The sequence below is a fragment of the Tamandua tetradactyla genome, chromosome 4 (assembly GCF_023851605.1).
Source record: "Tamandua tetradactyla isolate mTamTet1 chromosome 4, mTamTet1.pri, whole genome shotgun sequence".
NCBI classification, from domain to species: Eukaryota; Metazoa; Chordata; class Mammalia; order Pilosa; family Myrmecophagidae; genus Tamandua; species Tamandua tetradactyla.
In genome coordinates, this window is record NC_135330.1 from 170,798,922 (window position 1) to 171,810,501 (window position 1,011,580).

Below are 1,011,580 nucleotides of genomic sequence, written 5' to 3' on the forward strand. Positions count from 1 at the left end.
TTTTTGGAGATCCTTTTCTGCATTGGCACTGGAATTACAGCAAAGAACAAACAAGAAAACATCTCTTCTCTCACGGAACTTAAATTTAAATGTGGAGTGGTAGATTAGGCATACATAAGTGCTAAATGGAAAAAAAAGTAATGTGAGATCCTGACTAGTGATACTAAGAAAAAAAAAAGATGATGGGATAAAGAGTATTTGGGGGTGGAAAGTGGCTTTTTACTACCTGGTCAAGGAAAGCTTCCCTGAGGAAGGGGCACATTCCAGGAGAATCCAATCAGGCCATGGTCTGAGAGAAGAATAATCCTGGCAAAGGGAGAACAGCTGCACAAACCCTGAGCTGAGAGCAAACTAGAAGCAGAAAGAAGAGCAACGGTTAGAGTGTAGTTAGTGAGGGGAAGGGTGCTGTGAGATGAGGTTAGAGGGGCAGATGGAATCCTGATCATGCTGAGCTTTGCATCACTTGGGATGTAAGTAATCAACAGGGATGTGTGGGGAAAAGGGATAGTAGGAAGAAAGATGGGTGAGAAGGAGGGAGGCAGGGAGGTAGGAAAACCTGCAAAGATACAGCTTTTAATTTTGCAGAGAAACTGCAAGGCAATAACTACCACTGAATTGCCTTTTCTAGGGATAGTCATAGCCGGAATATAGTATGTCTAGGCTGGAGGAGAGGTTGGCACTATCATAGGTGAGGGGGTGGTTGGAAAACAGAAACGATATCACAAATGATTTTGTTTTGAAATGGCTAAAACCAAGAGTATATTGTATTTGTGGTGATTTCTTTTGAGTTGCTTTAGTATGTACAGTGTATTGTGTGAATCCATTAATCCTTAACGGTGTCACAATTTAGAGGTGCTTTCTTTGCAGAATGAATGATAGAAGTTGTTCTTAATTGGTAGAATTTGTGGTGTTTATGATAAATGATTGGCTGGCAGTGATTCTCTTGCATGAATGCAGTGTAAAAACCAGCCAGCACAGCAGGTAAGCCAGCACTGAGTCTTCTGAGGCCTCAAATTTACAGGTCATGGTTCTCATCATGTGGACCTGAACCTGAACAGATTTGATAATCTTTTGGGTGGTAAGATGTCTCTTAATATGCTTCAGAGAATTCATAGGGAAGCTTATATGCCAAGCACAGTTTTGTGTCCCTTAAGGCAGAGAGAGAGAGAAAAAACTTTTCCAAATAGACATTGCATGGCCATTCTTGTGTGTTTGCTGATGAATGCCTATGCTTTTGGCTATCTGAGGTTCAAGGCTTGCTTTAATTGTGACAAAGCACTTGACAGTGGGTTTGCACAATAGGGACTCACAGTCTTTCCTTAGCTTTTGTTTGAAACCATCAGATGCTGCTGCTATCACCAAAGCATCCTTGTGAATGACTAAGTTTGTTTGGGGTGCTCAACTAAACCAGTGTTAAAAAACAAAGAGAAGGATCGTGTATGATTATTTAAGGTCTTCTTAGTGGCCTGGGGAAATCTTTATCCACACTCACTTTTGGGTGAACAAGGAGAACTGCTGTCATTTTTGTTGACGTTTGTCTTCCTATGACCTGAGACTAGTTCTTGGAGAAGTCCAGGAAGAGGTCACATGCCATATTCTCCTAGAGAATTAGATTAGATGAATTAACATAATAAATCTCAATATATGGCCATGACAGCACTAGAACACAATTGAACATATCTTTAAAGCTTGGCACCATGCTATAAGGTAAAAGAAAGGGGAGATTAAGCCCAAATAAGTCATCATTAGAGAAAGAATTTAGCCTAAAATTTTCATCTATAATGATGAATAGAAGCTCATAACTGCAGAAGGAAAGAAACAGAAGAGATTTCAAAATCTAGATTTCTAATGACTGCCTACTCAAATTTTGGAGAAATTTACCTCCTTCTGCACAAATGCCAGTCCCTATAAAATGGAAGCATGCAGAGGGCCCATTAACACACTGATGCCAGACTGTTAGGTGTGGAAAGAAGATTCAACCCAGAGCAGAGGCGGGGATGCAGCTCTGCCCTCATGCAAGCTGACATGAGTGAATTGAAGCTACTGGACCTAAGAAGTGGTTCATCACATGTGGCCTTGGGGCATGTGTTATTCATTGTTCTGTAAATGTTCTTAATGAATATGATTTTTGAAAATAGTTTTAAAAGCTAAATGGTGTATGACATACGCCAAATGGTGCTTCTGTTGAATCCCCTATCTTTTACCACCACACCCCCAGTGTGGCCACCCTGAGGCAAGGGCTTTCAATTCTTTAAGCTATTTTTCTCTAGCACTTACTTTTGTGTTTCTAAATAAGTATTTCTACTGCTTGCAGTCAGTTTATGGCAGGGAGGATATAGCTCTCTTACATTACCAACCCACTTCCCCTATTCCCCAGATTCCCAATTCATTTATAATGCAAATCGTAGCTAAATCATATTAAGAATATATAGTTATGATGGCAATGTAAATATTATTAACTATTGGCCCAAGATGTATGCTATGATCATATTTCTTCAATCTTTTGTGTTTCTAGATTTTTTTTTCCCACTTGCTTGGTTTTCTATTTACATGTGACTAAGTTTCTCAATTATCCCAATGCTTCTACTAGGTCAAATCTGTTTGGTTCATTTTTAATTCAAGACCTGACTTCTGAACCCTCCTTCTCCTACAACAAACAGGACTGGTTGTTCTGCAAAACAGCTCTTACCTTTGGCTTCCCTCTTATCTTTTTCCTTTGGACATATTTTTACCTCTCTCCTTAGTTATATCCTGTGTCCTGGATCCAATATTGTCTTTTTCTTGGTAAAAGAAACCACATCTTTTATCAGCTTCCCAAGAAAGGGGACCTGTGATGGCTTTTTCTTTTGCATGGGCAGGCACCGGAAATTGAGCCTGGGTCTCTGGCATGGCAGGCAAGAACTTTGCCACTGAGGCACCATCGCACCACTCTGGATTTTTTTTTGAAAAGCAATATATCTGAAATCATTTAATTCACATATAAGTTGGAAACAGAATTCTGGGTTGAAAATCATTATCATTCATCATTTTTGAAAAATGCTTCCAATGTTGCTGCTAAAACATCTAATACCATTCCTATTTTTGATTAACGTATGTGACCATTTCCCCCTCTTTCTGGAAGTTTTTAAGAATTTTTCTATCCTATTTTTCGGAAATTTAACCGTATTATGCCCTGGCTTCTATCATTTTTATTCAGTTTCCTTGGCATTAGGTGGTACTTTCCAATATGGTACCTCATGTCCTTTAGTTCTGGAAGTTTTTCTTGAAAATATTTTTTAATAACTTTCCCTCCTTCATTTGTTTCCTTCTTATATCCTTTCCATAACTCCTATTAATCAGATGTTTGATCTTGTAGATTACCATCTAATTTCTTGTCTTTATTCATCTCTATGTTTTCAACCTTAATTCTAATTTTTAGGAGACTTCCCCTCAATTTTAATTTTCTATCTTCTGCTTATTTTTTTCCAGTGATCATATATTTAATTTTTAAGGGAAATTTATATCTTTTTGCTTTTGCTGTTCTTATAGCATCATCTTTTTGCAGGTTGAGATCTTCTTAGAACTCTGGCAAGAGGGATTATAATTTTTTTCAGTATCTCTCTTTATTGTCTTCATTGTCTTTACTTTCAGTTTCCTTTATTTGTGTATTTGTTCATTTAACTGCCTGTTTTTCTGGTTTCTGCCATACATTCTGGATGGTTTCTTCAAAGGTCTGATGTCTGTCCATTGACCCTTAGTCGTCTTTAGGGGAGCTAGGTGCTAAAAATCTGGGTGTGAGTTCAGAACGTATTAGCAGGACCATGTGTGTGTGTGGACTTTAATATAGCTGCTGTTTTCTTTATGGGGCCTACAAATATCCACATCTATTGGTTGTTTTTCTGTATACGCTCAGTTTTCTAAAATACTAAAAATTTTATTACTAGCCTGAAGGGAATAAAACTGGACAGGCCAGGTAGAGGTGATGCATAATTGTCATTGTTTCAAAGGTCTGTTTCACTTCATCCCTGTTTTCTTCCATGATGGCCTAGTACTGTGTCCAGAGTCTAATTACTTTACCCAGTGGGGCTTGGAGAGAGATGGTTCCTAACTGAGTGAGGTAAAGGCAGAGACTTAATGGTCAAATCGCTCTTGAACAATTTCTAAGCAATCTTCTTGTTTACCCTAGACCCCACCCATCTTCTTATTGCTTTCAGTTTTTCAGTCTTTCCTGTGATGGTGACGTGAAGCACAGTGATGGCACTGTCCAGTTCCAAATGTACATACAGGAGGGGCTGAAGGATGTCAATACTGTTGGAAGTAGGGATTAGGGGACTATCTTGAATCTGAGTGATTAGCTTTAGGGGAGGCTGATCCCCAATGCATTGGTCAATTTCCAATGGGAAGTGCAGCTGTGAGGCATCAGCAGCCAATAATCCCATCTGCTAGGGGCTGTGTGCATGAGCCCTGAAGAGTGGACAACAGTGACTACTATGGAGACAGTCAGAGTCCAAAGATAAAACACCTTGTAGGAAAAAAAAATAGTTGAGCTTTATGCAATAAGCAATGATGTGCTGTTAAGCAAGGATTGGACAGGATTAAATTTGTATGTTAGGAGTATCTCTAGGAAACAAGGTAAAGGTAGATATACATGGATGAGCCTGGATGCAATGAGGCTGGTTGGGAGGCTCCTGCCATAATGTAATAGGTGGAAGATGTAGTTCTGAAGTGAATAAGTTGTTGTGAGAGGCTAAACTACTAAAAGATGGAATCAACAAGATTCAAGGAGATGAAGGATAATCCAGGTGAGTTATAGAGAGGAATCAAAGAGAATTCTTAGATTATTGCTATAGGATTTAGGTATAACTAATGTAATTAATAAAAAATTGGAACTATAAGGGAAGGACTTGGATTCCTGTTGAATTCTCCTGTCAGGAGGATACTAAATCACTCAAATATCATCTGAAAAATGCCCCAGAATCTACTATATGACCTGTTTCAATGAACAGATACATTATTATTCACGTGCACAATTTTAAATTAATTTATTAATGCCAAAATATGTATGGGTCTATAATAAAGACTGGGCACTGTTTCAGGTGCTGGCATGAAAGGTATGAAACCCCAAATTTTACCTGATAAGCTGATTAGTAGGGCAACTGATGGAATCTTTCATAATATTGTTGTGAACAAATGAAGAAGTAGGCTGATTCTGAAAAACTCAGTATACTCGTGTGCTAGTTTGAAGCTGTTACATACCCCAGAAAAGCCATGTTCTTTTAATCCTAATCCAATCTTGTGGGGGCAGACACATTGTGGGTGGAACCTTTTGATTAGATTGTTTCCATGGAGATGTGACCCACCTAATTGTGGGTGGGACCTTTTGATTAAATGGATATGTGACCTTGCCCATTCAGGGTAGATCTTAATCAGTTTACTGGAGCCAACACAGAGAATAGACACAGATAACTGGACATGCTTGGAGATGGGCAGAAGCTCAGAGAGGAGGCTACTGGAGCCAGGAGTTGAAAACAAACCCTCTGCACATACCTAGCAGACATCTCCATAAGCCTTCCCATGTGACAGAGAAGCCCCTGACAGCATCAGCCTTTCTTGAGAGACATGTCCTCTTGTTGATGCCTTAATTTGGATGTTTTAGTGTCTTTAGAACCGTAAACTTATAACTTAATAAATCACCTTTGTAAAAGTCAATCTATTTCTGGTATGTTGTATTCTGGCAACTTGAGCAATCCAAAACAACTGGTAAGTGGTTTCATTACCTCTTCAATATGTATTGATTAAATATCTGCTACCATCTTGAAGAAAGGTCTCATCTAAGCTTGGTCCTCAGCTAAATTTTGTCTGAATTATCAGTTGGTTGGATAAAGATGCAGAAGGTATGCTCACTGTTTTATTTGTGGAAGCTGGAAAGATCTGAGAAAAAAAAATTAGAGAACACGATCCATAATGATTTTAATTATTTGGATAAAAATACTGAGCCTAGATAAAATTCAATAAAAATAAATATCAAGTCTTGTGTTTGAGGTAAAAATACAACTGTAGAAGCACACAATTGGTAGTGACAGTCAAAAAAGCTAATGTGACCTTTGGTTTTATTAGCAGAAACACAGTATATAAAACAAGGATGATAAAAGTATTGATTTGTTCTACACGTTAGACCACACCTACTTTAATGGTCTCATCTGTATATGTCACACTTTCCAGAATGCCTCCAGCTCAGACAAAGCAAAAATATTGAGGAAATCAGGGTTGGTCTTGAAGGCTTGAAGTTATAATAGAAGAGAGAGAAGTGGAAGAAATGATTATGTTTATCTTGAAGAAGTGTAGAATCATTGGGGAGGTGGTATGTGGGCAGGTAATGGGACTAGGGAATACACATATTGTATTTTCAAATATTTGAAGCAAGGCTAGTTGTAGGAATATAATTTTACATGATCCAATGGAGTAGACTTAGAATCAAGGAGTGAAAAATTCAGAACAGCTCTCAGAAAGGAGGATTTGAAATTAGAGCCAGGCGTCTGTGGCCACGGCACTAGACCCTGTGCTTCGAAGCCTATGGTAGGTTGAATTATGTACCTCCTCAAAGCACATGCTCTTAGTCTTAGTCTATTTTCCTGTGGGTGTGAGCCCATTGTAAATGGGATCTCTTGAAGATGCTGTTTTAGTGAATAGAGGGGGCCTTAATTTGAGTGCTGCTTTTATAAGCAGAAGAAATTCAGATATAGTGGAAGAAAGTCATGGGGAAGAGTTAGAAGCTGGAAGTCAATGGAAACTGGAAGAGAAAGAAGAGGTATTGTCATATGATGGGAAAGCCAAAGAACATAAGGATTGCTGTCCAGCCAGCTTGCTACCAACACTGGGGGGAAGCAAACCTTCGAGACTCTGAAACCACGAGCCAAAATTCCTGTTTTTTAAGCAAAACCAGTTTATGATATGTGATCAACAAGCTGGCAGAACTAAGGGCTTCTTACCCTTTGTGTACCAATAGATCACCTGGGATGTTGTTAAACTGCACATTCTGGTTTGGTAGGTCTGGGATTGGGGTCTGAGAACTAGCATTCCAAGCACCATACTTTGAGAACCCATGGTTTAGTGACACATTTTCTGGACTTCCTCCAACCCTACCCCTTTCCACAGGATGAAAGGTTCATGAGATCCAGAGGAAATGAGTTCCAGAGCCTTTGCCCTTTCTTCTAAACCATGCTTTGGGTACACAAGATCCCAGAATTCCCTGCCTAAGCATCCTGAAATACCTCTGCCAGGCCTGGGCACACCTCTCCCCAGTCTGTCCTTTCTATGACCATTTGGACCCAAGGGTTGACAAAGGATCAGCTTATCTATGTGGGGTGGGATGGCCATGCAGATGTGCCCCATATAAAGCCCTTCTGTGCTGGTTTGAAAGTGTTGTATACCCCAGGAAAACCACATCCTTTAATCCTGTTTCGGTATCGTAAGGTGAAAATCCTTTTGGTTAGACTATCTTCATGGAGATGTGGCATGCACAATTGTGGGTGTTATCTTTTGAGTAGATGGAGATTTGCCTCTGCCCATTCAGGGTCGGTCTTGATTAGTTTATTAGAGTACTTTAAAAGGGGAAATTTGGGAGAAACCTCAGGAACAGATGCTTGGAGAACATTTGCTTCAGAGCTGACAGAGAGATGGATATTTGGAGGGGCTTGAAGTGCTGATAGAGAGAGCAGATGCAGAGACATTGGCAGAGCCCAGCAGAAGTTTTCATGTGCCTTCCCATGAGATGATAAGCAAGCCAGAACCCAGAGTTGTGTCCTTAGAGGAGCTAAGTGAAGGCCCACAGATACTGAGAGAGGAAACCATTGGCATGAGAAGGTGGAAGCTGCAGAATGGAGAGCAAGGACCAGTAAATGCCAGCCATGTGGCTTCCCAGATCAGCTTTCCTTGAGCCAATGTATCTTTCTCTGGATGCCTTTGTTAAGACATATTTCTGGTCTTAGAATTGTAAACTTGCAACTTATTCTTTGTCAAATGTATCTGGGGCCTATACCTGAAGAAATAAATGAAATTCATCTTTTAAAAGCCACTCCATTTCTGGTATATTGCAGCTTTAGCAAATGAAAACACCCTGGTACAGATGGCAACTAGGGTAGAAAGTGAAAAGGGTTAGAATATGTTCAGCAGACCTTCATTTGCCCTATTGCCCAGCAGGCAAATGGCTGGAGCAGTCTTCTCTTGCATATGTTCATATACATGGTGGGGAAAATTCCATCCTGTTAGAGTTCATCCCCGACTTTAAGGACATAGACGCTCTCAAGACTACACACACCCTGATCAGAGTTTGGATGCTGTGTATCATGAGAAACGGATGCATTTAATGTGCTCTTCCTAGGGCAGAGGGACAATGTTTTGTCCCCTTCCATAAATCCTCTACACACTTGTTCCAGATGAACACACAATGTGGTTGTGGTCTTTGGAATTGCATGAATTTAAGCTGAAATACCACTTTGGCCTCCATATGAATTTGAGCAAGTCAATTGCCCTCTCTAACCCTAGCTTCTTTATCTGTAAAATGGGAGTAAGATTGGCTCCTCCCACTCTTCCACCTCAGCCCATTTCAACCTCATTCACTTCTATTTCATCTTTCAGCTTTTAGCTCAAATGCCATGTCTCTATCTGATCTGGAAGTCATTGCACTCCCGTTTCATTGTTTTTATAACAATTTGCCCTTTAAATTTGTGTATGTATCTTGAATAATGTCTTCTTAGCCAACTGGACTCTGAGAGGGCAGGGACCATATCTCCTCAGCTCCCTATTTGTCCCCTTTCTCTGGCACAGAGTCTGGCACCTGGCAGATGCTCAAGCACATTTGTTCAATTAACAAATGTGTGGTTATTGTTACTATTAGAGACAAAATATACCAAGTGACTGGCACGTACTTGATGCTTAATTAATGACACTATTTTTCAGTGCAATTTATTTACTGTAAATAGGCATTTTATTTTGATATAAAATCGTACCGCTTTTTTCATATTTGATATGTGGGAGAGAGTAGCTGAATTTGGGACAGCTACAATTTAAATGGTCCCAGTCAAGAAAACTGTGGTTTGATAGGCTACTTTGATATGTGGTATGATAAACTACTGGCCCAGACAACTAGAAGCTTGACACACATTTTAAAGATTTAAGGAAGGAAAGCCCCACAGTTTAAAACAAAGTATAAAATGTACAAGAAAAGTTGTATTTTCCAGTTTTACCTGCCCTCCGCAACTCATATCCCACATGGTGCATCTTCTTAAAAAGCACGAGGTGAAAGCAATTCCTTAACTAGTGCCCACTCTGATACGTGACGGCCAGCCCTCTTCACTTTTACATTTCAGGGATTATTTAATGGTCTCTTTAACATTAGCCAGCCCAAATATTCTCTTGTCAAGTATATCTGGGGCCTATACTTGAAGAAAGAAACAACTTTCTCAAATCTGTGAGCAGGACACTTTTTTTTTTTAATGTCAAAATAAACCATCTGCTTGTACAACTGTTTCTAATTACTTCTCTGCCTAGACGCTCCACTTGAGGGGTTTGGCACCAGCACCCCGCCCAGAGCGGTGCCGCTGCCCAAATCCTCGCAGGCAGCTCTTCAAAGTATTTGCAGCTCCTAGGAGATCTCGGGACCTGCAGGCCTGGGCGTCGGTCCGTCTGTCTGCCGGGCCATCTGCTGGTGCACGCCTCCTCCCGCAGCCTCCCCCAGCCAGCCCCACCTTGCAGAAGCGCAGCTCGTCCTTCACAGCCCGAGAGCTCAGCATGCGTCCCCCAGGCTTCAGGAACTTCTTGCTGCTGGCGTCCTCCCTTCTTTTCGCTGGGCTGTCAGCCGTTCCTCAAAGCTTCTCGCCATCTCTGAGGTGAGCCGGGTTGTTATTCTTTAAGATAGACCTACCCGACAGTTGGTTGCTTTGCGTGGCAGGGCTCAAGCTTGCAGGATGGCTGCTGTAAGCCAAAAGCAGTTAAGAAGTTGGACGCAGGATAAAGTGTTTTCAACCTGTTCTTATCCCTTTCTCTGTACCCTCACTGGGGGTTGCTTAACCTGTGTCCTTTTACTTTTTTGTTTTTTCAGATAAATATAATCAGTGAATAGAATATTTAATTCCTTCTCATGCAAATACTTATGAGGAGTAATTTCTGCCAGAAGTTATAGGTAGTCCTAACATATACCTGTGGGCTTATAGCCTGTAAGACAGTATTACTTCTGTTTTTCAATAGCACCAACACAGGGTCCATATTAGGTTTTGAAAGAGACTTTGAGGTGCATTGCAATAAATAAAGTTTTTAAAACTCTGATTTGGAAGGAATTATTCATGCATGTTTTTAAAAATTATATGCTCTATGCTACTATAAAGTGTATAGATATTTTTATGTATTCATCTTTCTCTCTCTTTTTTTTCATAATATCCCCCCGCCATCAAGTAATAATGGGACACTTTTTAAGGGAACTGAAAAGAGAAATCAGCCAAGTGTCATACTTTGAATTAAGTTATTTATCTAAATGCACATATAAGATTCAGTGAAAAGCCGCCAAGGGGTTAGGTTGGATCACCTCTGCCCACCTAGGAGATGGTCGTATTTGCTGGTGGGCAGGTTACTGCTTAGATATTTTGGATCATGGTCATTTTGATGGTCAGGGGGACAGCTGCTGAGTGGTACCTGTTTGCCCGGGAAAATGCACTCCTTTCTGGCGCAGATGTGAGCCCCAGAGAAATGTGGGACCTCAGGCTTTCCTTTCGGGGGGATGTAAATCTCCAGTTGGAGTGGGCTTTAGGAGGAGAGGTGGGTTTCGGGTAGAGGTGTTTGGGCCTTGAGCAAGTCCTGAGTGGTTTGTCACCCCATGCAGGAGCTGGTCGGGCGCCGCCTGCAGGCTGTCCCGGGCTGAGTCCGAGCGCCGGTGCCGGGCACCTGGGCAGCCCCCGGGGAGCGCTTTGTGTCATGGCCGGGGCCGATGTGACTGTGGAGTCTGCATCTGCCATGTGACCGAGCCAGGCATGTTCTTCGGGCCCCTGTGTGAGTGCCACGAGTGGGTGTGCGAGGCCTATGACGGGAAGACCTGTGCAGGTAAGGGGGAGCAATCCCCGTTCTTATTCCTCAGGCTGGCAGGGATAAAGGAGCACCTATGGGAATGAGGCACACAGTCAGTTGCCAGGATTCCTGCCATTTCACGTGGGAGTGGAGGGGCTGCAGGGACGGACCTCTTTGCAAATAGCTATCAACTAAGTTACTGCAACCGGTGGAAGGGCTTACTTTCCCTGGTCAGTCCTGGACTCATTTATTATAATACTTTTCTTCCTCCCAGGGACCAAACATAAGAGGATACTATTTGTAGTATTATTCACTTAATTATAAATCTCTCTTGTCTCTTCTTAAGTTCCTTTTCACAGTCAGAATTTCCCAACTTCCTCACAAATGGCATTCCTTTGCTGGGTTCTCCCACATGGATCAAGAATGTTAATCATAATATTTGCAAATCATAAGTCTGTGTTTTATTTCTGCTTAGAAAACACGTGGTATATTATTTTCCTCAATTGCGGGGTGGCCAGTTATGTCTTTGAATTCTAATTTGTCCGCTCATACTTCGGACACAGTTGACAAATAGGAGTGCATATCAAAAAAATGTGACAGTGACAAAATAAACAGGCATATATTTACTGAGAAAGGAATTGCTTTTGTATTGTTGTAGCGGCTTGCATGTTTTGAGCTGCAGTGAAATTTGGTATTTTGTTAGCAGTTGGGGTGGAGTGAAAATAAATGTATTTCCCTTGCACATTTTTAAGGAGTAATTTGGGCTCTGATATTGGAAAGGGTCGCACTATTTCTTGCTAGGAAACACCCCTGACCACTCTACAAATTTCACGTAAACATGTCATTTACTTAAGGCCACGGAGCTTAACTGTGAACCACACCGGAACTCTCTTAGTACACGAATAACACAAATGCATTCCAAGCAAGGTTTGGCAAATTCGAAGGAAAAAAAAATAGCAACTTATTTTGACCACAATGTAGCTAGAATAAGACATCCAAAACTAACACAAAAGAGATCAAGAATGAGTTGTTAGCAAAAAGAATAAATGTTATTTCTTTGGCATCTGGGGCCCAGGAGTGCACAATGATAGTACCCAAGATGCAGGCTGTTCAGCAGTGGAAAAAATAGTCAGATAAGTAATTTGAAGGGACACAGGTGCACCTACGTGGTTTGTTTACCCCGTGAAGGCTGCAGCTCAACCCTTTAAAAATACCGAGTGCCACGATCTATTATTTTAACTTAGTTCCAGAAACTGCAGTATTTACCAAGTAGTCCTTTGGAATGAAAGCTGTGTAGGGTATTTCTTTCCAAATCCAACTGTTATCTGGCTTCTCAGGCTTTTATCACCTCTGACAAGGCCTCCTTGCTTTCAGGAGGCCTTTTCAGGCCTTTTTGTATTGTATTATTTCAATTCAAAGTAAGAGCTGAGAAGCAGTCATCAACCTGTGAAACTAGTTGTCGGTGCCATCAGATAAATTTCCCTTATTGCTAAACATTAGCTGGTTCCTTTCTCTAAAGCTATTCTCAGACAACAATCCCATGGCATATGGTGATTTTTTTTTTCTCCCATCTAGAGGGATTTGTTGTTTGCTTATGACATCCTTGTCACTGCATTCTTTCCTCCCTGATACACAATGCACAACTTACTCTGTCATGGTTTTTTCTTATGTGCGCGTTTCTTGAGAACATGAAACGTTACTCTCTAACTAAAGACTGGATGAAATAATTATGCTCATTTTGGGGCCTGTTTTATGGGGCCTTGTATAGAAAACTATCCTGTGTATGCCCTGACCGTCTCATTAGCCATGCCAGTGGGGAGATCCATCATACGCAGCCCTGAATTGCCCACTTGTCTGCTCAGTCTCTGCTTCAAGTTTGGCTTCTCAGTTCCAGTTTCCTGAAACTGTTCCAATTTCATAGCAACTAAGATGTGAACATAACAGGCTGTCTTATTTTTGTGTGCATGAATGAAAATACCTGCATCTTCTCCTATATGGTAAGCCCCTGTAGGTCTTTTACCAGAGAGAAACTTCCACAGACAGTCCCTACCTCTGTAAAGAAAACAACATCATGCTGTGCTAGAGTGGGTAAGAGTATGGGCTCTACTGAAAAGTTTCTGGGGTTCGAATTCCTGCCCTACCACTTAATAGCTGCGAGAAATTGGTTCATTATTTAAACAGTCTGGGCCTTGACTTCTTCATCTGTAAAATGGCAATAAAACATAACCTACCTAGTATGGTGTTATATGTACCATGTTATTATTATTATATGTGGATGGATAAATAGATAGCCTGACTTTTTATTTGTTGGGCAAAACTAAACTAAAGCAGTTCAGTTTTCTTAATGTAATTTGGGCTTGTTATTGATTCAGGGCCCAAAAGGTCAAACAAGGATAGCTATTTTGGTCCAGCCTTAGAGCAGCTGTATTAGACACACTATGCCTTTGTAAAATCCATTGGGATTCTTACCCTGTGAATCATAAGAAACATACTTATTTGAAGTAATTGAAAGTGAATACGTCCACACTATCAAGTGCTCTAAATTCTTACAATGTCTGTTTGGTTATAGCACATGAATCTTCGTCAGACTTGTATAGCATAAAGGTCTGGCCCGTGATTGTTCCTAAGGGTATGATGTTCTAATAAGGAGTAAACAAAATTTTTAAACATTTTATTTTGAAATACTTTTAAACTTACAAAATAGTTACAAAACTAGTACAAATCCCATACAGACAACTCCAACATAACACTATCCGCAGATTTCAGGTCTACCAGTTTTATAATTTTGCTGTATTTACTATATCACCCTATCGATCTACTATTCATTTATCAATCCATCTTCTGAATACTTGTGTGTAGGTTGAATGCATTATACTCATTGAACATGTAATGCCATGTATGTCTCCTAAAAACAAGGATATTCATTTATGCATCTTTTTTTTTTTTTTTTTTTTTTAGAGAGAGGGAGGAAGGGAAGGAAAGACAGAGAAGGAAGGAAGGATGGAAGGAAGGAAGAAAGGGAAACATCTTTAAACATTTTCTTGTTTTTTATTACATTTTGTTTGTTTGCTTGCCCTTTCTACATGGGCCGGGGCCGGGAATCGAACCGGGGCCCCCCGGCACGGCAGGCAAGCACTCCCGCCCGCTGAGCCACCGCGGCCCGCCCTATGCATCTTTTTTTATACTCTCATTTCTTTCTTTTAAACTTTTAAATTGTAGAATATAATATATATATATATATATATGTATACACAAAGAGAAGAAAGAAAAAAGCAATAATTTTCAAAGCATATTTCAACAAGTAGATACAGAACAGATCCTAGAGTTTGTCATTGGCTGCCATTCCACCAGCTCAGATTTTTCCATCTAGGTGCTTCAAAACATTGGAGACTAGAAGGAGTATAAGGGCAGTTATCTAAGTTCAAGAAACTTAACATGGATAATAAAGCTTAAAGTCTATATTACAGTTTTTCATGTGTCCCAATAATGTCCCTCTGAGCCTTTTCTCATCCCTTGCTGTTTCTCATTTGAGACCATGTATTGCATTTAATTGTCATTGTCTCTTTGGTTGCTCTTCTTCATACATTTTGAGTACATATAAACAACCTAATTTTTCCCATATCAATCACTCACAAGTTAACATTTAGTGGAATTAAACCCTTTTTAACATCTCTTATAGGGTTGACTCTAGTGGTGACAAATTCCTTCAGCTTTTGTTTATCCAGGAATGTCTTAATCTCTCCCTCATTTTTGAAACAGTTTTGATGGATATAGAATTCTTTTTATTTTTTTGGATGCTGTATGGCAGGGTCACATTTCATTATTTTTCCGTGTGAGTATCCCATTATTGCAGTACTATTTTTTGTTGAGTTTGTTTTTTGGGAAGTGCATGGACCAGAAATCGAACCTGGTTCTCCCACATGGTAGGCGACAGTTTTACCACTGAACTACCTTGCACTCCTCAGATATAGAATTCTTGGCTGGCATTTTGTTGCATTCAGCACTTTAAATATATCATCCCACTGCCTTCTTTCTTGCCTCCATGATTTCTGAGAAAATCAGAGAAATCAGCACTTAATCTTATTCAGGCTCCCTTATATAAGACACTGCTTCTCTCTTCTGGCTTTCAGAATTCTCTCTTTGTCTTTGGCATTTGACAGTTTGATTATAAAATGCCATGGTATGGGTTTATTTGGGTTTATTCGGGTTTATTCTCTTTGGAATTCATTGAGTAGCTTCATGTCTTTCATTAAATTTGGGGAGCTTTCTGCCATTATTTCTTTGAATATCCTCTTTACCCTTTTCTCCTCCTGTTGGGTTCCCCAAAGTATAAATATTGGTATGCTTGATGGTGTCCCACAGGTTCCACAGTTTCTGTCCACATTTTTTCATTTTATCATCCTTCTCTGTTCCTCAGACTGAAGTGCCTAGCTTACTGGTGTGAAGTACTCAACAAATGGTAGTGCTTATTTTGTCATTTGCTGTACTTTAAGAACTTCATTTTTAAATGCATTCTATTTCATTGTATGGATACCCCAGGCTTTATTTAACCATTCTTATATTGTTGGATGTTTAGGTGGCTTTCAGTTCTTTACTTGATTTCTATTGTTTTTTCTTTGTTGACCCTCTAGGGAATTTTTTTTTTTCCTTTTTTTTTCTGCATGGGCAGGTTCCAGGAATCTAATCCAAGTCTCTGGCATGGCAGGCGAGAATTCTGCCTGCTGAGCACCCTCTAGGGAATTTTTAATATCTATTACTGTGGTCTTCAGCTCTGCTTGGCTTCTTTTTATAATTTCCATCTCTCTATTGGTATTCTCTTTATGGTCATCTATTGTCCTGATTTCCTTTATGTCACTGTCCATGCTTTCCTTTAACTGTTTAGGCATATTTAGGACCATTTAAAAAATCTTTTTCTGTATGTCCCAGGTCTGGTTCTCGTTGTTCATAGTTTCTAATGCTTTAATTTTCTCTTTGCCTGGACTATTACTTCCTGTTTCTTTGTGTGTTTTGTAATCTTTTGTTGAAACCTTGACATTTTGATATTTTAATGTGCCATCGATGGAATTTAAACTCTGAAGCATATGTTCTTTAAGCTTGTATCCAGCTGGTACTACGATGGAGATTTCCTTAATTGTCAGGATTTAACAAAAAAATAAAAGAAAATACACTTCCAATTGTATTTTCCAAGTGCAATTGCTCTCCTTCAAGGCTTATCCATACTGTTAAAAACAAAGTGTAGGTGCTTCCCTGATCCTTCCTGCTTATATCTTGGACATGTGCTTTTGGCCCTAGGAATTCCCACATTTACATGATTCTGAATGTCCCCTCTTCCCTAGGAAGCAGTTTCTTCTGAGTCCCAGACATGGTACTATACATCCTACAGAGAGCAGTACCTTGCCCCGGGCAGCACAATTTGACTCCTCTCTCATAGAGTCCTATAGAGAGTTCTGCAAGCCCCCTTCTATAATCTGGACAAGTTTTGGGATGGTGAGTCCCTCAGACCACCACCAGACAGATTGGGCCAGACATACATGCTCCCAATATATGCATGAGGCTTATTCTCTTCCTCTGGACTGGAACTAGGGATCCCCTCTGAGAGCATAAGCCAGCTCCCTGCCAAGGCAGTGTGGGGTAGGGAAGGAGCCAGCCAGGGCTCCAGGAGATCCTACTCTGTTTAAGTAGCATTTGTCTAGTGTGGGCACTTACCCTGTTACTGCAGTCTATGACTTTTCTGGAACTTTGAGAAAGATGCTTCTGCCAGTTCTTGGTGGTTGTTCAAAGCTTCTGTGAGGGCACAGAGCCCTGAAACATATCACTCTATCATCTTAAATGGGGCAGGAGTAAACCAATTTTTGAGAACAGCAAAATATTAGGCTACATGGAAAGAAATGTTCAGTTGATATTTTTAAGGCATCCTGGTTAACCTCTTAAACAGCTATGATTGCACTAAGTAAAACATTGATTTCTTAACATTTTTTTCTTATCATGTTTTAAATATGTCACTCAAAACAGAATCTGTTTTAGTAATTGGGAAGAGTGAATTTAATTCAAGAGTTAATTGACTTTAGCAAGCACTTGTAAAGTATGATTTATTTGGTAGGCTCTCTGTTTGCTGTTGAGGATGATATAAAGATGAAGAAAATATGGCAGTTCACAAATTGAGTAGGGAGATTAAGAGAAGCAACAGAATATAATTTCCACAAGTTCCCACCAATTTCTACAGGGGTTCTATTGGGGCAAGTTTTAAATATTGTGACTAAAAGTTATAGAGAAAGAGGTAGCATTTGATGTAAGTTTTTATGGATAGGGTTTTTTTTTTTTTTAATCCAAAAGTGTACTATCGGAATTCTGCAGTGAAGAAAAATTCAAGCAAATATTTAGAAGCAGACAAGCATGTGGGTATGTTTTGAGAACAATGACGTATACAGGAGTTGGCTTGGCTGAACTTTAGGCCTGGGAGAAAATAGAAAATATGCTGAGATTGCAGTTGGACATGCTGTGGAATCTGAATGGAGACTTGTACTCAGTTACACAGTGTGTAGGAGCCATGAAGCGTTTTGAGCATAAGATTGATGGTTATTGCTCTGATTCATGAAAAGTAACACATTGTGAGTTGGAGTAGTGAGACTTGATGGGGGAGGAAACTCAGTTTAGAGAGTAGAGTTAATAAGGACAGAATTATGTTGGATATTAAAAATAAAATTATGAAGATTTTCAATGTCAAATCACTGTGATTTGGTACCAAAGCATGAGTATGATGATGAATTGAAATTGATGCTGAGTTTATAGGTCTGAATAACTGGAAGCAAGACAAAATTGCTGAAGGAATAAGAAAGTTGGGGAAAAAACAGATAATTCCTAATAAATGATGTAAAGTCTTTATTAAATTAAAATAATTATTTTTATCCAGAATTGCTGTAAAATGAAGAATTGCTTGAAGAATGAAAGTCTGGACTTTATTGGAAGACAGGTCTGGGACTGGGTGGGTATCTCATGGGGGTGAGACCTTGAGCCAGTCATTTGCTGTCTCTGAAACTTAGTGTGTTTTCCTGGAACATACTTGTATTGGTTTGCTAAAGCTGCTGGAATGCAATATACCAGAAATGGCTTGGATTTTATAAAGGGAATTTATTAAGTCACAAGTGTACAGATCTAAGGTCATAAAAATGTCCAAACTAAAGCATTCAGTGAAAGATACCTTGATTCAAGAAAGGGCCAATGACATTCAGGGTTCCTCTGTCAGATGGGAAGACACATGGTGATGTGGGCTAGCTTTCTCTCCCAGCTTCATGTTTCAAATTGCTTCCCTGGGGGCATTTTCTCTCTGCATCTCCAAAGTTCTCTTGTCTGTGTCAGCTCTCAGGCTTTTTTTCAAAATGGTTCCCTCTTAAAGGACTCCAGTAAGCAACCTCTCCTTGAATGGGTGGACACACATCTCCATGGAAACCACCTAATCAAAAGATCCCACTCACGACTGGGTAGACCACATCTCCACAGAAACAGTTTAATCAAAAGGTTCCCACCCAACAATATTGAATTAGAAATAAATAGCATGCTTTTCCTGGGGTACAAAAGTTTCAAACCAGCACAATAGTTGTGAATGTAAAGAGCCTGGCATAGAGACTGGGATTATTTTGTATGGTTCATAGAAAAAATATATGTATATATTTTGCATGGGTAGGCACTGGGAATCAAACCCGGGTCTATGGCATGGCAGGCAAGAACTCTGCCACTGAGCCACCGTGGGCTGCCCCATAGAAAATATTTTTAATGCTCACAAAATTTATATTTTTAATATTTTATAATTTATATATTTATTCAGAATATGTAATACTTATAAAGATTTGAATATATATATAAACACAAACAATACAAAAGAATTAAAATACATTAAAACATCCCTAATATATAAATTTTGGTAATTATTTTCTTGGAGGCATTTCTGATTTTTACACTACGTTGAATGTATGGCCATTAAATAAAATTTTTTATGAGAACTTGACTTTCTGGCTCTCTGTACTGTGTCTTAGGGCTGCTTGCTCTGATTTTTCTCCACCTTTGCATTTTTCTCAGTTGAATAATTTCCTTCCAAGCATATTTTGTGGAATTACTGTTTATTTTTCCCTTCCTTAGTCATTTTCGAATTTCCTCGTCCTTTCCTCTCCTAAAACCTTATCCTATCTTATTTCCCCACTCATTTACCTCCATCTAGCCTTCTCTTATTTACTATCTTTTTTATTTTTCAACATTCTCTTTGTGTCCTTGAATCAGGGGCACCAAACACATAAGAACATTGTCTATTCTTTAATCCGTTTCTCCAGTAAACTAATGTGTCAGATAGGCAGATTCTTGTTTCCACATTGCTTCATTGAAACATTTGCTGCTGTTTTGGAGATCTCAACTGCAAGCTTACCCACTTGACATAAGTCTCTTTTTTGAGCTCTAATGTTCTATGCTCTCTTAAATTCATCCACTTTGAGTAGATGCATCTTACCCCAAGTTATACATAAAGGTTAAATGATTTTCATCCTCCAAAATGAATGTCAGACCCAGGCATCATTTTCCCTCAAATTTACTGCTTCATTCTGACACAGCACTGCAGCTCTTCCATAGAGACTGAAATACCTTGGCCTCGGGCCATGTCATCTCAGCACCTTGATAAGCCAGAAGAGCATATTTATAACATTATGGTAGATAGATCAAATATTCTGAGTGTGACAAGTTCAGTAGCTATATTTTGAGTAAAATTTCCCCAGAAAAAGAAGGGAACATATGGGAACAAATTTTTGTGTCCCAAGTTTTAAATTTGTAAATCATAAACCTCCTCCACTGGATTCTGAAAACACAATATACATTGAGGCATGATGCTAAAATAATGTATCATGTCTCTTGATATCAGAATCATCAAAGAAGCTGTTGCACTTTCTAGGCCTCAGACATAGATGGTTACATTTGACCTTGTGATTCACTGTTCTCAGAGACTTGAGGTGGGTGAGCAGATTCTCCAATATGACCCTTCAACTGAGGAGTCCCTGTCTGAAAAGTTATGAAGTAAGGCAAAGCATTTATATTAGTCAGGGTTCTCTAAAGAAATAGAACAAACAGGAGATATCTGTAAATATGAGATTCATAAAAGTGTCTCATATAACAGTAGGGATGCAAGAATCCAAAATCCATAGGGCAGGCAGTGAGGCTGACAACTCTGATGAAGCATCTCAATGAATTCCACAGGAGAGGTTGGCTGGCTGAAGAAAAAGTGAAAATTCCCACTTCTCCCTTATAAGTCTTCAACTGATTGAATTAAATCCAGCTGACTGGATTCTTTAGTTGTTCAATTGATCACACAGATGCAATCAACTGACTGATAATTTAATAAATCAGCCTTTTGGTTTATTAACCAGCTATGAAATATCCTTGCAGTAATGGCTAGGCCAATGCTTGCCTAAATGGACAATAGGGCACCATCACGTGGTCAAGTTCACATCTGAACCTAACCATCATAGTCCACCCTTTGTCAACTTGGCAGCTATACACATCACCCTAAATCATACTTAATCTGTAAATAGAATAGAATAACAGACATATGTTTTGCCTAACAATACCTAACTGCCCTGCATACAACTGGAAACTCACTAAATCTCTCCAGAATAGGGTACAAGTACCTAGGTAGCTTTCACTCTTAAACTTGATATCCTTTAACTCACATACTATAACACAAAACAGTACAATTTATGCCATATAAGAAGAAAACAAGAAATTTGCTTATGTACAAGTACAAACATACTCCAGGTTAGTGTGATGCCCCAATAAATCCCAGAGTGGTTTGAACAGTGAATAAAGAAGTATTTGCAAATTCCCCTTGGGGGAATGGGGAGAAAGGGAGAAATATTCAGCTTCCCCATTTGGAGAATTCCTGGTATTTTTGCAAGCAGTGGGGACAACCAAGTCAATAGGCTGAGACCTCAATCTTGGGGTTTGCCCCTATGAAACTTATCCCTGCAAAATATAGGCTGAGCCTACTAAAAATTAGTCCTAGGAGTCACTCCTAGAGAACCTTTTTGTTGCTCAAATGTGGTCTCTCTCTCTCTCTCTCTAAGCTGACACGGCATGTGAACTCACTGCCTTCCTCCTCTTGTGGGACATGACTCCCAGGGATGTAAACCTCCCTGGCAACATGGGACAGAAATCTTGGGATGAGCTGGGACTTAGCATCAAGGGGTTGAGTAAACCTTCTCAACCAGAAGGGGGAAGAGAGAAATGAGACAAAATGAAGTTTCAGTGACTGAGAGATTTCAAATAGAGTCGAGAGGTTATCCTGGAAATTATTTTTGCACATTAAATAGATATCTCCTTTTTAGTTTATGGTGTATTGGAGTGGCTAGAGGGAAGTACTTGAAACCATAGAGCTGTGTTCCAGCAGCCATATTTCTTGAAAATTGTATAATGATATAGCTTTTACATAGTGACTGTGTGATTGTGAAAACCTTGTGTCAGATCTCCTTTTATCTAGAGTATAGGCAGATGAGTAAAAAATATGGATTAAAAGCTAAATTTAAAAATTTTTAATTTTATTTATTTGAAATACTAGTGGTCAATGAAAGGGAGGAGTAAGGTGTATGGTATGCATGAGTTTTTTCTTTTTTCTTTTTATGTCTTTTGCTGGAGAGATGTAAATGTTCAAAAAATTATCATGGTGATGGACACACAACTTTGTGATGATATTATGAACCCTTGATTGTACACCATGTATGGAATGTTTTATGTCAAGAATGTTAACATACATTGTATGTTTGTTAAGGTTTACTTTAAAAATATTTAAAAATATATATCCTCATAACAGAACCAGGAGGAAATATTCATACCATCACAGTCCTCATTTCTGTAACTGATCAAGTGGTTGTTCATATTTATCACTAGCTTCTTTGACTACTCATTCCATGTTCCCTTTAGCCTCAGCAAGCACTTCAACTGGCTGTGGTTCTTTGCCTGTTGGGGTGACCCAAACCTTTATTCCTGAAGTTTTTTAGCCTCTGGTAGTCCTTCCTCGATTGGGTTATTATAGTTTTCCATTGATTTTAATCCGAGGACATGGTACTACTAAGAGATACCCTAGGGGAGCTCCTAAATTCCAGGCAAACTCTTCTTTACCTCCATTGTGTAGCTGCAGTCCTATTTCCCCCTTGATAATAAGGATCAATCATCCCAGCCATGACAGTAATCCTCTTCCTTGCCTGTTGATTTAGAGGCTGTGAGAAGCCCAAAGTTGCCAGGTGGCAGTCTTAACTTCCAGTTCAGTGGAATCATTGTTGTGTCTCTTGTAGGAGCACTCCTCCTCTTGCAACTAAGACCTGTAGACGTTCAGAGTTTATGGTTGCAGGGACAGGAGACAAAAATCTTTCTAGTGGATCACTAGGGGTGATAGTGAGTAGTGTCATTCCCATTTAGGTCCCTCGAATCCTGGATCCATGAACCCTGGCTATGGGAAAAACAGCACCATAGAGTGGACACTGATTAGGGCATCTCCTGGAGAGCACTGTCCCAGTCCTGCAAGGAACCTAGTTAGCATTGTAATTGATAGTTCCAAAGGTCATTCCACTGTTCTATCAACCCAGCTGCCTCTGGATGATGGGGAACATGTTAAGACCAGAGAATTCCTTGAGCATGTGCCCATTCCTGCACTTCATTTGCTGTGAAGTGGGTTCCTTGATCAGAAGCAATGCTGTGTGTAATACCATGATGCTGGATAAGGCATTCTATAAGTCCACAGATGATAGTTTTGGCAGAGCATTGCTTGCAGGGAAGGCAAACCCATATCCAGAGTAGGGGTATATTCCAGTTAGAATAAATCTCTGCCTCTTCCATGATGGTAGTAGTCCAATGGAACCAACCTTCCACCAGGTAGCAACCCGATCACTTTGGGGAATGGTGCCACATTGGGGACTGGGTATGGGTCTCTGCTGCTCACAGATTGGGCACTCAGCAGATGCTGTTGCCAGGTTGGCCTTGGTGAGTGAAGTCCATGTTTCTGAGTCAATATATAACATCTATTCCTACCACCATGCCCACTTTATTCATGAGTCCAGTGACAGAGGTGGCTGGGGAAAGAGGATGAATTGTATAAACAGAATGGGTCATCTTATCCACTTGATTATTAAAACCTTCCTCAGCTGAAGTCACCCTCTGGTGAGCATTCACATGGGACACAAATATATATTCATGTTTTTTGCCCACTCAGAAAAGTCTAACCACATACCTCTTCCCTGGATTTCTTTGTTGCCAATTTTCCAAGCATGTTCCTTCCATGTCCCAGACCATCCAGTCAAACTTAGTAACAACCCATCAGTCAGCACACAAATGTGGATCTGGCCAATTCTGAGCCACAAATGAACTGTACTGAGCTCCTTTTCTCTGTCCCTTCTGATCTCTTCTTTTAAACCTCTTTCATTGTGGAGGGCACTCCAGATAACAGATGTAATCAGCCATAGATGTATTTCATATGCTGATGATTTAAGTCCAGAGCAACAGAACAGCTGGGCACCATCATCTGGCCAACTTGACACCTGAACATAAATATCATATGTCCACTCCTTGTCTCCTAGGCAACTATACACATCACCTTAAACTGCACTTAATCTCTAAATAGAAAAGAATTACAGACATTTTTTTCTTAACAATGCTCATCTGCCCTGCATACAATGCACTGAATGTTTCCATATACAAAATACATTAATTCAGCACAATATTATGAAAGCCTTAAATTAGTTCAGTAGCAATACAAATGCAATACCAACTCAAAAATAGTACCCAAGGTCATCATACCCAAGTTCATCAAAGTCAGTTCCAGGCATGGTCTGTCCCAAAGCAAATTCTCCTCTGGCTGTGGAACGGTGAATTTAGAACAAGTTATCTACTTCCAATATACAAAGAAAGAACAGTCATAGGATAAATGATCCCATTGTCATAGTGAGAAATTGGAAGGAAAACAGGGATCACCAGACCTAAACAATTCTGAAAATCTGTGGTGCAAATTCCATTAGATTTCAAAGTCTGAGAGTCATTCATCCTTAGGGTTTTAGAAAGTGGCAGTCCCACCCTTTCCATGGGCCTATGCAGTGGCTCTGCTCTCTCTGAACACTGGGATGAAGGTTGCAACATTGGGGAACATTGGAGCAACCACCTTTCTCTCTGCCACAGTCTCCTCAAGCATCTGGGTGACACCTGTATTCTTTGCCATATCCAGGGCACGTGCTCAACTCCTTCAGAAAAATGGGGTGGCAGCCAGGCTCCCACAAATCCCTAGGGATGTGCTCCATCCTCTCTGGGGTCTGGGCACCATAATCTTCGTGGACATTGAGACAGAGGCTACCCTCTGCCTGTGGGGCAAACTTATCCCTGCCACATGCGCAGGTGGATCTGCCCTCATGGCCTGAGGTTTCTTAGCTTCAGATTTTAGCTTCTATGGTTCTGTTTCTGAGGCCATTCTTCCTTCAGTCTGTTGCTTTTCTATCCATTTTAGTCCAGACTTTCAGTGGTTCTGTTTATACCTGTTTCACAAAATAATTTGCTGATTTGGCATGCAGCATCCAGGGACTGAAGATATCAGACAACAGGGTCTACCACAAATCTTTTCTTGATAACACAATCTCCAATCCTCACTTGTCTTGTAATGACCAACTGATTCCATGTTTGTTTAAATCCTCATGTGGGGCACTATCCTCTGGGGCCTCACTTTCTGGAAGCCCCAAATTTTCCAGACCATCAATTTCTGGCTTCTTTGCACCCAAAAGTTCAGTCCCCAGCCTTTCCCTTTCTTGTTGCATTTTACTATATGCTGCAAGGAGAAACCAGGCTGCATCCTCCACATTTAGCTTGGAAATTTCTTGAGACAATATCCCAGATTATCACATTTACATTCTCCTTTTCATTTAGCACCAGTACTCAGTTCAGCCACTTCAAAACAAGGGTCACCCTCCCTCCATTCTGCAATGATACAGTCTTCATTTATGCCCAAGGCCTCAACGGAACTATCTTTAGAGTCCATAGTTCTACCAACAGTCTCTTCAAAGCAAGCTAGGCATTCTTTATCAAGCTCCTCACAATTCTTCCAGAATCCTCCCCTTACACTTTTAAAAAGCCATTCTAACATGTTTGGTATTTGCAAATGCCTCTGCACCCCACTTCTCTGGTACTAAAATCTGTTTTAGTTTGCTAAGGCTGACAGAATACAATACATCTGAGACAGATTGACTTTTATAAAGGAGATTTATTTAGTTATAAATTTACTAATTTGAGAAGGCACATGATGATGTTGGCTGGGCTTCTTTTGAGGCTTCTGGTTCAAATGGCTTTCCCTTGGGTGGTTTCTTTCTTAATCTCCAAATATCTGGTCTGAGCTGGCTCTGAGCTCTGAGCTGCATTGTGCTGGGCTGTGCTGAGTTCCTTTTTTCTCTCCTGACCTCTCTTTCTAAACCCCACTCATTGCAGAAAGCACTCCCCAACTGCAGATGTAATTATCCGTAGATGAATTTCACGTGCTGATGATTTAAGTCAACAGCAATAGAACAATTGGGTACCATCACCTGGCCAAGCTGACACCTGACCCTAACTATCACTCCATGGAAGATAACATGTTTACTAGTTCTTGGGAATAGGGACATTTTAGGGGGTCATTATTCTGGCCAACTTGACACCTTCTTATAAAGTGCCAGAAGAATGCCATGTTGTGTGAATGGGGAAGGAGTGAAGTTCCAACTCCATCAATACATACCTATTTTAAGGCTCCACCCAAGATGCAGGGGCTGATTCCTCTCCTTCTTTTTCAGAGGTTATCTACATTATTTAATTCCTCTCAGCCCAGTATTTTTCACCTCGTTACTGATAAGGAGCATCAGGTTTCTGGTCCAGATCATGGAATAGAGAGATTTACAGCCCATCAGTTTAAACACCTGGGTCCAACTCCTGACATTACTACTTGACAACTGTGAAGCTATGGGCAGGTTACTCAAACACTTGTAATGTCTCTTTCTTTATCTGAAAAGTGGGGACAATAATGGTATCAAATGGGGATAAAAATAAGGTCAAACACAGATGCATGTCTAATAAATCATTATAATTATAATGAGTACTTAGGCCACAGATCCCTCTTCTAGCCTAGCTTAATACTTGGTCTGAGATGTTTACTCCTAAAAGAGAAATTTTCCTTCCAAGTTATATTTTCTTCTGACTCCAGATCCCAGGTCTCACATTTTCTCCTTTGATGTTCAGAGTGTCTTTTGAATTACCCTCCTCAGATGAGATGCCTGCTGTATAGTGTCAGGGCTGGTTGAGTTTTCATTCCTGGCCAACTTGAGGAAGAGACTGAGTGACCATACTTCAACTCACTGGACACCTAAGTTTCTGGAGCTGGGTTCATCTTTATCACAGAACCCTGACTTTTGTGTTCCTGTCCCTGCAATCTTCACCCTGATTTACACCATAATAATTAATTGGATGGATGGTTCCAGGGCTCTTTCCTCAATAATGTGTGATTAGTCTTTTAATCTGGAATTTTAGTTGTTTTTCCCACTGGAAATTCCAAGATTTCTGTGAATTCCCATGTACTTACCTCCACTGAGATACCTGCATTTGTTTTTGTTTTTTTTGGCTAGGGCAGGCACCGGGAATCAAACCCAGGTCTCTGGCATGGCAGGTGAGAACTCTGCCACTGCGCCACTGTGGCCCACCTGAGATGCCTGTATTTTGAAGTTGTTCCTTTTCCTCCTCCAATGCACTAATCTCAATGTGGAGCTTAATCCACTTTCTCAATTTACAAAAGTTCAAAAAGTAGCACAATACAAAAACAAGAGCTGAATACTTTTTACAGTGTTTTAAAGTATGGAGTAAATTTTACTGCTTGTTGTGGAGACATGGGGATGAGGATGTTTAATCACAAGAATGCAAACAATTTAAGATTGAATAGCAGCCATTCTTGCTCTTAAAACTTGCAGCTTCTCTGCAATGTGCTTCCTCTTCTCCTCTATTTTCTTTGAGTCATTTTTTGTCACTATCCTCTATTTCATTCTGTTCAGTTTTTATCAGAGATGTTTAGTTATCATTTCTGTCTTCTTGTCTCTTGCTAATCCATGGTCTCTGAAATATTGGCTTCTGCTCCAAGTGCTGACTTCATCAAGCTATTAAGGATATATATATATATATATATATATATATACACACACACACACACATACACTTCGATGTCCAATTTCATAATTATATGCACATATAATACATAACAAGAGTTGAAGAGATTCTCTGTATACATATATATTCTTATTGTCTATACAAGCACATAATATGTATGTCTACACACACACATATATACCCATATTTGTATATCCATATACACATATGAATACGTTTCCTGCCTTAATTTTTTACATGCATAACAAATATATAAATGATATATCCAGAGACACACATAATCAAACTTTTCTAGTATCAACTAGTATCTACTATCTGCAGAAGTAAGTCCAGCCTACTTTTAAATCTTTATAATAATCTTGATTTTAAAAGCTACATTGGGATTTAATATGTGTGCCAACCCACTACAAATCAGTATCTCACTGTGTTACTCTTCTATGACTGTTTCTTTATTAAATACCTCAAGACAGTGAAACATTATTCAGCTGACTCCTAATTTCTTTCTCTTAATCATTGTTCAGTCAATAATGCAGTTATTTGACTGCAAAAGTTATATTTGAATCATGGTTGAAATTTTGTGAAGATTTATTTTCTTACTGTAAAGATAAAATTCTTCAAAGATTGAAAAGAACAGCTTATTTTCTGATTCTTTATGAATAATAGTGCTTTCATCACTAAAATATTTTTATGCTACATGCATTTTGTGGAGACTTTGTGAACTCCTGAAAACCAGTGCTGCATACTAAATCCTTGAGTCTAGAGCTGGAGGCAAAAATCACTGAGTTTTCCTATGGCAAGTCTCTGGAGATATGCTCTTACAAATACAGAACTTTTGATGAATTGTCTATATCTTCAAGGCTATAATCTCTTCTTGTATTGTTTTGCATCTGGCAATAAATTCTACTGAACTTTTATTCTTTGCTAAGCTTCTCTGAATCTTCTCATCACAACTCAGCAGGCAGAAAAAAAGAAGCTGAATAAAATATTGAGGTAAATCAGCTTTAGATTTGTCTAGATTTAAGATATTCTAATTTAAGAAACAATTTGCTTTAATGAAAAGATCACTGGATTAGGAGACGAAGAAATGGGTCCTATTATAGACTTTTCCGCTTACCTATTATGTGACTTTGGCAAATAGCAGAATATCCATCTAATCCATCATTTACCCAGTTTAATTTTGCATAATTATTACTCTTGACTTTTTAAAGGGATAACTATGAATTTGTGAACTTCGAAGAATAACTGGCAAATTTAGGGACTCAAATATTTGTTGAGTGGATTAATAAGATTCACCTTACCTAAATTACTATTATTTTGCCAGCACCGTGCCTATGGCCTAAACGCTTATGTGAAAAAATCTGTTCAAATTAGTATTTAAGGATGGTGGTGACATTATAGCGGGCAGGGAATGAAGACCATCATATCTGTAAGAGCAGAAATAGTGACACTGTTGGCAAGCAGCTGACAAACTGAGAAGATGAAGACATGGTCAAAAAAGTCTAATGCTGTTTGGAGGAGTTAGCATTCTTCTTGTATTCTAGTGATATGTCCTTTTCATCCAGTCTCATATCCTGCCAATATTTTCATTTAGTTCTCTGTTAAATCCAATTATATTGCCACTGCCCTAAGCCAGCCTTCACTTCCCCTTACTTGAACAATAGTTTCACTCATCACTCTTCAGGTCTCAGGCTGTCTCCCCTTCAATGCATCCTTTATATTACCTCTTGGTAAACCCTACATAAATGACATTTTGTCAAGGATCAAAGTTTTTACGGATCCCTTCAAAGATTATTTTATGCCTAACATATATTGAGGGTATAAATTATGGTTATTGAATCTAAACTTTGGCCTAAAATCAAGGTTTGTTAGACCCTTTAGAATTTAGATCTTTAAAACCCTGCCTTTCCTGGCAGGGCCCACCTGATTTCCCACTTCTTGCCCCATATGCTCCCCTCTGGTCTAACCTTAATCTCAGGGTCATTTAATATAGTCTGTGCCACATAAGTTATCACTCTGTGTCATATGTCTCTTGGTTCACAATAACTTGAACCTTCTTTGAATGCTGGCACTATATCATGTATTTCACTGGACATTTTGGAAGTATTTAGCACAAGGCTGAGAAAATAGTAGAAAATAAGTTTATTGATGGATTGAATTTCTATGTGAAATCTATAGGTGGTTAATTTCTCTGGTATCTTCAAGATTTACCTGATTTGGGGTTCTACTCAGAGCTCAGAAGAAGGTTGCACATAGGAGCTATTAAATAAATGTTTGCTGAATGGATGGATATAATCATTGAATCTGATTTTTCTTATCTTTTCAGCTATACATCTATGACATAGAGTATAGCTGCTCTGGTTATGGCACCTGGGAAATTTTATAACAGAAGTTGGGATTAAGTTTGCTAAAAGGCAGTTGAAGCACAACAATAGCTTATTCATTTTATATACCATATGTTACTTTATATATCCATAGAAATATAAGTTGAAAATGGTTAAACTCCATAAAATAACTTTATATGAAAATATGAATATGTTTTTAGCAAAGATTGCTAGTTGCCTCCAAATATTCTTTCTTATTTCATTTTTAAGGGAAACCTGACTATATTTTAATTGAAATGTACTTCACATATCATAAAAACTCCCATTTTAAAGTGTGCAGTTACTGGTTTTTAGTATATTCACAGTCATTTAACCACATCACTATCTAATTCCAGAACATTTTTGTATAGCAAAAACAAATCCATTAGTAGACATTTCCCATCCCACTGTTCCTCTAGTCACTGGATGCAACTAATTTACTTTCTTGATTTGTGTATTCTGGACATTTCATGAAAATTGAATCATATAAGTTGTGGGGTTTTTTTGGTATCTTGCTTTTTTTTCACTAATATTTCATAATATTTCCAAGCTTATCCTTGTAGCATGTATCAGTACTTCATTCCTTTTATTGGTCAAATAATATTCTATTAAATTGATGTACCATATTTTGTTAAACATTCATCAGTTGATGAGAATTTGGGTTTTCACTTTTTGTTCTTTATGAATGATGCTGCTGTGAACATTCATGTACAAATAAATTTTGGTGCAGATATGTGTTTTCATATCTCTTGGGTATACACCAAGGAATTGAATTTCTGAGTTTTATGGTAAATCTTATCTTACTTTTTGAGGAAATGATGAAATGGTTTTCAAAGCAGCTGTCTTAGTTTACATTTCTACCAGCAATATATGAGGGTTGCAATTTCTCTACATCCTAATCAACATTAGTTATTGTTTGTCTTTTTGATTATATTTTTCCTAATGGATGTATAGTGGTACCTCTTTGTGGCTTTGATTTATATTTACCTGATAATTAATGATGTTCAATATATTTTCATGTACTTATTGGCCATTTGCATATCCTCTTTATAGTAATATCTGTTCAAATCCTTTGTTCATTTTTATCCATGAATTGTAAGAACTTGTTATATATTCTGAATACTAGTCCTTTTTCAGATATATGATTTGCAAATATTTTCTCCCATTTGGTGGCTCTTTCATTTTATTGATAATGTCCTTTAACGGTAATATTCCTTTGCATTTTTACGAACTCCAATTTATCTATATTTTATTTTGTTCCTTGTGGATTACCAATCATTTCTAAGAAACCATTGTTTAAAGAAGATTTACAATTATAATTTCTTCAAAGCAGCTTAAAGTTTCAGATATTACATTTAGGTCTTAGATTTTGAGCTATTTTTTTTGTATATGCTATGCGTACGATCCAACTTCATCCTTTTGTATGTGGCTATTCAGTTTTCTCTGAATTTGAATTTCTCTGAAAATGCTCAAATTAAGGCATCAACAAGAGAACACCATCACTCAAAAAAGGCTGATTGCATCTGGCATTTCTCTATCACATGGGAATGCAAATTTTGACGACATCTGCTGACCTTTCTCTCCGGACTTCTGGTTTCACAGGGCTCTCAACTTCTGCTGTCTCCTGTTGCATTTTCCTTTTGCATTTCCAAATGTCTGTGTGTGAGCTTTCTCTAAAATGCTTCCCTCTTAAAGGACTCCAGTAAGCAAATTAAGACCCACCTTGAATGGGTGGGGCCACATGTCCATGGAAACAACCTAATCAAGAGGGCCTACCCACAATTTGGTGGGTCACATTTCCATGGAAACAACCTAATCAAAAGGTCCCAACCAACAGTAGGTCTGCCCCCGCAAGATTGGGTTAAAAGAACATGGCTTTTCTGGGGTACATAACAGTTTCAAATCAGCCCAGCACCCTTGTCAAAGATCAATTGATTACAGATGAATAGGTTTATTTCTGGACTCTCAGTTCTGATCCATTAGTTTATATTTCTATCCTTGTGCCGGCACCATTACTGACTTTGTTACTCTGGCTTTGGGGTAAATTTTAAATTGGGAAGAATGAGCCCATCAGTTTGTTCTTTTTAAAGATTGTTTCGGCTATACTGGGTCCCTTATGTTTCCATATGAATTTTTAAATCAGCTTTTCCAAAGGGGATATTTTTTTAGGATTGTTTTGAATCTGTGGATCAACTTGTGGAACATTATGATCTTAACAGTATCAAGTCATCCAGTTTTTGAACATGAAGTATCTTCCATTTATTAAGAGTTTTTAAAATTTCTTTCAACAAAGTTTTAAACTTTTCAGGGGACTTGCCCACTGAAAAAGTCTTGTACTTTATTCCTAAGTGTTTGAAGATGTTGCAGATGGTATTTTCTCTTAACTTCATTTTCAGAATCTTCATTGCTTCCTGTAGAAATGTAACCATTTTTTAAATATTTATCTAGTATCCTACAACCTTGCTGAACTCATTTATTAGCTCTTTGTGTGTGCATATTCCTTAGGCTTTTCTACATACAAGATCATGTCATCTTCAAATAGGTATAATTTTATTTGTTCCTTTCCCGTTTTGGATGCTTTCTATCTCCTTTTATTTTTTGGCTTATTGCCTACAGTATACATATACCTACAGTATAATTTTGGATAATGGCCTTAGAGAAATCATCCTTGTCTTGTTCCTCATTATAGGGAGGTAGCTTTGAAACTCACCATTATGCTTGATGCTGGATGTGGGTTTTTATTAGGCTCTTTTTTCAGATGGAAGAAATTCTTTCTATTCCAACTTTGTTGAGTATTTTTTATCATGAAAAGGTGTTAGAATTTTCCAAATCCTTTTTCCATGTTTATTGAGATGACCATCTTGTTATTATCCTTTATTCTATCGATATGGTTTTACATTTATTGATTTTCATATGCTGAATCACCCTTGTCTCCCTGGGATAAATCCTACTTGGTCATGATATATAATTCTTTTATATGCTATTAGATTCAGTTTACAGAATTTTATTGAAGAATTTTATATAAATATATTCATAAGAAATATTGGTTGGTAGTTTTTTGTTTGTTTCTTGTGATGTCTTTGTCTTATTTTGACATCAGAATAATACTGGCATCATAGAATGAGTTAAGATGTGTTTCCTCCTTTTCTAGTTTTTGGAACCATTTTTTGAGGGGGATTGACATTCATTTTTCTTTAAACAGTTGATAGAAATCCCCAGTGAATATCCTGAGTTGTTATAGATCTCTTCCTATTTCTGTTTCTTCTTGAGACAGTTTGGTAGTTTGTATCTCTATTGTCATTTCTCTATTTCATCTAGGTTATCTAGTTTGTTGGCATGCAGTTGTCATAGTATTCCTTTATATTTCTTATTTCTTTAAAGTTGGCCATAAGATCCCTCTTATTGCTGATGTTGGTAGTTTGTGTCTTCTTGCTGAGTCTCACTAAAATTTTTTTTCTTTTAATTAGTTGGTCTTTAAAAATAACCAACTTTTGGCTTCATTGACTTTCTCTGTTGTTTAGCTGTTCTTTATTTCATTTATTTCTGCTCTAATCTTTATCAATTCTTTCATTCTGCTTGCTTTAGGTTTAATTCATTGTTTATTTTTCTAACTTCTTATGGTGAAAGATTAGGTTATTAATTTGTGCTCTTGACTAGGCTATTGATTTGTGAACTTCTTTTATATATAGACATTTACAGTTTTGCATCTTCACTGAGCAATGCTTTTTCTGAATCCCATAAGCTTTGATATGCTATATTATCAGTTTTCTTCACCTAAAAGTATTTTATAATTTCCATTTTGATTTCTTCTCTGATCCATTCATTATTTGAGTGTGCTGTATAATAGCCCATATTGGTGAATTCCCCAAATTTCTATTTGTTAATGATTTCTAATTTGGTTTCTTTGCTGTCAAAGAACACACTTTGTACTTCAATCCTTTTAAGTTTATTGAGACCTGTTTTATGGCCAAATATATGGTCTTTCCTAAGAAATGTTCTATGTGCACTCAAGAAGAATGTGTATCCTGCCACTGTTGGTTGGAGTGTTCTCTATTATGTCTAGTTGGTTTATAGTGTTGTTTATGTCTTCTGTTTTCTTATTGGTCTTCTGCCTAGTTTTTCTATCCATTATTAAAAGTGGATTGTTGAAATATCCAATTATTATTGTTGAATTATCTATTTTTCCCTTCAATTCTGCCAGTATTTTCTCCAAGTATTTTTAAACCATGTTGTTAGATTTATATATGTTTATAATTGTTATATATTCTTGATAGGCTAACAATTTTATCATTACAATATGTCTTTCTTTCTATTTAGTGACACTTTATGCCTTAAAATCTATTTTGGTTGCTATTATTATAGCCATTCCAGACCTTTTATGGTTACTGTTTGTAGGCTATGTCTTTTTTTCTATACTTAACTTCCAACTTATTTGTGTCTTTAAAACTAAATTTAGTCCCTTATAGAAAGCATATTTGGATTGTGCTTTTATTTCCACTTTGCCAATTTCTGCCTTTCAAGTTTAATCCATTTACTGATAAAGTAGGATGCATGCCTGCCATTTTGCTACTTATTTGCTGTATGTCTTATGTCTTTTGTGTTCCTCATTTTTTTCACTATTGTCTTCTGTAGTATTAAATAGATATTATTTATGTACCATTTTAATTCCTTTATTGTTTCCTTTACTATATATTTTTGAGTTATTTTATAGTAGTGGCTTTGGGTAGGTCAAGTAACAGCTTAACTTATTGCCATCTAATTTGAATTAATAACAACTTAATTTCAGTAGTATACAAAAAGTTTACTCTTAAATACCTTTATCCTTCTTGTGCTATTATTTTCATACAAATTACATCTTTATACAGTGCATCAATTAACTCAGATTTGTAACTATTCTCTTATGAAATTGTATTTTAAATCTCATAAGAGAAAAAAATTACAAATATACATTTATACTGTCCTTTATATTTATCTATTTAGTTACCTCTACTGGGGCTTTTTTTTTAATTCATGTGAACTTGAGTTACTCTCTAGTGTCATTTTATGTCACCTGAAGAATTCTTTTCAGTATTCATTGTAGGAAAGGTCTATGAGTGATGAGTTCTTTTAGATATGTTTATTTGGAATGTCTCAATTTCTACTTCCTTTTTGATAATAGTTTTGCTGGATATAGAATTCTTGTGGCCAGTGCAACCACCCCCTCACTCCAGCACTTTGAACATATTATCCCATCACCTTCTGGCCTCCATGACTCACATTAGAAATTAGCTGTTAATCTTATTGAATGTGATGATCTCTCTTGCTACTTTCCTGATTTTTTCTTTGTCTTTCAATAGTTTGATTATGATGTGTCTAATTATGGTTCCCTTTGCCTTTTTCCTGCTTGGCATTCATTGAACTTCTTGGATGTATAGATTAATGGTTTTTTTTTTCTTTCATCCAGTTTGGGGTGGTTATGGCCATCATTTCTTTGAATATTCTTTTTGCCCCTTTCTGTTTCTCCTTTCCTTCCGGGACTCATGTTGCACAGATGTTGATACATGTGATACAGATTTAGATCTGTTCCACAGATCTCACATGCTCTGTTCATTTTTCTTCATCCTTTTATAATTTATGTTCCTTACACTAGTTAATCTCAAAGGACCTATATATTCTGAGTCTCTCTTCTGCTTGCTCAAACCTGCGGTTTTGCTTCTATAATGGATTTTTCATTCTAGTTACTATACTTTTCAACTGCAGACTTCTATTTGGTTTTGTTTTTCTAAAAATAATTTCTAAATCTTTATTGATACTTTGTAAGACTGTTCCTATACTTTCTTTTTGTCCTTTAGGCATGGTTTCTTTTAGTCCTTTGAACATAGTTTAAATAGCTGATTAAATCTTAGTCTAATTAGTTCAACATCTGAGCTTCCTTAGTGAAAGTTTCTTTCATTGCTCTTTCTGTGATGTAGTGGCCATACTTTCTAGTTTCTTTACATGTCACCTTTTTTTTTTTGATAATGTATATTAATTCTGGAAATCAGATTCTGTCCCCTCCCCAGTGTTTGCTGTTGTAACTACTTTTTGTAGTTATCGTTGTTTGTTTATTTAGTGACTTTTCTGAACTAATTCTGTAAAGTCTGTATTCTTTCTCATATGTGGCTACTGAAATCTTTGATTGTTTACTTTGGTAAATTAGTTAACTTAGTAAGTTAGTAACTTAGCTAATGATTGGAAAGAGATTTCCTTAAATACCTGGAACCAATAAATCTCCCAACTTTTGCGTAGGGGTTCTCTGTGAATGTTAAGGCATGCCTTTAGCATTCAGCCAGGATGTTTCAAATCTGGTGTAAGCTTGGATAACAGCTCAATGTGAGGCAGAGAGAAGAGCTTAGGACTTCTCAGTTTGTTTTTTTTTCCTGAGTATTCACAGTACTCTAGGGCATATGCAGTCAGGAACCTCAGTTCACCGAGGTAACATCACTTTCACACCTCTAATTCACATCTATGTAGAAATAGCAAAATTTCTGTACTATTTAAATTATTTCTCTGTTCTTTTCTGCAAAACATGTGCCTTGTGCATAAACATAGAAAATTGAATTAAAATAAGTTAAATGTATGTGTACTGTGACTTCCCTATATTTTGTTGTTCATCAAAGCCTCGAGTAAGTCAATATTAAATTAAGGTTGTATGATTTCATATATTCCCATGCTTATATAAATTTAAGCATTATTTATATAAGTGGGTTAAGAACCAGGTACACACACACACACACACACACACACACACACACACATATACACATATATACATAGGTCTCTTTCTCTCTTTCTATTACTTTCTCTTTTTCCTTAAGAATATCTCAACGACTCTCATACTAGTTTAATAATGTATGGGAATAATTAGAATGTTGAATAATATGGATATATTAGTTTATTAAATTATTTGTCTATTAGCAAACATTCTGGTTGTTTCCAGATTTGTTATTGTGTGTTTTGTTTTCTGAATATAAAAGAACTTTGAAAAGTTTTTCCAAACTCATTTTAAAAATTTACATACACATATGCACACATTTTTACATGAACTCTTTAGGTTCATACATGAACCTTTAGCATACCAGCAAGGTGTATGTAGAAATTTCCAAGTGAATTAAGTTCCAAAGGGCAGGTGAGGGAATCATTAGCCCCACAGAGGTATTAATAATAGTATCTTTATACACTACTGATGTTGGCAAAGGGAAATGTCAAACCAGCTGGGACTGGGAACTCTGAAGCATTTGTCCTTTTGGAAATTGCTATTCCAAGCCTGGTCTGGGATTCAAGGAGAAGAATCTTGTGTGAGAAGGTGGACAAGTACATTACTACTGGGCCTGAGAGTACCAAGGGGATTTACCAGAACTGTTAGAATTGTTAGGCCCCTGTATGGGTAAATCCTCAGGCTATTTTCCATTAACTCTAAAATTGGTAAAGCTAGAGTGCTGAAAGAAGGTTGCAAATCTCATTTTCTTTGTTTCAAGAATCACATTTCCTGGCAAATAGGAAACTATATTTTGTAATAGAACTCATTCTTCTGTCTACTCTAAATCATCTTACTTAAGCCTGGGTAGAAGAATGATGGCTTTATAAAGAGAAAGGAAAAATAAGACTTTTCCAAGAGTGCTGACTGGCTTGACCTTGTATCACCCCAATTCTAGGTTATGCAGTGTAACAAGTTCCTATGCCAACAATCCTATCATCATGGTTTCTTTGTACATAGTCACTAGTTCAAATACCAAATTATTCCAAGTGAAATTTCCTACCCTAGTTTCATGTTCTATTATTTTATCTGAATATTTCCTTTAGGAAGGGCAGGTTAATTTTTTTGTACTTAATGAGGTCAGTGTATTTTTTTGTATTGCCTAGAAACTTCTCTTAGGGAAAGGCATTTATGTAAATTTGTGATTTAGTTAATGGAAGGAGAGTAAGGAGCCAAAATCAGAAAATCAAAACATGGTAAATGTATTTCCTAATTGATCATTACTGCTCTTTCCAAGATATCATTTTCTGCTGTGCAAAATAGTTGGAGAAAACTTGTTATTTTCCTAAACAAAATGTCTTGGCCATTTAAACCTTTTCCTCTCCAAAATACAAAAGATAAATTACAGACTGTTTTTTCCCCTTTCTTGGTCAACACCATAAGTTATGCAAGATCCAAAAACATTTTTGAAATGAAAATAACTCACTTGTTTTAAGAAAGAAAATATTTGATTTGTTAGCTATGTGCTGGAAAGACTTCTCTCAATTGCCTGTTTGGATAGATTTGAACCTTAAAGTTAATGCTGCATTAGTAATACAAAAGAATGATGGAAAAATTATGCTACTTACATGTGAGTGTGCTTTGCTGAAAAACATTTGTATAAGTATGAATTCATTGGATTCTCATAGCAATTTCAAGAGGTAGGCAAAATTATATTCTCCAACTATCATATTAAGTACCTGTAAAATATCTGCCCCCAAATCAATAGGAGCATAATACTTAAGTTGTCCTCCACTACATATTTAGAGAAAATATTTTCATGAATTTGAAGTGATAAAATGAGAATGTAATTTTGAGGTCCTCATTTTTGCATTTTAATATAGGATATCTGTTGATTTTATCTAGAGAATTGAGCTTTTGATTCTAATTTCTGTATTCTTTCGGAGTTAGTGCACATTAAAGCCCAAATACTGGGTAAAATAACTCCTTACTGATTTGTTGTCAAAAGAAGTCCAGTTAACAGCAATCACTGGGGCAAAATTACTTGTTTTACGAAGAAACAGTAGTCGCTCAACTCTAACTGATGTTCTTTGAGCATTTGCAATATTACCATCAATAGCTCTCTAAATAAGAAGAGTCATCCTGTATCATAGAAAATCTTCGATTTTCCTTATCTATAAAAGTGAAAAGAAAGGTGGGTAGGAGAGTTGAATTTACAATTGTTATTTTCATTCACATTAATAATGTTATTGTGTTTTATATATTTTGCCTATGTGAATAAGTCACATTAGAAGTTCTTTTCTTGCTGTTTTAATAAATCAAAGTATTTGTATGATGAAATCCAGAAATTCAAATATATGTAATATTAAAATACATGTCTAGCTGCTTTGAAATCAAAGCAATGAGAGCTTATAGAAACACAGTGAAGAAAGAGATGCTTATAGAAAATTGAACAATGTTTGATTGGAATATCACAAAGGTTTACTTTATGCCTTGGAAATGCATGTGTCAACTTCTGGATTATGATGTGAAGGTTTCCGAGGATATCCTATACATATCACTTATCAGCTTGCCAAGGATGTCTGAAATTCTATTCCATCTATATTTCAAATGTCCCTGCTGAGTACCAGATGTAAAGTTTTAAGATCAGTGAGATGGAATACATTGACTTGATGCTAAAATAGTGTTTAATGAATTTAGTAATCTTTTCTTAGGAAAACTAAGTGAGCAGGTTTGGGAAAGAGAGAAATGTAGGGCATACTTCTCTGGAAAGTGCTTGGGAATTAGAATTAAAAAAATCAAACAATTTGTTCTTTCCCCACTATTTTCACTTACTCCATGGCCTTGGCCAAATTGCTTAACTTCTTTCAGCCTCAATTGCATAAATTCACAAATATTTATTGGACATTTCCAGAAGGATGCATAGAAAAGGATAGGGTCTTGTGACTGAGTCTGGGCTTGATAGCTGGGAAACATGAGTCAACAGAAAGCAACAGGACCCAAATCCAATGACTACAGGGTTAAGAACTGGGTAGAAAGATCTTGCTTTTCCATAGGAGACCACTAAAGGAAAAGTTCTGTTACTTTCAGGTTACTCTGAAAGTTTACTTTCCTGGAACATTTTAAGAATTATTATTAATTGAGTGTCCAATGTTTGTATGGTATTATAATATGGGCATTAATATTCTAAAATAGACTTGCCAATTGTCCTTAATTTCCAAATTATCTGTATGATAGCCTATTAAAGTCTAATAAAATATTTGCGTGCATCTCAAAATCATCACGAGAGCATAGTTAACAAAAAATATAATAGTCTCTGCTGCCCTCTATATGGAAGAATCACCTAGTTGACCTAGCAAGAGAACCATGAGTTTAAAGAATAACTGATGAATGATATGAGCAGGGGTATTTGGGGGAGAATAGCAATGGTCTAGGAAACAAATTCCTTTCCTACAAAGTGCTCTAGATCTTCTAGGAATATAGTAGGTACTCAATAGCAGCTACTGATTTACATTATCAATATTTTTATTATTATGAGGCCATTCACATATCACTTCAATTATATTTCTCACAAACAGGAATGATACATTCTTTTGTCTATAAATGTCTATTAGGGCATTTTTGCTATTGTTGTAAGAATGCTGCATCACACACCATCCCCAAACTCAGTGACTTAAGACAAACAATATTTATTTGTTACTCATGGGTGTGTAGTTCAGCTACAACTCAGCTCTGCAAAACTGTATTTCACATTATCCTTATGCCAGTAGCTACCTAGGGTTTGCTTTTGTCATGGCATATCACAGGAGAGCAAGAGGACGAGAAGAAACACTAGATGGCTCTTAATACCTTGACTCTGAACAGCAACCTGTACTTTCATATCATTGGCCAAAGGAGTCACATGACCAAACCTCTTATCAGTGCTGTGGGAAAATACTCTCTCCTCTCCTGTATCCTATAAGGCACATCGCAGGAGTGAGTGAAGAGCTGATAATGATATTCCATCTAACACAGGATTTCAAATAGATATTTGAATATTATGGATCATCAGTGAAATCAGTTGACTGATGTTACTGTAAATATCTAAGTGATATTTAAGTATAATCTGGAAGTAAATATAATTCATTTTTGTTTTGTTTAATGCATTATATTAACTGTATAATAAAGATATTGGAATCGTCAGAGTTTTTAATGGAGGGTCAAAGAAGAGCTTTGCTTTTATATCCTTAAAAAATAAAACAAGAATATGTCCAGAAGCTATTATACAATGAGTGCATTCATATCAATTGCATAAAATATATCTCCAAAATATAGAATTATGTCCTATAAGTCAAAAAGGAAGTGCACCTTTCCACAACACTTAACATCTACCAAATGCATCATTTTATGGTACCTTCAGTTGATCTTAGCACAAATATGTGCTACAAGTCCCATAAAACATGGTAGTTAAATTCAAATAAAACTACAGATATATGTCATGAGATAGGTTCAGTAGTTATCCATGTCCTTGTACGTAGTCAGTAAGCCACTTATCTTTCTGCTAAATTTCTCTTTTTAGTGTTCATACTTTTCCTACCTTAAAAGAAATATTTTATGTAGTATGATGTTTTAGTTTCTTGAATAAGCTATTTTTTTGGAATTTCTTTTACCTTTTGAGAACTTCACAACTTCTGGGAATCAGTCAACAAATACAGTATTATTCAGATTTTTTTTCAGGTTTTTTGACAGTAGAATTAAATTTGCTTAAGAAGAAAGGAAAATACAAATAGTTTAAAATTGCATTAGCTGTCAGCAAAACACTGGTTGGCCAGTCAACCATTGTAAATTAATTGATAACACTGTTCTGCTTTTCATTAATTTAATGCAGAATATGGTTTTCTGCCTTTAATTAGGAACTGCAGGTCTTTTAGGAACTAGTTTTTCTGTACAGTTTGACTGAGTTTGAAATTCAAAACACTTTCAGTTTCATCAGAAGTGCACATGAGTATAAATATCGTTGGCAAAAAATAGGTTTGTAATTATTAGGATTATTAGAAAAGTCATCCTTATAAAAGTCATTGCATTAAGAGTTCAAATTCTAAACATGGGATGCTTCTTCATATACAAACAGCCAAGGTTTTACATGTAGGTATAAAGAAAGTATTATACCTAAAGATGGTGCATGTATATAATTATTCTGTTGTTCAGTTAATAGCTATTTATTAAGCATACTGTGGATGAGACCCTGTGTTGGTAGCTTTAGGAGCAATAAAGATTAAGATATGATGCTTGCCCTTGAGAAATGCAGTGATAGAGGGGTATAAAGTGACTTATAAATGAGGAGTTTGAACTCTGTTTTGAAGACGGGTATGATATTAACCAGTGAGTTTGGGAGGAATGGCATTCCAGCAAGAGGAAAAAAGTGAGCCGAGTTCCAAGGTAGAACAGCTTAGATATCCCCCTTATTTATTTATGTCAGTGTGGTTATCAGAGAGAAACTTGCAGAAATAAGTGGAAACAGCCCATAGGGAGACTTTTAATGCCAAATTAAAGACTGTGGACTTGCTTCCGGCCAACCAGGATGGCAGTTTAAGATGCTTCAGGGTGCCGATCTCCAACAGAATCTCTGAATGACTTCCAAAAGGTGAAAGAGCAATTTTCTTCGGAAATCTAGGAAACAGGAAAAGGGTCACAGTAACTGCAAAAGTGTCAAGTCAAGAAAGTGTAGCTTTAAAAATTAGCAAGGGTAGTTCAGTGGTAGAATTGTCACCTGCCATGCAGGAGACCTGGTATCAATTCCTGGCCCACTGCCCCCCCCCAAAAAAAAAATCAACAAATGGTTGTCATGTGGAAGAAGAATGAAATGTGTCCCCCACCATATAACATAGAAAACAAAAATCAGTAGAACTTCATGGTTCACTTGCTGGCCCCTACCTCAGACCCACAACAGTGCAGTGTGGAGACAGCCTGTGCTATCACTGTATGTCCCTGGCCCCATTGTGGAGGGTGCAGAGTAAACCCCATTTGCATACAGTGGTGCCTGTATATTGATATCAATATATCCAGTGGTGGCCTGATAACCTGAACAAGAAAACTCCTCTCTGGCCACCATTCCAGAATGTGCCCTGCTGATAGAGGCATCTTGCAGTGTAAGAAACAATAAGTCAAATAGTCTGGGGCAAATAATTACAGGTTTTAAGTCATATAGTAGAGCCACTAGAAGAGATAGAAAATCTATTTTATAGGGGACAGAGCCCTATAAATGGAGAAATTCCTAAGGCCATTATCAAGCACGAGTCTAAGACGAGACTTGGGCTCAGAAAATTTAGGCATGAGCCTGCATTTTACTTTTGTCTCCATTCGACTTTTTTGATAAGAGGGCTAAACTCTGAAGTACATCACTAGTCAACTCAGAGCCAATTTACAAAAGACAGTGAAAAGTGTATTTATTTTTCTGTACTATTATGTTTGTCTTGTTACCTCCAGGCACTCAGGGTTATCTTTACATATCACCAACTGGATACAAATTTAAGAAATAGTCAGCTCAGACACTAAATCTAAGAGTTAGCACTTTCAAATATTAAAATGTACAGTGTGTGGCAGAAGATTAAAAGACAAAGAAACAGGAAATGATGTCCCATCCAAACGAACAAGATAATCTAGAAACCATCAGCAAAGAAGACCAGACCTTGGACATGCCAGGCAAAGACTTATAAAAATGATTTTTAATATGCTTAAGGATATTAAAATGGTGAATGAAACTATATGGGAATCTCAATAAAGAGATAGAAATTTTGAAAGGAGCTAAACAGAAGTATTCGAATTTAAGACAATAACTGAAATTAAAAATTCCCTAGAGGATTCCAACAGTAGTTTGGATCTGGCAGAAGAAGGAATCAGTGAACTTGAAGACAAGACAATTGACATGATTCAGGCTATGAAGCAAAAAAGAAAAATGAATGAAAAAAAATGTGAACAGGGACTCGTGGGATATAATCAAGTACATTATGGGAGTCCCAGAAGAAGAGAGAAAGGGGCAGAAAGATTATTCAAAGATGTATGGCAACAAACTTCCCGAATTTAAAAAAGACGTGGATATAAACTGGCAAGAATCCCAGTGAATTCCAAACAGGATAAATTCAAAGAGAAGCATGCCCACGCTCATAGTAGTCACACTGTCCAGTGTCGGGGACAAGGACAGAGTTCTGAAAGCTACAAGAGAAAAGCAATGTGCTGTGTGTAAGGGAGGCGCGATAAGATTAAGTGTTGATTTCTCATCAGAATCCTTGGAGTCAGTATGACACTGGGACAAATTATTTAAGGTACTAAAAGAAAATGCTTTTCGACCAGGAATGTTATGTCTTGAAGTGCTGTCTTTCACAACTGAAGGTGAGAGTAAGACATTCCCAGGTAAACGAAAGCTGAGGAAATGAGTCTCCACTACACCTGCCCACAGGCATGGATAAAGGGAGTTTTTCAACTGAAAGGAAATGCAACAGAGTGGATCTAAGCAGCGTAAATAATGAGAGACCTGTGTTAAAAGTAACCAGATGGGTACTTAAAAATATCAGTACTATTTTATTAGTTTTTGTAATGTAACTGTACTTTTTAGTTCTTACAGGTTTTAAGATGCAAATACATAAAAAATAATTTTGAAAGTTTCTGACTATAATGTATAAAGATATAATTTGAAACAAGTACAACAAAAAGAGGAATGGAGAGGTATAAACCCCATGTTAACCATAAAGAAAAAATATGAAAAACATATACAGAAAGAAATGAGATAGGATTCAAAATAATACTCTATAAATAAAAAAAATAGGAAGGAAAGTAGGCATTAATGAAGGAATTGAGGGACAAAAATGGCTTAAGACTTACATAGTTACAATAATAAAATGGCAGAATAATATCTTGCATTTCAGTAGTTACTTTAAATGTAAAAAGACAGATATTGGCAGAATGGATAAAAAAGCATGGCCCACATATTACTTATTTAGAAAGGCTTACCTTAAATTTAAAGACATGAGTAGGCTGGATGTGAAAATATGAAAAAATACATACCATGAAAATAGTAACATAGAGCTGAGGTAACTATACTTACGTCAGATAAAATAGATTTTAAGTAAAAAACTGTTATAAGGGGACAGAGAAAGGCACTATATACTGATGGTAGGGACAATTTAAAAAGAAGGCAAAACAGTTATAAATATATATGCATCTAATGGCAGAACCCAAAAATATATGCAGCAAATATTGACAGATTTGTAGGGAGAAATAGATGGTTCCACATTAGTAGTAGGAAACTTCAATATACCATTTTCATTAGTGTTTAAAACATCTAGATAAAGATCCATAAAGAAATGGAAGATTGCCTGATACCAAAACCAACTAGACATAATGGACATGTATAGAACTCTTCATCCACGACAGCAGAATACACATTTTTCTCTAGGGCATGTTTATTATTCCTGATGTTAGGCCATATATGAGGTCATGAAACACATCTCAGTACATTAAAAAATATTGAAATCATACAATGTAATTTATCTGAACACAATGGATTGAAGCTACAAAAAAATAACAGAAGGAGAACTTGAAAATTCACAGATATTTGGAAATTAAACAATGCACTTTTAAACAACCAATGGATCAAAGAAGAAATCACAGGGAAACTAGGAAATAAGTTGAGGTGAATTAAAATGAAAATACAACCTACCAAACATTATGAGATGAAACAAAGGCAGTGCTGAGTGGAAAATTTATAGCTCTAAATAGTTATATTAAAAAAGAAGAAAAAAAGATCTCAAATCAGAGATCTGACCTTACAACTGGAAGATCTAGAAAAAGAAAAGTAACTAAAGCCAAAACAAGCAGATGAAAGGAAATCACAAAGATCAGAAAGGAGATAATTGAAATACAGAGAAAAAAAAAAACAATAGACTCAATGAAACCAAAAATTGGTTATTGAGAAAGTTCAATAAAGTCAACAAACTTTTAGCAGGACTGACAAAGAAAAAAAGAAAGAGGACACAACTGAAATCAGAAATGGAAGATGAGGACCTTACTATCAACCCCACAGAAATAAAAAGGATTATAAGAGGATACCATGAATAACTTCATGCTAACAAATTAGATAACCTAGAATAAATGGACAAATCCTAGAAACACACATTCTACCTACACTGACTAAGAAAATAGTTATCATCAGAACAAAAACAACAGAAGATTGAATGAGTAATCAAAAGTTTCCAAAAATGAAAATTCCAGGACCACATGGTTTCTGGTGAATTTTACCAAACATTCCAAGAACAATTAATACTAATCCTGTAGAAACTTCCAAAAAAAAAAAAAAATCACCCTAATACTAAAGTCAGATAACGATTCCACAAGCCAAGAAAATTAAGATCCATTTTCCTCATGAACATAGTACAAACATCCTCAACCAAACACTGGAAAGCAAATCCAACCACACCTTAAAAGAATTATGCACCATGGTCACGTGAGATTTATCTCAGGTATGCAAGAGTGGTTCAACGTAAGAAAATCAATTAATAGTATATCACATTAATAGAACAAAGGAAGAGAAACTGCACGATAATCTCAACCAATACAGAAAAGTCATTTGACATAATCCACCACCACTTATTCACAAAAACACTTAGGAATCTAGGAATAGAAGGAAACTTTCTCAATATGATAAAAGTCATACATGATAACCTACAGCTATTATCATAAAAAATGGCAAAACACTGAAAGCATTCCCTCAAGAACAGGAGAAGGTTGTCCAGATTACTGCCATTCTTTAACCTTGTACTGTAAGTTTGAGCGAGAAAAATTTGCGTAAATAAGCGATAAATAAATAAATGGCATCTAACTTGGAAAGAAGTACAACTTCCCCTATTTTCAGAAGACATGTTCCTATTTATGGAAAATCCTGAGAAATCCACAACAAAGCAACCAAAGCTAATAAACCTAGCAAAGTGCTAGGTACAAGATCAACATGAAAAAATCAGCAGTGTTTTTATACACTAGTAATGAACAGTCTGAAGAGGAAATTTTGAAATACAAAATATTTCAAAAAGAAATTAAAGAAGATCTAAATAAATGGCCAGATATTCCATGTTCATGTTGGAAGACTAAATATTAAGATATTAGTTCTATAACCCAAAGTGACTTATAGGTGCAATGCAATCACAATCAAAATTCCAGTCACCTTTGTAGAAATAGAGAAACGAACCATGGAATTTATATGGAAATATAAATTATATTTATAAGAGGCCCCATAAAACAGAACCATCTTGAAAAAGAATGAAGTTGGAGAGCACCTGCTTCCCAATTTTCAAACTTATTATGAAGCTGCAGTAATCAAAACAGCATGATACTGGCAAAAGGGCAGATAGTATCAACCAATAAAATTGAACCGAGAGTTCAGAAATAAATCTTCATATTAATGGCCAATTGATTTTGAGAGGTTGCCAGTTCCACTCATTGTGGAAAAGAAGTCTCTTCAATAAGTGATGCAGGAAAAACTGTATACATATGCAAAAGAATGAAGGAGGATCCCTATTTTACATCATATATAAAAAAAAGAAACTAAAAATGTATCAAAGACTCTAAATATAAAAACCAGAATTCTAAAACTCGTAATAGAAAGCACAGGGAAGCATCTTCAAGACCTTGTGGTAGGCTATGATTTCTTAGACTTTACACCAAAATCATATGTAGAAAAAAAAGAAAACATAGATAAATAGGACTTCATCAAAATAGAAATCTTTTGTGCATCAAAGGACTTCCTCATGAAAGTAAAAAGCAACCTAGATAATGGGAGAAAATATTTGGAAACCTTAGATAAGAGTTCATGTCCGGAAACTATAAAAAACTTCTATAAATCTTGAACAAAAAGACATACAACCCCATCCAAAAATGGGCAAAGTACTTGAATAGACATTCTCCAAAGAAAATATACAAATGTACAAAATACCCATGAAAAGACGGAAAATGCAAATCAAAACCACAATAAAATACCACTTTACACTGACCAAATGGCTACTACTTAAAAACGAGTAAAAGTAAGTGCTGAAAGGAGTTGGAGAAACAGGAAAAGTCATTCATTGTTGGTGGAAATGTATAACAGTGCAGTCACAGAGGAAAACACTTTGGCAGTTCCTCAGAAAATCAAATATGACCTGCAATACCATTTCTAGTTGTATACCCCAAATAATTGAAAGCAGAGACTTGAACAGATATTTGTGTGCTGATGTTAATAACAGCATTATTCACAGTAGCTAAAAGATGGAAGCAACCCATGTGTCCATCAGTCAATGGTTAGATAACCAACACGTGATAAATACACCCAAAGAAAGGGTATTCAGCAATGAATATGAATGAAAGAAGTCCTGATGCATGTGGTAACAATGAACCCTGAAGAGATCATGTTGACTGAAATAAGCTGGGCATAAAGGGAGAAATGTATAATCTCACTACTATAAAATAATTAGAACAAGCAAATTCATTGAGTCAGAAACTAGAATGCAGCTTAACAGGAACTGGGGGAAGTTAGGAAATGGGGAGTTAATGCTTAATTGGTTCAGAATTTCTGTTCGGGATAGTAGAACATTTTTATAATGGTGGTAATGATGTTAGCTCAACACTGTGGATTTTATTAACACCAGTGAATTATATACGTGAATGTGGTTAAATGGGGAAATTTTAGATTTTGTATATATTACTAGAATAAAAATTAAAAAACAAACATAGGATCATACAACACAAATAGGGAACCCTAATGTATACTGTGGACTGAGGTTAATAGTGCAATTATAATAATATTTTTTCATCAGCTGTAACAAAGGTGACACTAATGTGGTCTTAAGAATGAAGGGGGATAGAAGGGAACTCTGTATATTCTGCATGATTTTTCTAGCAACCTACAACTTCTCTAATTAAAAATAATGGTAAAAAGAAAAATCTAAGCCCTTCCAGCTTTAAAACTCCATGATGCTTTTTAAATGTCATATTTAGTTTTGTGGAATAATGCTAATTTTAATCATTAATGCTAATTGTCATTGTCAATGGCTATATTACTATTCATTTATTCACTCAGTGAATATGTGTTTAGCACCATAAGGGACATAAGCACACATCCAATATTCCACATTGTCTCTGGAAATTTGTATACCCCCAGAGTGACTATCCTGTAGATTTCAAATGTCACCTTTTTAAAAAATGTTTTCTAAATTGCATCAGCCAAGTGGGGGAAGAAATATAAGAATATGTAAAGAACTACCTAATAAGTTCTTAAGGTCACTTGTTTATAATAATGTTCTTTATAACATTTCTATATAAACCTTGACATTGTTTTATTACTTCTACACACTCAAAGTGATATTGATAACCTATCTTGTTTATTCTTACTAAATCTGTATTAGGTAAAAATGCCCAGGTTTAGCATATCGCCCAAGCATATTAAATTTCACATGAGAATTGTGTAATCATAGCTTGCAGGCAGGTGTTGTAATCCTCTCAAATTGCTCAAGCTAATTTTAAGCCATGTCGGGTCAGTTGCTGGGAGACATTTGAGGAGCACAGGAAATTATATGGAGCTGTTGATAACATCTTGTCCTTGTACTATGACCTAAAAATATTGTACCTTCTCCAAATATGCTACATTATCAGCCCTTTTGTTAAAATATAAGACCTATGCTGGAAATTTGTAGCAAAATCCATAAAGAAAATGACAATGATTTAAAAATACGGTTGTAATTGTTGAAAGGCTAGTAGTGAACATTTAGATAAAATTGGCAATTGCAATCATGCTTGAAAGAATATTTCTTTCACAATAAATAGATTTGATGATTCTATCAAGGATCATTTTATCACAGAATTATCATCGGATGATTGAAAGCAGTGTTTTCCAAGCTTGAGTGATGATAAAGAATTACCTGTGGAGTTTTTTTTGGGAAAACTGTTTTCTTAGGCCCTTCTCTGGTGAAGTTTATTCCATAGAGGTATATATTTAACAAGTATCCCAGATGGTTTTTATGCTTAGTTATATTGCTAAAGCACCACCATCAACCAAGTAAATCATGTTTCTTTTTCAGGGAACTGAATGTGGGACACTTATAGGAATATATCTCATCTCTGCTTATGTTTTTTGTTTGTTTGTTTCTTTTCCCCTTATAGTTCATTAAGGTCCGAAGGAAGGGTTAACCTTTGCAACTTAAATGGTACCTAAGGAAGCAGATAAAGGGTTAACTTGACTTATGCTCAGTGTGAAGATGGCCAAGAAAAAGTGGCTGCAAAAAGCTTGAGGTTGAGGGGTTGGAGATAATAAAAACCTGTGGTGAGAGGAGCCTTGGTTGTGGTGGGAGAGGGGATGCAGGAGATGAAATTGATTGGTATCTGCAAAAAAGAATTCTACTTGCATTTCCCTAAGTATACTTGAATTTTGAGTTGTATATCAAATCAAGGAGGCAGCTTTAGCATTTGCATTTGGGGGAATCCAAATGAGGTTGGAGTCAAATGATATATATGTACGGTATTAGGAAGCATGAACTTTTCAGAGCAATCTGCTCATTCTTTATTGTCATTTTAAAGGGAGTATGTTTTTTTGCTTGACCTAAACATTCCACTAACTCTATAACCTGGTATAAAATAGTAGATGGCATTTCAGAGTTCGTTTCTTTACTTTACTTTTAAGTAGGTTTTAAGTAGAATGCCTTAAGGAATTGACTGGAGGAGTATTGGGGTCACAGGCTTTGTAACCAGGCCCACCTAAGCTGAGTTTTAACTCTATCTTGGGTGGGCTGTGTCAAGTGTAAAATGTATCAAACCTGCCTAAGCCTCAGCCTACTTGTCTGTAATCTGAAGAATGGGACATGTAAATAGGAACTGCTATTTACTGAGCATGTACTGCGTGTCCAGACATGGTGCTAGTACCAGGATACGTTATTCATGGCATCTGCACTACAACCTTTGGAGAGGAAGATTCCTATGTTCTCACAACAGCAATAACAAGGCATCTTCCTTCCAGGAATTTTATGAGCAACCCTGAGATTAAAGACATTGAGCCATGCTAATATTAGGTTCTTAGGCCTCAAAGAAAATGATTTACCTTCTTTTCCTCTCACTTGTGAGTTTCTTTTACATCTTTTGGTGTGTTTTAAGGAAGTCATTTTGCCATAACCTCATTGAGGTGGCCCCGCTGCTAATGGATGTTTTCCAGAAGGAGGTAGTATGTAGTGCACTAAAGGAACTAGGCTTGTGGTTTAGTCTTCCCTGAGATACATCCCCCAGGACTAGCATCTCAAAATGAGGAATGTCAATTTGTCACCTCTGAACTATGCTTTTGAGTACAGAACCCATAATGGGAGTCTATATTGCTATTCCCATTTTAAAATGTCTTATGAGAGAATGTTTGTCATGCCAAATGAAAGATCTCACAATTGAAAGAAAGGTTGTAAAATTGTGGACAGGGGAAACCTTACTTCATACAGCCCTGATAATATGAAAATCTAGATTTACAGAACACATCAACTGAGAATAGGAGTGATGAGTGCTTTACCAAAACCAAGAAACAAAATAGAACAAAAATGATGTACACATCTCCTGTAATGTCTTTATAGATACTCTCATTTAAACACTAACAACAAAAACTGGTGTATATTTCCCAGAAGGCTTGGGTTAGAGTTGTGGCTCTTCTTTTTATTAGCTTGGAGACTTTGAGCAAATATGTAACCCTGTCTACCTTGTAGGGTTATTATTAACATTCAATTATTTAGTATTTATTATGTTTTGCATACTAGATGATATATAAATATTATTGAATAAATGTAGGTTTACAGGGGCACAGAATACATTTTAACTGTAGGTTTATATTTACTATTAGTATTTGTAGCTATTAGTAATAACGTAGTACCTTGATTTTCTATCACTTATTATTTTGAGTATTTGGAAGACACACAGATAAAATATACTCAAGAATGTTAGTCTGCTTTTGAAGTCCCTGCTGCTTCCTGTTCTCTTTACTTTTACTTGGATAATACAAGCTTTCAAATCTTTGGATTATGAAGAGTTACGACCTCACCTTCTTGTCCAAATACAAAATTCAACATAGTATGCTTTTCAAAGTCTCTATTTAGTCTTAAATAATAACGTTGGTAGGCAATTGTGGCCCAATCCAGGTGGAGGTTTCATGATCTTAGTTTCATTTCATTTTATAATAGGTGTTGCTCAAGTGTATACTGAAGATCTTGTTCTTCATTTCAATGTTTTCAGAAGTCCATGTTTTCAGTTAATGCTCAAATGTGTTGAAAAGCAATAGTTTACAGCCTAATTCCATAAAAAGAAAAAAAACATTTTTCTGGTAAAATCTACCAATGAACCAAACATTACATACCAGCTTGTATTTAATTGTGATCTAGCAAAGAGAATACTTACCTTCTATTATATTTATTTTATTTATAAATGAATAAAATAAAGGTTATAGAGATGGATGAACACAGAGATAGATGAAGAGATGGCTGAAATGTGGCTGATACAGGTGTTTTTGTTTCTTTTTTTCCAAAAATATAGTGTGTTTCAAAGCAGTGAACAAATTCTATTTCTTTTGAGATGTAAATTGTTTCTAGCTTTGAAATAACAGCTTCCCTCCCCCCGCGCCCAGCTCCTACTGAATAAATTTATGTAACACCCTCATCTATTGACACATTGCATATAGAAGGTGCTCAATATATTTTAGTTCCCCTTCAATGCCTTGGCATGGGATTTGGAAAGACCAGATGGTATAGTTGAATATATATGGGCTTCAAGTATAGACATATATTGGATAGATAGAATTCTGTCTGCTTGGGATTGTGTAATATTGAACAAATTATTTATCCTATTCTCTTTGGAAAAATGGGTATGATCTCATTATCCTTATAAAGAGTAAGTGAGATAAGGTAAAGCAACCTATTGCATGGAATGACAAAAATTGGATATTTTAAATGAAATATTATTTGAATGATAATGTGCAGAAAGATTATTTTGTAAATGCAAGCCTACATCATAGTATCTATAGCCAAAAAGTCAATTTTCTGAAAAGTATGAATGCAAATGATATTAGAGCATCATGTTTTTGGGTAACATTTCATCAGACACATTCTGAAAGAAGCAAGTCAGTAAACTTTTGTTTTATTTGTTTTCACACTAGAGGCAAAACTCTAAATGTCCTACTAGTTATGAGGTCACTGATATGAAAGGACACTGAGGTACTGATGCAAAGTGAAAAAAATGACAGTTTGTCTGACTCATTGTAGAAAAAATAGAAAGCATTGAGAGGTGGACTAAAGGTCCTTGTGCATGGATTACTAACTTTTAGAAGAAGTGGAAAACAAAATGTTTTTACTTTAGACCTATTGCAAGAGCTTGCATGCAGTGATGGGAGCATTCAATATGGATAAACAGTGTTTTTCATCCAATTAAGTTAACACTTAGTGAACAGCTGCCTTGTACAGAGTCCTCTTAAGCAATAAGGCACAGTCTAACCTTGAGGCAATGAAGACAAAACTGGTTAAAATAATGCTAAACAGAGGTGTGAGCCATGAGCTGTGCACGCACAGAGAGTAGCCATTCATTTTGCCTGGGATTAGCATGGGGTAAGTGCGTTATGAGCTGGGTCTTGAGGCATGAGAGGATTTTATAGCTTCAAAGCAGGAAGAAACTGGAAACAGATACTGAGAAGAGGCTAAACGATAAATAAATAGATGTATTAACAAAATGTTCCAAGCCTAAAACATATATGCCAAGCCAAATGCAATAGCTCTGGCCTGGTTTATCTCCTTGCTTCAGATTTTAGTCTAACAGATTTGCAAAAAGAGAGAGAAAGAGAGAGAGAGAGAGGAGAGTTTCTTGGTTATTAGAGAAAGCATCATTACATAACAGGTTTTTCTGTTGATGAGCTTGGAATCCCCTAGTGTTCCCAGTATCAGTGCTGGCCAAAAGCCAAAGACATTTATTGACATTTACTAAGGAATATCTAAAATTACGCCTTCAAAGTTGCTCCATTGTTAATAAGTGGCATGCTAGCCTATTGCGTGTATACGATATTTCTAAATTTCTGGCAGATAACTTGGTTTGAAAAGTCTATAAGAATGATTCATTTAAAAATTCTAATGACTTTTCTGCTATATCATTTGTAGGTGCTTACACATATCTGTGATAATTTGAATGATGAACCCCAACAAACACATGTTCTTAATCTTAATCTATATCCCTGTGGTTGTGAATTGTAAGTAGGACCTCTTGAAGATGTTATTTTCAAAGTGTGGTCCAGCTGAAGGAGGGTGGGACTTAATCCAGATTGCTAGAGTATTAATAAAGAGAAAGTGGTAGGAAGGAGCATGAAGCTGGAAGCCAGAAGGAACCTGGAAGAGAAAGGAGAGAGAACATTGCCATTTGACGGGAAAGCAAAAGAACCCAGAGGATTTAACAGGCAGCCAGAACCTTAACAGTGCATTCTTCGGGAAGCAAGCCAGCTATGGCCCATATCTGGATATTAGACTTCTAGCCTGAAAACCATCAGCCGATGTATTCTCATCATTTAAGCAAACTAATTGCAGGGTATTTGTGATAGCAGCTCTGGTAAACTAAGACAATCTCCAATTTATAACTGTAAAATTACTATCACTTAAACGTGGTTGGTCATTAATGAAGCTGACTGGTTCTCTGTTTCTGAGTAAAGATTATGAATAAAATGCTTTGGCCTCCTTTGCAGTCTCATTTTCTTGTTTCAGGTCATCAGGTGGTAGAGTTCATCAGGGTCAAGTGCTAACATCTACTTCAGGCTCTTGTCTTTAGACATCTCACCAATGTATTGCAGCAACCTATCTCATAAACCTTCTGAATTTACCCACATTTTTTGCTTTCTAAAATGAGAAAGTTTATGTAGTGGAAATAAGCAATGAGTTTTTACCGTTGAAGGTATCTTAATATTAGGCAAATTGGGGTAGCAATTTTGTATCTCAGTAGTAATTCTAACAACTTTTCCTCCATTTTCTTATATTGCACATTCCTTTGATAACTCAAAATATTTTATTTTGTTTTAAAGTGATTTATAAGATGTCAAATCTGAGTCACCTGAATGAGTATTGTTTTTGTATAGAAGAATCTGGAACATATACAACTCCTTCCTTTTGAAATTCAAAAACTTCAAATATATGGCTGTATTTATGTCCATGCCTCAGTAGTTATTCATTTAGGAGGCAATTTGGCTATTTTTGAAAAAAAGGAAAGTGAAATATATGGGGTTGATTTTAGAGCCCAGAAATCCATTTGGTTCAATGGAACTGACATTCTTTATTGCAGTTTTTAAGGGTCTCTTTGTAATTTCCAGTGGGTACTAATTTATTGCTCAGTTTTCCTCTGGCAGCTTCCACTGAATCACGATGGAGGCTGGACTGGGCAGTATCACGTGTTACAAAGCCTGGAGGGGTGATGAGGATTCACTTTCTTTAGCAAATCTTTTGCCTCTGCCTCTCCATCTCTATTTCTCCCATTCCTTTATACTTCTTTTCCCAGGATTCTTCAGAACTTGACACAATGATATTTTAATTTACTTCTCCATCCTGTCTTCCTGGGAATTCCATTATGTAAAACACTATGATTTACTTCGCCAGTCTTACCTGTTGATATGTTAAATGGTATCCACCAAAAGAATATATGTGATAGAGTCTGACATCAAGTACTTTGTCTTGCAGTACAATCCTCTTTGGGATCTCAGAAGCTGAATTATAACTCTCTTAGCATTGCTTCTTTAATAATCCTGAAGTTCCTTCCTTCCTCTCACCCTTCACACTCTAAGGGAGAAGCCTCTGGCTGCCTAAGGTTAAAGAAGAAGATAATGCAGGCATTTTCTATTTATGCAGGCATTTTCTATTAGTAAATCAGAAAGCTGCCCTTTGCTAAACAAATAGAGATAGTTTATAAAGTTTATTGCGTGAACAAATAAATGAATAAATGGGTGAAGGTGGTAATTGCATTTGTGAAGAGCGTATTTCAAATCATCCTTAGAATTTCAAAATTTTACTAGTCGTTGTTGACATTTAGAGCTAAGAAATCATGTTGTAGCTCATAAGGATCAGTTGAAGTCTGGCAACCCCTCTGAGTAGAAAGGAAGCTCTTGTCTTTTTGTCTTTTATCCTTTGCCTCAAAGATTTTTTTGAAGGATGGTGAACCTAAAGAAGGAGAGGGCATCTTTGAGAAGTTACCTACAGATTCACTTACTTTTTGGGACAAAAGAGCTATTTCCCATGAAATAAGTTTAATAGTTTAATATCCTTCATGTTATGTACCCTTGATTATGAGTCTAATATTGCAGTAAATTTCTGTTTTGAGATTCTTTGACTAAAACTTACTTTTTACAATCACTTACATGGTCTGGGGTGATTCTGATCTGTGGGTGGGAAAATAACATTGGCATCAAGATCCGCGTTGTCTAGGAAAGGTTTCCAACCTCATTACAGTTCTCCTCCCATGTCATATGTGACTTCATCTTCAATCACCTGTTCATCTTGCCAATGTATTTTCTACATCTCTCCTCCCATTCGCCTGAAGATTTATTCTATTGCCCGATGGCAAAATGTCCTTGCCCTGGGGGACTAAATTCCAAAGAACATCGATCTCATTTTCTTTCGCTTGACATAAGTCCATTAGCCTCATCTGTCTTGAGGACAATCCCAGCTAAGAACTTATCTGATTTGTCTTCTTTGGGGACCTTTCAGAAATCCAAGGTTATAGAAAAATTGGCTTTGTGAAAAGTACATTGCCATCTGTTGCTAGTTTTTTTTTTTTTCCAGATCTATTTAAGGGATTTACCAGGTTAGATTTATATACAAGTTTTAACAATTTTATTTCTTTATACTTAACCCAAGAGCACATATTTAGATTTGCCTCTTCAGTATCGATTAACTAAAATACATTTACCTAAATATCTGCAATCATTTGGGAGAGACTCATTATTTACTTGTCATCTATAGTAAAAAGACAATAGTCATCTATTTTGGTAGTCTTAAAATAATAATACATACTCATAGTTAGCCTTAGAGCAAAAAAGCAGGGGATTTAGAGATTTACTGTTTGTTTTACTGAGAAAACTGAAACCCAGAAAGGTAATGTGGCTTCCTCAGTGTCTCAAAATTAGTTCATATTTCAGATGAAATTTTACTGCAAGTTCTATATCAACTATAATACTGAAGTTCTAGTGACCATATATTTATTGTTCAGATTTTATAATTCCATGGTTTAGTAAATTATTCCTTTAAAAATTTATGAAAATCATTTTCTAGTAGAGATTCCAAAGCAGCTAAATATGTGAAAACACTCCTGTCAGAATGTATACAACACTGTCTTTCTCTTTATATATCAATCTATAGATAAATAGGTACACATATACATATACACATGTACCAACATACAGATAAATATATCACATGTTATATATTATGCTATGTTTTATATTAATATATTACATATGTTTCATATTCACTTTCCCATAAAGTTCTAACCTTAGTGCCAATAAAATCTCTTTTAGAAAATTGTCCTTAGGAAATAATCCTGAAGAAGGAAAACATAATATGCATGAAGATGTTGCCTATTATATAAGAGTTGTAGGCAAATGTTATCCAATAGTATAAAATAAATTATGTCACATTAACTCAGTGTGATAACTTAGTCATTAAACTCATCAGAATGAAGATTAGTGAATGGAAATATGATATAAAAATCAAATTTAAAGAACCCCAAACACTATTGTATGTCAGCTTTATTATCAACCACGGAGAAAGTATGTATGCTTATAGACAAAATTAAAAATTAAAAATGCTCTAAATTACTAATAGTATTAGGATGTTGAGATTATAAATGCTCTTTATACTTCTAAAACTTTCTGTAATTTACTTTTGTTTCCAGAATACAACGTAGGAATAGTATTCTGCAGAATATCAGAAAATAGGAATATACATTAGTGAAAAGGGGATGACATTTCCTTCTTTCAAGTGTTACAATTCTCCTCTTTCAGCCATGACTGTTATTCCTCACCTATCAGGGAGGGGTTTTGAATTCTTCCCAACAGGGCCTTCGAGACCAGAAATGGACCAGTGACAGCACTGAAGGTGCCACCTATTTTCGGTTCCTGTGATAAAGCTAATTGTATATTCTAAATGAACAATTTTTTAAAGGATGTCTTTCTGTTTTAAAGGGGCTCTGCAATGTATAAACAGCAGAAATGGTGAAACTGGGCCAAAATAAGAATCTAGTATCTACTACTTTGAAGTGGTGAAAGGGTTAGGAACTACTTAGCCTTGGCATATGTATTAGGGAGGGTTCTCTAGAGAAACAGAATCAACAGGGAACATTCGCAAATATAAAATTTATAAAAGTGTCTCACGTAACCGTGGGAACGCAGAGTCTAAAATCCTCAGGGCAGGCTGTGAAGCCGACAACTCTGATGGAGGGTCTGGATGAACTCTACAGGAGAGGCTCGCCGGCCAAAACAGGAATAGAACCTGTCTCTTCTGAATCCTCCTTAAAAGGCTTCCCATGATTAGACTGAGCATCACTCATTGCAGAAAACACTCCCCTTTGGCTGGTTACAAATGGAGTCAGCTGTGCACGCAGCTGACATGCTCATGATTTAATTCTATGAATTGTCCTCATTGCAGGACAGACAGGCCAGCCCTTGCCCAACCAGACAAACAGGTACCACCACTGGGAGAAGCTGACACATGAACCTGACCATGACAACATAATAGTGAAATAGCCCACATTTCGAACCCCCACATAAATAATACTCTGTCTCTATCCCAAGAAACAACAAATTGTTACCTCTTCCCCAGGCACAATTTTCTGTTCCTGTCCTATCTTCTTTATTCCTGTCATTTAAACATCCCTGACTTGGTCCCATCCCTTTAAGATTCCACTTTTTACCTCCCTAATGCACACTCAGGATGTAGTCCATGGAAGGGCTGATGTCCCTGAACAAATGTACTCCTCTTTGTGCAGGACAGCTCTGGGTCGATGCTTTTCTTGACCAAAGTGGTAACTAGCAAAGGGAAGATTTTTCAAGTAAATGGTTTTCTACATTTCTCAAGCCATATTATATAAAGGGCCTACCCCATGGAAGGATAGGGCTGGGAGGGGAAGGATTGCAAAGAGCTCTTCGCTTGGGGTTGCAGAGCAGCGGAGGAGATTACACAGTGCCTGCCTCGGACATGGTTAGGAATAAATCTTACTATTTGGATAGGTAAGTTTATACAGTTAAGGTAACTGGCATTGTTTTCCTTTACCTCAAGACTGGAAAATGGATGTTTCTATGAAAAAGGCAATCCATTGATAGTTTTAAAAAGATAAAAATTAGTGTCTTATAACTTCTATTGCTTTTTCAGACATCTGCAAAAGCTTTGTCTCCTGTCGACTTTCTTAATACTCTTTAAAAATCTCCTACCAGCTCCCAGATCTCTATTTTTTCACTGTGTATGACTTCAGAGTTATTATTTCTCATGGAACGTTTCCCTTTGAATGATTTGTTAATACAGTATCTAAATATTAGCATATTTAAAGCAGAGTTCACAACCCATTTCTGTGCAAAACAGCAGATAGTTCTCAGTATAGAATTTTACACTCCATCAAATCCAGTTTTCCACAAAGGTGGGTGAGCTCCCAGGCAGACGAGGGGCCAGCAGGGACTGAGCCCTGGCTGGGAATCCCAAGACCTGGACTGTGGTTCACTCCCCACAGCACAGCTCTGCAATACAGGAAAACATTTAACTTCTCGTGTTTCAAATTCTCTGTCTGTAGTGGCTTCAACTAGGTGATCCTTAAAGCCTCTTCAAGCTTGAATGTTCTGATTCCATGATTTTAATATTTAACAATGCACATAATTGTGCTTGCGCTACAGGATAATTAGACATGTGTGGTAAGTGGCTCACAATAAATAGCTGTAATTAGTTGCCCTCCTACAGAGAACAAATCTATTTTTAAGTTTTTCCACTTCTTTTATGGGTTTTTCAATATTGATAATTTCTTGAAACCTTACATCTTTTGATCATTCCCATCCTCAACTGTCTTCTCTACAAAATTCTCATATCGTGATACTTGTCATAATCAGAAGTAGACATATCTGTTAAAGACTATTTTGTTAAATATTAATTCCTGCACAACTGAATTCTACACTCTTCTGACTCCAGGGTGGAGTGCCGTTCTCCCATACGCTCCACTGTATTCAATGAAGATACTTGATCAGCAGTTTCCCACCCTATCCTAATCAAGAATGTTCTTAAAAACCCACAAGTAGGGGCAGTGCAACGGTGGCTCAGTGCCAGAGTTCTCGCCTGCCATGCCAGAGACCCAGGTTCGATTCCTGGTGCCTGCTCATGCAAAGAAAAAAAACCCACCACAGGTGGGCATGGAGGAGTTGAGGAAGTGGGATCAATGAAACAGGAAGCTTCGGATACCCCAGGGTTTTGAGTGTAAGCATCTGGTTAACTCTGGGGCAGTGAAGGTGTAGGGAGAGGCAGAACTCCTGACCTCATGGCAGAGTGGGGAGTACACAGGGAGCCAAACTCCCCACTGGAAGAGCTCCCCTTCCCAACTGGAAGTTCTGATGCTGCAGAGTAAGAAGAGGGAGGTGAGACCCTAAGGGATCGGAGGCATGAGAGTGGAGGCCCTCTACAGTAGACTTCTGGCTTTATAAATTTCCCCGCCAAACTAAGCAACAATATTCATTACCAAGGCATTGATCTCTGAAAGTTCTACATAATTAAAAGAAAAACTTTGATTCAGCATGCTGTATTTAAATTTAAACTATATCTTAATTAAACCTATACGAGTCCTGAGCCAGGATGCTGCTTCTCCTGCTAACCTGGTATTTGTCCTCCTGAGCTGGGAACACATGGTGCTCGTATTTGCCATGCCACCCTGCAACATTCCTTCAGGGCTGTCCCTCTGGATTGTGTCTGAGTGGTCTCTCGAAGAGATTACCTTGAAATTCAGGCCGATACACTGGAGCCTTTGATTGCAATAGAATTCATCTCTTTTTTTCTAAGTGATTCAGCGGAGATATTTTTTTCTTTCAAGCAGGAACAATGATTCCCTATTGTAGGGTTCAAAGATGTATGTTCCTTATGTGGTATTTAATACTTCCACTGTTTCAGTAGAGATGGGGGATTTTAATGCCAACTTGTGTTTGGAATGTTTTCCTAATAGCAACGACTGCTTCTATGGTAGGATTTCAGTCAGTAAAGTTTTCCATTCAGTGGTGTTCCTGGTATTCATGTCCTAATTTAATATATTTGACCCTTCACTTAAAAAATTTGTAGGAATATTTTTCTTTTAATTGGGTACAGAATAATAAGTTCTCTACCTGATGCCTTGCATGGTTTACATTGAGATCTAGCTCTACTTTTAACTTACATTTCCTGTGAAATTCCCTGACTTGCCTTTAGTTTCCACATGAGCTGAAAAGCCTTTTGCATAAAATGCCCTGGTCATTGTATTACCTTTGCAGATGTGAACAGGCTTTTTATTTATTAACTCCTCAAATATGATGCATATCTAAGACTGTTTAAACAATCTGTAATGGTATGCCTTAGGGTGGAAATTCCTGACTTTTTAAAATAGAGAGATGCATAATACAATTATTCTTTTGCATATTATTTAATACCTGTGAGTTATGTTTATAAATGGTATAGATTGTCCAGGACATTTCACAAGGCTGCTATCTGCCTAGAGACCCACAGCAAAGGATTCAGTGGAATTCATTTAGGATTCAAGCAATATGGGTTCATCAAGACCATTTATTAGGATTTTATGAACATCAAAGGATTAGTTAAGAAGAGGTGTAACATCATTCAGTTTAAAAAAATATATATGCAAGAGACCTAAATAATGTATTTAATTGTGTACATGTAATCCTGAGTATAATATATGAGTCAGTTTATTAAACCACCAATGCCGACTTTGTGAGCCTAGTAGTAGGAATGACTGTGGCTGCAGGTTTTAGCCTGGTCCTGACTGTCCTCTACAAACACAGTCTGGCTTTGCCTTGTCCATGTCTCTAACCTCATGCTATTCATTCTCTACCTGCAAAAGGAACTTGAGGCTACTCCTGCATAAGGCTGCTTTGGTTCCTACTTTTCTTTGAACTCTGTCAATCCCTACCTCATGTCTTTGCATTTGAAAATATTCAGATGTGTTTTTGATGCAAAAGTTATTGTATCGACTCCATAGATCACTGCAATGGTGATTGCTTTACAGAGGAAGGTACTAGAGATTTTGTTTTTCATCTCTTTTTTTGAAGGAGAAAGAAAGAAGTCATCTTGCTAGCACTCAAATATTGGCTTTTTTTTTTTTTTGTATTCATTTCCCTTCTGAATCCCACTGTAAAATGCTCCAACTGAATTTTGGAACTAGATCAATGACAATAAGAGGAGTAATCTAGAGTTGCCATTTGTGGCTTGGACAATACATTTCTCATGTTCTTCCTCACCCCTTAATATGGATCATATGTAATGAATAGAATTTGACAATGTCTAATTATAATCAGGTACTCCCTTGGTGATCATCAGCAGATGACCCTGACTTTAAAAAAGAAAAGGACTTATGGATGTTTGGAAATTCTTCATAACAATTAGGTTGAGGAAAGGAAAAAAATAAATGGGAGGTGACTCAGGGCTTAGATATCTGTGTCTTCTAGTTTGCTCCTCAGATGGAAACGGGTATCTGAAATGTAGTCCATCCTTCTTTTGTTCCAGCTTTTCTCTATTGACTCTTAAGCCTCCTTTCCCTCAGTTTAGTTTTCTTGGTATGGCTACTGGCTGACCTGAGCATCTCTGTCACGTCCCCCTTCTTCAGATGCCATCTTCTACTGTCTCTATATATAATTGGTTTATCCCAGGTCTTAAAAGGTAAATCCCAGGTTTATGTCCAGGTTGGTCAGCAGCACCAGAACTGCTTAACAAAAGCGGCCCTCAAGGCCCTTGTGTTCTTTGTGATCTCTCAGGATATAGCATAAGAATAAAGACAGTAAATTCAAAATAGTTTATTTGATTCATCAGGGTAATTTTTGAACATTTCCTGCAAGCTTCAGCTAACTAGTATAAAGTCTGATAAAATGTATTATATGGTATCACTTTATACATTGTTTTCTTAAATAGATATAAACAGAGTCCACTAGATTCCTATTTATAACAATAAGTGTAGTGTAGTGTAATTTCTGCTGACCAATATTGGAAATGAAAGTTTCAATAACAAGGATCAAATTAAAGCATCGCCAAGCTGAAAATGTCATGTTGCTCTTTGTCAGTGAATTTCATTATGCATTATTATATTTGTATGACTCCTTTCTTCTAAGGAGCTTAATGTTCTTTCTGAATGTGAACCAACTGCCACAACAATCTTTATGAGATCATTATGCCTACAAATTACATAGAATAGAAAAATCATTTATTAATGAATCCTCCTGAGGCTCTGGAATAATGTAGAACTTGAACGTCATCCATTGGAAAAGGAACCTCCCTTTTCCCAATGTTGGATTAGTTAGTAACCACCAATTGTGAGTCCCCCCACACTTACCTTTTATATAAATTAGTGGAAAGATGTAGGAGAGCATCTTGGTACGGGATAACATTTTGTAGCCTTATAAAACAGATCACTTTCCTATGAGGCTAAACTCCAATGTAAGGGAATAAATAGAAGTGAAGGTGGTTCTCTAGTGGGTCTATAAGTAATATTACCATGTTGAAGATGAACAAGATTGAAAGGGGTTGTATAAACCTATGTGTAAAAAACAAAACCAAACAAAGCAAGCAGGTTCACTTTCCTAAAAAATAATAAAAATTACTTTTGACATTTTGACCCAAGAGTATGTCTGCTCTGAACCGTGTGTCCATCAAAGGATCAGAATCCTCTATAATACCCAGTCTGGCAGTGCTCTGGACTTTTCCAGGACAGAAAAAAAATAAATCTTGGAATCCTAACCCAACTTCCTTACCCAGTTAAAGTCTCTCACAATTTATCTAATCTAATTACTGTATTGCCTTCCTCTCGACGGTAAATAAAATAATAATGAAAAGGTGTTGTAAATAGTCAAGTGACATGGATCTTAGTGGTTACTATTATGATCATTGCCAACGGGGTCCTGCTCTGTCTTGTGGGGTCAGGGTCACAAAGTGTAGTTTGGCCTGTGCTCCCCTCTTGCTGCCCGCTGCCTGGCTGGCTGTCTTAACCCATGCTGGCCCTCCAGTCTGGAGAAGGGATTGCCAGTTGCTCAGCTTGGTCAGCTGCTTTAATTTCCTAGAGATCCATAACAAGTTACACAAACTTGGTGGTTTAAGGCCACAGAAATTTATTCTCTCCTAATTCTGGACACTAGAAGTTCAAAATCTGAGCTGTTGGCAAGCCCATGTTTCCTCTGAATCCTGTTTCAGCAAGAGTCCTTCCTTGCCACTTCCTTCTGGTGGTTTGTGGACAATTCTTGCCATTCCTTGGCCAACAGCTGCAGCACTTCTGTCCCATGTGGGGACAGAGGCAGAAACTGTCTGTCTCTTCTCATATATCTGTGTCTTTTCCCCTTCTTATAAGGATGCCAGTCATTCTGGATTAAGGATCACTATACTCCAGTATGACTTCATCTTAACTTACCAACTTAACTAATTCCATATGCAACAACTCTATCTCCAAATAAAGTCACATTCTAAGGTACTGGAGGTGGGGGATTAGGATTTCAGCATATCCTTGTGCCCCCACACAATTCAACCCATAACGCCAAAATAACTGGCCATGACCTGTCTGGCCAGTGTTCTGGGTTCTAGAAGCTGTTTTAGGAAGAATTCAAATACCCTAGATCAGATTACTCTTCCGACTTATTCTCCTAGGGTGGTGGTGGGAAGTCCTTCTATAATTCCTAGTCTTTCTGTGTAGCCCAGCTTTCCTGGGGACTGCTAAGTCATACTTCTCTCCTGAACACACACAGTAAGAGTTGACAGTGGTGTGATGACTTGTCAAGCTAGCCTTACCATCTGCTGCTAGTGCTGCAGCCTTGCTTTGCCAGCTTATCCTTTAGTTCTCAGCACCCTGATGGCCTGCGAAACTCTTCTCATGATTCAATTTCTAGGCAGACTTGGGAAGAGCTTTCCTGTTGAGAGTCCAACTGTCTGACACTGGCATCCTCACTTGAAATACATTGATTGCAGTAGACCAAAATGAAATCTTGAGAAAAGAAAATGGCTCTTAGATATTACCTAGCCAGGAAACCAGAGTATTCCAGAAAATCTTAATGCCTCACAATATCCCTTTGAGTCCCTCAACCTTTATGAGTTCTGGTTGAAAGACTTGTGACTGCTGTATGACCTTAGGATCCAGTGGGGTCAATTTCTTCTACAAATTATATTGTAGAATTCATTGCTGTGAGTTGTTTCATGAGTCAAGATTTCATCCAAGGGCTGTCCTGTAGATAAGCTTTTGGACAAGTTATGAGCAAGTGATAGGACACCTGCTGCCTAACCAGCTTCCTGTGGTGACACAGAATCTTGTTTTTGGAAATTCCTTCTCATACAGATGGAGAAGTTGAGGACCATAGAGTTAAATGTAAGCCAGTTACATTCTAGTTACTCCTATGAATCCCTCACCTCAAGCATGTCAGTGATCGGCCACACCTAAAGGCTAATTGGATTTACCTCTAAATGACTTACAAAAGCAAATGGGATATAGACAAAATCAAATGAGAGTATGCACTGTCCCCCAAGGAGACTCTTTGAATTGGATAGATTTTATAGGTATAAATAAATACTTTTGTACGTGTGCTTTTTGACCATTTAAGCTGTTAACATTCTTTTGTTTTTCTCTGTGTGTGTGTATATGTAAATTAGTGTTTTATAATCTAATTAAAAATTTTGGCTCTATGTTGTAAAATAAAACACAGATGAAGAAGCCCATGTAAAGCCCCATATGACAGTTTCAGTTATTTGGTTAAACTCTTCACACCCACCACCGTGAGCCCTGCTGGGGGCATCTCCTGCATCCTGCCCTCGTTTTTGAGCCTTCTCCCCATTAATGGTGGCCGTTTTATTAGAGCCCATTCATTCATTTGACAAGCATTTATGAGGTACCTGGTATATACCAGCTTTTTCTCTTCCATCTGAAACATTTAGATTGGCATCTCGGGCAATCAGGACATAGTCCTAAATAACTTTAACTTTCTTGGCTTACAAACTCATTCTCATAAAAATGCTATTTATATGGCTGTTCCGGTTACATGGGTATAAGCTGGTTCATACATTTACTGTTAAATAAATTTTTACCAGTGACTTTTATATTCATTGCCTTGTATTAGCTGTTATGAGAGACATAAATATGAATAAATCATAGTCTTTATTTCTACAGTGTTTATACTCTTGTATGGGCAGCAGAAATAATGAGGAAATGTTACTAGTGAAATATCACAAGTTCTCTCACCCTTAAATTCTCATATGCCTGGTTAAAGACTAATAATGTTTGAAGTAGAAGAAGAAAAAGACTTGGAATATTTCTTTTCTCCACCAGCCATGCCACTGGAGAGAAAAGAGGATGGGGCAAGGTGAATTAGATCATTCCTCATTCCTTTCCTGTTATGCCTCTCTGTCTACAGACTGTGTCCTCTAACAATTTCCTCTCTCTAATTCCAATGCAGTGCTTCTGGGAATTAATTTTATGTGTGCACAATGAAACAGCATTAATCTAATACTAGTTTGTTCAAACTGGCAGGACATTTGAAACAAGTGGTATTTTCAACCAACAGATGTCATATTTTGTAAAAGAAATTATGGGATAGTTGGATTTAAAATCTCCTGGGTTTACTATATCCTGAAATTCAGGAAGGTAGGAATCAAGACTGAGGCAGAAAGATTCAGAAAACCAACATGAACATAATACATAAAATTTATATTTATTTTTCTAAATATATGAACCCACTCTTTTAAGGACAACTTGTAACCAGGGTTGGGGTTGAGTCTATCAACTCAATGACCATTTCAGACACTCTGGAATACACTAGAGGTTCACCATGTATCTAGTTCCCAGAAGGAACTTCTGGACCTTGTAGAAGAAAGGGTGACAAGAAATTGAGCTGAGAGTCAAGCTTCAGGGAATGGGAAATGCATTTTGGAAATAATGAATGAAAACATACCATGTTCCTACTTTGGGGTCTGGGATCTAAGAAGGGCCTCTGGCTAGGCCAGGAACCCCTTTTCAGCAAGGTCAGTGCAAGGTATTTGTGAGCAGAGAATCTGCCTTTGAAAGTGATACAGATGCATCTCTGAAATGACCTTCAGTATGGCCTCTGGGGAGATGCACCTCTAAGTTCTCAAGAAATATGGGGCCAATAAAAACTGAGAGAACTGATGACTGTTGGGGGCTTAGTTCCTGGTAGAAAAAAATCTCCCTTAACTTCAACAGCTAAAACTAATGGGGAAGTGGTCAATGACTAGGGCAGGTGCAGAAACTGTCGTCTTTTGCTGTTGAAGGTGAAAGAATAGACTAGGCGTAAGAATAACTAATAACTGATCTACGGGGATGGGCGGACACTGGAGAGAGGGAAAATATTCAAGTCTGAGTATCCACAAATGTTCCTGAAATTATTATTCCAGTCCTGGTGGTCATTTTAGGCTAATGTGGCCTGGTAAAGCAAAGTTTATATGACAAAGTCAGATAGTGACCGAAATATTGACCCATTCTCCAATCTGTAAAAGATAAAGGTAATTTTTTAAAAACCGAGTTTAAAGGAGAACATATCTTTGCTAGATGAGTTGGAACAATTATTAAATATATTTTGCTTTATAGCGATATATTACCAGGAGGGCTGTAGAAAGCACTGTGGTTCAGATGATTCATTTTTTAATATAAAAAGATCTATTTTCATTATAAAACTACTCATCCCTTCAATGTTTCCCATGTGCTATTGGAGACAAAAAAAAAAAAGGATAGAAAGGGGTCCTGGACTCTCAGAGTCACATCCAGTAAGAGATTTAAAAATGGCAAGCTCCTAAGATTTATGTATATCGCATTTTGTTTTGAAGATTAAATAAGATAACAATTCATTGCAACATGATACACAAATAAATACCGTTAACTAATAAAGCAAAGATGCTATGTATTCTGTTTTATCAATGTCAAAGTATTCATCAAGACCATCAAAATACTATTATGCTTACTTCATTAATTTTAACAAATAACATTTTCATACTCATTTTATGTATAGATTTAAATCTAAACATATCTTATACATGTATTTTGAATTAGCAAAAAGTATTACTAAAATAAATACTGAAATCAGAAGTGATGCATGAGCATTCTACATTGGCCAGAGCCTTTTGTAGCCATTTTACAGAAAGATAAAGAGGCTGAAATATTCTTGGCAAGTGATAGCTGGCTAGCTGACTCATTGATGTAACTTGCTTTGGTAGCTGCTACCTCTGTCTTGCCAATGTTTAAGAGTAAAATATACCTGACAAATTTCTCTAATGTGCACCGCATTATACTTGGGAAAAAAATGACATCTTCACGTAATGTCAAAGGAAAATGGCATCATACAGCCTTTTTGTGCAAATTAGGGATAATTCTACATAAGTGGAAGAAGGTGAGGGCAAAATAGAATGTTCAGCAAGTCATCTCTCCATGAAGTATTTAATTCTGAGGCACTTTGTGTGTCCATGCTGTGATTTAAGCTGTTACCAACTCTCAAGCTTACCTACATATTTATTATAAACATTTAAAGCTGAGACCTTCACAAAAGGCCAAAATTAACAGGGAGTGCATTCACACAAAGAAAATGTATTTGAATGAGATTTCTCTACTGTTAAATGGATTGTCAATGAAAGTGTCTAAAAGGATATTTGTGCTTCTCTCTAAGTCATTTGGTATTGACAATCAAGAACATGAAGATTTCTGTAGAAGTGTGCACATAAGTGACATTTTTACCAATTTTGTTAACCCTTTTTGAGTGCCTACTAGGTACTAGATGTCTATACTTTGAAACTCTCTGGGTCTAGCATTAGATATAAACAAAAGCAAATAAAGAGTTAGAGTACAGTGTGATAAAATATTTGAAAGAAATAGTTCTATGGGCCCTGGAAACTCTAAATAGATTGTGGCTTAATGTACCTGGAGGATTTAGTGAAGAATTTACACAAAGATGAAAGAATTTGCTATTTTGTTCAATCTTTATCCTTAGTATATATCAGGCACTGTATTTGGTGCTCAGAATACGGTGGTGACAAAACTAGGTATCAAGAACTGCGAAAAGTCTGGGATTTTTATTCACCTTGTAAGCTGACAAATTAGCCTGCCACAGTTTCCTGGGTACTGACATGAGATGTAAGATTCTCAGATCAGAAACAAAGGCCTTTTTCACTCATGCCACAGCAGGCAGCAAAAGTCATGCCATATTAGTTCCTTTTGCTCCCCAAGTCCTTTTGGGGCATAGAACCGAGGGCCCAAATGGATACCATCCACACAAGAACTGAGAAACACTGAGTTGAGGAAACCCCTGAGTTTAGGAACAAGGCTGCTTTTTTTTTTTTTTTTTTTTTTTTTTTTTTTTTTTTTTTTTTGCAGACCTCTTCAACCTTTGTCCTGGAGAGAGATGTTATCTTTATTATCTTGGGCAAGAAATAAATATCCATTTTTATTTTCCAAGGCTACACAAACATTCTTAAAAAGATAGTCCAGAATAAAAACAGACACAGATGTGCAAAATGCCATGGAAAATTATCCCCCAGCAAATAATCATAGTCTCTTCCCTCGTGAAATTTAAAACTCTAATGGGAGACGTAAATAGTAACCTGCACATCATCCTAATAAATACAGAATTGCCATTCGGTTAAATGTTAACAAATGTGTTCCTATGAAACCAGTTGATAGAAAAAATTGAGTTACGGAGGTCAGAGGAAGCTTATTTCCAATAGAGCCAGGGAGATTTGAACTAACAGGTGAAAGGGGAGGAAGAGTGTATGGGTGAATGAATGAGGTAGAGTTAAGCTGGGAATTCAAGGGGAAGAAAAGCAGAGAAAAACAGCCTGTGCAGATCAAAGAGCATGGTGAGTTCCTTAAGAAAGTGGAGCTAGATGAGAAAAAGGAAGTGTAAGTCTAGGAGAGGAGGTGGGAAGACTATGCAGAGCCTTGTAGGCTATTGGAGGCAAATGGGTCTTTAGGACCAAAGCTGCGGGAAGCAGCGTGACAGCATAGCCAGCTTTCGGTTAGAGCCCTCCTTCTTCCTCGGGGGCATGAAATGGAAAAAGGCAGATACAGGGAGACATAGGGATGATTGTGAGATGAGCTGTGGATTGTTGCGATAGTCCAGGTTAGAGATCTGTGGAGTCTGGATTAGGATGGAGCTGGTAGAAGTAGAGAGAAGTAAACATTCTATATGTCAAGAGATACAACTGTTGATGGACTAGATTATAGGATGAGAGAAGGAGGTATCAAGGATGAATTCTGGGTTTTAAAAATGTTGTCTGGAAATATGAGGAGTAGAATAGAGGAAAACAAGGACAGAGGCATGAGACAGACCATGATATAATCCAGAAGTCATAAGGAGTTTGGACAGCTGTGGCATGCTGAGGCTCTGTGGTCAGAAATGCGGTGAGACAGAGCGAGGCCACATTGAAGAAGGCTTTTGTGTACAATGCCAGGGCTTAGTTTATTCAATTCTGTTATATTATTAATCACGTGTTGTTTTGTCTGTCTGCCTTCTAATAATAGATTTCCTGGTTTTCTTTGTTTTGCCTTGGTGACTGTTTGAAGGGAAGAAATCTTGCTTTGCCTGTCTTTTCTTTCTGATTGCCTTTTTCCCTTTAATCATCAAATAATGAGAAAATCACCTCATCAGTTAATTCCTAAAAGAGTATTCTATAGTTGTCGCTTTTACCTTGTCTCCTATTCAGTCTTAATTCTTATGCATATATGTGTGTATGTATGTGATGAATGGATAGTTCTGCACCCTGTTTTTTTACATAATAATTGTGGAGCAAGTTGCTGTATAGAACATTTTGGGAACACAGGCTCAAGCACAGCAGAAACACTGGCAAATGACCACTTTATTACTTACACAGCACAAAGAGTCCAAAAGAGCAGGTTCCCTCCATGAATCTGACCAGACTGCTAAGCCATTAGTGACGGCCCATAAATCTGTAAAGAGGTACATGGTGGTGCTTGGGTCTGAGTGTTCCAGGCCTATGAGGACCACTTGCAGTTCAGCCCACTGGAAACTTTTTCCAGTGCCAGAGGTGGTGTATAGTCTGCTCGAGGCAAGGGAAACAGCGGCTGCTGCCCAATGGACACCAGATGGTTTTAGCTTATCTAATCCATCAGTGATTCAGTGCTGAGCATCTGGTGGGGCATCTTTGAGTTGGGCCCCCAGGATGCCAAGGCAGGGAGGGAAGGACCCTCTTGTGGTGTTGCAACAGAATTGTGGTTGGAGGGGACCTCTGCCACCTGCTTATGCAGGCGTGTCACTCCCTAGGGGTCTGGGTGAATGCAACCTTGAATATACCATTTCCATTTGATACTCTTATGGCTGGACACTGCCTAGGTGAGGGCTCTGATTACCCAGGACCTAGGACACAATGGAGGATTTCTGGCCTCAGGAGGACCTCAGAGCTTTCAGTAATCCTTTCCATTTCCACCAGCGCCCAACAGCACACCAGACTTGCCTCTCGAAGTGGAAGCAGCTTTGGACTGCAGATGGGAACTTCTTGGTCAAAAACCCTGGGGTACATGAATTCCTGTTGCTCCCTTCTTCTTCCAAAGGGGCCGGTTGACATGGGTCCAGGTGGCAGAAACCTGTAGTTTGAATGGAGATCCAGGCATCTCCTTCAGACAGAGCAGGTGAATGGTCTCTTTTACCCCCTGCAGGGCTGGCTACTCCACTATTCCACTGTGCAAAGTATTGTTTTCTGTGTCATCCAACATAGGGGAACAAGGAGGACACCAAATGAGGGATATGCTGATACCAGTATGCAAATAGCACAATGTCTGGGACCCGTGAGTGCCACAGAGGGGCACTAATGCATTGTCTCAATAGTCTGTAGTCAGCCACAGTGCTCCATTCACCTTTTTCACTGACCAAACGGGGCTATCATTGTCAGAGATAGTGGAGTAGAGGCACCTGCAGACAGAAGACCCTTTATGAGCTCAATTATGTCCTTTTCTCCACCAGGGAGGTGGTACTGTTGCTAGACAATGCAGCAAAGGTAGGAGTGCTAGGGGTGCCTTGTCTGTCTCTTGCCCAACCATCATGGCTGGAATCCATTGCGATGCGGGAGCATATACCCACAGTCACTGCTGGGAAGCACATCAGTGTGGGACAGCAATACCTATAATGCATTCATCAGTGAAGAGCACAACCACAGAGGTGGCTAAAGGGATATAGGAGCAACTGACAGGTTAGTGGTAGCCTCCCATCCCCTGAAATCTCCCCGGTCTCAGGACCTGCTGGGTTAACAGGTGTGTACCTTTTGTCTGCGGGGCTGCCTCCTCTGTGGTTCCCCTATTATAGAAGCTATTGCCCCAAGCAGGGAGGGTATGATAAACCTACTCAATCATGTCTTCCAGGGAAGTTCTGGAGTTAGGAGCAGAACCAGCTTGTTATCCCATTCAGGGGCCTCCTTTCTAATAAAATCACCCATGTCCTACCATGAAATGGGAACCTGGTGAGGGCAGACTGTCTCCCCAATTTGCATCTATGTGACCATGGTTTTTTCATCATTACTCCAAGGTTTAGTTGGGATTTAGGAGAGATCACAGGGTGGAATATGCTCATCTGACTCCTAAGGGATCCAGTCAAACAAAGACCATGGCTTCATCCTCCTCCCTTAATTCCAACTAAGAGTTTGTTGATGATGCGGTTGGATGTGAATCAGCCAGGACTCCCCCATCCAGCCTGCTTAATCAGGGTGGTAGTGGTGCCTTCTTTGTAAAGTTGGAACAGCTACAAGAGGAGATCCTCTCCAGGCTTCTGTCCATATCTATCTTTCATATCCTACATCTCCTTCTTGGTAAAAGCTCGTACTTTGGTTTTCACCTCTGGGCCCCCATCTTCAGTGGTAATAGTCTTCTGCATAATGACCAGCCTCATATTAACCTCAAGGTCAGTCTGGGTGGCCTGGGTACAGGTATTCCTGGTTCCAGAATGAGACCAAATGTAAAACGCCATGAGTCAGGGGAGTACTTCTACTCCAGGTGGTAGAAGCTCCAATTCCATTGGTCTAAGTGTTAATCAGGTAACCAGCTCCCAGGAATTCATGGTGGGATTCTTAAAGTCCCATTTATCACTGCCCTTCCCTTAGAAGACAATGAAAGCATGTCCCAGGTCCCCTAGCTGTGGCCAATACCTTTACTCAGGCTGGTGGGTCAGGGTCACCCTTCAGTTTAGCTCATAAAACTATGAATTCTTTGATACACAGGACGCTCCTGTACAAAAGGAATGCAAGAATGATCAAACAAATGGTCAAGTGACTCAGCTGGCTCCAGACTTCCCTGTGCACCCAGCTTGCTGTGCCAAAATCTGTGGAGTGAGTTGTATGGTGCGTTTTGGGAACACAAGCTCAGTTATAAATGAGACACTCAGCAAATGACTGCTTTATGACTTACACAGCACAGGGGTCCAAAAGTGCAGGGAAGAGATCCCATCGTAGCTAGTTCCCTGGAGAGGCCAACAACTTAGGTCAGTGATATTGGATGGGAGCTCCTCACACCCTACTTCATATGCCAGAGAAGAGAACAAATCTGGGCTGCCCAAGGGTGGGGTATTTTTAGGACCCAGGGGGAGGGGACCCTGCCACTGAGATTTCCCGCCCTGATAATTAGCTAGGGCTGCTTGTTTCTGGTTTCTGGGCTTAAGGTATGGTCAGTCCTTTTCATTAGACCTAACATCTCCCCTGGGCTGTGGAATGGAAACATCTGCCCAGAATAAAAAAGGAAGCAGGGGAAGGGAGGGTAGGTGAGCACTGGAAAATGGCTGCCAAGTGTGTATGTGACTTCTACAGCTATAAAACATTGTCTTCGATGTTATAGCTGTACTACAATTTGGGATTTATGCCGTTATCTTTTTTTTTCATTATAAATGACCATATGATGAAAATTTTGCATGCCCTTTTTTTTTTTTTTGGTCTACACTTTTAAAACTTTCTTTATGAAATAGCGGTAGAAGTCTTATTACCTGGGTATATGGTACAATCAATGTTATGACTGTAAATTAGAGGTTTTAAACCTCAACGGAATAGCAATTGGGTGTGATTTAGAGACTGAGAAGCTTAGGCCATGTCCCAGATGAGTTGAATAGGAATCTTTGGGTGTGGATCATAAGGTTTTATATCTTTAAAACATCTTCTAGTGATTCCAGTACGAGGCTGATAACTATTGCTCTAGATACAATATTATCAAATTACCTTCTGGGGGGCTTCCATGCACTTGCCATCACACTTTCAGCAGCATTGTAGTTTGTTTGACTCCTTCTTAATGTACTAAGTGAAGAATGATATCTAATATTTTGCTTTAATTCCAGTTTTTTGCTTAATAGTGAGGTTGAATACTTTCCACATGTTTTTTGATTGCTCGATATTTTTTAGGTTTTCAATTTTATAAATTAAAGTTCATATTTTAAACTTAGCTATAAATTTTTATATAGGTCAAGCCTCTTGGTATTTACCCTTGCTTGGTTTCTAATGTATTGTTTTAAATGCTATGGATGTTTAAATTTCTTTTGTTAGATTTCAAAAGATATATTATTGAATTTATTAATCAATTTTATTAATTTTGTGCAGTTTACTTCTTTTTTATATGTATTTTTTTCTCTGATTGCATAGTTTTGTGCTATTTTTTTCTTGTTCTTTATTGGGTCAAAAGGTATTTATGAAATATCTAGGACACATTGATATACCCAAACAGAGATGCTTCATCCTCTGAGTGATTAAGATGGTATTTCCATCCTTATCTTTGCCCTGATAACTAGAGTTTGGTAATCAGGAAAAGGATATTACTTCTTTGCCCAGTAACAAGATTTTCAGTAAAAGATGATGCAAAAGGATGTAGTGAATTAAAATGCTCTAATGTAAAAATATTTTTTACATTAGTGTAAAAATATTTTATTTTAAATATACAACAAATAGATAATTCTTATAAAATGAAATATAGTAGTGTACAAAGGAAAATATTGCCCCCGTGTCTCTGGATTCACAGTAGTAACCAGTGCTGACAATATTCTTAATTCTGTTACCTTCCATGACAATGTTTGATGTCAACAAATGGTATGATCATGGGGCTTTCTCTCAGCCTGAAGAACCACCGAGAGCTGACTTTACCTTTCTCTTCCTGCTTGTTAACAGTCACAGAAGAAATTTTAACACCGCTTATATCAACAACTGAATAAGTAGACAAGGGCAATTTCTGGTGGCAGCTTTCTGATTCTTCAGAAACTATTAAAATGACAACAGAAAAGAAACCGGAATTGCTGGGACGAGGACTGCAGATTTGAAGGTTGCTTTAGCAGCAGAGCATCAGTGTCTGAATGCCCTTTTCTGCCTGCTTCTCAGTCCCAAGATGACAGTGCAGGAGTGATAAGAGAGAGAGGGATCTATTAGCAAGAGGCACAGCTACCTCTAAAGAGGTAGATTTTCTCACTGCATGAACTTTTTGATGATGGGCCTACTGCAATGTGCTCAACGTGGAACTAACCTGAAGATACTCAAGAATACTTCAGATGTCCTAAAATGTGATAATGTGCTGCTAAGCTAAACAAGACATTCCTGATGTTTTTCATTTTAGTCCTTGGTTTTATTCCAGACAAAATAACCAGGGGGCATATCTCTCCACTTTTATAGGGTCTGTGACATTGAAGTGACAGAAGAAATGTTAAACTTATTTGGCGGTTAAAGACAAAACTAAAATATGTCAATGACCACGCCACCTTTTCTTCATTCTGGGGTAGATTTCTAGTCATTTATTTAAGAATAGCAATGGGGCTTTGATGGCAGGCATTTTTTCCCCCTAGAAACTTTGAAAAACCAAATGCAGCAAGGCATTGAAATATGGGGAAGAGCTGCCACATTCCAGGTGTAGTCGATGGACAAGAGGGCACGTCCAGACAGGCAGTGTTAGGATGTGTCCCTCCTCTACCTCCACACCCTCAGCCATCCTCTGCCTGCAGGCTCCACAAAGCATCTCTAGCTGGAATGGTTCCTGACTTCCCAGGAAACGCAAGAGATCTTAGGACTGGCTTCCAGGTCTTGCTCCCCCTCCTTGCTGCTCTTTCCCCCTTCTCCTTCCCTCCCCTCTTCTCCCCCTCTTTCATCTTATTCTTTCCCCTCCTCCTCCTCTTCTTCTTCCTCTTCTTGCCTATGATTTGTGCTTTATTTCTGCAATTCACATTGCATTATGTGATGTGTAGGATCCTCCTCGTCTCCTGACATCACTCTTGACTCTGAACCGATTGTGATTTTCCAGTATGATAGGCAAAAATGATGTGCTTCTGGTTCCTAAGGATGGTGGATTGTAAAGTATCATTTGTTCAGTGGAGATGATGGGTCTGAAGATGCAGTTGGAAGAGCTAAGCTTTCTTGCATAAGGGAAAGATATATAAAGATGTTGGGAAAGATCTTTGAGAGTGAGGGGACTGCTGGGCTGGGGAGGAGGAAAGGAAGGAAGCCTGCTTACTGGGCTAATGAGGACATTTGAGAAAAGAAGGGAGATTTAAAAGTAGGTGACGCCCCCTTCTTCACCCCTTGACACCCCAGGAATGTCTTTCCACATAATACAAAATGTTAATCCTTTGTTTATAACTTCATGAAATCTTATGAAGATAATTGGTTTCTCATGAAGTCAGAGGTATTTTAGGATATTTGTTTATTTTATGCTTTTTCCACCAAAAGGTTTATCAAGGAAGGAGCATGGCCTGTTTTGTTCTCTGCTTTATCCCCAACACCAAAAACAGAGCTTGGCAAAGTGGACACCCAGAAAATGCTTACTGATAAGTCTTTCCTTACTATATCATCGTAGCTCAGATAATAGCATTTTAATTCTCCAAATAATAACAAAATAGAAATATATTAAAAATACAGAAAAGATGTTAGGCAGAGAAATTACCCACAATTTCATCTACCTTAGGAAACTATTAGTTCTTTTACATATTTCCTTATAGTCTTCTTTGTATAAGATTTTATACAGCTGATATCATACTGTAACAACATTCCTACAGTTTAATCTAGCTAATGTTTTGTATGATTTCAATCTTTTTAAATGTATTGAGACTTGCTTTGTGACCCAGTGTATGGTCTGTTCTTGAGAATGATCCATGAGCACCTCAGAAAAAGGTGTATCCTGCTGTTGTGGGGTGTAATGTTCTATAAATGTCTGTTAAGTCTTGTTCGTTTATGGTATTGTTCATATTCTCTATTTATTTATTGATCCTCTGTCTAGATGGTCTATCCATTGATGACAGCGGGGGATTGAAGTCTCCAACTATTTTGGTAGAGATGTCTATTTCTCCATTCAGTGTTTGCCTCATGTATTTCAGAGCACTCTGGCTTGGTGCATAAATATTTATGATTGTTATGTCTTCTTGTTGAATTGTTCCTTTTATTAATACATGTATATTTCTTTGTCTCTTTTAATTATTTTACATTTGATGTCTAATTTGTCAGATATTAGTATAGCTCTTTTCTGATTGTTGTTTGCTTGAAATATCTTTTCCCAACTTTTCACTTTCAACCTATTTTTGTCCTTAGGGCTAAAATGAATATGCTGAGTGGGCAATGATGGCTCAGTGGCAGAGTTCTCACCTGCCATGCCAGAGACCAGGTTTGGTTCTTGGTGCCTGCCCATGTTAAAAAAAAAAAATGATGTTAGAATGAACCTCCTGTAGACTACATATAGATGGATCTTGCTTTTTAATCCATTCTGCTAGTCTATGTCTTTTGATTGGGGAGTTTAATCCATTAACAATTTTGTGTTATTACTGTAAAGGCAGCACTTTCTTCTAACATTTTGCCTTTTTGATTGTATATGTCATATCTAATTTTTTTCTCTTTTTACCTTTACTGATAGTCTTCATTTCTACACTCTTCTCCATACCTCTCTCTCCTGCCTTTTCCTATCTGACTGTCATGCTCCCTTTAGTATTTCTTGCAGAACTAGTCTCCTGATCACAATTTCACTCAGTGATTGTCTAAAAGTGCTTTAATTTTCCCCTCATTTTTGGAGGACAGTTTTGCTGGATATAGAATTCTTGATCGACAGTTTTCATTTTTAGAATCTTAAATATATCATACCACTGACTTCTCACCTCCATGTTTTCTGCTGAGAAATCCACTAATAGTCTTAATGGGCTTCCCTTGTCTGTGATGGATTGCTTTTCTCTTGCTGCTTTTAAAATTCTCTCTGACATCTGAGTAGTCTGATTAGTAAGTGTCTTGGAGTATGTCTATTTGGATCTATTCTGTTTGGGATATGCTGTACTTCTTGGATCTGTAATTTTATTTTATTTGTAAGAGATGGGAAGTTTTCAGTGATAATTCCCTCCATTAGTCTTTTTCCTTCTATTCCCTTCTCTTCTCCTTCTGGGACACCCACAACACATTTATTCATGTACTTCATGTTGTCATTCAATTCCTTGAGACAACATGAATTTTTCCATTCTTTTCTCTATATTTTCTTTTGTTGGATTTCAGATGTCCAGTCCTCCAGTTCACTAATCCTTTCTTATGCCTCTTGAAATCTAACATTGTGAGTTTCTGTTGTTCTTTTCATCTCTTCTACTGTGCCTTTCATTCCCATAAGTTCTGTGATTTGTTTTTTCAAACTTTCTGTTGCTTCTTTTTGTTCACCCATTGCCTTCTTTATATCCTCCCTCGACTTGTTGATTTGATCTTTGATGAGACTTTCCATGCCTGTTCAAACATCCTGAATTAGTTGTTTTACTCCTGTATCTCATTTGAATTGTTGGTTTGTTCTTTGATAGGGGCATGTCTTTAATTTTCCTAGTATAACTCACTATTTTTTGCTGGTGTCTAGGCATTTGATATCCTTAGTTAGTTTATTCTGGAGATTGTTTTCACTCTTTCATTCTTTTACCTAGGGATTTCTTGCTGGATGGCTTTGTACTCTATCTGTTCTTTGACATTCAGTTCAACTTATTCTAGATCTCTCACAGAGGTTTTGTTTAATGATCAGAATTTTTCAGTTCTTGTTTTTCTGCCTTTTTTTAAAGGAGGGTCTACTCAGATATGATAGACCCCAGCAGATTTTCCCAGACCGGACTGCCTCCTCTCAGGAGGAAAGAATCACCTGCATCAGTTTTCCATGAAGGGGAGACCCAGCAGGTTGACAGACTTTCCTATGAAGCTTCTAGACAGTGTTTTTCCTATACTGCCCAGCATGTGGTGCCTGCGGGTCCCACCAGCATAAACTGATGCAGTACCTTTAACTTCAGCAGCCTCTCCCTGCTTGGGGTGTGGTTAAGACAGAGGTGTGGTTGTAGGTGGGCTTTAATTGTTTCAGTTTTCAAGTCACTGGGGTCTGAATTCCTTGAGAGAGGGATTCTACCTGAGCTGGGCCCCGCCCCCCTCTCCTGGGGAAGGCACAGCATGCAGGGAAGTAACTCCTTTCACCTGACCAGCCACTTTGTTTCTCAGACGATCTTAATTTCACCCTTGCCTGGGGCATTTGGCGCCTGAGAAGCCTTGCAGTTCTATCTAATGAGCTGTTAAGTAGTAGAAACAAAGCAAGAAAAAAAAATCCTCTTCAGAGCAGGACTTGATTCCTCCGTTTTGTTAATCAAGAGCTTAAGTTTCTGTATTGCGTTGTGTATCTCCAGATTCTATGTGCCCCCTTTTTGGGGGGGGGGGGTCCAGTCTTTTTCAAGTATTTTGAGTGGTCTGATCCAAAAAGCCTCTGTTTTTTGTTTCTGATTTTTTTCCCGTTGGCCCTGCCCCTTCATGGCTGGGGCAAAGACTCCTAGTAACTTTGGCTCTTTTTCCAGGTTTATCTGAATAAGAATAAGGCCTATTTTCAGTAGTCAGAATTTGTTAATTAATTCTGCAATTGGAGCTTGACTGAACTAAGCCCCTGCTGCTAGTAAAGTCTTTTTCCTTTCCTGTCGGGGAACCAGGCTGTCATGCCCATGGGGTGGGGCACCGGCCTCCCAGCTTGGGGGTCTTACAGTTCTTTGTTGGGTCACAGCCCGTCCAGCTTGGCCAGACTGGTGTATGCTGTGTGTCTGGTCTCTGATGTGGCCCCAGCAGTTGTTCTGTACTGTTCCTGCCTTTTTGCTCTGAAGTATAAACTAGATTGCCCACCTCACTAAGGTGCCATCTTGCCTCCCTAGCTAATGTTTTAAGAAAAAATGGATCTAGAAAGCTCATAGAAGCATTGGTAGAACTGAGGGAAGAGATTCTGGATGACGCTTTGGAAAGAACGTCACAGTGATTCTATTCTGCCTCATGAAGCAGGTCATCTGTGGAGGTCATATTGGTTGTAAGGAATCTGGGAAATGTAGTTTTAACACCTCAAACTCTTTTCTGGTTATTGGTCTTCATATTTTCATTTTCTGTTGTTTGGGACACTCTTCTGCAGCTCTTCACACAACTTACTATACTTCCAGACTCAGTTAAAAAACTACCTCTGTAGAGAAACTTTGCCTGCTTATTGACTCAAATGTGGCGTCCCTGTGCTATGCTACCCAGCCACCAGTATATTTTCTTTGTAGCACTGTTGACAAGCTCTTAATTATTTATGTAAGTCTCTTTTTTGTCTCCGCCACTAGAATGTAAACTCCATGAAGGTAAGAGCTTTGTTTCATTCATGACTAACTCTGTGCCAGAACTTTACATATTTTGCACATATCTGTTATGTGTAATGCATTAAAAGTTCTACATTTAGTATCACTCCAATTTGTCAGCATATGAACTGCAAAGAGCCCAAAAGTATTTGTCTAAATTTATGTTCATTTCCTTGAGATATATTAATATTAGTAGAAGAGGTTATGAAAATATCTTCCATATTGCTAAACTGCTTTTTTAGAAGAATATTATCACAAATTATTCTCCTGCCAGCAATGTATGAGGGCTTCCATCTTATCACATCATCACTAGAACGGAATATCTTCATGTTTAAATATTTGCTTATCTTTTTCCATTAAGTATAGATGTGTTTTTTTTTTCCTATGAATGATTTGCCAAATTTTAGTCTTAGTATGTTGTGGCTATTCATTCCTGGTCATATATATATGTATATTTTAAATAGTTAAACCATTGCATTCTGTTTTAAATTTTTATAAAGTAAAATCTATTGATTCTTTCCTTTGTGGTGTCTTTTGTTGCCAAAAAAGTTTTTCTCCAGAGATCAAATGAATATTCTATTTTTGATACCCTGATGTTTTCACTATTTAAAGTCTTTGAGATGCAACATTTATCAAATTTATTTTAATAAACTGTGCTTTAAAAGGGTTTTTAAAGAATTTATTCTCTTCTTTCCCAAATTTGAAATTGGGCTATATTAGTAGGTAACAGAAACTGGCTAAGGAAGCAAACATCAATCAGAGGCATAAAAAGAAAGACCATAAACTAAAGCTTTTATACCTTAACTATCTATTCCTTCATGAGCATTATAAGGTCTGAAGATACCATTCAAGTACTGAGCCCTCATTTTAGTTTCATTCATAAACATAAATGCACATTGTATCCACATTCTAAATAGTTTATGATGCCATCAACCTTGGTTTGCCAAATGTAATGCTGTGGTTGTTTCAATATTAATTATTATTGGATGTATTATTATTATTGGATGGTCAGGTTTGTAGCATGGACCTACTTGGAGGTTTGAAGATGAGCACAGTAACTGCTCATTGCCAAGGAAGGGAGAGCGGGATTTGGATTTGGCAGTGCACAAAACCAGTCATCCTCAGCCTGTGATTTTAGAGTGAATGAAAGTGGAACACACTCCGTAATTTTTTTTAAATACTAACCTATCAACTGAAGCCGTTTACGTTAATCTTGTTGAAAACACTCCTCTTCAAATTTGGTGTTATTAACTTCAGGCAAAAATTCAAATCACCAATGTTTTATAACTGTGATTGGTGGTCATAAAAATTAATTACATTAAAGTTAACTATGTGTCTGCCTAGACACAGATTATGTGCCGACCTTGAAAAAATAGAGAATAATAGAAAAATTAAATCAGCCCTATGCTGACTCCATAGTTTTCTTCATTTATTGGCCTTTTATTAGAATTATCATTCTCTTGTCTTTTGTAAAAATGTAAAAAAATTCTTGGAGTATTAAAGATGACACTAATTTTCAGAAACAAAGGGTCCGTCTCTTTAGGCATTACAAATGAGCGCTCCCAAAAGAAAAGTAATTGACTGTAGAGTAGTGTGGAAGGCACACCCTAAGGTAACCCCTCTTTTAGTACCTTCCCTTTGAGTGGAATCTGGGACTTGCCTCTAGCCAGTAAAACAAGGCATTGGTGATGGATGCCACTACAGCAATTATATCAAATTACCTGGAGAAAGTGAAGGGATTTTGAAGATCCAATTTGTCCCTAATCAGCTGTCTTTGAGCTAATAAAAAAGGAGATTATCCTGGGTGGACCTGCCCTCCTCAGAATGAGCCCTTTAAAAGAAGGTCCAGGCCTATTCTGAAGTTATAGACTCAAAATAGCAGACTTCATAGCCTGACCTACAGATCTGGAATCTTCTACTCCCATGGTTGTCCAGCCAGTCTTTCCTGAGTTTGTTGCAGATCTTCTACAGAGTTACCAGCTTGTAGCCTGCCCTACAGATCTTGGATTCTTCATTCCATGGTTATGTGAGACACTTTTATAAATTTCGTATCTGTGGATATCTCCTGCTGATTCTGTTTCTCTACAGAACCCTAGCTAATACAGCTTGGTACTGGAAGTGGTTCTTAAGAAACAGAATCTTGCAAATGTACTAAGAATTGATGATCATGCATCTATGTGATGATGTTAAGAATTACTGATTGCATATGTAGAATGGTATGATTTCTAAATGTTGGGTTAATTTCTTTTTTTCCGTTAATTAAAAAAAAAGAGAGAGAGAGAAGGGGTAATTGGAGCTGAAGGGATACAGACTGTACAACGGGACTGGATATAAAAACTCAGAAATGGACAGCACAATACTACCCAATTGTAATGCAATTATGTTAAAACACTGAATGAAGCTGCATGTGAGGTATAGGGTTTTTTTTTTCTTTCTTTTTTCTCTTTCTATTAATGTTTTAATTCTTATTCTGTTGTCTTTTTATTTCTTTTTCTAAATCGATGCAAATGTACTAAGAAATGATGAATATGCAACTATGTGATGTTAAGAATTACTGATTGTACATGTAGAATGGAATGATTTCTAAATGGTTTGTTAATTCTTTTTTAATTAATAAAAAAACTATAAAAAAAAAAGAAACAGAATCTTAAAAATGGGTTTTTAAGATTGATTTTCTACTCTGACTGGACTCAAAGGCACTAAGGACCCTGTTTCCTGTAATCAGAATGACACTGCCAATCCATGGGGTGAGCTGTCAAAAGATATAGTCAAAATATCACCATTGGATTCTTCTAATGCTTCACTTGTATGGAGCCAGGTTCTTGGGGATAATGTTTTGACACCTTTACAGAGTTTTGTGGAGATAGGAGGTACAGAGATGTTGTTATTAGATATGCTTTATACATTAATGAGGGAAAGAGATGAGCTGAAGACTTCAAATGAGAAGCTTACACATGGTATGACAGATGTAAACATTTCTATGAGTGCCCTGAAGGAAAATTTTGTTTCCTGTAGCCACAGACTTGAAATCTCTGAAAATCAGACTCAGAATCTTATTGTTTACATTACAACATAAATTGAAATCTCAGCCTTGCATGGTGTCTGATGTTAAAGTGAGGGCATTGATTGGAAAGGAGTGGGACCCTGAAAAATGGGATGGCGACATATGGGTTGATAATGATGTCAGTGAAGAGGTTGAAACCCTAGGTCATGCTGAGTCTTTTATAAATAACCCTGTAATAGTCTGCCCTGAGGAGTTGGCCGTCCTACCTCCACCTGAAGGGCTTAGACCTAGAGTGATTAATCATGTTTTACCAGGTGAAACTGCAAATAAATGCCCTGAAGCAAAAAAAAAAATAGCAGACTCTTTCTCTCCTCTGCTGGCTTTGAAGAAGCTGCCATGGATTCCTCAGCCACAAGGAAATGGATTATGCCAACTACCCAAGGGAGCTTGGAAATGGAGGTTTCTCTATCCTAGCACCCAAAAATGCAGCAAGCCATATGCCTGGATGTCAGCCCTGTGGAAACTTGAGCAGAGAAATCAGCTAAAATGTGCCTGCACTTCTGACTTACAGAATCTGAGATAATAAATGAATGCTGTTTTAAGCCTCTAAGTTTGTGGTAACTTGTTATGCCACAATAGAAACCAACACAAATGGTCTCCTTGATGGCAGTAAATAAGGGAAGTGGACTTACTTTTCTTAGGCACACCAAAATGTTCAATTCTCTCAGTTTGAGGATTATTTTTAATGTTGTCATTCTAATATGAAGTTATGTTTATACCACTGGCATGGCACTGCTTGCACTGGTTTGAAGCTATTATGTACCCAGAAAAGCCATGTCCTTTAATCCTCATTCAGTATTGCTGGATGGGATCTTTCTGACTGTTTCCATGGAGATGTGACCCACCCAATTGTGGGTGGTAACCTGTGATTAAACAGGTTCCATGGAGATGTGTCTCTGCCCGTTCAATGTGGGCTTACTTACTGGAGCCCTTTAAGAGGGAACCATTTTGGGAAAAGCTTAGAACCAGCAGAGCCCACACAGCCAGACACCTCTGGAGCAGAAGGAAATTGCCCCCATGAAGCCTTATGAAATGAGGAGAGAAAACAAGCAGTTGTCACCACGTGCCATCCCAGCTGAAGGAGAAACCCTGAACTTCATCGGCCCTTTCTTTGGAAAGGTATCTTTCCCTAGATGCCTTAAGTTGGACATTTTCATGACCTTAGAACTGTAAACTTGCAACTTAATAAATTCCCTTTTTAAGAGCTGTTCTGTTTCTGGTATATTGCATTCTGGCAGTTTACAAACTAAAACACCCCTACTTCTTTCTTTTTGAACTATTTTTATTAAGGGACATTATTAAAAAAAAAAAATGCCAAAGGGACATTTCAGAAACAATACCCTCTTCTGATTAATAGGACTTACTCCTATGAGTTTCTCTGAAATTCCACCACTCTTCTTTATTTTGTCTGTTCCCATTTACGTCCTTTTAATTCCAAGCCAACGTGGATACTCCTCTCACTTGCCATTGCATTTGTTTCTGTGATTTCTTCTTCCACACGTTCTGTGTACCTTGCCTTGCCTGGGGGAATCAGTGCTTCCCTTCTCATCTCTATGTTATGAGGGTTGCTTCTTTCAGTTTGCGTTTCCCTTTCATTTCCATGTTGCCCCTCCATCTCTGTGTTCTCCCCAGTGCCACTCTGCATTCAAGAAATTTCCCTCTCTCCTCTTTTTCCTAGAGATTGACTCCCATTGAAGAATATCCATTTTAGCTGGGACAGTTTCAAATTTAGAAATGTGAAGATTAGTTGTGTTCCTTTTTGAGGTTCATGTTTATTTTCCTTGAGAAAAATTGAAGAAATTGATATGGAACTTTGAGCATTTAGTTTTTCAGTAATCACTGGATACAGATCATATACAAACACTTCCTCTGAGCTCTAGAGGAATATTTGTCTGATCCCTTCTTCCACATATTCTGTGGAAAAATGTGGGAATATTATTCCTAGATCATGGGTTTGCAGGAGACCATTCCCTGTGGATGTACAGTCCTATATTTTGAGAGCCAGAAGCATTGCAGGGGAAGGCAGATATTCTCTGATTAGAGGACCTCTTCTCTGCTCATAGCGCTTCAGCACACATGGTTTCCCATCTCAGATTGCCTTCACTTAAGTTGATTTGCCTGCCAAGGTTCTGCATCTGTGCCTCGTTCTCTGAAGGTAAGATTCAGAATATATTAGAAAGATTGCCTTGGAGTGTCCAGCACCAGGGCAGAGCAGTGGCTTGGTGTCCCGCCTGTTTGTGTGGCAAGAAATAACTTTGTTTTATGGTGATGGATTGGTTTTGTCTGGGATTTCCTTCACCAAAAATCGTGCATTCTTATATTTAACAGGCATTTAGTGAATATTTGTGATACTCCAGGGAACATTCAGAGGGCTGTGTAGGGTATAAAGAAGAGAAAGAGTTGCTTTTCCCTTCCCAAACGTAACTAATGTAAAATATAGTGTGAGGGCAACACTGATTAGTCTGGTGGGTAAATGAGCGTAAGTGGGATAAGATAGGTACATGGCAAGACTTAGTAAATAAAAATTTCTGGGTATAGAGCCTGGGCATCCAACAAGCCTTTCAGGTGATCACTGTGTCCAGTAGAGTTTGAGAACGTTGTTACCTGATGCCAAAATGTCATTGTTCTCACAATTTCTTATTATATTTTAAAGATAATATTGCAATTTTAAAAGATAAATCATATGCTTCTCAAAATTACTCTCATTCATTAGAAGTGGCATTTGGATTATGGTTAGAATTCCTGTGTCTTCATAATCACTCTTGTACTTATAAGTCTAAGGCCTTGAGTGTAGTCATTCATAATTACACTTCAAATTGATGGAGAACCATTGACCCTGTGAAATCAAGTTCTGCAATTGACCTACAAGGAATGAATTCTTAATGAGGATTTATTATTCACATCTGCAGTACTTATTTTGGACCAGTAATATTCTAGATTAAAGTGGTCTGGAAAATATCACACACGTAAGACTTCCTGAACTCAAAGCACAACTTAATAATGAACAGTGCCAAATCACTTTTATTTTTTCTGCAATAATGGAATAAGGGACTGACTTATGCATATATAGATACGCATTCATTTGCCTAATATGGTTTGAATTCAATAATGTGAAATATGATACCCAGAATTATAATACTTTTTGCATTATTAATTACTGCTTTATATTTTAATATTTAAAAATGTATAACATTTTGTGCTTGTACTGTGCTTTCACGCAAGAATATATAAATGAGGACAGTCTAAAACTAGAGGTAGAATAGCCTCTATCTAAATATTCCATCCGATGCATTCCCATCTTCTTGCATTGCATGAGGATGTATATTGATTTACTTTTACAAACAATAATTAGGTATACATTTAAAGCTGGCTTGAAAATAAAGGAAAACCTGCATCTGAAAGTGGTCAAAATGTTGGCTTCTATTAAAGACTTGCTAAGATTCATCATTAAAATTACCATGATTTATAATTCGTCCAATGAATACATGTCTCCCTTGGAAATAACTAATCACTTTCAGAGGTGCATTAAATCTTACAGTCCACCAAGGTATTTTTCAATAATATATTACAGCTATAATTTTTGAATTAGAAATTATTTTTAGGTATTAATTTATTTCTTAAAGGCATCTTTTAGTTTGATATCATTTGTGTCATGAGACATATTAACAAGTTAAATATTTATAAATGATAAAATAATTTAATTATATCTATTAATAATTATGTTTCCTAGTATTATGAAATTTCAATGTTTTTGCTGCACTCTTGTCAAAATCACCCCTATTTTTTAATCTGAATTTCAGTTGCTTTGGAGTGCCTTTTATAGGTAAGTTTAACCTTGAGCCTGAAACTACCACTGAAAATATTTGCTTTAAACGTTGGAAGATGTGTGAGTATGGTATGCACACACCCTCATTTATCTGAATTCCAAGGACTTCAATTTTTTTCCCATCCACCTTTGTTACTGATGCCCCCTAGGCGAGGGGAATTTTGGTTACACTAAAGACGCTATAATGCTGACCACCAGAGGGCTCCCATATTCCTTCCATCTTGGTATAAAAATACCATCTGTAACTACCAAAAAGTTCACCATCAAATAAAAAGTATTGTAGGAATTTATGATACATTACCTATGGGAGAAAAATTTTCCGAGCCCACAGTATTCCCATACAAAATTATTTGAATGAATAAACTAGAGAAATTGAACTCCTGCTTTAAAACACAGCACTAGAAATTGTGGTTGATTTTGTCTTTGCTTCCGAAGGTTATGGTGCAGAGTCATAAAGTTTAAATTTATAAAATGTGGATATCAGTAAAGTTGAATATGCATCCATTATGTATCTATGAATGACATAAAATATAACTGATTCTAGCCATTTTAGTACTGTTTTTTGGTCACAAGCTTGCCATATGGATAATCCTGAACTAAAATCCTGTGTGGTTCTATTAGCCCAGCCTTTGCTATTACACAGACTTTATATAGAACTAGATGGTGGGGTTTCTTTAGGTGATATTGATGGTAAAAAGGATAAGGTCAGAAACTCTGGATATTTCCACTGGTGAGGAATGGAAGAATTATTTCCTTTGTGACTCTTTCCACTGGTGCTCATGGAGTTAAGACAGCTGAAAACCAGTCTTAGGAGTTGAGCAAGACAGAGCCACTCTAAGGGTTTCCAGAAGTGGTAGAGGCATCCACTATTTTCCTCTTTTCTATTATTGATGGTAATCTATCTGGTTTTGACAACCCAGGTACTGTTGTATGGATCCAATCATTTTTCTGTCATTAAATAAAAGGTGGAGTCAGCAGTTAATGGAAATGCTATCATTTAAAATAGAACAAAACTTTGAAATCAAATATCTTTAGGAACCCTTTGCATCCAGACAAAACACTTCAAATGAGTCATTAGTTGATCTTCTCTGGGATTTGCTTTTAAACCACAGTTCATTTGTCATCAGTAACTGAAAATGATATTTAAGCATTCTACCTTTGTTTTTAGAATACATTACTTATTATTTCTGCACTTAAATGTGCATCAAAGAGAATAACAACATGGAGGGACTGATTAACTCAATTATACCACCCACACCTAGAAGCTGTCTTTTTGACTGTAAGATTGAAATATTGTGTTATAGAAGAAAATAAAACAATCTGTTCCCCCTTTTATCCATTATGTTCCTCTGGTCTGAGAATTACTGTGCTTTTACTTCAGAGAAAAGAAGTAAAAATAGAGCGAATTTTGGTGTATCTTGTATTTATTGAAATAGTTTTAAAGCAATATTATGAATTCTGTTTCAATCTGTGTTTTTAAGATGATATTTTTCAGGGGCAATTTCCATCCTTTTGAATTCTATTCTATCCCAACCATTGTGTTCTCCCCATAAAATAATGGTGGTTAACAAAATACTCTAATCCATAGACTTAGAATACCAAAGTGAGAAGTCAATATGAAATTATCAGAGTTTAAAATTTATTTTGCCAGTTCGAGGAATTTTGGATTGGGGACAGAGTTGGGAAGAGATTTGTTTGGGGTTGAATGATCAAACTTAATGCTGATATTGACCAAATAAGATGACTTCAAGTGACCACTATAACTTGTGTGGAAATCTGTTCGGTTTCTAGTACTGGTATTTTTAGCAAATATATATTGGATACCTTCCATGTGCCAGACATGGGATTTCTTTATATTCAGAACCATATAGTAACTAATCTAGTTCAAATATCACCCTTGCTTGATTGGAATTTAGATTTGACAATGTTCATTAGGCATTTGCAGTCCACTTCTGCTCCAGGAAATCCACAGGCATTGCGATAAGTAATTAAATACATTTTAGCATCCTCCCTAAACCTCTAGTTCAAGATATGTGCATGCAAAAGAAAAAAATTAAAAAAAAATTAATAGTAACTCATTATCACTATACCCCATAAGCTAATTGTAATGTTTTATTGTCTCCATGGAAGTTTTTGAATTAAAAATCAAGGAACATTTTCTGGGTTGGATAGATTTCATTTTGGAAAGTCTCTGATAATTGTCTTATTATTTTAAGTTCATATTATTAGGAATAAAATATCTAATTATTTTAATTAATATGTTCAGACAATTAATATTTGGCATCCCAAGATTCCTGAATAATTAATTCAATTCTGAAATTCGGTATTTTTAGATACTTTTCCAGTTATATATATCTGCCATTTAGAAAGAGAGTTTTTTTCCTATCTACTCCGTGGGAAATCAAATCGGCATACAATGAACTTTGGCTCAAAAGCTTTTCCTGACATTTGTTTGTAAGGTTTCTATGGCTGGTATTCTTGAAGCTGAGGTGACATTAAGCCTTGGTCACCAGGGAGAAATGTAGCTTTCTCTTCACTCATTCTGAGTGTGAGTAAAAGGGAACTACTTGAGGATGTACCAACCAGGCTTTGTCTCTTTTTGCCCCTAGACATATGTGATATTTACATTTCAGGTAAAAGATGAAATCTGGATTTCCAGCATACTGAGTCAGTGATCTGAGAGAGCATTTACTCCAGCCAGCTGTTAAAAACTATAGAAATATAAATACTAATTCCTAAAGACACTACTGTTTTCCAGAGAACTTGCTTTTTCAAGTTGTTAATCCATATCAAGTTATTTTTTTATTTTTATTTTTTTTTTCAGGATTTTGGGACCTTTTAGTCATTGACAAAAATAATATATATAAGAACTTTATTTTAGAATACTGATCTCAATCTTGGCTGCATGTTACAATCTCCTAAGAGAAGTGCTTTTAAATTGTTAATGCTCTGACTACATCACAAGTCAGAATTTCCGGGAACCTTGCATTGGTAGGGTTTTTTTTTTTTTTTGCATGGGCAGGCACTGGGAATTGAACCTGGGTCTACAGCATGGCAGGTGAGAACTCTGCCACTGAGCCACTGTCGCATTGCCCACATCAGTAGTTTTTAAGCTCCCCAGGGGACTGTTAACGTGGAGTCAAATTCAAGAACAACTGTCTTGGTAAACAACCTTGCCAAACGAAATAAAAAGCATCCATATCTTCCTAATATATAGTAGATCAAATTCTTAGTCTGCAGATCCAGATATGCAAGAAATACAGGCTCATTTTTTATAGCCTAACTAAATTTGATTATGAATCCCCTACTCCAACTTCCACAGTTTAGCCAGTGTGGTGAAGAGTTCACCTTAGCTAATTCAGGGTTCCTTCTTTCCTTATGATTGCGAGTGCATCCCAACAAGCTTACACAGGACTGAAGTGCTTGGGCGTGAGGCTAGGAGGGAGAATTCTGACCTAGGATGCTACCTGCCTTTGGTAGCCTTTGATGAGATGTACATTAGGGTGTCCATGCCATGGCTGGTCAAGGGTCCACATGGGTCCCCTCCGCCCTCCATCTAGCCTGAAGGGCCCTTTTTCCTACTGCCATGTCACATTTTAGTGTGTATGAAATTCTCAGAGTTTAAAATTTATTTTGGCAGTTCAAGGATTTGGGTTGGGGAGAGGGAAGCATGTGTCTGGTGTGGAGCACCACTCAACATTTTCTCTTCTCTGGTCTTGCCACATTTGGAAAAGTGCCTATAGGTTTCCTATTTCTAAGAGACTTAGTATGATGTGTAGCAAAAAATGTTAAGAAAGAAATTGCTCAAACTGAGGCTTCTGGTCAGCAAAACTAAAGTCTCCCTTTTAAAGACCAAAGCCAGTAAGTTCCCCTTAATAATGAAACAAAGTTATGGGAAAAAAAAGTTCTTTGTGTAAAGAGATAAAATAACCTCTCTTGTCTTGAAGTAACTTTTTGAGGATGAGATCATTTGGGTAAAAATGACCAATTAAAAAGTATATTATTTTTTGGTGCCTCTGAAAAAAATAAAATGAAAAGTGTATTATTCAGAAATGGATAGCACAATACTATCTGATTGTAGCATAATAATGTAAGTACACTGAATGACGCTGAATGTGAGAATGACAGGGGAGGAGGGCTGGGGCCATGTATGAAACAGAAGGAAAGACAGAGGTTAAAGACTGAAGCTGTTTAATTTAGGAATGCCTAGAGTGTACAATGATGATGATTAAATGTACAAATCAAAAAGTGTTTTTGCATGAGGAAGAACAAAGGAATGTCCATATTGCAGGGTGTTGCAAATAGATGGTCATCCGTATTTTAAAACTCCAACTTCTCTATAAGACTAAAAGGAGAAATGCTTATTTAGTGCAAAAGATATATTTTGACTACTGTATTTCCTAATTTAACTTGTATGGTCAGTTTAATTGAACACCATAAGTACATGGAAACTTGAATAGGGCTGAGATTTTGTGGGCTTGTCCAGGTTAGTGTGATGCCCTGATAAATCCAAGAGTGAGTTGAACAGTAAATAAAAGAAGTATTTGAAAAGTTTGCTTGGGGGAATGGGGAAGAAAGGGGAAATATTCAACTCCCCTATTTGGAGAATTCCTGATATTCTCGCAAGCAGTGGGGACAACCAAATCAATAGGCCGAGCCCTCAATCTTGGGGTTCACCCCTATGAAACTTATCCCTGCAAAGAATAAGCTAAGCCTACTTAGAATTAGTCCTACGAGTCACCCCCAGAGAACTTGTTTTTTTGCTCAGATGTGGCCTCTCTCTCTCTAAGCCGACATAGCAAGTGAACTCACTTCTCTCCTCTTCTACTGGGACATTGACTCCCAGGGTTGTAAACCTCTCTGACAACGTGGGACAGAAATCCTGGGATGAGCCGGGACTCAGCATCAAGGGATGGAGAAAACCTCCTTGACCAAAAGGGGGAAGAGAGAAATGAGACAAAATAAAGTATCAGTGGTTGAGAGATTTCAAACAGAGTCAGGAGGTTATCCTGGAGGTTATTCTTACATATTAAATAGATATCCCCTTTTTAGTTTATGGTATATTGGAGTAGCTAGGGGGAAGTGCCTGAAACTGTAGAGCTCTGTTCCTAGACATGTTCCTTGAAGATGAATGTATGATATAGCTTTAACAATGTGACTGTGTGATTTTGAAAACCATGTGTCTGATGCTCCTTTTATCTAGGGTATGGATAGATGAGTAAAAAGTATGCTTAAAAAATAAACAAATAATGGGGGAACAAAGGTTAAAATAAATGGAGTAGATTGAAATACTAGTGGTCAATGAGAGGGAGGGGTAAGGGGTATTTTATGTATCAGTTTTTTCTTTTGCTGAAGAGGTGCAAATGTTCAAAAAAATGATCCTGGTGAGGAATACACAAATATGTGATGATGTGATTGTATACCATGTATGGAATGTTTCTATGTTCCATACATATACCATGTATGGAAACATTTCTATTAAAATGTTTTAATTATAAAAATAATTTTAAAAATTTATTAACAAATATTCAACTCCAAGTTGTTTTGGTGGATAAATCTAATTTGTCTGTCTCCCTCAGGTACTTTTGTCATCTCTCTCAACAGTATGAATCACATTTAAAAATTGGGTCAACTGGTGCCACTGCTAGTTTAACAGGGCAGGCTTTTATCAATTCTATTAATGCTACCTCTCTCGTCATTCAGAACCACCCCTTAATTTATTGATTTGAATTGATTATTTTATTTTAGAGAACACTTGAAGCCAGATCGAGGGAAGAAGAAGAACAGTTTATTGATTAATAACATACTTGAACACACTGGCCAGGGTTTGTCTAACTCATATTTGTCTGGCTCCTGATCTGTGTAAAGTGGGCTTAAAAAATATGAGTCTAATTTACAATGTCAAAGTCAAATAATAACAGTTGTTTCCTATTATAGTATATATTGCTATTATTGGTACTATTAATTATTACATTAGCATTAAAAATAGCTTTACTATTTATAGTGCTATATTGACATTATAACTTATTACTATAGTTATTATAATAGTTGTTACTGTTAGTGCAACAACCAAATTGATTGTGCACTTATTATGTGCCAGGCACTTCATTAGTAGTTCACAAGCATTGTCTTATTAATTCTTTAATCTTGTGGGATACTTACTATTATATCTCCATTTTACAGATAAGAAAAATGCGCAGAAAAATTTACTCAGTTAGTAAGTGGCAGTTAAGACTTACCCCATGCTGCAACCATTACCCTTAGACCTCTAGCTCAAGGGAGGCTTTTATTTTTTATTTTTTTATGGAGAAATATCCATATACATACAGTCCAACCGTATTATACAATCAGTGGCTCATATTATCACATAATTGTGTATTCTTCACCATGATTATTTTTGGAACATTTGCATCACTCCACAAAAAAAAAAGAAGAAAACTCATACATCTCCAGGTCCCTTACCCACCCCCCTCACTGATCCACAGTATAACAATACCCAATTTTTACCCTTTCTCTCCCCCTGTTATTTGTTTATTTTTTACTCATCTGTCTACATCCTGGATAAAAGGCGTATCAGACACAAGGTTTTCACAATCACATGGTCACACTGTAAAATCTATTGAGTTATATAGTCTTCTTTAAGGATCAAGGCTACTGGAATACAGTTCAACAGTTTCAGGTACTTCCCTCTAGCCACTCCAATACACCATAAACTGAAAAAAGGATATCTATATAATGCATAAGGATAACTTCCAGGATACCCTCTCGACTGTTTGAAATCTCTCAGTCACTGAATTTATTTTGTCTCATTTCTCTCTTCCCCCATTTGATCAAGAAGGCTTTCTCATTCCCATGATGCCAGGTCCCAGCTCATCCCAGGAGTCAGGTCCCATGTTTCCAGGGAGATTTACACCCCTGGGAGTCATGTCACATGTAGGGGGCAGGGCAGTGAGAACACCTGCCAAGTTTTCTTAGAGAGAGATGCCACATCTGAGCAAAAAAAGAGGGTCTCCAGGGTTGACTCTGATGCATAATTATCAGTAGGCTTATCTCTTCCTTGCAGTAAGCTTCATAGGGTCAAGTCCCAAGATTGAGGATTCAGCCTACTGAGTTGGTTGCCCCCACTGTTTGTGAGAATATCAGGAATTCCCCAGATGGGGAAGTTGAATATTTCTTCCTTTCTCCCCAGATCCCCAAGGGGACTTTGCCAATACTTTTTAATTCTCTGTCCAAATTACCCTAGGATACATTGGGGCATCACACTAACCTGTACAAATCAACAAGCTCTCATGCCCTATTCAATCAAGATTCCTTGTAATTATGGTGTTCAAGTAAACTGACCATACAAGCTAAATTAGATAATGTGCTACCCGAAGTATAAATTTTGCACCAAATAATCTTTTCCTTTGGTCTTGCACAGAAGGTTAAAGTTTGAAAATATGGGCCATATCATCCTTTACCCTGTATTCTGATTTACCTCAGTCCTCTCCAGATAAGCTCCAGATAATTTGATCATATCTCTAGATCAACTTTTTTTGACAGTTACTGAATGGGGTACTGCAGACTTTGATAACTTCAGTGTTCTCTGAGTCTCAGGTATCATAGAAATATCCAAAGTTTCAGGAAACGACAAGGTTATATATACATAGCTCAGTATCTCAGAATTTAGAAATATCACTTACAACTCCTAAATATATGTGATTGCTGTAAGAGTTTACAATCTAGGAATCTTTACAGTTGGCTGCAGCCTGATAACCCTGCTCTCGACTTCAATACTCTGAGCTTGTATACTATGGTTAATCCATATGAACGAGACATGATAATATTTGTCTTTTTGTTTCTGACATTTCGTTCGACATACTTGAGGTTCATTCACCTAGTTGCATTCCTCACAAATTCACTCCTTCTTTCAGCTGCTCAGTTGTCCGTTGTATATAAGCACCACATTTCTCCTCCCATTCCTCCCATTGCAGCCTTAGGACACCCTCCATCCGTTGCAAATCGGGAACACGGCTGCCATAAACACCAGTGTGCAAATGTCTAGTCACGTTGCTGCTCAGTTCCTCCAGGTATATACCTGGCAACGGGGTTGCAGGATCATATGGCGGCCCCACCCCTAGCCTCCTGTGGAACCACCACACTGCCCTCCAAGGGGCTGCACCTCTCAGCTTCTCTACCGACAGTGGATAGGTACATCTCTCTCCACATTTTCTCTAGCATTCGTTTCTCTCTGTTCATTTTTAAACAATTTTTTTTCACATATCATATAATACAACCTAAGTAAATAGGCATGCCTTCGCCACCATAATCTATATGAAGACATTTCCTTTTCTTCCACATAGAATCCATATCTGTCCCCTATTTACCCTGCTTCTTGACGTTTAGTTTTGGCATACGGCCTTTGTTACATACAGTGAAAGCATATTTCAATGTCATTGTTGACTATAGACCTTAGCTTGCATTGATTGTACCTTTTCCTGTGTACCATCCATTTTTAACCCCTTGCAATATTGACATTCATTTGTTCCTCTTCATTCAGAAGTGTTTTTATATTTATACATTTAATCACCATCATTGTACATTCCTAAATTATGCCATCTCTGTCTTTAGCCTTTATCTTTCCTTCTGGTTTCAAACATGCCCCAGTCCTTCTCCCTCAGACTCACACTCGGCTCCATTCAGTGTACTTATATTGTTGTGCTACCATCAAGTACTATTGTGCTACCCATTTCTGAATTTTTACAATCAGTCCTGTTGTACAATCGGTATTCCTTCAGCACCAGGTGCCCAATTTCGACCCTCTTTTTCTCTCCTGATAACTCAAGGGAGTTCTTGATGATGAAACCAAGTGTTGTAAACATACACACCTACTACATATAAGATATTCCTTTATATTAACAGGTGGTAAAGTTAGAAAACAAAATTAGGGGTATGCACTAAAAATAAATAAGTTCAAGTTCATAATGGAGTATTAAAGGGATCTTGGAAATATTTTGGAAATCAGCCTTTTGAGTTCATTGTGATAGACAGTACCTACGACCCCCAAAACTTCTCCTGATAACTGTGTCCAATACATGTCCGGTACTGTGCTAAGGGAAAGATGGTCTAACCCTGTGCTGCCTAATAAGCCTATATTTGGTGATGGGAATGTTCTTTAACTGTGCTGTCCAATATGGAAGACTATTGATCACTTGAAATAAAGCTGGCGCAAAGCAGGAATGCATTTCAAAATTTTATTTTAGTTTTCTTAATTTAAATTTAAATAAGTACGTCACAGTGGCTTCTGTAACTGATGGTACAGGCTAATCTGTCCTGTGCTGGAGAGGCTAACTCAGAAAAACTAAGTTTTTCTCTCCAAAAGGGAAACTGTGGCTCATAACACTTACTTACATGATTATTTTGAGAATCAATGAGACGACCCAGTAAAGTATTAAACCAATACTTTAATGACAAGGGATTGATAATGATATTGATTTTGATGATGGTGATAATGATAGTAGTTTGTCCATTCAGAAAATAAGATGAAAAAAGTTCTTCCTTTCTATGTCACGGCATCTGATGCATTGTCATGTGTTAATTCATTAATGTTGCAATATTTCTTGTGCTGTTAATTATGCCATGTGTGCATACAGTGGTATATGATGAAGGAACAATTTCTCATGCGTGGGCATGCACATAGGTAAGGGTTGAAATATTAGGGTATATTACTAGTGATAAAGGCAAAACCTAGAGAGAGAAGGGATTTGCTGTAAATCACACAGAATTTCCATTCACACTCATGTCTTCTGTTTCTGTCTATTCTCTCTGCAATATCATATTGCTTTCTAAAAAAATATGAGATGCCCTAGGATTCTATTTAAAATATAAATATTTGTGTAATTTAATTACAACTTTTTTTTTGTTTTTAACATGGGCAAACATCAGGAATCGAACCCGGGTCTCCACCTTGGCAGCAAGAGAACTCTGCCACTAAGCCACCATTGCCTGCCCAATTACAAACTTTTAATACAAAATAAACCAATATATGTATTAGAATCAGTCAGACAGTGGTTTAGTATTACAGATAAAACTTTTCAGTAATGTGCTTTCTTTTTTAAAGGGCCATTGGCAGTACTTTTTAGAGGGCAGCATTTATTTTGCTTGATTTTGTAATTTCAAAAGTTAAACCGAAGTCCCTAAAATGGTTACAGTAGTAGCAAGTGATAGAGGAAATTAAATCTAGTATTCTTAGGGTATAAATATTAAAGAAGTAATCTTTTGGCCAGGAAGTACACCAAAGCATGTGTCAGCTTTCATCTTTCACCATTTCCGTAACGCACTTGAGGAGATGGCATCTTACCATGTTCTTAAAAGATAACATTGTTCTATTCAGAGCTTACTGCTGACTCCATGGGGAATGGTAGCAGGATGTGGGAGATACCAGATGACTTACTGGCTGGAACCAAGGAATTTCACAAAGGGCAGGGAAGGAAAGAAAGTTAAGATGAGAATTCAAGTGATTTGCTGAAGAAGGAAGGAAGGAAGAAGAGTGAAGCTAGAGGTTTGCTGGAAACATAACAATTCATGAGGATAAGGGAAGAAATGTAACATGTTAGAGGTCAAACTATGTTCCCAATCAAACCTATTTGTGGCAAAACCATGAGAAAGAAGTGGTCAACTCCCTTTTTTTTAGACTGACTTTTTTTTTAGATTACTATGGCACAATCCTTTTGTGACTGACTCCTGTCATATCAAAATGCCACTTGAGAGACAGGATTCTTGAAGAAAGAAAATAAAAAGGGTTTTCTAGTGAACGGCTGGTCAAAATTTCCTCCAAGGTACTGGAGTGGAAAAAATATATGGTATGCTTATAAATTTGGGTGGACGCTTAAAAGCAAAACTTTGCTAATGTGGGAGCTGTGTTTGGTAACATGTAGTTTGAAATAATATTGGAAAGATAGCTCTCGTTCTTTCATTCACTCTTTTATTCTATAATTTATTCATTCATCTCCAGGCACTGCCCTGGAAATTGGAGATAAAGCAGTAAATAAATAGATAAATATCTCTGCTGTCACACAGCTTTCATTCTAATATGGGAAATAGACTCTAAGCAAGAAAATAAAAAATAAAGTATGCTAGTTGGTGATAAAAACTACAGAAAAATTAGATGGAGAATAAGTTGAGATGAGTGACAATTTTAAGTAGAGTGGCCAGGAGAGGTACCACTGAGAAAGTAGCATTTGAGTGAAAATATCAAACACATGGTTGATCAGCGGAGGAGCCTTCAAGCATTGGAAACTGCAAAGTGCAAAGAATATTGTCTTTGTGTTGAAGGAACAGATGGAGACCGATGTAGCTGGAATGGAAGGAGTGAGAGGGAGAGTCTTCTAGAAAGAAGTCGCAAGACCCAGAAAAAGGATGCTTGCTCTTCCAACCACAACAGCGTTAAAAAGGCCCTCTTACCCCTTTTCCCCAAGGAACACAGAAAAGCAGATCTGTCACTTTTCTTGACATATTATTCATCCATGATCGTCTTCAGCGAGATCATAACCAAAACATTGTATTGATTACATCAGTCCTTCTAGACTAGTTTCACTTTTCAGGCAGCAAATTACACTAAATAGGGAAAGAAAGAAAAAACTCTGACACTTCTGGTATTCTATCCTAGCCCTGGAGGTTATGGCTTCTGTTCTTTTTCAACACATATCATGAAATTTGAGTCCAACAGTGAGGAACCATTGAAGCCATGTGAGCCAAGATACAGCTTGATCAGACCATGATTTAGGAAAGTGCTCTGTGGAAGGCAGGCAGAGATTAGGAGCAGCGAGAACAGTCAACCAGTTGACAGAGTGCTCAGAGGTAAAGGTGATGAGGGTCTTAAGAGGATCACAGACAAAGATTTATCCAGTCAGCAAATATTGATTGAGGAGCTAAATATTCTAGTATCTACTATGTCCATGGGCACAATTCTAAGGGTTGGAATAAGTCTGGGTTTCTCTTATTCACATTTAATGAAAATAGTGAAAAGCCAGATATGAGTGGCTTTAGGCCTGGACACAGGAAGACATAGTTCAATCTAGGTAGACAAGTGGCAAACAGCAAGAGCAAAGAATAGAAATGGTGTAGACAAAGTCTTAGGGTTAAGAAAATGAAATAAGGTCTTCAGAGGGAAAGAGAATGATTGGTTATCCAGTTACAGTCAAAATAGTGCTATTGTAATCTATCCCTACATACTCCCTTCTCATCCAGAGCTTTCACCTCAGATCATTTTTTTTTCCTTTTGCGTAAACTCAAAATATACACTAAATGGAAATAATGCCACTTTATGAAACTTCACTCTTGTATCCACTTTTTCCAGAACCTATCTGTTCTATGAAACAAAAGTTTTACCCATCCTAGCTCCTTTGTCCTTGAAATAAAGAATTGGACCTGGATCCAAGATTTCTTAGGAAATGGATTTTATTCTGGAAGTGTTTCAGTAATCTGAGAATGACCCTAAACTACCTATTTCTAAGAGGAGAAAACCAGGCTGCATGGCAAACAATGTAGCCTTTCGTTCTCCCCAAGGTTCCTTTCCTTGGCAAACCATCTAGTGCTCTGTGTGAGAGCCCAGCTCTCTGCCTTTTTTGGCCGATGAACTTGGCTTACAAGATGTCTTGGAGTGTGCAGCTTACCACGCACTATATTGGAAGCTGAAAGTGTTTTTGTTAACTGAATGACAGATTAATGAGGTTTTACTGCCCAGATATCATATTTTGACAAAAATACTGTGTACCTTTATAACAGTGAAAACTGCTGTTCATTAAAGCTGATCCAATCCTGCATGTTTTTCATGTTAGAAAGCCATAGACTTGTTATCAATGCAGGCGACATCCAAAACGTCAAAAACTAAATACTTGGCTTATTTACAATTATTCACATTTAGGGCTGTTTACTTGTATTCTCTTGAAAACACTTTGTGCTTCAAATTGATGCACACCAGACAGTTTTTAGAGCCTGTGACTGTAAAAAGAAAAGAATGTGCTCATATGTGCTCCGTCATAGTAATCTTCAGTTCCGTCCCAGAACAAACCAGCGTCCATCACTTCCCAGTGATTCAGGACGAGCTTGTGGGACGGACGGCCACGTCACATTTGCATGAGCAATTGCTGCATGGACCACGGTGAACATTCCCAAAAGATTTACTCATTGCTCCTTGGACCACGTCTGTTGTGGTGGAGGCAAAATGTGATGGCCCAGAGGTTTATGGACTGTGGCCAAATGAATACTCAATCCTGGTCTACTGTGGGTGAGAGAGAGAGAATTAGGGACAGAACAAATTTTACTGCATTTAAATCTGATTAATCTATGCCTTCTTAATGAGACTAAGGGAAAAAACACAACTATTTTCCTTTTTTATTCCAGCTTCTTCTACACTGCAAGATAACATGTTCTGCAGAAGTTTTATAGAAGAGAACAATTGCTCCCTTGGTGGAGATTCTTCTAATTAAAAGCATAGCCTGCCTTCCAAAAACAATTAATTTCTTTGATGATATGCCTAAGATTATCTATAATGAATTAACATTGCACCTATCATGATTTATGTTTGGTTTTATCTTTTTTTTGGCACGGGCAGGCACCAGGAATCGAACCCAGGTCTCCAGCTTGGCAGTCGAGAACTCTGCCTGCTGAGCCACCATGGCCCACCCATGATTTACTTTAACACAAAGAATGCAATTCTTATTTTGGTGAGAGGTAGATTGTGGAACTCAGTGTATTTTCACTCTCCCTTTTTGCAATTGTTCTTGAAAATAAAGAGAGACTTAATCTATGACACCAGAGTTTGGTACCTAGAGTACAGATTGTCTGAAACAATGAATCTGCCTCATATTTGGAAAGAATATTGATGGTCAATTGGCTTATTTATATAACTATCACCACTGATGCAATGTTAAATTTGTGTGATTACATGATTAATGTCTTTCTCTCCTGCCAGAACATAAGGTGTACAAAAGTAGAGATCACAGTGTTTGGGTTCAGCACTCCTTTCATACTACCTGACACAAACCACGGCCTATATTTGAATATTTGTTGAGTTTAAGAATGAATGACGTAATGAACTACCTACAACTAGAGATTTGCCACAATTTATTTTTAAAGTGATAGTTCAATATTTTTGAACACCTTTGACAGCAGAGAAAATATTTCCTCATTGGTGCCCAAGGCATTTCTAACCATTTTTACCGTTAGATAGTTTTTCCTTTCTTTTAGCTGAAATATGTCCATGTATAAACTTTACATTCAAAAATAGGAAATATATTCAAATAGAAGAACACTGTATTGTATAGAGTAAAATGATACTAAAGGACAATCTTCTTTATGTAAATAATGTCCTGATTAATGAATTTTTATTGTTTGGTACTCACTTTTTGTTAAAGCATTGTTTACAAAGATTAATTGGTTATTAATTACAAATGGGTAAAACTCTGTCTCTGTGTGTGCGAGTATATGTATTTCTAATGTGGTAGTTTATTGCTTCATATTGAATATTCTGCTTCACTCTTGTCTTTGAATTGCTCTTCTTCCAACCTCAACAATTTTGTTGGAAACTGGTGACAAGTACTCTGGAGCCAAGGAATTATTTCTGAGGCTCATTTGATTTTGATATCTGGAAAGTCACTATTGGAGTCATATATATTTTTTAATGTTGGAGAGCTTTAATGCCACAGATTAACAAAACTACTTTTGGTCTGTGTGTGTGTGTGTTTTATACTGTGGAGCAGTTTCCTGATGTCATAAGAGGTTTGAAATCTATAACCAGAGGTTAAAGGGCTACAGAAATTGACATATTTGACCAAAAGGGAAGCCAAGAGAAATGTGACATCTTGAACTCAGCCCACACTTAGAGATCACAGGAAAAGATCAAATCAAACACCATGTCAGCAAAGCCAAAATAACTCACAGGCGATACTACCAGTCTTCTTGCTAAAGAGAAACTTCATCTGCCTTAGGAGGGGTCAGGAACCTCCTTCATCATGCCTTCTTTGTTTCTTCTGTTATTCTTGGCTCACACTTTCTCTCCTTGAATATCTTATAAATATTGCTCCACTGTTTTCTGACATTGAATGTTGGTGTTAAGAAATTAAGGTCTCTCCAATTTTCTTTTCATCATAAGCAAGTTGGACTTTTTGTTTGTATTCCTAAAGAATCCTTTGATTACTTTTAATCCAAATGTTTTTTTGGAGATAGACCTTAGTGTTGACCAGTGTGAGTCTGTTTCTCAAATACCTACAGACTGTCCTTTAAAAGTCATAATTCAAATGCTTTCTGAAATTATAGTATTTGTTCCATTCCATTGTTGTGGCTGTCCTTTTTACTATCTCTAAGTGTTCTAGTTTGCTAGCTGCCAAAATGCAAAATATCAGAAACAGAATGACATTTAAAAGGGGGGATTTAATAAATTGCTAGTTTACAGTTCTAAGGCCGAGAAAATGTACCAATAAAACAAGTCTACAGCAATGTCCAATCAAAGGCATCCAGGGAAAGATACCTTGGTTCAAGAAGGCTGATGAAATTCATGGCTTCTCTCGCAAGTGGAACGGCACATGGTAAACATAGAGTTTCTCTCTCATCTGGAAAGGCATATGGTGAACATGGTCAGGGTTCCTCTCTCATCTGGAAGGGCACATGGTGAACACAGCATCATCTGCTAGCTTCTTCTCTTGGCTTCCTGTTTCATGAAGCTCCCCAGGAGGCATTTTCCTTCTTCATCTCCAAAGGTGGCTGGCTCATGGACTCTCCATTTCGTAGTGCTGCAGCATTCCCTGCTCTCTCCGAATCTCTCTCATTCTCCAAAATGCTTCCACTTTTATAGAACTTAAAACTAATCAAGACCCACCCAAATGGGTGGAGACATGTCATCACCTAATCCAGTTTAACAACCACTCTTGACTAACTCACATCATCCAGGGAGATGATCTGATTAGTTTCAAACATACAGTATTGAATAGGGATTATTCTATCTTTATGAAATGGGATTTTGATTAAAACATGACTTTTCTAGGGGGCATACATCCTTTCAAACCAGCATACCAAGTGTCCTTCTAGCATTTCCTTTTTGATTTTTTTCATTTTCTCTTTTGAAAATTTCTATTTTATTTGATTTGATTTTACTTCATTTCTGTTTTCAATGAAACTGCTCCCTGTCATTTTTTCAACATTTGATTAGAAAATTTTAAATATGTACAGAACGTTTTAAAGAAAAGTATAATCAATAGCCATTTATTTAGCACTAAAATTCAACAATTGCCCACATTCTCCTTCATGTGGTTCTGTGTATTTGTCTTTCATCAATCTATATATTTTCTGAATCATCTGAAATTAAGTTGTAGACATTATGCCACTCTATTCCTAAATACATCAGCTATGTCTATTAAAAATAAAAACTATTCCTTTACATAATCAAAATACCATAATCATACCAAAGAAAATAGCAATAATTCCCTAATGTCATTTGCTATGCATTCTAAAGTAAAATTTCTCCATTGACCCTAAAATGTTTTTAAACCTAGTTTCTTTTTAGAGCAAATGCCACTGGTGATAAACACACTACATTGAGTTACATCTCTTTGTTTCTTAAAAATCAGAATTATTGAGATAAAATTTACATTCATTAATTGCACCTACTTAATTTATACACTTCCAAAAACTTTGATAAAGTATGTACCATGAAGCCACAATCACAATTGAGATATAAAACAGTTGCATTATCCCAAAATGTTTTCTCATGTCCCTTTGCCTTTATTAACTCCCTCTACCACTAGTTCACGTGGAACCACAGAGCTACTTTCAGTCACTAAAGATAGTTTGAATTTTCTAGAATTTTTGTTTAAAAAGCCCATATGATTTTCTCTCTATTGTCCATAACTTTGTTTTACTCCATCTGTTTTTGAAATTCATCAAATCCACATAGTATTACATGTTATGGAAACATCATTGCTTCTTATCCATTCAACAATTGAGCTTTGATATATATTCATATACAAGGCTGCATGTGGGAATATGTTTTTATTCATCTTGAATAAATGCCTAGGTGTATGTTTAATTTGATAGGAAATTGCCAGTTTTCCAAAGTGGCTGTAGCATTTTATGTGCCCATCAAATGTATGAAAGTTCCAGTTATTCAATCTTTGTCAACACTTGGTTTGTCATATTTTAAAATTTAGGCACTCTAATGATGTGTAGTGGTATCAACTTTCCCTAATACCTGTATTATTGAGCATTTTTCATGTCCTTTTCAAGGTATTTGTTTCAGGTTATGTATCTTCATTTGGAAAGTGAATGTTTGAATATTTTTCTCATTTTTAATTAGGTTTTTGTCTGTCATATGCTTTTTTAAATTTATTTTTTATTGTGAAAAATAACATATATACCAAAAAAAACAATACATTTCAAAGCACACCATAACAATTATAGAACAGATTTCAGAGTTTGGTATGTGTTATAGAAATCCATAATTTAAATTTTACCTCTGGCTGCTCCATGACACTGGAGACTAAAAGAAGTATCAATATAATGATTCAGGAGTCATACTTATTTGTTAAATCCTATCTTCTCTTTTACAAATCCACCTTCTCCATTGATCTTTTAAAAAAATTATTTTTATTGATATATATTATATATTCATATACCATATAATCATCCAAAGTGTACAATCCGTGGTTCACAATATCATCATATAGCTGTGCATTTATCACTACAATCAACTTTTTTGTGAAAAATTACATGTATACAAAAAAGCAATGAATCAGTTAGGTCGTTGTTTGTATATAGAAACATTACTGATTTTTGCATATTAATTTTATGGCCTGCCACCTTGCTCAATTTGTATATTAGCTCAAGTAACTTTGTTGTAGATTCCTTAGGATTTTCTAAGTAGAGTATCATGTCATCTGCAAAATAATGAAAGTTTTAATTCTTCCTTTCCAATTTGGATACCTTTTATTTCTTTTTACTGCCTGATTGCTCTAGCTAGAACTTCTAGTACAATGTTGAATACTAGTTATGACAGTGGGCATCCTTGTCTCATTTCCAATCTTAGGGGGAAAGCTTTCAGTCTCTCTCCATTGAGTATGATGCTGGCTATGGGTTTGTCATTTCTGCCCTTTATCATAGTAAGGAAGTGACTTTTGATTCCTACCTTTTGAAGTGTTTTTATCAGAAAAGGATGTTGAATTTTGTTGAATGCTTTTTCAGCCTCAATCAAGATGATCATGTGATTTTTCCCTTTCGATTTGTTAATGAGCTATATTATGTAGATGAATTGATTTTCTTATGTGAACCATCCTTGCATTCCTGGTATAAACCCCACTTTGTTGGGATGTATAATTCTTTTATGTGCTGTTGGATTCGATTTGCTAGTATTTTGTTGAGAACTCTTGCATCTATGTTCATTAGAGAGATTGAGTATAGTTTTCCTTTCTTATAGCATCTTTACCTGGTGTTGGTATTAAAGTGATGTTAGCTTCATAAAATGAGTTAGAGTTCCTTTTTCCTCAATTTTTTTGAAAAATTTGAGTGAGATTGGTGTTAGTTCTTTTGGAATGTTTGATAAAATTCCCCTGTGAAGCCATCTGGCCCTGGACTTTTCTTTGTAGAAAGATTTTTGATGACTGATTGAATCTCTTTACTTGTGATTTGCTTGTTGAAATCTTTTATTTCTTCTTGAATCAGTGTACCTTGTTCATGTGTTTTCAGGAATTTGTCCATTTCATCTAAGTTGTCCAGTTTGTTGGTATATAGTTGTTTATAGCATCCTGTTATGATTTGTTTGCCATGACAAACTCTGGGATCTGTCCTATAACCACTTGTTGAAGAGGGTTTTAAAAACTATTCCTTTTTTATTTCTTTGTTTTGTATATATGTTATACTATACAATAAAAAAAGTTAAAAAAAATTCATATGGGTGTCACATTGACAGCACTATACAGGTAACATTAATGCCCTCCAACAAACACATGTTAAATTAGACTGGTCAAGCTAAAATGGAATGGTGGAACCAACCAGAAATTTAGTAGAATTCAGATTGTCTATTAAGACTAGAAACTATACATTAAAATTGTGTGAAAACTAAATACTGGTGGAGCCGTAACAAAATACTAGCAGCAACTGTTAACAGCCCTCATAAAAAGTTAAAAAAAACATCTAGCAAGTAAAGATAATACCATTTTTGAGTGAATATAAAACTTTATATACTTCAGTATAACCCATTTGTTTTAAATCAGGCATTTGTTTTAAGGCTAGGAGTACATTCCAGTTATTGCTTTTAATAAAACTTTTTAAATGAAGAAACTTAATGCTGGAATGCAGAATCCTCCTTGGGTATTGTTCTAGTTTGCTAGCTGCTGGAATGCAACACACCAGAGATGGATTGGCTTTTAATAAAAGGGGATTTATTTAGTTAAAAGTGTATAGTTCTTCAGAGGAAAGGCAGCTAATTTTCAGCTGAGGTTCTTTCTTACACAGGAAGGCACATGGTGATCTCTGCTGGCCTTCTTTCTAGGCCTCTGGGTTCCAACAATTTTCCCAGGGTGATTCCTCTCTGCATTGCCAAAGGCCTGGGCTGAGCTGCGAGTGCTGAGATGAGGTATGCTGAGCTACTTGGGCTGTGCTAAATTGCGCTCTCTTATTTAAGCATCCAGCCAATGAAATCAAACATCATTCATTGCAGCAGGCACGCCTCCTAGCTGACTGCAGATGTAATCAGCAACAGATGAGGCTCACATGCCATTGGCTCATGTCCACAGCAATAGAGCTAGGCGCCTTCACCTGGCCAAGTTGAAACCTGAATCTAACTACCACAGGCATAAACACCCAAAAATGAACTATAAGTATACCTTGTTTCAGAAAGCAAGACATTTGAATCTCTTGAGGTTGGCAGTATTAAGTAAAATATCAGCACCTCATAAGCTAGATTGCTTGAAACACCAAGCAATGAAATGAGGACTGTCTCAATTCAGTGCCCAATGCTGAAAATAATCTATAAGATTCCTAATTGTTACAAGGTGGCTATGGCAAAAGTCAGAAATAATTTCTCTCAAGTTTAAGCATGAATTAAGAAAAAGAAAATGTTATTTAATATCCATATATTTGTGAAACTTCTCATTCTTTGGTGGTTATTGATTTCCAGTTTCATTACATTGCAATCAGAGAAAATGCTTTGAACTACTTAAATGTTTTTAAATTTACAAACAACTGTTTTGTGCCCCAGCATATGATCTAGCCTGGAAAACGTTCTGTAAGCATTAGAGAAGAATGCCTATCCTGGTGTTTGGAGGTGTAACAGCCTATATGTGTCTATTAGGTCTAATTCATTTATCAAATTGTTTAATTTCTCTATTTCCTTATGATCATCTGTCTGATTGTTCTATCTATAGAGGAGAGTGGTATATTGAACTCTCCTACTATTACTGTTGAAACATCTGTCACTTCCTTCAGTTTTGCCAATGTTTGTCTCATGTACTTTGGAGCACCTTAATTGAGAACATAAACATTTATGATTGTTATTTTTTCTTAGTGAATTGTCCTTTTTATTAATATATAGTGTCCTTCTTTGTCAATTATGATGCTTTTGCATTTAAGTCTGTTGTCTGATATTAGTATTGCTACTCCTGCTTTCTTTTGGTTTCAGTTTGTGTGAACATCTTTTTCCATCCTTTCACTTACAATCTATTTGTGTCTAAAATGAGTCTCTTGTATACAGCATATAGCTGGATTCTATTTCTTATTCCATTCTGCCAGTCCGTATCTTTTAATTGGTAAGGTTAGTCTATTAACATTCAAAGTTATTACTGTGAAGGTGTTTCTTAAACCCACCATTTCATCCTTTGGATTTTATTTGTCAATCTATGTATTCTTTTCCCTCTTTTTCTTTTTATCCTTTAAGCTACCCTTACTAGTACTCTTCAATTCTGTACCCTCCTCCTTATCTCCCTTTCCTGTGTGGTGGGGGTTCAAGCAGGGGGGGGATGTGGGCAGGGCCCCGGATACTGATGTACAGGTGCACAAGCTGTGGGCGGGGTGGCATGACTGGATGGGCTGGGGGTGAGTGTGACCCGGGCATGAAGGTGAGCACCCGCGATCCCAATACACAGGCAACCGCCTGCAGGGGACAGAGAGGGGGAGGGTTTGAGGGGGTGGTGGTGGGTGCTCAGGTCTCAGGAAGGGCCGGGTGAGACTGTGCTCTTGCGCGGAAGAGGTGGGGCAGGTGTGCAAGGGGTGGGGGTGTGGGGCTGGATGAGAGCATGTGGGAAAATGCTTGGGAAGGCGGGTCAGTGATGCTTAGCCCAGAGAGGGTGGTGGGTAATGGGCTTCAGGTGTGTAGGGTTTGGGGGCAGTCTGGGTCACAGGGTGGAGGTGGCATGCATGAGGGTAGCGCACTCAAGAAACGGGGCTTTGCTTACTTCCTGTCCCCTTCTCCCATGCTCTCCTGAGGGCTTGGGCTTCCACTTGGAAAGGGGCATGCTAAGCTGTTTGCACTAGCTAGACACTCTCTGGTTCTCTGCATCTCAATTCTTCAATCTTTGTAACCTCCCTATGTGGTTTAGAAGATCCTCCTAGGTCACTTACACTCTGGAATCACAATCCTAGTCACCTTCCTGTCACTGTCTAGCTGTTCCTTGGAGCAGGGCAAACTTGACCTTTCCTATTCCCCCCATCTTCCTGGAACTCATCCTCATTTAGTTATTTCTCCATTTTTCTTTCTTTCTTTCTTTCCTTTTTTTTTTTGTGTGTGTGTGTGTGCATAGTCCAGGAATTGAACTGAGGTCCTGCATGGCAGGTGAGCATTCTACCACTGAAACACCCGTGCACCCCTCCTCATTCAGTTTTAAGAGCTTTTATATGGATCTATAGAAACCTTTTGTCAGATATACATATAAATAATTTCTCCCATTCTGTGGCTTGCCTTTTACTTTTCTTATTGTAAGTTTTGAATATCAAACATTTTTTTATTTTGATGAAATCCAGTTTATCATTTTTTTCTCTAATGATTCATGACTTTCTATCTAAGAAATCTTTGTGTAGTTGAAACGCTTAGTGATTTTCTCCTTTAGTCATTTAGTTTTAGCTTATATATTTAGATTTTTTAATACAACTTAATTTTTGCATATGTTGTAAGGTAAGGGTCAGTGTTCATAATTGTCTTCATATGATTATCTATATGAAAGTGAAACAACTTCACTTTCCCATCAAACTTCTCTGGCACCTTGGTCAAAAAACAATTGGTCATATTTGTTAGGGTGTCTTCAGAATTTTTCTTCATTGATCTACATATTTTTTTTTCTTTTCAGCACTTCCTTTTCCATTAATCTATATTTCCTTCATTTCATACTGTTTGGTAATGTATTTTTATCATAAATACTGAAATTCTGTAATGTCATTTATTCTGGCAAAATTGTGCAGCTTTCAGTATACAGGTATTTAGTATTGTATGATTTTGGATGACTTCATGAATGGAATTTTATTACTGATTTCATTTTCCAATATGATGTTGGTAGTTTGGAAAGCCATTTGATTTTTGGTGCATTGACTATATATCCTACACACTTGCTCAACTTACTCATTAGTTGTACCTTTTTTTTTAAATTGAAGATTTCTTAGGATTTACTACATGTGGCAGTTTGAAACTATTATGTATCTCAGAAATGTCATGTTTTAATCCTGATCTAATCTTGTTAGCCAGACCTATTGTTTAGGATGGGAAACTTAGATTGGATTGTTTCCATTGAGATGGAACACACAGTTGTGGGTGTGACCTTTTGGTTATATTATTTCCATGGAGATGTGACACACCCAGAGGTGGATACAGCCTTTTGATTCAATGAAGATGCGACTCCACACATTCAAGGTTGGTCTTGATTAGTTTACTAGAGTCCTTTAAAAAGGGAAACATTTTGGAGAAACCTCAGGTGCAGACATTGGAGAACAGTTGCTTCAGAGCTGACAGAGACATGGGTATCTGGAGATGCTTGGAATGCCGACAGGTACAGCAGAAGCCTAAACATGGGCAGAGGACAGCAGACATCACCCTGGGCTTTCCCATGAGATGCTAAGCAAGCCAGAACCAAGAGTTGTGTTCCAGAGGAGCTAAGTGAAGACCCAAAGATGCGTAGAGAGGAAATCAGTGGTATCAGAAGCTGGGAGCAATGGAACCAGAAATAAGGATCAGTAGATACCAGCCACTAGCCTCCCCGTGTGACAGACATCAGCCTTTCTTTGGAGTTAAGGTATCTTTCCCTGGATGCCATAGTTTGGACATTTTTGTGGCCTTAGAACTATAAACTTGAAACAATAAATTCCATTTTTAAAAGCTGTTCCATTTATGGTATACTGCATTCTGTCAGCTTTAGTAAACTAAAACATTACATAAACATTCATGTTGTCTCAAAATTTTATTTGTCCTTTTTGCTTTCCCATCTAAATGTTTTTTGATTCTTTTTCATGACTTACTGTACTAGCTAGGACCTAATAGTAAGACAATGAACTGAAGTGGTTCATATTTTCTTAGAAGAAAAATATTCTTCATTTAGCATGATGCATGATGTTACCTACAGGTTTCTGTAGATGCCTTTTATCAGGCTGAGGAAGTTCCTTCTGTTCCCATTTTCTTGATAGTTTCTGTCATGAATACACGTTGAATTTTGCCAAATGATTTTCTGCATATATTGTGTTGATCATATACTTTTTCTTCTATTTTGTTAACATGGAAAATTACCTACTTTTATTTTTTCATATTATATTACATTGCATTCCTTGTATAAACCTCAGTTGGTCTTCATGCATTGTCCTTTTAAAATATTTATTCAATTTGCTAACATTTTCTTGTGCAAGATATTAGTTTATAAGATTTTTTCTTGTAATATTGTTCGTATTGGCATCAGTGTCAATAGCCTTATAAAGGGGGTTGATAAATAGTTCTTCCTCCTTTATAATGTGAAATAGTTTTTGGAGAGTTATTATTTCTTCCATACATCTTTGACAGAATTGACCTCTGACTCCTTGGTGAATTTGGCCCTTCTATGTGAGAAAGTTTTTAATTAAAAATGTAACATCTTAAGCATATGAAAGGTTTATTAAGATTTTTTTAAATTTCTTTTGTCATTTTTTTTGTGGTTTCTGTCTTTCAAAAAACTGTTCACTTCATCTAAGTTTTAAAATTATTGGCGTAGAATCGTTAATAATGTTGCCTTATTGTTATCTTAATCTGTAATGGTGTTTCCTCTAAATTCTGATACTGACAATCTGCCCATTCTCTCTACCTTTCTTTATCAGTGTGCATTGCTGTTTATACATTTCATTGATCTTTCCAAAAGATCAGCTTTGATTTTATTGATGTATCTTTATGATTTGTTTGTTTCTTTTTTGTTTACTTTGGCTCTTGTATTTATTAATGTCTTTGTGTTAGTTTGTGCTCTTCTTTTTCTAGCTTCCTAAAGAAAACTCTTAGAGCATTGATGAAGAAGAAAACAAAGCCAGGGGCATAACACTGACAAAAAACTATAATTCAAAGAACCATTTCTGAAGTAAAATAAAATAAAGATAGATATTTTAAATAACTAGTAAAAGAACATAGCAAGTGTGGTGGATTAAGTGGTTCCTCAAAATATTCATGTCCACATGGAATCTCACAATGTGACCTTATTTTGAAATAGCATGTTTGCCATGTAATTAGGGTTAGGATTGAGATGACATCATTGTAGATTAGGGTGGGCCTACTTCACATGAGTAGAGTCTGAAGACCATATGAAGATAGAGGCAGAGATTGAAGTGATGCCTCTGTGAGCCAGGGAGCACCATAGATTGCTGACAGCCACCGGGAACTAGGAGAGGGGCATGGAACAGGTCCTTTCTCATAGCATCCAGAAGGAACTAATTATCCTGTTGCAACCTTGATTTCAGGTTTCCAACTTCTGACCTGTCAGAGAATCTATTTCTGTTGTTTTAAACTATGAAGTTTGTGGTAATTTGTTATGATAGTCCTTGGAAATTAATACAAAGTACCTGAGAATTTTGACCTCAAATCAACCAACTTTAAGACATGTTTTTGTAAAACTACTGAACTCTCAAGAAGAAAAAACAATCATTTGGGCCCCTAGGAAAAAGAGAAAGCGACATATAAATCAAAGAAAATAAGATTATCATCAGAACTTTTGGCAACATTGTTTTACTACAGAAGAAAATAAAATAACATCATTAAAACAATCAAGGATAGAAAATGTGGGGCAATAATTTTATATCCAATAAAACAGAGTTTTCAATGTAAAAGCAATGATTATCTATGTGCAAGGCTTAGGGAATTCTGTCCTCATGAACACTTCTTGAGGAATCTTGTAAAGAATGAGCCTCAGACAACCAAGGTGACAAGAGATAAATTTATCATCATTGCTAGTGTGAGAATTAAATACAGGATTATTTGTATCAGAAAAATCTTTTTGTAGTACTAAAACTAGTCAAAATAAGGCTTAGCATAGAAATATGACTAAATTGTAATTAAGGTCAGTGGGAAAGAGTATGATATGTAATGACTGTATATTTAGATAACATATATTTAGGGAATCAAATGGCACTTATAATTGTTTTATAGAATACAATATAGTGGTGACTACTAATATCTCTTATTCTTAATAGTAATTGCCAGGAGATTAGTAATTGTCTTCCTGCTTAAGTACTAATCATGATTAAGCTTGATAATCAGTGATCCTTCTTTCTAAGCCACTGTTTCACACATTTGGGTAGGCTTTCCCCTAAGATTGACATTGTCACAATTTCTTCCTTTTTTCTCTGTAAGAAATGCTTCATAGTGTATTGAGCAAAAAGGATCATCAGATCAATTTATTATTTTTAATGCCCCTTCCTTTTTTGTGGAGGACAGATGAAACCAGGATTGGAGGTAAAATTTGTTAATACTTGTGTGTACTCCAGGTATTTTTTATGCAGTAGAAATTAGTATTATTTCAATTCCCATCCCAATTTTTAATTTTGTTTACAATTGTTTGAATATGTTTTATAATTTCCATATATACTCTCAGTTTACAAAAATATTTACAGAGCTGGAATATAGTTTAGCCTTGAAATTTAATTTATATGTTAGCATACAGGATGAATATTCATGGTGATTTGCTTGATTTCACTGAGATTTGGGGGGAATTCTTTGGAAAGTTAAGTGTAGGTCAATGGACTCTACTGATTCACTAGGGTTGTCATTGCTCTGAAACAACATCTTTGGAATTTGCTGTCTCTGAGCAACAAGAGTTCCCTGTTTGATCATTAACTTCAACTTCTTGAAGGGGAAACAACACATTTGCTTGGGGTCATATTGGGCCTGGGATAATGTAAACAATGACTAAGAAAAGGACAGCCACTTACCTGAAAGTGTCTTGGCATTTTTGTTTTCTTCTTAAAAGGAGTTCCAATTCATTTTAGGGAGACACATTTACAGGAAAATTCTGTTGATTTTCAAAAATTTTTGAGGCGTATGATTTAAGCTTTAAGTAATGACAGAGTTCATTAAATTCAGTAGAAATGGTAAAGGATATACTTAGCTTTCATTGCTGATTTTTAAAAATCTTTTACTAGTGGGTTCAAATCACAGGCTATCAATATTGCTTTATATGGTTTTATCTCTTTTCTGAAGAGAAAAATATACAACTACTTACATGGTTTGATTTCAGGACTCTGATATTTCTGCTACTCCACTGCTGGTTGGAAATTCTTTCTTGCACCTTAATGTTTTGGTTTATGCTTTTGGTGATCATTAGTAGTTATTTACTTGTTCAGCTTTTAAATATTTATATAAGTCCTTCTACTTTTTTTGGTTGAGATATTGCCATTTTAAAGCAAGACTCTGTGATGGATTAAAATTATCTATTAACAATACAGTGTGAAGTCAGGAATAGTGAACAGATTTTCTCAGACTCGAAGGTGACATGTGCAGTGAAAAATAGGGACTGATATTGTCCAGAACTTGGCACATTCAGTTGCTTCATAGTTATTGAGAATCTATCCTAACTATTAAGTTGAATATTTATTGGAGATTTTGACTTTTCTGGAACATTTCTTCCATTTAAATTTTCTCTCAAACATTTAAGACAATTAGGGTATATGTTCTAAAATAAGGCATACACCTCTATTTAAATAGCTATTTTTTTCCAAGTTATTCCCAGAAAGTAAGTTGTTTATTTGAAGAGGCACTCATTTTTTTTTGTAATGATTTGGGTACCATTGAGTGCGTCTTTAACAACAACAAAGTAAATAAGTACAACAACTTATTTGCAGTAATTCTCTACTTATCTAAGAAGCTAATTTCTATTTTAAGAACATGTGGAGAGTTAATATTCAGTACATTGTCTGACAAGTGGTGTGTTTGTTTACTGAAAATTAAAAATCATCAAGTTCACGATTATTCTTCTTAATAGATGCATAAATATTTCTTAGCAGATTCTAAATATATGTTAAAGTGTATTTTTAGAATTCAGTATCAGTACGTTTAGATGCTAATTGCATATTAATCTTTCTTTCTCTCTAAGTGCATGCTCTATATAAAAGGTATTTCTATTGCAGAATTTCTGAAAAGTATTTCTCCTAGTAAAGTCCTCTTCATTCACTGGTGCTGAATATATGGAAGGGGAAAGGAAAGCAGTTGAGCAAATGAAATCCTTCTTGAACATGACGTTATAAAGTACAGATGCAAAACAATTTTAAACTATTACTTTGCAAAATGTGTTGTTTGCCATAACACTATTTTAATAAAGTAAAAAGATTGAGTAAAGTAATGAATTTAAATAATAGCATTTTACTCTCATAAAGATGATTATAATTATCTATGGAAGCCTAAAAGCAGAATTCCTAATACTAAGTTCAATTTTCATTGCATGGTTCTTAAAGATATGCAGTTAAGCTGCCCTAGGATTATTTGGAATAGAAAATTAGAAAACAAGATGAGGTTTTTTTTTCAATACTAGGGTGATTCAGCATATAATACAGTTATATATTGTGGGATTTCTTTTAACTTCTGTTAAAAATAAAATTAACTGTACATAAAATTGAGGTATCAGCCAATTACTGGGTGTTCAAAATTCAGCGAGCTGAGGCCAAAACTGAATAGCATCATTCTAGAACAAATTCTTAGGAAACATACCTAAATCTGAAAATTTACTAAAAGTTTAATTACAGTAGCTTTGTCATTAAAAAGTTCAGTACTCAAGTTTCAAAAAGCTTGATGTTGTATGCAGAGACATTATCCCCTCAGAACTGTCACCTGAGTGCCTGTGCAGTGACCTTGCCACACATCTGCCAAGCTAATGTGGCACTGACATCCAGCCCTGCTCAGTGAGAGAAGGCACAGGCCCAGCTCGGCCAGTACGCTCACTGTTAACTGGTACGAGCCATGGCTTTATTCAGCTTTCCTTCCTCTCTCAAAGTGACATTTAGGACACGTAATATCCTTTATCACACTGAGTCCCAAAATAAAGTCTCTGCAGGGTTTGTAGAGGATTCTTTCTGACTGCTTTTAGAAGCAGACATCAGATTGTTGCATGATTTCTTATAGTTTCCATATATGCACTTACTGTTTTACTCGCTTGCTTGAGGAACTGTCCTCAAAGCATGGATTTTTGCCTTTATTTAATGTTAAATGAAGGGAATGTGTTTATTTGGCAACAAAGTGATGGCTGCCAAAGTCAAATTGTAGTCAGGAGCGGAGTGCATGGGACTGCACAAGTGACACAATAGGTGTAGATCAGCTCTTCCAAGAAACTTGTCCAGTGTTTGGAGGCTTGTGAGAGAAGTTCTCACCCAGACGTATGAGACCATCAAGCTGGAAGAATAACAGCAGCCAGCACTTAATGAACAACTACTCCTTACGAGGCATTGATCTAGTCACTGGATGTACCACATAAACAAAATCCCTGACCCTTGGTGAGGGGAGACAGACAAGAAACAAGTAAAAAGATGATCCTAGGTACTAATGTGTTTATAAAGATAAAATAGGAATGATGAGCTGGAAGGTGCTCTGCAGGCCTGCATTAGCTCAGAGGGTCAGAGAGGCCTCCCTGAGGCTGTGGCATGTGGGGCAAGACTCGAATGATAAGAAGGAAATAGACAAGTAAGAATCGTAGATGGAGGAAGAACCAGTGTAAATCCCTGAGGTGGGAATGCTTTCAGCATGTGTGAGGAAGGCTACTGGGGCAGAGCTGCAGCAAGTGCAGGGAGCGAGGTCAGAGAGGAGGGCAGCAGCCACGTCTTGCAGGACCCTGCGGGCTGTGGTTAGGTGTTTAGATATTGCTCTAATTAAAACAGAAAGATGACTGCAGATGCTGGGTAGAGCAGAGATCAAAGGGGCGGGAACGGAGGCAGGGCTGCAAGTGAGGGAGGCTGTAACTTTTCCATACAAGAGAACATGTGGCTTAAGAGATGATGGGACATTCTAAAATTGGAAAAAAAAAATCGATTAGAATTTACAAGTTAATCTCAGGCGGGCCATGGTGGCTCAGCAGGCAGAGTTCTCGCCTGCCATGCTGGAGACCAGGGTTCGATTCCCGATGCCTGCCCACGCCAAAAAAAAAAGTAAATCTCCACAGTAAGTCTCGTTTGTATTGCTGATGTTCTGATGTTCTCAGGCTGATTTGGGCTGATATTAATCTTAAGCATAATAGGATCAATATTCAAGGATGCCATAAATAATATTGCAGCAGACATTTGGATATCCTGAAGCTAAAGTCCAGTAAACGAATTTGGCTAAGCAACTTGGCTAAGGCCTAATGTCAGTATAATCCTAAAATGATTTATAAAACATTCTTTTCAGATAACAAATACGCCATTTCACTTGTACTTTGGACAACTTGAAACCAGAGAAGATTAAAGATTCCATTAATAGCCATAAAATTAATGAGTTAGGAAAAGGTCAATTGTACAAGCATTTCTTTATTTTTAAGTTGAAAATGATAGGTCATGAAAGCAACAAAGAAGAAATAAGCTGTCACAGGAAAGAATTCAGGAGGTCGTAGTGACAGGTGAAACAAAGCGAGCTACTCAAAGAAAAAAAAAATTGGTCAACCAGCATCATTTTTAGGCGAGTCTAATCATAAAAATACAGCCCATTACATTTGTAACTGCAATGAGATGTCATTGAAAACTCTGGAAAGAGAAATTCAATGAAGTAATGAGAGCAAGACTTAGGGTAGGTTGCTAACGCTATAGGCGGGGAGAAAGGAAACAAGCAGAAATCAGCTATTCTTTCAAAAAACTTGGGCTGAAAGGAAAGGGATAAAAAGAGAATCAGGTAAATGAATCTCACGGTTGAAAAAGTAAATTTTTTTGTTTCATTTCTGTTATTACTTTTGTCTTCTATAAGAGGAAATAATTGGTTATATTTTGAAGTTGATAGCAAAACAATTTGGGCAAAAGATTGGGCAGTTTGACAGTATAGGAGAAAGATGGCTCCAAATCCAGGAGGAGACAGAGATGGAATCCAAGAACACACATGCGCCAGTGAACCAGCAGCAGCGGCTGACCCGGCCTTCTGAAAACAGAAAGGCTGTGGGTGAGATCGGGCCAGAGGAAGTTATCACTGCTGTCATAATGAAAAAAATGTTGGTTCTCAGTGGCCTCAATATATTAGCAATCTGGTAGGATTGAATAAGATTAGGTCACAAAGGTGACAAGAAGGTTTTGAAGTTAAAAAAAAATAGGACAATGAAAAGCTTATTAAGCAACAGTGATCACCCAGCAGAATTTGGAAACCATGGTTTTATATCACATCAATATGTACATTTGTGTGATTTTTCCCAACAGCAGTTTTTACTCCAAGTGAAGAGGATATTTTGTGAAATTGGAGTCAGGGCAAAATAAAGTAATCTAAATAATATTTTCTGGAGGAACTATAGCAAGGACAGGCAGAGTACTGGTCAAAGATTATTATCACTGCTACATCCTTATCTTCATCCAATAGCTCTGTTTGTAATATTCCTCTTGTCTGCAGTGGTCTTTTCTCCAGAAGCATCATCTCCTTTTTGCATTTCTAGGATTGATTTTCTGGAACTCATCTTGAATGAGGTTAGACCAACCTTTTCTTTCTCTGGTGTCATTAGGACTTAGCTGTATTGTGACTAGTCTTCTATACAATTGTTTATAGATTATATAACTGTTTTAACTACATTAAAGTTATAGCCTCGCAGGAGATATTTTTATTTTAATAAATATATTTATTAAAATTAGTAAATATATAGTGTAACATAGTAAATGCAAATATTAATGTAAAATAGTAAATGTATTAAAAATTAGTAAATACCCTGATTATGCCTAACTTTTCCTCATGCTGATTCTCTAACTCAGAACTCTAGGAAGCTCTACTGGGGATGTGGGAGTGAATGGTGAACCTCAGTTACTGAATATGATGTTAGTTGCCAGAGACATTTTGGTCAAATTAGCTTAGCTTGGACTCATAATTGAACCCTTGTGAAGTCATTCCATTTAGTGGAATGATTATTAAGAAGGGCCTTGAATTTGGCAATTAAAATGTAATCTTGCAAGGAAAGTATATCTGTAGTTCTTTGGTGCCAAAGTTTTGAGGAATCAATTATTGTCTTCAAAATAGATTAGAAGACATTCTAATGCATTTGTTGCATTTTTACTTCCAGAAGCAAATGCAGAAAACAACATTCATTTTTCTCTACCCTAAATAATCTAGGAAAGATTATTTAACATAGTTTCTAAATGCACTTAATTCTAAAATATGATTAATCATGAAGGCGTGTACTTTCTTGGAAATTAAGTGGGAAAAGTGTACAATTGAGTCATTGTTGAAAGTGAGAAGAATGTTAAAAAGAAAAGATCATGGATATTGGATTTAAATCCGCCTTTATGATTTGAGATGTCAGTTGGTATTTCTTAACCTAAATACTGGTTTTATCATCCACAACTCATGAGGTTATAATAACTATTTCAGTGTGCTGATGAATGTGAAAGACATAGGGTCTGTTATATAATAGGTACTCAATAAAGGTTTGTTTCCACCTTTCTTACCCCCCCCCTTTTCTTTTTTGCCTTACCTGCTGTGTGGGTTTGAAGCTACTACGTACCCCCCAAAAAGCCATGTCCTTTAATCCTCATTCAGTATCGCTGGGTGGAATATTTTTTATTGCTTCCATGGAGCTATGACTCACCCAGTTGTGGGTGGTAACTTTTGATTAGGTGGTTTCCATGGAGATGCAGCTCCACCCATTCAAGGTGGGGTTGTTTACTGGAGCCGTTTTAGAGGGAACAGTTTTGGGAAAAGCTTTAGAGTCACCAACTGACCGAGTCCACACAGCCAGAGACCTTTGGAGCAGAAGGAAAATGCCCCCAGGGAAGCCTTATGAAATGAGGAGAAAAGGCTAGCAGACATCACCAAGTGCCGCCCCAGCTGAGAGAGAAATCCCGAATGTCATCGGCCCTTTCTTTGAAGTTAAGCTATCTTTCCCTCGATGCCTTAACTCGGACATTTTCACAGCCTTAGAACTGTGAACTTGCAATGTAATAAATTCCTTTATTTAAAAGCCATTCCATTTCTGGAATATCACACTCCAGCAGCTTCAGCAAACTAAAACACCTGCCTCAGGAAAACTGAATAAATTGATGCAATCTCTCTATTATTTTCCTATGGTCATCTCACTAGATAAGATAACGTTAAACAAAGAGGATGATTTCTGGTTATTTTAGTTTGCTAAAGCTGCCAGAATGCAATATACCAGAGATGGATCAGATTTTAATACGGGGATTTATTTAGTTAAAAATTTACAGCTCTTCAAAGGAAAGGGCAGCTGGTTTTCACCTGAGTTTCTCTGTCACACGGCGATGTCTGCTGGCCTTTCTCCTGGCTTCTGGGTTCCAACAGCTTTTCCCCCAGGTGATTTCTTTCTGCATCTCCAAATGCCTGGGCTGAGCTGGGAGTGCTGAGATGAGGTATGCTGGGCTGCTTGGGCTGTGCTATGTTGATCTCTCTTCTGACCTGTCTCTTTAAAGTCTCTAGCTAATTAAACGTCACTCATTGTGGAAGGCACTCCCCTTGGCCAACCACAGATGTAATCAGCCAGAGATGAATTTCACGTGCTGCTTAAGTGCACAGCAACAGAACAACGGGACACCATCACCTGGCCAAGCTGATACCTGAACCTAACTTTCACACTGGTCAAATGAACTTCTTATAATCCCATGTGAGTTATTGTTCCCTGAAAAATATCTAGTAAAATGGTATTTGTCCATATTTAAGAAACCAATGGCATTACATTTTTAATACCTGGCCTTTATTTGTTTATCTATCTATTGAGGTGGACATTTTCTTCTATGATAAAAATTATGTACATTTTTAAATATTTTTTTCCTGAACCCAAGGGCTCTCTCCCTGCTTGTGATGACACAGAGTACTCGAATGGTGAGCTTGTATAGGTGACAATGTTATAGTACTATTTTCTGTCATATTCCATTGTCAGTCTCCTGAGACATGTGAAATTCATAATATTCTAACCAAGTTAACATTATCAGCCTTGACACAGAAATCTTTTATCTGCTCTGATTGCCCCAGAGGCCATCTTAATGGTCAGATGCTGGCTCTCAGGGCTTTCCTATCTCTTTATTTATGAACGAAGACTAAGAGCTAAAACAAATTGTGTCCGAGTAACTTAGATCATATTTAAAATAGATTATATATCTCAAGAGACAAAAATAGATCAGATGAAAGTAATTTTATATGCAACTTAATCTTTAGAAAAACATGACATTTCAAAGGAAGCCTTGGAGCTCGGCTGTTAAGATTGATAATACATAGGAATTTGGGGTTGCTGTTGCTTGCAGTGTGCCTTTGGCAAAATCAAGTTGAAATTAAAGTATAAACTGACCATTAGGTGACTCTTTCACTCAAAATACAGTACGATGATAATCTCACTGAATTTCCTAGATTTGAGTTTGATTCAATATCATAATTAAACAAAACTGTTAATTTAAAATGTGTACTTTCCATAAAATTTTCCTTTCCTATCCTAGAAAATTAAAATTGTCATACAGTTCACAAACTATCCAAATGAGTATAATCAACTTGCAGGCATTTTTACCTTCGAATGGACTGTAAATGTAGTCAATATCTTCATTAGAAAAGAAGCCAAGCATTATGTAAAATTGCATGAGGAGCAATTGAGGGTTAGCTATAATTATCTACAGTTAGTTACTTGTTGCTTAATCAAAAAAGAATTATGCAATACTTTTATAAGGGTTTAATAATCCTATGTCAAATGTTGGTTATATACATAGAAACTATATTTTTACCATGCTGTAAAATCTTATATGAATTAAAGCTTATTATTAATGTTTGTGCAAACTGTACACCATAATTTTACCAATATTAGAATGAATCAAGAGTCATTTGTAAGAGCCATTTGGAGGATAATTATAATTTTAAGCATTTAAAAGGGGTCTTTGACCTACAACTGACTCAATTTATAATGGTATAACAGGAGAAAGCTGCAGTGAAAAAAAATAATGATTTGTAGAAAGAAGAACTAGATTTGTATTATACATTTACTACTTCTTAGTGGTGTTTCCATGGACAAGTGATTTTCACTTACATTCCTTTTTAATTTATTTACTAAACATAAAACTTTTGGCAATTACCATGTGCCAAAAAATTGGATAGGAGCCAAGGATATAAAATGAAGATGACACAATCCCAGTCCTAAAGAAGGTAACAGTTTAGTGGGTGAGAGTGTCATATAAAGAGATAATTGTAGATTAGCACAGCAATAGATATGCAGATTGTATAACAGGAGGCTGGGAGAGTTGGGGTTGGGAGCATTTGAAGCAGAGGGGGAAGCATAAAGAAAAGCAAGTCAAGAGCATTCACTGACTTAAAGTGTTGGTGAAAATGAAAATGTGGATAGCTATTTTAAAGAACATTATGGCTATATCTATTAATTTTAGAAATTAATACTAAAATAGCTGCCTGTCCAGGTAAAGTGATACTCACAATGAAGCTCACTGCTCTGGCTCCCTCTCCATATTATCACTTCAAAATCAAGATGCTCCAGGAAACATCCCTCTCATTCAGTGAGGAATAATACTTAAGAAACCTGTATGAGACCTGTGGAAATAATAGAAAACAACCCAGAACATGAACATAAAATCAAAACTGAAGCAAAGAACCCACTGAAAGCTCTTACTATGGAACTGGTAAAAATTATCACAGTTTTTCATGCCATACCATCATGAAGAGAGAATTTTCTATGTATACATACATACAGAATAATGAACATACTCTTCCAGGAAATAGGAGCTCAAAGGAGAGATGCAAGCACTCACAGAAAAATTAGAAGAAAACCGGGAAATTCTTTTCTTTAAAGGATTTAACAATGGTAGGTAGTATTTTGTATGAGGGGTATCATTTTAAGCACTTTACAATTATCATTTGATTTAATCCTCATGGATATCCTAGAATACAAATACTATTATTGTTCCCATTTTACAGATGTCTATTCTGAAATATAAAGAGAGATCAAATAACTTGCTCAAATTCCCACAACAAAGTGGCACAGTGGGGATTTGTTCATGAGCAGTATGGCACCAGCCTGTAACATTAAAATGTACACTGTGTTCCTGTAAAAAGGAGGATGAAGTAACAGTGTTCAGTTGGGAAATGTAAGAGACAAATTTTAAATATCGCAGGAATGAATGTAGAGACCTGAACATTTTATGGAAGATTGATTCTCTAAGCATTTGAGATCCTACTTCTCATTCTCTCTGAAGCAGACAGGGAGGTGTGATGTGTTCCTGCTGCTTTCAGTCATAAGTTGGTTTTGCTTATTTGGAGACTGGCCAATATGAAGGGCTTGAGAAATTACTTGTGTCTCAGCACACAAGTGTGCATTTTTGCTATTTTGAAGTCTTCTTTTGAAGTTCAGAAAGAGGTTCAGGTGTGTTTCAGAGGAGAAAACATTTTTAAAGCCTCAATATTTTAGTTGTAGAGTGAATATAGTTAATGATTCCTTCACTTAAATTAACACTGAGGTACGTTGACCTCCCCTTTACGTGATTTCTATAGGTGCTCTACTTGCTGAGTGAGCTACACCCTGTTTTACTCCTTAAGAAATGAGGTAAGAGTTATCAGAACTGAGTGACAGTATTCCATTCTAAAAAAAAAATACTGTTTGCTCTGTGGCTTTTATTAACAATTTATTTTTTTACTTCTGTCCAGGGATCTAGATTTTTTTATTTTTTAAAGGGGTTTAAAAGCCATCACTTTTAATATATATTTATATATATGTATTTTTCACCTTATTCACGAATTTCTTTTTGAATTTGGGAAATACTTCATTAGTTACTAAAACATGTTTTTAAGTGAACAGTAATGAACTCATAGTCTCTATGCCAACTGATGATTTATGTTTTTTCCATAACTGATTTTTGTATTGTAGAAAAAGTCACGACTTAAAGTCCTTCTACCTGCTTGAAAGAGAATGCTTTCATTTATTCAATCAAGTAAACCAAATTGTCAACAGGTTTTTTTTTTTTATTAAATTGCCCACTTACAGCTTACAGTAGAGGTATCTGCAGGTAGTTAATGAGCTTGTAGAAAACAAGTCATTGCAATTAAAGGATTTACAAAAAGTTAACTCAAAATATAAGTGTTCATTAATTTTTGAACTGAGAAGAAAGAAAATAGATCGTTGCCATCTGGTCATTTTTAGTTGGGTAAGAAGAAAATAACATTTCAAAGAATTATGGATCCTAATATTTGTAGATCATAGGCGAGCAATAGATAATCTTTCATTTAGCCATTGCACAGATGTATTTAAGGGACAATAAGAGAATCTTCTCTGTCTGTAAAAGCCTACTCTTGGCCATACGGCACACAGGAATTTACTAATGCAACAAAATTCACAGTGGAGGCCTGGCATTGTTTTCCTTCAAAAAGAGTGGTCTTGTTTTCTAGAAACAAGGTTCTGGGAACGAACAGATTCTAAGTAGAATGATAGGAAAGATTAAATCACACAGAGTCCTTTGGCCTGTTTCTCTGTGGTTGCCTAAGCAGTATTTCATTATATAGGGGATTTTTATGAGTTACTGTTATTTTTTCCTATTGAATTTAGACACCATAACAAGTAAAAAAAAAATTTGTTCAGAGATTTTTTGCTTCAGTGTGGCCCTGGGTATATCAGGTTCAATATTCAGATTTAATTATTTCTCCCAAAATGCAAATAAACTTCAGCCATCCTTTACGAAATCAACTCCTAAACCTATGGGTAAGATGTATTGGATACATCATTAGTTAGGTGGCTGACGATTACTTTTTCACATCACAAACTCAGAAGTGCAAATTAATATCCCTCAGTACTTCTGTAGTTCCCTTTATACTGTCAACTGCTCGTTGCCTATAAGGGCTTGTTGCTGCCTCTCATGCCTCTGCCTTCTCCAGGCATTGCCTTCTGTACCTGCTGCCGTCTACTATGGTGTCTGTATTTCACGTTTGTACTTCGGTCTACTCATTCTAACCACAAGTCCCAGCCACCTAGTTATTTTTTCTCTCCAAAAGTCCTTGATTATTCCTGTGTGCATTGCTGGTTCTGAGGGACACTTGGTGGACCGTGTCAGGTTGTTGAAGCCTTAACAGTCATTTCTGTTCTATTGAAAGTGTTCCTAGCTGGTCCAGAGAGAGTCTGCAAAGCTTCTCCAGGGCTGTGCAGGTCAATCTCCATGTCTACACTCCACCCTCGTTGGAGTGCGGGAGGAAGCAGGGCCCTTTTGCAGAGACCTACCAAATCCACGGCCCTTCTCTGCACCATTCAGACTGGCTCAGCATATCATCCGAATAATAGTGTCCTCCTCATTCGATTTTATTCTTTAATTATATTCTATCTAGCTCTTTGTTGAACCTCAGGTTGTAAGGATTTATATGATCACATCTCTCCTCAACCCCATGTCTCCCCTGCTCATATTACCCCCTCACATGTGTGCAGTATCATATGAATATGTCAGAATACTTTAGGTTATAAAATCTCCCGAAACTGAAATCCTACAAAGCTTCCTTTATCGTCATTCCTTACACGGACAGTTGTTCCTAACATATTCTTTTTGCTTCATACAGTTTTTGAATTAAATATCATAAAATGTAAAGCATAACAAAAGCTAGATGTTGTATATCTATCACATAGCTTCAGAAATAGACTCTTTCTTGTAACTTTAAAAAGCTACTGCTTAAATCAGTTGCCTCAAAACTCTTGATCACACATCAAAAGTTGAATATGCCATATAAATACAAATCCATTTATAATTTGTATACGTGTGTTTCATATTAATGCACTGTGAATATAAAACATACAAAATAAACTTTTTAAAGATAAAATAAAAATAAGTATAAATAGCAATTGTTTGTTTTCTTCTTTTGTCCCGAATATCTTCTTGGGCGCTCTCTGAAGGATGACTACCACATTTTGAAAACCATCAGTTTATATCAATATCTTTGCTTCAAAGCTGAAAAACTCAGACAACAACTCCTTTGGTACTTTTTGAGTTTTTATTGCTTTTCCGAAGGCAGCAGATGTCACGGTCTAATATGAGGGAATTTTAGAAAACCTAAAAAAAAAAATTATATACACACACATACAGATAGACCCATACATTTATAAGAGTGAGTATGTTGTTTCCATATTGTCATCATTTTAAAATCCTTAAATTGTTATTCAGCCACAATTAATTATTTTATTTGTTCACATCTTTGCTTATTTCTTTTGGGGTACGTGGACCTCTTCCAGGAAAATTTCATATCTCCATAATCCAGATGCAATATTAGCATGATCAGGAATTTTGTGTGTGCTATGAAAAAGAGAGAAAGATGACTCAGGATTTGCACTTCATATCCATTTCTTTTTCATTCTACAAAAGTACCTCCTCTTCACAGGAGTTTAGAATTGTGATTAGCAGGGTCACTGTTAGAGCAACCTGTTCTACAAATTCTTTCAATCTAGATGGCAATAACGAACGTTTATGCTTTACAAGTGTTCTGAGTGCTTTATGGGGACTCATCATTCCACACCCATAACAACCCTTTGAAATAGGCATTGTTACTGTCTGCAGTAAACGGATGGAGAAGTGGAGCTAATGAAAAGGTAAATACAGACACGAAGTTACCCAATTGGCAAGTCACTGAAGCAGGATTGAACCTAGGCAATCTGGAGCCCGCACACCAAAGCTGAGTAACTCCGCCTCACGGAGGAGACAGAGCAGTGCCATGTTGGTCCCCAATCCCTTACTGGTCGTGAGAAATTGGGACATATAGAAACTTCACTGTGTAGATAGTGATTAAAACTGAGATGAAGAAGGTTAACCCTATCAGGTGAATAATATTAATAGTACTTGTCAAATATGCATACACAAAAAGTTCTAAAAGAATTTCAATACTGGGAGGGATGCTAAATACCATTTTGTCATCCAGTGCTATGTTTTAGGTAATCATTATGAAAAACTAGAGTTTAGGGTCTTGCTAATTTTCATATGTGCATATGCTTATATAAAAGAAAGCACATAGGCATTAATAAACAAATACACTTATATACATTTGTACACACATATTTATACACACGCACACACACATTTCTCTTTAGCAAGATTTCTTGCCATGTGTATTTCTGTTATGGAGAGAAGAGGTAGGGGTGAGTGTGAAGCTTCATTTCTTCTTCAGTAAAACTTGGGAAATTTGTCAAGATAGACTCAGACCTTCTATTCTGGTTTCAGTGTTCTAAGATACTTGGATTCCAGTTGGATTTAAGTTCATTTCCACTGACAAAAGAAATATAGTTTGTAGATGCTAGATTTCTACAACTAAATATTAAGTGGTTGCTGTCATTTGGTGCATTAGACCAATAGAACTTTTTAATAAAATTCTACAACAAGACAAAAAGCCGAGAAAGCCATTGAAAGGAAGTGAAGGATCTTTTTAATGCAAAAGAGAACCGAGAGCATCTTATCTAATTCAGCAGTCTTCCCTTTCTTTTTCCTTTCTCAAGATGCCCAAGGGATATGGCCCACAGTGTATTACCATGGAATCTCAGCGAAGGGCTCACTGGCCTTTGGGGGTCATGTGTATGAAACTGGGTGGGGAAAACATTTCTAATAATACTTGCAACCCTTGAGCATTATCCTGCATCTCTTGAGACACCCAAAAAATGTGACCACTTAAGTTAAATGTTTAAAAACCTGCCAATGTTCCTAAAGCTAGCTGAGGCAGAATATGTAATATTACCGATCATTTCTAAATTCCCAAGATAGTATTTTTCTGTATGTGTCACCATGTGGTGTGAAGTCTCAATTGATATTTAAAAAATTAAAATATAACATAAAAATCTTTGAGGTTCAGCAAAAGTAGTACTTAGAAATTTAAAGCATTAAATGTTTATAATATAAAAGAAGAAAGTTTAAAAATCATTAATCTATGCTTCTATTTTAGGAAACTAGGGGTGGAAGGAATAGCTAATTAAACCCAAAGTAAGGAGATGGAAGAAAAAAGATTGGAGCATAAATTAATGAAATTGGAAAGAGAAACACAAGAGAGAAAAATCAATAAAACCAAAAGCCGATTTGAAAATATCAATAAAATTGGTATATCTTCAGCCAGACTGACCAAGAAAACAGGGAAGACAAAAATTGCCAATATTAGTATGAAATAGCATACATAATTGCCAATACTATAGAGTTTAAAAGGCTAGTGATATTATGTTATGAGCAACATGATGCCCTTAAATTCAACAATTTGAATGAAATGGACCGATTTCTTGAAAGACACAAACTACCAAATCACTCAGAAAGAAACAGATAACTTTCTATAAAACTGGAATAGTCCTGTATTAACTTCTTAAAAAGTAAACTCATATTCAAAACCTTCCAACAAAGAAAGTTCCAGCCTCATATGGTCTCACTGGTAAATTCTACCAAATACTTAAAGAAGAAATAATATGGGTTCCAAACAATCTCTACCTGAATTGAAAATGAGGGAACACCTTTCAAATCATTTTATCAAGCCAGTGTTATACAAAAATTAGAGAAAGATATTACAACAAAGAAAAATGCATATCAGTGTCACTAAAGAAGATATGAAAATTCTCAACAAAATATCAGCAAATGGAATTCAGCAACGTCTAAAAAAAAAAAAAGATAATACTTCACAACCAAATGGGGCATATCACAACATACACTGCTGGTACAACATTCAAAAATCAGTCAATGTATTTTACCATATTCTAGACTAAAACTAAAAAAAAAAAAGATAATCTCAAAAGATACAGAAAAAGCTTATGATAAAATTTAACATCTGATAATGAAAAACTCTCAGAGAGAACTTCCTTAACTTGATAACGGGTCCCTACAAAAATCCTACATTTAACATCATACATAATGGTAAAGAACTGAATACCTTTTCTTTCAGAGCAGGAACAAGCAAAGAAGAGTCTCAGGTTTTTACTCATCACTCCTACTCTACTTAGTTCTGGAAGCTCTGGCCAACGCAATAAGACCAAAACAAAACAATAAAACAAAAAACAGATTGAAAGGAAGAAATAAAGCTATTTCCGCAGCTGAATGGCATGATTATCTGCATAGAAAATCCCAAGTGAACTATCAAAATGCTCATGGAATTAGTGAGTTTAGCAAAGTTGTAGAATAAAAGGTCAATATGCAAAGTTCATTTGTATTTTTATATACTGACAATGGAAAAATTGGAATTTAAAATAAGAAAATACCACCTATAATAGTACCAAACAAATAAAATTGTGGGACTTAAATCTAACATAATATGTACAGAGTTTCTGTGTTGTAAACAACATGACCCTGATGAACAAAGTCAAATAAAACATAAAATGAGAGTTAAGCCAAATGCATGGATTGGAAGAGCGAATATTTTTAAGATGGCAATTCTCTCCAATTTTAGCTATAGACTCAATACAATCCCAATCGATTTTTGTAGATGTCAATATGCTGTTTCTAAAATTTATATAGGAAAGCAAAGGAACCACAATAGCAAAGACAACTTTTAAAAATAACAAATTTGGAGGTCTCATGACTTGATTTTCATGCTTATTATACTTTGCAGTATTAAAAGCAGTGTGGTATTCACAAAAAGGGTAACGTTGGAGGTAGGCAAAGTTTTTTTTAGATAAGATACCAGAAGAACCGTCTATGTGATCTGGCAATCCTATTCTTAGGCATTTATTCAAGAGAAATGAAAACAAAAAAAGCTAAACTGAAATGTTTATAGCAGCTTTTTTCATAATTATGAAAAACCTGTGAACAACACACGTGTCCTTCAACTTGTAATGGATAAATAAACTCTACTACATCCACAAGTGGAATACTAATTAACAATAAAAAGAACTAACAATTGATGAACACAACGTGGATGAATCTTACATGCCTTTGTTAATGAAAGAGCCCAGATCCGAAAGGACGTTAGTGGGAAAACTGGTGAAATCTACACAAAGCCTACAGTTTAGTTGACAACATTGAATCCATGTCAATTTTGAAATAATTGTACCGTGTTATATAAGATGTTAACATTAGGGAAAATTGGGTGAAGAAAATATGAGAACTCTGTACTTTTTCTGCAACTTTTCTAGAAGTATAAAATTAACTCAGATTAAACTTTAAAAAAGTATGAAGCACTTGTGTGTATTAGGGCCTGCTATGTAACTGGCAGCTCTTTGAATTAACTCCTATTAAAATATAATGGACTAAACAATAGAGACATTCTCATTTGAAGCTTATTCATACATTATTAAAATTATTAAAATTCTATGATTACTGCAACAATTATTTAGACTTATACCAACAAAGTTTTTTTTTCAATAAAGAGCATTTTTCACTGATATTTAAAATTACTTGTTCATATTGATAATGAAAAGCAGGTACCTTTAGTCAGTTTTATTATTGCTTTAAAACTTTTATGGGCATTGACCCTCCATATTGTCTGCAACCGGTTTGTTCAGGTATCACTTGCCTTGGCCTGCCAAAGAAAGTGTATCTGTAGCTGCTGGGATCATGTGATGGGAGTTGTATCAATCAACAAGATGTCAGTGGAATGCTCTCTCTGTCTCTCCAATTTCAAATCTATATATAGATTGCACCTATATCTATATATCTTTATCTATCTATAATCTATCTACATATATATATATATATATATGAATTACTTTTTACCCTTTTGAGAATTCAGAGAACCTGAAACCAAAGAAATGTAGCTAATATACTAGGCACATTAATTTTGTCATTTTGTTTCTATAAAAAGTATCAATAGATTGGGAGGAGAGGGATAAGAGCTATCTCCCTCATCTTTATTTGTTCTTTTCTGTATTTGGCAGGGAAAGTACGATTCCTTTTTGTTGGTATAGATGAATGGTGAGTGATTTTTGAAAGTTCTTCAGTACTGGAAAAGTCTTTATTTCTATTTGGAAGCAATTTGTTTTAATTTGAAATAAATAAATAAATAAAAGCATTAAATGTTCCTCCATTGCACTAATGCATTTTAATTGAAGCTTATTGCCACTGACTGGGTTAATTAGTATCCAGGTAAGGAAGATTATGAAGTGATGGTAAAGCTGCTATTGTGTTGTTTTGTTTAAGAATCACAAAAACATTTTATTCTGTCTTTTTTGGAGCACCTTTCCATTATCACTGGAGAGCGAGGCATTAGCTCATCTGGGAAACACTGGAGACAGTGATCCCAGCCTCTAAAACCTTACCTAAAAGAAAGAATAAAATACTGGGTTTTACCTTCCACCACGGCTTGTTTACATCCTCCAGTGACTGGCTACGCGAACCCATAAGCCTAGAAGCAGTCAAAATAGCCTTTTACTTTTTCACTCCCATTTCTTTGGCTGGGGAGTTGTTTGTGCTTTCCTTTGATTTTCATTTTGTTTGTTTTTCATTAACTCCTCTGGAACTTATTTGAACGTCAACAGATTTTTTCTCATGCATATTGTACTGCATGTTCCCACTTTATAGTTTTCACAATTGAGTTATCTGGAGGAGAATCACAACATTGGAATGGACTGGACAGCCAGGAATTGGGAATTCAATGCTGATTTAGACTTTGCCATCTCAAGGCTGGGCAACTGGACCTTTGTCTAGGCCTCGTGACATAGTGGCCCTTCTCTGGCTTTCCATTGCCACAGTTGGGAGAACAGGTATCTGAGATGCCAAGGAAACTGCTACCTCTCCATTACTGGATGGAGATGCCTGGGAGACAGGACTTTCCACCCTAAACGCCTCACAGTCACTTCCAGGGCCTGCTGTGCCCTCTGGCCCAGGTGCACACATCTCTAGGCTGGAGTAGAGTCACAGAGCATTATTCTGAAGGAGTCCAGAGTGGATGGAGAGGGAATCACGCAGCTGTGGAAGCAAATGGGAACCTGTGGCTGGCTGGCTGCAAAACTTCTCAAGCCTCTTCCCATGAAGATAGAAGTGAGAAGGACAGGCTTGCCCCCAGCCCTAGCCAGTTTCTTTTAATATCGTTGAGAAAAAAATGCATTCTCCTTTTTAAAAGATTTGAGTTAGGAGAAAGAATTGTCAGATCTCTTATTTGCAATTGACAAATTATTTGGAAAATTGGGATTTTCAAGCTATGCTATTGACAATGCAATAAAGTTCACCCTGTCATGGAAAATAGCAACCTAGTTCCTTGAGGTCTGCCAAATCTCTTAATATTCTGCTGGAAAATATTAAAAGAGGAGTAAAAATAGCCCAAGAACTACTTTCTTTTTTAAAAATAAAAAATATATATTTATCTCCAAATAACACCACATAGGCCATTACTTAATGATTCTTGACAGTCAAAAATACATTTCTGTTTACTTTCTTAGGTAGGGGACAGTGATTCAAGGAAGCCTTTGCTATGCCTAACATTAAAAACAATAAAGAGAGACGAACCTATTCTATGTTGGTTATCACCATCAGCTCCAAACAGATGCTAAAGGAAAACATGAAAACAAATTACCTGAAGTAGGGTCAGTCTAAGTTTATGTCTAGTATGCTAATATATCATGAAGAAAAGGGAACCCCAAGTACAAAACATGTATAAACTTGGTCTAAAGTTAAATAGTTTTTTTCATTGCAGGATATCTGAAGGTCTTTGTTACACTGATATATATTGTAATACACTAAAAGCAGAATATTCTTTCCCTTATTTACCTTAGGACTATTTATGGAGGGAGTTTTATTAAACTGGGAACTCATAGACTCATTTTGGGGAGTAGGTACCTTAGAATATTCCTTCCACTGATGCATCATTGGGTTAGTCTGGGGTGGATGGGGCCCTCTGTGCCTTCTGTACATTTCCCAAGTTTCCCCCCATTTTGATTTTAAAATCTATGGATCTTTGACTCAGAAATGGTTTCTCATCTGTGCTTTATCCAGCATAGGTTAGCGTGTAAATAGTAGTCTTTTATTCTAGATCCAGAAACTTTACTACTCTATTTTTTTACCTTCTAAATAATTTGCACTTCCTTTGCTGCTGATCTGAAACTTTTACCTCAGATTTACCCATAAGAAATAGCTTATAGTCATCTTATAAAAGTGGCAATTTCATGTGGTTCCATCTAATACACTGATGTTAATAAAGAGTCAAGGCAGTTTCCAAGATACTTAATTTATTGAGTGAGGCTTAGTGATTTCAAGAATTTGGCTTAATGCTTTTATAAATAGACTGGATGGTTGACAGGAGAGACCACTTATGCTTGTAAACGATACCAAGTTGGCTGAGGCTGACAATATTGTGTAGGGTCAGACAGGAATGCAAACACGATACAATCAATTTAACAGAGTAATGTGCTCGGAATAAAGTGCATTTCGATTAGGGCGCATGCAACGTTTTGTGTATAAAATAGAACACTCAATTCAATAAATGTAACAGGAGTTACATTTAAAAGAAATGAAGAGTTTTTAAAGTGTCAGCCAGTCACAGCTTCAAGCTTTGCCACATATGCTCTAATGGGCAGCCTCCAAGCCATTCAGTCTGATCGACCATCTGGACCCAGTCATGAGTAATTTGCCATCTTGAATGACTGTTGGCACCAAATCAATGATTCTAATCCATTGTGGTCTATGCATTTCAGGTATTAATACATAGTGTTATTTTTTTTTAATGAATATGAGTTATTATGCTCCCTTCAACCACTTCAAACTCTACTCTACTTTCAAGGCCCCGTTAAAGGTTAAGGCAGTCCAGAAAATGTGCCTTGGTTACTATAATGCTATTGGTCTCTCCCTTCTAATTTATATAGGTTATTAGACTATATTGACCAATTTAGCACACGGTCCAACAAACATTTCTGGGTGAAGGTGAAAATTCCAGCCTCTGCAAATCAGCCTTACTTTGAAGGTTTTATGTTCCCTGGGACAAGGGCCAAGTTCTGTACGTGGTCTATACTTCTGTCAGACTAACATGCAGTCAATACGATTGTCACCAGGCGTCATTAGACAGGGTAGAATAAAATTAATGATCACAAAATTTAAAAAACAAACAAACAGCATTGTCTAAAAGGAAAATGTCAATTGGAGAACATGAAAGAGAAATTTCTGTGGAAGTAAATACATATGGCTGTTATCCTTTTGATTATTGAACCAAATTTTCTCATTAAGAAACAAAACAGAATATTCACTTATTTTTAAATTTAAGATTATTTTAAGATGGTTTTTGAAATATCCATAAAATTTCATTACGTGTTTAGTTCAAATGTCAATGTTTTGTTTACTGGAATGCCATGTAAGATCCATACTCCAAGTTTATGGTTTTACATGATGTGAAATACCATTAAGTAGGTATTTTTCTACTGAACGTTTGTCTCTTAAATGTTGAGGTCTAGGTAGATTTGTGAAAGTGATTGATTAGACTTCTGGTTTGTTATCTATACTGATGTCTCTATAAATTAAATTTTTAGAATGCTATATCAAAAAGTGATTATTGAAATAAGTCTCATACTATATTATACTATACATAATGGGATTATCCCTCAGACACTGTAACATGTAAGAGTTGAGACTTTATTGTAGCTAAGTCTAGAACCGATGTCACCCCTAAGAGTTTTTGTTAAAATGATAGTTTTCTTTGTACAACACGAGTCTAACTGGCTTTTGTTAAATCCTCAGGCCACGGCAAGTGTGACTGTGGCAAGTGTAAATGCGCTGAAGGATGGTCTGGGGAAGCGTGCCAGTACCCAGCCAACTGTGACCTGACCAAGAAGAAAAGTAACCAAATGTGCAAGAATTCGCAAGACATTGTCTGCTCTAACGCAGGTAAGCCTTCTGTCTTTACATGAGAATCATTAAGAAGAATATTCAGATTTTGTTTTTTAATGAAATTTTATAGGCATGGAGAAATGTTGAACATCTGAGTGAGGCTGCTTGTGGATACAGTTGTTAGAAATGAAAATCGGATAAATCAATAGGAAAAAAAAAGTCACGTTGCTGAGAGTGGCAAGTTTAATACTCTCCAGCTGCTCTGCATGCCTCCTTCAAGTAAGATATTCACAGGAAACAACACCCCAGCAATATTTTATGTAACTCGGAAGACATGATTTTTGAATGCAGGATTATATCTTTCAAAAAGGATTTATACAATTGGACTTAATTATTTTCTGTTACAGATCAAGGGTGCTTTCAATTTAAACCTTACCATCAAGCAGAACTAAAGCCTTTTAGTTTGATAGAAGTTTCAAATGCAGTGGATGTAAAACTCACTGAAGAATGTAGTGACAGTAAGATTTTTATTCGACTAAAATATTTTTATATTTCATGGAAGTCATTAAAAATATTTCTTAGAAATACACAGATAAACTTTTTTTTAACAAAATAACATAAAACAAAACAAGTGAGGTTTTTGTTTTAATGATATTTAGCCAGCATTACTACAATAAATCCTTTTTTATTGGGTACATGGAGCCTCAAAATCAGATTTTCTCAATCCCAATTAAACATGAGAATGCCAAGGGGAGATTAATAAAATGTAAATGCTCAAACCCCACGCCAGAGGTTCTGATTCAATTGCTGTAGGGATGTGACCCATAATTTAGTGTGTTTTTAAAGCCCTTTGGGTGATTCTAATGTAATGGCAGGGTTGTGAGCCATCATTCTAAATGCTGAAGGTGAGGATTTGACTACATGAATGAGTATCTCACCCCCTGACTGTTGCATTATTGGTAGGCCGTTCTGCAATCTGAGCTAGGACCTTTCCACAGCGTCTTTGATTGTGATAAATTATTCGGTATAGAGGAAGTCCAGTCGGGTTGTTTTACTAATAGGAATCGGGGCCATTCTCAAAGCCAGGGATGGGTCAGCCAGGAACCAGGACAATTTATCTTAATCAGCAGTCAGGTTACTTCCCATGTTCACTCATATTTTCCTTTTCTCTAGTGCTTTTCTCTCTTTCCTCTCAGTGGGATTTCTCCACCCCTGATTCCTAACACCCACCGCACAAACTCACACACACACACACACACACACACACACACACACACACACACATTGTCTAGTCTATTTCATCTTGAAAATTTCATTCTTTTCACATTTTTTGCAGTAATGACTTAAATTTTATTTCATGTGTTTCTTTGTTTCCTGTTTTGTGGGAATTGATTGATTAGTTTATTTGCAAACCAATCCAGGATTTTTTTTTTAAAGGATGATAAATTATAACAAAAAAGGCTGTCTAGGAATCCTAAATGTTTCAACATTAAAGGATTAAACATGCAATTTGCCACATTAACATACTATATCTAAAAGAGAAATTTTACTAAATTTCTTCAATAGATGATAAAATGTTGATAAAATATAAAACCCATTTCTAAGATATCTATGACTGTAGATTTTTAAAAATATTGATACAATATTTTTATGTAATCTGTCATCCATATTTCACACTTTCTCAATTGACCCAATAATATCTTTTAGAGAATTTTCTTTTCTATCTGTAAAAGATCCAGTCTGGGGCCGGTGCTATGTTTGCTTGTCATGTCTCTTTAGCCTCATTTAATCTGGACCATTTGCATAGACTTTGTCTTTGCAATGTTGACCCTTTGAGAAAATAGTCCCCGACTTTTTTGTTTAATATAATGCTCCTCATTTTGGGTTTGTCTGATGTCTGCTTATGACCAGATTCATGTTATACATTCTTAGTTGAAATACTAGTAGATGATGATGTGATTGTCTCTCATTGGTAAAGTTCATTTTGATCACCTGGTTATTTTTCTCAACACTATAATTACTGATTTTGCTCTTTTAACAAATGAATGGTGTGGGGAGAACTACTTTAAAACCATACATACATCCAGTTCCTCAATCAAAATGCCCTCAGATTTACCATTCATTGATGATTGTCATCACATAGAGTATTTAAAATGATGATTGAAAAGGGATGACTTCCAAACCCCACCATTCCTTCCATGCATACTTATCAGTTGGCCTTCAACATTTTACCAGAAGCAAGAGATCTCTCACATATTCCATTTAAGTGAATTTCATTTGTTTAGAGATTTATTACCAAAATGAAATCACAATTTCAATTTTTATGCCTTATTATTCATTATTGTATTTAATTATTCTGGTGCGCAGATTGTCCTACATTTAGCCTCCATGAAGTTTTTAAGCAGTTCTTTACTTTCAGGCACTGTGAGTTATGCTAGGGTCATATTAATCCAATCCTTTCTCAATTTTAGAATCAGTCATTTCTCCAAAGAGCCCTGGTTCTTCTTATGAAGAATGCTAAAATAAAAATTGTTTTAGAAATGCTTTCTTTCTTACTGGGATGTATTTACTTCTTAGCCCTTTCTGTAAGCAGGCTGGCAAATATATCCATGTATATACATGTGCACATGGATATTCATATACATACATATATACACATACACACATGTATGCTTATATATACACACGATTACACATGCCTATACTTAGAAATCATGAATTCATAGCAATGCATATAATTCTTTTCATGTCCACAGGACTTTTTTCTTGCTCTCCTCATTCTATATTGGTCTGTACCATCTTTCATAGTAAAAACACTGACGTCAACAACACCCACCCATTTATTCATTTGTTTAAGCCTATATTTCATCTGAACTTGCTTATAGAATTTCTCCATACACCAGTTCAGGATTTTTTGATGATTACCCCCTACCTTTCACATCTACCCAAGTCATAACCAAGAGTGGGTATATAGTCAAACGGTATTCATTAATCACTTGGATGTCTTTTGTCCCTCTTTTAGTGTGCTTTAGTTTCCTTGGTTGCTCAAGCAAATACCCTGCAATGGCTGGATTTCAGCAATGGGAATTTGTTAGCTCAGTTTTAAGGCTAGAAAAAAGCCAAAACAAGGCATCATCAAGGCATGGCTTTCTTTCGGAAGAATGGCATGCAGAACTGGCTACTGACAGCCCTTGGTTCTTAGCTCCTCTGTCACTGACATGTACATGGCCATCTCTCCTGGCCTGTCAATTCTCTCCTGGGTTCTGTTGAATTTCAACTTTTTCATTCTCATGGCTTTCTTTCTCTTGGCCTATCTGAATTTCATTTCACTTATAAAGGACTCCAGTAAGAAGATTAAGAGCCATCCTAATTAAGGCGGGCCACATCTTAACTGAAGTAACCTTATCAGAGCGTCCAAGCTACAATGGGTTCACACCCACAGGAATATATTACATTTAAGAACATGTTTTTCTGAAAAGAAAATAGATACATATATCTAATAGATATGTCTATGTTTGTTATTTTTTCATTTTTTCCCTAACAAAAGGAAGCATGCTATATTTGCTCTTTTGCATTCTCCTTTTGCTCCTCAACAGCATCTCCTGGAATTCACCCCATATCGGTCCACAGAAATTTCTTCATTTTTTTTTCAGATTCCCTTACTCAATTGCATGCCTTTAACATAGTTTCCACAGTTTATTCAGACCATTACCTGTGCTTAGACTGCAGACCTTTTCCAATATTTTGAAATTGCAATATGATGGAATGAATGGACTGGTGCACATGTGTTTTCATATTGTTAGAGGTATGTATCTTCAAGGTAAAATTACTACAAATGAGATTGCTGGGACAAAATGGCATTCATATTCACATTCATCTTTTTTTGCCCTTTTACTCTCTCCTCCATAGCTAAACCTTTCAATTTTACTTTGGATAATATATTTCTAACTTGTATTCTTTTAATTTCTACTGCTGCCAGCCTAGGTCAGGACCATTCCCCAACATTACATTAGTCCATGAGTTCTCTCTGCTGCTCTTTCTCCTTCTTGTTACTACATGGCCTGCGGAAACCAGCCTGGAGCAGAAGGGAAGAGAAAGTAAATGGGTTGGGTCATAAGACTGAGCAGCAGGAGGGATGGAGCTGGGGACTAATGGATTCCAGAAGTTAACCCTGCAGGGAACCCAGGAAGGCAATGATGGCACCAGGCAGAGCTGAGTGAGACTCAGTCACCAGCGTGCAGGGGTGTAGGCTGCTGTTCAAGGCAGGGAAATCAGCCTCAAGGAAGACAGCTATGTTAGGCAGTATGAAAGGTCAGAGCTAAAAACATGAGAAGAAAGGGGACCAATCCCAGAATCTGAGTTAACTGGCAACCAAGAAAGAGAAGCAGTCTGACTCAGTACGAACACCACACCGGAGTCTGGCACTTTTGCCTGGGCTTCCATATGCCATAGCTAGGAGGCTCAGTTGTGAATTCTACTTGATGAGTGAAACAGGAAGTCTCCGAGCTGTTGATAAACTTCCCTCATCAGCCAGGAATGGTTCAGATGTGTGGATGGGAATAAGCCTGCCTGCAGGGGATGTTAGTGAGAAGTTGTAGAATTTAGAGACAGAAGCTGTTCCTTCCCATCTTCCTGAAAACAACTAGACATACCCAGCCTTAACCATGTTACGCCCTGCTCCTGGGATTCTAACAGACAGAATCTAAAATCCTTAACCAATATTAGATCTAATATCTATCCTTGAGTCTTTTCTCCTAACTAAAGCCAAACTCCTTCCAGTTCTTCAATGTTTCATTCTTTATCCTTAGCCCGAGCTCTTTCCCTGACACCAAAAGCCTTTTCTCTATCTCTTCTTGCTGGAATCCTACCCATACATCAAGTGCCAACTAAAGAGTTTACTTCTTCACTACATCTTTCTTCTTTCACAGAGCCAGAATGAGATTTCTACTTTCTATATAGCATTTGTCATAAACCTGTTGCAAATGTTTTGTGTAATCTGTTTTTTTACATATATATACATAAGTATATACACACATAAACATATACATACATGTATACGCATAAACATTTATATATTTAAATCATATAAATCTAAATTATCGATATCATAAGTTATCTACCTTCTATCCTTTTTTCCCCTTTCTTCCTGGTTTTTTATTTACTTAGCTTTATTTATCGTATTATCTCCTATAGCATTGAATATTTTGCAACAACCATATACATAATTGGACATGTGGGTAGTTAGAAGGAAGAATAAATAAATGTGAAAATGGAAAAAGATTGATGATTCGAGAAAAAAACAGGATGGGGCAATGTCACAGAAATAGCAGTACATTAAAAAAAACTTTTACAAATTAATGTTTTCAGGATAAAAAGCACAAGATAATGAAGTTTAATAGAAGAAACATTTATGTGAATATTCTCTTGGTAGAAAAATAAATTCAGATTCTAAAAAACAAAATCACCATTTTTTATGAACAGTGAGAGAGAACACCGTATTGCAAATGGCCTAGGTGACAAATTCATGCAGAGAGTGTGAAAACAAGGGCATTGTCAGGATTCGTAAATATAAGGTGAATTTGGGGATAATATTTGGTAATATGAAGGATATATTCAGTATCTGATTAGGAAAAGAAATTTTCTGAAATCCTACAATGTTCTAATGCAGTAATTTTTAGAAAGATAACTGTATAATGTATTTATCACTTGGTCCTCACAGCAGTTCTATGAAGTAGATGTTATTATTTGTTGATAAGGAATCTGAGAATTAGAGATATAAGCAATACGTTCAAAGCCTTATAGCTAGGGAAGATTAAAGCCTGGATTCAATACAAATGTATCTTAGTTCAAAGTCCCTGCTCTCCCCAGCACACTACATACAAAAGTGCCAAGTCAAAGCCTGGTACCATCTTTGGTTCCTTGCCATCCTTACTCCTCATACCTAATTAGCCCTCCAGTGCTATTTTTTTATCTCTTGAAGATATTTCCTAAATATATTTTCCTTTTCCTAAACTGATCGCTATTACACTGGTGCAGACTCTGTATTCATTCCTGCAGATAAATGTAAATAGCTGCTTAACTCATTTCCTCATATGCATGTTTGCCTCATTGCGGTTCATTGTCCATTTGGCAGCCAGAGTAATCCTGTAAAAATGCATGTCTGATCGTGTGATTTTCTTGCTTAAATAATTTCTGTGATTTCTTGTTATTCTTGGGTTTAAGTTGGAAATCTTTAATAAGACCTATAAGGTTTGCATGAACTGCAGCTTTAATTGCCTTATGTAACCTCATTTCATGCCACTTTCCATATCATTTTCTATAATCTAACCCTCCTACATTATTTACTCCATAGCTTTTGCTGTTGCCATCTCGCTTCACCTCACTTCCCCCCCCCCCCCTTTGGCTTTCAATTCTAAGCTGAAAAGTAACTTCCTCAGGGGTTTACTGTTTGACCTCCAAATCTCAGTTAAATCCCCTGCCATATGCTTCTGCAACACATTGCACTTCTCCATTTATTTTATCACCTTGGTTTTTACTGTATAAAAGCTGAGAGCAGGATAAAGGCTTATTTGATCCTCTGTTTGATTTCTAGAGTCTAATGAGTTATTGGACGGGTAGTAAAATTTCAATTAATGCATGTTAATTATTGTGGTAGTTGTTAAAACTTGATGAATAAGTATTAAAGAAGTTCCTCAAGTGGATATTTTACCTTTCAATATTGTTTGGGTCCTATTTTCCTGTCAGTGAAATCACTGTAGGGGGATGTAGCCAAATCCTTGGATTTGGCTGGGTATGTGGCGTGTGGTAGATCAGATGACTCCAGTGCTTCTACAGCATTTCAGGTTACTCTGAGCTTCTGTTGAGGTTCCAGGAATCCATGCCAAAGAAAACCTCCACTCTGGTTCTACTCTTATAAGAGTATGTGTCCCAGGTTAACATTGGACATATGAAATTTGCAGGGAGCATCTAAGTTTTTCATTCATAATTTTGTTAATGAATTAATTCCATATATGTTTATTATATAAATAGTATGCTTAAATATTGTGTAAATCACTGAATAAATTCCTTTCAGGAAGATTAGCAAGATTGTTGCCCTTGCCAAAGCAGAGAATTTTATACTTTAGTTTCCTTCAGACCCAAGTGTTATCAGAAGATATTCATTCATGCATTGGTTGAATAAACATGTACAAAATAGCTCTGCACTTGAGGAGGTCAAATTTATATTCATAAAATTGTGCAATGTAAATAACAATAGCTCTATGCTGTAAAACATAATTATAAGAAACTCAAGGAAGAATGAATTGTTCTCTATCCCATAGATACATATAATTGAAATATTAAATTTATTGATTTCGAATTATCTATGCTCTTGAAAGAGACAGTATAAAATCCATTAATTATAATTTATGTGTATGTAATCAACAATCATTTCCTTGTTTTAATGATTTAGGTACATGTCACTGTGGCAGATGTAAGTGTGACAATTCAGATGGAAATGGACTTATTTATGGTAAATTTTGTGAGTGTGATGACAGAGAATGCATAGATGATGAAACAGAAGAAATATGTGGAGGTATGTATATTAACTCTTCAGGAATTAATAAGACCACCTGGTATCTCACCTGTTTCCTTGTGCTTTTATCTCAATAAAAATTTCTGCACTAGGTTTATTAAGTTAGTCTGAAACTATATTTACTTGAAAAACATACATGAGGAGTATTAGACTAGGGCATTCAGAGGAGATTGGTGCTTTTTAAATGCAAAATCAGATTGTCCCCAGAGGAGACTCAGATAGTCACGGTAATAGAACAACTGCACAGCTCTAATGTGGTCCAAGTGGGACTCCATCTCTCCTGCTCACCTTAGCTGCTGAATTTTGCCTCTATTCTCCTGATCTCTCAATTCCATGTCCTAATCTCATTCTCTTTACATTTCTAAACTATAAATCTTTAGATACTGCCCAGTCTCATGTCCTATTGGGGACATCCAAGGCCAATAGAATTGTTAGCCTAGAATTTAGTTCCACACTTACATAGTATTTTTCATGACCTTTTCTGTATTTGTTTATTCGTTTGTCTGCAGTTGGTTGGGCAGTAGCAAGTAAACACCATTTAGCTCAACCCATATTTCTGTTGTACCACTTATTGCATGCCCATTAATATAATAAGTGCTGCAACAAAAACTTTGCATTCATTATGTTAAAACTCACAATAGCTGTCTAGGGTAAGAATTATTTTTGTCCAGCAGACAGATGTGGAAACTGGGGCTTGGATAAATTAGATAACTCACCTAGGTTCATTCTACCAGTTACAGATGAAGCTAATATTTAGACCTGAGTCTGTCTGACTCCAAGGACTTCTCCTGACCTCCTCACCATTCAGAAGACCATCAACACCCTGTAATTTACAGAAGTTCCCCAAGAATAGTCCCTCTTCACCCCATGATTTCCTTCTTTATGCTTACCTAACTCTGGAAGCCTCCTCCCAGAATTTCGATGAGGAGACTTGATGGGCATGGAAAAAGGAAACTTGAGGGTAACAACAATCACTTGAATTATTTAGGTAAATTCTTCCCCATTACTATTGAACATTTAATGTCACCTTTGTCCTCCTCCCTCCCAAGCAGCAATTGCTTATTTCACTTCTTCTTTGATAGGACATCAGTTCGTGGAATCCTACCCTGTATTAGGATTGATGGTTTCAGAAGAGTATTTTCCCTGGAAAGATTGGGGCCAAAGAGGGTCAGGAGAAACTAGAGGGCTCTAGACAAAGTGTTACTAATATAAGACAAGCTTGTCTCTGTTTACATATTTCTGTAAGTTATCCAGGCCTGTTTTTTACCCCTTTCTCTCTGGTTTACCTGCTACTGCCCAACCCAACTGCAGACAAATAAATAAACAAATACAAAAAATTCCTCTATTCATTTCCAAGCCAGTGACCTAAGCAAGCTGCTGTGCCTGGAGGATTTTCCTAAATGGCTCATTCCAAAATAATTAGAAAAATTAGATAAATCCACATCAAAAATTATGTTTGTCCTCATTATGTTTCACTTGCAGTTATTATATATAAAAAAGAGAGGGGGAGTACTTTAGGGCCAACATACAATCAAAGCAAAGTCTACTTGCATGTGTAAACAGGAAACTTTATTTTGAAAGAACACAACAGGAAATGTTTAACTCTCCACTTTTCCCCTTATTATTTCCATTTGTTAGTGGTTTAGGCAATTTTATGGTGCAAAGTTTCTGATGGAGAATACCAGCATTCCATCCTCTGGGGTGACATTGCCTAGGATTGTAGACCTCTATATGTGTCATTAACATGAAACAAATGTGTTGAGAGAGTACTTTATAGTCCATCAGTGAAGCAATAAAAAAGGAGATTGTCTACTTCTATCCATTTCACAAAGCAAAGAATTGTGTTTACTGTCTGGAACATTTACTGTCCCGCAGCTTATATTTTATCTCTATTATCCAGATATGTTCTGTTAAAATATTTTCATTTGAATTATTTGAATATCTGTTTAATTTTCCATATCTGCCATAAATAGAGCTTTATGTAATTTTTGTTTCCTTATTCACCTCTATCAATGTTTTCTTAGTAAAATGCCTTACTCAATATTGATTATTTTATAAGCATACAAATAATTTGGATGTAAGGAGTGCAAACTTCACGATTATTTGTTAATATAACAATTCTTACATATATAGCACTTTAGGTATAAACTCCCTGAGGTTACAGAGGAAATACATTAAACAGTTTAAGAAATTGACCAAGTCTTCCAAAATCTGTTTTAAAGGAAAAGCTTTTAGTATGTAGTTGCCTTCAACTTTTTTCCATGTAATCCTCGAAGTCCTAAGGCTTGGGATATAACACTGGAATATGGTTTTGCTATATGTGTATGTAGAGCTATTTTTAATTTAATAAATAAGATGTATAGACAATATATTATTATTAATTAATTTGATAACCTTTACACTTGCTCAAGTGTACAAATTAAAATTTCACTTTTGCTGTAGAAATGTTTATTATCTATTAAGTTAAGAGGGATTTTCTGTGGATCTCCTGATTATGGTTCATTTAGAAAGGAAACTTGGCTTCATGTGCCTAGTCCCTCTCTTCTTCTCTATCTCATGTATATCTGCTTGAAGGAAGTCTCATCTGTTGGAGAAGAACAGCATAGGAGACCAGAATATTCTATTTTATTCCCTGCTTTTTGTGACTCTCACAGGCCCTACTAATACTCTTGCCATTGGCTAGAGATGCCATAGTGTTTAAAATGAAACCTAGCCTCACAATCCATTTCCTATGAGTCCTCTGTGAGAGATAGGGAAGAGCAAAAACTTTAGCCATAAACTACTACGAAATACAAAGAATAGGATAAAATAAAAATACAGTGTGATCTTGTCTTTCATTATTATTTTTTAAAATAGGAACATACATTCATGCATGGGGTGGCATAATTCCCAACAAGAAAGGGCAAGAAGAGTAAATTTTGAGGTAAATAGAATTGTTATCGTTGGGGAATTTGTAGAAGGTTTACTAGACATGGATGCAAGGAGCCATGAAATAACAGTTCATCACAAATTGTTTGGACCCAAAGGTGAAAGAATATAGTAATAGATTATACAGAGTTAGGAGCCGAAAAGATGTGGTAGTCTCTGGAGACAAACTGACCAGGACACCCTTGGCAATTAGGATGCAAATTTGATTGAGAAGCTGAGGGTCCCCATGGTGAGAACCAAATATCAACTTGTCTGGAAACGTCTTTTCCACGTGGTGGTGGAACACAACAGCTTGTGAGCACAGTTGAATGAAAACATGAACTATTACTTCTGGTTTCAAAGTTGGTTCAGTTATCAATAAAATTTACATCAAAGTAAATAGACATCATTGTTTTTTCTCAACAGTTGATTTCAAACAAAATGTTTTAATAAGAAATTCAAGGAAGGCCCTTTCAGTGAAAGCCTTGCTTATGTTTGAATTTGATGCACACTTTTTAGACTGCAAAGTAATACACTTTCATGGTCATTCATGTCATTTCCTTTATAACACACTTTTATTTTAATCAATTGTGTGGCTAAAACAAGTTAAAGGACACACTTTTGGCTTGCTTTATTTGTATACTTATGTAGGTATATGGGGGGGACAAATGTTGTGATTGTTTTAAGCAAGGAATGTGGAGAAGTTGTGTTATTTCAAAAGGCACCAATGATCCTAAAGAAGTAGAAAGTTAATTCCGCTTTCAAAAGTTGCTTTTTCTCCTCACTGTATAAAATTCATTTTGGGTAAAGGCCATGGAAAGTGTTACTGTGGAAACTGTTACTGTGAGGCTGGTTGGCATGGAGATAAATGTGAATTCCAGTGCGACATCACCCCCTGGGAAAGCAAGCGAAGATGTACATCTCCAGATGGCAGAATCTGCAGTAACAGAGGTGTGTCACTCATCTTCATTACGATGTAATTGGGAGGAAAACAAAGTTCTTAATTGTTAACACTCCTTTTCTCATTTTCTTTTTTCAGTATTTCCTCTAATGTGGGAGGAAGTCATTTTTAAAAATCATTTGCTTTGATGTAAACCAACATTTACTATACAAACATTAATTTCTGTCTTGTTTTATTGAGTAGAAAACACAAAGATAAGAAAGTTGCTGTAGTTCTTTTAGCTTCACTGAGCAAATAGTTAACAGAGGGACTGTGATTTTTTTGGCGGCCATCCAGAATTTTTACAATGCAGCTAAGAGGCAATTCTTGTAGATACTACTGTTAAATGTATCTTGAGTAGCAGAACCATCTACAGTGTGAGCGTCTAATTACCCAGAACGCATTCATAAAACTCTCTTGTCTTAATTATGGGTAAACTGAAGGTCTAGTTGAAATACAGAATTGATGTAGATTCATTTGACTTCCATATACACTTATAAAAATGTAGTATTGGACACAATAAATATAGAAACTAACTTTGTATAGAATTTTTTTTTTTGCTCACAATGTAAATGGAAACACATAGTCCTATGAAATTAGGAATGATGTCAGAAAGGAGTTTACAAATATATTAATAGTGCTAAAGTATTATTTAAAGCAAGTTAACTAAGTGTGAGCTCAATCCAAACATTTTAAACACATTTTAAAAATCTTGGAAAATACGTGTTTTAAATATCTCCTGCCATTTGTCTGCTATACTAATGATGCAGGGCTTTTCTTTTCCTGCCTGGTGACGTGAGTAAATGGCCATATTTCCTTCTATAAAATTATAAAAATATGTAGAGCTAGAAAATTGATTTTTCATTTCTATAAATGAATGATGTATTTAGTACATACTGTTCATGTGGAGAGCCTTAGCATGCAACCACTTTTATCCTTTTAAAAATTAACATGGAGAAGTAAAATCTGTCATATTTTGGTACATACAGAAAGGAAAGCCAAAGACCTAAAGTAGGAACAAAAATCCTAGGAAAAACAGTCTTCACTTTAATTTACGCAGAGTAGATTTGGCTATATATCAACAATTAACCTTATATTTTCCTTTAATATATAAAGATATGTTTTCTGTTTAAGTCCTTTCTATGCACATGGTCAGTAGTCACCATTATGATGTCAGTGTAGGAAGCGTGAACTGTGTTACTGTGGAAAATTATTCAGATGCTGTTGAAAAGAGAGAGAAGAATGGTTGGGCTGTGATTTAGGGGCAGGCTCTGCCCCAGAGATGAGTGGTTCTGAGAAAAAGATATCCTTGAGAAAACTCACTACTTGCCACCTGTCCACCTTCCTGCCTCCTGCTGCCCCCACCTCCATGCTTTCCCAGTGCCTGGCACTCTCTGAGTTGGAGACTGACCAAGACAGAGCAGGGAAGAGTTTGTCTAAACAAGGCTCCTAGCTAGGAAGATTGAGGCTGCACGAAGGCAGTCCAGGAATGGGCACAAGATGATTCCTTTCTTTCTCTGATGCCAAATTATTTACAGCTGTCATAGGAAGGACAGAGATTCCAGTCCCTGTTCATACCTACTCCAGCTTCCTTTTCTAAGCCCCTTTTCAGAGGCTAAGAAAACACAATTTTAGAAAGAGCTAATCCATAGAATGCACCTTTACTGACCACATACTTTATTCAAAGTTTCACTTTGAATTCAGTTTCACCTATGCCTTAGGAACTACTTTTTCTTAATCAAATCAGGATGACTAGTCACTTCCCTACTTCCCTCTCCTCCTCTATTTGTACTACTATAAAGCAGTGTTTATCCATCTTTTAGAATCCAGATATGAAAGTATAAAGAAGAAAAAAATGGAGGAGCATGACCCCTAATCTTAACCTCCAGATATAAGTCCCTGTTCATTGTGGTGCAGGACCTTTCAGTCTCTCTTTCTTCTGAAATTCATGAGTGCCCCCCTCCCCTGCCCTACTTATATATATATATATATATAAAACTTATTTTTATAAGTTATATATAAATATATCTTTTATATTTTATATTTATATTATATATATTTTATAAGTTATATGTAACTTTATTTTTGAGCAGTTTTCAGTTAACAGAAAATTTGCATAGAGTTCCCATATAAACCCCACTCCTCCCCACTGGCCCTGACACACATACACACACACACACACACTGTTTCCCAAATCATTAACATCTTACATTCAGTGTGCTACATTTCTTACAGTTGCTGAACCAATATTAATACATTTTGTAGTAACTGAAGTCCTTAGTTTACAATAGAGCTCACACTTTGTGTGTAGAGTTCTATGGTTTTCTTTTTTTAACTAGAGAAGTTACAGATGTACAGAAGCATCATTCAGCAAATTCTTAGTTTCCAAATACCTATACACACACACACACACATGCAGTTTTCTCTATTGTTAACACTTTACAGTACTGTGGTAACTTTGTTACAATTGAAGGAACAGCATTATTATAATTATACTATTAACTATAGTCTGTAGTTTATCATTTGCGTTCACTGTTTGTGTGGTATGGTCCTAATTCTTCTGTTTTTTAAAATTTTGAATCTAGTAATATATGCATAACCTAAATGACCTTTTTAAACCACATCCATACATATAATTCATTGCTGTTAGTTGCCTTCACAATGTTATGCTACCATTACACCATCCTTTACCAGAACGTTTGCATCACTCCATACTAATTAAACATTAACTCTTTATTTCCTACCACCACCCCAGCCCCTGTTAACCTATTCTAGTTTCTGCTCCATGAATTTGCTTATTCTAATCTTTATATTGGTGAGATAAAAAATGTTTGTCATTTTGTGTCACTAAACACGATGTCTTCAAGGTTCATGCATTTTGTCGCATGTATCAGAACATTATTTCTTTTTATGGCTAAATAATATTCCTTTGCATGTATATACCATGTTTTGTTTATCCATTCATTGAGTGATGTTCACTTGGGTGGCCTACATCTCTTGGCAATTGTGAATAATGATACTGTAAACATCAACCTGCACATATCTGTTTGAGTCCCTGCTTTCAGCTCTTTGGGGTATATACCTAGTAGTGGGACTGCCAGGTTATGTGGTAGTTCTATACTTAGCTTTCTAAGAAACTGCCACACTATCTTCCACAGCAGCTGCACATTTTTAATTCCCACCAAAAATAAACAAGTGTTCCTATTTTTCCACATGCTCGCCCACACTTATTTTCTGTTTTTTTTTTTAATAGTAGCCATGCTAGAGAACATCAACTGTATCTCATTGTGATTTTGAGATACCCTAAGTAAGCACTAATGATGTTGAGCCTCTTTTCATGTGCTTATGGTCCCTATGAATATTTTCTTTGGAGAAAGTCTATTTAAATATTTTGTCCATTTGTTTGTCATTTTGTTATTGAGTTGTAGTATTTCTTTATATGTTCTGGATCGCAAACCCTTTTTGGGTATGTGGCTTACAAATGTTTCCTCCAAAGTTTTGATTGTCTTTTTAATTTTATGATTAAGTCTTTTGATGTACAAAAGTTTTTAATTTTGAAGTCCCATTTATTGATTTTTTTCTTTTGTTGATTGTGCTTTTGGTGTAAAGTCTAAGAAACCGTTGCCTAACACAAGATCCTGAGGATGCTTCCTTATGTTATCTTCTAAGAGTTTATAATATTGTTTATTTTATTTAATTTGTGATCCATTAGGAGGTAATTTTTTTTTAATGTGGTGTGGGGTAGGAGTCCACCTTTGTTCTTTTGCATATGGGCATCCAGTTTTCTCAGCACCATTTGTTAAAGAGACTGTTCTTTGCTAACTGAGGGGTCTTTGCCCCACATGTCGAAATCAGTTGGCCATAAACGTGAGGTCTGGTTTATGAGCTCTCAATTAAATTCCATTGGTCTACATGTCTGCCCTTGTGCAACTCCATGCTGTTTTGATTACTATAGCTTTACAATAAATTTTAAAATTGGGATGTGTGAGTCTTCTAACTTCGTTCTTCTTTCAAGATGGTTTTGGCTATCCAGAGCCATTTTGCTGAATTCGTTTATTAGCTCTAGTAGTTTTTGTGGATTTTAAAGGATTTTCTATAGGTAAAATTATCATCTGAAAATAGGAAAATGTTGCTTCTTCTTTTGAAGAATAATTGAAATTGAATCTTTCCAATTCATATGCCTTTCATTTCTTTTTCTTAACTAATTGCTCTGCTTAGAACTTCCCATGAATTATTGAATAATTGAGACCACAGTGGTCATCCTTGTCTTTTTCCTTATCATAGAGGGAAGGCTCTCAGTCTTTTACAATCAGGTATAATGTTAGCTGTAGGTTTTTAATATATGCTCTTTATCATGTTGTTGTTAACTTCTATTCCCAGTTTTCTGAAGGTTTTTTATCAAGAAAGAATGCTAGATTTTGTCAACTGCCTTTTTTACATCAATTGAGATGATCATGTGTGGGTTCTTTTTTCCCCTTCAATCTATTAATATGGTATAATATATTAACTTATTTTCTTAGTTGAAATGTTGCATGACTGGGATAAATCTACTTAATTATGGTATATAATTTTTACATTTACAGTTAGATTCTATATACTTGTATTTTGGTGAATATTTTTGCACCTATATTCATAAGCAATATTGGTCAGTAATTTTCTTTTCTTGTGCTTTCTTTATCTGGCTTTGGTATTACAGTGACATTGGCCTCATAGAATGAATTAGGAAGAGTTTCTTCTTGTCCAAATTTTTGGAAGAGTTCACACAGAATTGGTACTAAGTCTTCTTGGATTGTTTGGTAAAATTTACCAGTGAAGCTATGTGGTCCTGAGTTTTCTTTGTTGTGAAGTTTTTGATGGGTGATTTAATCTCTACTTAGTTTTGGTCTGTTGAGATATTTTATTTATTCTTTATGTAGTTTATGTGTTTCTATGAATTTTTCTGTTTCATCTAGATTATCTAATTTGCAGAGAGTTAGTAATAGTATCCTATTAGAGTCCTTTGTATTTCTGTAGGTTGTGTACTTATATCCTCCTTGTATTTCTGATTTTAGTTATTGGCATATTCTCTCGTTTTTTTCTCTATCATTCTAGCTAAAGGTTTGCCAATTTTATTGTTCTCTTCAAGGATCTTTTCAACTTTTGGCTTTGTTTATTCTATTTTTTTCATTCTTTATTTCATTTATGTTATTCTTTCTGTCTCCTTTAGGTTTAGTTTGCTCTTTTTTTTCTAGTTGTGAGGGATCTCTTATTCATATTTCTTTTTTTTCCTAATGTAAACTTTAGACTTAAAAATTTCCCTCTCAGCACTATCTTTCCTGTATCCCATAGGTTTGGGTATGTTTTGTTTTTGCTTGCATTCACCTCAAGATATTTCCTAAATTCCCTTGTGATTTTCTTTGACTCATTCATTGATTAAGGGTGTGTTGTTTAATTTTCACATGTATGAGTTTTCCTGTTCTCCCTCTGATATTAATTTCTAACATCATTCCATTGTACTGGGAGAGGATACAGTATGATTTTAATATTTTTCAATTTATGGAGACTTGCTTTGTGCTCATCTTGGAGAATGAGCCCTGTGCTCTAGAGAAGAGTATGTGTTTTCTTCTACTGTTTAGTGACATGTTCTGCATATCTCTGTTAGTCCTAACTGGTTTATAGTTTAACTCAAGTTTTCTATTTCTTTATTGATCTCATGTTTAGATATTCTATCTGGTATTAGAGGTGGTGTATTGAAGTTTCCTACTATTAAGTTAGATCTGCCTCTTTTTCCCTTCAAATCTGGCAATAGTTGTGTCATATATTTTGGGGTTCTGCCTTTAGGTGCATACATATTTTTCGTTATTGTGTTTTATTGCTGAGTTGGCCCTTTTAAGAGTATATAGTGACCTTCTTAATCCCTCATAATAGCTTTTGACATAACATCTATTTTATCTGAGAGCATAGCTGCACAGCTCTCTTCTGGGTACTATTTGCATGGTATATTTTTCCCATCCTTTCATTCTGTACCTACTTGTGTCATTGAATTTAAGGTAAGCCTCTTATAATAGCATATATTCAGTTCATTCTTCTTATAGCTTCTGCCTCTTTCTGCTCTTTGATTGTAGAATATAATCCATTAAAATTTAAAATAACTACAGATAATGCAGGGTGTTCTGCCTGTTTTATTTGGTATTTTAAACCCTATACTTTTTTTGTTTCTCAGTTCTTCTCTTAATGGCTACTGTTATATTTATTTGTTTGTTTGTAGTGCATTATTTGGAGTCCCTCCTTATTTCTTTCTCTTTCTATATATAAATTTCGTATATTTTCTTTGTGGCTACCACAGGACCTACATTTAATATCCTTCATCTGTACAAATAGTATGTGATTTGATACCAAATTAACTACGATGGCATACTCACACCATTCCTTTAACCTTCCATTCCCAAACTTTTTGCCATTCTTGTTTCAAATTCTATCTTTATACATAAATGTATCAGTACTTTTTAGAACCCGCAAGAAGTAAAAAGTGGAATTACACATCAAAATACAATACACTCATACTAACATTTGTAATTACCCATAGGTTACGTTTACCAGTGGTTTTTATTTCTTCAGGTCACTTTGATCCACTGTCTAGCATCCTTTCGGTCTGAAGACCTTCTTCTTAGCACTGCCTGAGGGGCAAGTCTAGTGGTGAGCACTACCTCAGCTTTTAGTTATCTGGATATGTCTTAATATTTCCCTTACTTTATTTATTTATTTGTATGCTTAATGTCAAGGATCACCTTTCATTCTTTTTCCATGTTATTATTCCCTTATTGCAGCATCATTTGTTATATTTTTGTTTGTCTGTTTGCTTATTTTTAGGGGGAAGTGCATGAGCCTGGAATCGAACCTGGGTCTTCCGCAGGGCAGTTGAGATTTCTCCCACTGAACTACCCTTGCAGCCCCTTTCTCCCTTCCTTTTTTTTTTTTGCATGAGCAGGCACTGGGAATCAAACCCGGGTCTCCAGCATGGCAGGCGAGAGTTCTGCCACTGAACCACCATGGCCCACCCCCCTTCTCCCTTACTTTTGAAAGATGGTCTCACTAGATATAAAATTCTTGCTTGTTTTTTTGTCAGCGCTTTAGGTATTTTGTCCTACTGCCATCTTACCCGCATGGTTTCTGTTGAGAAATCAACATATAATCTTATTGAAATTCTTTTGTACCTAGTACTGCTCTTTTCTTGAAGCTTTCAGAACTCTCTCCTTGCCCTTAGCTTGTGATGATTTGACTACTGTGTATCCTGGCATAGTTTTCTTTGAGTTTATCCCTACAGGGGTTTGTTAGAATTCTTGAATGTGCGTATGCATGCCTTTTATTTAATTTGGGAAATTTTCTATGATTGTTTCCTTGAATATTCCTTACGCCCCTTTCTCTCTTTCTTCTCCTGCTAGGGCTCTCATAATGTGTATAAGGGTAGGCTGGATGGTGTCCCGCAGGTCTCTTAGGCTCTGTTCACTTTCTTCTCACTCTTTTCCCTTTCCATTTCTCAACCTTAATCGTTTGAATTGTCTTGTCTTCAGGTTCACTGATTCTTTCTTTTCCCAGCTCCAATCTGCTTTTGTAACGTTCTGGGGAACTTTGCAATTCAATTATTATGGTCTTCAATGGCAGTGTTTCAGTTTGGCTCCTTTTTATAATTTCTGTGTCTTTATTGAGATTTATTTTTGCCATTCACTGTTTTCCTGATATCCTTTATCTGTGTTTTCCTTTATCTCTCTGAGTATGTCATAGATCATTTTTTAAAAGTCATTGTCCAGTATGTCTAAACTCTGGTCTGCATTGATGGTTTCTGGATTTTTGTCTTGTTCCTGGATGGCCCATCATTTCCTATTTTTTTATGGGTTTTGTAATCCTTTGTTACATAGTGTACATTTTAATTTTAAAGTGTTAACTCTGAGATTTAATCCTGGAGCTGTGTGTTCCCAAAGTGTGTGTCCAGTTAGTGATATGACAGATTTCCTTGAGTACCTGATACCAAAACAAACAAACTCAGAAAACACTTTTCACATTCTTTGCAAATTTGCTCTATTGGCTGGTACTCTTCTTCAGAGTTTATCCCTCCTATCAAGATAAGCCTGAGGTGAATGGGATGTGCAGGGTCCCCTCTGACTGTTCTGAGTCTGTGTTTTGTCCTAGACTTTTGCTTTCTGTGTCCTTAGCAAATCCCCTTACTGGAATTTGAATATCCCCTATACTCTTAGGGAAGTAGACTTCCTCTCTCTCCTTGGTGTTCTATCCTATGACTTAAAGCAGGTAATTCTTTGCCTAAAACTGCTTCAACTTAATTGTTTCTAGCACTGCTTTATCTGTCTGCAATCTGTGTCTTCCTGCAGGGCAACTTCTCAGAGGGGAGCTAGAAAAAGTTTCCTGGTGCAATCTTTCAGACATGCCACCAGATAGACTGGCTCCAGCATACAAGCACATAATGTGCACATAGGGGCTACTCTCTCCCTTGGGAACAAGCTGGTTCCATACCTCCCTGGAGGGGACTTGGCAGGAGGCTTATGTGCACAAGCTTCTCCTACCTTTGTAATGCTTTGTTTTCTTGATTGGACACTTACCCAGTTACTGCAATGCTTTACCTTTCTGGAATTCTGAAGGAGACAGATATGACAGTTTTGTTTGCTCAAATACTTTGTAGTGGTACAGCACCCTGGAGCATCTTATGCCACCATCTTGGTCAACCAGAGCCCCCAAGAATTAATTTTTATTTTTTAATACAAAAACTGATAGAGTAGACATACTAATTTTCAGTTCCTTTTTTAAAAATTTAATGATACACTTTGAGTATCTTTCCATATTTACAAAGTTAAAACTTAAGTATTATTTTTAATGGCTGTTTGATAGTTGATACCATGCATGTATCATTTCTACAGTAATTCCCCATTGATTGATATTTATGTTAGTGTATTGGTTTTTCAATATCATAAATACAACTGCATTTAATATTCTTGAGAATTACCTTAACATATTTTTATTCTCCTTTGGATACAGTTATTGAAGTAGATTGGTATGGCATATAATGCACAGGTAAAAAAAAAAAGTACTTATTGTGAAATTGCTGCCCAGAAAATTGTACCATTTTATACCCCACTTATAGCATGAGAGGGTATCCATTACCTAATACCTTAAATAACACTGGATACTAGCAATCTTTTTCACTTTTGCCACCCTGATAACCAAAATAAGTCTGATTCCATATTGCCTTAAATATCCCACCCCATCCACTGGCAATTGTATTTTAGGTGATGAATATTTGTCACATTTATTTGTCATCATTAGTTCTCTATGGAATATGCTATTGGTGTTCTTTGTTTTTATTTCTTTTCCTTTAGACATATTTGTCCTTTCTCTATGTCAATTTAAAAGAATTCTTTATTTATTGTGAGAGTAACTCTTTTGTCTTTTATATACACATGAATTAGTTGTCCTAGATGTTTTAGTATTTTAATTTTTTCATGTTTTGTTCCCAGAAACTTTTTAGATTTGTATGTGGTTTAATCTATTTCTTTTTTCCTTTTAGTAACTCTTCATTGGGAATTTTGAATAAAAAAGGCATTTTTTTCCATATAATATGGTTTTATTTTATACATGTAAATGTTTAATCTAACTAGAATTTATTTTTATATAGGAGATGCAAAAGGGATATGACTTTATTTTCCTTCCAAACAATGAGTAGGTTGTCCTAAAGACAATTACTGATAGTCAACACAAAGTAAATATGAGTTACAATAGGCGCACTCTAGACTGACAACCAAGATATGACTTTATTTTCCTTCCAAACAATGAGTAGGTTGTCCTAAAGGCAATTACTGATAGTCAACACAAAGTAAATATGAGTTACAATAGGCACACTCTAGACTGACAACCAAGGCTCTATCTCCCAGTCTGATCTCCAAGTTTCTGTGAAACTCAACTGATCTTGCACACTTAGTTCTTGTTCTCCTTAACATATGTCTTCTGCCCCAGTTATATTTTTTCAGGCTTTTCAGAATCTCATGTGCACCCCTGCACCACATTGCCTATCTTTATTTTCTTTACTTTCCTTGAGTGGTTCTACCTCCAGGCTAGACATTTCCCCTCCTCTCTGCATGTACTGCATGTACTGCCTGTTAACTCTTAGTTACTACACCCCAGATTATCTCCCCTTCCCAGAGCTCTCACAGCATTTAATCTCACTACTCACAGTTTTTGTTTGTTTGTTTACTAATTTTTCTTTCATTAACTGTCTTTATGTCAAATAGTTTAGGATACTGTTGAGGGCAAGGATTAGATCACATATTATTGTTTTTTTTTGTATTATCTTTGACAGAAACCAACACAGTGTCACAGCCCACGTTGTCACATAATTACAGACATAGATAATAACTTTGTTTGTTTAGGAATCTGCTTTCAATTTTAGATGTCATTTTCCTTTGCAGAAAGATTTTTATTGGAATATATGTGATTTTCAAATGCGAAGTAACAGAAAAGACAAAGCAGTATTTAAGATGCTTTCTTTCATGATTTTTATTCACGACATCCATATAAAATTCTGTTTTCCCACTTAGGGACTTGTGTGTGTGGTGAATGTTCTTGCCACGATGTCGACCCAACTGGGGACTGGGGAGATATTCATGGGGACACCTGTGAGTGTGACGAAAGGGACTGCAGAGCGGTCTACGACAGATATTCCGACGACTTCTGTTCAGGTCTGTGCTTCCCTAATTCCTACTGTCTAATAAGATAATCTATTCCCTTATGTATAAGATATATTCTTATTCACACAGAAACTAGAAATAACTACATCTGCACTCTAACACATTAAACATTTGCTATTCGACTGGTAAGTTAGCCAACCTTCAGAGAATTCACACATATGGCATAAACTCGATATGAAAGTGTCCTTGCTGTCTAAAATTAGTTGAATTCCTCCCAGGGGAGAGCCTGTAGCTCCAGGTATCTGTTGATCAACTCTGAGAATACAAAACTAGCAGACTTGATCACAGTGGAGCAGGGCAGCTACAGTATGACATTTACATATTAGCAATAGTATAATTCTTCACTCAGGGATATTTTTATGCATTGATTTTGGAATGTAATTTATACTAAAATTATCCTAAAATGTAGTTTAGAATTGAGTACTGATTAGCGGATTAAAAAATTTTATTCCATAAATATTTATGGCTCAGATAACTGGGGACTGGGCTTCATCTGGATACTGGATGCAGCAGTGAAGGAGACAAACACGAGCCATGACTTGGAGCTCACAATTTAAATGCAAAGGGGAAAATACATCCTATCAGAATGTCTAATGATTCAAAGGTGAAAAAATAAGCAGTCAAATTTATGTAAAAAAATTGTTAGGTAGTAAAGATGGAGCAATGGGGTTTCAGTTCCGTTGTATTTGACAGTACAGAAGGTGGAAACATATGTATACACATCTCTTTAAGCTGGACTACTTGACTGATGGGCGTGTGTGGATAGAGAGGAAACTGCGCTGGTCTCCTGAAAGTTTGCTGGCTAAGGGAGATAAAAGAGATGGCTTATTCATGAAATTATGCAGCATCAAAGGCTTCTTTGGCCTGGCACAGGGAAGCCTGCTGCTAAAACTTCACATCGCAGATGGGCTTCCCTCTTCTGGTTTTCCCTTGCACTTGGGAGGATTTTGTAAATATTTGTGAACACTAAGTTTTTGTGGGAATACCCTTTTCAGATTTTTCTATTATTCATTCTGTATCTGAGTGTTCTTCATTATCATCATTATGAGCACAATGATAATGAAATAGCTAACACCTATTTGACGGGTTCTATGTGCCAACACTGTGCTAAACAGTTTCCAGATTGTTGCATTTATTCTTCATAAAAACTATGCTGGAGGGAATAATTTTTTTCAACTTTTTTTCCTTTTTTTGTGAAAAATAACATATATACCAAAAAAACAGTGCGTTTTAAAGCACAGCACAACAATTAGTTGTAGAACAGTTTTGGAGTTTGGTATGGGTTACAATTCTACAATTTTAGGTTTTTACTTTTAGCTGCTCTAAGATACTGGAGACTAAAAGAAATGTCAATTTGATGATTCAGCAATCGTACTCGTTTGTTAAACCCTACTTTCACTGTATAACTGTAGGGAATAAATTTGTTCTTGTTTTTACAGTTGGGAATGCAACAGCTCAGGGAAGCTACATAACTTGCCAAGGTCCCATAGCTAAGAAATAAAATCAAGGTGTTCACAAGGTCTATGAACCTGAAGATATCTAAAGGTTTTTACTTTACTGAATAAACGTCTGTTTAAATGCAATTTAGTTCACCATATATGTATTGAGAGCCAACTATGCCAGAGGTTCTGTGAGATACAAGGCTATAAAAATGTAAAAAAAAAAAAAAAGTATTGGCTTGGCCCTCAAATTTACTGCTTGATAAAGAAAGCTTCTATGTAAATAGAAACTATTAACATAACATAGTAGGGGAGATTTGCATATTCGTGCCCTTGGTTACTCATTTGGGGTCCATAGTCATGAGAACAACAGAGAAAAGATATGGCCACAAGGAGTTTACATCCCAGTGGGGCTAGAGAGACAATTAACCAAATAAATAAATAAAATATATAGTGGGTCAATGCCACATGTTTTTCGTAGACACAGTGCTATGGATTATACTAAGACCGAAAAAGGGATAGAAAATGTCAGGGGATGGGTTTTCTTGCCATTCTAATTGGGGTGATTGGGCATCTCAGAGAGGGGTGATGAATGGCTCATCCATGCCCGGGTTCTATAGGATCACACTGAACATGGGATGCTGCCCTGAGGTGGGGGCGTGCAGGTAAAGAGAGTTGAGAAGGGCTTAGCATGGGGGGAAGGGAGGCCCAGGGTCAGATTGCAATAACCGCCATGCTCAGGTAAGGAAGGGTGTGGAAGACATTAAAGCTAGGGGAGAAAAGTCATATGGCAGACTTTCTACCTTGTTGCAGAACCGGTTTTATTTTAAAGCCAGTGGGGAGCAAGTGACACTTCATAGCACAGGAGTATTATAATCACCAAGTTTCTAGTCAGGTGGTCTGGGTCAATTTTGGTGACACTTACTAAATGGGGAATATAAGAGGAAGTTGTCGAGTTTGTTTTTAGACATATCAAGTATAAAGAAGCAATGGTAAATCCAAGGTAATGTTTTTTCAGCTTGTTGAATGTATAAATCAGAGCTGAATATGAGCATTTAGAGTTACAACATTAAAATATACTGGGTTAAGGGCTTACCATTGAAGAATATCATTTTAAAATTGTATATGAGATAAAATGTGAATTCACGCAACTGTAAAACAAGAAAATAAAGGAGATTATTGGGCTGTGTAATACTATCTTAAGTCTATGACTTTCAGATATGGTACCTTTTTTTCCTTTTGGTTTTTTCTTTTTTAACATAAGATACACTATTCTTTGTTAAACACGTGACCCTGATCCTGGTCCTGATGTTGGAAGGGTTGAGAAATTCAAAATAATGGCATTACTAGTGATAATTTATGTTTGCAAGCTGTGTATCTATTAAGATGAGAGTGGAAAAGCTTATATAACTGGTATGTGTAATTGAGTTAATAATATTGTAACATTATAACTCATAAGCTGATTTATATCTCTCTTTACACACCCACATCCACACACACACACACATGCAAACCCCGCATGGGCTGGTCTGTCATACTGTGAGGGAGTGAGGGCATGGGTAATGTCACTTCAATTCTTTCATAAGCTTATAAATTCCTGTTGCTTGTTATTTAAGCTTAAGGTTATCACTATAGCTTGATCTTGGGCAGATGAAGGTCATTCTGGAGGCTTTCCTGAAATAGGTAATTTTCCACTCCACCTACTCTCCCCCTCCTTCTCTATTCTGTCCTATTTTCCCTCTTCCTCACATTTCCAATTCTTCCCTATCCTACAAGGTTTCAGAGAAACTTAGATGATTAGACAGTTATGGTTGAATGGTTGGTGGGATTTATCAGGGTAGGAGCTTGGGAGAGGATGCTTTATCCTTTTATACGTGCTCTACATGCTCTGTGGTTTTAGACAGGTAGGTGTGGGAAAAAGTGACATGGTGATAGAGTATGGTTTAAGCAGTAAATCACCAGTATAGTAACTGTGATTTCACTATTCATTGGTTGAAATGAATTGACTGTGGCCAGTCCTCCATAGCCTGACTCCGAGCCTTAGAATGGGGAACTTCAGAAAGAAAAATCTCACCTGAATAGTGACCCAATTATGTTAGATCCTTACCAAATTATTTTTCACACTAACCCAGAAAGGGAGGCACTAACATCTACATTTTATTCAAAGAGGAAGCAGATTCAGAGAAACCAACTAACTTGACAAAGTTCACCCTGGTATTACGTGTCATTTAATAATATAAATAAACCCAGTATCATGTAATTTTAATCTCCAAGTAATGCAAATAAAATTCTACAATTTTACTTTATTTGGTAAGGAAGATTTGCCCTTTGAGTATTCAAAATTCTTATAAAATATACTTTTATAAGCTTCCCTGAACATCATGATCTGGGAAAGCCCTCTATTTCTGGATCATTTCTTCATTCTTTCTAAATCTGTAGAATTCTACTATGTTTACTGAAATATTAGTATGAACAATGTTCCTCTATTTTAGTCTGAGTTGCACCATGAGAAGGGTTCCATGTATTTGATTACTGTGTATGTTAATACCTTTGCCTTATGAGACTGAAGTAACCCAACTACATCAATATTCCGAATGACTTGTGCAAGGCTAGAGTATAATAAGGCTCAGATGAAATCCTTTTATATTAGGTCCCATTCTTGCCATGGTTAGAGTTTTTGGGCTTATTTAAATCCAAAGGAAATCTCTGGATGGATTAGTTTCAGTTGGCTCTTTTAATTGACATTCTCACTTTATTTATTTGTTCCACTCCATCAATTTGACCATTTAATACGCATTAAAATGAAAATATTTTATGCCCACTACATTATGGGTATGGGGGATACATGTATTTTAAAACATGATTCCTGCCCCAAAATAAATCAGTTTTAGCTTTTTCTATTCCTCTCTCTTGTTCATCATATATATAGTATGGGTTTTGATAGTGCATGTAGGAAGGGGTGTCTTTGTGTATGGGTGGGTACACCCCTACACAAACATGAGTCATATGCATGCATACAGACACACAAATGTACATGCGCATTGCAAAGGAGATATTATTGAGAAAATCGAGGTGCAGTTAAACTGATCAGGGCTTGAAAAACCATCCAAAGTATATTGACTGTTCTTAGTTTTCTACTTCAGTTCTATCAGCTCAGCCACTGCATTAACTTTTTGATTTTAAAATAACTTCTTTACTCTTGATAACTGCTTACCACTCTGGTCCATTTCCTCAATGGAACTAGAAAACTAGAAAAACATGCTTCAGAATGACCCTAACTTCTTTCCGCTTGTCTTGCCTACAGAAAAAAAAAGATAAAAATATACATTTGGTCTTCATTTAGAGTTGCATTAGTTTGGCAGATTGAATCATTTAACACAACAATATTATGTGGGGTAATTTGTCATTGTGGATTATGAAAGCATCAAGGAATGAAACCAAAGGAAATTATTACATTTCCTCAGCTTGCATTGTCTTGAAAGGAAAATCAACATAGGAATGGATTTATTTTTAAATAAAAGGTACTCGTTAGATCCAATTAATTCCCAAAAGCTCTTCCTATTGAAAAGATTTAATTTGGTCTTTACGTTTGTTCATAAACAGCTACTTATAAACATCCAATTTGGATTCTTAGGCAGTTTTGGTTGTTTTAAAAGGAAGAAATAGACTCTTCAGAGGAAGAGTATCTGTCTGGAATGAATGCAACTATGTTCATCCTGGATTGAGGATATTTCTGGAGTTTAGAAAGCTTAACTCAAAGAGGGCAATGATTAAAACAGAAAATACGTTTTGGTGTTAATAAACCTCGCCTAGTTGGCCTGCGAGCCTTGATGACTCAGCATGTGCTGGGCTGTGGGGCCCCTGGGTGCCTGCTGTTATTGAAAACCTTCCCACCTATTTGGAGCAGGTTGGGCTGCAAGCACATTTACAGGCAGGTAGTTGTTTGAATTGAAAAGTATTGCTCTGCAATTTTTATGGCTGTGATTTTTTTTAATGTATGTTCTTAGTTCTCTTGAGAGCATTTTCCTTATTTGGATTATTCTGATGGCTTATATCAGGGATAAACATTCGTAACAAATCAAAAGCAAGCATTTTCATGTTCTTGATTTTTTTTTGGTGCGCAATCTGGAGTTATGATTATGTTTTGAGTTCTGTCAATTAATCCCTAAGAAACTTTTAAATGGGGCAACACCACTGTCAAAGTATTGTTCTTTGTTTTAGGCCAGACATAAAAAAATGTTTTCTTTACTACTATTACATGTGCTTCTTCTATGAAAATCATTGAAATATTTGATTTGGGAATTTAAACTTTCCCAAAACAATGAAACCTTTAAAAATAACATCCGATATGCCACTATTTTATCATTTAAACTGTATATCCACTGATACGGGAATTTCATTCATTCTGGATAATTCAATTATATTTTAACAACCCTTTTCTTCTCAGCTTGAACTTTTCCCACTGATTTTCACTCTTGATGACATAATACAGAGCTCACTTAAATATAATTTGAGGAGGAGTGGTGGCCGTCCTGTGCTAGACCAAATTCTCCCATTTTGTTACTTTCCTATTTAGGGGCAAAGACTTTCATCTCACAGCTGATCACAGCAATTCCGCTATCACATAAATACATATCAATGTGCGAGCAATTGGCTGCAGATGTTTTATTGAGAGGATGTTTGGATTCATTAATGCAAGGTCCAGGGTACAAGGTTCAGACAGAAAGCCGAGAAATTAGCAATCATCACACACAGGACAAAAGTGAGGACATATTGTTTATGTCCTTCCAAGCTTTGCTTAGTGCCGACAATGTCTGCAGGTCCAGCATGAATCTATGAATAATTTTCGAGAAGGTTTATGATGCCGCATTAAGTGCAGAAAAGAATTGAGCTGTAAGATCTTATCGGCTGTATTTTCCCCTAGTGTTTGTAAAAAGTCAAAGGGATAACAAAACTGCAATAATAATATGATGTTGGAGAAAAGAAGCTTAGAGAATAAAAAACAGAAAATGAAAGGGGGCACAGGGTTAAAAGACCTCCTGAGATTTGTTCTAGTTCTAGTGCATCTGCATGTTTGTCTAAATTTTTTAAGGTCTCCATAATTCCTCTGTCTTTCTTTGATATTTGTTGGATGAGAGTCTAACTCTAAAAGTTGAATCATTTCTGACTGGCTTCATGGATTTGTTTCATTCTACTATGAACCCTTTAAAAATGCCAACATGTGAATAACCCTCATATAAAAGTGATGGCTGGGATTAAACACGTATTCCAGCTACACAACTTGAGGACATTCTCCCCTCAGCCATTAGTCTCTCTCAGTACCTGCCATTGCACCTCTGGCTTCTGTTCCATTCCATGTCCTCAGGCACATGCCACTGCAGGGGAACTCAGGGCGCATAGTCGCAGGTGGAATTCACTTGGATGGTTAGGGATTTCCTAGCATCCTCACCTCCTGAAAGGTTTACTCTATCTTTTATAGTCATTTTAAAATTTCAAGTGTTAATCTTTTCCCCTTTTTCCAACTCATTTTTTCCCCAAATTTTATTGGAAAAAGTGTCAGCCAGCCTGCCACAAGTGACAGTGTGACCTATACTTTGTCCGGTTTCCTCATGACATACCTAGCTGCCCCTGAAAAGAAACCTCTTGTCCCCAAGTATTTGATATCTACTGGTTCCTATAAAACAACAGAATTGACTATACTTTAAAGTTAATGTTTATATTTTAACAACTCATTATTTATATATGCATTTGCAACATAGCTCTATTTGAAAATTTTGCCCTGCATTAGATAAGGGTAGGGAAAAAGAGCAGGAACTTCTTAAGCTGGGAAAATGGCAAAAAAAAGCCACAGAACTTTTTTTCAGATTAATCTCTGAATTGTAATTACCAGTAAATATGAATTTTTTTTTTTTTTTTTGGTGGGCAGGCTCCTATGCCAGTAAGTATGAATTTTTATAATGAAAATTCTGGTATTTGAAAGTATAAATGATTGTATTCACATGTCACACCTATTTATTAAAAAAATCAGTTTTTTTCCCTTTAAAATGATGAGCTCTAAGGTTAATGATGACAGCCTTTCCTGGGTTTGTCCATGTAGAAGGTACTCAATAAACGCTTGCTGAATTAAATGTAATGTTGAATGAGTGATTTGGATAAGATTATCTTGAATATCTCACCCTACTTTGACCTACTATGATTTTATAATTTTCCTCAGTAAAAAAAAATTCAGCATATGTCCATTGTCCAATTTCTTCAAACTCAGAAGATAGACAATCTATCCACAAAATCCTGGGGAGTATTAGGGCTGGTTTTCATTAGGTCAACATCCATTGTGCAAGATCTATGCTAATGTTAGATGCCAAAGAAAAAGTAGTGTGGCTTTCCATCCATTGTTTTTACACTTGATTTGTTTACAAAGTATAGTTCCATCTCCTTTAAAATTCTTTGTGCAATTCTCTAGCATTTGTAGAAATTTAGTTTATTCTGAATCTATAATGATGAGTATCTATCTGGATGTTTAAAGGGAATTAAGAAAATTTCAGTTGAAAGTACCATGCTTTACTTTATATTCCTACTTGGTTAATTTGTAGGGTCAAATGACTAAAAATGACAATAGCTCACATTTATGTAGCATCTTAAAGTATATAGCAATTTCTGATACATACTGATAGATCAAATATTATTGTAATGTTTAAAAATTAGGAAATGATGCAAGTGTTCTGAGAAATGAGCCTGATGATGAATATGCAACTATGTGATGATATTGTGAATTACTGATTATATATGTAGAATGGAAGGATCAGAGGTTAAGAATGTTCGTGTTTGTTTGTTGTCATATTTAAAAAAAAAACTTTAAAAATAGATCAAATAAAAAAATAAAAATTAGGAAACTGAACCTCAAAGAGATTGCCATTTGACCATCCCTATTTTGTAAGCAGCAGAACCAGAATTTCAATCCACTTATTTTTGATGATCTAGGTTTTTCTGTTGTTGCTATACTATATGAGTACTCATCACATTTCTTCCAGGCACTGTGTCCACGTGTAAAGAAATTTAATTTCTTTCATTCATTACCTCTTTTGTAGATACTAAGAGGGTCTTCTATGATTGAGAAATCCACAGACGTTATTCGTTTTAGGCTAAGTGTCTCTAGACTAAGCATGTGATATGTAAATAAAAGCCAAGGTAAACAAAATGTAGAGAACATGAAGACTCAGTTTTCAAAGCATTTTTTTTTTATGGCTTCCTTCTACATGAATTAATCGCCAAATCCATGAAATGTCAATTGCTCCTTTAGGCCCCAGGACGTGAATAAAATACATGCATTAAGATTTTGATAGACTCATGTTCATGACCTGTATCAGTTAGGATTCTCCAAGAGAACCAAATTGTAACCCCCTTAACATTTTATCTTATCTGTATCTGTGCCTTTTTTTATATAGCCTCTCATTATGAGTTGAAATAAAAGTTATTTAAGAACTTGAGAAAAATGTAGACTCTGCCTTGATGTTCCATATTGTGTTACTTAAGATTCTGACTCATTTGTGACATTCACTATTAGAATACAAACTAATTCTGACTTGAATATATTTATATATTATTATTTTTTTTTACCACTCTCCCTGTAAAGGTCATGGACAGTGTAACTGTGGAAGATGTGACTGCAAAGTAGGCTGGCATGGGAAAAAGTGTGAGCACCCACGCTCTTGCCCCCTGTCGGCCGAGGAGAGCATCAAGAAATGTCAAGGAAGCTCTAATCTGCCTTGCTCTGGCAGGGGTAAGTGAAGTCTCACTTCTCCTAGTAATATGCTTCCAATTAATTCATGCACATGTTTTACTGAAAAGATGGCTGAGACCCCTAAAGGAGCGAAGAGCAACCTTTTTAGAAACAATAAATTTAATTTTCATGAGTGAAAGTCAGTGGAGAAAGGCAATCTCTCTCTCAGTCTAACTTTTTGAGGTCTGGTACAATTCACTCACTGGAGGGTTATTTTTTTCCCCCATAAAAAACAGTTTGGATGTTTGTTTAAAGCTTTCTGAATGAGACCGTCAAATTGTTCACTGACATTTCTGGAACCTAATAACATTGTTTTGAGGAGATTGCTGCCATTTGATAGAGCGTTGTATAAACAGGTCGCATGAATATGCGTTTGTTGTTTTAGAAGGCGTGTAGCCTCAGGTGTGTGCTCGGGACGGATTGGTACAAATTGGAGGAGAAAGAAGAATTCATCTAGTGGGAAATGGGTTCAATTCTTTTTGATTTATCAAAGTAAGGAATACAATTTCACCTCTCAGATGAGTATAGCCAAGTTAACGTGAAATACGCTTTCGGTGGAACCAGTGATTTAAGTTATTGCTAAAGAGGACAATTTCAGCTCTCCTCTAGAGAGGAAAAGGAGAAAGACTTCCTTTACCTGAATGTGAGATCAGAAATGTAGCTTGATATTGTAATTTTCCTTTATAACAATTTATTATTTATTCTTTTATTGAAATATGATTTACAAATCTTTATTTTCACCATTTTAAAGCTTACAGTTCAGTGGTTTTCAGAATATTCACAGAATTTTACAACCATCATCACTATCTGATTCTGAAATATTTTCATCATCACAAAATGAAACCCTGTACTCCTAAGCTGTCACTCCCTGGGCTCCCAGTAACCACCAATCTATTTTCTGTCTCTTAATTTGCCTATTCTAGGCATTTCATATAAATGTAATCGTACAATATGTGGTCTTTTTTCCCGGGCTTCTTTCACTTAACATAATGTTTTCAAGGGCTATCCATTTTGTAGTATATATCAGTTCTTCTTTCCTATTTATGGCTGAATATATTCCATTGCATGGATATACCACATTTGTTTATCAATTCTTCAGTTGATGGACTTTATAATTGTACTTTTGGACTATTATGATCAATGCTGCTATGAACATTCATATACAAGCTTTTGTGTGGATGTATGTTCTCATTTCTTATGGGTATTTTCTGACGAGTGAAATTCTTGGGTCATATGGAAACTCTGTGTTTAATGTTTTGAGGAACTGCAAAACTGCTTTTAAAGTGACTGCACTGCTTTACATCCCAACCAGCATTGTATGTGTGAGGATTACAATTTCTACACATCCTTGCTATCATTTGTCATTGCCTGTTTTTTTTTTTTAATTTATTTATTGTTTTCTCTGTGTTTGAAATCTCCAAAAATACTCATATTTTTCTCAGGTAATTCTAAATAGAAGTGGGATATGGGTAAAAAGAATGTTTGATATCTGAAGTTTTTTCTGACTTGTTCCATCTCACCAATAGCCAAACAGAAAACACTGTTCTACTGTATTGAATTAAATATTGCCATGATAGTGATTGAGTAAACCTCACAAGTTGCAAAAACTAGAAGTTAGTACCCTTAAAACTATTGTATATACCCATCCTTAGAATCTGATGCAAAAGATAAATTATTATGTATCTATTTTTTAAATTTACAAGAGGCTTTGTATACTTGTTCCAGCTCTGTGAGGAAAAAAAATGAACATAGGAAAGCTAATTAGTGTCTCTTGAAATTTTTAGAATAGTAATGGTGAAAATTCCATTCTAAATTGAAAACCTCGGAAAGGAAGATAATTACTTTATCTCAAGATAGATTTTTGTTCTTGAGAATCTGTTTCCAGCTATATTTGCGTTAGGAAAGTTTAGGTACAGTGATTTTTGCTATTATCTTAACAAAGTGGTAAAGCAAGGAGAAAAATGATATTAAGGAACTCACACTCTGTAACGTTATTAAAACCTCGGATGGTTATGTCAGCAGTAGAAATAAAAAAGAACAGAAATTGACAGGACTCTTGGTTATTTACTTGATATTTCAAACTGAAAGCATGGAATAAAATTTACACTTCTTTTACAAATGCCTTTATTCTGAGGGGTTAAAAATAGCAAATCATGTAATGGAAAAAATTAGAAAAGTATATAAACTTACATACCAAACATAGAAAACCATTTCAAGCATATACATTTACCAATTATTAACTGTAAATTTTTACATATGTAGAATAAGTACAAGAACATTATTGTGGCCTTTTAGATCAGAGTTAATAAACTCTATCTAGATTTTCTCTTCTTCAAATACATTCTTGAAATGTTTAATAACGTATTTAGCTACTGTTTTTTAAGCAATTTAAGTGTATTTAAAGTTTGCTTTATTAAAAAGATGTCAAATCCATGTAAAGCACTGTGCTATTTTCCATTTTTTTTTGTAACTCTTTAAGCCTCTTGAAATACTTTACAAATAAATAGTAAGCTTTTCTAGTTTCTTGGCAATGCTATGGAGGTATAGAGGAATGAAGTGATTTTCCAAGGAGCCATAAGAAAATATAACAAATGAAGAGAGTGAAAGCCAAGGACTTTTGATGGCCAGTCCAGTCCTTGACCAATAATCAATTACTTTTCAGTCTCATAATGCTACACCTGCAAACTCATTGGCACTGGATGTCTTTGAAGCAAATGGCCAATATGAAAATTTTTAAGGGATTAGTTTTGCAATTTATGAATGAAAACTGCAGCTGTGGTTATGTAAGTGAGGAAAGCAATTATAAGGCCCATCAATTTCCAAGCCTGAGAGCCTCATCAACTCACCAGCTGGAGTAAAGAAACAAAATTTCTCCTGGTAGAATATATGAAGTTACAAAGGGACTAGGCAAAGGCATTTCTTTTTTCTTCAAAAAATTAAATTTTCAATTATTCGTTTCTGCTGATGATGTGTAAGTGTGATCATTATGTCTTGAAGGTAGGTAGGTGTTCTAGTTTGCTAACTGCCAGAATGCAATATACCAGAATTGGAATGGCTTTTAAAAAGAAGGAATTTATTAAGTTGCAAACTTAAAGTTCTAAGGCCATGAAAATATCTAAATTAAAGTGTCTATAAAAATATCCAAATGAAGGTGACCTTCACTCAAGAAAGACTGATGACATTCAGGGTTTCTCTCTCAACTGGAAAGGCACATGGTGAACATGGTGACTTCTACCAGCTTTCTCTTCTTGTTCCATGATGTTCTCCCAGGGGTGTTTTCCATCTTCATCTCCAAAGGTCTCTGGCTGCATGGGATCTCCTGGTTCTCGTGGCTCTAAAAGGGACTCTCTCCTAAATGTTTCCTCTTTTAAAGGATTCCAGTAAATTAATCAAGACCCACCTGGAATGGGTGGAGTCACATCTCCCTCTAATCCAAGGTTAATACCCACAATTGGGTGAGTCATATCTCCGTGGAGATAATCTAATCTAGTTTCCAACATGCAGTGCTGATTAGGGTTTAAAAGTAACGGCTTCATCCAAATTGGTACGTAATTTTTTTCTGCGTTGCATAAATCCTTTCAAACCAGCATGGTAGGGAATAATTTACACAATATTTAAAATTCTCTATTAATCCTTTGATTCCTTGATTTGTATTCCTTATTCCCTAATAATATCTCTCCATTTAACTTCTACATAGCCAATACAGATTCAAAGTTATTCATCCTCATTTCTGCTCCCTGAAAAAAATAATAACTTTCTATTTTCTCATATCAATGTTCTGCTCAAAAATTTATAATGGTTTATTGGCGATCACATAATAGTACAAACTCTTCTTTATAGTAGCAATATACTGAGGTGCCCCTCCTGGACACATGGGACAATTGCATTTATCAAAATTGGGTGTGCCTTTGTTTCTAGCTTTGGCCAATTAAATGTGAGCAAAATGATAAAGGTCATTTTTTTAACAGAAGCATTAAGAGGCAGTGAGAGATTTATCATTCTTCCTTTCCATCTGATATGGAAATTTACAGTGTTTGAGACGGGGGCTGCTCCTTGGGTCTCTGAATAAGGCTGATAGGCAGAAACCTCTGCTGTTCCTTCAAGGGCCTGAAACAAAAGGAAGAGATAAATCTTTGTTGTTTCAAGCAACAGAGATTTTGAGATTGTTTTGCTATTGCAGCAGAATTCCTGATTAATATAATCTCCCATATAGAAAATTTAGGGAACACAAGTATGCCAAAACAAACAAAACCAAATTATCTCTTAAATCCATAGAGACCAACATGTAAACAGTAGGTTATATTTATATGTGGATCTTATCAGAGTCATATCTACAGCAAAATAAATGCATACATTCATAGTTTATGATTGAAGTACTTATGCTAGTTTATCATGTATGAATACTAAATTCAATAGATAAAATGCTAAGAGCATTAATAATTTTCCAATCATACAATGAGGTAGGAAGAGGTGTAATTATTCCCCTTTTACAGAAAAAGAAATTGGAAATGTGATCAGTCTGTCAGCTTACAGGGTCATTAAGTGCCAGAGGGAATACATACTTTTAATAGAGTCCCTCTGACTTCAGAGTGGTCATTTTAGATAATAGACTGTTTCTTTTAACATGTCAATTTGCTGAACAATACATAATGAATATATTTCCTTGGTCTTCTACAAATTATTGAAATGACCTCTTGGTATTCCATTATGTGGTTGTAGTAAAACAATTTACCCAGGCCTCTTTTTTTTAGACGAAAATATTGTGTCTTGTTTTCTTAAAGTTCTAAATGTCATAATTGTTCTTCTTCTAACAGAATTCTTACACAAATCCTTAGTATTAATTTGTGGATTTGGAATGCATGGATCCAAATGTGTATAAAATGTAAATGTAAGTTGCCCAAACAATTTCTCTTTTCTAGAAAAATCATGTCAATGAACCCTCTTACCAGGAGCAGTAGAGAAGATCCATTCACTCACAGTACTGTCAACTGATATAAATTAGTTAGCTCTTCTTGATATTTTTTGTTCTTAGTGTCATAAACTTTTACCATTTCTGAAACTCCTTTTACTGTCTTCTGTAATCATTAAAGCTATGATTTATCTGGAGGCATTATTATGCACAGGTAGGTTTTACAGAATTTGCCTTCTTTAATCATCATCTGCCCTTGAGTCTGTCACCTTTTTGTTTGGTACTGCAAGTCCCCTGTGCTCTTGTTGTCTTCCCTCTGGGCCCCTTGATTCTATTTCATCAGACTTATTTATGTGGTATTGCATATATTTTAGTTCCTTAAACACATATAACCATATATACTCACAGGGGAAGGTGCAAAAAGGAGGGAAAGTGATAAAATTGAGATTTAATATTATAGCTTCTAGAAAACAAAAACCAAGTCCTCATTTTTATCAATTAGTCTGCTTTCATTAATGAACTGAGTAAATTGTTTCAATTCCCTTACCTAGGAGTATACATTGAAAGAATAATAGCATGCCAAATTCCCAACATCTGGAGATTGTTTTCAATATGCCATCATTTATATCTTTCTTTTATAGGAAAACAGATCTTTAAAAAATTTTGATTTATTGATCAGAATATTTTCCCATGATGCATATAATTTTTTACCTGTGTGTTTTTCATTTTATATGACTTGTTTGACAAGTAAATCATTGCTTTTCTTGTTCATATTTATAGAGATGTTATTTATTTGGACTAGAGAGAAAATTTTTTAAATTGGAAAGTCCACCAAATATTTTAAACCAAGCACCACACTACATATTGTGATTTTGATGATATTTTTAAAAATCCTCTGTGGCTTAATTAAATATCATATTTTAAGTTAATTGCAATGGAAAATGCAATGAGTCTTCACCTGGCAAGGGGACCTCAGTGTGTTTTTCCAGTAGTACTTAAAGAAAGCGAGTAAGACTCAGATTTACTCTTTTCTGCTGTGTCCTATATTGATTCACTACATCTCACAGCACTTGGGGGCCCTGGAATAGTCATGCACTAACTCATGACATTTCAAACATGAGTTTTATGGCCCACAACCACAGAGAAAGAAAGTATCATGCAATATCAACTTCTTTACATTTCCTTATCCAGAAAGAATAATTCTGCCTTAAATGATGCACCAAATGGGGAAAATATAGGTGAGTTGGTAAATAATGCTAGATACAAAAGTCTGAATTTTGTCTTACCATAGAGATTAAATGACAAACTCAGCTTGTGAATTCTCATAGAGGTCTTCATGGATCTTTGAATTCATTTTAAATGCACAGTGTTCACTGTTAGCTTTATTCATTATCATGAAGGATAGGAAATAGTAAGATGTCATCTTAGTAAATAAAAGCCCATTTACTATTTACTTTCTTTGTACCCCCCAAAATGATTTGAATGTCTTTATATATACACTTACACACCATAGAAGCCAAAGATATATAAATGTCATATAATTTTACTAAAGATAGTACTGAGACATAGAGTGAGATCTTGTGTCATCAAAGGGGAACGAAATATGATGCTTCCATCATGTCTTCTCTATGTCTTGTTGGTGTGTTTGGACTTGATCTCCATTTTGGGGATGTTTCATTTCATCTCGGAAAGATGAACAGATGTTCTAGGTGCCCAGAACTGATGGCTCTGAGGGCACTGATTAAATCCTGTTTTGTATCTCTCAAGACTTATGATAAAGCCATATTTACTAAACTCAGGCATAATTTGCATACACTGAAGAGAGTTGCTAAAAATAATTGAAAAGAGTCATGTTAAATAGAAGAGATGGTCTCATACAAGGTGATTATTTAGGATCTCCTTCTCTGGGGGGAAATAATCGTATATGCTCCTTATTTCCCCTTCTTTTCTTTGTCTTGCCTTTCTTCTTGCTATTTTTTATATTAACCAGAAGAATAGAGAGGAAAACAGGAATTCAGAAGTAGAATTTGATAATGTCTATCTTTTTAAAATGATGATAGGAAAGAATTCAATGGAAAGAAATAGTCAAGTAATATATATATTTTTAATTACCCGAGGTTTTTCTAATCCATAGTCCAGAAAAGTGTATCACTTCCATGTAAGACAAAGTAAGTATTTTTATGTGTTCTAGTCAATGATCTTGTTAAATATTTTACCTATGGCAATAGAAGACTTTTGTATCAACAATAGGAATCAATCCAAATAAGCACTTTTGATTACGTTTTGCTTAATTTTTATGTGATTAATTGCAAACCAGTGAATTCTTTGGCTAACAAAACTTTCTAGTAAAGGCTGTGACAACTATGTCAAAATCTATTTGTAACAAAAATAGGAATTTGGATGCGAATTCAATCCGAATTTCTTTAAACAAGCTTATAATAAAGTGTGTGACAACTATGACAATTTTGTCATGATAAATTATATATGTGTTTCTATTAAAAGAGTGTATGATTAAGTATGGGTCTCTAACAATTGTTTATTTGATTTTATTCAATATAACAGGCAAATCAAATATTTTTGTGCAAAATAACTTGATCTGGTTATAAGTCACAATAGAATCATACATTCTATTGACTTCCTGTTTTTAATGGAATGTCGGTATGACAGAGTAATGCATTTTTGTCTAGGCTTTGGTGTCATCTTGTTTATAAGAATGCTATGATTCCCCTCTTCTATACACAAGATGTATTATTAAAAACTCTTCAAGGGGGGCAGGACATGGTGGCTCAGCAGGCAGAGTTCCCACCTGACATGCTGGAGACTCGGGTTTAATTCCCGGAGCCCATGCCAAAAAACAAACGAACAAACAAATAATTAAACAAACAAAAAAACAAACCTTGATAGGGTTGGTCATTGTGCTTTATTTACATAATTTATTTAAATTACATTATTTACACATTTACATATGCTCTATTCAATATATGATCCAGTATAGCATGTCATTGACATATGCATTATGTTTTTCATTATGATGTTGTATATCAGATTTAATCAAGCTAATATTTATTGACTACCTTGCTACATATCTCTATACCAGGTTAGAACTCAGGAGCAGGGCCAGCAGATTCGCATTCTTTTTTTGTAAATGAAGTTTTACTGGAACAGCCTTGCTCATTCGTTTGTATATCATCAGTGGCTGGTCTCTCACTGTAATGGCAGAGTTGAGTAGCTGCCACAGAGAAGGTTTTGTCCACAAAGTCTAAAATATTTATTATCTAGCCCTTAGAAAAAAGTTTGCTGATTTCTGTGTTAAGCATTTGTGATATGTGTGGCAAATGTGGCAGTAGAGGAGATTGAGTCTTAAGTGTCGGAGGAGGAGATATTTGCTGTATTTGGGTGCAGAGACGGCATCACAAAATGAGTGAAGCTTGAATTGAGTGTACAGGGATGGGTGGAGGGAACAGCATGGGCAAAACATTGAGTTAAGAAGTTGACTTAACTTCTTAACTCAACTTGCTGGGAAAAGGAAGAAAATTCACTTTTGCTGATGCACAGAGAAGGTGCAAGTGATGGGGACAACTTGAGGGCAAATATTATCTCTTGCCCCTTCACCCATCTAATGTTGTGGTAAATTTGACAGAAGTTTCTTCTTTGCCAAACTCTCTTTCTCATAATTGTCTTCCGAAGTTAATTGTCAGTAAGAAGGACACACATTGTAAATGAGGATGGTAATTGCACTAAAAGGGTAACAGAAGTATGACAGATTAACTCTGCTTAATGCTCACTCCATAGTATAATTGCTAAAATAAAATATAATGTAATTCAAGTTACTAAGATCCAGGATTACAACAGTATTTGATTTGATTTGATTTGAGGAAGAAAGACACATGAAAGGGTACTGGAGTATACATCCTCTTTCCTGTACCTCAAATCATGTTTATTTATCTGCTGACGGGCTATGAGAAAACAAGCACAAATCTAAAACTATTGCTTTATTAAAAAATCATTCATAACTATCCTGGGTATGCATGTCCCTACATATTTTCAAGGACAAAGAGTCAGCTAATGATTTGGAGGTGAGAAGACCCTCCGTTTTTTCAGCCACTAGCTAGGTGTGTAATGTAGCAAGTCATGGGTTAAAAGGACAGGAAAACCTATCTCTGTGACTTTGAATTTAGCCCCCTATGCCTGCTTACCCCATCCCTCACTCCTCCCTGGAATAGGTGAACTTGACCCTGGATTCTCACTTATTTGGATGCTTAGATTTTATATCTGCTCTCATTTCTGACTCATCTTCATTCCAGACCTAATCTGGTGACGCAAAGCCAATGGACAGACTGAGCTGACTTTTCCCCCATGAGAATCATGTGATTAACCCAGCCATCCTTCCAGAATCTATCTACCAATTTTATATTTTGGGTAAGGAGTAATGTATGTTTCAATTATGGCATCCTTTCATTTGGAATATAACTGTTAAGATAGATGAGATTTTGGCCCTCCATAAATATTTATTTCTCATGTGATGCTTTTTATTTGGGCAAAGGAGGAAAAGCAGTATTCTTTGGCTTCTTATTTAAGTTTTTAAATAATTTTGGCCTCTTAGCCGCTCAAATATTCATTCCATGTGGATGCCTGTAAATAATATCAAATGGTTTGGCATTGTACAGTTGTGAGTCATTTCAGCTTTGTATGATTCCAGGAATGAAACAGCAAATATTTTGAGGTCATGTATAAAGTCCTTTACAAGGGCATTAACTCTTTTACAGATTTTTCTCCGAATTTCTTCCTAAGGCCTTGCTTTGTGCAATAGTTAATTGAAGGAGTTTAAGAGGACTGTAAGAAAAATGCAAGCAAATATAGTGTATGGTACACAAAAAGGTCTCTTATGTGATTTCACTTGAATAATTTGCTGTGTAAATATGGGTGTGTTTAATGTTAGTGCTGAAATATATTGGGAATGATGAGACGGATCACAGAACGTGTGCATTTGGGTGCAGTTGATTTTTTGCAATTTTAAAAGATGGGCAGTAGCAAACCCCAAGAGGTGTAAGTCACATTTGACTCTAAAGCAATCTTCTAGAGAAATCTAGCATATTAAAAGATAAATTCAGAAGGATTGCAGCCTTCAGGTAAATGCTTCTTATTGAATATATATTGGATGTGACTGGCGTGCATCTAGTGACTGCACAAGGAAGTGACATTGTCCAACCTTGTTCATAAGCCCCACTCATATCCCTCACTTGTCTTGTTCCTGGAAAAACTATTTACAGGCATCAGCTTCCTGTTTGGTTGGAGAGACTCACACACGCTGGCACTACTGTGCTTCTCTCTCAGCATCTCCAGCCTTATCCAGTCACCCAATTTCCAACTGTGAGGGTATGTGCTTCTGAGGGGCCAGGAATTAAAAATGTGGCCACATGGCCTCGTGACACTCTTATAGGGCAGAGATCAGAATACCTTAGTTCAGATTTTCACACTACTTCTTGTCTGTGTGACCCTGCAAATCTTTTTTTTTAACTTTTTGGATCCTCAGTTTTGTCATCAGAACTGTACCATCACTGTTCTGCTTCCTTTAAAATGTTGTAAGCCTCCATTAAGATAATGCTTATGAAATGGCTTTGTTAACTTTAATGTACTAGATAAGTATAAGGGATTCCAAGGGTTAAGTATAGAAGATGACCTCAAGGACATAGGATTTCGATAGAGAAAGCAAGATCAGGCTCTATTAATTCACTGACCCCATCATCCATTCAACATATATTTATTTAGATTCTTCCGTGTGCCTACAATTCTTTTAGGTGCTGAGGATGGAATAAAAAAAAAAAAAAAAAAAAAAGGCAACCAGTGTTGGAGCTTTCTTAAAGCCTGCATCTGGTGGGGTAGTGGATAGAAAAGTTAAATCACAAAACAAATAATTTCACTTAGTTATAAGTACTATGAGAAGGAAATGAAGGTCATATGATACAGTGCCTTAGTTGGAATTTGGGGACAGCTCCAGAATATAAGGTGGTCAAAGAACCTCTCCGAGGAGGCCATATCTGGTTAGATCTGAATTTTGAAAAGGAGCCAAATGATAACTGAAGAAGGTGGCTGGAGGAAAGAGAGAAATGATTTATACATAATTTCAGATGCAAGAGATGAAAGTTTCTGGGAAAAGATTCAAAGTCAGATGGCCTTTCTCTTTTAAAGAACTCCTAGAGGAGATGATGACTCCTATAGTGTGTTGAAGAAGTATTTTAAAAATACAAATGCCTAGTTCCCATCTGATTTAAATAATCTGTGGTATGGCCTGGGCACTGGGAATTTTAAAAGCTCCTTGGGTGGTTTTCTGTGCAGTTAATTAGGTACTCCTGCTCTGCAGGGTTGTATAATAGGGATAGTCCCACAAGTGAAGGGTGAACAGTTTTAGCTTTTGTCTTACTCCCCAGAGAACAAATAGGGCTATAGGAAGAGCTTGGAACATGGATGTAGGGTCTGTTCATATTGCTTTGTTGAATAAGTAGGAAAGCAGTGAAGCAAGGGGGAAAGAGAGAGGGAAGCAGAAGTTAAAACATCTCAGGCACATTCTAACACTGGCAACAAGCAAGAAGATGATTCTTGGTTCTATATGGAAGACATTTGGACTGAAATAAGTTGCAAAAAGGAGACTGGGAAAGGGGTTGTCTCAGAAATATACTTTGGGTTTTGATGACAGGTAGGCTTTGGATTGAAGAATAATATGTTGGAATGCATTTAGACGTTCCTTTTTTTTTTTGAATAGCCATGATAGTATTTAATAATAAAATACTGTTTGGTTCTGTTACCAAAAAAGCACCAATTAACTATTTTCAGTGTTGTCTTTATTTCTATACACAGTCTTATGTTTCAAAGAGGAGCTTTCCATAAGACAAGTTTTTCTTTGTTAAAAACTAAGATTTTGTGGGTGCCACTCAGTCAACCCAGTTTGAGTGCATGTTCTATCATTTCTCCTTGCTTAATCAGGTAGTTGACCCATTGATTTGACTAGCTCTCTGGGATCTTTTAGCTGGTCAGCCTTTCCATTTGATTGGTTCTTCAGTTAACTTGTCTGGTCAAAACCATGGTTTTTCCTGAGTTTTTGTGGACTCCATAACATGGGAAAATATTTAGATGCATCCCCATGCTCAGGGATCATTTAGTCAGTTTGAAGTTGGCAACAATATAACTGCACATTGTCTAGGAAATATTACAGAGAGAATTATACTTGTCCTCGGATGCCCTCCCAGAAATGCTTTACATGCTTCCATCTCTCTTTAAAGAGCCTCTATCTCCTAAGTGTTCATCCTTCTCTGCTGCAGCTCACTAGACTGCTGGTGATGCACTTGAGGTACCCTCTCCCCCATATTAGTATCCTAGGGTGACCGTAACAAATTACCACTAACTTTGTGCCGAAAAACAGCAGGGATTTATTCCCTCATAGTTCTAGAGGCCACAAATCCTAAATTAGGGTTTGCAGGGCCAAGCTACCTCCAAAGGTGCTAGGGAAGAATGCTCCCTTGCCTCTTTCATTCTAGTGGCTCCTGTGGCTTGTGAAGCATAATTCCAGCCACTGCTTCTATCCTCATATGCCCTTCTTCCCTGTGTTTCTTTGCGTATAAAGCTCCTTTTCCTTTCTCTTATAAAGACAACAGTCGTTGGATGTAGGGCCCACCCTACACCCAGGATGATTTTATTTTGAGATCTTTACAGCAGTGAAGACCCTATTTCCAAATGAGGTGACATAAAATTTGGAGAGACTCTGCTAATCCACTAGACCACTTTAGTGGAAATCCAGCTCATTCCCGCACTGGGTATTCATTCAGAAAATGAGTTTCAGATGTACTGTGTGCTAGATTTTATGCTGAATGAGGGGTACCAAAGATGAATTAGACATAGCATAGAAGGGAAAAGAAAAGAAAAACACATTATAGTAGAACATACCGATCTCCATCCATAGACTCCTGAGCTCTAGGGGTGAGAAGGGAATGACCCCTGCCTGGAGGATTAAGAGTGTGGGAGGAGGAGGTTCTGCAGAATGAGAGGTTCGTTCATTGAAGAAAGGGGAAATAAAATTTCCAAACCAGGAAACTGCATCAGGAGGCCCACAAATAAGAAAGATGTTGTATATTTGGTCAGGTAACTGTTTCATCCCAGTTGATGTATATCTGAGGTGGGAGCTGGGAATCTATAATTTCAAATAGATTCCCATGTGATTATGAAGCATTTAGATAGGAAAGTAAGGATAGCTCTCCTTTAAAAATGTCCTTCCATGGTCCTCGATACCTCGGAAACTGAGACTTGCTTTCACCCTTCATTGCTGATTTTCTGATACTTTGTGATAAATTTCCTTGACAAGAATAATTTGTATTTAATGGGAGGATCTTTGGGATTCTATAGACAAGGATTCTTAACCTGGAATTCATGCAATTCTGGAGGTCCATGGTTAGGTATTAGGACAATGTAAATCTCTTAAAATTGCACAAATATGCTGTGTGTACTACCTCCTTATATTTTTATGAAGAAAGGGTCCATAACTTCTTATATCAGATTCTAAGCAGACTCCATATTAACAAAAGGTAACTGTGATTTAAGAACCACTGAAAAACACTGTTTTATAAATGCCATAGCAGATGTTAAAAAACATATTTTGAGCTAGTTGTTTTTTTTTAAATGCTATGTAGTTTAATAGATCAGTAAATGATCCATATAATAATCAAATATATAAATATCTTTTGATATTTGGTTTTTGTATGGCTTTTGATTCTGCATATATATATAACTTTTGTTCCCAAGATTCAATTTGGAATGAAAAGACTGAACCAAACCCAAAACCGTTTCTATTCTAAGTCAGAGGAATTTGTCACTGAAGTTCTTATTAGGATAATTGGAAACAGAGATGAAAGTTCAAAGCAGGGAGAAAATTCCAGTCCTGTTTTTCTCTCAGAAGAAAATGACCTTTATTTTATAATGCATTAGGTTTTTAGTCTTTCTCTTGAGGAGATTTCTATTCTGATTAATAGATATTGAAGTATTGGATATTCGTAAGTCTCCAACATAGCATTCTAGAATTAAGGGCATATAGAAATAAAAACAGAAGAAATTTAATTTGAGTGCTAATCAAGTTTCATTTGGAATTTTTTTAGGGAGACCTACCACATTATATAAAAATAAAGTCTTTTATTAATGCGTATAGAAATTTAACAAAGAAATGCAATTTTTATTTTTATTTTTTTGCAATTTCTATATTGCTCTACATTAAAATTTAGCCAGTCTATAAACTTACTTCTAGTCAACATTCACGCATTATTATTGTTTTAGTTTTGATTTGTTAATATCCATACAAATGTCAGGAATGTGTTACAGAGCTAATGTATCAAAATTTCAAGCAAAGTGGCAGAGCTCATAGTCTGAGAAAACAGTAGAGTGGTTAAACTAGCAAATCATTAAGCAGCAATCATTTGATTATTGATATATTGAATAATTTAAGGATTTCCTTGTGGGGCATAACTATTTTTCATCATATATTCACTCATCAATTGCACTGCCAATATAAGATTACTAGGAGGATTTCCCCAATATTTACTTATAATGAAATAATTTAAGTAGCTGTTATTTCACTTCTATGCATTTGCTGCTTACAGCTTCTGGTGGAATTCAGAGGCTTTATTTCTATTCTGTAAACTAGGTACACTGAAGGAAATGATATTGAGTGATAATAATTGCTATTATTTGTTTAATGTAGAAAATCGATATTAAAAGACATCTATGTTTGATGCCTACCATAGACCTCAGTAGCAAAAAGTTTTGGCATGACTGCCCCCAAGTCATGCTTTAGGAGGAATCCCATGTTTGGGACATGTAAAGTGCTGCCCTTTTGTTTCTACATCCTGAAGGAACTCCAGTTTTCCTGATTATTTTTTTATTCCTTTGACATTAATTGCAGTGCTAGGCATGTAACAAAAATTATGCAGCGTCTCTTTTAGTTAAGGGTCTTTTGGATGCAAACAGCAGAAAACCAACTCAAACAACCTGAAATAAACATGGTATATATGTGCTCACCTGTCATGGTCAGGTTCATGTGTCAACTTGGCCAAGTGGTGGTACCTGTTTGTCTGGTTGGGCAAGTGCTGGGCTGTCTGTTGCAATGAGGACATTACATAGAATTAAATCATGAGCACGTCGGCTGCATCCACAGCAGATTCCATTTGTAATCAGCCAAGGGGAGTGTCTTCTGCAATAAGTGATGCTTAATCTAATCACTGGAAGCCTTTTAAGGAGGATTCAGAAGAGAGAGGCTCTCTTTCTCTTCCTCCTTTGGCTGTCAAGCCCCTTCCGTGGAGTTCGTCCAGACCTTCAATTGGAATCGTCAGCTTCACAGACTGCACTGCGGATTTTGGACTCTGAGTTCCCATGGTCATGTGAGACACTTGTATAAATTTTATATTTGTGAGTGTTCCCTGTTGATTCTGTTTCTCTAGAGAAGCCTTGGTTAATATATCGCCTAACCAAGAAGAACTGGGGTGAAAAATGACCTTTTGGATGAATGGAAACTGGACTTGGACAATCTCCCATCATTCCTCACTCCTTTCTAGCACACAAACAGATACATACACATACGCACACACGCGAATGTGCACACACACTTAATTGCTCCCAAATATTTCTGCTTCTGTCAGCAAGTGGGTCTTAATCTTGCCTTCTACAGATAGATTTTTCTCCATGAAAAGGAAACAAGGATTTTTACCATCATCTAAGGTTATAGCTTTAGCATAATGATTTCTGACTAAGGAACAAAAGAGTTTCTGTTCCTGGAATGATCACATATATAGATTCCAAGAAAAAACTCTCTTTGGTTTGGCTGGGAAAATGATCAGTTTTGAACTAATCAAGGTGTCCAAGCAGAGGAGCGATGGGTGGGTCAATGCTGGGTGGTGAGTTGAGAGATATTTAGCTTTCTGAGGAACCACCAGTGTGTCTTCCTGAATGGCTGTACAATTATACATTCTCACCAGCAGTGAATAAGTATTCCAATTTTTCCACATCCTCTCCAACATTTGTGGTTTATTGTTTGTTTAGTAACATCCATTCTTACAGGGGTGAAATGAATTCTCATTGTAGTTTTGATTTGCATTTCACTTATAGCTAATGAAGATGGACATCTCTTTATGTATTTTTTAGCCTTTGTATTTGCTTTTCAGAAAAATATCTATTCATATGTTTTGCCTATGTTATAGTGGGGTTGTTTGTTGCTGAGTTGTATGATTTCTTTATATATTTCTTTATATATACTGGATATTAAACCCTTATCCTATAAGTGGTTTTCAAATACTTTCTCCCATTGCATTGGCTGCCAATGTTACCTTTTTGACAAAGTCCTTGGAAGCACAGAGGCATTTGATTATGAGGAGTTCCCAGTTTTTTCTTTTGTAGCTTGTGCTTTGAATGTAAAGTTTTAAGAAGCTATCCCCTATTACTAGGTCTTGAAGATGTTTCCCTATAATCTCTTCTAGTAATTTTGTGGTACTGGTTCTTATATTTAGGTCTTTGATTTCACTTTGAGTTAAGTTTTGTATAGGGCATAAGGTAGGGTCCCTGTTTCATTCTTTTGGCTACTGAAACCCAGTTCTCCAAGGCCCATTTATTAAAAAGACTATACTGTCCCAGTTCAGTAGATTCTCAAAGATCAATTGACCATAGATTTGGTAGTTTACTTCCACACTCTCAATTTAATTTCATTGATCAATATGTCTCTCTTGCTAGTACCATGCTGTTTTGACCACTGTGGCTTTATAATAAATTTTAAAATCAGGAAGTGTTAGTCCTCCCACTTCATTCTTTTTTAGAATATTTTTTGGCTATTTTGAGGTCTCTTTCTTTGCAAGCAAAGAAATTTGATAACTAGCTTTCCCAAGTCTTCAAAGTATGTTGTTGGAACCTTTTTTTTTTTTTTTTTTTCTTTTTTGGTGTATGGTCCGGGAATTGACCCTGGGTCTCCCGCATGAAAGACGAGCATTCTACCACTGAACCACCCGTGCACACAGTTGTTGGAATTTTGATTGGTATTGTGTTGAATCTATAGATCAACTTGGGTAGGATTAACATCTTAATAACATTAATCATTCTTATTTATAAGCATGGCATGTCTTCACACCTATTTACGTCTCCTTTGATCTCTTTTAGAAATGTTTTGTCTAAATGTTCTTTTAGAAGACACTCCCCTTGGCTGATTACAAATGGAATCAGCTGTGGATGCAGCCGACGTGATCATGATTTAATTCTATGTAATGTCCTCATTGCAACAGACAGCCCAGCACTTGCCCAACCAGACAAACAGGTACCCACCACTTGGCCAAGTTGACACATGAACCTGACCATGACAGGTGAGCACATATATACCATGTTTATTTCAGGTTGTTTGAGTTGGTTTTCTGCTGTTTGCATCCAAAAGACCCTTAACTAAAAGAGACGCTGCATAATGTATTGTGTTGAATCTATAGATCAACTTGGGTAGAATTAACATCTTAACAACATTAATCATTCTTATTTATAAGCATGGCATGTCTTTACACCTATTTACGTCTCCTTTGATCTCTTTTAGAAATGTTTTGTAATTTTCAGTGTATAGACCCATTACAACCCTGGTTCTTTTAGTTGTTATTTTCCTTGGAATTTTTTCCTTAATTGTCTCCTCAGTTAGGTCATTACTTGTACATAGGAACATTACTGATTTTTGCACAATATTCTTGTATCCTGCTACTTTGCTGAATTTATTATCTCAGGTAGCTTTGTTGTAGTTTTCTCAGAATATTCCAAGTATAGTATCTTGTCATGTGAAAATAATGAACATTTTACTACTTCCTTTCTGATTTGGATACCTTTTATTTCCTTTTCTTGCCTGATTGCTCTAGCTAGAACTTCTAGCACAATGTTGAATAATAGTTGTGACAGTGGGCATCCTAGTCTCATTCACAACCTTAGGGGAAATGTTTTCAGTCTCTTATTTTAAGTATGATGTTGGGCTGTGGGTTTTTCATATATGCTCTTTATCATATTGAGGAAATTTCCTTAGATTCCTACCTTTTGAAGTGTTTTTTTAATCAGAAAAGGATATTGAATTTTGTTGAATGCTTTTTCAGCATCAGTCGAGATGATCATTGTGATTTTTTCCTTTCAATTTGTGAATGTGTTGTATTACATTGATTGATTTACTTGTGTTGAACCACCCTTGCATGCCTGGTAAAAACTCCCATTTCATCATGGTCTATAATTTTTTTAATTTATCTTTGGATTTGACTTGCAAGTATTTTGTTGAGAATATATGCATTTATGTTCATTGGGGAGATTGGCCTGTAGTTTTCCTTCCTTGTAGCATCTTTGTCTGATTTTGGTATTAGCATAATGCTGACTTTATAAAATGAGTTAGGTAGTGTTTCTTTTCCCTTAATTTTTTTGGAAGAATTTGAGCACAATTGTTCTTTTTGGGATATTTGCTAAAAATTCCCCTGTGAAGCCATCTGGCCTTGGGTGTTTCTTTGTAGAAAGATTTTTGATGAGTGATAAATCTCTTTACTTTGCCGCTGATAGTTTCAGCTGGGCCGCGCGACCGGTACACTGGGTGGGTTTGGGGCGAGCTCGCAGGAATTAACTTGGGTAAGCTGGAGCCGGCGCTTTCCCCAGCCGGCGGTCGCAAGAAGTTGTCACTTAGGCCAGATGCGGGTTTTAAGCTTTTATTGTTACACTCCGGGATGGGCCACCCGGGAACCCGAGGAGTGAGACGTCTGGGGTCTGAAGACCCCGGGGCTCGGACGACCTAGAGCCGGGTAAGCGTGGGGCTTAAGTACTCTCGGGGAGGGGTGGAGTCTTGGGCGCACACATCAGGAAGAGACAGCCAATCACACAAGCCAGGCGGCAGTTGCTAGGCTGAGGGCTTAGGTTAGGTATAGAGGAGTGAAGAGAATAACAGGAAGGCTTGCGGTTTAGTGGTGAGCTACGGAAATGGGTGGTTTACAACAAGAGGGGGAAGGGGGGAACAGAGAGGGGGGTTACAGGTACGGAGGGCAGAGAGTGAATGTAGAGAGGGAGAGAAGGATTAAAAAATTTTAAGCATGGCTAGGCTCCAGTCCCTGAGAAATATGCCACAAGTGATAAATCTCTTTACTTGATTGCTTTGTTGAGATTTTCTGTTACTTTTTGAGTCAGTGTACATTGTTTGTGTGTTTCTGGGAATTTGTCCATTTCATCTAAGTTGTCTGGTTTGTTGGCATATAGTTGTTCACAGCATCCTCTTATGATATTTTTTTATTTCTTCCAGTTCTATGGTAATGACTCCCCTCTCATTTTTTTAAATTTTGTTTATTTACATCCTCTCTCTTCTTCTCTTTGTCAGCCTAGCCAGAGGTCCATTGATTTTATTGATTTTCTTGAAGAACCAACTTCTATTCTCAACGATTCGTTCTATTGTGTTTTGCTCCCAGATTTATTTATTTCTCCTTTAATCTTTGCTATTTCTTCTATTTGCTTTGAGGTTAATTTGCTGTTCTTCTCTAGTTCTTCCAGGTGAGCAGTTAAGTCCTCGATTTTTGTTCTTTCTTCTTTTTTAATATAGGCATTTAGGGCAATAAATTTCCCCCTCAGCACTGCTTTTGCCACCCCCCCTAAATTCTGATATGTTTTTTTCTCATTTTCATTCCTCTCCAGATATTTGTCAGTTTCTCTTGCAACTTATTCTTTGATGCACTGTTTGGTTAAGAGTGTTATTTAATCTCCATATATTTATGAAAGTTCTGGTTCTTTGGTGGTTATTGATTTCTGCGTTCATTCTGTTGTGATTGAATAAAGTGCTTTGCATAATTTTAATCTTGTTAAATTTATTATGACCTGTTTTGTGCCCCAGCATATGCTCTATCCTGGAGAATATTCCATGAGCACTAGAGAAGGCTGCATATCCTGGTCTTTTGGGGTGTAACTCTCCATATATAACTGTTAGGTCTAATTCATTTATCAACTGTTTTAGGTTCTTTGTTTCTTCATTTATCCTCTATCTCATTGTTCAATCTTTAGAGGGGAGTGATGTATTGAAGTCTCGCATTATTATTGTTGAAATGTCTACTGCTCCCATCACTTTTGCCAATGTTTGCCTCAGTACTTTGGAGCTTCTTGATTGGGAGCATAAATATTTATGATTCTTATTTCTTCTTGGTGCATTTTCTCTTTTATTAATATGTAATATCCTTCCTTATCTCTGATGACTCTTTACATTTAAAGTCTATTTTGTCTGATATTAGTATAGCTGCTCCAGCTTTCTTTTGGTTACAGCTTGCATGGAACATCTTTTTGCATCCTTTCACTTTCAGTGTATTTGTATTCTTGAGTCTAATATGAGTCTCTTGCAGGCAGCATATAGATGGATCATATTTTTAAATCCATTCTGCCAATCTGTATCTTTTAATTGGTGAATTTAGTCCATTAACATTCAAAGTGATTACTATAAAGGCAGTTCTTCAACCTACCATATTATCATTTGTTTTTTATTTGTCTGATCTATGTATTCTATTCCCCCTTTCTCTTTTTATCCTTTACATTACTCTTATTGATACACTTCAATTCTGTGCCCTTCTCCAGATCTCACCCTTCTGTCTTTTCTTTTTTCAGCCAACAGAGCCCCCTTTAATATTTCTTGTAGGGCTCATCTCTAATTAACAAATTTTCTCAGCATTTGTTTGATAGTTTTAATCTCTCCCTCACTTTTGAAGGACAGCTTAGCTAGATAAAGAATTCTTAACTGGAAGTCTTTCTCTTTCAGAATCTTATAACACTGTCTTCTTGCCTCCATGGTACCTGTTGACTAGTCTGAACTTAGGCTGATGTGGATTCCCTTAGATGTGATGTTTTTATCTTGCTGTTTTCAGGACTTTCTGCTTCTCTTCATCATTTGGGAGTCTGGTTAGTATGTGTTTTGGAGTGGGTCTATTTGGATTTATTCTATTTGGGCTCCATTGGGCTTCTTTGATTTGCATATGCATGTCTTTTATAAGGGTTGTGAAGTTTACCCACATTATGTCCTCAACTAATCTTCCCAGCCTTTTAGGCTTCTCTTCTTTTTCTGGGACATCAGTGATTCTTATATTTGTGTCCTTCATGTTATCCATCATTTCCCTGAAATCCATTTCCAATTTTCCTACCTTTTTTTTGTTATTTATTCTTTTGTGCATTCAAATTAAATTGTCCTCTCCTCTAATTCACTTGTTCTTTCTTCTGCCTCTTCAATTCTGCTGTTGTGTGTCTCTAGTATATTTTTAATTTGGCCTATGTATCTTTCACAGCTGTGAGATCTGCTATTTTTCTGTGTATCCTTTCAAATTATTTTTTTATGCTCTTCTAGTGTCTTCTTTTTATCCTTTATGTCATTAGCTAACCTATTTAATTTGTTTAGGAGATTTGTATGAATGTCTTTGATTAATTATTCCAAATTCTGTGTCTCCTCTGGTGTTTTAAGTTGGTCATTTGTATGGGCCATATTTTCTTGCATCTTCATGTGCTTTGTGATTTTCTGTTGACTTCATCGCATTTCATTATCTTGATAAGGTTATTTTGAGAGTCAGTTTCCCTTGGTCATCTAGGATTTGCATGTGTTTGGGTTTGAGTTGAAGGTCTCCTTTTGCTCTTGGTTTGTCAGTAATTCCCTGCCTAACCAAGGCCTGGATCATGCAGGAGCTGCAACTCTACTCGAAGATCTGTTGGAGGCTAGGCAGATAGGCATCTTGTCAAACTACTTTCTATGCTTTCCCAACACATGACATTCTTAAGCCTCCTCTCCCCTCAGGCCCACCTCTCTCCAATTATCGCAGCTGGGTGATGAAGATGGAGATACAGTGCAATTCCAGCCAAGATCATTGATCTCAGTGCATGCTGATAGCTGCCAGTCATAGGGCTGGGAAGTGGATTGTGGGCACCTTGGCGAAGAATCCACTTGTGCGCCCAATAGGTCTTTTGGTCACCAGGCTTCCACTTGGGATGACCTTGGACTGTGGGATTGAGTATTTCAACTGCCCCTGCCCTCAGCCAGCCCAGAAAAGCCTGGCAGCATGGCAGAGCTCAGCTCTCTTCCTCAGCTGTGCTTTTCTGCCCATGCACACTTGAGGGCTCCAGGCCTTCACTGAAAGAGGAACAGTAGCAGGACCTAACGAGTCTCTTTCACTGGCCAATTGTCAGATCAGCTTCATTCTACATCTCCCTTCCTCCCAAAAGGAGGGCCCCTGTCTCTGCCAAAGGCCAGATGCCCACTGCAGTCTGTCTCAAGTTGGGGCATGCACTATGTACTGGCCAGAAGTTCTCTGTGCACAGGTACATCAAGTCTGCTGGCTTCTTGGTTCCCCATGGGAGCTCATGGTGGCAGAGCTGAGATGGAAGATCTCCCAAGCTAGCTGCAGAGGCTGCCCTGCTCCTTCAGAACCTGCTCCTTCCGACTCACTGCTGCTTGCACCACATGGAGTCATGACTGAGCACACTCACTCCATTCTCTGTCCCAATTTCTCTGCTTTTTCATCCAAGATCTCCCTATATAGGGTAGAAGTCCCTTTCTGATTGCTTGCATACTGAAACTGCTGTCCTAGTCATTTTTCTGTCCCTTCTCTAATTGTTCCTCAAAGCAGGGTGAAGTCAGCCTATCCTATTCTGCCACCTTCCCAGAAGTCTGTGCCTAGTTTTTTTGTTTTGTTTTGGGGGGATGCATGGTCTGGGAATTGAACCTGAGTTTCCTGCATGTAAGGCAAGCATTCTACCACTGAACTACCCATGCACCTAGTTTTGAAACTCAAATTTATGCCCTACTTTTTTGCACTTATATGAGATCATACAATGTATCCCACATTGTAACCTAATTTTGAGATATTGTTTTAATTTGTCTGAATACCATATTAAACTATTTTGAATAAGCTTAATATATGTACCTTTATCCATCATTCAATCCATTATTTTATTTAAATGGCCTGTGTATACAAGTACAAGATTTTAACATTATGGTCTACATTTTTTCCATTTCTTTGTTGTAATTCCATAGTGTAATTTTGAGGGTACACCTGTCTTAGTTTCCTAGCTCTGCTGCAACAAAGTGCTACAAACTTGGTGGCTTGAAACAATAGTTTCCCAGTTCTGGAGGATAGAAGGTGTCGGCAGTGACTATGCGCCTTCTAAAACTTGAGGGGAGAATGTTTCCTTACTTGTTCCAGCTTTGGTAGATTTCTGGAAACACTTGACATTCCCTGGCCAGTAGCCACAACATTTCAACTTCTTCTATTGTCATTTGGCATTCTTCCCTTGTCTTTCTGTATCCAAATTTCCCTCTTCTTATAAGGACACCAGTCATATTGGATTAGAGTCCACCTTAATCCAGTTTGGCCTCATTTTAATTAATCATACTTTCAAAGACCCTATTTCCAAATGAGATCACATTCACGGAATTGGGGTTAGGACTTAAATATTCCTTTGGGAGGGACGCAATTTAATCTATAGCAACATCATTATCTAGAGTAGATAAGCTTTTGCAGGTCCTAAATTTTGTGAGTCTTTAATAAAATAAATCCAAAATTGCAAGTCCACAATTGATTAAGTAGGTGAATATTTATTTAGGATGAAAAAAGAAATCAACACAAATTGGCTTTATTTAAGTAGGCAAATATCTTAAAATCCTGAATACCTGTCAATTACAATTTTACACATCTGCTGTGAATGACTTTGCATGTTTCAAGCCTTGTTTCTTCTCAACTTCCCAAATATGAGCTGGGCAGTATAGAATACATTCAGTATTACAACTTAATATCTGGTCCTACACTGTCATGACCCGGATTCCTTGAAGCTGTAGCTACACCTGAAAAGTCAGGAAATTTTAACTAAACATGGAAGTGACTGTATCTTACCAATTCTCACAGTGAGTTTTTCCCAATTCAACTTTCCGTTATCTGAATACCCAAAATGCCTGTAGCCATTTCAGTGCCATTTGATTTGAGGAGAAATGTGATGGAGTACAAGACAAGTTGAAATAGTGTTCTTGATCAATTCAGTTAAGAGTTCTTATTTTTGAAAAATTTAAAAAATGTATGTGATTTTCTTCAGCATCCTTCCCAGGATTGTGATTGTGATTCGTTCTCACTAGCTACATGTAAATGTGCCTCTGTCTCTTGACACTGAAGAATCACACTTGGAGCTGTACCCAAAGAAAGCATCAAAAGAAAATAAGCAACCAATAGTGGTCAATAATCCATAATGCAGATTTTTTGAAAGAGAAACTTTTCTAACAGGGAGATCACAAACATAAGTAAGAGTCTCAAATGGTTATTAAGTTACATTGGCAATTAGGGGATTTCTGAAGGTGAAGTTACAGTAATTTACATTTAGGTTCCTTTTTACAAAGCAGGCGATGATGACAGATTGGTTCGTATAACATACTTGTTTATTTTTGATAGGTTATCTCCATTGGACCAAATTCAGCTTATTTCCAATTGTCATTTAAGTTCTAGTTTTCACAAGGTAATTTCTGTTTTTTTCCTCTCTTTGGAAAGGCTACTTTTGTATTCAAGTTTTGGGAAAAGTCCCTGTCACTTCTCAGAAAGGGGGTCTCTCCCAGCACTGCCAAGGCAGGCAGTCTTGCTTTCACTTAACAGAAGACAGCAGTGAGTCTCTACATCCTGATATCTTTAACTTTCTAAGCTTTCCTCTCAAAAAGGAATAATGAGCAAATCATTTACAAAGGTGGAACAATTGCTGTTGGTTCAGATCTTCTTTATATCACTATGACTATGACGTCCTTCTGTGACTGTTTATTTTGCTCCTCCAAAGGGCTGACAATGCTTTTATAGCTTGGCAGCTTGCTATTTCACCATATTAATATGTTAACATTCTTCTGAACTAGTAACAGGGAAGTCTCTGTTTAGATAAGGATGTTGTACACGCTGGTACCTCTAGCCTAGGCATCCTTCCGTTCCCTGAGTGTGTTTGGAATTAGAAATAATAAGCACATTATCAGCTTTCAAATACATATTTTTTCTGGAAGTGTGTAGCCTGGGGTCTTGGAGTTGCCTTCATTTACTTATTTATTTGTTATGTAGAAAGTTACTTTTCACTTGAATCCCTTGCTCTATCAAGCCCGTAGCAAAATGATGACATTAGGCCTTAGTCTAACAGTTCATAAAAAGCTAAACTTTTGGTGATAGAAATTCAGAGACAGTCTGTCTTCTTTTTTTCTTTTCTTACTTAAAAAGGAATAAGGAAGATGATCCATCCCAGATTGATTTTAAGCCTGAAATGAGCTTTGCATACTCATTGAAAAGGGTTCCCACACTCGAGCATCTGTATTCCAACCTTTAAAATGCTCTTGGCTGTTCTTTACAAGGCTTTGGAGACAGGAGATTTTCAGTCTTAATGCCTTGGTATGAAGATAATACACAACGAAAGCTTTTTTTTTTTTGAACTCTCTAAGACTTCTCTCAGAAAAAGGCAGATTTTTATCTTAGTCAAAAGGGAATGAGATTAAGAACGGTGGCAATGACAAATTCAGGCTGGAGGGGATAATTGAAATAAGGAAGTGGAAAGGATTGGTGGATTATCCCCAAGGTCTGAATCAGACAGGGGAATAAACCAGAAACAGCATTGATTTGAGTGAAGATGGGTTCCATCCTGTCCAAGGCCAAGGCTGGTTAGGTCTAGACAAAGAACATAGAGGAGAACAACAACAACAACAACAACAAATGGGAGCCAATATTTTGATACATTTAAGATAATGGTTTATAAATAAATGACGCCTTTGTAGACAGAGGTTTCGTTTTCTATTTCTTTTCTTTCCTTTGCATGTACTGTGCCTAGGATATGCATTACAGGCCTAAACATTGATAGAATTAACCTTTTCCCATGTGCAAAAATTGTTGTGTCCATGAGTGGTGATGCTTTTCTTTGTATTTCTGGACTTTAGAATCTAGTAAGTGCTTGGCACAGACCAGCAAGCCATGGTTTATCATGAAATAAATGACCAAGCAAATGCATGGATGAAGCTAGCACTTCTGCTTTTAGATAAATGATTATTTATAAGTAATGGACTAACTGGTCCTAAGTATGTGTTGCTACAAGGTTAGAGATCATCTTATATATCCACGAGAGGAATATCTTTATTTCAGTTACTACTGAGCCTCCATTGCCATGGGTTTAGTTCTAGTTTCTTAGCAGTGATCTGGAAGGGGAAAAAAAAATTAAATGTGGAAGAGATTGGAATGTGTGTGTGTATGAGTGTGCTTTCCTGTACTGGTGACTTAATTCGAAAGTCAATTAGAACAATATGGGACTTTCCATTATTTATACTTCTTTTATCTAATTGAGAATAGATTGTATTTGCATTCTGAAGGCAGATAAACAAAATATTTAATTCATTAATAATATGCAATTTATACAAATCACTGAATAGTTGTCACCATTATTAAGATGACTTCTATCCTCCATTTAAAATAGTATGTTTTAACCTTTCCTATTAAAAAATAGTTCACCACAGATTTCAAGAAAGCTTTTCAAATGAATGCAAAAATACAATCTGTTGTTTATTAGTTTGGTCCTGTGAGAGAGTGATCTAATTTTGGAAATTTCTGGAGGTTACCTCTTAAGTTATTCTAGAGTAATAACTATCTACTATTTCCTCTAAAAGTCCAGAAAGGTTATGAGATAAAATCAAGTCTCATATTTTCATTGTACTGAAATTATTTTCTTCTTTCTACCCTAACATCTATCCTATAGTTCTCTTTTTCTCTCATTCCACATAGAAAAGTATTGTAGCATTAATTTGGTGCAAAATATATACATAATTACTCCTCCATGTGTGGCTTCTACACAGTGTCCTGAAAATACGATACTGTAGAATTTAAAACCCAGGTCCCGGGCGGGCCGCGGTGGCTCAGCGGGCAAAGTGCTTGCCTGCTATGCCGGAGGACCTCGGTTCGATTCCCGGCCCCAGCCCATGTAACAAAAACGGAGAAACAGAATACAATAAAACAAGAAAATGTTTAAAAATGTTTCCCTTTCTTCCTTCCTTCCTTCCTTCTATCCTTCCTTCCTTCTCTCTGTCTTTCCTTAAAAAAAAAAAAAAAAAAAAAAAAAAAATTAAAACCCAGGTCCCCTGTTGACTTCCATCTGAGGACTGGATTTACCTGTAGTGCATTCCAAAGATATAAAGAAATATCTTGTAATCATACTTAACCTTTACATAGCATGGATTTTAAGAGAGATGCTTGGTTTAAAAAAAGACAGTTAATATATGCTCTTTCTCATTCACATTGGGTGAAATTACAAGAGTAGTCTAGTAAAATATCTGAATACTAAATATTTATTTATTTGCATGGGCAGGCACCGGGAATCGAACCCTGGTCTCCAGCATGGCAGGCGAGAACTCTGGTCTGCTGAGCCACTGTGGCCCACCCTGAATGCTGGATATTTTGAAGGAATAAAGTATTATTTCATTCTATTGGATAAATGCCCCATTGCATAAAACTACTAGTCAAATTTTAAAAAACATTCTCAGACTGGCCTCCTGAAAATATGTAACATACAATCTGATATAGCAATATATGCATTCCCTTGAGTTCTTCAGAATAGTAATGTATACAGTGTAACCCTGAGCCCCTCAGGATTCCTGCAGATAAGCAGAGGTCACTTTGGAGAGGGAGAAGAGAACTGGGTCCATTGCCCACCTCCACCCTTTGCTTCAACCAGGTGAATTTCACTTATGTGTGGTTCTTAACAAGGACCTAGTGATGATTACATTTGGGACACAATGACTCTGTGGGTTTCTTCTTGTGATTGTGGTCCAAATATGAAAATCTTTGCTTCAGAAATAGCAAACACCATTTCTTCCTAAATAACATCTCCCTGCCTGCCATGCTAGTCTAAGTAAACATTTATAGTCTATGCTCCAATAACTACAGTTCTTTTTATTTTCTTTGCACCGAGCGCCCAAGTGTTCAGTTGAAAGCATTTAAAAACAGTCTTTAATTCCAAAAGGAAATTAAGTGTTGGTGGATTGGCTTGGGGTGGGGGCGGGGGAGAGGGCAGAGTTGTACTCAGGATTATATATTTAACCTGCAGTTAGTTCTGCACTGAGAAGAAAAGCAGAGTTAGAATAAAGTAAAAGGGAGGCATATTCATTGAGCATTTGTGCTTTTTCTCCCTGAGACACCACTCTCACCTCTCCGCATTTTATGCCTGTGAAATCAGTGACTGATTGAGAGTCAAGTGGGAGAACCCAACAGCAAGGATTATCTCTCCCTTCAAATTCTGGTTGGAGTCAGCCTCCTCCCAGAAGCCAGCTGTGCTTGTTTGAAAGATGTATGTCCCCTAGAAAAGCCATGTTTTAATCAAAATCCCATTTCATAAAGGCAAAGTAATCCCTATTCAATACTGTATGTAATTAGATCATATCCCTGGAGATGTAACCAAATCAAGAGTGGTTGTTAAGATGAATTAGGTGATGACATGTCTCCACCCATTTGGGTGGGTCTTGATTAGTTTCTGAAGTCTTATAAAAGAGGAAACATTTTGGAGAAAGGGAGATTCAGAGAGAGCAGAGCAGAACAACATGGCCATGAGAAGCAGAGTCCACCAACCAGCGACCTTTAGAGATGAAGAAGGAAAACACCTCCCAGGGAGCTTCATGAAGCAGGAAGCCAGGAGAAGAAGCTAGCAGATGATACCGTGTTTGCCATGTGCCCTTCCAGATGAAAGAAGAACCCTGACCGTGTTCACCATGTACCTTTCCAGCTGAGAGAGAAACTGTGATTGTGTTCGCCATGTGCCTTCTCACTTGAGAGACAGACCCTGAACTTCATCGGCCTTCTTGAACCGAGGTATCTTTCTCTGGATGCCTTTGATGGGACATTTCTATAGACTTGCTTTAATTGGGACATTTTTTCGGCCTTAGAACTGTAAACAACTCTTTAAATTCCCCTTTTAAAAAGCCATTCTGTTTCTGGTATATTGCATTCCAGCTGCTAGCAATCTAGAACACCAACTGAAACCACCCAGATCCCTTTGTGGATGAGTGGTTCAGGAAGGTAAAGGAAAGTCTCCTGGGTCAGCATGCAGCCAACTAACTGAATCACAGTACAGTCTACTCTGTGGCTAATATTTACCATCACTTTTGTAGGGGGTGGAAGAAGGTATTTTTTATACTAATAAAGTGCTGTTTGTGAAACTTGCCATATATCAAATTAAAAGGGCTTCTGCTAGTAAAGCAGTCCATGGTGATAAAGGACAGGTAATTATTCAGAGATAATTCTTCTGGAATAGAATGTTTTCACTACATAATGGTCCCATGCTATGAGAGAAATGCTGAGGCCAAGGCAGTATATTTATTTTTTAAAGCAAGAGACTTTTTCTCTGTGACCAGTTTCATCTGTTGTGATTATTTTTCTGGTTTTACCAAATGAAATGTAGATTTAATCATTGTGCCTAATGGATAGCTGGTGCCACAGGGACAGAAGTTAGCAATTGCCCTACTGTGTACAGACTGACTTAGTAAACAGTCTTGGCACACATTTTAGCCATTGCAAAACTACTTAATTATAAATGGGTAGTTTCTTGATTAGATGCATTTGAAAAATGTTAAATTTGTTACATTCCTTACAGTTAAAAGTGTATGTTTTTACTTTGTCAGTGAAAAAAAAATCAGCTAGCCAATAACATATGGGATGACAGATTTAATGTAATTTCAGGGGATGACATTGCTTCATTTGCAGGTTGAGGGTCACAGATGGTAGCTAGATGGTTCTATAACTGCTCTCTATACTGTAAGAGTTCCTTATGTCCAACTCTGTGTCTATCAAATAGCAGTGTCAGCTAACTCTGAGCACTTAAGATATGTTAGGCATTTTTCTAAGGACTTTACATCAGTATGTTACTACTCCTGTAACCTTTTTAAAAATATGAAGTAGATATTCTTATTTTACCCATGAAGAAATTAGCACTAGGGGAACTGAGTTGTGCAAGATCACATAGCTAAAAAACTATGGGACTTTAACTCAGGTTGGACAGCAAAACCAGTCCTCCTAACCATTACATCTTAGCTATTCAAAGTGTGGTCCTTGATATTGAACAGGGTGGGGAATCTTGTTGGTATGTAAAGGTTAGTGTGATGCCCTGATACATTTCAGAGTAATTTGGGCTGAGAATAAAAAAGTATTTGCAAAGTCCCTTGAGAGAATGGGGAGAAAGAAGGAAATATTCAACTTATCCACCTGGGAAATTCCTGATATTCTCATAAGCAGTGAGACAACAGACTCAAAATGGTGAGCCCTTGATCTTGGGGTTCACCCCTATGATACTTATTCATGCAGAGGAGACACTAAATCTACTTCTAATTATGCCTAAGAATCACTTCCAGAGAATCTCTTTTGTTGCTCAGATGTGGCCTCTCTCACTAAGCCAACTCTGTAGGTGAACTCAATGCCCTCCCTGTACATAACTCTGTGGGGTATAAATCTCCATGGCAACGTGGGACAGGACTCCCAGGGATGAGCTGAGACCAGCATCATGGGATTGAGGAAGCCTTCTTGACCAAAAGGTGGAAGAGGGAAATGAGACAAAAGAAAATTTCAGTGGCTGGGCAATTTCAAATAGAGTCGAGAGGTTATCCTGGAGGTTATTCTTATTGCATTATATATATATATCCCTCTGTAGTTTATGATGTATTGAAGTGGCTGGAGGGAAGTACTTGATACTGTTTGACTGTATTCCAGTAACCTTGATTCTTGAAGATGATTGTGTAACTATATAACTTTTATAAGATGACCTTGTTGTGATTGTGATAACTTTGTTTCTGATGCTACCTTTATCCAGAGTGTGGACAGATGAGCAAAAAAAATAAAAACAAATAAAGTAACAATAGTGGAAGTGATAAGAAGTAAAAAAAAAATTGGGTAGATTGCAGTACTAATGGTCAGTGAGAGGAAAGTGTAAGGGGTATAGGATGTATGAGTTTTTTCTTTTTATTTCACTTTCTGGAGTGATGCAAGTATTCTAAAAATGATCATGGTGGTGAATACAGAACTATGTGATGATATTGTGAGTCACTGTGTACTTTGGATGGACTATATGTGTGTGAAGACATCTGAATAAAAGTATATGTATAAAAAGGTGTGATCCACCTTAAAAAAAAGTGTGCTGATGCTGGACCAGCAGTATTAGAAGCATCCGGGAACACCTTAAAAATGCAGAATCTCAGACCCCACTCCAACCTACTTAATCAAAAACCGCATCCTAACAAAAGTCCCAAGTGATTTGTATTCACTGTAAGTTTTAATAAAAACTGCACTATTCCTTTGCTACCAGTCCGCCAACCTATTTAGCTTCTGTTTATGCGAGTAGGGGTGTTGTGTGCCTGGGTGAGTGAGATGTCTCCTTTCCCAGGTGTGCGAACAATTATAACAGTGCCCAGAGCTTGAGCCTTTCCTCTTAGTATCCTGGGGAACATGTTGCCAGTTTCAGTGACAAGGAGGCGGGGGGGGGGGGGGGGGGGGGGGGGGCATAAGGTGGCCCCAGGAAGTGCCTCTGTGACATCCTAAAAGAAAACAATAAAAATACAGAAAGAAATTTGAGGTATTTGAGATTTTTTTTAAATAAAAATCATTTCTATTCCTGCGTCCATGTGAACAGTTTTAATTCTCTTCATCACTGTACTTCATTTCCTAGCCTTATACTACAGCCCTTTCAGAAACATATTTATAAAATCATAATGAGGGCCCTACATTTAGGTGTGATGAAGCCATATTACTAACTAAAGTGTGTGGCCCGTAAATGGTAACATTTTCATAGGAAATTGAAATCCGTAGCTCACATACATTAATGATGTACTTAACCTTTACAGTTTTGAAATGCTTTCTCAACATGAGAAAAACAAAGCAAGGTTGATTTTTAAGTGTTTGACAAATTAACATTTGAAAAGGAAGTTACTTTTTTTCATCGAAAAGATTGCATTTACATCAGAGAAGGGAAGGAATGCACTTTGAATTTTTTTTGCCATTATTAGATCATATTTCAAGTCAACATTGTGAACCAACTCTTGAAGAAACATGATAAGATGGATTTAAATATTAGAAACTAAAAGCAGTGTGTGCAAATCTTGAAAAATAAGGCAGATATTTTTATCATGTTTCATAATATTACTTTTGTGATTAACAAATATTTGAACACAACTGAAATGAAACTGATTTTTCCGATTCTATGATGTATGCCAACTTTGCTATCACTTCTTAATAAAATAAATTTGAATTGACATGTTCAGCGAAATAACCAAAAAGGAAACTTTGGAAACAGGTAGGAGTGGATTGGCACCAGTTGCTTTTCAGATGACGGATGTCTAGAAAGGGACTGTGGTGTTCGGGAAGAGATGCTGTAGCGTCCCAATAAGCCTGACGACACCGTCCTTCCCAGATTTAATTCATTCAATGGTAAAGCAACTGATAATAGGTAATACTTGATTAAGGAGTAAGATTAGAAAAAGCAATACTATATACAATATCCATGTGAAAAATAAGCAAAAAAATAGAAAATATTTATCCGTTTTTTTAATCAACAAGAAAACAAAAGTTTAGTCTAAACCTTCTACACAGACAATGTCTACAAATGCTCCTGAAATTTGTTTGCTTTATTCAAATATGCATTGCTATGCCTCATAGATTTTTATTGACTTTCTGGTACTCCTTGATCTATTAAGCACTTTGGAAATGACACTCTAATTTCAAGGTACAGGAAAGACAAACAGTTTTGTGGACATTTCAATTTTTAAAAAAAGTGCAATTTTAAGTGAATAACAATTTTTTCCAAGATCAACAACTTACCTTAAAAGTTAGTGACTGATAGGTTTTAACACTTGAGTGGAACTCCTTTTGAAAAAACCATGTGACTTCTCTCTCCTAGCTTTAAAATGCTATTATCTATTCCAGGAAATCGGTATTTTCTGCCACCTGTAATTGCACTACTTTACCTTTTGCATGTACAATAACTTTTGTGTTTCAGTGCTTTGTGAAAATATTTTAAATACAAATGAGGGATTTGAATTTAAACTGAAATCCAACCTCACATATTCTTGTTAAAGGCACTAATTCAATCAAGGCGAAAATCTATTTTGTTAGATTAGATTATCTAATGGATGTTTTCTGTTCATGTCAATTTTCTGTTTTCAGACAAGTAAGGTAAAAAGATCACTTAGAGATTCATCCTAATTTCAAGAACCTCAAAGTTTGAAAAATTAGTTTAGAATCAAGAAATTAGATAATTAAATGCTTTCAGATTATGATTATATATCATGCAACAGAGACAATGGGATGGTTTGAAAATAGCCCTGGATTAGGAAACCAAAGATGTGGATTAAATCCTGTTCCTGCCACTTGCAGACGGTGACTTTGCACAGATTACTTTACTTTTCTGGACCTCATTTATTTAGTCTGCAAATAAAGATAAAACATTTTTAGGATTAAATGAAGATTCAATCATGAAGTGTTCTATTCTGTTTCATTCATCTCTGCCACTTTTATACTTTACTTTCATTGTCACTGCTTCTCGAAGTAAAACTAAACTGTAAATTTTCTCTTTCAATTATTGGTTTGTTATTTTCTAAATTTATGGTACTATGGTCACAGCATATAGCTTGTAGAGACCATGTTTCGGAATGTTTCAGTGCTTTTTTATTACAACTAGTATATAATGTATATAATCAATTTTCATAAATGTTCTATGGATAATTTAACTAAGTGCATAAAGGTAAGGAGCAAAGTTGGCATTTAATGAGTTAGCTCTGTTGATTTTGTTCAGTTCCTGTATGATCTATTTAGATTTAACTTATCAAAGATGGAGAGAAGAGCACTAAATTTTCTCATAACAATGATCAATTTCTTACTTTGTTTCTTATGTTATGTTATGTCATATGTATTGATAGTGCATGCTAAGGACAAAAATTCGTGAATTCACACATTCATTAACATTCACATTACAAAAGAGCAAAATCAAAGTGAACCCTCTTGTTTAGTTTCTGATGTTGAAATCTACTAGGTTTGAAATTTATATTACCATCTGTGTTTTCTATTTGCTTGATAAATCTTTGCCAGTATCTTTATTTTTCTTCATTCCTTTGATTTACATTTGTCTCTTGTGAGCGTCACATACTTGAACTTATGATTTTGTTTCCTTTGTCCCTAATCTGTAAATCTTTTTGTGAAAGGTCAAGGACTAAATTATTTGAGTTTATCATAATTGATACATGTGATTGTTCCAAACTGATAAATATTCCAAATATTGACTATGACAAATTGTTTTATCCTTTCTTCATGCCTGTTTTATTTTCCATGTTTTCTTTCAGTTCCAGTTTGAAATGAATGTGTTCAGTTTAATCTCCAGTGCCTTGCAAATAAATCTATCTGATTTTATTTGCCTTAATGGTTGCCTTATAATATTTTAAAAGCGTCATTATTATTTATTTTTACCATTACATTGCTCTCAAATGAAATGGTATTGTTGGTCCTCCATCTGTTGAAAATGAAAAATTTAGCATCTTTTAATTATTTTTCTCTCAACTCCTACTTCCTGGTAACAATGCAACTATGAATTTTTAGATCTAGACTAATCAAATTATATTACGACTGTTTTATAGTACTTCTGTTTTAAGCATCATTTTAAAATTTTTCATTGAGTTTGTAATCGTTTATAATGATCACTTAGAAATAACAACTTTAGGTAATTATTACTGTGCCACTTCCATTTTCCTCTTCACCCAAACTTTTGAAATCAAATATTACATATTTCTCTGTTTGCATTTTGAAGCAAATTTGTAAGCATTTTATTTGGGCAATTTATTTTTTAAAACCTCAAACTAAGATTATTTTTTCTGTGGCTACCAATTATGAGCACCAATTTATTCTTGGGGATAAACACCTTGAATGAAAATATTTTATCTTTAAAAGTTCCATTTTCTTATGTTTTTTTTTATTGTGATAAATCTGGTTCTTTGTTATTATATAATTTATATTTACATCTTACTTATATGTGTTTGTACATATAAATATACATGTATATTTATAGGTAACATACATACCTATATGCTAGGTGGATCATTTGAATCACTCTTAATTGAACTTTCCATGGAATATGGCAAGATTTTTATTTTCATATCGGGACCTAGTTTTAGATATAAAATACATTCTTTAATGATTGCTTCAATATCAATTTGGTCACTGTTGTGCTTGGTTCTCTAGGGAAAACCATAATGTTAAGATAGGATAGTTATTATTTTTTACATCTATATCATCTTCCAATAATTTCTCCTTTATTCATTTCCTCTATATTATTTCAAATACTGTCATGTTTGTATTGTGACTCACTAATTGGCTCCCCCTTGTTAATTCTGCATTTTACTGTCTTTGAGAATTTAGTTTAAAAAATCTACTTTTAGTTTCTTTCGTGTTCTCCCTTTTTCACCCTGCTTGCTTTTAACCTTATTTGACTCTCTCTACATGGATTTTTTTTTAGAAGGTACATTTTTTTATTGTAGTGAATAACATCTACAAAATCTTTTGGAACTTTTGCTAAAATAGTTTCAGAAGCGTGTTTTTCTCTATTTTGACATGCTGCTTTACTTGTTCTGCATTGCTCTTACCCTTTAACTAAGACTTATGTTGATTACTCTATCTTGCTTTAAACATATGCAATGTCTATCCATTTCTTAAAAGTTCTAATACTTTATTCAGTGAGAAAACCCTGTAACTCTGTCCAACCAGTATCTCTTAAAATTATTTTGATCTCAAAAATTTTTTCACATGAAACACCACAAAGCTAGTGTTTCATCAAACCATTTCTCCATGAATAGGCCAAATATGTAACTTTAAAATCTTTGAGACTACTGTAATTTATCTACTAGCATGCATTTTTTACCCTTTAAGCCCAATTTATGAAGATTTTATATTTAGTTACTGCTTTTTACGAATTAAACGTAATAATGTTGTAGGTTTTTCCAGTGTTTTATCTTGTTAAATAACAGTTATCTGTGGTTGTTATACATGTATCTTATAGTTATTTAAAATAGGACAAAAAAATCATTAAATGAGGTTTTTATAGGCACATTTTCAGATACCCATAAAGATCAACTGCAGAAGAAAAGAATGCAAATACATTTGCCATACATGCCCACTATCACAGAGCAAAGAGTACTAAAAAGTATCTAAGGAAATAGTTAGGACTTGTAATCAAAATTACAAGTGAATAGTGAGGACTTGTAATCAAAATCAATCAAATTTTGCTAACTGAAGACTTCTGTGTGTGTGTATATAGGGGGATCTGAAAAGTGTCAATTACTTATTTTTTGAGTATTGAAAATATTGTACTCCATTATTTACATAAAATATGGACGATGTTTACATAAAAGTAGGTGAGGAAACAAAAGTGAAGGATGCTTCTACAGCTATAGCTAGTCACCAAGACAACCTTTTCAGGAAATGGTGCAGGAATGGTGGATTACATGCATGAAAAAGAATGAATGGAACCCTACCTCACACCATAGAACAAATAAATATAAAAGCTAAAACTACAAAGTTTCTAGAAGAACACAGGGGAAAATACTTTTAAGAACTCGTTAGGCCAAGAAACACATCAATAAAAGAAATACTGGTAAATTGAACTTCATCCACATAAACATTTTTAACATTTGTTATCAAAAGCATATTAAAAAATGAAAGTCACAGATGGAATAAAATATTCTCAGTGCATATATCTTATAATTTGTATCATAGATGTAAAAATGGCCTTTCTTAATCAAGAATAAAATATAACCCATTTAAAAAGGAAAAATACTTGATCAGACTTCACAAAAGAAAACATATGTTTGGCCAATAGTCACTTGGAAAGGTCCTCGTATCATTATCAGGGACAGGTAAATTAAAATCACAATGAGGTATACCTGCACAACTACTGGAATGGCTAAAATTAAAGAGACTGGATACACCATATGTTGGTGAGTATGCAAAGCAACTGGATGGCTCAGACATTGCTGTTGGGAGTATAAAATGGAGCATCTGTTTTGGAAAACATATAATTATTCTAGGGCTTGAAAATGATAGTTATCAACCCAAGAGAAATAAAGACATGTGCCAGCAATAATTACTTATGAATAAGTAAATTCATAAGTGGATTATTATAAGTGGATTATAAAATGAATTATTACTCAACTGTAAAAACAATAGATATGTGCATGGTATTATGATATACAAAATATGGATGAAATTTAAAACTCTATATTGAATAAAAGAAGCCAGTCTCAAAAGAATACATTCTGTATATTCCATCTATATAAAGTTCAAGAGCAGTAAAAATGAATTTCTTGTTTAGAAATGAAAGATTTAGAATCTTTTATTAATTCTAAAGGCAAATTAAATTATTAAAGGTACTTGGGAACATTGGGGTTGCCATTGACTGGAAAAATGCATGAGGTTATTTCCATGATGAGGAAATGTTCTCTACTTTGATTGGTTACAAGGATAAATTTATTAAATATTATTATGCTTAGGATCTGTGTATTTCACTTAATGTAAATTCTATCTCAATAAAAAATAAAGGAGAGGAAAATTATTACTCTTTGAGAACTTTCCATAGGACACTTATTACTTAGTTTACATATATTACATACACTCTGGTCTATACATTATTTTCCAAGGATAGGGTGAGATTTAGAGAAGGTACCTGCCTAGATTAAGGTTATAAATCCTGAGCATCAAAGTAAATGGAATTCAAACTTAGATCTATCGTAATTCTAAAAGAACCTGTTATGATGTTTACTAGTTGCAAGTCTAGGAAATGTACAGTTTTCCTAGAAAATACTATCAAGGTAAGTTAGGACCAATTAATGCACTGAAGAAATATTTCTCCCTTCCGCCATAAGAATGGTATGTTACAGACAGGGATTGCTCCTTTGGCCAGAATGAGAAAACTATGTGGGGAAGAGTTGCAACCAACATGGAATATGTGCACAAAATAAATATTGGTTCTTGTAAATAAGTGAGATTTGGGGATTATTAACACAGGGAAATGTAGAGTGAACTGGTAAACACTCCATACTGCCTACTTGATGCCAGCTACTGTTTTAGGTTTCTTATGTATATAATTTTGTTTTAGTCATCACAATAATCCTGTTAGTCAGATATACTTCCTTAAATTATAGGGGAGAAAATAGGTTTAAAGAGAGTGAGCCGTACTAATTCTGGTAAGAGATTCCTTCCAAATATACCATGATTTGGTAATGCATAAAATGATGAGATGTCAGTAAATGAAAATATGTACAAAAAGACTAACATTTATTTAAAAATATTATTAGTTTTACTCTTTTGATCTAAATATGTCAATCAATGGGCAGAATTAATGCGACTACAGAAACTAACAAAACTTTAACCTCCTACCTCGCCACGTTGCTTTTTTCATTCCAAGTAAGTTAGATATATTTTTAAGAAACCAAAACAAAAATTTAAAGTTAAAAGTGTCTACTCTGTAAAACTGTAGAGAATAGCTTAATTAGATTTTCTGAAGTAAATTTCGATATTTGAATGTGGAAGATGGTAGACTCCAATACGGGACGTGAATGGGGACACAACCTTAGCCTTCCTAAGAAGTGTTTAGTTGAGTAAATGAACATCAGGACTTGATAGATCTTTGGCACAGTGATTATTAGTGGGGCGGTAAAGAAGAAAGTCATAAGAAGAGAGATGATAAAGGCTTTTGCATCCAAGGATTGTGCTTAGCAGGCTTGTGTGAATCAAGTGCTGAAGCTTAGGGATATGCAAATTAAGGAACTTTGTCATTATGATTGAAAAAATTACAATAAAGAAGTCTTATGAGCAGAGATTAGAATCTACTGGACTAATTGCTTGGGACTACCTTTCCCAAATACTTCACTTCTTCATTCATTAATTCATCTATCCATCCATCCATCATTCATTCATTTATTCTTTAAACAAGTATATATAGTGTACCTAGTCTGTGCCAGGCACTATTCTCATGTGGATTGCATGTAATGAACAGGAAATAAACCTATTTTCACAGATCTCTTATGTTACAGTGGAGGAAAAAAACAATAAGCAAAAGGAATAACCTTTGGAAATCAAAAGTGCAATGAATAAAATATTAGGGGACTGAGTGTGACTTTGTGTAGGGGAGTGGTATTTGCAGAGGGGAAAAGGGAAAGACAAGACGAGGTAAGCAGGAAAGGGCCTTTGAGGAATTGGTGTGTGACCCGAGAGCTGAATGAACTAAGGGAGCCAGCTATGGAGAGATTTGGAGGAAGAGTGATCAAGGTACAGTAACAACAAATGAAAATGTTTTGAGGCAGGAACAAGATCATCATGCTCAACACTATCAGTAAGGCCAGTGTTTCCTACAATCAAAAGGAGGTATATAATGTTTTGTTTTCCATTGTTAGGCTCCTTTTAAATAATTAGCTATATAGGAAAGTTTGCTCGATTTCAATTTCTTTTCCTTTCTTCTTTTTCCTTTATGAGCATGACCTACAGTTAGGTCATGCTATTACAGTTAATAGCTATATAAGAACTATGTTAAATTATGTCCTATATAGTCAAAGTAAAATGAGAATGCACAATTAACTGGGATATCATTCACACAAACTTTAAAAAAAATAATTTTGGTTGCTTAAATTATCTGGGCTGCCTTTGAAAATAAAAGTGTCTTAATATTTTGAGGCACAAAATAATCTGTAGAGCAAAAGATTTAGTCACTGGATTATTCCTACTCCCAAAAAATACCAACAAAAGACAATAACACATATTTAGAAGCTGGATAAATAAAACCAAACAAAAAATTCCCAAATAGCATTTATTTCAATAGAATAGATAAGAATATGAGCTCTTGAAATAACCTCCAATTTAGCCATAAACAAATTACTCATGCTAGTCACAACAATGTTATTCCATGCCATATAACTATATGGGGTTAAAAAAAAGTTAGTCTCAAGTCTTATTAAAGGGAATATACTTGTGTTATTTGTTTAAAGGTTTAGAAATATATAAAATGTGGCCCTGTTCCAATTAGTACTGTTATATAAATATATTACTAATGTCCATTTTGGGAGCTAAGGTTGCATCCCTTAATCTGAAAGCACTCAGGTAAACAAAAACAGATGTGCGACTCTGTGTTTTTGAATTAGTATAATAATGAATGTAAATCTAAGTCATATAGAAGGTAGTGATTGTATATGCAAAAAGATGTGCAAAATAAGCCTGTTTAATACTCTAAAGAATCCATGGAGTGAGTTTCTACTTTCATATATAACTGAAGAAAAATGCATTAGGGACAAACTGAAAGGAGAAACACATCTTGAAATTTTAAAAGTTACTGCGTGAAAGTATAAAATGGAGGGAAAATCATAAAAATGCCTTTTATCCATTGAAAAGCTGTTTTCAATCTCATCACTGAATAAACTGTTAATTCTTAGAATTCTTCATGTTCCCTATCTTCTAATAGTTTGTTGGAAAATATGTTAAGACAGAAATAATTAAGACAGGAAAAATGCTTCACAGTTCGTATTAATTCATCTTAGCTTAATTTGGCATAATTCAGTCAGCATCTAAAAGAAGTAGTTTTTACCTAACCACCCACACCAACTAACAAAATTATTTCTATCTTAACATATTTTCCAACAAACTATTAGAAAATATGGAACATGCAGAATTCTAAGAATTAAAAGTTTACTCACTGATGAGATTGAAAACGTTTTTTTCAGTGGATAAAAGATGTCTGTCTCATTTTCCCTCCATTTTATACTTAAATACAGTAATTTTTAAAATTTCAAGATGTTTTTCTTCTTTCAGTTTGTCCCTAATGCTAGCCAAGATTCCCGATGGCAATTCAGAAGAGAGCAATATTTAATTCTAGAATTGTTATTTTGGGCTTCATCAATCTTTTGCAGATACTTCTATTCAAGGAGAAAAGCAACTTTCTAATTAGGCAGTGGCAAGCATCCAGAGACCACCTGCTGTTTAATCCACCAACATTTATCTGTTTTACTGGGAAAGTTACCTTAATGTATTATCACTGAATCTGATAATTCATTTTTGAGCTGAATGAATCAGAAACTTATAAGACATGTTATTTAATCAAGGGCTAGTTAAGAATAACTAGCATATGGTACTCTCAATAAATGTAGATTCTCTGTATTTGATTGGGAGACAAATCGAATATTTAAAAGTGATAGGCTTATATGATTACATATTATTTCAGTGTGTTTATGAATGGAAACCATTTCAAAAATTAACCAGAGTGTTTTAAAATTGACTTGCTTTGGGATACCAAGTTCTAGTCTCAGGTTAACAGAGTATTTTTAAGTTTGTGCTTTGCAGAGGTAGGGAGGAAAAGCTATAGAGGATAATTATTCTTTGCTTTTCATTGTGTAATAAACTTATCACAGGGTTTTTTTTTTTGCATGGGTAGGTACCAGAAATCAAACCCAGGTCTCTGGCATGGCAGGCGAGAACTCTGCCTGCTGAGCCACCGTGGCCCACCCCACAGTGATTTTAATGTGCTCAACATTTTCTAGTCTTAATATTCCTAATCTTGTACTGGGGCTGTCATGTCATGGTATGTGTTTGAATGCCAAAGATTTAGTCTACTGCTTTGATAAATTTTATTCTAGTTCATCACATCCAATATGCTTTATTAAGGAATTTAATTAGATTTAATTTTATAATTGTATAATGAATGAAATAATCACATTCCACTTAGCTATTTAATTAATTTCTCCATCAGACTTAAGATTGAATCTAATAAGGTCTAGATAATTCCACAGATATTATTTAAAGAATTTATTCTTCATAGTCAAGAAAATTTTTATGTATTTATCATCAAAAATAAAATGGAAAGATTCATTCAAAGTTATTTAAATGCATCTACAGATCTACAGATTTGTTAGGGCTCCAACCCCCAACAGCAACTTTTAAAAACCAGCAATGATTGGCAGAAATGTCTTTCTTTAATCTCTAGAAAACAAATAAAGGATTGAATAACAGGGAGAGTGCTGAATCAGGATAAAAGTCAATTAAAAACAACCAGGGCGGGCCATGGTGGCTCAGTGGCAGAGGTCTCGCCTGCCATGCCGGAGACCTGGGTTCAATTCCCGACGCCTGCCCATGCAAAAAAACAAAATGAAAAAACAAACAGGAGGGTTGGGATGGCTTTATAGCTGTTATTTCCCAGGTAGTCTATTCCAAGATGAACAACATCCTTTAAGCTGAGAGGATCAATTGCTTAAATGATTCCATGTCACTGCTGCATTTATAGTTTTACAATAAAATGACATTTAGGGACAAAAAAATAGATGAAAGGCATGTAAAAGTTGTAGGATCTCCTGGTGCCCCAATTGGGTCCTCTCTCAACCCCTCACCAGCTAAGTGAGGAGCAGCTCCATGCCCACAGTGTAGATAGATGTTCCCAGCTCTGGAAGGAGCAGAGTAAGCCTTTTGCACATATTGGGAGTGTGTATGTCTGGCCCAATCTGTCTTGTGGTGGCCTGAGGGACTGAATACCCCCAAACCTGCCCTTCATAGAAAAGGCAGTTTACCAACCTCTCCTACAGAATACTGTGCAGGAGCAATCAAGTGACTTCCTGGAGCACAGGACTGCTGGCTGTAGGACATACAGTGCAATGCCCAGGACCTTGAAAAAACTGTCTCCTAGAAAAAGAAGGAAATATTCTTCATAAATGGATAAATTCCTAGGGTTGTATGCACTGTACCCTAGATAAGAGGCATGTACAGTAAGGATCTGAGAGGCCCCTATGATTTGGCCTGGAGGTATTCTCCAAACTCATTGCATGGATAAGCGCTGAAGGAGAGAGCACTCCCTCGGATCAATCTGCAAAGACTGAGAAAGGTGTTTTCTCTTATCTCCTCCTCCTCCTTCTCCTCCTCCTTTTCCTCTTCCTCTTCCTCCTCCTTCTCCTTCTTCCTCTCTTCTTTTTAATTTCTGACATTCAGAGAAATTGTTGTTGAAAGACTGACTAGAAAAAGGTTTGAAGAACAGGCACTTCAATGTCAGAATTCCAGCAGGCACACACTAAATATCTAAAATGGCCAGGATTCAACAAAATATCACAAAACATACAAAGAAACAGGAAGTGATGGCACAAGCAAAGGAGAATATTAAAGCATTAGAAACCATCAGTGAAGGGGACCAGACTTGGGATATTCAAAAGACAAAGGCTTTTAAAATGTGGTCCTAAATATGCTCAAAGAACTAAAGAAAAACATGGACTAAGAACTAAAGGCAATCAAGAAAATAATAGATTAACACAGGAAGAATATAAATTCAGAGATGGTAATTATGTAAAGGAACCAATGAGACCTGAAGACCACAGTAACAAATATTAAAAATTCCCTAGAAGGATTCAACAGCAAAATGCAGTTGGCAGAAGAATCAGTGAAGCTGAAGATGAGATGATTGAAATCATCTAATCATAAGAGCAGAAAGGAGAGAATGAGCAAAAGTGAACAGAGTTGAGGAAACTGTGGGGCACTACCAAGCATAATGCATATAATGTATGCATTGTGGGAGTCCCAGAAGTAGAAGAAAGAGATAAAGAAGAGAGAATATTCAAAGAAATAATGGTTTAAAACTTCCCAAATTTATTGGAAGACATGAATACACACATCCAAGATGCTTAAGAAACTCCAAACAGGATAAGCACAAATAGACCCATGAAGAACCATGTCATAATCAAACTGTCTAATATCGAAGGTGAGAGAATTCGGAAAGCCACAAGAAAGAAGCAGAGTGTCACATACAAGGGAAGATGGCAAGATGGCAATGGAAAGACATATTTAAAATGCTGAAGTGAAAAAAATTGTCATGCAGGAATTCTATATCTGGGAAAACTGTCTTTCAAAAATGAGGGAGGAATTTAGACATTCCTAGATAAACAAAAGCTGAGAGACTTAGCCATTTCTAAGAACCACCTATAAGAAATGATAGAAGGAATTCTGCAGATTGAAAGGAAAGGACACTAGATAATTGACTGAAGCCATGAAGAAATAAAGATCCCCAGTAAAGATATTAACATGGGTAAATATAAATACCAGCACTAGGTATTTTTGGTTTGTAACGCTTCTCTTTGTTTCTTATATGTTCTAAAAGGGAAATGCATAAAATCGAACAATAAATCAGTGGTTTGGGACTCATGATATATAATTTGTGACAAGAACTACATAAAGGTAGGAGGATGGAGGGGTATAGGAGTATATTTTATGGATTCTATTGACGTTAAATTGACATAAAAGAAAATGAGATTATTATAGATTAAGACTGCTAAATTTAAGCCCCTTTGGTAACCACAAAGAAAATAACAGAAAATATGCAAATTCGTAAAGACAGAAAATAGAGGCAGGTTACCAGGGATGGGGAACAGGGAAATGGAGAGTTATTCCAAATGAGTATAGGTTTCTGTTTGGGGTGAAGGAAAAGCTATAGAAATGGATTATGGTGAGGGTAATGCAAGATTATCGATATTATTAATATCACTAAATGGTATGCTTGGGAGTAGCTAGGATGGGAAAGTTTAGGTTGTATATATATTCCCACAAATTAAAAAAAAAGAAAGTAAAGAGATAATGACAATTAAATGCAATACAGGAAATTGGTTGGTATCTAAGAATGAAGGAGAGAAAGCTCAAAAAGTTATTATTGGAAACATGAGAAAAAATTGGAATATACATTATAAGCCTTATATCAAAGTTAAATTTCTTGAACCTGATTACTGCATTAAGGTAATTACATAAGTGAATATCCTTGTTCACAGGAAATGTACATGGAAGTATTATGTGTTCAAGGAGTATGATTTGGGCAACCTGCCCTCAAATGCTCAGAAGATAGTAGATAGATAGAAAGAGAGAGAGAGAGGTAGATAATAGAATGATGGGTGACAAAATGTTAATGTCACTGAATCTGGGTATCTGGAGGGTGGAGGTACCTTAGAGTTCGTGTTTGTGGTGACTTTGCAGTTGTCCTGTAAGTTTGGAATTCTTTCAAAATAAAAGATTTTTTAAGGTTGTTTAAAGCAGGGCTTGCTAATCTGAATTCACTGTATACGTAGGCATCTTCAGTGACCTAAAGATGATGATATATTCAAAGAAAATAATTCAAAATTCATTTCTAGTCAATGTGTAGTGTATACATACATAAATATGTGTATATACATGTGAATATATATGGCTTTTTGGGTTTTTTTTGGGGTGCAGGGTCTGGGAATTGAACCCAGGTCTCCTGTATGGAAGGCAAGCATTCTACCACGGAACAACCCATGCACCCTTGTATGTTTCTGAGTATGCATTAGCTATGAAATCAAGTCAGTGATGAGTGCTGCAAAGTTAAAATTATTGGAACTGAAGACCAGCAATTACAACAATAGAAGAACTCTCATTTCTGCCTGCCAGATGCCTCTTTATCCTTTTTTACATGGCAATTCCATATCTGGCTATGGAAAAATACATTTTCTAGGCATCAGTAGCATACTTTCCCATGGTTCAATGCTGTTAGCAGTTGAAATCACCTGAGGTGATTTAGCAACTCATGACTGAGTTGAGTTGCTTTTATGCAATAAGACCTATATGGTAACAAAAAAAAACTCAGCTTCCTGGGGGTGAGGGGTAGTTCAGTGATAGAATTCTCGCCTGCCATGCAGGAGACCCAGGTTTGATTCCTGGTCCATGCACTTCCCCCAAAAAACAAAGAAATGAAACAAACAAAAATTCAACAAATGGTGCCACAATAATGGGATACTTATATGGAAAAACAATTAAATGTGACCCTATCATATAGCATACAAAAACAAACAAACAAACAAGCAAAAGCTTCCCTTATTTGCATTGCCTCATTTAATTATTTACTGAAAGAAAATGTTTATAAACTTATAAAAAAATAAAACCCCATTTAAAGGGAATATCCTAGCATACCACAAACTATATTATCAAATCTTAATATAAGGACAGAAGAAAGGAAGGACTTGTAATAAGAAATGTGTCAAATAAGGTGACATGTCATTATATACAATTTCAGGTTGTTTTGAGTGGTTCCTCTGAAAATGTAATGCTAATCCTTTAGAAACTTGGCTCCCCATCTTGAAAGAAAGTCAGTGATATTATTTCATGGGGGATGTGGTGAGAATGGGATGTAATCTAATGCCACGTGAAAGCAAAAGTATCCTATTTGTAAGTGTTAATTTAAAGTATACATTACAAGTCACTGCTGTCACTAAGGGACAGTATGTGAAGTACAAAGGGAAGAAAATACCCCATGACCTCTCAGCCTGATTTGAGGAATAAATGAATCAACATGCTGCTTGGCATATATTAGGCTTTCATTGTTTGTTTATCTTCTTTCTCAAAAAAAAAAAAAGAAAATCAGCCATTGTTTGGAATAATTACTATGAAATACCCAAGTGAGATAGAAATGAATATCTTTCAGCAGTGTGTGTTGGAGTGAAATGTAATTTAATTTTGCCTTTCACTAATAGATGGAGTCATGGTGTTGCATGTGTTACTTAACTGTTTGCATTTATTATTAATTTCTTGAAACATTAATAAAAGACAACTAACAGACTAGGACAAAAGAGAAGGGACCTGAATTCAGTGATATATCCAAATAGATGATCTGGTTTCCCTCATATGTTTTGCTCTCAGAGGTCCCTAGTCATTATCTCTCATCTGAGCACCCACCAGCAGAGCCCACATTTAAATATCAACCCTTCCCGAAGTCACGACTCAAATTAGCTCCTCTAAGACAAAATTTGATTTGTTTTGAGATTCGTGGCATACAATAGCTTGATCATATGATATTTAAAGTTACTGATAGTGTTTCACAAGAAGCATGAATGCGCATATTTTCATTGTCACTGGGAATTAAATGAGCCATCAGGTCAATTATTTAAATTACTGCCCACAGATGTTCCTGAAATGTTTATGCTTTCAAAAATATTTAAGAAAGACTAACATGATAAAACTTTGCTTTAATATTTATCTTAAAACAAGGTACCTTACTCTGTTGATAAAAGGCAATTTGTGATTTCAGTTGTAAAGAAGGGCTTTTCAAGTTTGCCTTTACTTTTCTGTATTTCATGCGTAATCTTGAGGCATTTCTAATTACATCGTTTAATTTTATTCTTTCAGCCATTTACAGTATTTTGTCTTTGAAATATTTTGTGGTTGCCTCCAGTCTAAAGCACACTAATGCAATTTTATTTAAACTTCAGATCATCCAATTATCAGAGCAGCACTGTGTAGACACCACAAGAAGAAATGAGTCATTCACCCATTTCCTGTCTTTTGTTTCCTTTGCTGATTGAAGGGTTCAATAAATTACTATGGCTCATAATGACTGTGAAAGTTAAACACTATTTTTATCCATTCAGCTGGGTTTTAAATGCAGCTTGTGGACCCATCTTTCTGTCATGAGCAGAAGCTCTTGGAATTCTTGACAGCTTATAATCTGTCCTGCTCATATTCTCAAGCGAAAATGACTATACTTACAAGCAGGAACTTTACACACTAATTTTTGAATCAACTTTCAGAAAGACAACAACTCCATGAAAATCAGTGTATTTCATTGTTTTTGAGAAAATGTCTTATTTCAGTAAAAAAAGCATTTGGTTTTTAAGAATTAAATTGATTATTTGCTTGCCATAGTTTAGAGAATGAAATATATGAACTCTAATAGTTTAAGATAGAAGTTTTGATTTCATAATTATATTAATTTTCTCTGATTAAAATTAAATCAAAGCATTAGGGAGTCTTCTAGGTGGAAAATATTATTTTCACTTTAGGAGAACAATGCAAGGTTCTGGATGAATTACTCAATCTAAAGCATGCCTTTCTCTTTTTATCCCTCACTCTATGTTTTTTTTCCACAGGACTTTTCACTACCTAAAATCATATCATGCCATACATTCATTTGCAGACAAATTGTAGACAAATGTCTACATCTGAAAGTCTATTTCACCTGGTAGAATAGAAATCACAGAAAGATACACTTTCCTTTTTATTCTGTGGTCTCAGGGCCTAGAGTAATACGTGGCACATCAAGGATTGTGTTGTCCCAATTCGTGTCTGATGACTGACTGGATAAAGGAAGGAAAAAAATTCACTGTGACTCAGGTTATTTACTATTAGTGTATATTGTACCATCAAAATACTTTTCATTCCTGGGGACTATAACTTAAAGTTTTGAAATCCGTATTGCCAACCCTCACCATGGATCTTTTTGTCAGTCCTTTGTTATCTTCTATCTTCTGTGTATAATCATTCCTCAATTATTTCATATACATGTATTAATCGTTCATTTAGAAGGAGAACACGCTGATGGCAGGAACTTTAAATAGTCCTATTTTTTTTCTATAATGTCTAACATACATTAGAAACTAGGGTATGTAGGTGAGGTGAAGGAATGTCTAATATATGTATCAGTCCATAGTAGGTGTCAAATAATGGTTGTTGAATGAATGCATTAATTTGATATTGACCTGTCAGTTCACTGTGGACCTATTTAACTATTTATCCTCTAATCTTAGAGGATAAATAGTTAAATAGGTTAAAATAGTTAAATAGGATAAAATGTTTTCTAACATTTTTCTGTGGTAGGAAGAGCATAAAAACATCAATCAGGAAACATGGGTCCTGGTGACTTGTCTGCCATAAATTGCTTTCAAAATTTCTAAATTCCGTGCATCACCCTCTTTGTATAATAAAGGTATTAAATTGGTGATTTCTAAAGACCCTCCAGTTTGTCCATTGTCTATTGATGTCATCGTTTTTATTCTCAGTTCCACCACAGAGTTCCTTCGTAGCTTTCTTTTATATGTATTCCTTGGCCATATTATTTAAAATCCAATTCTTTATTTTCTTGCCTATAATTTTTAGTTGCCAGAGAGAAAGAGCTGCTTTCGTTCCCACAAATTCCTGGTGTGCTGTAAAAAGTAGCTATTTGAGAGTTAAATAGATTTACTGCTGGACTTGGGAAAGTCACATAATCTCCTTGTAACTCTTCACCTGAAAAACAGAGACTTTACTATATCTGGTGCCTGGCAGGATGGGATTTGTGGTCCTGTACAGTCATCTACCACACCTCACTCCTAAGAGTAAGGCTTCAAATTCTTAATTTTTGAACAAGGGACCTCACATTTTCATTTTGCACTGAGTCAGGCAAATTATGCAGCCAGTCCATTTGGCAGCATGCTGGAGAGATAATTAAATAATATAACATTAGAAAATACTTAGAACACTGTCTCCTTAATAATAATTTCTTCTACTGCTTCCCATTTTCTTCTTTCCTTCCTCAAATGTATAGATATGGGTAATGTCCAATACTCCAGTGCCTAAGAGTGTGTAAAGTAATAACCATGGGCTTTATATAATACTTTGGTTCAGTGAATTAGATAGTTTTCAAAATGGCATTCTTTTACAGTTCAGTGGGGTTCTTAGAGTTTGCAAAGGACCACTTTTTCTCTATTGTGAAGTTTTAAAAGCCAAAAGGAAGACAATAATCAGCCTTCCTGTCCTAGAATAAGGATGTCTTAACCATTCCCAGTTGAGCATTTCTTTCTATATCTAGGAATAGAGATCAATACATATAATATACATAATTGTATAGCAACGTGTATTATATGTAATATTAAGGACTATATATATATATAATAAATGCATACAAACAGCGTACTAAAAAACAAAAAACCCACTTTGTTTTCTATATTTGTATAACTTCCATATTAAAATGAAATTGAGAGAAATATAATATATATTTATATAACATATAATAGGCATAATATATAATAGGTATTTTGATATAAACAAAATGACAATTCTTAAAAAACACAATCACAAATTAAGTTAAATGATTATAAAACTAATATGACTGGTTAAAGAAATGAAACCTATTTGTAAAAGTCTATACTAGCTCTTTAGTGAAAAAACAGATAGAACAAATAAATATAAAAAGCAGGAATCCAAAATGAGAAGAATGAAATGTTAATAAAATAAACAAGTGTTTTAAACAATATAAAAATCTAGGAGATTTGGAAACTTTAGCTGTGCTGTCAACTTTGGAAAAAGTACTCCAGTTGTACCATGTTAAGCTGGCATTGCATAGAAATTAACAGCCATACTGGTCTAGAAACGTTAAGCTTAATTTTTTTGCATTTGTACAGGGGTGACACACTGTATTAAATATGTAAGGTCTTATCTACATGGGTTTGATTATAGAATAAAGTATTCTCTAAATAAAAAAAAATCTAGGAGATTTTTGCTCTTATGGTACAATGAAGGAAGATGTCAGTAAAGAAAACACGGGTATTCCAAGGCTTAGCACAGTCGTGCAGAGGTGCTCTGGGCTCAGGTGCTCCAGAAGTCTTGTAGGCCCTAGAAGTGCTCTCAGGTCCAAGGAGTCTAGGCAAAACCCCAGAGAGCTGCATTAGCCCCTGTGTGTTGTCCTGCCATCATGTGTTCAGCCATTCATCTGGTTTTGCAGGGAGAAGGGCTGCAACTTCTTGAAAAGTATGTCTCTTTGTCCTCTTTACGGGATGGTAAACTGGTGGTCCTCCAGATTAGATCTCACCATGTTAGCTTCATTTAAAATTAGGATCAATCTCTACATTCCTGGCAGCTCTTCAAAAGCCAGCATTGGTCCAGATCCCTGACTGGCGAAATCACTCAAGGTGAATACTGGCTGCTCCACTGGGAGAATGGGTGCCTTTCCCTTTAACCATAAAACTTATTATCTCTCATACTTAAGGTCAACTTCCAATTGTCTTCGTACTTGTTATAGACAGGGAGAGTATAAAATATTTTATTCTGCACCTTCGCTCAGTTATTTTACAAGTTTGGTCACCATAGATATTTGAGTTTGAACTTTCCCCACTAGCATGTAAAACAATAGGAGCTTCCTGCATAAACCAAAAGAGATTATTTTTAAAGTTCAATTCTATCCCTTTCATTTCATTCAGAAGGAAAATGATATTCAAGGAGAGGACAACAGGAGATTAAAAATTAGAAGCAATATCTAATATCTACTATAGATAATGGTAATAGTAAATGATTTTGATGTCTGGAGACTGATAAAAGAGCAAAGTAGAATATCCTGAGATTTCTAACCACTCTATATCCATAATGAGGCTATAGCAGAAAAATAAAATTCACCAAGTCCACAGTGAAAAAATACATATTTAAACCTTATTCTAGATAAAAAGTCAAATTTCTGTTTTAGGGATTCAGAAAACATTCAGAAATCAGTTATATTTTTAGGCAAATCTGTAATGGTCAGTAAGCAAACCTTATTGTTTATAAAAAGCTCAATGTCTTCTATTTTTTCTGGATATTTTCCCGATTGCAGTGCCAATTTATTGCATAGGATTTTGTCCATTCTTGCTTGCTCATACCTCTGACTTTTTGTTTAATAAAAATCCAGTAACTCCTTTTAGATGAGTAATAAGTATTGACTCATTTATGTAAATAAATAATTGATAAATAAAGGAACAAATTAGATAATTTACAAATATTAGACTGCATACATAAGAAGCATTTCTAATTCACTTGAAGGACTTGGGCACTAGATTTTAGGAGAGAATATTTAGTCAATTGTAAAAGGAAAGTATGTTAAATAGAAGGATAGTATTTGCTTTCGGTTTTGAGCCCATCAGCAACCATGGGAGAAGGGAAATCTGGACCCAGGTACTTGGAGTCATATGGAAAGCCGAGTGGACTATGGCACGGCCACCCCCACATTCATGCCCCTGGACCTTCTCATGAGAAAGACACACACCCTTCCTGACACATGTATAGAGACGTAGAGTTTTTGTAAGTGTGCTTTATAAGTGAATCTTTCACCTCTCATCTTTCATCTGCTGGGAGCGTTTCTTCCATTTTCTGAAAACGAATTGTAGTCTAATATCTAGCTGTTGATATTAGAGCTCTTTGTTTCCCTCCTACTGATCTTTTCTTCTCCCTGGCTCTAGAAACAGTCTCACATTTTGCTGCAGGAGGAATATAATGCTGTCCTCCACCTAATGAAAGCAGTTAATAATGATTAATGCCAATGAGTGTGTGCTCAGAGGGAAGAACAGAACTGCTGGTTATTGTCCTCCACTGTCCACTAGATTGATGTGTTTTCATTGGCTTTTCCCCTGCTCTGCTTCCTATTACCCAAAATACTGTGAGTGTTAAGCACTGTATTGAGAACAATATGGTTTTGCTGTACTGTACCAGTTTCACATATGTCCTACCACTCCGTTAAGTTTCTCTAGGAATGAAGCTGTTATGGTCATTGGTGCTTCCTCTATAGAGCCACCAGACATAATTGATTTCCCTTGCTGTATCCATAGAAAAAAGCATTTTATTCTTAATATGAAAAGGCCTAAAATTATATGAATGAGAATAAATAACACAAAAGAATGTTTAATGAACTAAAATGAATAATTATCTAAAGAAAAAATATTTAGTTAAAAATGCATGTATAAGAATTCCCTTATTTAGGAAATTTAAACCTTTTTTACATATCAAATTGAAAAATGTTTTTGTGATAATCACTTTCAGTAAGGATTCACTATGGACAATAGGCTTTGGTTTAAAATTTTTGTAGAGTACTTTGACAAAGTGAATTAAAGTTCCTTAAAAATCTGTACTCCTCGATCCAATAGTTTTATTTCAAAGGACATACCTAAATAAACAATCAGAAATGAAAAGATTTTTATGCATAAAGATAATCTTTGCAATTTTATTCATAATAGTGGAAAAAAGAAACAATCTACTATCTAACAATGGGACTAAAGATTAAATGCAATAGAATGCTGAGCCACATCAAAAAAAAAAGAGTTTCAAGGGACATGGAAAGTCATGGGAAATGCTCATGATATGGTAAATAAAATAAACAAGATTCAAAATGCATTTCTATGTTTTATAATTTTATATTGTATGTAATCTGTTTCAAAGAAATAATAGAAATAAATAGGACAAAAATGTAAAAGTAATGGACTCTAAGTGGTGGACTTAGGAATCACTTTTTCCCCCAAAAGTTATGCAGTGAATAAATATATTTATTAAAACTGTGACTATATGATCTTGCTTAGGATTATGTTTACTATCTACTGAAGTGTTTGAAGCCTTTTCCAGGACAAGTGATAACAAAACTGCTACATGATCAAGAGGATAGTTCTTGACCTCTATTTACCACAATTAGGGAAATCAATTAAGCTTGAGCAAGTGATTCAGTAGTAATGAAAATAGAGTTACCTAAATTAATTTTTTCCATTTTCAAAATCTTCTTTTCATCTTATGATGAAAACGTAAGATTTGTCCATAATTTCTTTTCAATACAATATAAGATTTACATGGCAAGAATTCACTATAAATACATTTTAAAAATTAATAAGTGGTTCTGTTTCTAGTTATGGTTAGTTTTTATAGCTCAATGCTACTGCCAGAGACAACTAGAAAAGCTAAATAAAACATCTGAAAACAATCTATTTGAAAGCATTAGAATGCTGTTCTGATGCAGTTATGGATTGAGGAGTCAAGATCTCACAGAGAAGAGAACCTACTTCAGATGTGAACCTGATGTTCTGTCTGGTCATTTGCTGATTTTTACCTTGTGTAGGAAAAGATATTGAAGAGACAGTACAAGGCTTGTATGTAAGAAAAGAAGCCATTAAGGCCTTCTGCAATGTAATAGGAATAGAGGTAATATAAAGAAAGTTGAGGTTGCCAAGGATGCCAAATATTTTGCCCAAGTTTTCTCCTCAAGGCATTTGTCAATTCATTAATTGTACAGGATTATAGACTAATAAGACATTAAGAAAGTAGTAATGAGCTGATCAGAACTTCAGGGAGTCTTGTGATGATTGGGAGACAACGAATGAGTTTCAGGATGAGTAAAAATCCCATATTCTCATAGGATCCTGGAGAAGTGTTGGTGAATCAATCATAGAGCAAACTTAGTAAAGACTGTACCTAGCTGGAGTCAGCTCAGTCCCTGATCAGATTGCAGAAATCTATCCCTGTTTTTGATGCCTGTAGAAAATAAGCTAAATTATCTTAAGAGAAACATTATGCCTTACAGAGTTTCTAGAATGTTCTTCACACAATTAAAAAAAAATTCCAGGCCAAAAAAAAAAGGCAATCAGATAATACAGGCAATACAAGTAGAGCCACAGATGATAACAGTATTAGAATTAACAGATATTAATCTATGTTTAAGAAAGAGATGGCAAGATGGAGAACTTTAATAGATATTTAGAATCAATATTAGAATGTAATAACTGGCATTGAGAATTCAAATGGTGTTTAATAGCATCTTCATAACAGAACAAAGGGCTAGCCGAAAACAATGAAAAATATTTTCTAATGAGAGTGGCAGAGAAGACCCTAAAGTAAACATTTTATTTAATAATGAAATAGTTCAAGCCTTTCCACTGAGATTGGATAAATCAAGAATGCTTGTTAACATCATTTATATTCATCAGTGTACTGGCAAACTTACACAGTGCAAAAAAGGCAAGAAAATTACCAAAACACAAAGGGACTGAAGAAGAAAGAAATAAAACTGTCAGTATTCACCCCTGGTATGATTGTATAAAATAAAATAATCCAAAAGGATTACAAACAAAGCATTAAGTTTATTAAACTGAGAAGATTTCTAGAATGCAAGACCAGTTTTTAAAATCAGTTGTTTAATTATATTAGCAACAATGCTAAACAAAAAAGAGTATGAATTTTAAGAAAAGTAAAGCTGATCTACAATAGTAGAAGTCAGATTAGTGGTTACCTTTAAAGGTTGATAAGAAGCAGTACAGGGAAGTTTCTGGGGGTGCTGGTTATGCTATATTTCTTCATTTGGGTGTTACATGGGTCTGTTCACTTTATGTAAATTCAGTCAAATGTACTCATGATTTAATTTTCTTACGTATATTATGAATAAATTACTTTAAATTTATTGCACTACAATGAGACAACAACATAACTTAAAGGTGGAAATGAAGAACCATAATTAAAATTATGACTGACAGTTTTCCTATTAATGCAAAAGAATAATGCATTTGAATCAAGAAATGGATAACTTTAGTTTTAGAATTTCTTTGGCTTTTGAACATCTGCTCACTTTTGTTGTTCACACATTTTAAATTTTTGTTGCAATTCAAATTTGAAAACATCTGTTTCTCTGATTCATTTTTTTTTGTAGTGAACTCTGAAATGAGAAATTGTTGTGAGCTGATAAATCATTCAGAACACAAAGGGGCCGTCACATAATTTATGGGGAGGAAATATACAATAAGGTCTGCAATCAGCAACTTGATTTCGTGGCTTTTGAACAATAGAAATTGTATTAAATATTTACCTACTGCTGTTTTATTTCTGACTTTTTTTCTTTAGATTATAGAATCAACGTAAGTAGGGACCCCAAATAAATTACTGAACAAATTAAGGAATGACTAGATAGTATAGGTTTCTTTTGAATTAGCAGTAGATTTTTAAAAATATTTTAACATAGTAGACCCATGGATGATAACACTTCTTCAATGATTTTATGCTTATTTAGATATTTTTATTTCCAGTCAAATCAGGAGATGTCTGATTCCCTACATACCTCTGCCATAATCTTAACACAGCCCATCACCTCTCACTTCATTCCTCTATGAACCTCTCAACTGGTTTCTCTTTACTCATGTAAGGATTCCGATATTGTATTCCGCAAACTGGCCGCCAAACTAACATTGCATAATTTGAGTTTAATTTCCTCATTCTTCCACTTAATGTTTATCAAGTCTTTCATACCTGTCCGTACTCCTTTCCTTTCCCACACTCACTCAGGTGAGTTTCAGATCTCACTGACAATGTCACCTCTTCCCAGAAAATGTCAGGGCTGGGACCGAGACCTCTCTGTTCCACATTTACGTTTCTCACATTCGTATCATCCTGTGTTGGAAGGTGCGTTCTTATTTGAGTGCTCTGCACAATGAAATGTAAGATATTTGAAGAGAGCACTAGAGCAGGAAGGGGAGCAAGAGAGAGGTCTGTTTTTCTAAAAATGCATTGCTGCATTCGGTTCATGCTGCTGTCAGGTCTCAACGTTTCTCATTGATACCCCATATACTCCAAAGCACTTTGACTAAGGTGACTGTATCTGATACTCCCTTTGTGCCTTTCCATTTTGTCAGATATAGATTAAGAGCAGGAGGAGATGTGTCTTATTTTTTCTCGTTTAAGACACATTAGGCTAGTTTTTTGTTTGTTTGTTTGTTTTTTTAACATGGGCAGGCACCGGGAATCAAACCTGGGTCTCTGGCATGGCAGGTGAGAACTCTGCCACTAAGCTGCAGCTGCACTGCCCTAGGCTAGTTTGTTTTAAAAAAGGACGAATTTGTGTGCAAATGTGCTAGTGAGCAGATGATACGAGGTTTTTTCCTCTACCTGATTGTAGGTACTTGGATGTTTGTACTAGACATTTCCCCAGGAACCTGTCTGCCTTGCATTGAATACAATTTTTATGTCATGATCCTACTTCATTTTGAATGGATAAGAATGAAGTTATGCTATCTGATAATATTAATTATTTATCTCTGACATTTTCCAAAATCAACAAAATATAATCTAGGAATTTAAAGCACATGTTTTTTGAGTAGGCAAGATATTAGATCAAATTTTGGCTGTCATTTGCTTATTATGTGACTTTGAGTAGATTAGTTAAACCCTCTTGTCCCTGCGGTTCATCTGTAAAACAAGGATAAAAAGTGACCCTTCTTCATACGGTCCTGGTGAAGAGGAAATCAGATAATGGAGAGGGTCTTTGGCACAATCCTTAGGAATCAATCAATAAATGAGCACAGTGCCTGGTACATACTGAGTGGTCAGGAAACCACTCATTAGTGAATGAGTTAGCATATGACTGAATGAATTTGTTGAAGAATTATTAGGGCTACTGAATTGTCCCTTAAAAACTTCTCTAAAACATTTTAAAAGCCACATTTTTTTTCAGAAAAAATTTCCCTTCCTTTTATAGGCTTTTATCTATTTGGGAACCTTCAAGCAGAGCCATGTCTGCACATGGAGTGTTATGGCTATAGCTAGCTCTCTTTTATAGAGGATCATAGGAAAGGAAGGTGATAGAGTGGCCACACTTACACAGCTGCTGCAGGGCAGGCTGGCTACCTCGCAGACCAGTGTTAGGTCTCAGTGCATGTCTATTCCCTTACAGGGCTTTATTACAATTATCCAAACATGTCAACTTTTATATGGGGAAAAGTGAAAGAAGCTTCAGGAAATGTTTCCTTGGAAACCCATAACATGCATGAGAAGGAAATGGATATGGCAAAATTGCTGCAATATATTGAACGTAAAAAGTAGGGAAATTGAGTTATTAAACAACTAAAGTCAATACCATGACAGAAAAACCTATTACTATTGTAAAGACTGGAAAGGTTAACCATATGAGAGACCTATGAATTTTTCTAGGTGGATGTCATTGATTTTATAATTTAATTTTTTGGGTAAGGAAGAAGAAAATCAGAACTCAGAAATCAACAAAGGAATTGAAAAATAAATAGAAATAGTAAATGCAGCATCTAAATCCCAAAATCAATTAATGAAAGTCAGTTAGCCAATTCACAGTAAGCACATACTTTGTGCCAGGTGCTGTCTTAGGCAGTGAGGCACACCAGTATTCAACAGAGAATCTTTGACTTTAAGAAGCATACATTTTAATTTGGGGAGGGGAGTGCTTCAAAAACATGTAATATCAAGACAATACATGACATTGGTAACCACTGTTGAAGATGGCATATGAAAAGAAATGATTGTAGATGGTAGAGAAGACCTCTCATTGATATTTGACTTCAAAATTAAATGAGAAGGAAGCAGAGAGCAAAAATCAAGGGGGGAGGCATTAAAAGCAGAATACCAAACACAGACTCTGAGGTTTCGAATTAAGGGACAAAAAAGACCATTGTGGCAAGTCCATAATGCTTGGGGGTGCAGAAGGGAAAGAAATGACCTAAGAGCTTGTTTGGGAAAATGCCATGGAGGATTTTGAAGTCCAAGGAAAGAAGTTTGTATTTTATTCCATGTTAATGAAGGCCACTGGAAGGTTTTAAGAAACGGGAAATGATACAATGTGGGTTTTTGCTTGCTTGTTTGTTTTTTTGCTTTAGAAAGATCACTTTGGCTGTCATAGGATAGATAGGTATTGGAAACTGGAGACAAGGAGTCCATTTAAGAAGCATAACAGTAGTTTGGCTAGAGAATGATTGTGGGTTAGACTAGGGGCAGTGGGAATGGTAGAATTACTGATTGACATTTGGGATCTAATCTACCACAAATTTGAATATGAGATATGAATAAGAGGAATCAAGGATGATTTTGGCTTGAACACTCAGTGTATAGAAATATGTTATTTCCAGAGGAAGGAAGGGAAAGCAGATTAGATGATAGTGTTAGCAAATATAGTTGTCTCTTGGTTGTGTTAAACTTGATCTGCTCATTTGATACTCATGTGGGAAGTTGGATACACACTTCAGGAAGCAAGCAGGGAAAACTGAGTTTGAGTTAGGCATATGGATATGATGGTCTTCAGAATGCAGATGAGATGTGAGCTCCTGGAACTAGATGAGAACACCCAGTGAGGGAGACAATGTACACGACTGAAGGCAGAACTTGGGGCTAAGCAATACTTACAGATCTGGTACGACACTTCACAAAGGAAACCAAGAAGAAATGACCAGAAGAGTCCTTAGGGGAACAGCTGATTTCAATTAGGGCAAGAAGATAAAAGCAGCATTCAGTTGAGAGTTTATTGATATAGATGGACATGCTGATGACAGACGAAGTTCCATAGATGTTATAGCTAAGTGCAGGGGGAGATAGTGACACAGAGGATCAGGAATGGGGCAAAATTGTGATGCATTTTCCTTGAAATGGTATATGATCTGGGAAGTTTGTGTTTCTGATAATGACTGAGCTGAAAGTGATGCAAGGAATGATGAAATTGTTTAAACTGAAATGAGGCTTGTACAGGTGGCGATCTTGGCCAAAAGGAGAAAATAATTAATTGAATCACCCTACCACTGAAATTTCAGGGCACTGCTCTTGAGGCATAGAATAGATGTTTGATTTATCTTATCTCTTTATTTTCTTATGTGGAGGAGTGGACATATGGCAAAAAGCAGTTGCTAGATATCCATATTTAAATGTAGTGAAAAGCAAAGTGGTAGACAAGATAAATTTAGCCAAATTAATGCACTAATAGTTTATCCTCAGAATTGCAAATCCATGTTCTAATTTGTTTGCTATTCCTGCAAATGTAATTTAGAGCACTGATAATGCAGGGAAACCCCTATAAAGGAAATTATTGCAACACAATGTATAAAGAAAGAGGCAATGACATTTTCATTTTACGTTTCACTTCTCCTCTGCTTCTTCATTAATATTTCTGTATCTGTAAACCCAACTTTCAGTTGGCTTTACTATAAAGCATATAGCCAGATATTATCTCTTTTACTTTAATTGCCTTTTAAAGTATCCACTATTAGCTCTAACTGTTTCTCAATCATTAAACCAGATGGATACAACCTCTCACTGAGGTGCCATGTTGAGGTGCACAAGCTGTCTAGTGATGGTGGAAGTTCTTGTTATGGTGGCCATGCCTTTCCCCACCAGATGCCACAAGTGAGAATTGGAAGTTCCCTGAAAATGTGCGAGGAGGCTTAATAGCTAGAGAATATGGTACATTTTTTTAGGGATATGTAAGGGTTGCCAACTTAACATGCTGCCTTTCAAAATCCACTCTTTCTAAATTTTTCTAATAAGTGACAATATTTTCCTTTCTTCTACGGATGACCAATCCTCAGTCTTTGATGAACATTTCTTTGAGAGTGCTTTAGTATCCATACTACAATTCCAAGTGTTCTAGACTTGACATTTTGGAATCTATTTTCATGTCCCCCTTATTTACTTTCCTTTTCTTTTTGTTCATTAAAAGTTATTCAGACTATGTTCCAGCCTTTGTAATAGAAGACCAGTCCAAATATGAAAAGAAAGTGGCTTGGCTTATCATTAAATGCAATAAAGTTAATGTAATGGGCTGTGTGTTTTAATCTTTTTTTTTTTTTTGGCATGGGCAGGCACCGGGAATCAAACCCGGGTCTCCGGATGGCAGATGAGAACTCTGCCTGCTGAGCCACTGTGGCCTGTCCCCTGCAATGTGTTTTAAAAAGTACATATAATTGCTACATGATTTGTTATTTTAAATCAGTGAGCTTTATTATGCTTAGCCCAGTAAGTCTTCAATTTTTAATTCAAGTTGCATGAAATGCCTCATTTTGTTTCTTAATAAAATTATTTATTGTAGATATTTCATTTATCCTCATTATTTTAATCCTTTATTAAATATATTTCCTATTTGCTAGTCTGATGATGTGCTGGTCCCATTTAAATAGGCACCATAGCACATGCACAAATGTTATAATCCCGCCTGCTTCCTCACTGTCCTTCAAACAAAAGTAAAATAAAATAAAATAAAAAGCATTCTAGGTCTTATTCAGCAAATTACTATTGAGCCCTTTCTTTCACTTTGACTTCTTTGTTTTATTGTATATGACTATCCTTACAATTGAACCAAAACAGCCCAAACCATAATGGTGGTCATCTTTCTACTTTGCGAAGTATTTTGAGGTAGGTGTTCTTTCTGTTGAAATTGGGATTCATGTTAGAGAGTAAGTTTCTCTCCCTTGGGGCCATCTGTCTTCATTAGACTCACTGCTTGATTTAAATTTTAGACGTTCCTCCTCTGTACAATACCTAGAATGCTGTCTGCATAGATGAATATTAATGATTGTCCCTACAAATAACAAAGAACAAATGGTTCTCTACTGAATAATCTAGAATTAGAACAATCCTGAATGAAGGGGAACAAAGTAGAGTGTCTCTGATACTTTCAACTCTTCTTATACCTTGGGTAGCACACTGGACAAGGAAACCCTTTTGTGAGAGTTTATGAGCAATTTTTAAAAACTAGGGTTGAAATATGGGGTTGTAGTTGTTGTTAAATTGTCCTATCACTCAAGCTTTTCGGGAAACTTTCCTTCTGTTTCTTGTTTGCTTTGTTTCCTTCTAGGTCAGGTTCTTTAGTTCTTTATTATTTACATATTAAGACATTTTCTTTCTTCTTCCCTTTGTCCTCAAAAAGAAACTTTAGTTGATTCTCTAGGAAGTTTAGTTGATTCTCTAGGAAGTTTAGTTGATTCTCTAGGAAGAACAAAGTGAGGTACTAGAAGTCACCCACCTATTTGAAACCTTCATTTTACATATATGGTTTGCATTGTTTGATGATTTGATAGGGAAACAAGTAAAAGTAACTTATGCAGCATCTGAGTCATTCTTACCAGTACTCAAATCTGAACCAGAATTTATGTCTATCCTAGCTTGAGTTTGTTACACCATCCATCACTACCAAAAGCTAGCTTGGGTAGTGCTGGCCACTCTTAAAAGCAAAACATCTTCACAGATATTCAGGAAGATCTTTGAGGCTCCGGTTGACAGCCTCATGATGAAAAGGTGCATTAATAAGTTATGTGTTAACAATTTAGATGATCATCCAGCAACAAAGCTGTTACAAACACAGCGAAAACTGGGTCACTTTCTACTATTGGTGATATAAATCAGAAACAGTAGAGGGGATTCTACTTCCAGCTATGGTAAAGCAAATTAAAAAAACATCTGTTTGATAGCATCTGAGAACTAGTGAGGCAATGAGGACCTATGGGTTTAAGCTCTGGTGAGACTAGAAGGACAGTAGAGCAAGATGCATGTAGCTAGTCTCCCCTCCTTGGATTATTTGCTAGTGTTTGCTGCAGAATATAAGCAGTGGCTGGAGCTGAGACGTAGAGAAGCAGGAAGAAAGGTCATTTCAAACTGTTGAAGTGATTAAGATTTTATTCAGGCAGGATTAGAGAGACTAAAATCACAGAGAAAAGGAACATATAGAAAAGTGAGCCCAGAGCACGGTGATTTTTCCTACCAGTCATTTTTAATTCGTAAACTACTCAGGGTTGTCGGTGAAGAAATTAAGCATAAAGCTGCTGACAAGGAGAACCAAGTGTTGGGCAGTATTATGGTGCTGAGGTGACAGAAATTAGATTTCAGGATCTACCAGAAGGATTCTCTTGCTGAGAAAGGATCCTTATAACCATTGTAGTCTCTTAGGTGATATGTTTGCAAGGAGGGGTCGATAAGAGATGAGTACAACACAGCCTCAGGTGAGTTAATCATTGGTTGGGGTGAGGTGCTCAGGACTTCTCAGCAGCAGTATTGTTAACATTTTGAGTCAGATAATTTCTTATTGTGGGAGCTGTCCTGTGCATTGTAGGATGTTTAGCAGCAATCCTGGCTTCTACCTACTAGATGCCATAGCACTATCTGTCCACCCACCCCGCCGGATATTGTCCAGTGTTTCCTAGGGGGCAAAATTGCCCCAGATTGAGAACCAGTGCTATCTACTAAAAAGAGGTGAATCATTTCTGGAGATAATAGCACCCAGAAGGTCTATAATCTTTTCTTATACAATGTCTGACATTCAATTAAAGAAATAGAATAAGGAACAGAGTGAAGAAAACAAAAATAAGACCATGGGAACTGATGCATGAAAGACCCAGTTACTGGGTGTGTAGTAAGGAATTTGGCCTTCACCCAAAGAGAGTTCTGGTCTTTGTCTTTATCTCTTGAATATTTCCCAAGTGATTAGAGTGTCTTTCTTATTCATGGTAGACCCCCAGACCACAGCTGATAGTCTAAGTTAGAAAGATGACTCAGGTGAGGCTGGGCCACATGTAGTAATAGGGTGGAGACGGGCTAATACAGAAAGACCAACCATGGGACTAGTGAGTTGGGGCTTTGGGCCACATAATATCAGCCCAACCTTGAGGGACCAGGGAGTGCTAGAGATTGAGTCCATCCAAGTGGGCACTGAAATCATCAATTCTGCCTATTGAATGTAGCCTCAATAAAATTCTGGATACCAAGGCTCAGGTGACTTTCCATGGCTGGCAGTACTCAGTGCATATTGTTACTCACCATGATTGAAAGGAGGTAACACCATCCTTGACTTCACAAGAAGAGGGCTACCAGAAGCCCCACAGTGAATGCCTCCCAGGGTTCACATGAAGTATCTCTTCCTTTGGCTAGTTTTAATTTGTAACCCTTTCCTGTTCTGAATGAAGTCATGAGTATAAAAGGTTTTAGTGAGCTCTGTGAATTATTTTTTTAGTGAATTATCAAACCATAAGGTGGATTAGGGAAGCCCCTGAATATGTAAATGGTATCAGAAATGAGGGTGGTCTTGTGTGGACTTTTCCTTCTAACTTAGTATTTGAACTCTAAGTCCTGGAAGTTGGGCCAGAAGTATTGAGGCAGACAGGACAGTCTCATGATTGTTCCCTTAGCCTCAAATTTAGCTAACTCTGGGTTCTGGGATCATTAACTTTGCACACTAGAATAAATGTAGCAAATGTGTTCAAGAAATAAGATGGCAAGTTAGACAAACAATATCCAATTAGAAGCCCAGAGAACTAAAAGGATGTTGTTTCAATTGACTTTCACTCATGGTAGTTTGTTTATTTGAATTTGTTGGTCTTTGAGTATGAGCTCAGATATGTTTGAACCTAAACTTCGGAAAATCTTGAAGTCTGTATTGAAGACATTTTCCTCAAAATAAAAATTTGCATTAGTTTCTGATAGCATATTACTGATCTAGGACTACATTAATCCTTTTTCCAAGGTCCCTATCTTATTCAAGGAGACTGAAGTTCAATTATTCCAATTTCATTTTTACCCTCATGACAACTTTAATGTGAACTTTTGGCTTACTGCTCTCGTTCTAACTCGTTGTTTCTTTGTTTTACATCTTGGAGGATCCAATTACTTCCTGTAAGCCCAGTAATTGAATGAACAAACAATTAATTTTAGGCAAATATAATTGTTAGGTCGGGGGAACGGGGAAAGGCACTGCAGCTGTAGCTGCAGAGGCTGTGTCACCCTTCCCAACCTGACTTCTGGAACTAATGAACCGCCCCTTCCGGATGTTACCTGACCCCCATCCTTAAAAGCTGCCCGCACTGAAGCCCACGTGTGGACTCACCTCTCTCCATCTTGGATGTGGTGAGCTCTACCCGGGAGTGCAGAAATAAACTCGCTCACTTTAAATTTCCTGGTCTACTTTTCTTCTTTTTCACCCTTTTGCCTCCTAAACCTTTCAATAATATCTGATCTCTAGACTGCTGAATCTGCAGCTCACATACTATATTTTACTATATATGGTGGCTTGGAGCTAAGTACCCCAGAAAAAATGTTCTTAAACTTAATCCATTCTAGTGGCTGTGAACCCTTATATATAGCGCCTTTTGATGAGGTCACGTCAGTTTAGATGTGGCCCAACTGAATCAGGGTAGGTCTTAATCCTCTCACTGAAGGCTTTTAGGGAAGGCCAGAGCAGAGAAAAAAGCTGCAGGGAGCAACCTTAAGCTCCGTCGGTCTACATGTCTTAGTTCCAAAAGGAGAAGTGCTTCCATCAGGAAACTAAAATAGTTTTTGGTATCAGGATTGAGATGCTGCTATTGTAAATACTAAGAAATATGCAAACAGCCTTGGAATTTGGTAATGTGTAGTGGCTGGAAGGGTTGCTTGATGGAAAAAGCCTAGATTACTTTGAATAGACTGTTGGTAGAAATATGGATGCTAAAGGTCATTCCATGATGCCTTAGAAAGAAATGATGAATTCGTATTTTGAAACTTGAGGAAAGGTGCTCCTTGTTTTAAGGTGGCAAAGAACCTGGCAAAATTGAGTTCTCTTATCAGATAGAAGGCGGTATTTGAAAGTGATGAACTGAGGAAATTTCCAAGCTAAGTATGGAAGGTACAGTCTGGTTTTCCCTTGAAGCATATAGCAAAATGTGAGAGGAAAGGGGCAAGCTGAGAAATGAACTCTTAAACACAAAGAAACCAGAAATTGACTGTTTGGAAGAACCTGAGTCTATCCAGATACTATACTCTGAGTTTAGGGCCAGAAGCAGCTCTATCAGGGACCTCCATGTACTTCTGGAAAGCGATTCCCCTGTTGATGAGGTGACTTCAGTTAAGGTGTGGCCCAGCCGAATGGGATAAGTCTTAATCCTCATTACCAGAGGCCTTTATAAGCAGAATGAAATTGAGACAGAGAGAGTGAGTATGCAAGAGGAAAAGCTAGAAGCTGGAAGTCAGCAGGATCTGGTAGAGAAAAGAGAAGCCAGGAGAGGCCACCATGTGGATTGCCACGTGATGGAAAAACCAAGGATCAGAGGTCACTGACAACCAGAACACCAGGCTCCTGGGAGAAAGCGTCTCCCTGTTGATGCTTTGATTTTGGACTTCTCCTAGTCTCAAAACTGTAAACCAATAAATTCCATTGTTTAAGCCAATCCATTGCATGGTATTTGTTTTGGCAACTAGAAAACTAAAACACCAAGATAATAAATCCTTCAAAATGTTCAGTGGTATTTCAAAAAGCCAAAATTACTTAAAATTCCATTGCAAATTACATCTTCCCATCAACCAAACAAGCAAATAAAAACTAAAATTGAAAACTATGGGGAGGATAAATGGGAATCTTAGACTTAGATTAGTAAGAGTTTAGAATGTTTATTAATTCAGCTTCCTATAAAGCAGTTGATATTTTCCAGCAGAAAGAAAAAGGAAAAAATTCTACAAATTGAAATTCTCAGTGGAATTAATGCAATGACTCATTTCATAACAGATCATGGACAGGCCATCCATCCTCTGTAGGCGCAGACAACCAGATGTATTGAAGCCAAAGAGGACTCAAGATAAAAGGAATCATACTTTCTCCAGCACTGGTTTTTGAATGATACAAATCTTATCATTGTTTAAAGTATCTAGTCACTTGGCCTTTTGTTATACTCTTTTACTGCCTTCAATTCATTACCTGAAAAACTTTTTCAGTAGTGATGTTAATTGTTATTGTTTCCACTAATTGACTCCTCTATTTCTTTTAGTAACCATTAAGTGAAAGCAAAAGTCTTTCACTTCAGAGCTGATATGTTAATTTCCTGTTACTGCAAAGAAGACACTGCTTTTTAAACAATGGCATGCATGTTTTTGACAATTAGAATTTCCTTGTGATTTTTAAAATTATCATTCCACATTTACTCCTTTGAACTTATTGAAAATTTCAGTGAGAGAGACACATGGCACAGTCTAACTCATAATAGGAAGGGATCCAAAGTAAGCTTAGGTTCTATTTCAAGCAAATGAGGATGTTTATCCTACATTTCTACAGTAAGGGAGAGGTGAAGATTTGCATGAAGAACTTGCAATTTAAATGCCTTTATTTTTTTGTCATTTTCCCTTGTTTAATATAGAGACAGATAATCACATTTGAGTGCTCTTTCTCTTCCTGTCCCCTTTCATTCTTTCTCCCCTTAATTAGAAGCATAGTTCCCTCTTTTCCTCCATCTCTACCATTATCCCTTCGATGTTGTTATCAAAATAGCATGTTTCTTCTTATTTAATGAAATTCAAGAAATCCACCCTTATTTTCATGGCCATCACTCAGGTTTTCTTCCTCAGCAATGCTTTGGTTATTATTCTTCCTTTTTATTTTCGTATACATTTTTAAACAGGCTTGCAAATTTTCTCAAAATCAAAACTGTTGGAATTTTGATGGAGATGCATTAAATCTAAAAGTGAATGTTGGGCAATTGACACTTTCACAATATTAAGATTCCCAATTGATAAAGCATGATATATCTTTCTTCCTTCTATTTGCATATTCTAATTTCATATTTTATAGTTTTCTATATACAGGTATTGAACATCTTTCATTAGATATATTCTTTACTATTATTGTATGCTTTTTAAAATGATCCTATAAAATACATCATTTTAAAACTTTATGTCTTAAATGCTTTTTGCTGCTATATAAAAATACAATTAAATATTTATATTAACTGCTTATATCCAGCAACCTTTTAAATGTATTTATGAATTTTAATTTTTTAAATGTAGGCTTTTGCAGATTTCTACATCCATAAGCATATTATGTGAATATTGAAATATTCTTTCTTTCTTTACACCTTTCTTTTCTTTGCCTTAAGACATTAGTTAAGATTTTTGTATGATATTGTTTAGAAATGGTCATAGTGGGCATTCTTGTCTTGTTCCCAATCTTGAGAAAAAGACTTCAGTATTTTAACATTAAATTTTATTTTTTATTTTTGGCATGGGCAAGCTCCAGGAATCAAACCCGGGTCTCCAGCACAGCAGGGAAGAATTCTGCCACTTATCCACCAATGCATTGCTCTAAATGTGATTTTTTTGCAGTAGATTTATTTTAGATACCCTTCATCACAATAAGAAAGTTCCCTTTATTTCTTTATTTTTTTGCTCATGAATGAGTTTTGAATATTATCAAATAAATGTCCATCTATTGAAATAGGTATTTTTTATATTAATATGAGGGTTATTGATTGATTTTAAATGTTAATCATACCCTCCATTCCAGGACCAAACCCACTTCAGTATGATCTAATATTATTTTTACATATTGTATAACTTCCTTTCCTGTAATGTACTTGTATGATTTTGGTGACGAGATCATTCTAGCATAATAGAATTTGAATTCTAGATTAACTTTAAATTTTATGTGACTTTATTTTATTTCTGTAGACTTTTTTTGTTTATATTTATCCACAGTTTTACTTTTTGTTTTTCTTCATTGCTTTCTACATTGCTGTGTGTGTGTGTTTTAGATCATTTTCAATCTGTTGGAAGAAACTCTATGCTCTAATATTTCTTTTGGTAAAGTTTTGCAGTATGAAAAATCTCTTGGTTCAAATTGGAAAGATTTTTTTTGTTGTTGTTGTTTTTGTCAGGTATAGAAATCTAATTTTATAGCTTTCATATTTTTTAAGTATATTGCCCCGGCATGATCTGGATTAGAGCATTTGTTTTGAGAATTCACTTGCCAGATGTTGATTTTTTGTGTTTTGCTTTTCTCATTTGAAAGCAATGCTTTTTTTTTTTTTTTTTTTTTTTAACTTTGACTGCTTTTAAGAATTTCTGTTTGTGTTTGGCTTTCAACAATTTGTCTATGATGTATTCCAGGTAGCTTTCTTTTTTTTAATTATCCTTAAGGTACTTAGAACTTCCTGAATCTGTGGCTTGAATTCCTTTGGTTCTATGCAAATGTCCTGTCTCTTTTAATATTGTTTCTGCAAATTCTATATCCTTTCCTTATGGGAACTCAATATATCTATATGAGATGCTATTTTAGGTAAAATGTGTCTTATTTGAACTCTCTTTCTCCTCAATTTCTCTCTTTTGATTTCCCATTATTTTTATTTTCTATGCTTCAGTTTTGATATTTTAAATGATTTGTCTTCTAGTTTACTAATCTTCTCTTTTGCCTAGTCTAATCTACCATTAAAACTGCTTATTGAGCTTCTTTTTTTATCAGTTATTGCATTTTTAAGTTCAGAATTTCCATTTGATTTTTTTATAGCTGTCATTTTGTGTGTGAATTTCTCCATTTAGTAGTTTATTTTCTTAAACCTATTAATCATAGGTATTTTAAAGTCCATGATTGACAATTCCAATTTGTTCACCTACATTATTATTATTTTTTATCTCTTTCTATTGTGTATTTTTTCTCTTATATATTTTTTTGCCATTTTGCCTTGTCTCTTAATATACCTGTTGTTATTTTGATTGAATGTAAACATTGTTATCAACAATTGTAGACCTCCATGGATGTTGTTATCTTCTTTGACCAATATTTCTTTTTCTGGCATATACAATGTGCAAAGTCAGATTACCTGGGTACAAATAGGGATTGGAAATACTTCCAAATTGTGATCCTGGAGTATTTATCAGCACCCTTCTACATGAAGGTCCTTGAATTCCAATTTTTGTCTTTTCAGCAGGAGGAAAATCCAAAAGCTTGGCTTAGTTATTATATTTTATATATCACTTTCTTCTTGACTTCTCAACCTCTTGCCCCAGACAGTTTATGACTTAGAAAATGTCTCAAGAGAATTATTTACAGGGAAGGTAGAATTTACTATGCTATGATTTCTTTGACTCTAGAGTCTCAACTGCCCAAATACTGGTTGCCTTAGGAGCCATTTATTTAATTTTATATATCTGATTTTTGATCATCAAACAATTATTTTTAAGATAGAAGAAAATGTAAATAGGATTTTCATGGGTGTGGTGGAAAAATGTCAGTATTAATTTTTTATTTTGAAAAATAACATTACTCAATGTAGAAACCATAAATTATTTGAAACGTTGTTGACAGGGTTTTTTGGTTTGTTAAATGCTGTTGGAATGCAATATACTATATATAGAACAGCTTTTTAAAAGAAAATTTATTATATTACAAGTTTACAATTCTAAGGCCATAAAAATGACCAAGCTAAGGCATTCAGATAAAGATACTTTGACTCAAGGAAGGCCAATATCTGTCATATGGGAAGGCATGTGGCTGGTGTCTATTGGTCCTTGTCCCCAGTTCTGCTACTTCCAGCTTCTGATGCCAGGTGGTTTCCTCTCTAAACATCTGTGGGCCTTCACTTTGCTTCTCTTGGACACAACTCTAGGTTCTGGCTTTCTTAGCAGCTCATGGGGATGCACAGGGAGACATCTGCTGGGCTCTGCATCACCAAATACCAGTGTCTAGGCATCTGCTCTCTCTGTGGGCACTCCAAGCATCTTTATATACTTGTGTCTCCATTGGCTCTGAATCAACTGTGCCTCCTGAGGCTTCTGCATTTTCAAACATCTGTGTCTGTGTCTACATCCACTCTCTCTGTCAGCACTCCAGACATCTCCAAATGTCTGCATCTCTATAGACTCTGTAGCTTCTGTTCACCAAGCATCTGAGCTTCCTCCAAAATGTTTCCCCTTTTAAAGGACCCCAGTAAACTAATCAAGACCCACCTTGAATGGGCAGTGTCAGATCTTTATCTAACTGGGTGATCACATCTCCTTGGAGACAATCCAATCAAAGTTTCCACCCTAAACAATAGGTCTTTCCCCATAAGGTTGGATTGAGAAAGAAAACATGGCTTTTATTGGGTATGCAAAATTTCAAGCTAGCACACAGGGGGAGAAAAAGAAAATTGAAGTTCATTTTAGAGTGAAACATTTATTAGGTGGGAAAAATAGTATACTAATTCCAAGTGGGTAACAATTCTAAACCTATAATACATGTGGCTCTAATGAAGAAGACTTTAATCTTTAAATTATACATTAATTTTGTTTAATGTTTTAAACACTCTGCCATGAACAAATATCACATTATTAATCAGGAAACCCAAACATGTAATGTAAAAAAAAAAAACAACAACAACAACTAAATTTCTTCTTCAGCTGCTTTTAATGTATAGGATAATAATGTACTCCCAATTTTAAAATTTTGAAATAGAGAGGTTTAGTTGTTTCTCATCTATAAATAATAGATATTATTGATGGTTTGGTTCAAGTGTCAGCTTGACCATTGGTGGTGCCTAGTTGTCTGGTCAAGCAAGCACTGGCCTATCTGTTGCTGTGAGGTTATTTCATAGATTAAACCATCAGCACACTGATTGCATCTATATCATTACACCTGTAGTCAGCTAAGGGGAGTGTCTTCTGCAATGTTTAATCTCATCAGTTGACTGCTTTAAAGGGGAAGTCAGAAGAGAGACTCTCTCTCTATACTTCAGCCAGCCAGTCTCTCTTGGAGAATTCATCGAAGACCTTTATCAGAGTTGCCATCTCCTTACCTGCCTTCCAGAATTTGTACTTATGCATCCCCACACAAAATTGCTTTGTGAGACCCTTTTATAAAATCACATATTTGCAGATATCTCCTATTGGTTCTGTTCCCTGGAGAACACTGATTACTACAATATGGGATTTGTTTTAGATCTTTCTGACTCCAGAGCTCAAATGTTTAATCCTAATGAAAGATGACCTTCTTGCTGTAAATAATTCTCATGATGGGGAACTTGCTCATTAACACACCAGCACATTTTTTCGGACTGATCTGACTGATTGAATTGACTGTTATTTATCACAGTATATTGAACTCCACTTTCCTATAACTGTTCCTTTTAATCCTAATTTTGCTCCTGAGTTGTAAAATGGCAAAGTTGGAGCAAGTTTGAAGTTTACTATGTCGATAAACTTAAGATATATTTCCAAGGCTTTGAATATGTTTGAAATAGTTTTTGTTTGTTTGTTTGTTTTGACGTTATGACTTGAATCATGGATATGATGCTAAAGAATGTTTTATAAAACTAAATGTGTGTTAAGTGTGTGGAAAGGTGGATGCATATTACTGGTAAGACCTCATTTAAAAAAAATAACATCTTGGCTACATAGATAAAGTTACGTTTAGAGTAATATTGATAAATTATAAGTTATTTTTATTTTGAATTACTTTCAAACTTAGACAGCATAGGAATACCACAAAAGGGTGTTTTTTCCTGAAACGATTGAGAATAATACTCACATGATATCTAATGATCACTAAATTCACTTGTGTATATACATATTCATTCTCATACACATATACACTCATATTATGCAATATTATTTTTAATGTCTTGATTTGGGCAAATAAATGTTGGTAGAGTCAGAAACAAAGAATAATTTAAAATGCTAGTGAAAAATAGTGCTTTATCTTGTATTTTCCTTAAATTCTTAAGATTGACCAATTTGTAATACAAACTAGGTTATGCATTTGATTTCATGATTCAATTTGTAAAAGAAATTTTCTAATTATCCCTTATTTTAGAAGGTAGTCCACACTTTTTAAATAAGTTTAATTCACACTCCTGAAATGTGTATTAAAGAAGTGATATAGTATTTGCATTTCTTCGTTTTTCTAATGTGTCAAAAAATCAAGAATTTAAAACTAACTAGGGCTTGATTACACCCTAACCTTTATTTGCATAAATAATTCCAACTCATCTTTAAGAAATAATTTCCATAACATTCTCTTCCATGGGTGACTATCATTTATTGCCAATAACTTTCCTTTGACATTTATCCCATAGAATCATACATAGTAAGTTATGGTTTCTGTGTTTTTATGCACAAAAATGAATCAGTATTGTCAATACCAAGGATAGGCCTTATTTTCATAGTATTTATGTTTACAGAAATGGAAAACCTTGTCTCTGAACAGTCAATGGTCTATAAGCTAGGAAGAAGTAGCTTCTTATTCTAATTAATGTACTCTCAGCGAGTGGTTTTATTGGAATTCTTCTTCCATGAAAGGGCATCTTTGGCTACTTCTCACAGAGGCTTCACATGGACTAGCCACCCACACTCAGAAGCTAAGGAGTGAGAAAGGAGTATGGGCACTTGCTATAGAAGGTAATTAATTGGTAAGAGAAAATTAAAAAGAGCGGTAAAAAGCTAGAGCACATACCCAGATGGCTATTGGTCGCCATGTTATTTTAAAGTTCAGATCTCTCCCAACCCTTGGTCTTAAAGCCATGCCTTCCCAGATTGTTATCCAAACATACTTAAGGATTCTACTGCATAGTTCTTGAGAAAAGACATTGTGTTGAGTTTTATATTTCTCAAAAAGGTTTCATAGTGGGCTACACTGCCTCATTACTTAAGATCTACCTTCCCTATATCAGTCATTCATTATTTAATATTGAACATGTTAGTTAATATCAAAGTTACAATTTTTAAATAAGTGTGAATTACCACCTATTTTGTAGGTAATTTGTTATAAAAAAGTAAAGCTTTTTTGAATAATTTAAGTGTCATTTTAGAGACTATTTTAAAGGTTGAAATAATAAGATAATCTAATTTAGAGGTAAAAATGACATCTTTTATGATGTTTTGTTCTGTGCTTTGTAAAACCTTCAGGGAAGAGTGAGGCCTGGGAAAAGGATAAATATTGTATGATTTCACTGATATGAAATAGAATAATAAACTCATAGAGTTAGAATCTAGAATATAGGCTACCAAGGGCTGGGCTGAGGGTAGAGAATGGAGAGTTAATGCTTAATTTATACAGAATTTCTATTTGGATTGGTCACAATGTTTTGGAAATGGATGGTGGTGATGGTAGCACAAATTTGCATGTGTTATTAACAACACTGAATTATATATGTGAATGCTATTAAAAGGGAAAATTTTAGGTTGTATATATGTTACTAAAATTAAAATTAAAATACAAAACAGAACTGTACAACAGTGAACATTATTATAAACAATGTGCTATATATAGTTAATAGTACAAATACTACAAAAATGTTTTTTCATGAATTGTAACAAATGTACTACACTAGTACAGGTGTCAATAAAAGTGGGGTGTGGTGATTGGAAGTTGAGTGTACCATGTTCTTAAATCCAATCTATTCTTGTCAGTGTAAACCCATTGTAAGAAGTTTTTTGTTGAGGCCACTTCAGTTAAGGTGTAACCCATCTCATTCAGGATGGGAATTAGTTCTATTACTGTAGTCCTTTATAAACAGAATGAATACTGAAAGAGAGAGAGAGAGAAAGAGAGAGAGTTATAGGAACAGGAAATTTAAATCAATGATGCCAGTAAGAGAGGGAGAGAGCAACAGATATCATCATGTGTCCTGTCATGTGACAGAGGAGGCAAGGATTCCCAGCAGCCAGTCTTGAGAAGAAAGCATTGCCTGAGGATGCCTTGATTTGGATATTCTCATGGCCTTAACTTATAAGCTAATAAATTCCCATTGCTTAAAGCCAATCCACTTCATGATATCTGCTTTAAGAAGCCTAGGAATCTAAAAATCTAAGATTTGTTACCAGGAGTGGGGTGTTTCTATTGTAAATACCAAAAAGTGTTCAAATGGCTTTGGAGTTGGGTAATGGGTAGAGGCTGGAAGAATTGTGAGGCACATCATCGAAAATGCCTAGATTTCTTTGATGAGACTGTTGGTAGAAATATGGATGGTAAAGATGAGGTCTAGACATAAATGATGAATGTGTCAATGCAAACTATAAGAGAGTTGATCCTTCAACTTTCCAAGTTTGCAGAGAACTTGGCAAAATTGAGTTCTTATGTTGAATGGAAGACAGAACTTGAGAGCAATGATCTTGGATATTTAGCTGAAAAGAATTCAAAACTAAGGATTGAAATTATAACCTGGTTTCACCTTGAAGCTTTTAGAAAATGTAGAGGAGAAGGATAAGCTGAGAACTGAACTCTTGGGCATAAAGACATCAGATATTGATAGTTTGGAAAATTCTGAGGTTCCAGAAAGTGAGTCCCAGAGAATAGTGCTATATGTGAGGTTTTTATTAACATGGATCCAGTCAGCCATTTCTGTGTAAGTCAGGATTGAAGGTGCATTTATCTAGGAAGAATCTGAAAAGCCCTACTGTTTGATGGTTTGGACCACTGGGTACTTCTTGCAAAACTGACAGGCTTTTTGTGAGATCTATATGAATGGAACCATTGCCTGAGTGGAGTAAAAGGGACAGAAAGGGAACAGATTGAAGAAAAACTAACTTCAAAGGCAGAAACATGGAAACTGAAGTCAGGACTAAAGACATTTTGTCAGGCCATGAGAATGGACCCTAACTTGTGTGTAAAGGGTGAGTCTACTCGGGAGCTTGGAGAGGTCAGGCCTTCCACCTTAATTTTCAGGAGCAGTTCTGCCACCCTAGTCTTTAGAGAGGATGAAGCACATTCCCTGGGGAATGCAGAGAGCCTGGCCACTACCACATTGTTCCAAGAGGGTTGAGCCTATGCCATGGAGATTGTGGAGAGCCTGGCCGTCACCTTGATGTTTGAACTTGGTGGAGCCTTCATCCATTGTTTGAGGAGAGCATGGCCACTGTGGAGCACTTGAAATGGTAGCACCTATGGACTACAGTTAATAGTACAATTATAATATTCTCTCATCAGTTGTAACAAGGCTACCACACTAATGCAGAGTGTTGATAGTAGGGAGTGGAAAATATGAGAACACTATATTTTTCATATTCTTTTCTTTAAATCTAAAACTTTTCTAATTAAAAGATTAAATTACAAAATATGTTTTAAAAGTTTGAGAACTGGCAGCTCCATTTCCCATTTTCACTTTTAGATACCCTGTGGCAGACAACAGAATGGTATAATAGTTAAAACTTGATTTAAGTGTCCAATTTCCCTACTTCATCCAGCACTGATTGCTTTAGTGCTTGTGTACTAAGAAAACACAAACAAAGGATTGACATTTACCCTTATTTTTAAAAGTCATGGACAACTCTTCCTTGGCAGCAATTGATCTGCAATGTCAATGTGGCCTGAATCATAAGAAATTTCACTGCTCATTTTGAGATGGAAAGTGAAAAGCACCTCCTCAATTTCAAATGAAGGAAGATTGGTTTATCCTCATAAAAAATATTTGTACTTAAAAGAAATGGTACAGAATATTATAGTTCTCAAGTGTTTAATTCCTTCTCATAGAAATTTCAAGAGAACTTACGATGCCTTTGGCAGGAGCTTTTTCTAGTGCAATCAGGTTGCTATGGTAAACCTATTATTTTAAGCAAAGGAGGACTATGTTAGTAAAGTGCTAATCTTTTTTCTGTTTTATGTGAGCCTCTAATTACTCTCCAACTATTGAGCATGTACTGCAAGTATTGTAAAAAAGTGAAAGAAAATAAGGTCATAGAAAGTGTGCCTGCTGTTACCATGCTGCAGGTGCATTTGAAAATACAGTGCTCTTCTTAAATAACACCATTCTGGATCAGAAAACACGCCGGTTTATTAGTGAGAGGGAAAAGATGATGGTAGGGATGAAATATTCTGAGAGTAATTGAGCTCTGAGTCACAACATTTGTTCGATCATAAAAATATAATAATAATATCTAATATTTAGTGATTATTTACTAAGTACCAGGCTCTGTACTATGTACTTTATATGCATTATAACATTTGGGCATTAAAATAACCTGATGTTATAGGTATGACTATAATTTCCATAATGCAACCATAATAAATGAAGTTTAATCTACTCTTCCAAGAAATCAAATTTAATCATAGTGTGCCAAGATTATAAGCTAAGTCTATTTGATGTCAGACACTATGCTTTTAGCTGTATCTGTGCCATAAACATTTCTCTTCTTTACCTAGCTGACATTTAAGAAGTACTTTCAGATTCATCCAAGGTCACCACTGCCAGGAACCTTCTCTGACCCTGTAGACTGTATTTGTTATGGTACTCTGTGCGTATTTCTGTCATTGTATTCTTACATGCTCTCTTAAAATTACATTACATACATTTTTAGATTTATTTCCCCCACTAGTAAAAGTTTTGAATGTCTGCTGTGCTTTGTATCTTCAATGTATAGCACAATACTTAACCCAACAAAAATACATTTGTTGAAGGGAAGACTGAGTGAGTGATTAAATTACTATTGACATTCAGTTCAAGACTGACGACCCCACTCAAATCTATTCTTAAGCAGGACACATGAGTCTAGTTTGAAGGAGGTTGCAGTCTAGTGTGAAGGAGGTTATAATCTTTCTCCAACTCAAAAGTGAGCATAAAGGATAAAAATGATTGTTGCTTGTTAGCGTAAGTGTTCTCTTCTCCCTAAGGGAAGACACTCAGGCCAATGAAAACACAACTGTATCCCAAAACAGACTCCTATTCCAAATTCAAGTTCTGTCCTTAAAGCTCTTATGTGTATATGCTAAACTGTTTACACACGGTTATATGACTGTCATAATTTTTAATGCATGAATTCAATAAATGTTATTTCAAAGTATTCTGAGGACCAATAAGTGCAGTTAATTTTGCTGTGTTTGTGAAGATAAAGAAGCATGCAAGTATCAAAGATTTACTGAAATTCACCTTGCACCTTGAAGAATGAGTGAGAATTTACCCAGTAGGCATGTCATAATAGTAACTGAACCAAGTTGTGCACTGAAACAGATTAAAAACGTACTTGGTGTTTTTTTTGGGGGGGTGGTGTAAGGTCAGTGAATCAAACCTGCATCTCCTGCATGGAAGGCAAGCATTCTACCCCTGAACCACCCATGCACCCCAAAAATGTACACTTTTAAAATATGGATTGCAGGAAGAATTTCCTCTTCTTTGTCTATCTGCAATAAATTAATCTTTCCTGATGTAAGGTATATATATATATTTGCCTTTTCATCAGAAACCGTTATATCCTATAAACTACATTAAGGTTCAGTCCATAAAGTTAATTCAGCTACCAGTTGGCTTAATATGTCATCTTAAAAAAATCCAGTAGCTGCATGGCCAGAAAAAATAAGAATTACTAATGGTTAATCATAATTTTATATTTGAAGAAGATAAATTACAATCTTTTGGGAAACAAAATGTTCCTAGGACAGAACATTAACACTTTGCTATCCAAATTTACAGGAGAAATATCAGACAGAAACTGTCCACAATGAAAACAATAAAATGTACATATCTGAACATGTCTTCCAGTATTTAGTTCATCTTTTCCAAAGAAGAACAGAAACGGATAATGTTTGTTAAGGAAATGTACTGTATGCCTGTGCTGCTTTGAAATGATGTATGTACCCTAGAAAAGCCATGTCTTAATCCTAATCCCATTTTGTAAAGGCAGCCATTTCTTCTAATCCCTATTCAGTACTGTATGTTGGAAACTGTAATCAGATCATCTCCTTGGAGATGTGATTTAATCAAGAGTGGTTATTAAGCTAGATTAGGGGTGATATATCTCTACTTCATCAGCATTCTTGAACCAAGGTATCTTTCCCTGGATGCCTTAGATTGGACATTTCTATAGACTTGCTTTAATTGAGACATTTTCTTGGCCTTAGAACTGTAAACTACCAACTTATTAAACTCCTCTTTTCAAAAGCCATTCCATTTCTGGTATATTACATTCTAGCAGCTAGCAAACTAGAACAAAGCCTTAGAATATTGATAAATTCATCACTATTATTAAATATGCATGACCTTAAGCCTGAAAATTGATTCTCTCTTTGTAACAGAATGCCTATACCTCTCAAGTAAAATATGATTGATTAGTTAGTGGTTTCCCGTATCAGTCCATGAAGGACTCTTTTTTATGGGCCATATTGGTCTTAGAGTTGGTCTTTTTTTCCTTCACCACCTTCATTATTAGAAGCGTTTATTCCTGTGGATGGTGAGAAAAGTTATGCACATCAAAAAGCACAGGTGGGGATCCAATAGTACTTCAGTGTTAGAATTCTCGCCTGCCATGCTGCAGACCTGGGTTCGATTCCCAGCCATGCACTTCACAAACAAGCAAGCAAACAAACAAACCAATGAAAAACCAAATAAATAAAAATTCAGCAAATGGTGCTGCAATAAGGAGATACTCACATGGAAAAAGAATGAAATGTGACCCCCGCCATATAGCATACAAAAAAAAAAAAAAAAAAAACCAGAATGCAGAAGGTTCAGAAAATCTGGGTTCTAACACCAGCACTGCTAACATCTTATTAGCTGATCTCAGGCAAATCATTTAGCCTCAGTATGCTTAAGTTTCCTCATTTATTAAATAAATTGAAGGCAGTCATGGATCCTCCTGACATCTGACAAAACTTAATGTGTGTTGACATATTTTTTCCAGAGAGAGCTCTGGGGTGTACCAGTTAGGCTTCTTGATTACAAACAACAGACATCAACTTGATTAACTGGGACAGAAAAGGAATTTATTGGAGGGGTGGGTATGAAGTTCAGAATACAAACTTGGGCAATCCAGCTTATTTAGGAATCCAGGGAAGCAAGGCGCTGCCAAGAACCAGTCCCCGCTTCCACTGCTCCTGCCCACTAGCCACTGTGTGCTGGGCTTCACAGCTTCTGGGCCCTCCCCTCCACGCTGTCATACTTCTGTCCCTGCCGCAGACCCTATGACTTAGCTTTCCACCCTCAAAGATCCAAGTCTTGGCCAAGAGCATTGGGTGTATCCCTATTGTGGCTGCCAGGAAGTGGGAAGAGGGAATATCAGTGTGTGGGTGGGTGGGAGGGGAGATGGACCCCTCGCTCCTGCTGAACTTGGGGCTAACTCCAAGGAGGAAGGCAGTTTTGTTGAAGGGCAGCCATAACATCACCCTCTACTGCCACAGCGTTCACCAGATTCTCAAAGGGACCGTGACCCCAGCAGTTCCACCAAAAGAGACTATGAATCACTGCATTGGATAATCTTTGATTACAGCTCTGAAATGATATGATTCTAAATACTACGTTTGCTTTCTTCCATCGTCTACCAACTCAGAATTTCTTTAACAAGATACAAGTGGAGCAAACGGATGACTAACAACATTGCAGGGTCAGCCCTGAAGCATCTTCTGATCATTTCAGTGGGTTGTGTAATTATGATGGTTGGACTAATGACAGGGAGTAACAGATGTCTCCAAGCACTGTCATCCAGCTGAATTCCTGGCACACTGGTACCAATCCTTCAAGGGAAATTTCTTCATTTTCTCATAGAACCTCCTGATGCTGCATTATGAAAATATTAAGATGCTGAATGACTTCATGGTTAGGTATACAAACTTTGAGGTTGGTGGTCATGCATGTGAATTTTGAACATATCCCTCGCTAGTTGGGTCACCATGGAAAGGTACTTGGCCTCCATAATTCTCAATTTCCTGTTCAATAAAGTGGTAATAATGCTAGCCAGAGCATGTATCTTAGTTTCTCAGAGCTGCCACGATAAATTACCACAAACTGGGTGGTTTAAAACAGCAGAAATTTATTGTCTCGCAGTTCTGGAGGCTAGAAGTCTGAAATTTGTAGGTCATTACCCTTCCTTGCCTCTCCCTAGCTTCTGGTGGTTTGCCAGCAATCCTTGGGCTCCCATCTCTGTCTCAGTTGTCACATGGCATTCTCCCCTGTGTTTCCATCTTCACATGATGTTCTCCTCTCTGTGCTGGTGTCAGATTTTCTCTGCTGGTAAGGACATCAGTTGTATTGGATAAGGATCCACCCTAATCCTATTTGGCCTCATTTTAACTTTAATTCCATCTGAAATGAAGATAGAATGATATATTGCACAGAATTATAGTGTTTGACACATTCAAAAATGTTTACTTTCATACTTTTAAATTTTAAGTCAATAATAATCACCACTTTGACACGTTCCATGTTAAAATGAGTTCTAAGAACATAAAATAGACTCTAAACAATCATCAAAATATATTGCTTGAAATGTTTCAACAAACACTTTCTCTCATGTGACAGAGCCAAAATCAAAATAATAAAAAGACCACATCATGCCACATTATGTAAAAATATATAAAACTGACTGTTCTATTCAGTGGTATCATCAAAATAAGTTGAATATGGAATACCCAGAGAGTCTTCAAAAATGAATGAAACAAAAAACGGAGAGCTACACATATGAATGACTTCTGAGCCAGCAATTGTTACTTGGTCTCTTTACCCACTCACCCCCCACCCCGCATTTGTCCTTGAACTTCAACCTACCTCAGGGAGGTAATAAAAATTATTTGTCCAACTATTATCAAGCACAGACTAGAGCTGGTCTGGAAGGTTTGGGGGTTATTGTATGCTTGTTTTCTTTGAAAGCCTCTTAGATTCTGTGACTGTTATAATGCATGTGCTCTGTCTTTATATTTTTCAGGCAAATGTGAATGTGGCAAATGCACTTGCTACCCGCCGGGAGATGGTAGGGTGTATGGCAAAATGTGCGAATGTGATGATCGCCTCTGTGAAGATCTGGACAGCGTGGTCTGTGGAGGTTGGAACGATTTACACAGCCTCATGCCACTTGCATGCAACTTGCTTCACCTTCCTTTCTTATCCTACTTATCCTCCTTTTTTAATTAGCTGTTACAAGGAACATAAACAAAAAGCAGTGTGCAATTAGACCTAAAAGCAATATACAATTAGGTTCGTAATGACCTTTATTTTCTTGAACTCTTGATTTAGGGGTATGACAAAATACAAAGTGTAGTATTGATAAAAGATGGGTGTGTCTAAACTAAGTATACTATGAAGACAGTGAAAGACTTGGCTGCATCTCAACAGTGTAATGTGATTTTTATTATAATATGCATAAACATTGATGGGAGAAAGTACATACCACCCAAAAACTTGATATAGAGCAGTAAGACTGCACTCTCAAGTTTAACTACAAAATCACCAGGAGATATGCCCTGAGTTTCCATGATGGAAGTTAGGCCCAAGCAAGTGCTTACTGAAAGTCATCAAGTGTCCAAACAAAGGTTGTGGCAGATAAAGGGTAGTCAGCAAAGATAACAGAGAAATGGGATCCCAGGGGTAGAATGTTCTGGCAATGTCTACCTGACCATCTTCCAGGAGAGGATCTTAGTCTTGGGAAGATTTCTTATTGTAGAGATGGATGCAAGCTGATTACAGCTCTTTCCATGTTTACAGTAAAATTGAGGTGAACTGGGCATGAAATCATATTAAAAGTATATAATTAGACCTCTCCAAGAAAATTATGATGATGCAAGTGAGCACTCTTATTGGAAAAATCAAAATGTATGTACTACTTAGAAGGTTGGAGCTCCACCTCTTTCTATCATCTAATATTTAAGTATGTCTATCTATTCTCTCTCTAACAAAATATAACACACTTTCAATTTGACCAAAAACATTTTCTTCTTTCCTTTCTGTGAGCCAGGTTTAAAAACCCTTTTAAATAATTCTTTTGCTTTATTTCATGCAGTCTTCATGACAGCTATCCTAAAAGATTGTTCCTGCACTCCTAATTTTATAATTTTATAAACAGAAAATTGAGTGAGATTTGATGGATTTAAATAATTCATAAAGTGTCCCACCATTAAAAAGTGAAGACCCAGAACTTGTACTCTGACTTTTAGTTCAGAGATCTTTCCCTGTACCACAGTTGTCCCCTGAATGACATCTAAATGTTTTCATGCTGAGTCAATATTATTTTTAGTTTATATCTCCCCTTCACTGGTATTAATTACCTGAAATATCTAAACAGACCATAAGTCTTTTTTTGTTTGTAAAGGACATTACATTTTAACTCACTTAATTCTCACAACAATATATAAAGAAAAGCCTACCTGGCACCTGGAAAGTTCACTAAACATGTCTCTGCTCTTATTATCATCATTTTCTCTCTGACATGAAGTGTTTTCCTCACATGGATTTCCTTGCCCAATTACCTTAGTGTCTTTATTGAAATTGTTGTTAATATATAAACATGGTATATCTATTTATGACCTATTAAGTTGAATGTCCTCTACCTATGAATCTCTCTTTCTTACCAATTTTGGAGAGGAAATCAAAGATGAAACAAAAATCTATATATCTCCCTGTCAGATGTTAACATATATTAACTGGAGAATGACTATTTTACCAAGTAACATTTTTTAGACTAATTGTCAACTCTGCATGTGTAAAGTCTCTATTTTGTACATCTACTCAGAGTTGTCTGTCATAGGGAGGACTGACTTCTGTTTAACTAAACTAGTAAAAGGCCAATGTATAATCCAGAATACCAATTACTTGAATTATAATGAGAAATATAACTGCCCCAGAGATCAGAAGTTTTTGTAGGAAAGCCTTATGAGAAATCAGGTTCTCAGACAGGAGTTTGGAGGCAAGCGATTTATTTGTAAGTTGAAGGAAATACTGATAAAGGAGTATAAAAGTGTGCCAGGAAAAAGAAGGCAGCCAATAAAGATTGTGTTACCAATCCAGTTACTATTATGGTCAACTGGAGCTTTAGCTCACTGGGGAAACTCTGGGAGTCCATGTAAAACACAGCTCTTACATACCTGTCAGCCATTAGTTGAGGCATTAATTCCCCTAAAACATCCATCATGCCTCGCAGAGTAGGCTTCCCTGGCTGGAGGAAACCCTGGGACAGAGAAATCCAGCTGCTGCCAGGGGTAAGTCACCAAAATGGTCAGGATGAAGGGGTGTGTGTAGAGTATAATGACAGCTCCTATGGTGTAGGTGCCAAAGGAACACAGTTCTCACATCAGGAGCTCTGGGTATCTTCTCTGGTTACTGCAGAAGACACACTGATGGGTTCTTGTTTTTCAGATGCTGTCTAGATTTTGCTGACCCTCCAATCCAATCTTTCTTTAGATAAAGAATAACGCGATAGATTAGACAAGATCTTCAGATATGCAAATAACCCTTATCTTAATGATATAACCTTGATCATAAATTAGGTGATCCTCAATCTCAAATTCAGAGGTTGTTTCTTAGGCAGATCTTCTCCACTAATGTGATACCGTAGAACTTCTTCTTGAGAGGATGAAAGTATTTTCAAGTTTGGGGAAAACTGTGTTCTCAAGGAAAAGGATCACCTTGCCAACAGCAGACATATGCAGAGCATCTTTGATTGCTGTAATTGTATTACTTCTCTCAAAGTCTGCTTTTACTTAAAGGTTCACAACCAGCTCTAAGAATCATTTATACATTTAATTTCAGATTGTGTTAAATATTTTATTGGTCAAACAATTGCCAAATGCTTTTCAAGTATATAAAGGAAATAGGTCTTGGAAAAGTTATTTGAGAACATTTTATATTGTTATTCTTAAAATTCACTTTGCTCTTCGAATCCCGGCTTTGGCAGATGTGGGACTAGAATGACACCACAATTTTGAAAGGCTGGCTTATAGAATAGCATTTATTTCACTTACCTTCTCCTGTTGCTCATCAGTCACTTGAGCTAATCAGCCCAGGTAATGGCATTGAGCCTTACGTTTTGGAACAAATTATTCTATGAGGTCCCGAAGAACACATCTTTTCACCTTCCACTGAGTTCTTCCTCTTTTTTTTTTAATTGTTTGTTTGCTTTCCTTGTTACTCATTTCATATGACTGTTCACTTGTGAGAGATAGTCCTATTGTTTGAAGAAGGATAGTTTCAAAAGGAAGAAGTGTCCCCAAACAATGTCCAGGTCATGTTTATCCTAAGTAATATATAACTAGAAAAGTTACCAACAAACACAGATACTATCTTTAAAATTCCTCAATGAGAGGAACACAAGATTATTAAAACATCACTGGAAAATATCACCTGCAGTCTTTAAAGACTCTACTTTATCTTTGCACTTAGCCTCAAACGGTGATTTCATTTTTAAGACCTTTAGTAAAGGTACAGTGATTTTAATTCCTCCATTTTCTGATCAAGGCTTTCATGAAAGGGATTATGTGAACTTGGCTACTATGATCTTGAATTTTTTTTATGTTTCAGCTGTTCTCTGTAAACACGGAAACATTCCACTAACCAGCATGGTTGAAGCTATAGTAATTTTAATTCTAAACTATACAAAATAGTAAGCTACTTAATAAGGAGATAATGTATTTCCATGCCTTTCATAAAAATAAAAATTAAAACTATAATGTAGTATAGTATGGTAAAGTATAGTACAGTAGGTAAGGCCAGAGATGAAAACCAGGTTTTTTTGGTTCTGCTCCTGTTTCTACTACTTATCACCTGTGTGCCCATAAGCTATTTATATAACGTCTACTTTTCATCTATAAAATGATGATAATAACAACTATTTTGTAGTGCTTCTTTGAGATCAAATGAATTAACATATATAAAGTACTTAGGACAGCACATGGCTCATAAGTGCCACACATACATTAAAAATCTTTATCATAATTATGATATACACATATAGAAAGTGACAGACATAACCAGCACAGACAGAACATTCCACTGTAGACTACTACTGAAAATTCTATTGGACATATAACAGAGCACCATATTTGCTTATAATCAATAAATTACTTTATTATAACAGACCAAAATTATTCAGAACTGTGGCTGTCTGCTCTCTAATTTTTGGTAGAAGGGATATTTCTCTTTTCATTTCTTTGCACACAAAACTGTCTCTCTCTTCAGATTTTAATCTGAGCTACCATATCTAAGAGGCCAAAACCATTCATGTCAGAAGTATTTTTAATAACCCTTACTCAGCAGTGTGCCTCCATGGAGAAGGTTTCCATGGATATGTCCAAGCATGGATGAGGAAAGCACTTGCCACTAGGATTTCCTCCAACCATTGTCAAAGTTTGGGTATTTTTCAGTCTATCTAAAACTATTCATGATCATCAAAAATTATTTTTCTCATTAATTAGTATAATTATATGTATATAACATGTTATAATATTCAAATCAGTGAGTATTCATTGCATAAGGCATTCCACTGCCCCCTGAATGCACATGCCTTTAAATACTTTTTTATTTACTTATTAATTTAAAAAAATTAACAAATGAAATAAAATATTAACATATATAATCAGTAATTCACAATCTTTTAAATACTTTTGAACTCTGATGCCATCACCTCTGACTTGTGTGCTTCCATTCCTCTTGGTTTAGGCTTAAACGCATATAAACTTGCTCTATCCCCAACCATTCTGTATAATTCACTCTCCCTGAAGTTACTAATAATTCCTAGCTGCCCAAGTCCTGGGTGATTTCAGTTCTCAGTTACATGACCACATTTTAGTCAAGTTACTCTTCATGCAATCCCCATAAAATTCTCTCCACCCTCGGCCTTGGGCATATCTTTCCATGTGTTTTTTCTCTAACTTCTCTCATAACCATTTCCTTTCTTCTTCTTGCTTATCTCCTAGAGTTTACCAACAAACCTTATTTCCCTGGAAATAGTTTTTGGATGCCTACCTTCAGCTTATCTCAGTCTTTTCCACTTTCATCTTTATGTTAATGTCTCCCAAGATAATACCAAGATAATTTCTTATCTTGGCTTTGGATTCTTCAATTTCTATTTAAATATTTCAAAATGGAAATCCTTTCAATTCTGCATGTTTGAAACTGAAGTCATCAGAATTTTTTCATCAATTCGAACATGATTTTTTGAGCACTTACTATTTGTCAGTACTTGAGATTTGGAGGTGACCAAGACAGGCAGAGCTCATGCTGTCTTGGATCTTAACAGTTAAGATTGAAAGGTAGACACTGATAATGGGATCACAACAGGTGAATGTCAGAAAGGAGAAGCCCTAGCTCAATGGGAACATGTAATGGGGCATTTTAATATAGACAGGTAGCCAAAGAAGGCTTTCCTAAATTTGTGCCTTTTACATTCATACCTGGATAACAACTGTACTAAATACCTAAAATTCATGCTGTGTGCTTTACATGTATTAACTCAATTAAGCATCACAACTACCATATTTGTTAGTAATAGGATGCATAGCATTTAGCCTAGTGAAGTGAGGTGGGGAGTGTAGCACAGAAATTAGTGGGGACAATGTGTGCTGAGGCTTACTGGTGGAAAGGCAGAGTGAGACACATTCAAAAAATAATTTAACAGCCTGTAATTATAATAAGCCTATGTTTCAGGGAGGGGGAGAGAATGAGACATAATGAATGCAGCATGCCCGTTACCCTGTACTAGGTGGACAGTCAATGAACGCCTTGTATATGGAATGAGAAATAAAAGGTTGGTGCAGCCAATGCAATGGCAGGACATCTGTCCTGGGCATGAAACACTATTTACAACGTGATAAGGAAGGAGTCAGAGTCACGCAAATCAGCAGATCTGCACATAGCAAAAAAAATTGCAGATGGTTGTTCAAAGCATTTAGTATCACCATTATACAGCAGTGAGTGGTGAGCTCCTCTTCCTAATATGAGTGTGTGGGACACATGAGCATCATACAATTGCGACTACTAGTTCGATAGTTTTCTTAGTTCATAGCAGATACTGAGCTACAGTTTCTGTGACCTTTCATCTGGAGGGACAGATTGGAACCCTGCGTATCCAAGGGGTGGCCTGAGATCGAAATGAGGTCCCTAAGGTCAGTGTGGTGCCAGCCTGAGAATTTTAACAAGAGACAAGTCAGTGAAATGAAAACATGCAGAAACCTACCTAATCAGCAGTCACATGGTAACTAACAACCAACGGCACTTATCTACCTTCCTAACAATAAAACTAAAGAGGATTAAAACAATTCTGTAAATTGGGATAAATTAACGATTGTAACTGAAGGTGAATGTAGCTAATTACATAATTTTAAGTAACTCAGTTTTGATTACACCAAAATTCCAACTTGCTGATGAGAGTCATGAACATAACTGGAAAAAGAAAAATCAGTATGAAGCAAGACCATTCTTCATTTAATTAACTTATGTGTGACTTATGTCCAATGGTTACAGAGCTTGTTAACAATAAAAAATTTATGTGACCTATATGCTTGAACTTCTTATCAAATAAGTCAGTCCTGAAGGTCTACTCAGTTTAGTGTCATGTGACTTTAAGATTCTATATGGAAAATGTATTTACATTTTGGCCCATGTGTGTTTAGTTGTTTTATCTTCATACAAACTTAATAAGGGGCAAACCCCTTCTACCACATACACACAAGATGAAAACACAAAACTGACTTCTTTTTGCATTTTCTTTTCTTTTATGCTCCTAAAATAGCTGCCCATGAGTTCAATTTAAGAAATAAGAAGATATAATGAAGAGAAATCTCTTAATTACACAATCAGTAACATATCTTCAGGGAGCTTTTTAATTCATAGCTGCTATATATGAGGGAAATCATACAGCCTGAGAGTATAAATTTAGTGACTCTCGGGCACTGCCAGATTTCTAATGATGAGGAAGGTTTCAAATCAATCATTTAGGCTAAGTCTTTTTTACATGGACAAATAGAGGCAGCAATTGTCTTCAAATTACCTTTTAAAGTTACAAGCTTTATTCTTGAGGTCTTAACTATACCAGTTAGGACTGTGTTTGGCTGAGGTAATGGACATTTAAATACCAAATTTGCAGAATGTCATTTTGTTGTTATAGTATGAATTGCCATCATTATCTTAGTTTTCCAGGGCTTCTGTAACAAAGTACCATAGACTAGCTTAAAAATCAGGAATTTATGGTCTCACAGTTTTGAAGGCTAAAAGTCCAAAATCAAAGTATTGGTAGACTGTACTTTCTCTGCAGTCCATAGCATTCTGGGGTGGCTTGCAGGAATCCATAATTCCATCTCTGTTTACTGCCCACCGTCTCTCTGTCTCCTTATACTTTGTACAAATTTCCTCCGCTTAAAAGGATTCCAGTCAAATTTGCCAAATCAGACCCACTCTTAATCAGTTTAAACTTATCTTAACTAATAGGATTTTTGGAGATCGTATTTACAAATGAGTTCACATCCACAGGGCTTAGAGTTGGGACTTGAATGTGTTTTTATGGGGAACATGATTGCACCCATAGCACTCATGCCAATAGAAAATCTCTAGTCATGTCCATCTTTTAGAGAAGACAAGGGGGAAAAGAAAAGGACAAAGGGCAAAGGATACATGCTAGCTGAGACTGTCCCATTTCCTTAAGAAAACAGTAGCTTTCCTGAAAATCCCACCCAGATGACTTTCTTTTACATCTCATTTGTTAGACCTATTTCATATTGGTGCCTCTAGGTCAAAAGGAGTCTGAGAAATCAAACATTTATATAGATGGACATATTATTATATCATATCAAATAAACAGAAAAGAGGGTTTTGTTAATAAATGGGAAGGGGAAAATATAGAGGAGGTTATATGTAATGTGTGGTACAATTAGTATCCATTCATAAGTCAGTTTACTCATTGAGAACCAACACTGATGTGTTTAAAGAAATGTACCTCTGGGTCAGTTAACTTACCGTAAGAGGTCATTTTCCAGAGCAATTTGAGTTGTCTAATAGAGTTTTCTGAGATGACAGGAATGTTCTAGATCTCTGTTGTTCATATAGTAGCTACCAGCCACATGTATCTATTGAGCATGTGAAATGTGGCTAGTGTAACTGAAAAACTGAATTATGCATTTTATTTAATTTTAATAAATTTAAATTCAAATAATCATGCAGCTAGTGACTTCTACATTGACCAGAACGTTCTTGCTAGATATGTTGATGTATTGGAGGAAGGGAAGGCAATAAGAAGAAAATCACTGATTTTCTCTGTGAGAACAGAGGCGAGATGTGGGAACAGAAGGTAAGTATCTGGGAGAGAAAGACTGGCTCATACACCTTGAAAATTACTCCTCCACGTTGTCAAGACTTGAGAAGACAGGTAAAGACAAATTTAGCATCTTTCAGATATTTCATTAGGCTGATTTTCTCTATAGATTCATTCTAGGATTATCTATTGTGCACATTATATAAAGATGAATTATTGCTGCCAATTCTAATGTCAAGCAGAAAAGTGATTTTCATCAAATGGTAAATATAGATGATTCTCCAACAGTTCTGCTATCATTTAGTATTTCACTCTATGGCCTAAGTGATAGCACAATAGGGTTACGCAGACAAGCTGACTAAAACCTCCCTTATTGCTAATGTTGTGTTTTACTCAAATTTTTAGACCCATTACACCCAGTAGATCTCCTTTAGGTAACAATTTATCTGTTTATCTAGCTAAAACTCTGATCCTCAATTTGTTTCTCTCCTTCACATTCCACAACCGACCCAGCAGCAACTCCCATAGGCACTATCTCTAAAATATATTTCTATCCACCTCTCTCCCTCTCTGCTACCACCCTCCCTTACTTCAGGTGACCATCACCTTATGCATGGAATACTGCAATGGCTCTCTCATTTTCCCTGTATTTATTTTCCCCTAACACACTTAGTCCATTCCTATTCAGCTACCAAAGTGAGTTTTCACACTGTAAATTGTCACATTGTTCTCTTGTTTAAATTTCTTGCTATTTTCCATTCCTTTTGGCATAAAATTTACACTGTTTACCAGAAATAGTTTGCTATGTTCTGGTTCCTGAACAGCTCTCCAACTATATGATATCCTACTTCTTCTTTCTCACTCTGTTTCAAACACACTAACTGTGATAGTTTAGAACTATTAGGTGCCCCAGGAAAGCCATTCTTTTTCAATCCTGATCCAATCTGGTGAGGCCAGATCTATTGTTCAGGGTGGAACCTTTGATTAGATTGTTCCCATGGAGATTGACCCTCTCAATTGTGGGTGTGTCCTTTTGATTAGATGGAGATATGACTTTGCTCATTCAAGGTGGGTCTTCATTACTTTACTGGAGTCCTTTAAAAACAGACATTTTGAAAAACACCATTGCTTCAGAACTGACATAGATGCCAGTGTTTGGAAATGCAGAAGCTCCAGGAGATTTCAGGAGCTCAGAGCTGACATAAATGTAGACATATGGAGATGCTTGGAGTGAGAGCAGATGCCTAGACACAGACTTTCGGAGATGCAGATCCCAGCAGACATTGTTATGTGCCTTACCATGAGATGCTAAGCAAGCCAGAATACAGTTTTGCTCTGGAGAAGCCGAGTGAAGGCCCACAGACACTGAGAGTAGAAGCCACTGAAACCAGAAGTTGGAAGCAATGGAAGCAGGAGCAAGGACCAGCAGACACCAGTCATGTGCCTTCCCATGTGACAGACATTGGTCTTTCTTGAGTTAAGTATCTTTTTCTGGATGCTTTAGTTAGGACATTTTTATGGCCTTAGAACTGTAAGCTTGTAACTTAAAACCCCTTTATAAAAGCCATTCCTTTTTTGGTATTTTGCATTCCAGCAGCATTAGCAAACTAAAACAGCACTCCATCTTTATTCTACTTCTTTCTCACCATGCTTCAAACATACTAGCCATCTCTCAGTGCCTGCAGCATGCCAAACTCTTTCCTGTCTCAAGGACTTTCATTAGCTACTCTAGAACTCTGTTCCTGGAGCGTTGGCTATCTTCTCATCCCTTGGAAACCATGGAGGGGCCTTCCATGACTACTTTAAATAACTTTTTAATTCTTCCATGGTCCAAGTGTATTTATTTGCTTGTTGGCATTTCCTCCTTCACTTGATTGTGTCACAAGTGTAGGGTTAATATCTATTTCATTCACTATTAATCCCAAGTTGCAAGCGTAGTGTCTGGCAGATAAAAGGTAAGTAATAAATATTTCTTCAATGGGTGACTAAATTGTTAGAGTTTAGAAAGAACAGACTATTGAAAGTTTAAAAAATTATTATTATAAGTAAAGAGATGTCATATGAACGGCATATCAAAACATTTAAACTTCGGTGCATTTTGGCAAGAGTTTGGGCTACATGCTAATTTCACTTTATGAAAGGATATGATAAATGAGCTAATAAATGAAAAACAATTTCCTCTTTCCTTTCATGTAAGTGTTATATTAAATTACTTTCTATTGAGGAGCCAGATATTCTCAATATTTGTTTTTGTTTCCTTGGCTGTCAAGCAAATACCATGCAATGAGCTGGCTTAAACAATGGGAATTTAATGGCTCATGGTTTGGGGATTAGGAAAATGTCCAAATTAAGGTATCGTGCTTTCTATCCAAAGACTGCGGCATTCTGGGGCTGGCTGCTGGCAATTGTTGGTCGTTAGTTTATCACATGGCAAAGTACATGGTGGTTTCTCCTGGTCTCTCTCTTCTCTTCCAGGTTCTGTTGACATCCAGCTTTTGGCTCTTCTCTCTGTAGCATTTTTCTGTCTGTATTTCATTCTGCTTATAAAGACTCCAGTAATAGGGTTAAGAACCATCCTGATTGAGTGGGCCACACCATAATTTAAGTAACTTTATCTAAATTTCCTGTTTATAGTGGGTTCATGTCCACAGGAACGGATTAACTTTAGGAACCTGTTTTTCTGAGCTAGATACAGCCCCAAGCTACCATAATATAATAAGTCAGAGTCAGAATTCCTTTCTCTTCATGAAGATTACACATGATTCCACAGAATTTTCTTTAATATCAATTATGTCTAATTGATCATAATTATTAGTAACCCAGGATCAGTAAGAAACAAAGATATGAAAAGTCCGAGGCTCAATGCAGCTGGTACTAGAAGTTCTTTCTATTTCTTTCTGATGTTTGTACCCCTGCCTCCAGAAGTAGCTGACTTTTTATTGAACTCCTTAAAGAGATCTTCACTATAAATGAGCTTTCATTTTATTCGAGAAATTCAAGATACAACCCATTTAATAAATTTTCATTGAATAGAAGCTCATAGGCGGCACCAATTCTCTAACTTCACTCTATCTAGAGAATGGAAATACAACAGATCATTCAACACCATCTCCCCATGCTTGGGCAACAATCCATTAACTAGCTGGCCTGTAAATTTATCATGCTTTCATTTTCCCCCTGACTTTACTAATACCATTTTAGGACTCTCATTTGGCATTTGTGAAATAAAATGAGAGGGAATTTTGTTAAAAACTGCCTCAACTTACAACTAGTTTTTTTTTTTACATAAGTACTACCTGTAAGGCAGTGTGCTTAGCATTCTGATTACTACCTTGATGAATTATAAGTGATTCCTATTCTCAAAGAATTCATAGTTAAGTATTGATTACTGTATAATAGGATGGGGAGAACAAAAGTTCTACAGTAGAGATGAAAAATACAGTAGTATAGAAACTCAAAGGAGACAAAGATGAAATCCACTTAGGGATAATAAGACAGACTTCTCATGGGTGTAGTCCTTTTCCTTGAACTTTAAAAATTAAGCAGGATTGGGTGTGTAGAGTAGGTGGAGGTCATTCATTCCTCAGCAAAGGCATGGAGTCAGAAGAGCATGGGAAATATGCAGGGAAAGAGTAAGTCAATTTGATTAGATAAGGAAGTGTGTGACAAGGGGAAGGTGATATCGTAGTTCCTAGGGTTACTGTAGCAAAGTACCACAAATTGGGTGGCTTAAAACATCAGAAATGTACTGTCTCACAGTTCTGAAATCAAAATGTGAGATGGTCCCTGCTCCTTCTGAAGTCTGGAAGAATCTGTTCCATGCATCTCTCCTGGCTTCTGCCAGTGACGATCTTTGGCATTCCTTGAGTTAATCTCTGCCTTTATGTCACGTGGCCATCTTCTCGGTCTCTGTCTATATGTCCCCTCCCCTTCTTATAAGGACACTAGTTGCATGAAATTACATGTCCACCCTACTCCAGCATAGCCTCGTTTGGACTTAGTCAATTCCATCTGTTATGGCTCTGCTTCCGAATAAGTTTACATTCTGAGGTGCTGTGGATTAGAATGTCAATGTATGTTTTTGGGGAGCACAATTAAACCCATAACAGGGGAAGAGAAAATAAGGTTGGAACAGTAGTTTGGGACTCTATTTTTCAGGAACCTAAAAAAGCTAAAATAGGTGAACCCCATCCCATAAGCATTAAGACTAGAGAGCAAGACTATTATGTGAGGAGAGCTGTGCTATAGGAAACTGTGAGCAAGACTGTGGGAGAAGGTTTTCAAAAGTTTAAGATGGCAATAAAGGTGGATGTTATAGAGGTAGCGTCAGTAGAACTTGGCAACTCTTTTCATGAGGGGATTAACAAATTCAAATGTAATTCAAAACATTTTGAACTGATTGTATCATTAAAAGAAATAGATAATACAGAAGAGTTGATTTTAGAAAGAAAATTACGTGTAGTACTAGAAGTATTAATTTAGGATGTTAGTAGGATACAATTTAGTATGTTAGTAGCATACAAAGCATGGAATCACAGGAGGGAAATCTGGGAGAGATTTAGAGACTAGAGATACAGCCTTTGGTCATTTGTGGTTGTCTGGAATCCTGTGTACGAGGAATATTTCAAGAGAGAGATTATAGGGATATATTAAGAGAAAATAATTAAGGATAGACAATTGCGGGTATCTATATTTATTAGCTAAAAAAAAAGTAGAAGAATAGAAAAAGAGACAAAGGAGAAATGTTAAAGAGGTAAGAAGACTCCAGTGTCATGAAAACCAATACAGAAAATGCTTTTGAGAATTTGAGAATATGCATGAATGTCAATGTATAACTTCAAATGCTGCAGTGGCTGAAAGGATGGGAATTAAGAAAAGGCTACTGGATGCTTCAGATCAATACTTACTGTTTGCTTTCCAAAATTAACTATAGAAGCAGGGTGACAGAATGGAAAAAGTGTGGACATTGAAATCAGAGGTGCTAAAGCCAAACTCTAATCCTTTGTGGTTGAATTATGTGATTTTGGGAAAAAATAACTTACTTTCCTTGACTTAAAGGGCTTTAGTGGGATTAAATTTAAAAAATCAGCAACTGGGTAAGAAGGGCATCTCTTGGAAACAGATCTGTTAATACTGCTTTCTCTTGAGTTTACCTCCCCTTTGCTTTTCATTAACTTTCAGATGATTGTGTTTTGTGGAGAACAATTGCCTGTATACATGGTGGTTAAATTAAATTAAATTAATCTACTGAGCACCATAAATGATCATTAAAGAATGGTGTCAATATATGCAGAGAGGTTGACTGGTCTAAATGAAGATTATATGGGCTGCTATGAGAAGTCCCCCACCCCCGCCATGACCATCTTCTTTGGTTTCCTCTAGTATCCCCTAGTGTCTAGACAAATGCTGCTCATAATAGGTATTCAATAATTATTTGCCAAGCAGATAGCTGATTTGGGGTGATCTGGCCATAAGTTTTTGCATATACTAGGAAATGGAATAAAGCGTTGAGTAGAAACAAGAAATTAAAAGAAGTATGATGCAGTGGGATACTAGTGCTAAATGACTCAAAGAACGTATATGCCTGTGTATAATTGTCAAAAACACAATGTTGTATATGTACCAAACAGAAAACAGTTCTCAAATACCAGGAGCCAATGTCCGAAACTAATCTTTATGCTGTTTTTAAGTTCTACACAATAACAATTGAGAGATAATGTTGGTTACATTTGTATCTGTATTTATTAGTGAGTAGAAATTTGTGTAGGTAAGGGAATATACTACTAGATGCCATTGGTTTGGAAGTTAACCTTTTGTTTTTATTAGGAGGCAATAGGAGCACAATCAATAAATGCTGCTAGCAATGGTGATGTGACCACCTTGCAAATTGGTCTGGATGTCATAATACACGTGATGAAGAGTAACACCGAGACTCTGTATTGATAAAAATGCAAATGAGGAAGTATTTTGTTATCCAGAAAGGATGGCATAATTCCATTTAAAATTATTGCATGGTTTCTTTCTCCCTTGAGTATATCTCTTATGCTTGCTTCATTCAAACTTATAAAACTAGAGCTCTGTTTTGAGCTTTGCTTAAAAAATTACATGCCAGACTGACTAGGCATAAAGAGGAAGCATGTTTATTTGATAGGATATAGAATCCTGTTGTGTGTGTGTGGAGAGAGAGTGAGAGAGAAGATATATATATATGTGTGTGTGTGTGTGTATATATACATATATATGCTTAAAACTCTGACTCATCTGTTATTTACCCATTTCCTCCTCTCACACTCAACCCTCTGTGCCTCCTTCCCTTACTCCATTGTTGCTTCACAGGCCACGGCACGTGTTCCTGTGGTCGCTGCATTTGTCAGAAAGGCTGGTTTGGAAAACTCTGCCAGCATCCACGGAAGTGCAACTTGACAGAAGAGCAAAGCAAGAGCTTGTGTGAATCAGCGGATGGGACACTGTGCTCAGGAAAGGGTGAGTATCTCTCCAGGTGCTTGGACTGAATTCCTGTTCTGACACGTGGCTTATGTCACAGCGATAACAACCCTCTTTTCAAGACTACACATTGCATGAACAAAAACCACTATGTCCTCTGTTTGTACTTGACTTGAAGCTTGAAAATTAACCACATGAAGTTTCAGATCAAAGAAAATGAAATAGGTTTCATGAGAAAAGATTCTCAGCCTCTCACTGTGAGCAACACCATTATCGAATGAAATAGATTTCATGTTCGTTTGTTTTTAATTAAAGAAAAGACAGCAAAATATACTGCACACCGAGTTGGCAAAAATCAACTGACCAAACAGGTCAATTGCCGGGTTTACTTATGAGAAATAATACAGCCAAAAACTGCAGAAAAGTGATCATAAGTAATTGAACTGCCAACAGATATGACTTTTGAAACTGTTGAGGCGGGCAGGGTTGGGGGATGTAAGAAAGACATAAGAGGAGACTAATTTCATCATAAAGAAAAAGCCTATGAATTCCAAAATTCTGATGTAATTTTCTTTGATGTAAAGATTTTAATCTTCTTTTGTTCCAAGAAAACATGTATAACCTAATATAAAAAATATTAAAAAAAGACAAGAATTTAAAACAAAAAAGTATACGAAATCATTATAACTACAAATCAATTGAAGAGACCATCCCAACCCAATCAAACATTTACCACAGAAACAGAGTCAAGAAAAATATCAACCCCTCTCAATACCCCTTCCTGCACCCCCCAAAAAAAAAACATAAGGAAGGAGATTTTTGAGTAAGGAATCTTAATAGATGAAATTTTGGACAACTTGATTTTGATGTCTCTAAATTATATTCTTCAAGGGACTTTTAAATTCATGCTATCATAATGCATGTAAGAGGATGCCATGTTCCCCTTTGCTGGTGCCTAGGAAAGTACCAGAAGTGCATGGCAGTCTTGCTAAATCATTGGGAACTGGCCTGCATGAAAGGGGATGTCATGGGGTCTCCCAAATCTCTTCAGTTCTGCAGCCTCCATGCCTCCCTGTAGTCAGATAAATGCGTGCCCCATTTCAGGCAACGCATAGCTTTAGCTGAAGGTACATTTACACTCAACACCTACCCTGGGTCAAGACAAGCATTTAAAGACCTGGTGAAGCAAAAGCGGATCGGATACCCTGAATAGTGTTATCAAGGAAGCCCTCCGTGCCACGCATGAATGAGGCCTGGGAAGCATGGTGTGTCCTGGGTAATGTGCTCCTAAATGTGCCCCCCAGCACCAACACTATCAAATTGAAAGGAGCTTTGTGACGGAACTTCGAAGGTGAAAGGAAATGGATGATGTGGCCACTCTGGTGCAAGGAGGAGGCTTTTCAGTCGCACCAAATGTGCCTATTTCAATAAAAAGTTATGTCCTTGGTTTCCAGGGGTTTTGTGTTTGAGGGTTATGTTTCTAGTGCTTGGGAATGGATGCCATGTCATCCTTTTATGCTATTACACAATCAGCTGGAACTCAAATGAGTTTAAAGCAATCGGTTTGTTCCCCCATTAAATTAAATCTAATTCCAAGCCCCAAACAAATCTTGCATCAATTCTATTCTCAGAGCACCTTAGCTCCTGGAAACACCTGATTTTGATTCAAGCTGTGTTGGCAGAACCCGAAAGGAAGAAGGAGAGGATAGATAGGAGAGACAAAGAGTGTCAGGAATTGGGTGAGAAAAGATTAATGAAGAAAAATAGGAAAGGAGTTGGGATGGAATTAACTTGCCAGGGGAAAGTAGGAAAGAAGAGGGGGGCATGTCAGAGGAAAGTGTGTTGAGTATAAAAATATGAGAATGATTAACTTTTCTGAATTATACGTTTTTTTCCTGAGCATAGATCCAAACACAGAGGTTAAAAGTTTGGATGTTTTTTATTGTTTTTCCATAATGGCATTGTCACTGCAGTAAAGATAAAAACTTTGACAGAAACTTTAATGAATGTGAAAACCCATTCACCTTAAAACATCAGTATATTTGTTAATATTTGATTATTTTAAAAATGAGCCATGTGCTTATGTGTGTTCATTGAGCACACCATCAAACTGCCAAAATAGTCTATAAACTGGTCTTCACTGAGTCGAGTTCAGTTGCCAATACAGGAAAAACACACAAAGCCATGTTCATAGGAATTGTAAATAGCAACATGTCATTCCCTGAACTGAATTTATATAAAAGAGTAATAGTTTCTGTGTCAAGAAATAAAGTCATTACATTCTGATGAGGAAGTTTCATTTTTAGACATCATAAATGTAGAAATGCACACCCCCCCCCCCCAAAAAAAAATAAGTTGACTACATATTGACTCATAACCATTTCCTGGAAATAAAACCAAACCAAACAGAAATTCTCTCTGCGTAATGCCTGTTCAAATAGTTTGCTTTGGGTGGTAGAAATACATCCAGTGATCAAAGAAAGGTTGAAGGCATATTTTTCTTAAAATGTTTGTTTATCCTTCCATGAGCTGAGAGTTTTAGAGTCTTCTACTCGAAAGGGTAGGCAGATGCTGCCTCAAGGCTGCAGTTTTAATGCTGAGGTTGGTGATGGATTTCCATAACGCTGGCAGCAGCTGGCTGCAGAGACTTCCTCTCATTCTATTCTGGAGCTGTCAGCAATGGATTATGGGTGAACAAAGGGACTAGGAGCGAGAACATGGAGTTGTGATCCATTCTAGGCTCAGAGGGCAGCAGGTCTGGCTCAGTGACTCCTGGTTCCCCTGCGGCACCGCCCTCCCCCTCCCCCTGAGAACCACCGGGCTCATGAAATAAAGAATGGTCAACATGGTGGCAGGAAAGAGACATGGTCCAAATTGTTTGACTGGGGGTCACGTGTTTCTTTGACAGATCTCATGGTCTTGTTAGAATTCCCTGTAAATTTTCCTAAACTTTTCAGTGAAAGCCCCTCACCCTGATCATCACAAAGGAAATCTGGAGTTCTTTTTTTTTTTTTTTTCTTTCTCTGATTATGAAACAAGTCTGAGCAGTGGACCTCGAGGGAGCCACGGCACACCACGTAGCAGACAGGACGCGGCTAAGTGCGTCCCGGCAAAACCACACGGCGAAAACATTCACTTCCCTTGAGCTGTGAATAAAACCATCACCTCGGGAGACGATGAAGAAATAGCATTTTATTTCTTTACAAATTTTAGCCAAGACATTAAATCACTCCATAGAAAAATTTAAAACAAGATACATTGTTGTGACTGTCATAACACATGGAGTGGTGGTTAGCACAGTAGAGAAAACTGCCTGCTGGGATGTCAGGTTGCAGCATTTTGCCAGGCTTGATGAAAGAAAAAGAAATTCCAACATTATTCCTAGGGCAACTAACAAAGGCGCCTTGCCCTTAGACTAAAGTTGTTTCGTGAATAACCGGGAGAGATGAGCTGAGTGGCCAGGTCTCCCCTAAGTTTCGCTTGTTTTGCAAAATACATGATAGGATTCATAGGCTTTTTGTTTGATTGTTTGGGAATTATTTGGCTCAAAGAGTACGCAAATCACCTTTCCACCTTGGTCACCTCCACCTAAAATGAGGTAATCACTTCTAATGCTCTTAGAGATGCTGTTGTGTGACAATGGTGATAAACATATGCCATTCAAGTTCTCCTTAAACCCTCACAATGATACTTGCTAGGTCAAACAGCATCCAAATAAGTCCACAGTACACCCCACCACGGCCCTGGAGAAGAGAAAGGGCAAAAGTTGTGCCTTGCAAAACCAGCCTTTGCCCAGGGTTCTCTTCACCTCACCCAATGTGGTTGACCAGCCCCATCCACAGGAACAAAGCAATTCGTTTTTGAAACTGTGTGAAAGCTTTTACTCTGAGAGGTGTTACAGATAGGTGGAAATAAGGAATTGGATTGGAAGGGTAACTGTCATTGTTGCCTGTGTGGCTCTGGGTGATTTCCTTATCCTCTCTGCACTTCCATTTTCTTATCTTTGACGGCAGAAGAATTCCATTCCCCCTTTCTTAAGAAATAAAGATGCTCTGAAGACAGTGAGAAAATGTGGCTGATTCCTCAGAAATGCAAGTTAGTAAAATCACAGAATGGGGCTCTAAACATTATTAAGGGCCCTTACATTGAGAAAAAAAAGTAAAGAATTAGTGGTGCTATGCTTATGGACCTACTGCCATAGAGCTCCTGCCAGCATTGGTGGGTTGCTCCCCAGCCTGGACTGGGTCTCAGAGGTGTGGGTGGGTCCCAGCCCGCCGAGCTGAACCTCTTGGCAGCCAGGTGGTCTATGTATGCTTAAAAGAATCATCTCCCTGAGCTTTTTCCTCTCCCAAGATGGACAGTTTGACCCCAGTCATTGATGACAACAGCCAGGATGCTCTATAAGAAACGTTCTCTAATAAGTCCGATTTCATTGTATTATTATATTCCACGTCATTCCTAATATCACAAGCAATAGAAGAATTCCCTATGAATAAGATGCACTGAACATTTACAAACAGGAAGGAACAATACAGACAGGGAAAATTGCTCACTGAGAAGAGCTAGTGTCTCAATGCACATTGTTTCATTCCAAGTATCTCAGTTCCTAGTAGACTTTTCGAACCGGAATTGACTTATCAAGTGATTCATCAATATATGCCATTTTAATCTTAGCTGAGCTTAACTGTTTTAGGGAAATATCAGTTTTAGGAAAATGGTCTAAAGCTGAGAATTCTGGAAGAAAGGGCAGTGATTAGAACAGTTCCAGGATCAGGATTTAGGTTTAAAGATGAAATCTAAGCTCTGTTCATGAATTGTGATAAAAAAATTTTTTTTAAAAAGAAGATATCCTAGGTATAATTCATAGAAACATGAAATACACTATCACATAAAATAATTTACTTCTGTTGTAGAAATAATTTTTCAGTCAATATACCATTTTAGAAACAATTTAAATCACATTGCTCAAATAATTCTTCTTCCCTCAATACTGGAAATAAAACACTAAGTATGATGTCTTTTAAGGAAAGTTCTTTGATAGTGAAATGCCACAAGTTTTCTTTGTTGGCAGATAAATCTGCCACCATTTGTTAAACAAGCAGTTAAGTGTTGAAATTTGCCATGCCTAGAAATTTGAAGGAACGTCTTTAAAACTAGTATAAATAAACTTGTTAAATAAGGAACTGATATGCCTGGATGAGGCAAACCTTGTAGACTGACTGGGAGAACCAGCTCACTGTGTCTTAAGCAACCATGATACTCTCTGCCACTCATCAGAACTGGAAGTTTTCTAGATTTTGCCCAGGAACATATGCAAATTAGCCCAAACTCTAAGGAAAGCCAAGTGAAATCATGCTGTGGTTAAGAAGGAAAATAAAAATAAATGGAAATAGTTCTCAGGATGTAACTTATTCTCTATGGCTGCTTTCTTATCTTTAGAAATGTGACAAGGAATGGTGGAAGTTTAATTTGTCCATAGGATTCTTGTCCTTAAAAGGTATCTACCAGTTTCCATGATGTGCGATGCCAGGTACTGCTTAAAGCTTGGGACATCTGAACATGACTTGTTTCGTGACATCTCCGATAAGTTTAACTCCCTTTCCTAATCACTTTAAGCACCCAGGTGGTTAATTTATTTTTTAATTACTATGCTTCACAGAGGCACTGATGACTGATTTCAGTCCTCTTCCCCACTCTATTTTTTACTTACCAAGTTTGGAATTTTGTTAATATAGGGAACTATTTTTCCTTCTTCCAGTTCTCTTAGAGAAATTTTTGACTTGAAGATTTAGTGATAATCAGTTTTTAGTAAAAGGAAAGCACGTTTGGAAAGAACAACCAAACCAAGGAAATATAAAGAAAGGAAGTTCTTTGTGTGCATGTGTGTGTGTTCAATTTCAACATATCAGTCTTTCCATTTATCTTTGCTGCTGTGGTAGAAATAACTTTTGTCATGCAGGGATGTTGCCTATTATGTAAGGGATGTTTAATCTGAAAGGGCTTTCTGCTCTCTGAGAGACCATTTAATTCATATATTTGCTTTGCTTTTAAAGATGTCACTAATAAAGTTGGGGAAATGGGCAAATCCATGGGAATGGCAGGTGAAACCCCGAGTCTGATAGAGAATGAGGCATTTTAGGGGCATTGGAGCTATCCATCCTGATGACAGGGAATCCTGAGGATGAAGTCTAATAAGTAAGTACATGACTGATTGTATGTGCATTCTTAGCACTTCAATTAACCACCCAATATGCAGGTATGTGCCTCCTTTAAGAAAATCATAACACCCTGCCCCCAAATTCTAAATACCACAATTTAGTGAGTTATTTTAATTATAAAAAAGCATCCTCATTTAATATAATTTGCTATTAGGTTCTGTTAAATAGCAGACACTTTTAAAACATGATTCAGTTCAGGAAAAATAAAAACATCTATTTTTCAACACCTTTTTGTAAGGCCATCTATAAGAATCTGCCACATTCTGCCCTCATTGACATTTCAACCAGACTAGGCCAAGGAACATTTTCTCGAGGCTAATTGCAACTGTCTAGATCCATAATGAAGCCTTTCCTGGATAACCTTTATGAATTACAGTAAGTAAAGCTCCCCTCTGAGCCACCGGCTATTCAATAAGCTTTTACCTTTGGAAGAGAGGTTATTCGAGGCCTGTTATCAGTGCATAGCCTATTCTAGGATGAAACTTTTAGCTCTGCAATGACTGTGAGTGATTCTTTTTTTGGTGTGATTTCAGGTTCTTGTCACTGTGGGAAGTGCATTTGTTCCACCCAGGAATGGTATATTTCGGGGGAATTCTGTGACTGTGATGACAGAGACTGCGACAAACATGATGGCCTCATTTGTACAGGTGCAGTACTGACCCACCTTGAGCCATTCTATGCCAGTGTGCAATGAAGCTGAACTGCACCTACAACACAATACTCTGGGCTGAAGGACAGGAGAGCTTCCGTGTAATCAAGGGCCCTCTGTCTATACTGTGTAAGGGGAGGTGGACATTTGGAAGAAGAGCTAAAAATTATTCCCAGGCACAGAAGGGTACAAAGGAATGAAGTCACAAAGTAGTTTCTGTCCCCCCGCACCCCCAAACTCATGCCTATGCATCTATAGAGTGTAAAGAGGAAAGAATTCTCTGGACGACAATTTTACTTTGAGCATGGAATATGGAATAGAAAATCTTTAAACAGGACCTAGTGACCAGTAGTTCAGACATTGTTGAGGTGTCGGTTGTTTTCAGGGAATGGTTGTGTGTGTGTATCAGAAGTGGGGGGAATGTTATGAAGAGACTTAGCAGTATAGTAACTACTGGTATCCTAAGTTATTGAATCCTAATAATTAACTCTAAAATATATTTGCCTAAGAAGTTACAGGGAAAATAGAAAAATGTATACTTGTTCCTCTTGGTTTCTAGCTGAAGATAAAGTTGAACATTTGTGTGGGTCATTAAGGTAGATATTCACTTTCTAAACCTCTGTAATATACAATGTCTTTCTTCTAGCTGTTTACTTGAACTGTTTCATATTATGTCAAGCAGCCTTATGTTTTGTAGTATTTATTCATGTCACACATTACTTGCTCTCTATGGGAAAATCAAAATATGACATGGAAGCCCAGCTGGAGCCCTACAGGAAAAGTTACTTATTGATCAATACTTTAGGGATGTTGGTATGAAATAGCAACATTATTTCATTTAATGACATTATTTCTCATAGTTGTTTAATAAAAGGTAAAGATTGCTGCACAATGAAAAAAATCTGTGGACAATGAATGGAATGAATGTTGATTATGAACAGTTATCATTTACAATAATATATATTATTATTTTGAACACAATAATGACTTTCAGGTTTTTTTTTGTTTTTTTTTTTTTTTTGCAGGGAATGGAATATGTAACTGTGGCAACTGTGAATGCTGGGATGGATGGAATGGAAATGCATGTGAAATATGGCTCGGCACAGAATATCCTTAACAATTTCATAGGAGAGGACTGGTGCTAATTTTTTAGGCCATTAGAACACATAAATTCAATGGAAACCATGTATAATCACCACTAGGACAGGTCAAACAGACTAGTGTATGTTTTTCTATGTTTAAATGCCTGAATGAAATCTGGGTACCCATTAGAAATTAGTTAAGCCAACTGTGATATAAATAACACCCTGAAAGAATTTTTCTCCATAATTTGTATCAGTGATTCTCAACTAGGGCAATTTTGCTCACCAGAGGGCATTTGCTAATGTCTTCAGACAATTTTTATTGCCACAACTTGGGGAATGGGGGAAAGGCATGCTACTGGCATTCAGTGGATAGAGGCCGGGACGCTGCTCAACATGCCACAATGCACAGGGCATCCTCATACAACAAAGAAGGATCTGACTCCAAATGACCATAGTGATGAATTTGAGAAGCCCTGAATTACGTGGTTATTAGAATTACCATCCTTACCCAAAACAGAACATAGTGGAGCCTAAGGAAGAGATGTATCCTTACGTAACATCACTGCTCATAATTTTCCTGAATTTCATATATCTCAGACTTTCTATATGGGGGCAATGAAGGCAGACATGGGGTGTGCAATTTAGTGGTGGGGCTGGGGGCTAAGGTGCAGAAGCTAAACCACTGGTGCTTTAGAAAGGAAAAGACTCATTCTTTTTAGCCATTAAAACATTTGTCTAGTTTCACTTTAAGTTCACAAAAGACGACTCTCTTAAGATGAAGAAAGAAATTACAAAAAATGTACAATTTAACATTTTTAATAAATAGTGACATAAGTTGTTCACACCCTGCGTCAATATATATTTACATACTGGATGATTTTAAAAAGCCACAAAAAAAAAGAACTGGATTATTATTCAGGGATATCAGTTTTAGGTTACTAGAACTAAGGGATCCCATTTATAATTTATAATTGGGCAGGGGTCGCATGTGCACAAAACCTGTTGGCCCTTTAGAAAAGTCAATATCTAGTTGGGTATATGATGGACCTGAAATATGCATTCATTTCCCCTAAAGCTTCTTTTTTTTCTGAGAATATTTTTCTTATTGGAAAAGTAGAGTGATGCAAAGATGTGAAGAAGAGATGGTGTGACAAAATGGCACCAATCTTAAAAGCTCACTGAAATGGCTTAAATAGTAATTACAAATATTCACTCAGTGGTAGAAACAAAATGTTTATTTTCTTAATTGTGAATTTTGCTCTGTATGAAATTCACATTTAATTATGAAAATGTACAATAATTGGGACTTCTAATATGTATTTACAGTTAAATCTACTTACATATATTAGTTTAGGCAACTTTTAATTATTTAGAGTTTTAAAAAACCCACTTTTTCTAAATGTGAATTACATTTTGTAAAATCTAGAATAATATAGCAAAATCATTTTCATATTGTTTATGATGAAAACTTTTACTTGGAAATTTTATTTTAGTGTTGTAAATATTCTAGTATCATGGCTTGGACATTATAAACCAAATCATCGAAATAAGGAGAAAAATGCATCCACTGAGTTACTTAAAAATTTAATATTGAAAATTTAAGAAAAACCTTGCTGATCTTAAAGTTTATAGTACTAATAATGTTCTTGTATTTTAACAGATTTATAAAATTGCATCTCTATCCTGAGATTAAGGAGTGCAACCATATTAGCTTTATCTCTATTACTGAGTATTTCAATTGATAAATTGATGCATCATTTTTGTAGAATGAGGGAAGTATAAGTATTCAAGAAATAATATAGATTATATATTTTCTTCTTTTCTATCTAAACATTTTAAACCTCAAAAAAACCTATTAAAATTTTTCAGTAGTAGCAATTATGATGACTTATTTGTGATGCACAAACATTGGAATTCATTACATTGCCAAGTATTCATAAATGACATTCAGGTTTCTTCTTTACAGGACTCAGCTTTTATTAATGATTAAATAGTAAATATTTTAGACTTTGTGGGCCATGTACTCTCTACAGCATATTCTTCTTTGTTCATTTGCTTGCTTATTTACTACTTTTAAAACATTAAAAAAAATAATTCTGAGTGGTCGGTCCATAAAACAACTTGTGGATTGGATTTGGCCCACAGTTCAGCAACAAAGTTTGCTAATCTCTGGCTCACTAGAACTACCCTTAATAATGTCCTAGACCTTTTCACATAACCTCAGGGATATCTTATTTCTCTTATAATTCCCTAATGGTCTTACTCCTTTTCATTAACAACAACAACAACAACAACAAATGCTCCTCTTTTTATTTTTTCATATAAGAAACATTTGAAAGATCAAAATAAGTTTTATGACTAAGCTGAAAGTATATCACAGTCAGCCATATTCGGGGAATAGCTATTGCTACAAATCATAGAACCAAAACTGAATCGTAGCCTAGGCCACATGGTACCTAAGCCCCAATGAAGGCTTTTCTTTTTTTAACAACAGAAATATATTCTTTTCATTCCCTCCTATAACATTTGTGTGTGTGCATATGTATGCATGTGATTTTTGACTCTTAACAATGCAAACATCAATGTGTCTATTAAGAAATGACTTAATTTACACATTAAAATGGGAAAGATAAAATAAACATAGTTACAGATAAAGATATGAATTCTACCCTTCTTAAATGTGATTTTGCACTTTGACTTTTGATCCCATTACTAAGATAGAAACCTTCGGTAAAAAAATAAAATAAAATAATGAAGGGCAAGAACAAACTTATAAGGGATGTTTTTAGGAAGTTACAGTGGGATTATTTCAATTGTAAAGAATGTAACAGCTTTTAAGTGCCATTAGAACTAATCTGCTTGTTTGGCACACCATCATAGAAGAATCCTTCCACAAGAACCTTTGAATAAATGTAACTAAGACCCTAAGGCATAAGAGGAAGATCTTTATATCCCATTGCGTATCTGGCCTCCCAGAGCTCATCTAGATTCCAGCAGCACATTGGAGGGCATCACCTCCAACACCACAAATGCAAACATAGTCTCTGCCAGTAGACATCAGAATTAGAACAAATAATATAGAAGACAAAGGAAAAAAACAAACTAAAATATGACTCAGCTTTTGATTCAACTATCAAAACTTTGGAATCCTACTCAGTATTCAAGAGAGTAAACAGGTCCCGTATGTCACCTGGTAAACTAGGACTTAAATTATGAAACGTCTTTTATTCTAAATACCACCATTTGCCTTCTGGATCTTGACACCTTGCATTTTGGAAAACAATTGAGCATTTAGCTCAATTGCTTTCCCTAGATATAGCCTTATTCTGAAATAAAATTGAAAATCATTCTCAATTATTTTCTTTTTAAATCTGGATGTCTTAGTCTGGCTCTACTTCTTGGGGAGATACCAAGTATTAATGACATTTGTGATATTAGGGAGAAAATTTTAAATGAAGTGGTACATGTCTAACTTAAGGAACAAGAAAGCAAGAAGTTTTCTCATTTTCCATTATCTTTTTTTTTTTTTTTAAGAATACCAAATCTCATATTGTTCATCTAGAATAAAAGACTGTTATACTGCTTTGGGCATTAATTAAGCATGTGACTAAGGTGAGATATAAACTGCTTACTATCCAAGAGGCAAACAACTAGAAGGGGTCATTTGGGCCCATTGTGGATCTCTGTAAGCTATATCCATAGTAAAAGCCAGGACAAGGAAACAACTCGCTATTGCATCTCTAAATTGTCCAGGATTTGAACTGAAATGATACTCAGTTCCCCATTACTCTTTTACATTGGATAGACCATTTGCATTTCTTCTACAATTTTTTCAAATCTAGTTTTAACAAAACCTTCGAAAGCAAACTTACTAAAAAACAAAAATGGTGCCGCTAGGTATATCAGAACAATTAACATTCCAAAGCATTGTTTGAGGGACTGGGGGAAGCAATCAGCTACAAAAGGAATCAGTAGAAATGACCCTTCCACACTAGATATGCATGCAAAAGGAATGGGATATTATAGAGACTTGATACAATTGACATATGTACATGGAGGTACAAAACACATGGTTTGTAAATACAAATGAATTCCATCAGATTTACTATACAGAACATCAATAGTGACAGATTGCACTTAATAACACAAACTTAATTTTTGAGGGAAAACAATGGTTAATCTTATTCCGGAAAAACAGCAAGAGAGGTATCATCAAATAGCTAAAATTTTCTTTGGCATGGAAAAGGGGAAATTGAGTTTACCAACCTATTTGCATGACATTTCTCTATATTCGTGGGTGTTGCAATGCCATTTTGTTACATAAAATTGATTGATGTTTTTAAATATGCCTTCATATAAATATTTTATTCAATATGTTGTATTTGTGGATACAACACATGATATTAAACACAAAAACTGTACAATGCAGACAAACTCTTTGCATATATGCATGTAAATTTAGTAATACATACCAACAGTTCTTGGTACACAGGTTCTACTACATGCAGTTCATCAGTGTTGTCCTCTTCCCATGCAACAAATGAGACCAGACACAAAATAAATGATCTAACTAAGTTATAAAGAACAAGAACCCCCCTGCAATATGTCTACACATATTCAAAGAACGTATTTTGACATCCATTCATAGGGATAAATGCCCTTATAGATGACCTACATCAAAAACAAAACAGAGGTGCACATTTACATAAATCTCAGACACTTACAAAAATAAACTGTAACTTAATTTTAACAAGCAAAACAGACTTGCAAGGGAAAATGAAACCAGCAAAGAGGCTGATTCCTGAAAACAGGTGGGATCGTTTGATAGTGTGTGTCTCTCTTTGTGTGTATGTGTATGTGTATGTGCAGTGTGGTAAGCAGTGTGTATAAGCCCATTTAATTCAAATTTCAAGTAAAATTATCCATAACCGGCCACATATTATGGGAGACATGTCCTCTCTAAATAAGCGGTTAATGAAATTCATCTATGTATTTTGACTTATCCTGCTTAAAACAATAGGTTTTAAAATGGAGTAATAAGAAATCAAGAATTGTCAAAGGAATCATTTTGTGTATTTGTAATTTAGCATCATCAACAATAAAGCTACTCAAACATTGTGCTAACTTTTTATTTATTAAAATGGAATCCAATATGAAAATGAAATAAGCATAAACAGTTAATTATATACTAAATCTTTAATCAGCTAAGCAGGCCAAAATTTGTAAATGCTGGGCAAGGGCTATCATGGAGATTTATGAAAGCAGTGACAAAATAATTTCCTGGTAAATACAGTGCAGGTGGGGAGAAATGACAAATGGGTCATCCCTGTACATGAAAATAATAACAAGAGGCCAGTACATTGATTCCACATAGAGTTTTCCGTAAATGAGATTCAGTTTGGTCTTAATTTACTCTTCTGAGAAGAAAACATTGACTTATTAAGTGTACACAGAACTAACAAATATGTTTCCAAACAGTTTAGTATTAAACATTTTGAAACTCTTTATCTCCAATAATTTTGTATGGTATCTTCATGATGTAATCAACTATTCAGGGTCTTTCTTAGCTGTCTTCACTAAGCTCAAGGTCAGCAGTATTAAATTAAAAAGAAAATTAAGAAAACAGGGTAAAACAAAAGGAAATAAATAGAATGGACCAAATGCCTGATGTTTAAGTATGTTGGTTTGTCTTTAATTTTTTTTTTTTCAATCTAGAACAATTCAACGGACTGTATTCTGAGATCATGGCAAGGCACCGCTAACCCAGCCATTGGGCAACACGGACTCCAAAGGGCTGAGTTAGTGGTATGTACTGGTGAAACAGTACCGGACTCAGCATGCTGAGCTAAAAAATATTTTTTCCTAACATGTCCAGTTTAAAAACTTGTCATTAAACACCAAAAATATTAAAGTCTAATTTATAACTAACGTTTGCATTGCTGCTGCAGAAAAGAACACAACAGCCGCCTTGCCCATGCGCTGCTGAGTATGAGTGGAATGCAGCCAAAAACGGGATGGCATTGAGTTCAGTTCATTAAAAACAGGAAGGAGTAAGTCTGGAATGGATTTAGGTAGCGCAATTCTTGTAGATTGTAATTATTGGTTTTTCTCTCTCTCTCTTTTTATTTTTTTTTTCCCAAATAATGAGGATTAGTTGATGAAAAATGAACCTTAATCAGGCCTACAAGGCCTACAGAGTTCTTTGGACCCACTTTCCCAAAAACCAGTGGGTCTTGCTCGCTGGGCAAGGCAAATGTTACCATTACCAGTAAGCTTGTGATATGTATAAAACACACACACACACACACACACACACACACGAACGAAGAAACTATAGGGGGATGCCAAACACATGTCATAGAGGGCGTCCCATGGATTGTGTTTGACCCATTTCCCACCCCAGCAATGCCAACCTTGGGCACAGTATCTGCTACTGGATAGAGCGTATATGTGTGTTTAATCGCTAGTGTGAGCCAGAGACAACAATATTAATCTTCATAGGTGCGATTTGTAAGATTAGGTTTAGAAGGCTTCCTGATTCCCTGATTGCTCTCCGAACTAAGCCAACTGCAACACTTAAGATTTAGAGGAACACAATCCCTGCAAAAGGTCACAGACAGTGGAGCGAGCAGCCCTGTAAAAATGAGAAAAAGAGAAATCCATAATAGCACAGGTTTACAGCGTCTAACTAGAAATTACTCAATATTGTTTGTGTGCTACAAAATTGAACTTAAACACATGGATTTCGCTGAAACAGGACTCAAAAAGGATTATGGGCAACTGTCAGCAGGCAAGGTATCAAGTGTACTTGTGAAGTATGTCATTCACATGAAGTGTCACAGTCACAGAAAAGATATTAAAAAGGCATTCCATATCTGGTAGGGCATTCCATGGTCTGAGTTTAGCTGGTTGTCCAGGTGTCTTCTTGTGTGGGGGGTGCAACAGGTTGAGATTTATCCACTTGCAACAAGGAAGTTCTGAGACAGCAAAGAGCAAGCATTCGCTTCCTTCCAGCTGCTCCTCAGCCGCAGAAGCAGGAATGTCTGGTCAGGATAAATCACTCAACTGTGCTCAGGACGGAGAAGTCACAACACCTGTGAGGATCTGGCTATGTGGTCTTACTCTTGCTCACTGGTTTGCCTCCATTCATTATTGCAGATGCACTTGTGCTTTTACTTGGGGTCACACCAGGCTTCGGGACCGTTTCTCCAACATCATGCAAAGATGGTTCTCGGTACATGGCAACTAACGACAGAAAAGAAGGTGTGAAGAAAGGAGGAAAAGAACATATTATCTGGTTAGCTTCAAGAATGGCCTACCGGTACACGCACAAACATCCACAGTTTGACCATTTCTGTTTTCTCAGAAATAAAGAAATTCTGTTGAGAGGGAATTTCTGTTTTAAAGCAGTGATTTCAGGCCCACAAACAGGAGGCATTCCCTCCTCCATATTCTCTGATGTGTACACCTGATAGCTTTACAAGGCTGTGCATGGATTTTTGTCTAGGAGAGGTTTAATTGGGAGCTACAGCCTCTCTGTGGGCACATGATATCTAATACACAAACACACACACAAGTTATATAGGAATGACAAGCATTTAGCCTATTTTTCTTTGTGTTGCAATGAAAACTTAGATTTCCCTTCGACTGCACACTAGTATTGACATTTGAACCACAAATTCCAATTAACCTTCTTGAGTCTAGGTATTGACATTATAGATCATTAAATCATTGTTCTCTCAAAAGGTCCAAAGGCAGCATAGTCACGGTAGTACAATGTCAAGGCCATCCAGAGCAGTAACAAAGAACTTGCTTTCCTTAAGCCTGGGCCTTCTGGAGATCACTGTTCAGATTTCCTCTCCCATAGTCATGGAGACAGACCTTTAACCCACTGAAGGCAACTGTGTAGCATTTTATAATTTTTATGCTTCATTTTCTGACAAATCCCTACAAATCTAATAATTGGTGCCATATAAGACAGAAGTACAGAATGGCAAGAGGGGATCCGAGACAGATGTCTCAGTAAGCACTCAGGGATTGTCTGGATTATATCTGGTGGTATAATTACCAACAATAGTTCATGTGGCTTTTTAGAAAACAATTCTAGGAAATCTTAGGAAAGGACATTCAAGAGTGACCAATGCTTGAGGAAAACTAGCTGATTTAAAAAGACATCTGCCATATGAAATGCACATGAATTAGAGCTGCCCAACTTGCTTTTTAGGTTTTTGAAAAATTAAGATATTTGACTAATATCCTTTAAATTTGGTTAGGGTGAGTCATTATAAGCAGTGTCTTTGATCAGAGCAATAGGATTTTACCTTTTGCATCAATGCATCATGATTCATATATTTGGAAGTGAATATGTACAACGTGGCTATATTGAGTGACTTGAAAAGGTAGTTTAAAAGGGAATAATCTACATCTGTGAAAGCTATTCCAATCTCAAAGCTATTCCCATCACTCATTAAATTAGAAGGAACTGACCCTGATTGTCTAGGTTGTTAAGTTGTATAAGAGATATGAATACCCTAGAGCATCAATAATTAATTAAGTAACTAACTTGTTCTAATGTTTCCAATGATATAAATTTACATTATTTGTGGGAAGTGAAAGTTTGAAATTAAATGTCTTCTGCCAAGTATACTAATGTGATCATCTCTGTCATCAGAGTACACCTTAATTGTATTTAGAGTACTTCTGTCTGATATTTATTTGAAAACACAATGAAAAATACTGCTTCTTTCTCCTCATACCCTACACACACACATACACTACAGTTCAACATATAATTGAAATACCAAGTGATATTATTACACCACACCTTTGGACTCTGAAATATATAAAATATATAGAATAACCTGGTCTGCAGGATATACAAAAATTGTTGGTTTCCAAATTTTGCTTCAGTCATGTGATATATGCCATATGAAATGCTAATGGATTAGAGCTGCCCTACTGTCCATATTCAAAATGAAAACAATAAAATGGAAGTGACAAAGCAAATTGGAAAATGAACCAAGATCTTTGTAGAACTGCTATGGATCAAGCTTTCTTTTTTACTTTTCATTTCCATTCAAATATTGGTGAATTGTGATCTCAAAATCTATTTATGAAGCCAAATCATGGATGTGTTATTTAGGAAGAACAAAGAAACCCTCTAATTTCTTCCTACTGTAATTTTCCTTATGTTCTACCATATAATGAGAAATAATCCACTCATATTTCAAACTCAAGCACAATCTGTCCATTCCCACATGAATTGATGGCTAATTGCTTGGATTTAAAGGAATTGATCTAGAGGCAAATTTAATTAACGTGTAAGTCAACATCATTGAAATTATACAGATGGTACTAACCAACAAGTGTGGTTTTTCAGACTAAGAGAAATATCCCCTCATGAATGATTAAGAATTAACTGTCCAAAATTTCAAATTATCTTATACCTATATAGAAGAATATGGATGATAAGATCTAATAAACATTTTGTCTTACTGATGAAGATTTTCTTGCAGGAACAATAAAAGAAAGGAAAATCGAACTGTCTGAGCTAGTTTGGATGAATGTTTATTCAGTCATTGTAGCGCTGACATTGTACATTTGTAGATGAGGTTAAAAAAAGAGTACTGAAATAGAAAACATTTATGAAAACCCCAAAATCAATTTTTTATAGTTTTCAAACAAATGTTACTATGAAACATAAAAGTAAATTACACTTCTTGAAGAACCATCAATGAAAAAGTTTTTTTTCTAATTATAAAAAACTTCTTTAGACCACTCTCCAGTGATCTGATCGAAGTAAATGTAAGAATCCATTGTTTACAAATGAATGCATATAAATTATTTTAGTAAAAACAGGTAGTGTCACTACTGAATATAGCAAACAAATATGCAGGCTGGAAAGGAGATATGTAATGTCAATAAATTCTTTAAAGATCAAGTTATTATTCCTTCATTTCTATAATTCTAATAATTCACAAGTATGTGAATTATTTTCCCCTAGATAACATCAAAATAGGCAAGTACTTTCGATTTCATAGTACTCAGAACTTTTTCTAATATGACTGTCATCATAGATTTGTAATATCACCACAGATTTTGAAAATTTTTAATTAATTACAATTATTTCAGGGCTACAGAGAGTGGGACAGGGACGGTTTTGAGAATAGAAATGTAGTTTTTTTTACTGCATTTTAAAAAAATTAAATATTTTAATATATTTTTGCATTTTAAAAGTTTAATTTTGTCTATTTTAATTTAATTAAAATTTAACTTTGATATATATTTTGGAGACTATGGTGCTATAAAATGTATAGATTTTAAAAGCACCATTAAGTATATACTTATGCAGCTAACACCATTCAAGATAAAGGGCATTTCCAACATTCCCTGATGGTCCCTTTGCACCCATGAAAAAATTATCAGTGTGGAAGACAAAACCCGTGATAAATATAATAATGAAAGTGTGCACTTAACACACTCACCTTCCAATGGCTTGGGTAGAAAATGAGCTGCTGGTTTTGTTTTCTTTACTCTGTTTCCTTTCATAGCTTGCCCTTCCTTATTCAATCCCAAAAACCAGGCTCTACCAGATTCCTGTTGTCTATACAGCATGGATGAGTAGATGACATAATAGTTTTCAAAAACAGATTCTTTAAACTTGCATTCAGGGGTAAAAAGCTCCTGTCAGGAGAAAAGAATGAAAAGAAAGTTAGAGGAAGGAATGGAAACATCTCTGGACTTTCCAGTTTTTGTGACTGTTTTAAATAATCTCAAAAAACGATCCTATTCTCTCTTCACATGTGTGTGTGTGTGTGTGTGTGTGTGTGTGTGTGCTCACACACTCATGTGCACACAAAATAAAGGGTTTGTCATTGATCTTTAAAAGTACTTGCCAAAATATACACACCCCATGATTTCTTTTCACCTGAATAGATTTTATGATTGTAGAAAATAATAGCTTTTCTTTTTCTTGTCAGACAATTACTTGCTATACACATATGGAAAAACACATATGTGTCATACACATATGACTTGTTAGTGGATACAAATTAAAACCTCTGAAGAGCTGAAGTCATGCTGACTGTACTAAGAAATGTGACAATTTTTATGCAGGAACTTTATATATTCTCCCTGAGAGTGTGAATTATCAAATGTAAATTGTAAGACACAATTTTATCTATTTATTTAAATTTTTATAGGTTTATAGGCTTGCAGAAAGATCAGACTTAAAATACAGAGCTATCATATATCCACCCCCATTTTAAACATTTTTTAGTGCAATGGTACTTTAGTTACAATAAATGAGAGAATGTTATACTTGTCCTATTAACTATACTCTGTAGTTTACATTTAAGTTCACTGTTTGTGTTGTACAAGCCTGTAGTTGCTTTTTAATTAATGTTTTATTCTAGTAACATGTATGCCACTTAAAATTTCCCTTTTAACCACATTTAGTGGTGTTGATTACATTCGCAATATTGTGTTACCATCACCCAGTTTATTCAGAATGCCCAATAAACTGGAATTCATTGAGAATTAAATTTTGCAAGGGCCAGTTGTTTTCAACTACACATCTATTGAGATTAAAATAACCCAAAGATAGGCTTAACCACCCTTCCCCTCACATCCCGTCCAAACGACCCACCCCTCACCTTTCACACCAAGAAATCTACTTATATCTTCATTTCATTTAGATGATGCTACTGCAGGCTTGAATTAGCTCTCATGCAAATGAAAATTCTGGCCTTCCACTGTGTTTTATTTTCTCAAATAGCCCCCTATTAGATCACTGACTAATAAAAGATAGCTTTGCTGAGTCAATCTCAAGGTTAAACCTCAGAGGAAAGACTGATAAAATGGTATAGGTTCACAAATTTGTGGTGAAGATAAGGAACCGGTATGCTACCAATCTGATATCTCCAAGGGTCTAATACTACCGGTTGAAACTATACCTTCTAGTACAAACAGATCAGACTTCAGTTGGTCCTTGTGGAACACTGCATACTATGATCCATAACTGAGACTTGGTACCCATACAACTTCCTTTATTCCTTACACACACACACACACCCTTCATTCAAAGTTGCTACAGTCGAATACAGTTTGTTAGATTTCTCTACACATTTCAAGATCTTAATCTGCTCCAAAAATATTGGAGCCCAAAGTAATCTCATCACCTTTAGGAGAACTGATAGGACTAATACAATTTGAGGTTGTTTACTATTTCATTGGTGCCATAGTGATAAACATACTCTGAGTGGGTAAAAGAAAGGCAATGGGTTAGTGTGATTAAGAATACCAGAGAAAAGAGACTGCCTGGGCTCAAGCCCTAGACCCATTCCTTACTAGATGCACAGCATTAGGAAAATTACTTAATTTCTCTGGGTTTCAGTTTCCTCATCTCTAAAATGAGAATAAAGATAACAGAACAATGGGGCAGTTGTGAGGTTTACTGAATTAATGTTTCATGTTTAGAAGAGGACTTGGTGTGTACTAAGCACTCTGTAATTACCTTTAGAAATCCCCATTATTGATGGTGAAAAATATACCATGGGCCAGTTATTTCAATTCTATCGAGGTTCTAATAAACTAAAATTCAGTTAAATGATTTGTCAGTGAGAATGGCTTTATATCAAATATTGGCTAAGCACCAATAAATAAGATTCACTGGAAGAATTCTGTGTGTCAAAAATGATGATGGTACAACGTGATACTGGGTATAGTAGATTTATGCTACTGGGATTATAAATGGAATAAATGGTCTTGTGAAGGTTAAGAGGTAAAAAATGCCACAGACCATAGGACTAGCCTATCACTGAGATCTGGATTTGTCCAGGCTGAAGTGGGGAATGCATGTGGATGGGAAAGTAGGTTGAAGAAACATGATAAAGGGTCTTATGCACCATACTGGGTAAATTGAACTTCTTCTAGGCAAAGGAAGACATATAGAATTCATGAATAACCAAGGGAATAATGATAAGATCTTATTTATATTTTGAAAATACTAATCTGTTGTCAATATAGAAGATGGATTTGAGAAGTAAGACATATTAAAGTATTCAAGCCCTATCTATTGTAAAATGTACTTGAAAATTGTTTATAAAACATATACATGTGCATACTTTAGTAATCAATATTAATATAATAAATAGGAAATCGAGAGCTCAAAAAAGTAAAGGGAGAAAGACAACTAGAATTATGATGAATTCTTAAATGGGATTCTGAACTTCCTGGCAGCCAAGACAAGGAGAGAAAGATTTATGTTATGTAAATGTCATTCAAGAGTGAGTAGTTTTTCTTTTTCTTGGCACTAACTTCTAAAAGGTGTTTCCTTCCAAAAGGGCCTATAAAGCTGACATTGACCAACATAAAATGTTGATAACAGTAGTACAATTAATAGTCATTTTTTTGTGTTTGAGTCCTGCAATATACAACAGGGAGACTGATTGGATTGAAAAGTCATTAGCATCGAGTTGGAACTTGAGATAATTGGAATTGAAGAGCTCCCCAGGGACCATGTATACAGCAGGGGCCATGAACCCAAATGCCTGTAATGACCGCGCAGGCGCAGGAGTGAAGTGGGCTGGTGCAATCACCGCGCACATGAGAATAAATGGCCCTTGAAATTCAGGCTCGGTGTCAGGCAGACAAAATCCTTGGAAACGATGGTAAAATGAGTAGCTGTTTCCCATGTGTTCCTTGTGTGAAAATAAAACCTTATATCTTTGGTAGATGTCTTTTTTCAAAGGAAGTGGGAAATCCAGGTTTCTACATAGAATTTCTTTTTAATGGTAGCAGCTACTTCTTGGTGGTGGTTTTTGTTTTTCAATACCACGTGAGCTAATGCACCAGGATAAGACCTGTCCACTTCCAGTTAGCAATCTCCAAAATAGAGGGGCAAGAGAAGAACTAAAGAATGAATCCCAGGGAATTTCTCAATGTAGCCCTAATCTAACTTGTGGATCTTATATGGTTGATTAATAAAATGATTGTGTTAGTGAAACTCTCTAAAATTGGCAGTGATAATATGAAAATTTTGCACTTATATATAACCCCCCTGAAACTACAAAAATGAAATAGATATAAGGGAATTAATGTGGCTTTTTCTCACCTTGCATGCCTTTTGTATTTAGAACCCCCACTACCACCACCACAAAATCAACAGCAGTTGAGTTCCAGCACAAGCTTAAATATTAATTTGCAACAGAGCAAGCCTAAATCATCATATTTTAAAAAAGAAAAGTTCAACAATTAAACGCAAGGTTTATATCTCCTTTTATGTTATGGTGGTTGTTGAAATGAAAGCACCACCTGTGGTGTAGGTATTCTCTTAACAGTTACAGCATCTTCTTTGTTTAGGAAAATATCCTGATGGGTCATGTGCATGTGCAGAGATAGGTTTCAGGGCTCAACATGAAAGGAGAGGGTGGAGGGAAATGAGAGCCACCCTTGCTCCATTACTTATAACCCATGATTTAGCTCTAAACCCAGCTGATTCAGCAGAATCATAAACCAAGAGCCAGAAGTGACCTTGAGAACCAAACCTGTAACAAACCATGGACAGTGGGCCAGACTGAGTTGCTACTTCTTTTTGTAAATAAGGTTTTATTGGGAAACAGGTTCGTCCATTTGTTGGCACATTACCTATGTCGTCATTCACACTACAAAGGTGGAGGTGTATTGTTGGAGAGAGAGTAAACCCCACAACACATAAAATGCTTACTTTGTGGTCTTTCACCAAAAAAAAGTTTGGTATCCATGACTTAATTTCAATTCTGAGGGCTTTCCAATGTAGTCATTAGGGGAGGGGCTGGTAATCTAATATCAAATTCTTAACGAGCTAGGTGTTCCTAAGCTAACCTTGGATTGTACATATTTTCATGTATGCAGATGTACACAATTTGAATCAGAATTTTAAATTTCATTCCTGGAAAGGCCTTTATATTCTGTTTTGATCCTGTGCTTCTGGTAAGAATACGTGAGCAGTAGCCCAAAAACTCCATGTAGCTGTCATGTCACATTGGAGTTTTCTATCACAAAATGAAAATTATGTTTTGTTAATATCTCGAGTTTGTTTCCCACCACCACCACCATTTCAAGAGGAAAACATACAAAGGAAAATTCCTGACAATTTACAGCATTTTGTAGACTACAAGGCAATTACAAAATATATTAAAGAGAGAATAGAGAAATGATACGTTATACTAGCAAGTAACACATAATAAAACATGATAAATAATAATATTTTATTAACCATTATCTTCCAAAGTTATCAAAAAACTTGGTACCTTACTCCATCAGCCCAATAAGGACTCTGACACTGGATTCAGTGAGAATTATTGCCCCTCAGTTTTAAACTGACAGGAGAAGGAAGTCCATAATTTGAGTATAATAACAAACCGCAAAGTTTTCTTGCAAATAGCAAATGAGACAGTAGTCACAGGAAAGATATTTTGTAAGCTATAAATTGAATTGTAAATGATCTTAATAAAAGCTACAAATTGAGTAGAAAAGTGCAACTCAAGTGTTAATTGTTATAATACAGTTATTTAATTATTCTTAGTAGGTTTTTGCTTAAATAGTCATACATTTACTGGGAATCCTATTATCCACTTAATTTGAATTCTCAATTAGGTTTTTTGTTTTGTTTTTTGCGTGGGCAGCCCAGGAATCGAACCCTGTTTTGGTCAAGGCAGACAAGAATTCTGCCCCTGAGCCACCATTGCATTGGCCCTCAATTAGTTTTTTCTTGCTATTTTCTATCTTTTTGAGATGCAGTCTACTAGATAGTTTATCCTGAGGTTGGAATTTAGCTTTATCTCCTTTATCTTCTACAGTTTTAAAATCGATTTCATCCTTTTATCATACTATTAACTATCCATTTTTTTTAAAAGAAACGCACAGTGTCCTTAAGATTTAACTTATAAAGGAAAGAATATCTAGAACTTTTAGAGACATTTTTCAGCCATGAGGTTTGAAAGAAAAAAAATTATAGTTAACATTCAAAAGCAAGAAATTAAGTTGACTAATGTATTTTATTTATCTGAAATGTTATGTAATCAGGTATTTATAATATTAGGCTGTGGGTAATGTCCATAGGGAGGGAAGAATCTTAGTAAATTGTTTGCGCATATATATATATATATATATATATATATATATATATATATATATGTTGAAGTGACAGCTTTTGATTTGATTATAGGACCAGTGAATTTCTCTATATTCCCATCAACAAAGTGGTCTCTATAAGTACATAGGGACAGGCCTGCTACTTGCGTAGTTTCCAGGGGAATGAAATTGAAAAGGAAAGCATTGATATATGGATACCAAACCAATAAATACATAATTACAATCATTGAGGAAATAGCAAAAGTTGGTAAAATTCATGAAGTCTGCTATCACTGTTTAATAATAAAATAAAAAAATTATTAAATTGAAGAAAATAGAACCAAAATATCTGTATGCCATATCTATAAGTAAGAGTTTTAAGATTATAAATAAAAATATGTCCCAACTGGTTCTGCAATGTTAAATCTGTTTTCTCTAGAACATAGTCATGTGTAAATTCCTAAAATAATAATGCTTGTAACATGAACAGATGGTACCAGTGCTGTAAATATTAGCAAAAAAATCACAGAATAAATACATTTAAGAAAGTATTGATATAACCAAATGTCATCCTCATGTATGTCGGCATTCAACAGTGAATGTTTCTAAATAATAATAATAATATAATTAAGAACTATAGCTAACACTTAAATTACAAGTACCTCTATACCAGGGACTGTTCTGAGCACTTGCATCAATTCATTTAATCCTCACTACAATCCTATGAGGATGGTACCATTATTATCCATTTACAGAAATGAAGAATCTGAGACACAGAAGGGTTAAGTAACTTGTCCAAGTAAGTTTTTTTTTTTTAATCGAGATGGGTATTATTATTTAACAATTTCTACTCATTTATCATATTATTCACTTTAAGGGATTTGCTTTTTTTTAGATAGTGTGCTGAAGTGTGGAAATGGTCCCAATCTTTACCCTCCCATGGATCCGTGTCTTTTAGCATATTATCTGCAGTGTCTTTCTGCTGTGAGCCCAGGAGAAGAATGCAGAGGCCTCAAAAGCACTTGTGCGCTTGGGTTTTCCTTCTCTCTTGTATCTCTTCCATGGCCATGAGAACATGTCTAAGCTAGCCTGCTGAAGCTGGACTATCCCCAAACCTGTGACTAAGTCTAGACTAGAGCTGTAGATTACCTGACCAAGCCCCATTTGACTCACATGACCAGGTAATAAACATTGATTTTTATATCCCACATCAGGTGCTGTGGCTCTTTGTTAAACAGTATCATTAAGGCAATTCATAACTGATACTGAGATTACTAATTCAATGGAACTACTCAACTTTTTCAATTGAAATGCAGAAAATACACACCTCCTGTTGCTGATTATCTATATCTATCTGTCTATCTATCTATCTATCTATCTACCTACCTACCTAACTGACTAACTACCTATCACCTATCTATTTAGAAGGAAACAATATATCTGAAAGATGGTAAGGGATGAAATATACTACCGTACTGGTGTACGGTATGTGTCCAGAGAGGACACATCTCTTAAAGGAAACAAATATATATTTGTAAAGAAAAATGCAAAAAACAAAAACAAAAAAAACCAGACATTCTTAAGGGAGTTGACTTAAAAACAAGAAAAGATATGGGTACTCAAAATGAATCTCTTTTCCCCTTCACCCAACCTGTATACACCTTTTAGTCCCTACCAATCAATGAAAAAAATCACTGAACAAAACAGAAATTGAGTTGGTTTCCATCTGATGTCAACCATTCACCCAGAATGATACAACTCATCGTTCTCATAAATCTCCAAGGAGGGGTTGGAATGGGGCAAGGGTGTCATGGTGGGTGAAGCTGTGACTAAAAATTAAACTTTCAGATCAAACGTGGTCTGTAATTCTGTCACACATCAGCTTCCCAGTGTGTGCACTAATCTAGAACTGATAGTGTTTTACTTGAAGGGAATCAATAAAAGTGCTGGTATGATTTATACATTTTTTTCTCTGTTCCATATGAGTGAATAATATCACCAGATAATAGACACACATAGTGATACAAAAGAATTTGTTTGACAAATACTCAGAGATGGCCTCAAATTATAGGAGATTAGTAAGGGCTCCAATTGAGATGTCAGCATTGCCTCATCCTCCATTTTAAGGATTTTTCAGACTCAGTTAATGATTTATACTTTTGGTAATAATCACATTAAGTGAAATTATATATAATATTTATACATTTTTATAAAATATATATTTTACTGTGACAGTAGCAATGAACATTTGAACAGTTTAGAAATGCAATTATTTAATTAGGAAAAAAAATATGATAAATTATACAGTTTCCATAATAGTACTACCTAAAATATGGTCCCTGGACTGGTGCTTTCCTGTGAGCTATTTTTGGTCTGCAATGAAGCAGGTACAGATATTGAGTGTAAATGTTTATAAACTTTGATAATTAAACAGGGTATTTCTATGTCTGTTGATCCTCAAAATAAAATTTTGTTTCTTTTTTTACATTTTTCTAGTAATTTAATTTTATTATATATTTTAACTATCTCTCTGCAAAAGATTGAAAATTAAAAAAAAATACTTCTTTCACCACAGACTATGAGAAACAACAGTGCTTTATTATACACAAAGTCAGATGTGAATATAAATCCAATTAAAAGATAACTAAGGTGGGAATTAGTAATAATTAACATTTATTTGTTTATCAACATAAACCAGTCAAAACATTAAAAGCCTTACAAACTTTATCTTATTTTAATACATTTAACAGACTATGATGATAAAGTTCAGTATATTGATGAGAGTTTGTGTAGCTAGTAAGTGTCAGAGTAGGTTTTGATTCCAGGCTGTCTAAATTGATGGCTACGATCTAAATTACTAGTTATACCACCCCTCAACCCAATGAGGTTCTAAAAGGAAATCAAAGAAAAAAATGTTAATTAACAGCAAGGACAACTACAAGGGAGAATTAAAATAGTTCCAGGAAGAAAAAATGGCTCCTTTAATTAATGACCCTCAAGAAAAGAGAGAGGGAAAAGACTATTAAATCCATTTGGATATATTATTTAAAAAAGTTATCACACTTAGCTTTTATTTTATTCTTTACCCTTACTTTATTATTTTACCTATCATCTCATGAGCATTGAGTTTGGAATAGGACTTGACCTGGTCTAGTTCTGTTAGGTTTTATATATACCAGAAAAGAAGACAGAAAAAAGGGGAGATATAATTGTTAAATTAAGCATATATGATTAAGGGATCCCAATTTACTTGAGGGAAAAAAAACAACAAAAATTCCTTTCTCTTTGATCACAGAGCTAAAGGTGGGGACAGGGATAAGATGCAACAAAGATATTTTTGCTTAGAACATATGCTGCAGAAAATATTCAGTTCTTGTATATCCAGTAGACAAAGATGTTATCATTTATCATGGTGGTTTGAAGCCGTATGCGCCTCAGAAAAACATGTTCTTAAATTTAACCCTTTCCTGTGGGTGTGACCCCACTGTAGGTAGGAACTTCTGATGAGGTTATGTCAGTTAAGAAGGTGTGGCTCATTCCAAACAAGAAGGGTCTTTTTCCTGGAGTCCTTTATAAGTGGAGGGAGTGAAATTCAGACAAACAAAGAGAAAGCCGCAGGAAACTGAAATTAGTGAAACCGGGAGAGAAAGGAGAGGCCAGGAATGGCCACCACGTGCATTGCCATATGACATGCTAAGGGTGAAGAATTGTCTGCAGCCAACCTCAGAATACCACAGCCTTTAGGGAGAAAAACTTACCATGAGGATGCCTTGATTTGGACTTTGTTTTTGCCTCAAAACTGTAAGGAAATAAATTCCCCTTGTGTAACCTGATCCATTTCATGGTATTTGCTTGATCAGCCTAAAAAACTAAAGCACGTAGAGTAGCAAACATTTTCAAATCATGGCAGTAGAATTTATGTTAGCCAAAACAAGAAAAAAATTGCTGTTCAAAAAATTATTATGTTTACTTTTATAGTTAGGATATGCCAATTCAATACGTAGCCCTATCCTAGCCAAACCTAGTCTGGTTACATTATCTTCCTTTATCAATGATTTCTCACAGCTCCTTGTACTTTGCCATCTTGAGTAACTGAATATAAAGTAACAAATATTTAGCTGTGACTTTTACTCTGTTAGATTCTATAAATGAGCATATGCATATTTCTATCAATCTTTGTCTTCACCATATTTCAATAAAGTCCTACAGGTTTATATACTTCCCTTCCCAGGCCTATTTCTATATGCTTCTACAAGTTTTTTCTACTTTTCTTTCTTTGAACTCCATTTTAAATTAAACCTTTTCAGAAAATTTTTTTTGCATTAAGTGTATGTGTATGGACTTTTCCTTATAAAACATACTCAGCCCAAATTATTTACTTGTAGAAATGAAAACCCAAACCAAATCAAACAAATGGATGCAAAGTACCTAATATCTAACCTTTAAAATATAAGCTTCCTTTGAAAAGTGAAGGAACTATATGTAGTTTCCATAGTACTTCCAGAATGCCCTATTTATCCAATAATAATTTTTTTTGAGCTTCATGATTGTCAATGATTTTTCACATATGTTATTTTGTTTGATTCAACAATGCTGTTATAAATGCTTTAAGAAGACAAACGGCATTATGCCCATATTACAGATGATGGTTTTGAGTTTTAGAGGACACAAATTCTAATAAGAAATGTATTATGATTATTTTTATCTCTATTTATATACTGTTTCACCTACGTCTTATTGATACCTAGTAAATGTTTTAGTTTGTTAATGCTGCTGAAAATGCAATGTACTAGAAATGGGTTGGCTTTTATAAATGGAACTTAAGTTACAAGCTTACAGTTTTAAGCCATAAAAATGTCCAAACTAAGGCACCCAGAAAAAGATATTTTGACTCAAGAAAGGACTGATGATTGGGGATTTCTCTGTCAGCTGGGAAGGCACATGGCCATGTTTGCTAGTTTCCTCTCCTGGCTCCTCATTTCAAATGGCTTTCCCAGGAGCATTTTCTTTCTGGATCTCCCTCTGTCTCTGTCTGTGTCTGCTCTGAAGCTTTTCCCAAAATGTTTCCTCCTTAAAGAACTCCAGTAAGTAGATAAAGACCCACCTTGACTTCATGGAGATACATCTCCATGGAAACTACCTAGTCAACAGGTCTGACCCACAATTGGGTGGGTCACATCTCCATGGAAACAACTTAATAAAAAAGATCCCACCCTACAATATTGAATCAAGATTAAAGAATATAGCTTTTCTGGGGTACACAACAGTTCCAAACTGGCACAGTAAATATTTATTGATAACAACAATGTGGAAAGTATAAGCTAAATGAAAGGGGTTCATTCCCACCCCTATATCCCAGAGTATAAAATAAATCATTTTGTTGGGATAAGAGAGAAGTATGTATCTGGTAAGATTTGCTAACAGTGAGTTGTGGAAGGTGACAGAGGAAGTCTTTGCAATGCTAAAATCCAACCTGAGGATTATTTTCTTCTGATCGTTTCTTTATTATCTAGAAACACATTGTCCATGTTATCCTATATTCTGGCAATAACTTGTTCAATAATTCTAAAGGTTAACATGAAAGGGTAAACACTGAACACTGACAAGAGAGGTTTGGAAAGTAAGAAGAGAGGCAATACCTTCCAGGAAAACAAGAGCAACTGAGGAGAGAAAAATGTCAACTCATTGGCTCAATAATTCTAAGTAGATAAAGCTAACGCTGTTAAAGTTCACTTCCATGCATTTGTCTCTAAATTTACACTGAATTTGTTTAATGTTATATTTTGAAATTTAACAGTCATTAATGAATTATACTTTCCAGATTGTTGGTGGAGAGTGTGACACATGAAATGGAATGAATTATATCCTTTAAAATTAGTTGTGAAAAATCTAATATTAAAAATACTAAATTTTCTGACCTACATATTAGATGCAAACTGGAAATTCTGAATGTTGTGAACAAGTGGAAACAAGTTTCCATTTATTCTATACTTAATGTTGCCATCAGTTCATGCATTAATTTATCCAGTAAATATTTAGTGAGCTCCTAGTATTTGTCAATCACTGTCCTTGATCTGGAGATAAACTAGTGATCAAAAATGTGTATAATCTGGCTTCTCTTGTAATACATAGTCTAATTGGGGAGATGTGTGTTTACACTAATGATCATACCATTACAAAATAAGTTCTCACAAGAAACAGAATGATGTCTATGAAATCAGATAATAAACAGATCGCATCTAGCCTGGCTGGGTGTGGAAAAACTTAAGCCCTGAAGTAAGGTCTGAAACATCAATATAAATTAGCCTAAGAGAAGGGAGAATACTTCTGCAAAGGGTGATGTCATGTACGAAGTCCCTGGCACAGGAGCAGGGACAGGACATTTGAAGAACAAAAAGAAAACAGAGTAGAATACAGAACATAGAGGAAAGAGCGGTAGGAGTTGAGATTTGGGTGTTAGGCATGAGCCAAAAAAGCAGTTGACGTTAAGACTTTTGGCCTTTCTGTAAAAGCACTTGAAAAGATATTAAAAAATTTTAAGTAGGAGCATGTCACCATCAAACATGCACTTGGAAAGACCATTCTGGCCAAAGTGTGAAGAAGGATTAGAAGAAAGCCAGTGGGATAGCAGAATGCTGGTTTGTCTACTGCAGAAGCAGGCAAGAAATAAGTCACTTGGGCAAGGACATCAGCAGTGGAGGTGAAGGGAAAAGGATAATACTGGAGAAATATTTAGGAGGTCATATAGTCAGTAATATGCGAGTGTTTGTGGCAGCTAAGGGAGAAGGAGTGTCAAGCATAATGTGTAGGTTTGTGGCTTGTGAAACTAGATGACATTTGGGATGTGTTCGCTGCAGCCTCTGAAAGGTCAAATATTGCAATTTTTATTCTAGAGCAAAAAAAATAGCTAAAGTGTATAATATAAGCTCAGACTGTGGTTTCTGTCCTTTTTTAGAATATTATTTCAGATACATATAGGGGACTTTTCTCTAATGTCCATGTTTAATTTTTTCCTTAAGTAGTTTTTTTTTTCACTTTCAGATTATGTGTAACACTTTATACATTTTCAGAACAAAGATAAGTTGCAATTGAGGACATATTGTTAGTTGCCAAGAAAATGAGGTTGGAAGAGGAGGAACTGGAATTTGGGGAAAAATATCTTTTAAATTTCTTACAGATTTTTCAGCAAAAAAGTCCTCCTTGATGAAGGAAGGGGTTGCAAGGGCACCACTAAAGCTAAGAGGATGATGACCATTGCAGACTTCTGACTGGGGGCAGAGTAATTTGTAAAAGATCATTCTCAGAAGCTTATTATGGTAGAAAACTATGCTATTCCCAGTCAGTGGGTCAGTTATATATATAACTGGCCAAATGTTGCTGCAGGGAGTAAAATGTATGACTCATTCAGAATTTTATCTCAAAAACATTGTTATTCTTACTGACATAAAGAGCAAAGAGTTAGAAGTAGACTCCATGAGTGTTGTTTCCCTAATAGTTGTTATTTATCAATCACTCATTAATTAATTTCTTTTAAAAATTATATTTATTTTCACCCTATTACACTAAGGAAAAGGCAATCTATCAGTGTAATCCTTCCACCTTTCATTAATCTATAGATTTTGATCCTAGACTTGCTGCATTTATGTTTTCCAGTTGAACTTTCAGAAATGGTTTCATAAATCAGTTTTTCCATTCACTTGGGCAAACCTATTTGTTCTTATAATTATAAAAAGCCATCTGAGAGGTAGACCATTTGAGAAGGAAATTTGAAAATAAATTTTCAATAACTACCACATTTTGTATTGACCAGTAGAATCAAATCGAGAGTGCAGAAATAGACCACCAAATCTATGGTCAACTGATTTTTGACAAGGCCCCTAAATCCAATGAACCAGGACAAAATAGTCATTTCAGTAAATGGGCATGGGAGAATTGGATATCAATAGCCAAAAGAATGCCAAGGACATTTACCTTACACCCTATACAAAAACTAATTCAAAGTGGATCAAACATCTAAATATAAGAGCTAGTACTATAAAGCTCCTAGAAGAAAATGTAGGAAAACATCTGCAATATCTAGTAATAGGAGGTAGCTTCCTAAACTTTATACCCAAAGCTACAAGGAACAACAACAAAAAAAAATTGATAAATGGGAACTCCTCAAAATCAAATGCTTTTGTGCCTCTAAAGGCTTTATCAAAAAGAGGTAGAGGCAGCCAACTCAATGGGAGAAAATATTTGGAAATCACACATCAATCAAAGATTTGTTATCCTGTATATATAAAGAAATCTTGGAACTCAACAACAAAAGAACAAACAATCCATGTATGAAATGGGCTAATGATATGAATAGGCATTTTTCTGAAGAGCAAATACAGATGGCTCAAGAGCACATGAAGAGATGCTCATTTTCATTAGCTATGAGGGAAATGCAGATCAAGACCATAATGAGATACCAACTCACACCTATAAGAATTGCTGCTATTACACAAACAGGAAACTACAAATGCTGAAGAGAATATGGAGAAATTATGACATATGCACTGCTGGTGGGAATGTATAATGGTACAGCTGCTATGGAAGACAGTATGGCGGTTCCTTAGGAAATGAAATATGGAGTTGCCCTATGACCTTGCAATAGCACTATTTGGTATATACCCAGAAGAACTGAAAGCAATGACACAAACAGACACATGCACACCAATGTTCACAGCAGCATTATTAGCAATCACCAAAAGATGGAAACAAATCAAGTGCCCATCAACAGACGAGTGGATTAACAAAATGATATGATGGAATATTATGGAGCAGTAAGACGAAATGACGTCTTGAACTACATGACAAAATGGATGAGACTTGAGGACAGAATGCTGAGTGAAATGAACCAGACAAAAAAGGATAGATATTGTATGACTCCACTTTGATGACCATGGTTAAGGTAAAATCAGAGGTTTATAATACAGAATAAAGGGAACGTAGAGATACGTGGAAGCTAGAGATGGGTGTATGATTAGCTAATGAGGTTGAACTCAAATGTAAGGGAATAGATAGAACTGAAGGTGGTTCTCTAGTGGGTCTATAAGTAATATTGCCATACTGAAGGTGAACATGATTGAAAGGGGTTGTAATGACCCATGTGTTCCATTGCTTAACACTACAAATATAAATAAGTTCTTGCATGAACTACTTCAAAGATTTGATTCTTATCCAAAGATGTATAGGTTTGGGGTATAGGGAAAAACTGCTATTGCATGCTATGGACTATGTTTAACAGGAAAACATCAACACTACCACAGCAACACCAGGGGCAAGTAATGGGGGGATGGACAAGAGTTAAGGGGAGGTTTAGATTTTCTATTTGGTGAGGGTGTATTTATTTGTTATCTTTCTCTTGCAAATAATGAAATTATCTAAAATTGAGAGTGTTGATGGACTGCTGACTTTGGACATTAAATGTGATACCTGATGAATGGAGGGGGCTGAAGGATGCACTGACTTAAAAGTAGATTGGCAAACGATGGTGCATACATGTGATTGAATATTGTGCTGCTACAAAAGGAATGAAGTTTTGAGGCATGCAACATTGTGAATGAACCTGTGGAATATTTGGTGAGACAAAATAAGCCAGGAATGAAAGAGCAATTATTGTATGGTCTCCTTTAGAAAATGCTTATAAGAAAGCAGGGGCCTAGATTGTAAACTCTTATAGGCCTCACATTTAGTCTGGAGTGGTAATTATTGTTTCTGGTTTTTGAAATGCTATTTTATATATGTATAACCTGCTATTTAGAGATAAGAATGAAGCCAATCAGGTTGCCATTAAGGTAATTCACAACATAGGGGTAAGGAAGACACTGTTTATATTTTAGAACCTCATCTACTCTTTGAGATCAAAGGAAGAAAAGTTCATTTTGTCCAGAACCAAAATTTTCTGTAGCACATAATCTAACTCAACCTGTCTGGATGGCTCATTTAAACAATCCAAACACAGGGATCCCAGAATAAGAATGAGGGCTTTTAATCCTGTATAGCTTAATGTAATGCCTGGATACATCCCAGAATATATTAAGCAGATAATCAAAAAGAATTGGCAAAGTTCCTTGAGAGACGGGAGAAAAAAATATGGACCTATTAAATTTTACCACCAGGGAAACCCAATACTGTGTCAAACATTAGGGATACCCAAATCAATAGGCTAAGCCCTTGATCTTGAGGCTTACTCTTGTGAAGCTTATGCATGTAGCAGAGAAGCTTAGCTTACCTATAGGTATGCCTAAGAGTTACTCCTCTGACCTCTTTTATTGCTCAGATGTGGCCTCGCTCTCTTTAAGCCCAACTTTGCAAGTGAAATCATCACTTCCCACTACGTGGGACATGACATTCAGGGGTGAAAATCTCCCTGGTGGCATAGGAGATGACTCCCAGGGATGAGTCTGGCACTGGCACTTTGGGATCAACAATGCCATCCTGACCAAAAGGGGGAAAAGAAGTGTAACTAATAAGGTATCAATGGCTGAGAAGAGTTCAGATACAGGTGGGAGGCTACTCTGAAGGTCACTCTTACACAAGCTTCAGTTAGACATTGCTACCTATCATAACTTGCCAACCCCCAACCAAAACCATTCCAACCAATCTTAAAGAACACCTAGGGCATTATATAAGATTCCATAAAGGTTCCATGTACAAGGGTAACTTTCCAGAAAATTACAACCTCCAGATGGGTCCTTGGATCAGATAAGTCTGGAAACCTAGAGGAGCCAGCCTCTCTAGAACATCAGCTAGTTCCATCTCCCTACTCCATATTATTGATAGCCCCTTCCAACATGAAAAAGTTAGAAGGGGCTTAGTTCCTAAAGAGTGAGAGAAAGATCAAAGGTGAAAGTGGAGTTATACAGAGAAGGTAGAGTTTAACAAATGAGCATGACTGCTGAATGATTATATTGATATTTGTTTTAGTCTCCAGTATCTTAGAGCAGCTAGCAGTAAAAGACTAAAATTGTGTAATTGTAACCCATTACCAAAATCTGAAATCTGTTTTACAACTAATTTTTGCACTGCACTTGGAAATTTATCGCTCTTTTGTATATATGTTATTTTTCACAAAAAAGAAAAAAAAAAACAATTGTGATGATTAAAAAATATATATATTCTTTCTAGCCTCCAATATTCTGAAGTAGCTAGAAGGAAAATCTTGATATGATGGAATGGTAGACCACAACAAACTCTGGGATCTGTCCTGTAACTACTTATTGGAGAATGTTTTGAAAATTATTGTTTTTTTCTTTCTTTGCTTTGTATATATGTTATATTATGCAATTTTATAAAGTTTTTAAAAAATAGGCTAATGAAGAGAATTCATATAATTATAAATGGGAGTGGTAGAGTGAATTCAGATCTATTTATCAATTATGGAAGTTTAAATTATGAACAGTAAGCCTGTTGTTTAAAGGTAAATTTAAGGCATTTCCTTTTGCTCTCCAAGAAGGTGCTACAAATGGAATAGGTAAAAACCATAAAAACATTTTTATTTGTTTTTTTTTTTAATTCATAGTGGATAATGAAGGAAACACCAAATGAGGCTGTATCTCTATTCTTTTGGCAAAGAAGATAACTCTCATTACCCAGTATTTTCTCTTTCCTTCACATTCTCACACTGGAATGCTCAAATGAAAGAAACATGGATATGATACAACAGAGCAACTTTTATATCTGCCTCTATTTTGGAGTTTGGTGTTCTTTTTGTAAGAGAAAAATAAATTTTCAACATAACCAAACTGTGGATATTTTTATCATAAGCTCATTAAAAGGATCTAAACTATTCATACTACTTTCTGAAAACTGAACCATATTTAAATAGGATTTCCAAATCATGTATACATACATATATAATTACATTAAGCCTTTAATTATTTAAATTTAGAGCACTATATTTAAATATAGTATTATCCTAAATAGTGTTTATAAATATGCAGCACATGCTTCAGAAAATTAAAAAGGAAATCAACGTTTATCCTTGCAAAATAAAAGGTGAAGGGCTCTAAGGAAATAAAATATTGCAAAATTGCAAAGATTCTGTGACTGACCACTATTCACAGTTCAGTGGCTACTGAACTGGCTGAGAAGTAGATGATATTTGACAACAATTCATATTTTATTAATGTATTAAAAAGTACTGTAAGAATATAACCTTCTATCATCATTCTTTGATTGGGGGATTTGCATGATTGCAATGTATGTATGTTGAGAGCATTGCACTAGGGCATGCTATAAATCCTTTAAAAATATCCTACAGATGTGATTGCAATGAAGCGTTCACCCAATTCAAGGCTGCTGGGTCACACAACTCCTGGGGGTATAGTCACAATTCCGGACTACCACAGCTTATGTAGCTTCCCTTCCCCCACCCCAACTCCATGCCCCAGCCTCCAGAGATATCTGCTAACCCTACCTGTCTTTTTTTCTTTTTAGTATATATTACTATATGAAATTATCTTATTTATTTATGGTTATATTTGTTATTTTTTTTCCCTTACTAGAATGTTAAGCTTCAGTAGTGTGAGGAACTTTGACAGTTGGCTTCACCAGTGGCCTAGAATAACGTATAGTGTTTGTCAAGTGGATGAATTAATGAAAGTAAGCAATTTTTAAAAAGTGTTCTCTGTGAGTGTATGGCTTTTATTTGAGGAATCCAGTCTTAAATAAACAGTTTTTCAATTGAAGCGTTTCTGAGTATCAGTAATATTCCTTCTCTATACTTTTAATATCTAGAACCAAAAATCACTTCATTCTGGACATTCAGGCTGAAGGTGTGTCATTTTTATTGAGAATTGATATCTTAGATAGCTTATTTCATTGTACCATTAACCTATGCTTCTTTATTTATTCAGTCAAAAAACATTTCCTGAGTGCATATCTTGTGAGAGACACTCTTCTAGTGTTTGGATTCATCAATAATAAAAATAAGCCAGGATCCCTGCCCTCCATGAGCTTATATTCTAGTAGAGAGAAAAGACAAGACTCCATTAATATCAAACGAACATTTGAACACCAATGTGTGCACTGCACTATGACTGGAAGAGTTGACACTTCAAGGAATGCAATGTTCCTGCTCCTGTACTGGCTCAATTTATCTATAGGGGAAATTAATATGCAAAAGTTAAAGAATAAGAAAATACCTAAACAATCACTCATGCCTTCTTTTGCTAATAGTGTGACTTACATAGAAAACCATTCCTATGAAGGCTTCCCTGAGGAAACACTGTTTTAGTGATAGTTTGGAAAGACTTTGAAGAAGGTAGGATTTGGACAGGTCTTGGAATATAAAAGCTTCTGTGGAGAGAAAGCATGGACGTACATTCTGGGCGGGTCCAAGGAAAGAATCTAGTGTGGAGGTAGAACATTGAGGACATGGTTACGGGAACTGTGACTAAAAAATTTTCCTGGCAGAATGTTCACAAAGATTACAAAGGTGAAGGCAAAGGTGGAAAAGCAGGTAGGGCCCAGACTGGTTCTTTGGCAGTGTCCTACGAAGAAAGTGTTATTAACAAAGGGAAGGTCAGGTGGGGATGTGCAGGATCAATGAAGGCAGAAAAGAAAGTCAAGGAACATGGGTGGCATTTGAACGTTATAAAAATAAATGTACTTAAAACAAATGTTAACACTATCACACTGGTCTCCTCTGGGCCCAATTCTCTCAATGAGAATTCAGTATACTGTGTTCAGAATATTAAGCAGGATACACAAATGTGGCTGACATTAATTACTGGAAAATGAATGGATGATTTTTGTGCAGTTTCTTAATTTTACCAGCATAGGCACTAATTCATTACCATTCATTGCAGGAACTGAGCTGTGGTAAGAGGGCTATTGAGCTAAGATGGAAGCTTCTCTGATGATTCACAAAGCAGGTAAAGACCTAAACCTATGTCCCAGATCACCAAGCAACCTACCCCTTTCACCTGCCTAGACAGTCTTTTATTATTAGAAATTACTCAACACTCTCTCTAGTCCAGTGGTACACTCTCCAGAAATATGATAATACCTATGGAATATTTTATATAATTTCAAGATGTTCATATATCCCTAGAGAATCTAATTATGAATCATTTCTTCAGTGACTAAGTAAATAGATGAGACAATAGATATTCACTCTCTCTGCTTCATTTTAGGAAGGGGAAGAAAATTATATAACGTGTCTGGCAGGATTTGTGTGATGATAAGTACAAGGTAGTAGGAGCACAAAAGATATGTTCCAACATTAGAGCAAAAAGTACTACATCAAGTCTGAATGATCATTCAAACTTTAAGCGTACACTCAACTTGCCCAACCTAGAGTATTGTTCTTAAGACATTTACAAGTAAGTACTCTAAAATTACCACAATGCATTTTCTAGTCATATTCTGTTACAGTTTACATATGCAAGTATATTCTTTTCTGAAATCTAGAGATAATTGTATTATAGTTCTGCTAACTAAAAGACCCCCTAGGGTGTAAGTATTTTGTGGCAGGTGGTATGTTGGACATCATCAATGGCACTGAATCCAGCTACTGTTGCTGTGGGTGCTTCAGAAACTCTTACATGTCAGATAATGAACCCAAAATAATAAATAGGCAAGTACCTATATAAGAAAGATACTTGGAAAAAGCCTCGGGTAATGGCAATTCATTGAATGATGGTTATTAATGAGTACGTGATCAATGGAGGGAAAGAATTTCTGCACCAGATCTTTGTGATTCGGTAAACATTTAATGCGTGTCCTTCAAATTCCTGGCTCTGAAATCGGTGACAGGGATTCAAGAATGAAGAAGACATAACACCCTGCCATCAAGGAGTTTATGTTCTACTGGGGAATTTAGACAAGGAGGCAGTAAGAAATGGTTAGGAAAAGTTAGTTTGGTCATCTAAAGAAGTAAAATAGATCTATTTAATTACTTTTTGGCAAATCTCAAATGGCTACTTTCCCCCTTTAATTTCTCAGGGAACAGTCAAAATTGCAGGTAGAGCAGAAAACCTATATATGCCTATACTGTTTCAATATGAGGTATTAACAAATTTTTACATATTTTTTAGGGTTGGGGGACACATTTGACTTTTTGTCTTTGTCCATATGTGTAATGAAAAGTTGTGGTATATAACAAACGCCATCTGTGAGAATCTTTGTTGCTTTCCAAACTGGAGATGGGCCAGTTAGTGTACCTGCTCTAGTTCACCCTGATATTTGAAAATATGGTCCAAGTAAGAGCTTCTTACAGAGCTTTTAAAATGATAAACTGTCATAAAATGATTATTATAGAGATGAATACTAAAGCCTGTGTCTGTGGACAGAGAGCAAACAAAGATATCTCTATACTACCCCTGGTTTGATTACCAACAGCGTGGGAGGTTCAGAAGACCAATAGAGAGCACCTGACTGTACTTAATTAAATGTGTACAGAATGACAAAGATATAGGAAGACTGACAATTTTTTTTAAGATTAAAACAAACAGCAAGGTTTTTTTTTTTAATTGAAAAAATGAGTACACATAAAAACATCATTGAGGAAGGTTAAATATTTTGAGGCTCAGGCAACAATAATCCATCTCTGCATTTCATGCTTTAACTGGAGAGGAAGTCTTTGCAGAAACATAGATTTGAATAATAGGAGTGGCATTTTATATGATACAAAGAGGGGAAGTAATGGGAATAATGACCAGGAATGATGGTGGCGCAGAAGAGGTGGGAGTCACCAGCAGCTGAACTGCCAGGGGGAAATCAGTATCAGGACGTAAGAATTATGGGATAGTCTTGAAATGCGGTCAGTGTCAGAGGTGAGAAGGCTCACGATGTCAAAGGAAGAAAGTGAGAAACTTATCAGGTTTGGACTCTGTAACTGATTTCACCCTAGGCAAGGAGGTGAAGGGAGAGGTTGGCAGTAGGCCTACCATTGTGGAGTAAATTACAGCCTCTCATTTGATCACAGTTGCAGTTAATGAGACAAAGACCATGTTTGTGTTTGACTTTCTTAAAACTTTAATCTCAAAACGTTGATGTCATGCCCGCACCCCATAATGACTCTAACCTGAGCCAGCCATCTTAGGTGAGAGATGGAATGGATATTCTGTGTTCTTCCAGCATGACTAATACACAGGATATTTGAACAGTGAGACTTGAGTACAATGTGTGTCAGCAGTGCCATCATTGTTTAGGTAAGATGAACATATTGAATATGAAACAAATTTTTGCATAGCATATAGAGAATTAAACTTACATGGAACACAGAAGATGTCAACTTTTGTTTTTCTATTCCCAATGTTATGCATTTCATTAGTTTATTTGTCAAATACCTGAGTGTCTACTATGTACAAGTCATACCAGTTGTTAGGGTGTCAAAATAGATACTACAGTCCTTGTCCTCTACAAGTTTCAGTTTCCTTTTAGAGGAAGGGATCAAGCATTACATTAGCAATTACAATCAACTGCCTTACATGCTATGCTGGAGATACAAGAGAGACAATCTAGAGGAGAGAACAGCTGTTTCTGCTTAGGAGAAAAGGAGAAGCTTTTTAGATGTGCTATTATTTGAGTGAGGTCTTGAAGGATGAATAGGAGTTTTCCAGGTGAAGAAGAAAGAGAGTCATTCCATTTGGAAGGAAAAGAACCTCATTCTGGAAGTCATGAGAAGCTCTCTGAGGTTGGAGTCCTTGACAAGTGTGGTGGAAGTTGAGGTCTGTGTGGTCAGCTGTGTGGTCAGCTGTGTGGAATGCAGAAGGTCTTGCTGGCCATTCTGCAGAGTTGTGACTTTCTAATAAGTAAAGATGAGCTCCAGGGATTTGGGGGCAAAAGGATGGCATGATGAGATTTGCATTTTCAAAAATTAACTGACTCAGGATGGAGAAGGATTTAAGCCTGGGGCAGGGATGCTGCAAATTGAAGGCTGATAGGCCCCACATTAATATCTTTCCACAGTAGAAATTCTATTATTCATGACAGAAAATGCATACATTAGTCAAGAATAATATTTAGAAATATCAGTATTGGTGAAGGAAAAATGGAGCTTCTAGATCAGGGATGGGTAAACTACCATTGATAGGCCAAATCTGGCCAGACACTTATTTGTGTAAATAAAGGTTTATTGGACTACAGCTCTACCCATAACTTACATATTGTCCATGCCTGCTTTTAAGCTACAACAGCAGACTTGAGTATTTGCATCTAAGACCAGGCAGCCCACAACCCTAAAATATTTGCCATTTGGTTCTTTGCAAGGAAAGTTTGTTGACCATTGGTCTAGCTTCTTCTTGGAGATATCTGAGTACAGATTTCATCATTTTTGAATGAAGTCAGATTGAATTATGGAAACTTTCTTTGGAAAAAAAAAATCTCCATATGGCTAGGTACCTATGAGAATATCTGAGATTTGGAGATATGATTCTGAAAAGCTTTTACTACTTGATCTACAGAACAGCACAGTATTTATGTTGATTTATTGAAATAATCAAATCATTAAACAGATTAGCATTTATATGTTTTATTTCTGTTTTAATTGTCACTTTTAAAACAGTTTAACTCCTATCAGTGAAACTATAGTAGTACATTTCTATTAAAATCATAAAAAAGTATCAACCATTAAAGAGAAAAAGAGAAAAATGAAGCATTTGTTTTTGTTTAACTAGAAAACAACATTTTCTTAAAAAGACAGATTTATATCACATTTTCCCTTTCAATGGCTGCCTGTAAACTGTTGACAAGAGAAATAAAAATGAAATAGAGTTTTAAATAAATACATTTTAAAAACAGTCAATCCCAATTTGAATCAGCCCCATAACCTATGAAAGGAAGACAATCATTTATATTTATAAAATCCCAAATGAGTGAATGTTATAACTAAGATTACTTGGTGAAGTCAGTTGCTGTATCATTTCAGAGTGCCTTCCACTACAAGAAATGGTTTATCCAAATTACCATGGTTTAAATAATAGAGATTTTATTCCACTCATATAGAAAGTCTCTACAAGTTAATGCTTCTAGCATTAGAGTAGAGCCTCTGATTTCATTAATGACTCATTGAATTTTCTTTATCTTTCCTCTGTGCCATTCTCAGTGTGTTGGTCATTTCCTCTCACAAAATAATTGTAGCTCCTACTGTCACATTTACACAAAATAGCATTCCATGTAAATTGGAAAAGTTCAGGGGCAAAATAAGGCTGTCTCTATGTTTTGAGGGAGGAAAACTTTTCCCAGAAGCATCTCAATAGAAGTTACAATTTATTTTATTGGTCAGAACTATGATCACATACCCACACCTAGACTTTCACTAGCTAAGTGGAATAGGGTAACTATGGTAGAAATAAAACTTGTTTTAAACCACACATTATTAATTTCCTGCATTAAGGCCTTTGGCGCACCCAAATAAAAGTGGGATTCTGTTAGCAAGGATGAAGTAATTATTTTGGGATTGATGTAACATGAATAAGTAAACTATATTTTATCTTTCCATTTAATAATGTAAATATCATGATTGTGATGACATTTAATATAATGATCTCCTTATATCTGACCTGGTTTTAAACATGGAACTTAGTAATGCCACATAATATATATATACCAACATACAGTCTATAATCTGAACTGTGCAAAAAGGGTGCTTTCATTCCAATGTGTTTCTGCCTTCTCATCTAAAAATCTTAAAATATTCTGTTTCTAAATATTGCTTTTATTCTCTAAGATGTGGAGGTTTGCAAATTTTTATTGCTGCTGTTAAAACTTTAATTTAAAAACTTTTGCTTACTGGTATCTTAAAGGATGATAATTCCTAAGAAATTCTGTGCAATATGGCATATTCATGTCTCTTTTTGGTTACAATTCCTAGTTCTACTCACATTAAAAAAAGCACAAACAGAAAGGAATTTTATTTTTAAATTAAAATCAGAACCACCAAGTAATTTTCACAAAGATTATATGAGTAACGTTCATTGTTAGAACTGAAACGTATTTTCACGGTTCAAAGTTATGGCCATGCATTTACTATTTTGGAAATCTCCCCAAATAAGTGGCTCCTGCTAGCATATGTTACATATTACCTCAAGTGTTACATAAATCACTAGATGTTGATGGAGTAGAGCTCATTTAACAATGGAGATACTCATTCACTATATTTTTCAACAAGTTCTGGGTATACAATCTCAACACTTTAATTAATGCATTGGTATTAAATTGATTTTCCTCTTTCTAATATTTATTGGCAGACAATGCCATTGTGTATAATAAAGAGAGGTCATGATGAAAGTAGATGTTACTATACTAAGGGGTTAAAGATCTAGAACAAAAATCAGTAAAGGTCATCCAGATTAGGGTATAACTAAATTTTTCTGTAAAGGGCCAGGCAGTAAATACTTTAGGCTTCAGGGGCCATATGGTCTCTGCTGGAAGGACTCAACTCTGTGGTTGCAGCGCAAAAGCAGCTGTGGGCTATATGCACATGAAGGGTGTGGCTGTATTCCAATAAAACTTTATTTACGGACACTGCATCTTACGCAATTTTCATGTATTAAGAAATATTATTCTTCTTCTGACTTTTTCAACCATTGAAAAATGTAAAAATTATTCTTAGCTCACAGGCTGTACAAAAACAAGAAGTGGGATATAGTTCACCCACCCCTCATCCAGGTATGTCATAACAGGAGAACCTTCCTTTGTCAGTAATTTGGGTTTGGAATATGTGTGGCAGCCCACACATATCTATAATTATCTAATACAGAGGAAATGCTTTCTGACCCCTTTTCATCTCCTCCCACCTCTGGCATTATCTGGAGAGTGTTCAGGAAAAATAAATGTTACCATCATCAGTCTGAGCAAAAACAACCATTAACTATGACCCTATCCCCTCTTTGTAGGTGATGAGTATACATTCCAAAGCCAAATATACAAAATCTGTTAATATTATTTGCTGATATTCTTGTCTACATTTTTTTCCTTAGGAAATCATGACTTGGTTGCAGATTATTAGTCCTACAAAGGAGAATGTTCATCCTGTTTCTGTATACACTTTAGGAAATATAAAAGGCAACTTATGGGAGTAAGTGTAGAGTGTAAATACAGATGCATAAACACTATTTTGCAGCAAAATAAAATAAAGTTAAAATTTAAAAATAGTCTGAAGGGCAAATCTGTGGGTAAATCAAATCTTTGTTACTAAGGACAGGGGTGGAGTAGGGGAACAACCAACAATGACAATGCAGTGGGGTTTCTCCTGCACCATTCAACTTGGACATCACTATTAGTGGACAATACTTTCACTTTCTGCTTTGTTTATGCAGACACATAGCAAGCTAAAATGGCTTCCACTGCACTCATAGAAAAAGCCAAAATCCTTACAGTGGCTTATAGTTTATACACAATCTGATCACCTCACCTTGCCTTTCAGACCTCAGTTCTCCCTACTCTCTTCCAGTCGCGATGACTACAAATACATCAGATGTGGCACACATTAGGGTCTCTGCTCGAGTTGTCCTCTGCCTGGAATGTTCTTCCCCCAGGTATCTGGATGGCTTCTCTGCTGCTATGAATTCATGGCCCCCTAAAGACAAGTTCAAGTTCTAACCTTCATTCAGTGGATGTGAACCCCTTTGCAGAAAGGACCTTTGAAGATATTTACTAGTAGGTAAGGCCATGCAGAATCAGATGGACCTTTATCCAAAATGACTGAAGTCCTGAGAAGTACAGGAAATTTGAAAAGTCAAGAGGAGATGTGAGGAGACAGACAGGAAGAGAGCTGGCCATGGGACAGGGGCAGAGATTTAGTTATAGATTTCTGGCAAGTCACCCCCAGAACATTACAGACTTCCAAGAAAGTGTCTTACTGACACTTTGATCTTGGACTTCTAGCTTCCAAAACTGCGAGATAATAAACTTCTGTTATCTAAGCCAACTAGTCTGTGATATTTGGTTATAGAAGTCCTGGTAAATTAAGATACTCCCTTATTTCCTTCAAGTTTTTTGTATCACATTTCACTTCAAATAGGCCTACCTTGACCACCACTGTTTAATAACATAACCCGCCCCTCTGGTTCCCAACATACACCAAACCCCTTGCTCTGCCCTTCTTGTTCTTACTTCTCTCTTACCAAATATGATTTCATTATTTTTAATAATTTTTGCTTATTTTCCTCTAGAATTAAATCTCCATGATGACTAGGATCTTTGTTTCACTTACTGATACACCCCAAGTTTGCAGAAAAGTGTCTGGCACATAGTAAGAGCTCAATAAACATCCCTCCAGATGCCAGGCAGGTAGTGTGGCAGAGAAACCTATGTTAGGAGAACATAACAAGGTAAGACTGTGGTACCCATATACACCAATATGCCTGCAACAGTCCTGTCTTTTGCCTGTTGCCTTACCTAGATTACTTTTACTCTCAAATATGTCCCAGTTTGAAGACAAATGATCACCCTAGCTTAGAAAAAGATTATGTGCCTCCTATACGAAAGCACCTCAGGATGCTAAGCCCTCCAGCTGGCCAGGAGAGCTAGTTCTAGGTGCCATCATCTGGAGAGTCAGAGTATTAGGGCAGTGCCTAGGGACACAGAGACTATCCACAATTGTGTGCTTCCTCTTACCTCACAACAAAACAGAAATCCCTGCTTCTCCACTGCTCTCCTGATAATTATAATGGGATTCTACCTGGATTGTATCTTTGCTACCTACTCTTTTTTTTAGAGTTGCTAATATTTGTGTTTTTTTATTTTTAATTAATTAATTAATTTTTTAAAATACCCAAAAAACACCGAACGCATTATTTTGATCATTCCATTCTACATTGCTAATGTTTTAAAGCCAAATAATTAGTATACATCTTCATTATAACAATAAAAAGTAAATTTGATTTTTTTTTTTTTTACAAAACCAATCTGCCAAAAAGTAATATACTAGAAATGGAACGGCTTTTAAAAGGGAAATTTAATAAGTTACAAGTTTAAAGTTCTAGCACCAAGAAAATGTCCAAACTAAGGCACCAACAAAAGGTTACCTTCACTCAAGAAAGGCTGATGCCATCTGGAACACCTCTTCAGCTGGGAAGGCTTGTGGCTAGCATCTCTTAGTCCCTTGCTCCCGAGCTCTATTGCTTTCAGTCTCTGTTTTCTGGGGCGGGGGGGGGGGGGGGTCCTCACTTGGAACATCTGTGGACTTTCACTTAGATCCTCTGGGCCACAACTTTGGGTTCTTGCTTGCTTAGCATCTCATGAAGGCACATGGATGTCTGCTGGGCCTGCTTCTCCAAACATCTGGGTGGCTTGTTGGCTCTGTCAGCTCAGAAGCAAATGCTTTCCAAGTATCTGCATCTGTGTTAGCTCTGAGCTTACTCCAAAATATTTCTCTTTTAAAGGATTCTGGAATATTAATCATGACACACCCTGAATGGACAGGGTCCCAACTCCATCTAATCAAAAGGCCACACTGATAATTATCCATGGCACACGGCCATGGAGATAATCTAATCAAAATTTCCATCCTACATTGTTGAAAGTCAGGATTAAAAGGAACAGCTGCCCCCTAAAGATTGGTTCAAGATTAAAACATGGCTTAGCTGGGGTACATAATAGTTTCAAACCAGTACACCTGAGATTTCCATTCTTCAAAAAGGATAAAATGAAAATCCAAAACACTACCAATAATGAGGAGGAGGATGGTAGTTCTTCAACCTAGAGAAAACAAGTAACCAATCTTCCTTACTTAAATATAAATTAGACTAAAAATGCTAAGTGTATAGACTTATCAGGAGAAATGAAAGTTAAGTGAAATCATACCTTCCTGTGTAAGCAGCACACATGGGCAGAAATATATAAGATAGATCACCATTGTTCCAAGAAAAACAGATAGAAATAATTATCTATGCATATACCAACTTACAAAAATGAGTACTATAGAAACATTATTGCTTATAAGATAGAAATGATAAAAATTTCTGAAAACAAATGTGTAAAATCATTTTTGTTTGAACTTGGCTTATAAAGAATTTGAAGACATTTTTGCCATCTTTGGAATATCTAAAGTTATCTACATTTTCCACAAAGATAAACAAGATTAGAATAAAATGAGACTTGACAATGCTTCCCCCACATTACCAACCCACTTGAATCCTTGTGTATTTTCTCCTAGCTTCTTGTACATATACCAATTTTCTCTTATACTTCACATTAAAAAGGAATAGTCAAATGGTGGACTAAAATAAATGAATGAAGCCTTAAACTCGCAAGGAATTCAGGAAAATTGAGATCATTTAATTATTAAGCTGGAGAGAGAATTAGTTTGAATATATGCCTCATTAGTAGCTCTCCATATGCACAGGAACAGTCATATTTCGGCAGCTGATAGACAATGAGGCACATTAGTTACATGATTAGTTTACAACTTGGAGGGAAAGTCTGCCTGGTATCATCAAGTAATTGCATATTCCTCTTCTAACTCTAATTTGCAAAGGAGTTTACTTCCATATCATCCTTGGGCTGGGATAGTTATAAGAATATGTGCTTATATACATAGCCCATACATAGTTTTCAAGGATGTATGTCTTCTACAGTTTTAAACAGGGAGCAGCTTAATTGTGGGAAAAACACCTAATTTTAAAAATAGGAATAAATGCCCTAAGATAAATAATGTATGGAAAAGAGAGAATTGTAAATCTTGTCAAGTAGTTCTTATTAATTCTATATAAAAACCTAATGTAATTGTACATAGGCACTATTCTATTTTCAGGAAACAGTAGGCTTATTTCTTCAGGAAAGAAAGTTTCAATTAATCTGTGATCTGTTTCTTCAAGAATATAATGATGAGAAAATCACCCATCCTTCTAAGAATGACCTACATCCTTCAGAAGGCAATCTCTCCTTTTGAAGTGAGATGCCACTTAAAAACGAATTTATACTAAGTTATGCCACACAAAACTTTTCTTGGGGTTTCAAAATGCATAAATTTCATTAGATAATAATGTCCTTGTTTATAGAAATGGATAAAAAATGAAAACTGTTCCTGAGAGCTCAAGTTTAATTACTGTATTCTTGTTTTGCATAGGATTAACTGATTTTCTTAATGATAGAACAGCTAAACTGTGTTCTAGAAACACCTTTCAAAATAGTGTTAATAGTGTGGCACTACCCTAAGGTAAGCTTTTCTTTTCTGTTAAAAAAATGATCAAAAATCAAATTAGAAAAAGAAATCAAGTCTGTGTGTAAAGCATTTGGAATAGATGAATATTCCTTACATCACTAATGTTGCAAAATGTCAGGTTAATTTTAAATACTACAAAAGGATATTCATTGAGACGGTTTTACAAGTAACATTGAGCTCTGATATCTAATTGAGGATTATAGAAGAATCATCATTATAACAATTACAAATATTTTACTTGTTAAATCTAAACTATGAAAGGGAAATCAAGTCTGTTGCTCAGTGTTAGCTTCACTGGGTTTGATCTAAATAGCTGTCTGATCAGTGTCTCAACATCTTGACTGTGATTCGTGTTCTTCAGTATCTAGAGAATCTGTATGTCTTATTTTTAAATCCCCAAATGGAATTTAACAAAATCCTGGAGCTTTTCTTTTTTTAAAAAAAAAGACAAAGACGGGGTTCTATTTTCTCACATTTTCAGTTTTGCCTTTTTTTTTCTTTTGAACATTTGAGAAGAAACATGAATAATGGTAAAATTCAGACTTGCATTTCTTAATAAGGAATTTTACTCGTCAATGCAAATGTAAATATGTCACAGCTTGTTGCTAAATGCCCCCACCAGACTGCTAGATTATTTAGAAACCGGAAGTTATTCAAGCATCAGTCGCCTTTCAGTTTCTTCCTCCGTTTGAACAAGTAACAACACAGTCTAAACTTGGGCTGGCTGCAGAGGAAGCCTTACTTTATCTGCAACCTGACTTAGATAAAGGTCACCCTCTAGTGGGGTTGTCACGCATTTCAATCTCAGTCCTCACTCTTGGAGAAGAGGTAACACTTACCATTCATTTTAGTAGCAAAAAGATTGATTTTGAAAGCCAAACTCAAATGCAGGTTTTAGGGATTTTTATCCAGATGTTGAAGAGCAGAGGTACAGATTATTATATTTAGTTTCAAGAAACTGCCCACCATGTGGTATTAAGAAATTTAAAGCCCCCTACTAAGCTTATTAATGCCATATTAAAGTCACGGTGAGTAAGATAAAATGTCTTTAAATAACAGGTTTTTGTTTTTTTTTTAAAGATAGACTGGTCCTAGTTTTTAAAATGGGGGAATAAAAAGGAACTGTCATTATGCTTTAGTACCATAATTTTACACCATCTGGGTCCCTCCTATAACATATATATGTAGCTTTAACATGACTGTTTATATTATAGGCAATCTGTAGATTTGCTTGAAATTAGGCAATTACAAAATTAGAGCAGCCACAAAAAGGACATATAAACCCAATGTTATTCTTACTATTTATGGAAAGCTTACTTTGGAATAAGTACTTAAAAATAGCTTATTGTTATAATGACAACAGAAGAATAATAGAAAAGATAACTATGAGGTATAAATTATTATTAATTTTATATTACAGACAAGGAAACTGCATCTTAGCTTCAGCATGTGCCAGAATCACACAGAAAGCTAGTTATAAGTGAAGGTGACGGGACAGATGTGAATTTGCATTTCCAACAAGTTTCCAAATGACGATGATGATGCTTCTCTGGAGACAACACTTAGAAAAGCAAAGCACCAAGTTAGGGTACATATAGGACTTTCACATTAGAAATCTCTTCAATACAGATGTGTTGAGTGCAAAATAAGATATGTCTTGGTTTTCTGTCCTTGCAGAGAATAAAGGCATAGTAACTAAACAATCGCAGGGGCTTTGCCTTTGGTAACCTAAAGCTGACACTTTTCCTCACTTCTGGAGCTAACTTTCTAGTTCTCTACCTGGTTGGCAACAAGTCAGGGGAGTTAGTGAAAAGATGCAACACCCTGGAGAAACACTGATGTTTGATCCTGAGTATAGATCACTGCTTTCAAAATTCAATGTGTAGCTATATCTCAGTCACATGGATTTTGATTCAGCAGGTTTGGCAGGGAGATAAGGTATCTGTTTTAATAAGTGTCCTAGATGATTCTGATGTGGGTGGTATTCCAACTTGGTTTGAGAAACAATACAACTGTTTTTTCTGAGTGCTCCTATCTGGACCCAAATCTTGGTTCACACTGCCTTAGCATGCTCTGTCCAAGTCCTGGGACTACTTTCTTACAATTCAGTGGCATTGATGACATTTACAAGGTTGTGCTACCATCGCCACCCCCATTACCAAAACTTTGTCATCTCCCAAACAGAAATTCTTTACCCTTTAAGCCCCCTCACTCTCCCCTCCCCAAACCCTCACAACCTAGTCCACTTTGTGTCTTTATGAAATTTCTTAATTTAGATTTTCATGTAAGTAGAATAATACCATATTTATATTGCCCTTTTGGGTTCATTTTGAGGTTCATTCAGGTTGTAGCATGTATCAGAACTTCATTCTTTTTTACAGATGAATAATATCCCATTGTATGAATATACCACATTTTATTAATCCACTCATCTATCAATGGACACTGGGATCGTTTCCATGTTTTGGCTGTTGGGAATAATGCCATTATGAACATCAGTGTGCATGCATCTGTTTGAGGCCCTTTGGGGAATATACCTAGGAGTGGAAATGCCAGGTGATATGGTAATTCTATGTTTAACTTTTTGAGGAACTCCTAGACTGAAAAACACACTTTCGGAGGAGAAAGAATCTGAACATAGGCACAAGATGGGACCCACGTCTTCCCTCTTACTTTTCCACAGGCTCAGCAGCTAGGACACAATGTGTGATAAAAGCTGGCCATCAGATGACTTTATTTGGACACAAGGCATATACTTAATGCTAGTGAATGTGTATTAGGAATCTTGAGATGAAGTAGAGATCACAGTAGTGATCCAGAGAGTGGTCTTACTGCTTGGGAGAGGAACCATAATGACATCAGTGGGCAGTAAGTGTTCAGTGGAAATGGTCCCCATGGGGACCTTATGTACCAACTACTCTTGAGGAAAACTATTGGGTAGGCTGGGCTTGTCTTGGTTCCTGTCAAAGTTTGGTCATCCAGCATTAGTATAGATTCTCTGAGTACTCAGTACACTGCCTATAAATTTCTATAATTCTTAATCTGTGATCCACTGGTTGGAGAGACAGGTTCACATCATTCAGTGAATGACTGTCTCACCTATTTCAATTTTAACATAATTCCTTTCTACTGGAGTTACTTTCAGGAATATCATTTAACATTTTGAACCTCAGTTTGCTCAGCTGTAAAATTAAGAGGGAGAACTTGATGCTCTCTAAGTCATATCCCAATCCTCACATTTCTATCTTGTTTACCCTTCTAATAAATGTCCTTTTGTGGGAGCTATTACTGTAAAGGAAAGAGGATCAGATTTATTATCTACCCCTTTCCTGCAGAAGTAGAAATGGAATTTAGATAAATGAGAGGATCAGCATGGAAGTTTCAGAGGCAGCTTCCATCTCTTCTTATAAGCTAAACTTAGTGGCAGATAAATAACCTAATACACTCCTAAGAGGAAAAAGGATTTCCCAACTGACAGGGAAATCTCAAGCCTCTTCATCTAATACAACTCCTGAGCCTACCAAAAATAGGGGAGACTCCAATTGTTCTTTTTGTACAGAATATAGCACTAGCAACTAAAGAGAGTCTACTTTTTAGACAAGATAGGGTACTAAGTGCTCTTCGATGGAACTATTTTTGACAGAAGTAAGCCTGAGTGAAATATGAATCAGTACCTGAGAATGAAAGGCAAAAACTATTATTCCTACCAGATTCTTTGAAACAATTTCTGTTCCTGGAGTATGGTAAATCAAATGTTTCTATTTAAGACTTTATGTTCATTGCTTTTTATCTTGCTTCTATCCTGTATTAAAAAGGCATTCACTTAAGACTTCGAGTTGTTGGTCACTTAACATTTACCCTGTTTTCACCTAATATCGAATGTTGCTTATTTGCACAATAATTTTTGGTCACAAAGAGTGTGACTGGGAGAGTTAAATTAGCAGCAAAAATCAATGAAAAATAAGAGTTAAGTGCACTTTTAAAATGGTTTTCAAATGTTTCAGGTGCTCAAAGCACTGCTCATGCTGTTTGCTTGATCAAAAGCTATCAGTGGCTCCCTACCACTTAAGGTATAAAATTTAACCTTCTTCTGACATGTGATATGCTGAAATTGCCTTAAACAACAATTGCATCCATCCATTTATTCTTTTAAATACTTATTAAGCAGGTAATTTTTGAGCATCTATTGGGTGCAAACTCTTTGGATTATCATTTTCCTTTTATTCCTTCTAACATACCTCACGCTCAACCACAGCCCATGAAACATTCCTATCACCATGCTTCTCTCCACACATGACATGCATCCTCATTCTTTTTATTCTCAATAACTGCAATCCTTCAAGCTTCAGATCAGATGCAACCTACTCCATGAATCCTTCCATGTGTACCAACTGTTATGAATAATTCTCTGGGCTTTCCCAATAAAGGTGCTTACAACTATATTATAATAATATGGGCCATGTTCTGTTTTGTAATCATATTTACTACAACATATGTTTTATCTCTGAATCTGGATTACAAACTCTGGGTTTCCAGAGAGAATATCTAGGTTTAGCACATGTCTGCAAATGTAGCTTGCATAGCGTATTTCCTTACTAGGTGCCTGAGAAAACTATTTCCATTGAGGATGATGCAAAAACTATGTAAACTGTATCCCTATAACCTAATCATATAACTTCTCTATATTTTCTGATTTTTCCATATCTTCAATTGAAATAATAGTGGTAGTGGAATTATAAATACAATTCTTAAAAATTCATTCAAGAAAAGTTATGACTGCTATCCGTGAGAGAGTAATGATAGCATATTACACTCACTGCTGAAAAGAAACACTAAAAATCCTGGTCATGTGAAGTCAAGGCTTTAGTGCTTCAGTTTTATTTCAAAGCAAGCACTTGATTGAAATTTACACCCTCCCTAAAAAGTTCCAGTAAAAGTCAAGACAAGTGACAGCAGCACGTAGAACTATTTTCTTTATATTATGTTTAATTTAATTTAGTATTCTAATAATAATATTCCTAGATTCCATGCTAATATATTATTTGAATGCTTATCTGGTCAAAAATATTTTTTACTATTTTACCAGAGGAACAATTTAAACACACAATCATTGACCTTTGTGGATCTGTGGAAATCAATGATAGCATTGGAAAATTGGAATCGTTCTATATTTCAATATGAGAGAAAATATATGCTTGCGGTTTAATGTATATTCTGAGCAAGAAAACTGAATGGATTACTTAAGGAATAGTTTGTGAGTAAATGATAAAAGATTCAATATTCCTAAAATCTGAAATATGTTTACTAGAAGAAATCATTGTAGGCTCTCATAATTTCTTTTCAGAAGATTACCAGATCATGGATCAGAATCATAAGGTAGATAAAGCATATGAGACATTTGACTAGGGAACCGCAGCACCTAGAAATTAACAATTGCTTGCATGATCTATCTAAATGATAATGAATTTTCACCAACTTGGGAAGGATTTTTGGGAGCTTGCCCTAAATTTGCATGTTTGATCCATTCTCCTTTGATGCTTTTCTTAGTGAGTATTCACACATTTAGTAAATTGAAGATATTATGAAACTAAGAGGAATATCGCATACATTGGTGTCCTGTTTTGAAACCTAACCCCAGAAAAGGCCATGTTCTTTTAATACGCTCTTGTGGCTGCAGACCTGTTGTATGTGGGACATTTTGACTAGGTTGTTTCAATGGGGATGTGACCCTCCCAATTCAAGCTGTGTTTTAATCCTTTCCTGGAGTCCTTTATGAGAGGATAAAAGACAGAAAAGTCAAGAGAGCTAGAGAGAGAGGAATGCCCAGAGAAACAAGCAAGGACCCACAGAAACTAAAAAAGCCAGAACTTGAAACCAATGAAACCCAGAGAGAAGGATCAGCAGACGCTGGCCATGTGCCTTCCCATCAGCATTTTTTCAGAGAAGGTATCATCCTGTTAATGCCTTAATGGGGACATCTTCATGGCTTTAGAACTGCAAATTTGCAAACCAATAAAACCTGATTGTAAAGGCCAACCAGTTTATGGCATATTACAATCCAGCAGCTTTGGCAAATCAAGACAGAATCAAAATTGAAAGAGACTGTAATGTCAGAGAGATAGATTAGATATAATAAAATAATATTCAAAGAGGGTCCAAATCCACCCTTCATAAGTTCCTGATAGGACACAAATGGAACAACATGTCTGAAAAACACTTGGAGATCCTTGGTTGACAATAGGCTCAGTGACACAACAGAGGGACATGACTGCCAATTCAAAATCATACAACCTTAGTTTCTACCTATAACAAGTGCTGTCAGGACAGCACTTTTCTAGGTGCTCACCAGATGACCCACTTGTCAAATAGATCAATAATTGCAATCTTGGCTGATTTGCCTGGCTTGGAAGTCTCAACAATACCTAAAACTATTCCTAACTCATGACATCACAAAGCTATGGCAGAGTTAAATAAGAAGAATGAAACACATATTTGAAAAATGATATTTGGTTTTCTAATGGGCAATTTAATTACATGTATCTTGTCAGGCCTTAGGCATGTGTGAAAAGGAAAAGCACGTTAAATTCTCTACAAAGCAATCTAGTCCACAACTGTAGTGTTGCTTTTGTTTCTTGGTTCCTCACTCTAAGACTATAGATAAAATGGAATTTACATGGGTACAAAACAGGAGAGAATATTCTCACTTCAAATGGTTCCACATAACTTCAACAAAATGTACCAATGAATAAAATATATCATGTATTGAATTTTGGCTTAATACAAAGAATTTTCTGTCAGTCTCAGCTGTCTAAAATAGAGCATGTAATCATGGAAAGTATGAGTTCTTCCTCATTAAAAGCTATCATATTTATGATTGTTATGTGTTCTTGTTGAATTGTCCCTTTAATTAATACATAGTGTCTTTCGTTGTCTCTTTTAATTGTTCTACATTTGAAGTCTAATTTGTCAGATATTGAAATAGCTACCCCTGTTCTTTTCTGGTTGTTATTTGAATGAAATATCTTTTACCAACCTTTCACTTTCAACCTATTTTTGTCCTTGGGTCTAAAGTGAGTCTTCTGTAGACAGCGCATAGATGGGTGATGTTTTTTAATCCATTCTGCCAGTCTATGTCTTTTGACTGGGGAGTTCAATACATTAACATTCAACACTATTACTATAAAGCAGTACTTTCTTCTACTATTTTGTGTTTTGGATTTTATATGTCATATCTAATTCTTTTCTCTTTTTATCTTTACTGATGGTCTTCATTTCTACACTCTTCTCCAGACCTTTCTCTCTCTTGCCTTTTCCTATCTGACTGTAGTGCTCCCTTTAGTATTTCTTGTAGATCCAGTCTCTTCATCACAAATTCTCTCAGTGATTGTCTGAAAATATTTTTTAATCTCCCCCTTGTTTTTTGAAGGATGGTTTTTCTGGGTATATAACTCTTGGTTGGCAGTTTTCTCTTTCAGAACTTAAATATATCATACCACTGCCTTCTCACCTGCATGGTTTTTGCTGAGAAATCCACACATAGTTTTATCTACCTTCTCTTGTTTGAGTGGACTGCTTTTCTCTTGCTGCTTTCAAAATTCTCTCTTTGTCATTGACATTTGAAAAACTTATTAGTAAGTGTCTTGGACTATGTCTTAGGGGTATGCTGAACTTCTTGGATCTTTAATTTTATGTCTTTCGTAAGAGATGGGAAATTTTCAGTGATTATTTCCTTTGTTAGTCTTTCTTCTCCTTTTTCCTTCTCTTCTTCTTTTTGGACACCCACAACATGTATATTCAGGTGCTTAATGTTATCATTCAATTTCCTGAGACCCTGCTCGTATTTTTCCATTATTTTCCTTATATTTTCTTTTATGTGTTGGATTTCAGATGACCAGTCCTCTAGTTCACTAATTCTTTCTTCTACCTCTTCAAATCTATCGTAGGTTTCCTTCTTTTTTGTCTCTTCTTTTGTCCCTTTCATTCCCATAAGTTCTGCAACTTGCTGTTCAAAATTTTAAGCTCTTCCTTATGTTTGCCCAATGTTTTCTTTATATCCTCCTTCAACTCAGTGATTTGATTTTTGGTGAGACTATTTAATGTCATTTTGAACATCCTGAATTAGCTGTTTTATCTCCCTTATCTCATTTACATCAGTGAGATGTTGGTTTGTTCCTTTAACTGGGCCATATCTTTGACTTTCCTAGTATGACACATTATTTTTTGCTGACATCTAGGCATTTGATTTCCTTGATTAGTTATTCTGGAGGTTGTTCTCACTCACTAGATGGCTTTGTTTTCTATTTTTTTTGATATTCAGTTCAATTTATTCTAGACCTCCAGCATAGGTTCTGTTTGATCAGAATTTTTCAATTCTCATTTTTCTGTTTCTTGCCCTGCCTATTTAGAGACTTCTCTCTTTTTTTTTTTTTTCAGGAGGGCCTCTTCAGTTAGATTTTCCTAGATTAAATAGGCCCAGATCTTAGGATGAGAGAATATCCAGCATTATTTTCCCTGAGGGTGAGATCCAGCAAGTTGCCAGACTTTCCTATGAAGCCTTAAGACTCTGTGCTTTTCCTATCAATCTCAGTTTACAGTGCTATCTGCTCACAGTTTCCAACCAGCTTAAAGTCTAAAAGCTATCATGGAAGTGACAAAAAAATACATGTCACTAATGCACAAAAAAAGAGAAATCAGGCATTAGATGGATGGTTGTTTTAGATGATCTTTAGGCTCCCTTCTGATAACTATCTTTTTAATATGGACAGAAGCAAAAATATCCTTATTTTAACAAAAAACAAAATGTTACTCTAATTCTCTTTAGCTTTATATATTATATTTTATTTCAAATGAATTATAATTATCCATCTCTATGGAAACTATTACATAAGCTTGACTTTACTTCAACTGCCAAAAAATAAATCACTAATTTTGCAAATAATTAATGAGGTTCTAGATCATCTAGAGCTCTACCATTTCTCTAATTCCACGTTACACTAGATCTTCCTTACTTAATCCACTCCAGCAATGTTAGCCTCCTGAGTTCAAAGGTCTTCTCGATGTTCTCCCTCCATTCCATGGACTTTTTCACCACAGGACTTTTGCATTTGCTGTTTCCTCTGCCCAGAATAAACTTTTCCTCATATCCATAAGGCTTGCTCTTCTCCCTCACTTTATTCATGTCTGTGTTCTGATATTTCCTTATTTAAGAGAATATCCAGAATTACCCATTATAAAAAAATATATCCCTCTCTTACCCATGACTTCCCTATCTCATTAACATTGCTTTATTCTTCCCTACTTAATAAGCAATGCATTTTATGCACACACACACACACATACACAGACACACACTTGTTTTTTTATTATCTGTCTCCTCCCATTAGATTAAAGATTTCAGAATGTAGTGATTTTGATTTATTCACTGTGGTATCCTCAGCACCTAGAACAGTGCTCAGCATAGAAAGGAACTCAATGAACATTTATTGAATAAATTAACAAATGTCTTCAAAAATTTCAAAGTCAGAATTATTGTTGTGAAAGATAAAAATAGCATTACTTCAATCAAGCCTTCACTCCCCCTAAGAGTTTAGGCCTCAGATAAAATTCTAATACACTAATTTTACTTTATGGACCAAAATATACATTAGGCACACTCCTTCTCCAATTCTATTTATTAATAAAGGTTATAAAGCCAAAGGCCTTAAGATTATGGACATTCATCGTATAAAAACATTAAAATATTACTTTGTGTCTCTGTCTTTAATCTATATTAATATTTACTTTTGATTTAAAGAATACCTTTTCTGACTCATTAAACAAATCACAGAACATGCAAGAGAAAGCACAAACCAATCTCTCTACTCTTTATAAATGTTAAGCATGAGGAAAAGAAAATGATGTAGAGATTTTCCAGTTGGTTGGAAAATTCTTAATTGAAATTCATAATACAATCAAAGTTGTCTTTGGGGCCATTTTAAAGACCTGTGGTGAACTGAGTTATTCACCCCAACAAAAGACTTCTCAATACATATTTCTATGGGTGTGAAAACATTTGTAAATAGGACCACTTGAAGATGTATTATCTGGTAAGGTGTGGACTCACTTGTGCATAGGATCCTTTAAGATCCTATTAAGGTGTGACCCAACTGAAGAAGGGTGAGTCTAAATCCTTATTACTGGAGTCCTGCATTAGCAGAAGAAATTAAGATGCTGTCAGTCAGAGAACGCCATGGGAGAAACCAGATTTCACCAGAAACTGGAAGAGCAACAGAAGGAGAGAGATTGACTTGTGATGGGAAGAAGCATGCAAGCCAAGGAATCCCAAGGAAAGCGGCAATCCAGCTCCAGAATGCTACAAACTTTGGTAAGAAGGCATAACTTTGCCAGCACCTTGATTTTGGACTTCCAGCTTCTGAAACCTTGAGCTAATGAACATTTGTTGTCTAAGCCAATTCACAGTGCTGTATTTCTAACAGTTCTGGCAAAGTCAGACAAGACCCAAGTGACTAATCTCTGTCACTTGTTCTGCCAGAGGAAAGAGCAAATTTGAAATCTACTTGACCATGCTATCCATCTAAAAAGGATTTTTTTTTTTAGTGTTTTGTGTTATGCAGTAAGACAGATTATAGACAACTGCTTAGTTAGGTTTCTTGACCACATTCACAGAAATTAAAACTCCTTATGTTTCCCACTGGCAGATAAGGGGTAGGAATTCTCTGCATGCAACCAGTTCACAATCCAGTGACTTGAACTCACAAGATACACTGAGAGACATTGCCAAACTGTTCAAACTGGAGAGAAACCTGTTAAATTCACTCCTTCTTGATACTGTGATTCCTACTGACTTTATTTTGAACACAAAAGAGCATGTACAGGCTGACATACAGGGAACAATGTTAGGTACTCTAGATTATTATATAGCTAAAAGGCATGAATTAACCTGATAAAGCCACAAATCAAGCAGCAGGGCCATTCTGTTTGATTTCTAAAAACACTCCTAGATTTATCATGTCTAGAACCTAATTTAATGTAACACATAATCTACGTCAATACTTGGATAGTGTGCCAGTTTGTACCCTAGAAAAACCATGTTTTAATCCTAATCCTATTTTGTAATCCCTATTCAGTACTGTATATTTGAAACTGTAATTAGATCATCTCCCTGGAGATGTAACTCAATCAAGAGTGGTTGTTTACTGGATTAGGTGGAGATGTGTCCCCCATTTGGGTGGGTCTTGATAAGTTTACTGGAATCCTATAAAAGAGAATGACAAGAGAGAAAGCCAGAAGATTCAGAGAGAGCAAAGAATGCTGCAGCACCATGAAGCAGAGAGTCCACCAGTCAGCGCTTTGGAGATGAAAAAGGGAAATGCCTCCTGGGGAGCTTCAGGAAACAGGAAACCAGGAGAGAAAGCTAGCAGACTTCGCCATGTGCCCTTCTGGCTGAGAGAGAAATCCTCACCATGTTCACAATGTATCTTCTCACTTGAGAGAGAAACCCTGAACATCTTCGGCCTTCTTGAACCAAGGTATCTTTCCCTGGATGCCTTAGATAGGACATTTCTATAGACTTGTTTTAATTGGGACATTTTTTCAGCCTTAGAACTATAAACTAGCAATTTATTAAATTTCCCTTTTAAAAAGCCATTCCGTTTCTGGTATATTGCATTCTGGCAGCTAACAAACTGGAACAGATTGCTCATTTTAACATCTAAACTCATGGAACCCAGAACAGGAATGAAGCCTTGTAATTTGGTATGGCTTAATGCAATAACCTCATACATCCTAGACTATGGTGGGCTGATAATTAACAAGAATTGGTAGAAAGGTGGTGCATTGGTGGCTCAGTGGCAGAATTCTCTCCTGCCATGCCTGAGACCCAGGTTCAATTCCTGGAGCCCGCCCATGCCCCCAAAATAAATGAATAAATAAAAAACTGATAAAGTCCCTTGTGGGACTGGAGAAAAAAAATTATGGAACTAATAAATTTCCCTATTTAGTAAACCCCTGGTACTCTCTCAAACATTAGGCACTCCCAAGAAAATAGACCAAGCCCTTGGTTTTGAGAATTGCCCATACAAAACTCATTATTGTAATGGAGAAGATAAGACTACTTGTAATTATGCCTACGAGTTGCTTCCAGGAAAGCTTTCTGGCTGCTCAGATGTGGTCTCTCTTTCTCTAAGCACAGCTCTGCAAGGAAATATTACCCCTCCCCACCCCCCACGACATGAGACAGGACACTAGGGGTGACAGTCTCCCTGAAAGTGTGGGCCATGATTCTCAGGGATGAGCCTGGCTCTGGCACTGTGGGATCGACAATGCCTTCCTGACCAAAAGAGAGAAAAGAAATGTAATAAAATAAGCATCAGTGGCTAAGAGAGATCAAATAGAGTAAAGAGGCTATTCTGGAGGCTACACTTACACAAGCTTCAGCTAGATATTGCTAATTTGCCATGGTTTGTCAAACCCCAACCAACATCATTCCTGTTAAACCCAAAGAACATCCAGGGCTCTGAGACTCTACTAAGGTTTCATGCACTAAGTTTATTTTCTTGAAACTTATCACCTTCAGAGAGTCCCTAGGACAAATACGTCTTAAAGCCCAGAGGGGTCAGCCTCTCCAAGAATAGCAACTAACATTCCATCTCCCTGTCCTATGCTATCAATACCCCTTTTCAAGATGAAGAAGTTAGAAAGGGCATACCCCAAACATCTCTACATATTAGCAGTAGGATCAAAGGAGAAGGAAGAGTTGTAACAGAGAAGATAGGATTAAACAGTTGAGTATGACATGACTCACTATATTGATATTTCTTTTGGCCTCTGGTGTTTGGAGCAGCTAGACAGTAAAACCTGAAGTCGTGGAATGATAATCCATACCAAGCTTTCAAATCTATTCTGTAATTATTTGTTAAAATGTACTCTGAAAACATTGCTCCTTTTTAAAAAAAAATTCTAATATTTTTTACTTTTTGAATATATTTCACAGTAAAAAAACATTAAAAAAACATTTTTAAACATGACATGAAAAAGTTTGCAGTATGCCTACTTGAAAATGATTAAGTTACAGAGTAACTTAAATCTCTGCATTAAATCTCTACCAGTCATGCAGTATTTTGAAATAGTATACCGTAAATTCCAAATTGATGATATTTGCCTTGAGCAGGATAAATTTTTCAATGAACTCTTCTAACACTATTGTTGAAAATCCAGCCATTCAGATTGAGTTTGAGATACCAAAAATAAGCTCACTAAATTATTATACCAAAATAGCTTTTGTTATAGGTATTATATTCAAATAAAGCAAGAACATGTAATGTCTTTTTCACTCCATCTGTCTTAAGCTATCTGTTGAAAGACTAACAGGTAATATAACCTTAGGTAATACAGATAAATAAAATCCTAATTCAATTGGCTGTTGTTATCATGAGTGATTATGAACATGAGTGAAGAAATAAAAAATATATAAAAAACTAAAACATCTGGTCCTCAGGCCAGATGTTTTCAATATTTCTCTATCAAACAGATATAATCATAAGGCAGTCAGCATAATTTTAAGTTTAACACCTTTCTTTATACTTCAATATTAAAAACCCTGTTGGGAACCCAAAATGTGCCAGTTTTCGTTGAACAGCATGGTATTAGCAATTGTCACATTTCATTTTCCCAAATATGTATGATGTCAAATCCTACCTTCTGCCTTGTCATATTTTTTCCTTTTGCCCTAAGGAATATTTTCATGCTAGTGAACGAGTCCTATTTTGGCAGGCTGCTGACACAGCCATAGGGAATATCCTTTAGTGCTGTGCCAAGTACACACCCTGGCTCTAGCCTCTAGCCTTCAGCTCCATCAAGAAAAGGTCAGGGGCTACCTTTCAGACCACCAACTGCCAGTTCTCTTTCTCATCACAGGGAAAGTCAAATATAGGATAAAAAAAGCAGTAGTAGGATCCATTTTGGCCTAATGAGTGTGATAAGGTTGTAATGAAGGGGCAGATAGACAGGAATTGGGAGGCCCAGAATAATTTCAATTATAATACATTGTTCTATCTGTGATAAAATAAAAAAAAAACTTCTAAAACTCCCCCAGTCAATAATGGGGGGGTGGCAAAGACCAGCAGTAGGAAAGGAAGAGCCATCTACATCATTGATAAAGACATGATACATATTTGGGAAAATGAAATGTGACAATTGCCAATACCAAGCTGTTCAATGCAAACTGGCACATTTTGGGTTCCCAACAGGGTTTTTAATATTGAAGTATAAAGAAAGGTGTTACATTTAAAATTATTCTAACTGCCCTATGGTTACAAATATTTGCTTAAGTCTGCAGGGAAATTTAATCTCCTCAACCTATTGGACTTGACAATATTTTAAGAATTTTAAAAGGTATAAACTTCAATTATAAGATTTAGACTGGGATGGTGAAAGAGCTTTGAGGGTAAAGACATCAGATTTGAAATTCAGTCCCATATCTATTCCGTACCTGGTTTTAATTGGCGGTAAATTACTTATTCTCCCAAAGCAGTGGCAGTCCAAAGTCTTAGGCATTGCTAAGAGTCTAGCTTTATTGGCCATAGTGTTTTATCACGATGTGGTTTAGAATTGCTGACTCAGGGTAGTAATAAAAAGCAGTGTAAATTTTAGTGATTGTTGCTATTATTTTTTAAATTTCTCTGAAGGCAACACATGCTCTTGATGCCTGAACCAGGGGTTGCTTCTTCTGCAACCTTCCACCCCAACCCTGCTTCAGTTTCGTAATTTGTTTTTGACAATTCTGGTAACCTGCCCCTACTACCTCACAGAATTTTGAAGATCAGCTGTGATAATGGTGAGAAAACATTCTGTAATTGTCAAGCAAATTGCAACAGTTAAGATTTTGATAATCTGAGGTGTGGAGCAGATTGTATATGATACAAAGTTGAAGATCACTGGTAACTTCCTGTTCTAGTTTGCTAGCTGCTGGAATACAACACATCAGAGATGGACTGGCTTTTAATAAAAGGGGATTTATTTTGTTAGTTGTTCAGAGAAAAGGCAACTAACTTTCAACCGAGGTTGTTTCTTAGGTGGGAAGGCAGAGGATGGTCTCTGCTGGCCTTCTCTCTAGGCCTCTGGGTTCCGACAAATTTCCCCGGGGTGATTTCTTTCTGCACCTCCAAAGGCCTGGGCTGAGCTGCGAGGGCTAAGAAGAGGTATGCTGAGCTGCTTGGGCTGTGCTACCTTGAGCTCTCTCATTTAAGCACCAGCCAATTAAATCAAACATCATTCATTGCAGTAGGCACACCTCCTAGCTGATTGCAGATGCAACCAGCAACAGATGAGGTTCACACGCCGTTGGCTCATGTCCACAGCAACAGAACTAGGTACCTTCACCTGGCCAAGTTAACAACTGAATCTAACTACCACACTTCCTAAACCCATTTTTGCTCCTTTTTTGGAATAGTCCCCCAGCCTACCCATTACAGAAAAGGGTGTGTTAATAACAATGGAGCAAGATTGATTAGCTTGAAAACCAGCTTCCTCATTCTTCCTCTCAAAGCAGTTTCTCCACATCAACATTATAAGCATTTTGGAATGGATGGTTCTTTATGGGGGGGAGGGGGCTCCTTTGCATTGAGGGAGTTTAGCAGCATCCCAGGTCTCTACCTACCAGAGGGCAATAGGACATACTCCCCTCTTCAGTTGTGACAACCCAAAGTGTCTCCAGACATTGAGAAATATCCCCTGGGGGACAAAACCACTAGAGTTGAAAAAGACTGCTTTCTATAAATTATGCCATTACTTAGGAACAAGATAGTCAAGAGGTAGAGGTCCTGAAAAAAAAAATCCAGAAATATAACTTCAAAGTATTTATCTCTAAATAATCTCATGCTTACTTGAATTATTTAGGCAAAGAATTCTGAATTTTTAATACTCCTGATACGGAGTTTAACCTGAGTTTGGATGGGAATTATCATCCCATAATAATGCTGAATGATGGTGATATGACTGGTTCCACTTTCTGTCATACACAAAATCTTAACTGTTGCAATTTGCTTGAATATTACAAAATGTTTCCTCCCCATTATCACATTTCATAGATGGTAGCTTCCCTCATCTTGTTTCTCCATGTATCTGTCATAAATTGATAATAGGTGCAAACAGCACAAAAATGGCATTTTGTAAGCCAGTGTTTCTATTTTCTGTTTTGGTTCACATATTCTACAACATCAACATCAGAAGCAGTGAGAAAGGGCTTAGATCAGTGGGATCAACAGTGGAATGCACGAGATCACTATCCTTCCAGCAGGTGCTTCTGGGATCACCTTCCTGTATTTCTTTCTCCTGATTCTATTTTGTTTTTCCTTCATGCTTTATATACCAGTTATTAGAAATTTGAGTTATTGATATGGTTGACCACCAAAAAATTCACACGAAGTAGAAAGAAGTTGGAAATATCCTGTACATGCCAATTAAATGCAGAAATTTAGTTGGCCAAAGCTGTGAGCCCAGGAAACCTTCAAAGGACATGACCCAGCAACTGGAAATGTTGGTCCGTGGGACTAATGCCATAAATTAGTATCATTGTAATGATCAGATGCTTGCTGTCACTCTTAAATGTGCTGGAGAAAATGGATAGTTCCAATTAAGACATCCAGGTAGACTGCACGGCCAGGTGGAAGTGTCAGAATTGGCTTGACTTCACCTCCCCATTCTACTGCTGAAAGAATCTGTACTCATCCAGGGTAGCATTTCACTCTAGAGTCACAAGTTGTGAAACTAAAGATCACATAGGTGGGTAGGCATATAAAACATATCCTCCGGCGCACATACAGAAGCCTTTTATTTCTTGAATAAACCTATGGAGATGATACTTCCAAAAATAATGTGGCTCGATAATTTGAAAAGCAGGCCTCAATAGCCATTGATCCTGATCTACATTTTTATAACTAGACATTGTACTAGCTGGCATGGTATCTTTCATGTGCAAAATATTACATATGGACAAGAAGTGCCAATATTTTTAAATATATATTTTTAAGAGGTCTACCAAACTCAGATATACTGCCTGTTTTCTGGTAGTGTCCTCTAAGGCTGTTCACCTTTGCTTGCTCCTGTGTTCAGCTGAGTGATAAGGCATGCTTCTTTCTATTTCTCTCCACCTTGCTTCCAGTGCTTACTAAGAGCTTGCTCTAAAAGAAACTGCACAAAGTGTTCATACAGACCAAAAAAGATGTTCACCTTGTCCCTTAGGATTTCATAAGCTATGGTTGGAAACAGGTACATTACAGATTATTGCAATATGTCATTATGGACATTGTGACAGAAGGAAGCAAAATATACACTGAAGTTATTTGGAAAGAGTTGTCGGAAGAGTGTTGAACCGTGTCAAAAGTTGCAGAGAGGTTGAATTTACGAGAACAAAGAGGGATTCATTTGATTTTTCTCTCCAATTGTCCTATAGAGAGATATTCCTCAGAAAAAGGAGAATTTCCATGCATAATACATGACAGTCTTTACTTTACTAAGCTGTGAATACAATTTATCGCTCTCTTGGACTTTTGTATATTTATCCTCCCAATTTGTATTGACAGGAGATAAAATAGTAGCTGTCTTCAAATAACCTCAATAATCACAGGTGTCTATTTATCCTCTTGTTCCAAAATTTTTCTGGTTACCTATGTGACGATGAATTAATATATACTATGGTTTGAATTAATATACACTTTATATAAATGAATTATGAATGAATGAATATGCTCTATTTATAAGGGAGCAGCCTGTTCTATTGTATAGAGCCTTGATTTGTCACTCCGTCTGCATCTGAGAATCATTTGGGGATGTATTTTAAATACAGAGGCCATAAATCCAACACCCACACATTCTGATTTAATTGGTCTGGTATGATACGAGGTCATAAGTATTTTTTTAAAGCTCCCCAGGGTTTCAGCCAGGATTGAAAACTACTGACACAGAGCAAAGAGTTATTAGAAGTAGATATGCTGAAGCAAAGAATGTTAAATGACTCCTCAAAGGCATTAAATTGATAATCCAAATAAAATCCAAGAGGTTTGTCTAAATTTGTGTTTAGGTTTCACTAGATGTCTGTTATAAACTCATGCAATTTTTCCCCGATATGATTGCAATAGAAACTGGGGAGAGTAAAAGATGACAGAATACGATCTACATCAGAGATGGCAATATTTCACTGCTTTGAGGTGAGGAATAACTGAGGGTTGGGAAATGGGAGTGGTCCTCCCAGAGTTACAGAAATAAGTAATAAAGGGGGGAGAATTTAAAGACAACAATAAACCATTATCACATGCTACCATGTTGGGTTGAATCTCTCCAGAATAAGCAACTGAATAGATGAAAAAAGTAGTCAATAATGTTAACATGTGTCATCTACCAGAAACAATTCTAACATTTTTTTTCAATTTTAAATATGGATTTGAATTTATTTATCTTTTTATAATAAATGAGGTATTTTTGAAAACAAAGTTGAGAATATATTATTGGAAGCCTGAAATAACCTTTTCATTTTCCTCTCTGATACCCATATTTGTATTTTGTTGTTTATACAATTTAGAGGAAAGCAATTACTAAATTTGGCATTAAAGGAAACTATAATAAATTAACAACTTAAAGATGCTTTGTGTCAAGAAGGAAGTCTCTACACATAAGATAAAATGTTATTTTTACAGCAACAAATCCATAAAAAAAACTGTATCCCAAAAGACTGAGTTAAGCGAAAAGAAAAATGGTGAGTAACCACATAAACTATTAGGAAGGAAATGTTCTTAAAAGTACATTCATATTGTTTGTTACCTGGTGCCTGCCCATGCAAAAAAAAAAAAAAAGGACATTTTTATTGAGGTTTTTATTCATGTGAATCTTTCTATAATCGTGAGAGCATTAATATTTACAAATGGTTTGGATCTGACCAAACTTTTGTTCAAACCATTAGCTGTGGATTAATGTGTGGTTGACACATTCAGGATAAGTGATGTTGATAATTTTCTCTTCTTTGATATATATTTCTATTTTCATCACATCACAATGCACATTGGTAGAACTTAATATAAAAGCACTTGAATATTTTAGCTACAATTTTAAATATTATTCTACATGTGGGGCTGATTAAAACAAAGATTTGGATAATACATAACAAGTTAACTTTTATTTGATGATTAATAAATTAAATATTAGATGTTTTAGAAGAGTTATGCTGAAATACTGGAGTTAGTCCTATTACCTAACCTCAGAGTTGAGATTACTAAAATCTCTAATCAGCCAAAACATATTCCACTAATTATTTTCTTATATGAAGTTTAAACAGAACAAGAAAGAAATTTAAATCACATACTGACAAGTAATTATTCATTTCAATTGCATAGTCTAAAATACCAAAGCAAGAAGCTAAAATAATTAAAATGGCTTACTGTCATGCTTAGATATTTTACCTGATCCCTTAAAAACATCTGTTGATTTGGAGGACATGGATAGAAAATATTGCACTTCTAAAGAGCCCAGCCAATAGTACTCAAAGGTACACGCAGCGCTCCAGGAACATTATTTAGCAAATAATGACACAAAACTATCAAGGGACTTATTAGAGAAATGTACAACAAACAGAAAGAGATAGAAATATCTTCATACTTATCTACATTGAAAGACTCAATTGATAAACTATCAGTTGCTAGAGAAAATATGATTTACACTCAAATCTCTACAGGATAAGCCTCAGTTGGTAATGTATTTCATTAATGGTGCTTTAGCGTTCTATCCCTAAATGCAACAAGGGTTTAAGAAAGCCTTAGCAAATACACTGAGGCTAGACACATAATAAAATGTTAATCTAGCAGGTTGCAAAGCTTTCGTTATTTAAGGTGAGAAGTGTTTGTTTGTTTTTTTCTTGAAGAATTGACAAGAGAAGATTTTTTTCTCATTATGGCTAAGCTAAAAATCAGGTAAAAGCCTTAGTAGGTTATTATCAATGATGTGAACCAATTTTATTAAGTACTGGGTCTACCATGCCATCAAAATGAAAACTTTGAACATGACAGAGAGAGAGAGCGTCAGTGAAATTATATTTACCAGGAATTGTGGAATCCAGACAAATAAATATCTTGGTTTTTAGTGAATTGACGCCATCGTCTTGAATCTTTGTTTGGTCCTCAGTACATAACATTACGATTCTCTGATTCGTAAATTTAGGAAATAGGCTGGCATAACATTTTCAGGTAAAACTTCCAAAAGGTTTTTAAACTGGGGTTTTATGCGCCTCCAGGGGTTCCACATATTTGGTTTGAAATTCTTTGTTGAAAATACATTTTAATAGTTTTTAAAGTAAAAATATACGAAACTTATTAGAGAGTGTCTTATTTCCTAGGGCTGCCATAACAAAGTATGGCAAACTGGGTGGCTTTCGGTTGTAATATAAGAAATCTTTTGTCCCTTCTCTACCTTTCTCCTACTGACTTTCCCTAAATTTCTTCTCCTTATAAGAACACCAGTCACTTTGGATTAGGACCCTTCCAAATCCAGTTTGGCCTCATTTTAGCAAATAATATCTTCAAGCATCCTATTTCCCAATGGGATCCATCCTACTGAGTGGACCAGAGGTTAGGACTCGAACATAATTTGAAGGGACATAATCAACAAAAGGAACCAACTTAAAAAAATAAATTCTCAAATTGTTATTACTTGTACCACCTTGCTTTTGCACATATATTTAAAAACACAATGACGCTTCCCAACAGGTGTTATTTGCTGCCTGCCTTTGACGCATTTCAGTCAAGTACAGTACATTATCCATTCAAATAGAGCAGCTGTTCAAATTCACAGGAAAGAAAAGACATCCACGAATTCAGCTGTGGTACCCATTCTGGTATTGATAAGGAACTGGGAAAATTCCCTAGGCTAGATGCAAACAGTTTGGCTATGGTTATAAGAAGACATCAAAGAACAAAAAACACTGCAAAATGCCAGAAGAATCTTTTAACTGCATAATCTAAAAAGCCAATTCATTTTTTTAAATTAATTAAACATGACAGTTTCATCTAGTTAATATAAAGTCATCTTTGGAGCAATAAAATATTTCCAAAGTTGCTCTGCACAAGCATGTGTTCTGAATAGAACCCACCATTAAACGAGACAATCAGTACAGAACTTTCTATACAGAAGAAATTATGCATCGCATTTGGGGTGGGTGTTTTTTTTTTTTTAATTTTCTCTTCTCTCAGAGGTGGAAAAGCTTGGTTTCTGCAATTCCCATTTTTCCTTAAAAGTGGGTAAAATTTTCTATTAATGAAATTTAAATTTTCTCTAATTGGTATAAGACAAAGACATAGATAAATTGTGGCACATATTACAACCAAAATAGGCCTCACAGAACAGATATATTATATGACTTAATGAAACAAGTTGAAGAAATACTAACCTACAAATTACTCAGATTCAAAGCCAAAATAAATCGTAGCATTGAAGTTAGCAAATTAAAGATTTCCTTTTATTAAGGAAAATTTTGGAAGAAGCCTGTGAGGGGGTACCACTTATAAAATCAAAGGTAATTTTTCTAGATAGAGTAGAAGTTGAAGACCCCAAATTATATACTAGCTCAAAATAACTAGTTGGGCTTAGTTATTTATAACTGGCCTATTGAATGATGGTTTCTAAATATTAGAGCAATGAGGTGGCTTCATGGAGCCATTATCTTCAATGAAGGCCACACTATCATACTTCAGCTGGCCATTTTGTATGTTTTTTGGAGCAGTGTATGCTGATTTACTTTATTCCATAGGTGAACGGTGGAGGTGAGGCCCATCAGTTCATATCAGTGTATGTTCTTCTTTTCCTTCTTATGGCATCCAGAGGAAAAGGACTTTAAAACTCAGTATAGGGTGCATAGGTAGTTAGTTCAGTGGTTAGAATGCCTGCCTTCCATACAGGAGACCCAGGTTCGATTCTCAGACCATGCACCCCCCCCAAAAAAAAATACTCAGCATAACACTTTAAAACATCGAATCATAGAAGCAATAATGCATGGAAATCCCTTAGAAATGTTCTAGCCCAACTCCTTCATTCTACAGATGAATGAGATGAATGTTCTGGGAGAAGACGCTATCTGCCCAAGGAAATCCAATTTATGACTAATACCTAAATGTGTGTTCTTTCTTTTATACCAAATATTTGTGGGCATTTTTCCCAATACTACTGGTGAATACAATTTCACAAAACTTGTGGAAAGAAAGAGCTAATATGTTAGAGATGGTAAAATATGAGTTCAAAGGGATGTTGTCTAGTTGGAATGATGAAACAAAAGCTGGTAAGATAAAATCTGCTAGGAATTAAGGCGAAATTTTTTCTCTGGTAACTGTAGACTTTACCCAACTCTACGGTAAGATGATGGAAAAGGTTTATCTTTAGAAAACGATCTTGCCCAAAAGACCAGCTGTCAAATAACACTTCACTGGGGCCTCATTAACACAAGTAGAGTGTCCGGTTAAGTGAAGGTAATGATCCCAGTAAATTCGGTTTGGGAGCAGAAAGATTGTGCTAAAGTCACAAATCTGGCACAGTTGTGACTAATATCTGTGTATCTTTCTGTAATTTTCTTTATGTATATGTATTCTCCAGTATTCTCTACTAGATTATAAGAGCTAAAAAGGCAAGGGACCATACTTGTTTCATTTTCACTTGTATCTCAGGATTTGTACCATGCTTGGCAGACAGTAGGCACTCAATAAGTACCTTCTGAATAAGATATTAAGGTATATGGTCTATCCTTTCTAAGCCTTGATTTCCACATCTATGAAATGAAGAACCTGCAGTTGTGGCTGCAGATGTAACAAGAAAGTATGTGAAGGTGCTTTGAAAACTCTAAAGTGCTTTAGAAATAAAGAACTTACTTTGATTATTGATAAATGTTACCAATAATGCTTAAAGAAACTCAATCAGTTTAGCCTGGAAAAGCTGAGGTTAGTGGAATATAACAGCTGTTTCCAAATATTTGAAGTATTTTATTAAAAATAGGTTAGACCCACTTTTTTTAGCGGGGGGGGGGGGTGGCGGGGGGGGGGTGCATGGTCCGGGAATCGAACCCAGGTCTCCCGCATGGAAGGTAAGCATTCTACCACTGCATCATATGCACACCCTAGACCCACTTTTGTATATTAGTCCAGAGGGGCCGGCTAAGGGCTAATTGGCCAGGCAAACGTGTTTCAATATAAGTACAATATTGGTAATAATTAGAATATGTTCTATAATCCTCTCTGTATCACTAGAAGTCAGTTGAGACTCCAGGGTTTCAAACTAGAGGGGCTAAAGGGTAGAGCACCCTAGTGGTATAATGGGATAGGGAGCTAAGATAATCTCTTGTAGCTGTTTCCATTGCAAGCTCAATGTTTTACTTAGCTTATATATATAATTAATGTGGCCAAAGAGGGTGAAGCATATTATACTGTTTCTGAAGTCCTGTTTACTCCAACCTATTGTACCCTCCACCCCCAGCTACCCTTTGATACTACCCTTAGTCGGAATGTTTAAACGGAGTTTGAGATGAAGAATACATTTTCCTTCTCAGAAGCAGAGAAACAGTGTAGACAAACTGTATATTGGTTATTTCTACATTTCTAAAAGTAACTAAAATTCCACATAGGAAATAAATATAATTGTGGATTAATACATGAACATTTCACTTTGTATACATAATGCCTGTGCATTTGGATACATTCAAACAAGGCACACACACATATATGATACATTTTATATAGGACAGTTCTCTAATTCACGTATTTTCATTTTTGCACGTGTGTGAACTTGGTTGTCAAGTGCATTAACCTACAGAAAACGCTTTGAGATTTGATGACTCCTGAATCCATTTAGAACCCATCTCTTCTGCTAGAAAATACAGAATGTATGTTTTTAGAAAAACATTTGGCCTGAAGATGACATAAGAGAAAGCTTTTCCCATTTAAATGGCTGCTATTTTTATAAATGGAACCATATCAAAGTCTTCATAAAGAGAAAACACACTCTTGTGAAGAGTTGAGAAATTCTGAGAGGCAAGGGGGGCGGAAGAATCAGAGTTGCCAAGTAGTTTTCACTTACATTTAAGCAACATATTTTAGGAAAGAAAACAGATGCAATTAGAGTTGTTTCCTTGTGCCTGTGTTGATTACTCTAGCAAAGAGTGGAAGTCTTAAGGGAGGATAAGGATACTAGGGGAAAATTGCAATCATGCCCAAAGGATTTCCTGGAAGTCAAAGAGGAATGTTAAATGAAATTGGAAAGGCAAGGAGGCTGTTTTCCCCTTGATGTCAGTATGTGCTCTCATTTGATATTAATAGTTATTGAGCCAAGGGGGAAAATCATCTTTACCCTTTAAAATTATTCATTGCTACCAATTATATACATGAGCTAGAATGCCCTCGCCACATGCACTAGCCTCTCAATTAGAAACAATGTACTTCTAAGAGTAGTTATAAAATAAATTCAAGGCAATATATTTCCAAGTGGAAGGAAAATCCATTAAAGCGTTATACAACTTTCTGAAATTAAAAACCGGCTCAGTCAATAGAGACTACCTCCTGCAGTTCCATTTCCTTATTCACATGACGCATTTAGCAGTTTCATTAATATAGATGAAAATTACACACAGGTATCTAGAAAAGATGTCTTAGGTCTTCTACAACTCCCATTATTATCAGTAGGAATAGCAGACAGCAATTTTCTTTCTGCATTTCTCTCTGAGTGACAAATGGTTAATCAGCCAGAATCTGAAAATATTAAAATTTAGAAATATGCTCTGTAAAAGTTGTTACTACGTGCAATGCCAAAATGAAAATTGCTTGGTGTTATTATGGCCATCTTAACTTGAAACCATAATTATTAGGATGCATTTCTCAAGGACAGTGTACAGGAAACACAGATAACAATCAGGGATTATTTTCTTCTGAAGATTGCCATTCGAAGAGTAGGTTTCCAGTTCTGAGATAATATAATAAATCTCCCCTCCAATTTATACATATCAGTGTCAGATCTCAGTTGACAAAAGGCAGCTTTCAAGCTAACTCCTTCAAAATGTAGAAGGCAACAGTTTCAGATATAATCATTGAAAGCAAAGAAGTAAACCCCAGCCCACTAAACAAAAAAACCAGCACTTACTCAAAAGCACATCCCTGAGTTGAAATCTGATCAGATGCAACATGTTATAAAGCTATGCTTCTGGCTCCGCTCAAAATTCCTATAGTAAAAAAAGCAGCAAAGGGCATACCAATCCTATTATTGAAATATTTGTCATTAGAGGCCAAATAATGAAGGCTACTAAGAAAATCACATGCTACAAGCTCTTCCCCAAACATCTCAATGCCCTGCTCATTGCAAATTTTTATAAGCACTCAGATGGATCTAAAGCCTGCCCAGAGCAAATGTGAGAACGTGCACAGTCCTTCCTCCATGCAGAATGGTGCGGAAGTTAGATAAACTTGGAGAAAAAAGGAGTAGAGAGTAAAAACAAAGTATATATTATTTCATGAGTCATCATATTCCACAATAACCTTAAAGTAAAGCAACATGCTGAACCGATGATACTGCTCAAACACATTCCACAGTTATCTTTATTCCTGAAAGGGAAGTATTTAACAAAGTGTCCACTCCATTCATCTGACACTTAGAACAACCCAGCATTTCAAGCTTTCTTTTCATGATATTTGTCTTGTCTTCTTGTTGCCTGAAACAGCCACAAGGCTTCAAGCCTCCTGGAATGTTACACAGAAACAGAACAAACTAGGCCTGAGGCTCTTAAGTTTTAGGAAGTTGGTTTTTTTGTCTATGGCCATAGGCTCAGCAGAGTAGCCTCCGAAAGTCTGAGCTCCAAACAAAAGGTTAACATTAGTTTTTATAGAAAGGATGACACGTTAAAGAAAAGGTAAATGATTGGCTGGTTTAAGTTGAGAAGGGCGAGAAGCTGGGTTACAGACTCGGATGAGCCGTTAAGGGAGGGTTCCTATCTCAGGAATGTGTCTCATCTTGCTTACTTGCAGTTTCGCCCATTCCTGGAGGCTAGGGTTGGGGATTTTCCACGGGAGGGGGGGGGGGGGGAACAGCCCAACCGGAAGAAGCAGCTGGGGAGATGGGGAGAGGCCTGCCTGCTGCAAAGCCTGCTTCTTACATTCTAACCTAACTTTGGATTTCCTTGTGAGTCACGCCACTCTTTTGTAATCCCTGATATTTCCCTAGAAACCTGCATTGTTTAAAAAAGATTTGTTCTGCTGCTAGAGAATAAAGCATGGATAGTTATTAAGAGTGGTCATTTGTTAAGATGCCAGTCTTTATTAGGCAGTCTTTGTAAAAACATAATTGGTAAAATTCAGAAATTGATGAGACTTAGCATAACCATGTTATACTCCAGGGCTCTCACCAAAGAGCCAGGTTTGACATCTGAATTTAACTGACACTGTTTGCTGCCTTTGAGGCTGCTTTTCCATTGTGTATCTAACTGCAATGAAAATGACTCCCTGAGGGAAGCCTTTGAGATCACAAATGCATAAACATCTGGGATTCAAATCTCTTTCAATTATATTAATTATTTGCTATGTGCAGGAGAAAGGTTTGAATTTAAAATAACATTAATTTAATCTCAAGGTTAGAGAGAGAGATTTCAAACTTCCTCTAAACCAAAAATGCACTTCAAAACCCCAGAGGAGAAAAATCTATATGCATACTGTAATGAAATTGAGATTCAACATGTGCAGGAAAGCATATCCTTGAGCTACTTGGTAAGAGTAGCTGATAAATCAAATGCCTATGATTCTTGTTTAGGTAAATAAGGCAAAGGAGAGCCCAGGCTGCTTAATTATTTACTTAAGAAGTGGTTGTATAATATGGTATTCCACCCAATGGAAACTGTTTGCTTAACTAGCTCTGAAGGACCTAAATTCTGTTGGTCCTTCCTTTGAAATCTCACTCATATTCTGATCTCACGATGCCCATTGTCATCAGTGAAACTAGTCTGTCATTCACCTTCTGTCAATACTATTCGTACCACTGGAATATGATGACACCATTTCCATCATGGTTCTCCCTATGTAAACAGTTCATCTATTAAAACAAACCTAAACTTTCATCAACCAGCCTGACCTCTTAGTGAACATTTTTCCAAACCATCCAGCAGTCAGGCCTGTCTCCTTTCTGAGTTGCACATACAATATACTCATCTGCTCCTGTGTCTTTGCTTTCATCTATGCTATTTTCACTGATTGTAACATTCTTCTCCTCTGCTCCCCATTACCTCATACCCTCAAGGCCCTGTTCAAGTTCTACTCCATTTATGAAGCCTTACTCTTTTGGCCCAAACAAATTTCCCTTTTCTCTAGAAAGTGGTTATGGAATATATGAAGAATATTGAATATGGATGTGTATATCTGGTCCACGTATGAAGGTATGCATATCTACAGATAGATACAGACTGATTTCTTAAAGAAAGTGGCTTCTACTTCTCTTATTTCTTCAAAAATAGCTGAGACCAATTTGTTAATTCCTCTATCCTCATGAAATATGCCCGACTACCATGAGTTATGAATATTCTACATCATTTCTATTGAGATCTTTCAATTAACAGAAATAAAAGACTAAAAAAGTCATTAAGATGCCAAAGAATCATCTTCTCTACTTTACTTTATTTCTAAAGCCTAATATACCTTCATTAGTTACTCAATCCTTCTTAATTTTATGTGGTATTCAAAAATCCTTCAGAAGGGACAGAAATTGCAGGTGGGACCATAAATCAGACAGACAAAGCTCTCATTTGTACATATTAACAATAATACAAGTCCTTTCCCAATTTAGAACTCTAAACATGGTTTATTGCATTCAAAGCATAATAGCAGTGACTTTATCAAAATTGACAACTTTGTGTATCAAAAGACTTTATCATGAAAGTGTAAAGGCAGCCTACAGATAGGAGAAAGTATTTGGAAATCACATATCTGTTATGAGTTTAATATCCACAATGTATAAAGAAATACTACAACTGAACAACAAAACGACAAACAACCCAATTACAAAATAGGTAAAAGACTTGAATAGACATTTCTCCTGAGTATACAAATGGCAAAAAAAAAAAAACATGAAAGATGCTCAACAATATTAGCCATTAGGAAAATGAAATCAAAACCACAATGAGATACCATTCCACCTTCCCTAGAATGGCTACTATATTAAAAAAAAAAAAAAAAGGAAAATAACAAGTGTCAGAGAGGATGTGGAGAAATAGGAAAATTTGTTCATTGTTGGTGGGAATGTAAAATGGTATAGTTGCTGTGAAAACAGTTTGGTGGATCCTCAGAAAGTTATGTATAGAGTCACCATTTGACCCAGTAATACCACTTCTATTTTATCACTTTCACTGGAAAGCTGGAAGCAAGTTGGGTGCCCTTCAGTGGAGGAATAGACAAAGGGAATATGGTGTATGCATACAGTGGAATGACATCCAACCTTGGAAGGGAGTGAAGTTCTGGTATATGCTACAGCATGGATGAACCTCGAGCACATTGTGTTCAGTGAAGTAGACCAGACACAAAAGGACGTATATTGTATGAGCTCACATATATGGAATAATTAGAATGCACCAGTTCTTGGAATCAGAAACTAGAGTACAGTTTACCAAGGGCTGTGGTGGGGGTTGTGAATGGGCCATTAGTGCTTGATTGGTACAGAGTTTCTATTTGAGTGATGGAAAAGTTGTGATAATGGAATCTGGTGACACTAGCATACCATAGTGAATTTAATGAAAAGCATTGAACTGCATATTTGAAAGTGATTAAAATAGGAAATTTAGGTTGTATATATATTACCAGAATAAAAATTAAAACAAAAAAAAATGGAAATGTATGACTACAGTGAACCCTAATGTAAACTATGAATTATAGTTAATAGTATAATTATAACAATGTTTTGATCAATTATAACAATTATAACCACACCAATGCAAAATGTTAATAATAGGGAGAACTGTGCGTAGAGGGAAGGGTGAGATATAGGAACTCTGTACTTTCCATATGATTCTTATGTAAACCTACAAGTGCTCTGATAAAAAAATTAAATCACAATAGCAAATCTAATACTCAAAGTTTTAGAGGGGGTCGCTTCTCTCATTGTTTTAATTAATTGTAGTGACTAATAGAATTTCCAAAGGAATAGTATTTGAGAGAAAAACGTGTCTCAACAATATTTAGATAAAAATGTGTTTAAATTAATTTTAATTCCACTGAAAAATATTTCTGAAGTGTTTCTGATAAATGCAAAAATACTGTGAACATAAAGGGCATATAAATCAATGAATTTGCATGTATCTAATCTGAAGTCTAAATATTGGGAGTTTAACCTGTTGATCAGAATATTTCACTGAAAACACTTCTATCATTAGTATTAGCTTAATATACTCATTTAATGTCCAATGGTAGTTTGGTTTATTTAATGTATGCTAACGGTAATTTGATTAGACTCTTAGATTTACAATAGGAGAAATCAATATTTTCTTTTCTTTCAAATTATGTTGTGGAAGAACCATAAAATAAACTACATAAGCTATGCATTTCTCTAGTAAAATTGTTTTACGCACAAATTAGTATCTTTTTCTTTTGAATAAATCTAGTACCCTGAAAAATCTCCATAATCTGTCATTCTATGGTAAATTATCAAGACTATAGCCTGATGTACCTGAGTTCAGGTCTTGGTCCAGCTACTTATTAACTGAACAGCATTGAGTAATTCACTTACTATCCTTGAGCATCAGTTTTCATATCTGGAAGGATAGGGCAGGAATAGTAAATAACTGCTTAAGGTTAAGGTAGGGTTAAAGTAAAGGATTACTAATAAAGTGTTCCAATACTTTGAATACTAAAAAACTACATGGAATTATAGAGCTGCCTTTGGTTCCATGGTTATCTTCTATCTTTTGGAGGTAGCTGTGGTCCACAGTATTTTGGCAGCCAGAAATATTGCTACCAATTTTGTAGTTTTCCAGCAGACAGTTGTGAAGCACCATATGCTCTAATTTTTTCTAAGAAATCCTTGCAACATTTCTGTTGAATGGATTCATTATATGGATGCCAATCTAAACTTAGAGTCTTAGCTACTTTTGCTTTTAAACATAAAGTCAAAGTCTCTACCACTGACTAGTAATGACCAACGTCTTTGTCAAATTAATTAAACTATATAAAGACATATGGTGGAATGTAGCTTTTGTGTTGTTTTAGTTTCGTGGTTTTTTTTGTTTTGGGTCTCTTTGAAGTAGTGGTGCACTGGAAATTTGTTTTTCCTTAAAACAAACAAAAAAAAAAACCTGAAACTCCCCAAGCTCTTTAAAATCTTGCTTTTTTCTCCTTCAGACCTTGAAATATCTGGAACATTGGGAAAGCTCAGTTCACTTAGAACAGAACAGATGCACAGGATTGATATGCAGATTATGGGTTGGGGGGCGGGAAATGGGAGGCACAGAAAAGCACAAATTGTGGTTCAGCAAGCAGTTCTTCAACTGGATTTAGGCACTTTCACTTTTCTCCAAAGGAGAAAATTTCCAATGGCTTGTTCTAAAATTTCCAACGGCTTCCACCCCCTACAGACAGGAAAAAAAGTCAACTGCTTTACTATAGCTCAGAGAACTTATTAACTCTGCTGACAGTTCTAACCACTGGCAAAACTTACACCAGTCCAGCCACATGACCTGCCTTCTTAGTTCTCCTCACATCTGCCACACTTATTGCCCCCTCAAGGATTTCTCTCACTTGTGCAGGTTTGCTCCCTCCAATCTTCTCACGGCTCTCTTTCCTTCTCATTTCATTTAGGCCTTGTACCCCTTGAGTGTCACATCTAAAATAGAACCACCCGCACACAAATCTTGTCATTTCTTATCCTGCTTTATTTTTTCTTACAGAATGTATTGCCATCTGAAATTACATTATATTCATATTTTCCATTTCCCTGTTTATTTTCTCCTTCTCTCACTAGTCTATAAGCCTCAAGAATTTTAGACATTACTTTTCTTTTCTGCTATAACCTCAGCATCTGTAAAAGTACTTGATCATGATAAACACTCAAAGATTAAATGAATAAGTGTACCCCACTCAAGGGGTACAAGGCCTAAATGAAATGAGAAGGAAAGAAAGCCGTGAGAAGATTGGAGGGAGTGAACAAGTGAATGAACAAGTATTATACATAAATATTGAATTGTAATGTTGCATTTTCTAAGAAGGTAGAGAAGAATAGGTGAATAATATTTACTGACTACACAGAAGGGCTGGAACAGTCCCTTTTCCTGCATCATCATATTTAATTATCATAAAGCATTTTGAATTATGTATAACCCTCAATATATTACTGAGGTCTCAGGTTTTCTAATTTAAAGAACTTACCCAAGGGCAAATACCAGATGATTGCCAGGATTTGAGGACTAGCATTTTAGATTTCAAATGTAATAATTTTGTGTCTGTATGATACAGATGTAAAATAATTTTTAAAGAAGCTTGGTCAGCTAGAGAGACTTTATTAATTCTTAGTTAGTTGATTAATATCACCATAAGTGATTCAAATCTGGGATGGGAAAGAAATAAATGGAAGTTTATATAAACAGATCACCAAACCAGCGGCAAATTAATCAATAAAATCTAAAATTTCTCACTCTTCTCTGACTCTCCTTTCCAACTCCATTGAAATGGGTATGCCTTAAAATCTGGTATGTATTCTATTTGCTATATGGTTTTTTTCTCTGGGTAGCTCATTCTTTTTTGCAGCTTCACAATTGTAATTAAGCATTTTTATGACTGACCTTTCATTTGATGCCAGTTCTCTGTCTCCTAAGGCCTACTGAGCATTCTCGTTTTGGGTTTTTGCCATCATGTCTCCAAGCAAGACAGGTTTTTTTGTTTGTTTTTTTTTTTTTCATTCTCCCAACTGGCTCCTTGCCCTGAATTTTTCTACCAATGGTTTTATGGTAAAGGCACTAAATATTGATTGGTCGGATTTAATTACTTCACCAAAGGATCTGTATGTCCTATTCATTTGTACTAAAATTATATCTATGCCTTGCATTCCTCTCATCTCTACTACTTCCACCGTAAACAGCGGATTTTAAATCCATGTGGATTTACACCTGGATTATTAAATCGTTTTTTAATTGTTTCCTGTCCCTTCATGTTATAAATCATCCTGAACAACACTGCCAAATTAATATTCCTTTAAGTTTTCTCCAAAGGAAAATTTTCAAATTTCAAATCCTGTAGCTTGGAAATTGCCATCTGCAAAGTGGTTTCAATATACCTTTTCACTCAAACTCTTACTAAACTTTAATATCTTCCAGTTCAACAAAGTTTCATAAATGTGTCCTGCTCATTTTTGCTGCCAGGGCTTTTTCCACTCTGCCCATTTTTTTTTTCTTAAGGTAATCTTTTCTTCCCTCAATTTATTTAAATTCAACTCTCATCTTATGCCCCACCTTCCTGAAGCCATTTTTGACTGGGTTGCCACATTGCTCAACTCCATTAATACATCTGTGCTCTGGGAACCACGTTTCTTGTTTACTCTCTGAATCATTCTTTCTTCTTTTAGGCTTTAATCATATGTCTTGTTTAATTGATGTTGTTCTAAAGATTCTTTAAAAATTTCAACACTTGAATTGTACCACATGCTGACATCCCAAACGTAATCTTCGCATTTCCTATTTGTCCATTATTATCTAATCTTTCCCTTCTCCCACTTGTGGTTCTCCTTGACTTCTTTGGATCATCACTTATCCAACATCTGCTGTGTATGAAAAGCAGAGGTGTTCAGTACTGAACAAATCAAACTTGATCTTTGCTTTGGTAGGAAAGAAAGGCATTGTTCACATTATGTACATCAGTATATACAATCTGTGGGACCAAGTGCTGCAAGAAAGGCTCTCTAACAGTGGTCTGTGGGCTTGTGAAATGGTTTGACTGGGCCTTGGCCATCTGCTTCATGTACACCTCTGAGCTTTACTCATACTACTCCCATAAAGAGAGAACATCACACCCCACATCTGCCAAATCACAGCTATCTACCCTCATTGCCACCTGAGTCCTCTTTCTATTTGAGCAGAAGGAGAAGTGCAGCCATTACATATTCTATGTGACAATACACCTCTCCCCATAAAAATATATACATGCAAATGTGTCCATGCATGTGACATTGATATATCTTTAGTTTTTTCTTTCTTCTTCTTCTTCTTTTTTTTTTTTTTTTGCTATCAGCATGCTCCTAATGTTCTAATATCACTACTTTGAGACACCGGCATTCACCATGCTTGGTAACACCAAGCTTGAGGACATAGAGCAATCAACATTTTTGCTCGTTTCATTACCAGAATTGCACAGTGATCTTAAGGACCCTGTGTATACCACCTGGCACACTCCCTGCTTCTATGTCCAGGAGCCTAACTGAAACAACCAGCCACTGGATGTCACTCTTACTCTTCATGAACCAAACAGGACTGGCTACTAATGACCACCATCAGTGTGTCCATCACGGGTCTGACAGGCTGATAGCAAGGCTGAACTCATGGCTCAGACTGTGTGTTTTCCCCATTTTGTAGAATTATAAAAGCACTGGTACTAAGTGAACTTGGTATATGTTAATTACACTGTCATTGTGAATTGTCTATTTCTATCTTTTTACCCATTCATCCAGAAGAACAGGAAGTGGATATAGGCAGAGACTTGTTTTATTTGCAATTATAATTTTTATTGATTTTTTAAATAATTTTTTGATTAACTTTACTGATTTTGTTGTAATTTTACAACAACAGAAAAAATACTTTTCCCAATTTTCTGATTCCGGTTTACTCCAACAATTGCTAATTATTAAACTAAATAGCATTTTTATACACTGCTGGAAGGCTGGTGTTGAGACTTTTATGATACTAAAAAATGTACCAACCCCATGCTGGTTATTATATGTTGTGAAAACACACGGAGGTCAACAATGATGACTCAACTTGCATTGCTATTTGATCCTGTTCCACTTTCCAATATACAATCTGTCTTGTGTCCCCAATTACATCATCTCATGTACTATTCAAAAGGCAGATTCCCAGACTAATTCAGCTCTTTAACCCCCAAATAATGAAACATAAAATAAGTAATGTGGAAAAAGTCCTGGACTACAATTCAGAAAATGTGATATCACCTTTGTTTACTAATTCATGGTGTTTCCTTCAATATATTGTCCAAGAATATAGTGTAAAACAAATTCAATAACACTTTCCATAATTTTCTCATACTTGTATTACAAAGACAAAATCTATATAAATGTACTTTGAAAACCATAAAATACTTTTCAATACATTGTACAGCTTTTATCACCCATTTTTGTGATTACTATTGTAGTACTGAATGGATGACCATTTTTTGCATATCAAGCTAATTAGTTATCCCTTCCATAACTCTCTCCACTTACATTTATTATAGTGTTTATCATATTGTACTTTATTTATTTTTAGTTAATATTTATATTTTTTCCAAATAATCCTTTCCCTATATTATATTTTAATTGTAAGTTAACTCATCTGTCTTTCCACTGCATTTATAAGCTCCCCCCAAAAACAATCGTGTCTTCAGCAGCTCTCTTTCTTCAATGTGCAACCTACATGGTTTTCAGTAGAAACTCACTGTGCATTCCGATTACTGGCTGTATCTCCTAGGAGCACGTCAGCCTGATTTTCATTCTAGGTAGGCAACATCCTCTCCAGACAGCTCCCAGACTCCATCCATTAGCAGTGATTGTTCAGGCACAGTTCCAGTGCTCTTCCATTGTTACCCCACGGTGTATGGATTGTAAATGGACTTAGCATTTGTTTACACCCTATTGATCACCTCTGCCCATTGAGAAGTTTAAATCACATGGTAATGCCTGGCTATTTCCAATTACCTTTTCCCTTTTTTTTTCTAAAATCACCAGGGCAATTCCGCTAGCATGGCTTAGACATGCAAGCACACTGGATGCCTCAGCGATATGGGAACAACCACCCAGTTAAATTGGAGGTTGTTGAAATGCCTGCCTTCTGATTTACACATCTAGGCCACTGCGTCAGATCAGAGCAATTAACTGGTAATTAGGACTCTGAATGGGAAAATTAATTTGGGGGACTGTAATCACCATCTTTCCTCCAGGAAATCTACACATGTACATATGCACCAAGGAAAATTCTGAAATATCTGCTAGTTTAATAAAAAGCAGCAATCTTGAGACTGAATACTCGATTAATTAACTTATGAACCCAAAGCAAGTTGCTATCAGGGAGACCTAATTGATTCTTTGAACGAGACATGGGTATTACATGCCTGCCTTCCTTGCTTACTTTGCATGTGATCACGTTCAAAGTCAAGTACAAAGAGGAGGAGATGTCGACATTTAATTCACTTTTTCAGAGTGCATTTTCCATGTAATTTCTTATTTTTTGTTTGTAGTATTAACCACCTCTCAAGAATTTTGAAAATTTATTCACCTTTTTCTTTCCAGGATGCTTCCTGACTTAAGGGAAATCTTGCTCCTTCATTGCTTTTTATGCCTTTTGTCTATTCATATTCTGACTGCATTTACTCATTATAAGCTCCCCCTTTTCCTCTCACAGAAGATCCCGTGATTTGGTTTGTTTTCTCCTTTTACACACACCTTTCTATTAGGGGTTTACTCACTAACAGTTTTAATCACCATGACTTACAAATAATTGTTTCCAGACTTTCCTAATTCTTTTCCACTGTGGCATATGTAAGCATGTCCTGGAGTTTTTCCATTTTGTTTCAATAGCTAGAATTTAATCTGGAATGACGTGTTCTTCCTTAAGAAATCATTTCTCCCAATTTTTATGTTTCCCATATGTGCTGGTTTAAAAGGATGTATGCCCCCCAGAAAAGTCATGTTTTAATCAAAATCCCATTTCATAAATGTAGTATAATCCCTATTCAATACTCTATGTTTGAAACTGTAATCAGATAATCTCCCTGGATGATGTGATTTAGTCAAGAGTGGTTGCTAAACTGGATTAGGTGATGACATGTCTCCACCCATTTGGGTGGGTCTTGATTGGTTTATTGGAATCCTATAAAAGAGGAAATGTTTTGGAGAATAGGAGATTCAGAGAGAGCAGAGAATGCTGCAGCACCATGAAGCAGACAGTCCACGAGCCAGTAACCTTTAGAGACAAAGAAGGTAAACACCTCCCTGGGAGCTTCATGAAACAGGAAGCCAGGAGAGAAAGCTAGCAGATGATGCCATGTTCGCCATGTGCTTTTCCAGATGAGAGAGAAACTCTGACTGTATTCGCCATGTGCTCTTCCACTTGTGAAAGAAATCGTGAACTTCATTGGCCTCCTTGAACCAAGGTATCTTTACCTGGATGCCTTAGATTGGACATTTCTATAGACTTGTTTTAATTGGGACATTTTCTCAGCCTTAGAACTGTAAACTAGCAACTTATTAAATTCTGCTTTTTAAAAAGCCATCCTGTCTCTGGTATATTGCATTCTGGCAGCTAGCAAACTAGAACACCATCATTTACATTGCTCTTTTGCATCTCCTGGCTTGTATGTTTGGAATTCATTGGGATTTCTTCTTTTCTCCCTTTCACTGTATGCTCACAGGTCACCAAGCACTAAATACTATTTTTTCTAATTTCTAGCCTTATTGGCTTTTCAGAATTTCACACAGCTTCATGCTCCAACTTCTGATCTCTATGTTAGTTTTGTAAGACTTTTACCTTCATTTCCCATCTCAAATCCTGTGACTCATCTAGAAAACCACTTTATTTTCTATCCATCAACTCAGCCTCCCTCTTCCTAAAATCTTTCACAAATTCCTGTGCCAGCATGAAGTCTATTCATACAAGTATTTTAAACTATAATCACTTGAATGCATCAAAAATTAGAATGCCAACTATCATTCACCTAACTTTCATGTGTTTTCTGATTGTATGCTTCCACTAAAATTCAAGGAATCATAAGAACTTAATATCCTATGGAAAACTGGGGCGACCCCCTTCATATTCTTTTGCTTTATTGCAAACAATATACATAGTAAAAGCTCTCTTCTCCATGCTTTTGGCCTTCAAACAGATGTTCACGCCACTCATAGATCAGGACTCTGGCATTTTGCTTTTTGGGCTCCATCTCCATCATCTCCTCAGCTTGTTCCTTTGATTAAAACCTAATTCTAAACTATTTCCCTGTATTTTGTTTTAATTGTCCCCCCAAATCCATTTTTGCAAAGCTTTTTTTTTTAAATAACAAACTCCTTTTACTCTCTGTTTATCAGCCATCTCTCTTTTCTATTTGTCAATCAGGAGTTCCCTCTTTTCTAATTTATATCCAATAGGAGTTATTGCAGCAAGTGTGTAAGAATTAAATTGCTCCTAATTGCTGCAAAGTAAAGTCAATGACATTTGAATACAGAGAAATAGAGCTTGGGTAAATCTATTGGCTTACTGTAAATATCCATATATGCTCCAAAATTAAGTGTAAGTTTATAAAATAAATAGATCACTTAAACATGAATCACCTAAATTCCAAAGTTCATGAGTGAGGTGAAGCAATATAATACATCCATTTGGAGAACCCACTTGAAAAGTAAAGTTCTCTGGCTTTCTAATGACAAGCTGGATGTGTTTATATATTGGCATCAAAAAAATAAATTAACATGGCATTAACTTTTCAGAGGGAATGAGTGCAATTAGTTATGGCACCCAATAAAGGTAACTAAAAACATTACAAAGCTTTATTTTGCTCTGTGATGAAAGAGAAAATAGACTGTAAATCAAAATGCTTACACTAAAAAGAGCTGCAACTGTCACAAAGATTCTTTGTGACATTAAAATACTAAACAATCTTACTAACAGTACAGATTTTTAAGAAGAATTCAGGTAGAATAAGTTAAAAGAAAGAAAAACAGAATTGGTGGGCATAATATAAAGATAAACAATTACAGTGGACTGTAAGCTATTCCCTTATTGTCAGATTAAATCCCTAGAAAGGGATTTAAGAGCCCTGACCCACACCTAGACACCACCATCAGTTTGGATTGCTGAAACAACAGGAGATAAAACAAAGAGGTTTCTGGTACAAAATGACAGCTTTTCCTTTTAGTGTCATTTAGGTTGACAAGTGATGCACAAGATACATGTCACAAACTCATCCTTGCCTATCTTTCAGAGATGGGTCTTGGAAGTTTCCAGCAGAAAATGAAAAATCTGAACAATAGCGTGTTCATCCAATTTCATGAGAAAAGCCAGGATCAAGGTCATTTTGTGCGGGATAAAAATCATAGAAAATATTTATTGATTTATGTTGAATACATACAGCATTGCAAAGGGGCTGTGAAAAAAAAATGCAGTCTTGTTGTTAGCTGTACACTCAACATTACAAAATAAACCTGGCTCACAAACATTTTCTTTGCCCTTATAATATTTTTAAACCAATCGAACCCACATTTAAAAATTTGAACTCATATAAAATTGAGATTTCTAGCTTCTCTTGAAACAACTAAAGATTTAACCACCGAGACCCTATATGCTGATGACACAAAAATCTGTTGGAGCTAAGTAGAAACTGTCTCCTCCTGTTCACGACTGCTTACGCTTCCACACCCAGTCTGCTTAGCTCATTTACCCGCCTAATCTCTGTTGCCATTTGGATTTGAAATCCTTTGGTAAACTATAAATTCAACTGTTTCGTAATTCAGTGCCTTTACAAACTATTATGAAAGTGATCAATTCACTTTATATGGATTAGCTGGACCCTGTGATGTTTGTTGCTCTGTTGACTTTAGGTGATGAGGTTTATGATGACACGCATGGAGGTAGGTAAATACACTCAGGAGAATTGGAATGTCACTAAGATACCTAAGTACCACATCAGCGATTTGTGCAGCTAACCTCTTGGTTATTGGTGTATTCTGCTTCTCAGCAGATTCACAGTGCCATACTTCTGACCCAGTTTCTTCCCTTGCTTCACTTATTTGATTTTTATTTGTATTCTCTCTCTATTTCAGTTTCCTGATAACAGCTACCAAGGTTTTCTGTAAGCATCTGTGCATTCTCTGTCTCTGGTCTTTTTTTTACCACTTCGTGATCTTTCCTTTTTTCCTCTGGTTCTTTATTTTTCCAACAAACACCTGATTAGGTGAGCAGTGGGTACCACTCAATATTGAATTTTCCTATTTGCTAGAGTTCTCTTAATAGGCTGATGGTGAGCACAGAGCGCTACCATTGGCTCCAGTATCAGCTTCTAGGTCCATTCCAAAATAGCTAAAATAAACGCTCATGACGTGTAAAACATGGCAAATCTATGCACAAGGAACTGTCTGCAACCAGTTCCTTGTGGTTTGTCTGGCACCAAATAGCACGTATTTTGAACCAGGGCCTGATATGTGGAAATTGACAGGGTTTCTACATTTTATATGCAGTTCATAGGCTGAAATTTCTTTTCTGCTGCACACATTTGAGCCCCTGAGGCATAGAGTCACCTAGCACCAAAGAACTAAACAAATCTTTGTTATATTCAACTGGATAGTCTATTTTTATTTGAAAGCTACTCTAGTAATTTGGTAAAATTGTTAAGTGGAAAGTTGATTTGTTAGCTTGTACTCAAAGTATATCATTATCAGTGGAACTTTATTGAGGTAGGAGTCTATGGCATTGCTTATAAATCAGATAAATTTTAAAACATTTCATTCTATTAAAGGTTATTTTCTTTATATGGTTCATAGAAGATCAGTTGAAAATTTCCAAGTTGATGTCACTTTTTAGAATTATATTTCTGCCATTGGTTTATTTTCTAATTTCAAAAATATGCTGTATAAATGCAGCAAAAATTTTAATATTACCTATTATAATATGTACATTAATGCTTACATTTAAAATTCCATTACCCAAAACCAAGGTAAAGGGTCAAATAATTTAGGCTTTCAGGGCAGCAAAAACAGAGACAAAGAGGTACATGGACAGCATTGTCTGTGTTCTGGTAAAACTTTACTTACACAAGCAAGGGACAGATCAGATTTAACTGGCAGCCATAGTGTGCCAAACTCTGTCTTATATTTTTATTTGATAGTTTAGCTATAGAAAAAGAGAAAGACTCCTTTTATATAGAAGACATGTATTAAAAAGACACTGTATAAACATCTCTACTGTGTAGCTGTTTCTTTTATTTATTTTAACCAGCAACTTAATCAACCAGAAAATGATAGTGGAAAATACATACCTATGAATTAATGAGGCATACCTCTTTTTGAAAAGTTTGGTTTTTTCACTCCCCTGATTCTAATCATACAAGAGTGGCACCAAAGCAACAGACAGCATAGAAAATAAAAATACAAAAGCAAAATGGGCAAAGCAAAATAAGAATCAAAGACTATAGATGAAAATGCCCTAACAGATAATTACTCAATCATATGATCCAAATAGAAATAATTTCTTAGTATGCAAGCACGAGCACTATTGTGCTGGTTTGAAAGGAAGCATGCCCCCTAAGAAAAGCCATGTTTTAATATAAATCCCATTTCATAAAGGTAGAATAATCTCTATTCAATACTGTATGTTTGAAACTGTGATTGGATCATCTCCCTTGTTGATGTGATTTAGTTAAGAGTGGTTGTTAAACTGGATTAGGGGATGACATGTCTCCACCCATTTGAGTGGGTCTTGATTAGTTTCTGAAGTCCTATAAAAGAGGAGAAGGAGAGATTCAGAGAGAGCAGAGAATGCTGCAGCACCACGAAGCACAGAGTCCACCAGCCAGCGACCTTTGGAGATGAAGAAGGAAAATGCCTCCCAGGGAGCTTCATGAAACCAGAAGTCAGGAGAGAAAACTAGCAGATGACGACATATTCGCCATGTGCCCTTCCAGCCAAGAGAGAAACCCTGACCATGTTCACCATGTGCCTTTCCAGATGAGAGAGAAACCCTGACCTTCATCGGCCTTCTTGAGAACCTTTCCCTGGATGCCTTTGATTAGACATTTCTATAGACTTCTTTTAATTGGGACATTTTCTCAGCCTTAGAACTGTAAAACTAGCAACTCATTAAATTCTCCCTTTTAAAAAGCCATTCCGTCTGGTATATTGCATTCCGGCAGCTAGCAAACTAGAACAACTATATATAAAGTGAATCAGAGAAGAAATTCATGTAATGTGCTGCAATTAATTTGTAAGAATTCAGCATATGATTAAAATGACCCATAAAATTGTTTGTTATATATAGAAATGATTAAATATTATTTTAATAAGCATAGAAATAGTGCTATAATCACAACTTTTATCATAAAATATTGTTGATTTGCAGGAAAAAAATGCCAAACATAATATAAAGTAGATTAGATATAGACAATTAATGTAGCTCAATCAGTTAGGAAGAAAATATTTTATATAGGTCTAAACTATAAAGCAGTAATGTCCAAAAGCAATAAGATTCCTAGAAAATAATTGATAATATCTTCATAAATGCTAAAATATATTGTACTAAAGTTCCAAAGAGTGGTCATATTTTCTTCAATAAATAGCTTATAAAAATGTTTAAGTTATTTGATCTTTTTAAAATATACATTCAAAATAAACTGTGTCAGAAACTATTAGCAAAATTCATTTTGTTCAAACTTACAACCAATTAGCATTTCTTAGATAAAACCTCAGGCATTGCCTTGGATAAAACACTCTGCTGAAGCTTACAAGACCCTTTGCATTCTGCTCCTGTTTCACCTTTCCCTTTGCATCTTGGCACTCACCTCCCATCTGGTCCTGTGTCTATTCTGCACCAGGCTAGCTGGAGAATGCGCTATAAGTCTCACACACACCTGGTTCTTTTGGTTTTTCACCACAGCCACCATTCCCCTCATGCATATCACTTCCAAGCTACTGATCCACCTTCTGCATCCAGTCTGAATGACATCTATTCTGTTAAATTTCCCAAATCCTGCCCTCACTAAGCATCACTGCATACTGTCTCCTCTGTCATGCAGAGATTGGGCCTGGAATCAGAAAAAAACAAATTCACCTCCCAACTCTGCCGCATACCAGCCCTGTGACCCTTGGGTAATAGCTATCCTCACTAAATCTTAATTTTCTTGCCTCTAAAATGAGAATAAGAATTTCCACATCATATTATGAGATAGTCCATGTGACAACACAGTTGCTCATTCTTTGCAGGTAAACCAATCAAATGGAAATAACCAATCAATTTGCCACATGTAATTGTTTACCCCTTGTGAAAGTGCTTGTTGGTGAATAGAATGAAAAATACACAAATGGTCAAATTTCTGGTAAAATCTCTAACAAAATATAAATGGTGGGGGGCAGGGGGGACTCCAAAATCAACTAACAGAACAAATACTTCTTGGTAGTGGATTAATCAAGAGAGAACATCACTTTAGCATGAAGATCAAGCTTTGATTTGAGCCCCGGACTTTTAACGTTGTCTGCTGTTTTGAATCAAATTGTACTTCATTTCTACACTTCAAAAATAATACTGACACAAAAAATGAAGACTATCAACCTTGTGGATAAACTAAGGTGATTGTCATTGATGTGACATCTGTGTGTTCAAGTACAATGATGATTGTTCAAACTCACTAAGAAAAGGGTATCTTAGGAATTAGAAATCTAAAAAAATTTTTTCATTGTCTTAAAGTTGTTTCAAAACAATTTTATTCAAAGACAGAAAACTATTTAAAAAAGGGTAAATTAGGAAAATTAATGACAGATAATAAGTGGAAAGGTCTTTTTTCAATTATGAAATTATCAACTAAAAGTATTTCCTATCCTCAGATAAGCTCTGCTCGGATTGTTTTTCCTTCTATCTCCTATCATTAATTTTGAATAATCATACATTTGTTGCTTTCATTATGTGGTTAAGGAATTCCGCATTGTCATGCAAAAAAAAAACCCAATTGACTTTGAATAGCTATTTTTTCCTACTAAAAGAAAATAAACACATTCCAGTCTCAAAATGCCTTTCATAATTTCCCCTGGAGTAATGACAAAATAAAATGTATTAAGAATATACAGTGGACAATTTAATTCCACACAGGTGTTTTGCTGTTATGTGAAACCAACAACTAATGAAGCCAGAATTAGTTTTTTTAATTAATGATGTGCACTCTAGGAATGCTACGAGAAACTTGCTAGTTTTTATCTCTGACTCTGATCTAAAATATGTCTCACCATGAAATAATTTGGCATTAAAATAATTCAGTTATGATGCTAAATAAACAGCTGACCTTATTAGCAATGTAACTCAAATGACTGCTGTTCAGAAAATAATAGGTGAGAAAAAAACTGTCAGACTTTGAATAGCACCAGTCAATATCTCAGATGCCTAACAGGTCTTTTTCTTTAGTGGTGGGGATGGCCAAGACTGAATAATCTCACAGGCCAATGAACAGTCTGTCTATGAATAGGCTAATACAGTTTTTAAAATGTATGTATCTTGTAAGTTGCCACATTAAATGCTGTGTAAGAGCAAAGATTGTGTTTGTGCAAAGGGAGGAATATTTAAATATGTGCCTATATAAGTAAAATATGGGATTTGGTAGATGTGTGTGTGTGTGTGTGTGTGTGTTAGACTGATGACTTTCCAGGCTGGAGTCAGCAGAGAGAAATTCAGGGGGTCACCAATGACCTTAAGATGACATGTATACAATTTTGAGCTAATTAAAATTGTGGAATATTATTTCTTAAAGTTATTTACAGTATTCTGTTATTGGACAGATGTCTCATTAAGCAGACTATAAATCACTTGGCAGTGAATTGATCTGAGGTAAAGTTTGCCTTGTACCTATATGGCAAACATATGGAAGACTTCTAGTAAATATTCAGTACAATGTTAGTGTACATCACTGGAATACATGCACTCAAATTTCAGTGTTCTTCCAGCTTTTTCTTCTACCCAAGCTGTTGGTGGTGGAATCGAAGAAGGTTTTTTTTGCCCTGTCTGATCTTTCTAATTTCAAATTTATGCTGTTCCCTCCAATATCCCTTTTGTCTTTCAAATGTGAACTTTCATAGCATATATGAGCCCAAAGGATAGAGAAGTCACATCAATGTCTTCGTGTGACATTGATGTGATGTGTCCTAAGCCGTCTTTCTCTCCCTTTCAGACCCAGCTGTTGTTCTCTTGACAAGTCAAGGGGTGCCTGCCAGAGGTGAAGGAAAATGTACTGCTGAGGGATTTGCTACAGCAAAAATTCTCTTTTCATGGTTTGGTGCCCCCCAGCCCCCAAAAGAAGATTTAAAGCCAAGACACATGGCTTTATATCACTTTGAATAATGAACAGTCAACTGTTTCTAGGAAAAATAATAAGTACATAGTGTGTATATGCTATTCTGCAATATTCATTAGTTTTTCTCACTGTTCTGATTTAAGAGTTTTAGTTCTGTCCTTCCTGGTAGACCACTTTCCAGTCTCTTAAGCTAACAGGAAGACTCAAAAAACAAGAATATTCTAGATTGTCATTTTAGATTGTCAATGGTAACTCACGTAACTTGGCAGGGCAATTTGAAAAAGTGCAGTTCATCTTCATCATTATAAGTTTCCACCTCTTCCTACAGAGATTTTGATATAGAGTCATCAGCTTGGTAGTTCACCTCTTACAACCAACCAAAAGACTGAACATCCTGAACCTTCACCATAGTTACTTAATGATGAGTAAGTTAATAATGATAAGCTCCTTGAGGACTGCTAAGCTGTTTTAGAAAATCTAGCATAATATCATGGTGTTCCCTTAAAGGAATTCTAAATTCTTGATGCCTGCAAATAAGTGTCTGAGTGAGGGGCAGATTGACAAGTTGGCTCTCAAAGAACACACACTTAAAAACTACTTCAAATAACTCTTTCTGTGCTATCTTATCTTTGATACAAAAAGGATAATTCTTTCCCTCACATGGCTCCTCACAACACGGTCTGAACAAAACACAAAGTCTGAAGTGAACACAAGGTCTCTGTGTATAAGGAAAATTATTAAGCACCATGTAGAATCATCCAGCAAGGAGAACTCTGTATTCGGAGCCTACAATATAAAACAGTCATTAGGTATCGCATATTTAATATTCACTTAAAACTCACAGGGATCAATATTTTTTTATGTAAATGGTAAGTTAGTAATATTTTAGTCTTTGCAGGACATACAGTCTCTGTCGCAGCTATTCAGCTCTGCTGCCCTAATGCGAGAGCAGTCATTAATGCTAGGGCATCCATAGGTAAACATAAATAAATCAAAGTGGTTGTGTTCCACAAAAACTTAATTTACCATAAGAGGGCAGTCCAGATTTGGCAAGTAGGTCATAGATTGTAGCTTTTGCTATAATATATTTAAAAAACAGAAGGGCTGGTATGATGAGATTTGGATGATTTTGAAGGCTTGTCCTAGCTGACCTGTTTGGGGGAGGAAAGTAGCAATTAGAAGAGGTGAGGACACTTAGGAAGATAGATTAATGACCTATGGACAATAGAAGCCCCAGTAAGAAGAGATGGCATGGTTTGGCAAACCCCAGCCAACATCATGTCTGTTAACCCTAAAGAACACTCAGGGCTCTATCTGAGATCCTACAAAATATCTACATGCACTAAGTTTAGTTTTCAGTAACCTAAAACCTTTAGACGTTTCCTAGGCCAGATAAGTCCTGAAACCCAGACATTCCAGTCTCTCCAAGAACATCAACTAGTTACATCCCCCTACTTCGTATTATCGACACCCCTTTTAAAACTTGAAAAAAGTTAGGATGGGTATGGTCCAAATATCCCTGAAGATTGCGAGAAGGATCAAAGGAGAAGGAGGAGTTATAACATAGAAATTAGAATTTAACAAATGAGTATGAATACTGAATCATTATATATCTTTTTAGTTACCAGTGTCTTGGAGCAACTAGAAGGAAAAGGCTGAAATTGTGGAACAGTAACTCACACCAAACTTTGAAATCTGTTCTATAACTACTTGCGAAAATGTACTTTGAAATTTATTGCTTTTTGTATACATGCTATATTTCACAATAAAAAATGTTAAAAAAAAAAGAGATGGCAACTTTAATAAACTACAGTTGATGATGGAAATGGATAATAGTTGATAGATTTAAGAGCTATTTGGGTAGTAGAAACATAGAACTTAGTAACAGATTGGCTATGTGAGCTGGTAGAGGTGAGGATGGCACCTGGGCTTCTGGCACGAGGAATTGGGCAGACGTTGCTGCATTTATTGAGCCAGGAAACACTGGAGGAAGACCAGGTTTAGGGTGGAAAAACATGAATTCAGTTTTAGACAAATTGCATTTTGGATGCATGTGAGACACTGATGTGGAACTTTTGAGTAGGCAGCTGAATTAATATACAAGTTTGGAGCTCGGAAGGGAGATCTAAGCTAGAAAAATTTAAGAATAGGCACCATTGGCATTTTGTTTGGAATTTCAACCATGGAAGCAAATGAGTAAGATTAGAAAGGGCTTAACACGGAGCCCCAAGGAAGGAAACACAATTTAAGTAGTGGAGGTGCCATTTAAAAAAAAAGAACAACTGTAAAAGAGCAGCCAAAAAGGGGAAGAAACAAACAAAAAAAAGCATGATACCACAGAGGAACAGAGGTGTTAGTGGGAAATGAATGAACTATGTCTACATGCCCATTGCATTTATCAACTTTCAGTCCTTAGGATCTTTAGTGAGAACAGTTTCTTGGGGTTGGGCTGGGTAGGTGAGGAGACAGCAGAAGCCAGATTAAAGTGGGCTGAGCAAAGAAAAGTGACAAAATGAATTAGAGTAAGAAATATCTAAGGCAGTGGTAATTATCAGGGATGAAAATGCATCTTAAAGGCATTTTGAAATTTTGCAGAGGTATAAAGGTTGGTGCTGGCATTTAGGATACAGGAGTCACAGATGTGCACCACTGTGAGTGAGACAGTCTTACATAACAATAAGATATTGTTATGCATTTTGGACAATTTTTCAGAGTCCTACATGACATTATAACCTATTTATAAGTATCTATACTTACATTAAAATCCCATATCACGCACATACAAACAAACATTCAGATGGATGAAAAACAAATTATAATTATCTAGACTTAAATGGAAAATCCATTTCATAGATAGATAGAAAGATACATATAAATAGGTATCATTTTGCAAGGTTTTTAATCTTTAAACTTCCATGTAATTCAAGAAAAGAACATTTTTTATTTTACTCAGAATATTACCAATAGTTTAGCATTTTAGAAAATCACATTTCCGATGGTACTGCCAGAAATAATATTGGAGTACCTACTACGATACACCTTTATCAATCTGCATTTGTGACTGCTGAATCCACAGCAATCCTACCTACGCTTAAAGCACATGACACTACCACACTGTCTTCTTGCACAGATCTTGAGAATTTACATGTTTAAATACATATATTTTAAATTTAAAATGTTCTTTTATATTTTCTTTATAATGTAGTAAATATTGCATAAAGACAATGTTATGACTACAAACAAACTATATTGTCTAAGAATCTTATGTTAGGATTGTAAACAGGCAAGGACAACCCAAATCCAGTTCTAAAAAGGTATTGCTAAACAGGGTATGTTTATTCATTTTTATCAGTGTTTATTATATATGCATATGTGTGATATATGTATATATAATACAAGTACCATATGTGCATATATAAATATATTTGCATTTGAATTAATGTGGGATATATGTATATGAGATATATGCAGCTGTATATTCAGAAAAACTCTTTTGAAAAATATGTCCTGGGCGGTGCAATGGTGGCTCAGCAGGCAGAATTCTTGCTTGTCATGCCAGAGACCTGGGTTCAATTCCTGGAGCCTGCCCATGCCAAAAAAAAAGGACTACTTATCTGAAATGAATCTCAGGGTTCTATCATAGTACAGATCTCCCCAAATTTAGAATATCCAAATTTCAGTTATTCATGGTCAGTACATAGAAATACATAAAATATCCACTTTTTAAAACATAAATCTATCCTTACCTAAGGATAACCCATAGAAGGTTATCCTTATGCAATTGGGAGTAATATTTGGGTACAATTGTGTTTTCAAATAAGTATATAGCTGCAAATATCATGATACTGGTCCTTTGTAATATATTTAATGAAACTCTCAAATGTTCTCATTTAATCCCATGTGTGTATACCTGCACACACATATTAATCTACAAATTATCCTTTTCATTCTCAGTCCAAATATGAAGAAAAATGGATATATCAGGCACTCAAATATTTGACGAATGCAGAAATCAATGACAAACAATATTTTGTGAAAAGGGGACACAGTTTTAAAATAATCTAGCTAGGCAGAATAATTTGGTTAATAAAATATGTTACAAAATTGTACCTTGACATTTTGAAAATGTTATTTACTTTGCATATGACAAAGTATTTAAAAATAAAACTACTCTGGGCCCCTCTTTCTAACAATGATACCATCACTAATGATGCTCTTAGAAGTCTAAAGTGCTCCAACAGTGCTATGCTTGGCTAAAATTAAAAATCAGGATAGAAACAAGGAGACATTCCTGTGGCAAGGTGGAGAAGATGGATGTCGTACTTTTCCATTTCAGTCCACAATCCATGCTGCTGCCAGTTAACATCCTGAAACCCAAAGCTTACACACATTGCTTCAGTTTAAAAATCTCCAAAGGCTTCTCAGTACTCAAAGTATGTGGATTTACCCAATAGGCTTTGGGGAGCAAGGACTACTTATCTAAAATGAATCCCAGGGTTCTATCACAGATCTCCCCAAATTTAGAATATCCAAATTTCAAATCTACTTAGGCTGATTCTTATGCATTCTCTGGAACAAAATGTCATTTAATGTTTTCTATGTGAGCTTCTATCCAACCAAACTCAGAAAGAGAAGAGGCAGAGATTATGAAAGAAAGAGAAAGAATGAATGTTGTTGAAAAAGAAGAAAGGAATGAAAAGAAGAGAATTCTCCATAACCTCAATCTAAATTCACTCCAGACAGCATACCACTTCAGTGAACTAGCCACTAATGTACATAAAATCATATATTCAGGAGTAAAGTTGTATCCACACTTTAAGTTATTTCTTGAGCAAGTCCATAAAGTGATAAGTGTCCCCCAGTTGCTAATCCAACTGAAGCAGAATAATTTTCCATGTTAGTAGAAAGTAGACTTGACCTCATAATATTATGATTTTTTTCTAGAATTGGATGATGACTAGAAATGTTCTCTCTGAAAAGGCAAGCACTAACAAAGCAATACAAGCCACATATTCATTTACTCTCTCCTACTAAGCAGTCTTATTCTTTTGTACTTCAGAATCCTCTTGATCACAGAAATAAGTCTAGATTAGCAAAATAATCATAAGAAGGTAACAATTCAGAAAGTTGGGTTAGTAGCTCTGAATAAAGTTGACCTCAGTCCTGCATTTATATATATTTAGAGGACCACTGCATTATATAAATCCTATTATCAACATCATTCATTTAAATACTTTCATATTGCATTTCGTTGTGTAGTGTTCTGAACTAAAACATAATTTTTCTCTGTTAGTATTTTTTTTTTTTGGCATGGGCAGGCACCAGGAATCAAAACTGGGTCTCCCGCATGGCAGGCTAGAACTCTGCCTGCTGAGCCACCATGGCCTGCCCTCTGTTAGTATTTTATAACTTGGAAAAAATAGAAGAAGAATGCACTCTTGGTAAGCACTCTTAGGCCAGGGGAAATAATTGCTTACTCTAAAATATTGTCAAACAATAAAGATTTACTTTGAAGCATACTCCATCACTTACATGCTAAGGAGTGAATAGAAAGGAAGTGACTGGAATTATAAATTTAAATAGGAGGTGATTGGGAGAGATTGTTACTTGCTGCCAAGTCAGAGAGATACTTCAATTATTTGGGGCTTACAGTCTGTTTATTTATATCTCCTAGCCCTCTGTTGGGTTTTATCTGGTCTAGAAATGGTACTTTTCTGCACAATGATGGTAGAGCCCAGGACTAAGTTGGATGTTGTCATGGTCAGGTTCATGTGTCAACTTGGCCCAGTGGTGGTACCTGTTTGTCTGGTTGGGCAAGTGCTGGCCTGTCTGTTGTGATGAGGACATTTCATAGAATTAAATCATGATCACGTCAGCTGCATCCACAGCTGATTCCATTTGTAATCAGCCAAGGGGAGTGTCTTCTGCAATAAGTGATGCTTAATCTAATCACTGGAAGCCTTTTAAGGAGGATTCAGAAGAGACAGGCTCTCTTCCTGCTTCGGCCGCGAGCCTCTCCTATGGAGTTCGTCCAGACCCACCATCGGAATCATAGGCTTCACAGCCTGCCCTGAGGATTTTGGACTGTGTGTTCCCACGGTTACATGAGACACTTTTATAAATTTTATATTTGTGAGTGTTTCCTGTTGATTCTGTTTCTCTAAAGCACCCTAACTAATACAGATGTGATAAAGCATTCTGAATGGAGAATGTAATGGTTTAAAGGTTAAAGAGCAGTGAATAATAGCTAGTGAGCAAGAAATGAGCTTTATATTGTTATTCTCAACACTGTTTAAGATAGTGCCTTGTACATAGCAGATTCAGTGTAAGTTTATGAACTGACTTCAATACATTAATAAAGACTTCAAAAAATATGCCAAACCCAACTTTTTTCTATTTATAGATCAAATAATTTGCAGTATATTATAATTAATTGACTCACTTATTACTACTAACATAGACCTGTAAGATTAATGAGTATCTTTCCTTCAGTCTTTCTCTACCTTATGTTCCTATAACCTCTGTTGTTCTTTTTTTCTTTCCTCTTTTTCACCTTATTCTCTCTCTGGCTTCTTTCCCTACAACATTTCTTCATTAATTGGCAATCATTTGGAAATGGTATAATATGTTCATCATCTTTAATCTGCACAAAATTTTGTAGTCCTGTGCTTAATTTGAGATTCCTTAATAGATTATTAAAATACTTTCTGCACCCTAAATTCATAAAATGATTAATAGCTTATGCCAAGAAAAGCAGAATGTGTTATTAGTAATTAAAATATGTCTTGGGAAGTATAATTTGACATCACATCGTTTTTAGTAGGGGCATGATTCTATGCTTCTACAATACATAGAACTGGAAAAACATGCTGGGTGGTTAGCTTCCAAATAGACATTGCTTGAACTAACTTATTATTTTAGAATTTTTTCCATGTAGAGATTTTGAGCATATCCTAAGGGAGATGGGTGATGTGTGGGTATGGAATAGAAAAATCTTAAGTTTATACTACTTTTTAATACTTGATGATTAATATAGAGAAAGCATACTCATAAAATGCTACAATTTAGCACAGTATTCATGATTCACAGTTTCTTCTTTTCCTAGCTCATATAAAAACTGTATCTTGGGTCCTTGTGGGCAACGAGTAGACACTCTGCTCATCTTATTCTCTCCCATTCCATCTATTTACCAGAATGGGCAAAAGATAACATTTGCATAAATGCTTTAAAACACCCTAAAGTTCTTGACTTTCAACAAATTAAGAAATAGATCCAGTGCTATTTCATTTGCACGTATATCTTATATTGAAAGTGTGAGAGTGACACCAATTTTTCATGGTTTAGACACATCTTTTCATTTACTTTATATGTTTTTTTTCAATACGGTGAAATGCTGTATGAAGACGAATTAATAAAAGCATATATATTTATGAAAATACTTCATATAGATAAAAAGTACTTCACTTAGATTCCAGGATTTTGTTGTTGTTTCAGAAAATATGTATAAAAATCTTTAACTATAAGACCTTTTACTAATGGCCAGTAACCACTGTGGAAGTTAATAGCCTCATATCGCACCCGTAGATGTCATGTGGCCTGGATGTCACAGGGGCACACTATAAGGAGCTTATACTGAACTCTAAAGGCAGCAAAATTCATGACAGTTAAATGAGGTTTTGTTTTTCTACTTTAATTCAAAAGTATGACAATTATCCTACAAATGAACACAGAAAGCTGTTAGAGTTGAGATGTCCCAAATCATAAGAACTAAACAGATGAAGAGATTGACAGGAAAGCAGTAACAAGCTAAATATTAGCACTCTGGATCTGGGGTAAAACAAGATGCAAATTAAGCCAAAGGATTAAAATATAATAGAGCATGTAAAGCTCACCCAAACAGATTTGTCTACAACTCTCATGTTCTATAGCTCCTGAAGGATGTGTCAATTTTCCCATGGCTAAATGAGTCATGGTGTTGATTGACAGCTGTCTTCTGAGAATTATGAGCCAGCTACCCAAAACAGTTCTGTGGTGCTTCAGAAGACTACTTGTCTGTTCGTGTAGAAAATGATTTAAAAATAGCTTCCTTGGTAGGCAATATAGTGGTTACTTGTTCAGTGGATATTGACTAAATTAATTTGTCTTAGGAAAATGAGTAAATTGGGGACTTTTTTGAAATGTAAGTTGATCCACTTTTGAAGATGTAGTGTCAAAGATTTTTTTTTAAAAGATCTTTTTTTTTTTTTTGTCTTTCAGAACACCTCAAGAATGTCTTAATTAAAGGATTTTGCCAAGCCTTTGGCCAAAGGGGATGAATTGGTAGTTTTGTAGGGCTTTAAAGCAGAATAATTTGTTTTAACTGATCTTCAAGGTCTAACTTTGTGTGGCCAGTCCAATCTGGGCAGCTCAACAACCCCCTTACCATAATGGCTGGGTAAGGTAACCACGTGGTTACTTAGCTCATTTTTCACTAGATTATCTGGAAATGAAAAAGCATCTTCTGCAAGAAAATTCTCATTAGTTAATTCTGGATCCATTGATTACTGTCTATTTTCTTATAAGGAGCTGTAGGGGATTCCTAAAGATTTGTGTTTATGTTGAGTCAAAATTTAGTCCTTGCTCTTGTGTCCCATTTAGTCAGTAAGTACTTCTTAAAGACTATTTCTAGATTCAAGGTTAGTACCCAAATCCTAACCATTATTTCTTGTCAGCCAAGCTTCTGATAACATTGTAACTTATTTGCCTACTTATAGGTTTTTTCATTCAAATCGAGCCTCTATGCTGCATATTCCACATCCTTCTCTATGGAAATAACAATAACTATATTAATATGTCACTGTGAGGATTAAAATTAAATAACATGTAAAACAAATTATAGCATTTCTTAGAATAAAGAAAACAAATATCAATAATAAGTATTATTATCATAATTCCTAATAATGGACCATAATAAACCACAAAATTAAAGTGGTTTTCTAAATTTTATATATATTTTTGTATCTATCAAGCAAATATATATATTATAACAATAATTTACCAGTTAATTATGTATATTCTTTCTCTACATAATTAGAAAGTAGTAATAATTATAATAGTTTACCCTTATATGATACTTGACATGCATCAAAAACTCTTCTAAAATTATATGCATAATAATATATTATATATATGTATAATAATATATTATATATAATGTGTATATACATGCATGTAAGTATATATGTATAATCATTTTTAGTTTGCACAACAACTTTATAAGGTGTTTTAATTACAGCCCATGTTTTATAGATAAAGAGACCCATAAGATCTCTAGTGAATCAGCTTATGAATTGACAGTTTGGATTTGACCCTGAGTTTGACCTCCTAACTATTTTAGATTGGGGGCTTCTTCATCTTTGTATCTGTATGGTATTTACAAATTATATGGCCTCTGATCATAGTGCATAATTGTATAAAAACACAATTTCAAAAGTCCCACTTCATCATCATCTCCCAAATGTATACAGTAACAGTCAGACTAATCTCTAGTGGATAACTTCATAATTCACAATCTCTTCAAAATCACATGCTGTTCTTTGAATTAGTTGAAACATGCTTCCTGGGCAACCCAACACTGACACCCACACTGTCATTCCTGGGCCATCAGGTTTAGAAATTTCCTACTTAGCTAACATCACAGGTCTGAGTATCCTCTCCATAGTGGGTTTTCACATCATCTCAGCCCTCTCTCATCCTGGCTCCTTTCTATAGCTGTTTTACAGTGTAGTGGTGTGAAGCTGTATATACCCCACAAAGAAAATATTCTTAAATTTAATCCATTCCTGTGGGTTGGACCCATTTTAAGTAGGACCTTTTGATGAAGATATTTCAAGTTGTGACCCACCTCATTCTAGATGTGTCTTAAAAGCCAGAAGAGAAAGAAGCTGAATTCAATGAAACCTAGAGGAGAAGGAAGAGACCAGCAGATACACACGTGTACCTTGCCATGTGGCAGAGGAGCTAAGCATCACTGATGGCCAGTCTTTGGAAAGAAAGCATTGCCCTGGTAAGACCTTGATGTGGAAATTTTCCCAGACTCTAACTGTAAGAGAATAAATTTCCTTTGTTTAAGCCAAATCATTTCGTTATTTTCTAGAAGCACCCTAGGAAACTAAAACATATGGCTTTCTCCTCACATTAGAAACTTGCTAGGACATTTCTGATACCACTAACCAATGCTCCAGGGAATTGTTTCTTTAGGCTAGTTCACAATCCATTCCTACAGACAGGAAGGCTTATTTTAGAGTTTCCAAAATATCATGCTCTCAAACATTGTTGACCTTCTGGGGTTTTCAGAGAAACCTGAAATTTTTAATTAAAAAATTAAAAAATTATTTAAGGATGTTTAAATAATTGAGAATTGAAATGTCTTGAAGAGATAAAAATCTCTTCAAATTATTTACCAAATTATAATTAGTCAACTGCTAAATTTTAGATCATGAATACTTTCTAGTCTAGGGGTTCTTAATTTGAGAACCCTGATTCCCAAGCTCTCAGAGAATAAGATTCAAAGGATCTGCAAACTTTAATGGGAAATAAGGCAACTTTATTTTCTTCAGCCTCTTACTAAACTTTCACAATTCCTTTAATTATGAACATAAGCAGCAATCCACAGTGGTATTATTAAGAACTATGATTTTGTTATAAATGGAAATTATAGGTATTTTCATATTGTATTTAGTTGTTGCAAAGATCTCAAGATATGCATGCTTATCACCACTTAGATTTGCAGCTATTAATTACTTAATGTGTGAATTTGAAAAAAAAACATGTTGCATCATTTTTTTCTATTTTGAAAAGGGGAGAGGTCCACGGCAAAAACATTTCTTGTCTACCAAAAAGAGGATTACTGTGACATCTTCACAGTCACACATACAGCTAGCAACAGAACCTCTACTACACCCAGATCTCCTGAATTCCAGTTTGGTGTCCTTTCTACCATGCCATGCCCTATCTCTAAATCATCATTTACAATGCCCTTGGTCTCTGAACCCAAAATATTTCTTTTAACAGGAAAAAAAAAGAATTTCAATTGCCCCCACATAAAGTCTTCCAGAAATAGGTTTATATAAAATTAAATAAAGGTTTTAGGTATTTGGAAACATAATAGAAATGTTTATGTAGGTGAGCAGTAGATAAACTGCTCCTTCAGAACACTCTGTTCTCAGAGACGTTTGTTCCTAAAATAATCTTGATACCAGGCTTTTGCAGAACAAGGCAGCAACAAATATTTTAAGGGACAAACAACCTAATACTGACAAGTGAAAGAATTTATTCCTTAAACATGTTCTTTTTTGTATAATAAGCAGTACCCATGAATGTTTCTACTTAAAATGAAAATCAAGTAGCCCTCAGAGCTCAAGCAAGTGAGGAGATCACTAAGCACTGGCTATAAAGTATGGTCCTCAGAGGGCATTACCTGGGAGCTGGTTAGAAACTCAGAGTCTCAGGCCCTATGATGGTTTGATAATAATGCACCCCCAGAAAAACCATGTTCTTAAATCTAATTCATTCCCATGGGTATAGATCCATTGTAAGTAGGACATTTGATTAAGTTATTTCAGTTAAGGTATGTCCCATCTCATTCAGTTTGGGTCTTAATCCTCTTATTGGTGTCCTTTATAAGAGAATGAAATTCAACAGAGAGATATCCAAAGAAGCAAGAAGCTGAAAACAAGAAAACCCAGAAGAGAAGGGTGAGACCAGCAGATGCCATAATGTGCTTTGTCATGAGACAGAGGAATCCAGGATAGCAGTCAGCCGGTCTTCAGGAAGAAAGCCTTGCCTTGATGATGCCCTGATTGTTCAGTCTTAAATCTGTAAGCTGGTAAGCTAATAAATTTCCATTGTTTAAGCTGTATATACTTTGAGAAGCCTAGAAAAGTAAAACAGAACCCCACCCAGAACTAGTGAATCAGAACCATATTTTAACATGATCCGCAGGTGATAGACGTACATATTAAAGTCTGAGAAACAATGTTCAAAGAACAAACTGAAAAAAAATTAATTAGAAATGTGCAGAAGCATAGTTTTTGTGACTTTTTCTCTGAACATTTTTAATAACTTTTTTAAAGCATAATTTATATACCATAAAATTTACCCTTTTAAGTACACAATTCAGTGAGATTTAGTAAATTTATATAACCATGCAATCATAACCACAATTCAGTTTTGAACACTTCCATCATCCTTAAAGTTCCCTTATACCTCTTTGCTATCAATCTCCACTCCTATCTTGCCCCCTCGGAACTATTAATCTGCTTCCTGCTTGTGTTTTATAGAAATTTTAGTAAATGAAATAGTTAGTCTTTAGTCTTTAGTATCTGATTCTTTCACATAGCATGATGTTTCTGCGGTTCACTTATATGAATTAATTTATTCTTCATTGCTGAGTTACTGTAAGGATATGCCACATTTTGTTTATCCATCTACTAGTTGAAAGACATTTAGGTTGCTTCCAAATCTGTGACTATTATGAATATTATTGCTATGAACATGTGCATATAAAAGTCTTGGTGCCTTGGGGTGGTGCAACAGTGGCTCAGTGGCAGAATTCTTGCCTGCCCTGCCAGAGACCTGGGTTCGATTCCCGGTGCCTGGCCATGTTAAAATAAAAAAGTCATTGTGCCTCCACAATGGTTTTGATAACTCTAATCAGTAATCTGATTCCCAAGTAATCTGCAAGTAAACTAAAATGACAACAGTAAAATACAAATGAACAAATTTACCATCTTCCGGAATTATGTATATATGTGCCAGAGAAGTAGGCATCACTTAATAAAGAAGGAAAGCCCCTATGCTGTCAAGCAGAGAATTGTTGTGTAAGTGTAAAAGGTGGTTAGAGGAAGATTAATTTTGCTACTAGATCTGGTATTGATATTTGGGTTGGTGGAAAGTAGAAAAGAATGGGAGTTAACATTAAGTGGTTGTGTTTATAGGAAATTCCAAAAATTGGGTGTGGTGTAGTGGAAGGTAAGAGACGGGTGGAGTGATTGTATGTCTGGTAAACAAATAACAGATATTTGCAGATAAATGGCAGTAGAGGAAAGTAGAGGCAGTACTCAGAAAGCAGTTAAGATGAAAGGAAGCTTTAGTGAGAGTGCCCAACTTAGGTCTACATAGTAAGCTTGTTGACTGAATAATAGAGGACTCCCATGGAACTAATCACAGGGAACCTCCAACAACTCATCAATGCCCAGCTGAGATTTTTGTTCTCATAGCTGCAGCTACCAGGAATGTGACTCTAGATACTTGAGGCTGTCTTTAAATTTAGCTGTTAAGAAGTACTAGAGGTAAGATAACAGACTGGAGACGCTTTGGCAAAAGTAATATAAATGAAGCACATTTTCCAAGTGAGGTTCATCGCCTGATGATCACTTCCCTTTACCAACTTAAAGGGATGTATTAGCTCACCCACGAAACTAACCAGTCAAAGCTGGAGGAAGAGGATGGCATAGCCATTAAGGCAAAACTTCTCCATGTGGAGTTCTCCTATGCACTGTTCCAAGAAGATACTAGGTGTGAGCTGAGGTTGAAAGATTCCAAGTGCCTGAGTATGCAAAAGTCAGGGATGACACATATAAGAACTAAGAAATGTAAAGAGGGCAGGTGGTAATGAGTTATTAGGGAGAGAGGGGTATGACCTTAGCCACTGACAAGCGCAACTGCTTCTTGATTAACACAGCTGACTCCAAACTCTGATTATTCTAACATTATTGTGAATGCTATATAAAGGCAAGAAATCTACAGAGAGATTTAAATTTAAAAAATTTTATTATGCATTATTTACTTCCTTGACTTTTGGAATTTCTCCCCCTCATCTCCAACACCTAACATGGTAAAAGAGGGATAAAACATTCACCCAAATTGGAAATTATATAATTCATTGAGAATTAATACTAATTTGTTCCCTGAAATGTAATTACTTGGTTCACTATTTTGACCTGTCATTTATAAATACATAAATGTAGATAGATACAGATAGATATAGAACCCTACATCTATACAGATCCGAAAAAAGTATAGTACATAAACAGTATTTAAATTAGCTGGATTAAAAAAAAACAGTTCATCCCAGCATGATTTTTGCATATTTTAATAAAGAAAAATATACTATTTTTGTACTTCATTAACCTTCTTATGCCCTCAGGCATTCTATTGCATGGATGCCTGATTACTATACTCTGCATTAAAACATAGGGAAATCCAACATATTGTTCAAAATATTTACTTTCATCAGATAATAAAAGTGCATATTCACATTCAGGAAGTATATTTTAAAATCACTCTCATTCCTTCCACACAAAGACAATCACTGTAACAATAGGGAGATTTTTCTCTATTGTAATGTGAAACATAATTGTTAGTTGCTAAACTCAACTTCTTTATATCAATTTTGAGAAAATTAACAGATTTTTAAGAACGTTGTAAGGAAATTTTGTTTTCTTTCAAAATAAACATGTTAAAGGCCACATCTCTTTCTTTGAGAGTTCTTACAGAGCATTCTTTTTAGACTATTCTGAGAACTTGAGTGGCTATTTCCAAACAAGTGCAATGACCTAATAATCTCCGGTTATAATGTCTCAGGTTTATGGGGCCTAGTTTTTCCATGAGCATCTGGGATATTGGCAATCTTCAGGCCACACGCACTTCACTTTATAAAAAAGTTTTTCATAAACCTCTTGCCCCCTTTTTATTGTTCTTCCTTTCAATAGTGAAGTTCTTCTTCTAATTCATTAACAGAAGTGACAGAACAGAAAGAAACAAAAAAACCATAAGGCTTAACTATAAAGTCTGCATTAACATGTAAACATCAGTTATTTATTTGGGACCTCTCTTCACATAAAAATACCATATTATTCAGAAGGGTAATGCACAAATGGCCAAACTGGTCTTTCCTTCTGTCCATTATGTTTTCAGGGTCACAATTTCATCATGACCAATGTCGATATGAAAACTAATGTCAATACTGGTTTTGCATTATCTTCTCTGGTGAGAAACTTAAATCCATCTTTTCTTTTTCATCTTAATTCACCTTTCCCCCCTTTTGTTGATAAGAAACTAGGGGAAAAGAAGAGGTTAAAAGAAGTCTCTGAAGTTCTGAGTAAGGATGCAAGCTTTCTATTTCTATAAATTTAATCAGCATCCTAGAAGCCAGCAGAATCTCCCACTGCATGACCATGAGTTAGAGAAAATGAGCAAAATCTGCCCAGCAAAAGTAACTGTATAAGGATTATCTTAAATCTTCAGTTTCAGGGAAGAGTGTCAGCTTTGGTCTTGGTAATCAAAATAACAAAGGAGAGCAAAAATATTAGTTATAATGCACAATTGTATGGAGTTTATATGTTCTAAACAAATTTTAGATCATCTTCATCATCCTTCATTTATTTGCTCATTCATTTGCTCAGTTAAGATGAATTTGTAGAGTGCTTACCATATACTATGAACTGTATGCAAGGCTCTGGAGAAGCCATTTTGACTAAGGCACCAACCAAGACTTTAAGATGCTCTGGTTTTCAGCTCCTAACTAAGGTTCTTGTCTTGATAGAAATTTTTTCTAACACAGGAAACCTCCAAAAGCTCAGTGAAGCTCAATTCCCCTGTTCTAGTTTGCTAGCTGCTGGAATGCAATATACCAGAAACGGAATGGCTTTTAAAAAGGGGAATTTAATGAGTTGCTAGTTTACAGTTCTAAGGCTGAGAAAATGTCCCAATTAAAACAAGTCTAAAGAAATGTCCAATCAAAGGCATCTAGGGAAAGATACCTTGGTTCAAGAAGGCCGATGAAGTTCAGGGTCTCTCTCTCAAGTGAGACGGCACATGGCGAACACAGTCAGGGCTTCTCTCTCGGCTGGAAGGGCACATGGCGAATACGGCATCATCTGCTAGCTTTCTGTCCTGGCTTCCTATTTCGTGAAGCTCCCCGGGAGGCATTTTCCTTCTTCATCTCCAAAGGTTGCTGGCTCGTAGACTCTCTGCATCTCATGGCTTCATTGTTCTGCTCTCTCTGAATCTCTCTGAATCTCTCATTCTCCAAAATGTTTCCTCTTTCATAGGACTTCAGAAACTAATCAAGACCCACTCAAATGGGTGGAGACATGTCATCCCCTAATCCAGTTTAACAACCATTCTTAACTAAATCACATCAACCAGGGAGATGATCTCATTACAGTTTCAGATATACAGTATTGAATAGAGATTATTCTACCTTTATGAAATGGGATTTATATTAAAACATGGCTTTTCTTAGGGGGCACACTTCCTTTCAAACCAGCACATTCCCTAAGAATATTATGTATCAGAAAGTCAGGAGTGAAAGATTAGTTTTTGCATCTTTCATTATTTTCTTAAAACTTCTTTAGGTGGAAATATTCCTGGACCAAACCCAAACTCAGCAGTTCTGATAAAGAAATTACTGCCAACCATACTATACATTTTTTTTCTGTCAGCTTTGGCTCTTCCAAGGACTTGGCTTGGATACCTGCCAAAGCAGGTCCTCCCTCTGCTATACAGGATATTTTAGTAAATACACATGATGCTAGCTTCCTCTAATCCTCAAGCTTGCATAATAATGAAAGGCAATTGAAAAAGAAATACATGTGTCCTACAGTCAAATCAAGTAAGCCTGAAAACCAATGGTGAGTCCCTGCTGCAACCATCACATGAGTATGGAATCCAATTGGTTCCTTTTGAGTATCACAGCTATACTTAGATGTTTGGATGGTTTGGAGGGTGTTATTAAAATGTATCAACTGCAATCCTGGTTGAATTTCTCAATAATTTTTATTTCTAACCTTTCCAAAATGTTTTTGTAAGCTTTCAGAGATTAATACAACAGAATCATTTTGGGAAGAACAAGGGTCTGCTTTACCAAGGGAGACACAGCACAGACCTTTAAAATGAAATGATTCTGCTTTCTTTTCCTAGACTGTCAAAGAAGTACCATGACATGGGTTGGGCTAAACAATGGGGATTTATTAGTTTCCAGTTTTGAGGCTGAGAAAAAGTCCAAAACTTGGCATTCAAGGTGATGCTTTCTCTAGGAAAGACTGTGAGTTTCTGGGGGTGGCTGTGCACAATCCTTGGCTCCTCTGCCATATAGCAAGGTACATGGCAGCATCTCCTGGCTTCTCCCTTCTCTTCCAGGTTCCATGGAATATCAGTTTCCTGGTCCTGGGGCTTTTCCTCTCTCTATTTCAATTTCATGCCATTTATAAAAGGACTCCAGTGATTGCATTGAGACCCAGCCTAATTGAGGCGGACCTCATCAAAGTTCCTGCTTACAATGGGCTCAATGCCACAGAAATGGATTAGATTTAAGAACATTTTTTTCTGGAGTGCATGCAGTGTCACACCATCATGGATACTTACATAACGCTGAGCCTATCTGATTTGGTTTTCGCTAATAGAATTTCCAGTCTGTCTTTTTCCCTCCTTCAGCTCATCTAGGCATTATTCATCTGTTATCCTAGGTCAGAATTGTTTATCCATTTCTTCAACTCCATTTCTGTGACACTTAACCTCCCTACCTCCCCATGTCGCATCCCCACCAGGTTATAATCTGGTGACCCTGAGCATTAAAAAAACTGATAGAATTATTTTTGAGCACTTACAATATGCCAAGTGCTTAGTGCCTATTTTACTTATTTATTCCTCTTTAAGCATGTTGGTTTGAATCTGTTATGTTCCCCAGAAAAGACCATGTTTTTTTAATCCATTCTTGTGGGGCAGATCTATTGTGGGTGGGCTTTTTTGGTGAGGCTACTTTGAGATGTTACCCAGCACATTCATGGCAGTCTTAATCCCCTTACTGGAGTCCTTTATGAGAGGTAAAAAGACTACTGAAACTCAGAAAGCAGAGAAAAGCTAAGAAATGAAATCCAGAGTAAAGCCTCTGGAAGAGGGAGCACCATTGAAACTAACCCAGGAGAGAAGCACCAGCAGACATTGTCTCGTACCTTCTATGTGACAGAGAAACCCCAGATGTCTAGTTTCCACAAAGAAGGTATCCTCTTGTTGATGCCTTAATTTAGACATTTTCATGGTCTTAGAACTGTAAATTTGTAATCTAATAAAGCCCTATTGAAAAAAGCAACCCATTACTGATATATTGCATTCCGAAAACTTTAGAAAATGAAAACATAAGCCTATAAAGTAGGATTATTTTCCTGAATTTAGAAGCGAGGAAACCAAATCTCAAAGAGTTTATGAAACTCACCTAGTTTTACAGAGCTCTTAAAATGAGCTGTTAAATTAACTGGTGTTAAATTGTTTAGAGAAGGACTGTATATATATATATACATACATATATACACACATATATACTATATATATATATAGTAAATAATAAAAAATGAGAAAAGAGAAAAACAACTAAGATCCTTTCCTTTAGAAGTCAGTTACTTTTCTTATGAAAAATCAGATAGAGTGAACTGAAAGACTCAGAAGGAGGCATAGACTAACCCAGAGGTTCATTTTATAATATTCATGCATAGAAGTGGGAAGTCTTACATCTAAATTGGATCTAAGAGGAGAAAAATTTGTGATTTAGTAATGAAATAACTGTTTTTATTTTATTATCTACCTATCAATAAATTAAAAGTAAACATAGGTTGCAAATGACTAGGAAACAACTAATACAGTATAATTTGGTACTTAAAACAAGGAATTGGAATGGACTCTTTTAATAATTGTAACACCAATCACCTGCTTAATTTTATTCCTGGCCCAGAAAAAGAAGATGTCTTCTCTTTTCTAATACAGCCCTCCAATTCCTCCCAAAGCTATCATAACATGAAGTTTAAAAAATTTTTTGAATATCCATAAGAACAACTACAGATCTCATGATGCGAGAGAAAACATGCTTTTATATCTTCTAACTTGGGTCTTTAAATCCTCACTTTCATTCTGATGTTGAAATTCACCTCTGATGTATGTGACTGACAACTGTTCTGGGCATAAGCTGAATAATTAGATGAAAGAATAGTACTTTGAGCCTCAATTTTACACTCATCTTTTCTGTCATCTAAGATCCACAGGCTTTTGGCAAATGAGCTTTACCAAGCTATTTCTTGGCTGACAGTAGGTAAAAAGATTTAAGATGAGAATTAATTACACTGATATAAAGCTACCAGGGGACGTGCCTAGGAGAATTGCTCACTGGCCCCATGGAATATAATATGTTGGAGACAGAGCAGCAATAATATATCAATGAACCCAATGCTCTTGATGTTTGACAAAACACATTAGAGCAATAAATTTGTTGTGTTATGAAATAAGACCATACAAACTGAGAAATAAAACAGCGCTGCTTTTCAGCACATGCATTATTTAAAAGAACAATGTATCTTGATGTATAACCCTGATGGCAAATAGGACAGTCATGTATCATTTCAATATTTTTGCTATTAAAAATGAAGGGAGGGCAGGCACGGTGGCTCAGCAGGCAGACTTGTCGCCTGCCATGCCAGAGACCCAGGTTCAATTCCCATTACCTGACCATGCAGGCAAGAAGGGAATTCCCAAGAAGGGAAAAAGATTTTTTAAATAAGGGAAAATAGTTTAAAACAAAGCAAGCATTGCTTATTAATAAAATTAATATTTTGAAATTGGATGAAAATGATCCTATCCAAGGGGAAGGTTAAGCTTTCACGTTCAGTTTGTGCTTTTGAGTTGAACTAATATAGTGAAGTAATAGATATTATACAAGAAGAAAAATGAAACTTGATAGTCATGCTCTGATTCATATGTGTTGAAACAATCTATAGTGATGCAAAAGGGATTATGAAGAGAGACATTGTAATTATGAAGAGAGACATTGTAAGCGCTTTTCAAGTCATGTTTAACAGACTTTTTTCTGTTCCATTGTGGTGTAACATATCTTTACATGCAGTAAAGTCTCCAAATACTAAATGTATAGGGGCATGATCTGTAGATACATATAGAATATTATCTATCCATTATCTATCTTCTGTCTTTATATCTATCAACCATTCCATCTATCAATAAATACTGAATATTTCTAGTACATCAGTAGACTCATTTTTGCCTCCTTCCAATCAATAATCTTTCCCGAAAGGTACCCAACATTCTGACCTCTATTATCAAATATTTGATTTCACTCTTTTTTAATTTATTATATATCGAATTATTCAGCATGTACTTTTTAGTGTCTATCTTCTTTTGCTCCCAATTATGTCTGTATAATCCTTCCATCATCTTATATGTATCAATAGTCTGTTCAATTTTCCTGCTGTAGTACATTCTATAGTATGAATATATTGCAATTTATTTATCCATCCTATTATTAATGGACTTAAATCACTTATTTGGCACTGCTGAGATCCTATCAGAAATAAAGGCGCGTTCGCTTTGCTCCACATCCTTTCCAACACTGGATGTGGAATGTTCTCTATCCTGAAGAATTTCATACAATGTGCCTTGTAGTATGAGTTTACTGGTGAATAAATCAGTAATTTGTTATTTGTTTAACAAATATTTAACATTCTTTTTTGAAGGACATTTTTGCTTATTATAGAATTCTAGGTTGGATTTTTTTCTGTTAGCACTTTAAAGTTATCTTTCCATTTTCTTCTGGCTTTTGCCATTTCATTGAATCAGCCTAAGTTTATCACGAATCTTTTTTCCTTATTTTTTTTCTGCTTTTGGACTGTCTTTTTGCCTTTGGTTTTAAAACAGTTTGAGTATGATGGGGATTAGGTATGATTTTCCTTATACTTATCCTTCTTAAGGTTACATGAGCTTTTTGTATCAAATTTCTGATATATCGTATTCAGTGTTTACATTAGTTTTAGAAAACTCTCACCCATTATCTCTATAGTTATTATTTCTCCATTAAGTAATTTATCACTCTTGATATTCACTAATTATTTCTGCTTGATTTTTAATTACTATGCCATCTGCCACTACAATAGATGAATACTTTGATATTTAAATCTGAAAGTAATTTTAAGATTTTAACTTAATCTTGAATCTGAAACTTTTACCAAATTGTTACTGTTTCAAGTGTCTCCTTAAAGGTGCTCATGATTCTGTCTCTACTTTTCAATCTTTCGCTACTATCTAGAAAATTAGCATAAGTAGTGTTAACTGCTGCCTTAACTAAATATTATGATATAATCTCCATCACTATTGTTAACGTGCAGGGTAATTGCTCTGACATGTAGTGTGTATCCTGAATTAGATTTTGAGATGTATTTATCAGAATGCATGATTTATCCACCAAACCTAAAGGACAGGTACTTTAAAATACTTTGAAAAGATATGATGCCAGTGTCATGGCTAGTTGTAAGGTGGTCATGCACTTAACTTGGGATAGTGACATTTAAGGAGTGCATTACATTAGAGCTAACTCTAGAGGCTGGTAATGAGATTGAATTTTACATTTTCTACATTAAATATTTAATTCTAAACATAAGGATAATATCACATATATCCCTAAAAGGAAATACAAGGAGTCCTTTAATAATTGGTTCATTGGCATAAGCAATTATGTATAATGTCTTTATCATGTATTTGTAGGAAAATCCCATTTTCCAAGCCATAGTCACCAGTTTGTATATACATACGCATATATATGTAAATTATACCTATCATTTTTAGCTTCCTCAATTACCTTTTGAAAGGAGGTCAAATAGAACGTCTTGTTTTAAAAAATAGAACTGAATTGCCTTTTCTACAATTAAAACATGCAACCATGGGTATTTTCATCTTTCAGACTTTTCCTTACTACTATTATTCTCAATGTTTTCAATAATTTAATGTATTTTTATCACTAAATTATCTCTCTTTCACACAGAACATCTAGTAATAAAGCTTTATGCTAAGGCACATTCTACACAGCTCTACTAAGCAGACGTGATTCATTTGCCGTATCCTGTCGTTAAAGATCTATACTCACTTGAATCAAACCTTGAGCAATCAGATCATGAACAAGTAATTAATTAAATGTTTCCCCTATCTAAATCTCAGGTTTTTATTGGTTAACTAATAGTTAGTTAGGAGAATTCATCAGTTCAAACTTCCCATACTGCTTCTGCATGTCTTTCAAAAATTTTTCATGAAATCGTAATTTGTGGAATAGAAAGGAGACAAAACAACATTATCTTTGTTTTAAATTAAAATCAGTAGGAAATTCCATTTTCATGTATAGTAAAATTTATTAATTGGTAGTTTTAATTCAACTAGTTCACATAATTTGATATCAGAAATATAGGCTTGATAAATAGAATAATTAATACTTTAAAATTATTCTAATTTAGTCTATTTTTTAAATTAACTATGAAATTTTTAGGTAGTAGAGTATCTGCAATTTTTTTGTAACTTCTGTAACACTACCTTAGTGAGAAATTTTTATTTGCCAATTCAAGGTCATTCTCACTGTTGAATTTTTCTGATATGTAGCACTTCAAGTTATTTAGCTTATGAAAAGCCAGTTGTCTGAGCATCCATAGCAATAAATACTATTTAAATGCACTCTATGCATAGAGGTAGCTTAATTTTGTGAACATTTATTAAAACAGTAAATCATAATTGTAATAAAATATTTATATGGCAATTTTAATTCTAAAGAAAACTGAAAGTTTGTAATTAGAGTAAACAAGTCATTACATCTTTGTATTTTTTTCTGTCGATATATAATTAAATAATATATGTGCACTTCTAAACATTAAATGTTCAATTTTTAGATAATGCTGAGATTGCACGTGCCATATTTTTATCAATTGGCTTTGTATAGCACCAGAAAAAGTCCTTCTGTACATTTATAAATGCACATGGCTTGGCATGTGCAAAATTTTTATCAGCAGTAACACAAATGTTAATAAATATTCAATTCTTACTTAGTATAAAGATAGTGAAGTATTATGTCAACTTCCTGTTCCAATAGTTTGGCATTTATAATTAAATCAGAATTTTATTTTAATATTTTTAAATATATCAGATTGTTTTATTTAAAGCCATTTAATACTTGTTTTCTATAAACTTTTATAGAAACAAAAGTGCTTTTGACAACTTTTATCTAAAAAAGCAGTGTCTATTTATAAGATATATATGAAAATATCTATGAAAGCATGAACCGATGACACTCATTACTCAAATTACTTTTGTGCGGATTATTTAAAAAAAAAGTTGGACAATTAACACGTGTATTTTTTTAACCTAGGCTTTTTTAAAACCGAAAATGTCTATGAGTGTAAAACCATTCATGGAAAACATAATTATGGAACATGAAATTAATTCTTACTGCACACTAACTAGGAATAAAACTAAGGCACAAGTTTCACATTAGTTCCATTGATTGAATTATGTCAATGTAGGTCTTTACTACTATAAAATTTTGTCAATAACTTAGAGACATAAATGGAATCATTACAAATTGCATTAGGCAGAATATCTGCAAATTGGTTAATTATGTTTAAGATATTCCATGTAGCACTGTGATGTGCACACTCTAAGAATGCCAAGATGCAGATTTCAGCAAGGTCTGAATTATTACAATATCTCTTTTTTTCTCCCATCTCAAGTATAACTCATTGAAATAAATCATATAAGCATTAAAAATTAAATACACACATATATGCTCTCGATCATATCCATGTCTATTATTCTGAATGTTTTATTAAGGATAACAGCTATGATGCAATGGTTGGCAATTGTTTTAATGCTATAGTGGCCCTACCTTCTACATGTTAATTCATAACCTCACTGTGTCCAAAATTTCACTAGTGGGTTATTGCTTCTACATAACCTATTCAAGCACAACACAGTAAATCGTTTCCATAAGACCGACTTGGAAACTTTGCTCTCTGAAAGTTGGACATGTTCATTGGATCCGGCCTCTAAGTCACTTAAAATGTGTGCACCCATCCTGGTAAGGGTTTCTTTTACCATATGACACTCATTAATTATCTAACAATTCCTGGAGCCGTTTTGATGAATTTAAAAGCAAATCATTTATTGAAGAGACTGTTCTGTCCCAGGTGAGTTGGCTTGACTGCCTTATCAAAGATCAATTGTCCATAGATGAGAGGTTTTACATCTGAACAATCTATTCAATTCCATTGGTCAGTATATCTATCTTTATGCCAGTACCATGCTGTTTTGACAACGGTAGCTTTGTAATATTCCTTAAAGTCAGGTAGTGTGAGACCTCCGACTTCATTTTTCTTTCTCAGGATATTTTTAGCCATTTGGAGAAACCTGCCCTTCCAGATAAATTTGGTTATTGGTTTTTCTATTTCTGAAAAGTAAGTTTTTGGGATTTTAATTGGTATTGCATTGAATCTGTATATCAATGGGGGTAGAATTGATGTCTTAACTATATTTAGTCTTCCAATATATGAACACAGTATGCTCTTCCATTTATTTAGGTCTTCTGTGATTTCTTTTAGCAGTTTCTTATAGTTTTCTTTGTATAGGTCTTTTGTATCCTTAGTTAAATTTATTCCTAAATATTTAATTTTTTTGGTTGCAATTGTAAATGGAATTTTTTTCTTGATTCCCCCTCTGATTGTTCATTACTAGTGTACAGAACTTCTACAGAATTTTTAGTGTTGATCTTGTAACTTACCACTTTGCTGTACTCATTTATTAGCTCTGGTAGTTTTGCTGTGGATTTTTCAGGGTTTTCAACATATAATATCATATCATCTGCAAACAATGGGAGTTTTACTTCTTCCTTTCCAATTTTGATGCCTTGTATTTCTTTTTCTTGTCTAATTGCTCTGGCTAGAAATTTCAACACAATGTTGAATAACAGTGGTGATAGTGGACATTCTTGTCCTATTCCTGATCTTAGTGGGGAAGTTTTCAGTTTTTCCCCATTGATGATGATGTTAGCTGTGATTTTGTCATACATTCCTTTTATCATGTTGAAGAAGTTCCCTTCTATTCCTATCCTTTGAAATGTTTTCAACAAGAAAGGATATTGAATTTTGTCAAATGCCTTTTCTGCATCAATTGAGATGATCATGTGGTTTTCTGCTTTGATTTGTTGATATGGTGTATTACATTAATTAATTTTCTTATGTTGAACAATCCTTGCATACTTGGGATGAATCCTACTTGGTTTGGTGTATAATTCTTTTAATGTGCTGCTGGATTCAATTTGCAAGAATTTGTTGAGGATTTTTGCATCTATATTCATTAAAGACCTTGGTCTATAATTTTCTTTTCTTGTAGTATCTTTGTCTGGCTTTGGTATGAGGGTGATGTTGGCTTCATAGAATGAGTTAGGTAGCCTATCCTCTTCTTCAATTTTTTTTGAAAAGTTTGAGCAGGATTGGTACTAATTATTTCTTGAATATTTGGTAGAAGTGCCTAGAGAACTGGATATCCACTTGCAAAAGAATGAAAGAGGATCCATATCTCACACCCTATACAAAAATTAACTCAAAATGGATGAAAGATCTAAACATTAGATCTAAAACCATAAAACTTTTAGAAGAAAATGTAGGGAAATATCTTATAAATCTTATAATAGGAGGTGATTTCCTAGATCTTACAACCAAAGCATGAGCATTGAAAAAAGAAATAAATAAATGGGACCTCCTCAAAATTAAACACTTTTGTGCATCAAAGAACTTTGTCAAAAAAGTAAAAAGACAACCTACACCATGGGAGACAATATTTGGAAACGATATATCAGATGAAGGTCTAGTATCCAGAATATATAAAGAGATTGTTCAACTAAACAACAGAAAGACAAACAACCCAATTACAAAATGAGCAAAAGACATGAACAGACACTCTCCAAAAGAGGAAATACAAATAGTCAAAAGGCACAGGAAAAGATGCTTAACTTCCCTGGCTATTAGGGAAATGCAAATCAAAACCATGATGAGATATCATCTCACACCCAGCAGAATGGCCATTATCAATAAAACAGAAAACGACAAGTGCTGGAGAGGATGTGGAGAAAGAGGCACGCTTATCCACTGTTGGTGGGAACATAAAATGGTACAACTGCTGTGGAGGGTAGTTTGGCAGTTCCACAGGAAGCTAAGTATAGAATTGTCATCTGATCTGACAATACCATTGCCAGGTATCTTCTCAGAGGACATGAGGGCAAGGACACAAATGGACATTTGCACACCAATGTTTATAGCACCAGTATTTACTTGCTAAGAGATGGAAACAGTCCAAATGCCCATCAAGAGATGAGTGGCTAAACAAGCTGTGGTGTATACATATGACACATAATTATGCAGCTGTAAGACAGAATAAAGTCATGAAATATGTAACAACATGGATGGACCTTGAAGACATTATGATGAGTCAGATTAGCCAGAAACAAAAGGACAAATACTGTATGGTCTCACTGATATAAACTAACATTAGTGCATGAACTTGGAGAATTTCAGCTAAGAACAGAGACCTTCAGGAGATAGAAATAGGGTAGATATTGGGTAATTGGAGCTGAAGGGGTTCAGATTGTGCAACAGGACTGACTGCAAAAATTCAGAAATGGGTACCACAATACTACCTAACTGTAATACAATAATGTTAGTACACTGAATGTAGCTGAATGTGAGAATGATAGAGGGAGGCGGGCTGGGGGCATGAAGGAAATCAGAAGGAAAGATAGATGATAAAGACGGAGATGGTATAATCTAGGAATGCCTAGAGTGTACAATGATAGTACTATGTACAATGACTAAATGTACAAATTAAAAAATGTTTTTGCATGAGGAAGAACGAAGGGATGTCAATATTACAGGGTGTTGAAATAGATGAAAATTCATATTTTAAAACTAACTTATATGTAAGATTAAAGCAAAAAATGTTTATTTGGTACAAAATTTATAATTTGACTAGTGCATTTCCTAATATAACTTATGTGGATGGTTTAATTGAACACAATAAGTACATGAAACTTTGAGTAGGGCATGAGATTTTGTAGGTTTGTCCAGAGTGATGTCCCAATAAATCCCAGAGTGATTTGAACTGTGAATAAAAGCTTTTGTCAAGTCCCCTTGGGGGAATGTGGAGAAAAGGGGAAAATTCACCTTCTCCATGTGAAGAATTCCTGATATGCTCATAAACAGTGGGGACAACCAAAGCAATAGGCTGAACCCTCAATCTTGGGGTTTCTTCATATGAAACTTATCCCAGCAAAGGATAGGCTAGGCCTACTTAAAATTAGGCCTAAGAGTCACCCCCAGACAACCTCTTTTGTTGCACAGATGTGGCCTCTCTCTCTCAGCCAACATGACAAGCAAACTCACTGCCGTCCCCTTCTCTACATGGGACATGACTCCCAGGGGTGTAAACCTCCCTGGCAATGTAGGACAGAAATCCTAGAATGAGCTGGGACTCAGCATTGAGGAAATGAGAAAACCTTTTAGACTGAAAGGTTTTAGACTGAGACAAAATAAGTGTCAATGGCTGAGAGATTTCAAAACAGAGTTGAGAAGTTATCCAGGAGGTTTTTCTTATGCATTATATAGATATCACCTTTTTAGTTAAGGTATATTGGAGAGGCTGGAGGGAAGTGTCTGAAAATGTAGAGCTGTGTTCCAGTAGCCATGTTTCTTGAAGATGATTGTATAATGACACAGCTTTTGCAATGTGACTGTGTGATTGTGAAAACCTTGCGTCTGATGTTCCTTTTATCTACGGTATGGACAGATGAGTAAAACATAAGGATTAAAAATAAATAAATAATAGGGGGAACAAATGTGAAAATAAATTTAGTAGATTGAAATGCTAGTGATCAATGAAAGGGAGTGATAAGGGGTATAGAAAACAATAGGGGAAACAAAGACTAAAACATTAGGCAGATGGAAATACTAGCAGTCAATAAGGGGGAGGGGTAAGAGGTATGGTATGAATTTTTTTTTTTGTTTTTTCTTTTTATTTCTTTTCTGAATTGATGCAAATGTTCCAAGAAATGATCATGGTGATGAATATACAACTATGTGATGATATTGTGAGTTATTGATTATATAACAAGAACGGAATGATCATATGGTAAGAATGTTCATGTTTGCATGTTGTTATGTTTAAAAAAAAAAAGTAAACCAGACACTGTCATTGGCAAGGAGATGAGGGAAAGCATCCTCGTAATAACTGCTTCTGATTTCCCCTGGTAATCAATATTATCATGAAGCTTCCAATTGAGCACTGAAAGGACTTTTCCATCTCGTTAGTATTCAGCACAGTGCGCTGAGCTCCCCACCTCCACAGGCCAACACTGATTTTGAGATTAGCTGCATAATAACTCATGCTACCACTGAATGGATGGGTTTAATCCCTAGATTAATTCAATTCCTTACATGCTCTAATTTTATTCCAATTATGCTTGCTGGGTTGAGATAAAAATAGGTCTGGCTTGAAAAAAGAGAAATTACATTTCAGAGAAATCTCTACTGATTTGCTTTTGTTGCATTTATTTTTCCATATGAGCTCAGGAGGGGAAACCAAAGAGAACTGTCTAGCTCTACCCTATTTCTCTAATTCCTTTGTGGTCTTCTTATTAGAAACTCATTAGCAGTGACACATGAGTAACAGAGGCTCCAATCCACAAACAAAGTCAAGGTCAGGGAAACTCATTTCATTGGTGGTTGTCACCTTTCAGGGTCTGTGAGCGCTGTAGCAGTTACTGAATTTTTCCGAATTCAAAACTCTTGTTATTTATCCCTGGGCTGAGAGATTAGATATAAATGCTTGTGTGCAAATGGCACTGAGGAAAAAAAAATAGAATCAAGAAACAACACTATTTTCATACCAAAGTCTTTACAGAAAGTACAAATAAAGTAAGTTGATGGAATCAGCTAGCTCAAAACCTGTCTGGTTATTATACATCCCTGTTGCAGAAGTACCTTTAAATGCAGATGTCAAGGATCAGGAAGATAGCAACGCTGATTGGACCTGTGTGAAATCACTATGCAATATCATAAGGCGTTATTATGGGGCTCTACTGTGTTTAATTTACAAAGAAATGCCACCCACAATGTGATAGAGAATAGAAATTATGCAATTATAAACAGTAGAATGCTGCAAATAATAGTTTTATTATTGGTTTAAAGGAGTAGTGAATTACGTTTCTCTCGTACCGAGAGTCCATTAGCCAGGCACCATTGTCAGTCACTCTTCATAAGATTGTTTCAGAAGCATTGGGAATAAATAAAAAATATACCTTATTTAAAATCTATTTACAGCATCATACAAGAAGAAATCATGGTCTGCTAGGGAAATAGTAAACACTAGGATTCTGTTGGGTTGGAAGAATTTCAGAAATAACTGCCATGGCTGAATAATCATACTGTTAATGTAAACTACATTTTAGTTTAAACTACATTTTAAACTACACAGTAAACTACATTCTCCAGAGAATGAGATTTTAAAATTCACTAACATTCAGTTAACTTCTAATATGAAGCAAACTTTTAGCCCATTATTCCATTTAATCTTCATAATAAAAATATGAATCTTCATTTTTTACATTTTCTTTAATTGAAGCTCAAATTAGATAAGTAACTTTTCCATGATCTTTCAGCTAATAAGCACTAACCATGTCTAGAGACTTCAAAACTTTTGTCCTTTTTATTGCAGCACAGGATACTGAATGAGAATAGGTTGGTTCCATGGTTCACTCCCAGGAGAGAGACTCCGGCAAACTACTGAATTTTTTTCCACATGAATCCTCCTACCTGCAAAATTGTTGTAATTATGACTGTTTCTGCCTACTGCATGGAGTTGTGGTGTGTGAAATAAAATAATGACTGTAACTGAAACTAAGAAAGTAAAATTTAGCTATAGAGAAGTATGGTATTGTCTTACTTTCTTGGCTGTTAAACCAAATACTACATCATGGGTTGGTTTAAACACTAGGAATTTATTGGCTCATGGTTTGGAGTCTAGGAGAAGTCCAAAATTGAGGCATTAGCAAGGCAAATCTCAGAAGACTGTGCAGTTCTGGAGCTGGCTGCAACATTGGCTTTTCTGTCCATGGCAATGTATTCCACAATAGCATCTTCTATGCCAGGTCCCATTGTTTCCCATCTTCTTCTCCCCTTGGCTTTTTCTTCATGAAGTCTCCAAAATAGGGTTAAGCCCCAACCAACTTCAGTCAGTTGGGCCACACCTTAACTCAAAATAACATTTTCAAAATAACCCATTTACAATGGGTTCACACACACACAAAAGAGGATTAAAATAAGAACATGTTTTTTTTTTTTTTTCTGGGGTACACAATTCAGTCCACCACAAATATCATCATTATAGTTTTCCTCCACAACAGTATCAACATCATCACCTTGGAAAGGCTTGTGTAGATACCTAGGGATGGGAAGGAGGCAGCAGTAGTTATAGAAACTATAATGATGAAGGTAAGATGGGAAAGAGGAGAAGAAATTTTACAGCAGCAGCACCACACAGAGGTACATGGTCCAACATTTGCCAAATACTCTATTGAGTGCATGTCTCTGGTGGTCCAGAATTTTACTGCTGTAGTAAATGGGTCCATAGTGAGACAAGGAGGCCAAAATTGAGAGCATGGATTCAATTCTTCACTGTATACAGGTTGAGAGGCTAATTAACAGAAAGTTAAAAGCATTGTGTCTAGAGTCAGATCACCTGTGTTTGAATTCCTCCTCCATACTTATAGGCTGTTAAACCCTAGGTGAGTCATTTAAACTCCCTGTGACTCAGTTTCCTAATTTGCCTCTACCTTAACAAATTAGGAAACTGAGTCACAGGGAGTTCAAGTAATTTGTTGCTGTTGTAACAAATTATCATAAATTCAGTGGTTTGAAACAATAAGAATGTAGTATCTTATGGTTTTGTATGTTAGACGTCTGAATAAGGGTCTCACTGGCTAAAATCAAGATGCTGGCTGGGCTGAATTACTCTCTGGAGGCTCTGCCTGAGAATTTGTTTCCTTCCCTTTTCTTGCTCCTACAGGCCGTCTGCCTTCTTTAACTTATGGCTCCCTCCATCTTCAAAGCAGGCCGTGGAGGGTCGAATCCTTTTCACATTGCATCACTCTGACCTCCAGTTCTTCCTCCCCCTTCCACTTTTAAGGACCTTGTGCTTACACTGGATCCTACAGATAATCCAGAATAATACCCTTTCTTCAAAGTCCTTAACTTAACCATATCCAAAAGGTTCCTTCTGCCATGTAAAGCAACATATTCACAGGTTCTGGGTTTTATGACCTGGACATCTTGGAGGGATATTCTGCTTATAATACCATCTCATGCGATTTTTTTTTTTGGCATGTGCACGCACCAGAAATAAAAACCCAGGCGAGAATTCTGCCACTGAGCCATTGTCACATATCTCCCATCTCATGTGATTTTATGAGAATTAAATGAGATATTATGTCAGGCACTTAAAACAGTGCTTCCCATATAGTAAGTGCTAGATATGTTAGCTGTTACTGAATTCTCACTAGAGTTATAGGGTATCCATTTGATTGAATCGTCCATGGAATATTTCATGAATATTTCCTGCTTTAGAAAACCCAGAGCGTGTAAAGAGAGGTCCTGGCTTCAGTGTCATGCTGTGTACACACAGGGAGATTCTGTAGGTCAAAGGGCATCTGGAACTCCAAGACACTGAATATTCCTAGAAAACATAAATGCCTTTTGTGTCCCAAGAGTTTTTGGTCTGGGGAATTTATTCATTCATTCATGCATTTAGTCAGCATTTCCATTTTCCCTATGTCTGGCCTCCCACAGAGGAGAGTCTAGGAATCATTAAGTCTAGGAATAAGAAGGTTGAGTTAGTCATAACTGAAGAAATTTTAGAGTCAGTTAGACTTTGTGGAGGAAGAGACAAAATAAGGAGAGAAAATTGTGTACACTTTGGATCAGCTGGCATTTTTTTAACCATAAAAATTGAGGGCACTCAACAACCCAATGGAAGAGAGAAGAAACATTAAGAAAGTCTAGCAGCTGAGACTGAAATCATAGTATTCAACCCCATTTTTTTGTGAACCTTAGAAATGGAACTACTCAGACAGTCCCATGATAATGGCATGATGAAGAGAAAAAGTGCACACTACTTAAATAAAAAGTACTTATTTTTTATAAGAGTCCCTGAGGGAGGGTTTTAAGGGTAGCTTGGTAGGAGTTTATGCCCAAAAAGCACAAGATAATGAAGAAAACATTGAGTTGTTCATAAAAGCGTTTTGGACTCTTCATGTTTGTAAAGGGCCTCCACATGTCGCTGTCCACCTGTAGTAAGATTGTAGGTCTTACCACAAATTCTGGACAATTCTGTGTAAGCAAATGAACCATTATTTTGCCTGTTCTCATTGGCACTACTGCCTGAAAGGAACCATACTCTGGGAAAGGCAGCAGCGAACAGTTCTGGGGCCACAGATCAAGCCTGGGACACAGGATTGAGCTTGTTTTCCTCTTCTTGTCACGGCTGAGTCAAGGCCACTGTGGGTGGTGGGTAAAAGCCTTCCACACGGCACACATACCCTTTTCTTATGTGTTTCCAAACATGACCTTAAAACCTTATTTATTTTTAAAAGTATAAATGTAGCTGCGATTCTAAATTATTTTGGTACAAAAATACTTGTCAGAATTGGATTTCTTTTTCTGTTATAAATGCCTTTGACAAAAGATATTTAGTAACTGTGGTATATACATACGATGGAATATTATGCAGCTTTAAGACAGAATAAAATTATGAAGCATGTAATAACATGGATGGACCTAGAGAACATTATGCTGAGTGAGTCTAGCCAAAAACTAAAAGACAAATACTCTATGGTCCCAATGATGTGAATCGACATTCGAGAATAAACTTGGAATATGTCATTGGTAACAGAGTTCAGCAGGAGTAAGAAACAGGGTAAGATAATGGGTAATTGGAGCTGATGGGATACAGACTGTGCAACAGGACTAGATACAAAAACTCAAAAATGGACAGCACAATAATACCTAATTGTAAAGTAATCATGTTAAAACACTGAATGAAGCTGCATCCGAGCTATAGGTTTTTGTTTTGTTTTGTTTTGTTTTGTTTTGTTCTTACTATTATTACTTTTATTTTTTCTCTATATTAACATTCTATATCTTTTTCTGTTGTGTTGCTAGTTCTTCTAAACCGATGCAAATGTACTAAGAAACGATGATCATGCATCTATGTGATGATGTTAAGAATTACTGATTGCATATGTAGAATGGTACGATTTCTAAATGTTGGGTTAATTTCTTTTTTTCCGTTAATTAATAAAAAAAAAATATCAGGATAGAGAATTTCTCATTTTCCATTTGTGGTATTTTCTAGAAATTCACCAATAAAATAGATTTCATTATTCTCTTTAAAAAAAAAAAAAGATATTTAGTAAGCCCCTTATTTTCTGTGTACTTTTTTTTTAACTTGTGGAGGGAAAAGAAGAAATTTAAGAAATATTTAAGAAAATTTTAAGAAGTATTTAAGACATATTTTCAGTTGCAAGAATTGAATAGTTACTCTGGGTATGAACAGAGACTAGTCAATATTGGAGGAGATAGAGATGAAGAAATAGTATTCTTTTTTTCCAGAAAATTATAGAAATGAAGTTAATCTTTAACTAGAAGACTGGAAGGCAACGTCTTGCAAACTGTACAAGGACATGAAATGCCTACATTTTTAATAGACTATGTAGAAATACTACTTGAGATACACATACCACTGTTTTTACTTATATATCAATATATAAGTATAAAAAATAAATATATAATTGGAGGAAATCATAGACTGCTATATGTTGGTTAGTCTGCACACAGTTTAAACTGTAATTCATCACCACTGGTTTAATTATAATTCAGCACCTTGCCAATTTGCATTAAAATTCAAAGCCTGTTGTGTTTTGTTACTTAATTGTAGACTTAGAGTAACTAAACTTATGTGGCATGCAGAAGTTAGCAAACCTTCTAAGCTGATGAAAGCACTTTGTTATATCCTGACATAAATGCAAGAAAGTTAATAGAATGTTCTACCCAAACAAGACCACAGTCCTAATTCACATATATGTCATTCACAAGAGAATACCACAGCTGCTTGCCTTCTCAAACCAACAATATTATATTTCTCTTGTGAACACACAGTTACCTCCAGGTGAGAGTACGAAACAGGTTGAAATATGTGAAACAGAATAGAACTTTAACTAAAATGCTAAAGTATTCCTAGAAGATTTTGATCTGTGAGTAGCATATCTTTATTTGATATCTCTCTGATTCCACAAAATTCATTCTTTCTATTCACTAATGACATGCTATCATATCATAATGTGGCTCTCTGGGTATTTCCATAAGTGCATCAAAACACTAGAGTATTCTTATAACCCAAACACTTGGTAATGTGTGTAAGTTTAAGATGTGTCCTTTAACCCAAACAAATGAGACATTCCAAATCAGGTAATAAATAAATGCCACATATGGCATATATGTGGTGGTCCAACACTATAGATAAGCACTACCTGGAAGAAAAGATAAGTTTTCACTAATTCACTATTGTTACATTAAATGAAGGTCTAAGATTTTTCTAAACAGCCACTTGTATGTGCTTAGTAGCAGGTAGTATATGTTGTTATTTTCAGCACAAAAATAAGAACAGCGAGCATAATTTGGTATTAAGTAAGATTTCAATGGAAGAGCTGAAAAAAGAACTGAGGGCTTTTAAATCCCCATTCTGAAAAGAATAATCATATGGGATATAATTCTTCCTTTCCATTACAAACAATTCAAGAGAAAAGAGGACTGGAAATATATATTGAGGGTGGTTACCACTCAAAACCTCCCAGATGTCAATGATGATAAGCCATAAGTAAATGAATATTAACAAGAGTTCACGGTTTAACCAGCACAAGTCATATAAATGCAATGTGTTAGGGTTCTAGAGCCAAAAGTTTCTTGCTAATCTCCGTCGAGCCAAAGTATATATGCAGCATTCCTGTAAATAGTACTGATTTTTTATGAGCCACATATAGAATAAATAGGGGATATTTATTGCTTGTCTCCAGAGGGTAAGAAAATTTAATTGTGATGACAGAAGTTTGGAAATGAGAGAAAGAATTTTATAAATATTGACAAAGTAAATGCATTGCAGTTGAAATCATTAACTATTGAATGTATATTCAAGTTCTCTTGTAGCTTCAAAATAAGAAAGCTTCAAATACGTCCTTTCTGTTAACATTTTGGGACTTCCAATAAACTTTTCTGAAGAGAAGCAAGCATTGCTGCTCCCATTCACATACCTAAGTTTTGAGTTTGTAAGTATGTGTGTGTACATGGTTTATTCTCCTCTTTTTTACATACTCTCGGCATTTAAATGAATTACTTTTAAATTAACCCAGACAGCCGATTGAAATAGCAAACTTTGAATCCAAGAGGGTCATAAAACATTGAAAACCCAACATGACTACATAGAAACATATTAAAGTGTTCCAAGCTTAAAAGAGAAAGAATTAAGACACATAGTATGAAAGAAGTAAAAGAAATGTAAAACGTTCTTCCAGCATAAGCCAGCTGCTGTGGTGTTAAACTTTACAATGTCAGCTCAGATTTGCATTTGGCTTGGTATCTCTCCCCTCCCTCCATGCACACGTACAGCTCTCCCTCTGGATTGTAATGGTCATGAGGTCAGGGATGTATATCCAGTTGGGTCACTGCTATATCCTCAGCACTAATAACAGTGTCTGGCACATTGTAGGTGTTCAATAAACATTTGATGAGTTTCTCTATATAAAGACACCAGTTTGAACATGTTAACTGTGCATTTTAATCTTCCAAAATATAATGCAACAAAAGAGGCAAAAACTTAATTTGACTTGTGTAACCTCCTGTTATTAAAAAGTTTGCTTTTTAATTTTTTTTTTTTTTGGTGAACAGCTAACAGAACTGTTTTAAAAACCTATATGCAAATGATGTTGCTCATCCAAGTACTCATTTAGGAAGACAGTGCATTAATTCTCATCACAGCCATTTCTCTTCTCCCCGCTCACCCACTCCATCCCCCTTTCCCCCCTCTTGCTCTTCTTGCTCAGCACAGGCAACCTTAAGGACAGTCAAGCAGAGCTCACACCTGACTGATCTCCTATTTCACACTGTCTCTGTTTACAGGGGGATATACTATTGCATTCTAGGCAAAAAAATTGTTAACTAAAACAGTTTCTCGGTTCCTGCCCCATGCACTTCCCAAACAAGCAAACAAGCAAGCAAACAAACAAAAAACCAAACAAACAAAAATTCAACAAATGGTGCTGCAATAAGGGGATATCACATGGAAAAAGAATGAAATGTGACCCCCGCCATACAGCATACACAGAAGTAAATAAATAAAACATGTTTTTGGAAATTCTGTGTATATGATGGTTGCCCAAATACAGGTTGATCATGATCTTGACCATCTTAATTATCAAGTAAATTAAACATTTCTATGAGAGGGAGACAGGTCGTCTCTATTGTGAAACTATTAAATCAGGTACACAAAATAGATCTGATGTAAAATACTGACAGATTGTATTTATGGAGACTGTATGAACTTGTATGTATTTTATAGAAAATGTTACTTATATTATGAATAAGAACCCATAAAACTCCAACAAACCTTATGTTGTTAGTTCTTCAATTTCTTTATGCTAAAGATAAAACATATGAGCTCTTCTCCTTCATCAATAAAAATGTCACAATGTGTATTGAAAAACATGCAGTAAAAGTCAATATAGACTTTTATGAGTATATTCAAAATGCACCAAAGTAATTAGCAATCTAAGGAATATTCCCCAACTACTGCCAGCTGGGGCCAATAAAATCTTCTAGTTTTCAAACATGCATTGCCCTCACATTTCAGAAAAATCTGCTGTAAAATGTTCAGCTCTATCCTGCCAGTGTTCTTTGTGAAAATCAATAATCTTGCTCTTTCCCATATTTTAAAAGAAAACTACAAGCTTATTTCATCAGTATATGCCTCACAATAAATATGAACAGAAATGCTATATTAAACTACACGCGGCTGAAATTTTCATACTTAATCAACCATCCGTTTTCTATATTATGTGTATTAATAGGAATTGTTTGAGAACAATATGCACTTTCTAAATATTCTAATAAGTTTTCCAATTTTAATATGCAGAAAGATTATCCGATTTTCAGAAAGAGGACAAGAAAAAATATCTCCTTCATGTACCTCTCCTCAAAAAAGAAAAAACAAAACAAAAGAAGATACATGAAATGAAACATACATTTCCTAATGCTGGAACAGGGATCCACACTAAATCATTTTCTTGGTTTCCAAATTTCTACATTTTCCTGAATTGTTTAAGTCATTCTCAACTATAGAATTTATCAAAAGCACATTTTGAGCTTTATGTTTATATTTATGTATAAATTGCTTTGGAAAACACAAATATCTATTTAGACACATATCTAAGTGAAAAATCTCAGATTTTGAAATGAAAATTATTTTCCTAATTTTGAAAGCATACAAATAGCCATATTTGCATAACACTCAGATAAAAGAACCCTTACACATATTATTGCCCTATCCAAAATACAACCCTAAGAGTTAGGTTTTAAAAACCACCATGTCATCTATGAAGAAAGGTCAAAATGCAGACATATAAATCATAGAAAGACAATCCCTACATGCTGACAATTTAGGACATTTCAGCCAACTAGGAAGATCAGATACAAATCAAGACTAGTATAATCAGTGATTTTTAACATTATATCACATAGACTCACTATCCCAAAGCATTATGTTCATTGCATTCTCTAAACTGATTAAAAAATATTCACTGAAATAGATGGTAATTAATATTTAAAAATTTTACCTTATGTCTGAGACTAAAGCAAAAAATGTTTATTCGGTACAAAATTTATATTTTGACTAGTGCATTTCCTAATATAACTTAATGTAGACAGCTTAATTGAACACCATAAGTACATGGAACTTTGAGTAGGATATGAGATTTTGTTGGTTTGTCCAGAATGATGCCCCAATAAATCCCAGAGTGATTTGAACAGTGAATAAAAATGTATTTGCAAAGTCTCCTTTGGGGAATGGTGAGAAAGGGGGAAAGTTCAGCTTTCCCAAGTTGAATACTTGATATTCTCACAAGCAGTGAGGGCAACCAAAGCTATAGGTTGGTTGTCCCCCAATCTTGGGGTTAGTTCATATGAAACTTAACCCCACAAAGGATAGGTCAAGCCTATGTAAAATTAGGCCTAAGAGTCACCCCCAAGAGAACCCCTTTGTTGCTCAGATGTGGCCTCTCTCTCGATAAGCAAACTCACTGCCCTCCCTCTATCTACATGGGACATGACTCCCAGGGGTGTGGCCCTTCCTGGCAATGTGGGACAGAAATCCTGGAATGAGCTGGGACTCAGTATCAAGGGATTTAGAAAACCTTCTTGACCAAAAGGGGGAAGAGTGAAATGAGACAAAATAAAGTGTCAATGGCTGTGAGATTCCAAACAGAGTCGAGAGGTTATCCTGGAGGTTATTCTTACGCATTAAGTAGATATCACCTTGTTATTCAAGATGTAATGTAGAGGCTGAAGGGAACTGCCTGAAAATGTGGAGCTGTGTTCCAGTAGCCACGTTTCTTGAAGATGATTGTATAATGATATAGCTTTCACAATGTGACTGTGTGATTGTGAAAACCTTGTGTCTGATGCTCCTTTTATCTACCTTATCAACAGACAAGTAAAACATGGACTAAAGATGAATAATAGGGGGAACAAATGTTAAAATAAAGTTAGAGTAAAATGCTTGTGATCAGTGAGGGTGAGGGGTGGGGTGTATGGTATGTATGAATTTTTTTCCTGTTTTCTTTTTATTTCCTTTTCTGAATAGATGTGAATGTTCCAAGAAATTATCATGATGATGAATATGCAACTATGTGATGATATTGTGAATTACTGATTATATGTGTATATAGAATGGAATGATCAAAAATTGCGAATGTTTGCGTTTGTTTGGCGGTTTTTTTTGGTATTTAAAAAAGTTTTTAAATTAATAAAAAAAAAATTCACTGAAATTGGAACTTGGAGACCTTGTATGAAAACATTACATGCCACAGAAACTCTTTTGCTTTCAATCCTGGAGAATAAAGGAGATAGGGGACATATGCAAAGCTCTTTTTATTTCCCCAAACTAATCACATATTTGAAGGATCTAAGCCTTTTATTTAACCACATTTCACAGCTGTCTTCTCTTCCAGGATAGTCATCCTGGAGTTAAATTTGGTTTTTATCCTTTGCAGTATGGCAGAACAGAATCACCCATTTTATATTGTATAGCACTCTGGGTTTAGCATAAATCACCTAGTTATTTATACTTCTCCCATTTTATAATTTCCAAACATTAAGTGATAAAATGTAATCATAACATACATTTTCAATACACTTTCCCATAGGCTTTTGTTTTAGGAAGAATATAACTTTTCTAAATCTCGAGTAGCTATTTGGTTGAGATACTTCAAAAGCGTATTTAGACATACCATAGCAAACCTGAATCTATTAGCTAGAATAGAGTTATCATGTGGGAAGTCTGGAAACTTTATTGCAAGTGCCAAAGATAAACATTCTCTTGTCCCTTGACTATGAAAAACTTTTCAGGGTTCTATATAAATGCAGAAAATCTTGTATTTGGTCTGATTCTCTCTAGTATTTAGCTGCACAATGTTAAATCCCTATCATCTCTTTGAAATGTGAGTTCCCAGACAGCAGGGATTTGCCCTATGAGGTATTATCACAGCCCCAGACATCTGCTAGTATCGTGAAAATGTCTTTGGATGACAGCAATAGGGAAACTAGTCAGAAAATCAAAAAGCAATTATTTACCAAGAAAACCCTTATACAATAAGCATATCATATTTTTAAATGTCTGGGCTAAGAAAAATGATTATGGCACTTGTAACTAGCACATGCCTTCATTGGTGAAAGCCATGTTTCTTAAAAACTGAATTTTAGCTGAAATTTAGATATTTGTTTGATTTTTCAATGATCACAACAGCTTTCACAGCCTGAGTTTCCCTACTGGAAACATTCTAATCCTAGATGACAAATATCTAAATTTCAGCTAAAATTCAATTTTTAAGAAACATGGCTTTCACCAGTGAAGGCATGTGCTAGTTACAAGTTCCATAATCATCTTTCTTAGCCCAGACATTTAAAAATATTATATGCTATATTGTATAAGGGTTTTCTTGGTAAATAATTGCCTTTTGATTTTCTGACTATTTTGCTTAATAAATAGTTATGTGCACAGATCTTACAAGGCAGCAAATAACAAGCTCTAATTTGATATGAAAATTGGGCAAGCAATTCCTCCAAATACAACAGCTAGATGGGAAATAATATCCCCCAGTACAGAAAAGAACAGACTTTTTAAAGTATCCATCTATAAAAGTGAATGGTTAACTTGAAAATATCCAGTGGCAGAAAGTAATTATGACTTGGGGGTAATGGTAAACTCATGCCGTGGGGAAACACAGAGAAGACACAGTGATGACATGCTGAGAAATATAGAAAATAAGTCAAGGATAAGAGAGTGAAAGTAGGTGATGATAATAAAGGGTAACTTATGAAAGAATCTGAGACTTAGAAAAAAGTCTGTAAGCAAAGAAATAATAAAAGAGCCTTCAGTGAGGCACAAGTAACGTGTTATAGATGTTTAAAGAAGTGAAAGGGTTTCATGGTGTTGGGATGTGGTGGAGGTGAGGACAAGGAGATGCTTCCTAGGTTAGGTTGGCAGAAAGTTTTGAATTCTCTGGAAGGGAGTCTTGATGATCCGTTGTAAGAGTGAAAGTGGTGGTAGAGGTCAGCATATAATTGTAATACTCTGGGTGGTGAAACTATCTGGTCAAATCACCAACAATCAGGTCGGCTTACAACTATGTGAGTATTTCCAACATTTTCCCACACTCTGCAGCTCACTAGAAATCCTGTGGACAGCAACTTTATCTAAGAGGAGTTGTGCTTAATCTATATGTCAAGTGTACACAATTCATTATTAGTGCTATAGTGATATCTCACTATGGAAGTAAAAGTAGAACAAAAGAGAAAGAAAAATTTACTAAAGGTAAACTATATGCTCCTGCAAGAATGATATTTTTAAAATATATAATCCAAAGCAGTAACTTTTTCTCCTGTGAATTTACCATTTACTCCTTGAATGTATACATTTGCAGAAAGAAGAGCAAGTATATAAGTGGCCTCATAAAAGGTTTATCCAGAAGGAAAATGAAAATGGGTTAAGATATCATTAAATGTTGTATTGCACTACCCCCAACCCCTAATTCAAAATTTGTAGGGATTTGCTCTGAACTAAGTAGATGTCTTTACCCTTATTTTTTCTCCAATACCATTTACAAATTAACCATTACATTCGGCTTAGCAATCTGGATAGCCAAATTTCCCTGATTGTTACAAACAAATTAAAATAGGATGAAAAGAATTATATATTCCTCTACTATGGCAAAATTATAAACATTAAATGGAAAGTATACCAAAACCACTTTCACAGCTAAGTGGTTGAGACCTTTTTCTCATAACACATAGAGATTAGCAACTTATTTACTAGTATTCTCTATGCAATATCAGAAATGTGGTAACTTTTTAATTGATGATCATAAGCCAGAGCCAGAAATATACCAAAATTAAATAAATTATATTTTCAAAATCACTAATATGCTTTAAAAATATGCATTTTTCCCAAGGGAAGTAATGCAATGGCATCTTAAGGATATTCCAAGTTCAAATAAAAGTTTTACACAGTGAAATCATATCCCCTCCTTAAAATCTTAAAAACTATAGATCTAATCTATTTGATTAATTTTCGGGTAAAAAAAAAAACCAACATAAAAGCAACGGCAAGTTCCCCTTGGAATCATGCATAAACTTTTTAGTTTTCTTATACCTTCATTTATACTATATACACATTGACATAAAACTTCAGGATATAAAATGACCACACGAAATTGTTGTTTTATGGGATCTACTTTTTCAGTGGATTCGTCTTAAGGTTATTTTAATGACAGTGAAAGCAATGTGACATAGACAAAAAGATGCAATTACAAGCATAAAATGCAGAAACCCTGCAGTCTACCAATGAAGTAAACTAATTTGGAAACATAAAACATAAACAAAAAAATAAGCAAAAAAAGAATTTGTACAAAAAGGCCCAGGGGTACTTTCTGATTGGTTTGTTGCTTTATTATTTGTAATATTAAATGAGAAAAGTTGTTTTGACTCTCTTTAAAACTCATCAGATTTTATGAAACTTAGAAAAACTTCTAATTTATTCAATAGCATGTCAACATATTAATGGCTACTAAAAATATAATAATTTTTCACCTACAAAAAATGACACATTATTCAGAGTCGAATGCATGCAGTCTACATTGACTGGAACCTTAATTCAATGTCTTTTTAACTCCTTTTACTTGAATGTCTTCCTCTTCCCCATCGGAATTTAATCTAACTGATTTCTTCAGTGAGGCTGGAGCTGAGCTGGGAATGAAAAGAGAGGGCACACAGGACAGTCTCAGGTTTCCCAAAACTAATATTATAAATTAAATTTCTCTATGGCATGAATAACATCTGCATAACAAGACAGAAGGGTGACTTTTCTGAATTTAACAATGTCTTTAACCTTGGTTAAGTCCTCTCCAGTGTGGTCCAGTTCAGTGCAAATTCAATGACTGCAAAAGTATATGGAAAACACTGAGTTTCTTCTGTGGAGAATCAAAACCATCACTGGGAGAGAACTATATAGAAAGACTGAAGAGTTTGGAGATGCAAAAGCTGGCAGGTGGATTGTCCATTCTCCAACTAATTGAGGAAGAGACATGCAGAATAATGAAGACCTGTCTATTCCACTATATCACTTTTTGAGAAATTCCTAAATCTACCTAAACCTCATATTTTTTCATGTCTAAATTGAAGTAGTTGAAACCTTTGAAGTATGATGTCCCTTTCAGTTCTAAAAACTGTTCTACTCAGCTACCTCAGAATGAAATAAAATAACCTTTCTAAACAACAATATTAGAATTTAGATTAGAAATAATGAAAAAGAAGCAATCATAGTGGTTAATAAATTTGCTAAAACTATTCTTGTCTATGAAGATCTTTAAAAACGAATAAGAATTTCATATGCTTGGGATAATTGCTGGCCATCTCTGTTATAAAGGCAAATGAATGTCCATTAAAATCTCCTTAGAAATCTTCTATTCATACTCAAGTTTATTTGTGTTAACTCTGTCTTCCTCTCTAAATTGAATGATGGGATCATTTTAGAAGTTAAAATACAAGCATAAGTCCATCAAGTAGATAGAGTGAGATGCTACTCCACCCCATCAACCCACAACCTCAAGCTTTAAACAATCAGCAAAAATTGGCAGGAACATCTTTCTCAAAGCTCCAGAAAACAGCTAAAGGACTGAAGTAGATGGGTGAGTACTGAATTAATAAAAAGGCAACTAAACACAGCAAGATCTTCTGGTGCCCTGGATGAACCTTCCCTACCCCTTATCAGCTCTGTGTGGAATGGACCCATGTCTCCTAGTGCAGATCCCCAGTCCCAATTCAAGAAGGAACAGTTACCCTCACACCTGTACTGGGAACAAATACATCTGGTGGTAACATGAGGAATTCATGGTCCCTGAACTTGCCATGTGTACAGAAGTGGCTTATTGACTTCTCCTACAGAATGCCCTGGAAAAGGAGTCAAGTCCTGCTGCCTGGAGAAGGACTGGTGGCTGTAGTTCATACACTGCAATGCCCAGGGCCATCGAGAAACTATTTCCTAGGTAAGACGGGACATTCAGAACTGTGTAAATGGGAGAAGACTTACGGCCACAGGCACCTGCTCAAGATAAGATGTATGCACAAAAATAATCAAGGAGGGCCCTGTGAGCTATTCTCCAAATTCATTGTACGTATAAGCCCTGAAAGAGAGCACTTGTACAGGCCAAGCTGCAAAATCTACAGAAAGGCTGTTTTTTCCTTTTTTTCCTTCTTTTTTAGTTCCTGGCAGTCAAGGAAAGTTCTGTCATAACACTAACTGGGTACAAGCCTAAGGAACAGAAGACTCAGAGTTGAAATTCCAGCAATAACATATCATCTAAATATAAAAATATCCAGGTATCAACAAAATATTACAAAACATACAAAGATACAGGAAGTGATAGCCCAGGCAAAGGAGAAAACTAAAGCCCTAGAAACACCAGGCAAAGGCTTGTTTAAAAAGTGGTCCTAAATAAGCTCAAAGAGATAAGGGAAAACACTGATAAAGAACTAAAGGAAATCAGGAAAGTGATAGATGGATACAAAGAGACTATCAAGATAGAGATGGAAATTATGAAAAGGAACCAGAGCTAAAGACCAGAGTAAAAGAAACAAAAAGTTCCCTAGAGAGGTTCACCAGCATATTGAAGATGCCAGAAGAAAGAATCAGAGAACTTGAAAATTGAAATCATCCAATCTGAGGAGAAGGAAAAAAAGAATGAAGAAAAGTGAATGGAGATTTAGGGAGCTATGGGGCACCATTAAAATGTACCAATATATGCATTATGGGTGACCCAGAAAGAGAAGAAAGGAAGAATGGAGCAAGGAGAATATTCAAAGAAATAATGGCTGAAAACTTCTTGAAATTCAGGAATGTAAGTATTCAAGAAACTCAATGAACAACAAACAGGATAAACCCAAATAGAGCCATGCTGCAGCATATTATAATCAAATGGTCAAATGCCAAAGATAAAGATAGAATTCTGAAAGCTGCAAGAGAAGAGCAAAATGTCACATTCAAGGGAGTCTTAATAAGTTTAAGTGCCAACTTTTCATTATAAACATGCAGGCAACAAGGCAGTGGGAAGACAAATTTAAAGTGCTGAAAGCAAAAACAAAAAAAACAAAAAACTGCCAACCAAGAATTCTATATCTGGCAAAACTGTATAGCAAAAATGAGGGAGAGACGAAGACATTTCCAGATAAACAAAAGCTGAGGGGGTTTAGATCACTTGTGGAAGAGATATTAAAGGGAGTTCTTCAGGTTGAAAGAAAAGGAAGATAGAACACAGATCAAAGCCATGTGAAGAAATAAAGATCTCTGGTGAGGATAGCGACAGGGATAAATATAAATGTTTGTACTATTGTAGATTTGATTTGTAACTTCACTTTTTACATCCTACCAGATCTAAAAGGCAAATGCATAAAATGTAATGATAAACCAGTTGTTTGGACTCATAAATAATAAATGTGATTGTTGTTAAGAACTACATAAATGTGGGGGCAGGGGTTGTAAGAACAGTTTGCATATACCTCTGAAGTTAAGTTGGTATCAAAGCAAATGAGATTCTTGCAGGTCAAGGATGTTAAATTTTAGCCCCATGGTAACTTCAGAGAAAATACTGTAGAATATGCAAGCTCATAGAGATAGAAATTAGAGTACAGCTTGCTAATTGGGGGAAAGGGGTAGCAGCTGTAACAGACAGTTAATGCAAAATGGGTATAGGATTTCTGTTTGAGGAGATGGGAAAGGTTTAGTAATGGAAGGTGGTGACGGTCCCTCAACTTAGTGAATGTGATTAATCCTACTGAATGTATGCTTGAGAGTGGTTGTAATGGGAAAATTTATGTTGCATAAATGTTCCCACAATTAAAAATGAGAGAGAGAAACTAAGCAGGCAATGAAAAGTAAAGACAAAACATAATTCTGAACTGGATTTAACACAGGAAGGATAAGGCAGAAAAGGCCATTATTGGCACATATGAAAAAATTGGAATATAGACTGTAAGCTTTATATAAATATTACATTTCTTGAATTTCATAACTGAACTATGATGGATGCATAAGTGAACATCTTCGTTCTTGCAAAGGCATATGGCATTATTAAGTGTCCAAGAAGCACGATGTATAAAACCTACACACAGGTGTTCAGAAAATGGATTGATGAAAATTAAATAGATACAGATAGATAGATTAATGAACAGAGAGATCGACTGATACAGCAAAATGTAGCAGAATGTTAAATTTCATGGATCTTAGTATCTAGAGGAAAAGGGATGGGCTGGAGTTCTCTTGTAACTGTCCTGTAAATTAGAAAGTATTTCAAAATTAAAAGTCTACAATTAAAAATATACATATATATACGCATAACTCACTATCCCTTTTTCTCTGAAAGGATCAGGAATATTGTCAATGATCGGAACAAATGTACTAATTCAATAAATTACTACATTTATAAAACAATACAACTGAATTTACATTTCTTTTTGCTGCTAGCATGGTCATTCATGTGTGTGCTTGTGATTAAGTGTGTCTGTGAAAATAGAACCATGATAATTAGCCAGGTATGTCTGAATTGAGACATGACAGCATAGTTTTGCTGAAAACTAAACATCTTACTTGGTGAAAGAAATAGAAATTGCCTCCATTTCAGAGAACACATCAATTCTTGTCAAAAAATCCTCCAAGTTACAGGAAAATGTGATTGGCTTCACCTTAGAAGAATCTGTTTTAAAGAGTTCTATATAGTAAAAAGCAGAATTCAGTTTGTCTACCACAACCTGAGTAAAACCAGAGAAATTAAATGCCTATTAATAGCATAAAGATATCTTCTAGTTACACATGCATATGCACACAAATGGCATAAGTGAAGGAAAAAGAACAGAGGGGAATAAACCCATAATTAAAAGATTTACCTTGCATTTTATAGAGCAATGGATATAACCAGCAGAAATGTGGTAGAAAAACTGGCCCTGTTTGCTGAAGGAAGAAGGGAATTCTCATCTTTATTAAGAATTCCCAAAAGATTTATGTGGGAAGAAAACTAGTCTAGTGATTTTAAACTTAGCATTTTATTTTAGGAGGCAACATTGAAACAAGTATTTTCATATTTTAAGGAAAATATTTGGGAAATGAAAGATATTTAATACATATTAAATTATATTATACCATTTTATCTTTCCAGTAGCCCTGTGAGTTAGATAGAACTTGCATTTCATCTCTAATGCTACTCAGGAGATTGGGTTTCAGAGAAACATGGAAATTTACAAAATGGGAGAAACAGAGTAAGTAGAATTAGAATGTAACTCCATAGATTCCTACTCTAATTTTGTTGCCACTTTATTTTTATTTAACAACATTTCAACTTCAATAAAAGTGTTATTTAATGATTGTGTGTTGATAAAGGACAAAGAAGGAATCTAAGGAGAGAGCAATTCCAATGGTAGGGGGTGCATTTGTTCAATGAGAATGAGGTTGTGTATTTGTTGTGATGTTTTGTAATTGGAGTATCAGTTTGATGAATCCTGGAATTACAGATAATTTCTCTGGAAGCCTGATACAGAAAAGAGAGCAAGAGAGCACAGCCAGAAAGGCTGGCGGGAGCTGGAACTGTAACCTGGATATGAGGATATAGAAAACTGGACAGTATGGTACATGTGGGAAGAGAGAGAAAATGATGGAAATGAGAGAGCATCAGAGACTTAATGATGGATGTCACCTTCGACACATCTTAAATGAAGAACTCAACACAATTTTATGTATGACTGGGCATAAGAATTCAGAAAGTAGAATAAAAAATGCTGTGGTTTTAAGCTCATGTTAAGGGACATTTAGTGGTACCAATGCCAAGGACAAAAGTGTTGGGATAAGTTAAATTTAAAATGATAGCGAGACATCCAGGCAGCCATGTCCAACAGCATGTTAGGCTGGATAGTGTCCGGAATCCAAATGAGAAGGCAGAATTAGAGGTAAGGTAGGTAATTAACCAGCATAGAGGTGATAAAGTAATCCCTAATAATGGATTAAGTCTCAAAGAAAGAGAGAAAATCAAGAAGAATAAAAGTTAAGGACCAAGGTAGAACATGAAAACAGATGGAAGAACTTAATCCAACTGAGGAATGCCGGGAATCAAGCAGACAAGCCGAATGTTATCATGCTGTGGAAGCAAAGTGAAGAATTTTAAGTAAGGATTCCATCCCTCTGTTTTGCATATGTACTTGATGTGTGAATCACAAATCTCATCTTCCATCATTTAAAAATACAAAACAACCATCCAAATAGCTTCATTTTTTTTCTATCAAAAATAAAAAATTTTCAAACATGTTATTTTATTACTGCTTTTATAGTTGTTGATGGGTTTGATTACAAACTGCATAACTATAAGCCAGTAGTTTCTGCTTTAGGAAGGAAGAACCCAGCTATCAGTGTTCAGTAAAATGTTCTGTACTTCAGTAAAATTATAATTTATGTTCTACGATAAGACCAAATATTTCACTGGGAGCTGGAGCTAGCCTAAGGTCTCTTCTTAAATTGTTGATTATATTTTTAATATTATGTTAATACAGTTAAAACAGGGAGAGAGAAAAAAAGAATTATGAAAATAAATATCCATGAACCATTTTGTCTTTCTGAAAAAAACATATTAAGCTAAAAATATTTTACTAATCAAGTATTTCCTTGTAAATTACCAAAAGAAAAGGAAAGAAAAACCTTAAAATCAAAGTTAGGCCCCAAAGAAATGGAAGATCTAGGTGGTAGCATGTATGTAGTCACTATTTTAGACAAGAAGATAGTGATAGAGATTTTGAGTTTGTCCATTACACACAACTTGAGATGAATTCCTCAGTATAAGCTTATATGATGAATTTTTAAAATATAACTTATTGGATTCTGGCAAGGAAAAATGTCATAAAAGACATTATTGAAATAATTGGTAGAAAGTGATCTGGGAGTATATAGTAGATGATAGTATTGTCTCAATATTAAACTTTCTGAATTTTATCATTGTATTGTGGAGAATGTCCTAAAATCTAAGGGAACAGATGCTGATACATGTAGGGATAAAGAGACAATATTTAAAACTAATTGTTAACTGGTTAAGGAAAATAATTATAGAGAGAGAGGGGAGGAGAGAGGGAGAAGGAGAAAAAGACAGGGGAGCATTTATGAATATGGGAAAACATTAATGGTTGTTGAACTTGGGTAAAGGGTATACAAGTACGCCTTGTACTACTCTCACAATTCCTCTTTATGTTGAACATATCTTTTTTAAAAAAAAGAAATGAGTTTGACATTTAAGTAAAAGGAATTCACACAAAAATGCTGCTGAATGTTAATCTCTTTAGTTTGCACACATCTGAAAAAAGAAATCGATTTTGGTATAGCTGCACAAACTACAATTTATTTAACTTAGGTTTTTCCTTTCTTCTGGTCCTTATTCCCTTCCTCTTTTCCTCTACCCATTTTTCAGTCCCTTTTCTAGGATTTTTCTGAAGTAAGGATTATTAGAATCTAACAGAGGATACTAGCTCTAATTTTTTTTATTCTTGCGTATAGAAAAAAAAATAGTCTCACACTATACTTTTGAAAACTTGCAAGTTTGAGTGTTTTTCATTTGCTCCTGACATATGTTCATTCTTAAGAATGGGCAAAAGCAGCTTTTCTGAGATTAATTTTAAGGGAGGCAAAATCAACATAAGTAAACTGAAGTCCAAATGATTAAAGATAATGTCAAGCTTTTTTTTTTTTTTTTTACAAAGGTAAGCACCGGGAATTAAACCCGGGCCTCTGGCATGGCAGGCGAGAATTCTACCTGCTGAGCCACCATCACACCACCGACGTAGTTTTTGAAAGAGATTTTTCTTTTTTAATTGGGGAAGTTTGTTTTTTTCACACCACATTAATTACCTAGTTATCTCCCATTGCTTTTCAGAAATACATTCAGGGACTTAATAATGAAAATTAATCACATGCTACCTTGCACACATGAGATAGTAGCACAGAGAGTCTGGGGTAAGAACTGATAAAAATGGTGGTCTGACTTCCTTCACCAAGGATATAGAAGATGACAGAATGCTTATGCTTAAATAGGATCCTCATTATCTGTCAGCAAAGTACTTTAGTGCTATCAACACAAAACTTCTCCCTTCTTTGACAGACAAAACATAGCAAGGAAAAGGGATCATAAAATGATGACAAATCCAAATCCAAGAAAAAAATGGATGAAATAGTTACATTGCAGAGGGTAGCTTAGGTGGGTTCTGAACAAAGTATCCTTTTAGGAATGGTATAGAATTCTGTTTTGTGTCTGGGAGGTGATTCTGATTCCTGGAAATATAGTTAAGAGTCCCACGTGTGGTTCCAGCTCTGCCGCTAATTAATTGTATGAACTTGGTGTAATCACGCATCTTCTCTGGGACATGCTATCCTGACTCAAGACAGGAAGATGTGGGATAATGTGACCACCAAAAGCTCTGACAATCTGTGGAAAACTTGAAATTAAAAATGTTAATTAGAATTCTATTAATTTGGTTCCCTAGCAAAGAAGGGAAACAAACCAGTCCTGAGGTGCATGGGTAACGAATTTGGGAGAAGCAGAGAAGGGCCAGGGGAGAAGGAAGGGTCAGTCCTTTATCCAAATGCAATAAGAGCAAAATAAATGTTAATTCACACGGACACCATATTTCAAATGATCAAAATCTGAGATTATGGCTTGAAACATTTTAGCTTGGCTTGAAATGTTAAAAAGCATTCTAATAATTTTTTTCTTCGTAATATTGGACATGAAGCTTTCGAACGAAAAAAAGAGTCTCATCTACTCAGTCATTTTGTTAAACACAGCTCTGCGCCTCTGTTGTGCATGAGGCACTGATTTCATTTGTTAGAGGGTAAGTCACTTGAACTCGAATTTAAGCAGGTTCAATCTGGCCAAAGAATGAAAATTAACTTGAAAACTGTATCAGGACATTAAACGCTGTTTCAAGAGAGGTTAAAGCAGGACAACCGAAAAGTGGAAGAGGTCAATTCAGGCTTCTGTCTGAATAGAGCAGGAGGTGGCATTGTCTTCTCCTCCACCTCCTTCTCTCTCCCTCACCATTAACACTTAATGAGCTCCTGCTATGCATGAGGCATGGTTCTGAACACTTCACATTTTAACCCACATGATATCCGCATCTCTAATATCTTCATTTAAAACAAAAGAAAAGTGAGGCATAGAAAGTGTAAGTATCTTCCCATGGTCACAGGGCTTTCACAACGGTTGCGTGAAGGCTCAAGCAGGTAGCAGGCAATCGGACTGCAGAGCTGGCCCTCAGAAGCATCACACTCTGCCTTCTCTCATGATTCTGCTATGATAGGAAAGACTATCCCAGAGAGGGGAATAGTCAAGGGATGAGAAGCAAAATAAAATAACATTTAAGATGACATTTAAGCTACTGAAGTGTTTTTATTTTACATCACAGGCTAGCTGCTATAAATACCAATACCACTGCAATTATGAAATACCTGTCCCAGAAAAGAGTGAGTAGTCAAAGAAAAGCTGAAGTTAAGAAAATTTGGGTCTATTTATGTTGACCTTATTTATAACACTTTAGTCCTTAGTTAGGGGAGACATGAACACTCCATCCTTTTAATAAGATATTCATATGTACTTTAATCCTAAATTACATATAAACATGACAATGTTTCGTATAGTAGAGTCTTTAGCCATTTTTTTTTTTGGTACTGAGGAATCGCTTTTCTTCTTGAGCCTAATACCACTTTACTTATTTTTGTGTCGAAGGTAAAAAGAGAATTCCCAAATTACTTGCTGACTTGGAGTAAAAATACTTCAGACAGAAGTAAATCAAAAGAGAGTGTCAAATAGTGACACATCATTTGCATAACCAGCAGTCTGCATAGTCAGCATCTATGAGCACGGATTATAGTGCAAGCATTTTATATACGTCATTTCTTTTAACTTTTAGGACAGTTTCATAAAGTGTTTGAAAGGACTGGAAATCAGGACTCACAGAGACCCAGCAGGCCCACTGTCACAGGTGGACCTAGAATCCATGAGGCCAAAACCCTTAGTTCTTTCTACTTTCTGGACCTACCTCTCCTATGCAAAGGAACCGTGGTAATAAATGCCTTTTGCCAACATGGTACGTAAATAGACGCTTTGTTTCATACATAGTGTTCTAGTTTGCTAGCTGCCTGAATGCAGTGTACCAGAAATGGAATGGCTTTTAAAAGCAGGAATTTAATAAGTTGCTAGTTTACAGTTCCAAGGCTGAGAAAATGTCCCAATTACAAGTCTATAAAAATGTCCAATCAAAGGCATCCAGGGAAGGATACCTAGGTTCAAGAAGGTCAATGAAATTCAGGGTTTCACTCTCAAATGAGAAGGCACATGGCGAACACCGTCACAGTTTCCCGCTCATCTAGAGAGGCACATGGTGAACACGGTCAGGGTTCCTCTCTCATCTGGAAGGGCACATGGTGAACATGGCATCATCTGCTAGCTTCTTCTCCCAGCTTCCTGTTTCATGAAGCTCCCCGGGAGGCATTTCCTTCTTCACCTCCAAAGGTCACTGGCTGGTGGACTCTGCTTCTTGTAGCTATGTCGTTCTACTCTGCCATCTCTGAATCTCTCATTCCCCAAAATGTTTCCTCTTTTATAGGACTCCAGTAAACCAATCAAGACCCACCCAAATGGGTAGAGACATGTCATCAGATAATCCAGTTTAACAACCATTCTTGATTAAATCACATCTCCAGGGAGATGATCTGATTACAGCTTCAAACATACAGTATTGAATAAGGATTATTCTACCTTTATGAAATGGGATTTTGATTAAAACATGGCTTTTCTAGGGTATGTACATCCTTTCAAATCAGCACACATAGTAACTTATTATCTTAAATTACAAAGGCTCTTGATTATAGTCACATGAAAGTGATAATTCCATTTAGGTCACGTTTTAAATACAGGTGACTGAAACAAAATCCACACGTGATAAATATCTGTCAAATTCATGACTCTGTCAAGGAAATTAAGGGCTCCTTTAATGGAGTCTGTCATGGTCAGGTTCATGTGTCAACTTGGCCAAATGGTGGTTGGGCAAGTGCTGGCTTGTCTGTTGTGATGAGGACATTTCATAAAATTAAATCATGATCATGTCAGTTGCATCCACAGCTGATTCATTTGTAATGAGTGATGCTTAATCTAATCACTGAAAGCCTTATAAGGAGGATTCCAAATGAGACAGGCTCTTCCTGTTTCGGCTGGTGAGCCTCTCCTGTGGAGTTTGTCCAGACCTTCCATTGGAATCGTTGGCTTCACAGCCTACTCTGCGAATTTTGGACTCTGGGTTCCCATGGTCACATGAGACACTTTTATGAATTTTATATTTGCGAGTGTTCCCTGTTGATTCTGTTTCTCTAGAGAACCCTAACTAATACATCTTGGTACCAGGAAGTGGTTCTTAAGAAACAGAATCTTAAAAATGGGTTTTTATGAATGGTTTTCTACTCTGACTGGACTCGAAGACACTAAGGATGCTGATTCCCATAATTAGTATGATACTCCCAATCCATGGAGTGAGTTGGCAAAAGAGATAGTCAAAATATCACCATTCGATTCTCCTAATGCTTTGCTTGTACGAAGCCAGGCTCTGAGGGATAATGTTTTTGACACCTGTACAGAGTTTTGTAGAAATAAGAGGTATAGAGATGTTGGTTGGTTGTTGTTAGATACAGTGGCTACATTAAGGGGTGAAAGGGATGGGCTTAAGGCTTCAAACGAGAAGCTTAAGTGCTGTCTGAGAGATGTAGACGTTTCTATGAGTATCCTGAAGGAAAATCTTATGTCCTGTAGCTGTAGACTTGAGATCTCTGAACATGAGACCCAGAATCTTATTGTTAGAGTAGCAACTTTACAACGTAAACTGAAATCTCAATCTTGCATGGTGTCTGCCGTTAAAGTGAGGGCACTGATCAGAAAGGAGTGGGACCCTGAAAGATGGGATGGTGACATATGGATTGATAATGATGTTGGGGGTCAGGTTGAAACCCTAGATCATGCTGAGTCTCCTCTAGATAACCCTGTAATAGTTTGCCCTGAGGATATAAATGCCCCACCCTCCAGCCTGCCTTGAGGAGTTGGCCACCCAAGCTCTCCCTAAGGGATTAGCCCTAGAGTGATTAATCCTGTTTCACCAGATGAAACTGCAAACGAAGGCCCTGAAGCAAATGGCTTGGAAGATAGTTCTAATTCTTTTCATGAACCACCCCCACCACCCCTCATTTAAAGTCCCAACAGGCCCCTAAAGGTGAGGTACAAAGTATCATACATGAGGAGGTACGTTATACTCCAAAAGAATAGTGTGAGTTTTCCAATTCATATAGACAGAAAACAGGGGAATATGTGTGGCAATGGATTTTAAGGGTGTGGGATAATGGTGGGAGAAATATATGGCTGGATCAGGCTGAATTTATTGATATGGACGCACTAAGCAGAGATTCTGCATTCACCATTATAGCTCGAGCAGTTAGAAAAGGTATTAACAGTTTGTTTGGATGGTTGGTTGAAATATGGATCAAAAGGTGGCCAACATTACCTGAGGCTGAAATGCCAGAACTGCCCTGGTATAACGTAGATGAGGGGATCCAGAGGCTTAGAGAGATTGGAATGTTAGAGTGGATTTATCATGCAAAGCCTGCTCTTACACCCCAGGAATGTCCGAAGGATGCACCTTTTACCAGAACAGTGAGAAATAAATTTGTGAGACTAGCACCAACATCCCTAAAGAGCTCTGTGGTTGCACTTCTCTGTAGGTCAGATATTACTGTAGGAACTGCTGTCACAGAGCTGGAATCCTTAAACACAATGGGGATGACAGAATCCTGAGTTGGCAGAAGCCAGGTGGCAGTACTTAATCACCAAAGACAGGGTAGATGTGGCTATTATAATAGACAGCAAACTCAAAGCAGACATCAGAATTATATGACATGTAGAGATTTGTGGCATTGGCTAGTAAATCATGGGGTACCTAGAAATAAAATAGAAGGGCAGTCTACTAAATTCTTGTTGGAGCTGTATAAACAAAAGAGTTCTAGGTCAAGTGAACAGAAGTCTAACCTGAATTACAAAAACACAGAGTCACGGCCCCTTAATCAATTTCCAGACTTGAAACAGTTTACAGACCCAGAGCCCCTTGAATGAAGGGGAGGCCAGGTCCCTTTTGGGGAGAACCCTGTTACACTGCCACAAATTTATACCGTTAAACTTCCTCCAAGCCTTCCCCAAGGAGACTGATGGTCTTTAACCAGGGTAACTGTGCATTGGGGAAAAGGAAATGATCAGATATTTCAGGGATTATTAGACACTGGTTCAGAAGTGACATTAATTCCAGGGGACCCAACACGTCACTCTGGTCCACCAGTCAGAGTGGGAGCTTATGGAGGCCAGGTGATCAATGGAGTTTTAGCTCAGGTCTGTCTCACAGTGGGTCCAGTGGGTCCCCAGATCCATTCTGTAGTTATTTCCCCAGTTCCAGATGTATAATTGGTATAGACATACTGAGCAACTGGCAGAATCCCCACATTGGCTCTCTAACTCATGCAGTGAGGGCTATTATGGTAGAAAAGACCAAGTGGAAGCCACTAGAACTGCCCCTACGGAGCAAAACAGTAAATCAGAAGCAATACCAGATTCCTGGAGGGATTGCAGAGATTACTGCCACTCTTAAGGACTTGAAAGATGCAGGTGTGGTGATTCCCACCACATCCCCACTCAACTCTCCTATTTGGCCTGTGCAAAAAACAGATGGGTCTTGGAGGATGACAGTAGATTATCGTAAGCTCGACCAGGTGGTAACTCCAATTGCAGCTGCTGTTCCAGATGTGGTATCATTGCTTGAGCAAATCAATACATCCCCTGGTAACTGGTATGCAGCTATTGATCTGGCAAATGCTTTTTTCTCAATAGCTATTAGTAAGGACCACCAGAAATAGTTTGCTTTCAGCTGGCAAGGTCAGCAATATACTTTTGCTGTCCTACCTCTGGGGTATATCAACTCTCCAGTCCTATGTCATAATTTTGTCTGCAGGGACCTTGATCATTTCTCCCTCCCACGAGACATCACACTGGTCCATTATATTGATGATATCATGTTGATTGGACCTAGTGAGCAAGAAGTAGCAACTACTCTAGATTTACTGGTAAGGCATTTGCGTTTCAAACGATGGGAGATAAATCCAACAAAAATATAGGGTCCTTCCACCACAGTGAAATTTCTAGGTGTCCAGTGGTGTGGGGCATGTTGAGATATCCCTTCTAAGGTGAAGGATAAGTTGCTGCATCTGGCCTCTCCTATGACCAAAAAAGACGCACAATGCCTAGTTGGTCTTTTTGGATTTTGGTGACAACATATTCCTCATTTGGGTGCTACCCAGCCCATCTATCAAGTGACCAGAAAAGCTGCTAAATTTGAGTGGGGACCTGAACAAGAGGAGGCTCTGCGACAGGTCCATCTCTGCCACTTGGGCAGTATGATCCAGCAGATCCAGTGGTGCTGGAAGTGTCAGTGGCAAACAGAGATGTTGTCTGGAGCCTTTAGCAGGCCCCTATAGGAGAATCACAATGCAGACCCTTAGGATTTTGGAGCAAAGCCTTACCATCTGCTGCAGATAACTACTCTCCTTTTGAGAAACAGCTTTTGGCCTGCTACTTGGCCTAGTAGAAACTGAACGCTTAACCATGGGCCACCAAGTTACCATGAGGCCTGAGTTGCTTATCATGAATTGGGTGTTGTCTGACTTACCAAGTCATAAATTGGGCGTGCACAGCAGCCCTCTATTTTAAAATGTAAATGGTATATATGAGATAGGGCCAGAGCAGGTCCTGAAGGCACAAGTAAGTTACATGAAGAAGTGGCACAAATGCCCGTGGTTTCCACTCCTGCCATTACCTTCTCTTTTCCAGACCAAAGCTATGGCCTCTTGGGGAGTTCCTTACAGTGAATTGACTGAGGAAGAGAAAACTCGGGCCTGGTTTACAAATGGTTCAGCACGATATGCAGGTTCCACCCAAAAGTGGACAGCTGCAGCATTACAACCCCTTTCTGGGGTGTCCTTGGAGGACAGTGGTGAGGAGAAATCCTCCCAGTGGGCAGAACTTTGAGCAGTGCACCTGGTTGTTCATTTTGCTTGGAAGGAAAACTGGCCAGAGGTGCATTTGCATACTGATTCATAGGCTGTTGCCAATGGTTTGGCTGGAGGGTCGGGGACTTGGAAAGACCATAATTGGAAAATTGGTGACAAAGAGGTCTGGGGAGGAAGTATGTGGATAGACCTTTCTGAGTGAGCTAAAAACATGAAGATATTTGTGTCTCATGTGAATGCACACCAGAGGGTGACTTCAGCAGAGGAAGATTTTAATAATCAAGTGGATAAGATGATCCATTCTGTGAATACCAGTCAGCTTCTTTCCCCAGCAACTCCTGTCATTGCCCAGTGGGCTCATGAGCAAAGTGGTCGCGGTGGTAGAAATGGAGGTTATGCATGGGCTCAGCAACATGGACTTACACTTACCAAGGCTGACCTGGCTGAGTACCCAATCTGCCAGCAGCAGAGACCCACACTCAGCCCCCAATATGGCACCATTCCCCGAAGTGACCAGCCAGCTACATGGTGGCAGGTTGATTGCATTGGACCACTCCCTTCATGGAAGGGGCAGTGATTTGTTCTAACTGGAATAGATACATACTCTGGATATGGGTTTGCTTTCCCTGCACACAATGCTTCTGCCAAAACTACCATCCATGGGCTTACAGAATGCCTTATCCATCGTCATGGTATTCCACATAGCATTGCTTCTGATCAAGGAACACACTTCATAGCAAATGAAGTGCAGGAATGGGCACATGCTCATGGAATTCTCTGGCCTTGCCATGTTCCCCATCATCCAGAAGCAGCTGGATTGATAGAACGGTAGAATGGCCTTTTGAAAACTCAATTACAGTGCCAACTAGGTGGCAATACCTTGAAAGGCTGGGGTTATGTTCTCCAGGAAGCTGTCTATGCTCTGAATCAGCATCTGCTGTATGGTGCTGTTTCTCCTATAGCCAGGATTCAAGGGTCAAGGAACCAAGGGGTGGAAATGGGAGTGGTACCACTCACTGTTACCCCTAGTGATCCACTAGGAAAATTTTTACTTCCTGTCCCTGCGACCCTTAGCTCTGCTGGTCTACAGGTTTTAGTACCAAAATGGGGAGTGCTTCCTCCAGGAGAAACAACAATGATTCCACTGAACTAGAAGTTAAGACTGCCACCTGGTCACTTTGGGCTACTTATGCCACTGGATCAACAAGCCAAGAAGGGGATTACATTATTGTCTGGGGTAACTGACCCTAACTATCAGGAGGAAGTAGGACTGCAACTACATAATGGAGGTAAAGAAGAGTTTTCCTGGAATATAGGAGTTCCCTTAAGGCGTCTTTTAGTACTACCATGCCCTGTGATTAAAATCAATGGAAAACTGCAAAAAAATCAATCCAGGCAGTACTACCAATGGCTCCGAAACTTCAGGAATAAAGGTTTGGGTCAACCCACCAGGCAAAGAACCACGGCCAGCTGAAGTGCTTGCTGAGGGTAAAGGGACTATGAAATGGGTAGTGGAAGAAGGTAGTAATAAATATGAACTTCGACCATGTGATCAGTTACAGAAACGAGGACTGTAATGCTGTTTTGTTCATGTTATACTATTTAAGTGGTAAGAGATCAAGTTTAAGAATGAATATTCCCCAAGGATTTGCACCCTATTCTGGAGAGATTTAATGTGTTTCCAGTTATATGCAGGACAGTTGAGTATTGTTAGGTGAAAGAAAAAAATGTGTGTTTTATTGTTTTTATTTAGAAACTACATATGGTTTAAGGTGGTATGTATAGTTGACAAGTTGACAAGGGGTGGACTGTCATGGTCAGGTTCATGTGTCAACTTGGCCAAATGGTGGTTGGGCAAGTGCTGGTTTGTCTGTTGCAATGAGGACATTTTTAGAATTAAATCATGATCATGTCAGTTGCATCCACAGCTGATTCCTTTTGTAATCAGCCAAATGGGCGTGTCTTCTGTAATGAGTGATGCTTAATCTAATCACTGAAAGCCTTATAAGGAGGATTCAGAAGAGACAGGCTCTTCCTGTTTCAACTGGTGAGCCTCTCCTGTGGAGTTCGTCCAGACCCTCCATTGGAATCATCGGCTTCACAGTCTACTCTGTGGATTTTGGACTCTGGGTTCCCATGGTCATGTGAGACACTTTTATAAATTTTATATTTGCGAGTGTTCCCTGTTGATTCTGTTTCTCTAGAGAACCCTAACTAATACAGAGTCTTACAGAATTGGGTTGATATATGAAAATGGTATTTCTTTAGGATATTCAGTACTCAGCACGTCTGCATCCTAGTATGCAACTAATGTAATGAAAGGGCTGCTGCCTATATGTATAACCTCCTAAGACTATATAGAGAACAGGCAGCATGGGGCACTGAGATCAAAATGATTTGGGGTGGTGTGTTTACTATGCAGCCTTGGCCCTCTACATTGTTTCTCCTGCTCTTCTCAAGATGATTTTTCTGTCACCTCTAGGTGTATTCTTCTGGTTCCTGGGAAAATAGCTGACTTCTTCACCAGAGAGGGTAATACCTACCTAGAGAAGACACATCAACAGTAGCCTATAACCAAGAAAGATCCTTATCTAGTAAAGGCCTTGATGATAAACCTATCTGATAAATGTAATACATATACATTTTTAATATGACACCCACCACTACATATTTGGAGGAATTAAAAAATTTGAACTGATGTTCAGATATCTATCTTGTGTATTTTGAACTTCCATTAAAAGAAAAGGCATTTGAATTAACTTTATGCAACCTTATCATGTGATCTCAAGTTGGTTAAGTTCTTTGATGGCTCTATTTTGAATTCAGTCTCAAACATCTCTGCACTTGTATAATAATTGCTATTTTCCAATAATAATTTAAATGTCAATTATATATGACATATTCCATCATTTAAACTGTCTACTCTCAATTGCCCTACTAATGAGGTATACATCTAATAAAAACTCCAAAATTTTAGAAATTATTAGTTCTAGCTCTCTTTGCAGATCTTCTACAAATACTCAAATAATGTGGGAACTATTTTGAAAAATTAATGCTTTTGAATACATTCTGTACTGCATTTTAAATTATAAGAAGCATATATATGCACGAATACATAGACACATATATATACAAGCATGTGTACAGAGAACTCATGCATGAATATAAATGTCCTTTCCAGGTATCATAAATTTAGTCTTCTCCAAATTTCTGAATGATCCTAGAGTAGATAAAAGAAAAAGAGGAATAACACCCACTCATCCCTTCCAAACCAGTATTTCATGACGTAATAGCTCTGTGGCAGAAGAAGTGGCAGAGAGCGCACACTGCTCTCGGCGCTGAGCCCACCAGGCTAAGTGTACAGCTGATAAAACTGTGTCTTGTTCTTAATGTGAATACAAGAGGCACGGCAATGTTTGCTGACCTAATGTAATTAATTGCCACCACTCTGGCAGAACATAATTACAATATTAAAGAAAATGTAACTGGATATTTCATCTATTTCTTGAAAAGTATTTCAAATGTCATTGTCATATGTTATCAAGTCATTCAAAATTTCTCAAGGTCATTCAGAAGGCCCAAATTCTTAAATAGTGCTGATATCATGACCAGTTTCTCATTCAGATTTCTAAGCTGGGTATTTCCTTTCCTCTCATCCTACTTGCTTACCTATCAAACCCCCTCTTTCATATGCTTAAGAAATGAATTATATATTGTATCCCTGAGAGTAATTAAAAAATAGCAGGAGTTATGAATTATAGGTCCTGCACAGTATCCCTAAAGACGAATTCTTTTTTCAGAGTAGTTTACAAGTGAGTATTCAGAAAAATGCCTGATAAAGGAAAAATACCTGTACATGCCCTGTATATTGTGTGGGAAGGTTATACCTTATTACCTTATTATTGGAGAATAAATACACACAGAAAACCTACATATTAAAATAATCCTACTTATCCCAGTGGTTACATACCCAGGGATTCTGTATTCACTCCTTCAGTTTATTGCACTAACTTTAACAGACTCACCTTGTTGGGGAATTAAAGGAATTATTCATTAATACATTCAAAATCACTCCAGGGTCCTTGCTTCCCTGCATTTGGAAAACTTTGGCAAGATGTTTCTTTATCTTTAACTTGCTCTTCTTAACGTCATCCTCGTCAAATGTAAAGTCACTTCAAGAAGCCAGCACTGAAATCTGCCACATTTCCCAGAGTCAAAACTATTTTGAAGCACCAAATGCTTCTAGGTAGAACTCTGGCATCAACAGAAAATACAATTAGGTATTGGATGGGATGGTTAGGTCATTTTTGCATTCTACCATTGTATTGATCATCACACATGAATCATTTTAGCTATGTGATGTTTCAGAAGACTCCTGGGCAAGACTGTTGCTAATAAAACAACTGGAATTTTTAACACTTGAATTCAGTGTTGAATGTGCCATACCCGATAGACGTTTTCCCTAAACACTATTAAGAACACAAGGCCTAATAAAATTACTACTCATAATTTTTTAAATAACATGATATTTTGGTCCTGATGGTAAATGGTTTAGCACCTATGAGGAATTTCTAACTGGTGCCCAAGACTGATGACCATCGGGGATGAAATAAATCAAATTATGATTGTCTCTTGGGGCCCAGAGAACCAAAATAGGAACCGAACATCAGGTATATCCTGCACAGTCATGTATTACTGAATTGTTGATTTTGTTTCCTTTTGTTTTGTTTTGTTTTGTTGATGTTGTTGCTCTTGCATGAATGATACATAAAAAATTAATAGGAACTTGCCTGCATTCAAATTTCTATAAGGTTTTATTTGATTTCTTTAGGTAAATACTGGGAACTTTTGCCTGAGGTAATTCTTCTGTCTACTGATTTCAATGCACAAGCCTTCTCTTGAAATATAATTTTAAACACAAATAAAGGCTCAGTGCTATTTCATCTGGGTATGCATTTATCTCTGCTAAGTCTATAAAATAGTATTTCAAATGCCCCAAACTGCAAGAGGAAAATAGCTAAACCATTTATGGTATCTGTAGTACAATTTCTTCTATTTTAATGATATTGTACATTAGATTTTATATCTCTATGAACACTAAGAGGCTACCTTTTACCACTTTCATGATAAAAGTTCTCTACAGGAACTTTCGAAAATTTTAAAAGTTGAATTTTTTGTTTTGGATATTGTTAGAATTACAGAGTTATAATTGCTATTAGAATAAAAACAATTCAGGGGTTAGGGATACTGGTCATCATTAAATGGTAGGTTCTGTTATCTATATTGCAGTATTTACTCATTCCATGTAACAAGACGAAGAATTTTATTTAATAATGATCATTCTTAGTACCAACACAAATTTCCATTTCTTCTATTGATGATATTACTTGATGGTTGCAAGATAAGAACTATTATGTTAAGTGGCAATATTTAAATAATTGATAATGCTGGTAGACGCCACTAATTCTTCCAAAGTTACCTATTCTTTTAACTTTCATTTTGCCATTTAACATAGAAAAAATAATATGAGCCTAAGCTCTGATGATAGCAGAGATGTTTGCAAATGAATTTGCATCTTTCCAATATGATGTTTTTATACGACTTCTTATAAAGTTGTTTCTCATACCGCAATAAATATGCAACTCCCAAGGTAATCTATACTTATGCTTCACTACCTACAAGCAAGGAAAAATATTGATTTCTTCAAAGCTGTTTTACAGTCCGGCCCATAAAACCAATTGTCTTAACCATACAAAGCATTGCTCACTATAGAAATTAATTTGTCACCACAAGGTATGGATATAATGGAAACGATGTTAGAAAGCATCTGTAATTGAAAGGCAGATGAGTCCATTTAGACAAGTTTACTTTAATAGGGAGTCACAAAGGATTAATCCTTCATCATCATGCCCTCAAGAAGAGCATACACAATTTATTATGTAACATCAGGAGAGGCTTCTCTTCTCATTTCAAAAACCAGTGTTCACCATTTGCCAGAGCAAGCTAACCCATTAGGTATTTGCTGTGCCAACTTAGGAGTAAAGCAGAATAACATTTCAAATTTCCCATATTACTGTAAGTTCCGTGAGGCCAGAGCTGTGTCTGCCTTTTTCACTATCATTTTTTTAGGCTCTAGCATGTGCTGGATCAATACTGGTTGGTAGGTAACATTAGAATAGAAATGTGGTTGATACTTTCAGTCGAATAAATGGTCATCATTCTTTCAATAATATTATAAATATAAAAGCAGTGGGAACAGCATAAAGAAGAGGACACACTGAAAATGATCACGGAAAGAACAATTTTGCCTATTGTCAGTACACAATGTATGAAGAACAGCCAATTTGGTTTTTCCATCAATATTTTTGTTCTTTCTCTGGGAACAAAGAAAAATAAATCAGATTTTCATATTCGTTCATGAATTTTTGACAAATTGTTTTTCTGATTAACTCTCAAGTGGCTTTAAGAAATGGGAAGTAAATCAGCGCAACAGCTTAAGGACACTAAGTAATTCATACCCCTGAACTCATGTATCAAAGGGTCCTATGCATTGCAGACCTGTGTGACTCACAGGATTCTCAGGGTGCTTGGCTATAATCCACACACACACACACACACAATTCCAGGCTCAAAAATAGGAAGGAGGGTCATTCTTTAGAAGTAAAATAATCTGAAGGAGAATTCATCAATCTACTTAATTAGACGGCATGTTGCATTTTCAGTCATGAGATCTTCCTCATACACAAACAAATTTTTAAAGAAGCAAATTTCTGCTTCAAATATCAATAGTTATTTATTGTTGCTTTATATTAAAGCTGATTTGTCATTCACTGTGTGGTATATTGGACTTCTTATCATTTACTTAAACTTTGAAAAATGTTTTGTGGGGACAATGAAAATAAAGAGATGGTTGATTCTCAAATTTATTTCATCTGTCATTTTAGGATTCAATCTCTTAGGTAGTCTTTGAAACTTCTTTATATAAAACTCCCTGCACTACCCACCATCTTCCATGCACAATCCATAATTACAGATAAAAAAAAATTGGAAACATTTCAATCAAACTGAAATTTTGCTACTATTCACAGTTTTGTATAAACGTTTTCACCCCTGGAGAAAATCAGGTTAAAATTACAAGCAACACTTACAATCCACTTCTAAAAAAATTTCTTTGAAAGGAAAAAGAAATTTAAAATCAAATTATTTCATGTCATTTTCTGAACATGTAAAATAATAATGCCTTTTCTCTGATTATCTTTATCTCTTGCTTTAAAATGCTCAAGTTTAAGAGGGAGCAACATTTTCTAGAACTTAGGGTTTATTTTGTTGCCCTGTGATTCTCTCTTAAGAGGAAGACAACATTACTTCATTAATGCACATATAGCCATTTTAGAATGTCTTTCAGTGGGAAGGCAAAAAATAAGTTACATGCATTTTAATTAATATGGGGCTACTCAGGGAATAAATTAATGAAATTTGCTGTGGAAATTGACTCTATAATTAATCCAGAACCATCAGTTGAAGACTTCCTACACAGCCATGGCTACTGAGGAATAGTCACAGAATTGAAGGGTCTGAGGAAAGAGAGGAATCTTATATTTCATCCAGTCAAGATGTTCTCCAAATGATTAACTCTTAGCTATTGGACTTTTCATTGTTTGAAAACCAGGAATTTTCATCTGACTTTGAAGCTGCAGCACATATTTCACAGTAGTTGTCAATGGAAGGTATATAATAAAGATTGTTGAAACAATAAATTCATCCATTCGTTAATATACATACCCATACCAAGAACTTGAGTCTTCAGCCTATATTTAATTTATGAATAATTCTATTGAGTAGAAACATGGACACTTTAGTTATCAGACATACGTGCCCAACTTTTGTTAGGTATCTATTATGGTTAGGTACCATAATTTCTATTTCTATTAGTACCAAATTTCTATAGTTAAGAAATTTGTGTAATGATGGGTCTGTATGGGACTATTCCACTCTCTAAGCAGGACAAAGAAGATAAACTCAAAGGTAGGCTCATCTCACATGTGATGCACTCAGCCTGCTCATTACCAACAGAAGAAGAAGGAAGTCTCCTGCATTCCAGAAATGAGACCTCAGTGGGAATGCCCTTCATAGAAGTAAGCAAACTCAAGTCTCAGAGAGTACAAGTGGTTAGAAGAGAAAAAGGGAAAAAATATATATTACGAAATATAGATATATTTATTTTACTAGTATTTTTAAATCTAAAAAGCATTTATTCTAAAACGACCCAGAGTTGTTGACATTGAAAACTTGTTCATATAGAATGCCCTTGATCTGGCCCACGCTCCTCTATAAAGCAGCCACCAGCTTCCCTGCACTGACTGATTCAGGCAAATCACTCCTTGAGTTTTACTTGATGCAGCTTCAGTAAACTACATCTTCTTTTCAGTGTTTAAAATTCGCATTATTAATCGAAACCTAATCCCTTACTTTGTTTCTATTTTCCCTTTTTTCATTTTCTCAAGTCTCAGCAAAATTCTTCCCTATTTTATGTTAGTGATCAAAGGGACTATTTTTTTTATCCTGTTCTTTCTCAGAGTGAGAAGAGCATTCTAGAACTTTTCTCCATGCTCTTCCTCAAAGGCCAATCCATTTGATCAAAGGGAAAGGCAAGATCCACTTTTGCTTCCTTCGTAGGGCTTAAACTGAGCCAAAAATGCATAAATAATAGGAATTATAATAATAAACAATACAAGTTTGCAGTTGCAAAGTCATGCTTTCTGAGAGTCTGACGTAGACTGTGTTTATGACGTGCTCTCCTTTAGTTGCCTGCAGCAGAAATGACTGGAATACATATTCAAATTTTTTATTCATGAAGCTTTTCAGACTGACTAACTTGGAATCGTGAAATCCGTTCGCATAATTTTCTAGAATCCGGATATTTCTAATGCTGTGCGAAAGAAGTCTTATATGCCTTGTGGTTTGTGAACAATTACAAAGGGATTTAAAGGTCTATTATTCCTTCTTCCATATTATTAGCATCATTTATGTAAAGAGGAAGTTCTGAATTTAACTCAGGTAGTCTTCAGTTTCATTACCCAGTATCCAGAACTCCCTCTATAGCCTATTTTATATATACCCAAGGATCAAGGAAAACATGTTACATGTTAGAAAGTTTTCTGAAGAAGTCATGCTATTTAATATAGTTTATGTAGTATTTAAATTCATTTTTACTGACCCATTTCTTTGTCTCTTTGCCTCATGTTCATAAGAAAATGAAAAAAAATCACTATCCATTACAGAACAATTCTTTCTCTATCTGCACACTATTTCTAAAACAGCCCTTAGTTTTGTTTCTTCCAGGATAAATGAGGTCGCACATCCAATAGTCAGTCAGTAGCATTATAATCTGCCTCAATATCTTATGGCAAACTCAGAACGTCCAAAACCAAGTGCGGCAACTTCTTCCCTCCAGCCCCTTCTTCTTCCTGAGTTTCGTCTTCTCAAAGTAAAAGATGTCACATCTTACCTAATGACTGAGCAAAACATCCCAGCGTGAACCATGACTCTGTCACTCCTATGCTCAGAGCCAGGGAATTCTTCCACCTCTTCCTCAGAAAACACTTTCAAATATCTCATATACTTTCCGGTATCTAATTCAGGGGTTTCAAATGCAAAGGTTTCAAAGACCTGAAACAAAGTTATTATTTATAAATAAAAGGACTGCTTGGTACTGTGAATAATTGGAGATGAATGATGCACCTCAAGGCACAACATGCGCACGGATGCACACACACTTGTGAGAGCACACACACACAGACACTGTCTAAACTAACCAAATAATGTTATATAATTTGCAAGCCCTATTTAGTTTGCTTTCCTAATTAATTTAGTTCCTTAGCCTCCTCATCTGGACTATTTCGATGGTTTTTAGGCTGCAACTAGTGTCTTTCCGCTAATTTTCACCGCCACAAGATGCAATCTTTTGGAAGTTAAATGTGATCATGTTGTTTCCTTGCTTAGGGAATAACATTAGCCACATGAGCCATCATTCTGGAATTGGAGGTTAGGGCAAGGAGAAAATAGGTGAACATGACTATGGTGCTGGAGCACACGAAGCATTTTTGGTGGGGTCAGAAATTCTGGAATGGACCTAAAAGAGAGCAAATTTTCTTTTTTCCACTCACTGGTAGAAGGCTGGAGGTGCAGGGCAGGTTTCCAGGTAATGGGGCAGACTGAGAAGAAGGCATGGCTCCTCCTCTGCTCTCCTTGTGGTATGTTTTATTTCCTTCTCTTTGCTGCTTCATTCTCCCATACCTCCTCCTTTCCCTTTCTTTTCTCTATACCGCCTACTTTTCATCTTCCTACTGATTTATTATCTACTCTCCTTTTCATTTCTCTTTCCTTTCTTCCTCGCAGACACTCAGTATCTTTTCCACTCTCTACCTCAATTTCTCCTTCTATGCTCCACCAAATGGCCCTGCAATTTTAATAGCCATAAAGGGCATTTATTTTTCTTTATTACCTGATATTAACCTAAAAACTGAAAAATGAGATCTCAGATTTTCTTTTGTCCAATGCTTACTTAAAATTCCTTATATATAGCTTACCATTTGCATTTGTGTCTCAATTGCTTTTACTTCTGATCAGTGACACTAAATAGAATGTCTGCATTTGTCCTCATCAATTACATTCTAGGCATTGCTGCTCAGTGACCACGGAATTAAACGAATGCTAATGTTGAAATAATTATCAGGAGGAAAATCAGACAAATTAGCACGCTCGCTTCCTTATTACTATAAATGATGTCAACCAAAATACCAAGAGAGGTTAAAAGCCATTTTAACATGGGTGATATATCCAACTGAGTCATAATATGGAAAATTGAATGAGGAAGAGATATTTTTATATATAACAAATAAAACATTAAAATAATGTGTAAATATGGAAACTGTCACTTAATATTTCATAAAAAGAAATAGAAACACCCTGACATGAAATATAACCAGATGAATGAAACTGTATAAATTAGGCACAATTCATAATCCCAATGAAACACACACACGAATGAATAAATATATGTTGCAGATGTATTTTCAAAAGGGATTGGAGGTTATGTGTGTCAAAAAACATGTAGACAGAGTCATGGATTGTTAGAATTCTCAGGGACTTTAATAGCCGTCTCAAATTCAATATACTTTTTAAGAGAATGAAACTGACTCACTCAGAAAGATGAAGAATGGGAGAATTGTCCTTCGTAAAGGTATGTAACAAGATGAACTTGGAATCCTGCTTAGTTAGTTTTGCAGCGAAAGGCTGCTCCCCAAGCTGAGTAGACTTCAAATGAGGAGAACAAAGCTGTGAGATCCAATAACACTATTGCTGGATGGCAGATCCAAGACCCAGCTGCTCTGCTCCCAGCCAGGACTTCATCCACGCTATCATCGCTCTCTTCTCTTTCCTTTCCCTTCCTCCCCCTCTTCCTTTTCTTATGTCAAAAAAAAAAAAAATTCATTTTAACTGTTCATCTCTGACCAAGTGTTCACCGATATTTTCCTTTTGTTCCAATTTTCTCTTCAATGTTCAGAATGTACATTCAAACTCTCAGCTTTCTATGAAGGATTTTCTTAATGTTTCAGAGTTACAAATTGAGGGGAAAATTTGACGATTCCTCTCAGTATTATAAATAGATTTAGTTGGTTAAACTATTTTTATTTTATTTTATTATTATTATTATTATTGGTCTTAACCATCATTTTAACCTCTCTAATCCTATAACAAAAAGCATTTGTTTGCCAGCCTGGTTCTGTGACCTTGAGATCTGTATTTTACCTTCAAGCAACTGGTTTATATCTGACATGAAATCTCTTGAGACGCATCATCAAGTAACGTATTACAACCAAAATGATCACAACAGAAATAACTATTGTCACACTGAAGAAGAGATTCCACAGAGATAAAGAGTCTTCAACATTGGAAGTGTGATTATTTTACATCTCAGTCTAGACACCTTTTTGTGTCCCCATGAGATGAAATTATTTGACATACTGAATATCTTTATTTGGATGGCAAGGGATTATGAGAGTATGTCTTGAAATACAAATGGAGAGATGTGCACTTTGAATCAAATCACTGGAGGAATTTACATTTAAAGGAATTCCTCTTGAATGATCTGATTTTTATATTGCCTACATTCTGAATTTATAGATACTCAATAGTCCCTTATTAGATACCAGATTACACTGGGCAAATTTTAAGCAATATTCTTTAAAGTGATGATAAGCATTAAACAAATTACTCATTTCCAAGAGTTAAATCTTTATTAAGTTTTACATCTCTGTTTAACTGGAGTTTTCTTTAAAAAAAATATTCAACTTAAAAATTTCCTAGTTAACAATTATCACTGGAACTTTTAGAATCTAAAGCTCAAGTACAAAATGTAACAATTTTCAAGAATATTAAACACCTTGTATAAAATATCAAACTTTTTCATGACAAACATAATTTTCTATCAGGTTTTATTTTTTTTTATTCTAAAATCTCCAAAGGAGACATTATGTTTAAACTATACTTCTTAGTACTTGTTCTGAAATTAATTTTATTCCCTAGGCAACAATTTCTTAAAAGTTTTCATCACATCATCATGTGTTTATAATCTCTTGTTAAAATAGGTACCAGGCCATATGATCTGATTTTTATATTGCCTACATTCTGAATTTATAGATAGTCCTGGCACATGGAGCTAGTACAGTGAATGGGTTAAAAATGTAAACTAATGAGTCAGCCCAACTATTCTCAAACCCTACTTTTTCATCTACTAAGTGGTTGATCTTTAGAAGATTCTTAAATTCTCTATACATCATCTCCTCATTTTAATAGTACCTACTTATTGTACTAAAGTTGGTGCAATCAACTTTACTTATTTACTTACTAAAGTTATAAAGTTGATTAAAAGAGTTAATATATGTAAAGTGCTCAGAACACTGCCAGCAGGGTGTATAATATAAATACTAGCTATTATTATTATATAAGTATAAATATTACTATATGTACTATGTTATGCTATAGTAGTATTATAGCGCACTTTCAGTAACTATTTATAGAATAAATAATTGGATGTGGAAAAACATTCTTTGTTCAAAATATATTTGTTCAAAATATATTTGTTCAAAATTCATTATATTGAAACAAACAAAGCACTTAAACTAAGCATATTAATAAAAATAGAGCTTTCGAAATAGCTTTTGAATTTTATCTTCCTAAGTCCCATTCCTGCACTATGGCTGAGGTTATGAAGATGTGGTCTGGGTGGAGGGGATTTCTTAGGTCTGGCACTGGGAAAATAGAATGCCTCTTACAAGACCCTGGAATCAGAGCAAAAAGCCACAGATGAGAAAGAGGTGAAAACCAAGATCTGTAAATCAGAGCAAAAAGCCACAGATGAGAAAGAGGTGAAAACCAAGATCTGTAAATCAGAGAATCAAACAACCAAATGGGAGTCCCAGACACCAGGTTACTGGAGCATCAAAGAATTAGAAAACAATGGGTTAAACGAGCCCAAAACTGGAACTGGAACAAATGCCGTTGCCATCAGCTGGCTTCATGAGATGTGATTTGGGGGGAGAAGTCATATAAAAAGGGAAGGGACTGAACTGGGCAGTTAATGGAATGCACCAAACATAACCAATACTTTTATTTTAGGCTAAAATATATTCTCAAGATGCCTATGGCAGATATTTCATCTAACGATTTTTTAGGACTCTCTCAAAGATTACTTGGGAAAAAAGACAGAAACAAAAAAATAGAACGAATGTCAAATCAATAACATTGATGTATCTGAAATAAGGTATCTATCTCTAGAAAACAATCTTTATCCATGTCGGATTTTTCCTAAAGATATAATAGGGAATTCTAGCTTGATCTTGTTTGCAATATGTTGCATATTCATCTAGTGTAATGCAACAAATATGCATAATGTGGAACCCAGTTCTGGTGCAGGGACACCCTTCAGGGAACTCAGATGACAGTTCAGGAAGAACAGGAGTTGTGCCTTTCAGTTCACGGTGAAGGGAACTCACAGCCAGCATTTCATCTTTCTCTGACAGGATTTCCCATATTTGCTGAAGAAAATATATCACATTTAATGAATCTTTCCATCCAAGGTTTTTATGATAGATATATCAAGACAGGGACAGCTAGAGATACAGATATATAAACAGGTATATACTTGCATATACCTTTTCTGATATGATGTTTAACAAAAGGGTTTTAAGTAATTTGTATGAATATAGCATGTAAAACCAAATAAGAGCATTTTTCTCTAAGGCACCATGAATCTACTCTCAAATTTTGGCCAAAGGAAAGTGGAAAGAAGCATTTTCATATGTCTCCATTGCCTATATAATTATATATTCCCCATTGCAGAAATAATTCTAACTAAATTAAAATGTATGAACACAGCACATGTGAATGCATATTATTTTACATATTTAGTAAATATTCCATAAGAGGCCATAAGGGTGGAAAAGTACTCAGATTCTAATGAACATCAACACAAAACAGAGACCCTTGCTTAGATTTATATGAGATATATATTTCAATTTTTAGAAATAGTCTATGTTTTCAGTAAAATATTTACACAACTTGAATTCTTATTTAAAATATACTGTCCTTTTTCCTTTCCTTTTTTTTTTAAGAATTCACAAAATTCTGTTTTTTCCTTATAAGGTTTTACAAGCAACTCTCTAAGACAAATACATTTCTCAATAGCAATAAAAAAGATTATGCTATTGTCAACTCTTTCAAAATTGCTAAATTTTCCGGAAGCTGAGTCATTTTTTTCAATATGGCAAATGCAAAATTTCAAAAGGCAGTACTATTACTCCACAGCCCGATATACGTATATAACCAAACAATGGTGAATCAATAGCTCCTACAGCATTCTGGTAAAGACCAAATCATAAAGCAAAAATAGTGGAACAGACAGACACAGAACTTTGGTTTTCCTTGCTGCTGCCACTGTGATTCTGCAGACCATGACTAAACAATCGATATCTCTGGCATGTCACTTACTGAAGGGTAGAGGTAACCTTCTCCGTTCATGGCTATATACAAGCCGGTCTTTACTCCCTGGATGGCAACCACACGCAGTCCCACTGGTATGAGGTTGAACAACGCTGCAAAAACAAACATGGTCTGTCACAAATGGGCAGGGTGGAGCGAAACGTTGCCACGACTTGTGCCCCGCGTCTTTCTTTTAAGAAACAACACATTTGTTTCTACCTTCCCGGAAACTCGAACTAAGTCACTTTTATTTCTCTTTATAATTAAGAAGTTTCTATTATCGGTAAAATTAGCATCCCCCCCCACACTCCCTGTGCTTCAATTTATAAATCTTCTTATCAGTCCTGCCTCCAGCATTTTGAAGAATTGTTGGGATAACAAACAGAATCAAGCCTGTAATCAGGATTCTAGTATCACATCACTGACACATTTGGTGCCAAAAGAAATTAACTGTGAAGATTCTCAAAGAACAAACTTTTGAAAGTCCAAGTTGAATGCTTATTCTGGCCTTTCAAACCAAAGGTGTGCTTTATCATCACAATGTCACGCAGGTTGGCAGTTAAAAAGGTAATTCCCAAACTAAATTACTCTTGCAGAATCAGCATGATATGTCAACACAGGGCAGAAAAGGTGTATACCTGCCAATTTGCTGAATTTAGAAAGAACTAATCAAACTGAATGGCATATAGATTTTAAAGAGGCAGTTTTCTTTATTAATATTTCATAAAACTGCAAATGAAAATTAAAATAGAAGGGGGAAAGTGTTTAATTCTACTAACTGAGGATGTAAAAACTCTTCTATGTTCCCATGTTTCATTTATTCCCTTGTCAATAAATTTTAAAACAGTATTTTATATATATTTTTTGCATAGTGCAGAGAGCAATGTTAGATTTTTTAAAAATGTCTTAACACCCTTTTCATGCATTTTCATGCCAGGGTTCATAGGTTGACAGTATATTGTGTCTTCTAATAACATTCTTAGTGAATAAATTTTCAGAAATTTTATTATAGATACATTTTTAAGAGAGCAATTAATTATCTACCATAAGGTAATTTGTTGTCACTCAAGTCCCTCTTGACTCAAGTCTAAATTTAAACACTAAGACCATATCAGAATAAGCATTGAAAGCACTAAAACACTGATGTCAATATAAGTAAAATATTTTAGGTTTAGGCTCTCAACTACATTTCACAAAAGATAAATAAATGCATTGTAAGATGCAGCGATTTTGACTTAAGTCCATGGGTCTATCAATTCATTTATTTACATGAACTTTATACATTTGTTCTACTTAATTTCAGGGATATGGTTTTGTTTTGTTTTGTTTTGTTTCTGAACAGAGTGAAGAATATTCTGTAGTCTATTCCAACAATTACACCTTACTATTCCCAAGATCTCAAGATGTCTGTGCTACACAAATGATGAAAGTAAAATATCAGGCCATTGCAATAGATAATTATCCTTGGGATGGATGTGGCTATTTGGATATGAGCTTCCATTTGATGCAAATTAACATTAGACTGTCTTCAGTAAGATTTGGGGGTCTTGTCTCAGATACACTTGTGGAGGAATAAGGCTTATTTTGCTTATTTCTACTATTTAATAAGGTGGAGGAGGTACTTAGGCTATTAAAACTTTCAGTATTTCTTTTACATGGGAAAAGACCATTTGCATTCTGGTCAGGACACATGAACTGTTTCATCTGCCTTATATTTGAAAGGACAGTCAACATAAGATAATTCCCAGATTTATAGCTAAAGTTTTTTGTTTTGGTGGGGGGGAAACCCAGAATTGTATGCCTTTTCATGCAAGAGTTATTCTCGCCTAACCTATTCTGAACTAGTTATTCTAACCATTATAGATTCCTAGTGGTATTTGTAGGTGCCACATACTTAGGAGCAATCCTAGGAGACATCATGAACTGACTAAAATAATGTGGTATGGAAAATAAAAACATCTAGAAACAGTCTTAAATGACCACACTAATTTCACCAGTATGTGGCAATTTTTCCAGTATTTGGTTGAAATCTGAATTTATACAATAGAAATTATAATTAATTGAATAATTATAGAAAGTGCATCCCTTACAGCAACAGTAATGCGGAAAACCATTGAAAGCTGATCATGATGGTCTGGGGTGAGAATTAAAAATCACAGATAGCCAAACTAACTGGGAAATCATGTATTTTTCACTCTCTCTGTATTTTACAGAATTAGAATGCAATGTCACCAAGCCTAGAGGAGTAAGAACAATGATGATGTCTACGTTTTGGTTTATTCTGTGGAATACTCTAAGTTCTCTATATAGCAATAAACCTCAACTGTAGTTCCATGTTATAACTATCTGTATTCATAAAATAGAGTGGCTAAGTCCAAACCTAGAACAATTAAATTAGAATCTCTTGGGATGGGTTAAGAGCATAGCGATTTTTTTGAAAAGTAATCCTAATAGTCAAGGAAAGAATCACCATCCTACAACCTGTAGGGCAGGGATCACTATAAGTGATTTACAATTTCTACACATTGAATTACTAGGTAAGGAATTCTTAAAATGATAGGTTTTTTTGTGTGTGAATTCTTAACACTGTTTTAGTTATTAGCATGTTGGCAACTGTATAGTCCTACTCTGCTTGCAGAATCTATTAAGTTTGGTAATGGAAAGCACAAAGTTTAATAACACAAAACCTACTCATAGCTTCCCCACAACAAAAAAAGAGGAAGACACTTTCCAACAAGATACCATAGTTCTTGGAACCCTGTAATTTAATAGATAGAATGGATGGTATAGGAATTTTAAAGGAATAAACCTTTAAAAATGAGAGTGCTGATAGGATTAACTGTGTTAGCCACTTCCTTTAAGGAAAAGAATTTTCCAGTGTTTAACATGGCCTGTGATAAACAGTCAAGTTGTCACAGTACCTTCTATAATAGGATCATTTAGCTATTATCAACCATTTTCCTACCAGAGAGTGGGGACTGGACTGGACATTTGTACACTGGTGTGTATGGCAGAAGTGTTTCCAATTTTCAATGGATGGAGATGGCCTGAGGTACAATAACTGAGGGAAAGAAGGGGGAACTGTGGTGGATACATTCAACGGACTACTGGACAGCTGAAAAAAGGAATGAAATTGTGAGGCATGCGACTAGATGAATGTACCTTGAGGACAGTGTGTTGAATTAAAAAAACAAAAAACCAAATATCATCATGCTTCACTCATATGGACTAATTATAATATACAAGCTCAGAGAATTGAAGTCGAGAGCATGAGTTATCATCTTGGGGTCTATTGTAAAGTTTCCTAGATTGTAAGCTTTTATAGTAGTCACATCTATTCCTGAGTTGTAACTTATTTCTAAATTCTGAGATGCTGAGCTATTTGTGTATAACCTGGTCATTCTATGGAAACTTGTTTATTTGTGTGACACCTGAGACTCAGAGTTAGAGCTCTGAGACTATGAAAGTTAGCATAACTCCATACAGCGACTTTTAAAAATGTTGAAAAAGTGGTTAGAATTCAACTAGAGAAATGAACTAAGCTGATCCAAATAGGACTAAGATAAATCAGAAATCAGGGTAAAGGATAATATCGTCTATATTTTAAAACTTCAACTTCTGTGTGAGACCAAAGGTAGATATGCTTATTTGGTGCAAAATTTATATTTTTGGTAGCATAATATTTCATTTAATTTGTATGGTCAGTATATTTGAACACCATTATTGCATGAAATCTTGAATAGGGTATGAGATCTTGTTGGTTTGTAAAGGTTAGTGTGCTGCCCTGATATATCCCAGAGCAATTTGGGCAGAGAATAAAAAAAAGTATTTACAAAATCCCCTTTGGGGACTGGATAGAAAGGAGAAAATATAAATATCACACTAAGCTGTACAAACCAACAAGATCTCACATCCTGCTTCCCAGGTAGGGAATTTCTGATATTCTCATAAGCATTGGGGACAACCAATTTAATAGGCTGAGCCTTCAGTCTTGGAACTCTGCTCTATGAAACTTATCCTTGCGAAGGAGAAGCCAAGCCTACTTTTAATTATGCCTATGAGTCACCCCCAGAGAACTTCTTTTGTTACTCAGATGTGGCCTCTCTCTCTAAGCAACTTTGCAGATGAACTCACTGCCTTCCCCTCTCTCCTACATAGGACATGACTCCCAGGGGTGTAAATTTCCCCAGCAACTTGGGATATGACTCCCGGGGCTGAGCTGGGACCTGGTATCATGGTATTGAGAAAACCTTCTTGACCAAAAAGGGGAGGAGAGAAATGAGACAATATAAAGTTTCCATGGGTGATTTCAGAGTTGAGAGGTTATCCTGGAGGTTATTCTTATGCATTATATAGATATCCATTTTTGGTTTATGAAGTATTGGAGTGGCTAGAGGGAAGTACCTGAAATTGTTGAACTGTATTCCAGTAGCCTTGATTCTTGAGGACAACTGTATAATTATATAGCATTTACAATGTGACAATGTGATTGTGAAAATCTTGTGGTTGATGCTCCCTTTACCCAGGGTATGGAGAGAGGAATAAAAAGAAAAGGAAAAAAAAATAATAATTCAGAAAGAGGCAGAAAACACTGGGGTGATTGCAATACTAATGGTCAGTGAGAGGGAGGAGTAAGGGGTATTTGACGTATGGGTTTCTTTTTCCATTTTGTCTTTTTATTTCTTTTTCTGAAGTGATGTAAATTTTCTAAAACTGATCATGGTGATGACTACACAACTATGTGATGACATTGTGAGCCATCAGTTGCATAATGGTCTGTATGGTGCATGAAGACATCACTATAAAATACTTTTTTAAAAAGCAGCATTTGTACATTAGTTATAATTTATTTCTCTTCTTGAAAACTTTTATCCTAATACGTATGACATATAACCTATAGTCTTGTAAATTCTTCAAAGCATCATAGTTCATACAGTGATCGGAGATACAGAAACTAATTCTCATCTTTTATTCGACTCTAAGAATGAGAGATCATTGAAAGACATCAGAAGTTATAAATCTCTAAAAGACATCAACTACAACTGGAAGACAGAAGAAAAAGAGAACGGCTTTTGTCAAAGAAGAGTTAAGGAGCTAGAGGTAAGAGGGAAAGAAAATGAGGAAGTGTATATGTATTAGTTTGAACCATAAGAAATTGTCATTTTTATAGGTCAGAGATGGTGAAATACTGATAATATTAAAATAAGTAAACAATGTTTGACATATGTCTAGTGAACAAAATGGCTCCTTTTTCCTCCTATGTGCCTGAATTATTTTATTTTTTTCTTTTCCTAAATAAAAGAATGAAGAAAAATAAACCAATGAAGAAACATAATAGGGAGAAGTTTAAAAGTACAAAAGGATATTTAATGATCACAAGGAGAGAAACAAGATTAGAAATCGTAAAGAAGGAAAATGTAGATATACCAAAAAATTAAAAAGAAATGGAAGGAAAAATGAAAATGAAACAACATTCGAAGTCTAAAAAATAAACACAATAGCTAGTAGAATACTGATTTTTTTTTCACATGGCAAACATCAGTGGCAAATGTCTATTTCATAATATTAGCTGTCCTCAGAACCAGTGCTACCGACAATCTCATTACTAGAATTCAAGACAGGAAATGTCTATATATTGACTAAATACATTCAATCCCTCCCTTCTTTTCATGCAATGATGTAATATATCTGAAGAATAAAAAAAAAACTGGATTAAAAGTTTCCTATCTTCTCCTGATCCATTAGTAATATTTCCTGTGATTATATATTTCTAATAAAATCAGATTTTTTCCCACAAATTCTTTCGATAAGCAAAACTATGTTTATTTCAGAATATATTAACGTCAAAAAGAATCAGATGCCAGTGTAAACTGAAAAATGAAAGAAAAACACAAACATTTGAGAGATAACAGAACAAGAATAAAAAGAAAAGTTATATGTAAATAAATATTAAAATGAATACAGACATTTATAGAATGGAAGGTATGTGGCTTTTTTATTTAAAAAAATCATGGACTCAAGTCTACAAAGCTGTTCAACATTTGGAACAATGTATTTAGAGGTACACAACCTTTACACCCTTCCTATAGAATAAAGATGCTATATTTGTAAAAAGCAGAGAATTTGAAAAATTAAATTTCTATTATTTGAAACACCTAATTCTACAGCTCTTGAATTTCCACAAGTATCATATGTACCTCTGGGCCTCAGAAAATAATAATTCAAAGAAGACATGTAATCAATTTTTATCTAAATATACTAGCATTTATGATAATAAGATTAAAAGTAACAATCATCTATTGGATATGGCAGTTGTTTGAAGAAGAGAATATTCATATTTACTAAAACATCTTAAAATCACAGAGTTCTTTTGTGCTTAATTAATAATTTCATTCAAATGACTAAAGTAAAATTGTAAATGGCAGTCTAGTGTGTAACATTTATAAAAATGAACTAATATAATCAAATATTTACAAATATATTTTTACAAGTCATTTAGATAGCACTGTATCTTCTACCGAGTATGTTAACTGATGATCCGGGGTTATCACTTACTAGAATTGGTGCTGTCATCCTTGGTTCCATCGAGAGCTCCATCGGGGTGCATTTGCAAGTAGTAGCCTTGCCTGCAATATAACCTGGTCACTATACCCTTGAGCTGGGGATCTGAAAGGCAAACATAGTTATCATAAGTCTCACAATGTGTCAAAATATAGTTTCTTTATTCTTTTCTCTCTTTTTGAGTAGTAAGAGGGCATCAAACAGAAATAGCATGTTTGATCTTATGTCTCCTTGATTATTCTGTTTCATCAAACATGGTACACTAATCAGAGAAGGTAAAGAAAATGCAAAAACAGGCTATTTTTGAAACTAATATTAAACTATTTAATTAATATTAAACTATTAAAAACTTTTTAGTTTTTCTTTTTTTCCTAATTTGACAAGCAATCCCAAATGTGAAAAGCTTATCTTTTAAAATTTCTACTATTTTATATATTTTCTTGGAAAAAGCTCTGATGTGCAGAATGTCCCTTGGATGCCTAAAGGGTCTACTGAACTTGCATGGAGGCATCTGTACAAAGAAATCTACTACTGAACTCAGGGTGAAGCACAGTAACAACTCTGAGACAATAATCTGGACAAATTGGAAAAATAAAGTAGAGAATCCTATTCAGTCATATAATTTAAAAGGTGAATACAATTACACAATATGGAATTTGAGCCTTTGCCAACAAAATGAAGGGACACCGCAGTGGAAGTCTGTTAGAACAAAATGGGAAATTATATGGTTATATGCTTCTCATTTGATTAACTGGAAAAGATACCATTAATCTATTGTTTCACAAAAAGCTAGTTGGACTTTTGAAAGTAAATATTTGCATGTGGCTTTTCAAAGGCAATCCCTATCACAGGAGTTGATTTTGATGTGGTGCACCATAATCCTTACCATGGAAACAGATATCTCTCCACAATATCAGAATGGGACATGCAAATTTGATCATGCCGTCAGAAAGTAGGGCATTACACAATGATGAAACCTAGCATCTTGTAATTTATAGAAAAAAATGTGGACTTGAAAACAGTAAACACAAAAATACATGTACAAAAAAGTAAAGATGTCCCAAAACAGAATAACTTTAGACCTTTGTTTAGCTCTCAAGAATTTAAAAAGAATGGCAATATGTTTCTATGTACAGCTTATATAACCAATAATTTAAAAAGTGACTTCATTGGATGCAATATGTTTTAGAAAGATGGTATGATGTCAAGAAAAAAAAACTTCTGGAAAATCATGCATGAACATCTCAGCATCACAACATTAATGTACCTAAACCTATTAGAATATATGTTTTTTTCTAAAAAAAAACACACCTAAGTGGTTATTAAGATTGCATCACATATATTCCTTATTCCATAGTATATTACTTTTAAAAGCATATAACTATTAAGTGCAGAATACACTCTCTACAGAGTGTCCACTTAACCACTATACTAAATCGCCTTCGTAAATTGAACTGAACTAAAACATCTTAAAACCTAAAATAAATGCAAAACAACCTGTTCGTTCTAACTGGTGTTTCAAAAATTAACCACAACTGTGTCTAAATCTAAACCCTGCATACACAGGGCTGATTCTATGATATAAAGCAATAGCACAAAGACTACAAAGGATCAGAATTCTTGAATGTATCTTCTAATATGCACCCCACTGTGTCATTGGCTGCATTTCCAGTCAATCTCTACCACAGGAAATCCTTCCTAAAATTGCACATTCAGTTCTGTATGTATAATACTTCCTCTAGTATTATTTTCAGCTTAATTAAATAATTTTTATTTGGCTCACTCCCTCAGCCAGCTCTATCCTGATAACTAGTTATGATGCCGGTATATGTCTGCTAAAATCAACACCACATGTCTTATTTTGTCCATCTAATGAGTTATCCAGTTCGTACAGAAGCTGTTTTCACAATGGTCTTAACTATTTTACGCTTTTCCTATTTTCACTGCCAACAGCAAGTCCAGCCCCTCATTACCCCTTAGGCAGTCTCCTCACTCTCAGTTTTCCTGTTCCAGTGTATCAGATTAAGAACTATATGATGCCATCACTGCCCACTAAATCATATGCACACCCTACTGCAGTAGGCACCCTCCCATCTACTGCTGTATTTTCTTCTGCTGCAACCTCAACACCTGGACTTAGCTTAACCTGGATTGCTGTAGGTTGCTAACAGTTATTCCTAATTCCCTACAGTTATCATTTTCCTTTAACCTTAGCCTGTCTCTAATATGCCCTGTGTAAAGATGCCTCCTTGCACATCTGCCGCACACTCATGCACGTATACACACACTCGAGTTCTTTACATAGTTAACACCTTTTCCATCAATACTTCCTCAGGAACACGGTCCTTAACACCTTGGAAGAGATCATATTCCTCTTTGAACTCTTTTATAGTGGCATTCATCATAAGTTAAATTTACTTTTTAAACACTAAGCTTATTTAATACTGAAACTTTTAAATACACAAAAAATACAGAAAACAATGCAACATACAACCATGTACTCATAAACTAAGACCAAACCAGTGTTCATATTATGCCATATTTTTCTTTATAACTCACGGTTAGAATTTCACACTTATGCGTGGGAATATCTTATTAACACATCTCCTCCAATTCGGATAATAAGCTTCCTGAAGACATTTGAAATATGTGGTAATGCTCATCATTAAATTTTCAGGGTTTAGAAGGGTCTATTGCAATAGGAAACTGGGCAATAATTTTATTTTTTTTAGTGAATACTGACAAGGATGTAGTAAAATACCCAGTAGTTTCCTATATTGCTAATAACACTTAAAATTGCCAAACAATACGAAAACCCAAAATGGCAATAATTGCTTTAGAGCCTAAAAATGTCCTCAACTTGATTAAATAGTTATCATTTCTGGAATTCTTTAAAATTACCCTATGTGATAAAGCTTTGTATAACATGAGTGTATAAGACATGAACATGACTATGTAAAAAATATTAACCCTAGGGAGAAAAAAATAAATGGAAGAGAATATACCAAAATGTTATATATAGCAGTCTTTTGATATTAGTTATTGGAAATTGATTTTCAACATTTTGCTATTTCTAAAATTGTTTATTATTATGGTATGTTAATTTTAGAATGAAAAGTAGATGTTTTGTTAAATCCCCATATTAATTATTTTGATGACGGGTAAGTAAAAATAACATTGCATGCATACATGCAAATAATATCACATATGATATTGCATACTTGCAGATAAAGAACCTAAACACATATTTCCATTGTATTTTACACGTCACTCCAAATTTGCTAGAATTTCATTCATTAGTTTCCTTTTTTACATAGTCATATACTCATAAAACCTTTGCTATGGTCCTTTACTACTTCTCATAAAATCTGCTAACATAAAATATGGCCATTTATTACATAAGGTCACTTTTTCAAATAATTTTAAACATAAAAAAAGAACAAAACACACACACACAGTCTGTTTGAAACTTTTATGTACCCCAGAAAAGCCATGTGTTAATTTTGATCCAATCTTGTGGGGGCAGCTGTTTCTGTTTAATCCTGACTCAATACAGCAGGGTGGAAACCTTTGATTAGGTTATCTCCATGGATATGTGACATACCTGTTCTAGTTTGCTAGCTGCTGGAATGCAATATACCAGAAACGGAATGGTTTTTAAAAAGACGAATTTAATAAGTTGCTAGTTTACAGTTCCAAGGCCGAGAAAATGTCCCAGTTAAAGCAAGTCTACAGAAATGTCCAATCTAAGGCATCCAGGGAAAGATACCTTGGTTCAAGAAGGCTGATGAAGTTCAGGGTTTCTCTCTCAAGTGGAAGGGCACATGGCGAACACAGTCAGAGTTTCTCTCTCATCTGCAAAGGCATGTGGTGAACACATGTGGTGTCATCTACTAGCTTTCTCTCCTGGCTTCCTGTTTCGTGAAGCTCCCCAGGAGGCATTTTCCTTCTTCATCTCCAAAGGGGACTGGCTGGTGGGCTCTGCTTCTCGTGGCTATGTTGTTGTGCTCTGCTGTCTCTGAATCTCCTATTCTCCAAAATGTTTCCTCTTTTATAGGACTCCAGAAACTAATCAAGACCCACCCAAACGGTTGGAGACACATCTCCCCTAATCCAGTTTAACAATCACTCTTGACTGGGAGACATCTCCAGGGAGATGATCTAATTACAGATTCAAACACACAGTATTGAATAAGGATTATTCTGCCTTTATGAAATGGGATTTACATTAAAACATGGCTTTTCTAGGGGACATACATCCTTTCAAACCAGCACAATACCCAGTTGTGGATACGGCTTTTTATTAGCTGCATATGTGACTCCACCCATTCAAAGTGGGTCTTGATTAGTTTACTAAAGTCCTTCAAAACAGGAGACATTTTGGAGAAAACTTGGAATGGAGACACTTGGAGAACAGTTGCTTCTGAGCTGACAGACATGGATGTTTGGAGATGCTTGGAGTACCGTCAGAGAGAGCAGATGCCTAGACATGGGCAGAGCCCAGCAAACATCATCATGTGCCTTCCCATGGAATTCTGTACAAGCCAGCACCCAGAGTGCAGATGAGCTAAGTGAAGGCCCACAAATACTTAGAGAGGGAACCACTGACATCAGAAGCCAGAAGCAATGGAACTGGGAACAAGGACCAGCAGATGCCAGCCTCATACTTTCCCAGATCAGCCTTCCTTGAGGCTGGGTATCTTTCTCTGGATGCCTTAGTTAGGACATATTTACGACCTTAGAACTATAAATTATAACTTATTAAATTTCTTTTTTAAAAGCCATTCCAGTTCTGGTGTATTGCTCTCTGGTAGCATTAGCAAACATATACACACATACAAATGGAAAACCTTTCTTCAAAGGTCAAAAATACAGAACTAAATAATCATAATAAAAAAATCAGTCATTCAACCTATCAAAAACAACTGCATTAGTTACATGTAGCCAGGCCAAGGGACAATTAAGTTTCTAGATGTAGAAACTTAAGGAGGACATGATCCTTCCTTTTCTCACTCTGCAGCAAGTCTCAAATCCAGACTACTGTGTGTGGTACAGCCCATTTACATATATTATTTTATGACACTGCAAGAGAAAAGCCACCATCAAGGGACCAAGAAAATTTCACATGATTTTCAAAATGGACACGATCCAGACTGGACAAGTGCAATAAAAGCAACTGCTTCTAAAGTAAGGATGCCCAAGTTGAAGTGAGGGCCTCTCTTGTAAGGGGGGTACAAGGCAATGCAATGCAATGTGTGAAGACACAATATTAAAACTGTCTGTTATTTGTTATCTCCAAAAATAAGTACTAATTTAAGTTTTCCCCAATATTTACAACACAAATTGAGGTCAGTGTGTACCAGTCAGTCACATGTCCCTTCAGGCCCTGGAAGGACCTACAGAGGACTGGTCACACCTAGAAAAGATGTTTATATTCGGAGGGGTAGGCACAGAGACCTTTGCCCTCACTAATTTGTATCCAACTTGTGCTTTGCAATATGTTTGAAGATGATGTGTTCCTGGTCAAGTAGCTCTAAAAATTACATTCTGTAGTTTAATTAAAGTTAGGATAGTTTAGGATAGCTTGGGTTGAAGGTGACACCAAAAAAGCAAACACAAGCAAATGCCAAAAAAAAATAAAAATAGCAAAGATGATACATTTTCTCCTACATGGACTATGTAGTTAAAAACGCACATACTGACGTGAGTCCAAGCTCATAATTGTAGATAGTGGCACAAATACTCCAGGGTGCCATTAGCCCATAGAGTCTTTGAAAAACTAGTAAAACTGGCAGAGCCATCTCCCTAAAACTCCAGAAAACAGTAGAAGAGTCACAGTAACAGAGCCAGGGTCAAATCAAGGACAAGCAGCTTTAAACAAGGTAGAAGAAGACTGTGGGGCTCTTGCTGGCCCATGCCCCATCCCATGGCATGCACAATGTGTAGCCCTCTTGCATTCTCTTATAGGTCATTGGCCTGGTTCAGAGGGAGCAGAGTAAACCCTTAGCATATAATAAAATCTGGTAAAAGAGATTTTATGTCAAAATCTGTTAAGAGGGTCAAGGAATGTCCATATATACTGATAAAGGACTCAATTCAACAAAAAGATGTACAATTGTCAATATATACCTAAATTTAGGGCCTCCATATATATGAAGGAAACACTCATATATGTGAAGGGAAAAATAGCTGTTTCTATATAAATAGTATATATACTTTAATATACTACTTTCAACAATGGAGAGAACATTTAAACAGAGAATCAAAAAGAAAATATAATATTTAAATGATGCTATCAGCCAACTAGACCTGATAGAGCTATAGAGAACACTTCACCCAACAGAAGCAGAATGCACATTCTTCTCTGGTGCACTTGGATCATATCCCAAAACAGACCATGTATATGAGGTCACAAAACAAATCTCAAAACTCAATTATTGTAATCATACAATATATCTTCTCCAACTGCAATGGAATGGCGCTAGATATCAATAACAGAGGGACAAATGGAAAATTCACAAATGTTTGGAAATTAAACAACACACACCCTTAAGCAATGCTTAGGAAATTAGAAAATATCTTGAGGAAAATGAAAATGAAAACTAAATATACCGAAACTTATGGGATGAAGGGCAAAGGCAGTCCTGAGAGGGAAATTTAGAACTCTACATACTTACATTAAAAAAGAAGGAAGGTCTCAAATTGTAAGGACCTAACCTTACAATTGGTTGATATAGAAAAAGGAGTGTAAATGAAACACAATGTGAACAATGGGAAGGAAGTAACAAAGATCAGAGTGGAGATAAATGAAATAGAGAATAAGAAAACAGTGGAGAGAATCAACAAAATCAAAAGTTGGTTCTCTGAAATGATCAACAAAATCAACAGACCTATACCTGGACTGGCAAAGAAACACAGAGACAGGACACTATAACTAAAATCAGAAATGAATGAGAGGACATTATTACATACCCTACAGAAATAAAAAGAATTATAGGAGTAAACTATGAAATGAACAGCAATAAATTAGATAACCTAAATGAAATGAATAAATTACTAGAAACACCCAAACTGCCCACACTGGCTCAAGAAGAAATAGAAGATCTCTACAGACCAACAGCAAGGAAAGAGAATGAGCCAGTAATAAAAAACCTCCCAACACAGAAAAACCCCAGACAAAAATGGCTTCACAAGTGAATTCTATCAAACATTCCAAGGGATGTCACGATTAAAATTCAAAATTGTTCAGGAAATTATAGCCACTGCAATTAGGCAAGAAAAATAAATAATCAAATTCAGCACAGGGGCAGGACCAACATGCAAAATTTAGCAGTGTTTCCATACACTAGTGATGAACTATCTGAAGAGGATATCAAGAAAAATAATCCATTTACAGTAGCAAGTAAAAGAATCAAAGATATGGGCATGAATTTAACCAGGAATGAAATGTACTTGTATGTAGAAAACTACAATGCATTGCTAAAAGAAGTCAAACAAGACCTAAATAAATAGTAGTACATTTTGTATTCATGGATTGGAAGACTAAATTTTGTTAAGATGTTACTTCTACCCGAAGCAATTTCAGTTTCAATGCAATCCCAGTCATAATTCCAACAGTCTTCTTTGCAGAAATGGAAAAATCAATCATTAAATTTGATGAAAGGTAAAGGGTCTCAAGGCAATAAATATATTGAAAAAGAAGAATGAATTTGGAGGACCAACACTTCCCAATTTTAATACTTACTTCAAAGCTGCCATAATCAAAACATCCCGGTATTGGTATAAGGAGAGACATAGAGATTAATGGAATGAATTTGAAAGTTCAGAAATCACCCTTACTTTCATGACCAACTTATTTTTTAAAAGAGTGCCAGCTCAACCAGGAAGTAATAGTATTTCAACAAATGGTCCTGGGTAAACTGGATATCCATACACAAACAATGAAGTTGGACTCCTAACTCACACCACATATGAAAATTAACTCAAAATGGATTAAACACATACATATAAGAACCCAAGCTATAAAAACTCATAAAAGAAAAATAAGGAAACATCTTCAGGAACTTGTGTTAGGCAATGGTTGCTTAGAATTTACACCAAAAGCATGTGTAAAAAATGAAAAAATAGATAAATGTTACTTTAAAAAAGTTGAATACTTTTGTGCAACTTAGGATTCACCATGAAAGTAAAAAGATAGCCTAAAGAAGGAGAAAATATTTAGAAACCATATATTCAATAAAGGTTTAGTATGTAGAATACACAAAAAATCCTACAACTCAACAAAAAGATAAACAACCCAATTAAAAAATGGGCAAAAGATCTGAATAGACATTTTTCCAAAGAAAAGTTGTTTGACATCATTAATATTATGGAAATGTAAATAAAAACCACAGTGAAGTACCATTTTACAACCACTAGAATAGCCACTACTAAAAAAGTGGAAGATAAGTGCTGGAGAGGATATGGAGAATGAAAATACTTGTTCATTATTGGTTGGAATGTAAAATGGTGCATTTCCATCATGGAAAACAGTTTTGCAGTTCCTCAGAAAATTAAGAACTACCACACGACCCATCAAACCTACTTCTTGGTACATACCCAAAAGAACTGAAATCAGGGTCTTGAACACATATTTTCACACTGATGTTTATAGTGGCATTATTCACAATTGCCAAAAGACAGAAACAGCCCAAGTGTCCACTAACCATTGAATGGATAAACGAAATGAGGCATATACTTATAATGGAATATCATTCAGTCATAAAAAGGAATGAAGTTCTTATATAGGTGACAAATTGAGTGAAATATGACATGCACAAAAGGACAAATATTTTATGATCTCACTGATATGACATAATTAGAATAAGCAAATTCATAAACTAAGGTACTAAATAATAGCTTGCTAGGGGCGAGGATGAGGGTAAGAAATGGGCAGTTGATGCTTTGTTGGTATTAGACTTTGTCTTTGATGAAAAATTTTGGTAATAGATGGTGCTGATGGCAGCATAACATATGAATGAAATTAACACCAATGAATTAGGTATTTGAATGTGGATAAAAAGGGAAATTTTAGATTGTATATATATAGTAATATAATCAAATTTAAAACAAAAAAACATAAGATTGTACAACTCAAACAGTGAGCCCTAATGTAAATCACGGACTATAGTTAAAAATAAAATTATAATAATACGTTTTTCATCAATTGTAACAAAGTGACCACACTAATGCAAAGTGTCAAAATAAAGGGGGTATATAGGAATTATGAATTTTTGGCATGATTTTTGTGTAAACCTACAATTTCTCAGATAAATAAATAACCTGATGAGAAACTATATTATTTGCTCAGCAAATTAGTTACCGATTTTCAAATTTCAATATTTTCTTCATTTCTTAGAGGCCTTTATCCTAAAATATAGAAGTCCTAAAAAGCATGGGAACAAAAGATTTGGAGACATTCCTCTAATGTGTGTCAAATATAGGCCCCACGAGAGCAAGTCCTTTTGTTTTCAACACTGACGCGTCATGATCTCCTGCAATTCAGATCCTAATTAATGATTGAGGAATGAATAAATATCTGGAGTCCTATCCCTTCTCTCTGCTTTGTTTTCTGTTTTGTAAGTACTATGCTGCATATTTTACTAAAAATGTTTTGAGGGCTCTCATTTTATGAAATTCTGTATTAACTATACTGTTTGACATTAAAATAGAAAACAATGAAAGTTAATGTATGTGTATCAAGAGAAAAGGATGTTTCATAATATATTACTCTGAGCACACAGAACTGAAAGAAATGCAAATCAAGCCCACTGCCTTCACGTACATGAGAAAACATACCCAGCATTTTTAATTAAAACAATCACTCTCTCAGAAGTGGGTTCAATTAAAGCAATCACTGTCACAAATTGTTTTCATGCAATATGCAGACTGACAAAAGAGAAATCAGAATAATTCACCAAATGATGTGTATGCTTTTAATCATTTAAATTTAAAAATGTACAATATGATTTAAATATTTTATAGGGAAAATATATTAATGTATATACATCCTGTTTCATATTTTATACACATAAATCTGTGTATAAAAGATTGGTTATCAGTGTAGGTTCTTAAATGTCACTGTTCTATTAGCTATGAAAATTCACAGTTTTTTACATGGTAAAAACAAATTTTGGAATATATATTTCTGTGGGAAAAATGTGACAGATCTAATTAGATTTTGGCACTCCTAGTAGCAGAAAATAGTACTGTGAATAATTTACCCAGCGCTATAAATTATCATAAAATTGAACCATAAAAAATAAACCACACCCAAGAACTCTTCCCAAAAGGTTGAGTAAATAAAAAAGGGTGGATTAGGTGTACTAAGAAGAGTGATAAAATAATGAAATAAAGATGAAATTTTGCTATATCTTTCTGTTTATTCCTTAAGGTGATATTCAATTTCCTCCATGAACTGACCCCATGCTACTTCCAAAGCCCCATCTCTTATGGAACTTTGTTCCAGACATTTCAGCATAGCTGTCCAACCCACTCCCCTGATCAAAGGACAATTATAGCTGTTAAATTTTAACTGCTGTTACCACAACCTAGAATAACATTCTCCATTATTTCTATGTCTGCTGGAATCCTATACCTGTGAGCACTAGGGGTATTGTCCTGAATAAAAAACAGTTGTTGCCCTCAAAAAGCTTACATTCTTTTGAAGAAAGAAAGGCAGAACCTGTAATATGGCTTTATGTTAACTGACCATGTGTTAAGTTAGGGTCTTTCTTCTTTGCAAATACATTAACAATTCTTTGATAATTTGCATCATACATTACTCACAATAGCCTCTTGTTGTGCTTTGTACAGAACAGGTACTTAATATTTATTGAGCTGTAGTCACTTTCTGTTTGTTTTTAAAAGAATCTATGTATACACCTGTTTTAGTTTCTCAGCTATATGGTATGTATGCACACACCATATAATGAGCTGGCTTAGCAATAGGGATTTATTGCTCAGTTTCAAAGACTAGAAAACTTGCTTCCTCCCTTGTGTTGGTATCTTCTGCCTGGCCATCAATATTTGCAGTCCGTTGGCTTTCCTGTCACATGGGAACGCACAAGGAGATGTCATCTCCTTTTCCTTCCACGTTCCTTTGACTTCCTCATTCTGGATGGTCCTCATGGCTTCTCTTTCTGTGACCAAATCTTTTCACTTTTAATACAGCCAGATTGGATTAACTAATAACATCTTCAAAGGTCCTATTTACAAATGAGTTCACATCCAAAAACCTAGGGGTTGGAACTTCAACATGCCTTTTGAGAAGGATACAATTCAATCCCCAACAAAGCCTTAAATAGTTTTCAAGACAAATGCATTGTGCTGTTCCTTATTTAACAGTTAGAAGAGCAGAGCATACTTGAGATAAAGTAAATTGGGATTTTGAAGTGGGAACCACTAATGATTGAAAATCATTATCAAATTCTTCTCAAATGATTTTAGCAAAAAAAATCCCTCTAGATAAAAATATATTAAGAAAATGGCTATAGAAAACCCAACTTCTTGGGGAAAATGCTTGAGGAATTCATTAAAGGGAAAGGAAGAAGTAAGGATTCTATTTAATAATTGACCCTAAGCACCAAGGAATAGCCCTAATAGTGTTATCACTGGAATCCTAGTGTAAGGTTTTGCATATCCAGTGTATTTGAATGTTCAGTTGCTACAAGCTCCAGAAGGAAGTTTGATCCCCTGATCTGGATCAGTGGAAAAGCATACCCTTCTAATACTATTTTCCATACTATGCAAACATAGTAGAGACACTTTAGAGCTCCAATACTTCAACATTATCCAAAATTGAACACTAAAATGGCCAAAATGTTTTATCTATTGTTTCGCTTTACTTATTCATCACCAACAAATATTATAATTGCATAATATAACATTCTGTACTTTATCACATCAATTTATTCCTTCTAAATTGAAAATACAAATATTTAAAATTTAAGTACAAATGCAAACTCTATCATTGTAAAAGACAATGGTATACAAAATTCCTGGGCATGTTTACATAAGAAAAAATTCTAATTTGCCCTTTAGTTAGTGACTAAATTCAGAATCCAAATCAACGCATTATTAGTACAACCAGGGTTAGCTTTTGTGATCATAAACAGTGTTACGGTCCCTAATTTATGAATGACTTAATACATTCCTTGCCATGAGTGCAAGTTTAAAGAAGTGGTTATGTTCTGTCTCAATGTGCTGAGGAGCTACTCTGAGTGGCATCCGCAGTATTTATGGTTTGGAGCTGTGATAGTAGGGTTCTGTTGTCAAATTGGCCAAATGGTCTGCTGAGGCAAGCACTGGCTTGACTCTTGCTGCAAGGATATCCCATGACCCCTGCAACAAGATAATCCAATCATCTGAAGGATTTTAAGGAAGAAGAGAGACTCTTTCACTGCTTTGTCAGCCAGCAAGCCTCTCCTGTGGAGTTCGTCTAGACCCTTCATTGGAGTAGGTAGCTTCACAGCCTGCCCAACAGATTTTGGACTCTTCCATCCCCACGGTTGCATGTGACACCTTTATAAATCTTATATTTACAGATCTCTCCTATTGGTTCTGTTTCTCTAGAGAACCCTAACACAGCTTGGTGCCAGGAGTAGTTCTTGAGAAATAGAATCTTAAAAATGGATTTTTATAATTGGTTTTCTACTCTGACTAGACTCAGAAGCACTGTGACTCTGTTTCCAATAAGCAAGATGGCACTGACAGTCCATGGGGTGAGTTGGCAAAAGAGATACTCAAAATATTACCATTAGATTCTGTTAATTATAAGCTTATATGAAACAAGGCTCTGTGTGAGAATGTTTTTGATACCTTACAGAGTTTTGTGGAATTAAGAGGTATAATGATGTTGGCTGGGTATTGTTTAATACACTAGATACACTGATGATGGAAAGGGATGAGCTGAAGTCTTCAAATTTGTACCTTAAGCACCATGAATAATGTAAAAGTTTCCATGTGTGCCCTGAAAAAAATCTTATTTCCTTTGGTCACAGATTTGAGATCTCTGAAAACAAGGCACAGCGCCTCATTGTGGGAGAAGCAGATATATAACAATAAACTAAAATTTCAGTCTCGCAAGGTATCTGCTGTTAAAATAAGGGTTTTGGTTGGAAAAGAATGGGATCCTGAAATGTGGGAGGTGATATATGGCTTGATAATGATGGCAATGGTGAGGGGAGAAGCGATACCTGGAATCTGCTGAGGCTTTCTAGATAAAGCTGTAATGGACTTCCCTAAGGAAACAGCTTTCTGACCTCCAGCCTGCTTTCAGGAAACAGCTTCCTGGCCTCAAATTTTCCCAGAGGAGTTTGCCATCCAGCCTCCACCTAATAAGATTAACACTTCAGTGGCTACTAACCTGTAACCACCTCCCCTGGGGAAACAGTCCTCACTCCTCTGAAGCTACTAATCGTGTTTCACCAGGTGAAACTGCAACAGGATGCCCTGAGATAATTGGCTTAAAAGACACTTCTATTTCTTTTCATGACCCACCCCCACCACCCGTCTTTCCTTCAATACCTAAAGTCCCAACAAATGCTGAAAGATGAGGTACAAAGTGAGGTATTCTATACTCCAAAAGAACTGCATAAGTTTTCCAATCTATATAAGCAGAAATCAGGGGAATATGTGTGGGAATGAATATTAAGGGTGTGGGATCATGGTGAAAGGACTATAAATTTGGGTCAAGGTGAATTTATTGATATGGGCCTACAAAGCAGAGATTCTGCATTTAATGCTGTAGTTTGAGGGGTTGGAAAGGGTATTATCAATTTGTTTGGATAGTTGGCTGAAACGTGGATCAAAAGGTGGCCAATATTACCTGAGGTAGAAATGTCAGAATTGTCTTGGTACAAGGTAGATAAAGGGATCCAGAGGCATAGAGGATATTGGAATGTTAGAGTGGATTTATCAAGTAAGACCTGCTCACACACCCCAGGAATGACCAAAGGACACTTCTTTCACCAGAACCTTAAGAAATAGATTCATGAGGCTAGCTCCATCATCCCTGAAGAGCTCTGTAGTCACCCTCCTCTGTAGGTCAGATATTACTGTGGGAACTGCTGTCACTAAACACAATGGGGATGATTGGCTCCCAAGTTGGCAGAAGCCATGTGGCAACAGTTAATCACCATAGACAAGGTGGACGTGGTCACCATAAAGGAGAGCAGAATGGTAGCAGTCAAAATAATCAGACTTACAGAGACTTGTGGCTTTGGCTAGTAGATCATGGGGTACCTAGAAGATAGATAGGCGGTCTACTAAATTCTTCCTGAATTTATAAGCAGAAGAATTCTAGGTCTAGAACAGAAGTGTAACTTGAATTATAAAAACAGAGAGTCACAGTCCCTTAATCAATTCCCAGATGTGAGCCTGTTTACAGACCCAGAGCCCCTTGAATGATGGGAGGGATAGGTACCATTGGGGAAGGACCCTCTTACACTAACTGTTAACCATTCTCCCAGCCTCCCCCAAGGAGACGTATGGCCTTTTGCCAGGGTGACTGTGCACTGAAGAAAAGGAAATGATTAGATATTTTGGGCATTATTGGACACTGACTCAGAAGTGACACTAATTCCAGAAAACTCAAATTGTCACTTTGGTCCACCAATCACCTTATGGAGGTCAGGTGACTGATGGAGTTTTAGCTCAGGTCCATCTCACAGTGGGTCCATTGGGTCTCCAGACCCATTCTATGATCATTTTCCCAGTTCCAGAGTGCCTAATTGGAATTGAGATACTTAGCAACTGGCAGAATCCTCACATTGGTTCTCTGACTCATGGAGTAAGGGCTATTATGGTAGAAAAGGCCAAGTGGAAGCCACTAGAACTTTCCCAAGCTAGCAAAATAGTGAATAAGAAGCAATATGGCATTCCTGGAAGACTCAGAGATTAGTGCCACTCTTAAGGACTTGAGGATGCAGGGGTGATGATTTGCACACATCCCCATTCAACTCTATTTGGTCTGTACAGAAAACAGATGGGACTTGGGGGATGACAGTAGATTATTGTAAACTTAAGCAGGCGGTGACTCCAGTTGCAGCTGCTGTTCCAGATGTGGTATCATTGCTTGAGCAATGCATTGCCTGGTACCTGGTATGCAGCTATTGATCTGGCAAATGCTTTTTTCTCAATAGCTGTCAGTAAGGACCACTAGAAACAGTTTGCATTCAGCTGGCAAAGCCAGCAGTATACCTGCACTGTCCTGCCTCAGGGGTATATCAACTCTCCAGCCCTATGTTACAATCTTGTCTGCAGGGACCTTGATCATTTCTTCCTCCCATAAGACATCACACTGGTCCATTATATTGATGATATCATGCTGATTGGACCTAGTGAGCAAGAAGTAGCAACTACTCTAGGCTTAATGGTAAGGCATTTGCATATCAGGGGATGGGAGATAAAATAAATCCAACAAAAATACAGTGGCCTTCCACCTCAGTGAAATTTCTAGGTGTCAAGTGGAGTGGAGCATGTTGAGATAACCCTTCTAGGGTAAATAATAAGCTGTTGAATGTGGCCCCTCCCATGACCAAAAAAAAAAGACACAATGCCTAGTTGGCCTCTTTGGATTTTGAAGACAACATATTCCTTATTTGGGTGTACTAGTTGGCCCATTTAGCAAATGACCAGAAAAGCTGCTAGTTCTTAGGGAGGACCAGAATAAGAGGAGACTCTGTGACATGTCCAGGCTGCTGTGCAAGCTGCTCCGCCACTTGGGCCATATGATCCAGCAGATGCAATAGTGCTTGAAGTGCCAATAGCAAATAGGGATACTGTCTGGAGCCTTTTGCAGGCCCTTAGAATTTTGGAGCAAATCCTTACCATTCACTGTAGATAAATATGTTCCTTTTGATAAAGAGCTTTTAGCCTGCTACTGGGCCTTAGTAGAGACTGAATATTTACCCATGGTTAACCAAGTTAACATGAGACCTGAGTTGCCTATCATAAGCTGGGTGTTGTCTGACCCACCAAACCAAAAAATAGGACATGCACAGCAGTACTCCATCATAAAATGGAAATGTTACATTAGACATAGAGTCCTGAAGGCATGAGTACGTTACATGAGAAAGTGACCCAAGTGCCGATGGCCCTGACTCCTGCCACATTACTTTCTCTTTCCCAGACCAGAGCTATGGCTTTTTGAGGCATTCCTTACAGTCAGTTGACTAAGGATGAGAAAACCTGGACCTGGTTTACAGATGGTTCTGCCCAATATGGAGGAACCACCGAGAGAAGGACAGTTGCAGCACTACAATCCTATTCTGGGATGTCCTTAAAGGACAGTGATGAAGGAAAATCCTCCCAGTGGGGCAGAACTTTGAGCAGTGCACCTGGCTGTTCATTTTGCTTGGAAGGTGAACTGGCCAGAAGTGTGTTGTATACTAACTCATGGGTTGTTGCTAATGGTTTGGCTGGTCAGGGACTTGGAAGGAGCATGAATGGAAAATTGGTGAAAAAGAAGTCTGAGGAAGAGGTATGTAGATAGACCTTTCTGAGTGAGTAAAGAACATGAAGACATTTGTGTCTCATATGAATGTTCACCAAAAGGTGACTTCAGCAGAGGAAGGTTTTAATAATCAAGTAGATAAGATGACCCATCCTGTGGATACAAATCATCCTTATTCGTCAGCCACTCTTGTCATTGCACAGTGGGCTCATGAACAAAGTGGGCATGGTGGTAGGGATGGAGGTTATGCATGGGCTCAGCAACATGGACTTCCACTCACCAAGGGTGACTTGGTTAGGGCCACTACTGAATGCCCAATCTGTCAGCAACAAAGACCAACACTCAGTTCCTGATATGGTACCATTCCCCAAGGTGATCTGCTTGCTACCTGGTGGCAGGCTGATTACATTGGACCACTTCCATCATGGAAGACACAGTGATTTTTTCTAACTGGAATAGACACATACTCCAGATATGGGTTGGCATTCTCCGTATGCAATGATTCCACAAAAACTACCATACATAGACTTATGGAATGTCTTATCCACCATCATGGCATTCCACAAAGCATTGCTTCTGATCAAGGAACCACTTCACACCAAATGAATGTGGGAATGGGCACATACTCATGGAATTCTGTGATCTTACCATGTTCCCCATCATCCAGAGCCACTGGTTTGATACAACAGTGGAATGGCCTTTTGAAGACCCAATTACAGTGCCAACTACGTGGCGATACCTAGCAGGACTGGGCATTGTTCTCCAGGAGGCTGTGTGTGCTCTGAATCAGCATCCAGTCTATGGTGTTGTTTCTCCCATAGCCAGGTCCAGGAGTTAAGAGGTGTAAACTCACTATCACCCCTAGTGATCCACCAGGGAAATTTTTGCTTCCTATCCCTAAAACCTTAAGCTCTGCTGGTCTACACATCTTAGTTCCAAAAAGAGGAGTGCTTCTACCAAGAGACATAACAATAATTCCATTGAACTGGAAGTTAAAATTGACACCTGGCCACTTTGGGCTTCTCATGCAACTGAATCAATAGGCAGGAAAGGGGATTACTGTTCTGCCTGGAGTGATTGATCCTGAATGTCAAGAGGAAATAGGACCACTACTACACAATGGAGGGATAGAAGAATTTTCTTGGAATACAGGAGAACCCTTAGGGTGCTTGTTACTCCTACCATGTCCAGTGATTAAAGTCCATGGAAAACTGCGACAACTCAATCCAGGCAGGACTACCAATGGCCCAGAAACTTCAGAAATGAAGGTCTGGGTCACCCCACCTGGCAAAGAACCATGGCCAGCTGAAGTGCTTGTTGAGGGTAAAGGGAAGCACAGTTACAGAAATGAGGACTACTGTGATTCTATTAATATTTCCTCCCTGTTTTGTTAAGAGTATGTTTGCATTTGTACATAAGCAAATATCTTGTTTTCCTCTTATCATATGACATAAGTTGTACTGTTCATGTCATAGTATTTAAGTTATAGGATATGAAGTTTAAGAGTGATTGTTACCTAAGGACTTGAACCCTATTCTGGAGAGATGTAGTGCATTTCTGGTTGTATGCAAGACAACTGAGTATTGTTAGGCAAAACATATGTCTGTTATTGTGTTCTATTTGGAAATTAAACATGTTTCAAGGTGATGTATATAGCTGCCAAGTTGACAAAGGGTGGTCTGTGATGGTTAGGTTCTGGTGTCAACTTGGCCAAGCGATTATGTCCAGTTGTCTAGTCAGACAAGCACTGACCTGATCATTGCTGCAAGGATAGTTCATGGCTGATTGATAAACCAGAAGGCTGATAGGTTAAATCATGTCAGTTGATTGCACCTGTGGCTGATTATATCTGCAATCAACTAAGGCATGTCTCCTACAATGAGACAATCCAGTCAGGTGACGGCTTTTAAGTAAGAAAATGTTACATAGTTAAATCACAATAAAGTATGATCTTCTTTCAGACATTAGAAATGGGATTCTCTAAATTTAAGGGATCTAAATCTCTCAATTTAAGGAATCTAAAAAACAACTACTATTTGACTCATTCACAGAATTTTCACAGCCAGTCAAAGCTATAGCAAGTCATATTAATTTGTACTTATATTATCTGGAATTGAGGATGACAAAAAGTATCTTCTGTGGAAGAACCAAGGGTATCTGTTGAAATTATTGTTTAATAAAATTCAGCATCAAAAGTCTTTCAGTGAACGTTATACTGTAATCAGTATATATCATATTAATCATAGAAATAAGAATGGCAATTTATTAGCTTTCTTTAAAGAAAGTGCAGCACAGTAAAATGGGAACTTTGCATAAAGAAATCACTTTTAATTTTTTAATACATAAGTGCTTTAGGTCTAGGGTGCGTTTACCTAAATGTATTATGCCAAGAAAATACATAGTACAATAAGTGAATTTAAGAAAGTAATTTCACGTGATAAGGATGGATCAATACATTCCAGAGCTGATGCATATTTGTTTAAGCAAATAGTATTCTGAGCAGGTATAAAACTCATTTTGCCTGTTGATATTCTAGAACTATTCCAGACCTCCACCTAATCAGCAGAGTTGGATATATGAATAGCTGGAAGTGGTACTGAAAAATACTTAAAGGCTGCTTTCACTTCAGGAAGGGGCAGGCATCTGAGGGCTACTCTCTTTTAAGTTTCTCTCCTGAATATCTGTCTTCTAGCTACTTCTAGGAGAAGGAAGAATGGCAGAAAACATTTTCTTTTCCTTTTTTTTTTTTTTACCCAGTTCCATTCCCCCAAAGAACCTCCAAACCTCCAGAACAGTAGGGTAAAGATCAGGGAGGAAAAGATATTCAGGGAATACCTATAAATTAAAAGAAATACTGACACCTTCAGCTAGAGAACAGAAAAATTTGGGGAAGAGATTATGAAAAAGATTTTTTAAAATCCTCCTGAAAATCACTGTGAAAGATCCATGAAGGGCAATATAGAATTCGATATTAAATGAGTTAAGTTGTGAGGAGGTATATGTATATTGCAAAACCAAAGCTTCTTCAGAATTTTCCAGTGAGAAGTAGTGCTCTTCATCATTTTTAGTTTCATTTTTCAGGCTTAAAATGAATGGAAGTTCATAACAATTTCCTCAAAGAGTCCTTAATGGCACATCAATCACTACAATTTTACCATACAACAACAGAAATAGATTATTTCACATTGGAAAATAAAGGCAAGTCTTTTGAAGGAAGAATCCTAACCACCTTCTTTTCAAGTGTATTTTCAAAAGCCAAGACATTTGGGCAGGCATTTATTTAGCATCTACTTCACCCCAATCTCTGTGCTGTGAGTGGGAGAAATTAAAGCCAAAAAGGTTACATCCATTGCTGCCAGCATCAGTAAGCCAACAGCAAGACCTAAAACAACTAAGATCTGCAAATAGAAAACTAATGTCTACACTAATTAATACAATAATAAGAATAATAGCTATCATTTCCTAAGCACATACTCTGGACCAGGAACTTTGAGAGCTTTGTTTATATTGACTCATTTAATCCTCATAGCACCTGTATGAGGTATGTTGTATTATTAATCTTACTTTACAGAGGAAGAACCTGTGTCCCAGAGAGGCTGTGATTTGTGCCAGAGTGGCACAATAAGTAAAATATGCAGTTTTGTTATTGAAGGGCCCCATAGTCTCACCTCAAGACCTGTCCACAAACCACTGAGCCATGCTGTGGGTGATCCTGGTGTGCTCAGACCACACAAGATGCTCAGGGCCTAGGGGGGACTCTGACAGGCTGAGAGAGAGTAAATACGATGGGCCTTGGGAAAACCATATAAGAGAATGTTTAACCTGAAGAAAGTAAAGTCTTTGAGGGGCTTTCATGAAAAAAGAAATGGGAATTATTTAGTTTTGCTTTTGAAGACAGAATCAGGATAACTAAGTAGTAGACAGATATCAAGAATGAACATAAATAGGAGCAGTGATTATTATCTGTTTTGTTCACTGCCTTTCATGCAGTAGGTGCTCAATAATTGCTTAATATATTGTGGTAGATTGAATTATGCACTTCAACATCAACAACAGAAAACATGTTTTAATCTTAATCCATGTTCCTTTGGGTATGAACTCATTTGTAAACAGAAGTCTTTAAAGCTGTATTATCTGTTTTGGTGAGGACTCATTGGTAATCATCTTCTAAGATCCCATTTTTGTGGAACAAAACTGAATTAGTTATTAAGAGAGGAAGTCAGTGGAAACCAGAAGAGCAGACATAAGGACCGAGAGACCATTACATGGTGGGAGGTAGAGATGCAAAGCCAAGTAACCCCAGAGATTGCTACAAGCCAGAAACAGAATGCTCCATACTTTGGGAAGAAAGCATAAGACTTTCCTATACCTTGATTCTAGATCTTTAGCCTCTGAAAGAGCGAGCCAATAGATTCCTGTTGTTTAGCCAACCCACTGTGTCTTAGCAGCCCTGACATACTAAAAACAATATAAATAAATTAGTCATTTAAGGAGGGAGAAATTTGCAACAACCTTAGCTGCCCAATGAAAGAACCAGCTCTCCTATAAGGTAATGAGTGTCATGGCATGAAAGTGTTCATAAAGGGGTTGGATGATTTTCTATTAAGATAATTGGGAAGGTAATTTTTACCTTTTGTATTCTAAATTTAGTCTTACTTCATGTTTGCTTTGAAAAAAAATCACACATCTGCAAATTCAAGACAAATATCATGAGGAAAAGCAGAATTCGAAAAATGTCAAGTGATGCTCCATTATTATACGATAAAGACCAGCTCGGGACCTCCACACAAAGTGAAGTGTAGATACTGCTGTCCTGTTCCTCTTCTTCAGGTTGGATCATGAAGAATTAAGGAGAGAGGAAGAGTGGAAATGGGTGAGGGGGGTGAGGAGGATAAAAGGAACCATTTCTTATGAAGTGATTAAGGGAAAACACATAGACCCTGCTTATTAGAGTAAAGGTTTAACAATGGGAATCTATAGCAGTCAAAAGGTTAGGAAGATTTTGGTAAAGTTGTAAAGCAAACTGTGGGTTGTAGAGTTTAAACAAGCCAGGTATATTTTAAAAGGAGTTAGATCTACTCAAGTCTGGAAGAAAATTTATGTTCGATTATTTATTCACTTGCTTTTTTCCGGGTACTTCAATTACCTTTAAATTTTACTTTATATTTTACAAATATAGTTACACAGTCAAAGTTTGCTAATATAATAAGTAATCTAGCTGTTTGGACATGTTATTTTTTGGGTACAGAGTGGGCAGGAGGAAGAGAAGTGGGGGAGTTGATTCAGAATCAGAGCCTCTTTCTGCTTTCCCTCACCACTTCCAGATGGACATTCAAGTCCTATCTCTTCCTTTCCTTTGCTTAAATTAAGTGAAGTTCTGTGGCTTTGGTGTTAGATCCATACTTTTGGCTTACAAAAAAAGGTAAAAATTACTGGGAAAGGCCATACTCAGTGAATACATTCTGGCACACCCTTTTAGAACAAAATTTAACTTCTTTTTTATCCGTATGTGCTCTTTATCCTCACATCCATGCCCTGCTCGGCTCAGTGAAGGAGTTTGCTCTTTACCTAAAAGACTTTCTGAGCTAGAAATGATCTAGCACAGGCCCTAGAAAAAGATCTCAGTGCTCTGGAGAAGAATCAAAGAAATCAGGAAAGCCTGAAACCGCAAAGAAGGACAAGAGCTGGGAGGTATGTAGTCAGACCTCAGTGAATCTTGTCTCAAATGACAATGAAAGACACTAGAAAAATGAAAATCAAAACTTTAAAATACAATACACTCAGAAATACAACTTCACTGCATGTGCCTTAATATTTATAATACAATCATAATGTATAATTGTATGCGTTTTATATAATAATTATATAGTATAACAAAATTGTGTGGGGACTAGGAATTTTAACTTTTCTTTTTTACCAGTTTTAAAGTCCTAGTTCAGTCCTTTAGCATACATGTATGAAAATAAAAGCTGTTCATTTCATTTGCAATCCATGCAAAAGCTATGTTAAGACCCAAATCTACTAGGAAGTTTAAAGCATGTTCTTTCTTATGGAATTTACAATTTTATGTGGACATCAAGTTGGATTATATAAAAAACATGCCACTAATAATAAGAGACATAAATATTACTGTACATTAGCATCACTGGACAAAGAAGACAGCTATCCATTAGGATGAACAAAAATATATGGTTTGGACATGAACACTAAGAGCAGGCCATTCTAGTTCAGGTTAAAGAAGGCTTCAGAGAGGATGTGGGATTTCAGCTGAGCCTGAGAATATGGTCAGGATGTGGATTATGGAATGAGGTGGAGGCTTTCCAAATAAAGGGAAAGTTCTCAAGGAAGAGAAGTCCAATGCATTTTCTAAAGACCTTTAGACGGAAGGGATAACGGAAGTTAAAGCCGATGACAATCTGCAGGCAGCTCTGGACATGCTTGAAATTCAAGCATTAAACAGTGGGAATTTAGTGTGTTCTGTTTTTTTTTTTCTTTATTAAGAAATTAGCTGACAATATGACATTTTAAAGGACATTATCAACTACAGATACAAGCAAACTCATATTCTTCAAATACAGAATGCTTGGTTAAACAAATTTTTAAATTTTATCCTGAAGAAAAAAATGTACTTGATTGTGATTTCAAACTTCCAAATCCAAATTTTCAAGCCCCTTCTTAGAGAATGTTAGCATCGGGGGTTGGGATACATATATTGTTCTGATTGGGTGCAGTCTAGTTTTGAAAACATTTAATCTATGACATTAAGTGATTTCAAGACCATACCTACTGACATTTCCACGGGATATAAATTTAAATAATATTTTAACCAACTTTACTCTGTTGCTTCACAATTGGAAGATATGTAACAAAATGATTAATAGAAAACCACAAAGCTTTAAATCCTGACCAATTTATTTTTTTGAAATGTGCTTATGAAGTTAATCAAAACAGCATCTCCCTGATCAACTCAAAGACAGATAACTTGAAAAGCCTGCTTCTTTTCAAGATTACCTTCTGATAAACAACAACAATAAAATTTAGGAAAAAAAAAGTTTCTTGAACTTTTTTTGAAGTTATGTTTTCACTAACTTATGTATAGTGGTGTGAAATATAAATTAAGAGATAAAATTTACCAACCATGATTAATGATTTAGAGACCAAACAGGGCTGATTGAAAAGAAAGCTGTGTAGACATAGAGGAGAGTATTCTGAGCTAAAATTCCTGCCTCCCTAGAGAGCTGTTGTTTTCTTCATGTACTAACATGACTGAAGAAATGAATTTGATTTAAATTTTCTCTTTTAACATAAGCATTGTAATCTATTTCCCAGATTTTAAAGTTTAAAGGAATTAAATAATTATTTTTAAGCCTCTAAGTTTTAATCATGTGATGCAGAAATAAATAGAAAGGATACAACCAAATATGTTTATAAAACTAGTCTCGGGGGCAGTGCAACTGTAGCTCAGTAGCAGAATTCTCGCCTGCCGCACTGGAGACCCAGGTTCAATTTCTGGAGCCTGTCCATCCAGCAAATCATCAAACTGATGTTTCATCAAATAAAAAAAAGGAAAAGGAGTTTTACTACATGCTTATCTGACTTCGGGAATTTCAATGGACATTATTTATTTCAGTCTTTAACACAACCTATATAATAGATGAAGAATTCTTGGATCTGAGAACATACATAATTTGCCTATTTTTGCCCAATTAGTGATAAATGAAGTTGACTCTAAATCCTTGATGAACTGAGTCCCAAAGGTGTCTTCCCTTTGTGATGTGCTTTGGTCTACATACACATATCATTGTTGTTGTTGTTTAATAATATCTTTATTCAAACTATTTCCTCTGTTTCTCTACCTCTCCAAGCTTTACCTTCAAAGTACCCCACTTTTTGAAGTCTCCTTATTCTTCCTGTGGGAATTCATTTCTTTGATTTAGGTGATTTACCAAACCAGCTTTGTTGTGTTTTATAGTTGCTTTAATAAATCAAACAACTATATCAAATGTCATTGTTAAAGTTCTAATATAAATCTTGATTTATGAAAAGGCCTGCGAGCAAGGTAAGAAATGCCTACATGCAGATTTCAGGGCCTTCCTTGAGAGGAGATCTGGGAATTCTTATGATGACTCTTTCTGTTCTCACCAGCCCACAGCTGTAGAATACCGACAAATTATATTTGTAAAAGGCATTTCCCGGTTCACCTGAGAAAACAGTCTTCCTCTGAAATGGCCTAATGATGACTGCTCAGGACTCATGAAAATCTTTGCATCTGCTTTGCACTGCAGTGCGCCAGGGAGAGCCATTCATTGACTGCTATTCATCAAAGTCCCTCCTTTAAAAGGTGATCTGCATTTTATATGGTCCTCTCAGAAAGTCAGAACTTTAATAAAATTGGAACTAAATAAAAAGAACTTTCAAATCTCAGAGAGGACAGCATAAAATACATTACAACACCACTATGGGTTGCAACAATACTGTACCCCCAGATAGTGTCCAAGTTGAAACAAGGTGTTTCCCAGTCTGAAAATAGAATTCACACTTTCGGACATTTGTGAAAGCAGACGGTTGTCAAGAGGGGATCTGCAACGGAGGGCTGCCCTGGGGACACCATGCACAGCAACAAATACAAGCCTAGAGGCTCATGTGCTCCTGCCAGCTTTCTGCTCCACATCTGCAGGAACTGCCTTTGACACTTTGGTGTTTGGGGAAGGCAGCAGGGAAAAGGAAAAGAGCAGCTTTTGGAGCAAAGATGGAGTCCATTGCTCCTCTTGTAGGTTCTATGAGTTGGATTAGATGCTTCACCTTTCAGGATCACGTTTCCTCATCAGTAAAAAGACCAGGGGAATAATGTTCTGCCCCCCAAAGTAAGATCAGTAAATATCAGGGATATACTGGCTCCAGAGGATAAGGAAAGGTAAGGTTTTTGCCACCTCTTTTGCCATTAATTTTTACAGCACCTTTCATAGGAATTCAAATTATAATAATCCATCTCCAAATCTTTTGTGAAATTGAACGCATTTATTCTGTGAGGTAGGTATTTTGTCTGGGGAGATACTCCACCCTCTGTTTAGTGCCACTTCAATGAGAGCCCTCCAGGACCACTCTCCCCACTGGCTCCTCACAGTGTTATTTCTCTGAGTGGGAAATAACCCAGGCTCCGAGTGCTTCCCCTCTGAGATGGGGCCCCTTGTCACCCAGAGTTCAGGGAAACATGTCAGAGGTGCCTCCTTCTGAAAAGCACCCCCATGCCTAGAAATAATACCAGATGCATTCTTCTGTCTTTCCTCCTTTCTGTGCATTCACACAGGACGTCCTTCATGCTCTGCTCCTTACCTCCCAGTAGGTAATGACAATGGTGCTTGGAATGACAAGAAAAGCCAGCATTTAATCATTGCTCACTATATGAGTAAAGCATAATACAAAGAACTTTATAGACACAACTTCACACCAGCCTTAGAAACCCATATTAATCCATCATTATTACCTAATTTTATTATTTTAAATGCATATGTATAATTTGAGCCTTAATTGGATAAGGAATTTGACAATGGTCACATAGTAATTAAGCGTTAAATCTGGTTTGACCCCTATTTTCAAGGCTGTGGGATGGAATTGTAAATAGTTACTAAATTTTAATTTAACCCCAAGTCATAGAGGCACAGAAGGATATTCTAATCTATCTTCTGATGGGGGCATATAGGGAATAGAGGAAGAAGATTACGGATGAGTGTTACATTACTTCTAAGTGCAGAGAGTGTGAGTGTGAGTGTGTGTGCGTGTGTGTGTGAAAGAGAGAGAGAGAGAGAAAAAGAGATTGAGACAGACAAAAGTCAGAAAAATTATCCAGTGATTTGTTAGGATTTGCTCACAGAATAATTGATATGTATCAATAGCTCAGAGGCTCAGATTTACGATATATAGAGTTTGCACAGTAGGGAAAAAAAATAATAAGGAAATGGACAAGCTATAGTCAATGTGAGGTTGTAAAAGGAAGTTTCTTTTACATGGTTCTTTTCTCTCTCTTTTTTTAAAGTGTCCTTATACAAACTCTTGATTTTCCCCTAAGAAAAAGTGTGTGTACCCAGTATTACATAAAGCCTTTTGATACAAAGATTTCCACAAAAGCTCTCTTTGAACGTTGTTGAAAAAGTGTTTTAGAGACAGAGGAAAATGGCCTCGCCCTTATTGTTTTCCACTTAGCTACATACATTATTTGGGCATAAGAAAAACCTTAGTAAAAGCTAATGAAGATCAAGACATTCTTAATGTGATCATTCCCTTGACAGCAGAGAGGAAGTTCCAAAACTTTGCAATTATGTGGACCATTGAACTTGTGACGTGCAAGGAATTAAACTTGTTATGACTCATTACCATGACCCCCAAATACCCTAAACCCACTGTCATCTGGCTTAAGGGGAAATGAATTTATAGCGAACAATGAGATACTTTGTCCCTGAATTTGTTCTGAAATCTCCAGGAGCAAAATATAAAGTTAACAGTGGTCTGACTTCAGCACAGTACAGTGAAAAACACTGGGGTTCAACCATTTACTAGCTGTGTGATTTGCAGTAAATCACAGACTCCCTAGTTTCTCTGTAAAATAGACATAAAAATACTTTAGTGAATGTCACAGGATGCCATATGAATCCCCTACATTATTTTAAAGGAGTGAGCAGTCATCAAGAAATAAGGCTGAAAAGGCAGGTAGATTTCCAAATCTTAGGAGTTCTGTTAAATACATTAAACAGTGATTTTTATCCAAAAACTGGTAGGTCATTAAATTAAAGTATGCAAGTGATAAGATCATAGGTGGACGTTTAAAGTATCGCTCTGTTTGCTCTACTGGTGGGAATGATGCATGCAGTTAAAATACTGTTCCGGTGACCAGGCTACAGATGGCCATGCCTTTTTTCTCTGAAGTGGGAGCAGTGACAGTGACAAATACCTAGGTGTTTAGAACCATGTAGGAGGTAGAACTGGTAGGATGGGTTTTAATAGAGGTTTGCTCTTAGCATTGCCTGCCTGCTATGCTTAAAACTGGCCTTTGCCTCTTTTAAATAGCTATTTCCTGTTCATATTGTTCATTCATCACCTACTCTGTCCAGTACTCCCTCTAGCAGGTCTTTCCTGGCTCCTGCACCTACAGCTGCGTGAACTAAGTCTGCATTTTGTTCTCACAATACCTTATGGCAAAGTTCTGCTGTTGCAGTGATTGTGTTGTATTGTGACTACATACCTGTTCATGTGATTACCTTGCTGGGGTTGGCACAATAATGTGCCTCTCCCCCAAGGATGTCCAAGCCCTAATTCCTGAATGAATACCTTGAATATGTTACTTTACATAACAAAAGGAATTTTTCGTACATCATTAAATTAGGGGTCTTTAAATGGGAAGATTATTCTGGATAATTTGGGTGGGTCTAATATACTCAAGAAATCCTAAAAGGCAAGTAAGAGAGAGAGAATTGTCAGATAAAGCTTTGCTGGCTTTGAAGAATGAGGAAAGGGTCATGGTCCAAGGAATGTGGGAGGCTTTCAGAGCTGGAAAAGACAAACAGATTCGCCCCTAGAACCTCCCAAAGAAACACAGCCCTGCCAACACCTTGATTTTAGCCCAATGAGACCCATGTCAGACTTCTCACTTACAGAACTATAAAATAAATTGGTTTTTGTTTTAAGGCACTAAATAGATGGTAACTTGTAACAGCATCAATAGGAAGTGAATACATTTTGCACTAGACTGTTAGCATTTCAAGAATTGGGACTTAATTTCTTTAACTCTCTATCACAAACAAGAGGCAAGCACTCTGAGTTTTTTAAAGTACTTTCACTGAATACAACACCCTCTCCCAACTTTTCCTGTCCTTTTTCTAGCACCTCTCCCTTTGTAGAAATATGGAAAGATATTTAAGAAATGTCAATATAACAGGCTTATTTGCATTTGGAATATCCCTTTGTAGTGTTTAAGATGATTTCACATACCTTAACTCAATTTCCTAACTCCTGTTAAGATCGGATTGTATCTACATTATGATTAAAATAATGTTCAAAATGTATATATATGGGAGAGAATGTGGGAAAATGAAAACATTTGTGTGAGAGTAGTAAAATGTTAAATTTGATCCTATATGACTGTTGTAATGATAGTTTGTATTGCTCACTGGTGCTTCTAATTAAAGAAGCGCCACCTACATAGATCATTGACTTGCAAAATATTAGTGGCAAATAGTATCTCAGGAATTATCTGTGACTCCAACAAACCTCACAGTTTTCAGGGGGAGTAACTGAAACCCATCCTTGTCCAAAGTTGCAGAAAGTAGCATCTGAAACACAAAGCCCTACTTCCACACTGGGCGCCAGCACTAAGTAGACCAAGTTGACTCTTATTTTAATCTATTATCCGTATCATGATGCTCTTCATAACACATTATATTGCTTAATATACATCCTGTTGATAATCCTGCTATTAATCAATTAAAATGGGTACTCAGTTGTGAAATTGTGCTTCTAAAACTATCAATAAGGATTTTGGATATTTAATAAGTTGTTCTTCATTTAAAGATTCAAAGAAAAGGGAAGATGGGAGGAAGATTCTACTCAATTAGTAACAATGGTAGAAATAATTGAGGCTGCCAAATGTATTTACATCTCTTTACTTTTCTACTAGTCACCTTTTAATTTTGCATTTCTAGCACAATTTTTATTTGCATCACTGAGAACCTAGTATGGAAAGAGGAAAAGACATTAACTCTAGGATAACTTGGAACAACAAAGTAAAATATATTATAAAACCTTTCCTATCCATTTAAGGACCACATAAAGAATATTAAATATAGTATATAAATTTATTTCAAACCATTAAATCTGGTTTGAAATTTGGAAAATAAATTATTTCCTTACTCTTCTATAACTCAACTTTTGACACTCAATGTTAGTATCTGTCGCTGAACTTCTCAAATTAAAGCATAAATGTACTTCCTTTTGCTATAATTTTGATGTAGGAATATGCTTCAGAGACCTTCACACACTGTTAATTTCCTAATGACTGCTTGGGGAGGATCATTTTACTTTTTCAAAATTATGTTGTCATTTTTTAAAGAGTTCATTGAATCTTCAACAATTTATAAAGTCTGATAATTTGATTTCCTTTCAAATCAAATGCCACGAGTTCTTTACAAGTATAAAATAAGGTCATCAATTTCACTACATAATTCCATTAGGAAAGGACTTTATGCATTTCTTACCCATGTCCCCCTTTGACTCTTCATGCTCATTCATTCGGTTTGGCACTATAGAAATGCTTTTATTCTTATCCTGTACATAAACATTGCATGTTCTCTCAAGTCAGGCAGAGAATCATCCAAAATTGTGAAACCTTTTTAAAGTTAGATGAAAAATAATTACTCTCATTAGAAGGGGCACTGAGGTACAACACAACTGTCCAAGAGAAGTAACTTAAGCAAATTAAAATCTAGAAGGCAAAAAGTCATCAATTTGTAAAGACTAAAATTTCATACTTTGCATCAGCAGCTAGAAAGGGCAACATGTGGTGTCTGGTGTTCAGAAGACTGAAAATTGGAGGGGGGATTTGAATATATACAAATACAGGGTGCCCAGACTATATTCTGTAGCACCCCGCTCCAGCAATTCTCAGAGAAGTAGAGGAAAGTGGTCATGTTCATTTATGAGTCTCAGAGATGTCGCTTCAAAAAGCACCAGATAAGCAAGAATTTCTTCGGCATATTTCATTCTCATTAATTTCGGAATTTGTATTCTTCTCAATAACATATTTTCATTGTTTGAAAATAGTTTAAATTATTACTAAAATTAAATTTGATACTACAAAAGCCATATATGTTTACCCTATGGGTTCTTATTCCTCCACCACTGCTTTATTCCTCAACGGTATCCATATCCATTCGCAAAGCATGCAGAAAACACTTTTCTCTACTTTTGAGGTGGAACAATAGTGGTCTCTGATCATTTTTCTCTTTTTGTGTCCATGTCACCAAGTCAATCCTCAACTAAACATTTTGCCTATTTTTCAAATCAGTCCCCTATCTGACTGCACCTCTTCCATGAGTACGAAGTTTAAAACTATCCCTAATGCACCTCACACTAAGGCGCATTGCTGTATTGCCTAACATTCAAACTTCCGTTTCTATTTTCACGGTATTCCACATTTCACCTGGCTCATCTAGTATCACTCTCCAGTCATTACACTTTTACTGAACAATGTTTATGGATCTTATTCACAGACTTTTGTTCTAATATTGAGATCTTCTCACAGTCATGATACCATAGTAGAGAAAACCTATGCTAGTTGAGATGCAGCAAAGGTTGCCAAAGAAGATATTAGTGCTTTGACAAAGGGGTATTTCATGGAGAGGAGGTCCATTCTTCCCTGTCACTTTGAGATGCAAAAAGAGAAGAGAAATGAAGTCAGACCCTTTCTTACAGACTGAGAATAAATGTGTTTCACTCTACATGCCTATATGCATGTACACTGGCAGACACGTGTGTATCTGTGTGTTTTTTATTTGAAATGATGCAATGTTCTATCATACAGTACATCAACAAAATGATTATGACTAAGCATGAGAACATAAATAGGGGATTTCACCTGCTGGGGTTTTATCTATATTTTGGTGTTTCTTTATTTATAAAATAATATGATTGAGCTAGATAATTTTAAGCACTCCTAGGCAAGACATCGTAAAGTAGGCTTTAGCACAAATAAAGAAAAAAACCAATAGCCTATTCTTCCTTTCCTCCCAGCTCAGATGTCTGAACTGATTATTATATTAATAGTCTTAGAAATGAGATCAGAAACATGATGTGCTGGGAGATGTGTAGTTATGCATGTGGAAGAGGAGGAGGTCTTTGATCAATATATAAATGGAAAGATTGTGCCCAGGTTCGGAGTTTGCACCCACTCATTATATGTACACCCAGAGTTAGACAATTTATGAAGCTTTCTCACACACATTATCTAATTTTGAGTCTGACTTGTAAGGAGCTAGAACAGATGCAATTATATTCACTTATTTGGCATTGATGCTGAAGATTAGAGCAACTGAGTCACTTATTCAAAAACAAACATTCCTAATCTGACAGACCTCTGAAAGACCAAGGCAGTCCAAGGGATGGCCTAAGCTAACACCAGATCAAGATGGACACAGTTTTCAATTAGGAATGTTCCAATTTTTTGTCAGGACTACTCAGGTCTCTCTAGACTGATTTTGATTAAGAATGAATCTGTTGCCCAGGGTTATAGCAACCTGGAGAATGGGCTCTGTAGTTTCACCTTACTTGTAAACTTTAAAAGCTAAGCCAAAATTAGACCATTATATTGCTCTTTTTTAGGTAAGCCCACTGCTGTTTCACATTGTAGAAGATCATGTGATAATTTACAACTTTGTTGCTGTTAGCAACTGCCAAGGAATGAATTTGGAGAATGAAAAAATAACCTGATTTTTACAATAGAACACAAAAGACTTAAAATAATTCCAGCTGGCAGTATTAGCAATATAATAGCATGACACATATAATATACAAAAGAGGTCTATCTAAAAACAATTATTGATAAAAATATCCATCTTTGCCCCAGATTGTATTAGAAATTAGAATTGAAAATTAAAATTGAGTCACTGGATGATGTTCCAAAAGATCAAACAAAATGAAAAGCTGGCCAAGAATTTTCTTCCAATAAATTCAAATGACTTACAAGAAAATTTAGAGCTGGGAACTTGATTATAACATATACCACAAAATCTCTCTCAATTTTTGTTGATATACTGATTTTATTTTATATCCAGGGAATAGTGACCAAAAATAGGAGACAAACAAACTTCTGAATAGCCAAAAACTAAAGCTAAACAAAATAAACCCAGTTGTTTTGTAAGACATTCACCTTAAAAGAATAAGCATGCAGAAGGGGTACAAGTAAAAATATGAAAAACTAATCAACATGCAAATACTTAAGCAAAGAAAGCTGGTGTACTTATATTAATAGCAAAGAAAGTAAACATCAAAGCAAAAAGCATGAAATTATAACAAAGGTGTTAGTCTATCAAGAAGATATGGTAAAAAATTTTACATTAGCCTATGAAAAATAAAGGCAAAATCAACAGACTAAGAGAGATATAGACAAAAACACAATTATAGTGGGACATTTTTAATACAGCTGCCTCAGTAACTGACAGAACTAGAAACACAAAAACCAGTTTTGTATGAAACAGGAAACTTGAACTACATAATCAACAAATATTATTGTTATTGACATACATAAAATGCTATTCTGGAAAATGAAAAAAATAAACATTTTTTTTCCAACTTACATGACTCATTTCCAAAATTTGTCTAGAATTACACAGAATTTGTTCTCAGATTACAGTGGATTTAATCTAGAAATTTAGGGATTTATTCTTATAAAACGATAACTAGAAAAATTCCTAAGTATCTGAAAATTAAGTCAGTACTTCTAAATAATAATTATATTAAAGAAGAAATCATTATGGAAATTAGGAAATAATTTATTGTGTGAAAATTAGAATGTAACACAGCACAACTCTGCAACTGAGCTGAAGCCATGCTTGTAGGAACTTCACAGCCTCGTACGCATGTTTAAATTTCTTTAAGGCTGAAAATCAACAAGTTCACTATTTGTCCTCTCAAGAAGTTTAAAAAAAAAACAGCAAATTTAATCTACAGAAAACAGAAAAAATAATACATTTAAGAATAGAAATTAATAAATGCAAAAATATGCAGTAGGAAAAATAAATTAAGTAGAAGTCTTTTTAAAAGACTAATAAAATTGGAAACACCCAAACAAAGCAGTTTAAGGAAATAAAAAAGAGAGAAAGTTATCAATATCAGAGAAAAATGGGACACGACTACAGATCCTATGAAGTATCACTAGAGATAACATAAATGAATATTCAAACACAATGTTAAGTTAAAGAAGCCAGGCACAAAAAGTACATACTTAATGATTTCATTTATCTAAAGTTTTGAAATAGGCAAAACTAATACATTGTCTTAGAAGTCAAGAGAGCTTCTGGCTTTAGGGTTTATCGATTAGAAAGGCACAGGAGTGAGGCTTTTGGGGTCTTTGTAGTGTCCTAATCTTGATCCAGGTGGGTTTTACACAAGTGTGTTCACGGAATGAAAATTCACTGAGTTACATATGATTTGTGCACTTTTCAATGTCCATGTTATACATCCATAACATATTTACTTTTAAACTTGAAATAGCATTTTGAATGTAAAAATGGCTCGAAAACTATGAAATAGAACTAGACATCAAACATGTCATCTTCAATACATAGTCAGTTTGTAAATCCTCCGAAATGTTATAGTCTAGGAATTTTTTACATTGTGTGGAAAACATTGAGAGGACTTCCTAATTAACAGAAAACAAATGTCTTTATTTTAAAGAAAGAAAATTTTGGAATTGACAAAATGATAAATCACAACTTTTCCCAAATGTTTGGGAAGAAAGTTTATTCTATTAAATTGTCTCCCAGATTTTATGCAGGTCTTATGAAGCAAGAAAATATGAAGAAATCCTTTCTGAAATAAATAGGGAGGACTTTTCCACAATTAAACGAAAACATGGATAAAAAAGAAAAAGTGGTGAAAGATAAACTAAGGCCATAATTCTTAGCATAGTCCTTCCACTTCCCAAGTGGTGACTTTCAACCCTGATTAAAAAGAATGTTCTTGTAACTAGCCCTTGGCACATTTTTCTTATTCATTATCATAGAAAACTCCAGAAAAGGAGGCCATCATACTATAATGGAGCAGCCTCTGTACTTATATCCAAAAGCCAGGGTTTTAATCCTACTACTACAATACTCACTATATGATCAGAAAAAAATTATTTAACATCAACAAGCATCAGTTTTTTCACATGAAACATAGGGATGATAATGTTTACTTTAGAGGATTTGTGTGATGCTCACAACAGATAAAGGTCAAGTTTGAGGAAGTAAAAAATTGGTTGACATGTATTCTTGGAACTGTAGGAATATCCCAGCTTTATTAGTCTATCAACATCCTTAAATTATTCAAGGCAAGAAATATTTAAAAGAGGATCAGATACATCTAGTAACTCTGCCAGGGAAATCAAACAAGAGTATACAAGGTGCCAACCTCAAGAATTCTGATGGTGGACAGCATTTTCCACATTTCAGAGGTTTCTCTCTCCCTCTTTCTAATATTTTTTTTCCATTCTCCTGTTCTGTTCTATTTTTAGCTTCCTGATGTTAAATATGCCAATTTTAAGGTTTGCTTTATGGTGTCCAGAGGTATATGAATGAAAGGGACTCATACAGTTTTTAAAATTATACCCTTTTGTATTATGCAGTTTCATAATTGCAACTCAAAACACCATATCAGGATATGCAATATACCACACATTGACATTTTTTTCTCATGAAAAAAGGCGATAGCAGCCAGTATTGGCATAGCCACCACTAAACGAGCATGTTTAATCAAACCACTTCTGTATAATGCACTCTTGAAATGGAATCACCTTGGATTCAAATGCTGTAACCACAGAATAACCAACTTCCTGAAGTCATAAAGGAATCCTCTTGCCTTATAATCATTTTCTTCACTAGGAAAATAACTATCTGCTGAGTTTTTTAGTAAAGGGTATTTTTCTTGCTCCAAATCCTGTCATGATTTTTGAGAATCTGAACTTTCAATGACTGACTACTAATCAGAAGCATATTAACCTATCCTTCTTTCAAAAGCGGTACTTTGAACAAAAATCCAATAGCTTTTGTTCTATGTTTGAGTCATTTGACTTACTAACATTGAGGCCCTCACTTATTTAGTGTTTCTCCCTTTCTTCCAAAGGAATCTTGATGTCATTGACAATTCTGATGATCTCACATCCAGTGGTTTTATTTTTTCTAGTCCATCCAATGAAGCTATCTAGATTACTTTTTTTACCAATTTCTGTTTGACATTATTTTATTTTTCTTTCTGGCTCTCTTGAAATGCATTCTAATTGGCATACATGAGTGAACTTAGGAAGATGATGTGCAGGTTTTTTTTGCTTTTTTTTTTACATGGGCAGGCACCGGGAATCCAACCCGGGTCCTCTGGCATGGCAGGCGAGCGTTCTTGCCTGCTGAGCCACTGTGGCCTGCCCTGATGCGCAGTTTTTGAGGAATATATTTAACATTACTTAACAGGACTTGAAACTGCAGATGCAAAATACCCACGAGGCACTCTGCCATTCGTTTCAGTGGCAGGTGGAGGCTATGGTATGAATAAGTGCACCTGTGTAGGTCTGTCTGGGTGAGGTCATTCATTTTAGTTACAATTTTCCCAGGTTTGGCATTGTTTCTATATTTCCTCACTGAAGATTTATTTGCTTCAAATGGGTTTTATCTTGATTACTAGTGTGCTGGTTTAAAACTATCATGTACCTCAGAAAAGTATGTTTTAATCCTGACCCAATCTTGTGGGGGCAGCGTTTCTTTTAACCCTGACTCAGTATCGTAGGGTGGAAACTGTTTCTGATTAGACTATCTCCAAAGAGATATTGCCCGCTAATTGTGGGTGTGACCTTTTGATTAGATGGAGACGTGACTCCACCCATTCAAGGTGGGTCTTGATTCATTTATTTGAGTTCTTTAAAAGGGGATACATGCTGGAGTGCCGACAGAGAGAGCCAAAGCAGATGCTCAGAAAACAAATACTTCAGAGCTAACACGAGACCCAGACATTAGGAGATGCAGGGCCCAGAAGATGTCATCATGCGCTTTCCCATGAGATACTAAACAGGCCAGAACCCAGAGTTATGTCTCAGAGGAGCTAAGTGAAGAGTCACAGATGTAGAGAGGAAACCAGGAACAAGGACCAGCAGATGCAAGCCTTCCAAAATCGACCTTCCTTGAGCCAAGGTATCTTTTCCTGGATGCCTTATATTATATTGATAGCCTTAGAACTGTAAACTTGAAACTTTTTAAACTCCTTTTTTAAAAGCCATTCCATTTCTGGTATATTGCTTTTCGGCACCATTAGCAAACAAATACACCTAGTGTATACGGGGTCGCAAGTATTCAAACTATAAAATGAAAGAAAAAATCCTGTGCAGTGCCAACACCAGGAGAATGTTATGACACTTTTTAGGTAAATCAAGAATTTGGTCTTTGGAAGAACTGAGTTCTTAAATACCAAGAGACATTAAACTGACTTGAAGTAGAAACTTTAGTAGGCATCTTATTTTTTTCCACTTCAATATTCAGATCTATGAATAAAGGAAAATTGCAGATTTTATCTACCCAAAGACGGGATAAGGTAACTAGGACATGAACACACACACACACACACACACACACACACACACACACACACACACACAGATAAGAGCACCATTAACTGCAATTGTTTAAAATCTGGATAACAGATACAGATTGTATTTGTTTGCATTAAAAACTATAAAGGATAGAATAATAATTAACCAACTTTTTCAGGCCATATTTAGTGAGCAGCCAAAGGATGCATGGAGTCTAAATAAATCTGGAAATACCGGGGACAAGGCATTGTGTTCTCAGACACTGAGAACAGACCAACGAGAGGGCAGTTTTATCTGTGGGTGGCTTTTTCATGTAGAATGTAAGCCTGGTGGCAAAGAAACTTAGCTCTGTCTCTCTTTTCTAAGACTGAGCCCACGAGGGATTCTAAACAAGCGAGCAATGAAGAATTTAGAGCTGATAGGTGTCTTCCAAATCGTGTCGTCCAATCTTTACATCGCATAGACATTTCCACGTATTGACAAACTTCGCCTGACTAATTAGTGGCAGAGTGAAGCCCAGAGTCAGGGTCTTGTGTGTCTGAAACCCCACTTCTTCCCATTACCCCAGAGCAGCATGCAGGGCTAGGTGTGTGTTAGAGCGAAGGGATAGCAGTAAATAATAAGGGAAGTGTGTGAAAGAGGAAATGGGGCTGAGATTTTTACCTATTTCTTACATTTCATCTTTAAAGAAAATAACAATTGGCCTACCTTAAAAGACAACAATGGGCATTTTGTGGGAAATTTTTTAAAAAGGAACAGCAGGATGAAACAATTATGAGGACACCTTGGTTAGCATTAAAAAACTGTGATGCTGCAAAATGCTGTTTCCTTTTGAAAAAGTGTAACAGGAAGTTTTAGGTTGTATACATGTTTTTAAAATAACAGTTTAAAAAATATGATTCTACAGCATAAACTGAACAGTGAAACTATGATGATAGTTAATACTACAATAAAAATAAAAATTTTCATCAATTAGAACAAAGGTACCTCACTAGTGCAAGACATTAATAACGGGGGAGTGACGTGTGAGGGAACTGTTTATTTTCTGCTCGATTTTTCTGTAAACCTATAACTTTTCTAAAAAAAATTATATTAACTATTAAAATAGGAATAGATAGGAGTACTCAAACTACCGCACCTAAGGAAATTGTGCTAAAATAATCCTTTGCTACCACTATCATAGGGCAAAAGAAAATCCTACACAGATAAGAAATTCTTACCTTCACACTGAAGTTGTAGTGCAGAAGTTGCCGAAAGTGTTTAATACTGTACTGTGGCTCTCAGTTTCACTTGGCCGTACAAAATTAAACCATCCAAAAAGTGACAATGATAACAGTTATGGGAATGTTTCAGCACCAGGGACATTTCTAATGATAAAATTCGTGTCGGTTCAGCAGCAGTAGCAAGGGAACAGGAAACCTTTTCTCATTAACGTCATAAGTTCCAACCTTCAGCAACTTTTACAACTTTTATAATTTTCCAATAGATAAAGAACATAGGTTGAAAAATAAAACTTATCATAAATGGAAATACTCCAAACCTTACGAAAATTTTTCAAAATTGCCTCATTGGCTTACTCCGAAAGAAAAGAAATTGTTGAAGCAATGTCCCTGGGCTCTTCTATTCTGTACAGTGCATTGACCTAGCGCCCACACCATTACACAGAAATGGAAAAGTGGAGCCAGAGCTGGGACACTACTTTTATGTGAAGTGGAGATTACGTCCGCATTGCCACTGATTGCAGTCACTGCAGCCACTCCCACGCTCTTCTCATATGGAACTAGAAGAATAAATAGAGGCAAACCTTGTGGCTGGCAGTCTTGCTCATCAGCAATGAATCCAGAAAGATGTTGGAATATCATGCTGAAATTTATTATTATTTAGGATCCTATTACTTAGGATTGATCTTTATTCTAAACACGTACAACCTGCATCATTCAGACCTGGGTTCAAACACTACATCTGCCAAGACTGGCATACTTGGAAAGATTACTTCATTTCCCATCATACAAGAAAATGGGAATAATACCATCTACTTTCCTGGAGAACTAAGAGAGATGTGGTATAAAAAGACACTAATCCTAGCAGGTGCAGGAAGCATGTTTGATTACTTGCCTTTAATTCGTCAGGCACAAAGCCAAACTGGTTACTTTCTGCCTTGCAAAAACTTGCCCATTTTCCTCTTCCCTCCATTTGAATCAACCCCACCCCCAGAGAGAAGGGAGTCAGCAGATGCATTAAGATTTCTCTACATCAATTTGGCCTCAGCGTGAAATTCTCCTCATGAAAACAGAAGACATCTCATTCGCTGGAATAAAGATGAGGTAATTATTGAACAATCAAAGCTACAGAAATGATTGAGGAGCTGGTGGCATTTACTTATGCAGAAAGATTTAAAAGGTTAAACAATTGTAACTTGGCCAAATGGTAAGGAGGATACAAAAGCCATGAACAAATATTTGAAGGGCATAAAGGATTCAAGGCTAGGCAGGAGTTATTTACAGAAATTTAAAGAGATAAAATGAAGCATGTGGTAGAATAAAGATACACTAAGCGATGAGATTCTGACATCATTTTCAAAATGGTCAGAATTATTAGATTCTGAAAAAAACACACAAACAATTACCGATTACCCATAGAGCATTCAAGGGTTTCCTGAAAAAAAAACAAAACTATCTTTTGTGGAAGCCACTGAATTCCATGGTTACTTAACACCTGGGGAGACTCTAACAAAAGGAGATAATAGAACTCAATGATCTACTTTTATGAGCCAACTGCCACCATTTCTAAAACCAACCAGAAGTTCTTGGTCACTCTAACAGACTTTTTTTAAAAGCAAAAAAATGCACAAATTTTTTAAAAAGTTACCCTCAGTTTATAACTAGAGCTCATAATTATGTATCTATATATAATAGGTCAATATAGACTATATTAGCATTACTTGAAACTCCAAGACATAAGTAAAAAGAAAATAGATCAGCCAAAAACTTACCACATACAAAAAATAACCAATGTTAAAATGCCCTTACTAGTTTTATGACTAATTCTATCTATATACTGCTTGACTTTGAATTATGTTTGGTATTTGGAAAATTAATCAATTTTTAATTTGTCAATTATTATTGGCTATGTTAGCAACTAAGGAGTTGGAAAACTAATGATTGTTAAACCACAATTCTTTTATTTTAATATAAAGTCAAAAATTAGAAGATTGACACAAACTATTCTCTCAAGTTATTTCATGGAGACAAGTCACTCAGATTCATCACAAATAGATGTGATGAAAAGAATCGTCTTCCCAAGTAAGGATAAGTGAGCATTGCCTTCTAATGGTACCTGAGTCATTGCATTTGGCAGTAACCAAACATGTAACATGATGGCAACAGTTAATTCATTAACACTACCCAGATAGATCGTAACTGTGAAAAGATGATTACTTGAAGAATTTGAGTGGAGGAAATGATACTTAAAAATATTTTGATGCTAACTTTATCCACATTATAGTGAAAAAAAAAAGCAAGTGAGAAATTTATTGTGAAATTTGAGTGCAAAATGATATCCAAGCAGGATAAAAACTGATAATAAATGCTTGAGTTTGACAACTCGCATGTCACTGGTGACTTTGACAAGAACTGGTGGGGACAATAACCTGGTTGGAAAGGGTTTAAGAGAGAATGGGTGGAGAGGAATTGACAATTTCTCTTTCAAGTTTTGTTGTCAAAAGACAATTGGTTCAATAGCTAAAGAGGAATCTATGACCAAGAGTGTGTTCTTTTTATAAGATGGCATATTAAAATGCTGATGAGACTAATGCTGTAGAACGTGGAAACTTTATGATACAGTAGAGAGAAGAGAATTTATTTGATTGCTGTCCCTGAGAAGAGAGATCTATTGCTCAATTTGAGGCGGTCTTAACTTAAGATAGGAGCAACAAGAGTTCATCCACAAGTCCAATAAGAAAAGAGGAGTATGTGTGTAGATCTGCATATAGGCTGGTAAAAGCAAGTGTGAGGTACTTGAAATTTTCTTTCTAGTAATCTAGTTTCTCAGAGGAATAGAAAGTAAGAAAATAGCTGACAGTGGAGATGGGTGAGAAGGTATAAGAGGTGGAAGAGAAAGAAGGTAAGGAATATTATCTAGTTAAGTGGAAATGTATTTTTTTTTAAATGTTTTAAGTGCCCACTTACTTAATGTTATTTATTGACTGAATTTAAAGTAAGACTAGTCCACGGAGCTGTGTGTTTTTCTCCTGCCCAAATCAGTTGCATAGGTGCAGGCACAAAGTAAGTGGTTGGTTTTATTAACCAGTCAATTTTACCACATAAAGTAACAAGAAAGAAAGAGTCAGATAATATAATTCAAAAAAAAATCTCCAAATAACATATAACCAGATTTGTAAAACAGTCCCAGAGTCAAATATTAATCTGTGTGCAATCTCAAAGTGCATAATGCAATTTACAAACAAGTTAGATTTGACTACATTCTGTATCACTTGTATCAGTTTTGAGAAAAATGTCTAAGAACTCATTAGAAACAGCTATGAATCCATGTTTCTGAATTAAAAGCAGCAAATACAACATGTACAGTATCTATATTTCTGTCTGCAATTTTCACGATTAATTTGTGACTCTGTAACCTTGCTGGTTTGCAATAGTATGTCATCTACAATAAGGCCAGAAAAGAAAATAATCAAAAGTATCTTCTTAGAAATATAAAATGTCTAAATATAAAGTCTAGGAAAATTAATGAAAAATTAATGAAGGATTAACATGAAAATTCATTACATACTAATCAAAACACTGCAAATCAATCCTTTTCTGAATTTCAGATCAAAGCTGCAATTTATTAAGGATATAGCACCAACATATGCCACATCCACAAACTGTTGAAAACCAAAGCTACATTTCTATGTCAAAAATGGCTTTGTAAAATATAGTCCTTATTTTTTGTGTTACTTCTTTCAATACCCACAAGTCAGTCTCTACTTCAGAGCATACTTAACATCTGCAATTTTAAAAACTTAATAATACACTAGTACACTCATCTGATCAACAGGTTTGCTGGTTGAGCATCTACTATATATTTTGAAGGGGCATAACATCCATTAATGAAGAGTTTATAATGTCATAAAGAACTGAAAGTATATAGAGTAAGGAGGGAGGATAGTGGATTTCAGGGTTATGGCTGAGTTATGTTTGAATTCTAGCTGCTCCACTTGCTAGGTGTAAACCTTCAAGTAAAACACAAATTCTCTGAGCTTCAGTTTTCTGTGCTGTAAAGGGGATGAACCTAAATAATTGAGGTAAGGAATATAAAATATATGGCAATTGAGAATTATCATTGGTTAAGAGCAGGGAGTCTGGGGAGAGTCTGGGGAGTCTGGATTTTAATTCCAGCTAGCTAGACAATTTTTAAATTTTGTGAATTTGGGCAATTTACTTGGGTTTTATGTGTTTTAGATTTCTCATTTGCAAAATGGTTGGATAATATTAATGTGTCTACCACACAGGGTTGCTGAGAGGATTAAATAGTACCCCGTAGCACAATGGGTAACAGAGAGTGTGTCATGTAGCTCATTGTTAAACACAATGTAGCCACAGCTATGTGATCTCAGTTGTCACCCTATGTCAGTGCTGCATGTGTTTTTCATTCATTCAACAAGTACTTGTTGAGTATTAGATATGTATCAGGCATTTGAGAAACACTGACTCTAAGTGGCTGCCCCAATGATCATACCATATGGATCACTATTAAACCCAGTATCAAAGAAACATAAAACACAGAACAAAACTTAGATTTTACAACAAAATTAAAATAACTGTTTTATTAAAAGAGGAATTTCCCCTGAATGACAAGGTGGCAACTGTCATAAAATGCTTAAAATCAACGTGTTCAGATTCCTACTGCCACTCCCTATTGCTATGCTCTTCTTCTTTGTAAATAGTGGCATGCTCATGTGATGTGAGCTTCTTAAAATGAACTTGGAAATTAAAATGATTATAAATAAAATAGCTAAATCAAAAGTTTTCCAGTGATGCCAACAAAGTAGGGTTGGCTCTGTATTTCAGCACTCCCTTCTAAAACGGTCTTTTACATCTTTGAGTTTAACATTATAGTGGGTTTTTTTTTTTCACTTTTTAGCCCCTGGGTGCTAAAATTACAATACTTATAAAATCACATTAATTTTCTATTATCTAAATGTCATAGTCCTTTTTGGCTAACATTTTTCACCATTTTGGGAGAAATTATATATTATAACTTGAAAGAAACCTAGAATTCTAGAATGAAATGTATACATCAGATTGAAAACTTGTTCAAGGATTGATTGAAAAATATTTCATCTAACTTTCCCTTTGCATTTCTGCCATATTTTAAATTAAACAATACAATTTAGAAGACATCATTTTACTTTGAAGAGAGGGGATATTTCATGTCCAATTTGAAAATAATTATTCTCAAAATAATATTACATATAATGTCATTATTAATTGCATGAAAGAAACTTGGGATTAAATGTAGAAGAACTATAACATTGATTTTATCAATTTGAAATATAAAATGCAATTTATACTTGGTAATGGCAAGTCCAGTTGGGGGAAGTGGGAGAAATATTGTTGACTCTGAAATCTTATATTAGGAGATGTTGAAGGATTTTTTACTAGGCAGTTGACAATGTAGTATTGACTATTTCTCAGGATACTAAAACTCAACTCAATCTATGACTCTATTTCACTCAAAGCAAACCATGTTACTTAACCTTAATCCATCCTATTTAATTTACTGTGCTATTTTGTACTTTGCTTATTGCCTCATTGTGGTGTAACCATTTTCAGGAGTCAATAGCAAATGGAAAAGGTCGAAATCATAACAATTAAGCCACCGAAAAAAATACATAGGCAGACAAGGTATGAATTATGACATAGAAAACAGGATATGAAAAATTAGCTACTTAACATTTGTTCTCAGCTTTCACTCTAATATAAAAAGCAGAAATTATGTACACACACAAAACTGCTTTTCTCTGAGTGAACCATCAGTTATCCTAAGAAAAGAAAATTCACCATCCTTCTTACAAGGTACCATGTAAGGAAAGAATTGTCTACCCTCTCAGAATATAATAATAGTAAAAAACACCACGATTCTCTGTGCTGATGTTTCAGTGCCACTATTATGTAAAAATTTAAAAAGGGGCAGTGCGACGGTGGCTCAGTGGCAAAAGTCTCGCCTACTATGCCGGAAACTCGGATTGTCTTAATAGTTATTAACTCAATATTTCCATAAAATCTCTCACCTAGAAACCGCAACTTACAAAAATATTCCTTGTTAAAAATTAGACATTTCAATTTAGAAACAACATAATTTTTATTTAACCATAATACGGCTAACAAGTATTAAAATTCTCTATCAGAAAGTTAGCAACAGGTATTATCGAAAGATACTTAGGAAACTTCCCAGGGTTATGGCCTTAGAAAACTAAAAATATCAAATTGAAAAAGAAAGTAAGGACAATACTTTTGGGGGAAATGTTTTCTGGTTTTATTTTGATCTAAACAGCCAAAATGTAGTCTTTTTAAATCTTTTTTTTTTTTTTTTTAGGCAGGCACCAGGAAACAAATCCGAGTTTCTGGCATAAGCAGGCGAGAATTCTGCCACTGAGCCACGGTAGATCCGCCCCTTTAAAAATTTTTACATGATAGTGGCACTGAAACATCAGCACAGAGAATCGTGGTGTTTTTTACTATTATTATATTCTGAGAAGGTAGACAATTCTTTCCTTACATGGTACCTTGTAAGAAGGATGGTGAATTTTCTTTTCTTAGGATAACTGATGGTTCACTCAGAGAAAAGCAGTTTTGTGTGTGTACATAATTTCTGCTTTTTATATTAGAGTGAAAGCTGAGAACAAATGTCAAGTAGCTAATTTTTCATATCTTGTTTTCTATTCATCCTGTAATTTATTTTAGGTATTATGTGTTAATAAGAAACCTGCCAAACTGCTGATTAAACATATATGAAACATAATACCATGGCTCCTATGACAAGTAGTCAAAAAAAGTAAAGTTCAAGAAAAAAAATTGCATTAGCCATAACAAAGATTTGAAAGGTTATTACCTTACAAATAATTAATAATATTTTTGGTTTAAAACCCATAATAATAATGTAATACCTTTAGGATCAAGTATTTCTTATACATCATTGCATGTAGTTTCCATTTTTTTTTGTTAAAATTTCAAAAAATAAAACTATCAGCAAACTTTTTCCCTGTGTTGTTCTCTTTCCTTAGCTAAATTAACAGATAGTCTAACTCTTAGTTTTATAAATTATTAAAGCCCTAAAGTGAGGTTGGTTATAGTCTTTAATTCTTATTAGTAACTTGAAATGTGTAATGACCCTCTAATCCTTTTTAAAAGGGATCAGTTAGATGTAAGTATTTATGGAAAATAAAAAGATATAAAAATTTGAGAAGCTCCTTTACTGCTAGAATGATCTAGGTAGCGCATGGTAGTTCAAGGACACGTTTTTATCTTTGGGCCTACTGACCTTCTTTATTCCACTTCAATTCAATGGAAGTGACTGGATTGCCCAAGGCATGGCAAACACTTAATCTAATTTGGAGGGTCTAGACTTTGCTCTTACCTACAACCTGCTTAAAATGTGTAACCACTTAATTATTAGATATAAATAGCATAATGATGTATAAAATCCCACTAGAGGATTACTTAATTCTAAGGAATGAAGGAAGACTTCTCAGAGGATAGCATCTTCTCCAGACTTTAAAAAAGTGAGGATAATTTCAAAAGGTAAAGACAGAAATGGGGAGAGAATTCTGGGCAGAGTGTAAAATGCAAAGACAATTTGAAAGTACGTGGCTAATTTGGAGGAGATGGAATGGTGGCTGATCTATGGAGTGTGGGGTGAGGAAGGATAGAGGAAAATGAAGCTGGGAAAGTGGGATAGAGTCCCACTCCCCCACCATCACAATTAATAGCAATGTTGCACATTTCTGTCCTGCACGATTCAATTGGTATAAATAACATGCTTCTATGGGAAAGGGGACAGGTGAGGGTAAGGGTTATGTTTCCAACTCAAAGTGCATAGGTAAATATTAGTTATACTCTTTACATAAATAAATTACAACTTCAGAGTGTTAAAAAGGAAAAAAAAAACCTTTTTAAAATAAATGTATAAGCACCCTTCTCCAAAACACAAAAAGTAGAACAACTCTTCATTCGGTTTACATATATGTCAAAATGTGTTCTACTTGATGATGTACTTAAAGTTTCCACACCTATTTCACTTCTCCCTGTAGGCTAAGGTTTTAGCCACCTTGGAATCTTTTTTTTTTTTTTTTTTTTCTCTTTGGGGTACGCTGCACTTCTTGGATCCACCTTGGAATCTTTACATACACATCGATTGCTCTTTTCAACTGCTCTTCAAACATCAGCATCTTTCTCAGATGTCAGCCCTCAATTTAAAGATTTCACTGTGGCCCACCTTCACTGCTTGAGGTAATTAGGTTTGTGATGAGGCTCCAAAACAAGCTATTTACTTGCTAGTTCTGGAGAATTTTGTATTTTGCAATCTATTAATACGTTCCTTTACAAACCTCATAGTTTTCTACCCCATGCTTGTTAGCTTCATGATGGAAGGGATTTCATTTGTTCTTTTCACCACTGTACATCTAATACCTAGAATAGGTATTGGCATATTGTAAGAATTCAATAACTATTTTGTCAAAGTAACAGTTTTTAAACATAAGGATATAAAAAACTGTCATACTTAAAACTTAGATTTTTAAATTAACAAATGCAATTGTAAAAATTTACCAAGGGGCACTTACTGTGCAAAATATGAGTATTTTAGGAAAAGTTAAATATGCTTTAAAACATTGCCTAAAAGACTATTTTAATAAGGAAATAATTATAGAAATATATATGTATTATATACCAACATAGTCATAATTCCACATAATTTAATTATGTGCATATAACTTATAAGCTATAAAGTGTTAATATTTGTTTCGCTTAAAATCAGTAATTCTAATAAATTATTTTCTGTTTAATATTTGACAGATATACCTATAGTTTGTTCTCACTAAAGAATATATTTTTGGTATGAAGTATATAAGAAAAGACTTGGATGAAATTTCCTTCTAACCTGTCTTCTCTTCCATTCTCCTACCAAAAAGGTAGTTAAACTAACCTCAATTACATATTTTTTTCTTTCAGAACAGATGGGCATGAGTAGCATTTTGAACTCATGAATGCTAACAGAGCAGTCAGGATCAAAAATGGAGAAACAAGACAATTTGGAGAGCTCAGGTATCTTTCTATATCTGGAGAAAAGTATACACCCAACTTAAAATTCAGAAGTACAAAGCAAACCCCTTTTACCACCCAATGTGACAAATATGACATATTCACTGCCCATACAGATAAAATTATCTACTGGAGATATATTTAAAGTATACACTGAACAAGTTTTAATCATTACTTAAAATAAGGTTATTTCGAAGAGAATATACCCATTAACCTATGCTATATAGTAAATTTGGAGCACTACCTGGTGAAAACTGTTTTCCCAAAAATAACCTGTTTTTTTTTTAGGGAAATAAGATGAGATGCAAACAATTTAAGTCAATTTAAGATTGATCCTGAGAGCCAATAATCTCCAATTTCTAATTGTGTCCTTTTTTTAAATTTTGCTTTAGCTTTAGCTTTTTTTCAAAACAAGTATTAAAACTTAGATTATAATTCTGTTAAGTATGTCCACACACATTCACATATATACACACGTGTGTCATATGCTTCTCTTCCTGTCTTTGAAACAACAGAGCATTTAAAACAAACACAGCTGGGTACCGAGATATAATGTGCTGGGCAAACATATACCCTTATTAACATAAATATATTCTTTGATGTTTCCTGCCAAGCCCACTTGGTTATGAAAAGCAGGCAATCCCCATTTCTAGCACAGAACACCCCACATGCTCCCCAAACAACCACCCTTAGCAACTGGACATTGAGAAAAGCAGAGAGAGAAACAAAAGCTGCTGGGCTCCTTCTGCTGAGGTGTTTTCTTCTCAGACCCTGACATTTTAAAAACAGTGAAAGAAGGTCATGCTGGGCACTAGTTGTTTCTCCAGAAATGCATATAGTAAGGCAACTATTCTAGTCATCTTTATGTAGTAAACGCTTGTTTTGTCTCATTTAACTCGCTGGTCTTTGAATTAAATCTGACACACGTTGGGAATTGATACCTCACCAACCCCCCAATCAAGTAAGTCTTATTCTTCTTTACTCACTGCCCCTTCCCCCTTTCCCATCACAAAATTTGACTGAGGGGCTTCAGAGCTCTCAATGCTGCCAGCTAACCTGCCTTTTGGAAAATCTCATGACATCCTTTTACTCACTTTGGTTTACACTAGCCCACAGTAAGGATTAAGACACCTCGCCAAGGTCTGGGAGCTAAGGAGGTGTCCAGAAGCCCTGGAAAACCAAGTTGGACCAGACAAAGAAATTCCTAACAGCTGGAAACCAGACAGGGCCCAGCGAAGAGGAAGGAAGATCCTCTGCCAGGTTTTAGGGTCAGGAAGCGACCCAGTCTAAAGCTCTCTTCACAGGGAAGCAAGACCTTCAGAGGAACAACATAGGTTCTGGGACTCAGCCCGCGTGAGACTGAGAGAGCAAGAGGCTGGCAGCGAGGAGCCGGCCAACTTGGCAGTTCCTGGAGGGGTTGAGTTTTCAGTGGTTACAGGTTGCCTGAGAGCAGGTCCCAGCTCCCTCAAGAAGGCGCTCAGGGAGCCCCTAAGGGGAGACCTGGAAGGGAAGAGGAGGGTGAAAGGGGGCGAGGAGTGGGGGGAGAAGAAAGGAGGAAGGGAAAGAAGCCCGAAGAGACTCCAAGCGGGAATTTGAGAGACATCCGAGAGCGCACCTCCCAACAGTGATCCCCACAGACCTTGGCGCCGCAACCTGCGCTTCTTGAGGCCGAAGATGCGCACTTTGGAGAAGATATCCACCAGGTTGCCGTTGCAGAGCCCGCGGTTCTTGCTGGGGCTGCTCCGCCTCCTGCTGGCAGACGGCCGGTCCCAGTGCTGCTCCCGCGCCTGCCGCTTCTGGCGGATCAAGCCGCTGGCGATGGCCGCAGCCATGGTGGCCCAGGGCAGGAAGCGGGGACCGAGGGAAGGGGCGGTGGGGGGACCGGAGAAGGAAGGACGCAGACCGCGGCTCTCGAAAGTAGACAGGGGAAAGGCCGGAGGGGTTAAGGAGAGGCGTAGGGCGTTCAGTCCCGACTAGGACCCATGGCCCTCTCGGCGGAGCGCGAAGCCAGGCGCGCAAATGCGCCCCGGGCGCAGCGCTGCGAACCTGGGCAGCCCGAGCTCGTGTCCACCGCGCCGGTCGCTTCAGGGGCCGGGAGTGGGGCGGTCGCTGCCGGCTCCGCCAGTCACCACGCGCCGCCCGAGCCCTCCCGGGGGTGCGCCGCCACCACTCCTGCTGCCTTCTTGCCCTACCCGCCTCCCGGACGAGAAGTAGAGCCCGGAGCCTCCTGCCCGGGGCAGGGGATGAAGAAGAGGTCTCGTCAGTGTCTCTGCGCGTCCGCCGGGCTGTTAGGTGCCCAGCGGCGGGTTGCACTGCCGCGGTTGCCGCCCGCTCTCGGCTCCTGCCAGGGATTGTGAAGTGCTTTGGAGCTCAGCGTCTGGAGAGAGCAGTCTTCTTCCTGGAGATCGCTAATCGAAGTCCTCCATTCCCACCCACTATATACCCCCACCTAGTCCCTCTTCCATGTCTTTCTTCAGAAAAGAAAAAGAAAAAAATGTATGTAATGATTTAAAAATTAAAAAGAAAGCTAAATGGATTGCTGGGGATGAGGATACAAAGATGCTAAGCCAAAGAAGGTGCAATTGAATATCGGTGCGTTTTTTTCTTAGAGGAAACGTGCTGGTTTCGGAGGCTTCGGTGGCTTAGCTTGGGGCTTTGGGATCTTAACGTGGTTCCTGCTCCACAGAAACTCTGGGCTGCGGTTGGCGGGCGAGGCGGTTTCCGCCCTCCAGGCTAATCTCTTCAACCAGAGTCCCCCCACCCTGAGAAAGAGGAGGGGAGGAAGGGAGCCTGGGAGGGAGAAGAGTGTGTCCTGAGGAGGGAGGTGCCTTTACTCCTCACCTAGTCTACCCAAACTTGCTGGACTCTCCCTTCCGGTGCTAGGAAGGATAGGCTTGTCTTTTTGAAACAGTGACATAGAAAAAAGGAGGGAGCGGAGGAAGGAGAGAAGGTGTGACAGGGTGGTATGGAAAGACCCCTTTCTAATTTCTCACTCTAGCAGTTGGAGGAGGAGATGACAGTAGCTGTAGCTGCTGCAAAACAGCTGCTGGATAGTATTTTACACCCAACAGAATATTGAAAAAGTCACCGTAGAAATACTAAACGTGGAGGATCACAGCATTCAGGGAATGTTTGGGCATCCCTGAGTCTGTTTCCCTTGGAGAGAGGCTTTGACAGGGAACAAAACGATAGGAATAGTGTCTGAAATCAACTACAACAGCCACTACCTCCTGACCTTGTCTCGATATTGGTCTGCCTCAGCTGAAAACATGAAGGTCCGAGATGAAGAAAGGGTGTGGAAAGTACCCGAGAAAAGGAGGTTGGGAGAGAAGTACTTCATGCTTGGATGAATACAGAGCTCGTTTCTAGGTTACACCTTGAGTGACAGAACCAAGTGCAGCTCTTGCTTGTACAGCCTTTCTACTTTTCCTACTCTTTTAACACTGTTTTGGCTATCATCACAGGAAGGTAAAGACAAAGAAAGCAAAATCTAGACTTTTGCAACCCAGTGTGAAGGACAGAAGGAAGAAGACATATTTGGTAATCAAAGGATATAAAGGTCACTTCTTCAGCTACTGCTTTAGATCTGCAAAGAGGAGAGGTACACCTACACAGGCAGCTCTGGAGCAGTTCTAAAACAACACAAACTTTTTCTTTGTCACAGGAATAGGCACTTGTAAAGTACTACAAAGACTCACAACCAGGCAAGTGGGAGAAGTGGAACTAAGTGTTGATTACAGGGAGGCTTAGACACTTTCTGCGCTAAAGCATTTATCCACAACCTCTCAATGTAAGCAATTACTACCCTACTGCTAGTTGTTATATTTACTACATATTTACCAAAAAGTCCTCTTTTGGGAAGAGAATTTATTCTGAAGGAGCATGTAGATTTGCGTCCAATGTACACATCATTTATCTTAGGATTACATATATCATTTAATAGTAAATAATGTACCCTGTAAGCTTATTTCCCTTTCCTTGCTATTTAGTCATTTCTTCAAAATACCACAAATATTAGAAGGAATATGCAGATATATTTTCCAAAAAAAATGCACAATCCCTATCTACCCACAATATAGTAAAAGGAAAAGAGGAACAGGTGCATGCTCATTATATTTCAGTGTGTCATCATTTTATTTTATATTTCATATGTCTTTGCTTTTTCATTTTTAGTGAGTGTGTATTTATGCTGTGTTACCATGTCTCTTTAAAAAGAGGAGGCCATCTACAGAGAGATGGATATAACTAATAGGATGGCAACAAAAGCACATCTTATTTTGTTTAAAGCACATCTTATTTTTTTTTAACTCACTGAACTAAATCCTACTGAACATAGAGTTGCTACTTCTGGCTTCCACCATTGAAAACGGCCATTTGAACATTTTAGAAATTCTGGATTGGAATTTCAGAATGATTTTAAAAATCAAAGCAAGTAGATTTACCTGAGGTTTTTATAGTTTTTTCCAAAGAAGCAAAATTTTAAGTGTAGTGATTAAACTTAGTTCCATTCCCTTAACCAAAATAACCTAGTTTTGTTTTTAAAGAGGTTTATTTTTAAGCTTTATATTCCCCAACTACTTAATTTGAAAAGGATGAGATTAAGCTTCTTGTTATTATAGTTGTGTCATTTTCTTTCCAAAGAATTTCTTATACTGAAAATTTTCCTCCATTCCTTGAATAATTAGGGATGTCTGGTTTTGGCTTTTTCATACCCCTTCCTTCATTTTTTTTTTAACAATCTCCAGCTGAGCCATGTTTCAGCACCGCGGACAGAGATCCCGTCCGAGTTCTTAGCTCTTCAAGCCCTAGCAAGTTCCTTTGAACGTGGGGAGCTGGTTATGAGAATCTGGTTACACTCTTCCCTTAAAAGCAGTTTTCCACCTTATTTTTTTGCAAGGTGCAAAGGAAATTAATCCTCACACATTCCCCTGACATTAATAACACACCTGGGGCACAAAGCCTTTCAGCTTTTTGATAAGCGAGAAATACTCTCTGTTTTCCTTTCCTTATGCATTCGAATCCCAGATGCAGCGCCCAGAACAGGAGAAACCGTCAGTCTCAGGCGGTCTATTCAGATTGTGAATTTTAGAAGCCTTTAGCGGTCGTTTCTATTCTACGTGTCTCCCTCTTTTCAGGGAGCATGGGGTGGAGGGCAGCATGGGAATAATTAAGGTCTTTTAGCTTAATCCCTGTGATTTTCCTCTTACCTCTCAAAAATGCTGTTTGGTTGTTTACAGACAGAGCTAAGCGAAAGAAAACTCAAGAGAGCCATCTGCTGTCTTATACTGTGATACAAGCATGTGCAAAGGTAGAGTGAAAATCGGTTCCAAGTGGGAGAACACCAACCCATATGTTGTTAAAACCTGGAAAATAATTTCTCACTCAGAATATTCTCAGAGCTATTAATTTCGTCTTTGAATGCATTCGAATAAATAAAAATGACCTGTGCTGTACAGGCCTATGGATTTTTTTTATTTTAAATTTTTATTCTAGTAACATATATATAATTAAAATTTCCCCTTTTCAACACATTAAAATATAGAATCACTGGTGTTAATTACATTCACAGTGTAGTTAACCATCACCATAACCACCATCTATTACCAAAATCTTCCATCTCCCAAACAGAAATTCTGTACCAATTAAGCATTAACTCCCTTTCCCTGCCCCCAGCCCAGCCCAATAGCCTATATTCTAGGTTCTTAATCTATAAATATGCTTACTAATAATTTAAATTAGTGAGTTCATACAATATTTTAATCTTTGTTGTCTGGTTTATTTCACTCAATATAATGTCTTTCAGGTTCAATCCATGTTATAACATATATCAGAACGTCACTCCTTTTTATGGCTGAAAATATTCCATTTTAAGTATACACTACATTTTGTTTATCATTCATCAGTTGATGGACACCTGGGTTGCTTTCCTCTTTTGGCAATTTAAAATAGTGCCTTGGTATTTTTCTGTTTAATTATGTTTTTTTATCTGTTTAATTCCCTGCTTTCAATTATTTGGGGTATGTACATAGAAGTGGAATTACCAAGTAATATGCACATTCTATACTTAACATTCTGAGGAACTATTTTCCACAGCTTGTACACCATTTTACATCCCTACCAATAATGAACACGTGTTTCTATTTCTCCACATCCGCCCCAATATTTGTAATATTCTATTTTTCAATAGTTGTTATTTTAGCATGTGTGAAATATGTGAGAAATAGTGTCTCGTTTTGGTTTAGATTTGCATTTCACTAATGGCTAATGATGTTAATCATCTTTTCATGTGCTTCTTTTGCCATTTGTGTATCTACTTTTGAGAAATGTCTATTCAAGTATTTTTACCCATTTTAAAATTGCCGTGTTTGCCTTTTTGTTGCTGAGTTGTAGGATATCTTTACTTTTTCTGTGGTTTCTTTATCAGATATATGGTTTCCAAATATTTTCTCCTATTCTGTAGGTTGGCTTTTCACTTTCATGATGAAGTCCTTTGATGCCCAAATGTTTTCAATTTTGAAGAAATCCCATTTATCTATTTGTTGTTTTTTTGCTCATGTTTATGGTGTAAAGTCTAAGAAATCATCGCCTAAACACAAAGCTCTGAAGATGCTTCCCTATGTTTCCTTCTATGAGTCTTATAGTTTTAGATCTTATACTAGGTCTTTGATTCATTTTGAGTTACTTTTCGTGTATGGTGTGAATTAAGGACTCACTGTAATTCTTTCACATAAAAAATCAGTTCCCTGGCACCATTTTTGGAAAATACTTTTCTTTTTTTTCCCCACTGAGGAGAATTAGTGCTCTTTTCAAAACCATTGAGATGAGGGTTTTTTCCTCAGTACTGTATTCTATTCCATTGGTCTATCTGCTTTCTTTGTCTTGATACCATGCTGTTTTTATTAATGTTGCTTTGAAATAAGTTTTAACTTTGGAAAGTGTGAGTCTTCCAATTTTGTTCTCCTTTTTCAAAATGGTTTTGGCTATTTAGGGTGCCTTAAACTTCCATATAAATTTGATGATTTGATTTTCCATTTCTGAAAAAATAAAAAAAAGTCTAATGAAACTTTGTGATTCCATTGAATTTGTAAATCACTTTGGATAGAATTGAGATCATAACAATATTAAGATTTCCAATCCATGAACACAGAATGTCCTTAAATTTCTTTAGGTCATCTTTGAGTTTTTTCAGCCATGTTTTGTTATTTTCCATGTAAATGTTCATTACAGTCTTCATGAAATTTATTCCTAAATATTTCACTCTTTTAGCTATATTGTAAATAAACATTTTTTTCTGATACCCTTTTCAGATTATTCATTACCAGTATATAGAAGCACTACAAATTTATACCTATTGATATGGTACCCTGGCCACTTTGAATTTGTATAGATTTTACAGAATTTTATATTTATATATAAATGCAGTGTATAATATCATATATATATATGTATATAGCAAGTGACAAGTATATATAAATATGTCACTTTCTAACAGGGAAAGTTTTATTTCTTCCTTTCCTATATGGATTCCTCTTATTTCTTTCTCTTGCCTAACTGCAATGGTTATAAGTTCCAGTATAACATTGAATAACAGTAGTTACAGTGGGCATTCTTATATTGTTTTTAGCTTTCAGGCTATTGCCATTGAGTATGATGTTGGCTATGGATTTATCGTATTATCCCTTTATCGTGTTGAAGAAGTTTCTTTACATTCCTAGTTTTCTAAGCGTATTCATGAAGAAGGGGTGCTCAATTTTGTCAAATGCCTTTTTTGGGGTCAATTGAGATGATCATGTGCTTTTTGTTCCTTTGTTCTGTTAATGTGATATATTACATTAATTGATTTTCTTGTGTTAAACTACCTTTGCATTCCTGGGAAAAAATGCCTCTTGATCATGTTGTACAATTCATTTAATTTGCTGTTGAGGATTTTTTGCTTCCATATAAGTAAGACTACTGGTTGGTAATTCTCTTTTCTTATGGTATCTTTATCTGGCTTTGGTATTAGGGTGATGCTAATCTCATAGTATGAGTTAGGAAGTATTTCTTCCTTTTCAATGTTTTGGGTGATTTGAGCAAGATCGATATGAATTCTTCTCGAAATGTTTGGTAAAATTCACTAGTGAAACCATCTGGTTCTGGGTGTTTGTTGTTAGGAGTTTTTTTATTATTATTACTGATTCAGTCTCTTTCCTTGTTGTTGTTCTCTTGAGATTTTCTATTTCTTCTTGAATGATGTAGGTAGTTTGTATTTCTAAGAATTTGTCCATTCATGAAGTTTATCTAATTTCTTTGCATAGAGTTGTTCATAGTATCCTCTGATAATTATTTTCATTTCTGTGCAGTAAGTACAGTCTTCCCTTTCATTGCCAATTTTAATTATTTCTTTTTTTTCTTTGTCTAGATCTAACTAAAGCTTTGTTGATTTTATTGCTCTTTTCAAAGAATCAACCAGTGGTTTTGTTGATTCTATTTTTTTTTTCTCAATTCCATTTATCTCCACTCTAATCTTTGTTACTTCCCACATCTCCTTACCTAGGGTTAATTTTTTCCTACTATTCCTCAATCCTTCTGTTGTGAAGTTATGTCTCTGACTGGAAATCATTCTTCTTTTTTGGCATAAGCATTTAGAGCTATAAATTGCCTTTTCATTACTGTGTTTGCTACATCAAATTAGTTTTAGTATGTTGTATTTTTGTTTTTCTTAAGCTCATGATATCTTTTAATTTACCTCTTTTTTTCTCTTTGAACCCATTGGCTGTTTAAGTGTGTGTTGTTTAATTTCCATATATTTGTGAATTTTCCAGTTCTCTCTCTTATTTTTTTCTAGTTTCATTCCATTGAGGTTGGGGAAGGTACTTTGCATGATTTCAAAATTTTGGAATTTATTGAAAGACAGGTTCACTGGATATAAAATTCCTGGTTGGCAATTGTTGTTTTTTAGCACTTCAAATATTTTCCCCCACTTTCTTGCCTGAATGGTTTTTGATGAGAAATCTGTCCTTAATCTTTTAGGGGTTCTCTTGAAAACATGCTGCTTTCTTCTTAAATCTTTTAGAACTATCTCCTTATTCTTGACATTCAACAAGTTTAAATACTACATGCATGTGTATGACTCTCTTTGAGTATATCCTTTTGGGGGATAATCAGGTTTCTTGTTTGTGCATATTCATTTCTTTCATTAAATTTGGGAAGTTTTCTTTCATTATTTTTTCAATATTCTTTCTGTCTCTTTTGTTCTTTCTTCTCTTTCTGCTTCTCATACAGTGCATTTATTGGTATGCTTGATGGTGTATACTACAGGTCCCTTAGGCTCTGTTCACTTTTTTTCATTCTTTTTTCTTTCTGCAAATCAGCCTGAAACATTTCAGTGGTCTTGCCTATGAATTCACTGATTCCTTCTTCTGCTCTGTAATCTTTTGTTGAAACCCTCTTGAGACTTCTTCATTTCAGTTGTTATGTTCTTCAACTCCAGTATCTCTGTTTAGTTCCTTTTTAAACTTTCTATCTCCTTATTGAGATTCTTATATTGTTCATTCATTGTTTTCCTTATATCTTTGAGCATATTGAGGATCAGTTTTTTAAAGTCATTAGCTTGTCAATGTCTTTTATTCTTTGTTGATAGTTTCTGGATTTTTATCTTGTTCCTTTGGATGGACCATCATTTCTATTTCTTTGTTTGTCTTATAATCTTCTGCTACACACCCTACATTTTAATATTCTAAAGTGTTAGCTCTGTAATTTGGTCTCTGAATTACTTGTTCCTTAGGTTCGTATCTTGCTATTGATATAAAAGAGACTTCCTTGAGTGTGAAGAGCTAACAAAAACAAACAATCCAATCCATAAAACACCTTTCACAATCTTTTCAAATTGCCTCTGCTTGTCTGGTATTCTCCTTTAGAGTTTATCCCTCCTATCATGAAAATCAGCCCAAGGCAAAGGTGAAGTGCAGGTGCTTCTCTGTGTTTTTGGGGGCTTGCATCTTGCCCTAGGTTTGTTCACGGCCTTAGTGAATCTCCTATTTACAGGAATTCAAATTCCACTTCTATTTCCAATGAATTATATTTTCTCCTCTTCCTGGGTGATCAATTATATGACATAAAGCAGGTAATCCTTCAACCCAGGCTACTTTAATTCTTTCTTACAATGCCTTAGCTGGCTGCAAGCTGCTTCTGTCTGCAAAGAAATTTCTAGCAGGGCAAGCCAGGGAAGAGTTATCTGGTTCAGTCTTTCAGCCTGACATCTGATAGGTTGGCATCAACATACAGGCACCCCAGTATGTGCATAGGGCTTATTTTGTTCCCACCATAACATGGCCAGGGATTCACAGTGGGAGTGCAGGATGGCTGTTCAAAGCACCAGGGAGGGGAGGCCAAGAAGCCAGCAAGAGTGCCCTGAGTAGTCCCTATCAGGTTTTTAAAACTGTGTTTTCTTGATTCAGCACTCACTCAGTTACTACAACCCTTTAATTGTCTTCCAGAATTTTGAGAAAGATGCCTCTGCAGTTTTTGATAGTTGTCCAAAATATTCTGTGGGGGAATGGCACCCTGAAGTATCTTATGCTGTCAGCTTGGTCACATTGCAGCACTTACAACTTTTAAAAATTTTATATATTTTCCTTATTTATTCTGGCTTTCTTCCTCTTTGAAAATATAATCCAATATGAGTACAAATTTTGTTTCATATGTTTATTGCCACATTTTCCTTTGCATAAAATAGTGCCAGAGCCAGAGTAAGCTCTAAATAAATATTTGTTTTTTTAATAAAAGAATTGAGAAATTGGATATAGAGACAGACAGATAGATAGTTAATATCAAATGAGTGGAACAGAAAATCTCGCTATGCTCAGCTCAAGCTCATGATGCTTGATCTCTTTATGCACCAATACATTTAAAATTCTCTATTTGGATTACAAACACTCTCACCTCAATAAATAGCATATAGTGAGAACACTTTAGCCTTAGCTTGATGGTTTAAGCTCAACATAACAGAACATGCAATTTGAGTTCTGGATTCCAACAGTGAAATCGTCAGGCTTACTGAAGGATGTGAAACTAATTCCCCTTGAATTGGAGAGGACTATACTACTTATCTTTGTGACACCTTCCACTCCTCACCGTTTTCTAGCTTTCTGGCTGCCAATATAAATTTACAGTTGTCCCTTTTCAAATTTCCTGTATCTACTTCATAGTATATTTGGAAACCAAATAAATCAGCAATTAATTGTTATAATTATCGACAAATATAAATGTAAATGAATTCTGAGAAGAGGTTATACAAACAAGAAACAACCTTATTATTTCAAAGTTGAGAGGTTATTTTGAAGGCTATTCTTACGCATTATATAGATATCCTCTTTTTACTTTAAGGTGTATTAGAATGGCTAGAGGAAAGTGCCTGAAACTGTAAAGCTGTGTTCCAATAGCCATGTTGCTTGTAAATGATTGTATAATGATATAGCTTTTGCAATGTGACTGTGTGATTGTGAAAACCTTGTGTCTGATGCTCTTTTTATCTACTGATGAACAGATGAGTAAAAAAATACATAAATAAAAAATAAATAAATAATAGGGGGAACAAATGTTAAAGTAAATTGAGTAGATTGAAATACTAGGATCAATGAAAGGAAGTGGTAAGGGGTATAAGAAAAAAAAGGGGGGGAACAAAGGTTAAAAAATATTAGGTAGAGGGAAATACTAGTGGTCAATGAGAGGGAGGGGTAAGGGGTATGGTATGTATGAGTTTTTTCTTTTTTCTTTTTATTTCTAATTCTAGGGTGATGCAAATGTTCTAAGAAATGATCATGGTGAAGAAGATACAACTATGTGATGATATTGTGAGCCACTGATTGTATACCAAGTATGGAATGTTCATATGTTAAGAATGTTTGTGTTTATATGTTGTTTTGTCAATAAAAATATTTTTTAAAAAAGAAACAGCCTTACTGATATGGATTTTATTACTAAAGAAGCATTATCCCCTTGCCTTCTGCTTTTTATGATGTTCTTGATCATTTTAGTGCAGAGATTGTTTGAGTTCCATGGTTTTTGCATGATTTATTAAGCTTTTTGCATGATTTTCTAAAAACAGTGCCTAAATTTCTTTTGCATTTTTACTTCAAATAAATAAAATTATCCAAAAAACGTATTCTATAACTTAATGTCTGTGTTAAATGCTACAACTTCTTAGTTTCCACAAAGTAACAATTTGCCTATTTTTCTTTCATTTCTGACAATTTCAACTTTCCCTAATTAATCAGATCTAAGAACCCATTGATTGTGGGATGTACCATTATTTTAGGTACCGCCTGAAACAAAAATTAAACACTGTCTGTTAAACTACGTCATGCCATAGATTATAAGATGCATATCAGCTTCAAAGATGTTTATACATAAAAAATGCATCTCAGTATCAATGGAATATGGCATAATAGCACTATATAAGTCTACATATGGCAGTTATACACTTGCTAAAGTTGTTATACCCATATTTTATTCAGACACCTCACATTCTTTAGGTCAAAAGAAAATTTTAAGTGCTTCAGGGCATCTGTCTTTTAAATGTCTTTGTTTTTTGATTTTGTTGTTGTTTTTAATTTCCTTCTTTCCCTAGTTGCTCTGAACTGAAGAAGTGCACGGGGGTAGAAACAAATAGTACTCAAATAATCCCTTTTCAATATTTGATCATCCCTATATAGTGAGCTACTCATTTTGTTTTGGCCCATGGTTTCCTTTGTAAACCAATCACTTTTGAATGTTTTAAACATTTCCTAAATTAAGGATAAGTCATATGGGGCCAACATTATTTTTTCACAAGTAGATTATTATAAACTAATTTAAGGTGAGCTTGAGTAACATTAAATAGGATATATTGAGGTTTATCCTCTATTGTATCTTGGTTCTACTTGAAAATGTATGAGATACTTCTGGGAATGTAGTCAATAGTGATGTCTCTTTTTGTTTTTTAATCATTTGGAAGAACATCAAAAAGTAATGCTGTTACTATGTAATCGGGACAAATTCTCAACTAGTTAATTAAGAGTGAATGTCTATCCACTCCTTAAAGTTCAAATTCAAAATTACATTTTATTTTCCCTGTGATACTATTAATGACATACTATAAATTCAAAGAATAATATAAATGAAAGTTAAATTACATCAAATTATATTTTAAAGAAGTAAGTGATTACATTAATGTTATGACAGTCTTGTTGATTCATTTCTCTGGATATATTTACTGCTAATATGCTACAGATTTCCATCTATTAAAAAATCTGCAAGGACTATTATTGTGATTTAATATTTTGATTCAATAGAGAAAAAATAGAAACTATTGGTACCAAAATCTTATGAACATTCTTCCCTATAGAAGCAATACCAGATTGATACTAGCAGATGGCTTAGTTTTACAAATCTAGTATATTTTTTAAATCTAGATAATATGTTACAAAAATATCCTCAGTGGCTTCCAGCTTTCTGTGTTAAAATGAACGCAAAATGTACGTAGTTTTCATTTCAGAACTGTGAGCAGTGACTTCTTTCCTTATCTAAATCAGTCAGTGAGAGATTATAATACCATCAAGTGATGATAGATCAGTGGAGTGATTTTTTTGTTTGTTTCTTCGTTTGCATGGGCAGGCATGGGGAATCGAACCCAGGTCTCTGGCATGGCAGGTGAGTATTCTGCCACTGAGTCAACATTGCGCCACCCAGTGGAGTGTTTTTGAAAGACAATAGAATGTCTCTGGAAAAAAATGTATCCCTTAATGCCCCTCCCCAGCCCCCCACAAAAAAGGAGAGAGGACAAAAGTTCATTTATAATCTCAGTACACACTTTGTGTGCACAAATCCTATCAATATTTAACATGATAACCAATGATTACTAAAATAGAAACTTTCATAGGAATTAAATTTCTATATTGAGATTATGTTCTTTGCATTTAGCACAGATGATTTAAATACAAATATAAGTATATTCATCTATACATACATATGCACATATGCACAAACATCTAAGTTCTTGACTCTGAAAGAGGTAATTATGAAGCATCAGTGATTTTTTTGAAGAAAAGTCACTTTCAAACTCTTAATTCAAGACTTTTTATTACTACCTTGAAAAGGTAGGGACTATCTCTCTAAATTCTCTTTTGATAGCCTTCTGGATAATGGTTAAATGGAAATTAGACACAGAGTACTAATTTAAGTCATTATTCTTTCCATATGGACAAACAATATGCCTCTCTCAATCTATAAAGCACTGAAATTATATTTATATAATAGTGTGGGTAGAGTGTTTACATGAACAATCTCAAGAGTGTTTGCATGAACAATCTCATTTAGTGTAGTGTCATGATCTGTGTTAATAGTAGAGGGAATTGAGCACCAGGAATTTTGAATGATCCCTAAGTTTACACTAAAAGAAAGTGGAGGAATCAAGTCTGAAATCCATACTTAGGTCACACCATTTGTCATCCAGCCATCAGCTGTTTGAGATGTAACTATCTTTAGAAACATCAGGTCTAGGCTCCCAATAACTTCATGGGTGGATGTGGGCATATTTGTGACCCCTGGCCCAAAATTTACACCAAAAAAAGGTGGTGTGCAGGTGCATTTTTCAGGCAGCAGTGTTCCTAGTTTTCATCCAATTCTTAAAGAGATCTGTGACCAACCAGACAAGAACCACAGTTGTAGACGGAGCCAAAAAAGGAATAAGAGCACAGCACTCAATACTATGTCTTCTGATTATAAAAGTAATACATGCCTATTGAAAACAAAATGGAATATAAACAAAGGGTAAATAAAAATAATTCATTGTAATTTTTTATAATTCTACCATTACAATTTTTTTTGGTGTATTTTCTCCAATATTTGAAAAACCATTTTATGTGAAAATGTGCTTTCATATTTTGGCACTGTTTAGTTACTAAGATGGTACAACTGAAATAATTTTATGACTTGGAAGTCTATGAAGAACTTTATATTATACACTCGTCCAAAATTTCTCTTTAGTGCTCAGAAATTACTTTCTTCTAAGTCATGCTTTGCCTGGATCCAAACTATGAAACCAATTCTTACTCCAATGTACAAGATTTCAGAAAGTCTGACTAAAACACCAGAAGTCTCAGAGTTCTGGCAAAATTGCTGTTAATTTGCCTCTGATCCTGTAGTCTGCTTCTAAAAGATGCATGCGGAAATATTTCTAAAGTGCAATACACTTATGAAATATTAACTTACTGCCATATTCCTGAGCTTAATCTTTACTTTGTACCTAAATACTTAAAAAACCTACTAGATCCTTAAATTATTCCACTGAACCTTTTTTAGTATGCCACTGTTTTAGATTTCTATTGCTGATGTAATAAATTACTACAAACATAGCACCTAAAAACAAAAGAAAATTATTCTCCTACAATTCTGGAGGTCTGAAGTCCAAAACCAATCTCACTGGGCTTAATTCCAGATGCTGGCTGGGCTGGTTCCTTCTGTAGGCTTTGAGGGAGAATCCATTTCCTTGCCTTTTTCAACTCCTAATTATCACTAGCATTTCTTGGCTCATAGGGCATTCTTCACATCACCCCAACTTTTTGCTTTATCCCCACTACTACTGACTTCTATCCACCTGCTTCCCTCTTAAAAGGATTCCTGTGGTTGCATTTAGGGCCCACCTAGATAATCCAGTATCTTTCCACATCTCAAAATCCTTAACTTATACACATCTGCAAAGTCCTTTATACCATGTAATGTAACATATTCACATTGCAGGGATTTGATGTAGATCTTTTTTAGGGGGGAGGAAGTTGCTTTTATTCAGTCCACCACTCCTTCCAAGTATTTGGCAATTGCCCACCAACCCACACAACCACGGATGGGAGGACTGCACCAGAATGCCAATTTTAGATTAGAGTCCTATTTTCTACCAATATGATTTTTCCCACCAGCTGTTTATTTGATTGAATCTCTACTGCCTGCTCCTGTATATCCCATTGCTTTACTCCCTGCTGATAATGACACCTTATCATTTGCTGAACCTCTCTGATATCACCCGTTTACCTGAATTTCTTATAACTTTAATTATTGAATTACTCAGAAAAAATGTCCAACAATTCTCAGCAATTGTGGAAACTGTACCATTATGTTCCCCTTGTGGCTCATGAGAATGCATTTTCTCAGTCCCCTATAAATCCATAAATAATTTAATTTCTTGAGTTTATAACATGTCTTTCATAAGATTTAGGGCCATGTGACTGAGCTGAATGAAACTAAAGCGAGACTTGTGATGCCCTAGTAGATGAAATTTGAGGCCTAAGGCTATCACCAAATGAAAGAAATAGATTCTGAAAGTCATTTTTTTCCCATTACATTTTCATTTTTATGTGGCTGTAGAGATAGGAAATAATTGTTTCCTTTTAGAAATTTAGACTAACTCCTTGGGTAAGAATTGGCTTTAACTGTCTAGTTTGATACCAACTGTAAATGACAGGTATCATTTAAGTCATGCGTTTTTAAAAGAATCAGAGATTTTTTTTAGTTCAATGTGGGCAGAGAAGGGGGAAAGCTCAGAGGAATGATTTCAGGCAAAACAACATGGAAATTTTTACATAAATAGATTTTAGGGTACCAGGAGAAGCCTGGTTCCTTTCATTTCTCTTTGTCCACTCTTTGCCCTTTTGGCTTTTTTTAGGTTGTCACTCATTTTACCTTCTTCTGTGTCCCTATAGATATTTGATTCTGGCTTCCAGAGCTGAGAATACCCAGAATTGAAAGAATTCTTTGACTATTCCACATCACAGGTTTCTTTATATGTTTATATATAATATCTTTTTTTTTTTTTTTTTTTTATACATGGGCAGGCACCGGGAATCGAACCTGGGTCCTCTGGCATTCCAGGCAAGCGTTCTTGCCTGCTGAGCCACCGTGGCCCACCCTATATATAATATCTTAAAGCATTAAATCATATCAGTAAATGGATCTTTCCCTAATGATGAGGGATAAACTGCCAAAATAGAATTTTTTCCCAAGATAGTGAAGAAGTCAACAGCTCTGCCCATACCCACAGACAGTGTTCACCTCTCCATGGAATGGACTTAGTAACAGTCTTAAGAGATTTATTTCTAACAGGGTAAGTCTCAGATTAATTTATGACAGGGATGTTTTACTGCAAAGGAACAGGAGACAGAAATTTAACATATTTCTATACTAGAAATTTTAGACTTTAGCTCTTGGTGCTACACTATGAGAGTCAGAGCAGATACTCAAATGCAGCCTTCCACTTTTCATACCCAATTTTGCAGAGATAAACTAGGTTTCCTAACATCTAGCCTATTCTCGGTTTTGAATTGAGTTCCCCAAAGATATGTTGAAATCCAAACACCAGTACCTCAGAATGTGACCATATATGAAATAGGGTCATTTTAGATTTCAAGCAACTTAAAATGAGATCATGTAATAGGGTGGCCCAGTACTCCAATATGACTGCTGTGCTTAAAGGAAAAACTCAGACACAGACAGACAAGGGAGAAGTTTCTGTGAAAAGGGAGGCAGAGATCGAAGCCCAAATTTGCTGCCAAACCTCCGAAGCTAAGAAGGGGAAAGAAAGAATTCTCCCATAGAAGTTTTGGACTTCTAATCTTCAGAGTTATGAGGCAATAAATTTCTATTGTTCAAAGCCATTCACTTTGTGGTACTTTGTTATGGTGGCCAAGGCACAGCCCTTTGTCATAGCTTCACTTTTCATGACTGTGACGTGTCCCTTTACTTCTCCTTTGGTGGATTATTCAGTCCACCTCAGCAAATCCAGACCTCCCCAGCTTCCAGTTTCTCAGGTTCTCTGGGTGGGGATCTTCTCTTTGACTGCCAGTCACTCCCAGCATCCCCAGGGCAGCAGGGGCTCTTCCTTCTCACAGCTTCCCATAGTCCCTGGCACATAATAGACAGTCAACAATGTTTGTTGAAGAGAAGAAAGGAAGAGCCTTGAGTGCTGGACTTCTCTTGATCTTTATAATTCTCTACCCAAACGTAAAATGTTCTGGTTCTTGAATCCATTCCCCTCTCTTATTCCATTTAATGCCATAATTTTTCAAAGGACCTAAAAATTAAAGTCTTCTCTAAAAGAAGCTACTGTTACTCTCGAAGGACTCAAAGAACTTTGAGGGGCAGAGGCTTGTGGACGATTTTTAGACCATGAGTTGGGGTGCTCTGTCAACATGGAAGAAAGTGGAGACAGTGCTCCCCAATAGATTTTCTTAACATTTTCTAAAAGAGGAGAAAATGTATAAAAGGAAAAGGTAATGCTACATTCAAACTCACTCCACTGATAATAGGGGAAAAAAAATAAAACCATAGTTTAGTACATATTTATTAACATAATAATCTAGGGCCATTTCATTCCATTTAAATTACTGAAAACTAATAAAATTTGCTAATGTTATAATTAAAACATCTAAAATTGCTTGTGTGTATACATATATACACTATACACATGTAACATGTAATATATATATTCATATCTACATGTATTTATCTGATTTTTGATAATTTCAATAAACAGGGAAAATCACTAATATGTGCACCAAAAATCATAGAAAATATGACTCTAATAATTTGTTGATTTGAACCGAAATCTGAATAATATAATCTTACATTATATTATTCCCTACCTTAAAAAAGTTAGAACAAGAATAATCTTAAAGACAGTCTAATCCAATAACCCAAATTCACTGATAATTACACCCATGTTCAAGGAGATTAACTAATTTCCTAAGGTCACACAGCTGATCAGAAGCAGCTCTAGGCCTGGATTCCACATCTGATGTTGTATGTCAAGATGTTTCCTTTACTCCTCTCTGCTAGTTAGAAGATCTTGGCTATACTGGAGAGAAGTGGCTATTGTACTTTCTGAAGAGCATTTCTCAGTCACCATTGTGATAATTAGGTTCAGGTTTCAACTTGGTCAGTGATGATGCCCCGTTGTTCTGGTGCTGTGGACTTAATCAGCATGTGAAATTCATCTATTGTTGATTACATTTGTGGTCGGCTGAGGGGGATGCCTTCCACAATGAGTGAGGTTTAATTTAATCAGCTGGAGGCTTAAAAGAGAGAGGTCAGAAGAGAGTTCAGCATCTCATCATGCCTCATCTCAGCACTCACAGCTCAGCCCAGACATTTGTAGATGCAGAAAGGAATCACCCAGGAGAAAGCTGTTGGAACTCAAAAGCCAGAAGAGAAAGCCAACAGTCATCGCCATGTGCCTTCCCATGTGAAAGAGAAACTTGGATGAAAACTAGCTGCCTTTCCTTTGAAGAATTATAAATTTGTAACTAAATGAATCTCCTTATTAAAAGCTGATCCATCTCTGCTGTGTTGCATTCTGGCAGCTTTAGCAAACTAAAACCACTGCCATTCTCCCTCTTGTTAGGCATAGCCCATTATTTTTTCTTTGCAGATATAAATGATGTTCTTAAATAACATTATGAGGTATCTATGAATTACTGGGTCTGACATTTGCAAAAGAGACCACCTTGACAAATATATTTTAAAAATATAATTTCACAAAGGAATATACCTTAGATTACTTTCATTCATTCATCCATTCATTGATTCACTCAGTTAATATATGTTTTCTCAGCAATGCTTCTCTGTCACCATGTTTTACCCAGTATTCAGACATCAATCATGTTTCTACCCTCAAACAACTCAGATTGTAATGGGGGAGATGGCTGCATAAGTATGTGTGTGACTAAATGTGTGTAAAACACATGCATAGAACAGTGGAAGGAGGAATCAGATTTATATTGTATGGGTCAGGAGAGGTCTCACAGAAATGTAACTCTTTGAGCCATGATTTAAAAGATGGGAGGTATTCACCAGATAGGTGAGGGGGCCATGCGCTGGGATGCCAGATGAGAAAAAGCCTAAGGATTGACACAGCTTAATGTGTGAAGGTGAGTGGAAGTAGTTCAGTACTCCAAGAGCACCCAATCCATGTTGGGGAAGAATGGGGTGCAAAAAAGCCTCAGCGGGTGGCAAAAGCAGAAACCATATGTCATTCAGAAGAACTTGTACCAGCTTTAGAACCTGCTAAGCAAATAAATATTATAGAATAATTCATGGAAAAATGTTTTTCCATATGTCAGTTTGCAATATGACCTACTTATTTAATTAGATTTTTTCCCCATCATCTTATTATTCTCATGCTGTTCTTCCCCATTTTTTCTATTAATATCATAGATATGATCATTGGAGTTAAAGTATACCCAGGATATGATATATGTGTGTTTGTATATGTGCCATGTGTCATTAAATATATACACACACATAAAAATAAACTGAAGGCAAATATAAATAGTTGTTATCAGTAGGTGGTGGGTTATAGCTATTTATTTTTATTCTTTGCACTTTTTCCCTGGTTTTTCACAATGAGCATGTGTCTGCATTATCATAAAAGATTAACTGTTTCTGACATATGATGACTTAGAAGATGTAGAAGGAGGGAAGTAGCACATAAAGAAGGAGAGAGTCTCTATGCTTAGCTGAGGAGCTAGCTGTGGATACCCATTAGCTGATTAGATTGCTTCTTCCTCCTCATTTTATATAATCCTATGGTGGCATTTAATGTGAGAGTATATTCTATTTACATGGTGTCAGAAACCTTGCATTTATAATTCTTAGGCATCAAAATCTTTCCCTTGCTCTATCTGCTTTCAAGTATTTAAAAGATAATGCTGTTTCAATAAGATCATGCTAAAAAAAAAAAAACAAACATTAAGTCCAGTAACAAAAAAATCATTTTCTTTGAAAAAGGTTGCAATCTTTGAGATAACATATGATACAGCTCTATAGTGGTGAGAGTAATATAATTCATAGGTTGAGAGTATTTACAAGGTCCTGTGTCAGAAAGAGCAAAATTAATTTCCTGCAGGGAGGTGGTGTCCCTCTTTATGGCCATACTTTGGCTCCTAGGTAAACGTAACACACACATGTCCCCATATGCCACTGTTGACAGTGTCATAATAAACAGAAATAAATCTCTGTCACTGGGATACCCAGTTTTCTTTTCAGCTTGAGGGACTCAGGAGTCACTCGCAAATTTTTTTCTAACAACTTTGCTGGGCTAGTGGATATCAACAACTCCATTTCATTTTCTTCACGGAAGTAAATTATTTTACACTGTCACAGTTCTAGCACATTCTGTCTAGATTAACACACACATACACAGAGTTAAACCAATATTGCTTAACCCTCGGGGTCTGTCAAAGAAGATAAAAAACTGCTTCCTTATAAAGTTCCAGAGACGAGCTAGTTAAATTCACATTTACTCTTCTGCTCAGAATCTCAGCAGGAAGGAGCCTTATAAGTCATCTTTTCCTATTTTGATCTAACAACTCTGTAAGAGGTTGTTCGTTTTCCACTCCAACATCTAAAGACTTAGGACTCACTGACTCAAAAGTTACACCTCTTCTTTTTTCAGCTGGCTTGAATTTAAGAATCTCCTTCCTAACATTGGGCCCAAAACCTAATTTCTAAAATGTCCAGTCATGGCTCAGCTTGTTTTGTCCATTAGAAAGCAAAACGTTTTTCCTGCCCCATATGGAATTCCTTTGAATATGTGATTACAATGTGTGTACCTTCTATTTATTTCTGTCTCTCTAATTTCAGAAAATTTAAATGACACTGACCTACCCATGAGCTACCATTGAGTTCATATGAAACCCTATAGGCATTTCTTGTTTGCCTCTAGAATTCACACGAACCCTTTCACTCTTGCCTTCTCTGCTCTTCCTTGTCCTTGGAGTCTTAGGGCTTTATATGCCACCCTCATATTTTCTCAGTTCAATGTTTTAACGTCTATTTTTTATCTGGGCCTTTCGCTGGCAATTTTATTAATTTTCAATTACTTTCCTTGACACCCCTTCAAGACACAGTTTTGATGTTCTGCTTAGGCCAAAGTACTGGGAGACTCAAAATGAGACTGTACTCTTTTTTAATTCTCTTAAAACGTTTGGCCTTATTACTCCACTTATTCTTATTCTCCACATATGACAGATGGGGAGACTTTTTTCAGTACTTTAGGGACCTTGTCTGTTTTATTCACTGCTTTTATAAGATACATCCAGAATGCAATTCATAGAAGCAAGTCAACGAATATTTGTTGAATAACTTTGAAAGTTTTCCTATCTAGGCAAGCTGGGTAGGATACTGATGGCCAGGTTAAAGCCTCATATCACAACCGAATACTGCAGAGACAAATAGAATTCTTCCTTCACGGGAGGTGTTAATTCATCTTGACTTTGATCCATTGCATCCCTCAGTCTCCTTCACATCATTTCCTATCATAAATAAATTGTATGTGTGTGTGTTTTACAAGGATGCCTCAGAGCAGAAAGCAGATTTTAATTTAAAAATTAACATCTTTTGGATTGTGATTGTCCACAGAGCATGAAACTATAAAATCTCATATCTAATAATATTCTCAAGTGATCACTTTTCTAATAACAAAGAAGTAATGGGAAGGTAAACATTTTAAAGTATTTGCTAATATTAGACTTTTAATTTGACTAATCACCAAGGCAAGGAAGAAGACCTTGAGCAAGTCAGTGATCCACAGAGTGGAAACCCTTGGTTAGTAAATAAATGTGGTTATTGGAAAATATAAAAGCAATCTCTAAACTTCAATGGTACACAATAGCAGCTGGTTCTTCAAAGCACAACAAAAGGAAACACCCCAAATATTCATCAATAGGCAGAAGGAAAAATGAACTGTGATATACATTCATACACTAATAGTTTTTGGCAGCAAAGACCAAATCACTGGTAGAAACAATAACAGGAGTGGGCTGGTTTGAAATTGTTATGTGACCCATCCATGAGCCACCGTTGAGTTCATATGAAACCCTATAGGCATTTCTTGTTTGCCAAGTTATTTTAATCCTAATCCAATATTGTGGGGGCAGCCATGTTCTTTTAATCCTGATTCAATATTGTAGGGTAAGAGCTCTTGACTGGGCTGTTTCTATGGAGATGTGACATACCCAGTTGTAGGTATGACCTTTTGATTAGCTGGAGATGTGAACTCACCCATTCAAGGTGGGTCTTAATGACTTTACTGGAGTCCTCCAAAAGGGGAAACATTTTGGAGAAAGTTCAGATGCAGACATTTGATGCTGCTTGGAGAACCAACATAGATACAGTCATTTGAAGATGCAGAGGAAAACATCAGAAGAGCCCACAAGATCTGCAAGAGTCATTTGAAACCAGAAGCTGGAAAGGAGCCCATCAAGCATTGCCTTGTGCCTTCCCATGAGATGCTAAGCAAAGACCCACAGTACTGAAAAGCCAGAACCTGGAGAGAGCCAAAGGAAGATAAGAGAAGAAAAATCCAGAGAAGCTAAGAAAAGACCAGCAGATGCCAGCCAAGTGCCTTCCTCTGTGACAGAGGAAACCCAGATATCATTTGGCCCTTTCTTCAGAATCAAGGTACCCTTCTCTGGATGCCTTAGTTTGGGCACTTTTATGGCCTTAGAACTGTCAACGTTGAACAATAAATCCCCTTATAAAAGCTGCTCATTTCTGGTATATTGCATTCTGGCAGCTTTAGCAAAATAAAACAAGGAGTATACCTCAGAAACATTTGTTGAGCAATGAAAGAAGCCAGACACAAAAGATAAAAAGTAAGATTCCATTAAAATGTGATATCTATAGACATCTAAGGAATATTTGCCTCTGAGGAGGGGAGATTGACTAGAAAAAACAAGAAGGAACTTTCTGGGATGTGGGAGATATTATTTATATTGATCTGGGTAACATTTGCATACATTTGCCAAAATTCATCTGGCTGTAAACCTAAGATTTGTGTGTATTAATTATTTATAAATTATATTTCAATCAAGTACTATTAGAAGAAAACAAATAACAGCTGGAAAGGTATCAGCTCAAATGAATAGTACCCTTGAGCTCAATTACAATAACACAGTGTATAATCTCAGAAAAATAAGTTATTGATGGTCCTGCTGCAGGGCAATGGAGGAGGCAACTCTGAAGACTGGTTGGTGGGCAGTAGAAGGGTCATTTAGTATTTTCAAACATCATGAATAAACTAACATTGATTGAGTTCCCAAGTGCAGGAGCAGATTCTTAACACACATTATTTCATTTAATTCCTGGAACAACGTTATAAAGAGGATACTCTCTTTCCACTCCCCAGATAAGGAAAGTGAGCTTGCTACAGGGTCAGGGAATTTGTAGTCCCCCGAGGCCAGATCAAAGCTACCTTTTAAGGCATCCCAGCTAAACCCATGCAGGTTACAGGCATTTATGTAGCAAAGAAATGTAAATGTCACCATGGGTTTGTTCAGAAGGACAGTCTTTGCAGTGATACACTGAGAAGAGTTGAGTTTTGAGGGATGCACAAGTCCTGGCATTTGCCTAAAGAGCCCCTGAAGGCCATGCCTCAGGCTATGCCCCATTCTCTTCCCCAAGGCTGAAGAGCAGTCACAATAATTTCCAGTCCCCAGTATCACATTTCTAAATGGGAAAGGCAGGCTATTTTAAATAGCAAAATATTGACATTTCTGGAACATTTTAATAGTTTGGGTGGTTCACAAAATAAAATATTTCAATTAGTGTCTAGAATGTATGGCCACCATACCAAATATGCTGTAGAGACACATCCTCATGGAGTTAAGCTGCCCTGATGCCCTCCTGTTATATTATTCCCCTTTGTTCCAGAAGAAACTGACTTATGCTGTTTGTTCTCCACTATCTTCCCAGTACTTAGTACATGCAGTATATTATCAATCATATTTGTTGGAGCAATAAATGGATGATTGAACAAATGAAAGCCTATGTCCAGAACACACGATTCAATCAGTTGCTACAGGGAATTGATTTATCCTACAAAAGAGTGTTCACAAATTTGTTTGTTTTCTACACAGGAAGATTAGTGAGCATATGGGAGCAAAACAGCTCAAAAGGCCAAATAAAAGAGTTGTGGATCAGGGATCCTGAAATGCCAGCAGAATGAAGACAGCATTTTACACAACACTGTATCTCTGGGAAATATACATAAACTCCACTTCTAATTTTCATAAAGCCTTCAAGCCTGCCTCATCCCTGAAATACTTTGAGAAAATTTGAAAACCATTGACACTGTCCATAAAATTCTCTCCTTGCATCTATCTCCAGTATGGATTAAAGGAATTTATTGAAGATCATACATTTCCTGGAAATTTATACAACATTAAGATACAAGCTGATTGTAACCGAATTCACTTTTCTATTAAAAAGAAAACAAAACACTGAAATCTAAAAGCCCAGCTTCTACACCCATGACACTGCTTAGATAAGAGATTTCTGTATACAGACTTTCAGATGAGGTGTCACAGAGACTAGATCCTTAAACTGTTCTGCCAGCAATGCACTGCTGTGTAGACATAAATGGATGTAAGAACAGGCTACTCATAGAGCTTTCATTTGTTACTTCACAGCCTGGTTTGAAATCTAAATCCACTTGTGAATATAAAGCTCTATCCTCTTGCAGACAGAGATCACTTTCAGTCATTTGCTTAATACCCAACAATGAAATTCACTGACATAGAGAGAAGCTCATCATGTGTATTTGCTAGGAATGATTTCTCTTAATCAAACACTGTTAAAATTAATTGTGATGAACATCCAGTGAAGAATACCTTCATAAAATTAATGTTTACAATTATTCCCTCTGCTTTTATTACTTGGGTTGATATTAAATGTAAGCATAGGATGAGCATTTATCTAGTTCCTCATAAAAGTTGTTTTAAAATACCATCATAGGGCGGTGCAATGGTGGCTCAGTAGCAGAATTCTCACCTGCCGTGCCAGAGACCCGGGTTCGGTTCCTGGAGCCTGCACATACCCCCTGACCCCCCTCCCCCAAAAAGTACAATCATAACATGTGTCACTCAAGAAAGTTTGGGTCAAAAAAAAAATTCACTTGTATAAAACTGTTCTTTTTTCTTTTAATCACTTGAAAGTATATAATGCATTATCTTTAATTTTGTTCTGTCAGAATCTCAAAGCTAAATGCATTCTTAAAATGTAATTGACATACTCAGCCTACATTTCTGGTATGTTTCTTTCCTTCGCATCTATATTCCATTTAATCTTCAGTCTGCAAATTAACAAATGTTCCAAACTGTGCCTGTCATAAGCCTTCTCAAATCCTTTTCTGGAATTAATGGGGCATCAATAATAAATAAGGATGATCTTTCTGAGAAAAGGGAATATCTTCACCACAGAGAAGTGGTTCTTTACTGGGGAATAATTTTACTCTTCTGGGGCCATTATTGAAGTCTGGTAACATTTTTAGTTGTCACAACTGGGGGTGAGGCCTATTTCTGACATCCAGTTTCCAACATCCTAAAATGCAGAAGAAAGCCCCAGAACAAAGAATTAACTGGCTGAAAACGTCAATAGTGCCAAGGTAAAGCATCTCCTTGACAGAGCTAGCACGTTTACACCATTATAGTAGTTTGGTAAGGCCATGGTTGGACATTGAATATGTGATGAATGAATAAATCCTGATGTGTTTTAAGTTCTTTATCTCTCTCTAACTTACCATGTTATACTTTCTAGTTTCTAGGGGGAAAAAAAGCATTCAATACCAGTCTGTGCCTTTAGTAGGTGTTCTGGCCTCAGCCTCTTTTTCTCAGAGTATCAGTGGCATGGCTTCTCCAGGCCTCCTGAAATGCCTATAAAGTTATTTGAGTGATGGTTAGAATATGGCTTTGATCTGTACCTAGCTTATTAAGTAATCTTACTCCATCCCCGTCTTTATTTTTGTCCGACATGTTGGGATCACAAGAGTGAAAGCTTATCCTTTCTGTACATTATTCCTGAGTATAAATCCAATTTCTACCTTGAGAAAGGGTAAGTGTACATGTAGGCCAGGAAGGCCCTAGAAAGTTGGCTAATGCAGGACCCCAAAATGTATCACTGGCCATAGTAAATTTGCATCTTGAATAATAAAGCTTTGTAAAAGTCTCCTCAATATGCGTTGGTGAAAATACATTCTCCTTTCTTTTCCCTTGCTCCTGATTCACATGCTGCAAATGCCAATTTGTTTTGTTTGACTGCATTGTCTTTTTGAAATGGTCTCATTATTAAAAGGATTCAATGCATGTGAAACCTAACTGTATTTAATCTTGTTTATAAAAAAAAAAATTTTGGAACTAAAGCACACCAAAAGTATCTGCTGAGTGGAGACAGTGCAAAGAAATGGCATGCTTTGGAAGGAAATGGTATGAATGGAAGGGTGAGAAAGTGAAATAATCATGAGATTAAAGAGAAAAATGAAATTAAGGTGGTGGGGAGAGAGAAATAGGAGTTTGGAGAGAGAGAGATTTTAGCATACAGAACAAGGTAATTCGAAGGATTCTGGGATGGGCTGAAAGATTCCCATGTTTTCTTTCCTCCTTAAATTGGCAAAATGACCTTGGCCAAGTCATTTAACTTCTCAAGATCTGTAAAATAAGGCACTAACACTAAATGATCTTTATTAAAGTTTTGAACATGTATCTTGCTCTGTCTTGGATTTGGCTAGCAAGAAACTCAGAGGTCGGGATGACTCACTAGGCAAGGCTGCAGACATCAATGAAGTGAAGAAGAGTGATTTAAAAGGGTAATTGGGAGGTGTTTTAGTTTGCTAGCTGCCAGCATGCAATATACCAGAAACAGAATGGCTTTTAAAAAGGGGAATTTAATAAATTGCTAGTTCATAGTTTTAAGGCTGAGAAAATGTCCCAATTAGAACAAGTCAATAGAAATGTCCAATCAAAGGTATCCAGGGAAAGATACCTTGGTTCAAGAAGGCCAATAAAATTCAGGGTTTCTCTCTCAAGCGAGAAGGTACATGGTGAATACAGTCACAGTTTCTCTTGGCTGGAAGGGCAGGGAGTCATTTGCTAGCTTTCTCTCCTGGCTTCTTGTTTCATGAAGCTCCCCGGGAGGCATTTTCCTTCTTCATCTTCAAAGGTGACTGGCTCATGGACTCTCTGCTTCATGGTGCTGCAGCATTCTCTGCTCTCTCTGAATCTCCTTCACTCTTCAAATGTTTCCTCTTTTATAGAACTCCAGAAACTTCTCAAGACCCACCCAAATGGGTAGAGACATGTCGTCACCTAATCCAGCTTAACAACCACTCTTGATTAGATCACATCTCCAGGGAGATGATCTGATTACAGTTTCAAACATACAGTATTGAATAGGGATTATATTACCTTTATGAAATGGGATTTTGATTAAAACATGGCTTTTCTAGGGTACATACATCCTTTCCAACCAGCACAGAAGGTTTCACAAACTAGGTCAACCTCTTCCCGCTTCTCTGGAAATATGTAGGAAGGAAGGCAGTGATTAAGGAAAGGGCAAGAGAGGCACAGCCATCAATGGAGTCATAATTCCCTAGGAGAGCTGAGAAAAGCATTCCCTCTGTTCAGCTGCCTTTGCAAGGTGAAATGGAAGACAGTACAGAGAGAATACAGTGGCCTCATTTCTATTCCTCAAACATGCAAAGTTTATGCCTGCCTTGAGGCTTTTGAACAAACTTTTTTTCCCACCTGAAATGCTTGGCATAACCGGCTCTTTCCTAGGATTCAATTTACACTCAAATTCACCTCCTCAGAGAGGCCTTCCATGCCCATCCAGTCTAAGTCTTTAGACTTCATCCTATTTTCCTCCTCTGTTCTTTTCAATGCAGTATCTTTTCCTGTTTTTTATCTTTATCTAATGATTTTTCTCCCTCCATTAGAACATAAGCCTCTTGAGAGCAGGGACCTTGCAGGTTTTATTCACTGCTCTGTTCCCCACAACAAATAAATATTTGTTGAATGAATGAATGCATAAGAAAATTTGAAAACCGAATTTGCATGTGGGAAGACCTGGAAGAGAGAAAATGGGAGAAGAAAGGGGAACAGACAAAGCTGATGAAGAGATAAGACTCCCACTAAGGTGAATGTTTGAGACTTAGCAAGGGGACCAAACTTGGTCATGCGGGTCAAGTGAAGACCTGAGGAGTCTTCATTTGAACTGAAGAAAACTGAACTGAAAGCAGCAAAAAAATGGTGAGATTTATGTTGTCAGTCTACTCTGTCCTGAGGCCGAGGGACCAACAACTCCATGTCTCCAATAATGGGGCACATCAAAAAGCAAGAACAGAGCCCAGATGGGATTACAAAACTTTAATATAATATAATTACCTTCAGTATGTCTTCAAGTCTGATGTATTCTTCCCATCATAGCTGTAACTACCCAATCTCAAAGCTAATTTAACATTGAAATTCCCTACTAGCTACTTATATATCCACAGATTTCAGTTCTTAAAATAAATTGCTGTTTATTTTCAAAAAATAAATCAATTTATGATCATTTCATCCATACATCTTAATTATTTTCCCTATAGCAAAATCATTATAGCTTTTACAAATACAAATGTAAGGAAAAATTTAGAAGCAAGACAAACTGTTCTTAGCTTCAACAAATCTCCTGAGAATTAAAAGTTGCTGGGCCCTCTGCTGCCTGTTTCAGGAATTGAAATTCAGGAAGCCTTTGTCAAGCACAAAGGAATCTTGGAAAAGAAGTCATTTCTAGTTAGGATTTTGTCCAACTTCAATAAACTAAATTCTCAGATTATAAAAATGTGACTCAGTGATTATAAAAATTGAAATATCCTTAAAAATTTTGTATAAAGTATGAAAAAAATCATGTTCCAATAGTCTTTTACTCTTCCTCTTTAAACCTATAATGAATGTACTGAAGAGAATCAACACAGGTAAAGTTTTGATGAATTAATCTTCAAATGATAAAAATATTCAGCTGCAGTCCCTGCAAAATGATTATTGATTTTCGTTATTTGATAACAGGGATGCAAGCTTCTTCGTGTAAAATTGTATTTTCAACTCTCCTAATATATTATATCTCAATTATTTTAAAATGGTAAATGTTATTTTATTGTATTCTTAGATTTATAGGAGTAAATTGACTACTTACAAAGTACTGGTTGATTATTACATTAATATAAAACTAATATTTTTTAATGTCACTGTTATCCTTTGAGGGTATATGCTTTCAAAACCCTTACCTGGAAATGCACCTGTTGAAGGTAAAATATTTTTCTTAACATAGAATAACTGTGGAAAATATGGTGCAATTATCTGATTTGCCAGCAGTGGACACTGTTACTCTAGTTATCACCATAGAGCGGCTAGGAAAAAGCCTGTCTAATATTTCAGAAAATGCCTGCTCTTTTTCCTTAACCACAGCAAGAAGCAGTAACATAGGGGGACTATTCTGAAAAAATAATAAAGTGAATCTTACAAAAAAATTCCATAGCTATCCTTGTTCACCCAAAGATTTTCAAGAAATGAATATTTACATTTAAAATATAATACTCAGTTGATTTTGTTCCTAATTTATGGAAAATATGTATCAGCTGCAGGATGTCCATTTATTGCCATTTTCCAGTGTATCATACAGAGCTATAAGAGGGAATCAATCCTAGGGAATATTGGCAATTGGTTTAAGAAATACACAGAACTGATGTTTGAGTGAACCGGTGCTCAGTCCTGGCTTCCCACAGATCAGCTCTCCAGCCCAGGGAAGATTATCCGTCTTTTCTGGGTTGTGGGCAACTAACTCCTGTCTTGAAAATAAATACCTAAGGAAGAACTCCACATACACCTGCATTTCTGTGACTTTGTCAGGAGAGACTAGTGCTAAAAGCCTTTGCCAGACTTGAATAATCAGGTAAGATGTTATTTGTTTACTCTTCATCTAGAAAACATCCATATTGAACACTAATCTCTCTATAATGAAGCCAGAACCCCAAGTTTCAGTCCTCAGGGCAAGCATAATGTAAAGCAACCTGCAGAGCTCATGAAAAGCAAGCCGTAGATTCAAAATAGAAAGCTTTCTCCCCGCTTCTACTTTGCACAGCGGAAGAGCTCAGCTTGCCATAGCCCGGGTAGGAAAACAGTAGGCATTCACTTTGTGCCAAGTGGGCATTATTATGATTCCCATTTTATAGATGAGAAACGTGAGGTACAGAAAATTAATAACTAGACTATGGATAACAGCTAGTAATTGGAGAATCCAAATCTTCAATCTAGGCAATCTACCTGGAGAGCCTATGCTCTAAATTGCTACGGTTTACTCTTTGGAGTTCCATATCAAAAGAACAATACGTTATATTTTAGACTTCATTACATATGCCTGCTGTCACCTACTAGTCTGAATTGCCTGGAGGTAGAAAATTAGAGCCACGTAGTGGAAAAGTCATGGGTCTAGGCTGAACTGTGGGTGATGCCCCTTCTCCCCCAGCAAAGTCTGGCGACCTTGATTGTCTAACAGGGGTGGAGGTGGGTGGCTACTGCCATCTAGTGTGCACAGGGCAGGGATGCTGCTAAACCACCTGTAATGCACAATGCAGTCCTCCCTCCATAGCAAAGAATTATATGGCCCAGAATGCCAACCGTGCCCAAACAAGCGTAGACTTTGGAGCCAAAGGGGCTTGAGTTCTTAAACTCTCCAAGCCCAGTTTTCTTCATCAGTAAGAAACGGGAATTTCTACCCTATATGGTTTTCCTCAGACTTAAATGAGTTAATACAAAGGACCTCTCACAGTGTCTGGCATATAGCACTTCTAAAAAGATTATTTCTATCCCCTAAGGAAAGTGTGTACTACCTTTTTCCTATCTAGCATGCAAACCCCATGCTCCACAAACTACATGCCTTCCTTTCCAAGCAAACTGCAGTTTTGTTCAGGTATATACACTTAGCTCGGGTAGCTAAGTGCCTTGAAACGGCCCCACCCCTTCATCAGAGGCAAGTCATCATTGAATTGGTCTGAGGTCAATCTAATGCCCCTTGCAAGGGACAGGGTTAGCATCAGGCATGTGAACTAGTCCTGGCCAATAAACTCAGGGGACTTCTAGGAATGGAGACTTCATTTCCAAGAAGGAATCCTAAAAAGAGACAATCTTATTTTTTCTCTGGAAGTTGCTCTCAAACGTATATGGTTCCTGGAACTGCCATAGTTATTTTGCTTCTAGCCTGAGGAGGAAACAAACTCCACAGAGAGCAGAACAGGAACATGAGAAGATTTGAAGGATGGTATTTAAGAACATATTAAACTAACTACAGAGACTGTATACCGCATTCCCATAGGACTTATTGCAATGTTCAACAATAAAATTTCACATTACTTAAACCAGATTGAATGAGGGTTGCTGTTACTTGAAGTAAAAAACAATCAAACAAATAAAAACTTCCAAACTGATACCAGAGGAAACAGGGTTTCTGCCTCTATGCCCCAGTCTACTGATATCACAGCTAAGCTATAAGCTTTAGCCACCTCCTGCAAAATAAATAAATAAATAAATAAATTGCTAACAGTCAGATAAAATAGAGCTGGAGTAGAGCAATAACTAGTTTTAATGTGACAATCAGTTTTATAATCATGAAATTTTTCCATATTTAATTGTCTAAATCCAGGGTAAGCAAGTACGGCCCTTAGGTCAAATCTGGTCTGCCATCTGTTTACATAAATAAAGTTTTATTGGAACAGAGCCATGCCCACTTGTTCAGTGTTGTCTAAGTTGCTCTCACATTACAACAGCAGGGTTGGGAAGCTGTGACAGATATTTACTCTCTGGCCTTTTACACAAAATTTTGCTGACTCTTGGCCTAAATGATATTTGATGAAGCAAGCTTCTTATTGTCCACCTATCTTTTCTACCTCCAATTCATCACAGACAAGAATGAAAGAGTAAGTGTTTTAAAATGCAAATTCTCCTCTATCAATCTGCTTTAAAAACCTCAATGGTTTCCAATCACCTACAAAGATGAAGCCAAAGCTCCTTGGAATACCATCTAGAAACATTTCACAACTCCATCCCTACCCACCTCTCCCCATGTCAGGTCAAGCAACACGAATGGGCCTTTACTCAATCTTAAGGTCACTAATGCTTCAGAAGAAGCGTTTCACGATCTTCAAATGCCATGCTCACCCCAAACTAGTTGTACAGTCAATTTTTACTGAATAAATTAAAGAATTAAGGTACTTTTTACCATCGCACAGCTGCCTCTTAGCTGTAGAGAGGATTTTTGTTTTGTTTTTTGGGAATTGAAATTTTTTTTTAATCTTTGCATTATTTTGGTCTGTGAATGATTGTCTATGACTGCTGAAGATGCCAAATGGAAAAAGTATGAATATGATTAGGAACTGCTGATGGATTTGCTCATCTGAGAGTCTTTCAAGTTCAAAAGACTTAAAATGAATCTTTTATAGGTTGTTGAAATATATATTTTTTATAGTTAATTGACATTTTAATTTGTGTTTTAAAGTTATATGCTGTCGATATAGGTAATTAGCATCACACAGAGTACTTGTTCTATTTTGAATTTCACTCACCGCCTTGAAAAGCAAATTGCTGCACAGTGTTAGAAGTAGGAATTAATAGCCTATAGCATGTTTCCCATGTATTTAATTTTCAACACAATTTAACTTTGGAAAATAAAACATCATTGTATTCGTGAAACAGAGTTCTGATAAAATATATTTTATATATCACATTCAGTAAATCACATGATATCGTTTATGGTTGTTAAAAATACTACTATATTAGCTAGCAAATTAAATTTTACAAACAAATTTCTACACTAAATCTAGTGAAATTATTATATCCAGAGGAAGAATCCTTTAGTGTTCAGAGTTTTTTACCTAATTTAATGCTGACATTCTCTGATAAAGTGACTCTAGAAATAAATTTTCCTTTAAAATGATTTGTCTCTAAAAATAAAAGTAATATGTAAAAGGAAATACTCTGGTAATTTAATATTGGAGTAAAAACCTTTTAAAATGGGACTTCTTCCAGGGATATTCAAGATTATTCATTCAAGTACAACTTTAAATCTTCACTTTCTAAACAATGGAAATATTTGTTGGGAGGCAACAGGTGTCTAAGTAGACCACTTGCATACATTTCTAATACCATTTTCTCTTTAGACAGCTCAGAGTTGCATTCATGAGGTCATTTACATTAGCTGAAACTTAGCAATGATGTATAGTAAAAGTCAAGATAAGCAAAGACATCTGGCCACATCTTTGGAAGTGGCATATTATATAGTACCATTGGAGTTTACTTTTTAAGACTGTTAGCTAATTTATTTAACATCAAAATGAATTTTTTTAAAAGCTCAATTTCAGTGCTAAACATATAGCAGATCAAATGCACATTGTGAATTTTGTTGTTAATTCTGTAGGAACTACTGAGAGAGAAAGAGAGAGGGTAGAACAGATGCTTGATGTAACTTCATGACATTTCTATCGATGAGGCAAACATTGAGACTTTCTTAACCAAGTCAGTTCAGTCATAACAGAAATATTAAAATTAGTTCATTCGCAATAATATTAAATAAATTCCCAGTGCTCACGTCTCACTAAGAATGAAGGAGAGGTATAGTTAGTGGGGTTTTATTTTATTTTTAAAGAAATTTTGGCACAGAATTTTCACATTTGCACAAGTTTTTAAGGCCAATGCAATCATTAAATGTTACTAGATTAAGTCACATATTAATTTTAATTTGTCCTAAAATTTTAAAATGCAAACATGATTTTGCTCCACTTTTGCAATAATATCTTTTGATCTCAGTGTTCTATATGTTATGTCCAATTCTAGTATTGGTCACTTTTGCAGAAACTTGAAGACATATAAAAGAGAGAAGATTGATTTCCATTCTCTTTTCCATTTGTGCATGGGGTGAGGGGTGTAGTTGGAATCATATGATGAATTACAAGACAATGGCATCTATTCTCACCAGTGATTCACTATGTTACATTTAGATTAGTATTTCTTGCCTTGGTTTCTCCTCTCTGAAATGGCATGTGGATACTGCTCGCTGGAAACCTTGATGAAATAATGTGCATATTTAAGAAGACGGAATTTTTGTTGAGAATGAATTCTAGCTATAAACTGATATAATAGACCAACATTTTTCTCATCCAGGAAATTTTCCTAGTAATAATCCAAAACTCTGTACTACTACCAAATGCAATTACTGTCCAGTGAGTCTTCACAGTGCTCCTTCATGATAACAGAGTTCTGCTGACTGCTGGTTGGCAGTATTGTCTATCTACAAAGTTTCTTTACTATTCTACCCAAGTACTGGCACAGCTGCTCATCCTGTGGTCTTCCAGAAACCTAAGGGATTCAGCTAGAAGCTCTTTTAGGCCACCAGGGTACTATTTAGCAAATGAATGCCACTTACAGATACTATTAATTTGGCAAGAGCTGGAAAGTTACCAGAAAAGAAATTCAGTAAAGGCACAATGGAGCTTAGAAATGCATGCAATTTAGTTATTGGACCATGAGAATTCAAAAGAGCTCATGCATTTCCCCAAATGTCTAAATTTTCCCTTAGAAAGATATTAAGTTATCTAAAATGTCTAAAGGAGAGCTAGTAAAAGTTTTTTTAACTGCTTGGTGTAAGAGATATCAAGTTTTCACGGAAAAGCATTCCACCCATTTTTATTACGAAAACCCTGATTTTGTTACCTATGACAATGGGCTCAGCCCCAGGGAGTGAAACATAGTCATGACTATGGCTAGCCCACCTCCCTTTCCTAGAAATTCATTTCCCAGTTTTCTTTACAGATTTGTGTGGCCATGGGACTCAGTTCTTGGCCAAAGAGATACGAAGGGAATTCTGTGAGGTGTGGGGGACGGGGACAGTGGATCAAGGGTGCTAGGGGTGTTTTTCCTTTTCCTCCTTGATAAAATGGCAGTCTGTTTCTGCCCAGCTCTACTTTTCTGAATGGATATTAGTATAAGTAAGTGATGCCTGGAACCTTAGAAGTCATCTTGTGCCAGTGATGGTGGGCAAGAAGAATGGGAAAAGCATGAATTTCTTAGTCAGTAATGAGCCAATTACAGCCAGAACAAACCTGTAATGGCCTCCCTCCAGACGTTCCAAATTTTTCAAATACATCTATTTATGAATGATGTCACTAGTAGTTTAATATTCTATTGCTTACAGATAAATTCACCCTAGATACTTAGTATTAAATATTTAGGTATTTTCTAGGTGGGAAAACTATATAAGGTAGCAAAATTAGCTGCCCTCAAAGCAGCTTAACTCAGGACCCCAAGGGAAAGGAGTGCTGTACTTAATTGTGTTGATTTGTGGCATTTTACTCTTCTCCATTAATCAGCGATGTCCTTAGTGGCAGAAAGAATGCCTCTTGCAATCTTTTAATCTCTTGCCCTTAATATTACATTTATAGTGAATGCCTTGAGAAATGTGCAATTAAAATTTGTGTAACTGTGAACTTAATAATCCCAAACAATTTAGGATCACTGAATCTAGGCTTCCATACTTATCTTTTTATCCAGGCACACCTACAAATTGCCTTTTTTTTTTATCATGCGCAGGTACTGGTAATTGAACCCGTGTCTCTGGCATGGCAGGCGAGAACTCTGCCTGCTGAGCCACTGTGGCCCACTCCAAACTACCTTTTAGTTCAAAAAGAAAATCTAGTTAGGCAATGTCTTTTCTAGCTTTTGAATATCTGATTTAACTTAAAAAACAAAACAAAACATGATCAGTTATTATATTAACCAGGCATAGTTCTTGGGAGAACATATCTATATAGTTAGAAAGAAAATGGTGGGCTAAATAGCCAAACCGAAAATGAGATGGTAATAGGAGAACAGGATTATTTCTGACTGGAATGATCACATACTCTTTAAAGAAGAGCAAAGGGTTGAGCTGCGCTTTGAAGGTTAAGTAGGTTCCAATATATAAAACATATGTGTTGAGTTCAAGTGGGAGTGTAAAACAAGGATTCTAAATTAAGAGAACAGCTAGCAGAAGAGTAGAGATACAGATATGTACATGGATTTTTGAGAAATACCTACTGCAAATAGAGTGTAATACAATATAGAGCTATTTGAGGTTATATCACAGAAGATCTTATAGTTCAAGCTAAGAAAATTTTTCTTCACTGTGGAAACAATGCAATATTGTCTAAGGCTATTGGCAAATAATTATGTTAATCTGTTCTGATGTATGTTTTATAATCTACTTATGCTAGTAAAAGAGGTACTATTAGCAATGTGGGGTGGAAGGCCTTACAGTGTAAGAGGAGAGGTAAAAAGAAAAAGACTAAACAAGTTAGATCAGTGGAAATAAGAAAAGAAAGAGCTTAATTCCATTTTCTCAGTTTTCCCAGTACCCAATTAAAATCTGTAAATTGGATCATTTTGCAAATGATATTAATAAACAAGTCACTATTTTTATGTTTAAATTGATTCTAAGAGCTTGAAAATATTAGAAAACTGGGTAGAAATATTAGCCTTATAAACATATTCCAAGAAGATTAATGTCTCATTTTTTAAAGAGATGTATCTGAATATTTAATTATCTTCTTGTGAATATTCAATCTTGTTAGTTCTCAAGCTAGTTGATTTCAAGGCCTTAGATTTCACCTTTATACAGTTTGACATCCCCCTCAAGTAAGTAGGAATTTAACAAGAATTCTAAATTGTTATTCAACTGATGATTATGTAACCATGTCCTCACAACACAAATTCAGCATTATTGCATCATGTCAAATAATACCTACAAAAGAATCCCAAGAAAAAATAAACGTCACCTAGGTTATTCCTAAACCATTTCAAATGAATGACTAAGAATAAAACTAGAAAATATATCTTGGGAAGTTGTGCAGATAATTCACCTTGCAACCACCCTGTATTTACTAGCCAGTAGAGTTTATTATTTAACAATCTATAAAGTGTCAGCAGCATTCTGTGTTATTTTGCGAACTCAGTCATCATCTCAGATCTCCTTATGCCTTCACCTTCTCTCGTTCACAGATTGAAAACAGTCTCTTTTTTTTTCAGATTCATCTATGAGCAGACAGTTTTATAATCTCCTGAATTTTTTTCTGTTCATCTTTTGATTCATCCCACCCCCTATTTACAGTTGTCAACTCACTCTACTTAGGCCGGATGATCAACCAAGCACCCCTGAGTGCCTCTTTATCAGCAGGAAATCTGGGTGCTGTCCTGGTCCAACAGAGATGAATGAAAATGGCAGCAAAGTGGCAGCCAATTCCTGACATCTGAACTTTAGCTTGGTGATGTCACATTTACTATTGGATGCCCTACTGTCTAAAGCTCCGTTCACTGCTTTAGATGTCAGGAGATATTGCTTGGCCAACTGCTATATTGCTAGATGTTTACCCACCTATGACTAAAAAGCTTAGATCAAGGAATTCTTCACTGTCTGCCTATGTCTCGACCCAAAAAGACTAACAGAATTTGAGTAACTAGAGATTAATCTGGTAATTTCTTGAGTATAAAGTTCTTTTGACTCCAGACTCTGGACTTGTTAGAAGACAGGCTCTCTTCCAACTTCTTGAAAATGTAGGTGAAAGCAAGGCTGAATTAGTTTTGCTGCTCAATTTTCAGTGTCGAGGGCACACCTATTAACTGAATGCTTCTATTCATTGGGAAGGCAGAAGACGTCAGACCCATTCTCTCTACAATATGGAAAAACCTACTAGGCCTGACCTTGAATTGTTCTTCTCAGTAAAATTAATCAGCCTATAAATAGTTATGGAGCACCAACAATGGATAAGGCACTGTGGAGAGGTTGGTGGTAGAAAAATGCTTATGTTACAATTTATGCTTGCAAGAAATTGAAAATGATGAAATGAGATGTATCAATGGTTTTCATACTTCTATTAACTTTGGAAAATTTTCTTCAAATAAAAGGTTATGAGGTAGTCCAATATATTAAACAGAGATAAACAGTTGTGTACCAATGGCCTTTGAGGGGACTCAGTAAAACACATTTTAAAATTCACTGAAAGTATACACAGGTGTGTGTATGTGTGTATACACACATGCATGTGTGTGCATGTGCACAGCCCATAAGACAAGCAGGAGTATTAGAGGTAACCCAACAGTGGTATGAATTAAAATGGCTATGGAAGTTCAAAGGTTGGAGGAAATTTGTATTAGAAATAGCAATTAAGCTTCTTAGCTATGTGGAATTGTGCCTAAGTATAAAAAAAAACACAGGATTCATATCAATTTAGACCTGCAGGAGAGAGCTGTAGGCAGGAAGATTAGAGTCAAATAATTTGGTCTCTATTTGCTAATCACACACACACACAACCACACTCCCCAAGTTATTGTGAAGTAAGGACTGTTTCAAAATAAAATAAGAGAGACATTTTGCTATAGCTTTTACCAAGCATTGGGTTAACGTTTCTCAGTCCCTTCATTTGAACAAACCTGCCTCTTGTTCTTAGATGCTGCTCATAGAAGAATTCTTAGTTTGAGGATGCAGGTAGCTCTAGCAAGCCAGAACTAGCAATTTCAGTGCTTTCTGCACCCTGATCAATATCATTTTAGGTGACTGAAAATTGCAGCAATGCTCCAAAGCTGCTTTCCACATGGAACTCACATTTCAGGCGTATCCTTGAACTAGTAGGCAACTGTCTAGAATCTATTTTGAACTGCAGTTGAATTCAGCTTCTAAAATGCTAATCAAACGTGGCTTCAATTATCTTCACAGTCAGTGGGCTCGTAGCCTTCTTGGTGACTGTCACTGCTTGGTGGCTTTGCTCTCTCAGCCATGGAGAAGCTTGTTCTCGCTGAACTGCAAAGGTATACAGTTCTCAAGGCAGGCAACAAACTTATTAAAACATGAAAATTAGCTTTCAAAGTGATTCATTCTGCTTCATGCCAACGAAATGGGTAAAAGTTATGTAAAATGTGCACGTATTTAAATGTCACATTTCTATGTGCTTATACCATAGATGGTGTTGGGTGTGCATCACACACAGCCTTGTCATTTCAGACTCCTAAGAGGAAGGGAGAGACATAAATGTCTATTACTGAACAGAATCTATGTGAAGAACTCATTTCATACTCATTTCACTTTAGTAAAAGTTACTTTAGTGGTATCTACATTCCTGAAGTGATTGTTACTGAGTCAATACCTTTTGCCAAAAATATAACTAGAAAACACATCTGATTAAGAAACATTTGCATGTTTCTTATGGAAAGGAAATAGAGCAATTTGCCCTCAAAGTTAACTGTTATTCATTCACTGGATCTTTGCACAGAAATAAACCTCAGATTGACATTTAATCCAAGATGCTGCTGCTTCACATCGACCCAGACAAATGGGGCTGAGAAGCAAGTCTCTTGTTTTTGTTTTTGCTTTTGATTTTCATTTTGAGTATGTGGCACACAGGTTCATATAGAATTAGCTTGCCGTTAGTGAACACCTAGAGGGAAATACAAGGAAGAAATTGAGCAGTCTGAAATAATATCGTAACTTCATGATCTGAAACCACTTCATCTCCCCTCTGCAAGAGCTACAACAACCTGGAAAAACAAATCAATTCCACCAGTTTCCCAGACATAAGGGAAATGCTGCATGGGAAATCTCTACCCAAGTAAAGCAAATGTGCTAATGGTTCACAAGTTTACATAGTAAACATTATTGTGTTAATATGAATATTAAACTTTAGTTGTATACACACACACACACACACACACACACGCACACTTTAAGGTATTGCCTGGGATTTATTGGGAGATAGGCAGTTTATTGCTGACTTCCCCATTCACCAACTATATTCTGATGAAGAAATCACCTTAGTGCTGAGTTCAATTTTTTATAAAATACAAATAACAATAAGGCCTAACCTCTATTCCTGCTAGAGTTAGATGAGGTAAAACAGCTTAATGTCTGAGAGCCATTCAAATAGGAAAACACCATATAGAGTAATTATTTTTTGATCCATAAAAGGAGCACAGAGGGTAGTCTTTAAATTCAATGGTCCTTAACACATTTCATATATTACTCAGTTTACCAAAGCAAAATAAACCAAAACTTTTACACCATGCTTCAAGTCTATAAAGAAACATGCTGCAGAAATACTTCCAGAAAAGAAGATGGAATGTTTTTCCTTAGTTCTTGCTCTTTCCCCATTTCTCTCATGGATCTCATTATTTCATCTTCAGGTACAAAATTAAACTCTTGCTATAATGACTCATTTAATTTAAGGGTGAATAATGAGGCTATAGCTAAATGCAATCAATATAATCAAGTTAATCAACATGGTATATAGCAATATAATCAAGAATCTTGCTTATGAATGAATGCATATGTTTTCCAGGCTTTAAAGAAGATAATGAACACCAAAGAGGGTCCAAGGGACCAGTGTTTCCTTTCAGGTACTCAAAATCATATTTAGATATGAGAACTATAATGAAAAAACAAAGATAAACAAAAGAGGAATGGATCAATACACCTTGTACCTATCTTGTCTAGTTTTAAAACTTAGGTCTGTGTTTTAAATGACTTACAAAAGTAAATGAATTTACTAATATCAAGAAAATAGGGATGAGCAGGAAAGAAAGGAAAAAAGAGAGACTATATACATTAAATGAAGGTAGGACCAATGGAAAAATGAAAGAAGAAGAAACTATGTAACTTAGGGGAAATTGAATGAGATCCCACAGAATATGAGTCAACAAACTAAGTGCAAAGAAAGACTGAGACTTGCTATGCAAAATGAAGTTCCCAACAGCAGCAACAGCAGCATCTAGTAACTTATTAGGAAAGCAGAACCTCAGCACTATCTGAGCTACCAAATCAGAATCCACATTTTAACAAAATCTCCAGGTGACTCATATGCATGCAAACATTTGAGAATACTAGACCAGGGCCATCCTTTTTAGCCCTGTTAGGACTTCAAGCTCAGCCTTTCTTTCCATCCCATTCTCTTAGAACCAGATGATCATTCTACATACACAAATTTTATCCATTTGTACAGGCTTACATATTGATTTAAATGCAAGCACATATGAGAGTCCACTACAAAGTAAAACATGGAATATGGTTTGAGGCAACTTCTTAACCTATACCCTTAACCTATACCATGTGTGTTAGTTTGCAAGCTGCTAGAATGTAGTATTCCAGAAATAGAATGGATTTTAAAAAGGAATTTATTAAGTTGCAACTTTACAGTTCTAAGGCCATGGAAATGTACAAATTGAGACACCAACAAGAAGTTACCTTCACTCAAGAAGGGCTGATGCTGTCAAGAGCCCCTTTGTCAGCTGGGAAGGCACCTGGCTGGCATCTGCTGAGGTCTCTGCCTTCTAGACAACTCTCTCAGCTGGGAGGGCACATGGCAACATCTGCTATCTTTTTCTCGTCATTTCATAAGGTTCCCTGGAAACATTTTCCTTCTGCATCTCCAAGGTTCTCTGGTTGTGTGGACTCTGTTGGCTCTCAAATTTTTTCCAAAATGGTTCCCTCTTAAAGGACTCCAGAAAGCAATCCCCCACCTTGAGTGGGGGGAGACATATCTCCGCGGAAACCATCTAATCAAAAGTTACCATCCATAATTGGATGAGTCACATTTCCATGAAAACAATGAAAAAGATCTTACCCAGCAATACTGAATGAGATTTAAAGAACATGGCTTTTCAAGGGTACACAACAGATTCAAACCAGCACACCATGTATGAACATGTGCATTGTGTGATTTGAAACTTTTGTTCTCTCAATCCTAATCTACACTTGTAGGGGCAGACCTATTGTTTGGGTGGGATCTTTTTTCTTAGGTTGTTTCCATGGAGATGAGACCTACCCAATTGTGGGTGGACCTTTTGAATAGGTGGTTTCCATGGAGATGTGTCTCTGCCCATTCAATGCGGGTCTTAATCTGTTTATTGGAGTCCTTTAATAGGGAACCTTTTGGAAAAAGCTTCAGAGCTGACACAGATGTTCGGAGTTGCAAAAAGAAAATGCCCTAGGGAAGCTGTTTGAAATCAGAAGCCAAAGGACCAGCAGATGCCAGCCACATTCCTTCCCAGCTGATAGAGGTGTTCCGGACACTATAGACCTTTCCATAAAAAGTCAAGGTATCTTTTTATAGATGCCTTCATATGGACATTTTTATGGCCTTAAAACTGTAAACTTGCTATAAACCCTCTTTATAAAAGCCAACGCATTTCTGGTATATTGCATTCCGGCAGGATTAGCAAACTAAAACATATGTGTTTCCAAAGGGTCATTTCTTCTCCATCCATCTGACCAGGGCCAAAAAAAAAAAAAAGGACAAAAGACATGGAAATGAGATGCTGAATGAGTAAAAAACTTAAATTAAAATATAATAAAATAACCTGTTAAGATATAAAAACAACTCTCACTTGAAAAGTTACTATATGACAAAAAAAAAAAATCCCTTTATTCTACTCAGCTCTCAGGAAAAGTTGAGTGTACTAGCACTCCCCAAAGCAGGTTCTGCTTCTGTGAGGCTGGCAATCTATAAAATAAGATATTTCTATTGCTTCAGAATTGATTCTCTGAATGAATATAGCTGAGAGAGGTGAATTAAAAAGGACCATGACTGGGAGTTCCTAATGTTGACAGGACATTGGAAGAGATTAAGTGTTTAGGAATGCCAGCTCTGAGCAAAATTGTGAAGTCATATTCCTCACTTTTTTTCTTCTTCCCAGCTCATTTCTGAGTGCAATGCCCTCTCATATCCTGTGGAATGCCAAGAAACCTGTTTCACATTGAGTCTAGTTCAAGCCTCCTTCTTCCCTCTCAAGATTATTGCAACTGGTCTCCCTGCCCCTATTTTCTCTGTACTTCACTTTCTGCTCTGCATGGCACAGTGTAGTTGGAAGAATAAATCTTAGTTCAAAAGTCTTCAGTATCACTTGCTGCCTATAGAATGCTATTGTGAGTCTTGAGAAAGAACAAGAGTGTCGGGGCATTCAGTAACTGGCCTGGAACTCACACCCAGCCCATGGTGTTCTCCTATTAACATGTAAACTACTTCACAGAATCCAATCTCAGACAAAGTTACTTTAACAGCATAATAAAATGAGACAAAACAAAGGAACTTCATAATTTTGCCAAAGTACAGACAAAAACAAGGTCACTGTTCCACCCACCAAAAATAGCAAAAATCCCCTCTCTTGATCAAAATGAGCACGTGCTGCTGCTTTACCAATATTACAGCCTTATCCTCCTTCTGGTCTCTCCTTTCTATAGATCTATCGAGAAACCCAATCATAGACTTGTTTCTACTTTTTTTTTTTTTTTTTTTTAAGACAGAGAGAAGGAAGGAAGGAAGGGAAACATAGACAGATAGAAGGAAGGAAGGATAGAAGGAAGGAAGAAAGGGAAACATCTTTAAACATTTTCTTGTTTTATTGTATTTTGTTTTTCCGTTTTTTGTTACATGGGCTGGGGCCGGGAATCGAACCGAGGTCCTCCGGCATAGCAGGCAAGCACTTTGCCCGCTGAGCCACCGCGGCCCGCCCCTGTTTCTACTTTTAATAGCATTCTATTTAGAGAAAAATCCCCATTCCCTCAGACATTCGCCCAAATCACACAACAAAACTAAATTCTTGTAGTAGGTTCTTTCTAACACCCTCATGCTGAGACCACCCATGATTCTCCATGGTGTGTGCTCTTTTCCTTTGCAACAAGTAATAATTTGTTCAACGACAGGTTTGCCCCAGGTGGTTTTGACTGGAGAGCATTGACAGCCTTTAGTGTAAGATTAAATGCCTTTTCTCACCTGGCTTTATGGTATACTTTTAATCTCACATCCATCCCATTATACTACTTGCTTATTCTTGAACATGTACTATATTTTCACATCTCTGTATGTGCTGAACTGTTATTTCAACTTGGCATTTCCTTCCTCTAACTCCAAACTACTGAAACCTTGTTTACCTGTCAAAGCTCAGGTTAAATTCTACAAGCAAGTTCCTCTGATTCCTTCAGTACAAACCAGTCACTTTCTTCTCAGTGTTTTGTTTAAACTTCTTTTTGACATTTACTCAATTTTACCTTGCACTTTATTTATGGACTTCTTTTCTTTTTCACTAGATTTGGAAGCTCCTTGAACATTCCAATAATTTCACATCCATCTCCTTTTTTGTCAACAACTGACCTTCTCTCTGCTTGGTGTGTAATAACATTTCATTGTCAATCATTTTATTATGCTGTTAAAGTAACTTTGTGTGAAGGACCCATGCTCAAGCCAATCTAGACCATTTGACAATAGTTATATACCGCTATGCCTTGGCATTTGTGATTCCTCTCAGCTGGGAATGTCAATTGCCCATTCTGTTCACCTAGGGAACTTTCCCCATCTTCTCTTCCTTCTTTGTTCAAATTTCAATTTTTCTTAACTGTATTCTCTGGTTCCACCAAGTATCTATTTCCTTGTTTCCCAACCTCTTTAATTCTCCAAATCATCCCTCTGACTCTCACCTCACTAGGTCACTCATCTACTCTTTTCCTTTCCTGTATCTGGCTTTAATGTTCATTTCAATCCTGTAATTGGTCCCTCCTCTGACTGAAACTTCTTTTTTTTTTTAAGATACAGTGAGAATCAAAGACATTCAATCTCTCCATTTTCTTCACCAAAATGCATGATTCCATACCATGGCATTCAAGGACATGCACAATATGGATGTATTTATTTCTCATCACCCTCCTATATGAATAAACTTGTTTATAATCATTTTGGGTTCTGTAGAGTCACCAAATCCATTCTGATTCATAAATAATTACTTTATTATTACCTAACAAAGCTTTAATTAACATCTACCACATTCTATATACTGTATTAGTCACTGAAGATAGAGAAATTTCTAATTATAAGAAACTTGAAATTTTAAACGATTCTATGGTTAGTGCATAAAACCATGGATTTAGTAGTATAAGAGGCCTAAATTAAAATCTTTGCCCTGCCTTTTACCTGCTGTTCTCCTTAGGCAGTAATTATGCCTCTTAAATATCAGTAATACAGGGTGATATTTCTTACGCTGCATTATAGGTGTGAGATCTACCTTAGATAATGGGACAGAATGAGATAATGCCATTAAAGAATTTATAACCATGCCTGGAGCATAATATGAGATATCTACGTCTGTATTCTCTATCTCTAAACTATAACTATAACTCTATCTATATAATTTTCTAGTCCAACCTTCAAATTTGACAAGGAAGTTGAGATTCATTTATGAATATGAGTAGAATATGGTAGAATTCTAAGATAACCCTGAATAACCCCCACCCTTGAATAATCTGCTCCCTGTATGTGTGGGCAGAACCTGTGACTATGATGAGCTATCACTCCCATGACCGTGTTACATTATCTGGCAAAAAAAAAAAAAAAAAAATAGTGTTGTCCTAAGTGGTCATGATCAGATCAAGTGAGCCCTTTATAAGTCAAGAGCTTTCTACAGCTGATCAAAGAAGTGGAAGTCGGAGAAACATGCCCTATCCTGGATGAAAGCAAACATCTATGCTGTGAATTGCCTCTTTGAGTCACATAGAAAGGACCAGAGAGTGGCCTCTAGGAAATGAGGATCTCCCGTGGTAGCAATAAGGAAATGGAAACTTTGGACCTACAACAACAAAGAGCTGCATACTTCCAACAAAACAAATGAAAATGAATACAGGTTTTTTTTCCCCAGAGCCTCCAGATGCAAACTTAATCTAGAAGATACCTTGATATCTACCTTGTGAGATCCTGAGCAGAAACCCCCAGTAGCCATGCAAGACTTTTGGTCTACAGAACAGTGAGATAACAAATAGGCACTGTTTTAAACTACTAAGTTGATGACAATTCATTATATAGCAATAGAAAACTACCACAATAAGTGCACTGCCCCAAACCATAGAGTTATTTAGTTAAAAAAAAAAACACTATATATATGAATTTAAATCTTCTCACTCTTTGTCCCTAGTATGAAATGCCTTTCCATTCCACAGTCCTTGCCTTAGAAACGGTGGTTCCTTCATATCCCTGCTGTCAGCCGATGAGTTATAAAAGTTTATGGTGAGTCCTCCAGTAGTCTAGACCAAACATGTTTCCTGGCTCACCACAGCTGCAGTTGACCACTTTTTTGGCCTACAACAGCTCCTAGCACTTGGTCATACCCATTATGGGAATATCGAAGCAGGTGCCCTGCCTCTTACTCAAGTGTTGGCAACTCCATTCCTGGAGGACAGTATCCCTGGCGCAGATTGGCTATGTGTGCCTGACTGTACCTAGGAGGCTGAGTTTTGCTTGCACATAGATGTTGTGAAATCACCCTTGCTCATAGAGCTCTGAAAGATTCTATGAACTTTTTAAATTGCAAACATTAGACAGTTGGAATGAGGAGGAAAAGAGATGTCTCCCACAATTTTTTGAGTATCTGACTGCTTGACACTAAGCCAGAGTTTATATCAGTTGAATTAATTATTTTATATATATGTAGCTGGTGGAATCCTTCTTAAGAAATAGAGGCAGCATTCTCCATAGCAAGCATGCAGCTGACATTTAGCACCTTGGGATTTTTAAGTACTTGGTAAACAAATCATTCAGGCATTTGCAGTCAGTATGTGAGGCAAGAGTGTTATAAACTCCATTTTTCAGTATAATAGTATAATGTACTGAGGCAAGAATTGGAAACACTTTGTAGGAGAGAAAAATACAAAATAATAAAATGTTGTAATGATAAAAGCTGAAGCTATGTTCAAGTATGCTTTTTTAAGACTTATAAAATGATCTATTTTGTGATGAACAAAGAACCTTGGTACAGAGTTTGCAAAAGTCACTTTTCTTCATCTTACTGAAACATGCCCTACAATTTGAAATGACAATTCTGGACCCATTTTTATTTTAGTAAGATTGGTAGTAATGTCCCACTTTCATTCTGATTTTAGTTATTTGCATTCTCTTCTTTTTTTGTAAGTCTAAGTAAGGTTTGTCAACTTTGTTGATCTTTTCAAAGAACCAAGTTTTGATTTTCTTGATGCTCTCTATGATTTTTCTATGCTCTATTCCATTGATTTCTGCTCTATTCTTTACTATTTCTTTCTTTCTGCTCATTTTTTACTTAGTTTGCTCCTTCTCTAGTTTCTTCAGGTGTGTGGTTGGGTTACTGATTTGAGGTCTTTCTCTTTTTTTTAAGTTCAAGTATTTGTAGCTATAAACTTCCTTCTTTGCACTAACTTTCCTGCATCCCATAAGTTTGGGCAGGATGTGTTTTCATTTTCATTTACCTTAAGGTATATTCTAATTTCCCATGTGATTTCTTCCTTGACCAACTGGTTGTTTAAGAGTATGTTGCTTAATTTCCAAGTATTTGTGAATTTTTTCAGTTCTGCCTCTTATATTGATTTCTAGTATTATTCCATTGTGGATGGAGCAGATACTCTGTATGATTTCAATATTTTGGAATTTATTGAGACTTTCTTGTGACCTAACATATGTTCTATTTTGGAGAATGATCCATATGCACTTGAGAAGAATGTGTAGTCTACTACTCTTGGGTAAAGTGTTCTATATATGTCAGTTAGGTCTAGTTGGTTTATGATATCTTTCAAGTATTTTATTATTTCCTTAGATCTAGTCTTCATATTTTCTATCCATATTGAAATTGATATATTAAAGTCTCCTATTATTAATAAAGAGCCATCTATTTCTTTCTTCAATTCTATCAATGTTTTTATTTGGGGGGTATTCTTGTTGGATTCATATGTTTTTAATTTTTATGTCCTCTTGTTTAATTGACCCTTTTTCGATATATAGTTTCACAGTTTGGCCCTTAAACACTTTTTTTTTAATTTAAAGTCTACTTTATACAATATTAGTATAGTCACACCAACTTTCTTTGGTTACTATTTGCACTGACTACATTTATCATCCTTTAACTTTAAACCAGTTTGTGTCTTTGAATTTAAAGTGATTCTCTCATAAACAGAATATAGTTGGGTCATGCTTTTTAATCCATTCTTACAATCTCTGCCTTTTCATTGGAAAGTTTAATCAATTTACATTTTAAGTAATTATTGATAATGTAGGATTTACTTCTGTAATTTTGCTTTTGGGTTTTTACAGGTCTTATACATTCTCTACCCCTTACTTTCTCCATTACTGTCTAGTTTTGTATTTATTTGATCTTTTGTAGTGAACCATTAATCAGTCCTTCTCATTTCCTTTTGCATTTAAGATATTTTCTTTGAGGTTACAAGCTTAAATTTACATCCTAAATCTGTGACAATCCCATTTTATTTGACATCAACTTAATTTCAATACTGTACACAATCTATGGTCTGATACTCCTCTCCTTCCCTTGGTTTATGTTGTTCCTGTCACAAATAACATCTTTATACATTGTATTCCTACTATAGATTTATTGGATCACATAAGTAAAAAAAAATGGACTTAAAATCCAAAAGTTCAATAGTACTGACATTTGATTTATCTATGCAGTTATCTTTATGTGAGGTCTTTATTTCTTCAAATGGTTTTGAGCTCCTGTATAGTGCCCTTTTGTTTCAACCTGAAGAACTGTCCTTGGCATTTTTTGTAGGGCACATCTAGTGGTGATCAATTTATCAGCTTTTATTTATTTAGGAATGTCTTAATCTTCCCTCATTTTTGAAGTTTGCCAGAAATAGAATTCTCTGTTGACAATTTTCTTCTTTCAGCACTTCAAAAATGTGATTCCACTACATTCTCATCTCCATGGTTTCTGAGGAGAAATTGACAGTTAATCTCATTGAAACACCTTCATACATGATGTGTTGTTTCTCTATTGCTGCTTTCAGGATTCTTTATTTACCTATCACATTTGATAGTTTGATTATAATGTATCTTGGTACAAATATCTTTGAGGTTTGGCTATTTAGAGTTTGTTGAATTTCTTGAATACAATCACACTGTGGGTAAATTTGGGAGGTTTTATAGTCATCATTTCTTCAACTATTCTTTCTGCCTCTTTCTTCCTTTCTTCTCCTTTGTGATTTCCATAATGCATTTATTTGTATGCTTGATGGTGTCCCATTGATTCATAGGGACTGATCATTGGTCTTAATTTTTTTCCTTTCTGTTCCTTAGACTGCATAACTCCAAGTGTCCTACCTTCAAATCACTGATTCTTTCTTCTGCCTGCCCAATCTGCTGTTCAACCCCTCTAAAGAATTTATTATTTTATTTTCAGTTACAGTAGTCTTCAACTTCTATTTGTTTTCTTTTTATAATTTCTATCTATTTAAATTCTCCTTTTGTTCATATGTCATTTTTCTGGTTTCCTTGTGTTCTTTGTCCACATTTTCATTTAGTTCTTTCAGCATTTTTTAAGACCGTTAAAAAAAGTCTTTGTCTAGTATGTCCTATGTCTGATTTTCTTCATTGATGTTTCTGTCACTTTATTTTATTCCTTTCAATGGTTCATATTTTCCTGTTTCTTTTATGCCTTGTGATTTTTTTTTGTTTAAATCTAGACATTTGAATATTTCAATGTGCTAACTCTGAAAATCAGATTCTTTTCCTTCTCCAGGGATAGAATTTTTTATTATTGTTGAAGTCTGTTTATTTTGTGATCTTGTCCAACTATTATGAAAAGACTTTATCACTTGACATAGTAGTTACTGATGTCTTTGTTTCTTACACTTCTATTCAGCTGGTGCTATGACAGGTAATATCTTGAATGCTTAGGGCTAACAACAACAAGAAGCAAACAAATGAACAAACAGAAACAACTTCCTAGTCTTTTCAGATTGGCTCAGAGCTTGTGCTCTCCTCCAGACATAGTCAGCCTTATAGTGGGCCTAAAGAATAGCCTAAGGAAAAAACACAGGGTCTTCACAGGTCTTTTCTGAGTTTGTGTCCTCTCCTGGGTATATGTGTGTGTAGCCTTATCAGTTCTGCTATATAAACATATAGTAGGTGTGCACCAAACTTCCCCCAGGAAGTTTACAGCTTTCCTACAAGTCAAGGTGTTACTGTATGTGTCAACTAGTAACCCTTTGCCCTGAGCAACTGTGGTTTGATGGTTTTCATAAGGTGCTTTAATGTCCTCATCAGCTGCTTTTATGTCCAGATTAAGTTCTGGGGCTAGTAAACCAGAAACAGGTGTCCTGGGTTACCCTTTCCAGTTACCATCTGATGAATGTATATAGCCACATATATGCTCCAATATGTGCATAAGGGTTACTCTGCTCCCTATGAAATTCAGGACCACAGATTCATCCTAGGAATGCATGCTGGTACTGTACCAAGCCAGGTTGGAAGGGGGAAAGGAGCAATAAAGGCACCATAAGGGTTTCCTGTTGTTTTTAAGTTGCCTTTTCCCTTGACTTGGTGCCCACCCAGTTACTGCAAACTTTTAACTCTTCTCCAAAGCTCTGAGAAATTTGTTTCTGCTACTTTCTACTGTTTAATCATTGTTGCTATGGGGGGGGTTCAGAACCTAGGAGTTTCTTACTCTGCCTTCTTGCTGACATAACTCTCAAATGTGCCTTATTTTTAAATCACAAAGTATAAGAAAATTTATCATGAACCATGGTCATCCCTGAATCACAGATCTACCAGGAAAATAAGTGGGAGAAAAAATTAGACATCTGGTTTTACAAAGTCATGTATAGTATTTAAAAATTAGGAAAGAAGTATTAATTTATCCTAATTTATTTAAAATAACTATGAAATTACTATCGCTTCTTCCTCTTTGACAAACTGTTATCTCAAAGATTTGATTTAGAGACTTTTTTACTGTGGTATTTAAAAGTCTTCATGTTTTTGCAAAAATACGTGTCCTTAATACTCATAAATGTATGTTCTCACCACCAGATATAAAATGTGAACATGTTCCTAGTAATGATGTTTAATAGAAATTTGCTAAATAGGACTTTGGTGCATGCATCAGTGAGCCGGATCCTTCAAGTCCATGAAGAACATCCTGCTTTGTGAGGACTTCAATTCTGTCTTGCAGCAGTGCCACCTGTTCTTCAGAACAAAAAATAGAGCGCATCCTCATTATTATGCTCACAGCATACAACTTGAACAAAGAAAGATGATGAAGTAGGCTATAATTCAGAATATCTCTGAGCCCAGAAAAATAGCTGTGAATGTTTCATGTGCTATTGGCCCCCAAAGTACTATAATAATAAAATTAATTACCCTTTAGATGGCATCTTCTCCTCTGTAATTCTCCTTTTCTCTTTGAGCAATTAAAGAGCATTATTCTCCTTTCCGATCTCTCGTTCGTTCATGCTTTTCTTTCTTCTCAACGGCAAGCTTCATAAAAGTGTTTCTTCTTTTTCAACATACAATTAGTTGCATATTTTTCACTGATGTAGAAACTCCCAATAGATACTCTTGTTTCTATTTTTTTAGGATGTTCTCCTTCCAGCTCTCATTCTGGCTTTTGGGGTTATCGTTTTGTTCCAATCCTCCTCATTACCCGGTGAAGTTATTTACAAATCCTCCACATGCCATCACAAGATAATATCATAGTGATCGCCCCAGCACAATACTGCTTGGAGAATTACATAATGGCATTTCTCCTCCATGTTCTTGGTTACTTTATGATGCTATGAACAAATTACTTTTTGTCAAACTTGATCAAAAGGCAAATATGAAAACAAAATTATCCTTCTTAATTTTCAGAAGTGGATTTGACTTTAAAAAATTTAATTATCCAAGAGATCAAGAATTGATAGAATATTCTAAAGCTCTGTTTTTAAGATTTGATCATTAGGCAAATTTAATTTTAATTCAAACAGGTAAGGAGCAGTTTAAATGTAGTTTTCTAGTCCAATGTCAGAATTAGCATGAGCCCTTAAAAAGGAATTTGTGTTCAGTTTTTATAAGTAAAAATGTCAGAGGAAAAAAAAAAAAAGACAACCTAGAGATAAAAAGATGGAGAGGAGGAAATGAGTTTGTTCTAGAGGAAAGAACAATGGTCAAAATTTAGGGCAATCAAATCTAAGGGACTGATTTAGCCCCTACAATGATGTTTAGCAATTTCTCTTCATATTTTGCAGCCCAGTCTTAAAGCTTTTCAATGACACGATTGTCATTCTAAGAAACTGAAAAAAGGTAATAACTTTATATTTTATAAGAAGACAACCAGAATTATACACAGATTACTGTCAGTGGAACCACAACTAAATCTTTCTGTTATTACTATTTAACTTTTTTCTGAGTGATTAAAAATATCCATAAAAAAAATTAAGAGGCAGGAAGGATTATGAGAAAATTGGTTCTTATTTGGCAAGTTGTAGCAGATCAGTATTTACTGGTCAGATAAAAAAAGAGGCTTAAAAGAACATCCAGGAAAATTACTCTAGGAATGTGAGAATCTATTTAGTCAGTTTAAACTCATATCAATAGCTAATTAACTCAGGACTTTGAATAAGAACCCCAAGCATTGATACAATGCTTTAATGCTTAGCTATTTGAATAATAGCACCAAGCTAGCAACATTTTGGTTCTTCTGTAGCAGAACATGTCAGAGTGTAGCCATGGGTCTCTTTATCAGTGTCACATAATGAACCTTAAAATGCAGATGTCTATGGCCAATCCCAGGCCTACTAAATCAAATGGAATAGAGGGTACAGTAGCCTCTTCTACTGAAAATGAATGACTGAGAGTGGGGTACTCTCTATGGAATCAGAATGCCTAAATTAATTTTTAACTTCTCTCAGATAATGCATTTACACATTAAGTTTGAGAAACACTGTTTTACATTTTCCTTGACTGTTTTCATAATGTTTTCCTTCTGACAATGATAAGGTTAAAAGTACTGCACTGAATGTATGCCAATAACAGTTTCTGCAGTTCAGGCAAAGCATTATCAATTCAAGGTCATATAGTGAGAACTTTTAAATTGTGCGGGAGGACCCTTTCAATCCTTCTCATGAATAACTCAAACAAACCTCAAGAAAAACAATGGACACACTAGAAACCATGGGAAAGTTAATCTTCTCTTTAAATGCCATCCTTTCATAGATGCCTCCAAATTAAGGTTGTTTCTTTAAAGACCCATTGAACTTTTTATGCACCTGTGCTTTACCACCTCCATGATACTGAAGTCTTTGGGGACAGGGACCATGTCTCCTTTGAATCCTCCACAAAATCTATCACATATCTTAGACACATTAGGAACTCAATAAATATCTGCTGCCTGATTAGAAGAAAGGGAATCTGATGAATTAATACTCTAAGGATAAAGTGCATTGATCACTTTGAGATACAGTGGTGAAAGGAAATAACATTTTCTATTTCTGAATTTGAAGCTCACCTAAGACGATAATGAAGATGAATCACTGAGTCAAGGTCAAGAGTCATATCGTGAATTTGCAATTTTCTGTCAACACTTTAAGACACTTTTCAAAATGGGTGTCTCCATTGCATTAGCTTAAGACTGATGACTTGGAAAAAAAACTGTAATTGGTTACATTCTATAAAACTCTGGTACTCAAACAAGTGAAAGTACAGCAATATATAGATACATATTGTCACAAAAATGAAGATAAGTTAACATAAATGAGGAAAGGCAAAATTCTGATGTAAAGGCTACAGTTAATTTATTAGAAGTGTCATCATAGACTTGACAAGAAGCCTGAAAATATTTCTTTGAAATTTTGTATTACTAACAAAACAGTCTAATTATTGAGTGTTTAGAATCCTGTTTTCATATAATAGTTTCTAGACACTTTAAAAAAGTATATCAATAGAGAACGTATAAAGGATTTTACGTATAGAGGAATTGAATGTATTCAATTTTCACATTGAATTAAACTCAAAACTGGCATACTTCCACTGATTTTACATACTGGCTTACACTACATTTTATTTGATAGATTTTCTGCCTAGTGTGGAAATACTGTGTCTACTTAGGCAAATAGAAAAAAAAAAGAAATACTTATTCAATAAGGTAATGAACTGTGAAAACTGAGGTGGGGGAGTGTGTTCCCTTGTTCTAGTACCGAAAAAACTCCCACATTCTGGTAAAGAATACCATCAAAGGGTCAAAAACTGAGTGCTCATTATTTTTATTATTCATGAATGTAATAGGTGTTGATTGCTTATGAGTTGGTAGACTCAGATAATTTTTCTTATGGTTTTATGTTGCACACCTCATAGCAATTTTTTAACCTCTCTTGACTGCCTTTTATTCTATTTGAAATGAGTAACATTATAACAGCTTTTTCTAACTAGCTCTTTTGACTATCAAGACTGGGGGCCCCATTTGGTCTCATATTTTGCACACATAGGAACTGAGGTTCATAAAGATTACATATTTGTTAACTCCTACAAAGACAACACATGGAGATCTAGACCTTGAAATCAAATCCTTTATTTCCTATTTGTACTCTGTGTATGATACAAACATTTCTGAAATTCTCTTCTAATTTGCTATATCTAGAGGATTCCTTGAGTGACATTGAAGGGCCTCCACTTAGATATGCAGATCTTGGCATTCTAATGGAGGAAATTGTAAAACACTGATTTTATAGTTTTCTATGTGATATCTCCAGGTAGCTAATGCAGCATCCAGAAATTCTTAACCAGAAATTCTCTAAGCAAAATTAAATTTTAATTCAATTACTTGTTTTTAAAACTACATACCATTTTTAGGCTTGGAGGAGACAGACTTTATCAGGGAGAAGGTCGGGGTGGAGGGGGTGGCATTAATTAAATGCATACTAAATACCTACATATATTATCTCTCCAAGTCCTCAGCACAAAACTCTGAGATATCACCCATTTCACAGATAGGGAAAAAGGGTCCAGAAAAATTATCTAGAAAGCATCAGAGTTGGTATTTGAATCCAAGATGGTCTAACACAAAAGTCATTTTCCGTTATAAAGTGGTCTTCTCTTACGAATTCAGGTCAGTGAAAATACAGTCTGACAATACATAAATTTTTAAATGCCAGTATATATATTCTATAGAGCAGGGCATGTTTCTTACCTCGTATTTTTCATGAAGATATGTACCGAAAATTATAGTTCAACATGGAGGAACACAGTGAGTGAAGCAACAGGGTCTACTTTCTAGCAATGCCATTTTAAGCTTCCAGTAAACTTCTCTAATTAAAAAGACTTGATACAATAACAGATGCTACAAGATTATATGTTTCAAATAAAAGCAAACATACTTTAGATGGTACTGCTTAGAATAGCATGTAGATTTCTTCCAACTTGTCTGACATGTGCTCCCATCTGAATACAGTACTGGCATATAGCAGATACTCAATAAACATTTTTATATATATATGCAATTGCTTGTTGTCTCTGAAAGACCCAGTAAATCAGTATAAGAATTTTCCAAGTAATAGGTTTCTTAATCTAAGACTCTCATGAGGTACTGTGAATATCAGATGCTGCTGCCTGTTTCAAAGCACCAACTGGAACTATCAAAACATATTAACAGGTCTTGTTGGATACTTCATGGGTACTTTTGCCTGTGGATGTAATATGCTGGCATTCAGAACTTAGATTTGGAAGCAATTATATTTTAAAGACTTTTTTTTCTGTGTAAGCCAAACATAAGAATAATTGCATAGGAAGCCCTTTGTTTGAGGAGTTCAGTTGATTGAGAAAGAGCAGATTATATAGAACAAGATAAGCTTTAGTAAAGAAAATGTTGAGTTGGATGACTGAGATTTATTTTGAGAAATATCGGTGCCTTGCTATGTAGTTTGGACAAATAACTCATTAGCACTGTAGTTTCCCTACACGAAAAATGGAAAAACTATCGCTAGCTCACTGAACACATCAGAAAAATATACTTTATTTTTACTTTCTTTATTTCTGTTTTCAAAGTTCTTGAGACAGCATTTAACCAGCTGGTTTGGTACAAAATGTGAACTGAATAATCCACACGCATGTTTAAAAAAAGTTATCCCCTTCCTCCAGAGGTCATAGTCATGGAAACCTACTAGTGCCTTTAAATAAAATATATTCAGCTTTCAAAAGAAATGTTTAATATCATACGCAAAGATACTTTATGAAATAATGCAAGTTGGCTTAGAGGGTTTTTTTTTGGTCACTCTATTTTAATTTTCTTTTTGATCTTGATAAGGAAGTCCCAATTTTTTGTTATTTGTTCAGTTGCTAATTATCATTGTAATTGTTTTTTAAGGTACTCTTTTTTTTGGGGGGCGGGGGGGTGTGTGCATGGTCCGAGAATTGAACCTGGATCTCCTGCATGAAAGGTGAGCATTCCACCCCTGAACCAACAGTGTACCCTTTAGATACTCTTTTGAAGATGTGAATTTTTATTCTTACTTATTAGAATTAAAAAATCTCATTCTGTGTCAATCATTACAATCATTGAATACCATGTTAATTGTCTAATAGAGTATATGTATCTATTCATCTATTTTGATTTGAATAATCTCATATTCAGCCAGTACTATACTAGCCACCCATAATACAGAAATAAACAAGGTAGTCCTTGTCAAGTTCTCAAAGTAGTAGAATAGATGCCATCTGAACTTTACAAGCTCACTCAGGATCATAAGTGGATCCTAATCCTCATGAGAACCCTCAAAGCTAGCTATTATTTTCTCTATTTTGCAGATTAGGATTGTGGTTGTTTGAAGCTGTTGTATACCCCAGAAAAGTTCTTTTAATCCATTCCTGTGGTTGTAGACCTATTATGGGTGGGAATTTTTGATTAGGTTATTTTAACTGAGATGTGACACAACCTATTCAAGGCAGGGGGTGGGGTGTGTCTTAATCCTCTTACTGGAGTCGTTTAGGAGAGGATAAAACACATACAGAAGCTAAGGAATGAAACTAAGAAAAGTTCACAGGAAAAGCCCCCAGAGAAGCTGAGAAAAAGCCACTGAAGCCAGAAATGAGAAGCAGTGAAATGCGGTAGAAAAGGACCAGCAGATATAGCCATGTGCTTTGCTATGTGACAGAGAATCCCAAGCTTGCCAATAGCTGGTCTTCAGGGAAGGTATTGTCCTGTATTGCCTTAATTTGGACATTTTTTTATGTCCTAGGAACTGTAAAATTGTAAGGTAATAAATCCATCTTGTAAAAGTCAACCCATTTCTGGTATATTGCATTCTGGAATTCTGGCAGCTTTAGCAAACCAAAACAAGGACGTTGAAGCTTAGAGAGGTTAAATAACTTGGTTCACAGTAATATCAGTGAATTGGAAGTCCCCAGGACTGATTTTAAAATTTACTATGCAACTATACTGCAATGGAATATAGCAAGCATTTAACTATATTAATATGTTTGTTTTAACGATGGGAGAGTCTCTATAGAAATTGTAATACTGCATAACAATATTCTGAATATCAATTTTCCTAAGACAATGTACCTCATCTATCTGAAGTACAGCTACCACACTGCATCACTTGGGGGGGGGGGGTATCAATCCCATCCTGTTCTATATGGATGATCCCTTTCGGTCACACTCCAGACCCTTCACAGCCACCCATGGTAGCCCTGATGTTAAGACTTCCTGACTAACCTGTCAAAAACCAATCTTATGGGCAGTGAAAATATATAGTGAACAGCAAGTAGTACCAAAAACATGATAAAGCCAAAAAGGTTTAAATATTGTACCCTACAGATTTTCTTGATGATTGAATGAGAGTCTAGGACCATTTGTTGACCAGAAATAAGATATTTCTCACTGATTAGTGATAACTAAATAAGCCAAGCTTCATGAAGTATAAACAGAAACAAAAAAATAGTAACTGTCAAGGAAAAAAGGTAAAAATACAGGATAAATGTGAAAGAAACAAGCCCAAGCTCCAGAGAATGATATTGACACCATCTTACTGCAGTCTCTCCATTTCCAGCCTCATCTCAAGTTACTCTTGTCCACCTTCCTACCCTGCTTTGAGAGGATATGTACACCAGCTGCTTAAGCCACATAGTCTAGCCTGCTTTTTCCAACCATTCATTCTCTCTCAACTCCAAGCCATTGATTGCTAACCCTCTTCTTTCCATCTCACGTGTCTTCTACTCTACCTTTACCTGATGAAATCCACTCGTGCCTCAAACCCCAGTATGGATGTCCTCTCCTCCAACAATGGTTCTCCACTCCTTTCAGTCAGAAATAATTCTTTGTTTTATGTTCTCATTAGACATAAATCCCCCTTATATCACCCTCTAGTTCCTGCCTGGAATATTTAATCACAGCCTGCTTCCACTAATACATGTTTTACCTTTTAAAGGCAGGGGTTTGTCTCAATCATGGTTTTAGCCTCCACTGCTTTGAATTTAGATCACATGCATAGTTGCAATATTACAAATATTTGCATTGGTGGTTTCTTAAATGTCTATCACTTGCCAGGCTTTGCATAAGGCCTTCTCTTCAATGTATAGGCTTTTTATTAGCTTCATTTTACAAATAAAAATGCTAGGCTTTAGAGAGGTAACATTAAAAAACAAAACAAAAAAACTAGTATCAGACCCATAATCCTACCACAAGTCTATATAAAGCTCATGATTGTTCCATTCCTTTATCCAGTTTTTCTGATACAGGGCAATGAAAAAAAACAGAGAAAACAGAAAACTCTTAACATTAACTTGAATATATATATAGGTCAGTGGTTCCTAAAAACCACACATGGGCCACAAGGTCCACCACCTATAGCCTGACTCTGTGGTGAAGCATCCTTAAGCCTCTATTCGAGTCTAGAATGGTGACTAGTATTCAGAATGGGAACTTGGGTTATTATGAAAATGCTGCATTTATCAAATGTGCTTTTTAATGGAAAGCAGAGGATTATGCAATATATCATTGATATTTTTCAGTTCATTCATTTGCTGACATAAGTGTACAGTAGTCAAACACTGAAGCCAATCTGCCAGACCCAAAATAGTAAAATCCAGTAATTCTCAACATTACTCAGTTCACAACACTCTGCTTCAGGCGAAAAGGAATATCTAACAGTAACACTTACTAATTAATGAGATCCCCCAAATTAATAAACATTTTTGTCCTAACAACTTAACAGCCAACTGAAAAAATACTAACACAATAAATTGAAAGAAAAAATAATATTTTATTTCATTCTTAAGTAGCCACAATTCATTACTAATTGGATATATAATATTGGGCAGTACACAACTTCTTAAACCTTGGAATCAGATTGGACACTGCACCACCCTCATTTCTTGTTTCATACAAATTTTTCATAGAACACTTATTTTTTATCACAGCAACTGCCCAAATCCTGGCTGCAAAAATTTGACATCATCAAAAGGAATATACCATGATCTAATGTTGAAGTTTTCAACTACCTTGAGCTAGTAGTCTATGCAGTGTTCAACAAGTGTCATGTACTGCTGCACTTCCTTCAAAATTTAAAAATATCTCATGGTGTTCCTATGGAGTTGCATAATATATGTTGCATCTACTAAATGTGCTTTGCTATGTTATTTTGCATGTTATTTTACATAAACTCTGCACATGTTATTTACATAAACAATTTATAATATTTTCTATTTCAGTTATGATTTATATTAAATGTATTTATTGAAGTATAATTAATACCAAAAATATATAGATCATAACTAAACAGTCTGATGAATTTTCAGAAAGTGAACACAAAGCTCTATAACCAGCACCCAGATCAACACTGCATGATTATCCCTCATACCCATTCCCAGGCACTACTCCTCCCCTAAAAGATAATCACTAGGCTGACTTCTAACACCATCCATGAGAGTTACCTAGTTTTGAATATACAGTACTGTATTAGTTTGCGAAAGCTGCCAGAATGTAATATACCATAAATGGAATAGCTTTTATAAGGGGAATTTATTATATTACAAGTTTACAGTTCTAAGGCCATGAAAATGTCCAATTTAAGGCACCAACAAGAGGTTACCTTCACTCAAGAAAGACTGATGCCATCTGGCATACCTCTATCAGTTGGGAAGGCATGTGGCTGGCATCTGCTGGTCCTTGTTCCTGGTTCCATTGCTTCTAGCTTCTGATGCCAGTGGTTTCCTCTCTAAGTATCTGCAGGCCTTCACCTAGTTCCTCCGGATACAACTCTGGGTTCTGGCTTGCTTAACTTCTCATGGGAAGGCACATGACGATATCTGCTGGGCTCTGCCTGTGTCTTGGCATCTGCTCTCCCTGTCGGCACTCCAAGCATCTCCAAACATTGTGTCTCTGTCAGTTTTGAGGCAACTGCTCTCCAAGCGTCTGCATCTGAGGATTCTCAAAAATATTTCCCTTTTTAAAGGACTCTAGTAAATTAATCAAGACCCACCTTGAATGTGTGGTGTCACATCACCATCTAATCTAAAGGTCACACTCAAAAGTGGGTACGCCACATATTTGTGGAGACAATCTAATCAAATATTCCTCCCTACAATATGGAATCAGGATTAAAAGAAATGGCTGTCCCCACAAGATTGGATCATGATTAAAACATGGCTTTTCTGGGGTACATAATGGTTTCAAACCAACACAAATACTTTTTTGAAACATGGTCAAAATAATTTTTGAATTGCACTACAGTTGTCTCATGATTAACTTTCCCACCTCTTCCTTATTGTGAAGCAGCTATGAGGATTGAAAGATGGATCCCAGACTAGTCTATAAATTCAGGGACGGACTTGTTAGCTCAACCTAAACCAGTCACCCCATGGTAGTCTCCTGACCAGGGTAGGTTAATGACCTAAGATGACCTGATCAGAGAAAAGTCAGGAAATTTTCTTCCTTCCCTCTTTCCCTCCTCCATCTGTTCCTTCCTCCCTCCTTCCTTTATTTTTTGTCTTTCTTTATTACCATTATTTTTTAATATAATGCTCTTCCTGTTTGATCTGAACAAGAAAACACTGACCCTAGGAACTGTGGACAGCAATCTTGCAAATGGAAACAGAGCTAGCTTGGAGACAAAGCTGACATCACAGAGGCAGATTGCAGAAAGGAAAAACGAACAAATTAAAGTATGTCCTCTGGTATCATCTTAGAATTACTTAGTCACATCAGGACTTCAGATTTCTATAACCCAATAAATTATCTCTTTGTATAAGCTAATCTGAGTTTGGTTTTTCTTTTGCTTGCATACTTACCAAATCATAACATCAGCTAAATATCAGCTGATGGGAAAATTCAGTAATGTAAAACAACCCAGTTTCCAATGAGAAATAACTAGAATATAATTTTCCCAAAAAGAAAGAAAATGTTAGAGAATTTAAATTTCCATGTGGGAGCAAAACCAGATTAGCTAGCTTTTGCTATAATAACTTCATTTTACAGGGCTCAATAATTAACCCTGTACTCATATATTCTGCAAAAGCAGGAAGCTTTAAACAAGTTAATATAAATTGGAGTGCCTTTGATGGATTTAAATCACTCTGGTTAGTGCAAACCTCCAGCTGCAATAGACAAATCTCTTTTAGTATAGTTTCATTTTCAAAGAAAAAATCCCTTGCTCCTGGTCTGGCTAATAGAGTTTTCCACTTACCTATAATCTATGTATAATGGGAATATTTGATGTGGCATTTTCTTGACATTTCCATCCTACTATAATCACACTTTTTAATTGTCTGCCTCATCTGCATAGTAAAGCTGTCATCTCATCCTAGTTTCTGATTTTAATCATAATTCCATGAGCTATAAGTCTCACTAAGCCAGAATTCAGAAAACACTGTGATTAAGGACATTTTATCAATGTTTCAAGAGATAAAAGCAACCTATATTTTCTTTTAAAAATGAGGTCATTTCATATGCAGCAAAAATTAAGAGTGGCTTTTAAATTTATGCATTAAATAGGTTTCTAAGCCTTAAAATTGTCTAAATACAAATGTGTTTTGAAATGTGTCTCTTACGTTACTTGGTTGATAATACATCAGAATTCACTAGGCGGTTGTGGAAAAAAATAATAATTCTAGTAAATGCCAGATCTACTTTCAGAGTATCTCTGTTGAAATGAATAATTTACCTCTGTCGGGCCACTAAAGGTGCCGTGGTACTAGAAGCATGACAGTACCTCTAACGGGGGGACATCCTCCCTTCAGAATAATTTATTCTCCTCACTTCTCCAAAGGCCACCTCCCATTATGTATCACACCATACCTGAAACACGGTGACATGGAGAACTTCCTGGTAAAATGGTCAATGGTTAATGAAGTTCTAAAAGGAAGATGTGGAGCAGAGAGGTAAAGGACAGGCCTAATAGAGAAGGGAGCAGTCATGGACACAGTTCCACATGAGGAACCATGTTACTTCAAACCTGGTTTCTTACTCAGGGAATAAACAGAGGGTTTGTACAGCAGGGAGCTTTGGTGTCATAGTTAGAAGCCTGAGCTGGTTCGAATTCACCTGAGACAATTGCTATCTTTATGGCCCTCAAAATATTAGAGTGCATAGAACAATATGAAGTATTATGTATGTGTCTGGTAAAGGAATAAGAAAGCAGAGCTGACATTTGCTCTTTCTGTTCACTACAATTTTACTGTTTAAATACAGAAAGGAAAAAGCCGAGAGGCTGAATTCATTTAGTGGAACAGGTATTTCACTTGCCTTCTCTCACTTAATTTTCTTTAACAAACTTCAAAATAGGTATTATTATCCCCACTTTACAGATGAGAAAACTGAGGAACAGATTTGAAATAACTTTCCCAAGGACATTATAATTTGAATCCAGGTCTCCATTGTTTGAAAACCTGATTATTATTATTATTATTTTACATTGCACAAGCCCTCATATATGGAAGCTGGAGTAGGATGGTGAGAGCTTCAAGTTGAAATAGAAAACATAAACAAAATCAAACAGTAATGAAAAGCACTAGATAAGTTGAAGGCAAAAGAGGATGGTCTCTAACTTACAATCAGTTACTAGACACAATGAAATAATAAGGGCTACAGCTTTTTATGGAACTGATTACCAGTGAAAAGAAGATGACAGAAAGAAAACCAGGCAACAACAACATGGAAATTCACTTTGATGATAATGCACCTTTTTGCTATCAGCAAAGGGTAAAGTGTAACCAAAAAAATGTCTGAAGTGCAGAGACTCCTAGATTTCTATCTGAACACTCAGTCAACATTTAATTGCTGGCTGCAGTGAAAGTGGCTGTCCACCATCAGTAGTTAAGTCAACCAATGCCATTTTAAAGGACTCTTTTCTTCCTAGGAGTGCCAAGACACATGGTGTTATTGCTACTATTTATAAAGAATGAAAGGATTAATTACCTCCAAGTAATGCCAGCTCATTACTTCTGGCAATCTGTAGGGAGAAAAACACCCTGTGATTTTGTAAGCAGATAAATGTGCAATAGAGTCTGATTTAATTAAATAAAATTGCATAAAGAGAAGATAGCTATTTCTAAGAATTTAAGTTACCTAAACAAAAAGTATAGATAGAATAACATCTAGAATAGTAGATTTATTATGATATATATGGATTTAGGCATTAGTTTTATAATATTATTCATCAGAACAAAAGAATGAGAAAATAGCAGAGCTAAGAAACATTAGAAGGTTTTCTCATAGCAGTATTTTTAAAAGACTCTGCATTGGGCGGGCAACGGTGGCTCAGCGGCAGAGTTCTTGCCTGCTGAGCCAGAGCCAGATTTGATTCCTGGAGCCTGCCCATGTCAAAAAAAAAAAAAAGTCTCCGCATTTATGAGAATGTTAAAGTCTATATTGGTAGAAAAATTATAAAATGTAAATTAAAACACCATCATAATTCTGCTGTTTTTCTATTGGAAATGATAGATAAAAGAAGATTTTCTATGTATGGATTTATATGTTATGTGAAAATAACTTCAGGGCTTCAAAAAATAAGCTACTTCCTCAAAATGTCTCTTATGGACTCTAAAACATTTAAATATATATGTTACAACCAATCATGACTTTGTCTATAGAAGATTTCCCACCCCTATCAAGGGCCAATATACCATTGAGGAGAGCCAATCCATTAACAGATAATCCCTAATTTCATATCTAAGTTTCACAGTACAAAGCTGAAGTTAGAAGCAATGGACATAAATGCAAAGATGAATTTGGAACAAAACCATTCAGGATATATGGCTACAAGGAAAATTCTGGTAACACATAGATATTACCCTCGTAACGCAAAAGAAGCAGTGTAAGTATTATAAGTTTAAGAAAAGTCAGAAGATGAAAACTAGAAGAGAGGGAGTTGCCATGATGAAAAAAATAAACTCAAAAATTTATATCAGGTTGGGGATAGGGAACATAAACCATCTATTCTCAAGCTTAGTTCAAATGATAGCTTTCAGGGTTCAGTGAAGACTGGAAAGTTTCTTGAAAAGAAACACACAGTCCTCAAATTCTAGGCCAAACAGGATCTAAATGCAAAGCAGGGGGATAAATTAGCCCAGCATTAGTCCCAGCAGCAAAAAGAAACCTGGTGAAAGGCATTATGCCAAGTCAGCCATCCAACCTAAGTATGAACCGACTTTGAATTCCACAGTCTTAGCTGCTACAATCAATCATTTCTACTTTTGTTTCATTTCTACATTAGTTTCAATGAATCTCAGGGAAGGAATAATATTGGTTAGCCTAGCCTAAATATTACTGAAATACTTAGCGTTGAATGAACCTTTTCTCAAGATATTCATAAAACTTGAAATTGGAAGTGAGTTTAGCAAAATGTATTTTACTCATTTATATTTGAATTACTTTCAGAGCAGAATAGGAACTGCCTTTCTCAGAGTCTCCCATCATGTTGAACAGACTGAAAATCAAGTTCTGATAAAACGAATAAATGAAAAGAGTCTAAAAAATGTGGTTTATCTAATTTTTTAAAGATATTCATGGTAGCAATAGTTGATAAAATGAGGGAAACATTTCCTGGAATACTTATGGAAAAAATATAAAACTGGAAAGCATCATAATGCCAATCTGTAGATTTATTTACAAGGCTTCTTATGAAATCAGTATAAAAGATGGTCATACTTTTGAAGTCTTACTACATATCCGTTACTATTATATTGAGGGATAAATAAGCTAAGAGAGAGGCTAAATAATACATCCAAGTTACCAAGGATAAGTGGAAATCTGGGTTTTGAATTCAGATCTCTCTGGCTCCAAATATAGAGGCCACTGTGACCAAGCAGTGAGCTGAGAACTTTAGGCAGGTGGCCACCTGCCATCAAGCTCTCCTCTTATGTGAAGCCCAGCTGGCAAGATGGTTCCACTGGGGAATGAGACAGTTGGCCACTGGCAGGGCTCAACCTCTAACCACGTCCAAGTTCCTATCTCATTTTTCAAGTAATTTATGTCTGCATAGAAATGGCTTACAGTAGCTCTGGGTTTGGTCTTTTAAAATATTTCCTTGTCCATACTGTCACTGGGGGTTAAAATGTGGGTCCGTTTTTAGGTACACAGAGATAATGTATGCCAACCAATGAGGAAACTAAGGCCAGTAGTTAATCTGGATTTATATTTCTCAAAGATATATACATAAATTGAAAAAATAAATCATGACAACCAAATTGCACTGAAGACGTGTTAATAAAAATTAAAGGAAAGGGCAACAGTGGCACAGTGGCAGAGTTCTCACCTGCCATGCTGGAGACCCAGGTTTGATTTCCAGTGCTTGCCCATGTCAAAAAAAAAAAAAAAAAAAAGAGAGAGAAAGAGAGAAAAAAAACTAAAGGAAAGTGATATCTTTTGAAAAACAGCCTGAGCTGTGAAAATATTACAATCATACCCATGCAGGTAGCATCAGAGACTGGAGAATCTATAGCAAAAAAGCATAACAAATATTCTTAAAATCTAAATTTTTATAAAACACTGTTTGGCTTTGGTTTAAACTCTGTGATTTTAAAGGGATAGGAAAGACAAATACCCAAAACGTGAAAAAACAGTAATGCATCATTAAGCTATTTTGGTAATCATAGGTTTACGAAGAATTGAACATGAATTCAAGGTTTTCAGCACAATAACAACATAATCTTAGAAATTTGCTTTAGAAAACAGTTTTTCTTGTTGCTGTGTAAGCAGACCATCTGGTTACTTTTATCCACCTTCTAAGAGGACTTTAACCCTGAATAGATACTTAAGCTGTAACAGGAGTTTCTGGTCTACTGTTAATTTTCAAATTAGCTGAAACAAATAAATTAGTTGTATTCCCATGTGTGCATGTGATATCCATTTGACAAAAGAAGAGTTTTATATACATATATTTTATTATTTTCAAATAATTGATTATATTGCCATGTTAAATATCTTCCAGAAATAAAAAAAGTCAATGCTTACACATAAAAATAACTCATGGACTATGTATTAAGATGATTGCATTTCTAAAAGCAGAAAAATCCCATTATTTCAGTATCTTACCATGTTTCACTGAAGCATCAGCATTAATCATAGATGACATAGTCTTAATGCATTACTGCTGTCCTTCATGGTATAAGAATATCTACCAGAGAAATAGCTTTTTTTTTTGCTGAAAAAAAATCTGTAGTTCAAATAAAGAAACTCAAAAATGTGTATTTTCCTCTGTATCTCTGGCTTGTTTTGCAGTACCAAATGACATCTGCAAAATGCTATACATAGATTTGTGAACAGTTATTACTATTCAGTTCACAATAAAAATTACTCAAAATATAAGTTGAATAAGCATAGGAAGTTTGATAATGCTTAAATCATAAAATGAAATAAAATGGTATGTCAAGTTCCCATTTTCTCTATAGCTTTGTCACAATAGGTACTCATTAAGCTCTAGAAGTTTCATCATTCCTGTCAAGTCTATGAGGGTTCAGAAAACATCCAATTCATACCCAGGCTTAGGGTTTACATTCATGATTTCTAGTGATTAATTTATTTGCACATTGAAGAAGGATGAAAGAGATAAATACAATTTCAAGATTGTGCCAGTTTGAATCTGTGGTCGATCCCAAAAAAGCCATGTCCTTCATCCTCATTCAGTATTGCTGGGTCAGAATTTTTTGATTATCCATGGAAATGTGTCCCACCCAATTGTGGGTGGTAACTTTTGATTACATGGTTTCCGTAGAGATGTATCTCTATCCATTCAAGGTGGGGTTGCTTACTGGAGCCCTTTAAGAGGACCCATTTTGGAAACAGCTTTAGAGCCATGAGAGCCCACACAGCCAGAGATCTTTGGAGATGAAGAAGGAAAATGCCTCCAGGGGAGCTTCATGAACCAAGAAGCCTAGAGAGAAAGCTAGCAGACTTTGCCATGCACCCTTTCAACTGAGAGAGAAACTCTGAACTTCCTTGGCTTTTCATGAGTGATGGTAACCTCTTGTTGGTGCCTTAATTTGGACATTTTCATAGCCTTGCTTTACTTTGGACATTTTTGTGGCCTTAGAACTATAAACTTGCAACTTAATAAATTCTCCTTTTTAAAGCCACTATGTTTTTGGTATATTGCATTCTGGCAGGTTGCAAGCTAGAACAAAGGTTAATAAATTAATTTGGTCTGTAGAAAGAAAAGTTAAAAGCCAATTTGACCCCTAAGGATTCCTGTTTATTTCTTTTTTTTTAATGTCAAGTTGAGTATTATTTAGGTCTATTGTAAGAGTACTTAGTCACTATTACCTGGGGTAAGTACAATCCTTAGTAGGCATCAGTGATATTGATGGTTTCTAGGTTCCCATTATAATTTCCCCTTTATCATCTGTATTAAGTTTTGCATCTTAAGCTTCCTTTGCTACTTTCTCTTGAAAGAGAAAGATGTTTCTGGTTTCTGTTGGTCCATTCTACTTCTTGGTAAAACCTGCTGAAGACTATGAACTAATAATATCTCAATATCTTTGTCATTTATTGAACTTATCACAATCTGATGCTAGACATGTTGATGTTTTGCCATTAATGTTCTAAATCAACACACACCAAACTGTGCTCCATGGAATGCTAGTGTTTCTTGAGATGTTTATAGATACACAAAAGAAAAATTGTTCTAGGTAAAATAAGAATGGGAAACACTGATTTAAACCAAGTTAAATAGGTCTTGCTGTTATCATTTTTATTACTGGATTTCTAAGAAATTTTAACATGGTGTTTGGAAAATATTTTTATGAAATTGGGCCTAGCTCAGAGTTCATAAGCAAGTGGCATCTTTGAGATAATTTCATAGAACAGCTGTATACCCCTCAGATCTCCACTTGAATGTCTAACAGACATTTCAAAATCATATTCCAAACTAAAATATTTATTTCCCCTCTCCAAAATCTGTCCATGTCTAATATTTCCTTTTATCAATTAAATGCCATTATAACCTTTTCAGTTCCTCAGGCTAAACATTTTGGAGATATCCTTGTCTCTTTCTTCCCCCACACCCCAATCTAATCTATTAGAAAAGTCTGTCAACTAAATTTTTGAAATAAATCTAGAACTTAATCACTTTTCACCACCTCAGTTACAACTGCCCTTGTCCAAACCACCATCCGTTTTGGTTTAAATTATTGCAAAAGTGCCCTAACTATAGTCTCTCATTCTACTCTTGTCCACAATATTCTACTCTCCATACAAGTAAACACAATTCAGATTATGTCACTGTTATCAAAAATCCTCCAATCATTTTCTATCACACTAAGGACAAAAATCTCACTTTTTTACCATGACTACCTCTGTGACCTCCTTTCCTCATCTCCTAAAGTCTACCACTCCCAACTTTGCCCCTGCCACACTGGTCTCCTTGCTCTCCCTGGAACACACAAAATGTGCTCCTCCCACAGGACAGTCTCCCCAGAGCTGTGTCCCTTGCTCTTTTACTTCATTCTCTTTAGGTCTCTATTCATAAACCAAAGTCACCTTATCAGATAGGTTATTCCTGACCACCATGTATTTAAAAATGTCTTTGTCTCATCACTCTCTTTCCCCCTTCCCTCTTTTAATTATTTTGATATGTCTTAGCACATATATTTAAAAATGTTACCTTTTTATTAGTTTATTGTCTTTTTTCCTCTACTAAAATATAAGCACCATGTGAGCAGAATTTCCCCTGCTTTTATATTCATAGTTATCATCAATACCTAGATTTGTGTTTTCTTTGTGTGTGGACATTCAAAAAATATTTGCTGAATTAACCAATGTGAGCACAATATTTAATATATGTAGGAAGATGTTCAGCCTGTTTCATCAGCATCATTTTTAAGGTGTACCATTTTTTGATTAAAGCAATTCATAGACATGACCTGAATCATTGATCAAATGATTATCTATCTCCCTTTAATACAGCGTAAGGTCCAGAGGAGTTGCAATGTATTTTATGGTCTTCATTGATACAATGTCAGTGCCTGAAACTTACTGTGACTCAATTGCTAAACGTTGAGTTAGTGACTGTGATTTATTTGCATTCCCACTCGAGAACCACAAATGAAACATTTATAGAAAACAGTATTTTTTGCATAAAAGCACATAAGTATAATTCTTAGAGACACAAATTTAGATTGAAAATGTAATTAAGATTTGGAAAGGTGAGAAGGATCCTCAGTTATTAGCAAAGATGGGTGAATAAGGGTCTTAGATGGTTGCAGCAGAAATTAGTGTGATCCAATCAGAAGTCAGCCCTGGTATTGATTGCAAAATAATTAAGGGGATGAGCATAATTGGCAGATATGGTGACCATACCCAGGAAGTAGAAGCCAAAGAGCAGGCAAATGAAATAATGGCAAGTCAGTCAAAACAGTCCAGAAAGAAGAGTGAAGGAAAGGTAACTAATTAGTATCTTAATGACACTAAAGGAACTGCTATTTTATGAAAAACTGAACCCAACACAAATGAATCCTTTTTGAACCCAAAAAACAACTTGTACCTGAAGGTGGCAACCCTTGAAATAAACTTCTTTGCTTTTGAAGGAGCAGGATGGGCACTTTGGATCTGACTCCCTGATGGCAGACAAAGCTTGAATCTTCACTGATTACTTGAGAAATGACTGGCTTAAGAAATACCTCTTACTAGTTTTCCTTGATCCTTCAGTCCCTTCACCATTACAGGGATTTAAAAGAATCTTCTGCTCATCATTTTGGTTCAGAAGGACTTTTCCAAAAGAGCTTTGTATGCTTAAGAAAATTAATAGGCTTTAAAATATCAAATAATTTACGGTCTTCTTTATTTGGGATACATTACTTCACAAGTTTCTCTTTATTAAATATATAAAGAGTTCACATTTATAATTTATAATTATTAAAAGTTCCAGTTCATAAATAAAATTGTCAAGTGGATTTTTACGGCTTTCATATTCAATATCTACCTACAGAAAAATTTCCCCATGGTTTTTCTTTTCTTTTCTGGAAGATTATAAGAAATTCTGTTGGTTAAAAAGAAAGGCCATGGACATTTGGTTTCCTACATCATAATATATTTTCTCCTACTTAATAAATACAGTGATAATTTTCTAAATCCATTAGACAGGGATAATTAAATGACTGATGAAATTTAATAGCTACCCTTTAGTAAATAAAGCTTTTATAGGCCAAAAAATGCACATACATTTTTCCATATATATGCAAATATATAATATATAATAAATATGTATATATATAATAAATATATAATTGAGCAAAGCAATTTGGTTCACTTTTCACAGGTATAGTACTATTTTTTAATAAATAAACAGGCAAGCAAGCCATATATAATTTTCCCCATAATTGCATTTATGAGCTTTAACTGCATTTCCTGGTTGGCATGTCCTGCAATAGTTAATTAAATATCTCCCTGCACCTATTGTTTCTCATCCTTTTGAACATGATTCTGAAGTTATTTCACTGAGAAATTCTTTGATAAATTCCTGCCAAGATCTCTCTTATTACTCATCCCAAACTGAAACCAGATTTATTATGAGATTAATAAATAAGCCCCTAAGAAAGCTTTCTCTCACAATTTCTTCCAAATATTTTTTTGTAGACTTGTCATTTGAGAATAAACTTTTCAAAATCATATGAGCTGGCGTGCTCATAAAATGTTATGATTCAAAGCTCAGAACACAAACAAGAAACATCAAATTGAGCCCACATCTACGCCGTTTTCAACAATTGGTGGCCTCGCTCCTCGCAAGTCTGGCGCTCCCTATCCCCACACATGGCAGACACAATTCATCAGTCATAGACCTCTTTTTGCACACAAACCTTCTCACAGAACCAAAGGTAGCCACTACAAATTGATCAGATTGGTTTGCCTTCAAGATGACTTCTATTTGGTATCATTGGATTAAACCTTGATTCAGAGGTTAGTGGCTCCGGCCTATGCACTTAAGAGAAGGCACTCTTTTCCACAATTTTAAATAATTTAGAATGAGTGGGTATCAAAATTCTTTCAGGCGTTTACTCTAGTTTTTGTTCTTCTTAAATGTCCAATCATGTTTATGTCTAATTCTATATTTTACTGCCTTCCTCAAAGTTTCTTGACTCTGATAGGGCTTTAAGGGGTCATTATTCTTGAGAAGTGACACTTCCATGAGACCAAAAGCGTGACTCTCTTTGACACTGCATTAATGTACAGCTCTGGGGCACTTGAAGTGAGCTGCTGAGTATAGGCCTTTGGGGTCCTGACTTAGATAATGTGGTTAGTAGGAGGAGAGAGGGGTGGCATATCATAAGTTAAATGCAAAGAGCATTATAACCAGAGAAAATGGTTAAACTCTCTCCCAGCTTCTTAGGAGCCACATGATCTTAATTATACCATTCTTAAAATCTCAGTCTATCACCTGTAGCATTAGGATAAGAAAAGAGATTTCACAAAGTTTTATGACACACAAGAAGGGTAACTTAAGTAAAAGCAAAAGATCAACTAACACAAGCAGACCTGAATTTAAGGGAAAATAAAGCAATATTATGCATTTGTGTATGGATATAAGGCCCACCCCCTTAGCCCTGCAACTGAAAAACTTTGTTTTGCATCTTTCACAGAAGTTTAATGTCTAGAGATTAGCCACATACCCAATATATTTATTTTTAAATGACTTTATTGAGATATAATTCACATATCCTAAAAGTCACCCATTTAAATAATTGTACAGTTCGATTTTTATGATAGATGAATATGTGATATTGGGGTTACATTTGAATAAGATCTCATTCTAAGAAGATGTATAATTAAATATTTAAAATGCAATTTCATAATGTCTGCCACTTAGTCTCAAATGATTGAGGAAATGTATGTGTGTGTGCATGTCTGTATATTTGTGTATAGAAAAGTCAGATGTGTATTTATGAAGCAAATAGGAGAAAATATCAACAGTTATTGAATCTAGATGGGGATTATATGGTACTTAGCATACTGTTCTTTCAACTTTGGGAAAAATAAATGAACGGATTAATTAACGTCATTATATTCTTCTCATATTTGCTATATTTCTCTTATATTTGTTCCAGAGTAGACTTTGTGGCAAAGATACTAATAAACATACACATTTCAACTTTTAAAATGCACTATAAAGAATATCAAGGCAGAGGACTTATGACAATGAGCTTCATGATTTCTGGCCTTTACGTTTACAAAGAATAAGAACTTCTGTGTGTACTACTGCTACTGATTTTTACTCCAATTTCCAGAAAATGCTGTGATAAATTGATTTTTGCCACAAGAGATTTCCGAATCACCAGCTACAGTTCATTTAAAACTGTAAATTACAATTTGTGCAATTTTCATTTTACTTCCCAAGTAATAAAATATAATTGTGGAATGAGAAGTAATCTAAGGTTTATAGGAACTGCAGGAAATTTTAGTAGTATGTGAATTAAAAATGTGCTAATAAACATGTTTTGCTAAACTTACAATTAGATCTTACGCTGTTTCTTTTTGAAAAACTGAGCCCCTGAGTAATTTCCTGTTATTCTGAAATATGCCTTGCATCCTACTGTACCTTCTTGCTATGATTAAAAGAACAGTTAATGGCATTACCATGAATTGTGTTAGGTAATTAGGCATGGCATATTAATATATGGCTAATCAAAATGCAAGGTCATTATAAACATCTCTTCTACTTTGAATCTTTTTTATTGATGCTTTAGCCACAAGATATAAAGCAATTATAGCAATTTTAATAGAACATCTGCTAGTCAAATCTATCTATTATCAACTGTCATACATAAATGGTCATAAAAATATCTGTAGGACAATAATTATTTAAAATTCATTGAAAGCCTCATTTAACTTTATGTGTTTCCATTACCTTTTGAAAGAAATATATTTGTGCATGCATTTTATGCATGTGTTAATCAACATAAGATGGACATACGAGGAATTTCTCTAAAGAGCATGGTGCTAAACCAAAAGGGATCATGTTTTAAGGGAAAGAAAAAAGTTTTTAGTAGAAATTCAGAACTCTGAATGTACCATGGTTCAGGAAAAGGAAAATAATTGCTTTCCACCTTTAATGAAACAACAGTGTGGCAGTGAATCAAATGTTCTCATTAAGAAAGCTAAGCCTTGTGTGTATTTAAAAATGTTTACCAGGCCAACTTCCAATAGCTTATTAAATTCAATTTAAGATGTCCTTATGTACAAGATATTGTCTCAATGACTAGGGTGATATAAAAATGACTTAAACTGGTTCCTCACTCCAAGCTATTTCACAATCTAATGTGGGATGACAGACAAGACCAATACCTAACTTAATAAAAGGTGAAGTAGTAAATTGAGGCAAAACTAACTTGCCAGGGTAGAACAGAGAACAACTATCTTTGCTAGGAAAGCCAGGGAATCCCGCATGCCGAACTGATGTCTGAGCTAGGCCTTGAAGTATGAAATGGAGTTTGAAAATTGGACTAGAAAGGACAGCTTATTTGGGTTTTGAACTGATATAAATTGTAGACTCCATGGGAAATGAGAGTGAAAACATAGTTTGGGACAGATTGTGGAGGACCTTGATTTGGGGGCTGATTGGATTGAACTTGAATTTACGCCCCTGGAGAGACTTCCTGAGGATGGTTGTGACTAATGCCTGAGTCTTTTAAGTCCAACTCCAGTAGAAAAGCATATGATGAATTAGATAGGACAGAGACTGGAGGCAGGAATATTCCTTAGCAGGTTATTAGAGTAATTCAGGTAAAAGATGACAAGGATAAAAAAAGAGAAGAGGTTATCATGGATACATCTACTAGATAAAACAAAAAAGAAGCTGGGTTCGATGGGAATGGGGGAATAAAGATAAGAAAAGATCAAAGATAATTGATTTCTGGCATGGCTAAAATCTTGACCATGAAATGCAACATACAGAAGAAGCAGCACTAAGGGTAGAAGTTTGTACTTTACGAATTCATGTTGTAGCCACTCCCCAAATCTTGTTTACAAGTTATTAAGGAATCATTCATGAATAAATAAAAGTGGCTTACACACTCCTCAAGCTCCAGGAGCTCTTCTCTTATGGTTCTTTAGCTCTTCTTTTCAAGACTTATGAGTGACAGAAAGGAAGTTGGTTTACAAAATTATTTGTACATGGAACAATTTCTTCAACATATAGAGAGGAAGTAATGCAAACCTACAGAATTCACCAGAATATTAATTATAAAACAAGTATAGTAAGGGTCTTTTCTGATGCCTAGAATATTCCAGCCCCGAGGCATTTACACTTGTGGTTTCTTCTTCCTAGAAACACTGTCAGGTATCTGGCTTGGCTCACCCCCCTCACTTGATCTGAATGCCTTCTGGTCTGAGGAGCTGCTGCAGGCAGCTTCCCCACTCCTGCCTTCTTCCTTCCTTAATAAGCTTCATGGTACTTCGTAGCACAGCTCCCCACTAGTTTTGATACTATATACTATATATTACTCAGCATATATGCATTTAATATTTGCTTTGTCTTCCTCCAGTAGGAAAAAAATGTCCCATAAGGGCAGTGCATTATTCTACACACAGCTGTATTCTCAGCTTCTAGAACAATGACATGTATTTAATAAGTCCTAAATAAAAATTATTGGTTGTTTTTCCTTTTATCCCTCTGAAGGATTTATGAATTTTGTTTAAAGTTGTTATGCACTGATATTCAGAATGTCTTTCTCTGCACCCTCATGCACTGCCAATTTTCATAAATACACTTAGGTTGAAGGTTCCCATCTGTTGTATGTATGTCTATAGTGCTAGTGTAACAGAACGAACTTGGAAGTTTGTCAAATATAGTTTGACTCCCAGCTCCATTGTGTGGATTTGGACCTCTCTGCATGTGGGTTCCCTTAGGGGTAAATGATGGATGATAATACCTAACCCACAGAATTACATGGACTGATGGCCATGTACATCTATAAAGGGCCTACAATACAGTCCATGCCTGTTATGTATTAATTTCTCCTTTTTTTCTCCAAATATTTTCCAAACTGTACATGAGGCAAAAATTTAACATTATTATTTTAAAAGAATCAAACAATTGATTATCTCCAGTAAGCATTTCCACTATGCTTCTAAACCCTCTAGGGAAAGAGAGCAAGGAGTTGTGGTGGGAGAGGTAGATTGAGAAAGAAACTTACAGGAAAACATTTACTATTTCAGTAGTCATATCTTTATTTTGTAATTTGAAAATATATTAAAGGATAATGTGTTTTTTGATCTTCATAAAGGTGTCCTAGGTTTATAATATCATGCGGTTTAAACTGATGAGAGACACTGACAGAAATCAATACATAATTGTCAAATTTCTATATACATTTCATAGAAAATGGAAAACAATCTGGCAATGTGTAGGGAGGGATTTAAGAACCAGGAGAGCCACAGTGTGGTAGGCAGGTCACACACAAGGTCAGCCAATTTAAGCTGTTTCTGCTTTTTATAGTTTGTTTAGTTCATGATCTTCTTAACACACATATTACAAAAAGCTCCAAACAGTTTTTCAAAGCATGGCTCTTTCTGGTAGAAGACTGTCTGCTGAAGATAGGAGTGAGGGGGTGAGGGGGACAGCATGACCCATGGTAAGAATGCATGGGTGCTTTGCAAATGAGACAACAAGCTCTATTTTATTTCCAGAAGCTTTGCTCTAAGTTCCCGATTTCCGGGCCTCTATCAGAATCCCACACCACACAATTACCTCTCTTAATCATTATACTCAGCCACTTAGAAATTTTAAATGCCAGAGCTGAAAATACATGAGAAATATACTCAGTAAAGACCCTAATTTTATAGATGAATAAAAGAGACTTGAAGAACTGAAGTAACTTATCCAAGCTTATATAGATGACAAGTGAAGGAGCAGTCCTTGTCTTCTGACTCCTGGATCTGTTTCCTTGTCTCTCCACCACTTTTGCAACTAAAGGTCAACCTAAACTATGTTTCTCCATAGTCATTCAAATGGCTCCTCAAATTTTGTAAAAGTCACTCTTAAATGGCCTAAACACCCAACAAAAGGGATTTGCTAAATAAATTACATAAAACTATAAAATGTGTTCTCTGTCACGACAGAAATTTATTAATTTACAATAGATTTGAGACTGAGAGAAATGTTCAAATCAAGGCATCATCGAGATGATGATATCTTTCTGAAGGCCAGCTGCTGAAAACCTCAGCTCCCCTGCCACGTGGCAAGGAACGGGGCAGCTGGTTTTCCCCTTCTCTTCAGGTTTCATCAATTTCAGCTTCTTGCTTCCATGCATCTCTCTCTCTCTCTCTCTCAATCCATCTCTCCCTCTCTGTCTCTCTCTCTGCCTTCTGTACCTCTTGGTAATTCATTCTGTTTATAAAGGACTTCAGTAAAAGGATTAAGACCCATCCTGAATGAGGTGGGTCACACCTGAACAGAAGTAGCTCCTCAAAAGCTCCCACTTACACCCACAGGAATGGATTAAATTTAAGAACATGCCTTTCTGGGGGTACATATAGCTTCAAACTGTCAGAGTAGTTTTCTGTGATTTCCAAATGTTCTCCAAAATTATGCATTATTTTTGTAACTCAAAAAGAAAGAATATCCTAGCTCATTTGCAAGTAAATATTTCTGTAAGCAATTTCTCCTTAGTAGTCTGAGCCAGCCTTTTTTGATCCCTTGCTTTGGTCTTGACTTCTTTTCCTCTGACTCAGTTTTTCATCTCTGTTTCTTCCCATAACTGTCCTCAGGGTTTCCAATACAAATGCTCATATTGATCCTATACTTATTCAGAGCACTATGCCTCTGACCTCAGAGAAGCCTATATCTCCATTATGTACTCTTTTAATTTGGCTGTGATAGAACATTCTAATGGCGATGTCCTCCAATTAACTGGCCGTATGAGTGAGAGGCTAGAGATGGAGGTTAGGCCATCTACTTAGAGAAACTATCAAAAGCCAAGAGAGCGGTAATTCTCTGAGGGCTAAGAGATTAGAACAGAAGGCCAAGGCCAGAGTTTGGAGAGAAAGCCAATGTTGGGGGTTGGGATGAAGAAAAGAGTTGGGAAACAGACACCAAGAAAAAGCAGTATCATGGAAACTAAGAAGAACAAGGGTGTATAATGTAGCTTATTTCCATATAGAAGCAAAATCAAAACAATTAAAGAATAAATAGATAAGCATTTAAAAGAACCAATGGCCAAAATATTATTTTGATCATTTAATAACATAGTAGAGGACTCTGGAAAAAGGATACTCTAAAAAAATTTTCCATGCATAGTTTCTTATCATTAGAAATGAGGGAAATCATCCTAAATATGACATCTGGTCTCAGAGGAGAGAGAACATTCCAGGAAAGAAGTTTGTGCACGATGGATGTCTACCAATGAGACCCTAAGACAGAATAATCAGCAATATTTTTCTTGCAGAGACATTTGGAAACCATAGGTTCGATCATGGAGCTTCTATCAGACTAGTTAAATTTTTTATCATTTAGCTGTTGTTTCTTGAATCTTCTGTTTTCTTATCCAAATCATATGAAATGGATTTGTAATGTTATATACTATCAAGAATCTATCCAATATTCCCATAAAGAACCATTATTTTTCATTGAAAAAGTATTTATTATGGTGCCTATTATACATCAAGGACAAAGAAGGGGGGGGGGGGGAATCCTGTCTTCATAGAGCTTACAGTCACCAGCATTTACCAAATACTTTAACATTCGTGCATCCAGAAAGGGTGATGTTATTTCTACATTACACTGCAATAAAGAGGTGCAACTGTGTATAGCAGCAATTGACCCATTCTGCCACCCTAAGTTCTGCCAAGCACCTCTAAGGCCAAAGGGATCAAACCACCTGCTCAACAGTCACCTATTTTATGCATACAGGTTTGTCTCACTCCCTAGCTGGACCAGGGAATACAGGTAAATCAGTAAACTATTACATCAGAGGGAGATAAATCCTAGCTGAGGAACTCACAAGGAATTCAAGTACTACTTCAAAGGGAGGCCTAATTCAGTCTAGGGCAGGTCAGGAAATGATTCCCAAGAAAATGACATTTCCCATAAAAACCATTGAATGAGTTCACCAAGTGAATAAAGAGTAGGGGAAAAGTGCTCCAAGAAAAAAAGAGGAAGCAATAAAACTAACTTTAAGTGATGGAAATAAATTTGGCAGAGCTGTCTGGATATAGATTTTGTATATAATGGTGAGCAGGCAAGTGTAGGAGATGAGCTGACTCAGAAAATCTTGGCCACCATATGTCTATTTCTGTAGAAATACAATGCTAAACTGAGAATGTTCACATTTTGAAAACTATGGGCCATAATGTAAGTTTTCTTATTTACATCAAAGATGTCATAACTAAGTAGCTATTATTTTTGCTGCAAAGAATTGACATTTTTAAAACAATGTGGGTGTGGGAGCAATCTACCCAGAAAAAAACACATGCAATGTTAAGAAATAACTGAAAGAGCAAAGCTTGACTTTCCTTTGCCTGCTTTCTCCTGGTTTCATGAATGGCCTCCTCTACTAGGGCTGATGGTCTTCTTAAATGCTTCTAATATCTCTCTGTAGAGCCAAAGAAGGCATGAAAGTTAAAATGAGACTGAAGCCAGAGATACTGACCATCCAGTTAATAACCGAATGGAGAATGGACTCCCGATTTTCAACCAACAGTTTGCTAATTTTTGTTGGTGTTCCAAATGTCCCCACTGCTCTCTCATTCTTCTCTTTGAAAGTTAACATTATGCTACCCCCACTGACAGAAAGAACTTGTGGCCCTGGGTTTTGCATTGACTAACATTATTCAAGCAAAATAATAAGAATGATAGACAATGTTTTCTTCTCAAGTTGCCTTCAGCAAAGAGAGGAAAAATAAGAGACTTTCTCTTGTATTCAAAAAGGGACCAGGAATTAAAGTAGGTGTTTTATATCAGTTAGTTAAGTTTGGTGAAAATAAAAGGCAAGAGTCATTTCAGAATATTGTGTTTACATGATTCCATACAAGGAATGAAAAATTGTTTTTTTTATCAGACCACACCTAAATGTGTCAGGTTTACCAAAGTGTAGATCTAGAACTTGCATATGTAGATGTTTGACCTCAAATTTCCTTTTGAATTTTCAGCCAAATTATTCCCTGTGGGCAACAAAATAGCATAAACTCCACTGAGATGGCTGCCAGACTTTGGTGATGTTCTCCCTCCATACTAAAAAATCTATTTCTGGTTGTGGCTCCTCTGTGCATTGGCCTATCCCTGATTAAATTCTTGGGTGTTAGTTTATCTCCTTCCTCAGGAACCACCTTGGCTAATTTGCGTTTGGAAAAACAGGAATGTATGAGAGTAGCATCAATTCCTCACTCAAAATAAAAGATTATATTAGGAATTCCAAACAATAGGATGACATTTTGGACACTGGATTTCATCTATTTCTGAGGATTTATTCTAAGGAAATAATCCAATGTTTAATGCAAATTACCTAAGTTTTGCTTTACTGATTTCCATAGAGAGGACCTCTTTTTTTGCTCCTATATCCTTTAGTGATGCTGTTATAAAAATCCATACATGGGTACATAATCAAATGCAAATTAGTCCCAAAAATGTTATTTTGCTCTTAAAATACAACATTCTCTATGCAAATAGTAGCTTTTAAACCTATACAGAGCAGTCTCTCTTCAATGCCAGCATCATACATAAACCTCAATGCAACCTCAGCTCCAAGGTTTTATTGCTTTTCATCTATTTCTTTACACACAGCAGAAACTATTGATCTTTCCAATATGCCCTGTGAGTTTTTTCTGATTGGGTTTTGAAGGGCAGTGCACATGGACATATGCCATATCTAGCTGACTTGGGCAAAAACAATATTTACAAAGATGATCCTTAACTAAAAGTCCCAAAGCCATCTGAAAAAAAGACATTAGGTAATACACCTTTGGATTCTCATCACTAAACAACTCAAAACTCTCCAATGATGTGAATCAATTTTATAAAACTAGCTTATAAAATATATAGATCTAATATGATATATGAAATAATGCCAATCTTTCTTAAAACATTATCCCCATTATAATTTGTAACCAATTTGGAGAAAAGGACCAACTTTTCTCTCTCAAGTATTTCTGATGCAAATTAGGTATAACTGAAGCCATTATAATTACCTAGAAAAGTTACAAGAAAATTTAAAACACAGACAACCATTTCCTGAACTTGCCATCATAATTGGGTATTTATATCATATTTGTAATAAACACGACCACTTTTATTGGTCTATAAAACACAATTGAATTAATGTTACTTTCCAATTTTCTACTTACTACCAATTCATTGAAACCCAAGGTACAAGACAAGTTTCTGAACTATGACATATTTTCTGTCATCAAGAAGTTGAAAGTCTTATTGAGAAAATGTTTAACATGGGTGGGGGAAACTGGACAAGGGGATTATGGGAACTTGTATTATCTTTGTAACTTTTCTGTAACTCTGAAATGATTCTCAAAAAAAACATTTATTAAAAATTGTACTGGGGAAATAAATTATGTTTATTTATTTATTTCATGCAATCGTAAAGAGAGAGGACATAAACAAAGACAATTGTGGAGGACTTATCAAAAGGTGGTTCAATTTAATTGTCAAATATCTAAAGAAGCTCAAACAGGAAAGGAAGTCACAGAATATATTTGGTAAAGTTTTGTCTCAATGTAATATCATCTATTTTCAATCCATCACTTAGTGAAACCCTGAAAACAAAATGGTTTTACAAACAGTGTGAGATATCATAGAAAGCTCATCAAAATTCCTCACCTTTGATAAAATGTGCCTGCTTTTGTTCCGCTCAAACACACACACACACACAAACAAACAACACAAAACTAGCCAAACTGAATTTTGAAATGCATAGAGCTTTTAAAACTCAAAATAAAAAATAGGCAAACAAAAGACTTGGGGAATATAAAAGCGTGAAACAGTTGCAAAAGTCCTTCTGCGTCTGGACAGGTACTAATAGGTCAGCAAGTGGTCAATTTCCTAGAAAACAGGATACGAGACTTACAAAAAGAGTTTCCAACTATAATTTCCAGTGCAGTTACCTTAGAAAGGGCCTTTTGAATTTGCTTTAGAGGAAAGGAAATAAGAACTCTCGCCTTAAATGATGATGTGGTGCTTTACTTCCTCTGAATCACAAGATGGTCTAAACTGGATACAATGTACAGTGATTGTGTTCAAGTAAATCTAAGGCATTAATAAGAAAATGTTTCACTTGGCAGCAAATGTGTCCTACAAGTAAAGAATCATAAGCTGCAGTTATGATACAGAGGTGGGAAACAGGAAAAAAATAACTATGGGCAGACTGTACAATTACAAGCACATTTCTGAACTCAACAGAAGCTGCACATCAAGACTGGGTAAGGTGAGTCCCATCGCTGCTGTCACTATTCAGCATGTAGTGACATTCAGTGACTCTAGGACACCATTTCTTCATCTGCCAAACAGGGTTAATCAAACTCTTCCTATCAATCAAATTGTGCTGCAGTAAAATGTCAATGGATTAATCTCTGTACAGCACACTGTGAAGAGGAAAAGCTGTGAAAATGCAAAGATTTTTATCTAAATAATGGCAGGTGGTTATTGATCTTTCATTCTATATTGATATTTCAAGGACATGATTTTCCTGGTGATGTACTTGAGTTTACATAATAATAAGAATGCTATAATAAGGGTCTACAGTATTTCCAAGACATTTCATCATTCCTTAAAATAACCTGGAGCAGATGAGAAATAAAGAAATCACAGAACTGTGGTATATAAATGACTTGTCTTACAGCCCACTGAGGGTCAAGTTAGAGATGCTACCACTCTAGAGGGCATACAGGAGTCACCCTATCTCACTGCATCAGTATTCTATGTAGAATAATTTGTATAGACATTTTCACAAAAATATGATCAATTTACTAGAAATTTAGAAATCCTCTAATACTAATTTATTAGACAAACCTATTAAAAGTACTTACAGAATATGAAGAGAAAGCCAGATTACCAATTGTTATCTAATTGGTGTGTACTTACTATCTAACTGGTTTGTATGTGTCTGTTGGTGACTCTGGTGCAAATCTATCATTCCTGGGCGCTAGGAAACATGGAACGGTCTTCTGGATGTATCTGTCTTGAAAATGTATTTTTTCATTCTTCGCTGTTCACCATTACTGAACTTTTTATTATTTCCCAAGTGAGAAAAGGCCTCTCCAAGGCACTCTATTGTTATTAAAATCATTTCTCCTGAATGTCCATTTGATGAAAGGCCTCATATTGAATTGTGCTGTTCTGCACTTTCTGTGGCATTTTTGGAAATTTGAATTACATCAGGCTTGCCATTTATTAAACTGTGTGTATTATGGGCCAAGCAGAAGAAAATACTTGACATCTTACACTGGCAAAGAGCAATGACTTTAACATTCAATCATGGAAGTATACCATTGAGTTTAGGTCATATGCCAGGATAATTGACTGTCTTTAAATAAAAAGATGATTGGCACTCTTCTTGGTCCCTTCCATGTGAGGGTGTGATTGCTCTCTTGAACAAAAGAAGTATGAATATTTATGTAAATGTTAATGTCTTCTAGGATCTGAGCAGATGTTCTCTTGAGCTTGTTATGGGAGCTAATCCATTTGATATAAATCAAACCCATTTTTCAGTGGGGAAATTTAAGACCAGTGAAGCTGATATGCAATCTGTCGTGTAGTGAAACGATATTAATGATCTTAAATCCCCAAGACACTGTAAACATGTTGAGCACAGTCAGAATGTAAAAAAAAAATTGAAAATACCACTTTTTGTTACAAGTGATAACCAGACAATCATGTGAGGATACAATATGGACTGGCTTGATGCCTGCTGGAAGGACACTCCCTCAATAGAAATTTTGACTACCAGACCCCTGAGGCCTAAAAACCCAATGCAGACACCACTTCAGTGTGCATCAGGTAGAGACTTATTAAAACGTAGTCACTCTAACTCCTGGCTCCAATGTCCCTGTTATAATGCGAGGATGCTGCCTCTCTCACCACCATACTGCAATCAATATCGATCACTGATTGCTTCGGACTCGACTGACAGTGTGTCCAACCAGCTCCCAAGCTTTCAATTAAGGTACCTGCCTACGTTGTGTCAGCCCCTGGGCTTATGGGCTTCAAAGACTCTGATGACCTCCACCTTTCAATGTGTTGTGTGCCCTTGACCTGGTTATTGCATATTGGTGGTGCTGGCAGGCAAGCAAATTGCACTGAGCATCCAAACTATTGCCATGTTCAGTCTGCTTTCTACTTGTGATACTACTTAGGTCATTTATGACAATTTTATGACAATTACATAACACAATCATTATCCAATTTGATTGTTGGGTGGAAAAATGCTTTATAGAAAGTATTACATGTCCTGTATCTTTATTCTAGGTTCTATTTTACAAATTCCAAGTCTATATTGTATAATTAATGAAGACTGAATATACCCAACCTAATTTACAGAAATCTAATTGAAAATGTAGGCTAATTTGCATATCAGTTTTAGTGTTGAAAATGTAGGCTAATTTGCATATCAGTTTGAGTGTGAGGAAGGAATTACAAAAATGTTTTCTCACTACTACAAAAGCCATATATTCTATTTGAAGGACAAATGGAAAACACAAATAAAATGAGAAAAAAACTACAGTTCCACATATATTCCAATCTTGCTGTATATTATTTAAAACCTTTACCATGTACACATCTGTATATCTATATGTGTGTGTGTAAGATCATACTGGACATTCTATTTTGTAACCCTAATTTTTATTTAATGATTTATCATTAACATCTTTCCATGTAAATAGATTAGATAGATTAGATAAACAGATGGATGGAGGGATAGCAGATGATAGGTAGATAGATAGATACTTAGATAATTAGATAGTTATGACATAATTTTTGTTGGTTGAATAGTATTCCACTCTACAGTAAACTTTTGAATCAATCCTTTATTAGGAACTGGCTATAATTTGTTACTTGAGTTTGTTGCTTATGAATCAGTTGATGATTTCGCCATGTATAGCAATCAAAATTTTTATAGCTATGTTTGTATATTCTTCAAATTATGTTACTAGGATCAGTTTTAGAAATAAAAATTTCAGTCCAAGTATATGCTCTTTTTCATATTTTTATGGATATTTCAAAATTGTCCTTCAAGAAATTACCAATTTAGACATCTACCTCCAGAATATGAGGTTGACAATTTCTGAACCTTCATAATTATTGGTAATTATCTTGAAGAAAAACTAGCTATATTTTGTTTTCACATTTCAATGTATTAATTATCTTAATAAAAGATTCAACTAGTTTATAATAAGGTAAATTATGGCCTGATTGCCATATTCCTGAAGGAAATAATTGGAAGACCTAACCACCCTCTCTCCTCTTTTCCTCTTCTTTCCTTATATACATAGTTTAGTAAAACAGAACTGATTAGTCAAACTGTCCAAAGCCAGATGGTAATGGTACAAAAAACATTGATCCTTTCCAATTCTCTATAGAAACGCAGCCCAGATTGACCATAAAATGTCATAATCCAAAAGTTTTGGATTTTTGAATAGTGAAAATAATACACCTGAACTTCAATGGAGAAAAATGTCAGATCTTTCTAAAACTAAGCAGCAGTATATTAGATTTCAAAAAGAAGATGGTAAGGTTGCTACCTCAGGGCCCTACTTGGCTACTTTCATGCTTTAAATGAACCGCTCTCTTTTTATTCAGTACACGATGAAATAGCATAATTCCTCACTTGATTCAGAAACAGAACATTCTCTCACACTGGATTTATATAACAGGTTTGAAACAGAAAATAAACTTGATGTGAGGCCGTTAAGCCAAACAGTGAAAATGGCTTCAGATGGCACTAGTGAATGAAGGCAAGGACCATTCCTACAAGAAGAAAGAGCCTGGAGGAGAACTTTAGCCTGGTTTGCCCCACACGTGCAGAATACAGAGATGTGCATATTTCCCAGAGATGACACAAATGGGCCTAGTCACCAAGTGTTCTTCCCTGAATATACTACCTGTTCTTAGGTGTAAACGGAAGAAAAGGAAAGTGAGTTTACCTTTTCTAAAGACAGGTTTCACTCATTTATTTACTTACATAATAATCACTTATTAACCACTTATTTTCCAAGTGTTAAACAAGATCTTGTGGAAGTAATCATAGATCAGTAGAAGAAAAATCTAGGTTTTAGAGTCAAGGAGACCCTAGGTCTAAAATCTGTTTCACCACTTACCAGCCGTATAACTCGGTATGTTAACGTCTCTCAATTTCAGTGTTTTCTTCTATAAAGATAATGATAATGTGCTCCTTTTCAGAGATATTGAATTTTAGGTCATGTACCCAACATAGGGTAGGATGATGAAAGGTGGGAAACAATGGACCCACCATTCAGAGACAGCCACCTGCTCAATTTCAAGCATCTGTAGGTAGATATGCTGATAAGAGAATATGGAGAAAATGAGCTTAAGAAACTTGAGATGGGTTTTTTGTTCTCTTACCATGGCATACATAAAGTAGAATATGCTAAATTTAATAAGTGAATATACTTAGATTAGGTTTTCCTATTTTTATAAAAATGCCATTGTTCATTCTAGTGTATTATTTTAGCAATGTACCCTTTCAAGAGAAGCTGAGAGTCTCATCTCCATGGGAACACAATTTAAAAAACTGAAGACATTTACTTTGTCATAACGTACACTGTTTGTGAACCATTTAGGATGGTGTTATTATAAAAATATTTTTATTTGCTTAATTGTTCCTTATAGTTCCTAAAGACAACATGGAGGAAGTTACCATGGTGACAACCCTTGATTCTCTCAATGAACTTACAGTAACATTTCACACAATACATTTAAAAGCCACTTAGGGTGGGCCATGGTGGTTCAGCAGGTAGAGTTCTCACCTGCCATGCCAGAGACCCGGGTTTGATTCCCAATCCATGCAAAAAAAAAAAAAAAAAAAAAACCCACCTACAGTCCACACTCCTTCCCTTTTCTTAAACATTCAATACCCAGGAGAGAGACAAGAGTTAGATGTAAAGGTTTCTAAACTTAACTTTAAATGGCAGCTCAAACAAACATGAGCAGGATACATCAGGAAGCTTTTAGAAAACATTTTGTCATCTAGAGAGTGAAAATCCATGAATAGTATCTCTGGGATGGCCTCAGAATTTCAAAGTCCCTGCATTCTCTGAAGCGATATGACTGGATGCAATCATTTTATAAATACCCATCTCGCAAGGGAAGGTTTTTCTTGCACCTGTGTTAAGTGGAAAACTACTTAATCAAAAGGTGGAGAGATCAAATCATTCATCGTCAGCTGTCACAAGTGGTTTCGTTCTTGAGTGATAATTAATGGTGAAGTATTTCTTCATTCTTGCCACCAAAAATAAATGTTGTTGACTAAGGTTTCTCTAGATTTAGTATGGAAGCAATCCCAGGAATGGGAAGTAAAATTGTCCTGGTACCTTATGTTTCCACCAGGAGAAGCACTTATCACCTTAAGCCTTGACCAGTCATAACCCTTTAGTGCAATTAATTCATGAGTTTATCTTTCCAGTCACTTGGCAATGGCCAGTGGAAGTGGTTAGAAGGCAACAATGGGGTCCGAGGGAGAAGAAAAGAGCAGAAACTCAGGCATACAGTGCCACAAATGTTCCAAGAATTAAAAATTCACTATGATCATGATACCTCTCACTCTTTATGCTTAAATGTGGAAAAACAAATTGGTCTTTGATGCTGGTGTGACAAAAATTGTTACTCTCTGCTAATAATTTACATGTCTTAGCAGCAGTTTTGTTATTTCTGGGCTTTGCGGCTCCTCTCTAGATTATGTCTCTAGGTGGTAGGTTCATGTATACATATTCCTATCAAAGGTAGAATTCTTTGAGATGTAATTTCAGTCATTGGTAGGACAGATAAACATAAAGCAGTTGATAAAAGAAAAACAGGATATGAGATCGGGGGGGTTTATAATCAGATGCTTTTTACAGTGAATATAAAATCGTCTCTATATTAGGTGGGCTCTGAAGAAAGAAAATAAGTTAATAGATTAAAATTAAAGTCATATGGTAACATAATATCTTTGGTTTTCAGAACTCAGCAACATGAGGATGGTAGGAGAAAAGAGGAACAGGCCTCAAGCCGGGGCTCGTGAGGAAAAGCAGAAGTTCATCTCCAGAATCTCCTGTGACCTCGGGGCCCTCACTGGCCCCAGGTGCATGTGCCTCCTCAGGTCACCCGAGCTCCTTACTGAAGCCATCTCTGCCCATTCCAAGGTAATGGTGAACAATCAACTACTGACTTGAAAACTACCAAGGAGCTGAGGTGTTAATGACTGCTAGTGATGTAATGAATCACCCATTCAAGGTATCTTAACATTCCTTCTGGAGAAAGATGACAGATATTAACACTGGGAAAAGAAGTAGGGGGAGAAGGGAAGGAGAAGAGGAGGGAGAAGGAGATGAAAAAAATTAAAAGCATATTAGCCCTCCAAATCTAGAAGTTTCCTACTTAGATATATAAACCTGAAAAAAAAGCTTGGTTAGTCATAAAGAGTATGCATTTCTGAGAAAACCATGGGAACAAAATTCAAAAATACAGAGATTTCAAGAAATACTGCTGATTACATGTATTACAGTTTTTTCAAGGATCATTTTCTTGGAAGGAAACACTCTGAAATGCAATTTGAAGACTGTGTCACAAATTTCGAGATGTTTACCATCTTCTGCTCTCCTGCTGTGGGGCTGTTTGAAATTTTCCACTGAAACATGAATTAAGAAATAATACTAAGTTTTAACTCAGTGAAGACATTTTACAAGGTATTATGGCAATATGCTTAGCTTTGTAAAAAGCCAACCTGACACAGTGATGACAATTTTGAGAATATAGTTAGTTAATCACACCCTGTCCACAAATCTAGCCCACCCAGCTGTTCACCTTGAGTTCTAAGTGAGCTGGAGGTCACCCTGCCCTTCCTGAGAAGAGAACGTCAGTACTTTTTACCTACCAACCACTAGGGTTTATGGATCATTTTCTGCTGCTCTGTCAATCTGAAGAATCTGGTTCTGCTGACCTTCTTTCCAGGTGTGACCACCATACCCCATATGCCCAACTACCTGACTTTCTCTCCCATTAAGACTTCCAGGTTCCTTGGAAGTCTCCATTCCATGGATTCTTTGGTACCAGAGTTGAGTTTGTCTTCCTTGCTCCCTATGACAAAGATACACTCCATTTTTCCCTGAATAAGCCTCCACTGGGACTAATGGAGACGTTGTAAGTAACTTGGAGAAGTTGTAACTCACATAAGTTCACATAACTAGTAAGTCATGGAGTAGGTATGCAAGTTCAGGTCTCTAATATTTACTTTTATAGCATAGCAATTAGGTATTTCTGTAAAAAATTAGATGTCTTAAGCAAGCCTTTATGTAGCAGGTGCTGAATCTTAAGGAATTCCTAGTTAAATTCTTTTTCTTTGTTGTACATGTACTGAAGATATGTACTGCTGTTTGTTTATGTAAGAACTGCATGCTTTAAATACCAAAGGATACATTAACAGAGAAGCAGAAAGGAGAACTGTGGTGTATACATAGGACCGACTATTGTGTTGTCATGAAAAGGAATTAAGTTGAGAGGCATGTAAAAAAGTGAAAGAACCTTGGGGATATTATGTTGTGCAAAATAAGCCAGAAACAGAACAAATATTGTATGATCGCTTTTAGAAAATACTTATAAGAAAATTGAGGCCTAGATTGTAAATTCATATAGCAGTCACATTTAGTATGGAATTGTGTTATTTTTAGATTCTGAGATTCTATACTATACGTGTATAAGCTGATCTGGTTGGAACTAAAGTAAATCAGAACACAGGGCAAAGGAAGATACTGTTTGTATTTTAGAACTTCACCTACTATTTGAGCAAGCGGTAGAGAGTTTATTTTATCCAAGACATAAAATTTTCTATAGCACATAATCTAACTCAACCTGCCTGGATAGCTCATTTAAATAGCCCAAATACATGGAGCCAGAATGGGAACAGGGCTTATAATTTCACATAGCTTGATGTAATACACAGATAGATCCAAGAATATATTGGGCAGATAACAAAAAAGTACTGACAAAGCCCAATGAGGGACTGAAGAAAAAATATGGAGTTATTAATGTTTCCCACAGGGGAAACCCTGGATATTCTTTCAAACATTAGGGACTCCCAAGTCAATAGGCCAAACCCTTGATCTTGAGGCTTGCTCTTAAGAAACTTATTTCTATAGTGGAGAAGTTAAGCCTACCTATAATTATGCCTAAGAGTTACTTCCAGAGTATTTGCTCAGATGTGGTCTCTCTCTTTCTAAGCCCAACTCTAAAAGGAAAATCATCACTCTCCCCCTATGTGGGACATGATATCCAGGCTTGAAAGTCTCCTTTGCAACATGGGACATGGATTCCAGGGATATGCCTGCCCTGGCACTTTGGGATCAACAATGCCATCTGGACCAAAATGGCTAAGAGTTCAGATGGAGTCAGTGACTGTTCTGGAAACTACTCTTATGCAAGCTTCAGCTAGATATTACTAATTGCCACAGTTTGCCAGCCCCCAACTGCACTGCTGTGAAACTATTATGTATCCCATAAGAGTCATGTTCTTTAATCCTCATTCAATATTGTTGAATGAGATCTTTTCATTAAATTGTTTCCATGGAAATCTGATCAGCCCGATTGTGGGTGGGACCTTTGATTAGGATGTGTCCATGGAGATTATTCTCCATCCATTTAAGGTGGGACTGCTTACTGGAGTCCTTTAAGAGGGAACAATTTTGGAAAAATCTTTAGCGCACACAGCCAGAGAGATCTTTGGAAATGCAGAGAGAAAATGTCCCCAGCAAAGCTGCTTGTAGAAGCCAGGAGAGAAAGCTAGCAGATGTTACACATGTGCCTTCCCAGCTGACAGAGGTGTTCCAAATGCCAATGGCCTTTCTGGAATCAAGGTGCCTTTCCCAGATGCCTTAATTTCAACATTTTTATAGCCTTAGAACTGTAAACTTGCACCTTAATAAACTCCCATTTTAAAAGGTGTTCCATTTCTAGTATATTGCATTCTGGAAGCTTTAACAAACTAAAACAGATTTTGGTACTGAGAGTGGGGTTCTGCTGCAATTTTCAAATATCAAACATGTTCAGTTTTTTAAATGGATAAGGAAAAGATTCTGCAATAGCTGTGAGGATCTTGATAGAGAAGGCTTAGAATGTTTTGAAGAGACTATTGGTAGAAATATGGACTCTAAGGATGCTTTTGATAAGGCCATAGACAAAAATGATGCATATGTTATTGTGAACATAGAAGCTGTCAGCCTTTACAGGATAAGCAAGGATTTTAGATGGAATTATCCAGAAAGGATCTGTGGAAAGTCCTACTGTCTGATGGGCATGATCCCAGTATAGTGTACAGAAAACCAACAAAAGTGTTATGGAATCTGTATAAATGGAACTACTTCCAATATGGACTGAAAGGGACAGAGAAGGAACAAATTGAAGGAAAAATAACTTCAAAGGCAGAACCATGGAAGCTAAGGTCTGAAGCCAAGAGACCTCAGGCCAGGAGAGCAAACCATACATGCACTTGGAGAGGAGTCAGTTGCCCTGAAGGCAGAGTGCAAGCCTCCTACTTTTAATGCTCAGGAAGAGTTTTGCTGCCCCAGGCCTTGGAGAGGGTCGAAAACATAAACCAGGGACTGGGGAAAGCCTGGCTGCCACCCCATTATTCTAGAGAAGTTGAGTGTGTGCCCCAGAGATGGCATAGATTCTGGATCCTAGGTGTTGCTTCAGAGCTTGGAGATGATGGAGCCAAGAGAAAGGTGATACCCTCAATGTATCTCAGTGCTGCAATTCTCACCCTAGCACTTGGAGAGAGCAGAGCCACTGTGTAGGCTTTTGGAAAGGGTTGGACTGATGCTTTCTAAAGCCCTGAGGATAAATGACTCTCAGACTTTGAAATCTAATGGAGTTTGCCCTGTAGATTTTTAGAACTGTTTGTGTCTGGTGACCCCTGTGTTCATTCTGATTTCTCCCTATGGAAATGAGAACATTTATCCTATGGCTGTCTCTTCTTTGTATATTGGTACAAGATAACTTACTCTGAGTTTGCACTCCAGAATCAGAGGAGAATCTTGCCTTAGGACAGATCATGCCCATAGATGACTTTGATGAGATTTTGTACTGTTTCTGTATTGTATTTGTATTATTACTGAAATGGTTTAAAGCTTTGTGATGTTGTAATGTAATTATGTAATTTGTATATGGAAAGAACATGTATTTTTCTTGGAGTCCAGAGGGTGGGATGTGCTGGCTTGAAACTGTTGTGTACCCCAGAAAACCCATGTTCATTAATCCTCATTCAATATTGTTGAGTGGAATTGTTTGATTAGGTTATTTCAATGAAGGAATGACCTACCCAATTGTAGGTGGTTTCCATGGAGATTTGTCTTCACCTATTCAAAGTGGGGTTGCTTACTGGATTCCTTTAAGAGGGAATCATTTTGGAAAAAGCTTCAGAGCCTACATAGCCAGGGACCTTTGGAATTGCAGAAAAAAAAGTCTCCAGAGAAGCCGTTTGAAGAAGCCAGGAGTGAAAGTTAGCAGATGTCACCATATAACTTCCCAGATAACAGAGGTGTTCTGAACCCCATCTTCTTTTCTTGAATTGAGATATTTTTAACTGTATGCCTTAATTTGGACATTTTCATAGCTTTAAAACCGTAAACTTGTGCATTAACAAATTTCTCTTTTAAAAGTCATTCCATTTCTGGTATATTGTATTCTGGCAGCTTTAACAAACTAAAAGACCAACCAATATCATTCCTGTTAACCCTACAGAACATGGAGAGCTCTTTCGGAGATTCTACCAAAGTTTCATGACTAAATTTTTCAGAAACCTAAAACCTTCAGATGGTTCCCAGGTCAGTTAAGTCCTGAAACCCAGAGGGGCCAGCTTCTCCAAGAGCATCAACTAGTTCTATCTACCTACCCTATATTGGTGATGCCCCTTTTCAACATGAAAAACTTAGAATGGGCACAGCCCTAATATCCTTAAAGATTGGGAGAAGGGTCAAAGGAAAAGGAGGAGTGATAGCAGAATAGATATGATTAATACATGAATATGACTGCTGAATCATTAGATTCATATTTCTTTTGTCTCCAGCATCTTGGAAAAACCTCAAACTATGGAACTATAACCCATACCAAACTTTGAAATCTGTCCTATAACCACTTATTAAGATGTACTTTGATATTTACTGCTTTTTTGTATAAGTTATATTTCACAATAAAAAACATTTTCAAATAAAGAAACAAATGCCAGTGCTGGAAGAAGCAGAATTGTCCTTCTGGTATGAAAGGATAAGAGGTGGACTTGTAATCTGGCTTTGAAAGGAGGTCACCACTTTCCAGCAGGTGTGAACATTAGGGATGCTTTCAATTGGAGAGAGTTACTTCAGAGGGAAAAAATAATTTTTGTAAAGTACTTACATATAGTAAAACAAATAAAACATAAACAACTGGATCATTTAAAATCATTTAGGGAAATATATATACACTATCTCATTACTTTATGGAAAACTATCATCTGATGATCATGATGATGATGATAAATAGTGAAGCATAATAGTAAAAGTTTCTTGAGAAAAAGGGGGGATCTGGTGGAAATGAGGACAAAATGGTCTTTTTGGAGGGAGGGATATAAGAATGGGAGCAGATATAGCTAAACTTGTAGCCATGGTAGTGGAAAGTTGAGGGTATTTCTTTTTCAATTGTCTCTGGTAAGTAGGAAATAACAGGCAATAGTGGAAAAATCAGGCATTTGAAGAGTGAAAAGCTAAGATGACTAGAGAAATGGGGCAAGATTTGGGATGGTGCTGAGGTACAGTTTAGGTTAGTCATCATGAACTTATATTCTCCCAGTTTTTGTGACTTTCCCTAGCAGCGTCTAGCAACCTTGAATCCAGGAACACTGAAAATGGATAATTGAGTCCTTCCATAGTTAGAATTTTGCCTGATATGTGCAATGAGTTTCAGAGTCAGGTGAGCTTAGGGCATTAGCATAAGGGTCATTGAATTGAAGAATGAGAAGATAATGAGAAAAATGAGGTTTCACTGAACAAGGGTATACATATGAGTTTGAAGAACAGCCCCGTGGGAGAAGATAAACAAGAAAACTTGAGGAAGCATATGTTGGTCAGAGAACAAACAATTTGAATTAGTGATTTTTGCAATGGGTATTCTCTGATGATGACAATAATTAGGGTATGACCATTATACATGTGGTTTTAGTGGAGCAGAGAAGGACACTGAAGATGGGGACTTTAAAGAACTGAAGGCGAAGAGTAGGACGGATTATACATCACTAAAGATGAGGTAGGACAAGAGTAAAGAACAAAATTGAGTGTGGGTGCCAAAGGCTCAGACAACTGAGGAACAGCAAATGGATAGTCTGTAGATCTGAGAACAGTAAGGGAGGACATCCATTCACCTAAATGGCACCATTCCTGAAAGGGCATAAGCTTTTACAAAAGGGTTATGTAATAATGGTCTGGTGGCCATGGGGTCTAAGGTGAACATCATCTCACCTCCTGATCCTGAGGAAATACAGTGGTGAAAGAAGAGCAAGAGAACTGCAGAGGACTCAGCTTGTCTAACCCCCAACATGCTGCTCTTCATTCAACAGTTGCTCTGAGTCACACAGCAAAAATGGCTGATATCCTGGTATAGTTGAAGATAAGGGAAGAACAACAGACAGAAGAGGTGGAAAATCTGCTTGCTCTGGACCAACAGGGAAAACTGTTGATCAATTCAACAAATATTCACTGAGAAATTTCTTTGGCTAATTTCCAGACATGCCAAACTGTTTCCTTCAGTATTTCTTTCCCAGAGTCGAATACACTTATCTGATACTTGAGGCGGCATATTCTCTTTAGCAAGTATCAGGAGATAGACTTCCATCTTTGGTTCTTCTATTGACTGTCAGACCATGCATATGCTGATTTGAAATTGTCATGTACCAGAAAAGCCATGTTCTTTAATCCTTATTCAGTATTGCTGAGTGGGATCTTATTGACTGTTTCCATGGAGATGTGATCCATCCAGTTGTGGTTGGTAATTTCTGATTAGATGGTTTACATGGAGCTGTGTCTCCACCCATTCAAGATGTAGTTGCTTACTGGAGTCCTTTAAGAGGAAGAAGCATCAAAGCCAACAGAGCCCACACACCCAGAGACCTTTGGAGAAGGAGAAGGAAAATGCTCCCAGAGATGCTTTATGAAATGAGGAGAGAAAACTAACAGATGTTGCCATGTGCCTTCCCAGCAAAAGCGGTGTCTAGGAGCCAGAGACCCAGCAGATACCAGCCACATGCCTTCCCAATTGACAGAGTTGCTCCAGATGGTATCAGCCTTTCTTAATTGAAAGTAACCTTTTGTTGGTGCCTTAATTTGGACATTTTCACGGCCTTAGAACTGTAAACTTGCAACTTAATAAATTCCCTTTTTAAAAGCTGTTCCATTTCTGGTGTACTGCTTTCTGGCAGTTTAGCAAACTAAAACAATGAGCAACTACTTAATCTCTGAACCCCAGCTTCCTTACCTGTAAAATGAATGAGACTCAACTGAAAGAACACTAATTACCTTTTCACCTCCAGGACCCATGCCACCATAATCCACTGGGAATCTGGAGGTAAAGCAGCCACATTTGTCCAGCTTCTACTTTAACAACTGCCTTGGCTAAGTCCTCCTCCACTTCTTGGATCTCATCCCACAAAATTCCAGAGTCTTATGGGGTGAGGTCCTCCTCACTCAATGGACTTTGCTAATCAGTGAAATAGACTGCTTTTTATTACTTAGGGAAAACCTTCTATTTTTAAAAGAATATAGTAGAATACCTTTCTCGGCACACTCTAAACAATGATAAACAGGCCTCATACCTTTTTAGTGCTAAAAATCATCTCTTCTTTAAATGAAGGGGAGAGGAAGTGGAGCAAAGAAAGAGTGGTAGATTATTATTTCCTAATAATAAACCTAAAAAAAATTCCATTGAGAGATATATTCTCTTTGAACCATAAGAGCATAAAATTCCAACAAACTGTTAAGATAAGCTAGATTTCACCCTCAAAGAGAGGTTAATGTCAACCTCTTTTTCATTGTTGCTTTTTTCCTCACTCCATCTGTTCAGAGGACCAAATCCTTCTCCAGGATTGGCATGAAGACTCCTGGAGAATTAAAAATTAGTGGAATGAACATCAAAGAAGATAAATTGCTGGATGACAGTTTCAACCAATTTTTTTTTTCTTTTACTCAGTTAAAATCTAAATGAAAGGCAAAAAAGCCTTTCTATTAAAATATTTTAATGGCACAAAAAGCTAAGAATTATAGTATATTACTCAAAAATTATATGATAAGTTCTGTTGTAAATTTAAAAGTGAAAATCTTCGGGTAAAGCCTATCAATTCTGAATTCTATGTAAGTGCTTTACATGCCAGCTTTCACAAGGCACACTCAAAATTAGTGGTTTAATCAAAGCATTTTAAGCAAATTTCTTAATCTATCTTTCTTTCTATCTATCTATCTATCTATCTATCTATCTATCTATCTATCTATCTATCTATATGTATATATGAACAACTATCCTTCATGAAACCCCCTCTAGTCACCCTAGAAACTAGAGAAAAAGTATACGGCAGGATCTCTAACATAAAGTAATTTACAGCCTAATAGAGACATTATACACAAATAGTAAAATATTTTCAAATATACTCCCACATAAAAAAAAAGTAAGTGATTATCATTGTCAGGTTGTGCATAATTGATTTCCAGGTAAAGAAAGCAAGTATTACAGTTTAGAGAAGGGAAAGACATGAAATTGAGAAGGGAAGTGTTTAGAGAAAGATTTTAAATAATTTTACTGATTAACATTTTTAATTTAGTAGCCATTATGTACAAAGAATTTTACATACATTTTCTGTTTTAATTCTAATATCAGTTTGGCAAAACTCATTTAATTATATAAGTAAACTGATTCAGAGCAACTTGTCCAGGTTACCCACCCAGTAAGAGGCAAATTTTTGGACTTACTAAATATAAATTTTAATCCTCCTTCTACTGTGCTGTGCTACCAGCCTAACTGCCACAGATTTTTAATAATGGGAAGGAGTTAGTTGATAAAGGAGGATTAAGATGAAAATTAGACATTTTAGGGGTGTAGGGTTCTTAAACACATTATCTATATAATTATATGACAACTTTATTGAAATTTAATTCACAAACCATAAAATTCATCCTTTTAAAGTGTGTTCACAATGTTGTGCAACAATCACTATTATCCATTTTAATAACAATTCATCATACCCAAAAGAAATCCCACAGCCGTTAGCAGTCATCTCATTCCCCCATTCCCCCTAACAACCACCATCTACTTATTATGTCCTTGAATTTGTCTATTCTAGGCAATTCATATAAATGGAATCAAACTATATATGGCCTTTTTTCTGACTTTTTTCACTTGGCATAATTTCCCTAGCATTTTGTTGAGTGTTTTTGGTTTGTTGGTTTAGATTCATAAGGGCTATTGATGTGTAGATTTCCTTCCTTGTGCTATCTTTGCTTTTGATATCAAGATAATACTAGCTTCATGGCATGAGTTGGGACATGTTCCTTTATCTTCCATTTCCAGAAAGAATCTCAATATATTAAAACGAAAATATCCTTTTTTTTAAATTTGCCATTTATTGGTCCTTTTATTTTTTAGAAAACTATCAAGTTCAGTGTTCAGCATTATTGATTAAATCTGTTTGGTACATAAATCTTGTCCTTAATAAAATTAATCTAATCAAACTAGTAAGGAGTAAGTAATAACTAGAAATAAGACTAGCTAGTTTTCATTCTGTTGTCACAGGGAAGAGCAGTACATTTAAAACTTTGTAATTTATGTGTATGTGTGTGTGTGTTTTTCCTCACTCTGAGTCATTAATTATATAAGAAATAGTTTTCAAGTTCAATTCTGAGCCAGAAAATAAGCTAGGCAACATAACCAGATTTCACTTAGCATTGAACTCAGTGAAAGACATATGCAATAAATGTCCTTCTTCTTTCAGAATGGATGAAGATTAAATCAAGTGCAAAGAAGAGATGCAAACAAATTTCATAAACAAAATAGTAAATTGAAAAGATAATCCTAAGGATAATTTGCATACTTATTTTTTTCCAAAGGGATCTCAACTATTTTGATTCCCTGACATTTTCCCATGCCACACATAAAAAGAGAAATAAAAAAACGGCAACTGAATTTTCCAAATCAGTGAATACTGACAAAGCTATACTACATTTTTAGCACTTATATCCTATGATTATCTGATTAAACAACATTCTTTTTTTGACTTAATATAATTTTACTTGCCAATTATAGCCTTTTAGACAAAAAAGCAATTTGGAAATCGTAGTTTAGATATAGGTGGAATTTAGAAATATGTGTGTGTGTGTGTGTGTGTGTGCACTTGTGTCCCTGTGTGTTTTCATGTTTGACTTGGGCTATTGTTTCATCCCCCTTTAGACTTAGATTTATTTCTTAAAAGGCAGAGTATAAATAACTTTACAGCAACATTTCCCAATGGTGATTTTTATTGTGTCACCAAAGGAAGTGAAAATCTATGAGCACTTTGTCTTTCAATACAGACCCGAATAGAAATAGTTATGTTCTCTGATTATTCATAACTCTTTATATGGCAATTAGTGTGGCCAAATCTGGGTTTTAATTTGGTATCACCTGATCTCAGGAATATCAGAATTCTCTGCTACCTAATTTCTATGGTACAAAATAACTCTTTTGACTGTCACTATTAGGTCATCTCAAAAGAAAGGAGTAAGGAAAGGAAAGTGTGCCTTTCAAAATTCAGCTATGTCAATGCCTTCTCTCTCTCCCTCTTTCCTTTTTTAAGTGTTCATCAAAAGTTTACTATGTAAAAGCAAATGTTCCATGCCTTGAGTAGATACAGAAAATCAGCCATTTCCCTGGCCCTGGAGTCTTCACAGTCCAGTAGCAGATTTATCCTCCCTTTTACAAGCTTCAAATCACAAATATCCTTCTTTCAGAATAAATGAAGATTGAAGAAAAGGAAAGTGTAAATAAATATTTTTCAACTAATGACCCGTTTTACCTATAGCCATTCCTTGACTGTTAATCCTGTTCACAACATCCAGATCTCTTGGGCTTTGTAAGGTTCTGGCCCCATTGGCTCTAGGTTCCTTAATGAAGGAATGTGTCTTTTCTTCCCACAGGGGAAGGAGCACTCAGCTGGAGACCAGGCTTAGCAGAATGCACTCTTTGTGCACACTAGAAATCCATAGCTCATCAGTGCAGAAATTCAAACATGTTTGATTTATATACTAACAATGGTGACATCATTGTCACAGCACACATGGCGACTTCACTGGTTTGGGAAATTATCCAAAAAATCAATTAATAAATGCTCGAAGGCTGAGGGCAGAATAGGACTTTCATGTTGCCTTGTATGCCTATCTTTCTTCAAGGTCAAGTGGCCAGATGTACTTCAAGAATATTTTCTTATGCTAAAAAAAGCTGATTTGGTTAATTCACTGCTATTATGCATAAGATCAGATTTTTTTTTATTTTGTAATGGCATAACTAAAGATGCAAAACTCTCTCCATCTCATCCTCTTTAAATCTGCATATCTACAAATTATTCTTCTTACAGGCTCCCTCTGACCATGTTCAGTGATCCTTTCCTATTTTGTAAAATGGAAAAAATCCATGTTCATTCAAGGTTGGGTCAGGGTCAGTTCATTGCTGAAACATTACAAGCCAGCAGGTAAAGAGCTTGGTTACTATGTGTGTTGTAAAGAGTTCAGGAGGTGGGGAATGGTGATGGTAGAAATGACAGTTTAAAATATTCATTCTGGGTGGGCCACGGTGACTCAGCAGGCAGAGTTCTCGCCTGCCGTGCCAGAGACCTGGGTTCGATTCTGGGTCCCTGCCCATGCAAACAAAAGCAAACAAAAATTCATTCCTCATCTGCTTTTAAGGTCATTATGAATTTCAGGGAATACTCTGTTTTAATATTCATTTTGAAAAATAAAGTGAGTAAGAAGCAACAGAGAAATCAGACAAATTCTACTGATAAATAGTTGTTTGATCAAATTCTACTGATCATGTCTATTTTATCACACACTAGAACTATTGACATGAACAAATTAGTTAAAAATAAATGTATTTAGGAACTGAAACAAGTTAAGCCATAATGATGTCATGTATGCAGACTGACATGAATTGTGTTGTTACAAATAATCTAAAGCTTAAGCTGATTTATACTGGAAGAGTTCTAACATCCATTCTAGCTGTTTCATTCTATGAATTGAAAAATCCTAGCCCAGAGCAGAAATATTTGACTTCGAAATTTCATAAGAGAAAAAATAGGAAATCTTTGAAATAATGCGATTTATAAATCAAAATTATTTTTTTCATCCTCAACTCCTATTATCCCATTTAACTATACAGAGTGTGTAGTTAGATTCAGTTGTCAACTTGGCCAGGTGAGCGTACCTAGTTTTGTTGCTACGGAATGAGCCAATGGTACGTGAACCTCATCTGTTGCTGATTTACATCTGCAGTGGGCTAGGAGGCATGCCTGCTGCAATGAAGGACGTTTGACTTAATTGGCTGGTGCTTAAATGAGACCCCGCAACATAGCACAGCCTAAGCAGCTCGGCATTCCTCATCTCAGCACTCGCAGCTCAGCTCAGGCCTTTGGAGATGCAGAAAGAAATCACCCCGGGGGAAAGCTGTTGGAACACAGGGGCCTGGAGAGAAGGCCAGCAGAGACCATCCTGTGCCCACATAAGAAAGAACCTCAGTGGAAAGTTAGCTGCCTTTGCTCTGAAGAACTAACAAAATAAATCCCCTTTTATTAAAAGCCAATCCATCTCTGGTGTGTTGCATTCAAAAATAGGAAATCTTTGAAATAATGTGATTTATAAACCAAAATTATTTTTTTCATCCTCAACTCCTATTATCCCATTTAACTAAACAGAGCAACAAACAGCCAACATGAAAATAGGATTGATATTTTCTTTAGAAGTCTTGAGAATATGTTTAACAATGATAAGAAAATGCTTTGGATTATTCAGTTCATTAGATAGTATAACATATTGAGCTTTTATTATGTCTTGGAGTCAATGCTAAGTAGTAGAATTCTACGAGGAAAAAAGAGAAATGATTTGTTTATTATCTTCACAAAGCTTAGGATCTTGTGTGGGGTGTAGCTGATAAACAAGGTAACAGATGTATAAATTATGGATTCTCCTTGTTAGGAGGAGAAAGAAGTGCTATGTGTCATATATAAAATTTAATTTTTAGCCTGACTACATAAACTGCATGAGAGATTTTCATTCATACTATCATTATTTCTGTGCCCCCAATTCCAAATAAATACACTCTAATAAAAGGAATATATCTTTATTCATGAATAATTTGTTTTCAGCCAAACTTATTTGAAGCCAAGGAGAAAAAAAAATGCATCTTGACTTTGTAAAGTTTGCTGGATGGTAAAAATTAATGTGCTACTCTAATCAGTTTACTCTAGCTTCCAGAAAGCAATGTTCCAGAGAGGACATGTCATTACATGCCTTCAAAGATGAGGCAAGAAGACCAAGGAGCGGTCAATTTGTATAGATACAGATCTGAACATCATTATTGTAAAATAACTGCCACCAACCAAGCACCAGTGTGCAGTAGAAAGGGCTGCTAAGTGCACAGGGTTGGCAGTTAACTAGTAAAAGTAACCAGGCAATGAGAGAAGATTGAAAGGTTGTATTCAGGAGAAAGAATAACATAAAAATTGTGGTTCCAGCCCAGAAAGGATCCTTAAAATATTCTGATCCTCTTCTTGAACAATAAGAGTACATTTCAATGAGTACTCTGCTATCTTATTTCACTGATATCTCTGGTTGATCCCTATCTTGCCAACATTACTGGTCAGTCTGAGTTCTGGACAGGGACTTGCAGGAAGCATGGAGGAAAAACGACCTTGGTGGAAGTGGAAACAATATTTCCTTCAGCTCTACTTATTTTTCCCCTCCTCATAAAAACCATCTTACCTTTGTTCCCTTAATAATTCAGGCTCCTGAGGTTAGTCTCAACTAAAAATATGGTTTAAGTGAACATTTTGCATAAATTTCATTGAAATCGCATTGTAATCCTGAACTTGCAGGGAAAAATTAAGATCCATGTTACATAGTAATGCACAAGGCATTGCTATCTCTACCTGAAGCATGATTTAAGCTTCAGATATTTGGCCACAGCTTTATAATGGAAGTCAAAATAAAACTGGTTTCCATGCTTCTCCTATAGTTACATAAAAATTACATGTAACAAAAATATCCACGCTTTACACTTTGGACTTACCAAGAGTTTGTGCATTGTCTATTATGTAACCACCCACAAAGAATATATAAACTGGTTTAATTTTTCCCTTCTTCCATATACTCGTTTACATCTTTTGTAACTTGAGGTTTGATTATGAAAAAAATCCAAGCATAGAATGTTTTCTGTAATAAATAAAATGAAATCTAACTATGTTATATCAGAATGAAGTGGATGTGGCTTTCATGTAACTGCACATATCACATCATTTACTCTTCAAAACGAGATAGTTATCCTGTTGGACTTTTGATGATTAAAGAAACTGGAGCTTGGAAATGCTAAATAATTTGCCCACTTCTATATGGCTAGTCCTGGAATTAGAACACAGATCTGAGTAACTATGAAGTCCCAATTCTCTTCACTAGCAGTTCTACCTCTTATTCCCAGTTTAGCAGTGGTTTGGTACATTTTGATATAATTCTGTTATAAATTTAGAAATGCAAACATTTCTCTAGAGATGAAAGACTGCGAGTTTTTATTTTATTTTCTTGAATTGTGCCTAAAATTCTATAAAATGCAATGAAAGTGAACAAAAAGTATACCAGTATTGGCATTGTTCATTTTGGAACTTTGAGTAGCTTTAAGTCCATAATTGGGTCTCAAATGACCTTGATAAATTTATTTTCTAATGCTAAAAAAGTCTGAAGTACCTACAACAAAAATCTGTAACTGAACCTATTCATATGAATATTTAAAAAATCATTTTATGAAGAAATGAAATATTAATTTATAAAGAATAATAATCATGGAGTTTCTATTCATTTACTCATCAAAGTTTTTTAAATGACAACAATGAAATTAACATAGTCTGCTGTACATTTTTAAAATTAAAAATCTGTTAAAATAGTTTCCTGGCAACAGAATCATGAAAATGGGAAAAATAACTTGAATTCATAACATCAGCATAAAGGTGAAAAATTTGTTCCTCTTCTTAGTCTAAGAGAAGATAATGACTGCCTGATTCCAAAATTCCTGCTAGTCCATAGCTCCAATTTCCCTTCACACTAAGTAGCTGGCATGGCATGGACCTTGCCCTCTGGAAGCTTATTTTTATAATGGAATAAAAATTACTCAGTGTTTTTGCTCTTTTGCCCACTAAGTATGATTTCTATTTGACTTTCTTCAGCCACTTCCTTCCCCTACCCTCGAAAGAGGGTCTTTATTTGTCTAACTAGTTTCTGTACTCTCTGTTTGAGAATCAGAAAAAAAAAAAAAGACAAGAGTGACCAAAGGATGAGTGCTGGAAGAATTTTACAGGAGAATAAAAGCAATACAGAAGAAAGGCAAGAGAGCAACCACAGGGTATGAAGGCAGTGGATGGGAGAGTAAACTGATAAGACTTAAGATATTTTAAGGAACTATATATGTAATTCCCCTCATGGCGTTTGTGAGGTCCCAGTATAGATTTTAGGTTTTTTTAAAATATATTTCAGTCTCATGGACTGTGTTCTTTAATGCTCATGCCCCTCTAGGACTGCAGTATGTGGGCCACCAACTTATAAGTCTGCTGGGGAGTCAGGCGTGGGGACAGACATTGCCCTGACACTCTGCTTCCCTCCAGAAACAGCGCAGTCCCCTGGGTGTGCCTCAGCACATCCCCAGCAGAATGGAACCACACTGAGGCAGAGATTCATGAGGAAAAATGCCAGGGGAAGAGCTCCGCAATCCCAAATGTGTCCTACGCTGGTATTCTCACCTATAACCAGCCAAGATTTCATTCCCTCACACTTTTCTTTATGAAATCTACCTGAGGCAGGCCACTGTCTAGCAGTTGATGAGGCCAAATTCGACCATGACTCTCCAGAAGAATAAACCTAATGACAACATTTAAGACCTCACTCAACTCACACAATTTACTTTCTGGAATTTCCTCTTACACTAGAAGTTTGCTTTACAGTAAGAAAATCCTTGCATGCTCTCTTTCTAGACTTTAAAGTTGGAACTTCTTTGCATGAATATATACATGAGCATTCATCATATTTTATGATCATTCTTATTTTTTCATTGCATTTCAACCATATTCTGATTTATAGAATATTTTGAATCATACATGACTGTACCTAATCATGTAAAACCACAAAGTATGCCAAACAGATGCAGGGTTACAAAACAGAAGTTAAATAGTTCTAACATAGAACCACCAGGAAGAAGTGACTGGTTAGTGGGATGCTGGAGGAGAGAAGGTACTGGCTCGACCAAAATCCTAGGAGAAAAAGAGGTGTTATATACTTTAGCAGGACACTCAGTTTACTTGACTTATCCTGACTGATATGCCAGCCAACACACACACAAACACACTTATGTGCACCCACACATGCACACAGGCTTGTGCACACATATACAGTGCCACCATAAAATTCAGAGCAGACTTGAGATGTTTATACATTAGGCTTATCACCTTAGCATTTCTTTCCCTTGATATGTAAAGCCCTTTTCAGGACATGATCTGAGCTACTCAAGTTGAAACACAAGCTCAAGAAAGGTGAGGTGAGCCTGACACCTAGGATGTATTAGGATACAATGTCTCTTCAATAAGAACTCTCAATGGTTCCAAAGCAGACGTGGCAATTTTAAAACATATGCAAAGAAACAGTTGGTTTCAGCAAAACACAGTCATTGAAATAATTTCACAACTGCAATTCAATATACTTGAAACTCACATGTCCTGTCCACTCTGCTCACACCAGGGTAGAGATGTACAGTGTGGGGAGATGGGGACTCCTATTTATTGCACAGTGTCAGCACGCCGTCTGCCTGAAAATTCATTTATAGCAAATTGCTGCATCTCCAGAGAATGAGCCTAGAAATTAAAGCCCATACGTCACAGGAAAGTGCAAGCTTTGTTTTTGCATGATTTCAACAGCTGCGCCTCTCTTCTTTCTGGAATCAATGCACTATTTTATCTAACAGCAGGAAAGGAAAAGATCATGTAATGTGGCATCAAATATAAAAGAAGATAAGGTTGATGTGGAGACTGCACCTCAATTTCCCTAGAGACCATACCCTCCAGGTACCCAGGACTCCAGTGTACAACATAATAAGATGGAGCTGACTCAATCAAGCATGACAAGTCATCACATTACAAGTCAGCTAGAACATCTGATGAAGTTACTGTGTTTTCTGGTTGCTGTGGAGAAGGCTCTTAAGAGTTAGAAGTTAAGCAAAATTTAAGGGATGTCACAAAAAGATGCAGTTTTCAAGATAATGTTCCAACACGATATTTTTTAAATGAAAATTAAAACCAAAATGTCAGTGATAAACACAATATCAAATTTTTAAATAAAAAGTAAATCTTTCTCTGCACTTATACCAGGCAACTCACTTATCTTACCCTGGTCCCAGTCCTGCCCCTCACGGTCTGTTGAGAACATTAAATGACAGATGTGCCAGGAAACACTACAAAGAGAGGACTATTATCATCGAGTTCCTATTAGGTTTCATGTATGGTGCAGGATTCCTTATAAGGAGTATTTCATTTAATCTTTACAATATTTCTAGGTAACGATTATGAGTGTCATTTTAAGATGATGAAATAAAGGTTCTCATAAGCCAAGTCTCAGGGTCAGGAATGAACCTTGGGATGTTTAACTCCAATTCTGGTACTTTAGCCACCCCATCATTCCATCATTCACTAAAGTAAAACTCATACTGAAACTTGTTTGTTATATTCAAAAGATTTAAATAATATACAGAGTCCAACTGGGGTCCTTGGAGGCCTCAGTTGATGATTTAGCATCTGAGTCTCCCACAAAAGAACCCAGTGAGCCAGTATGTGAACCTGTCAGCCGAATCCCTGCTGAAAGTAGGTTCCAAAGATACTCAAGGGTGAGAAACTAGAATCAAGATGGCAGAGTAAGATACTCCAAGGTAGGTTCCCCCACAAAATCTTTGAACTACCAAAAATCCAGGACAACCATCCTCCTCAGAACTCCAGAGAATAAAGTTAAAGGGTTGCAGTAATTTTTGACTGCTGAATCAAGAAAAACCATATTTTAAAATGGCAGAAGAAGCTTGTGGCACCCTTGCTGGCACAATGTAGAGCCAACCTGCACTCCAATTGAGAATCCCTGGCCCTAAAGTGGAGGGATCAGAGGAACCCTTATGCACACGCTGGGGTGCCTAAAATCATTGCCAGTCTATCCAGTGGCAGCCTGAAAGACTGAACCATGAAACTCCCCTCTGGCTCGCCCTCTCAGAAATCGCTGTTCAGGCAGGGGCAGTGTATAGTCAGTTAGAGCATTGTCAAAGGGCCTGGGACAAGAGATTACCTGCTTTAAGGCAAAATTGAGAGCCAGTGAGGGTGGGGCCTATCTCATAGAGAGTGGGGGGAACATTCAGATTCCTATAAATGGGGAGATTCTTAAGGCCCTGAGAAAGCACAAGTCCAGGACATGACCCGGGCTCAGAAAAGGATAAGAGGACTCTGCATTCCACTTTTGTTTTGGACTGATCTTCTTAATAGGACAGCTAAACTCTGACTGAGAGCACAACCCAACATAGATCCAAGCTGCAAACACTGTGAAAGCTGATTTTTGCTTTGGTTTTGTTTTATTTTATTAGCTTCTGACACTCAGAGAACTCTGTCATTTCATTAAGGAACAGACAACCCAGGGACTAAATTCCAGAGTTAACACTTTAATATATTAAGTAAGATGTACAGTGTGGAACAAAAGATAATAAGACAAAGAAATATGAAATGATGGCACATTCAAAGGAACAAGACAAAAATTCAGAAACCATCAAAAAAGATCAGATTTGGACATACTGGACAATGATATTTTAAAAATTTTGACATCTCAAAGAAATAAAGGAAAATATGGAGAAATAAATAAATGATATCAGAAAAATAACTGATGAACAATATGAGAATCTCAATAAAGAGAACAAAATTTTTTTAAAAACTGAAATATTACAGTTGAAGACCACCATAAGAGAAACAAAAATTCCTTAGAGGTTTCAACAACAAACTAGAGTTGACAAAAGAAAGAATAAGTGAACTTAAATATAAGAATCAAAACGATTCAAGCCAAGGAGAAAAAAGAATGACAAAAGTGAACAGAGCCTAAGAGATCTGCGAGACATCCAATATACCAATACATGGATGTTAAGAGACCTAGAAGAGAAGAAAGAAATGAGCAGAAGGAATATTTGAAGAAATGATGTCAGAAATAATGGTTTTAATAAATTTTTATTTAAAAAGATAGTCAATGGTGAAATCTGAGCGAAGCATAGGAAGAGGAGATAGCAAAGGCCATACGGCCACATTTTTGTTGTTGTTGTTAATAGCTTAATTTCTATTTTGCTTCAAAGTGTTTGGATGAGAATTGGTAAAAAGAAAGCCAGGTAGCTCCATCTAAATGTAAGATTCCTAGGAAGGGCCTCACATCCTTGACCGTCTGTCCTAAAACCCTTTCCAGCACACGCCAGCAATTTCAAATCCAGTTCTGTGCCATAGCTGCTCTGCGGCTCTGCCCTGTGCATTGCCAAAGAGGCCCACGTGGTCCCATAGCAGATATGAGTATTGCTGACCAAGAGGTTGCCAATTTTTTTTGGAGGCCACTGCTGCAGGCACAGGGGGTGACCAGTGACATTCAGTAAATCAATCACACAATGGCCCTAAATCTGTGGCCTACATTTTCACATGTATTATATTTCTAACTCTCATTTCTCCCTACTAGAGCTATTCTTAATCTCTTCCTTTAGACTCCCAGAGAAAAAGCTAGATTTTTTGTTATAATGTCAACAGTTTTTAACACTTTATAATTATATAAGCACCTTCACTTCTATATCTTTCTCCCAAGATCAGTTGCATATCAACCATGTTGCAGACTGGTATCCAAATGAATTGAGCTTAGTGATATATTCATGTCCTCAGTGTTTGAGCCGCATGTCTGCTTATCCACTGCATAGCAACTCAACTCATTTAAGTAACTCCATAAAAATTATAAAAATTCCTTCTTTTATATCAAAACATTTAATTCCTCTATTTTATACCTGCAGTGTAAAAAAGGAGAGCAATTGAGCTATGAAGAAAAGACAACAAATATGAGGCAGAAACATCAGTAATAAACTGATTCTTTGTACAGTATAAGAAGAGGTGAGGGGTAAAAGGAAATAAGCCAGAGATAGAGGGACAACTGAGAAACCAAATAAAAAGTTCTAGACTGGGGGTCCATAGCAAGCCATTAACATTTTGTACGAAATGCTGCCAGATCCAAGTTCAGTAAGTAAATACCAATAGGTCTTAGATCAACAGCCACAAGAATTATTCTTGCTTCTTTTATTCCCAAATAGTAATGGAATAGCATTATTCAGTATAACAGTTTGTTTCAGAATATAATATAATTAGTGAGCACAGACATTCCAAGAATCTATAAACTTCTTATACTAGAAATATCTATATAATATGTGACAGATTCACTGAGACCCATCTCATACAAAACTGGATAAATTAATATGAAAGGCATTGGTAAGTGAGCAATTGAGAAAAGTTGTTATATTAGCCATTTTCCTCCTTCCATGATATTTTAAATCCCTGATTATTACCATGCAAACTATAAAGTTATTTTTCATTCATCATGGACAAGTTGCATTCCAAATTTATTGAGTAGGGAATTGGGGTGCTCCCAGACTCAGCAAGCAAATTATTTTTCTCTTAATTAGATTGATTCTTTATTCTATTATTCTTTAGTTTACTATGTTTAGTCTGTGTACTGGTTTACTACCTCTGCTTGAGAAAATGACTAAAATACAGATGGCTAAAGCAAAGACATCAAAGCAATACATTTTAACCCAATGTGAAATTAAACACTTTTAAGATTATATTTCAAACAATTAAGTGAAGTACACATTTATTATATTAGAATTTTATTTAATGCTTGTTTTTCAAAAATGAAGTAATTTTTTTTAAATATTACAATAGTGAAGGTCTGATTTATAGTGTCTAGCTTTGGGTTTGCAAGCCATTTTCCTTTTTAATATATTAAGACATTTTTTCACAGAATTTTCAGATGAATTAATTTTCCTACTCATAATTGCAGCATTAAAATACAAACAAACATGGATAGAATAAACAGAACTAAATCACTGTCCTTAAAGTGTGACCACCAGAGGAGAATCAGTATCACTGAGAATATGTGAGAATGCACAACCTAACATCAGCCCTAATGAATCAGGATTTCTGGGGTGTGAAGCCAAGCAATGTGTTTTCACGAAACTTCTAGGTGCTTCCAATGCTACTCCAATTCGAGAATCACTGATAAGCACTCATATTGGCAAAAACAGAAAAGGCTAGCCCCAAAATATAAATAACTTAGGGAAGAATGCTTCCCTCTTCCATGTCCTTCCAACTGAGTGGCGACCCACTCAGCAGAGCTACTCTCAAAATTAACTAGTTTGCACATATCAAGAAAAGTTCAGTAGTACAGCACAAGTTAGGGGACTCCCACCATAGGTAGAAGGACAGAACCCAAAATAGGTATTTTGCCCAGAAGTATAGTTTTACCAGAACTTTCTGGAGCTCCTGATAAACAGTGCCATATAAAGGGTTATTTGTCCCCATACTACCACTCTACATTTGAAAAATTACACTAAATAAGGAGTTGTTTCAATATACAAAGTCAAGCCTCTCCTTAGCTTTGTATCAGTCAGGGGCTACTGCACCCAAGGCTGAGGCATGTGAATTCAGATCTGGGCTTCTGAGATTTGAGAGGCAAAGGAGGAGGGAAAGTCTAACCCAATTTCATATACCATGTACAAGTCTTTCACTCTTGGCTATTATAAAAAGTTGATTCATACCCTCCTCTAAAAACATACTTTCAACTGTGTAATACTAGGATCTGGCACTGAGAGTTTGGAGCAAGTCATACAGGAAGGAGTGATTGGGACCCACATGAAGAGGGGAGAGAGTTGGGAAATTTGATCAGACTGGAAAAGTGGTCATAGACAGAGAGAATCTAGAAGGAATAATAGGCAAGCTCAAGTCTGGAATATAAATCTAGACTAGAACTCTGTATAAGAGACTGTTAGAAACAATGAAAAGCCCGAGGAGCTCATTGCCTGCTGCTAAGGTTAGAGAAGGAAACAGGGATGGTAGTCTCAGATACTTCCCAGCAATGAGAATATGCCTTATTCTTAATTTAAACTTGAAATCAAGCCAACCCGTATTATATGTCAGTCTTCTCACTAGTCTGTTTGAGGCGCTAGTAGCTTTTTATCTCAGCTTCTAGGAAAAACTTTTCTCTTATGAATACCACTGCTACTGTTTATTAATGCTGCCAGAAACACTGCTAGTTAACAGTTGTTACATATTCCCTATGCCAGGCACTGTGTAAAGTTTACATGGATTACTCCACTTACTTCTCACAGTAGCAACTGGTAACAGGTTATTTCCCATATTTAACAGAGGAAAAAGCTGAGACTAAGATAAATGCACAAGGAGATCACTTAGGGCAGAAAAGTAACAAAGCTGAAACTTGGATAGTCTCTCAGATTTCAAAGTCCATCATCAACCCAAGCATTTCAATATTTTCACACTGTTTTGGTTGATTTTACTAATTGAAAGAAAGTTTTCTGATCCATCATATTTTTCCTGTAGGTATCCTGTTTCAAGACAATCTTCTTTTTCTTTCACAAGGTAGAAAAAAAAATTAAATTGCATCCATGAAGTGGATCTTATCCTGAGAGGAGAAGATATCCACAGTACCTGGAGAAAGAATGAGGTATTTTTCAGATTTACTCCTTTTAATGGCTTCCATTCTCCACAAGATCCAGAGTTCTTTTGCTACATACCACTCTGATACTCATTATACTGCAGCTCAAAAGATTTCCTTGGTCAGCCTCTCCTTCTTGCATGCCTATCATTCCAGGTTTCCAAAGTCAAAGCTAACTACAGGCTTCTCCCAAATATCATCTGTAATGTGTTGCCTGTCTTGTCAAAAATCCTATCTTTCCTTTAAGCCCTTTTTAAATTATTATCCTCTCTGTGATACTCATCTGTGACCCTAAAGATCACTTTTGTTTTTCTTCTTCCATGCATGTTGTTCTCCCTATGCTATTTTATGTTTTACCTTATAATTTCAATGATGGTGTCTTTCTTTCTTACAATTTTGTATTTTGCCACTTGTGAGGCAGCAAATAATCACATTTGTCTTTGTATATCTTACATTTCCTGGTATACAATACTTTTTGCATAGAGAGTGCTTGTTAAATGTTTGACAAATTGGCAGATATGCTGTCAAGACATACAGAAAACTTTGCATTTCCACAATCATAGCTACTTTAGATACAGTAATGGAGAATCACGTCTTTGAGCCCTGATTTCCAAATTCTTAAAGTGAGGAGAACAAAAACTACCCCTTGATGTCACAATAATCACATGAAACATTAGTAAACATCTTAGCAGAAGAGACTGCATATGGCATATATCAAATAAATATTTGTTGGCTTTCAACATGTTAAATTAGTAATTTTTTAAAACTGTTAACATTCTAGTGCTTTGACCAGCTGTCTCAATGAAAATTTGCAACAATCATTTTGGCTATTTTTTCATTTATATCTTCCTTCCAGATGTACCTGGAACAGTCTCATTCCTGGTCTTCTGTGTCTATGTGATTCAGTGGCCTCTCATGCTAATTAACTTATACTGTCCCCATGAAGATCTAAGTCCAGTTGCCACAGTGACTCCTCTCTAGTGTACTGTACCTGACACATTCTGTCACATTGTGGCTTCAGGGCAGAGACAATATTTACCTAGTCACACTACAGCACCCAGTAGAATGAAATTAGAGGACTCTAATCGGTTTAGAAAATCATTGTGACTATGACAGTTATAAATATAAACATAAATATAAATTGATACATATGTGTTGTATTTGTGTTGACACTGGTGATATGATACAGAGAATAAATATTGGTAATGCTCTGAAAAAAAGAGTATACTTTTCTTCCAATGTACATGGTAGTTATGATCCTGAAAAAATCAGCATGTTAAAACCATGCAAAAATTTATTTGTGCTTATATGTAAAACAGATTCAGTTTTTTAAAAAAATATTATCATAACAAGTGTTCACCTACATGAAGTCTTACAGACAATGTGAAAGTCACAGAGAAGGCAGGACAATTAATTCTTCATTGTGCAGAACTCTTCTTCACTTCAAAGAGTATTTAGGATCTTCACCCTCCCTTAAAATACAGTGCTTTCCAGTTTCCTCTGCAAAAGTTCAAATCTCCTAGGGGTTGGTAGGTGTCCCCATAGAGAACCATTGACCTAGCTGGTTCCTTCAGATTCCTGCTGATTTCTTAATCTTTCATCGGCATCCTCAATGAAAGTCTCTATTTTCCTCCCCATTTCTCTTATAGTCCAATTACTTTAGAAACAGAGATTTACACTCTGGTGGGCCAGCCAAGCTTGATTAAGGAATTTATCTTTCTATCGCAAAATTTATGATAGAAAATGAACATACCCAAAGAAGAGAAAGTTTAAAATAATTTGCTTTTAAAAAACAGAATCAATTATCATATGTGATTTCTGGTTTGTACACTACTTAGCACACAGAAAGAGCCCATATATGAATAGAGTATGATGGCATGGCAGTTCACAGCTGCATGAGAGCAAACAAGGACTGCTAATAAAATGTGGTATCACTTACTAAAACAGGAGCTTCCATGCGTGACACTAAACAATGAAATGTGTGCTAATTCATCTTACTATCTAAGAATTAGTGCAATTTACTCATGCCTTTCTTATTTGTTAGTCATTGCAGTCTAGCTCTGAATTTAGAAGGTCAAACTCATTGCTCTCTGTGACCTTGTCTGTTCTTGCATTTATTATTAACTCTAACAGGCATGCTCATGATAAGAACTCTCCCCTCTAGAATCTAAATTCCAAAAGGGCAAGAATTTTTGTCAGTTTTATTCATGATGTATCTCCAGTACCTAGAACAGGGCACGGCATAGAGTAGATGCTCAAAAATAGATATGTTTGGAATTAACTAATGAATACCAAGTCCAATACGTACAAAGTACCTACTGTGTGTCAACACAGAAGACACCCAGGTAGAAAACCCAAACTCATAGCTAACACTCACCCAGGGCAGAGGAACTCATATAATAGGAACGCGAATGCTAACACGTTTGTGTATTGTACTAGAAAAGTCTCAAAAGAAGAGAATTAATGGTTCCTTTGCAACAGGAGAAGCTTCCTAAAGTTTTATTCACTAAAGCAGGGTGTCTCAACTTTAGAATAGAAGCATTTGGGCTGGACAGTTCTTTATTGTGAAGGGCTGTTTTGTACATTATAGACTATTGCCATCCCTGGACTCCATGTACTAGATGCCACTAGCAACATGTAGTTGTGACAACCATAAATGTCTCCAGACATTGCCAAATCTCCCCTCAGAAGAGAGGGGCTGCTCAAGATGTCTCCCTCCCGGTTGAGAACCTCTGGATCAAAGAACACAAGTTTGCCAAACAGAGGAAAGGACAAGGAGAAAACCATGAGCTTCCATATGACAGAGTCTGGATTGTATTTATCTTAGTTCTAACGAATAACTTAGTGCTGACAAGGAAAAGAAATAGTTAAGTGCCTCATATTTTGTTCTTTATAACCTATTAATTCCACTCATATACATGTGGCCCTTACAACAACCTTGCGGGGAAACCAGAGTTCATATTTGCTTCATCCTTTAAAAAAATGAGGATAATGTTCAGATGAGTATAATGACTTCCCCAAGGTCAACCTTGGATTTTCGTGGTCTTTTGTTCCTTTGGAGACTTTCTTTCAATATATGTTGCATTTTGATTCCACTTTAACCACTCAGATAACTTCTTTTCCAACAAGGATCAGGCTAATTAAAGAGCAATTGTTTAATAGCTTTCAGATGCTTTGTTAAACACTAAAGCCACAACTCTGAACAATATGTTTCTTTTTAGAAAGGTAAATATTTCATAGTGTGGTAAAAATGGGGTATTTTTCCCCTAAAGAGATAACACTGTGGAGTGGAGAGGAAGATCTTATCATTCTAAAGCAAGCTTGGGGGAGAAATTAAAAAGAGGAGTGAAGCCTGGCTCATGGAAACCAAGGCTACTCACATGAGGCTAGAGAAGGTCAAGACAAAATAAAAGCAGATATCTGACAAAAAAAGCAACCCAGAGGAGAAATGTGAAACTTGATTAGGAAGTAGGGAATCTGGCTTCCCCTTCCAGCTTTTCCATTGCTTAATTTGTTGATCTTGAGAAAGTCACAAAACCTGGTTGGGCCTCACTTCAGATTATCTCAGACCCTGAGGCCAACTCAATTGACATGGATGTGAAATGTCGGTGCATTCATGACCCCATTTTACCACATTTGCCATTGCTTCTGTACTATTCTTATACAAGCATGGCAAAAAGAAGGGATCTCTGAGATGACATTGTTTGGATGCTCTTAGACTTTGACACAGGGACGTTATGAATGTGATTGCATAGAAGTGACGCTGTGATGGTTCAGTCTAAGGCTGAGTGGGTCCAGCCAGCTGTGCTAATTGATCCTGAAATCTTCATCTGCACAGGGGATGCCTCTAGATCAATTGTGCCTCTCCTACTGAGTCTCACCTGGGGTTAGGATTAGGCTGGCCAGAAGACTGACATCTCCTGTGACTCCACAGGAAGCTGAAATTGAAGGCACTTTCTAATTGGATTCTACTGCTTACACTGATACTATCCTTTTCTTGGCAGACTGTGCCATAATTGCGAATTATCCAAGAAAAGATAATTGCATTTCATTGTTTTTTTCTTTCTTCCAACTATAAACAGAGATTGGAATGATGAAAGCTGATTTTCTTAAATAAATTATCTTAATTCCCTATATTTGTAAGTAAAGAAGTGGTATTAGTGCATGAAAATCTAGGCTACATTTTCATCTTAGATTGGCAATTTTTTTCAGGTCATTCATTGACCCCTTTGAGGAAGCAATAAAAAGCAGACTCCTCTTCCTAAAAAATAAAATGAATATGCACCAAATTTTGCATAACTTTCAGGTAGCACAGGAATACCCTGAAGCCTTGACTTGAAACCAGTTTAAAAGATATTGCCTTAAGGTGACTGTAACAATTATTTCCAAAAACATGAATCTTTAAAGTCATTTCACTGTTGCACAAGTCACTTTTAGGAGTAGAATGTAATCTCAAATCACTCTACCATTCAAGAAAAGCAGGAAAATACATTGCTGTTCCCTTAAAATTTTTCCATATGAAATCCCAAGCACATTATATGAGCAAGTATGTGTAGCTCTTTACCAAATTAATGACAATATTGATGAAATATGCAAATCAAAATATTCGAGAAATGTCACTGATGTACCCTGATCCCCACTGGAGTCTGCAAATAGAGATGGCTTTTTATTGTCATGACTGTACAAAAAGAGAATAGCAGTAGTGATGGAAACATTTGGCTATAACTTCACTGACATTCCATATCCGTATCAGTTAAGCAATCTTCAGTGTATGAAATTAACTGTTGGTTTTTGATATTCAGGTTGGGTAGTTGAAAAGTACAATGGGGGATGAAGTTCCAGGAACGGTCTCAGTTCCAATCATGCACCTGGCTTAGCATACAGATAGACTTGAAAATTCACAACATCAGCTAAACATACATCCTTTAGGAATGATTCAAGGGACGATTGCTGTGCAGATCAAAGAAAGATCTGAAACCACAGACCTAAAAAGAATGCAAAGGGCAATGAAAAGGGAGGATAATGGGGATGTAGGTTACATCATATTATACATGGGAACCCCTTAAAAGGAAGAATGGCAAATTTTATGGTTCTTATAGAAATCATCCTTCATCCCATTCACAATTTAGATGTATGAAACATGCATGACATCTCTTTCTCCATTGCTTCTCACTGTGTGCTTTAAATTGAGCAAATAAATGGTATGATTCAAGCATCTTAATGAGAACCTTTTGCTCCTAAGCCTCTAGGACAGTTTACCAGGAGGCTACTCTCTCATCAAGACAGCCTTTCATGCAGAAGGGTCTAGAGTCTAATCATGTTGGGTATGGTTCAGAAGTGGAGCTGAATGGCTAGGTTCCTCTCAAATTCACCCTCACAAAAGTAATAATTTAGTGATCATGAAGTAATCACAAAGGCTTTTCCCTTCCCACCAAGAATCTCTGTTAAAACCAAGATTTACCATTTTCCTACCCCCCACTCCATAGACAGGAAAAGGTAGATATCTTCTCTCCTTGCACCAATCAGGAGACCCTGGCTGCCCAATTACATAATCCCCAAACTCCTTCCTCCTAATCCTCTCTCAAGTCATTGCCTATGTGGTGATATCTGGAAAGATATTCAGAATAAAATGATTAACATGAAAATAAGACACTTCCATATACTAAGAATACAAGGGGATTGTGTTTAGCTGCACACTAATAAAAAGTAAGATGTATTCATGTTAAAGTTTGTCTCTGATGATGGGAAAAAAAATAATGCATGTTTTCAGGAAAAATCTTTGAGCTCTATTAATATAAAGAACACTAATTTAAAAAGTTTTCTCACAGGTTATTACTACTTTATAGGAACCTGAATTAAATAAAAAGGCCCACAGTAGTTCAGTGGTTAGAATGCCAGCCTTCCATGTGGGAGACCCGGGTTCGATTTCTGGACCATGCACACACACACAAAAAAACCCCACAAAGAGCTAGAGTATGATAATGCAGTAAATAGGAAAAGTGAGCATGGAAAAACAGGTTTAAGTTTGGGGCCTTAGTTTTCAAACTGTATTTGATAATTTAACCAAGTGTTAAGTTGAACAATCATTTTGTTATGTTGTGCCTCCTCAATCGTAACAATTAACAAATTGCATGTGCTGTCTGTGATATCCAATGGGACAAAATATTATGAAAAATTTTATTAAAATTACTTTCTCTCATTTTCAGACAATTGTTGAAAAATACAAGTTGATAGGCGAAAAGTTTTTATTTCTTTTCTACCATTAGCAAGTGAGGATCTTTTTTTTTTTTTGAATGAAAATGCAATGCATGTATTTGCTGGAATTGGAGTATGTCTTTCCCATCAATAAGTTAGCTCAGTGTAAAATTTACTACCTATGCTGGTTTGAAAGGATATATGTTCCCTAGAAAAGCCATGTTTTAATCTAAATCTCATGTCATAAAGGCAGAATAATCCCTATTCAATAGTATCTGTTTGAAACTGTAATCAGATCATCTCGCTGGAGATGTGATTAAATCAAGAGTGGCTGTTAAACTGGATTAGGTGATGACGTGTCTCCACCCATTTGGGTGGGTTTTGATAAGTTTCTGGAGTCCTATAAAAGAGGAAACATTTTGGAGAATGAAAGAGATTCAGAGAGTGCAGAGAATGCTGCAGCACCATGAAGCAGAGAGTCCACAAACCAGCGACCTTTGGAGATGAAGAAGGAAAATGCCTCCCAGGGAGCTTCATGAAACAGGAAGCCAAGAGAAGAAGCTAGCAGATGACACTGTGTTTGTCATGTGCCCTTCCAGATGAGAGAGAAACCCTGACTGTGTTCACCATGTACCTTTCCAGATAAGAGAGAAACTTCAACTGTGTTTGCCACATTCCCTTCCACTTGAGTGAGAAACCCTGAACTTCAATCGGCCTTCTTGAATCAAGATATTTTTCCCTGGATGACTTAGATTGGACATTTCTATAGGTTTGCTTTAACTGGGACATTTCCTCAGCCTTAGAACTGTAAACTAGCAACCTATTAAATTCCCCTTTTTAAAAGCCATTCTGTTTCTGGTATATTGCATTCCAGCAGTGAGCAAACTAGAACACTACCCCACTAATTCAAATCTCTTCATGGCTACCACTGTCATAGAAAAGAAATATTAATTGGACCACCAAGCCATCTTATCATATGGCCCTCTCCAGGAAGTGTTAGGTTAGTGTTACATTTTTAACATAAAACTATTAACAGTATGTTACTTTATAGCAGTTTAAAAGCCAAGCATATGCATTCCTGAATACAAACTAGAGAATTATATTCAGAATGCAAAACTGAATCAAAATCAAAACTCTATCAAAATAAATAAATATTAAATTTACTTTATTTGTTATAGGTTAGCCATAAGGAAATAAGACATATAAATTAGAAATTTTAGAAATGAAATAGAACTAGAGGACATAAAAGTTCATCCACAAAGGTTATTTTTGCTTGAGTAATCATTCATCTCTCTTTCTCACTCCAGTTCTCACTTTCTCTTACTTTCTCCTATCTCATCTTGGCAGTTTCAAACTCTTGGTTTATTTTATAAATAATTCAGATGATAATGCAAACCTGAAAGATTCTTATTGTAGTCATGTCTGATCTTGTGATATATTTAGAGATTCTCATATTTTTTATCAATGGCCCATTCAGGACAGGATAAGGACTGAGATGTTTTAAATATCTTTAACTTTACAAGGATTTTTTTTTTCAACAGTAATTAAGAAAGTTTAAACCCATGCTTTCTTGGCTTCTATTTAGAATAAAAAAGTATATATGTCTATAAGAAAAGAGAAAGGGTCTTTTTCTTTTTGCACATTCAATTAAAATGAGACTTTCTAAAGCCTGGTTTACTATATTGTCTATTAAAAGTAGCAGCAGCTGAGAAACATTTTTTTTCCTTTTAACCCAGGTTTATCCTGAAGACATTAAGAGAGTTTCTAGTCCATAAAATGACTTACTCTAGGCTTATATAATCAGGGTTTTCATTTGTTTGTTTGTACAATACCCTAACACTAGCTGCCTAATTGCTTAACGATGTGGCAAAGTGAGAAAAGCACGGTTCTTACATCATACCCTGGCTCTGCCACTTACAAGCTCTTGTATCTTTTTTTCTTCTGAAAACCAGGGGTAATAATAAATGCCTATACTGCATGGTTGCTGTGATGATCTTAGGGGATGATGTATGTGTGAAAAATGAAGTATCTGAATCATGGTAGATTAATGCATGGTAGCTATAGTTGTTTCATTATAGCTTCTGTCTTAGCATCCTAGGGCTGTTGTAACAAAGTACCACAAACTTGGTGGCTTAAAACAACAGACACAGTACTAGAGGAGAGAAGTCCAGAATCAAGGTGTCATAAGGACCATGCTCTTCTGAAGTCTGTAGAGGAGAATACTTCCTTGTCTTCTAGTGTTTGCCAATAATTCTTGCCATGCCATGGCTTGCAGCACTTCAATCTTTGACTCAGTCACACATAGCATTTCCCCCTGTGTCTGTTTTTCTTCTCCTTTTCTTAAAAAGACAGGAGTCACATTGGATTAGGCACTGACTCTACTCCAATATGAACTTATTTTAATTTAACTAATTCCATCTGCAATGGCCCTGTTCATTAATAAGGCCACATTCCAAGGTACTGGGGTTATGATTTCAACATTTCTTTTTGGGGAGACACAATTCAACCCCAAACAACTTCTATTATGATTTCCCATGAATTATATTCTCAATAACCCTGGGAGATAAATTATAATCTCCATATTAGTGAATATAATCTCCATATTATCCATATTGGTGAACTAATACTCCATATTAGTGAATATAATCTCATATAATCTCCATATCAGCAGCGGAAATTGTAACTACTCATTTTACCTCACTGTGTAATATCTTGCACCAAGTAGGTGTTAGCTGGAGAAAATGATGGTGCTGAAAGGAGACTGGCTCATTTTATTTGACTGACTAAGCTGCTTAGACACTACCACCAGGTGTGACATTGACTGCTGGGAGCCCACAGTAACCAGCACTTAGATCCAAAGCCAGAACCGAGGATATCCACATGCAAGACACATTCACAATGTTAACTGGTCTTTGCTTTAGTGGCTATCTAAGAAAAGCAACTTTTTCCTATTTATTACTCTGGATTCCAACTCTAATTTCTCAGATCTTGTCATGCTCATTATTTAAATCTGAGTAACTTCCTTCCCAGAACAGATGTCTTTCACCTCATAATGGCAGAAAGAAGTTAGATTCAAAGAAAAGGCAAAAAATATTCTACAAAATAAAAAATTAAAACATGTGTCTCTTGAGAAAACAACGTAAACCAACAGTTAAAACCATCCCAGTCAACCACATGAAAGAAAAATGTTAGAAAGGAAATACAATCAAAATAAATATAAGCAAACATTACTCTAGAACATGCCAGAATATTCTTATAGGCCATTTGTAATGTATAATACTTTCATTGTGCAATTCAGTGCCCTTTCCTTTCCCTCTACATTCTTGAGTTTAATGAATAACTAAACATGGTCCTTCACTTAAATGAATCTGAAAACCCAATTTCTTACTGACATTAAAATCGCTGTTCCAGGACCAAATACTCAGTCTAGACAGATTGTCATCGGGCTTCATTGTCACAGCAAAGCCCCTCTTTCTGCTTTGGATGGGTTTAATAATTTTGAGTCTTTTAATAATGTGTTTAGCTCCAAGCAAAAAAGCAATTAGGAGATTCAAACAATTTTTTTTTTTCTAAAAAAGGCCAAATCATCACCAAATACACACTGTTGGCTTCTTTAAGTTGCTTCAGTAACATGCTGCAGAGGCTGATGTTCTGTTTACGTTATAAAGAAGCCATAAAACTGTGTGGAAATACACGCCAAAGTCCAAGGTAGTTTTTCTCCTTTCAAGCCTACACGGCTGATCCAAAGGTGTTAAGAAAATTAATGAGTAATTTCTAGGACTGACTCATTCTTTCTTCTGTGTCAGGAGGCTTAAATCAATAGATGTAATTCAGCCACAAAACGAAATGCTTTCTGCGTCCTATACATCAGACTCCAGGAGTGGGGAGGAAGCTCTCATAAACGAGGAAACAAAACTATACAGATTTGGAACTGTATTTCATGGTCAGCATATCCTTAGTCACCATTGCCAATGACTTTTTTTCTTTTTCTTTTTTACTTTTTTTTTCTTTTTTTTATTTATTGCCACTGATTTTTACAGATCAACTGTAGAAATTGTACCTAAAGTGACATACTATAGATATTCAACAACTGATAAGCATCAAGCTATGTGTACCTATCCTAGGAAATAAGATGACTCTGACTGACCATGGAGATCGGGTAATTTCATCTATTTCTTACCATCAGATCAGGAATTTAAATGATAATAAATTAACTTAATTAGTAAACAATGTGTCATTATGGCGCCTTTTTAAAAATGTGTTGTGCTAAATGCTTCTCTTGCAGTTTAATTTCAAAGTAATTTGAAAATTTTCTCAACAAAACATGGTTCAAATCTTTTATTAATATATACCTGGTTCTCTTAAAAGTGAATGATTACATTAAAATTAACTGTAATTAATAGAAAATGAAGCCACAATTGTGGTTTCTATTATTCTTCATGTTCACAAATCATCCCACAACCCATGAAATTATGTTTTAATAAACCTATCTTTTGATTGGCAATACTTTTGAAGAAATCTAGTATTTTGATTGGTTCCTTTTTCACTTTCTGTTAAGCTATTTGAATGGATGAACTCTAGTGTCTTTCAGGAATCTTAACTTCTATTTGCTTTTGTATACAGGAAAATTAAACAAACAAAAAAAACTTTCAAAATTAATTTGTTTGCAGAAGCTTGCTGTGGGACACAGATAGGATTCAAATGTTCTAGTCACTTGAATTTTTTATCATCTCCAGAACCACCGAGGCCTTCTTTGTTCTGCCTTTGCACTTGCTACTTCCTGTGCCTGAAATGCCGTTGCCTGCCTCAGTGTCTGGCAAAATCCAACTTTTGTCACCCAGTTCAAATGTCATTTACTCTGAAATTTTTATTGATTTCCCCTGGAAGTCCTAATCTCTATGTCTTTTCTGTAGTTTCACAGTACTTTGTTCCTTCTCCAAACAGCAGTACTAGCGTTGCTGTTGTTATAGTCATTATTGTTGTTTAAAAAAAAAAATCATTGAGATTGTATTGGTATTGAGCCCACTCCAATGGCTTTTCATCCCACTTAGAATAAAATCAACATACCTTACTTTGTCCTACTTTCAGCGCCTCCCTTAGAACAAGGCAAATGGCACCTCTGGCCTGGACCCCACACTTCAGCATATCAAAAATAAAACATACTCATGATAAATTTATTAAAGAATACATAGGTGAAAAAAAAGAACACATAGGTGCCTCTGCCACTTGAGATCCAGAGATCTGTGCTGGCATAGCACAACCTGGAGACTACAAACTACAACTCACAGGCCAAAGCCAGCCTGTGCCTATTTTTACAAATAAAGTTTTATTACAGCACAGTCGTGCCCATTTATTTGCACATTGTTTGTGGCTGCTTTTGTGCTACAAAGGCAGAGTTGAGTAATTGCTACAGATCTTATGGTCTGCAAAGTCTAATTTAAATTTTTTTACTATGTGGCTCTTAACAGAAAAAGTGTTCAATATGTGGCACACACTAAATATCTACTCTTGTAACTACCTCCTTTCAGGCTTAGAAAAACACTTCTCCACATTTGTTTTCTTTTGTCCTCAAAAAGAAAAAGCTACTTTTTGTCCAAGTGGCACACAAATTTGTAGGTTGTAGAACTACCAATATTAGAGACTGACACTTTGTTGGAGGCCAGGGAGGATTTAAATGTTTACACATAAGAAAAGACACATTGATTAACTTGTCAAATCCCTCCTATCAGAGGGCATGGATGCAGTAGGTTCTCACATAATGAAATATTATTTCCCCAAAGTGCTAATTGCCCATTTTCTTGCTTCTCTTCATGTTCTTATTCTGGTTTCAGAGGCACTCACAATTTAGCACATCATTAGCAACAGTAGCACCTGGAAGCCCCTTATTTAAAAGACATTCCTCTTCATTTTCTCAGTAACTGAAACTCATTTTTTTTATCAGAAAACAAATCAAAAATTTGTCTACATGTCCATCTTCCTTCTTAGAGGAAAATGAACTGCTTACCTATTCATCAAAAAGTTTTATGTTCACCCAGGAAGTTAACATATATGATTCTCTCCTTAAACAAACAAAAAAAAGGTATTATTTTATTATTTAAAAAGCAGTGCATGGGAGGAGACTTCCAGGAAGATGGTGGAACAAAGACAGGTAGGACTCACTCCTCCACCAAAAGCATCTAGAGAATACTAGTAACTACCCAAAGCAGCAGTTCTGAGGCATAGGAGACCAAGGAAGAACCACTGAGTATATAAGGAAGAGCTGGAGAAACTATGAGAAGTTGTGGTGAGTGGGCTTGACCACCGCACCTGGCACCCTACCTCCACCTTTGAGGATGGCCACTGTGGGATGGCCTTAGTTCTCACCAGCTGGAAAGATGTGGTTCATTCCGGCTCCAATGGAGGGCCAGCAAAGTTAGCCCTCTAGGTTCTGCAGCCTAGGGCATTCCCCCCCACCCCCAATATGGGAATTTGAAAGCTTGGGGCTCTATTATTCCCATAAACTAAGAGACTGTGACAAGAGACCAATCTCCACTGCAGTTCTGTTGTCCATCCCCCACCCCTGAGATCAAGACGTGGTGCAGTCCCTGGCAAACTGTTGGCGGATAAAGCTAGCTCTCTTAGTCCAACAGGACTTTCCACTCAGGAGCTCAGGAGCCAAGCCTATAGCTCCATTGGTTCCACTCATAAGAGACTGTGGAAAGATACTGGTGTGGATGGGGGTGCCTAGCACCCATCCCCCAGCCCAGAGGCCAGCAGATCTAGGCCCTGTCTGGTTCTCATCTGGCCAGGTAGTGGATTGGGAGAGATGGGGACCCTCCCCTGGGGAAAAGCCAGGGATATGGCACAGTCTGTCCCAACTGCTGGCGGAGAGGGTAACCCTCTAGGTCACGCAGCCTTAAACCTTTCCACACAGGAGTCCAGGGGACTCCAACTCCTACTATTTCCACAAACAGAGAAGATGTGGTGAGTGACTGAGCTCCACTGCAGCCCTGGGCACCCATTCTACAACCCCAAGACCGATAGCCCAGAATCTGCCTGGTTCTTGCCCAGCAGGCTGCAGGTCCTCCCCTTAGGAAAACAGGGGCAAGTGGGACAGTCTTGATCCAACTGTTAGCCAGTAAAATGAGACAAAGGGGATATACCACTGTGGTCCTACAGCTCACAGTACCAGGGTCCTTTATTCCCACCTACTATGGAAACAGGGGAGTGAGAGAGATAAAAAAATAACTTATCTTTGAAGGGCTAAGGCGAGTATGTCATTGTAGAGTGACCTGCTGGGAAGGCTGGAAAACTGCAGCCTAAGCAGCTGCTTTCCTGACCGTTTCTCTAGGGCCCTTTTGTTATGGTCTGCACCCCACACCCAGCGTGGGACTGTGGCTTTGGTTTGGCTGTTAAATACTGAGGAACCAAGTGCCAAAGGAAATCTTCAACACAAACCCTTTCAACAGCAAAATCTTAGACAAGAGGGAAACCAACTTTCAGAATAATCTTATCAAGATAATTAGATGCCCAGAAACCAGCAAAAGATTATAAGATACATGAAGAGACAAGAAGATATGGCCAAACCAAATGATCAAATTACAAAGTCCGAGGAAATACAAAATTTGGAACAACTAATCAAAGATGGTCATGCAAATCTCCTAAATAATTTCAACGAGATGGGTAAAGAGATAAAGGTTATTAAAAAGACATAAAGAAGAATTTGAAAGAATACAAAGACAAATAGTAGATCTTATGGAAATGAAAGATACTGTAAATGAAATTAAAAACATATCAGAGACACTCAGCAGAGGATTTGAAGATGCAGAAGAAAGGATCAGTGAACTGGAAGACAGAACAACCAAACTCAAACACCACCCCCAAAAAAACCAAATGGAGAGAAAATGGAAAAATTTCAACTGGTTCTCAAGGAAATGCTTAACATGAATTGCACAAATATATATGATAGGTGTCCTGGTAGGAGTAGAGAAGGGTAAGAGGCTGTGTTAGTTAGATTCTGTTGTCAACTTGGCCAGATGAAGGTACCTAGTTCTGTTGCTGTGGACATGAGCCAATGGTACATGAACCTTATCTATTGGTCATTACATCTGCAATCAGCTAAGAGGCATGCCTGCTGTAATGAATGATGTTTGATTTAGTTGGCTGGCCCTTAAATGAGAGAGCTCAATGTAGCACAGCCCAAGCAGCTCAGCATATCTCATCTCAGCACCTGCAGCTCAGCCCAGGCCTTTGGAGATGCAGAAAGAAATCACCCCGGGGAAAGCTGTTGGAACCCAGAGGCCTGGAGAGAAGGCCAGCAGAGATCACTCTATGCCTTCCCATATAAGAAAGAATCTCGGTTGAAAGTTAGCTGCCTTTCCTCTGAAGAACTAACTAAATAAATCCCCTTTTATTAAAAGCCAATCAGCCTCTGGTGTGTTGCATTCTGGTAGCAAGCAAACTAGAACAAAGGCCAAGAAGAATATTTGAGGACATAATGGTTGAACATTTCCCAACCCTTATAAAAGATATAAATATGCAAATCAAAGAAACCCAAAGTACTCCAAATAGAATAAATCCAAATAGACCCAGTCCAAGGCACATACTAATCAGACTCTCAAATGACTAACAGAAGAAGAGAATGCTAAAAGCTGCAAGAAAAAAGTGATTCATCACATACAAGCGATGCCACATAAGGTTCAGTGCTAACTGACCATTGAAATGCCTACTGATTTTTTAATAAGATACAAAATGGAAAAAGAGAATTAAATTCTATTTTCTACCATATATACTTGATGGGTGTTATTATAAATGTTATTCTCTTTTCAAAATTAAAATGCTTATGTGAAAAACAATCCCCTCCAAACATTAAAATTGTGAAAATCAGTTTCAAATAAACTTTCAGATTCATCATAATCTATTATGCCTGAAAGGACTTCATGTGGAGGAGATGGGAAGATGGGATCTCTAAAAGTTTCCAGCATGGAAATATCCCTTTCTTCAGGGATATATGTCATCTTTGGAAGGATTTACAACGTCTTACTGGTAAATTAAGACAAATCATTGAAGATATGATTAATTGTACTCTGGTCCTAGGAACAGAAGTTAAATGGTGTCTGGTACCCTTTGCTCCTTTGACTCTAATAACTTATTTCAATCCACAGCTATACACGGAATATTCAGTAACAGAGCCTAAAACACCCCTTTCTCCTGCATTTGCTTCTCTACAACTATTAGAATTGATTCCTGAAAGAAAGATAGCATAGCTTATTTTAAAATACATAAAAGAACAATAAATAAAACACACTTGGAATAATATATATATATATATATATACATTTACAAATATGTAAAATAAAGAAGCTACTGCACTTTGAATAGGAATTTGCCAAATCATCAATGACAAATAAGCCATCAAGCATGAATTCTTAAATCGTTACCTACATATCTGAAACGATCCAAGGGCATTCAGATAGTTCTGTTTTCAACATATTAAAAGCTATTTTCATGATGCAAATTTTGAGTAGAGGAATGTAGCTCTTGGCTGTATTTAACTATATCTCTGATGTAACTAGTTAAGGATGTCAGAGAACAGGAATATGTTTAAGCAATAGATTAATAATAACATTTGGTTTAAAATATGCCCTGATTTTAAGCAGGGGGTTATTACTGTATTATGAATCCATACTAATTATCATGGTAGAATGCCCAGAATTTTAAATAGAAGCTAATTCGTTGCAGCAATTTTTATTTTAACAAATTAAATCTTAGTTCTTTATTATTGTATTGTAGAATATGGTTTGAGAACACCTTCAAAAGCTATTGCTTTTTCTGAGATCTAATTTGCAACAGTTTTTTAATTTTCAGCTTGAAACCAACTAGGCACTCAGAAAGAGAAGAACAAGTGAAATTACCTTATAAACAATAGTGTTGTTTTACCAAAGACAGTGACAGTAAAGTAACTTAGAACCACAAGTTTTCAGCGTTAAATGTAATTCACTCTTTTATATTTATGTTTCCAAAGCTTCCATCAAAAAAAGTTTATAGGGTAAAATAAATAGTACAATGCTTATTCCCTCCAATATGCTTCTGAATTTCCAGGTAATATATTCAAACTCTGTTTCCAAAGTTTCAAGAAGCAAATATTCCTTTTCACACAAGTTTCTTTCTTTTTTCTTACTAGTCATAAGTCTGTCTTTTTCTAATTATAGTATAATTATTACTGAATCATATTTATGCTACAATTAAAATCTCTCTTGAATATACAGAATCTCTGTGTCTACCTAGACCAAAGTTTGATCACTTTGTATCCAGACTATTGGGAAACTCCAGGCCTCTCTTCCAACTTCTAGTTCCTTCCTATCCATACTACCACTAGGCTAATGCCATAATCATAAAATATGCTTGCTCAAAAGCTTGGTTCCTTATGGTTTGTCAAAGGTGGGGAGATATCTATTTTCAAAGCTCTCTACAGTCTGACATTAACCTACCATCTCACCTTATCTCCTTACTGCTTCCCAACAAGAGCTCTTGCCTCTGTTGTCCTCCAAGGCATGCTTAGCTCACCTGAGCTCACCTAAGGCTTTTTCTTAGGTCTCCCACAGTGCGTCACACTAAATAAGCAATATGTATTTGAAGTTTTCGATTTATTCCACTCATAGGAGTATCTCAATTTCATGCTGAAGAGGATATCGGATATTGTATAGTTCAACTTTCTCATTTTATAAATATGGGTTATTGAATTGCATGGTAAGGTGATTAATTAACTTATATGTATCTAGATAACAGCAAATCAGAATGAGAATTCTGCTTTCCAGGTGAATTCCTTTTTAAAATTATTTTATGTCATATAAGTAATTTTGAACCATTAGCCATGGTGATGAGTTAGATATAATGAAATGCTCTCATTGCTCAGTGAAAATCTGCTGAGACTGCTCTCTCAGTTCCCAAAACTTATATTTGTGCAATAACATAGGAAATTTTTCTATTTACACTGTAAGATTAATAATTTGACAAGAAAATTGAATTTTTCCTATGAGTTTTTATAGAAAATAAGACAAATATAAGACATCCATGTTAAATACAACATGTTTTAAAACAGAATTTGATTTTTCTCTATGTTAAATAATACAAAGACCTGTTTTCATTTCCTGTCCTCACGAATAATGCCATGAAATCAAAACCACCCATAAATATTAACGCTTGTTGGTCATTGGTTCCCCAAGAAGTACAACCTTGTTGGCCAGAAAAATGTTAAAAAGATCAATGAAAGTTTTTCCAAGTTAATCTGCAGGAAAAGGCACAAGTGCTCAAATAACATACAACTTTAGGATTAAATAAGAGCTTACACCAAACAGCAAAATCAGCCAGCCTCGTTTTTCTCTAAATCATAGGTAAACATAGCAGGAAGAGAAAATGAAATCTAAAGCCAAGAGTTATTTCCTTCCCTTGGAAGCACTGTATGTACACAGTGGGTAGCAAAAAAGCAGCAAAACAAGTAAGAGAAAATCACATCAGGGCTGTAGGGAAGGCTTAAAAATAGTGTCTTTTGGATAAGCCAGGAGAAAACTAACAAAGCAATTTTTCTTTTACACACACAAATGACAGTAACATGTTACAGAGCCATTTGGGGGTCAATGATTTAATATGCCAGCTATCTTCAGGGGATATTCAGCTCTAAATTAATGACATGTTATCTATCTGATATATCACTTGCTTTCTTTTAGCTTTCTACTGTTCCCTCTGTTTACTATTTGTTCCATTTCTCCTTCTTCTTGAAACCTTTTATAATCATCACATCAAGACTCAATAAGAGAGTATAACTTTCTTCCCCAAAACCAATAGTAAACTGAGATTTGTCAACGCTTTCTTGTGCACATTTGTAGGAGCAATTTTTTTCAGATGTGATAGAAAAGTCAATTTGCATTCCCATTAATGCATTGCATTTTCATACATCAATGATACATAACTAGAAACAGATATATTTTGTCACTATTTTCATCTCTCCTTAGAAGATACTACTGCATAATAAGAGTTGAGGCAATAGTTTCTATTTTTCATCATTCAAGATGAAACTATAGAGAGATCTATGCAATAAGGAAATGAGGAAGTCAAACTTTATTTCTGATAAAAATAACAGATGAAAGCCTGTTGTGAATGCTGTGAGAACTGCATTCTCATAAAAACTATCTATTAGAAAACATAATGTGGCAAGAACCAATCCCCACCCCCAAGAAAAGGTAGTTGGAAAATAAATATGTCTTGGGCTCCATGTAAACTATTGTAAAATGTGAGGAAAATGAAAATTCAGAAGCAGAGCTCACTGCTGTGATAGAACCATTTCATAAAGGTACAAGTAAATATGATCTTTGTGATTAAAAAAACAACAGAAAACCATAAAGCAGGATGAGGTGAGGATTAAAAGGCAATATGGTAAGACACAAAGAGATGGGAGAGAGAAGGTAGAATTTCAAGGGCAGAATTGCAATTTGCATTGGAGGCAGCAAAGTGTAGCATTATCTCTTGGGGCAAGATGAGTAACTGGTGTACAAGACAACATTCAACACTTCTTAGAATTTGTAGCAAAAGCTAAATAGATTTGAAAACAATAAAGTAGGAGGGGATAAAAATAAAGGATGAAGAGCAAAATATCACTCGGAATTAAAGTGTCAGTGAGAAATCATCAAGAACAGGAGCAATAATTAAAAGCCTAATGAAATGTGTCCTGACTAAAGAAGTTATTAATATTCAGAGCTCTACAAATTCTAAACAAAATTAATTATACCCCTTCCCTAAAATCCTACTAGCACTTTAAATCAATTAATATAGGACAATGGTATGAAATATGTAGAGATTTGAAGAAAATATTTTTTTCTCACTACATTACACATTGCTTTAATGTGTGAGGGAAACAGAGACATTTTTAGATAAGCAAGGATTTGGACAACATATCACTCATTTACACTTTTTAGAAAAATTACTTGAAACCTCACCTATCAGATAATAGAAAAATAAAAACAAAGAAGTTAAGGAATAAGGAAATAGAAGTTGTAAATTGAGGTCTCAAAATCAAATTTCTTTCTGGAGCAAGACTAGTAATATAAATGTGTAAACTGGTTGATGCAAGGCATGGAAGCTAGTGAGATCTGTGGAAAATGGAAAGTTTATGCCCCACATAAAGGGATTGAAATTTCAAAATGTCCAAAATACCTCTGCTGCCTCCTTCTAGCAAGAGATTCACCATTTTGTGAACTCTGATATGAAAACACACCATGTGTTTTCCCTTCAGTTCACATCTGAGCTCAGGGATTCACTTGGCTTATCAGGTGGGTTTTACAGCACTTTGGGTCCTGCAGTGTTTCCCTGCCTCTCTCTCTTCTTCATCCACTCCTGTTCCAGCATCCTGCATGCATCTCATGCTACATCCTTTGCCATCAGATTCATATGGAACTTTGATGACCATGTTTGATAACATCTTAAAAGCAGTCACAGACTAGGGGCTACAAAGGTAGTTCAGTGGTAGAATTCCCTCTTGCCATGCCTGGAGACCTGGGTTCAATTCTCAGCCCATGCACTCCCCTCCCAAAAAAAATGTTTCAACAAATGGTGCTGCAATAAGGGGATACTCACATGGAAAAAGAATAAAATGTGACCCCCCACAATATAGCATGCAAAAAAGAAGAAGCAGTCACAGATTGTTTTCTATCTAGTACTAGCTAACAATGACTAACATTATACATGATTGGAACATTGCTAAGAAACTTGAATTTATCCAATACATATTTCCCTTCTTTTAAGCTACATAGGGAAATATCATTGTCAATTACATTGCGATACATTTTTATAATATACTTAAGTTCAGTGATTTATTGATTCTTTCAACTTTATATTAATTGAATCATTCACGTATGCTAACTGGAAAAAGCAGCAACTATCAAGTGGAGAAGTGGAAAATATCTCTGATCATGTCATTTGTTTTATCTGAGGCCCAGGATTATCCCTGGATTACCCATGTTTAAAAATCCACATTAACAATTTAAACTGAACTATGGAAAAAAGAAGACCAAGGAAACAAAACAAAGTTTCTTCTTGGCAGAATTCTGAACTATTCTCTGTATTAATATTTTTATATTCATAAATTTTCTGTCTGTGTCATTTTATTACATACAAAGCAAATGAACATTTTTAAGTATTATCCTAAAATTTTGGTAACAAGCATAGATTTTATTATAGTAAGAAATCTTCTTTAAAATAATTTATAATAATTTCTTATGGCAATATAATTAATATAATTTTCCTGATCTGATTATTCAATGTGCAGGCACATTATTTCCATCAGAATATGCTGATTTGACTTAATGCTATAAATGTTTAACCAATCTAAATATCTCAAACCATGATTCGCAGTCAGAGGGGTGAAACACATTTGTTCAAGATTATTTTCTAAAGGGCCACCAATGGAAAAGAAAATTAAGGTTAGACTTTGCCTAAAGACTTTTTAAAAAATAAAATTCTAAATTGTTGAAAAGGTAAATGTTAAAATAAATTAATGTAAGTAAGAAAAGATATTTTAGTAAATTAAGGTGTGACCACGTTGTTTGTTCTACGTGTAAAGAAGAGAAAGAAGCTAAGGCAAATGTCAGTAGATCAAACTACAGGTATGGAAGTTGCTGTCATTGTTAGAAAAGTCTTTTAAAAATCAGTAAGATATATATCACAATAAGAAAACAATCAAAGACATAAATACAAATTCAAATATGTACCAATCAGGAACTCCAATTAAATATCAATATACTGCCATTTTGGGGGGCCTAGAAATTAGGCAAAGAATTTTTTAAACCATAAAACTTAATTTTGGTAAGTATGCAGGGAGATTGATCAGTTTATACTCTTCTGACATATTGTAAATTTCTATTTTTGTGAAAGCAATTTCATATTAAGAGTCTCAGATTTTTTTCTTAATATTTGACTTAGTAAATCCACATCAAGGAACCCATACTAAGAAATAATCTGAACCATGAATATATATTTATTCATATAAGCACAGGGATGCTCATTGCAGTAATATACAAAATTTTAAAGAACTAAAAATCACCTACAATGACAATAATTAAATAAATTTTCGTAGTCCATATGTTAAATTAGTACACAGTCATTAAGTGCTTGTTTTCAAAAATAGCTTAATAAGGGATAAATCCTCATAACAAATTTTAAGGGAATTAAGTAGCATATATATTCTGTTTGCATAGTATGATTTTAATCATGTAGTAAATATAGCAAAATCACCATAATGGTTATCACCGGGTGGCGATTTGCAAGGGGATTTTTTTTCTTATCCATGTTTTGTATACTTCAATATTGTTTGAACACATACATAACTTTCATAATTAAAATCTATCTTTATTTTGTAGGGTAGATCTTTTTGTTCATTCATTTCTTCATTCATTCTCTTCATAAATATTCCCTAAGTATGCTATTGTGGTTAGGACATAAAACTACATTCTGGGTTAAGCAGTTTATTATTCTGTGTTTCTACATTAAATATCTAATAAGCTATTAGTCTTTATTCATGACACAGAGCTATCCCAAATTAAAAAGCAAATTGCACCAGTCTTTTTTTTTTTTCAATTGTAGTATATTCACACAATTAGAACAGCACACTATAATTAGAAGAGAGCAAGTGAGAGGGAGAATGGATCATTAACACATGCAACATGAATGAATATAGCTCTGTGTGTTTTTTAATATTTTTTAAAATATTAAATAAAAGTAAATAAAAGTATTAAATAAAAGTAAATAAAAATATTTACTTCAATCAAAATTATCCTATTGACAGTAAAGCTGACACAATGAAAAAAAGACATTGTTTTTAAGGAGTTAATTTATTTTAAATAATCGGTTGCTGGAACTCTGAATTTAAATGGCTTTGCCCTTTTTAAAATTTGTGCTTGGCTATGGATGATGCTTACTAACAGAACTTCAAGGACTCATAAAAATGACTAAGAAACAACACTTTCAGGAAATTTGGAAATAGATGAATCACACCTTGACAGACTGGCTTTTCATCCCATAAAGTAAACTATCGTAAAACATATGAAATGTTAGAGAGAGATGAGAAAAACTTTGCCAAATGCAAATTTGCCAGGATGAACTCTCAGGAGAAGGCGTAGGAGCCCCTTGGACTGCCCGGGCTGCTCTTGGGTCCAGGTATTTTTGTTTCAGATCAGAATTTACATAGAAAACAGCCACTGGCTAGTCATAAGGGAAGTTGAAGGGTAAACTTTAAGGCCAGAGTGTGAATTTTTTTCACATAAATAATTTCAGATACTTTATAGTTATGTCAATACGGACATATTATAAAGTATAATTCAAAACCTGTGAGTGTTCTTAAGTTTGAATATAAATTTCCAGATACTTTATACTTACGGCAGCCAGCTTAGACTCTCTATCCTATTCCCTGTAAAGGTTTTTCTTTCCCTGTCCTAAGCCACTGAGGAACTTTACAGAGGAAAAATGTGATGTGAGGGAACTAAAACCAACAAACCACATTTACTCCTCCGAATGTCTAGAGGGCCACTCCAGGGCAGCTTCAGAGTGCCAGCAGAGCCCTGCCATATCCACAGGTGCCAAGCCGGCCTTAGGTGACCTTGGACCTGTGTATGTGGAGATTGTGTATGTGTATGTATGTTGCGTTGCTGCCACATAGAGGCATGGCAACAGAGCCTCTGATCACTGTAAATTGAAGACTGTCAAGTCCTCAGATTGGATACATTTCCAGAAAACAAACAACACACCTGTTCCTTGATTCTTAGGCTTTTGGGAGTAAAAAAAAAAAAAGGTCTTTCTGAGGGACATGACTATAACATGCCTAAAATGGTTTTGGGTTTGGGGTATGTCCAATTTCTCAGACATGGTGGCACAAGTTTTTCAATAGTTATATTTTATCTTTTGAGATCAACTTGTGTTATTACACTGTCAGAGAACATACAAGAATGTGACTTGTGTTTCACAATTTACGGAACTGATTTCATTTAATTTTGACAATTCTTTCACATTTCTGACAATTTTAAACTTCCTGCTAGAAGTTCCCTACTAGGAAGTTATAATTAGAGATGGGAGGGAAGGGGGAAGATCAAAGTACTTGTACAACCCTGACCTTGGAGTTGAATGAAAGGAAGCATGAAGCACTGCAGAAGTATATAGAAAGGGCCTGGTAGGGCTTCATCTCTGGGTTCCTCTTGGCTAATCCAAGAGCCTTAGTGCAATCATACTATATGTTATGTGAACTCAAGTAGGGTGGCTGGCCAGATAAATTACAGGATGCCCAGTAAAATTTGAATTTCAGATAAATGATTTTTTATAGGTATGTCCCATATGGCATCCTGTATTTTTATATGATAAATGGGCAACCCTATCACAGTAACATTTCCAAGACTTGAAAAAGGCCTTGATGATGAGAACTGTTGGTACTTAGAGAGCCAAAAACTGAAGGTCAAGTCTTATTTCCACAAAGTACTTTACCAAAGTTTCCCCTTAGATGAAACACTTGGTGTTTCAGGAAGTAAAAGTGGGTAGGGGATCCAAGACTGTTTCAATTCTTTGGTCATCTCTAGCCTCTGCAAAAATATTGAGTGGTCTAGAGGGTGGGCCAAGGAGCAGTCTCTCTGGGCATGATCCTGGTGCTCAGTCACAGCACCAGCCTTTTTATGTAAATCAGCTGTCTTTGCCAGTAGAGTTGAGCCACAACACATTATGGGGAATTGGGACTGTGCTTAAGTCATAGATCTTGACAGGGATGGAAGGATATTGAGAGTGGGGAGAGGGCATATGCTAAAGTCCCTTAGATCTGGAAGTTCAGAAAATGATGTTCAAGTTTTTCTTTAGACAAGTTGGAATATGGGGTCCAATCAGGCCTCAGACCTTCCAGCCCTTGGGAACTGCAGAGTATGGAGCTAAGAGTAATATAATAGAAAGAGTCCTGAATAAAAAGCCATATGATTGCCTGTATTTGTTATTCTCCATCTGTCTGCTTCCCAGCCCTGTCACCATCCATCTCTGCTCTTCTTGTTCTTCCTTATACCAAAATGGGGTGTGCAGAAATACCTACGGGTTGCAGCACTGGGACATCTTTGCTGTCTAACTTCAAGTGGAATTTGGCCAATGGGAACAAATGAAGGAGCTCAGAGTACAATAGGAGGGAGATATGGGGTTTTTCTCCCCTTTCTCCCTCCCTGCCACGGTTTTGGCAGTGGCTGCTTTCCTCTAAGGTTACTGTCTCTACAGTGCAGGCCTGCTCCATAGTTCCAGCTCTGACTAGATTCCGGTAATACCATTTTTCAGGTCCAAAGGGTAGAGGCTTCATTTCTCACTTTTGCTGGTCCCTGGGTGTTTCCATCCCTCACTATGTGCCTTAACAATGCCCACAGCTCTGTAAATAGACTCTCCATTAATTATCTTCAAAATCCCTCCTGAGTTGACTTCTGTTCCCTGCTCAGAGCATGGCTCATACACCATGTTCACTGAAGTACTTATCCAAAGAAGCTGAGGATATTCTGGAATAAAGGAAAGAATCTGGTGAGAGTTGCCTCCAAAGACATGGCAATTATTTGTATCTCTCACCCATCCTCTTTCTGTCTCCACCTCCAGGAGATCCAAGACAAAGTTTTACCAAAGAAGAAAGGAGCATTCTTTATGAGCCCCAGGTCCACACATCTGTTTGGGGTGGGGGGGGAGTCTTCTTTTGTCACCAACACCCTACTTTTCATCTGGGAAACAATATCATCCATTCAACAAGTCCTGAATACCAAATATATGACAGGCATTGTATTAGGCTTTATCAACCATGAACAACGCAGATTTAGTCTTCACCTTTAAGAAACTTATATTCTAGAAGGAACATTAATGAGTAAGCATAGTAAGCATGCAATTATAATACCATGCTATAGTACCATTATAAACAGATTTTACCCCAACTAAGAGTGTTTCAGGGAAGTCTTCTCATAGGAGCCGAGATATAAAATATAAATAGAAGTGATCCAGATGAACAGGGAGCTAAGATTTGGGGCTCAAGAGAAGGACATTACCAGAGAGATAAACACGTGAGAAGGGCCAGGGGTCTGAGAGGATGTGAAACTACCAAAGACTGTTAAAAGATGAGGCAGAAGCCTGCAGCCCCAGGAGCGACTTGTGGTAGATCTAAATGGCATAAGACACTCCAGTGTTCCATCCCCCAACGTTCTTTGAACAAATAGCAAAGATTAAACAAAGAAGAAATAGAAGATCTCAACAGACCAATAAAGAGTAAAGAGATTGAATCAGTTATCAAGAATCTTCCAAGGAAAAAAGACCTGGATCAGATGACTTCATTGGTGAATTTCATCAACATTCCAAGAAGAATTAACAACAACTCTGCTCAAACTCTTACAAAAAATCAAAACAGGGAATACATCCTAATTCATGCTGTGATGCCACTATCAAACATTCTTTGAACAAATAGCTTTATATATATATATATATAATATTTATATAACAAAAGCTTATAGAGACATCTTCCTCAGGATTCTGGAAAACAGCTAAATGGTTGCAGTAACTGTTTGAGAGGCAAGTCAAGAAAACACACTTTTAAAATGACAGGAGAAGCTTGTGGTGCCCTTGCTGGTCCCTCTCCCAACCTTTCCACAGCATGGGGTGCCACCAGCCTGTGCTCTCCTCATTGGTCACTGGCTCTGTTCTAGAGAGAGCACTGTAAACCCTGAGCACATGCTGGAGTGCCTGTATCCCCCTGCCAGTACATGGGGTGGAAGCCTGAAAGACTGATTTAGGACATTCATCTCTGGCTCACCTTCTGAGAATATGTTTTGAAGGCCTAACAGCTTTCTCAGGTCTAAAGTAGTGTCTGAAACAATTAAATGAAAGTGGTGGTGGGGGGGGGGATAGGATTACCAGCTTCAAGAAATACAATTGAACACCAAGAAGAGGGAGGCACATACATTTCATAGGGTATAGAGGAGGCATTAGGATTCCTGTAAGTGTGGGAATTTCTAAGGCTATAAACACAAGTTCAGGATATGATTCAGACTCAGAAAAGACAGAGAGGGCCCCATGTATCTGCCTTAGGCTGATCTTCTTGATAGGAGGACAAAACTCCGAAAAAGAATACCAGACAAGAAAGGGCCAATTCCCAAAGACTGTGAAAGCTATTTTTTTCTCACGTAGTGTTGTTATAAAGACACACATATTAATTGAGAATGTAAATGGTGACGTTTGTAAAAGAAATATCAGTGAGTTTCCAAGTATAAAAATAAGTAATTTTTCAGATTTAGTTTGAATAATTGGAATAACACTAACACAGCACTATTCTTGTTTCAACCAAAATTGCTAAAATAATTATGATTTTTAAATTAATTATAATAATTCAAGCAATCAAGACAAAAAGAGAAACCCAAAATTCCATATCAGGATGTTATTTATTTACCCATTTTGCTATTACCATACAGTGATTACAGTTAAAATTACCACCAACAGACTTATGGTATGATTCTAAAATGGAGCACGTTAAGCCGTAACATTTTCTCAACAGCACTGTAAAGAGGTCAACATACAGATAAACATGAAAAATTATCATAATTGCTATCTTCTCATAGAAGGGGCTTGAAAGGAAAAAAATTAATACACTGTACTTTATTTCACTTAATAACTGAATTCAACAAGTCATCCAATAAACCTATGCCTTAGCATTGTAAAAAACCTGAAGTGTTTTCTTCTCTGGTTAGCTTGTGTTCACTATAGAAGAGAAAGCTGTGATAAGAAACAAAATAGAACTGGCATTGCCAAATGACTAATCCATCTTCCTACAGATTAGTTCTCATTAATTTCAGGAACTAGAGTCACAACCAGAAAATAAACAACAGCAATAAAAATGGATAAATAGCTTTTTGAATGATGGGCTTTGATCCCTGATCAATCTAGTACTGAGAGAGAAGAGTGAAAAAAAGAGAAAAAATTAAAATGGGTTCAGCATTCAACATGAAAATGGATGTGTAAATCCATGCAAAATATCACAAACTCAAATTACTGAGCCATCTCTTGGAATGCACTGTGCTACTCATTTAATAATTTGAATGAGCTGATTTTACAAAATCACTTCACATGGTACCTTTATCCAGTTTTTATAAACGTTCCAAATATGAAACCAAGAAACTTAGGATCATCCTTGATATCTTTCTTCTTCTTGATACCACACTTAAATTTACAACAAATTTTGTCTGCTCTACTTTTAAATATATTAATTATCTGGCCCCTTGTCACTATTCCCTATTACTGTATCTCTGGTCCAAGCATCCATCGTCTCTTATTTGAATTTCTGAAAAGTTTCCTGGACTGATCTCCCTGCTTTTGTATTTGTTGTTTTTCAGTTTAGTCTCAACCTGGCAGTCATTTTTTCAATTTTTTTTTTACTGTGAAATATAATATATACATAAAAAAGCAATAAATTTCAAAGTACATTTTAACAAATAATTATAGAACAGATTTCAAAGTTTGTTATGGGCTATGGTTCCACAATTTCAGGTTTTTCCTTCTAGCTCCTCCAAGGAACTGGAGAGTAAAAAGAAATATCAATATAATGATTCAGTTGTCATATTTAATTGTTAAATCCTAACTTCTCTATTATAACTCCTCCTTCTCTTTTGATCCTTTTCCCAAATTTTAGAGATATTTGGGCTATACCCATACTAACTTTTTCATGTTGAAAAGGAGTGTTGGCAATATGGGATAGCGGATGGAACTGGTTGATATTCTTGGAGAGACTGGCACCTTTGAGTTTCAGGACTTATCTGGCCCAAAAACTGTCTGAAGGTTTTAGGTTTCTGAAAAGTAAACTTAGTGCATGCAACTTTTGTAGGATCTCAGATAGAGCCCTGGGTGTTCTTTAAGGTAAACAGGAAAGATGTTGGTTGGGATTTGGCAAATGATTACAATTAGCAATATCTAGCTGAAATTTGCAGGAGTCCAGCATAGCCTCTTGACTCCGTCTGAATTCTCTTAGCCACTGATACCTTACTTTGTTACATTTCTTTCCCCCGTTTTTGGCAGGAATGCATGCAATTCCACTGCACCTGGGCCAGGCTCATCCCTGGCAGTTATGTCCCATATTGCCAGGGAGACTCATACCCCCAGATGTCATGCCCCATGTTGGGGAAAGGGTAATGATTTTACTTGCAGAGTTGGGCTTAGAGAGAGAGTCCACATCCGAGCAGCAAAAGATGTTCTCTGGAAGTAACTCTTAGGTATAATTATAGGTAGGCTTAGCTTCTCTGCTACAGAAATAAGTTTCATAAGTGCAAGTCTCAAGATCAAGGCCTTGGCCTTTGGAAGCCCTTAGTGTTTGAGAGAGTATCCAGGGTTTCCTAGGAGGGAAAGTGTAATAGCTCCATATTTTTTTCTCCAGTCCCTCAAAGGACTTTAACCCAGCAGTCTTTTAAAAGTTAAGGCAGATTGGGTGGGCCATGGTGGTTCAGCAGTCAGAGTTCTCACCTGCCATGCCAGAGACCCAGGTTCAATTCCCAGTGCCTGCCCATGCCAAAAAAAAAAAAAAAGGTTTAGGCAGATTATGTCATCCATTTGCTCAAAACCATGAAATAGATGAAATAGTTTCCCATTTCACTCAGGGTAAAAGCCAAAATCCTTGCAATAGCCTAAAAGGGCCAATAAAATTAGTCTTCCTCACCTCTCTGAGTTCAACTCCTACTTCTCAATCTCTCTACTTCAGTAACTGACCTCCTTTATCATACAAATCACTTCCCTTTGCTCAGGCTGTTCTCTCAACCTGTAATGCTCTTGCCTTATATCCACAAGGGAAATTCCCTCACAGCTTCCAAATATTTACTCAAATATCTTACCAATGAGACCTACCCTATCTAAAATGACAACATCCACACATATTCCCCAGCTCCTTAACCTGCTCCACTTTTCCTTTGTTCTCATCCTATTTTAATATACTCCATGTTTTTCTTATTTAGTTTGTTTATTCTTTGCCCCACAAAAATATAAGCTCCACATGGTAGGAAGTTTTGGTCTATTTTGGTTCCCTGATGTTTCCCCAGCACTGAGACCTACCTCTCAGTAAATATTTGTTGAAAAAAAATAAATCTATGAGGGAACAGACAATTTTTTTTCATTCTCCCATTTTACTTTCCTACTAACAAATTTTCAGTTCCATTGTCTCCTTTCATTTTTGGATTCAAGGAGAAAACTTTTATAGATTGATAATTACAATGACTTGTGTTGCCACCTGATCATTGCAGGATAGGCATAAAAATGTAACTCATAAATAATGATACTCATAATAGTCAAAGAAAATGGAAAGTTTTTAAAAGAAAACACAAAAAAGAAAGGCAACAGAAAGGGTTTTGAAGACGCAGTCACCAGATATCTTACAATCAAAATCCGCACAGGAAAATTGCATTTTTAAGAAGTACTTCCTTGCCCAGGTGTGAATTCACTCATTAGCATGCTAGATGGATTGCTTTGTTAAGAGAAATCATTGTGATAGTCCTTAATACAGAGTGTTAAGCTATCAGACATGGCTCCCTCAAACTCTTGTTAATGCTGATTTCCATTATCACAGTTTCCAGTCTTTATTCTTTAAATGACAGTTCCCATGGGATTCCAATAGCTATTTTTCTACTATACTTGAAATTATTTACATAGGAAATCCAAAACAAAGCAAAGTTTAAAAAAAGATCATTATTACTTTTCCTTTAGACAATTTGTATCATAAACCTCAACATTCCATTTTATTTAAAATAAAGTTACGTTTCTCTCTTGACACCCCCTCCCCCACACACACACACATCGTGTGTACACACACATGCTGAGGACGAAGCACTGAGCTACTATTTTATCAAGCTCGTGGTCCATACCAGGCACTGTGCTTAATCCAACTTCATTTAATCTGAAAACAATCTCATAATGGAAGTTGCCTTGCCCAGCTGCTAAATACTGGGGAAAAGATTTGATCTAAATTTGGCAATCTGCAATTATATGCTATTTTTCTAAACCACCTTACTTTTACCCCCTTAGAAAAAATAGGGGTAATAAGAGTACATTTTCTGATTAGTAAAATAAGAATTCTGATGGAATAAATGACGATAACTCTAACAAAATTTAGCAATAGAAACTATAGATAATTTCCTAATTTATTATTCAGCACAGTAAAGGAATTTCACTGGTTTCTTTGGCAATTATAATCCTAGAGAATTCACTACTTATTTTTATTGAGGCGATAGGAAATGTTGTCAGTTGGGATGAAAAGCTTATGTACCAAAAGCTTCTTTGATATTTTGAGTTCAGAGTGGCTAAAAGAGGATTTCCTCAGCTGAACCTTAAGTTGGATATAAATTGAAAATCTTGAAAGGAAACTCATTCTATCTCATTTATGGAGGAAAAGCTAAAGACAAGATAAAGCCATTGTTAATTTCCACTCTTGGTACTTTGTATTGGTAGCTATCTTGAAAGTTAGCCTCTGATATTTTTGCAACTCTATTAAAATGTACCCGAAAACAAAAGCAGTTTCGCATGTCTTTACTATCCAAGATTCCTAAAGCGTACAAAAGGACAGGATATCATTTTGAAAACCCTCATTGACATTAATCAACAGTTAGAAGGCCTCTGACTAGTGAGTTGTGGGACAAATCCTGATTAAAAGCTAAAGGCAATGTTTTTTCTTAAGAGAAGTTCCATGAGCCGTAGCTGATCTCAATTTTAAATTCAATTTGCTAGTTAATTTCAACTCAAATACAGATTCCAAATTGAGAGTTACCTTAGACTTTATTTAATCAAATCTCCTCATTTTACTGATGAGAATTACATAACTTTTCAAGAAATATACCAGAACAACACACAGCCACAAAAACAAACTAAACTGATACAAACTAAATGCAAGCCAAGGGGCTTCTGAGCAAACCTGTACCACTATACAAAGACTGTCATTGAAACATTTATCATAGTTCACTCTCTAAGGTTCCAAACATATTTTCTTGCTAATAAATAGAGCAAAATATAACACAATACTAATGGCAAGAAGTTGGATTTTTGTTTGCTTGAATAGCTTGTTTTTGCAATGAAAACTGAATTAAAATATTTTAATAGCCAAATGCTCTGTTGCATTTTATCTCACACAAAATTTTGGTGGTACAGTCCCTGGATTAATAAATTATTGAGATTATAACTCGTTTCCTACTAGTATACACCTCTGTTTAAGGATGATATAAAACATTTTGGATGTAACTGAAGAACATTTTGACCCTTATTTTTAGGGATTTTAAAAGATTCAGGCTTTGAAGATAACATACACTAGGACTACTATATATTACATTAAAAATTGCTTCTTTTCTTTTAATTTCTATTCTGGGCCCAAATAATCTACCCCATTTGGAAGGGGAAAACAATTAATTTTTTTTTGATGTACTATTGAAATTCATCATATATAATTGTAAACATCTTTGGGGATAGAGAGAAACACAAGAAGCTCTGCGTTTTTTCTTTTTTTAAACTTTCAGAGTTATATACGGGGAGAAAAGGCAATTTATATTCAATACGTGGTGAGGAGGAGTAGTTGCTTGGGTATCAACAGCACTCCCCAAAGACTTCCTCTGCTGCCCTTCTCTGTTACCTGGAAGTACCTCTACTAGTCTGACTTCTAGGATTTGAGGCAGAAGAGACCAGTCCTTAGAAGGCAACTGTGTCATTTGGCAAGAGAAGTGCACAGATCTAAAAACAGCCCAGCCATAGTTTAGTTCATCAGATTAGGTACAATGGACGGGATTGGAGTTGGAGAAGTGCATGGGGCCTTTCAGGACATGATGGTCCTAAAGGGGGGAGATCTGAGGAGCTGGAGACAGCATGATGTCCTGAGCAGGTGAAGCGTTGAGAAAGAGAAGGGAAGAACTAATAGTGCAGCTTATCCACTTCCTAGCAATGTGACCTGAGATGTTTCCTCATATCCACCTTGCCTGAAAATAGTAAGAATTAGAGATTATAACTCTTAATACAGGGCCTGGCACAAAGCAAGTAGTAGACCATAATGGTATTACAAGTGGTCATTGCTGCTGTCCCTACTTGGTGCTTTCTCTTTCCAGATTACCAGTCTAGGCATTTTATATAAAATCAACTTGTTTAATACTCACAACAGCCATTTTACAGATGAAAATGTAAATTTTAGTTATAAGTAGAGGAAGTGATAGTCATACAGATGTTTATCCAATTTCAAATCTCATGTTTTTTACTTCTCTATGGCAACAGGCTGCAGAACTAACATATATTGAGCACATATTTTATACTAAGCCCCTTATCTCCATGATCTCATTTAATACTCACACCAAACTTATGAATTTGCAACTTTTTACAGAAGAAGAACTAAGGTACAGAGAGGTTGGCTTACTTGCCCAAAGTCATAGTTTAGTAAATGGGTCACATTTTTTGTTCTTGCTTAGGTCAAATTCTCTACAACTGACACATGGATACTAAAATGTCAATCTGAAGTCAGACAGAGGATTAGTTTCTCCAGATATTTTATAAAATTTTAGAAATGCTGTATGTTAATAGAACCTACTTAAAAAAAAATCCTTCCCAAGTTGGAAAAAGTAATAAAAATGGTAAAATTTGGTAATCAGAGAGAATTATTTATCTCCTATTAATGAAAATGTATATCAAATGTACACAAGTTAGTCTTAAAATGTACAATTGCATAATTATAAACTCAAATGAAAGTACTTACACCCAATGGAGTGTTCTTTTATTTCTCAAGATATTTTATATTGCTTAGATAATAAAAATTTACATATTTTCAAATATTAAAGATACTTGACTGCAATATGTAGTTTTTGAGAAACCAAAGTTGGACCTTAAGATATTTGACATATACAATTGGAAAATAAAATATATATATATATATATATATATACACACACACATTTTAATTGGATAAATATATAGAATTTGACATTCTAAGATCTACATTTAGAAACATATATCCTAATTCAAATTATCGCTTGAAATCTGGAAACTTTATATTAAAGAGACTTGTGTTTATGCCAAAGTGTTATCATTGCAACTATTGTATAAAATGCTTACTTTGGCCAAGTGAGTGAGTGCTTCATGCATTAACTCATTTAATCCTCAATAAATCTATAAAAAACAGGAATAATTTTTAATCCACATTTTCTGGCAGAGGAAATTGAGGCACTATGCTAGAATTTGGAACCAAATAATGCCAAAGATTGTATTTCTCTAAAAGGCTAGTAGTCAAACCCTTTTTGTTTCAGTGCTAACAGTTGAAAATATTTCTGAAATTGATTCCCCTATCTCCATAGACACAAGCATTCAGAATATCATCTCAATGTTGGAGTTAAATGTTCCAGACAGGTAAGGTAAACTAATTATGTACTCAAGTAAAATGGTTTAAATATTTGTGCATACTTATTTGAGTATAGTATAACATTCATTTTTTTGTATTGTATTGCAAGTTGTTTCAATTCTTTGAGGTCAAGGAAAAATTGTGTAGTCACCCAGAAGAGGGCACTGGCAGACATTCAACCCAATATCTGATATTGTGGACTGAAGAAAGCAAAGCTCAAATTGTTAAGTGCATATTTCTCAAGATACCATCTCCTTTCATGTGTGGCAATGTGACTGTAAGAAACATTATACATCTGGATAAAATGATGTTTTGAAAAATGATGCAAATATTTTCAGCAGCTATCTAAGTTTAACAGCCAGCATGAATGTGCCTTTCTAATGAGAAATACTGCACGAGCGTCCCACATTTTATCCCAAGTTTACTTTCAAGGAAGTTTACATTTCGCACTCAGGTACAACATTCTATCAACACAAAATTATGTAAGGTGGCTAAGAACAAAACGTTCATCACAATATCAAGTCTTCAAAAATGATTCTGCTTCATAGAAGCTTAGAGAACATGGAAATCAAAAAAATGGTAGCTTTAATAACTGATTTCCTGAGTGGCTGAGAGAACTGATTTATCAATAATATAATTACTTCAGTTTATTTCCTTGCTGGCTTTGTCTTCTCAGTAGATCTTGCATTTTCTGTATTGTGTAGGTATGAAAGTGCTCTTTTTTGTGTGTCCAAGGTTTACATTTGGAGACTTTGGAAGGAATTGTCATTCTCTGGACCTTGTCTCTTTTCTCTTGTGTAGGAAATTCTATTTCTCATACCTAAAGTTCAAACATCAGGAGACCCTACTGAAAAATTATCTTCAGATGTTGGGTGTTTAACCTTCACTATATACAGCACAGCTTTTGGGAAAAACTAGATGGATAATGTGATCAACTTTTAAATTATCCTCATAACTAACAGTTTTTGTCAATAAGCTCATATATTCAATATATATTTACTAATATGATTCTAATATGTATCATGCATTTATCTTATAGGTTTATTGAATTTTTAATACAATAATCTCTCAATTAATTGCAATTTTTTTTTAACTGGCAATTATTGAGTTTCTTTCCTAGTTATGATAGGAGGCAGTTATAGTAGAAAGGGGTCATAAGTTACAGGAGCAGAGCAGAGCTGGGTTCTCTTGCTTACTAGCTATATAGTCTTTAGCAAATGTCAAGATCTATGCAATCAATTATCACATCTATAAAATGGGGCTAATATTTACTACCTAGAAATTGTTGTGAAACAAATATGTTGTGTTTATAACCCCTAAAAGAGTGCCTAACACTTGAAGAAGCTCAACAATTGGCAATTGCTGTTCTTTGATATAATTTTCATAACAAGCCAAGGTCCTGACTGAAGTGGTCACTTAGAGTTTAAGCACTAATATGCCATACATGGCAGCAGTTGCATATTTCACTTCTCCCATGTGCCTTCATAGTGCTCAGAAGTAGGGGAAAGGAAGTTGGGGAGAACCAAAAAGACCGATTGGTTCATGTTCCCATCAAAAACTGCCTACTTGAAAAGAGATCAATTTATGCCAACTGTGAAATAGGTGTCTTTAATGCATCCAGAATCAAGTAACACATGAGGTCTTTTTTGTACACTCATAACTGAGTCCAGATGGCCATTCTGAATTGGAGAAGAGCCAAAAGCCTAAAGTCTACATGTTTATTACGCCATCCGAACCAAGTCAGTGACTCTTAATACTATCAAATTCAATACCCTCGTTGTATGCAAATCCATTGTAATGTCTCTTGCTATCTTAAAATGCAATTATTTACTACCTATTAACCACAATTTTAAATCATTGTAATATATTAATCATAATAAAAAAGTGAATAATAATAGGAAGCTAATATATATTATGTAGTATGTATTATAATATGTAAATGCTTAGGCACAGCTACTTCACATGCTAGAAGTAAATACAATTATCATACTAGTTATCCTGCAAGGCTCTAACTCAGGATATCAGAGAAGCAACTATCATTTAAAAGAGAAAGGGAAAGAAAGGCAATAATGGTTCAAATTAATAGCATTTATGTTAAACATCAAAGGTTTTATGAATAAGGGGCAGCAAGAGGGCATAAAATTAGGATTAGAGAACTCTAAAAATGTAGGTAGAGTTGGGAGAGAGCACATAAGTGCATACAAATGTATAATATACATGTGTATTTTCATTCTGGAAGTTTATTGGTGCAGACATAGACACATATTTGAACACGAAGTTCACCTATATCTTTACTTCACTGGCATATATAGGCGGTTGTCTTTTTTGTATACCTCTCTAAATTATAAGAGTTAGGATACAATACTTTGTATATCCAGTTTATCAAAGAGGAGTTGTTCAGTTAACATAGAAATAACAATACATTTTAGTAAAAGTCAGTTTAGTAGCTCAGTAAATATCTTTAAAATCAGGATGAGCGACAGTAAGTTACAAAGCAGGGCTACTCAAATAAAAGAAACAAAATTGTGAACACTGACAGGTTAAACTGCTATCCAGAGGATCAGCAGAAATAACTAACAGTAAAGCTCTAACCTCATGAAGACATTAGAATTGTGGATAAGACCTCCTTGAAGACAAGTAATTAAATGTCCTGGTTTGCCAACAACAGTTACCATCTATGCCCATCGTCCTGGTATTTATCAATAGTACCCTATTCATTCTCAAAAAATGGCTTTGATTATGGGCATCTAGCTTGAAAATTTATAAGAATTAAGTTTGATAAAAACAAATAACATTCATTGAAAACTTAACATGAGCCAGGGATTATATTTCCAGATTTCCATACATGATTTTATTTAATCCTTGGAACAGTCAAGTAAGGGAGGTAATATTCACTCCTGCTTTCCATCTGAGAGTTCTGAGAAGTTACAGACTTTCCCAAGGACATGCCAATGTCAGATGCCAGGGGCAGGATTCTTCCAATTCACAGCTAGGTATTGGACTTCAAATGCTACTTAACATGCCTGGACCATTATTCTTTCTGAGTGAAGGGTAGATGCAAAAGATAACTAACCAGAAATTACAAACTTCTTAGGAAGCCAGGAAGAGGGGAGGGAGAAAAACAACAGGTCAAATATAAGCCAGGACCTTGTCTGAATAATGGGAAATAAGAAAAAATTAGAAAAAAATCTAAAAGACATGTTTTAAGTTAGGCTAATTTATGTCTACTGCCAGCACTTGTAATTGCCCATCTGCATATAGTCTACACTCATGTAAACTTATATACTTATAGAAATATAGATTTCGTCTGCCTCAAGCAAATAGCTGGAGAGCATAATTTTTTCACTGACTATGAAGTTTGGTCTTAAGGTCAAAAAGTCGTGTTACTGAAAAGATTTCTCCCCAGGTGGAACTCCCAAATCCTGGGTGATTACAATAAAATGCTGAAGATAAACTTTCATTATTTTGTCATTTGACCGTCAAATCTCTGTATGGGCAGCACTGCTTTTCAAAACACATCCATGCACTGCTTGTTTCAAAATGACTAAGGCTTTCAGGGCAATAATATTCAGGTTCCAAATTTTCCCAAATGTTTAGAGATGGTCATAATTATAAGAACATTGGGTCAGAGACAGTGTGAGAAATCTACTGTCACTTGGAGGGCTCTGTCTAGAATAAATAGCTTCCTAATATGCTTTTATACAAATTTATGGTGAGTTTAATGAATTATTTGTGTCTACTTGATAACAGTACCAAGTTAGATATATATATATATATTATGTTCCCAACCTTTGCTCCCCAAAAGACTTGACTGACACATTGCTGTAATCTTTATGATCCAAGTTATTGAGGAGCCAAAACTTAAACCTACCTGATAGCACAAAAGTAACTTCAGAGCTGAGAGACAAAATGTTAACATTAAAAGCTCCTTTTGGGATTTAAAATGATTGAAAGGGTTTGCCATCTTTCCATTTCCAAGTTACCAACCGTGCTGCCTTCACAGGTGGACTGTTTTTGTAGTCAAGCACATCTGTCAAACAATACTCCAAGGAGTGTTTGAAGCCATTCTGTGTGAACAGAGTAGAAGTGATCAGAGAACAACAGCCACTTGTGTAGAAGCTCACTACTGAAGTCTTTTGGTGTGCTTGGAGTATCCAAACCATGAGGGAAGAGCCCTGTTCCAATTTGTCATGATGAGTTATCAACCAAAAGGAAAATGCAGAGCATGAGCCCAAGCCTGGGAGACCAGCCATTTACTGGAGTGTAGTACAGCTTAAAGTGCAGCCTGAATTGTATCTTTCAAGTCACTTTTTTCCCTCTCCCTCTTCCCGGTAGGAAATGACTCCCCTCTCCAGCATTACCTGTGATCCTGTAATTGAACCTACCCTAATTCCACTCATTTGATGAGACTGCCTTAAAACCTCACTAGTTAGCACCATGAACCACTGTTAGTAATAAGAACTTTTCACTTCCTGCATTGAGTCTCTATGCAGAAAACAAATAGTCACCAATCTTCTTTCCTCTTTTTTTTAACTTTCCATCTCTAGAAAGTCATGTCTTTGGCAATCACACATCAAATAACATGACTGATATATTCAGATGCAATGCCAGATAATCTCTTAAGATTTGTTTCCAACAAATGACTCATTATTTTCTTCAGTGATTTCTGCAGAATTATGTGTGGATTCTTTTCAGCAATTCACATACAAGTTTCATGTTTTTATGCCAAGCTATTATGTGGCAGTTCAGAAAGATGTCACTTTTACAGCAATTAATAATTCACTCTTGCTACATTCTATTGAAATACTTTCACAAATGTGCTTGTGCATGATAATTAGCTTGATTAGATTTAGATAGTGAACCATGAAACAAGCAAGAGTTTGTTCAGAAAGTGGAAGATGTTAAAAAAAATTATTGTTTTTTAGAGGAGGTTAGACACAGAGTATGAGCTAAATTTTGAGGTCTGCATGCTCAGGCTGTGCCCCACCACCACCCCATTGGAGCTGACCTAACAGTGACGAGAAGAAGATACCCTGCTTCCCAGGCTACGTCCACTGGGCCTGAGGCCTAAAAGTATTTTAACAAGGTACAAAGCCTTTTATACCATAATTAAATCTCTAACTATAAATATTACAGGGAGAGGGAACAGATTGATTTGAATGTACATTAAGGTGTACATGACCAATAACTATGTTCCTCAGTCTGGTTGCAGGTGGTGAGAGAACCACAGCATGCAATACTGCATATAAATCAGGTCCAAAGGGAAACTTTTTAGGAAGGGAAAAGGACTGCAAGATTGAGAGGCAAGGCTAATGGTTTGCCAAGGAATAGGGCAATTCTCTTTCTCCACCTATCCTTTCCCAGCTAAGGGTCTTCTCCAATTAATCATACACCACATTTACATAGCCCTAAAAGTCATATATTAGCAGGGAGGATAAGAATGAAGATGGAGGAAAGATGAATGGGCTGGTGAAGAAAAGGACTGATATTTTCTAAGTCAAAATTAGGGGAAAGAGGTCAGAAATAACAGGCTACTTGCAAAACAGTATCTACATGAAAAGAAACTGCGAATTTTTACCATTAACCACGTCTGTTCTCTAAATATCTCTCTATATCCCACTTTCTCAAATCTTTAATACTTGCCTCTTATCCTGCAAATGATTTCTTAGAATAAGATCGCTAATGATAACTAAAAATAAGTATAATTTATTAGGTTCAGTGCCTATTATAGATAAGACATTGTGCTAGGAATTTTATGCAGTTATGTCACTTAACTCTTACAACAATCCTATCAGCCACAAGTTTCCCATTTCGAAAAAAAATAACTTACTTGCAGATGTGCAGTTAGTAAGTGGTGAGTACAGATTTAAACTCAGCTTTCCCTGGCCCCAAAGTCAAAGTCTTTCCCATTTGTTATAAATACTTCACAAAATTTTATCTTATTTGTTAATAATATTTATTATTTTTTCTAAAGTGCTTGTCAAGAAATAAATGCTCAATATTTTATTTGTTAATACAATTACTAATAAATACATATCAATAAAATTATTAATAAAATAAAGATAGTGATGATGATACACGGGTTATTATTTGTAGTAGTGTCCTGGATGTGTGGGATTTGAAATTTAGATATGCCCAGGGCAATACCCCTCCCTAAAAGATTTATTCATGGCTGCTGATCTATATAGGGGTTGAGGAGCCTTCTGAAAAAAGTAAAAGTTTGACTCATATCTTAAATTGAGGCTCAGACATATATAGATATGCTCGATGAATTGAAGTGAACTTGGGAGGAGGTAATAAAAGCTAGGTTTTATTAAACTCCTGAAAAAGAATTTGTCAAAAGGGAAAAGTATGGCATGATGAGCCAGATTCAGCACCAGGGCTTAACAATCAGATTTAGTAGTGAGTCCGGGTAGAGGACAGCAGATGACTTGAACTCCTCATGGCCTAGCTATGCTGGCAGAATATGCATCCCAAAAGTCAAAGAAGGATTATATATGTGAACTTAAAAAGCTGTCTTTCCAAAATCTAGAGATTGGGTCCCAAATAATGCTACTTCAGACCCTCCTTAAAACACAGTAACACAAGGGCAAGCCATTCTTTTCCCAATGTTCAGCAACATTCCTCCAGCAAGGTGAGGAAGGAGACTGACAGTTCTAGGCCAGCAGATTCCTGGTTCATCGTGGTGCTTCTGGAGCATCTGTCCGACATTGTCAAGTGCAGGGACAAACCTTGTAACAGGGATATCGGTGGCTATAGATCAGAACTAAATTTCTGAGCACAAGTAACATGCTCACTTAGGGAATCCCAGAAATACTTTGGTGAGACTCAGCAAGAGAGTGAAAGTCCATAAAAGTAGGTTGGGTATTGGAGCCGAAATGATTTGGCTTCCAATATAGAGTAACCTTATTTTGTACGTGTACTATATGGGAGGCACTAAACTGGATAGTTCACATACATTAGTTTGTTAAATTCTGCAACAATGTCTTAAGGACAGGGTATTATCCACATCTTAAAGATGAGTAACCCAAAGTTTAGAAAAGTAAAGTGACTTTCTCCAAGTCACACAGCTTGGTCTTCCTGTTCACTATGTAACCTTTTCTGTTCCTTCCTCCTAACTCCTTATATCCCTTCTACTTAGCTCTTCATATCCCATCTGCCTAACCCCTGGCCTACTAGCAATAACTTTTATCCAGAAAACAGTTATTGAGAACATGATGAAAAAAATTAGGTGTGTCTCTTATATCCTCACATTTCAGTAAATGCAACTATACTTGGTCTTTAACACTTTTTTAGTCAACAGAGTATGATACAGAGAATTTTCTCTGAATGCAGAGAAACCCAAAGGTAAAGATGAATCATGGACTTACCTGAGAAAAACGATGTAGAGCAAATTTACTATTTAAGTCCAAACATAAGGATTATGGTACAATCAGTTTTAAAAAGGGATAAGGGCAGTGCGATGGTGGCTCAATGGCAGAATTCTCACCTGCCATGCCTGAGACCCGGGTTCAATTCCCAGCACCTGCTTATGAAAAAAAAAAGGAATAGAGCAGGCAAGGCAAGTAACTAAAGTTCTGCCTGTTTAATTTTAAAATATATTTAAGCAAAATGAATTTCCAAAAAGCCTATAAATTTTCAGATGGGTAAGAATGAGGTAACAACATGTACCCTTTAGAAATGGTAATTCAACTTTCTACCAATGCTTCCTTTATGAAAGACTACCTCTAGCAGAAAAAAAAATGGCCAAATATTCACTGTACTGAGCATCCTTCTAGGGAACAAAAGATACTCTACTGAAAATTGATCCAATAAACATGGCATGAATCATTTATTTTCATAAATGGTACCATATATATCAGCTATTTATTAAATGCTCATGGTCAAACCACTTTGTGGGAGCTCTAAACCAATAGTAGCCAGAACAAGTGTAAGAAGCAACAGTGAAAGGTTTTTCCTAACTAAAGCCACAGAGATAGTCAATGGTGCAAGAAATTGGTTCTTTAGCATTCTACATGGTTACTGGTTTGATGCTTGAGAAACTACTTGTGATATTTTAACAAGCAAAGGTGTTAGAAGCCAGAAAAATGGAGGTGCTCTTTGTAGACAACTGTACTGTCAGCCTATTATGGAAAGTGGAAAACTTCAGACTTATTCGTTCTAAGCAGCCAAGTTGGAGAGTGGGAGGCTATTTTCCAGCCCCAATGCCACTTTATCTTCTCATCAAGGAAAACTTTGAGGGGCAGAAGACCACTGATTTGCCAATGATTGATCAGCCTTGGCCTTATGGGGACTTTCCTACCATTTAAATTCAAAATTCAAGACAAGCCAGTGAATTACAGACTGCCATGCAACTCAAACGCTACTACTAATGCTTAATTTGTATACATATCAATGAAGAACTGTCATATGTATTTTTTATATGAAGGGTTATTTTTCAACTCTCTTTATAAGTGAAGCAGGTGTTCTTACCCCATTTCGCAGATGGGGTAACTGATCCTCAGACAGTCTCACAGTAGCTCAGGAGGAACTCATACCTAGGTCTCCTAATAGCCCCAAATCATGGTCTACTACTCTTCTCAGGACACAGTATCCCTGGAATTTCAAACAGGCAAACCCTTCTCCTGGCATTATACTCAGGGACGGGGATATGGGACAGCTCAGACACCTGCAAGACCTCATTCAATAGCCAGGAGAAATGAACTATGAGAAAAGATCTAAATCACAAGGGAATCACTGTGAAATCTGCCTGGAAAAATATTATTTCTTCAAAACTTCCATTTTTAGAGAGATGTTGAGAAGGTCTAACTACTCACCACCCTTAAAATCTGATGAAATTTGTTGAGCAGGAGAAGGAGAGATGATGAGATGACAGGACGAATAAGGAAAGATTCCTGATTAAATGCTCTATAAAGTCACCAAGCAAGATAATGAATACCTATGCTAAATCATGGGCTCATGGCTCAGAAGCTGCTTAAAATATCTCTGCTCTGGAAAAAACTGAAAGTACTAGAGGCAAAGAAACCTCAACTTTCTTTTAGAATAATGCAAATAACCATATAGTTTTAGGTCCCAAGCCCTACAGACCAGTGTGAAAATACCCACTCCAAGATGTACTCTTAAATATTCTATTTTTTTTTTCAGTGAGACCAAGACTCTGGTACTCTGATACTCTGGGAGGTCATTAACAATAAACAAAAGATTTTGTTTATTCTTAGTGTAATTCATGCTCTTTTTTTTCTTTAAGGGTTCAATGAGACTCAGGTTATAGGTAAAAATCTTATTTCTATTCCCTTCCAGACTTAATTTGCTTTGCTAACAAATAATCCATACATTTAGGCATTGCCACTCAAAGTGGTCCTCACTCAGGGCAGCATTAGCATCACCTGGGAACCAGTTAGAAATACAAATTATCGAACCCCACTCAGACAAATTCAATGAGAATCTGTATTTTAACACATTCAGGTGGTTGCTAGGCATATAAAGTTTAAGAAGTACTGTTTTAGAAGTCCTTTATCTGAATAGGCAGAGCTTTACTACTTACCTTTCCTCCTTAGCCCCTTTCTCCCTTTCTCTGCCAATCGGCAATGCAGAAGTCACCCACCATCTTGGAATCAAGGTTTACGAGCACTACAGGTATCCTTCTACATTATCAAAGCCCAGGCTTTGCCATGGTCATCAGCAAGTTAGTGATGGAGCGTGAGGGTCAATCACATTTCTTGAGATCCTTGCTTCAGGGATCTTCCCATTCTGCCACTTTATTTTCAATGTTAGCCATCCCTGTAACATCCTTCCCTTACCATCCCCACTCCCACAGAAATATTATCAAGAAGGGATGACAAAGGCAAAAACTAAACAGCATGTTTATCTTCAGTATCCCCAAGGATTAAGGATCTTTCTGGTGCCATTCCTTCTCCTAAGCTAGTCATCAAGTAGTACCACTATAACTATCATATTCACCACCACCAAGATTGTCCTATGAGCTAAGCTCTGGACTTGTAATGAAGTTTCAAAAACAATTAATGTAGTAGTAACCAACATATGTTAAACATGCATTACTTGTCAGTAATACTCACAGTAAGTGCAGAGAAACAATTCAGAATAATAGTGAATGCTATATTTCCTTTTTTTTTTCTTTTCTTCTTCTTTTTTTAACATGGGCAGGCACCAGGAATCGAACCCGGGTCCTCGTGAATGCTATATTTATTACAATTTACTTTTAAGAAGACTAAAGATAGAGAACTGCAGTAACTTGCCCTAGGTAACACTATAAGTGGCATTGATCCATTTATCCCTAGGTATAAATGAACGATGACTTAAAGGATTCCCTTTTCCCAAGGCTTTTTGCATTTTAGCAACATCAAAACCCTTAAGCAAAAGAGACTGGTGAAATTTCAGCAGCATGAACGTCTTCCTTTTTCCCCTAAAATCACAAGTTCTATGAAAGTGCCCTATCTGCAAACATTCTGGGGGTAATTTAAGGATTAAAGCAAGAATAAAGCATATTTCCAGAATCCAAATGAGGTTAAAGTGAGGATTGTTTTCAAAATACAAGTCGAGGGCATGCAGTAAGATATAACTTATGCAGTGAAATATCAATGTTCTAATGTCAGAGGTCCTATTTGAGTGAGCTATTGCCATGCTGCTTAAATGGAAAGGATGTTTTGTTAAAGAACTTAGTTGGCTCTTTTTTTTAATGTCAGTAAACTAATGATTGTGCCCTGAATGCAGCACATTATGATCTGCTGCTAGAGGTTAGAATTCCACATTTTGATGGAGAAATTGTGTGTGTTTTTTCTTGCAGTAAGGAAGAAAATTTCTGCCAGTATTAAGTAGGTCTAAAGGAATAATTAGGTTCTTCCCCTGATCATTTAGTTGTCCATGAATGACGTCTACTGGAGCCAATTAAATTTTTTTTCATGAAGAATCCTGACCTATTTCATTCCATTTTACACCTCCCAACAACAAAAACAAAAAGCTAGTCTGATCATAAATGTTTATGACTCCCTAATTGCTAAGAATTCTAAGGCATCTTAAGCCATTTTTGCACCACTGATTATCAGTTTCTATAATGGAAACTTTTTCTGCATTATTGGAGAGAGATTTCTAAAAGTATGAAATATTACAATATAGCTAAGTGGGACATGAAGCCTGTTTCTTTTATTTTGTTTTTCCAACAGGGCTTGGCTGACACAATGTTTTTACATTGCATTCAGTGACTCAGAATCAGTAGTTTCTTAAGTGGGAAAAAGTAATGGTAACTTCCTATCATTTTGTTTCAATTTTCAGAGAACTTCAACACTCAAAAATGAGTCAAGTAATCAGAATCTCATGAGATACTGGATTAAACACAGAATTTGTTTCTTTTTAAATGATCCATGCCATCATCTATTAACATTTGTTAGCTGTAACATATATCACCATATATTGCGATCAAACTTTTCCATGTTCTATAAACTTTCTTTGAAGAGAGTGATGGCAGGCATTAGTTATTTGGCCATTGATTACAAAGTCTTTGTCTATAACATTTTACATTCAAACAGATCAACGAATTTTACACTGCATCACAGGGTTACCACTGGGAAGCTGCTCAAACCTTGGTTCAGCCTAAAAAATATTTTTTAGGTTGAGTGAATGACAACAACTTGCATGCACTAAGAATATAGTTGATTTAACAATAAATTGCCACTGAAAAAGCTAAAGATGTACAACTGTATATAAACATTTCTGCTTATGTTTATAAATAATAGTGTCTCATATTTCCAACAGGGCTGGTTTAAAAGAAAATATGCCTATTGCTCTCTTTAAGGTATAGGGTAACTAAATTGTGTCTTTAGTTAATAACATAATAGTTAACATATTCCACTAAAGTAAATGTTAATCAAGAGTGAGAGAGCTGAATCAGTTTGCTCGTACATGTTGTTCTAGTTTGCTAGCTACCGGAATGCAATATACCAGAAACAGAATGATTTTTTAAAAGGGGAATTTAATAAGTTGCTAGTTTACAGTTCTAAGGCTGAGAAAATGTCCCAATTAAAACAAGTCTATAGAAATGTTGAATCTAAGGCATTCAGGGAAAGATACCATGGTTCAAGAAGGCCAAGGAAGCTCAGGGTTTCTCTCTCAAGTGGAAGGGCACGTGGCGAACACAGTCAAAGTTTCTCTCTCATCTGGAAAGGTACATGGTGAACACAATCAGGGTTCCTCTCTCATCTGGAAGGGCACGTGGCAAACATGGTGTCACCTGCTAGCTTTCTCTCGTGGCTTCCTGTTTCACGAAGCTCCCGGAAGGCATTTTCCTTCTTCATCTCCAAAAGCCACTGGCTGGTGGACTCTGCTTCTCATGGCTATGTCATTCTGCTCTATTCTCTCTAAATCGCTTATTCTCCAAAATGTTTCCTTTTTTGTAGGACTTCAGAAACTAATCAGGACCCACCCAAATGGGTGGAGACATGCCTCCAGCTAATCCAGTTTAACAACCACTCTTGATTAAATCACATCTCCAGGGAAATTATCTAATTACAGTTTCAAACATTCAATACCGAATATGGATTAGAAGAAACGGCTGCCTTTATAAAATGGAATTAGGATTAAAACATGGCTTTTCTAGGGCATATATTATTTCAAACCAGCACACCTGCACTGAGGACAATCTGAAGAGCTCATAGCACCATTTTAAGGAATTAATCTCAAGTGTGAACTTCGAGAATGTGAGCAGCACTCACTAAAGTCCTGTTGATTTTCTTCCTTGGTTAGGCTTGAACATCAAGCTTTGAACTTCAGCACGTTTTCCCACATTTGAAGTTCAGCTTGATAAATAATAGTTGTGTTTTACACGAGACACTGTAGGTCCAGCTTTCATGAAAATAGGTCTGAAACAGGAAGGCATAGGACTTTGGCAAACTATCCTAGTTGTTGGCCATTTTGAATTCTAGTTCTAAGCTGCTGTTGACAAGTTGTTGAAGAATTTAAATATGAATGGTACAATAGTTATAGTTCAGGTCAGTACAGATAAAAACACACTGAAGAAGCAGGCTTGAATTCTAAGGAAAGCGCTAGAAACCTGGCAAGTCTCTTTTGGTTGAATTTGCTGAATCGCATCTTCAAAGCTATATGTTTATAATCAGTAAAATTCCATTCAGTTCAACATACATTTTGAATACTGTGGAATATTCATTGATGAGAAGGATGAGAACTCTGAGGAGTTGGAAAAAAGCAGTTTAGCAAATGCTACAGTTAATGAGTGTTTACTATGCCTAGGCACTGTTCCAAGTACTTTCCATGATTTAATGCATAAATAGAAGTGTAGGTAGTGTTGATAACGTGTTTTTATGTAGTTGATGCAGATAAGAGGAGCTGTAATGTCTTAATGGAGAAAGTGGCAATTAGATTTACTTTCTAGTAGGTATGATTAGAAGTCAGAGAAGAAGAAGATGGAATTCCAGGTGGATGGAACTGTATGAGCTGAGGCACATACTCAGTTGAAGTTATAGAACATGTTCAGAAAGCAGAGAGTCAGACAGCTTGAATATATTATAGGCATGCTAGGGAAGAGAGCAAATTTTTGCCTTCCTTAGCACTAAACATAGAACTACCTTGTATAGTTATCGCAGAGATTTAATCTTATTTGAGAATTCAATATTTTGTAATATTCTCAATGACTTTAATGTATTATATGTATATGAATATATTCTTTTGTAACATTTCTTCAGGACATTTATAAATTATTTAGACTAAATAATTATATTAAATTGTATTATATTAAATATGATTCATTAGTCATTAAATATGAACTCATCAAATATGAACTTCATAGTTTGTTTGACACTTTTTATCTTTGAAAATGATCTTCTACTCTAGACTGACTTTGGAATTTATTATTGCATCAATTTTTGAAAAATCAGGACAATTTCTCTTATTTTTATTGGCATTTCATAAGCCCTGTGTTACACATGTAACTCCTTATTTATGAATCCTCCCATGTCCCCCACTAATTTTCCTATTTATTGTAATGGAAGGTGTGGTGAGGCACCCTATTTTAGTTGTCATCTGTCTACCTCTCAGTAATTACCAGAAGACTATGTCTCATACATATTTGTAGTCCTAACATTATAACTAGAAAACACAGAACTATGAAATAGCACATATTGGTCAAAACAAAAGGATTGGACATATCAGCTAAGAGATTTGTGCTAAAAAAGCCAAATCTGAATTCAGATCAGATGTTTCTGAAATATGGTCAGCTTTTGTGTCAATTCTTTGTGAAGACTATTAGACCTTAAAGACAGGCTCTATGCCTTAATCTTTCCTATGGCTAAGTTTATATTTATACACGTATGTATGTATAAATGCAGAGGTGTGTATAGGAGTGTGTATATATGTAGGTTTATGTTTAGGTGTACATGTGTTTAATGTGTCACCCTTTGTTGTATTTGTTGCTGTTTTTAATGGAGTATCCAATGCTCATAGATTTGAAATATTTCCATTTTTCAAGGGATGATTTAATTTTTATTACAGTTTCCCTAATAAAAAAAAATGGAATCAGAGGATTTTAAATGAGCCCCTCGTTGACTTTAAATAATAATTACCTGACTTCCAAAACATGGCACAGTAAGGTATTACAACTTATCAAAGTACTGTTTTACATTTTTTAACTGCTTTTTATGGTTGCAATGTCAAAAAACTTTCAAGATGGCTCATCTTTTGGATTATCAACAGGGAAAAAAGTTAAAGCAAAGGCTTTTTTTTCATGGATAGGCACTGGGAAAGCAAATGCTTTTTAGCTGCGCTTATGGATGTTCATGAATTCCATGAAATAGTATGTATGTATGTACATAGGAACATATGTATGAAGGGTTTGTGTATGTGTACATGCATACATTTTTCTAGAGAGAAGTTGCTAATTTTCATTATAAAATATCAGGGTGCCCCGAATATTAACTACTGGTATAATCTGATATTTTAGACTCACATACAATTACAATTAAAGTTTACTCATAAGGCTTTTTGATCATATTTTAAGCATAAACTTTAAGAAAATTTAATTAAACAGACTTTTAAGAATGCAAAACACTACATTATCATTAATGTAAGAGAAAGATGAATAAATATTTATATTCCAGAATCCATAAAAATTTAACTTAAATTTTTGGTTATTCTGTATTCTGTCATTATAAAGTTAGGGGTTTTTCTTAAATCCATGTACTAAGAAAGGCAAAAGCATCTCCTAATATATTAATTTTTTTAATAGTTCCAAAGGACTCTTGTCGTATAGCACTTAAATATTTATTAAAACTGACATTTGACAGAGTGTTTGTGGTAGAAAACTGTGTGTGTTCACATCAAATTGTGCAGTGTTTGCCATTGGAGGTAGTTGCTCTTCCTCAAAACATTTGTTATAATTAATCTGCTGACAATTACTTCATTGATCTACTTAAAATAAACCCAGCTACTACAAAAACAGTGCATAGTTACATTTATAGCAAAGAACTTATTTGCAGTATCTCCAGGGATTGGCAAATTACAGCCTACAGGTCAAATGAGGCTATAGCCTGTTTTTGTAAAGAAAGTTTTATTGGATCATGACACATCCTTTCTTTACTTGCCATTATGACTGCTTTCATGTAATAACAGCGTTGAGTAGTTACAACAGAAACCACTGTGATCCACAAAGCCAAAAATATTTACTCTGTGATCTTTTGCAGAACAAGTTTATTAGTCTCTGATCTAGATGGTCCTGGACATGCCACTTGAGTCCTTGATTCCTCAGTGTCTGCCATTGCTTCTAGATGTCACTATAATCCTTGGCTTCAAGTTCCCCCCACCCCCTTTCCCTTATATCACAGCCACCACAGTCTTCTACAGAATATTTTTCATGCTTATCATCTTCATCTTCATTTCAGTGCTAGTTCAGATCCTCTTTTCCTCAGGTTTGGATCATTGCAACACCTTCCTTTTGTGGTTTCCTCACTCCCACCTCACTTCTTCCTATATTAAAATAATGATTTACCTTTCCTGAAATATCATCACATACTATTCCTTTTATTATCAACTGACAAATGAAAAAGTTGAGAATCTTCACCCTGGTACAGAAGGCCTTGAACAATCAGAAAATCAGAACTTTGTTTATAGAATCCTCCCACAGAGAGCCCTTTGACCCCGTACCATTTTTCTCCATGTCTTGTCCAAGTCCTGCCTACTCTTACTCTACATTTCTCTTCAACCCTTCCTCTTTCAAGTAAAGTCTTTGTGACCTTCTTATTCTTCAGTAATAACTGTTTCTCCTACATCCCTCAGCTGCTACCATATCCTGCCTTGTCCATGACACTGAACATATACTTCCCTTGGCACATACTAGGTTTGAGGTTCTCATTTTTCCTGTCCATTGAACTTAAGTTCATCAAGGCAGGAACTGTGTCTTATGCCCACTTGATATCAGCACAGCGCCTTTAGCAGAGCTAAGCGTAAAAAAGTACTCTTATTTGTAGTGAAATAGAACAATAATAACAACAATTATTGAATATCTATTATGTATCAGACTATCATTTGTAAAGGATTCCATGATCCCAACAGGAAATACAAAGCAATAAAAATAGCATAAACCTCAGTCCTCCAGGAGCTTATACTCAATCAATGTGAGGCATGAAAATAACAAGTGAAACAAAAATGAAACCAATACAAAGAGACTTATCAATCCCAAAATGCTTAAGGCTTTGTATGTTGAGTAGAAAGAAACAGATTAGAGTGTGATAAATTAGTCAACAAAAAGTTTAGTGGAGGAAGTTAGTTGAATCAGTATTGCTAGCTTTGGAAGAAATGCAGTGAAAGAATATTTTTAGTGGAAAGGAAGAAAAAATAAAATTAATGTCAATATCATGAGGCGGTGTTCCATTGCAAACTTATTAGCCAAGATGTCTTTACCAATATCTCAACTCTACTTATACAAAAACACTTGATATCATGATGTATTAAACTCATAACATTTGTAAACATAGTTTAGACCTAGATGCAATCTTAGGGACGCTTTTATTGTCCTCATTCTTAGGATTATCTATGAGCCCCCGAGTGATATGATTGTTATTGATCATTTTATGTTCCTCTTATAGTACAATAGGGATCCTTTTCAAATAACTCAAAACTCATTCTAAACTTGTCTACTGTGCTCTAAAACACAAATCTATTATTCCTTTGTGTGTTCTAAATCCCTAATGGAGTAAGCGTGGACTATTCATGAGAAAACTCCCACATCATTTCTAACCAGCTAAAGAGTTTTTATTTGATGTTTCAGGCTGAGATTTACAGTATAGAAGAAAGTGTTGGCAAATCCAACACCGTAGAAGTTTTGCTTGATTTCACGTCACCCAGCCACTTCAGGAAATTCCCTATCTTCATTTGTAAAATACTATCATATAACTGGCAATGAGTTTCAAAATCTGATTATAGAACTCTTTGAAAAATCTTTGTTACATATTTGATTATTTTTCGAGTGAAAGTCCTTCCTCTTAGTATTTTTGCTGTCTTATATATTTGTGACTATTACTCACCGAACACTTTACCATGATACCAAATTTTATATCAGAAATCTCTTCTTGCTCTGCACTGAAGTAACTATTTTCCTGACTTGATCTACTGATAGCATTTTTAATTTGTGCTTTCATCTTATGCATGGGTTATCAATTCCTACTTCTCTTCTCCCCAGTTTCATATCAAACAAATAAGTCTTTCATAACTAATATCTTTCTTCCAGATTGTTGTGATAAACTTAACTAAGGTGGAGGTTTGGTTGTTTCAAAAATTTATGCCCAGAAAACATAAAGAATTCCAGGAGTACTTCACCTATATGATTTTTGCTATAAATAGCAACATTTTAAAAATCCCATACATATATGCTAATAATTTCTAAGAAAAAGCTTTTTATATAATTTGTTGGATTTTGACCTCTTACAATATGGTTATACTTTTCAAAACACTGGATGTTACATATTTTCTCTTTGCTTTTGCCAAATTATTGAACATTTTCTATAAATTCTGATATACCCTGAGCATCACTAGCTCAGAAAGAAGGCAGCACATTTTAAGAATTTAATATTTACATTTATGGAAAGTATAATATTCAAATACAATATCAAAGTTTTAGCTTGCATATTATTTTAAGTAGAAAGAACTTGGAATAGTAGGAGTAGTTTGGTCTGTGGAGGTTAAAAAACTGTCATTTTACTAACACTGTATGTTAGTGTTTACTAACACTGCAGTTTCTCTGAACTTTTACATTTTCCTCTCTATTTTGGGATGATAATTCCTACTTTATACCTTACTTTGGGGATTAAATGAGACAATATATGGTTAAGCATATAATCACCATCCATCTTATTCTTACCAGCTTTACATTTATGTACACTGTGTTATGCAAGAACTAAAATTCTCTTTAGAATTATTCCTACATGTTTCAATACTAAATTCAAATTTCCTTTATTCAATTCTCACAGGAATAGTCCTGTAAGCTACTCAATATGTCTAGTTCCACTGCACAAATATAATTCAACACATGGAAACTCAATTTGCAAAAAATAATTAGTAACCATTACCAAGCACTTACTATGTATCAGCTATTTCAGCATTTTTATTTATTATTTCATTTAATTCCCCATAATCCTAAGGTAGGTATTATTATTATATCTCTTTTAGAGAAGCAGAAGCTGAGATACAGAAAGGTTGCTTAAAGTGATCTGACCCAGAGACTAGGTAGAGAGGCCAGGTTTCAAGCCTAGGTTTTAAGACTCATAAGCTTAGGCTGGTAACCGTCATGCTGTGCTACAACAGGTAGAAGTGAAACAGGTGGAACAGCAGTGAGAAGCTGCTAGTCCCCCCTTTCACTCCTACCACTCTACCACCCTTAAGGCTCCCCAACCAGCTCAGTGTTAAAAATCTGGAGACCAGCCTAGAGTCACATCTCATGGATGGAATTCTTACACATCAACCCGAGTTTTGTTTTGATTTCTGTTTCTGAAAAGAAAAAAATAATTATTTGAAGATATGAAAAGTATTTTTACTCTATTTAAAAATCCATGTTTTGGAATAACCATTCATTCATTCATTCACTCAATGTCTGCTGAAATACTACTGAGCTTTAAGCACTTGGAATGAGAAATCAGTTGCTTAGATTATCTAGGAAATGGTATGGCTAAATAGCACTCTTTCTTCACCAAAGCAGGCAAGAGAAAGCTAATCACAAAAGAAAAGGTGGCCATCACCACCCAGGCATGTGGGAAACAGTAAGGGGGTCTGAGGTTGGACCACCTCTATCAACTTAGCCTGGGTGATCAAGGATCAACACCTGTTCTTTGGTAAAGGGGCCTGATTGATTTCAGAATACTGCATTTATCCTTATAGTTACCTGTATAAAAGTATGTAATATTAAAGTTGTGTTGTTCTCTTTATAGAATGTGAGTTCAGTCATTCTCAGCAATTATTTGTCACTGTCATTACAGTCTATGGTTAAAGAATTCCTAAGAATTGTTACATATAAGATCTGGGCAGTTTGGGCCCCTTGTGACTAGTGAAACAAAGATTCAGATGTCCAAATTTGACAAAACGATTAAATAGCACCCCATCAGAATTATTTCATAATCAGGTTAAATTCTTTCTAATTAGGTAATATTTTTGTAAACCATGAAGCACTTGCCAAGAAACTTAGAAAAGTTGTTTGTAATTAAAGTTAAATCTGATGGCTTATAGTATCTTATCTCCTAAATAGTGTTTGTTGTTTATTAAATACAAATTTAATTCATATTCATCTTAATAAATATTTTACTCTTATAAATTGACTAATCCTTATTGTGATTTTAGGGATGGGCATACCTGTGGCAATACCCAGCATTCACTAATTAATGGTTGGCATGCATAAATATACTGCCAGTTTAGTTCCAATCTAGTACCAGTTGCTCTATGGTAATTTATCCCAAGGCCTGATATGGCTGATAATGATGATGATATATCATCGAAGTAGATAAGAGCCAACTTTTCTTCTGGTTAAATATCCAAATTTATTTCTTAATTTCTTCCTCGGCAATAAGATTATCAATTTTTACAGTAAAGGACACGGTATACAATTAATGTGGATCGCATCTCATAGATACGTGGCAATAATGTTTAGCATCTGTTTGCTATTATGGACTATTTATTACCTCCCATATGAAAAGATTCTTAAGTGCAAGGAATTTTGTCTTTAGAATTTTTACGCTTTAAGTTAATTTAGATAAATGGCAAATTATTTTGGCGTAAAAGATATGACTCTCTAAAAACACTTAGACCTCAAAAAGTGGATTCCATTGTTTTCAGCACACATGTTTAGTGTTTATTAACATCTTTAATACCAAAAATTTGCCAAATCATTTTAGTTTAAAACCTATGCAGCACTGTAATAACCCTGCAGGGCAAGTATAGCATATTTCTCACTGACAGATGAGTGATTTGCTCATGACCCTCTGTTTTAAGTCTTCCAAATAAATGTCCAATATTCTGGAGATTGGGGTACAAGGCACTATAAAACATAATTTTTACAATCTTGTAAAAGTACTTTGTAGACCTAAAGGAAAGGCCAGACAATTAGTTACACTCTTTGTTGCCATCTATTTTGATCAGGAGCTACAAAAGTTCATATTTTAATTGGCTTTTGCCTGCTAACTCAATTATCAGGGTGAACAGACTAAAGATAAATGTTGTCATTTACTTATTGCAAGAAATAAGATATGTCTCACGGTTGAATTGAAGTCATCTAAACTGAATTGGCTGGTGTAACAATAGAAAGGATCAGGATCTATTTGAGAGAGGAACAATCTTCCTATTTGACTTAAATATTATATTCACTAGAATCCAAGACCAGAGCTTTTCTTTATTTTTTTCTTTATCTATTATCCTGCCACTGCTCTGTGGTATGTACATATCCCCAAAGTAGAGGACAATGAATGAACCCTGCTGCAGTCCTGGGGAGAGGGGGCACAGCAGAATACAAAACCTTTCCTCAAACCACAAAGATCCCTGGGGATCATTTACTGGCAACTCCAATCATGGACATGTCATTATGCTACATTAATTCTGCCTAAAGTTTTGAATCGTAACACCTGGAGTATTCTTCAAAATATACGCATTCAAGTCCATCCCCAGACCTATTGATCCCGAACCTCCTTGCAGTGTTTTTTAAAACCCAAGGATGATGCTGTGCAACCTATTTGAGAACCATTGATCAAGGGGACACAAGACTAAAAGATGAGTGTCCAGACCTACCACCCACTGCCCCAGGGGGCAAGTATGGAAGATGTTGATGCTTAAGTTTATTAAAATCTGTTTACATGGATGAAAACTCTTTTTGGTCATATCTCCGCAAAGTTCAACAACTAATGAAAGAAATACAATTATGGGGAAAACAGTTACTGCTTATGTTACCACACTCCAAGAAGTTCAAGAATGGGCAGAGAAATCCCCCTGGCAAAGAGGCCACCAAATTATGGTTCACCTAACAGCTTGACCTTTTGCTGAGGGAATAAACTGGTCCAAGTCAAATAAGACCCTGATCCTTCAACCATCGAGGGCCTCAAAAAAAATCACAGTTTTGGACTGAAAATTAAATTGGACTAGAAAGCAAAGAAAATGATAAAAATAATCAAGTCTAAGTATGAAACAAATATCTGGAAGATCGTATCTTTGTTTGGATTTCAACAGAAGTCAACCTTGGGGCAAGGGTTCAAGTGCGAGTAATTTATTTGAGAGATGAAGGAAACAGAACATGTGGCAAAGACAAATGAGAAAGGAAAGGGAAAGCTGCTGATAGAGACTATGCTCTCAAGCTAGCTACCGCTGTGGGTCACCGGAACTTCACTCCTAGGGAAGTTCTGGGAAATGGTGCAAAACAACACTTCTCAAATTCTGCCATGCTTAAGGATCACCTGGAAACCTGATGAAACCTAGATTCCTGGGCCCCTTCCCCAGAAATTCTGATTGATTAGGGCTGAGTTGGGACCTAAGATGCAGATGATGCTGGTCCATGGACCACACTTTGGGTAGCACTGATATAAAGCACATACATGCTCCAGAGTCATCCCACCTAAGGAGTGAGGGAGCTAGGGTATTGGTATACCAAAGAAGACCCTTGGAGTGAATGCTGGTGGTGTCAGTTCCCTGGCACTTAGGGCCTGTGGTATGTAGTGGTCAGTCATCCTTGGGCAAAGAGGTACAGATAGGGGTTCTTGGAAATCAGTCCTTAAGTGATAAAGCTAAAGAGATAGCAAAGAGGTTCTGAGAATGTATGCTGGAGCATGGAAGGAAATGGATAATTTCAGCTAATTAATCTGATTAAAAAACAAAAGTTATGTACTAACATTTTAATTTTTATAAATTGAGCTTCACTCAAACTTATTTCATTCGTTCATTCATGTGCACATTTATTCAGTTACTATTTACAGCACTGGACACAGCAGTAGATCCTACTAGTCTGTGTGTGTAAAAACATTCCATTCTATTACCAGAATGGTGGGCAGGATGGGACTAGCAGTGAAGAATAATATTGGGAAAATTATGGGAGAGAATGCCTGCCTACAAGATGTGTGATTTTAGAAAGCTGCACCTTCCTTTACCTCCATGGGGATGATAGCACAATTACTGAAGTGTGAATGGCACATTGGTTAAAAAGGCTTCCTGTTGGAGGTTGCCCTGGGGAACAGATTTTGTCACAAAAGTGATATTTATGTTGAATCTATAGTGCTCACTTTCTGCCCTACTAGACCCTCTTCCTCTGTCTGTGAACACTGATCGAATTCACACCACTGCAGTCTCTAAATCACACCAGGCTAAGACCTCCACCCAAAGACCTCAGTCCTTCTCCTCATAGGGCCACACTTCACTGTCCTACCACCAAACACAGACTGGGAATCATCTCATTTGTCATCACCTTGGTTACTAAATTCATTTCTGCCCCCTCACCCCCACCACCAGGCAGGTCTTCCCACTTAGTTATTCGTGAGGAACTCATGCTAACAGGGGTTTTGGTCTCTTTCTTAACACAAAGAGCTCTGTAGCTAGGGCGAGCTTTTGCATCAGTTACCCAGGTCCTTCTCGGTTGTTTGGGGCTTAACATCTGTTTTTCTACTTATCTAGTCTGAACTCTTTAGTTTCTAAAATTTTTCTGCTACTGGTGGTTGTCACAGTTTTTACAGGAGCTACTCTGCTTTCCACTGTTGAGTTTTCTATTTCTTGTCTTTTTACCTGGCTTCTACCCTCTACCTGTCCTCATCCTTTCACATCAGGTAGTTCTATTCTAGTTTGCCTCTCTCTTCCTGGCACAACACCATGCTCTGTATAATTATAAGTAACCATAAGGATAATCATAGGGTTCTAAAACCCCTACCTCTAACATACCAATACAAAACAAACAGGCCCTTGCTACCTAAAGAACAGTTGTTGACCCTTGATCACCTTCCATAAAGGTAGTCCAATTTTAGAATCCTCACTGTTTCCTCACATGCCTGGGTTGTGATGGCCAATTTTTCTTTTGTGCTTAGCTTCTTCTTGCCTTCTATGGTGAAGAAGAACTACTATTTAATCCCATTATCTCCAACATAATCTGAGCAACTGCTTTATTTATTCAAAGAGAATAGAACATAGTAGAATTTTGACAGATATTGAATAAATGAATGAATAAATGAATATTTCAAAACATGGATTTTGAAATAGAATAAATGTACTTTGCAAATCTTCAAATATTTCTGAGAAGAAAAAAAATCAAAACAAAACCTGTGGATGATGTGTAAGAATTCAGTAATGAGGTGTGATCCTAGGCTGGACTTCAAACTTTAGCACTGAGCTAGTCAAGCAGCCCCAAACTTTAGCACTGAGTTAGTCAAGCAGCCCCAAAACTGTACAATAAAAGGTGTGAAAGAGGGACTGGCAATTCCTCAATGTTCCCACCAACAATGAATGAGTGTTCCTATTTCTCCATGTCCTTTCCAACTCCTGTTATTTCCCATTTAATAGTAGTCATTCTTTTGGGTATGAAATGGTATCTCATTGTGGTTGTGATTTGCATTTTCCAAATGGCTAAAGATGTTGAGCATCTTTTCATGGGCTTATTAGTTATTTGTAAATCTTCTTTGGAGAAATGTCTATTAAAGTCTTTTGCCAATTTTCAAACTAGATTGCTTGTCTTTGTGTTGATGTGTTGTAGGATTTCTTTATATATATCGGATACTAAACCCTTCTCAGACTTGTGGTTTCCAAATATTTTCTCCCATTCTGTAGGATGTTTTTTTTATCTTCATCATGAAACCCTTGTGTGCACAAGTTTTTGATTTTGGTGATTTCCCACTTATCTATTTTTTCCTTTGTTGCTCATGCTTTTGGTGTAAAGTCTAGAAAATCATTGCCTAACACAAAGTCCTATAGATAATTCTCCATGTTTTCTTCTAGGAGTTTTACAATTTGGGTTCTTATATTTGGGACTTCATGACATTTTTTGAGTTGATTTTTTGTGTATGATAAGGAAAACGGTCCATCTTAATTCTTGACGTTGGCTGTCTAGTTTTTCCAGAAGCATTTTTGAAAGACTATTCCTTTACCTCTGAGTGGATAAGGCATCCTCGTTGAAAATCAGCTGGTCATGGATGTGATGGTTTATTTTTGAACTCTCAGTTAAATTCTGTTGGTTTATATGTCTGTCCTTGGGCCAGTACCATGCTGTTTTTATTGCTGTAGCTTGTTTGTAAAAACAATTTAAAATCGGAAGTGTGATTCTTCCAAATTTGTTCTTTTTCAAGATGGTTTTGGCTATCTGAGGTTCCTTTCCCTTTCATATAAATTTGATGATTGGCTTTTTCATTTCTGCAAGAAAGTCTATTGGAATTTTTATTTGAATTAGATTGATTCTGTAAATCACTTACAATAGAATTGACATCTTAACAATATTTAGTCTTGTAATCCAAGAATACAGAATTTCCTTCATTAATTTAGGTATTTGATTTCTTTCAGGATTCTCTTGTAGTTTTCTAGGCATAAGCTCTTTTTACATCCTTGGTTAAATTTATTCTTTGATCATTGATTCTGTACTTGCTATTGCAATTTGAATTTTTTCTTCATTTTCTGTTCAAATTATTCATAATAGTGTATAGAAACACTATTAGTTTTTGAATTTGTATACTGCTATTTTGCCAAATTTGGTTATTAGCTCCGGTTGCTTTGTTGTGGATTTTTCATGATTTTCTCTATGTAGGATCATGTCTTCTGTCAATAGGGAATGTTTTTCTTCTTCCTTTCTAAATTGGATGCCTTCTATTTCTTTATCTTGCCTAATTGCTTTGGCTAGAACTTCCAGTATAATGTTGAATAACAATAGTGAAAGAGAGCATCCTTGTCTTAGGTGGAAAGCTTTCAGTCTTTCACCATTGAGTTTGATGTTAGCCGTGGGTTTTTCATATATGCCCTTTATCATGTGCAGGAAGTTTCCTTTTATTCCTGGTTTTCTAAGTGTTTTTATCAGTAGGAAGTGCTAAGTCTTATCAAATGCCTGTCTGCTTCAATTGAAATGATCAAGTGATGTTTTCCTTTAGGTTTATAATGTGGTATATTATATTAATTGATCGTCTTATGTTGAATCACCCTTGCATCCCTGGGATGATTCCCACTTGATAATGGGACATAATTCTTTTAATATGCTTTTTGATTTTGGTTTGCTAGGATTTTGTTGAGGATTTTTGCATCTACATTTATAAGGGATATTGACCTGTAAATTTCTATTTTTGTGATATCTTTATCTGGCTTTTGTATCAGAGTGATGCTGACATCATAGAATGAGTTAGGAGGTATCCCCTAATCTTGATTTTTTTGGAAAATTTTGGGCAAGACTGGTGTTAAATCTTTTGGGTATGTTCAGCAAAATTTACCAGTATAGCCATTTAATCCTGGGGCTTTTTTTCTTGGGAAGTTTTTGATTACCACCTCAATCTATTTTACTTTTTATTGGTCTGTGAAGATCTTTTATTTATTCTTGAGTAAATGTGGGTAATTTTTGCATTTCTAGGAATTCATCCATTTCATTTTGGTCATCTAATTTGTGGGTATACAGTTGTTCATAGTAACCTCTTATAATCCTATTTATTTCTATCAGGTTGGTAGTAATATCACCCCTTTCATTTCTTATTTTAGCTATTTCTGTCCTCTCTTTTTCTTGGTCCATCTAGTTAAAAGTTTGCCAATGTTACTGATCTTTTTAGAGAACCAACTTTTGGTTTTGCTGATTATCTCTATTAGTTAATTATTCCCTATTTCATTAATCTCTGTTGTAATCTTTGTTGTTTCTTTCCTCTGCCTACTTTGGGTCTAGTTTTCTCTTCTTTTTTGAGATCCTCCAGTTATAAGGTCATCTCTGATTTGAGATAATTCCTCTTTTTTAATGTAAACATTTAGAGCTGTTCATTTCCTTCACAACATTGAACTTGCTACATCCCATGAATTTTAGTATACATATTTTCATTTTAATTTGCCTTAACATATTTCCTAATTTCCATTTCTTCATTGTAATTTCTTCTTTGACCCTAAGGTTGTTTAAGTGTGTTGTTTAATTTCCACGTGTTTGTGAATTTTCAAGTTTTCCCTCTGGTATCAATTTCTAACTTCATTCCATTATGATCAGAAAAAAATGCATTGCATTCAATATTTTTAATTTTTTTAACAATTTTTTTGTGATCTAATATATGGTCTATCCTAGAGAATGCTCCATGTGCACTAGAGAAGAATGTGTATTCTGCTGGTGGAATATCCTATATAGTCTGTTAGGCCTAGTTGGGTTATAGTATTGTTCAAACCTTCTATTTTCTTATTGATCTTCTGTTTACATCTTCTATTCATTTGTGAGAGCAGTGTATTGAAGTCTGTTACTAATAATGTGGAACAATCTATTTCTCTCTTCAAATACGTCAATATTTGTTTCATGTATTTTAAGGCTCAGCCATTAGGTTTATATATATTCAAAAAATTTACATCTTCTTGTTACATTGATCCCTTTAACAGAATATAATGACCCTCTTTGTCCCTGGTAACAGTTTTTGACATAAAGTTAATTTTATCTGATTTAGTATAGTTAAACCATCTCTCACATGGCTACTATTTATTTGCAGGGTATAAATTTTTCCCCATTACTTCACTTTCAATCTATTTGTGTTATTGAATTTAAAGTGAGACAATAGTTTAAAAAAAGCATATGGTGGGGGACAGCGCAACAGTGACTCAGTGGCAGAATTTCTCACCTGCCATGCCAGAGACCCAGGTTCGATACCTGGAGCCTGCCCATGCCAAACAAAAACAAAAGCATATAGTGGGCTCATCCTTTTTAATCTATACTGCCAATCTCTGACTTTTGACTGGAGAGTTTAATGCACTTACATTGAAAATAACTTCTGATAATACAGGCCTTCCTTTGGCCATGTTGCTTATTTGGCCTTTGTAAGTTTTATCCCTTTTTTTGCCGTTCAATTCTTCTTTGAATGCCTACATTCATATTTATTTGCTTATTTTGTAGAGTATCATTTTTAGTTGATTCTCATTTCTTTTTGTGTGTATTTTAAAATATTTTCTTTGTGGTTATAATGGGCCATGAATTTAACATCCTAAACCTATAACAAACACGTTTGATTTGAGATCAACCTAATTACAAGAGCTTAGACATACACTGTCCCTATACCTCTCCAACCCTCTTTTTGTTGTACTCGTTACAAATTACATGTTTTACACAAGAAATTCAAGATTTATCATTAGTTCTTATGTATTTGAATTACCTTTACTGGAAACATTCTTTCTATATGCTGTTTTGATCCACTGTCTAATGTTCTTTCCTTTAACTCTAAAGAACTTCCTACAGTATTGCTTGTAGGGTAGGTCTGGTGATGATGAACTCCTTCAGTTTAGTTTATCTGAAACTGTTTTAATCTGACCCTCATTTTTTTTTTCACATGGGCAGGCACCAGGAATTGAACTTGGCTCTCCAGCACAGCAGGTGAGAACTCTGCCACTGAGCCATCATTTCTCGCCCTTACCCTCATTTTTGAAGATAGTCAGATATATAATCTTGGCTGGCAAGTCTTTTAAGTAAGTACTTAAAAACTTAGTATTCTGTCCTATGGCCTTCTCACCTCCATGTGAAATCAAGACCTAGTTTCGCATCACATGTACTTTTGATGTGAAAGTACAAACTTTCACATCAAGTTTGTACTTGATGTGAAATCAAGACCTTGATTTCATTGGGAAATCAAGTCCCAATGAGAGTTCCCCCCCCCCCATTGGGACTCTCTTGTACTTAACACATTGCCTTTCAGAACTTTCAGAACTTTCTACTTATCCTTAGCATTTGAGAGTTTGAACATTAGGTGTCTGGGTATGATTCTCTTTGAGTTTATTCTGTTTGGGGCTTGTTGAGCTTCTTGAATGTTTATCTCCATGCTCTTCTTTACATTTAAGAACTCATCTGCCATTATTATTATTTTTTTAATACTCCTTCTGCCCCTTTCTGTTTTTCTTCTTCTTCAGGACTCCCATAATTGGTATGCTTGATGGTGTCCCACAGGTCTCTTAGTTCTGTTCCACTTTTCATTCCTCTTTTACTTTTCTCCTCAGCCTTAATCATTTCAATTGTCTTGTCTCCAAATTCACTGATTCTTTCTTCTGCCAGCTTCAAACTGCTTTTGAAAGTCACTAGGGAATTCTTCATCTATTTTGGTCTTTAACTCCAATATTTCTGTTTGGTTCCTTTAATTTACACTTCTTTACTGAATCTCTTTACTGAGATTCTTATATCGTTCATTTGCTGTTTTCCTGATATCCTTTAGTTCATTATCTATGTTTTCTTTTATCTCCCAGGCACATTGAAGATCATTTATTTAAAGTATTTATTCTATATGTCCACAATCTGGTCTTCTTCACGGATTGTTTCTGAATTATCTTGTTTCTTTAGATGGGTCATCAGTTCTTATTTGTTTGTCTTAAATCTTTTGTTGCACAATGCTCATTATAATATTTTAAAGTGCTAACTCTGGGATTTAGTCCCTGAGCTTTCTATTTCTTCAGTTTGTATGCAGCTAGTGATATGACAGAGATTTCTTTGAGTGCCAAGAACTAACAAAGAGAAAAAAAAAAAAAAGCAAAAAAAATAACACCTTTCACAGTTTGTGCCTTCAACTTTGAAGGCACTCTCCTTCAAAGTTGACCCCTCCTATCAAAAGGTTCAGACTGAGGTGACAGTTAAATACAAGGCCCTCAGGCAGGCCACAGTGGCTCAGCAGGCACAGTTCTTGCCTGCCATGCCAGAGACCCGGGTTTGGTTCCCGGTGCCTGCCCATGCAAAAAATAAATAAAATGCAGGGCCCTCCTTTTTTTCCTTTTTGAGGAAAGACTGGGACTTTTCCTTTGTTTGTACTTGCTCATCGCTTTACGTATTCTCCCATTTATATGAACTTGAATACTTCCTCTACTATCAGAATCTCTCCCCTTCCTGGATGCTCTATTATAAGTCTTAAACAGATAACCCTTTGTCCTAGATCTCTTTGACTTAATTATTTCTTGCACTGCTTTAGCTATCATCAAACAGCTTCTGTTTGAAGAGGAAGTTTTGGAAGTTTGAGCTAGAGACAAATTTCCTGGTTCAGTCCTTCAGGCAGCCACTTGATATTGTGGCACAGACACCTCTGCTCTCTCCAGAACAGGGCCCAGCATTCACAATGGGAGTGCAGGTTAGCTCCACACCCTGAATCCATGTGTCAGAGAGGGGATAAGGGAGGGGCCAACAAGGGTGCCACAAGCTTCACCTAAGGTTTTTAAAAGCTGTATTTCTTGATTTAGCTGTCTCCCAGTTATTGCAACCATTTAACTATTTTCTGGAGTTCTGAGGAAGGAAGTTCTGCCAGTTTCAGTTTTTGCTAGTTGTTCAAAGATTCTGTCAGGGAACAGCAATCTAGAATGTTTTACACTTCCATCTTGATCAACCAGAACAGGAATTAGTACTTAAGAAACTTCCCATAGGATGCTAATGTAGAGTCAGTGCTAAGAATCACTGCTTTCCTCTCTTCGTCCACTCCTCCCTCCTTTGCACAACCTTGCTTGATACTGGCATACTCAAGCCCTATAACATCTCCTCATATCTCCTGATGTCTTGAGTCAAATTTTTAGGCTGATCTCCCAGGGGAGCCACTTCTTTAATTCACAATACTGCAGTTTTTTTGTGTAGCCTAGCAAAATTCCTTCAGCAAGAGAAATGTCAAGAGAGGTGCTGAGGAAAACTGAAGATGCACTCAGGTAGAAAATGCAGGGAAAGATATGGGCTAGAACAAGAAGGTAAAGATTAAACATAACAGTAAACAATTGAATGAAAAAACTTAGGGAAAGCATCAGAGAAACTAGAAAGCGAGTGTAGCATGAGTTTTAAAAGTATGGCTCAGCCAGTCAGGACTGTGGTTTAAGCATGCTAGGATCACATGTAGTTTTAAAAGAGGAAGAAACTACTTTGCTTGAGGGAATCAGAAGCAGGAATCCAGGGGACCAGTGTATAAAGATGGATATACTTGATCCAACACTAGTGGTCCCACTGGAAAAGAAAAAACAATTTTGGAGAAAGCACAGATGTGTGTTCTCAGAAAATATTCTGCTTCATTCACCTCCTACAAAGACTTCTAGAACCCTGGTGAAATGAAGCCTGAAAAAAAAGTTAACAGTCTGGAATCTCTCAGAGATAATATAGTACAACAGGCCTTTTCTGTGGATTATTTGCAATAGGTAAATTAACTTGAAGTTATGGGATATGTATCTCAGCACATACACAAACACTTTCCAAGGTACTCAGAGCATGGACAGTTTAAAGGGATCAGTTTCCAAACCCCTAACAGCCACATGAACTGATCTGCTTGCGACTGCATCTGCCACGGAGGTCTCATGCTCGTTCCCAATATCCTTGCCCACTACCCCCTTCAGAAATGTGCCTCTCCCATACCACGGAGGAAAGCACTCCTCCCACTGATCAAGAATCTTACTACGGTACACTGCCTAGATATGGAAAATCCCCTCAAGGGGGCAATTCAACAATTTGGACAAAATCTTTCATCATTCCCTACCTCATACATCTCAGGAAGAGATGCTCACTTCAAAAATATTTATTTCTTATATTTAAAAATTACCAAAATCCTTGCAAAAAGACTCTATTTTGATTGCTTCATAATAAAAATTGTGATGAGGACTCATTGCAGAAGAAAATGTTAATGCTCAGAAACTTAGCTTCCAAGAAATTTTTAAATTTAATTTACATTTATAATCATAGTTTGTTAGAGAACTATGTGCTACAGACTCTCAACTACCCTTGTAGAGATGTTTGCTTATATTAATCTATACACCCTTGTATTTTTCTCTGAAAATATTCTTACGAGTATAAGTTGAATACATTAAATTCTCCTAAAAGACTTGGAGCATGTCTTTGAATTCAGGGTGGGAATGTAATGAAATATCTTTTGTTCTATGAAGTAATGTGTCAGAAGACAGCTAATGGGGTGTAAATGTCATCAAGCTCCTAATCAAATGTTTGCTTTTCTGACTTAAAGGCACTTAAACATAAAATTTAAGATTTTCATGATAAGTGAAAATACCAGCAGAGCTTGTCTTTTGGGATCTATAAAAACTTCTTTTTGCCAAAGAAAACACATTTTGGCATTAACAAATTATGTTTCAAATGAAATGAAATTAAAGATAAATTGACCAAGACAAAATGAGAAGCCATTAATGACTGATATAACGTAATCACAACAAATCTGCAGGATATATTAGAGCCAAGCATTTTGTTCTCCTGGGATGTTTTCAAATTTAAAAGCAACAGATTAAAAAACGCAAATTATTTTATTCACAAGTTCAGCAAGGCAAAATGCCATCCAATACAGTAAGGAATTCTATTTATTCTGGAACTTTCCAATTTCCCGGGAGTATATTAGGATGCTATTTTTTAGACTCCCATCCACTTGTTAATTGCAAACATTGAGGATTTAATTGTTTCAAGGTTTATTTTAAAACCTTTATATACATGAACACACATAATCTACAAAGAACTCTATGAGGTAAGTTTAATATTTCCTCCATTTTAAAGAGGTGACAGAAGAAAATTAACTTAATTGTTGAGGACCACAAAGATGTCAAGTGTTTAAATTCAGGCTGCCTGGCTGCAGTCTGCTTTCTTACCTAACAAAGGATGCTAAGTCATTTGTAAAATTCACTTTACCAGAACACCTCATTCCCTAAGCAATCAGAACAATTGGGATTTGGCTCTAAGACATAGGCATTTACAAAGATGGATAGATAGACGACAGATTAGATAGAAAAACAGATATAATATAGAAGACAGAAGGTAGCTAGATATAGAAAGGTAAAGATGAAAGAAAGTAAACAAAAGAGAGAGAAGGGAGGGAGGGAGGGAGGGAGGGGAAAAAAAGAGGAAAAGAAGGAAGGAAAGGAAGAAAGAATGACAGAAAGAAAGGCAGAAAAAGCCTGGCAAGAATGAACTAATTAATACCCCCTCTCTATGTGAAGTAGTTTATTGGAATGCATAATAAAATTAAAGCACAGAAAGATTAAAGAACTTGCTGGAGGTCATAAAAATAAGTCTGGGACAGAATTTTCTAGGTCATATGCAGTAGACCATGCCTCTTAGTAGATTGAAAAGAAGCAACATTTTCTTTTAAGTACTTTGCTAAGTAAAATTACAAAGGTGATATAGAGGAAGAATGCAAGGTTAATCAGTAATTGAATTAAAGCAGAAATGGTTTTTTGCTTAAGAATAAGATATTAGAGAGAAGCATTAGGACAATTAATTAAAATGCACATAATGCTACTGTTATAGGAAATTAGCCCAGAAAGGAAAATTAAATAAAAACTGCTTTTTCTTTAGAAATTTAACGTTTAGAATATCAAAAGACAAAAATGAAATGATAATAAATGAATTTTTGAACACCCAAAGTATTGAAGCTTTGCTTAATTTTGCCAATTCAAATATGAAGCTTTCAGAGACCATTCACATGGCCCTGCTATTTTCCCTGTGTCTCCATTTCTCACCTACTTCCATGTTGCTCTACAATGTTAAAGGGGTTTTCTGCATTAGGTACTATCGATACCACAAATGGCTCTAAAAACAAGTGATTTTAGTTAAGTTACATTCCACCACATTTTAAGCTCCTTAAATGCTAGATTCACATTGTACTTATATTTAAAGAACTACTAGAGGACCTGCATATAACAAACATGAAAAAAAGTCATTTATATGAATTTAAATCTTTTGGAATGGAAGGGTTCTGGAACTATAAATGGAAATATTGCCATGCTCAAAGTCATTCAGCACTTCTCCAGGATGCAAACTTCATCAGAGTAGATACAAATATACAGGTGGATAAAAGATGCTCTCCAGCCTATTCTCCAACATTAAGGAGTAGCTGCATGGCAGGGATCAGAAAGAATGAAGATGTGAAAAACATTTGAGGGTTAAAAACAAGAAAGAGAACTTTTCATGTCAGGTAAATTCTGGAGATCAAGGTATGTCCTATAAAGGGAAGGAAAGACAGAAAGTAGTACTAATTAACAATTACTAAAAATTAATTGTAAGTATTAATTTTGAAAGGTATTAACTGGGTTAATTTGAAAGTATTAACTGGGTTATTAAGAGAACATGTAGAATTACTGCAAACTGTGAATTCTGGATCTGGGACAAAAGATGGTATAGGAGAATGTACTTTCTAGAATGGAAAATTAGATGAACTCCCTAAAAGAGCATACTTTTTCACCACAAAGACTGAAATCATTATATACTCAAGAAGAGAGAAATGTTGAGGTGTTGCAATAGTAGGGTGTTATTATAGCAAAAACAAAAGAAAATGGAACTATTCAGCTATTAAATTTGGAAAAATGGCCAATTAAATATTTAATATAACTGAAGCAGTTTAAAATAAAAGGAAAATCATTCTCCTCTTATGTTTTGGAATATTTCAGTATGGAATCAGCCCTAGAGACAATCTGTAGCAGTCATCTGGTCAAGTTCTCTATAGGTAGGACAGTTTTTGCCTCATCTCATCCAAGAGAAAGAGAGCCAATATATTTCTTGCTTTTACCATTGTAAGCTTCCCAACATGTTCCTTGTGTCTCTCTCTCTGCAACCTTCAACTTTCTCTTGAGTCCATTTGTTTTTGTTCCATCTTCTTGTGTTTTTATTTGTTTAGAGCCAAAAAAAAAATTCTTTACATCCATTTTAGGAATAAATGATTATGATAGTAAATAATAATGTCTTCTTTAGTCTCTCTACATTGAAAAATAATAATTTCTTTATTTTTTACTCTTAGAAATATTATTTTATTACTTTAGTATTCAGATCGTGCCTCAGTTTTTCCAGGTTATAGTTGAAGTTGAGTGAACTACAAAGAAATGTGAGTACATAGTAGAATATAATAACTATATATTTATATATGTGTTGCTGCAGTTTTCTGTTTATCTCTCTCTTTTTTTTTTTTGTTATAAGCTGTTGATTACTTCATATTTGGGTAATTTAAGGTCCTTACATAAAATTCTTTGATATGTGCCATTTGGTAAAACTTTCCCTCTACTACATTTCTATTGATAAATTATTTTGCTAAGGTTATCAACCTAGTCCTTTAGTTCATTAGATTCTATTAGATTTTTATTTTTTGCCAATTTGAAAAGGTTTTATTATTTTTCTTATTGTATATGTGTACATGTTATAAAATAAAATATAATTATAATCATAGTAAAAGCAAACAGAGAAAAGCATAAAAATGTCATTCACAAGACCTCACTATTTAGGCATTCATCGTTAATATTCTGCTACACATCATCATTTAGAATTGTAGCACTACTTCTTAAGGAATAATAGACAAACGTGTCACTTACCGATATATGAAAACTTGTCTCTGAATTAATATAGGTAGAAAAAAAAATTTGGTTCATGATACCTGTTGTTTTATGTGTGCACCCAGAAACATTAGGTACTAGCCATTCTTCTGGTTCTGGAAACATGACAAGAGATCGTTGTCCAGGAAGAATGCTGGATGGCAGGACAAGAAAGCCATTTTCTAGTCAGCCTTGTGGCCCATAAAGCAATAAGTACTTGAAAAATTATTTGCTTGCTGTCTTACTTTTTTTTATAGAATGCAATAGATTTGGACTATCTCTTTTTAGAATATATTTTGCATGGTGTATGCACACCATAATATTTCAACAAAATATTTATTGTCTAATTTTTCTTTTAGCAAATGATGATATGGATATGAAAAATTAAATGGATTAATTTAAGTGCTGTATCTCATGAAGAACTATGAAACTATGCAATTTTATAATTCTTCTCAGATCTCTAGACAAAATTGCATGGGAATTTGATTTTTTGCTCCTCACCCAAACCTGCTCTTAATTCCTTGTCTGTGTGGCTAGGACCATCATTCACTCAGTTACCCAAATCAGAGAGGCTTTGACTCTTCCCTCACCCTTTATCCTGATATCCATTACTCATAGCCACTTTTTATTTCCAGATCATATCTACTCTACTTGGTCCCACTGTTTGGGCTCCATGTTTGGGCCACAATCATTTCTCACCCAAGTCTTCACTGCTGCCAGTCTGTCTCATTCCATGCATTCTCCATGAAGTAGCCAGAAATAGTTTTACAATCTGTACCTCTGATCATTTCACTGTGGCTTTAAATCCCTCAGTGGCTTCTCATTTATTTTTCTGTTCCAAGTAAATTTCAAATTTCTTTGCAAAGTACCAAAGGCCCTTTACCATGTGGTCTCCATTCACTTCTCCACCTTTTCTCTTTCCACCCTCTCACCTGAAACCATATGCTACAGCCTTACTGAACAACATGCAGCCCCTGGAATGCACTATACTCTCTGGCTTCCTGGCTTCTGTGCATGCTGTTGCTCCATCTTGAGCACCTTCCCTTTTCTTTCCAGTGTTCCCTCCTTACTCCCCCTGCTTTGTTTTGCTAATTCTATATCACCATCAAGATCTTTATTTAGATATCACTTCCTGTGGAAAGGCTTATGGCCCCCTTGTGTGCTCTTGTGACTTCACTACCCCTCCCTCCTAATACTTAATGATAGTCTCTTCCCTGGGCAGCAGTTCCTTGAGAAAATGGATTGAGATTTGGCTCAACTAGCACAGTGTTGAGCCCATAGTAAGAGTTTATCAAATATTTCTTGAATAAATTAACACATTTCCATCAAATATAACTTTCATTATTAATCACGATCATAATCCCTAATTTATCAAGGAGGTATTTCAGTGGAGTTCAAAAGAGATGGGCTTTGTGTCAAAGACACTTGTGTTTGAATCCCAGATTTTTTGCCACCAAGATGTGTGATCAATGGCTCATTATTCAACCTCTCCAAATCGTATTTCCTGCAAAATTTGGGAAAATAATACCTACACCATAGGGTCATTTGGATAATCAAATGAAATGTTGATGTAAACACTTATATCTTGTCTGGCTTATTGTAGTTCTCTTGTCACTGCTAGCTGACTCATTTATTACTCAATCTAGAGAAATCATAAGAAGGAAAACCAAAGAAACACACCTGTTCTGTATGCAAACTATGTGTTCAATCCCTCCAAATCATGTTTATATATTTGGATGAAATTAAATAACTGCCATAATCTGTTGTTTCTGAGTGGTAGATAATTGTATAGCTTTCTATGGTTGAAGTTTTCAATAATTAAAAAGAAATAATTTTTAAAATCCAAAAACCAGGCTCCAAAATAGGAATTCCAGAGGTATCCCAATTTGCTAAGATGCAAAATGCAAAAGGACATTTGTATTAAACAGTAATAATCCCTGTTTCCCATTGACAAAATTGAAAATAAACCCAGAAACATTAAGAACTTTAAATTATAACATACCATTGAAATCTCTATATTATCGTATTAAATATACTATATGCAGCTTCCACTAATATTTAAATCTTAAAACAGAATAAGTAAACAGCTGGATTAATACCTTTTATATTTGTATCATTTTAAATCAAATATGTGTTGAAAGTCTACTGCATGCTAAATAATATTATAGAAGTAACATTTATGTAATTACTTTTATATATAATTATATTATACATTAAATAATTTCATTTAAATCAAAGGTAAGTGTCTAGGAATATTTACATATCTTAATAAATCATTAATATATTATATTTTAAAGCATATTCACAAACATATTCCAATTTGATATGGATAACAATTTAATAATAATAATTGTGCTGGTTTGAAATGGTTGTGTATTCCATAAAAGCCATGTTTTTTAATTCTGATTTAATATTGTAAGATGGGATCTTTTTTGTTAAGTTGTTTCCTCAGAGATGTGGCCCACCCAGTTGTGGTTGGGACATTTTGATTAGGTGGTTTCCATAAAGATGTGCCTCTGTCCATTCAAGGTAGGTCCTAATCTGCTTACTGGAGTCCTTTAAAAGGGAACCATTTTGGGAAAAGCTTCAGAGCTGACACAGACAGAGATGTTTGGAGATTCAGAAAGAAAACATCTCAGGAAGCTGTTTGAAATCAGAAGCCAAAGGATAAGCAGATGACAGCCATATGCCTTCCATGTGATAGACACCAGCTTCCTTTAGCTAAGGTATCTATTTCTGAATTCCTTAGTTTGGACATTTTTATGGCCTTAGAACTATAAACTTGTAACTTAATAAATTCCCTTTATCAAAGCCAATCCATTTCTGATATATTGAATTTCTGGCAGCATTAGCAAACTAAAACAATAATAGTAGCAATCATAATCATGTCAATAAAAATACCTAACTCTTATTGACCACTTACTATATGCCAAGCTAATGCTAAACAGCATGCATGAAACAACTCATCTAACTTTCTAGACAACTTTACACAGGAGTTACTGTCATTACCTGATTTTACCAATGAGGAAACTAAGGCTAACAAGGATCAAAGAGGTGGTAGAATTGGAATACAAGTGCTTATCTCATGAAATAGCTAAAGAAGATTTAATTGTTATCATTTTATAGGGAAAATCAGAGGCCCAAATTACTAGAATGGCTTGCCCATGGAAATGAAATACATAACCATGGGGTTTATGGTAGAATTTATTGGTAATTTGTTCAATAATTTCCATTGCACCAAGACACCTGCACAACCACTCCTTCAAAGTATATAATATTTATATTTATAGATTCATACTCAAGTGAAAGTCTGCTTGTCTGATAAGGAGAAAGAGAGAAAAATAAAAATGTGAACTAAGATGAATAAAATAATATAAACAACCTATCATTTGTTGAAAAATGTATTTGTGCTATGCATATGCCAAGTGTGTTCCAAACATTATCTTATTTTAACTTCACAACAAATCTATGAACTAAGTACTATTATTATTTCTAATTTCCAATGGGGTGTAAACTAAGTCTCAGGAAAGCCAAATAACTTGCCAAAGGTCACACAGCTACTAAGCTATAAGACAAGGCTTCAATTCCAGTTTTCCCAAATTCAAAGTAAATGATGTTAACTCTTATTCTTAACTTTTGTGAATCAGGAAGAAAAACAGACAATTTATGTCTGAAAGAACCATGAGTAAGAATTTATATTCTTCTCAGAGCTATAAGAAACCATGAATCAGAGAACATAAGTGTTTATGGTTTTGTTTTAAAGAAAAATAAGTTAAGTTCTCAAAGTTCTATTATTTTTATCACAAGTGTCAAATTTATGAAATGTTGGCTGATCCTAGATTCCTCCCAGGAAAGGGGAAATGTAAGATATTTCCATATCCGTGAGCCGTGCCAATGACTACGATGAAGGAGTATCCAGCTTAAAGCAGATAAATGAATGAATGATGTTACAAGATTGTTAGCAGAACTATAAATTTAAGAATAATTAAAATAAATATTTTTCTGCCTTATTATATGGTACAGTTTTCAGCTGAATGTGCATCTAATAGTAAGTGACAGGACAAGCAAGCACAGTCCACCTATGTTTGCTCTTTTGTGCTTATTCCTCACTCCCCATCTCTTAGGAGATGAGGCATGTGTTGTGAACTTCATGGGCCTGAGGCTCTCCTGGAAAGCAGTTGCAGAAACGTACTTGCTGCAGTGGTTAATAGTATGGTCTTTACTCTATACTACCCAATATTAAATCTGAATCCACCACTTTTACTAATTAGGGAACGTTGGGCAAGTTGCTTGATTTTTGTGTGCCTCAGTTTCCTCATCGGTAAAAAGGATGATTATAGGAGCACTTAACTCACAAGGTTAAGAGAATTCCATGAAGGATCACATGTAGAGCCCTTGAACAGTAGCACTTAATAAGAGCTCAGTAGTTATTGGCTAATGGCAATATTATTAGCAGTATTGATGTTAGTGTCAACGCTTGCTATCTGATAGTAACTCTGGCCTCTGTAAGAAGCTGGCCAAAGGAAACATGTGTCACATGAGGGTTGGTAGAGCCCCACAAGTCTTGTAGTGTCACTGCTAACAGAGTTAAGTCTGAGTCTGAACTTCCTATTTGGCTCTGAATCCAGGTTTTATCTAAAGGAATTATGAATTAGTTGTAGTAAAGAAAACTTATTGGGCTATCTAACAATGATGAACAATTCAGCTCACCAAGTGTGAGTCTTGATTTTGGGAAACTCCACTCTCACCATCTCATGAAAACTTTTTAACATCCCAGATTCGTAGCAACCAAGATCTGAGGGAAGCACAGAAAGCTTGACGCTGTTTCTCAGGAATCACTAGTGGAATGTGTAAAAGTGATAGGTGCTCTTTTATAAAGGGAAGCTATTTATGTTGGAAGAGGCTAATGACATTCTCTGGCCAAAGTCAGGTTCTTATAATACAAAATTCTCTTAAAATTTCAAAATTACATACCCTCATTAAGAATGTTGTTCACCCCATCTTGAACTGATTTCTAGGGACAGTGACTGAACTTTGAAGCAGGCAGTTTCATTAATAATTACCATGTGATACAGGTTTACATTGCTGAAAATCACATAGCTGGAAAAGCTCTTAACTGGCATAAATTGTTTCCCTTAACAAAAACTTGGAGAGATTTTTAATACGAGAATTCTATCAGCTTTAGAAGAGTTTTCTGTATCTATTTGACATCAATAAAGAAATGCGATTACATACGTATTTCCATTCCTCAATTTCTTACAACATACACAGGTCAATTTTCCCTTTGGGAAGATGTAAGCACAATGTGTATAATAATGTACTCACACTGCTGAAGAATTAAGGGATAACCTGGTAAACTGAAGTTCCCCTCAAACCCTAGGGTATGTCTTCATTTAGAAGTTATAAGTAGTTTTCTGTCTCCTAAGACTTGTAAGCTTGGGTTTACTTTTGACTGAAAATAACATTACTATAAAGCAGACATTCCTAACCATTATTTGGATTTAAAAATGGCCAACAAAACATACTGTAGTACTGTTAAAAAGGCTTCCAGGTGTTTTGTTGACCTGAATCTATTTTCTTTTGATCAGCTGCATTTATCACTGAAAACATAGCCAGGGAAACATCTGCCATAAAAACCTTTCCATTCTATCTTCCACAATTTTACTAAAATTGTTTGCTGCCATTATTTTCTACTCTCAACACATTTATATTTCGTCAACATTTTCTCACAAGAACAGCACTGTTACATTTTAATGGAAGAGTTATTTAAAAATAATTATTTGTACTATTATGATTCAATTTTTGCATTGCATTTTATCTGAAAAACTAATACAAATAACTCTTTGGGCTCATTATTAAACAAAATTTAGAATAATATGACCAAGCTAGAATGGCTTCTCCTAATTAAACAAATGTGTATATTAAAGGTATATGTAGAAGATTGCTTACACTTTAAGCAAAAAGAGAACCAGACTTTCAAAATCTTTATTAAAGTATACTACTATTTAAGCCACTCCAAATCAGTTCTCTAAATATATATACAGTGTATCCTCTATAGAACATTATATATGGCAAAAGACTTTGAGAGAGAACATATAAGGGTAGAGATATAGAAATGGAAATTGAAAAGGGAGCATTTTCTAAGGAAAGAGAAAAACTGTCACTCTAGCCAACAATCATGAAAATCTAGTTAAAAGAGTTTCAACATTATTTTAACAATTAATTAATAATTAACTGAAAATCATCTTAAATGAGGCAGGATTAATTAGTTAACAATTTCTTTGGGGCTTATTAAAAGTACCTTTTTTATCTTCTGCTTGTCATACAACCAGATGACCATGGACTGGCTTGTTTCTAACTCTGGTTTCTGCATGGCTAAGTATGCTGGCTTGGAGCTATGCACTGCAGGAAAACATGCTCTTAAACTTAATCCATTTCTATGGATATTAATACTTGTATGATGTTACTTCAGTTAAGGTGTGGTCCAATTGAATCAGGATGGATCTTAATCCTATTACTGAAGCCTTACAGAGACAGCCTTAGAGGGAGAGAAAGTCATAGGGAACATTCACCAGCTGGAAGTCAATGGAACCAAGAAGCCAGGAGAGGCTACCATGTGCATTGCCTTGTGACAGCTAAGGATGAAGGATCCCTAGCAGCCAGCCTCATATACTGTAATCTTCTGGGAGAAAGCCTTGATATCTTGATTTTGGACTTCTCCTAGGTTCAAAACCATAAGCCAATAAATTCCGATTCTTTAAGCCAATCCATTGCATGGTATTTGTTTTCGCATCCAGGAAGTTAAAACAGAAAGTTAAGGTCAAGATAGGGAAACAGCCTAATCAGGGTGCACAGGCTGTGAACCATTCACGTATTTCCTTACTATCGATTCTAGGAAAGCTGACACATATTTTCACTTTTGTGGATTTATTTCTGAAAAACGATCTTGAAAACAAACATGTGAAACAGCAAAAAAAAAAAAAAAAAAAAAAAAAGCAATAAGCCAAAAACAAAAACAAACAAAATCATCAGTTTATTTTATCATTTTTCTTTCTCTTCTGAGATGTTAATTATATTAAATCACATATGTTGCCTGTATGTCTTGAATGAGGCACTGGGCTAGACACTGAGTATCAAACACAGAGAAAAAGACAGTCCCTGCCAGCCAAAAGGTTAACATTTGATCATAAAATGCAGGTGCAATGCATTGTAAAGAGGGACACTCCAGGAAAGAGGCTGAATCTAACTAACACATGTCCACCCCTTGTCAACTTGGCAACTTCAAGCATCACCTTACACAGATGTAAAAAATTCTCTTGCTGTGGACCTGTGAATCTCAAAACAAGTCTGGTGCCAATAAGCAAAGGAGGATATTCAAAGGATACAGATTTTCATTTCCATAGGGAGAAATTGGAAGAAACACAGATGTAAAACCTGCAGGGCAAGCGCCATGGGATTTCAAAGTCTGAAAGTCATTCATCCTTCAGCTTTAGAAAGTAGCAGTCCCACCCCTTCCAAGGGCCTATGCAGTGGCCAGCCTCTTTCCAAATCAACCTTGGGGAACATCGAGGAGACCACCTCTGGGCTCCACTCTCTCTAGGCATCAGGGCCACCCCTGGGCTCTCTGCCATTTCTGGGGCACATGCTAAACCCCTCCATATGGTGGTAGACAGGCTCTCCCAGTCCCCCAAGGAGCATGCTACACCTTTTCCAAGGCCTGAGGCTGTACAACTCTTCCACTGCAATGAGAGGGGAGACTCATCCTCACCCTTCAGGGTAAACTCACCCTCTCCACGCATACAGGTGGGTCCACTCTCCTGGCCGTGGTTTCTTGGCTTCAGATCTGAACTTCCATGGTTCTCACTCTGCAAACTCCAATCTCTCCCTTTTGTGTCCTCCTTTGTCAAGATTGGCAGTGGTTCCATTTACACCAACAGTCTCTTCAAGCACTCCAGGACTTCTCCATCATTCTCTTCACGGTTCCTCCAAAATCTTCCCTTTAGCCATCCCAAAAACTGTTCCAACATATCTGGTATTTGCAAACTGCAGCAGCACCCCACTCCTGGTACCAAAATCTGTTCTAGTTTGCTAGCTGCCGAAATGCAACACACCAGAGATGGATTGGCTTTAAATAAAAGGGGATTTATTTTGTTAGTTCTTCAGAGGAAAGGCAGCTAACTTTCCACTGAGGTTCTTTCTTACGTGGAAGGCACAGGATGGTCTCTGCTGGTCTTCTCTCCAGGCCTCTGGGTTCCAACATCTTTCCCCGGGGTGACTTGTTTCTGCATCTCCAAAGGCCTGGGCTGAGCTGCAAGTGCTGAGATGAGGAATGCCGAGCTGCTTAGGCTGTGCTACATTGTGCTCTCTCATTTAAGCACCAGCCAATTAAGTCAAATGTTACTCATTGCTGCAGACACGCCTCCTAGCTGACTGCAGATGTAACTGGCAACATATGAGGTTCACGTATTGTTGGCTTATGTCCACAGCAACAAGACTAGGTATGCTCACCTGGCCAAGTTGACAACTGAATCTAACTAACACAGAGGTTGAGAGAGAGAATGAGTTTTAGACCAGCTCTCAGTTGTTTCAGTCCTGTTGTACAAGCCTTGCTAGTCTTTCCTGCCTTAGGAAAGAACATACATAAGGACTCAAGACTTGACCAGATCTGTGAATTTTCCTGTATGTATTCAAGAGCACAACACAGGCCTGTTGCTTTCCTGTCTACCATCAGATAATAAAAAATAATAGATGGAAAAGGAGTGTCTATGATTGGCATCACCACATAGCCAGACATATATATTCACATGAAAGTCAATAATTACAATAATTATGAACATCATATATTCTTTAGCCTGTGTTATAACTTGTCCTCTGTACCCAACGGAATAAATAATCTTAATCACCTTGGTTAGAAGTTGTGAGAAACTCACAGAGTAACATGGTAAAAAGATTTCCTTTCAATTAACAAACTAGACTAATTAATCATGGCTATTTGGAACAAAATGTTGAAATTCAACAATATCAAAGACTTGAATGTTCATTTATATGAATTGTAATGGGATTTGAAGTGGAGGAACTTGAAATTAAGTAGTTTTGGCTTTTTTTTTTGTTTGTTTTTACAAATTAGCTTAAGTTAATTTTAAAAATTAAATGAAAAAAATCTCTGTTGGTACAAATATTTTCAGGACATATCTAGATCCTTAAACTCAAACCCCTTTCAATGTATTCTTAGAAGAAAACTCCTAGAACTTTCTCCACACATACTAGAAAAACTTGATAACTCCTGTGATGAACAAGGCATTGTCTCTGGTTAAAATCCTTCCTTTCCTCTGACTCAATTAATATCTGGCAACATGTGTACTCATCTATATGTAATGCTGACAATTACCCCATTTGCAGAAAAGCAATTATACTAAAACTTTATCTGAGCTGACATTTAAATTTCATTAAAAAAATCATTTAATTAGTTGGTTTTATCACAAGTTGCATAAAGGGAGTTAAAAACGAGTAAAATACAAGGACTTTGGATGACAGTTCTAAAATTGAGTTTATGAAATAGGAAAATTGCCTATAAACAGGACTTCTTCACCTGTGGGATTTGAAGTCAATCCCAGGAGAATTTTAAATATGAATTTAGCTATAAATATTTCCCCTACTCTATATGTCCAAATGTACTTGATATACAAGCTGTGATCCTTGAAAGGAGTAAAAAGTAAAATACATCACATTATGATGAAATAATAGTTTTTTCTTAATCGCATGCTCCATTCTATGTCATCTTATACCTCGACAATAAAATTTTATTTAGATCTGGATTGTAAATAATGATAGCTGACATTTATCATGTACTTATTAGGCTCATCGTTTGTCTAAGCATTACATGGATTTTAGATCATACAATCCTCATGACAACCCTATGAAATAAGCACTATTATCATCATTATATCAGTTTTATAGATGAGGAAACTGAGGCACAGGAAATTTTTAAAAAGTGACATGTCCAATGTCATACAACATGTGGCAGAACTCAAGGCTTTCAGGAAGTCTCATTATCAGTTTGTGTCCCTATCCACTGCAGTATACAGCCTTCCATATCAACCAAAAACAAAACCCCCAGAAAATAATCAGTTTCAGCACACCCACAACATTGCTTTGAAAAATGGGCTCCCTTATTCAAAAAGCTTTCATTGCATGATAGCAACCAGAATGGTCCTCTTGGAAGAATTAGTTCTAGGATTAACATAGTCATAAAGCAACCCACAGCTTAAATAAATAAATTCTAAGAAAAAAAAGCTGAGATTGTTAAAGTAAGTCCATTGATTGAACAAATGAATAATCCAAAGTATGAGTGGCTAACATTAATATGACCATTTACCATTTCCCATTAGCATAAAAATAAAAAAGTAGAATGCTCACCTCCATGTTTATCTTAACTGGCTCTTATATATTTGGTTTGTTTCAGATAAAAAGAAAGAAAAGATATATCCAAAACCATTTCCTTCTTGTTTCCCACACTTGGCTAATGACCAGCCATGGAGTCTTTATGAAGGCTGCGATAAAATCTCAGACATCAGATTATTTAGTTGAACATCATTTTAAAAATCCGTGACAATGATAAGGAATTTGAAACTAGCCCATTCTGCCCATTAAATTTTAGAAACAGCAATGAGGTCATTTCTAAACTATGCTAAATTTGCATGCTAACATGGGGCATTGCTTCACTGTGCAGTAATACAGCCATACAATCATTCCTTAAGTACCTGCTGTGTATCAGGCATTCTTTCATAGATGTGCACTTCTAATTGTTTTTCCAGTGGTCACAATGGATTAATGCTGAACCAGCTTCATCTCAGACATCTATCTCTCTTAGCAACCAAATCAAGATAATAGGCAAAAGTTAAAAGTCATAATTTATGAACAAGTAGTATTTTCTGTCATTACAAAATCAATTTCAACTTTATCCTCTGAAGCTACACTTTCAGAAAATAAAATTATTTGAGCGAGAAAATCTGGAGCCTAAAGATAGTCTAAGCTCTATATTATTTCATCATGATAAAATAACATTTAACCAAGGTATCTGGTCATATGTTTGACATGTCTTGGGTAAGACTCAACTCCAATAGTCTTTGAACACTGGAGGAGGACTCCCTGGAAAGGAAAGAAATTAAATTTGATGCAACCTTACTTTTTCTGGACTGTTGATGTCTCATATTTGTAGAATGAACATACACGCCAGTGTTTTATTGTCCAGACATAATTAATTGCTCTTCATTTCACTCTCAAAAAGTTTTGGTTTGTTAGATGAATTGCACAGTCATCATACACATGTACCTTTCAAGCCTGATGGGGAAGAAAAGTACTTGACCCAGTTTGATTTCAGTTTGACTGAAGATTTGAGAATTTTCCATGGTGAAAAGTGAATTGTTTCTTGCCATATGCAGGCAAGACTCAAGTGAGAAAGGGAGTCTGATAGATAAAAGCTATGTTATTCCTTCTGTTGTTCCCCTCTTCCCATTATCACCAGACATCCCATAATTTAGCTGTGCTATAGGAATTAAGGAAAAGAGCCTATATGTTTACATGGAAAAAACAGTGACGAGTTGGATCCCTGCCATCCCTGGCCAAGATGGCAATAGCAGGAGTGGTCACAGTGGAGGAGTGTATAGATAGTAAGGAATATGCCATGATATGAAGCATAGTTATTGTGTTACATGGGAATTGTTCATGAATGATAAGTGGCATACACTGATGACTGTAATTGGCATTGTTTTTTGTTTAGCTAAACCACGCTTTAGGTTTTCAAGTCTTACTTTTTAATTGTTCACCTATGATCAAATTTAAACTTATAATATTCCCAAGTACATTGTGCTTTTTAATCATTCATTGTTATACACATTATAAGAAGTTATGGTTCTTATTCCCCAGTATGTGGAATTTCCTTCGAGAGTCTGGCTCTGAGCTCCATCTCTGCAATCCATGCACATCTTCCCTGAGGCCTTTCTTGAAGATAGAGGTAGTTACTGTTGTCAAGAGAACACAGCCCTTGTGATCAAACAGACATGAGCAGAAATCTTGGTTCTTCCACAATGGAGCCTGATAGAATCGGAATGCTCATAACTCATATGAGCCTCAGTTTCCCCATTTCTGAAATGGGATATATTGCCTACATTGTAGCGTTGTTGCAAAGATTAGAGACAAAATATGTAAATACTGAGCAAAATCATTAGCAATGATAAAATTATCATTGTTATTCTAAGAAGTTGTCCCCTGCCATCACCTGATATGTTGTAGGAGCTAGAAACTTAACAAAGCCCAAGGATTCTCTGACCCAGAGCTGACTGCTAGATTATTATAAAGGGGTAAAAACAGAAAGAGATGATTTCAGTTAAGGACTGAGGCACATGGAGAGAAAGAACCCAGAATAGGCTTTTAATTCCCAGAGTCAGAGAACAATAGAGAGAATTAAAAGAGTAGTTACGTGAGGAGACAAGGAAAGACTGGGGAATTTCTCTCCCAGCAAGCTTAATACACCAGGTTCATCCTCAAAGCTCATAAGCCATTGTAACTAATTCAGTCATTCAACCTCTGAGCCTGACAGCTTTTAAAAATTCAAGCCATAAATAAACATGGAATACCTTCCAAGAGTATCTGATACATATAACATTTTAACTTATTGTATTATCTTGTCTTAAACAGCGGAGTGAAAATTTAACATTAATTTTATTATATATAAGTCTTAAAGGAACATTATGCTCATGATGGCAGCTTTAGGTCAGGTTCCCAGCTCTGGTGGAAAACTGTTGACAGTAGTGGAAATATTTGGAGATAGCACAGTTCCTTATTAGCTGTGTGATCTTTGGCAAACTTTCCAACTTTGCTCATTTATAATGGAGATAATAATAGAAAATTGAAAAGTTGTTGCAAAAATTAAAATGCTATAAATGACGGTTTAGTATCTGATACATGGTAGGCAACAAATAATTACTAGTCTTGCTATTTTATCCCTCTGAAATTTATTAAAGGCCTTCTATGTACTAGATACAACATTAGATCTTGGATCATTTCAGAGGCAAAAGAAATGTTTCCACAACCCACTTAGATATTTTTATGTTCTCTTTCACCTACTTTAAAAACTTACTTCAAGTAAGAAAAATTTTATCATGTCATAATTCTAGAGATAAAAAGCTGAAAATACTACACGGACTAAGCAACACTTTTCCATGAATGAATCCCAATGTGATTATAAGTAAGGGTTACCTAGTTTTGGCAAGAAAGAGAAAGAAAGTAGGAAGACCCAAGGTATTTTAGGAAGGAGATGGGATGCTTCTAATTAAGGCAGAAGTAGAAGAAACTGGACTCTATCATACCTCATAATGAACACAAAAATGTGGTCATGGTTTTGTTAGAGGCCTGTCTGCCACTCTGCCTTGAATTTGTCAATGCTCAGACTATAAATTGGGTTATGAGAAAATTAAAAAGAAAACTCACAGCATACCCTGTAGTATTACTGTATTCATTTGGTGAATAGGTGCCAAGCTAAATCTCAAGTTAACCTACCCCCCAAAATAAGAATGTACTGAGTTACAAACTCCAAAGATGGATTAAACACTAAGCACCAGAATGGCAGGGATTCAGGAAGGGTAGACATCTGTATCTTGGAAAAGTCAGAATCAGGGGCGTGAATGCCACTGAGACTTTCCTTCCCATCCTCGTCTAACCATCTTTGACTAAAATCTGGCCATACAGATGGCCATGAACAGTTCCCCAAAATTATATTTTAGGGATTCCTTCACTGGAAATGGATTTATTCTCTTTCTCAATTCTAATTTGAAAAATCCCAAGGGAGGATTTCTAACTGGCCTGGTTTGGATAAGGAGTCCATATCTGGACCAATCAACTGGGGCCATATAAGAAAATAAGTGTTTCGCCTAAAAACAGAGACAGCTCTAAGAGAAAAGAGGATTTGGCACCAATCCCACAGATGTCTAGGAGGAGGCCAAGATCCACCTCAGTTTGGGTGGGATTTTCTATCAGAACCATTTCTTGCTGTGTTAAATGAGACAATTTTCTTTTTTTCACGTGGCTTTTGAAGGAAATCCATAAATGTAAAAATAAGATGAAAGCTTTGAGCAAAATATAAACGTTTTCATAAAGCCCATTCCAAAAAGAGAAAATTCTTTACAGAAAATGTGCTTGCTTATCCTCTTAGAATTAAAGCATTTTGTTTGACAAATGGACTGTTAAAATCATGAGGAGAGATACTTTTGTGACCTAAGAACTTGTTTTAGCCAGATAGGTTTTAGGTTAATTTTTCAATATATCATTTTAATGCATATAGTAAATATATGAAGTTCAAATCACATAATATGGTTTCTTTAAGTATATGCAAAGGTTAGCATTGCTATTCAGTCATTTGGATGCTGAATCATCATGCACAGAAAGCTAAAAATGTCAAAAAAAAAAAAAGGTGTGCTTTCTCAAGCTTGCTGCTTAAATGTATGCATCTGCCACTAGAGGGCACAAACGAGGCTGTTTTCTGGGAAAAGGTTTTGAAATGACAAAATTCCATATTTTGAATGGTGACTGAGTTAAGATATGTAGATACTGCATATTTTCATTAAATCTGAGAAGAAAAATCAAAACATGCTCATATTTAACCACAGGCCATTTTGTTCTGCTTCCTCTCTCAAAAGAGTATGCATGTGTAAGAGGAATAAGAAATATAAATGTTTCATAAGAATTCAGACATAAATAAAAATAATTGAGTTATGCAGTTATCACAGGGTAGACTAGCAAAAAAAAATAATGCTGTAGCAATACGGCATTCTGCCACAACTGGTAAAGGTATTCATTTGTCTAGACCCACACATAGAATCATTCTAAATTCATCAACCCCAGTACAGTTCAAAACCTGATTCTTAATCTTATAAATATCAGGTATCCATTGACTTCCTTCTTAGCAAATGTAGCACCATGGTAAAAATAGGATTATGATCTGGTTGCTGTCTTCACACTAGAATGTGCTTGAGTCATGCTTACAGAATACCTCTATCTTCAACAGCTGTTTTCCTCCTTAAAAAGAAAATAAAATAAAAAACACTTCTCCAGAAAGCAAACACTCTCTAATCTTGTCACCCTGGATGTCTGACAAGTACTAATAACTATGGTTAGGTTTGATGTCTCTTCTGATTTGTTTTCAGAAATTTACAAGGAAGAACGCCTTTCTAGAGCCATTGATTCTACTGGAAATAAAAACAAAACTGAGTGCAAAGTTTGCTGAGGTATCTTTAAGTAGAGAAAGGGTAAGAGAGGTGGACAACATAGTGATTTTAATTTTAGTGTTGAATGTGATAATGTCACAGTAAATTGGATAAAAGTGATGGGTAGGCAATATTTCTGTGCTTTTTACATCTTCATTTTTCCCCTGACGATTTTTCCAATCACTAATTCACAAGTGGCATCAAGAATCTATCAAAATATAGACTACCTTCATTTTATGGACCTTTCTCTAAAACACAAAATTTAAAGGTTATAAGCAAGGACATAGAATTTTATAGAATCATTCAACTTAGACTTTTCCAAGGCTTCATTTAAAAAAATGCATATTCTTTTATTCTGCTCTTTTTTCAGTGCTACATTCCAAAAGCAACAAATCTGATATTTTATGCAAATGTTTTCATTTAATCAACTTCTATTTTTGTCTGCTATAGAGTTTGTCATTCTCCTAATGCCAACTTTAGATTCTATCATGGTACCTCCCCATACCCTTGATAGGTTCACAGGAAGTAGCAATTATAGCACACAAACCCATTTATACCTCCCGGTGACAGACATTCATTTAGCAGTGAGTATCCTTCTTCTGAAACAACCTGTCTTCAAATTTGAGCCTGGGGGCAGAGTTTCCTCTGCCAAAACACTTTGTCCTACAGGACTTCTTTAATATTAATGATTTTCAGAAATAGGGGTGAGGCCACAAACTGCTTCCATGTGGCAAAAGAACTATTATCCTCCCTATACAGCCTTTTTCACTTGTCATCATAGATAGATAGGTAGGTAGATAGGTAGATAGGTAGATAGATAGACAGATAGATAGATAGATAGATAGATAGATAGATAGATAGATAGATAGATAGATAGATAGATAGACAGACAGAGTGATCAATCAATAGATATAAAACATACATACAAGTATATCTTATAAATAGGTTAAATATATATTAGTAAGTTATACCAAGTAGGTTTATAGATAATCTATATCTACCTCTCTATTTCCTTAACATCAACAAAACCTTCAAGAGAAACAGTGAGTGGTATGGTGGTCACTTAAAAACTAATCATGACCACCTCTACCAAGATAAAAAAAACACTTGTTTTTCATTTTTCACATTAATATTAAAAGAAACTGACCTAGTAAATGGAGATCAAAGGGAGTTGATATACCCGGTGGTTCTCGGACTTGAGAATCAGTCTTAAAGAAGTATACTTTAACCCATAGTCCTACTGATTTTATGGGGTTGAACTGATTTCAGAACTATTTTTGAATCCCCAGAGCACTAAATTTAAGAAGTCTAAAAAAAAAAGAAAGAAAAAAAGTTGAAAGCTACTTCTTTTTTTGAAGTGAGATAAAGAGAACTCATGTGGTGATACAGTCTAAGGATACATGAGGTAGGAGAGTTTAGGGTGGCTCTAGGAAAACAAAGAGAGGTAGAATTTAGTGTACAATTTCTCTACCAAATCCCATAACAAGGAGAAGAATGAGACCTGGAGTCTGTGTAGCCAGTAGAGACAGATAACTTACTCTGAGAATGATCAGAGAGGGTTCAGCCAGTAAAGAGCAGCACACTTCCTCCCAGATAATGGAGTATCTGGTTTAAAGGATACTCTGTCGTAGCTTTCTCACATGGAACATCTGAGTTTCTGGATTCCATAAAGATGTCCTAAGATTTTCTAAGATACAGGTGGCAATGTTCGTTATTTAATAGTTTCCTACAATGTGTAAGTGACCCATAATATCATGAGAAATACACTCAAATCTTAAAAGCAAAACATTAGGCATCATGCATTTCATGATTAAGTAACACAACAATATACACTAATCATATGTAACCACCCAGTTTCTGATGGACTGTGTTATGACAATCATTCTTCAAAATTGTCTTTCTTATTATCCACAATTGCTAAAAGATAGAAACAATTGAAGTGTCCATTAATAGATGAGTGGATAAACAAAATGTGGTCCACACATATAATGGAATATTATGCTACACTAAGAAAGAATGAGGTCCTGAAACATGCAACAACATGGATGAACCTTGAGAATATAATGCTGAGTGAAAGAAGCCAGACACAAAAGGGTAGATATTGAATGATTTAACTAATATGAATTATCTAGAAAATATAAAATCAGAGTCTTAAAATGTAGAAAATTAGGGGGCCTAGATAGACAGAAGATAGAGAAGGGGAAGTGTTTATTTATTATGTACAGAATTGGTAATGAGGTCAAACTTAAATGTTTTAGAATGGATGGGGGGTGGTAGTTCGTTATTGGGATTATAAGTAATAGTGCCATATTGTAGGTAAATTTGACTGAAAGGGGTTGTTTAATGTCATGTATGTCACCATTTAATACAACAAATATAAATAAATTCTTGTATGAACTACTACAGATGTGTGAGACTTGTACAAAGAGATAATAATAGAATGGTGTATGGGGGAAATTACCTATTGCATGCTGTTCTAGTTTGCCAGCTGCTGGAATGAAATATACCAGAAATGGAATGGCTTTTTAAAAAGGGGAATTTAATAAGTTACAAGTTTACAGCTCTGAGACCATGAAAATGTCCCAATTAAAGCAAGTCTATAGAAATGTCCAATCTAAGGCATCCAGGAAAATATGCCTTGATTCAAGAAGGCCAATGAAGTTCATTGGGTTTCTCTCTCTTCCCAGAAAGGCACATCGCGAACATGGCGGTGTCTGCTAGCTTCCTCTCCAGGCCTCTTACTTTATGAAGCTCCCCCAAGGGCAGTCTCCTTCATCTCCAAAGGTTGCTGGCTGGTGGACTCTGCTTCATGGTTCTTATTCTGTCATCCTTCTCTGCTCTCTCAGAATCTCCAAAGGTTGCTGGCTAGTGGACTCTGTGGTTCTCTCATGGCTCATGGCTCTGCTGGGTTCTGCTGTGCCTTACTTGTCATTCTCAAAAACAAGCATTCTTTCCAAAAATGGTTCCTCTTTTACAGGATCCCGGTAAACTAATCAAGGCCCACATAGAATGGGTGGAGATACGCCTTCATCTAATCAAGTTTAATACCCACAATTGATTGAGTCACATCTCCACAGACATAGCCTAATCAAGTTTCCAACCTATAGTACTGAATAGGGATTAGAAGAAGCCATTGTTCCCACAAGATTGATTAGGATTAAAACATGGCTTTTCTAGGGTATACAAACTTTCAAACTGGCACACATGCTATGGACTGCATTTAACAATAATACCTTAATATTCTTTCACCAACAGTAACATGTATACCATATCAATACTAGAGGTAAATAATGGGGTGGGGGGAATAAGAGATATGGGGTCTTGGGGGGTTCTTTCTTGAGTGGGTCTAGCTGTTGTTTTTCTCTTTGGAAAGATGAAAATTGTCTAAAATTGGGTGTGATGATCGCACAAATAGATGAGGATATTTTGAGACATTTACTGAATAAAGTCTACAGATTCAAAAAAATTTAATATTTAAAGCAATAATAAACAGAAAGATATAAGTGTCAAAGAAGATGTGCAGCGAGTAATATACCTATTCACTGTTGGTAGAGAAGCAGAACAATACAGCATCCCTGGAAGGCAGTGTAATGGTTCCACTGGAGGCTAAGTAAAGGGTTAACATATGATCCTACAAACCAGTTGCTAGGTAGCAACTCAGAAGAACTGAAAGCAGGGACATGAATAGACATTTGCATACTGGTTTTTATGTTGGCATTATTCATAATTGCCAGTAGATGGAGGGGGCACAGGGTACATTTACTGATGAGAGGAAGGATGAACGGTAGTATATACATACAATGGAATATTGTGCAGCTGCAGAAAGGAATGACGTTATGAGGCACGCAACAAGGTCAAAGAACTTGAGGACAATATGTTGAGCAAAACAAGCCAGAAACAAAATGACAAATATTTTATGGCTTCACTAATATAAACTAACCACTATGAGCAAACTCTGAAAATTAAATTCGAGAGCATAGGTTATCAAGAGATAGATACTGGGCAGAGATTGGGCAATCAATGATTAAGAGAACAGAATGTTCTATACGGCTGATTTTAAAGGTTCCTAGATCATAAATTCTTACAGGAATCACACTTTTTCCTGAGTTTCAACTATTATCTCTAAATTCTGAGATGCTGTGCTCTTTGTGTATAACTTGGTAGTTTCCTGGAACTTTGGATATCTGTGTGACACCTGAGACTTAGTTCTGCAGCTCTGAAAACCAGCATTACTCCATACAGCAATGGTTAAAGAAGCTGAAAAAGAGATCAGACTCCAATTAGAGATATGAACGAAGTGGAACTGGCTACAAGTAAGGTAAATCAGAATATAGGACAAAGGATGATATTCCCTGTATTTTAAAACTGCAATTCTGTGAGACCAAAGGAAGAGATGTTATTTTGTCTTAAACTTAAATTTTCTGTGGCACACTATCTAATTTAACCAGTCAGGTCAGTTTATTTAAATAACCTAATTACATGAAACCTAGAATAGGAAATGAAATCTTGTATTCTATGCAGATTATTTTAATATGCAGATATATTCCAGAATATCTTGAGCAGAAAATAAAAAAGTATTTGCAAAGGCCCTTGAGGGATTTGGAGAAAAAAATGTGGAACTACTAAATTTCCCCACTTGGGGAATTCCTGATATTCTGGCAAGTATGAGGGACTCCCCATTTAATAAGCCAAGCCCTTGATCTTGCCCTTATGAAACTTATTTTTATAATGGTGAAGCTAAGCGTACTTATATTTATGCCTAAATGTCATCCCCAGAGAACCTCTTTTGTTGCTCAGATGTAACCACACTCTCTAAGTCAAACTCTGCAAATAAACTCACTACCCTCCCCCAATGTGGACACAATGTCCAAGTATATGAGTTTCCCTGGCAACATGGGACTTGACTCCCAGGGATGAAACTGGCCCTAGCATCATGGGATTGAGAATGTCCTCTTGACCAAAAAGGGGAAAAGAAATAGAACAAAATAAAGTTTCAGTGGCTAAGAGATTTCAAATAAAGTTGAGAAGTTATTCTGGAGGTTACTATTATGCAAGCTTCAAATATTGCAAATAGCCACAGTATGCCAAGTCCCAACCAACAGTATTCCTGAAAACCCTAAAGAATACCCAGGATCTATCTAAGACTATATAAAAGCTTTACTTCATAAGTAAGTTTTCAGAAACTTAAGTCCTCCAGATTGTTCCTATGCCAGATAAGACCTGAAACCCAGAGGAACCAGTCTCTCCAAGAACATCAACCAGGTTCATTCGTTTACCCCATAAAGGCTTGACACCCCTTTCTAGCACTAATAAGTTAAAATGGTCATTCCCCAGATGTCCCTGAAGACTGAGAGAAAGATAAAATGAGGGGGAGGAGGTATTTGGATTTAGCAAATGATTATAACTACTGAATCATTATATGGCTGTTTCTGTTTTAGTTTCTAGTGAATTGGAATAGTCAGAAGTAAATACCTGAAATTGTTGAACTATAATCCAGTAGCCTTGATTTTTAGTAATGATTATATAACTATACAGTTTTTCTCATGTGGCCATGTGATTGTAAAAACCTTGTGAAGGACACTCCATTTATCCAGTGTATGGGGAGATGAGTAATAAAATAAAAACATACGAGAAGAAGAAGAAGAAGAGGAGGAGAAGGAGGAAGAGGAAGAGGAAGAAGAAGAAGTCAGAAATATGAGGGAAAAACCCTAGGTAAACTATGGACAATAGTTACAGTACAACTTTAATCATCTTTCATCAATTGTAACAAATGTAACTACTATTAAAAAAACAGGATTACAAAAAAAAGTGTTATCACCAACAGTAACAAATTTTCCACACCAAAGAGTGTTGATGGTGGGATGGTGTATGGGAATCCTGTATTTTATGCACAGTTGTTCTTAAAATTCACAACTTCTCTAATAAAAAAAATTTTAACAATTGATTAGATCAGAATCCTTTTTAAGTCAGACTGTTTACTCAAGAAAAATCATAAATAGAAGCCCAGTATATAAATGATTAAATCAGTATTTTATTAATATCAATATATCAGAGTGATTTTTATTAATATGAATATATTCACGCCTATGGCAGATATTTATAAAATAAATAAATGAGAACAGTCTATAAATTACACAAACATTTGAAATAGCTACAGTCTTCTTCTGTCTATTCTTTCCACTTATTTTTGCTTTGTGTATTAGTTGTAGGAAAGTGGAAAAATCCCAAATCATACAAGTTAGTAGCTGTAAAAGAACAGTTTTTTTTAACAATTTTCCTTACAATCAGAGGACTGTTCAATTACACTGAGCCAAAAGCCTGAACACAAAGATTAATAGTAAATTTTTGTTTATATCTTCACGATATCTATCATCTTATGTAATTCCTTAACATTACAAACATGAAAAACAAGTCTTCCAAGCATTACATAAGCACAAAACCAACTAAACTGGAATAATTTCATGATACATACATGGGTTTGCTCATTACCGCACAAGTATTATGACACAAAGTGTCTGAGCCTTGCCTGACATTTGATTAAATAAGGTATACACAAGGTAGTAGCATACTACTCACTTATAAAATTTTTGATACATGGATATATATAAGCCTAAATTAACAAAACTGAGACCAGTGTAGAATCACAATCTTTTAAATTTTTCAAAGCTTATAAGAAAATCAAGTACACAAATTTATGTCCAGAGTGATTTATTAAGAGGCGGTCCAAAAAATTATTTAACTGGCAGTACAAGTCAATGGTCTCCAGCACGTTAAATTTTATACATCACACATTAGTATGTGTGATATTGATAATTATAGTTTTAATAGATTTTAAGATATAATTCAAAATAAATTCAAATGCAGTTTTTGCAGAACCCCTGAAGCATCCCCTCAGAATCTTAGTATTTCTTGAAGCACAATTTGAAAACCCCTAGGTGAGATTATAAGTAATGCCATTGACGGTCATCACTGGATAATCAACATGGAATTATATCAATTTCCATTTCCACCATGCTCCTCCCATTTGTGCATTCTGGCTAAGCCAAATGTATTTTAAAGTAACACTCATCAAGTCTCAATACTTTCTAACTTCAGTGCAATAATCAATTGCAAAATTTTGTCCTACTCTTGATATTAGGCAACTCAAAGCTTAAGTCACCAACATCAAAGGTATGTGTACATGAAACAATTCTTATCTGAAAGAGAATCACACAAACATAAAAAGAATAAATATTCTAAAAATATGCTATAAATTTGAAAGTTCAAATCATTTTTAACAATAAGTATGCACACGTATGCATGCTGATACTTTTATTTTTAAGCAAAACAAATATAAGAGGACTACTAAGTAATTCTCCAGTAATATTTGACAGAAAAAATCCAAAATAAACTTTCTTGGATTTTGTGATATTATGTAACTAGTATGACAGATGATCTTGGTTATCTACAATCATTCTCTACTTTATTCAGTTTTAATAGAACCTCAATTTTCATCAGGGTATTGTGGTTAGGATAAGTATCAGACAATTTGGGGGAGGCGAACTATTTAGTGCTAGTATGAGAATCCTGAATAAGTTAAGACAGTTGTGACAATTGTTTTTCTTACCAATAAACTGATTGAGGAATGGATAGAGGACCCCAATTCCAGCCAATGAGCTGTGTGAGAAGTCCTACCAGGGATGGGGAGAGCTTTGAGCATTGTCAGGATATTTGAGCATTGTCGGGTGAGGACATGACAATTGAATCTGCTATGGCCAACTTGCAACCATGAGGGCAGAAGCCAGTGGTGGCTGAGTAGAAAGATGAAGAAAAATAATAGATCCTAGATAAATGTTATTAAGCTGCCTAAATAACCAACTCTAGAGCTTTGCTACTTCCAGGCTTTTTATTTACTATTTAAGCCAATTGTAGTTGGGGTTTCTGATTTTCCATATTGAAAATATCTTAAATAATGTGACCCATGTCAAAATATGCACTTTGCTTCAATAGACCTATTAATGTCTATTAATAACATAGCTTGTTTGCTCCCAAATTACTGGAGATCTCATGCTACTCATGAATAAAAAGCACCTCAGGAATTATCGGTACACTAATAAAATTAACCAGTGTATTTGGGTATCTTAATACATTTGGAGCAGGAAACTCTGCCAAAAAGTATACAGGATATTTAGAGAAGTATATAAACACTATTTAATTTGAATATAAGAGACATTAGATTCAATTTATTGTAAAAGAAAGAAAGCAGACAACATCCTTGCAAAATCAATGTTATTTACTTTTCTATAATGTCCTACTTAGACTCTAAAGATTGTACATTGAGGAAAAAAACAGTGAGTAGGTCACAAAAGAGAAAGCCCAACTTATTAGCACTGACAAGCAAAGCAAATTACTGAAAACAATTACTCAAGAAATTTGATATTCTGCAGGGCTTGTTCTTGTGACTCATAAAACACTTCCTAGCTGTTTGTTCAAGACCTCTTTAAATTGACTATCAATGCCAATGGGGAGGGGTAATAGCTTTATTCTATTTTTTTACCATTTACAGTATTACATGTGTAATTTACATGCAGTACATGGTATCTTAGATTGATTCTAGTAGCTTTTGGTAAGGGCTTGAATAATTAACTAAACTGATTAAAGTGAGTATCGATTTGGTGGTTGACAGGGCATTTTGTGGGATGAGGACCAAAGTCATAATCTTAATAAGTATAAATATGATAAGATATGACACCACTATTTGCATGATATCACATTAAGAAAGGTTTACTATGTTTGACATGTGCACAAAAAACACCCGCAAACACAGCAATATTTCATTAGTTCTCTAATTCATTCAGCAAATACTTTAGAGATTGCCTCTACGACAGCATGAAAGGGTAACAAATATGTAGAGAAGACATTCTTTTCCAAGCTCTTTATAAGTGAGAAAATGGAGGTACCATGAGGCAAGCAATTTATACCACTATAGTTATTTAGTGATAGCACCAGAACTCAATTCTGAATCTCTAATCTCCCAGGACACTGCTTTCAACCACACCACGCTGCTCGGAAAATATAAGAACCCTCCATAAGACTGCCTGTGTTCAACTACATGAGTTTCAAATAAAAGTATCAAATGTTTTCTAGAACTGATCCTAATCATTCAACTCTTTCATAAAAAGCAGTAACAAAACTGAATTCTAAAACCCATAAATGCTATCAGATAAAAATAACAATTACCATGAAAGCAAAAAACATAGTCAAAAGTGCTGATAAAAAAATTTAATTATCAACCATTGTTTCCACTGTAGCTTCTGCCTTTAGGTTGTGGTTTATGTTATGACACCAATAAACTTAACAATGATGCACATTGATCAAAGCTGAGTTGATAATAAATAACATACACTGGAGAACCCCTAGAAAGAGGTATGGGTAATTTAGTGGTTATAAATAATTTTATGAATTATGTCAGACTATACTTAGACTAATACGTATGGGAAAGAATCTTGTGCAGCTCTCTGTTAGCATATGGGAAAATGAAAATCAGAGTGAAACGACTGACCCAAGATGAGCCAATAAGTAATGGCAAGGTTAGAATTCAGGTTCTGAACCCTAAATCTGTTCTTCTTCTGCCCCATATTTAACCAGGTTAAGGATCATGGGTTTGTCGTGAAGGTAGTCCGGATATTATGAGTATTCAGTTGTATAAATTTATAGTCCAAGTCATTTATTCAGAACTTCCAGTGCCAAATCACTGGGCTTGGGTGTGTGATATAAAGATGAATAAGCTAGTGCCTACTTTCAAGAATCAAATGTTACACAAAGGAAGACAGACACATACACAGATATTTCATTTTCATGTAGTAAATACTACAACAGTGGAGTGATTTGAAAGACTACCCTAAAGGCTACTTTAAAGGCATCTTTTAAAAACCATCTCTGTTCATATAAAAAATTTCATCAAAGATATCTTTTGTAATAATCACTGATCCACCTATTTAGACTTTTAAAATGCAAATATTCCAACATAGTGCACAAAGTCCTAGGGCTCAACCGTAGAAGATATGCAGGGATCACTAAAAAAAACAGAGGGGTAGAAAACAGGCTGACAGGGCTAAAGAAGTCAAACTTTACTTAATTTACCTTTCAGTCAATGATCCTGCACTTGCCCTGTAAGAAGGTTTGGCATGTCAAAATGATCCTCTTGTTGAATTTTAGTAGGGAAAAGTGTGTGCAAGTTTTAGTTTATTCTGTATGCCAAGCTATGCTTTTAGAGAATTACTTAAGTGCACACACAGCATTAGCAATAATTACTCTTCAAAATCTGGCAAACACCCAAAATGCAGCAATTTTCCCATACCTGCAAGACGTGTGATTTTTAGTAAAATCTTTATTTAATAAATCTGAATTAAAATGTTTTGCCAAGCATAAAATGTGTAAAATGTTTTGCCAAGCATGCCAAGGCTCTAATGAATAATGTGTCAACGATCCCTTCATCAAAAATGAAAGTTTTACCACCCATAAAATGCTCATTTATCTGTTGTCCAGTTATTTTCTAAAATCTTGTAGTTAAGTTTGACATAATTTTGAATAAAAGAACTCATTTTAAAGATCAAACTGAGAATTTGGTCAAGCAATTAATAATTGCTTTCACAAAAAAAATTATAAAATCACTTCAATTGATTATAAACAAGAAGAATTTCTGAGTCTGATTTTTTATATTACACTTTCATGTGTTTTTAACCCCCTTGTAATCTGTATCAATGTTCACTTTTTCAAAAATAGAAAAATCATAAAACATATAGAACAGGGGCTCAACTTTGTGTCAGGAAAAGAGTTTTAAACCAAAGCCTCATAGGCTGCTAGCTCTAAAAGACATACATACCACTTACTATAATATTTTAACAAATAAATATATATTAGTTGTCTTAATTGCCTTAAATATATATTATGTACTGTAGTGACACATGTACTTTTATATAAATTAGGATGTTGATGAATTGATTGTGGAGATACAGAAAACCACAGTACATTCTAATAATCACATTTATTGAGCACCTACTATGTGTCACCCTATGTACTTAGTGTTTTACCTGGATTAACTACATACAAAGAATGTAATTCATTTAAAATAGAAATGTCTAAGACAGCATGTCATTAATTTAAAAATTGATATCCAAATAAACATTTGAAACACTCATTAATATAAAATGGTGTTTCCTATGGTAGATTCTAAGAAGCACCAATTTCTTTGACTAATACCAGGTATTATTTTTTTAACGTAAAATAAGTTTAAGAAAGAATAAGGTAAAGCACATCAAGCATGTTTTTGCACTAGAGCAATATGGCCTCTCTTATTAGGCCATATATGGTAATTCTGTAAGAAAAAGAGATTTCAAGCAATCATGTCCATACTCATGCCAAGTCACACCTACATCAAAGGGCAGCTGTCTGAATGAGTGTGCCACAGAGCACACTTTGGAGAACATTAGTATGGAAACTCAATGTGCCACATTATGTCAGTGTCAGGAAGCACTCTGGAAGGAGATTAGATTTGAAATTTTACAAAAGGACCATTTCAATTTGATTGATGGAGGGAGAAGGAAAAGTGGGGTTTGTGGAATGACAAGGGCAAAGGTGCAGAGGTTGGGCAAGGTAAATAGATGGAAATAAGGCCAAAAAAAGCTGAGAAAGATCAGCTCTTAGAAAGCCTTGTATCAGGTTAAGGAATGGAGTATTAAAGGCAGCCCTATTCTGATATCTTTGCTCCTTCAAACAAGTCCTTCTTTCCCTTACTGTGGATAAGAACAATTGCAGGCCTCTGCAATTTTCCACGGCCTCTGCTTGCTGTGATAAAAGAGCTCAAAGGCGAAAGTCATCATATATTTATACACCTATACATATATTTATAGAAGAACAGGTCTCATTAAGATGTCTGCACAGACATGTCTTAGAATGTGATTTGAGGGGGCTTGTGACCCCGGTTTAAGCAGCATGAGACAGTAGGAAAAGCACTAAACAGGGAATCAGGGTTTTGTTCCAGACCAGGTTCAAACAGCTGAAAGAGTGCAGGAAATCACTTAGTGTCTCTGAACCTCAGTATCATTCCCTCGGGAGAGAGCAATGATTCTTCACTGTGGGTGATTTTGACCCACAGGGGACATTTGGCAATATCTGGAGACCTTTTTGTTTGTTCCAACCAAGGCAGGCACCACTGGCATCTTGTAGGTAGACAGCTGACATACTGCTAAATGCTGTACAATGCACAGAGCAACCCCCAACAACAAAGAATTATCCAGCCCTAAATGTCAATAACACTGAGTTGAGAAACCCTGATCTAGTTGAAGTTGGCAATTTCTCAAAGGAAAGACTTTGTGTTGGGAATGCATAGAAAAAGGAAACACAACGAAACAGTAGTAGTAGTTAACAGAATTATGGTTTTTATTTTTTTACATTTTTCTTATTTATTTGAATTCTTTTGCACAATGCAAGGCTTTTTCCGATAAACCAATATTGAGTTTAATTTTTTTCCTACTTTGTGGTAGAGCAGAGAAAAGAGATGCTGTTAAAAAACGCCTTTCCTTTGAAAGTTTTACTGTGATCGAACATCAAGGGACATGTAACCATGGGGCTATTTTCCAAGTTCTTTGATCCTTTTACACTCTAATAAGCTATAGGTCATAGAGGAATTTCTAAATGCAAACAGGAGTAGCAGCTGTAGGTCATTTTGATTATGTGATCCTGGGAAGCTCAGAGCAGTGCTCCAGCATCCAAGGCTGGGAACCTTATTTTTTCTCACTTGTGCTGGGAGCTCTTATTTTAAAAGTCAGAAAAAAAGAAGGAGTTAACATCCATACTAATTGTAAACCACATACTGAAGACAGCTCAGCTTCAAATGCCTCCAGCTCTACATTTACCTTAAGCCAAGGGTCCATACAAAATAATGACACATTATTATGTAACATTTATGTAACATTTTCATTTATATAACTCTGCAGTTTACATGGTGTGGTTTTTCATAGGCAGTAGCTAATTTATTTCTTACACCAATGTCACAGTATATTATTAACCCATTTTATGAATGAGAAAACTGCCAGGAGTTTCAAGTCACATAATACATACCAAAGCCTTATTCCCAAGTGGCTATTTCTTTCACCCGGCCCAAAATAAAGCATGAGAGCGCTGCGATTTAACACTCATGGGCATAAATGCAGCTTTTCTATCCCTGAAAAGGAAAATAATGGTCAGGCTAGTTCAGTGGTACTGAAAATGACTTCTTATGGTCATTTCATTGAAAATGTAAGATCTGGCAAGCTTCCTAAACACCATAACCAGGGCTTCTGGTCACCGGGACCAGGAAATTTCTTAGTGCTCAGCTATGGGTCTCATCATAAACTACAACCTTGATTCCAAAATAGAAAAGATCTATTCTACTTCTACTTATAATTTTGCATCTGTTAAAAAAAATACCCAAACAGTGCATTTTATTCTTAGTGCCTACCTTTGTGCAGTGATGTAGAAAATGTATTGGCATGCTAATCTACTAATGTTTCAAGTTATGCTGAACACTTAATTTTAAAAGATGTGAGGGGGTTGTTCAAGAGGTCTGTTTTTGGCTGCCTGTGACTTTGTACACGACTTCCATTCTCCCTCCTACACTGTGGCAGCTAGATCCTTGCTAAAGTCATGTGGAATATATCAGTGGGAGCTGCTACCAGCAGAGAGGTCCCTGCTCTCCTTTTCACCAGGTACATGAACCTGAGTTTTTCCGTATATAATGAAGTGGTTAATAGAATTCAAAATTATTTCAAACAAAACAGAGCTATTTGAGACATACTTGACGTTTTCACAAACTTTGAGAGATCTGGAAGAATCAGGAATAACATCATAATCAAGGGAACTGCCAAGGTTTGGTGCTACTCTGTTGATGGAGAATGAGAAAGAGCCAGCAATTAATATATGGATTTCTTGTGATGCATGTATGTATTTTTCTCTGAAACAATGACCACGGCAATTGATCTACAGAATAACAGTAAGTTATAGAAGTAGAAAGGACTCATTCTTTGGTCATTAGCCTAGATTAAGTCCCCAAATCTGCCATTTGCTTCTTGAATGCCCTTGCACAAATGTCTCACCCTCGTTAAGGTTTGTTTTCCATATGCAACAGAGTAGGAATAATCTCAGTTCAGTCATTTTATAGGTTTTTTATGGATCAAGTGAGGTATAGTATTTGAAATCCTAATGTAAATTATTACCAATTTTGGGGGGAAGTGCATGGTCCAGGAAATGAAAATATTATCATTTTGAGACTACTGGTTAGTAATATATTTCTAGAAAGATTAAATTCTTTCTATACAGTTTACTACTCATTTTCTTGAAGACAATTTCAGTCTTAAGGAGTTGAACATATACCTCAAGGTTTCATCCATTTAGCCCAACCCAAAATTTAGGCTAAAGTTTCAACAAAGCTTGTGCCTTCAAAGTAGAAGGCAATGAACATTTGGCACCTATTACCACTATGTAGATTTCCAATCTTCCTGTAATGGTTCCATTTTCTTTCTCATTTCAGGGCACAGAGAGAGTGGAAAGGAAGGGCATTATCACAAGTTCACACACCAAAGCAGGATGATAAACCTGTTTCTCCTTTCTTTAGTTGGTAGTCCATGTAATCTCAGAGAATGGTAGAGATTGAAGAATCACAAATAATCATAAAAGCAATTATAATAATTAATATTTAATAAACTCTTGCTATTTTGGGGCATTGTATTAAATAATTTATAAACATTGCCTTATTTAATCCTCACAAAATTCCTGTGAGGTAGGTATTATTCTTTTTCCTATTCCAACCATATGGAAAGCGATATTTAAAGAGGTAAGAGTCAAAGGCAGGATTTGACCCATGGTTGTCTGACTTCAGCTTTTAACTCCTAGCTGTATGTGCCCATGGAGCAGAATAAGAATATAAATAAAGTTAAATCTTTGAGATCAACCGTAGAGTCTATTCTGAGGATTCCAAAAATAGATGTGGGGACCTACAAAGTGATTTGTAACTTTTATATTGTGAAGTCAGAGTGACTAGATTGGGAAGCTACTATAAATTATATAACATCAATCAAAATTGTATTATTTTGCATTATTAACACATTATGTTTTGCCCCTTATATATCAAAGTTTAAAGAAACTTATATATCAAAGTTTAAAGAAAAAGAGATGATACAAGATCTTTAACAAAGACAGGTATTGCCTTGAACACACTGAAAAGTCAGTAATAATTCTGGTGGTAGGAATGGTGGCAGTGGCAGATAATAATTTAGGTAATGTAGTATAGGTGGTGGATACAAAAATGAAGAGACCATAAGCTTTGCACTCAAGGAGTTCACACATGAAAAATAACCATAGTAAACTATGATAAATGTGATAATTATTTACATGAACAAAATATTGAAAGCCTTTAAAAAGAGGCATTAATTTAATCTGATGTAATAAGGGATACTCCATGTGATGACATTTTAGCTGGGCCTTAAAGGATAGACAGGTTTTCCCCAACTGGAGCAATGCAGTAGCAGAAAGAACATGACCTCATCACAGAATACACAACTGAGAGATGGGCTGTATTGTTCCTTATTAATTATAGCTTAAAGAGCTCCCATAGAAAATAACTCTTCTCTATTTTTAAATGGGTGTGCAACAAATCATATGTATATTTGAAGTTTGAACCTCAAGAAGAGACATCAGCAATTAAATAAGAAATACAACTCATTGTTATAACTGTATTATACCACCTATTAAATTACGAGTAATTATTTGTTTTTTTGCTTTATGAGATCCTATTTTATGATTATATGCCAAGCACCCAGCCTGGTGCCTGACCCACCATAGAATTTAATGCACATTTGTTTAATTAAGTGACAAATTGCAATATACAGTCATTATTGGCTGAATTTCTATTAAGACCATATTCTCTCTTTTAAATTAACACTGTAAGAAATTTAACAATTAAAAGTTTGATACTGTTATTTTTCACAAAAAAAAAGAAAAAAAAGGAGGAGGGTATAATAGAGAAGATAGGATTTAACAAATGAATTTGACTGCTGAATCAATACATTGATATTTTTTTTGGTCTCCAGTGTCTTGGAGCAGCTAGAAAAAAAAATGAAAAATTGTGGACCTGTGACCCATTCCAAACTTTAAAATCTGTTGTATAACTGCTTGTTAAAATGTACTGCTTTTTTGTATATATGTTATTTTTCACAATAAAAAAGTCAGAAAACGTCAGATACTAAGAAAATTAGCATTTGTAACCAGTATAAGTGCCCTACCACTATAGCATACTTCTGAAACAGTTTTGTTTTTTCCTAATCAATACTCCTAAATGTGGTATGTTAAATCTTCTTTTACTGCTGGGTAGAAAATATTGTTGAAAAAATTTAGGTCAGGCCATTTAAAAAATTCAGTAGCAGTTCTGATTCAAATTCCATGTCCCTACGAAGCACTGTCTGCTCTTGACATACCCTATTCTCCATCACACTCTAGGCTCCGAAAACTGAAGCTCCAGAGAGAGGAATGTGTAAATTTTTGGTCCTTTCCTTGTCAGTCCTTTCCCTTAAAGGCAACAGTTTTGAGAGTTCTTCTGAGCGATAACTCATACACAGGTCCCTGATGTAGGGTACCCGATCTCTCACTGTTCATCAGATTCTGTCACATATGGTCCATCCGAATGTTTCTTGCTGCTCTGGTCTCTTCCAAGGAGCAACCTTCTCCTAGACCCAACTCTTTCCCCCACCTCAGCTCAGGGAGACTTAGGTGTACATGAACAAGTCTTTTGCTTTAGCAGATGCCCAATGAGGGAATGAGAAATCACCTACCCTTCTTTTATAGACATCCTATACTGAGGGACTTCTCTTATCACCTGTCTCACCTGGCTTTACAAATGAAAGCATGCCCTGCAGGAAGGGGAGCGTTTACCCTTTCACTAGGAGCACTGTAACCTCTTTAAGACCAATAACACTGAGGCCCCCAAAATAAAAGAAAGGAGAACTCAAGAGATGGCAGGGCTTGGAGAAGGGACAACAGTGGCAGCAAAGTGCCCTTGCTCACTGTTTGGCATGGCAAAGATGTCACTTGGGATGTGTGAAAATTATAGAGCATATCTACTTTTGGTGGCAAAAGGTGACAGTAAGATGGTAAAACAACTGGTAAATAGCTTCTTCCAGCCTTTTAATCCAGTTCAGCTCAAAGTGTATTTTGAATTATGACTCAACAGAGGAACTTAAAATTTCAATGCTTCAGATAGACAATCTTTAAGACCACTTCAAATTTTGCATATATTTCTGCTTGGAGGAATATGGAAAGACTATGGATTATTGATAATTATTGATAATTAAAATCAGCATAGAGAAAAATGGGAGAAGGAAATAAATGGAAGGTATTCCTAAGAAAGTAAAGAAAGTAGGCAGAATGTAAAGGAAATACAGTTCTCAGGAAATTTAAATGGATAATTAATACAAAATTTTTTCTATATCTAAACATTTATGGTATTACATAAATGTTTTGAATGAATGAATAAAATGAAAAATAAGTTAAGATGGAAGATAGAAAAGAGAAAATCCATTTGCCAGAATTCAATATTTAAAAGTAGCCTGCTATTCCGGTTTCCCCTATGACTGCCCTTTCTCCCTGTATCCCTAGTGTCTTGCTGGCTAAAAGATTAAGAGCAGCTGCTACAATAATGGGACACTCACATGGAAAAAGAATCAAATGTGTATCCCACCATATAGCATACAAAAAAAAAAAGATGAAGAGCAACAAATTGCATTTCCAGAGAGCAAATGATTTCTCACAACTGACAACTGTCAGTGTAAGCTTGTCTTCAATGAAGATATTAATAGTTCTTCATGCAACCAACTTTATATTAGTCATATTATCCCATGAAAAAAACATGGGAATAGTGATTAAGAATTCCTCAATAAAACTGTAAGTTCTATGTAGATAGGACTATGTATGTTTAATTCATCGCCGTATTTTCAGCATAGTGTGCCTAGAAGATACTAAGAAAATATTTGGAAAATGAATGTGTTCTAATTTGCTAGCTGCTGGAATGCATCACACCAGAGGCGAATTGGCTTTTAATAAAAGGGGATTTATTTTGTTAGATCTTCAGAGGAAAGGCAACTAACTTTCACCTGAGGTTCTTTCTTACGTGGGAAAGCTCAGGGTAATCTCTGCTGGCCTTCTCTCCAGACCTCTGGGTTCCAACAACTTTCCCCGGGGTGTTTCCTTTCTGCATCGTCAAAGGCCTGTGCTGAGCTGCAAGTGCTGAGATGAGGTATGCCGAGCTGCTTAGGCTGTGCTACGTTGCACTCTCTCATTTAAGCACCAGCCAATTAAGTCAGACGTCATTCATTGCAGCAGGCACACCTCCTAGCCGACTGCAGATGTAATTAGTAACAGATGAGGTTCATGTACCATTGGCTTATGGCCGCAGCAACAAAAGTAAATGCCTTCACCTGGACAAGTTGACAACTGAATTTACCACAGAATGAATGAATGATGTCGCTCACTCTGAACATGCATTTTAATCTTATCAAAAAGAATCTTAGTTTTGCCTTCTGTCCTTCATGATGAAGGTAAATTTTAGTGGCTTAAGAAATGCCTCTGTGGGCATTTCTGATTTACTAATACTACTCTATATCTTAGAATCTAAACATAAAGTCTAGACAAAAATAAAAATCCACCATGTTTTTTGAAACATGTATTCAGTTACCAACCATTTTTAGGTATGCTATCTCACTTGGTTTTTAAGAAATGCTAAAAGAAGGGACTAGAATTCAATCTCAAGTATTCTAACTTAAAGCTGGGTGGGAGCTAGTTAGCAGCAGAATCAGCTTCAAGCAATTACTCTTTTAAATGGCAATTGAGGTTACAGCAAACTCAGAATCTTTTGGTCTAAGGCAGAACAAAGCCTGCTATTTTAGGCATTCTGCGATAAATTATAAGAATGGATCATAGGAATACATTTACTGGAAAGCAGTTGAAAAGAAGGCTTTTAGAAAAACAGATTTTTGGCTAAAGCAGGCATGAGCTATTCCAGTCTTTGGCATTAAGAAGCCCATAGAGGAAATTTCCAAAGCAATTAATATAGATGAATGTTACACGTAAAGAATCTATTTTATATGAAATGCAAGGAGATAGACATTAATAACCAGGTTTATAAATGAGCATTTCACAAATCTAAATGTACCACAAAGGCTTGAACCAAAAGAGTCTACAAATATCAAGCTTATAATGCTAGTAATATAGCATGCATTACTGGACAGATGCCCCAATCTTCAAAAATAATCAACAACATTTCTGGCATCTCCCAACACAACAAGAGATTATGCAATTTGTTAATTGAGGGTGAACTTTGACTTAAAAATGGAAATAATAGAGATTGCAATTATCTCTATTATCTCTGAAAGGTAAAATGTTGTCAAAAAATTGCACTTTTGTGTCACAGTCTTATGCAGGAGAAGCTTCCCAGGTTCTTTTTAATGCTTATTCAGTAGAGACTCTTCAGGGAGGGTAAGTTCTGGAAATTTTCCTCTGGTCAACAGAAGTGGCTAATAAAATCCCTCTCATTTGTATGTAGGGTAATGGTGAAGATAATAAAGGTGAAGATAAATGTGATTGCAATTCTTAGAGAAACATATCAGCTTTCAATGTGAAAACTTTTTTAAAAAGTTCATCAAAGATCAGATACATAGCCAAAACTCCCAGTAAATGGAAATGCTTTTTAAGGTTTTCTGTTCAATTCCATTAATGACCTTTCACAGCTAAAGTGTATCTGTGGTGACAAAATTACAGCTTAATGGATAGTTTATGGGTCTTACACTAATTCTGCTTTCATTTCATAAATTGCCCTCTACCAAAGAGGTATTACACACCAAGTGCAAAATTTTATGTAATATGCCATACTTTATCAGATGAGGAATTTTGTTACATGAAGGGATTATTAAACATGTGCTGTGACAGGCACCATACTAGGCATCAAGGTTAGAAAGATGTAAGGTGGTATCAAGTATCTACCAGTAAGGAACTCTGGAGCAAATGGTAGGAAGTTTATGTAAATCTGTAAATACTATCAGTTCAAGAATGCTGTCTAACTAAAGGGGAGCTCTGCATGCTATGGAAGCACTAATGAACGTATGAACTCTCTTCCAGGCTGGGTTGCTGACAATAATTCTTAGAGATCACTTTGGTCTGGATGTCTATTTGATGGTAATCAAGGGGAAAGAATTCAGTAGATGATCTGATTGGTTTCAAATACAGGCAATTCAGAGGAGGCAAAAGCATTGAATATCTACCTACAAGAAAACAACCAAAGAAGAGGGTGAATTGTAAAGATTGATAAGTGCCAGACTTAGGTGTTTAGTCTTTTTCATACACAAAATGGGAAGTTTTCAAAGGCTTTTGTTCAAAGTGATAATATGATCAGTTTTGCACCACTGGAAAACATTCTGGAGGCTACTAAACAATAATCTGGAGCAGGGAGAGATGGAGAGATGGGTTAGTGAAGCTATTACAGAAGCGGAAGGGAAAGTGATGAAAGCCAAACTTAAAAATCTGATTCCTGCTGTAGATTATATTACTTTTCACCAAATATTCAGATTCCTTTCTATGCAAGAGGATCATCCTTCACCTCCCTGTTGACCACAACAGTGGCCAGGTAACTGACTTTGGTCAATAAAATGTCATGTGTTACTTACAGGTAGAAGTTTTAAGAGGCTGATTAGGGAGACCCTGGAATATAGCCATAGTCAACACAATGAACATAAGACATGAGCAAGAAGTAAATTTTTGTCCTTGTAACCTGCTGAGATTTGGGGGTCACTTTTTCCCAGCTGCTTTAGTTTGCTAATGCTGCTAGAATGGAAAATACTGGAAATAAGTCAGCTTTTATAAAGGGGATTTATTAAGTTACAAGTTTACAGTTCTAAGGCCACAAAAATATTCAAACTAAGGCATCCAGAGAAAGATACCTTGACTCCGAAGAAAGGCTGAATGGCCTCCAGGATTTCTCTGTCAGTAGGGATGGCTCACAGCTGGCATCTGAGGTCCTTGTTCCCAGTTTGTTGCTTTGTGCTTCTGATTCTGGTGGCTTCCTCTCTAAGTGCCTGTGAGCACTCACTTAGCTGCTCTGGAGAAAAACTCTGAGTTTCACTTCTCAGCTTAGCATCTCCAGGGCCAGAGATTTCTTCTCTTCAGGTTCTGTGAGTCCTTGCTTAGCACCCAGACTTTTCTTCATCTTCAAATATCTGTGTCCATGTCAGCTCTTTCTTAAGGACTCTAGTAAACTAACCAAACCCACCTTGAATGGGCAGAGTGACATGTCCATGTAATCAAAAGGTCATAAGCACAACTGGGGTGTGTCACATCTCCATGAAAACAACCTAATCAAGAGGTCCTACCTTACAATGTTGGATCAGGATTAAAAGAACATGGCTGCCCCAAAAAGACTGGATTAGAATTAAAAGCATATGCCTTCTCTGGGCTGCATAAAGGTTTCAAACCAGCACACCAGCCTAGAATCCCCAAAAGCTCTACAATCCCCAAAGAGCATTTATTTTATTTATTTCCTCATGCTGACAATCAATCAATAACCAGCTATTGAACATCTACTTGAACATCAGACACTGTGTTTACTGCTGACTAGTTTTCACCCTTAGAGACTTAGCAATCACGTTAGGAAGAGAAGAAATTAACACAAAACAACACACTAGCCACATTCCAAACATTCAACATATGGCTAGTAGCCACTGTATAATTTGCTGCAGACACAGAACATTTCCATCACCCCAGAAACCTTCTTAGACAGCATTGATCTAGAAGAAAGAAAAATGAGAAGAATGCAGGACCAGAGAGTCCATTAATGCCATTAAAATTTTTTTATTATCTAAAAAGTTTAAGATTTGAGAAGGGTAGTTACAATATGAAAATAATTGAAAAAGACTAATCTAGTGATAGCAAGAAGGAAGAACAGGTCAATACAAGGCTAGAAAGAGAGAAGAGTACAGGTTATTGCACGCAGCAACCTAGAAATGGAATAACTGGGACCTGGATTGAAATGGGGCGGGGGGGGAGGGGAAAAAGAAACATGTGGGGAAAGGCATCGCATATGGCGATATGACAGGGGCTGGGCATTAAGAGGTTGATAAAGACAGACAAATGAATGGCTACATGGATTATGCCTAGCGAAACAAGATGATACCATGTCTTAGAGGAGAATTTTCTGTTTATTAAAGAGTTTTTCAGTCACTGAAAGAAGCCACCAATGATAGGATTTTATGGTATGTTTGCTCAGACTATTTTCTTTAAATCCACTATCACTAAAAATCCAATCAGTACTTTTACTAGTTTATCTTAAAAAAAAACATTTTAGAAAACACTGGGTATAGGAGTTCTAATATCTATGCTTCAACTTGAATCATTCAACTTGGCTTAACTTTTACTCTATTTCTCTATCTAAACTCTTGGCAAATAGGAAGTCTAGAAAGTAAATGAAACACTGAACCCGTTGGTTAACAACTATATTCACATGAGTTTTCTAGAAATCCTTGAGCTTTGAAAATTTCTTCATTAGAATATTTAAAAGTGGCGTACTAGATCTGTTTGTCAAAATGTGGTTTGGAAGATGCTGAGCACATTTAAGGAAGTATCAATGCATAAGAGAACAGAGGTCATATCTTGCAATCTTTCAGATGACAGCTCTCCAAAAATAATTAAAGATCCAGATTACCAAAAAAAAATCTGTTAATTTAACTTTCCAGCCTCTTACGGCATAGTCCTGTAGTGTATGTGGCCAAAGGATTCCTTTCAATAGAATTAAAGTTTCAAAAACCCTAAACCATATATTTTTGCCTCCTTTACACAGACCATGGGCAAACACATGAGGCAAATCATGGCAGCCAATTTGTAAAACTACCACTACTTTTTATTAAACATGAAAGTTAATGTTTTCATAATTTTATAGACTATATAATAGATAGAAAAGGGAGGCTTCTACAAAGTAACAAGGCTTAGATAATGAGAAAAAAATGCACTTTTGGGCCAGGGCAGGAGGTGCACAAAAATTTCAAATCCTTTTTGTCTCATTAAATTCCACACATTCAAATGTCTCATCCAATGTCACCGGTATGTCAATTGGTCTGTCCTACAACTATTCATAGCTCCTGTGCTTTCTTTCAAAGCACTCATTACGTTTTACAACTATTTAATTTCACCCCCATTAGATAGCAAGTGCCAAGAATACTGTTTCGTTCACCACTGCATTCTCAGTGGTTAGTGTCCTGTGTGCACATAGTAGGTGCTTGCTCAAGAAAACAACTTTTATATGAGTGAATTTTGAGTTGGTGAGTGAATGGAATCTCTTGAACTTTTATGAACTTGAATGCCTGCACCTCTCACAGGTTAGTTCCATACACAGGAAACAAAATATCACATAAGGATATGATATGCTTCATACAGCCAGACTTGCAAATTAATATAATTTTTATGTTATATTAATATAATAATATAATTATTATATATACACTTCCTTTGATGGTTCCTTCTCCCCAATCAATGTTAAGTTGGTCTCAGTAAGAGACCTTATAAGTAAGGTCTCAGTAAATTGTGTGGACTTTGGTATTTATAATATCTACCTTCTGGAACCTTGATGGATCCCACATTTATAAATGCTGTAACATATTAATCATCTTGGCTCCCACACCCTGCACCAAGAATATGCCTTATAGTTGGACCCTACGTTTTTTTGTCCTGAAAAGAAAATAGGATTTTTAATTACCAGGGAGGCCTATGCTCACCAGTGCAGCAAAACAACAAGACACAACTGAGAGGATGAAGCTGGGTCATCCCCTATAGCCGAGAGGATGAAGCTGGGTCATCCCCTATAGCCGAAATACTGCTTCCCATGCACTAGGCTGGAAATATTCAAAATCCAAATTCGGGTCTCAGTAAAAATAAAATTATTACACATCATGAAACTTTGAGGTCACACTCAAAATGCACCACAGAAGCCCCAAATTTAAATCCTCAGATGCCAAGGGTCTTTTATATGCACTCAAAAGGAAAACAATCTGTCTCTTTTTCTACAAATGGTTTGATTTTAATGATATATGTCATATCTTCAAGTGCATGGGAACTGAAAAATTGGGATATAATGATATTGACCTCTTACTCGGCTATTAGCATTTACAATGAAGATGTGAGTTCTCTTCACCCCATTGCAATTCCCAGGAAACTGCTGTTCACGTGTCCTTACCTTTGACGTTATTGCAATTCCAAAACAGTTGGGATATGCTGTGAGCTGAGATAAGGTTTTTCTCTTTTTTTAAGTGACCCAATTTTCCACAGCAGAATACTTTCCTTTTGTGGAAACCATCTCTTTAAATGTTGAATTTGAGGCTTTAGCTCTAATAATTAATATTATTCTCCCTTATGAGGATTATGCTGCTAAAGAAAGGCCTTGCACCCAAAGGAAATTGTACAAAGCATATTCTGAAAATCTGAATGTCTAATCTGGCAACAGAAACATTAACAATTGAAAATCAACCTGAATAATAAACAGTTATCATCCTACTGCTGATCTATGATGGGCCAGATGAATGACAGAGAAGAGGAAAATGAGATATATTTGCTTTCCTGGAAAGAGCAGCTGCCTTCATTATCATAGTCACAAACAAGAGAGAAAGGAAAACTGTGTAAAAGGGGGCCAGAAACTGCTCTCATTTCATTATTTTTAGAGCTGAGGAACACATTTTTTGATAAGCCCTCCAAAGTGTAGGAGAAAATACAGCATCAGTGCAATTAAGTCTTTCCTTGGGGCTGCATTAATACATGAGTCTACTGAAACTCAACCACAGGTTTGAGAACACAGCTACTCTTTTGATTAATGTGAGGAAACAGTCCATAAGAATGGAATGTATACTTTAAAAAATAGCCTTTTTTGAAATCCAATGCATGTGGGATAATAATTGTTGGATTTATTTCTCCTTATAAACCATGGGCACAAATTTCATTTCTTTAAAATAACATTAACATTTTTATTCCTGGGAAAGTCTGCCTTAAACTTGATTTAGACACAAACTTACCACCACATGTCTATTTTTCTCAGACCATGCCAGTACTCTTCAGAGGTGTAATTAGGATGGCAATTAAAAAAAAAATAACTCTAAGGAATAGGGATAAGGATTTGGAGCTATTTTTCCTTTCTAACCGAGGCTCTAAAGACGCCCTCTCTTGACCCTTGATTATGACCAAGGCTGTGAGCAAGAGTACATGTTTGCTTAAGGCAGGCCCTCGCTGTCCACAGCTGAGCCAGGGTAAGATGCATTTCTAGATGAGCAAAGGAAGGCAAACCCCAGTGGATATGACCGCACAGAGCCTCCAGAAAGAAATAATGGAGATTCCCAGGAAAGAATAACCCCTGGACAAATGTCTACCCCCTTCTGCACTGTTTCCATCAGTCAGTGAGCAATACTAAAGAGTTACCCTATGGTAAGGAAAATTCAGATGGTTGGGGTTTTTTTTTGCCAAGCCTATCGTTTAGAATATTGCAGTGTTGTTGGGAAAATAATGCGGAGAATTAGAGAACAATCAGAGGCTAAATTGTATCCAGAGCAGTGTAAAGAGAGGAAAAAGACACACACGCACTTGTGCTCATGCACATACACACACACACACACACACACACACACACACAGTTTATTCTTTTCTCCTCTAACATGGAGAGTACTGACCCTATCTTTGATCTCAGGTCCTATCTTTGGATTAACGAAATTTAAAGATTTGGAATCTTTAGACAACTAGATTATACCAAAGGATTCTACACCTTTAACCCAGCAAGCCTGGCTTTATGCCACCACATCCTTGGCTCAATCTCAACCTCACTTGTGGAACTATTTTGTGCTTATTTTTGATTCTCTACATTTTCCTAATATCTCAGCCAAGAGCTCTTGCTTCCTACTGTTTCCAGTCACCCACTAGTCCTTTATGTCTGACACCTGGCAACCTCTGCATCCTTCTACATGTGCCTGTGGTTAGTTTGGTGTACAGTTTTACTCAGGGCCTGCAGGCAGGATACAGATCAGATTATGAGACCACATTTTTTTATTTTTTCTTAACTGAATGAACCAAGTGCAAAGGAAATAATATGCACAAAATGGGAAGTTATAAAAGAACAGGTTATAATCATTAAGTATCATTTTATAGGTAAGACACTCAAGAAGGCAAAAGTAAAAACAATAGCCCCTCTGCAGGGAGGAAAAATGATTTAATCTTAAAGTTATGTGTTCAAATCTGCAAATTCACACTGCTACACTAAGATAGCCAAATATCTCCTTGTTTCCTATTAACTTTTCTGTTTAAGCAATGCCCCCAATAAAAATATCTAATTGGGTATGCTTCATTCCAGCCAATAAGAAAGTTTTTCAGAAATTGTTTCATATAGATGCTTTAGAACAGCGCTGTTTAATAAAACTTTCTGCCACAATGGAAATGTTCTAAAGCAGCACTACACAATATAATAGGCACTAGCTACATGCGGCTATTGAGCATTTGAATAGTGGCTAATGAAATTGAGGAATCAAATTTTTTATGTGTTTAATTAATCTAAATTTAAATTTTAATGGCCCCATGTGGCTATTGGCTGCCAAACTGAGCAGCATGGTTTTAGAATATAAATGCTTCTTGGAGTGTTTGGCCTTATGCAGCCTCAGGGAGGCAATGGAGAGAAAGACCCTCATCTCCATTATCAGTGTGCTGGGCTGGAATCAGAAGGTGTAGGCTTTCCATCCCTTCTTCAGCATATCCTCCTTTTTTTACTGGTCATACAGTAAAAGTATGATATATGTTTTAGGAATAGGTAAGGGCATTTAGATAAGAGCTTTCTCTTTTCATAATTCCTGGCTTTCAAGTCTATTATCCTGATAAAGACACAAAAATCCTATTATATGGATATCAACTCTTACTTCTTTTTCTTCTTCCTTTCTTCTCTACCCCTTCCCTTGCCTCCCCCCCTTCTCTTCTTTGTCTTCTTCTTCCTCCTCTTTTATTTCCTCCTTCTTTTATAGAAATGCTACTACTCTTACCCTATTCCCAAGCAGAGGGCTATCCTGGTCTACCTTAGAAAGTCATTTATGGACAAATACAACAGAAGAAGCACAGTGAAATATTGCTAAATACAATTTCTATTTCATAGCATTTATTTTACACTCAAGTATTATTTAAAGTCTTACAGTGGCCAAGAATATAGGAAAGTTTTATTATCACAAACTTATAGGTCAAAATGTTCCTCAGCCATTGTTTTAAAATCAAAGCAAAAATTCTCCAAAGAAATTCAGTTATTAAGCATTATATTTTCCTAGAACATGCAAACCAAAGTAATGGCATAAAGAATGGACTATTTTTCACTTCTCTCTCTTCTATGATCAAGGTCAATCCCTAACTATGTCTTATAATACCCTTTTCTGCTTTTAATTCTGGATTATTTGCATCTATATTTGCAACCACTGCTTCTGAGAAAGGCTCCATATGGATAATTCAAAAAGATAGGGAATTACAAAAATTAAATAAAGCATTACTTTACAAACACTAACAATGGTTGTTTAAAAATGTAGAGATTTTAGAAGTGATTGGTTTGTTAAATTTATTTTAGCAAAAATGAAACTATAGGATAACATCTAGTTAAAGCATGAAAAAATAAACGTAACCTTTGGATAAAAAGTTTAAGACAATGTAAACATGGAAATATTTTAAAATACTTTCATAAAGTGGTAATATATAAAACTTTCCTTCATTTATATACCTACATTTACCACATACTATTCCTGTGTTACTAAGAGAGGAAGAGTCAGCTACGACAAAGACACTTACTACTTTATAAGAACAGCAACAAAACAATGCTGGGACTAGCAATGAATGATTGTAGGTGAAGCATTCAAGAAATAAATTTGCTAATAATATCTGCAAGAAGCACTTACACACTTAAATTCATCAGAAAAGATAAATGACAATGAAGTTTTTAACATCAGACCCTTCATCTAGGTATAAAAGCAAAGTCTCTTCTTTCAGTTAATATTTCCTTTTCTTAGACATCTTTTTGGAAGAGGCAAAAAGCTTGTCTCTCTTTTAAGTATATGAACAAACAGAAGAAAGTAAAGACAGGTAGCTTAATGCCTTTCATTTCAATCTTGAGGAAAAGCATATATTTGTACAAAAAACAATTAAAATTGCAAGCAATAAGTAATTTTTCAAAAGAAAGTTCATTATATTATTCTAAAAATAAATGTGTTGTTGAGTAAAAAAATCCATTATGGAAAAGATTTGTGTTGTCAGTAAAATATTTTTAATGCCACATTTTGATGAGAGTTTTGTTATCCCATCTTCAGAAGCACCACAAAATAACCCACCTATTCATGAATTGGATATTTCCCACCCTCCAATCATTTTTAAGTAAATTAAAAACACAAAATCTTTCTCTTTCTCTGTATTATATATTATTTAAAGATTTCAAAATAAATTTTGCAAAAAAAGTACAATAGAATATTTACTTTCTAAATTTAGTATCATAAAACACTTACATCAAACTTCAGAAAGAAGAAAAGGTAAATATCAAATCAGTTCTTACCAGTGATTTGAAACTAATCTATTCTACTGAAATAACCCATACTCTCCTAGCTGTTGCTTGGCATTATCTCCCTTCAAAACTATTTTATTAGCATATTCATGGTTACAAAGATTTAGAAGGCTACACGAGTGGAAGAGTTGAGGATGAAAACAAGGAGGTAGGATTTAAGAGACAGATTTGAGGAGTAGCTTACAGAGGGGGATTGAGGGTAGCTTACAGTCTATTCTGGTAGCATGGGAATGCACACTTACACTCTGGTAGCACTTGAATATGAAAAGGCTGGAGAATTTTGATCAACCATTTTGGAAAAATGCCTATATTCAGAAGCTTCCTAACCTGACTTTGCTTAGTCTTCTGAACACTCTCTCCTTAAATTACCTAATATCTTAAAAATATGAGTTTGGTCAGAATGAAACTTTGTGGCTGTCACAATATCAGCTCACCATTCTCTTCACACCACTTTCTAATGTGTTTAGTCCACAATCGAAGTCGTAAAGTGTTTGATACGAATTTTTGGCCCTTGTCTGTCACACAAGATAGACATTTTCCCCATAAATACTGCTTATATTTTTCACCTGGAACAGAGATCACTTTGCTAATATGGGACAAAATTAGAGAACTTTTGAAATCCAGGTGAACACCTTTATGACCTAGCAAATAATTTGTAAGTATCATTGGGAAAGTTTCTGGGCCCCTTGTTAGACCAGTTATTAAGCATGTATGGTATTCATTATTTTTAACACCAGGTAGACATGGAAACCACTCATATCTTTGACTGGCTATAAATACCAATCTAGCCAGTCTGGAGGATATCAGCTATACACAAAGCCTGGATAATACTGACGTACTCAATTCAAATCCAAAATACGTCCATTGACTTTTATAAGGGCCTGGTCCAGTGGAAAATTTAAGTTTTATCAAGCTCAGATTTCAACAATAAAACAAATTTCTTTGGAGATTTCAATTCTCTAGAAAATGAATGTCTGTCCATTCATTTATAGGGCCAAGATGATAGCCAGACCTTGAGGCTAGGTATCCACATCCCCCAGGAAGCCAGAGAATGTCTGTGTGAGAGGAACAAAGCTAAATTCAAATGGTGTCATATGGTTTCAACCCTAGTGTCCTTTCCACTGTCTCCTAGTGTGTCTGTCATTTCTCTAGATTACAGATTCTTTATTGTACTGAAAGGATAATTCTCAGTGCCCCTGCCTTTTTCCTCAAGGAAAGCACTGTCTTATTTTCAATTACTATGCACCATAATACCTATTACTTTTCAGAAACACCATTCCTTGTCAGCACTGGTTCTTACTTCTGATTTTGCACCTGCTGATGTCTGGGCACCATATCCATCCTGAACTATTTTGTCAGCAAGTCATTCACAGGAACAATAGTAACACACAACTCTCAAAACCTGATCAAGTGGTTTTTGGGAAACTGATGGCTCATGGGAATCCTGCATTTCATGCAAAGGGAGAGTCTATTACTAAGGACTATTCAAGGTAAGTGTGACACAGAAAAAGGAAATTATCATGAAAAAAATTCCCAATTTAGAAAAAGTACCCTTCATTTCATGATATTCTACATAAAATGTGATATCACCATACTCCTATAAATCTGATGTTAAAGATATAAACATCCTTAATTATATTCCCAATAAGCATATATGAAAATAACACCAGTCATGTTCTCAGTCCATCACTTCCAATGCTCTGTACGTGGCTCTCTCAGCTCACATCCCATGCCCCTTCTGTCCACATCACCCATATCACCTCACATGGACATCCTAAATCAGTAATTTCCTAATATTTCCCTCTCATCTGAAGCACATTGATAGGGTCAAAGCTCTCTGAACAGCTCCCCCAGATTCATAGGCATCTTGGCTGACCCATCTATTTCCTCAGCCTAGAGTCTTCATTTTTGCCTTGTCCACCATGGTTCCCAATTTGTGCTACTTATCTGATGCTTATCTCAGGAGTGCCTTATCTGCTTGTCCTAATGTCAGACGTCCCATTCCAGAAAATAAGTCCCTTAATGTTAGGGATCATGATAAGTGCTACGTACATAGGAAATGCTTCTCAGTGTATGCAGAACCATCTTAACACCTTAGGAGCAGAATTGGGTTCTTTGGAGCCCAGAAGGCCAAGCACAAGTAAGGTCTTTGCCTGAATCTTTTCTCTTTAGAGAGGAATGAAAAATCTCAATATTTTGGTTAAACTTGGGTAGTGGAACCATGAATGATTTTTAGTTCCTTATTTGGACCTCCAAACTCCAATTTCCCTATAACAAAATTTACAAAAATGTACAAAAGTGAAGGGGTAGCATGGTATGGCTTGGTTGGAAGAGTGAAAACCTCAGCCTCATCTAACTTGGCCCAGTCTCCTCAGACAATTCAGTCCCTATAATTTATAATGGAAGCAAAGTAGGACAGAGGGGAAGTATAGAAGACAGCAACCATTCTTTATGACTCTTCAGACTCTAGAAAATAGGAGACAGAAAAAGAGTAGGAAGAGGAGACTTAAGTGACTATTTCCAAAGTTCTCCCTTTGTCCATCTTCCTTTAGTGAAAAGAGAGCACAATAGCAACAGAACACAATTTTTAATGGAAAATAAAGTGCCACAATCAATAGTATGAAAGTTCATTTCTACAAGGAAAACAAAGGACAACATTTCTTAAAGCAAATACTGAGGACAAGGCCAGATTCAAGTTACGTTTCTATGATCCTACTGATAGATATGTACATGCTTGGTATATAATGCTAAACCTCAAACCATACCTGCAAGGTAGATATTATTATCCATGGTGCCCCTTGGAAGGCAGAAATGCAGGGAAACTGGCATCATGGTCAGGTAAATTGTGCAACTGGAATCATCTCTTTTCACCACATTTGTATCAGGTCATGATGAAAAGTATACAGGTTAGGCACTCAACAAATACCAGGGTTCCTAAACACATGGCAGCCTACGAGGGTGGTGTCTCCTGGAGCTCTGGAGGCCCTTACCTGCCTGGCCTGCTGGGCAGGTCCTGATGATACACTGGATACTCTATTAAAAATAAAAATCCATATGTGTGGAGTAATCTTTTTTAATATAAGGCCACTTTTCTTATTCAGTGATTAGAATACATGTAGTAACTATATTGTGAAAAGAATGTTTATTTTCTAATAGTATAACCAATAGTGTATCTTTGCAAATATGTTTGAAACTACATATGTTTTTCTCTAAATTTTTAAAGAGAAGCTTTTAATTGCATATGTTTCAGAAGATTAAAACACAAGGCTAACACACTTAAATTTAGCAGAAAATATTTTTTATTTGTGTTGGCATTTTAAGAAGAAATGTCTGCCCCTAAGTATGACTCCCAATGGGAAGCATTTTTGAGGAAACCAGAGTCTCCAAAGCAAGAAAAACACTGAAAAGAGAACATCTTACTAGCTATAGGGTGACTGAGGAAAAAAGAGAAAATAAATCCATGGGCCAGAAACATTACTTTGTATTGCAAATGTAAATACCTAAGTTATCTTCAGGCTGACCTTATTAAAGCTTCCTTTTCTACAAAAATAAAGAAAAAAAATGAATGGAAAAAATGCAATTTACCTTTTGCTGTACTTCTGTCATTAAGGATTATCAATAAATTGATTAAAAGTCTAAACAGGTTGCTCTTATCTATAAATAGTAATATTAGTGATTTTCTTTCTCATTTTTACAACTAAATAGACATTTTGTTTTGGGTATAAAGATTTAGGGCCTGATGTCCTAATAATTCCATGTGAAATTTCAATGAAAATTTACTTATTTTTCCATTATCTGTAACATTTGCTCTAAGAGTAGTCATTTATTACAATAATCCAAAATGAGGATTTAATCAAGAAAAAAAATGACCTCCTTTGTAAAATGAGCTCTGACCTTTAAAAGGAACACTACTTAAAAAAACAATGAAGTAACTCTCTGACTAGAATGCTCAAAGCCCGGTGTCCCTGCTCTGTTCAACTAGAGAATAAAATGAAGAGAAAATAAAGTAAGGATGGAAACACAAGCAACTGCCAATGGGATTAAGGAAACCTCCATTATGGCCCAGAAGGTTGGTGTTTCTTTCATCAAGGAGTGTAGGACAGAGGAGACAAATGTGGTCAATGGTGCAAAAGAGGAAAGTAAAGTGGAAAAGCAAAATCCAAAATCATAATCCTTCCATCTTATAAACTATTGTCCCAATGGCTACTAAAAACTGACTGCTTTTTCCAATTTCATGGAAAACTCCTAGCTCTACAATATAACCACTGAGTACTCACCCATTAGTTAATTTAATTTTAAATTTCATTTCCTGTTATAGTTTAAACTCAAATGCAAAGATTTCATTTAATACAATTTTTTGTGTGTAATCATGCAGTTATGTACCCCTTGGAGGACTTGATATTGCAAAACATTAAGCAGTGATGAGGAAAAAATACAGAGGAAATTGTGTTAGGAAAAGAGGAATCTTTCAAAAATAAAAAAGAAAGCCAGAAGGAATGAAAACTAAAAGAGCCCCAAATGCAGCCTGGAGAATAGAATTCAGTAATACACCCCACGGCAATGGTACAGCCACACACTGAAGGGCCTATGAGTGTGTTTGTAACATGAAGTCACCTCTCTTTCAGGGGCTTCCTATGGAAGATGGGAAAGAAATAGGTGCTGTATTAGTTAGGGTTCTCTAGAGAAACAGAATCAATAGGGAACACTTGCAAATATAAAATTTATAAAAGTGTCTCACATGACCGCGGAAATGCAGAGTCCAAAATCCACAGGGCAGGCTGTGAAGCCGAAGATTCCAATGGAGGGTCTGGATGAACTCTGCAGAGGCTCTCCAGCCGAAGCAGGAAGAGAAGAGAGCCTGTCTCTTCTGAATCCTCCTTAAAAGGCTTCCAGTGATTATATTAAGCATCATTCATTGCAGAAGACACTCCCCTTGGCCGATTACAAATGGAATCAGCTGTGGATGCAGCTGATGTGATCATGATCTAATTCTATGAAATGTCCTCATTGCAACACACAGGCCAGCACTTGCCCAATCAGACAAACAGGTACCACCACTTGGCCAAGCTGACACATGAACCACCCCTTGTCAACTTGGCAGCTATACATATCACCTTAAATCATACCTAATTTCTAAATAAAAAACATTAAAACACATTTTTTCTTTTCACCTAACAAAACTGTCCTGCATATAACTGGAAACACATTAACTCTCTCCAGAATAGGGTGCAAGTCCTTGGGTAATATTCATTCTTAAACTTGATATCTTACAACTTAAATAGTGTAACAGGAACAAAACAGCATCATAGTTCTCATTTCTGTAACCAATCACTTGGTCATAGTTCATATTTATCACTACCTTCTTCCACTACCCATTCCATGTTCCCTTTACCCTCAGCAAGCACTTCAGCTGGCCGTGGTTCTCTGCCTGGTGGGGTGACCCAAACCTTCATTCCTGAAGTTTCAGACCCATTGGTAGTCCTGCCTGGATTGGGCTGTTGCAGTTTTCCATTGATTTTAATCACAGGGCATGGTAGTACTAAAAGATGCCCTAGGGGATCTCCTGTATTCCAGGAAATCTTTTCTTTACCTCCATTGTGTAGTTGCAGTCCTATTTCCCCCTGATAGTCAAGGTCAGTCACCCAGACAATAATGCAATCCCCTTCTTGGTCTGTTGATCCAGGGGCTTGAGTAGCCCAAAGTGACCAGGTGGCAGTCTTAGATTTCAGTTCAATGGAATCATTGTTGTTTCTCCTGGTGGAAGCACTCTCCCTTTTGGAACTAAAACCTGTTGACCAGCAGAGCTCAGGGTCACAGGGACAGGAAGCAAAACTTTTCCTAGTGGATCACTAGGGGTAATAGTGAGTGGTGCCACTCCCATTTCCACCCCTTGGTTCCTGGCCCTATGGATCCTGGCTATGGGAGAAATAGCACTATACAGCAGATGCTGATTCAAAGCATATACAGCTTCCTGGAGAACATTACCCCAGCCTTTCAAGGTATTGCCACCTAGTTGGCACTGTATTTGAGTTTTCAAAAGGCCATTTGGCCAAGTTGACACATGAATCTGACCATGACAGGTGGGTAGCTGGGGAAAATACTGAGTTTGCTGTAAGAAACAGTGCTATCCCAGTAACTACAAATGAGGTCCTGATCCCTGCTGCCTCCACCACCCAGCAGGTTTCTAGTCCCAGTAAAGGTCCCAGATAATGGCCTGACCTCCCTCTCCAGAATGCATCCTATAGACTTGGTTCAAGAGTTTCCAAGAGCGGCTAGGGTCTCTTAAACTACCTAATTTACATATGTAAAGGTACCCAATTGCAATCTTATGCCAACCCTACACCTCCATATTCTTTAACAGATATGGTCTTTAAAACAGAACACCTTACTACTACTATTACTACTACTACTACGATTAATAATAATTGTAATAAATAAGCAAATAAATAAATAGCACTTATTTAATGTTTATTATGTGTCAGACACTCCTAAACACTTCATACTTAGGTACTACCTTTCAATCCATCTCACAGAGACACAGAGAGATCTGAGTTGAAACATAAAGAAATTAAATTACTCACTAGAAAATAGTAGATCTTGGCTTGAAACCCATGCAGTCTGCCTCCAAAGACTACGTTGTTTATTGCTACACTATGCAATCTCTCAAGAGTGAAAACAATAATAAATTTAAATGAATCCAAATGCACACTTAAAATTTCAAATACTGTAATTCTTCCCTCAAGAAAGTCTGGTTGGTTAGTTTCTGCCAGTGAAACCTGAGCAGATATCTAAGTTAAGTGTCAACAGATATAAATTTCCTTATTTGAAAGACATGCTATTTGAAATTGATGATGCTTTTCTGCTGACAACATGTAAATGAATCATTAGGATTGTTTACCATCATTTCCATGTTGTATTTCTGCTTAAATATCGAAGTTTGCAAATACCAATTGGGGTGTGCTATTTTAGAAAGGAATATGCTTTTACCAATTAAGTAGTGTTCTTCCTAAGTGAGAAGGCTAAATTTATGTTATCCTGGTTATTAGTAACTTCTTGGGAAAAATGTATAATTTTGTTGCTAGATTACACATATTAATCTAGAGAAATAGATATGCAGGTAGTAGTATTCCTTTGAAATAAAGTAATGACAAATATTAAGATTCTTATCCCAGAGTGTCAGTTTTACCATGTGGCTCACTCCCACATATACATTCCAGCCTGAATGAGACTGTAATTTACAATACACTTTTTTTTTTGGTGGGGGGTGCATGGTCCGGGAATCAAACCCTGGTCTCCCACATGTAAAGCGAGCATTGTGTCACTGAACCACACATGCACCCTACAATATACTTTTAAAATCATGCTTAAAAACAAGCTAAATAGTAATTTTACTAACACTAAATAAGATTTTGTTTACTGCAAGTATCAGCAAACTGTGGTCTACAGGCCAAATCTGACTCTCCACTTGTTTTTCACAGCCTCCTAGCTAAGGGCGGTCTCTACAAATTTACAATGGAGTCAATGATAAGGAACATGAACTTTGAACCCTGACTAAAAAAATTTTTACCTAAAATAGCTAACTAAATAAAAGAATGCCTTTGTTCTTATTAGTAGGTATATTCAACAGAAAATAATGACCCAAGATGTCTATACCATTATTCCTGGAGCTTGTGAATATAATATGTTGTTGCCTGATATAGCAAAAGGGACTTTGCAGATGTGATTAAGGCTAAGGTGTGTGAGATGGAAGATTATTACAGATTATCCAGGTAGGTTCAATCAGCACCTTTCCAGGCTGAGTTCAGAGAAAGAGACATAGTAATGGAGGCAGGGTTAGAGAGATGCTGGCCTTGAAGATAAGGAAAGGGCCCATAAGCTAAGGAATGCAGGCAGCCTCTAGAAGATGGAAAAGGCAAGGAAATAAATTCTAACTCAGAGTCTCCAGAAAGGAACCCACCTTTCTTCCACCTTTCTTGCACCCTGATTATAGCCCAGTGAGACCTCCATTTGAATTCCAAAACTGTGAGATAAAATATTTGTTGTTTGAGCCACCAAGTTTGTAGCAATTTGTTAAGGTAACAATGGAAACTAATACAGTACACCTTATTTTAAAAAATAAAACTGTACTCAATTACCAATTATTATTTGAATTTTGTTAAATTGTATGGAAATTTGGTTTCTTTCTTGTTATGTAAATATTTACACAATATCCCCAATTTTGCATCTTGCCCCACAAAGCCTAAAATATTTACTACCTGGTTCTGTACAGATACAATTTTTTTAGATCCCTAGTTTTGAGTATTAGCAAGTTTTAAGTTTGTTAAAAGGGAAATAGTTAGAATAGGGATCTTTCATTTATAAATATTTCTTATCAAATGATTTTACTGAAAGTCACAAAGAGAAGTAGATCCATTGTAAAGAGTTGTGTAACTGTAGCTCTCAGAAAGACTTAAAGGAAACATTCACTCTATGACTGTATTTATCTATTGTTTCCATTTGTTTGTGCATTACTTGTGATATGCATTTTTAGTGCAGTTGGACAGTGAGCTCATCTAAGTCAAGAGTCTGAGTAACATATTTGATAACTTGGAACAATAGTGAAAGCATTGATTTCCATCCTGAAAGATGTGGGCAAGCCCACTAATCTCGGAGAGTTGGATAAAACACCATCTTTGCCTTCAAGGAGCTTTATAGCACTGTCACTACACTTACACTTTATAAAAGTCATGTGTTTGACAAAATATCCAGGACTTGGAAAATAGAGAATATTTTCTTCTTTGAAAATGAGACTCACCTATTGTGCCAGTTTGAAAGTACTATGTACCCTAGAAAAGCCATGTTTTAATCCTGATTCACTCTTACGGGAGCAACCATTTCTTTTAATCCTGGTTCAATACTGTGGTCTAATTAGATTATCTCCATGAAGATGTGCATGCCCAATTGTAGGTGTGACCTTTAGACAGATATGTGATTCCACTGATTCCAGGTGGGTCTTGATTAGTTTACTGGAAAAAAAAAGGAAACACTGTGGAGAAACCTCAGAAGCAGCAGAGCCAAGAGAGAGAGCCTACAGAAACTTCAGAGTAGAGCTGACATAGATGCCTACATTTGGAGAACAGAGACACAGATGTTTGGTGATGCTTGGAGCCCGGCAGATGTCGCCATGAGATGTTAAGCAAGCCAGAACCTGGAGAGAGCCAAGGGAAGCCAAGAGATGAAAGCCAGCCCTAGGGAAGCAAAGTAAGTAAACCCAACACAGACAGAGACTGAAAGCAAAGGGACCCAGGAACAAGGGACCAGCAGATGCTAGCCACTTGACTTCCCAGCTGACAGAGGTGTTCCAGACCAATCAGCCCTTCTTCAGGAAAGGTAACCTCTTGCTGGTGCCATAATTTGGATACTTTCACTTTCTTACAACTGTAAACTTGTAACATATTAAATTTCCCTTTTTAAAAACCATTCCAGTTCTGGTATATCACATTCTGGCAGCTTGCAAATTAGAACAACTATAATGCGTTCAGAAGTTAGTCCCTTAAAGATTTCTTCACAAATCATAAATTTGGAATTTAATAATCAGTTAAACTAAATAAAACCCTTATTCATTGTTTATCTGCTCAAAGAGCTCAAAATGTATTCATCTTGATCACACCTTTGAAGCTTGACAACCTCATTGTAGAAATGAAAGTTAAGTAGGTATAAATGAATTACTAAAAACAGGGTGACTTATGTAGAAAGGGGATAAGCACTTCCAGATTATCCATCACTGTAAGAGCTTTTTTGGTTTGTTTTTTTGGTTTTGTTTTTTTAAATATTTTTATTGTAAAAACTTAACTTACAAACATATATTTTTGACATAAAAACATTCCATACATGATGTACAATCAATCCTCTTTTATTTTAGAGAAGATGGTAGCTTAATGGAAACCATCTTTCATTCAGTAATAACAAATAGTTATTAAGTGTCCGCCACATGCTGGGAACTGGGAACCTGGACTTACCCCTGGTCCTCAGTGATCTCAGTCATTTTCCATCAGAATAGAAAGTGCATTTAACGTTTACTTTCCACCCTCACTAACCATACTATACCCCACCCAGCACCCCTCAGGAGTTGATGAGTGCATCACAGTAAAGAATATGCACAGCTTAGATATCCCCACCCACTGCCAGGTGGGCAAAGAAATGTAATAGAATCACTATGCATGGACTTTGGAATCTGACAGATTTAGATTCAAATCCAATTGCTATTAGCTATGAGACACTGGGAAAATAGTTGAACATATATGGGCCACAGTTTTCTACAGCTCAAATCTATAATAAGGATCATGTCATCTAATCCATGAAGTTGCTGTGAAGATTGATTGAGAAAGAACACAGAAGCCCACCCAGTTGGTGATGACAGAAGTTGCCCACTAGATAGAAGTCAACCAGCATGAACATTTCTGAGAAGCTGAAAGAGATGAAAGAAATACAATTAAAAGAACACTTAGCCTTCTTAGCACAGTTCTGTATGTTTCTCACTAATTTGTTTTTGACTCAAAAAGAACTCACTAAGGAAGCTTCTGCTATACTGGTAGAAGTAAAGCACTGGGAAAGCAAAAGCATGTATGTTGAAGGTCAGACAACCAGAAACAAAGCAAATATTGACTTTCACTTCCAGAAGCATAGGCAAGCCTACTACTGTCAGTACACTACAAGGGTATTGTAAATTTTAAATGGAGGAGAGGACAAAATGCTGAGGAAAGATCTGTATTAGTTTCCTAGGGCTGACATAACTAAGTACCAAAAACTATAGAATGGCTTAAAACAAACAAAATTTATTCTCTCACGGTTCTGGAAGGCTCAAAGTCAAGGTGTCGTCAGGGCCGTGCTCTCTCTCAGCACTCTAGGGAGGAATCCTTCCTTGCCTCTTCCCAGCTCTTCTTGGCTCCAGGCATTCCTTGTTCTTCTTCATAGTAACGTGGCCTTCTTATTAGGATGCCAGTCTTTGCATTCAGGACCACACTAATTTGTATGACCTCATCTTAATTTAACTAGTTACTTTTACTACAAACCTATTTAACTAATTACTTTTACTATAAACCTATCTCCAAATAATGCTTCATTTTGAAGTTGGCTTGAGACACTATTCAACCCAGTACAGATAAATGGAAGAACAAGAGAAGGAAAAAGTGAAAGAAAGTATCAGAGAGGCAATAGAGATAGGAGGCAGCAAGGCATATGCCACTAGCTAGCTACCAGATCATAATCTAGTCCCTTAATCTATCTAGATTCACATGTCGTGTGAGGGATTAGAGCATTCTCCTTCCAAATCTAAAATTCTATGATGGAAATAACTCCAATTTTTCTGAAGAGAGTGGTAATCAATTATAGTGGAGAGGTAAGCAGATGATTTAGGCAATTAAAAAAAAAGATAAATGGCAATAAATATAAACAAAATTAAATAATTTTAACTCAATGTTTTCCTATTAAGTTAGCAAAGAATTAAAAAGGAGAATGAAACCAATGTAGATGAGAGTTTCATAAAATGGAGAACTCAGACACTGCTGAGGGGACTGTAAATTAGTTTAAGCATTTAGAAAATAATTCGGCAATATTTGTCAAAATAATTTAGAATGTTCATATCTTTTGACCTATTAATTCTTCTTAGAACCTACTATAAGGAGATAAGACAAAATACTAACAAAAATTAGGTACAGATGTGCACTATTATAGTAATAGAGGGAAACTGGAAGCCACCCAAGTGTTGAATATTGAGAGGGTGCTCACATAAACCTGGGTATATCCATATGGTTGAATACTTTGTAGCCATTAAAAATGAAGATTTTTAAGTAATATGGGGAAATTTAATAACATTATAAATGTCAAGTAAAATAAAGGATATTTTCTCATGTAACCTATACATTTACCTTAAACATTTATTTTAAAAGGTGGGATAAATATGCCAAGAAATTAAAACTACTGGAATTATGAGCATTCATTTTCTGATTCTTCATATTTCCCAGGTTCTACAAAGCATGTGTATCATTTTTATCTTAGAAGGAACATAAAGCTAAAATAATGACCATAATATGAAAAACAAAGATAAAAGGGAACTGTTCTCATCTGCCTTCTTTCATAGTTCTCAGGCCTTATGTCCTCGAGAAAAAAAGATATGGAAAATATTCAATGGATAATAAATATTTTAATTTTATTTATATCTTATTGACCTACTGAAAGAACATGAGACAGTATAAAAAGAAGTTAAGAGTTGGTGAAATAAATGATTGAAGAGGGAGCTATTTCTAGGAAAGGAAACTTTCTAAACTTTTCCTCAAAATACAGGCAACATAATTTCATATTTCATTCTTCTTTAATTAAGAAGTTACATAATAGAGTTAAAGATTTAAGAATATATCTAGGTTATCCTCTCTTCTATGGTATGTCTTTAAGTCCTTTCATCCCTAATGAATTTCTTGGTAATTAGGGAAAGAAAAAGCTTTTTCCAGAAGTCTTAACAGTTCCATTTCATTAGACTACAAAATTACCTGAAAGAAGTTAAGAGCAAAATTATATACTGTGGTACTATAATTTTTTCAGCCAAGATTTTTAAAAAATTATTTTCCCCTTACCTTCTTCCTCTATAAACTGACTTTTATATTTTAATCTGGAATTCATCAGGAAAATATATATTTACAAATAAAATTTTCATAACAATAAATCATATTAAGTATACAATAAGAAATTGATATTTTAAAGATTTCCATATGCAGTAACATTATACCTTCCCTAAACATTCCAATTTGTTATCAGGAAATTAGGTTAATTTAATTTTGAGAAGCTATATGACATAGTAAAAGGAGCCCAAATTTGGATATGGAATACCTGTATATAAAGCTGGACACACCAGATTTATGATCAGGATAATCCACTCAACCCCTCTAACTTGCATATACATCATCTGTTGAATTGGGATGACACCAGCCTCAGAGCATTTACTGATAGGAGATAATATATGAAAAAGTGAGTGTAAGGTTGTCAAGGCATTATTGTAACTCCTTCACACCGAAAGGGGAAAAATGACTTTGATGGGACCTCTGTATTTCATTAACATGCCATATTTATTCAATGAAGAAAAGCTTAAAAGTAAACTATGCTGGCACACTATAAACTATGCTGGCACACTATAAGAAAGATTCTTAGCCTTGATACATTACTTTGAATATAGCCTCAAGAACTTACCAATATTAACATAACGTAATTTTTTTCCAGGTGGAGGAAAATATGATTCAGTAAGTAAAGCCGACAGTTTACAAAACAGAGGGGTAACAGTCGCTCTAATAATAAATGTATAAGCTTAATGTTTCCTTGGATAACATCAAAAATTATTCTCCATAAAACAGGTCATTGGGATAACAGACTAGGACTTACATAAACTTCAAAATAGAATATTAAGTATTTTCAGAGCTAAATAATATACAGACTTTTTTTTAAAGGAAAAGGATCTCATTAACTTTCAATGTTGACAAAATACTTTTATATCAATTTTAATATGTAAAACTAGGAATAAACACCTGCCCTATACTTATGGCTCTTTTAAACTATAAAGCTAAAAATTAGTTTATAAAATAAGTGCAAATGAAATCATAAAAATAATATTAAAATCAATAACATTAATATGAAGGACCATATTCTCTTTTTTTTTTTCATGCATGTCTTTATTTTATTACTCATCTACCCATACACTGGACAAACAGGACCATATTCTTTTGCTGAAACTAAATCATGTTCTCAATGTACATGTGATAGGAAATATGCACATTTCAAAAATTACATGTATTTAAATACAATTTTTCTCAAAATATTCTTCTATTCAATGTTCTATGAAATTTTCACCAATCTGGCTTATGCCTGAGTTATATATGAGCAGGGTAGTGATTAAATCACAGTTATGATTTGGGAATGTAAATGACAATGGTATGATGAGCTGAAGTAGAGAGGGATATTTTATCAAAATTATTTTAATTAGCCAGTTAAGACTTGAGAGTTGAAATGGGAACTAGCGAAAAGAAGTGATATGAAAAGGAATGATTGGCTTTGAGAGAGACATTATGAAGATAACATCCCTTACATCTTTTAATGGCACCTTTAAGTTCAGAGGGTTTGGCTAAAATATGTTCATATGAAGAGCAAAGTTTTTCATAGTATAGGCCCAATCTGTGTTATAATAGTAACCCTAAATGTCTACTGAGTGCCAGACACAAGGTATGCACTATTTGAGGTTCATCCTAGAGCTGATCTCCCAATGGATTTCACATCCTCACACAACCCAACCCAGAAAGATAGAGAAGGGTGGTTTCCAGTAGAACTTCAAGAAGCCCAGGGTACCTTTTTTTCCAGATAGTTCCAAGCAACCTTCCTTCATATCTCCTTGGCTTGAAGTGGTTACACCTCCATTCCTGTGACACAGGGATTGTCATAGGCTGCAGGATGTATACCTTGCTTGCCTGCATTATTCTTTGTAGCTAGGAAAATGAAACTCAGTAATGTGGAGTTACACTGGTTATTCTAAAGCAGAGGCAAATTTTTCCCACAGGGGATATTTGGCAATTCTTGGACAACTTTTGGTAGTCACAAATGGGAGAGTACTACTGGCATCCAGTAGAAAATGCCCAGGAATAACGCTAAATATCCTACAGTGCACAGGAGATTCCACAGAACAAAACAGTATACCAGCACAAAATGCCAGTAGTGTTGAGGTTAAATCCCTGGGTTAACCAATAAGGGGTCATTTTTGGATTTTAGGCTAGGGTAAGCCCCAACCCCAACCTCACATTTATGGAGATGTTAGATAAAATGGATATTAGAAACACAACTCACAATGCCCATTATATTCATATTAAATTAAAATTAATTTGGTGGAGAGTACTACCAAAGTGGTGGAAGAAAGACCTCCAAAAATCTGTTCCTCCATAAAGGCAATAAGAAAATAAGGAAATTTGTAAAAATCAACATTTTGAGAGCTCTGGAAATTAACCAATTACAATAATATGAGTAAAGTCTATTGAAGATAAATGGCTGAATCTCAGTAAGAACTAGTTAGTGCTGGGGCTTTTTAACTTGCCACTCTTCTCATACCCCTCTCCTCAACTCCTTGGTACCTTTGAAAACCAATAGCTTTGCAAACATGCTAGCCATGAAAAACAGCAGCCTACCAGCCACTCAAGAAGACAGAATGGCTGGGAAGCTCCCTTAAAGCTCCACCCTCAGAAGGTTATTATTTAATCTGTCTTGTCAGTTTCCAGAAAACTCCACTAGCAGAGACTGTCTCTATTTGCCCTCACTCATAACTCAGTTACTAAAAACAGCCTTTTCCTCATGGTATTTGTTAAAAACAATTATTTGTATTGTTTATCATTAAAGCTGACTGAGGCAGCCATAATAATTGGGGAAAACAAGAACTGACCAAAAATCCTTAAAGGAGAAGCTAGGAAATAAGATGTCCATAGGGGTTTTGAAAAGACCTAACATATTCCTGGGAAAATGAAGGCCATACACATGTGTAAGATTGTGGAAAGACCTGAGACTGCCCTATTGTCTCATCTTTGTATGAGCTGGATGCTCTGTGAAAGCAGGAAGTAAAAATTAAGGCAGTTGTTATCTGCCTGACAGAGAACTGAAGGTATGTACTGAAATACACAAAGAAATACACAAGGAAAAGAAATACACAAAGAAAAGAAGGGGACTTATTGATTCGAGGTAAATAATTTTGTCACATTACTACCTAACCAGTAGTTTCACACAACAAAGCATACAGATCTTAAAGATTTGGTCCACTAAAGTCAATAAACAAACAAAGCAACAAAAACAACAATAACAATCAGGAACAACACCCATTCACAGGAAAGGAGAATCTAATTTCATTGCATTCTTTAAAATACCCAGTTTTTAACATAAAATCAGGAGGCATGCAAAAATAAAACTGGAGAGTATGGCCCATAAATGGTAGGAAAAAAATCACTCACTAGAAACTCTCTGACAAACCTCAGAAGCTGTACTTACTAGATTAAAACTTCAAATCAGCTACCATAATTGTGTTCAAAGAAAGAAAAGAAACCATGTATAAAGATGGAAAGGAAAGTATGAGAACAATGTGTCAGCAAAAAGATACAAGAAAAAATTTTTTAAAAGCAATAGAAATTTGGAGTTTAAAATTACAATAATGAAAATGAAAACTACACTAGAGGGAGTTGATGGAAGATATGAGTTGCCAGGAGAAAGAATCTGTGAATTTGAAGGTAGTTTGATTGAGATTATCCTGTCTAAGGAACAAGAAGAAAAAAAGAATGAAGAAACATGAACAAAGCCTCTGAGAGGTGTGTGATTCAATTAAACATTCCAACACACATATAATGAGAGTCCTACAAGGAAAGGTAAAGAGAAAGAAGTAGAAAGAATACTTGGAGAAATAATAGCAAAAAAAATCCCTATTAAAAATTGATTTTCATCAAATTCAAGTGAATTCAAATGAAAATCATTAAATTGTACAACCAAGAAGCTCAAAGAATGTAGGTAGGATAAACTACAAAAAATTCACACCTAGACAGAGTATAATAAAATTACTGAAAGCCAAAAATACGAAACTTGAAATCAGCAGTAAGAATGAAGTGACCCATCACATATGAAGGATCTTTAATAATACTATAGCTGATTTCTTAATGGAAATTTTGGAGGAAAGGATTGAGTGGGATGACATACTTAAGGTGCTGAAAGAAAAAATTGTTGATCAAGTATAAACCTGGTAAAACTATCATAAATGAAAGTGTGACAACTTCCAGGGAAGATATGAGAGTAGAAAGCTCTAGGACTCATTCCTCATCTAAAAACAGCTGGTAGACAGGCAGTTACTGTCTGAATCAACTATTCAGGACTACTGAGGTCAAAGAAACACTGTGAGTTCCCAGTGAAGAGCAGGATGAAGAAGCTGAGAAACTATGGGAAAGAAATGTGATTGGAGAGCTCCATGGTGGCTGACGACGTCCACCTCCACTCTAAGGCAGGCCACCTGTGCCTGGGCCCTGGCTGGAGCTGTGGATGGTGGAAGAAGTGGAAGTCCTCTTCCCCAAGAACAGAATGGAGGACATGGCTGAGCACTGATAATAGCTATTGATTGGTGAATGCAGATCAGTGGATCCCAGTTCTGAGCTGCTATGTTAGCCTGCCCTGGAGCAAGGACCACCATGGCAGGAGTGGAGCTGGTGGAGTTTGAAAGACATGGTACTCTCTAGGGTTGTGGGAAACAGTTTGTTGAAAGGCATCATCTGCTGGGCAAGCCAGGAAAGCACAGCTTTGGGAAGCAGGCAAAAAGTCTTTTTGGTGACTTTTCCTTCTTCCTAGAGATCTTTGGAGTTGTTCTGAAATAACTTTGTGGGTCCCTGGCCCTGTTTTGACTGGGAAATACTGACTTGGGAAAGAGCCTCCTCCCAGAATCTGCCCCCCAGGCAAAAGCAGCTAGAGGCAATGAAAGGAGTATTAAAAAAAACAAACAAAAAAAACAGAACAGCTCAAGATTCCCAGAGAAGGAACAGAGGAAAGGAAATTTTCTGCTGACAGTGAAACTATTGCACAAATATTGTAATCTTAAAAATTGTATTGCATATGCAAGACAAGAATCAAAGGAAGAAGAGTTGAAAAAATCTGATCAAATACAGGCAATCCTAAAGGTCCTAAAAGTAAGCTGAACCAACTGTTCAAAAAAGAGCCTGAACACAAAGCCAATCAACAATAAAACCATATGCAAAAGAAAGAAACTGACTTTCAGAGTAAACTCATCAAGATAATCACATGCTGAGACATCAGCAAAAAATTCCAAGCCACACTAAGAAGGAGGAAGATATGGCCCAGTTAAGGAAACAAATTAAAACTTCACAGGACAGAGAATTTAGAATTAACCAAAAATTTTAAATGAATCTCCTAAATTAATTCATGGAGATGAAGGAAAATATGGCCAAAGAGATAAAGGATATTAAGAAGACACAGGGTGAGAATAGAGAAGAATTTGAAAGTATAAAAAGAAACATAACATAAATTATGGGAATGAAAGATATAATAGAAGAGATTAAAAATAAACTAGATGCATACAATAGAAAATTTGAACAGGCAGAAAAAAGAATCCGCAAAATAGAAGACAGGACAATCAGAAAAGAATGGAAAAAATTTAGTAGGTCTTAGGAATTTGAATAACAGCATGAGCTACAGAAACACATGTCATGTGTATCATAGAAGGAAAAGAGAAGGGAAAAGGGGCAGAAATAATATTTGAGGAAATAATGGTCAAAAGTTTCCCAACTCTTATGAAAGACATAAATATACATGTCCAAGAAGTACAAAATACTGCAAACAGAATGTATCCTAAAATACCTACTCTGAAACTCATACTAATTAGAATGTCAAATGCCAAAGTTAAAGAGAGAATTGTCAAAAGAGCAACAGAAAAGTGATTTGTCACATACAAGGGAACTTCTATAAGACTAAGTACTGGTTTGTCATCAGAAACCATGGGGGTAAGAAGGCAGTGGTATGATATATTTAAGGCAAGAAAGAAAAAAACTACCAGCCAAGAATCTTTATTTGGCAAAACTGCCCTCCAAAAATAGGAAGAGTTTAAAATATTCACAGATAAACAGAAACTGAGAGACTTTGCCAACAGAAGAACTGCTATACAATAAATACTAAAGGGAATTCTGAATACAGAAAGGAAAAGATAAGACAGAGAGAGGCTTGGAGGAGAGTGTAGACATAAAGAGTATCAGTAATAGTAAAAATTAAAAAGATAAAAACAAAAAGGAGACAAAAAAGAGAGACAAAATCAATATGTCATATCATATAAACCCAAAGATAAGATGGCTGTAGTAGGCACGGCCTTTATATGTTTGTTTGTCAAGATTTAGAATAGTTCTGCCTTTATAGTAATAACACTGAAGGTCAATGGATTAAATGCCCCAATCAAAAGACACAAATTTGCATAATGGATAAAGAGTACAATTCAACTAAATGCTCCTACAAGAGATTCATCTTAGACCCAAAGACACAAATAGGTTGAATGTAAAAGACTGGAAAAAGATACTCCACACAAACTGTAGGGAAAAAAAAAAAAGCTGGGATAGTAAAACTAAAATCAGAAAGAAATGACTAAATTCAAAGCTATTATGAGACAAAGGACACTATATATTAATAAAAGGGGCAATCTACCAAGAAGAAATAATAAAATAATCATAAATATATATGTCCCTAACTGAGGTGCTCCAAAATACATAAGGCAAAACCTGCCAAAACTGAAGGGAGAGATAGTATCTATTTCTGGAATTGGAGACTTCAATACACCACTTGTGGTAGTTAGGTTCACGTGTCAACTTACCCAGCAATGATGTCCTGTTGTTCTGTTTCTGTCACCTTAAATTATCAGTATGTGAAATTCACTATGGCCAATTATATTTGCGGTCAGCTAAAGTGAGTGCCTTCCACAATAAGCGAGGTTTAATTTAATTAACTAAAGGCTTAAAAGAGAAAAGCTCAACAGCTTAGCATACCTCATCTCAGCACTTGGAGCTCAACTCAGACATTTGAAGATACAGAAAGATATTGCCCTGGGGAAAGCCGGTGGAACCCAGAAGCCAGGAGAAAAGGCCTACAGACGTCGCCATGTGCCTTCCCATGTAACAGAGAACCTCAGATAAAAGTTAGCTGCCTTTCCTCTGAAGAACTATGAATTTTTAACTAAATAAATCCTCTTATTAAAGGCTGATCTATGTGTTGCATTCTGGCAGCTTTGGCAGACTAAAACACTACTCTTACCAATAGGTAGAAAATCTAGACAGAAGATCAATAAGGAAAAAGAGGACTTGAATAACGTGATAAATGAATTAACTTAACAGACATGTACAGAATTTTGCACAGAATGTTTGAACCTTGAGGACATTATGTTGAGTGAAATTAAAATATTGTATGATCTCACTGATGTGAACTCCTTATAATAAACAAACCCATTGAATTAAAATGAGAAGAATGTATATCATACATCTCATAGGTTAGCACACCAATCTTCAAGATAGACCACATGTTGGGTCACAAAACAGGTCTCAATAAATTTGAAAAACTACAAAACATTGCTAAAAAAAATCAAAGAAGACCTAAGAAAATGGAAGGGCTTCCATGTTAATGAACTGGAAGACTAAATATTAAGATATCAATTCCACCCAAATTGATTTACAGATTCAACACAATCCCAATAAAAATTCCATAGTATACTTTGTAGAAACAGAAAAGTCAACTACCAAATTTATTTGGAAAAGTATGGGGTCCTGAATAGCCAAAAAATCTTGAAAAAGAAAGAAGTTGGAGGATTCATACTTCGAAGCATATTATAAAACTACGGTGGTCAAAACAGTATGCTACTGGCATAAAGATAGATATATAGACCAATGGATTCAAATAGAGTTCAGAAATAGACCCTCACATCTATGGCCAACTAATTTTTGACAAGGCTGCCATGTCCATTCAACTGGGAAAGAACAGTCTCTTCAACAGATGGTGCTGGGAGAATCAGATATTCACATGCTAAAGAATGAAAGAGGACTGTTATCTCACACCTTGTACAAAATTAATTCAAAATGGATCAAAGATCTAAATAAATGGGCCAGGATGATAAAACTCCTAGAAAGAAGAATATATAGGGAAGCATCTTCAAGGTCTTGTGATAGGCAATCGTTCCTTAGACTTTACACTCAAGCACGAACAATGAAAAAAAAAAAAAGATAAATGGGACCTTCTCGTAATTAAAAACTTTTGTGCTTTAATGAACTTTGTCGAGAAAGTGAAAAGGCAACCTATTCAATGGGAGAAAATATTTGGAATTCACTGAATTAAAATCTAGAAAATAGGTTTCAAGGAGATAGAGTGGGGGCAGATAATGAGGAGAAGATGCTTAATTTGTGCAAAATTTCTATTTAGGCTGATTGTTAATGTTCAGAAAGGGATAGTGGGTATGGTAGCACATTGTTGTAAGTGTAAGTAACAAAGCTGGATTATGTTAGTGAGTGTGGCTTAAAGGGTAAGTTTTGGGTCATGCATTTTACTAGAAGGAAAATTAGAAGATAAAATATGGGACTGTATAAAACAGTGAATGCAGTTTTGAATGATGACTGTGGTCAACAGTACAATTATAGGAATATTGTTTCATGAATTATAGCAAATATATGTCACTAAAATCTAGGTGTCAATAATAGGGTCAAACACCTAACAAAAGATAGGAAAATATACCTCATAAACTATAGATTACAATGAACAGTAATATTTTTTTAGAAGCAAGTCTCCTTTATTTTCTACTCATAATAATACCAAGTAATAGCATCTATTTCTAGCCTTGTTTTCTTAGCAGTGTGCTAAAGAGATTTTGTTAATTTGTTTCAAATGCCTAAGCAGATAAGATTTCAAGCCTCTGGAAGGACAAAGAGGAAAAAAGAAAAAGCTCATCTACACTACAGCTTTGTAGACCCAACTCGGTAAACAGCAATATTTTAATACCATGTCATCAGTTGTAACAAAGGTACCACACCCATGCAAAGTGCCAATAATATGGGAATATATGATCATTTTATTTTTTACACGACTTTTGGGTAAATCTACAACTTCTCTAAAAAATGACAGTAATTAACAAAAGCACGATACTAAGTGAAAGAAACTGACCCAAAGCACTATATATTGTATGATTCCACTTATATAAAATATAAAAAAATAACTGTATTGAGATAGAATTAGATTAGTGCTAATGCAGGCCTGGGGAAGGATGAAGAAATTGAGAAGTGACTGCTAAGGTGTATGTTTTTTTTTTCTTTTTGGAGTAATGAAATTGTTCTAAAATCAATTTTGGTTATAAATGCACAATTCTGAGTATACTAAAAACCACTGATGGTATACTTTGAATAGAATAGTATTCTTTAAAGCAGTTTTATTGAGAAATATTTACATATCCTATTTCTCAATGAAACTGCTTTAAAGAAATAAAGAGCACCAGTAAAGATAACTATATTGGCAAGTGTAAAAGACCCTATAAATGAACTGGTTTTTTTCCTATTTTATTCAAAAGACAATTGCATAAAATGACAAATATATATTGCATTGTGTGATTTATCTTCAAGTTCCCTGATTCTTTCTTCTGTCAACTCAAATTTGCTATCAAGTACCTTAGGTGAATTTTTTATTTCAGTTTTTGTAACTTTTACCTCCAAATTCCTACGCATGTGATGAGAACACAAAGTAGAAGGAAAGTAGTGGAGCTATATAAGAGCTAAAGTTTTGCATGTTAAGTAGATTTTGATTGAAACTAGATTGTTTACAATATGATAAAAGAAACAATAAGGCAATTAAAATGGTATACTAGAAAATATCTCCTAAGCACAATAGAAGGCAATAATGAAGGAAAAGAAATACAAAAAAGATAAGACATGTGTAAAAGAAATAGCAAAATATCAGGTATAAACCCTGTCTTATTAGTAATTATATTAAATGTAAAAAGAATGAACACTCCAATCAAAATGCAGATATTTCACAGAATAGATAAAAACAACACAACATGCAATCCTATGCTGTTTACAAGAGACACATTTTATATCCAAGATACCCAAATATAGATCAGAAAGAAAATGATGGGAAAAGACAAGTAACAAGAGAGTTATTTTAATTCAAATAAATTATCTGAATATCAGACAAAATAGTCTTCAAGTCAAAAATTGTTACGAAGTCAATAAAGGAAATTCTATAATGATAGAAGTGTCAATGCATTAAGAAGACCTAATAATTAAAGGCATATAGGCACCTAACAACAGATCCTCAAAATACACAAGCAAAACTGAAAGAATGAAGGAAAAAACAGATAATTCAGCAAGAGTAGTTGAAGACTTCAATACTTTAGATTCAATAATAGATAGATCAACAAGGAAATAGAAGACTCAAATACCACCAGAGAACAGCTAAATCTAACAGGCAAACATTGAACACTCCTCCCAACATCATGAGAACCTAAATTCTTCTCAAATGCATATGGAATATTCTCCACAATAGGACATGAACAAGTCTCAATAAATTTAAAAGGAATGAATATATGTTCTGTGACCAACAATGAAATGAAATTATAAATCAGCAACAGGAGGAATATAGGAACTTCACAAATAGGCAGAAATTAAGCAATCTAAATAACTAACGTATCAAAAAATAAATTACAAGGAAAATTAGAAAATAATTTGAGACGTATTAAAATGAAAATACAATATATTAAAACTCATGGGATTTGTCTAAAGAAATGCTTAGATTGAAATCTACAGCTATAAAAACCTGTATTAAAAAAATAAAAGATCTCAAATCAATAACCTAATCTTCAATCCTAAGGAACAAAAAAAGATCAAACTAAATGCAAAGAAAGCAGGTAGCAAGAAATACATAATAAAGAGTAGAACTGAAATAAATGAACTAGAGAATATGAAATAATATAGAAAATCAATGAAACCAAATATTGATTCTTTGAGAAGATCAACAAAACTGAAAAACCACTAGACTGACCAAGAAAAAAAGAGAAAAGATTCAAATTATTAAAATCAGGAATTAGAGAGGGGATATACTACCAACCTCACTGAAATAAAAAGGATTATAAATGAATACTATGTACAATTATATGCCAACAAATTGGCTAACCTAGATGAATGAACAAATTCCTAGAAATATACAATTTAATGAAATTGAATCAAGGAGAAATAAAAAATCTGAATAGATGAGATTGAATTAGAATAAAGAGCTTGAGTTTATAATTAAAAAAAAAAAAACTTTCCACAAAGTGAAGCCCAGGACCAGATGACTTTAGTCATGTATTCTATCAAATGTTTAAAAAGAATTAACATTAATCTTTCCAAAACTTTTCCAAAAGGCAGAATGGATGAAACACTTCCCAAATCATTCTTTGAGACCAACATTACCCTGTACCCAAATCAGACAAAGACATCATGAGAAAAGAAAACTGCAGACTGACATCCTTTATGAGTATAAACAAATTATCTTCAACAAAATATTAGCAAGCTGAATCCAGCAACATATGAGCTGAATCAGTTCACAAAAAGAACTACACATCATGAGCAATTGGGATTGATCCCATAATAAGATTAGTTCATAGGTGTTTTAGTTTGCTAAAGCTGGCAAAATACAACATACCACACTGGGTTGGCTTTTACAGGAATATTTATTAGTTTACAAACTTATAGCTCTAATTGTGAAAATGTCCAGATCTGGCATACTTTCTTCCTGAAGACAGGCTGCAGGTGATCCGAGACTTCTCTGTCACATGGCGAAGTACATGGAAGCGTCAGCTGGTCCTTCCCTCCTGGGTTTCATCAATTTCAACTTCCAGCTGCTCAGTCTATGGCTTTCTTTCTGAGCTTCTGTGTGTGTCCTTCTCTTTCAGCTTCTGTGTTTCTCTCTGTTTCTCATCCTTTTATAAAGGACTCCAGTCAGAGGATTAAGGCCCACCTGCGCATGCCTTAGCTGAAATAACCCAATCAAAAGGTCTCACCTACAATATGTCCACATCCACAGGAATGGATTAACTGTAAGAACATGATCTTTTGTGGACTCCCTAAAACCTCCAAATGATCACAATAGGAAAATTAATTGTATGTAATGAAACATATTAGCAGAATAAAGGACAAAAAAACACATGATAATCTTAATAGGCACACACACACAAAAATACATTTGACAAAATCCAACATCCTTTCAAGATATAAGCACTGAACAGATTAAGAATAGAAAGTAACCTTCTCGGTCTGATAAAGGTCATATGTGATAATATCATAGGTAATGGCTCAATGGCTCACAGTATCATCACATAGTTGTGCATACATTCCCATGATCAATCTTAGAACATTTTCATTATTACAGAAAATAAACAAGAATAAAAAATAAATCCCCAATCCTCTCATATTCTTTACCCACCCCCCCACCATTGTTGACTCATAGTATTGGTATGGCACATTTCTTACTACTGCTGATGAAAGAATATTAAAATATTACTGTTAACTCTAGTACATAATTTGCAATAGGAACATTTTCCCATATACCTCTCTATAACTAACTTCCTGAATTAGTGTCATACATTTATTCTAGTTCATGAAAAAAAATTTTAATATATATTTTTATATTTGCACATTTAATTACAGTCAGTCCACCACAAGACTCACTGTGTTATACCTTCTGATGTTTTAACCTCTACCTTTCCTTCCAGTGCATAAATGGCTATAAACCCCCCCTTTCCAGCAAATTCATACACCATTCAGAACTATTAATTATTCTCATAATAACATGTTACTGTCACATCTATCCATACCCAAACAATTTAGTTCAATTTAGCTAACCATTCTGCACATATTAAACATATTAGCCTTTCTGCTTAAGGAATATAAGAAGGATGTCCACTCTTGTCACTTCTACTCAACATTGTACTGGAGGTTCTAGCCAGGGCAATTAGGCAAGAAAAAGAAATTTTAAAAGATGTCAACTATCTCTATATATAGATGAAATGATCTCATTTATAGAAAATTCTAAAGAATCAACTAAAAAATTACTAGAACTAAAAAACAAGTTCAGCAAGGTTGCAGGTTATAAGATCCACATATAGATATCCATTGTGTTTCTATACATGAACAATGGACAACCTGAAATGCAGTGACTAGTAATAGGTAGAGTTTGTTTTCAGGGTGATGACGATGTTCTGGAATTAGATACCTGTGATCTTTGCATCACTTTTGGAATATATTGAAAAGCACTGAATTGCACACTTTGAAAGGGTGAATTTTATGGCATGTTGAGTTATATCTCAATAAAAGTACATTGAGAGGAACTGAAAGTTTGATTGATAAGAGGAAAAGGAGTTTGTTTTGTTGGATAATTCAATTTTGTGATTTAAAATGGCAAAATGAGGGTGGGCCACGGTGGCTCAGCGGGCAAAGTTTTCACCTGCCATGCCAGAGACCCAAGTTCAATTCCCAGTGTCTACCCATGCAAAAATAAATAAATAAATAAAAATCAAATGGCAAAAGATGGCATGAATGTGAATATGAGGACAACAAGATTATGGTGATAGCTAATATTTATCTAATTTTCTAGGATCAGGAAACCCTTACAATAGCCCTATAGAGTAGGTTTTATTACTATCACTGGTTTTGAATAATATTTAGAGAGGCAAAGACACTTGCTGAAAATTATACAGCTAGGAAAAACGTAGCAAAAGAAAAAAGAATTGCAACCCAGGTCCTTTGATTCCTTAGCCAATACCAGTGGTACTGTCCCTACTCTTGAGATCACATTTTACTGGTAGAAACAGACAAGTACAAAAAGAATCTTCATCAAGTAAAAGACATCTGTCATGAAGAGAGCAGTGTGCAAGGTGCTTCTTTTGGTTAAAAAAAAAAAAAGAGGGTACAACACAAAAAGTGATTACCAGTTCACCAGGCAGAAATTACAAGAGCATTCCTTGCAGCTTAGCAAGAGAAACTGAAGTTCTACAACCATGATTTCAGATGTTATCTTGATATGGCATCTGCTCCCCCTCTACTACCTTAACCAATCCCCCAACCCTCAACTTAGCCACACACAAAAGCATAGGACAGGTGGTTTAGATAGTGGATGGATTTATAACTAAATAATTAGCCTGCTCCACAATTCTAAGGTGAATTGGTTCCTTACTCTGAATGGTTTGAAGACAGTAATTATATAGGCAAACAAGCCTTTAGGAAAAGGGATTCATCTTCTGAACATTTTTAACTCTTCATATCCTTGTTTGAAGAAAGTTTATTTAAAACAGTCGCACAATTATTTAACACCCTACCCAATGTACTACCACCATACCCTGAACAAAATATATATAAACAGCTGTTAATCACATAAAATAATCAAAACCAAGCATCTACAGAGGCAATAGCCATTGTCTAACGCAGAAAGAACATCACATTTAGATAATGATTTTTCTGATTAAATTTGTTGCAGACGGAAGACAGAATTAGATCAGTAGAGAGTTTACAGAATGGCATTAGCCAGGAGACAAAAATTGAATCCACAAATATCACTGGAGAGAGGAAGCAAGATGTATATGTCCTCTCTTAATAGATTAATTAGTGTAAACTAAACAGCATGTTCAGAAATTTATAGGACTGGCAAATAATGTTTTTGTTAAAGTCATTATAAACCATTCAATGGCTATTATGATGGAAATTTACATCCATGACAATTGTCTAGACAGGAGAATTAAGACATTACTTGTTCAAATTTTAATTTGAAACAAAGCTAACCGTATCATATTAAGCTAAGTGTCCTGGTCTTGATTTGGCCTCCAGTCACTGGCTGCAAATGTTAAACTCATTTTCTACTTTTCCTGGAACAGCTAACTGGAGTGGGCAGGGACCGGAGAAAGCAATGAATCAATTGTAAAGATATTTGGATTCAAGCAAAAAAGACTAAGGGGGAAAAAATCCATCCTGCACAACAGTGTCATCCAAACAGCAAGATTCTCAGTTGCAGGTAGTAGAAGATATCAGATAAACAACCTCTGGAGAGGGAAGTAAGGGGTGCTGATTCATCTTTGAAAAAAGAGTCCAGAGCTGAGCACAGACTTTGCTTCATTTATGTCATGACAGTAAACATAGCCTTAACCAACATAACCTTAAAACATAACCTAAGAACAAGGCAGAGACCAATGGTCTCAATGAATAGAGAAAACAGAAAAGCAAGACCTGAATGTGTAAGTGGTGCCCAGAAGAAGGGTTTATCAGGATCACAGTTATGGGTATACTGTGAGATCATGTATTCATTTGCATTTAGTGGCAAATTAACTTAATTTCATTTTCCTATAGAAATGTCATTACGCTTTAAAAGCTAAATATTCCTTAACATTTCTCTCTTTGGTCCTTCTACAGTGGATACTGAGTTGGAGTGAGGGTAGACTATTTCAGAGTCACTCAGGGTAGATTTTCAACCCACCGACTTCAAGAGCCATGGTGCTATACTTAGAGTTGCACTTGAGGGCACCCTGGTCTGGAAAGAGTTTTAGGGGAGGCTCTGCCTTTTTGTGAGACCTTGGCTAAGTCACTCTACCTTTCTGGCCCTCAGTTTTTATCGGAAAAAGAAGAAAGGTAAAATCGTTGAGCCCTCTTGCATCTTTAAAATTCTGTGATTTTGATGTTCCTCCTACATGAAATAAACCCCTCAGTCTCTTTAAAATAAATAAATGGACATATAATATAAATATATATTTATATTAAATATATTTGCACAAAATTACATACACATAATCATAGCACATACACACATAGATACACATATGCTATGTAAACAAAATATATTTTCATAAAGGTGTTTTGACAATCTCTAAAGCAGCCTATCCAAAGTAGTTTTAGATATAGTACAAAATTATTTTAAGATTCTCAGAATCAAAAAACAGCAAAGCCTCATGGTATGCTGTAGTCCATAAACCATGGGGGGTATTTATCAATACACAACCTCTTAATGGGTAGGAAACAACATTTGGAAACATGTTGTGTTAGTAGAAATGGCCTCAGTCATCATAACGGCTGTTTTCTCCTCCCCTTCTCTAGCCATACTCCTCTTTTTACTGGGCACCAACTGCTTCCTCTTCCCCCAGCTTTCTCCTTCATCCACCTACCTTGACTCAGAGTTGTCATCCTATTTTGAAACTCAATTAAATTCTCTTCCACTGAATGAGGTTTTTCTGTGCCTCCGCCAGTTAAGGGAGATTGTTGCTACATCAGCAGCAAGGAAACAGCGAAGACCTTCTTTAGGCACCACCAAGAGCCAAGGCGAAGTGCGAAGTAAGCGTCAAAGCAATAAATCACACTCTCTCTGAGACTAAGGGTCTATTGCCCAACTGGAAGAGGAAGTTAGCCCACATGGAATGTAAGCTTTCTTCTAGCTATACAATTCTAGGACAAACCAATCCACACTAATGCAAAATATAACACATATGCAATTTAATCATAGCCTTCTAGGGAGGACGACCCAGCCACTATTAGTGAAGAGTGGAGATTTCAGGCATATGGGCCCTTCTGTTCCACCAAAATTATATTCCATCACCAGCTGCCTGTTCCTAAAATTGCCTTTAAGCAGCCATCAGAGACTGACGGGCAAAATGCAGTCAGGCTATTCATGCTGAAATTGAACAGGGCATACTTCTGTGTGTGGAAATAGGGGTGTGGTGATATTAGTTCTTTCATTTGAGGACCAGAGATTTTTACTCCACCCAACAGATTCTATATTTTTTAGGTTTATTAAATATTGCTCTTGGAACTGACTGTCATTTAAATATTGAGAGGAAAATCTACCAAAGTGATTTGATTATTCAAATGCCTTAAAGAATTATTAAAATACCCCTATCATTTCTTCCTATGGGATGAGTGGGGCCTCCCCATCCTCATTTGATACTCTCCTCATGCAGTATCTGATACAGCTAATAGACATTTTCCACCCTTTGATGGGGTTTAAATGTTGAAGCAAACTGAGCAGATGGAAAGAGCCTATTCCTGACTCTTTGCCAAACTTTCAAACTAAGGTTACCCTCTGTGAAGCCCCAAATTATCCCAATATCTAAATGTAGCAACATCCATAAAGGTCATGAAATTTGGAAAGAACTTGCTCAAACAGGTATTAGGAACATGAAACTCCATCTGACTATCACACATCTTTTTGCAAAGAATTTTGAAGATGTGTAGGTGGTTCTTAATTTTATCACCTTCATCATGAGTCACTAATACTGCATCTTGTCAGAACTTGTCCAGTCAAATTAAAAGAAATCTTGTCCACAAGGGCATGTATTAGTTTCTTATTACTTGAAATAGTCTAGTGCCTTTGATTAATTGAGCAATTTTCCTTCAAGGAATTAAAACCTCTCATGCAATTATCATCATTTTAAGTCTATTTCTAATAGTAAAAATAAATAGGTAACATTCCATGCGCATGTGCCAAAACCCAGGTACTGGCTTAAGATTAGTTTCATGTGGAATACTTTACTTATTTTCAAAACAACTCAATGAAAGAGGTACTATTATGATTTAGACTAATCAACTTGTCTAGGTAAAAAAAGCTAGTTAGTGGTGGAGCTATAATCCTAACTTTTAACACTAAACTAAATGAATCATTTACCAAGTCCTTCAAAAGTTTCCTTTTATCCAAACTTCTCTTTTCACCTTTTCCCACTGGCATTTCATTCCTAGAAAGCTGCAGTTCATCTCTGTGACCCCATGCCATAACCCATTCCACAGACAGTGGCCACCCTAATCTTCCTAAAATGTTGATTTCATTATGCACTATATTATATTTGCTCATGTAATCCACTCCTTCAGAACATTTCCACACTCACACACCCTCCACACTCGGACCCCATGTACCAAAACAGTGTCTTGATATTTCCCTTTATAGGCCCTGAGTAAGATGTTTTCTGTTCCTCATTATTAATATGTCACATTCTGAACTTCAGGGCAATGCTCCTTTTCCTAAATGATTTCCTTTTCTTTCTCCTGTATCATCCAAATTCTCCTCATCTTTCCAGGTTTTCCTCAAGCCACATGAGCTAGTTTGAAGCTATTTTGTACCCCAGAAAAGCCATGTCCCTTAATCCTCATTCAATATTGCTGGGTGGGATCTTTTTGATGGTTTCCATGGAGATGTGACCCACCCAATTGTGGGTGGTAACTTTTGATTAGATGGTTTCTATGGAGATGAGTCTCCACCCATTCAAGGTGGGGTTGCTTACTGGAGCCCTGTAAGAGGAAACCATTTTGAAAAAAGCTTAGACCCTACAGAGGCCACACAACCAGAGACCTTTGGAAATGCAGAAGGAAAACACCCCTGGGAAAACATTATGAAATAAGGAGAGAAAGCTAGTAGACATCACCATGTGCCCTTACAACTGAGAGAGTAACCCCCTAATTTCATTGGACTTTTCCTTGGAGTTAAGGTATCTTTTCCTTGATGCCTTTATTTGGACATCTTCATGGCCTTAGAACTATAAACTTGCAACTTAATAAATTCCTCTTTTTAAAAGCCATTCCATTTCTGCTATATCACATTCTGGAAGCTCTTGACAAACTAAAACACCCCACCTCCTTCAAACAAGGCTGCTACAGAATTTACCAGTTACCGCAGGAATGTATGAAGTTTAAGAATATGCATCTGTTAGCTTTAAACCACCACAATATCCTTCTCATATGAGCACAGTGCTATATATAATGATGGATGCTCAGCAAGTATTTGAATCCACGAGTGAGAAATATTCCAAGATCCCTAGGCCATTATTCCCATATCATACATCGGAAAAATGTAAAGGCTAGAGAAATGTATCTGTGGCCAACCTACTAATCATTGGCAAATGTAGATCTCCTAATTCTAATTTACGATTTCTTTTTTCCAGTCAGGCTGCTCTGTCAGCTTTCTCCTTGATGAATGAGACTTGATTTTACTAATGGCATTCAGAGAATGTACTCACTGTTTGTGGTTAGCACCAAGTGGGTGAAGTGTCAACTACATTTGGAAGATGTCATTGTAATTCAGAAGTTGTAGGCAGATATAAACAACATTGAGAAGGCCACACATTTTAAAAAGTACAATAAAATAAAGATCCTAATCTTAATTAATCTGAATGTCTTCTTTATCAAGAGTTTCCTCATAAAAGTTTAAAAGGGAATGCTTAAATTTAAGATATGGTAGATAATCTCTCCATGCTCAATACTACTTAGGTGCCTTTGAATCCATTTCAACTTTAACTTCCCCTAACTTGACAAGCACTGAGAATATGGAGAAGGTAGAAAGAGACTAGTAAATGTGCCTATGGCATTAGTAAAAAAAAAAAAAAAGGTCATTGAGGGTGGGCAATGGTGACGCAGTGGCAGAGTTCTCACCTGCCACGCCAGAGACGTGGGTTCATTTCCAGTACCTGCCCATGAAGAAAAAAAAAAGAAAAAAAGTCATTGAAACTTTATGTGCACAGGGAAGAGACAATGGGGAAAATGTCTTAATTGTACAAAAGGAAGATGCTATCATATTTCTTATATCTCTCTAAAAGATTTACAAATTCCTTAAGAATAGGATTTGGCTGAAAATTTCCTGAACTGTATTATGCCCAATCTTAATTTTTCTGTTGCATCACTGCAAAACTTTTCAAAAGCAGAAAATGAAATCTCCTTTTTTAACATATCCATCTGAATCTTTAGCAAGAATTTAGAAGATGTTAAATCTTAGATGGTTCAGAAGCTGAAGGATGAGCAATTGAGCGTTCTATATAAGACAAAATGGAGAGGATAGTGGGGAAAAGATGTTTGAAAGAAACATTAAGATGATATCATGATCCAGGCTTTTGAAGCTGAAGAGAATATTAAGGAACAAATATACAGAGAGGTAAAGATTGAAAAGTAGAGCAGCACTTCCCTGTATCTGTTATTGGTGACAGACATTATGAACAGCTGTGTCTTCTATTAAGCAGTACTCCAGAAACATTTATAATTGTCCTGTGATAGTCCAAAGCACTGAAAGTATGCACACGTCAATTAACAGTGGTGGTACAAAAGTTGCTCCCAGTTCTCCTGCAAGGAAATGAGAACTATTAGCAAAAAGCAGGCTTGCATATAGGGTTCTGGGATTGGGAAGGGTGAAGGTCAGAGAACAGAAAAATGATTCATAGGACTTCTTGAATCACTATTTGCCTATTGTTAATATTATATGAAGAGCATCCTTTTTATGCTAGACCACATTCTGGTAGGGGAAGCATTCTTTTTATGCCAGTCCACATGTGATAGGGGAAAAAATCCCTTTTAAAAGCTTTTCACAGAATTAAACTTTATCATTCTAATAGTTTGGCTGTTGCTGACTTTATAAGCTTCAAAGTGAGGACATACTCATCTTAGAGAAGATCTGACCTTGGTGTTTTAAGAGTTATTGTTTCTTGCTTTTAATTCTAGACCTTCGAAAACAGAGAAGTGCTATCCTTTAGCAGTAGAAAATTTGGCAAAATCTCCATTTCTATACTCCGTGGCATTACTCTGGCCACCAGCAACAAAAAGCTCAGAGTCAGAATACTGCAATGCTGATATTTTCTCATGTCCCATCCAAAGGGCACTAAAGGTGGGGAATGGGCAAAGGAGCAGACAGGCCCTTTATAGATGCTCTGAAGACAGTTCTGATAGAAACATTATCACTAGGCCTCCCTCAAGTCCCTTCAATCTCAGAACAGATACCTAATAACCAGATAAGGATTTACCTAAATCCAGGCATGGAGATAGAGCATGTAAGATAGGAGTCCTATTTCTGTATGGTTTAGAAGAGTTATGATGAAAGTAATCCAAATTAATGGACAATTCTACTTAAATTTAACATTGTAAAGCAGTGTCTTAATTTTTGTTCAGCTGCTATGACAAATACCACATACTGGTCTGCTAGTTTGAAACTGTTATGTACCCCCAGAAGTGCCATGTTCTTTTAATTCATTCTTGTGGGTACAGACCTGTTGTGGGTGGGCCTTTTGATTAGGTTATTTCCGTGGTGATGTGACACACCAAATGCAAGGTGGGTCTTAATCCTTTCCTGGAGCCCTTCATGAGAAAGAGCTGAGAGAAGCTAAGAAAGAAAATGCCCCAAGAGAAACCAGAATGACCCACAGGAGCCAAGACAGCCATTTTAAAACCAACCCAGGAGAGAAGGGCCAGCAAATGTCGCCACGAGACAGAGGAACCCTGGATGTCATCCGCCTTTCTTCAGTGAATGTACCCTCTTATTGATGCCTTAATTTGCATCTCTTTTAAAAAGCCTGCCTATTTCAGGTATATTGCATTTCGGCAGCTTTAGCAAACCGCAACAACTGGTTCTGACTTAACAACAGGAATTTATTGGCTCCTGGTTTAAAGGCTAGAAGGTTTCCTTCCTCCCAGGGTCTTCTGCAGTCTTCTGGCTGGCCTACAACCCTTGGGATCCTTGGCTTTCTTGTCACACGGCTGGCAGGGCCCACTCCTTTCTCTTCTGGATTCCCACTCACTTCCAGATTCCAGCTCCTTCTTGTAATTTTCTCTCATTACGGGTTTTGGTTTCTTTCTCCATTCAGTTGGGCCTGCCCTTAATTTAAAATAGTATCTTCAAGGGACCCTATTTACAATGGGTTCACACCCACAGGAATATGAAGTAAGATAAAGAGGGTACAATTTGGTAAAATGTTAAAATGAGTGCATTTGGGTATATGGAGAGATGGGAGTACACTGGAGTTCTTGTAAGGGGGTTGTAATATTTCTGCAACTATCCTGTAAATTTGAAATTACTTCAAACTAAAAAACTTTACTATATGTTATAGCAGACAATACTCTGTGGTAGAAAGGAAACAAGACTCTCATATACTGTTGGGGTTTATGAATTGGTGCAAACTACAGTATCTATTAAAACTAAACATATGAACACCTAAAAAGACAGCAGTTCCATTTCTAAGTTTATGCAACAGAAAAGCACAAAAGTGTTCACCGCAAACTTGAACAAGAATGTTTAGAGCAGCACCATTTTTTTCTTAGACATTTATCCTTGTAACACCATCATTCACAGAAAATTAATGATTGTACCACTAAGAATGAATTGCTCTGTTACAATATATTATTATTTCCTGCATTTGGAAAATAATAAAACATAGTGAGATATTAAAAAAAGATTAAGTGCACGTCTAAATTAAGGTAAATACTTCAATCTACACAAGTAGTATGTTTTCCTTTGTTTTGATAGAAGCAAATTCATCTTCTTAATTATGCTTTGCTTAAGCAGTCACAAACTAGTTTACATTTCCCATATACATATCAACAACTGATGGAGTGAGGCAGCCCCTAAAAGTGTTGGGTAGTGACATAAGAGAATCTATTCATTTAAACATTTTAAAATCTCAGACTTGGTGATATATATATATGCAGATTTTTTAATATAAATTTTAATTTAAAAAATCTTGATTAACTCTGGGAAGATATTAAAGAAATTATAGAGTCACTGTTTTTAGGGAGAAGCCCTGGATGGCTCAGGAATAAGCACACACAGGAGACCCTTTTCAGCACAAACTCTGGTTAAAATTAAGCAACATATATTTTATTACCTCTTTGAAAGTAATTATATACTACTATGTTTATTTATATTTGAAATCTAGATGTCTCAAGGGATGTGATGGTAATATCTTTAAAGAATTAAAATTCTACTGAGAGTTAATTTTAAACATTTTTCCACTTTCCTTTTAAGTGTACTTCATGGAGTCTGATTTTTTCTTGTGGCATTAGGTTGCAATTTTTAATTTTTTTCTCCCAATTAATATATGTTTTGACAGAAATTGGTATCAGAGAAATTATAATTTGTCAGTGAAACTATTACCCCCCATTAAAGTTTATACGATTGTAAAAAGTTGCTAATTAAGCTTAATCGTTACCTACTGTGCACTTTTCACTTAATGAGAAAAGTGGCTTCTGTCTGGGCAAATAGCTTCACTATGCTTAGTAGGAAAGACTATATATATATATCAGGAACTACAGAGTGAACTTTCCAGTCCTTGTAGAAAACATAAGTTTTGATTGTGTGTGCCAGTGAAAACTTTTCAATTAGAACAGGAAAAAATTCGAACTGAATCTTTGGCAACAAAATCCCAAGTTTTGATTTTACTCAGCCTTCAAATTCAGTCAGGGCCCATAGGCTCTAGTGACGCTGGGAGGTACGCAGTGCTGGCGTTCAACATTCTGCCTGCTGGCCCATGTTAGTCATGGTTAGGCCCCACTATCTTAAGATTGTCTCCAAATGCCTTGTTCTTATCCAATGTAATCCTATCTTCACAGGAGGCAGGCTCTAATTTATCCCCAACACTCCTCTTCCTCCCGTCTCAAATGTCTCAATTCATGATAAAATGGACAAGCTCCCACTGCTGACAACTACCACCATGAGCGCTTCTCTGTGCCATGCCTCATTTCTGTGGTCCAAAGAAAACAGGAATATGGACAGAATTGGGCATGGAACCACCCATTTGGTTGATGCAGGCTCAAGTACTTTCATTTAGCAGGGGAATAAGAGCAATTTTATTTAGAAGTTGGAATTAGAGTAAAGCATTTAACTAACACCAGTAAAATCTAACACACACACACAGAAGACTACATAGTGTCTACCTTTTCAGAGAGGATATTGCTAGACCAAATTAATTTGCATTCTCTTAATTTCAGGTACTATGGGAGAAATATTTGAGGCATTGTCTTATCATAAATCACTCCACTCACTCTACCTAAATGTCAGTAATTCATGACAAGTCTATTTGATAAAATGATCATAAATCAATCTTCCTCCCCAACAGCCTGGATTGAACATTTTTTCAATTCATTTAACGTGAAGATTTCTAAGAAGCCCCCTCCCACCTCTAAATCTCTAAATTCAGGAACATTGTTTGAAGACAGCTATCAAAGAAAGCCGAATCTGAAAAAAGCAAATTGACCTCTTTCCAGACTACTAGGTTTGACAAAAAAAACTTAATAACCTCTTACTAAAAAGGAATTCAAATACATGAAAAGTATTTGGGCCAGGAAAATAACACTAAACTTTTTAACACTTTTGTTAACATTTGTTCTTAAGATTGAGAAATGGGTCAATATATTATTTGAATTGTGTCCCTCAGAAAGACATGTTCAAGTCCTAAACTCTAGTCCCATGAATGTGAACTTATTTGGAAGTAGGATCTTTGAAGAAGTGTTTAGTTAACATGAGTCCAAAATGGATTAAGGTGAACCCATAATGAATGTTTTTAAGGAAAATAAATTAAGTGTATACAGTATACTATTCTTAACAATGTCTGGACTGAAAGAATGTTTGAAAGAACCTAGTCCAAACTTCGTATTTTTCTAATTACAATAGTGAGGTTTAATGACCTGTTCGTAGCCACACAATGAATTGTTGAGTTTTCTTAGATTGTGGTAGAAATGGCCCTTCTGTCCCAAATACTTTCTTCTAAACCACACCAACACAGATAATGTATAGAGAGTTAACAACCTTTTCTTTGCTGGGATCGTGCCTTTGGTTTATATGAAAGAAAAGTATGTTTTTCTGTTACTTTCTCTAGGAACACCTCATCAAAGCTTAAATTTTCCAAAATAAATTCCAAGGTTTATACAGCATTTAAAAGACATAAGGTAATTCATTCTCATCCTGCTGAGTCAACATAGTCACTGAAAAGCAGTGTTAGTGGAAGATGAGCAAAAGGATAGAATCACTAAACTCAAATCTGTTCTTCTTTGACATCTAACATGTGATTGGAAATCAAGCCTGGAAACCACTGAGATCCTGGAATGTAGTAAGAGTCAAATCAAGTACCACTCACTTAAAAATAAAAAACCTAGATGTTCAAAAGTGTCTATGTTCCTTGTGTTGCTCTTTTATTTTCTAACTCTCATATCCCTTGAGTCAGAGTACATGGCATCTTTCTTCCATAGAAACAGTAATTAAAGCTTTTAAAAATATACATATTAGCAGATCACACACTTCTATCAGTTTATCTTGTGACTATCATAAATATCATGCACACAACAGATGGAAATAGCATAAACAGCAAAATTCTGCATTATTCATGAACTTTTCCCTAGGCTTCAAGCTAGTAAGGAAAATGTGCATTTGTGTTTGTGTTCCCTGTTAGAAACCGAATCTTTAGCTACAACATAATTTTATTGAGGCATTTTATATTTAAGAATTATTAAATTATTACATTTAAGTACATTGCATACTCAAGTTCATTTTCTCTCTCATACCAGAAGGAAAAGAGATGATCCAAGGCAAAATCAAAACATTGTTGGCTACTAAGAAAAAATTCAAGAAGAGTATTTATCAAAGCTGGGTTCTACTTTCAACACCTGCCCTCCTGTGGGATATATCTCTTCTATACTATATACACTACAGTCATACTCCAAGAGTCCATATTAATAAAAGAATGCTTTATAATGGATTTCTTAGGAAAAGACTCTGAGATGGAGAGTAGCTGTGGAACATGAGAAAGTGCTCTCAGGAGATACATCTGTAAGGATATGATAAAGGTAGGATGGGGTAGAGAGAAAAGCCAGCCCTCATTGTGGTTGCTACTGAGACCTCAAGCCAGCTCTATAGGGAGTTTTGGAGCTGGCATGACCCTGCAGATCTGTTCCCAAATGAAGCCAGGCTTTGAACGTCTGCATCAGCTAGACTTTGGCTATAGGCCTGGAAGAGGGTTTAACCTATCTACATAGCACCTTAGAGCTACCAACAAATACATGTTTAGTTAAATGCCAAGGAAGCATTTTTAGAGTCCTACTCAGCACAGTATAGAAGTAAAAACAGATCACATTCAAAAGAGTCTAGGAGCGTGACTGCCACTGGAAAATGAGAGCTTTGCAAAGAAGAGAAAAATCCAACAATTGAAAATAATAAGGCCAAAACAGTGCATTGTAACTGAGTCAAAATAATAATAATCAACTTCCCATCATATGGTAAGCCCAATTCAATATTTTTTTTACCATAATTAGACAACTCTTGTCTTAGAGGGTGGGCAACTCATTGAGATGAAGAAAAGACCCCTGTGTGTTCTCTTAAACCTTCCAACATGGCTATCTTTGTTTAATTCTTTTTCTTGCTTTTCTTTCTCCCTTTATTTTCATATATTCTTCTCTCTCTGTCCTCTTCTCTCCTCTCCTCTCCTCTCCTCTCCTCTCCTCTCCTCTCCTCTCCTCTCCTCTCCTCTTCTCTCTCTCTCTCTCTCTCTCTCTCTCTCTCTCTCTCTCTCTCTCTCTCTCTCTCTCTCTCTCTTCTCTTCTCTCTCAGTCTCTCTCTTCCCAACTTCTCTCCTCCCTCCCTCCCTCTTTCTTCAAAGATCACTCTGTCTTAGTCTTAAAAAAAGGAGATGAAAGAAGGAAATAAAAAAAGAAAGAAAGAAAGGGAGGGGAAGGAGAAAGGGAAGAAGAAAGTTACAGCTATAATGCAAAAATGAACAACATGAAAATCACTCCTCATTTTGCCAAGAAGATAGATATTAGTTAAAATTGTCCAGGGGTAGAGGAAGAATGGGGAATTAACAACACACCCTAATGAGTCTCTTGGATCCTCTATTCCAACCTTATCAACTAAAAGATTTTAAAGAATGACTTCTACTATTGTAAACCTACTTGTTTTCCTCATTCTACACAGAATTTATAATTCAGCATTATGCTCTAAAATTATTTTCCAAGATTATTTTTGCATCTGCCTTTTTATCTTGAAACTATTCACATTTTTCATTTGCTTGTGTCCAAAACTTTTAAGTTAGAACTATGAAAAAGCAATATAAGCAAATGTGCCCTGTTTAGTACATTTTGCCACCTGAATGCAACAAACTCACATTGGGCACCATTGTATTAGGCATCTGGTGGGCAGAGAGAAAGAGTGGGCTGCCTCTGCTAATCTGCTTTAAAATGCAATTTTGTTCAATAAATTGACTCTCAAAGTGGTATTAAATTTTCTTCTAAACCCTAACACTATTATAGATTGTGATCAGTGGTGTTAAACATGACTGTCTTTATTGACAGAGAATTTATCAAATAGAACCAAAACCTAGAAGAGGAGTGTCTCAGCGGGTCATCAGCTGGGGATGCACATTACATTGATTTTCATTAAAAAAATGTTTCTTCTCCTTCAGATTTACTTTTGCCATTTATGCTTATTCAGTTTCATGTGTTTATGATTTTGCCTTATTTTTCCCATTTCAATACTAAATTCCTGTATTGTTAAGTCAAGCTACCTGATTTTTTAGGGGCTTTCACTTCCTAGAGGATGTCAGAGAGTGAACAAATCACCCCAACCCCCCAATTCCCTAACCAGTTCCACAATGTGCCTTCCAGGAGTCAACCTCTGTGCATTGAATTCCACACCAGTTCCCATTGACTTCTTTCTCTGCAGTCTCCCTCTTCCTCCAAAACTTTTTTTTTTGTACTTAATATCACTTTTTTTCTTAAGCCATTAATGTAGCTAAAATGTGTCCTAAGCAAAGGGAGGGAGACTCTCAACCTAGGACATCACACAAATTCATTGAACACAGTCAAGTCCAAAGTGCAATTGCCCCAGAAACTTACTCAAAAGCACTAGTGAACCTGAATCCTCCCACCTCTCAAACTATGACGGCCCTGCTCTCACTCAGCAGCACTTTCCATCAGATAGTATGGTTATTTCAGCATGTGCCTTTCTCTACTGCCAGACTTTTAAGCTTCTTGAGGGCCAGGGCCATGTCATATCTTCTTTCTTCTTCTCTCAACTACTTCATGGCTATCAGGAACCTATGCTTATGCACAGCATTGAACAAGACAAGTAACGGGGGTGGGGAAGGGGGAGCTAATTTCCTCTTCAAAATAAACAGGTGCCCTGAGAAGTAGAGGTAGCTCAACACAGATTAGGGTAGTTGAAAAAAGATGGGTGTGTCCCAATACTGCCAAGCAAGGACTGCAAAAGCCTTTCCCAGCTAGGAGTCTTTATGCTAACCAGGCTCTATGCTGTGACTAAATCCAAATAAAATCTGAAACTCCACTCCCGCCAACAGTGCAAAACAACCTCAGCCTTGAATGAAAAGGACAAAACAGTAAGCTGAATGCTGCCAGCTGTCTGCTTTTTTTAAAAAAATATTGTTGAACTGCCACTTTTAAAATTATTCAACACCTGGAATAGTGACAAAGATGACCTGTCTTAGAAAAGAGCTCTAAAGCAGCCTGCTAAGCAGTCAATTCCTGCCTGCAGCCAGTATCGCCAAGCTACTTTGCAATTTAAGGCTCCATATACATTAAAAGAAATGAACTGCCCAGGGAATTCTACCGTTAGGTCTTACAAACAACGTGAATATTAAAAGATCATTACTTCTTTTCTATTAACCTGTACTGTATGTTAATACAGTAATCCATATTGGAAAAAATATCAATGAAAGCGTTTAGAACCCTGTACTTTGAAAATAAATCATTCTTCCTAGAACATTCTGTTCACTTGTGGACATCTCAAAGCACTTTTCATTCCCCAGCTAGTGGCAGAGATAGTAACAGAACCAAAACATAATTTAAATGGTAGGGGAAAGAAATGTCATGGAGCATATATGTCAAATTGATTTTCAGGAGTATGTGAATAGATTTTGAAAAGGACTTTAAAGTTAAGAATCTGTTGGAATAGCTACCAATAAATCAAGGTCCAACAGAGGAAGTTCTTTGTAAACCTTGTCAGATTGTACATAGTTAGATTATTGTAGTTGTCAATGATAATGCAAAAAGCAATATATCAGAAGGATGACATTGATGAGTGAGAACAAACAGAGTTAACAATTTAAATGGAAACATTCTTTATCCTCCTTCCCCAAAGGGAAACTCAGAAGCATCTCCTCTGCCTGCCAGATAGCCAAGCCAATTTGGAAAACTGTCCTCTCTATATACCCCAGGCACCAAATAAGATTGTAGGGAGTGGAGTCTCCACAGATTGTACTAATAAAGAATAGCCCATAATTCTTCCCATCTAATCAGATGGCATTTCATGGTATTAAAGTACTCATAAGAATCATTCAGAATGTTCCAGCATTAGAATGGAAGGATGACCTATGGTGCCTTTTGCAGAGAAAGCCTTCATTACCAGGAGTCAAGACATATAGACCAGATGGCTTATCTCCTAAAATGACTTTGACAAGTTGGGAAACAAGCATTGAGTCCATCCGCTGCACAACGTCATTTCGTCTTCACCTATACTTCACTTGATTGTACTTAAAATACATTAACTTCTAAAATCTGAGTTAGTTGCCACTCTGCAAGATTAACAATATCATTCCATCATTCTGTCCTTGACAAGACCCTTCCACTTTCCAGACTTTATTATTAATTCCTTTTCTTTGCCATAAATATTTACAAAGATTGTGAAGTATTGTCATTACAAAAGTTTGCACTTATTTGAGGCAATGATTGAGAGTCATTTCAGTGTCTCTGCCATTCTTATTCTCCTTTTATTTGTTCTTAATTTGAGGATATGAATGACTATTCAGGTTCCAGAAGCTTAAAAAAAAAAAAAAAAAAGTAGATTTTCTTTCCTAGAGATAGGTCATTAGGATAACCCCAATATGGGTACATGATTTTCTATGAAACTGTGTGAGCAAATTGGTCATCAAGCAATAAACATGACCAAGACTCCCATTAAGTTCATTCAGTTTTTCTTGAAAGTTGTGCTCCCTGAAATACTATTTACCATCATTCCCAATAAAAGACAACCATCTGGAATGGTCTTCAACTCATTTGATATTTAGTGCTTTGCTTGCGATTTATATTTCTAGATCTAGTGGCTCCTGACTGGGTATGAATTTGTTCCCCCCACCCACCCACCATGGGATATCTGGCGATGTCTACAGACACTTCTGATTATCAAAACTTGGGGACCACAACTAGAATCTAGGGGTAGAAGCCATGGAGGCTCCTAAAAAATCCTATAATGCTACACAGGACAGCCCCCAGAACAAAAATCAATCAGGCTCAAAATGTCAATAGTTTCAAGGTTGAGAAATCCTGTGCTAGACGTTCTTTCTAGCCAGACTTGTTCATATTTGGCATGTAAACACCATTTTATTTATCAGCTTAAAGAGTTAACATAAATCCTGAAAGAAAAACTCAACTATAAGTAAAGGACTAGGAAACAGGTATTCTTTTTAGTGGGAAATGAATGCCACTACCCATATTCTATGAAGGACATGACTATGTATCACTATTCACTTTTCTAGGAAAATTAAGGTTAAAATTTCATGACTTTATTTTTTTATTGGTACTGTTCATATGAAAATTAAGATGCACTAAAAACAAGAAATACTGACAGTTTACTTGTTCCCACTCCTCTGCTCCAACAGTATAGAACCAATATTGAGGAATCAGAAAGATGGAAAATAGCCTCTGAGAAGATCAGCCTGGATTCTGAGTTAACATACCCTGGATTTTGAGTTAACATCCCCTGGATTTTGAGTAAGAGAATGACTGCTAATATAACACATGTACTTAATGTTCACTGGTTTAATTCTGGCTTTTAAAAAATAGTCTCTGAAGAAGAAGCTGGTGTTTTCATTTTTCCCCCATACTTCTTAAAAAATAAAATATAAAAGAGACATATGCTTTAGGCAAATTGGCTCAGAACTCAGGAAAGGTAAAAAGAACTCTCCTAGACAGCCAAAGCTTCCAAAGAAAAATCATTTCCCACCCCCTTGTCTGCATCAAACCTTTCTAATTTAGTAGTATTTGGTCCCAACATCGAGATTAAACCATTACACATTTATCTTAGCCCTGAATCCCTTCTCCATGGCCAACAAAATATTTATCATCTATGTTACTGTATATGCATATTTAGGTTATTTATACAATTCTGATGAGAACAATCTGTACCCTTTCTGAGATGAAAAGCTTTTCAAAAGCAGACTGTGAGTTTTTTTGAATCATCTCTCACTCAGCTTTTTCATGGATAGGGTTATATATACAATACACAACAAATGGTTGGTTGATAATTTTTATTTCTGACTGAACAGGAAAAATGATGCCATGTATATCATTTTAGGTGCATGCTTCTGCTTCTTAATGCACTGTTCTTATTTATCATTGAGTGTGAGGTGTTATTGTAATGTTCAAGTGCCTAGGGTAGTTGAAAAGAGAGAGGTCAAGGTTCTAGATAGACCCAGATATGTGAACTGAAGCCACAAGAGAAGATGAGTTGACTGAGTGGCAGGATATTCACAGAGAGGAGCCAAGGGACTAAATATGGGAAAAGGAAAGGGTAGGAGGAAGAAAGACCATAAAAGTGAGCATGGCACAAGAAAGGGGTGTTCACCTTGCTTGGAGATACACGTATTCTCAGGTGCTATATCAGTCTCCCAATAGGGAGCCTCATTCTAATATCCCAGAGTGGCTCTGTGGAAAAGCAAAATGAAGTTTAGGAAAGAGTTATCCATTGAACCAGACAGAACTGGCTGCATTTAGCTTCACCATCTACCAGCTGAAGGATCCTGGGCAACTCACTTAACTGTCCTCAAACTCCATTTCCTCATCTTTAAAACATGAACAATCACTTCTACCTAACAGGGTTGAGGTCACATACATAGAGAATCATGCACATTAGCAATCACTAGGCAGTGAGTTTTTATCATCACAACACACAGAATGAGCCAGAAAATTATTTTAGAAATATAAATGGCAAATTTAATAAAATTTAGTATAGTAAAAGTAAAATTTTATTAGGAACATTCTTAATCTAATGGCAGTTTAAAAATTCATGGTCTAACCACTAGTTATCAATAAATGCCTGGTCCTACTGGTAAAACAGGGATAGGCCCAAGATGAAGTGCTATAATTGGTGGCTTACAGTCGATGGGATGGAGAATCATGTTCATGAGAGCCAGGAGGACTGAGAATTAGGCTCACGGCCATTCCAATCCAGTCAGGGTTGTCAAGGGAAAGCCAATATTGCAGAGAGAAAAAATATTTTAAAATTAACACTTAAAATGGTTTAGAAAATTTCACTTAGAAATAAAATTCTGATCCTGTTTCAAGAGAATGCTCTAACATCCATGTGTTCCATTTTTTAGTAGCACAATCTGCTTTCGGATCCTCACCAACTCCAGCTTTCCCCAACCCTGCAAATGCAGTATTGATTATTAGAGGAAATCAATTCCAGCTTGAAGTCAGGTCTTTCATCAAATCCCCATTTTTCTACTCAATGCCAAAGGTCTTTTTTTTTTTTTTTTTAATAAAAATACTTAGCATGAAGCAGCAAATATTATGGAGCATTAGAACTTTGAGTAAATAAGAATGGCCCTTGACCAAGGGAAAAATGTCCACCAATCCCACAATGTGTTTGAATGGTTTGGTAGAGAGTATTTGGGCATGTGAAATCTGAATTAGAACTTAGAGAGCATTTTTTGGTTTGGAAATTGCAATTGAATATATAGAATTCCTAATCAATTTCAGAGAGCTCAGAATTTACAAGGTGGTAAAAGTAAATCTGAAGGAAAAGAAATATGATATATTTGAGGGAAAATTAATCACTTGGAGCCTACTTTTCCTTCCTTGTTAAAGAGGCATCTAATTAAGCTACAGTGCTAATTTATCTTTATCTTTTTATTTTCAATTGCGCATACAGTACCTACTACTACCTCTTACCCTGTCCAATGTTGCCATCTTGGTGTGTTTTCATCCACCATTGTAAGTTTTCTCATATAATATACTGAAACTTAATTCATATAAATATTTATATAGAGAGAGAAATATAGACATATAGAATGTTTTTTCTCTTTGTTTTGTGAACATGAGATTATAAATTGCTCTTTTCACTGAAGTGCAAATGCACATAACTTTCGTTCCTGCATAATATTCCAGTTACCCTTTTCTTTTAACTTCTCCTTTGCTTCGCAGGAACTCTACTGGTTTGATAAACAATTTGTCACTACTCTACTTGTCCTTAGGAGTTGCTTTATAGACTGTTCATTCCCAGAAGTTTTTCCATTGACTAACTACATACAGACATATTACCTCTTAGTAACTCCTGGGGGCTGCTTTGCCCACGTAGTGGGTAGTCCAGACACAGAAGAAGGATTTGTTAAATTAGGACCTGATGCCAATCTGTGCTCTCCTACGTTTCTACCATCAAATGAAATTCTTGCACTTCATATCTTTGATTGTAGAGTTGAACCATCTGAACTTGTTGTGTAAATTGGTTTGGAACTTGAATACGTGATGTTGCCAATAATGAAAGAAAATAAGTATGCTTCAGGCAGGAATTTAAAATGTTTACCTTTAAACTTCATCCTGGTATTGGAAGGCCAGATTACCATTTTTGGTAGCTTTGGAAAATGTTGTTAAAATATTCTTAGCTTACACATTGCAAGCCCCAACTCCCAACTCACTGTTTCAGATTACATAAAATATCTCCAGTACAATGATCTGAGCAGCACCAATAATAGAAACTAAAAAGGAAAGGGTTACTTTTTAGTTAATCTGAGCCATGTTCAGAGCTTCCCAGAAACATTTACTCACCCAACATAACCCTGGATTTCTTGTGCTTTATAACTTGGTTATAGTTTAATTTATCTGTATTAACAATAGTATTCCTACAAACAATATTGCTATGAAAACCATTCATGCACACCGCTTGACACGTGACCTTACTTTTCTGAGTTCCCATTTTCCCCTTCTAAAACATAAACGTTGACAAGAATCAAATTTCTTAAGTTTCTTCAGGTTTAGTCTTTTTTAATTTTAAACTTCAATGCTTCTTTGACCCAGCATTGCATAGAGAAGAATGTTTTATCTGTGGAGAGGCACTTAAGTTTATTCTTATTTTACTAATTCTCCTAACAAAAATATGTGGTTATGTTTGCCATATAAAAAAGGAAATGAAAGTATCATACAAACAATTCATTAATTAAGTAAATTTTGAAAAAAAAAAAAAAACTTCTGTATAAACCTCACTTCCAGTCATCAACTGGACAATCCATCTACAATTAATATCCAAAACTGGATATTTTATGTAGTCATTACTAAAAACAGAGAAATATAAGGAAGAGAGCTAAATATCTAGAACTTTCTAAATATTAATGCATTCCTATATACAGTATTTGCCAAAACACAATTCAAGTGAGTAGAATTTATGTGTTATATTCCTCCTAACTTAGTCTTCACTGCTTTAATGTACAAAAGAAAAATATTTTATTGTATTTTTGCTTTAAAACACAGCAGAGATGTTTAAGGTATTAATATACAACACTTACATTGTATTTCCTTATTGAAATCATTGCACGTGCACACTCCACAGCTTAAGAATACAAATGTTCCATCATGATTTAATGCACGGAGTAAGAGAGAGGCCAGAACCGAATCATCTGTGCTGGTCTCAGCTCAGCTCTGATTTAGCTGCCTGCTCTTGGACAAATCACTTAATCTCCCTGAAATTCATCCCCCCACCTGTAAAATAAGGAAATGTACTGCACATGGGTGTGGAGATAACAGATGTAAAAGTGAATGACAGTTTAAGAGCACTCTGTAAAGGGGCTATGGTAGCATTAACATTCACCATGTTACAAGGAGAGCAGACACAGAAGATTCTGTGAAAGAATTTTTCTTATGAGTCCAAAGTCTTCCATGTCCAACTACCTCTAAATACTCCTACAGTGTCAGTAATTAAATGACAGACAAGCATCCATATGACTTTAAGCCAATTGCATTATAGAGGCAATTATTATCAGAAGAAAATTAGATTTGAGGATAAAATAATATTTGGGGATAGAAATCTTTATAAAATAAATCAGAACACAAGCACCTAATAAACCTACACCCATCGATAACAAAGCAGGAAGGTGAAATTCAGAAAAATGTAGATATTTCAAGAACACAGAGTAAAATAAGAAGTAAATTTGATTAGACATTAATTTGAAACCCAGTGCCTAGCACCATTCTGAGCATTGAAACAGATCAAAAAGAAACAAATTACAAATCCTGTCCTCAAGGTGCTGAGAATCTAAAGAGGAGCAGCAAAAAATATATACAAAGGAATAAAAAGGAGAATATATGTTATAGAGATATATGTACAACTGTTCAGTCTTTCCTAATATATATTTGAGTACCAAGTTGATGGGAATGATTTCTCATGGAGACAATGGATTATAAGTGAAAATGTGATCACAAGTTCTTTGAACTAACAGGTAACTCGTCAAGAGATGAGATGAAAGCTAATCGTGATGGAGGGTTAACCGCTAACGTAGAATCAAGTTGTGATTTAAAAATTATTCAATTATTTAATTATTATTAAATATTTCATAGCATTGCTTACTTCTAAATAGACTCCTTGAGAATAGAATGCTTATCTTTTGTATTTATATTCCCTAATTAGAAGATATAAGGCATCCAATCAATAACTGCTGGCTACTTGTCTATTCTAATTCATTTAATTTTTAATAATTTTTTATCACTAGTCATTTTTATCAATAATTAGGAGATGATAAGGAGCTAAAGAAGATTTGTCTTAATCTTTGTCATTATCACTTTTTTGACACCCAAGAACAACTGGTATAATTGTAGAATTATTATATAGTTCCAAACCCTCCCGACCCCATACTGACAGTCTTGGGGGACCATGAAGCCCAATCACACTGAGCACAGTGCATGGTACAATGCCCGTCAGTAACTTGGGAAGTACATAATAAATATGTGTTGAATTCATTAACTGCTATTCCCCCTATGTTCTCCTACTACTTTGTTTACACCATTATTATCCCACTTATACTGTATTAAACTTAGTGTTATACCTGCCATTCCTCTCAATTCCATTATGAAACCTGCTGGCAAGATCCATTTTATACACAGCACTGTGTTTACAGCACTAGTACAGCAAATGACAGACACACAGTCAACAAATATTTGTTCAGCAAGGCATACAATTTTGAAAAAATGAAAGCATTATTAAAAACATATATTACAGTCTTCCACCCAGTTAAGGAATCCTGTCCAACAGTTTGCCAGCCCTAGCTTAAATACCTCTAGTAGTCACAACCTCATACGGCAGTCCTAGCTGTTATAGAGAGGAGCAGCCCTGCTTGTTAAAGGATTCTTTTTCAGCTGAAATCATTCTCTTGCGTCTCCTGTCTACTGGTTCTAACTCTTTAAGAGAAGGCTGAATTTCATGTTCTACCTCTTCCAGAGGGTGTTCTTTTGAGATATAGGTCAGCAGTCCTGTCTCATTCAGGACATTTCTTCCCCAGGACAGGCATCCCGCTCCCTTTAAGCAGTCCTTATAATATATGATCTCTGCATCAATAACCATCCTGCTCATTCTTCATGAACCCATCATTAATCAATGTTCTTTTTGAAATACAGCATCAAGAAATGAACACAGTCTTCTAGGGGCAGTTTGACCAGCCTGGGATACAGATTACATACCAAAATCCAGTGCAACTCTTCCATTAATGCAGCCCAATATCCTACTTAGGAAAAAATGGAGGAAATATATTCAAAGTATATGTTATGGGGCTAGTTAAAAATCAGCTTTCAATAGAATTCTTTCATCATTCATCAGGATGCTATCTAGGTCAGTGAAACTATCCTGGAATATGATAGCTTTCATTTTGTTTAAAACCTCATTTTCTACAGTTCCAAATATAGGTTTCAAATTATCTAGAGAAAAACCACCCTAGAAAAATGCTAACGCCAAAAATTCATACTCTCACCAGAAGTTCGGTATGGGTAGGAGTATGTATGTGTCAGAGACCCCTTTACTAAAGGGCATGGCCAGTGTCTCAGTGGAAGCAGTATCAGTGATTAGATACAGAGACAGGTATTTGGCTGGGAGCAGAGGGCAATGTATGGAGACTGAGAAGTAGTCAATTCAAGAGAGAAAATTGTCATAGCTACTGGAGCTACCAAGGACCAAGATAATTCAAAACAAGTACCTCTCACACTCAGAGTGTGAGAGGACAAAGTTTTCAATGTTAATCACAGGAGGCAAAAGATTACATTTGGCAGTTATCAGTAATTTGTATATAACCCAAATTGTGTTCAATGCTATTCCTACTACCACAGCAAGCACTCTTGTCAATTTTGGTTTTAGATATTAGCTAAGAAGGATGAGAATTTTGGTAGGGCCCCTCCTATCTAAATTTGCTATAATAATTTTACTATTGCTACCTGCTCTATGGTGACAGTCATCTAGTCTGTTCTATGACTCTCAGAAGAGCCATTTTACATTTGAGGAAACTGAGGCATGGAGAAGTCAAATAACTTCTACAAGATCCCATAGGTAGTAAATGGCAAAGTTGCATTTCAAACCCAGGCTGACTGGCTGAAGAGTTTAACTTTTGATGAGAAGTCAGATACAGTATGTGAATGTTTGATGCAAGGGGTGGGTCAACCACGTGATTCCTTGGGGGGAAATTAAAACACATGCAAGCCCTGACATATTCAACACAATGTCAATAGAACAGAATCTTTGAAGTAGACAGGGCCATCCAGTGGACATGTAAAAGCACTCTTCTCCAGGATGTTACTCCAAGCTGAAAGGAGTGAATATGGATTACAACCCCAACTCAGGGACTATCCTGATGACAGTTGTCTTAAATTGTTAGTCACAACTTCTAAATTATGTAACCAAAAATGCATGGTAGAATGTTGTTTTCAAGGAAAACATGGTTTGTTTTACTATCTGTTAGTTCCTTTAATATGCATCCCCCAAAATAATGTTTTGTAAACAGCAGAAGTAAACTAAAAGGGAGACACATTTTGACCTGAAAGTCAGAAACAAAATTATAAACACTTTTGAAAAAGTCTTTTCACCCTTGATTTACTTCTCTCCTTAGTGTGTACTCAAAGAAACTAATACCGTCTAGTTAGAGGTGTTTGAAAAGTACGATATGAATGGCAATTCTAAATCAGTTGACAAATTGTATATAGTTTTAGTTGTATAATAAATTTCTTATTTTGAATTGACAAAAAGGCATGCAGTTTGCATGAATAGAGAATTGGCTTTTCTGGTGCATCACAAAATAAAGGAAAACAAAATTTAAAAAATGGTTGGAAGGGGCATCAAATCATTAGCCTGTCCCGGGCACCCACACATCTGGTCTAGCCCTGATGAGTGCATTATCAAAAGATGAAGGCAAGGGTGAACGGGTAATTCAGTGGTAGAATACTTGCCTTCCATGTGGGAGACCCAGGTTCGATTCCCAAACCATGCACCCCCATTCCCACCCTCACCCCAGAAAAAAAAAGATGAAGGCAATAGCTGTTGCATCTAGAAATAGAACCTTGAAGATATGGATATTGAAGTAGTCAGAATGTAGGTGAAAGGCAGGGGTGAAGGAAGGTGGAATGCCCATGACTAGGAGAAAGGACCAGCGAAGAGGGAGAGTAAAGGTCTGAGAGAGGAACTACAAGTAATGGAGCAGCTTTCAGAGCTGGGAAGATGTGAAAGAGGATTTTCAAAGGAAGAGGGCTATCCTTGAGGAGAAAGAGGGCCTTCTGAGTCGAGAGGGAAAACATAGGAGATACTGGAAAGAATGTGCTATTGCAGAGGGTAGCTGGGAATGTTAACATCAGAAGAGCTTCACATGGAAATAAGAAGCCACAATTATTGCTCATCAAGGTATTTACTCAACGGGATAAAAGGGTAATGTTTTAGTAATTGCATCATCTCTTACATTTAATGGAAATACATTACATAGTATATTTTGGTTTGTCTCAGAGACTTGAAGATACTTTTAAAGCAGCCTTTCTAATAGTTTAAAATCTATTTGGTATATATATAACACAAGTTATCATCTAAGAATACTGTTTTTAGCAATTCTTGGGTGCTTTGTAAAATGAGCTTTTGTCTTATTGTCATTTGGAAAGAACCCTGAATGCTGTTTTCTCTTTTTCATAGGGTTACATGTGGAAATGATAAGTAGAATCTATAAATTCACTATAGTAACAATCAAGAATTGTATAATGGTACATGAAGGAGTTGACACCTCTGTAATTCAGTACAATTAAAGTATTTTCTTATTTAGAAAAATGAGCTCTTCTATAGAGATACCACCATAGAAGTGATTCTGAAATAATATAATATTAAATAACCAAAATACTAAATATCCATTATACCAAAACCCCTCAACCTGGAGTTTCCTTGCAAGCAGTCTAGAGTTCGTAACATGATTTGGGAGACTATGTCTGTCACTCCTTTCAGATTGCAGTAACATCCTGGAGAAGAGTGCTTTTACATTGTCCACTGGATGGCCCTGTCTACTTCTAAGATTCTGTCCTATTGACATTGTGTTGAATATGTAAGGGCTTGCGTGTGTTTTAATTTCTCTCAAACAATCAAGAGGCCACATGGCTGACCCACCCCTTGCATCAACCATTCACACACTGTATCTGGTTTCTCATCAAAAATTGGACTCTTCAGCCAGACACCCTGGGTTTGAAACACAACTTTGCCATTTATTACTTATGTGATCTTGAGGAAGTTATTTGACTTCTCCATGCCTCAGTTTCCTCAAATGTAAAATGGGGTCATGATGAGTCCTGCCCCATCAGAGTGTTATGAGGATTGAAGCTATTATACCAGGTACAGTAAAAGGCCCAATAAATAATAGTTATGCTATTTAAAAAAAATTATTATCACATTTATCTGCTAAAGCTATTTTTGCTATTGTCTGTTTAATGCCCAATCTAATAGTCTCTTGTTTCTTATCCTCTTCAATTTTTTGACAACATGTAATATTCTGGAATGTAATAGTTTTTTAAATATTTTTCAACATTTCAACTTTAATATTTCAGCAATAATATTTCTTCCTAGTGTTCTTCCTATTTCTCCAAACATGACTCTGGCTCAATTAATAAATTCTCCCCTTATTTCTAAGATGTATTTATTCCTTAAGTTTTTGTTCTTGGCCTTTTTTCTTCTCACTGCATGTGATTTCTTTAGGCAAAATCCTCTATTCTCAAGCTTATAATTACTGCCATCCCACTTAAACCGAATCGTTATTTCTAGCTCTTTCTGTGCATTCTTTATGAATATTAACCAGAATTAAATTTATAATTTTAACCACATATCTCACCTTCATTCTTCCAGACCCTTCTTAAATCTCTCCTCTTTCTGTATTCATACTTGGTTAATGGTACCAACTCTCATTCCAGGTATCCAAGCCAGGAACAATAGGATCATATTAAACTCCTTATTGTCATTCATATCCCTCCCCCAGTATACACTTAAAAGTCAATTCTTTTATATTCTACCATTTCAAGTCCCTTGGCTGGTATTCAAGCCTGACTGCCACCATCATTCCTAAAGTGCAGCTCTGGTCATTTTCATCCTTAGCATAACAATAATTAACAGATTCCCATTTTCCTCAAAATAAAATCTACATTATTAGGATAACATTAAAAGTCTTCCATGATTTCTTTCTAGTTAACTTGTGAGGCTTCTTCACCTCCCATTTTACCCAACCATACATCCTACACCAGTTTTCCTCCAGGCCCCTCCTTCAAGTGTGCACAAACACTCTAACCTAATGGGATTTTTCTTTTTTCTCAACCTAGAATACCCTGATGTATCAACCTGCTTGCAGATATCTATCTATTCACTCTTCAATGAACTGCTCAAAAATCTACTCTTCAGTAAACCTTTCTGCCAGCCCAAATTAATCACAAAAATTGGGGGGGAGCGTCTCTTCATTTTTTTTTTTTTAATACTATGTCTTCTCCACTACCATGTAGTCTGTTTGAGGACAGAAACAATACTGCATGCACTTTGTACCACCATGCTTATCACAAAACCTGGAAAGTAGTAGGTATTCATGTTTAGAGAATATAATTATGTTAGTATCACCATGAATACCAGTCCACGTCACATAAATGTTGGTCATATGTGTACTTCTGACTTGAAAGTTTTACCAATAATTGTCTATTTATAAAAATATATTACTTATATTCTCTCTACTTCCCAGAAGGAATTGCTGAAACCTAGAATAAAAAATACCATAGAACAGAAACTTGAAGTTACAGAACAAGACCCATCAATGCATGAGATGTGAAAAGCTAAAATTCTTTCCATTGTGTTCTTAGTGTAATAGGTGGGTGCTTTCTCATTTTGGGTGCCATTCAATCAAGCATACATACCATCTGATGTCTTGTTTGATGAGCTAAGTGAACTCGCCACTTTTTTTTTTTACATCATTTATTCATGCACCACATTTTTGACTCACATATTTATTTCAGATTTCTGAAGAAAGGCCAACTTTGCATATGACACTCTACATTGTTCATTTAGTAACAGCCAACTTCTCTTACTGAGCATTTAATGTTGACCAACAGTCTCTTTCACATTTACTAACATTAAAATAAAAGGGAAATATGCTTTTTAAATTTCTTTCTCATGGCAATTTTTCCTTTGTCAAAAATGTGTTTTCATGAAAATAAATGATATTAACTTGATCCTACCATATTTATCCTCAGGTATGTTGGAATGTCTTACTTCTTACCAACACAAATGTATCTTCTAGTTATTCAATTGTAGTTAAAAAAAATATGCTTCATTACAACATGACAGAAGGTATCATTTAGAAAATGGGGAAGGCTAGCATTGGATTCTAAGTCAATAGAAGTCTCAGTATCTTTTACTCTACTCTTACACTGTAGGTGACCCTTGCCCCTTACATTTACTATGAATCAGAAGGATTCATTGAATGACACATGTGATTAAGGAAGGGTAAGACTAGAATTAACTAATTAATACCATCTATTTCTCTGGAATTGAAAATGATGTTTTTCTATCTCTCTATTCACCCATCTATCATAATCATCATGCTAACAATATCCACACTGATTGGCCACTTCTTATGCACCAAGCCCTCTGCTACATCCTTTGCAAATGTTATGCAATTTCACCCCAAAAGGAGCCCAGTGACAGCTATTATAACCACCAATTTACAGATAAGAAAAATGGAGGCTTGGATAGTGTTCCATTTGTTCTGCATAGCCATCACAAATATCACACAATGAGTTAGCTTAAACATAGGAAATTATTAGCTCACAGCTTTGAGTGTAAGAGAAGCCCAAAATCAAGGCATCGGCAAAGTGATGCTTTCTCCCCAAAGTGCGTAACATTCTGGTGGTGACTGCCAGTGATCCTTGGCTTGTGATCCATGCCTCACAACACAGACAAACCTTCTCCTTTCTCCTCCAAGATCTCTTGACTTCTGGCTTCTGGATCCTCCTTGTGGCTTTCTCTGGGCCTGAATTTCTGTTTATAAAGGACCCTAGTAATCTGGATAAAACGCAATCTCATTCAGTTGGGCCACACCTTAATTAAAAATAACTTCTTTAAGAGATCCTATTTTCAGTGGATTCACATCCATAGGAATGTGGAATAAGATTAAGGGCATGTCTACATTGGGGTATATAATTCAGTATACCACAGACAGCTTAAGAAATGTCCCCAGGATCACACAGTACATAAGTGCTAGTGCTGGGATTTTTGCCACAGGTTTTACTGTTTCAAAAGTTTGCCCTTACACAGCTCTATTATATTGAAGTCTAAACATAGCATCCTGTGTCCTATAAAAGCTGAATATTAAAATATAAAACCTCCTCCTCAGTTGTTAAGTATATTTTAAAACACAGTTTCAAATATGTTTTGAGTTGATTTAGAAATGACATTCTCAAGACTTTGATCTTCTCTTCCTCATTCACTCCTCCTAATATCCCTTTTTTTCCTACTCTTACTTCTTTTTATTTTGGGGGAAGGAAAAATAAACCATTTCTCTTGGTCCCAATTTGGATGGTTATACAGCTCAGTGAGATTTAAAAGTCTGATCTTGCCCTGAAACCTAGACTACCAAGAAGAAGCCAAAGCTGCAGGAGAGGTCTCCTCATTCTCAGGAGGTTTTCTGGGTGTCCTTATATTGCTAGAGACAAAAATCTTACAAAAGAAAACAAGTTCTGTTATTCTTATATCTTTGGATCATGCAACCAATAATAGTATTAATAATTAATGTTATTATTTATGTCACTTACAATGTGCAAGTTCCCTTGAAGGGAATTTAATCACCTTTGCAACTTTATCTCCATCATGACTTTATAGCTTAGGAATGACTATTATCCCCAGGTCATAAATGAAGCAAGGCTAAGAGAGCTATGATGTAAAGAGGATATGAAATTATATTTGGTGGCCCCTGTCCAGCATTCCTTCCTTCCATTACCTCTTGCAACTGGAATTTGTAGGTGGAAAAGATTCTAAAGTTGTGATTAATATTCACTGACAGACAATTGTCTTTTCATGAAAACCTGCTCTTTTCTTGGCATCTAAGATACCAATCTCCTGGTTTTCCTACCCAGTTGCTCTTTCTCAGCCTCCATTTCTGAATTCTCTTTCTTTACCAACCTCCAGACTTCTCAGGGAGAGCTTGGTCACACTATAACAATATATTTTGTTCTTTCATCAGGTAAATATTTGCTTTCTGATGATCATGATAGGAGATTTAGAATTACAAAAGGAATAACGACTTTTAATTCCAAATTTGTCAAGTGAAATTTGGGTTGACAGTGGACATGATCAGAAGAGAACTTGAAGTGAATTGTTTTAGTAGGTGGGGAAGCCTTTATCACATGAGAAAAATACTGAAGAGTCTTTCATTTATTCAATAAATACTTACTGGATGCCTACTCTATTCCAGGCACAGAACTAATCATTTATATACCAAGATTAATAAGATATTGTGAAATCTTTGTCTTTAAGGAGTTGACTCACAGTCTAACAGAGGATAGCCATAAGTAAAAAAAAAATTACCACAAACCAAAATAGCAAGCATTCTACATTAAAGCTCTATAAAAGCTATAACAGGGGCACCAAGGAAAGAGTGATTGATTTATATGGGCTCCCCTATTCCAGCCCGATCCCAGTATTGCGGGTAAGTCTAGAGAGGCCTCATGAAAAAGGCAATCCCTTGTAAATAACACTTGAACAGAGATTTGAAAAAATAAATATGCAATCATATTGGCTGAAATATACCAAATAAATGTACAGAGATTGATAAAGTCAGATTTTAAAAATTGATAGGTAAACCAATATGGAAAAAAATAATGTCCTTATGCACCTGGTAAAGAAATAGCCTGAGTTAAAGTGACAAGCTCAAGATCAAAGAGGTAGATAAGTGGAGAAGCTGGACTCTGACCTTAGGCATCTTGATTCAAAATATATTCTTTCCATTAAAATTATTTTCCTTCCTCTTTTCTTCTGTAATATTGTATTTTGATGTTTGTCAATATGATGTACCAAATTGCAACTAAAAGTATTTGTCTCTTTCTCACTTTCTCAGATAAAGATTTAAAACATTGTGGAATATATGGATCATTTTAAAATCTTGGATTTCACATTTATGGTGAAAGAACTATTTACATGGTATGGCAGACTGCAAATCAACAGCTAATCAAAACAGCATTTTTATCTGTTTATTTCTTTAAAAAGTAATCTCCCTGGCCTTTGGCACCCTGGAAACTTGCAAAAATATCCTTCAGGAGCAGCGGTGTCAAGAAGTGAGCTGGCTATAAGAATGAATGAGAGATGTTTAGAAATGAGAAAAAGAATTTAAAACCAGGCGGCAAGCAGAGTGCAGAGGTAAAGAACTGTGAGGCATAATGCTAGAGATTTACAACATAAATGGCCTAATAATATTGCTTTAGAATTATGTTACCTCTTAAGTACTCCATAACTGATGATCCAACTGAAGATAGCTGGATTTTGCCCTTCTCCCTTCTATGATCAGTCCAGTGGCTATTTTATCACTCATGAGAATATGCTCGAGAAAGAGCATGCAGAAGGAAGATTTCGCCAATCCAGGTATGTTGAGAGAAAAGCTTTGAATTCAGATACCTGACTCAAGCTCTTTCTGGTTGTAAGACATTCAGCTCTCCCAAACTCCAACAATAGGCAGTAGGGATGATAGTAGTTCCTACCTCAAAAGATGATTGTGAGAACTAAATAGAATAAAGCATTTTAAAACCTGACACATTTTATTACTCTATCGAGATATCACAAGGATTTAAAATGTCAAATACCAGGCAAAACCTTAGTGACAATTATATCATATTAGACTTTCCATTTAATTAGAATAAAAACTACCTTGACAATAATGTGCTATTTTCAAAGAAGTGCTTTTAAATAACAATCTGAGCCCTTATCTTTTATTTTGATGTAAAGAAATAAAACATAAAACTATGAATAATTACCAAGTTTATATTTATGCAAAAAATGTTAGAAGTCCCAACTTCAAGTCATGAAAGCAATTTTTATCTACTTATAGATTCCTTAAAACGTTCAATCCACATTTTAGTATATGTTTAATCAAAATATAACATGATGTGATACCTTTAACATTTTTTAATAAATCATGTTTTCCTCTTAAACTAATTTAAAGTTAAACACTGTAGGGCACATATTAAATGAGAAAAGTTGAAATGTTTACTTATATGTGAAAATAGAGAAAAATTGAATGAAAATTTTTGTTTTTGATATATTTGATAGTAATAAAAATAGCTATTTTATTTTTAAATATGTTTATAGTATTCTAAGCCAAAAGGTGATATTTTAACAGATTATGTTAATTTAAAAGGGATCATTCAGTTACAAAAGCTTCAGAGACATTATCTATGAGCTCTTCAAAGAAGTAGCTTGCTAGATAGATGGAATTTTCTGCCTCTGCTAGTAAAAGATGCTATGCACAGGACTTGTCACCACATTTTATCAAAGGTAATAGGTAGAATTCAGCAATGCTTATATCTAGAATGAACTTGAAGCCTCCTCTTCACTTGGCATCTAGGATATTACCTACTCCTCCTTCTCCTTCCTCACTGCCAACTCTGTCTCATTTTCATCAATATCCTCTCCACCACCACCTCATTAAATCATGGTATTCCAGGTTCAATCCTGCGACCACTTCTTTTTTCTGTCTACAGTTTTACCCATCTTAGTAAGCTCACCTAGGTTTGTGGATTTAAATACCAACTATAAGCTTTGACTCAGATTTATCTCCAGTCCAGACCTCTCCTGTAAACACCAGAGTCATTAGAAACTGCCTATCCCTCATCTCAACCTGGTACCTAACAGGCTTATCAATCTTAACAAAACAGAACTCACTGGATCTTCTCTCTTCTCTACCAATCGGCTCCTACCCAGGCCCAAAACTGCAGATTTAGCTTATTAATCTGTGGGCAGTTCCTGATGATTTCCATCTTCAAACTACCATCCACCACCTCTACTGATTCTGTCATGGTCCGTGCCACTGAATATGTATCAACTGAATTTGTGCAGCAGATTTCAGACCATAATCCCTACCTCTGCTCTTTCTCCTTTTAGCATCTAGTATTATTCTATAAAAACACAAGTCAGATCAAGTCACTTTCTGTTCAAGAATCTTCAGAGGCTCCCCATCTCATTTCTAATAATAACCAAAATCTTCAAAATTGACCACATGATCCTATCTGCCCTGGCTCTCCATTATCTCCCTGATTTTATCACTTCGCATTCTCCTCCTCACATTCTCCACTGTGGCCACAGCATTGTCCTAGAGGGGACCAGCCATGCTCCACTTGAGCTTTTACAGGCGCAGTTCCCTCTACGTGGAACACTAAATGTAGAGACCCACGTCGCCCACTCCATCTCTGTGAAGTCTTTACCAATGTCCTCTTCTCAGGTAGCCTTCCCCAATCACAACTTGCACCATCCCTGTCTCTCTTTCCTGCTTTATTTTTCTTTACCATCTTATATACCACATCTTTTAAATTTTTATCTTATTTTTTGTTTACCTTTCCCATTAGAATGAAAGTTCCATGAGGCCAGAGATTTTGTCTGTTTTGTTCACAGCCATATCCCCAGTACCTATAACAGAGCCTGGCACAAGGAAGAACTCAAATTAAATACTGAAAGAATGAATGAATTTGAAAGATCTTCTCTAACCATCACCCCCTTATTTTTTTTTTTTTGGCATAGGCAGGCACCGGGAATTGAACCTGGGTTTCCAGCATGGCAGGCGAGAATTCTGCCCCTTAGCCACCATCATACCACCCTCACTCCCTAATTTTGTGGATGAAATAACTGAGCTCCCCTTAATTGAAAGGATGGTTAATGTGAGAGTCTTCTATGTATTTAGTAGAAAACCTAGCTACTTCAGCATTATATACCATGTTGACATTACAAAAAAGAAGGAAGACCCTGAAAATCTGGATTTTACATACTTGCATTTGCATCATGCTGCTTTTAATGTATTTCTAGTTGGTTTTTTATCAAGCTTTAAAAAAATCTATTATCAACTGCTAAATAAACTATGCTCTTTTCATATTTGAGTACTAAGCAGTGTACAATTTGGGGTATATTTTTCCAAAATCCTCAGATATTATATTACTGTTTTCAAACAATTCAAAATTATTTTCTCAAGTTCCGTACATGCTTTATTGATATGTACTGTCCATATTTTATTGATATATACATAAATGACTGAATGACAGGCACATGTAATGCATGCTATTTATTATTGTATCTCAGTAAATAAAAGTTAAAGGTTTGATCTCTTCCCAGTGATGGACATGGGTTATGATAAATCAGAATCACATTTACTTTCTATACATAGTAAGTAGAAAAGACTTTCTAGAGTTAGTGAAAATTCAAAATACTATCTGAGCAGACTAAATAAAATATTTTTATTATCACAGGAATGTGAATTCTGTTTCACGTACATCTATGTCTAACATCTGCACATAGAAGATACTGCCATATTCATATTGAAAGATCTCTCTTGTCTGCATAAATCAATGCATCATTTGAGAATTATCTTATTCATAAATTAAGTTTACGCACAAATTCTATTATACATGCCCAGTGAATTTCAGAAACAGAGAACACAATTCATTTGGCAGCATCTATTCCTTTGGAAATTATATTTTGGGGTTCATTTATATTTTCTGTACTGTTTAATCATTCCAAATGATAAAACCTATTAGACATAGGGTAGTATTAGCATTTCAGCATGTCAAGAAAGCTTTACAAATGAATAAATTAAAAATCATGAATAATACATAGATATAATCTCCATACAGACAGCAATATAACTAACTAAAATTATTCACTGAAAATTCTCTAGGTCTTTGCTAATTGAAATTTGGTCTATGGACCAAGAGCATTCAGGTGCCTTGGGAATTTGTAAGACATAAGGAATCTCAGGCTCCACCCAGACCTATTTTTAACCAGTTCCCTAGGTGATTTATTTGCACATTAAAGCTTGAGATATGTCTCCCTAGGAATATAAAAAGATATACAATAAACATTTTTATTTTGTATTCATCTCCTTTCCAAATTTATGATCAAAAGTGATCAGACTCAAGAAAGAATGTTTATTTTTCTAATCTCTTGATCCCTTATTTCTTAACTGGTAAAACATACTTTCTAGAGAAAATGACAACTTTCAAGACAACTGGTTGTTTTGACATGGTATCTGTATCTCTGAACATTGGGATTATTAGTTTAGGAATGAGAATAGGGCAAAGCAATTAGGCATAGCCTGAAAGTACAGGCTTCCCCATAAATAAAATCCTTCAAGTTACAGAAAGAATTATGCATACCATAACTAATCCATCAATATTTGTTAACTAATTGGCCAGTTAGACTGAGAACTCTCATAGTAACTAACTTCTTTTCCCATCCCTGTGATTATTATCCCAAAAGCCTGGCCCTCTTAGAAAGTAACAACTAGTGGCAAGAACATAATAGTGCATTGCCCTGGAAGCCAAACAGTACTCTGAGAACTTTAAAGTAAAAAACAGTTTTTCAAGGAATGTAGAAAGAATAGCCTCATATTTGGATAAGGCCTAACGTCCCTCAGCAGGTGCCTCATGGCTTCCATAATACGATGCACCTGCTTAATCCTGGACTGTGCACTGTTCACTCTCCAAGCAAGAAACTATAGAGTAAGAGTTAGAGGTTTGACTGAGTGCAGAAAACTTAGGTTAAGCCAAAAGCACAAAAAGATAAAGACCACTAGCATTTTCTTTCAGTCTGTAGTTTACAAAGTGGATAGTTAGTAAGTAAACATGGAAATATGATTCAGAACCCTTATTTGCACTGGCAGTTAACAGCAGGTGCAGTGAGATTTCCTTCACCATGATGAGCCAAGTCCACAAGGGACTAAGAGAAGACTGTGCTGGTGGGTGCTGAAGTGGCTGTGCCTCATTGTTGGAGGCTGAGGTGTGTCCCCCCACTACTGACAGTGCTTCACTGTTGGAGGAAGATAAGAAAGAGTTGAGGAGCACAGGGTGCAGAAAGCTGGTTGTATGCAGGTTCCAGGAATATGGAAAGGTAGCCTATGCTCCATTCTCCTGAGTTTGGTCCTCTAGACTGATGTAACTTTGCAGGTATTCTTCTCAAACAAGAAAGACTAGAGGAACACTGCAGAACTGCAAGACTCTCATGTGGCCAGGCTGCAGCTTCCCTGTTTGCTCAACCTTGTGGCAATATCCCCCAGAAGTCCAAGGGAGATTTGCATGGAGCTTCGTCTCACACTCAGTCAGTTCATCTGAGACCTTCACGTACACATTTAGCCCTTCTTGGGAGCCCTAGAGACTCACATTGTCTCTCCAAAGAGGACGTTCTCTCTCTGAGCAGTTCTGGGGGGAAAAAAAAGGATGGATTCCCTTCATCCGGGCCACTAAAACATGGACCAGGAACAAGCACCCTGCACAGGTAAGGGAACTGGGAATTGGGTTCAGCATAGAAAAATCCTGAGAGACTTTAGAAGAGAATAGGTCTAAGAGAATAGTGCCCATTACTCTTCCGTGCAAGCAGGCCATGTCTAGCTCCTTGAGAATTAGTGAGCATTGCAATTTAACTATGTTGAAAGGGGAAACCAGCTGGTGTAAACTCCCTATCAGCAGAACAAGCATTTGTGCCTGGCTTCTAAACCATCTGGATTTTTTATTTTTCTCAGAAAGTAAGGATTCCAAGCAAGGCTCACAGTGAATTAAAGCGACTTTAAAAAAATATTTACCAAGCATTTTTCAATCATATAACCCATAAATTAAATGTATCTTTAAAATTGTCTTCATGTTTTCAAGGAAAAGTAGAAGTGTAAAAAGCAACATCTGAATAATCTTCTGCAAATTAACAAATAACAATTATGACTCTAAAATAACAAATCTGAAATATCTCTTAAAAGTAAAGTGTTATTCAACAGGGAAGTGATTTGACTGACAATTATAGATTTATATGCAGATTTCCAGAAACATCTATTGTGCAAATCTGTGTGCTGACACCCACTCTAAACTGTTATTACAGATATATATTACCTGAATATTAGGTTTTTAAGATCTCCTTGTTTTATTTATGGAGGCATTTATATTCCCCGAAATCCTGTTTATTGTCATATATATATATACAGATTCTGCATAAAGGATATTTTCTTTATCATCATTAAATTTTTCTCTTAGCTAAATTGACATATTTAATAAATGAATAATTAGGACATAAGAAATCTTCATTGTAAATTTTGCACTGAGTCAAAATATTCTGAAATATATTGAAGAAATTATTTAACAAGAAAAGCGGGTGACAGCTTTTAAGAGAATGAGACAAGGGTTAATCCACAGACTGAGTGTCATAATTGAAGATTAAATAGGATGCAGGTACTTTTCCAGAGATGATTAAAAAATGTGTAGACTATAAAGTATGCTTCCATCTCCTATACTATCTTGTCTCTCTTCCTCTAACCTTTGTTAAAGTGTTTTTTTCTGAGATGTTATTCTAAATTACAAAAGATGCACACTTCTTTGACATGCTTGACATTAAATCTTTTCAATTAAAAGTCATTTACATATTAATCATCTCAATCATATAGTGTTTCAGAGAAAGTGGAACTTTCCTTTGAAAAAAAATTCTTAAATATATAATGTAAATATTTAAAATTTGTCATTGTGTCAAAACAGTGTGTCATCAACAGAAATGTCCCCATATCATATTTGCCAATAAATCATGGGTGATATGGCTGACAGCCAGAGGCACTGATTCATTTACAGTGAAAATTAATAGAATATTAGTCAGAGACTCATTAGTGTAATTTAAACTATTAAAATAGAAGTGCTTTTACATAGGCATTCCCTACTTTTCCTTTCCTCCTTACTCAATCATATGTTTGTGTGTCTGGTTTGGGTCCTTGCCCTTAGAAAGACAGTAAGTATAGAACAAAATGTAAAATAGCAGGAGTGAATACGATACTGGATGCCCATGAACATTTTATTTATCAGCTTGGAAAGCATAGTGGAGTCAAAAGACTATGGAACTCTATGTGATGATGTTAAGAATTAATGATTGCATGTGTAGAATGGTATGATCTCTAAATGTTGGGTTAATTTCTTTTTTTCTGTTAATTAAAAAAAAAAAAAGAGAAGGGATAATTGGAGATGAAGGGATACAGACTGTACAACGGGACTGGATATAAAAACTCAGAAATGGACAGCACAATACTACCCAATTGTAATGCAATTATGTTAAAACACTGAATGAAGCTGCATGTGAGGTATAGGTTTTTTGTTTTTGTTTTTTTTGTTTTTTTTTCTTTCTATTATTGTTTTAATTCTTATTCTGTTGTCTTTTTATTTCTTTTTCTAAATCGATGCAAATGTACTAAGAAATGATGAATATGCAACTATGTGATGTTATTAAGAATTACTGATTGTACATGTACATTGAAATGATTTCTAATTGTTTTGTTAATTCTTTTTTTAATTAATAAAAAAAAATATTAAAAAAAAAAAAAGGTTGAATCAAAAAAAAAAAAAAAAAAAAGACTATGGAACTTAGAGTCAGAACACCAAATATCAGCTGAGGTAAAGGAGGTTAAATAACCCACTAGTAACAAAACTGGTAAATGGCAAAAGCATCCAGTCCAGATCTGCCAGACTCCAAAGCCCTGAATCAGCAATTTCACTGAGTAAGTTTCTATTAGCTGGTTACTGTAAAAATTTTTCATTTTCATTTATACTCTGGCCTAGCTGGTTCTTCTCAACCTCTTTTCAAGGAAATATCTGACATACTATTTATCAGATGAGTTGAAGATAATAGAAGCTTAGATCCAACTTATGTTTGCTCTTTTGGAGCTGTAGAACCAACATTAATCTTGCAAAAAAACAAAAACCAAAAAAGCAGGTTCTGATTCACTAGTGGGCTGGGGCATTTCTAACAAGCTCCCGGGTGATGTGAATGCTGCCAGTCCAAGGAAGACAGCAAGCAGCAAAGCTTATGGAAGACTATGGTCAATTTTCTGATTTGAGATTTGAATGAGTTTGGTTAAACTGCTAATTTGGGCAAATGTATTTATAGAATTAGCTGCACATCTGACTAACACAGTGATCACTTGTAAGCTGAAAAAATAAATGGAGATCATTAAATAAGGTACTTAACCAGAAGTCGTTCCTTTGACTTTCGGAACTACTCCAAAAGAATGCAGCCACTTCATGACCAAGAAAATGTGGACACAGTTTTATTGGATTTTATAACTTAGCATTTCCCTTTTTTTTTTTTTTTGCTGCAAACTCTCCAATACTTTCTTCATTATCTTTTATTCTTTTCCCACTCTGAATAGCCTACCTTTCAAAAGGAGGAAGAGAAACTCCTCCCCTCCAAAACAAAGTTTAAGAAAATATAACTTAAAAATGTCAGTGGAAGCAGAAAAATCATCCAAAAGTATATCATGAGGATTGATTGAAAAGTTCAGAGTAAAATTTCACATGGGAAATATGGATGATATATAAGTATTTTATTCTGATTTGAAGAACATTCTTTCTTTTAAAGTAACACTCCCAAAATGTATTTTATCACAATGGAAACTTTAGACAGCTCAGGTTGTCAAAACATTATTACCAGACATGCTGACCCATCTCCTTGAACCTGCATGATTATTTCTTATAAATGTCTTAGGGAGAAAAACCTTCTTATGGATTACATACAAAACTCTCAGTAAGATTATAAAGAGGAACTCAGAGGGTAGAGATAAAATATCTCTATGTATAGCAATCTTAACTCAAGACAGAACATAAAGCATATGGCCCACCAAATGTGGTCTGCCATTCCTGCTACTTCCTGTTTCTATAAAATAATGTTTTCCCCAGCTCTCTCATTATATAATGAAGAACTGGCTTCACTCTGAAAGCCACTTTCTCTCCCTACCTCTCCTGTAATACTGCCCAACAAAAAAATAAATGTTTCAGCAAATTTGAAAGCTGGCATTTACATCTTTTAGAAATAACAGACCAATTTTCTGTGTTTCCCACTACACCTGATTCCTAGTCTCCCTGTCTTTCCAGAGAAGCACCACTGAAAAAATTCAGCTTTTAAGTCCAGCAACCTCAGTTCCTGATCTCTCTGCCTAGGGGCCATTCAAAAAGTATTTCCTGTTCATTCACATCGTTGCATGCCTCATGCCTTTGGTCCTGTAACTACTTGTTGAAGGGTGCTTTGAAAACTATTGCTTTTTTCTTTTCTTGCTTTGTATATATGTTATATTATACAATAAAAAAGTATTTTAAAAAATTAAAATTAAATAAATGCAAAAAAAATTTTTTTTTAAATATTGCCAGGGCAAATGGCTCTGGAGGAGGCAGACAACAAGGGAAGGTAAACCCCTACTACAGAAAATCATATAAAGGATTGAAGATCCAAACACTAATGGGAAAAAAATGAATAAAATTAGGAGAAACACTAAAAGAGAATAAGTTTTACCCTTATTGGGGGAAATAATATCAAATTGCATAGTGAAATGTTTAAGGTCTATAAAATGAGAAGCATTTCTACAAATCATTATGTAAAAGGAAAACAGCCCAAAATAAAAAATGGGCAAAGAATTCTGAAAAGATAATCCCCAGAAAAAGTAATGCAGAAGTTGTTCAAAATTATCAGTAATCAAGGAAAATTAAAATGAAAAAAATCAGGGTCTATATATCCTAACAGATTGATAAATAACCAGTATTTGCAAGGTTGTAGAGATAGGGGCACATTTGTGCATTTGCCCATCTCTATTTCACTGCAATACAATGTCTATTTTTCCCTTGGTTTAGAGAAAACCGACTACATGTATACTTGAGCCACCCTGAGAAAAGGAAGCATAATTCCAAATTCCACCTCCCTTTGCCCTATAAACAAGAAAATTACAGGGGTTATTTGATAGCTTCACTTTTCCAAGGTTGTTTTGGAATCATGCCCTATACAATCAAAGATAGCAGCTCTGTTCTTTCCCCACTGTGAAAGAACTCTTTAGAAAAAAAAAACTAAAAAGTTTAAAGATGCAGATTTCTTTGTTGAGTATCAGTCAAAAGAAACTGGGACAACTAATAACAATAGCTCAGAATCCCCCTGGAGTTATGCTACAGAGAAAAATGTGATCTGTCCACCTGCTTTGCTAATTTGGGCTCAAGAATTTAGACATCAAGATAGTCTATTTTTTTCCATTATTAAAAAATCATTCCATGAGTAGCAGATTGCTTGTCCTTCTATTACCTACAGAAAAATCTACTTAATGAAGAATGAAAGTGTTTGTTTAAAGTACAATGAGGATAGATGAACCATTGGAGACAAGGTACTGCCAATGAGAAGACCTAAAGCTCTGATTCAGCAAATAATTCCTGCCAGGAAGTCCTATTTTTAGTTAGGAAATAATGTTCTACCAGCCATGCAAGTTTTGCTTGCTTTGTATTTTAAGATTTAAAAAATCCTTGTTCTTGGCAATATGGATATAGAAAATAAACTGAATACTTTCTTCAGGCTCTAAGGTCCCAAAGTGGGGTAATGAAAGGCACTGTGGTTTATGATATAGAAACCTAAACCCTGGCTCCCTCCACTCCTTGGCCTGAATTTCAAGTTCAAAGTATTTCTAAAATGAGCATAATCCGAATAAACTGGTTTGCAAGATCAAAAAAGAAAAAAAGAAAGGAAAAAAAAAAAAAAAGCAAAACATGTAAGAGGATTTGCAAGCTCCAAAAATAAGTTATTTGTTCACAGAGGTCCTAGCCAGTACTACTCCTACCTCCTATTTCTCTAATATTTCTTAGGTAAAGGAAATATTAAATTTAAATTGCACTTAAGTTTGTCACCATGACAAAAAGAATCAACAGGCAGGAGGAGCTAAACCCTGACAATACCATGAAGTGCTATAATGGTGTCTCTCCTTGGCACAGATACTTTACATACTTAGCCTTTGTCTGTTCTTCTCCCAGAATTTTGCTTAGAAATCCATTTGTTCAACCAACCCTTTCTAGAGAGCTACCCCTTCCAGCATGTGGCAGACTGTTAGCTTTTATTCAAATTCAGTTCTCCCCTCTTTTCCTAGATGCATGGCTGCACAGCTAGAAACTATAATTCCCAGACTCCTTTGCTGTTAGGCATGGCCATGTGTTGAGGCTCTTGTTAGTGGAAGCAAGTGGAAATAATGCATGCCACTTCCACATTGTGGCCACAAACCATTAGGTATCTGCTGTACCATTATTTTTCTTACTGTTCCTCACAAACTAGAACAGAAATGCAATGGTGTCCCAGATGCAACCACAAAGATGAGAACAAAGTCCTCTGAGATAGTAGAACAACATTATGGAAAGATCCTTGGTCTCTGAATGTTTTCAGACAGCATAGCTACCCTGTCAGAATAAACTGGCTGCACTATTACTTAAAAGAAAAATAAATCTCTATCTTCTTTAAGTGATTGTCCTCCATGGGTTCTTTGTCATAGCAGTTTAGCCTTTAGCTTAACAAATGCAGAAGAAATCAATTTGTTCAATTTAATTCTGCTTTTTTAGAATGAAATCTTTTTCATCAGTAACTGCATTTGAATATGGACTTTTGGCAATTCAAAACATTTAAAAGTCTAAAATAGATGATCTAATCTTATGAATCCAAGTAGTCATACTATCATTGTGTTGGGATGGGGGACTACAGGTCATTTAAGCATCCTTCAAAAGTGTGCCATATAGTCAGCCTCTTACCTTGTCTGGTCCTATAACCAGTTATGCTCCCAGATAAACTTGAGTTAGAATCATACGTCAGGTAGTTTTCTGAAGCTCTTTATCCCCCTTCCTTTTGTCAAAGGCAAATGTTACTATAGACACACTCAACAGAAAATAAGGCCTGGTTCATGCAGCATTCTGTAAGGGAAACTACTTACCTGACATGTCTATCCAGGCCCCAGGCTCTTAAAACCAGAAAGTCTTTGATGATAAACAAATATCTAGACCTGACATCTATTTATAACAATACCTGACTGAATCATTCAACTAAAACAAGTAAAGGAGAAAAGGATCAGTTGTCAGTTACTGCTATAAAATAAGCCAGGGTGTGTTGTTGTTGTAAAACATATGGTAAAAAGAAAGGAGAAGATAAGCCATTGTTTAAATTCAAGATCTCACAATTACTAGCTGTGTTAATTGGGTATGTTATTAATTTTTCTGAACCCTAATGTAATGAAATGTATGTAATATGGGAATAATACAATCAGCAATGATCTTATCATTGTAGTTAGCATGATGACTGGCAATAGTAGGTAATCAACAAAAGTATGGTTCACAGCAGTAGTCTTTTAATTGAATGAAAATATTTATATACAATACTATTAAAAGTACCCTTCTCACAATAACTGGTGATCAACAAAAGTGTGGCTCACAGCAATAGTCGTTTAATTAATAAAAATATATATAGTACCATTAAAAACACCCCTTCTCACTAAATTATTAGTAAAATCTTTGGCAACTAAGTTGATAAGAACTCTTTCAATTCAAGTTCTGTACAGATTTCATTTGGGTGGTTGTCTAGACTGAACTGAGGCTCTTCAGTGTCTTTTGATAGTCTCATCCCATACTGTTCTGCACTGGGATGCTTTCCTCCCCATAGAAGCCCCTCATATTTTATGTAGAGAATACTAACTGCTTATTTGCAATTGCTTTGAAGTTCATCCTAAATTCTAAGTGTTTAACAAAAGTACTACTAAGAAGGTTTGTATCTTCCATGTTCTGCTGGTTTGAAAGGATGTATGTACCCTAGAAAAGCCATGCTTTAATCCTAATCCCATTTTGTAAAGGCAGCTGTTTCTTCTAGTCCCTATTCAGTACTGTATGTTGGAAACTTTAATTAGATTATCTCCCTGGAAATGTGATTCGATTAAGAATGGTTCTTAAACTGGATTAGGTGGAGACATGTCTCCCCCCATTCCAGGTGAGTCTTGATTAGTTTACTAGAATCCTATAAAGGAGGAAATATTTTGGAGAAAGCTGGAGATTCAGAGAGAGCAGAGAAGAATGACAGAGGCACAAGAAAGCCACAACAGAGAATGCCGCAGAACCACAAAGCAGAGAGTCCACCAGCCAGTGACTTGTGGAGATGAAGAAGAAAAACGACTCCCAGGGAACTGGAGAGGAAGCTAGCAGATGATGCCATGTTCACCATGTGCTTTTCCAGCCAAGAGAGAAACCCTAATCATGCTTGCCATGTGCCTTTCCACTTGAGAGAGAAACCCTGAACTTCATCGGCCTTCTTGAACCAAGGTATCTTTCCTTGGATGCCTTAGATTGGACATTTCTATAGACTTGCTTTAATTGGGACAATTACATGGCAAAAAACTGTTAACCTGCAACTTACTAAATTCCTCTTTTTAAAAGCCATTCCATTTCTGGTATTTTGCATTCCAGCAGCTAGCAAACTAGAACACATGTATTCTAAAAAATCCAAACTGGTACCTATTATGTTGAGGTTGGATTTTCTAGGAATTTGTAAAGTAGTATTTGCTCAAGGTCTGAATTCTGCATTTAAGTTCTGATTTTGCTCCTGAATTAATACTTTCCTCACTACACTTTAATAATAGATGCAATAGTTACTATATTATAAATAATGTTCTGCACATGATTTATTCCTATATATTAAATAAAAATTAAAATTTTTGGCCTCAAATGACATTTAAATCCATATACCACTTTCCATATTTGCTTTTGGAGGACAATAACAGTCCCTAACACATGCAGTTGTGAATATCCAGTGAAACAATGCTGTCAAGTCTTTATTTAGTCCAGTGAATAGAGTATGCCCAACAAACCTCAACTATTATTATCATATTATAAAAATTATTCTTATGAGAGCCCCACTAGGAGTAAAAAATTATAAGAAATTATGAAAAATGTTAAATAATGTTATTATTTTCCTTTTTCTTAGACAGGAATTGAAGCAGAGGGAGGTCAAGTAACCTGGCCAAGATATCTAGCAGGCTAATGGGAGATTTACCCATAGTATATTCTTCTCCTTAACTTCTAGGCTATTATTTTCCCTTCATGCTCTTTCATAAAAGTTAATAATGATTATATTAAATGTGATCTTGATAAAGCAAATAACCACACAAATGGAAGTTGTACACTACCTTCACAGTCACGATAATGTAGTAAAGAGTTCCAAATTTTCAATTAGCCCTCAAATGTTGAACTAACAAAGGAAAGCAAACAATGCTTCTCAAATGTATCTACATCAACTTTAAAATATCACCAATACAAGGGGTGTTGGTCTGAAGGTATAATGGAAGACACTCAAGTTATGTACAGGAGGGTGAATCTGGTGCCATTGGACCTATGTAATTATATGTGGTGATGATGAGATCCATTTCACAGAAAATCACATACACACACACATTAACACATATGAACATTTAAAAACACACTTAAAAGAGATGGAGTTAGCACTAACAGAGAAGTTGAAGTAAATGTGGATATAGAGAAACACAAACAAATCCCAGTTATTGTTGGGAAAAAAGGGAGAAATTTCACATCCAAGTTTTTTAGACAACTAATGGAACTGGATCTATTCTGTTTCAACCAATCAATATCAAATGAGTACGTACTCTGCTTGCAGGACATTCATTACATTTAGTGTTTTGGAATGTGTAAAGAAAGAGAAAACACTGCCCCTGTCTTTTAGGTTCTTAGAAATTATTAATTTGTACTTCTTCATCAACTAAAATAAAATGAGGAAACATGCTGCAGACATGCATTGTTATAGTTTAGAATGTATTTACCTTCTTTGAAATATTCAGGATTCAAGTGAAAGGAGTGAAAAATGCACTTAATGTGTTCAACTGAGCCAGTCTGGTTCAAACATAGTATTTGTGTAAAGGAATAAGCAGTGTATAGTGGAGGTGGGGCAAATGACCTAAGGCTGTAGATTCCAGGCTAGCTCAGGATTGAATTTGTCAGGAAGTTGTGAGTTATATGTTTTAAACTGGAATTAGTACAACCAAAGCTGTGTTTTAGGATGGCTTTAGGTGAAACATGCAAACATTTGCATATAGAAAGAAACACTGAACACAGAGAAAAATTTGGAGACTAGTTTCTTGTGGGGTAAATAATGACTGAAAGAGACACGTAATGGAAAGAAAGGGAAAAAAGGAAGGGTTAAGAAGAGAGAACACTAGAGACCTAATGACTGATTACATATAATGCAAAGGAGCAGGAGTTGCCAAATAACAAAATTCAAGCCTAGATGATCAGGAGAATAATGGTGCATTTAAAGACAGAGGAATTCTGGGAGGGAATGTCCTGGGAAAGAAACAATTTAGTTTTACACATATGGAGTTTCGGCAGCAAGGCATCTATGGAGAAATGAGTAGATTCTGGTAACTGGAGCCATGTAAAATAGAGGGCAAAATAGAAATCAAGGCCTGAGGATGAAGATTTAGGAGCATCTATTATGAAAGATGAAATTCCCAAGAAGGATAGAAAGGCTAACAAATATCTGAGGACTTACTCTTGTGTTATTTCCTTATGCAGCAAGGAAAAGAAGAGACAGATAAGAAGAACTTGTTATAAAAGTAGGGAGAACCTTGCCTCTTCTTGGCAACACTTAAGCTTTCTACTTCTCTTGATGTTACTTTCATAGGCTTCCTCTCCCACAGTTCCACTGATATGGGACACATGATTCTCTTATATCTGAGGGTTGTCTCCTTCTTAACCCTGGTTCAGAATGACTCCTCCCTCTTTCTGCCAATGTCTCCTCTTCCACCAGGTGGCTTCCTTGGAAGGACCAAGGCTGCTCTTTCTCCTGCATGGTTTAGATCTGGTCCAGGGAGGAGCACTCATGCATCCCTTTCCCGATGCACTCTGAAAGGGCTGGCTGACCTGACTCTGTCTTCAGAGAGGATTCTACCCACTAAGTATGTAAAAGGTCAGGGTAGGTAGGTGGACTTGAGTTTTAATCAACTGGTTACATAATTTGGTGTACAAAGCATTATATTCCTCTCTGGGGAGCCACGATGCATATCAGTATATTAAAAAACCTAATATGGCAGGCAATGGTGGCTCAGTGGCAGAGTTCTCACCTGCCATGCTGGAGACCTGGGTTTGACTCCTGGAGCCTGCCCGTGCAAAAAAAAAAAAAAAAACCCTAATAAATCCTGCAATAAAGAAGCCTATTTACTTTATTAACCCTAGTATTACCAAAATTTGTTTATCCAAGGAACATTTTTTTCAGAGAATATTGATTAATATCCTAATGATTTAGTATTTCATTGAACAGAGTTTTAAAAACATTTCCTGCACCTTTAGCATATTACTAAATCTCTATCCTCAAAATATATTTTGGAATGCTTAACTAGTTAATGGTCCATTCTAAAAAATGAGTTGTACAGTACAGTGACTTCTTAATTTGTAAATTTTTTAACAAAATAGTTATACTACTTTATTCTGCAATTCTTTCTTTAAACAAATCTCATCAAGAAATTAAACATCCCACCAAGATGAATTTTCTATCTGGAAAATACATGTAATGTACTCCTATAAATCAGAAGACCTATAAATGTGTCACCATTAAAATCAAAACCTCTTGTATTACCCAGGGTTGTCATTACACACATGACTAATTTTACAGGCAGGCATTACTCACTGCTATAGTATCTTTGCCCTTGAGGGCAATGAGGATAGAGGTACAGAGTTACCTCCAGGCTACCGAATTTTTATCGCTTGGGTATCTGTTTTTAATTTTCTTGTTTCCTCTCTTACAATTAACCTGTGTGTTGTTACTCCAAGTCAGCAGGCCCTGAGTGACGCCCACATAGGCCTTTGTGTACTCTAAAAGTCTGGACTATGTGAAGCTATTTTGGTTGGTCAAGAACTTTTTTGTTGGCTGTTGAATTTTGCTTTTACTCATTTCCAAACTCAAGGCTTTAAAAGTATGGGGAAGTAGGATCTCATGATGAAACAGTATTTCTTTAGGCCTCAGGACCACTGCATACAGCAGTTGTACACTGTATAAAGGAATTAATCCAGGGGATGAGTGGGGCTAAAATCCAGTGGGTAGGGCAGTGCAATGATGGCTCAGTGGCAGAATTCTCATCTGCCATGCCAGAGACCCAGTGAGTACTTCACTGTCAAGTCTGAAACCTGCTAGAATTTCTCTTTGACACTGGTTAAACTCTGCACTCACAGAACTGTACTACTAGAGGGGGTGCCCTTTTCAAAATCACCCAGGAAAACCATATAGTCTGGTAGCAGAGATGCCAGGTAGACTGGTGGCAATCCCAGTCCTGGTGCTTCAATAGATATTAAATACTGCTACCTTTACATGATTCTTTTAGACGTCTCTTCTTGCATCCTCCAAACAACACAACCAAATTTATCCTAACAAGCCTCAATTAATCTCCAAACAATGCTCCTTTTATGGGCAAAGCATAGCATTATCTGATACTACTGATAAATTTGAAATGAAATTTACCTACTCACAAAACTAATTGTCCTTGTTCTTCTGCACCTCAGTCTACACAGTCTATGAACCAAAAATGGATAAAATTAATTAAGTCAATGTAATTCTGTACTGGCCCTGTCACAGCTTTTTACTGACCCCAGACACACGAATGTCTACAAGGCTAATCCAGTCTGTCTGGACCATGTTAGGAAAGAAGTGAGTTGAAAAAGGCATTAGGCACAGTCACTGCTAAATTAAAAAGATGAGCCATCTACCATATGTAGATCGCATTGAGAAGAGTTAAAGCAGACATGATCTAAGGGCTAACACAGATTTTTATGGCTGAGGTAGCCATGGTTAAGATCTAGTTGCACCCTCAAAAATAATAACTAAATAGTTCATCTCATTTCATAGATGTTCTCTGCAAACATTTTATAGATGTTTGCTATCCCTGAAACACAATAATAATCATCCCACTACCCTATTTGAAAGATTTTAATGTCCCCATATCACTCTCCAGATAAAATCCAAAACATGACATCTTAGTCCTGTACCCGGGGGTCTGGCCTCAGCATCCCTCTCCAGTGTTACTGCCCACCACTTATCAACATGCAGAACCTTTGCAGACAGATTGAATGTACCTGCACATTTCTCCCACCTCTCTACCTAGTTCACTTTACTGAATCATTGTAGCTTCACCTTAGCATCCCTTTCTTTGTTAAAACCTCCCTGAACACTGCTTCAGTGCTCCAGTTTCTACTGGGTAACAAATCTTGTTTTTGCAGTAACCTGTGTATACCTCTCTCAAAGCACATATCCTATCCCACTATCATTGTCCGTTTGCTTATCTCTGAATTTATCACTGCAGTGGAAGCCACCCTCCCCTACCTCCCTACCCTCAAGCTCTTCGAAGATAGGGCTTTTCTGTCTTCACAGCCCACAATGATTGCTATATCAATGGATGAATGAATGGATACACAAACTTAGATTTACAGAATATTAAAGAGGAAGCACTGCACATGTCTTACAGTCCAAGTTTCTTAGCTATAGTCCATAGCTAGTTTCTGGCTGATTCAGTATCATGAACCTGCTTCTGATTACAGTGCAATGTCTTTTATGCATTGTTGCTTTATGACTTTGCTGAGAAAAATAAAAATAAAGGGCATTATACATGCCATACCCCTTACCCCTCGCTTTCATTTACCACTAGCACTTCAAACTAAATTTATTTTTAACATTTGTTCCCCCTATTATTTATTTATTTTTTTATTAATTAAAAAAATAACACAACATTTAGAAATCATTCCATTCTACATATGCAATCAGTAATTCTTAATATCATCACATAGATGTATGATCATCATTTCTTAGTACATTTGCATCGATTTAGGAAAAGAACTAGCAAAACAACAGAAAAAGATATAGAATGATAATATAGAGAAAAAATAAAAATAATAATAAAAATAAAAAATAAAAAAACAAAAACACAAGCAAACAAAAACTATAATCTTTTTTTTCTGTTATCGTTTTGTTTCTTTTTCGGTTGTCTTTTTTATTTTTTCTAAATGGTTGCAAATGTTCTAGAAATGATGAATATGCAACTATGTGATGATATTAAGAATTACTGATTGTATATGTAGAATGGAATGATATCTTAATGTTTTGTTTGTTAATTTTTTTAATTAATAAAAAAATTTATTTTTAAATCGCATTTATTTCTGCATATTTTAAAAACATAAATGTAACAGATGCCTCCACAGACTTCACAGGGCAGAGGGAGCTGTTTCTCACCTTCTCTACAGAGGTTACACTCTACCTGACCCCCTTTCAGGGGATCCATAATTTGCAAATTGGTTAAGAGTGAGTCATCACCAGAGAAGCCCTTGACCTTCAGTGAAGGTTGAGGGAAGAGGTGGGGAGGTAGGGGAGGAGGAGAGGGAAAGGGGGGAAAGAATAAATATAAATAAATTTTCTTTAAGACACCAGTTGCAGTCTAACTGCCTTTTGAATGGATAACTGACACTCAAACCTCAGTTATTAACATTGCAAGACAAACCTCCCAAAATAAATTAGGTCATCATGGTTATGGTTACCCAATCATACTTGCTAAAAAGCGGTAAATTTGTTTCAGTAACACATGAAGACTAAGCAAGTCTAGAGCAAATGATACCTATAGGCACTGAGATGACTAAAGAACAGTTTGCTGGGCTCTCCTGAGCTACTCTGCACTGAGCTTTAATGATAGCTGCAAAGAGAATAGCAACAACTCTACTGTTTTGATTCTCTCTGCAAACCTTCAGCTGTTTCTCTTTTCTGGTTCACTACATATAATAGGGCAAGTAAAGATACAATCTTTTCCTTCCTCTATCATATTGATGGCTGTTCATTGCACTAAAAGATGCCAAAAAGCCAAGCAAATACCAAAATTAAAAGGAACATAACTTTTATTCTGTAAATAAGCTGTTATTCTGTAAATAGGCTGTTAGACATTGTAATTTTCATCCTATCCAGTATTTGTGGTATTCCCACAGTAACCTGCTCACTCTCTTCAGTCATGTTATTCCTGCTGCTTAAAGTACTGTCCCTTGCCTTACTCCCTTTCTCTGAATAATGCCTGTTTTCCATCATGTCTCAGAATAGAACCTCAAGAGATGTTGGGATCCCTCTTGGGTGCTCCTATGATTCTCAGTGTAGAAATTGTCTTTTTAACTATTTCTCTTGCAATATGCTATAATATTTTTAGGGTATAGACTGTGTTCATATGAAGCACTCAGAATATCAGCAAAATGAATAATTTAGATTTTTTTTACAAAGAAAATTGATTTAATTTTATTTTAGATCAACATCTGGAGAAAGTGATATCATCTTGAAGTTAAAAGCAGAATGGTTCTTAGTGAGATCCATTCTGACTGCCTCACAATAGGACAAAACTAAGCACAAAAATAAAACATAAGTTTTGCAAGAGAAAATTAAAGGATTTTGAAAAATATTTAAGGATATATTAATTAGCTTCTTGAATGGTACAAGTTTTAATTCAGCTTGGCTACATGTTATAGAGAAAAATCTTTGAAATATTTAAACCAATAGCAGTGCTCCTAGTTATAAATAAATACGGGGAAAATGAAAGTTAATGAAAACCAACGTGTATGTGGAATCTTTAAAGTAATAATAAATTAGCTGGAAACAGCATCAGATAGCAGTTTCCAAGATGTCACCATATAATTATAGCTCATCAGCGTATGTCTTGCATATTTTAAAATAACCCGTAACACTACCCTCCTTCTCCCAAACTAGGGGAGAAAGCTGACAGCAGTCCTCAAAAATAATAACTAAATGGTTTGTTACTAAAAAGAGTAGCTATCAACTTTGAATGTCCAATATTTTCTATAAATATATCACACATACAGAAATCTGAAAGCATATTCCTAGAATTCAAATTACCCTTAGTCTATTTTCAAAATGCTTTAGTGACAAAATGATTTTCCCTGTTGAATTTCAAATAAAGAAGAAATTATTACCCTAAAAGTAAAGGATAACAAAGAGATTTTGTTGACTTGGGCAATGTAGGAATGTTTTTGTTCATAGCCTCTTCAGTGTGATTGTCTAAAATGATTCACAGATGCAATGAATAACCTCATCAGTTAGTGATACTGGGAGTCATGGAGAGATGGTGCCCATTTCTGTTACCAGGTGCTTAGTTATATGATTATACCTAAAAGCAGTAGGGTCATGCACTCATTCATTATCAGGTATGACTGAGGTCTGGGCAAATTCCACTGGACAAACAATTGACCTTCAATATGCTTTATTGTTTGGTTAAACTTTTTTTCATAGACAGTGTAAGAAATACAGGCATTATTTATATTGAGCCCTCCAAAACTTTTCTGATGCAATCACTTATATCTAAACATCTAACCTTTTGAAACCATTAAAAATGAAAACAAATTTAAAATCATTATTTCCTATCTATTATTACTTGGTCCTTCCTTACAATTAATGAAACAAAAAAAGTTTCACTTTATTCCATGCTTATTCAAGAACAAGCACACTTACATATCCATGCTTATATAGCAAGAACCATATGAGGAGCTATAAAGAGAAAAAAAGACACAAATAGGTTGAGAAGATTAATGAAATTGAGAAATCCTTTGCTAGACTGCAAAGACAAAAAGAAAGTTTCAAATAAATGAAATCATAAATGAGAGGGGACAGTACTACTGATCCCACAGAAATAAAAAGGATAATAAAAGGATATTATTAACAACATTATACCAACAACTTAGACAAGTTAGATGAAATGGAAAAATTCATAGAAATACACAAACTACCTACACTGACCAGAAGAAATAAATTTCTTTCTCATTACAAGTAATGAGATTGAATCAATCATCAAAAACCTCCCAATAAAGGAAAGCACAGGACCAGATGGCTTCACAGATGAATTCTACCAATCCTTCTCAAACTCTTCCAAAAAACTGAAGAGAGAACATTATCCAACACATTCTATGAAACCAACATCATCCTAATACCTAAATCTAGATAAAGATACTATAAGAAAAGAAAATTACAGACCAATTTCTCTAATCAATGTAAATACAAAAATCCTCAACAAAATAATTGCAAATCGAATACAGCAATACATGAAAAGAATTATACACCATGATCAAGTGGGTTATATCCCAGTTATGCAAGGGTGTTTCAACACAAGAACATCAATTAATGTAATACCTCACATTACCAAATTGAAGACAAAAAGCCACATAATCATCTCTGTTGACAAGAAAAGTCATTTCAAGCATCCTTTCTTGATATAAACAATCCAAATGATAGGAATAGGAGGAAATGCTCTCAAAAAACTTACAGCTAACATAATACTTAATGGTGAAAGACTGAAAGCCATCCCTCTAAGATATGGAACAAGATAAGGATGCCCATTGTCACCACTGTTATTCAACATTGTATGAGAAGTTGTAGCTAGAGAAGTTAGTCAAGAAAAAGAAATAAATTTCAAATTGGAAAGGAAGAAGTAAAACTTTTACTATTTGCAGATGACATGATCCTCTAGAGAGAAAGTCCTGAAAAATCTACAACATAGCTACTAGAACTAACAAACTGAGTTCAGCAAAGTGATAGGATACAAGATAAACATGCAAAAATCAGTAGTGTTTTTTACATTAGTAATGAGAAAGTTGAGGAAATCAAGAAAAAAATATCCATTTACAATATTAACTAAAGGAATCAAATATCTAGGAATAAATTTAACCAAGGATGTAAATGACTTGAATACAGAGAACTACAAAACATTGCTAAAAGAAATCAAAGAAGTCCTAAAAAAATGGAAGGACATTCTGTGTTTATGGACTAAAAGACTAAATATCATTAAAATGTCAATTCTACCTAAATAGATTTACCGATTCAATGCAAATCCCAATCAAACTGCCAACCACCAACTTTGCAGAAATGGAAAAGCCAATGCTTAAATTTATTTGAAAGGGTAAGGGGCACTGAATAGCCAAACATATCTTGAAAAAAGAAGAACAAAGTTGGAGGATGCACACTTTTCAATCTTAAAAATTATCATAAAGCCACAGTAATCAAAACAGCATAGTACTGGCATAAAACAGACATACTGAGCAATGGAGTTGAATTGAGAGTTCAGAAATAGATCCTCACATGTATGGCCAATTAATATTTGGCACAGTTGCCAAGTGCATTCAGCTGGAACAGAATAGTCTCTTCAACAAATGGTGCTGGAAGAACTGGTTATTCATACACAAATGAATGAAAAAGGACTCTTACCCCATACCTCATAAAAAAATTAACTCAAAATGGATCAAAATCTAAATATAAAAGCCAGGAACATAAAATTCTTAGAAGAAAATGTAGGAAGAGTCGCCAAGATTTTTTTTGTAGGCAATGGTTTCTTAGATTTTATACCCAAAGCACAAGAAATGAAAGATAAAAAAAGATAAATGGCACCTTGTCAAAATTAAATTTTTTTGTGTTTCACAGAACTTTGTCAAGAAAGCGAAAAGGCAAACTACTCAATGGGAGAAAAAATTGTTTGGAAACTACAAAGCTTAGAAGGGTTTAATATCCAGAATATATAAAGAAATGCTAGAACTGAACAATAAAAAGACAAACAACCCATTTTTTTTTAAGATGGGCAAAAGACTTGAATAGACATTTTCCCAAAGAGGAAGTACAATGGCTAAAAAGCAAATGAAAAGATGCTCAACATTAGGAGCTACTAGGGAAATGTAAATCATAACCACAATGAAATATGATTTCATACCTACTTGAGTGGCCATTATTGGAAAACAGAAAATTACAAGTGTTGGAGAGGATATGTAGAAATAGGAACACTTATTCACTGCAGGTGGGAATATAAAATGGTGCAACCTTGTGGAAGACAGATTGGAGGTTCCTCAAGAAGCTAAGTATAGAATTCCCATATGATCCTGCAATCTTGCTACTAGGTATATACACACAAGCACTAAAAGCAGGGGCTCAAACAGACATTAGTGCACCAATGTTCATAGCAGCATTGTTCACAATTGCCACATGATGGAAGCAACCCAAGTGTGCATCAAACAATGATTGGATGAACAAAATGTGGTGTATGACTATACATACATATAATGGGATACTATTTAGCTGTAATAAGGAAGTCCTGATGCATGCGACAACATGGATGAACCTTAAGGATATTATGTTAAGTGAAATAAGCCAGATACATAAGGACGAATATTGTATGATATCACAGATTTGATGCAATTAGATGATGAAGCAAACTCAAAGAGTTATCATCTATAGTATAGATTACCAGGAAATAGAATTGGGTAGAGAATGGGGAGCTGATGCTCAATTTGTGAAGAATTTTTATTCAGGTTGATTGTAAAATGTTTGGAAATGGATCATGGGGATGGTAGCACATTACGGCACATGTAATTAATAGCACTGAATTATGTTTGTGAATGTAGTTACAAGGGAAGGTTTTGGGTCACGTATGTCACTAGAAGGAAAGTTAGAAGATAAAATATGGGACTGTATAACACAATGAACCCACTACACATGACAGACTTTGGTTAATAGTATAAATATAAAAGTGTTCTTTCATGAATTATAACAAATGTACAAAATTACTAAAAGATGTTAATAACAGAGTGGCATATGGGAAAAATGTACATTATGTAAACTATAGACTATAGTTAACAGTGATATTTTAATATTACTTCATCGATTGTAGCAAAGGTACACTAATGCAAAGTATCAACAATGGGGGGTATGTAGGAATGTTATATTTTTCACACGATTTTTCTGTAAACCTACAGCTTCTCTAATTATAAAAATATTATAATTTTTAAAAACATTGTTCTAAGTAAAAGTAACCAGACACAATGTACTACATATTATATGTTTCCAATATATAGAATGTAAATATACATAAAGTTATTTAGATAGAACTAGGTTAGTGTTTATATAGGGCTGGGGAAGGATAGAGGGATTGAGAGGTGACTGCTAAGGAGTGTGGGGTTTTTATTTTTGGAGTAACGAAAATGTTCTAAAATTGATTGTGGTAATGAATGCACAACTCTGTGATAACACTAAAAGCTGTTGATTGTACTTTGGGTGGGTGGCATGGTATGTGACTGTATCTCAGTAAAACTGCTAAGTGATCAATTTTCAATCATCTCTTATGAAGAAGAAAAACGAGTTTAAACTTTATGGTAAAAATGTTGCTTAGACATAAATTAGGGAGGTAGTGAATTTCTTAGGTAAGTCACACCACAACCCTATCATTCTTTAAAACAGATAGATACTACCCATTTATAAGCCCTTGTTTATAATGGTGTTCGCAAACTACTAGAAAAGGTAGCCATTATTATTAACCCCATTTTAGAGATATGTGAACTGTGAAACAGAGATAGTAAATAATTAGCCCAAAGTCACACAGATATTGGGTAATAGAGCCAGAATTTGAATTACATCAGGCTGACAGGGCACCCCATTCCCTTACCAAATTACATCTGATGAATCCAAAGAAGAACATTAAGACACAGAAAGAGAGAGAGACAGAGAGAGAGAGAGAATGAGTGGGTGAGAGAGAGAGAGAGAGAGAGAGCACTAATCAAGTTGTCATTGTTGAAACTATATCCCAGCACCTGCCATGAGACATAAAACAACCAGTGATGTGAGAGCTAAATCCAAGCCTGTCCTTAGAAAAATGCAAAGACTAACTGACTTTTCCCTTAACTGATGGAAATACATGGAACTCTACTGCATTGCATTATCTTGACAAAAATGTAGCCTCGCTGGACATATGGTGTGGTTCAAACACGTGCTGCGTAACTTTTGGACAGGGACACTAAAAAAATATAACTGACCTGGTTAATAATAGCAAACCACTGATCCATCAACTAATGGTGTTTATAGGAAATAGAATTCACAAGAAAAAGAAATAGCAGCATGAGACAGATTTAATCCACAACATGTAATTTCCTTCCCTGGGCAGAGCCTTCACCAAGAGGAAATCTGAAGACTCACCACCTGTTCAGATGTGCCTTTCATTAGATTTAGAATGGCCTACCGCCAAAATGGCTAAAGGCATTCACTTATAACTCACGACGAAAACACATTGCGTTTGCTGAACAGTAAATTTCTGATGTAAAAAAGAATAAATTAAAAATGGTTACATTCTCAAACTTAATTTTAGTAACAGATATTGTGCATGTACTAATGTAGAACACCTGAAATGTAATATGCAACAAATACAGACTTGAACACTTTCTGATAATGCTGTATCCCCAATTCATAGTAAATGCTTTCTCATCCTAAATATCGTGAACATTCGTTTCTTTTCATACATGTCCAGTTTTAACACCCCCTTCATTTAAATATTTCTTTCTCTGCTTTTCTCCTCCCTCTTGGTTCTCCCATTTCTTCCTAAAAACTCTTTAGTGTGCATAACACTCAATTCAGTCAAGAGGCAGTGTGCATTGGTCAAACGAGCTTGGCTCCAAACCTAGTTAGTTACCAGCACGTACTAACCACGTCTTTGAGCCAATTACCCATATCTCAGCATTTATTCTTTCATATGAAAAATAGTGAAAATAATACTTAACTCATGGGATTTGTGGATTTTGGTAACACCAATTGGGGCTCATGGTATTGGTGGAAAGCATTGGAACAAAATGAAAACTTGATAATATACAGCCCATACCTATCTTCATAGTGGAGAGTTCACTTGATGCTACAATTCCCTTTATCATATACTCTGTTCAAACATTCTTTTTGGATACTAAATACAATAACACCTCTAAATATATAATTATTCTAACACAGTGACTCTTACCTTTTGAGCCTGAACTCCTAGATTTTAGAACTAATGGCGCTTCTTAAGTCCCATCCTTTGAGTAGAATGAGTCCAAAACTGAACCCTTGGAGATAATTGCCACTTCCATTTTCCATCTCTGTCAAGCCAATAGACTACCCTACCTCCAAATTTATTCGCTCCAAAATCTCCCCAAGAGTTGTAAAAAGGAAGAATTATTTAAAACAAAAGATAAATATATGAAAGAACGAGACCTTTGATTGGTCATGGACTAAAATGACCTAATCTTAAATTAAATAAATTGAATCAAAGATCAATAAACAGTAAAAAGCAAACAAAACTTGTAGCAGGCACACCTATTGAGTTAGTATCTTACCACTGTGCAAGAATTACAGTGGAATATACTAATATTCAGAAAAATTTTGGAATATGAAATGACAACAAACAGACTGCATGGAATGTTTTTCAGTAAATTATTCAACATGAGACTTAGTTTCTCGATTAGGTCTAAGGATTACATGGAATAAAGTATATGTGAACACCACTGTAAACACTAGGTCTCAATAATTTGTGCTTTTACCTTTACTGAGTAATACCAATTGGGGCTTGTTGGAAATGTCTATCTGCCTATCTTGGAAATTAATTACATATCATCTTTGCTGATATCAAAAGCATTTCAGCAAAGGTCTTTTAGAATCTTCTCCAAATGACTGACAGATTTAAAATATGGAGCCTTTCTTATAGTTTATTACATTCACTGAAGACTGTCAAACAAAAATTTCTGCCACTCTGAAAAGACTGTTCATTGTCAGTTCAGAGAATTCTCTGTCCTTTCAAGAAAAGCTTAAAAGCCTTTGTTGCATTATTCAAGTTGCCTAAAAATACATTAACTGTCATAGCATACATGATCTTATTTCTGCAGCACCACAAAAAGAAGTATGTATTTGGACCTTAATGATTTTAGGGATTTTTTTAATTTAAGCAATGTCCTTTATAAGCAACCAGAACCACCATGAATGATGTGTTCAGTTACAAACATGACATTTTAAAGTTGACACTAAATGGTGCAAAGAAATAAAGGTTGCAAAGTCCTGCATTGCCACTAATAATAGAAAAATTTGACTTTGAGTAGTTTGATAGTATATTTAACAGGTATCTGTGCTGATGGCCACTCTTATAAAAGAAATGGAGGCCAATAACTATAGATTATCAAGTCAAAGATGCTTGCCAAAGGCAGATAAATCTAGAAAGGTGACACAAGAGTTAATATTTTACCTGATTCTTTTTCAATTTTGGTTTCATTTCATCTGTTCAGGTATTTTGTAGATTAATTTTATTAACTGCCACATTACCAGAATATGGCCAACTTTACGAATTCTATTTTTAAACAGATGCTAGACAGCAGAGAGATTGTGGTTGATGAAAATCTATTTTAGAATAACTTTTAAGAAAATCTACTTTAGAAATCATTTTTTACTTTATCTTCCTATTTTAAACATCTGCCATGTCTCTTTGCCTTCAATGTATACATTTATATTTAATTCTAAAGCTGTGCTTATGTTGAAAGTTACTCAAAAACTTGTACAAGCCACCACTCATTGTGCAATAGGAGAGAATGTCCCACTATCATTTTTTTGTATCAAACTATCCTTTCTCTTCTGAGAAATTCCACTGGACTTGATGCTGTCTGCCATGTGTAGGAGCACCATGTTGGCACTGTGCTGTGCTCACTGGTTTAGTTAAAAGATTCCTCATAAGCTTAATTTGTTAGTCCAATTTGTAGCCTCCAGATTCAATCTTCCATTTCTCAGAGGGAGGGATGTGGAAGAGGTCCAAGTCAGATCAGAAACCCAGCCCCAGGCCCTGCCCTGCAGCCTTCCATTTTTCTGCCAGAAGGCATCCGATGCAGGGAAGGATCCCAGGAGACGAAAGACCTTTCATAACCTCAATCATTTATTGGATCTTACTGAGAGAAAAGGGGACTAAAGCTGAATGCTGAAGTATTCTTTTTTCACTAATTTATAGCAGCTCTAACCCCTCTCTGCCACATGTTCACATCTGCCACAGTGAGTCCACAGAAGTGATCCCACACCCCGTGAGTTCTCAGCCTACACATGTAATTGATCTAATCTAATGGTTGTATTTGGTTTACACCCTTACTCTCCCTGTCCAGGTCATTACTATCTGTATTAGACCACAAAGTATATACAGCTGGACTCATATCTACTCAATTCACTTTATGAAGTGATTGGCCCAGAATCAGATATGGCCCTTGGAGGAAATACTTCTCTTGGGTTGACCATGGCCTTTGATGAGCCCTATTAAGACCTGCAGTCAAGGTTAGGAGCCCACCAATCATTTAGCTTAAATGACTCTGCTATCAGTTTCCATAATTGAATTTGAATGAAATAACACAAACACAGCCAAAATCTACATCTACAGCCCATTCAAAGAGCCATCCTGGGTCACAGGCTAAAATGCTTTTTTGTCAGAAATGAAGAAACAGAGGCCGGGGTGGTAAAATCATTTTCCTGGAAATGAATAGCTAATTCACAGCAGTCTTCTGAGGCTCAAGGGTTTGCCCATCAGAGAGTGAGAAGTAGACAAGTTAAAAATTCTGGAAAGGTAGTTTCAAAGAAGACAGTAAAGAAAATGTCAATATATGTTGATGTCAGTCTACAGCCATTCTTTAAGTTATTATTTTATAAACTAATGCACTTAATCAGTTGACTGGGTAGATTAAGTAAATAAGCATAGATTGAAAATGCATATTTCCTCTAGAAAATAAAACCAAGGTACTCTAAAATTCAGGCTTTTAGTTATGTGACCTCCAAAATAAGCTTTACAATATACATATATATTGGGTAACGGAAAAAATGTTTCATTAACTCCAATATATGTTTTACTCTGCAAACTTTGTCTTTGCTGCTATCATAATGTTCATTCATTAGTTTTTAAGCTAATTGATTGAAAGCCAGCAGCAGTTGTGAAAGAAGGAATCAAATTCCACCGAATACAAAATGGTCTGGTGCCATCTGTAATGATGAAACATGAAGTAAATGTCGTGTACATCTTTTGCCTCCTGCAATGCTTTGCACCCACAAGTATCTATGATGGGTAGATGATGGGACTATATATATCCATAAAAAGATGAGCAAATTAAGCCTCAGAGAGAATTCTCTTTAACTTGCTTAAGGACACACAGCTAATATGGGATGGATCCCGAATTTGAACCCAAGAGTCTGACTCCAGGAGTCCTGCTCTGAATACTGTCTTTCTAAAGAACAAGATCACGTATTTATTAAGCAAGCTATCTTAATATAATTCCCAGTTTAAAAAATAGCACTTATGAACAAGAATATTGAAGTATTTGGATGATGAACAGTTTAAAAAGAAAAAAAACATACAATGGAAAATGGTCATTGAAACGACTTAATTCTCCCTGCAAATGGCATCTGTCTTATTTTTCAAGGTGTGCAATCTATAAAGTGTTGTGCTCATATTCTTCAAGGGGGAGACAGGGAACTCAAAGTCAGAAGTTCAAGGAGTGAATAATGGAAAATTTTGACTTCCACATTCTGAACAAACATGGCAACTGCAGTCAGTGAATCAATTCCTAACCTTACTACTGTCTAAATGTGAACACAGGACACTCTTAGTCCCCCATTTCCAATCTGAAAATAGGGCCGTTTGCCTATCTCCTAGCATTATGGTGAAGATTAAATGAAATACCACATACAAATTTCCTGGCACAGTGCCTAAAATACGCTGTTATTTTTTTCTCTCCTCTGCTTTGCACCCCTCAAGAAAGTAAACAACACAGTCTAAAAGGCTAAGCTTTTATAATATAACTATGAACGTCTTGTTCAAAATTTAAAAAATCTTTTGAGAACTCTATTTGAAATTTACTGCATCTCCCACGAAAATTCCCCTCTTTCAGCCATCCCTTCTCTCTGCTGAATGCACAAGATGCCATTAGTCTTCTCCCAATTTTTCTGTTGATTCTTCCAGTGTTTACATCTTATTGAAAATAGATTGTTTCAGACATGCTGCTCAGGAACCAAGCCTTGAGTTGCATTCTACGTATGATTTAATATATTAGAGAGGAAGCTCTATACTTGTTAAATAATAATTACAAGCACCATTTCAGTGTGTTGTGGATGCAGCTTTGTATATATTAAATAATAATTATCTCCTCTAATCACTCTATTCAAATAAAAGTCCCTATTTAGACCACCTTCTGCCCAAAAAACATGCAATTACTTCAGCATTATCCAGATATGTCAGCAAGTAAAGAATAAATAACATATTTATCTTTAAAAAATGATGTAGCGGTTTTAAAAAAATGTAATTTTTAACAGCTGGCATCAGAGTTTCCCTATGGGACAAAACTGTCTTTGTTTAGGAAAAACCTGGATTGGCTGTTTTAAGCCAGGTAAGGGTGGCCTGAGGGAACAGCAAAACCAAGTTATGGATTAACTATTCCATTAGAGGTTAAAAGAATCCAGAGGTTGCTATAAGCATGAAGAGAGGAGAAAGGGCAAGTCATGGGTGAGAGTCAGGATTCAGTAGACAGCAACATGATAAGAAGCTTGATTCTGAAAAATGAGGTCAGTAAAAAAAGTTCCAAGTGACAGGGAAACCAAAATTTTCAGTTATTGACTGGCTCAGTGCTTGGTTCTGCAACATAAACCACCTTACTCACCAGAAACTTCAATAAAACCACTACTATACACACCACTGCCTTTTTTGAATGGTGTTTGGGATTTCACTTTTGGTTCTGCCAGGGACAGAGAGATGAGAACAGTTCAAGGAGGTGAGATAAAAATGAGATCTAGAGCTCCGTGAAAATATAAAGTCAGGTCTGGGTCACATGGGATAGTGAGCTCCTAGAAATTTGCAGAAATGGTGGAAAGGATCTTGAGCCTCCCACAAGACATGTAATACAGTGCTTGAGTCAACTTGATCTAAATTCAAAGAGACTAGTAACATGAATGAATAGAAGTAACTCCCATTTTACAAGTGTAAAAGGAGCAGGGTAAAAGGGTACTTTCCAGGGTGCCTGGGGAACCGGATTTTAATTTCATCTATTTCTGTTTCCACTTGGCAGTTTTCTTTCCAAATAGTCAAGCAATGAGCAAAAGTATTTTCATAAAGGTAAATATAAAATAATATTAAAAGGATTTTGAATGCAGTCAGCCATTGTTTTGACGAAAAGTAAGATACTCCTTTTTTTAGTTATAAAATAAAGGAGTAGCCTCAAAACTGAGCTTTCTGGATGCAGGTCTGAGTATATGACTAAACAGTAAGGTGCCTCCAATTGTTCTTTGAACACTTTCATGGATTTAGAGAGGCCCGTGAAGAGGAGGCAAGAGCAGCCCTCTCCCCAAACTCTTCCCCAAACCCTATATAGCAGCCCATAGTGAGCATGTGCATGGTTTACCTTGTGCCACGTTCTGGCCCTAACTCATCTCCTTTCTTCACACAAGAGCAACAAAATTACATGCACACACACATACACACACACATGCCAAATTGCTCCCCTGACAATCTACTCCAGCCTTGGTGACCAGTGACCTCCTTATTATGAAAATGGACAATCTTTCTTTCTTAGTTCCTAGCCCTTTCCTCCATCCCTCAGCACCTGGCTAGGGACCATAGCCTTATCATAAAACTATTCACCCCACTTTGACTCTGTTTTTTTTTTTTATTTATCCCACTATTACTCTGATACCAATTTCACATGCATTATATAGTTCGTCTACTTCTACAAACACCTTAAAGGGTAGTTGTCCACATTTCATGTGTCAACTGTCACAGAAAATGACTCCCAAACCTACTTGTTCAGATCTCTCATCTCTCCCAACTCCAAACCTTTATTTCTAAAAGCATGCTGTACATGTCCATCTAATTCAGTTTATCTATAGGTCCCAATCAGTGTTGGCAACAAGGGATTACCTGGTCAATAGTTAACCTTCCTCCATCAGCCCTCACCCCTCATAACTATACCAAATTTTAAAAATCTAGGTAAAAGGCAGGTGTTTGTACTATAAATGCAACACCTTCTAGATATATAGTTATCAATAAGCCCCAATGATATATAAATTCAGAAGCTAATCACTCATTCAAACCGTGATCCTTCTATCCCTGTTCCTCATAGGTTGTCACGTAAGAAACCTGAGTCAACTTTTGTTTAAAAATTATTTCATGTGGCTTGTATCATATTTGAGTGTTTATAATAATTGGTTTTCTTTTGCTTCTAAAGAAAGGAATCTTTATCTCCACAATACTCAGTGCCCCATGACAATCTGTTGTATGGCCCTCCAGATCGAAACATCCTGGTGCCCAATGATGCTTTAATAAAGGAATTTTCTAGGAATGATTGGAATATTCACTAAATCTGAAAAAATTTGGAAAAAAATCTTATGGCAAAGCACTGTTTCTCACTGTGAACTTTTGGAGGCATTTGATAATATTAATAAAGCACTTCCTTCTAGTTCACTTAGTATGAGTCTTCCAAAATTTTATTCACATTCATCAGCTCTTTTTATTTTTAAACACTTTCTATTGTGAAATATACATACAGAAAAGTAACAAACCTCAAAGCACAATTTAACAAGTAGCCACAGAGCAGAGCATAATAAGTAAATGTTTATCTTAAGCTCTGCCACTAAGAATTCAACCCTGTGCTTCCTTAAGTTTCAGTTCTCAGGATTTGTTCTCAATTCTCAAGAGCATTCCATATACATATGTCCTTGGAATTCCCTATTCTATAACTGATTCTCATGACCAAATAAATATTAGAAATGCTGCATAACTCCTCTGGAAGATTCACCCTCAAATACTCACACATTAAGAGCTCTGGAATTCCAGCAACTAAAAAGACCTACTTAGATTTGTTTATGTAAATGTTTGTCAAAAACACTTGTCTACTGATTCCTTTATTCATGTTTATTAATATATTAAAAGGTGGCAATGCAACTTGTCTGATGTTACAAAGTGGTGATGGCTTCAACTGGATGGAGGTTTATCTCTTTTGCCAAGAGAACACAAGCAGTCCAAAGCATCCAGGACTAGACTCTTTCTATCTTATTGCCCTGTGGTCCTCAACAGATAACTTCCATTCCATGTTCTAAGATGACTACTCTAGGTCCTGCCATCACTTTCACATTCCATTCAGTGGAGAGAAGAGGATGACATACTATGACTTCTGGTGTAAGCAAATGCCTTGGAAATTGTTCATAATATTTTCACTCATATCCCATTGATCATGGCTTAATCACATGACCACACTTAGCTAAAAGGGAAACCAGGAAATATGTTAGAGACATGGTCGTGTGCTCAACTAAAGCTAATATAAAACAGAGGATAATGGAGATTTCTTCTGTGGCTACCTGTTAAATTGTGCTTTGACGTTTGTTACTTTTCTGTATGTATATTTCACAATAGAAAGTGTTTAAAAATAAAAAGAGCTGATGAATGTGAATAAAATTTTGGAAGACTCATACTAAGTGAACTAGAAGGAAGTGCTTTACTAATATTATCAAATGCCTCCAAAAGTCTTCAAAAGTTCACAGTGAAAAATAGTGCTTTGCCATAAGATTTTTTCCAAAATTTTTCAGATTTAGTGAAGATTCCAATCATTCCTAGAAAATTCCTTTATTAAAGCATGTTTAAATAAGTATTTCAAAAGTTTAGATTAAAATATTCCCTTGAACTCATTATCCACATCAACCCTTCTACATTGAAAATAACTTTTCTCTACTGTATATATTCACAAGGGAGAAATTAAATAGTATTGAGTAATTTATCTCATTCCTTAATCCTTAAATTCAACTCTGCCAGACTGTATAACCTTAGGCAGGTCAGTTAATCTTCCCAAGCCTTGGTTTTTCTCTTTAAAATGAAGATAATACATTGCAATACTGTCATGTGGTTTAAATATAAATCTAAAGTTCCGGTATACAATAAGTAATCAATAATTGTTAGCATTTACTGCCACATGCAAAACATGAGTATTATAAGTAAATTATCTTTAATATTCTATGACTATATGATAAAAACAATGAAGCAACGAATCTATGGAAAAACAGTATTGGCACTGCTGCTTCAGGAAACAGTGCAGTAAATGTGTGCTTTTTGTTTGCTTCCAAGAAGAGAGCAGCTCTCCAACACAAGGTATACTATTGGTATCATCTAAAAGTCTAGGACACAGGTCTTACATGTATCTCAACCTTGCTACTCCTATCACTATTTTTGATAGCACACCTGGAGTCTCCAAATCTCCAAATCTCAATTCTTTTAAATGTTAAAAAAAAATCATAAAATCTTCATATGATCCAGTTGAACAATTCACCAACCCTCATGAAGGACTCTATACAAAATAAGTGCTCAATAAAATGTGTTGCCCAAGCAAGTTGACTGAGAGTTGCTGAATAAATGAGGTAGAACTTAATGAAGATAAATACAGAAATGTTTTAAGAAAAATCTTATGGTAAACTATACTTTGAATTAAGTTTAACCTTTGAATAACATGAAGAATAGGGGATAAACAATGTAACTACCTCACATAATTTCCTCATTAAAAAAATAACAGAATTAGACCATATGTACTATTAGATTTTTTTTATTAGAGAAGTTGTGGGTTTACAGAACAATCGTGCACAAAATAGAGGAATTCCATATACCACTCTGTTATTAACACTTTGCATTCATGTGAAACATTTGTTACAATTGATAAAAGCATATTTTGAAAATTGTACTATTAACTATAGTCCATGGTTTAACTTAGGGTTCACTGTTTATGTTATACAGTTCTAGAACTTTTTAAAATTTTTATTCCAGAAACATATATTCAACCTAAAATTTCTCCTTTTAACCACACTCAAACATATAGCTCAGTGCTCTTAATTATGTTCACAATGTTGTGCTACCATCCATTACCAGAACTTTTCCATCAACCCAAATAGAAATACTTTACATTTTAAGCCTTAACTCCGTATTCTCTAATCACTCTTAATTATTTCATACCAGTGAGCTCATACAATATTTGTCCTGTTTTACTCTAAAATTTTAAGAAATTAAGTGTCTATGTTAATTTCAGTGTGACTTTATCTTAGTTTTAACGCAATTATATAAATTGATTACAAGCATATGAACATATCTGAGTTTGTGAATTTGTTATAAAATGATAGAAACAAAATTAAAGCATCTCAGCAGGCATTTCAACCACAAATACTTACATGATTTTAAATAAAATAATCCTACTTAAATTTTTAACTGATATTGTTTATTCACTAGAGACTAATATAATCATTGTTGCAAATTCAATGGTTAGGTGTGCAAACTCTCATTCTCTCTTTCTCATGACTTTATTCAAGTTGCATATATTATATATTTTGAAAACCACAGGGATCAGAGTCACCAAAGGTATGAAAAAAAGAACAAAGAAATTACAAATTTAAGCCTGGAAGTGCATATAATTGCACATGTTTTTTTTTTCATTCAGAAAGTATAATTACAAGAAACCATTTACTTATAATTTCCTGATATCAGAGGAAACTTTTCTTAGAACAAATGATAATACAATACTCATGACTTCTATTATGTTCCCTTTCATGTTTTAATGAATGGTCTTGGTTTCCAGATTAATAATAGTATCCTTTAGGCTATATTCACTGCTTCAAGATGGACTTCATTAAAATAAATGTCTGGATGCTGTTTGTTATATGGAATATATATATATATGCAATATATTTTTCTAGAGATAATAAGTGTAGAAAATAAACTGTCTTGGAATAGTTTACATGCACACATTTCCAGAAGCAAGAGACACCGACTATTATTGGGATAAATGATAGCTGGCACTGACATCACATCAACAATAAACCTGGTTCCTGAATAACTGGGAAGGTTATACTAACAAGAAAGTAACACAAATCTTTATCCCGAATTTTTCTCTATTATGTTAGAAAACTGTTTGAAAGCCTTCTATATTCTGATATTTTTCATTCTCCCCTGCAGATTCTTCACTTTTTTAAACCTGGATTTAGTCAGTGAATGAATAAATCAGGTATTTGCAAACTAGCCAAAATATTAATGACAATAATAGCCACAATTTTTACAGCATGTACTAAAATCCTGACACTGTTCTTAATGCTCTAAACACTCAACAAATTCCAAGGAGGCAGGAATTATCAGTTATTCCCATTTTACAAATGAAAAAGTTGAGGCAAAGAGAGGGTAAGTAATTAGCCCTAGGTTACAACAGCTGGTAAAGCACAGCATGTGAGGTTAGGGCAGGCAGTTCAAGGTAAATTGTGTCATAGCTGCCAGAATTGTAACACAAGGTAGGGGATAGTAACAAAGACAGTACCCTCCATTGAAGAGAGTTCAAGAGCAAAGCAGAATCAGAAAGAAGGAAAACTCACCTGATTCTATGTCCCTGAACCATTATCTTGGGATTCCTGAAATATAGCCTGACTGAGGACAACATTGGCCCTCTTGTTTAGGGCAGGCTAAATCTTATACATGAAGTTAAATAACTCGTTAACGGATTTTTAACTTAAAGGGCCATGGATGCTAGACAATCAATGCATATTCTCACCAGATGTGTACACTTCCTCTCCTCTGAATGCATTCTGAGTATATATTCCTCAGTACTACATTTGCTTACTCCATCCTCCTGACCATCATTCAACTGCCCTCCCTTAAAAGAAATCCCTAGTTTTCCCAATTTCCCCATCTCACAGGAACTCTTCCATGAAATCCATCTTTCCATTTACGACTTAAATAGTCACAGTATTTAATATCTGTGCTCTGTTATTGCATTCAGTCACATATTTTATTGAACTGTTCTTGTTTTTCTGTATATCTCACCTGGGAATTCTCCGAGGGAAGGATCATCTAGTATTACTTCTATCACTCATACTGGTCACAATGTTTTACCCATACAAAGTGCCTAATGGATATTTACTAAGTGAATGCATCAATAACTGCAATGATTGTTGTTATACTGCTTTATTCACCAACCCCTTTCTGGTCTACAAAAAAAAGGGCTCAATAAATCTTCATTGAATGATTAATTACTTCATTGTTGAGTCAGTAATTGATCATATACTTGCTATTTAAAAGGAATATTTGACAATAAGTGTCTAAGATACCTGTTTAATTCCCCAAAAGTCACGCTATGAACACAATCCCTGGGATTCATTTCAAAAGAAAGCAAGTATTTCCTTCCTTCCCTGGAGCCTGGAAGGATACTACATATACATTTTGACCCTTATTAGTCCCCTCTCTTTCTCTGACACACAGTTGAAAATAGTTGAGAATATTATTTTTAATAATCATAGCAATTGGGAAGAAGGATTGTAACTCAGGCTACCAAATCCCTCACAAAAAAAATATGTTTTGGTTTTGCATTGACCTTTCTGGAAATATTATATATGCATACAGCATGTTTGCATGGCTTTATCTGGTATTAGACTAAGAATGTGAAGTAAATGTGATTAAAGCCTAGATATCCAAGCCATCTTAGTTTATGATATTACATGTGATAAATCATTTGCTTCACAGGAACTGTTTGAAAGGTAGACTGCCAATTTTTATCATTTTTTTGTGATTCTATGCCTTTTCCCCTTCTTCTCCCCGAAATGTTTTCTACTTGTGTTTCATTTAAATTTCAGACCAGAAGGATAATAGAGCAGATCACATAAGATTTGAAATCTCTATAATGAGAAAATACCTGTTGAGCTACTTTTTAATACTGAATGTTTAATTTTTCAGAAGTCTTGCTTTTAAGATAAATGGTTCATGAAGATGCAGTGAAAATATACTGAATAAAAATTTAAAAGTCAAAGGCTTGTAAAAGTATTGTTGTTCTGCAATATATATATACATATATATATATATATTCCTCTCTTTAATTTCCAAATAAACTACTCATCTCATGTACAAAAAATTTTCTTTGGGAGAACAATTCTTTGGCAACTGGAGTCCCAATTTTTATCTTTGTCTTCCCACAACTTGAGTACTTTAAGAACTCTTTTTAAGTGTCTTTTTATTCCAAGCATCAGGCACAGTACCTGACACATAGTAGGCTCTCAATAATTGTTTGATCAGTGAATAAATGAGAATCTTTTGAAGCTACATAATTAAACTAAAATATTTCTGAGGATGGTTGAAAAAATAGTTTGCATTGAGAATACAATAGTCTTTGAGGTTGAATCTCTCTAAGAATCTAAAAATTTAAAAGCTCTTGCACATTATAGTGACATTTTCTTTTACATCAATACCACTTTGAAACAATATTATTTTATTTTGTCAATTATAAACAAATAAGACTGCATCTTAAAGCCTATTGCAAACTCACAAAAACAATTTTTGCCACTACTAAGTGGACAGCCTTATTCCCACATACTTTCTTATTTCCAATAATTAAGAGAACTGGTTCAAAGGTTCAACTATGTATTAATTTGAAATGCAGACCAAGAGCTTTATTTTTTTATTATTCCATAATAATATTTACAGAATTAAAATAAAACAGTAGTACTTTGAATCTCTCAGAAGAAAAGTATTTTTCTCATAAATTTAGTCACCTAATAAGACAAAAATAAGCACCTTTTGCCTATTTATAGAGCAAAATAAAGTTCTTATATTTCATATACCTGTGAAAGTGTTGTCTCCTCTTATTATTTTTTTTTTTTTACATGGGCAGGCACCGGGAATCAAACCCGGGTCCTCTGCCATGTCAGACAAGGGTTCTTGCTGCTAAGCCACCATGGCCCGCCCTTCTCTTATTTTTAAAAGTTCGTATCTTCTTACCACAACTTCTCTAATTAAAAATAGAGGTTTGAATCATTCTACATTTCTCTTTATATATTCTGTGAATTTGTCAGTTTTCATTTTTTTTTTGTTTTGCTTTGTTTTTTCATTAGTAATACTGATAAGTGCCAAGGTTAGCCAATGAGAGCTTGAGCAGCACATTATTAAACTTATTTCTGGCCCCCCTGCCTCAAAAAACTTCCAACATCAGAAATACAGGGATTCAGTCAGAGACTCTTCAACACCTAGTTTTACTACAATTACATTGCCTAATACAATTTGTTCATCACCCCTTGAGTGTGATCTTGCATGCACTGTAAACAATTAAACAAAAGTGATGAAAGTATTTAATGCCACTGTAGGTCTGGAGACCGTTATTACATTTCTAGCTCCTATTATATGCATTTACATAGTGTTCTAGTTTGCTAGCTGTCGGAATGCAATCTTACAGAAACGGAATGGCTTTTTTTTTTTTTTTTTTTTTTTTTTTGCACGGGCAGGCACCAGGAATCGAACCCGAGTCTCCAGCACAGCAGGCGAGAACTCTACCTGCTAAGCCACTGTGGCCTGCCCCAGAATGGCTTTTTAAAAGGGGAATTTAATAAGTTGTTAGTTTACAGTTCAAAGGCCGAGAAAATGTACCAGTTAAAACAAGTATATAGAAATGTCCAATCAAAGGCATCCAGAGAAAGATACCTTGGTTCAAGAAGGCCGATGACGTTCAGGGTTTCTCTCTAAAGTGAGACGGCACATGGCAAACACAGTCAGGGTTCCTCTCGCATCTGGAAGGGCACATGGTGAAACAGTGTCATCTGCTAGCTTTCTTTCCTGGCTTCCTGCTTCATGAAGCTCCCCAGGAGGCGTTTTCCTTCTTCATCTCCAAAGGTCATTGGCTGGTGGACTCTGCTTCTCGTGGTTGCATCATTCTTTCCTCTCTCAGAATTTCTCATTTTCCAAATGTTTCCTCTTTTATAGGACTTCAGAAACTAATCAAGACCCACCCAAATGGGTGGAGACATGCGTCTACCTAATCCAGTTTAACAACCACTCATGATTAAATCACATCTCCAGGGAGATAATCTAATTAGTTTCAAACATACAATACTGAATAGGGATTAGAAGAAATGGCTGCCTTTATGAAATGGAATTAGGGTTAAAACATGTTTTTTCTAGGGTACATACATCATTTCAAACCAGCACACATAGCTATACACCATTCTTTCCCTGCACTTATAGCATATGTATCTTAATGAAATGATAATCTGATTACTGTCTTTCTAACCCAGTAGCAAACCCATTGACAATGTACTTGGTAAAGGGAAAGATATTAAATATTTTAACCTTTATAGGCCATGTGCTCTCTGATGCATCCACTCAATTTACTCTGCCCTTGTAGCATGAAAACAGCCATAAAAAAATTCATAAACAAATGAGTATGGCTTTGATCCAATAAAACTTTCAGTGTCCATACCCCTAAACTTGAATTACAAATAGTTTTCATGTGTCCCCAAATATTGATCTTCTGATTTTTTTTTAATCTTCATTTGTGGGCCATGCAAAAATAGGCAATGGGTAGATCTGGCCCACAGCCATAGTTTGCTGACCCCTGTGTTAGAATAAAACCTCATAAGAACAGAGCCTGTTTCACCTCCCATTTGCTGGAATAGGTTCAGGGCTTCAACAGTGCTCTGCACATCACAGGTGTTCAACACATATTATTGAATGAATTGCTGTAAGAATTTATGGTTCTAAACACCTTGGTTAGCTTATTTGCGTGGGAATGAATTTGTTGATATCCTTTTTTCCTCCTATTTTTCTAAGACTCTAATGAGGCCAAAACGTGCTAGCCTGAAAGGGGGTAAGATATTTCTATTAAGTTCAGATATTTAGAAAGTGACTAAATTTCCAGAGAGAAGCTCAGTTAAATAGATAAAATGGCAATACCCCACATGATACGTTATTAAAATTGTCACCGCCACCACTGTCCCAGCCCAGCCTCTGAACATAACAGTCAACTATTATTAAGGGCAAAGATGAGGAATAGTCTCGTCTTTGGTTCTCTGGACATGTTCTACTTTGTTCTGGTGCCAACTAACAATTTTTCCATTAAATTCTAGTGCTGTACCCAAGCCCAGGAATCAGTGTAGCATTGTGTCCCTCCGCATATTCAAGACTTGGCTGTGGTTTTGAACTTACATCTGGAGTGAGTGATATGGTAACTCTGAACTAGATCCAAGGCTATAGTCACTTCTGCCAGAGGAAGCAAGTTTCATTGCCTTGTACCGCCACCAAGTTTCATTGCCTTGTATCGCCACAATCCTTCCTTTTAATCACAAAGTCATTTTCACCAGCAGAATTGTCACCAGCCCTTGCCACAGTTACCATGCCCTAGAGACTATGTATCAGCAGCAAAGAATAACCCTGTCTTTGTTAGACCTGCGCAGAAGACTTATGCAAACTTCTAAAGTTTGAAAATGTACTTTAGCGGAACATACGGTGTTAGAGAAATCAAATATGTTATATAACCAATAACATACTGGGAAACAATGTTATTCTTTTTCACGTCAAATAAAAAGGATTAAAAAAAAAACAGAGCGAGCACTAAAATTGAACAACAATATTTTAAATGCAGCAAGCTGCATATTTTCATGTGTGTGACCATAAAATGCTTTTGCTCTATGGGAAGAATTTTAAGGACTTAGTCTGAATAAAATGAGATCCTAGGAATGAGGGTGGCAAAAAAGACTGAGCTCAGAAATCAGCATCTACTGTGTCCCTGAAAGGATTCAACAGGTCCCCAGGAAGACATCTGAACGTCAGCCCAGACTCCCCTGAGGCTATGGTTTCAACCACCAAAAATGGGACTGTAGAACCTTAGGCTGCTGCTCCTTCTTGCCCCACATGATGCACACTTGGCCTTCTTCATATAGAAAATTTTGGAATTATTTTTAAAAGGATAGGAATGCTCCCGAGTTGCTGCAATGAGTCAGCACACTACAGCTGACTCTACAATTACCTGCATTAGAGCTGACTTTGACTGTGACACTAGTTCCTCCTCAGCCAATCCCCAAAGCTCTGGGATGCCCATCTGATCACACAGATTAGTTTTATGGCTTGAATTTAATTATGCAATGGGAATCAATGGTAAATACAAAACTAGCCTTCCAAATCTCTTATCTTTCATCACACCAGAAATATGCTATTAGATTTTTGAAAATGGCTTAATAATATTCCATTAATGAAGCTCTAAGATGTGGTGTTCATAAAAGGACTTCTTTGAATTGTCAAAAAAAAAAAAACCTCAGAGAATATAGATTCAGTTATTATCTGCCAAATTTTTCTAAATATTTGCTCTAGAGCAAAATAAATATGGAAATTCTAAACCATTTTCAAAGCAGGGGAATTAAATGTAATGTTTTTCATGAGGGTAAGTCTTTCAGGATATTCAGTGTAATAGAAAAATGTGACAGCCGTATCCTAAGCACAGGTAAACTAGATCACTTATTTTAATGACATTTTACAAGCACATCAGTGTGTTCTTGGCCTTCATTTATAAAGCATTTACTATAGCATCAGACACCTACTAAGTGTTCAATAAACAAGAATTCTTCGCTTTTCCTTTAAGGCTTTGATAAGACTTGGTGATTTCCAAAGTCTAAAGTTAGCAAAAAATTATACCCAAGACAAGAGAAAGCACTTCCACCTACAACAATGAGTTTCAGACTCAGCACAATGAGAACTCTCCAACTGAAAACATTTTCTAATAATATGGATCCTGCCCATAGAAAGAGCAGGGCAGGTAAAGAAGGAGAAGATAGCAATGAGAGTCAAATGGTATTTTGAATGCAGTAGACCACAGTATTGCCCTGATTTCTTTCTAACTGGCACGTGTAGTATAAGTTCCTCTCTGTACGACTGAAGTTATAACACTTCATGTGGGAACCACAGATATAAGCATCACTTGGTACATGTTTATAAAGCTGAGGCAAAAATTAACTATCCACTTCCAGCCCTTTGTTCATGGTCTATTCAAGGATCAGTGAAGAAGTGAACCAAAATTACCCCCCCAATTCTTCAAACAATAGAAGAAAATCAGCAAAGTACAACCCCCTCATAAACCCCACTTTCCATCTTCAAACCAACCCCTATATCCTCCCCTCCCCAATCAAAGGGTTCTGTGTTTTTTCCTTAGAAAAGATGGTGTAAGTGAGAGGTCAGGTTACCAAAATTGCCACCTAAGGCTCTCTTTTCCTTACCATGACATTTTCTGGCATCTTATCAGTTGACATCCAAGTCTTAGCATTCACTTTGTAAATGAATTAATTTATAGGAAAGCTGCTGATAGTTGCATACTCAGAACTTTCAGTATTAGAAAATGACGAACCTTACTTATCGATTTTCTTTGTAATCATCTGCTTTTAGAGAATGAAGTTTTTCATTTTCCGTTTGCTACCATGGGTACCGTATTTGTCCTGAACAGCACATTAACATGAAAGGGCTATATCTTGAAGCATCTGTAGCTGATACCATAATTTCATGGTTCTCTGTTGAGAGTATTGTTTACTTCCAGATGTGTAAGTAGTCACCACATTAATGTAGAGACTGAAAAACAATGCCACTTGAAAAACACTGGAGAAAAAGAGAAAAGAAATGGGGTAAAGAGCCTCTGAGATATTAGATATAATGCGGTACTTAATTTCACAAACAATGAATCATGGTGTTCTACAACATTTTACCAAGACATTATTTTCTAATAAATTCCCTTTTGTTTTGCTTTCTTTTTGCTGTATAATATGCAACAACAGAGAACAATGGCTGGAAATTCTGTCTCTGTGATTTGAAGTGCTCTCACTTGCATGCTGAGAAGTGTTATAATGAATATTTTTGGCATCAGCTGCTGATAGCAGCTTGGTACTAGCAGCCCTTGATTCAAAATGTCATATGATACAATAATACACAAATTGAGCACACAGAGACAGAAAAATCGTGCAACCTGTCATAGGTACAGCAATTGTTCATGAATTATCAGGAAAAGAAATGTAGAAATAGAAACCGTAAATATTATTTAAAACCACTCACAAACATGGGGAAAATTATTAACTCATGGAACAAAGAGTAATTTTTATGCAATCTTAACTAAGTGGGTTCTTTAGTTAAAATTTTCTGGCATAAATCTATGAATGATCTGATAAGAACAAAGTATTTAAGCCAATGAAAAACAAATTTACACAGATATGTTCAAATGTCTTTCCTATTGTTTTTTTTAATTAATTTTCTTAAAATAATGGCCTTTCTTCATTGTTAAATCTTTGTTTTCCATTGGTCTTTTTCCAAAATCAGATTTTAAAACAAACAAAAATATCCTAAATATGATCAGGATAACTATTGAATTATCTAACATTAACTTGAAAAATTAAAAAATTCCAACTATTACTTCCAAGGACACTCCTTGAACCCCGGGCATCCCCTTGTCTTGTACTTTGTCATTTATGTTTGAATAGCAGAATATATAGTAAACTGTTAATCTGTGTGTTTGTTCCCCTCCTTTTTTACTTCTACTATTTTTCCAATTGCCATAACAGCTAATAGAATTCTGACTCTATTAGTGACATCTTCCTGATATATACTTATTTTAATATTTAAAATATGAGCCTTTGCCCAAATCTTGGATCCTCAAAACTAGCTGATGACCTTGGTCAAATTATTTCCTCACTCTGTGCCTCAGTTTCCTTATCTATTTCATAAGGTTGCTATGAGAATTAGATGAGTTAGCATAATCACTTAGAACACTATCTAGCACAGAGTAAACCCTGCATTAGTGCTCTCATCTTGAAAATTGAAGTGATTTAAATGTGAACACATTATTACTCAAAATACTTTAAAATATCTATCCTTATTTTGTTTTTCCCTTTAGTCTATGTATTGCTTTCATTTAAGTAGTTGATTTGACTGCAGTAAATTGGCTATCCATACTAGTTTAGAACCAGAAAGAACACCAAAAACCAAGTTGTTCAACATCTACCTTACTTTTATCAGGCATTCGTTAAACAGCTAATTGCAGTTCTCACGGCTTCCACTGCCACTGATATTTCAGTGTATATATTAGACCACTGTATTTGTGGTTTAAGCTTTGGGAATGAAGATATTCTCAACAGCATCTACAAATTCACTCTCCTCTGTCCCTCATATCCACTTGTTGAGAACAATCCAAAACTTCAGCACACCCTGCATTATGGTAGCAGTGGTGTGTGGTATAGATAAAAGGACTGCAGTGGCCTTCTCTTTGCCCCATGGCTTCTCTCTAGAATGTGCTGCTTCGTACCATCTTACCAGGCAAGACAAATACTCTGACAATGGGCAGAGAAATAGGACAACAGTGTTGGAACAATGAAATAATGTCAGAATGGTCAGCAAGCTATTTGTATAATTCAGCAGGTCAAAGTTAAGTTGTGAGTCTATTTACATGATGGAGATTTTGGGGAAATAGATGTATAAGCTCTATAACCAGACAAGATGGAGTTGAAAAATAAAATTCTTTGGGACTACAGAAGAGAAAATATTGAAAATAATTAGACAGAATAATTGCTGTCATGTTCTTTTCATATTGATGCTATAAAACTCAGCTTAAACTGTCTGGGCCACTGTTTCTGTTTTCCTTAAGAGTTAGAAAACCACAGTTATTTAAGTTAGGAAAATGAATTTCAATTTCAAAATGAAAAGTTTTCACATTCCCTTCATAGAAATGTAGGTAAAGAAAAGCTTGTGTAACATCCTCATGGTGTCTCCTAGGCCTGAAAAGACAGCAGATGGTCTCTGAATTTTAGAGATCTCTTCATGTTCTATATTAAAATGTTTTCCAATAGATTGACATGGTGTAGGAGTCTTGTTCTTTATTAAAAGATTGTTTCTTGGGTCTTGTTCAACCCAAAAGTATAAGATTATGAGCGACTGTGGTTTGCATTATGGGATATTCTGTGGTAAATGATACAAAACATCTCTTTATACCACAGTGGATTCATTTTCAGTCTTATGGATGGTCTGTATCAGAGGTCAATGGACTTAATGTTCAATTGGCCTTGATTATCCAATGACATGCTTCAAGGCAATTATTAAGTAAATTCTTGCTAAATGCACTTAAGAGGAGTAAGAAAAATTTTAAATTGCCATCAAAATGCTAACCACAGATTCAGACAAAACTGAACCAAAGAATGGCATGTTTAATGTGCAACAGTAGAAACACAATTGGGAAACCATAGTGCATTTTTCTTCAAAACTATTGCCCCCCCAAAAGTTATGGAGCATGCCTTTCCTTCAGTTAGATATGAAAGCTCAAAGACAGGAAACAAGAAAGAAAAACTAGAATTCAGTAGTGATACTAAAATGAAATTAAATGCAATTCTTTCAGGTATTCACAAATCCTCACAAAGAGGCCAAACTACCTAATTCTATCATCTAGAGAGCATAGTTGAAAGAATTTAGTGTTTTGTACATGTTCCCATTTCAGTGTAGTAAACCTCCTAGGTATAAAAATCACACAAGAAGTTCTCCTATCTGCTGTCTACCCGCCAGAATCATTCAATTAACCAAAAACCTTTTTTTTATTTTGTTTTTAGAATAACTCTAGAGAAACCTGACTCTAAGTTTCACTTCAATCAGGTGATCAAGGTTAACATTAACAGTGATAAGTCAGGTTGATAGTATGTCCTCTTGATATGATGAAAAAAGGCACTTTACCTCTGAGGTCTTCCTCCCAAATCCATATCCCAGATCTAAATATGAGGAAAACATCAGAGAAACCCAAATTGAGGGACATTCTACAAAATATTTGGCCAATACTCCTAAAAACTGTCAAGATTACTGAAAACAAGGAAAGTCTAAAAAACTGCTCCAGCCTAAAGGAAGCCTTAAGGAAACATGATGATGCAAGTAATGCAAAATCCTGGATGGCATACCAAAACATAAAAGGGACATTAGGTATAAACTAATGAAATCTGAATCAAGCATGGGCATCAGTTAATAATATATCAGAAAGGTTCATTAGTTGGGATAAAATGTACCATACTAACTTAAAAGGCTAACCATAGGGTGATGATGTCTAGACTACCTTTGCAATTTTTTGTGTAGATCTAAAACTATTCTAAACTAAAACAGTTATTAAAAATATTTTTCCCAGGGCCTGCCCATGCAAATATATATATATTTTAATATACATGAAAAGGGATTAAATCATCCCTTCTATTTTACTAATGTCTATATAACAGAATAATTTAATTAACCAAAACAATTTTTGAGTTCTATTTTACAGAAGGAATATGACTGATGCTCATGGAAAGTCATTCACAGAGGGCCACCCTGTGCTATACCCTCACAGACCTAATCATGCCAGTTGACTTCTATTCCTTTTTTTAATCACAATTGCAAAGAGAGGGTATTGTTTCTATAAAAAAATAGGTTGAATGATTTGGCAAGTCGTGATAAAGGCAAATTGCTAACAAAAAAAATTCTTCGAATTATATGTTTGTTCTCGCACCATAAAAGACTGGAAGAAAAATGTCATAAAAATCAAGAAGGATTCTGCACTCACATTGCCCACACCCTTTAAGTTCTGTTGCACTTAAAGAAACCAAGTTTAGAAATCATAGCTCATGTAAATCATAGCTGTGTAATTTCTGCAGGAACTCAAATCAGTTCACTCATAATCAAAGAAAATATCATGGATCTGTATTAAAGTACTGGTGAATGCTAATTTATATATTTAATATAAAATAAAGTGTTTAAGATATGTGCATATTATTTTTAATAATTGTTCTCTTTTACCAACTTTTCTTTTTACCAATCCTTTCAATTTACCAAGTGACTAACCAAGGCAATCTATTGAAGTCAATTTGTATTTCCATCTTTCATGCATTAATATTTTATTGTAAGGTTTTTGTTGTCTTTCCTTTAATAGGTACATTCAAGCTTTTATTTTGTTCTATTTTATAATGAACACTTTGTGCAATTCTGCCATCTTTTCCCCAGTGGACTCTAGACACAAGGGCGATTGCCTAATTATGCCTTGCCTCTTGCAAGAAGAAAATTAAAGTGCCTTCTTAGATGAAGAGAGTAAAGCACTATCTGAAAGCTGGAGGGGAAAATCCCCAAGAACAAAAGAGCTTAAAAACATTTTTTTTAAGAATCAGTGTCTGAGAAAACAATATCATTTCCTCAAAATTGAGTAACAATTTTCAAAGAACTCTAAGTAGGAGTGAAGATGAGATCTGAATAAATGTACTTGTGCTTCTAGGTAATAAATTCTACACCAGACGGATTACACTAGATGTGAATCTATTCCTTATTTCAGGATGAAAGCAAGATCACTAAGACATAATTTACCTTTTCCAACAGAATCTATCTTTCTTAATAATGGTGACAAAGCTGTTTCTCTCTACATCAGTGGAAAACTCATTCTAATCAAAGTTGAATAGTACCAAGCTGTTAGAATTTTCTAAGCAAATGAACAGCAACATGCTCTAAGGATACAACGAATGGAATTAAATGGTTATGTACAAATAGAGCTGTTTGCTGAAAAAAGATCCTTTAAAATTTGGTGTGGTTTAGTCTAAAATATGCTTTGGAGGACTGATTTTAAAAATAGGGCATTTATAAAAACAAGAAGCAAAATCTAGTGGAGTCAGTGGATGCTAACAAGTCTTAGGATTGAATATTAAACAATAAAGTAGATCTACGCTTCTTAGGATCGAACAATGTGCACACTTAAAGGTTAGAAGAATTTTCAGGATGTACTTGGGTTTAGCTGGACATTTTATATTTCTATTATGAGCACTAATGCCAGAAATACTGGCTGGCAAGTATGCAAGAGATCAAGAGAGAAAATAAACAAACAAAAATTGCTGGGACTTGCAGGATATTTACTGCAAGTCTGTGACTTCAGCATTTACTATATTTCCCAAATTAGGTAAAGAGTCTGATTGGTATGGTATAAGGAGTGGAAGGAAGTCAGATGGTGGGTGAGTGAAGTGGGAGGCCCCATAATGCCAAGTCTCAAGCAAATGTTCTTTGTTTCTTTCTCTGTCTTTGTTTCCTACAAGCATTAACCCTGAGACAAGAAGAATGAGGAATGAAGAAAGCAGATGAGTTGGGCAGCACAGCAAAAATCCCCTATGCCCCAGGAAGGTGACATTTTGAAAATCAATTTGGGTAACAAAAAATGTGAGTATTCCTCAGTAATATTTTAAGAACATAAGGTAGAAAACCAGATACATAAATTAAACATACAAATCAAATTAAAGCTTTAAAAGCATGTTGGCCTGGTGGTGCGAGGGTAGTTCAGTGATAGAATTCTCATCTGCCATGCAGGAGATCTGGGTTCGGTTCCAGGCCCAAACACTTCCCCCAAAAACAAACGAACAAGCAAACAAACAAACAAAAAAACAACCAAACAAAAAATTTGGCAAATTGTACTGCAATAACAGAATAACTACATGGAAAAAGAATGAAATATGACTTCACCATACAGCATACAAGAAAAAAAAAAGTGCACGGGTGGGGTGGTTCGGTGGTACATTGCTCGCCTTTCATGTCGGAGACCCCCCAGTTTCGATTCCGGACCATGCACCCCCCCGCCAAAAAAAACCATGTTGGTCTTATTCCTAAACAGAATTTGTTAGTATATGTGTCTCAGCTTTCAAGAATTTGAAATTAAATTTTATTTTATTGATTTTTAAAACAACCAATTTCTCCACTGTTAATACAATTTTATAACAGATTTTTGTTTCCTTCTACATTCTAATATATTTTCAAATTTTCTGTGTGAAGAACATACAAATCTCATATTCAAAAACAAAAATTAATTATATACATAAAATATATGAGCACTAATTGCTTTATCAATGAAGCCACAATAAGCATTCTTCTCTTTATATCCTGGCTCATAACTCATCGTCTCTCCCGCCAATCTTCCGGTTGCTATGCCACTCCACAACACCTCAAATTTCTCCTCTCCACCTGAAAACTGAGTATCATCATATATACTTCCTGCCTCCTTCTCACGCTGAATGTTACCTTCTCCTTGCCTATTTCCTGCTGGACATTTCCACACAAATGTAGAAATTTACATATAGGCCCTCAGACAAATTATTCAACTTATCAACAAGTACCTTTCCCCAGATGTTACAGTCCTCTTGTATTCCTTATGTAAGTGCATGTCACATATGTAAGTCATCAACAGGATGACATCCTCTCAGTCACTTGGGATCAAAACTTCCAGACCATCTTACATTACCCTCTTCCTCACTTCTCACGTTTAATTGGTTACCAAAAATCCACCTATTCCATCTCCACCATGATTCTAGTTTACAACCTCACTGGTTTTAAACACCATGATAGGACACATCATATTTGTTTGTCTGCTTGTCTGTTTGTTTTAATTAATGGGGCCCCAGCATGTGACACAGTGCCTGACACTACTAGATATCTAATATTGAAAGCTCTTTTAGTAATGTCAGTTCTATATAATATCTAATATCTAATACATATTTACTGAGGGAAGATATATATTATTATACTTCAAGAAAATTGTTAGTTTTTTATAGGTAAGGTATAATCATACATGGGATATATTTTTAGTCATTCTTTTCCAATCAGTGATCCCTGGCATAACTTTTTTTATATTCCATGTTCTTTTCCTGACCCCACCAAACCCTTACCAACACACACATTCATGCAATTTTAATAAGTTTTCAAATTAATAATCACTCTTAAGAAATTGTTTTCAAAGTGAATAGGAGATTGTCTTTTTTTCATCTTCTGGACTTTCCTCAAAATAAAATGGAAAATTGGCAAGCATTAGGTTGATTTGATCAAATGTACATAATCAAATCAAATAGTTCAGGCCAAATACTTTATTGAAATATTTGTTTCATCCATCTACTTAATTGACAGAATTGATCATCTTGCTAAAAGTTTCATTTACCTCAATTTTGCTGATACATCTTTAATCAAACGTAGAATTTTGGAGCAGGAGGGTTTCTTACTCATATAGAGCTGGCATTACTAAAGGAGCTTTCAATAAAAGTTCAAATAATACAACTGATGTATAATGACTAAGAAAAATACGAAATCTCAATTCAATTAACAGTAATGAATTTCCTACCTTGGATAAAACAACTGCTAGAGAGTATGTTGAAACATTAAAAAATAAGGCAGATGCTCCTAAGCAAATGGGGAAGATGGAGATTAGTATAAACTAATATATAAGGAATACTATGATAAATGATAAAATGGAAAAAAACAGAAAGCTTTGATTTGAAGCTCCTCATCTTCCTCTTGACCTATTGCCTTACCCAACTTAGAATTCATGCTACATCATATCATCTTCCCTTCTGTACCTTAACCCTGTCTCCTTTTGACTTACCTGTCAAAGCCTACCCCACACCTACACCCATGCACACAAACATAAAGAAAATGACACAACTTCACTGGCAGACCTCACTTAAAATCCATGACAGTTAACTTCAAATGAGCCTTTAAGGCTGGAAGGCAGTCTTACAATGCTCCCTGGAGAGTATTTTATATTCTTCTTCTCAAAACTTTAGTATTATTCCCAACTATTTTACTTTCGCTCCTCCAATTAGCATCAATTTTTCCTTTACTACCAAATCATTCCCACCAGCATTCAAACATGCAGTAGTACCTTATCTTAGATATAAACCCTCCCTTGAATTACAGCTCCCTTCAGCTCTCACTCCATTTTTCTGTGCCCTTCAGAGCAAAGTTCCTTGAAAAAAAGATGTTTATGCTCAGTCTTCAATTCCTGTCTGCTCTTTTCCCTTTAAGTAATTCCAATCATAGCTCAGATCCTACCAAATACCTCTGGTCACCAGTGATCCTGACATTGCAAAATCCAGTGATCAATTCTCTTTTATGTGAAATATAGCATCCATTAAAGGTACATAAACACAAATACACATTTTGAAGACAATTAATAAAATTAATACTTGGGAACAATCATGCAGGTAAAAAACTACAGTATTTATCAGCTGCTCCAGGATCACATCCTGCTCCCTTATACAGAGGAGGTAACCACCTTTTTACTTTTTACAACCTACCTATGTTCTCTAAATAATATATTTTTGATGTTGCAAATTGTACATACATGGAATCATAATGTCTTTGGGATTTGATTTTTTTCTCTTCCCATTTTATTTTGAGATTGATCCATAGTAATAAATAAATGTAATTCACTTATTTTTACTATTAAATTATATTCTATTGTAAAATCATACCACAATTTATTTATCCATTCTACTCTTGTTGGACATTTAAGTGTTTCAAGATTTTTGCTATAATGAGAAATTATATTAGAACTATTCTTGCACCTGTACCCTGGGGTACATGTACACCTAGTTTGTATGCCTAGTGGGAAAAATACCAAGTTATACTGAGAACACATATTCAACTTTATTCGGTAATACTGCCAAACTTCTACAAGTTGAATAAACTAATTTATTTCCACCACCAAAATATGAGAATCCCTATTGATCCACATTCACTTGGTATCATCTGGAGATTTTAATTTTAGCCTATCAGCATGCTGAGAAATGATCTCATTGTGAACAAATCTTCCTAATCATAACTGCAAATAAGGTTGAAAATCTTTTCGTATGTTTATAGGCCATTTTTGCTCCTTTTCAGTGAGATTCCTATTCATTTCTCTTGCTCATTTTTAAAAGTAGGTTTGTGCCTCTTTACTAGTTTCTTGGAGTTATTAGTATAGTCTCTATACTAATTTTTCATAAAATTATTGTCTTGCAATTATTTTCTGCCACTATTTTTTGCTTGTCTTTTCACTCTTTCAGTGTCTTTTGGTAAAAAGAAATTTTTTATTTGAATGTCAGTTACTCTTTTAATCTGATCTTTTCTTCTTTGGTTTACCACCTTTGGGTTTCAATGGGTTATCTAAAATCTCTAATAAAATGTAGACTTGAAGCAGCAATAACAGGCATCCCTGTCATATACCCTATCTTAACGGGATTCTTTCAGTATTCCAGCAGCAAATTTGAATTTGCTATTGATTTTTGCTAGATAACCTTTATTCAGCTAAGGAAATTTCCTTAAAGCCTAGGTAAGAGTTCTTATTTTCAAAAGAAGTTGATTTTTAGGGTGCACGTTGGTTCAGTGGTAGAATTCTCACTTTATATGCGGGAGACTCAGGTTCGATTCCTGGACCATGAACCACCACCCCCCCTCCCAAAAAAGTTGATTTTTATGAAATGCTTTTTATGCAGCTATCAACTGCTCTCTCCCTATAATTATTTTCATGTGTAAATTGTAAAGATAATTTTTATGCAGTCTGCCAATCTTTGTGTTTTAATTAAAGCATTTATTGCAATTACTGGCATTTTTGGCTTTATTTCTATCATTTTATGTTATGCTTTATATTTGTCTTGTCTGTTTCTTTGGCTCTCCTTTTTGTTTTACTTTTGGAGTGGTGGATTATTTTTATTACCTTATATTTCTCATATCCTAAATTATAGCTATGCAACCTATTTTCTTAATTGACAATTATGTTAGAAATTTTACTATGCATACTTAACAGATCTCAGTTCTGACTTATACAGTACTTTGACAAGAATATTAATTCCTTTATTTTTTAACCCTGGATAAATATTATTTTATTTATAAGGTCAAAGTATATTTACATTTTCCAACATATTTACTACTTTTTAATTTTTGTTCATTCTTTGGTCGCAGACTTTCAATCTGGCATCAATTGCCTTCTACCACATATATGTCCCTTAGAATTGTCTCTAGTCAATGTCTGCTGATGGCAGACATTCTGTTTTCATTTATCTTAAAATATTTTTATCTTGCCCTGTTTATTAAATGATATTTTGACTGGATACAAAATCCTAGATTGGCACTTATTTTCTCTCAGAACACGGAAAATATCATTCCATTAACTCTGACTGCCATTTTGCTGTTGAAAAATCAACTGTTAGTTCAGCTGTCATTCCTTTAAACATAATCATCTTTTCTTCTTACTGCTATTAAGATCATCTTTTTTTGCCTTTTATGTTCTATTTTTTTTAAATATGCTGTGTATAGGTGTAGATTTATATTTATCTTTCTTGGGTGTCCCCAGGCTTTTTTGATCAGTCCCTCATCAGTTGTAGAAAGTTCTCAGCCTTCATCGTCTCTGTCTTATTCTTGTTCTTCTCTGCTTCTAAAAATCCAATAAGACTTGTGTTATAATTTTCAACTCTACCTACCATGTGTTTTTTTTTCCTTCTCATGTCTCTTAACCTCTCTTTCATAAATCTCATCTCTATATATCTCTCAATGATGCATTCTTGATATTTTCTTTAGTTTGCATCTTACCAGTTACCTCTACAGCTGTGTTTTATCTGCCATTAAACTCCAACAATGCAATTTAAATTTCTAGCATATTATTTTTCAAGTATAGGAATTATGTTTGATTCAAATATGTTAGCTTTTTACTTGTATTGCCAAGCCTCACATTTATTTCCTTAACCATTAATTATACTTAATTTAGATTCTGAGCCTTATTCCAGCATCTTAAGTTATGCCAGTCTAGTTCTATCTATTGGTTCTCCCTAAATACCTTGTTCCTCTTAGTATTTAGTGTCTTTATTTCTGTGAGTTCATTTTATTCAACATCAGAGTCTGAGAAGGCAGATTTCACTTCCATTGAGGAGAGGAGGTGAGGTGAAGTAGACATGGGAAGGGTTAATTCCATTTTACTCTACTCCTTAGGATTAAGACCTTTTGGGTTCCATCTTTATAGAGAACTTCTTAAAAGAGCCCCAACCCAGGGAAGGTTCTAGGATTTTTCTTTTACCAAAGAGACTACTGCTCAAGTACACTTGTTTTGACAAATGTCCTCAATGAAAACATCAGTTTCAGTGCTCTGCTTAATGCTCTGGGTTCCAGTCCTCACCTAACCTGATTATTCTTTGCTTTTTTTGCCAACTCACGGGGAATTTAAAAAGTTTTTAAAATATTATATACTATATTTTTACTTGTTTTCTGCAGAGAAAACAAGTTCCACATTCTGGGACACCTAGTTCACCAGATTGCAGATACATTCAAGGTTAATTTTCAGTCATCCTCTCACTTGATATATCAGCTGCACTGAAAATAATTGATCTCTCTTGTTCTTTCTTGAAATAATTTTTCATGTGCCTTCAGAAATCATGGTTCCTTGGTCCTCTTATCAGAGTCCTTTCCAGGTTTCTCCTTAAATCCCTTCTCCCTAAACACAGGCAAGTTCAGTGGCTCATCCTCAGACCACTCTACTTACTTATCTATACAGATGTCCCTGGTGACCTCAATCAGTTGAGTAGCTGTGAAATCAATGGATTATTGACATCTCACAACTGTAAGTTTCCAATTTCAAACCCATTTCCTGAATTCCAGACTCATGGTCATTATCTTCACTTGAATGTCTAAAATACTTCTCAAATGTAGTATTCTGAAACCAGACTCTTGATGCCCAACCACAAACTTCCCCATCTCAATTAAAAATAACCATATTTACAGTTGCTAGTGCCAAATAATTGGAGTTATCCTTGTCAAGTCTATCTTCAATATATATCCAGAATCTGACTTCTTTTCTATCTCCACCAATACCACCCCAGTTCAATCCACCATTATTTTGTGCCTAGACTATTTCATCAGTATTAAATTTTAACTCTGGCTCCTGCAGTCTATTCCAACAAAGTGGTCAGAGAGATCATTATAAAATGTAAGTTTAATCATATCATTCCTTTGCTAAAAAACCTCAAATGTCTTGCTACCTCCCTAGGAGTTAAGGGCAAAGTACCCACTATGGTCTACAAAATTGCAAATGACTTGCCTCTGACAATATCCCCTCCCGCTTTTACCCTCACTCCCTCTGCTCCATACAAAGTGGACTCCTTGATGTTTATCAAACATGTCAAGCATAATCCCACCTCTGCCCTCTTTGTCTAGACTGTCTTCCCCTAAAAACCAGCATAAGTCTTTCTCTCATTTCTTTCAGTTCTCTGACAAATGTCACCTTGTCAAAAAGGCATCCCTTGGTCATGGGAAAAAGAGCATCCACTACCACCCCCCCCGCCCCCAGCTACAGCACTTGCTTCCCTCCTTCTCTGTTTTATTTTTATTTTCTAGAATTTATCACCATGTTATACACTTAATGTTTATGTGCTTACTTATTATATAAAAACACCATGGAGACAGGGATTTTTTTACTTTTTACACTGCTTTTTCCCATAACCCAAAAAGGTACCTGGCACATAAAAAGAAATCAATAAAAATTATTGAAGAAATTAATGAATTGAATTTAAAACAAAGATATTTATATCAATAATATTAATAGCTACCATTTGCTGACATTTGCTATCGATCAGACATACTAAGTGTTATACATGTATTATCTCATTAAACCCTCACAACAAATCTCTGAGGTAGGTTGATTTAATCCCCAATTTTATAAACAAAGAAATTAAGGCTTAGAGAGGTCAAATAAATTACCAAAGTTCCTCAGCCAAAGCTCTAAAATGATAGATTTGAGGTTGACACCCAATCTATTTCATTCCATAACCCATTATTTTTCTAAAACAATGAGTTGCTTGGGTGAACCTAAATAATAGCCCTAGTCTGTTTATTAAATACCTAATAAATGTTAAAAGTGTTGTTAATGATTGAATTCCACAATATAGGAAAAATACTAAATAATCTTACATTATGTAGATTTCTAGATACTACATTTACTAAGAGTCTTCAGATATTTAGTATACCTCTGTTCATTGCCTTGCTAAACAGAGGGATACCTTTGCTTTAACTCTGGAATTAGCATATATTCAACTTAGCTTCAAAAAGCTGTTTTGCATTGTTAATGTTGATACTAATGTTCAAGTTGCTGTTGAGATTTATTTGCCTAGCCACTACTGAACCCAACTCATCATCATCATATACACAAACCAAAAAAACCATTAGATATTCTTTGAGGGTAAAAAGCAAGGTGTATATTCTAGTTTGCTAGCTGCTGGAATGTGATATACCAGAAATGGAACAGCTTTTAAAAGGGGGAATTTAATATAAAACTGTGAAAACGTCCAAATTAAAACAAGGTTATAGAAATGTCCAATCTAAGGCATCCAGAGAAAGAGAACTTGGTTCAAGAAAACCGATGATGTTCAGAGTTTCTCTCTCAACTGGAAAGGCACATGGCGAACATGGTGAACATGGCGACAGTTGCTAGCTTTCTCTCCAAGTTTCTTGTTTCATAAAGCTCCCCTGGGGGCATTTTCCTTCATCTCCAAAGGTCTCTGGCTTCATGGGCTCAGTGGCTCTTTCAAAAAATGTTTCCTCTTTTAAAGGATTCCAGTGAACTAATCAAGACCCACCTGGAATGGGTGGAGTCACATCTCCCTCTAATCAAAGATTAATACTCACAATTGGGTGAGTCACATCTCTGTGGAGGTAATCTAATCAAGTTTCCAGCCTACAGCACTGAATAGGGATTAAAAGAAACGGCTGCCTCCATGAGATGGATCAGGATCAAACATGGCTTTTAGGGTACATAATCCTTTCAGACCAGTACAGTGTGCTTCTTACTGCTTCTCTGGACCCTGTTTCCTAGAACCCTGTTCTCTAACCTCACTAATTCTCTTGATCAAAGGAGGCAGGTGCCCCAATGTACTGCTTTATCCAATACTTACTCTTTTCTGACTTGTCTTCCTGACCTAGATTCCTGCTGCTACTCTGATTCTGAATACAGCTCTATTATTTCCAATATTCTTAACCCTATATTCAACTACCTCCTGATGACCGCCTGACATGGATTCTCTATTCAGGCCTAAATAAACTTAAATTCTATTTTACAAGTATGCAGAACCAGCAGTTAATGAGTCTGAAAGGTTTATAACAGGAATATGTTATATGACAGCCAGTCTTTAAGAGGGATCCCATGTCTCTCCTAGGTGTGTGCATTCTTTTATAGTCCCCTCCCATTATGAATAGGTATGAGCTTTGTAGCCAGTAGGGTGCTGCAGAAATGATAGTGTGTGATTTCAGAGGTTAATTCATGAAAGACACTATAGGATCTGCCTTGCACTCTTAGATCATTAGCTCTAAAGGAAGTCAGTAATCATGTTGGGAGGACAATGAAGCCTCCCTATGAAGAAGTCCACTTAGCAAAGAATTGCTTCCTGCCAACATCCAGGACCAACTTCCTATCCATTTGAGTGCACTAACTTGGAAGAGGATTCTCTGGCCCCAGTAAGTCTTCAGATGACTGCAAACTCAGCCAACTAAGACACTCATGACTTTCTGGCCCATGTAAATTGTGTGCAACAATAAATGTTTGGTTTTTTGAAGGCATTAGCTTTTAGGGTAATTTATTATGTAGGAAAAGATGAGAAAACAAAACGCATACAAAATCCAGTTGCAGATAAAGTAAACGCTAAAAAGTCATGACACCTGTTACAAGAAAAATTGTAGAAAACTTCAAATCAGCATTGAAAATACATTAATATAATGTATAAGAATACAGATAAAACAAGAAATTCTTTTTACAAAGTTCAGTTTTGATTATGGGTTATAACAAAGTGTATTAAATAACATTTTCTGACCTTCTGCAAAATTCTAAATGTCAGCATTTCAATAAATTTGTAAACTAGCATAAAGAGCTTAAACTATAGAAAATAGAGCTCTAATGACTCTAAACTTTAAACTCTGACCTCTGAGAAACTTTAAAAAATATAATTTCCTGCTCTTAACATGACAACTCTGATTTAGAAAATAATAATAATAAATCTAATGTAGATTATCTAGGCCAGAAACAGACTCAAAACAAAAGGTTAAAGACAATGCTAAGCAATGTCAATGAAATAACATGAAGCTAAGGAACAAGACAGAAGCATTTTCCTTAAGGTTGAAATTCGGAGTTAATATATGAATCACAATGCAATTTTATCTGTATATTTGTTGTACTTTCTTTTACAATAATAAATTTTCTTTTGGTAACTAATCCAAAATCTGAACATATTGTCATTCCATACAAAAGTTCAGTCATTCTCAACTTATCTTGTGTTACAAATTCTCCTTAGAGTGGTGTTAAGGAAAGACACCTGAACTAAACCAACCCAAAATGCCAGTTACAGTCAAAATTCTGATATTCAGGTAAACAGATGACATGATGTATACCCAATTTGCCTAACATTGCCAATATTTATTATTGTTCTGATATATTGTACATTACAAGAAAATAATCTTATAAATCTAAAATTGAAGTCAGAAGACCTGAAAATAATATTTGTCTTTATTCGGAAGTTCTGGGGAAGCATTTAGGAGACAGAAGTTAAATAATTCCAATGGTTTTCCCTGCCCTTAATAAGACATTTAGCATTCATCTTTTCATGAGGTATGTACAACTCATTCTGTCAAAAATTTATCTCATTGATGCTTCCCTAGAAATGAGGCCGTAAACCCCTAGGATAGCAGAACTGTTTCTATTTATGGCTGTGCCTCTAGTCCCAAGTTTTATATCCTGTGTTTGGTCAATAGATAGCTGTTGAGTATTAAGTGAACAAATATTCAACTTTTAATTAGCACACAAGAATGCAAACAACATGCACTGCATGTTTATCTTCTGCCAGGCACTGTATTAGGTACCAAAGATACGAGTGGTTATAAGGTTGTTAAGAAACAACCACTGCTGTGGAGAAACAGTGCAGCAAGGAACCCAGGCATGTACATAAACACCACAGGGTAAGAAAGACATGTCATGACTGAGTGAAGCTATGATGGAGGGAGAAAACAAAGAAAAGAATCACAAATTCTGGAAAGAAGAAGAGGTTAAACAGACCAAACAGAATGCTTAAAAAAGGAAGTGATGAAAACAATGACCTTTAAGCTTAGTCTTTAAATACAAGTTCATCTGATGGAGCATTGGCTTTTGAAAAGAGTGGACACTAAGACACAAATCTGAGGCTTCCACAAAGTATGGCTGCATGCAAGAAATACCTCTAAACAAGTAATCAAAGAAATAAATTTGTCTCAAAAGGCCCATAGATCAAAATAATGTAGAGAAATTAGCATATCTTCTGGCAAGGCCTTCAGAACAGTGAAATTTGGAGTTCATGGTATACTTAGTTTAACTACCCATAATTGATCAAGTTGATAGGCCATGGTCAATTTTTTGTAACCCAACTGTGGTAGACAAAATAATGGTGCCCAATGATATCCATATCCTACTTCCTGGAACCTGCAGCTATGTTATCTTACATGGCAAAAGGGACTTTGCAGGTGTGATTAAATTAACATTACAGACCTCAAGACAGGGAGATTGTCCTGAATTAACTAGGGGGGTCCAATTCAATCTCATGAGTCCTCACAAGGAGAGAACCTTTTCTGGTCAGATAGAGATGGCAGGGTCAGAAGGATTGGATGCTTTCTTGCCGGTTTGGAGATGTAGGGGGTTAGGGACAAGGACTGGAGAGAGCCCTCTAGAAGCTAAGAGTGACCCAGCTAACAGCCAGAAAGGAAATGGAGAACTCATGTCCTACAGTCACATAGAATTGAATTCTACCACTATCTAAATGATCAGGAAATGGATTCTCCCCTAGAGCTTCCAAAAAGGAAGACAGCCTACTGATGCTTTGGTTTTAGCCAACCCCAAACTAGATTTTTCACCTACAGAATGTTTACAAGATAATAAGCATATATTGTTTTAAACCACTAAATTTACGGTAAACTGTTACACCAATGATAGAAAACTAATAAAACAACACATTCTGTTTTTAACCTAAGGATAGAACTACAAGAACAGGCTTATAATTTGGTCTTATAAAACTAAATGCCATAAAAGGTCCTCACACAGTTGTTACAGTGATACCACTTATTTTTATAGACCAATTTTTCTAAAGGGGAAGAGAAAGTAAATAATAATAACAACAAAACCTACTAATGAGCAATTACCATTTAGTAATTATTATACTAAGTGATTTATACAACAATAATAATCACTAATATTGGTTGAGCACTAAGTATATGATAGGCACTCTTCTAAGCCCTTTACATGTATTAATTCATTTAACCCTCAAAACAACCTTAAGAAGCAACTTCTATTATTATCCCCATTTTACAGACAAAGGAATTGAGACACAGAGAAAGTAAGTAATGTGCCCAACGTCATTGATAGTGATTGCTTAGCCTTTATAACAGCTCTCTAATAAAAACAAGCAATTGCTGGGAGCATGCCATGTTCCCAGTGCCAGGCCAAGTACTTTTTATTCATTAGTGCAATGATGCCCCCAATAGCACCCTAAATTAGCTGCTATTATTATCCCCATTTTGCTGAAGAGGAGCCTGGGGTTTAGAAAGGGTAAATAACTTACTCAATGTTACACAACAAACAGTATGTCTAAGGTTGGACCTGACTCCGGAACAATCTTCTTAACCATCCCGTGTGCCCTAGAGGGACTCAGTAAGGTTGGAGTCAGGAGCATAGCCAGCAGAAATTAACAGCTACATCACGATACCCTTTTCTAAACACTCCTCAGAGGAATATTTTAGTTAAAAAGCTTTCCAAAAATTGGATCAAGCCAGACTGCTTCCAAAGAATATCTGAGATCCTTTCCATTGGCAGAGGGTGGGCTTCCCAAATGCCAAGCGGACTACTCAGAATATTTGTATTTAACAATAACAATGACATACTTCATCTATCTTCCCATTTTTCTTTCAGTTCTGATTACAAAATTGATTCAACAAGCATTTATTGGGTAGCTACTGTGTGCAAATTAATGCGGAGAGTATTAAAAGTATATTTTATCTAAGTGTATTGATTTATTCTTCGTAACTTTCAAGAAAGTTAAATGCATTAAAGGAGCATCAGTGAACTATTAGATACCAGTCATGGCCCTAAAGAAACTTATAGTATATATCAGGGGAAACTCAATTCACCTCTCCTAGTGTTCTAGAAAAATTCAATACAATATGTCAGAAAAAAAGGAATGGACTAAAAGTCAGAAGGCCCAGGTTCTAGCCCAGCTTTAACTATCTGACCTTGAACAAAGTCATTTGATCTTCATGCCTCTGTTTCCTCATTTGTAAAATAAAAAGATTAGTCTAAAAAATATCAAAAACTCTTCTTAGTTCGAATTTCTGTGATTCTGTCTTTTAAAACTTGTCAATCTGTCCCTTCATAAGAAGCATATCTAGATGCAGGTTAGGTGAAAGGACAGTAGGACAAGGGTGGGTACCAGAGGCAGAAGTGGTAAATATCCAAAATCCAGAGTACCTCATATGTGAACCAGAAAAGAGTGTCTTATTTAAAACAAACAAACAAACAAAACAGACCCTGGAAAAAGTGCATTCCAAAGTGTCAGCAAAAATGAAGTGACTTTTCATAGGCCTGAATGAAATAGGACACCAGAAATAGTAACAATGCTAAGGAAGTAAATGGCAGATATACTTGACACTTGGTTAACGGAATTCAAAGAACAGTAAACATGCACCTACACAAATGCATACGTGCATATAATACACATACACACACACACACATAAACCTTTGCACAGAAATGAGTGAGTACTTCCCACTCTTTTAAGTAGAGCAATGAGCCAATCCAAGCATCGACATGGTGCTATTATGCAAGCTTGCTGCACTGCACCAAACTCACTGAACACACAGCGTCCTGAAAATGGTACCAGGTTTTCCTACAAGCATAAAGGAGCCTCTGGAACTCTTCCAAAGCCTGATGCTTTTATCAGCTAGGTAGAGACATTCACTTAACCAGCTGAAATAACCAGACTATCATCCTGCACTGGCCAGCCTTGGGAAATGCAATTTTTTAGCCCACTCTGCACAACACTAAAATTAGTGTTGTTTATTACAAACTGACAAAAGATGCAGCAACTGCATATTCATTGATTAAAGAGATTGTACTAATGAAAATTCTATAGAATTAAACAATAATACTCTTCTCAGGGCACACATAAAAGATATCAGGATTCTCCCCCCTCCCCTACATATATAATAGCACGATCTTCTCTGAATCTTTATCTTGCATTTGGATTAGACTTTGAACCTTAGTAATTCCTGAACCAGTTAAATTTGAGTCTAGTAAATTTGGCTGGATAAAAACCATTAACGACATTCCATGACCTTTAGTTCTTCACCCCGTGTGGATATGTCTCACAAAAGGTACAAAGCTACTACTGTCTAAAAATATATCCATGTGCCCTTAAGTTGTCACTTCAATTTAGGACTAATTTTTTACCCTATAAAATGAGAAGGTTTGTTTCCTTCTGGCTCCATGATTCTGGATAGTTTACCTTTCAATGGCACAGCCTTGAATTGGGAAAAAACTTGGCAGGGCTTTAACTTAACAAGCCCAGAAGGTATAAAGGGAAAAACAGGAGTATGGTTTTACCCTTACCCTATTTGACTTTGGTTGAAGTAAAATAAGCACACAAATCTTTCCCAATTTTCTTAGGTTCTTTTTGCTTGTTTCTTTTTTCTTCTTCTTTATTTAGGTTATCAGCTATCTAAAGTGAGGAATCCTAACAGACAGAATCCCAGAATTTGAAAAACAGAAGCGACCTTGAGAAGCACAAGGGACAAATGTGGCTGATAAATATTAAAGAAGAAGAAAATTTACCTTCTGAAATTAGAGTGTATTCTTTTCTCTTTGAATATGAGCTACACCTTCAGACATATCTCTTTTGCAACTTTCCTCGGATTTTGTGCTCATGCAGGAATGAAAAGTGATTTTCAAGGCCAGGGGAAAGAGGAAGGCAAGGATGCCCCTGTCCTCTGTCTATGATGTTACATGTACCAAGGTCCAGGCAAAGAAAGCCTTGCCTCCAACAGGTCTGATGTGCCTGGTCTCAAGAGTTAACAATCATTTGGGGCCAGATGCCAGACCAGACTGTTCCCCCTTGGGGGTGGGAAGCACCTGCCAGGGTCTCATCTTCTAGTGCCCAGAACTGCATCCAGGGCATGACCTAATTCAAGCTTGTGTCCTTCTACTACGCCAGCATTACCTGTGTGGATATTACCAGCTGTGTTCCATATGGCCCACATCCGTTCAAATCTACACTCCTTCAGGTAGTGTGCACATAAATAGTGCACACACACACATATGGGCACAAACTGTTCAAAAAAATATTTGGTCACTTAACTAGGTTAACTACGCTGATTGTCTCCCCATTCAGTGTTCTTCCCATTCATTATGGTAAGTATGATCCAAAGGAAGAGGTGAGCAAAGCACTTGAAAATGCATTTCTTAAAGAGTGTGAGGAAAGATGCATTCAAAAATGTATCCCTTAGGGAAAAATGAGATGTTCTTTTCTAAGAAGGTCATGAACAGATCACTTTGCATTAGGAGTTGCTCTTGTCCTGGTTTCCAGGCCCTGGAGAGCTGAGCTTTATGATCTACTAGGTGCAGTTATTTGATTAGTGCTGAAGAAAATATCTTTTCTGTGTGAGCTCTTTAAAGCAAAACCAAGTTTTCTCAATGATTCTCTCCAAGCTTTTTTAATTTGAGTTAGATGCCCCTGCTGGCAAGTGTCCATACTTTCTCACAGCTGAATCTGCCCAATTTAAAAGTCACCTCATGGATTTGGAACAGTTTAGAGGTGTGGAAAAACACTACCATTACAATTCAGAAATTTTTGTCATACTTTCAATCAAATATGAAGCTGCTGAAAGGAGGAGAAGGGTAAAGGTAAACACATGAGAGTAAGAAATAGATAGGCAAAGCACTAAAAAAAATAGTGTATGAGTTAGGATAGTGACATTTAAGATGAACAAAGAATTGAACCATTCTAAGGCACAACTACAAATGCTTCTCAGATACCTGTGATCAAGGATGAGGACAGAATAACTTATTCTCCTTTTTATTTTTCAGAAATACAGATGCTATACCTCCAAATTTACTAATTAAAACAAAGAATAAGTAAAGAAAACTTACTAATATACTGGAAAGTCTCTTTCGTTTATTGAGGTAAAATAAACAGAAATGAGATTTGAGAATTATTAGAATCTCATATTTTCCAACATTTGTTTAATATATCTCAATGAGGCAGCTTTCACAAAAAAAGGAGGTGAGAGGAGATTTTCACTCCTATTTTCCAAATTATTAATTATAATTTACTAATTCATATTTATGGGTTAATAAAATTTGAACTCAGGAATCAAGAGACCTGAGTTTTAGCTTAGCTATACTACTAAAAACTTTCTGGCATTTGACAAGTTACATATGTTGAGTTTCAGTTTTCCATCCGCTGAATAAAGGATTCCATTCCTTTTAGGTCATCTATGATTTACAGGAACTGTATTGTACTCTCTTTTTTACTCTCCACATATCTATTATATTACATAATTAACAACGTACCAAACCTAGACAAAGATAAGCACTGCTTGGTCACTTAAATTAAAGTGAGAAAGAAAATATCTAAAGTGGGAGGAATTTTATATTAACTTATATCTGGACAATACTAATTTTGTTTCAGTGAGGTTTCATTTACAGGGTCTCACTGGATTCTTACAGCAAACTTTGGAAGCTATTATTCACCATTGTTTTATCTCTGGAAAATTCAGTGATTTTCCAAGGTCACCAAAAAAACTCTTAGAATAAGTAGGACTGAAACTTATGCAGATGAAGTATCTATAATTCTATAACAAAAAAATAAAATCCACCAGAACTTATATTCCCCATAAACACTTACTAATGGGATTATGCCATTTCACTATTAAATCCCAACACGTTAGGTTTTCCAGCTACCCTCTGGATAGCTTAAACTGACAAAGACACGCAATGCTAGCCCTTGGAAAAATATGAGTGATTATTTATCCTCGAAAGAGGATTTATTTTTCTTTTCAAGGCACAGGCTTGAAAGCTTTCTACAGCAGGAAGCGATTGTAATTAATTTTGATATCAACAATATCCTCAGATACACAAAGAGAGTAAAGAAACTAGCCCTTACATCAAAAGCACTGGTTCTCTTCTCTTTCCACTAGCCTATATATCCCTTTCAGTGAAGAGCTCCCTTGGAAGTGATTCAGAAGCTGTGTGAAAAGAACGTAGGTGGGACAGAGGGGAGAAGAAAACCTGAGAAAGACAAGGGAGCTCCTCTCCTCTGCAGGATGACGGCATGTGCTCACCAGCCTGCCCCTTCGTGAGCCACAGTCACAGGAGCAAATTTAGCTCAGGTACAATCAGGCACCTTTAGAGCACTGATAGACTTAGAGTTCTCCAAGGAGAAAGGCAGTAACAAGCAAGGCTCCCTAGAAAAGGTGTCATTCATCTCTCCAACAATAAATTCAATAATGTATTAAATCTCAGCTGTGAACTGAGCACCATGCCTTGGAAGGTGCAACACAGCATAATGCACAATCTCGAGCTGAAAGAACTCACAGGCAAGGCAGGCAGACATAAAGAGTTAAATTACAAATAAGTGCCTGGTCTCTATTAGAAACTTGAAAACACAACAGAAGCATAGAACTCAGTGACTGAAAGAAACTTTAAAGGGAACATTTGAGTTTTATCTTGAAAGATGAGCTGCAATGTATCATAAGAGCTGGGGGAAGGGTTTCCCAGACGTAGACAAATGAGAACATATGTGAAAGTGGTATGAAAGAGCTAGATTTTATGGGAAATGGTGAAAAGTTTAGTGTGGGAATTACAATTAGTGTACCAAATGTGATGCCTTGGGAGCATTCTCAGAAATGTACCAGTTACATCCAAGTGGGTGAACGGAGGGGAGTCTAAACAATTCTAATTCCAAATATTAATTTAAATTATTAGCATAATGGCATAATAATATGTCATACCTAATAATATAAGACATACAGAACATGTCTATTTCCATCTCCAATCTAAAGAGAAAATTTATTTTTTTTCTTCTAATTAAAAAAGACATTAAACCAAAATCCTTCAGGTTAAATTCCATGGAAAACCATTTTTGGTAGTCAAAACTTAAGATTTCTCCTGCAGTCCAAATGGAAGAATAACAGTACAGCTCAAACACTTCCCAAATCACTCCACAAAATAATACATACTTTTCAAGACAAAGAGAGATAGAATAATCTTAGAAAGAATAATTTAAACAAGCATTTGCTTAATACCAAGTCTTTTCTCTGAAACCACCAAATGTGTTAATTTACCATCTCTTAGAAATGAAATACAACACTTACATAATTCTGCCAGACTGAAGGAAGCCAGGAAGACACGGTCAACACACAAACTACTAAAGTATTTATTCCATTTAAGAAAATGCACATAAACATTCCATGTGCCATGCAAACCATTTTCATGAAGCATTACATATTAAAGAGAAATGACTCATTTTCTGAGAGGTCAACTGGGAACCAAAAGAATGAAAGTTCTTTCTTCTGCTTGTACAATAACAGAAAATCTATCTTAAACCAAAGTCAATTAGCAACACTGTGGTTTCCCTGACGTGGTAATCCTACAAATTGAAACTATCAATAAAGAATGTAACATCTCCATTTGTGCATCAACACGTGTCCCTCAGTTGGAACCTCTTTCCACAAATTTTCCAAAACACTTCCATATATTTATTGCATAGAAATAAACAGCACTTACCCTATACTGATCACTTACCAGTTACACCTGAATATGTCTTCAATTGTGCTATATCCACTTCCTGGAATGAAGAGACCATTTCCCATTTGTCTTCACAGTATAGTGATCACTTCAACCCACCAAACATATACTGAATATCTACATCTGCCAGGTACTGTGCTGGGTACAAAGATCCAACAATTAATAAGAAATTACTCCTGCACTCAAGGAGCTGGCAGCCTAGATTTATTATTACAGTCTTTAGCAAAGGCATTATACATAATAAGCACTTAAGAAACATTTGATAAATAAATAGGTCAATGAATATACAAATAAATGCCAACCATTACTTTAAAAATGTTTACAACAACAGAGATACTGTTTATATTCTGAAAGTTTATTTTTACTGTCAGAAAAATCTTCCTCTCCTTCTTAAGGATTTCCTATGTAATCTCTGAAAGTAAATACTTGGTCATGCCTGCCCATAGGGCCAGGTGTGTGTTGGCATGAAAGCAAGTCAAATCTTAGTAAGAATGATTTTTTTTCACCTTATTTATATTAGCTTTAGCTACAAAATTATTTATAACATACATATTAATTACATATAATGTACATAATATTTTATAATATATATATATACACACACACAACTATATACATGTGCCTTCTCTAATAAGTAAGTCAAAGGAAGTGAGTGGTAAAGAGAAAATAATTATGAGACATGTTACCCCCCTTTCTATAAACGTTCAGGACCTTTTTTAAAAAAAACACAGATTGCTCTCAAATTCAGTCACACCTGTAGATATAAAAGACCGCCTGCTGGGATGATCATTGCATCTGACTCAGCCTCTGAAGTCCTACTTCAAGTTCAAGAACTATCACTTCCATGAATCCTTCCCTATAAGCAGTACCTATAACATTTTATTACATTTTTAGCAGATCCGTTTTATTTGACTGAGCTCCCTGAAGGCTGGCACTATGAATCAATTTTCTTTAAATGCCTGGTACTTAGCACAGTCCAGGTCATACCTTACCACTGTAGAAAAAGGAGCTCGCTGGTATGTATTAATTAATTAAATTAAAATGCATTTTTGAGTTATTTTGTAATTCTCCTTGAAATATTTGAGGATCCCCTAGAATATCACAATAGCAGAGTTGGAAACTTTTGTCCCAAATACCATTACCTCTAAAATATATTAGCTTGGGTTCTGAGTACCTTAGGGAAAACACCAGGCCCAAAATAAACTAAGTTAAGACCTCAAATACAGCAAGACAGTGAGCTTAACACAGATTTATTAAAGCCTTAATTCCCTCTTTTTACCTTTCTAGCGAAATCACTCCCTTTTACAATATTCCAGGATACTGAAAAAAAATTGTTTTAATTCTGTGGTACATTACATTACACTCTTTCAGAAATAAACCAAGACTGTGAAAGAACAGAAACTAGGACATAATTCTAATGCATAAGTACTATGCAATTCCAGAGCTCCATTGATCAAAAAAGGATAAAGCGTTTGGCCACTGCAATCTAATTAGGGAGAAATATGCCCTGCCAGGAGGCAAGGGTCTCAACTAGAAGACCCCTTAGAGCCCTATTTAATAAACCCAAAGGATTAATTTGGCAGAAGAGTAAAGTTTATGCCTGGAGAAAAATTTAAATTTATAAAATCTTCAACTGCCTTTTCAGCCACAGTACTCAACCAAGTTTTCATGACATACTATCATGTTATAATCAGTTACAAGATGTGTCACAAGAAATATTCCCAATAAAAATTAAAGTTAAAGTTTGCAAATAATAGATTTTTAATAACTTAAAGCAGATTCAGATTAGCTTTCCAAAATCATTAATGTTATTTGAATTCCAATATGTTTTCTTGAATGTTATGAGATGAAAGTGGACCAAGTCAAAAAGTAGACCAAGGATTGAAGGATTAAACATTCAAAAGGGGAAATCTTATACATCTGAAAGTCATGCATCATGTGAGTTCATTATGAAATTTAAAACATTGAAAGCCACAGAGGAAAATTAAACAAAGTACATTTATAAATTGTCTAAATTACTTGTGTGTATATTTATACATACATATATGTACAAAAAATACCAAACAAGTTGACACCATCTTTCAGGCATGACATTGTAGAATTTGACTATTGTGTTCAAATTCTCAGAATCAGAAACTTTTAGAAAACTTTAACACTACTTTCTAAGACTGATCATACAACTTCTGAGACATCTGAGTTAAAATAAAAATAATTTAGTCATTATGACCATAAACATTATATACAGACATTTTTAGGGATGATCAAAATGTAAAGAGGCAGATCCTATATGAAGTGGTTCTAAAACATGATACTTATTTGACCATATGACTGCTTTTCATTGTTTTTGTGGGTCACTCAACACTCATTAATTCAATCCACACAATCACTTACCTTTTCAGAAATGCAATCTAGAGAGGACATCTTTCTGATGTCAGTATGCCTCCCTCTAGCAGGGATACCTTTTTCCTACCCTTTGGTATTTCTAATTTGGAATAAACCATGGAATTATATAATCATGTCATTAACTTTGTGACTAAAGTAGGAATAGACAGGTACTGAGCAAGGGTGTTACAACCTTTTCTGTAAGTAGAGTATAAATAAAATATAAAATTGCAACATCAGTTTGAGCAATTTATATTTCTTCACTATTCCTTTATTCTTAACTGTATTCCGAACAGTGGAAATTATCATAAAGATGATCCCCAAACATGAGGGAATAAAAATATGCATATGTGTATATAAACCAACTAAAATTGTTCCTTGCCCATCTCATTTAAGAAGGATTTTAGAATGTCTGGTCCTTTCTCCTTACTGTAAAATACTATATCACCTCAATATGAATGATTTCTTTTTCGACCGCTTTGAGATGTGCTGACTCCTAAACCTCATTTGTTTCTTCTATTCATTTCCCAAAATATAGGGAAATGCTGTTTGCGCGACTTGAACAGATTACTCCCTGGCAGAACCTGTCCCACATCTATGTAACGTCTACTGACTATGACCACTTGCCTGACGGGACTACCACCCAGGGCCTGATTTCTAGCCCGACTCCCACACTTCGCCTGGGTGGTAGCCAGTCTCCAAATTTAGGTTCAGTCAAGTGGAAATCCTTGCTTAGAGCCTGCCAGCTCCTTCGATAAATTGATCCTATTTGCAGTATCTTTCAAAAACTCAGATAAATCCTCCACACCAACCTCCCCCAGTCTTGCCATCTGCAGCTGCAAAACTGCAAACCACTTCTATGTAGAAGCCTAAGGCTATCACATACCTTTCCCCTCATTCTAGATCTCTGGAAATCAAAATTGGCTCCAATCACACATAATTTTTTTTTCATTATTTAGACTGATGTTTCTCAATTATGTTACCATCAAGTGGCAATGGTATACAACATTCTCCGTTAAATGGAGGAGTCTGCAGGCTCCAGAGACCTTGAGTCCCTCCCAGTCACCCTGTGGGCTGAGAGGATGACTACCTCAGTACTCATGCAAACCATTCAAGACATGCAAGTCTGGAAGAGTAAACCACTGAAAGGAGCCAGAATTCAGTTGCATTCTTTATCCAAAGCGGGAGCACTCTGGGAGCTCGGGAGCTGCCAGCAAGAGAAGATCTGTTCTTAAATCCTCACCCTTGGAGTTCATTACCCAAACTGGGTACCCAAGGACCACTCCTAAGGACACACTCAATGAAAGTGTGTTTAGTCAATGAATATATGATTGAATAATTCTGTGTGGGTGTCAGTGAAGAAGTATCTGGTTTGGGGTGATCTGGTTTTCATGATCACTATTAAACATTGAATGCTACTGAAGAGACAAAGTGCTACTGTGAAAAAAACTTTTTGAGACCGTTTCCAGGTTTAGACAGACTAAAGCTGTCTGATCTCAACAGAAGGCTCTGAATTTGAAGTGAGAGTGCTATAAACAGCTCTTGGTTCTAGCCTTCAATATGTGATACCTACTTTTTAAAAAAAATTGTGTCAGATCAGAGTTTCTGAGTAATTCAATTTATAGGAAATGGAGACTAGAGAGAACCTAACGATATTATAATTAATTACATATGCAAATGACAGACTAAATTTAGTTGCTCAATTACATGTCTAACCATAGTTGGCAGAGGTTGGAAATCTCATGCTTGGACTAATGAGCATGCCTCACGGACTGCTCAGATACTCAGGTGACATCAGTAACCTCACTTAAGACCATTACAGCTCTGAAGGCTGAAGAGAAAACTCAGAAATATGGTTCTGTTAGTGCTGACCCCTTCTACCTTAGGAGGCATGGTAAAGTCGCTCAGCCTCTCTGAGACTCAATTTCCTTAACAATTGCTACTTAAATGCAAGCAATGTCAGGAAAGTTCTACTGGATGTCTGGGAGCTTTCCACCTACTTAAATCTAATGACAGTTGTCTGTGTTCTTCCATCAACTATAAAACAAATAGGTCTATGGGTTCATGCTGATCCACCTGTGCATTTTTGAGGACACTCAGAGCACTAGCCTATGATAGTAATTTATACATAAATATATATATATGTATGTATGTATGTTCATACATATCCATCACTAATGGAAGCCACTTTGCTGATATCCATAAAATGCCATTGAACTGCAACTTCTTAGTTTAGAAAGCATATTATATGTGTTGTTTTAAGAATACCAATCTAAGTACAGAAGCTATGGTCAAATACATACCTGGTTTGTTTCCATTTTTAAATGTGTGCATTGCCTCTGTGTGTATGTGTGCACGCACGCTTCTATAGCACCTGTAGGGTATTGCAAATAATGACTTGGGAGTTAATCAGGAATTATGAATTGAATTTCAATTCTGCCACTAATGAAAAATAGAAATGACCTCTACTACTTTAAGTGTGAGCATAAAATGAAAGAGATTATATGAAAGCACCTTGCAAACTACAAAAAATGAAAAAATAACCCATAAGTCTCACATGTCATTAAAGACAGCAATCACCATGATGGGAGTTCAGCAACCATGCATTTATCCCAGTGGAAGACATGATAGATACCTCCTGGCCCTATAGCTACCTCCTCACACATCCTCAATACATGTTCAATTGGTGCAGTTGATGAAGTTTCCATATAATTTCATTCTGAGTTTTTTCTGTGAGACTGGAGTTATCCTAAAGAAAACTGCAAATGTGCCAAGTTTCTCTTCAGTGTTCCACACTTAGCCTTTTCACGCCTGTTTCCTCTTTTCTGGAGACTCATTCTCCCAAGCAATCTGAGAGGAAAGGAATCTGATTTGCTCACTCACAATTAGAGGTTCAGAAACAGGATGGTGCCCCCTCTTAGATGCATCTTCTCTTTGAAAACGGATCTGCAATGACAACCTAGAGCATGAGGAGGAACAATCGACCAACATCTAACTACTAACCTACATACCAACATCCATTAACCAAGTTCCCTTGAATGGGGCTTAAAATGAGACATTATACCGATGCACAATATGGTAAAGGAATGGTGTCTATTATGAACCCTTTAAGGAGCAAGACCTCATTTCCAATTCCCTTTGTTCCTTCTATTCACATTTAATATCAAATTCTCAATAGACTGTACACAAAAGATTTCCTGTGAAAGGCACTCTAAATACCCTTTATCGCATATGGGCTACACTTGTCAACTGAGTTGATTCAGTTTAAATGCAGGGACACCTTAGTCCATTCCAAAGTACTAGAATTTCTGATTTCTAATTGACACACTATAGAGGTAAGGGCACCAATCTACAAATTTGGAGGCCAGAATAGAATCTCTGTTTCACAGCCAAACAGCTCTGTGACCTTGAAAAAACCCTTTACTGTTTTGAATCTCAGTTTTTCATCAATAAATTTTTCTGTACATAGTATTTCAACAGATGGATATTCTTCATATTTTGGCATAGGTTGGAAAATTACTATGACTTTAAGTTCAATGGGAAAAAGTTGCTCCAAGCCCAGACACTAAGAACCTTAACTTATGAAGCAATTGCTCAGGTTTCCATTCAAAACCTATTTGTTCTTATGTTGAACCAAATTCAAACAAGCAACTAATGTCATATTCTAGTGTTTTAATAATTAAAAGTTGCAATGGATGAGAAAATAAGAGAGAGCAGGCTATGTCAAACGCATTAAACAGCTAAAAGAGTTCTTTTGAAACTACAGATGGATTTATAGGTATATAAATATATAGACACATATATACATACATATAAAGATACTATATATAATTTTCAATGTTTATTATGGTACTATGTTCAACAAATTGTAAAAACCATAACAAAAACAAACGAATTCCAAAAACAAGAAAATACCATCATTGTCATTTAGCATCATGACTTAGTCACCATGAAATAATCTAAGTGAATCTAGAATACTCCATTTTAAATATAGGGAAGTATGTAATTCATTTTAGAAATTTTTCTGCCAAAACATTTAAAAATTCTATCTTAAATGGGTCTAGTTTTAGTTAGCTGGAAATTCAGGTTATGTGGACTATTTCATTCTTCCATAGTATTACATAAATGAACTATGGTATTTTATAAATGGTATACTATTATGGTTAACATGGAATGATAATGTAAAAATATCAATTATCAGAGAAGTATATTGCCGAAAATAATTCAACAATACAACTGCACAAAATATAATTTTTTAAATGTACCAGGAAAATTTTGCAAGAACTCACAGGCCCATTCTTATAAATATAAATCTTTATTTACTAATAAATTTTGAAGAGCTACTTAATGAGAAACTTGGATAGGTTCTTGTTATTAGACTTTTTATACTTTATGTTTAAGTGTGTGTGTGTGTGTGTGTGTGTGAGATTATTACAACTGAAAGTAACTGAACATTTGGACTGCTGCCAAAGTGTGCTTACATTTCACTGATTCTGAATAGGCCTTAATGTGCTTTCTAAATTTGGGCAGGGCATACTAACAAATAAAATAGAATTAGATTCCACATCTGGCTCATAACCAGTAGCACTAAATGTACAATTACTCTATAAATTCTCAGTTGTTTTTTCATTCTAGAACTAATAAAGAATCATGGTTCATCGTGATTAATCAGTCCAAATTAATTTATACCTCCTTTTCTCAACCTTACATTTTACTTGTCTTCAAATCCAAAGGTTCAAATTGACCTTCAAAATGTTTCCAACCCTGACTATACCAGGAACATACCAAATATCTAAGGCAGATCCTGGCCAAAGTAGTTTGATCCAGACAGGCTTAGGAACTGCAGGTTTGGAGAGAGGTGCCCAAACACAATATACAACTGAGTGGTTCATCAAGCATTTCTACTTCCAATATTCACTGGATGAAAAGCCACTGGGTTGGAGACACATCTTCTAGTTAGAGCTTAAACGTGACTTTACTAAACACACCTACAATTTGCTTTCTAAATTTCATGCTAAAATGTGTAGAGCAGTGAACTCAGTGGTTTAATATTTGTAACTTACAACTTTAAACTGCAATTGACTGAAACAATCCTTTACTTTCAAGATGCAGGGCATACCACGGTTTGGGACAAAGTCAAGTAAATAAACCCTGGGATGGAATATAGGAACACATTTATGGCAGGTGAAAAAGACCTAATAATGTATCAATCACAACATAAGAGTATAATTTATCCTTAAAGCTTTGGGAATCCTATCACTGCCACAATTTTACTGGCTGGTGATGAGTCACGGGCATTTATGAAGCTACAGGACTTCAGTAACTATAAATTAGACTTTTGAGATGCACACAATCTTTAATAAAAAAATGCTATTCAAAACTTGACCTGAGATTTGAAGTCTTCTAATATTTATAAATAAAGGTTTGACTCAGTATCTCCTTCCCTGACCCCCCACATACTTTCCTTTATGTAAAATCACCATTATTAACTTTGCAAAAACAATGTAAAACAGAAGCCCATATAGGGCTTTTATAATTTCATAAGAATAATATATTCTCTGTTACATATTAAAATGTTGATAAATCATTCCAAAAACATACATTGTCACATTTTCTAATTCCAAATTTTTTCCCATATCTACCTCCTCTTCCCAGTTTATCTCAAACTAAAATGATTAATTAATTAATTTAAAAATTCACTGTGTAGCCTTAAAACAGAAAAAAAGAGAAAGACAGAGAGAGAAATGTTATGCTTTGACCTCTTTGGCCCAGGCTTTTCTCACAAATTGCTCCTATGGCAACAAAGTATGAAACCGATGTCCCAAGGTTTCTGCCTATAACATATATTCAGTTAAGATTGATGCTAACTATTTTTCCATTTTTTCTCCAAAATTTAAGAATTTGCAGAAGTGTCAATCTATACATTATTGTTAATACTGTCAGCATTCAAAACATCCCATATATCAAGAAACACTGAGAAAAAATGTTACACATGAGTTCAAGACCTTTTAAACTACAATAATTGCAGATTTCACTGGAATTCTGCATCTTCAAAATAAGGCAGGATTATATGTTATTATAAAAGACTTGTAAGATCAGATTTTCTGTAGCTCATTAACCCTCTTCTTTCTATTTTCTTTTCGTCTTTACTATTGATGAAGCACGTTAACTGAATACCATTAAAAAGTCTGTTTCATGTTGAAATCATGATCTAAGGATCTTGGAATTTTAATGGATGCTCATTTTGGGGGATGTAGTTTTCAAAATTTCTTTCAAAATATTTCCATGAGAAAAGAATATCTTCCTGAGAATAGTCCTTGACTAGTTTCCCCTTATAAAAGCCAAAATCAGTGTTTCCCACTTGTTTGAGTGGGGCACCTGCATCGGAATAATCTGAGAGGCTTATTTTTAAAATGCAGATGCTAGGCCATCCTCCAGAGATATCCGTCAGCATGCACGGAGAGAGTCTCAGGTGATGTTTAGGCAGAGGAAGACCTAAAAATTGGATTTTGCTCTTCTTGCCATGAATGCCTTAGAATATATAAACAATTAAGCTAATGTCATATAAGTAGTAATAAGGAGAAAGGCCAATGTGAGAGTATTTTATTTTCTGTTTTTAGGCTTTTGACTAGGAAGCTACCATCTTACATCCAGAAATGCCCTCTGGGAGAGGGGCAGATCGTGTGAGGAAAATTTGTAATTTTACTCTCTAAATTTTACAATATTATAATTGATAGGCTAATTCGTGAACATTTCCACAGTTTGTTTACTAGAACAAAGCTAGTACTTAAGAACATGTATAAAGACTATTTAGGTCACTCTTTGTCTACCGTTGGAAAAACATGGCAATAAATGATCTGGTGACAGTAAGCATGCCTTAAAACTCTTTTTCTAGTTTCTTTAAGGCATTATGTATCTGGCATATGAAGAGCCAGATTCTTGTTAGTCTTTGATTGTGATCTCATGATTATTTTCACAGGTTGCCTGCATTGTTTGACTTTGTAAGTTACGCCCTTATTAAAACTAATCATATTTACAGCATTCAAATATATTTCATGAGGAACTGAAAAAGAAGTCTATGAAATTATTTCTCTCTCAATGTTGACAAGAAAAAAATATCAATAATCCTTACTCTACCACTTTGGGCTATTCAGAGACAGGTTATTTCCTCTGATAACCATTGCTTTCCGATCTAGTCACACTCTCTCTTGTTCAAGCCTCTCAACCATACTGGCCTATTTGGTATTATCTGATACACAACGAAGCACCCTCACACTGTTCCCTCAGCCTAAACTCCACTTTGCAGAGTTTTACCGTTAATCCCCTCCCCTCTTTCAAGAGGCCTATCTTGACCATACCATTTAAAATTTAAATTTTCAAACTCATCCCACCTGAGCATTCCTGGTTCCACCTATCCTACCTCATTGTTTTCGTTACACTACCACACCCTCTCTCATACTATATAATATACTTATGGAGCATGTTTATATTTTATTTTACGTTTCCCTCCCCCCACTTCCCTTCCTACCTGATAGAGATGTCACTCACATGCACTCTGCGTGAGGATGTTATAGTCTGTTTCCATTCTACAACCCAGGGGAGAGGTTAAGTCTAATGAAAAGACCCACCAGACCTTAAACCTGGAACAAGCAGCACCAGATGTTTATCAGGGCAGAAATTCTCAGTAGCAGCCCCCTCCCTACTGGGGTAAATAAATACTTCACATTCAAACAACACAGGGTCTCTTCCCTCCAATGCAAAGCTGCCATCCACCAATCCTGACCTGAGCAGTTGGCCTCCCCAGGAGACTGGTCACGATGGGATCTCTTCTCCTGTCCTTTTGGATCCTTTGAACTATGGAAGCAACAAAGTGTCTTTTGCTGAAAGTTTCTCTTGTACCTGAGCCTGTGTTCCCAAGACACATAGGATAGCAGCTTGCTCCACACCACCCCTTCCCACAATTAAATAGAAACTCAATGATGGTACAGATTATTTTTCTGTCCATCTGTTCATTGATGTTCCTTAGGTGTTTATAAACTGTGCCTAGTGTATATAAATAATAAGTGTACAATAAATTTGAAATGCCAATTTTTTTCACACTTGCTCCAGAGGACATACATGATACTTAAAAGCGGCTCTTTTACTTCTGGTTGGGCATTCTTGTAAGTAAAGCAAAATTTATAGTCTCTATTATTTATGGAATTGGAATCTGAGATGAATAATAATCATGATGAGTACTGTTCAGTTCAAGTTTTAAAGCATAATCTCAAAAAATAACTATATACAAATGTGTAATGAATAAGCCCAGAAGCCCATAAAAAACAATCAAAAGGTCAAATACAAGAGACTAGAGAATAAGAAATTTCTCCACTGAAAATACGACCAAAATACTTTTTCAAATATGCCATTAAATACTGAAAGACACAAACTGCACAAAGCCAAATAAAATTATCAACACAATTAATTCAAATTCAGTGGAGAATTGTTCCATAGGCTAAGTTAAATTTCAATAAATCAAAACCAAAGGAAGAAGGCTGATTCCCTTCTTATGGTTTCCACAGACATGTGAATTATTTTCTTGCAACAAATTAATGATTAGTAAATAATAGTAAATAGCACAAACATTTAGTACCATTTCCTCATCACTGAAGGAATAAAAAAGTACTCATCTTTATCAAGGTGATTACAAAAAAGGATCGGGATGGGGGAGTAACACGGACACGACAAAACAGCTAAAAATGATTGTAAATCAATTTAAATGCTACATAAGTTCTATGTTACAAAATAAATAAATAAATAAGAGAAAGGCAGAAAAGAAAAGAAAAAAAAAACATTTGAGGAAATGACTGTTTCAGGATCCTAGAGATAGTACATGAAAAAGAACTACGAAATATAAAAATACATAAACCATATGTCAGCAGAGATATGGAACATAAAGCCAAATACTAAGCTGAATTACTATCCACAGAAAGCAGACTTAAAGGGAAGTTTCTACTCAGTTCATATGTTAAACCAGAATAATAGTTCAGCCTAGCATAGGATAAGCACAGAAAAAAATCCAAAGATCAAATTGAAGAAAACAAAATGAATAAGCAGCTTCCCTGCATCTATGTTCACTATTCAATGTATCCTCATCAAAATAAAATTTGAGATTGCCAGGTCATGACATGCCAGCATAGGAATGACTTTCTGATCCTTCAAAATTTGCATGAATTATTTCAGCATCTATGTCTTTGTTTGTGCTACCATTGATATTAATATAAATTCATTCATATAATCCCTCATGTTCTGCCACTTTGTGATATATCTATGTAGATCTAAAGGTTCAGACTATTGAGAGGGCAGGCTGGGCCAGCACAGAACAGAGATCCTCTTAAAAATCAACACTGGCAAAGTGCACGGGTGGTTCAGTGGTAGGATTCTCGCCTGCCATGCAGAAGACCCAGGTTGGATTCCTGGCCCACACACCACCCCCCAAAAATATTGTGAACAAATTTCCTTATGACATACATATCACATATGTGTGATATCACACATATCACATATCTCTGTGTGTTTTTGTATAGATGTAGAAATATATATATGTAGGGAGATATTAAAACATCAACATTAATTATAATAGTTATCTCAAACAAGCTGTTACTACCATCTATAATAATGCAAGGGAAAGTATCCACAAATTTCTGAGTGACACCTCCCACTCAAATCGTTCTTTTAATTCAAATGAATATGTTCAGATGGCTAAAACACTTCTATAAATCCTTTTCATCTATAACAGACCACTGTACTGCTATTCTGAAAACCAGAAATCCAGAATGAGCTCATTTTCAAAAAAATAAACAAAAATCTTAACAGCAAAAGGTTGCATCAAGTGAACTGAAGGACCAATAAAAAGATTTATAATAATAACCTAGGGGAGTTTCTCTTCGCTACCTTAAAAATAAAAATTAATAAAGAGGACTAAAATTCATGAGTCTTCTCCCTAGTATCTCAAATCAGAGTCCAGTGGTCTCCTCTCCTTCATTCTCCTTTCTGGAATTAATCAGTGAAATCTGTTTCATTTGTACTCAAATTTTAATAGAAATGAGAAATGTTTGCAATTTAGGTAAATTATGAATGTTAAAGGTTGAAGTCTGAACTTAAGTGAATTTATTATTCATCCATCCATCCATCAACTGATCAAAAATTTTGAATGTGTACTATGTATATATATATATAAACATTGTGTTAAGTACTATATGATTTCCTAGAAATCAAAGTATTTGTGGGTAGTTGTAAAATTCTGCTAATATGACCATAATTTGTCCTGTAAATAAGATGTTCTATCTTCCAAATTTCTAGGAAAATTGACAGCTAAACCTGTCCCCACCACCTCTATCCTCTCATAATGATCACAGATTTCTATTCTCCTTACAGTTTTTTCACAGTATATTTATCTGATCCACTAGACTGTAAACTCTACACAGCAAGGACTGTATCCACCCATGTAGCTCCTTTCTACTTCCTCACTTCAAGCCCTTAATGCAGTGCCTGGTACACTGTAGATGCTTAGAAGAGCTATATCATGTGATATACAAAGGAGAAGCAATAGCATAGAGTCATAAAGAGAGAAAAAAAAAACTTAAACAAAATCCCTGGTTTTATAGCTTATCATTCATACAAATGAAGGAAATTAGTTCCTTAGTATTCTGTAAAGTACTCTGATTAGTTTAACAGCACATCCTGAAACTCTCCATGCTGTAGCAGTGAAGAGCATTCCAGGCATCCTGGTCCAGGGAAAACTGACCATCTCCAAGCCTCTACATCATCATTTGCAAGAACAGGAGAATCTCAGAACTCTATTTTGACAAGCCTCCCACTGTCCCCTCCTCTCATCACACCCAGCCTCAGCAACACTATCTTTCTTGAGACCATTGAGGTGAACTTTATTTTCCACTTTTTTATTATCAACATCAGTCACCACAAGAAACCCAGAAGTCCCAGATGACTACATCTCTCTCAAACTATCGTATCATATGGCTCTGTCCATCCTCCCTTCTGGTTCCATTCTCTTTCTCAACTCCTGGATTTCTTCCACTGTGTCGACTGAAGCTCATGGTCACCAGAAAACCTCCAATTTCCTCAACCTCTTTTCTGACTCGCCTTCATCTTTTTACTCCAACTGGGACCTGGCTACCATCTGCCTTTGGCCCTGTGAGTGAAGGCTACTTTCTTTTCTATACCACCTGAATTGGGGTGGGGGAGGGATACAAAAGCGAGGTTGCTTTGCTCCTTGCTCCTCTTTGCTATACCATTCTCCCACTCTGCTTCAGAAAGACCCTTCAGCTCATTACTGCTCTTAGACTTTCTCAATCCCTTAAAACCCATCAGATAATATCAATAATTAGCTCCTTATTGCAATCATTTGCTAACCTAGGTCAATCCCTTTCTTTCATCATTGTTGTTTTTCATTTTTTGTTTTTTAACTTTTAACTGACTATCAATCTCTCCAAGAATAATTCTGAGGTAATTCTTTGTGGCTTCATTTTCCAGCTCAGTTCCTTGAAACTTTCTTCCAATGATCTTGCCCTCTGCCCCTCCCAGCTGCTAAATCATATTGTTATACCCAAGAAGATTTAATCCCCTGAATAATTTCACCATGAAACATCCCACTATCAGAATACCATCTCCTCTTTAGCACCTGACTGTCTCACCCTCGGACCCTACCAGGACTTATAACCCATTGATTCCATCACCTTCTCAATATCCCTCACTCTCCCCTTTTATCCTCACTTCCCACCTATCCAGCTTAAATTTTATAGTTCATAATTATGATCTATTTATTGCACTTTTAGCAGAATCCTAACTACAGTTAAACCCAACTTTCCTTATACTTTGCGCATCCCAAACATGGCTTGTGAAGCATGTTCACTCCCCAGAAGTTGAGCCCACAACCATACCAATATTTTCGCTCTGAACACATGACTACCAACTCCTGCTGGGCAATGAAACTGCATAGATCCTGACCAGTCACTCTACCACTCTTCTTTTTTTTTGCATGGGCAGGCACCAGGAATCGAACCCGGATCTCCAGCATGGCAGGTAAGAATTTTGCCACTGAGCCACCTTCACACTGCCTACCACTCTTCTTGATAGCAATTTTGCATCTGTTCTCTCCTCACATTTCTAACACAGCCTCCCTCACCTTCATGCTCAGCTCAAGATCTGATTTTCCTTTTTCAGTGAGAAAATAGGAGCAATCAGAAGAGAATGCCCGCAAGCTACCAAAACCTCATTGATTCACCTGCCTTCTGTGCTCATATCTTCTGCCTTCCCTCGTATTATTAGGAACCAATTTTCTATGCCCCTTTCTAAGATCAAGCCTTCCATTTTTGTATTGGATCCCATTCCACCTCACCTATTCAGGAACAGTACTCTAGCAATTCTCACCTTTCTCTCCAACATCATCAATCAATTTTATTTCTCTACTAGACCATTTAACAATTAATCATGCTACAATTTCCCAAATCCAGAAATAAATAAAATAAAAACAATCCCACACTCTCAGAAGAGAAATAAATTTTTTATCCCTTTTAGCCAGACTCCCAAAAACTTTCTCTTGCTTGCTCCATTCCTCTCCTCCCCAGTTTCTCTTTAACCCTTCAATTAAACTCATGCCTTTGCTCCAGTGTGACCTCTCAGCAAAGCCCTCCTGATCACTTTACTCAAATTGCAAATCCACATCCATGCTCCTCATACTCTACTCCCTTCTCTGTTTAATTTTTCTCCATGGCTCCAATTACCACGTAACATTCTAAACATTTTTCCCATTTCATTTTTTATTGTCTTCCCCATGAGAATGGCAGCTTTAGGAGATCAGGCTATTATATTCTTTGTTTTTTCCCCAGCCCCCAACACATCAAAATGCCAATAAATATGTGGTAGATAAATGAATGAATCTGGAAAAGTTGTATCATACTGACTAAGCCTAAAACTTTACAATCAGACAGTCCTCAATTTGAATAGCAACTTTGAGTCTTTGGGCTTGTCATTTAACCTCTCTGCCACTCAGTTTCCTCCTTTGTAAAGTGTGAACAATAAGCTATGCTATGGGACTATTAAAACAATTAAACAAAATGCTATATTTAAGCAGTCAGCAAAATCCTCAGAACACAGCAAACAACCAACAAATAAATAACTACTTTTACATTATCCTAGGTCAAAAGGTACAAAGCAGTTTTAATGGTTGCATTCTGAACTGTTCCATTTCTAATTTTTTAATATCCCAAAGCCCCAGAAGAGAGTTCCAGCTTTGGAATTGTCCCGATACTTTGAGCCAATATGGGAAATGCTTTCCTCCTCCATCACATATGTGCATCATCAGCTTGCATTTATTAGTTAACCTTTTGCCTCATTATTATACGTACATATTTTGTTATGCCCTGAGGGCAGCAATAGCTCAGGATGCTGCTAATGTGTGCATGTATACACCCAGGTAAGGCACCCAAAAGCACTCCAATGATTCAAACCCTGAATTGTTCACAACATGGGACCTAAAGCAAAATGTAATCATCTGGTTAAAACAAGTGAACCCTATTTGAGCAGTGCATCACCAAGACCTTTTATCACATTACTTGTCATGTGATAAAAAGCTTAATAATTTTTATTAAGAAGACAAAGCTAAAATAGATAAAACACAGACAGCATGATGACCCAGGCTACACAAAATGCACAATACAGGATTTCCAGAGTTCAAATCATTTATCATTTATAAGTGATGATGGAATCAGTTTAGAATTAGTAGCAGAGAAACCCAATTTTATAAAGGAGGAAATTAAGGAGGTCCACATGCTTAGGGAATTGCCCAAGAACACACCAAATGCTAATGGCAGAAACATAAGAGAATGGGTCTTAAGAAAATGCTTCCCAATGGAAAAGAATTTGTATAGAGCAATTCTCCCATGGCAGAGACAAACAGACAACATAATGAAAAAGAAAGGATACAGAGAGAGCATCCAGCATAGCCATTGGCACAATAAATGTTTGTGAAAAAAACAAAGCAGAAGTAAAATGACCTCGATTCTGGCCATGGCTCTGCCCAAACTAACTGCATGAATCTCAACAACTCACTTCACCTCTTTCATCTCATTTTCCTCATCTTTGTACTTACCTCTGCGTCTGTAAGGTCTACCAACTTAAGGGTTGATTGTAATTTGTAGAGGTGGGAAAAGAAGAAGAAAAACTTTATTAAAAAATTTAGTGCTCAGGGCGGGCCGCGGTGGCTCAGCGGGCAAGAGTGCTTGCCTGCCACGCCGGAGGACCCCGGTTCGATTCCCGGCCCCAGCCCATGTAAAAAACAAACAAACAAACAAAATATAATAAAACAAGAAAATGTTTAAAGATGTTTCCCTTCCTTCCTTCCATCCTTCCTTCCTTCTCTGTCTTTCCTTCCTTTCCTCCCTCTCTCTTTAAAAAAAAAAAAAAAAAAAAAAATTTAGTGCTCAAACTCTTAGAGCTACCCTGGGACATAAAGGCTGAAAGGTTACATTTTATTTCAATAAATGAAAAATAAATATTTTCAGAAAGGTTGAGTATGAGTAAATAGCTAGCTTTCCATTTCCCCAAAGAAAATGCATAAATGAAACAGCAGAAATAAAACAGTCATTATTCTGAGATGCTATTTTATTTTATGTTAATATCTTAAATATGTATCTTAAATTTAATATAGCATTTTTTTATGGCAGGGTCACATTTCATTCTATTTCATGTGACTATCCTGTTATTACAGCACCATCTGTTGATTTGTTTGTTTTTGTTGTTTTCTTTGTTTGTTTGAGAAGTGCATGGGCTGGGTATCGAACCCATGTCTCCCCGCATGGCAGGCAAGAATTCTACCACTGAACTACCTTCGTACTCCCTAAAATAGCATTTTTAATTATCAAATTTTACTGGTTTTGTGTGCATGTGTATGTATGGGAAATTAACGAGATTCCAAAAATAAAAAATAATAAGAATCTCTTTTGCCACATGTATGAAACTGAGGGAAAATTCCATTTTCTCAGAATTTAACACTGCAATCCATTATTCTTCCAAAAAGAGCTTTACCAACATTTATTCAACTGCTGTGCATCATGTCCTCAAATGCATCATCCACAGATGATGACTGACTCACAGCAGACCCATCTCCTCTTGAGGGCTTTACCAAATTTCTTGACAGTTCTAAATATTTCAGTCATTAATAATAGTTTTCACATAAACTTCCTTACATCTATAAAGGATGTCTCCCAAAAGCTTCCTGGGCTAGATGATTTTATTTTACAGATATATTTTTAAGAATCAGTGAAAATATATGTGATGTTTCTCAAAAATAGCTTCCATATTACCAAATCAGAAATGAGACCAGAAGTACCACTTTTAATTCCCTGACCTGACTATCCCATAATTCTTCCAGCTAACTAATAAGACATAACTGAAAAGATATCACAACATAAAACTCTTATGAAGATATTTCCAAAGATGGTATTTCTAGAAACATTACCAATTCTGTATGTCAAGCTATGTAAAATCTGGGAACTAGATTATCATATCGCACTATGTAAGTTTTGGGGTATATAACATACCACCCACAGGCCATATGAAGCTTCCAAATTTGAAAAGCCTCTTGCTTATATTCCAAAAATTAAAACTTACTTTCTATCTTAACCCAACATAGTTCTCACATACGTGAGATGTTTAGTGTTTGAAAACACATCAAATATATATGATTTATAGCTAGAAAATCAGTTTGTATGTGAGACTATGACTCATAGATTTGTAAGCAAGGTGGGGGGATATATAAAAAGACTTGAATCATAAAACAGTCTAGCTCACATTAAACAGAGTTAAAGTTTATGTTCTTGGTCTGTTTCCTGCAGACTCAGTGAAGAATGAAAAATATGGGTGTTAACCAAGAATAAGGCCCCTTACCTTTTGGTATAGTAGGAATGGAAAGGCACTGCCAAAAATATTCAGCATGAATCCTGTTTATGGTTTCCTGTGTTCTGATGATAGATGTAAACAGTTACCAAAAATACTAAGACCAGTCACAAAGGACACAAAGCGTCTGGGAGTGAATAAACAATGCTTCCTCAAAATCTGCTGCTGCCCTTTCAGTGCCAATTTAGTCCCTGACCAAAAAAAAAAAAAATGACCTAAGGCACTACTTGGCCGTTTATTATGTTAATCTCCAGCCTGTGGAAGGTTCTTCCCGTCAGAGAAAGCACTCAACAACCACCACAGGATGCTTCTTATTTTGATGACTGAAAGGTACATTATGGGTCTGGAGAAGGGAGCCATTGATTTATTTTCACCACTTTTCCCTGGCTGACAGCAATTTAAAAGAGAAGGAACAAGCCAGATCACTCATCTGCTTGCTTGGCATGCCTGTAGTCATGGGAGCCCATATCAAGGCCATCTGTTCAGGTCCCAATCTCTCCAAACACACATAGAAAGATGATGTCAAAAGTAGTGTACTCCAGCACTGCTAAAGAGCCACCTGAGGTAAACCAGAAGACCACCAGGACTGAGCAGTAAACCTACTCAGCGTCTCTCTCCTAGCAAGTAGGTCAAATTAGATCATAAGCCTATGCCAGCACAATTGTTTCTAAGTTGATTTGCCTAGATAAATGGTAAGTTTATTTGAACAACTCTGGCTTAGTCCTGTTGCTGACAGACATGTAGATAGGTAGATCCAGAGAATGATTGTAAATGCACCTTGCACACAACCTACTAAAATGAAACTCACCTCAGAAGACATAATGCTTACCGCTTGCCTGACATAATGCTTAACACTTGCCTGATGGTGCATTAGTGTAGTTTCAATCTTGGCTTTCAGATGCCCCTAAATTACCGCAGCCAGAAGGGTAGTCTGCAACAAAGCATGCAGATGAATGCCACTTCTCAGCAAAAGTAGTTTCACACAGCTGTAGTCAGTGAAAAAAAAAACCAAAATGAGATGTTCTCTCTTGCCTCTACATCACCCTGCTGCACAAAGAAGCTGCATCTGAGCTATAGGTTTTTTTTTTTTCTGTCTGTCTGTTTGTTTGTTTGTCTTTTTTTTTGTACTATTATTATTTTATTTTTTTCTCTATATTAACATTCTATATCTTTTTCTGTTGTTTTGCTAGTTCTTCTTCTAAATCGATGCAAATGTACTAAGAAATGATGATCATGCATCTATGTGATGATATTAAGAATTACTGATTGCATATGTAGAATGGAATGATTTCTAAATGTTGGGTTAATTTCTTTTTTTTCTTTAATTAATAATAATAAAAAAAGATTCATGCTCTATTCCAAAGAATTACCAATCACTACAGATTAGGTTGGAATAAAATGATGTATTAATATAAGGTTTCTGTGATCAGAACTCTAACTTCATGTAGCACCTCCAATATTCATTAACTCAAGTGGAAATAATTTGGTTTTCTCATATATCTTGAATTTTGCTTTTTGTGCCTTAAATATATCTTGCTTTTCTTACATATCTCTGAGAAGACACTGTGGAAGTTGATCTACGTCTTCCAAAATCACCCATTATGATAATTAGAGAATTTCTGGGATTTAGTGCCATTTTGGTAAGTGTACTGGTGACACCCCTGCATCCCCTAGAAACATCTGTTTTCAATTCACACTGACATCAGACAGCACTCTATCTAACTAGAAGCCATACTGTTACATTACCATATCTTCTGCTTTGTTTTCCTCTCCACACCCCTTTCCACCTAAACCTACTTTCCCATAAATACACCTATCTAGATCCCATTCCTTCTGAGGCTTTCCTGAATAGATGAGTTGTTAACCCTTTATGTTTCTCCACTTGCATGTGGCCCAATCTCTGAAGCTACTGAGAGAGAATGAATACATGGTAATATTGGCCTTCATCCACTTCTAGAAGAGGTACAGCTAATTATTTATATCTTTCTATATCTGAAGCTATACATAGTTCTTTTCCATATATAGTAAGTCCTCTCAATGAGAGCAGTTTTACTGTTAATATCAAGTAATTCAGTAGACATGCCCCAAACCCTATCCCCACCAAGAAATGAAATACAATCAAAGTACTTAGGAAAGAGTACGGCAAAACCCAAGGATCTGCTTAAGAAGGATACCAATGAGATAGACTCCCATTCGACTTCAAGAGCCTTAGATAAGCAGGGATTGAAGCATCAGTAGGGAAGTAGCAGAGCATATTGGAATGAGAAGGTTGAAAAGAAGATATATATTTTTTTGCATCCATACTTTCAACACATGCTATTACCTGATTACCCCCCCTCATTCAAGTAAGAGTATTGAGAAGATATTCTATGAAAAAATTTAGTTTGAGAACCTCAAGACTCATAGACATCATGTACTGTGGAAAACAGAAGTGAGAAACGCTGAGACATCCATGCCCTTCTTCCTGCCCAGCTCTAGAACATCAACAGCCAGGTTTATCTTTCCTTAAAAGGAGATTAGAGGGTCCTCCTCTAGACAAACTGGGGACAGATTGACACATACTGGCATTTTGGGGCTCCAACCAAAAACAATTTGGTAATAGAAAAGCTGACCAGTGAACAAACCCAATTTTTTCACAAAGCTACCCATCAGTGTTTAAGAATGAATATGAGTAGACAAACAAGAATTACCAGACATCTGAGAAAAGCCTTCAACTTAAAGACAGAGAATAAAATAGGATGCAAAAAGATTTTTAAAAAATGAAAATTTCAGGTGTACAAGGGTAGCTCAGTGGTAGAATTCTTGCCTGCCATGCAGGAGACAGGGGTTTGATTCCCAGTCCATGCACGCCCCCCCCAAAACAAAATTCAGCAAATGGTGCTGCAATAGTGGGATAGTCATATGGAAAAAGAATGAAATGTGGCCCCCACCATACAGCATATAAAAATAATTAAAATGTTAAATAATCTATAAATGATAACATCAAAGATTCAAGATACTGCATCCATGAATTAAAATAAGATGCCATACAAAGGAATAATAAGAGAACATGAAAGAGCTCTTTGAAGTTAAATATGAAAGCAGAAACTTCTAAAAATTCAATAAAAGTTTTAGAAGATAAAACCAAAGAAATCTGCCACAAAGAAAAACAAATGGATAAATAAAGGGCTTATAATCAAAAGAAAAGAAGAATAATTTAGAAAATCCAAAAGATTCAAAATTTAACTAATAGGAATTACCATAGGAAAGGCCAAGCAGAACAGTCTGAACGGAAATTATTCTCAGAAGTGAAACATGTGAGTCTCCAAATAGAAAACACTTTGAAAATGTAGTAAAATTAATAAAGATCCATATTAGAATCTTAAGAACTAACGTGTAGGAGCTGAGAGTATATTCTTTCTTAGTAAAAAGTGGTATCCAAATTCTCAATATTAGCATTGGAAGCCAAAAAGCAATGGAGTGATGACTTTAAAATTCTAAGTAAAAATAATTTCCATTCTGTAATTTTGCATGTGACAAAATTATCAATCCAGCATGAAGGTAGAATAAAGATATTTTAGATATGCAATGTTGAGACATCTTAGACATGCTAGTTGCAACATTTTTCCTTTCTCAAGAAGTCATTATATGAGGAATTATCCAAGATCCTAGGAGTCTATAGTCTCACATAAAAGCAGGTTAAGGAGATGTCCAGTATGATGGCATGGACTACATAAAAATGAATAAAAAAGGAACACACCATATAAGTGTGTTAAATATCTATCACAAATCATTTTCCATTTTTACTCATTTGGTATGAGGAAACTGGAGGCCAAGAGCCTTGTGGGGTGAAAATAAGTGTTAATGGATATACTCTGAATGAGGAAGGAATCTACTTGGATTAGGAAAAGAGGTTAATATTCCAAAGGCACTTTTACTGAAAAACAAAAAGTTAGCATTCTCAGATCCCTAGGAGAGTTGCAAATTCAATAGAATTCAGTTCATTCATAATTCTGTCCAATGGGCAGTGGCCCTGAATTCCTTTCCAAATTGCAGTGTCTTCATATTAAAATTACCTGTTCTTTAAGGCATTTTAGCAAATCATATAGAGAGGAGCCACATAACTTGGAATGGAAGGCTATCAGATTTCATAACAAAATTATTTTTCTTTGAGAGAAACTAAGAGAGGAAACTGTAACAATAATAGCCATAATCTTGCTTCTCTTTCTAATTACATCTAGGTTATTAGCAGTCATCCGCCATCATATCCTTGCCCAATAAATGTATGCATGCACATACACACTCATATATATACTCCAAAGGAGAGTGTTTTTCAATGCAGAGGGTTCATAAAATATATAGGCCTTTTACCCTGAATTCTTATAATATATCCTAAAATATCTTTTTGTTTACAGAGATGCTCCATTACCTAGAATGAAGTCCTTTTGCATAATGATCATGTTTCCTGATTCTGAAACAATAATTCACAGTTGGATGACCTTTTATACATGAAAAAGAATATAGTAAAGTGTCCACAAACAAACCTTAAAATCAATATATACATCAAGAAGGCAGTAATAAAGATGCAAGGGGCTCCTTTTATAAATAGCTAAAGCTCCTGCACGAACAAAAAGTAGTCAATTAAATTACCATGATAAATGTATTTTTGTGGACATTTAGAAAGTCTGTAATGAAACAGCAATAAGATTTCCTCAAAAGAGTAGGAGTCTCCATATATCTGTGATAGTTTAATTAATCAATAAATATTTATTGATTACATACTATGTGCTCAGCATAAAACTAGATGTAAATTTAAATATATACTATTACATCTCATTTACTTGTGGTAAGAAAACTAAATAAGTGTCAAAAAGAAACAGGAGAAAATTAGAAAAGCCAAGGAAGGCCACATGGAGGAGGTGTGACTCGACTATACCTTACAGGCATAATTAAAAGTTAAGAGGGAAAAAGAGTCTCCCAAGTCTGGGAGAAATGAGACTTCTTTGTGAGCAGAATGGCCAACCAAACAATCATCATAATTACAGCAACCACAAGAAGTTAATATTAAAAATCCCACTGCCAAAGCAGTGTTATTGTTTCCATTTTATGTGTGGGGATATTGATCTTCAGGGAGTTGAGCCAGGCCGCATTGGAAGGGAAAGCAGTAGGTATCTATCACCCCTTTAGGAGCTGAGCATCAAATGGGAGGATCATGATTGTACAGCAGAGAGTAGAGACTTTTTGAAGGAACAGACATTGGGAAAGCCAGAGAGAAAATTAAAAGGACTGGTCCCAAAGGAAGTAAAATAGAATGCAATCCAGAATAAAAGTTGATACCTTTACAGAGAACTTATCATGAGCCTACAGAACAAAAAGGAGACGTTCTTTTATTTATGCAAATAAACAAGGAAGAAAAGTGTCCCACTGTGAGGAAACAAGTATATTTTGGATAACACATTGAAAGCGACACAAAACAGATGTGCAGTATCCATCCATTTCCCCATTCATCAACTGTCCTCCATTCATTCGTTCATTTATTTAGCTAACTCCTCAAAGCAGGATTGCACGTTTAGCTGCACGGTGAGGTTTTGAAGGATACAAAAATGTATAGTTGCTTCCCTTAAAATGCTCCTGATATATAATTAAAGGCTGTTCTTCCCCCTCCCTCTCAAAGCCACCTACTGTCTCTATTATCAGCTCAAAGCAAAAAGGCTGATAAAGGATTTTTGAAATATCCTTATAATTGAAAAGGCTACCATCCTGCAAGGTTTCCAAGACAGGGTACTTTTCAAGAAATTCATATGTCATTCTTATTATGAATAAAAGGCAGGAAGCTGACATAAAGCTAAGGCATTACATTTTTCCTTACTTGAAATTGGAAAATGATTAAAGCCATCTAGCAACAATGGTTGACCTATTGAGGAAGACTGTAGGCTAGGTGCCATGCAGAGAATAGTGTGTGGATATATTTAGAAAGAACTCTCAAGACTATTTGCATTTCTCTCTGAGGTTTTCTCCTCCATCTTGTCTGTTGTTAGCTGATCCATAGTTCCATGTTGCTACCCAAGCCGAATCTGCTCAACATGAAGTTTCCTAAGCTGTAGAGAAGAAAGAAGCCCACTTATTAACAGAAGTAATTATAAATTGAGCATCCTCACTTACCTAGTCAAAGTTTCTGCTCATTCAAATATAAAAACAAGTGTTTTCAGATCATTTTAAGGCACCACCTAAAAGTGCATTGATATAAAATAGCATATTTGGCAAAGCCCAAAATTATGGGGCAGCTATGTTCCTCAATCATTTGGTTCACTGAAAACTAATTATTCATGTGGTACTCTTCTGCATTGGGGACAATAAAAAATCAGTAAGAAAGCAAGCAACAGTACAACTCCCAGCTCCAAGCCCCGATGCCTTCTGAACAGTCCCTGGATTGCAATAGAGCTGGGATATTTTTCAGTACAGGAGGTAATTATAGAGGTATTTTGGAAGTGCTTTGCAAGGGGCTCAGAGTTTCTCTCGGAATTTGCCATGAAATTCTATATAAGTCACTTAAGATTCTGAGCTTCAGATTTTTCAACTTAAAAAAAAAATGAAGATGAACAAAATTAGCTCAGTACTCCATGATTCTACCTACACCCCAGTGCTGCTGTCTTCTTCAGAACTTAATATTTAATCCTGCAGACAATGCATGTCTAATCGACAACTGCATAGGAAACACCTAATATGCTAATAAAAATGACTTTATATGACTCAGTCAGAACAATAATCCAATAATCAAAATTAGTGCTGGCTCAAGGAATAGCATAACATAGAATCACTCTAAATAGTCACAGAATACCAAACTTGGGAATCTAGGTAAGAATGATTGGCTCCTTCCCTGTGTTGTGCTCCACACAAAATCCTAACCCGCAAAAGCACACCAGCGGAAGGCACAATGGGCCTATAAGCACATTTTAGAAGACACTTCTCTATGGATAAAAACAGTCAAACTTGAGAATTTTGCTGAATATGCTGGATCTCTTCACCTAAGGTATGTTCTTATGTAGGAAAGTATTTGAGTAGGAGTTGAAATCATAAATCAAAACTACTGATCTACAATGTTTTCAACTACATCGATCCATGATTTTAATGAGAGCTCAGGAAAACATCCCAAGCTCTTGATGATTTATTTCTAAATTGTTGGCAAAATTTCCATGAACGATATGAATTTTGAGAGTAGGCATTTTCAATTTGTGTCTCTGGTCTCAGTGAATCCATTCTTACATCTCTTAAACCAAGTGCCATATATGGCCTGATGTTTGGTGATGGCCATAGAAAAAGAATAAGAGCTTAATGTCTAAGGGGGAAGGGTAATTGAATAATATATAAACTAAATATACAAATTGTCTAAGGGGGAAGGGTAATTGAATATATAAATAAAGGACAGGGCCATGGTGGCTCAGCAGGTAACAATGCTTGCCTGCCATGCCCGAGGAGACCTGGGTTTGATTTCCGGTGCCTTTCCATGTAATAAAAAATAAATAAATAAATAAATAACGGATATTTAAAGATGTGATTAAGATGACACCAGTGGCTTGACAGAACAGAGTAGAGGTAGATTATGAGTGCAAAGGAGGGAGTTACCAATTCTCCTGGGAGAATGGGCATGAGACCACACATTCCAGGCAGACAGAGATTGTTATGTAAGAGGGAGAAGCAGCAGCATGGCTGAGGCATTTTGAACACTTTGAGTTGGTTCTTAGACCTCAAGTGTGGATTTTAAGGGGGTTTGTTGCAAAGCCAACTTAGTGAGGACCTAGTCTGCCAGGCTAAGACATCTAGACTTTGCCATCAAAGGGCTTTAAACGAATTAATCACATAATCAGATTTGCCTTTAGGAAGATAACTGTACCAACTGCATGGTAAATGGAATGGAGGGGTCTGATATTAGAGACAGCCACATGAGAATGTTGGCTTTCAAACTAAATTTAAGTGACCCCTTTCTACAAATTCTATGGGTCAATCCTTCTACTAAACATAGCTTCACATTCTCATATTGCCTCTCTAGAAGCATAGCAGAATCCAAATATATTTTGAAGGTTAATATGTTTTTTAATATCCTGTTACATTTCCTTAGTAGGAAAAAGAAAAGCTACTCAAAGCTGACATTAAGACATGTTCCTAGAGTGGCTGTTTTGATCATTCTAAGCTAACCTTTCTCTGACTATACTATTAAATACAATGTAGTTAAACTTTTACAAAGGAAAAAAATCCTAATAATTATATTCTCTACCTTATGATTTTCATACTCTGTCTCAGAAAGAATATGGAGTACTTTTAAAGCTCATTACATAATTTACAGCAAGCTCTATTCCATTCTCGGGTAACAGTGAAATTAAGTTAGCCACTGTAATCCACAGACGTTTTTTTACATCTACAAGAAAAGACGGAACAAAATTCATCACTTATAAAATGATTCCGCCATGAATAAATTATCCTGTGGGTATAATATTTTAAAATTTCCTCATACCTGTTAAAAAACTAAATTAAGCCACTTGGATGTTAGAATGTTTAAAAAAGATAGGATACTGTCCAAAAGCTACAATTTCTGAAAAAGATTCTCCTAGTCTCTTAAGGAATCTGAATTGAAATAGATTTTTCATTTCATCTTTAATCTTCCCTACAGAACCCTACTAAGCCCATAGCCACCAGCATTTAAACACATTTGCTCCTGGGTAAAGAATACCTATGTTTGCCTACTTGGGCAAACATAAATTAGATGTGCAGCAACACAAAGAGTGGCTGTTACTAAAATAATCATTTGAAAACTGTTTTCAAAACACAAGCTTCATCCATTTCCCGGGCCATGCACCCAAAACAAAACAAAACAAAACAACCAAAAATCTTCATTTTGTTCTCATGGCCCAAGAGTATTTATTTGTTCTGGGTTTAGATGTACTTTCATATCCTATTTGGTACAAACAACCTTTCAGCTTTGCCCATTTTAACAAAATTTGAGCACCAACAAGTTGTCATTCTCTGTATGTTCAAAGAATTTATAGTAAAGTAAGGAGAGACATATAAAGCATTCATTGCAATGTACTATGTCAAGTGCTAGGACTGACATAGGATGAGCCCTACCAGGGTTCAAAGAAGGCTTCCAGGAAGAGAGGAGTTAGAGTTCCATACCTATGTAAGAATTTTCCAGGTAAAAGAAGGTGTGGAGGGCATTCTATTTAAATTGACCTAAACCATTATGAGTTGAATCATAATGTTCAACGAGATGTTCAAGTCCTAGCCCTTGGTCCCAAGATGTGACCTTATTTGGAAATGGGATTTTGAGGATGTGATTAAGATGATACCAAACTGGGTTAAGTTAGTCCCCAATCCTTATCACTGATGTCCTAATAAGAACAGGGAAATCTGGACACAGATATGGACAGACAACAGGCCATATGAAGATGGAGGAAGCAGAGATTGGAGGGATGCAACCACAAGCCAAGAAATGCCAAACGTCTGACAAATGTCTGAAGCTAGAAGAGGAAAGACTTCTCTTTTACGTGATTCAGAGTGAGCATGGCCCTGCCGACACCTTGATATTGGACTTTAGTCTCCAGTGCTGTGAGAGAATTCTGTTGTTTTAAGTCACACAGTTTGTGGTGCTTTGTTATGCAACCCTATGAAACTAAGACATATGACCCAAGATATGAAGGCAAGACGCAGTATTGGTGTGAGGGAAAACTACTGGCAGCTTGACGATCTAGGACCATGAGATAGGGAATAATGAGCTGTAGGAGATGAGGCTGTAGAAGTAGGTAGATATTCTTCCAGGACCAGCTATTTGAGCCTGGCTCACTTTCTGGGGATAGGATGTTGAGAAAATTTGTTGAATTCCAGGTAAGGATCCTTATAATGCCTTGTTTATGGTCTTAATTCTACCAGTAATTTCCTATAAAACTCTGAGGAAAATCACTTATTCCTTCTATGTTTCTTTTCTCTTCAAAGAGACACCTATCAACCTACAGGGGTATATTGAAGACCTAAAATGATAATAAATGAGAGTACTTTGGAGAAAATAACCACAATACGCTGTTTATAAGTATTATTTAATTTTAATAAAAATATTATTATACACCCCAAGGCAATGAAGAACAAGAAATACTACACAATTTATGATATGTGTTGGCAACATTTATTTATATGTATCTCATGATATAAAGACTTCACTAAACATGACACTTTGGTATGTCCCTTGTTTCTTTTCTTGATAACTGCTGCTGTCCCAAGGAAAAAATAATGAGGCAAACATAAATTTTTTTCTATTTATCAAACAACCTTTTTTCTCTTTTCTTTCCTTTTTCCCTCTAAAACATAACTCTTCCCCCATCCCTTTCTTTTTTTTTTTTTTATTAACGGAAAGAAAGAAAAAAAGAAAAAAAAAGAAATTAATACAACATTTAGAAATCATACCGTTCTACATATGCACTCAGTAATTCTTAACATCATCACATAGATGCATGATCATCGTTTCTTAGTACATTTGCATCGGTTTAGAGGAACTAGCAACACAACAGAAAAAGATATAACATGTTAATATAGAGAAAAGAAATAAAAGCAGTAATAATAGTAAAAAACAACAACAAAAAAAACCCTATAGTTCAGATGCAGCTTCATTCAGTGTTTTAACATGATTACTTTACAATTAGGTATTATTGTGCTGTCCATTTTTGAGTTTTTGTATCTAGTCCTGCTGCACAGTCTGTATCCCTTCCGCTCCAATTACCCATTATCTTGCCCTGTTTCTAACTCCTGCTGGACTCTGTTACCAATGACATATTTCAAGTTTATTCTCGAATGTCCGTTCACATCAGTGGGACCATACAGTATTTGTCCTTTAGTTTTTGGCTGGACTCACTCAGCATAATATTCTCTAGGTCCATCCATGTTATTATATGCTCCATAAGTTTATCTTGTCTTAAAGCTGCATAATATTCCATCGTATGCATATACCACAGTTTGTTTAGCCATTCTTCTGTTGATGGACATTTTGGCAGTTGCCATCTCTTTGCAATTGTAAATAATGCTGCTATAAACATTGGTGTGCAAATGTCCGTTTGTGTCTTTGCCCTTAAGTCCTTTGAGTAGATACCTAGCAATGGTATTGCTGGGTCGTATGGCAATTCTATATTCAGCTTTTTGAGGAACCGCCAAACTGCCTTCCACAGTGGTTGCACCATTTGACATTCCCACCAACAGTGGATAGGTGTGCCTCTTTCTCCGCATCCTCTCCAGCACTTGTCATTTTCTGTTTTGTTGATAATGGCCATTCTGGTGGGTGTGAGATGATATCTCATTGTGGTTTTGATTTGCATTTCTCTAATGGCCAGGGACATTGAGCATTTCTTCATGTGCCTCTTGGCCATCCGTATTTCCTCTTCTGGTAGGTGTCTGTTCAAGTCTTTTTTCCATTTTGTAATTGGGTTGGCTGTCTTTTTGTTGTTGAGTTGAACAATCTCTTTATATATTCCGGATACTAGACCTTTATCTGTTATGTCATTTCCAAATATTATCTCCCATTGTGTAGGCTGTCTTTCTACTTTCTTGATGAAGTTCTTTGATGCACAAAAGTGTTTAATTTTGAGGAGCTCCCATTTATCTATTTCTTTCTTCAGTGCTCTTGCTTTAGGTTTAAGGTCCATAAAACCACCTCCAGTTGTAAGATTCATAAGATATCTCCCTACATTTTCCTCTAACTGTTTTATGGTCTTAGACCTAATGTTTAGATCTTTGATCCATTTTGAGTTAACTTTTGTATAAGGTGTGAGATGCGGGTCTTCTTTCATTCTTTTACATATGGATATCCAGTTCTCTAGGCACCATTTATTGAAGAGACTGTTCTGTCCCAGGTGAGTTGGCTTGACTGCCTTATCAAAGATCAAATGTCCATAGATGAGAGGGTCTATATCTGAGCACTCTATTCGATTCCATTGGTCAATATATCTATCTTTATGCCAATACCATGCTGTTTTGACCACTGTGGCTTCATAATATGCCTTAAAGTCCAGCATCGCGAGACCTCCAGCTTCGTTTTTTTTCCTCAAGATGTTTTCAGCAATTCGGAGCACGCCGCCCTTCCAGATAAATTTGCTTATTGGTTTTTCTAATTCTGAAAAATAAGTTGTTGGGATTTTGATTGGTATTGCATTGAATCTGTAGATCAGTTTAGGTAGGATTGACATCTTAACTATATTTAGTCTTCCAATCCATGAACACGGTATGCCCTTCCATCTATTTAGGTCTTCTGTGATTTCTTTTAGCAGTTTTTTGTAGTTTTCTTTGTATAGGTTTTTTGTCTCTTTGGTTAAATTTATTCCTAGGTATTTTATTCTTTTAGTTGCAATTGTAAATGGGATTCGTTTCTTGATTTCCTCCTCAGCTAGTTCATTACTAGTGTATAGAAAAGCTACAGATTTTTGAATGTTGATCTTGTAACCTGCTACTTTGCTGTACTCATTTATTAGCTCTAGTAGTTTTGTTGTGGATTTTTCCGGGTTTTCGACGTATAGTATCATATCGTCTGCAAACAGTGATAGTTTTACTTCTTCCTTTCCAATTTTGATGCCTTGTATTTCTTTTTCTTGTCTAATTGCTTTGGCTAGAACTTCTAACACAATGTTGAATAATAGTGGTGATAGTGGACATCCTTGTCTTGTTCCTGATCTTAGGGGGAAAGTTTTCAATTTTTCCCCATTGAGGATGATATTAGCTGTGGGTTTTTCATATATTCCCTCTATCATTTTAAGGAAGTTCCCTTGTATTCCTATCTTTTGAAGTGTTTTCAACAGGAAAGGATGTTGAATCTTGTCAAATGCCTTCTCTGCATCAATTGAGATGATCATGTGATCTTTCTGCTTTGATATGTTGATGTGGTGTATTACATTAATTGATTTTCTTATGTTGAACCATCCTTGCATACCTGGGATGAATCCTACTTGGTCATGATGTATAATTCTTTTAATGTGTTGTTGGATACGATTTGCTAGAATTTTATTGAGGATTTTTGCATCTATATTCATTAGAGAGATTGGTCTGTAGTTTTCTTTTTTTGTAATATCTTTGCCTGGTTTTGGTATGAGGGTGATGCTGGCTTCATAGAATGAATTAGGTAGTTTTCCCTCCACTTCGATTATTTTGAAGAGTTTGAGGAGAGTTGGTACTAATTCCTTCTGGAATGTTTGATAAAATTCACATATGAAGCCGTCTGGTCCTGGACTTTTCTTTTTAGGGAGCTTTTGAATGACTAATTCAATCTCTTTACTTGTGATTGGTTTGTTGAGGTCATCTATTTCTTCTTGAGTCAAAGTTGGCTGCTCATGTCTTTCCAGGAACACGTCCGTTTCATCTAAATTGTTGTATTTATTAGCGTAAAGTTGTTCATAGCATCCTGTTATTACCTCCTTTATTTCTGTGAGGTCAGTAGTTATGTCTCCTCTTCCATTTCTGATCTTATTTATTTGCATCCTCTCTCTTCTTCTTTTTGTCAATCTTGCTAAGGGCCCATCAATCTTATTGATTTTCTCATAGAACCAACTTCTGGTCTTATTGATTTTCTCTATTGTTTTCGTGTTTTCAATTTCATTTATTTCTGCTCTAATCTTTGTTATTTCTTTCCTTTTGCTTGCTTTGGGATTAGTTTGCTGTTCTTTCTCCAGTTCTTCCAAGTGGACAGTTAATTCCTGCATTTTTGCCTTTTCTTCTTTTCTGATAAAGGCATTTAGGGCAATAAATTCCCTCTTAGCACTGCCTTTGCTGCGTCCCATAAGTTTTGATATGTTGTGTTTTCATTTTCATTCGCCTCGAGGTATTTACTAATTTCTCTTGCAATTTCTTCTTTGACCCACTTGTTGTTTAAGAGTGTGTTGTTGAGCCTCCATGTATTTGTGAATTTTCTGGCACACCGCCTATTATTGATTTCCAACTTCATTCCTTTATGATCCGAGAAAGTGTTGTGTATGATTTCAATCTTTTTAAATTTGTTAAGACTTGCTTTGTGACCCAGCATATGGTCTATCTTTGAGAATGATCCATGAGCACTTGAAAAAAAGGTGTATCCTGCTGTTGTGGGATGTAATGTCCTATAGATGTCTGTTAAGTCTAGCTCATTTATACTAATATTCAGATTCTCTATTTCTTTATTGATCCTCTGTCTAGATGTTCTGTCCATTGATGAGAGTGGTGAATTGAAGTCTCCAACTATTATGGTATATGTGTCTATTTCCCTTTTCAGTGTTTGCAGTGTATTCCTCACGTATTTAGGGGCATTCCAGTTCGGTGCATAAATATTTATGATTGTTATGTCTTCTTGTTGAATTGTTCCTTTTATTAGTATATAGTGTCCTTCTTTGTCTCTTTTAACTGTTTTACATTTGAAGTCTAATTTGTTGGATATTAGTATAGCCACTCCTGCTCTTTTCTGGTTGTTATTTGCATGAAATATCTTTTCCCAACCTCTCATTTTCAACCTGTATTTATCTTTGGGTCTAAGATGTGTTTCCTGTAGACAGCATATAGAAGGATCCTGTTTTTTAATCCATTCTGCCAGTCTATGTCTTTTGATTGGGGAATTCAGTCCATTAACATTTAGAGTTATTACTGTTTGAATAATATTTTCCTCTACCATTTTGTCTTTTGTATTATATATATCATATCTGACTTTCCTTCTTTCTACACTCTTCTCCATATCTCTCTCTTCTGTCTTTTTGTATCTGACTCTAGTGCTCCCTTTAGTATTTCTTGCAGAGCTGGTCTCTTGGTCACAAATTCTCTCAGTGACTTTTTGTCTATAAATGTTTTAATTTCTCCCTCATTTTTGAAGGACAATTTTGCTGGATATAGGAGTCTTGGTTGGCAGTTTTTTTCTTTTAGTAACTTAAATATATCATCCCACTGTCTTCTAGCTTCCATGGTTTCTGCTGAGAAATCTACACATAGTCTTATTGGGTTTCCCTTGTATGTGATGGATTGCTTCTCTCTCGCTGCTTTCAAGATCCTCTCTTTCTCTTTGACCTCTGACATTCTAACTAATAAATGTCTTGGGGAACACCTATTTGTGTCTAATCTCTTTGGGGTGCGCTGCACTTCTTGGATCTGTAATTTTAGGTCTTTCATAAGAGTTGGGAAATTTTCAGTGATAATTTCTTCCATTAGTTTTTCTCCTCCTTTTCCCTTCTCTTCTCCTTCTGGGACACCCACAACACATATATTTGTGCGGTTCATATTGTCCTTGAGTTCCCTGATACCCTGTTCGAATTTTTCCATTCTTTTCCCTATAGTTTCTGTTTCTTTTTGGAATTCAGATGTTGTATCCTCCAAATCACTAATTCTATCTTCTGTCTCTTTAAATCTCTCATTGTAGGTATCCATTGTTTTTTCCATCTTTTCTACTTTATCCTTCACTTCCATAAGCTCTGTGATTTGTTTTTTCAGTTTTTCTATTTCTTCTTTATGTTCAGGCCACGTCTTCTTCATGTCCTCCCTCAATTTATCGATTTCGTTTTTGAAGAGGTTTTCCATTTCTGTTCGTATATTCAGCATTAGTTGTTTCAGCTCCTGTATCTCATTTGAACTATTGGTTTGTTCCTTTGACTGGGCCATATTTTCAATTTTCTGAGCGTGATCCGTTATCTTCTGCTGGCGTCTGGGCATTTAGTCAGATTTCCCTGAGTGTTGGACCCCACAGGTTGTAAGATTTTTCTGTGAAATCTCTGGGTTCTGTTTCTCTTATCCTGCCAAGTAGGTGGCGCTCGTGGCACACGTTTGTCTACGGGATCCACCAGTAAAAGTTGCTGTGGGTCCTTTAACTCTGGAAAACTCTCGCCGTAGGGGAGGTTTGGCAGCCGAAGCGTCTTGGAAGAGTGCCAGCCGGCCCCGGGGTCCGAACGCGGGGAGGGTCGCCGGCCGCCGCAGCACATGAGAGCGCCCGACCAAATTTCCTAGTCGGCCCGGGGCGCCAAGCATGGCGGAAGGGTGCCAGCTGTCGCAGCCCGGGAGAGTGCACTGTTCCCAGGCGGACCGGGGAGTCACGTGTTTGGAAGGGACCCCCCGATCACCGTTCTCCGCAGTCTGGGGATTTCTGACCCAACTCTTTCAGTTGGTCCGGGGGGCCTCGCGTGGTGGGGACGCCAGCCGCTGCAGCCTAAGGGGGCCGCCTGCCCACTTCTGCCAGCTGGCCTGGGAAGGAGGAAGGGAGGGACTCCGGCCACTTGCCATCCCACCCAGGAAAGCCCGCATCCCTCGGTGTTCTCACCGGAGCTGGTTCTCCCAGACAGTCAGCCGTTCCAAGATGGGGTACGCTGTCCCTTTGATCTCCGTCGTGGCTCCGGGAGCTGCTCTGTATTGTCTCCACTCCCCCAGTAGCTGTTCTGGAGGAGGAAAGGTGAGGGCGGCAAGGCTGTCGAGGCTGGGGGCGGAGGAGCCGGTGAAGGCGGAAGAGGGCACCGTGGTGGTTGGAGAGCCGCCGGAGCAGGAGGGGGAAGAGGGGAGAAGCTGCGGCTGCTGCGGGGCGTGGGCGCCACACGGCGGGCCGGCGGAGAAAGAGAGGGGAGAAGGAGGGCAGGCGGGTCGGCTGCTACGGGGCGTGGGCGCCACGCGGCGGGCCGGAGGAGAAAGAGAGGGGAGAAGGAGGGCGGGCGGGTCGGCTGTGGCGGGTCGTGGGCGCCGCGCAGCGGGCCGGCGGAGAAAGAGAGGGGAGAAGGAGGGCAGGCGGGTCGGCTGCTCCCCCCATCCCTTTCTAAAATAAAAAGCTGGAATGGATTTATATCATATTTTTATATTCATATGGATTTGTTGTTATGGATTTTCCTTTTCTAGAGGCATTCGCATTTTAAGCCATAGGCCCAAAGCATCTCTATTATTATTAAGAAAAATGTCAAAATTTCAAGGAGCTAGCATGAGTTCACTAAAAATTCATCATATTAATGAAATATTATTTACTTTTATGATATTCTTACTAGAGAGGTAGGTAATGAGCATGCTACAATAATAAATTTTCATTCTATCAGGGCTTCTGGCAGGCTCTTTCTTGGGACTTGAGACAGAAGTTGATAAGTATACCAATAAGTTGGGTAGATTCAATATTCAACAACAGTAACCAAAGTGGATTGATAATTGGATCAACATCTCTAGGGCAATGGTGGTGGGGGAGGAGAGGAATTATAATGGTAACAACAGTGAAACACATGACTCACTACTACATTCACTATACTTAACAGTTTTCCCTATAATTTGGATTAAAGGACTGATTATCAAATTTATATATGACACAGATTCAAAAGATAAAGACTGAAAAATTAAAACAAAAACCTGAAATATTGGGTTGAAATCAACAAGAAAAATTTAACCAGTACAAAAATACAAAATCAACTTTAAAATTTAAAAATTAAATTATAGGATGAGAAATACCTAATTTAAAGATGCTGCAAATTGGCATATTTATAAATATATTATATAGCTTTTATAAATATAATAGCTATTACAAACTAATATTAACTAAGTACATAATTTGGGGGGGCACAATTTGTGCTAACCCCTTTACAAATATTGTATCTCATATTTCCAACCTTATGAGTAGTCACCCTCTACCATTATTTTATAAATGAGGAAACTGAAATGTAGAAAGGTTAAATATCATACCCAAGGTCACAGAGCTTGTAAGTAGTAGAAAGAGCCCAGATCCATCTGAATTCAGATCCTGGACTCAATCACTATGTTACATTGCTTCCCTATATTTCAGAACTATATTTACTGACATGAAGAGACATTATGATATATGACAGAGTACTATATATATATAAATATATACAAGATTAATATATGAGCTCAAGATACATATTCATATATACATCTAGTATATACATATGCATTTATATCAATATAGATGACTCATGGGAAAAGTCCCTACATTTATAAACTTTTAACATTGGTTGAGAGAGAAAGAGAGAACACCATGGAAACAAGAACCTGAAAGCAAGGAAACCAGGAAGAGAAGGCAGAGTCCAACAGATGCCACCACGTGACTTGCCACGTGACAGAGAAGTCCAGGATCACCAGCTACTAGTCTTCAGGAAGAAAGCATTGTCTTAATAATGCCTTGATTTGAACATTTTCATGGCTGCAAAACTGTAATCTTATAAGCTAATAAACTCCAATATTTAAAGCCAACAGATTTCATGGTATCTGCTTTGAGCAGCTTAGCAAACTAAAACACTCCCCAAATAGTTTCATGGCAGGGAGCTGAGATGTATGTAGCAGTTTCTTTTTTATTTCCTTTTAAATTTGTCATAAGCACATAGTGGAGAGAACGAGTAGGGAGGCAATACTTTTTCTAGGGACACTTTGAGCCTGGCTTTGAATGGAGATGCTTTTTTACTCAAATGCCTTTTTCTTGGAAGAGCCTTTGATTATGGAGGTAAAGACTGTCCTAATAGGACACAAAACAGAGAATCAAAGAGCTGAGGTTTAATTTTTTCCTATAAAGAGGCATACAAATTTCCTTCTACATTATTAGGCCCACGCCAATAACCAAGAACAGATATATAGGTTAGAAACTCTCTCCAGGTATAAACAATATTTTCTTCACTAGAAATATCCAGTTTCATATTTCCTGAAAACAAGAAAAAGACAGCCCAGAATGGAGCATGAGCAATAGAACTGATCATAATAAAAAAGTAGGGAAGAGTAATTGCTAATTCATAGGTGTATGTATACCACATCCTCAATTCTAGTGTTTTCATTGTGCAAAATTGATATGACCCATACCTATTTTCAAGGAATTAGTCACTAGTTACCAGAGATTTTGTTTCAAGATGACTCTTATTTTCAGATCAATAGATCAGAGAAGAGGTTATCAACATGTATGCAAATAGTCATGCATAAATATTCAATTTGAAAGGAAGCTAAAGATGACAATAGAAATAAATACTTCAAAAGAAGAAATGGGTCCAGGCCTTCTAATGCTTTCTACATAGTTTGAAGGGCAAGATCCCTGCAGCCAGACAAATCAGAGTTCAAATACATTCCTGTACAGGTTACTAATTTTCCTAAAAATCTCTTCCTTCACCTTTATATAAATAACAACTATCTCATAGGGTAATTATGAGACTCAATAATCATTGTATAAACGAAGCAAAGAACTTAGCACAGAGCCTGGCAAGTAGTAAATGCACAGCAAATGATAGAAATGGGACAGAGATACAGGTAAAGACACATTTTATGAAGGGAAGAAAGGTAAAAACAGAAACAAAGTATGGAGGGAAGCAAAAATATAAAGAGACAAGCAAGAACTGAATAATGGAACTTTTATGGTATAATCATATCTCTAATATAAACATGCATTATATCACTTAAAATTTTCAAAAGAGAATCAGTCACATTATTAGTTCAGTGTTTCTGACTTGAACATATTATATAAATATACTAAGGTAATTTTTATACTACTACTACTTGGTGGGGGTCAGAAAAATCTGCAAATTGTAGTTCCACAAAGATTATATTAAATGCCTATCTTTACAGGAACAATTTTCACTTCTTTTCTTTTTATTGACAGGAACTTCCAAGCCAGGAAGTTGAAAGGTGAATTTTCCTAGGAGTAAAGTTTAAAGCCCTTGACATGTTTGGTTACCTGGTTTTTCTGAAATATAACATATTATGAATCCACAGGCTTGGGTTAAAGTAGAACAAATTCAGAGTACTCTATGGGAAATGGTGGTATAATAAAATAAAGTATATATTTTAAAGTACTTTTCCTTATCATATTCTCATAGAATTGATGGATGCTATTTTTCTCCTGACAGACCCTATTTTTCACCTTCAGAGTGAAAACAGATACCAAGGAATATACATATAAGTAATTACGAACTGCAGTTTTCAGAAAAAAACTTGAGAAAATGGAGACAAAAATGGTATTGACTATGATGACCCATTAAAACACATGCTGTGCAAACATTCCTTAGCAATGAAGTAATTCCATATTTGCCAAAACCTCTATGTGATAGCACACAGCAGGTAATTTAACTTGTCAGCAATCATTTGCATCTGAGCACAAAGGCTGTCCCAAAATGCTACCAGAGCCATCTGTAAAATTTACCTCTTCAAGATACATAAAGACAGAAGCTATTGGCATTACAAAAATTATTCTTGGAGTTCACTTGGAGAAAATGTAGATCTGTCTCTACATTGCCAGTCTGGATAGAAATTCCACTGTTCCTCATTTTTGGCCAACTTTATTTTCTTATCTTATGGAGTGGTCTCACATGTCTTTCTTGGAAAACTGTAGTATTTCTTGGAACAAGAAAATCCTCTTTGTACCCAGCAAAAACTAAGCTGCCTTCTATGGCCTTTACATAGAACACATGAAGGGGGTGATCTAGTCAGCTGACAATTAGTGACAACCTTCCAGGTATTCGGATACAGAACAACAATATGATATATAGATAACAAAATTTATACTGAAGTACAAAATGGCATGAGATCAGCCATAGTTCATATAATAACTACCCTCAGATGTTTAGACATTCAACTCATTTAAGCTTTATACATTTGGATGGTCAATGATCACTGTCTTCCTCTCAGGTTATCCCTTACTAGTCTCAGGGACCAGATTCTCATGCTGATCAGAGTGGAAGTATCTACATTAGTATTTCCTTTGTTCTAGATGAGCATGTTTGCACTGTGAGCTCAACTATTCAACTGTTATCACTGACTACTAAATTGTCTCCATGTCTTTCTCACACTTTCTCTAACTCCCTTCTTCCTTCCCAACTCTCTTCAAACTCTCCTCACGAAAACTGTTCTTCCTTTCTCATTCCTCTCATTATATTTCTGAACAAGTGGGATCAAAAAAGACCTGATTACATAAAAACAGACTTAAGTATAGTAAAATTGTACCCAATTTAAAATCAGAATTGTGAATGTATTCAACACTACTGAACTGTATATTTGAAAGGGAATACAATGTGAAATTTTGTTTTATATTTATTTGTTACAATAATAAAAATTTTTAAAAACCTATAGAACTGGACAACACAGAGTGAAGTTTAATGTAAACTATGGACTATAGTTACTAATATAAGTAGAGTTATAATTATATTGTTTCATCAATTGTAACAAAAGTACCACACTACTGCAAATGTTAGTAATAGGGAAAAGTTTGTTTGTGAGAGGGTGGTACATGGGAACTTTTTACTTTGTGCGTAATTTTTCTATAAACCTACAACTGCTCTCAATTTTTAAAAGCAGGAAAAATATTTGAAAAACCCACTGAAAGCCCCTAGAATTCTTCTACAGAATTTTAAAAATTAAAAAAAAAAAATCTTCCATTTTCCTATTTATCTTTCTCTAATAGGATGTGCTTTTTTTCTCAAAGTATATATTTAAGTCATATTCTTTATTCAATTCCACAATGTCTACTTTGCTTGAAATCATATTTTTAAATAGGTTTTCACTGACAATTTTCAGAGCGAATTAAACAGGTTTTGATGGGTATTTAGTTATAGGAAACAAATTATCACAACATTTAGTGGCTGAAAACAAACATTTATTATCTCAGAGTCTCTGTGGATCAGGAATTCAGGAGTGACTTAAGTTGGGTGGTTGTGGCTGAGGTTTCTCATGAGATTGCTGGTGAGTTGTCACCCAGGACTTCAGGCATCTGAAGGCTTGCCTGGGGCTGGATGATCCACTTCTATGAGGGCTGACTCACACAGCCATGGGCAGGTGGCCTCAGTCCCTCACCACATGCACTTCTCCCCAGGGCTGCCTAAATGTTCTCAAAACGTGGCCGCTGGCTTCCTCCCATGTGAGTGATGGAGGAGAAAGAGCAAAAGAGCACCACAGTGCCTTTTCTAATCTAGTCTCTGAGGACAAATTCAGTTGCTTCCACTTTTGTTTTCATTAAAAGTGAATCACTATATCAAGCTCCACCTTTTGAGGGAAGGGTCCAAGAATGTCTGAACAAACTTTAAACACCACGTTTTGGCAAGGCTTGAATTCAAGTCCCACTTATAACATTATTCTCACGAGGAAAAAGTGTTCTTGTGTACCTGCTAGCAAGTGTTTAAAAACTTAGCTTTTTTGCAAGAGGAATACACCCACATTGTGTGAATATGGCTGAAATTGCCAAATACTATAATGTTATTGAGTTTTTAAAGCTTCTTAAAAGCAATAAGGATTGAAGCTACCATTTAAAATACCCAATCAAAGTATCTCTATCTTTTTACATCTACTTATATCTATATCTATACATACATTAAAATAATATATCTATAGAAAGTTAAAATCTCTACAGGGTTCTATGTAAAACAACAGGATTAAATGGCTCACTGATGATAATATGGAGGAAATTTTAATTACTAAAGAGACAAGTTATTTTAATAGCTCATAAACCTAATCCACATTAACTCGTACACTAGGACAAGTCCACTATTAACCATTAGTGCTCATATAATCTAGACATATTTTAAGAAGCCAGTGAGTAAGAGAATGTGAAAAGACTATGTCTCTGGGAGAAAAAAGTTTGCCCTCAATCTATCCTTTCATAATGCATTCCTCTAGTTCCTGCCCCCATTCCCATTCTCTTTCTGTATGTTTCTTATCCTGGAGGAAATAATAGAATCTTGAGTCAAAAGAGTTTAGTTCTATTTCATACATATATATATATCCCATATATATATATGGAAACGTAGTCCAAGTCCAAATTCTAAAGAGTCTTGTCAAATAATTGGAATGTGGCGTCTAGTTCACAAGGAAAAATAAACCATTACATCTAAAAGTAAAAGTAATATAGCTGGTTCGAAGGTTTATTTGACTCATGGAAAAATACCAAACACAACATGTAAGCAGAGATGCATGATAAATAATATATGTAATTTGCTACTAAACTGCTTCTTTTTCTTCCTTTTTCTATATTTTTTCATGATCTCTTTTGCTGTTTCCCCTTAACTATACACACCTTAAATATTGGTGTTATTCAAGGTTCTCTATTGGGTCCCCCCCTCTTCTCATCTAAAACGCTCTCCCTGGATAGTCTCTTCTACTTCCATGGCTTCAATAACAACTAAATGCAGATCACCTCAAAGCTGGATCCCTTCCCCTAAGCTTCACTACATGTATCCAACTGCCTACTGAAAACCTCCACCTAAAACTCCCCGAGGTCCTTCAAACTGAAAATGTTCTAAACATAGCACAATATCTTTTCCACAATAAAATTCCTCCTCGGGTATTCCCTGGTATAGTTACCCTGAATTCAAATCTCCCCTTCTCCAATCTCCCCAAAATGAATCAATCAGCAATGTTCACCCACTCTATTTTCTAAATATCTCTTCAATCCATTTCTATTTCTAGGCCCTCATTATCCCCAACTTGAACTACTGATTGCAACAATCTCTTAACTGGTCCCTTCCTACAATCCTGACTCCTCAAATCCATTCTTAACATTGCTACAAGACTACTTTTCCCAAATACAAACTAATTTTGATACCATCCTATTTAAAATCCTTCTGTGGCTCCCATTTCTACCATCTGAAAGAGTCTAAATGCATTTTCATAGTGGGCAAGGCCTCATACTACAGTCTCACAATTTCTCATTCTAACTTCTCTAGGTTCCTCTCCAGAAACCTCCTTCCTCAGCCCTACAGCCCAGTCATGTTTGATGCATAAAATCAATCAATATGGTTGAATCACTGGCAGTTTCCCTTACATAACATGTTGTTTCATATGTCAGTGTGTTTTCTCTTCGGAAAGAAAGCCTTTTCTTTCTCATTCGCTTGGCAAAATCTGTTCAGCCTTTAAGAGCTAGTTTAGAAATTATTTGTAAAAACTCCCTTGACCTCTCCTCATTGTCCACCTATAGCAATCACACCCCTATTTGTGCTATCACCGATTGATATTCCTACATATATTATAGCCTGTTTCTCCCCATAATGCAACTCTTTGATTTTATGATAGACTTAAAGATAGGAATTATGGTGGGGCTTTTTTCACCTCTTTAGTCCCAGTATATAAGACCTGTTACTTAGAAGGTACCCAATATATCTGTTGAATGAATGATAAATGATACAAGTAAAAGAATGAAATAATAAGAACCGAACAACAGACTAACATTTTCTAACATAACATGAACTTATGCAGATTGTGAGAAAAGAACAAATTTATTTGGCTTTTTAGATTCCATTTAGTGCAATTTTAAATGAAATTACAAGATTATTATATTTCACAGATATCATAAATTCATAAGACCAAAGGCCTCTGTCTAAAGTTGCCTAGGTTCGGATGACACATTCCAAGAGAATGAGACAGTGGGGTAAGTCCAAACCATAAACAGAGCATTGCTGTGTTACTAAGTCCTCTCGCAGATGGTGATTCCTGGAAAGTTAAGTACGTGCCGTTGGATGGAAGTTAAGAGCTTTATAGAAAGGGTACGCTAGCTTAATTCCTCTTGTATGAGGTATAATGTGTGAAATTACTGTGAGAATTAACAGAATCTGCATACCTCTCTTGAGACAAACATGAGCATTCTATAGAAGGAATATAAGTTTTAGTACTTCTACTCTCTAACGTTAAAAAACTATAATTTATTGACAGTATAGGCTCCATTTTAGTTTATGTCTCCTTAACCTGAAAATCTGTGTGGTATATTTTGAATACAATGTATGTAAAAAATATTTTTATTTTTACCCTAAAATTAATTTTTAGAAAATGCTCATACTAATAAGCGTTTATATGCTCATAAGAATTTATATACTCATAAGAATAACTCTTAAGCAACTAGACATAAACCTAGAACTTCAGATTTGAAATCTTTGTACTTGCCTGATTTTACAAACACAGTATTCAGAAAGCTAATTCCTACCTCTTGCCTAACCAAAGTATAATGAGGGTTAACAAGTCAATCAACCATGTAGAGTTCCTTAAGTTTTCCCAACAAAAAAAAATTGTGTTATATAATACCTGCCATTACTAATAGAAAACCTTGAAAATTTGTGAGACGGCTAAATTTTGGTCGTCCAAGAAGCAAGAAATTTCAGTACTTGAAGGCAAGATTACGCCCTATTTATCTCCCTTTAAATGTCTCAAGTCCCACTTCTACTGCCCCAGTGAATCACAGCCCTGGGATGCAATCCAATGTTCATAAGTAAATGATTAGTTAAATTATTTTAAGTAATGTTTATTATTTATATTAAATAGATCGATGAAATGGAATACTCAGCAACTATTATAAAGATGAGTTAATTCTCCAATACTGACAAGAAATTCTGAAATGCAAAAATAGTTCAGTGAAAAAAGCAAGTGGCAAAACAATGTAAAGCATGATTTCACTTTATAAAATGTAAATCCTAATTACCCATTATTCATGGATTCCATATTTGAGAAATCACCTATTCACTAAAATTTACTTGTAAACCCAAAACCAATACTCGCAGCATTTTCAGTTCATTAGTAAACACGTATAGATGTGTGAAAAATTTGAGTTGTCTGAGGCTGACATTCCCAGCTGAGGTTGAACAAGGCAATGCTCTGCATTCTTGTTTCAGGTCTCATAATATAAACAAGTGTCCTTTTCATGATATATTTAGCACCACATTTTTCACATTTTTGTGCTTTTTGTTGGTGATTTTCCTGTTTAATATGGCCCACAAGCATACTGCTGAAGTGCTGTCTATCATTCCCAGAGAGCTGTGATGTGCCTTACAGAGAAAATACATGTGTTAGATGAGTTCCAATTCAGGCATGAGTTTTAGTGCTGATGGCTGTCAATTCAATGTTAATGAATCAACAGTATTTATTAATAAGGCATCTTTAAACATAAACATACATAAAACAAGGCTATGTAATGACCGGTTGACAAAAATATGACCAGACATTTGCAGGAGCCTAGCCCTGAATTTCCTCTCAGAGCAATGGTTCAGTATTTGCTAATTCAGTGTCCGCAATGATTTTACAAAACATAACTACCATGAACAACAAGAATCAATACATATATACACAAACACACTATATAGCATTGTAATAGTACTGATACAGACAAAGAGATTTTATCTGTAACTGCTTATTAAATATCTTGAAAATTTAATTTCAAACTGTTAAAAGTGATTACTGTTAAGGAATGGTATAGGGCAAGGACCAATGTATACTTTACATTATAAAGCTGAGTTGTTTGATTTTCAACATACTATTTCTATTATGTTAATTTAAAAAATGAAAGCATCATAACTATAAATTATGGCAAATTGTGTCAAATATCAATAAGGCTACCACGCTACACAACTCCAGAGGGCACCACATACACCATGTTTATATACCACACGGTCATTGCAGAAAAATGGGAGCCCAGAGATTTATTCTGAGAGCTATCTAACCCATATGAGGGCACTTATGTCTTTCAAGCTACAGACAAGACCTGCAAAAGCCAAAGTCCAGAAATAAAAGAATGCACTATTTAATTCTGGAATTCTTTTTCTACTTGTAAAGGAGGCAATTCAATGTAGTAGTTAAAATAGCGTACTCTACAGGGTAGTGCAATGGTGGCTCAGTAGCAGAATTTTCACCTGCCATGCCAGAGACCCGGGTTTGATTCCCAGAGCCTGCCCATGCCAAAAAAAAATCAGATACTCTGCAGTCAAAGTGCCTAAAGGTGAATCCTAAATCCACCAGGATTAGCTAAGGGACTTTGAGCAAATTACTTAACTTCTATTGTGTCTCAGCTTCATGGTCTATAAAATGTCAGTAGAAAGGACACTGGGATTTAAATGAATTAGTGCAGATAAAGCACTTAAAACTGGAAACATAATACACGCTCAATAAAAATGTGATTTTTTGCTGCTGCTATTGTTGTATCTCTACCAATAGGCAGGGAAAGCATTGACAATGGGGCTCACAGTTTGGATATACTTTATAAATGTCTAACCAAGAACAGAGAAAAACATGAATGCAAACCTTCAAAGGTCTTGCTTATCATTCTCTACAGCAAGATGTATATATGTGTAAGTCAATATTAAATATATCAGCTATCACATGCCAAACAATTGTATGAGCAGAGATATAAAAATGGAAATCTTTTTCACCAACAGCAGCCCTATCATTTCTATTTTGATAAGAGTATCTGACATGGAGAAATTTCTATTTCTAATGGGCAAAACTTGAACTTGATATAAGGAAATATTAGAGAATGGTAATATAGCTTAGAAAATGATCATTTAACCTAATTTTAAACCCCTTGGTTTTCTTTTCTGTTTTTTGTTTGTTTGTTTGTTTGTTTGTTTGTACTAACGCCCCCTTTCCTACCCCCACTCTGGCTTATTTCATGCAACATGATATCGTCAATGTTCATCCCTGGGTCAGTTGGTTTGTTTTTACATGCTATATGGCAGGGGTCACATTTCATTCCTTTTCCATGTAAGTACCCCCCCCTTATTGTAGCGCCATTTGTTGAATTTTTTATTTCATTTTTCGTTTGTTTGTTTGGGAAGTGCATGGGCTGGGAATTGAACCTGGGTGTCCTGCATGGCAGGTGAGAATTCTACCACTGAACTACCCTTGCAACCCTATCCATGTTCTCTTAAAAGTGAAGGCCCTTAAAAGAGTTGAAATATGAATCATTAGCGAAATTTGATTCCAGTATATATTCTTAGGGATACATCAATTATATGAAGACTTTATATACTCTATGATGACTCTTTAAGACCTTAAGTGGGGACCATTTTACATCAGTCTTTAGTACTTATTAGTCACTGACACCATCATAATTATATGAATTTTATAACACCAGGTGTATTTCCTAGTGAATTTATGAGATTTTCTAATGTACAGGCTTCTAACTATATACTGTTTTGCTAAGAGGTTTGAATAGTCTGATGCTAACAAAGATAGAGGGGTACAGTCGGGATTATACACAAGCTGTCAGGGCCATTTCAGTTTATGTTTTGAAAGTATCAGTCTATCAACATGTTGGGATTGTATGCGCACCCATGTATCTGTGTATGAGTTTACCTCTTCTTCCCCTGAAAACCTAATAGGTGTGCTTTACACATGTTGGTCTTTACTTTCCTGGCACAAGACATTCTCTGCATATGCCACAAAAATACATTTCTTAACACAAATTTGAACTCTATAATGGTTTTGAAAAAGAAGGATTCAGATGATAAAATTTCCTTTTCCAAATGTTGTAAATGGTTATCCAAAATACAACTCTTTAGCAAAGGCTGGTTGAACCCTAAAATAATCTGTTCGATTCCGATAAGATTTGTAATCACTAATACATACTAGGCATAACACAAAAAGCTGTACTTTAAACTATAAGCAGAAAAGCTCATAAACTAGTGTTGTACTTTAATATTCCTCTTCATATCCCACAATTTTTAAGATATAGAGTGCTTCTAGATTTTGGTGATGTAATCAAAATAACATAGATCTCTGCATTCCTTTATATCCTATAAGTTTTCCCTTTTGCTTTCTTTCTGTCTGATGCCAGCTAAAAGGCAGCTCTTCATCATTCAGTTTCCGTAAGGCAAAACAGTACTATGAATTTGGAAATTAGTAAGAATGCATCCAAAAATATACAGTGGTTTAGGTAAAATTACAAGTTGCTATTTCAAATAAAAGTATCATTTTCAGTCCTTCATATCTCAGTGAAATTCTTCTTTTAAATGAAACTTTGCAGTAGATACAATAGGAAAAAGAAAATCCATTTTCTTAATATATGTTAACCTTCTGAAAATCTAAACAGAATTCTATTGAGAAAATGCTATAATGTTTTAAAAACGAAATAAAAATTAACCTTATGTTAAAAATTAAGCTGTCCTCAGGGGGAATAATTTGCTTTTCCACATTTACAATTTTTTCTGAGCCTTAAAATACAGTGAAAAAAATATTATAGTATACAGAATACACAATTTTGAGTAGACTGATTTTCAATTAATATGTCATGTCAACCCAAAATATGATGCCTTTAAAACTAAAGAGCTATAAAAGATCAGCAGCAGCTATAAATTTTAAAGGAATGAACTGATAATCCATTTATACCTTCAACTATTCTAACCTTACTGATACTGAGCAATAATTAACACCATCTAAAGCAAATGTTTAGTGTTCACACAAAAAAGTGGTGTGCTGTATGCAAAACTCTTGTTTGAAAAAGGATCAAAAATATCATGTCTTTTCTCAGTTTATGATCATTTTTAAACCATGGTATATCATGTTCTTAATATCATCTTCACGAACTACATGTGGATAAAATTTCTAAAAAGATCTTGCTAGGAGCAGTCTACAGATGTGAAAACTTATTTGCAATATAATCTAACTACTTGCCCCAAAATTCCCACTTGCATCTACTCAGAAGTAAATAAACCAAAACATTTTGGCCTAGATGGCAGCATCTTGATTGTAATTTTTCACAAGTTACAAATGAGATAAAATAGAGTAAAAAAGGAATGACAGAGCTTGAACACATCCCTTAAAAATGAAGGAGATAATTTTAAGACAAAAGAACATGGTACTCCATGTTAGTTACTTAGTAAACTTATTATCACAAGAAGTAATACAAGATGAAAATATACTCAATTAGAGTTCATATAAATCATAGGCAATACCAAAGTTGAAAAAAATTAGAGATGATGAGAGTTTAAACATCTTTTGAAGTCAATAGCATGAAAGAAAACTACCACACCAGCTGGTTAAATATTGACACCTATCTGAGAACACTCTTCCTTTTGTTGGACTTGGGCTCTTTAAATTCTCCTCTTAGTCAAGTATTATTCTCCATTTTAAACATTTTGGGCATTATCTCACACCCAAACACAATTATAAAATTAACATGTATGTTTATTCTGCTTGTAAGTGATGCAAAAAATTGGCCATGAACACCAGGACATAACTTAAGATCTCTCTACACCCAGGCCATAAATTGCAAAACAAACAGGTTATTACACAGCTGCTGCATTTGAAGGAAATATTAAACTATTTCCTGGTCAAATTACATTATTGTGTTATTTAGAGAACTTATAAAGGCTAAAATTACTAAATAATTAACATCTCAGATTCTTCATCATACTCTTGTAATAAATTATACTGCAATATTAATTAATATGCTCTTTTCAGGCACCTCATTTCAAGACAGACTCTGTCAAATTAGAACAATTCCAAAGAAGAGCAAATATCATAGGCATGTCAAATGCTTGGTACTCTCCTCCTGGAATTATACGTGGTCCAGGAGAGATGGAGTCAAGAACAGGCAGAACATAGTTTATCTATGTGAGACAGAGTAGAGGAAGACAGAATGGAGAAAACAGGAAATTAACCTGGCTTCAAAGGCTGGTACCCAAAGTTCAAAGCATACAGAATCCAACATGGTTTTGGAATGGTGCTAGAAGATATAGCTGGCAACAAAAATTGCACACCTCAAACTCAAGCAGATCTGTGTGTTGATTGTGGATTCTCTTTTATGGTGCAAGTAGTACTGTTCTTTGTGTCTTCTGCTGCTCCCTCTCTATTTGCTTTCCTATTAAATGCTGATGCTCCTCGTCATTTGGTTCTCTCACCTTGTAATTTCTATGCTTTCTTCCAGGGCAATCTTACTCACTCTATGGCTTCAACTATGAATTTATGTGGCCTGGATTTCAAAAATTTTATCTTTAGCTTTTAATACTATTTTGAGCTCTACATTTTAAAACTTCAGATTCCGTATTTCCCAAACTGAGCTCAGTGGCTTTCTTCCTTGCATTAGGTTATAATTTCATCTGATATAACAGAGATTCCAAATAGTATTAGCTTAAAAGAAATAGAAATTTTTCTCTCTCGAATAATAGTCCAAGTATAAGTTGTCATACCAGTCTGGGGCTGATATGACAACTTCGTGGTATCAGGAACTAGAGCTCCTGTAGGCTTCATTATCTCTTGAAAAGAATGCCCCCTTGTCCATCCTCATGCCCACTGTCATAGTTTGGGACTTCATCTTCTCTTATTTGGAATTTTGTCATGACTTTCTTTCTGGCTTCACTGCTCTGGCAGCTTCCTCACTATTGCCAGAAACTGATTTGATCAAAGGCATGGTTTGATTGTTTTCAGAAGAGTCTAAAATTATTAGCATGATCATCAAGCCCTTCAAAATATGACCTGAATTTACCTTTCCATCTCTATTTCATGTTCCTCCTACCATGCATGCAACCACTGATCTAATCACACTAGATCACTACTTTCCAAATGCATTATAAACTTTTGTTCATGACTGTTCACTCAGTTTCCTGCTATGAACTTCTCTCCTCACCTCCATCCTGCCCCTTGTCTGCTTTATCATTCTTCAAGGCCCATCTTAAATATTATCTCATTTGCTAAAATTCATCTCCTCTATGAGCTCTTCTAACTTCTATCCAAAATGAATTTAATTCATTCTGTCCAAAATGAATTAAATAAATACTTAATGAGCACCTGCTAAGTACAAAGCAAGATAAGGACTACAGATACTGAGATAAATAAGAGTACTTCTGCCCTTAGAGTTTAAATATTCAGCAAATGAGATGGAAACTTTAATCATGATAATACAACATTATCAACAGGATAATTACAATATAAGGGAATGATATGGGGACATTGAATCTTGCTTCCAAGCAAAATCAATTATTCCTGCTTCCATATACAATGGCCCTTTATTAACGTAACACTCGTATTTTCAACAAATGCATATACATCTCTCTTCTCCAGCAGATTACAAGTTGTTGAGAACAGAAACCACGGTACAACATCATTATTTTTTTCATTGCGAGAAGAAGGTGGGAGAAGAAACTGGACTCTCTTTGTAAAGTCCAAAGGAATATAGGGGAAAAAAAGTTGTATTTTAAATCATTATATTTCAATGTAAAATTTTACAAACCAGATGAAAATAATATGGAGTTATCATCCTCCTGCAATATTATAAAGTCAATAAACCTTACTTGTTAATTAAAACCAAGTGGAAAAGACTAGTTTTTGGAAGTGTTATAAAAAGAAAACTATTTACTTTCAATAGGAAATAAATAAACTAAAAATAACGAAGATGTTAAAAAAAACTAAATCCTAAGGGCACAGTGCTTTTTTATCTACTACAGATTGATTTAAATTTAATAATACTTTATTGTGCTCATTTGTGATCACATGAAATACAATAACATGTTTTTTTAAGGGACACATACATGTGAAAGAAAAACATTTAAATATCAGAGAAAACTGAAATGTAATTTTGCACCAAGCTCTTCCACTTATAAAATTAACACACTCCAAAACTGAAATTAAATGGCTAACTGAGTTAACGTTTAGAATAGTTGACTGTAACCTTAAGCTTCGGTGGCTGCTAATTTCTTTATAGACTAAACATACTCTTATGGACTCATACACTGCACCCCTGTCCCCCAAAAGAAAAAAAAAACTCATTTGGGATGACAGTGATTTCCTCATTTTGCAAGAAAAAGAAAGCGATTCTGAGAGAGATTTAGCAATTTTCTGCATTTAACATGGTAGTGCAAGTAGAAATCAGAAATAGGACTCCGGCCTATTTTGATGAGATCATATAAAAAGCCTTGTAAACTGTAAAGAATTATTAAAATGTAGGTTCTATATATGCTCAATTAGAACACCCTGTGTTCTAATATACCTCAACTAACTTCTCTTACAAAAGACTACTTTTTCCAATGGCAGATAATACTGCCATTCAGATAGATGTTTATTGTTGTTCAGAAAATAAAGGAATCGCTTTGAACCAAAGAAAACTTATTATACCTTATTTTTTTAATGTGATATCTCTATAATCTGTTTGTGACAGGTACTGCAGCTCTTTTCTTTGTCCTATTGTACTTTGAATAGTTTGATTGATTTCCTCTCTATCCACCTTCACGTATTTATAGCAAAGAATCTCCACCCTCATATTTCATGTTTACACTGAAAAATATTTCAACTTTTCAGAGGAACTGAACTCAATTCTCTGCTGCACCATGACAAGAATTTCTCAGGAGATCATTTTTTTGAAGAAAGGTCTTAGTTGCGAGTAAGTTGCACTTGAATATCCAAAATACACTTACAACATCCTTTTCTCTACCTGAAACTGAGGAAGAGCTAAATAAACAATCTCAGATCCTGATTCAATAGAACCAAGATTTTAGAACAGAAATATTACAGAAATTTTGAATAGAATAGAAATAGTAATCTGTTACTTTATACTAGAATTCAAGGACTATTGTTAAAACTCTCTGGAAAGGGATGACTTCTTTCCAACCATACCATTCCTGGTATCCTGAAGTAAACTGGAGTCTTCAACTTAGAGCCCATTTCTGAAAGATTGTGCAATATTAGTCAACTATGAGAAATTTTAAAACTATATATATTAATATATATGGTACTGGTGTACAGGATACTGAATCATAATATTTCTGAAAATCATTATAGTTGTTAACGTAACATATTCTTTGATTAGTAATCTGGGTATCAACATTACAACATCACATAAAACTGTAGAGGCATGGCATTTGGGACATAATTAAATCTGTGATACACATGTTGGTTCATCAGTGGTGCCAGTAATAATGAGGTACAGATTGCGGCTGTCTGCCCTCCACTGCAACTTCTGTCTCTTATACACCTATTCTCCTTCTGCCTCGGCAATACACTAATGGCTTAAATGAAAACACTCTTCCTTGCCAAAAAAAGCAAGAAGTTCTATATTCTATTTTCCTCCCAATAATAAACTGTTAATAAAAACATCCTTAGCTGCTATTTCTCAAAAGTTCACAATAAGATTTAAAACATAATTTCATATTTTAAAGCAGAAAAATACCCATAAACTTGTTGGAAAATAAATGGCACAAATTCTCTGTTCTGAACTAACAGGGTACACCATTTTTTAGTAAAGACTTTCACACAGAGTTGCCAAGAACTACTAAATTAAATAATTAGACTAAACTTTCATAACATATTACTATGTGATAATTACTGTGAAATGTACTACTTCATAATTCAGTTACATAAAACTCATTGCCATAAGTAGGAAGAGTTGAAGAGTTGAGGAAAAAACAAAAGGAATTAATCCAAAGAGGTCTGTAATGTTATCTATTGCCACAAAACGCATGAGCCCAAAGTTTTGCAACCTAAAACATTAGTAACATCAGTAAGCATTTATCATCTTAAACAGCTTCTGTGGGTCAAGAATTATTTGGGAGCATCTTGGCTAAGTGGTTCTGGCTCAGAGTTTCCATAAAGTTGCTGCTTGATGCTAGCCTGGATTCAGACATCTGCAGGCTAACTGTGGTCCATGTATTGGTTTTCAAGATGGCTCACTCTCAGGGATGGCAAGATGTTCTGAATGTTGGCAGGGAACTTCAGTTCCTTACCCTATGGTATCTTCATAGGGCTGTTTTAGTGTCCTCACATTATGACAATAGGCTTCCCCCAGAGCTAGTATCCAAAAGAAAGCAAGGCAGAAGCCATCAGATCTTTTATGATCTAGTCTCAGAAGCCACACTTTGTCATTTCTGCAATATGTACTGATCATATGGATCAGCCCTATTCAATGAAGGGATGACACAAGGGTATGAAAACCAGGAAGCAAGAATTAATCAGGGTATCTTGAAGGTTGGCTACTACAAATCCAAAAATAACTTTAAACCATCAAAATACCCAGGGCATGTGGTAGAGTAGTGGAGTAGAGGAAACAAAAAAGTTATATGGACTCAGAAGACCTAGTTGCAAGAACTCTATTACTTACTAAATGTTTGATCAGAAAACATGATCTAATCTCTGTGAGCTTCAGCTTTCTAATTTTTAAAACAGAGAGGATAATATCATGGCAGACCCAGTAATGTTCACCACTATTCCTTAATATTTTCCAGCTTTCTTACAGTGAGGTGGTTCCATATGACTACCTCTGGTCAATGGCTAAGAGGGAAAGTGATGTGTGTAACTTTCAGGCTGAGGTCTTAAAAAAATTTATGCAGTAACTCTTCTGCTCTTTTCCCTGTCACTACAACTAAAGAGCTCCTTGTTCCAAGAAGGATAACTACACCGTGGTGGTGCTTCTCTCAGCCTGGATTGCCGAAAACCGCAAGGAGAAACTGCCTTGGAGAGTAACATGGAACCAGAAAAAACTCTGCATGAGCTAAAAACAAACCTTTGTGTTATTAGGTAACCCCGATTTTTAATCGGTTTGGTACCACAGCATATTCTAGCCCATTCTTTCTAATTCACATGCCCACAACAATTTCAGGATTAAATGAAAAAATGTATGTTAAGTTTTTAAAGCTATACCTTATATATATATTGGTTTTTTGTTCTGTTTGTTTTTCTTTTTTTTGCATGGGCAGACACCTGGAATTGAACCCAGGTCTACAGCATGGCAGGTGAGAACTCTGCCTGTTGCGCCACGGTGTCCTACCCACCCATAGTGTTTTAATGTCAGTTCCTGATCCGCTTTCTCAACTCTGAGCATATCTCATTAGCAAAAAATTTTAAAAAATAAAAATACATATGATAATTTTTATTACATAGTTAGCAGTTAATAAATATTACTGTTTTTTTTTTTCCATTGCTTCCCTCCTCTGAATTTTGAGGACAGGTGGTTCAAAAGGTGTTTTTCCTCCTCTCAGAACTCTTCTTCTATATTCAAAGTTTCAGAGTCCCTGGAAAACTAACATACTGAACTTTTTTGATAGTTTCAGCAAAAATACCTTTCTACAATGCAACTACGCAACAAAAATGATAATAGTTTAATTAAAAGATTTATCAATCACGCAATAATGCAATGACTTCATTTCAGAATTAATCTAAATTGTCATTTTTGACATGCAAATAAATGCAATTTGAATTCTTTTTAATGTTGGTATGTAAGGTTCATAAATGCCATCTTATATCACGTTTCATTCCACCAAAAGAACTCTGTACCATGTGACTTGACCTTTGTCATGTCTAAATTCAATAGTATAAAAAAAGACGTATAATTGGGTCCTAACCTAACTGCATATGAATAAGGAACAGTACAGAGAACTGCTTTATTTAAGAGAATCCAATCACTTGTGAACCAACAGTCACACACTGTTTCACAGGACTTGTTCCAGAAAGATTTCATCAAGAATATCTTATGCATTCTCAATCAGCAGACTAGTACAACTCATCTGTCTCCTCACTGAAAAACTAGACAGGTATGTCTTTTTTATATAAGTCACAGAAGAGCTGGCCTGTCTGTTACATGCCGAGGTCACACAACCTTACACTAGACTACAAGGATCAGTGGAATGTGGCTTTTTAGCCACATCAGAGTTCCTGACACTTTGGTATTTTCCTTTTACTGTCATTCAGTGAAAGGTACGTGGAAATGGCCAGTATACCTTCTACAGTACAGAAAAAGTAGAACAGTACGCATTCTGCTGTTTTTCCTCTCCTCAGCAGAAGTGAGAAAATGAATTGCCCAGAACCATTCTGCTTTCCACTGCTGTAGCCAAAGATAAAGGAAAATGAGAAAGATGCACTGTTCAGAATACAGGTATACAGTCTCAAACTAATCAAGATCTCACAGTTCAGTTTTGCTGTCCTGTGTTTTGACCAGTTTTGTTTTCCTGTGTGTTCCCTGTGCTGCAGAATCAATATATGAGTGGTGCTGAGTCATGGTGACACAGTATCTTGCTGCAGATATTACCAAATATGTTGTTACAATGTGGCACTCCTCCACCACACCCCCAACTCTGTGGCCACATGGCTCTTTACCTGTTCAAGGTTAAGCTTTGCTGCCTTAGAGTCTGTGTTTGGCGACCTCATACAAACCTCATCAACTGTATGCCCTGTCGTAACACTTCCACATAAAACTAAACTCAAAATCAGATAGCATTTTAAGTTGCCATAAATGTCAGGAAAATAAAAAAGTTACATAGAAAAATAAAGTATAAGAATATTCATCATAATATTTAAATACTTTACTTCTTGAACATGAAAGCCCTTCTATTAATATCACTGCTTGTTGCTTCAAGCTTCACAATTTAAGCACTGAGCAACAAGGCTACACCATCAATTCAAAGACAATTGGTCTGTTTCAGACTTTCCTAGCATTGAATTATTTAAATGTAAAACTGGAAGAATAATCATATTGAAACATTTAAAAAGTCCTTTAAAAAGGACTACAGACAAATACATTTTTAAGTAAACTGTAACAATTACATGGTAGAAGAAATTACTAAGAATGGGTTAACTTGGATAAAATCATTGTGTATCAGACACCAGGATTATTTTATTTAACCAAATGGGATGAAGAATGGAGTTACCACTGTGCTTCCCAGAATAATCATTTTATAACAAATAGAGTTTTCAAAATATTAATAAGGTACAGATATATAAATACACTGCATCTTATACATTTTGTGTTTATTTCTTGTTTAAATTTAATGGGAATGTATTGAGCATTGTTTCATATTCTACGTAGAACAGAAGTGCTAGAAGAGGGTTCCTGCCTCTAATGTCCCTAATGACTTATCCCTATCTTTCATCCTTGCCCCTTCTGTCCACATACCAATTAACAAAACAAACTTTCAAATTCTATAAATTATAAATGTCTCCCACTCAAGATCTCCTCTCCACTCTTAGTACAACTATCCCAAATCTGTTGTCATTTTGTCTCACACGACCTATGCAACAACTTCTGGCCATCTGTTTTCCCATACTCCAGGTATATTCCTGAAGCATATAAGCACTTGGATCTCTAAGGACTTAAAACCTTGGGTACTTTGTTAACTAGAAAATAAAATCAAAACTCATAACTCCATATAAAATGTCCTACATGAGCTCATCTTACTTGTCTTTAAACTTCCATACATTCTACCCTGTTTCCAGAGTATCCCCCCCTATTATCTTCTTACTATATCCAGACTCTACCCAGTTCCTTTCACGGATTAGATTGTTGTTTTATCTCGCTCAGTCCCTAAAATGGACTTACTTTTCTTTTTGCCCAACAAACTTCTATTCATCTATGAAGACAGAATTTAAATTTCACTACCTCAATGAAACCTCCCTCAGGCTACTTTTTATAGATTTAGAAACAATTAATTTCATTGTTATATAGCACTTGTCACATTGCCTTATAATGTTGATATCTCTTTTTCCAGAGCTATCCTGTGAGTTCCACACGGGCAAAGAGTCTATCTCAAATATTTGTATATGCTCAGCAGCAAACACTATTCTTGGCATATATAAGATGTTTAGTTAATGCTTTGAATGAATGAATGATGGAATACCGAAGTGAATGCATAGGAGTTTACAGAAGGGAAGGTTCGATGTATTCTGGAGTGATCAGGAACTGCTACATTAAAATATATGTAAAAAAAAAATGTTTTAAATGCACTTCTTCATTCAGAAGCAAGAATAATCATACTTCAACTTTTTTTAACTTCAGATTTTCTTAAAATGGGAAAGTTATATTCTAGAATTCCTGGTAACCCAGAGGGAATGCTTAAAACCTATACTCTATGAACTTTAAGAGGCACACCCACATCCATGTACTGTGGTAGCAAGGCTCTATAGGAACTCAGTTTGTGAAGGCATTATTCAAGATCAGGACTGAGGGTAATTTTCTATAAGGAGAGTAGAGATGATGATCCCTACATAACTAGTCTCAAAATTTTGTCCCGCTACTGTCTTAAAAGAACTTACAACCATGTGTCTGCCTGGTAATACTGACTATAATACTAATACAATACAACATTTAATAGTTCATGAGCACTTAGTAAAACAAAGGGTTATCATGAGGCTTTAGATGCGTTACCAATAATCCTATCAAAATCTCCTTTGAGATATATACCATTATCTCAACTTTACAAAGAGGAAAACTGAGGCCAGATAAGTTAATAATCTGTCTAAGCCATACAATGAGGAAGGATGGAGGAAGGACTCAACCTCAGGTCTGTATGACCCCAGAACTTAAGTATTTAACAATAATGTTATAAACTTTTAGTAGCCAAACCCTACTGAAGAACTAAGAGAAATATAAAAGAGCTCAAAAGAACTGATAGAAACATAGAAGGTCTCAGGACAGTTAAGTTGCTAAATAAGAGGTACAGGTTGTGTTTGTGTGTATATGTGCCACGGGGGGTCAGAGGGTTACATACAAGATTCTCTAATGATTATTCTCTAAAATCAGAGAGATTTGCAAACCCAACCTTTCACTATTCTTCCATAGTATTTCAGTGTATTTGAAACGTCTTATATGGTACATTGCTATCCTAAAAAGTTAGCATGTTTCCAAAAGGGTATAACTAATTTTTAACTATAAACACTGTGTTAAACTATAGTATTTAACACAGGGTTTAACTATAGTGTTTAAACTATAGTGTTTAACACAGTGTTTAACTATAAACTAGTTAACTAGTTAACTATAAACAGTGTATAACTATAAACACTGTGTTTAACCATAAACATTGTATTTTCTTGTACAGTAAGGTACAAGAAAATATAAAAGTAATTTGCCTAGTACTTCCCTGTTTCCCAGGTCTCAGAAAATGAAATGATCATATTACTACAAAACAGAGGAGAATGCTTATCTGAGTCATATTCAGTAATATGATTACTATTAAAGTCTAAAAAGATTGAAGGGGTTTTTATAATCACTTTTTTGGAAGTTATTCAAAAGTGCGGCAATACTACTTCAAAGAACGGCATTCAAATTTAAATGTCACTCTCTCTTCTATGTTGTTTACCAACAGTTGTGCATTAAATTCGTGAACCTGACTTCCATAATTTAAGCAGTACACACTTATTCTGGTCTTATAATTAAGTCACCATTTTTGAATCAATGGAATAACCACAAGAAAAAGTTTTGTAGTGAGGTTCTCATCACCAGAGGAGTTCAATCACACTGGAAAAATATTTAGTAGAGACTTTATACAAAACCTAAGGAGGTTTATAATCTACTGATGCCTAGATCCAGACACCTGGAGTTTCTTATGTAACTGGACTAGGGTAAGGCCTGGACTATGAGATTGTTTAAACTGTCAAAGTGATTCTAAGATGTGACTAAGTTGAGAAGCACTACTACAGAAGAAACCCAAGCATTGGGTGGAAAGTTGTGACGGATGACATTTAAGGATCCTTCCTACCCTGAGAAGCTGAGTTTGAGTGTTGATATGACCCATGCTATAACACTGTACTAGACCAGACCTAAAGTTTCCTTCATGTGCAAAGTAGCAATAAATTGTTGCCATCATATTTTGTTTTCCTAGGAGTAGTTTCAAAGTACAAAAAGGATGTCAATATTAATTATGTCTCCTTCTTTTAGCATTCTATTTTCTCTGGGTTCTAATTAGATACGGGCAAGATATTAAAAATGAATCAATCAATTCAATTATTAAACATATACTGAGTATCTACTATGCAAAACACTCTTTTAGGTACTGAGTATTCAATAATGACTTAGCGAGAGTCTCGGATCTTACTGAAACTTACAATTTAATAGGCACACCTGACTATAATACAAAAGCAAGGTGAGTATTTTTCTTTAAGTGACTACATCCTGTTATAAAGAAGGGGTAATACAGGCAGAAGAATTTTATCAGAGTAAAGCCTTGTATATCTGATCGAAGAAAATAAATATAATAGTACAAATAAAAAGCTATGTGTCAGATTTTTTGGGTATCAATAAGTAGATATATTAGGCTGCTAACCCTCAATAAATACTACTAAAAAGAATTTTGTCATGCAAAAACAATCAATTTCTTCTAAAGACTTTTCAATAAGGGCTAAAGTGAAATTCTGTAAAGTGACTTAGGCACATTGATAGTTGATGTCATTTCAACTAAATTCCCAATAACTCGAAACAAAAATAATATAATACAAGCTTGCTAGTAAACTATGCTGATTCCTCAGTGTAAAGATTATTTGATGCATGAGAGAACGTCAACTGATAAACATAAATTTGCTAAACTTATTTTAGACAACTAAGCTTATGTAAACCAAAGTTCAGAAAGATGGAGTAATGTGTGAGAGCTAATGTTAAAGGGTAATTTTGGCTAAATAAGCTATAACATCTGGTCACTCATTTCAACTGACTATCACTAATGGAACTGGAAATACAGAGTTATATAGGAAAGGTCACCCAGTCTGGTTAAAAAAAAATAGCACCCCTGCTGCCATAGTTATAACCCATAAATGAAATTAATATTCATACTGGCTTAGTTAATCTTCACTACAAGACGCAGGATTGATCTAGGGGCAGGTGTTCAGCTGGAGCCAGGATTAAGTTTGTTGTCCTCCTTGTTTTCTATTCGAGTACAGTGTATAAATCATAGCTGTGATCAAATCAGAGCCAGCACACACTGTGACACAAATAATAAAATTATTAGCTAAGGTATAAGACATGAAATTATATTAATTAACTAGGAAGGCAATTCTTTGACACAAATCATAATCATTAATGATAATGATGTATAAAATTAAACAAGCCTTTATCAAAAAAGGACTAATTATATCATAAAAATTCCTTTAAAAAAGCACTAATTTTATCATATAAAAATTCCTTCTAACTGAAGTAAAATAAATACTTGAAGTTTAGAAAATAAGACTATTTATATTAAAGGTTACATTTTGACTTCCACATCTCAGTTATGAAAAATATTCACCTGAGTTTTTCTATTCAAAGATAACCAATTCTAAGTCTATGATAACCCAACCTCAACTTAGCCAATCAAATGTCAATAAAAGTCATCTGTCTTGTTTTAGTCTGTCAGTGCTCTCCTTAAAAAGATCAACAGATTAAAAACAAAGCCAAAAATTTACCTATAAGAACAGTGTGTACTAACGTATTTTCTTTCTTTATTAAGTTCAACCCTGGTTAGAAAGAAAAATAAAACTACTGTTAATTTGGATGCTGTAATATCTACAGTCCATTTCTCACACTGACATTCAAATTTTAAAGATTAAGTCAGCTAGTTCTGCTGTCAATAAAAATGCCTGGCTGAACCTATCATTACATTAAATTTGGGAGTCTTTACAAGATGCTGTTCTAGGCTGTGTCCTTCTTTCACACTTTCTCTCCTCTGTGCCCTTATCCCTTACTAAGTTTTCAGTGGTCAGCCAAATATTGATGATGCTCCCATATATTTTTGTAGCCCAGGCCTCTCCTCTGTGTGGTATAAACAACTGCCTAGTCTACAACTCACAAAGATATTATTTCTGACCCACAGCCTGTCCTGAAAACAACCCCTACAACTATATAATTCAAAATCAATAAAGTAAATATATATTAAATGAAGTAACTTAATTATTCCTGCTATGATATTAAATATTCAGGAGGAAATCAAATATATGAAACAGATTATCTTCAGTGGCTAGATTCTCTAAACTACATTTTCTCAGTACCTTGGAACTACATGTTTTCCACTGGTATTCCCAAGCAAAAGTGTGACCTATTACTTATTGTCATTCCCAAGTAATAAGTACCCATCCAAAGCCCAGCAGCACCAGCCATTAGAAACAAACCTAGTCAACCGAATCCTAGAGTGGGAAGTGTCATGCTCAGTTAGTCCAACTCCACTCCCTCCCAAAATGGGACTCTCATTTACGTAACAGAGCATTTCCTAAATGGCCTTTGCTAAAGGCAAATTAAAACTATACTTTAAATCTTTAGGTTACTTTTTTCCCCAGAGAGCAGAAATTAATGACAGAGCCCAAAATATTTAGGTAGGAATAAAGAAAATATACAACAGGAGGGAAAAGTGATAATAATAATAACAACAAAATAATAATGTAGTAGTAATAGAAAAAGCCCACAGCAAAATAAAGAATTAAAAGTGGTAAATAAGATATTTTAAATCCAAGAAGTAAAGGAATGATCAGTCAGTGAATTTCTTAAATAGAACAATAATGGGAAAAAGTTGCTGTAAAATGTGCCTCATTCATTTACAACTAGGATAAAAAGTATCACAAAATGGGAATGACCCATAAAATTAATCTCAAAATTTTTGAGGTCGTGATCATTAGATATAAATAATTAAGAAAGATGATTTTAAAATGAAGCAAAATATGCACATTATAAAAGCCTAGAAAATATTTTTAAATATTCATTTTGGCCTATATAAAGATGACTAAGACGCAATTCAATAATATTCACAGGAAAGGAAGGTATTGTAATATTCTAATAGATATGTGACAATGTTCTTTAGTTGAAGAACAATATAAGGATTTAAAAACTGTTGGCAGCCAGTCCTACTCTGGGCAAAATACAAAATGCCCTACGCTCTACTAGACAGTAAAGGCTTTAAGAGCTGGTTAGGCCTATCAAGTACAAAAGGAGATGTAATAAGAACAAGGCTTCTATTAGGCCTCTAAATTTATCTTCAGCTTTTACTTGGAGACTGCAATTTTTAAAATTTATTTATGTGCCTTACAGCATTAGCTAAAGATAAAAGCCTCAAAAGATTATATTACTTAATAAAAAAAATTAATTTTAGCATAGGTCATTCACTGGAGAATGTAGGAAAGAAACTAATAACATTTCTAACAAGGAAATGGGGAGAAACTAATAAAAAATGTCTATGTGCTAGGTACTGCGTTAGATGCTTTACATATATAATCTCTTTTAATTATTACATATATACAAAGGAGGTATTCTTCCTTTTACTAAAAAGAGAGCAGCAAGCAAGCAAACCCAAAAAAATCATAATGCGGAGTCAGAGAAATTACAACTAAGATTCTAGTCTTCAGCTCCACAAATTATACTCTTACACTTTTATCAGTAAGTAAAATAACAATAACAAAAATAACTCTTTAAATACACAATTTTTGTATATTTTGTAAATATTTAATTATTTAACAGTAATTTTCAAAGACAAAAAGAACATGAGCATTTAGTTGAACATGCCTTCAAACACGGTTACCCAGAACTAGCCCATCTAGATCAATAGTACCAGGACATTTGGCCAGCACAAGCTTGAAGAAGATATAATCATTGGACCTGGAAGTTTATCAGAATTTACAATTATATAGAGGACAAAAAAGATTAATATTTTCTATGCTTCCCAGAGTATATTTTCTATTAAAGGAAAACATTTGGCAAATCAAAATTTGGATTTTTAAATATTTTATTTTTTAACATGATATCATCAAAAGCCACATTAAAGTGGCTTATTTGTACTATACACTCAAGTTTAAGTTGAAAATATCTAAATGGTGTTTAAAAGATTTCATCATTCTTCCAAGGAACCAAACTTATTCTAACTCTATTCGTTCAGCAAATCCACTAGGTGTCAGGCAGCATGTTTGACATAGCAGACAAAAAAATAGAAAATAAATAAGTCTGTTTGTTCTTTTAGGTATCTCTTGTATACCTGTGTAATGTGGATGTGTATACACATACACACACACACGCACGCACGCATACACACATAAACATATTTATGTATATAAACGTACATACAAATATTTACATTCATGCACATAGTTTATATATACACATTTATATAGAGATAGAGTTAAACACACACAAATAGCAAATAGACAGTTCAATAGGAAAAAATATTTACTGTATTTTTCTGGATATTAAACGTGGAGATAGATTTAAGGCAAGAACAAAAGGCTAATATGCTCATGTTAATGGCACAACCTGTTCTAAAGTTTGAGGGTCCAAGTAAACAAGTGAGAAAGGTGAAATAAGTCATCTCACACAGCTGTACTCTACCCTGGCAATGTAACTGAAATGAACATATTTTCATTCCATAAAAGTAAAAGTTTACCTATGGGGGGAAAATATCAATCTCACTAATGAAATAAAACAAAGATCCTCCAAGTTCTTCAATGGAAAGCCAACTGGACCCCTTATAGCCTAAGATTCATCTTCCTCACCAATGATCACTTCAAAAGAGAGAATAAAGGTACTGTTCCAAATTTAATACCCTGGATTAAGGAAATGATCTTTCTCCAAATTCCAAGACAAGGCAGAAATATTTATATATAGGTTAATTGAGTATTTGGATAGAACACAAAGGAAATCAACATAGAATGCCATGGAGCTAGATAACCTAACAATAGATTACCTTTTTTTTCAATTTAGAGTTCAGTAACTGGATGCTTCCCTACTCAGCTCCCAACCTTGCCAAAATGTCCATTGCTTCCAGAAATCTAAAAAATTCAAACCCAAGAGAAGGCTCAGTGAGAGCAAGAAGCTTCTTCTACCTGTTAACTCCCTCTTTCAAGGTTCAAATTCATAGCTGAAGTTTTCCTCAGATGATTGATCTGAGAATGTCTACCTGCATTAGGGGTGGTGCTACCTATTTATAAAAGCATGTCTTTACCAGATAATAGGGTGATATCTTAACTATAAAGAACAATATGCTGTAGCAGAAGAGGTTGTTCTGTTATATCTTTAGATGACATTCATATCAAGGAATGTTTAAGTTTTACATGAGATATTTAAGAAGTGAACTAGAATAAATTTAAATAAAGTATAATTTATATCTCACGGTGAATTCTTATCTTAACTTTAGAACTAAGTAGTCAACTTAAATGTAAATATAGTATCATATTGTCAGTATATTAATGAAATTCCCATGCTTTGAAAATAAACATAGATTAAAAAGTCAGAGCAATTTTATAATCAAAGATAAATACATAGAAATTATTCACAAAATATATCTACAAATAGTCTGTGTTCCATTTCTACAAGGGTATTAATTTCCTTTAAAGTGCTTATATGCTAAGAGCTACAGTAAAAGCAGTCATTCATTGCTACTTAAACTTGTCATAGTACCCTACTATAATTTCATATAGTATATAATATAATTTATTTATTTGAAATGCCAAGGTACCTTTAGATTGTTCTCTGGTAAAATGAATTAAGAAAGGTGAAATGGCTTTTTGGATACATATCAATTCTGTGCTGGTTTTAAAGGATGTATGAACCCTAGAAAAGCCATGTTTTAATTCTAATTCCATTTTGTAAAAGCAGCCGTTTCTTCTAATCCCTATTCAGGACTGCATGTTTGAGACTATAATCAGATCATCTCCCTGGAGATGATGATTTAATCAAGAGTGGTTGTTAAACTGGATCAGGTGATGTCATGTCTCCACCCATTTGGGTGGGTCTTGGTTAGCTTCTGGAGTCCTATAAAGGAGGAAATATTTTGGAGAATGAAGGAGATCCAGAGAGAGCAGAGAATGTTGCAGCACCATGAAGCAGAGAGTCCATCAGCCAGCGCTCTGGAGATGAAGAAGGAAAATGCCTCCCGGGGAGCTTCATGAAACAGGAAGCCAGAAGAAAAGCTAGTACTCACCATGTGCCCTTCCAGCTGAGAGAGAGAAACCGTGACTGCGTATACCATGTGCCTTCTCACTTGAGAGAGAAATCCTGAACTTCATCGCCTTCTTGAACCAAGGTATCTTTCCCTGGATGCCTTTGATTGGACATTTCCATAGATTTCTTTTGATTGGAACATGTTCTCAGCCTTAGAACTGTAGACTAGCAATTTATTGAATTCCCCTTTTTGAAAGCCATTTTGTTTCTGGTGTATTGCATTCTGGCAACTAGCAAACTAGAACAAATTCCAAGTGAGATTTATAATTCTCATAAGATTTCAACAAATGGTGCTGGGACAACTGGATATCCACATGCAAAAGCATGACGTTGGACTCTTGCCTCATACCATATAGAAAACTTAACTCAAGATAGAACTAAATACAAGAGCTAAAACTATAAATTTTGAGAAGAAAACATAGGACTAAATCTTCATGACTCTGGGTTAGGCAATTATTCTTAGATATAGAACATCAAACACACAACTGACAAAAGTAAAAAGATAGAAAAATTGGACTTCATCAAAATAAAAACTTTGCACTTCAAAGAACACATTTAAAAAATGAAAAGACAACCCTCAGAATGGGAACATATTTGCAAATCGTATACTTGATAAGGAACTTGTATCCAGAATATACAAAGAACTTTGAGAATTCATAATAAGAAGATAAATAAGCCAACTAAAAAGTGGGCCAAAGGATTTAATTAGACATTTCTCCAAAGATATACAAATGGCCAATAAGCACATATAAAGTTGCTGAACATCATTAATCACTAGCAAAATGCAAATAAAAAACACAATGGCATACCGCTTCATATAGAGTAGGGTGATTATAATCAAGATGTTGAGAAATTGGAACCCTCATACACTGCTAAAGGGAATGTAAAATGGTGCAGTCACTTTGGTAAACAGTTTGGCAGTCCTTCAAAATGTTAAACACAGAGTTACCATCTGACCCAGCAGTTCCTCTCCTATGTATATACCCAAGAGAACTGAAAACATACATCCAACAAGTTTATACAAGAACATTAATAGCAGCATTACTTATAGTAGCCAAAAAGTGGAAACAACTTAATGTCCACCAATTAATGAATGAGTAAACTAAACATGGTATATTCATAGAATGGAATACTATCTGGTAACAAAACAGAACTAAGTACTGATACATGCTACAACATGGATGAACCTTAGAAACAAATACACTAAGTGAAAAAAGCACACAATATGAAATGTCCAGAAGGAAGTCCACATATATACAAAGTACATTAGTGTTTACAAGGGAATGGGGGAAAGGGAAAAGAATAAACCCACAACTGCTAATAGGTTTGGGATTTCCTCTTAGGTTGATGAAAATGTTCCCAAATTAGATAGTGGCAATGGTTGCACAACTCTGTGAATATACTAAATAGTAAATGAATACCCTGTGAATATACCTAAATGAATATACTTTCATAAGGTGAATTTTATGATATATAAATTGAATCTTAATAAAGTTATTATTAAAAATGAGATTAATAATTGATAATCTTGGTTTGAAGAATACAAGTATAACTATATTTAATTTTACCACAAATTATTTTAGATTTCCGGTATTTCAGAAAACGTTCTTGAAACGTTCTTTAAAGTTTTCATATTATTCCCTAGATAAATATACCTTAATGGTAGTCAAGTAAGCATAATTAAAAGAACAAAAACTGCGCAAAGACCCCAAGGTCATTGTCAGTCAGTTTTGTGAATAATAAACCGATTTTCAATCATAATTTTACAGTCATTATTATCTTCATTGTACAAGACACTTTTCAACTTAAATACCTCTAACATCATGAAAGGACAGTCATGGACTTTTCATTCTGTTTTGAATACTTTAGTTCCAATCCTAGCTTAATTTGAAGCAGAGTGGAATCTCATGGCCTGGCTGACAGTGGCAAGGGGGAGAAGGAAAAGGAGAGAAGAGAGGATGGATCAGTTCATTCTTCCATCTCGAACAATTCTGTTTCTTTAGCTCCAGGATGGCTATCCTCAGTCACCCTTTCAACACTCAAGTACCCACGAGTCCCCTAGACAGACTGGTATTCTGTCTTATTCATGCATTCCATGAGGTCAAGCACACTGTTCTTCATGTATAAGGAATTCTATAAGTTTAAGGTATAGAATCCACTATTGGAAATGGGAAATTATGCATTAAAATGTTACAGATTTTTATAGCTTTTTTTTTTTTTAAAGGAAACTGTCTTAGTTTTCTGGGGCGTCTATGGCAGATTCTGCACAACAGATTGGCTTAAACAATGGAATTCATTGTTGCACAGTTATGGAGGCCAGAAGTCCAGCACTGAGGTATTGGCAGGGCCTGTCTTCTTCCAGAGTCTGCAGTGTTCCGACAATCCTCTATCATATGGCCATCTTCCTCTCCTTGTGTCTCTCCTCTGCTAGCCACTGAATTCCGCATTCTACTGACTTCTAACTGGCTTCTTCTGACAGACTGCATCTCAATTTCCTTTGTTTATAAGTGCACTAGTCAAATGGATTAAGGCTTAGTCTGATAAAATTTGGCCTCATCTAAATAGAATCTTCAAAGATCTATGCACAAATGAGTTCACTTTAATAGTTTAAACATCTTCAAATATCCTTTTTGCAAATGGATTCACACCCATTGGAACACAGAATAAGACTGTCTTTTGTGGGATACATGATTCAATCCTCAAAAAACACCAACCCTCAAATGTTAAAATCTAAAATATTAGTTCTTAATCATGCTGTCCTATCACTAGTATGCCATGATCAGTGAAATATGTTTAAGTCATATGTTTCTACTAATAAAGTATCAATGGTTGCAAATGACTAACTTTTCTTATATAATTAAAATATATTTAAAGCTATTCTTCTACTAATATCTTTCCTACTCTATTTCTAATATTATTTTTCTTAAGAAATAGAGAAAGGAGGAAGTTACAACTAGTGGGAAGGGAAAATCATTCATAAAAGTATACAGGAATCTTCTTTCACTGCAAGTGTATACCAAATGGTCTTTGGGCTTTGAAGGGAATTAATGTATTTCATCTATCATACATATATATGAAAACAACTCATACTCAAAATTCTTTTTTTAATATAATTATTATCAATACTATATCAAAATAGATTTTAGGTGTTAAAGTAAGAGCTGTCAAAACTAAAACTAAAATTGTCACAAACTTTTTTGGGGTGTGAAAATTGCTGTCACAGTTTCCATACTTTCAAATATAAATGTAATTGATTTTTGCTCAGTGCTACAAAAACTCAATGCTAACATTAAGATCACTTATCTAAAAATATAAAGTTGTTCTGTAAAATACAACCTAAAATAAAATTATGCTAGATATATGACTATTATCCATCACATATGACAAAGAAGACAAAAATGGCTGAGAACTTCTCTTTTGAACTACATGCAGGAAAGAATGCTAGACTATTATATTTGGGAGATGGACAGGATAACTGTTTTGACAAAATTGATATGCATAGATTTCCAATATTATTATGGCTACAAAATGACAAACGGCTCATATGTTCTCTCTTGGAAGAGCAACTCTGAAATTATTGTATCCCTCCAATATGTATCCTACTGCTCTACATATTTTGTTTCTTTTATTAAACCACTATTTCCAAACAAATTGGAAATCAGTCCCAAGCGTGATCACAAGTTGATTAATTTTAAGAGAGTTTTAGAATCAAGGTAGCTATCTCCTCCTTCCTTGCCAGTGAAGTATCTGAAGGAAAACCAACAAACAACCAAAACAATGCATGAAAGCATCTATAATCAAATAACCAGGGCTTTCTCTCCTTTGTTCCTTTAGATAAAAGGTTTATAAGGAGGTATAAAAGAGTCATTGCAATTTTTAGATTATAAAGCAAAAAAAAAAAAAAAAAGTTGGCAACTATTGCCAAGTATGTCTAACCATATGCAATGGGAATCGGTGATACAGGATATCTTAAAACTCCTGCAGTGATTACATGGAGGCAAAAGATACAGAAGTTGTCCAGAGTATTTTTCATTTCCTCCCTGTGAATTTCTAAAGAACCTAGTGTTCTACTGCCTATATATTTCTCTTTCATATCTTATTTTTTGTTATTCATCTATTTGTCACGAAACAGAAAAATCATGGTAACAGACAACACTGAACTCTATAGATGAGCCCACAGAGTGATAAGCATAGCCGGTAGACATATATGCAATAATATTTAATAGTATTTTTACCAATTACAAATTTTAAAAGATGCAAGAGGAAAAAGATCAAAGATCCATCTTACATTAAGACCTCAAAAGTAAAAGAAAAAGCACAACTAGACAAAAAAATTGTCAAAATGCACAGAGATAATAACGCCTTCTGTTTTAGATAACAAAAATAAAAGAGCAAGGTCATGATTCACAGAGTGAGTTGAATAATCATAGTTTTCTATCTTTAAGGCTCTCACAAATACAGATTAGTAGACATCAGAGAACTTGAAGAAGAAAGTACCAACTTGTCTATGCCAACCCATATCAGAGAGCTTTGATAGCGATTCTGAAGTGGCATCTTTATACACAAAAAATTAAAAATTTTTAATCATAGCTATGCTAATACAACAACATTCAGACCCTTAAGTCTGTAGTATTCAGACTTTTAAGCATTGTGCCACTATTGCCTTTACCCTAAATTTCAGATAGCTTGATGAAATTACTTACTCACTCACATACTGATATAACAGAGGTCAGTAGGCTCACATTACCAATTTACTCACACCAGAGTAAGTCTACAACTGCTATCACCACCTAAAACGTACCCCTTTCCCTTCACCTATGAATTAAGCTTGTGACCTTATAAATATTGGTTGTACAAACTGTGATCTTTAACAAGGATCCTAGTGCTAAGCCAAAGAAATTTAACTGGTGTGGATAAGGCTTTACTATTACATTTTGGTAAAGTTTTAATAGCCATTAATAAATTCATGCTTGTTTCAACAAAAATCACCTTCTTAAAAATGTCATTTTGTAAGTTTTCTGACATTCTTACATGTTAAGACATCCTGGAGACAGATGTTGATCCCATAAAACAGAATTCAAATTTTATAACAGGAAAGAACACCAAAATTCATTTTTAAAAATTGTGCATTCAACAGATTTTTTTCTTAATGTATCTCTTCACTGAGAAATGGTCATCAAAGGTTACTAAAGCGCTACTAGAGCCAGAGCAGCTTTTAGAATTCGTATAAACAAAATGTGATCTAAGCTGTTGAAAAGGCCCTTGTATCCAAATAGCCTGTAACATTTTTCGTCCTTTCAAGTTGTAGTATTTCTACACTATACTAGAAAAACTACACCTTGCAAGGAAATAAATTGCTAAGAGTATATAAGTACTATTACATCTTGAAGAAAGTACTGAAAGGCATTCTTCTCTTATTTAGAAAGTAACACTTGCTACAATGCCATCAAGGTTATAGAATTTAAATTGAGAAGTGGCCTCTAACTATATAAGAAAATGTATACTGTATGTTCATCTAGACATCAACTACATTTTGGATGCAATTATTGACTCTCCACACCATTTCTCCATCTTTCAGAAGAAGCTGAGATCTTTTTTAGATTCAACCCTTCCAAACTGCTCTGTAATTTTTCTCCTGCCTATATTACATACCCAGAACCATCCCTTCATCCAAGTAATTGTTTCCCAACTGACTAAAAGATGACTAAAAGACATTTTTCACTTCATTGCTTTCTTATTACAAAATCCCTCCTTCCTCCCAGTAGTACCCTCCCCACAATCAGTTACACCAGATACACTTTCCAAATGTAATACAGCAATCCTCAATCATGTCACTCCCCTTTTCAGGAACATAATTTTCACCAATCCAGTCTAACTCCTCTGCCAGTTTTCTGGACTCCAAAATGCAATTCCACTAATCCTCCAAATTAAGATTCTATTAATTTTATCAGAGTTCCCCAATTATGTACTTTTCAGTCTATCCATAAAAAATTGCAGCCTTTGCATTTCACTCATAATATTCCCTTTGCCAAGAACACAGTTCTCGCTCCTGCCAACTGAAAAATGCCTTCAAGAATCTTCTCAGGTCATACTGTTCTAAAAGATAGTTCCTTCTTCCTCATCCATCATAGATTGGACTCATACAGTACTCCAGTTAGACTTAGGTTATCCAGAACTTTCTCATATTTAGCATTCTAAATATGCATTTAGAATATAAATTCTATATTGTCTATCTTCTCAAAACCTCAGAATCATTTTCTGGATAATTTAATAACATATTTTCCAAGTACTAAATCCATCATTGGAGCAACAAGAATGTAAATACTGAGAAAACACTAAAAAAAAAAAAAAAAAAAAAGAGAGAAAGAAAGAAAGAGTTGCTTGGCAAATATAGATTTATATGACTTCTGCTAGGGGGCAATTTTCAAAGGTATTTCTGCATGTTTTGTGGCAGCTTTCATCCTGGACTGTATTTTCAAGGATGTTTACATAGCAAACAACCTCAGGATCCAGGATGTCTCCATACAGGAGAGAGGATAGATTTGCTTCTTAATCAGGATAATAAATAATGTCTCTTTGCAGGGCAAAGGTTGGGCAGCTTTGTTAGAATCCCCTTAAAAGTTTGGGGACTTCCTAAGTTCAGTGTTTCTCAGCTGTAACACAACACAAACTCACTGTGTGCACAGTATCCATTTGGGCTACTCTGCATCATCCCTGTGGCCTTATGGAACCTGGGAGGCAAAACGAACTGATTCAAACATGAAACTCATGCTGACTGTTCCTGCTGTATCCTGAGTAATAAAATCATTTATCTCTGACCCAGGAGTCTCCTGTTTTCTGTCACCATCTATGAAACAGCGGCAGGCTAACTGGTTAGCTTATAAACTGATTAAACTCTCACACCCTTTATAGTTCCTGACAATATCAGGATATTAACTAAAAGTATGTTCAATAGTGGTTTCCAGTTTACAAAATAGAACAGAAGCTGCCACAACAGTTTCTATACACCTAATATACAATGATATGGATGAATCTCAAAAACATTAAGTGAAAGAAGTCAGAGTTAAAAGAGTAAGGACTCCCTGACCTCATGATAAGTGGCTCTATCACAGGCTAAACTAAAGTGAGAAATCAGAATGGTGATTGCTTCTTGCAGGGGACTTGGGTGGGAACTGAATGGAAAGGGGAGGAAATGTTCATGGGTGAAAGAAACATTCTGTATCTTGATTAGGATGGTGGTTGTAAGGATGTAGACATTTGTCAAAATTCATCACACCATGCAGCTAAGATCTGTGCATTTTAGTGTATATAAATTATTCTTCAATTAAAAAGCATTAAAATTCTAAATATCTAAACACTGAATAGGTTACAGCCCCTTTTAATTTCAGGAAATAACAATTCACAGAAACATTAAGACAAATAGTGACTGTCAGGTACATCCTATTGAACATTCTCTTTAGTGAGGTAGCTGCAATACAGTAGATTAAGAGTGTACATTCTGGAGTAAGACTACCTGGGTTTGTACCCAGCTCTTATAATTACTACGGGATGCTCTCAGACAATTTATCTACCCTTTCTATGGCTGGGCTTTGCCATTTCTAGCATGCAGAAGTTCCTACTTCAGTCGTGAAGATTAAATTAGGGAATACACTAATTTAATGAGTAGAAAGCATACACTAAAGATCAGTCATTGTTATTATTTACATACAGCATAGCAAAAGATGACACAGGATCCAAACTAATTCAGGTTATTTCTGATGAAGCAGAAAAGTCAGATAAATGTCCCATTGGGCAAATATTGCAAGTTCAGAGACATGTGTCTCAATTACTACAACTGAATTGTTATAATTTTTGTCTTTTTCCCTAATGCAATGCATATAAAAGTTGAAAACCCAATGGAATACTAATAATCACTTAATATGCATATGAATATTAAAAACATAAAAAAATAGTAAATGAAAGATAAAAATCCCTAGGAAAACAAGTCATTTGGTAATAAAAGAGGAAAAAGCACATCGGGTTACTGTTCTCAATTTGTCCCATTAGTAAAATGTTGAGGAACAATGACAGTAACTACTAAGTGTTTAAATAGGAAACTGACTCAGGCCTCCTAGAAAACAGCACCCTTTCTTTGCTTAAGAATCACAACACCTGGTCTACAACAGCAACATAACTAAAGAAGATGAATTTCAGACTTTGAAATAAGTGGTTGTTTCTTAAAAACCTACAATTAAGGGATATTATTTTTGTTTTAGTCCTTAAACCTTATTTTTACATTTCTTATTTTTTAAAGTATAATAATAGTATACCATGTGCTCTACACAGGAAGTGAGAAGAACAGACGTCACGTTTCCTCCCAAACTACACTTTCTAGGAGGCAGCATTTCAGAAAAGGTTACCACACACTTCAATGATCTACTGTAATTGTGAAGACAACAAAATGTTACAGGGAAAAAAAAAAAGACCATTTTAATTACAACTACATTCATTTATATCTAAAAAGCAGGTGCACACACTTGCATGGGTAAATTCAATAAAGCTCACTCTTCCTTCTCTTTTCTTGCCAGAACTGAATAGTTACTCTGAAAACTTAGCTTTTAATTGCACTACTTAGCTCTTCAAAATGAATGAAGTATTATGTACAGAAACATCTGTTATTCACAAAGGATTTTATATAATCATAAAATGTCTTTTGACTTTTCTTTATTTGAAAGCATTTTTTCACCACTACATATTTTAGTTTGAAGTCAAGAAAATGAACTCTATTCCAGAGCAATGCTTCTAAAATTGCCCATTTAAATTTTTATCTAAAAAGAAAAACCTGTCAAAGTTTTCCACTTGTTAATAAAGCTACTTCATCCCCTCAAATTTGAACATTCTGAAGAGATCCACGTTTTAAGGAGAGGGGAGTGTTCTAATAGCAAAGGTTCAGAGCATCAGGAACAACGGGAGTTGTCCAAATAAAAACCCTGTAGTCAGAGAATTCTAGACTCCTTCCTCTCCTTTCTTACCAAATTCAAACTAACCACAGAGAAAGATGACTCCAACTCTCTTCAGCCTCTCATTCCCTTACCTTGGATCACATCACTTCTCACCACTTCAGCTGCTTCCTCTATGGCCTTACTACCTTCAATCTTGCTCAAAGTTATTTTCAGCACTGTAGCTGTAACAGTTGCCTAAAGGACAAATCTAATCATGTCACAGAACAGAACTCAAAGTTTTATTTCCTCCAAAAAGCCTTCCATGATCTCGTCTTAGACCCTTTATTACTTTTGACCACCAACAAATTAAAGTACATATCATTATCAAAACTGATCCCATTTTTTTAATCTCCTGCAAATTCCTTAAGAATTCTTCTTCATCCCTGTATCTCTAGCATCAAAAATTGGAACAAAGTAGCATTTTTTAACGTGTTCACTGATTGAGCAGATCTAAGAAGACTAAAAAGGAGAAAGAGGTGCAATTGCTCCAAAGGGAATATAGTTACTACAGTGAAAACAAAGAGCATGTGGACCTAAAAAAATGTTAAAAGAAATAAGTATTTCCTAAATTTCAGATTAGACATAGACCCTCAAAATAATTTTTTCAACTACTCAATTTTACAAATAAGGTTAGGGAAAAAAAACAAATTATTCAAAATATTTAAGTGACTTTTCCCAATAGCTCAAAGATAAAAGAAAAAAAAAACTAGTATATACAGACCAAAAAAAAAGTGCTTAGAGACTGTAGGAATAGACAATCTGGAATATAATAGATACAATGGAATGCCATCTGTTTCAGCACCAACCATGCAACTCTATAAAATCATAAAGAGCTCTTGGTAGTGTCACCAGTAAAATACGATGTGTTCCTTCTTCCAATGCTCAAAGCTGCTACCTGTGTTTGAGTCTACAATTCCAAAACCGGATCCTGGAAGTCACTTCCTCCACTGTGAAAGAGTTGCCATACCTGTAAAAGGAGCAGGTTGTTCATGATCCCTTAGCTCTCTCTCTCTCTCTCTCTCTCTCTCTCTCTCTCTCTCTCTCTCTCTCTCTCTCTCTCTCTGATACTCTTTAATTTTAGGATTCAATTTAAATTTGGTCAACATATTCCAGGATAGAGGAAAGAGAAAAAAGTTCACTCTGAATCAGGACTGGGTGGAAAGCTTCAGAAGCTTAGGCTATTAGATCTGACAGAGCATTCGATACCCTTACTGTAGCCGAGGAAACTGAGGCCCAGATAATCTCAGAGTCCAGTCCAGGATCTCCCAGGAGCTAATGGAGAAGCTTAGAACAATACCCTGGTTGTCCTCTCCCAGTTCTAGGCTTCGACACGGGCACCTAACTCCCCCTTCATTCCCTTTTCCTTTAAGCGGATCTCGGTGCCGGAACTGGCGCCAGAGAGCTTGTTGGGAAGGGCGGGGGGAGGGGAGGCAGCCACCTGTGGGCTGAAACCAAACTTTTCACCGCCCTTAGACCAGACACGGACCGGGGCACTCTCTACGTTTTCTCCCCTGAGTAACTCCGCAAACACCTGCCCGGGCACCGGAAGAGCGGCCAACTACCTGCCCCTAGCTTCCCAGTCCGGAGCGAGGATCTCGGGCAAAGAGCCACCTGCGCGCCAGCTGTCCCCGCCCCGGACCTCTCTCGGCATCAGCCCTAACGGGAGCGCACAGCGCTGCTACACTGCTCCCCTACTGCATCCCTAACACCGTGGTTTCCACAGCAACAACTGGACCGGCAGCCTGGCCCCCAGAGTCTCCTATGGAGGGTCAGAGGTCATCTCTGTGGCAACGGAAACTTCCCGCGCTACGGAGGCTCGAAGAGGCCGCTTCCGCCGCATTGCGTAGCGGAGTCCTGGGTGTCTCCGAGTTGAGAAGCGCGCTTCGGAGCTCGGCAGCAACCGGGACTCTGGTCCCCTGGTTATACCAGGAGGAAGGACGTCTCCTCGCCTTCTTGCCCCACACCTTCCCCACAGGGCTAAATTAGTTAAGAGTCCGAACCCAGTTTCAACCAGATGACGGAGAGGCCAGGCACCTGGAAGCTCTGCAGAGTTGGCTGCAGAAAACAAATGATACACTTCTGCCATGGGCCACTGCCAAAACCCGTGGTTGCTACCAAACTTTCTGATTTTTGACACAAACTCCGTTCCTCTCATCAGCTCCAGGCCGCAGCGACCCACCACTTTCGACCCTTTAAAGTGGCTCCAGAATGGAGGGAACTAAGCAGATCAGTGTAGTGGTTAGAAGTGCAGGGTGATGCGAAGTTTGAAGACAACTACTTTAAAAACTGCGAAGAAGAAGTATGGGAACGGTAGGGGACCTCCTTTCAAAGCATCTGGAACGAGGGTGGTTTAGGTGCTGTTCCCTCAAGAACAGCATGCCACGAGGGAGAGCCACTTACCATCTTCAGGGAATGAAATTCAAAAGAACAATTTACTTAAGTGTTTTGTGAAATGCCTTCCTTTTTAAAGAGAAGAAAAGTTAAATGTTAGAAAAAAATAAGAAGGGATGTGTGGCAGATGTGAAACTAATAGTGCCCTAATACTGGGTATTTAAAGGCACAGAGTACCAGAAGGGGATAATGAGAGAGTGCAATTGGCTCTTGAGCTTTTATTTTTGAGAAAGGCCTCAAATGTAAGGAATGGAGTACAGGCCTCAAATTTCGAAGTTTAGAATGAAGGATATTATAAAAGTTAGGCTAAGGGAATGTTTGCAAATTGTGTTTCAGGGTGTCCTTTATGAGGAATGAAAAGCAAGAAGTTAAAGCCAGGGTGGGCCACGGTGGCTCAGCAGGTAAGCGTGCTTGCCTGCCATGCCCGACCAAGGACCGGGGTTTGATTCCCCGTGCCTGCCCATGTAAAAAAGTAAAAAAAAAAAAAAAAAAAAAAGTTAAAGCCACTAATAACAGTTTTATTATTATTCATTTAGAAACCAAAATATTGATTGATACTACTGGGAAAGAGTAAGCATTAAATGAACTTGAAAAACAAAATTTATGGTACTGCCAGCTATCGTATTATAGTTAAAATATGCTAAAGAAACCCATTTTTTTTTCATTATTCTTTTAATAGAAATTTATTCATCACCTGCTATGTGTCATAATCAGAGTTTCTGTTAGTGGGCAATGATAAAAGCAATAGTGCCCAGCAATTGTTGTATGGCTTTCTTAGATAATGTTGGCAGATTAGACAAGCAAAAACTTAAGTGTTTCCTATAAAATGTGTGTGTTATGCCTTCTTTTTGCCTTCACGTTTAGGAGGGTCTTAGAAATTCCTCCTTTGAACTTCCCCTCATCGTCCTATCTTTTACTTTAGCAACTAGAGAAATAGACAGGAAAAACATCAAGGCATATGTTGGTCCATCAAAAGAAGAATAGCAGAAATACTAGTACATATCTAGAGGTATGTGGAGGAACTGGAGAATGTACCTCAAAAATTCCTTGTTCTTCAGTGCCCATGTTCCACCCTTAAAACTGAGTCTGATACATTGTGCACGATCTAAAACCCTAAGAAACACCACAAAAATCATTGCACTAAGCAGACAGATGTGTCAGTGGGTATTACACTGACCCACAGTCATTCCTAGAGGTAGTACTAAGTTGGGCTCAGAGGTTTTACTAAGAATCTGGGCACAATGCTAAGAAATATTCAAAAGTTAATAGAAGAGATTCTGATACACAGTTCCAGTGTCCCAACTGTTTTCCCCTAAAGGCATAAGAAACTTTTAAATAAATGCTTCCATTTTGAGGCATATATATGATCTTTATGGAGAGCTTACCAGTCAATTTTAGCGAAGTATGTTGCCAAACTGCAATGGAGTGAAAACATTGATTGTTGTCCTTGTTATATGTATAAAAACACAGCAGAAGTCTCAATGTTTGTGTTGCTAAAATGTGGAATTTTTTAAAGAAATGGTTCAGTGCAGAAAATATGAAATACAGTATAGAATTAGCTTTAGCACCTTCTGAAAGCAACACATCATTTGAAAGAATACTCTCAGTTATTGTCTAAGGTGAGAACAGACTATGGGTGCAACCAAAATCATCTTCATTGTTAAAACTAAGCTTAGATCATTGTGTATTAAATTTATACCTAGCTTGAATATAGATTTCAAAAAAAAAAAAAGAAAAAGAAAAACCCACTCTCCAAACCAATAAGTACTTGGAAGCCAATCTAAAATGCCATCCTTTGGTTCATGATACCAAGTCATTTTGTTACTTCAGTAACTAAAGCTTCCTGGATTCCAAGGCCAACTTTTGCGTTGAATTCCACTCTAAGGTCAGGCATATTAGAAGAGAACCTTATACCTGTTTAGTGTTCCAACCATGCAGTCTGAATTTAATGTTTTCATTTGATGTATGCACAGTGTTCAGAAGTACAGAGGCTGTGGCCCATTTGTACCTCACTCAGCTCTAAAGGAAACCTGGATGAGTTGGCAGGCTGAGAATGTGAAGAAGTGAAAAATGCTTTTTTTTTCTTTTTTCTTTTTTTTCTTCCCTCTATCCCTATTCTCTCACTTCAAAGTACTATAACATGCCTGGATGAAAGCAAATTTCTTTTTAAAATAATGAGTAACAGTGGCATACTAGGTGTTTTGAGGTACCTAAAACTGCTTAATCAAAGTCTAAATTTGAGCTGAAAGGTACTGAAAAAGAAGGAAACAAAAAGTGATAATGGTCCCTACCAAGCCCTGTTGTTCCATCTCAAAGTTATATGGCAGAGAAGGAGACTGTGTTCAAATAGAAAACTCTCAGGACAAGAGATTTGTGGTGTTTTCTAGATGCTCTTTAGAACAGAGTCTACAACATCTACATATCCTTCTTGCCACTGACTCCCTTACTCAATAAAATCTCTTAAATTACAAATTTCCAAAATCCTGTCAAGCCACTGGGGTTTGGAGGGTATTGGGCATGTGTGGTTGAGTGTTTAAGGGTCAGTGGCTTCCTTTGTTTTACATTATGTGTCTGAAGAGATATTTACCTTAGTGTTTATCTTTTTCAGCCACATTTCCTTCCTTAGCAACTTTTGCTCAAAGGTTTGGTGACCTACATTATGCCCCAAATCTGGCCTATTGTATACATTGGTCAGTCCACACTATCCTTACTGGTTTAAAGAAACATATTAAGCCCTCCTCTAGGCAAAGTAAATACCTTGGACTTAGTATTCCCTATTCATTTTTGCCTAAAATACGGTCACCTTGCATGACTTAATCAGTGAAAATTGAAGCAGATAACATTCTAAATGCATACTATTGTTCTGCTAGGTAAGAAGCAGAAAGTAGGGCATTAAAGTGTGTGTGTGTGCATGTGTGTTTATGTGTATAAATACTTGGATAGATAGATATTCTCTGGTAATAGTTGTAACTGGAATATCAAATGTTCTTATGAAGATAGTAAATTTACTATATATCCAGTGATTTTAAGTTATTGCAATTTATTTTAAAGTGGATATACTGTGCAAATATATTCTTCATGTTTGTTTTCAGATAATTTTTTTTTTTTTTTTTTTTTTTTTTTTTTTTTGCATGAGCAGGTACCTGGAATCAAACCCGGATCTCTGGCGTGGCAGGCGAGAACTCTGCCTGCTGAGCCACCATGGCCTGCCCCTGTTTTCAGATAAATTTTACATGAAAACAACAAAAACAACTACAGAAAAAAATTTGAACATCTCTTATTTTTAAGCAGTTTGGAGATAATAACGGGGTAGATGAAAAACTTTGCCCTTAAATTAATAACTTTTCTGAATATTTTCACTTAACCTGCTTACATAGCAGTGCTCTGAAATTCCTCCCAAGAACCCTTGATCTAACTATGCCCACTGATTATCAATAATTTAAACAGCTGGGAATAATCAGTAAATTATTTCGCAACTTGCAAAGATTGAGAAGAAAAATTAATCTAACTTTTATCTCTGAAATAAGAGGTGGTTTACAGGGAATTCATGATCAGATTATTGACGGTCCTTGGCAATATTCAGCCAAGCTTCTTAGTTTGGAACCAGTTAATTGACCTCTTTTTAGATTTAAGATGATAACATAATAGGTAGTAGTCAGTCTGTTCTTTTTGGTTTTAACAGTTAAGAAGATTATCATCTTTGTTTTATTTTAATTACTCATTTAACTTCTTAGTTGTACTGCTATCTTGGGATACCCCTCTCTTTTCCCCCCGCCCGGAATGATTTTAGACTTTATGTGTCAAAATTAGACTTTATTTGAATAGTAGAAGGAGAATGGAATTCACCAGGTACAATACTAGAAGGGAAGGACTAGGCATGGTTATGATTCAAGCTTGAAAAGCAAAACCTTCTAGAAAGTGAGAAAAAGCATAACACATTAATATTCCATTTAAATGATATTTTCTAAGTTCTCCATCTCCCAAGTTGGAACTCACATTTCTGGCAATATAAAACTAAACTATCCTGTTGAAATAGTCGGTGATGTTGTTAGACACACTTTGAGTTAACCCATCAATTCACACCCAAGTACTTTAGCATTCATAAGCTGCAAAATAAATTGCTCTAAAAATAATTTGTCATTTGTTTGACACCTTTCAAAATGCCTTGGAAGGAAAAAAAAAACTACTTTATTCCAGAGAGATGAAAGTAGGTGGGATGGGGGAGGTGTAATAAAAAGATCTTGAATCTTGTGTAGGGGGAAATTAGTGTTTCCAATAAAATGTTTCCAAAGATTTATAAAGGCCAGCAAAGAAACTTACTGTTTCATACTGAATTATTTTCTTCTCTCAAGGACTATAAAAGAATTGACTTCAAGATCCCTAGATAAGTGCCCAAGTCTTAAAAAAAAATGTTTTTCAGTATTATTTTCTCAGAAAGGAATTAAATGTCTTCACAGAAGGGTACAAGAAAGCCTCAAAAACTAATGCATATACTCTATGAAAGAGTAAACCCTCCCTTTCCAACTGCAGCTCTTGGCTTGTCCCACTTGGGAAAGTCTTGCAAAAACGGTCTTCACCTTAAGTTGTGGGATAGTGTTGCAGACGCATGAAGGTTTTGTCTAACCAATGCATCAGCAAGTTTTAAGTTTGATGCAGGTGTTGGAGTACCCTCAGCTGATTTAGTAATGTGGGTGATAAGGTGACAACATTGTTTTCTCCTAGGGCAATTCTAAGAATGGTGGTATCATTTCAGAGTTGCTCAACGCTGAAGAGTTCAGAGAAGGGTAAAATGACAGGGAAGTGAGGAGCAGGGAAGAGAAGAAAGGAGGTGGAGAGGGAAACTAGAACACAAGGATGAGAATGTCAGGACAAGCAGAGAGCCTATTGCAGCACCAAGTCCCGGTACAGCCAGAGGCTACTTTCAGAAGCCGCAACTGCCACCCCAACGTCCCAGGTCCGGGCAGCTGCCCAGGTCGCGACCAGGCGTCCTCTGCTCGAGCACGCGAGCATTTACCCTTTTGGTTGGTCTCAATTCACAACTTCCTTTTTGCTGCAGAAGTGTGGCCGCAAAGGATGCTCAGCCTCTACACCCACCTCCTCCATCCTCGCCCACCCACACCTCCTGCTCCCCTCGCTGCAGCCCCCTCTAAGCGCATCACCCCAGCTACGTTCTGTTGGCAAGATTCGTTGGCTGGGAGGCAGCAGCCACTTGCTGCCTAGCCTCTGGTTCTTCGGGTGCAGCGGAGCCCCCGGCTGAACTCTGGGTGTCGGGGAGGCAGAGGAGACTCATGATCTACTACACTGCAGTGCCAACGTCAGGAGCCTCCGGCACCTCGACTGCCACTGCAGGACGGCCGGTCCCCCGCCCTTCCCCCAACAAAGCTCCAGACGCAAACATCGGGTTCTGGGTCCCTCTCCTGAACAGAGCGGGGGCGGGGGTGGGGGGGGATGTTCCACACCGCTCGCTGCCAGCGTGTGCGGGTTCCCGGAAAGACAGCGCCCAGCCTCCTAGCCGACGCCGCCACCACGCAGCCCTCCTGCCTTCCCTCTTCTGGGCTACTCGCTCACAACTACGCGGCAGCCCCCAAAGCCTCAGACTGAGATGACGGGAGAGAAACCTCTGGGATCCGGCTTCCCGAATCACCTGCATTTGCATTTCTTATGTAATGTACTGCAAGTTTCCCCGTTGGAGCCCTTTGGAATCGGGGCACATGATCGCCGGCACGTTAAAGCAGAGACCCACGGCCAGGCTCATCCCACCCGTGGAACCCGGACGCGGGGTTTCAATGCCACTTTTTAAAAAGAGGATTTGAATTACATGTATTAGATGGACCTGGCTTGGAAACCTTGTGTAGGTTTCCCTCCAGGCATAAACCCTTTTCAAGTATTCCCAGTGGCAGGATGTGTCAGAGGCAGACGGGGGAATGAGTTAATACTGGGGCACAGTGAGCTAGACGGGGGAGGGAGGCGGGGGCTGACGGAGGAGCGGGGACGTGAGGGAGGGGGGAATCTTTTACTTTGGTAAAGGTGATTGGGATGGCGAATATTGTGCAAGCTAATCAGAAAGTCTAGAGCCTGTTCTCAGCACCGAGCTATGTCCCCGAACCTTCAACAGTAGTAAGGAGAGCTCCAGTTCTTCTTGCTGGCAACTACCAAAGCTTCAGCTACCTCGGGCAAACCTTAAGCCATAACCCTTTGATTTTCCACCAAACACAGGTTACCAAATCCATTTTTCAAAAAACCAGAAAAGTTTCCTCCTCCCTCTTAATGACGGGTTGTGTCACAGACAAGAGATACTGATAATGTTTTTTTTTTTTTTTGGATTCACGGACAGATCCAGCTGTTACTTGTTTATTCATGCAACACCTCTATATGCAACACTGTCCTGGTTCCTTTTATGTTTCTCCTGCCTTCCTGCATAGCAGAACTGCAGTTCTAGTTCAATGAGCAACAGACAGGTTATTATGAGGAAAAGATAACATGATGCATGTTTTGCTTACCAGTTGGGTTCTTGTTTTTCTTAAGACTCTTGCCACAAAGACACTGCAGCATATGCGTTCCTTTGCTGAAAATGTTCCAAAGAAACCACATTGATTTGGGCGAAAAGCAATCCAGCAGCTTAGACACCCTGAGAAAGAAGAGATCCTTGTGGTTGCATAATAATAATTTGAAATCAGTTCTCCTGAAGAGGGGCACCGGTTTTACCATAGGAAAAACGATAATATTCCGGATCTTCTCCCAGTTTTTTCCCCTCACGTGGTATATTTCTTTGAGACTTCTCAGTGATTGTTTTTTTTCGGCCAGGTTGAACGATTTATCCCCCTTGATCAAAACTGGATTATTACCAAAGGGCTGGAAAGAAAATCCTTTTCAGCATGAAGCCAAACAAAAAAGCAGAGAAATCCCAACTGAGGCCAAAACTAATCAGGGAGAACAGTAATGCACAAAAGATCCCCAACGAGAAAACCATAGCCTTTTACTTGATCGCTATGAGGATGGGTGGATCTGCAGAAGCCAAAGCTGGATTCATCTTACTGAGAGAGTACTGCCATTGTGTAGTTCCTAGGAGAGAAGGAAAGGGGGGGGGGGGGGAGAGAAGAAGAAGAAGAAAAAACAAAAAAAGAAAGAAGAAAGGAAAAGAAAGAGAGGAAGAAGAAGAGGGGCAGAAAAAAAAAAAAAAAAAAAACCCCACACACGCCAATACCACCTCCGAGATTGAGTCTGACAGCCGAAGACAGATCCTCCCTTCTCCAAGTGTCGATTTTTTTTTTAATAAAATCAATCGCCAGTGATCAGTGGGATCGGATTGAGCCTGCAGTTCTCGATCACCACGAAGAAAAGATGAAAATCTAGGTGCCCCCTCCCCTTGTCAGGCTTGTAGTAGATTGAGAGAGCCACAGATCCCTTTCCTCCTTCCTCTCACTCTCCCAGTTTCCAACAACGGTGAGCATGAGGAAAATCTCCCCTCCGGATTTCTCGCCCAGCCTCGGATGTGAGTTACAGGCATTAGAGGGAGGAGGAGGAGGAGTTGAAGTTTGCATTGAAAAGACTGGCTTTCCATGACGTAGCCACGTGCTTTCATACCCGTCACCAGTGAGCTGCTTCAACCAGCCCAGGGAGGGCAGTGTCACTGCGGTCTCTCTGCTAGTGCCCCTCTCCAAGTCTCCCCACCCTCCTAGCACCCCGCCCAGCCCCAACATTCGACCCTCTCCCCTCCTCTGCCAAGCCGCGAGTCTGCTTGTTGCTTGCTCTTGGAGTCATTCTAACTCAGCCTTCTGTAAAAAGTGAATTTTGAAAGGAAAATTAACAATTACAATTAGTAAACCCTAAAAAATAAAGGGTTAGGGAGGAAATATAGAGAAATTGGAAGTTTAACACCATGCCACATGACCAAAATTAGTTTCACCTTTACATTTTCAAAAGCAGCATCAAAAACATTAAGGGAAACCCTTTCAGGTCCCTTTAATTTTACTGTTTGAATCCTACTTCACTGTGCTGTTTGAGAAATGTACACTGGGTATATGACAAATAGGTATTTCTGAAAACTGCCTGTTAAATAGGCAACCACTAAAATCTAGGAGCAAACTTTATTTTGATGGGGAGGGTGAGATGCACAGAAGAAAATGTATGCCTTACCTAGACCAACTACCCATTATCTTCAAATAATATTTTGAACAGAAAGTACCTTGCTTAAATTACATCTTAACTCACTGCTTATTTCCATGCCTATTGATTGAACTGATATTAAATCTACCCTCAATTACTTCTCATCTACATTAATATACAGTCTTGTCACCCACATTAACCCAACAAAATTTTCATCAATATGTAACCCAGCTTCCTACTTTTCCAGAAAAAATAAAGGATTTGAATTCAGGGAAGAGTTATTGATTTACTGTATTTTATTTGGGAAAAAATTACAATGTACAAAGTGTAAACTTAGACTAATAAAGAATAATCTTTTTAAACCCAGTGTACTCATCACTCAAAATTAGTAAACATTAGCATTAGCATTTCATATTTGTGAACTGAAGGTTTTGGAGAAGCAAAATTGACTAATCTCACTCTCTCTAGGTAAATAAAAGTTAGGCCAGCTTCCTTCTATTTTTAAAGAAAAATTGGCATGAAATTTTACCTATGATTTTAAAATAAATTTTAGAAGGCCCATCTTAACTTCAAAAAATTAAAAACACTGCTCCTACTGCATGGTATGTCCAACTATCTACAAAAAACAATAAATGTAGTCTTAGATTTATGTTGTTGGGATTGATTGAATCATTTTTAAGAAAATGAACTCCTTGGTTAATATTTGTCAAAAATATGAAAATATAATTAAAAACTTCCCCACCACTAAAGTTTTCTAATAGTTAAAAGGCATTCTGGGATCCTAAAATTTGTATCCAATATCCTGAAACCTTTGGGAAAACATTAATTTTAGATAGCATAGGAAAATAATTTAAAATGAATAAATTCTATGCTCACTTTAACAGCACATATACTAAAATTGCACATGGCCCCCATACAAGGATGACATGCAAATTTGTGAAGTATTCTATATTTAACAAATAAAAAATAGAAACAAATAAATTCTAGTAAAGATTAGAAATATACTAAATAGTGATAGCCTTACTATATCAAAAGACTCATGTCATAGAGCTTAAAGAAATTATTAAATTAACTGCAGTCTAAAGTTTGGGAAGTGAAGAAAGTGAGACTAATAAAAGTATATGAGTTTATTGCCAAATGACTTATTAACATGAAGCACACTGGAAAAAATGGAAGAGCAGAATTTTTTTTCTGAAGGAGGAAAAATGGAATATCATTGCCAAATAATTAGGTTAAAAAAATTTTATCAATCAGTCAGGGGCAGATGCCATATACTGCTTCTCTAACAATTTGGTGTCCTGTAGGGGTTTCCGGAATATCCCAATATATTGTTTCTGGACACATGCTGAGAAACAGCTGGATAAAGAATATTCTCCATCAAGATTTTCTGAACTGTTTCCCACCCAGCTCTGGGACTCTGTAAAACCTTGCTGAGTTCCCTGGGGTATTGTGTAAGTAGAGTAAAATTTTAGGTGATGTTCTGTAATTATTGGATCTTTTTATATGCCAAGCTTATGTAAAGAGTATTTCTTAATCCAGTTCTTCCTGCATTTTCAAATTTAACTCATATCTATATGTGACAACGAATTTGTTCCCTATTAAAATAAAGAACGAGTGCTAGAAAGCTATGGTTTGTTCTGCAATAGATTGGTGGAAAACTAGTTACTTCTTTGTTCTGTGACCCAAGAACCAACATAAAATATAATTAACTGTGACTATTCCTTACTGAGAATCTATTATGCCATGCACTGTGCTAGTTGTTTTTTATTCTATTTAGAGGAAGGAGAGAACTTTTATTACAATATATAAAATGTGCTTTTCTATATTTATGATGCATGATTTATATTTATATTGTATAGGCTATTATTCACATTATTAAACAAACAAAAACAAAAACCCAAATATTTTAGTCCAGAAAAGATGTGTAACACTGATTCAGGTTACTTTTAGGTCAAAGAATCCACAAATTTTTATGGGCTCTGAGTGGCCCAATACAATTACTCAACCAATATTTACTGAGCATCTACCCTGTGAAAGTAACTGTATAAGATTCTGTGTTTGATACTAAAGGTTATCAGTCATAGTTACACAATAAAGAACACCAAGAGTGGTCCTCAAGCCAACCCATATTTCTGGGGGTCTCCTGATAAGGATGATCCAAAGATACTTATATTTGTGTTTCAAGACATTATGTAAGTTTGTTCTGGAAGATGTCAGAATGTATGCTTACTCTTTGCTACGCTACATTCAAATCAACATTAGATGAAAAATTAAAATTATTAGGAAGTAAATACAAGTTTTAGATTGTATGCAAGTAAAGGTAGGATAAGGAAAGCTTCATGGTAACCGTATAAATTGGCAGCAAAATCTGTAGTGCATATGGGTGGGAAAAAATCTGTGTGTGTTTTTATAGGCTAAAGTAAAATAGACCCAATACTCATAATCAAGTTCATTAAAAATCAAATTACAGAAGACAAAGCTGAAAGTAAGTGCAATGATCAGAATTTCATGTACAAATAGGATACATATTTTATTTTAATGTAGGAAATATGAGCTTTCTTGAAATTAGTCATCAGAAGTTTTCAAAGCTGTCCTAGCATGCTTCTTCTAATTGCCCTCAACAGTTACTCTTCCAGTCTTCCTTTTAGTAATATAGCCTCATTTTCAGCACAGTTTTGGAAGGACATGTGGGTACCTAGGTGGAGAAAATAATTCCCAATCGGCCAGGTCTCTAAATTGTGATGAGTTAGATATGAGTAGAAATTATATGTTCAAATTTATGGTCACATTCTTTAAAGGAAGTTACTTGCCTTCTCTTTTTCATCCTTCCTGTGAGCTGGGAAATAATGGTATGAGCCAGTATTGACAGCATGGACAGGAACACACCAGGAATGGTGAAGAAGCAAGACAAAGCTCTGGGACCTTGGACAGAGCTACCAAATATCCTGGGTTGCCATGGATATTCTGGAACTGTTATATGCCAGAGAAATATACTTTATATTATTTGAACCATTGCATGTTTTGTTCGAATTTGTTACAGCAGCTTATCCTCACTACTATTTTATGTACTGGCCTGGTATTAATAGCAAACATTTATATTAATGTTGTTTTTTTTTTTTTTTACTTATTTTTAAAGAATAAAGAGCATAAATATAAAACATATAATCTATGGCTTTTTCCACAGTTTGCCACACTCTTTTCTATTCAGTGTAGCAGCTGCTTATCTCTTAGCTGCCTCTTGGTTACATCCTCAAACCACCCTTGCTTATATCTTCACCACTAGTGCAAATATTCCATTGCAGACCTCTCTGCCCTGCTCCTTACCCATCAAATGTAATCTATGGTGATTTAAAGCTTATGGCCATGACAATAAAACTTTGATCACTGAAAGAAGAAAAGGGACATAAAGGAAAGTGAATGAAAGAAAGAGTTGGTCACAAGAGGACTAGAGTTAGTAAAAGAAGACCAACTTTTATATAAGGGCCTCTGTGTCTCTATTTACCTTGTAAACCTCTTTTGAAAAGATGGAGTTTTTTGTTGTTTGCACATTTATTCCTTCTCTATAATAGATGTTAACAAATGTTATCATTTCTTTGAGGACCAAATCTAAATTTCACATTCCTGGGCTATGCGGTAGTATCAGTTCTTTCCTTTCACCATGCTCCTACCTTGGTCATAGAGTAGAAAACCTCTGCTCCTCTCTCCTGGAAGGAATAATCTAAGAAGGTAACTTGAGACATTCTCTCTGGCTCTTCCCAATTTCTCAAGGCAAGAGGGATGATGTCAGTGGCCCAGACTCTTCTTCTGTCTCTCTATCTGTGGTCTGTCTGCCTCCGAGAATCACTCAGACTCCTCTGTTTCTATTCCTCTATGCAGGAAGCATTCAATCAGACCCAGAGCTCACGGTTGTCTTCTAGAAATAAGTCTGGAAACCAATCTCTCTCTGAACGCTTTATTGGGGCTTATAGCAGATATCATCAATATGCTCCCCTCCTCACCCCATACCCCTTTCATCCTACTGTATCAGTGTGTTATGATTGACCTCCAGCTACCAGTGTCTCCATCTCTGAGTCTGAGGGATTTTTGTCCAAACCCAGAAGGTCCCTCTCTCCGGGCATTCAGAGAAGGCCAGAAAGGCTGGGAAGTAATACTCCCTAAGAGAATTACTTAATTACTAAATACCCCATCTCCCTTGCCTTTGGGAGGGATAATTATGAGGCATGCGTTTTACATCCTTTCCCAGAGTTTCCCTTTGGGATTAAGATACAGTCCTCCACTGGGGAAGTTGGCTTAACAACATACTTTTTATTGACTTTCTCCTCTTCCTTATATCAAGTCCCCACTCACCTGCCTAATTCACTCTCAAATAAACCACTTGCACTAGAATCTTTGTCCTATAGGGAAACTCAGACTTGCATAGGGTTAAACAGGAAATGTAGGGGTTCTGGGTAAATATGCCTATTCTCCAGATCCAAACTCTTCCTGTACCCTGGGGTTGGGGGGGAATAGGGGAGGGTCATTACAATTCTTAGATATGGGAGAGTTATTTAAGAAGACCAGTTTTGTCCACAGGTCAAATTTAATTCCCCAGACAACCTTACCAATAACAAAACTAATATCTTTGTTTCCATCTTTCTAACTCATGTAGCCAATTTCTTAATTAAATCTGAACTCAGAAGTGGAGGTAGTGGAAGAGGCAGATTACCTATCAACTCATAAATCCCCCACAATACTAAAAACTAATATAAGAAAAAAATTCCCTCTTTGTTCCTCTTATGTTCAGAGAGGATAGCAATATAATGATGATGAACCTGCCAAGAGTTACAGACAAAAGCAGGTGAACTCCCTTGAATCCTCAAAAATATGAGCTTCTCTTGGCAAAATGCGACCAGGTTTCATTTCTCACCTAAATGAACTTTATCTCAGCCTGTATAGATATGCCTGACAGTAAAGTCTCAAGCCCCTGTCCAGTTTCAGTAAGAACGCATCCCCTGAACAGATGGAACTTAACCCTTTCCAAGTCAGACAAGCCCTAAACAGTTCAAGGGTCTATGCAGCATAACTCATTGTCACAATGTCTCTAGATCTTTACAACCTGTGCCTCCTATTAATAAATATATTAAACTTTCTTTAATGTAATTTAAATGTCAATATGAATTAAATACCATAACTAAAATCGAAAAAAAGCAACTATAATGTTTAACCATGCTACTTTAAACTGCACTCTACTTCTTCCCCATTAACCCCAGATTTGTTACGCCTTATTTTAGGGAATATAGTTGAAAGCCATTACTGTGTAAGAGCTGGGGTATGCTAAGGGAATACTACATTTTATGTACATAGAATCCATTTCCTTAATTTCTCTAACTATTGAAATAGGACTTTGAATATATCATTTTAAATTTATAGGAAAAATTTGTTCATTGATCTTTCTCAATTTTGAGGGGAGATTTATATACTCCAAAATTCAGAATAGTATTTTTTCTGGACAACAGATTGCTTTATACAATTTGAAAAAACTGGAGAATAAAAATATTATTGAATATGTGTCTAAAGAGCAGGTACATCCCTGTGTATGCTGGATTGTCTGTCGTCAGCTCGACACCACTCCGTTCTAAGCTTACCTGGAAAAGTCAGAAATACATTTCCCAGAATGCTCTGCCTGTGTGGTTCCAGGTTAACTTTCCTCACTCAGAGGCCCTTCTGGTTTGGAAGGCAGAAGAGAAGAGGCCATTATCCTCTGAGGGCAGTTACCAGCCTATGTATGTAAGATACACTGTGGATTCCTGAGGCATCCCTGAGAACCACCTGTTTTGCTGCTGCAGACTGATATTGCTAAGAATTGTGGCTTTCCAGTCAACTCTTGGGAGAAACCCACTTTCAATACTTCAGGCTGAGATCATTGATGATAGCTTCCTTGACTTTCACGTCTCAGATTTTCCAACAGGTTAAAATCCCTAATTCCTATGTTAAAATGTTTTGCAACCAGAATATGTCAAATGGCTTTTGTTCTTATGACTGATCCCAGACAGATAGATACACTGGGTTTTCTCTGCCTCACATCCAAACCATTGCAGGTATCTGGTGCCTTGTCGGGAAAGAATTCTCTTTCAGTTGGTTGCTGTTTGCATGATACCTAAACATCTAGTATGACACAGTATACCCATGTTTTATCACACTCTGTTAAATATGCAAGCAGAAATTATTTCCTGCCATGTGTGTACCGAACACACCAGCATGGGCTTCCAACAGGCCACTTTTGGGAGAGAATCAAATTCAATCTGTAGCACTTTTCACTTTTAATTGAATGAAAATGGCTTGGCTAGTCTTATTACTTATATTTCCGTAATAAAATGGTTTATAAAATCTAGACCAATTCTCACAGAAGAAAATATATGGAACTATTTTACTTGCAAACAGAAATTTCCACTCATGAAATTTAAGTGTATCATTTATAAAGTAATTTATCAATATTAATGTGAAAATTGCAACTCAAAAAATGTGTCATATATGCTAATCTTCAGGCTACAAACCAAATGAAGAAAAATGCAATCTCTGAGAATTTACATTCCAAAAAATAATAAATGGCACAATGTCTGCCAGACTATAAGTTTTCAGCGGGCCAAATTTAAGGTTCTCTAACTTGCTTAATATAGCCCCTTAATAATCTCAGATTGATTAATGTTTAATTATTCATGACTTGAGTACGTAATGTCTATATAAATTCATATTTTAAAGATTAAACTATGAGAAAATAATGTCATTTCTTTGTTCATTTTAGCAGATATCCTCATGAACATTTACAATATTGTAGATTTAAGTGCACATAATTGAGTTGCTGGTGTGAAAAAAATGTTTGAAATATTGTGTTTGAACATTGATTTGGGTTAGTATATTATTGGCACCTAGACAATAATGCACATTTACTTTATTACTTGTCTGAATGAAATATATAATAGAATACACATATATATATATAATGGCTCAAAATAACCACTATTTAGCATTATCCTAGTTTTATTTTGTTAAATAAACATGACTGTAAACAATACATAAGTAATTAATCAAGCATATCAACAGTAACATATTTAGGTTATATTTGAAGAATTATAATTTGGATAAAATTAGAATAAAAGTCGACAAAAATCATATTTTAATTCAATATCAATCACTTTCTGTTATCCAATACATATTTCTCAAACTCTGATAAATGTTAGCATATATCTTATGTTTATTTTACTTTTAAAACCAGCTCATGCATTATTTGTTTATATAAAGTCATTTCCAAGTTTTTGGATGTGCTTGTTCTAAAGGTTCATTAGTAAATTGTTTGGGTCTGATATTATTCCATTAAGACGATATTTTAAAGTAAAGTTTTCAAATATATTCAGATAATGGAAGAAGGGAAATCATGGCGCTCAATGCAGAGCCATATGAAATACTGTTATAGTAAACTTAAAGTGACTAAACATACCATTTTGCGATAAAAGTTATACCGTTTTTATTAGATTATGGTTGTGGACATTAGTAGCAGCAGGCAGCAAAATGTCAAGTACAATATAGGAGGAAAAATTTTGAAAAAAATTCCATCAAAAACATTTTGCTTTCAATTCTTACAATATGGGGGGAAACACCACAATTTGCAGCAAAACACTGCAGTAACTCTTGAATACTGCAATTTCAAAGGCAGCCAACCAAAAGGGTGTGAGTCAGGAGTGTGTGCTGCATTTGTTAAGCCAGTAGTAACCTGGCACAGTGCAGCATCAACCCAGAGTAGGAAGGGCATCTTTTTTAATCAGTTCAACCAGTGTGGACTCCTTTGTCTAATCGTTAATCCAGATGAGGTGTCTTTTTCTAATTGGTCACCAAAGAAAATATGCATTTTCTGATGGTCAAACCAGAAAGGCTCTCTTTTCTTCTAATTGGTCCATCCAGGATACAGCGCCAGGTCTTCAAGTACTTGTTTTTGTTAAACATTTACTCCAAGCTAGGCACTTGCTGAGTATAGTACACTATGAACCTTCATAATAACTCTTTGAAATGGAAGCCTACTTAATGTACAACTGAGGAAACTGGGTCTCAAAGAAATTGAAGGATGTACTCACAGAATCTCAACCAGTACGTTGTACTGACAGAATGTCTCACTGGTGGTCACTCTGCATCTCCTTCTCTATTATCCTATTCTGAGTTTCTGAGCCATGTGTTCGTGAGCAGATGGGCTGGCTGAGCTGAGCTGGACTTTGAATAACCCTGGTCAATCTCCATAATGAAGAAGATGAAGAAATTGAATGGGCAGGATATGATAGAAGAATTCCATGGCCTAAGGAATCCACAACTGGAAGGGGCTCTGAAGGAGAAGAGCTGGGCCAACAAGGCCATTTGCTTATAAAAGTTACCTGGATTTAAGGAACATGGTAAGTAGGGAGTGGATATTAAAATGGTAAATACCACACTAGGATCTCTTTGTAAATGGCATGGTCTGGAGGTATAAATACCTAATTAGCATTAATTGAGTTATAACATAGACGCAGCAAAGTGTATTAATCTTAAATATACATTCAATGATATTTTAGTATTTACAGTCAGGGAAGCACCACACAGATAATGATATAGAACATTTGTAGTAACCCACAGGATCACTTGTGTATCGTTCCAGTAAATTTGCCACCACATTCATCACAAGAAACCACTATTGTGGCTTCTTTTTTTTTTTTTTTTTTTTTTAACATGGGCAGGCACCGGGAATTGAACCTGGGTCCTCTGGCATGGCTTCTTTCACTATGGTCTACATTTTCTTGAAATGCACACAAATAGAATCATAAGGGTACTCTTTAAATATGGAATATTTTGCTAAATGTTATATCCATGAGAATCATCACTGTTGTCATATATAGTAATAATTCAATCTTTTTATTCCTAAATGTTATTCCACTGTTGATATAGCACCATTTGTTTATCCATTCTGTTACTGATGGGTTTTAGGGTTGTTTCCAGTTTGGGATTATGAACATCCCTGTACATTTCTTTGGTGGACATACTAACCCATTTTTCTTGGATAAATACCTGGTTTATAAGGTATTTATTCAGCTTTAATAAACACTACCAAACAGTTTTTCGAAGTGCTTGTGAAAGTTCACACTCCCACTAGCAGCATATAAGAGTTAGAGTTCTCCCACATCTTTATCAATGCTTGGTATTTTCTTTTTATTTTAGGCATTCTGGTGAGTGTGTAGTGGCATCCATTGTGGCTTTATTTTGTATTTCCCTAAGGGATAATTATATTCATCACTTTTTCATATGCTTATTTCCCACTTGGATATCTTCTTTTGTGTGTTGCCTATTTTTCTATTGGGCTGCCTACCTTGTTGCCATTGATTGGTGGAAGTCCTTTATATTAGGAGAACACAACTTTTGTTAAGCATATATATTGCAAATACTTTCTCCTAGTCTGTGATTTGCCTTTTAAGTTTCCTAAGGACATATTTTAATTATTAGAAATTCTTAATTTTAATGAAGTACAGTTTTTTAATCTTTAATTTTATTGTATCAGGTCATTCTGGTCTCATAAAGTGAATTGAAAAGTGAGTCCTATTTTTAGATTCTCTGCATGAGTTTATATAATATTAGCATTATATCATTTTTTTAATGTTTGGAAAAACTCACCACCCAAGTTATTTGAGCCTTAATTGTCTTTATGGAAGATTTTTAATTAAAAATTCAATGTCTTTAACATATATTGCATTTCAAACTTTTCCATGTCTTCTTATGTCAGTTTTAAGTTGTGGTTTTCAAGGAACTTTTCCTATGTAAATGAATGTCCATGTTATCAAAATAAAGTTCAAGACATTCTCTTTTTCTCTTATTGTGATTTTAATATCTGTGAGATCTGTAATAATGTCCTCTTTTTATTCCTAATAATTGTCATTTGAATATTATATTTTAAAAAATCACTCTTGATCAAGATTTATCATTTTTTAATATTTAAAAAGTGAACTTTAAGCTTTGTTGACTGTCTCTATTGCTGGTCTACTTTTTTTTTTTTTTTAATATGGGCAGGCACCGGGAATTGAACCCGGGTCCTCGGGCTTGGCAGGCAAACATTCTTACCTGCTGAGCCACTGTGGCCCACCCATGCTGGTCTACTTTTGTTTTCATTCATTTTTTTTCTCTTACCTTCATCAGAATTATTTGATCTGTGTTGATTTCATATATTTACAGTTGATAGAGTAGACTCAGAACCAGTTGGTTTCATAGGTGACTTCTACCAATCATTCTAAGAATTAATACCAACCCCATTCAAACTCTTTCAAGAAACTGAAGAAAGAGCACTTCCTAACTCGTTCCATGAGGCTAGTATCATCCTAATAGCAAAGCCTGATAAAGACACCACAAGAAAAGAAAATTACAGATTAGCACCCCTTATGAATACAGATACAAAAATCCTCAATAAAATGTTAACAAACTGAAGACAACAGCACATTAAAAGAATTCTACACGTGATCATGATTTATCCAAAATAGGCAAGGGTGGTTCAACATAAGAAAATCAATTAATAAAATGTACCGCATTAGCAGAATGAAAGGAAAAAAACCTCATGTACATCTCAATTGACAAAGAAAAGGCTTTTGACAAAATTAAGCACCCTTTTAAGAAACTACAATGAGATAACATTTCACACCCAATGGAGTGCTGTCACTGTGTGATTCTCAAGCCACATGGTACCAAGGAGGGGAGAGGTCTGGACTTGTAGGTTCAAGTTGCAGGTCTCTTACCTTCTTTTTTGAGTTTTCGTCTTTCTATGACTGTTTGTGGATCCTTCTCCAGTCTCTACCATCCTCCAGAGTTCTATGCATGTGATATTTATTCTGTTATTAGTTGTTTCTGAAAGGAGACTTCCAGGGGATATCTTACTTCACCATTTTGATGACCTCACTCATGTCTGTATCTTTTATTAGATGACACATTGTGTAAGAAAACTTGGAGAGTCTCTGAATGCTGTTATTCTCCTCCAAAGAGGGTTTAGTTTTCTTCTGTAAAGCAGATAGAAAACCATCAGAACATTTTAATCCTTTTAATGTTTTGGCTTTTCTGGGGTCTCGCCTAAAATCCGAGTTGTGAAACAAGCTTCCCAAAATTGGTGGTGCTTAAACTCCATCTCTGTTTCTACAGAACCAGTAAGATGCTAAAATCTCTCCTCAACCTTTAGCTCTCAAGTTGATGCATTCCATTGGCTTTCTTGTAGTCATGTCCCCTATATGTAAGAAACTTTGAAGTCATCCAAGAGTAGAAGAAAATTTGTATGCAGATTTTGTGGCTCCTTCCTCTGTGGCTCTCTTTACTCGGGGACTTTTATCTCTGAGTTTTTGGCTGCCCTGATAGGCTGAACTCCTATTTCTGTCTCCTCAGTCAGAAAAAGTGACTTTCTGCTTGGGCTGTACTCACCTATAGGACAGGAAACTAGGAAGTGCCCTCAGGGAAAATCTGTGCAATGTGGATCTCATTCTCTCAAGTCTGTCTCACCCCAGTTCCTGCCTGCTCTGATGGTTCACCAGTGTATTCATTGCTTTGTTTGACTTTTGTCCAGGTCTTATAATTGTTAGATTGGAAGAAGATTTTATACAATATAAATTCTTCTGTCATGATCTGCACCATACTTCACAGTCCTTATCCTTGATAAGAGCTACCCAGTGCTGCCTTGCACGTCCTTTTGTCTTAGGATGTTTTTCTTTCATCTTTCCCCCAGGTTCTGTTTTCATTTGCTAAAGCTGCCAGCATGCAATATACCAGAAATGGATTGGCTTTTATAATGGAGATTTATTAAATTATAAGTTTACAGTCCTAAGGCCACGAACTAAGGCATCCAGAGAAAGATACTCTGAAGAAAGGCCTATGGTGTTCAGGGTTTCTCTGTCACATGGGAAGGCACATGGCACCGTCAGCTTTCTTTCTCTCCTGGCTTCTCGTATCAACAGCTCTCTAAGCTTCTGGCATGTCCTAGGGCTCCTCTGGTGTCTTCTGTATCTCCAAACATCTGTGCCTTGGTTTTATCTCTTTGCTTTCTATATCAGCTATGAGCTCTCTCTATGCTTTCTGCCCTTATTCTCTCCACTCAGGGCTCCAGTAAAAGGATTAATGTCCTTGAATGGACAGGGTCACATCTCCATGGAAACAACCTAATCAAAGGTTCCCGCCTAATAGTAGGTCTGCACCCAGAAGTTTGGATTAGAAGAAGATTGCTTTTCTGGGGTAAATGACAGTTTCAAACCAGCATGGTTTCCAACTCAGAATTTAGTAAGTTTGTTGTACATTTGATTGCTAATTATAGTTCCAAGGAAGAGTCCCGACAACATCATTGGTCTAGAGACCCTTGCAGTATCTGGAGATGTTTTAGTAGCTGTTTGTATATATTTACAATCAATAAAAAGAATAAATTTCTTGAATTTGGAGCAGCAATATCATTCTAAGTTTTCCTCCTCCTCTATTTTCTGACAGTGCACCTGCTGTATTTCACTTTGTGCACTGTCATGGTATATGGGATAGAGTTGAGCCAGTGTTTTAGTTTGCTAATGCTGCTGGAATGCAATACACTAGAAATGGACTGTCTTATATCAAAGGGATTTATTTAGTTACAAATTTACAACTTCTCTGGAGGAAAGGCAGGTAGCTTTCCTCTGGCCTCCTCTGTTACATTCGAGGCACACTGCAATGTCTGTTGGCCCCTCTCCTAACTTCTGGGTTCAAATGGCTTTCCCCTGGTGTTTCTTCTCTGCATCTCCAAACATCTAGGTCTGACCAGCCATCTTCTGACCTCTCTCTTTTAAGCTTCCAGCTAATTAAATTAAACATCATTCATTGTGGAAAGCACTCCCCTTTGTTGACCGCAGATGTAATCAGCCATAGATGAATTTAACATGCTGATGATTTAAATCCACAGCAACAGAACAGGGCACCATCACCTGGCCACGTTGATGCCAAACCTAACAACTACAGCCAGCTGAGACTTGTGGAATATAGGAAGAGGCTAACTTATGTAAAACATATTACAAAGACAGAAATAACCATCGTTACTCACAGAAGACATGTTTGTGTATGTAGAATATTTATCAGAATCTTTAAAGATATTAAAATTAATATTACCAAGGACCCTCAATTTATGGTAAATATACAAAAAAATAAAAATTAAATTTAATAAATGAAACTTCTTGCAATAGTACCAAAATCATTATTTACCTAGGAATATATCTAATATAAGCTGTGCAAAACTAAAACACATGATACTATCAAAAAGTCTAAGAAATTAAAGATCTAAATAAATGAAGAGATTTACTGCATTCCTGGATTTGAAGAATCAACTTTATAAATTTATCATTCTCCGCAAAATTTAATGGCAATCCCAAACAAAATCCCAGCATACTTTTTAAAATGAAATTATCAAGATCACTCTAAAATGTATATACAAATAATAAGGGCAAATATAAACAAAGCAATTCTGAAGGGAAAAAAATAGGTGAACTTGCATCACCAGGAACCCATCTCAGTTTAAACAAGGTGGTATTGATGCAACGATAAACAAATAGACCAAATTGAACAAATGAGAGAGCCGAGAAACAAACACAATCAACTATTCCTGATTTGTGATGAAAGTGACAATGATATAGTAGAGAAAAGTGAACTTCTCAATAAATTGTGCTGGGTCAAATGTATATGCTTGTTGAAAAAAATATGGATTGACCCAAATCCTACACCATACACAAGAATCATTGCCAGATGGATTGCAAACCTCAATATGAAAAGTAAAATAATAAATTTTCTGAAGAAAACATGGAAATGTAGATAAAAATTTCTTAAACAAAAATGGAAAACATTAATCATGAGGGAAAAACAAACCATAGCAAAAATAAGAAATTTTGTTCAACTACTCACCATTAAGAGCATGAGTAGATAAACCAGAAAGCAGAAGTTATATTCAATGCATATACATGGCAAGATATATACATACATCTAAAAGATATATGTATATATCTTTTATGAAACTTATTTTATGAAACTGAAACATTTCATAAAATCAGTTCAGTAAATCACTTTAATAGACAAGATGTCTCTAAAAGAGTGGATCATTTTCATGCACTAATTTAGTCTCGAGAAAATTTTATACTTAAGACATTTTATACTTAAATGTGACTATAGTTGTGTGCAATGATTTGGAAATGTATTTTAAACAACTCATTCATATGAGAGAATTTATAACAAACTCAGATTTTTCCTATTTTAATGATGGTGATGGTGAGGATGATGATAGCTAACTCTTCTCTTGAGCATTTATTAAGCCAGCAGGCACAATGCTAAGTGGTTCACATGCTTTACCTCATTTAAAGTGCCAAAAATACTATGAAATAAATATTATTACTTTTCTCACTTATTGAGAAGAAAACTGAAGCTTGAGAGGTACAGCAGTTTCCCCAACATCACACATCTCCTTAGAGCACAGACTCCACCCAAGGCTAAACTCCAAAGGTGGTATGCTTTACCACTACTCTGAAAATAAGCAAGTATTTGGCTTTCAAAGGGTTTCTCTGCACATTAAGGTACTAGGTTGTGAACAAAGCAACAACTTAAATAAAGTAAGTGTTTCCAATTAATTTGCAAAGATTGGTCTTGTAGATAAGCTATATAGAGTTCAAATAATGTGTTTTATGATAGACTACAAAAAAGTTGGTGTTACTTACAAATGGAGTGCTGATCACTGAACAAATTAAAATTCCTTGTACCAGAGTCTATTACCAAGTAACATATTTTTTCCAGCCTATTGTATATCATCTCCTGCACATGAAGAATATTTATTCCAAACATTCATAAGTCAGCATTGAATGGCATTCAAACAAGCATTGAATGGCATTCAACTGAACGGAGAGATTGCTGGTTTGTAACTAATGCGTTAGAGGATTAATAGTTCTATTTATTTTTAAAATATTTGCAAATCTATATCATGAATGCCTGCAAATTTGATCTCCAAATTTGATCTCCAAATTTGAATAGCCAGCCAATTCATTAGAATTTGGCCAATCTCTGAGAATGTTAGAAAATTTGTTTCTGAGCCTCTGTATGCTTAAGCTTTATCTGCATAAGACCAACCAGTGAAAGTTTAAAAATTCATATCCTCTCTGCTAATTCTTTCAATCTCTCCTTCTCTCCCTCTCTCTAACATATAAATTGCATAAGTACAAACATAAACACAACAATTTGAGCTTAATTTTCCCTGACAAAATTGGCTATTCATTTTTGTCATCTTTGAAAAATGATCTAAAAGACATGCTGCTGCCTGTAGAAAGAAAGGGCTTTGTGGATCTTTCTTTGAAAACACTGGCCTTAGGGATGTAGTGCAGGTTTGGACCATTTCCACAAATGGGGCTGAGGTAAACTCAATGAGGTTTGTTATTAAATAGTATTTCTAAGGCCAACAAATGATATCTGTTGCCTCCTTTCCCCCAACTCCATCTGCATTACAATTATGGGAAAAGAACAAGTTAACCAACAAGTCATGAGTAAAATACCTCATTAACACTGTGTACTCCCCAGTGTTATGTGTGCATATCTAAATTAGACTAATTTGTGGGGAAAAAAGCCATAGTGTATTTTCTATTTAAACTATTCTTCATAATAATAAATTCTATATTTTAATTATCTTTCCATCCTTTATAATTTCTCTCATTATTATCTTTCTAGCTTTGACTACTGCATTATTTTATTTTTATTATTATTCTCATTTAAATATGTTGTATAAAGAGTATATGGTGGATTGAGACTTCTATTGGGTCTTGGTAAAGGATTAGTTTTTTTTAAGTATGCTATTTATTGAAGCATAACAAAACATATAGAAAAATGCGCAAATTATAATGTAGAGTTCAGTGAATTTTCACAACAGCACCTGCATCAAGAAACAGCATTAATTTGATCCAATGTTTTAGTTTGCTAAAGCTGTTGAAATGCAATATAGCAGAAATGGTGGCTTTTAATAATGGGGATGTCATGGTCAGGGACATGTGTCAACTTGGCCAAGTTGTGGTACCTATACACTCTATTTTTTAACCTTAATTTCCTTATTTATGGTCTTCCTATTTGACTTTATTTTAAGCGCATTTATCTTGTATACAGCAGAATTTTTTAACTGAATATGATTATTTCTGTCTTTTAATTATGTGACTATGTTTATCCACATATATTGACATACTGTTTTATTTAGAATTATTTCCACCATGTTATCTTGGTTTCTCTTTATTATCCTTTTATATCGGTTTCTTTTTTTTTTTTTTTTTTGGTTGCCCATTATTGAATTTGTAAAGTACCTCCATTGTTCTTTTTTCCTTCTTACTGGCGTAGGAGCCATAGATTGGGTTTTTTCTTGTTTTAAAGTGTATTTTTAAGACCTGTACTTGCATCAGTCAGGATCTCAGCACACTCAAATTGAATAATCTGAGAGATTTTAATAAAGGGATTTTTCAGAAAGTTGTGGACAACAAGGTGTGGAGAAACTGTAGGCAATAATGCTATATTTCAAGACAAGCAACCACAGGGGCAATACCACCCTCTATGTCTGGAGGGGAAAGGGAGGAAAAGGTATTAGAATCTGAACAAATCTGGAGACAGAACCTGTGGACCTAGCCTTGCTCTCCCACCTCCCTCTGATCTCCTGATGAGTCATCATTGGCCAAACTACCCAGAAGTCAGAAGGTTCACCTTCTAGGGTATAGCATAGCAGAGAAGGGAAACGTTAGGTGGGGGAGAAGGGAGGACAAGGGAGCATGGAAGGTACCCAGAAAAATACTCAACAAATTTCATGGTTATCCAATATTTCTGTACTTCTCAATAAGAACCTCAACACAGTTCAATGACACATTGGAAAATGCCCTTCCGCTTCCCAATCTTCTTACTATCTGAAGAGCTTTTGCTTAACAAATATTGTGATTATTTTGGTGGTCAGTATTTACTTACTGATATACTTTATCAATCTCTGTGTTCAGCATTGTTCTATGTGTCTCACATCTTCCCTCTGGGCTCATTCAATCTTTCTGAAATGGTGGTGTACTGAAGTTTACCCTTCGTCTAATAATTAGAGTGAATGATAATGATGACAAATCCTCTTAGCATTTGTTTTGTTCTCACTCTTGTTTGGCTAGATATAAAATTTCAGATTGATCCTCTTTTCTCTCAAAATACTTCAAAAATATTACCTCATTGTTTTCTAGTCCTTAGTATTGCTGATAAAGTCTGCTAACAATTTAACTGCATTTCTTTTGAAGGTGATTTGTTTTTACTCTTTGATAACTTTTAAGATTTTTTTTCTTTTTACTTCATGATCTACAGATTCACCATGGTATGTTTATGCGTGGAAGTATCTTTATTGACCTTATAACAATTCAGTGTGTACTCTTCCTGATTCCTGATAATTTGGGGAATTATTATCAATTATTATCTCTTCAGATATTAATTCTTTGCCATTTTCTCCATTGTCCTCTTCTGGAACTTCTAATGCAGAAATGTTGATCCCTTCTTAAGTTATTTCTTTGGTTCATGATTTCTTGCTCAAGTCAAATGTAAGTTATGTTGCTGTTTCTCTCTTTAAGCATCCTAAACATACTTAGTTTAATGGCTCTGTTAGACTGTTCTACGAAGTAAACTTAATATGGAATGAATCAATATTTTGATTGTTGAGTTTTTAGTGATCTTACTCATTGTTTACTTTAAATGTGTTTTGGAATTTTGGTTTTAGAAAATTCCTTCTCTCTCTCAACTCCCCTTTCCTCCCCTGCCCTGCCTGGTGATTGCCTCCATCCAGCCCCTCCAGCATCACTGTCCAAAACAGAGATTATTGGGGCATTGTTGGGGTTCACAATCTGCAGTGATGTTTGGGATACTGTAGATACAGCCTCCAGAGCAGTTCCTGGCCATGAGGACTTGTCTTTGTCTTCTCTTCCCATGCTCATCACTGCCTAAGTCCCAGGTGGTAGTGAGCACAGTTATGTTTCAGCTTCCTTGCACAAAGTGGGGAACCCCATCCCACCCTGACCTCCAGGCCAGTTACTCCTCAAGATCCAAATTCCCAGCGGCCTGTGTGTGATCTGAGCTTCCCTGTGGCTTCAGCCTCCACCTCTGCTGCAAGTTTCTATTCTACTTCTGGTCCATGAAAAATAGAAATCTTAATTTTTGACCATGACTATGGAATTTTAATTTCCTATTTTTTATATTGTATCCACAAGTGCCATGTGTTGGGGCAGATGTGAATTTACTGTGCCATTCACATTAACTGTCCAAATTTCATCAACCTTTAATCAGAAATGTTTTTTAACAAAGGTTAAATGGAAGAAGCAAGAAAGAATTTGCAACTGGTTTTCTTGGTAATGTGGAAGATATCAGTCCACAATTCTCTACTGAGCATTTCTTTTAATAATCTCTATAACTTTATAAACTATCCTTGCTAAAGCTATGGCATCTGTATTGGCCAGATTAGCTATTGCCACTGAGCAGTTTCATATGGTCTGTAGTTATTTTTATTATTCAAGAATTTTTTTGGCTACAAGTGATAAGTACCCATCTCTAACTCTAACTATTGATCCCATTAGTATTAGAACAAGAAGTTCACGATTCTCAAGGATGAAGGGAAAACGGGTTTTCTGTTCTGTTATCTCTGCCCCTTTCTTGTGTGTCAGCTTTATTCTATCAGAGAAGCTTCCTGCAAAGGTTGGGGAAAAAAGGGCTGCTGGCAGTTGCTAGGTCTTACATCTCACCGCTTCACTAAGAAAGAGTGCTTGAGACTTGTTATACAGACATAAGTTTAGAAATTTCAGGTAAATGCTCTAATTGATTCATTTCAGTTGACCATATATAGGCCGTTGAAAGTGGCCAAGGGTATAAGGTATATAATTACCTGGCAGCACTCTTTCAAGCCACATGATTAAAGTGGGGAGAAAATTCCTGACGAAGAAGGTACTGGTCCTTGAATGCTAAAGAACAGATTTCCATCATGGCTTTAAAATAAACATAAAAGTAAAGAGTATATTTCAACTCACAGGAAACAATGATTCTATCAGTCAAGGTTCAAGAAGAGAAATCTTGGTGAATTAAGCAGGAAAATAATTTAACATTGGCAAGTATGTGCTTACAAAGTCTTTGAAAAAGATAGAGGAATTAATGTCAGAGGACCTGGCACTGATTTCTTAACTTCAGGAATAAAATAGGTAGGACAATGAATTATAGAAGTGCTCCTCTCCCTTCTCAATGCAGGGCACACTCAATCCCTCCTCAAGGGAGATATCCAAAAGTCCCATCTAGTCACTACTCAAAGCCCAGGATCTCTAAATGATGCCCAGTAGTCTCTACGTCAGGACTAGATGTGGCTCCTCTTGATCCAGAAACTTGGGAAATAAAGAGATAAAGTATCCACCCCTCTCACTCCCAAAAGGTTATGAGAAAGAATACATTATCATACAGTAAAAGAGGGAAATTATGACACACACAGAAATCACTAGAAATATCTACTCAAAACTTCTACTGAGCAGACGTCCTGAAGGACTCCAATTCTGCAAGTGGAATTTGCTCCACTCTCTGGTAATAGCTCCCCAGTCCATTGTACTCCAAAGCCCTTTCTCAACTCTCTGAGAGGTACTCCTTTTATTCATTGTCATTCACGAACAAAACTTGAGAGAGTGCTGAAACATATTTCTACTTCAGGGCTGAGCAGTCTTAGCCAGCTTCCTGCCAGTGGAATTGTGGGTACCTAAGTGACTTTTTAAAGTCTCTTTTGGCCTCTTTTAGGCCAAGCTGGTGGTTCTTTGCATGGTACAATTCTTTCAAAAACTGAGGTGGTTTATTATCTATTTTATTTCAATCACTTCTCTTTGTCCCATGCCCCACAACTAACATAATTACACATATCTTGTTCTTATCAAGCATTAGTAGAGGAGCCACACATTTAGTCTCTTTTTCTTGAGAGATTTTGTCCAACTAAAAGGACTTCTGAGAAAATCTTACTCTAGTCAGAAATTTTAACTATGGGTGTAACGACTATACTCTATTTGATTCTTACCTTAAGGCAGAGTCTTAATCAGCTCTTGATATTTGAAGAATTTCTCCATTTTCCCTTCTAATATTTGGGTTTGAGAAGCAGTTCTCTTTTCTATCCTGCAAGTCCCTGAATTTATGGACTGTCTGTATTCTTTTTCATTCTTGTCTGTAAATCAACCAATTTTGTTCTGAGCTTGTCTCTTTATTGTAATAAACTTCCAAATGTAGCCAACATGCTACTAAAGGTTTGTTTCCCCATAAAGCTATAAATTTATTAGGAACATAATATGCTTTCTAAATTAATAAGAAAAAATCTTGTCAAATAATTTGCCACTGCATAACATGAATTGCCATTCTTTCTAGGCCCCATTACCAGTTTCCTTGCTGCCTAAGGACTATACCATAAACAAAGCCACATATTTTAGATTGTCTGCTAAAATCGCACTCCGATCCTCCCTCCAATTACTTTTTCAGCCAAATGGGTCTGATTACACTGAAGTAAAAAAACAGCCTTAGAATTTCAGTGGCTTAAAATAACAAATGTTTATTTCTCATATAGCATATCTGATGCAGGTAGGCTGATGACACTGGCCCTCAGCATTATCGTCCTTGCTCTTGCTCCCAGGCTGATAGAGAAACCACCCTCTGAACCATTAATGATAACCACAACAAATGGAAAGGGTAGCATGGTGCGGCACATACTGGCTCTAAACGCTTCTGCCTAGGAGTGATATATATCGGTCTGCTCCCATTTCATTACCATATTTCATATGGTCACACATAGCTGAGTCCAACAGGGTAGAGAAATAGAGCCTCAAGATAGGAAGTAGATATTAGTAGGAGTATTAGAATCTAGTACAGTAAAATAAGTATATTTGTTACTAAAAGGGATAAAGCTAAGTTTGATAATTTCAGCAGCCAGTTAGAAAATATGAAAAGTAACTTAGGAAATAAAATGTAAGTAAATATGCCTGATTCCGGCATTAAAAGTTGCAACTGAAATTAAGAACTAAGTAGTTTTAAGAGCAGATCAGCCCAAGCTTAAGGCAGAACACATGAAGTGGGAAAACAACAACTGTCCAACAAGCTACACAGAGAGACAAAGATATAGCTAAGAATCATAAAGGACACTGTGAATTCTCCATTGACAAATCTATGTTAAGGGAAGCAATAAAGGATGTTCTTCAGGAGGAAGAGAAATTATCACATAATAGAAAGTCAGAGATGCTGAAATAAATGAAGAACAAACAAAGTGACATGTATGAAAATTAATCTAAATGAAGTCTGACTCTAAAACAACAATATTAATGCTTTGTAGGGTTTATTTTCCATAAAGAGAGAAATAAAATGCATAATAGCAATAGTATCTGAGTTGGCGGTAGACAAATGGAGATAAAGTTTTCACAGACCCTTACATATCCTGTGAGGAGAAGAAAAATAGCAATTCACATTAGGCTTTCATAAATTAAGAATACATGTTGTAATTTCTAGGGTAATAATTAAATTAAAAAAACTATAGTTTCCAATATAATAGTATAATGTCTTTGTAAAAATAATTGATACAAAAGATGGCAAGAAAATAGGGGGAAAAGTAACATAAAATAGGTCAAACAAACAGAACAGATGAAAGATGTAAACTATTAACCCAAATATATTGTTAATACCATGAAATGTAAATGGATTAAATGATTCCAAAATAGACAAAGACTTTCAGACTAGATAAAAAGAATAACAACTATATGCTGTTTTCTACTAAAAGACACACCTGAGAAATAAGAAACACTAAATGAAAGAAAGCTTTACTTCATAATGAAAAAAAAGTTCCATTTATCATCAAAATAAAGCAAATTTTAAGTTTGTGTGCTTTCAAAACAACCTTTCTAGATGCAGATCTAGAAGGAAAAATAGAGATGAGCACAATCATAATGGGAGATATTAATTTTCTAAACAGACACATAGACAAAATACCAATAAGCAGATAGAAGATTGAGCAGCATAATTATTTACTAATGAATATGGATATATAACTATATCATTCCTTCACCCAAAAATGAGGACTATACCTTCTTTTCAAGCAAGAATGAAAAATTTATGAAATTTTAGCATATGTTGGGATGCAAAGCAAGTCTTAAATTTTAAAGATATTAAATAGCTCAGAGTATATTCTCTGATCACAGCCTAATTAATCTAGAAATAAATTGCAATTAAAAAGTAGAATTCCCCATAACTAGAATTAACAAATACACAATTGCATTTAAATGACTCATGTTGAAGTAGAAACTACAATGGAAATTAAAAATATACAACTGAATGATAATTAAAGTGTTGTATATTAAATCCTATAGAATGCAGGTAAAGAAGTAATTTGAGAGAAATTTACAATAAAAAAATGCTTATATTAGAAAAGAATTGTCTTCGTTTACCTGAGCTATTATCGCGAATACTGCAAAATAGGTTGGTTAAACAATGGGAATTTATTAGCTCATAGTTTTGAGGCTAGAAGTCCAAATTCTAGATATCTGCAAGGCTTGCTTTCTCCAGGAAAACTATAGCATCCTGATGCTGTCTAGAGGCAACTCTTGGGACTCCTTGGGTTTCCCATTGCATGGCAATGTCCTCATTTCTCTCTGGATTCCCAGAAACTTCTGGGTTCTTCTCCTCATAAAGCCCTCCAGTAGTCCATATTAGTTCCCGTTAGAAATCGATTTGCCACATTTCAGCATCTTCAGAGGTCCTATTTACAATAAATTCATGCCCACAGGGAAATGAATTGAGATTAAGAACATGTTTAAATTGGAATACACAATTCAATCCACCACAAGAAGGAAGGCTGAAGACGTATGGAGCTAATCATTAATCACAAAAATTTGGTAAAAGGATAGCAACTTCAATTCAAATAATTTGGGAAGAAAAAGAGAAAAAAATCAATAAAATGGAATACAAACATACACTAAAGAGGATCAACAAAGCTTGGAAAAAGCTAGCAAAACTGATAAACTCTGCCCTAACCCTCCCCACACCCCCCCCCCAAAAGCAAATGGAAAGAGCACACAAACACATATGCGCGTGCACACACACACACACACACACACACACACACACACACACACCATTAGGAATAAAGAAGGCACTATCACCCCAGAGCTTGAAGATATTAGAAGTATAAAAAGAGAAAATTAGGAGCAACTTTAAGAAAATAAAGTTTCGTTACTCACAGATTAATTGCCATAACTTTGTGAATTATTATGAGGTGAACCCCTTATAACTACTTCACAGATAAAGATAAAATGATACTACCCACCCCAGAAATCCTCCAAAGTGTCCAACCAATAGTTCCCTTCCTCCTAAAATATCCACTGTCCTGGCTTTTATAGTAGTCAGTCCCTCGCATTATTTCTCTATTGTTTTATCATCCTGATGTGCGCCCCTAGGTACTATAGCTTAGCTTTCCAATTTTAAAACTTGATATCATTTAAATTTCCTCTTTTTCCTTTCCTATTAGTTCATCTGCTTGAAGAAACTAACCCTTCAGAACTATAGTTTCCCCTAGTCTGGACTTACTAAGGGCTTGTTCATGTTTCGGTTTAACATGTTCTTCTGTATATTCCACAAATTGGCAGCTGGATCCAGAGTCTTGATCAGCCTTAAATTGTATCCCTGTGGCAAGATTATAGTGGTTTTGTGTCCAGTCGCCAGGATGTGTGTATTGCATGGTTTCCTTTTATTGATATTAGCAGACCTTGATGCTCAATGTCTAGGTCCTTTTTAATTCGTCGGGGTTTGCCAAGTGGTGATATTTTAATTCTATCATTTTGTTTTCACTTATTAGCTGAAATAATTTTATAAGTAGACACTATTTGGTTACTGAGGAGTAGAGATGATAGAGAATAGTTAGGATAAATGACTAAAAGAGAGAGAGAGAAGAAGAGGGAGATTTTATATATATATAAAGCTAACAAAATAGATACACTCTGACTCCTGAAAATAAATGGAGAAAGCACATAGACATACACAGGCACATAGACATACACCATTAGGAATGAAGATGGGATTTTCACCACAGATCCTTGAATTAGAAAGGATTTTTCTCCTAAATTGTCATTCAGCAGGTTGTGTTTTTAAATAAATGTGGCCAGTTTTTGTATTTGATCTAATTAGCCACACCCTTGAGATTTGCCACAGGTAGAAATAACCCTCCCCAGATTTCTTCTAGGTAAGGTTTTAACAACCATTCTCACCCTAGTGTGTGTGTGTGTGTGTATATATATATATAAACACATGATGATACACTCAAAAAAATGTACACATTCACATATACACATGCATTCACATATACTCATGGATTTAAATGTATTTGATAGATTGTAATCTATTGTAGTTTCCATTCTTATTAAAACTCATTTTCCCATCAATGGCCAGTATGAGCCCTTTGAATTGGCTCTTGAGTGTTTTTCACATGAATGTGGTAGTCCTTTATAGCTTCTTTGCCCTCTGTCATATCAGAATATTCCAGGCTCATTTTGCATATTTTCTACCTCCAGCAAATTCATTAAGATCCCCTCTTTTAAAAAAGGAATAGGAAAGGGTCCTTCAAAACCACAATTAACTGTACAAATGTTATTATTATCATTATTTTCTTTTTTCTTATATCATGGAATTTACTGCTGTGCCTTTTTTTATTTTTAACTTTCTTTATTGTATAGTATAACATATATACAAAAGCAAAGAAATAAAAAAGCAATAGTTTTCAAAGCACTCTTCAACACGTAGTTACAGGACAGATCCCAGAGTTTGTCATGGGCTACCATATCATCCTCTTATATTTTTCCTTCTGGCTGCTGCAGAATATAGGAGGCTAGAAGGCTTAAATATTTTTTTATTCATCACAATCGACTTTTTCCTCTTTCTTTTTTCTGAAAAATAATATATATACAAAAAAGCTACAAATTTCAAAGTACAGCAACACAATTTGTTACAGAGTTTGACATGTGTTACAATTCCACAATTTTAGGTTTTTACTTCTAGCTGTTCTAAAATACTGGAGACTAAAAGAGATATCAATTTAATGATTCAGCATTCATAATCATTTGTGAAGTCCTATCCTCTCTATTAAACTCCATGATCACCTTTGATCTTTCCATCCATCTCTTCAGGGATATTTAGGCTATGGCAATTCTAAATTTTTCATATTGGAAGGGTCTGTCACTAATATGGAGTACGGAGATGGAACTATCTGACCTCTGGAGAGGTCCTCTTGGTTTCAGAACTTATCTGGACCAGAGAACCATCTGGAGGTTGTAGGTCTCTGGAAAGTTACTCTAGTGCATGGCACCCTTGTGGAATCTTATATATTGCCCTAGATGTTCTTTAGGATTGGCTGGAATGATCCTGGTTGGGGTTTGGCAGGTTATGATAGGTAACACGGTCTACCTGAAGCTTGCGTGAGAGCAACCTCTAGAGTAGTCTCTCAACTCTAGTTGAATTCTCTCCACCACTGATACTTTATTAGTTACACTTCTTTTCCCCCGTTTGGTCAGGATAGAATTGTTGAACCCACAGTGCCAGGTCTGGATTCATCTCTAGAATGTGATGAATCCAGATCACCAGTCTCCCTGATGATCTCCCACATCACCAGGGAAATTTTCATCCCTGGGTGTCATGTCCCATGTAGCAGGGAGGGAAATGATTTCACTTACAGCATTGGGCTTAGAGAGAGTGAGGCCACATCTGAGCAACAAAAAAGGTCCTCCAGAAGTAACTCTTAGGCATGCCTATAGGTAGTCTGAGCTTCTCTGGTACCTACATAAGCTTCACACACATAAGCCTCATGATCGAGGACATGGCCTATTGATTTAGGTGTCCCTAAAGTTTGACACAGTAGCAGGGTATTCCCTGATGGAAAGTTCCATATTCTTTCTCCCATCCCTCAGGGGACTTTGCCAATACTTTTTGATTATCTGCTTAATATACTCTAGGATGTATCCAGGCATTGTAATAATCTATACAGGATTAAAGGACCTCTTTCTTATTCTGGGCTCCCTGTTTTTCAGTTGTTCAAATGAGTTGTATAGGTAGGTTGAGTTAGATTGTGTACTACAGAAAATTTCAGTTCCAGACCAAATAAACTTCATGACTTTGTTCCTTTTTGTAGCAGCACAAACTTCATTCATAAGTATACACCATCAATTGCCAATCTACTTCTCTGTAAGTGCATCCTTCAGCCACCTCATTCATCAGGCATCATGTAGAGGGCCCAAAGTCCACAGTCCATCAACATTCTCAATTTGGATCATGTCATTTTTCCCAAGAGAAAGAAAAACAATAAACACACCATCGCCAAATATGAAATCTAAACCTCCTCTTAATTTTTCTCCCTTCCCCGCATTATTTACCTCTGCTGTTGCTGTGGTAGTGCTGATGGTTTCCTTTTGAGCATAGCTCATAGCATGTAATAGTAGGTTTCCCCCTATAGCCTGGACTTAAACACTCTTTGTACAAGAATCATATCATTGAAGTAATTCTTACAAGAACTAATTCGTATTTCTAGTGTTAGTCAGTGGGACACGTAGGTCTATACAACCCTTTTCAATCTTGCTCATCTTCAATATGGTAATATTACTTATAGAGCCACTAGAGAATCACATTTGCTCCTATCTATTCCCTTACATTGGAGTTCAACCTCATTAGCTAATGGATCATCCATTTCTAGCTTCTGTGTATCTCTAAATCCCCTATACTCTGTAATTTAAGCCTCTGATTATACCTTTATGCTGGTCATAAAAGTGGAATCGTATAGTATCTATCCTTTTGTGTCTGGCTAATTTCACTCAGCATTATGTCCTTAAGGCTCATCCATCTTGTCATGTGCTTCAAGAATTCATTTCATCTTACTGCTACATAATATCCCATTGTATGTATATGCCACATTTTGTCTGTTGATGGGCATTTGGTTTGTTTCCATCTTTTGGCAATTGTGAATAATGCTGCTATAAACATCGGTGCACAAATGTCTGTTTGTGTTGTTGCTTTCAGCTCTTCTAGGTATATACAAGTAGTGCTATTGCTGGGTCATAGGGCAACTCGATATTTAGTTTCCTAAGGAAATGCCAAACAGTCTTCCATAGTGATTGCACCATTATACATTCCCACCAGCAGTGTATAAGTGTCGCAGGTTCTCCACATCCTCTCTAACATTTATAGTTTCCTGTTTGTTTAATAGCAGCCATTCTTATAGGCGTGAGGTGGTATCTCATTGTAGTCTTGATCTGCATTCCCTTACAGCCAATGAAAGTGAGCATCTCTTCATGTGCTTTTGAGCCATCTGCATTTGCTCTTCAGAAAAATGCTATTCATATCTTTAGCCCATTTTATAATTGGGTTGTTTGTTCTTTTGTTGTTCAGTTGTATGATTTCTTTGTATGTACAGGAAATCAAACCTTTGTCCAATACGTGATTTCCAAATATTTTCTCCCATTGAGTTGGCTGCCTCTTCACCTTTTTGACAAAGTCTTTTGAAGTGCAGAAGCATTTGATATTGAGGCATTCCCATTTATCTATTTTCTCTTTTGTCGCTTGTGCTTTGAGTATAAAGTTTAGGAAGCTACCTCCTATTACTAGGTCTTGAAGATGTTTCCCTACATTTTCTTCTAGAACCTTTTTGGTGCTAGTTCTTATATTTAGGTGTTTGATCCATTTTGAGTTAATTTTTGTATAGGGTGCAAGATAGGGGTCCTCTTTTATCCTTTTGGCTATTGATATCCAGTTCTTCCATGCTCAATTATTGAAAAGACTATTTTGTCCCAGTTCAGAGGATTTGGGGGTCTTGTCAAAAATAGTTGACCATAGATTTGGTGGTCTATTTCTGCATTCTTGATTCGATTCCGTTGGTCAATGCTTCTATCTTTAAGCCAGTACCATGCTGTTTTGACCACTGTGGCTTTATAACAGGCTTGCAACAGTTTTTTTAGTGTCCCTTTTTATGTGAATTTCATTTTCCTCAACTTTTACAGGAGCCAGCTTTACTAATTTCTTTTGAGGCTTCACAGACTTCCCTCTGCTCTTATTTTCATGTAGTGTTAAAAAATGACAAATTGTCTTCTGTAATTTCTTTGCTCTGTTCTCCTCCCCTGCTATTATCCCAACCTTCTCTTTCCTTTGTTTTTTTTTTTCCTGTATATTTACCCTTTGACTTGTAATTCCACTGTCAGGAATTTAGCCTAAGAAAATAATTAGAAGTTCACACAAAATATGATTTTATAAACAAGAATGTTCACTGCAGTTATATAAATAGCAAAAGGTTTGAAAAGTTTTTATTATAGCTAAAAAAGATAAATTGCTAGCATGCTTATAAAACAAGATGATTAATTAAACAAACTATTCCTATTATAAGAACCAAGTTTTCAAAGAGTAATTAATAACATGCTAAACTATTCATCATTGTAAATGGGAAAACTCAGGTTAGTGAGAAAAAATAAGTCACAAATGCTTAGTAAATACTTAGTAAAACAATTTTAGTAAATACGTAGTAAAACAATTTTGATGAAATATACTCTGGTATAATATGCAGTGGCTATCCATAGACTGGAATCTTTGACTTTTTAAAAAAGTATTTCTTCACATTTACCTGCCTTTTCCAAAATGTGTAAGAAAATATTAGTTTAACAATCTAAAAAAATAAATATTATTTAAAAATTAAAATTATAATATTATTATGTGGTTGCTAGCAAAGTAAGAGAATTGTAGAAGCAAGGGAGTAGATGACAGTCATTTCTGAAAATAAGGTAGATTGTAATTTCAGTGTCTGAAATAAACAGTTTGGTTAGAATAAGAATGCAACAATCAGAATAGGCTTTATGCAATTCTGATGATGAAAGACATTGGAGACTTATTCAATTTGAGATGCTTATCACATGATTTAAACCTGGAAATATTATAATACCTGGTATGAGTGAGACCTAAATTTTATAAAGTTTGAAGTAGTTGGCCTGGCACTCCATAAAAATAAGCTTCCTAAGAATAAAAATACGGTTTTTTTTCTTACATCCTTTTTATTTGAAGCCACACCATAGAAATTTATATCCCAACATCTTTTTACATGATTTTTTCTTTTTCGAGCTTAATAAATACTTACAAGCATCTATTGGTCCTAAATTTGTATCAGCCATATGAAAATTCATTAAAGAATTTAAGCATAAACTATTTGTGAATATTCTATTTTTTATGGTGACTTTTGGGGATAGTCTATTTTATATGATGCCTTGCTTAGCAAGTCAGAATTTATTTTTATTTTTCCCCCCAGCTGCTTCACTGTTCCCACTGGAAACTGAAAAGACAAGGCCCACGTTTCTCCAGACAAGGCGCAGCCAGGATAGGTTCAGTTGTCAGTAATCTCTGGCAGCAGCCAAGTAAGGAGGCTTCTTTAGAGAGCTAATGGAAGTGGAGCTGTTGAAGAAGTATACTAAAAACAAAAATGATTAATGCGATCAAAGCAATGCAATTCCTTAATTTCATGAGTTAAACTGTTGATATAGAGAAATTTAAGTTGGTATGTTAAAGGTTAAGATGAACAGAAAACTGTTCATTTCAAAGAAAGCTAATATTTCCATACCAATAGTATGGAATACTACCAATAATAGAATATAGGGGTAGAAGTAACCATTGGGTAATCTATAATATTAATCCTTAAATCAGAAAGGATTTTTCTCCTAAACTGCCATTCAGCAATACTAATTTGTGTTTGTAAATAAGTGTGGATGCTTTTCTTGTTTGATTCAATGAGCCACATACTTCAGATATGACAAAGAGAACAGTAATCCTTCCCAGATTTCTCCCAGGCAAGTCTTTGACAACAACATTATCATCTTAGTCTATGGATTTCCAAAATGTCTTTATCCTAAAACATAAAGTACTTAGAGTGTAAAGGAAGTCAATGATTATTAATCAAATACCCAAATAATCAGGGCATATATTATTAAGGGCAATGGGAGCTTTAAGCAAGCTCATCTTATGCATGGAGACTGGGATTTTGAATGGAGGAGAGAAATGTGTTCGTCAGGTAGTGGGACAGAGCTGCAGGATTTTCCTTGGATATTGCCTGAGACTGATGAGCTCACCAAATATCCCTGCTAAAAAATAACCTTTTTGTAGTTGGGAAGATCTCAGGCTAATAAACAAAGGAAATTATTTTCAGGAGTCCATTTCTAGAAACAGTTTTGATAACCCAAAAGAAAAGTAGAAGATTGGTCTCTTTGCTTCAAAGTCTAGATTTCTGCATCAAGGAAGGGAATGGTAGTGTCTCTCAGGAATTCAACAGAGTAAGCAATATTCTATACCTTTGTGTAGTTTAGGTTATTTGGAATCATTGCATTTAGTAGTGTGATAAGGCCTGTGATAGGTGATTCTAGTACATTTAAGCTAAGGTACAGTTCACCACTTTTGTGTCAAAAATGGGCTATAAGATTTTGTTAAAAAGAAAACTATGAATTTAAGCCTTCAAGTAGGAAATATATGGAGATGAATCACATTAGAAATCAAATAAAAAGAGTGGCTAGTTAATGTAGATCTTACAAATGCTATATGAAATGGTTCACGCCATTAAAAGGGATTTCATCATTTTTCCAAATTGGAAAAGCAGGAGGATTCTTTGGTGAAAAGGATTATTAAGTTTGGAAAATGGTCTAAGCCAAGGATAGAAAATTAGGTTCATCAACTACGCCACATTGAATAAATTGGAAGTGAATGCCTTGACAGCTCTTTGGGGAAGGATGGTACCATGTTCTAATTAAGTGGGAAACAGTATTGCCATGTTGCTGCCATAAATGTGGACCTGTGTCTGCCCTCTGTGTTAAAGGTCATGTAGATTAACCATTCAGGAATGCCAACTATTCTCTCTAGGAAGATGGTTGAAGTTTTATAAGACTCCCTATTCTCAAGGGTTCCTTTGGAATAGGGAAAGATATAATGTCAAGAAGTGGTCAGAATCTTTTGTTGCTTAGATGTGGCCTCTCTCTTTAAGCCAACTCTGCGAATAAACTCACCAACCTCACCCCTAGGAGGAACATGATTCCCACGGGCGTAAGTCTCCCTGGCAACTTGGGACATGACTCCCAGGGAGAAGCCTGGTCCTGGCATCATGGGATTGAGAATGTCTGGTGAACAAAAAGGGAAAGAAATGGAATAAAATTAAGTTTCAGTGGCTAACAGATTTCAAGCAGAGTCAAGAGGTTATTCTGGAGGTTACTGTATACAAGCTTTAGCCAGATATTGCAAACTACCACAGTATGCCATGCCCCAACCAACAGTATTTCTAAAAACCCTAGGGAGTGCCTTTGGGTCTATCCATGTCTCTATGAAACTTTTACTTATTAAGTTGTTTTTTTTGTTTTTGTTTTTTTTTTCAGAAACCTAAGGCCTTAGGTTTATGCCAGGTAAACCCTGAAACCCAGTTTTCAGGGCACCAATCTCTCCAAGAACATCAACCAGTTTCATTCCTCTATCCTATAATGTCAACACCCCTTTCTAGCATGAAGAAGTTAAAATGGTCATTGCCCACATATTTCTGAAGACTGAGAGAATGATCAAATGAGAGGGAGGAGGTCTAACAGAGAAGTTAGGATTTAACAAATGACTCACTATATATATACTTCTTTTTAGTGTCTAGTATTTTAGAATAGCCAACAACCTGAAGTTGTTGAACTGAAACCAGTAACCCTGATCTTTGATAATGGTTGTATAACTATATTGAGAAAAAAGTCAGTTGCCTGTGTTTGTATGGAGCTATTTCTGGATGATTTATTCTCTTCTACTGATCTATACACTGTCACACTGTCTTAGCTAACCTACCTCTAATAAGTCTTAAAATTGGGTAGAATACAAAACAAGTGGCCAATAAGTGGGGTGGGGGGAGTGGGTAAGGGTAGGGGATGTTTGGGGTTTTCCTTTTTCTTTTTATTTCTTTTTCTGGAGTAATGCAAATGTTCTAAAAATGGTCTCTGTGATGAATGCACAACTATGTGATGATAACGTGAACTATTGATTGTATATTTTGGATGGATTGTATGGTGTGTGAATATATTTCTTTCCTCCAGGTTTTAAGTTCATGTATGCTTCCTCTACTTCCTATCCCCATACCTTAGCATAATCAGAGAAGAAAATATATTGTTTGCACATATTTGTGATTTAAAAGAATGGATGAGATCTCTGAAGAATAGAAACCCCAGGATTAATTCTTAGGAAGCTGCATCAGTTAGAGATTGAACAGAGCAGGAGATTCTAGCCAAAGAGTCTGAAAAAATCTTCCCATAAGGTAGAAGGAAAACCAAAGAAATGGAATGTAACAAACCTAGACAAAAGAGGTGAGGAAGAGAAATGAGATGATAGTGAAAGAAAGTGTGAAGTCAGAAGGGTGACTCTAGTATTTTCAGTTAAGTAGTGCCAAAGATTGTTTATATTGCTGTGGGAATGATCTGGTTCAAAGAATGAGAGGTAAAACTGGATAGTGGGGAAATAATTTTAAAATGTGAGTAGGTGAAAAAAAAAGGATGGTATTCAGAGTCTAAATGAAGAAGACTTTGACATTTTATAAATAACTCCCTTCGCCCTGGAGGGAAGAAGGACATGGGTTTAGATACAGGTAAGTATCTGAAATAGGAAGCACGAAGATGGGGAAATTCCTACCTGATGATTTCACTGTTTAAGTGAAATAAGAGCAAGGTTAAAAGTAGGATGAAAAGGGGGTGCAAAAGGTAGTTCAGTGGTAGAATTCTTGCCTGCCATGTGGGAGACCTGGGTGCAATTCCAGGCCCATGCACTTCCCGCCCCAAAAAAGTAAAATAGAATTCAACATATGGTGCTGCAATAATGGGATAATCACATGGAAAAAGAATGAAATGTGACTCCCACCACACAGCATACAAAAAAAAAAAATGATGAAAATATAGGGTGGGAGATTGCAAAGTTTGTGAAGAAAGGAAGAAGAGCAACATAGTTAACTCTTAGTGAGAAAGCAATTTAAAGACAAATCCAGTTGAGTTGTCAGTCGGGGTTGAGTGCCTGCTTGTAGTTTTACATGATTTTTCTAAAGGGAAACCAGTCTGCCTGGCTGTGTTATTTTCCTCCTGCAACATTCAGCTGTCTGTGTGCAAGCACCGAACATGTGGCTGGATAGTTGAGTCATCACAGGCTGGGATTTTACCAGGCAAGAATGACAGGAGAGAGAAAATGGTTAAGGAAATTTCAAGAGATTAATAATATTGATGAGCTATGGGCAGAGAGAAAAATGAAAATAAGGTGGGGTTGCTACATAGTGAAAAAGTGCTGAGATAAATTAATTGGACAATTTGACCTCCTTTAAGAATTTTTGAAGGATTATTGAGCAAGAAGCTGTTAGGAAAGGAGATGAAAAAGGGTTGAGATAAATGAAACATTTCAAAGGTGGCACAGTTTCTACAAATGGTAAGTTCCAAGTGGACCATAGGAGTGGATGGCTGAGGGGGAGTGAAAGAAAGGACCATTGAAGAAATATTGGTCAGAAGCCAACATGTTTGATGGGACATGTACCAGGATGTTGAGGTCACTGGGAAGGTGATATGAGTTGGGAGATGAGACATGCTATGGTGAAGAGGCTTTTAGTTAATGAGAGTGAGAGGCCAGGTGATCAGTAAACAAGAGCAGTGAGAGAGAGAGAGAGGAGAATGAATGCATTAGATGGCATCTGTGTTCCATCAGTTCTGCTCTGCACCTTGCTCTGTGCCCCAGAGGTTTTCTATACGGAATAACTCAAGTATTCCTTTGCCCTCTGGCCACTGATAGGTTTCAGTCAAGAGATTGCAGGGGGGAGGGAGGCCCTCAGGTTCCCACACTGCAGAATTGTAGTTTCCCCTGTCCTAAAGTCACTGATGGCTCAAACAGCCCATCCTACAAAAGTATCTCCTGGGTTTTGGTAACTATTCCCTCTGTCCTCTCTTGTTACTAGGTCTCCTGGGACCATGTTACTAGCCCTGCACTATACTTTGTGGTTTCTCCATCCCACTTGCATCTTTGTAAATGCTCTCTTTTTAAAACCTTCTTTTAATTTTCCTACTTTGAGTGCACCATCTGTTTCCTTGCTGGGATTCTGACTGATATCATGATATAATCAGATGGTGTGAAGATGATATTTTGAAGAAGAAAAAAAGAGGCATAATGGTTCAGAAGTAGTAATGAGAAGTAAGGAGAACACCTACTCTGCTATCTGGTTCTGAAGTATGAGATACATGAGAGAAAAAGAAAAATCCTCCAATTGAAGTGCCACAAAGAAGCAATGTCCTCAGAGACCAGCTAGGTTCTGTTAGATTCCAAGAGTGGAATGAATGGGGAGGGGAAGGTTTGGATGGAGAGGAGTTGGTCAATCACAGAGCAGGAATTTTACAGGGCATAAAGACAATTTGGAATGGAGGGGAAAGTTGTGAACTGGAACACACTAGGGGATTTAGTACAGAGGAAAACATAAAGGAGATTTCAGGTATCTGCAATGGTTTGGATTTCTGTGGGTGACCAAAGCAAACAGAGAATCAAGGCATGAAGAGATCAGTCTCACTTGCTTCTTACAAGCAGATGGGCTTTGGGTTCCAGCATTGCATTACTGTCTCGAGTGTTTTAGTTGTTGATATCACAACTGGTACATCAGGTCACATACAAGTTTTTTTGGCAGGCAACAGGGCAGGGTCATTCCTTTAGGTTTTGGCCAATGGTCAAACTACAAATGAGGAGCACAACTCTAAGGCTGCAAAGATTGTTTGGTGAGTGATAGAAAGCTTATTACAATGGAAGAGACTAGGATGTGTTTAAAAGCTGAAGGGAAAGAGACCATGCCAAAGCAAAGGGTTGAAGACGCAGAAAAAAGAGAGAGGGAAATCAATGATGAGAAGTCTTGGAGAAAGATGAATGGGGTGCTGAGTGAAGGTAATGAGGCTTGCCTCTTCCATTTTGACAGGTGGATGACAAAAGGATTGGTTGAGAATGATTGAACCTACAGGTGATGTTGAGAAAGGCATGTAATTTACAATGCATACTAATTACTCACGATGGACTAGTAATGACAACCTGACAGAAAAAGCTCCTCATAGGACAGATCTGACTCTCCCTTGGTGTGTTCCTCGCTCACAATTTCAACTGCCCTGGTATATCTGCTTCTTCCTTTGGGCCCATTTTGAAAGTTAGCAGTGATTCTTAACTATGGGCAGACTTGTACAAGATTACATGACTTTTGTGTAATCTGAAGACTCTAGATAAAATAAAATAGGTATCTGTTCTCTTCTCCCTTACAGTCTGTCAGAAAAATTCTCTATTCTGTGATAATGCTAAGGATTTTAATGTGCCTGTGATAGGAGGAGACCTTAATTGCTTGGAGTCCAAACATTGTATGATGATGCTTCCTATAAAACACCATTAGATTGTCCAGACATTGTCACAAGGGGGGTCATGAGTTACAGTAGCTCCTACTAAATCATTGGCCATATAGCACATTGAGAACAAGGATAGAAGGGTCAAAAGCAAATGTCCAGGTTAGAAGACCAAACAAAATGAAATGGGAAAAGTAGTGCTGTTCTTCTAAAGAATCTGAAAATTAGATAACAAGTCCAAAGTAAATCCATCCCAAAGTCTAAGCTCCAAAGGAAGTAGGGTTCAAGCTAAAGAGAATAGAGACTGAGCAAGTCCCTAACAAAATTGGCAAGTACACTGGGAACATCAAAAAATGATGTTATAAAATAAAAGAGTGAAACATGAATGGGAAATGAACAGGGAAACAAAAATATACCAGACAGTCTTTAAGAATCTTCTGCAAGCCCTAGTCTATGAAGGGTAAAGAGAAACTCCCCAGGATTCCTGGGAAAAATGGGAAAAAAATACTCATCATACTAGTTTTGGAAGGGAAAGGGGTGGGAAACAATGCCATCATAGAGCATATAGCAAAATGCTTGGCACCTTCACTTCATTTGCTCATTTTCAGATGATCTCTGGACAAATGCTAGTAATAGTCTTATCATCGGTTCCAAAGAAATGTATTCAGGATCTGAAGCCCAAGGAAGGGGCTGCTATTTAACAGAAGTAATCATATTCTCATATGAAAATCTCCTGAACATAACAAGTACATATAGTAAAACCTTGATACAACTTGATTGTTGTTCATAACCATGTTTCACTTTCCCCTGAACAAAATAACTCCCACCCAGGAAAGAGAAGGTGAGACTGTCTGAGAGGGGAAAGAACTTTTTTTTATGCTCTAGAGGCAGAAGTGTTTTGGCTGAAAAAGATGAGTCTGGTTCTACAAGATTTGCATAACTGAAGCTGCCCCAACATGATCAGTCTGAAGCAAGGCTTGAACACTCGATGGGCAGCTGTGTGCATGTGAGTAATTCAATGTACTATTTCTTAACACCAGAGAACAAACATTTTCACATTGCTTTAAAATTAAGTTTAAATTTAATCTTTCTTGGCATCCAAATGCCATATTGGCAGGAAGTCCACTATTAAAACTTGGGGATTCTCCTACTCTCCTTTGGATAAATCAAAGAAACTGAATATTTTATGCATCCCACAAGGGGCTTCTCCCGAATTTCCCCTCCTAGAAAGGAAAGAGTCCTGGTCTCTCTCAGTTTCCAGAGATGCTGTTGTCTCCCACTTACTCTTGTCTTTCAACCTGAATTCCTTGTCTCAACAAATAGTCACCAGCTGCTGGCTGCAGGCACCATCTCCTAACTAATGCCAGCCAGGTCCTTTGAAAGCTGATGTCTCCACTTCTTCTGCTCTGCTTGATTCAGAATACCTCTTCCAGGGTGCCCCAGCCCAAACACACAGCTGGTCCCTGCAGCCTGGAACCGCAGCAGTGCCGTGCCAGACGTGTGTCATCCGCCTATAACAAAACCCACACCCACCTTCCCCGATATGCAGAGTCAGGCTGCTATTCTTTTCAGCCCCTGAAAAGGCAGCTTCTTCTATTAAAAGAAAACTTAACTGCCCACAAGGAACATTCTGGACATTTGATATCCAAATGAAGCTGCTTTTCTCTTCCCTTACGGGAAGGAAGATCCAAACCTTAAAAAACAGAGAGGCTTTTATCCCCTCTGTCAGAGTGGGGTCAGAGGGAAGAACTTCCATCTTCCATTCTTTCCAGAAGAGTAAACCACACTTTCCACACCCAACAGAGATAAAGGATTTTAGCGGGCGTCGGTGTGTGTATGTGTGTGTGTGAGAGAGAGAAGGAAGCAAAAAAAGAAAAAAGATAAATATGTCTTTAGCAGATCACCTCCAAACTACATGTCTAAACTCAAGAGGCTGCATCAGTGCATAAAATTGAACTGATATTACTGATATGTGAAGTTCGAGAGCCTATGAACTAAGTTTGCACACCTGTGATAAGTAGCTCACGTATCTGTATGTTTATATGTATGTGTAATAAATGATAGTGGTCTCTGCCCCACGGGGAGAAGTGTCTAAAGGAAGAAGCTGTACCACAGAGGGGCCAGGCTTTGTATTTAGACTTCCAGGTCACCAGGTGACTTAAGGAGAGGATATGAAGGTTGGGAGGCTCATGCCCAGCTCTGGGGACAAAGGAGACGGCACTGGGACAGCTGTCTGCCTGTGTTTCAACAGTGACACCATGTGGCATCAACAGCTACAGAGATAGCAGAAGACCATTAGACTTCTGCTTTCCTCTTTGTAAGGTTGTTGGCATTTAAGCTGAGAAAGCCCCTTATCACCTGTGTGAAGGCACCTGGGGGTACTCGGTGGATGAGTGTAGAAATGAGGAAACCCCAGGGGCAAGGAAGGAAAACCTTCAAAGATTGTGAGAAGAGGACTTGACTCATGTAATTTGAAGAATAAAAGAGATATAACTCGGTTTTTTACCATTGGTGAAGCAGGGTACTGACTACAGTTCTAAGACGGGTCTTATCTCACAAATCTAGTGATATTTGGGAGTCTCAAGGGACTTAAAGAGTAAAATCACAAAAGTGATGAGAGCACATGGCAAACGGTGGGCAAAGTGTGAAATCTGGTATGAGAGAAACTTGGGTTCAAATCACACCTCTTCTGCTAATTAGTTGTAAGATCTCAGACAAGTTCCTTAACAATCTGAACAGGATTAACCTGCTAATCACAGTCAGCTTGTACCTTAAGGTAAGAAATTTTACATCCTTTCTCTTCTCAGCACATACTGATTTGATATTTTGATGTCAGTCTAAGAATAACAAAACCAAGATTAGAACTGACTACATCTTTGAATTGTTTATAATAATGCCAATTGGGAGGAAGCTGCACAAGAGGCAATGATTAAATCAATATGATATATTCATATTAGGGAATACTGTGCAGTCATTAAAAATAATATCTTCAGTGAATTTCAGTGACATTAGACGGTGATGAAAGAATAATAGTAAATGAAAAACAGGAGTATATAAAATCTTATATCATAGGTAATTTAACAAGGATCATATTTTATATACAAATTTATATATGCATATATCCACCATATATGAAATTCATTGAAGCATTGAATAGATGCTTAAAGAAGACATGAAAATCTCAATAATGCATCTCTCTAGTTTATGGGATTCTAGGTTTCTTTATTTTTCTGGGTACATCCTGATTTTATATTCATATATTAAAGCCCTTAAATATGAACACTTCTTTGTGGCTTTCTCAATGTAATTTCAGCTACTGTCCTGTGAGATTAGGATTTCATCAGCTTTTTCTCTATGCCCCCACACTTTATGTAAGAATATGGAGGAAGAAAATGAGTCATAGCAAAAGAAGAAATGAAGGGAAAAGGGGTGGAGGCAGGCCTTTCAGTCCTCTTTACCACATTCTAGTGACTGCAAACCCAGGTTCGGAAACTTGGAGAAAGCATCTACTATATTCCTTCCCTTGGATTTTATTCACTGGAGGCCCAGAAGGAAGCAAAATCTGAGAGATCCATCCCACCAATAGTTAACAATAGCTATGCATTTTTTTTTTATCTAAAAAAAAATCATCATCATAAAACATGATCAGTCATTTTCAGAGCTCTCTCCTTCTATTCTCAAATTAACTTTTCTTGCAGCTGTGGTAAGTGTAGGCACCCCCTCTGTCCACCACTTTTATGAAGTACCCCCTGTTTGTGGAGCACCTGTTAAATCCTCACAGGTATGAGTGAGCTTTGAGTAGGGTGAGCTGCCCTGTGCATACTTTCATCCTGTAGCCTTTACTTTAGGGTGAGCAAAAAGCCAGCATAGGCCAGGAGCCCTTGAATTTAAGAAAGCAGAAAATGCTAATGACTATCAGGCTAAAAGCTTTAAATTTTCCTAAATCATTCCATTTCTTTAGAACTGATATGTTATTTTGTTTGTTTTCTTGGGAAGACAAGCCTATCTTAATTTGCTAGGGCTGCAGTAACAAAGTTCCACTAACTGGGTGGCTTAAAACAACACAGATTTATGTCTGTTACAGATGCCAAAAGTCTGAAATGAAAGCATCAACAAGGTCATACTTCTTGTGACATCTGTGGGGTTCTGGTAGTGGCTTATGGCCAATCCATGGCATTCTTTGGTTTATGGCACAACCCAGCCTCTGGCTCCATCACATGGCTACCTCTCTCTCCCTCTCCAAGTGTCTGTATTCCAATTTCTTTCTTCTTATAAGGACACCAGTCATATAGGATTAGTATCCATACTAACTCTGTTTAACTAACATCTTCAAAGATCTTATTTCAAAATAGGGTCACATTCATGGGACCAGGCATTAAAACTTGAACACACCTTTTGAGGGTACGCAGTTCAGTCTCTAACAGAAGCCTAATTGTATCCACTTTGAGAGGCTGGAGGGAGAGGAGATGGTGGCACAGACTGGTGCTACGGTTTCATATGCAGACTCTCTTTAATCTCTCTGCCTTCCATCCCTCCTTCTAGTCCAGCCCTTGACCACCTGTAAACTGTTCAGTTAAATAAGTTGTGTCAAATTGTATTCTGTGGAGATGCAGAATACAGCTCTGGAATTGCCTGAGTTGTTTCAAGAGTCTCCAGGTTGACAGTGTAGGCCAAACCCATACTAGCCCCAGTTCAACTAGGAAAGCTCTGCTTTTATATGTTTTAAATATTCTATGCATTTAGTTTATAGGATTTCACTGAATATCAACAATAAAAGAATTCCACTGCTGTGGAAAATAAAAAGTTTGCTAGATATTGAGAGAGGTTAAAATATGTATTTGATGTCATCTGAAATGAGTTTTTTCAACTAATGATGCTACTTTGGCCTGGCATCACCTCATTCCTTTAAGAAAGAAATATTTCTTTGGGGATCCTGGAGTCTTGCAAAAAGAAAAATAAAATGCTAGGCGGGCCACAGTGGATCACCAGGCAGACTCTTCACCTGCCATGCCAGAGGCCTGGCTTCGATTCCTGGTGCCTGCCCATGCAAAAAAAAAAGCTAAACCAAAGGTATTTTTATCAATTCAGCATTGAACTTGCAATTCTTCAAAGCTTTGTCACCATTATTTATTGAATTCCTACGCTATATCATTAATCAAATGATAATTATTATTGCAGGATTCTCCTCTAATATGGTGATAGGAGATGTGCTGCTTTGAAGCTATCTGTACCCCAGAAAAGATCATGTTCAGAAAAGATCAGCTAATCCATTCCTATGGGTTGTAGACATTTTGATTAGGTTATTTCTAATTGGCATGTGACCCATCTCATGCAAGATGGGTCTTAATAATCTTACTAGCATTCTTTATAAGACAAAAGATGAAGAGAAGACACAGAAAAATAAAAAGTGCCAAGAAGCTAAGAGGGAAAGAAGCTAAAAGAGAAGACACACAGAAAAAGAGAGGAAGCCACTGAAGCCAGAAGGTGGAAGCAGTGAAACCCAGGACAGAAGGGAGAGATCAGCAGACATTGCCATGTGCCTAGTCATGTGACAGAGGAGCTGAGGATCATCAGTCTTCCAGGAGGAGGAATCATCCTGTTGATACCTTAATTCGAATTATAACCATATGTATAAGGAACTTGATTTATTCTCAACAAATTGTTTTATAGGTCACTATGGAGGTCTTGAGCAGAAACCAAATACTGTTTTTTCCCCATTGCTCACCCATCTGAGCCGTGCATTCAGTCTTCCCCAAGGAAGAGTTCATATTTAGGGATTTACTTCACCCTCCATGAAGTCAAGAATAGCTGCACTGATTGGCAATGGTTTCTAAGACTGAGGCTTTACAAAGAGGCTTTACACGACACAGAAAAACAGCATTTATTCTTCTAGCATTGCTCTTGCTTTTTGTTTTTTCTGATTCTTGCTGACTTGTTTGCAATCTAATATAAAGTTCTCAAATTTAATAATAATAGTAATAATAATAGCTAACACTTACTGTTTTAAGTGACAGAATTCAAACCCAAAGACATCTGGCTTCAGAATTCACAAATCTAAACAATACTGGTTACCATGTCCTGTCATTTTATAGCAGAAAGGGAAAAATAGGAAATTTGGTTATACACCACAGGCCTATAACTAGCCTAAACAAAAGGTATCATCACATTATTCAGACAACCCCAAGGGCATCCTATATAGGGATTTGGAACCCAGTCTCATGCAAAACAAATGCTTGTTTCCCAGGCAATGTTCTCTGTGCACATAACTCACGCAGGAACTTCAAAGGAAAGATAGCTCATCTAAAACAGAAATATATTTCTTTCCTTCTTAGCCAAATGCTGCCTTAAACTCATGCCATTCATTCTCTAAAAGCCCCTGAGATACAGGAAATTAAAGTGTATTAAGGATCCATCCACTTTGCTGTCTACCCCAGGAGATGAGCATCTGAAAACACAGGGAGCACAATCAAAGCGGAACCGGTTTTAAAATAATAAAACACAGAAGACTTGGACTTCTTTCTAAATTCCAAGAAGAATATTCTTTGCTGTAGGAGGAGTTGCAGATGACAGGACAAAATGTGCACAAGTCCAGCCACCAACATATTGAAATCCGGTCTTCAAAATTAACAGATGGTCTCAGCCAAAAGCCCTTGAGGATGCATTTGAAGTACACACTGTGAGGAGCTCGGGCAAATGAAATGTTTTCTGAGCACTGACAACTTTATATGTAGCAACCTGAGTTTTAAAAGTCATTTGCTAACATAAGCAATGAGAGAAAAATAGATAAATGGTACCTCATCAAAATGTAAAACTTTTGTACCTCAAATGACCTTACCATGAGAGTAAAGCAACAACCTATACACGGGAGGAAATACCTATCCAATAAAAGTCACATATCCAGAACATATAAAGAAATCCTTCCACTTAACAAAAAGGAGACAACCCAATTTTAAAATGGGTAAAATACTAGAACAGACATCTCTCCAAAGAAGATATACAAATGGCCAGAAAGATGCTCATCTTCATTAGCCATCAGGGAAATGCAAGTCAAAACCACAGTGAGATCCATTTCACACCTTTAAAATGGCTGCTATTAAAAAACAAGCAAAAAAACAGAAAATATGTATTGGAGTAGTTGGGGAGAAATAGGTTCATTCATTGTTGGTGACAAAGCAAACTGGTGTGGAAGACAATTTGGCTGGTTTTCTCAGAGAACTAAGCATAGTATAGCCATATGACCCAACAATCCCATTAATAGAACCAAAAGAATTGAAAGCAGGGACCAATGTTCATAGCGGCATTTTTAAAATTTTCACACCAATGTTCACAGCAGCATTATTCAAATTTCCAAAAGATGGAAGTAACTGAAGTGTCCATCAACCAATGAATAGATAAATAAAATGTTATATACATAAAATGGAACATTGTTCAGCCATAAAAAAGTAATGAAGTCCTGAAACACGCAACACATTAGATGAATCTTGAAGACATTATGTTGAGTGAAATAAGTCAGACACAAAAACACAAACATTGTATGATCTCACTGATTTGAAACAATTAGAAGAAAAAAACCCATAAAGTCATAATCTAGAATATGGATTTATAAGGGATGGATTGGGGAAAGAAAATGGGAAGTTAAGGCCTAAAATGTACAAAGTTGCTGTTTGGATCAATGGAAATTTTTGGTAATAGACGGTGATGATGTTAGCACAACATTGTGTATGCAATTTATAGCAATAGAATATACATATATGAATAAGATTAAAAAGGGAAATGTTAGATTACACATATGGTAATAGAATAAAATATTTTTAAAAAATCCATGGACCTACATTGCACCAATAGTTAACCCTAAGTTAAACCATGGATTTTAATTAATAGTACAGTTATTAAAATGTGTTATCATCAATTGTAACATATACCACACCAATGTAAGGTGTTGGCAGTGTGGTGGTATATGGGAATCTTGTACTTTATGTATGTTTGCTCTGCAAATCCACAATTTCTCTAATACAGAAAAAAAATTTAACCATATTCTTCCGAATATAAGCTTGTATAGAAACAAGATTTCTGGATCCTCTGTTCTCTTTCATTAAAAAGCTTCTGAGATATAAGGATTCACTATATTCAGTAACTACTATCTCTGATGATACAATCTTTTCTCAGTTCAACACTTTTTATCTGAATATGAACAAGCCTCACTTAGTCATCATTGTAATATCCATAACTGGAACATAGGAAGTGCCCAATAAGTATTTGCTGAATTTTTTTAAATGTCATTTACTAAAAAAAAGTAAACAAATGCAGTTAAAAACTCTGTAACAGAGAGTTACAGAGCAGAAAGCAGAATTTCATAGTTTTTTGGGGTTTTTTTCCTATTTAACCAAGTCTCAATTCTTTGGCTTGGCTTTCAAGAATGTTCAGATCAGCCCCCCTAATCTAGCTATTCAAAGCTATTCTCCAGGATTCTCTATTGTATTGCCAAGGCTGTCTGTTGCCCTTCCATCTAATCTGTCCATCGGACCCTTCCATTGCTCACTTACTTCAGATCCTATTATCTTACGCCTAGCCCAGTGCAGGAAACTCTTAGCTGATTTTCCTGACTCTAGACTCTTCCCTTCCACCTATGCTGCTTCTTGCCAACAGATCTCTCTCATTAAAGCTTCATTTTGATCATGTCAGTTCTCTGTTCAAAAGCTTCTCCATCTTCTGTGGTCCCAATCTCTGTGCTCCACTTGCCTGTACCAGAAGCTTGGGCACTGCCTATGATGGTGAATTTTATGTGTTGAGGATCAGCAGAAAGGACTGATTGGCTAGATTAAAATAAAAAGATAAAAAAAAAAGGGTGGGCCACAGTGGCTCAACAGGCAGAGTTCTTGCCTGCCATGACAGGGACCCAGGTTCAATTCCTGGTGCCTGCCCATGCAAAAATAAATAAATAAATAAATAAATAAATAAATAAATAAATAAATAAATAAATAGAGAAGGTGCTTAAATTTTGGAAATCATAGAATTTCAGGGCCAAAAGCAGGCTTTTGTCTCTAATTGTATTTTCTTCCAGGAAAGACTGATATTTTAATTTACTCTTGGAATTTTCTAGACAGGACTCTCCTGGTTTCTTTGTAAATGTGTTTTATAGTTTCTCCTAATCTCTATTAATCACCTTGGGGCACAAAGATTTTATCTTTGTTGCTATCTAGTTGCACATACTTCTACATTAAAATATATATTGCCCAAAGTATAAACTCAGCTACTGAACTGCACTGAGGAGGCCATTATAAAAGTAAATCACAGGGGACTTCTGGAAAGATGGCTGACTAAAGTAGGTCGAGTTCAGCCCTGCTCCACAGAAAAATTACAGAAGGAATGGGAGGGCGACTGAAATGGCACTTTAAGAGTGCAACTGACCTGGAAGAGCTGTCTGTACCACACAGGGCAGCTGTGGTAGTTAGATTCAGTTGTCAACTTGGCCAGGTGAATGTACCTAGTTTTGTTGCTGCGGACATGAGCCAATGGTACGTGAACCTCATCTGCTGCTGATTACATCTGCAGTAGGCTAGGAGGCATGCCTGCTGCAATGAGTGACATTTGACTTAATTGGCTGGTGCTTAAATGAGAGAGCACAATGTAGCACAGCCTAAGCAGCTCGGCATTCCTCATCTCAGCACTCGCAGCTCAGCCCAGGCCTTTGGAGATGCAGAAAGGAATCACCCCGGGGAAAGTTGTTGGAACCCAGGGGCCTAGAGAGAAGACCAGCAGAGACCATCCTGTGCCTTCCACGTAAGAAAGAACCTCAGTGGAAAGTTAGCTGCCTTTCCTCTGAAGAACTAACAAAATAAATCCCCGTTTATTAAAAGCCACTCCATCTCTGGTGTGTTGCATTCCAACAGCTAGCAAACTAGAACAGTGGCCCTGGTTGCAGAGGCAGAGAAACTGAGAAGCAGAAAGCTGGAACTTGGCACAGAGGTACAGTGCCCACAGGAGTGTACCAATGGGAGCTGGGGACTAGGAAGTAAGCCAGGCCATGTTCCTGAATGCACTACCCTCACCAGCACAGCCCTGTGACCCTGACACAACCCAACCCCATCCCATCACCCGCTCCCATCCCCTGCATTCCAAGCGTCCCTACCCCATGAGCCCCCAGCACACATAACTGCCACACGCCCACCCCAAGTGCAGCCAATCCACCTCTCCTGCACGCCTCCCAAGCACTACTCCCCCTACCTGGTCCCTGCCTGCTATTGCCAGTGCAGAAAGGCTGTGGGCACTAACCTCCATACCCAGGCTACCCCTGCTCCCCACCAAAGTGTTGCTAAGCCTCAACCTGCCCTCACTGAGCTCTATGCATCAGTTAATAGCACTCCTAGACCCACATATGTGCCCGGGTCATCAATCATGCCATTCAGCTCTGGGAACGTCAATTTACGGCAGTCCTAGAACCTGCATGCATACAGCCCTCAGTCACATTTCCCAGCTCTGAGAAAGTGCTTACCTTCACAGCCCAGTCACATCTGCCCCCAACAAATGAAGGCATAACACCAACCTGCTGCCACAGCTCTATTCATACACACAAAGGACCCCAAACCCTAGGCTAATGCACACCAGGGTTATGCCCCCCACACTGGTGCACCCACACAGCTACATACTCCCTGGCTGCTGGGCACCCACATTCACAAGCACCAGCATAACACCCCCAACCTGTACCTATACCTGACATGAAGTGAATCACGGCACAGTTGTGCCCCACCCCATACCCTGCTTCCTGCTGCACATCCATCCCACAAACATAAGGCCTTAGACTACTGAAAGAAATCAACTCCCAAAGTAAATCAGTCAAGATGTTTACATGTGACAAAAACAACAGATCACTAAGCATATCACAATGTAGACAGATATAGCCCTGCCTAACAACCAAATTAAAACACCTGAGAAGACACAGATTAGTTGGAACAACTAATCAAAGATGTTCATATAACTCTACTTAATAAAATAAGTGGGATGGCAAATGACATAAAGGAGATCAAGAAGAGAGTAGAAGAGCATAAAGAGGAATTTGAAAGAATAAATAGAGAAAACAGCAGATATCACAGAGATTAAAGACTTTGTTGATCAAATAAAAAACATACTAGCACACAACACTAGATTTGAAAAGGCAGAAGAAAGAATAAGTTATATAGAGGCCAGGATAACTGACTTTGAAGACTCAAAACAGCAAATGGCAAAAAAAGATGGAAAAAACTGAATTGGATCTCATGGAAATGATAGACAAAGCAAGTGTACAAATATAAGAATCACTGGTGTCCCAGAAGGAGAAGAAGGGCTAGGATGAGTAGTTGAGGATATAATGGGGGAAAACTTCCCAAAACTTATAAATGACATCAATAAACAAGTCAAAGGAAGCCAAAGATCTCCAAACAGAATAAATCCAAATACTAAGACACATGCTAATCAGTCTTTCAAATGTTGAAGAGAAGAAGAAAATTCTGAAAGCAGCAAGAGAAAAACAATCTACCACATCCAAAGAAAACCACATACGACTGAATTCAGACACCATGGAGATGAGAAGGCAGTGGTGTGATATATTTAAGATCCTGAAAGAGAAAGACTTCCAGCCAAGAATTCTGTACCCAGCCAAACCGTCCTTCAAAACTGAGGGAGAGATTAAAGTTTTCACAGACAAGGAAGTCCTGAAAGAATTTGTCAACAATAGACCAGCCCTGTAAGAAATACTAAAAGGAGTTCTAGCTGAAAAAAAAAAGACAGGAAAAGGAGGTCTAGAGGAGGGCACAGAGTTGAAGAGTACCAGTAAGGGTAATTTAAAGGATAAAAATGAGAAAGAGGGAAAATAATATATAGAGCTGACAAAAATTTAAAAATTAACATGGTGTATTCAAGAAAAACCTTTTCAGTAATAACTTCGAATGTTAATGGACAAACTTACCAATTAAAATATACAGATTGGCAGAATGGATTAAGAAATATAATCCAGCTATATGCTGCTTACAAGAGACTCATCTTAGATGCAAGGATACAAATAGATTGAAAGTGAAAGGATGGAAAAAGATTTCCCACACAAGTTGTAACCAAAAGAAAGCAGGAGTAGCTACACCAATATCAGATAAAATAGACTTTAAATGTAAAGACATCATAAAGGCAAGGAGGGACACTATATAGTAATAAAACATTCAGTTCACCAAAAAGAAATAACAATCACAAATGTTTATGCTCCCAAACAAGGGATTCCAAAGTAAATGACAGACATTGGCAAAACTGAAGGAAGCGATAGATGTTTCAACAATAATAGTAGGAGGGCTTCAATACACCACTCTCCACTATAGATAGAACAACCAGATAGAAGATCAACAAGGAAACAGAGAAGTTAAATAACATGATAAATGAATTACACCTAACAGACACATATAGGTCATTGCACCCCATAATGTAAGGATATACATTCATCTTAGTGCTCATGGAACATTCTCCAGGATAGATCATATACTAGGGCACAAAACAGGTCTTTATAAATTTAAAAACACTGAAATTATTCAAAGCACTTTCTCTGTTCATAATGGGATAAAGCTGGGTCTCAATAATCACCAAAGAATGAGAACATTTCACAAATATATGGAGATTAAATAACACACTCTTAAGCAACAAGTGGGTCAAAGAAGAAATTGCTACAGAGATCAGTAGCTATCTGGAGATGAATGAAAATGAGAAAACTTATCAGAACTTATGGGATGTGTCAAAGGCTGTACTGAGAGATAAATTTATTACCTTAGATACCTATATTTAAAAACAAGAAAGAGCAAAAATCAGGGACTTAACAGTAACCTGGAGGAACTTGAGAAAGAACAGTAAACTAATCCCAAAGCAAATAGAAGAAGAGAAATAACAAATATTAAAGCAGAGATAAATGAATGGGAGAACAAAAGAACAATTGAAAGAATCAATAAAGTCAACAGTTGGTTTTATTGAGAAAATCATTAAAATTGATGGGTCACTAGTAAGACTGACAAAGGGAAAAAGAGAGAGGATGGAAATAAACAAAACCAGAAACGAGAAGGAGTGCATAACCACAGACCCTGAAGAAATAAAATAAAACATAAGAGGATACTATGAACAACTATATGCCAAAAAACTAGACAACTTATGTGAAACGAACAAATTCCCAGAAACACATAAACAGGCTACACTGACACAGGAAGAAATCTTCTATTTCTCAACAAACCAAGCACAAGTAAAGAGATTTAATCAGTCATCAAATATCTTCCTACAAAGAAAAGACCAGGGCCAAATGGCTTCACAGGGAATTTTTTCAAACATTCCAAAAAGAACTAACACCAGTCCTGCCCAAACTTTCCAAAAAACTTGGGGCAAAAGGAACTGTAACTGATTTTATGAAGCAAATATCATTTTAATACCAAAACCACGTAAAGATGCTATAAGGAAAACTACAGGCCAATCTCCCTAATGAACATATATTCAAAAATTCTCAACATAATGTTAGCAAACCGAATCCAACAACACATTAAAAAAATTATACACCATGATCAAGTGGTTTTATAACAGGAATGCAAGGATGGTTCGACACAACAAAATCAATTAATGTAATACAGCACATTAACAAATCAAAAGGGAAAAATCACATGATCATATCGATTGATGCTGAAAAAGCATTCGACAAAATTCAACATCCTTTTCTGATAAAAACACTACAAAATATAGGAATCAAAGGTTATTACCTCAGTATGATAAAGGAAATATATGAAAAAATTATAGCCAGCATTGTACTCAATGGAGAGAGACTGAAACTTTCCCCCTAAGATCAGGAACAAGGCAAGGATGCACACTTTTACCACTGTTATTCTACATTGTGCTAGAAGTTCTAGCTAGAGCAATCAGGCAGGACAAAGAAACAAAAGGAATCCAAATTGGAAAGGAAGAAATAAAACTATCATTATTTGCAGATGACATGATACTATACTTGGAAGATCCTGAGAAATCTACAGCAAAGTTACTTGAGCTAAGAAACAAATTCAGCAAGGTGGCAGGATATAAAATTAATGTGCAAAAATCAGTAACATTTCTATATAGAAACAATGACCTTGAAGAGGAGTCAATTAAGGAAAAAATTCCCTTGAAAATAGCAACTAAAGGAATCAAGTACTTAGGAATGAACTTAACTAGGGACATAAAGGACTTGTACACAGAAAACTACATAACATTGCTAAAAGAAATCAAAGACAACTAAATAGGTAAAAAGACATTCCCTGCTCATGGCTGGGAAGGCTAAATATAGTTAAGATGTCAATTCTCCCCAAATTGATCAACAGATTCAACACAGTACTAATCAAACTTCCAACAATTTACTTTAAAGACTTGGAAAAGCAAATTACCAAATTCATCTGGAAGGGAAAGAGACCCCAAATAGCTAAAAGCATCCTAAAAATGAAGAATGAAGTGGGAGGATTAACGTTCCCTGAATTTAAAACCTATTATAAAGCCACAGTGGTCAAAACAGCATGGTATTGACACAAAGATAGAAGCATGGAATCAAATCAAGAGTGCAGAAATAGACCACCAAATCTATGGTCAACTGATTTTTTGCAAGACCCCCAAATCTTCTGAACTGGGACAAAATAGTCTTTTCAATAATTGAGCATGGAAGAACTGGATATCAATAACCAAAAGAATGAAAGAGGACCCCTATCTTACACCCTATTCAAAAATTAACTCAAAGTAGATCAAACACCTACATATAAGAACTAGCATCCTAAAGCTTCTAGAAGAAAATGTAGGGAAACATCTTCAAAACCTAGTAATAGGAGGTAGCTTCCTAAACTTTACACCCAAAGCACAAGCAACAAAAGAAAAAATAGATAAATGGGAACTCCTCAAAATCAAATGCTTCTGCACCTCAAAAGACTGTCAAAAGGTGAAGAGGCAGCCAACTCAGTGGGAGAAAATATTTGGAAATCAAATATCGGACAAAGGTTTAATTTCCTATATATACAAAGAAATCATACAACTGAACAACAAAAGAACAAACAAACCAATTATAAAATGGGCTAAAGATATGAATATTCATTTTTCTGAAGAGCAAATACAGTTCACTCAAAAGCACATGAAAAGATGCTCATTTGCATTGGCTATAAGGGAAATGCAGATCAGGACTACAATAAGATACCACCTCATGCCTATAAGAATGGCTGCTATTAAACAAACAGGAAACTATAAATGTTGGAGAGGATGTGGAAAAACGGGGACACTTATGCACTGCTGGTGGGAATGTATAGTGGTGCACTCACTATGGAAGACCATTTGGTGATTCCCTAGGAAACTAAATTTTGAGTTGCCCTATGACCTAGCAATAGCACTGCTTGGTATTTATCCAGAAGAGCTGAAAGCAGTGACACAAACAGACATTTGTACACCAATTGTTCATAGCAGCATTATTCACCAAATGATGCAAACAAGGCAAATGCTCATCAACAGATGAGTGGATCAACAAAATGTGATATATACATATGATGGAATATTATGCAGTATTAAATGAAATGATGTCCTGAAGCACATGAAAAGATGGATGAGCCTTGAGGACATAATTCTGAGTGAAATAAGCCAGACACAAAAGGGTAGATACTGTACGATTCCACTTAATAGCCAGCATAAAAGTATAATCAGAGGCTTATAAAACAGTATATAGAGGATTTAGAGATACATAGAAGCTAGATATGTGAAGTGAGATGTGTGAAAATTAAGCGAATGAGGTTGAATTCCAATGTAAAGGAATAGACAGAAGTTGAAGGTCGTTCTCTAGTGGGTCTATAAGTGATGTTTTCATGTCGAGGATGGACGAGATTGAGGGTGGTTGTGTGGACCTGCGTGTCCCATTGGTTAACACTGTAAATGTGAATTAGCTTTTGCAAGAATTACTTCAAAGATATTATTCATGTATAAAGAATGTTTAAGTCCAGGGTACAGGGGGAAAACTGCTGTTGCATGCTATGGGCTATGTTCAAAAGGAAATCATCAGCACTCCACAGCAACAGCAGAGGTAAATAATGCGAGGAAGGGAGAAGAATTAAGAGGAGGTTTAGATTTCCTATTTGGTGAGGGTGTATTTATTGGTTTTCTTTCTCTTATGAACAATGAAATTATCTGAAATTGAGAATGTTGATGGACTGTGGACTTTGGGCACTATACATGTCTGATGAAAGCAGGTGGTTAAAAAATGCACTGAGAAGTAGATTGGCAGATGCTGGTGTATACTTATGAATGAAGGTCGTGCTGCTAAAAAAAGGGACAAAGTTGTGATGCATGCAGTGATGTGAATGAACATGCAGGACATTTGGTAAGGCAAAATAAACCAGGAACAAAAGAACAAGAATGGTATAGTCACCTTTAGAAAAGGCTTATAAGAAAACAGGGGCCTAGATTGTAAGCTTTTAGAGTAGACACATCAAGTCCAGAGTGGCGATTATTATTTCTGGATTTCAAAAGGCTGTTTAAGATATAGATACAGCTATAGATATAGATATAGAGATAGATAGATTAGATATAGATATAGATATGGGTATGGGTATGGGTATGGGTATAGATATAACCTGATATTTGGAGATAAGAATGAAGCTGATCAAATTGGGGGTTAAGTAATTCAGAACACAGAGGTAAGGAAGACAGTGTCTATATTTTAGAACCACACATACTCCTTGAGACCAAAGCAAGAAATATTTATTTGGCTGGAGCTGAAATTTTCTGTAGTGCATAATCTAACTTAATTTATCTGTATAAACTCACTTAAACAATTGAAACACAGGGAGTCCAGAATAAAAAAGAAGTCCTTTAATCCTGTATAGATTATTGTAATGCCTGGATTCATCCTAGAGTATATTAAGCAGATAATCATAAAGTATTGGCAAAGTCTCTTGAGGGATGGGAGAAAGAATATGGAACTATTAAATCTTACCTTCAAGGAATCCTCTGATATTGCATCAAACTTTAGGGACACCCAAATCAATAGGCCATGCCCTTGGTCTTGAGGCTTACTAATATGAAGGTTATGTAGGTAGCAGAGAAGCTTAGACTACCCAGAGGCATGCCTAAGAGTTACTTCTGGAGGACCTCTTTTGTTGCTCAGATGTAGCCTCAGTCTCTCTAAGCCCAACCCTGTAAGTAAAATCATTGCCCTCTCCCCTATGTGGGACATAATATCGATGGGTGAAAGTCTCCCTGGTGACATGGGAGATGACTCCCAGCAGTGAATCTGGCCCTGGCACCATGGTATCAACAATGCCATCCTGACCAAAAGGGGGAAAAGAATTGTAACTAATAAAGTATCAATGGCAGAGAGAGTTCAAATAGAGTTGAGAGACTACTCCGGAGGTTGCTCTTATACAAGCTTCAGGGAGACCTTGCTACCTATCATAACCTGCCAAGCCCTAGCCAGGACCACTCCAGCCAATCCTAAAGAATACCTAGGGCAATATATAAGATCACACAAGGGTGCCATGCACTAGAGTAACTTTCCAGAATCCTACAACCTCCAGATGGGTCCCTGGTCTAGATAAGTCCTGGAACCTGGAGGCCCAGCCTCTCCAGAACATCAGATAGTTCCGTCTCCCTACCCCATATTAGTGGCAATCCTTCCAATATGAAAAATTTAGAATGGCCATAGCCCAAACACCCCTAAAGAGAGGGATGGAAAAATCAAAGGTTATGGTGAAGTTACAGTGAAATTAGGATTTAACAAATGAATACAAAGACTGAATCATTACATTGATATATCTTTTAGTCTCCAGTATCTTAAAGCAGTAGAAGTAAAACTTAAAATTGTGGAATTGTAACCCATGTCAAACTCTGAAATACGTTCTACAACTAATTGTGGTGCTGTGCTTTGAAATTTATTGCTTTTGTGTATATATGTTATTTTTTACAAAAAAATGAAGGAAAAAAAGTCGATTGTGGTAATAAAAAAATATTTAAGCCTTCTAGCCTCCTATATTCTGGAGCAGTTAGAAGGAAAAAATCTGAGAGGATCATATGGTAGCCCATGACAAATTCTGGGATCTGTCCTGTAACTACTTGTTGAAGAGTGCTTTTATAACTATTGCTTTTTTATTTCTTTGCTTTGTGTATATGTTATACTATACAATAAAAAAATTAAAAAAGTAAATCAGAGGATATGGATAGATGAGAAAATAATAATAATAATAAGATAAAAATAAATAAATAATAGGGGGAGATAAAGGGTAAAAATTGGGTAGATTGAAATACTGTGGGTCAATGAAGGGGAGGGGTATGGGGTATGGGACGTATGAGTTCTTTCTTTTTCTTTGTATTTCTTTTTCTGGAATGATGCAAAAATTCTAAAAATGATCATGGTGAAGAATATACTATATGATGGTATTGTGAGCCATTGATTGTATAATATGGTTGGACAGTATGTGTGTGCAATATTTCTCAATAAAAATATTTTTTAAAAAAGTAAATCAAAAGGATGCAAGGGTAGTTCAGTGGTAGAATTCTCGCCTGCAATGCAGGAGACCCATGTTCGATTCCCAGTCCATGCACTTTACAAAAAAGAAACAAACAAAATTCAACAAATGGTGCTACAATAACAGGGTACTCACGTAGAAATATAATGAAATGTGACCCCTGCCATACAGCATACAAAAAAAAAGTAAATCAGAATTTTTGTTGATGTATAAACAATGATCCAGGACTTTTAAAAAATCTTAGTTGAAAACAGCATATCCTATTTGACATGAACTTTTCCATGAATGAAACACAGAATTCCTTTGCTCTAAATACGTAGAAAGGCACTAAGATAATGTTTCCTATCTTCATTCCTTTTGGAATTTAAATGTCAAAGGAGATCACTTGGCTCTTTGAAATTTAAAGATAATTGTTTGACCACTTTAATCCCTCGAGATTTATTTGGGGATCATAGTCTCATAATTGCTTCTGCTGCTTTCGCTGAATGATGTTCCTATCTCACTGAAGTCTCACCTCTCAGAGCTGTGGACTTACTCCTGTGCTGACAAACTTATGAAATAGAATCCCTGTTCTTTCACTTCTGCCAAAAATTCATGTAATGTTTGTAGATGGAGTAGCCTTTGCTAAAGGAGGAGGGTAAAAGAAGGGTTTACAATATGAGAAGACCATTAACTTAAAACTGGAAATTAAACATCCCTGTTCTTCAACAGTCCTTTGGCCATACCGGGATCTCTCATGGACTACTCTCTTGGCAGGCCCCATTCATGTTACCTGCTTTCCTGCTACCCTCACCTCTCACACATTTCTCACCTCCCCTCACCTCTCTTTCTCCATTCTTGGAGAAATTTTGGACTTTGTTACCCATGGTAACAAGCACTACATCATTCATTTCCAAGCTCATTGCCAATAGAAACACTCCTTTTAATCATTTGCTATATAAGCCCTTTATCTCTCCCATGCACAGCCCCTCTGCTAAGTTCTGTGCTAGGTCATACTGGGATGTGGTTCCTGCTCCCACACAGCTGGTACACTACAGCTACTTGGATTTAAAATATTTCACTACATGATGCTTTGGGAAGATATTTCATTTTGAAGTCAATGAAAATTTAGTAAGTAACAATTCCAGTAGAAATTCCAGCAAGCTTAGTTGTGGATATCAACAAACTGATTCCAAAGCTTATATGGAAAAACAAAACACCCAGAAAAGCCAATACAATTCTAAAAGAGAACAAAGTTAGAGGACTTCTCCCAGGGAAGATGAAAATTCAGGATTATTTACTGCTCTCAAACACAGTTTTCTCTTTATTTCTGATCCCAAGGATTCTGTGTGTGTGTGTGTGTGTGTGTGTGTGTGTGTGTGTGTGTGTGTGTGTACACGTGTGTGGGCAGGTGAGAGAGACAGGGAAACAGAGAGACAAAGAGAAAGGGATTACCTATGCAGCATATAAAGGAGATCTTGATCCCTTCCTTTATGAATGGACTTTGAAAACTGAAAGAACTGCCAGGGTTGCCTAAATCTTCATCACTCTTTGTTCTAAACCTGTACTGTCCAATATGGTAGCCATGAGGTGCACGGGGCTTTGGAACATTGAAATGTGGCTAGTCAAATGAAGATGTATTGGAAATTTCAGATGCATACCAGATTTCAAAACTTAATATAAAAAGTAATAAAAGGGCAGGCCACGGTGGCTCAGCAGGCAAGAATGCTTGCCTGCCATGCCAGAGGATCCGGGTTTGATTCCCAGTGCCTGCCCATGTTAAAAAAAAAAAAAAGTAATAAAAAATATTTCTTTAATGTTAGTTGTTTACATACTGAAATGAGACTATTTTGGATCTATTGAGTTAAACAAAGTATATTATTAAAGTTAATTTCACCTGTTCCCTTTCATTGTTTAAATGTGGCTACAAGAAAATTTAAAATTACATTTATGCCCCTCATCTGTGGCTCACATTACTTTTCTACTGGCCAGCGCTGTTCAGGAATCCCTGTCACCGGCTGCATTCTTGCCTTTAGCTCTAGACAACTTTTCATTATTGTAAAAAACAACCAAAAAAAAAATCCCTCCTTCTTTTTCGTTAATCTAGCTCAAGTTGGTTTTTGTTACTTTCTTCCGAAAGAGTCATATCTAATATACTATTGCAGAAGAAAACTTTAGCATATAATTTCACTATATATCGATGCTACAGTTCTTACTATCCTGAATCCTAAAATGTGAATTTCCAAGACAACTGTATGGTATACAAAAAAGGCAAATCAAATTCAAATATCTAAACATTTTAGCCAAAACCTGAAGAGCACAATTTTGGAAGTGAAGTCATTTGTGAGGATTACTAATTTAAACTTCTTTTAAATGGGAACATACTGCCAGACAAATCTCATAGTAGACTCCCTAAGTGTTCCAAATTAAAAACATTGAGAAATATACTCTATGATTCTGGGAACTGAAACTGAATGAATTCACCCCCAACATACTTTCCTGGAGACTCACGATGGGCATCACCACATTACAGCTTTTGCAATGTCCTAAAGTAGAGAAATCAGTAACTTCATGAATACCAAAAACTTCTAAACTTACTTGACCATAGGGCCTCCTTTTATTTTCTAAGAATTACCAGTTATATCTCAAATAAACATGGGAAATATTGCCTTAAAATATTTAAATATTTTTAAAATTTCATTAGTAAAGTCACAAAGAAAGCATATTTAAGACTTAAACTTCCCTTTCAATACAATTATGTCAGATTTTTGAACAAAATATGTTCAGAGGTTTGACATATGCTTTCATTATTTGGGGTCCAAAAATGTCAGAATGTAAATCACATCAGTGGCTGTTCAAAGTTGTGTAGTTTAACGAAAAAATAAGCTGTTTTCTTTCATATGAGAAAACAGGAATTCAAATTCATTATTACAAGTTGTGTTTCACTAGTAATAATGAATATAAGCAAATCCATCTATCCTCTCCCCCCGTTTATGATCAATGATAGACTTTTATATAATATCTGGCAAAGATAAGTGGCAGGAAAAATCTATAGAAAAGAGGTATAAATAAATCAATTGCTTTTGAGATTCTGTACTTTAAAAATGCCAATTTAATAAAGGTTTTAGAAGACATCCTTGTATTTTCTGTTTAAGGACTGGGTTTCATTATAATTTATTGTCACCCAGTGTAGAGTCTATCTGCAGAACATTTCAAAACTCAGAAATTACAATTAAAAGGCATAACTTTATACTTATATGACCAACTGGTGCAGTTTTCTTAAAATTTTTCTTCCATTTTTAAAAGTATTTGCTGTTGTTTATATAGTACTTGGCTGTTTACATCTGGAGTGAAAATTCCCATATTTGACACTAATTCCACTATATGGTTAAATTGAGAATTATTTATATTCAGTTTCATGCAAAGAAAAAATGTTACACTTAGAAATTATTTTAGAAAGCTATTATGTTTCATATTTTTAAATAAACACTTTCATATTTTCATTTTTAAAACTCCTATTAGGTTAATTTGGTGAATGCTAAATTTTTAGGATAGATATATAGAATTATGAGATAATAACAGGATATATACCAAATTGTATCAAATGGCCTTAATCAGAGTTTTATCAGCCTATATCACCCTTTCTTCTGTTTTGAACATATCAATTAGCAATAATAGTTACCATTTACAAGAAGCTTTACTCACCTTATTGACACTAATCTACAAAAAAATCCTATGGTACAGTTATAATCATTCTCATTTACATAACAAAATTGACACTTGGAGGGTTTTAAATCAATCAAGTCTGTCAGCTCTATCTGTTTCACTTATTATGTTCTAACTTGCATTAAGTCTGTCTAACTGTGTGCTTTGAACTCTAGTTGATCCAGCCAACCACCATGGGACTACTTTTCCTTAACAACATATTTTTCTGTCAGATAAGTAAGTAATTGTGGGACCAAGTTGCAGGAGATCAAGAAAGTCCAAAATGATGGCTAGCATGTGGATCGCTTTTCTTTTAGAGGCATCTGATAATTTTGGAGGTTGTGAATGAGAGTATCCAAAGCTGAATAGGGCTCTCAACAGACTCAAAAGCCAGAGGGGTAAATCTGAGGTTTACCAGAACCTTGGTAAACCATGGGTTCAGTGTAGGATTCTGAATGGCTACATCCTAAAAGAAAAAGTGAACAAGAAATAAATCAGCCCTCACAGGAGCTGAAACCTAGCTTTAATTTTCTCCATCACTGATTGCATTAGGTGATCTGAGATTGGTAAAAAGTCCTTGTGAAAGAGCATGATGTTGTGTCACAGTTATTTCCAAAATTATGAAAACCAGTGCTTGGCACTCAGTCAAAATTAAGAAAACAGTTGAGGAGGAGAGAACACATGACTGAGAAACAGGAAAAAGGATAGTCAATAGAAACAGACCAGAAAATAGAGTGATTGGACACAGACTTTAAAACAAATATGCTTACTATGTTGAAGGAAAGAAAAAGAAAGATTAATAATTTCATTAAAAAAATGAGAAACTTTATAATAACAGTCAAATGGAAAATCTACAAGTAAACATTATGACAAGCAAAAATTAGAAACACACTGGTCATGTTTTACAGAAGATTAGAAACAACTTAGTTAATTCAAAGTTGGAGCAGAAGAAAATATTCAGATTGAAATACAGAGAGGAAAGCCAAAATAATTTAGAATCGAAAAAAGAGAACCAGAGAAATGGGCAATAGAGTAAAAAGGTTTAACACACAGGTAATTAGAGTCCCAGTGAGAAAGGAAAGAAAAAGCAGTAGATCCAGTTTTTTAAAGTGGATGGAGAACATCCAAGCCACAATTTCAAGAAACACTAAACCCCAAACAGGAAAAATACAAAGAACATTACATGTAAGCATATCATAATAAAATTGCTATAATCAGTTAGAAAAAAATATTTTGTTTTCAAAAGAGAACCAATTATCTTGTCAGTTAACTTTTTAAGAGAAAAAAAATTAAAGCCAGAAATCAGTAGAGAGATATCCTCAAAGTGTTGAAATAACACAACAATATAAAATTTTATACCCAGCAAAATGTCTATCCAAAACAGAGTAAAATCAAGAATTTTAAACAAACAAAATCTAGAGAACTTATCAGCATCAGAAAAAGTTACAAAAGCGTTTCCTCAGCAGAAGGAAAATGAAACCTGGTAGAGTTCAGAGAAGCAGCTAGAGAAAAAGAGTAAAATAACCTCAAAGTACATAGAAGCAATGAAACACTAAAGATAAGAGCAGAAATTAATAAAACGGAAATTGCACAAATTATTAGAGTCAATTAAACCAAAAATTGACCTTTGAAAAAACTCATAAGTTGATAAAACCATGGCAAAGATAACTAGGGGGGAAAAGAGAGTAAAAATTTAAAAATTAGGAATGAAAGAGTAAACATTACTACTTTTCCTATAAAAACAACTAAAGAAGATTTGAGAGGAAATTATGACCTACTTTATGAAAATAAATTTTTAAATGAACAGCTAGAAAAACACTATATAGTTGATGCCACAAGAATTGAAAAAATTGAATAATCCTCTAGTTGTTAAAACATGAAGCCGTGATTAAAAGACCTTCCCACAAAGAGAATTCCAGACTGTCTATTTTGCTTCTGGTTAATTCTACCACATATTTAAGGAAGAAGAAACATTACTGCAATAAAAACTCTTCCAAAATTAAGTAAAACCAGGAAGACTTCTTGATTTCTTTTTTCAGCCAGACACAAAAGAATTCATCCTGCATGATTTAATGTATATCAAGTTTCAAAAGGGTTAAACTAATCTATGACATTAGAAGAAATAAAGTTGTTTGCCCCTTGGAATGTAGTCACAGCAAGGCATCATTCTGTCTAAGGTGCTGTAATGTCCTTGATCTGGGGTAGGTACATTGTCATGTTTGATTTGTGAAAATTCATCAAACTATACATTTATGATTTGTTCACTTTTCTGTATGGCTATTAGAGTGCAATAAAAAGCCCTGGAAAAAAAAATAAATGCCAGGGAATAAATCAAGAGAATGTTCAAACTTCAAACTATAAAACATATTTGAGAGAAATTAAATATAAAAAAATGGAGAGATATTTCATGTGTAAGAATGGAAAGACTGAGTATTAATGATAGTAATCTACCCAAATTGATACCAGATTTAATCCAAACCAATCCAAACATTAGCAGGTTTTTTGGGTAAATTGATAATCTAATTCTAGTATTTTTATTGAAATTCAAAGGGCCAAGAACAGCTAAGACAATTTAAGAATAAGAAAAAGGGAAAAGAATTTACACTACTGGACATAAAGACTTACTATAAAACTTCAGTAATTAAGACAAAGCAGTATTAACACAAAGATAGACAAAAAGATCAATGGAACAGAATAAAATCCAGAAAAATACAGATACATATATATGGACTTTTGATTATTAACAAATTTGTCATGGCAGAACAGTAGGAAAAGATAATCTTGTTAATAAATAATTCTAAGGCAATTGGATATCTATATGGAAGAGAAATAAAACTTGTCCTCAACCTCAAACTGTATACAAATAAAAATTCTAGGTGAATTTAGATCTAAATATTAAAACTAAGACAATAAAAATTCAAGAATTTGTACAAAGAAAACAATGGGGTTTCTTATCTTAACAAAATGAATTTTATTAATACACTTAAAAGGTTTTTATGTTTTGTTTTGTTTCCTTTGATTTTGCCCTACAGTTGACTTTAAATATTCCTGCTGCTAAGTTCTGACTAAGGCACTCTTTTCTATAATTATCTGATTACCAGAGAGATTAATAAGCCTTTTCAGCTTGTCTCATAAATCACAAATTTCTACAAGTGGGAGATTTTCAAATAAGAGGCAAAATCACGTTGCTTAGTCACCCTATTGTCTTCTTGAATCAGTTTTAGAATCTAACTAAGCACTTCATGTTCATAGGTACATAAAAGTATTGACTTTCTTTGAGATGAACACGATGTTCTAATGACCAAAAGTGATACATATTGTATTGAATGAAAGAAAGACAAGCCCAACATTTCAAAAGACTACAAATCTTTATATTCTTCCAGACAAAAATACATTCCTATTCTATCACTACAGAATACTTCGAAATATTTAAAACTACTAAAGAGACTAAGTAATATTATATCTGGTAAAAAGAGTTTGGATGTTATTGTACCCAGCAGCGTTTATGGCTTGAGAGAGATGATGTAAAGGAAACTTTGAGTGGGTGCCAGATTCAGCTTATGAGCCAAGAAGCAATGGGTTTGTCCAATGTCAGAACCAGTACTTCAGTGAGAGATTCCATGAGCTGAAGTTGGCGAGCTTCAAGGAGGTTTCAAAGAGCAGCAGCCAAGGAGTATTTATCTGAGGGAACAGAGAAATAAATAGGAGACTGGAGAACAGCAGTGGCTGGGATTATTCAAGGAATGTTACCATGTGGAATCTTTTCAGAAAGCCACTTAATGACATCTCACCACCTATCACCTGGACCACTTAGACATTTAATGTAGCCAGAAACCCCCATCCTAGTTCACCCCACAATTTCCTTCTCTGACTTTATACCTGTAGTATCACCAAAGAAAACTACAGAAGAATATGCATTAGGGCCAGAATTAGTTTCCTGGGGCTGGTGAAACTATCACAAACTGGGTGGGTTAAAACAGCAGAGATTTTTTTTCTTTCATACTTCTGAAATTTAGAAGTCTAAAAAATCAGTGTGTCTTCAGGGCCATGTTCCCTCTAACATCTTTTGAGAAGAATCCTTCTTTGCCTCTTCCAGCTTCTGGTGGCCCCAGACATTTGTTGGCATTCCCATTCTATTATTACAAAACAATTTAAAACATTTAAACTATTAAAGAGACTAAGTAATATCATGTCTCTAGTCTCTGCCTCTGCCTTCATATGGCTGTCTTCCCCCTCTGTGTCTCAATCTCTGGGTCCAGCTTTCCCTCTTCTTATAAAGACACCAGTCATATTGCATACTAAAACCAAGGATTGCTGGTGAGTAAAGATAAAGAAATAGAATACAGTGAACTTTTTAAAAATAAAAAGTATATTTTTTTTAAGTGAAGGATGGAATTCAACCTTCATCTAGGACATTACAATATATGAAATTCCACACAGAATAAGAAATCCATTGAGAGGAGGGGATCATGCACTGCACAATCTGGAACTGTTCAGGTCTAGTTTCATTGTAAGAAAGTGCTATATAACAAATCACATTTAAAAAAAGTTCTTAATTGAAAAACTGTAAGACAAACTTAGATCAAACCTGGAGCCAAAAAATTGAATAAATACTTGGGGAAGAAAAGTAGGAGAATCTGGTTTATCTTAGACCATGGGAAAAGTAAAGAGTCTGAGAAAGGAAACCATGGAACAGTCGTTTCAGAAAGGAATAATAGAATCTTTGTGTGTTCAACCAATGAAGCAGAGACAGAAGGATAACTGCAGTCCAAAGGTGGAATTTCTCTTTCTCAGAAAAGTCTCAGTTCTGTTTAAAAGGCTTTCCAAGTGATTGGAACAGCCCTACTCAGATTTTCTAGGATAATTACCCTTATTTAAAGTTATGGGTGAATTACATCTATAAAATACCTTCACAGGAACACCTAGATTAGTGTTTTATTGAATAACTGCAGATTGTAGCCTAGCCTAGTTGATACATAAAACTGACTGATACGTATACTTGATATATTGCAAGTAAAAGCTTTAAAAAAAAAAACATGTGCCTTAATTCATCAATGACTGTATGAGAGAGTGAAGTTAGTCTTGAATGAACCTGGGTCAGGGGCAAGATGGCAGCATAGTGAGGTGTGGTATTTAGTTCATCCTCCAGAGCAGCTAGTAAATACAGAACAACACCAGAGGGATCAGTGACAGTTCACACAGTGTACACCAGTTTGGGCCAGGTGGAACAGCTGAAATCCCACACAGAACTGTAAGTCTCACAAGCCATGGAGGCCAGCACCCCTACTTCATGGGCACAGCAGGCTAGTTCCCCAAGGGGAAAGGAAACAGACTTTACTAGAAGCAAAGGTTTAGCTCAACCAAGCTCCAATTGTGGAATTAATTAACAAATTCTGACTACGGAAAACAGGCTCTGAGCACAGATAAACCTGGAATAAGCACTAAAGGTACCAAGAGTTTTAGTCCTGACAGAGAGGGGGCAGAACTGACTGAAAAAAAAAAAGAAAGAAAAGAGGCTTTTTTGAGTTGAACAGGACAAAATACTGGAAATGGGCTGTACCCCAAGAAAAGGGGGCATTTAGAGCCTGGGGATACATAGATCCATGAACCAACTCAAACGCTAGGTTGGCAAACCCTAGGAGCAGGGGTCTGGCTCTGAAAAGACTTTTGGCTTTTTATTTTTTAGCTCTTAACAACTCATTAGATAGAACTGCAAGCACTCTCAGACTCCAGCACCGCCCCAGGCAAGGGAGTAATTGAGACATGTCTGAGAGACAAAGTAACTAGTCAGGTGAAAGGGGTTAATTCCCCAAGAAAGGGGAAGGCAGGGCCAAGCTCAAGTGGAGCCTTCCTTCAGGGAATTCAGGCCCCAGGGGCTGGAAAATGGAAACAATCAAAGCTGCCCTATTACTGCAGCCTCTGTCTCAACCATGCCCCTTGACAGGGAAGGTCTGCTGAAATCAAAGGCACTGCATCACCTTACACTGGTGGGAAGCTGTGGGCAGACAAGCATGACATGCTGGACAGGTTAGAAAAAGCAGAGAGTCTAGAAGCTTCGTAGGAGAGTCTGACAACCTGCTGGGTCTCACGTTCAAGGAAAACTGATCCTGGCTACTCTATCCTCCTGAGATGTGGGCCTGTCTGGTCTGGGAAAAGCTGACTGAAGTCAATAATTTCTGAGGAGATCCTGCTCATTTGAAAGGCTCCATATAGGAGGGCAAGACACAGAAAACCAAGAACTGAAAAATTCTGATCAGTTAAACAGAACCTATGCTAGAGGACTAGAATAAGCTCAACTGAATGTCAAAGAGCAGATAGAGAACAAAGCCACATAGCAGGAAAATCCTAGGTAAAAGAGTGAAAATAACCTCCAGAATAAACTAATTAAGGAAATCAATGTCTACATGCCAGCAAAAAAATAATGAGTCATGCTCATAGATATGAGTATGATATCAAAGATACTGCCCAGTCAAGGGAACAAACTAACACTTCAAATGAGATACAGGAATTGAAACAACTAACGCAGGATGTTGAAACAAAAATGCAAAATCTCATCAAAAATCAAATCAAGAAGTTGAGGGAGGATATAAAGAACACATTGGGAGAACATAAAGAAGAACTTGAAAGTTTGAAAAAACAAATCACAGAACTTATAGGAATGAAAGGCACAATGGAAGCAATGAGAAAAGAAAGAAGAAAAAAAGGAAGCCTCTATTCTAGTTTGCTAGCTGCCAGAATGCAATATACCAGAAACAGAAGAATGGCTTTTAAAAAGGGGAATTTAATAAGTTGCTAGTTTGCAGTTCTAAGCCCATGGAAATTTCCAAAAGCAAGTCTATGGAAATGTCCGATCGAAGGTACCCAGGGAAAGACACCTTGGTTCAAGAAGGCCAGTGAAGTTCAGGATCTCTCTCTCCACTGGAAACGCAAGTGGCAAACAGGGAGATGTCACTCGCTTCTCCAGGCCTCTTATTTCATGAAGCGCCCCAGCAGCATTCTCCTTCTTCCTCTCCAAAGGTCACTGGCTGGTGGATGTGGTTCTCCTGTCATTATATCATGGTTCTGTGGCTCTCTCCTCATTCTCAAAAGGAACTCTTTCCAAAATGTCACCTCTTTTATAGGACCCCAGTAAACTAATCAAGACCCATGTAGAATGGGTGAGGATATGACTCCATCTAATCAAGTTTATTACCCACAGTTGATTGAGTCACATTTCCATGGATATAACCTAATCAAGTTTCCAACTATAGTACTGAATAGGGATTAGAAGAAACCATTGCTCTCACAAGGTTGATTAGGATTAAAACATGGCTTTTCTAGGGTACATTAATCCTTTAAAACCAGCACAAACTCCATAGATTTGAAGAGGCAGAAGAAAGGATTAGGGAACAAATGGACTGAACATCTGAAATCCAACACACAGAAGAAAATATAGGGAAAAGAATGGAAAAATATGAGCAGGGTCTCAGAGAATTGAATGACTAGATGAAGGACACAGATATATGTATTGTGGGTGTCCCAGAAGGAGAAGAGAAGGGAAAAGTAGGAGAAAGACTAATGGAGGAAATAATCACTGAAAATTTCCCATCTCTTAGGAAAGATATAAAATTACAGATCCAAGAAGTGCAGTATACCCCACCAGAATAGTCCAAATAGACATTTGCCAAGAAATTTACTAATCAGATTGCCAAATGTCAAAGGCAAAGAGAGAATTTTAAAAGCATCAAGAGAAAAGCAATCCATCACATACAAGGGAAGCTCTTTAAGACCATGTGTGTATTTCTCAGCAGAAACCATGGAAGCGAAAAGGCAGTGGTATAATATGTTCAAGACTTTGAAAGAGAAAAAGTGCCAACCAATAGTTCTATTCTTGGCAAAACTATCCTGCAAAAATGAGGGGGAGATTAAAATATTTTCAGACAAACAGTCACTGAGAGAATTTGGAAGAAAAGACTGGCTCTACAAGAAATACTAAAGAGAGCACCACAGGCAGATAGGAAAAAATAGAGTGGTCTGGAGAAGACTGTAGAAATGAGGACTGTCATATAGGTAAAAAGAAAAAAATTAGATATAACATACAAAATCCAAATGACAAAATGGTGGAAGAAAGTATCATGTTTACAGTAATAACATTCAATGTTAATGGATTAAACCCCCCCAAAAAAAATAGCTGGCAGAATTCATTATAACATAGGACCCATCTATATGCTGTCTACAGGAGACTCATTTTAAACCAAGGGCAAAAATAGATTGAAAGTGAAAGGTTGGAAAAAGATATTTCATGCAAACAACATTCAGTTTAGGAGTAGCTATACTAAGATCTGACAAATTAGACTTCAAATGTAAAACAATTAAAAGGACAAAGAAGGACACTATGTATTAATAAAAGGAACAATTTGACAAGAACACATAACAATAATAAATATTTATAAACCGAGCCCATGTACATGAGGCAAACACTAAAGGGAGAAGTAGACACCTCCACCATAATAGCTGGAGACTTCAATTCCCCACTCTCATCAGTGGATAGGACACATAGACAGGATCAATAAGGAAAGAGAGATTTTGAATAATATGATAAATGAACTAAACTTAACAGACATTTACAGAACATTACACCACACAATAGAAGTATTCACATTTTTCTCAAGTACACAAGGGCCATTCTCAAGGATAAACCATATGTTAGGTCACAAAGCCAGCCTCAATAAATTTAAAAAGACTGAAATCATACAAAACACTTTCTTAGATCATTATGGAATGAAATTGGAAATCAATAACAGGCAGAGAACTAGAAAATTCACAAATATATGGAAGCTAAACACCACATTCTTAAATAACCAGTAGGACAAAGAAGAAATTATAAGTGAAATATCAGTAAATATCTTGGGGCAAATGAAAATGAAAACACAACATATCAAAATTCATGGGATGCAGCAAAGGCAATGCTGCATGGGAAATTTATTACATTAAATGCCTATATTAAAAAAGGAGAAAGAGCAAAAAATTGAAGAATTAACTGTTCACTTGGGAGAATTAGAGAAAGAACAGCAAACTAACCACAGAGCAAACAGAAGGAAAGAAATAATGAACATTAGAGCAGGAATAAATAAAATTGAGAATATGAAAGCAATTGAGAAATTCAATAAAATCAGAGGGTGGTCCTTCGATAAAATCAATAAAATTGATGGACCCTGAGGTAGGTTGACAAAAAAAGAGTGAGAGAGAGAGAGGATGCAAATAAATAAAATCATAAATGGAAGGGGAGACATAACCACTTCATTTCATTACCCTGCAGAAATAAAGGAGGTAATAAGAGGATAAAATGAGCAACTATATACTAATACACTAGACAGCATAGATGAAACAGACAACCAACATTGACTTGAGAAGAAATAAATGACCTCAACAAACCAATCACAAGTAAGCGATTGAATCAGTCATCAAGAAGCCCCCAAAAATGCACGTCCAGGACCAAATGGCTTCAAATGTGAATTCTACCAAACATTCAAGAAAGAATTAGGACCAATCCTCCTCAAGCTCTTCTGAAAATTGAAGAGGAGGGATAACTACCTAACTCATTCTACACCTCCAACATCACCCCAATACTAATGCCAGACAAAGATACTAAAAGAGAAGAAAATTACAGAGCAATCTCTTTAATGAAGATAGATGCAAAAAAACCTCAACAAAATACTTGCAAATTGAATCCAGCAGCACATTAAAGAATTATGTAGCATGACCAAGTGGGATTTGTTCCAGGTATCCAAGGATGATTCAACACAAGAAAATCAATTAATGGAATATACTATATTAACAAATCAAAGTGGAAAAACCACATGATCATCTCAATTGATGCAGAAAAAGCACTCAACAAAATTCAATATCCTTTTTTTATAAAAGCACTTCAAAGAAGAGGAGTAGAAGTGAATTTCTTCAACCTGATAAAGGGAACATATGAAAAACCCACAGCTAACATCATCTTCAATGGGCAAAGACTGAAAGCTTTCCCTCTAAGATCAGGAACAAGACAAGGATGCCCACTGTCACCATTGTTATCAAAGAACCAAATATTTAGGGATAAATTTAACTAAGGATACAAAAGATCTAAACACAGAAAACTACAAGAAAATTCCAAGAGAAATTATGGAAGACCTAACTAAATGGAAGGGCAAACAATGTTCCTGGATTGAAAGACAAGTATAGTTATGGTGTCAGTTGTTCCCAAATTGATTTATAGATTCAATGCAATACCAATTAAAATCCCAACTTACTTTGCAGAAACAGAAAACCCAATAACAAAATTTATTTGGAAGGGCAGTGTGCCCCAAATATCTAAAAATATCTTGAGAAAGAAAAATTACGTGGGAAGTCTCACACTACCTGACTTTAAAGCATATTATGAAGCTACAGTTGTCAAAACAGCATAGTTCTGGCATAAAGATAGATATTCTTACCAACAGAATCAAATTTATTGTTCAGAAATAGACCTTCTCATCTATGGACAATTGATCTTTGATAAGGTGGTCAAGCCAATCCACCTGGGACAGAGCAGTTTCTTCAATAAATGGTGCTTGGAGAACTGGATACCCAGATGCAATAGAATGAAAGAGGATCCATATCTCACACCCTATACAAAAATTACCTTCAAGTGGATCAAAGACCTAAATATTAGAGCAAAGACCATAAAGCTTTTAGAAGAAAATGTAGGGAAATATCTTATAAGTCCTGTAATAGGAGGCAGTTTCCTAGCCCTTACATCCAAAGCATGAGCATTGAAAAAAGAAATAGATAAATGGGATCTTCTCAAAATTAAACACTTCTGTGCATCAAAGAATTTTGTCAAGAAAGTAAAAAGACAGCCTACACAATGGGAGACAATATTTGGAAAACACATATCAGATAAGGGTTTGGTGGATCCAGAATATATAAAGAGATTCTTCAACTCAACAACAAAAAGACAAACAATCCAACTAAAAAATGAGCAAAAGACATAAACAGACATCTCTTAGAAGAGGAAATGCAAATGGCTAAAAGACACATGAAAAGATGGTCAACTTCACTGGCTATAAGGAAAATGCATATCAAAACCACAATGAGATATCAGCTCTCATCCACTAGAATGACCATTATCAAAAAACAGAAAACAACAAATGCTGGAGAGGATGTGGAGAAAGAAGTACACTTATCTACTGTTGGTGGGAATGTAAAATGGAACAACTGCTCTGGAAGGCAGTTTGACATTTGCTCAGGAAGCTAAGTATAGAATTGCCAGATGATCCAGCAATCTCATTAATAGGTACATATTCATAGGAACTGAAGGAAAGGACACAAAGGGACATTTGCACACCATTTTTTATAGATAGAATATTATACAGCTGTAAGATAGAATAAAGTCATGAAGCATGTAACACATGAATGTACTTTGAGGGCATTGTGCCGAGTGAAATTAGCTAAAAACAAAAGGACAAATATTGCATGGTTTCACTAATATGAACTAACATTAATGAGTGAACTCTGAGAGTTAAAGTTAAGAACACAGGTTATCAAGAGATAGAAGAGCATTTGGTGCTGAAGGAATACAGATTGTGTGACAGGACTGATGGTAAAAATTCAGAAATGGATAGCACAATACTACCTGATGGTAGCACAATAATTTAAGTACACTGAATGGAGCTGAATGTATGGTTGAGGAAGAAGGGCAAGGCACATGAATGAGACCAAAAGGAAAGATAGAGGCTAAAATCTGAGATGGTATAACTTAGGAATGCCTAGAGTGGACAATCATGGTGATGTAATGTACAAATAGAAAAACATTTTTGCATGACAGAGAACAAATGAACATCGACATTGTAAGGTGTTGAAAGTGGATGCATACAGGAAAAAGTACAATCAATGCTGCTAGGGTCTAAGGTCAACAGTAACATCGTTAATATGCTTCCTCTGAATGTAACAAGGCATTATGCCAAAACTAAATGTCAACAGGCGGGGCATGGATTCTTTGTGGAAGAAAAGGAAATGTCTTCATATAGATTATGGTGGCAAAAGCATGTCTATATACTTAGGTTGGATTGTATGATGTGTAAATAAACTGTTTAAAAATGAACAGAGAGAAACAAGTGCTAGAGAAAATTCTGAGAAGCAGATGTACCTACTCACTGTTGCGGGGAAGCTGAGAGGTGCAGCCCCTTGGAAGGCAGTGTGGTGGTTCCACAGGATGCTAGACGTGGGGTTGTCATGTGATCCTGCAACCCTATTGCTAGGTATATACTTGGAGGAACTCAGTGTGGAGAGATGAATGGACATTTGCACACTGGTGTTTATGGTGGCAGTGTTTGTGATCTGTAATGGATGGAGGCAGCCTAAGGGTACAAAGACTGAGATGAAACAGGAAACTGTGGTATATACTTACAATGGACTACTGAGTGGCTGAAAGAAGGCATGGGGTTGTGAGGCATGCAACTAGGTGAATGAAACTTAAGGACTATTTATTGAATGAAATGTCAGAAACAGACAAATATTATCATGCCTCACTCATATGAACTAACTATAATGTACAAACTCAGTGAACTGAAGTCGAGAGCACGGGTTATCATATTGGGGCCTGTTCTAAAGGGTCCTAGAGCATAAGCTCTTACCTGCTGTCACATATATTCAGGAGTCATAACTGCTATTTCTAAATACTGAGTTACTGAGCTGTTTGTATAAACCTGATTGTTTGCAGAAACTTTGGATATTTACGTGACATCTGAGACTCAGAGTTAGAGTTCTGAAACTATGAAAGTCAGCATTACCCCCCCCCCCCATATGGCAACTGTTAAAAAGTTGAGAAAGTTATCAGACTTTGAATAGAGATATAATGAAGCTGATCTGGACAGGACTAAGGAAATCAGAATACAGGTTAAAGGATGATATGGTGCATATTTTAAAACTTCAACTTCTATGTGAGACCAAAGGAAGAGATGTTTATTTGGTACAAAATTTATATTTTGGGTAGTGCATTACCTAATTTAACTTGTATGGCCAATTTAGTTGAACACCATAAGTACATTGAATCTTGAATAGAGAGGGAGATTTTGTTGGTTTATACCTATTAGTGTAATGCCTTGATATTTCCCAGAGTAATTTGGGCAGTGTGCTGGTTTGAAAGGATGTATGCCCCCTAGAAAAGCTGTGTTTTAATCAAAATCCCATTTCATAAAGGTAGGGAAATCCCTATTCAATACTGTATGTTTGAAACTGTAATCAGATCATCTCCCTGGATGATGTCATTTAGTCAGGAGTGATTGTTAAACTGGATTAGGTGATGATATGTCTCCACACACTTGGGTGGGTCTTGATTGGTTTACTGGAATCCTATAAAAGAGGAAACATTTTGGAGAATGGGAGATTCAGAGAGAGCAGAAAATGCAGCACCACAAAGCAGAGAGTCCACCAACCATCACCTTTGGAGATGAAGAAGGAAAATGCCTCCCGGGCTGCTTAATGAAACCGGAAGCCAGGAGAGAAGGCTAGCAGATGACACGGTGTTCGCCACGTGCCCGTCCAGATGAGAGAGAAACCCTGACTGTGTTTTCCATGTGCCTTCTCACTTGAGAGAGAAACCCTGAACTTCATCAGCCTTCTTGAACCAACGTATCTTTCCCTGGATGGATGCCTTAGATTGGACATTTCTATAGACTTGTTTTAATTGGAACATTTTCTTGGCCTTAGAACTGTAAACTAGCAACTCATTAAATTCCCCCTTTTAAAAGCCATTCCATTTCTGGTATATTGCATTCTGGCAGCTAGCAAACTAGAACAGGTAGTGAATAAAAAAGTATTTGCAAAGTCCCCTTCAGAGACTGAGGAGAAAGGAGAAAATATTCAACTTCCCCATCTGGGGAATTCATGATATTCTCACAAGCAGTGGAGACAACCAAATTGATAGGCTGAGTTCTCAATCTTGGGGTTCACCCATATGAAATTTATTCCTGTAAAGGAGAAGCTAAGTCTACTTGTAAATATGCCTAAGAGTCACCCCCCAGAGAACCCCTTTTGTTGCTCAGATGTGGCCTCTCTCTCTCTCTCTAAGCCAACTCAGCAGGTGAACTCACTGCCCTCCCTCCTACATGGGACATGACTCCCAGAGGTGTAAATCTCCCTGACAACATGGGACAGAAATCCTGGGATGAGCCAGGACCCAGCATCATGGGATTGAGAAAGTCTCCTGGACAAAAAGGGGGAAGAGAGAAATGAGACAAAATAAAGTTTCAAGACTGAGAGATTTCAAACAGTCTAGAGATTATCCTGGAGTGTATTCTTATGCATTATATAGATATCCCTTTTTAGTTTTACAGAGTATTGGAGTGGCTGGAGGGAAGTACCAGAAACTGTTGAGCTATGTTCCAGTAGCCTTGATTCTTGAAGATGATTGTACATGATGTTGGATTTACAGTATGATTGTGTGATTGTGAAAACCTTGTGTCTGATGCTCTGTTTATCCAGAGTATGGACAGATGAGTAAAAAAATAAGGATAAAAAGTAAATAAATAGTAGAGGGGATAAAGGGTAAAAAATTGGATAGATTGAAATTCTGGTGGTCAGTGAGAGGGAGGTGTAAGGGGAATGGGATATATGAGTTTTTTCTTTTTTCTTTTTATTTCTTTTTCTTTTCATTTCTTTTTCTGGAGTGATGCAAACATTCTAAAAATAATCATGGTAATGAATACACAACTATGTGATGATATTGTGAGCCATTGGTTGTATACAATGTATGGACTGTATGTGTATGGAGATTTCTCTATAAAAACATTAAAAAAAAAATAAAAACAGAATGAGGGGGGATGCAAGTGTAGTTGGTAGAATTCTCGCCTGCTGTGCAGGAGACCTGGGTTCAATTCCTAGTCCATGCACTTCCCCCAAAAAAAAACAAACAAACAGAAAACAATTTCAATAAATGGTGCTGCAATAACAGGATACTCATATGGAAAAAGAATGAAATGTGACCCCACCATACAGCATTCAAAAAAAAAACAAAAAAAGATAAAACCAGAATAAACCCCATTTCCCAATGAATTGAACTGGCTGGCTTATTATTATATGGCTACTGTATCAAACAATAATCTGCTTTTTACCTTTAATGGGTTTGAGGTTATAATGGAATAGGAGCCATGAAAACCACAAATCCATCATTAACTTCATATAAACCACAGTGATTAGAATCCAATAGCAATTTTTCTGTATAAACGGTTAACCTCTACTCAATGTTCTCAGATCAGATCTTGTCTTTCTTACCTTCCTTCCTTCAGCATGTTCTTTCTCCCACTATGAATGATTTTAATATCTCTTTACCCACCCCACTCACCATACTATCACTACCATAATCTGTGTTAATTCTTACTTATCACTTTATAATTTTTATAATGTTCCTCATTGTTATGTGCATTTTATCCCCTTATTAGACCGAGCTCATTGAAAACAAGCACCAATATATTTCAAAAATATATTACTCATCATAGAGACCCAAGAAATGTTTGATGAATGAATAACTGACATCAATGATTGATTTCTATGCAAAAACTCAAAAAGCCTATAAGCCAACTCAAGAGTTGCAGATAAACTATCCTTAAGAAAAATGTCTTGCCTTCTCAAGCAATATTAATGTTCCAATTGAACGATACATTTAATACTTGACCAACCAACAAACAAAAAAGACTACAAAGTACTAGTCCTATAAAATTAATTCACAATAGTGACCCTCATATACATTTTAGGAAAAAATAGAACATTTTTAAGGAAAATTTTTAAGGAAAAATAACTTTTAGCCAAATTAATGGTATCCTACTACTATCAGTAATAAGGTGACTTTTCATTAAAGTTACCATTTACTTTTAGTTTTTTAATATGGGATGTTTCATGAATTTGCATGTCATCTTGTGCAGAGACCATGTTAATCTTCTCTGTATCATTCCAATTTTAGGTGCTGCCGAAGCAAGCACACCATTTACTTTTTATTCTCATTGACACTCTCACAGTTGTCATTGGTGGGAACCATTCGTGTAAATGGAACAAACCGGGTTTGATTTTCTCAGAGCAAAAGTATTTGCATATCTGGTGTAATTGGAGAAGTTGGAATAATAAAAGGCAAAGGGTAACAGATGCTCTTCCAAAATAACTTTCCTCTGGGATTCTATATAACCTGAGATTCTCACTATTCGAATTCTCACTACTCATTATCTACACAACTGTGCATTTTTATTATTATTTTCTTGATTATAAAATAACGCACACTTATTGTAGAGACTTCGAAAACTTAACCCAGATAAGAGTCATTTTGCCTCATATGACCCACTTTTTTTTCCTTCTGTTCCACTCCTGACTTTCCCCTCAGCCACTTCAAGGTGCTTTTTGTTGTTGTTTTTGTTAATCCAAACACTGCTTTATCCCTTAACTTCTCAAAATATGTCTAGGTTTTGACCATGAGGAGGTTAAACAAATATTTCCTAACTGTTTTCACAATGACAAGCAACATCTTGAACCCAAAACCAGTGTCTTGCTACCTTTCTCCTGTGGGCACCTCCACCAAATAGAAAGCAGCTCAACCATACACGAAAGAGATTTCCAGAGTTAAGATTCCAGGATGGCACCTCCGCCCCTAGAAAAGGAGGACCTCATCTCCTTCAGTCCAAAGTCTTCCCATTTTCCTCTCCTGAATGACTGATGGTGGGAATACCAATTTCCTTCAAGGAAAACCATCCCACCTTCAGACTTGGATCTGACCTCCATGGCCCAAATAAAGAACTAATAATATTCACTAATTATATTCACAACTAATAATAAATAACATTTCCCAAAGTCTAAGTTAATTGAAACTGATTCCCTCATTTTGGAAATATAATAGCCCAATCTAAATGCATGTTTAGGTAAAACATTTCTCTATTTCTTTGCTTAACATTTTTTCTTAGAACTGTCTCAATCTCACATTTTCCTCCGAGAAAAGAGAGTTTTTTCCAAAGTTATTGAACCTCTTCACCTTCAGAAATAGAAAATAATTGGCAGTCTGGGCAATATATATGTAATGCTTATAATTCTATCATTAAACTATTTTATTATTATTATCAATACTTCTTAAGTTGATACTCAGCTACACAAATAATACAGTGCTGAACATCCTGAAGGATAAATCTTTGTGCATTTTTCTTACTTCTGGATAAAAACCTGAAAGTGGAATTCTTAGATAAAAAAATCATGTGCATTTTTAAGATTTTGATTGGTATTGCCAAATTATCCTTCAGAGAGGTTTTTATTATTATTTATACCTCCACTAGCAGAATCTAAATGTACTTATTTTTTAGCACCTTTAAGCCATTATAGTCTGATAAGAGAAAGGATAACATATTTTACAATTACCAAATAATTTAATTGCCAATTTAATTGACAGAGTTGCACAGCAATAATTTAATCACCATTGACACTTCAGCAAGGATTCTTTTGTTAAATCTGCTACACTGAGATAAATGGGGGAATGAACATAAAATGTCTCATGCATAAGTAATGTCAGTTTGTTTTCTCCCCCTCACTTGCTTAAAACATATTCTGTTATCGTCCTCTTGGCATTCATTGTCTCCCACTTTACAAAGGGATCTTACATGAAGATTAGGGTAATCGATAGAAGGATATCCTGAGAGTCAGAGATACAATTTCTATTGTGAAGAGTCCAAAGGCCTAGATCTCCTCAGTGGGAGAAAAGAGTTAAAAAGGAAGGAGAGAAGAAGGGGATAAAAATGAGGAGCCTGCATTGGGGAGGGAGCAATAACGGGAAAGCAGTTTTGGTGGAGAATTGCAGGCAAGAAATGAGAATGGAAGTTTCAGAGCAGCTGCAGAGTATGGGAGAGAAGCAGGAAGCCAGAGAATAGGAGGGGGAAGGAAACGCATGGCAGGGGATTGCAAGTAGGTCCTCTCTGATGGTTTTCAAATAAAGAAATAATAAATTATTTTTTATTCTAGTTTGTTCCTGAACTGTATTTCTTTAAAAGCAACAAAATGCCAATTTATATTTATGAATAAATCTTAATTCAAGAAAGAAAATCAGAAAGTTTCAAATGTCAACAATCATGGCGAGCTTGTGGGTTGGGCCACATAGAGGTGTGGGGAGGTCTGAGGTGGGTGGGTAGAGAGAAAGAAGGAGGCAAAGTAAAGGGTGCAGCCCTGGAACGGAAAGTCATAATAAATTGTGATAACTGGTCACAGAAGGAGGGCTGGTGCATGAGTACGCACAGAACGGAAAGGTATGAGAATCTTCTGCTTCATGATTTTGCCTGTGAATGGCCTTAAATGCCCTCATGCTAATATTTCATCATCCTATATTTTAGACACAGAAATGGAAACCTTGAGAGAAAAAAAAAGTACACCTGGGATGATGGCCTTTCATAACTTGTCTCCTGGGAGCAAATCTCTTACTCATTGGGTCAGCAATCTGAGTCAGCCCTGGAAGAAAAATGTGGTCATTTGAAGTGAATACCAGATTGAATCTAATTGCTCCCTTGGGGCCTCAGAGATTTTTTTTTTTTCAAGATGACTTGGAGTCTACATACCTCTAAATAGGGGAAACTTAAGTGGGAAAAAAAACTAAGCACTGAAATTTCCCACTGAAAACACTGATAATAATTTGCTTCATTTTTAAAAAAGTAACTTTGTAAAAATCTTAAACTTAGAAATAAAATTGCAAGTACAATATTTTTTCCTGAACCATTTGAGAGTACCTTTCTGATCTGTTGTACCCCATCTGCACTGTATAGTTTAGAGCATATGTCCTTTAAATGAGGTAATTCTCTGAAAATCCACAATCTACATCAGGAAATTAGCACCTAATCCTTAGGCCCCATTCAATTTTTACCAATAATTTCCTCAGAAGGTCGGGTTCAAAACAAAACCCCAGTACAGTAAACTTTCAAATCTTGAAGATTTCAAGAATATAGGCTAACTGGTAGGATTTGGATTCATATGAGATTTCCCCAAGATTGGATGCAGGTTCTGCATGTGTGGTGGACGTGACGTTGCATTTCATGGGATTTCAACTTGTGGTGCCTGGTTTTGCCCCGTTACTGAAGATCACCCTGACCTCTTGATTAAGATGGTGTCTTCCAGGCTCCTGTACTAGGAAGTTACTCTTTTCTCTTTATAATGAATGAATATTTTGTGGGGAGGTACTTTGAAACATGGAAATAGCCTATTTTTCCCCAAATTTTCTATTCATTTACTTATTTATATCAATATAGTCATGGATTCCTGTAATATAAAATGAATTATAAGTGGTGACTATCATTATTTATTTTGCTACTCAAATTGTGTCTGATTTGGACACTGGGAACCCCTTTAAGCCTTCTTCAGTGACATTGTGACATGTCATCATCAATCTTTGAGTGCTGTGCTTTCTGGCACCACAGGGTATTATGGGGTCATCTGGTTCTCCCCTTCCACCCCCTACCCCCCACCCCTGGCCCCAGCCTTGGAATTAGCCATTTTTCTAAGGAATCCTGGCTCCTTTTAGTGGAAAATGATACTTAGGTGTGCTAAATGTGCTCTTTGCTACTGGGAATCACTACACACAGCATCTCTTAGTGAATTAACTAATATATGTATATAATTGTGTGCATGTGTGGTTTTAATACATGCATATATACACACTGTATACACATATATGTGTGTACACACACACACATGCACACAGATACAGGCACATTATATTCAAATTTATTTCTTTACCTACCTACCTACACACATTGAAAACCATGAGTTCACACTTATACCTCCAAATCCAAATCTATACCACAAGGCTAATTGTAGTTTTCTTCTCTTCCATTCAAAACTGTTGCCTCCCCCAACAATAAGGACCTTGACTCATATTATACTTCACATAGGCTCTTATTTGTTCAGTCCCTCTGTATGTTACCAATCTCACATGACCACCATTGCTTTTCTCGCTGCACTTGGACCCTGGCGTCCCAAACTGGCTGACCCTCTTTCCCCTGTTTAGGCTTTGACTCTCCATGTCAGCATGCCCTCTCCTCATGGAGTTCTCCTCAACATACTCGGATTCCAACACCTCATGCCAGACTGTCCCCTTACCCGGAGGCCCTCCCCAGCTTGTTTAGGCTTTGTCATCCTGCTAGGCCATGTCCACATGTGGATGCACCCCACACCTTACTTGGGCTCCGGTGCCCTGTACTGAGCTTTCTCATGTGTGATGGTTAGGTTCTGGTGTCAACTTGGCCAAGTGATGATGCCCAGTTGTTTGGTCAGGCAAGCACCGGCTTACTATTGCTGCAAGAATATTTCCTGGCTGGTTGATAAAACAGAAGGCCAGTGTATTAAATCATCAGTCAGTTGATTACATCTGTGGCTGTCACATCTGTGATCAACTAAGGCGTGCCTCCCACAAAGAGATTATTCAATCAATTGAAGGCTTTTAAGGGAGAAGAAAGACTCTTTCACTGCTTCTTCAGCCAGCAAGCCTCTCCTGTGAAGTTCAACCAGACTCTTCATTGGAGCCACCAGCTTCACAGCCTGCACTACAGATTTTGGACTCTTCCACACGGTTGCATAAGACACCTTTATAAACCTCATATTTTTAGATCTTTCCTGTTGGTTCTGTTTCCCTAGAGAACCCTGACTAATGCACTATGCACAGATGACCTCTTCATCCTGCTCAGGTTTTGTCGCCCATCCCGGACCAACTCCCCACATAAACCACTTTTTCACCTACTTGTCCTCCAACACCATATGCCAGGCTTCCTTTCTGCACATAATACCTCCTTATCCTGTTCTTCACATTCCCCGCAGGGCTTCTCCCCACATCAACGTCCTCCTCAATTCACCTGAGCTCTCCCACCCCACACCAGGCTGCCCCTCTATGTGAATGGAAAACTTTCTGTGCTCCAACTAAAAACTCCACTTTATGGCTTTAGAATTGGGTCACTTAGGAAGGAAAGAAAAACAAGCAAAGGGAATGGGAAGAGAAAGAAGAGAATTTTACTTGCTTTTAAGATTTTCTTTTGCATCCCTTCCTGTTCTTTCAGGTGCGGAATTAAAGCTTAAAAGCAACTATAACCCTCTAAATGTTTTGTATCTTCATCTTCAGGCTTCTATAGTAGCCTCCTTTTAGAAATGCATGGTGGCATGATGTTAAAACCACAACTAAATGGAAGAGTTTTGTACTTTGTATAAAGTCCTTTCAGATCATCCTAAGACTCTCCAGCTCCAAAATAAATGTGTAAGTGAAGATTGGTCTAATCTTTTTGAAATCAGGGTGATGAAGAGGCAGTCCTACATGGAAGCAGAAGGATTAGGTTCTTGTATTTTAACTGTCAAAAGTTACTACTAACTCCCTATTTTCCATATTATTGCTTCAATGTTAAAATTCCTATCAGGAGAGTTGATGGTGTATTCATTTTCCATTGCTTCCGCAATAAATTACCACAGATTGGCTACAAACCACACATATTTATTATTTTAGAGTTCTGTAGGTCATAAGTCTGCATTGAGCTAAAACTGAGGTGTCACTAGTGTTGAGTGTTTATGGGGTGATTATGGGGAAAATCTGTTTCCTTGCCTCTTCCAGCTCTAGAAGCTGTCTACATTCCTTGGCTCATGGCCTTTTCCTCTATTTTCAAAGCGAGCAACTTCAAGCCAAATTCTCAAACTGTCATCTTTCTCTTTTCTAGTTCTCTCTCTTCTGACTTTCTCTTCAAATTATTAGGACCCTTGTGATTACATTGGACCCATGTAGATAACCCAGCACAACAGTGTGAATGTAATTAACTGAATTATATATATAATTTCATTTTTAAATATTACAATGTTGTAAAGAAAATTATATACACATATCCTGACATGGGCAACAGTTTCTCTAGAGTGTATTCTAAGAATGGAATGGTTTGACAAATAGGCTATGTGGTTGTTTATAGCAGATACTATCTAATTACACCCCAAAGTGATTTTAACTCCAGTAGTATATCAAAATTTCCCATTTTCCACATGCTCACAAACATTTAATATTCACAGGCTTCTCTTGTTTTTATTCTAGCTAAGTACATACAAAATAGTATCTCTTTGTGGTCTTAATTGGCATTTCCTGCTTAGTGGTAAGACTGAGCATCCTTTCATAAGTTTATTAGATATTTCCTTTTCTGTATAATTCAATAAATGTGTGTAGCTCATTTTTCTAGTGAGTTATTTGATTTTTTCTTATTGGTTTATATAGTTCTTATATATTCTGAATACTAACATTTTATTGGTTTTGTATGTTGTATACAATTTTTCCCGATTTGAGCCTTGTCTTTCATTTTACTTAAAGTGTTTTTCATTAATTGACATTCCTGATTTTAATTTAGTCAAATCTATCAGTCTTTTCTTCAATTTTAGTACTTTTTATATCATGTTTAAGAAATTCTTCCTTACCCCTATTTCATTAAAGTTTTCTCATATTCTTTCTCAAAAGTTTTCACATTAATATTTTCAAGTTAATCCATCAAGAATTTAGTTTCACATTAAGTATTTAATCTATTGGGAATTTAACCATAAACTATTAATGGTGAATGGCATAAAGTAGTAATCCAATTTTACTTTTGTTAATTAGATAACCAAGTGTCCCATTTTATATTACATTTGTGAGATCAACCCAACTTGGCCAAGATATACTATTATTTCTATGTATTACTGGTTATTTTGGATAGCCACTTGTTGATTGTTTCTTTTTTATTTTATTCTTCATTTTGCTAAGCATTTTATAAATTGATACTTTCTGCATCTGGTAAATACAATATCTGAAATATATATACTGCTCTAAAACGGTTTTTGTTGTTTCTGGTGACTTGTCTCCTTATGTGTCTGATGATTTTTTTTGATGAGCTCATATTTTCTTAATCTTCATGTGTAGAAAAATTTAGGACATAATTGGGCCATTATTGGTTCTTCTTCAGAGAGGATTTGTGTTTATTTCTCCAGGAGTCAGGTTATTACCATTTGGCTTCTTTATCTCCAGTGTCTCCAGCTTAATTTATATCTCAAACTCAGTTCCCCTAATTTGTGCTTATTTCACATCTTAGGCTCCCAATTTCAAGTAGATATCATTAAGATATAGGCAAACAGAAGGAATAAAGAGGGAGAAGTGGAGGAATGTGACATCTGCCTTTTGCCCCTCTGTCCAAATTTCTTCTGCTTATAGACATATTGCATTAAGGCCTATGCTGATTCAGTCTGGATTCACTTTAACTGATAACATCCTCAAAAATCCTGTTTACAGATGGGTTTAGGACTTGAACTTGCCTTTGTGGGGGACATGATTCAACCCATAACACAAAGAAACAAAAAAAGTCTTGAATGGCTTGGAACTGAGGAATAGCACTGACCAAAAAGATAAACCTGGATTGGGTCCCCCCAAATATGCAGTAGGCCCTGGATAAGAAGAGGCAAAATTAAGAAAGCAAATAGGATAGAGCATGGAAAGATCTAGCTTAAGGATGAAAGAAATTTTCCAGAGACAAACTGGTAACTTCTTTCAAATTTTGCCTAACACCAAACTAGAAGGAGTCATTTCTGGCAGCTTTCAAACACTTGAAAGGCCCCTCTCTCACTTTACTAATAGTGTTACAATAACCAGACCTTGTTTTGCTAGAATACTAGCCACTCTGAACTGAGTCATGGCAGCTCTGAAGTGCCTTGGCTACTTTAGGCAGTGAAGGTTACAGTCATACCCCCCAAACCAATGGGAACTAGCTCATTCCCCATTTATGAAATTTGTAGCCCAACTTTTCTGTGAGGCCACGGCCACTTATTTTGACATCTGGAATACTTCCATGCACATATACTTAGCTAAACCTAGGGTCTGTGTTAGGTGTTCTATTTCCATGCCTATAACAGTGCTCTGTTACATAAGGATATTGACGCTTCCATAGGAAATGTAAATGTGTGGTTATATATCCCTTGGGGAATGATAGTCTTAGATTCTTATCAGGTTGTTAATTCTTAGATTCTACCATTGTTTAAATATTTCTACTTTGGATACTTTTTAAAAACATAAAAGTAGAGAGAATAACATAATCAACTTCCAGAACCCATCACTCAGAGTCAAGTATTATCAAGATTTCCGTCTTACCTTCTTTGTTTACCTTTTTTGAGATTTTGTTTTGTATTGTTGATTTTTGTGAGGGAGGATTATATTTTGCTTCAGCCAAAGAATTTTAAGACAAATCGCAGACATCATATCATTTCAACACTAAATGCTTCAATATTCATTAAAAAAAAATATAGACACTTTATCACATAAAGTCCTTCAAAACTAAATAATTCCTAAAAGAATGTATACACTTTTTTGTGGTTGAGGCTTCCTCTTTCAGATATGATTGCCTTATGCATTCAAGTAGTCCTATAAGAAACCTGCTCTGGATTTTGGCAGGAGGAGTAGAAGAGATATGTTTGTTCAGAGTATTCTTACAATGCGGGATGTGTTTTGGTTTCTTTAGATGAATATGAATGGAGTTAATTTGAGATAGAGAAACATGCCATAAAGCATGTCATTTACAAATAAAAAGGAAACCCAGCCCCTGGTCGCTCTAAAAGAAAATGTAATTTAGATGGCCTCCTGCTGCTTTTTATAAATCTTGGAATTTTCACAATTTTCTTATATTCTAACATTTATTAGCCTCCATTTCCATGAGCTCTTTTTAGTGAAACCAAGCTTTTGAATATCCCAGTCAGTGCTAGGTCAAGTGGCAGATTTTTCTATTCATCATTTGTTCAGAGGAATGGAATTTTTAAAAGACAGTCAATAAATCACTCTGTCACTTGAAAAGTGAGCTAGAAAAAAAGGATAATGGGAGTGGTAAGAAAAATTATGAAATGCCAAATATATTCACTGCAATTCATTCATAGATCAGAAGAGAACTGATTTCAGTCTTTGAAGCATAATACTAATACAACCTTGCTTTTTTTGTGAAAGAGCTCAGAGAACCAATCTCAACCTCCAATGTCTTTAAACATAGAAAATCAGTTTAACTTAGAAACAGGAGCTATAAAAATATCAGTAGCATTTTTTAAGCTGCTAGAGTCCCAGTTTTCACTGTACAATTCCATTGAATAATGAATAGCAAAGCTACATCAACTCTCATTTATCTCCAGCAGGGTCTCCTTCCTCTCCCTACTGTCCCTTCCAACCTAATCCATTCAAGCAATGGCTTCACAAGTGGAAAAACACAGGGCCTGGAGTCCGGTGGAGTAGGGTTCCAGTCCTTCCTGTGACACTTACCAATTGCATGACTTTGGGTAACTTAACTTCTGAATTTTGATTGTGCTACTATTGATATTTGGAGTATAATACCTATCTTCTAAGGTTGTAGAAAGAATTGAGCTGAGTGGTTCTTTACTGTACATTAATTCACCTAGGAAACTTTTAAAGATCCAGCTGCTCAGGCCTAACCCCAGAACAATTAATTGAGAATTTTGTGGGAGAGGACCCAGGCATCAGTATTTTTTAATGTCTGAGGTGACTGCAATTTTAGCCAAGTTTACGCATCCTATTGAGCTAGTATATGTAGATATTTAGCATAGCATCTGAGCCTGAGCAGTCTTTGAATAACTGGTGGCTATAACTTTATGTCCCTTCAAATTTTGCAATGTCTCCTCATCTGCCCTTTCTCTCACCTAAGCTGTCTCCAGACAGAATGTCAGAGTGAATGAAATTGGGCTTTCCCTGTCCCAAGTTTGTCCTGTTTACTCCTTTGAGATCCTCCTTTCCTTTCTCATCTCCCTCTTCCCCATCTACTCCCTTAAAATAGCAATCTAATCCCCCAAATTAAAGATGCCAGGAGAAGGCATAAAATTATTCTAACTATAATTTTATGCTCTATGGATTCAAAGGGTGAGACATGCTGGAGCTGGTACCCTCCAGGATAACCTTAGCTACCTCCTGTGGTTCTAGGATAACGATGGGGGTAAAATTTCTGGTGCACTATTTCTAGCTCTAATGATTCAATGGCACAATACTTATACTTTGATTAGCTTTATACGATTAAGTGTTTTTATTTCAATTCTTCCTTGTGTTGCTAATTAAAAGTCATTCTAGTTAATTTCAAATCATCACTGTCATGGATGCCATGGCAGCTGTTCAAAAAGCACTGCAAGTTTCTGATTTGAAAAGCCTCCTTCTTTGGGGTTGCCAGACTGTGATTTGTTATTGGCTTTTAACTGAAATTAAAATATCAGTTAATTAAGATGAGATATTATGTGATGAGTCTGTCCTTAGTCATGAAAGTATTGCTTCAGAAAACAAGTGATAGTATTACTACATGCATGAGCCACCTCATTTTCATACTACTATGCATTACAGATGTGTGTCAACCATTCCAGTAGATTTCTGACACAAAATGAATAATTTTCCACAAGACTTATTAGATCAGCATTAGGATTGAAAAGTGACAGATGAAAAATCGTACTACCCACTTAAGCCAAACATTTGAAATGAATATGAATTTTCAATCTCTGCTTCTTTAAAGTCTCCAAATTCTTCTTCCAGTTTGTGTAACCAAGACTGATAAAACTAATCAACAAAAAAGTGTTGATAGTACTGAGAAATTTTTGCATTCCAGGGATCATTTTTGAGGTTTCTAGGGAGGGTGTACAGTAATATTAAGTTTTCATCTTTCCCTCTGTTTGGTGTCAGTGATGGTTTGAAGTTGAATGTACCCCCTGAAAGATCATGTTCAGAAAAGATTAGCTAATTCAGTCCTATTGATTGCATTCTAATGTATGTGAGTCCTTTTGATTAGGTTATTTCACTTGAGGTGTGCCATGGCAGGGGAGGGTCTTAAACCTCTTACTGAAGTTCGTTATAAGAGGATAAAGAACACACAGAAAACCTAGAGAAGTTCATGGAAAAAAGCTTCAGAGAAGCTGAGAGACAAGGACACATCTGCAGAAGCTGAGAGAGGAAGCCTCTGAAGCCAGATGCTAGAAGCTATGAAATCTGGGGAAGAAGGACCAGCAGATGTTGCCATGTGCCTTACCACCTGACGGAGGAGCCCAAGCTCACCAAAAACAACAGTCTTCAGAGAAGGTATCCTCCTGTTGATGTCTTAATTTGGACATTTCCATGACCTTAGAATGGCACACTTGTAAGCTAATAAATCTCCATTGTAAAAGTCAAAAAGCAAAAGTTAGAATGGCCATAGCCCTGATACCCCTAAAGAGTGGGCTAGAAAGCTCAAAGGAGCTATACAGAGACGGTAGGGTTTAACAAACAAGTATGATTGTTGAATCATTATATTGATATTTTAGTCTCTAGCATCTTAAAGCAGCTAGAATTAAAAACTTAAAATTGTGGAATTGTAACCCATACCACACTCTGAAATCTGTTCTACAACTAATTACTGTGCTTTGCTTTGAAATGTATTTCTTTTTTGTTTATACGTTATTTTTCACAAAAAAAAAGAAAAAAAATAGTTGATTGTGATGATAAAAAAATATATTTATTCCTTCTAGCATCCTATGTTCTGGAGCAGCTAGAAGGAAAAATCTGAGAGGATGGTATGGTAGCCCATGACAAACTCTGGAATCCGTCCTGTAACTACTTGTTGAAGAGTACTTTGAAAACTATTGCTTTTTTTCTTTCTTTGCTTTGTATATATGCTATATTAGACAATAAAAAAGATTTCTAAAAATGCCAATGCACTTTTGGTATGTTGCATTTAGGAAACTTCAGCAAACCACAACAGTGTCCAACTACTCCAAAGAGTCTTCTACATTTATAACAACTAATTCTGCATTCCCAATCACTTCTCAAGATCCTGGAGTATTGTAGGAAACTGAACGTTTCCAGGGTTGCCCAGTCACTGGGTGAGATAATGATAAGGCTTGATAACCAGTAGTTGCACTTGGTAAATGAAGGCTTCCTTGCTTAACTATCTGTCTTTCCCATTAAATTATAAAGTCCATGTGGATAAGGCCTGTGTCTCTCTCTTGGTTTCCATTAGAGCCCTATCTCTACACAGTACACAATACAAAGAAAAGACTTTCAATAAATATTGATTAAATTAATTAACATTGACCTCAGTTCTTAAAGATCCATTGTATTTAAACATTTTTTAAGTCTATGATTTCAGGGCTACATGTTGATCAAGAAAAACATGGTATTAACCTCAACATCCTGTCATCCTCAGTTTTGCAAGATATCCTAAGCATCTCCTACTTCCTAGAGCTCTCAGTAAAACAAATCCAAGTTTTGTATGTATATTATTCTACAGATGCATTTTGAGAATTTGTGGGCTACAGAAGTAAATCCTTAGCAGAAATCAAGACCATAAAGAGCCAATCTCTAGTCAGTTAAAAAACGAGAGTGATCATAATGGACGGCACGTGCTGCCATGAATGTTTTCCCTCAGCATCCACTGTAAATGTCAGGAGCTGTGCTCAGTTGTGCTGCTCTCTTCACCACGTATAATTCTGGCTAATGAGTCAGCTTTCTTGCCTCCCCCTTACTCCCTCTTTATAACTCAAAACCAAAGCCACTCTCAAATAGCATTTCTTAAGTTTTGACTCAAGATAAAATATACCTAAACAATTGTTTAAAATTAATTTAGCAATATCTTCCCAAGGAAGAAATGAAATGAGGAACACTAACATCCAGATGGCTCTCATGATCTATAAGTTGGATTAAATAGCTTCCTTCCCCTGTATAGAATTTTTTATTTTGATTGATTATCATTTCAACTAATAAAGCAAGCATGGCACAGCAGCCATGTGAGTGATTTTAATGAGGGGAAAAATGATCTTGTATTAACCCTTTCAACTGAAATTAAAAGATTTCATCCTTCCCAATTTTCTCCTTAACAATCCTTAGTTGAAAAAAGGAAGAAGACTTGAATCTGAATTTGGGGTCACCTCATTATAAAATGTTTGGGCTTGGGAATCACTTAACCTCTCCAAGCTTCGATTTTCTCATCTGTGTAAAATAGGATGATAACACTTGTCTTGCCAAGTCATTCTTTAAAGTAAATGAGACTGGGTACATGGATGGTTCAGTGGTTAGAATGCCCACCTTCCATGTGGGAGACCTGGGTTTGATTCCCAGACCATGCACCCCCTAAAAATGAGATAGCATTCATAAAAACACTTTGAAAATTGCGAAACATTATGTACAAATGTAAGATACTATTAAACAAGTTCATGCCATGTTTTTTCCCCTGGATCCTGATTACTTTTTTTTTCAGCAGGTGGAATAAAAAATAAAATGTTGCTATTATTACTGCAGCTTCTCTCTGTAATTTCACCAACCAGATACGTGTAGCCCAGCATTTGGTCTCAAACTCCAGATCCTGTATTCAGACTTCAAAAGCCACTTGTCCAAACAGAGCTCATCTATGGAGTAAAGGTTGAGAGCATGCTCTAGACCAACTGCCTGGATTGAATTCTGGTTCTACCACCTCCTAGTTGTGTAACCTAGAACACATTATTTTATCTCTCTGTGCCACAGTTTCCTCAATCATAAAATTGGAATAATCGGTATCCCTCCATTTAGGGTTCTTGTAAATATTAAATAGGTTTACACACATCATACTAGATAGTGCCTGACTCACAGTAAGCCCTCAATTGATCTGGCTGTTATTAGTGGTATGACCTCTAGCCATTCTCCATCCTTCCTACCTGTTTCCCCGCTATTGTTTCCCTACCATCACCAAGTCACCTCAGTCACAAACCTGGAGCAACCTTGCTTCTTTCCTTGTCCTCATACCCACATCTAATCAATCACCCAATCCTGTCAAGTCAAACCCCTACATTTATCTTTCACCTCTCTGCCGCCTCTCTTTTCCCACCCTGCTTCACCCGGATTACCTCTTTCTCAACAAAATGATTTAAATCAACTCCTAATTGCGCTGTCTGCCTTCCATATCCTGCCCTTCCTTCTCACTCTGTAATCCATTCTTTCCACTTCCACCAAAGTGACTTGTCAAAAATCAAATCTACTCATATGGCCTCCTGGCTTAGAACCCTCCAATGGCTCCAAATAATCCCCAGGACACAGATCAAACTCTGTAATTTAGTAAACAACTAACAAATCACCACAATCTGGCCTCTGCCTACTTGCCTGGCCCTGGATTTCAGTATTCTCCTACTCACGTCACAACTAGGCAGACTCAAGTATTTTTATTTCCTCAAAGGAATCCTATCCTCTTTCCAAGGTCCCAAATAAACTATTTCCTCTACCTATAATACTCCTAATATCCTTTCCTCAACTGGATAACTCTTATTTTTGCTTAACGTCTCAATTTAATCACCTCCTTCAGAAGATCTTCACTGACCCACTAGATCCCACTAGGGCCCCTGTTTGATTCTGATCTAGCCCCCTGTACCTCTCCTACTTCCTCTTTTGCTATCATTACTTGCATATCTGTCTTACTTCCTATACTATGAGTTCCATAAGGACCTTAGCTATATTATTTACTTCACTATCTACTGTTCCTAGCTGAGTGCTTGGCACATAGATAGCTAATAAATAAGTGAAGAATTAATTAATTAATTGATGGATTATAACCAATAGTCCAACTCTGATTTCCAGTGTTTAAAACATCCCTCCACCCCTCTATAACTCTCTACCCACAATTGCCAAACAATTCTAAGAAAAAAATCCTTTGGGGATACATCAAAATTCAAAAATGTTCTGCTTTACAGATATTGATGACAGATATTAAAATGTTCACTGTTTCCTGGGTAGTATGTACTGAATCTTATAAATTAGTAAGCCCTCTAAAAATACATATATGCAAAACTGACTTCAGAGAAAAAGAAACAAATCTAATATTAGAACATTTAAAAACAAAATTGAAGTCCAAAATTAAAGCCTTTAATAATTATCTCTTAAATGTTAGAAGAATATTATACTTAAGTAAAAGTACTTATCCTTTCAAAATATTTTGAATGTCTTTTTATTTGGTCTTCATAGTTAACTTTTGAGTTATATATAAGGGCAATGTACTAATTAGGATTATGTTCAGTTTCACTTACAAAGACCATTATAATGGTAGCTTAAGAAGACAGAGGTTCATTTTTCTTGCATCCCAAAGTCCTGAGAAATTCTTAGGATTCTGGGCTCCTTCCAGATTTGTCTTCCCATGTCACCCGGGTATAGCCTTCATCTTCACGGTCAAGATGAGGACTAAATGTCTACCCATTACATTCACATTTGAGGCTGAAAAACTGAGCGTAAGATTAAGCAAGAAGGGGCAAAGGGCACATGCTAAGTGTGAAATATGAATACAGGATGCCATATGGCAATTCTGTGTATATTCCACTGACTAGAATTTTAGTCACCAGGCCTCATTTCACTTCAAGCATGGTGTCATGGTCAGGTTCATGTGTCAACTTGGCCAAGTGGTGGTACCTGTTTGTCTGGTTGGGCAAGTGCTGTCCTGTCTGTTGCAATGAGGACATTTCGTAGAATTAAATCATGATGATGTCAGCTGCATCACAGCTGATTCCATTTGTAATCAGCCAAGGGGAGTGTCCTGTGCAATGAGTGATGCTCAATCTAATCACTGGAAGCCTTTTAAGGAGGATTCAGAAGAAACAGGCTCTCTTCCTGCTTCAAATGGCGAGCCTCTCCTGTGGAGTTTGTCCAGACCCTCCATCAGAATCATAGGCTTCACAGCCCGCCCTGCGGATTTTGAACTCTGAGTTCCCAAGGTCACGTGAGACACTTTTATAAATTTTATATTTTCAAGTGTTCCCTGCTAATTGTTTCTCTAGAGAATCCTAACTAATACGAATGGCTAGAAGATATATTTTTTTAATTTGAGAGCCCATGTGCCCCACAAAAAATGAGGGTTCCACCACAGTGGAAGAAAGGATGAATGGATATGGAGGGATAACTGGCAGACTTTTTTACAGGTGAAGTAACATATCCATCTTCCAGGTGAGAAACTAAGAAAGTTACTTAGTGGAAAGAGCAGAGACAGAATATCTAAATACGTATTCAGAGGTATTCCTATGATCATTTTGCCTATTTAGTCCTAGATCTGTTCCCAACATTTTCCTGCTTTATTTATTTTGCAGGGCACTGTCCCCTACAAACATTCACAGACTCCCTTTCGCTGGCTTCCAACTAGGTTCAGCCAATGAGATTCATCAATGGTAACTGGAGGATGAGAAGATGGAAGATGCCAGGATATTTGTCCTCTCTCCCTCTGCTTCAGGTAGAATATTCAGTGGTGTCTGCATCCCCTACATCATTCCAATTCCCTTCAGTCTATCATCTACATCATGGATCTAAACCACTGTCAAGTGGCCCACGTACTTCAGATCATAGCATCTCCTCTGTTTTCCCATTCAGTCCTTTAGTTGCTATTGTTTGGATTGCCTTACTTTCCCCGTTTGCTCTATCAGTCCTAACACTTTAACTGATTTTCTGTATTAAACTTTCTCTTCCTGGCATGAGTTTTGTCCTCCTGCTTAAACCCTGACAAAACATCATCCAACAAGCCAAGAATAATTGTGCTTTTCAGTAAAATACTACTAATACATGTGAATTGTATGCCATCTTAAAATCTATCATATGAAACACTTTTACTATATAACACTCCATAATCTATACCTTATTTCTAACAAACGAGCCATGGATTTTACAGTACAAAGTTAAATAAAGCAACTTTTACTTCAGTGTGACATGGTTGAAATCTGCAAAAAAAAATGGAAGAGCATTGTTTTATTAGACTAGAAGTAGAACAACAGATCAATGGAACAAAGTAAAAACTGCAGCATTCATCTATCTGGTTGATGAGTTGAGTTGATTATAAAAAACCATGCCTTCCACATCATTGGAAAAGAGATGGCTTTGAGACAGCTGGGTATAACCATGTGGAAAAATAAAATAAAAATTGTTCCCCCAGCCTTCAAGCAAAATAAATTACAGATTAACACAGAGTGTCTTAGTTTCCTGGCTGGAATGACAAATACCACAAACTGGTTCTGGCTTAAACAGGAATTCATTATCTCATTTCAGAGGTTACAAGACTTGATTTCTCCCAGGGATGGTTGTGGTCTAGCTGCAACATTCTTTGGGTCTGTAGCTTTCCCATCACAGGATGATTTCTTATCCTTTCTCTTTTGAATTCTGTTGACTGCCAGCTTCCAGTCCCTCACACGTTTTCTCTCTATTAGGCACCCAGGAGTCAGAGTGTACCCAACCTGACTCAGTTGGTCACACCATCACTAAAATTATCATCTTCAAAAGTCCTATTTAGGGTGCTCAGGTGGTTCAGTGGTTGAATGCTTGCCTTCCATGTGGGAGACCCAGGTTCGATTCCCGGACCATGTACTCCCCCCCCCCCCAAAAAAAGTCCTATTTAGGGCATAACCCAAATACCCTTAAAGAGTGGGATAGAAAAATCAAAGGCGATGGTGGAGTTATACAGAGAAGGTAGGGTTTAACAAACGAGTATGGTTGTTGAATCATTATATTGCTATTTCTTTTAGTCTTCAGTATCTTAGAGCAGCTAGAAGTAAAAACCTAAAATTGTGGAATTGTAACCCATACAAAAGTCTGAAATCTGTTCTACAACTAATTGTTGTGATGTGTTTTGAAATGTGTTGTTTTTATGTATATATATATTATTTTTCACAAAAAAAAAAAGAAAAAGAAATTCTTCTAGCCTCCAGTGTTTGGGAGCAGCTAGAAGGAAAAAATCTGAATAGTAGAATGGTAACCCATAACAAACTCTGAAAACCATTCTGTAACTACTTGTTGAAGTAGTTTGAAAACTACTTTGAAAATCATTGCTTTTTCTTTTTCTTTGTATGTATGCTATATTTAACAATTAAAAAAATGTTTAAAAAGATCCCATTTACCTTGGGTTCACACTTACCTGAATGGGATTAAGATTAAGAATATACTTTTTCTAGGGCACATAACTCAATGTATCATACAGAGCTAAACATAAAGTAGAATACAGAACATAACAGAGAATATTTTTATAGTCCTAAATTTTTATACTCCTAAATCAAAAACAGTTACCATAAGGAAAATACTGACAAATTTGACTATAAAATTGGCAACTTCTTTATGATGAAAAACAGGAAATAGAGTAAAATATTTGTAGCATATTTAATGAAAGATAAATAAGATTAGGGATATATATGAAAAATACGAATTGAAAAGGGATAAAATATAGATTATTTTATAGAAGAAACTTTTATATTTATATTTAATAAAATATAATAAAATACATTTAAATATAATAAAAAATAAGGAACCAAACTATATAACATACATAATATATACAAATGAAAAAGATGTTTTGAAAATGGACAGAATAAAGAAAATAATTTTAAAGGTGAAGAAACATCAATGGACAATAAACATATGAAAAAAGTGCCTAATGTCATTTGTAATCTGGAAAATTCAAATGAATAGGTAAAATATTTTTCCCAGATCAGGCTGCCAACTGAAATCCCAATTGCCAAGCCATTTGGCTCCCAATTGCTGGAACAATTTGAACAACAAAATAAATAAAAGTGGACTGGATTACAACCAAAATATAAAATAAACATCCAGGAGCCCCTACTGATAAAAATAAATGATTGAATAAGTAAATAAATGGGAGAATAGACAAATATCCCATGCAGAAAAATTCGAAGTAATTGATGTCTCTACTCTGCCCTCAAGAAGGTGGAGCATAATTCCTCACTCCTTCAGTATGGGCTTGAGAGTGCAGTATGGAAAAGGATATGGAAGTAGGATTTGTCACGTAGCTCACAGTGGAGAAACCTGACAGATCCTACTTCTGCAAGGCAAAATCAAGGTCATCCTCAAGAGTGTAAGTCATGTTGGTAGTATACTTCCTTGATATGATCTGATGACAATACCACTTTACCTCTGCAGTCTCTCTCTCCAAAACCCATAACTACAAGGTAATCATTAGAAAAAAAACAGAAAAACCCCAACTGAAAGACATTCAACAAAATATCTGACCAGTAATCCTCAAAACTATAAAGGCTGTAAAATAGAAGGAAATTCTGAGAATTGTTACAGCCAAGAAGAGACAGAGTCAGATGACTAAATATAATGCAGCATCCTGGTTGAGATCCTGGAACAGAGAAAAGGACACTATCCATAAACACTGGAAATATGACTAGAATATGGAGTTTAGTTCATAATGTACAAATATGGCTCATGAATTCTAACAATGGACCATACTAATATAAGATGTTCGTAATTGGGGAAACTGAATATGAGATATATAGCAATGCTCTGTGTGATCTTAGGTCTTTCTGAAAATCTAAAGCTGTTCTAAAATAAACTTTTATTTAAAATACAGTCTTCTGGTAATAGCAAGCATTGGCAAGAACGGGAATAAACAAGGCTCTCATAGACTGTCAGTGGAGGGTAAATTGATGAAGCCTTTTAAAGGTTTTTTGTTGCTATGTATCAGAAATTTAAATCAACACATCTCTGATCCAGCAATTCCATTTTCGGACCCTATTTTAAATGTGCAATATGTACAAAATGTTCGTGAAATCACTTTTTCTAATAGGGAAAGTTTGGAAACAACAGACTGTCCTCTCATAAATGGATTTTTTAAAATAACAGTATAGAACAGCATTATGCACCCATTCAAAACTAAGAATCAAATATATACAATAACATGAAAAGAATGGTAAGACGACAGATTGAATACTTGTGTCTATAATCATTCTTTTACAAAGCCCCACTCAAATGACAGCTTTGGGATATAAAAATGTATAAAATGTGTCACAATGTGCTAATATTCCCAAAATGTAAAGGGCTTCTAAGAATTAAGAAGGAAATGATCAATAACCTGATGTGAAAAATGCAGGGAATTCAAATGGTGATTAAACATGTGAAAAACACACAATCTCATTTGTAATTAAAAACAAATGTAGATGATACCTGGATATCTTGTTTCACCTAAAAGCAAAGGTGTTATCGGAGATTCCTTGGAGCATGTAAAAAGACACAAGTAACGCTTGAAGAGGATAGTAAAAACCTCAAAGATGAGACAATTTGGAACATTGACAAGGTATGACTACAATGGATTAAAACACATTAAAAAAATCATAAAAATCTATGAGGTCATAATTACTCTCCAAAGTGGGGAGGAGGGCTTACTCAGTAATTGCCTTTGAAGTAAGCTGGAGCATGAACTCATTACTCTGAAAAAATAATAAAGGGAAAGAATAAATTATTTTTTCTGTCTTTTCGGTACTACCTGCATTTCCTAGACACTAAATAGCTAATAAGGTAACTTCTTTTGGGAAGAGTCACAGCTAATAAATGCTGGAGAAAGGACAGAATTAGAAAAATCATTGTTTTGACCTGACCCCTAATGTAATAATGGATCTAAACAAGAGATTAGACAGATTTCAGACGGGAAATCTCCAAGGGGTAAGATCTTTAAGTCTTTTCTGACTTTTTTTTGAAGTATTAATAGGATTGTTATATGTCTGTCATTAAGTTTAGGGAAAAATTTGTGATAAGAACAAAGAAAACTAAGAAAAGGAAGAAACAAGATAATTATTAACTACTTAGAAACAAAGTTATATAAGAAAGTTTTATACCACAGGCCTCCACCACTCTAATTAATTGTTGCATGGTCCTTATGATGTAAACACCAAACACTGATATAACTCCAATTTTGATATAATTTTCAGAGGAGAACGGATGCGGGAAGAGGAAGTTGGAGTGGAAATGGCAAGAAATTTAACATCTTGAGAGTACAAAAGAGTTTAATTAAGCCTAGTAAGCAAGGCACACATATTTAAGCACGATATTTAGAGATAGGGAGATAAAGTAGCAAAAAAAACAGATAACAGTTCAAATCTATCTCTGGAGAGTGAAAATCAGTTTTGGAGAGGAGAGAGACAAGGTACTATTTTTTCTCATAACCTTTCTCAAGCTATTGGATTTCTAAAGTATATTCATATTTGATTAAGATGTATTAGATATATTAATCAGAATAAAATTGTCACATTACAAAACAATTTAATCTCTCCTCATATAAAAGATATTCAAATGTAAATTTGTGGAAAGTAGAATGGAAGGATTAACTTCAAACCACTGACAATAGTTACCTCTAGGGAAGATTTGGACATGTTTGAAACATAGTAGAGAAAGAGAATTTTAGTTTTTACTCTGTGCACTTTTGTATTGTTTGAATCTTTTACAACATGAATGTATTCATGTATTCCTTCAGTAGTAGAAAAGGTAAATAGAAAAAAGATTTCAGAAAAGAATAATATGTTTGGAAAAAATAAAACACATGATCTCACCACTCAAACACTAAGTTTTTCTCTTTTTTTACCTTCTTCCCACCCACCCCCATCATTCACATTTCAATTTTATTCAGAAAGGGAAGACAACTCTAGCTTTATTATCAAGTACATAATCTATAGAAATCAAAATCACTGATCTAAAAGTTTCCAGTCCTCACCTCTCTCATTCTTCAATTCCTAATAGCTTTGCACTGCCTTCCTTTTTGTGCTCACCTTCTTTTGCCTTACCACATACACATCTGTCTCCACTAATTAAGACATGGCTCCAGGGGTGCAAGGGTAGTTCAGTGGTAGAAGTCTCACCTGCCATGCGGGAGACCCAGGTTAGATTCCCAGCCTCTGCACTTCCCAAAAAACAAACAAGCAAAAATTCAACAAATGGTGCTGCAATAATGGGATACTCACATGGAAAAAGAATGAAATGTGATACCACCCATACAGCATACAAAAAATAAAAAAGATCACATGGCTCATGCATTTTTAAATTTAAACATTTTGTGAAAATATTCAGACACTCTGGGCTCACAAAAATATTTCTAGCCAAGGTCAGGTGGTATTTATAATTTATATGGAATGAAGGTAGGTAAAACTTAAATTAAAAAAACTAGAGGCTATAGAAAGGAATGAAGTCCTGAGGCATGCAACAAGGTGAATGAACCCTAAAGACATTATGTTGAGTAAAATAAGCAGGAAAGAAAAGGATAAATATTGTATGATCTGATTTAGAAAATACTTATAATAAAATTAGGGCCTAGGCTGTAAGCTCTTATAACAGTCACATTTATTTCTGACTTTTAAGTGTTATCTCTAAATTCTGAGATGCAGTGCTCAATATGTATAACCTGGTGTTTCCTTGGAACTGTGGGTACCTGGGAAACAACTAAGACTCAGAGGTAGAGTTCTGCAGCTCTGCAAGTCAGCATTACTCCATACAGCAACTAAGCCAAAATAGAGGTCAACTTTAATTAGAAATAGGAATGAAGCTAATTTAGTTGTAACTGAGGCAAATCACAATATGGGGTAAAGGATAATAATGTCTGCGTTCTAAAACTTCATCTCTGTGTGAGACCAAAGGAAGAGATGTTTATTTTATCCAAAATTTAAATTCTCTGTAGCACACAATCTAACAACCTATCTGGCCAGTTCATTTAAATAGCCTTAAACACATGGAGCCTAGAATGGGGATTGAGATCTTGTAATTCTGTGTAGCTCAATGTAATATCCTGATACATTCCAGAGTATGTTGGGCAGATGATTAAAAAAAAAAGTATTTGCAAAGTCTGAGAACTGGAGAAAAAAGTATGGAACTATTAAACTTCCTCACCCGGGAAATTCTCGATACTCTCTCAAGTATCAAGGACCTTCAATTTAATAAGCCAACTCCTGAGTCTTGAGGCTGGCTCTTATGAAATTTATTTCTTTGACAGGGAAGCTAAGCCTACCTATAATTATGCCTAAATGTCACTTCTAGAGAACCTCTTTTGGTGCTCATATATGGCCTCTCTCTCTAAGCCTAACTATGCAAATAAACCCTTTACTCTCCTGACTACATGGTCCATGACTTCCAGGGGTGGGAGTCTCCCTGACAACATGGGACATGACTTCCAGTGATGAGCCTGACCCTTGCATCATGAAATTGGCAATGCTTTCTTGACCAAAAATAGGGAAAGAAATGTAACAAAATAAGGTTTCAGAAGAAAATGTAGGGAAATATCTTATAAATCTTATAATAGGAGGTGGTTTCCTAGACCTTACATGCAAAGCACGAGCATTGAAGAAAGAAAGAAATAAAAGGGAATTCCTCAAAATTAAACACTTTTGTACATCAAAGAATTTCATCAAGAAAGTAAAAAGACAGCCTACACTATGGGAGACAATATGTGGAAATGATATATCAGATAAAGGTCTAGTATCCAGAATATATACAGACTGTTCAACTCAACAACAAAAAAACAGAAAACCCAATTACAAAATGGGCAAAAGACTTGAACAGACACTTCTCAGAAGAGGAAATACAAATAGCCAAAAGGCACATGCAAAGATGCTCAACTTCCCTGGCTATTAGGGAAATGCAAATCAAAGCCACAATGAAATATCATCTCACACCCACGAGAATGGCCATTATCAATAAAACAGAAAATGACAAGTGCTGGAGAGGATATGAGGAAAGAGGCACACTTATCCACTGTTGGTGGGAATGTCAAATGGTACAACTTGTGGAAGGCAGTCTGACGGGTCCTCATGAAGCTAAATATAGAATTGCCATATGACCCAGCAACACCACTGCAAGGTATCTACTCAGAGGACATGAGGTCAAAGACACAAACAGACATTTGCACACCAATGTTTATAGCAGCATTATTCACAATTGCGAAGAGATGGATACAGTCAAAATGTCCATCAACAGATAAGTGGCTAAACAAGCTGTGGTATTACATACAATGGAATATTACGCAGCTGTAAGACAGAATAAAGTTATAAAGTATGTAACAACATGGATGGACCTTAAGGACATTACGCTGAGTGAGACTAGCCAGAAACAAAAGGGCAAATACTGTATGTTCTCACTGATATGAACTAACATTAGTGAATAAACTTGGAGAATTTCAGTTAAGAACAGAGGTCACAGGAGATAGAAATAGGGTAGATATTGTGTAATTGGAACTGAGGGGATACAGGTTGTGCAACAGGACTGATTGTAAAAATTCAGAAATGGATAGCACAATATTACCTAACTGTAATACTATAATGTTAGAACACTGAATGAAGCTGAATGTGAGAATGATAGAGGGAGGAACCTGGGGGCACATATGAAATCAGAAGGAAAGATAGATGATAAAGACTGAGATGGTATAATCTAGGAATGCCTAGAGTGTACAATGATAGTGACTAAATGTACAAATTTAAAAATGTTTTTGCATGAGGAAGAACAAAGAAATGTCAATATGGAAGGGTGTTGAAAAGAGATGGTAATTCATATTTTAAAACTTTAACTTACGTATAAGACTAAAGCAAAAAATGTTTATTTGGTACAAAATTTATAATTTGACTAGTGCACTTCCCAATATAACTTATGTGGTCAGTTTAATTGAACACCGTAAGTATACATAACCTTGAATAGGGCACGAGATTTTGTAGGTTTATCCAGAGTGATGCCCCGATAAATCCCAGAGTGATTTGAACAGTGAATAAAAAAGTTTTACAAAGTCCCCTTGAGGAAATGGTGAGAAAGGGGGGAAATTCAACTTCCTCAAGGAGAATTCTTGATATTCTCACAGGCAGTGGGGACAACCAAAGCAATAGGCTGAGCCCCCAATCTTGGGGTTTGTTAGCATAAACTTAACCCCGCAAAGGATAGGCTAAGCCTACTTACAATTAGGCCTAAGAGTCACCCCCCCAAGAGAACCTCTTTTGTTGCTCAGATGTGGCCTCTCTCTCTCAGCCAACACGACAAGCAAACTCACTGCCCTCCCCCTCTCTAAGTGGGACATGAATCCCAGGGGTGTGGACCTTCCTGGCAACATGAGATAGAAATCGTGGAATGGGCTGGAACTCAGCACCAAGGGACTGAGAAAACTTTTTTGACCAAAAGGTGGAAAAGAGAAATAAGACAAAATAAAGTGTCAATGGCTGAGAGATTCCAAACAGTTTAGAGGTTATCCTGGAGGTTATTCTTATGCATTAAACAGATATCACCTTTTTAGTTAAGGTGATATCTATTTAATGATAGTGACTAAATATACAAATTTAAAAATATTTTTGCATGAGGAAGAACAAAGGAATATCAATACTGCAGAGTGTTGAAAGTAGATGATAATTAATATTTTAAAACTTTAACTTATGGTTTCATCATCATGATCATTTCATAGTACATTTGCATCAATTCAGGAAAAGAAATAAAAAGAAAACAGAAAAAAATTCATACATACTATACCCCTTACCTCCCCCTCTCATTGGCTGGAGGAAGAGACTGGAGGGAACTGCCTGAAACTGTAGAGCTGTGTTCCAGTAGCCAGGTTGTTTGAAGATGATCATATAATGATATAGCTTTCACAATGTGACTGTGATTGTGAAAACCTTGTGTCTGATGCTTCTTTTATCTACCATATAGACAGATGAGTAAAATATATGGATTAACAATAAATAATAGGGGAAACAAATGTTAAAATAAATTTAGTAAATTGAAATGCTAGTGATCAATGAAAGGGAGGGGTAAGGGGTATGGTATATATGAATTTTTTTCTGTTTTCTTTTTATTTGTTTTTCTGAATTGATACAAGTGTTCTAAGAAATGATCATGATGATGAATATACAACTTTGTGATAATATTGTGAGTTATTGATTATAAGAATGTTAGATAATTACAAGAATGGAATGATCATATGGTAAGAATGTTCATGTTTATACATTGGCACATTTAATAAATAAAATAAATTTATAAAGAAAAACTGATCA

At 36.0% G+C, this 1,011,580-nt stretch overlaps 2 protein-coding genes, 1 long non-coding RNA gene and 1 pseudogene across 8 annotated transcripts; 2 read left to right on the plus strand and 2 right to left on the minus strand.

The window, feature by feature from the left end:
* The first annotated feature begins 9,591 nt into the window (after positions 1-9,591).
* ITGBL1 (integrin subunit beta like 1) lies at positions 9,592-271,700 on the plus strand. The gene is made up of 11 exons (XM_077158609.1): positions 9,592-9,866; positions 10,853-11,070; positions 134,161-134,307; positions 141,701-141,823; positions 145,541-145,681; positions 156,251-156,391; positions 165,470-165,616; positions 246,248-246,364; positions 260,891-261,037; positions 267,750-267,863; positions 268,891-271,700. Exons 1-11 carry the CDS (start codon positions 9,769-9,771, stop codon positions 268,980-268,982), a joined length of 1,485 nt encoding a protein of 494 aa, XP_077014724.1. The 5' UTR covers positions 9,592-9,768; the 3' UTR covers positions 268,983-271,700.
* Positions 271,701-274,131: 2,431 nt separating this feature from the next.
* On the minus strand, positions 274,132-911,123 carry FGF14 (fibroblast growth factor 14). Of its 5 annotated transcripts, XM_077158613.1 has the most exons (6): positions 903,252-903,444; positions 902,585-902,656; positions 432,007-432,117; positions 425,461-425,564; positions 279,435-279,633; positions 274,132-276,195 (listed from the first exon to the last, which is right to left on the minus strand). In XM_077158613.1, the coding sequence occupies exons 3-6, from the start codon at positions 432,056-432,058 to the stop codon at positions 276,059-276,061; spliced, it is 492 nt and encodes a 163-aa protein (XP_077014728.1). In that variant the 5' UTR covers positions 432,059-432,117; positions 902,585-902,656; positions 903,252-903,444; the 3' UTR covers positions 274,132-276,058. The 5 variants fall into 5 exon arrangements, with proteins under 5 accessions (XP_077014728.1, XP_077014726.1, XP_077014727.1 ...); XM_077158611.1 differs by lacking the exons at positions 902,585-902,656; positions 903,252-903,444 and adding an exon at positions 910,581-911,123; XM_077158612.1 differs by lacking the exons at positions 902,585-902,656; positions 903,252-903,444 and adding an exon at positions 480,783-481,102.
* On the plus strand, positions 472,805-491,005 carry LOC143681522 (uncharacterized). Of its 2 annotated transcripts, XR_013174690.1 has the most exons (4): positions 472,805-472,946; positions 479,054-479,146; positions 484,381-484,451; positions 490,917-491,005. It is a non-coding gene; the product is annotated as an uncharacterized LOC143681522 (long non-coding RNA). The 2 variants fall into 2 exon arrangements; XR_013174689.1 differs by lacking the exon at positions 490,917-491,005 and having other exon boundaries at positions 484,381-484,580.
* Positions 911,124-985,687: 74,564 nt separating the features above from the next.
* On the minus strand, positions 985,688-985,788 carry LOC143681900 (U6 spliceosomal RNA; annotated as a pseudogene).
* Positions 985,789-1,011,580: the final 25,792 nt, after the last annotated feature.

Excerpts from the sequence above, each read along its gene's own strand:
- ITGBL1 (XM_077158609.1), top strand. The coding sequence starts at position 9,769 with ATGCGTCCCCCAGGCTTCAGGAACTTCTTGCTGCTGGCGTCCTCCCTT. Across the intron at positions 156,392-165,469 it reads TTCCGACGACTTCTGTTCAG|GTCATGGACAGTGTAACTGT; the intron begins GTCTGTGCTTCC and ends CTCCCTGTAAAG. Across the intron at positions 246,365-260,890 it reads GGACAGCGTGGTCTGTGGAG|GCCACGGCACGTGTTCCTGT; the intron begins GTTGGAACGATT and ends GTTGCTTCACAG.
- FGF14 (XM_077158610.1), bottom strand. The coding sequence starts at position 480,975 with ATGGCTGCGGCCATCGCCAGCGGCTTGATCCGCCAGAAGCGGCAGGCG. Across the intron at positions 425,565-432,006 it reads GGATGACAGCACCAATTCTA|CGTTGTTCAACCTCATACCA; the intron begins GTAAGTGATAAC and ends TTGTTTTTGCAG. Across the intron at positions 276,196-279,434 it reads TCTACCCAAGCCATTGGAAG|TTGCCATGTACCGAGAACCA; the intron begins GTGAGTGTGTTA and ends TTCTGTCGTTAG.